At 37.7% G+C, this 1153433-nt stretch overlaps 21 protein-coding genes and 1 long non-coding RNA gene across 43 annotated transcripts; 14 read left to right on the top strand and 8 right to left on the bottom strand.

Moving 5' to 3' along the window:
- Positions 1 to 9355: 9355 nt before the first annotated feature.
- Positions 9356 to 55570, bottom strand: commd10 (COMM domain containing 10). Its single transcript, XM_053504957.1, has 7 exons — positions 55459 to 55570; positions 55030 to 55120; positions 51432 to 51542; positions 50045 to 50200; positions 46387 to 46497; positions 10394 to 10453; positions 9356 to 10304 (listed from the first exon to the last, which is right to left on the bottom strand). Exons 1-7 carry the CDS (start codon positions 55485 to 55487, stop codon positions 10266 to 10268), a joined length of 597 nt encoding a protein of 198 aa, XP_053360932.1. The 5' UTR covers positions 55488 to 55570; the 3' UTR covers positions 9356 to 10265.
- A 4281-nt stretch (positions 55571 to 59851) lies between these two features.
- Positions 59852 to 73473, bottom strand: ap3s1 (adaptor related protein complex 3 subunit sigma 1). Its single transcript, XM_053504383.1, has 6 exons — positions 73253 to 73473; positions 70174 to 70265; positions 69970 to 70081; positions 69794 to 69865; positions 69150 to 69257; positions 59852 to 60461 (listed from the first exon to the last, which is right to left on the bottom strand). The coding sequence occupies exons 1-6, from the start codon at positions 73319 to 73321 to the stop codon at positions 60333 to 60335; spliced, it is 582 nt and encodes a 193-aa protein (XP_053360358.1). The 5' UTR covers positions 73322 to 73473; the 3' UTR covers positions 59852 to 60332.
- Positions 73474 to 78356: 4883 nt separating this feature from the next.
- On the top strand, positions 78357 to 84225 carry cdo1 (cysteine dioxygenase, type I). Its single transcript, XM_053504923.1, has 5 exons — positions 78357 to 78542; positions 79402 to 79479; positions 80782 to 80939; positions 81288 to 81457; positions 83289 to 84225. The coding sequence occupies exons 1-5, from the start codon at positions 78373 to 78375 to the stop codon at positions 83316 to 83318; spliced, it is 606 nt and encodes a 201-aa protein (XP_053360898.1). The 5' UTR covers positions 78357 to 78372; the 3' UTR covers positions 83319 to 84225.
- Positions 84226 to 105611: 21386 nt separating this feature from the next.
- On the top strand, positions 105612 to 113559 carry tmed7 (transmembrane p24 trafficking protein 7). Of its 2 annotated transcripts, none has more exons than XM_053504815.1 (4): positions 105612 to 105662; positions 105961 to 106175; positions 111378 to 111623; positions 111831 to 113559. In XM_053504815.1, exons 2-4 carry the CDS (start codon positions 106002 to 106004, stop codon positions 112065 to 112067), a joined length of 657 nt encoding a protein of 218 aa, XP_053360790.1. In that variant the 5' UTR covers positions 105612 to 105662; positions 105961 to 106001; the 3' UTR covers positions 112068 to 113559. The 2 variants fall into 2 exon arrangements, with proteins under 2 accessions (XP_053360790.1, XP_053360791.1); XM_053504816.1 differs by lacking the exon at positions 105612 to 105662 and adding an exon at positions 105666 to 105851.
- Positions 113560 to 114434: 875 nt separating this feature from the next.
- On the top strand, positions 114435 to 118646 carry fem1c (fem-1 homolog c). 2 transcript variants are annotated; one of them, XM_053504778.1, is made up of 3 exons: positions 114435 to 114904; positions 115503 to 116066; positions 116263 to 118646. In XM_053504778.1, the coding sequence occupies exons 2-3, from the start codon at positions 115523 to 115525 to the stop codon at positions 117570 to 117572; spliced, it is 1854 nt and encodes a 617-aa protein (XP_053360753.1). In that variant the 5' UTR covers positions 114435 to 114904; positions 115503 to 115522; the 3' UTR covers positions 117573 to 118646. The 2 variants fall into 2 exon arrangements, with proteins under 2 accessions (XP_053360753.1, XP_053360752.1); XM_053504777.1 differs by having other exon boundaries at positions 115499 to 116066.
- A 6664-nt stretch (positions 118647 to 125310) lies between these two features.
- Positions 125311 to 138657, top strand: LOC128529888 (coiled-coil domain-containing protein 112). 2 transcript variants are annotated; one of them, XM_053503471.1, is made up of 9 exons: positions 125311 to 125509; positions 125608 to 125729; positions 127778 to 127867; positions 127995 to 128070; positions 128160 to 128550; positions 130037 to 130456; positions 130536 to 130631; positions 130720 to 130838; positions 138371 to 138657. In XM_053503471.1, exons 1-9 carry the CDS (start codon positions 125433 to 125435, stop codon positions 138525 to 138527), a joined length of 1548 nt encoding a protein of 515 aa, XP_053359446.1. In that variant the 5' UTR covers positions 125311 to 125432; the 3' UTR covers positions 138528 to 138657. The 2 variants fall into 2 exon arrangements, with proteins under 2 accessions (XP_053359446.1, XP_053359447.1); XM_053503472.1 differs by lacking the exon at positions 138371 to 138657 and adding an exon at positions 133072 to 133758.
- Positions 138658 to 140970: 2313 nt separating this feature from the next.
- Positions 140971 to 161579, top strand: pggt1b (protein geranylgeranyltransferase type I, beta subunit). The gene is made up of 9 exons (XM_053504714.1): positions 140971 to 141121; positions 143501 to 143619; positions 144486 to 144553; positions 146621 to 146772; positions 151365 to 151497; positions 155520 to 155565; positions 156271 to 156455; positions 158010 to 158118; positions 160577 to 161579. Exons 1-9 carry the CDS (start codon positions 140994 to 140996, stop codon positions 160723 to 160725), a joined length of 1089 nt encoding a protein of 362 aa, XP_053360689.1. The 5' UTR covers positions 140971 to 140993; the 3' UTR covers positions 160726 to 161579.
- A 6248-nt stretch (positions 161580 to 167827) lies between these two features.
- trim36 (tripartite motif containing 36) lies at positions 167828 to 192017 on the top strand. Of its 5 annotated transcripts, none has more exons than XM_053504652.1 (11): positions 167828 to 168140; positions 172741 to 172981; positions 176710 to 176805; positions 177611 to 177960; positions 179158 to 179304; positions 179762 to 179857; positions 180838 to 181091; positions 182299 to 182420; positions 186276 to 186575; positions 188508 to 188805; positions 189702 to 192017. In XM_053504652.1, the coding sequence occupies exons 1-11, from the start codon at positions 168078 to 168080 to the stop codon at positions 190051 to 190053; spliced, it is 2319 nt and encodes a 772-aa protein (XP_053360627.1). In that variant the 5' UTR covers positions 167828 to 168077; the 3' UTR covers positions 190054 to 192017. The 5 variants fall into 5 exon arrangements, with proteins under 5 accessions (XP_053360627.1, XP_053360623.1, XP_053360628.1 ...); XM_053504648.1 differs by lacking the exon at positions 176710 to 176805 and adding an exon at positions 173924 to 173953; XM_053504649.1 differs by lacking the exons at positions 167828 to 168140; positions 176710 to 176805 and adding exons at positions 172101 to 172279; positions 173924 to 173953.
- Positions 192018 to 195273: 3256 nt separating this feature from the next.
- Positions 195274 to 283179, top strand: ccser1 (coiled-coil serine-rich protein 1). Of its 2 annotated transcripts, XM_053504775.1 has the most exons (11): positions 195274 to 195411; positions 196411 to 197554; positions 204579 to 204763; positions 221478 to 221568; positions 222673 to 222784; positions 232089 to 232230; positions 236951 to 237028; positions 243968 to 244051; positions 245667 to 245744; positions 262962 to 262997; positions 280544 to 280665. In XM_053504775.1, the coding sequence occupies exons 2-10, from the start codon at positions 196438 to 196440 to the stop codon at positions 262962 to 262964; spliced, it is 1890 nt and encodes a 629-aa protein (XP_053360750.1). In that variant the 5' UTR covers positions 195274 to 195411; positions 196411 to 196437; the 3' UTR covers positions 262965 to 262997; positions 280544 to 280665. The 2 variants fall into 2 exon arrangements, with proteins under 2 accessions (XP_053360750.1, XP_053360749.1); XM_053504774.1 differs by lacking the exon at positions 262962 to 262997 and having other exon boundaries at positions 280544 to 283179.
- A 21200-nt stretch (positions 283180 to 304379) lies between these two features.
- On the top strand, positions 304380 to 851879 carry grid2 (glutamate receptor, ionotropic, delta 2). Of its 4 annotated transcripts, XM_053504058.1 has the most exons (17): positions 304380 to 305018; positions 357231 to 357386; positions 593718 to 594002; positions 624472 to 624677; positions 647631 to 647684; positions 654561 to 654734; positions 661849 to 662010; positions 667792 to 667911; positions 709936 to 710037; positions 729773 to 729970; positions 733962 to 734274; positions 762183 to 762321; positions 768660 to 768855; positions 792470 to 792636; positions 814315 to 814555; positions 819207 to 819434; positions 821408 to 821487. In XM_053504058.1, exons 1-16 carry the CDS (start codon positions 304931 to 304933, stop codon positions 819387 to 819389), a joined length of 2784 nt encoding a protein of 927 aa, XP_053360033.1. In that variant the 5' UTR covers positions 304380 to 304930; the 3' UTR covers positions 819390 to 819434; positions 821408 to 821487. The 4 variants fall into 4 exon arrangements, with proteins under 4 accessions (XP_053360033.1, XP_053360034.1, XP_053360031.1 ...); XM_053504059.1 differs by lacking the exons at positions 819207 to 819434; positions 821408 to 821487 and adding an exon at positions 851819 to 851879; XM_053504056.1 differs by lacking the exon at positions 819207 to 819434 and having other exon boundaries at positions 821408 to 823655.
- On the top strand, positions 831283 to 832674 carry atoh1a (atonal bHLH transcription factor 1a). Its single transcript, XM_053504060.1, has one exon. The coding sequence runs from the start codon at positions 831303 to 831305 to the stop codon at positions 832083 to 832085; it is 783 nt and encodes a 260-aa protein (XP_053360035.1). The 5' UTR covers positions 831283 to 831302; the 3' UTR covers positions 832086 to 832674.
- An 8956-nt stretch (positions 851880 to 860835) lies between the features above and the next one.
- Positions 860836 to 870561, top strand: smarcad1a (SWI/SNF-related, matrix-associated actin-dependent regulator of chromatin, subfamily a, containing DEAD/H box 1 a). Its single transcript, XM_053504229.1, has 23 exons — positions 860836 to 861228; positions 861410 to 861509; positions 863038 to 863167; positions 863918 to 863984; positions 864109 to 864185; positions 864274 to 864384; positions 864462 to 864543; positions 864802 to 865265; positions 865584 to 865774; positions 866266 to 866356; positions 866633 to 866732; positions 867048 to 867107; positions 867264 to 867339; positions 867445 to 867580; positions 867726 to 867857; positions 868253 to 868348; positions 868436 to 868553; positions 868685 to 868800; positions 869041 to 869229; positions 869328 to 869446; positions 869556 to 869738; positions 869955 to 870061; positions 870169 to 870561. Exons 1-23 carry the CDS (start codon positions 861090 to 861092, stop codon positions 870228 to 870230), a joined length of 2946 nt encoding a protein of 981 aa, XP_053360204.1. The 5' UTR covers positions 860836 to 861089; the 3' UTR covers positions 870231 to 870561.
- Positions 870562 to 873817: 3256 nt separating this feature from the next.
- LOC128530340 (perforin-1-like) lies at positions 873818 to 886215 on the bottom strand. 2 transcript variants are annotated; one of them, XM_053504231.1, is made up of 3 exons: positions 886208 to 886215; positions 883950 to 884479; positions 873818 to 875178 (listed from the first exon to the last, which is right to left on the bottom strand). In XM_053504231.1, the coding sequence occupies exons 2-3, from the start codon at positions 884471 to 884473 to the stop codon at positions 874155 to 874157; spliced, it is 1548 nt and encodes a 515-aa protein (XP_053360206.1). In that variant the 5' UTR covers positions 884474 to 884479; positions 886208 to 886215; the 3' UTR covers positions 873818 to 874154. The 2 variants fall into 2 exon arrangements, with proteins under 2 accessions (XP_053360206.1, XP_053360205.1); XM_053504230.1 differs by lacking the exons at positions 883950 to 884479; positions 886208 to 886215 and adding exons at positions 876598 to 877127; positions 878810 to 878884.
- A 23907-nt stretch (positions 886216 to 910122) lies between these two features.
- prf1.5 (perforin 1.5) lies at positions 910123 to 915642 on the bottom strand. Of its 2 annotated transcripts, none has more exons than XM_053503421.1 (3): positions 915373 to 915642; positions 914433 to 914958; positions 910123 to 911539 (listed from the first exon to the last, which is right to left on the bottom strand). In XM_053503421.1, the coding sequence occupies exons 2-3, from the start codon at positions 914954 to 914956 to the stop codon at positions 910516 to 910518; spliced, it is 1548 nt and encodes a 515-aa protein (XP_053359396.1). In that variant the 5' UTR covers positions 914957 to 914958; positions 915373 to 915642; the 3' UTR covers positions 910123 to 910515. The 2 variants fall into 2 exon arrangements, with proteins under 2 accessions (XP_053359396.1, XP_053359395.1); XM_053503420.1 differs by having other exon boundaries at positions 914433 to 914962; positions 915373 to 915641.
- Positions 915643 to 920915: 5273 nt separating this feature from the next.
- On the bottom strand, positions 920916 to 923608 carry mpeg1.1 (macrophage expressed 1, tandem duplicate 1). The gene is made up of 2 exons (XM_053503176.1): positions 923127 to 923608; positions 920916 to 922908 (listed from the first exon to the last, which is right to left on the bottom strand). The coding sequence occupies exons 1-2, from the start codon at positions 923574 to 923576 to the stop codon at positions 921211 to 921213; spliced, it is 2148 nt and encodes a 715-aa protein (XP_053359151.1). The 5' UTR covers positions 923577 to 923608; the 3' UTR covers positions 920916 to 921210.
- A 4047-nt stretch (positions 923609 to 927655) lies between these two features.
- Positions 927656 to 934282, top strand: tspan36 (tetraspanin 36). Of its 2 annotated transcripts, XM_053504540.1 has the most exons (8): positions 927656 to 927902; positions 927987 to 928062; positions 930564 to 930755; positions 930903 to 930977; positions 931422 to 931514; positions 931635 to 931781; positions 933480 to 933563; positions 933679 to 934282. In XM_053504540.1, exons 2-8 carry the CDS (start codon positions 928003 to 928005, stop codon positions 933745 to 933747), a joined length of 720 nt encoding a protein of 239 aa, XP_053360515.1. In that variant the 5' UTR covers positions 927656 to 927902; positions 927987 to 928002; the 3' UTR covers positions 933748 to 934282. The 2 variants fall into 2 exon arrangements, with proteins under 2 accessions (XP_053360515.1, XP_053360514.1); XM_053504539.1 differs by lacking the exon at positions 927656 to 927902 and having other exon boundaries at positions 927909 to 928062.
- Positions 934283 to 945864: 11582 nt separating this feature from the next.
- mapk4 (mitogen-activated protein kinase 4) lies at positions 945865 to 964437 on the top strand. 3 transcript variants are annotated; one of them, XM_053503225.1, is made up of 7 exons: positions 945865 to 946245; positions 948204 to 948270; positions 948974 to 949554; positions 952985 to 953129; positions 959331 to 959492; positions 959612 to 959798; positions 960419 to 960695. In XM_053503225.1, the coding sequence occupies exons 3-7, from the start codon at positions 949012 to 949014 to the stop codon at positions 960429 to 960431; spliced, it is 1050 nt and encodes a 349-aa protein (XP_053359200.1). In that variant the 5' UTR covers positions 945865 to 946245; positions 948204 to 948270; positions 948974 to 949011; the 3' UTR covers positions 960432 to 960695. The 3 variants fall into 3 exon arrangements, with proteins under 3 accessions (XP_053359200.1, XP_053359199.1, XP_053359198.1); XM_053503224.1 differs by lacking the exon at positions 960419 to 960695 and adding an exon at positions 962912 to 964437 and having other exon boundaries at positions 945866 to 946245; positions 948207 to 948270; XM_053503223.1 differs by lacking the exon at positions 960419 to 960695 and adding an exon at positions 962912 to 964437 and having other exon boundaries at positions 945866 to 946245.
- Positions 964438 to 964756: 319 nt separating this feature from the next.
- On the bottom strand, positions 964757 to 999357 carry slc20a2 (solute carrier family 20 member 2). Of its 3 annotated transcripts, none has more exons than XM_053503867.1 (11): positions 999188 to 999357; positions 978672 to 979241; positions 978081 to 978221; positions 977868 to 977953; positions 977463 to 977559; positions 977034 to 977153; positions 975765 to 975974; positions 974588 to 975188; positions 973491 to 973676; positions 971036 to 971120; positions 964757 to 968665 (listed from the first exon to the last, which is right to left on the bottom strand). In XM_053503867.1, the coding sequence occupies exons 2-11, from the start codon at positions 978958 to 978960 to the stop codon at positions 968501 to 968503; spliced, it is 1980 nt and encodes a 659-aa protein (XP_053359842.1). In that variant the 5' UTR covers positions 978961 to 979241; positions 999188 to 999357; the 3' UTR covers positions 964757 to 968500. The 3 variants fall into 3 exon arrangements, with proteins under 3 accessions (XP_053359842.1, XP_053359843.1, XP_053359844.1); XM_053503868.1 differs by lacking the exon at positions 999188 to 999357 and adding an exon at positions 992275 to 992567; XM_053503869.1 differs by lacking the exon at positions 971036 to 971120 and having other exon boundaries at positions 968506 to 968665.
- Positions 999358 to 1000824: 1467 nt separating this feature from the next.
- Positions 1000825 to 1001576, bottom strand: LOC128529965 (uncharacterized). The gene is made up of 3 exons (XR_008361099.1): positions 1001452 to 1001576; positions 1001156 to 1001223; positions 1000825 to 1000904 (listed from the first exon to the last, which is right to left on the bottom strand). It is a non-coding gene; the product is annotated as an uncharacterized LOC128529965 (long non-coding RNA).
- A 12439-nt stretch (positions 1001577 to 1014015) lies between these two features.
- Positions 1014016 to 1021828, top strand: hsd17b3 (hydroxysteroid (17-beta) dehydrogenase 3). Of its 4 annotated transcripts, none has more exons than XM_053504333.1 (11): positions 1014016 to 1014363; positions 1016648 to 1016694; positions 1016817 to 1016892; positions 1017114 to 1017221; positions 1017396 to 1017409; positions 1017655 to 1017699; positions 1017830 to 1017864; positions 1017963 to 1018044; positions 1019142 to 1019207; positions 1019732 to 1019881; positions 1020821 to 1021825. In XM_053504333.1, exons 1-11 carry the CDS (start codon positions 1014222 to 1014224, stop codon positions 1020914 to 1020916), a joined length of 861 nt encoding a protein of 286 aa, XP_053360308.1. In that variant the 5' UTR covers positions 1014016 to 1014221; the 3' UTR covers positions 1020917 to 1021825. The 4 variants fall into 4 exon arrangements, with proteins under 4 accessions (XP_053360308.1, XP_053360306.1, XP_053360307.1 ...); XM_053504331.1 differs by having other exon boundaries at positions 1017327 to 1017409; XM_053504332.1 differs by having other exon boundaries at positions 1017342 to 1017409; positions 1020821 to 1021824.
- Positions 1021829 to 1027467: 5639 nt separating this feature from the next.
- On the bottom strand, positions 1027468 to 1044959 carry ercc6l2 (excision repair cross-complementation group 6-like 2). The gene is made up of 18 exons (XM_053504269.1): positions 1044752 to 1044959; positions 1043114 to 1043485; positions 1042012 to 1042128; positions 1041695 to 1041888; positions 1040331 to 1040492; positions 1040023 to 1040230; positions 1039393 to 1039650; positions 1037966 to 1038085; positions 1037391 to 1037462; positions 1037056 to 1037201; positions 1036000 to 1036095; positions 1035465 to 1035564; positions 1035146 to 1035298; positions 1033898 to 1033969; positions 1032049 to 1032748; positions 1031741 to 1031895; positions 1030842 to 1031017; positions 1027468 to 1029915 (listed from the first exon to the last, which is right to left on the bottom strand). Exons 2-18 carry the CDS (start codon positions 1043384 to 1043386, stop codon positions 1029051 to 1029053), a joined length of 3867 nt encoding a protein of 1288 aa, XP_053360244.1. The 5' UTR covers positions 1043387 to 1043485; positions 1044752 to 1044959; the 3' UTR covers positions 1027468 to 1029050.
- A 39815-nt stretch (positions 1044960 to 1084774) lies between these two features.
- On the top strand, positions 1084775 to 1134060 carry ptch1 (patched 1). The gene is made up of 24 exons (XM_053504158.1): positions 1084775 to 1085285; positions 1086225 to 1086417; positions 1095780 to 1095969; positions 1096137 to 1096206; positions 1096283 to 1096374; positions 1097615 to 1097813; positions 1098113 to 1098234; positions 1098687 to 1098834; positions 1100927 to 1101058; positions 1101151 to 1101306; positions 1101404 to 1101502; positions 1105501 to 1105626; positions 1111799 to 1111917; positions 1112991 to 1113375; positions 1114009 to 1114318; positions 1116049 to 1116191; positions 1119367 to 1119544; positions 1120382 to 1120662; positions 1122973 to 1123110; positions 1124656 to 1124798; positions 1129678 to 1129777; positions 1130082 to 1130387; positions 1130516 to 1131053; positions 1131357 to 1134060. Exons 1-23 carry the CDS (start codon positions 1085118 to 1085120, stop codon positions 1131050 to 1131052), a joined length of 4335 nt encoding a protein of 1444 aa, XP_053360133.1. The 5' UTR covers positions 1084775 to 1085117; the 3' UTR covers position 1131053; positions 1131357 to 1134060.
- The last annotated feature ends 19373 nt before the right edge of the window (positions 1134061 to 1153433 follow it).

The following is a 1153433-nucleotide window of genomic DNA, read 5'->3' as shown; positions in this document are numbered from 1 at the left end:
GGTATAATTAATGTATTTTCTTTTTCCTTTCCTGACAACAAATATGACCAGATGCACAGCAGATCAAAACAACACATTGGAGGTTTCTGTTTGCTATGTCTTTTTCGTCTCCGGTGAATACCTGGCCTATATTTACTCAAGCCAAACCAGCCGGAAAACAAGTTGTAATCAGTAGCTACATAGAAAGACAGTCAGGAAGATAATCTAGGGTGCATTCCTGCCCCACCTTTCCAGTTGCCTCGGCACTCTCTGGATCCACAGCAAGCCAGATCAAAATAAAATAAGATATTTAAGATGAATGAATGAATACTTTTATCACAGAAAATAGTGCTTATGACAAATGTTTTCTTTGTAGTCACCCATGCCAAGGACGTGTCTGGTTATTCCATTTTTCTTCATTTCCCTGTCTTTCTATCTATCTAAAATAAGCAGGGCCCAGGTGGCTCCCACCCAGCAGGGTGCGGGAGATGGCCTTTGCTAAATGACAATTTTGTTGCAGAGCTGAAGGTCGGCCCTTGCGAACAAGCTGCCTGTGCCTGTCTGATTGATTTTTCTGTCTGCTTCCAAATTATTTTCACTGTTCATGGCACATCATGATAATAACTGCAGTTTAGATGAGTAATATTATCATTTTACATTTTAGAGAACAGTAATGTAATGATTTACTGTTAAGACATTTATTTCACTTAGTGTAATGCAATGAGATCCAATACCACTTAGAGTTATTCATAGTAAAGATAAATTCTTAAAAATGTCGCAATGTTTGATTTTTCGAGCTGCTGAAGTTTGAGCTGCATTCAGGACATGATAATGTGTTTCATTTCACCCCATTATGGCAAAGGTCAAAATTCCAGACACATTAGCCATTCATCAATCACATTTGGCATTCAGTGTTGAATATCTCTGGAGAGCTGAGAAGGACATATGAGGAGGAGGAGGAGGAGGAGGAAAAGAAGGGAGTTCTCATTCTCAAGGGACGGTACCAAATAACAGAACCTATTTGATTCTGTTCAGTCATGACTGTGGCAGGAATCTACACGTCTGTAGCTACACATAAAGTATACAGTGCTTATGGGCCTGTCTGCAAGTTAAAGCTGATGGATGTAGGAGTTTGGGATTTGAAAACCTCTCTGCTGGAAAAATAGTATAGTAAGTTACTTAAGAAAAGTCATTTTATAATCTGGTATTCAATACACGCTAAAAAAAAAAAAAAAAACTATTCAATCCTGCCTCCCAAATAACACACTTTTCACAGTAATTAGTACACCCAGATAATAACATGGCATATTTATCTTTATTAGCACTGTATATGGATTGTCCCAGGCAACTAAGAGAAGAACTGCTGCTTTTATTTGCCCGTTTTACTCATCCAACACAGCTTACTGTTTGACTGGTTATGGCACTATAACTTCCTGTGCAGTCTGCAACAATCAAGAAATGAGCAATAGGACTCCCAAGGCAAGTCAGTTGTCACCATGGCAACACCCAGTGCGTCTAACCACACAGAGAAGCAGGCAGTTGTTAATAGGACATGTAGGAAATCTCATTTGTGACAAAAATATGTTGAGCTCTTCAGATCTTTGAGTTGGATATATTGGAATTAATGTTCTATCTGCAGACCTGCACAGAATTTATAACATAGCGAATGTATTAATAAAAAAAAAGAAAAAAAGAACAGTGTTACTTCCTTACCTACTGCAAATAGAAATAAACTATATGCGATAAACTGAGCAGCCATAAGATTATGAATAACACTGATGAATTGTGAATAACATGAAAAACACTGTGCACCAATTATACACTAGTAAACTGGTGAAACAATCATTGGCAACGAAGGCCAATCCATCTGGTTGAACCCCACAGAAAAGTCAATGCAGGGCAAATCCACAAATACAAAGTAAGTGCTGGCCACGACAGAACGGCACCAGTACACCCAGTACACCACAGCCCACCATGCATAGGGCCCAGCAGGACAAGAGTCAAAGACCACTGACCCGGCCGAACTCCACACCTTTCCAATCCAATCAAGTCTGTTCCGCGGAGGCTTCACAATCCACACCTGCCAAAGAGTCCATTGCCAACGTTCTGGTGCCAGACACCACAGCACACCCCAGAGGCTGTACAGAGCCATGCCCGAGGAGCCCAAGCTGCCCTGGTGGTTTTAATGTTAATGAATCTAATGTTATGGCGGATCGGTTTAAATAACCACAGAAAATCCATTCAGCAAAAATGTCTTGGTTAATGAAAGAAAATGTGACTACAAGCCTAGCAAACACAAGTAAAAATAATTCCTTTACTTAACTTCTACTATTATCAGTAATTAAATACATCGTGTGAGATTTTTTTTGTGTAATTTGTATTGAGTGAGCAGATATCTGCCTCCGATTACTAGTCCTATGTCCACAGGGTATATCCTCAACTATTTTTAAATGCTGTAATATGTGTTATGCACTTTGTCTCCCCACAGGACTGTTCTACAGCATCAGTGACTCAGAGTTAGTAAGCAAGCAGACTTTTAAATGTGAATTATTCATCTCAGAAGATATCTACATTTACATTTAGGCATTACATCTTATCCAGAGTGACTTACAAAAGTGCTAGTTTCCATCATTGGATAGATCCTTACACTAGGTTACTAGCTAAGTACCCTGAGTCAAACCCTTTTGGAAGGTTTTTTTTTTTTCTGTCAGTGGGATTAGTCCAAGTACTGAAGTAACGTCTTTAAAGATTAAGTCGTCTTTAAAGATCGCCAGAGACTCAGCTGTATGGACATCTAGAGGCGGTTCATTCCACTATTTTGGTGCCAGAAAAGAAAAGAGTCTAGATGCACATCTCCCTCGATCCCTGAGAGAAGGTGGGTCCAGCCGAGCCGTGCTGGAGGATCGAAATATCTATATATCAGGCTTCAAATATTCCTCCATGTTACTCTTACCCTATTAGCTTGCACTGTTCAGGTTGGGTTAAACAACAAGCTAGTCGGGTATCTTTAACGATCTACAGAAAACCACAACAGAACCTGTGCTTGATCCAGTGTATTTATTTACTACAGATTTGTGTTCTCTGCCCTGATTTATGTTCTCTAGCCTGCTTGTTAGCTAAAAAAGCTATTTGAAACCGTACACACAGCGATGTAGGACATACTGGATCTCTGTTGATATAAAAAAAACCACTAATTACTGAAGCCTAAACATAGAAAATTTTATCATCTTTGAAAAAAATATAAAAACATTTTTATACATACATAAAATGACATACACGTAAAGCACAGTGTATAATTTAAATAGGTGAATAAGGACTGTTTCTGTAGATCTCCCCAGCCGTAAATAAAGCTGAGAGAACATGACCAGAGCTGTTCCCAAGTGCACCACCATCCATTATAGATGTGTGAGGGAGGTGAAGCAGTCCCATGGGTCGTCCCCCAGCTGTGTTCCAGCAGTGCCACCATTTGCATGCGTCCCCACCCACTTTTCATAATCATTCTGACAAAGCAAGGCAGCTTCACCCGGCTGAAGTGCACCCACATCCCATTCTCTTTCATCAGCCGTTTCTTTATCACACACACAGCGCTGAGCTGCCGTCCCCTTCAATAAGGGAAGAACCTCATTTCTAGAGAGGCGGCCATTTTCCTAATGGAGCTGCCACCATCCGTTTTGAGCCGCTCTTTAAAGTGCGACTCCAGACACATCCTCCATTACTGAGCCATTTTTTGCTCCCTTCTGATGTTTAATGATGCAGCCGGGCTGAGCTACTGACCCGACTATAATCTAACGGAAGACTCTGTGCAATGTCATTAATGCAATTTCTGCTCTTTGTGTCCATGCAATGTCAATGAAGGAGTTGTACCTGCCCAGACAGGGCCAGAGCTCCCTCGGGGATAGCTCATACTCACAAAGAGCAGGGTAAAAGAAATCCCTTCAAATTCGACTAAATAAATGAAAACACTTCAATTTAAGCATTAATAATGCATGTACAGGATGTGTGGCCTCAAGTTGCAAGTAATTAAAGGCGATATGGTTTAAAGAACATTATCTTCTATCTAAAATACTTTACTGCCCTGGTTTGCTTCTGTGTTTTTTTTTTTTTTTTTTAGCATTAAACAACTGGGTTGTTTGTAGCATTAAAACAAATTAAGTAGGATTGTGGAGTGATATTAAAAATATTTTGGCTACGTGCTGATGGTGTGTGTGTGTGTGCACGCAAGACCACATACACACCAGATTAAATAAAAAATCTTTGTTTAAAACTTGTACTAGAAGGTACTGTATTTATTTATCTTATTATATGTTTTAATAGTTGGCACTGTGACCTCACACCTTCTGGGTCAAGGGGTTGAGTCCCACCTTTGGGTCTGTGTGTGGAGTTTGCATGTTCTCCTTGTGCTCGGTGGGTTTCCTCCCACAGTCCAAACACATGCTAATTAGAGTTTCCAAATTCCCCATAGTTTGTGTGAGAAAGGGTGTGAGTGCTTGTGTCCTGCGATGGACCGGCATGCCATCCAGGGTGTAGCCACCTTGTGCCACCCGAGTCCCCTGGGATGGGCTTCATTCTCTATACCACACCCTGTACAGGATAAGAGGTATAGAGAATGAGTGAGTGAATTTATAAAACAAATTAAATACGCATTTCCTTTTTATTGTCAATACATATTGGCTATAATATCTTCTTTGGGATTTTAACTTTTTTGATATGATGACACACCAAGTATAAATATCAGAGTCAAGGATATTGATCTAGAGCTTGGATTACTGTCTGTCCCACATGTTTATAGGTTTCCTCACTGCAACCATTACCAAGATTAAGCAGTTACTAAAGATGAACGAATTTAAAAAAGTGCATCATATACGCCATCAAAACGGCAACTTAATATACATAAATTCATTTGTGAGCATAACTGGCAAATACATTGAGTGTCTCTGACGTTCCTTAATATAAAGGCATTATGGGACTAAAAGGTGCAATAGACTTTCATTATAATCAGAGCAGAAGCAAAACATGAATCAAAGAAAATGTAAAAAGTTTTTCTCAAACTACGTTTATACAAGCAGCTCTTAATTTCCCTGTACGCTGCACATCAATCACTAATATTCCCATACCCAACTATTAAAAGACCTTATAGATGTGTGTGCACCAATCGAAACTCCCAGAATAACAGCTATGAATATTGAAGCAAATGATACAAATCAAATGAAATGTACATTAGAGTTGGGAAGGAATCAAAGTTAGCCCCACTGGGGAGGTGTTCTGAAAGGAGCTGCCATGTGCGTCGGAGAGTGTGAGCAGCATGACTCTTAACCAATCTCATTATCACGCACATGCACACGCACACACACACACAATTGAAGGCACTCACAAGCCTCCTTAATCTGCTCGTCATATTCCTCCCACACCCCTCCCCCCACGGTTAACCCACACTCACAGATGCACACCCATCCACATAATTGTAATTTGCTGTCGTGGTAACAGCTGTGCTCAGACACAGTATCATCAGTTTTGAATAAACCAAATATGGAAAAAAAAAGTTAATATACACATGTAACAGTTCATGCTTCTTTTTCTATTGCAGCTGCCAAATATTCTGTGTTTGAGGAATTCTCTCTGCAAACAACGGTCATTGCGTCGCAATAGAGTCGTTGCACTGCGAAGTGAGATGAAGAGACTTGAACAAACAGCTAAGCAGATGGAGAAATGTGCATCGGCAATAGGATTTTCTCCACAGAGCCGTAGGTACCTGGATTTGGGAAACAGGATTAGCCAGTGTGTAATTATTCGGGTGGGTATGCCTGCCATCTATTGTGTCTGCGTGGGGAAGTGAGGAGGCCGCGGGTATTACAAGGACACCTGAAAATTAAATTGTTTTGTGACAACTGCCTTTAACAGGGTTCCTTGAACTGAATTTTGCAAGGAAATATGCATGATGTTTGCCAAGCCATGTCCTGAGCACTTTAAAACAAAGCCTAAGATAAAGATGGAGCAGATGACACCAAGGAAATCCCTTTTTAATCCTTTTGCTGTGGCAAAATGGCTTTAAACTGGTCCTCCAGACAGCTTGCATGCTTACAGAATGGAATAAAAATAAGAACTAAATAAAGAAATGTAATTTAATTGACAGCCTGAGGAATACAAAGTCCTATATATCTCTATACACAGTAGCTTCTCATCCTCAAGGACGTCCAACTATCACCACAGCAATACCAGATCATCTACAATATTTTCGGGTGGCAAAGTGAGGTCACAGACTTGGCAAAACAATATCGCAACACAAGCTTCATTCTAAACCACAAGAGAATTTATCACCCAGAACAGACTTGTCTTTGGGGCAACAGTTGCAAGAAGATGCCTCGAGACAAGACAGAGAGAAGAGCCAAGCAAGCTAGAAGAGAAAAGAGACAGTGTTTCGCTAAAAATAGTGGCGAACACGCATGCACTTCCAAGAAGACAGAGACACAGGCCAGACTTGTTGAAGTCTCAACAATGCTCATTCTTCCCCATTGGTTTTTACTCAATTTGATGAGTTATGGCGATAGCAGGTGCAAATGTGTTCAGCAATCCCTGAGCTGTGTGATATGAAAAGATGCACTTGGTTTTGGCGGTAAGGGACAGAACAAAGTGATGACAGAATGTGTGTGTGTGTGTGTGAGAGAGAGAGAGAGAGAGAGAGAGAGAAAGAAGGCTGATGATTCTGGCTCCACAGAAGGGTCGAGGTTGTAGTGACCCAGTTGCACCCACAACGTCAAAACAGACTTGGCACCTCTTTCCATTTTACAAACAACACAGACACACGCACACACACAAGAAATGTGTTGGATCAGGTTGGCTACAGACTATACACTAATCCTGGATTAACAGATAAATCGAATATAGCCATCCAAAATCTCAGCTATATGAAAAAAGCATGCATGGCATTGATAACATTGCTCATAGGGGGGAAAAAAGAAGGGAAAAAAAGCTATTTCTGTTCTATTATGCAAATGCTCAAAACGCACATCTGACTGGAATAAACAATGTATTTAACTGCCACATGTCGGAAATATGCTTGACTGCTTTGACTTCTGTGTGTACTAAAAAAACAAAATAACTTGAGAGGACAATAATGGTAGTGTTGAGCCCGGCATGTGGTTACATCCAAAAATAACAATTCACACCACAGTGCTGCTGAATGCTCGCACTGTGATTGGTCAGAAGTTTTAGTAATGCACCAGGTGTAACGTGTTATTGTTTGTAAAGTAAAGGCTCATTCACAGCAACTCGTATGGTAAAAACTGTCAAAATGTAAAGCTAGTAATATGAAAGCAATTCTGTGATTAAGCAACACACATTATCGCTGATCATGGTAATACTTTCTGCATGTTTTGACGCAAAAGGCTCAGGGGCACATTGTAACACTGAATAACTTTTCTGTCATGAAGGAAGTCTACAGAACAGCAGGGTTTGAATTGTCCGATTCCTAGATAAGATGACAACGGAAAAAAACAGCTCGTCTTCGAGACAGATAAGACGGGAGACTGGTAAAGGAATGACTGATTGAAATGATAGTCACTATAATAAACTGATGAACTTGTGTTTCATGGACGTTCCACTACAAATCTTCCATCTTCCAGGACTGTAACTTATTTATACACTTATTATTGGAAAAATTGCACCTTGGAAAATACAATTAACGTGAAATAACTTACTTCAGGTTAGAAAAAGCCCTCCATCGTCACCCGGTCATGAATTATTTTTCTAAAACAGCATGCTCCATCGTGTTTTACTCCTTACTTCTCAATGTCTATGCACTATTAATATTGCAAAAATTTCTTCTTCTTCTATTTATTATTATACTCTTTTCTAAGGAACTGGACCAGTGTTATTGGTGTCACTTTAGACCAGGCCTCTCCCTCATTTATCACATCTGGTACAGGGGCTTAAAAAAATCACATTGATTCCCCCCAAAAAATACCTCTGCCTTTCTCTCGCTGATGTGGGCTCTATTTTGCACCCGCTCCCACTGACTGTACATCAGAACGAAGAGACAGGTCTCCTGACTGCTTCAAAAAGAATGAAGAAGATTGGTCAAACGGCTTGGGAGTGATCAAGCACTGTTCAAGATATACAAATACCGGATTTTGTCATAGAAATAAATGCATTATTCACTTGGGCTTAAAAAAACTAAAATAAATTTTTTTAACTGCCATCCTGCTCTCAATTATTGAAACACACATAAACGGTAAGGACTAGAATCGAGCCCTTTTCAGTGTTATGCTCAGGAAATGTGGTGTGCCATTGTGCCCATAATTCACAATTTCTCCAGGATTTGTATCAATTTGTAACCATTTGTATACCTTATGTTACAGCAGCTGAGCTAACATAATCTCAACTATGTAGGCTTTTTTGTTTGTTCTTTGTTTTGAATCTGCATTTTCTGTTTTAAAATAACTCCACCTCCATACACCTTCTCCGGATGCCCACTTAGTCCTCCATAGGTTAATCATCTTTAGGTGGGGCGACTGCAGAAGCCAGTGTTTAAATGCCTCTTAGAACCAAGCCCCTTGTGTCAGCATTCGTGGTCCAGAAGGCCTTTAAAGCAACTCTCCATTACAGAACTCTGTGTTCTGTATTTTGCTGATTCGCTGCTGGAGTCATTCAGCACCAACCGCTTTCACCATCGTGAGGCACCGAGCTGCCATCTGTTCTCCGTGCTGCGGGATGCATTTCTTCCTCTGGCATTGGTTCTGATGTGTTTTTTTTTTTTTTTTATTGTATTCATTTTTTTCCTTGAGAAAATGCATAAATTGAGTACAATGGTAACTCACAATGACCACATGAATGAATGTTGCTCAAAGTGCTCAAAAGGTGGCTGGCTGGATTTCAAAGAGGGGAGGGCACTTTTTGTGAACAATCAGGAGGATGTTCCATTGAGCTGATCTTAAATAGGATGAACTCATGCTTTTTAAAGCATGCCACTATTACCAACAGAGTTTGGTTATGGGGTACTTTATTAGACAAGCCTAAGCAATGGTTTACAAATAATAATAATAATAATAATAATAATAATAATTTTGGATTCTGGTCATGGATTCCAGTTTCTGGCGGTAAACTTTACTTTATATTTTTCCCTATTTTAACTGTCTTAAAAATTCTATAATATGAATTTAACTGCAGTGAGAACCAGAGAAATTACCTAAAATATCAATACGTTTTTTTTTAAACACAGACCATAATAAAAAAACACTAGAAATTGAATTATGTTACTACAATAACTAGGCTGTTTATACAAAACACCTGCTTTTAAACAATAGAAATGATAATACAAAGTAAAGATCACTTACAATCACACTTTGGCCATCCTGAAGCTTAAATGAAACAGGAGTGAAAATTGTTTTTAAAATGACCTTGCATTGCAGGGAATCATTACATATTTACCAGGTATACACCATCGTTAGCAATTCCATTACAAATTTAACGAAAGTCTGAGTCACTGTTGCGGCACAGAAATGAATGATACAATAAATTCATATTGGGAGAATAAAGAAAAATAAATAGGAAAAATAAGGTTTTACTTTTAGGTCCAGTCATCTGTTTCATATTCAAACATCACACGCCTTAGAGACTGGCACAAAGAATTTCAGTGCACATTTGTTTGAAGAAATCTCAATTAGCACATGTTAAATGCACTGTCGCATTTTATGATGGTTAAATCTGTAAAGCCATCTGACACATACACTTGAGTACATTTAGTAACTGATCAATTAATGTTCATTTCACACTCACACTTTTAAAATAGTAAAACTTCTGGGTAGATTTAATAATGAGGTCCTTAAGACAAGACTTTCTTGGTGTGTGTTTTTTTTTTAATGATTCCATTTTCATTACTTAATTATACAATTAACATAGACAATTCACCCATTAGGGGCCGTTTTAATTTAGTGTATTTAGAATTGTACAAAAAAAATTGAATTGGGATAAAAATGTGACACAGAATCTCAATGCAAACTGAATCGGCATGCAGGTATTGTGATAATACTGTATTAGGTGGTGTCTGGTAAGTCCCATCCCTACTACAATAGGCACGATAGTTTGTGCTATAAATTAATTCTCAGTCACAATACCTGACTCACACAAAAGGCAAGAAATGACAATTTAGACATTTTAGACCATGATGCAGTTATTAAACAAAAATTAACAAACTGAGGACTCCAGTCCTTCTTGAGTCATGGACCCTGGACTCAAGGGGAAATGTGGCTAATATCAGTGCACACTTGCCCTTATGCACCATACCATCAGCATCAAGTCAGCGAATCCAGCTGGGCTTGAATCATCTCTAGCTGAAAAAGAAAAAAGTTGACAGTTTTAAGATAGGTACAATGTTTTTGGCTAGGCTGTCAACTGGAAAACTTAATGGATTTACTCTGACCTTGTTGTAGAATTCCAACAGATCCTGGTGGCTAAATTCCACATGGACCTTTTGTAGATGCTGGAAACGATTGCAGTTGAGTGACGAGCATGAGGGAAATAAAAAGAAACGACAGTGAGAAAGCCAGGCCCAGTGTGATATCTATATAAAAGCCTCTCATGAATTAGGAGCATGCATCTTTCGAGGTGAAGTCATTTTCATCAAATGGTATTTACACTGACCTAGTTTGGTCTGGAAAATGGTCTTGTAATAAAAAGAAAAACAAGCAAACTTGTTCTCAGCCAGACAAATACTAAGGATTTTTATGAGTTTATTAGCGATGGGAAAAAGGTGTAAAGACATTCTAGATACCAGAACAACAACATGTCATGAAAAAGGATGTTAACTTTCTATAATAATGTTACTCTCTCTTGTGTAATCTGGGAAGGCGAGTCATTCTGTACATTTGATGCTCTTTGAACACCATGAATAAAAGCAAACTTGTGTCAAAAAGGAAGGGTTAAACCCACTCTGGAGTTGCAGCACAAAAGAGCCAGGCTACATTTGACAGATCTGGGTTAACAATAACGCACACCCAAATCACAAAGGTGGTCCTCAGAAACTCGGATGATAAGCACTAAAACTAAAAAGCGGGCCCCATTTATCCTTATCCCATTTTGATGACAGTGTGCCAAAGTCTAAAAAGAAAAGAAAAAACACAGATGGCTTCGAGACACCATCTCAGAGGTTTACTTTTAATTTCTAAATGAAACTTTAATGAATAATGTTGATTTTTAAGCTGTTAGAGTATGACATTTCTCATGGCTGAGCAAGTGAGGAATGGCTGACACAAAAAGCCACTTCTCATGAATCATTTGGTTTTGTGAAATGCATTTTTGCTTTCTGTCAAGAAAATTCAGCATTCCCAAAAAGGAGAGGATTTAAAAAAAACATTTTGAGGTGAAACCTTGTTATTAAAAAGTTTTCTATAGTTCACAACCTGTCAGGGTGCAGACAGCTTAATAAAAGCAGCAGGGTGCAAAAAAGGAGCGTAAAATAAAATTGACCTGTAAATAAATAAAAAAACTAATTCACAGGCTTATACTGTACAGTATACAATAATGATAACAATGATGACGTTACACTAGTAATATTTACTTTACTGTAAGATTTTTCAGGAATAAAGGGGGAAAATAGGAAAGGTCTCTTATTACTAGAATCACACATATTGCCATTATATTTACAGTAGCTCAAAGAAATACAAGATTTAAATCATCAGTGTCAAACTCAATTAATGCCTGCGACCGAGCTACATTAACGTAAGCTCATGGCAGACCTAAATAAAAGTCATGATGGTTTTTTAACACAAAAGTACAAGTAGTCTCATAATGATGGTGATCAACTAGTTTTATATTAATGACAAATATTAAGACCGCTTGTTCAGCTTGTTTAGCAGTAAAGAAATTATATTTTCAAAGAACAGAAATATCCTCAGTCTCCCACTGCAGTAAAACTGGAGTCGAAAAGCAAGCAATGTAAAGCTGCACAAAATTTTTATTAAATGAGATATGGTGTGGTCTCCTACAATATATTTTTTTGATACAGCACAAATAAGCTTTGTCTAAACATGTGCCTTAGGTTTCCAGTTTAAATTGATGAAAACATTCAACATTATACACTTTTTATAATGTTAGTGTCTATGTGACTCTTTATTCAAGATTCAAGATTCAAGATTCAAATAATTTTATTAATCCCAGAGGGAAATTGCTTATGCTCGGTTACAGGTGCTCACAGTTGTTAACTAAGAAAGGTAATAAAGAATAAAGGTAATAAATTATAATAATAATAATCTTAAAAAAAAAAAAAAAAAGTTCTTAAAACAGTAAGTACCATAAGAATATGACTCAGGGCCACTTGTAAGTATTGCACAGTAATCTAGTATTGTTTATGTAATATTGTATTATTGTATGTAATCTTGTATTACATATTTTATTGGGAAGTAGTATTGCAGTAATTATATTATTAATATGGTAAGTGATAATGTCCTGTATATTTATAAACAAAAGCTGAGTTTTAAAATGTACATGAGACTTTTGATTGTGCAGAATAACAGAATAGTGTAATGAGAGTAAAAATTACCTTTATTTCTCAATATAATCCCCTGCTACACTAATGCATTTATCAGTTATTACTAGTGCTTTAAAACCAGTAAGGTAGAAACTGGCCCCAGTATAGCAGAGACAAGATTGGACTGCCTGCTTCACACCTGAAACGCTGGCCTCCCAGGAACTGATATAATGCGCCCAAACATACAGATATTTACAGACATACAGACATTGCTTGGAGCGAGGTCAAGACTATATGGGGAGTGTGCATTATTCCAGTGTTTTACAGTGGCTCATCACCGCACTCCGCTTGAAGGCTACTCCATGTCAATATTTTTTATGCCTTCATTCACAAGAAATTTCATCACAAGTCCCGGGTTTGACTTGAACACCCAATGTAATAAATTTGAAATACCTAAGCTAACACTGGTCTCACACTCTGTAGCATGTTGGCAGCTTGAGAAATAAGGAGGGAACTTTTCCTTCTGCTAGTTGTGCTGTCAGTATCACAGCTCTCTGTAGCCACATTTTAGATTCCTGCTCAATTCATTACTAAATATGAATATGAAGAACCCAATCATCATCATGAGATTCAATCAGCATGTGAGGAATGGGTAAACATTAAAGGGAACCTAATATACAAAATTAATTTTTTCATCATTTTTGGACAGAAGCATAGATTTCCATGTGTGTGTGTGTGTGTGTGTGTGTGTGTGTGTGTGTCTCTGTGTGTACAAATATCTAAGAAAAACATATTTCTTTTTTTTTTTTTTTCCATTTTGAACAAACATGCCTTTCAGATTTTTCCATTTAAGCTGATATGGGGGCAAAAGAGATAATTTTGCTCTTCCTCAGGCTCAACCCAGGAGTTGTCATTTTTATTTTGCCTATAACAGACACAACAGAGTATGCAGAAACAGTGGCTATCATTTATTAGCGTTGGAATGTTCTGATGAATATTCTATTTTTATTTCTGTGTGCTGAACATTTCACATTAGCCAATGCTAAAGCCCGAGGGAGGACCTCGTCCAACTGTCTGACTCAATTTCACATCCTGAGGCTATAAGTCTTATTCTTATTTATAGTTACTTTAAATTATGTTTGCTGAGCAAATTTGCTAAACCCATTCATAGTCTGAGGCTAATGATGCTAATGGCAGTGGTAGACGATGTACACAAATCTTGAGTAAATATAGAGATAAACTTGTTACTCCAGTAAAAGTAAAAAGGCCCAATTTAAATTTATACTTAAGTGAAAGTACAAAAGAGCTTGCCTTCAAATGTACTAAATTATTAGAAGTAAAAGTACTTTTTATTATGATTTATTATGATTCTAATGTTACACATTGTTATTTTCATGATTAGACTCTTGATTAATCTACACATTAAGAGGAGTCTAAGGTCACTGCGTACATACTGTATCTCTTAATATAAGATAATTAAATGAGTCTGACACTGATACCACTGAACATTATTATAAGCAGTCAACATGCAGGTAAGTAAGTTCCTGACTGGCTGTGAAATAACAGAATTTGAGAACAAGTAAAACTTTGATAAATATAAATTGATGTTTCATGTGTTTGGTGTGTATTGGAGGCACTGCAAAGGAAAAATGTTTAATGGTTAGGCAAAGGTTAAGATTACAACAAGTACAAACTGTGAAACATTAATCTTAGCTGGTTAAAGTAGAGCTTAACTCCACCAGCCAATTGGTTTTATATCACCAGCTGCATGCAAAACTTACCAAAGAGATTTTATTTCCCTGGATCCAAGTGTTACTATTGAATGTTTATTATGCAACAGTATGATGACGTTCAGCTGAAATTTTGAACACTACAAACTAAGATGAAACAGCTAGCTAGCTAATAAAGATGGATAAAGCTTCAAGTAAATACAAGCTCCAGCCTTTGTTGCTAGTAGTAACACTTTGCTGCTCAAAAGTTTCCAGTGACTTAGCTAACTATTTGGCAAGGCACACGACGTAATCACTGTAATGATGGATTAATTTAAAGCACATACGTACACAATGAAAGAGTTTGCTGCTGCAAGCGAACAGTAGATTACCCATTAAGGAAAATGACCACAAGCACAAAAATGGGCTTATCTCTAAGTGTTTGATCAGATTTAATGGGGAATTACAGAAGCAGGCAGAGAAATCATTTGAAAATAAATGCCTCTTTCCTTCTGTTCCACTTGTGAGGGAAAAAACCCCAACAATCTTTCAAATCAAGTCATGGGTGTTAAAGTGGTGTGATTTTCTTCAGGCATTTTTAGGTGCTCAGGATTGTAAGCTGTTGCATTGATGTTTAATAGCAACAGTCTGTGTTCACTAGGTAGATGAATCTAATAAGGGAAACCAATAGGTCAAAGTAAATCAGCCAAAATAAAGTGCCCCCCTGTAGCCTGACTGGCGTCTTTTAGCTGGAAAATTAACAAACATACTCCGTGGGACATCTGAGACCTAAGGTAACCTTGTTAAACAGACTTAAAATGTTTTGGTCCGACATAGGTTGGCTATCAGTGTTCTAACTTATGAGAATGTTGAAGTGCTTTCATATACATGATTCAAAAGGCATGGGTCAGCCAGCTTCTACTTGAGGCTAATCCGCTAGTATGCTAGCAAAGAAAAACTTTGATTTAAACATTTAACTAGATAAAACCTCTGAAGGAAAAGTAAGAACAGGCAAAAAAATTAAGAAAGAAATCTGAAAAATAAACCAAGCACTTAGATGTAGTGAGACAAAACAAATTTCTTAAACAGCTGTTTTATATTAAGGTACTGCTTATTAAATTGCAGGTGCCTCAGTGGCATAGAAAGTAGCTTTGCTGCCACACAGCTCCTGGGTCCCTGCTTTGATCCTGAGCTCAGGTTACTGTCTGTGTAGAGTTTCTTTACATTCTTTTTCTCGTCTTTAACCTTGTGCAAGTTTCCTCCAGGTTCTGTGGTTTCCTCACACCTCCCAAAAACATACTCATGGATGGATTGGATACTCTAAATTGTTCCTAACTAGGAATGTGTGCATGCCTTGTCATGGGCACTGTGTCCCATTATGGGTTGTATTTCCTCCTCACACACACTTAGTACATTTACATGTACAGTTAAGACACAAATTCAATACTCATGTAAAAGTACAAGTATTTGCCTAAAAATGTACTCCACTACAAGAAAAGATACCACTTCTAATGTTTTACTCAAGCAGACATACCAAGTACGTTCTCTTTAAGTACTTTAGGGACAAAAGTACAAGCACTCCACAAAGAAACAGATTTTCTGATTGAAGTATTTTAAACACAATTGAAGTTGATGCTGTTGATAACATGAATGTGCAAGTCTAGTAGAGATTGGTTGTTAATTAACTGAATTGAGAAGAGCATTGTTAGCCCATTTTATCACTTTGGTACTTGCTACCACTGCTGTTTTTTACAATGCAAGTAGTCTACACAATTAAACATGGACATACTGCATGCATACGTAATACAATAAGGTTAAAGGATGCACCAAATGATTATAAGCTGGTTATAAAAAAACAAAATCGTCATTGACCCGAGTTCACATCTCTTTTGCTTAATATGAGATGCTTATTCGAGAGAGTGTGAAAAGGAGGCAGAGGAATCTGCAGCTTAGCCCAACCCATAGATCAAGAGGGTGGGATTCGTACTTCAGGTAACTGGTTTGGTCCGCTCACCAATCTGTACAGTACTCTCATCCATTCATTTTTGGACACTAGGACTGGTGAGAATTAAACTAGAAATAGAACTAGAATTGGGAGGTTTTGTTCCTGTCATTCCCACATGGGGAGTAGCTTAATCACGGTATAGTGTGAGTGAAAGTGTAAATCCTTATGTTCAGATTACAAAATCAATGTACTTTTGTGTGATTGTCATCAGAAAAGTAAGAAGTCTCTATTTAAATTGGAGTGAGTAAAAGTGCAGGCTTTTCATCAAAAATGTAGGAAATACAGAAAATACTCACGTAAACTACACATACAGTAAAAGAGAAGTTAAACTTTTTACATTCCACTGCTGGTTATGTCGAGCTATTGTTATAGTTTGACTACGCATTTAACTAGATCACGGCCCTTGTCCCATTATACAAGCACAGCAAGAGAATCAATTTATTGATCAAAGTATGTCCCCTATGATAGGTTGTTAGTATTGTTTTCCTAGTATTGTGTTCCCAGTGAAATACAATAATGTCACACACCAAAACAATCGACAAACAAGTTAGTTAGCGATAAACTATGTTCGCATGTTAAGCAGTGAAAACAGACAACTTTACGGGTTTGTACATTTTTTACAGTGTTGTGAAAAAGTTTTCCACCTCCTGATGTTTAATTTTTTTAGATCATCAAACATATTTTAATATTTCACAAAGAAAACCTGAAAAAATACAAAATACAGTATTTAAACAATGATTTAATTTATTAAGGGGGAAAAAAAACTTGCCAAACCTACCTAGCCCTATGTGAAAAAGTAATTGCCCCTAAACCTAATAACTAGTTTTGCCACCCTTGTTGCACCCTGTTTGTGATACAGTGGGCAACGAGTTTTTCACATCGCCCACTCTTTTTTCCAAATTGTTTTAATTTAGCCACATTGGAGGGGTTTCAAGCATGAGCAGCCTGTTTATTGTAATATTAATCAGATTTAGATTCAGACTTTGACGAGACCACTCCAAAACCTTTACATGTATTTATATTTTTTTTTTGAGCTATTCATAGGTGGACTTGCTGGATCACTGTCCTGCTGCATTCGGACAGTCTTCTTTTAGGATTTTCTGGTAGAGCGCAGAATTCATGGTTCATCTATTATGGCAAAATGTCCAGGTCCTGAAGCTGCAAAGCAGCCACAAACCATCACACTACCACCACCATTTGACTGTTGGTATGATGTTCTTTTTATTAACTGCTGCAATGTTGTGGATAATGGCCCTCACCTTAGAAATGTCTTGGTAACCCTTTACAGACTGATACATGTCAATGAATTTATTTCTTATCTGTTTTTGTACTTCTTTAGCTCATGGTGCTTTTTTTTTTTTTTTAAAGATCTTTTAGCATGCTTCAATTGTGTTTCTGGGATAAACTCTGGATCCACTACGGCCCTGAAAGACTTTACGGAATGGATGCAACTGATGCAAATGATGACTGAATGGATTAAATGAAGTGAGTGAATTGTTGAATTGAGTGAATTGTGACTCATGACAATATGCATTAAAATGCGATTATCAGGACAAGATTTTCACACACAAATGGCTTAGTAGTTGCGCTCTTAGCAAAGGAAATAAAAAGACGACAAATTATTTAATAATGCTGATTTAATTTTAACTCAGAGGACTCGCTGTTCTTGACACCTAAAATGATTCATGTTTTATAATTAAAAGCAGTTTGTTTGCAATACAAATGTGCCAGTAAATGATTAATTTAAATGCACACAAGAATGTAATAAATATGCATACTCGTTTCCTAAAAGTGATTGAGTGATAATAGTTGCATAAATAAAGAAATAATTTTATTTGATTTCTTTTTCCTTAAGAATTCAGCAGCATCAGAGTAATGTTCTAACTTTTGTTTTATACCAAATACCATAATAAGTCTAATATTAACCAACGCAAGAAGTCGAGATTTACAGCGTTCTGTCTCAAATTTCGTGAGTCATTGTTGAGTAATAACTCTAACCCTTTTTTTTTTTTTTTTTAAGTTAGTGTTTACATTTTTCTAAATCCTCTTATGTACAGCACCAAAAGCTTGTTTTGTATACCAGTCTTCTAAATTTTCCATATCAATAAATACTTTTGAAAGTAAAAGTCTTCGATTTGAGACGCAGCCAATGACAGTAATTTCCAAAACAGCGGAACAGTTTAAAGCAAGACAAAAAAGTTCAGTGTGTTTCACATCACTGTGCATAAAATCACTAAACAATTTACAGTTCAACTTGGAGACCTAATCAAAGACATGTTTTTGCTCTGACGTGCCATCTATAGTCAGTGAAATTGTGAACAATGTGGCTCGTGCACACAAAGTTATACGTCAAAGACTCCATAAACCAGGCTCCTCTGCTTTGCGTCAGATCACAGCACACCACCATGTCATGGATTATTTTCCCATAACTCCACAACACTTCTGACTATTCTGGTAAATCAGTGAAAGGAATATTTCTTTGATCATACCCCCTTCCACATTATGTAAAATCTCACGTCTGATGTGTTGTTTTTTTTAATATAAAAAATATTAATGTACAGTTTAAAAACAGGCAATGAAAATATCTAATTATGCTCTTTATTTAATCCTAAACTGCCTACTGCCTTGTAAAAGGTGACCCAAAAGTCTGGATCAATAAGCCTTTCTCCTTATATGACATTTTTCTTTCTATTACAGACCTGACGGCTTTGAAACTAACAATAAAAGTCTGAATACGACAGGCTTCTTCACCTAGAGAAGCTAATGAAGAATCTTTTAGCACTGGGTTGTTTGCCAATGGAGCCAAACTTTCAGGACACCTTGTATTTGCAAGAATGGACTGATGTGCACACTAACTAAAATGCAGCGGAGGGAAAAAAAAATCAATAGAGAGAAGCCTCCACATTCTTTGTTATATTTTAAATGGACATATATTGACCATGTGAATCTTCAACTGAAGTGTTGACCAGAACAAAGCTCTCCTCCAAACATCCTTAATTATGGATAAGCCCCCTCCCCAATTCCTAGGTTAACTGGTTGCCATAGCCACCGAGCTCTTGGAAAGGCTTTTTCCGCTGTACCGTGCTGTCTGTCTCCACACAAAATGTCAGTCTTCCTTTGTGCACTCATAGCACTGCTCCGAGGCATACATTATAAAGTTTTGTGTTTGTGTCAGTCATTTTGAGATGGTGGGAGTTTCTCAGGGATAATGGTGAAAACTGGAACGCCATACTGGCTAAAACAACATGTAAACAACTTCTCTCAATTTTTCCATTATGTGCAGGTTTGATTTTTCTCAAATTCTGTCTAAAAATATAAGCAAAGACACGAGTAAATAACTTAATTGAAGCGCATTGCTACAAAATGATAAAAAAAAACTATAAAACATACTTCACTGGTTTAGAGACACGCCACTATCCACTTGTATTCTACATCGTACTGTGTTCTGCATCCTGTCTAGAAGGAATTCCTTTCAAATATTTGTCCATGCAGTCTGATGTTAACAATGAACAAACAGTATTGCCATGCGAGTTCAAACAATAACTTCAGTCCAAAAGATATAAACAAAAAGTTCAACAAACACTACAAGTCCTTATTGTGTGTTGTAAGCCGACGCCAGTGGTGGAGTCACGTCTAACCCAGACAGCGGTCGAAGGGAACAATATTAAATCATCTCTTTGTGTCTTGTCTCAAACCGTAAACATACTGAAGAACCTGATGCCAAAAAGATGGTGGCTGAAGCATCTACAAGACCGGATCGGATGCATAGCAGGCAGCAGGATGCTCTGAGTGACGTTATAGCAACCCTGCATGCACGCAGTGTGAAAGAACTGGGAGCATAAACAGGAATCGGGTGGGTGGTGCATCTTTCTTTCCTGTTGATTTTATACAGACACCCCCCTTCAGCATCCCCACCCCCAACTTCAATCCTATTTTGTTCACTAAAAAATCATTTATTTTCAAAAAGAAAGTGCATGCTGTTGAAAATCAAGCTCAGTTGTTGCTCACGCAGCAGGAGCATTTTTAAGTCAACAGAGCCCAGATGTGATATAAAAAAAATATCCAATAGATGATGCAGCAGCAGCAGTGACTGAGATTCCCTCTGTTTTTCACACTTCGTCCTCTGTTACTGAAGCACCCTAGAGGCAGCAAGTGTGGATTTGTGTTTCATTTTTTTCAGCACTCAAACAGAAAGAAAGTATAGAGAAAATATCAAGGAGGCACCCATATATGATGGCACACAGATTGGCATTTATGGAAAGTAAGATGGAGTCAGGCCCCAGGATGAATTACATGATCCAATTTAGGTGAAAAACGGTGCATGTCGACATGCACGGCCAGAGGCTCGGGTCGGCAAAGACAGCAAACAAAATGGCAAACTTAATTGCAAAAAGCATAGAGAAATACGAAAGACTACACAACACACAGGCATGATTCATGGCGGACCATTTTCATTTCAATAATGCATCCGCTTATGGCCCTCTCTAGGATTTGTTATCTTATAAATCAGGTCTCCTCATGTTTAGGAGCATTGACAAGTTCTCTTTTATAATTAGATTTCCTCATTTCCCTTAAAGGTTTATATCCCATATGAGTCTAATGAACACAGAATGAAAAGTGCAAGTTTATATACATGCACACAAAGCAAACGGCGTTCACTGACGTTTACACAAATAAGAAAGCAACGAGTAAACCAATCCCATGCCGTAACTTTTGATTTGTTTAATAAAGATGAGGTCACCAAGGACATTTTTCTCCATCATTACAATAAACCACATCCTCTGTTGTGGCTTCGAATGGGTGGAGCTGGGACCAGAGCAGTGCACATCCGACTCATGACCCACACAGTATGCACTACCCACACTACAAAACAGCAACTCCAGAACGTCATATTAGTCTGAGCTCGAAGCCTTTGGGGCATTAGTCTGGGCATTTTCTTTTTGTTTGGGTTCAACAAGAAAAGAAAAAAATGCCTCATTGTTCCAGTGAAAGCCTGGTTCGGCCCAAAGCTGGCCGAATTCATGCAAGCCCGGGGGGGGATTTTCACATGGTTTTCACACTGCCATTTAGTACAGTACACAGCCAGAGTGCAGCAACACTGCCGAACAAAGGCTGGGATTGTCCCCCAGCGGCCCGATGCTCAAAGACACAATGACTGAGCTGGATGTACAGAGCGCTCTTTCAGCACTCATCACATCGCTAATCGTGGGTAGGCCTCACCTTCCCTTTTTCTTAGCGTGGAAAAATGAGGAATGGTAACAGTTCTGAATAAAATAGAGAGAGGCTTCTTTTCTGGCATGAATGGTACGAAGCAAGAAAGACCTTAGGATAACATGACAATGACGAAGGGCAGAATCAATATTCTGTTTTCCTTATTTTCACAATGAGAGTTAAAGTTTCTTGTGAAAAAGTAATTTGCGATAATATTTATATACTTTAAACTGTTTAATATGAACATACCTGTATTATTTATATTGTTTGATTTCCTGAGTTGAGTTTTAAAATTATAGATCTAGGAGAATTCTGTAATATGAATCTGCACTGGACTGAACATATAGTTAAATGTTTCGCGGTTTCTTAAACTGATTGGATTTCAAAAACAGTCAAGGAGTCCTGAGATTTTGTTCTGTACATCCTGCTTTAACAGAGACCATAAACTTAAACCATATGCATTCAAGCGTAGTTTTTTTTGCATTCCTATAGCGTGGAACTTTTGCTAAATCCCTACCCAGCTCTTCTATAAGCCTGTGTGGTCAGCACTCGTTCTCAAGTGTTTGCTCATCCAGGCAATTGCTGTTCCACCACATCAAAACCAGGCCAAGCAAGAGACGCAACAGTCTCAGGCTGCTTTTCATTAGCTGTGTACTCGGCTGCAATTACCCAGCATCGTGGCATTTTAAACAGGGCCTTAAGGAGGTTCAGTGCCATGTCACGTTCAGGAGGATGGAGTAAATCTCAAACCAGAAAACTGGCCAGAGGCCTTCCCACAATTTACACACCAAAGGTTTATGAAAGACATACAGCCTGATCATATCTGCTGAGTTTAATTTGTGAACAGTCTCCAATATACCCCTAAAGCAAAGAAAGATGGGCATAAATGAGGCACAAATTAAAGCACTTGGTAATGGAGTTTTTAAATAATTTTATTAATTATCAATAGACTACTGTGCCCAGTGCAAGTTCCACATAGGGTTTTGTTTGTAGAAATATTAGCTGTGCAAAGCTGCAGTATACAGTAATAAAGCAATTAAAGTCTCTATAAAATAGCTTAAGAGCTGTGATTTGATTCTATAGGTTGATGTTTTTCATATTGAATAGAAAGTCTGAATGACATTATAATGAAGTTGCCTAACTGATTTACTGTACAGGTGATTTTGTACAGGAGTTTAAACATGTGGACAAGTGCTTATTGACCTAGTTTAAAATATATTTTTTTTAAAATCACAAATTCCACCCTCTATCTTTTTAACAAGTTAACATATGCCCTTAATGTGTCTGTTAATGCTCCAGCTGAAATGACCTTCAGATAATTAATTATTTATATCTCAAACTCCCTATTTCACTTCTGCCATAAATGCACAGTTTCCGTGATTACGTAAATAAACTACTTCAGAGCCCTACCCCACCAGAGAAAAGCTGAGCTAAGCAATAAGATAGGAAATGGTTTCCCTTATATAAGGTCACATTAGGAATAAAACTAATTGTCTTGTTTTAGCCGCTGCCACAAAAAACAAACAAACCCGGAAATGTGTTTGTTTGTACAGATACACACATGCACACACATACACATACATACACACATACATAGATATACACACACACTGTACATACAACGACATACTATACATACACACATACACACACAAAGGAGATCCATCTGAATCTCTAAAAATGTATTTAAAATAAAAATGTGCATAATACAATACTGTAGGTCTCTTAGAATAATTAATCTCAAACCATTTTCTCTCAACCAGCTAACAAGGTTCATAAATAAAATAATTGTTATTTTAGATGTCTACCACTTTATATTGCAATTGGAATTAAATATAGACCTCCAGCCTTAATTTCAGGATATTTACAAGCAAACCAGGTGAAAGGTGTAATAAAAGTAGAGCATTTTATATGTGGTGCACACTATTTATGGGATCAAAGTAACTGACCAACTGGCTGCTCAGCAGTTCCGTGGTCAGGTGTGTGCTATTCCCTCATTACTTCACTAAGCAGATAAAAGCAGTTAAAATGTCTAAAACAGATTTAATTTGAAATCTTTCGCTGTTAATTTTTAATATGAAGCAAACAAGTTGTCACCGCCAGTGAAGCAAGCCAACATTAGGCCGAAAAATCGATACAGTAGGCGTGGCCAAATCAATCACCTGTATTTATTTTTTTTTCCTTTTTAAGAGATTATACCATCAGCAATGGCCAAGCGCAATGTGTGTTCTGCAATGGCCGAAGCATAACCATGGACGAAACACAGCATCTGGCAGATCATGATGTCTATGGGTTCCTGTCCTCAAGCAGTCAGTGAACGTAAAGATCCCTTTTTATTTCCTTAAAAGGGCAACACATAAAACATTGTTCATTAAAATAAAAGCTGAATCTCCAAAACAGATTTGTATTTTTTCTTTTTAGACAAACCATCATACTGGTATCCATAGTAATGAAATTTTGACATAATTGGGATTATATTTTAACTAGAAAAATCCAAACCCTGTAATATAACTAGGCACACACCCAGGCAAACGCCTACGCTATGACAAATTCTGTTGCGTGTTTCCCTCTGTAGTTATAGAAATTAACACACACAGACTTCCACCCTACTTTGCCCATTGAGGCACTTTATTTCCTCACATATCCAAAGATATCTTGCAGTGCCCTACTTCCCCAAGTTCACTCTGTGATTGGTTCTTTCCTATAACTCATTAGCGTTTGTTTACAATCTAAGGGTGGCCTCGGAGGACAACGAACCTTGTTTGAGATGCTTCAAATTATGTAAAGTCGTTCTTCTCTCCCATCTCGTGATGCGACTTATTTCCATACCACAGCTCTCACTACGGATAATCCGCCCTCATTAAGCCGTGCACTCAGGAGGAGATTAACAAATCATTAGCATATAGGAGGGCTCAAGCCTAATTATTTGTGAGGCCAATTCACAACGAAGTACTGCTAAAATGCAGGGTCTGCTGTGGTGGAGAGGGATGGGTATTTGAGTTTTTAAGCACATAGTTGCCCTGATTTCATGTTTAATTAAGCTAAACTCTTTCAGTTGTCCTGCTTTTTAGGTCAGTATAAAAACACAGCACAGGGGTGAGAAATGAGTGAACTACCTCTGTTAGGGAAAATGCATCTGATAACCGCTCTTGGAGAACACCTTTTTGCAGTCAGTAACCTCCAACATCTTGTGACTGCTATAATCTCCAAGTCATATTGAATATGAAAAAAAGTTTTAACATTTTGAACACCAGTGCATTACTTTAATCCAATAAGTGCACCGCTTATGTGATTTACAGAAATTACAGAAAGTATGCATACTTTCAGGTCACAGACTGAATCCAGATCAGTTTATTTAAAAGTAGGTCAGCTGGATGTCTTATAGAATGCTCACAAAAACTGTAAATAATTTAGTGTTGCTTGTCGCATGGCAGAATTTAAACATGTCTGCAGTGTGCATTAAATCCAGCTGCTGACTGACTGAACACATCAGCCTGGCATGAATTATAGAGTCCAATGATCCAGTGCTGCACCAGCAATCAACCATAGAACACTTGTCAGCTTGCCAACTGCAAGCACTACTCTTTTTTTTGTAGCTAGCTTATTTATTTAATGTGTGAAGAGCCTTAGGCACAAGACGGATGTGTGACATCAAACCAGAACTTGAAGCTTGAAGTAAAGACTCAAAATATGAGTAGAGGAAGCAGGCACCCCCAAAATAAGGTGATTTTCCCCAAACAAAACTGTGACTAAATGGATTGCAAACCTTGTCTTGTAACGCTCCGAGGACGCCTGGTCTAGGTAATTACTGGGAGTAAAGGATTTCTTAAAATCCAGTATATCTTTCATTTTCCCCTACATCAGAAGGTTTTTTTAAGGGTTTGAGGGCTTGGCATCTTATCACCCGTATTCACCATTTCTCTGCTATTCAGAGTTGACAAGCCCTGTCAAATTACTGCCCAACTCATGTCAACTCCGTTGTGATGGTGTGCAAGAAGAAGTATATTTTCTCCATAAATAGCACGTCTGACAACAACACAACTCCAGAGAGTGAAATGTACTTGAAATGGCTTGAGGGAAGTCACTGAGGACAAATGACAGACTGCCACTCAATCACTTGATCTAGATATCTTTTTCCATTATAGCATAATAGGAATAATAATAATAATAATAACAACAAAGGGGCTAAAATCTAAGTTTAAAACAATGCATATATATTAAATTCTCTGACAGATAAAGCATACAGGCAATTAAGTTGTGTAGCTTTTGGACTGGATAAAAATAAGTGATAAATCAGTCAACAAGTTAATTCTGGTCAACTTGATGTTTTGGTTGATTAGCGATCGAAGAATGTCTAATTTCCTATAACAGCACTGAGCTTGTTTGTGTTTGGCAAGTCAAATTCCACTTTCTAGTTCAAAACTACTAATACACTAGTGTTCATGAACATCATCAGAGGACATGATAAATTAGCATATAAAAGCTTGTCAGATTTTTACAGATCATTTGGTGGACTACATGGACTTGCATATTTCACTAATAATGGTTATTATGGGTTTTTTATTAGCCATGTAAACACTTTCTCTCTCTTGTGAATAAATACATTCTCTCTGTCCATGTTTGCCCCACGGGAAAGTAATGTGAAGACATTATGTGATGCGTCTCCAAAAAGTAAATTTCGCTTCCATTACCAATCAGTAAACTCCATGCAAACAATTCTCTTACTTGTATTTACTTTCATCCACTGAGTCTCTAGCTGACAAAGGGGCACTGATTGAAACCCTATATCACCCATAGTAAAGCATCTTCCAATCACAGATCAGACTGGATTCTTGTAACCAATCATTTACAAAAGGCAGGATTTATCAGAAAAGATGGGACGGCTAATCTAACCTCAAAGGTGGAGAAAATACTTTCTTGTTGATTAAATTTGCGGCAGATTAAAAACTTCACAGTAATCAGAACCATTTTATCCCTGTGAAAAAATAATATTCTTATTAAATGCATTCTGCGTGTAAACGCACATCATATCAGATCAACGACAATGTAAACAGGCAAGTTAAAATCTCTCTGATCATGATCAGAATTGGCTTTCAACCGGATAAAAAAAAATTGACAATGAAAATGTAGCTAATATGAGGTTGCTAGCCAACACGCTATAAAGTAGAGCTGTGCATTTTATTTTATATTATGTTATCGATCATTTGTTAGTGGATGCAGATTTTGATCAGAATCGATTAACACTTTTTTAATTGTTTAGGTAAAATGATGGCACAGTGGCTTAGTGTTTAGCACTGTTGCCTTGTACCTTCAGGGACCGGGTTCGATTCCCGCCTCGTGTGCATGTTCTTCCTGTGCTTGGTGGGTTTCCTCTGGGTACTCTGGTTTTCTCTTAGTCCAAAGACATGCAGATTAGGCTAATTGGTGTTCCGAAATTTCCCATAACATGTGAATGAGTGTGTGCGTGCCCTGTGAAGGATTGGCACCCCATCCAGGATGTACCCCCCCTTGTGCCCCTCCTGGGATAGGCTTTAGGCCCCCGTGCCCATCCATATGGTAGAGTATCACTTCTTCTTTTGAGTTCATATGCAATTGATTCAATACCGCCACCTACTGACCCGGAGTGTGGAGAAGAAGACTACCAGGTCAAAAAACTTATTAAAAAATAAATTAATTAAATTAAATTAAATAAAAGATTATCATTTTGTATAAGACATGACATTTAACAAACAACAACAGAAGGTTACACAGTATTTCAATGCTTATAAGATCACCTTTAGTAGTTTTAAAGACTTTAAAATCTGTAAGACATACAGTATATATTCTTGAGACAAATCAAATAAAATATATTATCCAAGTTGAGAATAATCGATTATCACAATACCTTAAAATATCAATTAAATAATCAAATTATTAAAATATTTAAAATCCAAGCATTATAAATTATTAAATATGGTTAAAGAGCATTAAAATGTTGTGAAATTTGTATTGCTAAAATGTTCTCTACAAGTGTTTGGCTTTCACAAGCAAAGAAAAATCAACATTTGGTCATATTGTGTTCCAAGTCACTTACACTATATCAATTTCTTGTTTATGGAAATTTTATATAAAAGCAATATGGCACTTGCACTCATGCAACTGACACGGCTGTGATTACCTACAGCACTTAGCGTGCAGGCTTGTGCTTACAGCGAATAATAGCCGTGTCAATATGCCATATAACCATTGATCCTTAAACAGTATACAGTGGCAGAGTTATGATGACTATATTTTGGTGTTAGGAACACCGTATGATTAGTGTTTTAGAACGTTATGCAAAGAGGTGTGATTTATTACTCCAAGGTTCCTGTACAGTATATTTACTGTATACTCAAAGCACAATACAATAATGCAAACATAAAACATGCACTAATCAATTGATTTGTTGACCCACAACAATTGGAGGGACTATTATATCATTCAAAATGCAAATAAATCCCTTGTGGTGCAAATTTGCATTTACAAAACCATAGTCAAATTGGAAGGTGCTAGAAACTAGAAGAGGAAACTGCACTCCTACTGGATGTTCATGCTCAGAGTATGGATGGCTGTGACATTCTGCTTAAGGTTACAACACTGGACTAAAGCAATAATAAAAATAATAACTCTTATTTCTCTTGCAGTTTTTTAAAAACAGAATGACATTTTAAAAGAAAGACATTTACAGATGCAGTCAATAAGAAAGACACTTGAAATTTAAATAAAAGAAAAATAAGGTCAATCACACATTTGATCTAGTTTACTGGACAAAGGCTGAACTTCCTGAGCATATTAATCTTTTTTCTATTAATTCTTCAAACTTTTGATCAAGATTTGCCTTTTTATTTTCTCCCTGATTTTAGGTCGTATCCAATTCCTCCCCGTCACTAGGGGAGCTCGGCCAGCTCTCTCTAGGCCTCCGGCTGTGACAGCATCAACCGGGGATCAAACTCGCAATCTCCGGATGATAGGGCAAGCATTTACCACTGCGCCACTCGGAGGCTCCTAAGATTCGTTTTTTAATTAAATTCTGAGTTAACTCCTTCAGTTTAAATTTCTTTTATTTATATTGCATCATTGTTGTTGTACCTTTAATCTGTGAGCTGAGGTAGTGACTGGGTGAGAGGAAATCTGTGTGAATAGGAAGAACCCTCATCAAGGAATGGGGGTTTAAACTTTTGACATGCAGCCAGGAGGTTTAAACAAGAGTAAAAAGTTAGCAGCTAACACACTGATATCTAATTTAAAGTAGATCAGATGTAGCCACTTAATTCATTTAAAAGTTGTAGCAAGACATTAAGAATAAACTGAAGAATCACCAGAGACTGAGATTGATCAACATGGCCAGGCTTTTATTTTTAATTGCATAAAAAAAGTCTAAATGTTTCACGGCTCAAGTACCAGCACTGTGCTTATTTTAGCATTAAGATCCATTATGATTGGTTACAAGAATTCGGCCTTATGATTCTAGAATCGGTCTAATGATTGGATTGAGACATAGCAGTCAAGTCTTAAAGCATGAAGGCAGGACTTTAAGGCAGCTTAGTTAAGCACACCATCAGTGAGAAGTGACAGTGAATTGGGAAGCCAATGAGCTCTGAGCAGAGAGCTGCAGTTGGTGCATAATGTAAATGTGCACAGCTTGTACCAAAAACACTCAGTTCACGTGCTCTTTTTGTCTTGAAAACAATGGTATGCATAGTATTTATGTGGGATACATTAAACTAGACACCGTGACTGTTGTGGTAAACTCATGCTTACTTTAAGAGCAGAATGAAAGCATGTGTTAATGCTTAAAAGCACACACCAATGCAGCTTATTATATTTTTATATACGTAGCACAATTTCTATGTGAAAAGTGCCTATTGTCACACTATGCTCAAAGAGATCAGGTTAAAATGTAAAAAAATATTTTTATACCACAGATTATTTCAGATCAATACCTAGCCAAGCCCAGTCCCTGTTGTAACTAAAGTATAACCTGAAATTTATTGTCTCCACTAATTTTTTATTGCATTTCTGATTTCTCATATAATAATGAATGTCGCTGGAAAATGGTGATTAAGAAAAGAAGCTCATGCTCGTGTGTGTTTAATACTTAAAAGCAAAACCTAAGTGTTTGCAATTATCGCATAAAACTGGCACCTAACTGCTAATTTCTCACAAAAATAACAAAATTAAGAAATCTTAAACATTGGGAAACCAGAAAAACAAAAGACGACATAAGACATCCAATATTTAGAAAGTAGTTTCCCTCTAAAATGTGTCTATGATCGCTGCCTGTAAATGAGTAGACAAAAGGACCTCTGCACCCACAATCAGGAAAACAGCTTCAATGCAACTTTAGACATCCGGCTCAATTATTGAAGAGGGCGTAGCAGGCCATGTTGGGGGTAAAAGAAATGGCAGATTTATCTGGAGTAGTAATAAGAAGAAAAGGCAGTAAGCCACGCCACATCTACATCACTGTTCTCCACTAATACATCTCATGCTGTTGCTCTCAATGACATGACAGCTTGACAAATTTAGACAAGTTTTTCACTTTAGATCTTTCATTAGTCAAGCTTCTATCGCTGGGATCTGCATGTTCCCTAGCACACAAGTCAGTACCACCTTGTCTCAGTGCTAAAATAAACCAGACATGTAAAAAAAAATAAAACAATAATTGTCAGGCAGTTATCTAAAGTGTAAAAAAAATAAAAAAATAAGTTTTATCCAAAAGCTTTGATCAAGCATAAATGTCAAGAAAATGGAGCTCTGCTGCACCTGAAAACACAAGTCGAGGGTTCAGCTCTAGTTAACTTCGGGGTCAGTGCATATCACGCATGAAAGCTATCTGCACCTGGAGCTGGGTGTCGAATAACATGATGGGTTCACCTTATGATAGAGTTAGCAAGATTCATGGTGGGAGTGCTGGCGATGAGACGATTGCACAACATGCACTTCTCATGATAGGCTGCATGACTAAAATCCTCAAGACAGAAAGGTGTGAGGATAAGCCACAATAACTGCTATTTCTGGGTTTAGTGTTGAAAAAAGGTAAATTTACTAATGTGGAGATTTATATATATATAAATAATATTATCTCTTAAATAAATGGCATGCACAATGAAAATTTTTAGAATTAAATTATAATTATACTCAATGCACAATGGACTACTCATAATTACACAGCTTTTAGAAAATCTTTCTGTGTGAAAACAAACCTGTCATGATGTCTCCCTGCCCTAACTGAACCCATAATCGAACCTGTCTCTAGACAACCACCGTGAAAGCCCACTTAATTTTTTATTTACACCCGGACTCTATGACTACAATTCACACTTGTGGTCAAATGAGTCGCTGGTTGAACATATTTTTGAGCTGTTTATATGCATATTAGTTTGTTACAGTTTCAATAGTCTACATTGTCTACCATGGTTATGGGTACGATGGGTGCTGCTTCAAGCATTTTGCTGTTTTTAAAACTTTTTTATTCACTTTAAACATTTTAAAGCTGTCTCTAAAGGTAATGTATACACCGCTTGTTGAGAAGAGCTATAGTTGACGTATGAGCCTTGGTGAAAGTGTTGCATTTTTACTTTATACTTGGCTAAATCTCCTCTTGAAGAAGTTTGAGTGAATAAATTTAAGCAGTTTAAATGGATGCATCAAAAAAATTCTATTAGGTAATAATCTTAAAGTTTAAGACACATGAAACAACCATGTGCAAGCGTAGTCAAGACTAAAACAAGGATGTCTTACAGGAAGTTGTAATTTGCCCCATCTATTACTGCTGTATATTGAAAGCAGTAGTAATTAGTTATGGTGCATACAGCTGGGTAGAGTCTGCAATGCTTCACTACTCAATGGGCCAGACACTTTGGAGTAATAGAGTGAATATGGTGTGTAGTGAACAGGATCAGACCTAAGGCTGCTATAAATATTGATAAATTCTGGATCCTGAGCAGCGCAACAGAAAAGCCCAGAGAAAAGCCCAAAGAATCCAAACCCTGACAATGCAAAGCACACCCTTGTTCACTATATAGGCATTTTAAATCACACATCAAGTTTGGATGCAGGTGGGAAAGATTTTAATCCTCAAAGATGGATGTGAGAGGATATTTATTTATTTGTTTATTCGGATTGTAGGGTGATGTCCTGTAGAAGAGGATTTGTATTTTAAAGCTGGGTTTCTTTTATTAAATTCCTAAAATTAAATCTTTAGCGTAGTATGCATACTGCAATAAAATCTCCTGAAATTGGTGAAATTGGGTAAAGAACTGTCCAACATTTTATCAAAACCCGGAAGGGTAGTGCTGAAATGTCAACTTCATGCTTGTTGAAGTGTAAAAAAGCGCTATAAAGGGTTAAAAAAAATCAATAATACAAATCAGAGCTATGTTTATTAGCAAAAGTAAGAGCCTTGCACTAAACCAAACAAGGTTTTAATGCCAATTTTAAATGCACAGGTGTACAAACAAATACAAACATACAGCTGACTACAGTACCATACGGAACACACACACACACACACACACACACACACACACACACACACAAACACACTTAGAGTAGAGGTCAAACACTGGATATAATACACAGAACTGACATGCAACTGATGTTCTCTCGTAATTAAATTCACTTCCCATTCCATTAATGGAACCCGTTTGACAAATTTAATTTGGGTTTTACAGTGTTCTCCTGGCTTTGTGTTGAACAAATTTTCCAGCACCACCTGCACAGATTTAGTATTTGATCCTTGCTTCAATTCTGCTTCGTTCATGTGAGGAGATAAGGCTTTGTTGGCAGTCTTCGCCTTCAAGAAAGCATGGAAAATCTGATCAGGCATCGATGCCACCCTGATAGCAGAGTGATTCAGGTTTTGTTTATTTTGCCTTCCTGGGACACTGTCTCTGATCTCTCAAGCATGCAGACTTAGCCTGAGCTTGATTAACTTTGGTGATAACTCACAGGCTATGCTTGGACAAACTACAGACAAAAACACCAAACGATATGACATTGAGAGGCAAGTAAAGCGCTTATTCCTTTGTGCAAAGCTTTTCATTGGGATGGCGCAGAACCACTTACGCTTCTAACCCCATAGTGCTAAGGTAAGCACCAATACCATTACATTGCTGTGCTTATGAAGACATGAGAGAGGTGAAGGGCAAGTTGGCATAATCATGATAGAACAGACAAGCGCATAATGGCGCTCACCACTGAAAAGCAAGGAAAAAGTAAACACACCCTTCTGATGTCTTCATCACCACAGCAGGGCACTGACCACATAAAAGAAACTGGATGACAGATCTGGTAAGTTTTTGTGTCTTGAAAAGGAAATGGAATAAAAGCACATTTTTCACATCAAAATTTGTCACAGTGATGCCATAGTTTAATTCTTGGGACTGTGAATAAAGTAAAAAAAAAAATCCATTAGAGCAGGAAAATAAAAGCGTCAAAGAATGAGTCATGAAATGCGTCAAAATGGCAGCAGTGACAAATTTGACAGGTACCAGATTTATATTCTGTTAATCAGAAAACTGAAAAGAAAATGCAACATTCTTATGGTCAGTGCACATCATCATAGTTCAACAGAGCCTCCAGTATGTATAAAAGAATATACAGTAAGCCTCTGTATCATATTATGGCACTGTGCAATGCTTTATGTTTAGTCAGATTACGTAAAGTTAAATAATATTCGGGATTAACACCCTGTCCAGCGTGAACCCTACCCCATGCCCCAAGTCCAGTGGGATACGCTTCAGGTCTCCCATGACCTTGTACAGGATAAGCAGTATAGAGAGTGAATGGACTGCATGAAGTGAGTGGAAGTTTATCACAGCTCCACCACCACAAGTTCAGTATTTTATATTGCAAAGAATTAAGAAATAAAGCAGTTAAATATATTTACTGTCTCCCATTACACAATCATGCACAGGAATGCCAAAAATTGGGAGTTTTCACAATTGTTTATGATAATGATATTCATAATATTCAGAAGAAGAAGGAAGATGTAACTAACTAAATTACCAATAAAAGTTAAGATTCATTTATAAAGCATTTTTGAACTTAGAGTTGCTCCAGAGAGGGAGAAGAATTTTATAACATAAAAAATAGTCATAAACATTTTTTTGACAGTGGAACTGAAATGTTTTCAGCCTAAATGTAAAAGCGGAAACTGTGCAGCCCAAGAGATTATAGTGTTTAGGTGAAAACACATGTCTCACATATTAGACCATAAGCATCGGGGTGTGTAAATGGAAAAACGCTAAAAAGGTAAGATGAAGCAAAACCATGTAAGGCTTTATATGTCAGAAGCAAGAGTTTGTATTTGATGTTGGCGGAAACCAATAGCCAGTAAAGGCTCACAGAGCATATCGGTGATTTGAAGAGATTGTGCAGAACGCGTGAGGACTCTGGAGACTCTGTGTTGAAAACATGCCGAAGCTGCTGTATCGCTTTTAGCCAGGAGACCAAAGAAAATGGAACTGTGGTAGTTGAGACGAGTGGTGATAAAAGCACAGAACAAAATCTCGCCATCTTTTGTGTCCAGCATGTGGTGGAGGTGAGCAATATTACGAAAGATGAAGAAGACAAAGAAATAAGGGGCATTTTTAGAGAGTGTCCTAGAAAATGAGAAATAAGAGATAAAGCAAAAGAAATGCAAAAATTAAATGCCGAAGTGGATAGGTTAACTGTGAAATATGTGCTGTATAGTATGTTAACAGTTAGGGAATTTGAACAGAAACTTTCAACTCTTACTAATAGTAATAATTGGCATAATTTCTTATGGATTTGGTATAAAGCAGAAAACACCAATTCATTATGTGTACTGTGTTGGACAGGACAGTGGCTTACTGGTAAGCCAGGGTTGGGAGGGTTGATTCTTATTTCCAGTCTGTATGTGTAGCGATTGCCAGTTCTTCCTGTATTGGTAGGTTTTCTTCAAAAAGTCCAAGGACATACATTTAAGGGTACCTGGCATCCTGTAATGTATGATTGGGTGTGCAAGTATGTGTTCTTGTGCACTGAGATGTGGTAGTACCCCATCCAGGATGTGCCCCAAGTTCCATAAAATAGGCTTCAGGTTGCCTGTGGCCCTACACAAGATAATCGTCATAGACAAGGGATGGATAGACTATGAGGTTGGCCTTATCGTAAAAGTTAGATTAGTAAGCATTTGCCCGGTAGAAATGTGAATCTGGTGCTAAATCTGTTTTTCTGGCTAAACTGCATAGCTAAGCAAATACAGCAAGATAACTTTTAATACATTCAACTATTTCTGGATACATTGTACACTGCTTTATTTTAACATGCACAATATAAATACTACTATCATCTGCATCAAGTCATTAAATCAAAATCATGCTTTTGGTTCACATCAAAGTCCCCAAAAAACATTGATTCAGTCTAGACATCCAAAGTTTAGGCATCCAAAACCAAACACCAAAACATAGAGCTGATTATCCACCTCGATAATGAATGCCTTATGCACGAACATGACAAATACAACAAATGTGTGTTTCAGGTTTGCAATACAGCAGGGGATATTTATTATTTTAGAAGCAAATAAAGTGTGAGTAATCAGTAAAAAAATTTACAACTCTGTTGACAAAATCAGTTAATAATATTCTTACACTGCAACATACAGTATTATCTGATAAATGTCAGTAAAATTATATTATAGGTAGTGAACCGTTAATTACTCAAGCCTAGTTTTGTGACTGAATGCTGCAAATAAATTCTTTGGAATAAATATTTCAAACATAATTTTACAAATTATTCAACTAAATATTAGATTACCTGCTTGAGACCTGAATGTTCTTATATCAGGTCATGAGATTTTCTATCAACTACTTTTTTTTTTATAAATCCTCGTGTGGTCCCAATATGATGACTGTTACGTATAATTCTTTTGCCAAATTTCCTCCTGTTTAAAGATATTAAAAAGTTCATAATTATCAGGTGCTAATAAAGCGAAACATTGAGGATCAAATGCAATTTACACAACAGTAGAGTCAGTCTCAGGAGGTTATATTTCACTGATCAATTAAAATGATTATGTAAAATAACAATTACTTGCAGCACCAATGTGGTGGAGAATGAAATGATAACTCAGAGATTCTTCCCAAGAGCTCTTTCTTCTCTAAGAATGGAAACTGTTTGTTTAACACATGGGGCTACCACTGACATGAAGTCAGAGCTTTAGAAAAAAAAAATCACTTTCCTACTGGTAATTACAGGTTTCACAAAGACATAAATGGTTTTACAAGTTGAAAACTTGTAATTACCGTAATTCCGACATCACGTCATGAGTCCATTCATATGGAATCGTTTGGTGGTTTGTAGTTCACTCTCGGCTGATTGTACACTATTCCACGTAGCAGTAGTTGTAGTGAGGTATGTAGTATGGAAGAATTACCGCTTGATATAAAACAACTTCATGCTAAAAATAAAAATGACTGTTGCATTATGGGATTGCTCTGAAACAAACCGGGTATCTTCAATGCACTGAAAACAACAGTTACGTTCAAAGTCAGGGCTATAAATTTTGGAAAAAAGGTACTTTTTTTTGCATTTGGCCTGGTATTTGTATAATACCACAACTAATATTGAAAACAATAATAATAGTAATAATAATAATAAGCTGATTAAAGAATAACCTTTAACTCTGATGTTAAATGAGGCTCCCCATCTTTTGAGTGCCCCTGGAGTCCTAAAATTACCATTGTGTGTGACAAATACTGTATGAACAAAAAGAATATACACCGCCTAGCCATATAAATGTCACCCACTCTAATATTCAGTTGGACTGCTTTGATTACGGCCATGGTAATCCTCTCGATTAGCTTACGCAATGTCACAACAGTTTTTCCATCTAGAGTTGCATTGATTTCTCTCCAAGATCTTGCATTGATGATGGGAGAATCAGACCGCAGCATAAAGTCTTCTCCAGCACATCCCAAAAATTCTCAATGGGATTAAGGTTAAGGTGTACTCTGTGGTGGTCAATCCATGTTTGGAAATTATGTTTTATGCTCCCTGAACCACTCTTTCACAATTTGAACCTGATGAATGCAGGCATCGTCACTTTTGAAAAATGCCTGTGCCATGGATTAAGAAAATATTAATTGATTAATTGAAAAACCTGTTCATTCAGTACATTCAGGTACAGTACAGTAGTTAGCTGACCTCATTTTATGACACAACATTAATAAACCTAAACCTGACCATCACGAGCAATCCCAGATCATAACAGTGCTCCCACAGGCTTGTCCAGTAGGCACTAGACATGATGGTTGCATCATTTCATCCATCTCTCTTCTTACCCTGATGAACCCATCACCCTAGAACAGGTCAAATCTGGACCACATGACCTTTTCCCAATGTTCCACGGTCAATTCTTTGTGCTTTGTCGAAAATTGGGGTTAGTGGTTTTCTTACGGCTACATAGCTGTTTAGTCCCAAATCCCTGGAGTTCTCTTCACATTGTCTATGAGAAAATGCTCTTACTTTAACTATTAAACATAACTCTGAGTTCTACCATTAGTTTTTTTTTTTACAATTTGCTTTCACTAAGCTTTTAAGTGATCTCCCATCACGCTCATTTAGGATGTTGTTTCCAACCACATTTCTTTCTTAAAGATGATGGTTTACCACTACCCCTTCAGGTTTGAATAATGCGTTAGACAGTTCTTATACCAATTTTAGTTGTTTTCAATAATCTCCTTAGTCGTTTTCTTTTCTTGAAGATGGGTAGTATTTTGACCACAGGATGTGTCTTTATGACATGGTTGTTTAAGAAATTAAAAGCTACTTACTGAATCAGTTAGGGTTAAATAACTTGTTGCCAGCTGAATCATATTAATCACTTTAGTAGTTAACCAGTGGAAGGCTTGTAACTATTTCCTTAGTTAAATACAGTTGGTGACTTTTCTGGCCGGGAAGTGCATTTATTCTAACAAAAGAATAATGATCAGATCAAGTGTTAATATGGCAACTATATAACAACTATTTTCACCACTTCACTCATTTCTGTTGTTGAAAATCCATTTTGATCGAGCCAGAACAGATCACATTGTCCCACTAAGGTGTTTAAATTATACATGTTCATTCTGATTGGATTATAACTCCTGTGCTGGTTACTTTTCACAATTACAGTACTTAAGCAAATAAAAACTGATATCTACAGGATGTCAAAAGACTTTTCATTGATGGGGAAATTACCAAATGTTTTTTTTTTTTTGCAAAATAGCTTCTAAAAACTTTTTTTTTTTTTTTATACAGCACTGTGCAGAATTCTTGAGACAGTCCTTATTTTTTCATATTTTGAACCTAAAGAGAAAGACTTTCTTGTATTTTAATGTAGTCTTAAAGAATATTTCTCCAAGCTTCCTAAAGGACTGTTTTGGCAATTATTTTTTTAAGGTTTTGCCTCTCATTTTCAGTGCAGTCTGTGTCTGAGCAGTTTCAGAGGAATATTTGTGTTTGTTAAGCCACACATGGAGACCTTTGAATCATTCAAGCATAAAGCGTTTAATTTAAGGCATGAATCAGCGATAAACAGGTGCAGATGATGATGGATGATGATCAGGCTGGTGATTGGAACAGATGAGAGGGGAAATGAGGTTGTTACATAAACAATGAACTTTTAAATTTTGCTCAGTATTGTATATATACAGTAGCCGAATAGCCAAAGAATGCACAGAGGAGCACATAGAGGCCATGGTGTACCAGGAAAAGAAAAAGAAAAAAATAATACGAAGGAAAGCATTTGAAGTGCAATTCCCTGCATGACACCAGATGTGTCAACATAAGTGGGACAGACGACTCTGTGTGCATGTTTGCAAAGAATCAGCAACCATGTGGAGGATTTTAAACAGTTTTTTAAATTATTATTATTTCCACTATGTACAGTACATTGACATGTATGTCTATGTACATCATCAAAGAAATAACTTTAGTAAAAAAATTATTTAAAAAAAAAAAAAAATAATAATAATAATAATAATAATAATAATTTAGAAATGGCTTAAACAGAGCACATATCTAAATGCTTTTCAAAAAATCAAGAGCTAGTCCCTCACAATTTTATTGAACTAGAGAATTGTTGCAAGGAAGCGTGGAATAAAATTGAAAAAAAAAAAAAAAGAAAAACGATGGATGAAGCCGTTATGCTCTAACCCGAAAAGACTGAGTGTTATAGTACATGCAAAAGGTAATTTAGAAAAGTATTATATGAAAGATGTGAACATATATTTTGTTTTCTATAAAAAAAAATTTTTTTACATCAGTTTCGAGGTTGGTATCTCACATTAATGTGAGACATGATTGATCTTTTTTCAGATTATGTAACCGTACATTTTATCACTTTAATCTGAGAAAGGTTTTCAGCTACTCTACCCACCTCTGCTGCTCAACGATGATCACATGTGATGCTGCAACAGCAGCGCAAGGCTTAATCATTACTCTTAGTCTTCAGTAGTTTAAAACTGTAGAAATACTGTTTCCTGGATAAGTAGGTCACCTCACTCTGTAGTAGCAGGTTTTTTTATCCCAGTTTTTCCCCCATTTGCTAGTTTATATCTAGCTAGCAATCTTCCCATCACACAACAGCTGAACACACTTGGAGGAAAGTGTTAACTTCAGCACACTCAAGCCCACTAGTGTCACTGTGATTGACAGGTGAGAGAGTGTTAAAAAAAAACAAAGAAAAAAAAAAGAAAAAAAAATACGTACAGAAAGCACAACCAATTACACTCTTTTGGACATTCAGGTTTGGACCGCTGAAGCATTCTGTTCCATTAGTCAATAGTCCCAGATTTTAAAAGGCCCAGGTAAAAAAAAAACAGTTCCGTAATGATACACCCGCACATAGAAGTAGAAACATGTTAAAAAATAAATAAAGATAAAGGAATCATACAGACATCACTTCATTTTATCTGATAAACTTGGAGAACATCTAAGCTAGGTAAGGGTATGGAAGTCTCTGTCAATAAAAAGGCTGAAATATTAAGCTAACCCAGTACTCCTCCATTCCATTTCATTTCCCATGGTGCAACTTCGGACTGCAAGCTAAACAGGGAAATGACATACCGATGCTGCATTCTTAATCTATAATTTACTTTCTGCCACTAGGCAGGAGCTGAGGGCTCGATCATAGGCAAAAAGGAGCACTGCAAGAAAGCCAGTGCTCTTCGCTTATACAGTAACTCCATGACCTTCATGGTTGTCTATTTAAGGAGGCAGGTGTGTCCTTTCCAATCCATCACAGACATGCTTTTAGGCAGAGATCAGAGAGCAGGGGAGTGAGGGTGGTGGTGAAGTCACAGGAAAAGCAAGACTTATGGAACTGCTGTTATAAAAGGTTCTGAATTTGTAATAGAACAGTCAAAGTTACTATATGCTTTGTAAGATATATTTAACGTCCTAAAATTAGCTTTTTTTGGTGAAAGGGAAACAGAAGAAGCAAAGTATTTAATTTTAACAGAGTTCAGAATTTAACCCTATTCTTACAAAAAAACTGAATTTTGTTTATGCATTAATTATTGTTAATATTATATAATTTACACTAAAACAAGGTAAACAAGTATACAAGAAATTCACCAAATCTTTTTCTCAGGTAGTTTACAGTTCAAATCATTGTACTGAAGTGCAAACAGCATTAGGTTCCGATGCATAAATCATGGTCAGAGACTTGAATTCAACAGCTATAATTTCAACACTGTAGCCATTAACCCATGAGGAAACTCATACAGATGTAAAAGGCTGAATTGAAATGCGCACTTGTTATGCTTGTTATTTTGACCCTATTGTGAAGCAAAATCTATGCAGCTAAAATGAGCTAGATAAAGTTCAGCTGTGCATTAGTGCAATCAGACATGCATCTGCTGACAGATTACAGAACTTGGCCTTATGCAGGTAACAATAACAAAGTCCCATTTCTTTCAGACATTCCTGAGTGAAACGATTTAAGAAACGCGCTTAAGTCCATCTAGAATAGTGTCTTTGTATTTCACTAAATTAAGAACAGGAAGATCTGATGAGGTGCATAAGCTCCTTATTTAAACAATAACAAGAATGCTGCATCTGCTAGTCTCACTGGTGGAGGATGACTGAAAACAACAAGATACATCACACTCTCATATTTACTGCATGCCATTCATGGCACCTATTTATACCCACACTGACTCATCTAGTGATAAAAAAAAGAGTGATATAAAAACGCCTTACTCAAGCTGCATCCCAAGCAAGACAAGAAACTGGAAGAGAAAGTGCCAGTAAGAAATATGGGGGGAATGAGGGAGAGAAATTGACTGGAATAAAACTGCAACACAACCTTCGGGACAGCTGGGGCAACTTCATGACAAATGTCACGAAGGACAGTGACATTAAAAAGTAGACTGAGAGCAAAGCGCTCTACAGGTTGAAGTTTATGACTATAATAGAGTACATTCATTTATACAACTGTCAGTCAACTATACTAAAGTCAATTAAAATGGAAAATGGGTTTCCATAGAATCTAGTTCCACTTCTGTCAGCCACAGGCTCGGAACAGATTCAATGAAACTGGACGGTTGAAAAAGCATTGAATGGACCTCACATTCTGCTGTGACGTAAATTGTAGGGTCAGAATTTGGCATGAATCCTGGGATCCAACCTGATTTGTGTCAATAGTTCAGGCTGCTGGTGGTAGAGTAATGGTGTGGAGAACAGCACACACTGGGCAGCTTAATACCAAATCAAACGTAATTTTTACTGCTACAGTGTTGTTGTTGACCTTGTGCATATATATGATAATGCACCATGCAACAAATGTCTCAAACTGCTTCAATAAATGTGCTTATGAGTTCAGTGTACCTGTGTGCAGTGGCCTTCCTAGACACCAGGTCCAAATCTAGTAGAGAACCTTTGAGGGCTGGGATGTGTAGTAGACCAAGTTATTTACTGCATGAATGTATAGCAATAGTGTAATGCAAGATGGGATCTTAAGAAATGCTTTTAACACCTTGCGGCATTAATACTGTACCATGAAGAATTGATATTGTTCTGAGAGCAACGTCACTAATAAAGAGGGTTTATGCAAATATTGGGATCTCATTTTAGTTACAATATTATAGAAACTATACTATATGAACATCTCCTTAACAGTTGGTCTAATAACAGAAAAAAAGAGCAAATACATTTAAAAAATTCATAAAATAAAAGCGATGAACGCCTCTGGAACGCATTCAATGCAAGTGTTTCCTCGGCTATGCGGCTGTACTAGAGAATGTGCTGTACATACTTGCAGCACGCCAAATCCCTCCCACGATAAAAACATCCCCTCTATCCATTTTTGAAACACTATAGCTGCAGAGAGAGAGAAAGAGAGGGAGAGAGAGAGAGAGAGAGAGAGGCTCACGGGCCACTATTCATAGCAACAGAAATGTCTCTTGTGTGGTAACTTTGGTGATCGCCTAGGCTCCCTTTTAGATCCCTCTGGTATGTCGACACTACAACGGCTGAGAGTTAGAGGGCCTCGTCCTTTATACTGTACAGCTTGTGGGAAAAAAAAAGCATTCGCATAATCAGAACATCTATAGTGGCATCTCTATCAGTCAGCCAATGAGAACAGATCGGTGTCAAAAAATAGAACGTCACCCTTCCACCTGCGATCACACTAATCAAAAGTTGATAATACTATTGTTAGAAAGACTGAAAGTAGGACAGGAGCAACACACTTTAAGGTTAAAGTACACTGTATCTTGATTATATACGCTATATTGCAAAAGTTTGTCGAGATCTGACCATCACACCCAGATGTGGTTGTTGAGCATTTCAAATTTAGTCTTCCATTTGCTGCTATAATTATAAGCTTCAATATTCTGGAAAGGCTTTTCACTATTTAGAATCACTGTTGTGGAATTTGTCCATTTAGTCATAAGCGCATTAGTAAAATCAGCCACTGATGAGAAAAAAAAAAAGAGGCCTGATGTGCAGTGACCACATTCATCCAAAAGATTTTCAGGTTTCTATATGGACCTGCACAGCCATGCTGGATTTTTGGCCTTCTTAATTCCAGTAAAAGGAAACTGAAATGCTACATCACACAAAAACACAGCAGTCTGGATCCGGACTGAGTGACAGTCTACAAGAAAAAAAAAGTAGACTATGAAAACTGAACCTTCAGAGATGAATTGAAAGTTTATTCTTTCTGCGGGACGTTTAAAACCAGTTTGTCTCATATGCTTCAAAACGGATCAAATGACATCACTTTCAGCATAAAATGATTTTCAGAATGTAAAAATTTTACATTTAATATAAAAAATAGACGATTCTGTAAATAATGTTGATATCATTCTGATCATTCGCTAATTTATCTGTGTCTACAAGTCAGGTGTCCTGTATTGGTGATGTTAAAGCTTTCATTCCAGTTTCCCTGAAAGATGTCCTGCCTACCTCTAATTGAACCTCATTCTGTGAAAAACATACATTATCAAGTAAATTATTTATCAGGTCATTTAAGCATTTTGTAAAGTTAACCTGTACAATAGTGTGTTACAAAGTGTGTAAGAGCTTTTTTCTATTTTTCTTTATAATTCAACGGTGCAGGTGCATTGTAGGCAACTGATCACAAACTGAAAAATCCATAATGTCTATTTTGCCATGGCAAAAAATTACTATGCAAATTTTTTTTTCATTATCAGAGCCTGGTAACCTAGTCAAGAATGACCAAGAGTAACTGAATATTTTGTTGCTCAGCTGGTCCAAGGCTTGACTGTGATGCATTTTGTCCAAGCAAATTTCCAAATTTTCCATTTCCAACCTTAAAATATGTCAAAATATAGTACTGACAGGAAACCCAATATTGTTCTTAACTTTTTGTCTCTTTTTCAGTATTGTACTGTAATTATTATTATTATTATTATTTTTTGCAGGTCACCCCACTCACATGATGACACTGGCAGAAATCCTGTAAGCAGAAAGCTTCATGGTGACAACAATCATTATGTTTAGACAGCACATTATCACATCTAGGATAGCACTGGGAAAATACAGCACCATGATTAAAAATATTTTTACTAATTTACCAGGGAGAAAAAAAAAAACTTTCAAAACTGTATTCTATCTAGAATGAAGATGAAAACGTTTGATCAAAAAACCTGCTCACTAAAAGACACACTGCCTAATTTTTCCAAACAAGCTCAGATGCAGTTGCATGCAAATAAATAAACCAGTCAGTATCAAACCTCCCTTTCATCAATGCGATGTGCTTCAACAGTGCACTAATTTACCCATCTAACAGAGAAGCAATACAGGCAAATAAGAGCCTTCACTGATTGGGAGAATCAGCATGCAGCCAAATCCAGTTTCCCCTGTATAATGATTAGTGTGCTGACAAAACTTGCAGTGTACCCCTTTTTCATTTTATTCACCAACATTTATCAACACAGGGCTGCTTTACAATAAACCAAGCAAGCCCAAAGAAAAAAAGTGTGGTCAAAAATAAAGATGCATAAAGTCTCGCTACTTTGCTGTGCAAATAAACAAAATGATAAAACATTCTGTCTAAGAACATCCAGACACAATAAATGTTTAAGAAAGCAATACACAAAGCATCCCTACACAAACAGAGCAAGGCCCAACCAGCCACAGCTTCCTATCCTTTTTTCCTTTTCACTTCAGTAAGGTGATGGCAAGCTATTATTATGTTAAGTAGGTACCAATTAGAACTTCATGGTGCGAGTTGTCACTTGTATGATTTTCTCCCCCTTTTTTTGTTTGTGTGAAAGCTGTTGTCCTGTTCACTTGTAACATCGAGCACATGGTAAACAGGAGGAAATGTTTACGATGGATCTTTTTGTTTCTTCGCAACTTATACTCTGATGTTCAAATTACGTTCCCTTTTTTAAGGTGATAATAAATGGGCTTATCACCTTCACAAGTAGGAAATCCAACAAAGAGCTTAAAAAATAAGTATAAGCTATATTATGGAAATGCGTAATAGTTGATTTGTTAGTATACTTAGTAATGAAGTTCAACAAAGCATTATATTGTGTTAAACATGGTGGTAAAACAAGTGTCTTTAACTAGTTTAAGAGAAACCAGCCAAAACATGCTGACATGGAGGTCAAATTGTGCCCTTGTTTTAAAGCCTACAGATTCACAAGTCTATATATCAGAGGAAAGAGAAACAGGAGGATCCCTAAGAAGTTCAAAGGAATATCAAAGAGCCTGATTCTTTTAAGCAGAAGCCAGCTGTCAACTGGTCATGATAAGAGCAAATCCAGGACTTTAGAGGACAGAAAAATATGCCTAAGGGACCTGAAGAACTTTGTCCGTCTAAGGTGAAACCTTAAGCTGTTTGACTTTGCTTAACGATAAACAATCTAGAGCTGTCTACGATAATCTCCTTTACCACAAATTAATTTGATAAACTCCATTTCTGTGCACTGCTGCTTCAATTCAACGCAAAATTACCAATACATGAAATACGTGAGCATTTACAAAGTTTGGGGAGAAAAAACACAATCAATTTAAACCATGTAATAGAATTCAAAGGTGCTTGGGTAAAGGGGTAAAAGAGCATTTAAAAAACTTTACATCAAGTATTATTTAACATATCACTTGAAATGTTGTAATTGTTTCGGGGTAAAAACGTATCAGATATATCCATACAATATTAATGTTACAATATCATCATATCAACAATATATTTAAACTTTCTCATCAAAACAATGAATGCATATGGTTTAGTTCTAGACATATACACCAGTACAATCTGCTTCATTTACTGTGTCTACTTTTCCCTTCACATGAACACTAACAGATTACTAATTTCAACATTATTGCTAACAGTCATCCATCATCTGAGCAGCTGTTCCTGGAGCCCTTCTTCTCCCGAAAAGAAATCACTAAATCTCGTTAAACGCCGTTTAAAGCTCTGGAGTTTTATTCTGCCTTTATAGCTCATCTTCAATCTACCAGCTCTTTGGCACAATGCCATACACACCAAATATATTCATATTAGTGTCCTGATGTCACGCCTTTAAAGTACAAACAAATGAGATGACAATTCACAGTCTTTAGGAGATCATCATTCTCACAAGGGGAAAACAGACTTTAGTTTAGACTTGCCTAAATGCAACCCATAAAAACAATGATAATCAAACAAAACGGCTTTTTTTTTTTTTTTACTCAGACAGATATCATGTCAGAAGTGTCTTGAAGAGAAAATGTCAGCTCTACCTTTTACACATATATTATAGGTTAAACAGCACAATGCAAGCCTTTTATTTAGAATCAATTCTAACATGTAACCTAAACCCAAAAAGGGCATTTAAAGTAAAAGCAGTTGCGAGTGAATGTGACATTTCTTGCTTCCCACTCAGAGAGGAGAAAGCCTTCCTTTTGCCGTGTGCTAACAGCGCCCCCCACTGAGAAGATGAAGAAAGACCAGGCTTTGCATCCATCCTTTCGACTCCAGGATAAACGCTAACAATTCCTGACAAAGGCATCCTACGTAAATTCATTTTAAAAGAAAAAGCATTTTAAATATCCTGTTTACACTGTGCCAGAATGATAAAAAAAAAAAAACACCAACAATACATTATGTTTTCTCTCAACCACAAGGACACTGTTGGCTAAATATCATGTAGTGCCACTAATAACTACTAGAAAAGAATGGGGTTATGAACTGGAATCCAGGAATAATAAAATGCCTTCAAATCTACTTAAACTTTAGAAGGTTTGTCAAAGCTTTAGGACAAAACAGAGGTTTATGTGTTTATCCAGATGTTTTGTTACTCTGTAGGCTTGGATTACTCCCAGTTCTGGCCATTAACAAGGAGCTATTGTAAGGCAATGTGTAGCAGCCAGTCGCTGTAATGAGCCGTGTTTTTGTTTACTTTTTTTGTTTTTTGTAGGAAGACAGTGTGAACCCAAATTTGAATCCATTTCAAAGGCAGGCGTTACCCCAAGAGGCTGTGAAGACACAAAAACAAATCTCCACGCATGGATAAGCTGCATAAAGTCTTTACCTCTGACTCATCATCTCTGACTCCCAGGTCCAGTACGGCATGTGGCTGTTTTTGCTTCGCCTGTGATGACTGACCCATCTGAAGGTTGAGCTGCCAGCCTATATGCTCCAACTAGTAAAAAAAAAAAAAAAAAAAAACATCACACATCATCAATTCCTTTATCCTTTTTTTTTTTTTTTTTACAAAGCACAGAGCTGAGCAGGTTTGAGTTTGTAGCCCAGCAGTGGCTCTGAGGCAGTCATAGAATTCTAACTTACTACCTTCGAGGCAGCTATAATGAGCTCAACCACAGCCTCATGGCTAATGCATCTGGCTCTAAAATTCTGGGTTCTGCATTGATATTTTATGGAAAAGGATGCATATTTCATGCCTCTGTATTAATATTCAATCAGGAAATCAGTTATTATTATTAATCCATACCGCCTAAAAAAATGCATACTAAAGCTCAGTGAAAGCAAGGGGAAACAGAGTAAATGTCAGGACAAGGTGATGTTAACTTTCCTTTGCCTCAAATCTAGGCTTCTCTCTCTCTCTTTATTATATATATATATATATATATATATATATATATACACACAGTGGTGTGAAAAACTATTTGCCCCCTTCCTGATTTCTTCTTCTTTTAACTATCAGTCAAAGATAACACAAGTAAACACAAAATGCAGTTTTTTAATGATGGTTTTTATTATTTAGGGAGAAAAAAAATCCAAACCTACATGACCCTGTGTGAAAAAGTGATTGTACCCTTGTTAAAAAATAACTTAACTGTGGTTTATCACACCTGAGTTCACTTTCTGTAGTCACCCCCAGGCCCGATTACTGCCACACCTGTTTCAATCAAGAAATCACTTAAATAGGAGCTACCTGACACAGAGAAGTAAACCAAAAGCACTTTAAAAACTAGACATCATGCCAAGATCCAAAGAAATTCAGGAACAAATGAGAACAAAAGTAATTGAGATCTATCAGTCTGGTAAAGATTATAAAGCCATTTCTAAAGCTTTGGGACTCCAGCGAACCACAGTGAGAGCCATTATCCACAAATGGCAAAAACATGGAACAGTGGTGAACCTTCCCAGGAGTGGCCGGCCGACCAAAATTACCCCAAGAGCGCAGAGACAACTCATCCGAGAGGCCACAAAAGACCCCAGGACAACAACTAAAGAACTGCAGGCCTCACTTGCCTTAATTAAGGTCAGTGTTCAAGCCTGATTTGCATGGCAGATTTCCAACCACTTTTAAGCAAGAAGAACATTAAGGCTCGTCTCAATTTTGCTAAAAAAACATTTCAATGATTGCCAAGACTTTTGGGAAAATACCTTGTGGGCCGACGAGACAAAAGTTGAACTTTTCGGAAGGTGCGTGTCCCGTTACATCTGGCGTAAAAGTAACACAGCATTTCAGAAAAAGAACATCATACCAACAGTAAAGTATGGTGGTGGTAGTGTGATGGTCTGGGGTTGTTTTGCTGCTTCAGGACCTGGAAGGCTTGCTATGATAGATGGAACCATAAATTCTACTGTCTACCAAAAAATCCTGAAGGAGAATGTCCGGCCATCTGTTAGTCAACTCAAGCTGAAGCGAACTTGGGTGCTGCAGCAGGACAATGACCCAAAACACACCAGCAAATCCACCTCTGAATGGCTGAAGAAAAACAAAATGAAGACTTTGGAGTGGCCTAGTCAAAGTCATATTGAGATGTTGTGGCATGACCTTAAAAAGGCGGTTCATGCTAGAAAACCCTCAAATAAAGCTGAATTACAACAATTCTGCAAAGATGAGTGGGCCAAAATTCCTCCAGAGCGCTGTAAAAGACTCGTTGCAAGTTATCGCAAACGCTTGATTGCAGTTATTGCTGCTAAGAGTGGCCCAACCAGTTATTAGGTTCAAGTCTGTCAGGGACCATCTGGATGATCCAGAGGAAACATGGGAGAAAGTCCTGTGGTCAGATGAGACCAAAGTAGAACTTTTTGTCTTAACTCCGTTCGCCGTGTTTGGAGGAAGAAGAATGATGAGTATCATCCCAATAATACCATACCTACAGTGAAGCATGGTGCTGAAAGGGGTGTTTTTATGCACAGGGGACAGGACGACTGCACTGTATTAAGGAGAGGATAAATGGGGCCATGTATTGTGACATATTGGACAAAAACTTCCTTCTCTCAGTCAGAGCATTAAAGATGGGTTGTGGCTGGGTCTTCCAACATGACACACAAACAAAGCACACAGCCAGGAAAACCAAGGAGTGGCTCCGTAAGAAGCATATGGACTATTTAAAAGCAAAATAACAGGTCTCTGGGGGTCAGAAATCTGGCTGATAAGCAAATGATCAAACAAATACTTATTTGACACAGTAAATCACAAATAAATTGTTAAAAAAATAAATCATACAATGTGATTTCCGGATTTATCTTTTTTAGATTCTGACTTTCGCAGTGGAAATGCACCTATGCTGAAAATTGTAGACCCCTCCATGATTTCTAAGTACTGTAAGAGAACTTGCAAAATCAGAGGGTGATCAAATACCTATTGACCTCACTGTATAAATATTCTTTATTTTATATATATATATATATATATATACATACATACAAAAGCATTACATTTCCCATACTGCATAAACGTTACATTTGCACAGACCTCATTACATAGCCTCCTACATGTCTTTCTAGCAATGATTTCCTTTGTACATATTTTAAACTTTGCGCATTATGGTAAATGCTCTAACAACAATAAACGCAAACTGCATGAAAACCTTGTTGTGCCTTGCTTACATTCCTAAAGTTGTTCTTAACTTGAGAGAACAGAAAGTCCTAGGGAGATTGACAGGGTCAGAGGTCAGTACTCCTTGTGAAGTTAGTCAGAGGTAAGTACACCTTGTCGTGGTTGAAAAGAAATCCAGCTGTCTTAAAAAGTTTTCAAGCATGCTTAAAAATTTTAAATGTACTCACCAATTTAAAAAAACATTATAGTAATGTGTAAGTAAATGTATGTAGGTGGTTAGGGAACATTTAGGTGGTTTGTGTTTTTTCATAATAGATTACCAAGTCCAAAAAACTAAAAGTCCAAATCCCACAATTTGTTACAAATTGCAACAATTAAGAAGAAATTTTAAAGCTACTGCCTGCAAGGGCAATTGAGAAAACTGTAGGCTCTAATTCTGTGACAACTGTTTAGGAAAGATGCATATATGGACATATGGCATCGGCAAAGTTTTGGGCACGTAGTGTAGTTTTTTAATCAAGTATTCTGTTTAACCTAAATCCATTAAGCAGAAAGCCTAATACATATCCTCTGACTACCGGGAATGGTTAATTCTAATTCTGTTAATTTGTAGATTACACACATATTAAAGTATGTAACAGACCACTTTCTGATAAAAATGATGAAGCGGTATAAAACCTATTTTGGTAGAAATATTCCTGGTGTAACATTTAGTCATCATCACTTTAGATCATTTATAGTTCCTTACTCTAAGGTATTAAAATTTTGTTTACTCTTAATGTTACTGGGTGATCTTTAAACTGAACATGGAAACAAGAACAATAAATTTTATGAAAACCTTATCATGATTTCACATCTGATCGATTTCATCATGAACACAAATTTTTCATCTAAATCATCTTTCCATCATTCCATGTATATACTGTAAACTCACCTTCTTGGGGGCAAATATCGTCTGTCTAATCTTCTCCACCACATCTGGGCCAGCTATAGCCCAAGCCTGACTAAATGCCTCAGCTTTGTCTGGAGCAATATTGATGTTTTCAAGCTGCTGCTTCAGAGATGCTGGTTTAATATTGTGATGCACAGCCTGCGCACAAAGCACACAAAGGGCACTTTCACTTATTAGTTATACAAACTATAAGCACAGCTATTAGTAGCATGCTGCAGTGACTACCATTAAAATGCTCAGAATAACCTCTCCAACATTTTTATACAACATTCTTATTCATCGCAAATGACCAGTAACAGTTAATTTTAACTTTCCAGACTGATGAACAAAGCAGATGATTTATAAATGATTGAAAGAACTGTATAATTTTAGTTTCATTACATTTAAGTTTTATTTGTATAGCATTTTTTATAATGGACATTTAGGCAAAACAGCTTTACAGAAATAAAAAACAATATGTACAAATTTATAAAATACAGTACATATTTTAAGCGCTATCAGTTTGAGCAAGCCTGAGGTAATGGCGGAAGAAAAAAATCTAGAGACACCAAATAAAAAATTAAACCCATCCTCATTTGGGTGAAACCAAACAAATATAACTATAAGAATCATGTCATTAATAAATCATATGCAGAATGTGAAGGTGGTGAAGAAATCTACTAGGGTAAATGCTTTTGCATTAAGATGCAGTATTAAAAGTAGGAGTGCAACAAACAATTGATATATTTGACTAAAATATGACCAAATATTATTGTTATTACAACAAATATGTTGTTCCTGGTTTCTGAGCATGCTCTCTCTCCCCTCTTTATTATTTCCCATTAATACACAGACACTGATTAATCACATTCTCCTTAGGTGTGTATGTGCATCCCATCTCATGACCTACACAGAACTGTGCTTGACCACGTCCCTGCAATCACAGACTTAATCTCAATTTTTTTTATATTTCATTAAAACAAATATATAGAAAAATATAGTTTATGCTATTTTACTGAAATATTTTAATGCCAATATCTTGATATCAATTTTTAAATTGACAAAGAAAACATTTATTCAAGCACAAATTTCATGTATAGATCAGTACAGTGTTTATATAAACAGCTATATTTAAAATTGTATGTACTCATACCAGATTTTATACTAATTATTATACCACTATCAGAGCTTTAGGCCCAGCCCAAAATGTATATCTATATAATATTGGCTTCCATATAGTAGGATCTCTGGATATAAGCTGGATATCTGTGAGCTTCTTTATCAATCATGACACAAAATACCTTGGTGCAACATTATGAAAAACAAATCAAACCTGATCCAATAGCAATAAAAGTGTTCAAGTGATCTAGTTTTATCTTAAACCACCAACCTGTTCTAATAAGAATGAGGACGTCTCCAGCACCAGATGAAGGGCCTGTTTCTCTAAACCTAAAGCACTCTGTAATTTCTGCTCTTCTTCCTCACTGAAGGAGCGCTCGCCCTGAGACACAAAGCACACATGCAGTCATTAGACACTGAAGTTTAGCACCAATGCAAGTTTACCCATAGAAAAGGTTCAAGGAGAAATCTATTGTGGATGCAAATTACCAGGGACCACCAAATAAAATATTACAATACCTAGGTACCAATTCAGTTTGTATTGCAATTGTACAAGTAGCCCAATATTATAAATATCCAGATCAATATTACATTTTTATGAACCTATTTAAATTTTATTACAGTTCTAAACAGATTTTACAAATAATTTTCTTCCACCACAGAGAATGCTGAGCTGCCTGCCAATGTGTAAACAGTTTAAATAACAGTTGTAATAACAATAATATTTGGTCATATTTTAGTCAAATATATCAATTGTTTGTTGCACTCCTACTTTTAATACTGCATCTTAATGCAAAAGCATTTACCCTAGTAGATTTCTTCACCACCTTCACATTCTGCATATGATTTATTAATGACATGACACCTGTAGGATTATAAAGGAACAGCAACATCTTATCACCTTATATGCAAACATATATAAATTAGTCAGTGTGACAACCTGCATGTTAATGTTTAAGATTTAATGATGTAAGAGTTTTATTAGTGAATGAAATGCTGAATTTATTTTTGTTTTGTTTTGCTTTAAACTTCTTTTAACAACAATTTGGTCTGTTTTTACTTTGGTTAATGGTTTTCAATGTACACTTTCCTTTAACTACACTGCCTGGAAAAAAAAATAACATTGTACAAGGGTCAAATTATTGGGCTGCATCAAGTAAAGAAAACTAAGGAGATTTGAAATTACTGTAACTGAGTTAAGAACACAACATGTTATCAAAACCTAGAAGGATAGTGATTAACTTTAAGCTTTGAGGACAAAATCTAATTGAAAAAAATCATAAATGGAGATCCCGAAAATATTTGGTCAAGTTGTTAACAGTGACATTAAAAGCATTTACTCTTACAGGATTGTGACCAAACAGCTGTTTGGCCATAAGAAAATTATTTGTTAGTGAGACTAATCAGGGTCAGCATGCACCTATCATGCATAAAATCCACTGTACAAGCCTCTGGAGGCAGTGTTATGAGGTGGGGTGGAAGTTCCTTTTTCGCTGATGGCACAGACATGTTTCAGGATTTAAATTGTAAAAGTGTGGTTCTGTGAGCATAAGGAATAAGCCACCACATTGTGTGCTGTAATCAATGCTAAATGTGACAGAATGAAATCTTAGAGTGTGTGACTCTTTTTTGTTGGCTAGGCAGTTTACATGATAACATATAAAAATCCGAAGCTTAAACTTTAATGATAATACTTCAATTAGGGCCATTATGCTTGTCTTGTAGATCACTATCTAGCAAAACCAAATCCTTGCTGCAATTTCTGAATTTACATTAATAGTAACATGATGCATACGTCACTAGAGAATGATAAGTGCGATAAGAAGCTCTTGTTTTTTAAGGTATAGGACACAACAGTGAAATCTGCCTGTTATCCCTTACGTTTGAGATGGATAAAAAATATATATTTTCTACAGTGTGCATTCCACAGTGTGGTTGAATTCTCAACTCTAATTGGTCAGGAGGTGTGCATTCATTTTTTATAATAGTAATCCTCAGGAAGCATCTCCATTTGTAGTCATGAATGCACTAGCCCTAATATTTTACTGTTTTCACAGTAACAGCTACTACACAGACATTCATATTCTCAAGCAATAATACTATTATTCATCCTATAATTTATCTAGATTATCTTTATTTTCCTTGCTCCGGATCTGGCAGGTTCTTCAGATCCCGTGTGATACTAATGTAAAAACTGTTTTAATTTACCATTTGTGGAAATGCTTGCTCTGGCAGGTGTACAAAGTCCACAGCTGCTGTTGTTGGGCACAGACACTACACTTGGTTGAGGGAATACAACTCTAGCTCAAAATTGTGTTGCCGTTTAACAAAATAAAACAGCCAACCAAGAAGAAATCACGGGAAAATGACAGTCACACATTTGCTTCATACTTTCGGGAACAGTGTCACTGTTATTTATTTTTAATAAATAATGTATAGCATTTCAAGGTCGAATATGCATCACTTTCTGAGAAACAGAGGATTTAAAAAGGGCGTATGACCCTAGGGAAACAAGTGCTACATAAAAAGTTCCATACGTCATTGACTTGGACCTATTCATGCTAAATGCATGCCATTTTCAGGAACAGTTGTCTAGTATAATGTCTAAAACAGAAGGTCTACAAATGCAAGTTCGCATATAAATGGAAAATAAATTTGGATTGAAATGGGCCTTTGTATCTCTACATTAAAGCACATTATTTCTTAATTTTTTTTTTTTTAGGAGATTAGGTGTTCATACTCAAACCAGCCCTTCAACCTACATCTGCACAATTTTTTTTGCACTGTGCTGCTGCCACATGATTAGCTGATTAGATAACAGCACACGTGAGCAGGAGTGCACGAGATCCTATTAAAGCAGATGGTTAGTGTGATTATAAATCTGCTTACATTTTATTTATATTTTATGTACTTAATCCAATTTGTGTATGTGTGTATAAGAGAGAAAGAGAAAGAGAGAGAGAGGAAGAAAGCTACATAAAGAATGCAGTTTTATTATACATTTTTTAACATTGGTGATCAACTTATTGAATTTTAACAGTTTATGGTTACGTTTAACTATTAGTTAAAACACACTTCACATGATTCTGTTATATAAAAATAATTCAGTTCTGGGATGATAGGACCCCCACTGAGAACATAATTATTGTATAACAACTAAGTTTATTATGTTCAATTAAGCAATATCACACTTGTCATGCTGTTGCACTGAATATCAGCACAGCTGTGATGAGGTTGTAGGCAAGAGGTCATAGCGGGAGTGCCTGCAATGGCACAGCTGTGCTGATATTTAGGACAACGGCATGACCTGGAGTGTGATATTGCTTTTAAAGAGCAATTTTTTCAAATGCCATTCATTATTAACAGATTAAGAAACTGATTTAGCAACTGACAGGTAACCAGTGTAATTAGGGGTCAAAGGCGTTTTTAATTCTTACCGGCACTACGAAGACAAAAGGTGAGAAGACAGACAATCTTGTAAACGTCTTTGTAAGTTTCTCTTTATTTCTCCACTTATTCCATTTTAGAATAGCCTTAGCTAACTGATGTTGAATTCCAAATGAAATGGAAAATAAAAAGCTGGTGAGTTATGCAAAGTGTAGAAACCCTTGTTCCACAGACCAAGTTGTGACTCTTGATCAGGGTAAACGACTGTTATAACACTTGTGTCCCAATGATGTTATGCTTTATATCATCACTCATGGAATACCTCTTGCTCAATCGAATTGCCTGGTAAGGCCTAACTCTTGTATAATGACAAACATTTTAATCTAAACATATATTCATTTATCTCAGGGTGGGGATTTCCTTTATGCCAAATTCACAACCAAGCTGTGTTTAGAGGAATTGTATATGTTATGGATTCATACCTTAAGATGAAGTTTCTGAAGAATGCGAGAGAGAAGTCTGGACAGTTTGTTGACCTCTATAGTGTTGATGAATGTCACTGCCTCCTTGATGCTGTGAAGAGAAATGAAGGTAAAACAACCAAAACAATCAAAACAACTGCACTTTATTCCATTTTTGTGCATCCTTTAAACTTTGCATAGTTAAAAAGGTATATGTTTATAACCTTGTTGCACTTCGCACTGTAAATTAAGACAGCTACCTACAGTATATATTAAGCATCTATACTGCTATACAAACAGCCAGTTTACTGTTACAGCACTTATTACTGTTCGCTCTCAGGTTAAATACATCCCTGAGGCTAACTAGCACAGGATAGCTATCAGCTAACCACAGCACAATTACATAATTACAGCAATTCATATGTTTCTAATAAATTGAATTTCACCTACCTTTGTGTTTCTTTGACAATTAAAGCCATGTTATCGTTTATTAATCTATATATTAGCGATCTGTCTTACGTCTGACTAATAAGGAACCACAGGTCACATCCCAAATTTCTCTTTTCACTACATGGCGCACTACTGTGTGGCGCACTACTGTGAGAGCCGTTGTGTCGTACACTAACTAGTGCACCCTTTAAGGAATAAAAAAGCCGTTTGGTATTCGGGCTTGTAGTGGATGTAGATACTTCCGGTTTAACGGTCACATGTTGTAGTCACATGATATCACTGACAGTTACTGAAAATATAAAAGTGTGTGTATACTATATAAAGAGAGAGAGAGAGAGAGAGAACATTTTTGCCGTGTGTGTAGTGTGCGTTAGATGAGCACTTCTGATCTTGGCAATTAGATCTTGACGTATCAGATTAAAAAGAAATCAATTAATGTTCTGTCATCGTCTGTTACATTACGTTAATTTGTACTGTTGCTGATTCAGAAACCCTATTGTTTAAAAAAAAACTTGTCTTAAATGTCTTTTCCACCAATAATATAACTATAAACCACTTCAATAAGTTAATGCACATGACAGATAGACAGACAGATGAATAGATAGCATATGTTATTTATCCCAGAGGGGGAATTATAAAAACGTACAGCTTGTTGAATTATAATTTTTATTCAATTTTTTTATTATATATTTCTTTAAATATAATTTGTACATTTTTTATAATTTTTTTAGAGATACACTTTTACACCAAAATTCATCAAAATATTGAGGGCATGACCTAAGCTGGATAGTTTAGGATTACAAATACAGTACTGGGGGAAAAAATCCAGAGGCAGTGTTTAAGGATGAACAATCTACAAAATGTATCTTTTACACATTACCAGGGTTTATACAAAAATATTTAATAATGATTTAATAATTATAGAACACGTGGTTGATGGTTAAAGAGTTTGTAGTAAGAGTTAAAAGGTTAAAGCTAATCAGCTTTAATGTAGTCAATGATATTATTATTTCAAGTTGAAGTTGAGAAATAATAATTTGTAAGGTTGGGTACCTTACTTGTTTATGCTAAGTTGCCAGCTAAATGCACTTGATAATCGGAGAGTGAATCACTGATGAAAAATCGAAAAAGGAGATCGGATAAAGATTAAGTTTTGTCTTAAAACGACTTCGGCTCTTTCATTTCAGAAGTGAAAATATTACCTAATCCGAGTAAAAATATTCAGTTTAGCTTTTCTCATTAATATCTATTGGTGCAGGTGTTTGTTTACATTGAGCAAGTAGCTTATTGGTAGCTTATTTTAAAGTAGATTATTAAATCTGGTACATATCATCGCTTTTACTCAACATTTTGATTTCACTTCTGGTGCAGGTTAAACTTCAGGCAAATATCTAAGAACTGCAAAATCATCATTAAATTCTGTTCAGCAGTCGATTTAAGACATGCTCACAGTTTGACGCATATACAGTATGCTATCATAATTTGTGGTTTATAATCTCGCAAAAGATGCTCATAACATCCATGCAAATCAACATTTAGATTTAATAATAATTAGATTTAACTTCAAGCAAATACAGAAGGACTGTTCAGCAAAGGTTCATGAAATTCTGTTCAGCTAGTTTTGCGTGATGTTGTGACAAAATCTGACTGGATAGACAGACTGTACATACAGACAGGAAATTTCCTGAGACTGGTTGCTGATCCTCCAATGTATGGAATGTAAAGATATAATTGAAAGTGCGAGTTCTAAACAATGTACAAGCACAACCTTTCCTTTTATTTATGTAGAGATCAGAGCATTTTCAACTCTCTGATTTGATTTCTAGTAGCTGACAAAAGGTTGAGAAAGACTTTGAAGAAAAAAATCTTAGTTAGCAGGCCTGTTAGGAGGAGGAAGGCAAACCAAAGCCAAAATTCTGTTTTCCAAACTGTGTGGCACTTCAGCTGTTAACTAGTATGCAATAATGATGCTCAAAGCTCTACAGATTGCCCCAGACAACTTGTTAGCTTATGCAGAAGAACTGCACAAGCAGCACAAAGAGAAAAGCCTTCAAGCGGTGCTTTGACACAACTCTAGCTTGCTCTCATCAGTGTTTTGCCAAATTCCAACTCCTCAGAAGAATCTGTCTTTCCTTTCGCATTCACGTGTTATAGAAGAGGCTTGCCAATGCTGTATGTTTAAGATTTCCAGGCTTCTTTTGTAAGTTTATCCTGGGAATTCTGGTTTTGCCAGTTTATCACGCCAGTCAAAACTGGTATCAACTCAAGATATGCCTGGGTCTGTTTTCATTTGTCACTTATTTATTACAAACTCACAATGGTTTCAAAATCTTCGGTTTGTTCTTTTTCTCAAACATGCTATGAATGCATTTTGTTTTTTTTTCTTTTTCCTGTGGGCTTCATGCATTGAACCACATGAAAGTAAAATCGTCCTGCTCTTACAATTTCTTTATCCCTGTGCCAGTTTTAACCAGATGCCCAGTTAACCTTTCTTGCACAATAGTAGTGTGCTTCCTCTTTACACCTGTATTTTGGGGCTCAACCACTATAGGTGCGATAACTTTTTTTCCCACCATTTTGGGCTTTTGGGGGGTCTTAACATGATCAAAAACTCATGAAAATTGCCAGACAGGTTGGAATCTGCTGCCATAAGGATGCCTGAGAGTCGCGTGGCCCGGGGCCCGCACACAAGATTTTGTTGCAAAGCTCATACACACTTTCATGTAGGCACACGAAACTCTGGACACATTTAGAGCTCATTGAGCCGTACAACTTTCATACTGCATGTCCTGGCTCAACTCAACAGGAAGCTGGTTATTTGGGGTCATTTGCAAAAACCTACCCTTATGGATTTTGATATACGCTGAAAAACGATTCATAACTTTATGGGTGACATTATTTTGAGTGTAGGGCTGCAGCTATCAAATATTTTAGTAATAGAGTATTCTATCAAAAATAAATAAATTGATTAATCGTAATCGGTAACGGTGTACCGGAGTAAACAGAGTAATCGGATAAAATGTACTTTTGCTTAATTAAACCGCAATATAAAATATATAAGAGAAACTAAGACTAATTGGTTTTCTTTTTAGAAAAATTAACTTTTAAATATAACTTTTTTAACTTTTAAATGCATACAGCATTTTATCAAAAATAAACATTGTCATTATTCACAATAGAAGAAATATCTTAAAGTTGACTGAGATGAATTAAGTGCATTACAGTGTCATACATTCTAATTTTAAAGCCTTTACTTAGATGCAAAAACTAAAAAAAAAGGTATTTCAAATGACTAAGTATAAAAAAACTAAGTCTCACATTAAATAATTATACAAAAACACTAAGTTGTGCAACTTAACTTTCAGAACTAAAAGTTTAGACATAACATAAGCCTTTACTGACAATTTCTGTCGTTTTCTCTTGCTCGGTTTCTTCTTCTCTTGGCTCGCTGATATTTTTATCGCTCCCCTCCATTTTGCAGCCCACAACAGAACGCTTCCTTTAAATCAATACACAGCTAACTTTTTGCGTCTCCTTCTTCTTCGTCAAACAAATTATTGCGCAAATACATAAGACAAGCTTTTAAAATTAATTAAAAGAAGCTCCGAGGCAGACAATTTTGCCTAGATAATTTTTGTAATCGAATTACTTGAGTTACTCGAAGAATCGTTTCAGCCCTAATTGAGTGACATCATATTCTGTGACAAAGTAATGCGTTAGAGTACTTGGATTACTTTTTTGATGTAATGAGTAAGCGTTGTCTGCAATTTAAGTACTCAGTTATTTAGTTACTTTTTAAAAAATGTAATCCGTTATTCAGACAATTTATGTAATCCATGAGCCAGCAGTCATTCCCAATCCGTTATTGTGTGTGTGTGTGTGTGTGTGTGTGAAAGTCTTCCTACAAGCCCCGCCCTCCTCTGTTATGCCTGCTGTTACACCCCTTTCTTACCTATGCGGTTTGACTATGCAAGGACCGACGCGCGGAAAGAGGAGAAACCTAATCACAGCGCCGACACTCGAGGTGATTCATGATGAACCGTACTGACAGCCACCGTGCGAAACCACGTAGGTGACATAGGAATATTAGTAGTTAACAGACTATGGGCCAAACTTCGCTACTAGTTACTTTAAAAAGTAATGTCCCCCAACACTGCTCGTCACACACAAACTGACACATCCACACATCATACACACACCTCTTACTCTCACACACACACACACACACACTAACCCTCTCACACACAAACGCATTCAACAAATATTTAGGTATTTGTTCATTTCAAATGTTTTTGTAGTAACACCCTTTGTACAAATTTGTATCATTAAAATAACTTTTGATGTCAATTTCAAGTAGCTTTTATATGAGTGATAGCATAAAAACACCTTAACATGAGAAAAAAATATGCATTTTTTATTTTGTTGTTTGGAAAAAAAGAAAAAACACTTACATGCACTGATCAAGATAAAAGCATTGCTTGAGTAGGAAAAGATAAATTATATATAAAATACTCTGATTACATACAGTATAATACCAGTAATACAATTAATGCATATACAGTATCACTTGGATGTTTCCTTAATTGAGTACATTTTTAGGTCTAATGTACAAAGCATTATAAAGACATGATCTTCAAATACTGTAGCAGCCAAAAATTAGGAGCAAACCTTCAGAAAGGCCAATGGAATGTAATAAATAAATACTTCATTTCTATAGAGTAAAAAAACAACCAAAAAGAAAAAGGCATATCAATGGCATTCCAAGACCAAAAGCAACACGACAGGAAATCACACAGTACCTTCTTTACTTAAGATATTCACTTTGTGTTTGGTAAACATTTAGCATATACATCTGCTCGTCCTGTCCACCGCTGCTATTTAAAAGATGGTAAGTTTGGCACTTTAATGCTGATGTCTCCGATGTTGATGTTCTTGGGCATTTCTGGCAGGTTCATGTTCTTTACTGCTGAAACAGCACGTGCAGGAGCCCCTGCAATACCAGCCTGTGAACACACACGCACCGACACACACAGTAACAGTGGGGTTTGAACCATGGCATGAAAATCAAATCCACACAAGAACAGGCAACACAGACACTCAAACATCACATTTCACAGATAAATCACACGGAGTGCAAAGCACACTACAGATGGGTGCAAACTGGCATTTGTTCTCACAGCTCAATATGCACATGCATGTCTCGGGTGTAACTAACAGTAGTGCAGAATAAGCCGTAACTATGGAAACTGAACATATGATCAAAGGACTTGAGTGCGCATGAAGTAAAAGAGAGAATTTTCCAGAATTCCAGAGCAGAGATGTTTGAAAGCAAAAATAAACAACATATTTAAACTTAAAACTTCACACTCCACAAAGGATAAAATGAGTTGCTTTAAAACATATATTCAAAAAGACAGGTTGGTAGGTGGGCTAAGTTTTAAGCCAATGCATTTTCTAATGATTAGATGTAACTAAACCATAATTATGCCTCTTAATAAACATTATCTTTATAAATAAATTCATTGATGTTGAGCTGGTGTTCAGCAACATTAACATAAACTGTTAATATGTATATATAATGGTATTGACCTGGTATTCAATTAACCAATCATCAATAAAAACTATCTACCTGATAACAATAACTGACTCATTGTACCCTTCAGTTCATTAGCCTTCTCTGTGGAGATTCGCTAAATGCTTGAATGAAATACAATAATATAAATACAAATGACTTACAGCTCTGAGGGGAAAGGGGGGCAGTGTTATAAAACAGATGTTTAAAAGTTTGTGCCATAAAAATCATCTGATCATAGCGAGTCTTAGTATTAGGTAAATACAACCTCACGTGAATTATGTTACTTTTAATAGTGACATTATTATTTTTTTTTTAATAAAAACAAAAAAAAAAGACATGTGGCCAATAGTAAGTCCCTCCTTGCTGCTTACAGAGGATTTAAGAGGGTGCAGCTAATCAAGCACAATTATAGGAAGACTGAACTAATACGGTTTGTTTGGAAAAGTTGCCACCCTCTTCTGTCTAAAAACAAACATGAAAGCACAGCTGAGGTTTTGTTTCTTCTGAAACAATGTCTTATGGACATATGAGACCCAAAATGAGTTTTTTTTTTTTTTTTCCCCACCACTTTGTTTGGGGGGGTGGGTATGGGGTTTGGGGGCGACTGCATTTCAGCAGAAACATCTCATACCCACTGTTAAGCAAGCCAGTAGAGAGGCATTAATCATTAAATCAACATATCTATACCAGAGTATTCTGGAGGCGAATGTGAGACCATCTGTCCGACAGCTAAAGTCAAAATTAGGTCATGCAACAGGACAATAATCCAAAGTACACTAGAAATCTACATCAGAAAAATAAAAGACTCAAGGTTTTGGAATGGCCTAGTCAAAGTCCAGACCTCAACACAACTGGCAAGACCTTAAGAGAGCTGTGCCCAAAATCCTCAATGAACTGAAGCGATGTTGTAAATAAGAAAGGGCCAAAATTTTTCTTTTGGCTTTAAATAAATTTTCTTTAAATAAATAATGGCACAGTAAAAAAAGTTATGTTATTTGTCCAAGGTTGTGTATGACTAATAAAAAGATCTGCTACGATCAAATGATTTTTTTTTTACCACAAAAAAAAAAAAAAAAACATAGAATTGAAAGAGGGCTACTAATTTTTGAACATCATAGTGTATTTTTTCCCCCCTATTTTTAGTATATTTTTGGGTTCGATGCATTTAACACATTAATTAACCCATAAATTCTACAACCAATTCTACAATATTGCCAAACCAATCAAGGGAATGCTAAAAGGAATGCTAAAAGGAATGCTAAAAGCCTAATAATAAAAGTGTTCAAAACTTTAAATCAAGGGTTACATTTTTATTCCTCTGCATACTTCCATAGTACAGCAAAAACTGAAATGACTGCAAGCTTCTGAAGAATTCCTGGTATTGCACTGGACGGCCAGAGCATCGGTGAGGAATTTCACACTCTTTGTTAGCTATGGTTGACCTTTCCATCTGTTATATGGAGAAGTGTATTCTAAAATAATCTTTTGGTTTAGTTACTGTGCACAAAGGCTATATTTGTATCATGCTATAGAGTCAGTGTAAAACAAACCATTTTAATGTTTGTCCTAAGACTGAATTATAAACTGGTGTGAAAACCCACATAAACAGATGCACAGACAAAACTTAAACTCTTATTAAAATGCAATTACAACTTCTACACACAGACAAACAGACGAAAAAGTTCGGTAAGAACTGACTGACTACGAAAGTGTGAAATAATCATGCTGTTGGTGACTAATACACAGATGGAGAAATGATGTAATCTTGGTGAAACTAGTGATGGGCAATACTGAAACGATTCTTTTAAATTATCATACTGTGAGTTTCTGGTTCACCACTCAAGACATATTGCACAGGCTAAATCCACAGGCTAAATGAATAAACACCTACATTGACCCACATCTATAAAATAATTTTATTTATAATTATTTATTACTAAATAAATATAAGTAACTATACATTGTCAATAAGGTTCTGCATTTACAGCTGGTACACATTAATTACATTTACTAAAGTTTCACTTTGGAGTTTCCTGTGGAACGAGCTACCCTGAGCCCCCAGCCAGTATGTATGATTAATTGATGGTAAAATGGTTCACATAGACTGCATTCGAACAGCCCTAACAAAAAACATTCATTAAAGAATCTATAATGATCATAAGAGACAGAACAAAGATTCTGGGTCACAGCAAGAATTATGTAGCTGTAAAGTGTCCTGCTCAATGGAACTACAACAGGTGGCAGTATGCACCTAATAGTGGCATGCAAAAAAATTAAACACAATGCCTAAAATTATTATTTTAGAGAAAAAACGTAAATAGCGACCCTCCCGTCCGCCTCCTAATCAGTAAATTTTTAAACTGCATTCAGGCATGGCACTGATCCATGTTAAGGAACAGTACAGAGAGTTCCCATTATTTAAATCTACCGGTTATATGTGCATGAGCTCGGAGTGTAAGGGCACACTATTAGGCCAGCAATCTGACTCCTTTCCCACTAATCCCTCCAATTTTGCTGTTTTAATTATGAGTGAAATGTTCTGCCACTTAGGAGATTTTTTTCTTGTGATGGTGTTTGCTATTGCACTATTACTTACTTCACTCCAATAAGCCTAATACGGCAACACTGTGACTTGGGGAAAGAGCAAAGGCATGCATGCACATTTTTACACAAAGTCTTCTTGTGATCCATATCACAGGACAGATTTTATTTTATTTTGATTGGGCTTGTACTAGTGTATAGATGATTTTTTTTTGTACTTGCAAAGTAATTTGGTTTATTTAGTTTTCAAATTCTGCCCATCACTAGACTCGATTAACATTATACTCAAGTGCAAAAACCCTTTGCTGTTCATCAACCTTCTTATATGTGCTAGTACTATGGTCAAGATTTGGAATATTATAAACATAGTATATGATAACTGTTATATGAAAACAGATGCGTTAGAGTCAGTCAGTCATTACCAGTTATCAGTTTGCATTATGCAACGTTATGAATGTACTCAATCATGAAAGGACTTATAGTAATAATAGAAATGCAAAAAGTACTTACCAACTATAAACAAATAAATAAATACTGGATTTTGTGCCCAAAATATTTTTGCTTATGATGTATATACTATCCACTTGTGTTAAACACATAAGTGAATTTCTACATAAAAGTAAAAACAAATCTGCTGCATACTACCATGTTATCCTGAGAACAAAATTTGTTTTTTAAAATTAATTTAATTAAATGATTTTGATGTACATAGAAACGCATTTCATTAAATTTACACACAACCAAACATACCACGTTTAGATCTTTTTAGACTTTAGGTTGGTTATTGTACTTGTCTTTTGAAAGAGGATCATTAGTAAGTTAACGTTTTTACTAGACAATTTAAGCATATAAAACAAAACATCAAAGTCTTTAAAGTCTAATGTTCGCCCTCAGGATGTGCAAGATTGTGTAAATTTACTTTGTTGGGAATTCAGAGCAGTACCTGGGTCTACCTGTCCTGCCTGGGGGACTGAAAGATAAACGTCTGCAAGAAGAGAATGGAAAGAACTAGAGAAAGTCAGGAAAGAGGAATGAGGAATGGTAGTTAAAGCAGATAAGTAATCACAGTTTGTAGAGCTGAAAGAGTGAGAGTATAACCCATCTTAGACCGCAAAGTATACAACAAACTGTTTAATCCTTTATTAGGCATGTGCCGATAATACCACAATCTTAGAAATGCAGTATATTATAATTATGGATGGCATTTTAAATTACTGTGATCATCCCTGAGGATTTGAACAAGTGTTTGCGCAATCTTAAAATACAAGCTGACGTTCAATCTTATGTAAACCTGACCCACCTTCTCAAAGACTGACAAGAACTCTGAAGGAACAACCATTCAGAGTGCACATACATTTTTTTTTTTTTTTACCCGAGTACTTTTCTGTTAATCGCCTGTGTAAAGAATAGGGATATAGGGAAAACAAATTATTTCAGTTCATCATGTTATTTCAGTTAGATTGATTTTTTAAATAATTTATTAAGTTTATAATGAAGATGCCCTGTTTAATCAGCCAGTGACCAGAACTGGCTTATTTTCTGCTTAGTCAGCCATGACCAGACATGACAACGTGGTGCAACAGAAACACATTTTATGGCATTGCGTTATCAAAACTTGCAGGGGTTAAAAAGGCTCAGATCTGCATTTTTCTCCAAACTCTGCAAGCGAATTAACATTATTAGAGCTGCGCCCAGTCACATGCTTACAATTGCTCAACATGCGCTCAAGACTTTGGAGGCATTTGAGGTGGTAAAACATGAAGCGGTCACCATTCCTTATAATCCTACAGGTGGTATGCTTTAAATTTTTCACACATTGGCAGTCCATGTAAATTATTTAAAATAATTAATAAAAAATTTAGTTTGTTTAGAAGAAATAATGATGATGAAAGAGATGTGTGCTGCTTAGTAAGCATGCAACTTTTTGTTGAATTAAATTTTAAATTAAATGATAAACTCTTGTATTTGAAGTTGGTTTATACTGTTTAAATGCTTGCCTTGTTTTTGGGTAAGAAAACTTTTGATAACTTTTTAATAAGAAATGTGTTAAATTCAATTATTCATGTCAACTTAGTTGTGAACCTGTTGAATGAGGCTAAGATATAAAACTTTTAAGTCATGACAACCTTTTTTTTTTTTAAAGGTTTAAGGTAAAATTATAACAGAATCAGGAAAAAATACTCAAGGAATCACAATATAAATCAAACTGGCACCTGGATTATGTGATAATACCGTATCAAGTGATGGCTGGTGATTTTTAGCCATAGTAAACAAGAACCACAATTTATAATGAAAAGATTAACAAAGAAGAATAAGCTTCATCCTGACACAGGTTAAATTTATCATTTCCAATCTGAATTTACAAAGGCAAACAAAAATAAAAATAGAGAGCTACATGAAGCAGCAGTAAAGCCATGGAGCGGAGCAGAAAGCTTACTTGCTGTAGCACCACCTCTAGCAGCTTCCTTCCCTTCTATAGGCAATATAATGAAAACCTCATCATTAATAAAATCTCATTGTTTCCCTTGGGGATCTTTCTATTTTCGATAATAACTGCAAAAGTGTATCCTTATTTCATAACCAATCAGAAATTTATTTTATAAGATACATTCTTGGGCCATTCAGCAGTATACAGTATGGCCAATAGTTTATGGACACAATAAACATCCCCATGTGTGCTTTTTAAAAATCCCATTCCAGGATTAGTCCCTGCTTTGCTGTTTTAATAACTTTTTTGCAAAGTCTTCGGCAGTGGAGCTGTGCGGATATGCCAATTCAGCCACAAGAGCATTAGTAAGGTCAGCCATTAAACGCAGCCAGTGTTCCTGTTCTCAAAAGTGTTCAGTGGGTTTAAGGTCAAGGCTCAGGTAAATGCAATTTTTTCTCAATATTATATTGTAAAGATATAAACTGTGCTAAAATATTGGAAAACGACTGTTATATTTAAAAAATGTGCTGTCGGCACATGCCTTAAATACGTTAAATTTATTTAAATTAATGGAAATACTTTTTTTTTAACATTTAAGCGGTCTAGGGTAGGTTGTCAAAAGGGAGAACAAGCAAGAAGATTTGATGTTTATGACAAGGGTGCTGAGAATGATTCAGACAAGTATTATTATTGACTATATAATAAAAAAAAAATTTGTCTGCACCCATGCAATTATAAACTAAAACTCCAGTTAATCCATTTAATGTTAGTAATTTGTTTTTGTATGCAACACTCAAACAGTTGAACTGGATTTAAAAGGTTTACTTTTGAAGTGACAAACTCAGGACATCTTAAACATTGTTTAATCATTTTCTAGCATTTTTAACTTTCTTAGATTGTCCAAAATAAAAACTTAATAATTATCATCAAACAACAGTATTACTTGCCTCTTGCAGCATTGATATGTTCATTTCTTCTGTATAATTTATCCTTAACTAGCTAAGCATCCTGATAATTCATCTTCATAAAATGAAGGTTTTATCTGCTTTTAGTTGAGCATCTGTGCACTTTATAAATAGTGCAGTTGATGACAGAACTATACTACTAAAAGCAGCAAATAACAAAAATTGTTTTCATTAGTTCATATAGCAGGTGCCAACAAGGTTTAGTTGATCACTGCACAAATTGCTAATGGGCGATTAATTTTTTTTTTTTGGTAATGTATGGGTGGGTTTTTCTATAATGACAGGTTAATGTTGTTTGAAAACGACCATGAAAGCAGAATTGACCAATGCACCCAAAAACTGGGACTTTAGGGGAAAAAAAAAACATAGGAATGAATAATTAATTAAAGTTACTAACAATGCATTTTGCCTAATTTTCGTCTTGGACATGAAACTGAACTCTGATTTTTATTTCCAGAATTTTTTGCGCTGCTGTTTTCAACCTATGATTGAAAAACAGTACGAATATGCAGGTGTATAGGCGTTCCTATTTAAGCAACCACTCAGTATACAGCCAAGGGCAAACGTTTTGAGAACACCAATATTTTTTTTTACAAAGTCTGCTGCTTTACTGTTTTTAGATATTTTTGTCAGATGTTACTATGGTATACTGAAGTATAATTACATTAAGTTTATGCAGAGAGTCAATATTTTCCGTGCTGACCCTTCTTTTCAAGCCCTGGCATGCTGTCAATCAACTTTTGGCCCTCACTGATGACAGCCCATTCAATGATTGGAATTTGTCAGAATTTGTTGGTTTTTGTTTGTCCACTATCCTCTTGAGGACTGTCCACAAGTTCTCACTGAGATTAAGGGAGTTTCCTGGCCATGGACCCAACATTGGCTCAGGAAATAAAACATCACAATTAGTTATCACTTTTGCCTTATGTCAAGGTACTTAATCATGCTAGTATTACTAATACTAATTAAAATGCATTGTTCATCACCAAACTGTTCTGTGATGGTTGGGAGAAGTTGCTCTCGGAGGATGTTTTTGTACCATACATTTTAGTCATGGCTGTGTCCTCAGACAAAATTATTACTGAGCACACTCCCTTGGTTGAGAAGCAACACCACACTTGAATGACCTAAGGATCCTTTACTGTTGGCATGACACAGGACTGTGGCTCAGAAGTTAATTGACAGCATGCCAGGGCGAATTGCAGAGGTCTTAAAAAAGTAGGGTAAACACTGCAAATATTTACTCTTTGCATAAACTTAATATTATTGTCAATAGAAGCCTTTTAAACTTATGTAACACTTGTACTGTAATTATACTTCTGTAAACCATAACATCTGACAAAAAGACCTAAAAACACTGAAACTGCAGACTTTGTAAAAAAATTTATTTTTAATTCATAAAACTTTTAGTCACAGGTGTAAATATTGGTGTTAAATGTTGGATGTGTCAAAAAACGTATTTTGCCTGTTTTGAGGATGTTGATTTTCCCTTACTGAGATACTGAAATGTACTTATACATTCCAATAAAATTTTCCATTTTAAAATATATTATGAAAATATTGTGACAAAGTCACATCTTTGTCACTAATGAGCAACACACTGTCGCATAACTAATCCACCAAATAACCAGTTTATTTAATCTGCCAATTATACCGTGCACCAAATTAAAGTGAAAGCAAGTTACATTTATACGCAAGTTGAAATAAAACAAAGAAACAGAAAAAATATTGATTAAAATAAAGCCTGAACCATTCCAGCAACCAAAATAAATGTCTTTGACTCACCATCAAATCTTGTCATCTTTACTGATATCATCCCCATACCCTTCTAAAACTGTATCGCTCCGTGGAAACAGAACATCTTTTTGACTTGAATGTTAGTCATTTTGCAGCCGTGTTCCACCACAAGGTGAAACCTTCCCTTCCTGCTGAGGGAAGCAGAAGTCATCTTGTGGGTGTTTGTCTGAAGTCAGAATTTGGTTCCCACCATGGATACTGTGAACAGCTCTGTATCAGAGCATGGACTGCGATTCGCAGGTCGAGCTTTTAGTGTGGAGCACAGCATAGCAGGCCATAGAGCCACAGACAGGCATCACAAAAGGGCATTCTGGGACATGCAGTCCACATACAGTCCATGCCTGAACATTCTCAGAGAGAAGCTGCATAGCTGCGGAATTCTTACCTCGGACTTCTCGAGTTTGTTTTGCGAATCCACTTGTGTTATGATCTCATTCATGTTGGTTTCTAGGACCATGCCACCCATCACCATCTCGGACAGGATATTATGTACCTGGGAACATTTAAAAAAATCAAATGCTAAAAACTTGTAGCCACTAAGAGTGTAAATCTACAAAAAAAGAAAAAAGAGGAATGCACACAATTAAAACTATGCAACAACATTGTATATGAATTCTTTGTGTGCTGTTGCATTATATATCAATTTGAAAACAAGAGGTCCAAACCTCCAGCATAACAATGCCTATGGACTAAAGCAAAGTCCTCTAGGACACAGTCTGCTAAGGTTTGTGTGAAAGAACTTGCACGTCCTGCACAAAGCCTTGACTTTAACAAAATTTTTTTGTGTAAACTGGAACTCTGACTACACCCCAGACCTCTTCAGCCTGACCTCACTGATGGTCTTGTGGTAACTGCGTACAAATCCCAAAAGACATGCCCCATAAAGCCTTCTTAGGGTATTATAACAGCGAAGGGTTATTAATCTAAAATGTAATGCTCAAGCAGCACATGTAGGACTCATAGGCAGGTGTTTGGCCATAAAGTGTACATGGTCTATTTTGAGAAAAGTCTTACGTCATCGTACATTACCTTGTCGACGTGGAAAATGAGGTCAAGCTCACAGACATTCTCAAAACATTTGTCTAGGGTTTCCACAAACACCTATGTGGAGACAGAGAACACAACTGACTTTACAATTACTTCAAACCTTAATAACACTGAAATAAAATACAAAAAAACTAACATTCCTGCTGATGATAAAGTACCTGGATTAAGTCTAGAATACCGAGTTCACTCTCTGATGAGTCTACACAGAAAACAAAGTACAATGTGGCGTAGTGTCTGTAAATCAGCTTGTTGTCTGAACCACCTATCAACCTGGGTGTATAAAAACAAATCACATTATTGTATAATTATTGTATAATGTGTATAAAACTACATAGTTGTAAAATTGCATTAATCTTTCTTACATTCCACCCTCAAGAAAGTTGCAGACGTTCTCATCCCGCTTTGATACCAGGTGAAATGTTTCCCTGATGATCTGCTGCTCTGTGTCTTCACTCTGGAGCAGAAAATGCAAATAACTGAATTACACTGAAACATCGACTTAATTTTCATAATTACACAGCAGAAATGCTTGCTTGCTTTCCAGGGGTACATGAAAGCAGTTCTGCGCAAGAATTTTAATTTAAATCTTCAATTTCTTTCTTAATGCAATTTGTAAGTAAAGAACAGCAACAATTCTGTAGCATTAACGCTCAAGTTGCACAGAAACATTTTACAATGTTTTCCATCTAGGGACCTCTGCAGTCCAACCAGGTGCCGAAGAGGCAGATGTTGACCATTGTATTTATTCCTATTTTGTACGACTGTGGAAGGACCTTTGGCTTTCTATAGATATAGGACACCAAATTACGGTATGTACCCTCTACACTTAAGTCACTTTTTTTTTTTACTTTGGGTGCATGGCTTCAATGGAAAGGGTGTCCTTTAACACACCTTCTGTGCTTTTTGTTGACACATCTGGTCTTACTCCAGGGTAAATATATGAAATGATTGAATGAGGTGAGGAAGTTGCTCACGGCTGAACAGAAACTTTCCATGATTAAATATTTATCTAACCCGTAAATCAACTGTTTTTTTTTTTACTTTAGGAGCACACACCTTGCTTTCTTGCCACTATAACATAATTCAAGTTTTACAATAAACATATTTTTGCTGGACTGCGAGGATTAGATTACAGGATTAGATTACTGTGCGTAATCTAGTCAAAATGCAGACAAGCTACTGTTCACTAGGTGAAAATATAGCTGCCACATCTGAAAATTCAATAAACGCACATATATAATATATATGGATTTTATAAAAAAAGAATCCTTCTGACATCACTTCTAGTCAAGCAAATCATCACTACGAGCCAACCAGACATGATCAGAGGCAATCTAATCTGACCCTGTCTTTGGCTTAAACAACAGAAGCATGTGTAGCCTTTTATGCTTTTATTTAGCCAGATGGTGGAAGGTGTATACATGTATGTATTTGAGTATAAGCCTGCTGGGCTCATTATTATAGAGTTCAACCACTTTAACCAGACAAATTAGCCTCCTTGGAACCAAAAGGAAACAAAAGAGCGGTACAAATGCACAACATTTGATAAGAAAATGTATTTCTAGGAATGAACTTAAAACTATTAATATACTGGTGTTCGGGTCACTGACTCAGATCACTAGACATCAGCCTTTTATAGCTAGTTTTACAGCAGTGTGTCCAACATTTAATCAAAAGAGTTGTAAGAGGACTGCACATGTTACTCTTTACAGTATTTGAACCTACCTCAGCCTCAAGAGATAGCCCACTGATTTTGCCACAAGGCATCATTTATTTCTATTAGTGTAACCTTGCAATTTCTGTTGAGGTAAAATGACTGATGTAAAATGACCATAAAAGGAATTTATTGCTGAATGGAAAAGTTAACGTTTTCACTGGACATCATACTGCAACCAGTTACGTACACCTGTTTACTAGTGTACATAACTAGTTGCAGCTCATACTGCTCATACAAAATCTGTCGATCTGGAATGTGTAAAAGACCCTAGGGTGATTCCGCAATCACTTGGTGATTCCACTTGGGTAGGTCCAAACATTAACAACTACACTAAAATGCATTCTTTGTGGAGGAGTACAGCGATTAGGGTGCCATTTTAGACAAAAATCCCTGGTGTTTCACTTTGGACAACCAGCCAGGGTGCTTATATGATATTCACCTGTTTTTGAAGTAATCTACTTGTGCAGTATGAACAGGAGACAGATGTGTCTGCAGTGTAAGCCCAGCTCTATTCCTGCTCCTTACTTTGTGTGCATGAAGTTTAGGCAAATTGGCATTTCCAAATTTTCTAAAGTGTGCGAATGAGCATATGTGCGTGTGCCCTGTAATCTATTGGCACCCTGCCACATGCTCTACGTCTCCTGGGATAGGCTCCAGGCCCACTGTGACCCTGTACACAGAATAGAGCGTAATAAATGATAAGTGAGTGAGAATGAGTTTTAAAACAATGTGGGAAAAGTCTCCTATTGGGTGAGGTACACAGGGTGTACTAAATATCTCCATAAAAAGATGAAATTAATATAAGTAATTAAATGCATAAGACCAGATGTGTTAATGTGAGTTCATTATGCGTGACAAAAAAAACTATGTGCATACTTATACATTTTTTTTATGGTAATCATGGAGTGGATGTTTTTGTAAATGTATGTACACTTCTGGGAGAAGATGTAAATAAAGATGCACTTGAACAACACACACACGTTACAATAACACATGACTTTAAAATGTGCAAAATCAAAGTAGAAAAGTGTTCACTAATTTCTCCATAGTTTTTACTTTTGACTTATTATACTTCGGGTTTTTTTTTATGGAATTTATGAAGATGTTATAATGGTGCCTGAGAAGACTCACTATCACTGAATCACGAGTCAACCGCAAGGCCGAGTCACGTGGTAATCTGAGCTCGCGCGCGCGCGCTCTCTCTCTCTCTCCCTCCCTGCTGGCAGCATCACACATGATCAGATATTCAGGTTCACGTCACACACACACAGACACGTAACATGACACTCTCTAATTCTATTATCCTCAGCCAGTGTATGCATTTTCAATTACAATTCACACTTATACGATGATACCTTCTCTTAAAGGTCAGTTTGACACTGACTTTTAGGTGATATGAGCAACGGTGGAGACAATGCGAACAGTAGTGATCACATTAACGTAAATGATTTAAAAGGAGAACCGCTATGCCAGGTTTAAACGTGCCAGCGTACACACACACTAGCCAGTTAGCTCTACAGATAACGAATCCCTCTGTATCATTCTGTATATAACGTTAAATTACTGTGCATCCCAATGTAAAATAATACAGATACATATAAAGCTGAATAACAATCCAGTCTTTATTAAGATCTCTCTCACACACAGCTCACTCCTGTCCATCTGACTGGCAGCTCAACTTAGCCAGGAGTTTGCTAGCTAGCGTGAATAAAACTCATACTTACGTAATGTTCATAAAATTTCGAAAGCCTTGGTTTGCCATGGTTGTTGAATATCAGTATGGCTTTTATCATGATATTGGTTATCAGGTAGTGAATTAAACTGTCAGGTCGACGTCGTCAGGAACGGTTCCACAGCGGTGTTTTGTTACCTGAGTGAAACTCTAGCTCAGAGGGACTCCACCGGGGGGAGAGAGAGAGAGAGAGAGAGCGCGCGCGGCGGAGGAGGAGGACATGACACAAGTGAGTGAAGTTAACGACCGCATCGCACTTCGGAATATCCTTCCGCTGGTGCTCAAAAAAATAAAAGTCTCTCCAAAAATCTAACGTATGCACAGTCCTATTTCAAATCAAATGCATGTAAGTGTTTTCCCATTGATACACATGCACACTACGTGACTTATTTATATATTTTTTCATTCATATATATTTATAGATTCATCAAATTTTTCTATTTAAATTTAAAGTTGTTAATTTTAAAATGTGTGAATTTCACATGAGAGTCATTGTACCGTTTTATTCTGTATACAGGGTCTCAGGCGGTATGGAGCCTATCCCAGGAGACTTACTGTAGGGCACAAGGGAGGGTACACCCTGGACATGGTGCCAATCCATCGAAGGGCACACACACATACACACATTCACACGCTCATTAACACAAACCTGTGATTTGGGAACGCTAATTAGCCTAATCTGCATGTCTGTGGACTGTGGAGGAAACCAAAGTACCCGAAGGAAACCCACCAAGCACGGGGAGAACGTGCAAACTCCATGCACACAGACCCCGAGCCATAGCTAACCACTAAGCCACTGTGCCGCCACAATTTTTTAAATAAAAAAAATAACGATTTAACCATTATTTCGAAACGTGCTTTTTAAAGGCTGATATAATTTAAATAATTGTGATGCCAATTTGTTTCCATATTCATATTTATTCTGGTCAGGGTGACCGTGGACATACTGTAGATGTGAGGCAAGTGATTAAAAACGTTTAATCACATGTCACAGTTAACAAACACACCTAGGGACAATTTGAAATCCAGAGGAACCACTGGGGAGAACAGGGGAACAACCTGCAAACAGACAGGACACTTCAGCTGTGAATCAGAAACACTGCCTGATGATCCATCATGCTACCCAATGTTTATTCACTGCAGTTGAGCACATTCAAAACCCTGTCCAAGATGTGACAGATCTGCATACAGACTATCCTTTTGAATACAGACTGTTTAATTAAATTCTATAAAATGTTATTTATATAGGCATTTTTAACAAAGCAGCTTTACAGAATCGAGAAAAAATAAAAATTTGTTTGAGAAATGTGAGGAAATATGTACATATGTAATTATAATTATTAGTTTGTCTCTGATGAGCAAGCCGAAGACCGGTGATGGAAATAGGAAGAAACCGCGAGAGGAACCAGACTCAACAGGGAACACATCCTCTTTTGGGTGACATTAGAAGAATATAGCAAGGATTGATTTGCGCTCATGCTGTGCTCTCTGACACTGAAACTTCAGTATAATGGGAAATGTGTTCAAAATTACGGACGTTGTTGAAGCCTCATGTACAAATCAGTTTGTAGGAATTTCAGTCCTGAACTATTGAGTGACTTTAGTCATGAGCCATCAGAGAACCCTGTTTGCATCAGCCAAGTCAAAGACCATCTTCATGGTCAAGTACAGTACTTAATCTAATAAAAAGTTCTTATTTGCTTATTTAAACCAAATAAATGTGGTTTTTTTCTATTTGACAGATACAATCTATCCACAGATTTACTTTCCTTTCTACATTGTGGAAACAAGTAGAACAACAGTCCATCTGCCAACTTTTTAAACATCATAACCTGCTATAAAACTACACCGATTTTATTTATCCAAATCCAAATGTTAACATTAAACAATTATCCTTTCACAGTATGAGAATGTAAAGTATATAAGCTTTGACCACAACAAACTAAGGTGGAACAGCTAGCCAGCTAATGAAGATGGATGAAGCTTCAAGCTTTAAGAATTAGTACAACATCCATAAATGCGAGGTCCGGTCTTATCTGTGGAAATTCATGAACAGACAGGGACAATCTAAAATACAGAGGAACCACTGAGGAGAACAGGGAGACAGGAAACAATGTGCAAACAGACAGAACTCTTCAACTCAAATGTTTGTACGTTTGGGACTCATTGTACTTTGCTAACTAACTAGCCATTCACACACCATAATCAATTCATTTAAACAAATTTAAAACACATGCACAACGAAAGACATTAGATTACCTGTTAAAAGAAAAACACAACTACTAACACAAAATGGGCTAACCTATACATGTTTGATTAGATTTATGGCAAAAGTCTATATATTAAAAAAATTATATATATATATATATATATATATATATATATATATATATATATATATATATATATATATATATATATATATATATATTATTAAATTAAAAAAAATAATAATAATTATGTTCATTTACAATAATAATAATGATGATAAAACTCTTTCTAAAAATTTCAAAACTCTTTAAAAAATATTTTTTTAAATAGGGCATATAAAAATGGAAGGGTTGCTCAAGGAAGGGCATCCGGTGTAAAACCTGTGCCAAGTTATTGTGTGGATCAGATGAACGGGAACAGCGAGAGACGAAAAATTAGGAAGGAACAGATGTTGCATAATGTGGTGAAAAAGAAAGTATGATATTTTACCTTAAAATGTAGTGGAGGTAAGGCAAAATGTCTAATAAAATGCAAATAGCAAATTAAAGCACAGATAAAAAAAAAAAAAAGCTACTTAAGTACATTAATGTATTAAATTGACCTCAGTTGTCCACCACTGATTTTACTGTTATGGAATAGCATGGGTTAACAGTGAGTAAACAAGACAATCTCACCTTTGCAGAGGGGGCAAGTGATACTAAGATCAGATTGTGAAACTTCTCACCCTGCGCAATGTTTGATTTGTTTGAAATGTTTGAAATTTTCTGACGTCAGGAAATTCTTTTGAAAAGTGTTTGTTGATGGACCAAATAATCGTACAGTGAAACCTTTAAGCCTGAACACCATGGAATTTGATTTCTTTATAGAAAATAGCAGATTAGTGTTTGTCTGTTTGAAGCACAGATAGTTGGAAACTGTTTTCTATCTTTGCTTTATTGAAAAGGTGTCTATTTTTTTTCAACCTCCTGCAAATAGGAGAAGCATATAAACCTGGACTTGTTGTAGTGTTACCTTTTACCCTCTTGTGTTTGGGTTATAGGGTTTCTCAAAAGCATTTTAGAACATTATTCAGGAAACATTACATTAAAAACACACATTAAAATAGCAATTTTTTATTTAAGTGTGTAAGATATAAGTAGGTATATAGTTTATATTCAGTATTGATTATAGGCTTATTTATACAATATATCTTAAATGTGTTATTTTATAATGGTTATAGTGGAAAAGCTAATGAATAGATGATGAAAACTTTCATTCTGTTTGTACTAAACATTGACCTTCTGCTTGATGTATTTTAATTCCTCTTCTTCTCTGCACTTTTTATGTTTGTATATTTTTTCCTTTTCTTGCATCTTTACATGTAACAAAATTAAATATTGTTTTTATAAAATTGTATGATATCATGATAAAAATGTCACTTTGTTGCACTTAGTAAAAGTACTAATTGCTACAGTTGTAGACAGTGTTCAGTGGTGACAAATTTACAAAGGATATACAGTGATGCAGTCCTACTGATATTTCTGCCCTTTATAAAGAGGCGTAAATAAGAAAAATCTGTATTTTTACATTTTGTCTGAAGGCTCAGAATCATTGCTATTAACATGACCACTTTAACAGTATTCTACCAGTTTCTCTAGCCAAATGTGCAGCACATACAGTAGAAACTGCTACAGATTTTGCATTATTTTCCTAGTCATCCCTCATACTATCATAATTTTGAGATGACACCTTCTTTCATTGCCTAATGGTTCAGTTCTGATGTTCACATGACTATTGTAGGCACTTTCAGCAGTGGACAGGCATGTGTTACATCGTGTTCTGACACCTTTCTATCATAGACAGCAAAAACTTTTTTTCAGTAATTTCTTCTACTTTGTTTAATGCTTAGACACAGCCGACACAGCTGTAATGCTTCCTGTTGCATCACCTCTGGTTGCACACTTTTAACGGTTTGCAAGAAATTGGTAGAAGCTGTGGATGATTTCACGAGATAACACAGGCAAAACGTGTGCATTTGCTATTTCCTCAATGAGGCAGCAGGGGGCGCAAATTGACAGCAGACAGGAGCAGAATTGTGCTCGGTAAACTGTGCGGCTTTCAGTGTATTGACACTATGTAGCCACATGATGGCGCAAGAACGCCGTTTTGAACTTGGCTTTGACCGAATCGAAGCAGTTCACATAAAACTACACGTCATATGTACTTCAAAATGCAAAAATTTCTGTGTGTGGGCTAATTCCCAGGTTAAAGTATTCTTAAAAAGTAGCAATGGCAATGACATAACTTTACCATTTAAACGACATTTGCACTTTCTATGTGCAAATATATATATATATATATATATATATATATATAAAATGGGTTTGTTGGCAGGTAAAGACCTTATGAAATAAAATTTCTTTGTCTAACCCCTAAGGCTATATATCGATTTTTAGAACTGGACTATTGACCTGCTTCACGTTTTAATACCTTTAGATGGTTTAGTTACTCAGTGTGCAGTGTACTTAGTTTTAATTTCAGCCCTACAGTCTTCTATTACACCATGTGCCTTTTGTCTTTTATAGCTCATACTTGAACAGATGCCCAGTTCGAAAATAAAAACGTGTGGCCGGATTATACCAAACACAAACATGTGAAACATCGGATTAAATAAAGCAAAACGCGAGTTGCATTTTCCTTCCTTGTCTTACCTTTTATTTACATAACTAAAAAAAAAAGCCACAAGCCACTTACCGCTTTGACGTTATATTTGCGTTTTATTGCGTTTTTTTTTAATCGTCGGCAAAAGCTCTCCACCCTCTAAAATATAGTGGTACAGTCCATCAACTTGCACCAGCCTCTATAAAACGCTAGGGGCGCTTGCTCGGTGCATTGAGCATCTCAGACAGACGAGCAGGAGACATGGAGCACACTGAAATGGTAAAGCCTGAGACGTTGGCGGATCTGATTGCAATTCTTCACCGAATTTTCGAAAGTGACAGTGTCAATGTTGAGGAGGTGCAAAGTATTATGGAGGCGTACGAAAGTAAACCACAGGATTGGAGGAAATTTGCAAAATTTGACCAATACAGGTATTATTATTATTATTATTATTATTATCAATTTCCCGAGATATTCCTAGGATTTCTTTAAAAAAAAAAAAAAAAGCTAAGCTATCAATTTTAAGCCACGTTAAAATAGAATTGTTTCTTTTAATATAAGGAATATTGCACTTTGGAGATTTGGTCCCTTTTTTTCTTTACAGGTTTTTAGGTGTAAATCAATACTGATTTCTAACCCATTCTTTAGTTTAAATGTAGTGCATCTGCATTTATCCGAGCTGCCACGCTGGCCACGTTTGTTAAATGCTATTATACGGTGGCCCCAAGTTGCTGAGTGTTTTGAAAGGTTTTTAAAGTCGGGGTGGTGAAGGGGAGGGCAGGAGGCCACCAATCACAGACCTGTGTACACACACACACCCGACAAGTGCTACAGGACATTAAAAAGCACTGCCGCATTATCTGTACACTGATAGCACTGGAACACTAAACACATAAACACACACACACATTCACTCACACACAAACACACACACACATTCACTCACACACAAACACTCAGAGACACACGCACGCAAACACAAATCAGGTTGATCTTTAGAAACCACCCTGCCTGCAAAAACATCCAATTATAAGCAGATAAATGCAAAATATACAAAAAAACAGGTGTTATGGTAATAAAAAACTAAATAATAATTGTACTATGAGTGGTGCACATATAGTTACAATTATTTAGAATCCAGTCAGCAGGTGATTTATTAAAATAACAGACAAATGTGAATGTAAAGAATAAAAATGGGCATTTTGTGATAAAGTAATCTTTTAATGTAAATCTGTTTGAAATTTGAATTTTATGAAACTAACAGAATGATTCCATGACATGTCATTTCAGGTACACCAGGAATCTCGTCGATGAAGGCAACAGCAAATTTAACCTTATGATTCTGTGTTGGGGTGAAGGGCATGGCAGGTAATGCATTAATGATAATGTAATTCTGAAATATAAAAACAAATGAGTTGAGCTAAATGTGTACATCGGTATATCGGTTTCCAGGCTATATTTATTTTTTTGGAACTGAAGCAACTTGAACTTCAGCTTCCATAAATACTCTAAGGAATGTGTGGCATGCTGCGTAATTGTAGCTTGATTTAATGGTTTTAAGGGCAGTTATTATGTCAAACTTTCTTTTTAATAATTTTTTAGACATTCAAATGGGTCTTCAGTGTGTGAGTTATAGAGAGCAGAGAGAAACATTTCATGCTTTTTTTTTTCCCTCCCGATTTTGCATTGGCTGTGACCCTAGATGAGGGGAAACCCTCTCCCTGTTTGTTGCTTAGCTCCGCTGTTGTTTGGTGGCAAAAAGGGCTCAGCATTAGCTCATTTACATAGACACAGAAGCAGCGTGTTTCTAAAACAGAGTGGGTTTGAGGCATTTAAAAAAAAAAACACTGAGGGGTATCTGAGGGGTGTTTCAGCTGAAACATTAAGAGTCAGACTTTGTGGGAGCTCTGAGACATATTATAATTTAAAGAAATAGTAAAATATGGCGCTTATTGCATCAATAAAAAGAAAATGACAAAATAACTTATTTTTTCTAAGATTTAATAATGATAACCATTATCATATAGGTTAGAAAGTCTTAAATTGGATTTTTTTTTTTTCTTCAACTGTGCTGATGTTGCTGTGTGGCTTTTTGAAGACAAGCAAACTGATAGTGGAGTTCAACACACTTGGAATCTATGTGTTGTGATGTCTTAAATGGAAAGGACACATTGATAAGAATGAATCATGACCTCATTCTGGATTAGCAAGATTTACAGTCATTAAACCTTTTGGTTGTTGCTTTAAACAGTTTTTGTTTCATGATTGTTTTCTCAATACAGAAATTACAGATACTTCATTTAGTTCAATAACTAATGGACACTGAAATTATATATTTTCTGTTCTGGTTATGTATTAACTAAAAATGTTTTTATATTTAAAGATGCAAGAAAAAATGTACTCTTGTATTTCGATTATTTAAGGTTAATTGAGGGTAGAGTAAATCTTAATAATCTTAATGTGGTGGTGTTTGTAATAAAATATTTATTACAACACTACCCCAACAAAATTATTAATATTTACTCTTATATAATTTCCCCTTAAATAATTCTATATTTAAAGATGCAAGGGAAAATCTGCTCTTATATTAAACAATTTAAACTGAATTGTAGTTTATGTTAATAATTTTGTTGGGATAATGAGTGTTTGTGTGCTCTGTTCCACTTGCAGTAGTATCCATGACCATTCAGACTCACACTGCTTCCTGAAGCTTCTGCAAGGTCAGCTAAAAGAGACTCTGTTTGAATGGCCTGATAGTAAAGCACATGGTGACATGGTCCAGAAATCTCAGCGCATCTTGCAGGAAAACCAGTGCGCTTATATTAATGGTAAGATTGTGCTATCAAAAATGATTGAATTGTATCTTTTAACCATAATGTCTTTTCTGGAATGATCTATATAATGCTGATTACAGAAGCTTTAAGATAAACGCCTACTGAAGGAAGGTCATAGGGTGCTTTTTGCTTACAGGGCAAATAGTCATTTTCTACTAAATTCCTTTGCTGCCACACCTGCCTGTACTTGTAATTGTGCTAGAAGAGCATAGAAAGGATAAGGTGCATTTTGCAAGATTAAGGATATAAATAGTATGCCTTAAATAAAGGTTTACAGTAATGTAACATGGCTTCATTTGAATTTTTTTTTTATTAAACCACAGGAATGTTTGTGTTTTACAGATTCCATCGGTCTGCACCGGGTAGAAAACGTCAGTCACACGGAATGTGCAGTCAGTCTGCACTTGTACAGTCCACCTTTCCAGTGTTGCCAAACATTCGACCAGCGAACAGGACATAAAAATACAGTCAAAATGACGTTCTGGAGTAAATTTGGCAAGAAGACACCAATTGTAAGTTTTAATGTTTTAAAATTCTAATATTTTGAATACCCTCACCCCTATAAAAATACCCAAAGCCTAGCATGGGATAGCTAAATGGGCCAGGGGTAGCTCAGTGGTTAAGGCATTGGACTACGGTTCGGAAGATCCCAGGTTCAAACCCCACAACCACCAAGTTGCCACTGTTGGGCCCTTGAGCAAAGCCCTTAACCCTCAACTGCTCAGATGTGTAATAAGATAAAAATGTAAGTCGCTCTGGATAAGAGCGTCTGCCAAATGACTAAATGTAAATGTAAATGTAAAACCACTACAGATTCAGGTAAGCCATGAGAATAGGGTGTGTTAAAGTGAATTTATCATTGGTAAGGGTGTTCTTGCATGACAACAATTCTTCACACAATAGTAGTTTGTTAACGGAAGTCTTGGAAAGATTAAAGATTAATTAAAAGATAAAAATTATTTTCAGAATCAAAACATTCCAAAATTCACATTATTACACAGATTTATGTTTTCCTCTTGACTATCATATGCCTTAGTAGTTACAATATAAAAGAAGCAAAATACTAAGAATTGGAATGGCTGATTTCCTGTTTAACAAGGGATGAAAAAAAAAGATAGCACTTTGTACAGCATGTAGGATGGGTTCAGAATACAATCAAATGTGTCATTAAACAATAAAAGATAAAGTCTTAATGCTATCAGTGCCAGAAATTCTGGCAAAATGTACAGCTACTTACAGTAGATAAAGATAAAGCAATTCAGCCCTGTAAAACAATCTTTGGAAGTTACATTGTTTGTTTAAATGGCTCATAAAACTTGTTTATCACATCATAAAATATATCTAGTTGTTCATCTAATGGTTGTTATATTTTTGTTTTATGGCTACCTGTCTAAAGCTTAATAATTGCTCATAACAGATTTCTTAGGGGGGAAAAAGCTCAATGAACCAAGGGTCAGGAATAAAAAGTGAAAAATTGTTTCAGCTTTCATTACTTTTTTTTTTTTTTTTTTTAGATCTTATGAATGAGTTCTTGTTTACCACAGATACTCATTTTCATAAGTGGGGTTTAAACAGGGTTTTAGTTTAATGTAAGAGAGAGTGAAAGTCTCAGACAGAGGCATCTGTGAGTATTTAAAGAATGTTGAGGGAACTTCTTTTGCAATCAATCTTTGAGCAGTTTTAGCAAATTCCTCTATTCACAGCAAATAATTAAAATACAAAGTATTTTTAGTGCTAAGGTGATACAGCTTGTCCATATATCCTTTCACAACATGCTAGATTTAGCCTGGTATATTTAAAGTACCAGCATTCATAAGTGACAGTGAAATACTTGCAGACGCAGCAATTTTTTAACTATTCAGTTGATAGAATTGTGAACGTTAGGTGGTGGCCAAAAAATTGTTCTTTAGGCAAAGCAGTATTTTTTCTTCTCCTTCTTCATCTTATTATTATTATTATTATTATTATTATTATTATTATCAATAGTAGTAGTTACTAGTATTAGATATATGAACATTTACAAGTTCTCTCAGAGTTCTAGCAACACCAAATGGGGGGGGGGGGAGGATAAGGAACTTTAATGGATCTGTTTCAGCTTTGGCAAATACAGTGTACTTATCTTCTATTCAGAAGTTACATAAGCTCACCTTGACCAAACTGCTGTCTGGCCAAGCACATTGCAACATCACTCCTGTGATTAGATATAGATGAAAGGGGATGAAAACATTGCTTATGCTTAGGTTTTTTTTCTTTTTTTTTTTTTTGCCTTATTTTAAAGGTTTTAACAGAAAGATACTTTATTTTGTCAACATAATATTTATCCTTTCTTCTTTTCTTTTGCAGGAAACTACAGTCTCACAAGAAAATAATTGAGACTGGGAAGACAAATGTTTACCTTTACAAATTCAGACGTGATTAACACAGAAAAGGTGACATTATATTTTTATAATATATGAATTATGATTTAATACTTAGTAAATTTGCAAAGGACATTTTGAATAGGGACTCTGTAATTCAAAAGGTTTTGTCATGACCCAGTGTAATCTTGGCAAGTGCTGCTGAACACATACTGAGGGGCCTGAATAACAGACTGTGGCTGGCCTGCCTCAGCAGTCTGTTCTTTGTTCACTAGGTTTGAGAAAAGCCCTTCCTAACAGCATTCCCAAGCGTCTTTAACCTGTATAATCATACTTTTGTACTGTTACTGGGCCTGACTTTGGTTTGCCTAAAGATGTAATTTGTAAGTTTTCTATTGTGGTCACAAGAAAAAGGAATTACCTAAAACGGCCATTTATAAATTTTACACCTTTATGTAAAATGGAGCACTTTCTTTTATTGATGTGTTAATTTCGATGTAAACTGGCATGGTTTATAATCTAAACTTTGTAACATAACACCATTTTTTTATACATTTCATTGTCAGTAAACTTCATATGGAACATTTCATGTTAAGAGGAACAAAAGGGTAGTGATTATATTTAGTATTTTAAGCATATATGTATTATTTAATATTGAAATTAAGTCTTAAATAACAATGATTTTTAAGGCAAACATAGAGTAATAATTACGTTGCACAGTAAATAATACTTGTTCAAGTTATAAATATGGAAGTATTTATAGATTTGAATAGTTTGACCAGCATTTTCTAGTGACACTGCTTCTTCCACCGATCAAACATTAGGATGATTTGCTCTAACTATACATTTTTTTAAAAACATTGCTGTAAAATGTTTACAATCATTTTTGTCTGTCCTGTAAAATAAATTCTTTGTTCATCCTATGATGCTATTATCCTTACTTGGAGTCTATATTACTATGACTTTTTAGGTCATTTTATTTTAACAAAAACTTTCCATTTTGCATACATATAGAGTACAAAAGAGTTTAAAGAGTATACATGAAAAAGAAAAAGGACTAAAATAGCAATTCACCAGAAATATTTCAGTTTCTAGCAAAGGGGGAAATAAATTTCAGAATTCATCAACTTTCAAGAATCAAGAACTTTATGTTCGAGATCAACTAGGCTTTATTGTATCACTTATCTCTTTAGAAAGTTATAATTTTAGGAAAGCAATACAGTGGCAAGAAAAAAGTATGTGAACCTTCATAAGTAATGTGAATTTTGTTTTCTGCATTAATGTGTCATAAAATGTGATCTGTTCTTCATCTATGTCAAGAGTATTGACAAATACAATGTTCCTAAAATAATAACACAAAAAAAGTTCTTTAATGTCTTTATTGAAAACAACCACAAAAAACTCATAGTGCGAGTGGAAAAAGTATGTGAACCCTTGCATTAATGACCTGAAAAAAGCTTTGAACAATGTCTTCTTGAGCAATCATCAAGAATTGTTGATTTGCAAAAAGCTGAAAAGGGTTACAACGTGATTTCAAAGACTTTAAACACTCTTTAATCAGTTAATAAAGAAGTTAATCAGTCAACCGGCGCTTAGTCGAATGATCCAAAGAGCATAACGAAGACTCATCAATGGGGTAAAGAAACAACCCTGAGTGACAGGCAAGGATTTGAAGGCATCATTGGAACTGGCTAACTATGTTCATAAATCTACAATACTAAAAATAACATTGATGCACACTTGAGCAAAATGACACTTTACAGCGATATTGGCAAAATAATTTGCACACTGATTAAACTAAGGTTGAACTATTTGGAACACATATACTGTAGCACTACATCTGGCGTAAAAAGGGCACTGCATGTCACTACAGTATGAAGTCATCTTCCCAACCGTAAAGTATGGTGGAGAAAACATCGTTATCAGGGCCTTGCTAACTTGCAGTCACAGAGGAAAAGATAACTTTCCAAGTGTATAAAAAATGATTCACGATGATGTGAGAATGTCTGTACATCAGCTTAAACTCTGTAGAAGTTACGTGATGCAACAGGACAATAACCTAAAGCACTAGAACAAGTCCCCAACAGAAACAAAATTCACCTTTTGGAGTGGCCAAGTCAGGCCCAGTAGAGATCCTGTGAAATGACTTGAATTGAGTCATACACATGAGACATCCGAAGAGTATGACGGAGCTAAAGCAGTTCTGTCATAAAGAATGGGCTAAAATTCCTCCTTAACGATGTGCAGGTCTGATCCACAGCTACAGGAAGCGCCTGGTCGAGGTTAATGCTGGCAAGGGGGATTTCAACCAGTTATTAATTCCAAGGGAATACTATATAATATACTATACCTTGAACACTGCAGAAATCAAAACTCTTTTTCACAGACTGTATATCACAGTAATATGCTCAGTAAAATAAACTGGTTATTGTCTTCATAAGCTGTATGAACATATACTGTAAATTTAATTGTGCATGGGATTACTATGTCTCCTGTAAAGTTACTGAGTGCAATTAATAAACAGCATCCAGGTATGAATGCAGTCTATTATAATAATATGTATGTAAGTGTTTTAGACCTAAGGAGCAGCATATATAAGGTTTAAAACTCCAGGTTGTTATGGACTAAAGTCCTTCATCAACAGTGCAAGCAAAGCACTTCTAAACCTATGGGAGGTGAAACCAGCTGATATTTGAGATATCCGTGACAAAAGGTATTACACAAATGTGAATGAAATACTTCATTTTGGTGTAAAATCTTGTACAAAGGTTTCATGTACAAAAGCTCTTCTTGTCTTTGTATGTCCCTTCTGTTGTGCATTCTATTGATATAAACTAGAATCCCAATGAATTATTGTTGCACTTAAACATTTAAACAGCTGTACATTTTGAGTTTCAATTGGTTCTATGCATTAGATTTAACATTTTATTTGCTCTGTATGCTAGCTACTAAGCTAAATCTAACCTTTCCCTGACAAATACGGCTATTTGAGATGCTTGAGGGTGAGATCTGTTGCCCAGGTAACTGTCAATCACTTTGATGATCTAACCAATTTTGTGCCTTTACCTTACAGTCTAAAGGGGGGTCATGGGGCGCGGAGTACAGTTCACCTCTCCCAAATCAAGCGGACAAGGAGGGGGGCTGAATTATATCAGTGACACCTGACTTTCTTACAAATAACGCACATTTCATTTAAAATGTTATAAACATACACCAATAATTTGCACTTTTTTCATTTATTTAATTGTGTGAAATGGCTAATAAAAATACGTAATAAAAACGATTATGATGTAGATGTAAGGGTTAACCCCTAGAGGGCGCCAATGCGCTCAAAGACTGTTTGTGTTTGTAGTTTGTTTTGTTTATGTTGGAGTAGGAACTGCTTGTCCCAGGTTACACCTCGGTCAGGTGACGTAGGCATTCACCTGAACCGAGGAAAGTAATTAAGTTAATTATAAATAGCCTGACTGAACTTCAGTCAAGCCTCTAGCTTTAGTTATGCATATTATTGGTGTTAAGTGAATATGTTTTTTTGGCAAAGTATATAAGTTTACTAGAGCTCGGAGAAAGGAGCTTCTGTTTTGTATCACGGTAACTTTAATAAAAACGAGTTTTTGGAACCATCTTGCCTCTGCAATTATGCCACGTCCACACACACGCCGAAGTCATGACAGAAAGCTAGACTGTCAAAGTGGCATAGCGGAGGTCTCTTCCCTAGATATTTTTTGGGGGGAGCAATCACCATAACGCCCAAGCTGGCGGAATGGATAAACGACAGCGCGGAGCAAGGAGAGAGAGCTGTTGCAGAGCTGGGAGGGCTGCCAGCTCGTCCAACTGGCGGACGGCGTTTCAAGGTGAAGCAGCAGGGAGATACAAGGTTCCAAGCACCGACGAAGAGGCGCGGGTCGAGGAAGTACCGGAGGAAGTCTACACGTTTTTGGCGCAGCTAAACAAGAAGCGCATTCGTGACCTGCGGGAGCAGGTGGTTCAGCTTCAAAAGCTGCTCGTTCAGGTTCGGGAGAGCCACGCTGTAGCCTCGGATGTTCTCCCTCTCACCGATCTGGACGACGCGCTCCCTCTCCCGCCGCCGCCTGTGGTCGACGCGAAGGACTACGCGCCGCTACACTTAAGTGACGAGAACGCTGCTTCCGCTCTGCAGCCGCCGAGCAGCCTGGAGAGCATTGTCCTTCCTCTGCCTTCCGGCTTTGAGGACATAGCTTCAGCTCCGCAGCCTTCGAGCGCAGTGAGCGTTGCTTCAGCCCCGCTGCCTTTAAGCTCCGCCAGCGTTGCGTCAACTCAGCCGCCTCTGCCCGGTGTGGAGGACTACGTGCAGCCACTGCACGGCAACGAGGACGCATTTCCTCCACCTCCGCCGCCTCTGCCCGACGTGAAGGAATACTCGCCGCTGTGCACGGCGACAAGGACGCGTTTCCTCCACCACTGCCGCTCCTCTTCCTCATTGAGGACGACGCGCCGCTGCTGAGGGTAAGGACGATGCACTCCCTCCGCCCCTGCTCGAAAGCAAGGGTGGCGAGTCATGAAGCGACTGGGAGAGCATCGTCCTTTCTCCACCTCCAGGCTTCGCGGACGTCGCTCCAGCTCTGCCGCCACCCAGCTCAGCGGACGTCGCTTCAGCTCCGCCGCCGCCCAGCTTAGCGGACGTCGCTTAAGCTCCGCCGCCGCCGTCAGGCCTTCAGAAAATAAGCCCAGAGCCGGTTCAGCTACAGCTGGGCTGTTACGCAGGTGTTGCGGCCCTGCTCGCGGGAGGGGATCGACCGCCTCAGTGTTGGGGATGCAGACTGGGACCACTGGGGTGGGAGTCCTGGACCTCCAGTAACGCTCCAGAGGAGCATTTTTAAAGGGGGGGTACTGTAAGGGTTAACCCCTAGAAGGCGCCAATGTGCTCAAAGACTGTTTGTGTTTGTAGTTTGTTTTGCTTATGTTGGAGTAGGAACTGCATGTCCCAGGTTGCACCTCGGTCAGGTGACGTAGGCATTCACCTGAACCGAGGAAAGTAATTAAGTTAATTATAAATAGCCTGAGTGAACTTCAGTCAGGCGTCTAGCTTTAGTTATGCGTATTATTGGTGTTAAGTGAATATGTTTGTTTGACAAAGTATATAAGTTTACTAGAGCTCGGAGAAAGGAGCTTCTGTTTTGTATCACGGTTACTTTAATAAAGACGAGTTTTTTGGAACATCTTGCCTCTGCAATTATGCCACGTCCACACACACGCCAAAGTCATGACAGTGGAGGTGAATTGGTTTAGTCTTGACTTCTTGTCGGGAGTGACAGCATTGGGAGAAATCTGTTGATTGTCGAATCGTCGATTACAAAGTAAACACAGCGATGAAGAGAAAAAGTCCAAAGCTGTCAGGTGGCCGGTTTAGGAAAAAAAGAAAAGAAGATGAGGAGAAACAGGCAAAAGATAGTTATGTAACAATGTTGTCTCTGTATGATTAAGGTATTCATGTCATTATGTTAATTAGTGGGATAACGTTAACTCTTAGGTTTGTTAGCCTTCTTGCTTATGATCCTTGCTATGCTTACCATGCTAAAAATAAATAACACAATAAAAGCCTAATATACAAACCATCACAGAAATTCTAATGGTTTCTATTAAATATCATTATGAACTATTCACTTTTTCCATGAAACTATTACAAAATTCCTTTTCCAATAAGATTTATCATCCCACCCACCAATAGAATCCATTATATACCAGCAGACATTGTTATACTTACAATTAAAACCAATACAATTCCCATTATAACCATTAAATCCATTACATCTTCGATTATTTTTGGGCAGGGTTCTATTGTTTTTTCAGCAGTGTATACAACATGAGATCTAATTAAATTTAACCACAAAATTATGCTTTGCAACAAAACTTTTGCAAGTACAGTTATTTATTTCCATTGTTTATGTTAAGGTTGGCTATAGCCAATATATTTACAATATATTTCCAGTATCCTGTGAATAGCTAGTGTAATTTGAAAAAAAAAAAAACGTGTAGATTGTTTAAAAGACATATTTCATTTTCTGTAACTCATATGTTATGTGACAAAGCTGTGTAAAATGTGAAGTTTTGTCATGTTTTTATTTTATTTTATTTTTTTGGTGGCTTGGGGGTTTGGGGTGCCAGGAGGGAGTCTCGCCCGGGGAGCAATTTAGTGTAGAACCGCCACTGAGCTCAGTCGTGGTATAGTATTAGTGACAGCAAAAAAGCTTGTGTTTAGATCAAAAGACATGCAGTTTGCAGGTCAAGTGCCTTGACCCAGTCTTCTAGCCATTACAATTTCCCCCCTGTCAGAGTCACTCAAATCATTATTCTTGCCCATTTTTTCTGCTTCCAACACATCAACTTTACGAAAAAAGCTTCACTTGCTGCCTAATATATCCCACCCTCTGCGAGCAACCATTGTAAAAAGTTTTAGAAAATAAAGCTACTGTGAGAAGAGACTAATTGTAATGGCTAGACCCCTGGGGCAAAGTAACTTTAAAACGGCAGCTCCAGTAGGATGTTCCCAGGCTGCAGTGGGCAGAACATACCAAAAGTGATGCAAGGATGAAAAACCTAAGGTGAAATGGCTGGCCTGTCTAGTCCAATCCAATAGAAGATCTGCTGTAGCGCAAACTGAGGAAACGTTTAATGCTGGTTTAAATAGTAAGGTGTCAAAGCATACAGGTCATTGCTGTTTTGGTGGCAAGGGAAGGGGCCTACTTAATATTAGATGGGTGGCCATAATGTTATGGCTGTTTAGTTAATATACAGGTAAACCTTGGATTGGAAGCATAATTCGTTTCTGGAAGTGTGCTTGTAATCCAAAGCACTCATATATAAATGTGAATTTTCCCATAAGAAATGATAGAAACTGATGATTTGTTTCACAACGCAAAACAATATTCATATAAAATGATTAATACAAAATATAAAATCAAAATAAAAAAAAATTAACCTGCACTTTACCTTTAAAAAGAGTCTTAGCTGGAGTAAGACGCGAGAGGAGAGGAGAGGAGAGGAGAGGGGCTACTGTGCTACTGTGTAGGACAACTTTCACACACACAAACAATTTAATTCAATTCAATTTTATTTGTATAGCGCTTTTAACAATTGTCATTGTCGCAAAGCAGCTTTACACAATAAAAAGAATTATTTAAGTTTGTATGGAATGTGGGCTGTTGAATGGAGTGTGCATGAATCAAAATGGTCAAATGGTCCCTGACAAACACACACACACACACACACACACTAACAGAATCAATCCTCTCTGACATAGTCTACTTTTGAGGATTTCATGACGTTGCATTGCCATTAAACAGATTTATTTCCCAAACTCCCTCATACTTTTTAGCTTTTTTCTCCACGGGGTCCAATGTTGCAGTACAGTTACTAAAGAAAAGTCTTAGACACAAAATGTTAAAAATGCCTCACGCACGCACATGGTCACCATGTTATAGTAAACAGTACAACGTGCGCATTGATGTTGACTATACGAGTGATGCATGCGGACTGAGATTAAGCATGGGAGAGGATTACCTACAATCCCAAAGTGCAAGGGAGAGAAGCACCATTGGCTTAGTTGTGATCACATAATGTTTGGCAAACAAAGCGTATGTGTACTACTCATATTTTAAAACCTTGTTTATCAAGTTAAAATTAATTTTAAAAATCTTGCAAAATCCAAGGTTCCACTGTGTGTATATATTAATTTCATTATCATAGTGTATAGCATGCTTGTATGGCAAAAAAAATTGCTATATTATTAGTATTAGTATTAGTAATAGTATTAAATTATTTATACAAGATTTTCTTTTCCCGAAATGTGTACCCCTTTTTTTGTCTGACTCTGTATATATCTGTCAAAACAAAACTGCCTGGTGGTAGACCCAAATGCAGCGGATCCACAGATGAACAGTGGGCAATGACAGGATCCGCAAGCTTTAACAGAGCCATGGCCGAAAAGGTGGAAGTGAGAGTTCCAGGTCTGAGATGTCCATTATACAAAAATGAGTTCCGATCGCTGAATAAGGACATGGTCAAAAAGGTGGAAGCAAGAGCTCAAATCTATAGGATAATTTAGTGCAATGACGAATCCAAATCGCTGAGCAGAGATGTGGTCAAGAAGGAAGAAGCGGGAGTTCAAAGCCATAAGATCCTTTAGTGCAATAACAAATCCAAATAGCTAAGCAAAAATGTGGTCAAGAAGGCAGAAGCAAAACCGTAAGATTCCAAACCGTGAGATCCTTTAGTTCAGTAATGAATCCACATCTCTTAGCAGGGATGTGGTTAAGAAGGCAGAAATGAGAGCTCAAAGTTGTGAGATCCTTTAGTCCAAGAACGAATCCAAATCACCGAGCAGAGACATGGTTAACTCAAAGTGAGAGTTCAAAGCCGTGAGATCAATAACTGTGGGAATAAATCTGAAACACTAAGCAGAGGCATGGTCAAGAAGGCGGAAGCGAGAGCTTAAAGCCATGCGATGAACATGAAATCAATCCGAGAGAATGTGTGGGAATTGGGCTAAAGAGCACACAATAATCTACCAATGAAGGTGAGCGCTGTGCATGGTTAAATGTCGGTGGAAATTATTAGTGCACGACCCGCTGGTGTGCTGGGAGCCATAGTCAGCCATAACACCTTGGGAAGATGCGATGTGGCATAGCTGAGAGACATGAAAGGTGGGGTTGATCCGCCACACTTCCGGAGGGAAGTGAGAGCCAGGTGGCACATGGGATGATTATCTTGGTGATCTCGAAGGGTCCTATAAAGTGGGGTGAGAATTAATATAACAATTTCCTACCATCCCTGATAGCAAGCGTCACCCTCTGATATGATATTTGGGGGCATTGTTGCATGCCACAACATAGCTGGATACAACCTCTGAACCTGGGCCACCAGAAGTTATTTGGCATCCTGTAGGTATTTAAGGTTCTTATGGTCGATCCATAGCAGGAATGGAAGCTCTGTTACTTCTAGCCAGTGGCTCCATTCCTCCAAGGCAAACTTAATAACCAGAAGAATTTATCTTTAAGAAAGGATACCTCCAATGCCAGTGTTAAAATGATCATCCTTTACCACAAACTGACAGGATGGGTCAGCGATGGTATGTATACGGGCTGGAAAGAACTGGAGAACTTGATGAACATGAACACAATGCTCCTTCAGTTCCCAAAATCTCTAAAAACATTGTTAATGAGGTTAATGAGGGCCTGGAAAACAGTGGGCTTATTGGGCAGAAAGAATTTAGTCTTTCACTTGAATTTGGACGAGGTGGTATGCACGGTCACACACACCCGCTTTGCGACCGGCACTAGGACGCGGAAATAGTACGGTCGCAAAACAGGAAGCATAAAAGGAGACGAGATGGCGCTTTACATCACTCAGTCATTGAGTTCGCCCTTCTGATCATCCCGGTTAGTTTGTGACATGCACTGCATAGGTTTCATTTTATGAATGTACAGTATTGGCTTTACTGAAAACATGGCGACATACTCTGTCGTTTTTTAGTATTTACATTTATATTTAGGCATTTGGCAGGTGCTCTTTTCCAGAGCAACTTACAAAAGTGCTTTGTAGTTTCCATCATCAGATAGGGTTACTAGGTTACTAACTAAGTACCATCAGTCAAATACTGTTCGGGGTGGGGGGGGGGGGTATAAAATATACATGCTTCTATTAGGTAACATCATTAGAATAAATGGGATTGGTTTCCATTGCTATGCTAACAATACCCAGGTATATACTATCTTATCAAAACCAGATTAAATAACCAAGTTGTCTAGATTAACTGAGTGTGTCAAAGATATAAAAGATTGATAAATTAAGATATAAACTTAATTATTAGTCCAAAAACCAGTACACAACAGCTCTCACAATTCAGCTTGCATTTGGAAGGATGTACTATCAAAACTTAAAAAAAAGATGAAAGTGAAATTTTGAAAAAGTGAGGCCATTGTGATTAAAGAACTGAGAACTTTACCCACTGGGAAGAAGAGAAACTAGAAAAATTACTTACCAGAGCTACTCCCTAAGAACGTTTGAAGACAGCTGCAGAGGTCACCAATGCGGTAGCCCAAGATGCTTCTAGGAGGGTTTGGATGGCTACACCTAAGGTAGTTCACAGGGATCAGACGGAATTTTGCACGAAACAACATGCACACAGATGCTGAGCCGAGACACAGTCATCTAAAACAGATCAAGAGGATCTTGTGTACATTCCTGGTATTACTCTGTTAGACATATCTGTTGACTCGGTTCAATGTGAAGTTCAGGACATAGTGGAGTCAAAAATCGGTTACATTCAACATGAGGAGATCAGGAGCATGAGCCAAGATATCCCAGACGACATACCCTGGGCACACTTCCTAAAAGGTTTCAGACTGAATATGTCATGTAAATACATATATAGTGGAACCTTGGATTGCGAATAACTTGGTCTGCGAGTATTTTGCAAGATAAGCAAAATTAATTTATTTTAACTTGATAAACGAGCAAGGTCTTGAAATACGAGTAGTACACGTGCTTGGTATGCCAAGCGTCACTTGATCACAACTGTGGTTTTCAAGGGTTCTCACTCTTGCGTTGTGGGATTGTGTGTAATCATTTCTTACGCTCAGTCTCAGAGCGCGTGCCTCACTTGTATAGTCAAAATCCATGCGCACGTGTGGGTGCGTAAAGCATTTTTTTGTGTCCAAGTGTTGTGACTGGTTTTTAGTAATTGTACCAGTGTGGGCGATCAATCTGTTGAACAACAATGCAATATCACATTTTCACAAAATCCTCAAAAGGAGACAAAAGCAAGTGTCATTAGATAGGTTCCTTGAGAGGTTCCGACAATATTTATTATGGGGAAATTTGCTTTGATATATGAGTCTTTTGGATTATAAGCAGGATTATGCTCGCATCCAAGGTTTAACTGTGGTTCCTATTATCTTGAAATGTGTTGAATAAGAATGTTACATATTCTATTAAAGGTCATTCAATGAGTAGTTGTTTATTAAGGTCACTTTGTTCTCTTTTTCTTTTGTTTGTTTGCAGAGACGAAGTCAACTGAAGAAGTCAGAAATTATGGCAGTGTTTAGCAGGGGGGAATATATTGGGGCTTCAGGTAAAGGCTTTTAATTTTACAAGTATGCAGGCTGCTGACTGTGAATTAGTTCACTTGTGAACTAAGCTATAATTACACGTGAAACGGACTCTCTTGTGAAATGATTCCTATTGAAATCAACTGGAAACAGTCTTTGGGCACAGTGTGGCGAAGGTGCATGAGTTCCAACATACCGTGATGTTTTATTTTCATTAAGTCATTTAGACGGTTTTATGTTTTACCTGCATAAAAGTGTCAGTTCAGTTTTTTTTATTTGTTTAATTGTTGAAACGGGATTAGGGTGAGAGAATGAGTGAGCGAATGGGCACTTGGCCACTGCTAATTGATTCATCTATGCATCATCATTTGTTTATGTATTAATAAATATTTTGTATTTAGTTTTAATTGGAGTCTGTTACTATTCTTTTCTCTGTAAGTGTCCTGTCTGGGAAATTGAAGCAGACTGCTCCTGAGCTCATAGTTAGTTATGCAGTGACTATTTCCTTGTGAAGGTAGCATTAGTATAATCATCACGTTCCTTTCACAATCATATCCTCACATTTACACACACACATACTCACATACTCTCCCTCACTTATACTTACATACACACACGCCTACACTTACAAACCCTTACATGCACTCCTACATACACACAAACGCGTACACCCACATTCTTAGTGAGAAGGAAGTTTCATGCCCACGCTTGCACTTCTGGTACACCCCTCGTTTACACACAAACACACGCTCTCTCTCTCTCTCTCTCTCTCTATCTATCTATATCTATAAATATATCTATATATATATATATATATATATATATATATATATATATATAAATCTTTTTTTTTTCATAAGATGGGAAGATGGATGCAAATAATACAGAGTAATGTTAATTGAAACTTTTTTCGGCATTGCAAGCTGTGGCAAAGGTTTAAATTTTGACAAGACAATGCCCAAAGTATACCACCAAGAAAACACAGGAGTGACGTCAGAACAGCTCTATGACCTAAACCCAATAGAGCATCTCTAAAAAGACTTGAAAATGGCTATTGCACCAACCCTATCCAACCTGGTTGAGCTTGAATGGTTTTTCCAGGAAGAATGGAAAAAACCTCCTATATATATATATATATATATATATATATATATATATATATATATATATATATCTTCAAAGGTTTTACAAAACACTGAAATACTGCCAAATACAAAGAGGTCCTTGAAAAACCTGTCTAAAACTTTCACTACACATTACCTAATTAGTTTTTCCCAATCTTAAACTGTCTAGTTTTGGTCAGCATGTGCGAAGTGTAGCTTTAGATTCCTAATCCTGGCTGACAGGAGTGGATCCTGATGTGGCCCTGTTGTAACCAGTCTACCTCATGTTTGTGTTCTGCATACTGCATTTCTTTTTTTGTTCACCACAAGAGTCTATTTGAGTTCTTGCAGACATTTTTCCCATACCTTTTTTCATCAATACTGTTCCTCCTATAGAGTTGCTGCTTCATTCTATTGTGTGCAAACTCTAAAGTCAGATGTATTTTCTTTAAATGTAATACAGGTTATTATTGCCATCTTTTAAATCTACTTATGACTGAAACAAAACATTGAGGCAAAAAGAATAGGGTTGATTATAAAATGTCATTTGCCCAGAGTCAACTGCATCTGCTGGAAGGGTGGGGAAGTCATGAAGCGGGCAAGATTTCCTAAACAGGAACGGAGAACAGTTTTATTGTGGTCTCAGCATACATTTTCCCAATTATAGAATAGCATAATTAGGAACAGTGTGTTCAGTGGAAAAACTGTGTTGCAGATGTCGATCCTGCATTTATCATAGTGCTGAGCTGACTGTGGCCCTGATCAGTAACCTGAAGAGCACCAATTTATTTGCACTTACATTCATTCATTTGTATCTGTATTCATTCTCTGGAAGTGGGATTCATAACGTAGAATGAAATTTAGTTGAGCGTTCTGCTCTTTAGCCACTACACTGCATACTCCTGCTACGAAGATTTCAGCCTTGGCCATGATAAAACTTAAAAAAAAAAACACACACACTACAGTGATAATGGCTGAGTAACTAAGATTTAAGGGATAGTTGGAGCTTAAATTACTTTAATTATAAATGGATTAATACAATTTTCATTACTGACTCCTAATTGAACAGTGACCAACAAAAACAAGTCAATCAGGAGCTCGTGTTTGATAATATTTAAACATTACTTAGTACCACTGCATTGAATAAAATCCAAAGTTGCATAAGAAGTTGGAAAGAACAGTGCAGAACGTGCAGGTTTTCAACTAGTATAAATATTTTACTAGATAAGTCAATATTTCCAAGAACCTTGATCCAAGTGAAAGAGAACATACAGTACAGTTACATATCAAACAATGTAGTCACATTATCAGACACTAAGTACTCACCAAATGTGCAGGGAATTATAAAAGCATATTTAAGATATATGCATTAAACCATACAACATTAAAACTAATACTTGTTACTTATTAATCTATATATAACAAAGAAAACAGACCACAATTTTATAATGACCAAAGCTTTTACAGATAAGATATTACAGAAAATGTGTTTATTTGACTTGGTATTCAATCCACACCTAATGCAGCTCTATATGTATCATTCAGATATGCATCTTGATGCATATTATTTAGCCATTTCAATAAATGATTTATTATTTAGTAAGTACAGTGAAAACAATGAGAATACACACACACACACACGCACGCACACACACATACAGTATTAGAGACAAAGGTGAAAGGTATGTCTTCACCAATGACCCTAAACATATAAAAGGTTTGTGCTGCTGAAAGTGTCCTTTCTACTGTACTTTATCACTCCTTTTCTGAAAATGCTCATAAAAAAATAATTGCTATGTTTATCTACCAACCCTGAAAAGTTCTAAAAAAACAACAACATGGGCTTAACAAAATTAACAAAAAAGTAACAAAGTATGCTATTATCATTACATAACTCTAAAGTATTGGATTAATAAGTTTATTTAAGAGCACTTATTATTTACTCCTTAAAGGAAGCAATCACTTTATGATTAGTGAAGCATTAGTTACATTGCTAGTCTATCTAAAATCCATAAATGCACAATCAAAAAGTGCAATATTTGCATGTAATATTAGTTTTTTAAAGGTTTATGTAAAACAACCAGAGTCATCCAGAGTCAATAAAAAAACCTACATATCACGTTTATTTATTTATTTTTTTAATTATGGTCTTGTGAACACAAGACAATGCAGGATCTTAAAAATGGTAACACGCTTCTGTGAAAATGTGTAATTCACCTGCAGCCTGGAGGGTGAAAGTGAGACATTTGCATGTGACAGAATAGAACATAAAGTTTAGTAGAGAAAATCAGCACTATCAAGTATTAACATATTGTCCTAATTATGATTTGGCACATAATTTAAACATATAATTGTAATATATATATATATATATATATATATATATATATATATATATATATATATATACATATATATATTGTAATATGTAATTGTAATATATATATATATATATATATATATATATGTGTGTGTGTGTGTGTGTGTGATATTTTTTGAATACTGTAAAATGTTTTAAATTTTTAAGGTGGTTATCAATTAAGCAAACTATAAACAATTAATTATGCAAAACATGGCAGAGAAAATAATATTGAATACTTAATGAATTAATAAGGTACATGTACTGTAACGGCACCAACTGTTTTTAACAAAGTGTTCTTGATAAAAGAAATTCTGTGTTTGCTGTGTTTAAGGTATTTGGAGATGTGGTTATGGTATTTTGACGGTTGTAATAATTAAGTGTTTGTACAAAAGCATAACCAACTTAAAAAAGGAAGTTTCTTGCCCAAACCTAACCAGTTCTTCTGAAGGATTCTTTCTCATTTCTCAGAAAGTTTAACTTGTCACCATCACCTTTGGCTTGCTCAGTGGAACATTAGGGATTTAAACTAAAGCTCAATGTCACATCAGAGCCACCTCAGTCCTGGGGAGTAAGATCTGGCTCACCCGACTACTGAGCCGTCGCATTGTCTCCCCCTAGTGTGTCTGTGTGTAATGTTTCATGTTTGATTACTAGATTACGTGCACCTGTGTCTATCGAACTGGCGATTAAGCTGGATCAGCACCTCCGTGGGCATCGCAAACTCTATCCTGCGAAAGGAGCAGGTGGAGGGTCCGAACTGCGTCGTCAGCTCCGCCTCAGCAAACCCCCCCATCGAACCGCGCGAGGAGAGCTCGCCGGAGCCCATGGACGTGGGCACATCCCGCCTGTCGGCCCAGGAGAGGCGCTGAAGGCTGTTGTCAGGGTTATGTTTATACTGTGTGGGGGGTACACATCAGCTCCGAAACTGTACGTAACTCAAAGTAACTAAACACACTCAACCACGCACACACCATGATTTTTGTTTACAGGCAACTTTATCGTATAATAATTGTTCTGTCGCTGTTTTTCCCCTAATAGATTCTGGGTCGGCTGGAAACTTCGTCTCATCCTCTGTCCTTTCCTAGCTGCAAGCTCCAGTGTCAAAGCTTCCGCACCCGATCACACTTGAGGCTCTAGATGGCAAAACATTAGCTTACTCGATTCCTCAGCTAGATCAAGCCGTCGTGCTGGGTTTACCATGGCTCAGTTTTCACAATCGATTGGGCAGGCTCACGCATCATATTCTAGGCCCCTAGATGTGCTAAATTCTGTACACCGTCGACATTAACGGTCCAAACAACAACAATTGAAAGCCCAAGCGCCCAGGTATCTACCATAGTGCCATCTGAGTACACACCATTTAAAGATGTGTTTAGCATTAGGGCAGCAGCACGACTTCCCCCTCATCGTCTGTGGGCCTGCGCGATTGATCTCCTGCCGGGGAAAACACCACCTTGCTCGCGCATTTATCCATTGTCCGTGGCAGAAACCCGGGCTATGGAGGAATACGTGACTGAGGCTCTTAGTCAGGGGCTCATCAGCAGGTCCACGTCACCCGCGTCGGCAGGTTTCTTTTTTATCGGAAAAAAAGGCGGGGAAAAATACGTCCGTGTATTGATTATCGAGGGCTCAATGCAATCACACTAAAATACAAGCACCCACTGCCCCTGGTACCGGCCGCTATCGACCAGCTCTCCGGCGCTCCCATTTTTTCTAAACTCAACCTTCGCAGCGCTTATAACCTCATTGGTGTTCGCAAAGGTGATGAATGGAAGACTGTGTTTAGCACGACATCAGGTCATTACCAATATAACGTAATGGCTTATGGACTGGTAAATGCACCTGCGGTGTTTCAGGGGTTCATGAATGACGTGTTCTGGCATATGTTAAACCGTTTTGTTATAGTGTATTTAGATGATATTCTGATATACTCATGGTCATATGTCGAGCACGTCCGTCATGTAACCGCCGTACTTCGTCGACTACGCGAACACAGGCTCTATGTGAAAGCAGAAAAATGCGAATTCCACAAGAGTAAGATCGCATTCCTCGGCTATCACATAGGGCCACAGGGGGTCGAAATGGATGCAGCCAAGGTAACTCCGGTGCAACAATTGCCGGAACCCAAGTCAGTGAAGGCACTACAGTGCTTTCTTGGGTTTTCTAATTTCTATAGGCGCTTTATTAGGGGCTTCAGTACAATGGCAGCACCGCTCACGGGGTTGTTAAAGGGAAAACCACAATGATTACGAGCGTTTTTGCTGGAAGCAGGTACGGCTTTCCAGCGCCTGAAACAAGCTTTCACCTCCACGCCTATTCTAAAACTACCTGATCCGGAGAAGCCCTTTTTAGTCGAGGTCAATGCGTCGGAGGTGGGGTTGGGAGCAGTGCTGTTACAGCGCCACGGCCACACAGAAAAGCTCTACCCCTGCGCCTTTTTCTCGCGAAAACTGACACCTGCCGAGCGCAATTATGATATTGGGAATCGCGGACTGCTAGCAGTAAAAGCTACGTTAGAGGAGTGGAGGCATTGGTTGGAGGGAGCTAAATAACCCTTTGTGGTACTAACAGATCATAGGAATCTGGAGTACCTCCAACAAGCAAAGAGACTTAACTTTCGTCAAGCCCAATGGGCGCTGTTTTTCACGCGCTTCCACTTTATAATCACGTACCGCCCCGGTTCTAAGAACATAAAGGCCGATGCGCTATCCCGCTGTTTTCCGACGGTCAGATCCTGAATCCATATTGCCTCCGTCACTTGTCGTGGCTCCGGTGTTATGGGACATCGACTCGGAGATAACCCAGGCGATGCGATCCCAACATGTACCGCGGGGTTGTCCGCCAAGCCGAACCTACGTCCCGGAGTCACTTCGAGAGCGAGTGACGATAGAGGCACATTCCAACTTTTCTTTAGGACACCCCGGCGTACTAAGAACATACCATCTCCTGGAACCAAAGTTCTGGTGGCCAAACATGCAGGAAACCGTGAAAACAGTAGGTTAGTCTTGTGCTGTTCGTGCAACAACTAAAACCCCTCGATGTTTGCCAGTTGGGAAATTAATAACCCTGCCCACACCAAACAGGCCGTGGTCCCACATTGCAGTGGATTTTGTAACGGATCTGCCAGTGTCAAAAGGGTACACAACCGTGTTGGTCATAGTAGATCGCTTCTCTAAGGGATGCCGATTTCTCCCATTTAGCTCTCTTCCAACTGCCCTCCAGGTAGCAGAAACCCTATTTAATTCAGTGTTTCGCTACTACGGTATTCCGGAGGACATCGTTTCAGATCATGGTCCCCAATTCATCGCAAGAGTCTGGAAAGCTTTCTTCCAGAAGTTGGGGACCACTGTTAGCCTAACGTCGGGTTATCACCCCGAATTTAACGGGCAGGCAGAGCGGACTGTCCAAGATTTCGGGAGGTACCTCCGCGCATATTGTAGTAGTCGACAACATGAGTGGGCAGACTGCTTATTCTGGGTGGAATATGCACAAAACTCACTAAAACACTCCTCGACCGGCTTAACGCCGTTTCCATGTGTGCTGGGGCACCAACCACCGCTCTGTCCCCGGGATGCCACTCCCACTGATATCCCCATAGTGGATTAGTGATTTAAAAGAGCGGAAAGAGTATAGGAGAATGCGCACACCAAAATCTCCTGAGCAGTTCGCCGGTTTAAAAAATTCGCCGATAGACGGAGAAGGGAAAGTCCTCCGCTCCAGGTAGGCGATCAAGTGTGGCTCTCGACAAAGGACCTTTCCCTCAACCTCCCGTGTCGCAAGCTCTCTGCTAAATACATCGGCCCCTTTCCCATATTAGCACGCATCAACCCTGTCTCTTTTAAGTTACAGCTTCCCGCTCATATGCATATTAACCCTGTCTTTCATGTGTCTCTTCTCAGGCCAGTAGTGCGGGGGCCCTTGGACGGAGGCTTCGCAGAGCCTTCGCTCCCCGGGGCTATGGAAATAGCGGGCGCCCCTGCGATCAGTGTCAAAAAATTTCTAGACTCCCGGAGGAGAGGAGGTTCCCTGCAATACTTGGTCGATTGGGAGGGGTATGGACCGGAGGAGCGCAGCTGGGTCCCGGCCCGTGATGTGCTAAGTAGGGAGCTCATTACAGAATTCCACCAGACACGGCCGGACCGCCCAGTACCACGACCTCCGGGCCGACCCCCCCGCCGGCAAATCCAGCGGGTCGGTGGGTCCCGACTCCCTCCGGTAACGCAGAGAGCGCGCACACACCTATCCTGGGAAGCCGGTCCTGGGAGGGGGGGTAATGTCACATCAGAGCCAACTCAGTCCTGGGGAGTAAGATCTGGCTCACCCGACTACTAGGCCGTCGCTGTGTCTACCCCATGTGTGTCCCTATTTATTCCAGCCGAACCTGTAGCCCTTCATCTGTTCACTGTTGTGCATTGTCTTTTGTGTCATACGATATCTAATCATTGTGTTTTCTTTGTATGTCTGACCCAAGACTGAGGGGAGTCTGCAGGCGGAAGACCTTTTCGTTTCCAAGTTCAAGTTCAAGGCTGACCGAGAGTCAGCACTAATTCCAACACGGAGGCTGTAAATCCAGTTCGTTTGGTGTGACCTAGTTTAACCCTCTGAGAACCGCCTGCAGACCCAGCCTGGCGAAGTAACCCCAGCCCCGTTTCTTTTGTGTCGTTGTTTTCTTTTTGTTACTGGACTTTCACTACGTTGGCTCATAAAAAAATTAATTCCTTTATTGTAACCCTGCATCTGCGTTCGCCTTCTCCAGTCATGACACTTAACACTTTTTTTTTTTTTAATGCTATACAAATATAAGTGAAATGAGTTTTTATTGTCTTGGCTGATTTGTGGTTTATAGTGTCATATTCCTGCACAAACACTGAACTTTTTTATTTTATTTAATATTCTATTTGTTGCTTAGCTAACTTTTATCAGGTTTACATTTCAACATTCTACCCATTTGGTTTAAAACATAATGTCATCAGTTTTGAAACATAATATGTTTCACATTTTTAGACTATAAAGATATGGAACAAAGTATTGTAGTAAAATTGGTAAAGAAAATATGCAATACATTTAAAGATGGTGTGAATTATATTATGTTTGTGTCAGAAATTTTTGAATGTATTTATGGTTTGCTCCACATGCTGCAAAACTTATTTTACACCCTGATGTTTTTAAAACAACACTCCCAGTATTTGAATGCCAATGCCATTTCTTTTGCTATAAACTGAAGACATCTGGGTTTGAAATCAAATTATAGCTTTCATGTCCTGGAATTGACATCTACATTTATTAACATCATAGAACCTGACACCTTTTGTTCAAACTCATACATTTTTAAGTGATCAAAAATATTAAAACCTGTGACTGATGTGGTGTTTTTGTTACCTAGGTTATTGATTAAATTGATTGTTAACAGGTAATAGATCTAAGTAAAAAGCACACAAACAAAAACAATAGTTCGTGACATCACCAACAACCTACCAAAGTGATAAAAGGACCAGTGAGGAAAAATAATAATTCTGCTCATGATCCAAAACATAAAAGCTCATCAGTCAAACACAGTGGCTGTAGCGTCATGACCTGGCCTTGCATGGCTGCTTCTAGAGCATGCTCACTAATCTTTATAGGCAATGTAACTCAAATGGCACAAAGAATACAAAAAAAAAATACATCCAGTCTAACTGGAAGGAACAACCTCCCGCAGCAAAACAATGTCCTAGAACACACTAACAATGCAAAGAACTTCATCAAGGGGAAACTGGCCAAGGCAATTACCAGACTGTAACTTGAGCGTGAGCATGCAGTTCGCCTCCTGAATAGAAGACCTCCAAAACATACAACAGCTGAAAGAAGAAAAGCATTTTTTTTAATGCAGTTTGGTGATCTCAGTGGGTTGCAGGCCTAATGCCTTTGTTCATTTAATTGTGACATTGTGCATTTAATTTATGACTGTGTTCTTGTGCTTTTTCCTACCTTGACAATTGGGTGGTTCAAGTAGTTTATGTAGGTGTAAACATTGTTTATTTAAAATCAGTGTAGGCGATACCCTCACTACAATGCATATACTGTAGTTTATAGTTGTACAAAAAGGATAGTGTAACTATTCTGCCCTCTAGTGGTATTTACCATGGGTTTTCTATTATCACATCAAGTTTTATATGTACAGTACATTTATCTGACCAATAATAATAATAATTAAGCATTAAACAGAAAATGGATATTAATAAAAATATACCTATCTTGTTTTGTTAGATACAAACATACTAGGAACACTTTAACAAGAATCTGTAAGGTGTTCAAAAAAATAGTTTTTTTAACAATACCACAACGCGCTTAAAACACTGGACAACATTAAAAAGGGCTGCTGGAAAATAGAGATTACAGTTATGGCTCCACAAACTTTCCAATATGCTCTTTAAACCTCTGCAATTAAATGACAGTACATGTAATTGTAAAAAATCCCTTTTTGTTTCATGCTGACAGATGCATTAAAAGTGTAAGAACGTCACTGGCAAACGACATGAGTTTCAACTGGCTCTACCCCCGAAAAAAAGCTGAAACCATTTGGCGACTTCTGCATGATGATCATCAAAGAACAATCCACATTACTGTTGACATTGTCACTGCCAAGTTTGTCTTCAGGCGGCTGATCCAGGAGCCGAAGGAACATTGCGTCAAAGTCTGCCAAGAACTCAGTCAGCGTGCCGTGAATGATCCGTCCTTTATGTCAAGGATCATTACTGGTGACAAAACTTGGGTGTATGGGTATGACCCTGAGATGAATCAACAGTCTTCACAACCGAAAAAGGCAGGGCAGGTCCACAGCTCGAGCATGTGCATGCTCATCGTCTTTTTCGACATTTGTTGAATTGTGCATTGTGGATTCGTCCCCAGGGGCCAAACCATCAATAGTGAATTTTACCGCCAGGTTTTAAGGTGTCTGTGGGAGGATGTATGTGAACTCCCGAAATTATTTGATACCACATTGTACATGTGTGTCACATCTTTATAACATACAAACACTCACTGACTTGCTTATTGTCCATAATGCTTTACCCTGAATAAAGGGTAGCAGGGGGCCTGGACTTGTCTGAAGAGACATAGAGCACGAGGCAGGGTACTTCCTGGATTGGGTGCCAAATTTTTTGCAAAGCACACTCGCATTCACACATTAAAGGCAATTTGAGAAAACCAATTAGCCCAAACTGCATATCTTTGGACTGTGTAAGGAAACTGAAGTACCCAGAGCAAACCCACCAAGCACAGGGAGAACCTGCAAACACACAGACTAGTGAAGGGGAAACGAACCTGGAACCTGAAAGTGGAAGGCAACACTGCTAACCACTAAGCCCTCATGCAGCCACACAAACAAACAAACAATAACTAAATAAATATTTGCCTGCTCTATAGTTTTATTCATTTAGGGACCATTATTGGGAATAAAAACATTCATTTTTCAACCAATAAATACTGGCTAGTAATATTACTAATCTTTTCATTTGGACAATGTTTTTGTTGCTTGCTTGCTTGTTTGTTTGCTTGTTTTTGCTATACCGCCCCACCACTAGGCAGCGGTAAATCATTTGCGTGTTTATCATGTAAATTCCGTTTACGTGGTCATGCGCCCTAGGAATTGTCCGAATATGGGTGCTTAAAAATAGAGGTGGTGAAAAAAAAATCACCGGTCGCCCTCGCTTTGGGACGTGGCCCAGAACAGTTGGTTATTGCGTCACTACGTTCGTACGTCATTACGTTTTTACGTGCTATGTCATCGCCACCGGTGCACTTCCTTCATCCGGGTAGGAGATTTGTTGGTGAGGCAAGCTACATTGCTAAAAGAAAAATGGACAGTTTAGCATTAGTTTTAATAACTAGCGCGATGACAATGATTGTGTTCGTTTATGATATAACCTTTTGATAGACAGTATAAACCCGTGGTTCAGCAGTATGCTGGGTAACTTGCGTGTGTTTTAGCCGACGTCAGCCGAAGATTAGCTTAGCCAGTGGGTTTGTTCATTATTAAGCATTAGCTAAGAAAGACTGTAAAAAGCTCGAAATAAAACTGTTTTTACTTAAAATGTTTCTAATTGCTAATGTGGTTTGTTCATTAAGGAACGCGGTGTCTCTAAAAGCTCATCACTTTGAAGTTAGCCATGATGCTGGGTGGCCGTGGGCTCAGTGTGCGCGTGCTGGTCCAGATGTTGTGTGCACAGCTGCTCTGGGGTCGAGTGTGGAGCTCCGAGCTCACCTTCGAGCTTCCAGATAACGCCAAGCAGTGTTTCTACGAGGAGATCACCATCGGGACTAAGTGCACCTTAGAGTTCCAGGTACGACACTCTACACAAGTGCACTACGTAGTGTATGAATTACCCCTGAGTACTCGCCTACTGGTGATGCCTCGACCTCAGAATTATCACAGTCCATCTCAAACACTCTGTGTGTGTGTGTGTGTGCGCGCGCGTGTGTGTGAATAATATCAGTTAAGAGCAGATCTGTATCAGGTGCATGCAGCCTTCAAGTACGTAAAGATGGTTTTGGCTTATATTTTACCTTAAAATCTCCACATTTCATACTCGTTTTAAGGGCTGATTAATAAAAAAATGCTTAAAGTATTTTTATGAATGCTTCCTAAAGGCATACTTGGTCATGTTGACTAGGGATCGTTGTAATGTTTGAAGAAGAAACATGACTGAGTTCTAAATAAAGAGCTGCGAGCAAACAGTAACATATTCTTCAAAGACAAGACACAAAATGGCACCAAGCGCATTTAAACAAAAGCAAAGTCTAAATACAGTACCAGTTTGAATATGCCTTTTAATTCAGTGTTGTTTGTTTAGTGGTTTATTTTCTACATTCTAGAACAATACTGAGTGAGAAACTATGTAATGGGACATATGGCATTAAGTAACAACAACAACAGTCAGTTGTTGTTGTTTTTAAATATGAAGGTCAGCTGTTCTGGAATATTTCTTGCAAAAACAATATTGTCAAGTGCATTTGCACAACCAACTCAGCACCATGATGAAACTGGATTTCATAAATATTATCCCAGGAAAGCAAGAACTAAATGTAAGTTCTAAACTAAATGGAGAAGATCATTTAGAGTTACGGGCCTCAAAAATCACCAAGAGTTCCACAGACTAGAGCCATTATGAAGGCTTAGCAGAGGACAATTTGTAGACATCTCAATATCAACTGGTCCAAGGAGATTATTGCATATTTTGCCTTTAGTAATGTTTTACCATGTAGAAATAAAAATCAGACAATTAAATTAGAAGGTGTGTCCAAACTTTTGACTGGTAGCACATGACAGTTAGGTTTAAAAGATGTCAATCACATGATTTATTTATTTATTTATTTTTAAATGCACTCTGTATAAATCTAAAGCATCAGCAAAACATTTCGATTTGTGCTAGGGCTGGACGATATGGCAAATATTTATATCACAATACATTTCTTAATTTTGGTTATTTTGATACGATATAATTTCGACAATTTTAAAAAGCCTCAGGAAAAAGCTGCCGAGGACACACACAATGGATGTCTGCAAACTGAATTTGCAGAGTCTAGAATACCTCCAGGCTCCTCCTATTAAAATTATATATATATATATTTTTTTATAATATATATAATAATATATTTAAATTTAAACTACAAATTAAAACAACAAACAAACTGCTTCAGCCAGGATAAAGAAACAAAAATAATAAAATAAATAAAGTGAGCAACAACAAAAACACATTGCTCTGGTCGGAACATTGTTGAGTGTTGATGACACCCTATGACAGGCTCTAGAGGTTTCTAGAAAGAGGCAAATACTTTTCCATGGCACTGCATGTAGTCAGATTGTTCCGTGAAAGGTGAAACTGTGCCAAGTGACGTTATAGCATTTTCAAAATCATAATAACTTTACACTGATCTGATAACTAACTTTGAATAATGAACTTATTGTTCTTTTCATTTGTTTCTTTTTTTTACAAATATGATTAGGAAATAGATGCAATATTATGGTTTCCGTAATTTTTTTATATATTTGTGTACTGACTGGGCAGGCCCACCGGGAAAACTCCCGGTACTCCAGATGGCCAGTCCGCCACTGTATATATATATTTAAATGTATATCGAAATATCGAAAATGTGTTTAAAAATCATATCAGCATTATTGAAAAAAATTCTATCGCGATATATATTGATATCAAATTATTTCCCAGCATTATCCAACGTTTGCATTTTGTTTATTTAATACTTTTGAGGTCATAAAAAGCAATGTATTTGTCTTATTCCATGTACATGTGAAAATCTATAAGATAACCCGTGATTACATCTTTAAGACATAACATAAACTTTGCAGTCACTATTTTTGTATAGAGCATTGTTTGGATAATATTATTTATTATGAATAATTTTTGGACAAACAATAAGAACAGCACAGAAATGTGCAAACATTGACCAAATGACTGGATCCCTGAAAAATAGAAGACTGAGAGAGCATTAATAAGCGAAAGTGGCAGCTTCAGGCATATCTCTTCTGATTTAACCCGTTAAATTAAATCTTTCAGATAAGTGACATTTGGGAGTGTCACTATCATGATCACAGGCAAATTTGGTAAGACCTTACTGAACCATCAGTATTGTAGTTAGATTGTTGTTAAAATCACAAATATACTGGTATATAAATTTTGTCTTCATAAAATATATATTTTGTGAGAGATTAAAAAAAACATTAAATAAAATGTGGCTTATTATTATGTTTTTTTTGTTGTTGTTATTGTTTGCTTGTTTCATTTTTAAGCTTATATAAAGCCAGTAACTGTGTGTTACTGTAGAATCACCTAAATATCCACCATCCAGCCAAGAGTATACAAATGCCACTTCCAGCATGTTCCTATGTGCATACCTGATAATACAAGGGATGTTAAATTCAAACATGGACCTGTGATGAAATTTCTCATAAGCAAAATCGTAAAATTGATCTATATTTACAGAACACAGCACAGTACACTAATGACATAGGCAATGGTATTCAAGGACTAGTGAAACTGGGATAGGTCCCTTATTTGGGGATTATTTAGAGAAGATAAAGGGTTGTTTTTTTTCTCTCCAAATATACTCTTTTTCTTCTACTTTCCTGTTCTGTTAATCTGCACAATCAAAAGTCTCAGTTTGACCTGAACACTTGTACAGGTCACTCCTACAACCCTGTTTAGTATCTGCTGCACTGCTGCTCAACATACTTCATCGGTTGGGATATCGGTGTGTCGCATTTCTGTTCTGACCGCTTTTGTATTCAAGTATATACCGTTTCTAGTTGTTGTTTTTTTGTGCGTCATTTCAGGGTTTCTTTTTTGACTTGCATTAAAGAATTGGGCAACCAGCCACTGTGGAAAACTAGACCTCTACCTTTTTTTTTTTTTTTTTTTTTTTGAAGACACTTTAACTTTCTGGCTGAACTGTGTGACTCGGCACAATTAGCTAACAGATGCATATCCTGTGTGTGTGTGTGTGTGTGTGTGTGTGTGTTCCATTTTACAGCACATAACTTCACCTAATAAAATAGATGGACTTTCCCTGCATTTGTACTTGCATCCTGAGTAAGAAATGTAAGGTCAAGCATAATAGTAAGAAGGAAAAAGTATACTTGGTGATATAAGTATTGTAGGTGGTTGGTGTGAAAGTAATAAATAATTTATAATGGTTTTAATGATTAAAGAAAATCCTGTGTATATCCCTAGTAAATTAAGTAAACATTTTTTTGTGGACAGGAAGTAGTGTACATCTAATTTGATGTAAACAGGAAGTTCTTTAGTAGTCGGTTTACTTGCATCACAATAAGATATGTAAGATTAAGCATAATATTAAGAAGAAAAGAGAATAGTTTGTAGGAACTATATTGTGATACAATAACCTCAGCTAAAGCTGTGCATTGTCTTTATACTTGAAGGACATTTTTGAAAATGCATTCCAACTGCACCTTTAGAGAAATTATTTCACCCTGAGATTTTTCTGTGATGAGGATATTCTGTGCTCCTTTAACTTGACCTGTGTGTCTTAGCTTGTATTGAACCTGGCCAGAGGAGGAACCCTGCCCTATGCAGCGCTCTCACTCTGTGCCAGCCTAAAACAATGTGTCCACTGAGCCAGTGAAAGAATTCACCACCAGAAAAAGAAACTCTGTGGCATTGATGTATCATGAGATCCACCAATGACTGGAGTTCATTTTCACTAAACCTGTGTCTGATACTTACAGTAGACACCATTAAAGGTCTTCATTAACTGGTTCAGGGGGTACATCAGGGCAGCTTTGAGGTTAGTTCTACCACTGTGAAATAACCTGAAACAGTAATGTTGTGTATTTACAGTAGAAATACTGTATATTGACATAGCTGGTTCCCTTTTAGTGGCTTTTTGTCCCTGAAATGCTCTTGCTGTTGAAGGCCATCTCTTTTAGGGGGATCAGATCATCCTAATGTGTGTTACATGGAGTATTAAAAAAAACAACAACACTGAACCTTTTGTTGTTGTAGATCAGCATAATGAGAACAATCCATTTATGTGAATGTTATGTTCATTTAAGGGAAACTAAAAGTTGCTAGTGCTATTTGTCTCCTGTGGGTGGAAAAAGAATAAGTTACAGATTTTTCTCTCTGTTTTATTGTATCTTTTTTTTATATATTTTGTATTACTTTTTATTTATTTTATTAAGTAAATATTAATTAAATAATAATTATTATATATTGTTGTTAATTAATCTGGTATTAATGTGAACAACAATAATAATGATACATTTGTTTGTAAAAGACTTTTGCTGTATAACTATGCAGTGAAATAAAAGACAAAATAAGCACAAGAAAAATGAGCATAAGAACCAAACACTAATTATTAAAAAAAAAAAGTAATGCAATAGAATACACAGGATTATGTAAAAACTAAATATAGATTTAATTTTATATAGGTATTGAAAATAGATTAATATTTAAATATGAATGAAGGTAAATTAGAAAGGAAAAAATAAAAAATTATATTAAAAAGATATAAAATAGAATGATGAGATAAAATGAGATAAAAATACAATGAATATAAAACTTTAGATAAGTTAAAATGTGCTATATAATTGATAGTAGTTTATTGTAGTTTTTGTTTATGTTGATCAACACCATTAAAACAAAATGTAAACAAAATCATGGATCTCCCAAACCTAAACATTAATCATAGGTCTAAATGGCGAAACTTAAATTTCTAAGTTTCTAGAGGGAATGTCATCATTCTGCTTTGTCAACCAGTATGAATGTTGTAAAGCTAGTGCTGCAGGGCTTTTTTCTTAAGACCCGTGTGTTCACATTTCTTTCGCAATAATTCCCTGAAAAGAAATTAATAATAATGTTCAGATTCTTTTTTTTTTTTTTGGCAAACTTTGAGACATGCATTGTGGTGTTTTATCAAAAAATTTTTATGGTTCTTCAAGTAGGCCGGTGTCTGAGGTTTTGTTTTGTAAATTAAAAAAAATGCCATTTGATGATTGTTCTGTGCAGGTTGTCACTGGGGGCCATTACGATGTCGACTGTCGTCTGGAGGATCCGGACAGTACAGTTCTTTACAAAGAAATGAAGAAGCAGTATGACAGTTTCACGTTTACTGCTGCGAAAAACGGAACGTACAAGTTCTGCTTCAGCAACGAGTTTTCCACCTTCACACACAAGACGGTTTACTTTGACTTTCAAGTCGGCGATGATCCTCCCCTCTTCCCCAATGAAAACCGAGTCACTGCACTAACTCAAGTACGTATAGCGCATGCCTAATAAAAAGAAAGCGCAAGTATAAGGGTTGCAACCATGATTAAGAATAATAACATGGATAAGTGGCTGATGCTGTGTAGTCAACAGATACTTTGTGTAGCATAAACCACTGTTATCAGTTCGGTGCAATGGTTTTGCGTATACATTGCTCAATATTTTTGACACGTATTCATATTTTATCTCCGTCAGATGGAGTCTGCGTGCGTCTCTATCCATGAAGCCCTGAAATCTGTTATCGATTACCAAACCCATTTCCGGCTGAGGGAGGCGCAGGGACGCAGCAGAGCAGAAGACCTGAATGCCAGGGTGGCCTTCTGGTCCATCGGGGAGGCATTTATCCTCCTGGTGGTCAGCATCAGCCAGGTTGTTCTGCTCAGGAGCTTCTTTTCAGACAAGAAAACCACAACAACTCGTGTTGGATCCTAACATCACCAAGTCATTGTTATTTGTGGTCTCTCTCTCTCTCTCTCTCTCTCACACACACACAAACACACAATGGACTGAAGGCTGATGCCATGGTTCACTCTTCAATTTTAAAGCTACATAATTAATGTTTATTTAAAGATGTATCTGTTTGGCTTTACATCTTTTTAGGCTTTTGTATGGATTAACATTCATATCCAACAAATGATATTTTCAGTGGTAAGAAACGAACCTCTTAATTTATTGTTCGAGTGTAAGTTTAATTTTTACACTGCTTTCTTTAATTTGTGGAGGAGCTACTTAACACATGCTTAGTTCTGCAGATAATGGACTTGTGACTCTTTTGGTGCATAGGGATCAGTGGTAGGACTTCAGTATTAGATGAGTGTCATAAAACACCTTTCGGAAGACGTCAGAAGCATGTTTGGATAATTTTTATATTTAGAGCAATTTTTTCAGTTAAGTAATTTACATTTGTTCGCAAGTTGTTGTTTTTTTTTTTACCTGAAGAAATGATTTTCGTCGTCATCCGCTTGCTGGTGCTCCACTGTTACATTCTTAAAAGTAGCTTATTTTCAACAGCTGTATCTCTGTCACAAATATAGCAGGTGTTAAAATTTATAAACATCACAAAGATTAAATTATCAAGCACTGACTTAAATTATACAATTATAAGCATAATGTTGAAAGACCCCCATAATGGTCATTGACTATATTTGCTCATAGTTAAAACTTCACTGAGTATACACTCCAGATGGTTTGGGATTGAGTTTAAGTAGAACATTATACAGTTTTTAAAGTGTGTAAATACACAGTTTCTGAGTATCTACTGGCCTGCAGTTTCTTACAAACCTGGCAGCAGATGTAAGACAGTTTGTTGAGAGCACTGAATGTTGAAACTGCAGGGTAGTTGTTCACAATGACTGAACCCTGTGGCTGAAGAGCATGATTTGTGAGAAATACTTATAATTAAGCTGATAATGTAAATGGAGCCACACACGTCAACTGATTTGTCAATTGCATCCATTCATTAAGTAATCACAATAAAAGCACCAGTTGGATTAAGAAATGGTTGCTGTAGTAATGCTTTAGCTTGTTCAGGAGTAGGCACATTGGTGTACTTAATACTTGGGTGTTTTTTTTTTTGATTGAAGTAATAATTATGGGAATCTTGGCTAAAAGAAATGAAACACTGGTTATCCGGTTGGATTAAATGTGGGTTAAGTAGCAGATTTCGATTATATGGTTGTGTAAAGCTTTATGTTTAAAGCTTGTTTCTTTTTGTTAAACTGTCTTTACAGGATCCCTGTTCTTTGTTCTAACTTAGGAAAAGGTTTTCTGTTGTTCATTTCCAATGTGTTTGTTTTTCTTCAATAATCAAATTATATGTGGATTTGTTCTGAATTATCAAATTGCCCTTTTGTGTCTTATCACATCCAGAAAGAAATGGTGAGCCCTGGGGTGCACAATCAATAAATCTGATTTGAGAAACACATTACCACGTCTTATTAGTCTCCTGTGTTCTGTGTGAATAATGTCTGTACTGCTTTTTTTATGCCACCAGGGGGCAATGTGTGCTAATGTACACACTAAAACCAAACACATTAAGGGTGTATGTGTGTGTACATTATAACTTTGATAATCATTTCTTAAAGTTGATGTGTTTACAGAAGAAAGAATGGCCAAGTATACAGCAGGTTTTGTGAGGTGTTCTTGGTATACAGTGATTTTTCAAGAAATGACAACCAGTAACTGTGTAGCTGCTACTGGTCAGAATGTCCTAATATCCGTGTCCTCTTTCAGCAGGATCATGGGGCCCTGCTATACTACAAAATGTTCAAATTCTCCAGATCAGAAACAAATAATTCAAACAAGTCTTCATGACTTAAAGGATGTGCTGCTAATGTCTTGGTACCAGATACCACAGCATGCCTTCAGAGATCTTGCGGAGGACATGACACTTGACAGAGATCATTGTCAGCACAATAGGAATTACTCAATTAGATGGTTGTAACGTTTTAATCTTAGGGCTGATCTCTTTCTCTCTCTCTCACACACACACACACACACGTGTATTTAAATCTTATGTATAATATAATTATAATAATACTGTATCAACTGCATATATATCTTTAAAAATACATAATTAGATATTTTATAGCTATGTTTATTTTATTTATATTTTTTTAAATATCATGACTAATAAAAACCCAGTCGTCGTGAGGGACTTCTCAAGGACCTAATCGTCGTGACCAGAAAATTGTAATGTTTACGTTTGCTTAGACGTCGCGTCGAGTCCCGACGTTTCTGATTGGCTAGATTTAACGGCCATCATGAAAAGGGCGGGAGTAATGTGACTAATGGGAAGCTCCCGATACGCGAGAGCGGCCATTGGCATACACTTCCTTATTCGTCGTGAGGATTAGAAAGTATCGTATGAGGATAACATAGAAGACAAACAGACATTTTTGAGGAGCTCCGCGGGATTGTGTTTGTGTTTTTTTCCCCGAGGGAAGACTACTTTAGCGATTAGACGCCGCTGTTGGACGGTATCGTTTAACATTAAGTAGCTACAGCTGTGCGCGAGCTAGGCTAGGTCAGCTGTGAGCTAAGCGGGGGTGGTGAGCGAGCGAGCGGGCGCGCGCGGATTCCAGCACAACGTTTGATTTCCATTTAAATAAGTTGTCGGGATTCGGCAAAGCCGCGGTTTATGATGAGAAACCCATTAACGCGGGGGGATTTGAGCGTCTCTTGTGCTGTCATGGTTCTGCTGGTTAACTGAAGGCACACCGAGCAAGTGCATTTTGCTTCGACCGACATCGAGGAGGAACGACAACAAGGTAGAGTCGTTTCCTTTGCTAAAGCTGGATAGCTACATAGCTCATGTTGTGCTAGCTATAAAACTGGAACATTTATATTCATTTATAGTCCTGAGAAATTGAGTTATTGTTATTAGATTCTAAGCTAAAATGACTTTCTTGGCATTGCGACCAGTATTTCTGGAATCTGGCCCTCTGCAAACTGACACAACTAGCACGATAGATTAATTATACAGCCCAGCTGGTGTAGTGATAGCGAGTCAGAAGCTGTCCTCGCCTGATTTATTCATTATATAACCTTACATAGTTCTTCACGAGGTTACTAGCATGGAACATGTTAGCTATCGAGCTAAATATAACGTTAGCCAGCCAGCCAACTAGCTACTAGTGTAGCCTAAAGCTATCAGCAGTGAGCTATCAGCTAGCTGGCTCTTTTGGAGTTACACGATGAAGGTCTTGGTAATCCTTTATACACTTAATTTAAACCATAGGTGTAGTTGGAATTATCCAAGAATTTTTGAAAATCGTTTTTCTTTGTTTGCTTGTCTATAATCTAATGCTTAAGGTCCTCTGATTAGAATTACCTGATCTCAGTGTTTTCTTCTCTTCATTAAGGAAGAAGGCAAGCAACCAGATGCGATGGATTTAAAAACTGCTGTATTCAACGCAGCCCGAGATGGCAAGCTCAAGTTGCTTCAGAAGCTTTTAGAGAACAAAACCGACCATGAGGTAACAAAACTGATGTCTGAGAAAACGAATGGCGCGACGCCGTTGTTAATGGCAGCGCGCTACGGCCACCTCGATTTGGTCGAGTACCTTCTGGAGTGCTGCTGTGCCCCCGTCGAAGTCGGAGGATCCGTCAATTTTGACGGCGAGACCATCGAGGGTGCCCCGCCGCTATGGGCCGCGTCGGCTGCCGGACACTTGAAGGTGGTGCAGTCACTCTTGGGCCACGGCGCATCTGTAAACAACACCACCCTCACCAATTCGACCCCACTGAGAGCAGCTTGTTTCGATGGCCACCTCGACATCGTCAAGTACCTGGTGGAGCACAAAGCCGATTTGGAAGTGGCCAATCGGCATGGCCACACATGCCTTATGATTTCTTGTTATAAGGGCCACAAAGAAATTGCGCAGTATCTGCTGGAGAGAGGTGCTGATGTAAATAGGAAAAGTGTCAAAGGTAAAACACCACTACAATCCAAGCAATGTGAAACAATTTTGTCAGGTTTATAGAGTTATTTATTTATTTTAAAAAAATTCTATAGTCCGTAATAGCTTTTTTGAGGTTCCAGTTTGTGCTGAACACTTTATGTATAACTTTCATTAGGGTGGTTTGTAATGTCTCATTTAACCTCTAAGCTCTCTGCATTTTGCAGGTAACACCGCCTTACATGACTGTGCTGAGTCAGGAAGTCTGGAGATCATGAAAATGCTTCTGAAGTATGGTGCTACGATGGAAAAGGATGGCTATGGCATGACTCCTTTGCTCTCAGCCAGTGTGACTGGGCACACAAACATCGTAGACTTCCTCACGCAACATCCTCAAACGAACAAAATAGAACGAATTAATGCTTTAGAATTGCTGGGTGCTACTTTTGTGGATAAAAAGCGGGATCTTCTGGGAGCTTTAAAATACTGGAAGAGAGCCATGGAGATGCGATACGTTGACTGCAACAACATCCTTTTTAAAGGCGAACCTAAAGAACTTATCATGGCGTATGACTATGCAAAGGAGGCTGGGAGCATGGAAGAGCTGGACAGTTTGATCTCGGACCCGGATGAGATGAGAATGCAGGCTTTGCTTATTAGAGAACGCATTCTGGGCCCATCACATCCAGACACATCATACTACATTCGGTACAGAGGAGCTGTCTATGCCGATTCAGGGAATTTTGAACGGTGCATCAACCTGTGGAAGTATGCCCTGGACATGCAACAAAATAACTTGGACCCGCTTAGTCCTATGACTGCCAGCAGCTTGCTCTCATTCGCCGAGCTTTTTTCTTTCATGCTGCAGGACCGTGCCAAAGGCCTCCTGGGGACTTCTGTGTCTTTTGATGACCTCATGGGCATCCTTAGCAAAAGCGTCCTGGAGATTGAGCGTGCCATGAAGCAGCGACAACCCAGCCCCGACCCAGCTCAGCTGAGCAAAGCACTCGCCATCATACTGCACCTCATCTGCTTGCTGGAAAAAGTCCCGTGCACAGTCGAGCAGGACCACTTCAAGAAGGAAACCATTTACAAGTTTCTCAAGCTGCACCCATGCGGGAAAAACGGCTACAGCCCCCTCCACCTGGCCGTGGACAGAAACACAACGTGTGTTGGCCGCTACCCCGTCTGCAAGTTCCCCTCATTCCAGGTGACCTCCATTCTTTTAGAGTGCGGTGCTGATGTGAACTGTCGTGATGAAGATAATAACAGTCCTCTGCACGTCGCTGCCTCCAACAACCACCCAGACATCATGAAGCTGCTTATTGCAGGCGGCACGCACTTTGACAGCACCAACTCCTTCAGGCAGACTGCGTGTGACCTGTTGGACGAGAAGGAGATGGCCAAGAACCTGATTCAGCCTATAAATCACACCACGCTGCAGTGCTTGGCTGCTCGTACCATCATCAAGTATAATCTCACGTATAGGGGAAATATCCCAGAGAAGCTTGAGGCTTTTGTGTTACTGCACAGATAATGACTAAGGCATGATTACAGGTGGTTTTAAAAAGTGTCTCAGAGCAAGGAACTCATTTTGAGTTTCCGCTCTCCACTTGTACGGTTTGTACAGAATAAGGAGTCTATTAATTAAAGACTTTGAGAATAGATTATTTCTGTTCTGCAGGCATGCCTGATATTTTCTCCCACACAATGCTTATTTCTTGCTGTTCATAGACTATTTGTTTTTTGTTAGGATTTTTTTTTTCCCCTTGCAGTTTTGCCTGATCCCTCTGCTTTGTATTTGTCACTATGCAAAGGTGGTGGGATACGTCTTATTTAATTCCACTTTTATCTTGCTGGCATCTGCACAATACTGTTGTACTGCTACTCTTTTATGAACCCACAGTTATGCCCTCATTTCCTAATTTGTGTTAATGTTATGGGAATGGAATGCACTCGTTACTCCCTTTGAGCATACAGAAGCTTTATGCCGTGGTTGGTGTTATGTAAAAACCATAAGTGCTTTATTTCTCCTATGCACAGCGTATGATATCGCGACTGTTCCATGTTCCTGGACTGTGCCACTGTTTTCTAACTGCCTGACTACTGTCATCGTTTTTCCATTTTCCTTAACTTGACTGCAAACCTGCAGCAAAAAAAAAAAATTATAATTTTTTTTTTTTTTTAGTTTGGATCCTATTTTCATAGTCCTCTGATCCCAAGTTTTAAAGCAGGCTATAATTTAAAACAAAGTGTTGGATCTGTTTCCTTAATTTACAGAATGTACTGTGTTAAATTGATTTTGATCTTCTCAGCGCGACAGTTAACAGAATTGACTTTTTTTTTTTTTTTTTTTTATTCCTGACAATATTTGTAACATATGATACCATTCATGGATAAATTCTTACTCTAGATCAAGTTTTGCAGACAACAAGGGCTTTTCGTACTTAGGCACACACTTCACAAGCAGAAAAATCAAGTGTACAGTCCTAGCTGTCAGAAAATTTGCACTTTATTGCAGTGGAGTTTCGAAATTCCTTTTCCAATGGCTTGTCAATGTTTCCAGAGCATATTTAACAATAAACCTCGGTTGCACTTCTTTTATTCTTTATCACTTTGGTCCCCTTTTTTCTTTCTGTTTTCCTTCTGTAAACCAGCAGGTGTGAGGTTCTGGGTGACTGTTTCACTCTCAACAGGTAAATCCCATGCTCATGCCACTTCCTTGTATCAAACTTGCACAGTCATGCAGCGTTCACAAGTGATTCACGTCGGCTAAATGACGTATTACTTAAGATCGTCTCCACCTATGCACTTTAAGCACGAGATGGTTATTTAATTATCTGTCTCTATTTTATAGTGTGTAACTATTGTACAATACGGTCCATTTGGCCTACACTGCGTTGTATCATTATTGCCATGTTTACTTTTAAGTGTAAATGAATTTGAGTTGGAAAAGCTCATTTGCTCTTTCTCTGGTTTATTTTGATCTATTGACACACCCTTATGAGTCATTCATAATGTAGCCTCTTTGTTGTCCGTGTACATTTTTGTTTTTTCTTTGTTTGTCTCCTTTTTTCAGTGTTTGACATGTGACGCTCAACCTACTTCACTGTTTCTTTAAATAACCATGAATAATGCCCTATTCAAAATGTGGCCTACATTAGAGGTTTGAGACAAGTGCTTTTTCAGGTGCAGAGATGCAATACGGAATCAAGACACACTCCGGCTTCCATCTAATCATGCACTTTTACTGCCGTTATAACTTGTAAAAAGCTGTCACCTCCAGATTCCTTATGTGCTACTTGTCTTGAGCACAACTAAAACCAAAATGCACCAGCACTGTGTCTAAAGCTGAAATGCCCTTTTACAAAGCGCGGCTTTGTTTAAGCTTCTTAAAATAGCGATCCTTTTATTAATTTCAATTGAATTGTGTCTTGCATTAAATGCTTAAATGTCTCTTGCATAAGGTTGGCTGTGCAGTATGCTTCAATAGCAAAGGGAATAAGTATGTGGTTACTTGAATCTCATACAGTAAGTGAGGACGAGAGAAAGACAAGAAAACTATAGATAAGCATAAAGGAATGACAATTTAGACCCGAGGTTTAGCTGGAAAGAATGATTGACACCTTTTTAATACTTTCATTAGTATCACAATCAACTTGTGCTACTCTTGTTCTGATAAAGTCCACAAATTAAGTAAATGTGATTTACCACTGCTGTACAAGGTGGCCCAGTAGTCAGAACTGATGAAGTTACACGAAGAGATGATTTCCTTCTTTGGAGCAGTGATGGCTCTGCGCCGATTCTGATAAATAACTAACTTCAAATGACCCTTAAGTCTTGTGGGATTAGATCTATTTGATCTTCTGTTGTTCATTTCAAACCTCAGTTGGATCTGAAAAAGTATAAAATTTCACATGTCGAAATATGCCTGTGGGTCCAGACTTTTGGGCTGCCCTGTATTCTTACTGTAAATTAAAACTAATGATTTAACTCCTCTATATTAGTCATAATAGCGTGAACATGTAAGGCAAATGTACACTGGTTAAAAGTCGCAAAACATATTTAATTGTATATTGAGCATGCTAGGTTCCAGGCTTGCAGTATTGAGCTCCCAGTGCCTTTGAGATCTCTAGCTTACATGTGACGCACACAAGCAGCTGTTGGGGATGTGAACGAGAAGGTTGCTTTCTATAGTGAGGTCTCACTCTTAAGCCTGCCAAGGCCACTCATCCCCTGGGATTTATTCAGCGGTGTACATTTACTCCTGATGATATTGCCAAGCTAGATAGGGGTTAGTCAACCGAACACCAAGCTGTCATTATGAGCAAAAATATTCGGCTCTCTATTTTAGGTACATTATTCTGTGGTAAAAGTGGCAGACAGTGTTTGCTGCAAGACATTTTAGAAGCAAGAAACATGACGAGTTGCAAGGATTAAACAAGAGCAGCAACAATGTGTTTCAGCTTCAGAAAAAGTAACCTTTTGTAGGTTTGGTATATGACAAGACACTTTTTTTTTTTATTTAAGGTCTACAAAACTGGCTATCTGCAAATATTTGAAAATGCACACAAAAAAATACATCTAACCCCTAACTCAAATGGCCATATATATGGATGGTTCATAATTTGCAAAGGTGTCTGACAAACCTATCGTATATTGAAAATATTGCAAGTTACAAGTACATCTAATGTACAACTACTGCAACGAACATGTAAAGTACAAAATAAGTCATGCTAAAAAAAAAAAATTAAATCAGGGATCACCTGTAGGTTAAAAAGCAGATGTCAGTAAAGCATTTTTGTGTAAGCTATATTTGTTTTGAAAAATTCCTAATAAGCACAAGACGAGAGAAAAAATATTCCCATAATAAATTTCTATTTTTAAATACATGACTAAGTTCAAAATACTGGCTTTGAACTGTTCAAGACGATATTGCATTTTGAGAGAAGTTAATAAATTATAATAAAACATTCTCAGAACATTGGTCTCTCTTCTAAATATAAAAAGCAGCCCGATTATTGCCAATCAGTCCAGTAGTAACTAGACAGCTAAAATTGAGTTGTTTAACCCAGTACATGGAATTTGAAGTTATTGCCATACATTGTGTAAACGATGTAAGAACTACATCTGCATTTTATGTGACCATAAATAATGATGAATATCTCACAATAATGCGTGCAAAACCTTTGCGATTAGTGACTGCCTGACCTCTGAGGGCCCTGGATATCCCTGCTGTTCGGCAAATCCCATAATGTAGGAATGCATTTTGAAATAAAATACAACAGCTGAGCCGTGTTGAAGACATAACAGAAAACACTGAGAGGGAGAGTGAGCACAAGCCAGATGAGACTAGCCATTACACTGCTATTTTTAGCAGGTGTTGCAGTCAGAGCTCTTTTCTGGGGGAATACTTTGAGCAGATTCCTGCCTTGCAACATGATAATTGGAATGAATTACTATTAAAAAATGAAAGCTGGTCATTTTCTGTGGAAACGCATAACAAACTAGCGGTGTCCCGGGTCATTCTTTGGAAAAGTCTTATTTTTGTCGGTCCACACTATACTTTCCAATGTAACGGAAAATAAATGTTGACCAAAAAAAAAAAAAGATTTTTTTTTTAAACATATATACTGTTTACAGAACTTCTGATTCCTTTATTAGGACTGTCTTAATAACTGAATCTGCCAAGACTGCTTGAGACACATCCAGGCTGTTCCTGGAATGTTACTGAGCTGTGTTGCAGCACTGCAAGGTAAGATGTGCATGTGTGCTAACTGCAAGAGTAGAATTTCACTGACACAACCAAAATGCGAGTAAGCGCTCACACAAACACCATCAACATAAGTCCTGTTCCTTCTACTGGCACTGGTTCTTCCTTCATGCATCAAGCTGTTTTATATAGAAGTGTATAGGTAATCATAAATTAACTGTTGAATGTGATTTTCTTGTGTGTTGTTGACCTTATAGGATAATTTATGGTCTGTAAGTCGACAAAGATCCCCAAACAACGTGTTTACAAGTCATAAGTTAAAAACTATTAGTTGTGTCACAATCGGTGCAATCCCAGATCTAAAATCATTTACCTGGAACAGAACTGTTCTATATTAATAGTTTTCTGAGAAGCACCAGGCATGTGAATTATGCACATAGATCACTCCTGCTGTACACACACTTAATAATAGCGATGTATACTTCATGTGGACAGCAAACTATAGACAAAACTGTAGCTTATAATATTTATAATATTTAAATGTCAGTCTTATGTTTATTGCTATGGAGTTTTTAGTTCATTTGTTGTTTTTGGTTAATGTTGCTGTGAACTGCTGCCAACACTGAAATAATGTTAAACGACATCATTTCACTTCTGACCTCAACTCTAAGCCAGGTTTCACCATCCTGCCATTACAATGACCACCACTTGTTTCCTTGTTTTCAGACATACACCGATCTTTAAGCACGCTAGAAGTAATAATTCCTGGTTTAAAAAGAAATCCAGATTGTTGGTCAATCTAAGAGTATCCTAGAGATAAGTAGCTAGGAATCTAGAAATAGTCCTTTGCACTATTAACAGAATCATAATAATTTTTTAAAAAAAGGTTAAAACATCCACGTCCAGGTTCGATTCCCGCCTCGGGTCTGTGTGCAAGGAGTTTGCATGTTCTCCCCGCTCTTGGTAGGTTCATTTCAGGTTCTAAGACATGCATATTAGGCTAATTGAATGAATTCATGGTTTTGGGCCTTAAGAAAGATATCTTTAAAGATCTGTTAAGAAAAAAAAACATTTTATTCTATGCCTAAGCAGCTTGTTAGAATAGAATCTACTAATAGATTAACTTTATTTGCTAAATTTTTTTTTCAATTTTGGTGCATTCATATTACGATGTAGGTACTGAAAGTAATGCATAAATATTTTATTAATTGACACAGGTCATTCAAACGGCAGATGTTGGTAGAGTAACTCAACATAGTCTCTATCACAAGAGATGCATTTGTGCCATCATTGAACCCACCTCTAATCATCTTTGAAAATTCTAATTGCAGTTGACGGTCTTCCACTGCACTACAGAATGTTTACAGAGATGCCACCAATGAAAGACAAGCAATGTGCAAAGAAATTCAATGAAGAGGAAACTAGCATTAAAGACAAACCATACATCAAAAACATCTATACATCTTTAGAAGGCAGCACTTGTGTATTCTCACTCTTTATTTTTCCCTGTCCGTGATTATGCCGTGAGGGCATTTAATCACAAAAATAAATCAATACATCCTTAATGATGGAGAAAATTAACTGACCTCCAGGTCACAGACCACATGATGTAGAAATGGGGACACAAAGTTGTGTTAAAGAGACGAACCTGCTGATTTTTTTCTACAGTCATGTTGACTAGATCACTTGGGAGTTGGTCCTTTAAAGTAGGCCTAATTAGAAGAAGGGTTTTTTGCTTTCTACGTATGTAGTCCATCAGCCACACCACGTGTGGTGTCTAACATTCTGCACTGTGGCTACAAGGCACACACCTTACTACACTATATGGTCAAAAGAATGTGTTCACCTGAGCATTGAACATAATATTCAATTTAAACAATTCTAATATTGTTTCATCCTCTGCTGCTATAACATACATTTGGCTATATCGTTTAACACCTATAACTCATTTGGTGGTGGTCAAATTGACAAAGCCACAACAAAAATCGTACTAGAACTCAGGAGTCTACTATACTTCTAACGCCAGGTCATTAAGGTCAGTCTCTGGCCAGATCCCAGCTTTGCCACATGGCGTGATGGTCAGATTTCACCCAGAAAACAGCAGCTTGGGCAGTGATATTTATAACTGTCTAGGTGTTCGAATATGTAAATAAACAAAGAATAATTATAAACAAGTAGAAATCTATGAGTCATTATAATAAAGACACAAACAACAAACCATATAAGACTTTTTTGTTAAGTGGGTTAATAGCTACAAAAACACTTTATATTAAAAAATCCTTTAAAAATGGCACAATAAAGTGCGTAATGCAGTAATTCTTTTTATACTATTGAAACTATATACTACTGTTAGTGCACGTGTGGTTACTTTAATTGTAGCACCTGCTGTTTCCACAGCTCACACTCTTTCTGAGGACGTCAATGTGTCCTCAGGACCCGTTGCTATTTTGGTTTCAGGGATAATTATGTCTTCATATCAAGGGGATAGACTATCCTAAATATCTTCTCCCAGTAATGGCTCTTTCTATTCTCAGCTTCCTGATTTGTTTGTTACAGTAATGCAGTTGCCAAGTACTAGACAGAATTGCAATGTACTGTATTAAACAGGAACATACACACTTATGTATATGGGAAGATGAGACCTACCAAAACTCCAGGTCCAGACATGTTGCTTTCACAAGTGTGTGTATGCCTGGTATTTTTGCAGAAAACTTATTGCTTCTATTATAATATGTTATGGAAAGAATCTTCCATAAGGAAATGAATCTTATATAAGGAAGGAATCTTATATTTTACAGTACCAGTTCCAAAAAACTAAGACCTATTGCACATAGTTTTCATGTAGGTCTGTTTGCGTTTGCATCCACCAAGAAAGAAGAACATGCACGCAGACCCTGGGGCCGGTATTAAATCACACTTCAGGGTGAAGGTGCAAGGCGACAGTAAGCCACCAGGCCACCAGATAATATAATTTAAACAGTACAAAGAAGAAAATATATGATTATCTATCCTTTAAATTGCATGCAGACCAGTGTAAGTTTCACTTAGTTCACCATAGTTAAAATTGATGTTCGTGAAATTTTTATTATGATTTGATGATGATATATATTTTTAAAAACTCTTTATATGGATTTTAGGTAGTGAAGGGTCATGGTACTTGGTTTAAACAGAACACATTTTGATCAATGCCGCATTGGTCAAAGTGTTGGCACTGCATAAAGTTTGATATTCAAAATCCAAAATGGCCGCCTTGACAACAAGCATTTAAACAAACAAACACACACAGCGGCGGACTGTATTCACTATTCAAGCTTTCAAATTCGGTTGAATAAAAATAAGTCGATACGTAAGGAATATATCTCTTCGTTTTTTTGTTTTTTTTTACTTTTTCAAATGCGTTTGGTGATAAAACGCTTGATGCCCTGCAGAAATCCCGAATTGAATAACATTTTAAAATAGTGCACTACATAGGGTGCACAGACTTACACGGCATGCTCTACGTAGTGCGCCTGTATAGGGAGTGAGGAACTATTCGACATTCCGCAGTAGCATGTCACTTACCTGGAGTTTTTCATATTGTGAGAGACGTCTTTGTACACTGAGTGTGTCTTAGGCTTTTTATCCAAAAAGAATTATTCAGAAAATAAAAAAGTTGGTATAAAGAGAGTGTACTAGCGCTGTAAAATGCAGCATTTAGAAGAAAGCATGGCTGTGGCGAATACAACAGACTTCCTACGAAAAGCTGAACACCTAAGAAAGCTGTAAGTAAACAATAATGAAAAACGTGTTTTAATTCTTTTAATAAAACAATGCTCACAAAAGTATTCAGAATAACTCATTTATTACTGTATCTGTGCAGGGTGGATAAACATGAAAAAGAAAGAGGAGCAAGCAAGCATAGAAGGAGGAATGACCTGAGAGAGTGTTTCTGTGAGTTAGAAGAATTTGAGAACAAGCTGAACATGGAGCTTAAGGCTGAAAGTAAGTTGTTGGAAAGTAAGCTGTGGTTTCCTTTTTACTTAAGTCAGATTTAAAGGGCTTGGGTTTCTAAGTGGCACTTCAAGTCACTTTTATTATAGAGGCTGAGAGTTGCCATAGAGTCTAAGCTGATGACATCCATCTATTTTGAGTTTTTTGACTCTCTTCAGTCATCTATAATCTTTCTGTTTCAATATTTTATTTATTTTCTTCCCCACAAACCGAGCTACGTTGTCCAGTTCTTAATCAGATCAGACGGGGTAAATATCAGAAAAAATCTGTGAAAGTCTATGAAGTTTGGTTGTGTAGCTAGTCTCCGGTCTGGTGAGCTACCTTCAGCTAAATAATTTATAAATTATGTATAAATCAAGGTGATTTAATAAAATTCAACAGAGGATCTCTGACAGGAGACAAGCTCGGTTACAACATAACATTATCAATCCCCATTAAAACATGGACCCATTTCTAACATTTTAACTATATATTCGTCTGAGACCTGTTGTGTACATTGCAATAACTTCCTACAACCAGGAAGAAGTTTGGCAAAAGAATTATACTAAACAGTCCTCATATAAGTATGGTACAAGGATATGTATATGTGTATATACAGAAATCCACGGTGGCCAGTGTATGCATTGGTCACCAGTAGTTCCGACAAAGGCAGGCGTTTCTCACTAAAAGTAACAGTAGACAGTGTCATCATTAACTGTTATGCCATACTGTGAGCATGTCACAGGCATTCTTTACCTTCTGTAACAGTGCGTATGACAGGCAGAGAAGACTGACAGGCTGACAAAACACTGAAGCAGAGTGAGGAGCAGCAGCAAGCGAACCACATAAAAGTTTACCCGTGTATATATGTATATATACTGTTCCTACAGGGTAAACCTAGACCAATCAGACCACATGACTCTTTTTTAATATTCCACAGTCCATTCTTTATGGTCCTTTTAAAAAATTATGGATTTTTCCAGATTATACTCGCTGATAAGTTGTTTTCTTAAGGCTACACAGATGTTAATACCAATTCTTTGAGTTCTCATCACATTGTTTGTGTGGAACTACTCTAATAGACATCTTTTTTTTTTGAACAATCTTGCAATCTCTCATCACACCCATTCAGTCTGTTTTTCTGAACAGATTTCTTCCTTGACAAGGATGGTTCATCACTATTCTTCCAGGTTTTAATAATATATTATAAATATATTTAATATATTTAAAATTTTAGTAGTTTTAGCTCAGTTTCATTTCTTTAGTTGTTTTCTTTGCTTGATGCAGGCCAATAATTTTACCGTTGTTTCCTGACATGGTTGTTTAAAAAATGAGAAGTTAATTACTGCATCATGGTGAGGGTTAAATTTGCAGGATTAAAGACCTTCTTGCCAGCTGAACCATAATAATCACTGCAGTAATTATCCAATTAAAGGTTTTCACCTACTTGATCAGTTAAATCCAGATGGTAACTCTTTTTTTTCTCAGGCAATGTTTTATGCATAAGTAATGTAAACTGTTATTTTATTTGTGCAAGTTGTTAGAACAAAAAATGTCTGTCAGAAATTGACCTATTATATTATAAGTGTTGGTGACAATACATTTATTAAATACAGAGTTTGGCCTCTCCAAAGCAGCACTAGTACACACATAGAATAATACATATTGGCCTCTTTCACAGTTGCAAAACTGTAAAAATCAGTAGCATTTAGCATGTATGCACAAAAGCTCCATCATTATCTTGTTAATTTCTAGGGAAAACACTGTATTGTACTAAATATTAGCAAGGCTGTGGTTAAGAAGCAATAGTTGATTTTCAGTACAATGGATGATTGCGAAAGTGATATTGCCTTTCTACAACAGTTCTATAAACATGAAATTAATAAAGACTAACTGAAATTTCAGGAACAATAAACAACTATTTTTGTTTAGTTTTGCTTTGTCCAAGAAAGTTATTTCCAAAGTATTTTTCAACCAGAAAAGATGAAAGTCAGAGTTCTTCCGTCCTGTAACTTTTCTTCATATTTTATTAATTATTTGTTAATTTTATCTTATTATAGTTGTGAAAGTGCAGCAACAGCTACAAAAAATCCGAAATGGTGTATACATATTCCAGGGGCAGCTGATGGATGTGAAGCCATCTCCCACTTGTAAGTAACTTTATAACAAATTCTGTATTTAAAATTCAAATGACTGCAAATATAACCTTTTCTTCTCTGTGTAAATGTAGACTTAATCATGTTTGTTAAAGAAACATTTTCTCTCTTTAAATGTCAGTGATACAAAAACTTAAAGACATCATGGGTGAGATCGAAACCTCTATCAGCACTTTCAAAGAAGAGCAACAGCAAAGGTATAAACCCACTTTCTTGTGAAAAATTAAGCTTTTAACTTATGCCTGACATGCACAAAGCACATTGTTAACTCAGTTTTTCCCTGAAGTTTTGAAGAGCTCTTGCTGGAAGAAAGGACTTGCTGGCAAGAGATGTGTGCCTTTGAAAAAAAGATTGACTCTTGGATATTGGATGGAAAGAAGGACGTTAAGTTTCCTTTAGTTCGGAAATCCAAGCATAGCACGGCCACAAATAGGAGACAGGAGTTTCCTATAGAAGTGACTGCTCTGGAAACTTTCCTGCAGCACACTGGAGGAAAACTGGGCGGCTGGGACCAGTATGACCACCAGAGCTTCCTAAAGGTGTGGACCAAACACCATGGCAAACCTTCCTACAGGTCCGAGGTTAATCTATACTTACCAGGCAAGACTGAGGAGGATATAAGATTGCATGAGGAGTGGTATCTGGAAATGTGCTACCTCCAGGAAAAAAAGAAAGAGGTAAAAGTTTACTCTGGACTTTTTACTGCTGATTGCTGATCTGATAAAGTCTTTTGGGCTGTTAAAAAGGAAGTATGTAATACAACTAGAAAATCTTTAAGAAGCTTTGTTGGTTGGAATGTGGTAAGAAACTGGCACATGATTATCAAAGAGTAGAAGTGAAATAAACTGACTTTTCCTTTACAAATAACAGGGGTTAGACAATGAAACTTAAACGCCTGGTTTTAGACTACAATAATTCATTAGTATGGTGGCCCTAGGCCTCCTTTTAAAGCCAATACAGCATCAATTCGTCTCGGGAATGACAGATACAAGTACTGCACAGTGGTCAGAGAGATTTTGAGCCATTTTTCTTGCAGAATAGTGACCAGGTCACTACGTGATGCTGGTGGAGGAAAAATCTTAGAGCACAGGCACCAAACAAATCATTGATAACACAATACATCTGCATGGATTGAAAACCTTCAGCGCAGCAAGGCTTCCCCTCCTCAAGAAGACACATGTACAGACCCGTCTGAGGTTTGCCAATTAACAGAGATAGATTGGGATAAACTGCTGTGGTCAGATGAGACCAAAATTGAGATCTTTGTCATCAACTCGACATGCTGTTTTTGAAGGAAGAAAAATGCTGACTATGATACTAAGAACACCACAGTCCCTACAGTCAAGCACGGAGGTGGAAACATTTTGCTTTGGGGCTGTTTCTCTGCTAAAGGTACAGATTGACTTTGCTGCACTGAGGGGCCAATAAATGAGGCCATTTTTTGTAAAATTTTGGATGAGAATCTCCTGAAGATGGGTTGTGAATGGGTCTTCCAGAATAAAATTGACCCCAAACATACTGCCAAGGCAACTAAGGAGTGGCTCAAGAATAAGCACATTAAGGTCATGGAGTGGTCTAGCCAGTATTTAGACCTTAACCCAATAGAAAATTCACAGAGAGAGCTGTAACTTCGAGTTGCCAAGCTACAGGCAAAAACCTTAAACATTTAAAGAAAATTTGTAAAGAATAGTGGATCAAAATGCATCCCAAGATGTGAGCAAATCTGGTTAACAACTACAAGAAACATCTTCCCACTGTGCTTTCCAGCAAGGGTTTCTCTACCAAGTACTCAGTCATGTTTTACTTGGGGATCAAATACTTACTGTATTTCCCTTCTTAAAATGCAACTTAATTCATAACATTTGTATAATTAGCTTTTTCTGGATTTTTGGTTGATATTCTGTCTCGATCTTTAACCATAAACCTATGATAAAAATTATAGACCCTTCATTTCTTTGTAAGATCTGTAGGGGATCAAATACTTATTTCCTCCACTGTAACCTGTAAAGGATAATAGTTATATTATTACAACGGTCTTGGTTTGGTTAGTGTCATGAAAATTGTTTCCAGTCTAGTCCTGTGTAGCTGTTTTATATATTAATATGCTTTAAAATTATGAACACAAGGTGGTCTATTTGGCTAAAATGTACTCTATTTTATTAGGCTATTCAGAAATGGAGGTCAAAAAGGCAAAGTGAAAGGGAAGCTCGTGTGCAGCATGAACACCAGGTTGTAGAGGCTGAGAGGAATGAGCAAGAAGTTTCTCAAGCCAAAGCCGAGCGCCTCAAACAGGAAAAGGAGCGCAGGGAAACAGCACTCCGTCTGGAGGCCTGGAGGAAGCAGCGGAAGCAGCAGCAGGAGCAGGAGGAGGAGCAAAGTCGTAGGGAAGAAGTGCTGAGGAGTAAACGACTAAAGGAGGAAAGGCGGAGACAGCAAGAGGTCAAACTCACTGTGGAGGCTCATATTAGGGAAAAAAAAGAAGAGGAGGAGCTGAGAATGCTGGAGAAGGAAGAGCAGGAGCGAGTGGAGGTGGAAGAGAGGAGGAGACTGGCTGCTGAAGGCATCAAACGGTTTCAAGAGAGGGTGAGTTTAAAGAGATTAGAATTGTATTCTGATAAAGTCTCAGAAGTTATGAGTGCAGTACTGCAGTTTCTCTGTACAGGATCTACATAAACTTGAGACAAAACTGCAGGAAAAGCAAGCTAAAGAGGAGGAGGAATTGGAACGGCTGAAAAAACTGACTAAACTAAAGGAGAAGGTAACAATGTAGCAGTTCATTGGAAATCAATAGTCTATAGTATAAATTCATTTTATTAAAAATAATAATAATAATAATTTTTTGCCAGGTTGAAAGTCACATCAGCCGAGATCCTTCAAGACTCTGGAAACCAACTAAAGGATGGGGAGAACGCACCAAACATATTGAGCCAACAGGGGGTGGACCTGTCTATCACATGTTTCATAGGTATGGATTTATTTTATACATTTATCTGTTTACATAAGGCACCAATGGGGTTTTATCTCCATTTATAAAATATCATCAGATATTAGTGCTGCACGATTAATGATATCGCAATCGCGATGTCAGCCTATGCGATTACATTACAGCAAATGTTGCGATTATATTAAATAAACAAATGCGTTCGCGGACGTAACAAGACATTCATTCTAAGAGCTGTATGGCCATTTCTTATCTCAAAAATAAAAAATAACCAGTCAGACTCGTGTAGCGCGCGTGCTGGTGGTCACGTGACTTTCCGCAGCGCAGTGTGGAGACGGAAGAAAATTGATACAGAAGAGACCGACGCTGAACTTGTGCCCAGAAAAAATGCAACCTCTGTTATTTGGCGATATTTTGGTTTCAGGATATCGGACACTAAGCAGAAAGAGGTACTGCGCAAAATTGGCAAAACTAAAGTCGCTACATCAGGTGGCAACACGACAAAATTATATCAGCACCTGAAGCAACACAGAAAAGTATGATAAATGCATGGCGGTAAAAGCCAAGAGTAGTAAAAAGACCAAACAAAGCACAACCCAGTGTGAGCAAAACAAAACAACACATTATTACAGATGTTTTTGTAAGTCTCAGTAAGTGACGTAGCGACGTTGAACTTGAAATAACTGCAGTGAAATTTTTTTCAACTCCTACGGACCTTTGGTCAAGCAGGACGACGGAGACATATAATAGCCTAACCGCGCACAATGAGTTTGAACTGAAAAGCAGTTGCCTGCAAACATCGTATTTCCCTGACGATCACACCGGAGAGAACATACTGTATCCGCGGGTTTGAGAGAGGCCCTGGCTGCATGTGACCTCTGTAGGGATGGTTTGGTCGCAGTCGCAACAGACAACGGCACGAACATCGCCAAAGCGGTGGCGCCTAATCACTGGACTAGGTTACAGTGCTTCGGGCATAGACTTTATTTGGCCATCGGTAAGTTAAATTAGTTTAATCTTTTCATATTTAAAGCTACTTAACTGTATGTTAGAGAGGACAGCTATTAACAGATTTATTTAAGAATAAATGGAAATACAGTGTATGAGAGTGTATGACCCTAAAATTAATATGTTTAAAGGACACTTTTCTTTCCTTTAATCTCTTCTTCATCATTAGATTAAAAATGGTGAGTGATTTAATAAGAATACCAATAAAGTATATGTTACATCCTCCTTAAATGTCCCTGTTTTGGGACAAAATGTAAAAAAAAAAATAATAATTTAAATGGGTATTTGTTTTATTTAAGTTTTTAAGTTAATTTAATGTAATTTAATTCAATAATGTAAAGATGTTACTGTTATTTAAATTTGTACAATTTTGTTTTAATTAGAAAACATTGTTCATTTGTTCATAGTTGCTGGATTGCACTGTACACCATATCTCAGTTGAGAAATTTAAATTTCTGCATTGTTAGTAATGTGGGTGGATTTTCCTTGATAACAAGCAAGTTGAGTCATACCACTTGTTTATCGTGTCGCAATCGTAAATCGCAATTTTGACCTTAATAATCGCAATATGACATTTTTCCCAAATCGTGCAGCCCTATCAGATATGATGATTTATCTAAGGGTAATGTATTCTAAGGGTATACAGACTTTTACTCTGTGTGATTGTTTTTACATATAAGAAACTCCATTTCAAAAATTATCATTAAAATTGTTCCTACAAGTCAAACAGGTACCAGATATATTAAACCTAATAATGAAGTAAACAGCATAAAATGAGTTTGAACAGGATCTGCAGTAATATGACTCAAAGGAATGACAACATACAGGTGACAAATTAAAGAAAAAAAACACTGGGTTGTTAAGGTGCCAGCTCAAAACATTTTACTCAAAAATCATCACTGCAAAGATTCTACATGTCTTTGGAAATGTATTGGAGGTAAAAAAAAAAGATCCTTCTTAAAGATATTCCCTCCTTAAGTGTTTGATAATGAGGATGATAATGATGATGATGATGATGATGAGAAGTGAAGGCTTAAACATCACTTCAAATTCTCTTATCGGTCGGTTTGAGATATGGATATTACTGTATAATGACCACAGCAAATTACTTACAACATTTTTAGTCTCGTCAAACCAGCCCTTATAGAAAGGAGCTGGGTCATTATCAGGATAGAAATATTTTTTTTTATGATTTGGTTGTGTAATTGTTATCTCATGTTAACGCGTGCCATGTTATGTTTTATCACAGGGCAATACCTACATGGAGACAGGACCTTTAAAACTGCTTTAATGACCTTCAGGGCATCCAGAAATAAATACCATTGCTTTTTTTTAATTATTATAATTTTTTTGGATTTTTTCCCCCGATTTTCTCCCTAATTTAGTCGTGGCCAATTCCTCCGCGTCACTAGGGGGCTCCCACATTAAGGCTGCTACTACCATTCAGCCGGGAGGGCCGAAGACTATCACGTGTTTCCTCGCGTGACACCAGCCGACCGCATCTTTTCGAACTGCTTGCACACTCGGAGGAAAGCGCTAGCCTTTCGCGTGCGCGAGCTCACAGATGCCCCTGATTGGCTGTAGAGCCGTGATTAATGTGGGAGCACAAAGTACCTCTCATCCCTCCCCTCTGAGAGAGCTCTCTCTAGGGGTCCGGCTGTGAGAGGTAACAGCATCACCCGGGAATCGAACCAGCGACCTCCGGATGATAGGGCGAACCATTAAATAACCATTGCTGTTTGTGTATATAATGACTCTGATTCTGATAAAGGTGATACAGGTCCATGTTTACTGTTTGTAATGCCATTTATGTAAAAATTTTGGGTGTTTGTTTAATTATATTGTTCACTGTTATTTACACACAAAAGTAAAAAATCATTATCACTAATTATACTAAATCATACTTCCAAATAAAATAAAAAGTCTGAACTTAAAAGCAATGGTGATGGTATTTGGTATAATAATTAGGTTCTCTGTTTATTATTAAAATATTGGAAATTTGACAAATAGACAACTTTAGGTTTGGGTCCGTCTTAAAACTTATATAAACATAGGAATATTTAGTGGTCTCTTGGGTATTATGCTTTTCATGACGCATCAGTGACAAAAGTCCTCTTTTCCAAGTAAATCATGGTACTTGTGATGAAACTCCTTTATTTTCTTAAACTCTCAGGTCCTGTTAGAATTGTTCATAATAGTCACTGAATAATACACTCTATGATAAATAATAAGCAGGAAGTCATGTAACTGCCGGTAATACAAATGTAATCTGATTAAGCACGGCAGTTCAGACTGGTCATGTAAATACTCAAAACTGTTACTTCATACTGAAGATCCTTTCAACACACTATTCTAGCGTACAGCCTCAGAGTAATGACTCATAGTTGCATGATCCTATGTCACCAAGAAGAGGAAGGATTCCCTTTTGAGTGTGTTTCCTGTCAACATTTCTTCCTTATGTCATTACTGTGTTTCCTTGCCATGGTTACATCTGCTTTGCTTATTAGAGATTTCTGTAAAACTTGTAAGTGATTTTGTCAGTGGAAAATGTCATGCAAAGCTGTGGTGCAATGTGTAATATGTCTAAATACATCTAAACATAAATCTAAATGGACCTAATATATTTTGATGGCATAGTGGTAGGGGATTTAAATTTAATGTGTGTGTGTATGTGTGTGTGTGTGCGCGCATATGCGCGTGCATCTGTGTTCCCTGCAAAGGATTGGTACATAATGCAGTTACAGTGTAAAGTTAATCAGCTGACACTGCATCTCTTTGGACTATGAGAGGAAACCTGAATACCCAGAGAAAACTGGTTAAATGTGATGAATTGTGTGTTAAGTTCTTTGGGAACCTGACCACAGCAGGTGTTTGAAATTTACCCAACATTTCTCAGAGGTAGCAGAAGTACACAAATTCAATACTCAAGTGTAAGTACAAGTTCAAGTAGGCTTTATTGTCACTTCAACCATATACAGTTAGTACACAGTAAAATGAAACAACGTTCCTCCTGGACCAAGGTGCTACATGAAACATAAAGTTACGACATAAATTAACAGAAATTTAAGTTACAACATAAATTAACAGAAAGTTAGTTTAGTTAGTTACTGAACTAACTAACTAACTAAGAGGCCTAGTTAGCTGGCTTGCAGAGACAAGACAGGTTGACCTAACATAAATTACAACATAAATTAACAAAAATTTACTAGCTAAGGAAGACTATCTACAGGGTTTTTACAGACAACAGACAACATAAAGTGCACATGCACATGTGCAAACAAAAGCAACAAAGTGACAGTGCGACAACATAACGTAATAAGGTGTTGAGGTGATGAGTTGAGGTAGTGGAGAAACAGTAAACATTCCTTAACTTAACACAGCAGCAAGAATTAAGAAGTTAGTGCAAAAAATTAGTCCAGTAATGAATATTGTGCAAAAGAGCATTTACAGGTTGGTGTGTACGATAGTTTGGTGGTGTAGGTCAGTGTGTTTGCGCTTGTGTTGATTAGTCAGTCCCAATGTTTTAAGGTAATTGAGTTAAGCTGAGGGATAATGTTTGTGTGTGTGTGTGTTTATCAGTCCAGTCCCTTTTTGTTGAGGAGACTGATGGCTTGTGGAAAAAAGCTGTTGCACAGTCTGGATGTGTGCCCGAATGCTTCGGTACCTTTTTCCAGATGGCAGGAGTGTGAAGTCTGTGTGAGAGGGGTGTGTCCGATCAGCCACAATGCTGGTGGCTTTGCGGATGCAGCGTGTGGTGAAGATGTTCTCAATAGAGGGGAGAGAGACCCCGAAGATCTTCTTTGCTGTTCTGACTATCCGCTGTAGGGTCTTGCGGTCCGATATGACACAACTCCCAAACCAGACAGTGATGCAGCCGCTCAGGATGCCCTCAATAGTTCCTCTATAGAAGGTGGTCAGGATCGGTGGTGGAAGCTGGCCCTTCGTCAGTCTTCTTGGAACGAGGATACGCTGTTGGGCTTTCTTGTGTAGGGAGCTGGTGTTGAGGGACCAGCTGAGGTCCTTCTCTAGGTGGACACCCAGGAATTTGGTGCTTTCGACGATCTCCACAGAGGAGCCGTTGATGCTCAGTGGAGAATGGTCGCCTCGTGTCCTCCCAAAGTCAACAACCATCTCCTTTGTCTTGTCAACATTCAGAGACAGGTCTTTGTCTTTACACCAGTCCATTTGCCTCTGCACTTCCTCTCTGTACGCTGACTCGTCGTTCTTGCTATTGAGACCCACCACGGTCATGTCATCAGTGAACCTAATAATGTGATTCGAACAGTGTGAACAACAGGGGACTGAGCACACAGCCTTGTGGGGCCCCAGTGCTCAGTGTGGTGCTGGAGGTGCAATTCCCGATCCGTACTGACTGAAGCCTTTCGGTCAGAAAGTCCAGGATCCAGTTGCAGAGGGAGGTGTTCAGGCCCAATAGGCTCAGCTTCCCGATCAGTTGTTGGGGGATGATAGTGTTGAATGCTGAGCTGAAATCTATGTACAGCATTCTAACATGTGTGTCCTTCTTGTCCAAGTGTGTGAGGGCAAGATGGCAAGTACTTACAAGTAGATAAACCACTTTAAATTAAAACTCAAATATAAGTACTAAATACTTGCTTAAATCTACTTTAAGTGCAAAAGGACACAAACTACCTAAAGGAAGTGATTTTTAGTTATCTATCCCTGAAAAACAGCATTTTAGAATATTTTGAAGACAATGCTGTTTATAACATAAATGTGAGTCTAGTAAAAAAATTCTGCAGGGCTCTAAATTAACTTACTGATGAATAAATAAATGTACAATAAAAAGGCTGTGTTCAGATGTTTTACAGTTTCATTACACCTTGCATTAAAAGAAGTCAAATGTTTTAGGCCAATTTCTTTTAAACAACGGTTTTAACACAATTTATATTAATTATTTGACTGGCTGTTTTAGAGTTTTATGGATAAAAAAGAAAACAATTCAATGATACAAGTAGCTGCTCTGCCAAGCTTGTAGTTTTATTTCAAGGGAGCTGTGGCTTTTCAAATGCTAAAAATAAATCAGCGATTAAATTTGTTTAAAAAAATGAAGGTTTCAGCATCTAATAGTCAGTTCTGTATTAGTTGGCAATATGTCTTGGGGGGAAAATTCAACACACAAAACATAAAGGATTGTGGAAAAATTATAACTGAGAGATTATTAGTTTACATAATACAAAAAATAATAGACTTGTTGATAGCAACAAGACCTGACATTAATTAAATGAATGGCAAGCAGCATTGTTATCTTTCCTTTAATCGCTTTGCTAGTTAAAATAGCTTGTTACTACATAATTAAACCTGGTCATACTGCAAGCATACAGATGCAATAAAGTCAAAGGATGCATCAAAAACTTTATAAGCTTGTTATAAAAATAACATTGTTATTGCCATGAAACACAAACTAAACACACAAGTTCAAAACACAGCCCAAAGACCAAATGGGTGAGATGTGATGCCCAAGGAAACTGTCAATCACTTTGGTGCACTAACCAATAAATGATTGATGGAATATTTTCTGTTCCTACCCACATGGTGTAGCTTAGGTCATGTGAACATTTACCACCGTAAAAAATCTGGGTATAATTTTTGACTCCCATCTTTCCTTTCTACCTCACATTTCTTCACTTACTAAATCTGCCTTCTATCACCTCCGTAATATAGCTCGTCTATGGCCCTTCTTAGACATCAAGGATGCTGAGACACTGGTTCACGCTTTCATTACTTCTCGACTTGACTACTGTAATTCTCTTTTTTAAGGTCTACTACCAAATACAACATTAAATAAGCTCCATTACATTCAGAACCCTGCTGCTAGGGTCCTCACTTATTCAAAGAAATCCTCACACATCACTCCCATTCTACACAAACTTCATTGGCTACCTGTTCGCTCCCGCATTCAAATTCAAAATTTAAAGCACTCCATGGTCTTGCCCCCCCTTATATTTCGGATCTTATTCATACTTACTCCCCTGTTCGCACACTCCGATCAGCAGATGATGGTTTACTGTTAATTTCTCGCCATAGACTAGCATCATTTGGAGTACGAGCATTTAGTATTTCTGCCCCTACACTCTGGAATTCTATTCCCAAACACATCCGTGATCTTTCTTCACTACAGGATTTCAAAACCCACCTTAAAACATATCTTTTCTCTTCCTCTTTTCCCAATCTTTGAATATGTGTTTAGATCAATCCTACCGGTTTTCATGTTTATCTTTTTTTTGTTATCCTTAAGATGTCTTTTTCTATGTGTAAACATTTTTGTTACTGTAAAGCTGCCTTGAGTCTCCTGAAAGGCGCTATATAAAATAAACTTATTATTATTATTATTATTATTATTATTATTATGTTTAGATAAGAAAATGAATGCACTTTTGTATGTTTATAAAAGTACAGGCTTTTCATGAAAAGATTTAGAGTAAAAGTAAAAAGTATTACATGGAAAATTCTCAAGTAAAGTACAGATACATTAAAAAATATTTAAGTACAGTAACTGTACTTCATTACTCGCCTGCTCTGCCCAGCAGGTGTTTTTCATTGCAACATCCCCTAACTCCACACAGATCTCTGTTGCCCTGGACACACTGGAAGTGCTGGATGGCAGTGTTGAGAGTAAACATGTCCTGCTGTACATTTTCTTATAAAAGTCATATCTCCTCTATTGTATATGTGATGTGTGACTAAGTCTGTAACCCATGAAGAAGCCTCTGAATCCAGATTGAGGATTCTGGAGGCTATTGCACAGTCAGTCACACTACCAGTATGTACATGTGTGTGTCTATGCATGTGTGCATGTCCTTTGATGTTAGATTAAAGACCAGAATTGCTCTGCAGTTGAGAAGCATGGCCCTTGTCCTTCTGCTGTTGATCTAAAGAACATTATGAAATATTGTGCATTTGTGAGCTCACGAGTACACAATAGTGTGTGTCTGCACTCATTCTAGAAAATAACCAAATCTGGGATGTCTGTCATGCAGGTGGAGCAGCAGACAGATAACCAGTTGCGGGGTCTATTTTCTGGAATATGATCTGATAGAAATTATAAGGATTGTGGATTATTTTGTAACTGATCCTTAAAACTTAAAGCATTTAATTCTAAATCTTGTATCACATTTTTCACATTACTCTATAATGTATATACATGTTATAGGCCTAAGATATAACATATTTTCAACAATTGATTGATGAGAACTATTATAAAAGGACAAGAGCAGTGAATGAGACAAGGAAGAAACAGAAGAACCAAAAGTAAGCCACAAGAAGCTAGAATCAACAAGTGAAGGAGTTATCAGGGTTTTAAAAAACAGCAAAAGGTGTTGATGACCTTACACAGCCATGAGAAGTTTGAGAACGTATGTATTCTGCCTAATACTGTAGCGTCTCTTTTTTTATTAACTGTTAATCAATAATAACCCAAGGGGCCAGGGGTAGCTCAGTGGTTAAGGCATTGGACTACAGTTCGGAAGATTCCAGGTTCAAACCCCACAACACCAAGTTGCCACTGTTGGGCCCTTAACCCTCAACTGCTCAGATGTGTAATAAGATAAAAATGTAAGTCGCTCTGGATAAGAGCGTCTGCCAAATGCCTAAATGTTATATGTAGGGGTCTAACAGCGTCATTAGATTTTCATTAAAATTGCCCAAGAAATAACATTAACTTTTTCCAACCTCTACAACACCTATATGAAGGGGAACCATGCAAGCTCCTGGAGATGTTCAGGGGTCAGATATGTTACACTTATTTTAACCTCCTTTAGAAAGGCTACCCTATTTTAGCCCTGAGGTTCTACTTCTAGGTTCCAGGAGACTGAAAGTTTCTGTAACAGCTTTTCTTTTTTGAGCGGATAAAATGCAGCTCAGATATTTAACTATGAGCCAGCATCACTATGTTGTAGAAGGGAGATTAAATGTTATTCATAGAGATCTGTGCAGACGATCATCTGCATATTGTAGATTTTAAGTGAGAAGTCTGCCAGGGAATTTCTTACAATGGAGGAAAAGACTGTTGATGAAGTGTTGTCGCTTGCAGATCCAAATGTACTTTTTTTATGAGAATGTAAAAAAAAGATGAGCATGTGAGCAAATGTCATCTGAACTATGTAAATGCAATAGGTGTTATTGGTGTGACAGAATGATGCAAAAATGTGTCACGTACACATTTTGTGTCACATACAGTATTTGAAAACCTGTTGATCCACAGGATTAATTTCTGATTTTGAAGCAGTATCTCACATGACCTAGAAGTTGGTAAAATAAAAAGATCTAATAATTATATAAAAATATTAATATATTAATAGATATTTAAAAACATAAAATCCAATAATATCCAATAAAAAAGAGTGTGCTGTTTGCAGGACTTGTTGCAACTAATTACAGAATAGATTTTAAACCAATATATTGCATGACCTGGAAATTCTTGCACGTTATTTATATTCTTAATCTAAACTTGTTGCCAAATTTAGATAAAAAAATAAAATAAAATAAAAAGATTTGGTGCAGATATTCCCCACACTTGAGATATATCTGTTGTTTCTGTGGCAGTTACTCATGGGGTTAGGTTTCCAGCCCAATGCTTGAGTGTCATTCACACACTTCGGGCAATTTGGAAACAGTTTGTCTAACTTGCATGTCTTCGGACGGTGGGAGGATACCTGAGCACCCAGAGGAAACCCACCAAGCACGGGGAGAACATGCAAACTCCATGTACACAGACCTGAGGTGGGAATTAAACCCTGACCCCGGAGGTGCTTGCTAACCACTAAACCACAGTCCAAAGACATGCAGATTAGGATATTATGGTCATAGTTGGACTACAGAGGTTCCGAGATGAGTTGATAGATATCTATTAATTATTAAAGAAAATGCAAATTCATAAACAACCATAATCAAATTGAAAGCAACAATAAAAAAAAACTTATAATCTTACAAAATGACAACTTGAACATTGTTCTATTTTTTTCAAAAATCAATACATGTGCATGCGAGCATAAGGGATTTATAAAACAAGGTTAATTGACATGTTAAATGACGTCATTTTTGTTTAATTTTACATGCACGTGTGTTTAGGTCACAAACAGGACTTTTATTTTCGCGGAAGTTTCCCCATAATGGCACTTGACCGGAAGCCCGTCAGGTTCCCCGGCAGTAAAGATGGCGGAAGAAGACAGTTCATTTGATGATTTTGAGCAGATAGATTTTCTTAGAGACAGACATGTCCGTTTTTTTCAGAGATGCCTTCAGGTGCTACCGGAGCGATACGCCTCATATGAGACTAGCAGGTACACAAATACGTTGCTGTTTTTTTAAGTCGTTTTCCGTTTGCCTTTCCATGAGTAGCTAAGCTAGCTAGATGTGCTAGCTGTCACTCACAACCCATCGGGGTGAAATATGTTACTAACCTGTAACCCTGTGTTCTGTCACTGATAATATTCCAAATATTAGATATTTGATCCGTCATCTGCATGTAAATTAATGTACACATTTATTTCTACGTGATGCTGTTCAGATTGCATACTGTCGTTATCAATCTATCAACAGTACCAACTGACTGTGTCGAATAAAAAAATTATATATATATATATATATATATATATATATATATATATATATACTTAGGCAGGCCAATGACAAGCTGATACCGAGTGCAATCTTTTGGGAAATCTGAAAAAAAGGGTATTGGCATTGCTTAATATACTGCAATACTGCAAAAGGGAAAAGGCTTGTGTCATTTGTATACTGCGGTTAAGCAGCCGTTTACACAGTTATCAGCCGCCCGCAGATTTTAGAGGCGCGGCTTTTAGACAATCAGCGGTAACAGGAAGCGGAAACCGAGCGCTCGCGTGCACCTCTGAAAAACATAATAAAGTCATTGAAAGTCACTGACAAATATTGATATAATATATTATTTTACTATTTAAAAGTAAAAGGGACGTTATAAATTCAAGAGTTCACAGTGACTTGATCTATCCTCACAACAGAAATACATTTATTACACTTGAAATCCCCAAAATCGTAGTCCTTGGATCCTTAATATGATTTAACCAGGATATACTGATGAATTAAAAAAGGGCTTTTTAAATTGCTTAAAAATCAAAAAGTTTGCCAATTTAAGAGCTGACGCCTTGCAACTTCAGGGTCGGTGGTTCGATTCCCACCTTGGGTCTGTGTGCATGGAGTTTGCATGTTCTCCCCATTGTAGGTGAATTTCCTGTGGGGAAATCAGTTTCCTTTCACAGTCCAAAGACATGCAGATTAGGCTAACTGGTGTTCTCAAATTGCCCGCAGTGTGGGATGGGCTCCGGACCTCGTGTGACCCTGTACAGGATAGGTGGTGTAGAGAGAGTAAGTTAATGTAGTAATTCATCACAAAATCAATAGAGCCAGTAGGCGTTTTTTAATCCCCTATGAAATGAGCATGTCAGATTGGTAGAAGATTACTCCCAATTACATTAGTTTGGCCATGAACAATGATCGGAATAAAAGAAATGTATGTTGAAATTTTTGCTACAGAATGTTACTTTATTATTTCTTTAAATATATATATAAAAAAACAATAATGGTGAATTAATCAATGGTGCATTAGGTAGCATTGGTAGCTTACAGCAGCAGATTCCCGGGTTTAATTCTGAGATTGTGTTACTGAGTTTTATGTGCACATGTGGTTTTCTTTTTGTGTTCCCTGATTTTCTCCAGCTGTTTAAAAACACATACAGTACATATAATAGATTGGCTATGCAAAATTCAATTTTACCTCATGGTATATTGTTTCTGACAACACTAATCATTATGATAGGACATATTGTTGGCTTTGTCAACAATATTAGCCTACTGATCTTTTAAGCCTAAAGTCAAATATCTTGACTTTCTGGAACAAGACAAATGTATTTTTCATTTGGCATATAGAGTATCGGATTGTGAACTGATATGATTGGGTTTGATCATTGATCAGACATTTGAAATGTCAAGTTAATAAATTGGGTGCAAACAGATATATTCAAATATATATAGTTCAAATATATTGACAGATTCAGTGATTTTGACTTGCAGATGCTAAAATTTTATAGTACAAATTTCTCTTTATACTGAGCTTAAAGTAGGTTACTGGGTTTGATCGTCTGTCTAAGTTTAACTGTCCATTAAAGTGGATTAATAAGTGTCACTGGGTACTATTATATTGGTAGCTCGTGCACATTTGAAGAGCGATTACTTTAAAAGTCTACAGTTAAATTAATAAATTTTCATTGTGAGCATAGAGTAGGTTACTGTGAACTAATCTGAGGGGGGTTTCGATTTGAATGTGCCTTATGGCCTACATCAGTAGTAAGAGGTAAAATATTAGTATTTTGGTGTCAGAGGCTCCCTGTGTGGAATGATTTAATTACATTTTTAAAAGGTTTATATGTGCTTAGATTTTTGTAATAATAATAAAAATAATAATAACAATAATAATGTATCAGGCTTAATGCTTTGTATTGTATATTTTATACTTGCTAAATTTTGTGTAGGAGCTTGTCGACACTAAGTTTTAACTTCCTGTTATCACTAAATGGTTAGAAGCTGCGCCACCAAAAATCCTTGCTGCTCTAATCTGCTGCTCAAATGCAGTGTTTAAATATGTCAAACACGTGTGATGGTTTTCTTCATTCTTTTAACTCAAGGTTGACGATTGTCTTCTTTGCCCTGTCCGGACTTGATGTTCTTGATGCCTTGGATGTGGTTGACAAGCCCAGCTTGATTGAGTGGATCTACTCATTACAAGTTTTACCAACAGAAGATCGTATGTCCTGTTTCTTATTTTTCTTAATCTTCTTTAAATATTAACTTGCATTTACAAACCTGTAAAATACAGACACTACAGCTGGTAGCCTATATCATCAGCATAGTTGTAAATATTTTATAATATTGTTATATGGTATGGATAATTCTTTTTATTAGATCTTAGATGTAACTTTTTTCATTTATTAATGCTCTTGAAGCAAATAATTAAGTCAAATTAGCAAGTAATAGAGTTAGTCTGAACTTTTCACTACATTAAAGCTTTTTTTCTGATAAGTCTCACTAGCAAGTAGTTTTCTTATAGCCACACAGCTGTTGAGCCTCAATCCTGTGAGTTCTCATCACATTGTGTGTGGAAATGCTGTTATTTTCTCTATTAAACATATCTTCACCACAGTTATTAACCAACCAACTTCAGTGATTTTAGTAATCTGTTGTTGTTTTTGTGTTTTGTTTGATGAGGCCAATAGCTTAACCCTTCTAAAGACATTAACATCTTGGCCACAACCATCGGATATGTCTTCGGACATTGTTGTTTAAGTAATGAGAACCTCCTGCATCAGTTAGAGTTAAGAATTGTTGCCAGCTAAAGCATATTAATTGCTGCAGATTTTTTCTAATCAAATTATCTTAAGTGTTTGCTTATTTAAATCATAATGGCATCTTCTACTATGATGTTGTTACAGTACCTTTATTATTGTGCAGTTAATTACTTTTTTCCTATAACCATTTTCACAGACCATTAGATGGCAGTGTTGGTTTGTATGAGCTAAAGATTTTGACATTTTACATACTGATGGTTTGTTGCGTTTATTTCTTTCTCTCTCTCTCTCTCTCTCTCTCTCTCTCCTTCCCGATTATCAACAGAATCAAATCTTTGGCGCTGTGGCTTCCGGGGATCATCACACATTGGAGTTCCGTACAACAACTCAAAGGTTGTTACCTGATCCCATTCAACACCACACAAGCCCACACCTACCTTGTAGTTACACTCAATGGGCTTTTTATCAGACACACCTACTTCTCAGGTTCACATTGTAGATATAGAATTTCTGACTCTAGGCAGAATGTTAGACAAACATAATCCCTTAGCTCTAGTTTATGCCCTCCATCAGTGGAAAGGGACCACAGACTGCCGCTGAGTACATATTATTTAAGCAATGGAGCGTAGCAGTGATTCTATCATGGTAGTGGGATGTAAATTGGACATGCACTGGTAAACATGTATGAGGTAAAGCAGAGTTGCTGGTGAGTTTAAGTGTCATTACTGGCCACTTTATTTGATGTACAGGCCATGATGGGCCACTTCAGAGGTGCGTTTTTAGAAATAATAGCTCCAGGCACACTTTCTGATCCTAAATCATCCTTTTTTCATTTTACTTGTTATTGATATATAAAGTTTTAAAATCCTCTCCTAAGTGAGAGAGGTAATAAAAGAACTGCATTGGATTTTTTTTTTAACCCAGTTAAGAAGGAAATTATTCTGGGGAGGAAATATTTTTATTTAATGACTCAAAGCAAAGACAGTAATGGAGAGATGAGTAGGCATACATTCACATGTTAAGCTACAGTTCCAGTCAAACGTTTGGACACACCTTCTAAGTTAGTCATTTAAAAAATGTTGTTTTTTTTCTACATTGTAAAAAAGAAAAATCCTGATGGCATCTAAAGTATGCAATAATCTCCTTTGAACGGTTGGTATTGAGATGTGTCTGCTAATTATTCTCTGTAAGGCTTTCGTAATGGCTCTAATATGAGTTGCTGTAAATTGGTGGTTTTAGTGGCTGGTAAATTAACTTCTCTGCACCTGAAGTAAAATTTAGTCTTGCTTTCCTTCAGTTTCATCATGGTGCTTGATGGGTTTTGCAAATGCACTTGACAATATTTTTCTTGCAAGGACTATTCCAGAACGCCAGCCCATCAAGTCTTAAAATAACAATCGATTGTTGTTGTTGCTAATTTTGTTTGCATTATTACATAGTTTTAAAATTTCCAGTGTTGTTTTAGAATATAGAAAATAAATCAAATGAAAAAAAAATTTGAATAAGAAGGGGTGTCTAAACTTTTTACTGCTGCTGTGTGTAGGGATGTTTTTGTTTAACTCGGCTAATGTTACATGCCCCCAGATCACAGCATCATTGTCAGCATGTTTTATGTTGGCAGTGACCTTGTGGTTTCCAGTAAAAACTTTTTATCACTGATGCACTTATACAGCGGTACCTCAGCATAGGAACGCCCCGCCATGTGAGTTTCCACCTTAAGAACTAAACTAAAGTGTTGCAAGAAATTTCCCTTGACTTGTAAAGCATTTCTTGCATACGAGCGACTAAGCCAGTTGCGCGTGCATCCGAGAGCCATTAAAGACATCTTTGTGTCAGTGGAGGCCATGCAAACCGAGTTTACAGATTATTGTTTTGGTCCCAAGAATGTCATGAAGCACGTCAGCAAGAATGAAATTGTTTAATTTTAAAACAACCGGTGCCAAAAGGAATCCTAAATTAAGGTTAAGTGAAGTTTAATGTCTGTCTCTTTCATATTTTACTTCATTTACATGTCTTTCCTAAATATGCTTTGATTGTTTTTTATTTGCAAATAGGTAATATTTTTGGGGTAGCTCAAATGGATTATATGCATTTACATTGTTTTCTCTGGGAAATTGTGTTTTGCAACATGAAATTTCGCCTTAAGAACTCGCCTTCGAAACAGATTAAATTCATATGCCAAGGTACCACTGTATCTAAAACCAGCACCACTCACAAGCATGTACCTGGGAAATTTAGAAATGAATGTAGGTATGGCAAATAAACTGGCAGGTTTATTGATGTGAATAATGTATTAGCTTAAGAGTTCAGTATCAAAGAGTGTTAAACAGACCATCACTATATGTATAAAATACATCTGCTGTGCAATTAATGTGTATTTACAGACTAAAACTTTAAGGTGCCTGTACATTTAATATCTTTTTTATATTTTTTGCTATGAATTTGTCATTGCACATTTAGGGCCCTGGAACTCCTCATCCATATGACAGTGGCCATGTGGCCATGACCTACACTGGCCTTGCCTGTCTCATTATTCTGGGAGATGACCTGAGTCGGGTCAACAAGGAAGCCTGTCTGGCGGGTTTGAAGGCCCTACAGCTGGAGGATGGCAGGTATTTCTTCTCTCTGGTGGAGTAATCCAAAACCTCAGACACTCTGATGTGCACTTGGCATATTCTGTTTTTGATGGAAATGGATTCCTATGATTATTCAGTATATTATGTAATTATTTTAAGATTGGCGAGCTAAACATTGATTATAAGAGATTGTACAGGTGTTTAATATTAAAAATGAAGTGTTTAAAGATACAGGAGATGTATTCAGAAGAAACTCGTAAACTGTAAAAAGTATAAGTAGCTATTAGTTTTTGTGTTTATCCTAATGTTTGGGATCCATTTTTTTCCCCACAAAATTTACCATTAAGAGCTCATAAGTGTCGAATACTTAAGGGAAGTGCCAAATGCATAGGATGCAGTCAATTAGATGCAGTTAATTCAACTATGCTATAGTGGTACCTCGAACAAATTTTTATATGTTACGAATACGAATTTAATCTGTTCCGGAGGCGAGTTCTTAAGGCGAAATTTCATATTGCGAAACACATTTTTCTATAGGAAATTATATAAATGTAGATAATCTGTTTGTGCCATTACTCATTTCCAAGACTCTAATCATATTTTTGCCTATAAAAACATTTAGAAATGACATGTCAGTGAAATCTGAAATAAAGAGACGTTAAACCTCACCTAACCTGAATTTATAATTCTTCTTGGCACAGGCTGCTTTAAAAACAAAACTGAAAGTGGCTTAGTTTTCTTCCTGATGCCCTCCTTGATAACGTATCACATAATTGGGTTTTTATAAACCTGCCGATAATTTTTTTAATATGGCGTTGTATACTTTATTATCTGTTCCCGTATGATTTATTGCCCCATCAGTTGCTTTGGTTCTGTGATTTAACTCTCGCGTGACTTTCTCTCTAAATCACGAGAGGAATCTTGGAGACGCAAAGAGGTCAGCTGTCCATGTCTAAAGAAAAGTGCGAACACACCAGTGGGCTAACGTTCCAGTGTTGTTAAAACACATACGACCGTGTTTAACAATTAAGACAGTGAATCCTTCTCTCTTTGCAAATACATCCAAATAGGATTTAAAAATTTTCAAAAAATGTTTTTTTGTTTTATCATTGTGCTGTGTATTGTATAATACACATTTGGATTTGGTATATCAGATGTTGTTGTTTTTGATCGGCTACCAGAAGTTAGCGAAACCGAAAGTCTATGCCACTGGCTCGATCGTTCAAATGGCGAAACTGCTTTACATGGTAAAGCAAAACCCAGCTTAAACTTTGGTTGGTAAGTCGAAAATTCGCAAGCTGGTGCGTTTGTGTGGCAAGGGTCCACTGTACTGTATATGGCTCAAAGTTCCAGCATGACGGTCTTGATGTACACAAAGTAAGCTCCATGAAGGCATGAATTGGCAGGTTGGAGTGACCTTGTGTGACTGACTTGCATAGAGCCCTGACCTCAGCATTTTTTGTGGGGCCTTCCCTTAGCAGCTGTCAATGCTCTTGTGGCCTAACGGGCTTAACCCCCACCACCATGCTTCGACATGTAAAAAAAAGCCTTTGTAGAAAAGTGAAGACCATCACAATAGTGCTCTTTATGCACTTGTTTCCACATACTTTTGATCATACAATGTATTAACAGAAGTTATGCAGAATCATTGCAGTTCCAATGTTTTCCACTTTAATCATATGCTTAGATGGAGTTACGGAGCAGAAATGAACCTACAATATGCTCTGCCAATTGTGTTACCACTCACTTATTTACTCATCTTCTATACCGCTTTAAACTGTATTTAGGGTCCCAGGAGGTTTAGGGCACAAGGCTGGGTACACCCTGGACAGGGTGCCAATCCATTGCAGTGCACACACAGACTCACACACTCATTCATACACTACGGGCAATTTGGGAATGCGAATTAGCTTAACTTACCTCTTTGGACCGTGGGAGGTAACCAGAGTACCTGGAGGAAACCCACCAATCACGGAGAGAACATGCAAACTACATGCACACAGAGACTAGAATCGAGCCTGGCCGGGAATCAAACCCGGACCCTGGAGGTGCAAGGCGATAGTGCTAACCACAACACCACTTTAGAACATCATTGTGGAAAAACTCCAGCCGGATAGACAAATACATTGACAAACTAAACATATATTTATATGAGCACTTAGATATTTGTTTATATGTGTAAAGACTGTAAAATTTATTATGTAATAATAAATGCATTTTATGCATTTTTATTTTATTGTACCTGCTATTGTGAACAAAGATTTCAATTCAACTTGCCATTGCTGACGTTCATCCTTAATGCCTAGCCATAGGGGCGACCATCTTCAGAATTTCTTAATAAGGAACTAGGAACGTTTGCTGCCATTTAAGAGAACTTTCGCTCACTCACTCATTTATTCACTCATTCATTTTATATACCACTTATCCCTTAGCTTATCCAATAGCTAATCAATTTCAGTGCATAAGCATGCATACACTGATTCACTGGTAATGCGAGGTAGCCTAATCTCTATGTCTTCGGACCGTGAGAGGAAACTGGAGTACTTTGAAGAATCCCACCACACACAGGAAGAACATGCAAACAGACCCGAAGCCGGGACTTGAACTCTCGACCCTGGAGGTGCGAGGCCCCAGTGCTAGCCACTATTCCACTGTACCTTAAAAAAACTTTTATAGTATACTAAGTGTTATTACTGCCTCCGACCTTTTTTTTTTCTCCTCCTACTCTGTTTTCTCAGAGTTAGTGCTAAGATCTGAAACTACAGTGTTTTTTTTTAAGTCTCATTATTTATTTATTAAGTCTCTGGCTAAATGAAAAAAAATCTCTTGTTCAGAGAAATGTGTGCAGGGTGTGATTAATTTCTTTATATCCTGTGAAGCTGTATACAGTGTGCCTTTGTCACTTTTTTGGCCGGTGCTAGCTTAGTGGTTAAGCTTCTGTGCTATTGGACAGGATTGTAAAAAGAAAAAGGATGTGGTCCTATTAGGTTTATCAGATGATGGATATATAGAAAGGGAGATGGATAGATGGGGGAGAGAAAGAGAGAGATAGAATTTTGTCTTTGCATAGTACAGGTCCTCATCAACGAATTGTAGTAGACAGTAATGTACGACAAAGGTCATTTTGTTAGAAGTATTTCGCTGTGCTTCACTGATAAAGATAACAGGGTCCTGTCTACTTTATTTATTTTGTATTCATAATGTAATGTCTTAACATTGACACTTTCTGCGAATGTCCAAAACCTATTTGTTTGTATATTAAATATGTAGATATTTAAACACTGCTTGGTAGTTTTCTCAATTACCCACACTATAGTAGGGAAGTGATTCTGAAAGTAAAAAATAATTCACCTATGGCAAGGACAAGACCTCTAACCTTATTTGGTTTGGAATCGATTCTTACATTTAAAAAAGGAAGGGCGTCTCAAATACAAATAAAGCTTTGGTTATCGTTATGTTTGACAAGTTCATGAACAGAACCATTAAGAACGTCATCAACATATATCATGGGAGACATGGTGTCCATCGACAGACACGGTCAAATAGCTGTATTGTGGATTGTTTCAAACAGAAGTTCTCATGAGTTTGGTGCATATTTGAGATGCACAGATTGCATTTTTTTTTTTGTTATTGACTACTTAAACATTTGTAGTCAAGGGTAAGACTCCGCTAATTTGCAGCTGAAAAGTGTTTCAGTAAAATTTAGAATTTCTGTAGACTGTAACCCCCCCTCCCCCACCCCCTCTTTTCTTTCTTCTTCTTTTTTGTGGTTCTCCCGTGTAATTTAGCACATCCAGTGATGGGTCCTATTGTTTCTGTAGCAGTGGTTTTTATGTTGATTGGTTCCTTGCTCGACACCGAACCCTCCTTCTTTCTCATCCGGGCTTTTCAGACCAGTAACAGCAGAGTGATGTATGGTGTTGAGCACATTGAAACGAGGGGTTTCATTCTTTCTATTGCAATGGTGGTGGTGTTTTTTTTCTTTTTTTTCCCCCACCACTGCCCCTACTTTAGTCTACGTTGTTTATTTATTTTGCTGCAGTGATGGTTATTTTTCATTTTATAGGTTTAATCAAATATAAAAAGTCATTGTTAAAATATTTTTATTTACAAAAAAACCTCACAGGTGCATCTCATAAAAATATTTATTGATATGTACCTGTGTGTGTGTGTGTGTTCATTTTGAAATGTGTATATTCTAATTTAATCTTATTCTAATATTTACTCTGCAATAGTCTAATTTATTGAGGTATGTGTGTGTAGATTGTGCATCTTCAACCTGATTAACTTGATTTCAGTTTAGTAATTTAATTCACAAAGTGAAACTTGTATATAGATTCATCACACACAGACTAATATATATTTAAGGGGTTTATTTCTTTTAGTTTTGAGAACTTTTAGTTTTGATGACTTTTTTGCAATTCTGCATCTCAGAAAATTAGAATATTACTTAAGGCCAATAAAAAAGTAAAATTTTAACACCGAAATGTTGGACTACTGATGGATATAAACATGTGCAGCACTCAATATGATATGCACTATTTATAAATGACGGATTTCAGGTTAGAGCAATTGAATGAAATGTGCTATATGCAATCCATTAAAGTTTGTTTTTGTTTACTGTGCAGTTTCTATGCCGTGCCAGAGGGAAGTGAGAATGACATGAGGTTTGTGTACTGCGCTGCATGTATCTGCTATATGCTGGACGACTGGTCGGGAATGGACTGCACAAAAGCCATCAATTACATCAGGAGAAGCTTGGTGAGTCTGAGAGGCCTCCACTCTAGTGGGTTCCCTCCTCTCTTCTACACAGCTAGCAATCCTGCAGTAAAGACATTAATGGAGCAATTACTCTACAGCGATGTGAGAGAGAGGGGATTAAGGAGTAATTTTGTAAAATTTAGAAGAAGCAGCTTTCATTGTCATTATACAGTGTATTCCTCATAGTGAGTCCTAAGGCTTCTTTGCTTTTTGCCCAGCAGTCAAGTTGCACTGAGCCTTTTAGTTCCACGCATTTGCAAACAAGGCTATAGAACATGATTGGTTACAGTAATTATCTTAGCACAAAAGCTGGGCTCCATTACTGCTGCCCTTCATTTCAACCCCCTGATCTCTAGGGCGCAAGCGTGAAAGAGTTTCACTTGGCTGAGAGAAAATCAACTGCATTTCAACTGCAGATCTAAGCTTTTAGGATATGGTTGCAGAGGTTTTAGTCGCTGAGGATTTTTGTATAAAGCAAACGTTTCTCTGGTTTACAGTTTATCAATTAAAAAAGTCATCTGTGCCTGGGAGCTAAGTGAGCAATATTGGCTGAGCCCGCTGCGTGAGAGAGACCTTTTCTTTCTCCTGGCAATCCCAGTGACGCTAAGCAGTTGTGTGCATCTGTGAGCTGGGTATGCAGAAGAAGGTAGAAAGAGCTTGTGTGCTATGCTGTAGCTATGTGTGCTATGCTGTAGCACTTGTCTGGCTTAATTTTTGTTAATTTGGTAACTAAATAAAAATGGGAAGAAAAAAACAAACAATCCTAAGTATAGAAAAACTATATTTCGAAAATGGACTTGAACCAGAGTTCACTATGAAAGAAGAACAGAACGCACAAACACATCCCTTTAAAATCTAAATTGCAAGATGGACCTGTGCAATTATTTTATCGCAAAAGGCTGCAATTTATTACAGCTAAAATACACACAGTCTGATAAAGTAAAAAGTTTGTCAATAGTTTAAATATATATATATATATATATATATATATATATATATATATATTTAACTAAACAAATATAAATAAATAAAATTTGGGATCCTTTTGATGAGATCATTTGTGGCCCTTTTTCTGTTCGCCTAGATAAATGCATTTGAATGTAAAATGATGCATTTAATAGTTATAAATCTCAGTTTAAATCATTTTATGTTTCAAATTGCGCTGCCCTATGCTGGAGTCAGTATAACAAAGACTTTTTAGGGGACATGTAACTAGAGCGTGTTGTAAAATGTTGTACAGTCTCAAGGTAAGAGAATATCACGTTCAGGGGCAAACCTTTTTATTATTATTATTTCTATCATAATACACAGTCTATGACCCTTTTTGTAACCTCTAAGAAATCCGATGCTAAACGTTATAATTTTAAGTTTTCTGCCTATGATTAAATGATTCAGAGTCTAACACTTGACTATATCTGATCTGTATAAGTGAGTATATGTGCTCCTGAAGCCAGCATCCCCACAAAGATGTAATAAAAAGATGCCCTCTGTTGCAGTTCAGCTTTTGCGTTTGCGTTCAGCTGGCTAAAAATAAATGGTGTAAAGCCATGGGGATTTTCAGGGCACTGATCCTCTTAAGGAGTACAGTTTGGTGTTTGAGGACTAAACCCTCCCATGGGATAAGTAATAGAAAAGCAGTCGATCTAAATATTTGCTTTTTATCTTGTAGATTGCAAATGATTTCCAGGTTCCATGTTCTTTTCTTATGAATGAGGATGTAGAAACGATTAGTTTCTACTTCCCCTCTTGCCATTGTTCATCTTTTGGAGCTTTTCTGCTATCATGTTTCCTCTGATCCAGCGCGCAATGAAAAGAGTCGCATACATTTCATGTTTATTCTGGGATTACATAAGTGGCATGAACTGTTTATTTAAGCCAGTCAGGTATAAGGACTGTTTCATGTAGAATTAAAGGGCTGTTTAAACTCAATAGGCCACAGTAAACTAAAGCTGAATCGAATGGCTGTGTCTCAATAAACCAGTATGTGACGAATTAAGCTAAACTAGTCATTGATGACTTGCGATTAGTCCTCGGTTGATATGTCTATGTAAATGCATTTAATTTAATATATAGCACAATTAAAATAGAGTTTTTCCAAACCATATATTTATACATACACTCACATCATGACCGGCTCATTCATGGTATTTCCCTGTAGCATCAGTACAGTGTATTAAATTGTGCAGATACAGATCTGGAGCTTTCATTAATTTTTACATCAGACATTAGAATTGATGAAATGGTGTAAAACTGCTGATCTCCAGGGATGCACAACAATATCTACAGTAAACAAAGAATTATGTGGGGAAGGCAAGTGTCTAGTGAGTGGCAGAAATGTCTTTTAGACAAGATGACTATACAGTATATTGATTTTGTTTAATATGCGGCTCTGTATTTAGCAGGCTGTATAATATCGTGGCCAGTTTGTCCTAAAATACCACTTATATTCCATAAGGCATAATAACCTTAATCAATTCTATACTCTTTCTAAAAATCTAGGAGGTTAAAATGCATTCTTCTCAATGCTACTTGCAATGAAGTGGATACTGTCAGTGTGGAAATATCTAAGCATCAGGCTGCCTTTCCAATTTCGAGACATGCGTTTTATGTTGGTCCAGTACACCAAAATGTTAAGGCCTGTTTAGTGCATTTATATTTATAATTATGATTCTCTAACAAAAGTGTCTAATGTATCGACTGGTCATCAACTGGTCATTAGAAAATGGTGTTAAAGCAGGGTGGATGGAATTGGACAACCTACAGTACATCTCACTCTTTAAATTAGTACTGTACATGCCAATATCTATGGAGGGGTGTTTTTTTGTTTACACTACACCAAACGTTTTAGCTTTTTCAGTCACACTTTTATTCATCACTATGGGGAAAAAACTGTTCACTGGAAAACACACATGCACAGATCTCAAAATGATTATCTGTGTTTTAAAGAATGGCTACAAATCTTGTATCTTAAGTCATTTCTAATGTTACAAAATAATCCACAGATTACAGTACTCAGTCTTCAGTAACTAGAGCTACTATGTACAATGATACGTGCTAGAAAAGCTGTAAGCTAATGTGGGATTGTCAGTGATTCATGTGTCATGTCAACTGGACTTCTTTCTTGTTCTGACATTGTCACCCTCCAATGTGTGTCCTTTGCCCTTCCCAGCTAATGTGGGATTGTCCTTGGTTTTTCACCCTTGCCAGCCCTGGCCAGTGTCTGCTCTTGCCTCCTGAGTCATAAGTCTGTGTTACTGGACACAATAGCTAAGTCACATTTAGGTTTGGCTTCTGTAGGCTTTGTGAATATTGCATTGATCATACTGAAAAAGGTACAATTAAGACAGATTACAAAGACTGGATCAACCTCTCCTCTTATTTAAAAAATAGTGGTGCTGACAGTGTAATAAGATGGCAATGTGTATTGTCAGGACAGTGGTTGTATGCTGTGAGGTTTTAAGAAACAATAAATAAAAAATGGGTTTTTACCGGTGTATTCCTCCTTTTCGAAACATGCTTTCCACTGCCTAAAATTTTTTGGTCTGGTTTTAGGCTTTTTTGTCCCGTTTTTTAAACCCATTTTTGTGACGTTTTGTGACGCATGCTACTACTGGATAACATTAGCGAACTGAAAAACCTTAAAGAGAATATTAGCTCAGTAGCTGCAGCAAGGCACAATGTTCTACATTAAAGACTTTAGTTAGAGGATCATAATTATAAATGTGCTCGTTTCATTTAGTCTATAATGCACTTAATAACATCAACCCACCTTGTTCGATAATTATGTCTTGACTTGACTGTTAGCTGAGGCAGTGCATAGCATAGTCTGTAATGCAGAATTGGGAGCACATGTTTTTATTTGCCCGTTTTTTTCATCAAAGAAAATATAACATACTTGAGTATATATTATTTCACTAAAAAAAGACCTAAATGACCGAGTTAGTTCAGTAATCTCTATTGTCTTCTTTGTCTCCTTTTTTTTTTCAAACATTGTCTGATTTTTGTCATGTCATTCTTTCCAGTCCTATGACAACGGTATTGGTCAAGGAGCTGGCTTGGAGTCTCACGGTAAGTAAAGCTTATTGCAAATATTGTATCACCCACACAAAAGGACATAGATATATCCTCTTCAGGATGTACCTGCCACCTGTTTTTCCTTTTTTTTTTTTTTTCCTTCTTGTAACTCTTTAGTGAGAGCGAGCTGGATTCTCTTTTACTAGACCAGATCTATTCATCTTTCCTGAATAACCATAGCTCACTTGAGTTTCTACAGCCAACTTTGTATTGCTATTTTAACAAAAGATCACAAGACACTCCTGTCAGTTTCTGTGATCTTCCCAAAGCTCCACCTTCAACAGTAACTCATCGGTAGGCACTATTATTCTGTGGTACTTTCCACAGGAAGTGAAGCTACATGTACAGGACAGGACTGCTTCAGGCAATCCTGGCTCCAAGTTTGAGCCTTTATAAAAATTTGCACAATTTACTTTAATTTTAAAGAATTTGCTGCTCGTAATTTTTTATAATTAGTAGTTCCATGATTGTTCTGTCTGTTTAAATGGAATTTTCATACTGATTATACATCATCATAACTATAGGAGGTTTCTTTTTTAATGCTAACATTTTTACCTTCATATCCCCATCCTTGTACCATTTTTATCTCTGGTTATTAGGGGCTTTGCTTCAGATTGAAAGTTTGAAAGTGCTGACTAAGTGACTTACAAAGCCAGATGTTATCATCACATGGTATAATTACTGTCTTTATCTTCTTAGGTGGCTCTACATTTTGCGCCATAGCAGCGCTGTGTCTGATGGGTAAATTAGAGGACATGTTCAGCGAGCGAGAACTGAACCGAATACGCAGGTGGTGCATCCTCAGACAGCAGAATGGTTTCCATGGACGCCCCAATAAACCTGTGGATACGTGTTATTCGTTCTGGGTGGGAGCGACACTGGAGGTAATCAGGAGCCTGTGTGTCTCACATGTGTCCCAGAGTTTGTCTTAACGAATATTGAGTAATTGCAAGCATGTTAAACAAATATTGTGAAGCAGTATGAAAAGTGAGACTTATTTGTATGTTTCTATGGCAGGAATAACTTTTCTCTAACACAAGGGCATGTACTGCTACAGGCAAATATATTAAGGTGACAATCTGTTTAAGCTGTTACTGTGTATTTTTGTTTTTTTCGGTCATAATTTTATCTGTATTTTATCTATCAAAAAACATAATTACAAGAACCACAAGTAAAAGAAAAGAATATTTAATTGCTTTGCCGAATGATGAGTGATTTTTGTACACTGTATAAAAATCAGAAGAATCAAATTAGGCAAAAAGCACACCCTTAATCAGGTTCCTCTTAGTAAAATGTGTTATTTTAACAGCATGCATGTTGGGTTTGAGCACAGAAATCTTCAGTGTCTATTGTCTGTTTGATTGCTGTCAGTTAGAAGAATGTGCATTTGTTCTGAGCAGGGACCTTTTCCTGGTAATGTGTGGTGTAGCCTGTGTGGAAACAGAGCAAATGATTGTTTATAGTCCAGATGTTTCAGCAAACAACCTTATTGTTTAACTGATAAATGGATGCTTAGGGTTTTAGAGATGTATTATTATAATACACCAATCAGCCATAACATTACAGCGCAAAACATGATGCCTGGTATTGTGTAGGTTTCCGTTGTGCCACCGGTGTGACTCTGGCCCCTTGGAGCATGACTCCACAAGACCTCTTGGGGTGTGTAGTGGTGTCTGACACGGGATGTTGGCAGCAGATCCTTTAGGTGCTGTGGGTTTTGGGGTGGGGCCTCTGTGGATCAGAATTGTTTGTCTGGCACATCCCATGGGTGCTCAAGTCGATTGGGATCTTGAGAGTTTGGAGGCCAGTTTGGCAGCCTTGGGCTCTTTGCCTGCTGGCCCTTGTGCACAAGGGGCCATGGCTCCAGATTGCCTTTTTTTCTACAATTTGTGCTGTATTGCCTTTTAAGAGGGGCACTCTTTTGTTGTCTCCAGGCATGGATGAGCCTTGGGTTCCCATAATCCTGTCAGCAGTTTACTGGTATATAGTTGATAATCAGTGGTAATCTGTTAACTTTATGTGGTGTTAATGTTACAGCTGATTGTTATACCATAGGTTATTGTCTAATGTCTTACATTGTGGCCCAAAAGTCTGTATTTACTGACAAAAATATATTGAAAAGTATAAATTACAGCAAATGCTCAAGTCAAAGCCTCTTTAGAGCATGTGCGTTTATTCTGAATACAATAGCACTTTCTGTATGTAAATGCAGAGATCATTTCCTTAAGTAGTGCAGTGTTTGTCAAGGAACGAATCTGATAGACCACTGACTTCAGATGACTCCGTTAAAAAGTTGAGTGGTGTTATGTCTGGTTTTATTTGATCTTGGTTTGAAATAAAAAAGAAAATCTAAAATTTCCTTCATGGAAAAAAAATGACCATAAATACACATGGGACAACGTTTGTACTAAACAATTATTATTTTATTTTTTTTGCAGCTCTTAGATGTTTTTCAATACACTGACTTTGAGAAGAACCGAAACTACATCATGTCCACTCAAGACAGTTTGGTGGGTGGATTTGCAAAATGGCCAGACAGCCATCCAGGTAGAATTACAGTTCTGTGTGTGTGTGTGTGTGTGTGTGTGTGTGTGTGTGTGTGTGTGTGTGTGTGTTCAGCATTGTGACCTGAGACCACAGTGTAACTCAGTATATGGGGTAAGAATGTCTAATTAATGAGTACAGGTTTAGCTGATACAGATTGTGTTGAGGTTGGAAATTTCCATTTCTAACGATGCATTCCACTTTATCAAAGATCCTTTTTTAGGGGTTGAATATATACATGTCCTGTATTAGTTTAAGTCGCTCTGGATTTCTGTCATCATTAGTGATAGTAATCACTTCTGATATCAGCGTATATATGAGTGGGTGTGGGGTTTCCATAGTAAAGTTAGCTTTTACATACCTTGCAAGAAGTTTACTTCCTAACACTTTAGCTTTGGCTGTGACAAGAATTTTAACTGTCCTGAGGTCATCAACAGGAGCAGTGCTTAATGGAGAAGGTGTGCAAGTTTCTTTTAAGTTCACATTATTTTATTCAGACTCATTCAGTTTTTACACATTTTATTGTCTTGGATGTTAAACCTAAAAATAATTCACTTTTTCCACAAACAATTCCTATCTATTTCTTAAGATATATATTATTTTTTTTTAGATTTTTTCAGTTCGACTTTTCGATATGAGCTAGATAGGTAGCTAACCTACATGCCATCGAGTGAGTGTGGGTTCTTCTGGCTCTAAGCCTGAGTGTGAAGCAAAAAATAAGGAGTACTTGTTCTATTATACAGTTAGTTCAGACCGAGCCATCTAATTGGATGAGAAGCATTCCATGAATGGTGATAATGGATGGTAACAGCACTGGGACATTTAAGTATATGTGTCACTCTTGGTGTTGTACAATTATTAATTAGGCTTTAAATCACAGCATGGATGTAAGTAGATCTGTATGGGGTGTCGTTCTGAGTAGAGAACAACTACCTGGCAAAAAACACTTTTAAAACCAGTCATGGAAGCAAGATAACGCATCTAAGAAAACTCAACTTGAAAACACCTTGACTCGTTAATAATTGCTTCTAAGTCATTTCGATTCACATCTGAACCATCTCTGTTCTTTAATTTAAGGCTACAGTGCTAACTAGCTTTTAACACAAGGCTAAATCCCAATTTGCTTTCCAACCCCTGATCAAGGGTCCTACTTGGTGAAAAAGGCAATAGATTTTATACTCTGCCACATCAGATTTCAGATTGGGATTCAACCCCGGATCCTGGAAGTTAACAGTGCTGATATTCTAAAGTGGAATAAGTGGAAAGATAAAAGCGAAAAATATGAGATAAACAGGACTGCAGTACAGCACTCTTTTTCGTGTGATATTGCTATTTATTTCGCGTAAAATCAATTATAGACTCGTTGTGTCCATTTAACTGTACTTGCATCATGTAGTAAAGTTCTAAACAATTTAAACAGTCGGTATGTACGTGACCTAAATGTGGAGTGCCTTCGCCAGGTGACTCAATGTTCAGCTAAAATGAGAAACATCTCAGTTTTTGATTATTAATCTATGATTTTTTAAAAAACGTTTTCTTGTCATTATTTCTTAATGTTTGTAGCTTAATAGAATATTAATAAAATAAAATGTCTACATACTGTACAAACGCAGTGTAAGTTTAAAATTTTATTATTGTTGCTTTTTGGCTGCTCCCATTGGGGTGGCAACAAAGGATCATCCGATCCACACATTTCACATGCCTTTTCTGTTTCAACCCTGCCGTTTTGCTCTCGGCTTATGATGAGCACCAAGCGTGCCCCATCCCCCTGGGATGGCTGGGTGTGGGACTTTGACTGGGACACAGACTCAGGCCATTGACATTATTCTTTTTTGGTTCTCCCTTGGGTATAACCTGAAGGATATATACATGCTACAGTGATTATTTACATACTAATGCACATTTATAGTTCAATTTATTTCATGATCTTTCCATTCTAATTCAATTTAATGCACATGCTAAGCCGAAAAATCTTCTTTGGAGATACTCCCCCAGGAGCAACCAGACACAAAAAACAGCCTTCATACATTATTCATAATCTATTAAAGATTCAGGGTTGTGTAGAATACCAAATTCAGCTGATTTGAATGTAGACTATGTCCTTGTATGCATAAAACCTGGAAAGACATACATGAAAATTTGAGATGGTTTTATGGTGCATTGCATTGCAGAAATGATCAGTCATATGTTATGGAACATATTTATCTCTGAAGTAAAATTAGCATTAACTGGTTTATGGTGTAAGTATTTAAACATCAAACATTAAGCATATTTATGTTGCTCTGTTGATTATATTATACCCATACTCTTCACTGTAATGACGAGGGGATTCATATTTTTACTTTATCTTGGATACCCTACTGAACAAAGCCACCAAGGTTTTCTAATATGGCTGTGCATGTGTCTTGTTCAACTGACCTACATTCTCTTCACCATTCTGTCATAACCTCCTGCCTTTCAGACCCTCTACACACTTATTTTGGCGTCTGCGGCCTGTCTCTGATAGGCGAGCCCAGCGTGCTGAAGGTGCACCCCGCGCTGAACGTCAGCTACAGAGCCTTTGAGTGCATGCAGCAGCTGCACAGGACATGGAGGGAGAGCTGCACATGACGACGTGACATATGTCCAACCACAGCAGCCTCTGAATCACGCGCTAAGATGCACCTCGTCCCTCTGAGCCCAGCTGCATTAACCTTAGCAGTAGATAGAAACCAAGCCGACCATGGAACGTCTCCCATAATGGAGACAGGGAGGTGGCGATGAATAAATAATTGGGTCCAGCCTAATCAATTATTGAACCTGAAACTGTCAGTCGCTGCTTAACCCATGCAGAACGTTGTTTGGGTCCCTCGTTGATCAACAAGATGTCTTGTTTCTTACCACCAATGTTTTCTTATAATGAGCTGTTTTGTTAGACGGTTAGATTTTTGAATTGTTCATATTGATGTTTGTTTGCTTTCAATATGTTTCAGTATGAAAAACACATAAGAATTATATATGTTAAATGATCAGAATGGTAAACTGTTCTTTTTTCTTTCATATAATCTCCAAATACGAGCCACTTGTTTTCCTTTCAAAAGCAAAGTTTATTACGTTGTGATTTTAATGAACAGAGCACCCCATCTCCTCAGTTTCTGTGCCTCAGAGATAAACCTCACTTAATAACACCCTTTCTTTACCCCTACCCCATGTTGCTGCAAATTGACGTCACTTCTCAAAAAGACACCTGAATGTGTTTCAGTGAAATTGGAGAATTTATTTTTTCTATGCCTATATATAAGAATATCAATGTTAGAGATGAAAACAAGAACTTTCTATAAATATGAAATGCCAATACTGTAAATTAGAGTTTCGGTGTGAGTAATAAATAACTGTCATTCATGTCAGAGGAACTTTTATAACTGTGCCTCTAAGGCAGTTCATATGTAAATGGAAAATAAATAAAGTATTGAATTTCTGTTTTATTTTACTGCGTTCAGTCCTTGATGGGTGGTCATAAAAGTCTAATATAAAGCCCTAATTTTCATGGTCATTTAAGTTCACTTTAAAGATTTTATTCTGTAGCTTAAGGACTTGCTATGATTTGTGGGCCGAGAGTGGCTTCATGGTTAAGATGTTGGACTACAGGTTAGTAGGCCTCAATGCCAATTATTATATAAATATGAAAATATAATATATACAGTACTGTGCAAAAGTCTTCAACTCCCTTCCCCATTTTTTCATATTTTGCTTCCAAAAAGCCACACTGTGATTTATGAATCATTCAAGTATTTAAAAAAATATCTTACTTAAGGCATGAACCAATAAAAAACAGATGCTGATGATGATGATCAGGCCGGTGATAAGTATAGTTTATAGTTTATAGTATAGAGTTGTTGGAATAGATGATAGAACAAAAGAGGTGGCTGCTGGGGTGGTTATATATAGCTATGGTGGTTATATAAATTCAACTGAATATATAAACAACCTGTTTTTTAATTGTATCTTTAGGCACTTTGTCTGTTACAGTAAAACATGTGTTCCCATTTGTTTAATTTGATATGAAGTAATGAGAGGTGACTCAAGACTTTTACTACTACTACTACTGTAGCTCTATAAATTAGTATCGTGAGTTTGAGGGTTAGATGGTATATATTTAGGATTGTGCAAATAATTTTGGAGGGAAACCAGAATGCTATTGTGTAATAAAAGACTACCATCAATTCTAAGTTTCTTAAATAAGTAAATAAAACATAGTGTTTCCTTTAGAGCCACACAATTAATTGCATAAAAATCTAAATCATGACATGGACCAGTGCAACTATATACTTACAAAAGGCTGCTATTTATTACAATTAATATGTGCATAGTCTGAAATTTATATAGGGTTTTTCAATAATTTAAGCATTTGTTATTTTTTAAATAACTTTTTAGTATAACATCCTCCTAAAATAATTATTTGCAGTTTACACCACAATTGCAATATTTGTAAAAATAAATAAATACAAATCATGTGATTTTATTTTTATCAAATCGTACAGCCCTAATTTCCTCAAAGTTCCACCACATTTGAAAAGCTTGTAATGACAGGTGACGTATTCAATTCACTTCAATTTTATTTCTATAGCGCTTTTAACAATTGACAAATTATTGAAGTTTGTATGAAATTAAATATACTGTACCAGTTTGTTAATGATCTAAATCAGTTATATGGTTAACATTATGTTTAACTGTAAAATTATTAACATACTGTTACTGGTAAAGTATGTCATTTGTATACTTTATAAAGGCATAATCTAAATGTTTTATGGCTGAGAACATATAGCTGTCACTAATAGATTTACAATAATATTTTTTAAGCAAACCAATATAAAACCATTTAAATAAAAAAAATCAAAAGCATTATATGACATAGAACTAAAAAAATTTTAAACAGATACTTGGAGTTGCATGATTAGACAAATTTGAGATTAATGTTACTGTTTGTAACATTATTCTATGCTCAGTGTTTACTTCATGTTCCTGGAAGGACAGCTATGAGCTCAGAGATATCAGAGATGTGGTTTCAAAGCAGTAGACCTGCCGACTATTATTGATTTAGAGGAACTAAAATGGCTTTTACTGCAGTTGACTTGACATAATGACTTTCTTGTAAGTGAAATACATTGATCTGATGCATTAAAAAGCAACTGATGGATCAGCTATCATTAACTAGATTCAGTTACTGCATGAAAGCCTCCTATACATTTAATGTTGTCTTGGTTTCATCATTGGTTATATCAGGTTTGGGAGTTTATAACCAACATCCAACTAACTAAATATCCTGGACAAAGCAGTGTAGTGTACCTTAGGCACAAGCTCAAACAGTCTGAAAGGTACAATTAATTATTTATTACAATTAATAATTAATTTGATTACTAATTTATAATTTTTTTCACACAAACAAATGCTGAATTGGAATTGCCAAAGTAATTTAGTTCTTGTTCAATCCTTTGTCTTTCTGATGCAAAATACAATTGACCACTGTCATGTTTTTGATGTATTGCTTCTTCTAACGAGAAGCCAATGTTTACTTAGATATTTATATATTTAGCAATGTAGTTTCATTTTATTTTTTGTAAGCAAGCCTATTAATGTAAGTAAAATGCTAGTACTTAATACCCTAATGACATTGTGCATTGGTCAGCGGGTTCAGCAGTTATTCCACGGACTGGTTCAAAGAAATCAAACAGCGCATTCATTTAGTGAAATGCTCTGCACTTGAAAGCGCTCGGCAAGGGAGCGTGCCCTGTGACTTAGAAAGCAGACTTAGCAAAAAGGCATCACAATGTCCAGAGACTATGAGCTGAAAGTTTCACAAGTCTTTTGTTTTGTTCAATCAGGTGTTAAAAGTTCCCGCTGTAGGGTTTGTCAATGAACTGATAGCTTCAAATGGTTTAATTTTAAAGCACTGTCACAAGAAGGGCTTAAATCAGAGTGCCCACAATAGGCATTAATTCCAGTAATATTGCCCAAGTTAATAGGTTATAAAACCTACAGAATGTAGAAGCTCTGGGTTATTATCACTCCTCTGAAATGTGCATAAGGTCTACAACTAAATTTACCACTCTACAGTTGTCACCAAGTTTCATTCAAACTACAGGTGAGCTACATAGAGCTACAGGCATTAAAGTACTGTAGATTACATTTTGTAAGGCACACTTCAAATATCTTCTATAAAAAATGTTTCAATAATTGAACTCAGGGTGTGCTAAGATAAGCTGCCAATCCTCTGTGTCTCTGACCTGGATAAAGTTTTTATTGAAGATAAATGATTATGCCTTATTTTATTACATTTATGTTAAACAATATCCGGAAAAAAAGTCACCCCTAGATTTAATTGAGAAAATAGATAAGTGCTTTCCATTGGAAAATTGCTGAATTGATTAACTGGCAACAAGTTATTTAACCCTAATTGATACAGTGAGTAGCTTCTTTTTTTAAACAACCTTGGCAGAAGACATATCTTGTTGCCATGGCAAATATTTTGCTCTGTTTCTGAAGGGTTTAATTAAAGGGCCTGCCTCAAGAAAAAACAAAACAAAAGGAGAATGCTGAAACAACTGAAAATAAATCAAAATCATAAAAAAGCGTTATGTTTATTACTGAAAGTAAGAACATTTTTGAAATGCATAATGTAAAAAGAGCTCAAATGAATAGGACTAAACAGCTTTGTAGCCTTAAGAAAACCACTTAGCAGTGAGTCTAAATGAAAAAAAAAGGCTTTGTTATCCTACAGAGCATAACTTTGGAACAAAGGAAAAAGGTCATACGATCTGATGAGTTCAGATTTACCCTGTCCCAGAGTGTATCAAGGTAAGAAGAGAGGCAGATGAAGTGATGCATCCACCATGCATATTCCCTTCTGTACAAGCCTGTGGAGGCAGTGTTATGATCTGATGAGTTGCTTCTGTTGGTCAGGTCTAGGTTCAGCAATGTTATGTGCCCAGAATATAAGGTCAGCTGATGACTTGAACGTACTGATTGACCAATTTTTTCATCAATAGAATTTTTTATCTTAACTGATGGCACGGGCATATTGCTAGATGACAATGCCAGGGTTCTTCAGGGTCTAATTGTGAATGAGCAGTTCATGGAGCAAGAGACATCATTTTCACACATGGATTGGCCACCACAACATCACCCAACAGCTTAACCCAATTAAGACTTGTGGGATGTGCTGAAGAAGACTTCACACAGCTGTCTGACTCACCCATCAATAATACAAGGCCTTGGAGAGAAATTAATACGGATCAGGACTGAAATAAATGTTGTGACATTGCATAAGCTTATCAAAACAGTGCCATGGCCATAATGAAGGCAAAAGGCGGTCTACCAAAATATGATTGTGTGTGTGCATTTTTTGTCTGGGCAGTATATTTTAATACCTAATAATGTGTTTGTTGTGAGACTTATTAAATAGCAAGAATAAATAATATTTTTAAAAGAACTAATCACATCATTATTACGACATTATCATCCATCTTTTTAGTATAATTGTGGGATGGTGGGTCCCTGTAATTGGGGTGGTCCTGGTGATGTGCGGAGTAACTGATTCTGATCGTCAAACATGTCAACCCCTAATGTTAAATTCAGCGAGACTGTAGTTCGGTTAAGTTAGGTGAGCTAGACCTCTATAATTATTTAATACATTAGCCTTGTAGTTTATTAATTCAATTTAATTCAATTCAATTTGTATAGCGCTTTTAACAATTGTCATTGTCGCAAAGCAGCTTTAAACAATCAGAAGAATTATTTAAGTCTGTATGGAATGTTAATGTGTATGAATCAAGATGAGCAGATCGTCTCTGGTGAGCAAGCCACGTGTGACAGTGGCAAGGAAAAACTCCCCGAGATGGTAATAGGAAGAAACCTTGAGAGGAACCAGACTCAACAGGGAACCCATCCTCATTTGGGTGAAACAGAAAGCAGGAATTGATCTGCATTTATACAGTGTGTTAGATGGTAGGCAGTTCAGCTATAACAGTTGATGTTTATTGATGTAAATATGGAGTCCAGGTAGTTACCGGAGACAATTGCAATCTTGAACTATCGAGCAACCGCAGACATGTCAAGTCCTCAGAGAAACAGCTGTCAACACCAGTCGAGGCCAGAACCGTCTTTATGGTAAAGTGAAACTATCCCCAGACACCAGACGCATTCCAAAGAGACACACAAGGGATCCTTGCGACGAGATCTCCAACTAGAAGCGGGGTATTATTAGAAACTTTTTGCAAATTGTGTAAACTGGATAATTTTTGGTCTGTCATTTTCTGTAAGAATTGTTTCTACTGATAATTGTTGGAATTAAGATGAGCTTCAGTTGTGTCCAATATTTAAAATATCTTCTTTTATCTTTGATTAATGGTTGTTAAACTACCTGCTGAGGTCACTACCAGTAGCTTTATACTGCGTTCAGCCTAAGGTTGCAAACTTGTAATTTCCTCTGACTAGAAAAAGCCAAGGAGGAGAAAGAAAAGCAAATTACTACGTGTGAGACAAGTCAAAAATAGTATTAACCCTTGCTGTCACATAAAGAGAATACTGCAGCAGCACCTTAGTCCTTCATTCTGTGCAGCTTTTTCACCTTGTCGTCTGTATATTCTGCTCAAAAATGCTTACATCATCTTCAACACCATCGCTAAATAGCCATGCCCAGTCTCAGTGCACCTGATTACTCCTACTGATACTCTATTGTTACTCCATTGCTATGTGGGATTTCTTCTGATAATAATGAATAGTACTGGAAAATGCTAAATGTTGGCCATTATAGAAAAACACCAGAACACCCAGTTTACCACAACCGGTCATTTGTGGCCTATAGGGCAAAGAGCCCAAGGTTACTGATCTGGCCTCCTGACCAAACTTTCCTGGTACGGCAAGGGTAAAAACCAAGATCTATGTAGTTTTAAACACTCATTCACTCATCGTCTATACCGCTTTATCCTGTATATAGGGCCAGGAGGGGCCTGGAGCCTATCCCAGGTGTTGGGGTGGGGGACACTTTAGATGGGGTTCCAGTCCATCGCAGGGCATACACACACTCACATGCTCATTCACACACTACTGGCAATTTGAGAATTCCCAGTTAGCCCAATCAAATTTTGGGACTGTGGGAATCCGGAGTATCTGGAGGAAACCAACCAAGCACGGTGAGAACATGCAGACTACATGCACACAGACCCGAGATGGGAATCGAATGCTCAACCAGGGAGGTGTGATGCCATAGTACAGACCACTAAGGGTGGCTTTAATGTTAATGATTTTGATGATATGACTGATTGGTGTATCACGTACATGTAAAAAGATTCATACTTCAGGGTGAAGGGGTTCCTTTAATGTGTCTGGGCATAAACTGTGTTAGTTGATGGGATCGCCAACATTATGCAGGTCTGGGAATCCAGGATAATCTCAGTCTTCAGCAGTTAAAAATGTCAGCTAAATTTAAATTATAATTTAAATGATAATTTCACAATTATACTGTGTTAAAAAAAAAAGTATGTATTTTGTGGGAAGGGAAACTCCTTTGCATGCATAATTGCCTTTTATGCTAATAAGTGTAGCTGCAGCTCGGCAGCGTATGTAAAGCCACGCCCCTTAACTGACAGCGAAGGGCGGGGTTTGGTGCTTTAAAGACGATCCTAATTGTTTCTTCAAATCGCCCTCTGAAGCAGCGAGCGATAGATGTCAGGTTACAGCCTGCTGTCTGGACCCGAGCCAGTCGCACACAGGCTGATGTTCACGTGGCACAGCACATAAGATCCTGCTCTCTTTTCTTCTCGCCCCTGTCTCATGGAGTGTGTATCCGGGGAGACTGAACCGCACCCCTGAGCCGCCGGAGGGATTGGCAGAGATTCAGTTCTCAGGAGGAGGTTGTCTCATCTCCTCTCCTTTTATACATCATCCCTTTATAATAACCGTCTCTACTGATCGGAATATTCACGATGTCTGACTCAGAGGAGTTAACGGAGTTTGGGAGCATCGTGGAGCGGATTGAAAAGGGAGAGGTAAGCGTGCAATGCAACACCAGCACCACTGATGTATTGATTTATTGATTCATTTATTTTTGTGTGTGTATATCAAAGATCTGCAATTGCTTTGATCTTGGATGCATGATGGATGCTGTGTTTCAGTTAAACGCCGCCCTTTTTTCCATGAGAGCCCATGCAGAAATAAGGATTGGATCATTGGTCATAAAAATGCAGCAGGTCATGCATAGCGGGTTTCAACAGGATTTTTTTTTGCACAAATGACATGTAATCGAGTATGGCTATATTTAACGGTAGGCCACTTGGTGGCATGATGAGAAAAATCATCTAGGCAACGTTTAACCTAAAAATATGCTACCCTTATGTGATATAGGGATCATAGAGTTACTGACCCCTAGCTGTGATCATGGCCGTGCAGAGGAGCAGGCAGGTGCTCAAAGTTATTATAAAGGATGACCTACAGCAACCATTAACTTTTAATTTGATAAATGTCAAATATATATATATATATATTTTGATAGAATAAATCTATTTCATATATATTAAAATCTAAATCCTGGTGTCAGCCCGGGTAGGCAGTGGCATTATCAACGCCTTATATCATAGTGTGAGCGTGTCACAGGTGTTCCTCACCTTCTGTAACGGTAGGCAGCAGCATCATCATCGACCCTCACACGTCATACTGTGAGCCTAGCACAGGCGTTAAAACAGGACCAGCGTGAGGAGTGGCAGCTAGGTGACTGCAGATGAGCGGATCAGTTGTCGGGATCTGCACACAGGCGGAGCCGCTCGTGTAGGCCATCTCTGTCTTAACCTACAGAACTATTATTCCACTCTACGAAGTGCGAGTCACGTGGTCACCTCTACCATTAATTTGACTAAGAATTCATTTCGTGAAGTGTCAGCCAATAAGCCGATGTTTCACCTGTCAGTCTCCGCCCATGGACACGCCCATTACATATAATAAAATACCACTATTCATGCATTAAATTCAAATTCAAATTTTATTTGTCACATACACAGTCATACACAGTATGACTTATTCGTAACTTATAAATACAATGTGACAAGTCTGGTTCAGAAACTGGTCACACCGTTAATCGGAGCTCAATTGGTGTGTCTGTCAAATGTGACGTCACATGACTGGCATTGCCAATACACAAATTTATTCGATAAAAATCAAGGACTTTTAGTAAATTGTAATTTATTAAAATGTCTTCAAGGGCAGGACGGTGGCTTAGTGTAGTGGTCTTGGACATACAGGGTCCTGGTTCGATTCCCGTCTCGGGTCTGTCCGCATGTCCTCCCTGTGTGGCTTTCCTCCCACAGTCCTAAAACATGCAGATTAGGCTAATTGGCGTTCTCAGATTTGCCCGTAGTGTGTGAATGGGTGTGTCTTTGCCCTGCGATGGATTGGCACCCCGTCCAGGGTGTATGCCCTGCCTCGTGCTCTAATTCTCCTGGGATAGGCATATTATATATGCTCCAGGGCCACCGCGACCCTGTACACAGGGTAAAGGAGAGTGAAGTGTCTTCATTAATGAAGGGAAAGGTTCATTATTTTAAACCCACCATGCAAAAAAAAAAAAAAAAAAAAAAAGAAAAATGGGACACTGCGTGTTTGTGTGTGTAAACATCCTATTTATATGTAAGTACCTTTGTTTTAGCGTGGAAGAACATGGCGGCGGTAAGGCTTGGTGTGGTTAGATAATTCTTTTCTTCATTTTCGTCAATTAATTGTTCGTTTAATTGTTGTCGACAGACACATATTACTGTGAGACGAAACACAGACAGTTTTTCAATCGGTGTCCGTTTTGCGCTACAGATGTTTTTAGGCCTCGTGAAATGTTTTAGGTCTCGTCATTTTATTCTGACCGAGAGTTTGAAGGATTCTGTTCCATGGACTGCTACTACAGCATAAATAAATGAATGAATGAGCAGATTGAGTGTACAGGTTGGGTGGAGTACACTCTTAAACGGAGCAGCTCTGCCTCTAAATAAAATGTTTTATTGGCTAAAATTGTGTCTGTTTACTGTTTACTGAATAAGTGCCACTTCAAAGGTTACTAAACTGTACCCATCCTCCTCTTTATTGTGGTGTTTTATTACTATTACATTATACATTTTTCATTATGCTCATATCTATTTGTAAATTCCTGTCTACAGTTAATAACAACTTGTATATATTGACCACCCACTGTAAATTTATAATTATAGTTACTTGCAATATGTATACTATGCTTACATAATATCCTGCACATAAGTATAGTTACCAGCCATACCAGTTACCATAATATCCTTCTGTAATAGTTACCCATAACTTCTCCCTGCACATATCCCTCCTAAGTGTACTTAGACTTTATACCTTTATTCTGCACTTTCTGCTAATTGCACTTCTGGTTAGACCTAAACTGCATTTCGTTGCCTTGTACTTGTACATGTGTAATGACAATAAAGTTGAATTTAATCTAATCTAATATTTGTCCTTATCAGGCAATGTCAAAGTCAACGTTATTACATATACGGTATACATATAGAGAATTGAAATTACATTTCTCTTAACCCTTGTTACAAATAACACTGGAAAAAATTAAATAAACCTAAAAAAAAACTTAAATAACACTGGAGAACTTGGAGAACAACAGAGGTAAGATAATTGAGTTACTGTTCTGCAAAAAGGGACAGTTTATAACACAGAAGGCTGATATGGTGAAAAATGGAACAGTGCAATAAGAATAGTGCAAGTGTGCTTATTTTAGTTGAGTAAAGTGACATTTTAAAGAGCAATATAAAACAGTATAAACAAGAATGTTTATACTTTTTAATGTAGTTGCACTTCTAGTAAAACTACAGAAAACAACTGTCAGTTCAAAACATTCTGAGTGACTAATTCTGTAACTTTTTTGGTCTTGTTTAACCAATACAAAGTTAATAGTATTCCAAAAATATTAAAATTACATTAAAAATTTTATGAACAGCTTGTGGTACTATATTCTTTAAATAATTGTAATTTGATTTTGATTATGGGTTTAATACAGTTAAGGCTAGAAGGAATACAGCTTGAGCTCTATTGGGCATGCGCACATCAATCTAACCTTTTTTTTTTCTCTCTCACTGTACAACAATAAAACTTTTTGTATTACAGAAAAATGATCCAATAGGTATAACAATTCATTTCATTGTTAGTTTCCGGTGTTATGTGCTAAAATGCCCCCCCTGCCATGGATTGCCCCCCATACATAATCGCTATCAAATATTATAGTAGAACATAAATTCATAGGTTTATTATTATCAATATATATGATATTAATATTATAATAAACCCTAGTTACGTGACAGACGTCAAGACCATGAATACAAATTCTTGTATAATGTTTTGTGGCACATTTATTTTTAAGGGCTTTGTCATGAATATACAAATAAGCATTTATATATAATAAAAATAAATATTGTTTATGATGAAAAATTAGAGTAAACTATTTTTATCATAAAATAAACAATCCAAAAGTATACATGTTGTACAGTATATGAAAAAAAAATATATTTTTTCATATACAACATATTTATTTTATATTGCTTATTTTGTTTTTATTGTCTTATGTAATTTGTAATTTGTAAACCATTAACCTATGAATTTATATTCTAATACAATATTTGATAGCGGTTATGTAGGGGGGGGGGGGGGCAATCCATGGTAGGGGGGCATTTTAGCGCATAACACCCCGGTCGGAGCTATATATCGACTGGCTGATATAAGCGCGTGTGTGTGTTTCAGTGAATAAAACGAGTCTTAAATACTTTTTAACATGTTTCAGATATTTTTTTTCACGAACAGTACACGAGCCTCCGCGTGACTAATCGTCTTAATCATATACACGCCCCCTCATTTGCATGCACCACAGCTTAGGGCGTTGCTAAGGCGATTTTCGGTGGCCCCGCCCCCATGCCCGGCTTTCTGCGCTCATTCCCATAAACTAACCGCAGCGCGCGCGCGTGCTGATTCACAGCGTCGCTTTATCCGTAGCTTCGCGTCTCTTCTCACTTTTAAGTGTTCGACTTGTCCAAAGTTTCCGATCTTCAGCTCAGACAGATAACTCTACTCCTAAGCAGTTAAGCCGTTTACGATGTCTGCGGTGACCAGGCGCAGCTCTATGGGGGTAAGTGATGCAGGAGAATGATTTGAGCTGTGCCGTGTCCCTGGGCTTGTTTTCAACTGAAAAGCAAGAAAACGGAATTGAATTAACGCGGAAACATTTTGTTTGTGTTGCGTTACAACCTATGGTTAAGTCTAAAATACTGAAAGACAACATTTTAAGAATGAATACCAGCAGAAATTCAACAATGGCTTGTACCCCTTTATTTTCCCACATGGCTTTTGGTATGTAAATCAGGCGCGAGCTTGGGGGCAGGGGTCTTCAGGCTCACTTGCTGCAACTAAGCAGGAAATAAAAAAACAAGTCTGACATTTTGTTGTCTGTGCATTAAATAGTTTAAAAAGATTTGTACGCTTGCCCCAGCAGTCTCACACTCTGCTTAACATGTTTAAGATTGCATGAATAAAATTTATATGTACAAAATGTTTCTGTTAAGTCAGTTTCCTTTTCTGCATGTTTCACAGGTCCCTATAAAGAACATCGAGCGCGAGCTGATCTGTCCCATTTGCAAAGAACTGTTCACGCACCCTCTCATCCTCCCTTGCCAGCACAGCGTTTGTCACAAATGTGTCAAGGAGCTACTTATGCTAAACCAGGACGATTCGTTCAGCACGGACGGCGGATCCGAGTGCTCGAACCCTGGAAGTCCTCGATCCAGAGTTCCCTCTCCCAGCATGGAGAGGCTGGACAGGCTGGTCCGATCAGGTGCGTCCCAACTCTTAAGTCTCGATTGTCTGACACGTCTGACACCTAAATATATATATATACACACAAATATAAACAATGTTCTTTTTATGTTATGAGATTAAAAGGATGTTTAATATTTTCAGTTTGCTATGCAAAGAATTTGAGGATTATAGAAATTTCTTTTTTTCTTTCCACCCTTTGGGTGCCTAGTTTGTACATGTGAAGTCTGGGGTGGAGGAGGGAGGAAGCACAAGAAGGAAGAATTTATACTGCCTTATACAAATATTTAGCTTTCCAATTAATTACTCGTGTCAACACCTGCCTAAGCAAACCTGGATATGTTACGATAAAGATCTTCTTGTGCTGTAAGCATACAGTCTATGCTCTCGTATAAAAAAAGAAATTCGGATAATTTTGCACATACATATAGCAATTCCTTACATATGGGGTATGTGAATCATACTCTGTTATGATATGGGGGTCATAGAGTTTAAAAAGAAGGCTGGATTATTGTATTAAATGGCAAAGTTAGTCAACTATAGCCGTGTTATTTGTGGACCCCCAGCAGAGAGGAGGAATTCACCGATGTTTTCTAGTTCTACCTCTTACAAAGAGTTGTCATGGTGAGGCAGTCTGGTATGAGGAGGATTAAATCAAACTGAACAAACCTTTGTACAAGAACCTCCAGGCTTCTTTTATGTCATCCAGCATTTGCTTAAGCAAATGATTTAGCTTTATTTTTGGCGTTCAGTGATAGATATGCATCAAGCACCTGTGAATTAACAAATATGTTCCTGTCGTCATCATCTACAGTGTCAGCTTTGCATTGAAATGTGTGACATGTGATATGATTTCATGTTTGTGCGATCCTGGGCTGTAAGCCAGGTCTCATGCTACATATGTTCACATTTGTTCTGTGTTAGTCTTATTTTATTTCACTTCTCTGTTTGTTGCTTGCAGCCTCACTCAGAAGGTCATTTGGAGGGAGAGGTAGATGTGGGTTACTTAATTTAAATTGCTGTAGTGAGTACAGAGTTTGTAGAACCCCTATAAACACACACACTCCTTCTCTGTAGATACAAACAGCTCCTTGTGCGAGACGGTGTAATGGATTAACGGAAATGATATGACGTTTCATAATACTCCCCAAAAAAGTCTACTGAGCATATTCACTGGATAACGTCGTACAGCATTGAAGCCACACATTTACAAATCCTTAAAGATGGAATTAATTAACCAGTATTGGTAAAGCGGGAGAGAGAGAGAAAGAGGACAGCTGGGAGAGCTGGGGCTGTTGCTGTGGACGTGTGTTGGGCTGGAATGTGTCACTATAGTCCTTCACTGCTGTAAACCATACAGATATATTTAAATTACCATTTCACAGTAGGGACCAACTTTATATTTACCAACTTAAGGTTTACTGTGAATTTTGGTAATGACATGCGATGTCTTTTAATAGGGTGGAGTTTTTTTTTTTTTTTTACTGTTTGGCAAACATTCTACACTGCCTGACCAAAGAAATTGCACTGTAATATTAAGGTTGATCACTTTTAGCTTTGATTACCGCACACAATGTGATGGCCACTTCGTGTGTTAAAATGAGTCCTCATCCTCTCAGAACCTCTTTCATAACTCTTTTAACTCTTTCATAATTTGAATCCTGGCACATGTCTGCGTCATCAGGGAAGAAAAAAACTCCATTGATGTGATTGAACTGTTAATTCAGTACATTCAGACCATCAGCTGACATTATTGCCACACTAGAGGTTACCCCAACTCCGCCCGTCTGCAGATCCTGATGTCTGCTTGCTACCATTACCTGTAAATGGAGTGTCAACTTGCCGCTCCTCACGCCGCTCCAATGTTTCGTCAGCCTTTAATACTGCGGGTTGTACAGTATGTGCCGCCTAGTGTTACATTCAAGAAGAAATGCTTGTAACATGCCCCAGTGTAACATAAAGGTTGATGATGATGCTGCTGCCTACTGTTACATACAGAAAGGAATGCCGGTGACACACCCACAGTATGACATAAAAGCTGATGTTAATGCTTGAACATTGGAGAAATGCTTACTTTTACAAAAAATTTAAATTCTGCCTGTTTTGATGGTCCACCGCAATTACTCTAGGTTCTAATAATGCGTCAACTCAATTTTAGTCTTTTTGGCCACCTCCTTCCTTTGTAATGCATGTCTCACTAAAATGGATACTTTTTGGGCAGGCAGTGTATGAAGAAAAAAATAACAGAAATTTCAAACCCACAGCTAATTGTTTATGTCCACTTAATATTTCGGCCCTTAATGTCCGTAAAATTCATACATTTTTTGAGTGATGGACTTTATTTGATCATGCATGTTTATTGTTATCCGACAGCCACTACAGACATTTCCGGGTTATAAAAAAAATTTTGAATGAAAAAAAAAACAGTCATGGAAAAACAAAAACATGCAAATCTGAGGTACCACTGATCTGTGTCCATTTAGGACTTTTTTAAGAATTCCACTGAACAGTTATGCCCAAAGTGGAGAAATGTTTTACACACCCAATAACAGTGGTGTTGTCTGCCTGATACGGCTATTCATGTTCAGCTTCACATTGACCTCTTGTCAACGTATGTCAATGCTTGGCTGTAGAACAATTTTAATATTTATTTGAATGCTCTGCATCAAATAGTTAATGAATATTTGAATATCTGTGCACATCCCTAGCTTCAACAGAAAGTGACCATCAGATCAGATGGTGGTTTATTTAGGCCTGCTGCTACTTGTCTTAAAGCCAGTAAATGGCACTAAAATTACTAACAGTATTTTAATTTTAAACAATAACACCTTTTAAAGTGATAGTTCAGATTTTTTAAGTAATCTGGGCCAAATTCTGCAATCCTCGTTCAGTGAAAAAATGCATTCTAAAGTTCAGCTGAGACTCATATGAAGCTCATGCAGTCCCGCTAAACTAAACTGAGTTGGTATCTTTTAGAGTTTATTTAGTGTATTAAGTATAAATTTAACTCTTCTTAACCTGGAAAGAGCTGCACGGCTAGTTCCAGTTAACCATTAACTACTACAGTTTCTGAAACTTGTGGATACAATTACTTTCATTCTGGGTGACGAACTTTATGGCTGGTGTGCAGAGCAGGAAAATTTTTATAACAACCAATACTTATGCTAACTTGAAAAAATCTGAGCTATCCCTTTAAACCCAATAACTAGTCAGAATAAGTATTTTAATCAGTGCATCTGTGGTGGGGCATTCTGGTGACAAAATGAGTGAACTCAGTTTATTTTGCTATTAGTCCTAGTCTAGTCCTTGGTTCCAAGTTATACTTATTTTAATATTATGTAATTTAAGGTGATTAACTTTAAATGTCTTGATGATAAACATCAGACAGATTTTCAGACAGTAAATATGCTCAGTATTTAAAACGTGCAGGCATGATTTTGGATTGGTTTCAAAGCATTATTCTCTCCCCTTCGATGCATTTAAAAGTTATCCCACTGCTAAATTAGGGATGTTAAAGTAAGAATTATCTTCGCAATTGATCTATAAACTGACAGAGGTAGGCCTGAAGGTAGATGCATTTTAGTGCAGCACTTTTTGGTTTTAGGGTCGTACCACCACGTACGAGAGTGCGCTTGCCGTTGATTTGTGGTTTTTGTAGGGCCAAGCATCTCGATGCTCTGCCAGAATGGCCTTATGATGACTTACTGGTCTGAGCTTTTAATTTTCTTTCCCTTCCTCTGCACTGAGTGCCATTGCGGCAGCAGCAGCAGGCCCCAGCAAGCCGTGCTGCAGATGCTGCCTGCTCCTCCCCTTCCCGAGCACCACAGCGCAACCCTGGCCTAAGTACATGCTTCTTCTTCTAACAAGCCCATACCCATCGCTTATTTTCCGCATTTTGTTCAGCTCCCATCAGTCCCATCATTCCGTCATCTCAATCTCCTGCCACTTCCGTAACATTCAAGCCGTTATGAGTCCGTTACATCTCCGTACATCTCTATGCATGTTTGTTTCAGAAATGTTTTGGTCACTATTGTGCCATGCAGTGTGATGTCACTGTCTTGTGTCCATACCATGCATCTAACTGTAGTCTTTTTTTTTTTTAGCTGTTTGTTACCTGCTTGCTTCTGTCATGGTTGTAGTGGACGTATTAATTTTCTTATCTAAAAAGTTTCCTTTGTGTAAGATACTAAGTTTGTGTCTGTCTCTGTAAATGTTTATGTATGTGTTTAATGCACTGAACTGGACAAGGAACAGGAAAAGGCTTTAACCAATACCTCTGTAGTTTTCCTGGTATCATTAAAATTATGCCCAAAGAAACAGGAACTGTTAGTTATCATGCAATCATACAGTCACAGTATTTTATTGTTTTATTTATTTATTTTTTTAAGTGTACATTTGGTATCTGTGTATAATTGGTCTGTAATTCACTCACTTGGCATTTGTTTGTTTGACCTTATTTAAACTTTTTATTGTCCATTTCATTGTGTACCTTGCGGCTTTTGTTCGTGTTTGTTGCATTGTTTGTGTGCATCCTGAAACTTGAGTCATCTGACTTGAGTTTCATCTTTTTAGGTCAACAGTGTTTTCACTTTTATAATTCTATTCATTCAATTATTTAACTAACAGAGTAATGTTTGCTTGAAATCAGGATCTGTGTCATCTTCCCCCGGCTGGAGGCGCTCCTCAGTCACTCCCCGTGTCACCAGCTTCCCCTGCCCCGGTTGCCAGCGTGACATTGAACTTGGCGAGCGGGGCATCAGCATGCTCTTCCGCAACTTTACACTGGAGAACATTGTGGAGCGCTACAGGCAGGCGGCCCGTGCCGCTGTTGCTATCATGTGCAACGTGTGCAAGCCGCCTAATGTGCAGGAGGCCACCAAGAGTTGCATGGACTGCAAGGCAAGCTACTGCAATGAATGTTTTAAGCTCAACCACCCATGGGGGACGCCCCGGGCCCAGCACGAGTACGTTGGGCCTACTACTAACTTCAGACCAAAGGTATGACTGGCCAAGCTAATGTCTCCTTTACTTTATTCATTTTTTGTTTAGTTAAGTCAGACTGCCACTTTATAAAGTAACAGCTTGCCATGGCATATAATGAACCAAATCATACTGTTCATTATCAGTGTCAGTGTAATTTTTTTTCCTAATTATCCTAATCATTACTGAATAGGAGATCTTCTCCTTTACCTAAGAACAAATTTAACAATACATCACAAAAGACTCGACTAAATAAATAAGTTTTCAGCTTAGACTTGAACACTGAAACTGTGTGACTCCTGAACATTAATTGGAAGGCTATTTTTCAACTTTAGGGCAAAAGTTCTGCACCATGCCTGGTAGATCATGAAACATTAGCAGTTTACTCAGGAACCGTGAAGTGAGACCGTTTATTGGTTTGTAGGTAAATAGTAGTATCTTAATCAGTGCAAAATTTCCCCGAGAGCCAGTGCAGTGTGGATAAAATAGGGATGGTTTTCTCATATCATCTGGTTCTAGAAAGTACTCTGGCTGCTGCATTCTGGACTAACTGGAGCTTGTTTATTCATGCAGTGGAACATGCAGACAGTAGGGCACTAATGTAATCCAACATAGAGGTAACAAAAGCCCGGACTACAGTATTTATACAGTGACATTATATTTTTTATCCTAGTAATATTATCTATATTATTTACAGATGACAGACTGGAAACAATAATCACACCAACTTTTACTGCTGCATGTGAAACAGAAATATGAACTATGACGACATAGGGCTGATGTTATAGTGCTTGGGCCCTAAAAAGGGAAAGTAATACCAAAACAATCTAACGTTGAGTTAGAGGAATGCTATTTCGAGGTTCTTTTACCACTTGCCAAACACAAGCAAAATAGAATGAGAGAAGCATAAATCCTGATCAAATCTTGTATCAGCAAGGGTTTATAATCATTTTATCAAATGCACTAGGCTGTTTGGACTCTTGCCTTCAGTGCATCAACCAGCACTATTATTATACAAGATCAATTATATGGTGTAACCACCCACCTAAATTCTTTTGTAGTTGTGTGTTAATAATACATTAGAATGTTGATTTGTAGCCACCAGTGTTGGTAAAAGCAAACAAGCATATCTTGTTTGGCATAATTATTAATAGAAACTGTTAAATGGCTTATAATCTGATCTAGAAGTAAAAATTTTAATTTTTCTGACTGTAGGTGTTGATGTGTCCTGAGCATGAGATGGAGAAAGTTAACATGTACTGTGAGGTGTGTCGCCGACCTGTGTGTCACCTCTGCAAACTTGGCGGTTCTCATGCTAACCATAAAGTCACATCCATGAGCAGTGCCTACAAGGTCCTGAAGGTATGAAGACTTGGACCAAGTTTGTACCATAACCTGTATGTTTAACACTTTCTCTAGCATCTGATGGTGCACTGTATTTGTTAAAGATTTACATTTTCACTTTATTGCTACCTCCTCCTTTTTTAAAATTGTGGGGGTGTTTCATGCATGTACATCTGTCAGCATTAACCTTTTATTTATTTCTGGCCAATTAGAAATTCCTAAGCACAAAAACCTACCTTAGGCCAATTTTGGTTTTAATCTAAGTAGTGTAATGTTAGATTGAACCAAGTGGACATGGGCTATGCATTTTTAATGAAATCAATTGTTCCTAATAATGTTAAAGCCATCACAGAGCTCTATGCCTTCTGTCAGTGTGGTATTAGATGCTCTAAACGGCCTGAAAATTGCTGGGGCAGATCACTTTTCCATTACGCACGTCCATAGCCTAAGAGATTTTTTTTTGTTCCGTCTACAGGATAAGCTATCAAAAAGTATCCATTACCTAATTAGCAAAGAGGAGCAAGTGAGGACTCAGATTTCTGAGCTTGAGGTCTTGATTCACGAGACTGAGGTAAGTGGTTTGTGGAAACATTTTAGAACCTTTTGGCATAACCTTCCTGTTCTTACTGCAAGAAAGGCTCATCTCTTTCCCTGTCAAGTATAATTTATGATCATCTTTATAAAACTTAGAGAATAGTATGGAATAGTACATTATTGACCTTTGATTTGGAATGTCCTGTGTATTGTAATCTAGTATTTCTATTGAATAATTTATAATTGTGCAATATATCTTTAAATATAAAGCACAATTGAGGTGTAAAGGTAGTTTTGTAAAACAACAAAAGTCTATAGATTACTGAAACTTTACGCAATAAAGGTTCAGTTTAAGTAAATCAATCTCATAGCCTAGGATTTAATGATTTAAGATCCTGTTTTGGTTGTTAGGGACTCAAAAATGCTAAAACCTGCCTAGTGGTCACTAAGGACTGGTTCTGGACATGCTGGTGTAGTATATCGTGTCAAATGATTTGTGAGTTGTGTCAGGACTGGAGCTAAAACTGGGCTGAAAACAGTGGATTGATTCTGGGACAGATTTGACCATAACAAATATTTGTTCTATGCAAGCTAAGTAGCTGCAGAGGCTTTGCGGCTCGATCCCTGTGTAAGATCTTTGCCAGGCTTGCCATCACAGAAGCCGCAGAAAGAGCCTTGAGGTGGATTTGGATCATGAGGTCCGCAAAGTGGGCCAGTGCTGCTGGGACACAAGTTGGGGTGTGATCAACCTCGGCTGGGTCACCTGAGAAAGGATGTTGTGAGACCCGAAACACCAGATGATCCCAGGAAACATCACTGATGATGTGTCCCAGCGCATCCAGAGATGTATCTAAGTACTTCTAAGTGCATCATTAGCTGATTGAAAAGAATGGCAATTAGGTTTTATTTTTTTGGGGTTTGTTGGCAAATAATCTTAAAGTGAATATGGAGTAACTGAGCTTTCTGTACTTATTGTTAATACTTATTGTTAATACTTATTGTTTCTCATCAATGTAGGAAAACGGACAGCTTGCAGAGAGACAAGCACATGAGCACTTTGAACGTCTATTTGAGACTCTGCAGGAAAGGAAGACTGAATTGTTGCGGTCCATTGAACTGTCCAGGAACCGGCGTCTGGACAAGCTCAAGAGCCAAGTGGAGGAGTACCAGGGCATGCTGGAGAACAGTGGTTTAGTGGGTTATGCACAGGAAGTCCTCAAAGAGACTGACCAGTCCTGCTTCGTACAGACCGCTAAGCAGCTCCATGTCAGGTTGCACTACTTTCCCTGAATTTCTTTTTTTTTTTTTTTACAAAGCCTCATAGCCTAAGTGGTAGTCATCCACTTTGTATTTCAAACTACAGTGTAACCTTGGATGACGAGCATAATTCATTCTGGAAGCGGGCTCGTATTCCAAAACACTTGTAAACCAATAATAACCAATAATTTTCCCATAAGCAATAGTGGAAACTCAAATTATTTGTTCCACAGCCCCAAAAAATAAATAAATAAAGATAATTAACACAAAATACAAAGTCAAAATAAAACAAATTAACCTGCACTTTATCTTTAAAAAAAAGTCTAAATGAATCCAAACAGTTAAGTGTTTCCATTTATGCGCACAGGCGCTGTGTGTGTGTGTTTGTGTATGTGTGCGAAGCCCCTCCCGTCCCGAGAGAGAGAGTGTGTGAACCGGCCCACTCAGTGCACAACTAATGTCAAATTCCATGAGCGCAGATTCATAGCGACAGGCTAAGGGAGAAAATGGATTTTTAACCTTCTAATGAGACTTTCTTACACAGTAAACCTCTCTCCTCTCCTCTAAAGGCGAGAGAGAGAGTTTGTGACCTTGCACGGTGTCAAATTACGCGTGCACACATAACGACAGAAAGGGAGAAAATGGATTTTTAACCTTTCTAATGAGACTTTCTTTTGCTTTACACACGTGCACACGTGTGTTATAAGAAACAGTACACACGCAGTGTAAACGCGCATACAAACACAAGGGGAGACGATTACTCACAATTCCGCAGCGCAAGAAAGAGAAAAAAAAACGTTGGCTCAGTTGTGATCATGTGACAAACGGCATCCAAACAAAAAGCGCACGCGTGATACATGATAGTCGGTACTCGTAAACCAAGACTTGCTCGTTTTTTAAGTCAAAATTTATTAAAAATCTTTGCTTGTCTTGCGGGACTCGGAAACCGCGTTACTCGCAATCCGAGGTTTCACTGTACTTTGCAATCCTAATGAGGATTAAGATTTGCTGTTTATATAATGACACTGGCTGCTATGGTGTGGCAAGTGGTAACTGAAAGCTGGCCAAGTGCTTGTGAGCTTTGCAGAATTACCTCCATTGGAAAGATTTAAATCTAGAAATCTAGTCTAATCCTAATAATTTATCTATTAGGATCCATTAGAAAGCTTTTTAAAGTGGCTGGTACTAAATTGCTGCTGTATCCTACTGTTTTCTTTACAGGGTTCAGAAAGCCACTGAGTCACTAAGGACCTTTCAGCCTGCTGCCAACCCTTCGTTTGATGAGTTTGTCCTGGACACCTCAAAGGAAGAGTCCTTGCTGAAAGACCTTTCCTTTGGTGGAGGTAAGCATGAGAATAGCATTACTGGGGTGGTGGAGTGCTGGTGTGTCTGCTACCACTATCTCATTTATTTAAATAAGCCAGTTGGAGTCCTGCACATCTTAGACTAGTTGTTCACTAGATTATATTCTGGATAATCTTCCATGACTGTAGCTGTTGGTGTGTCCGGAGCATGAGAGGGAGATAGTTAACATGTACTGTGAGGTGTGTCACCGACCCATGACACCTCTGCAAACGTGGCAGCCCTTATGCAAATTATAAATATAATATATAAGGTCAAATTCACGAGCAGTGCCTATAAGGTCCAATTATATATATTCAGTCCCACAGAAAAGTCCATAAAGCACAAATCACTAAAAATGTCAATGCTGGCCATGATCGAGAGGTTCCAGAGCACCCAGTGCACAACAGCCCACCGAACGTAGGGGTTAGCAGGTAAAGAGCACCATGTCTACAAACCCGGTTTCCAGGTTTTCCAGACCCCAATCCAATAGAGCACCCTGTGCCAGACAAACCACAGGTCCAATCCATGGAGGCCCCACCTTCCACAAAGAGTTTTAAATGGTTTTAATGTTTAGGATGATTGTTGTATCTTCAGTGAATTCAGAAAATATTGAGATCCTTTTACTTGTTGTACACTTGTGTGTTAAAATTTTATGACTGTGATTGCTATATTTACCCATCAATCCGCACATAATTGACCATAATAACAAAGGAAAAACATGGTTTTAAAGAACCAGTCTTTCATAGAACCAGTCTTTCATAATCTGAGTCCTAAATATGACCATGCCATAAGGGAAGAAACAATTAATTGATGTGAAAACTGGTCATTCAGTAAATTCAGGTCGTTGGCTGACTTTATTTTATTATGGAATAGTATTTTTTTTGTAATTTAATTGATTAAGTGAAAGTTATATTCTAGATTAGTTGCATGTAAAATAAAATATTTTAAGCCTTTTTTTGCTTTAATTGATTATTATGAAAGTGTAGCATTTTAAATTAGAATATTTCCTAAGATCAATCAAAAAGGGATGTGCAATACGGACCTGGGACTTTGCCCTCAGAGTTGGTGACTGAGCAGGCCTAAAACCGGCAAGGACAAAACTCTCCCGTCAGCAGGGCAAAGAAAATCCACAGCAACTTTCAAGACAGCTGTAATGTGCACGCATGTGGCAGGCCATCAGCAACTACAGGTCAACATCTGCATATGACAGTGATGCCTTCCTTGTAGATGAGCTGAACAACTTCTATGATCGGTTTAAGGCACAGAACGAAGTGACAGCAAGAAAGACTGCCCCTTTTCCCAATGTCCAGGTACTCTCTTACCACAAGTGATGTGAGGGGAAAACACTATGCAGAGTCAGCCATGGAATGCTGCTGGACCAGACAGTATTCCTGGCAGTTTGCGCAGAGGATGTGCAGACCAGCGAACAGATTTTTTTTACAGACATCTTCAGTGTATCTTTAAGCAATGCTTTTCATTATGGAGTCCACCCCCATCCCTTTACCTAAGAAGTCTCCAGTACCTTGCCTCGATGACTATCATCCTGTTGCACTCAATTCCACCATCATGAAGTGCTTTGAAAGGCTCATCATGAGACCGCTACCCCTACCCCATCACTGAACCCCTGCGGTTCATGGATCATCCCAACCACTCAACCACTTCCCTCCATTTAGCGCCCAGAAATCTGAATGATGATGACACATTTGAATGCTATTCATAGACTAATTCAGCTTTTAATTAAATCATTCCAGCACCCGTTTGAAAAGCTAAACCTGCTCGGCCCGAACACCTCCCTTTGCAAGTGGATCCTGAATTTCCTGACTGGCAGACCTGTCTCACAACCATGCAGTGATGCACAGCTCCAACCACTTCACCAAGTTTGCCAAAGATGTGACTCTGGTGGGTATCATCAACAAGAATATCACTGTTTAGGGAGGAGGTGCAGCGGCTCATTGACTGGTGTAGAACCTGCAGCTTTCTTTAAAAGTAAAGAAAGCTAAAGTGATGGTTGTTGACTTCAGTAGAGGACAGAAGTACCATTACACACAGAAAATGAATGGTTCCCTCATGGAGATTGCCAGGAGAACTAAATTACTTATTCACCTGCAGGAGAACCTAAACTGGTTCCTAAATAGCAGCCCAAGCTAGGATTGCCAGTAGCACCTCTGCTTTCTCTAATGGCTAGGGAAAGCTCATCTCCTTCTTTCCACCCTTAACATGATTTACATAGGAAATATCATAAGTATCCTGAGCAGTTGTTTTTCTGCCTGGAAATGCACTGTCTTAGATCACAAGACCCTGTAGCACATAGTGAGGATGGCTAGAAAGATCACTGGGGTCTTTTTCCTCCACCACAGATATTTACACTACACTTTGCAAAGCCACCAGCATTGTGGACAACTCTATACACTCCTCATATACTTCCGTTACCCTGCTGCCCTTTGAAAAAGGGTACCGGTGTACTGGTCAGTGCTGTACTATCCTTAACTGTGTCTTGTTTTACACTGTTGGCATACACTTGGACTTCATTATGGTTCTTTACTTTAATTTGTTTTTAGATACTTGTAGTCCTTAGTAGTTTTGTCGTGTTTTATGTAGCACTGTTGTCCTGGAGGAATTTTGGCTTTAAAGGTCTCCAAAGTTCTTGAAGCGGCTTTGCCTTAGGATCTTCTTAAGGCTGCCACCATCGCTCTTGACTGTGCATCTTTTCTTACAACACATTTTTTACTTCCAGTGAACTTTTCTTGAAAATGCTTTAATGTAGCACTCTGCAAAGAGCCAGCCCTTTCAGTGATTATATTCTGTGGCTTACTCTTCTTGTGGTGGGTGTCGGTGATCTTGGACAACTGTCAGGTCAGCACTCTGTCTCATGATTGTGGTTGTGTACTGAACTAGATCAAACACGTTATTTAAACTGTATGAATAACAGTTTATTCAAACCCAAAATTAAATATTGAGTACTTCCAAAGATATTGCATATTGTATTTTCATTGTCGGGTGTAATCAAAAATGAAAAATCTTTTTTTTAAGATTCACTGCATATGTCTCAATTAGTGGAACGATGCATAATGGAGTATGATTTATGAATAATGGAGTTTAAAAATCTCATTTTGTTGATAATCATTTAATTGATTAGTTCTGAAATTTCCCTATCCTATCTCTGCTATTGGTCTTAATAGCTACTGATGGACAAAAAGCACTGCGTATATTGAGTGAAATTGATCAAAAGGAAAAGCAGACAAGGCAGATAGCATCTGGCCCATCCATTTCAACCTCGCATCTCTGATTAGAGTGGACTTTAATGGTGTTTTGTAGTGCTGATGGAAGCTGGAAATGTCTGGAGTGTGGCACACTTTCTTGGCCTCCAGCCCTTTAAATCTGTTTTAGTTTTCCTCCGCCATACATTCTGGGGCAGCAGATTCATGACCAGTGAGTGAGATAAGGTTTCCTTTCAGTTTTGGGGTTTAATGCAGCCACTGTTCTGATCAATAGCTTGTTACTCTGGAGAAGTGCTTTGGGCTTTGTGCCTAAAGGCTTGGCAGGCTTCTTTGGTCGTGTGACAGTCCCCTCTTCGTCCTTGCCGGGTGTACAGCTCTTCACTTTTTGGACACAGTCATGTTTAAGCTTTCTTTCAAGTTTAACAAACATTGAAATTTCTTTATTTAACATCCATTTGTAAAGATTTAGAAATTTTAGATAGGTTCCGTGATTTGAAATTTGTGCTCCTTCCAAACATGCCATCAAAACAAAGACACCAATTAGATGATTTATTTATACCTATAAGTTTAATGCAGAAACCATGTCTTCTGTAATTCAAAGGCTAATGATGAAGTATTATCCAATTTTCCTTCCAGTTCCTGATCCTCCTATGATTGACCTGTCTCAGAGTCGTGTATATAACGAGGGCCTGATTCACTGGAGGCTGCCAGAGGACTCCCTGCCCACGGACTGCCATGTCCTCGAGTATAGAAAAGTGCCTGCAAAGCATGATGAAGAGAGCCAGTGGCACCTGACTGAGCGTATGCACGGCTCCAGCACAGTGGTGTGCGATTTGGATAGTGATTGTCGCTATGCATTCAGGGTGCGAAGCTCCCGCAACACCATTTACAGCCCCTACAGCCCTGAGGTTTCCTTTCACACACCTCCTGCACCAGGTAATCTTATTGTTAATCATCTGATTCATGCATGATAGTCAGTACTAAATGAAACTTACAACCAGTTTGGTCCTAGCTTTGCTTCTGACTATATACAATACATTAGTGCTGAAAAAGCCTCATTATTATAATAGTGCTTTCCATTGGAAAAGTACAGCATGGCTTAGCAAATTAACTGCAATCCCATGTGATGTACCCATGAATAATCTAGTTATCCTTCTTCCTTGGGGATTATGCAAGTTTATACCTGATAAAAATAGTGCACACTGTCGACTAGTCAAGCGCAGTTATGTCAAATCTTGATCAATCTCTAAATAAATTGCTTCTCTACTAACATAAAGTCTATAGTAGTAGTGTAGTGATTACCAAAGATTCTTACTCTTATAAAAACATGGTGAATTTAGAATATAAGTCAGGTTTAAGAGTTAAGCTTTTTTTTTTTATTTATTTACCAACATTATTATTTAATTTAGATTTTGCCCTCCTTCCAGGTATGTGAAACATTTTGAAGGTGGGCAAAATTGCTAATAGCTTATTCATTTGTGTCCTATGTGCTGTCTTGTGCTTAATGGTTTCCTCTTTAAGAAAGACATATGGCACTGTTACATACTACGATCGGGAGATAAAACATTATAATATTTATATCCTGCTACATTTTGGCATAATACATTTGTTTGAGTTAGAGATATCAAACTATGTCTTTATAACGTTTTTGCTGATGTGATGAGGTTTTGGAAACTTTTAAAAGGAACGAAAACCAGTATTCATTTTCGGTGCCACTAAATGAAAGTATTATCAAACTTATTCATAAGATTTATGTTTAAATGCAGCATAGCTGTTTCACTCTGGCACAGTAGCTAGCCTATATACATTTCGTCATATTGCCCATCCATGTCACACAGAGAGATGTAATCTGTAAAATTGTCTTGAATATCTACAAAAACTGCTGACCCTTTTATTCAAATTTATTTTAAAAAAATGTATTGATTCTGCAACTCACTCAAATGTCAGACTCAGACTATGCATTCTGTATCATGGTGTATGAACCAGCTCCTACATAGTGATTAATGACCGAACATATGGTACGTGGCAGTTTTACTGCTGAGCCATTGCATGTGTAACCCCCTGGGATGCTTTATGTACGAGTTTAACGCACATATTTAACCAGGATTACTAAGTAGACAGATGCCTCTGTTGATCACAGCATGTTTGTAAACCTCCTGTCATAATTACCTGCAGTTCAGGTTAAATCCCACCATCATTTGTGGGCTTGGGCCAGATGTGCACGTTAAAAGCATGGCAATTTTACAGCCTTTTATTTGTCTGTCATTTGGTGATTGCCATTTAAGTGATTTTTAAAGTGCTGTCAAATTCTAACATATCAGTTATGCTGGATTAGAGATGAATGTCAGTGTCCTGGAGTTTATCAGTTCAGTTTTCGGAATTGTGCACCGACATTGTTTATGCACAGGGCTGAATAAAGGTCCATTCCAAATGAGCACGAGTGTGTTATTAATGAGGTGGATATTTTGGGTCACTGCACCTCTTTGTAATATTTGGTATCTTGTCTAATGCATTTGCTCAGTGGTTCAGGGGTGGGGCAACAGTAACAGACTTGTAATCTTATAAATTAAGTAACAAAAAAAAGGTGTATTCTAGTAGTACTGGTCTAAAATTTTTAATTTATAGTCAGTGCAGTGTTTCAGCATATTTCTGTATGCAAAAGACATGACTGTCGTAACTTTTTACAGTGCGACACAATTGGTTACTGATGGTGATGGGGTCTGACAGTGTTCTCACAGTGTCTTAAGGCAAAAGTCAGTTTTAGTTTGTTTTAGGTCAGTATTAAGATTAAGGTAATGCTGATCCTCAATCAAGTTTTACTTCCTTTTAAAAATTCCTTGTTTAAAAAGCTCTGTTGTTCTTCCTCAGTGTTCGGCTTCCTGTTCAATGAGAAATGCGGCTACAGTGCAGAGCGTCTGCGGTTGAGCAAGAGGAAAGATTCTGTGGAAAGCATGGCTGGCATGGCTTTCCTGTTGGCTGCTGATCGCGTCCAAAGTGGAAGTTATATCTGCCTTGACTACATCATCGGTGACACGGGCATCTCACATGGCCGTCACTACTGGGCATTCCGTGTGGAGCCAAGCTCTTACATGGTGAAAATGGGAGTGGCTTCAGACTCGAAGTTGAGCGAGTGGTTTCACAATCCCCGTGACACCAGCAGCCCAAGGTGAGCTCAGGAGTACATGGGAAAAGATAATCAGTGGTAATCTTTTAAATACCTGTAAATGTCATTTTTAAGGTGTACTATACTACACACAAATCTGGTCAGTTATCTGAACAATTGAATGAATAGTGATTAAAGGAAGTATACTGCTAGTTTCTTAGTGGTTCTCAACATTTTTCAAGAGGTCAACACAGTGTTTCAACACTTTTCAGCACTTCCCCCTATTTTTTTTCTTGCCATTTCCCCTTGTTGGACTCTGTTTCAACATTGAGGGGCATTCCAAGTCTGTAGTCTTAAGATGAGATCATTAGATGAGCCTGATATGATAAAGCAATATAATGCAGACAGAAAAATGTTGTATAAAGCTGTTAAGCTGGATTAATTAATCATTTAATATGAAAATACAGTGTTTGATTTGCCACAGTGTGGCACATGTTACTTTTTCATCCCAAAGCTTCAGGGTCCATGTTCTCCCTGTGTCCATACTGGTTTTCTTACAGGTTCCCTAGTTTTCTCCAACCTATTAAAAGCATGGATGTAGGGGGTTTGATAACTCTAAATTGGCCACTAATTTTGTGGATGTTATGCCCTTGATGTGTTGACATTTATTTAAAGTGTTTAACTTCATTGTACACATGTGATTCTTTAGATCTTTACCAGGATAATATAGTTTGTTAAATAAACGGCTAAATAAATGGGAATGAAATGCAGGGCAACCCTAATGATGTTGGAAAAGTTTTAGGAAAATGCTAGGTGTTTTAAAAGATAAATGAAGATTCGATAAAGATGCTATTCATTTAAATTGGTGCATATGACTGGTTTCTTTAAATAATTGGATTTAGTCAACTGGTTTACTTCAAGCTAATCTTGCTCATGCTATTCCCATAATTTCTTTCCAGGTATGACCATGACAGCGGACATGACAGTGGCAGCGAGGATGCATGCTATGAGCTCTCACAGCCCTTCACTCTGCTCACAGCAGGCATGGGCAAGCTCTTTATTCCCAAAGCATCTCACACTGCAGCTGCGGGAGACCATGGCAGCCGTGTTCTGCCTCTGCCTCAGCGAATCGGTGTCTGCCTCGACTACGATGCCAGTCGTGTCTTTTTCTACGATGCTGACTCGATGCGCTGTCTCTACGAGCGTCAGGTAGACTGTTCTGGAACCATGTATCCGGCATTCAGCCTTATGGGGGGCGGCGCCATCCATCTGGAGGAGTTTATCACAGCCAAGCGTCTCTCTTACATGTGATTGTGTCAGCTGATCTGCTGATCACTAAATATCCTATTCTGTTAGTTTATTTTGTCCCTGGCTTCACAAGTTATAATATGTAGCTATCTGTACTAACACTATTTCGGTGCACTATTTCAGTTTAAAAGCCACAAGTAACCTGAAAAACCCATGGTTCAGTGCCTTTTAGGAGACCAACTAGGCAGGTGTTTAGCTTATAATGTCAGCACCTATAAACATCAGGGTTTGATAACGGTTACAGAAATGCAACATAACACACTATAACCTTAATATAATGCAAAGTTTCACAGATATCATCTAATTGCCGCTTACATGTGAGCAATTTAATGATTGTCTGATGTTGACACTAGCAAATACCTGTGCACTAATAATAACTGGCTTTGTAAACTGTTCTGATTGTAGATGTACTGCTTGAGAAGCCTTTTTTTTATTAAGAAAAAGATGAGAATTGTTTCAGAATAATCGAGAACGATCTAATAAATAATTTGCAGTGAAATGTAATCTTTTCCAAACAGTCTGTCTTAAGACACCGTGAAAGCATTCGCTTGCAGTGGATTGTAACATGTACATGTGAGGACACCTTAAAGTCATGATTATGTAATTGAATTCAGCACTGAACAGCTTTTGCATTTTGAATGTACCTTATTTTTTTTAATACATACTAGTATTTGATTCATAGCTGTGCTGCTAGGTTTTAAACAGGGTACGAGTACTAACACTGATTCAGAAAGTGATTGGTTTTATATGCACCATCACAGCCAGTGCAAAAATGACAAGGAAACAAAAGAGACAGCCTTAGTGAGTGATTACAGATTTGCTGCAACAGAATAACTGGTTATAAAGGGACTTAACTGGTGTCGCAGTGAATTAAGTGGGATTGCTATGTGATTCCTCAGGTACTCACTCTATGGGCTTTCTAAAACCTACCTCTTAGTCCTATAATAATAATTGGCACTGGTTTTATGCTTGGATAATTTAGAGGTGGTATAGCATGTGCCTGTTCATTAAACCTCAAAGGGCTTGTTCAGCAACCCTATGAGTTACCAAATCAAAGCATCAAGGCTTTTAAATTCTTTTTTAATTTCATTGCAAACTTTTTTTTTTTAAGATCCTTTTTTAAATTTCAATGCTTTTTAGTGCTTTCCTACTCAATGGTTTACTGTTTCTTTTTTTCCTAATTGTAGCATAAAACCTTTTTATTAAAGGAATTTTTGTTTTAATGAAAGCATTATTACATATGACCGCAGGTCTCTCTCTTTTTTTTTTCACTAATATTTAATATATTTTAAGTGTTGTCCTGATTGTCAGTAAAATTCTGTTTGTTTGTGATAATTAAAATAATCATGTAAATGATGGTATTGTCACATCAGGAAATGGTGAAAACATGGTATGCTCTTCCAGTAGTTAGTTTTTACAATTTAGACACTAATTATTTCTGATCACATTTTTTTTCCACAGTGGATTCAAAGGAGAGTCTATGCACATTAGTTTCTGGCTTGTGTTTTTTGCAAATTAAAATGTTTGTCACAGTGTAATAGTAACCAACTAATAACCATTTGGTTCCTTGTACATGTTAAGCTGTTCGGGCTTTAGGTGGGGAAGATGGTTCTGTTTTCACTAATCACTTTTTGATGTAGTGGTGGAGTATTAAGATACTGTGAGCTATAGTTGCTTATTAAACAGGACATGATTTCTTTTAGTGGTCATTTATAAATCATCTTAAAGATTGCACTTTATAGCATGTTAAGTCTCATGCCTTTGTGCAGGTGTGTGTGAAATAGTGTGCAATATAATTTCCCCCCACAGGACGTACTGTACTCTTAAAATGAGCTGCGGTGTGACGTTTGCTTTTTGTGATTTTAATGCTTTAATGAAAATGAAAAGCTGTCTGTCACCTGTATCAATGTTGTTTTATTTTTAATTTACCATGTGGGGTTTGATATAAAATAAAGGTGTTAAAATTAGGATTGGTTTCGATTATTATGAGGTGGATGAGGATGCGATTGAGCGATTTCTTTTGTCAATATGCCTGCAGGTCGCAAGTATCTTGCACTTGTTTCCCGTTCACTAATGAAAAATTCTATGATAAAAAAACTTTCGTAAAAAAATAAATCGTAAGCTTCTTGTTCATTTACTCATGTGTAAACAGATTTGAATTGAAAAAAATCTGTGTTAAAAAATAATAATAAATCCACACTTTGTATAAGAGGTCATCTTTATGACCTTACTGTGTAGGCATAAACACACTACTATTGTAAGGAATCAGCGACGCCATGTGGGCTTTGAAAGAATTACACCCTGACACATAATGCTTAACACAATTGCAAAAGGGCAAGTCACAGAATAGTATCACCCACTGGTGCACTGTGATCAAAACGCCCCTCGATTCCCTGGATAAAATATTGTTGCACACACACTGCGGCCCATGTTATGATTTATATCGTAACAACTCGTTCACAGGGCAGTGTACGAGAGGCACAAAGACTAAGAGTAATTGTATCAACTGTCTTAAGACAAGGGTTTAATTGATATGATTAATCTTCCTACAAGATGTTTCTTTAACATTCATGGTATTGAGTGAATCAAGAAAATTGCCTTGTATTAATAATCTGAACCCGTGCATAATGGGTTTCCTCCAGGTACTCGGGTGATAGCTCAAAGGGTTAAGGCACTGTATCATGGCTGACCCTGCGCTCTGACCCCAGTTACACTGGGATATGCAAAGAAACAATTTCCCTCTGGGATTAATAAAGTTCTAATTACTAAAAAAATAAAAAAATAAGGGCAGTGGTGGCTCAGTTGGTTAAGGCTGTGGGTTACTGGGTTACTGATCTAAAGGTCAGGGGTTCAAGCCCCAGCAACGCCAAGCTGCCACTTGAGCCCTTGAGCAAGGCCCTTAACCCTATCTGCTTCAGAGGCGCTCTGACCCCAGTTTCCTAATTGGGATATGCAAAAATGGGGCAGTGGTAGCTTAAAGTGTTAAGGCACTGAGTTACTGATCAGAAGATCGGCGGATCGATCCCCAGCTCCACCAGATTGACACTGTTGGGCCCTTGAGCAAGGTCCTTAACCCTAACTGCTCCAGGGGCGCCGTATCATGGCTGACCCTGCGCTCTGACCCCAGTTACACTGGGATATGCGAATAAGCAATTTCCCTCAGGGATTAAAAAAGTTCTAATTATTATTAGCCTAATTGGCATTCCCAAATTGCCCGCAGTGTGTGAATAAGTGTGCAAGTGTGTCTGTGCCCTGCGATGTATGTGTGTACCCGCAGGGTGTGCAGGGTGTACCCGCCTCGTGCCCTAAGTCTCCTCAGATAAGCTCCAGGCCTCTGTGACCCTGAATTCAGGATAAAGCGGTATAGACGATGAGTAAGTGAGTAATAATCTTAATAATAGCTCAAATAGTATAAAACGCTTTCATTTATATTAAATTATTGTCTGCTTCTCAGTGTGTTGACCAAATGAGATTATTTAAACAACAATCTGACTGAATGTGCTGAGAGTATGTGCTTATTATTATTTTTTTATGGTAAGTTGAATAAGACAATAGCCATGTAAAATGTCTGATTACTGCCTGGTGCATTCCCAGTTGGGGCATGCCAGCCTTGCTCTTTACATTTTGGAATTAATGGTAGATTTAGGAATTTACTGGCAACCTAGGCTAATACACTACATCTGTGGGTTAATACATATGAATTATATATTGTATTTTTTTTACCATAAAATATATTTACAACGAAGTACTGCAATATCAAATTCAAATTTTTTTATTTGTCACATACACAGTCATACACAGTACGATATGCAGTGAAATGCTTAATCATGCACAGTAGTCTATAAAATGGCATATAACCCAGTACCTTTGCTGGTTTGGTTAATGCAGGATACAACTGGGATGAAGAGTCTTGCTCAAGAATAACCAATGGAGTCTGGTAGTGCTGGGATTTGAACAGACAGCCTTCTTATATGTGAACCACAGAGCCATCCCTTAAATGTGTTAATATTCAGTCTTTTAGTGGAGTTTATTCAGTGGTAGAAATAGTTAAATAAATGTAAGGAAGCTGTGGAGAGCTTGTACAAGGTTGTGTGTTCAAATCCCACCACCATCAAGATCTAATGGTTGATGTCCTTACCTTGCAGCTTAGCAATGTAGGCTTAAAAAAACTTCAGAGTGACATCAAAAGAATTAGTGATTCACTCATTTAATCATTCATTCATCTTTCCTTCATACAACTTATCCTGTACAGGATTACTAGAGCCTGGAGCCCAACTCAAAAGACTATGGGTATGAGTTGACGTATACCCTGGACAGGGCACCAGTGCATGGAGAAAACCCACCAAGCACAGGGAGAACATGCAAACTCCACACACAAAGACCCTAGAGATGTGAATCCACATTGCTAAGCACCACTCCTCAGCAACGCTTTGTCCTCTAATAAATACCTGTTTTTTGTGATTCTGAGTTTAGTGTTGGTGGCATAGTTCATAGTGATTTGCACAGTCGCCTTGCACCTCCAAGGTCCGTGTGGATTCCTGCTTCAGGTCTGTGCTTGGTGGGTTTTCTCCCAAAGTCCAAAGACATGCAGATTAGGTTAACTGTCGTTTCCAAATAGCACATAGTCTGTAAATGAGAATGTGTGTGTGTGTGCAATGGATTGGCACCCCATCCAGTGACCCTAAATACAGGATAAAGCGGTATAGACGATGAGTGAGTTTAGTGTCAAATGCCAAAATGTTTTGAGCCCTTGTATGGGGTGTGGCATTTCTTATATCACACTAGCTTTAATTTTCCAACTTAATTGTAAAAAAAACCTGGGAATAAAAAAAAAATTAACCTATTATTAACCCCTCTTTGACTTTCCACAAGGACCCACTCGGTTAATAAAAAACACAGATATCCCCCCCCCCCAATATTCTACCATTTGTCCTGCATTCTGACCTCACTAATGATGCTGAGAAAATCTCCCCTCCAGTCCACAGGCGCCCTTCATGCCTCAGCTATCAGCCCGCCATACCGAGGCCGAGTCATAAATCATAAGAAGCGCACTACCTAGGCTGCGATACACATCCCTCCACGGCCTTTCTTGGAGAGAGCAAGGGGGCTGTTTGGGATTCAGCCATTTTTATTTTCACTTACCTGTGCACTAACGGTCGGTGACGACAAGGTGCTCACGTCACTGAGGCAGCAACGCGGAAGCGGAGAAACAGGCTCCACGTCATTTTAGGTGCACTACTGCGACCGAGCCATGGGGTTTGGTGGAGGAAACTGACATGTAACTGACGCTCCGAGCTGTAATAGTGTTTGCGCTCGCAGTCCGACAGAACAGCGGCGGATTACGGGAACGGGTTTCTTCAGGTAGTATTTTTCTTCTGTGCCGTTGGTGACCTAGCATGGACGTGACTAGCGTGTCAGGGCTTGCTATTGTAGCGCGCGCCGCTAACACGGGCAGCTTGGCGGCTCGCTATTGACAGACACACAACCGCCAAGCTGCCATAAATTCTACACACACACACACACACACACACAGGATTCATGCGAGATGCATTAATTTCACGCTTTTGCTTTTAAAAACTTCCCAGCGTACCATTTAACAAAAAATAAATAAAATAAAAATCATCTCCGAGCTGTCAAAATCAAGCCTGGTCTCTTTGATGCCACTTAAATCTCTGACGTCATGTGATTGTTAGTCGTTTGCAGATATGAATTAATTTTCTCATTTAATTGCTGTTATCAAACCCTTTCTCCTTTGCAACCCTGACCTTAGTCATCGAGGTGCCTGATGTGATTAGCTTCAGTGCGCTAAAGCGCTGCGGGCTGTCAGGTGTGTGTCACAGAAACATAAACACTCATGAGCGCGCTCAGCATGATGCAAGCCTGGATGCTAAGCAGGTGTTCATGTGCAGGCAAAAAAAAAAAAAAGAAAAAATCCTTAGTCTTATTGTACTTATACATTTTACGTATAATTAGATTAGAAAATGTATATTTTTCCAGAATAATCTGGAATGTGGTCTTAATTCTGAAACCCAAATTCCTATAAATCCAGTGTTGGAAATACAGTAAATCCATCATTCCATTGATGGGCGTGTACTGGGTGTATGTGGGTGTTTATCGTAAACAGATTTGTGCGACTGCATGTATAAGCTTTTAGTCACGTTGACATTTCAGATTGTTTTACTTTACTGCTTAATTGTTTTACGTAACTTACTGCTTATGTGTAGTGCTAGTTTGTTTGTTCCTGTGGTTAGTATTTACTACGTTGTGCAATAATGATGCTGTTATTAAAACAGTAAGCTATTCAAATGATTTATATTTATATTTTCCGTGTATGCTCACTATGTTTTCATTTTTTTTAAGGATTGACAGATCCGTTGCTCATCCCTTATGGGTGAATCCGGGCCACGTCGCTCCACCCTGGTGTCCAGGTTGCCCATTTTCAGGCGCAGTGTGAGGAAGAGGCAGGACTCCCTGCCATCTTCCCCATCCTCTGGGGGTGTAGGAAATGGTGTGCACACGTCGTCTCCGTCGAGCACCAACTCAAGCTCCAGCAGCACGGGAAAGCGGCGCAGCCTTTTCCGAACACCGTCCATCAGCTTTCATAGCAAGAGAAACAGCGAGCTGCGTGCTGATTCCAACCAATTAGGTGCAGACAATCGGAGCCGGCTGTCCGAGCCGAGCTTCAGTGATGGTTACAACCACAAGGCACGACATTCTTTTGGATTTGGCGGACACAAGAAGAAGCTCAGCCGCTCCCAGACAGAGGACTTCGAGAAAGCCCCTACTAACCGCAGCGTTTTTATCAACTGCATTAGCTCAGGGACGAATGAAGGAGATGATTCAGGTTTCCTGGATGATGTCAGCAGCAGGAGAGCTTCCAAACCGAAAAAACTGCTGCCCAAGTCCTTTTCAGCTCACCATCGGTTTTCCAAGAACTCTAACCAAGTTGAAAAGAGTCAAGGTAAGGATGATACTCCCAAGACAGGAACTCCAGGTTCCTGGCCTGGTGAACTTGCAGAGAGCTCGCTACAGTCTCCCATCGTTTCTGAGGACCGCACGACAGCCATTACACCCTCAGACTTTGTCCATGTCACTGAGGACACAGTCTCTGAAGTGGATGCTTTGCCTGTTCCAAGTCCAGCCGAAGTTCCTGCTGAGAATATCAGTCATGGTGTTTCTACCTCACAAACATGTGCCAAACCAGATCAGGGTGCTGAAGAAAAGCCTACACTGCCAGATATGAGCCAAAATGCCAAAACACAATGTGATAGTACAATGGTACAAACCGAACCAGTAACACTTAATACAGCAGAGGAGCAGCACCAGGAACAGATCAAGGCCAGTGAAACTGAACTGAACCAAGGGCTGAGCGAGGAGAGCAGCTCCAACGCAGAGCCCAGAGAAAGAACACGCAGAACCGCTGTGATGGGCCATCAGCTAGGAAAACCAGCAGGCCTGGGCAGACTGGAGGGCAGACCAAGTTATCTGAGGAAACCTCACACAGGTAGGAGGGAATGGAAGGCGGTTTTGAGTGATAAGTTTACATTATAACAGCCAGACATCTGCAAGTATGGTAGACTGCAATCATTTACATTTAAAGCTTTTATAGAGATACTCATTGATGTGTCGGTGGGGGAAAAAAAAATTCTAATGCTAGTAAAGGAATTAGTACAACAAAGCGATCATTATATTTCAGTTTTATTGTCATTTTTCAATTGAAGCTTTTCCAGAAGTTCGTCATTGTTTCATTTAGTTCCTTGTTTGCTTTGCTTGTGAGCGAAGCCAGACAGAACACTGTTTATCAGGCTTTAAGATATGACCTTTAAACTGGTTTTGGTTTTAGTTTTAGTTGAAATATAATTTTCTTGATGTAATTTAAAATAATATCTTTAAAATCCTTTTCTCATTGTATGTAATCTGAGGCTATGCTGTGAGAAAATACTATACACCACAAACCAGCGTAATTGAAGTAGGGTTACATGAGATTAGGCGTATAGTATGGCTTTTTTTAACCTTACCTCCTGAAACCTGCTGAACACAAGTTGTGTTTGCTTTTCGCCATTTATTGTTTAGACCGCAACCCTAGCAGGACTATCACAGTTTTAAATGATCCTGGCGGCATTATTAAGGGACTGCCGTTGAGTAATCCTATTTGGCTTTAATGTATGAATTCTCTGATTCTCACAGGTTTAGTCATTAGGGAGGTATGGACTGCTAGCTGCATGGCTTCAGTAGTGAGTACGGTGTATTTCACGTTTATCATAACTCAGCAGGTTGTTCTGAATAAAAAGTGGCCATGTTGATCTTGAGCAGACTTTGTTTGTCAGTCAAAAAAAAAAAAAATCAAGTCTATTCTTTGACAGAACTAAGCAGTCGAGTATCAAATTATTATAAAAAAGTTTTTGTCAGACAAAAAAAACAAAAAACAAAGGTGCATGCTGGTTTTAAAATGAAGCCCATTTATCTTCCACAATATCGACTTAAGCAGTATTAGGTCAAGCTCCACTGTCTGACAGTTTATTGTAACCACAATATATCATGCTTTGACAAGGGAAATACACTTACACTCACACATACAAATGAATAAAAAAATGAAGTTGGTGTGCGTTAGGAAGCAGTACTTATCTCAAATATATTACATTGATTGGTGTTTGGTATGATTGGAAGCGCTTGTCTTTAAAGGCAGTAGTATAGACACAACTTACTTAAAAAAAAAAAAAACTTCTTTCATGTAAGCTCAATACAGGAAAATCTGGCCAAACAGAACTGCACAGGGGTCATTTTACTAATCTGAATGTGAATGTGCTGCCCAAAAATTCTGGTTGAGCTCCTGATAACCACCTTGTGGAATTTGGTTTCAATACCAGAATAACAATTAAGTTGTCCCTTAACCCTCAACTGCTCAGATTTAAAATAAGATAAAATGTAATTTGTCAAATGCTGAAAATACAAATGCTAAAGCATACCCTCAGGTAATATAATAACCTCATAGCCCCCCCCCAAGCAAAGGTACGGTTAATAAACAATAATGAAATTAATTATAGAACTTTTTATTAACTGATTTATGTTGATCAAATTGCACACCTATGTAGATTAACTCCTATAAACAAATGTACTCCTCAACATAGCCTCAATAACAAGTGATGCAGTTACACCATCTTTAAACCCAACTCTTAAATCCTTTTTTAAATATACAGGTGAGCACTGTTGTTCAAACTTTCATGTCAGTGGTCCCAGTTGATGATCTCCCTTCGCGTGGTTTTTCTTCACTGCTGGTTTCCCCTTCTTTAAACTTCTTTATCCATCTATGTGCATTGCTCTTGTTAATGGTTTGTTCTTCGTAAAACATTCTGTAGCCTATTGTAGATGTTGGAGAACCGGCACCCCTTCTTCGTCCAGAACTCAATGATGGAAGGACAGGAAAAAGAGTTCTATAGAGAAAGAGTTACTCCACTAACATGAAATTTGTACGATCTATGTTGGTTAATAATTATTGAAAAAAATGCCCACTTTTTCCTTACTTTCGGTGCAACACTCGTACTTATATTTATTGCGTCACTTTTATTGGACTGTTTTTGGGTAAGAGAGACAGCAGGGTGAAAAGTTGTGTTATGTTGCATGGTGCCTCAGGTTTGATTTAACAACCCTTTACTTCAAGCTCCAGTTTAACAATTCTCCCTTTGCCCTCCTGAAAAACATTATTGCTTCTTCCCACTAGGAACATCACTTTCAATGCACTGTGACTTTCTGTTTCTTTCCCTCACGGCCTACAATTTTGTAACATTATATTCTCCTGAAGCTCACACTCAAGAATTCCTGTGGCTGAGAGCTTTTATAGAAGGCAAACTTTGTTGTTCCACTGTATTAAATTTCTTTTTGTGGAGAGATAATCTACATTCTCTCAGTGTCTTTCTCTTGTTTCTTGATGCTTGTGCTGAAAAAAAGTGCGCTTTACACAATGTAGTTGTTAATTTACATTTGTAAGAGATGATTCTTGCATGTATTTTTGTTCTGATCTGGTCTTTACAGTTGTTCCAGGCATGTCAATGAGCAGTGTAATGTTTTTGGGATTTAATATGTAAACTCAATGTATTATTAAGATTTGGGTCTTTTTATTGCACAGTTTATTCATCATAATGCAGAATACAGTTTTGGGTTTCATTCCTAAGCTAAACTCTTTTTTTTTTTTTTTTTTTTTTTGTATCTGCTCAAAAGGTTTTTTTCACTTGCTCACATTGTCATTCTCATGTATGCTTAAACTAAATTTTCCTAAAACATTTTATTATGTGCCTGCTTCATGCCCACCAGGGTTGCCAGATCGCATAAAAAAAAATAACTTCTGCTCACTCTGACAGGGAAAACAAAACCAGTCCCCCCAAACAGCAAGCCCCCCCAACACCACCCCAAACACACAAAAAAAATTATGGCAGTAACAAAATTGTAGTACTGTAGCTCAATTATACATGCATGTATTGAGCAAAAAAAACTGTACCTTCGTCCTGAAACTGAAAAAGGGGAAATAGTAAAAGAAAAAAAAAATCATAATGCCTACTTAAGCACCTTCATTTTACATACAATTGAATACAAAATTGTAAAATATAATATTTCATTTGTATTTATGCATTGGACATCTAGAATGTTTTTATTTAAGATTATGGGCAAACATGTATAACTTCTGGTGTTCTGTAAGTTCTATAAGTAATAATGAGTGCAAACATTTTATTCTTTTATTAACTGCTTTGAAAAAAAAACATAATCTGATTGGAAATTTTGTGATCGGATGCTTCCTTGTTGTTTACTGTAAGCTTTTTGCCTTGGGTTTAGCGGTATAAGCACATGTGTTTGTGTTGCAGACCTGCTTAACTCATAAAGTTAGAATAATACTCAATCTGAAATCCTTTATAAAAAATGCAGAACACACTACGGAATTGTATTTAATTATATGATTAAATGTATTAAAAATTCCAGTTTTCCTAAAGAACCATACAAAAAAAAATGTTCTTGCTTGATAAAAGTTCATATTCCATCCTTACTTTCAGTCATTTTAATATAAATGTATAGTTTTATATATATAGTTATAAAATATAGAGTGGTGTCAGGTTACAAAAAAGAGGCACAAATTAAACCCCAAGAGTGAGAAAGGAACATTAAGTATTTAATTTACTTCAAGGCACGCTCAACCAGGCACATCATTAACTATTTAAATCTTCTAATGTAATTAGACTATCCAGCTCTTCTGAAGTAGTACAGTATGTAGTCTGGACATTTTAGAACACACAAGCTTGGTTGATTTTTATGCTGACATAAACCTTAATTTGTTCCTGAGTAGACCTTGTCCATATTTACATACTTTCTGCACACTACATCGTAGATATTTTGGTTAAATATTAACAGTTTAGTTTAAATGTCTGGTAAGGATTAGTTATGCAGATTTGTCTTCACTGCATAAAGTATTATTTATGAATACTTAAGGTCATTTTCTACTTTACTTCCAGGGCGAGGTGGTATATCGACCTTTTAAACTATTGATAAAACAATCTATTTTGAAGCAAGTTTTAGGATGAAACATTACCCTTTATATCAGTATTGTTAGGATTTGCATCTTTTCTCTCCACACACTCCCTCTGTGCACAGACACGCCACAAGCCTCTCTCTGCATTTGTGTGCAGCCGCCATACCCTACTGCCCCCCCACACAAACATTGTGCCAAAAAGCCATCAAAGTCCGAAGCGTCTTTTGCCTCAAACAGAAACACATTCAACTAGCCTTCAGTATGTATATATTTCTCTCTATGACAACTTTGCAGTAAAAATTGTAAAACTTTGTCAGAGCAAGTAGACCTGTTATTATTGTTGTTCCGTTAATTTTTTTATCATTGTATTTATTTATTCATTCATTCATTTATTCATTTATCCTTCATACCAGCTGTATACGGGGTCGCAGGGGGCCTGGAGCCAATCCCTGGAGACTGGGGAGGGCGCAGTCCATTGCAGAGCACACGATCACAGACACATGGGCGATTTTTGAACACCAATTAGCCTAACCTGCATGGCTTTGTTTTGTGGGAGGAAACCTGAGTACCCAGAGGAAACCCACAATGCATGAGGATAACATGCAAACCTCATGTTCAAGGGGTTCGAGACCCCAGGTGGAAAATCAAAGCCTCAACCCTGGAGCTAACCACTATGCCACTGCGCTGCCTTGTACTATTTAATTCAGTCAGTTTTGATCTATCTATTATTGTTGAGAACACATGAAGGGCCATTCTTCGATACAGACCTGCATTTTTACTTAATATTGGCTTAATATTTTATGAAACCCCTATTTGGATCGCTTGTGACTTTTGCAGCAATGTTGTCTTGTAACTGAACACTTAACACAGTGTATATGGTGTCTTGATATTCAGCCTAAAAAATACAGATATATAATTTTAGATCCACATCGCCCACCCTGTTTACCAGGAGTAGTGAGAATCCTCTGATTAACTTCTTCAACATGCATACACATATAAAAAGTCTCAGATGAGGGAGTGCATAGTAAGTAGTATTTTTAGTGGGTATGGTTATTGTTCCCTTTTCAGTTCTCACTTAACATGTCAGACCTCATTCAACCTGAGAATAGTTACGCATCGTCTCCATTTCATACTTTTTTGGAGACATTTGGAACATGGTTCCCACTTGAGTTGCATTTTCCCAACATCTTGCCAGCTTTTTTACCCATAACTCCTGCACTGTCAGAAAGTTAATCTAAAATCTTCTGTTGCTCAATGTGGCACTCGCCTCTCAGTGTCTTACTGGGTGCATTTTTTCCAAACAATTTCCTCAACGTTTTTGCCTTGCTTTTTGCCTGGCATCATGAAGGCTTTTGGATATGTACAGCTCACATGTTTAAATAGATCTCTCTGTCACATTTTGCATTCCTGAGCTTGCAAAGTTAGCTGGTGTGCATACAGAGGCTGGAGGTGGCCCGTGATCGGTGCCTTTCTTGGAACTTCAGCGCAGTCACGCAGCCTTGCAGAGTTCTGATTCATAATCTCCCTTTAAATCCAAACACATACCACAAGTTCCACATTGCGAACATTCAAAGACTAGCATGCCTGTGGCTGCTAGTTAGCATGTTTGAGCAGATGTTATGCCACCACTGGTCAAAGCACCATGCTTTCAGGTTGTTCATTCCTCCATGTGTCTGAGATTCTCATTTGTGTCAAGAATAAGTGGTTAAATATTTGTAGAATTTGTATGAAGTCTTCATTTGTAACCAGCAGAGTTCATCCAAACAGGAACAAAATCACAGCAAGGTCAGATTACTGATTTTTTTTTTATTGCTTTTATTGTTGAAGGCAATTTCTGCCAAAAAAAATAGTAACAAGAAATTTTTGTTTCACACTCTAAAACATCGAGATGACCTTGTTTTCTTTGCCATAACAAGGTTGTTCATGGAATATAAGTGTAAACAGCATCATTGTCTCTGGTGCATCCGCATTGGCCATCTTAGAGAAGCAATCTCTATGCTGAATCACAATGGATTTGAATAGGCCTTTCTAGGCACGTTCACCCAATCCAACTCATTGGTTCCTGACGAGAGCATTACAGGAAAGTCTTGACCATCTGCTACAGCAAAACAAGTTTTCTTTTTAATATGATGGATTACAGCACACTGTGTTACTGCTGGTTTCACTGGTTGAAGTGCTAAGTTCAAGGGGTACAGTACACTGCCCATGCAGATGACATTCAGATGAGGTTTTAGAAAATAGTTTCATGCATAATGTATAGAAGTAGTGTGTTTGATGCTGACATTGGAACTAATCTAACAAATATGCAGTGATCAGTGTCTCAAGACACAAAAATAGTTGGCATGATCTATTTTGACATACACCTGTTATTCAACCCTTTGAAAGTAGGCCATATGGGACAGCCCACCTTTCCCACGCACATGGAGCTGCTTGCTGCTTGATACATAGCAGGGCACATAGATCTTCAGGGCAAAGCTAGATTCTTTGAGAATCCTGACCACACCATCATCCCAAGTGTGCCATGATTTGTTACACTGGTGTGTCGGGGTTCATGCAGAACACTGTGTGTTGAACCAGCTCTGGTTCAAGGTTAGAATTTTAACTGCCGTTGCAACAAAGTGGCCTTGGGCCTATGCATATACTCCATGTGCCACTGCAGCATATCCTCATCTCAGGATGAGAACTAGCTGGAGATGTGACGCCTTTCTCATAAAAGGGGTCACGGCGTGGTAGCCCATCGGAAAGATAGTCAGCATGGATTGCTGGTTTATTCTGGCCGTGTTATTTCTCTGATGTTTGAAGGCAGCATATAGAATATCCACCAAAACAGTAAAACAGGAAAATTATGAAATGTTATAGATTTATAGATATTATATATAGAGATTATAGGTATAGATTTGTTTACTCATTTTCCTCACTAGTTGCACTTAAAAGAAGACGACATATTAATTTATATTAATATTCTTCCTGTTTTTATGGTTTCAAGCCTTACCACAGCGTGTTTCGTTCTCCGCAGTGTCCATGTGCAGTAGTATGAGCCCGCGCCGTGAGGTGATTCGTTTGGAGAGGAGGCTACGTTCAGCTTCAGAGGGAGCCGGAGGTCCAAGACTTCACCTCAACCTTAAAGAACATACCTGCATGGAGACCAGCATGTTGGTCAAACATAGAACCAACTCCTCGTCCTCCAAGCTGGGCAGTCTGGTAAGCAGGGTGATAAAGATCATATGACTCCAGGGCATGTTGCATGTTATGCTGATAGCTGAATTGGAGCTGGCTGACAACAAGTCTACATTTAAATATGGTATGGATTTAAAGGAATGAACACTTCCTATTCCAACCTCAATAAGACTGGTTTTAAGGATCCATTTCACACCTAAACGAACACACTTTGAACCATAGCTAACTAAATAAGTAATAGTGTGTAGACACACTGCAGCTCTGTAAGCAGGTGCTATATACGAATTTAGTGCATGCCAAGCGGTAAAGAAATCGAGTAACTGGATGGAGTGAGTTATATCCTGAAAACCGTAGCTTTGTCTTTTAATATGAAAGTTAGATTCGTACACCTACCCCACACAGATTTCCCTTGTGCTTATGCAAAAAACATAAAATGTAGAGTAATATATGCTCCATCAAATTTACTAGGGTCACAAGAGATTTGCTTGTCCCTTGTTGGTGGTTTAATGCGTACTCATTTATCATGCATGCTTGCTAACATTTATCTTTCTCAATATTTTCTACCTGGCCCCTCAGGCTCATTGGAGATCTGTGAAAATGCTAATCTTTCACAATTAGCTAAGGACCATCTTTCCCACAAATCCATCATTTTGTCTTGTCCTGAAGAGAGAACATGAAAACTCTAGGACTATAAGAGAACACAGTGGTATAACTGGTGTAGATGTAACTCGCCTAGTCATTTCCTACAGTATTTACTTTTCACCCAGGGTAAAAAACACCTGTGGACAAATCTGTCCACTTATACTTGGTCAGCGGTATGTTTTTGCTTCCCGAGTCACAAATGTCCTGCTTCCTTCTCCTGCTATCTTTGTGGAAGAATTCTTACTTCAGCAGCTTGGCTGAGTAAGCATAGTTGGCTGAAGTGAAAATTTAGAGTGCAGACATTTTGTCTTAATAAATCTCTGAATAGTAACTTTGCATTTGATGTATTATGCATTCGACACCGAACAAGATGATTTGTAGTTACCGGTTCAGATTTGCCTTAAGTGTCCTCGGCTACCATACATTTAAAATAAAATATTAGTTCTGAAACTTGCCTTGGCTGATATTGTAAACCCAGGGTAGAGTTTTAAGAGTTTTGTGAGTGCTTTAATTTATTAGGCTACTCTACTTTATTTGGTCACCAAAACTTTATTCTTAACTTCAATTTGTTGTAAAATCTCTATCCAAGAACTGGGGCTTAGCCAATGAACGATTTGGGTTGTCCTCTACACTACAGTAAACACATAAAGGTTTGTGAACTTTCTCCACCGACATTGCTTTAGTGCAGTGGACCTGTAGACCCAGAGTAGTTTAGTAAATCTAAAATAGCCTGAAGAAGTAACTAAAAAAGGATTTCAATGAGCCTGTGACCAAGTGTCAAATTAAGCGAAATTTTAATGATATCGAAAACAATGTTTACAAAAAAAAATAATAATAAACACAGTTCAGAACAGAACAGAAGGAGATTGCTAAAATGACTGGAAATGGGTTAAGAACTATCAAATACAGTTATTAAAATATGCAAGGATAATGCTGAACCTTCAACTTTGTGGAGGTAATGTTGTTAAAAATTCATTAAGTAATTGCTTAAAAGCTTGATAAAATCAGCTAATCCACAGTAAAACTCACAGTATGTTTACTAGTGAAAATAAGAGCATTTCCTCATGCACAATGTGATGAGAACTAAAAAGTACTTGTCCGAATCAGAAAAAAATATTTCTTTAGAGTTTTGGGAAGCATAAAACCTGGAAGGATAATGCTGAACTGTGTGGTCATAAGAAAACCATTTATTAGTAAGATTATTCAAAAGGCTTTAATTTATTAGGAGTGTAAAGATTAAACTTTGGAGCAATGAAAAAAGGTCACATGGTCTGATGTATCCAGATTTACCCTGTTCCAGAGTGATGGGTACAGCAGGGTAAGAAGGAAGTGCATATGCATAGTGGTCCACTATACCAGTCTCTGGGGGCAGTGTTTTGATCTGGGCCTCAGTTGGTCAGGTCAAGGCTCAGCAACGTTATGTGGAAGTAAAATGAAGTCAGCTGATGATCTGGATGTACAGAAAACAGCGAAACAACAGAAACAGAATGGAAAGTTCCTGCCAGCATACCAGCACCTCACAAATCCACATGTGACAAATCCTCACAAATCCACAGTATAACTTTTTATGCTTTTTGTTGTCAGGGCTGTTGGACTTTGCATGCTAATAAAGCATATTGAGCCTAATTACACAGTGGATAACATACACTACTTTTACAGTTAGATTTTTTTTAGCCAGTCTACCAGAAATGCACAAATTTGCAGATTTACTTATTTATTTATTTTTTTATTTATTTAACTGTGGTTAAATATGATTGTGTCTTTCCTGTGGGAATGGTTATTTCACAAAGCATAAAAAATAGTTCTTTAGGCTCCTGAACACTTTCAGTAGATCTTCAGTAGTAGTTCTTTAGTAGCAGCTTAGCAGCTCCAAGATTATTAGAGCCATATTCATTATAATCGTGTGTAAGAGCAGCCAGGAGGTGAAATATTATGGTCTGGCATTTTTCTGACTCTGCAGTGTGTTTATGTTGGTTATGTTAATTAGCAAGAGTGGAGTGCAATCGATACAGTCAGCACAGCAGAACGAGACAGGCTTGCTTTCCTTAGAGTTTTCGAGTTCAGTACTCGAAGCAGTGTGACATTTCTGTGCCTCTATCTAAAGGGCCATTTAAGGACGTTATTACGTACAAGCCACATTCTTTGTATTTCTATAGAAAATTAAGAAAATGTACTCAAGTAAGGATTTGTTTGAAAAGCAGAAACAAATCCACAATGTATTGTATCGCGTATGGTCTAGAAAATGGTAACTATCAGCCTGTTAAATGGTAAGACCTTAAATTTTGCACTATATACAGTACACGGATCAGACATAAGATTAAAACACCCAAAAGGTAAAGTGACTAACACTGATTATTGCATTACTATTATGCAGCAAGTATACAGTCAGTTCTCAAAGTTGGTGTTTTGAAAGCTAGAAAAATGGGCAGGTGTAAGCATCTGAGTGACTTCGTCAATTGCCTAATAGTGATAGATAGATGAGTGGGTCAGAGCATTTCCCAGATGGCAGGCCATGTGGACTGTTTCCAGTATGCAGTGGTTAGTACCTACAAAAAGTGGACCAAGAAACGGCCAGTGAACCAGTGACAGGGTCATGGATGCCAAAGGTTCGCCGAACAAACCGAGTGTGTGGAGCAAAGGCTAGCCCTGGGTCTTGCTTATCCCACAGAAGCGCTTGGCCTGGAGCTTGACAGTTGACTTGGCCTCTTCCACCATCTGAAAGCCAGATACCACAACACAACTTCAGAGGTCTTGTGTGAGGTTATGCCTTGACGAGTCAGAGCTCTTGTGGTGACGCAAGGAGAACCTACACAATGTTGGCTATTTGGCAGGAGATGTTTGTGTATGCAGATTGCTCAGGGTAATGTTATGACACAAAGTATGTCACCTCTCAGCACCCTACATTTCTACTATTAGGATTTCACAGAACAATTCATTACTGTATTCCTCTTTTGTGAAAACCCATACCTAATTAATGAGCCACAGGCTTAAGATGATTCAGTTAGTCCTGTTTTTTCTCATCCTTACTGACAAATACCCAAAAAATGAACTTGGCCAAAGTTTGTATCCTGTCCTATTGTTGTGATTTTTTTTTTTGGGCGCAAAAGAGGAAGTGCTACTTCTGATTCACTTGCTTGTGGTCGAAGCAGAGCAAACAGTACACACCTGGATAAAGCAGGAACCAGTTGTTGCTTATCTATTGTTTAATTTAGAGGCGTGTATTTATAAAAAAAAAAAAATGGGGTCAGCAAACTATAAATAATGAGATCAAGGTAATGTGGAACATGACGTAGAAAAATAATAGAATGACTGTAATATTTTTTTTTTAAATTGAGTTGAAGATGAAATTCATTAATGAAATTTAACAGCATAAAAAGGCATACATGTAGCTGAAATCAATTAAGTGTACTAATCCACCTTAAGAGTATAAAACAATAAAAGAAGACTTTTTTTAACTACTAGCTGATACTATTCTAAGAAATGAACAATCCATCATGCATTTTAATGAGGAAATTAAGTTAAATATTATAAAAAGTGAAAATCGTATCACTCCCTGGCTAGCCCTATATTAATATTTAAAAACACAGTTTTATGTTGTTTTTTCTCACTTTGTGTTCAAGGTCTCTTGCCGGCATTAGCAGTAGTAGGCGTGTCATTTTTGTGCTTCAAAAATTGTCGTATGTCCATGTTGTCAAAATTTAACTGATCAAATGACTGATACAAGAGATGTTGTAATTGGTCACAGTAGACAGTTGGGGTACCATGAAGGCTGAATAAGGAGCGCACTATGGACTTCAAAACAGTATAAAAAACAGAAATAACTACAGCAAATTTTAAATCCACTTTAATGCTAGCCAGAGGTGAGTAAATTATATTTCTGAAATTTAGGAATGTGCATAAATAATGTTTGTGTTTTTCTAGTTCCTGTCTGATTAAGAGGGATACCGTAGAGCAGTCCACTCCTCCATGCAGAACATTTTAAGCTCTTGTATAGTTTTAGGTTTATGCACATGACTTTTCTTTTCGGTTTGGACCAGGGTATTTTGAGTAGGATTCAACTCTACAGACTGTTCTCTTTGTAAACTATTGATTTTTGTGTTGCTTTTAGGGCATTTGTCTGTTGCTTTAGAAGTATGAAAGCTCTGCCTATGGCAATGTCTGATCTTTGTGTCCAGGTTTCAGGGCTGAAATATCCTGGTATGTAGCAGAATTTATGATGCATTTAGTCTTCACAAAAGATCCTGAACAGCTACAAAGCATCCGTCTCTATATTTTAAAGTAGAATATCAGTTGGTCATTTCCTTATCTCACCAAATTTGACCACACGTACAGTGTTAATTGTAGTTCTAGTGATGTTTAGTTAAGTTCTGGTGCTGCATTTTGAAAGATGTTTTAAAGAAAGCCTTCATAGTGCATTTAAACAGATCATAGTTATGGCAGTGATTTTGAAACTTGACAGGCTTACAAATCAGTTAAACTATGCAATTCAGATACTGTCATCTGTGGTCTCTTTTTTTTATTTCCCTCGTAACCATCGTCCTTGCTGTGTGAGGTTGCTGGATTTGCTCATGCTACCCCTAAATATGTCTAAATGTATTTTATAAGCATATGTAGGATATTTCTTTACCTGATTTGTCTTTTTGTGTTGAAACAACCTCCATATTTAAACCCCTCCATATTTAAAATAGTCCTTTGGTAAGGTTAGTAATTTTGGCACATATATTTGAAAGTACATACTATATTTTTTATAAATGTAGTTTAAAAATGGTGGAGAATATCGGTAACTTTTTTCACATATACAAATAGTCTATTTAGTTGTTTAAATAGAAAAAGTCTGGTGTTGTAATGTTTATTTTATATGATTCATTTTTCTCATTAAATTTGGAGGCAATGGAAACTGTGGATCTACTGTAGCACTGCTTCATTTATAATGTAGTTTTTTATTATCTAGTTTTCACCATTTATTATGTCATTGGTTTCACAGAGAAAAAGATGGCACCTTCATCCATTTTAAGTAGACGATAATGTCAGAGTCTGTATATGGATTAGCTCTGTCTAGATCTGTGACCATATGCTGTAAAAAGGAAGTCTGAAAACATTATCTATCAACATAAAGACGTACCAGTATCCTACAGATATTATTTGTGTTAAAGGTCCCATATTTTACAATTTCTTTAACAAGTTAACACATGTCTCAAAACTCCCCCAATGTGTGTATGTTAATGCTCCATCTGAAACTCATTCGTACCTTAAATACCTTAATTTCATTCTTTCTTCATTTAAGTTTTTTTTATGTAAATGAGATTCTGCTGAGCCATGCCACACCCTAGAACAGCAGAGGTGAGCAGCAAGGTGGGTGAGGGTATCTTTCCTATATGGGGTCACAATAGGGCAAAAATCTGCCCATTTGTACTTGGGCAATAAGCAAGAAATGTTTTTTACCTTCATTTTTTTGTACACAGACCAACCTGTGTATCCACTTAATATATGAGAAGAAAATAAAACAACTTAGTTTTTTCCATTAGAGTAGCATAAACTCTTCTAAATTTAGCTATAGATATTTAAAACACCTTAACTGGTATTATTTAAATATAACAATTGTCTTTTTGTAAAAGTACAAAATCATTTCATAGCTCAGTATCACTACGTAGCAATAGACTAAATCAGCATTGTGTCACAGCAACAAAGTACCTACCTCTGGGTGTGGGACACAGGCACTGCATTGATATAACATTATTTCCCAGGTGATTTAACCATAGAATGGTTTTGAATTCAGTCCAGTCTTGAATTTTAAAAATAATAGATATTGTCTTCTTTTACAAATTTACACATTGTGTTGTTGAATAGTTTTACCCACATTCATCACTTCACGATTAACAGATCTGTTTCAGTGTTTATTGTCTCTTTCTTTCTTTCTTTCTTTCTTACTTTGTTTCTTTCTTTCTTTCCTTCAAGTTATTAATACCAGCATTGATCTTGTTCTGTAGGTTTATAATTGTATTTTTGGAAAGTAAAACTTGCAAGCAAGTCTGAGCTTACAACCAGAAAAAAAAGCTTTCTTTATTTTGTGAGTGTGTCTTATTGGTTTAATTTGATTCCTAATTGATTGTTCACAGGGGTTTATTTGTTTATTTGTCATTATAGCCCCTGTAGGGAAATCTGTAACTGGAGCAGCACTTGCAAATTGGGCTCAAATACCAGTCTGTGTAATGGGAATAAGCCATCTAAGAAGATTTAACCAAATAAAAATGCATAGGTGCTTTGTGAGCAGTTGCTCCTGTTTTTGAGGTTATGCCTGATGTACATAAGGTTTCTGTGCCTATATTCTAATTTCACTACTAAAAAGGATTTGTGGGAAACACTTGCTCTGTCCAGTTGAATTTATGATGCATCCAGCACATTCAGTACTTCGCCAAAAGCTTAGGTCAGGGTTTAGATAGTTAAAGCAACGTCAATGATTTTTGGCAGCTTGTAATAAATCTTTTTTTGAAAGATAGAGACATTTGGTTTTTTTTTTTCTTGCATTTGTTCAGACTTGAGAAATTGAAAAATAATTTGAATAATGAGAGCCCTTACTAGAACAAGGCTGACTTTCCATCTACAAGGACAGAAAGGTTTTTGTTTTTTTTAGTATATCGGTCACAATGTAAAATGCTTGAACTCCACTCCGTGATGTAGGCATTGTGTGCAGAGTGAGAATGGTCTGCTGTGCCACATTGAACTGGGACTACAGGTCCTGTTTGATGGGAAGTGACCACTTAGGGCCTGTCATTAACATTAACCCCTGGTGGTCAAACATCCAGATAAGAGTAATGACAAACCCTGGGATTGAGTTTCATGTTTAGGCTGCTTTTGGTAATTGCATTTGAAACTGCAGCCAAATTACATTCTTATCTACTTTAACAATCCCCACTTCACTGATGTGTCTCCTATAGCTTGGTTCAGGAGTTCTTTACCCATTGTGTACACTGCTTCCCTGCTTTTGAATGCATATGAGGACACTGATAAAGTTGACACATAGTAAGATAGCCTAGTCCCTCGCTTGGGTGACTATAGGCATCAATCAGCTCTCTCAACTGAAAGATCCAGCTTCAGTTTTGCTTAATATCAGCCTTAATATCACCCTGCAGCTCATTCGGTGCTCCTGCTGAGCCACACTCTTGCATCACAATCTGATTATCAGACTGCTCCAATGGCAGCCTATCAGCATGTTCCACCAGGGTGGGCTTGTTCATTACTCAAGTTTGGAGAATGAGAAGCAAGTGCTGAGAATTTATTAGATTTTGCCAAATGCGTATCCTAATTATGTAGTCCTATATTATTACCGTGTGTGCTCAAGTGGTGGCTATATCTACCATAAACCAAATTAACCCGAACAGGACTCATTAACCTCATTGAAAAAGTTTAAAGAAAATGGTATTAAAAAGGAAGTTCACTCATTTGAGGGGCTAAATATCCAGGCTTTTTTTTGGCTGATGTGATAATGTACTGTAGCAAAGTCACTCACCTTTCTCTTCCTAGAGAGATCTGCAGCCAAGTCTTCTATTTGCTTTACACCACACAGCATAAAAGACGTAGGGAAATATATAATCAGCAGTATTCACATATCCAGGGGCCTTTACGTTATTGGCATTTTTGCTGCAGTTAAGGAAAGGCTCTGTAAGTGTATAGTGAAGGTTCTGTAGTCCAACCCATATGGGCATTGATCATTGTCCATCAGGACCTGGCAGAACAAAAAGCTCATCATTGTGCGCTTAAATACAAGAGAATTGGGAAAATGTTGACCCTAGTTACTCAGTTTATTGCTTGAAAGTTCTGTTACCCCAGTAATTCATCAACATGCACTCTTAAGATGGTGCAGATTTAATAACAGCAAAATTAGCAAAAAACAAAGAAGATGGTGCTGTATCTAGTGTCTTTATTCTACATTGTCAGCTCTTTACTGAAACAATATTGAGAAAGTAAATAAGCTGACTTGAAGAGGATGTTTTACAGGAAACCCATGTGGAGTCAAGGTGAATGGTACGAAACAAGGAAATGAGCAAATGTGTATGCGCTATGTTGTGAAGGAAACAATCTTCGTGTATACTCATACTCATCTGAGTATTTGTCTAAGGTTCTCGTTAGTCTCCTATCTCAAGAACTAGTAAATTGTTTAATTATTAATAATTAGTGATTTTTTTTTTTCCTCAGTCACTTATTGTTTGAACTATACTCTACCTGGCCAATAAAAAAGTCTCACAGCAATGTTTATTTCGACTCTAGCTTTCTCTAGCTTTGATTACGTCATGCAAGGTAGTGGCCAATTCATGTGTAAAAATAATTTCTCATGCTTCCAGAACTACTATTTTACAATATAAGCCCAAAAATATGCCTGTGACATCTGGGAACAAAAACGTCTATTAATTAAAACCATATAATCTGGTTGTTCAGTACATTCAGATCAAATCATCAGCTAACTTAATTTTACTGCAATATAACGATGCTAAGCCTAGACCTGATAAACTGAGTGTATTTAAAGCATATCAATAAAATTTGGAGGATCTGCAGCATTTCATTTGTTTTTCTTTTTGCACTTTAAACCATGTGTTTGTAGGTGTCCTTTATAGTATTTATTGTAGATCCTTGATATTGACAAAATTACTTAATTTCTCCAATCACAAAAATGTGGCAAACCCTATTGATAAATTAGCCTTTAGAATTGCATTCAACACCATTCTTCCTTTGTTATTTTAGTGATTGTGGTGAAGTGCGCCATCATCAGTACCAAATCTCCCATGGCTGTTTAATTGAGTAGAGAGTTATTAAACCATTTACTGTAGTGAGTTCTCATGTCTTGTGGATGTACACTTTAAAAATTCCTAGAAAAGAGCCCTCCAATCTGATTGGAAATGTTTCATCATAGAGTAAAGGCCATCAGTCAGAATAACTTTGTATTGATTTCCAATTCCGCTTTCCTGTAAGTGGATATATGAACCCAAACAATTTCAGAAAAATGCCTCCTGTAGCACAGCAGTGTCAATGGTGTTTCCTTTAATTTAACACTTTTCTGTAGGTATACAATACAATATTCATACAATATACAATTATTAAGGAGAGACCAAAACACACTATGTATTTGGCTGTATGGTTATATTATTGTGGTAATATTATTGTGCAAGCTTTTCTTGGTTGCTTTTATCACTGTTGGGTGTCTTTGTAAGAAAGTAAACAAGGGACGCAAAGTTTAAGGTACAGAAAAATAGTGAAATTAGGCAACTAAATTAGAAGCAGACATGTGAGGAGAGCCAAGGTGAGACTGTAAGTCTTCCATCAATATAAACATGACTAATGGCTCTATATGTGTGTGTGTGTATGTGTATGTATTTGTGTGTGAGAGAGAGAGAGTAGATAAAGTTGTTGGTGCATTTCAAAATGTTTCCTTCATTTTTTTTATAGCATGGACAAGGTCAAGCTAACATAGGGAAGGACATTTTTATATGACATTCCTATAAAAGCGGAATCTTCTTTGTACAGAATTCATTGCATTGTATTGTATATGGCAAACAGTGTGAGGGTTGCACTGGCTGTTTGGGGGAAAAGGAGCAAGGCATGGCCAGTGGAGAGGATGGTGATATGTTCTTGTAATGCTCCCTGAGCCAATGTGCAGGACACCAGTGTACACTTCTGTAATCGAAGTAATGTAGTTGACACTAAATAAACTGGAACTGAATTTGCTTTCTGTGTTTTTATTTTTTTTATTTTATTTTTTTTTACAGTTTGCAGGTAGGTTTGAAATTCGTAGGTTTGAAATTATTGATTCAATCAAAAAGCAGTTTAAATTGCGGCAAATGTGTCTAATATGTCCATAAACTAAACATGATTCACATATCTTAAAACTATGAGCTTTTTATTAAGCGTTTATTTTCTCCTTGGAAAATGAACAACTTTTATTGTGCTATTAATGTTTTATTCATGTCCTCATTACGAGACTCCCTAGCTGTCTGTTTTGACCGCAAAAGGCTTTCATTGCTAATCATCTCTAACTCTTTAATACTTGAACTTGCCAATTTGCTGGAATGAAGGAGACATCAATAAACACAGTCAGCTTTAAAAAAAAAATCTAGTTTAAACAAGATTAGAGAGAAAATACTTTGGGGGTTGCACATGGTAGTGCTGATGGAATAGACACTTCTGAAACCAGACATGCGTGCACTACTTTCTTTCAGTTTTAATTCCATGAAGGAAGCTAGTCTTAGGGCTTGCTTTGTTACCCTGGTAAATAAGCATTTTGTATTTTGGGCAGGTTTGCTCAAGCATAAATTTGACATTCCGCTAGTTTGATCGATTTTATTGAACTAGCCGCATGCTATACACTGGATGAAAACATCCATAGATATAGGTTTCCTATATCTATACAAAAAAGTACTCAGGAAAGTTGCCAGGGCACTGTTTAACAAACTATGGCCAAACTACTTCATGTGTTGCATGCATTCTGTACTGTATGTGTTTTCTACCCTTTCTGATAAAAAAAAACAAAAAAACAAAAACGAAGGCTCTTTTCCAGCGCATCACAAAGACTTTCAATGGGCTTAAGGTCTGAACTCTGTAGTGGCTATTTCATGTGTGAAAAAAATTACTCATGCTCAAGGTCATTTAGGATATTTAGGTCAGCAAACATTTTCCAACATTGCTGAGCCTAGACATGACCAACTGAAACGGCCCCACCACTTACCACTGCCGCCAGAGGCTTGTACAGTGGCCACCATGCATGATGGGTTCTTACCCTGATGCATCCTTCATTCTGGAATAGCGTCGATCTTTCATCTTACTTGTTGTCTTTGCTTGATGCAGCCCAACGATTTGATCCATCTGAAACACAGTAACATCTTTTCCATGACCGCAGGAGATGATTCTGGCATGGTTGTTTAAGAAATGAGAAACCTCTCACTGTGTCAGTTATTATTAAAAGATTTGTTGCTAGCTGGGACATATTAATCATAAAAGTAGTGTTCTAAATTAAGGCTTTGGATATTTGCTTATGTAAATGCATTTTGTCATGTAAGTGTTTTACATTTGGATTTCGTCTTTTACTAATAAAAGCCACTCAAGCCAGAACCTTGTGCAATCTAAAATTAGCTTTCTGTTTTTTTTTGTGGTGTGAAAATCATATCCAGTTGTGAAGATTGCTGCATTATCAGTGATGTCATAGCTGGGCCTCCGAGTGGCGCAGTGGTAAAGTGCTCGCCCTATTATCCGGAGATCACTGATTCGATTTCCGGGTGATGCTGTAACCTCTCGCAGCCGGAGGTCTAGAGAAAGCTGATTAGCTAAGCTCTCTTAGAGGGGAGTGATGAGAGGTACTTCGTGCTCCGACATTAATCATGGCTCTACAGCCAATCAAGGGCGTCTGTGAGCTTACACACATGGAAGGAGCGGATAGTGCTGTCCTCCGAGTGTGTTACGCCGCCCCCAACAAAGATGACAGGGAGGAATTGAACACGACTAAATTAGGGAGAAAATCTGGAAAAAAATCCGCTCAAAAAAGTGATGTCATAACTGTTTGTTTAAAATCCAGTGGATGGTGCTTGAAGTGTTCAACTTATCACCTCCTCGATCATTTTGGGACAAGAAAATTCCTCTCGCATTTCCTGAGAGATGCTGTAAATACTGGAATGACTAAGATTTACTGGATTTATGTACATATGAGTGTTTGTCTTGCGTATTCTATTGACTGTTTTCTGCCCAGCAGCTTTCATGGCTTTTATAGAACGTTCTTGTCATAATTATGTCTCGTAGAGTTTAATAAACAATTTCTGTAAGAAAAAGCTTTCACTGTAGTTTCAGTGACATTTTGCTCTTTCTGCATTAGATTGTCAGAGCTGCGTAAATGTCACATGTATGCGTGGGAGCTTTGATTACTACAGCTGCTCTTTGCCCCACGTATTTGTGGGAACATGTTATACCTGGATTTTGTTATTGAAACATGTTGAGGATGGAGTGACCTGTCTGGCTCTTTCACATAAGGCCAGGTATTGTGATCTTACTCTGTAGAACACCCATGGTTCATTATAAATAAGCCTTTTCACAGAGTTGTGTTTTTATTCAATAGCTTGTTACAGCCCAGCTCTAGCCTAATCCTGAAGCAGGGCATTATGCAGCATTATGCAGTTCGTTTGAGTGGATTTCATTACTAAATGTAGACCCTGTAGAATTGCAGTTCTCTAAACCCAGACAAATTCTTAAAACATTTTCTATCTTCAGTATTAGCAGCAAAATGTTGCTAAACATGTTGTGTGTAATTTTTTTTTCTGCCTGCCTTAAAACCTGGGTGGACATATTAACCGCAAGGCTTTTGTTTTTCCTCTTTGGTTGCCATTGAATACAATTGTATTATTTATTTTAATTATTTGTCGAATTCTATATTTATTTATTTATTTTTTTATTGCTTATTATAGTAGGAAAGCAAATCAAAGACTGTTCACTTGAAAAACTGTTCACTTGAAAAACTGTATTGATCAACATTGACACATTTTAATTCTGAAGGGATCAGCATTGTGACTGTTTCCCTCTTGTATTTAATAAGCACTCAATGACTGCAAAGATCTCGGGACATTGTATTTGGCAACAGCTTTATTAACTTTTGATGAAAGTGCAGCAGTTGTATTCCAGAGCAGAAATAAACATAATTTCAACAATCTTGATCTATGCAACTAGATTTATCTACATAGATTTCTTAAGTTTTGCAAGACGGATTTCCACTCAGGGTTTGTGACATTTAACTGCACCACACTGTATCAACATGAAATCTTTTCTCTAGGATGAAGAACATCTATACAAGGGGAATTCGAGTCAAACCAGGACTAGTGCAGAAAAACAAAAAAGAGTAAAAAGGAAGAGTAAAAGCCACCTTTATTTCTCTATGTAATCCCCAGCTACACTAATGCACTTACATTTTCTGAGCACCCCGAAGCCATTATCAGACTGCTTGCTTCACCACTGAAATACTGGCCTACCAGGAACTCCTTTAGTGTACTGAACATTTGGAAATGGCTTGGAGCCACTTTGGCCTGGATCGTCATTAATGGATATAGAGCCTTCTTCAAAATCTTTGCACCATTTAAATGTTTTACTGCAGCTAAGAGTCTCATCACCGCACTGTGCTTGTAGTCCTCTTTAAATATCAATTGGATGTATGCCTTTATTTTTGAGTAAAGTCCTGGTTTGACTTGAACGCTCCCCCATATATTTTTTTCCTTTGGTGATCTTCTGTCCATTTCTCTATTTTCACTTCTCTTTTTTAATTGCTGTAAATAAATGCTTAGTTTTCAAACATAGGAAGTAGCACATGAGCATTTCTCTTCCAGTCCAAATGTGTTGCATTATGTTATCATTCATTTCACTATTATGTTTCAGTGAATAACTTTATATATCTATATATATATATTTTTTTTTTTTTTTTTTGCAGTGGCCATCTCATTGTTAAATAGTCGATACATACAACAGGAATTTGGTGGTGAAAGCAAAAGCAAAAAAAAAAAAAAAAAACATGGCCAGGGCATTGGTGGCCCAACGGTTAAGGCTCTGGGTTACTAATCGTAAGGTCGGTTCAGGGTTCAAGCTCCAACACCACTGAGCTGCCACTCAGACTGCCACAAAGTCCCTTAACCCTGTCTGGTCCTGGTATGATGCATCACAGCTGACCCTGCTTCCTATCAAGCTGGGATGTGTGTAACAAAAATACATTTCAGTATGATCTAATAAGTAACTGTAACTCATAAATGCTGCAAACAACAGTGACTTTAATAAGTTGTAATTGCTCAGGCTTTCTCCATTTTATTTAAATTTGTGCATATGTACTCGTACTCCCGCACCCACCCACACACACACATTCTATATACCAAAAACTTGCACACTAAAAATATTATATATAATTGTAAATCCTGGTAACTGGTGCACTGCTGTGTCTATTTTTTGTACAATACGTGCATGCTGCTTCCGCATTTTGTTTGCATCTACAAATGTTTGTAGAACCGCGGTCCGTTCGTACTGTACCTGCGGAAAATTCGTAACTCGAATGTTTGTAAGTCGAGGACTTACTGTACAAGGTTTTTAGGAGTTGTAGCATTGACATTTACCCAGCCCGTTATATACTTAGGGTTCATATGCACTAGTCACTATACAATGCTATTAATTTTGTAGGTTTTATTGTTAAATGGATTATTGACTTTAATGTCATCTTTAAATTGTTCAAGCACTTCCCATGTTGCCCTGCTTAATAAATTGTAGATGATGCAAATTGGCTGCCTTTTCACCATGATTCTCCTCTTCAGGGTCTAATGAATCTCCGAAATGAGCAAAAGTAGCATCCATCGTAGCCAGGCCCATCTGTTTCCTCAATATGGACACCTTTATACCAAGCCAGGCATTACTGACCCGATATGAGACCTAAGCCTCCCTTTCATTTTAGAGTAAAATGCTCTTTGATTGAATGGAAAGCTCCGCACTTGCATGGCCTAGGACAGGCCAAAACCGGTCTGATCAGCAAAGCTATTTACCTTCCTGGGATACAAAACATATCCCAGATCATCAGCGTAGCACATATGGTCATTGTTTTGTTGCTGGTAAAATGCGAGGAGCCATTCACAGTTGTTTTGTTACAAAGCAGCTCGACTCAGTATGCGTCACTAATATGCGTGGCGGCCGAGATTGGCCCGCATTCAGGCATGGTTTCGCCGGATGTTTTTCCGCGCGTCTGTTTTCTCGCAGGGCTGTTTCGAAACATCAGGCAGCAGGAAAAATGTTTCGAGTGGTTTGATGGGAGCTGCAGGATCCAGCATTAACGATTAAAAGCGGTTTTCTCCTGTCTGTGGCATGAGAGGGTGGGAAAATCAATCTGTGTGAGTGAGAGATGAAGAGTGAGTCACACCAAATGTCAGATCTCTGTCACCCCTCAAATGCTTCTCAGAGATAAATGTTAACACTGAGAGTGTTCAGACGGGATGCTCGCTGCATGCAGACGTGTACCTGCGCGCGTGCTTGATTATATCTTTCGATTGAAAATAATAATACCTATGCTACTGTAAGATAACACTTACTCTTTCTGACTTCCTTCCTGCAGTACCAGCTTATCTGAACACCACTGATGTGATGTACTATTTCACCAGTGAAAAAGGGGTGGCGGCTGACTTCATGTACTTGCTTTAGAGACATCCTTTGTACTGTTGCTGTGTTCAGCTTAAAAGAGACTCCTCCTTAAATTGCTTTCCTTTTCCCAAACACAATTATCCCGTAGACCGCATTTCTCCGTTTACAACAGTTCCTGATACTGGTCACAAGATGGCAGTGTGTCTCTTTTGAAGAAGCTTTGTCACGACTTGGGTTTAATTTAAATAAACTGATCGGGCGCTACATGCCTTTAAGATGTATTACACTATTTTAAGCTCTGTTCTGATAGAAGAAGACATGGCTTGTGCTTCATGATATAACGCTATAAAAGTTTTCAGGTCATTTTGATTTACTAGTAGTAGGAGGATTTTACTGGAGACATCTTTCTACTCTTTTTACGGAGGATCATCTGTTCTAGGTTATTCGGCTTATTCGGTTATAATCATAGAACTGATGAGCACTTGATGAGTAGTGTTATGTTTTTAGAGAAGTCTAATTGCAATTAAGCATGCAAATCAGTATTGTAGGATACCTTTACTTACAATGGAAAAAAAAAATCCTGCATCCACCAATAACAATGTCCTAGTGTATCATGTTCCTTCTTTGTTAAATCTAACCAAATTGTCAGTTACTGATCAGACTCTGAGATTGAACAAAACCTTACACTCCCACGTTCCAGAAAGAAACTCTATTGGAGCAAATCTGTGTGTGATGAGCATAAATGCTAGGTTGCCTGCATCCAAACTAGCTCTCCAACCAGCTGTCGATAATCTCTAACAGCGTTGCACACCCAGTCATTATAAAATGCACAAAATTCTAAGGAACTGTCTCAACACACTGGTGGCACATGCATTATTTTTTATGACAAGTGTAATCTATTCCATGCTGTAACTTTTAAAGCAAACAATGACTGACTTCTCTGCTGATACAAAGTCTTAATTTCTCACAGGATGTTTTAAACAATCTTGGCTCTTCCGAGCTAGATGAAGATGATCTAATGCTGGACCTGGAGCTCTCAGATGACCAGAGACATCGACACGGTACGTCTTTTAGCACTTTCAACTAATAACGAAGCTCACACTAAAGTCTCTAATGAATACCCCTCATCTAAAAGTAATTATATAAGTCATTTGCACAATGCTCTAGTGGTTAGATCGCTTGCAGGTATCGTTTTTATAATAGAAGTCATGCTTCTTCTGTTTCATAAACAAGAGAATTAAGTAAGACAGCATTTTAATACTCATCAAATTTATTGCAGGAATACAATTATTTATTGCTTTAGTGCAATAGTGAGCATATATTCAGGACAAACTCTGTAGAAATGGCTCACGTCTTGTCTATTAAAGCTCAATGTTCTTAAACAGGAATAACATATTAACTTGGGTATGTTTCTTAGTACTCTGGTGTATATTATGGTTGTTGTGCTGTCTCTAATCAAATTATTACTGCGGAATTGTTTAACATCACAAAACAGTTTACTAACAGTCCAAACTTCTAATGAATTTCTAATCTTTCTAATCTTTTTCTTAGTGATTTTATGTTAAATTAAATATGTATACATTCAGTTATTCTTTACAATACAAACAATGTTTTGATTAATTTGAATTATGTGTATTTTGAACTTCCTGACTCAGTAAGCTCTATTTTAATACTAGGTTTATTACTGTATATGATGCCTGGTTGCTGACATATGGCCAGTGACAATTTGTTTATGAAGAAAACCTCAAAAAAAAAAAAGTGATAAATATATTTAAATTATGATTTTGTGATGTAATAGGAGAGAGGGAACCTCTGACTCATTTTGACACCAGGATTTTCCTGCAACACCTAAAAATAACTTCAACAGCAGCACTTTTCTATGACTATTGAAGTAACCAGCTTGAATAGTGTTCATTGAAGTGCTTTAAAACAATGTTTGGGATTAACATTTTTGTTGAAGGATCAGGAAAATAACCGATTTTTGCTGAAATAAAAAAGTTGATACAGTTCACCAAGTGCACACTATCGGACATATATTAGTGCAAAACTAACCTGTGTGACTTAACACCTATCTTGATATGACTGGTCACACATTGTAGTCGTAGTTACCAATTAGCCTGGCTGCTTTTTATATTTATTTATCTGTATATATTTTTTTTATTTAGCTTCTCAAGAAGACTCTAGCCAATCTCTTGCCTCCTGTCTGAACCTGCTGCCATCTCCTGTGGATCTGCCTACAGACCAGAACACTGCCAAGGAGTGCAGGGAGAACAACAGGTACTTTTTTTTTTTTTCCTCCACATCCTCCACTGTCTCACCCTGTGTTAATATTCTCCTCTCCTCTCATCCCCCTTTTACCCTCCGTTAATCTTTTCCTCTCGTCTCCTCCCCTCCCTTCTCGTCTCCTCCCCCCTCGTCTCCTCACAGGCATCCAGTCGCTCTCGCCTGCAAAAACTTCCAATCAGGCAAAAAAGAATTAGATGTGATCACTTCTAGAAAATGTGCAATAACAAATTAACCCCCCGTGCACATCTCGTGGAGAGCGTTTACTGAATGCAAAAGAGAAGACGGTGCATGAGGAACACATACATATTTCTTATTGTAGCGTGAAGCCAAGCTTTACCTCCAAAGGGTTTCGGCATGTTGGGATTTGAAGCGGCTTTGCCAGTAAGCTTGCCTGTAGTTCATTTAATTGTGTCTGATTGAAAGAAAGTGTAAGTGTATGCTCAAACAACGAAACGATTTAGGGTAGCCTGCTCTCCATGCTCTCTAATGTCACTGTGGAATTTGTAACCCCGGTGATCTTGATGAAGAATTTTTAGGTCTACATCCTAACGCATTGTAGCAGATTGTAATCAACTTGATTGAATAAGCCTCTTGGATCGTTAAATCCATTTCAGTTTCCTGATGCTAACAAGATAGTGTAATAAACAAGAGTGTGTTGTTATTCTTGACAGCTAATTACCATAATTTATACAGTTATTTTTTTGTTGTTATTTTTTTTCTTTCAATTATCTCACGAAAATGCTAGTAATGCGTTATTGGTTAAGCTTGTTAATAAATACACTCCCGAACACAGAGTCCTTACAGAACTGGGTCTCATTTCTGACAGCTGGCTTTTCCTCATAATGACGCCAGCCGTGTCCCATGTGAATGTGCTCGAAATTATATCTGCATGGAAATTAGCCTAGAAAATTATATATATTTCCATGACCTTTTAATTATTTGTACAATTTTTAGACACTGCCCTAATATTGTTCTGGTTATTTTAAGACAGCAGATCTTGACTTTAAATAACCAAAGGATGGGCAGATGGGCACTACATGATAGACATTAACAGTCTATTGAACCGCACCTGTTAACAGCAATGCTGTGATCAGAACCTGACCGTAATGAAGGCTTGAAAATGAATAACATGAATAAGCATGGGAAATGAGATACTCGTTTGTTTTAAGGAAGGGCTAACGTGGCAGGAGGTGTGTGTAGTCAACCCTATCACTGCTAATACATTTGTACCCGCACCCCACACACACTTGCACTCACACACCATGTCATTATCATGTCACTGTCATTGCTGTGCTGAGAAGCTGAGAATGATCTAGCACTCAGATAATATCTGGTCAGTGGCTATTTGGCGGTGGACTCCTGCTGATGGATGGAAGATATGTACATTTAAAATGATCCCCTGCAGATTTTCAATAAGTCTCAAACCTGAACACTGTGATGGCCATTGTGCGACATTGATGTTCTATCTCACCAGCACTCCAGTTTGGGGTCCCTTTCTTGCTGAAAGATCCATTTCCAAGCAAATATTAACCTCCTGGCAGAGGCATTAGGGCTAAAAGAGTCTGGTCCTCGCCTGAATTCATGATGCCATCAATATTCATAAGCACTTGAACCAACTGCCCCAAAGCATCATCGATCCACCATCATATTTTATTCCGGGTGCCAGGTGATTGTTCTTGCATTCACTTCCCGTTTTGTCACCAGAGATGAACACTAATACTTAAGCATTGCAAATTGTGATGATTTTTTTTTTTTTTTTGGTTGAACGCTCTTATTAGATCCAAAGCAACACCAGAGATTGATAGTTGGTGACCTGTGTTTAAGATAAAATACTTTTTTTATTTATAAAACATTTCATTTTTTTGTTAAGAACCCGACTTGACTTATATTTTTAATCTATTTTTGATTTACTGCGCATAAAGCCGTTAAGCTTCCTCTGGAGTGGGTGGTTTTGCCTCGTCAGCAAGACATATGAATGACCTTGGCTTTGTATCTTTAAAACAGCTTTGAATTACACGTCCACTGTACATCTTCCGAAAAGTGTTTTATGCTTATTGTTATGCAGCCTGTTGTACATTCTCAGCACATCTGGCCAGCAGCAGTGCAAGCCATTTTTCCCCTCTTGTTTATTTGCTTTATTTTATTGTATTTTTTTGCAACGTGCATTGTGATGGCTGCGACTTGGGGATATGACCAAAATATCATGTCATCTTTTTTTTATGTTGTTGACCGTATCCTTATTTTTTAAACTACCCTGAAAAATGTATAACTTAAAGACCCTAATTGGTACTTTAAAAAAATATCTCATTAAACAAAAGCATGCAGACATAATTAGAGCACTTCTGGTTGAAAACCTCCTATCGGATCTTCAGAAAGGTAGCAAGTGTTGGGTACAATGCAAACAAACATACTTGACAGCGTAGCCTGGTGTACACCGCCCTAGAAATGTAACTACACGTTGTGATGATGCAGACCTCAACAACTGTGATTGGTCCGCCTGGTAGCAGCGCATTTCCGACTTAGATTTTTTTTTTACGCTTAGATTTTTAATTTAATTGATAAAAAATTATTAAAAGTAAGTAGTACTTCTCTTTGAAGTAATTTCATAAAAAAAAATTTGTTCAACAATTATTAGTTTCAACTCCAACTAGACCCACTCAGTTTTATTCACCTTTGTTTGTAGTACGCTCTCCAAACAGACTCGGCACAGTAGTATAAAAACCCCACTGCCAACTAGCAGTTTGGCGGTGTAATTGCAGCACGACATGGACACACCAGTGCACAAGTATAAATGATACCAACACTATAGGCCACTTGTGTAGCTTCTGTAGCCTCCACATAGACTCCACACAGAAGCATAAATCAGCCTTAAGACAACAGATCACTCTCTCACTCTCTCATTCTCTACACCGCTTATCCTGTACAGAGTCACAGGAAGCCTGGAGCCTATTCCAGAAGACTTGCGAAAATAGACAGGATAAACACTGGGTGGAGTGCCAGTCCATCACAGGGCACAAGTACCCAATGGGAAACCCAAAAAGAGATCAGTGCTTGGCTTTGTTTAAAGTTTAACCATTGATATTTGCCTGGTTCCAGCTCTCCGGTCCTCTCAGGCTTAGTCTTTCAAAACATTTAAAATCTTTTTATTTTTCCAAAATTCAATACCAGTGCAGTACAACGCAAGAAGATTTTTAATTATTTAAAATAAGGTAAAAGTTTAAATGCGTACAGCCTTGTTAATCATGCAATAAAGTAGAGTTTACTGGCCAACTTTAACCATATAACAGCTTAAGTTGAATAAAAGTTTAAGCAAACATCAACATAAAGAACATTATTATAAATATTTAGAGGTTTTACAATACATGTTTGCAATATGATAATTAACTTGAATAATACGAACTATGAAATGGACCTTATTTTAAACTTGCATGACATAACAGCAAGTTGGTCTTTTGCTGTGGCTCTAGATTGGACTATAAAATTATTCATGAGATGAATGTCAGAATTTCTTTCATACCTTTTGCATGAGCAGTTTTAAAATGAAAGGGAAAATCAGCACATACAGTATGAAGGTAATGCAAAAGTGCATGCCCTTACATAAATCAGTCCTGGTATTCACAAAAATACTGCCCAGCTCTAAAGATGGACACGGTCCACAGATTGACAAGGTGTCCTTATTCTTGCTCTAGTTAATGCTCTTGTCTGTAATTCAAAAACGAATACAGCAGAAGTTGGATTATACCACTACCATCAGTGCAGAAAAGGATACTCGGCTTGTCTATGGAAGTTTTATTCCTCACTCATACTAAATAACATGATTTATTATCCTACGGCAAAATTTTTACTTTTTCCATGGATGACACATCAACAGTTGCTAAAACGGATTCTCGGCTCTAGAGCCCTCCCTTTTTCAAACACAGCTCTGAGGATTGGGGCAGAGCTAAACCGAGTGAGGAAGAGGGGGCGGGAGACAGAGGGACTGTCCTACTAAGCCTGAGTCACTTGTTGTTTCAGGACAATGCAATATGTAGAAATTCATATAATTACTGTAGTACCATAGCTGTTCAAAATTCGATCCCGTTCTGTTTTCCAGCCAACACTTTTGATTATTTATTTTTTTTCTTTTTAATGAAGACGAAAGTGTCTGGTCAGAGCCCAGGTGGTCAGGTGCTCAAATTCTTGACCATGAAAGGCTGTTCATCTTACGTGTCCTTCAGGAACAGGTTTGCTGCAGCAGGGGGGCAGACTGCATAGGTTCTTGCAAGCTGTGGTCCTCATCGACAGAAGGTTCTGCGTCTGGCCCTGTGCTACTTTCCCCATCTCCTTCTCTTTCAAGGTGATTTAGAGACGGAGGCTCCAAAACACACATACGGAGCCATGACAAACCGAGGAGTACTTTAGATTGAGAATGCCTAATCCAGCCCTCAGCCACCGCGCTTATGTCTAGGCTAAGAAATATCTCAGTCGAAATGAGTCACGCTTGTCACTTGGTTGTCACTCACAGTGTAATCATGTTAATTTTTTTTTCTAGGCACAGTCACCATATTGGCAAGCTCAGATGCCTCATGACGCCTTTACAGTTATGTTATTTTTTTTTTTTTGCCAGGTTACGTACATAATGAATGATAGAGTACTTAAATATAGCACTTCCCATATAACTCATATGTCAAGGCTGTCTTCTTCACCCAACCTCTTATTTCTCTAAATGCCAATTGACTTTTGAGCAGGTATTCAGTTAACAAAGATAGAAGTGCGCATTATACAAAAAAAGTACATTAGTGACCAGGGCCTGCCTGCAGTTATCGCCTCTATCCTCTTAATCCTCTTAAAACACACAAAGATCAAGGCAAATTAACCATTGTTCCATTTAATCACATGATGTTACGTGCACCTCGTATGAAATCCATCAGAGTCAAACCCCTGGGAATTAAATGACAGTGCACTGTCTATTTACATGTCATTAGGACAACCTAATTACCTAAAGCATGTTAATCTCAGATACTTAATACAATTGCATGTGGTTTCTATTAATACGCTTATATTAAGCTAGAAAAGAAAGAAACACCTAACCATGTTTTTTTCTTCCTTTTTTTTTTTTTTTTTTTACAGATTGTACTCTTTTCATCCTTCTGCTTAAAGTAAACCTTCGTTGTAATTAAAACATGAGCTACTGAGCACCAGATGCAGTATTCTTCTTTTTGTTTTGATTGTAATTTCAGACACATTTTCACGCATTTCGCTTATAATCGTATTACTACGTAGTTTCGTAGTAGCATGTCACATTAGGCTAATGGTCCAATGTAGGCTCTAGCTTTGCACGCTGATAACTAATTTGCTGTTTCGCTTCAGTTATGGACCTATAAGCGTTCTTAATAGTCCATCAGACCTGATAGACCTCCTCAGGGTGTTTGCAAATCCACAGCCCTGCTTCTGCGTTTTGTTGTTGTTTTGGGGTTTCTTTCCTTGGCACACATTTCATACAGCACCATCAGCTTTCGAACTGCTTCTATTTTCAGTTTCTTTATGCTTCATATGGTGGGTTTTAAATTTTTTTATTTTTTTGGGATATAGCACTGCATTTGTCAAATCTCCTCCTACTCACGTACTTATCTTCAGCCACCAAATGTGCTGTACAGCTTAACAGCTTGTTAACTAAGGTATATACATATTTGTCTTTGCTGCACTCTCGCCAGGGTACAAAACTCTGCTCAAATGCAGATCTCAGAATAAAGGTGTCTATATATTTTTTAATATATATATATTTTTTGTTGTCTTATTTTTGGAGCCTGATTGTAAACTTTTTGTGATTGCTGTTGTTTTTGCTCAATGCGTAGTATTTCTATATAGCTTATTAAGACTGCCTTTGTCTCTTAATACTGTGACCTAGATGATCAGATTGTGTTTTAGGAGCCGTTCAAGCGGAGATCCAAAATTTTCCCTACCACTCTGTAATGAATATACCAGCATGAATGGCTTCATGGTGCCCAGATGCAGCACTGCTCCTCTAGCGTGAAATTAATGTGTAATTAGAAATCAAAGGCAGTGCGTGGCATGATGCTGAATGCCCTGATGGGAATACTGCGCTAATAACCCAAACACGGAATATGAGCTATAAAGCTGTCCAGCTGGGGGAGTCAGTTGTGTGTGGCAGATGCTCGTTGAGAGCAAAGGGACACCGGCTCTCCGTGTCCTCTAACATGAGGAGTCCAGGTGAGCACACAGAGGGGGCCATCAAAGAAGCCTATAAGCAAAGAGACCGACCTGCCTTCATAAAATACCCTAACTGGATGACAACATTAGTATTCGAGTTGCACAGTGAAGCCATGAACCTAGCGAGTCCTGGGGGAAGCTGTGATGGCTGTAATGATATTGTAATGGGATATTAGAGGTGACTGGAATGTTGTCAAAGCTAATGGGCACCACTTTTAGATGTTCTACACAGGGCCATATTACAGTGAAGGAAAGATAGAGGCATTAATGTGAAGCATATTTAGGATTTATAGTGTTTGAAGGGACGGAAATCCAGCTTGTGCCAGCAGAGGCTGAAAAAGTGCTTTGGTAAGGAAAATTACATAGGCCTAGGGAAAAAAAAGCCCATTCCTGTTATCATCAGTGTTCTCAGACAAAGCTAACTCTGCTAGCCTGCCATTTTCTTAGTGGTGTGGTTATAATGCTAAGACGTCATCGCTTTTATCCTCACCATGTTTTATTTCTTTATTTCTTTAAACTGAACAAAAAGCCCAGAGATGCCATCTTCTCTCCGTAGGGAATTTCAGACTTAAAGTACATAGACGATGACCATCGGTGTTGGTGTCTTTGGAATCTAAATAATACAATTTTCACTTTCCTCTAGTCCACGATTTAATAATGACCCTGTAACAAATGTAGAGATCACACTGCTGAACTTGTTTATCTGAGGAAAGGACCTTTAACATTCTCACTGTTAAATATTTTATATCTGTACTCCCTGAAAATATGTAGAGAGTATTTTTGTTTATTTAAAAAAAAAAAAATTCTGGAAATGGTCTCACCTGCCTCAGGCACATCCTTTGAGAGGGAATCATCTGGAAGGTTTGTAAGCAGTAAGTGTATCATAATAATAAATTCTAAAGTCATATTTTGGTTAACATCCACAGTTTACCTGAGCCTAGTGATCTTTGTTGAAAAGGTCATGGGCAATGATGTACTAGTTTAATACACAAGAGATGCACACCAAGAGACATAGGTTTTAAATATGCATGAATGGGGCAAAAATGTTAGTTATTACGTCTGATGCGGCAACACATTGTCGTCTAGGACCAAATGTATTTTAAGATATTTTAGACACATCTTTTTTTTTTATTCCAATCCACACTAAATATTTTTCTGGGAAATTTTAGACCCATTTTATTACAGAAGTTAAGAATCCTTGCTATCCTTGTATCTTCATGTTTATTGTTTGAGTTTTTAAATGCCCTTTTAAAAACCTTTAATCTTGAGTTGTTTAGCAAATTCAGCATGTAGCAGGGACTTGTTGCAATTACTTGTGAATCTGGTATAAAGCCAATTGACATTTAAAAAAGACCACAAGCACAGCACAGTGATGAGAATCTTAGCCGCAGTAAAACATTTGAATGGTGCAAACATTTTGAAGAAGGCTGTACTGTATGTCTGTGAACGATGATCCTGGCCAAAGTGGCCTGGAGTGCAATGCTGTCATTTTTGTGAACATGCAGCAAGTGGAACGCCTGATCCTTGAAAATTGACCGATAGTTTTTCTAGCAATTTGTGAAAGAGATGCATCTGTCTTTGGGAACTGTACACACAATCATTCATGAACACCACTTGTACATCACAGGAACTCGACTAGGAGTTATTGGCACACTCCTTGTACAGTCCTGACCTCGCTCCAAGCCATTTCCAAATGTTCTGTATATTAAAGGAGTTCCTGGTAGGCCAGTATTTTAGATGTGAGGCAAGTAGTCCGATCATGGCTTTAGTGTGCTCAGAAAACGTTTTACTTCGATGGTATCCAAGCAGTGAAACATTTGGATAAGTGCATTAGTGTAGCTGGGGATTATAAAAAAATAACGGTGGCTTTTACTCTCATAACTGTGATAAAGAGATGCTTCTGTCTTTGGAAACTGTACACACAATCATTTACGAGCATCACTTGTACATTACAGGAACTCCGCTGGGAGTTTTTGCCACATCCGGTGTAAAATTCTGACCATGATCCAAGCCATTTTCACATGTTTGAGCTATTAATGGAGTTCTTGGGAGGCCAGCATTTTTAGACATGAATCAGGCAGGATCATGGTTCCGGCGTACTGAGCAAACTTCCTACCTTGATGGTACCTAAGCACTAGTGAAGTGCATTAGCTGGGGATTATATAGAGGAATAAAGGTAGTTTTTACTCTCATGACTATGATCTGTTATTCTGCACAAAGGTCTTAGTTTGCCTTACACAGTAGAATTGTCTCCATTCTCCAATCAGTGTCTGAAAACTTTAGTAATTGCTTTACCTAAGTATTTTTCTGTTTAATTGTAGTATTAATGGTTCTCCTCTAAAAATGTTGTTTTCCAGTTATACCTTTCCTAATCCCAACTGTTTATGCTGTGTTTCTTTTTAGTAAATGTGCCATGCATGTTCTAGAGATTAGTAACATTATTAATTTGATAAAAATCCCTATTAAGGAATACAGTCAAACCTTTGATTACGAGCATAATTTGTTCCGGAAACAGGCTCGTATTTCAAAACGCTAGTAAATCAAAGAAATAATGGAAACTCAATTTATTTGTTCCACAGCCTAAAAAAATAAATACAGAAAAATAATGAATAAAAAATATAAAGTAAAAATAAAACTAATTTACCTGCACTTTACCTTAAAAAAAAAGTAAAAATAAATCCTGACAGATAAGTGTTTCCATTCCGTGTGCGTGCGTGCGTGCATAAAGGCGAGAGGAGGATGGGAGTATGATGCGCACACAATAACGGCAGGCTGATACAGACCTTTCTAATGAGACTTGCTTTTGCTTAACACGCGTGCTGTACACACATCCATAAAAACACAAAATAAAATATGTTTTACGCGTACACATGTGGTCACAGTGTTACACATGTGCACGACATATTGTATTCCAAAGAAATTGTAATCAGTAGTTAAAGGCCACTAAAGTTCGCTTTATACCATTTTTCTTCTACATTTTGTAATCTTCATTTGCAACACTGGATTGAATAAAATTGTTTATTGACAAAATCTTGATAGCAAGATGTTAAACAGTTGTTCCATCTTTTTTCTCCCATCTCTTTAGGGAGGCAAGGCCAGTGTCTCTCTCTGTCTCCTGTGATGACGATCTGTTTTCTGGGCTGGAGACATTGCGTTTCAGGCTGATGCAGCAGGACTGCACAGCCATGAAAACACTCCTGCTGCGTCTTCGAAGGGTTTTGCAGGAGGTAAGGTGCCTTGCTGGCCGCTGAATTCTGGAGTTGCTGTTTTTATCATCGAGGGTATAAACAACTTTATGACCTCAACCTGTTAGGACATCTTCATTAAAATTTATTAGAAAAAAGCTATGATAATCTTTGCCTCAAGTGCATGGGTTACTTTAATCTGGAGCAGTAGTTTAATCTAGAGCAACTTTTACCTCAAACATAAATGCATAAACTTGCCTTAGCTTTACCTGCCCACAGCTTTCTAAACTACCTTAAAGTACGGCTTTATAAACTTGCCTGGAGCACAGCTTTGTTAACCTACCTGGACTACAGCTTCCAAAACTAACTTGAAGCCCAGCTTTATAAACATACCTGGAACACAGCTTTGTACATTTACATTGACAACATTGAATTGAGCTTATTAAGTTGACCTGGAGTGCAGCTTTCGAAACTGACCTGAAGCACAGATTTGTAAAATTCCCTGGAGCACAGCTTCATAAATTAACTTGAAGTATAGTTTTATAACCTTACTTGGAGCACAGCTTCCTAAACTAATTAACAACACAGATTTGTAGTTTGTAATTTTACAATAAGTACAGTTTTATAAACTAACCCTGAATAAAGCTGTATAAGCTCGCCTGGAGCACAGCTTCCTAAACTAACCTGAAGCACAGCTTTATAAACTTAACTGGAGCACAGCTTTGTAAGCCGATTAAAAAAACTATTATTGAAAATGATTAGTGAAAGGCCACATTTTTTTCTCTTTTGTTTTTGCTTAATGTCAGTGAAGAGATTTAAGTTTGCTATCAAAAAATTTATGAGGGATAATGAATGTGAATTTCAGCTTGGATGACAGTTGTACAGGGTGGGCCATTTATCCATATAAAAGTATCCATTTGAAGTCAGCCATTTTGGATCCAACTTTAGTTTTTTCAATAGGAAGAGGGTCATGTGACAAATCAAACTTATTGGGAATTTCAAGAAAAACAATGGTGTGCTTGGTTTTAACGTAACTTTATTCTTTCATGAGTTATTTACAAGTTTCTGACCACTTATAAAGCAGTTATTAGCAGTTTGCTAACTATAGCATGGGAGATGGGTGGTCTCATATGGTGTCTTGCATTGAAATCTGCTGCAATGACCCGGTTACTGCGTCCACCACACATCAACACACAATTTCTATCCGCTCCTCATGTGTCATTAGTATGTAAACCGCTAATAATTGCTTTATAAGTGGTCAGAAACTTGCGCACCATTGTTTTTCTTGTGAAATTCCCAATAAGTTTGATGTGTCACGTGACCCTCTTCCTATTGAAAAAACAAAAGTTGGAGCCAAAATGGCCAACTTCAAAATGGCCACCATGGTCACCACCCATCTTGAAAAGTTTTCCCCCTCACATATACTAATGTGCCACAAACAGGAAGTTAATATCACCAACCATTCCCATTTTTTAAGGTGTATCCATATAAATGGTCCACCCTGTATATTAACTTGTAGCCTATGAGCATCATCTTTTCCTGGAATACACTGGCATGTTTGGTGTAAGCATAGCTGTGTTTGACAGAATTTTCTTAAGCATGGTCGTGTCAACTTTACTGATTCTGAAGTATTTAAGCTTTATTGCTATGGTTGGAGTCAGAGCTAGCAGTAGCAGAATTGGATTTTAAATCTGTTAACGTTCCTATTTTACTGTTTGACAAAACTGTAGCCATTCTAATATTGTGATTTAAAAAAAAAGATTTTAATACAATCCCTTTGTTTGTAGTAGAGTTCCCTTTACTCTCTGTTGAATCATGTTATTTTAGATTTTATTATTGACTGTCACTATAAAGCAGTGTACCTGTGACACTCTTCAGACTGTTTCTCCACATTACCCTACACAATAACAACATTAAAACTGTTTTGTAAGTCATAAAATCTGAAATAATGATTATGGGACAAAAGAAGGTCCAGGAAAAGTGCACGCAGCAGAAAAAAAAACATGAATATTAAAGAGGAAATTGTTTGGCCTCCTCGCCGACTCTGTCCTCTCATTAACTTGCAAATGTGCCAGCTTCTATCTCCATATGTAAACTGCTCACCAACAAGAGTTGCGATGACTTGTGCTTTTCTGCTTTGTTTATGTTTATATGACCCTGTGATATTGAGCATGGCTGAAGAGATTTATTTCAAATTTTCCCATTGGTTTCTTGTTTCAACCACCAGCTCCAGATTTAATAAAGTCATATAAAGATACTTTGCTGAACAAAATCTTAACATTTATCAATTTAGATTTTACTTTTTAATGTTCACCTGAGTGTTTAATTTTTCATCACTAAAAGTAAAATTATAAAGTACAATAAATTGCGATGGATCTTCAAAAAAAAAATTGTGAAAATGCTGAGTAATACTAATAATTTTGTAATAATATAAATTTTGCACTTTACTGAGTCTCAAAGTCAAACCTCAATGCTAACAAACTATATGGAAGATTAGAACAAAGCCCCCTAGTCCATGTTACCACACGCTTGCTCTTGAAACTTTGCCTGGGACTGGGTTCTGTGCTTGATGAGACAAAATTCCCTCTTTTTTTTGGCAACAAACTCTTAAAGTGTGTTTAGCATAAAAAAGAAGAATGGTTATACAGAAAAGAACAGAATACTTTCTACTGAGATAGAGGATCTGTGGCAGAATCTTGTTAGGTTTTTATCAAGGACTCTATGAAATCCCAAAAGATTTTAAATAAAAATCTAACAGCCTCAGTCAAGGATCTACACCTGGGATAGTTCTCTTAGTAGAAGAATGAAGTAGGAAAATCCAGACCAAAATGGCTCAGTTCCAACAGAATCAAACTTTGTACATGGCCGTCAAAGTCTCCTGACCTAAACCCCATTGAAAACTTGTGAGTAAGTCCACAAGAGACGACCTAACATACTTGAGGATCTGGAGAGATTTTTTGAGAAGCACATTCCTCTGTGGGTATTTTCCAGTATCTGTATAAATAAAAGAAAAGTTTTGTCAGTACATTGGTTAGAACTCAATCTTTCAATTATATCTTTGTTTCATACATCGGAGAACCCAAAACTAGTCTTAGAAAAATATCTGGCTGTATGTCTGTTTGTCTGTCCAGCCAGATTTTGTCACAGCATCATACATGGACAAAAAAGTGCTTAGGTATTTGCCTGAAGGTAAATCTGCACCATAAACGAAACCTAATTTCCAGTAGAAGGGAGGTTTGACAGCATACTGCGCATGCATCAAACTGTGGGTGCGTCTTTACCACTAGGCAGAATCTCATTGAACTTTTTGCAGTACTTCTATATCTGCCTAAGATTTAACCTGCACCATAAATTAAATTATAAAAGCGATGTTATGAAAAATTATGTGATGCATTTAATAATCTATTTTAAATGAGATACTAATTAGCTACTTGCTTAATGCGAACAAACACCTGTACCAATAGATATTTTCATAAAAAGCTTATATATGCATATTTTTACCGCTGAAATAATAGCACTGAAGTGGTACAGTATAAGTTAACACACTGAAGTCATTTATTGTAAAGGTTTAAAATATGGTGTCTTGCTCGTTGATTTTGTCATGCAGGTCAGCTGACTTGGCTGGACTGTTTTACCAAATTATAGCACACCTCAGAGAGTATGCTTTCAGTAAAACACTCAGGGGATCATTAAGCACTCAAGTTCGATTAGGGCATTACATCTCAGTGTGCTGCAGGAAGACCATCAGTTATCATGTACAAACACTTATACTACTGGAAATGATGTAGCTGTTATATATAAAGCCCCTAAAAAATAAATTTCAAATAAACTTTAATTGCAAATACATATGGAAATTGGGAGTTGTATATGGACAGTAAGTTGGTTAGATTAATATCCAGTGATAATACAGTCTCTTACGGAAGAAATACAATGTATGTACCTTTGAGCAGTCTTTAAACTGCCATCCAAGTCTTGTCTTTGCTTGGGCCACTTAAGGACATTTAAACTTGTCCTGAAGCCACTTAAGTGTTGTCTTGGCTGTATGCTTCTGTATATACTGTCTTGCTGAACAACTTTTCCATGCTTTAATTTTGCCTGCACTAATAAGTCAAGGACCTATTTGTATTTCTCCTTCTACCAGTCATGTCTGGACTCAATGTGCCTGATACTAAGAAGCACTACCATAGCATGAACCTGCTGCCACCACCATGCTTCGGTGCAGGAGTTGTTGCTAGTCAGTTGATGGGCAGTATGTTATTTTCATTAGATGTTGTTCTTGAAGTTGTTCAATTTATGTCTCATCAATCCAAATAATCTTTTTCCTCATAATTGTCTTTTAAATACCTGTCATGTGCTTTTTACTCAGGAGTGGCTTTTATCTAGACAGTGAACCATAAAAGTCTGATTTGATTTAGGATTTCTGAGATTGTTATCTTTCCTACAGTTTCACCCATCTCTACCGAGAATTTCTGAAGCTCTGTTAGCGTGCCTCTGTTGGGTTTTTGGGCGCTTCCCCGACCAAGGCATCTTAAAGATGTTTTAAGATTAGCAAAAAACAAGAATGGAGAGATCAATTTGGAGTGGTTTAGCAAAGGATTTAACGATGTAGCTAAATGATAATGAATGTGAATGTTAATAAACTACCTTTTTTTGGAAGTGAATTAATGAGTCTATTGGAATTTGCTGTGCATTTAGGGTAAGCAATAGGTATTAAATCCTTGAATTGAAACTGATGCAATTTGTTGCTTTTATTTCCTTTTAGAGCACTGAGCCCAGCCCTGCCAGCAGCCTTCACTCTTTACCCATAAGCCCTTGCAGTGAAAAGTCACCAACTTTTAAGGTAATTGCCTTGATTATACTGTAATATACTGTACTATAGTATAGTACTATTATAAACTACTATAGTATAGTATTACTATATGTAATTTGTGTAGCTTTATTTTGAAAGGAATGTTTCTAGTAAATTTAGTTTTTTCTAAAGAGGATGAATTTCTAAACTGCAATGTTGAGAATGCATGTCTTTCCCATTTGTGTTTTCCCCTCCAAAATTCTCTTTCTTCCAATTGAACTGCTGAATATAAGGCAACTCAGACTGAAACATTTTTCTCCACCATCAATAAAAATATTTTGAACCACATTGATGAGATTATTTTATTATATTTGGTAATCCTTTGGAGCTGGGCCATGGCTGTCATAAGAGAAAGGTTTATACTTTTGCCTGTGGAGCTTTTTCAGAGGAGGGAAGCAGATTTTGTTTTTCATCAGGATTTTTTTTTTTAAATCGGAAATCCCGTCGAGCTGAGCAAAGTTGGAAATGAGGTCCCACTTTGCCCTCCTTCCTGACCTACATGGAGTGCATGCAGGAGCAGCAGTCACACCAACAGGCCATGTGATGTCGCAGCTTGTCCGTAGCCAGCAATAGGAAAGCTTAGAATAGGACGCCATGAATTCTCACACTATGTTCAGATGACAGGAGGAGGGTGGGACTTGTCCTGCCTTGTTCTAGAAAATATAAAACTTCCCCGTTTTTAAAAATAAAGCCCACAATCCCACCTGAGACGTAACCGTGTCACTTTTTGTCCTACTTTAAGCAGAAAACTTTGTGTATCGAACATTTGTTATCCCTGCCTCTTTTAAAAATGGAGCCTGAGGAAAGTGCACTTATGTGGCAAAAAAATTATATACTTGCAGGAAACTATGAGTTAGGCTTGTTGTAGTTACAGTATTACCTAATTGTTATTTATGTGGCCAGTAGTGGTCAATAAGCTCTATTGTATATAGGGCTTCCAATACATTGGATTTGGGTCCAATTTCACAACTAAGTAGGATTGTTGTTTTAGGTCTAATGAGACTATATGTCTTAGTGATCCAGTGGCAACTGTAAGCCTCTCTTAATGGCTGAACGGTTTTTAAATGTAGTGTTAAATGCTGGAAAATTTATTTTTGACGAACATATTTTCCATAATCCATATTTGAAATGCTTCGATGGAAAAATGGCTTTGTATTCACACTTTGCATATTAACATAAAAATGTTGTGTCATTCTATATTAATTAAGCAGCTGGAATGCTGATTCTGTTAATCATAGTCAGGTCTACGATGTAGTTACAAAAGAAGGCATTACTGTTATGTTAGAAATTATTTGTATGATGATTAATAAACAGGCTTTATGTTGGCAAAGTGGCTATCATGATTTCCTCACAGGTGCCCAATTTCATTGTGAGCGCAAGTCCTGATGTTATGGTTACCGTATCTGTGTGTGGGTTCACATTGCTTCCCCTTTGTCTGTAAGTTTTTTCTCTGGCTCATTTTGTTTCCTCCCACCTTCCAAAACTATCCTGAGGTCAACTGTCTAGAAAAAATTGATCATTAGGTCTGGCTCAAAAGGGTGGTTTACTCTCTTTGTGCCATCAGTCATGTAGACGCTAGCCTTTTGTGCATGCAGAAGTAGGCGGATTGTACTTTTTTCCAAGTGTGTTATGCTGCCCCATGACACAGCATGTGCATCAGTTGATATGCCACAGCTGGCTGCTGAGTAGGAATTGGTCAAAGCTTTAGGGAGAAAAGTTCTGGAGAAAACAGGTTGAAGGTGAGTGCATTGGGAAACTCCTTTACTTCAGTGGTCTTGTGAACACTATGTACCTGAAATCATGCAGGGTGTGCCACGGCTGAAGGCGTTTTTCACTGTATATGCTCATCTCAGCTTACCTAAATTTTTCAGTAAATTCTTAGATTATTTTAAGATGGACAAAAACAATCTATTTTAGTCAATGTAAAACTGGCAACCCACTGCTGTTCTGACATTACTGTCATTGTGCCTGCTGTATCAGCAGCAATGTTATTATAACTTTCATTAAAATAGAAAATTTTCATCCACATTAAAGAGCCAGCTAAAGCTTGTTTTCAAACAATCCCTAATTATGAAGCAGAAAGGAACTTGGGTCCTAGAGTATGTTTACATGGTAATGGAGGAAGCAGTAATTTTGTCATTGTGTAAAAGAAATTTCAACTACAGTATACTGTATCTTACCGGATACGGTACAGGATGCATGAAAGACAGGAACCAATGGAATAGGATAAGCAAATACAACAATCATTCATACTGTATCATTAAAACCTAAACCATTAAGTTGAAAAATTGTATAGGTTCCCCTTGTGGATTTTGGAGGCCGGATCATCAGAATGGACAGGCTAGCCTTTGGTCCCCACAAAAATAGATGAGCCTTGGTTGCACACCAGTTTACTATTACTACAGTTGATAATGATTGTTATTCAATTCACATGGCAAAGTTGCTATTGTCAGTCAAAAAAAATCATGCTAAAAGTGACAGAGAAAATCCATACAGTGAAATAGTAATTTTATTCACAATTGTTTTCTGAGTTTGCAATTAGCCTATATTTTTCTTTAATGCTCTGACTCAAGAAGACAGAATGAACGAATGCTTAAAATTACTGCTAACACCAGGAAAAACAAAGTATGCAGAGCGCAGCAGATCATTGAAATATGGTAATTAGGTCTAAATGGAAAGATTGGCTGCGTACCTCTATAAGACAGCCATACGATTTTTATCTTGGAAATGAGATTATTCCCTTACAATTTACATGTTCAGTATTCTTCAGACAAAAGGAACGATCATTAGTTTAATCTCCCATTGTGCCTATAGAAATAAATTCATTCTTTTTAATATCTTTATTTATATAAGCTCAAGTGCACAAATAACGTTAAAGCAATGGCATACTGTAGCATGTCAAAGTATTGGCAGCAGATACTTAAAGTGTCTTAAAAAGACCCAAGTAAAGTGATATTACTATACAATTCATCTTTCATTTTCAAATTTAGATGTTAGGAAAAAAATATATACAGTAGAGTGCTGAGTGTGTCTCTGTTAGCTAAAATAGGCATTATTTTACTTATTTTTGTCTTATTTTTGTCTAATAGCATAAACTTAATATTGGTCAAAATGTTCGTTATCAAGTGTACACTCATGTTATTACACCCATGACCACAACAGTGGCTGTTAGTATACCCGTACTGTGGTCACACTGTTTGGTACAATATGTTCTGTTAACCTAGTTCATCATGTTTGCAGAATTGATTACGGTATTAGCATTGTTACTAGATAATATAAGGTAATATGAAGTTACATTATTTATATCATATTGATATAATTTTTCCATTACCATAGATCAAAAGTTTCCAAAGAGCTAAACTTTTAACATATTCTTGCATTTCTGTAAAAAGTGTTCTAATTTGTTGAGTCTGACCCTTTCCTGCTTCCGAAGTGTCTAACTAGGCCAATGAAACAGAAAAAAATACTCGAGCTGAGCTCTACAGCGTGGTGCCGAAGACACTGCGCACGGTCTCGTTATGCTAAAGGCATTCGTCTGTTTGTCTACGCACTTGTGTGAGTGTAACGGTGGCCAAATTGCTCTCTGGAGGTCCACCGTGCCTCTGCAGAGATAAAATGCCTCTTGGTGAATCTGGGATCTATAATTATGGTATAATTAAATGCTCCCACAAGCCTGGATTTGGATGTGACCTTTTTATGCACAGGATGGATGTTGTTTAAAAAGAAAGTTCACTAATTTGAAATTTGGTATCAAGATGAAAGATATTTATTTAGTTTTTTTTTTTTCTCCAGAGATCCTTGTTTCAACAATGGATCGTTACCAGAAATAGTTTAGCATTTAACATTGAAGTACCTAATCCTTTTGACTGAGCTCTCACGAAGGACTCCAAACTACATAAGAGGATTAAGCCCAGTCCTTCAGTATTTGTGCTTTTACACCTTAATTAATGTACAGCATTTAAAATGCTATAACAGTAAGACATTTGAGAAAATCTGAGAATTTACTTGACATTAAACTGTGTTGAGAGGCATAGAGCTGTTGTGAGTGACATCAGACCCGATTTTAACCATTCCAGATCCATTTTGTCTGGAAATCTGTCTGCGGTTTTACAGTGCCGGACAGTTGCTGTACATGTGAATGGCGCGACATATGAGGTCATAACCCTGAGAGACAGTTTTATCAGTTTCCCTCTCACAAAAAGAAAAGAGCTTGGTGGTTATCAGCCATCCAGAGGGAAGACAAGGCTAGTCCTGGTCAAAGATGAGGCCCTGTTAATGATCACTGGTGCTTGTGTAATTATGTGCTTCTATTGGTCGTGTAATTATGTCATAATGTTCAGTAAATTCTACACAGTAAATATCCAATATGCATGAGACACTTTTCTTACATTTGCTAATTTAGAGGACGTGCAGGGGTTAAATTGACCTGGGGCTGTTGTAGTTGTTAATGTTTTCATTAGCTTTACTTAACTTCTTATTATATTCAATTAAGATTTGCTGTACTCTTGTTTTGAAATAACTGCGTGTGCAAATCTTGAATTAGGTAGATGTTTTCCATCAATTTTTTATTTTGTCACACCAGTTGTATCATAAACATTTAAAATATACAGGTAAGTTTTCAATCCTTCAGACAGAACAGATACTGTAGCAGAGTGACAGGTGAAAACAAGGTAAGGAGAAAAATAGGTAAGATAGTGATATGTTTATTAACAGAATATAAAGTACTGTATGCTGTTGCTCTGTTTCAATTGTACGAGTTTATAATTTATCATTAAATCTTATCTGAGGAAATGTAAATATCCCTGTAAATATCACTATATTGTAAATCTGGCAGTGCGCTGTTCTCTGAAAGTGTTGTAAAGAACAGCAGGAGCTCAATAAAAATCACATAAGTGGTACAAAGAGTGAGTGAGTGAATATCCAACGGATCAAAGTTTCTTAACATGCAGTGTTATCTAGTCAGTAAAATCCACGGTTGAAAATTTAGCCAATGGTTCATTATTTGGCTTGATGGTGTTTTCTGTGGCAGACAAAATGGCGAATGTTTTGTTTATGGATCACATGCTTATATGATAACACAACCAGTGATATACAGTAAGGATGAGATGAAAAACTTTGTAAGAATTTCCATAAAAGAAAACAAATGAACAGATCTTAAGTGAAATCAGCTGTGCCCAGGGGTTAAATTGGGATTGAGGTGGTCAGTGGCGTAGGAGGGGGTTGGGTGAGGATTGGAGAGTTACGAACTTGTTTGTTCAAATACAATCTGTCTGAAATTGGATAAATCTCTAGTTAGAAAAATCATGGTAAAGTATGCACTAATGTGTTTTAAGAAAAAAAAATTTCTCTTGTGCAATGTCGTGAAACACTCTCCCCAGCAGTAAATGTCACAATAACAACCATGTGCAGATAAGTGCCACACGACAGTCTCCCTATCTCCCCATTTCCTTCACCCTTGGATTGGTGGTGGATTTTTTTTAATTTATTTATTTAAACTTGGATGCCAACAATGTATAGAACAGTACTGTAGTGTGTATACACACTATATAAACAAATATTTGTTGGTGTTCCTAAAACTGTTGTCAAAAGTTGGAAGCCGACATGTATAGGATGTCTTTGGATGCTGTAGCATTGCAATTTCTTTTCCTGGAGCTAAGCTGCCAAAACATGCATATGCACTAAGCAAGGACTATGAGGACACGGTTTGCCAAGCATGGAGTTGAAGAACTCGAGGTGCCTGCACAGAGTTCTGATCTCAATTCCACTAAAACTTTTGGATGACCTCGAATGCTGACCGTGTACCAGTTCTTTTTGACTGGCATCAGTTCCTGATCTTGTTACTGAATTGGCAAATCCTCCAAAGACATACTCTTAAATCTCTAGGTAAAAACCTTCTTAGATGGATGAAGAGTATTTTAACAGCCAAGCAGAGAAATTGATTAGCGATTGATACTCATTCCTGCATTATGATCCAGTGGTTTAATAACAATTAAGTGGCAGTACTGTAGATTTTCAGTATTCCTTGTTTTTCTGTTTACAGATGAATGTACAGTAATATTAAATCATTTGAAATCATTCAAAAAAATATATATTTTGCTTTAACAAACAAATGTCAGACAACTCTGGAATATAAGCATGTTTTAAGTAAAGCAATATCATCATTATTACTTTTGTAGGTTTATTAGTATTTGTAATACAGACGTTCAGCTCTTTGTATTATTCACTTTATCCACAGGTGATGGGGTCTGCACTCCCATGTGCTCCTCTCCCTATATTTAGCCCTTGGCTGTGCTCCAAAAAAACCCAAGAAAGCAGCCCTTCAAATTTCTTTTAGGGATTTGGAGAAATAAATCTTTAAATTATCTTCTGTGGGTCCCAATATACAACCTCAGGCATATTATAGGCTTTTAAAGCAGCATAATTAGTATGATTATCCCCAACATTATGCACTTATATGTGCAAGACTTTCATGTTGCCCTACTGTATTTCCCCAGTGTGACTAATCCCTTTTCTATCTTAAATGAAACCTGGTCTGGAAAGCAACTGTGGTGTATCTAGGGCTCTTTATTTCCAGTACATTAGTTGCCAGATCCGACCTGTATATGTATACAGACGAGGAAGTTTAGACACAGATGGCATCGACATTTCTTTAGTTGGGAAATGACCTGCTTTTGGAGATTTTGGTGGTCTAGTACTGGTGCCTTTAAAGTGTATGGTTCCTTCATGTGCATACCGTATAATGGATTTTGACCAGACTTGCTGGAAATGGAGAGCAGGTTCACAGTACACAAGACTCCAGTGTAAGATTGCACTCCTATTCACTTCCTCTCCTCTCTCTTGAAAAGCTAGTTTCTACCAAAAGAGATGGCCTGAATAAAGTAGCCCTTTTTATATCAGGTTTTGTCTGTGTGTGTGTGTGTGTGTGTGTAGGATCCAGGACGAGATGAGAGCCACTCCCTGCAGCAGCAGCTGAAAGAGAGAGATGAGTTGATCCTGCTTCTGCAGACTGAGCTGGTGAGATAAGTCAAACCCTCATACACATCACCTCCATTTTCTCAGCCAAGATGCCTATAGTCTTCTCACAGGCAACCAAGATTAACATGCTACAGCTTCATGCTTGCTTTACTTAATTCCTTTTTGTTGCGGCTACATAATTAGCTGGCACCAAGGCTATAAATAATGGACGGTCGTTGATGTCTAGCTGGTGTCTCCTTCCCTTTCCTGAAAATGCAGTTCTAAGTTATGCAGATGCCGAAGAGTGTTCCAGTTTGCGCTGGAAACATTTTGTCATGGGCTCACTCACTGCGTTGTGAACCAGGCACCATATGCTCTCTAGCACTCACTATGACAAACACACTGTTGTGTGTCCTAACCGCAAGAGGATGGATGCTGGAAGGAGAAATATGACAGCTCCTGCCCAAATTTATGGTCTCGCACCGTGGAGGGAAAATGAAATGACGTGTTAGCGGAAGGAAGGGGGGCTTGAATAAAACTGTAGAGGGCAGTCAAGAGGCTATAAATGCAAGAGGACAAATGAAGAATAATACTCCAGCTATAATGTGAAAGGCCGTCATAATGGTTTTTCACCTGCTAAATTGATATTTGTCGGATTGATTTGTGAAGGTGATTGAAAAGCACTCTTAAAAGCACATCAAATTTTAAACGGCATTGTTCTGTCCCGTTGATGGGGGTAAAGTGAAGGATGGAATCAAAGTGTGGAATGTTTATCACTCTGTCATTGTAATATTGCTATTAGATTGATTGCTTACGTATGTGTTCCAAACTAGATTATTTATATGTGGCTGTGCAGGTTTTGTGTAACTTTTGTATTGCCTTTATAGGTTTTAGGTAGAACTTCACATAGTCACTAGGCTTTAGAGTACAAAGATACTTGCAGCTTATTTTCCTTTGTGTTAAGAAGATGCTAATGTTTTATTGATGTATTTTTTATTTTTTTTTTACATTTACTTTTCCGTTTCAAAAGGTCACCTTCTTGTTTCTTATGCAAACAAGTGTCTGTGGAAGAGTAGTACTACGCCTTTTCTGTTTGCACATCTCAAACAAGAACAACCCAATCTCTCCAGTCCCTCAAGACAAAACACCACTGAGTTTACTTTAAATTTTCTGGCTGAATAAGTCAGTGCTTTAATGTTTCAAATCATTATCTTCATCTAACCTTGTTACATGCCTGTGATGAGCATGTCACTCAGAGTATCATTTAGAATATTTTTAATATTTAAGAAATACATTCTTATATTATCTTTCTAGCCCATACTACAAACATATCTTGTTAAAACTGACAGCCTATAGTGGAAACTTGCCTACATCTTTCATATTTTCTGTTCTTTTTCCTTTTCTTTGTTCTGAGGTTATTGGCAATTTTGTTTTCTGAACCACATCTATTGGCTCTCTAATATTAATTAAGTATCTATCTCTAATATTAATATTAAGTATCTATCTATACATATCAAGCTGTTCTTCTGCTCTAAAATTTATAGCCATGCCTTTTAATGTTTCCAAAGTTAAAGATGTAATTTAATGTTGCATATAGAGAAGAACTGTGATGAAGCCTGACTTCTAATGTAAAACTTCAGTGTAATTTTGTATGATGTATGTGTATGTTTTATAGGAAGCTGCCCGTTCTGCACAGAAACCCCTTTGGCAAAAAGCTGACAAAACAACCCAGACAGATCCTCTAGCCCCAGAGGTGAGCACCCATTGCCCGATCATAATAGAACTCTTAATGGCTGCTTTAAAGTCTTGGCTTCATTGAACACTGTCAGTTTTTTTAATTGAATTCAGGTCAGCTTGTCCTGCTTTTTTATTTATTTATTTTTTTTATTTGGCCATGTTGGAGCGCAGCAATAAGACTATAATCCAGGCAGTGCATGTTCAGGTTCAGATAGTGCTGCCGAATCGAACACATTCTCAGCAGAAAGCCTGAAGTCGTCTAAATCATAAAACTCTGACGCAGCGTTTTTCTTTCAGTAAAGCATTTTTGCAAAGTTGTCACACAGCATTCGGTGAAGTGCAAAACTGTATAATTTACAGATATTAGGCTATCAGACAAATGTTCTAACTTCTTTTCAAGTAGCCTGTGATCAGCGTAGAGACTCAGTGTGTGTGCTCAGTGTGAAACCTCAAGTCTTTTCGCACCGTTCTCCTGGAAAACATTTTTAAAAGATTTATTGGTGTTCTCTTTAGATTGAAAATGTTCCGACAAACATCTAAATGATGTTCGTCCACTTGTAAACGTCTTTGTTCATTTCCAAATCTCTAGTTTAGAAAACGTTATACTGTAACAAGCAGTCAGTTCTACTAGTTTTCTTCTTTCCTCTCTTTGTATTCATGTCACATTTTGCATCCAGCATTATAATGCAGAGTGAAAAGGATGTGCAATATTATCATGGATTTTTTTTTGTTGCTCCCCTCATTCAGAATCGGTTTTAGACATGCTCCTATGCAGACGAATGTCAAAACCCCTCTCCCCCCAGGCACATTTTCTCTTAAATTTAGCCTCTCCTGACATTGTAGCTTTGTATTATAGATAATGTGCTTCTCTGATGCGAATGCAAATGGATTTTTTATAATTGGTTTACAATCAACACTGTTAACACCAAATAAACGGCTCATCAAGTCACCAAAGTTTTTATCCCTCGTATCTTCTATGAAGAAGCCAAAAAAGGATGATGTATTATAAGAAGCACACAGTTATGCAATGGATAAACAGCATTTTTTTTAAACCTGTGAGCTAACACCTTTTTCTACTGCGGTGTCAAGGAGGAATATGGAAGTAGTGTGGGTGGATAAAAATACGGATCGTCTACTGCCTGTTTAAGATGAACCAAAGGTGGATCAAGAAACGAACCATACAATTCACACACACAAGACCCTCGTGTAACCTGTCTGCTATCCGCACCCTCATCAGTTCTCATGCCTTGCCTGAGAGGACTTCCGCACTCCACATTATGTAGACTACGCCGCTATATAGGTTACTTCATTGAGGACACACAGACATCAGAAAGTGTGTCTACAAGTAGGTCAGCTATTTCTAAGGCTGCTTTGACTTGAGGAGGTCATCACTATTTTTCCTCTTTATCCTTAGTTCTCTATTTTTTTTTTCTGGAACACACCCGCCTCTCTTGTCATGAGCTAATTAGCTGTAGCAGGAAAGAAGCATAGGTTTCATGTCCTTACAGCACTGCAAAGAGAATGCAGTGGTCACATACTTGTATTCAGCAGCCACAGCATCTCAATGTGGTAAAGAGTGCTGGCCAGATGGCCAAGATCCAGACCAAGCCGCTCATGCCAGCTTGTCTATTTCCATCTTGTCCACAGTTTGCAGATCAATATAATCTTCCTTGTTACTTGCGCAGCATGACATCGTTGGTCCTAAGATTTCTCTTTAGACATGAACTGATCATGAATTTTCTCTTAGACTGAAATTTAGCACTAACTGTGGATAGCATTCTTGAACTTTCTGTTTTTTTTATGTCACTGAGATTTTGTTCTGTAATGGGATATCAGGACATCCTTGATTTTGCTCGCTTTTTGGATGAGAATGCAGTGGTCAGTGGTTCTCCTAAGGAGAACCAGTGAGAAATGTTAAAAAGGTCAATGTAGAGTACATACCCAGTCCTTGCAGTCTATTGATGAGGACATTGCTGAAAAGACAAGTGGTACTATTTATCTACACAGCACAACCCACCCATTCACGTTGACATGATTAGCAATGCTGCTATTCCAAGCAGCTAGCTAGCTGAAGCAGTTAATTAAGTGAAAGGTATGGGGTAAAGTAGTGAAGCATCATTGTCTTTCTGGTTGTCCTGAGGAAAACCTTTCACAGCTAATTTGAATTCAATTTTTTTGGTCACACACACAAAAACACACAGTATGACATGCAGTGAAATGCTCATTAAGACAGTCTGTTATATAAAAATAGAACTTACATAAACCAGAATATACTATTATACAGGTAGAAAAGGAAAAATATTACATAATGGATATAAAAGATAGGTGGCAGCAACAGTATGACTACTGACAAATGGACTGACCAGATGCACCCAGAAATACCCTCTGGTGGCTAAATGCACCCACACCCTTAAATACCTTAACCATAACAACTATTTTCCAACAACAGAAACAAATGTGTCTACTCTTTAAACCTGAATGAATACCAGATAGATAGGGTTTGCAAAATGGTGACTAAGGCATGATGCATTAGAACAGTATGATTAACATCATACTCTTCAAACCATTCCATGCGCCCTTAAACCCTGTGGAGTGTAGCACTGTGACCTTAAATTATCAGGGTAGAAATATTTTATTCATAAGACTTGCTCAACCGAGTTTTTCATTGCATTTGTCATTCATCTCCATTTGAATACTTGAAGGCATGGTAACAAAATGAGCCTTTCAATTCAAAGGAAAGTTAAAAAATGTAAACACATTCTGAATAATTTTGGTTTGCAAACCTACCAAGATGTTGATCTCTTTGCCTTATAACTGAGAAGGAGAATTGGAGAATTGTCCAGGGTACCATTTAATTCAGTTCTGTTTTATTCTATTTGTACAGCACTTTAAACAATGGTCAATGTCACATACTAGCTTTACAGGGGAAAGAAAAAAAAACATATATACTAACGCTACATTGTGAAGTAGTACTGAAGGCATCCAAATTATGCAATAATCTCCTTTGAACAGTTAATGTTTTGATGTATCTGCTACTCATGATCTGTAAAGACTTCATAACGGCTCTAATCCAAGATGCTGTTAATTGGTGATTATTAAGGCTGTTAAAGCCTTAATAATCCCCAGTATTGTAAATATATCACTAAACAAAAATTTGTATTCGTAAAACACTCATAAATCAAAGCAAAATTTCCCATGGGAAATAATTAAAATACAAATTATTCGTTACACAGCCCAAAAAAATAAATACCACAATAATATATATAATAATATAATAATTATAAAAATATAAAGAAAAAATAAAACAAATTAACATGCCTTTACCTTAGAAAAAAGGTAATTTGACACCGTGCAGGTTTACACTCTCGCCTTCTCGCCTCAGTGTGTGAAGCAGAGAGGGTGTGCGTCACAGACACACACTAAAGGCGAGAGAGAGAGAGTGTGAACCGGCACGGTTTTAAATTACATGCGCGCACACACCACGCATACACATAACAACAGAGAGGGAGAAAATGTTTTTGTAACCTCTAATGAGACTTTATTTTGCTTTACACGCGCATACATGTGTGTTATAAAAAACAGTACACGCGCGCTGTACACACACGCTTTCAAACACAAAATAAAGTATGTTTTCCACACACGCATGTGGTCACAGTGTTATAGTAAACAGTACACGCCTGCATGGATGTTGATTATACCAGTGAGAGACGAGCATTAAGATCCAGCAGGGGAGACGATTACCCACAATTCCGCAACGCAAGAGAGAGAAAAAAACGTTGGCTCAGTTGTGATCACGCGACACTCGACGTCAAAACACGAAGCGCATGCGTGATACATGATACTTGTTACTCGTAAACCAAGGCTTGTTTGTTTACAATATTTATTAAAAATCTTTGCTTGTCTTGCGGAACACTCACAAACCGCGTTACTCGCAATCCAAGGTTTTACTGTGTATATATATATATATATATATATATATATATATACACACACACAGGGGTTGGACAATGAAACCGAAATGCCTGGTTTTAGACCACAATAATTTATTAGTATGGTGTAGGGCCTCCTTTTGTAGCCAATAAAGCATCAATTCTTTTTGGAAATGACAGATACAAGTCCTGCACAGTGGCCAGAGGGATTTTGAGCCATTCTTCTTGCAGAATAGTGGCCTGGTCACTACGTGGTGCTGGTGGAGGAAAACGTTTCCTGACTCGCTCCTCCAAAACACCCCAAAGTGGCTCAATAATATTTAGATCTGTTTTTTTCTGAAATATTTTTGCTGCTGGCACCATTGAAACCGACAAGTGACCAAAGGTTTTGCTATAGCAGCCTGGCCATGTACATTGACCCTGTGAAGCTCCCGACGAACAGTTTTGGTGGAAACAGGAGAGTTGAGGTGCACATTTAATTCTGCAGTGAGTTGGGCAGCTGTGGTTTTATGTTTTTTGGATACAATCCGGGTTAGCACCCGGACATCCATTTGAGACTGCTTCCTCTTGCGTCCACAGTTACTCCTGTTGGATGTGGTTTGTCCTTTCTGGTGGTATGCTGACATTACCCTGGATTCTGTGGCTCTTGATACATCACAAAGACTTCCTGTCTTGGTCACAGATGCGCCAGCGAGATGCGCACCAACAATTTGTCCTCTTTTGAACTATGCTTTGTCACCCATAATGTTGTGTCACCCTTAATGTTGTGTGCATTGCAATATTTTAAGAAAAAACTGTGCTATTACTCTGCTAATTAAACCTTCACACTCTGCTCTTACTGGTGGAATGTGCAACCAATGAATCTTGGCCACCAGGCTGGTCAAATTAAGCCATAAAACCTCCAACACAAAATTGGCCAGTGTTTCAGTTTCATTGTCCAAACCCTATATATATATATATATATATATATATAAACGTATATATAACGTATATATCTAAACTATTATACAAATATATAATCGTATATAAACTATTGAACAGCCAGTATCAGCGAATCCAAGACCATCTTCATGGTCATCAAGTGAAACTGTTCTAAGTTACCCAACGCATTCCAAGCAGACAGGGCTATTCTCAGCAACAGCCAGAGGCCTCTAACCAGAGATCCAATTCCAAAGGCACTAGGATGTGTCAAACAGTTCCAGAGGGCAGAAAGGGGTTGGGATCACTGGTTAAAAAATAGTCAGTGAGAAAGGGAAATTTGTTTTTAGACAAAGGAAATGAAACACTGGTCATGCTGAGAAATATTTAGTAAACCTTAATAGAAAAACTTCACCTGCTGCTTCCAGCCTTCTCTGCTTGTGGTCAGTTCTGTGGCTTAAGCCTCGGACCACTTTTTGTAAGGAGAAAAGCTTAAGAGCCCATTTTCGTTATCAGTCCTCACACCATGACACAGATATCATTTTTATAGTTTCCTTTGGTTTTTTCTCAAAACTCGCCTCCTAGCCATAAATCTTATTTAGAGAAGTGACAGCTCATTAAATGTTTGAATATTTATCCCGTGTGAAATGCCCCCCGCCCCCTGGCCAGAATGAATTGTTCTGATTATGGCCTCGACAGTTCAATCTATACTAGCTGGAGGTGGTGGGAGGAAATCAATCGATGCTCATCGTTGTTGCTTCAAGAAACCTGTTGACAGAATAGCAGTGGACATTTTTGGCTATGCTGTGTTTGAGACCTTTTGTCCATCCTGCTGAGAAACTTTCCATCACGATTCGCTTTGACCCGCCTCACTGCCTCTTAAGTATTTTAAAGTTTTTTTGGGGGGCACTGAGGAGGTCTGTGCACTTAGAGACTGAAGCTGAGGCCTATCTGATCTTTTGAACAGCATGCACAGAGATAATGCTTGGAGCACAGAAACCTTTAATCTGGTCCAAGTCTTTATGTACAGAATTTCAAATAGAGGGATTTTTTTGTTTGTTTTTACCCTTTGAATATTTTTTATATATATTGTTTTTACCCTTTGAATATAGGATTATTTATCACTGCAGGCATCCTTTATGGGTCATTCTTAGGTGAATGAGGGATTTTGCCATCCACCTAGTAGCTTTTAAATCATAATTTTATATAATTTCATCCCTCAGAATGGGATTGGCAGAAACCAGTGCTAGTGCCACCTGTCTGATCTCTGGCATCTTTACTATCTTCCAGCTGTGCCAATCTGCATGGAACAGAGATTGTTATTGCTCTCAAGAGCAAAAAAAAAAAAAAACGGCTGTTTTGACTCCTTTGTGAATTATATTCTTTTAGTATAATTATCTTTGTGCGAAGGATCTCATAGGCTGTAGGGGTTCAAAAGCAAATTTTTTTGGATTAACAGGACAAGTAGTGAAAGAGAAGTGATGTGTTATGGACATAAAACATAAATTTGTAAGCACTGATTTAACTGTTCAGTTAAAAGTTATATGGTAGCTTTCTAATGCTTAGCATATAAAAAAAAAGAAAGGACAATGTTATATTTGAAGAAATGATTTCAGCTGAGATTTGAAAGAAGCAGTAGAAGTGTGGTCACAGCACGATTAGGGTAAGCCTTGGCGCTAAATGACCTTCCACCCACTGATGAAAGCCTGGTATATGAAACTGCAGTCTGCTGCCAGAGAACTTGAGGAAGCGAGATGGGATGTAAAAGAAAGATAGGCAAGAGCAAGACTGTGCAGGACTTTGAAAGAAATAAAGTTAGATTGTATTGAATACGGGAAGATAAGGGTAACCAGTGTTACTGATACTGCACAGGTGTGATATGAACAGATTGCCTGGTGTGTGTAGTACTCAAAACAGTTCAACATTGAGCATATTGAAGTTTGTTTAGTTTTAGATTAACAAAGAAATTTAATGTATTTGTGTATTACAAAATCAAAACATAAGCTAATGTTTTACTCTAATGGTTACTTGCGAAATGGCAGATTTTGTGAGAATATAATGTGAGGCTCAAGTATAAGCAGAGTCAAGAGGAGCACCAGGTTCACAGATGTTCAGTTTTTGCATACATCAATCATTTCAGAAGTCATCTGCTGGTGATGAAATCAATGGGAGAACATGAAGTTGAGGTATAGTATCAGTCAAAAGTTTGGACACTAGTTTGGATTTATTTTTTGCAATCTAGAACAATATCTTTCGAAAACTTAAATATCACATATGGCATTAGTTATTTAGTTAATAACAACAACAATCAGTTGTCATTTTTAGACACGAAGGGCAGCTGTTCTGGAATAGTTCTTGCAAGTATTGTCAACCATATTGTCAAGTGCATTTGCATTATGGAGGCTTAACAGACCATAAGTAGCATATGCATCTCAATATCAACTGTTTAAAGGAGGTTATTGTACATTTTGGATTATTTTAGAAATAATCAGAAAAGACCATATGACTGGAAGGTGTGTCCAAACTCTTGCCTGGAAGGTGTGTCCAAACTCTTGCCTGGAAGTGTACAATATGCGGTTGAATTTGCTTAACAATGAAAGATTGTGATTTGTCTAAGTAGCGTGATAAAAAAAGGACGGGAGTGAGAATGAATCTACCTAGAATATGGTCAACAAATTGCCATAAGACAGCCGAGGGGAGCAGATGGGGAATGTTGATGGGTATTGCTGAAGCTAAAAAAAAATAAAACTCTTGACAAGAGTTCAAAAACACAGGTTATAGTTCATGAAGTGGCTTTGAGGGGAGTGTTAATGGTCATAAATAGTGATCTGTACATGGAACTGACACAGGCTGTGATTATGAATAGTGCAAGCAACACATATTTAAATATACAGCAGGGAATATAAACTTGAGCCCAGGTTTTATATAAAGGTGTTAAAGATGACTGCCAATGGCATACATTGTTCAGAGCTTAAAAGTGAGCCATGGTGAGTGCATGGCTAGAATCAGTCTAAATTTAAGGCATAATAATTGAAACCATTAGGTCAAACCATGGGCATTAAAGTTAAAATTATATATATATATAATAAGTATTTGATCACCCTGGGATTTTGCAAGTTCTCTTACTTAGAAATCATGGAGGGGTCTACAATTTTCAGCATAGGTGCATTTCCACTGTAAGAGACAGAATCTAAAAAGAAAATTCCGGAAATCATGTTGTATGATTTTTTATTTATTTTTTTTATTCAAAAAATGTATTTGTGAATTTCTGTAATCAAATAAGTATTTGATCACTTGCTTATCAGCCACATTTCTGACCCTCAAAGACCTGGTTGTTTGCTTTTAAATAGTCTTAAATAGCTACATGATTCTAAATTAGTAGCACCTGTTTGAGGTCGTTAGCTGTCATAAAGGCACCTGTGCACCCCACAATCAGCCAAAGTCTAAGTAGATACATGGGGTATCAATGATGCTAAGAATGGTGAAGAATCAGCCCAGAACTACACGGGAGGAGCTGGTCATTGCCGTGAACAGAGCTGGGACCATCGTTTCCAAGGCTACTATCAGTAATACAGTAAGACGTCATGGTTTAAAATCTTGCATCGCACGGAAGGTTTCCCTGCTTACGTCAGCCCATGTTCAGGCCCATCTGAAGTTTTCCAGGGACCATCTGGATGATCCAGAGGAGTTATGGGAGAAAGTCCTGTGGTCAGATGATACCAAAGTTGAACTTTTTGGTCTTAACTCCATTCGCTGTGTTTGGATGAAGAAGAATGATGAGTATCATCCCAATAATACCATACCTTCAGCACCATGCTCTGGGGGTGTTTTTATGCACAGGGGACAGGACGACTGCACTGTATCAAGGAGAGGATGAACGGGGCCACGTATTGTGACATATTGGGCAAAACCCTTCTTCCCTCAGTCAGAGAATTAAAGATGGGTTGTGGCTGAGTCTTCCAACATGACAATGACCCAAAGCACATAGCCAGGAAAACCAAGGAGTGGCTCCGTAAGAAGCATATGGACTATTTAAAAGCAAAATAACAGGTCTTTAAGGGTCAGAAATCTGGCTGATAAGCAAGTGATCAAATACTTATTTGACACAGTAATTCACAAATAAATTGTTAACAAATCATACGATGTGATTTCCGGATTTTTTGTTTTAGATTCTGTCTCTCACAGTGGAAATGCACCTACTGTATGCTGAAAATTGTAGACCCCTCCATGATTTCTGAGTAAGAGAACTTGCAAAATCACAGGGTGATCAAATACTTATTGACCTCACTGTATATATATACATACACATATTGATATATATAGCTATCTTGAATGAGGTAATGGTAAGAAGTACCAGGAAGTTTAGAGTTGGCAACTTAAGTAAGTCAGCATATTTAGTGTAAAAGCTACATCAATATTTATGCTGTAAAATTTCCAAGTATTCAGAGATTTAGCTTGCACACCTACTCGAGTTGATTTTCTAGGTAACCCATTCATCCTATTCAAAATACCTGTGAGTAGTTAATGTCAATTTTGGCTGAAGCACTGGTGTCTTTTAAGTAGTAGTAAGATTACAGCACATGGCTTAAACACAAACAGTTGCTTTGAAGCCCAAAATGATTATTGATAGAAAATAAAAATGGAAGCCAATTTTTTCCTCTTCATTAGCTGTAACAGGATTTGGCATAAAAACTATTGAAAAATGTAAATGAAAAAAAAAAAAGTTTTTTTTTTTATAATTTCACTGACAATATATTGAATAGTATAATAGTTAGTATTAGAACTAGTTGTATTATATAAATATATACACATATATTTTATATGTAGCCTAAACGTTTATATAAAATTTCAGAAATTTATTATTGTTCTTTTAAAATATGCACAGACAGTTTGCTATTTTTAGTTCTGGATTTAATACTGCTCCCATGAGCTCTATACTCACCTGAGCCAATATGGCACAAGATCCAAGGTAAGAATTATGCATAACTTAAGCCCAGTTTCCACTTTCACGATGATGGATTGCTATGAAATATAGTACATAATACTTGAATAGGTTTATTAAAGGTTACTTTTACTTTTAGTCCACTGCACACTACAGACAAATATCTGTACTATATCTGTACTGTATTGTATCTTTCTGATTGAAATCAGAAGCAGATATAGTTGCAGCTATGAAAACATTGGTTTCCCATTTGGGAAAAAGATTTTTTTTTTTTTCTATAAAAAAGACTACTGTCACGTAATACATGCCCTGTAAATTTGATACATAAGTACATTTTAAGGTAATTAATTTTGTGCTTTTACTCAAGTACATACAGTATGTAAATCCATTAATTTAATTAAATAATATCTGCCTTAAGAAATATCTACTTTTACTTTGTGTACTTCGTCCACCTCTGATTGTGACTTACTGTACCAGGTGTCCTGTAATAACACTTACCATAGTGGCACCAGAACATGTGGCGACAAGGAGTTTTTATTCTTTACTTCTTAATTTTTGTTTGTTGGTAGCTTTGATAAGCTGTCCAAAAAGTCAATAAGTTAATGAGCACAGGCATTACTAATTTTAAGACAGCATTTCATATAATGTAATAGCACGTGAAGCACTTTATCAGTTATTGCCGGTCTTTCCTTAGGGATTCGTGAACTCTTTTCTGTGCCTTTATATAGGAGCCAGCATGTTTCTTATTCGCTCCACTCACTTTCCATGGTGTATTGGAGCAGTGGCAAATCATGATTATGAACCTAAAACGATCTGGGACTCCGGCTTAAGGCACAATTCTGTTTTCTCAGTAAGCTCAAATAAAAAGTCTTTTTGGGTTTGTCTAGTGGTCTAGTGGGTTTAAGCGCTTCACCTGTGTGTCCCCTGACGATGCTGATCAGATTGAACATGAGTGAGTAGGCTTTTTACCAATCCTGCTCCCAAGATGTGTCATATGTGCTTTCGTTTGCAGGGCCAAGCTTCGTGCCAGCCCCAATGCTCCTGCTCCTGCCTTGTCTCGCAGGCAGTCGTGCAAGTTCTTCCCACAGCCATGTGGTGCTTTATACAAAACATGGCATAAAACCATGGCTCAGAGAGCTGGACACTGTTACTCCCTCACTCATGCTTCTGGATTTCTGCCTGCCTTTTTTGGGACCTCTACATTTTGTCTTTTTTGCTCAGCCAATCCAATTGCTGCCTGCCAAGCGTTATCTGTATGTGTTTTTCTCTATATATATCTTCCTTCCTGCTGGTTTTTATGTACTGTATTTGTACAGTCTGCGCTTTTATATGCAGCAATGGTACTTCAATTCCATTTTTTTTTGTAAAGCGCTTTTAACAATAGTCATTGTACTTAAGAAATTACAGCTTCAAGTGTGGCCTTTAGATGACATATCTTCTGACATTAGATGGAGTTCTTGATCTGTCCTTTAGACAGAACAGTCATCTCCAGTTGAAATGCATAAACCAGCCTTTTATTTATTTTGCATTTAACCCCCCCAGAAGTGCTCCTTTAAAGATAAAGGGGAAAACTTAGAGAAGCACATATATATGCTGCCCTTGTGTGGGTGTAAGTATACTAAATGATAATCCACACAGACAGATGGATGAGAATGGCAATTCTCTGCCCAAAGCGGCTGGATTGGGAAAATGAAAGCATCATGTTTATTCAGGAGAAGGCGCTGGCTGCAGGAAGGCAGAAGGCCGAGTATGCTTTGATCCACTTTTGACTTTTTTTTTCTTTTTTTAACTGATGTACAGAAAACTCATGAACATGTACAGTAAAAGAAACTGAAATTTTCAAAAAGGGAAATGATTTATTTCTAGCTTTGAAACATTTTTTAATAAATATTATTTTTCTTTTTTATATTTTTGGCTAAGTGGGATATGCCCTGTGGGACAGTTCCCTGAAATGCATGTCATGGATAATTTAGTGCAGATTAGCTAAGATAGAAGGTGTCTCATAGAAATATGTAAGTCCCCCCCCCACCCCCCCACCCCAATTTCCTTCAAGCTTCATAATGTACTTTAGTAGAGCACTAATTTTATGCCTAATCTACTTACTTGCATGGTTGAAATTTCAGTCAGTGCATTGTTTCTTTTCTGAAAATGCAATATTACTTTTATACACATTCAGCGTATTACAATTGCTTTTCAATTTTATTTGTATTTTTGTGCCCTTCACGTTTGGCGTCCCTTGGAGTCCTGCGTACGGCTGTGAATGTTTTTAAGTGCGTCTCATGCAGTAATGAAGTGCTGATCTGCGCCACTATGATTTGGATAAGTGCATCGGAGTATGCTCAGACAGCAGGCAGGCGGTAACAGCTAATGAGGTAGAATACCTCAGGAAGGTGCGTGGGCACCCAGCAGCCGCTGATGTTCCTTAGGTCCCATAGCTTTGGCCCTCTGGCTGTATCCATCCTGTCTCATCCAGCACCCTTATCAGCTGGAGAGGATCTGTCTCCTTCTGTCTTTTTCTTAGTTTTGTCTTTGACATTCCTCCGCATTTTTTCTCAGGCAGAAGAGTGGGAAGGTGAGTCTTATGGATGAAGTTTAAGGTGGGGGCACACTTGGTGATGAGAGACCATTACATAAGTGTTGTACATTTTTAAATGCTCATGGACTCAATAGTAAAATTAGGATGCAGTATAAGTGAGTGAGAGTTAGCATGACATGGCTTTTCTATACGTTATGTTTTTAATGCGAGAGGGGTGTGCTTTTTAAGGGCAAAAGTGTGCACTGGTAGGCCTGTCATTAACACGGTCCTCCATCTGGGCTTAGTGCTAAGGCATCATCAGGTGTGACGCCAATTGTGCGTGGGAGCTTGTGTGAAAACATTAAGCAGCAGGCAGGTTGGAGAACTTGTGTGCGTGTGTGTGCGTGTGTGTGCGTGTGTGTGCGTGTGTGTGCGTGTGTGTGCGTGTGTGTGCGCGTGTGTGTGCGTGTGTGTGCGTGCGTGTGTGTGTGTGTGTGCATGTGTGTGCATGTGTGTGTGTGCGCGTGCGCGTGCGTGTGTGTGTGTGTGTTTTAATGAAGTGGCAAGTCATTTGATTAAGTAGTTCTGCAGGGATGAATGTTAAGTACATTTTTCCTAGCCCCTAATATATACTGTCATTTGAAAATGTCATCTTTTGTGTAATCTTGCGATATCTCCTGCATTGCTATGCTCACGCTGTAGCCTGACTTAACTTTAATAACTTTGTCAGGGTAATGATTGCATCCCAAAACGAGCAACAGGAATATCGAGTCACGGTACACAAGGCTGCCCGGAGGCTGTCTGTGGGGTATTAAGATATTAGTGTAAGGTGAGTGCTAGTTGGTGTGTGCCGCTGCACACTCTCTGTCTTTTTCTTTCGTCCCTCAATTCTTTCCCCTCAAGGACCAACGTGCGACAGAATGCACAGCCGACACCTCACCAGGGACAGATGGCCGTCAGAGGCAAGAACATTGTGGCAAGAATTTAATAAAGAATTATATCATCAGTGACACTAATCCTAGTGTTTATTCTTAGATGTGGCCTCAAGAATTTTTTTTTTTGTAGGTTGGTGTGCAGTTTTATATGTACAGTATTATTATACGCATTACCCTCCTTTTAATCTACATGCTGGATTTGATTTAAAACTAATCAGATTTCTAGTATTGATTGACATCTACCACTGAGTGTTTGATGTTTTTTTTCCTGTTCTACACCAAACTTACCATCCTTTGCTTCTGAAACACATGAAACCAGCCACTACACTGCTTTGAACTGCTGCCCAGGGAACATTGCAGGGCAATATAACAAACTCAGAGAAAAGCATGAGTCCAACATGTGTTAATAGAGCAATTTTTTCAGCTTGTATTAGAAAAAAAAATTAATAGAGCATCCGTTACTAAGCATTTTAAGGATTTTTAAAATTTTCGTTTAATCTGTTATTTATATCTTATTGAGGGCTGTTGTGAGACTCGTACTCTAAATGTCTGTGAAAGCAGGCTTTTACTTAAGGCAATGTTTTTTAATCAGATAGAGGAATTGGTTATTACCCTTTTTAATAAATGCTACAGATTAACCACAATAAACTTTTTTTTGTTGTTTCAAGTACTCTTGGCAATAGCATTTCCCCCCCGTTTTTTCCCCACCACTCAGCACCTCTAAATACATGTTGCAGCATGAGTCACTCTCCCACCTACTGCTTCCTTAAGCATCTGCAGGTTCATTCCCCACCCCAGAGATCTTAAACACTGTTCAGAATAACACTTTTTGTGTGGTTCATGCTGATAACATTCGTTAAGCCCATGCAGGATATATAGGAGTAATATAAATTTACCTACAGTACAGTGGGGCAAAAAGTATTTAGTCAGCCACCAATTCTGCAAGATGAGAGAGGTCTGTAATTTTCATCATAGGTATACCTCAACTATGAGAGACAAAATAAGACAAAAAAAATCCAGAAAATCACATTGTAGGATTTTTAATGAATTAATTGGTAAATTCCTCTGTAAAATAAGTATTTGGTCACCTACAAACCAGCAAGATTTCTAGCTCTCACAGACCTGTAACAACTTCTTTAAGAGGCTCCTCTGTCCTTCACTCATTACCTGTATTAATGGCATCTGATTGAACTCGTTATCAGTATAAAAAGACACCTGTCCACAACCTCAAACGGTCACACTCCAAACTCCACTATGGTCAAGACCAAAGAGCTGTCTAAAGACACCAGAAACAAAATCGTAGACCTGCACCAGGCTGGGAAGACTGAATCTGCAATAGGTAAGCAGCTTGGTGTGTAGAAGTCAGCTGTGGGAGCAATTATTAGAAAATGGAAGACCTACAAGACCACTGATACAAGACCACTAATCTCACCTCCAAAAATCCCAGAACCACACGGGGGGACCTAGTGAATGACCTGCAAAAAGCTGGGACCAAAGTAACAAAGGCTACCATCAGTAACACACTGCACCGCCAGGGACTCAAATCCTGCAGTGCCAGACGTGTCCCCTTGCTTAAGCCACTACATGTCCAGGCCTGTCTGAAGTTTGCTATAGAGCATTTGGATGATCCAGAAGAGGTTTGGGAGAATGTCATATGGTCAGGAGAAAGAATGCTGAGTTGCATCCAAAGAACACCATACCTACTGTAAAGCATGGGGGTGGAAACATCATGCTTTGGGGCTGTTTTTCTGCAAAGGGACCAGGACGACTGATCCGTGTAAAGGACAGAATGAATGGGGCCATGTATCGTGAGATTTTGAGTGAAAACCTCCTTCCATCAGCAAGGGCATTGAAGATGAAACGTGGCTGGGTCTTTCAGCATGACAATGATCCAACACACCGCCGGGGCAAAGAAGGAGGGGTTTCCTAAGAAGGTCCTGGAGTGGCCTAGCCAGTCTTCAGATCTCAACTCTATAAAAAGTCTTCGGTGGGAGTTGAAAGTCTGTGTTGCTCATCCACAGCCCCAAAACATCACTGCTCTAGAGGAGATCTGCATGGAGGAATGGGCCAAAATACCAGCAACAGTGTGTGAAAACTTTGTGAAGACTTAAAGAAAACGTTTGACCTCTGTCACTGCCAACAAAGGGTATACTGTATAACAGAGTATGCAAATAAATTCTTTAAAAATAGTACAATGTGATTTTCTGGATTTCTTTTCTTATTTTGTTTATCATAGTTGAGGTATACCTTCGATGAAAATTACATCTTTTTAAGAGGGAGAACTTGCACAATTGGTGGCTGACTAAATTGTTTTTTGCCCCACTTTATCTAGGATAGCTCTGATTTAAATCAATCTGTATTTGTACTGTCTTAGGTAGCATTTTATAGCCTCAGAGGTAGAGCTTCAAACGCCTTAGATGTTTCTTTGGTGACGTTGGACATTGGTGACATTCATCTTTGTTTTTAATCTTGTGGCATATTCCAGTTCTAGTTATTGACTGCTAATTATCTGTTAATGAACCTAGAGCACATTATGTCTGATCATCTATACCGATTTATCCAGCATACAGTGTTGTGGGAGGCCTGAAGCCTATTACTGAAGACTTGGAGCATGAGGCGGGGTACAACCTGGATAGGGTGCCAATCCATTGCAGGGTGCAAAAACACCCTGCAAATACACACACACTTATTTACACACTATGAGCAATTTGGCAACTCCAATAAGCCCAATCTGCATGTCTTTAGACTGTGGGAGGAAACCGGAATAACCGGAGGAAACCCACCAAGCACAGGAAGAACATGTAAACTCCATGTACGTACACAGAGGTGGGAATTGACCCTGGAGGTGCACTCTCCCCGTGCTGCTTTCATAATGCACATATAATGCTAATTAATGATTATATTTATTATATGAGAAAGTCGTATTAATTATATAAGAAAATTATACACCGAATCTACAATACATAAACATATACAAATTCATATTTTTTATAAACGCTATACCTCCACCTTCTACAGTTTTGTCACTACATGAAAATCATCTTGCAGTTGTAATTGTAGTAATTTAAGTGTGCAGTTTAGTATTAATAGTATTGTTGGTTGAGTTTTGATAAGATAATATACATTAGCAAACAATTGATTGTGATTTTGTAGTAAGGAAACAGGAAGTAGGTGCAGCAAATTGCAAAAAGGAAAAAGCCGTTTTGGTGCACACAAAAGCTTTTTTATTACAAAGATCAAATCAGCTTCCTCCTCTGATTTGGAAGCAAAACAGAACACTGTAGTATGTCACACAGCTTTGGTAATTAAATAATACGGTGTTCACACAACATCCAAATGTTTTTTATTTACAGAACATATTGTGCATATTAAGTGACGCATACTTGTCATGTGTTACTGCTGGAGTGACTGTAATTCTAGCAACCAAGTGTAAATCAATTTTCTTAACTAACATTCTCCAAAAATTTACTGAATGCATTTACTTCAATTGTGGTAAGCATCTGTTTTGCTCAGCTGGCATTTTTGCTTTGCTGATCACATGACTGAAATAAACAATGCAGTTTTCAGATTTTCAGGACACATTGACACATTGCTGTGTAATGTTGTCACTCTGTCATGGTTTGCCTAAACCTGGGAAGAAGCACAATTAGTGGTTTTCAAATTAAAAAGGTTTTGTTACAGACAGCGTTTTGCTGTCAGTCTGTTCATGTGTGCTTTGTAGAAGGTGATTTTCCTTTCTTCTGAACAATTCTGTAATTTTGCTCTAAACACCTACTTTTCTTGATCATCCCTTGATACACTGTTTGCATTCTAAAAGATCATTAGATTTGCATAATGTCACACTATTCCAACTCATCTCACCATATATGCCTTTGTTCTTCCTTCATGTCATCTTATATTAATATTTTTTTTATTTCTCTTTTACATGCATCATGTTCATCTGTCTGTTTGTTGTGTTCTCTTGTTCCTCCCTGATCCCTCCTTGTGGGTGCAGTAAGCAACACGAGCCTGTGATGGAGGCAGAACGCAGGTAGGAGGTATCTCTGTATGAAACAGCCTTGTCTGACTCTAATCAAAGGCAGGTTGCTTTTCTCCTCCAGTCTTCACTCTGGCTTATTAAGGGGAAACAGCAGAGCTTTTGAAATTGCATCATCGAATAATATAATTGCTAAATTGCCGCGGTGCTCCTTGTGAAATTAACGTGATTGTTGGGTTGTAATCTTATCAGTAATCTTAATCGGGGGCATGTTGATTATGTGTTGTCTCTTAATCAATGCTTACCAAATCCACAGCTATTTTCCTATGAAATTATGTTGTCTTTTTGTTAATGTTTGTTCAAGTGTGGCACTGCCTCTGGGTTGCACTGTAGACATTTAGCACTAACACAAACATAAATTAAGACATGCACTGAACAGGACAGTAAACTACAACAGCGAGTGGAAATGAAGCCGGGTTATAGCGTGGAATACATTCAGGTTATTTAAATTCCCATTCTGCGAGTGATATGGAGGAATTTGAAAAAAGCCTAACAAACACAAACACGCAGCGAAGCAGCTCAGTGGAAAGTAGAAAATGTAGATGGGATGCAAATCACACCAGTCACCCCCACTGTTAGCTCTGTGGGTGCAGAGTAGGTGTTTTAATGTGAGTAAAAATTGAAGCCCTGCTGCTTTGCCTTTTTCCGTGCCATAGCTCTGTGTTAGATTTTGGGTGGTAGTGTGAAAGTCTGTCATTTGGTAACATTCTGTATCTGCAGTAGATTGAGTTAAATAATGGTGTATTGTGTTTAGTGTATTGTGGTGTCCTGTGTATCTCTTTTCTGTATAGATGTTTTATTAGTTGGAAGGGCAAGTAAGCTAATTCATAATTATGCACCAAAACCGCAGACTGACATCTGTTTCATTAATTCAGAAAGTGGTTAGAGAGCTGGTGGGAACTTTATGGAGCAGTGCCAACATTTGGACTTTGTTGATCCATTGCATGTACTGTACTAAAGTCTGTACTTTATGATCTCTGTTCTCCCACTTACAAATCTCAAGGGCACATATAATGGAGATATGGCATTGATGTTATAAGAAAGCCTGTGCAATCATAGGAAAAATCTAGTATTTCAAATTTATGTAGCTGTGTTAGCATGGACAATATTTTTTCAGACTGATTGAAATAATTCCGATTAGAGATTCCAACTCGTTTACATGGTAGCTGATCTGATACGATTATTGTTTACAAATGCTAGAAGCACCATGAAGTGTTTAATCTGCCACTAATATAACAGACTAAGGAGAACATAGTTTTTTTCTAGGTTAGGCTTCCCATTCTTTTCGACAAATCCCGCCTTCTGTGTTACGATTGGTTCCAGGAACTCGATCTTGTATGTGATTAGTTAGATGCTTGACTAAGTGCAGTTCAAACAAATCAGTGCCCCTTCTTCCTGATCAGGAATGGAAGCAAAATTTCCTACATGGAAACTCATGTCACCTAATGTTATCTTCATATTGGCCAAACATGCACATAAAAGAATACATTTATTCCAACAAATAAATAATCAGATAAAGTCTGTACATGACTTCTATTTTATAGTGAACATATTAGGAAAGGTTTACACAACCCTTCTCATTCTGACTGGAAATTCATAATTTGGTTTTAAGCAGATCGGGTCAGGCTGCTCCGAGTGAGGTGTTTACATCATGCAGATTCCCCCCCGCCAAATTTATTTCCATTATTAGTAGAAAATTACTTTCCATGTAAACACACCTAATGAAAATGAGCCAAATGGCCCAAACTTTCTAAATATTTGACGTGCTCTTATTTGAGTTTACTGATGTGCGAGTTGACAACTGAGAACAAAACCACTCGTACAAGTTCGATTTCAGATCTTTCATTATCCAGTTTTTCAGCTGAGGCTGGCTACAGGTGGAAAAGAAGAGTGTGTCTGGTTGATGGATTAAATCTTGGGAAGAGACAGAGAGATTGATGTATTATTAAGCAGCCTCCAGGCCACTGTCTATTACCAGAGTTGTTAGTTCAAGCTTGTAACAGTCTGCGTTCAGCCAGACAGGATGTGTACTTTTGTTGTGGGATGAGACATTGTGGTTTATTCCACAAAAGGGAAAAATTACCTATATAAATATTTCAGGAGATGCAAGGAGAAATAATTGGTTTCATATAGTTTGCTTTAGAACAGCTTGAACTGCAATCAGATCTGCTGCCCTCTGTGTGCAGTCTGTGAAAATCTCTTTCTTCTTCTCATCCCATAGGAGGCTCTTTTAGCTGCTCAGCTAGCCGAAAGTACAAGCTAAAAAGACTTCAACTAATGTCATTGTAGAAGTTGAAATGAAATCACTATTTTGTCCCGATTATATTAATTAAATGATTAATTTTACCATTTGACCTAAATGTGAAAACCCTATAATTTGTACAATCTTTACGTTAAAATAATTAGTAATTAAGTTTGTATGGAGTAAATGGTCCTGTAGTAATTATAGCTAATTTGCCGCATTTCATCTGATCTGTTGGAAATCATGTGTTGCAAGCATGAATTAATTATAGAAGTAAAAAAGGATTCTTTGAAATGATTAATAACCCATTTTTCTGCATTGCTTCAAATTTGTCTGCATGCTGCTTTTTTCAGTCGTTAAAGCAATACTGTGCTTTCATAGAATCCAGAGCTTTATGAGATCAATATCTGAGCTGAAGTATACAGATGGTCTTTCACCATTATATAATGTCTCTCTTTGGGTTCTATTGGGACTGGCATCTTACTTTAATCATCTGCTTCAGGCTTTCTTGTTTTTTTTTTATTAAATATTTTTATTTTTGTCTTACAATAAAATTACTTCGACTTTTTAAAATTATTATTATTATGATTATTATATTGTTTTTTGTTTGGTGTTCTCTCTAAGTCTGGCCAGGCCACGTCAGCATTTTTGTAAGCCCCTGAAGAGCCATAATGTGATGCTATTCATTTTTGAATATTAGTTAATCTATCAAGTAACACCAGTGGAAATTTTTCATGTTTCTGTGTTTATGAATGCACACAGAAGTAGAAGCGTTTCAGAATTTCCAGTGAGGGAGCAAACACAGCTTGCATCTTTGCATGCCCTTAATGCACATATATTCTAAACAAACATCCTAGGGTATTACTCGTTTCCCACCGATGTGCCTGTGAGAAATAAAGGGCTTTGAATTATTCCCTGGGATAAGCACGAGCAAAACAAATGTCTGCAGCCAGCCTTTCAAAGAATCTGGCTACTGCTGTAAATGTCAAAAGTAAGGAACTATACCTTCTCTGTTTGAACATACAGCTACAGTAAAACATCTGTTTTGTGGCAAAATACTTTAGACAAACTGAAAACCACCAGTATATGGCCTAAGATATTTGCACACCCCCATATGTACTAGTTAAATATTTCATTCCAAATCTCCTTTACTGTTATAACGGACTTCAGACTTCTGGAAAGGCTTCTACTAGATCTGTAACGTGACGGCGAGAATTTGCTCATTTATCCACCGGTGGATTAGTGAGGTCGGGTACAGATGTCAAGAGAAGAAGCACGCCTCTGTGTGGGACGCTCAAGGTTTTTTTTACTCTAATCTAGACATAGCAGGTCTTCATGGCACTTGCAGTGTGCACAGGGTATTGTCATAGGGGCAGTGGTTAATCTGTTGGACTATTTATCGGAAGATTTTGAGTTCAAATTCAAGCACTACCAAGCTGCCAATTCTAGGCGCTTAACCCTGAACTGCTTAGTTGTGTAAATAAGATAAATGGAAGCTGGTTTGAATAAATGTGTCTGCCAAATGCTTTAAATAAGAATGTCATGCTGGAACATGCAGTAAAAGTAAAAGGAAATAAATGCAGTCATGCTGGAACATGCAGTAAAAGGAAATCTTGCAGCATGTAAAGGCTTTTTAGACAATTATGTGCTTTCAGCACTTTGAAGCAATACATATGGTGGTGAAGAATGCACATACTTTTGGCCATATAGTGTGCATATATAAATACACTCTATAATATTATATATAATTATTATATATTATTATATTATATATATAACTATTATATATAATATACTATATAATTTTATATATAAATATACTATAAAGGGTCACATTTTAGCACACCCTACATAGCAACTGTTCCAGGTGAACGATTACATTCCCTTTAGGAGAATATTATATTATCTATGTTATGTTATACTGAATACACAGTTATTATTTCAGTATTCAGTAATTAAACAATGTTCCAAGTGGCAATCAAAATTCTTGCTATTTATTACTGAATATCATGACACAGTCTATCAGTGCATTCTAAAGAGAAAAAGAGGCTTTAAAAACTTTTTAGAGTAAACTCACCTGGCCTTGTGTCTGCTAAAAGCATGTTTTTTTTAGTCACACACATTTCTTATCTTTGAACTCAACTTTTCTCCATCAACTTTTGCTGTCTTTATGTTCCTACACTGGCTGATGCATTTGAGAATTTGGAGTCAGTTACTGAATCACATTAAAGGCCAACACCATGCACATTTCTGCATTCTTTGTAGATGTTGGTCTGAAGTATGTTTAAATGCAGACTGGCAACAATTTTAACTGGCTTTCCAGTCCTGTGAGATGCGAGCCCGTGCCTGATGAGCACGTTCAGAGGTCGGGTGACGACTACATTCCAGGCTTGAATGAGCCAAAAATCTTGAGTAGTAAGTACTACAGACTGTGTTAGTATTTAATTTTCTTTTGAAAAAAAAAAGCACAAGAAACAACATTCGTTACTTTTCAGTAAGCGTTTTATCTTTTTCAAGGTCGATGAGGATTCATACAATAATGTACCCTGGATAACATGGGCAGCAAACACATACATTAGTACCAATAAGGAAACTATGGCAGTCACTACACTTTCAGCCGTTGCGTTTATATATTTGTTAAGATCTAAAGTAAGAGCAGCTCAAGCATCATTCTGCAGCGAGGGAACTCTATTCACTTCGGGTAACAATAATACCCTGCTTTCATGTGTATTAAACCTAAATGAAACCTCCTCTTTCTTCTATGTCAGTGCTGACAGAGAATCAGTGTTCAGTGGTGCTGCAAACTATCTGAGATAAGAGTGAAGGCATCTACGGAGACTGGTTTTAAAGCCCAAAGCCATGGACAAGCTGAGATCTCAAATCCATATCTCACACACTTTATGCTAGTTTGACAGTCAAACTCAATAACATACCTGGATTCCATTTTTACTTAGATGTTTTACAGCAAGATGCGACCTGCTTACACCACAGCTTACCCGAGTGATTAAACAGGATCATAAATTAGTCCATGGAGCTTTGAATTGTCAAACTAATCCCTCTATTATTCCTTCATTATTTTTGTCTACAGTATTTAGAAGCCTTTTTTTTTCTTTAAGCATGTAATAATGTGAGGATTACGAAAAATCTGCAGCTTCAAATTTGCAATCCAAGCTGGCAGGCATTTATAGGACAAACTCGTCTCCCTCCCCCCCCCAATACTGCTGTTCAGTGTGCCGGAATGTTGTGAGCCTGGTCATTTACGAGACGGCTGTGACAAAGCTACTTTCAATCAATCTGCACCAATTTAGATTTGACTAGTCTGTGTTATAGTTGATTTGTTAAGTTTGGAGAGAAGACTAGAGAAAGGCACAGACAGCTTAGACTGTTGGAGAGTTGATAGCTTGCCATCCATAGAGGCTGTTCTTTCTTTTGATTGAGACAAATGTAGTTGTCTTTCCCTGTTTAGGTTGGCTGAAGTGAAGTCCATTTTATCCAGTGCACTGAAAGGGCCCCTGTGTCAGGGATTCCTTTTACTTAGAGCTATGACTATACCTAAAACCTTGCACAATCAATTTAGATTGGATACCTTTAAGGGTGGTGTATTATTTCCTGTTTTTTTTTTTATTGTCCATGACAACAAATGCAGAAAGTAATTGGATTCTTTAAAGTTTAACTTACCAATATCACTAAGGTATTTTTGAGCATCAAATGACTCAAGAACTCATCTGACTGACATAACAGGGAAAAGAAATCTGGAACAAAGCTGATCTGCAGTACTTATGTGATGATTTACTGACTGAAATGCATTTTTTCTTTTTTTTAATAGGACATCTTAATTGAATACCACCGCAATCAGCATATTCATCAAAAGAGATTTGAGCGTTGTTCATCTTTGAGAATAGGCTGGATTTAGAAATTAATTAGTGCTCCATTATCCTCTGGACTGCAGATTGCAGCATGAGTATGATAGGGGAGTGCTGCATGAACGTGTGTGTGAGAGAGAGAAACGGGCTTGAGGAGCGGGGGGTTGTGACCCCGCCCCCCCCAGACCTCTTTTAAAGTTCAGAGTTGCTTCATTCTAAAACATCATCTACCACTGATTTAATAGTTAAGCCAGTTATTTCCCCATTAAAATCAAGAAAAAATAAATTGCATTTATATATATATATATATATATATATATATATATATAAAGCAGCATGTGGGTGTGTAATGTCATATATATTATTCATCTAGCACATCACGTACAGTAGAGAACTTTTCCAGAGAAGCTTACATGATTATTATCCTAGTGGACTGTAAATGGTATGTTGTTGTTGTTTTTTTTACTCACCTTAGCAACCTCAATCATGCATTGTTAAATAAATAAATAAAAACAATTGTATAAAATAAATGGTTGGCAAAATGTTTTTAGGGTTACTTACAAGACATTCAAGTGGACTTAAAAAAACATGACCTTTCTAGATATATTTGAGTTATGAGGCCTCTGCAGCACACTGACTGTATCATTTAAGGCATATATCCTGTATCAGTTTCATTATTCAAACAGTCTCTTCAGAATGGTATAAATATTGGCCTGCGAATAACGAACGAAAACAACTAACAAGATCTGAATTACTGAAATGGGGTTAAAAACCCTCTAGCACATTATTAAAACCTGCAAGGAAATTAACTGATCAACTGTCAACTTTGGGAAAGGAACATGATCAGGAAGAAATGATCCTGATTTAAGATCACTTAAATGCATGAAAAAATAACTAGTAGAAGTCAGAGCTATGGTCGTAATAAAGGTATTTGAAAATAGATAAAAACTTATAGGATTGGGACTGTGAGCTGCGTGTACATAAGAAAACCACTTCATTGTAAGACTTATTGGAAACAAAATACTCATAAAGCATAAAGCTTGGACTTTGGAGCAAAAGGAAAAAGGTCATGTGGTAGGTCATATGGTAGTCCAGATTGACTCTATTCCAAAGTGATGGGTGCACCAGACGCTGGAGGCAGTGTTATGATTTGAGGTTGCTTTAGTTTGTCAGGTCTAGGCTCAGCAACATTATGTGGAAATGAAATAAAGTTCTCTGATGACTTGAATGTGCTGAATGACTGGGGTATCTCGTCAATATTTTTTTTTCCCTCCACTGATGGCATGGCAATATACCTAAACTCAAGTTGTGTAAGAGTGGTCTGGGGAAGCATTTTCACACATAAATAGCCACCACACTGGGCACTGTAATCTAAGCTAAAGGCAGACAAATTAAATATTTGTGTATGCATTTTTTATTTTTTTCGACCAGCCATTGTACACATTTAATGCTGAATAAGTTGTTGGGCGGGAACAGTTATCAAATGTTCCAGGACATCATATTTTCCAAGGGTTTTAAGCTTCCTGAACGAGTTCTAACCTGAAACACTTCTTGACCTTAACACTGTTACAGGATTTGATACAGCCCTCCTATACAAATAGAGAACCCTTGAGAGTTTGAGATTTGGATTATTTTTTTCTTTAAAAAGCCATATTAAAAAATAGAGTATGCTTGTAACTTGTCTATCAGGCATTAATATAATTTGCCTTTAGGCAATCAAATTTTTTTTTCTGCTGATAAAGTAAATGTGAGTGCTAAAATTTAATCAAGTGGGCTTCAAAAGTGAATTAGGGAATTTGATAAAATATTAATAGAATATCCAGTAGAATATTCAAAAGAAAACATATTGAATCAGACAACTCATTTGCTGTGCATGATGATACTGAACACTTATCTTAAGAAATCAGCATAACAGATTCTGAAACACATTTTAAAACCTTATTAATTTCTTTATGTTAAGATGACTCAGAATGCACATAATGATGTTACATAAATATGTTTAATTAATACATTTGATGCATGTTGTGTGTGTGTGTGTGTGTGTGTGTGTGTAAGAGAGAGAGAGAGAGTATGAGAATATGTTGATTTCAGCATGTCTCAGTGCACCTGTGAAGCCTGGCCCAGAGTCTAGGCATGAAGTTGCGTATCTATCACTGTTTAGTGGCACACGGGCAGTGGCAGCCAAGGGACTTGCTCCTGTTTACCGCTGCCCTCTTCACCCACTTGTGGACAGATTCAGGACATTTTGAGTTCATTAGTCAAGCTAAAGTAGGGCAGGTGCAGTCTGAGCATCCTCCTTCCTTTTTTGGTTCAGAACTTATTGAAGTAGCAGCAGAAGCGTATGTGTGGAAATGTAAGACTTTTTTTTGGATCTCCTGTGCATGCTTGCTTTCAGTTTGAGATGAATGCCATGTCAGTAAATAGGCTTCTGCTTCTCCTTTTGCTATGAACTTTTGAATTTTTCATCTCTTGGATGCCGAGGGGACCCCTGGCCCTCTGAATCTGATATAACAGTTTACCACAGCATAAATGAAAAGGCAACAAGATGAATATGAGAAATGGCATCCACATGAATATTAATTAAATGTTTCCGTCAAGTCTGCAAACTCTGAATAGCCATGAGGCATGTAGTAGGAATAATTTGCCACAACAAAACTGATAAGCACAAATTTTCTACCGAGTTTCAAGATGGGGCAGACCACCCACAAAGGGTTCATACCATGTGCATCAGAGACAAATTCATTTCAGGCATAGCAGGAGGCACACTGGTGCCAGTACACACACCCCCACATATATGTACATACACACTGGTCAAATGCATCAGTATAACTTTTTTACAATGCAGTTGTTGAGTAATATCAACATGAAATAAAGAAATCCACGGTCACTTTAATGTGAGACAATCACTATCTACTCTCTACTCCTCTAATTCACTGTCTATTATGTTATATTACTGCTCAGTGATATTCCCTAATTCTCTCTGGACATGTGTCACAGATTAATTTAAGCAAGTACACATGCATGGTTTTAAAAAAATAGATTGTTTGACTTTTGTAGGAATGCTGGGGTTTTTTGTCAGCTAGTCACTAAGTTTGGAGTTAAATATTTTTAGCCAGGAAACTTTGAGGGAAAAGGGTTGAGGCAGGAACAATAACAAACTTTTGAGGGGCTGTTTGTTGCATTATACCTAAATAAATTAATTAATACAAAAAAATAGGCCAATGCATATTAAAAATAACAAACATTTTTACTGTGTGACATCACACATTTAATTTGGTCTATCTTTAGCAGTTGTGGGCTACAGGTATTTGTACAGACATACTGTAACAATTATTAATACATTTATTTATTCATTCATTCATTTAAGCCATCATTCATTCATGTCATCATTTTTTCCAACTTCAGTCAAGGAGAGCAATTTTGCTGATGCTCCGGCATCTTTAGCCGTCATCTGTCCATTCTCTCATAAACAACCATATTGTTATTGTCATCAAATTGTATGGCCCTTATTAGTAAAAATATAGTTAAATATTCAGTTGAAAAGTACCATTTATTTTTATATCAGACACAACGCCAGTGTTAAAATGCCATTGCTTTGGTTGCATAGTTTGCATCAAATGGTAAATTTTTCTAGAAGTTATGACTTTATCTGGCAGGTAAAATGTCTCGTATCATTCCCCACCACTGGATTATCAGCAAGTCTCTTGCTACTTTCGTTTCTTGCCTCCACTTGTCTCCTGCTTCTCTATGGGCTGTCACTATCTATAGTAGTTGTAATTAATATAGACTTGTGTGGACAGCAATTGACGTGTGTATCAGAGGCAGCCCCTGGCTGGAAATTCCCTAAGGCGAGGCAAATGTCTGCCAGACCTTTTCTTCACTCACTCTATTGCACGGAGCCACATGCCACATAACAACTATGCACAAGGGCCTTGTGAAGGACACACTGTTCCCCTCATCTTTTATTTGTATTTCTCTGTACTTTTTTTTTTTCTTGGTCAACAAGTGGAAAATGAGAATAGCTCCAGGAGCGGGTTGTGTCAGAGTGTTGGATAATTCATGCTATTCTGACGAAGATTAGTTAAGCAGATGTACTGTACCTTTATAGAAATGCTCAGGTAAGAGCCATCATACTAAAAATAACACATTTGATGTATCCTTGGACAATTTAAAGGCTATGAAAGCCTGCCATGGATTGAGAAAAGCATTATCACTACAGGTATCATACTGGCCCAAATGCCCTGATAGCAAGTGCTAAAGAAAGGAAGCCTCTCAAGAGGATGCATTGGTGTGAAAAATAAGTTGGGATAAACTAGGCACGTGCTTAAGTCCTTAAAGAAAAGGAGAAAGAGAGCAAGAGAGATGTGAGATCTGGCTGAGCTTCTAATAGTTGAACCTTTTCACTGACTTGACCATCCACAGGTGCAAAGCTAAAGACTGATGCCTATATCAAAATAGTTTCAACAAAAAGCAAGAATAAAACATTCTTACATTCATCTTTCATTTCTCCTGGTCAGTGTCATGGTGGATCTCTAGCCTTTCCTGAGAACACGGGGGGGCATGTTATTTGAAAGGAGGACAGTAACTCAAGTTCAAGAGCGCTGAGGGGGCAATGATGCCCACTGCACCACTGCATCCCTACTAACTTAATAAATGAAAGGATTTAATAAATGCAAGGCACAGTTAATGTTTTGTTTCTGTGAAAGCTTTAATAATTCAAATACTAATTGCTTCATTAAAAATTCATTGCAGACATTTCTTCTGCAAACCTTGACTTTGCAAAAAAGTTTCTTTAGATTGCAGCAGCTAGTGCCAGACCCATTTTTTTTTTCAAAAATGCATTGTGTCCATCATAGTGTTGACTCAGTAAATGAGTGCTCCAGCTGTTGACTTTAGGCCCAGTTTGGCAGGGCATCTAAAGCCTCATAGTGGGTCACGGAGAACAATACATAGGCTAGTAAGTCTTGTATCCTTGTGTTGTTTTTATACCCGACATAAATGTCTGTAGCCGCGGCCGCCGCACTTCTTACAACCCAGCTCAGTAATGACAGCATCGAGACGGCGCCTGCTCTGCTCTCCACACACTAGCAACCAAGCAAATGGAAGTGAGCCAAGCAGAGCTGCACAAACATCACAGCCTTAGGGCACTCTCTGCATGCAAATTATACAATGTGCCAGGTTGCTGATGGGACATGCATCCTTGAATGTTATCCAGCAATTTGGCTTATTTTCTTTTCCTGCAGTTTTCAATGAAGAGAATATTTGCCTGTTGGCATAAGAAAAAAACTGCAATTGTTTGTTGAGGAAGCTGTGGCACCAAGCTGCGTTTCTTCCACTGCTTTGTAATTTTTTGCTTGTGAAATCCCATATGTGGCAACGGTATGTGGTTCTTATTTATACAAATTTTTTCTTTCTTTGTCACATGATTCTTAGAACACACTTCCCTCATCATAGTGAAGCTGACAGTCCATAAAACAAGCTTCCTAAGCCTGAGAAGACATCTGCCGCAGCGTGCGCTAGAAACTCAATTTATAGTGCTTTTATCTGCATCTCTCTTCTTTTCCTTTTTGATATACATATCCGTGATTGTCTATCCAGTGCCTGTCCTGTCAGAGAGAACAAGACAAGCACTGCAAAGCACCTTATCTTCCTGCGAAGCTGATGGCTATTTGAAAGAGGCAGTAGTAGGAAGAAGGGCTTTGATGTTCACTCTTCTACACTGCATTTTCAAATCAAAGCGCCATCAGGTCTCGGTGAACAACAAGCCTGGCTGAAATCCATTTTTGTCATTCTGTCTTAATACGGTGCCTTGGATAAGACCCCCCCCCCCCCCAACCCTCCCCCCCTAACCCTCCCCCCCTGAGTACATTTCCCCCCCATGTTGTACGGCTACAACATGGAACTGACGTAGAATTAATTGGGGGTACATGTCATGGGTCTATAGCTGCTTCATACCCTAGAAGGGATGCAGGGATTATGTTGTTTGTAAAGCTATATGCAATAAATAGCATGATCCTGACAGAAGAGGCCATCTACTGTATCAAAAAGCAGTGACCATGTGACTCAAAAAAGACCAGAGGCCCTGCCTCATTACAAAGCTGGGGTTTATTAAAGTGTGGGCTTAAGTGTACAGTATATTCACATGCAGTTCTCACACTTTACTTTTATGTTCCTCTCAGTCTTTACTCTCAAATATCTCTTTGATCTCCTCCTGTGCTGTAGCACACTGTCGTAATGTGTCAGCTCATTTTCAGATGCACCACTGACTTTAGCAGAAGGTTCATGAACATTCCACTTCTGTGAACAGAAAAAAAAAACCTCTCACACCTCTGATAAATGACCCGCTCAGATACCTGGTGGGAGACATTTAGGTGCTCCAGAACGAGTGAAAATTGCATTGGTGGAAACCTGCAGTGACCCTGGCGTTGAAATTCTCGGTATGACTAATAAAGGCAACTATTTATGCAGGGCCTCAATGAAAAGGTTAGGCTGATTTGAGCTATTGCTGCATGTCCTTTCAAAATAAAACAAGAATATTTATACTGCTTTCAGGTGCTGTAATTTTAAAATATCACAACGCAAAGGTCTAATTTCAAAGGGCGTAAAAATAACTGGCTGTTACCAAGGTGGGATCAGGAAACCTGACTGTTTATCTCAACACACACACAGACACACAAATGCAGAGTGAAATTTTGATTTTGGATTAAGATAGCACAAGGAATTTAAGGGACTTTATAGGGTTTGTTTTTGGAGCACGGATGGCAATAGCTTCAGACACCAATGCTGCTGAACTACCAGTGTTTTAATGGAACAGTAAAAGAATCCCTAAATCTGCATTTAGATTGGAAAAGACAGTAAATAGTGTTTAATGACTGTGTTGCTCAGGGATAAGTGAGATATACAATAGAAAAATGAAAGAGCAGATGTTCTATAAGCTGGCCTGTTGGTGAAGTGGATAAGGTTGCCTTGTCACAGCTACAGCATCCCTGTGCGAGATGCTATGTGATGGATTGGGGTCCCATCTAGGAGGAATTTACAGCTGTACTGTATTTCCACTTCATTGCTCACTAGGTGACCAGGATCCTGAACAAAAATTGTAAAATTGAAGGAACTAGATATCAAGATGTCCGAAAATCTGACCTGATGTTGACCTTCAGCATCAGAATGAAGGCATTAGTGACCTCAGTGACTTTCACTGTGGTATGATTTAACTTTTTAAAAATCTCCTGGGATGTTTATTCATAACTTCATAACAGTGTATAGAATAAAAAAATGTGTGTCACAGTACACACGGGTCATGGTTCGGCCCATACCTCAATTTTGATGGTATGGTTCAGTATGATTTTCGTGTGGTTATAGAATAAAGCCATATTTAACTTGTAAACATATAAACTTGTAAATAGTGACGAACTAACTATAAAAAAAACCCACACCAAATACACCTAAAAGCACAGACCTTTATTTTTTTTTATGCAAACAATGGTTCTTTTGATTATGGGATTTTTTAAAATATTGTTTTTATTCAACAATATTTGCTCTAAATGGCACTGTGGCTATTTGTGCACGTCTCATTGTGTTTCTTTTTTGACAGAGTAAAAGGGGAAAGTGTCTTTAGCAACATTAAATGCATGAGTCACTTCCCCGGTTACGGAGTGACGTCAAGTCAGACTCAGCATCAGCAAATAAAAAAGTAAAACCTTTTAATTGAGTTAAGCTGTTTAAGTATGAGCTTTAGAATAATTAACATACAGGCACATTCTGTTGTTACAATTTTTATAGTCAGTTTGGTTCTTTTCTCAAATTTGAACTAAAACTTTTAAAACAATTCCCATTCAAAACAGTCCCCCCATTCTTTTGAACAAATTGCAAATACTTTGGCACATTCAGGCAAATGATTATACACAACTGTCTGCTGTTTACTATGTTATTAGTTGCCTATGTCATCTTGATTCGAATGTATTACACTACTTTTTTTTTTAATAGTCTCGCCTCCCTCCATAACACCAAACAGTTTGGTTACTGTATATGTCATCACATGAAAAATGGTTGAACTAGTTGTCATAATCTGTCAAGAATTATTTTTTTGTTGTTGTTGTTCTGTAAATGTGTCCTAAATTGATGAATGGCTTTTCATGGATCTTGACTTCACCAGAGTTTAAAGCATTAGATTAACAAATGATGAACCAATAATTTAAAATTACTGGCTGTCATGGATGCAGCATGTGTGGACGTCGCAGCAGACGTCTGCAGAGGATGGATAAGAAATTCCAAAATATCCCTTCCTTGCTGAATTGTGATGTGGAAGAGAATCTGTGGTCTGACAGACAGGAAAATCAGGAGGTTTAGAAAGACCTTAAAACATATTTAAGGTATGTTTCCAATGTGCATACGTTGTATCTTATTTTATTATTTTTTTATTACAGTACAATTTGTAAAAAAAAAATACAAAGTGAATCGTGTCTGGTCTCTTGCTATTAATTTTTCACATACAGTAATGTGTAACTTTGCACTGCTGAAATGACATACAGACAATGTGCAGCTTTGTGCAGTTTCAATCACTGTCATCAAATCTTAGACATAGGCTTGATCAAAAGATGACTAACATTGTTTCGTAAATACTGACACAAGGACTTGTCGTTATAATGGCACTGACATGTACATCAACATAAATATTTGCTTTTGAGAGATAAACTATGATGTTTGAGCATGATACAGGCTTTACAGTTACTTTTGCAGGTAGTTCATTGATTTCTGCTGTTTATACTGTTTTGAGAAATGTTTTTACAGTTTTGGAAATGGTAATGTTTATTTGGGAGACGCTTTAAAGCTACTGAGAAAAACTGTATATCTAAAACACTCAGTATTCAGTTTAATGATAATTTTTTTTTTAACATTTATAACATTTTAAAAATTGCTTTGAAACATTAAATCACAGCAAATTCACATGACTGTATTCACCCAGACCCAAAGTATGCTAATGCAAATGATATAAAATTCAAATATGCATACAGATACACCCCTAAGATGTAAAGATCGCATTAATTTGCTGCCTTGATAATCGGATCGTCTGAATCTCCTACACAAGGATTGTAAGACAGACGTCTGTGGGTGGTGTGTGTAAAATAAAAGGAGCACTAGTTTAAAGCATAGAGAATCATAAGTGGGACCTGAAATCCCGACTTTCTTCTAATACAAACTCATTGTCCCTATGGCAAAGGCAGTCCATTCGTCCTTGTGTGCAGTGGCAGGTTAAAAAGCGGCCTTTGGCCTAAGCGTATGATTGTAAGGTCTTTGAGTGCACAGCATAACCTCTGGGAGTTTTCCCTATGTTCTCCTTCTCTCTGTCAGCTCCTCTATCATCTGAAGACGTGGCGTTAGATGGCCAGCTCTGTGGCAGCCGCAGGCAGACTGTGTCTCTTCTATCCCTGCTGCCCAAGCACGCGGCGCCTCTACATCTGACATTTGGGAGACAGTGATAAAAGATGGGTGGCTTCTGTGCTCCAAACGAAAGCTAATGGCTTTATTTCCTACTGGTCTCTGTGAAAACACAGATGAGAAAGCGTCGTCATTTAAAGCCCAAGCTTGTTCAGGAGTCTCGGAAAGTAGCACGCACCACGTTAAATGTGTTCAGGTTTAAACCAGGCAGCGGGAGCTCTTGTGATGTGTTTATTGAGTGAATATCATTTCTCTGTCTAAAAAAGATTCTTCCTTCCATAGCATCTCAGAAGCAGGGGAGGCTCAGTGAATAGTCTCTGGGTTATTATACAGAATGGTCAAGAGTTCAAGCTTCAGTGTCACCATGCTCCCACTGTTGGGCTTCCTGAGCAAGGTTATTCATCTGCGAGGATGCTCTATCGCGGCTGATCCCGGAATCTAATACGTAAAGGACAGAATTTCACTCTGATATATAGCATATGTGACAAATAAAGGCTTCCTTTTTGTTCCTACGTAGTAAAAAGCTCATATATCCAATGTCCAGTTATTGATCATGTATTAAAGCCAGTTTCCTGCAGATGTTTATAATTTGGAATCACTCAGTTCATTGTTGTCAATTTACTGTTGTCCTGTAAGTGCTGGTTTTTGTGTCAAGTGCTGCATTTTATAAGCATGTATATAGGTAGTTTATAGTGTGGTGAACAACTGCGATACTTGTCTCTGCCCAGTGGGTGCCATCAGCCTAAGGGGCTTTTAGCAGACGCGTACAATTATAACCAGACCAGTTTTTATTATAGGCTAATAAAGACACAAATGGATTAGGCTGTTAAATCACAGTGATTTACTCCACTCTCTTGTATTCAACATCATGACTCTGCAGGTGTAGTGAGGTGCGCGTGTTTGTGTGTGTGTGGGTGTGCATTCAGGCTCCTGGCCTGCTTCCCAAGCTCCAAACTGTTCTGTCACTATCTTAGATGCTTTTATGTCCGAGCTTTTGAAAGACTGAATGCTTGTGGAGGCATGTACTTGAGAAGGAGCTGAAAAGCAGTGAACTGAACCTCGGTCCGCATCCACAGCACTCTGTTGATCTCTGCTTTTTTCTTTGCTGATATTTGACAAAACGTACGGGTCTGTCCTGTGCACGCACTACGTGTCTTCTTTTCTTGTTGTGCATAAAAGCTTGTACGGTTTCCACCGCGCTGTGGAATCGCGCTTCCCTTTTGATTTTTACCCTTGTCTGCTTTCAGTTCCACTTCACAACTTTTCTGATTTTCACATTAGTCAAGCAACATCACATTTAATCAATTCTCACCCTCAACCCTGGGGAACAGTCAATTTTACACTCGTTGCAGTTTCTTTCAATGTGGTTTGGCTGTAAACTCAGCTGGGATTACACGCTGAGGTGTGAGTGGTATTTAGTCAAAACATTGAAGCCTTTAGCTAATGGCTTCGTTTATAGGTGCTATGCTCATTAGCATCATAAGTAATGGGCTGTGTGTAAGTGAGGCTGTGCTTTGTGGGGGAAAAAACAAACGAACAGGTGGCTTCATGGCTTCTCTGACTTTCTTTTTTTATTGTGCTACATCCCTGGCGTTTACACTAGCTCGCTCTTTCACAAAGAGGCTCCAGTTGGTGAGAAAACAATTAAAGAGGCTCCACGAGTTTGATCAAGATGAATCGTTGTTGAATTAAGTGGTCTAATTTGCTCCCGGTCAGAGTCTCTGTTTATTCTTTAAAAAAAAAAAAAAAAAAATCCCTCTGTTTCGATGTGCCATACACTGAATTCAGACAATGAGCAAAACTGCTTTCAATTAACACCTTTAACACCTTTTTCACACCTTTTAGTAATAAAGCAATAATGTGTTGTCAGCTGCTTTGCCCTTAAATTAACATCTGCTAGCAAATTGGATCTTCACTCACGTTATACCTTTGCCTTTTTCGATGAACAGGAAATTGATTTTTCATAATCTATATTCCTGATCTCTTTTTTTTTTCAACAGGCTGTATATTCAAGTCGAGCCACAGGCAATATTAGCAGCAGCAGTCTTCCGAGGGAGCGACGGTCAGCCCGATTGTCCAGTTGGGGAGAAGAGCGCTATAGTGGAGGATTAGGTACTCGAGATCCTGCTGCAATTCAGAGGAGATCTGAACAAACACACTCGTCGTCATCTGAGGTAACTACTCCAAGAAAACTGGAACATCTAGGTCCCTCTCAGATTCCTCGTGCCGTGGTGAGCGGCAGCTCATGCAGCCTTTCATCAGACAGCGAGAGACTCACCATGCCAAGGCCACACTCGTCATTCAGCGGGCGTCTGGGCCAGCCACCACGCGGACCGCTCTCCCTGCACATGTACAGCCGCAAGAACGTCTTCCTCCAGCACTCACTCTACACGACCGAATTGCAGGCGCTCGGCCAGCAGGATGCTTAAAAACACACACACACACACATACAAAAACACGCATTTTAAATTCGACTTCTGCACTTATCATCAATCCGTCTGCCTCTGCAGCTGTTTGACCTCTGTGCGGTTTGGACAGATCCGCAATCTAGCTTCTGCGGCTAGCATAAAAACGCCATCAATTTTCTGCTGACCCTGATTGACCTGCACAGGTAGAGTTCATTACACAGCTGTGTGACAAGGCCAGTATGTCAGAGTAGTAGGTCTGATGCCAATTTCTCTGACCCTGTTGAAAGACTGGGAGATCAATCTACATTTCTTTTTTTTTTTTTTTTTTTTTATCTTTTTCTTCTTCAAATCTGTAACTATATTTTATTTATTTATTTATTTTTATCTGAGTAGTAGTAGTAGTAGTAGTGGTAGTAGTAGCAGTGATGTGTTTCTTTGTGTATCTCTAATTAAGCTTAGCATATCCACTTACCTCTGTTGATTGGCAAAGAAAAGAAAAATACTGGCGAGCGTTTATGAGAACATACCAGGCTTCGGTAGAACTGATGTGACAAACACTTATGTGTCTTATATCAAATCCAGCTGTGCTTAATGTCGAATTAGTCAGAGATCTGTGTGTATGGGATGTAAACATTCATAATTTACCCACCAGCATCTTTTTTGCACCAATGAATGTGGTCCATGCACATGTTGCCAACTCGTATCCTCTGAGGGATTTTAAGCGCTTGCTGCTAGCTGGGAATAATTTTAACACTCATTAACCTTTACTAATTGCATGCTACTTTGTAATTTTTTTTTTTACATAATGTGAACAGAACTTGAGCTTTTTGTACAACGGCTTAGAAATAGCTCTTGCAGTATTTTAATAAGAAGCAGTAAGAGCTTCTAGTGATCACCACTGCCTCGTCTATAAATAGACACCAGGTGAGTTGATTTTTTTTTTTACACTCGACTCATGTGACTCGCAGACACAACTGTTCTTGTCCTACATAATGTATGATAACTGTCGACTCTCAGTCCATCAGTCTTCATGTTTTTAATAGATAAAGCACACTAAACTTCACAAATGGTGCATATGAGCTACATTTATGAAACTTGATTTTAAAAAAATACATTAAGAAACTGATTCATGTTCTGTGACACTTGGATAAATGGGAAAAAACTGTACACGCTGTACCTGGAGTTTGGTTTTATATACATATATACATTTTTTTCCCTGTCCGATGTTGGGACAGCTTTGCACTTCGGACCAATGAACATCGAAGGGCATTCAGAGGGGAAGGAAACCCTGAAGAAACTTACTTCTATCTATCCAGCAGGTCTGCTCCCGGAGGTCTGCTGTTCCACTTACAGCAATCTGCTGGGAGCGGCAGCGTTCTCTCTCTCTCTCTCTCTCTCTCTCTCTCTCTCTCTCTCTCTCTCAGCCCTACTTGTACAGCTTTGAGAGAGAGAAAGATTTAGCATGCTCTCACCATCACCTTGCTGTGATCTCAATATCATCCCTCTGTGAAACTGGAACATGCTTCCTACGTGATTCAAGAATGACCTTGCAAGAATGGGGACTGCACTTCCCTTGAACATTTGCTTTGACTGATACTGTTATGACAGAACTTAAACTCAAAACGCATGTTTAAAGAGATAAGCAGCTTTCATGTAAGTGTTACTCAAGCATTTTCCCTCCAGCTGTTAATTGGCATAAAAACCTTTCAAGGTAAATGCCGTGATGTCACAAGCAGGAGTAATTAATTACCGAGTGCGAAGTGAGAAATGAGCAGAATAAATGGCACTTGATAAATGTTGATCATTCAAAAGACTGTATGTATGAAACACATTCTCTGAACCGACACTTTAAGTCAAGTAGATTAGGTATTTATTTTATGCCTTATTTATTTATGTGCATCGTTGTGATCTGTCACTCGAAGGTCTTTTTTTGTACATGGGTACGTTGAATAACTAGCAACCTCATAAAGGATGCTCTCAATTTATTAGGATTTATTATCACGCTGGGAAAAAATGATCTGTAAATGATGTATTTTCCAAGATGTACAGAGTTCATTTAATAACAGCATTTTGAAAAAGTGATTTTAAAACCATGATCAAGCTGAGAATTTAATAGAATATGTTCCTGTACTTTTTTCTCTCAACAGTGATTTTCACAATAATGTTATGATTTGTACATGTATTATATATATAATCTCATTAAGGATAAATAAAAACATCTCTAAACATCTTTTTTTTACGGGCACATGTTTTTGTATATCCTTGAGTGTTAATATGGCCAACATTTGTTTGGTTTGTAAAACTTTGCCTTTTTTGTTCTTTTTGTACACGTATGGTAACCTAAGAACGTCATTGCTCAATTATTCATATTTAGCAAGGATCATCACACACTGAACTCAAATAGTGCTGTCTGATATTACAAAATGTACACATGCAATTCCTTAGGGACAAAAGCAAAAAACAGCAATTGTAAAGTTATTAAATGAATTTGCTACATTAAGGTTTTTTATTTTTAAATTACTGCTACAACATAAAAAATAATAGATAAAAAACACGAAAGCAATAAAAGCAACATATGTAAATATCTTGACTATAGTGAACTTTTACAATTACCGATTATAAAATTACAATAACTTCAATATTGGAGATCATTTTTCTTTCTTTTAAAATAAATAGAACACCTTTGTGATAAATAAGAGTGGAGACTGCAAACCAGAACTTCTCGTCCAAAATCAGTGTCTGACCTCACAAATGGACTTCTAGAAGAATGGTCAAAAATTCCCATAAACACACTCCTAAACCTTGTGAAAAGCCTTCCCAGAAGAGCTGAAGCTGTTACAGCTGCAAAGGGTCCAACATCATATTAAACCCTATGGATTAAGAATTGGATGTTACTCAAATTCATCTGCATTTAAAAGGAGGGAAAGGGAAAAAAGGAAGGTAACAAATACATTTTCACAACACTATATATATATATATATATATATATATTGCAGTGAATCAGAGTGAAGTTGTTTAACTGCTCATTTCCTTTCAAACATTTTTTATGTTTATGCAAATGTATAATAATTCCTGCCTGCAATTTGCATTAAGCTAATTGGTAATCCTTTAATGCTGTTAGTCTTCAAGTGTTAGCAGATTCAGGGCAAAAGTTTAGCATTTTCAGTAACTGCTTTATCCTGGTTAGGATCATGAACCGCTGAATCTAGAGCCTATACCAGGATCACCAGGCATGAAATAAGAATCCAACCAGCACCAGAAGCCAAGCCCCTCACTGGTGTGTTTTTAAGAGGGAACTTGAAAACGTACATGGACACAAGCGGAGCTTATGAATCTCTCTAGTAACCAGAGCTCTGGTTTGAACCAGGAATCCTGGAGCTGTGGGGCAACAGTGCTTCCTGCTGTGCCATCATGCTGCCCAGGTAATTTACTGTATACATTTTAGCTATAAGATTCAGTAATCTTATAGCTAATTTAGATAATTTGCACAAGGTTGTTTAACTTATTTAAACTTAGTTTTACTTATTTTTTAAATTCAGAAACCAAATTCCTGACATTCAGGTTTACCTCACGGACAAATAACTCGGCTCTTATCTAACCAGATAAGATACCTGAGAGCGAGTACTGGAATTTTGTCAAATGAAAGGTAATGTGTGAAATGCAAGTAAAAATGTCTGCTTCTGTTGAGTAATTGGTTGGTAATGGGCCAAATAACTTTTTTTTTTTCTTTTTTACAGAATCAGTGATGGCAATAGATCAGAGCTTTTGATCTCTGAGCAGATATTTTATACAGTAGACTCCTGCCAGAAGGTGAGGATGTTGATGCCAAATATCTCACAAAGCATTCTCCGAACCCATTTTTAAATTATTTTTTTTTTTATAGAATGCTGTGTGGAATTGTAGAAACAGTACCATTTCTACAGCCCAGGTACACTCCATGGATGCTTTCCCTGCAGCTGTTTGTTAACTATTATTCTGACTCCTCTTTCTTACAAGTAAATATTATAAAAACGATATGAAAAAAATGACATTTCACCTGAGAGCTTGAAGCTGTCTAAATTGGATCCTTCTGCCAGTTTGCTTCTGCCATTTTTCCCTTGTGATAGGAAAGATGATTGTTTCCTTCTTCTTTTTTTTTTTTTTTTTTTAAATGTCTTTTGGAAACTGCTTATTGCGTTGTTGGTAATTTATTGCGTTAGGCCTTATGGCTTAGAGCGACATTCTCCTCTCTCAGTATCCATTCTCCCACCCTTCAGCAGTTTGTGTTCAGCCTCCTTGGCCCAAATTGAACTAGCCTGCTTTCATGGCTCGCAACTCTTCTCTCTTATTCATCCTATTAACGAGTTTGCAGGCTAAAAGGGGACCAGAGGCGACTTTGAGGGAGCTGCAGAGAGGAAATGACTGTGGTGGTGATCTGCAGGGAAAGAAGCCAGGTTCAGAATTTGATCTGAAAATGAAGGCATGGGGTTTTGAATGCTAGCGGGGTTTACAACTAGTGCCAAGACTGGCTGTATGGAGGAGGGTTCCTGCTGCTCAATAATTAACTGATCAGTGAATAAACACACTGTGATAGACTGGTGCCCATCCAGAGCGTACTCCCTTCCCGCACGCTGTGTTCCTGGGATAGATCCAAAACGACCAGGATAAGGCAGTGACTGAAGATGAATGAATGAATGGAAGAATAAATGAATGAACTTAAACTTACTAAATTTACTAAAACTTACTGTTACACAGCACTGGCAATCAAGACTCATTCCATATATGATAAAAAGTATTAACAGAAAGCTTCACCATACCAACTACTGTATTAAAGTAAGACCACATCAATGAGCATCTGCCATTCAAGTCCCTGTAAATGAGTTGATGTAGAAACAACAATGTACTAGAGACCTGTGCACTAATATAAACTTGCCATTTAATTATTGTAACAACTGTTGTATAAAATTTATAGATCATGACTAACTGATCAATCATAAACCTAAGAATTTAAAACGTTGTGGAAAAAACAAGATGTGTATGGTTATGTAATGGTTGTGCAATGTAATGTTCAGATACAATGCTACAGTATCCATGATCTTTATTACTCACATTCTCCTTAATTGTCCTTGTGCTTTATAACTCTTATCTCTTTTACTGGTAAAATAAACTTGATCTATGCAAAATAATGCATTAAAGCAATAAAACATTAAAAAGAGGAACACAGGATAACAAGACACAGCCAAGGCACTAAAACTGAATGACCGACATTTGGGCAAGGATCCAAAAGCATTCTCCATGCACCCAAGCTCCATAACAAAAGAATATGTATTTGTTTTCATGTTTATGCCTTTTTCCAGTTTCTTTTTTTATTCAGAAAGTGAAACTCATATATAATGCACAAGCAACAGGGATAGCCATGGTCTTAAAAAGATTGTCAAGCAAAGCTTAAAGATAAGATTCAATAGCTTGGAAGAACTTCACAAGGAGTGGAGTGAGGTTGGAGTCAGTGCATCAACAGTCACCGCACACAGACGTCTTCATGAAATGGAATATAGATCATAGAAGTAGCATTTCACCCGGATTAAGGTCATTTGGAAATCGAGGTTTCCAGAGTGTTTTATTTGGGATGTTATTTTATCTGCTGGTGTTTTTCCACCATGTTTTATCAGGTCCAAATGCAACACAGTCATCTACCATGAGATTTTTGAGTACTTCATGTTTCCATCTGCTGACCAGCTTTATGGAGATGCCAATTTTCTTTTCCAGCAGGATTGCCTTGATAATATTTCAGGCAAGTTGATTGGCCAATCAAGCACAGTAATATCATGGGGTACCTGCCCATACTGCCCAAACTACCTCTAACTGGTTTGCTGTCCCATGATATTACTGTGCTTGATTGGCCAATCAACTAGCCTGAAATATTATTAAGGCAGGTATTGTCAAGAGGAAGACCTGACCCAACAATACAGAGCTGAAGGCTGATATCAAAGCAACCTGGCTTTTTTTTTAATTGATGTTAGTAAAATGAGCTAAACCATAATTTTAAATGAAAAGCAAAAAGGCTTGAAATATTTCTCTTTACATGAAATAAATCTAGAATATATGACAGTTTTACATTGTGAATTATATATATAAAAAACTGACTTTTATGCCATTTTGGACTTTTACACTAAAGAGTGTCTATGACCCTGAAAACTGCTATATAAAGCAATAGTGCTGGCCACAGTCTCAAGTCAGTTTAATGTGATCTGTGATGTGAAAGTACTTGTTTTGCAACACAGCAGCTGATGTGAATGAACTAAATACAGAGGAGAAAAAATGTGTTGGTTTAGAGATGAAGCCATTTTTCTTTCTCCCAGTAATATGTTTCCCACTCCTATTTGCATGCTACTGTATTTTGCAGATAACACTCATTAGTTTTTATTTTTTTTGGACATCCTGTAATGTGAATTATGCGGTAAATATAGTTTGTCCAATTTGAATTTGGCCAAGACTACTTGGTCGCACCCCAAATAATGTGGCAGAGAGAGAACAAACCAAGACATGACATGAGCAAACTAAAGTAAGTGAACAGGTGAGAGAGAAAAAAGAGAGAATACATATTCAGACACAAACTACATTGTTATTAATTAAATGTACATATAAATGGATGAAAATTATGTTTTGCTTTAGTGCATAAAAATTAACTGTTGGCAAATTTCTCTTTAATAAAAGAAATAAAACACCTAGGGATGAGTTGTTTTAGGAAAATAGTTGCTTTGGTAACTGTATCTCTTCTTCATGTAGTTCATTAGATGAATTTTTCCATTTCAATTGAAGTTTACTTTCCTTTTGACTCCTCTCAGCTTTCATGAACACAAGTGCATGATGAATAATGTGCCATTTTATACAGTTCTTTTTGTAAATCATCTGCATCATGCCTCATTAAATACACACATGATTAGTCACACATTTTTCATTAGGATTGTGATAAATATGTATCCCGCTGTATCTTCTTTTAAGTTTGCAGGTTTATTCCCAATGAGCTTCGCATGCTGTTTCTTGTTAAAGTAATCAATAGGACTTCTTTTGACCCACTTCTAAACATTTTCCTCCTGTTGGGGGAAAAAGCGAGAGTATAAATCATTAATCATAAAATGTCACCTGTCTGTGCTGAACTACACACTACCCAGCGGTGTAAAGTAAAATGTACGTCTGTAGCTACCTGTTCAGCCTTCAGAGTTAGTTTAATACAAATTTCCTGCATTTTCTTATTCATAAACTTTATATAGAACTGTTCAAACTGTTTCCACAGCAGAACCACTTCCATCTTTTTTGAATCTTATATTGCAATATAGAGACATACTGTAATATAAAAATATCGATTTACCTGAAAAATCTCAAATCTGTAAATATTGTAAATATCCCAAATTCTGACGCTGAGCTCTTTGATGGACTTGTGCTTTGGATTACGTTGGAGATCAGTCTTTGACATCAAAAGATCACAGGAAAGAGAAGCCAATAAGGAGATTGTCAAATTGTAGAAAAAGCACCAAGCTGCCTGTGGATCGAGAAGGGTTATTAATGGTCTAGCATGCAACTTGGATAAAAGCCAGGGGCTGATGACTCCCTGCTGGGAGGCCCAGGTGAGGGTGTCTGATTCAAGACACCCTATAACCCTGGTTCATCATCACTGATGATGTGTCCAAGTCATGCCATCTGGTATTTGAAGGAACTACATGTCTTTGTTTATGGCCTGTTCAATACAGTAAAAAGAAAACAATAAATCATTCAATCATATATTAACCTATTTTTAAACATAGTTTCAGCCACATTACCACTAATCACATTTCTACATCAGCAGTCATTTTTCGTCAATAATTAAGATAAATAACAAATTAATATTAAAACGCTTATTCTAAGCACTCATAACACTTCACATAAACTGACTTAAATGTGTCTAATTGTTTGTGTGGTGAAGTTTTCTATTTAGAACTAAAGAATTAATGCATCAAAGTTTCTTGCTACATGTTGTAACCAATGCATATTAGCATACTGTAAAAAGTAAGGGTGATAATACAATTTTATTTTAATATATTATTAAGGTCTTAACTGAGCAAAGGTGACTTTTTGGATCCATATCAATAAAATAACATTTACTGTGTTGCACTTTATTTATGAAGTTTTATATCCAGTTCACTCATAAAATCCAACAATGCATTGCAGCAGTACACTAAATAATGTGTCTTATGGAATCACCCATAATGCACTTGACAGTCTGTAGGGCATAGGGAGTATGGCACTTGTCTGACATGGGGCAAAAATACATTTTATTGTCATATTAAAAAAAAAACAGACAGGAAATATATTAAAAAGAAGATGCTTGAAGAGCATCATGTTTGTCAAGGTCAGTAAGTCTCTTACAAATATTATATCATTTGACATTTTCATAACCTAAAATCTTTAGCTTAACTCGACATGTCAAATGATATGACCCCAAAAAAATAAATATATAAATAAACGTTTGAAAATTTGAGTTCAAAGTCAGATGCTAGGTGTCTTTGACAACACCTATGAAATATGTTTTAAAATTGAAATGACAGCCAGTGTAACCAGTGTGTATACACTTATGATATGATATGGTATCTAAGGTTTGCTTTTTCAATTTTTACTGGCAATTTGATTAGACTTGCTGGGCCCTACTACTCGTAAGTGAAAAACAAAATGCATACTGTAATGGCTTTTCTATCAAAAAATATAATGTTCATGAAAATACATTAAAAATTTTTTTCTAAATATAGAAACAGTGAGGAGAAAGCTTACTTATTCTTTAAAAAAAATAAATATGACACCCCCTGTTTTTTCCATCCAATGTTTTAGGGGAATGCATTTTTATTAAATATTTTATGGAATATTTTATGGAACAGGTTTTGAGAGCAGGTTTTATGATCAGGTTTTGATCAGCAAAGTTGTTTAGATTAATTAACAAATGAGGAAACATTTTACAACTTTACACCAAGTTTTTATTTTGGAGTAAGTTAAAGATTCTCGCTTCTCTTTTTTTCTTCTATTCATCATCTATTATCTATACCCCTTACCTTGTGTGAGATCACAGGGGGCCTGGAACCTGTCCCAGGGAACTTGGTGCCCAAGATTGGGTACACCCTAGATTGTAAACACACAAGCGCACAAACTCACACACCAAATCACATACTAAAGGCAATTTGGTAAAGCCAAACAGGGGCAACCACTTAAACACTGTGCTGCTCTTATTATTATTATTATTATTATTATTATTTTTTTTTTTTTTTATCATCATCATACTGTATTTTATTATGTAGTGCATAGATTTCTTATTTTATTTTTGTTTTTTACTTTCCCAGTCTATATATTGTATAGACTGGGAATATACAATACTGGGAAATATAGACTATATTGTATATAGGATATGTTGATTAATGTTCTTTTATATGTATATTTTTTTCTATAGATTTTTTATTTGTGCATTTTAAGAATAAAGTTTTGTCTTCTTGAATAAAAATTGCATTCCACATGCTCTCGAAGGGAAGTAACTATGAAGGACTTGTCATATTTTTTTGAATTCAAATGCTCTTACAGTATATACAGTATAATATAAAAACAGTCATTTCTTGGCTTCGTAGATGACCTCCCATATGCATAAAACTAAAAAACTTTTTATGTTGGGTCCTAAGAGTGTTCCAATATAACTATCCCAACTCACACCACTACTACACATCATTTGTAATATATACTGTATTACTTTGACAACTACTACTATAATCTTATTTATACAGTTCCTGGTGAAAAACCATTCTGATATATTATTTTGCCATCTACTCTATGCCATTTCTCTCTTACATAATAAGGGAGACAAAAAAGGTGTTTGTCATCTCTCTCTCTCTCTTTCTCTCTCTCTCTTTCTCTCTGTCTGTTTCTTCATCAGGTGTGATTAACCATACAGTAGCATCATTCTCATGAACAGTAAGATGACCAAAAAAAGTAGAAGTGATCATTCCCATATATTGCCAACAGCGTGATTGTGCATTTCTGAGGCTCATTCTGTTAATACTGTTGTACCAACTGTTGTGCAATATACAATGATTTTATAGCAACATTGATAGTGGCCCTCATACCTGGACCAAATAGTCTTTATTTATAGAAATTTTATGGGAAGATTTATTTATCAATAAATGTAAAATGCTGGTAAACCCTAGGTGTTCAAGAAATGATTCCACAGACGATGCCATCTCTCATCTCCTCCACACATCACTCACTCACCTGGACACTAGAAGGGGGAATTATGTTAAAATGCTCTTCATCGACTACAGCTCTGCATTTAATACCATAATTCATTCCACACTCACCCCCAGCTGGAGCACCTGAGCTCATCTATGTGTCAGTGGATCTCCAACTTGACCACAGGCAGTAAGGATGGGCGGACACGTCTCAGCCTCCATCACTCTCAGCACTGGAGCCCCCCAGGGTTGTGTTCTGAGCCCCCTGCTGTACTCTTTGTACACATATGACTGTGTGGCCACTATCAGCTCCACCACCATCATTAAGTTTGCTGACGACACCGTCATGGTGGGCCTGATCTGATAACAACTAGACGGCCTACCTGAAGGAGATTAGGAATCTGGAGAACTGGTGCCAGAGGAACAACCTCCTTCTAAACATCAGTAAGACAAAGGAGTTGGTAGTGGACTTCAGCACCAAGCAGGAGAGGAACTACCAGACCCCCGTCATCAACGAGAACCCAGTGGAGAGAGTGGACAGCTTCAAATACCTTGGTGTTCACATCACGCAGGACCTGTCATGGTCCTGTCGCATCAACACCGTGGTGAAAAAGGCCCGGCAGTGTCTCTACCACCTCAGACGCATGAGAGACTTCCGACTGCCCTCCAAGGTGCTCAGGAACTTTTACTTCTGCACCATAGAGAGCATCCTGACGGGAAACATCTCAACCTGGTTCGGGAACAGCACCATGCAGGACAGACAAGCTCTACAGAGGGTGGTGCAATCAGCAGAGCGCACCATCTGCACCGAGCTCCTTGACCTGCACTCAATCTACAGCAGGCGGTGCTGGACCAAGGCCAGGAAGATCGTGAAGGACCTCAGCCATCCCAACAATGCACTGTTCTCTCTGTTGAGGTCAGGAAAGCGATTTCACTCCCTGAAAGCCAACACAGAGAGACTGAGGAGGAGCAATACGGTCTCTCAATCACAATCACACCGCCACACAGTACTGACCCACACATATGGTTTTACACACACACTGGACATTCTGGACATTTGTTTACACTATTGGCAACTGCACAACTACACCTGGTGGTCATCAAATCACATCAAATCACATCAGTTCACTCTATCACAAGTCACTTTAAATAAATCACTTTAAGCATATTTGCACTGCATAAGTCACTTTTAATATGTGGATTGCACAACCATGGTCATTACTATTCTTTTATTACCATTTATTCGGCTGCTATTGCTTTACATTTTTTCATATATTCTTCTTATATTTTCTATATTGTGTATTTTTGTGTACAGTTATTTTATTTTTAACTTTTATTTGTATATTTTTATTTTATTCTTCCCTAGTTAAACTTACCCTTTATTTTAATTTTCATATTTATTTCCTATTCCTATTCCTATTCTTTTATTCTTAGGTCACGAGCAGTTGTCTAAGCATTTCACTGCATATCGTACTGTGTATGACTGTGTATGTGACAAATAAAATTTGAATTTGAATTTGAATCAAAAAAGAAAGCAAGTTGTCATGGTGCTCGCCATTATCTTGGAATGATCATATTGAGCTGGCAACTCATGCCTTACAGTATATTAGCTAAACCCTTATTGAGATTCTCATAATTTCCCTCAGATTTCTTTTTCCTTCATGTCATATGATACTCTCATATAAATCTGGCGTGGTGTGCTCGTCTTAGCTACCAATTAGAAGAAGACTTGTCCTTTAACGATTGGAGGATATTGTTAGAGAGCAACAGAAAGTGAATCCAATAGTGTTCAACAGCATTATCACGATCATATTTTAGCACAGTTTTTCTCACCCACATTTTTGGTTTAAGCATGGTTGAAATAAAAGCCAAAAAAGCCGACTCTGTGTTGATCAAACATCAACTGAATGTTTCCTTCTCTGTGAATCCTCAGAAGCTGTCCAGGGAGGTTGAGGCTTCTAGTGGCTCCAAAGCTGTAATATCCTTATACTGTATATCTGCTTCCCATTCAATAGCCCTCTGCACCAGCAACAAAAGGATGAAGTCTCCGATGGCAAATATTTTTGTTTATAATTCTTCTAATGACGGTGGGGAAGAAAGCACAAGCACCAAGGGACTTTATTATTTTCTTATACTAACACAAACATCTGATACAGTCCTGATTTGCTTTATTAGCAGGTTAATTAGTTTTGCTTGTTTTCCTTGTTTTTTTATTTTATTTTTTATTATATATATATATATATATATATATATAATTATAAAAAAAAAAAAAATTTAATTAATATATATTTATTATATTTTAATAGAACAGAGACCGAATTTAAAGGACCGCCATACTAGCAGCAGTACACACCCATGTCCAATCTGTCACATAAGACACTTTTGATTTATTACTAACATCCGGATTAAATATTGGAAATATAATCACATTTCCACAGTCTGAAGTTATCTCAGATCATTATCTCATCTCATTTTAATTGTGTCTGAGTATTTAATATATGTACCCTGCTATGCAATCGCATTAAACGCACATTCACGTCAACTTCTGCACAGAGCTTTAACGGTTATCTCCCACAGTTACCAACTATAATTGAAGCATTGTCTTTCCCTACAGAACTTGATCAGGTGACTGAATGCTTTACGTCAGCATTCCTTTATACCTGATATTAAAATCGAGTTCCGCCTTTGGGTCTGTGTGCATGGAGTTTAAATGTTTTCCACATACTTTGTGGGTTTCCTTCACGTACTCCAGTTTCCTCCCACTGTCTGAACACATGCACAGTTGGGTAATTGCCATGTACTGTAGCACAGAGACAGCGCTGAATAAAGTGGTAAATATACTACTGGCCTCTGTCTCCTTGCTTGTGTTGCTTAACCTTGGTGCAGCGTTTGACACCACTGATCATACTATTCTCTTTAATAGATTAGAAAATGTTGTAGGAGTAATGGGAACAGCCATCTAATGGCACAGATACTATTATCGGAACAGTATAACGGAACAGTTATCCGTTTATAGATCGGGTTTTTGTTTCGGGCTCACTATTTTTGCTATGTATTCTTCCTCTGGGTAACATAATTAATAAACATGGTAGTCATTTCCACATTAATGCTTTTGACACACAGTTGTATGTTTCACGAAAGCCAGATGAGAGGAACCAGTGTAATCAAGTTGTGTGAAGGACATGTTAAGTAGTAAAAGATGTTTGTGTGATTATTAATTCCAGCTACCTATTTGTCCACAAAGCAGCAGCCAGTACATAAGTGAACTGCTAGTATTTTTTGATCTACTTCAAACAAAAGGTGCATGATAATTGTTGGTGCCTAGTACTACTGTATGAAAAGCACAGAAGTACCACAGTTATGGAATATCCTTCTAATTAACGGTTGCCACATGGTTGACACAGTTTTAATGTTCACATCTAGACAAAAGTGATTTATTTAGTTAAGCCTTTTGTAAAGTTGCAGATCTGGAGGACTTATGAGCATAGGGTTTTATAGTGAACTGCTATGTTTGGATGCTGTCTCCTCCATCATTCAGGTTTGTTGGCAGGGAAGTGACTCATTCCCATAATTTCCAGGGAGCCTCATTTCCTTGCTTCCTTCTTTTTCTCCATTTTATTTTTGCTGTGGTAGCTAATTCTGCCAGTCACTGCTTGCACTATGCACAAAATATACCTTAACCTGTGATTGTTAGCATACCTAGAACCATACTGTTTTCTCTCTTTCTCTCTCTCATTCTCTCTCTCTCTTTTCTGTGCCTCTTCTCTCTTAGTCTTTCTCTTTGACTCTGTTTCAAAAGTAACACATAGCACTTTGACTTAAGAATGATCTTGTCCGCTTTTACCCTCCAACTTGGTTTGATGCATTCTGGTTGGAGTTTTCATAATATATAGACCAGTTCCATTTAATAACCAGGATGACAGCTTAAACTGCATTTACTATGCTAGTTTATGAATGCAATTGCTCAAATAGTTTGAGGACTAATATTGCTATAACAGTTCCATACCCAAGTCTCCATCAGTGAACGGTTGGTAACCTCAACAAAGTGGACTTTATATCAACTTAAACACATTTCCTGTTATAAAGTTGCATTTTCAATTGTGCAGATTGTGCAGTTACAGGTTGGATTTATTTATAGTCGTACTATCCAGTATCACCCAAATGAGGATGGATTCTTTTTTGAGTCTGGTTCCTTTCAAGGCTTCTACCCCATTTTCTTTCGTTTTTTTCTTTGCCACTGTAACCTCTGGCTTGCTCATAAGGACAATTTTTTTCATTTATACCAAAGGTTTTATTCTTGTCAATATGCTTTGCGACAATGTCAATTGTTAAAAGCAGTATACAAGTAAGATTGAATTGGATTGAATTGAAATGACCGTTACACCTAATAATGATTAGCAGTGAGGAAGACTGATTGTCAACTATTTATTTTTGATTTACACTATCTCACACTGTCTCTCACTCTCCCACATCCTCACACACTGGCCTCCTGTTTCTCAGTTTCAACGTTCCAAGACCTCGTCATTCTCAAGCAAATACTTACAAAAAGCTTCCTGTTTTGCATAAGAGTACATCCTTACTATGTCCACTCAAAGAACTTGGATTCATTTACATTTTTTTTTATAAGAGAATTACAGTAGGGACTTTTAGCCACAAAGCCGTCTGGATATTTGTTACATCTAGTACTTGTAAAACTGTTGCCTGCAGCAGGGCAGGGACAATGAGGCATTAACATAGGTAACACCTGCAAAGTTATATTACCTTGTTACAGAAATCTGTAGGCCCTTGGGCAGGTTGATGGACCTGTAATAGATGTTGGCCGATAAAGCCTGTGCCGGCCAGTATGCAGTGCCAACACTTCACTGCCCATATCAATTTGGCCAAATGCTTTCACACGCACTCAGTCCTCAGTGACAGTCAGTGTTCTTTCTTCAATCCAGCTTCTTTATTTTGACGGGGAGTCAGCTAATACAAAAAGCTCTAAAATCTTTTTATATTTAATTTATTTTCTTTTGATTTATTTATATCACCAGGCTTTGTATTATGTTGTTTATTATTTTGTTATACACCATAGCTGTAAAATGCTTTCCTCAACAGTAGGATATAACTGTCAAAACATTTTATTCACATAAACAAAATGCACAATTTTTTTTCCGGTTAATTAATGCAGGTTGTGGTATCAGCAGAAACCAGTGGTATTATTTATCAAAACATGTACAGAACAAGTTCTAATTCTGTGTGTAAGAAACTCACTACCTCACCTGCACTAGAAAAAAATTGTATTTGTCACACACATATGTATGCACAGCTGTATGCAATGGATGATACAGCCAACAAATTTCAAATTGCTCTGCTCAACCATGGCCATGCTCATTTACATAAAAATGCCCCCAAATTACCATATATGGTAAACAACTTCTCTGGTGATTTTTATGCGTGTGATCTGTCACTCTAGGTACCTTTGGAAAACCAGTAGTGAAAATTGTTCACTATGTATGTGTTTTCAAATGCCATATTTGGAAATCAATTGTATTGTGGCGACATTCATATAAATGCATATAAGATTTGTCATTATTTAGTATATGGGTGGCTGGGGGAAAAAAGATTGAACTGGTTCCAGGTAAACAACTCCAAGTAAACAGATTCCTGCTCTGCTGTATTCCATTTATATGTTTTTGCTTTAATTTCATGTTATTTGTTTAAAACTTTTTCCTATCACCACAGTCAACAGTTCCTATCAATTATACTAACATATTTGACAATACAGCCATGGCCAAAAGTTTTCAGCATTACACTAATATTAATTCAGTGTATATTAATAAATATTAAGTTAGCTGCTTCAGTGTTTTTAGATATTTTTGTCAGATGTTACTATGGTATATTGAAGTATCATTACAAGCATTTCATAAGTGTCAAAGGCTTTTATTAACAATTACATTAAGTTCATGCAAAGAGTCAATATTTGCAGTGCTGACTCTTCTTTTTCAATGCCTCTGCAATTTGCCCTGGTATGCTGTCAGTGAACTTCTGGGCCACATCCTGACTAATAGCGGCCTATTCTTGAATGATAAATGCTTGAAGTTTGTCAGAATTCACCTCTTGAGGATTGAACACAAGGTCTCAATGGGATTAAGGTCTGGGGAGTTTCCTGGCCTAAAATTGTGACTTTTTGTCCCCCGACAACTTCCCCGACTTAGTTATCACTTTTGAATCAGTCTTGTGTCATGCCAACAGTAAAGCATCCTGAGACCATTCATGTGTGGTGTTGCCTCTCATCCAAGGGTGGGCGGGGGCTCACTCACAATTTTGCCTAAGAACATAGCCATGAATAAAAAAATGGTACAAAAACATCCTCCAAGAGCATATTCTTCCAACCATCCAAGTTTGGTGACAAAAAAATTTTTTTTCTAGCATGACAGAGAACCTAACAATAAAGCAAAAATAATAATAAGTGGGTCAGGGAACAAAACATCACAACTTTGCATCCATGGCCAGGAAACAACCCAGACCATAATCCCGTTAAGATCTTGTGATCAATCCTCAAGAGATGGGTGAACAAACAAAAAGCCACAAATTCTCACAAACTCCAAGCATTGATTATGCAAGAATGGACTGCCATCAGTCAGGATGTGGCCCAGAAGGTGATTGACAACATGCCAGGACAAATTGCAGAGGTCTTGAAAAAGAAGAGTCAACACTGCAAATATTGACTCTTTGCATAAACCTAATTTAATTATCAATAAAAGGTTTGACACATTAAATAGTTGACAATTTGTAATTATACTGTAATTATACTTCAGTATACTATAGTAACATCTGACAAAAAGATCAAAAACACTAAAGCAGCAGACTTTGTAAAAATTTATATTTGTGTCATTCTCAAACTTTTGCCCACGGCTGTATACTCTTCTGCCTTGAGAGTTTTTGGCATATTCATGACCAAATAAACTCACATCCTCACACACATTATATTACATTATATTAGCGATCTCTCCAGCAGTAATGTATTAATACATCTTTGATTTGGTGCAGATTTTACCCCAAATGCCCTCCCAGATACAAACCTTCCACCCCCCCTAACTTGTGCAGCTCTAGTGGCAGAGTTTGGTGCATTGATAGAGACCTGGGCCTCCCATGTGACCGACTGGAATTTTACCACTGAACTACCCATAAACAGTCCCCTGAGCACTCTGCTTACTGTCTGTACAAAGCTTTGCATACTCTCCACATGTCCACATAGTTTGCCTTCAAGTCCATGCATTTTACACTAATTTTTCCAAAAACATGACAGTAGGTGAGTTGGATAAGCCATATTGGCCTAGGTGTGCATGATGGACTGGATCCATTAATTAATGGATTACTTGAGCACTTTTTGAGTCCTTGTTCACACTGTTTTAAAGACAGATATTTTATGTCTAGTGGTACATATTACAAAATACTCTTCACTAATATTTGTCCTTGAACATGAATTAATGATGGTAATAACCATTAACTTATTGGTTAATTGGTTCATTCAGTGGTTATTTGTGTTAGTCTGAGCAAAAGGTGGCATAATGATGTCATAAGTCACTACATAGCAAAATTTCAAGGCTTGAGTTGATACCCAGAGTGTCACATTAACACTGTACAGTCTTTATATAGATGCAGTTCTACAGTACTCAAATCTACTCTGAAAGTGTTATATCATCAATGAATAATTTAAGTTATTTTTAAAATGTTACATAAATTCTGTCTGTATTGTACTTAGTTACACCTGAGTTACACTTCTGCAAAAACACTCTCATGCATTTGAGTGATAATGACAACCACTGGACTCTGTATTAAAGCCCATGTCAATCTGACAGCATAGCACTGCAGAAACAGTGTCATGCCAGCTTGCTCCCTACCTACTTCAATTAAGATCCTGCTGCTATTCATTTCCTGCAAGTAGCTCGCTTAACCTTGTTTTCCTTCATTATCTGAGAAAACAAAATCACTCTTTCTGTGTCCCCCCCCCACCCGACCACAGTCATTCACTCTCTCTCTAGCATAACTGCATGGCTGAGAGGGTCTGTGGTCTCAAAGGCAAGAATGTCTATTTGCTTCTGTCTCCCGATCTCTCCTTTAGCAAACCTCAATGGGCATTTTTGTCCATGCAGAAGACTCTTATCTTAGCGGTGGCATCCGTCTTTCAAGCCAGATGCCCCCAGACAGTGCACTTCATTTCAGGTCTCTTCTCTTTGTGTTTTCAAGGTCAGTGAGCCAGAAAAGCAATTAGTCAAGGTCCTTTTATCACCTGAATGAAAGTGAGCTGTGAGGAAGGTGGCAGTGATACATGCTAAGCACACAAATCCTGACTCTGCCAAACACTCCTGAATTTCATGTGCACCACAGTTGTGCTCAGGATCAAGGAGGCTTAAGGAGGATAACTGTTTCATGGTATATGCTCTTACCAACCCTTTTCCTATGAAGAGACTAAGTACAGGATTGTAGAGAGAAGATGTCACGTCCTACTCTACAGATAAGGACTGATCAGTTATGTTACAAATACCAAAATATTGCAATATTCTTTTTTTCATTCAACTTTCATACTGCTTATTCTGTGAACAGAGTCAGGGTCCACACACAGATTCCTGATGTGGGATTTGAACCCTCAAGGCCCCTGGAGATGTGAGGCCACAGTGCTAACCTTCACCCTGCTACCCTTGTGATACTCTTATAAAAAAGAAATCTGAATCTGATGGTTCTTCACTTGTGTAGTCAAAAAAAAAATCTAACCTACTTTGGCCGGTTGAGTATCATTGAGTAGAGAGCTATTCTTTACCCACAGACTCCCACTCCAGCTACCCTAAAGTGGAGGGTTCAGTCAGTTCTCCTTATCTGCCAAAGCATATCTCTAGGCAATATGAGCAATGACCGTGTCACCCACATGCAAGGTGATCCCTTTCCCATATAAAAATAATATTAACAATAATAATAAGTTAGCAAATGGCATAGCAAGGCATCTGTTGCTCCTTCTGCCCAGCAGGAGGATGGCACTGTCATGGAAGGCCACCCTGTCTCAGCATTAAACTACATGACTCAATGCCCTTGGAAAAACAGTAGAAACTTCATCCCAGGACATTGTTGTTTTAATACGTAGAGAAAACAATAGTAGCAGCAGTGTTGCCTATTTAAGAGATCAGATTGAAATGTTCCAAGGCTTTAAAAATGATGTATAGAGTGTTGGCTGAAGGAAAAACATGACTCGAGGATGCACAAAAATGAGTGTGTGTGTGTGTGCATGGGTTTTCATTGTGCAGTCCAGGTTTCTCTTTTTATGTCTCTGAGGATGGAGTATGATTGATTCCTTGAGTGTCTGATTCCCAAACGTGAAACTGAAAATAACCCGCAGCTCATTTTTATGCAGAACCACCCTCAACATACTGTCCCGAACTCGCTGCACAAAAGCATACACAGTGTCTTTTTCATCTCGTGGAGATAAGTCTCAGTTTATGTCTCTGAAATGTTAAGAGGTGTCACTAAAGTACAAAGCCAAAGGAAATATTTAATCCATTTTTGTTCAAAGTCTTGAATTAACTAAATGAAGCCCTTAAGTTATATTACACATATGCTAAGTCTTGAATTAAGTAAATGATTCTGATTTTATTTTAAACAAAAGTTACAATGCAACCTTTAAAATACCCCTCTTTATTACTATTTTTACAATGCTGATTAAAAGAAACCAATTCAGTGTTGCATTAAAGTCCATTGCTCAGCAGCTCAAATAGAAGGGGGACCTCTGCTGTTTGTAGGAAAGTACTTCACATAGCCCATTTAGCTGGAAAAAAGCCCTCCTGGGCAGTATTAAAACACAGTATATAAAGCTTAAATGATGATTTAAATATATTCATTTACATAAATTATATTAATGAGATACCTGTGTTAAATGTCAATTTACCAGTTACCATAAATTCAGCTAAAAGTTCCTTCAATGAAGTACCTTTACTTATTTACCTCTAATCAGATTCATGATAATAACAGCCATGTTAAACACAGAGAGGTTTATTTGTAGAGATGAACTGCCCCCCTACCCAACATTACACTTAATAAAGAGCAGCAGTTGTGTTGAGAATATGATGCAGTTGTGTTTCAGGACTCATAAGTGGACAGCTCCCATGTCTCTTAAAGCCCTTTTCATTTTATCAGAGGCTCTGACACGCAGGTTATGATAAACACCTTCCTATTTTCTGTGGAAGCAAAAGGCTGTGGAAGCAAAAGGCTATATAAATGATCCAACAACTCTTACGCTAGGACAGCAAATTACACACAATGACCACAAATTGCCATGCTAATGCTTTGTGCGTTTGAGTAATGCACCATCGTGTGTGCTGTAAAACATGTCAGTGTCCTGTTTTCTTCCTTTACCTGAACTTGCTTCTCTGCTGCTTTTCAATCATAATGACAAATAGTCTGACCCAGGTTAAAATAAACCATTTTGTTTAGGTGTTTCTACCAGCTGCAATGTCTGATTAGTGATATACAGTATAAAAAACTGCTTTAAAGTTGCTGGATTATTTATGCCAGAGATCCCTTTGCTCCTCCACAGATCTAAAAATGCATCCTTAGATGTTGGGAGGCTATAAATATTTCTGAGGACAGCTGCAATTGCCAAAACAGGTCCTTCAAAGTCATGCTTGTTTGTCTCTCAACCCACACACCTCCATCGCTACTTAAGCAACGACATTCTGAGCCGAAGCTCCTTTCATTCTTTCTGTTTGCTGATAAATAATTCACCCAGTCCAAATCACTGTGAAGGTGGCCCTTGATTTGCAGTGCTCCATGTGTTTGTGTGCCACTGTTTGGAACGGGGAATACAAAAGGGAGAGAATATTGTTCATTTTGACTTTCAGAATAAAAGACCTGATATTTGACTGATCAAAGTTTGACACTGACACTTAACTGCTCTGAACTGCCAGTTGCTTGTCTGCAATAATGGTGTGTCCTTGTGGTGACATATTGCACACCAGCCTGCAGATTCTTTATCTCGGGGTCTTATTAGCTGCATGCAAAATAAGACTCTTTTTGAGGTCACATAAACGTGAGACCTTTCTGCATTTTAAAAGCAGATGGCAGATAAAATGGCACATAGCAATGTGTACACCATATACTGATAATATGAAGTGTTTGCATCTTTGTTTTTATACATGCATTGTAATTTGGTATTTATTCCATGCTACTGATGTCCCTCATGGTGTTTGCCCTGGCATACACTGATATGTTGCAGCACTATTTTCACTTGTGCCTTATCCAATCACAGTGGTTAATGAGCCGTCACTCCCTCTCGCTTAGCTCTGAATGGCATCACAAGGGTGGTGTGTTCTCATCTCTCACAGACCCTTGATTTACCTGACCTATATATATAATTCACATCGTCAATGTAAACTCAACAGATCTCATACAGCTTATTAGAAAGCTTTGATAACAAGTTACATGCTCAGAATAGTTTCCTCTTTTGTTTTTTACCCACATTTACCTGTCTTTGGGCTATGAAAGCGACTTTATTAGGTTTATCTGCAATCCCAAACTCTAAAACCTTAAAGGGTTCCTTGGTTTGTCTTTTTGAGGAACTCTGAAGCTTTTAATAAGCCTATCAAGTGCTTTTCTCTTTTAGAAAAGCTTGTATAAAGAACCACTTTGGAAGATGCAAACTCTTAATTTTCTAAAGGACTTTGAAGGAACTATTTTCTAAGAGTGAAAAGATTTAAAGTAGAACTATTTCACAAAGCTGGAAACATTACTAGAACCATGAAGACTCAAGTCAACTATCAACCATTATAAAGAGGCCACTTAGGTTTCACACTATAATCATTTATTCATTCATCTTCTACTGTATACTGGTTATGTGTACAGGGTCACAGGACCTGGAGTCTATCCCAGGAGACCTAGAGGAGGCACATGACAGGGTGCCTATCCATCATAGTGCACACACACACACACACACACACACACACACACACACACACACACACACACACACACACCACACCACAAAATTTCGGGAATGCCAGTTAACCTAATCTGCATGTCTTTGAACGGTGGGAGGAAACTGGTATACCCTGAGGAAACCCACCAACCACGGGGAAAGCATACACACTTTATACAAACAGTCCTGAGTCAGGACACTGTAATCATGTAGAGAAAAAATATTTTCTGTCTAGCATTCAACAAGGTTCTTCAGTTTGTCCCAATAGAAGTACCCTTGGACTATAGGAGTACCTAGTATAGGGCATTCAGACTATCCCTCATGTCTTTAAAACTTAAGACTCCTTAAAAGGCTCTTTAGGACATCTTCAAGATAAAATTAATCTGAGGACTTTAGTCTTGAAGATGTCTGTAGTGAGAGATTTTAGGCTTTAGTGGTTCCTAGAGATGTCCCAATAGGTCTTTATCCCTGATTACATCCTGCAGTTCTACCTACTGTATGTCCACTGGAAAGTGCATGTAGAGCCACAAAACAGAGTAGAAACCTAAAAGTAGAACCTTTTCAGGAATGTACGAACCTTAGCTAACTAAAGACCTTTTTATGCCCAATATCACAGGGCACAAGGACACACACTCATATATATATATATATATATATATATATATATATATATATATATATATATATATATATATATATATAATACAAGCAATTTAGAATCTTCAATCAGCCTGCATAGCATGTGTTTGGACTGTTGGAGGAAACCTGAGTACCCAGAGAAAACCCATCAGTCCCAGAAGTGTGAGGCAACAGTGCTAACCACTAAGCCGCCATCTTCCCTAAAATAGCATCAAAACTTTTCTTTTTTAATTTGTTGAACACTCTGGCCTGAAGCTTTATTAATGCCAGTGTCTGATTTTGTTATAGGCTATATAAAACAAAACAAAACAAACAAAAATTATAAATCTATGAATTCCAAAAGAAAATATTTCTATGATTTGTCTTAAATGATCATAAGCAGAAAGGGTCTTTCTTTCAGAAAACTGAGAACCCTTGGCTAAGGACCACTGAGCAGACCCTTTTTTTTTTTTTTTTTTAATAAGAGGATGAATATCTTCAAAGGTGGACAGGGGAGGAGCGATAAGAACACAGATTACTCTTCTGCATGATCATAACTCCGCCCTCTCTCTCTCTCTCTCTCCCCCGCTCTCTCTCTCTCTCTCTCTCTCTGAGGTAATCCAGTTCTGCTCAGCGCGGGATCCGTAGCGGATGCTGCGTATCTTTTCGTGTCTCCTCTCATCGCATACTAAGCAGAAGTCGCATGTGAACTCCCACTTAATTCTCCGTCGCAGGGAGAAAAAAAAAAGAATTGCAGCCTCTTCAGATTCCACAGCGCTTAATGGGAATACGGGCTCCGAGCTGAATCTGCGTCCTCCAGCCTGAAGAATCGTGCGCTTTACAGGAAGTTCTGCGCCGTTTGATGCTGAAGCCATCACAGCCGTCGCGTTTCTCCGGACTTTCTCCACTGTCTATTTGGATCGGACGCGCGCTGACCGGACGGAGTATATTTCAGCTGGGGTTTTTTTTTTCTGGGGAGAATTCCCGAGACTGGTGAAGGATATCTCGGTTTTTCTTGGCGCTCGATAGAAAGCAGCCGCATCCACGCCGGGAGGGCATCGAGGGAGTGCGGCTTTAAAGGAGGAAGCGCATCCATCCAGTTCTCCCTCCTCCTCCTCCTCCTCCTCCTCCTTCATTTGGACTGGAGCCTCAGGATTTAAAGCAGTCATCCCGCAGGAGGAGAATTGATTTGCCGCTGGAGAGATGAAAGTTTTGCCGCCTGTGATGCTTCTGCTCGCATTTTGGAGTCTGGAGTGGGAGCCTGTGCTCGCCGATTCCATTATTCACATCGGTGAGTTAAAAACCCAGCGCCTGAAGCACACTCAGTTTTCGGGATTCCTCTGATCTTTATTCCGAGGCATTTAGTCTGTGCAGGGTTAAAAGCCGCTGCTACATTATTATGCAATTAACTCGATGCAGATCGCTGCGGCTTTTCGAGCCTATTCAATACCAGTCGACTCGACTCGATCGGGCGGCCAGCGACTGGATTTTGTACCAGACGTAGTTGGACATGAACTGTAATCTTCCCAACAATGCGCCCATTATATTTGCTAGGTTGGTCGTGAACAGGTGGTTTGGTTGGACCGGAAGAGATTTTCAGTCATGACGATTCACGCATATCGGCGATTCATCGATTCCTTAGTATCCCTTAATACAGGATATGGACTATCATTTAGGGATGAGCTCAGAGCGCGTTTGCTCGCGCGTAAATATATATAACGTGTATATGTGTGTATAGGGAAAGGGGGCACAGAAGTGTGAAAGAGATGTGGAGAAGTGTGGAAGCGCGCGTGCCCGTTTGGATTAACTGTGCACGAGTAGACGCGCTCAGAATAATGATAAATCTGGAGCGGACGCCTCCAAAATCTTGCTTAGTAGACGCGCGCGCGTGTGTGTGTGTGCTGGGGCGAAAGAAATGGCGCGTTTTAGATCAATATAATCTGCAAACTTAAGGCCTAAATAGTGCGTCAATCTTCATCAGCTGATGTGAGCTGCACGCGCCCAGCTGTCTCTCCATTTGGCAGTTAGTTAGAAAATTTAAATGAAAAAAAAAAAAGAGTAGACACACACAAATAAGAGTATGCACTATAAAACTTTTTAGTTATTTTTTTTTTGTGCACCTTCAGGTCAAATAGTTTAAACAAGGAAATGCAGAGCCTTATCCACAACAAACAGGTGGCCTGCAGTGAACTCTTCTATCAGTCATTCTGGCCTTATTTTGTCTCAAGTTTTAAAACTGTCTTTTACATTCCTAAACCCACTAATTCCAGCAAAACAAACAAACAAAAAAATATATTGTTTAATACACGTTGTGCAAATGACAAAAACATATTGAAGCTCATAACGATTAATTAAAGCGGTGGTTCTCAAGCCTGGTCCTGGAGGACCCCGTGTCCTGCACGCCTCAGTGTTTCTCCTGCTCTATCACACAAACTTCGATTTAGGAAAAGGCTATCAATTAGCTGATTAGTTAAATCAAGTGTAGCTGGGAACAACATTCGATTGTGCTGGACAGGACTTCCCCAAAACAAAAGTGAGTTTCGTGACAGACGGTTTCACGGAAACAGCGTGTTTCCAAAAAAAAAAAAAAAGCCAATCATGTGGAGGTTACATTTCGCTCAAACGTGTTAATTCCCCCTATGTACCGAGACTTTAGGGTCACTCCAAAGTTCTGTGCTGTTGCAGATGTAGTGCTTGATTAATACACTGTTTGGTTCTGTGGTAGGCGATGCGGTTTTTTTCTTCTGCGTGCAGAGTGAACACAGGGAAGCCTCATTTCTTTGCTGGATTGCTGAGAAGCCGAAGCGCTTCAGATGGTATGTGCCATATCTCGGTGGCGCATTGCTTTTATGAGCTCTGCGCCCAAAGCCACGGGCACGTATTCCTGTCAGTGAAAAACCACAATGTCCCTGGCATTACCCGAGTCCCCTGGCCGGCACGGCCCCACTGTAACGCCAAGTGGGCACTTATTCCTTCCAAGTAGACTCCAGACTCATGTTTCATGATAGGACAGTTTAGAGTGACTCTTGAAGGGCAATTCACAAACGTTTGGTTTGGGAGAGAGCGAGAGAGAGAGAGTGCAGGCTTTACGGCTCAGTTCGCGCCCCCTAGTGGCCGCTTTCCTCTCTCCAATATTTATTCGGCTGTACGTGACCAGATTGATTATTTGTATGTCCGACAAGCTCTGGCACTGTGCAGCCCTTTTTTTTTAATATATTGCTCGAGAGATTATAAAGTCCTTCCAGCAGTGTTCAATAACTACATGTGCCCGGACCGTATTAAGTTGGAATCTGGTTTAACATATAGATAATGTTAAATATTGTATGATTTTCCTCAGGGGTTTGACAGAATTTACCTGTACAACTTGGCCATTTTTTTTCCCCCACCGTCTTCCAATGCAGTCTGAAATAAGAGACTTTGGACTGCTTTTTGATGGTCAATCTCAATAACGATGATCTCTGACTCTAACAGAGACCACTGTGTACAGCGAAGCACAAACATCTGGATCCATAAGTATTTTTCTTATATGACTGCTAATATTTGTCTTTTTATTTCTGACCCTAGATGAAATCAAAACTAGCTAGGATAGAATCTGGCCTAGAAACCTCTTTGGGGTTTTCTTTGGGGTCACCCCCATTACACCCCCATATTGATCATTACAGAGCAATAGTTGCATTAATGGAAAGAAAGAAAATCTCTTAATTTATTATTATTATCAGTTCTGATAAATTAAGGAATGTTAAAATTTCATGTATCTAGCACGCACGTGTCAAAGGCTGAGGCTGTCAATTTAAGCATTTGTCGTACTTAATTGTGATACTCAAATTTTCCCTGTATATCCAGACCTTTGGGCCATGCTGCAGGTTACTCAGACAGCTTACTTGCTGATTTCGACCTGTTTGCTATTCATTATTCCTTAGTTGCAAATTAAACAATGTGTTGTACTTGATATCCTGTATCTCATCACCCTCTTGCACCGTCATATGTTACATGGTTTAGTTACATGGTTTATTCCAAAGCCAAAAAGAATTGTGGCTAATAATCGTCAGCACTGCCTGGCAGGTGGGCCAGATGGGTAGTCCAATTTCAACAGTCTATTTTTGGCCATTTCTTGGCCTCTATCACAAGAACACAGTGGTAATGTGTTGTGTTAGCCTGCGGGCTACCTATCATGCCAGTATTTCATATCTAGTACTTCATATCTTAGATTCTAGACCTTGTTCAGGGGCACTTCCGCCTTCTGTCTTTCACTTCATTTCAAGACTGTTATTCTTTCAAAATTCAGATTCATTTTCCAGAATTTGTAAGTGTGACTGCTGATAAAACACAACAGTGCAGCAGTAAACAAACTGCAGAATTGCCACAGGCTTAAAAGAATCCTATCACTTGTTTTACAATATAATTGTTTACCCTGAACTAAATAATCTAGCAGGTCAAAGCTTTCCACAATCCTTTCTGACACTTTATGTGAGATAGTGGGGTGGCCAGGTCTACTAGTGTGCCACCCAAGGGAGCAACTTTGATGACAATGACTGTTGCAAATTTGAACGCTAGGGTGGCAGATTACTTTAAAAATCCCCCACTGTCAAATGAAAGCTTCAATTGTAGAAAGGTTCAATCAAAAATAAATGTTTTATGAAACTGTTCCTCCTGGTGTTAAATTTCTGAAACAGACAGGCACATCTTAGTTGATTTCAACTCTATTTTGTTTATATAAAGCTTTTAAAATGAGACATTGTCAGAAACCAACTTCTAAAAATGTATAAATCTATAACTATAAAAATCTAGATGTACAGTAAATCCCGAGCAGGGCAGAGGCAATGAGAAAGTCTATGAAGTCACATGAAGAAGAAACCATGAGAGGAGATGACAGCAAACAGAAGGATTATAAGTCATTATGGGTTTACTGTATGAACTGTATGCTATAAAATCGAAACAGTGCTAAGTATGAGCAGCAGTGGATTCATATTGTGAGAAAGCAAAGGTTAAGTAAGTGGTACAGAGGCCAAGTGAATCGTGTTATTTGATGTCAAGCTGTTTGAAAGCTAGGTTCTATCCATGTTTTTTTTTTTTTTTTTTTAACATTTTCAGTCTGAAAGAAACTTGGCTGTAACATTTTTTTTACCTTAATTTTGCCACATCCTCCAATAGTCTGGCAAACAAAAACTAGCAAAAATATGACAAGAGTAAAAGGCTCATCTCATATCACAGAATAGCCTTACAGGAGTTTGTAAAAAGATGTTTACAGACGTTTGTAAAAATGATGTTTAAATTCTTAAATAAAATGTATACAGTTATTAAGATTTAATTATTTGTCAGATTTACCCTAGCACCGTGAAAATATTATTATTGCATATCATAGTTAAAAAGCTGGAGTCAAAGTGCAGGGTTAGCTCCCCTGGAGCATATGGGGTTAAGGGCCTTGATCAAGGCTCAACAGTGGCAGCTTGGTGGTTCTGGGGCTTGAACCTCTGACCATCTAATCATTAACCCAGAGCCTTAACCGTTAGATTCACCACTCCCCCAGTTATTCATGGAATAGCTTTATGAGATCACATGGGGAAGAAACCATGACACAAACCAGACTCAAAAGGAAACCCATCCCCATCTGGATGACACACAGTATAGTAAAGTGCATTCATATAGACTGGAATTTGTGAGCTTATGCGCTTTATGAATATCTACAGCTAGGGAAATTAAGTACAAGTAATCCTGACATGATTTTGGGAGATGGATGGAAAGGAGGATTCTCTAGCAGATTCGGTATGTACTGTATATGCACAACTTTCAAAAGCATTTAATGAGGATTTCTTTAAACAGAAATACAACATAATTGCAACAGTGGTTTTATATTATCCTGCTATTAAAACATTTATATTATCCTGCTATTTAAAACATTTAGAAATTATTTTTACTGCACTCGGTTAAAATCCTGTCAGTACTGCAAATAAAATTACCATGAGAATGATTTAATTAGTAATTACAGTAACTACCTGGCAATGGTGTTTTAAAACCGTGTTTACTGTAGATACCGATCTTAAGGGAAACTGAGTCCCCTTAAAGTGAAAATAAAAAAAATCGGTCTTGCTTGTGGGTTTGGTGTGTTTTGTTTCCTGTTTGGCAGCACATAAATATCAATACATGGTAGTAGATTAAACAGCGCAATGTAAAGTGCTGATTTAGATGCAACAGATTCAAGCATTTAAATTGGGAGTATAAGGTTAGCAATCAATATTGCTGGGTTATTGCATTGTGCTTGAGTGATGCACCGGGTTTTGTAGAAGCTTTGATGTTTTTAGGGCTTATGCTGGCATTTGGTGAAGCACACTTCGCCACACATTATGGTACTTGAAAGACAAAGCTTTTCGCTGTCTCTGTCACTTCATGTGACATTTGGAGTTTTGCTATTTCCATAAAAGCTGTCTCTTGCATTATATGCTTATCTGGATGACTATAGAGTGAAGTGAGTCAGACATAGCTGTGTTTTTTTTTTTTTTTGTCTTCGGGAAAGTGCATACAGTATCCCTGTGTTAGGACTGAAACATGCAGTGATCTTGCAGTCAAGGGCATGAAAATGAAAGAGCATAGGAATAATTAAACGAGCCTTACAAGTGTCACTGTTTGATCGTGTGCCTTCCTCAGGTTATTAAAAGAACAAGCGTGCTTACGTATTGAAAAGTCCGTTCTAACAATGGTTTGACAGCCCGGGCGTTCCTCTTGGGTTTACCCTTTCTTAATTTATAATTCTTTTAAAGAAATTTTGTAGCAGGCTCACCTGAGGCCTTTTGAGTGGCACTTTACTTCAAACTAATCTCTAGGGTAACAAAGTCATGTGCAGCAAATTTGGGATGGGAACGTCTGTCAGGATGAGCCCTGTCAAATTGTTCAGGCTTTTTCCTGTATTACCTCTTCATGTTCTACCAGAATAGGGTATTGTGAAAAATAAAACCTTTTATTCGAGCCATTTAAATGGATCCTTGTAAGACTGAGAATAAGATTAACTAGAGCTATTTTCCCCCAAAGTGTGGAAAATGTGAAATCACTGCAACTGAAATATAGCTTGCTTCCTTACTTTTCTTTTCTTGATTTTTTTAAAACAGGTTTTATGATGCAGGATCATTAATAACCTAATGCTGCTTTTTAATTTACAAATACTACAGTTATGTAATTATGTATGCTCTTAACTCTTTTACTTTGCCTAATCCTTATTAAAGCTCTCCAACCATTATCAGGCTGCTTGAATGGCCCTTCTCTCTTTGTGTTAAAAAGATCAATGGACGTTTGGCACCTCACACTTGACTCTGCTTGACTCTATTTCCTTGTGTTTTATTTTTGGGTTGCTGATGCAGAGAACTTGAGTTATTTCCTACGTATCAAGTAAACATGCTCCCGGTGAACTGTAAAGCAGCGCTACACCGAACACATCAGTCAAGCCTCACTACGGGGGTTAAGGGGAGCAATGCGGTGTCGTAATTACCATACACTGAGCTGCAAAGAAAACATTTTGCTCTAGTGACGGCTGCTCTGTGATCCATAATAGCCGTACAGGAACGGTGAGACTGTATGTTAATCGTGTCAGGTGGATAGATAAGACACCCAGCCGGCAAGCCAGCACACATGTATCTCCATGGCTTGGCGCTTGGGCTCCGTCAGTGCAGAGCAAACCTTACAGAGAACATGCAAACAGAGTCAGACTTCACACTCCCTACAAACAAGCTCTTGGAACATACCATAATCCTCTGACGAAAGGAGGTCCCCTTTGAGAGGTGATGGCTCTGATCATCTCGGCCTGTGCGCATGGAGCCTTGGGCCCCATTCTTTGACTTGTCTTTCCCTCTCTCTCCCTCTCTCCCTGCCTCTTCCGTTCCTCCTACCTGTTTTCTTTCAAGCATCTCTGATCAACTCCTGTGTGCTTACTGCATGAGTGCTATGAGCTTTAGAAGTCTTGCTTAGTTCGGGGGTTTATTATTTCTTTTGCATCAGGAAGTTATTTCACACTCCTCAGAGAGCAATGCATACTATAATATGTATGATATTCTCCGGTTTGTTTTAGCTTGATAGGCATTACTTGAACAACATGGGCGTCCCTCTGCTAAACAAAAGAAGTAAGTCTGTGATCCGAACAGACACCTTGTTTTGTCTTGTACAGCTTAAACCTTCTTTAATATCTCTCCCACTCCATAAGCATGCATTTTTAAAGTTGCCTTAAGTATGGTTCCCATGTGAAAGAAGATTTATCTTTCTCATTTTCAGACAGAATAGTATACCCAGAGTTCTTCTATACCACAACGCGAGTAGAAGAATTCAGTGCTTAAGAATTCTTAAAGAAACACTTAATATTCTGAGCCAGTGATTTTGCAAACCATGGTTGCTCTAACTCTCCATGCTCATGCATCTCGTCTGGTTTCACATGATTCTGGTTGAGAAGCGCTGATTGAATCTGCACATGCATTCACTGTATAGTGTGGTTTCAGATTAACCCTTATGCAAATACCTTATTCTGTTACTTTATAGCATGAACATAAGTCGAGTGAATCTCAAACGTTAAGCTGTAAATCCTCTTTGCAAGAAGCCTGCTTCAATCATGTGGATATTGTCTCGTCCTCACTAATTCCTTTGATTCTTTCTGACCCTGTGTATTGCCCCTTGATATCATGAGAGGTCCCTTCCTGATTTGTGTCACTGTAAATCCTCATCTCATCATCCTTCTGGCCTCAGACAATTAAATACAGTAGTATAAATTAAAAACAATTTGCTGCAAATTTGTTGGAAAAAAAAAAAAACCCAGACCATGTCAGGCTGTTAGCATCGTGCTGTCTAAAGTTCAGCAAAAATGCATGCTGGGATTTAATTAGACAAAAATGTGTTGTTGATATAGAGAGAAACAGGGTTTGCGTAGATGAAAGTATGGCTCTGAGTTAATTGGGTGTAGAAGCCGTACCAAACTCTTTCTATATTTGTTTACATTATCATAGATCTCTATGCTGTGCTTACTATTGAACATTGACTCTAGTATACAGTATTAAGACACTGCTAAAAGCAATCACCAAACAGTTTCAGTAGGAAAGATGACATAAGCTTTAAGGAACCTGGTCAGACTTGCAAAGTCATACCGCATTTATTTATAACGGTGTTTTATGCTCCTCTTGCTATACGTCTAGTATGTTCAAATGCCTCCGATGCTCCATGCATTGGTCAGCCAGTCTCTGTTATTTTTTGTTCGCCTATCTCGGTGAGAATCTTGAAGGTAAAAATGTGATTTCTGCGTTTCCAGAAGCACAGGCATCATTATTGTCATTATTGCCATGGCAACACCACTTTTCATTTAAGTATTGTCTGCCAGTGTTGCATTGTAGAGCAAGCAAAGAAGCTGTTTAATGCATGTTTGTTTGAGTATTCCCGCTATTGGCAGATTTGTAAAACCCAGTCTTGATTTTTATCATGATTGTATACAGTAGATGATAATCCAGAACACATATTAACATTTTGTGGTTATAGCTGCAGTAGCATAAGTAGCGAATGTATATCATGAACCTGCAAAGGCAAACACAATACCAAGCTGAGTATATAATTATATGGTGTTTAAAAACTAAAAACTTGAAATCACTGAGGATAACATTAACATTGCTGTTCATTAGTGGTCTCGATGCAGTGTGCCTGAGCTTGAGCAATTTTGCCGAAAAGAATTGGGATACAGATTTGCAAAGCAGATACAGACATGCTCCAGTAGCTCTAATTGCAGCCAAAGGTGGCTCTTCCAAGTATTGACCCAGGTGGGTTAGTACTTATCTTAAACAAACACAATATTTCTTCTTTTTCTGTTTAATTAACCTTTGTGTCACCAAAGAAAACAATTGCACTTGCAACTAAACACAGTGTGTAAATGACGCTTTGTAAAAATTCTAATTCAATCAATTTAGGGTGTAAATGTGAAAACAAGTTCAAGGGGTTAATACTTATGTCAGGCTTTGGAATTAATAGCACTCGTAATTATTTATTGGTAGGCTTTCTTTCTTTTCAAGCCGTGAGCCTGTCTTGTGGCACGTTAACATTTTGTCATGTCACAATGATGAAGTGCAAACGGATGAACATTCAGACCTCCTTTATTAAACTCCATGCGCAATAAATAAACAATACAATATCCTGACTTGAAACAGGAACATGATGAGTGGACATGAACTACGAACACGAACAAAGCACTTACACCAGGGAACAACAAAATAAATGATGCAAGACTAATACATATTTCTGAAAAGAAAATTAAATACACAGACTGATTTGAAAAAAAAAGTGAACATGACATAAATCAATACACAATCACATGACATCATCAACAAACCCTGGATAATACTGTACACAAGTGACCACTATAGTTGCCGAGAGTTGTGGCATGCTACAGACTGTGTGAAGGCAAATCTGAGAAAAGACACATTTTATAAAATGTTAAAATTTAATTAAAAGATCAGTATGGCACCTAATATAATACAATATAATATATTTTTTTAAAAGATGGGTAAAATAGCCTAAGGACATTAAGAGCTACCACATGCATGTTAATATCGGGGATGTTACAGTAGATCGAAGGCAGTGCTGGGAAGAAAAAATTTTTTTTTTGCAAGTTAACCATTAGGTAGGCATAAACTTCAAGACCATTATTAAAATAAAGATGCCATGTTTTTTCTTACTTTAGGACAGAATTTATTCAGATAAATAAAAATCTTAATTGATTTTATCTTATGTTTACCATTGCTGAAGTGTGAACAAATTTATGTTTAGTAGAAAATATTTGTATGTTTTCTTTCCAATCTTGTGCTGAAAAGTGAAAGATAATGTTTTTGTGATCTCTGATTTAGAAAAAATAGATTATGTAAATATCTGCTTATAATTAATAGTAATTCATTTATTATTTATGAATTTAAATTAAAAACAATATTTAGTAATTTGGTGATAGACATATTTATATGTTTATCTCCTAATTACTAAATAGGTGATAAATACAGTATTTATATGGCATAAACCCCACATAATTATAAACCCACCTACATGATTGGTAAACTGCTTAGCATGCAATTTCGGCAATATCTTTTTTACATAAAGGATGGCACCAATGTTTAAGTGCACCTGGCAGTTTGTCGCAGAAAAACAAGATATACCCTAATTGCAGGAGTTCAAAAGTTTACAGAATCCCACCTTAAAAGTTAGTAAAATATTAGTTTAAACTGTAGCAAATCTGTCTTGCATAAGTTTGGTTATACGTACAGTAGCTACTATAGGCTTTAATAGTGAATACACACATCAAAATAATATAGGCATCATCTAAAGTTCTTTATAAATAAAGAGTATAATAAGTAAATAAATAAATAAATAGTAGAAATCACACCTAGAGTACTGTACTCACAGGATTAGGACTAAATAGCTGTGTGGCAATAACCAGACAGTTATGACATCAGTGCACTTTTCCCCCCTGATGGCACAGGCATATTCCAGGACTTATAGTGTAATAAGGTTTTAATAGCACAAGGAATGATTTTCACACATGAACTGGCCACCACAGAATCCTGATCCTACTAAAAGACTTTAGGATGTTCTGGAGTAGAATTTAGTTATTAGATTGATTTATTGATCTTCAATAAAATATTTTTGAAAACAACTATGGAAGAAAAATGTTATACATTAAGTTGCATAAGGTTGATAAAACAATGCCGTAGAGAATAGATGCCACAATCAAAGCCAATGCTGGTCCAACAGAAAATTGTGTGTGTGAGCTTTTTTGGGCGGATAGTATATCTTGTACCTAAAAACTTGCAAGTAGGGTACCTCTGCAACCTTCCGCTACACTTCAATTATATACATTATATTATATTTAAAAGAACACCATATGCACATGTGGAAGTGAAGGATACTATACATGCTAAGGGTACAAAAGATAAGGGTGCCACCCCAGGAGAAATGTACAGTTTACCACAGTTTTTAGTTCATTTCAAACTCTTTATTTTAACACTCTTCTACACCAAACTTTTCACAACTACACTTCACCTGATTATCTAATATGTTGGATCCATTTCGAACTGACCTAATCAAAATTCCCCTTTGGCTCTTAATGTCGCATGAAGCTCACCAGCCACAAATAGACTCGGTCCCTTCCTGAGCAGCCTTGACAATCACAGTTTGGCTGTTATGCAGTCTGACCACAGGAGTCACATAAATAAAGTTTATATTTGTATTCTATTTAAGCTTGAACTGCTGTAAATTCCCCAGTCCACTATTCATATCCTTTCCTCCATCAAACTGCATCCTGCTTGGTTTCACTGGTCTAGAGCTAAAATTCGACTTTCTGTTTATTTAACCTTCTACCTGTGTTATTATGAGTGACTGCTATGAGGCTACATGAGTCCTAATTTTGCCAGGGAGTGCCTTCTTTGTCTCTAACTTATTCTTAGAAAAACAACAATACATTGGAACTAAGCAGAAAGCATTTTATTATATTGTAACTCATATCTCATAGGAAGTAACTATGTTTAGTAGTCAGGTCAGAATATAAGATGCAATGAACCATGATTCTTTAGCATTTTCAAAAAGTCATCATTTGTAAGCTAGCTGTCTTTTAAAATCTATCAGGATAATAATCTTGATAATAATAATAGTATCCTCGTCTGTGCATTATAATTGAAAGACTAAGGAATACTAAGACTAAAGAATAAGGATAGAATAATCCACAGGAATGGGAAAAGAGGACATGAAATTTTGTTTTCATTTAAACTTTGTTTGAATTTTATCCACCACAGTGTTGAGTGAAATCTTGTTGGATTAATGGATTTTGTGTGATCAAAGAGATATATTATTCTGTCAGCATGTTGAAATTAATCAGGGCAGACATTTGCACACTTGTGCAAGCAGCGAAAAGCAGACAAATTGTAAAAGTAGAGATTTTGCTGTTAAGGAAAGTGGGGTTCGACTGTGGAGAAAAATTACAATCTAGCATAACTGTATGTGTCCATCTTACTTTTCTAGCATTGTGTTATAGAGGGTAGCAATCATAATCTAATAAATACCCTTCCTGAGTTCCCTAATAAATATGGCATTTGCTGCACCGTTTGTTTCATGCGTCTGCCTTTCTCCGAGACACTACTTATGCATGTCATCTAACACGGAAATTGGCTTTCTCGTTATCTCCTATCCTTTTTCACACAAAGCCTTGAATAAGATGAAGGTTATGTTGCAATTTGTTTGTTATAGCTGGCGCTGGATTGCGGTGTATTTATCAGTTGATTATAATTATAATGACCAGAGGCAAAGAGGGGGAAGGGAGAATTGGTGTGTCTTGGCAATTCTGTACCTCTGACTCAAATTCTTTAAACGTTATATGTTATTCAGTTATATGAAATGAACGCTGTTGCAACGTTGGTTTAACCAATTTGAGGCATTACATGGAGTGGAGGAGAGGTTAAAGGGGGGTAAAGAGACAACTGCAGCACATTGATCATTGTCACAGTTAAAGAAGTTTGGCATTTTCACAACTGTTTTTTTTTTTTTATCCATGGTTGCTACTGATCAGATCAGATTAGTGTGGCATGCATGTATCAAATGTTCTCAGGCTATGCCACCCTGGCTAAAATAAACCGGTAGAAGTATGAATGAACAATCACAATGTGCATTAATGATCATTAGTTTTGATTATTAAATTGGATGAACACTGGGAGAGTGCAGCATCCCTACCCAGAAATCCCTTTTAATTTGAACTGTCTCTGATTAATAGAAACTCTCCTTGTGCCCTGCAGCCGAATGCCTCGCCTTCGATAATTGGATTCTGGAATAAGTCCAGATACGGCTTTACATTGCTTTCTACATGACGACATGGGATTCCAGCGCTCTTCAATATTACAGTTCCACTCCAGGCGAGTGAATGAAATATTCATACCAGAAAATTACTTTAATATGGGGACCTTTTGAAGCATTTGAAGATAATTTGCAGCTTTCCCGCTTCTTTTCTAATGGTCTTTCTGTGTACTTGGCAGGTCATACTGGCATAATATATGTTAAAAGAATCACCCGGAACATGGGCCCACTGTTGCAGAAACTGCCTTACGGGCTCTGGGGGTTCTATCCTCTGTGGGAACAGACTCACAGCTGTAATTCAGTGCAAACCCCTTTCAGAACTTTCATAGAGGTTTTTTTTTAATAGTTTTAAATGCCGGAAGTGACCAAGAATTAATGAACAGGATCCTGAAAAAAGGGATAAATGCTGGCAGACCAGAAGCAGTTGTATGGCTTCCTAATCCCAAAAAAGAAGAAATGGGCACAGGGAATATCCTGACATTTTAAGATCAAAAGATTGAGTGTCTGCATGGATTATTCATATTCTTCTAGCTGAATACTATGGAAGATTAGTTCTTATCTCAGAACACTCGTTTTTGGTTGTGAAAAAAAAAATGGCAGCATTCTTCTAGTTTCCAGTCCTTGCATTAAGCTGGGTGTCAAGACACAAGATAAGTAGACTTGTGAATCACACAGACTAGTGGCCGTCACACTGATGTCCGCCCAAATCCGCCCCCCGTCCCCCGCCCCCTTCAAACACACATACTCATCAATCTTTTGTCACTTGTAGGATTTCAGTGATATCTTGTGAAAAACAAAGAATTTAAGTTAACTTAATAACTTCTAACTTAATAACTTTTATGCTAATTCTTAGATTTTTCAAATGAACAAAATGAACAACAAAACCTGGAAACTATCTAAAATGACAGTCTGTTTTAAACTATGGTATTTCGATAAAATTCATTTAAAATCATTTAAATTAAACTTTATTTGGAACATGAAAAGGGATTTACAAGCCAAATCCCATGTAAATTTATCACGGAACTCTTCAGTGTTCATTGCTCTTGAAGGTAATTGTTTTTAATGTCATTAAAAATCGATTAGCACTACACTATCCAGAGATATACCGAATGAAACATGATTCTGGTTTAATTCCTTTCAATAAAATTATGAACCTCAAACTCACAATCAATTTTCTTTTATTACCTTTCCATATCCAGCCTAATGCAGCAATGAGTTGGCTTCCTTAATACGAGGAAATTCTCCACCCTTCCATCAAAGAGCAAAGCTAATCAGCCCTGCCACGGCAGCCCATTCGGTGAGCGCAGAATAAACACAGCTTGAGCCTTTTGCCCGCGTCCTCCCCCTTCAAAATCAATTTGGAAATGTCGGAAGGCAAGCTCCGAAAGGTTTTGGCATGGGAGTGTGCCCCATGGAAACACAAAGACAGTGCTTTCTTGATAGAGAAGATAAAAATCTTAATGTGGTTATGACATCACCTATTGTGCAGGCAGTAACGGATGGACAGGGCCCCACATGCAAAGTAATTTGGCACTTTGTGAGTTTGCATATTTCCTTCAGATGAGAGAATGAGGTACTGTAAACAACGTGCAGATTAATGAGCTTTCATTAGCTGAAGCCGCATAAAAAATTGCCTGACGACTCGAACTGTGTTCACGCTAGCGGTAATCTGTTTCAGAGCAGGGGTGCTATATCTGATATAGCTCTCACTATACGTTGTGTCATCGAGCCTTCCTCTTTTATAGATCTTTCTGTATTTACCCTCACTGCTGCTATTATGACTCTGGGTATTGATTAGCCAAGATTCCAGGATAAGTCAGAATAAATTGAACCATGAGCACCTTTTCTGTGAGCCAAAATAAATATATAGAATTCACATTTTCTCATAAGAAAATCTGTGATGTGCATTGAAGTGGACAGTCCATATGCACACATCTAACAAAATAAAGGTATTTGCAATAACTACAATACCACATTGTATTGTAAGGATTCAATTTAGATATTGAGATAGCTGCTGCAAAACATTGATTTTTTTTATTTTATCCCATGCTATGCAGCTATTTCAGTATAGAGTTGGCTTTATGATTAGGGTTATTACTATGTTAAAATATCAAATGTTTTGGGCTTTAGAATGTATTCAGGATATAAATTCCCTCATTCATTACAAAGTCCTTTGGAACTTTAGCTATAAAGTAACACTTAAGCATTTCTTTTTTTTTTCAAAACGTTACCTGGTAATTCCCAAATATTATAATGAATTAGTATATTTTTTTAAAAAGGAGTGCCAATATAACGAGACATGAGAATGCTTTTTGTTGATGTAAGACACAGTTAATAAAAATCCCAAAACATTAATGTTCAAAAACATCATATTTTAAATGTAACTATAAATCTATAGCCATTCAGTATGAAGAAGTAATGCCTGTTCTGGGCTCTTGTCACTCATGACCTTAATTAGAGTGATGAGCTGCTCTCATGACCTGTAGAGGAAAGAGCTAAGACCGACATGCGAACATCATGACATTGATATACACATACTGAAGTATATTCTGTACAGTACATGCAGTACACAATCAGCATATCGTATAAAAAAAAAATAAAAAAAAGGCTAAACATTTGAACCTCTTCTGGGATGTACTACATCAGCTGTCAAAAAGCAATGCAGTCTGATTAGAACAAAAGAAAAAAAGATAGAGGAGTGTATAATGTTTGTGAGAACTAGATTCCTTCTGCTGTCAAGTATATAGAATGTTAGCAAGCCTCCTTTTCATCATATGTCAGTGGTTATCTCTAGTTTCCAGAAAATAAAGAGGATAAAACAAAATATATTTCAGATTAATGCATAACAAACCTGATGACAGATAAATGACGTTATATTATATTGTAGAAACCCTCTTGAGATAAGGCTCTTTGCTATCAGGGATTATTTGAATAGGAGTATCACATTTCTGAGAAATGTGTCATTAAATACGGTCAATTTCTGTTTCTAACGCACAGCTGAAGATATTATCCTAATAAGACATTGCTACTTTTCAGTGTTCATTATTGAACAATAAGTGGTTTATGGTATATTGAAGCATATGAGAAAGGAATTATTAAAACCTGGAAGGATAGTGATGAACTGTCAACTTTGTGGAAATGACATTGGAAAAAAAAAACATGCATGTAGATCACGTAAATGCATCTTGAGAATTCACAGCTTTGATTAATATTGAAAGTTAGAACATTGCAACGCGTACCCACAGAAGTGAGACTAAACAGCTGTGTGGCCATTCGAAAACCACTTATATGTGAGAATAATTAGGGGGAAAAAGCCTTTACTGTGCTAGCTATCTTAAAGATTGGACTTTGAAGCAATGACATGAGATCATTTGGTCTGCAAAGTCCAGATGTAAAGAGGGTAAGAAGGGAAGTTCTTGACCTAATGCACCCATCATGCACATTGCCCAATACTTCGTACAAAGCATTGTACAAGCCTCTGCAAGGATTGTAATGATCTGGGGTTACTTTAGTTGGTCAGGTCTAGGCTCAGCAATTAAATGATGTCAGCTGATGATCAGAATGTTCTGAATGACCAGCTGTTTTTTTTTCTTCCCTGATGACACGGGCATGTTCAAAATTGTGAAATTGTGAAAGAGTGGTCCTGGGAGCATGAGGAATCATTTTCACATGTGAATTGACCCACACTGTGTGCCGAAATCGAAGCTAAAGGTGGTCGAAAGAAATCTTAGAGTGTGTGACATTTTTATGCCCTGGCAGTGTATGGGCTAAATTATATGCAGGTCTTTTGTAATACAACTAAACAAAATTATTAAAGATTATACAAAAAGCGTTAATAAAATAAATGAGCCTTATAAGGATGTAATAGTCCACACCAGACTAGAAAAATCCTGTTTTTGATCGGCAGCACCGGTTGGAGATATCCAGTGCATTAACCAGGACACGACTGACATGTCTAACCCGAAGAAACCCATCATGCCAACGTGTCCGGAGACCTGGTAGTAGAGATATGGCCAGGTGAATTTCAGCATACATGCGTGCTATAGAGATTTGGCTTTTCTCAACTGCCTGCTGCTGTCTAACAGGAGGGCTACATCACACCCACAGATTTATGCTGCTGCTTTGCCAATCGAGCTCTGCTTCATTTGATTAAATATTTGGCACTGGAATGAAGGGCAGTGGATTTGCAGTATCAGTTCGGAAGTGTGTGCTTCATGTGTAACATTTGATTTATATACATAGTAAACATTTCTCTTTGATCCTGAGGACAAGACTTGGCATAGAGCCACATTCAGAGTGGAGTTATGTGTAAGTAGTGAGGATTTAATACCAGAATTGCCCAGGTTGAATCAGTATTTAAATTATTCCACCCTTAAATTACTGACTCAGATTTGAGTTGGCTGATTTTGACCTGTGCACCTTCAGAAATATTACTTATCTCGAAATTTTTTATGGTGAACTCCACTTCAATTCAGTCGGCTTATCCTTCAAAATGTGGCCTCATGAATGAGCTCTTATAGGAACAGATAGAATTGTATATAATTTGCTGGATGTTACAGTCATGGATTTTCTGATCTGTCCTGCCATGTACATTTTATCAATATTTTATATGAAATAATTCAACCATATTGTGGTATAAATCATTGTTATTGACACATTGTCAGCGAGAATAAAAACTTAAATGTGACATCACAGCTCTGACACATAAATGTTGTTCCTCAGAGGTATGCAATACATGAATACATAGATAAGTACTGTAACTCAGTCAGCAAAAACAGGACTGCAATAATATTCTAAATTAATCTATAAGTTTGAGGTTAAATATTTTATTTATATAGTAAATAAATAGTGAATAAATGAATAAAACAGTAATATTTCTTGAATCAAGTGGAATAATAACCATAAGCGTACCCCCAGTAATCTAGTCTGTTTTGATGACTTGACGTGCCCGCGACTTCGCTTTTGGGGAATTCAATTGCACACTCATAAGCATGTTTTAAAAAATGTACAACGCCATCTGTTGAATTTTGGAATGAACTAAAATTTTTACGTGTTACCGTGAAGTGTGCAGAATGAAGGTGTGAGATCGCATTTAAAAGATTTTAATTGCACACTCATAAGCATGTATTAAAAAAATGTACAGCACCATCTGTTGAATTTTAAGATGAAGTTATGATTTTTTTTCAAGGTACAGTAGATTTTTTTATTATGATATAAGGGCATTTTTTATTTAAATTATTAATTAGCATGCGATGAAACAAAGCCTATATGTTACCGCGAGCTCGGCCGAATACACCTGTGAAAACACCCGCAAAAATCCGTTTAGCAGACTTAACGTAATACTTGCACAAACAAACGGACAAACAGACAGACAAAAATTCAGAAGACCATCTTGATGTGTTGTATTACTCATCTTACGTGTCCCCCAAATTATTTTTTTGCAAATATCTTCAATATACGGGCACGCCAACTTTACAGTTTTATTATACAGTATGTACAGATGATGATGATGATGATGGTCAAACTTACCTATGGTGAACTCCCACCTTTTTAAGATATTCTTGTTTCCAACTAGGACAGAGAAGCCACCCTCTTTTATTCAAGGAGTTGATAGAAAACATGATATGGGACAGATACCGAATTGAAAAAACTAAACAAAACCATTGCTAAAAAATCTAGTAAGCCTGTTTTAACCAAACGATCAAATAAATGAGAAAAAAAGACACAGAAACCTGGGAGGTATATTTTAATGGCTATTTGGGTAATGTTTTCATTACCATTTATCTCACCTCAGTTTTTCCTTTTTTTTTTTTTTGTTTTTACCTTGGAAAAACAAGGGATCCTGAATTCTCTTCTTTGGCAAGCAGATGGTGAGCCAACCACTTTGAACTTGATGAAATACCCCTCTGAGGAGGAACATCCATTGTTTTCACTTCCCTCAGGCACTGATGCTGACCCACTGACCCAAACTCTTTTACACAGACATAAACTTCAGACTTGTCAAGAACACACAGAGAAACACTTAAAACTCACAGTATAAACCCCAACAGAGTGACAGATTCTCAGGACTGACCAAACATTTAATATATATATAAAAGCTTTTTTATTCTTTTACAATTTAAGTATAACCTGCTGTTGAACAAAACCCTACAAGTCTCACTGTGTTCACCTCTCTAACCCCTCCCTGCGGCTTACACAAAAACCACACACTGCTTTGTTTTTAGAGGCATTTGTGTATAATGGTTTCCATTAAGCAATTCAGAGTTTATGAACACAAAGAACCCCTTGATATAGTAAATACACTGCCTGGCCAAACAAATAAATGCTGCTATTTTAAAAGGGCCAATTTATCGGCCTGCATTAAGTATAGAAAACATTTAATATTGGTGAAATTTGGTTAAAAACTACCAGACATACACTGATAATCCATATCACTAGGTGAGTGTAGCTTAGTGGTTAAGGCATTGGGCTGCTACCCAGAAGGTCTCAGGTTTAAACCTCAGCATCACTTGCCATTGCTGGGCCCTTGAGCAAGGCCCTTAACCCTGGATTGCTCAGATGTAAAAAAAGATAAAAAAAATTAGATAAAAAATGTAAGTCGCTCTGGTTTAGGGGTTCTGCCAGATGTTCAAATGTAAATGTCCATAACATTTAAAACATTCATATTATAACCACCTAGGTTTGGCTTCCTTTTGGAAACCATTTGGGGTACGTGTTCTATGGGGATCCTTTGCGTGCTATGAGTTTTGGGGTTGGGTCCCCGTGGATCAAACTTGTTTGTCTTGTACATCCCATGGGTGCTCAATTAGATTGGCATCTGGAAAATTTGGAGGCCGGGTTGGTGTGCTTGGGGTCTCTGCCTGCTGGGCACGAGTGCTGTGGTTCACTGGGTGTTCTTGTGTTTTTGGTTGCGATAAACAATCAATGTTTAGTTAATAGATAAACATACAGTGTTTAGTTAATCATGTATTTATAATTGAAACTGTATATAGTAGCCTAGTTCCAAATTGTCTTTTAATGAAAAAAATACTTGGGCATGATTTATCTCTGTTTCTCTATCTGTCATTCTGGTTCTCCTCTGTGTGATTTTGTGCACGGTGTAATTTTGGATTTCCTTTTCATATGCAGTGGATGCGATGGAATCGCGGGGCCCTTGGAGAGGAAAGTGTGGGTTTAATGTTTGGGTGTAGGTGGCACTGCTTTGACTAAGCACAGTTGCATCTGTAGCCACTGGGATTTGTGAATGATTGTTGCTTCTCATCAGAGAGTAGTGAGCTCAGATGCTGTCCTTTTGTGATGCTAATGTGGATTTGTCATAAAATACATGCCATTGCAATGTCCTTCAGCACTTTTCCCTAGCCATGCTAGAAATTACTTTGGAGCATAACCTTGAGATTGCTAGAAACTTCTTAAATGCCACCATGTTGTCATTATTGAAGCCTTAGATGCATATAAATGATTACATATTCACTCCTAACAACAACCTTTGCACTGGCATACACAGTTTCCTTCAGTTGACATTTCTATTTTGTTTCTCATTTTATCTAAAACAACTGAAAACAGCACTTTTATAATATAATTGCAGATTTTATCAGCAATATGCCTGTCGTTAAAGTATGTTTTCCTTCTTTTCTTTTTGGGGGGTTCAGACATAGCAATTATAATGCAACAATCCACTAACAAAAATGGTTGATTTGATGACAGCGTGGCCTTTATTGGTTTATCTCTGTGGAAGTTAAATTTCCCAGCCATAGTCCCAAATCACCCTTACACATTTAAGGACAATTAAACCACAGTGTCAGGGGAGAATACTCAATGCATATTTTAATGCTGCGGTATGAATAATGGACTTATTTGAAAATAATTTTGGCTTTTCCTGCCACAGAATAGTCTGCATTAATTATCTATAATTATTGGATATCATATTCCATATGATTCTATATGATTTCCAGGAAAAAATTCCGAACGTCTGGCTATAGGTAATACGTATGCTAAATATTCCAGTATGAGAAAGAATATATAATTAATTTAATCAAGTTCAAACTCTCCAAAGGTTTATCATAATCCTTTATACAATCCTATAAAATTAAGTCACTTGAAATTCCCATCCCCATAGATTTCAGTTGCGTTAAATCATATGGAAACGGAATTACCATTATACAGCATGTGCAGGTTCTGCATCTCCATCTGTCTAAAGCTTAAGAGAATTAAGATGGACGTCTGAGAATATATAGCATAGAAGGCTGCGGGTTGAAACAGCTGGCCTCTGGATGACGAACGTCCTTCACACCTCCTTTTGAACATTTTGCCATTATGCTTCCCCAGTCTTTATTTACATACAAGGGATGAAATTTCCATCTATACAGAAAACGTATAAAGAAGATTCACAGCCGGGAGTAAATCTATGGAGGCAATTTCCTCATAGGATGTTCTGGTCTTATACTTCAGGTGCCAGTAACTCAAAAATTATTGACACCCTTCAAGATAATAAGTGTAATACACAATAAAGGATATACTGTATGTACATATCAACTACATTCATGCAGTGAAACATATACTGTATAGGTTAAACAAATATATGGGGTTCATTTAATGCAGGAATTCCCAAACTCTATCATGTCATGTATAGTCATGACTCTACATGTGGCTGCAAGGATTGCATGAGAAAATTTCAATGGTTTCTTGAAGATTTGTTCATTGATTTGACAAATATTAACATAGTGCTCTAAATTTTAAGATTTATATGAATATTTTGTGTGTGCATATTTTAAAATCGTACTTATCTTTTTTACTATACTTTATAACACCCAGTACTAGCATAAGAATTCCCTAAAAAGAAGACGAGGTTTCCTCGTCCATCAGAGTCTGCTAAACAAACTTGCATGACATATCAGATTGCGTACTGTATGTATAGTGTTTACTGTTCTGAAGTGATTCTAAAGTAATAATACTAACCAGTTTTTTTTAAATATTACAGTTAGTGTTTGAATTTCTGTTCTGTAGATCTGCTGTAAGGTCTGTTTCGCTTCAGAGACTTCTGGATTTATTTGGTCAGTAAATAACTTTTAATGTAAGATTAGAGTTTTGAGACAATCACAATGACAGTAAAAAGGTTAAGAAAAAAATAGTTTGTTGTCTTGTTTTAGATTGTGTGCAAGACATAATGCATTGTTCTCTTATTGGAAAGAGCCTCCATGAGTGGACATGCAAAAAGTTCCAGAAACTAATGAATAAGTGCAGCCTGTCCCTCAAATATCACATCATTATACACTGAGTAATTTGCAAATAGTACATAAATAATACAAAGTCAGGCAGTTCCACAAATAAACATCCGGCATGTGCAGATGTGCTTCTCAAATACAATAGTTGGGATTCAAATATTTATTTGTTTATTGCATAAACATTGATCCATCTTCTTAGATTTATTTGAAGACCTTGGCTTGATATTTCTGAATTATTCATTTCATTTTAGTTTTATTTTAGAATTATGCAACATGAATACCAATATTCACAAAAAAAATATACCATTTGGAATAGGCATTTTTAAAACATTGGTTTCAAAATGAAAAACAGGCATATTTTACATGTCGTGAAGAATTTCCTGAAGAGAGCAGCGCAGAGCCCTTTTTAGTGGAATATCTAACCAATGCAGACGTGCTCATAGAAGGATATTTGACCAAGCTTACATTTAGTTTTCTTAAGTTTGTTACTTTTCTCTCAATTCCATCTGAGTTTTTTAATGCGGTTTAAATCCAGAGGCTAAGTTGGTAATTGCAAAAAATTGATTTTGTGTCCTTTGGTGTTAGTGTATGTTTGTGTAATTATCCCGTTGAAAAAGCTGTAGATTAATCTTAACCCCTTGGCAAAAGCAACCAGGTATTGGGCTGAAATCCCCTTGTACTTGTAGCGCTTTACTGTACATATTTTTATGGATGATACTTGATTTACAGGTAAACAACCATCAGTCTTGTTTGTAAATCCTTTTCTGTTTTTCCCATGGTAATGGACAACAAAAGAATTTTACTTCTGCATAGCTTTTTGTGTAATTAAGCAAACAGAATTTTTCCCCCCTCACTTTGGCTACCCATTTCCACCCACCAGTAAGCTCTTTTGTATTACACAACTACCAACCCCAGCCACTGACACAAGAGTGGTCGTGTGCCATCCCTTCCACCTAGAGAGCTTGGGCAATTCTGCTACCTTGGAGCTTGTCCATGGATGGTTGGGGAATTGTCAGGAGTTTAACATGGGATCTCCCAGAGACAGTGTAAACACTTTCCTTTGTGCCACATAGGAGCTTTTTCTTTTTCGGGAAGTAATACGTTTCTCTAGTTGATTGAGTGGAAACTTATAGTGTTTGACGCTTATTTTACACAATTATTCTTGTACCAAAAGTAAACAGCATATGTTTTATTCATTTGTTTAAATATTATAAAGATACAACCGGTAGTGCAGCCACAATACAGTTCCAGGGAACATGGTTTGATTATCAGATCAGGTAACTAAGGGTAACGTAAGGGTTTTTCTGACACTTCTAGATTGTGAAATTAACCCCACCCTCCCCTGTGTTTGAGGGGTTTCACATTAGTGACCTAGGATAGTTTCTTAAAACACTTAACCCCAAAGTCTGGTTCATTTTGAACAGTGAGAATACAATCATTCCGTGCTCAAGAACTGTAGCTGAGAAAAGGTGGTCTGGAGAATGATACGACATACTCAAGCACAGATCGAAACAGATATGCAAGGCAATCATACCTGAATACGGAAGTGGACGTGACGTCATCAGTGTTATTTATCTTTTCTGGAATCTCTTTGTGCACGTCCGCCATTCTCATCCTTTATCTTATGCGAGAGCATTGTGCTTGGCATTTTTTCTGAAATATCAATAACATAGTCATAGTGTGATTGACTTTCTCATTTTCTTCTTCTCTTTGTGTCATGCCTAATGTGAAGGTGCCCTTAGTGTATTAATAATCTCCACTAGATGGTCAAATCTTTTAAAGCTATTTTTTATTCCTTACATGGCAATACGTCTTATTAGCCTGTATCTGGATGGATATTCATGCAACTTTCTCTCTCTCTTTGTTCTTCCTAGGACATGTTAATTACCTTTGCTCTTTGATGTAACAGATGTACGTGACATAAGGCATTTGCCTTGACTTAAATAATCTGTCTAATAATACTAATTTTCTGACACTCCTTGTGTGACTGACTGTGTCTTTCCTGATATCTGTGAGTTTGGATGACACACAGCAGACAAATCTAGTAATGTCTTTACTTACCTTAACGTTTAAACGTAGCAGCTAATCTAAATAGTTTTTGATAGGCTAGTATGAGTGAGTCCAGATCCACGAAGACCCTGACGAGGATAACCAGCTACTGAAGAGGAATGAATGAATACAGGCTATTTACATTTCTGGCAGATGCATGAAATATGCAGATCCTTCATCTTCGATAAATCTGGGGCTATATTAAGTAAAAGCTTGGTGAGAGCAGTTCTTGGCACACTACTGTACAGTATATCATTGGTGAACATGGGCTTATGGAGTAGGACTGGAACCAAAAAGAAGATTCAGCACTTCCTAATGTAAGGTTTAGAACTTAATTTGTTATATACATATGGATTTTAATCCTTACAGCATGCTTCACACTATGTATATGTGTTTTGCTTAAGAAACAAACATTAACGCATCAAGTTGGACAGTTTCTTTTTTTTTTTTTGCCAATTACCACAAAAAATTGCAGCGGTCTGTTTTGTTTAAAGCCCACTACAGGTCTACTGTTGCCATTAGCTGATTTCCTAATATCAGAAAAGCTTGTCACAGGAATCTTGGCTTATATTGCCTCTTCCAAAACAAATAATTTGATGCTATCTGATTTCCTCTTTCTCATCCTGCTGCAGTGACAGCAGAGGCTTTCAAAAATGAGAAAAAAAAAAGAGAAAGAAAGTCATTTAATATCATGACATCAACAGTGGGAGTTTTCTTATATCTGCTCTGCAGCAGTAGGTGGCTATTTTGGGTTTTTCTATTTTCTTAGTTTTTTTATTTTAGTTTTTAGGGCAAATGAAACTAACATTTAACTACCAGTGGTTATATTAATTGGTAAACAGAAGAAACCTGTTTACTATTGCATTGTAACTTGTGTCGTTAAAGAAGTTTCCAGAGTCTCTGACTCTCTAAGCAGTGATTCCGTTAGTGTGCGCATGTGTTGTCATTAGAGTGTCCTTGTTAAAGAGGTTTCCTGACAGTTTCCATTAATGTTTTTTAAACGTAATGTGCAGGTTATTTTGTTTTATTTTTATTCTACATTTTTTTAGTTGCTGGGTTTCCATAATTTTGATATACGAGTGCTTTGATATACAAGCATGCTTCTGGAATGAATTATGCTCGCAATCCAATGTTTAACTGTAATTTCTTATATTCTTACATTTTCTTTTTTTGATTAGTCAACTGTAAGAATATTTTAGATGCACAATAATGATATTTGCTGAAAAACATTTATTGGCCCCCTAGTTAAAATCTTTTTTTTTTTGTATTCATTTTAGTCATTTGTCTTGACTCTGTGAAAAAGTGTCACAGAATTATTAGGATTTACAGTGAGGGCTGTGTAGTGTTAGGGAAAGCTGTGATCTCATTTTCCTCATCATGTGTGAAGGTTAATGACAAGCACTCAGGGATGAATTTTCCAGTGGATGCAGCCAATAGATTTCCAAAGCAGAGTTGCTGCTCATCTCTTTATATGCACAAAACCGCCGGCTTTTTTATGTAGGACAAAGCTTTTTGTCCTACATATGGCATGCGTGATATTTTTCACACTAATGTTTGTGAATTTTTATTAGACAAAGGCTCTTTAACTTCTGTTCTGGGAGGAAGGGAAGGTTCTTAAGTTGACACTGATATTAAGACTTAAAATGGGGATGTCTAGAATCTATTTTAAACAGTGTGAGTACAGTGGTCTTTTATTTTTATTATTATTTGTTTTATTGACTGAGATTCCACTCAAATCTCGACTGAGTTCTATAATGGACCGGAATAACATGCCACATTACAGTATATGTTATTTATGTTATGTTAATACTGTAAAATGATCATGGTAGACAAGTGACTATAGAAAATTACTATGCTTTGTTCAGATATATACAATCTGGCCAGAAAAAAGTTGCCACTTTTGCTGCATTAAGCAAAGAAAACAACTCCGAAGATTCGAAATTGCTGGAACCGGGTTAAGAACCCTTATACTATCTAAACCTTAATGGATCGTTCTTAATCATCCACTTTGTAGAAGAAAGGTGGAATAAAAAAATTTCGGGGTTTCACCGAAACACTTGGTTGGACTTTGGAGCAATTAAAAAGGATCATGTGGTCTGATGAGTCTGGACTGACTCTATTCCAGAGTGTGTACAGTATGAAGGGCTGCACCCATCATGCATACTGGCTGCTGTACGTACAAGCCTCTGGGAATAGTGTTATTATCTGGGGTTGCTTTAGTTGGTCAGGTCTAGGCTTAGCAACGTTATGCCTACGTATATACCATAATGCTGGGTTACCCCATCAATGCAATTTTCTTGCATGCCACAGACATATTCCAGGACTCAAACTGTCAAAAAATGGTTCCAGGAGCATAAGGAATAATTTTTACACATGAACTGGCCACCAAATTTTGTGCACTTTTTTTTACTCATGGAGTGTACCAATTAAGTGTTATTAAACCCACCCAGAAATTCAGCAACATTCTGGTCATGTGGCTTCAGCTTTAGATAATAAGACTCTTTTCTCCTGTCCACTTTAATTTATTTACTTGATGAGTTTTAAGCATGATTTGCCTTCCCTTTGTAAAATGCTCAGTCATGTAGCACGTGTTTCAGAAGCGGATATGGTTTCCAACAGCGACAACAGCATGTTCACAGTCTGGAGAGAGGGAGTTACTTTGACTTCGGGCTTGTAAGCAATCCTATTTTGTCAACCTGTTGATGTCTTTAAGATAATTGCCATGACAATGTCCATATGTTGATTTTTTAATGCAAAATGTTTTTTTATGTCTGTCTCAGGACACCACAGCGGTAAATCTGCCACGAATGGACATGTTCAATAAGGATCAATTTTAACTATTTAAGGACGGTTGACAGCAAACTCAGGCCTAATTCGAACAGTTTATAACTTCTAAAGTATAATTAAATATTAACATTCTTTCTTTGAGTACATACTTATTTATTAAGTAGTTTTTATTCTTACCTAAGGGAAAGGATAAAAAAAAAAACATTATAGTTTTCATTATAATGGAATCTGAGATCAATTGATTCTTGTTTATCTGGAATACAAGGTCAGAGCTCTATTTCCTTAAAGTTGTTTCCAGTTTTAAATGTATATTTGGTTACATCTGGAACAAGCCCTGTTTGAAGTGTCCTGAAAAAATGCCTTTGTGATTCTCTAGTTTTCTGATGACTAATTTAGTTTCTTTGTCAATTCACAGGATGGGACATTATTAAAGCATCAAAATGCATCTACGTAGACTGTTTCAAACATACTCTGTTCCAAAAGCCTTGCTATAACATATTACCACTCTTACTATTACTATTAAGTTTTACTATTACTATCCCTGGTAGTAATTTATCTGTGACTTATGCAGCTGATTTGAGCAGACTCTAAGAAATGATGAAATTTACTGCACAGCCACTTAGTGGAGGAGAGTGGTGCTAAAATACTGACAGCACCCATGCTGGCCCATGAGAGTTAATAATTTGGCCAAAAGTGAAGATGGCACTCATAAATCACCAGCATGAAAAGTTGGCAGTTTTGGGACAGTGAGAACAGCATGGGATCAGAGGTCAAGTTGCACTAAGCGCAAAAGTGTTGTACTGGATGTAGGTGAATAATAATTTGGCCATGTGCAATAGACAGTGCAATGTACCAAACAATCGTGTCACATGTGTTTAAAAAGACTTCAGGTGGCTTTTCAAATGCGTATTTCATTTGTTTAGTGGCTATTGTGTGCTATTGACTGCTAGGCGCTACTTGGAATGCTTTTAAAATGTTTGCCCTATTGTCCAGAGATTGAAAGCTTAAATTCTTGGCTTAAAATTGATTTAAAAAGTGCTACTGACTGCTAGGCAATGTTTGTGATAGTTTTAAATCATTTGCCATATTGCCTGGAGATCAAGAGTTTAAATCCTGACTTTAAAATGGATTTGAAAAGCATATCCAAAAATAATAATGTAAATAATACCCACACCACCATGAGAGCACTGGACTCCCTTCTGCAAATGGCAGTGGCATGATCAGGATCTAAACTTCTGATGATAGAGAGTAGGTTTTTTTTTCGAAGGAATAAGCAAAAATTACATCAACAATGACATAAATTATATACAAAAAAGGTGGAGCGTTTTTTGAGGTTATTATGATTCAATAATTTTCAAAATCCCAAAGAAAGACGCTTTGCTTATTCAATCGCAGTTAATTAAAAAGTAGTTTACTAAAAAAATATTCAAGTTACAGATTTTTGCAGATACGAACAGACCGTGGATCAACAAACATTCGTAGATGCGAACAAATCGGAAGTAGCTCATGTGTAGTGTACCAGAAAAATTGGACAACTGGACTACAGTATGAATCAGTCCAGGAACACAATGATAGAAAATGGATGTCCTGTAAAGCTGTCTCGATGATAAATAATACTAATTTCAGAAACACCTCACCGAGACAGAGTTTACAGTCTAAGACAGCTTTGAGACAAACTGGCGTCCGTTTAAGTACGCAGTAAACACCATGTAGCATTGTCCTCCCTCCAACGTGGGTTGCTCTTTAAACGAGGAAATCCCCTATAATGCGGAGCCAAAACACCAAATCGGTGTGTTTGTTTTTTTATGCTTTACATTGTGTATTTGGGTCAACGGTGTATAAGACTCACTTTGTCAGACTTACAGACAAATCCGACTTACGAACATGCTCCCTGAACCAGAACCTGAACATGGTTAACCATGAGAACATTTTATTTATAATATTTCAGCCTTCTTTGGAGCAATATTTTATTTACTTATTGAATCATAATCACAGACTATCATAAATAATCGTGATTTTCAACAAATAGGTAAGACTGCAATCAGTGTATAAGACAAAGTACAAGCACATTTTTACACTCCTTTTCCATGCCTAAACACACACACACACACACACACACCTCTTACTGTATGTCCTTTTTTGGCTTCCATGGAAACCTGCACGGGAGCCTATCAACAACATAAATTTTACCACACCTGTTAAAGAGCAAAACCGCAGCATTGTAAACAATCATACCACTTTCTTGCAGCTCTGGTATATAAAGCTTTTTAAGGCTTTACTCACAGTTTAGTCTTTAGCAGCACGATGGCCAAAAGATATACTGCCTGTGTAGCTGTAGAATTATATTTGACAATGACAGTGATCAGAGGGAGAGAAGCCAGGTTGACTGTGAGGAGGGTTTAGAGGAGGAAGAGTCAGAGTTTAAGGATGACAAAGAGTATAACCCAGATAAGGAAGAGTCTGATGAGGATGAAGACCCAGCCTTCGGTTTAAAAATGGAACCAAACCCGTAACCTAACCCGATATACCATAAATTCAAGTGGACGACATCGAGTCCTATTTTCAACTTTTTCTCATAGACTCCATTGTAACCATTCCTAGTAATGACAGCAGGGCTACTTTAAAACTGTAAATATGTTTATACTGTGCATTGTATTTATAAAATTGTTACATTTTCGCTGTGTACATTAGGGCTTTTTTAAAAAAAAGAAAAATTATTAAATAATAAGTAAACAAACACAACGTGAGGGTTAAAATATAGATTTAATTTAGTAAATTCTATCAGTAATTCATGTCACTAGAAAGGTTTAAATGCCATGACTTCTAAAATACATTCCTTTTACATGTTGCAGGCACCTTCATGGAGTAAAATCGCTTTGGCCATTATGCAAGCATTATAAGTTTAAGTGCCATCACATAAGTAACACTTCTGATAAACACATTTCTGACACATTTAAACAGTAAGTGCTGCAAGAAAATATCATGGTTAAATACCAGCAGTTTAAACTATGATTATGGGTCGAACAGCAAGCTGGATCCAGCACAGAATGGAAAAGTACACTCTATTAACCAGAGCAAAAGCTGAATTTGTATTAAGACAATACACAATGTAACTGGATTTTTTATTGTAAAAGGTGTTTTGGTGTTTGGTGTTGTTATATATATATATATATATATATATATATATATATATATATATATATATATATATATATGACAGTAATGATGACATGACAAGGAAAAGATGATTCTCCTAAGGCAGGTCATAAGAAAAAATAATGCAAGAATGGATAAAGTTGAATAAAATTCGAGTTTATATTTTATTGAAGTACTGACTATTAGGAGCAATACAGTGATAAAGCAACAAATAACCACCAGACTGAGTTTCACAAGCAGTTCTTGCTACTTACTGTACTAAATACCAAGGTAAATATAAATGACATTTTATGTCATTTATGCCAGTGTTTTCGGATTTGTTTTCAGATCCACTGTGATTCTGACCAAGATAAGACAGTGAGTGAATATTTTTGAATATAAACTTTTTAGTGGTTTATTTGGTGGCTCAGGCAGTTGAGGTTCTGGGTTGCTGATTGGAGGGTCAGTGGATTGAGAACTTCAAATGTATTCTAGAAATTCACCATAATTGTTTGAAAAAATGTGGCCTACAATAAAAAGTCTACTGCATAAAAAATTTCTTGTTAAAAAGGGTGTCAATAAAAGTTGTTGTGTGCGCAAATATATGATGTACATTACGCACTGAGTCTGTGAGCAGAGGTGACAAAGAGGGAAAACATAAAAGAGAGGTTCCCAATAAATAAATAGTGTCATGTTACGGGTAGTCCCCGACTTATGAACAAGTTCCGTTCCGGGAGCATGTTTGTACAGTCCGATTTGGTTTTAAGTCCGTCAAAGTGAGTGTTATACGCCTTTGACACGAAAATACAATATAAAGCATACCAATCCACTTGACTACATCTGTCCCCTTTCCTCGCTCTTCCATAAGGACCTAAGGGAATGAATCACACATGTGAAATATAACCGTGTTGTCTCTGCACCTTTAAATCGTGAGGGGAATCCCGGATGCAATTTTTTCTCAGAGCTGTTTTCCACAGTATTGGACTGTGAACAATGTTTTGTTGAGGATTTTTCAAAATTAGGATTATTCACGATCAGGACAGCTTTACAAGCCTTTTTTTATCATTGTGCTTCTGGACTGATTCACTTAAACCGCTGAGGCCGACGCATTTCTCCCACACCCCTACACACGCACACATACAATATACTAGACTCTAGACATTTTATACATTTACACACACACACACTAAAAATATTGTATATAATTGGTAATATTGGTATCTGGTGCACAGAGTCTATTTGCACAGAACTGGAATTGAATCCGCGAAAATTTGTAACTCGGATGTTCGTAAGTCAGAGACTACCTGTATACAAAATAAATATTATTTTATGGAATTTTATGGAAGGGCAAATCATAGCCTGACATAATGTAATGCAGGTTTGAGACATTAAACAAAGACATTATTTACCTGTTACAGTGCATGCTGTATATACAGTAAATAAGTAAATACAGTATGATTAGTGAAGCTATGTGAAACTGTATTATGCAATTATTAACCCTTTTATGAAGCTCAACTCACCAATAGTGGTTTGATAATTTACTACGGTGCCTTTACGTGATCACGTTATAATTTTCTTCTTTTCACATTTGTGTGTTTTACTGCATTTTATGTACAGTTTAGTAAAGTGTGCAAACAACCTCAAAAACATATATGAAATTAAAAACATGTGCACAATATGTTGTATATGGGGGACCTAATGAGTAAATTGTGTGAATTAATGAAACAGGGAAATTGAGTAAAAACAATGCCTTGACTAACTAGAATTGATAATTTTTACTGTGTTCTGAAAGAGCCAGAAGATATTTTAATATCTTTGTTCCGACAAACATGGAAAGTATAACATCTGGCCACCCAGTAGAAGTTGGCTGATATTTTTAACACTAAAGCAGGCATATGTTTTTGAACCTGTTTATTTAATAATTTCTTTGTAACAAGATGAATGTGATACTGTACAATGTTGTACATGAAAGAAATCTCTAAGCACCAGTTTAACCTCAAGTTGTGATTTGTAACAATGTCACTATACCAAATCTGCTTAAACAAGGCAGAACATTCACATCAGTTATCATTTAGCTCTTTAGAAGTGTGCTGTTGTAGTGGTGCATGGTGGTCTTCAGCTGGGAAGATCTTGCTCATATTTATTTTTGTGCTTTCGTTAAGCGGGACGTGTGCTTTTGTAGTTTCGTACTTTTAAATCAATATGATAGGACAGAATTCAGACCCACATTGGAACTTCGTGAGGGACAAAAGACGAGAATGTTAGCATTCTATACGAGATGTTAATAATTGAAAGGCATCTGTTTGAATTAATGTGCCCCCTTCATTTTAAATCCCTATTTAAATTCCCATATCTGGGTCACAGGAGCAGTGGGATGAAATAAATTAGCTTCTTTAAATCATTAAGCTTTAACAAGTGGGATACAAAACCATATATACTCCCTCATGCTGGCAAAGCCTAGGAAGGCATCTCTTGGGCATTTGGTGTAGCAGAAGTGAGCAGGATGTTGCAAAGACACAGCTCAGTGGGGACTTTAAAATCCAGCTTGCTCTTGTCTAAGCGCTTTTTTCCCCCGGATGATAGGAATTAGTTCATTATTTATAATGTCACATTGGTACAGGGACCTCATTATGCCTTGACAGGTCATTTGAGTTGGGTTCATTGCAGTTGGCAAAAAAAGAAGAAAAAAAAAACTGCACTTGACTGGAGAATTCTCAAGTGGGTACAGCATAGCATGATATCCTTCCTGCTAGATATTAAGCTGGATATTTGTACCGACCCATGAGATTCCCCATTATTTCTCCCTTCTCAATTTTCACCACCTCTTTCCAGGACGAAGACATCCAGTCTAAATGCTCCATGAGAGTATTAAACTATGTGTTACATGTTGCACTTTGCATTTCCAATATTTATTTTAATTTTTTTAAGCAGCCACAGACACAGGGGGTAGAGGAATCCCACGATACACTGTGGCATTTTTTTTTTACAGAGAATCATATAGCTGCTTTGTTCAGCTTACAAGAGGATCCATTAGCAAGGGGGGCTGAAAGGGCGAAGCTGACATCATTTTGAAGAGAGACTTTGAATGGTATTCTGTCAGGGCAGCAAAAAAGCTGAGTGACCTTGTATTCTATTGCTCCTTCCACATTTTCACACCCTGGAGCTTAAATCCAAACCTGTTCGGGTAGATTCGGCTTTCTGAGAAAAAAAAGAAAAAAATCCTCCAGGCTGTGATGACTGATTCAGTCCACAAAAGTTCAGCATTCTACCTGAAAACTGATTGAAATGTAATCTGAGATTAATAGCAGATACAAAATTCCACCGAATACGATCATGTGTAAAAGTTAGTGCCCCCTCTTTTAATTCAATGTTGTTGTTTTTTCGTGTGTAAAAACTATAAAAATCATCTGATTGTAGTGGATCTTATTATTAGGCAAATACAACCTTAGACAAACAACAACATATACTGTATATATATATATATATATATATATATATATATATTTTTTTTTTTTTTTTACACCGTGCTATTATTTATTTAACAAAAATGAATTTAAAAAGACAAAACATGTAGTACTTACTACAGTAAGTATCCCTTACAGCTTTCACAGGATTTAAGTTGCACCAAGGTGCTGATAATCATCAACCCTTTATTAATTGATCATCAGCGATCATCTATAAAAGCACCGACTATGATATACGACAAATGATGTTTATGTTTTTACACACATGTACACAAGAAATGTACACATATCTGACAATACATATGGAGATAAAAAAAAACCCACAGGGCCTAAAAAGGAGAGTGTAATATTATTTTACCTTATACAGTACAGCAGAGTTTCATGTTATCTGCTGCAGCTAAATTCGGTATTAGGCCTCTCTGAGAAATTCTGCCTGACACTTCAATGTGGTCTGAATGCCCCCCAGGTGTTTCAGGCCCATTCAGATCTGCTGGCTTATTTTGTACTTGCAGGTTTGAAAACTGCAGGCTTTTATGTTTTGTTCTCTGCTCCTGCTGTTCACCTTTTCAAATGACCTAATTCATTCTACACTGGCAAATGAGCGATCAGTAAATAATTTGTGCTCATATTTGTTATCTTGAGATAGCATCTTGTTGCCAGGAACTCCAGATTTTTCCTTCTTTTGTCGAATTCGTCTGACATGTGTCTCATGTTTCTTTGTGCTTCCCTGTGGAAGATTTAATGAATTCAAGGTGGTGCTGATTTTTTTCCTGGAAAATACACAAAAACAAACAAAGTAACGATCAAAGTAATTGTTTTAAACCAGATGGTACCCTGAATGTATAATTGTGTTTGGGAAAACAGTTGATGCTGTTGGGAGTGTGGACAGGTGGGTTTTGTATAATAAAAGGAACATCTCAGCCATCTCACTGAAACGGTAATGAATGTGACTGGCATCATGGAAAGCTGGCGTTCCAATCTGTCCTAAATGTGTTCTTGTAGTTGAGGTCACCAAACTTAATAAACTTTTGTCTTGTCGTTATGGAACTTTACTTGTGCCCAGCGGCACTGTTGGCCAACTACAAGTCTGGGCATTTTAATACCAGTAAAGGGAACATCAAGACATTTAGGGCAGTTGTGTTTTGCTACCTTTGTGTCAACAATTCACAAGGCCCACGTATAAATGTTATGGTCAGGTGTCCACATTCTTTTTGGCCATATATAGTTTATATATGCTTAAAAAGCAGTTGAATGCAGATGTAATGCTGGTGTGTATCGACAAAGGATTAAAATCTTTCACACACGTCATATACGTGTGTAAAAGATTTTAACGTACCCCTACCAGAATAAGCGTGTGCATGTGTTCTTGACAACAATTTATAAAAGTTTGTTTAAAAAAATGTTCTTATTAGTTCTCGCTAAGTCATGTTTATATAATTTGTTAAAATGATATAAAATTTAGTTAATCATATCGCCTAGGTTGTGCTAAAAAAGATAAGATAGAACACACTTTATATTGCACAATCTCTGAGCCTTAATATTATCATAACATAGTAATGCAACTAATCTAAGTGCTAAGGGTTCCTATGAGGCCAGTGTTTTAGATGTGAAGCAGGCAGTCAGATCATGGCTCCAGTGTACTATCCATCGTGATGGTATCCAAGCACTAATGAAACGCTGGGAAAAGTGCATTAGTAGCAGGGGATTATACTGTATAAAGAAATAAAGGTAAATCTTACGCTGGGAACAGTCGTGTTATTCTGCACAATCAAAAGTCCTGGTTTGACTTAAATGCCTCTTGTAGATTATTATACACATACGGTCAGTGGAGAAAAGTCAGCACATTTTCCAGTTTATTGTAAAACAGAGCTAAGCCATCGTATTAACAAAACGAGTCGCATATACAGTACAGTAGATTCATTCATATATTGGATTCCACAGACTATAAACAGTTTTTTCGTCACCCTGTATATGGGACATTTAAAGAATAAGACACACTAAAAACATCCATGAACTAATAGAATCCCTTAACATGAAGTCTGTCTATGCTAAACTCAATATGCATTAGAAATTACACTACCTGGCAAAAAAAAGTTACCACCTGTATTTAACTAATCAAATAGGTACTGTATGATCCTTTCATTTAATAATTACTGAAGTGATTAATATGGTTCTGCTGGCAACAAGTTATTTAACCCCAACTGATGCAGGGAGGAGCTGCTCATTTCTTAAACAATCAAGTTTCAGAAGGGTCAAATGAGGACTTACCTGCATTTTATAACCTGGACAATAGCACTGCTGCAGACACACACATCATATAGATTTACCTTTATTTCTTTCACACGTCATATCTTTACCCTTTTAAACACTTTTATATTGCACATTCCACACATCCTGTGTAATTTTATATTTCTATTTTAATTATATTTTACTGTAACTTTTTTATTACAGCTTTTGAATCTGTTTGAATCTTCTTATTGCAATTGTTCTTTTACTGCAGTTGAATCCTTCTATCTTATTTTTTTTTTTTTCATTTTTAGGTCATGAACAGTTGTATAAGCATTTCATTGCATATTATACTGTGTATGGTTGTGTATGTGACAAATAAAATTTGTTAAATTTTAGCAAAAAAACATCTAAAGATATGGCTTAATTAAAACGTGAAGGTGAACCATTATTTCTGTGGGAAAAAATGTGGTTGGAAAAAAATGATTGTAAAGAAATTTTGGTGAAATCAAATCATTTAAAAATGACAAAATAATTCATGATTAATAGCGAAAGTCAGAGCATTTCCACATGCACAATGTTGACGGGACTGAGACTAAATGGCTGTGTAGCATTAAGAAAACAACTCGATGCTGAGACTATTTGGAAAGAAGGCTTCAGTTTGCTAAAGAATGAGCATAAATGAGCACAAAGAATGGACTGTAGAGCACTAGAAAAGGTCATGTTGTCCAGATTTACCCTGATCCAGAATGATGGGCACATCAGGGAAAAAAGGTAGGTGTATGATATTATGCACCCATCATGCCTAGTGCCTACCATACAAGCCTAACTCAGAATCTTCAGGATGCTATGGAGAAGACTTTATGCAGCGGTCTGACAATATAAGAACTTGGAGGGAAATTAATTAAATCTTAACCGAAATATATGTTGTGACATCGCATAAAATTGTCAAACGGATGCAATTGTGAATGCGTGGTGTAATCAAAGGACAAGGTAGTCCAACTTATTTTTGGAGTGTGTGTGACTTTTTTATGGCCTTGGAGTATTTGGAAATATAATGCATTCTAAAAAATTGAAGTTACACATAGAAAAGCCTGAGATTTCAGCATAAAGTAATTAAGATACAGTTTCTTTAAGATTTACAATAAATATATGAATAAAATTAAAACCCTGCATGCATTCATAATATAATAAATGTAGATTTAAAATATTAAATATATTTAAACATTTTTCTTATTTCTTTCTGTCTGAGTCTTTTTAGAACTTAGCGAGAAGTTCAGTATTTACCTAAAGCACATTTGTGTCCAATAATCTTGAGACTAAGATAAAGTGCTGGACCTACAGTAAGAGTCATAAAAAGAAAAGAAATCCACATCTTTTTAAATGATGTTAGTGATAAAGGTGAAATACAGAACGGAAGCAGTCATAAAACAAAGACCAATGTGATGTGCAGGATGGTAGTGCTTTTAAAGAAGCAGGCTAATGTAGGGGAATGCTGTCACATTAATCTTGTTCATGCATTAAAATAGATTAAACAATGTTTTCTCTTACGGAAAAAAGGCAATTACTATTTCGCACCTGAAAAAGAGTTTTTGCCCTCAGCTTGTTTTATATAAGTCTTGAGTTTGTTATATTGCCAAAGTTCAAAAGACTTTAATGGGATTTGATGATTTGATTAATTTGATTAATTTATGATAGTACATACACACACACATACACACATGGTATATACTGTACTTCTGGCAATATACACACTATATTTATTCACCCATTTAAATAATTTAATGAAGGTGTTCCAATCACTACCGAGGTTACAGGTGTATAAAATCAAGCACCCAGTTATGCAGACAAACGTGTAAAATAATGGGTCGCTTTCAGGAGCTCTGTAATTTCCATTATTATTATTATTATTATTATTATTATTGGAAATAACATGTGACTTCGTGTTGATGTTTATATGTTGCAGCCTTTGGAATTCAAAGACTTGTTGGGTAAATTGTTTGTCAGTAAAATAAATAAGGTAATGCTATTTCATTAATTTACTGTATATTTACCAGTTGCCTAGTAGCAGTATTTTATGGTCATTTGGCCATGGCAAGGATAATGACACTGTTGACACTTTCCTGTGTGGAAAACACATTTATGTGATCAATTTATGAGTCACAATACGATTTAGTCTAAAACAAATCACAGGTATCCATAGAAACTAAACATATGTAATAATGTTCAGAAAATCATTTGCATGAACTGTTCAGTCTAGTATATGTAATCGGGTAAACGTAATTAAATTAAAGCTGAGTTAAGTTTAGCCTTACAGTACCACTGGCACATAACCCACACATTAGTTACAAATAACTTGTTACTCCTTTCATTTCTGAGCTGTTTCGCGAAGCTTTGTGCATAAAAGTGCATTTATTTATGCTTTTTCGAACATTGTTCATCTTAATCAAATGTCCTGAGCAAAAGGCATTTTTTCCTAGCATTGTCAGTTTTCTTTCTTAGATTATGATCTGGCATGAAAGCACTCTTACAATACAATAGGAGAGAACGACACATTTCATGCTCCTTATGCACTCAATAATGAAACTATCTTTATGGTGTACTGTAGATGAGTTGTGATGAAATGCTAAATGCAAAGTTCTTATCTTCCCTGATTTCTAGTCTTTATAACACTGGCAGAGTATGCTTTTCGTTCAAACTCCCCCTCACCCCCCACAATATTAATTTTATGTAGGCAATTTTATGCTAGCCACAGTAAAATATTGGAAGGTATTTGCTTGTTTATACGGAAATAGATTCCCACAGTAGCCTAGTGTGCTTATGTAAATGCTTGACTTTTGTTATGCTAATCATACTCCACTCCATCGCCATCATTTTCAGCTGAAGCTGTTAAACCTCTCTTGCCAGAATGAATCTATCACTGTGTTGTGTGCTGCTTTTTTTTGTTGTTGTTGAGTAAATACATAAAATAAATACAAAGATGAACCTACAGTCAAATGAAACTGATTTAAGGGTAAAGCTTTTAATGCTTACAAAACAAAAAAGGAAATGTTCTTTTCCCCTTAAACTTTTCTAAATTAAATGTTTGATTTTCATTTATGGATTCTTAGACGTCCTGCATCTAATGGACCTGGTAATTAAATTCACTCTGTTTCGAAAGCAGCATAATTTTCCTTGTAAAGCCTATTCTGTGAGAATTACTGTTTATAGTTTAGAAACCAAAAGGTAAATCTGTGAAGAAGTTTGAGGACACGTGACCGTTATAACCATACATCTCAAACTCAAGCACGCAACCGCCTATGATGCCTTTTTGCTGGAGCACCGCAGTTTCTCCTCACTAGAATCAAAGGGCCAAACATATTCCGGCATGACGATGCCTTAGTGGACGAAGTGAGGGGCATGAAGACAAGGTTTACTAAGGTTGCAGTGGAAAAGCTCAAATGTCTTGCCGAGAGTCCTGACCTCAGCCCCACTATACACCTTTTTAATGAACTCGAACAACGATTGCATCACAAGGCCCTTCATACAAAATCAGTACCCAGACCCCAGTAAAGATCTTGTCTCTCATTGAGTACAAATCTTCACAGACCTTCTCCTAGAAGGGTGATAATTATTGCAATAGGAAAAGGAAGAATAACACTTGACCAGGGTCTGTCAGGGACTGTACTATAGTATGTGTGATGATAGTCAGGTATCATTATACATTATTCTGTTTGTATAGTATATAAAATACTTCACTACTACGCAGAAATTCACATTGTTTTATTATCAATTAAATAAAAGTATAAACTTTTTATGCATAATTACACACATAAATAAAAAAGATAAAAGCTGCTTAAGTTAATTTATTCTCTCAAGCAAATTCAGATTATACTAGGGCTACGTTTGAATTACTACTGTAGCTTGAAGTGACTCGATTCCCATTTTTCACCCAAATGTGACACAGATCTAATTTTCTATGGCTGCCTGAACACACAAATATTGGTTTTCAGATCGGATCTGAGTATGTGATCCGGATGACGGATATGTATCTGGTACGTGGTCATGCGACTTGAATGAGAAAGAGCAGATCAGAATTCATGCGATTCATGAGTCAGCACATCTTTGCTAAAATAACGTCCATTATTTGAAATGAATAAGACATATTTGTCACACAAATAGAACATTTTAACCCAGACGGCATAAGGAAAGATGTATAGATGTGTGAATACATGCTCATTTAGAAAACAGACATGTCCACAAAACATTGGCGTTAGATAAAAGTCACTTGCAATTTTGAATTTGAGCTGTCGCAAATCTTACCTAAACTAAATGAAAAGTTTAGTCCATAGGTCTTTTATTTATAATATTGAAAATATTTTTTTATTTGCTATCTGGAATGTGTGCGATTATGTTTGCACATAATAATAATATTAATAATAATAATAATAATAATATATTGGCCAAGGAATCTCAAATAAAACTATCTGCCCATGTGACTGACCATGATTTCACATAAGAGAAGTTCAAAAAAAGGCTTTTCATTATTGCTTGGCTACAGAAGATATCACCCAACAGAAATGAAAGCACCCATTCAAGCGAACGCATTTGCTCGCTTTTGGCAGGCGGATGGGGAGTAATTACTTATGTAGCTTGTGTATGCGTCATTATTGAAAGAGAGGAAACTGACACAAATCTGCGAAAGCGGCATCTGATAAATGCACATATATTTGCACTCTCAAAGGCATGAATCATTTGCCACAGAAAAAAACCCTCACAAGTTGCATTTCATCTTGCTGTATGACAACAACCATATTTTTACTAATTGTCAGCATTCAATCGAGCATTCTAAAGTTACAAGCATTTGTCTAAATATATTTATGCATGGCACGTCAGGTCTAGTTTTAAATAACATACAAACATTTGTCTTCCAAGTGCTGCTTACTGACAGGGACATTCGTCACATTATGTACACAGAGCTGTCAATCTTCTTAAAACAAAATACTTAATTTCATTTGTAACTATTTCACTGGCATTACAACGCTGCTGTTACAGTATGGGCAATAAGGTTAATAAAAGCAGGCTTCAGTTATTTCTTCCAGAAAAACAGCAAAACTTATTCTCAGCCCTGAACTGCCAACTTCAGCCGGCAACGCAACTGTAAACAGGATTTACATGATCATACAGGAAACCTTCCTTATACTGTATACTCTAAGTACAGTCCCAGGCAAAAGCTTGGCCACACCTTTTAATTTTAATCTAATGGTTTTCCTTTAGTGTTCAAAACTATGAAATAACATTTTCTGATTACATATAGGCTACTAGCCTGATTAGTTCATGCAAATGATTTTCTGAACATGATTATATTTGTATTAGTTTCTGTAGATACCTGTGATTTGTTTTAGACCGAAACGTATTGTGACTTGATTAAACTCATAAATTGATCACATAAATGTGTTTTCCACACAGAAAAGTGTCAACAATTCTCATTAAAAAAAGAAAAAAACAACAACAGTTAATCAATCAACCATTATTTTAAGACCTTGAAGGCCCTCCTGGAACAGTATTGTCGAGCGCATTTGCAAAACCCATCGAGCATCATGATGAAACTGTCTCTCATGAAGACCATCCCTAAAGGACCGACGTTTTTCTCTGCTGCAGAAGAGAAGTTCTTTTAGTGTTACCAGCCTTAACAATCACCAATTAACAGGACCCTGGATTAGAGCTGTTATAAAGACTTTATAGGACTATATAACAGCATAAGTAGCAGACACATCTCAATAAAAAAAGGAATAAAAATTAAGAAAGAGTATGGAATTAAAAGGTGTGTCCAAACCTTAGACTGGGACTGCAAGTGACACTTATTTGTTCATTACTATTTAAATGTACAAAGTAAACATGCTAATAAATAATCTATTATACTGTATATATATATACTGTTTTGTAGCTCATTTAAACAGCAGACAACAGCTTCCATGTCGTTACAGCTGCGTTCTCAACAAATAGCTGCTGTTTTTTTTTTGTAGAAAATCATGCAATTACATTTGTTGGGCATTTTAATGTTTTTTTTTTCTTTTGTTTGTGTTTATTTGCGTTTTCTGTTACATTTTATTTCACACTTGTGTTTTTATTCAGTTAATTTGTTCAGCATTCCGTGGCTCATGGAAAAAAAGCTATAAATAACAGCAGTTTAAAGGCTGTCTTAATACCTGAATTAGCTTTCATACTGTATGATCAAACTTACTCATTCAATGAAATATTACTTTTTAGATTGACTTTTAAATAAATAAATAAAAAAATGATGATTGCTTGTGAAATACAGTACTCTACTGATAACGTTTATTAAGACCATATATGCACTTGGGTGTGCAGTTAAATTAAGTGGCCTTTCAAAACCATCTGCCTCATAACAAAAACCAATATTGTGACCGTGGGAAGCATTGTCAGAGCTCTGCTCACTTTATTGGACCACACATTGCTTTTATTACGCCTGACTTTTCTTTTCAGTACACTGTTTGATCATTTAAAGTTGGTCTCTATATTACACAAGCACTTTTTTATCCTCTTGAAGTCGGGATCTCTGCAGCACAACGCTTACAACACGTGTATTAATGAACGCTGCTGTTAAACGCTTTTATTATTTAAGAAGAGGGGGTGGTATTCTTCTTGTTTTCATCTCTGCTTGGTACACCCCTCTCCTCACTTCCCCTCCTATTTCCATTCTCATCCTCCAGGCCACCCAAATGTGCTGCAGTGATGAATAAAACAACAGCCACGTTTGTGCTGACTCTCTTCGTTTTAAATGAACCAGCAGACAAGTGGGGCTGTACTTTTAAAAATCGCTGCTTTACACATTAAAACACACACACACACACACACACACACACACACACACACACACACACACAAATACACAAATATTGGCCAACAGCGGAAGGTCAAACTGCTCTGGGTGGCTTGGCTCAGTTAAAACTTTTTCTTGCCATCCCCAGGCCTCTTTGTGGCATAAATATTGGAGATAATACACATCAGCCCTCCTGGAGCCAGAAAGCCTGCCATGGGCCTTAATGTGGAAGCCCATGGCCTGCTAATTCCTTACAGAGCTCTATTAAGCCCTGTTCATATTGTGTAGTATCTTCCCTTAGCAGTGTAATAATAATAATAATAATAATAATAATAATAATAATAATAATTCCCATATTCATCTTATAGTAACCTCCATTACAAAGGCCAACCTGAGAATTCTCATCAATCATTGTCTAGTAAGCTAAATTCTAAACTGCGCTTACTAAATGTAGGACTACTGACTGCCAATGAACATTTAAAAACTTTTAATGCACGATGAACCTTGTTGATAGGGACGATGCTTTAGCTACCATCAGACTCTTAGTGGTTTTATTGGTTTTGTGCTGTCTAGGGTTAACAGGCGTTTGCCTTTTCTGTGATATCACAATAATGATAATAGTGCATCTACTTGTCCATTGTTCGAGTCTGTGCCTGATTGCTCAGTAATGAAAGTCATTCATGGTGTCTAAGAGGATTTCAGAGTAAAAAAGAAAACGAACCTCGGTTCTGATTTAAACAGCAGCACTCATCATTGCATGCCTCATTTACAACATGTTTCAATGAAGGATTTGGAGTGAGCAAATTATTCATATAAGTCTAGGTATATAGCTCGCTAGTCTGCACCTGCATTCGGCATTCGTGCTTAGTATGGGATTTCATTAGAGAACAATCCTGGACGTAAATGTGTCGCATAAGACATAACATAACAAAAGACAGCCATGTTATGGCTCTACTATGGCTCGAGTAGGCTCATGAGCTTTAAATAGTGCGAGATAAGCTTGCTATATCAACCACTTAAAGCAGTGTTGGCATGGACACAACCGCAGTGTGAGCTGAGAGCAGGCAGGAGCCATACTGAGTGGCGCTGATAATCCCTGTGCCCTGTGGAAGGGTGACTCTCCTTCTGCAACCCTCTGTGTCTTTATCTTCCTCTTGCCTTGGTGGCTAGAGGCATCAGCATTGTGGCTGTCTTTTAATGATGCCACAGGACTCTTGACCCTTTAAGCTGGGTTTGATTGGGTTTGATGAAATATCAGAACTAGAGATTGCTGCCCAAGAGGACTGTGATATGGAATACGAGCAGAATCTAGAGCGAGTCAGTGCACAATGAACAGAAATTAATTTAGATTGTCATAATGTAACAATGTGCAGTAGTGTGCTTGATGCCAGATGGATTGAAGAAACACATGCTGATTCTTTTGGCAAGGATTATGTCTTTGGGTATTTATATTTAAAAAAAAAAAAAGAGTCTCAGGGTGGATATTATAAAGCAGGTCTCTGCAGTGTCAATGAGACAAAGCTATGCAGCTATTTAAGCCCTTTATTATTTGTGCAAGGCTCCTACCTGAATGCCAATGGACCAGCACAGAGAGACAGGAGCCGTTGTGTTGCTTAGCTACTAAGTCAGCTCAAGGTGTTGCAGGAGAACGTAGGTTACATAATGACAATAATGCATCAATTAATTATTACACTTGTGCATCAACCGTCACATAATCATAAGATGATTAGGTTATTATGTTAATCTTTGCCAAGTAGATATGATTTATCACATAGCACAAAAAAAATGCATCTCACAGACTGTGAGAAAGATCCGCATTGGGATGCCCAGCCTCGGATTGGCTCACGCAGTCCTTTCATACCTGTCATCTTCAATTAAGCTTTTTCAAAGCTTTATATTCAGAAGTTACTCGCATAACTGTATCGAAATTGTTTGGTTCCCGTTCCTTTAACTCTGACGGACTTCAATAGTTCTGCCATTTTTAGATCTATTTATTCCATTTTTTATTCACATCTCTACACATAACCATCCTCAAGCAGTTTGGACTTCCTCTACCTCAAATTTAAATCAATTTTTCAGCCTAAATTCTTTGTTTTCATGCTGGCAGGGGGAAAGCACAGCTTCGCGTTGCTGCAAAGCAAAAACGGAGTTATTAATGGCTGACCGTGCGTGGCGGGCCAGTGGCAGCGTGATAAACTCTGCCTGGTGTTGCTGTTTTTATATCACATTATATCAGTCCATTACTACGTGCCCCAGCCCAGCGACCTTATTAATCCAGTCCTGTTTCTGTGGCATCAGCGTGAACAACACACCCTCCTAAGAGAGATGCGTCACTGTGGTTGTAAATCTGAGGACTGGAATCACCAAGAACACGCTGCCTCCATCATCAGTGCAGGCGACGGTCTGAGCTCACAGCTACTGTTACTTCAGTGACAGTTAACTGACAGTGTTAATAGTATTCTGATATTGGCAACATAATAAAAAAAGAATATTTTGACATCTGCAGAGACATTTCAGAGTTCTGTTATGTGACTCATGTAATAGGACAAAATAAAAATCAAAAAGTGAAATTTCATAATAGTGTTCACAGAGGAGTGACGGATGCTGCACATGACAGAATAGCAGCAGTCTTCACTTTTTGGTTATTATTTTTGGCCATCTCATTGGAATCTACTGTGTTTGTATTTACAAAATAAAACATGAGAAAAACACATCCCTTCCTTTTTTTTTTGTTTATGAACCCACTGTTTGGATTCGTAATCCATATTATGAAGAATATTCTCACATCAAGAAGAATATTCTTAAGGAAAAAAAAACAGGTGGCAAGACAGTCCTCATGTCAGCTCAGGGCTCGGCTCTGCACAGGAGTCAACATTTAATTTGCCCAAAAGTGACAGCACAGATATGTGTATTAAATTAAACCTTCGAGAGTGCTACAGCAATGTTTATGTGCGTTAAATATTTCACATCGGACTGCTTTCTCAACAAGGGACTGGTTTTGCAAATACCAAAGCTCAAGTCGGGGATCTAATCTGACTCTGTGACTCACCTTCAGATCCTAAAGCTTTAAGTGTTACTATTTTTATGTTATTGTTTGTTTAGCTCATTTATTTTAATTAAGGCACACTGTGAGGCTAATATTTGTAATGATATCTTGTATTGCACATGCTGAAGCAGTATAACGCTTTGGGATAGCAATTATGAGGTCATATGTAGCAAAGAATAGTGTATATCTAGCCAATTTCATGGGCTTTTTGTAGCAATTCATTCAATGTGTGTATAAATGTGTGTGAGTTTGTGGACATTTTTTTTACAACGATAGCCTCAATTTTAACCTGTCTAAAGATATAAAATGTAAAATGATGCCCATAAGATCTCTGGTCTGTCTGTTGGGTTACCAGTTAATGTGGGTAACTGTTAATGGCTAAGCGTGCCTTCTTCAGCTCTTAATTGTGCTTTAACTTTTTAATCACTGAACACTGAGGATGTCTTGGTGCATACAAACTCTTACAGAGAATATACACACAATAAATTGATTGCTACCAAAACCTTTTTGCGCTTGTTTTGTTTGATTAAGGTATGGCTTGGGAAACGCCTTAAAATGGGTGGGAAATGTCTTATGATACCCCCAATGTGAGTGCGTTAAAATATTTGAATTAATTAATTAATTAATTTATTTAAATATTATTAGCTGTCTCAATGTTCTGATTTGTGAGAAAATGAGAAAGAATATTCATGGATGCCAGAATACATGATCTAAGTTGGAAAATTACACATTTTGGTCACAGCTAAGATTTAATGAAGTACAATATATACAGTAAGCTATACGTTCAATTAATTTACAAGGAGACGCATGCTGTTTTACCTGTTGTTGCCATTAGGATTTTTTTCATGTTCTCTGATTTGCTCCTTCCTCCGGAAAAAAACAGGACACTCGGTTGATTAGATACAGTAATTTGCCCCTACGTGTGAATGAGTGTGCCTGAACATGAGCGCACTTTATTGGGTTTATTCCTGTCTTGCACTCAATGTTCCTGTTATAGTCTCTGAGTCCACCTTGACCCTAACCAGGAGAAATCGGTTTCTGAAGATGAATGAGTTACAGAAACTACTCGTTCATATTAATGTTATATTACAATGACGCCGTTGCTGACCAGTTCTGATGATCCATCTAGTAGCTTAACAATATAAGTTAACTAGCAGCACTTCTAAACTATAAAGCATTTCACGGCTATTAATGATCACGGAATTAGTGGTCTAATGTCTAATACATTCCGCTTTCTTTTCGTGAATTTGCCTGCTGGACTGATCCACATTTTTATGCCGACATGTCAAACCAGACAAACATTTTTTTTTTTAATGGCTGAGAAATGGTGCCACTTAAGAAATCATTGCAACCTAATGAAAAATGTTTACTAAGAATTTTACCAATTAATTTAGAATATGCATCTCTTTGCATAGTCAGGGCCTCATTATTAGTATGTAACATGGTGGCTTCTAAGAGAGGACATGCTTTAAAGGATGCTCTGACAGAGTGTTTGCTATACGTATACTGTAGACACAATTTTAACTCTCAGTATGGAAAATTATCCAAAGGTTATGATTTCACGGTCAGCTGATTACTACTCTTATGTAAGAAATGAAAGCAGATCTGACACCTACTGTACCGCACAGTGCTTTTATTCCAGTGAAACCGCCTGTGAGAATGTAATATCTAGTGTCTGCAAGGTTTTAAGAAACAGTAACTCTGACAATAAGATTAAAGGAGTGTGCATGAGTCAGATGTTGGATGATTTCCTATGGTAATTTCAATGTTTTCCACCAAGACCCTTTCGACGTAAATTTTTTTCCGAACATTGTAGATGCCACAGTTGACAAATGAAATAAACACATAAATTTCACATTTCACATGAATACAACTGGCTCAAAAATTTGGAGTTGAAGTTTTGTTTTGAGTTGGTGCAAGCTGTTGAACAACCTTACATCTTACCTTACTGTGAATTGTAAAATGATAAAACATGAAAAAGTAACTAAAAGTATTCAATACACACAGACTTCCTAGACCACATTTACAACCTTGAATTAAAGGTGGACGGTGAGCAGGTTACAGTTTTGGTGCAGTTGCCCTTGACATGTCGGATATGTCCAGAAAAGCTATAACGCTGATCTCTGATTTATGTGTTGACATTTGCCTTTTCCTTCACAATCCATTTGCCCAAGAGCTGCAGCCACACAAGCCTTTTTGGAGCCGGACCACAGCAGCTTGTAAATCAGCATTCACAGCTGCTCTTACACACACACACTCTCTCTCTCTCTCTCTCTCTCTCTCTCTCTCTGGATAACAGTATGATTTTGGCATTTTTCTTCTACAGAAATAGAGAAAGTTAGTCAGGGAAATACTTGGTCCACACATACAAAAACAGCTGACAATAAAATTCACATGAGTTAAGGTCTAAAAAAAGCCCAGATACAGTACTCACTCTGAGTATATTTGTATTTGCATCATAAATATCATGCATCATAAATCACTACCTAGTTTATACTTCTTAGGTTATATCCTAGTTAAATGACCAATAACATCTTAAGTTATCATCACTACTTCACTTTATTACTGGAGTTATACACACACACACACACACACACACACACACAAACACAAACACAATAATTTTTTTTAATAGGAGTAGAAAAACACAATTAACATTCAGTAAAAGAAAAGAAAGTGTCCCAGCAGGAACCCTCGTGTGTATGATGATGTCAGATAGTACCTAGGTTGCAATGTCACTGCCCAAAACACAACATCAGACCAGCTATGTTTGGGTAAATATCCATCCATGTGGTATTATTATTATTATTATTATTATTATCATTATTATTAGTTGATTTAAATTTAACTGTATTTTTTTTATAAAATAAAAAATTGAGAAAATACTGCAGCCCTCAAGAGACACACAAAGGCTAAAAAGCCTATTTAAACTTTTTAAAAAGGTTTTGGACCTTTTATGATGAAGTTTATCACGGCTCCCAAAAGCAGTCAAATCAGTGCTAGTCATAACAGCAACACGAGGCAAAGGAGAAGTATCGATTTGGAAGTGAAATAAACATTATTAAACACAGTGAATGATGTTGTTCTTAATTTAGACATGTACCCTGCACCATATAACTTTACTCAGTATCTATTGTACATTATTGTACTGTAAGTTTTTTTTTCTTTTGCCAGCTCCTTGATTTCATTTTGTGGCAAACTTCAGTTACCTTTGAGGAGCAATTTTGTGGTGATCGGTGCTTGACAAACAGCCAAAACACAGTATTGGTGCTGATTTTATTATTTATATTATGTTATTCATATAATACATACCTTGAGCCATTTTGGAGAGAAGATTTTATATGTACCCCAAAATAGCCATTATTCAGCTTTGAACAATGATAATTGAAAATGCTAATTATTCATATTTTTTATGAGTATTTAATACTAAAATTCTATATTGATATTGATACTAAAATCTGTAGAGTCTGTAACCAAGTCAAATTCATGTTGCAATATCTTAACATTTTTGCCTTTTAGAATGATACACTTTGTCTTTTTATGTGAAATTTAAATTGGCCAAGTTTCATGACAATTAAAATCATTGAAAGACTTGAATTTAAAAAGTTACAGACAATACATAAAGGGCATGAAGTTTAATTTAGCAAATGTGTTTCTTTTTACAGTATCTGATAAAAATATAAATGTGTATGCATGTTTACAAGCATTGATTGGGAGAAAAAAAAAGCATTATGTATTATAAAAAATGGTGTTATATGATCCTACCTGAAAATTAACTTTTTTCTAGTGAGACACTTTTTAGCACCATACCATGTTTTGGCTGAAAGCAATATATGTGAATTTATTAAATTCAGTAACAGGTCCTCTGGTGGACTAGCTGGTTGTTAGTGTTCAAATAAATTGTTTATAAAGCATTGGGGTGATTTTTGTGGTTTGGTTGAAACCTTATCTTAAATCTGAAATTCTTCCTTTTACGCACTCCCTACTTGGCTTCAGTTTCCTAACCTTTAACGTTTTCTATCGAGTAGCCCTTGGTAACAGCTCTTTGACTTCAAGCCCTTTGGCAGCAGGCGGTCAGATTGGTTAATCCTGTACGTCTCTGGAGACACAATTGGGAAGAGAAAAGAAGTGGGCAAAGAAGATGAGGGAGGCACTGATTTAAGAATTGAAAAGATGAGGGCAAGCACTTGATTGTAATCTACACTGTGATATATTTGGTACTGAGCCTCTTCAAACCTATTAGCTGATTAGGATCTGCATTAGTGACCGATCTTTTGGCGACTAACACTTTCTGAGGACTTACAAAATAGGGCTATTTCCTGATGCCATTGAAAGGATATCTAAGACTGGGTTTAATCTAACCCTTACTCAGGATCAAACCATCATGTTATTCTGCTGCAAAAGCACTATTAAGAACCACAGTAGGTGGTTTTCTCCCCACAGTGTTTTTCCATAAAAAAAAACTGTCTACTAACCTAACTGAGGTTAGTAGACAGGGTGAGGGCTAACACCTGCTTCCAGAGGTGCTGTAAAGGCAGTAGGCCGTAAAAATGCCTATTGTGGTCATAATCCATTGCAGTGAGTCAGACGCACAGTCAGGGCGAAGACAATGGGGAACCTAGAAAACAAGGCTAGACCGATCCATTATACAGTATAGCATACACATATTTGCTAACTATTCAGCTTCTACTTATTAAACATGAAAGGCAGTCACATTTATATACAATTAAAAGCATGCAGTGACTTTGCACACACAGCAGAGCAAGTTCCAGGAGAAAAAACGCTCTGGACTTCCTGTAATGACTGAAAGGTTTGGCCAGGGTGAACCTTGAGCAGAAACACTCCAAACCAAACTTAATTAAATGGAATTAGACACAAAATAAAAACATATTGCATAATGTTCTTAGTTTTAATGTTGGAAAAAGCCATGTGCATTCAGTCATTTTAAACCTTCACAAATGAAAGGCTACTGGAAAAGGTTTTTTTTGTTCCGTTTAGATCTCTTAATTACAGCTTAGACTTAAATTCTAATTGTTTTATTTTAGTTTCTAACCACACAGGTGACGCAAGTGCTGCTAAGGGCGAAATAGATCTTCACTGTACATTTTTGAAACCTCCATGTTGAGCTGTGTTTCTATGGCAACTCAGGGAACAGATAAAAGATGTTTGTATGATGTTTTGCGGGGGATTTAAAAAAAAGTATGTGTCTTCATGGCAGCATGGAGGGAGAATTGTCTTCTGAAAATTCTTTCAGCTTTCTCAACCTTTGAGAACATTGACTCTACTTAAGAATCACACTACTGATCACAGGCTTTCTTTTGGCAGATATCTTCAGAACATGAGTTTGTCTTGCAGAATGCTTGCTTTTGTTTCTGCGAGGCTTTGTCTGCGCATGATGAAGCTTGTGTGATAAGGGCTTTGCAGTTTCTAATCTACATAATTCAAATTAACATTTCTTATTGAAGTGGTACATGTCTCTCTCTCTCTCTCTACTGTATGTCTCTCTCATAGTTTTTATAGTGAGATCTATTTAGCGTTTTTCAAACAAGTTTCAGTACTTTGTCTAGGTAAAGCAGTAACTTCCAAAGGTGAAATGTTTTTTCAGACAGAGGGCTTTGTATATTATTGTAAAATAAACTACATTTTTATATTGTTCATTTCAAAATGGGGAAAAATAAGTTAAAAAAAGAAAGGTTTACAAGGTAATAACTGCTTATAGCTCATATAACAGCATGGACAGTATATAAAAGTGGACAGCATCATGTCTTAGTGCTTAGCACAGTCTCTTTGGACATCCAGGGTTGGACATTTGAATCTCCCAGTACTTGGCGTGTTTCTTCTGTCCATTGTAGGCCGAACGTTTTTCCAAATTGCTTGTAGTGTATCATTGGCTGCGAACCTACACAAAATAAGTGGTATAAACAATTGATGCATTAATGATAACAAGAACTAATTTATTTAGAAATTGACATTAAATGTAGCTCATGGACAAAAGTATGACATGACGAACTCTTGAAGAACCAAACCAAATGAAACTCATTGAAAAATAGTCAGTTTAAGACAAATCCAACTATTTCGGCATTGAACTAAACATAATTGTTGCATTACTATTTAAAGTCGGGGTGGAATACATCATACAACATGGTTCAAACTACATCACATTTTTAATCGCCCATCAGCAGCTGTATTATGATGGTAATGAGAAATTTATGAGAATGAGAAGCTTCTATAATGAGAAGCTAATTTTTGTGAAACAAGGTATGTGCACGTTTTATCACTGCATAGGGAGATTTTGTCAGTGTGATCTGTCAGTGCTAGTAAGCACAAAAGTTTGAGTGAGCAAAAATTACTTAGCATGCAAGCAAGAGCTTTTGTGCTAGTGAAAATATAATTTGGCTTAATTTAATAGCATAGTGGAAGTTAAATTTTATTATTTTGCACTAGGATGATAAAACTTTGAAATTAGTTTGCAGTTTACATGCCTGACGAACCATTGAGGGAGAAATCGTATAGACCACGGATCACCTGCGGTTGATTACAGTACAAATTTTAAGCAATTGCTTTGTATAAAAATTCACTTTTGCATTAATAGAGACATGATGACCATTGAGCTAAATGAAACCCCAATCTGATCCAGAATATGTTTCTTAATCATTCTGTTGTCCCCAATGCTTCCTTTATTCAATCCCCTTTCAAACTGCAGAAACAACAATCAGCATGCAAAAACTGTTTATCTGTTTTTTAAATGTGAGTTATGTTTTTTATTTGGTTAAAGTTAACTACTTAATTAGATAACACCTGACACTGGCAAAAGCTGTATAATATTTTCATTGTTTATTTTAAAACAATACCAGGCATTAGGATGCATATAGCTAAATTTGTTCCATTGCCCATTTTGCGATTTTCACAATTTTAGGGGCCATATTTGACGAATCTGCCAAAAAGGATGATGAGGTATTCCGCATGGCGGTGGCTGACCTCAACCTCAACAACGAGATCCTCGAGACTGAGAAGATCACCTTCTCCGTGGAGTTTGTGGATGGAAACAACCCCTTCCAGGCAGTACAGGAAGGTAAGTTTCAGCCCAGATGCATGTTTCATGTTACTGAGGCGTTTATTTCATTAAAAACTGTGTGTGAAAACTAAAATGTGGTCTAAATGAATAAACAGTATTTAGTTGGAAATAGAAATCAGCAGCTTGAAGGTTGTTTTTCCTTTACATGGCGGTAATGATGAAATGCAGAGCAGCGCACAAACAGCAAACTTTAGCTGTCATGATCGCCAGTGAAATCAACACTAATGAACTTTTATCACATTAAATTATTGCAAATATTTTGATATTTTAAAAATCTGTCTATGAAAACCAAAGTACATTCAGACAGTAAATGTCTTTTTTTACAATTTAATAGCTTGAGTACAAGAGATATGAATATGCTTCACTTCACTGACATGTGGTATCCTTCAGTTTGTGAACACTTCTCAGTCATTGAATTGTTTCACAGATGCTAGGGACAAGGACGAGGGAACAAAATATGAAATGCTGTCAACCTTGAGAATGAGGTGCAAGTAGATGCAAGATATGCAGTCAAAATTTGTGTTTAGCTGTGTCTAGTTTGATTTCATTTAAATGTGATTTTTTTTTTAATAACTGGCTTTTGTTTGTTTAAATAGATTTAGGGCTCCCAGCTCAATCCTAAGCCCAGTTTACTTTCTCTATTGAAGTCCTGGGCATGTGTTTCCCAGCGTCTGATTTGACCACTTTCTGGTTTTCTCAAACTATGTTAGTAAGTGGATTGGGTATGGTCAGTTGCCCCAGGTTGAATTTTATATAAGAGTGTTTACTGTATGTGCATTCTGCTAGAATAACATTGCATTCTGGCCAGCTTGAATTCCTGCATCACACCCAGTGTTCTTAGATGAAGCATGACCAGGATATCACTTCCTAAAGTTTCTGTCTGAAGTACTTTTTTAAAATTTCTTTTGTTTTCAGTTCACAATTCTGCAATCGTATCATTAGCTAATGAGGTTCAAGACGTATGTTTGTTTGTTAGCCTGTTACCAAGCTGCCAGAAGCCTCATAACAGCTAAATGTTGTAACCTCCTTATGTGGGGTCCAGTGTCAGAATCTGATGGAAACTGCGATGATAAAACTGTGAAACCACATGAAAAAAAGACCTAGCTATAAATATCATTGATCAAAAAGGACATTTGTTAGTTGGTCTAAGTAAACGTAATCCCAGTCCATGATCATAGCTGGAATACTTTGAATTAAGGAAACTATATATATATATATATATATATATATATATATATATATATATATTTATATATATATAGTGTACAATCTATAACCTGTCTTTGTGTTACTGTTTTAATGGCTGCTGAATATCTAGAATTTCCTTGTAATCAATAAAGCATCCATCCATCCATCCATCCATCCAGTCTATTTTAACCAAATTATTGGTTATTACAATTACAAAACACTTTGACAATACAATCCTAAAGATCTTATTGTTGTTATTCAGGCCAATTTCCTGTTGGGTTTCAATCACCAAAATCGTCTCTGTAATACTGACCTGTAGCAAAAGCCTTACATTACACACTGCTTAGCACAATACTTATAACCTTTTTGGTGCTTTTTTATTTTCTGTGATTGGCATGATTTTATATTTCTTTCAGTTTGCCCAATTTCCACAATTTATCTGTAAACCCGACTCTAGACTCCCATCCTGGATCGTCAGTGTCACAAGAGTGTCTACATATTAGATGCAGCAGCTTTGCAAAATGCCTAGACTGCCACATCAAGCAGACTGTTAATGTCCATAACTCTCTTCAGAATATTTGCATCCTGGTATCAGAGAGTTATGAAAGAACACTTAAAAATGTTTTGCCACAGTTAACACTGTATGTTTACTTCATACAGATCAATCCTCTATGAAAGCAGATCACATTATGTTGTCTTAAAACTTATAAAAGAAGATTAATGTTGTTGTAAGACTATGGGCTGCTTCTGTTAGGGGGTCGCTACAGCGGACCATCCGATGTGCCCAACAAGTTGGCACTGCATACAGTGGTGTGGTTTGAGCATTGGGTGGGAATTGAAGCTGCAGACTTTCAGTTGTCCATTTACTTATCATGTTCTAATGAGACCTTAAAGGAATAGTCTTTTTTTTTGTGAAATAATAAAATAATTTTGTAAAAATTTGCAAAATGTCACCCTAGACTGGATAAGTGGGAGTATAATGGGGTAAATAGGAATTCTTAGTAGTATCATTGCTAGCTAGAAGTATTATTTCTTTTCTTTTTTTTTTCAATAAAAAAAAAAATTAATTAAAGAATTAATGATTCTTGATATGTTAGCAAGTGTATGTTATATTTAAATAGCTAAACTTCTCATCTATAATTTTTCACTGAGCATGTAATTAAATTCAATCCTAGAGCTTGAGAGCTTAAATATTTAGAACTTTTAGAACAGTTTAGCTAACATTGTGTCATGAATATTAATTTATTATTTACTTAATCAGTCTCAGTTTAAAACTCATTTTAAGTTATTTTTAAACTGATGGTGCCTTAGTGTTTAGCACACTAGTCTCTTTGGACATCCAGGGTTGTTAATGATTAGGCTTATTTTGCTTGTGTAACCGCCTGTGAAGCAGTTGAAGAATGACCTATAAGTTATTCTGCAAAACTTTTTGTGTTATTTTACAAGAAAGGCCCACTTGTTTTCCTCCCATGTGCCTTTAGGGGTTTGGTACTTTTCTAACCCCCAGTGTGCAACAGTGCCACCAAAAAACAAAACAACACAAAACAAAAAAAAACTTTTCTAGGTTGCCCAGCAAGGAGTCTGTCTTTCTTAAGCCAGCAATGGGCATCATACATAATGTCATTTAATTTTATCTAGTGTAAAAATTAAAGTGTTGTAGTATTTAATTGTAAATAATTCGTAAAAATTATACCAATACTCTACAGTAGGTACAGCATTATCATCTAAACAACCATGATCCATCATCTCTAGCACTTGAAAGTATATTGAATATACAGTATACAGTGTTTGCCTAAGGAGGTTGGTTTTGTGCTGCACTAGTTAGCACTATCACACTCCTATCTAAACTACCCCACTACCCAAATTACTGGGCATCTACACTGAGGCCCACAACTTCCCGAAGTTTCTTGTATTTTCAATGTAGGCTTGTGGAAAATGTCAAACACACTGGCAATACACTAACAAAAAAAAATTTAATAAAAATAAATAAATAAATAAACCAGATCAACACAACTAGGCCTTACTGAAGCCTGGATCTCAACATTTTTCAGGCAGCGAAGGATCATCTTGAAAGAAAATGAAACAAAAGGCAGCCAGCATCCAAAAAAAAAATTGAAATGTCCTTTAAGAAACCTGGAGGACTTTATCTGAAGACTACCAAAAGAAAGGACAAAAAAAATAAATTGCCTTCAGGCTGTTCAGGCTGTGTAGAAGAATAACGATGGTCATACCAAACCTTGACTTTTAACCTTGTTATAATTATAAAACTCTCTTTGTTTCATATACCCCTGACTTACAAACATTCAAATTACGAATTTCTGCAAATACAAACATACAGCGGACCTACGAACATTCGTAGATGCAAAAAAACAAAAAAAAACAGAGAAGTAGGTTATATGGATTGTACAAAAATAGTCACTGCAGTGCACTAAATATCAATATTATATAGAATACTTTTAGTGTGTAAGTAAATGAGCAAATATAACTAAAGTCTGGTATATTGTAAGTGTGTGCATATGGGGGCACGGGAGAAAACAGTCAGCCTCATCGGTTTTAATGCATCAGTCCAGGAGCACAATGATGGAAAATGGCTGTCCTGTAAAGAGGTCCCGATGGGGAAAATCCTCAATGAGACAGTTCACAGTCCAAACCAGCCCTGAGACAAAATGCCATTCGTTCAAGCATGCAGGAAACACCATTTAGCGTTGTCTTCCCCTGACGTCTTCCCGGATTCCCTTTAAAGCTGACCCCACTGTGTCACTGGGATTCCCATCACAATTTAAAGGCGAAATGCAAGAGTATAATGCAGAACCATAACACCAAACCTGTGGTTTTTTTTCTTCAATGCTTTGAATTGTTTATTTGTTTCAAAGATATATAAGACTCACTTTGTCGCACTTACGAACAAACCCAACTTATGAACTTGCTCCTGGAATGGAACTTGTTGATAAACCAGGGACCAATTGTATTATTTTCTCAGCAAAATATACAGAAAAAAGCTCTGCCACAAGATTTATGCACAGTACAGTTACTTGCACATAGCCAGTATCCATAAACTGTGAAGGTTTACATAATTACAGACACAGTAATTTAATCTTAATTTTAAAATGATTAAGTTATCTTAGAAACTGCTTATTTCTAGCCCACTCTAGTATTGCATGATTGCCTTTTGGCAAAAGTAGAAGTGGATAAGTCTGCATATAAACACTTAAGAGAAACACGGCACGTTCTAAAACATTTTACACATTTTCCTCAAGGTCATTGATTCTCCCAAAATCCAAATATAATGAGGCTATGACCCAGTATTTTTAAAGCGCTTATAGTAGAGCAAACAGTTTTTCCCATATCGCATTTAGTTCATTGTTATTGTCTGGATCAAAGCCCACTGAGGACTATAGAAATGAGCCAACAAAGTTAGATTATATTCAATGCAACTTTGTCTTTTTGGTGGAGAAAAAAGGTGGAAGTAAAGCCCTTATATTGATTATTGGATAGTAAACACAGGTGCTGTCAAATACTATTAGCCATTTTCCTACAGCTAGACTTGATCAGGGCCATTTTTTTCCCTCTCTTTTCTCCCCCCAAAAATCATGATATAAGCGGAGTATAATCTCATTAGTATCCATAAAGGTAATCCATAAATGGCAAACAGCATTCATGACCACTAGGAGACACTATGAGCACTTACTCATGCCACATAGGCTCTCTGACACTCTAGATATCTTATCAAAGGGAGCTTTTCGGGTGTTTATTAACAAGATAGTGAGGGTTAAACTGGATAGATGGGGTTATCATTTATGTTGTCATTGCTCTAATCTACTTTAGTTCTTTACCGGGGCATATAAAAAATTGTCAAGTTCATGAGATAAAAAAATTATTCAAGCAGAACGTATCTGCCTATTAAGTGCCTTAAAGCTGTGCTCTTCTTTTCTAAACCTCTCTGGATAATTATAGCTCGTTTCATTTTCACTTTTGCAGCATTTCCCATTTTCTCACCTTCATCTTGCTTTGAAAGAAAGACTTAATTTGATTGCTTTAAATGGCTTCATGATAAGAAGATTTTCACAAGCCTTTTTTAATATAATGGAGAAATAATATACGCCTGTTTGCCATTTATTTTGTACAGCGCTGCTAAATTGAAGAGTTGTTAGTACAGACAAGCATCTATTCTTGCTAATCAGTTTGTAGGCTTGCTTACCATAAAAAAATTACATTCACTTTAGATGCCAGTAAAGCTTTTGAACAATGAGTATTCAATTCAATTCAATTCAATTTAAAAAACTTAAGTTATCCCCATGGGGCAATTTAAGGCACGCAGAGGCATCGTAGCCATTGTCCTGATGGGAGCCACTCAAATACAGGAAACAGTACAGAGGCACATGGAAACAGGAGAAGGGACCTATAAGATCCTTCCAGCAGACCTAAGTGTCTGCTGCTCACAGAGGGTGCATAGGGCTTTGATTGGTAGTCCAATTAATCTGGAACACACCTTGACTGTGTTCTGCTATTTTGAAGACTAATGAAATGAATCTAACATATAAAAGAGAAAGTAAGTACACTTTCAAGAGAGGAGTAGTAGAATGTTTGGAGGGTGGCCCTGCTGACTTCAAATAAATTTAGCTTCCTCAGAAGATACAGTACTATCGCTGTTGGCATTTCCTGAGGATCTCCAACGTGTTGGAGGCGAATCTCAGCAGCTGGTCGAAGATGGTGCCCAGATAACTGATCTTCTGTGGATGGTTGTGGTGACTGCTGCAGCCTGTTCCCGCTGCTTTTTGGAAAACGTCACCATCTCCTTGGTCTTTTCCATGATCATTTGCAAACAGGAGCTGTCGCCCCATTCCACAAACTCTTGCAGTGCTAAACCATGGTGCTGAATTGGTCCTGAAAGCAGAGACAGGAGAACCATGTTTTCTGCAAACTTGACCAGGTGACAGTATGGCTGGGAGGCCCTGCAGTCATCAGTATATATAATTTTATAATTCAAGTTTAAACTAAAATTTTATTCGTCACATACACAGTCATACACAGTATGATATGAAGTGAAATGCTTATATGACTGCTGATGACCTCAAGATTTTAAAAGAAAGTTTCAGTGTGAAGTAACAGTAAGAGAAGTAAAAACTTAGTACAATGAGACTTTGGATTACGAACATAATTTGTTTCGGAAGTGGGCTCGTATTTCAAAACACTTGTAAATCAAATAGAATTTTCCCATAAGAAATAATGTAAATTTGGATTATTCATTCCACAATCCCCAAAAAATTAAAAAAGAAAAATTATGAATACAAAATATAAAGGTGAAAATAAAACAAATCAGCCTGCACTTTACTTTTAAAAAAGGAAAAATTAATTAGACAGATAAGTGTTTCCATTTGTGTGTTTGTGTGTGTAAAGCTAAAGCTGTGGTTCTTAAAGTGTGGGGCGCGCCCCACTAGTATTATATATGTCATTTCATTTATTCCAATGTGTATGCTGATGTTTCTGTATTTTTGATCCTTCAGGCGCTGAACAAAAGGGAAGATCAATATCGTTCTACGCTTTTTGTTGGTGTGCTGCATTTTGCGATGATCCCTAAATCATTCGTTGCACCGTAGAGAATAATAGTGTTTATGCTTTTAAACATGTATAATTTAAGGCGGATGAAGCTGAAAGACAACGTTGAGAGGAAATATACGTGGGTAACCTATTTGCGGGTTTATTTACGCAGCTATTGGATTCGGAGATGCGAATATTAAACTAACTTTACCGCGGACACAAACCGGGTCAGTAGCTTACTGTATGTAGTGACCATAATAACGTCAATGGATACATTTGTTACCACAAAAGAGCAGGTGATTCAGCACTACCAGCCTAATTTACACAAAGTATGAATGCAGATCAATTTCTTCTTTCTGTTTCACCCAAATGAGGATGGGTTTCCTGTTGAGTCTGGTTCCTCTCAAGGTTTCTTCCCATTACCATCTCAGGGAGTTTTTCCTTGGCACTGTCGCCCTCGGCTTGCTCACCAGGAACTATCTGACCATTTTGATTCATACACATTCAAATTACATACAAACTTAAATAATTCTTTTGATTGTGTAAAGCTGCTTTGGGACAATGCCAATTGTTCAAAGCGCTTATACAAATAAAATTGAATTGAATTAATCAACCAAAAAGCCAGCTGAAAGGAAAACATGATGAAGCCTATGTTGCAGTTGGATTCATGGTGGGGATGGTAAGAGCAAAGGAGAAACCCATGTGTGTTTTGTTTCTTAAACCGCTGGCAGCAGACAGCATGAGACCCAACAAAATAGGAAGACACTTAGAGACAACACACCCCAGTCACGGTAATAAGCCACTCAACTTCTTTGAAAGAAAGCTCTAGATAAGTGACGAAGTAAGTCTGTTATAACAATAGCATGTGTATTTTATCTGTTTTGAACCTGGTGTTATTTGATCTTATTGGTTTAGAAATTGATATTTCAATAAATAGTAAACTTGGCCGATTTCGTTATCATTTTGTTGACACGTAAGGCTTGAAAATTCGCCCACCTCCTTAAATGGGGAATGACAGAAAACGTTTGAGAACCACTGAGCTAAAGTAAGAGGAGAGGACCCAGTCCCTCCCCTCTCCCTCTTCTCATCTTACACAGTAATCCCTCCTGCTCTCTTATTTGAATTTCTCTTTCACACACACACACACACACACACACACACACACACACACACACACACACACATTAACGGAAAGACTGTTTTATCAGAAAAATTAGCAAGGAACTCTCGCGTGAGCGCACGCTAACAGAATCACTGCTGTAAAAACAAACAAACAGATGAACCCGCACTTCACCTTTAAAAAGAATCGTGACAGAGCAGTGTTTCTGTGTAGAGCAGAGAGTGTGTATGTGTGTGTGTGAAGGCGAGAGAAGAAGGGGCTGTGTGTGTGTGTGTGTGTGTGTGTGTGTGTGTGTGTGAAGGCAAGATGAGGAGGGTGTGTGTGTGCGTGCGTGTGAGTGTGTGTGTGCGTGTGTGTGTGTGTGTGTGTGTGTATGTGTGTGTGTGTGTATAAAGGCATATGATAGGAAAGGAATATGATAACTATATTAATTAGGGAAATAAGAAACAGTATATATAGAAACAGGGAAATATAGAATCCTATAAGCAAGGATCTGCATAATGATTGTTATTTAGAGTGATCAGAGGAGAATGACCAGACTCGATTGAGTTCACAGGAAGTATAAAGCAACTCCAGTAAACACTCTTTATAACCAGGTTAAGCCGAAAAGCATATACAATGCATCTAAACACATCAGTATTTAAGGTGGATGGGCTACAACAGCAGAAAAACACATCAGGTTCCACTTCTGCCAGGAAAGAACTGGAATCTAAGCCTTTCATGGGCGGATTATTATTATTTTAATTCTTTAACTTTCCAGTTTTGGTGGCCTTGATTCAGTCATTTAGTTGTAAGGTGTTTTACTTTATTTACTTTCTCACATTTTCTTTAACTACTGAAAAACAACACAGTAAGACATCAGTCATTACTAATGAGTTGCGCTTTGTTAAAACGTATATACATATAATTAAAATGCAAACAACAATTATAAATTATTTTTAAAAACTTGGATCTGTTATTATAAACAAGACTAACATCAATTTCAAAGTTATATTTTAATTACTTTAACCAATTAAAACAATAAGAATAAACTGAAAAAACACTAACTAAACATTTGCTCATAATTTATAAAACACCATTTCTACTTACTTGATATTACATAAAGCAGAGTAAACACCAACATGTATTTTAATTCATAATTTCAAATTACTGTCACTACATACTGTAGAGTGCACTATGTTGCTATTTAAATATCATTTAACATTTACTATTAGCCAATAGCTTCTCATTTGGTAAACAACAGAAGATTTGTGAAGTTGTCTCTCATGGTCTTAGGATGCTACTGTGGTCTTTATCAAACAAAGAAAACAACTAAGGATATTGCTGAAATTACTCACACTGGCTTGTGAGCTGTCCAATACATTATTAAAACCTGGAATAATAGGGTTGAACCAACTTAATGAAAGTCATTTGTTCAAAAAGAAATACAGTGAACCCTTGCCATATGAACGGCTGGATTTTTGTGAATTGCCTTATGAACCACAATTTTTGGCTGGATTTTGCTTCACCATGTGAAAACCTTTGCTGGCTTTAAAAATCAATCTGGGAGCACAACAAATAAAAAACACGGCCCTGTCATAATATCCCAATGGTGAGTAATCTAATTTTGATGACTGTATCTGCAAAAACAGAAGGATTTACAGTCTTAATGGCGACTGTTCGTATGCGTATAAACACCAATAGAGGGTTAGCTTCAGCTCACCTTCTGGTGTCACTGAGATTCTCCTTCTGATTTGAAGCGAAAGTCTCGCGATAAGGAAAAAATGCAAACCCTTAACAACTGAAAGGGCAAATCATTATATGGGAACGGATTATAAAGAATACAACACCATATAAAAAAAGATCGTCAGATTTATAAAAACACCATGTACAGTAGATGCGCTACATGTTATCAAGGAGAGGGTATCAAGAGAAAAACGGAGCCACTTTCAGTTTTGTTTTTTAATTTAGCAGATGCCAAGAGAATTCCTAAATTAAAATTAAATGAGGTTTAATGTCTATTTAATTTATATTTTACTTCATTTGCACATCTGTTCTGAATATTTTGAATATTTTCATATGCAAAAAATGATTATACTGTTGGAAATAGGTAATATTGGTAATATATTTGAGGGACTGAAATGGATTAGCTGCATTTACATCATTTCCTATGGAAAATTTGTTTTGCAATACAAAATCTTCGCCTTAAGAATTTGGATTAAATTTGAATGCTGAGGTTCTACACTACTTAATCATGAATTAAACAATTGGTAAAGTTGCATTGTAAAAATTTGACAACAGAAATCAGAAATATGTTAGACTTTTTATGGGCTGTGTGCCAAAGCAGAATGGTGATCAATTATCATCCTCCAGGCTGAGTGAGTTAGGGTGCCCCTGATTGATTGATTGATTGATTAAGTACTTAGTACAATTGACCTATGTGTTTGTTTTAAATTTTAGATGTTATCCTTGTAACTACATGATACAGTATGGAAGAATTAGAATTTGAACTAAAATTGCAAACGCACAAAATTACACACAGAATATCTTTGTGTGCAGCAGCATTGCAGTTTTCGTTCTCTGTGCTAAAGGGGCCCAAACATGTAGCTACACGCCCTTGTTCTCAAGGCAAGGTCCATGGTGACATGGTTGGCCAAAGTTGGAGTGAAAGAATTCAAGTGGCCTGCACAAAACCCTGACCTCAAACCCCATTGAACACCTTTGGGATGAACTGGAAGACTGACCGCAGCTCAGATGTTCTCTTGTGACATCAGTGTCTGACCTCTCTAATGCTCTTCTGGCTGATCGAGCAAATCCTTACAGGTGTGCTCCAAAATCTAGTGGAAAGTCTTCACAGAGCAGTGGAGGGTAGGTGAGGCATTTGATGGTGAGGTGTGGATAAACATATTGAAGAATTATGATGCATTACATACTGTATGTCACTAACAAAATCTTTTTACTTTATATAAGCTGTATTAAATATGCTTATTGTAGGATAGCACATAATGAATGACCTTTTGCTCACTGTGATGTGTCTAGTAGATATAATAAACACTTCTGTACTTAACATAACTATAATTTTGCTCACTTGCCCAGCTGATGACCCCCATTAGACTCAAAGCTTGAAGGGTCAGCGGTTTTAAGAATATGGGTAATTGCAGGAAGGCATTTATGCTTTTAGTCACATCTTGTATGGCACTATAAATTGTGATGTAAGCTGTAAATGTTGTGGCTAGCACTGACTGTCTAATGGAGAACACTCCTCCACTGCCTGATCTAGGGTGCTTACACTCTTGAAAGGTTTGCTGTCAGCCTTCTCTATGGTTTCCGTAATTGTTGTAGGATATCTCTTTGAAAGTGCCTAATTACAGGTGTACATGTGTTATGGTTTAGCTTGAGTGCTGATGCCTGCACTTCTCATGGATCCTTGATTCTGGGCCTTGTTATACATTTCTTATTTATTTAAACATCTGTTCTGTTTCCGCTGTGATAGTAGTACTTTAAAAATATATATATAAAAAGTCACTTCATCTCTCCCCCTTTGTGTTGGTTCAGCTCGGGTTTTAAATCTCTCAATTCATTATTTTTGTTTGTTTTTGTACAATATTTAGGTGTATAACTATAACATTGTGCTTTATATATGTTATGGTTTTATCAGATTTTCGATGTCTTGATGTGTGCATCCTCATATACACTACCATTCAAAAGTTATTAAATTTTTGAATGGTAGTGTATACCATTATACACTATAAAATAACACATATGGAATTAGATAATTATGTAACAACAACAAAAACAACAGTTAGTTGTTATTATAAGACACAGAGGTCAGCCTTTCTGTAATAGTTCATGCAAGAACAGTATTGTCAAGTGCATTTCCAAAATCCGTCAAGCACCATAATGAAACTGGCTCTCATGAAGGCATCCCAGGAGGGCGAGACCAAAACCTACCTCTGCCGCAGACGAGAAGTTCATTTAGAGTTATCAGCCTGAAAAATGACCAATGAACAGCACCTCAGATTAAAGGCGTTATGAAGTCTTTACAGAGCAGAAGTAGCAGACACATCTCACCATTAACTGTTCAAAGGAGATTAATGCATTTTTGGACGCCTTCAGCATTCCTTTACAATGTAGAAAGAAATAAAAATCAGGAACCATCATGGAGTTAGAAACTGACCCCAAACTTTAGAATGGTAGTGTATAACCTTGTAATCAGCTAAATTCAGTGAAAAAAAACACTGAGTTAACATAAGTATTTTAGCCAATTTAATAAAATTATATATTAGACTCACAGCAGGTTCTTTTAATTTAGTTTTGCAGACATGCTGGCTGGAATAACTACTTTTCTAAAAGTGCCAACTGAATATAAAAAAGTGGTTATTTTTGAAAAATTGGTATTATTGGGATTATGTACAGTAAAGCACTCTGCCAGTGGGGTTTGGCAGCTAGAGCTTAAAAGCCATGGGATTTTATATTATTATTATTTTTTTAGATATTGGTCCAAAATCAATATAAAATATATCACTCATTCAAAGTGATTTAAATGACATTTTCCAAAAAATCACATTCTTGAATGGTAGAGGTTGTCAGTCCATTGCCAGATAAAGCAAGAGACCGTAAACTTTTTTTTTTTGTCCTCACACATGGCTGTGCACACTCTCTCCCCCCTTCACACACCTAAACCTACATTTACAGCTACATCTACACCTACACGCAGAGTACTTTCTAGCTCGAAAGTCTGCATGGGTTTGTGTGAGTGTGAGAGAGGGAGAAGGGTACAAGCTATTTCCGCATCAGTGCCCTGTCTGATCTCTAAACAGGCCGTGACAGCTTTTCTTTGCACTCACCCCAGTAATTATGTTGTGATTTTACATAGATGCACCTTGTTTTGTCCTTTTCAACGAGCTGCCAACAACTTCTTTGTTTGTCCATAGAAAAGGTCAATGGTAGAGAAGGATGGCTGATAGACTGACAAGATGGAGAAACTACAAGAAAACAGAGACTGGATACCTAGAAATTTATTACAAAACATTTAATTTTTTTTCTTTAATAAATGCACTATCTTTAGGGCAGAGGTCGTTCATTTCAAACCAGGACTTTTGATTGTGCAGAACACAAGTATGAGTGTAAAAAACACCTTAATTTCTTAAAATACTCCTCTGCTACATTAATGCATTTATCCCCACATTTCACTAGTGCTCGGATACCAGCATGGTAGGAAGTAGCCTCAGTATGGAGCCTGCCTGCGTTACATACAGTATGAAACACAGGCCTCCCAATGGTGTTCATGAATGATTGTGTGTAAAGTCCTTAATTTGGAGAAAGTCTATCCAGTGATTTAACAGAAGCGACTGCAGAGGGCTCTGATTCACCTCAGCCAGGATCGTCACTCATGAATCTCTTGGCTTCTTAAAACATTTGCACCATTCAAATGTTTCACTGTGGCTAAGAGTCTCATTATAGTACTGTAAAGTATTGACTTCTGTAAATGTCAATAGGTTTAATGTCTTTCTTCATGAGAAATTTCCTTGCAAGCATTCGTTTGAATGAAATGCCCTCATATTAAAGCAAATATTAAAGAACATATTTTGGCACTTTGAAACTTGGCTAAGTTTTTAGGAGAGGCACGAACATGTTAAGGTTAAAAATCTTAATACTCCCATTCCACTGAGTCGGATCTGCTACCGAATCCAGACCAATGCAAATTCGCCTCAGGAGAGTTCAGTAGAGGATGGTAAGGGCTCTTTCGGGATCTGTGTGAATTTTGTCATGTTCGTGGCCGCGTAAACACCTTGGTATTGATTCTTAAGCACCTTTATCGAGCTGTCAACGATTTTTAAGCGCCTATGTCGAGTCTATGGATGTTTATTTCCTCCTTACCTCTTCAGCAGCCAAAAATCCTTGTGTTGACAAAATGACAAAATCAACAAAGTGATATTTTAGGTAAAATCGTGATGATTAAACAACATTGAAAGTTATATTACACGTTAAAGTCCGATACACAAAAGAAATGTTTTAATCTAAAATGTCTGTAGTTTAATGATTTGGGATGAAAACTATTGAAGAAGGAAAGGTAATAATGAAAAGGTAATAATAATAATAATTATAATGATTATGATAATGATAAAAAATAATGACTACTACTACTAATAATAATAATAATATTGAATGGAGAAAGTACAGTCAAAAAAGAATCATTATTCATACAGTACAAAAGCAGAGAATATGAAAAGAAATGAAAAAAAAAAAAAAAGATCCTGGATATAATATAATTCCACAGTATATAAGTGGAATTGTGCTGCATGTATAATTGTGTGTCTTATGAATATAAAAAAAGTGGTACATGATTAAACAAATATGCAGATATGCAAATATTTTACTGTCACTGTAAATGCTGTAAATGTGAGAAAAAAAAATCAACTATATTATGCGAATATTATCTCTTAGAGGTTGTACCTTATTACCTTGATACTAGTTAATATAGGTAATAGATAATAGTTTATGGTCATAATAGCCTGTAGCGTTGTTTTAATTTAGCTTAATGTTGGTAGCGAAGGTACAGTTTTGTTATTAATTCTTAGGGATCGGTATAACATTTTAAAATTCCTTTATGGCTTGCTTCTGAAACATTATCATGTCTATAACACGCCTTTATTGCCTCGTATTGAAATGCATTGTAGTGTGTCGTTTTCATGTACTTATGAATTCATTTAAATAATTAAAGAAAAAAACACTTCAGAGCCGGTTTTATATCGTGAGATGTCAGTAGAGGTTGGTAGCAAATTTGGCTGAGTGGAATGGGGGTATACATGTCTAATAATGACAGTATCTTCAGAATGCCTCTAATATAAGCTGATAACAGTTACCTCATTGGTAATAACACCTAAATATTCTCTATTGAGAAATCGACCCCCAAACAGAATACTTGGTCAAAGATTATATCTTAGGACAGCTGACTACATTACATTTACATACAGCCATTTGTCAGACACCCGCATCAAGATCGACTTACATTTTTTATCTCTTTATACATCTGAGCAGTTGAAGGTTAAGGGCCTTGCTCAAGGGCCCAACGGTGGCAATTTGATGATGGGGGAGTTTAAACCTGCGACCTTCTGATCATTAGTCCAATGCCTTTAACCACTGAGCTAACCCTGCCCTTTTTTAATTGGGGATTTTCTAGTAGCACTGAATCCTAACAGTTTTAATGAAACTGGTGTGTATGGGATGTGATGAAAAATGCATCAAGCAATCTTTGTAAGAATAATTAAGCCACTACTGCTTCCTTTACAGTAGGTAGCCAGGAACTTATTATATATTCCTATATTCCTATTCCTAAAGATAATAATTCCTCTCCTGAAGTGATGACATTGATATTTCCAGGCAAGCTTGTTAACTAATCAGATTTATAAGTCACAGCTTGAGCTTTGAATATAAGAATATCATTTTCAGTCTGTGTGCTTTAAAATATAAAACAGCCTCTTTGATTTCAGAAAGGGTGTTATAATGTGTTATGCTGTTTTGGGTCAGTCTGCAGTGTTTGGATGGTGATCAATGGGTTTTTACAAAGCTTGTACAAATAGTCCTGGTCTGGATCAAGCTCAGAGATAATCTGAGCATAAAATGTTGAGAGAGAAAGACAGAGAGACAGAGAGAGCATTGTAAATTAGTAATTAGTTTAAAAATAAAAATGCAGAATTGATCGCATTGGTTCAGTTGTTGTCCATGGAGATTAATTTCGGTGGCTCAATATGTACATATTACTGCTGAGTAAAAAATTGGCATTCTAGTGACATGCATTCACAGTGAGAAGGGAGTATCACTGTAGGGTGTTGGAGAATTCCCACCCACAACACACATCCACAGAAAGGCATTTAGACTTTTAAAGGCCAGTCTGGTCAAAGATGCATATATGTAATAGGAACTGTGTGATCTGTGACAGCGAGATTCTGAAGCATAACTGGAACATTGAAAATTGAATGGACCCAGTCACCCAAAGAGGCAATTTCTGTTTTAATAAATAATTCAGAGGCAGACAATAACTTTTTCTATAGATTTGATTTAGATTTTTTTTTAGTCTAGTTGAATCGCTTACATTCATGAGATGAAGGTGATCAGTAACTCAACGATTTATTTCATTCGCTTTACAAATACACACACACAGTATACAGTACTGTATAAAATACACTTAGAAGCCTCATTATTTCCTCATTGTGTGCTATCTGTCACTGTATTACATGTTGAGCCACGACAGGAGGGGGATGTGGGGTTACAACTCCCCGGTGTTACTTCATATCCCCTCCCATGCCGAGGCTTAGTCTTCATCTCCTAAATGCCTCTAGATAAACTGCAGGCTTGCTGAGAAATAGCTCCAATCCAATTATCCAACTTCTAATCAATAGGGGAGGTGTCTCCAGCAGCGAGGCTGACATTTGTAATAAAACAGCGATATGACTGCATTCTGCAGCTGACAGCTGGCTAAAGCGCCGCTGCCAGTGTTTCATGGTTCCTAAGAGGAACTTGGCCTTGCAAATAGGTTCATTTGGCATGGTGTAAATGGGCAAACTGACGCTTTCAGACTTTTTCTTTCTTTCCCATGGACAATGAAGTAAAGTTGGTAAACAGCTCTTGACAGAATGTCTCTATTGGACATCAAGGAGAGGCAGCGAGCTTCCTGCTCCTACAGAGATCTATCCTCTTGAGCTGGGAATCTGAAATTGGCGTGACCATCGGAAATGATTATAACGAAACACCAGGATTCAAAACATTCAACAGAAGCCAATGGGTTCTAAATGAATAAGTGAAGATATTTTTGGAATAAACTGATCTTCGATGCAAAACGGGTGGAAACTAATAGAGATTGCTATTGGTTAAGAGCTACTGCAGTTAATGTCGCCATGTGAATAGCTGCCAGGCTTATTAAACTTGAAAAAGATGTTCAGCCCTTGTACAAACCCTCATTTATTAACAAATTATGCTGCGGAAAATTTTATTCTGACTCTAACTCTGTGGTTGGAATAAGAATATTTTTGACAGTCTTACAACTAGCAGTCAATGCAATAATGAAATTAATTCAAACAATATAGCTAAGACCCACTAGAAACCTTCTTGTATTTAAGTTTTATAGCCTCTATAGTGGATAGTATATGGCAGTTTTAGCCCTTGCCAAATAGCTTTCCTTCAATGACAGTTTTAACAGCAAAAATAATCTTACATCTGCACACACCATGAAGCTGGTTATCATGAAGGGAAGTGCACAGAACCGTTTTTTAGTATTCTTTGCTAATATTTAATAATATTTTAATTAATAATTTCTATTTTTGTTTTTTTAACTATATAACTGTACGTGCGTGTTTGTGTGTGTGTCCTCAACCTCCCATATTGCAGTTGTCCAAAGCACAGACACTGCTTTCAGCAATCTGAAAAGAGAGGTTCAGACACCCTGGGGCTAAAGTGACTGCTTCCAGAAATCTATCTCACTTCCTTCCTCTGCCTTTCTTTCTTTCTGTCTGTCTGTCTGTCTGTCTGTCTGACTGTCTTTCTTCCTTTCTTTCCCTCTCTTTTTGTCTGTGCAGCCAAAGCAGAAATAATAATTCCATCTATTCTGCAGATTTCCTCCTTAACCCCAATCATGCTCTTTTAAATTCACCCCAATGGATCCTGTCACTATAATGACACTTTTCAGGTCTGATCTTTGCAGTCTGTTGTGAAAGGCAGAATGAGGTGTTCTTGACCAGGCTGCCTTTCTCCACTGGGAACCTGATTGTACAAACAGACAGTTGGCCTCCCTCCTTCTTCTAGGCACTGAAAGAGAATACAAATCAGCATGTACTCTCCCATTATATTGATTTGCAGCCTTTTCAGGAATAGTGATAACTTAGGCGTAGATGAGTGTCTGGGTGTGCTCTTTTTATACCAACAACCTTGTGGAATGGAAGTGTTTAATTCTGATGTAATCCCAGGTAATACTGATTACAGTATACCCCTGAGGTACAGGAAGAGAATTTAAAAAGTGAGGTCTTTATTGCAGCCAGTCACCTTAAAATCTGTTTTGAAAAAACTGCCTAAGTTTAAGATCACCCTAATTACAAGTCATCACTTTCACTCTTTCTGCAGTGCTATATAATTTTTCAACACTTTTTATTTTAAAAAGATAAAATAAGATGAAGTACAAAGTATGGAGACGGTAGATTTCTACAAAGCCATCATAGTGTAATCTCATGTTTAGTGGCTTCAGGCATATAACTACAGTAAATCTCTGCAGTAAAATTACATTATTTCATGGAACAATATTTTAACGAGCTAAAACCTCTTTTCTGCAGATTCTGCAAGTGCCAATTACAATTTAAATCATGCTAGATGTAGCACATTTAATATACACAGGATTGCCAAAAGTATTTGGACAACTCACCATCTCATCCGGATTTTTGAACATTTTTGATTTATTTCCCCTTTACTGGTATAAAAGCCTTCACTTTTCCAGGAAGTCTTTCCACTAGATTTTGGAGTGTGTCTGCCAGTTGAATCACAAGAGCTTTGTATTAACACACATCTTCCAAAACTGCTTTTATAGAGGTGTGCACACCCACTGTGAAAGAACAATATTATGTTTTTACACAAAAAACTTGGAATTAAAAGAGGGGGTACTACCTTTTGCACATGACTGTATAGCTTCTCTCCTTCTCTCGCTAACTCACTCTCCTGTGCAGAATATAAGTCCGTGGATGTCAGAGGATGATCCTGGGATGATCTGGGTTTTGTGTTGAAATAGACCACTATGTACAGTACTGTAAGCGGCAGTCATTCGGCAGATGCTCTCATCCTTTACACCGTCCTTCCTCTAATCTCTCCCATTTCTCTTCAGCACCTCGGAAGCTAGCCTCTGCCACTCTATTTGGCAGGCAACACTGCCGTTCATCACTCTGCCAGGGATTTGCATGTGCGTTTGCTAGAACCTGCGATCATAATTTTACTCAGTAGCCTGAGATAATACGATGACCTTTCTGACTCCAGTGTTAATTAAGCTTTGAAGAGATAACATATCATTCCAGTTATTATCTTTATATTTATTACAAATTCATCTGGGTAAATCAAGGGATAGATTAAGAGAGCCTTTGGCCCTCTGGGAATAATTCAAGGGCACTATGGTTTGGTGATACTTAGAGAATTTTTTCATAAAAGTAAAAAGAAAATCACACACACACAAAAAAAATGAAACTTAAATGTTTAAGTTGTACTTTAGTAGACCCAGAGCATAAGGCATAAAATCAGCACTAATGAGGTTTTGATTTTAAATTTTCAGATAATTTGCTGGGTGCCATTAGCCGTTAAATCCGAAAAGGATATATGCAAGAAATAAAACACTGTGTTACGACTGTAAAACAAAAATAAGAACATGGCAGTTTGATATATAACATTAAAGGTCACTTGTGGTTACTGAAACAAGGTAAAGGCAATTTTTTTATTATGGATCTACAAACAGTATATGTTTATACTGTAGGTTCCACTACTGCCAGCCAAGAACATCAGAGGCTATTATCTGAAGTGCACCAACACAAACACATACTGTAAAAACTGGAAAAGTCCAAGTCATTGTTATTATTTGTTCAACGTTTGGTTTTGGTGAGCCTGTGCCAGCGAAGTGCAAGAGTCCAAGTTCTGTGCATGCTGAGATGCTTTTCTGCTCACCACAGTTGTAAAGAGTGATCACATGAGTTATATCCTTCTCAGTAGCTCAGACCAATCTGCCAAACCATACTGTATGTGCTGCCTTCCAAATCAGCCCATATGGCACCAGCAACCACGGTTACTTTAGAGTCACAGAGATCACATTTCCCCCATTTTAATATTTGATGTGAACGTTAAATAAAGCTTTTTTCCCCAGTGAATCTGTGTGCATTAATCACACGATTGGCCAAAATTTAAGACTGTTATAAATGTAACCAATCAATTTTACTCTCCCGAAACAGCCAAAAGGAACTCATCTGCCCACACTCCATTCACTCCAGTCCATTCAGGTGGAACTCTAAATGATGTGTTAAAAGCCTGTTGTCCAGCAATCGGCTATCTTTCTTTCCATTATAATAAACATTAACACCAAATGAACACAAACAGCTGCACTATTTTACTGAATGATTATTAGTTCTGGGTCAAGAGCTTCAAACGAAAATTTTCATGCAGGCTGCACTGTTCAAGGAAACAGTTTGAGGTAAATGAATAAACAGCGTGATTTTGCAGAGAGATATATGATAATTTGATTCACTAGAAATATTGAATTCCGCCAAGACTGAGCAATAACACCAACACTTGGGTGACTATTTCATTGCTGCATTTTAGTAAAAATAAAATGTAAGTTAAAAAAAATTAAACATTAGTAAAAAAAGATTTATGATTTGTGTTTTATCTATACATTTAATACATTGGAATGTATGCAAAACTGGTGTTTACTACAGTACATATTGCAAATAAGCCTTTCATCAGCTGTTTTACAGCTACTGCTACATCAATTACTGACGTGCAAACCACAGTTTTACTTACAGTATAGTTTGACATTATTTTAATGTCTGATTCTTTAATGCCATAGAAAATAAAAGGACGGTTGCATCTAAAACCTGTACCATCAAACTCAAATTCTGCCTAAAATATAAAAATAATTATCTACCATCTTATAATAGCCTTGGCTTTAGAATAGGATTTTCTATTTAAATTAGGGCTAACATGCAAATTATACAGTATATCTTCTTTTAAGTAATGCAATTTATCAATACAATACAACACAATACAGTATAAACAAATTAATATAAAACTTTTGAATAAAATTTTATTGGATACCAGCTGCTGTGATAAAAAAAACAGGTTTAGCCAGTTAACAGTTGAAAGATATTAGTCAGGTAGCTATAGTGTATGCTCAGAGAGTAAAGGGCTGGTGGTGCTGCTACAGTTTGCTGTAAATAAAACAACTGTTTATAATATGAGGTGTCATTCACCCCTTATTATTATTGTGGTGATTTTATTAATAATATCTGAAGTTTGGTTGACACCGTATTGTGCCTTTATTTACTAACAAATTAGTATCATCAATACTCATACTGCTGTCTGACATAAATGTGAAATCCATACTTTTGTACGGATAAGCAAAACTATTTTTTCCCTCATCATCCTATTAAAAAAAATAATTTCTGTTTGCACCTTTAATACTTAAAGATGCTTCTACAGTAAATCATTTTTTAGATGTAAGTGTCACATTGAGCTCAGCACTCATCCTGTATTTAGGCTGCTGTACTGTATACTGTATATACAGAAGTTCCAAAGATCCCCAGTATAGGTCAGGTAATTGCTGATCACTAGGGAAGTATTTCACGTGTCAAATGTGTGAGTATCTGAGGTTCGAGGGGGGCAGGTGTTTTGCTCCCCTGGAAATTTTAGCAAATTGAAGTTCTGTAGAATGCTTCTTCTGTTCTTATGCACCGCCACACACAAAAAAAAAACGTATTATCAGTGATGTCTCAATATTCATGTTGTCACCCAGTTATTGTTGACAATCAAAAATTCCTTTGGGCGAGGCCTTCTCCGTCTGTTACTGTACAACATAATTTTTTCCAGGTTTAAACAGGCCAAATTGAAAAGAGCCTGCAGTTCATATTTGGCCCTTGTGTTTGGTCTGAACCATTTCTATGAGAATTTTTATTTTAGTTTATCTGATCCTCCATTCCTGTGAATAACACAAAAAAGGCATGCAGGTATTAAATCTGTAGCTGTTTGTGTTCTGGCTCTTAAACCCGTGGCTTTCAGGTTCTGCGCTGCTTTATGACAGTGAAGACCACTTAACCTCTACTGCTGGGCTCTCAGCCCTGCGCTGGAGGGAAGGTCATGGGAAGGAGGTGTGAAGAAAAAGAGGGGTCAAAGATGAGAAAGTGAATATTTGATGAGGAGATGCCCAGATAAGAAAAGGTTGAGGGTGTGCAGATGCCCTTTTTAAATGGGCAGAAAACAGGTTGTCTTTTCCAGTTTCTAAAGGAACAATAACTGTTCAAAGACAGCATCTTGTATCTGTTAAGAGAACAGATACTGGATACTTTGCAAAACAGCATTCGGCTTAAAGACGAAAACAGAAAGGTTTCTCCTTTCAACCTGTTGTAAAGTAAAGAAAATGGGTTGGCCCTAGTAATTTAAAGCTTGGGTTAATGTATGTAATTTTGGTCTTTTCCGTAATCCCACATGGGCTATGATTCTATAGTGGTAGCTGGCGTAGAGGCTTATAAAACATTTATTAATAAGGGATGATTTCAATGGTTTTAATGTCATGCCCTCTGCTCTCCCTGGGTAATGATAACATTATTAAATGTGTTTTGAGCTTGATGTAGAACTGCTGATCTCTGAACTGTATATACGATAAGCTCAATATTAGGTTGTCTCAAATTATGCCTTTTGTGTCACACCCCTTTTTCTTTTCCACTGTCTTGCATAATGCTTTCTATCATTGCAATCCTCTTGGCAATAACCCTGTTCATTAACACTACAATAGTGGCCTCTATGCTGACACGTCCTGCTGTGACCTCATGGCAGTAACCTTATGTGGCATTGATTAAACTCTGAATGAAGCCATCATACCCTTTTCCTAGAGGGGAGTGTTATTTTAAACATCACTTACAGGCAAACTCTGCAATCTTGGCATATTACCATGCCATCATTTTGGAAGATAAATGGTGAATAATAGACCACATGTTCTGTGTATCTTTGACATAAGCTTTATTGACTATTGGTGAATATAATCTGTAGTTGATATCCTTTCCACAACACCTCCATTCTTCTCCCCTAGTTTAAAATAGCACATTTTGCCCTATTTTGGACTTTATTGAGCTAAATCCTCCAGGAGCTGTTCCTGTTCTTTACCTAAGTGTGAGAGTGTGGGTGTATGGACTAAATGTGCACTGACATTGACCTGTTATGTCCAAGTATGTGTGTGTGTGTTTTAAATTATATGACTGCAGAGGAAGCATGTTGTCTTGGAACCCATTATAAGGGTTGGGTGGGATACAAGTGTCATCCTGGATATATAATTTGCTGCAAATCATTATCATATTAAAGCACTCTCTATAAAACTTGTGATTCCGATGGCCATGACATCCTTTGGCAGGTCGAAATTTGGAGTCAGCAGGATGGTTGGAATGACACTGAAGTTGGATGCCGTCTGTGTTTTTCTGGAGAAGAACAGACCTGCCTAGTTGAATCAGTGCCTTTATGCAAAAACTGCAGGAGACCTTAGAAACATGTCACCGTTACTATGTCACTGTCACTTAAGCGCTTGCTATGTTTTCCTGCAGCCTTATCGATTTTTGTGTGAAAGTAGGCGGTGGGGGGCTGCAGCAGGGGTATAGGCAGCCTACTACAAGAAGTGAGCTTTTGTATTACAAACACAGGGTATTGCAAGCACATAGCCTGATTCTATCAACAGCCTGGGTAATTAGATGGGATTGCTTTTTTCTCCCCTTTCTCTAACCTTTAAGTGGTGCCCAGGTGCCTTCAGCACTTTATGTACTGATTATTTGCACTGTCTGCTGCATAATATACATTATCCTTGGTTGTCTCAATTTAAATGCCAAAGTTGAATCAATGAAAATGAACAAACTAGTATACACTCACTGGCCATGTCATTAGGTACAGCTTGCTGCTACAGGGTTGGACCCCCTTTTGCTTTCAGGGTCGAGGCGGGGTGCAACCCGGACAGGGTGCCAATCCATCGCAGGGGCCAACAGAGACACACACTAACATGTTCTTTTACTCACTATGGGCAATTTGAGAATGCAAGTTAGTCTTATCTGTTTGTCTTTAGACTCAAGGTTCAACATGTTGTGCATTCAGAGATTCTCTTTGGCATACCTTTTGTAATAAGCAGTAAAAAGGTTACTGTTGCCCTGCTATCAGGCCAAACCAGTCAAACAAGCCATTTTCACCCAGAGAACTTGTAAAACATGTTTTTCATATTTTGCTTATTGTCATGCATTATCCGTTTATGTATTAATTAATGTGCATTGCTGCTTTATAATAGCCATTTGTGGGTGAGGATTGGTATTAAATAAAATTTCTGCATTGTGTGTTATGTGCACACACTGTGACAGTATGTAGAGTAAGTTTTGCGTTCATGTGCACTTCTGGATTTTGAGCACTGGAGCATACTATCACTCTGAATGCGAGCTAACAACCACAATTAAAAAAAACAACATGAATGGCTGAAGCCCCAAGAAGCTTTTTACAAACTACATACTTGCACTGCATGTGTCATCAAAAATGATTTTGACATTGAGCACAAAAGTGAATAAGCCACAGCTGCGTGGAAACAAGCTCCTGTCCAATAGGCCCTCATTTACATGTCATATGCATGACATATCACAATTTCCTCTAATATACAGTACATTTTATATACAAGAAGAACGTCCTCATTTATGCAGGTGTGGACCAAGAAAAGTTCTACAGACCACAGTTATCCAAGGTCCATGGAAATAAGTCAATCAAACTGGGGAGAATTTATTTCAGTGTAGCTGAGTTTAGGCGTGTAAAAAAAAAAGTTGCAAATAAAAAGACTTTACATTAAAAGCAAATGATTGCCAAATATGCATTTTTTTTTTTTATATTATGTGTAGACATATTAACAACTAAGAGTGGAAATGGAAATGCTTGAATGATACGATTGCATGTCAAATTCAGGAAAAATTTATCTCTGAAAATCAGTCTAATATAAATTGTGTGAATAAATAAGAAATAAAAAATGTAACAATATGTTTGAGTGTTGATATAAAGACAGAATATTTAATATACATAAGTCAAGCATATAAACAAATAATTATTTCATATGAACAAAATGCTAAAAGTAGCGAATAGAACTGAGAGGAATAAAATCACACAGTGTGTTTTACAGTATTGTGAAGTGCAAATACAAGTTTATGTTTTTATTAAATCCTGTTTGGAGAAACACAAGGTCGGTACTCAGAATTGCGAGATGGTCATAAATAAGACAAGAAGACTAATGGAATAAAACGCAAGTCGTATAAATAGATAACAAAAACTCTGAATCAAAGCTGAAGCAAGACTTTGCAATGTAACACGAGTTGGGGTCATTCATGGGAGTGAAGGTGATTACAAACTGCTATTATTCTAGCGATTGTGTACAGGAAATAGGAATCACACACTGTACTGTAACAATGCCAATTTACTGAACTTCAGAGGTTTGTGGTGCAGCTTGTATGTAAATGGACCTTTTATTCAGTGAAAGTGTACTTGCTGTAATTACTAACAATATTGATTTTAATTATTTAACTGCAATTCAGCCGTTTTTTAAAGGGTGTTGAATGCCACACTCAAATTCACAAACACTGAGTAAACAAACTTAAAGATACATTTGATAAATAAGGAAGCTGTGTATGCAGATTCGACGGTATACAACTTTGATAAATAGGGATTAAAAACAAGCATTTCTAGAACACTATAAGGCCAACGGGACATTCTTCACGGAACAGCTTGGCTTTTATAGTTTTATTTCACAGTTGATAAAAATTCAAGTCTGGACTGGAGTTTAAAATATGTATTACCCAATATATTAGCCAGCATGTTGTCTATGAATAGGCTTAATGGTGATGTTACGATTCATTAGGACTGGTAAGACTCAGCTGAGGATTTTTTTTTTTTGCCATGGTGAGAAAGCCAAAGAATATTTTAGTGACTTTAGTGATGCACTGTTGCATCAGACACATACATTTGGTACCCTAAATCCGCACCTGTGTGAATGTATGACTTTTATTGCCCAGGTTTTTGTTAGCTTAGGCATTTTCCAGAAGAACAAATAAAGAAATGTAAATGTTTTGCATTATGCACTGTCCTATTTATATTGAACACAGTCAGCCATCTACAGGATATGCCTGATACTAGTCTCAAATGGATTATTGCTGGTGATGTTGATATACAGTATGACTGACCTGTCAGTGTAGGCTTACTGTACCTATAAAGTACATTTGACTATTTGGAATTGATATGATGATGTTTGAATGTAACTTAGTGAGGATTACGGTACACTGCCAGTAGAGCTTTTGTTTTCTAATAGTTACAAATGGCAAGTCTATGAAATATCTTTGAAGTGATATCACTAGTGATTATAGAACATAATAAACTAAAGAGTTCATAAACTGTAAAATGAAAATTGAGCATGAGTGAACAAAAAAGGATATTTTAATAAAATCTGGGAAGATTTTAGGATTAGGGTGGCTTAGACTGTAATTTGAATGTAACGTATGGTGCCGTGTTAATAATACAGTGATATTAATAGTAATTATTATTTTATATTAATATTATTTTATTATTGTAATATATTTAAAATATATTTTGATGAACACCAATTTGAGTTTTGTGCTACATTTTGTGAGCAACCATTTTATTATCCATTGTTGTGTTTAATAATAATAGTTCAGCCTGTTCAATCTGTTTTAGTGCTGAAACATGGGAATGTCTCAATATGTTATCTAAAAGAGAAGATTGTTTTGCCAATGTGCCCATAACTTTGTGTGTATTACTGTAATTACGCGTTGCCAATTTCTGCAGCTTCTCTCTTCGCTGACCGTTTTAGACTTGCTAATATGACACAAACCAGACAGCCACCTACCCTACAATGTAACCATGACACAAATTAAGATATAAAGCACTATCCAGCAACTCAATGTTAAGGTGCGCTGTCACTGTGAAAGCAGATTTAACATTTAATCAGAACTAGTCTTGAGCAAATTTAAATTACTTGTGCTTTTAATCCATATGTAACAAAAGCCCTGTTTACACTCCAGGTCTCGATGCCCAATTCTGATTTGTTGCCTATATCTGATTTTTTGACCGTCTGTTTACACGTTCTTTCAACTATGACCCATATCCGTTTCAAGTGTTTACGCCATAATTGCAGCCTGTGCATATGCTTCATTCACCAAATACTGATTTCTTGATGTTATTTAGCCTAAATAAGCATTAACACAAGGCGGGGGGCTTTTTCCTCTTCCATGTCACCTGCGATGGTATCATTCCACACGCGCTTCCACCGGAGAAAAACAATACGTCATTAAACCGCAAAGAAGTCGCAGGTTTAATGACGTACAGAACACAGTACCTCAGAAAAAACGATCTGTCTGTCTACACGACAATCACGTTAGCACATATCAGATTTATATCTGATTTATTTCCACGTATAAAGGAGGCCTGAAACAAATTCAAATTCAAATTTTATTTGTCACATACACAGTCATACACAGTACGATATGCAGTGAAATGCTTAGACAACTGCTCGTGACCTAAGAATAAAAGAATAGGAATAGGAATAGGAAATAAATATGAAAATTAAAAGAAAGGGTAAGTTTAACTAGGGAAGAATAAAATAAAAATATACGAATAAAAGTTAAGAATAAAATAACTGTACACAAAACTACACAATATTGAAAATATATGGAGAATATATGAAAAAAATGTAAAACAATAGCAGCCGAATAAATGGTAATAAAAGAATAGTAATGACCATGGTTGTGCAATCCACATATTAAAAACTGATCTCGAAATATTAGAATGCATGCGTTTTTTTTCTGTTTACATGGAACATATCCGATATGTGTCACATATGAGCAAAAAATCGGAATTGGGTCACAATTAACTGACAGTGTAAATGTAGCTAAAGTTAACCTTTCAATCTCATGAACAACGTTTACTTAAAACAAAACCGTAGAAAAAAACTTAATGGCTCCAACCAGCACTACTTCTTCTGCATTTCTTCCCACTGGTGTGCAGACTACTGAAACTATGCCGCCACCTCCTACTGTATACCAGCATGTAATACTGGAGCTTAAAGCATTAGCTACTGTAAAGCTGTAATTGTTGGTTCTGTTTTTATGCAGATTGAAGTGCGCTAAAAATGCACAATGCGTTATTGTTATCATTGTCTTTAGGGGTGTTAAAATTTAATTTAAGGGTTTTCGAGCACACCTAAAAGAGTCTAAAGTCATCTATAAATAAAACATTTATTATTCATTATTGTGTACAAATATAGAACGCTTGTTACTAGTCTCAGAACATGGTCATGGACATGAAGTCTTGTGTGTGTATGTGTGTGTGTGTGTGTGTGTGTGTGGCTTTCTTTGGGCAATTATTATTGATGCCAATGTGTGTGTGAATGCAGTGTCTGTAGGAGCACACAGGGCAGTAATGAGATTGCTGTCTGCCAGCTTTCATTCTTCTGCATGTCTGCATTTAGATGAGTGCAGATTCACTTCAATGAATGCCAGCGTTAGACCGACCCTTTAGCCTTGTTGACTGCATACTGCTGGGGTGTTATTCACCACACTTTCCTGCACCTTCTGCCTGTGACACACATAAATATTGCATCCAGCCACAGTGGAGAACAAAACAGTCCCGGCAGTCCAAGTAATAAAGTCCAAATCAAATAATAGAAAGTAGTTTGATGAAATGTAAGTGGGACGGTGTTATAAAAGCCACCATTTCTGATCACATTACGCAGCAATGCCACGCTCAGCTCTCCACCACATCAGGTGCTCTGACTTTCTCTCACCCTTCCTCTCTTCTGTTCTTGATGGAACGCTGTTCCTCTCTCAGAGCTGAAATACTGCTGCACAGCATCACAATGAAAGAGACTTTCTCTTTGTCAGTTCTTTCGCAACCATTAAGGTGCATTAAAGCACAAAAAGGTCCTCTGTCTTTTTGTGGGTGAAGATGACTGTCTGCTAATATAAATCCACCCAGCCACCAACAAGGAGGCTTTTTGCTTCTTTTATCTGGAACAATAGGAGCAATGCGTTTAAAACCACACACACACACACACACACACACACACACACACACACACACACACACACACACAAACACACACGTGCTGCTGAAGGCTTCAGGACATATTTACAGTATTCTTACAATCCACCCAATGGAAAAGAGCCTGTTTCAGTATAGTCACACAATATGACAGCTACAGATGCTAGACTCAAAATAGGTTTCTTTTATCTCTTGTGACTTAGTGCCCTCTAGACAGACACACTCAGGTCCTGTAATTATTTTCTTTCTTACATTTTGTTTTTCTTATGCTGTGGTCACTATCACACCGCTCTTACTGACCCCTGTGGATTTTGTAACTAACCCACAGGGTGCACAAAACATACTCCACTGGCTCAGTCTATATCTGGTGCCACATCAATGCACCCAGTGCTCATACAGTAAAATTTATTCATTCATTCATTCATCTTGAGTGAATAGTACTAGTTTTGTTTCGGTCAGGGTTGCAGTGGATCTGGAGTCTATATACTGAGGCCTTCACACACTTATTTACACCCATGGGCAATCATACCAACGTGTTTTTTGGGGATGAAATCCTAAAACTCAGAGGAAACCTATGCACATAGGGAGTGTGTGTGGCTAAATTTCCTTCGTGCATATCATGCATGATAATGAGTAGTGTCTAAGGCAATAAACAAACAAACAAACAATCTGAAATGACGGGTGCTTTTATACTTTAATATTGGCACTTGTTAGATATCAAGTGTGCTTCCTCACTCAATTAAGAGTTAAATCATTAAAGGGGCTTTGATATCATAGAATATTAAAATATCCAAAATGTGTAAATGCTGATTAGTATTAAATGAGCATATTTATATAATACCATTTATAATTTCTGTGCTCATTCTAAACAGAAAAGGAAATTAATTCTAGTTAACACGAAGTCCACTTTTTTAAACCTTTAATACAAACCTGTAACAATTTCAGTCCTAAATCGCATAAGCCATCACAGCAAAACTGTTTGTATCAAACGCAATTCAAAGCTATCCTCATGGTTTCTAAGTGAAACCATCCTCACTAGTCGCATTTCTCTTTACGCAGACCATATGGACCATCCTCAGCAGCGCTAAGTTGTCTCCATGTGATGAGAACTTCAACCAAAAGAAGGGCATCAGGTCCAAAGGGCAGAAGGGATCAGAAGTGCCATCAGTTACTGTTTAGCAGTCCTGGGATTTAATGTCATAAAATTCTAGCCATAGAAGTTTAACTGCTGAAGTTATATATATTATATATTATATATTTTATAATATTTAGATTTGGTATCACTAAACTAAAGCCATAGATTCCATTAGACGTTTTTTATTGTCGAGTACATTTACAGGTGTTTGAATGTAGGTAGTGATTTTTTTAAGCTTCATTGCCCCAGTGGAAGGTGGAAACATGACCTTAAGCTTTTACAGGAAGTACTCTAACAGCAATCAGTAACGCCCAGGGGATTCTTTCGCTTCTATTGCTGCAACAAAAAAGATATTTATGGAACCTGTTGTAGAGAATTGTGCAACTCTATTACAGGCCAAAAAATATGTGGTGCTTCAAGTAACTGATACCTTAAAAATAACAGGTTACATTACAGTTTGGGCACTGAGTACCAAATTTTCATTTGTTTTATTCGGAATTCTCAACAGTCTTGCAACTTTTTTCTTCGTGATTATGCAGTTTATCATTTTCAGTACTTTTAAAAGTCTGCACAATTTCTTTTATAGTAAAATACTTTTCCCTAAAACCTATTAGCATTCGGCTAATTATCTTACTTAAGTTGAATAGTGGTGGAAAGCCAATCAAATATTCATGTTAAAAGTGAAAATTCAAAAGACTAAAAAGAATCTTTTTAATCTTGTCTTCTACACACTGCAATTTTTAGTTGGCATGGAAGAAAGCAATTGAAGGCTGAAGGCCTTGTTTAAATACATCTCCTTCAGAAATATTGAACATTGTATTATTGATCTTGCCATTACTCGAAGATCTATTGGCTGTATCTATTTAAGCAACATAACTCAACCTAATTTCATGTTAAACAGTAGGCTAAATACTCGCTTATTCCTTGATGCAGTGAGTGTTTCCCTGTACCCTTGAGAAGATCCTGAGGGTGACAGCATGCCTTCTCGCCTCCATCTTGGCATCGTTACAGGTTTGACGGTTTACATGCTGAGGTGGCAAACAGGACCATGCTGTAACGTGAGCCCCGCTCGAGCACCGTGCCCCTGAGCGTGACCTGATTCGGCATTCCCTTTACATTCCTCACCTTACTTCAGCTTTGTTCAGCAAATGTGTGAGAATTAAACTCACCTGTCACCTGCGATTTTCTGATAACACATGTTTCCTTCTATTGCCGCCTCAGGAATTTCTGTATTATCCTTGTACCAAGGGCAATTTGCATTACGTAACTCTGCAGATAAGATGTTGCACGGGCATTCCTGCTTTTAACATATCTAACGTTTAGCGAGTCTGCACTGACAGTGTCCATTATTTACTCATTAGTTGCATAAATGTGGCAGGGACTTAATCTTCCATGATGGCCCCTTAAGGGAGTAGAACATTAAAACCCCATAGGTTGTTCCTAGTCATGCAGAAGGGATTGTCACTATTGTCCCTTGAGGCATTTCTGTTAATATATTATCTTCAAGTCACACTCTACCAGATTTAATAGATTAAAAAAAAAAAAATGCTTGGTGACTCTGTCCAGAGACAGCTAGTACTAATATTACCTAATCCTATTAAATAAGATAGGTGCTGCATTTTCTTTAAAACTAGTGAAAATCATAGTGTTGCTAGAGTGATATGTAGTGAGAGAACACTGAACTTTGGTACACTGAAGCTTTGTAATAATTATAATCCGTGGTCATACAAATTTGTGTTAATATGCTAACATTTCTTAAATTTGCAAGTTTGCGAAGCAAACAGATTGAACATTTCCTTTGTGCCATAAGGACGCAGTAGTCCGAGCACCTGGTCGGTGTTCTTGAAGAGAGACAGACGTGTCAGCAGATGGACAGAATTCAGAATAAAATTTCTGGCAGCAGTTGGTGGCTTTTAAGCAAGTACTAGTGCATCTGCCTGCCTTTTGCCCTCCACTTCTATTGAGTTCAGCACCTGAAACTGTTGCACAAAAAGGTTCCAAGAAATAATGGAGACTATTGGAAACTGTTATGTTTGGTCACTAATATGCCCGAGATTAGTACGGTAGCAGAAATGGTCAAATTAACACAGCGGCGTCATTCTGCCTTGTTATCTGATGGCCTGTAGCTAAAGGGATCCTCGCTAGTCTGTGAGAAGTGTGAAATTAGTTTGACATTAGGGTTTTCTTTCAGCCATGTAATTATTTGCGTTTCCGCCAGGGAGCATGCGTTTGTCTTCATGCTCCTTTGCCATCCAGCAGGGAGCAACTGAGGGAAAGCCTGACTCTATCTCACTCTCGGCACATCTGTGATGATTGATGACTTGTCATGTTGCTATAAAACCAAACAACACAATATTCAAGCACCTGGAGAAAAATCCAACATTCACACAGCCTCAAGCATCGGTTATGAGCAAGCTTCAATTACACTTTTATTAGGAAGCACAAACTGACACTGATGCTATCAAGTCAAGTGGTGGGGCCTGTAGATGCCTACATGTGTGTGTGTGTATATGTGGGTGCTTGGAGGAATGTCAGGTAGGAAGTCTCCTGTGAAATCCTGGAAGGTTTGTACTATTTAAAGTGTATTTTCTGCACTAAGCTTGGGATGCTTATTAATTAACTCAGACAGTGTTTCAGATTACAGTTCATGGTTTGAAGAAGATACACATAAGATTAAAGACGTATTCTTTTATTTATTTGGTTTAGCAATCTGCCGTTGTTGTTTAAGCTTTGGCGCACTTTCTTATTTTGTGTGTGAGTGTGTGTGTTTGTAAGTGTGTACTGTATAGTATGTGTAGCATGTGTTCCAATAAACACCATCATATTTGCAGTGAAATAAATCAAGGTTGGTGCATGAAATTTATGAAAAGGCATTTATATGGCCTAGGCTTTTTAAAGTATACATTACAGAAGTACTAACACTTTTAACTTTTTGTGTGCAAAGACTGTTTTAATTGCTGTTTAAGCATTTCACTATATGGAGCATCTTAGATGACGTGGTGGGTATTTTTTTATTTGTTGTGGCCAATTATTATACTCGCAACTTTCACAAGGTTTCAATGTAACAAAATACTATCAGTAACTCATTTATTTTAAAATGATTAAGATGGAAAAATCAGTTGAATTAGATCTTTGTGGCCACGGAAACTAAAGTATAGAAATTACTGATACTGTTCAGAAATTAAACTAACTAGCTGGCTAAAGTAATATATTTTATGTCAAAGTATAGAAAATGTGCTAAAATCCATTCCTGTGGAAAATTGGTAAGTAGAAATCTGGCCAAAAATGTGAAGGTGAAATAAAAAAAATAAAAAAAACTACTTTGTTTTGCTTGTAAACAGTAAGTAAACATTACTTAACATTACTTGCTTTGCTAACAAATTATTTAAAAAGTAAATATCATGTGCATAATTGCTAAAATTTGACTTTAATGCTATGGGCAAAACTATGTGGATACATGACCATCACAAGCATGTGGCAGCCTCTCAAAAAAAAATAGTGATGGCAAGTTTGAATCATTTTAGTGATTTAATTCTTTGAATCTTGTTCATCAAAATGAACGGATCTTTTTTTGAGTCATTTAGTTTTTTTAAACAGGAATAACATAAAATGTTACATTTTTAATAAACAGACCACCAACACGTCTACATACAAAAATTTGGGCTATAGTTCCAGTAATGAAAATATTACAATGCAGCTAAGGACATATTATGATAAACAGAATAAGAATACATGTCTTATATGTAGTCGTTCATTCTTTTAAATCTATTGCACTGCATAACGTCTATGGGAGTCACCTGACAAAAAAACGAACAACTCAGGCTAGAAGACTCATTGAGAAGAACAGTCAAGTCTGTTTCCTGTGTACTAAACTGCATAGCGTCTATTAGAGTCATGTGACGAGAGAACGAATGATTCAGACCAAAGACTCAAAAGCTAACTACTCATTTTTGTTTCCTGTACAAAACCTACAGAGGTTTTGCGATGCTTTGCATGTGTGCCCAGTAAAAAATGAACGAATCACCCTCCGAGACCACTTGTTCTTCTGAGTCACATTAAAGACTCATTCAAAAAGAATCACTATGACCCATCACAAGCACAAAAGCACAAAGTTGTCTAGACTTCCTTTGGATGCAGAGTATAATGTAAATTATGATGTAAAGGCATTACAGTTTACCTTTACTGAAACTAAAGGCACAAACCTGTTTCAGCATAACAATGCCCCTGGACACAATGCAAATTCTGTGTAGATATGGTCTACCAAGTTTGGTGTAAAGGAATTGAAGTGATCTGCACAGAGACCTGACCTCAACCCTACTGAACATCTTGTTGATGAATTAGAGCACTAACTGTGTGCCAGGGCTCCTCAGCCAACATTATTGCCTGACCTCACTGCTGCTCTTGTGGCTGGATGAGCAAAAATCCTCACAGCTACTGTATGATCCAAAATCTAGTGGAAAGACCTCACAGACGTACTAAGGTTGTGCTGGATCTTAGCCTGTAGTGGGATGTTTGCCAACACATATGGCTATGAGTGGTCACAGTTGGTTAGATGAGTCAAGAAGAGACAAGAGTTGTTATAAAGTCGAACTTCTTACTAAGTTTAAATATTAAAAGTTAAGAAGAGTAAGTATATATTTTATCTCATTAAGAAAAGGTGCAACAATTTAATTTCAATAATATTCAGATAATAATATCTACATATAAAGAAATAAAAAAAAAAATTCTGCTCAGTTAATATTATAGCTGACTTCAATCTTAAAATGATGCATAAAAACATCCAGGAGTCACTGGCTTTTTTATAGGGATATGCCATTAGTCTGTTTCATCTTTCAAAGTAAGTAGCCTGTTCTCACCCAGTAATTAAACAGAAGCCAGATATTAAATGTGAGATTCTAATAAGATACTAAGTTGCAACTAAAGTTGCATAATTTCTCATGATAACGTATTATTATTAAACCTTAGTTTATGGACTTGAAAGGATAATTTATGGCCTTGGTGTATTTATTTGTGGCCAGATGACTACCATGTCAACTTAGTGGGTCTTTAAAACAGTTATGCTTTGTTGTGTGATGCAGATTTAAGAAAGTAATAAGGGGTGTCATAACTTTGAATAATAATAAACAAGATCTATATAATTAACAAAGTAGTCTCCACTTGCACTAAGTACAAATATCTGTTGTTGTTTGCAGAGGTTATTACCCTTTATCCACCATCAATCGTGGGGATAGAGGACTGTAGCCTATTTGTCAGCAGATTTAGACTTACTCAGTCTTTGGTGAAAAATAGCAGATTTAAAAGGGAAGGCGGAGGACATTAGCTGTTCACTATGTATCTATAGGTATATGCATCTAGCTATTTATGTTAATCATCTTGAAAATAAGGGATTATGTCATTATTTGTAATGTTTGAGGTTAGTTTTTTAATGTATTATTTTCTGTTATTATTAAAAATGCACCAACTGTAGTTTTCTTGGCCGATACCAAAAGAAAAAAAAAAAAAAAAAGAAAAAAAAAAAAGATTCTGGCCTGCTGATATTAATTTTGGCAGATTTTGAATTTTCTCCCCTAAGAACTATAATTAAGTGCATACAAAACACTTTTGGTAACTTCAATAAAAAAAGTATAATAGACAGAGGGGCTGGAAGATAAACAACAACAAAAAACATTTTAACATGAAAAATATATGCAAAAAAACATCATGGTCACATGATAGCATAAAGTGCATATGCGATCAGCACAAAATTAGTTATATTAGAGTCTGAACAACCGATCATCAGTCAAGGCAAATTCTGGTCACAGGCTGATTGATCAGTGCTTCTCTATGGAAAGAGCTATCTAACAATTGTTATTTTTTAATCTACCATTGACCCTTATGCATGATATAGCGCTTTATTTCAAATTGCACTTACTGCAAAGTATAGTGTAATTTTGCTATTTAATCTTGATAACTTCCTCCTATATCTCTAAACAGAAAGTGTCACATTTGATGCTGTCTAAGAAATGTCTTTTTCCTTCCGGACCAAAAGTTTTTATGCAGTAATTTATATATTCAACAGCTTCTCACAAATTTCTACCTGTAACCAGAATTTTTTTAAAATTCCCTTATTCTATAGACAATAGAGGCTAGCCTAGGCCAAAAGGATAACTGCCTGGTCATAGCAGCTGGTTGATTAACTCCTGGGTAACCCATCACTGAGGCAGCTGAATGAGTTGTGTATAATGCCCACTCATTCATCCTAGTGGTATACAGAAATAATTCACTCTCTGTCAGTGCATTGATTCAGATTTCTAAATGAACTCTTTTGATCCTCCACCATCGGTGCTGCCTTAAATCACTTTTGCATTGATCCTGAACTGATTTAAAAAAGGTTTGGAATTGATTGAAACTAACAAATGTCTCATAAATCATGGATACTGGGTTTAAAAGGAGATTCACAGTCTGAATTGTCCTGTAATACTTTGAAATCAGCTCACTCAGCGACACGATGTACATCATGGGTTGTCATGTGGCCATTTGTAAGAGAAACAGATAAGATTAAAAGATGTGACTCAGACAATATGTAACCAAGACAATAACATGGAAGGTAGATGAAAGGCTGTGCTTTATTGTGTTTACCATGATGACCAATGCTATGGCAATCACATAGGACATGACTCACACATAATAACCTTATTTATGCTAGAGGATGACTAACTGGAAGCGCTGTATACACTCTGGCTACTTCATTAGGTACATCTGTTCAGCGGCTCATTAACACAAATATCTAATCATCCAATCACATGGCAGCAACTCGGGGTATTTTGGCATGTAGACATGGTCAATCTGTTAAAGTTTAAACCAAGCATCAGACCAGAGAAGGAAGGTGATTTAAGTGACTTCAAATGTTGCATGACCAGGCAGTATTTTTTTGGTGTTTTTTTTTTTACGCGAGTATTTCCTCGGCACATTTTCCTTACTGCCATTTAAGCATTATTTAAATGCCACAGCCTACCTAAGTATTGTTGCTGACCATGTCCATCTCTTTATAACCACAGGATAACGTGCCATGTCACAACGCTAAAATCATCTCAATCTGATTTCTTGACCATGAAAATACAGTATATTCACTGTACTCAAATGGCCTTTACAGTCATCATATCTCAATCCAATAGAGAACCTTTGGGATATGTTTCAAAAGAGATAAACTCTTATAGTTTTCCTTTCTGCATAGGTGATGTCAAACACATGCTATTTGGTATGAGCCTCACTTATGTCAACTTGCTGGCTTTTTAATTTTTTTAAAGATAGATGTGAAGTGCTTTCAGAAAATTTTGGACTTATAGGTCAAAATAGAGGCTTTTTACTTTGTTTCCCTAAAAAAAGATGCAATAAAAAATAAAGCTCTGTACATAAGACATGTCCTACAAATGTCCATTAAAGACAAAATGTTTTCTAGAAATTATATTCAACATTTAAGCCTAGAGTACAAGGTTTTTGTATCAGAGAGGATTGCAGTCATTGTTTTCTCTAAGCTAAGCTTGAGATTATGATGATGATAAGGATGATGATGCACTTCACAGAAAACATAAAATCTGTCACTCTTATTAGCCAAGAGGGAGCTGTGACTTGTCCATGTGGCATTTTGACTTAGACTAGTTCCTCAATAGCTTCAATGTACAAGTGAGTCCACAAGCTTTACTAATCATGAAATTATGAAACCAACAAGATATCTAATATGAGTTTAAAGTGAGTTTCACAAATGTTCATTTTCTACAACAATGTAATAAAAATTGCAAAAAGCATGTGTTAAGGCATGGACAGTGAAAGAATCAATATTGAATTTTGGCCTGTGATATACACTTGGATATTTATTCCGGACTTCTTCAGGCCTCCTGCTGTTTGTTTTGATTTTTTTTTAAAAAGAATATTTTTCTTCCAGCTATTTTCCTTCCACTTTTTAATAATGTCGGTCTGTTTCTTATATTATGGTTTGACTTATGATTTTTACCATTGATAACGGTATCCCTTAATACTTTTTTTGTTTGTTTTTCTGTCCAGCTTAGTGAAAAGGTCAGAATTTTCCTTTTTAATTACAGCAATACCTGTTTTGCATTAAATCTCAACTTGCTACACTTTTTATTAAACGTAAATGTAAACTATGTATTAATTAGATTACATAAGCCAATAGACATTTTAATGGCATATCTACAAATAACTATCATATCAACTTTTAAATTGATAAAAAAATAACTTGTACTTACTGGCATTACATAATGTAATTATTGGCAATAATTATGTAATATACATGATTTTAATGTGGAAAAATACATAAGGTACATCTTAATTTCTTTTTTCACAAAAAACCCAGGGGGTATATTTTAATGAAAAATGAGTAAGTCAAACACTTACAGATGTTTTCAAAAGTTGCCACTTGCAGTTTGAGGACACCTTTCACTTTTGTTTCATTTGTGTGCTGGAGCATAGCTGTATAATCTATAGGTTGGATATTGCATGTTAAATGTTTGCCCAGAAAAATGAACCTTGTTCTTGCTCAAGTCAGTCACAGAAAGGAAAGGATTGATGGCCTGCTATTCTTCCCTTGGTCTATATTTGATATGCACGGCATAATTTTCAGTGTGCCTCTGGCGTTCGATGCACTTGGCATATCTAAAAATTTGCTCTTGAAAGAAAAGGTCAGAGGTGATACAAGGCAGCAAGTACAATGAAGATATAATAAGCCCTCAAGAATATTGTCAGGTTAGATTTGGAGCCTCTTTTTTATTCTGTCCTTTTAGGTCAAATATGTGTTGGTATCATTTGTTTTAATTGGTAGTGGTGAGGTCATACGATTCACTAACCCTGGTTCCTGAAATGAGTATAGATTGCAGTGCATTGTGCACAAGGCACAGCATATTCTTTTTATAATATGTCTTATTTCGTTTCTCATTTTCTCTCTCTCTCAAGGTTGATAAAGCTCTATCATTGCAAATCTTGAGTTATCTCAGTAATTCTTTTTAGCACATGTGGCAGCTATGCATTTGTCTACATTCATTTGAATAGGTAATTTTAAGATCTGTAGCAGGGAATATCCTACAAAACAATCCCTCAGCTTCACTCCTCGTCTGTAAGACATTTTACGTAGTGTTTCAGTTTGCACATTAATCATTGTGTTGTTTTTTTTTTTTTTTTTTTTTTTTAAAGAAGGCTGTTACTTAGTGTCCCCATGGTTTAATTTGTCATTTTTTCCCTTTTCATTTGCATAGTTCCCCTCTATTTAATCACCAATCTACAGAGGGGCTTAATTAGTTGGAGGTAGTGGTGCATGTCTGGATTATGTCTTTTGGAGAAACAATACATTTGCTCTCATTTGAAGCAGCAAAAGCAACAAGCCTCACTGACCATTAACCACTTGCAAAATTATAGCGGGATCTGCTGTGGAGAAAACAGCAGTGAACAACACAAGTCTACCTTGATCTCCTCTGCACGGGGGTTTCTCTGTGATACTTTAATAAGCATGTCATTATGGCATAGAAATGTTGTACCTATACAATTAAATCCTACTGTCATTCAATTAAGCACAGCTTGGAATGTACATGGAATAAACTTATACTGTATACGAGGGATGGTATCTTGTGAGGTGAGTTGAATAGACATCGGTGATTACTGAAAAGATCCGATGCAGGATAATCAATGCATGAGTTGGTCAGGAAGTCATTAAGCTGCTAATTAACCAAGCATTTGTATTGAGCATTTGTACTGAGTTGTTCAATACTTCCCCACAATTCCACCGTAACTGTAGGTCGCCTCAAAACTGTATATTCTCCTTCATGACAGACACCTTAAACAAGCAGTCCTCTCCACCTGTATTACAAAGTGTTTCTTGTTGCTGTCATCTTGCTTTTTGGCTGTGACATGCATGTTTTCAGGGGAATCAACACAGCAAAATGTCCCCAGTGTTTATTTGCATGCAGCTGGACAGAAAATAAACGCTGTTAGGAGTTAATTAATCGCCTGGGAGTTTGCTGCAAAGGCTACAGAGGCGCCTCCTTACAATCATGGAAGCCCATTCAGGCTCAGCACTGTCACTCAGCCTTCTGTTTAGTTCTCAGCCTTCCTTTTGTCTTAGTGTTTCAGCTTTACAAATCTATAAAGGAGACCTGAAAGACAGAGAAGAGATGTCTCATTCATGACTTATTCTATTCATCTTGTCTGTTCTTTTTTTTTCAGCACTGAAATGAAAATAGCACTGTTAGATTCTTAAACAATCAATAATCTCAGACAAATGCTGCCATAGTTTTAAAAAGGATGATGCTTTTATAAAATATCTTATTATTAACCCCTCAAACATCCAGCTTCAAGCCAGTGAAGTGGTGTGAATTATTTAGGACCTGCAGTGAAACTAATAGGAAAAGTGTGCATTGACATGAGACAGGGATACCAGTCTAGACTCGAAATAAAAACATTTTTTAACGGTCTCTATGAGCGTTCTCCCAATAATGTTTAGACACCAGGATGCCGGCTTACGCACCATTACATGAGGCCTCATTGAGCAGTCCTAAAAATGTTTGTCTCTAGTCATTTTAATGAAGCCATTATTCCCAACACCGCTTTTCTATTTGCTTGCAGTTGTTTTCTCATGACAAGCTCAGACATTGCCGATACGCAGCGCTGATTATCTGACACTGCTATAAATTACCACCAAACAAATGCCAGCTTGGCTGTAGTTATAAAATTACATTAGCAAATAACACCCATCAGCACACAAATCCATACACACTCACACACCAATTTCGTCCCTTTCAAGCTTTCGGTTTGATTCACACATCCCCTGAGTACCCCCTCTATATCAATTAATAGTGCCTTCATCTGTAAGAGTGACAGAATGATGATGAAATTGTGCTGTTGGGTCTGTGCCGGAGCAAATGCACGTCCACATGTGCTGCTTGCGTCATGGCTGTTGTTGCCCATTATACCAGACCTTCATGCATCCCAAGAGTGTAGAATGCTCTTAGATAGATGGGGAAGATCGGCGACAGCAATCGTTTGTTTGGGTGCCTTCAAGTCCTCTTGCAAAGCTGTAGATCTCTTTATTTGATTTCTCTGTCACACTGCACAGTTCAGCAGAGGGTATAGAGCCCTCTGCATTTAGTGCTTTTATTGGATTGGACCGTGTATCCAGACATGGCTCAATCCAATAGCTTCTCATTAGGCTACTAAAGAGTGTGCTGCATTGCGCGGACCCGCGGTATGTTGCATATATCAAGATAATCACAACAGGTTATGACCAAGTATAAAGTTGATTTCCATAATTGCACTTATTTATGCAGATTAGTTTCACCTGGAATGTGATTATCATCAAATGATGAGTTTACAACCTGGCAGCATATCCATACGGATTTTTCTGCATCTATGTGTCTTGCATTTAGTAAGTCTTCTGTGACTAACAGATTTCAGCAAATGTCTCACCTCACAGCTGTGGCATTCTGTCTCCTAAATCTGGCTTCATCAAGTCCTTAATGACTGCTCCTTGTCTCTTTAAGTGAATCCTACCTGATTTCTCATTGGCTGGCCTACTAGCTTTTCTAGTACAATTTGCATTAGGGAACTGTGATTAATATTGCAGATAATATATTCATATCTTTATAAAATACTCAAATAAAATATTCATTTATTAACATATTTAATACATTTGTAAAATATGTAAATTGAACAAAAATGGTAAACTCATTAAATAGAATTACATACATTTACAAAAAATTTATTATAGTGACATATACATAATATCAATATGTTGAAGCTACAGTTCACAAAGACAATGTTCACTCATCTTCTATACTGCTTAATCCTGTATACAGGGTCATATGGGGGCTGGACCACGGAGACAGGGTACTATCGGGACAGGGTGGCAATCCATCACAGGGCACACACATACTTACACACTACGGGCTATTCGGGAACATCAATTAGCCTAATTCGCATGTCTCTGGACTGCAGCAATCTTTAGACTCACCAATCATGTGCAATTTCCATGCAAACAGAGTTGGGAATTATCCTGACCTGAAATCCCACGCAGACCCTGGAGGTGGAAGGTGACCGTGCTAATCACTAAGTCACCGTGCCACCCAAAGACAATTTAAAGATAAATGTATTTATTTTGGCGGGTAATACTTTGACCATGTCTTTGTAGTGTAAAGTCCCAAAGTCACAGAAATGCACAATCAGACTGCAGGCAAAAAAAAAAAAGGTAATAGACACAAAAGAAAAATAAACATGGCTATAAGACTCTGTGGAGTCAGTTGGCAGAACTGAACATTTTTGCCAACCCTCTGTTTGCTGGATGAATTCAGACAGTTAAACAAATAAGCTAAGAAAATGAATTTATGCATTTTTCAATTGCTGCATATGCATAATATCTTTAGCTTCTTCGGCTTCTTCAGCTTCTTCATGCGGATCTGTTGGAATACATTTGTTGAGCAGGCACTGCTTTAGTTTCATATCGCAGGATATGAGCTGTCTTACTGCTATGACTCACATTTAAAACCAATTACAGACACACATTCCTCATGAGTATGAAACAAATATCATTGATGGCAGCGGTAAGCTTGTTCAAGCATAATTATTGTATTATTAATAGTGTTCTTGTAACTTGAAGCATGGCCTTCCACTATAAAAAATTCACTTTAATGCTGACAGTTGTTTACACTGCATACTGTATATGCATGAAGAGTTGTCGCAAAATTAGTGTAGGTCTGTCTTATGCTTCCGAAAAGGTTCCAATTTGTCCTGTTCTGCACTTCATAAGACTATTAAAAGGTATGCTTTGGTACCTGGCACCAAGACGTGCAGCAGCAGATCCTTTAATTGCTGTAAAGTGGGGCCTTCATGAATTGGATGTTTGTCCAGCACATACAGATGATCAGTAGAATTGAGAATTAAAAAGATTGTCAATGTTCCTGAAACTATTCCTGAACAATTGCCATTAAATGCATACTTTTGTCATAAAGTGGTGTACATAAAGACGTAGTAAATCTCAAAGCAACAACAATGAAACATGACTGCTAGGACTAATGGTTCCCCAGCAGAACATTGCCTAGATATCCTTTAGCCTTTTTTCCATTGTGGACCGTGGTGCCCTCTCTTCCTCAGGTAAAGGACAATCACAAAGCTGGTCACCATGTATAGTCTTATCACCCTTCTTCAATAAAAAAATTTCAGTTGTTATACTTCTTTATCATGTGTATGCAACAAATAAAATTTTAATTTAATATGTACTTTATCAGTTATACACAGTTTATCTATTATAAATCAAGGTAGGTAGGTTTAATTGGTTAAAACAAATCAGCTTTTTCATTCTGTGACAAAAAATTAAAATCATCACTAGGTTTTGGGTCCACAGGGAGTCTGTTTTACTTTTTTATAGTCTTAAATGCAGGCTGTGGAAAAGCAGGGGTACTTTGTCAGAGTTGTGCAATTTGTTTCAAGTTATGGTTTGTTGGGGTTAAAAGTTATACCTCAACAAATTATTTTATTTTGTCATGTATTATTTAGTTTTATGTTAGTTTTGTATTTTATTTCATCGTGCTCCGTAAATGTGAGTGATTGAAGAGAGACCAAAACTTAAAGTACCTTTGCTGCAGAGCACATTTCAGCCTCAGAGATCACCAATTTACAGCACCTCAGATTAGAGCCGATATGAACGCTATGTTATGAACAAAGTACACTTAACAGTTCCAGGAGTTAGTTTGAAGAAATAATTGTGTAATTTTTATAAAGCTATAAAAATCAATGAAACAGTGACTCCAATAATATGTATGTTGTGATATTAATTTGGTGTATGCAAGGCCAACTCTGAATCGAATCTGAATCGAAAAGTTATTTCCTTATTCGCTGTTCTCAAGGCATCCCACAAAACACCATTTGATTACTGTTATTGGTTTTTCTTCTTCAGCTCCAGCAATGACTGAATTGACTCTTACTAAGAAAATGTAGCAGACTTTTAATATATAGTAAATGTATAATTTAGTATAAAACTAAAGAGTATAAAAACAATGGAAGAGTTTATAATCAGACCAATGCTTTGCTTTACTCCCTAGATGATATGTCTTGTGAGTGTCTTAGCTTTGTCAGAGCTCAGAGATCATCGATCAACTGCTATTTGTGCTTTGCCCTTGTGCTTGTCATATTTGAAAAGAGAAAGGGATGCATTTCCTGGAGCGTTATATCAAATCTAATCAAGGTTTTCATACATTTTTTTTTCTCATTCTACCAAATGCTATCTGCATTTCAGTCTAATCAGTCAAATGCTTTTCCATCCTTCATACCTTTTGGATTTTTTGGGGTTTTGATTTGAATGTATTACTTCCTGTTCTGCAACTTTAAGGAGGATGGGCTACAACAGCGAAGGACTACATCTTGTCAGACAATAACAGTAATTTGAAGCAGCGGGCACAGACTCGCTGCAACTGGAATGCTGAAAGTTGGGAGAAGAGCAGTTGATGACCAGGAAGCAACCATGTCAGACGTTTCTGATGTGAACATTAAGATTAGATGATTACATGAATAAGCAGGAGTGTGTGGGGAGATGTGTTACTTTTAAACTGGCATATGAGTGCATAAAGCAGTATATCAATAGAATAGGAGAATTATAGATTTAAACCTACATATTGTCTAGTAAATAATGCATTCTAAGAGCCAAAGAAGGTTATAAGTTGGTTTAAGAAGCAGCTTTGCTCTCAATTAAGGGCAAGAAGTGTTGAGTGCAGCCTGGGCTCAGTAATAAGATTTGGCTGTGCATGTGATATTTCAATCTGGGTAATGCCCCTGGAGCACAGTAAAAATATGGCGTGAATATAAGCTTGTGCTCATGATGCATTGGAGTAATGCACTGCATCTGCAAACATTATTCCTCCCTAGTTCTCTCTCTCTGCCTCTCTCTCTCTTTGTCTATCATACAGCGCGCACGCACACACACACACACACACACACACACACAAAGACAAAAACAGGCTCTCTGTTACTACTTCCGAGATATTTGTGTATAGAGAGTATTTATAGCATATTTAGCCATTTCCTCTCGTTCTTCTTACTGCTCTAGCTTTTATTTTGTTCACTCATTGTTGTTTCCTTATTTTGCTTTTTGATGTGAAAAACATGCCTATGTGAACAGGTAACCTTTTTTTTTCCCCCGCAGGTCTACTAAATATGAGATTTGTATTCCGAAAATCTCTCACATACCAAGGGCTTCCTCAGAGTACGTTATTACAGAAGTCGAATTCAAACACAACCGTCGGACTGAAAATGACATTCAGGCAAAATTATTTCAGGAATGAAACCATGAGAGTAAAGTTTTGTCTTTTAGGTAAAGAGTTTTAAGGAAGTGAATCAGAATCTACAGACAGCCTTGCGTCCTTGGACACGCACACACCCACACACGCCATTGTGGCTTTTGAATGCAAATCAAGCTGTGGAGAGACGACTGGTTCAGATCAGTGTTTTAGGGATTTGTTTCCTGTAATAAGTTACATAAAAACCATAGGTATATTTTAATCTACTACTATATTTCAGAGATTAATATGAGCTAATTAAATGAGGCTGTGTTCTGTCATTGCGGGGTCTTTTACTTCTGAACCTTACAGTATATAGATTATTACCACTTTTAAATTTTATATAATAATATAACATTTAAAGATGCTTGACAAAAGAGAATTAAGGGAAGATAGGAAGACAATCCACTATCGCAGTTATCTGGTTAATGAGATGGTCACAATTTATCATACTTTATACTCCACTGCTTCTTATGGACTTGGCTTCATGAAATCTATAAGCTAATCAATCTTAACAGGTACATTTTTATCTAAACTTGGTGGTTTACAATGTAAATAATAATGCTTGTCATTACTGCTGTCAAATTCTAATAAAACACATACTTTATTATTTACTGCTTTATTACATAAATCCAACAGAAAATACCAACCACTTAATGCTTTTATTGCTGCTCACCTTCTTAAATAACCAGCTAGTTAATCAATTATATTAACCAAAAAAAATTACAATTAGTTTGCATTTGCATTACAAACAAACATGAACAACCACTGATAAACATATTTCCATCATCTTGTCTTAAACACTGGAATAATGTATCCTAATTTAGCTGTATAGGTACAGTACAGCCTGTACCATGATCATGTTATTCTCCAGACAGGTTTGTTCGTTCTAGTTTCGAAAATCGTACAGCTACTGCCAAGCTACTAAAACATATTGCTAAGCTAAGAACAATTCCTGCTTGTACAAAATCAGTTGCAGAATGCACATGCATTTAAATTGTAAGTTGATCATTTTTTTCAAAAACATTTATATACGGTAAATCGTTTGGACATCACATTTTTACATGTAACTGTGTGGAACAATTAACCTCATCGGCACCTTGATTCAAGTTTGTGTCACGCTCTCAGCGCCTCACGCTGATCAAAGACTGCTTCCGTCTTTTGACACATCCATTCCCATGCTGTCATGCTCTTCACCACGCGGGCATGTTTTCCCACGCTGTCATGTCACTTTCCCCAACCGCCCCACCTGCACACGGTTTCTCATCTGGCGCTGATTTTCTTGAGTTTATAAGGAAGTGCAGCACGCGCCTTCTTTGTCAGATTATTGAGTGCCCTAACCCGATTTTCTCGCGTTTATTTTAATTGTTTTTTATGTCGCCAAGCTTTTCTCGTTTCTCGTTTCCTCTTCTTCACGACTCGGATTTGCGGCTTTCGACCCAACGATTGTGCTCTCTCAACAACGGCTTATTTTATGTCTCGGCATTGACACCACGCACACAGATTTCACGGCTTTGACCCACGCTCGTGCTTTCTGAACTACGGCTCAGCTCCACACTATTATATGGACACCCTGCTAACGGATTTCACGACGCCGACCCTGTACTCTCTTCTCTTCGACTACAACTTGGCTCTACGATCTTGGCACGGTTCCAATGCTGATGGATTCATGCTTCCAAACTCGCGCACCTGCTTAAACGGCCATACTTCTAAGGAGCTCAATCAAAGCTACTCACACCCTGCTTCTGCACCTGCTCCTGGATTTATTCCTTGACGTCACGGGCCAGATGCAGCGTCTCTAGGCGCCTACAGCTCCGAGCACAACCCCAGAGCCCCGCGCGTCCCCATGCCTACTAGCCCCTCCCATCTACGGAGGAGAACCAGGAACGTCGGCAGGGAGGCCGGGACCAGACTACTGCGCCTTCGCCAAGGGTCATGCTCCACACATGACAACGCCATTGAGTTTCGGACCTTAGCCACCTCAAGTGAGTGGAATGACAGAGCCCTAGCAGATGTTTTCTTGGAAGGGCTGCGGAGGCACTTAAGGATAAGCTCATCGCCCGAGGGCTTCCCTCTGACCTCCACAAACGTATGGATCTCGCGGGGAGGATTGCCTCATCGTTTTTCTTCTAGACAACCGACACGGAGGTCACGCCCCGCCAGATGATCACCTCCTCCCAGGACACCCCACTGTCCTCTCCTTCATCTCAGAGTAATCAGGAGGAGCCCATGCAGCTTGGCAGGACCCGCATTTCCGAGGAGGAGAGACGCAGCCACCACCTGGAGAGGGCCTGCTTCTACCGCGGGAGTTCAGGTCACATGCTCAAGGACTGCCTGGTTAAAGGAGGCACCCTCTAGTCATGCTGGGAGCTCTAGAAGGCGCTCCTCCTGACAGACTTCCAGAACATCGCCTCTTGCTGTCTGTAACGCTAATTATTAACGGCCAAGCTTATCCTATTCAGGCTCTTGTTGACTCCGGCTCTGACCAGAACCTGAACAGCACTGCTACGGTCAGGGCTCTCAGGATTCCTTGCACATCTCTGGGCGCTAGATGGGAGTCCCCTCCTTGCCATCACCCACAAAACACTTCCACTTACTTTAAGGTCATCGAGCAATCAATCCCGGGGAGATTTGTTTCCTTGTTATAAAAAATAACATGCTGCCTTGGTCCTTGGCCTCTCCTGGTTAGCTCTCCATTGCACCCAGCCCCTCCTGTGCCACATTATGCCTTCACTCTGCACATCACGCACTTCTTACACCAGCCAAGCCTGAAGAGACTCCGGATATCTTCAATGTCCCCACTGAGTACCACGATCTTAAGCAGGTCATCAGTAAGACCCGGGCCATGTCACTCCCACCACATCAAATGTATGACTTCTCTATTGACCTCCTCCCAGGCCAAAAGGTTGACTATACCCTTTAACCTACCAAGAGAGAGGTGTCATGAACACATACATCACAGAAGCCCTCGCCGCAGGAATCATCTGTCCATCCTCCTTCTCTGCAGGGGCAGGATTTTTCTTTGTGAAGAAAAAAAGACGGTCCCTACACCCCTGTATTGATTATAGGGGGCTCAAAGAGATCACTGTCAGGAACCGCTACCCACTTCCACTCATGGCCACCGCTTTTAAACTGCTCCAGGGAGCTGACATCTTCACAAAACTGGATCTACGAAATGCTTATCACCCTGTCCGTATCAGGGAGGGTGACGAATGGAAGATAGCCTTCAACACCCCTACGAAGCATTATGAATATTTGGTCGTCCCCTTCGATCTGACCAACGCCCCTGCCGTCTTCCAATCCCTCATTAATGATGTCCTGCGTGATGTTGTTTTGTGTTCGTCTACTTGGACGATATTTCAATTTTCTCTCAAGGCCTGGGGGAGCACCGGCATCATGTTCCTCAGGTTCTACAGAGGCTCTTAGAAAACAACCTTTACATCAAGGCAGAGAAATGCAAGTTCCACACAACCTCCACCACGTTCTTGGGTCTTTTTATTTTCCCTTCCAGGCTTGAGATGGAGCCAGCCAAGGTCCAGGCACTCTCCGAGTGTCCCACTCTAACCTCACGATGAGATCTACAGCGGTTCCTGGGCTTCGCCAATTTCTACCGTTGCTTCATCGTGGGGTACAGCTCTGCCGCTACCCCCTCATCTCCCTGACATCTCCTAGAAAACCAACCTTAAGAGGAGGTTTACCTCCGCTCCCATTCTCATTATCCCCGACCATCCAGTTCGTGGTGAAGGTCGACGCCTCCAACACCAGACTCAATGCACATCAAGCTTGATGGTCATTGTTCTTTTGATGATTTAACTTTGTCCTGTCCTATCGACCAAACTCGAAGAATACCAAGCCAGATGCCCTGTCATGCCAGTTCTCCTCTTCCCAGGATCCTACGCCATGCGAAACCATTTTGCCATCCCATTGTCTCATCGCAGCCTTGAGGTTAGACATCATGACCAAGGTTCAGCAGGCCCTGTATGGGTAAGTAATGTTCCCCCAAATTGCCTCTTTGTTCCTTTTGTCTACGTTCTTAGGTTTTTAAATGGGCCCATGGTTCCAGGTCATCTTGCCACCCGCTTTATTACACAACAGTGATTCTAGTGGCCCATGCTACGAAGGGCCGTTTCCAGATTCGTGGCAGCTTGCGACATCTGCGCCCGTCGTTTCAGGTCGGGGCCCTCAGTTCATCTCTCATTTTTGGGGGCACATTTTGCAAGCTCATCTGGGCCTATCGTCTGGGTTCCATCCTTAGTCCAACGGACAAACCGAGCAAATGAACCAAGCGCTAGAGGTTTTCCTCCGCTGTATGACTACTCTGGACTCAACCACCTGGAGCAAATTCCTCCCTTGGGTCGAATACGCCCACAACTCCCTACCCTCCACCTCGACGTGATTGTCCCCATTTTAGTGTCGCTTAGGCTACCAACCACCGCTCTTCCCTAGCCAAGAATTAGAGGCGGAAATCCCTTCAGCTTAACAATTCATCCACTGCTGTAAACAAACATGGCTACAAGCAAGACGAACACTGTTACGAGCTGTTGCCTCATACAAGAGACAGGCGGACCGCCATCGCTCCAAGACCCCCAGGTCTTACGTAGGAGACAGAGTCATGCTCGCCACCAGGGACATTCCCCTAAAAACACTTTTACGCGAGTGCTCTCTCCACGTTTTATCGGCCCATTTACAGTAACCAAGATAATCCGGCGTCCGACTTTTACTTCCCTCGTTCATGCGACGCATTCACCCCACCTTTCACATGTCCCAGCTACAATGCATAAATTGTCCTCTTAGAGCTCTAAGAGCTCCAGGTGGAGAAGGGCTGAAGCTGAGAAAGTATCCGTAGAAGTTGCAATCAACAAGATGCACATAGCGTGGCCCAAGAAGAGGAAACATAATATAGAAGCCGTAAGATCCATTAGCAAGAGCATGGAGCAAAACGTGAGGCAAATCATAGTCAGGAGGGCAAAAGCCATATTTTAATAGCTGTGAGATCCATCCATCATGGGTTGATTACTTTGGACACAGTGAAGGACCTTTAAAGCGTGGCGAGAGAGCTTCTTCAATGGGATTTCCCTTGTAGCGAGCATGACTCTCTCCCCTACACAGTACCTGGGAGACTTGGTGCGGTGACAGTCAGCCTGTCTCTTGTATGACCTGGAGGCTTGCAGCAGGGATTGTCTTGCTCGTAACCAAGTCTGTTTGCAGTGAATAAAATGTTTGGCCGAGGGAATCTCTTCCTTCTCTTTTTGAGTTGGGAACGGCCGGTAGCCCAGACAGCACTGGAATGGAGAGATCCCTGTGGAGGCGGATGGCAGGGAGTTGTGGGCGGAACTTGCTCCAGGTGGTAGCGTCAAGAGTGGCCATGCACCGGAGAGTAATTTTCATTGCCTGATTCTTTTGTTCAGTTTGGGAATGAAAACCAGAAGACAGGCTTAGGAGTAAGCTTACAAAAGGCCTTCCACAAGTATGACGTGAACTGTGGGCCTCGAACCAAGACGATGTCAGTGGGGAGACTATGCAGACAGAAAACATAAATAATCAGTTGCTCTGCTGTCTCCTTGGCAGAGGGAAGCTTAAGAAGTGGAACTAGATGAACAAACTTGAAAAAAATGTCAACAATGGTCATAATACAAGTGTTCCCGCCTGATGGCCTGTTACCAAATCCAGTGAAATATGGGACCAGGGACGGTGAGGAACGAGTAAAGGTCTGAGGAGGCCAGCTGGGGGCCGGTTGTCATGGTTACAGGGAGTGGAGATGTCACAGGCTGCCACAAAGCTAAAAACGTCCCTCTCCAATGTGGGCCACCAGAAACGCTGTTTAATGATGAAGCGGGTTCGGGCGGAGCCCGGTGACAGGACAACCTGAATCCGTGGCCCAATTTCAAGTCCTGCGTGCGTAAACAAAGGGGAACAAAGAGGCGATTCAGGGGAACATTGCTTGGGCTGGGCTCCTGGGTCAATGCCTGCTTGACTTTAGCCTCAATGTCTAGTTCCATGGCCACTATTAGACAGCGAGAGGGTAGGATGGTGTCGCATGGCATGGAATCATGGGGAGAGAAGAACTGACATGAGAGAGCGCTTGGCTGGGTGTTTTTGGAACCTGGCTGGTGGGACAGAACGAATTGAACCTCAAGAAAAACAGTGCCCACCGGGCCTGTCTGGCATTAGGCCCAGGGTTCGGTGATTGGTCCATACTAAAAACCGGAGTTCGGTCTCCTCCAGCTACTGCCTCCACTCCTCCAGAGCTAGCTTAAGAGGTAGTTATTCTCGATTGCCTACATCGTAGTTCCTCTCGGCCGGGGACAGGCAACGAGAGTAGAATGAACAAGAAAGAAGTTTGTTGTCCTGTGAGGACCTCTGGGACAGGATTCCTCCAACGCCAGAGTTGGAAGCGTCAACCTCCACTACAAACTTACAGGGTGGGTCTGTGATGATGAGTATGAAAGTTGAGGTGAACCTTCTCTTGAGGTCGGCGAAGGCCTTGTCCGTCTTTTTGTTCCAGCAAAAGCGCGTCTTGGAGGAGGTCAGAGAAGTTAGGGGAGCGGCGACAGAGCTGTAACTCTAAATGAAGTGGCAATAAAAGTTTTTCATAGAGCAGGGGTGTGGTCATCAAAGAGGAAGCGTGATATTAAAGCCGTAAGATCCGTTAGTAAGGGCGTGGGGACAAAACGTTTAGACGGGAAGCGAAAGACGAGAAAACAAAGCTTAACAAGCAACGTAAAAAAACATGAGCTAAAACGCAAGAAAACTGCGGTGAAACAACACAATTATCCAGCAAAGAGAAAGGATCCTGCGTCTTCTTATAAACTGGATGAAATCAGCGCTGGATAAGAAACCAGTATGCAGGTGGGGCGGTGTAGGGAGACATGGAAAACATTGCCGAATGGTGAGGTGCATGACAGCATTGTAACGGAAATGTCAAGGGATGAAAACGGAATTTAAGCGTGGTGTGTGAGTGAGTTCATGACAAAAATGTCAAAGGTCAAATTAAATATCAGTAAGCAAACAGTGATTTGTCATGGGGTCATGCGGAGCTCTGGCATGACATACTGCTGCTCTCTTAGGCACTGAAAGTGGAAGGCGAGAAGGGCATTCTTACAGTATGTCCAGTGAGTAGGTGTTCATGTGTGCTTTCTCTTCTCGGGAGAGTAGCTAAATTATGTCCAAAATTCTAAAAATTCTAATGTCTAAAAGATTAATTGCCAGTCACTTTTTTGAATAAAAGTCCTTAAAAGAGTATTAAATGAGTGACAAGTTGATTAAATCTAGTGACAAGGTTGCTACTGTAAGTTGGCAATGCTGCTCCCACTCAGAAGTAGGAGTCGGGGACAGAGGTGGCTAAGTGGCTAAAAAGAGAAAAAGAGATGAATTTTTTTTTCTCAGCAATGCAACTCACTACTAAGTACTGTGTACTGTGCATAGTACTGTGGCCCATGTGTTAATTACATTGTTATAACACTATAATAACTGTTAACACTAATCTGTTGATAAATGAGGGACTGGTGTGGAACTGTGAAGCAATATCACACTCAAGGTTGTGCTGTTGTGCTAAATATTAGCACAGCTGTCATATCTCAAGTACTCGGTATGCCATCTTGTGCCATGCTGAGATTCATTACAGCGCTCCATCTCGTGGGACATTTTTTAATACCAAAATTCTGTAGACATATTTCAGTCTTCTGTTTTGTGCAAGTTATATATAACCAGTCTACACACATTAAAGGTAAAATCATTTTATCTTGAGGCTCATCAAAAATGCACACTTGAAACCAGTCACAAAAATGAATTAAAAATTTTTTTGTTGGGGCGCTGAAGGGCAGTTTGCCTATGGCGCCATACACATTAAAACTGACTATGCTAAAATGAGTGGACACTATATGCCACTTCCCATGATCCTCAATTACCTACAATTAACTACTGACCCACTAATTAACAAAACATCAAAATTTCCCTAATACAAATTAACAGATACAAATTATATTATTGAAGGAGCATTAACAGAGATGTAAATGAATATGCTCTTCCACTGTGTTAGGCTGGAGAGGCTGATGATTTGTGGCACAAGGGAAGCTTGGCTGAAATGACTGCAAATTAAAAGCCTTTAGAACTTCACGGCCAAATAAAGCTAAATAAAGCTCCTAACTTGATGGTTTCAAATGCATTAATCCTAAAATTAAGACTCTAGGTTTTTTTTTTTGTGAAAAGTAATGCACAAAGCATTTAGCAATAATGAAAAAAAAAAAAAAAAACTAAAACAGGAAAAAAACGAAGAACATGAACAAACCCAACCTGCTTCTGTTACGCAATCAAGACATTTAATACCAACAATTTATTCCATCTGAAAAATGGTATCATGTTTATTGTGGTAGTATTTCAATAATTAATTTATTGTGGAGTTGTAGTGGCAATCACCACAGCTATTAATTATGAATCAGTGTTTACAAAACTTTCTGCTATTTGGCCACGTAAAAAATTGCAGTCATGCAAGATCAACTAGGAATATCATCTGATGGGTGATGTCATCATGTTTTACTTCAAATAATACATGCATTACTCACATTTCTATTAATAATACAAATATTGTTACTAAAAACATAATTTTACATAAATCATTGTAAATTGAAAGCTCACCTCATGTTGTCATTTCAATGAAATGAATACTGAAAAAGAAATATGCCCAAAATATGAGCATTTAGTTTTTATTTAATTAAAATGACAGCATGCAGTAGAGTTTACAGCATATAAGTATGTAAATTAATATTTCTAATTAAATTCCTCATTAAAATTCAAATCCTGTCATTAGTTCATACTGTGTATTAGATTTGGCTGGCAATTTATTTAATGTGAGCATTTAGATGTTTGTTGATTGATTTATGATCATGTATTAAATAAGATTCCATCTTTTTTCATTATTAAATTAGGATATTGTGCATTATGCCTTAGATTTATTATGTTGTTTACAAACACTAATAAATCTGCTTTTTTTAAATAGAAATGTATGTAATATATATCTACAGTATATACTTTATGTACTGTATAATAAATCGGTAAATTATATAGCTATAAAATACGAGCCTTAGTGATATAATTGATCTTACATTCTTGATATATTTAAACTATTTCAACATTTTATCAGCTTTAGGCCCAAAACAGAAACGTGAATAGAACCAACATCACTTTTAATGCAGTAAACTGCCATAAAACAGTCATACAAACTAATGTGTTCTATTGACATGTTAAATTAAATAGTTTTATTTGACTATTTACTTTGTCAGTGTATAATGGCCCCCATTTTAGTGCTCGGTGGGGTAATCAATTTCATTGGAGTCAAGCCCAAATAACAACCTGATACATTACAGTTATCTAAACTGATATCAATTTCATGTTGCTAGTGATATCCACAAAGCTTGGCAACACATTTAACGGTGTTTCAGCCCACTCAGACTACTTAAAATGTACCACCGCTGCAACACACAACTTTCTTTATTGAATTGAAACTAAAGAAAATATGTGAAAAGACTAAAAGTGGGGAAAGCGAAACAGGCTTGCAATAGATTCAAATCTTGTGAGATTTGTGTGTGCTGTTTGTTTGCAAATGTAGTTGCTGCAGTTTTGTCAGTGGTATTTCTCAATTGTACTGTATAAGGGCCAGTATTCCTTTTTTTTTGTGGGGGGGGGGGTTCCCCAATTTCTCCCTAATTTAGTCATGTCTAATTCCTCTCAGTCACTAGGGGGCTCCCACATTAGGACTACTACTACCACTCAGTCAGGATGGCCAAAGACTATCATGTGTTTCCTCCGAACCACGTGACGCCAGCCGACTGCATCTTTTCGAACTGCTCGCTCACACACGATAGTCGAACTGGCGAAATATTAGGAGCACAGCGCTATCTGCTCCATCCACTTGACTGTGCTTACAGACACCCCTGATTGGCTGTAGAGACATAATTAATGTGAGAGCACGAAGTACCCCCCATCCCTCCGCTCTAAGAGAGCTCGGCCAATCAGCTCTCCCTAGACCTCCGGCTGCGAGCATCACCCGGGAATCGAACTTGCGATCTCTTTGGAAAGGCAAGCTGCATCTGTGCGTGAAGCTTTACAAATACGTATAATTCTTTCTTGAGCTCATGATGTTGGCTGTGTATAGTTCTGAATCTGTGCATGTCCTGGTGTCCCATCTAGCATATTGTTTCTGGGATTTGCTCTGGATCCACTGTAACGTTGACCAATGAAATAAATTTATGAAGAATTTTCTTAGACATGTGTCTGGTTTGGTGTCTTTTAAAATTCCTGAAACTGTTTTGCCTTGTAGTCTGATAATCTTTGATGAAAGAACCCCAGTTAATTATTAATGTACAAGTCTCTTCTCCTTTAACTTATTTATCATTAACTCATACATAAGGCTGGAATCTATTTAGACATTTTGGGGAGCTTGATTTGATTTACAGAAATCTTAGAGCAGGGGTGTCAAACTGACTCCAGAAGTGCAGGCTGCTGATGCCACGCATGTTTAATTAGTCGTTCTTGGCTTTTAATAGACTATCAAGTGTAGCTTCTGCTTTGTGGAATGAAAGATGGAAGGTACTGTAAAGGACCTTGCTCAAATTCTTCAAATCCAAACAGTAGCAGTCCACCCACCTCTGCCCCTGCAAAGAATTCAAATAAAGAATATAAAATAATAATAGAATAATAGAAAGGAAAAATAGAGTATAAAAACTGAAAATTTTAAATAAAGAATACAAAAATTAAATAAGAATATATTAATAAAGAATTTTGACCATTATTTATTATTTATTTATTGTACTGTAAGTAAATAAATTTAATAATTATATGTGGAGTGCCCTATACAGTAAATAAGTATGTAACATTTTAAGTTATTAAAAACTCCTTAATGTTTTAAACAGATGTAATGGTGGCCAGCAAAACTCCATGAGACAACATAAAAAAGTAACCTTAGGAGAAATCAGACTTGATTTGTCATCTTGGTTACTCCAAATATTGCGCTTATAAACTATATTTTTGTCTATAACTGTATACTAATCAAAAATGTGTTCAAAGAAACCTTTGCACCCTTGAACAACTTATGAATATGAATTAGTTATTTATGAGTTTATTTATTGTTTTATCTTAAAGTTTATTGTATTACCTGAGATTATTACCAGTTCAATGATAGAGACTTTAGAATGTATTTTTTTACAGTTGCAATTGTAATGCTTTCTAGAGAAGACATGGCACAGCAATCCTTATGTTTTCTATCCATAGCAATCTCATGCTGATATTTAGGTTACCATGTGAGGCCACCCTTGGCCTTAGCCTCTCAGTAAGCAGCATTGACTGTAATAATAAATGTTTGTGCTGGTTGTTTCCTGCAACTTTAAAGGTTACTGTAAATACTAAATGAGAAAAAGATGCCAGGCTTTGATTCAGCACAAAGGCTCCAATTTGTGCAGCAACACCTGCGAAGGATAGATATGGGAGAAAGCACAAGGTTCCTGTTAATTTTTTTTTCTTAATTGTGTCGCTTTTTGGATTAGGAAAGGGCACACTAAATAAGTTCATTGCCTCCCATCTAAAAGAAAAAGTAATGATTGGTACAAATGATTATAATTTTTTTTTTATATATTATGGATTCCACAATGGATGGTTCTTGTTGATAAACGAAGTTCCTGAGCTCTGCTAATTCCCCGGTACAATGGCAAACATAAATGACTGCTTGTACCTGCTTAGCTCCTGAAGAGAGAAATTAAGATTTATAGCAAAGCTCCCCCTCCTGAATCAAGCTGTCTTCATGTGCTCTAATGATTGGAACAGGCCTGGTTTGCTCAGACACTCTGGAAATAAGCGTGTATGGCTCTTAGCAGAATGTAGTAGTTGCCTACACCTTTAAAGTTTAGCCAGATTTTAAAATGGGGCCGTCTGCATGCTCCTCTGGCTTTAAAATAGGATGAAACATTAGCCAGCGGAGGTTATATTATTCCACTGGGGAGAAAAAAAAAAACATAGTCTCATGTGGTTTTGTATTGCATATGACAGAAAAGTCTTGTAAAATACCTTGTTTTTTTGACTGAGAAAAAACCCCAATGCATCATCTGTTTGTAATTGTGCTTGGTGTTTGACTGATTATTTTTTCTGATGTTGAAAAGCCTAACAAACGGTTTTCTAAAATCACGCTGTAGGAACTAATGCGATGCAGCGGCTTTAGTTATGGTCATTAGTGTTAAGGTCTAACTGGGCACCCCAATCTGTAGAATTCATAATGAGGAAGACGCTTGCGTGTGATCATTTCACTGTGTCCTAACCTAATCATTTGTGACTTTTTCATATGATTTAGATTTTTAAATTCTTGTGAATCAGGAAGCCATGCTGAGCAGGGAGACTTTTAAGTACCGAATTAAAGTGACTTCCCTTAACTGAACAGAGCACTATACCTCTATAGAGAGAAAAAGCTATCTTTCTTTTATGTGGCTGTGATTTTCTCTGTTCACTGCAGAAACACTATATGAGGTTTGCGGATCTCACACTTCATCCAGCCTGTTTGTTCAATTGTACTATATGTGCATTTAGTAGAAGCTAAAATAAATAAGCTATACAAATAAGACTAGGTGACATTAGTTATAATCTCCAGTAATTAAGCTGAGTTTGAGGAACTGTCAGAGATATGTACAGGAATACAATTCAATCCATGCCATTAGAGGGAGGTTCCACTATTTACAGGTCCAGTGCGAAAAAAGGAGATACCACCAAGCTGCCAAGTTATGCATCTTTTTCAGCTAGGTAGCAAACCTACAGTAAATATTTTGGAATTCATGCAACCTATAAATCAATTCAAAATTATTATTACTAAATAGTTTTATCCTACACTACACCATGATTACCTTTATCTTATTTATTCTAACTATATATATAGTACTGTGCAAAGGTTTTAGGCAGGTGTGGGAAAGGAGGAATGTTTTCAAAAATATAAGTTTTTAATAATTTATTTTAATCAATTAATAAAATGCTAAATACATAAACAGAAGGGAAATCCAAGTCAAATATATTTATTTTTGTGATCACCCTTTGTCTGCAAAACCAGAATTGCTATCAGTTGTTTTAGGTTCACTTGCCCACAGCTTTTGAAGGAACTTGGCAGGTACTGTAGGTTATTACACACATTATGGAGAACTAACCACTGATTTGTCTGTGGATGTGGGCTGCCTCAAATTCTTCTGGCTCTTTATATAATGTTAAGTATGTTTGGGGTCATTAAATTGCTCCATGGATATAAATAAAGGTTTTTTAATTGAATTAAATTGTCCTGCTGCATAATTAATTTTGAACCAATCAGATGCCTCTCTGATGGTATTGCCCATATTTCTTAGCATTGAGGACAGCATTGATCCTGGTCAAATTTTAAATTCTATTTACAGAAATGCAGATCTAAACTTGCAAAGAACCTCTACCATGCATTACTGTTGCATGGAGACACTTATCAGTGTCGCTTTTCAGCCCTCCGAAAAACAATCTGCCACCTGCTACAGCCAGGTATTGATTATTTTGACTCATCAGTCCAGAACCAGTTGCAACTGGATTCAGTTGAGTTGATTTTCCTTGTGTTTTTACATTTACATTTATAGCATTTGGCAGACCCTTGTATTCTTGCCAAACGTATTGCTTTTGGGCTGTAATTGTTTCATAAAGACCACTTCTGGTCAGAAATCTCCAGACAGTAGATGTGTTAACCTGGACCCAAGTGGTTTCTTTGCTGATAGTTCTGCTAAACATCTTTCCATGTAGAAGGGAAGTAAACACAGTGTCTTTCATCTGCCCTGTTACTGTAAGTTTCCTTGGTCGACTGTATCTACAATCCTCAACATTGCCCATTTATTGGTGATTCTTCAAAATAGCTTGAACAGCACATCTTAAGCACGTCTTGCCTTGGCACAGTTGTTTCTGTTTCAGTTAATAACTATATTTCATTGTACTATGAAACTCCTGATCATTAACACCTGCTTGGTATAATTGGTTAATCATACACTTTCATTCTACAAAATCCCTGACTTTGTGCAAGTGTAAGAATTGATGCTGGTTTGAAGCCAAAGGATAGTCACACCCATTGATTTGATTTAGATTTTTTATCTTTGCATTCAATTTGCATTTTGTAAATTGATTAAAATAAAAAGACTCTATCACTATCATTAAAACACCAACTGAGCAAATATTTTTATATAAAAAGTTGCTGGAACATTAACTGTCAAGTACACGAAACAAACTTAACATTAAAAGCTTAACTTTGTACAAATGTACTTAAAGTACATATATGTACATATAGTACGTATATACATTCACTGGCACTTGTTTAGCATCTCTGAGTGGACAACATGTCAACCTTAAAGCAGATGGGTCATAGGAGCAGAAGACCACACCTGTTGCCATTCCTGTTTGTAGTCCTCCTGTTTGTTAAGGCTAGTGTCTATTTTACATGGGCTCACCAAAACAGAAGATTCACCGGCTAATGGTAGTGTAATAGTGTAAGGGATATTTTCTTTTTACACTCTGGGACCCTCCATACCAATTGAGCATTGTTTAAATGCCACAGCCTACATGAGTTCTTAAGAAAAAAATTCGTATTGCGAACATATTGCGAAGCATTTTCCCATAGGAAATATTTAAATGCAGATAATCCGTTCCAGCCACTCAAAAAATATTACAAATTTTACCAATTTCCAATGCTATAATCATAATTATGCATGTTAAAATCAAAACATTTAGAAAAACCATGTATATGAAGTAAAATATTAAATAAATAGGCATTAAACCTGACCCTTAATTTATGATTCCTTAAGTTATGTTTTGGTTCTTCGTTTTTACTCTCAGAAGACTTTCTCGCCAAATAATGCAATGTTGTTTATTATTATTATTATTATTATTATTATTTTATCATTATTATTATTATTATTATTATTATTATTTGCCCAATGCCCAAGGGATACTGTATGATGTTGATTGTTTGTATGTACAAAGTATATGCATGTAAGTACTAAGAAACTAAAAGTTTTTAGGTAATATGATTTTAAATAGTCAAGGCCTTATTACAAAAAAAATACTTTATTCTGTGTAAAGAACAATAAAGACATAGTCTAACATAATGCATTTTTCTCCAGAGCCAAATGCAATATCTAGCCTGTGAACATGTAATTATAAAACAACCATACCCATAAATATTGGAGTCCTGCTAATTTGGTTGAATGGTGAAGACAAAAATGTGTAATAGTGCAGGAAAATCGGGTCATTAAGGTGATTGGTGAAGCTCCTTTATCGAGTGCACAGTTAAAGCAAACTGTGTTACTGAATGACTGTAGGGCATTAGATTAATCCAAATAATGGTTGTAAAGGCAGATGGTAGATTGTGGGAGTCTTGCTGTTTTATTTAGGGAACTATTCTCACTGTTAAGGTCATCTCTTATTGTCTAGCTCTTGCTTGTGCATTCGACTAGTAATTTTCTAGTTACCAGTTTCTTTTCCTTGTAAAAAAAAAATTGGCTTGAACATTCTTAGAAGAAAGTGAGAATCCAAGCCCAAAAGATCTGTGTTAGGAATTTGTCTTTACAGTAATCTTTTTAATAAAAGATCTAATTAAGGTAATCGAATCATTTAGAGACGTCATTATGGCAGTATCAGATGACTATAGAACGGGATTGGTGAGCATCACTATAGGATTACAGCTGTTTACTCAAAGCTTATCTACTTCTGGTATGAGATCAGTGTACATATTTAACCCCATTACATGCTTCCCTGGAGGCTTGGTCAGATTTAGTGGAGGGGATTTGGGGCTAAATGGGGTTGGAACATCTTTCTCATACTGTAGGTAACGAAAGCATTAGGAGTATTCGCCTGCACCAGCATCTACAGTATGACTATATTTAAAATCAGGGTGAAATGAGGTTGTCTTAATGCATGTTCTGAGGGCGTGGACACTGTTCTCCGAGGATAAAAGGTTTATGGTCGTAGTTCTATGATTCATCTTAACAATAGCTTATCAACAGCAACTTGACAACGTGGCATTAGGCACCCTGACTCAGACCTGCACCAACAACTGCTTTAATCAACCACTTAGATTAGCATCAGTGCTTGAACCATGTAGTAATCATGATGCTCTGCAGGGTGCTACAGATGGTACCGTCTCCTATCCAATTCATGTCTGGGTGTCACTGTCTGTCCTAGTGCTGCATATTCCAAGCTTCTGCTACTTAAGATAGCAGCACTGTTTAATATTCATCCATATTTTCATAGAGTGTGAATTGAACATGTATTATTCAAAACAGGCACACTGGAGCAATACAAATGAATGATTAGTTACCAAGTCACAGTAATAAATCATAAGGGGAGATTCACTCACTTCAGAATGTCACAGTTCTCTAAACGCCTCAAACAGGTATACAAGAGGTATCAGTGTGAAAAATGTAATATGCATAATGCAAATTGTCTTCCTGAAAACCACAGTCAAACCTTTATTCTACTACGACAACAATGATGTCTACTACTACTCCAACTACTACTTCAGTGTCTTACCTTTTCCTTTAATTAGCAATGTTAAAAAAAAGAATAAAACGCATAAACGTTCATTTAAAAGAAGGTTTTTAAAGTGATGGCACTAAAAACTTTTACTGTTTTTTTTATGTTGATTTTTATATGTTCCCGAAAAATGGCCATTTTTCAGTGTTAAACTATCTAGCTTTAAACAGCTATAATTTAAAATGCAAATGAATCATATGTCTTTATGAGTATTGATACTTAAAAATGACCTGTAAAAATTGTTGCTTAAATTTAAGCATTTCAGCTTTTGGTAAAAGCTAAAAAAGCCAGAAATCTATAGTGTCCATAACCATGTCAAATTCATGTTGCATTGAAAGAGCTGAATTCAAAAATGTAATGGACACTTCAAAAAAGGGAATTGTATTCACCAAATGTGTCTCTTTACATTTAGGCATTTGGCAGACGCTCTTATCCAGAGCAACTTACAATTTATTTATTTTTTTAAATCCCATTACACATCTGAGCAGTTGAGGGTTAAGGGCCTTGCTCAAGGGCCCAACAGTGGCAACTTGGTGGTTGTGGGGTTTGAACCTGGGATCTTCCGAACCGTAGGCCACTGCCTTAACCACTGAGCTACCCCTGGCTCTCTTTTTGTCTAATAAGCATATAAATATGTATACATATTTACAAAAGCATTGATTAGGAGATAACAAGCATTAAGTATTATGGAAAATGGTGTTATATGATATTATTTGAAAATATATATATGGAAAGACTATCTGAGACTCGTTTTAGCACCGATACCACATTTCCTTTTTAGCACAGATACCACACCATCCCTATTTATTTATTTATTTATTTATTTATGTACAGTGACTGTGAGGGCCTTTGCAGCCCAAATAAATGAGGGGACGTAGAACAGCAAACTTTCACCCAAATGACAATTTTAATAAATCAAAAATTGCACATTTAACTTAAAGAGCACAATATTCATCTTTTAAATCAAATAAACTATTAAAAAGGTCAAAAGAATCAAAGTTAAATTCAAACCAATAAACTCAGAAGAACTTAACTGAATCCAACAAACCACAGCAGAAAGAACTTTAAACCAAACTAAACATGAAAACAACTACCCTCAATCCCCCCCCCCCCCCTTGACAATACAATGGGACCACATTTATAGGGATGGACCAGTCCATTTTTAAACACATAGGGGAACCACAACATCACAACAAACTAAACAACCAAACAAACAAACATAGGGCAGTTAAATAACTAATATCAACTTAACAGATATTGAAAAAGCAGAACAACTAGAAAAAGAAAGAATCAAACCCATATACATATAGATACACACACAAACATAAAATGGCAGACAGCCATTCCCACCCACAGTTAGTCTACAGGTTGGTAGGGCCGGTGGAACCATAGTTGCAGTTGATGCAGCATGCCAGACCTTAGTAGACGACGGCCACTATGAGAGCTCAGCGCAGTAGTTCCAGCCATTCACACCTCCACGGTAACTTAAACTCAAGGAAAAATAATATTAACTCAAAATAAACAGCACAACAAATTAGGATGTGTGCACTCCACCCAGATATGATGCACTTATAAATAAAGATCTAAATGAAATGAGGTTGGTGTCTTATTGTTTAATATAAATCAAATACCAAAGTAAGTAACTAAACAAATGCAGTGAATGGGAATATGCACATGTTTAAGTCGATCTGTGTGTGAATGCTTGCACATATTACCCTTCAATGTGTGGCCGATGGCGGGCCATCACAGTGACAGACATATTAGTATGTAAAAGCTACATGAGGCCAAAATAGTTTTTTGGAGTGCATGCTTATGATTATGATAATCATTCACTATGGTCTGCATTGTAGTAATTTTGCAATTGTGGCAACAAGTGATTGTGACAGTGGATTATCGGTGCATGTTTAGCACCCTGTTCTAACTCTTTATTATTATTATTATTATTATTATTATTATTATTGTTTATACAGATTAGTTATAAAGGTTATATACCAGGTTTGCAAAAGGTTTGTAGCAGAAGAGAATAAAAATACTGATGTAGTTTGTTTCCACTGCACTACATACAAAAACCAGGAAACAACAATAAAGTTACACCTTGAACCAAAGTAGGACACAGCGAAAAGCAACAACGACAGAAGCTAGACAAAGGGTGCTACACCAGACAGACCGTGTACACTAGTGCAATTGAAACATAAATGTGAATCAGGTGTGAACAATCATGAGATGTGATGAGGATCATAGTCAAGTGATAAACAGTGGCTTATGGATTTTGTAGTTCTGTGTTATATAGGTGATGAATAATATGCATTTCAGGGTAGCTAGTGGCACATTATGATGGATATGCCCCTTATGGGTCATAACAAAGGCAACACTCATTTATTCTGCAACACATTAAGGCCGTGTTAATTAAGGAATTCATTATAAACCTATGAGAAGTACTGAAATCAGGAATAGTATTGTCTACTATATATTCAGTGTGTATTCCCATTCAACACATAGTTTGGAAAAATGCTCAGGATTGACTGCAACCCTGACCAGGATGACATGCTTACTGAAGATAAATGAATAGGTAAATGAAAAGTATATTGAAAAGAGGACATCATTGTATGTCTCGATGTCGAATAGGTGCTTAGTTCAACTAAAGGAGCTGCTTCTCCTGCATTTTTCAAGTGCTTGTTAAAGAGAATGATATACACTCTCTGGTACTACTGCTACAGATTTATAACATTGGCAAAGCATTGGGAGGGTTTTATAGATCCTGTTTTAAATGCAACACTGTGAAAGATGCTATCTCAGCTTTGTTTGTGCAAGCTGCATGCTAAAAAGTTTATATTGTAAGGATTGGCCAACCAGTCTTTAACAAACTAATTTTCTCTATTATCTTGAGTATAACTAGTAGTTTACAGACGTTTGTTGAAGTTATATTTGCATATCAGAGCCACTGAGTGCAGCATGATATGCCTCACCTTGTGTAAATACAAAAAGAGCTATTTTCCAATTTAATTCAATTAAGACATGCTACAGTATGTGCTGTCTGACTGTTGGTTGATGTTCTGCAGACACTTACATAGGCATGTGTAATTCTTGTGCAGATGCCTCCATTTTCTTCAAGAGTGTTAATCACTATCTTGTTTCTCAGCAGGCATTGTTAGCCCAGGCGTTTTTTTGCCACAGTAAGTAGGAGAAAGATGTACATGTGGGTGATGCAGCTATGGTAATATGTGAGTGATATTTCATTTGTACTTCACATTGTAATTTAAGGCATCAATTACATGGTTCGTGTCTGTGTCTAAAGGGCTGTAATTAGTTGACTGGAGAAATAAAGTGAAGAGTGAACTGACCATCTTTCAGGCATATTTTTATTACCAACAATGCTGCTAAATTAAGAATAAAATATAGCGGATGCAGATGGATACACAGTGAATCATAATCTTTTCATATAAGATTGGTATCCCTTTATGGCTTTTTATGTATACACCAATAAGCCATAACATTAAAACCCAAATCATTAAACCCAAGATTGTGTAGGTTCCCCTGGTGCCGAGTGCTGTGCGTTGCTGGGAAGGGGCCTTCAAGGATCTTGCCTGGATCAACATTACAGACCAGAGCAACCTTCAACGCTTAGCCTGCTAGCCCCATGTGCAGCAGGCTGTGATGCACTGGGTGTACTATCATAGCCAACGTTCTTTTTTTTTTTTTTTTTTAAGAAATTTGTGTTACATTGGACCAGACAGGGTAGCCTTTGGTCCTTACGTCCAAAGTAATAAATGAGCCTTAGGTGCCCACAATCCTGCACCAGTTTAATGGTATATAATTGACAATCAGCACTATTCAATTCACCTGGTGGTTGTATAAGTGTTGTGGCTGATCAGTGTACAATATACCCCATTTAAAATTTGGGAGAGACTGTAAAACTTTAAGTGGGCAGGACAGTATGGCATTACAGGCTAAATTAGGATATTTCTATGAAAGCCTTAATTAGCTAGTCTTGCATCACTTCATTAACACAATATGACTATCCAGGTACTTCCAAATACCTGTAATGGACAAAAGCCAAACTGCCTTGTGTTTAAGCAGGTTGAAAACATCAAACCACACTTTCAATATATTTATATGTAAATGGTTGTGTAAACATGTGTGTTTTCAGTACCTGCCAAGTTTTAGCACGCTCATGGCTTGGTCTCCAAACCTGATATGTGGGAGCATCAATGTTGTAATGTTCTTCTTAACCGAAAATTAAAGGAAAATCATGGCTCTCAAAACAATATGCATTTTCCTCTTTGCAGTTTTCAGGCAGCAAGAGAGGCCATGGCTATCTGGCATTTGCAAAGTGCAAATATCTGATATCTGACATGTACTATATCAGGGAAATGATACAAGCTGATAAAGGGGCTAAATATGCAGTCATGGGTAAGCATATAAAGTAAGCTTACATACATACATACCTTGTGAGGTCAGCATAAAATAGCACTATGCCAATTTTAAAGCCTGAAATGGGAATTATGTATGGCACACAAATATTTCTTTTACTATTGCTGTCACCCGAAATCCCCCCCCCCCCCCCATTTTGGGGAGTAAATCACATATTGCTGTGATGTAGATATTTACGCATTCTTTACTGGGATACACATGAGGGAGAGGGAGAGAGAGAGAGTGAGGGAATAGATCGAGGGAAGTATCATAAACAAGGGTCTCTCCCGAAACCTCGAACATCTATGAACATAGGAATTACCTCTAACCTACTGAGTGTGTATGTATACATCATGTTTGTCATCATGTGTTATTTGGCTTATTCCTGGTTGCTGGACCTTTGTCAGGTTGTTGGGCTGAACATCAGGATGACAGGTTTACCAATGACTTATGTAAATAACCTTAAAATTGCATATGACTGCTAAAAGTGTCTTTTCTAGCAAGTCACTAAAAATTGTGCAACCTGTGAAGGAAGATGCCTTTATAAAGGCTAGTGTTGGTGTACTGGTTGAGTCACAGCAGCATTCTCTGAGTCATTTCGAGGCTAATGGAGTATTGCCTCTCCCCGAACATTATCTTGATATACACTCATAAGCAAGAAGACTTATCAACTGGAAGAGGGGTGGAATTCCTCACAGCCTGGCATTGTATGAGTCAGAAATACTCAACAAAGAAGAGAACAGAAATAGTTGGTTATGTAGGTAATTGTGGTTCTCTGAACAAGGGATGGTAAATGTCACATGAAGGCCTTCTTGTCTGTGTACAGATGCATGCCAAGACCTTCAGCACACTCAAAATTATTCATATTGTGGGGTTCTATTGTGGTATACATCTCTTTGCCATACAGCCACCTATTCCTGAAACCTTTAAATCGAACTCCTGCCAGATTGATACTTTGCTATGTGTCATTTGAAACATTGTTAAATACAACCCAAATTCTGGAAAAAGTTGTGACCTTTTTTATTTGAATAAAATGAAAACTAAAAAACTTAAATCACGTGAGTCAATATTTTATTTATGATAGAACATAGAAAACAAACGTTTAAACTAAGAAATTTTACAGTTGAGCTAATTTCCAATTCGATTTTTCTATACTGTGGCTCCTAAAAAAGTTGGGAAGGGAGCAGGTTTACCATGGTGTAGCATCTGTTTTTCAAAACAGTTTGAAGATGCCTGTGCATTGAGGTTCTGGTATATTTTGCCCCATTCTAGCCTGATACAGGTTTCCAGCTACTGAAGAGTCTGTGGTCTTCTTTGACGTGTTTTTCATTTAATGATGCGCCAAATGTTCTCTATAGGTAAAAGATACCTGTACTACAGACAGGCTAATTCTGGTGCTGAATTGCACTATGAAGCCATCCTGTTGTAATAGCTGCAGTATGTAGGTTTTGCATTGTCCTGCTGAAGTACACAAGGTTAAGCCTGAAATAGATGTCATCTACAACCTTTATATACCTTTCAGCATTCATGATGCCTTTCAAACCATGCAAGCTGCCCATACCCTTTGCTCTTATGCAACCCCATACCATTATAGATGCTGGCTTTTAAACTGAACACTGATAATACGTTGGAAGGTCTCCTTCCTCACAGTGTCCATGATTTCCAACAAGAATGTCAAATTTAGAACTCAGAACACTTTTCAACCTTGATCTGCAGATGGCACGGTAGATTGTGTTTACCAACAGTGGTTTCTGGAAGTATTCCTGGGCCCATTTAATAATGTCAATGACACAATCATGCAGATGAGTAATGCAGTGCACTACTCAGTGTTCTGCAGTGTTATGCTCTGTAGATGATAAGATTTGCAAAGCCTTTGCAATTTGACATTACCAAACATTGTTTTTAAACTATTCCACAATCTTTTTACATACACTTTTACAGATTGCAGAGCCTCTGCCCATCTTTACTTCTGAAAGACTCTGCCTCTCTAAGACATCCCTTTTATAGCTAATTATGTTACAGACCTGATGCTTGATGTTCTCTCAGCTAGAGCGTTTCAAAATGTCTTGCAGTGGAATGTCTCTCCCTGGAATTCAGGTTGTAGGTAACTAGCATCTGTCCCATAAGCAAGTTCTAGGCTCTGTTCAGACAGGGGACCTCCCAGTCTCTTATCTACCATTGTTGTTGACTAGCTATGAACAGTGCTAATGCTAATATTAAGCTAGTGTATATGCCATGTCAGGGTATGTGGAAAACTCTGAAAAGAGGAACTGTTGGTGGACTTGCCAGTCAGTTTTAATGTGTAAATAAAAAATAAATTACCTTGCAAAGTTTTTACACATACTTAAAATGAAAATCTAATAATTATGTGAATCACCTCACTTTCTAACGCAAGAGACTTACCTAGGGCTGTAAAACAAATATTTCCATACTGGAGATTATTTTCAAATGTGCTTGGACTTTGAGCAATGAATAAGATTTACCGAATGGATAAACCCTATTCGGATTTTTTTTAAAGATATATCTGCACAGAAATATGATATTTGAACACACTGTAATTTATTTCTTTACAGTCAGAACAGAACAAACAAGTGGAAATTGGAGGTAATTGCATGATTTGATTAACATGTCCTCTTTTTGAGATTTTACTCATTTCCCTGAACATCTGTTTATCAGAAGTGAAACAAAGGGAAGAAAAACAAGATGTCTGTGAAATATTAGCTTACTTCTGCTATCCACATGGGTCCAAGAGTTGGAAAGAAATGCTCTATCTTTACTAGGTCTTGTCAATAATTTAAACCAGTCCTGTAATAACTGATGATTCCAATCAAACAAATCAGTTTCTTTTTTTTTTTTACAGTAAGGAGTTCAGTTCATCTGTGTTCACAGGTTTACACTAGCATGCTTATCCCTCAATAACACGGTTACAGAGTAACTAAACACACACATACACACCTTCTGTTGCTTTGTCACTTTAACCAGATGTAAAAAATTGAATGAGAACCAACTTCTCATGATGAATGAAAAATTAGTATGACTCAGCACATACACATTCACCTTCAGAACTATTGGCACGAGGGCTGTAGTAAGGAAAAAACAATACACTGAAACTGAAATTCATTGTTTAACAACAGCATGAAAAACATAAACATAGCTCTCCAAAAAGTTTATTAATTAGCATTAAAAGTATAAAACAATGAAAGACAGTATGAAAGATTTTCAACATTAGCTATCATTCAAAGAACTGAACAATTCATCATACATTTCAATAAAAAACTATTTGAATATTATAAAAACTATAAATCAGATCACCTCCTGGTTAGCCTTCTAACAAAATTACAGAAATTTTATGTTGTTTTTCCTCACTATGTTCGAGGTCTTTTGCCAGCATCAGCAGGAGCAGACTTGCCAATTACGTGTTTATTTAAAATATAAAATTGTTGTGTATCCATGTTGTTGAATTTTAACTGATCAAATGGCTAACACAGGAGGCATGTGTTTGGTCAAGGTACCATAAAGTCTGATGAAGCAGCACAGAACAGAATACACTACAGTTTGATCTGGCAAAAAATATGAATAACAAAATGGGCAAAAGAACTGCATAAATTAAACATTACACATAATAACATGCCATTTACAGTAGGTGTGTATACTAGGATTTATGTGTCTCATGTGTATTGGCCATATGTACTCATGGCCATGCACACCATCAGCAAGGCTTTGAGCCTCTTGGTAGCTGGTGGTGTCAAGGCCTTTATAAAGCGTGTTGCTATTAATTCTCCTATTTTTTTTTTCTTTTTTGCAAGATCATGAGCCAAAATAAGCTTCCAATTCCAACAAAGAAATAATAAAAAATCATGGTCTTTCAATGACCACCTCGGAAGAATTGAAGTCCTTTGCTCTGAAATAAACAGGGCAGTTTACATGGTGGAACTGTGAACATGAACAGTATTAAAAGATTGTACATGGAGTCTACAGTTTTCTACAGGTGTCTTTAACCTTGTTTGACAGGATAAGATTCACAACATTTTTTTATTCTTTTACCTCACACAGCTTTCATAACAACCACTAGTGATTTACAAAGAGATGTCATTAATGCTATGTCCATCAATGTTGAAATTTCTCACCACTAAAAAGGAGAAATCCTTCACTCTAAGCGCATATAATAAAATGATCAGTCAGTCTCTACATGAGATAAAATGAACTGAATGATGGGTAACAAAAATGGATTGATAGAAAAAAATGAAAAAGAATTATTTTCTGATTTATCTTCTTACTGTATCTTAACATCAGAACAGCACACATTACAGAATATAGGCTTGGACTTACTGCCACATCCCTCATACAGTCCTGACCTTGGTTCAAGCCATTTCCACATGATTGGGCCATTAAAGGAGTTCCTGGGCGCCAGCATTTTAGATGTGAATCAGGAATTCTGATCTTGGCTTCAGAGTACTGAGAAAACTACGTTTTTTCTTGATGTTTGTTTTACTAAGCACTAGTGAAATGATATCAGATATGTGCATTATCACACTTTTGGTTTAATGTCTTTAGTTACTCCAAATGTGGAAATTCGCAATAGCTAGGAATAAGGAAATAAATTTAGGGGCATTATGAATAATGAAATTCTATGGGTTTAAAAAAGATAGTGGTTTTTAAGGTGGAACCTTCTAATTTTACTGCTGTGTGCAAAGATTTTCCTTTTTGTTCAGCTCTACAGTTTTTCAGGGCTTGTCAGTATCTCATTTACATAGACACTGAAACAGAAGGTTTGGGGGAGGAGTGAAACAGAGGGAGTTTACGGTATAAAAAATGCATTATCTGAGAGTATTTCAGCAATTTTTGTTAACCTGTTTAGGAAATAGTAAAATATGGGCCCTTAAACAGAAGTTCTGATAATCTTACAACAGTGTCAGTAGGTCAGCTCTTTAAAAAAAAAAAAAAAAAATTAGACCAAATGAAGTTAAACTTTTAGGCCGATAATGCCTACTGCTTAAATACTACTTAAAAACTGTAGGAAAATTTGGTAAGTGATCGGTGCAAACTATGATGGGTAATAGTTATTTACATCCCACATGGAATGTCCTTGCCAAATAAACAACGGAGGAAGTTGTTATGGTGCAGTAAGTGACTCATGAACACAGGACCTTTTTCTCAACTTGGATGACTAAAGACACTTGGCTTTTATTCACATAGGGACTCATGTTCCTGAGAGCCAGAAGCATACTTTTGATGCCACTGTCTGTATTTGTGTGCAGTGGTTCCCACATTTAAATGATTAACACAAGTACATTGCATACATTGATGAGCATCCAAGTATATATTTTTTCCTATTAAAAAAAATCATAGCTCAGGATAGAAATATATAGTTATAGTTCTGTCAACCCATTATAAAGAAAGTGGTCTGTTAAAATTAAGTACATTCTATTGGCTCTTCATCAGTACATTGGTGTTTGCCTTGTTGACTGGCATCGGCTTATTGGCAAATAAAATAACATTCACTGATGCCAGTAACCAGTGTTGGTTAATTGCAGTCTGATTAACAGAGAAGACATGTGGACATGTGGGAAAATGTTGGCTGCGCTGGAGTATTTCGCTGTCTTGGAGAAAGTTTGACACTATGCATTTTGTAAGACATTAGTTCCAGTGACATTTTAAGAAAAGGTACAGTACAAGAAAGACTTTAATATTTAGTTTTTCTAATTTTACAATTAATTACATTCTGTATAAAGATTTTGGGATAAAAAAATACTCTCACTGAGAAAGTAACTGGATAGGAAGGAAAAAAGCACTTTTGAAACAGATAATTTACCAAAAAAAAATTGTAAATGATTTAATTTGTGCTTATTTACAAATAGTATAATTAAGAGCTTTAAGACTTAACCTATTTTTTATAATGAAGATTATAACGAAGAATGCAAGAATTTAAAAATTTGTTCATCCCTAATGATTTTGCTCATAAAATAGTAACATAGACTGATCTACTGAACTGACATATTATCAAAGTAAGGGTGACCATTTTCTCTAAACATTTTTTCATCCATCTCAGACTGTTTATAGGTGATATCGCTAGTCAAGCGTCTATTACAGAGAACCTCATGCGTGTAGATCTTGATTTATGATCAATAAGGCGGCTTAGCATCTGTCTGAGATTTGTACATTTGCCCTAGAGACACTATATCATACTTTAATACAGGTATATTTAGAATGGAAAAGACTTAGTGATCTATACAGTATATTTTTCAAATGTACCCATAGAAAGCTTTGTGATTTGCACTTTGTTCAATATAGATTTAAAATGTACTAAACCACAATCAGGCCGGCACAGTAGTGCACAGTAGTTGTTAGTATTGTAGCCTTGCACCATCAGGTCCTGGGTTTAAATCCCACATCAGGTATGTGTGCATGAAGTTTGCAGGTTTTCTCCAGGTTCTCCAGTTTTGTCCCACAATCCAAAGACATGCAGGTTATGCTAATTGGTGGTCCCAAATTGCTTGTAGTGTTTGTGAATGTTGACCAGAGGTCCTATCATAGTCGTATAAAAATTTGAATAAATGTATTGGTTACCACTGTCCCCCACTGTCCCTTGTTGGATTACAAAGGTTCCTAGATGGATGAATAAAAAACACAATCAGAGGGAATGCTTTTTTAGTTTATAAAGATTTTGGTTGAAATAGACTGGCTGAATTATACAGTATACAGTATTTATAAATTTGATATGGGTTTTGTTAGATGTGTATGATGTGTGATGATTTGTGTATATGCATGCTCATAAATGTTTATGTTTATAGTAGTTTAAAAATTACACTACAGAAAATTTGTTTGTATACCACTTTAGTCAGTGGTTGACGGCTTTCTAAGTTACTCGTAATGAAAATAATTTTTGCTTGTTAATGGTGGAGCCAGTGGGAATTGATGTCTAGTAGATGCTAATTTACGGCATGCAAACTGGGAATAAGGGCATTGCCACGACCCACACAATTACGTTTACAGGCCTTAGGCCATTTGCACTGTTTTCTTTTAGAGAACTTTAAACATTCATGCAACATTTTGGACTAAAACAGCAACAACAGCAAACCACAGCGAGTAGCATTAATGACAAGCTATGAAGCGGAAAATAGGGAGTTGCATCAGCAAGAAGCTTTTGTTTTTTAAAGTTCAAGCTCCTTATGAGACAGCATGGTTTTAAGGGGAAATTGCATTCCCCTAATTCAAGAGATGTTTACTACAATGCATGTAGTGAACATCTCTTGAATTAGACAGCTGTCTCTCTAATAGAACTACATAGGCATGGTATTTTAAATGACTACTGAAATTATAACCTATTATTTACCTTAGTTAATCCAACATACGAGGGATGTTCAATGTCAACCTTTTTTTTTATTATTGTGTAAAATAACAGAGCAGAGTTATGAGAGTAAAAACTACCTTTGTTTCTTTATATAATCCCCTGTTACACTAACGCACTTATCCCAGTGTTTCAATTTTCAGTTAAAAGAAAAGTCTACTATCTTTAATGGAAAAAACAGCCTTAGTTGATCACCAAATGCATTCTGTTTTTGCAGGAGAATGTACAACCTTATGTTGCACACCACACCACTTGCACATTGCAGTAACTCAGCTGGGATATATTGCAACATTCCCCTTACAGTCCTGACCTCTCTCCAAGCCATTTTCACATGTTTGGGCCATTAAGGGAGTTCAGGGAAGTCAGCATTTCAGATGTGAAGCAGGCAGTCCAGTCATGGATTTGGCAAACCTCAGTGAGAAAACTTTCGACCTTCCTGGTATACAGCACTACTGAAACACTGCAATGGGTGCATTAGTATAGCAGGGGGTTATACTATATAGAGAAATAAAGGTCATTTTTACTCTCATATTGTGTTCTGCACAACTAAACATGACAAAATAAGTTTAAAACAAACTATTATTATAAGTTTCCATGTAGGAAATAATTAATGAATAAAAATAAAAAACAAAAAAATAAAAAAATAAAGAAGCGAATAAATAAACCACAAAAGGATATTGGCACACACACTGCCCCCATAAGATTTAATTTTTTTTGGGTTAAGCATGTCACATTCTCTGCAAGTGTCGTCTTTGAGCATCAAACTTATCAGTGGTGCGGCAAAAGCAATTAGTCAAACTGAGGTTCGTAAAATAATTTATACTATAAATAATAGGGATGCACCGAAATTTCGGCCGCCGAAAATTTTCGGCCGAAATAGCATTATCGGTTTCGGCCGAAACGTAAGAAAGCGCCGAAAATAAAAGTCGAAATTGTCCCCACGCCTCTCCCATCCTCCCGTCTCGTTCGCGCTGTCATTACGCATCAAACACAGCGGTGTCGGCGGTTTGGAAGCACTTCAAAGTTTCAGATGAGGAAATTATGCTTAATTAATTTGTAGTTTTTTTAATACAAACAAAAAGAAAATATTTTAAACATGTTTTTTAATGAAGCCATTTTCGGTTTCGGTATCGGTTTTCGGCCAAGTGCATCCAAAAATTTCGGTTTCGTTTTCGGCCCAGAATTTTCATTCCGGTGCATCCCTAATAAATAATATACTATAAACCTGTTTTTGACGATTGATAAAGGAAAAATCTGAATGAAAAATAAAAAAGTTTTAACATAAATTCGTTTATTTATAGTTTTTCAACTGCAGTCTTTCTTGCATAACTACATTATCGGTGATAGGATTGTACATCCCTAACATCGCTGAGTCTCGAAGCAAATAACCTGTTTGTGTCAGAGTAAGAATTTTTATATATAAGACATGAGAGCACCAAAAAGGAACTGAGAAAAACAAAGACTATGATCATACAGGCAAAAGATAAAAGCCTTCTGTAGCAAAGTCTGGGTGTGTAGACAGAGTTTGTAGAAATCTGATTGCCCAGATGATAGTCTGCTGTTCTGCCTTGGCAGTGTTGTGTAGGTGTTTTTGTGGGCAGGTTTTTATATCCTGTTTTAGAGCAAATGTTCCACAAAAGTAGAAATATCTTACAGTTCAGATCTTGTTGGTTATGTTACATTTGACTGGTGTCCAGCTTTTATTGCAGCTTCTGGAATAAAACCAGACAAACAAGCAAATGATAAAAGTAAATAGAGTCAAATGTTTCCTTCTGTTCAGGACTAAGGGTAGGGTTAGGGTAGACATGGCATTTAATTAGATGCATCAATAAGGCAGTGAGTGGATGTTACCGAGAAGGTTATAGGAACAAATGTGCATACTGTATGTGTGTAGGGGTAAATGGCTTCTTGTGATGTGTTAACAATATGCAAAGAAATGGCAGCGCAGCTCCAAAACATTCTTCGCATCCAGCAGCTGTTTCAGTCCTTGCCACTCTGATGAACACACTCATGCAGCCAAAACAATGCCATATGATGCTTGAGCTCAGCTTGGACTGACCCTGCATAAACAATTATCAACACAGACGAATGTAAACATACAGGAACACTGAAGCTCATAGGCCAATTTTATACTATACCAACATATTATGAATATACATAACCTATTTTAACACAAACTGCAGTATATACTTGGGTTAGGTTTCAGTTTCATGCAATTGAGGCCATCGCCAGCGCTTACATGTCTTACGTTTCTGACAAGCAGTCAAACAAGGATCCTCCAGCACAGATCGGAGCATTCTGGCGTAAATGGACAGACGAGGTGAGTCAGCGTTAGACGGTGACTTATCTCCGATGAAGAAATGTAAAGTGCTCTCTTACTAATGGTGAATTGTCGCTCTAGTAATAAAATTGCAATAGTTGGTAATCAACATTCTCACTGTCCGACATCCTGCAGAGAAATAAGAAATCCTCATACACTCACTCCTTATACTCTGCGTTCGAAAAGTAGGCTGATTGGCGTTAATGATTCCTGATTGGCGTTTGAACGCTAAAACACTTATCTTGAACATCCTTGATGCATTTCACCAGGAATAGGTTTCAGATTGACCCTATCACCGACCAAAACTGAAGATGAATAAAAAAAAAAATGCTAATCTCAAGGATATACAGGTACTACAGATGTTGTTACGTGGCGATAAAAATAAGTCTTATTATGCAGATGTGTGCAGTCCACACTTGTCTTTGTGGTTAATAAGCAAACATATCAATGATCAATAAAGCACTAAATATACCACAGTGTGTCAGCACATAATCACAGAAAAATATATATAGACAGTATACACAACATTATGCATTACACTTGTATGTTGCATGTGGGGGTTACTGTGGCTCAGCACTGTTGCTTCTCACTTCTGGGATTGGGAGTTCTAATCCCTGTTCTTGTCTGTGTACTGTACTTGGAGTTTGCATGTACTCCCTGTGCTTTGTGAGTTTTTTTCAGGTAGTCTAGTTTCCTCCCATAATCCAAAGTTGTGTGTTGTAAGCTGATTGCCCGTGGTGTATGAGTGGGTGGGTTGCAATTGCTTGGCAACTCATCTAAGGTGTTCTTCACTTTTGCGCCCTGAGATTCCTGAGGCAGACTCCAGGCTCCCTGTCGCCATGAATGGGATAAGCAGCACGATGAATGAATGAATAAATATGCATGTGGATTGTATTTTGATCATTAAGCCTATTATATTTAGCCTATTGCTAAATATAATATCCAGCAGAAAATATTTTTTTTCTTAAATTTTGAAATCAAGTTTGTGTTTTTGCAACCCTGCAAGTAATAAAATAGTTAAAATGAATTTTTACTTAAAATGAATGAATGAACGAATGATGAATAAATGAATGAATGAATGAATGAATGGAGTTTAAGAACAAGTAGATCAAGTATTTATCTCCTTAAAATAAGCCAGTACTGACAAGCCATACAGTAAAATTCCCTGCATTAAATTAACACCTCGCACATTTTATATAAATGACAGTGTACTGTATTTTAAATGCATTTCTTTTTTGACAGCTTATCTTTTTTTCCCACTGGTGTAGGTGACTGTAATTGGGTATTTCCACCCAGCACATACTGCTTGTCTATTCTCTATTGCCTGTCAGAAAAGACAATAAAATCAGCAGCCTTCATGATGGAAGAAACTAAACTAGACCTAAAAGTACCATCCGAGATGTCCATTGTGTTAGAGAAGATGTGGCTCAGCTCTACATTTCTCTGGGGAAAAATGATTCCACTTGTTGAACAGTTATGGTGGAAGCCACATATTTATTTCACATTGCTTTCACACAGTTTGTTTTGAAATTCTTTAAAGCTGTGGCAAAAATTAATATAAAAGTATAAATATAAATTTCTCACAGCCACATTTTTAAATAGCTGTGGTCTAGCTTGTGCGGTGTCACTTCCTCAGATAAAAGCTTATAATAAAAAGGTCCACATCTCTCTCTCTCTCTCTCTTTCTCTCTTTCTCTCTCTCTTTCTCTCTCTCTCTAGTTCTCTTGTACATTCAGCATGTTGAATGTGCCTGTTGTAATCTTTCTGACAATAATTAATACACAGAGTAATTACCCAGGTGTGTGTGCTTGAAAGAATTGAGAGAAAGCATGACAAAGAAAACACTTTTGATGGAAAACATCCTTTCAGGAATAAACATGAAAGGATGAAACAAGGCTGGGTGTACACTACACACATTTTAGCCGCATTTTATTTACAATTTTTTTTCTTTCTTTCTTTCTTTCTTTTTTTTTTTTTAGGAGTGCAATCAGAATTTAATTGTTATGCATGATGGACTTATAATTATGAATCACAATTATCATAATGAATCAGCTGGTATATATGTGGTGTATAACTGTAAAACATGACTACCTTAACCTGAGTAACATTTTTACTTAAGTTCTGTTCCTGTCTGCACTGAGGTATCATTATTAACTAAACAGTAATGTCTCATGGACATCTCAGAGTCCACTGGGAGGAAATGCTTTAATGCTTTAATCCTGCAAACATTTTAGAGTTAAACAGCTCAATTATATATTATCTTGTCTGATTACCTAAAAATACAAAAGCACAAGATGTTTAGCTTTCTACCAAAAATTTGGTTTCTGTTCTATGATTGTGCTGAGATTTTTTTTATTGGCCATATATCAGTAAATCTTGCTACACATACAGTATGATGTCCTGTCTTTGCCCAATGATCTAGTATAATCATCCTTACCAAAAAAAGGTTTTGTGTTTTAATAGAAGTAATTAAATAAAAAACTGACAGATTCTTAGTTCTCATCATCATCAGTCTTTAGTTATCTTAAGAGCAAATGCTGGGACATCTTTCCTGTTGCATTAGTTCTGCTGTGTAATGTCTTGCAGTTTCATGGCTGTTTTTGAACAACTCAGGCAAATTTATTTTCATTAATAACTGCCAGTCACACTGAGTCTCCTTGACGCTTTTGAAATATTAACAAGCAGTTTTGTGGATGCAGATCAGTACAGGCACGTGTAGACATTCGAGCCATGTCAGCACCAGATGATAGCATGAATAACAGCACTCGTATACACACATGCCACAAGTAGTTCCCTCGACTCTTCTCACTCAACCTGTCATATGAAGACAACGCAGCCTAAAAATTTGCCTGTCAATCATAAAACCAAGAATTTAAAATATTTTTTCTTCTAATTAGTATCCATTCAGATGTACACAGCTGCAGGTTTATTGGTTTCGTTCATTTGTTCATTTATTAATCAATTCATTCATTCATTTATCCATTCATCCCCAATAAATGATTGAGTGGAGGAATTTCCTAGCAACATTTGATACAAGGTAGGAGAATTCATTCCATTATACTGCACCATTCACACACATGTTCACACACATTCACACCCAGAGGAAACCCATGTGGAAATGGAAAGAACATGTGAAACTGCATACAAACAAAAAGTTAAACTTAGGATGCTGGAGCTGTTGGGCATTAATGCTACATACTGCACCACTGTGCTGTTGGTTTCATTAAATGCAGCCGGGAAGACCAACAAATGGACAAGATTGAAACGTGAGGCAGCATTTGGTCAGGTGATCAGCATACAGGCTTGAACTAGACAATACTAAATCAGCAAAGATGAAGCAAGCTATGATTAAACACTAAACAGGACACACAAATACCTACATCTTGGAATTGTCATAAACACGATGATAAAAATAAAATAAATAAAATTTAGGTTTCTTTCTCACTTTGCCTTGGCTGTCAGCCTGCAAACATCACATTCTCTTGTGCCAGCAAAAAAAAAAGTTTTGAAAACATGCCTTAAAATAGTTATAAGCCTGTTAGCTCTAGCTCACTTACTCATCATCGGTACCACTTTATCATGTATACAGGGTCACAGGCGGTCTGGAGCCTATCCGAGGGCATGAGGCGGAGTGCACCCTGGAAATAGTGCCAATTCATCACAGGGCACACACATACACAAACACTTATCCACACACTATGGGCAATTTGGGAATAGCATTCAGCCTAACATGCATGTCTTTAGACTCTCCCGGAGGAAACCCACCAAGCACGGGAATCGAACCCAGACCCCAGAGGTTAAACGCGACAGTGCTAACCCCTAAGCCACCAGCCTGCTAGATAAGTGTACTAATGTTTTTAACTGCTACAAACCTGCAAGCTGTAAACCTACAGCTATTTGGCTGGAATGTTGTTTTACCTTATGTAAATCAGATTTTAACTGCAGTTACACAATTCATTGCATGTTTAATTGCAACTCGTACTAAATAGAGGTAAAATGAAGAGTTTGCATGCTACAGTTGCATAACTGCTTGTAAAGGCTGGCAGAATAACCTTCTACGCTTGTACACAGAAAAGCGATATAAACCTAAAGCTCTTTATCTGTGTTGAGAAAATGTATAGAGCGGTAACAGGGCAGCAGAGTCTTGTATCTACCTATTCGCAGAGATTCTCCTGAGCCAGGGTGACTGCTGCAAGATCTTGGGTCTTATCTCTGCACTCCTCCTTTTCATGCAGCGTGGTATTTTATCATACAGAAGCTGTGCATGGCTTTTGGTTTAGATCAGCAAGCAACCCCTCCACCCATACACACACACACACTCCTTGTGCATCTGGCTTACTTGGCTGCAGAAAGATGAACCTAAGCCAGTGCTTGCGTTACATGGCTTCAGGTTGTGCTCCCTAAACTTACGTGGTTTCGTGCATTTCTTTGTATTTTGCTGCTATTTGATCATAGTGGGTCCTATTATTAGTTTCATTATAACTTATTATTACTATAACCTAAGACAAATAGCTATATATATATATATATATATATATATATATATATATGTGTGTGTGTGTGTGTGCCCTTGCTTATTTAACAGAAGTTAAACCAAAAGAAAAAACATGGTCAGTACTAAGTACCCCATTACTGCTTTCATAGGATTTAAGAGAGTTAGTTACAGCCAGGTGCTGCCTGTCATCAACCCAGATTAAATGATCATCCACAGGTGTATAGACCTCTATGGAAGCACGTTTTGGCAGTCTGCTGCTCTGGAGTGTTAACACAATGTCAAAAGGCAAAGGTCTTAGGGCAGCAATTGTTGCTGCACGTTAATCTGGAACGGGTTATAAAACTATTTCCAAACAATTTGGAGTTCGATGTTCTACAGTGATAAAGATTATTCACAAGTGGAATGCAGTGAAGACAGGTGCCAGTCTTCCCACAAGTGGATATCTCAGCACATTCACCCAAAGGTCAGACCATGAAAGCTCTGAGAAATATAAAAAACATAAGAGTTACAACTCAGACCCTACAGGCCTGAACATGTTAAATGTTAAATTCCTTGACAGCACTAACAGAATAAGACTGAACAAGTATGGTTTGTTTGGAAGGGTTGCCATGATGTGTCTAAAAAGAACACGGAGACATGACTGAGGTTTGCAAAACTGCATCTGAACAAAACAAAAGGCTTTTAAAACAATGTGCTACAGTATGCACAGATGAGACAAAAGTGGAGTTGTTTGGCTTTAATGTTGTCATTTTTAGGGAAAACAGCATTAGAGCAAAAACTTCTCAAATCGACTGTCAAGCACAATTTGGGTTTGTTTGCACCCACAAGACCTGGGTACCTTGAAGTCATTGAGTAGCCCAGGGTATTCTAGAGGCCATTTAAAGCCATCTGTCTGACCATTAAAGCTTGGTTAAAATCGGGTCATGCAACAGGATAATAATCTGAAGCACACCAGTAAGTTTATATCAGAATGGCAAAAATAAGGTTCCATTTGCTGTTCAAATTAAATGCTGTGACAAGACCATAAGAGATCTGTTTATCAGCGAATGCCTCAAAACCTCATTGGACTGAAACAATGTTGGAAAGAAGAATGGGTCAAAATTCCTCCACAATGAAGCCAGAGACTAATGAAGTCATACAGGAAGCAATTACTTCAATTTATTGCTGCTAAAGTTGGATCTACAGGTACATGCTATAAGTACTGTACTTAGTACAAGCTATAAGTACTTAGTATTGCCTACATGTTTTCTTTCCTTTTGACTTTATTAAATAAGTCACATGTTGCTGTTAACCCAAGGTTGTATTTGCCTAATATTAAGACCTGCTATGATCATGTGATTTCTATTACCTTTTTACACAAGAGCACATAAAATTTAAAGAGCAATACTAACTTTTAAACATGAATGTGTATGAAATAAAACAAAGTGCACTAAATACATTGAATAGTATTGCAAATTGTAGAGGTTTTTCTCTCATGGATGCATGTGGATGTAAGCCTACACTATGCTTAAATTTGGCACTCTGCATCTACAGTAAATCTGTTAATGCTGTCATTGATGCTATACTTCACTACCCATGTTTTCCTTAACAGCTTTTTGCTGCGTTGTGCAAAAACCATAAGCCGTTTTTTTCACATGGTTTCAGTCCAAAGTAGATATATAATAAAATAATGTATGCCAGTGTATACATAATATACAATTCCAGCCTAGCCTTGCATTTAACCTTAATAAACAACTCCATACATAATAAGCTGGATAATTAGTGTGACTATTTATACAAAATATGCATCTCGAAAAAGCATTATTTGTGAAGAGATCTAGCAGAAAATCGAGGCACATACAGTAGAGCATCAACAACAGCAACTGCTGCAGGAGATCATAAAAATATACGAGTTTTTGTATGTGAGATAGAGATTGTGTAAGACTAGAGAGAGACAGAGATCATGTGCCTAAATTTGTGTATCCATAGGGAATTTTATTAAGTAGGCAGCAGATAACCATGTACTGTCTGGGATGATGCTGGAGCCTTATATTTAAGAAATATTCCTGTTGACGAAGGAAAAAGAATCAAAATATTAAGTCATATTGAGCTGAAATGTCAGCTATATTAATGTCACTTTATATATGCATTTTTTTGGTTCTTGTAGTTTTTGTACCAGCACAGCTGTACAACAAGTAGCTGAGATTACTTTATGTCTACAGACAATCACATCCATGTGATATTCACCCCCTTACTCACTCAGTCATTCTCCATACTGTTTGTGTGGAATTTGCATTTAAATGTACATCTGTTGAATTTTGGAATGAATTGAAATGTTTACGTGTTACCATGAAATGCACAGAATGAAGGTGTGAGATTACATTTATTAAGTAGATTACAATTGTACACTTAGGTGGGTATTAAAATATGTACAGCACCATCTTTTAAATTTTGACATGAACTAAGGATTGATTCAAGGTTGACTTGATGATACAAGGCTATTTTCTATTGAATATTTAAATTCTCCTCCTGTGAAAAGCAAATGCGATGAAACAAAGTCTATATTTTACCTCACATTTGGCCAAATACACATGTGAAAACTCATAAAATTGATTTAGTAGCTTTTATGTGGGCGACATGGTGGTATAGTGGTTAGCACTGTCGCCTTGCACCTCCAGGGTTCGGGTTCTATTCTCAGCCAGGCTCGATTCCCGTCTCTGTGTGCATAATTCTCCCCGTGCTTGGTGGGTTTTCCTTCGGGTACTCCGGTGTCCTCCCACAGTCCAAAGACCCCCAAAAGTTTTTATGTGATGCGTGCACAAACAAACCAACAAACAGACAAAAATTTCACAAAAACATCTTAATGTGTTCTATTACTCATTTTACATCCCCCAAATTATTTATATCTTTAATGTACTGTACAGAGATGCCAACTTTACAGTTTTATTATATTTAAAAATAGATTATGGATTTCTTGAATGCTTACAATGTGTCATGTCTTATCCTATTTTAAAGTTAACTTAGTTATGAAATGACATGATCACATAATAATCATTGTACAGTGAGATTCAGGCACATCAGAGCTTTACGAAGCTATAAAACTCAACTGCCAACTATTACCCAGTAAGTCAGCCAGAAATATGTCATTAACAATCAACAAAAGTTGAAATGAAAATTGAATAAAGAATTCTTTATGATCTCTAATTAAATGAACTGCATTGTAAATTACATCTCTTTTTAAATGACTGTTTAAAATCCAACCTGATGTTTTTTTTTTTCACCTTGCAAGTTATTATGCTTGGTCAGATGTGCATGATTTCATATGCATTTGAAGGGAAAAATAAATCATGTTTGCACATAAAGGGTCACCATTGTGGTATAACTAAACAAACTTTGCGTTGTGGATGATAAACAAAAAACATAACCTATTATTTTATGTTCTCATTTCCATGTGAGTTATTTTCTGATAAACACTTTGCATCGTATGAACTCTGGTATATGGGCCAGGGGTAGCTCAGTGGTTAAGGCATTGGACTACGGTTCGGAAGATCCCAGGTTCAAACCCCACAACCACCAAGTTGCCACTGTTGGGCCCTTGAGCAAGGCCCTTAACCCTCAATTGCTCAGATGTATAATGAGATAAAAAAAAAAAAAAAAATGTAAGTCGCTCTGGATAAGAGCGTCTGCCAAATGCGTAAATGTAAATGTAAATGGTATAGACCAGACATACAGGCTCAACTAAATATGGTTTTACTCCTGGCATATTTTTTTCCTCCATATTTGCTTCCTGCATTAGAAGGATTGGTCAGCTTACCCGTCTTTAAGTGCTGGTGGTGCTGTAGGAGGAGATTCTACATGATTCACTGCAGGCTAGCATCTTTTCTTATCTCCAATTAAAATCGATTAATCAATAAATAAATAAGGATAAAACTTTGTGGTCTATATTGAGAATGTCAAATTTTTAGATAAATGTGCTTAAATACCAATTACCTTTGTCTTTAACCACAGTAAATCTGTCAGTCGTGTATTTAATGCAAAATCATTCTGTTCCGAATATAAAATAACATGCTTTACTATGGTATTGTAGTGTAGTATCACAGCATGCCAGTAAAAACTAACAGATAATTATATTGATATTGTTCTCAGTAGAACCATGTTAAATGATCCATGTGACAATGACTAATCCCTATTAAATACAGACTGGTTTAAATGTTTTTGTCCATTAAGCAGCTTTGAACTGAATAGTCAATAGTCAAGTCAAATAGAATTGCCTTGTGGAGATTTACCGCATGGGGTGCCATGCTAACTACGTGCTCTCATTAATGCTTAATGGCGCCTCAGGTGGTGTTTTGCCCTGCAGAAATGCAGAGAATGCTAAGGTACTGAATGGAGCATGGAAACATTGACTCATCGTGGAAGAATTTGCCTTTTCTTTACCAGACAGAGTCCATCTCTGTCAAAGAGTCGAACTTTTTCCTTACCTGAGACTGCTGGTAGCTTCCTGCCATTAGCCTTCTAGTTTTCACTGGCAAAATTACTGTAAAATGAATTAAATAATTCAAATATTAAATCCTTTTAAACTCTAGCTCTGCATGATAAAAGCATTTAAGTCAATTAGTTAGCTTGTTAAGGTTTTAAAGACTACTCTGGTAGCAATGACTTCTGCATAATTTATATAAGACTTTACAATTATTCTTACATTATGTATGTATATTGCCTGACCAAAACATTTACACAATTTAATACTCTGTTCAGCCTAATTTATGTGTCCATGGTGTCCAATGTGATGGCCATTGATGTGGTACAGTAACCTTGAGAGAAGTGTATCTGTACCCTGACACACCCATCACTTTGGAATAAGGTCAATCTGGACTCATCAGGCAAATGTTGGTTACATCATTCTTCCATACTGTATACTGTACTGCCTGGTCACAAAAAGTCCCAGTCTCCTAAAGGTCAAATTATATTAAAATTATAACTGGGTTAAAAACTGTCAAACACATTATTAACAAGAGCTGAGATGAAAAGGGGGAAAAGTCTCCTGGGATGGGCTCCAGGCCCCCCGCGACCCTGAATACAGGATAACGCGGTATAGGTGATGGGTGAGTGTGTGGAAAGATAGTGCTAAACCGTCTATTTCACAGAAGAAAATGTGTTTGGAAAAAATAAAGAATAACTGTTATCTAAGATGACTTAAGATCTTGTTGAAGTCACATAAAAGTAGTGAAAGTAAGGGCCTTTTCACACGCACACGTTGCAAAGATGTGTTAATGTAGCACTGTTATGTGGCAATAAACTGAAGTCAGCTGACAACCAGAATGTATTGAATGACTAGGGTATCACATCTATAGATTGTTTTTTCCCCTGATGGCATAGTCATATGGCAAAACTCAAAGCACTGAGACTTTATTAGGCTAACTAATTGACTCATATGTTTTGTTTTGTTTTCATGCGGAACTCGAGGTTTATAGCATTTTGTGATTTGCTCTTTTCTATTGTAGAAAAAGTAGCAGCAAAAAGTATTAATAATGAAATCTAGATCCAGCTATCTGCTTGTTGTTCATAATATAATGTGTGGTCAGAAAAGTTAGGGCATGTGTGCTTTGTATTCTACTGTTTCTTTTTGTGCCATCCAAAATCCTATACCCACTTTTTCACCCTTATGGAAAATAAAGTATTTGAAGAAGTAAAGGTCAATGTTCAAGAGAGAATAAATTGGAAGGAGAAAGCTTTTATGTTTTTTTTTTTTTTTTTCTCTCTCTGTGGTAAAATGCTCAATAGTAAATCATTCGAATATATGTTTCGACTTTGTGAGCAAAGGAATCAAACGCTAGGCATTTGTCCTTAGTGTGCACCGCTTTTAAGCTGTTAGATATTTGGCAAAGGCATAATCCATGGTAAACCATTATATTGTCTGTGGTTAAACAACACCTAGTTTAATTAAATGTACAGCACCATGTTAAACATACAGCATTCTCCTATCTGACCTTTTTCTTTTAAGCCATTCAATCCCTTGCCTTTTGTAATAATTTGTTTAATGCATGTACCGTAGGTTTTTGTCTAAAAGACGATGGCGGCATGCATACAAATTTTTGCACATCTTTAATTGTGCTGAACATCTTAAATTGTGCGAAATGCATCATTTGGGATATTACATACCTAAGGGAATTTAGATTAGGTGTGAAATCCCTGCATAAACAAAAGCGCAACCGATATTGAGCTCTCGTTGCTTGAAAACATATGGATATGATTTCTCAGGATTGAGATGGCTTTAAAGCACAGTCACAGCTGTAAGGTTCGAGGACGGCTGGCTAGTGATCATCCCGAGTTATCCTTGTGCACTGAAATTCTTGTGATGTCTGAATTTGGTCTATTCGAATGCCTTTCAATGCCATTTACTGTTGTGCATGTGTCTGAGAGAACATCTTGTATCCAGGCAAAAGCTTAAGGTCAAGGCAGGAGAAAAGACTTAACATAAAAATACTTTAGTTTTAGCTGTCGGATTAATTTTATGTACCTGCCTTGGACTGTAGATGGACCATTTTTTGGCAGCAGCTAAGAAGCAGTGACAAAAACCATTTCTGACTGCTTGAACATCATGGAAGAGCCTTGACCAGGTTTAGTTCTTAATGTACAGGCTGTGAAGAAGAAAGCTTTCAGCTGCCAAGATTTTACTGCTTTAATGCGTTACTCTATGTCACAAACATGGATGCTACAGGCTGTGATGTCAAATATAGAATCTTATGCAAAAGTTTGGCCACCCCTTAATAAATAACAGATTTTGGTGATTTTTTTTTTTAATAAAAAGATGTTAACACAGTCTCTTTTGATAATAGGGGAAAAAATGCAAAATATTTTCTGCAAACATTGATGCATAGTTACTTCTTATGCCATAAATTGAACAAAAGTTAAAAATGAAAACATTGTAATTGCACTGTGCAAAAGTTTGGGCACCCTACATAATCAGTACTTAGTCACACCTCCTCACAGCCTGCATATGCTTTTTATAGCCAGCTAAAAGTCTTTCAATTCTTGTACTCGGAATTTTCTCCTATTCTCCCTGCAAAAGGTTTCTAGATCGTATTATTCTTTGGTCGTCTTGATCGCACACCTCCTTTAAGATCTAACCACAAAATTTTCAATGATGTTTAAATCAGGGGACTGTGATGGCTATTCCAAAACCTTCAGCTTGGGTCTCTTAAGGTATTCCATAGAGTTGTTTGAGGTATGTTTAGGATCATTGTCCTGTTGTAAAGCCATCCTCTTTTTAGCTTCAGCTTTTTTTTTTTTAACAGATGGTGTAATGTTTGCTTCCAGAATTTGCTGGTATTTAGTGGAATCCATTCTTCCCTTCACCCTACAATGTTTCCTGTGCCACTGGCTGCAACACAACCCCAAAGCATGATAAATCCACCCCTATGCTTAAAAGTTGGCAAGGTGTCCTTTTCATAAAATGCTGTTCCTTTTTTTTTTCTCCAAACATGCCTTTGCTGATTGTAGCCAAAGAGTTCTATTTTAACTTCATCAGTCCATGTCACTTGTTTCCAAAATGCATTAGGCATCTGTAAATGTTGTGTTGCGTACTTTCAACGTTGGATTTTATGATGGGGACGCAGGTAAAGTTTTTTTTTTTTGCTGACTCTTCCATGAAGGGCTTGTGGAACGGTGCACCACCACTCCTGCAGGTTTTTTGCAGTCAAATGGGGGATTTGATTTGTCTTTCTGACCAGCATACGAACATTTCTCTGAGTGTTCGTGGTCTTTCAGATCTCATCTTGACTTCCACAGTTCCCCTGAACTGCCATCTCTTAATTAGATTTCTCACTGTGACACTGCAAGCTGACAATGTTTGCTACCTTCTTGTAGCCTTCTTCTGCATTGTGGGCATCAATAACTTTCATTTTCAGAGTCTTTTACAGCTGCTTAAAGGAGCCCATGGTTGTTGAGTGTCTGCAAATGTGTGCACAAGATTTGAAGTGTCAAAGAATTTGTAAAGCTTTGAAATTGCTATTTACTAGTTACAGCTGTTGCCATGCATCAGATCTAATGAGCTGATTAAGGTCTGAAACCTTGTAAAAAGAATTTGAGATTCTGGAACTCTAAGGGTGCCCAAACTTTTGCATAGTGCCACAATAATGTTTTTATTTTTGTTCAATTTATGGCATAAGAAGTAACTATGCATCAGTGTTTGTTAAAAATATTGTGCATTTTTTCTATTTCCAAGAGAGACTGTGTTAACATCTTTTCAATTAAAAAATCACCAAATCTGTCATTTATCAAGGGGTGCCAAAACTTCTGCATAAGACTGTATTATCAAAGTAAATTTCCCTATAGGAAAAGAAATTCTGAAGGGCCGGGGGTAGCTTAGTGGTTAAGGCATTGGACTACGGTTCAGAAGATCCCAGGTTCAAACCCCACAACCACCAAGTTGCCAATGTTGGGCCCTTGAGCAAGGCCCTTAACCCTCAACTGCTCAGATGTGTAATGAGATAAAATGTAAGTCGCTCTGGATAAGATCGTCTGCCAAATACCCAAATGTAAATGTAAATTTATGTAAAAATAACAAGTAAAAATATAACAAGGTGACCAGGCTAACCACTAATGCCATACTGTATATTGTATATAAACATGTTGAAAAAGTCTCTCCGCAATGGCTGCGTAAAGTAGATTATGGGAAAATTTTTGATTAATAAAACTTATTTTTGTCAATTATGTATTTATTTATTAAATCTCACATATAATTGCGATGTGGTATTCTTGTCTCCAGAAACCCTGCTTGAAATTTTCCACGAGCTAAAAAATGCTCCACTAGAAAAACACGTTCTTCTATAGTAGAAACATTTTTACACAAAACTACACGGCCACTGCTACTGTAGGCAAAGAACCAGTTGGAGACATACGACAGTCTGGTGGCAAAAAACAAGAGCGCCTCAATGCCTTACTTCTACTCTACGTGGCCCCTGCAGAGAGACTTTCTGAATGTACACTATGTGTACAGTATATATAAATTGTCAATTTATTACACATTAATTCATCTCTATTTACACTCCTGCAGATTGTACAGACAATATTTAAACAGTTATGCAAAGTAGTCGCAAAGTCAGCATTGTTAGAAGGGACACCAAACGGTAAGAAGGTTTATATCTGACACATCAGGCTAGAGGCCTCTGGACAGCATTATGCTTTCTGAAACTGGCTTAATGCGAACAAAACTAAGATTTCTGGAAACATTTAAGGCCTAAAACAGTTGTTTCATCAAAGCAGCTAGTGTAAGCGATCAGTGGGTCAGTGTGTGTTTGTGTGTGTGTGTGTGTATGTTTGTTTGTGTGTGAGATGCTAACTGAACGCTAATGATTTGTTCTTGGTGTGGAGGCTGCTCTCATCCTGTCCGCTCTAATGGCTTGCCCATGATTATCAACGTGAGGGGAAAGTGCTATGAGTCATGTACTATTATAACCGCCAGTGCTGAAAGGAGACTAGAGCAGGCATTTAATCAAGATTCCTGCCTTTTCACGTCTTATGTATGCGATAAGAAAGAAAGCTTCTGTCCTCTGCAGGTGAGAAATGGCATGTCGTACTAAGAAAAAAAAAAGTATCATAAATTGGACTGAGAAGATGAAGAGGGGCAGGAAATCGAGGGGGGGGGGGGGGGGATCACAGAACTGATCCTCAGTCTAATTTTGAGAGATGCATTATGCATGTTCAGTGCAATGCTCCAGTGGCTGTGGTGGCGTTTCTCATGGATGCTGTGACTAATGCATAGCTTAGTATGGAAAAACATATGATGACCTAGACAGAAATAAATGGCCTATAGAGTGTGTCTTGACATCTACAGTGTATACTATAGGTCATGTAACATTAAAAAGACCTGAACCCAAAGGCAACAGGAGATTTGGAAACTCTCTAGCTTTCAAAAGCCCTAAGCTATGTGTTTGTTTTTTATGTATATTACACTGGGAATGGGGTGCTATAATAGCAAGATCATACAGTATGTGGGTTCGTGTTTGTCTGCTTATATTTACGCTGTTAAGTTTTTATTTTTTTACCCCTCTACATTTTCACTGTGTATAAAAGCTGAAGATCTATTTGCAATCTAGTGACTCAAATGGGGGGATTTGGAATAATAGCTGAATGTAGTGGGAGAAAATCTGGCATGCGTGTATTGTTTTGTGTGGCACTTATTAAACTTTTGTACTTATTTGTTTTGGCCGATTCGGAAATCTCATTCGGTTTACTGTGGTGTTGTATGCTGTTCATATGGGCACATCTACGGCCCGTGTCCCTTTTATTATCACAACGCTCCAACCTCTTATTAGAACCCTCCCAGACTTCCTGTATGTCCTGCATGTACTGTACAGTATGCGGCACCATGCACAGGACAGCACACACGTGTTTGCGTTTAACTCCCTAGGTCCGTTCACAACGGTGACAAGGATGCCTGTGATGTTGATCCATTGACGGTTGCTAATAATGAGGTTTTATGGAATAGCAAATGGCTCCCAGAGACACAGACAAATTGCTTCCTCTCATAAAACACACTTGAAGCTTTAATAAATCTAATTTTCAGATTATACACTGACATTTATAAATGTTATTGCCAGATCATATGTTATAAATTTGACCACAAACCGATATGAATTTGGAGCTGCAGTTTACATTTCGCGGCAAACTGCAGTCGCTGACATACTGTAGTCACTTATAGGTGGCAATTAAGATTTGACTAATGCTGAATAGATGTAACATGAAGTGGCTATATTTTACAGCAACCCTAAAATGATGGAGGCATTTACCCTTACATCCCGCAGTCTTGGTGGGGATATAAAAATATATATGTAAATCTAAATGTCTTTACCGTTTTCTCTGGTGTAAAACGCTAAGCAAAACCTAAGGAGGAAATGAAGAGTGCAAATGAAAAAGCATAATTTTTCTGAGTGAGATCAGTATTGCCCGGAGAGTTTTACTTCTTTCTTGCTTAACTGTTGTTAAGTGATGCCTTTTTTTTCTATAAAACTTGAGAAAACTCAGCTGTAGATTGTTTGTGTGGATTTTTTTATGACTTGTGCTACTTAGCATGATGTCTCATGATATACAGAAAAATACACTGGTAGTCATTCCTTCCATTTTCCTGACTGCATATCTTGTGTAGGATAATGGGGCCTATGCAAGGGAGCTTAGGGAATAAGGCAGAGCACTTAACTAATTATTATTTCCATCATCTAGTAATGTGCAGAATAATAAATATGCATAGATTTTCTTTTTTTTTTTTTTTTTTAACCCTTTTGACACTACAGCCAGTCAGAGGGTCTTGTTTAAATGTCTGAATTCCTGGTTGGTCTGTACTGTATGTAATGCACAAGGATCAAGATCATAGTAACTGCTTTAAAGATTCAAAGAAAGCCTTTAAAACCTCCCTTTTTGTCCTAGGTACAGGCTGCTGCAATCGCCATCGCAAAAAATATATATATATATATATATATTTGTTGAACTATTTTAAAGTAATAGAAATAAGCTGGAAAAAAAACCTACTGTGCTCTGCCTGTTTTTTACCCTGACTAATCCCATCACCGTTGAAGGCCTGCTGCTAGTTGAACACCTCAATGCTTGACACACCTCCAATTCAGGTTGATGGGGGCGGAAATCTTCATAATAACTCGATTAAGCTTGCTCAAAAATGCAGTCCTGGTTCTGGCCTCATTGCTTTCTTGCTGTCAAAGCTATAGCTGTCAACAAGTCTGAACTTCAAAAGCTCCTGTTGTGTTTTTGGCCTCTGGCTGAGCAGGGAAGGTGGTTGAGGGTACAACAGTTCAACAGCCCATTAAGCTATAATGTCATCTTGTTTCTATATCTGTCTCAGCTGTAAGACCACATGCTTGATGCGAGGCACACATAATTCGAATCTCCCACACCAACACCCACACTTGTCTCTTGGAGAAAAAATGTATAATCAAGCCCACTCAATATCTTTTCCAGCATATTCTAGTAAGGACACGAAGCATCCAACTTGAATGTAGCGGAGAACCATAGATTCATATGAAGCTAGTATCTGAGATGTATTAATACAGTACATATATATTATACATAAAAAAAAATGCCCAAGCAGTTTTAGGTCATCCAGGCAGAACAGTCCCGTCTTGTTCATTTAGAGATCTCGTTTCTGTGTGACAAATTTCTGTAAGATCAGTAGTTCTCTATAGACTTACTAATGTTTTTTGGTCGCATCTAATTACATAAACTTATGCAGGTGCCTTAGAGCAGGAAAAACATTAAATGTATATTAAATTGAGTTCTAACTGTATGTGTTACTGATAACCACGTGTATATGCTAAACTGCAGTGTATAGTTAAAAGCAGATATGATTGTTCACTGGAGGGCCTAAATTCCTTGGCCATTTAATTATAAACCTCCCACACTTCTCTGCACTACTCAGTGTTAATTAACCTTCATTGACTGCTTGCTGAATATTAGATTCCAGCCCTATCTCCTGACATTTAAATAGCACTTATAATGTCAAGGAAAAGTGTTTGTGCTTAAGCAAAAATGGGGGGGAAAAATGTTCGGCGCACACTAATTGCTTTGTCCTCCACTCACTCTCTTGTGTGTGTAGACGGATGGTTTAAATGACAGGTTTACCCAAGCTGGTACCGCACAAGTTTGCTTTATCCTCTTTCAGCCTCCTGGTTTTGATGCTCAGAAATTGAAAGGAAAGGAAGATTTTCATGACGCGAATAATACTCAATAGATTTAGAGCACAGCTGGTGAGCGGCACTGTGTTTGTTAGCGAAACGAGTAGTGCACGTGAGTATACAGGTATGCATGTGTCTATGGCTTTTTAAAAAAGTTAAAACATATGAGCGCTGGATTTTCTAAACTCTCTTAGGAGGACGAAATTGCTTGTATGGTGAATCGCCACTCAGGTGATCCGGCCAAGAATAGGGAGCTGAGACAGACAAGCAGCGCTGCGTCGCTTCAGTGGCTTCTCAGAGCCTCTAAATGAAAGCCAAGTGCCACAGAGCAGGAGGAATATTGCTTATGTAGATGCATATGAGACAGCGGAACAGCCCACAGCCAGTCAGGGAGCTCATTTGTGGAGTCTTTTTTGTTTACTAGGCAAAGAGAGTGAAGGAGGCAGAGGATGAGGAGGAGCTGAAGAGTGGATTTAGATGGAAGGAAAGGTAGCCTTAGATAGATCAGCCCTCATGTTGTGCAACTGCCTCTCTCTGAATTGGCATCAGTTTAACTCTTCTCTCTGTGGAATTGCCTTACTCAGCACTATGGATGAGTATGGGTTGTTAGTTCAGGGCTTGTCTGGGTGGATAATTGGCTTGTGATGGCTCGTCTTCACCAGGTCACCAACTCCCTTCCAGCCACTGGGTGACTGGCTCATTGCTTATGAGGTTCAAGGATTATTAGGCCAATGAGGCATAGAATGAAACCTCAATCAGGACGTGTGTGAGGGCTGCATATGGGGCAATGCAGCATGAGGGATAAAATGCAGACTGGGGGGGAAATCTGTTCACAGAATTTAAACCTGAGCATTTTGATTCCCTTTTTAAATGTGCATGATGCAAAGCTCTTGGCCAAAGATATGTTAACATGATTATTTTCTCATTCAGGAACTGCTTTTATCAAGGTCAGGGTTCAAAATGTCCTGTATACACAGGGTTTTAGGCAAGAATACACCCCGGATACCCGTTTACACACAATCACACCTTCATGCACTCATTTACACTTTGATGGCAGTTTATATTATGTAATCTATCTATTTACATTAATGTTTGGGAAGGTCGGAAGAAACCGTAGAACCAGGAGGAAACCAATGTTAGCACAAAAGAAAACATGCACATGGCCAAAACATGGTGAAAAAAGTGAATTTTCAGATAGGTTCATATAACACCAATATTCATAATACTAAATGCTTGTCTTTTTTTTGTTGTTGTAAATATGCATACAAATTTATATTTTTTATCAGATAAACACATTTGCTAAATACAATATCCCTTTATTCTATTCAATTCAATTCAATTTTATTTATATAGCGCTTTTAACAATGGTCATTGTCTTAGCAGCTTTACAAAAATAAAAGAATTTTTTTTAAAAAAGAAAATATTTGGAAGTTTGTATGTGTGGGGCAAAATGTGTCTAGATAATAATGAGATGAATGAATGATGAATGAAATGTCTCTGATGAGCAAGCCAAGGGTGACGGCTTTATGTAGTCATAACCCTTTGAATTCAAATATTAAAATTATCCTTATTGTCATTCAAAAGAAACTTGGTTCATTTACTATAGATTTCACATGAAAAGACAAACCTGAAAAAAGTTTATTATTCTAAAATGCAAAATGTTTAAGATATTGCAATATGAATTTGACATGGATCCTTTTTGTGTGTACTGGATTACACCTTTTCTGTAATATAATTTTTTGACGCAGTGTATCTTGTCAGGTAGCATGTTGTGTTAAATCACAAAGTCATTTTGCAGACAAAACAAAAATATGTGTCAGCAATTTATAGATAGCAGTATATGGGTCCAAACTAACTTTTTCATTACTGTCCTCGAACTGTTCTGAAAAACAGGTTACAGTTTTGGAATCCTAACATTATCTTAACTGTGATCATAAGTACATAAAATACAGTATGTGCATTTACACCAGTCCATACCTAAGACTTAAGATTTTTAGGTGTACATTGAAACCTCGGATTACGAGTAATGCGGTTTATGAGTGTTCCGCAAGGAGAGCAAAGATTTTTATTAAATTTTGATTTGAAAAACTAGCATTGTCTTGGGTTACAAGGACCGAATATCATGTATCACGCATGCACTTTTTGGTTTGGCGCCGAGCGTCTCGTGATCACAACTGAGCCAACGTTTTTTCTTTCTCTTGCACTGCAGAATTGTGGGTAATAGTCTCCCCTGCTGGGTCTTAGGGCTCATCTCTTACTGGTATAATCAACATCCGTGCACGCTTGTACTGTTTACTATAACACTGTTACCACAGGTGTGTGTAAAAAAATATTTTGCGTGTGTACAGCGTGTGTACTGTTTCTTATAACATGTGTGTGCGCGTGAGTAAAGCTAAAGGAATTCTCAATACAGAGGTTAAAAATCCATTTAAAGTGCGGGTTCATTTGTTTGGTTTTTTAACTTTACAGAGGTGATTGTTAGTATGCTCTCACACGTGTGTCATAAGCGATGTTCCTTGCAAATTTTTTAGAAAAAACAGTGTAGAGGGAGAGAGAGGTTGATTTACGACAGCTGTTTACGGAAGTGTAGTCCAGTGCGGAAGATGCATTGTGGGTAATGCAGTCCGGTGTGACTGAACGCGAATACGAGATCTAAGCTAGGATATAGAGCCTGAGTTTTGTTCTTGTGTAGTTTTTTTTTGTTAGATTTAAGTGCAGGAATCACCCGAAAGTTTGTACTATAGTCTGACAACGCAGCAAATAAAAGAACAGACAGGCATCGACCAGTTTGTCCATCTCATCATTACACGAGCATGAATTAACAGGCTGTTACGCTGTTGCAAGCAACATTAAAATAAAGCGGAATAGAACAACAGTCTTTCTGTTAATGTGTGTGTGTGTTTAATTCAAAAGAGAGGAAAAAGTTTTACTGTGTAAGATGAGAAGGGGGAGACAGGATAGCTGAAAGCAAGAGTTTCCACTTACTCTAGCCTCACACACACACACACATGTACAGAGCCTGCGTGAACAAACTGGAACACTTTTCTGTCTGGATTTTTTGAAAGGTAAAGTGCAGGTTAATTTGTTTTATTTTTTTATATTTTGTATAAAATTATTTTTATGTATTTATTTTTTTGGGCTGTGTTACAATAATTTAAGTTTCCATTATTTCTTATGGGAAAATAAAATTTGGTTTACGAGTGTTTTGAAATACGAACCTGCTCCCGGAACGAATTGTACTCGTAATCCAAGGTTCCACTATACTTGTACTGCTGAGACTTGTTAAATGCAATGCAGCGGTGTTTGTCCTTTTTTAACCAGTGCTACAAACTGCCTGAAAACACTGAAACTCTGCCTGCAGACTGACTGGGAGAGAGATATGGACAGGTGCCGAGGGAACATCTGTCTCATGCTGAGTAGCAAGCTAGTGAAAGAAAGTGACCATAATGACAGCATGAACAGACATGCTTTGAGTAAACCAGTGCAAGGTTTACTTTTCACTTGCACTGAAGCAATAGTTACTTATACAGTACACACACTACACACATGCAAAAGTACCTTTTATCACAGAGATGTCCCAGGAAACATCTTTGATCGTCCCAAAAACATTTTTATAGCCTTTTTATATAACCTTAAAAAATACTTGTAAGCTTATGAATTTCCACTCCTAACAGAAGGTGCAAAAATATACTGCAATAAAATTAAATAGTCTGCCTCCATATTCCCCATAGTCTTAAAAAATCTTTCATAAACATGAGAAAGCTTTTATGCTTCATATTCATAATCCTATTGGGGGATATGCATTTATCTGTTTGAAAATGGCATATAAATGCTGTCTGTTGCATAGAAGCAAGTGTGTGTGTGTGTGTGTGGGGGGGGGGGGGGGGGGGGGGGGGGGGGACATATTCTAAAAGACATCACTAAAAACACCACTCGGAATTGTAATTGTTAATATGCAAACACACCAGTCCTAATTTTTCTGGATCTGCCAGATGAGACTCTTTTGTGGCTTTCTCCCCCTTTCCAGCCTGTTTTTTATGAATATATTTTTGTTCCATGAACCCACTGAGATTCATTAGCGCATGATAGAGGTTCTCCATCAACTCCAGTATCCAACATGTGAAAAGTCTCTTATTTCCTGTCTTTCAGAATTGCTTTCATCGGCACTGCCTGAGTCTGCATTGTCCGTCTTTAAATTATACATTTCAATTAAATTATCAATCTTACTCATATCTTCATGGCTGATGTAATATTTAATACGAGGTGGTTCACACATCTAATCTTCTAACACATCAGTGCTCAGAGCCGAACAATCTTCAGTGTATCCATTATAGATTTTTCTTTCTGTCTTGTTGATCTTATTCTCAAATAGTGGTGAGTTGTTCCTAGGATTATTGCTTTATAACATCAGCAGTCAGCAATGTTTCCCACAGGTCTGAAATATACTTGGGGTGGTAGCCAGCGGAAAGGGCCAGGATTTACTGGCAGCACAAACGTCAAATACATATGACCTTTAACACATTTTTTGGTTTATTAGATATATCTATTAATTTCACATTACAGAGATTCCAACCCACTAACCCTCTCCTCCATATGTGAAGCATTCCAACATGTGAATAGATAAAGTAAAGAAATTAAGAATTAAACACTCTTTGGTGTTCAAAGATGACACTGTTTGCCACAGCATGTAGCCCTTAAAACCTTTTAGCATTACTATTTTTTAAATAAAATATATAGGGGGTCAGGATTGTGCAATATAAAGTGACCCACTTTTTTCAGAACATGCTAGGCAATATGATGAACTGAATTTTATAAAATTTTAACCAACTTTCAAACAAACAAAAAAGGGTCACATAGGCAAAGATTATGAAAATGAGATGCATTTTAATACAGATTTATAAGATATGTTTTTGTGGTTGTTTTAGGTTGTTTTTATGACTAATAATAATAATATGTGCATTTTGTGAGGTAAACAATTTTGCGACATCATTCCAATGTTCTTATAGCATGAAAAATTTTTGGGCTCTGCATAACATCAGAAAACCCAAATGCACAGTCTGTATGGTGACTCCATTCAATAATGTTTTTTAATGAAGAGCTTGTTCACCTTGCAAAACAGTGTTTGTCTGCAGAGCATCCGCTGCATTTACTGCTTCGCCATAGCAGAATGAACAGGTACAGCGAGATAATGTTCACTAATAGTTAATCATTTACAGATTATTCTCCTGGATATTTTTTTGGCAAATATACTTGTGCAGCAAACAATACCCTTGGGCGGCCCGTCCAAGTATACTCTGTGTGGAAAACACTCGTCAGACTATGGCTTTCTTCTCATCAAGGCCAGTTTGTTGGACTTGCTCTAAAGACTATATAAGAAAATTCATATCAGTAAAGCATAGCATGAGAGACTCCATTATAATCGTTCCTTCAGCTTTTGAAACTGTTTACATTGGAAATGCACCTCAACAAATACAACTCTTTATAACTTTCTTTTTTAAAATCTATAAATTATACAATCATAAGGAAAAAGCTGAATTATTCAAATTTGAAGCGCAGCAGCTTTGCACAGTTCAGAGCCTTGATTCATCTGTTTATTTTCATTAATATTCATAGAACAAATTACAAAAGATTAAAATATTAACTGCAAAATAATACAATAACCTACACTGAAAAGAAAAAGAATAGAATTTTGTGTTGTATAAAATACATTTTAAAGCTTAAAATCTTGCCTCTGGTCCTGTGTGTAGAGTTTGCACAATCTGACCGTACTTGATGGGTTTCATCCAGGTACTTGGAATAGGGACTTATCAGGCCACATGACCTTTGTCCATTGCTCCACAGTCTATTCTTTATGCTTTATAGCAAACTAAAGCCTTTTCTCCCCTGATTAGCCTCACTAAAAGTCATTTTCTTAAGGCTTCACATCTGTTCTCTTTTCCTTGTGCGTGTGAAAATGCTTTAACTTACACTATTAAACATAATCGTGAGTTCTTTTGTTATTTTTTTTAAAGATTCTATTTCACCAAATATTTAAGTGATCTCCGAGCATGATCATTTAAAAAAAAAATTCCAGCCACATTTCTTCCTTGAATATGATGGTTAAACACTATTCTTCCAGGTTTTTATATTGCGTTTCACAGTTCTTAACCTAATTTTAGCAGTTTCTCCTTAGTTGCTTTCTTTGCTTCCTGCAGGCCAATAATGAAACAGGATGTGTCTTCTGGCATGGTTGTTTAAAAAAATGAGAAGCTAATCACTATTAATTAGTGTAAAGTAACTTCTTCCCAAAACAATATATAAATTGTTTTTTGGGCGAGCAGTGTATTTTTCTGTTTGTGTTTGCTTGAAGCAGATTTTGCAGTTAAATGTCAGGAGGCTGTAACCTACAAAGAAGAAATTAAACCATAAAGTATTAATAAAAAACACCTAAACGATTCTGTGTTTTTAAAAAAATGTTTTATAAATTTGTACAACAGAACAGTTTATTACTTAAAAATAGTATTGATTATTTAATGCTCAGATTAATGCTGCTTGGATTAAGGTGAGTAAAGCACAATGCATTTTCTTAGCATTCACACACTGTGTTTGTCTCTGAGCACGACAACAGAAATCCCATGAGTACCTCCTGAAGTACTGTAGGTCCTTATACAGATCATTGAGACTTAAGTATAATGTCAACTGCATCTCTAGTCAACTCAGGCTTAAAACCCTCAGCCTTGAAGTTTCACGTCATTAAAGAAAATGAGATGCGGAAAAAACATGGAAACATGGTCAATATGACGTCAGCTTTTCCAGAAAGCTTTGCACATATGCACTCAATAATGGTCTTGTTTATGTCGGATTCAACCTCATTAACTTTTGCAGATTCGCCCTGCAGAACGTGAATACGGTTACTGAGCAACACCATGCTAATGATTAAAGAAAAAAAAAAGTTGCTTTAACTGATGGAGCTGTTGTAGACTGTTCTGCCCATATGGTCACAGTGTGTGCAACCTGTAGACCCCGTTAACACCAAAATTAGCACCAGCGCAATAAATATTAATGGAAGGTGGCTTTCAAGTTCAAAACATATTAACAAATCAAAAATGCAAAAAGGATTCACAGGAATACACCAGCAAAACTAAATACACTGAATTATTGAGCAGCCCATGCTCACTGCAGATTGGACATGGTGTACACACTTTTTCATTTCCACTTTATTTAATTTTACTAAAAAAAACTTTTAAATAGAATCAATGTTTGCTGATATATTAATCCTGTGCACATTTATAAGCATGTGTAAAATTGGCAGGATATGGATGATGTGGATGATAAAGTGCAAGATGAATACAAACACAAAGAACATGAACTAGAGGAACGAGAATTAAGCAAACATGGAAAGACGCATGAAAATAATAAAGGCTGATTTTATTAACATGTAAAAATTGCAGCTTGATCACAGATTAATAAACCAAATAAAACAAGAGCAATTGTGCTATTTTAATTTTCATTTTGCTGGTTTATACACCCTACCTTTGTACTCCTTTTCCCTCTGAGTGGGTTTTGTGCAACCTTCATCACTGAGTATGATCCTTCCATTACCCTTCCTATCGATGTGTACATTGTGTGATATTCATTCAGTAATCTAATAAATGAGCTTGAAGTGCATTGGATTTCTGTCTAGGTATTCTTAAAACCTGTATGATGACTGCAGTGTGTGCACATACTGTACAGTAGAAAGACTACAGTAATAAAAAGCAGCTTCTCAGAATAGACCAGGAGGAATTCTTGGTTGGAAAATTATGACCCTGTGATACTTTGCCTTGCACTTTGTTATGTAGCTAATAATGGTGATGGAATGCTCTCTGCTATATACTGTATCCCACATTCCTCCCAGGACTAAAGACACACTGCATACTGAGGTTGATGCTCTTCAAAGGGCTACACAAAGTGGAAGGTGACAAGTAAATCTAAATGAGTAATTAAAAAAATAAAAATAAATAAATAATACACCATACTATTACCACCCGGGTGCTAATGCCTGTCAAGCTAAGCGCTAATGTAGCCTGATTTAGCCAGAATAATAAGCCAGTGGTGTTGCTCTGCCATTAAATTATATACAGATAGTATTTTATTCAAGAGTCTGGTGTGTTAACATCACCCAGATTAACAGCTCTATGTAAAACATTTGAATGAATGTAATCCCTTGTCCCAAAGGATTTAGCATCAGGGCTCCAAACAGGTTATAGGATTGAATTTTCCATGAGCTTTCTATAGATGCAACTGGATGCATAAAAACACCAATCGCCCCATTATTTTATTGTAGTGCTTTTTAATGTGTAAATTGTTTTATTCTTATTTAAAGAAGCCCAGTATTAGAGTTTACCAGTAAAAGTTTAACATTTTCCCTATTTATTTTACATGAATGGTTTAAAAAGCTATTAAACCTACATGCATTTGTGTGGTCCATTACATCTAATGCACTAATGATTGAACAGTCAATTGTAGTAAAATGTACATATTAATGCTGTAAAACAACATTTGATGGATCTATGAAAATATTCCCTGCTTTTTTGTCCTCTTTGTCATTTACTGTATGTGTTAGGTGAGGCTTAAACAAGTTAATTAGATTTTTTTTCTCCTGTTGTGACCGCATATAAGAATGGATTGTTGCCCACCTCCTGTTCTCTGAGGGGGTGTGGCTCAGCAGTAGCTCATTTACATATAAACTGAACCGGTGCATTTAGAGTAAATAAAGCAAGGTTAAGTTATGGGAAAAAAAACATTATCTGTGGAACATTTCAGCTGGAAGATTAACACACACTTTGGGAGAACACTGAAACCTATTTTAAAAAGAAGTAGTAAAATACGGGACCTTAAATTTAAGAATTTAAAGGGTTACATTTTCAATGTCACCCTCTTCAAGGCTGTAAAGACAGATCCAGACAGATCCAGCTTTTCCCCAGGTGACTCAAGTTCCTCCTTAAACAGAAAGAGCTCTCTGTCTTTAAAAAATGGTGAAACACTGTGTTAGAACTGCCAAAATAAAGCCCTGATTTTGCAAGACTCAATTACTTTCTCATTTTGTTGGGACCAGTTTGTTGCAGTACCTTTCTATTAACTCCAAGGGTCACTTAGACCCGAATGATGAGTGTATAGTTGATCAAAATGTATTTATCATTGGGTCAGAATTTATTGTATTCATTTTTTTATTTTCCCAATTATGAAACATTTTTCTTTGTCTATAAAAGATAATTTATAATCTGATTAAAGATGCACTATTGATCCGAAACCTTGGATAACAATCCCATAAATAAGTAAGCATGCACATAATACTAAGTGTGCTTTCACATATCACTTACTCATCTTCTGTACCACTTTATCCTGTGTTCAGGGTCGCAGGGACCTGGAGCCTATCCCAGGAGGCTTAGGGCATGAGGCAGGGTACACCCTGGACAGGGTGCCAATCCATCATAGGGCACACGCACATACACACACTCATTCACACACTACGGGTAATTTGGGAATGCCAATAAGCCTAATCTGCAGGTCTTTGGACTGACTTTCACATACGTATGAAGTATTTAAAATTGATTTATTTACAAAAGTCTCACTTAAAAAAGATTGTGTAAATAGCTGGGAAGCTAAAAATGAAGAGGTTGCACCAACCTAATATTGTACAGTCAAACCTTTGTTTGCGAACATAATTTGTTCCGGACGTTTGTTTGTATATTAAAACACTCGTATATTGTCACAACGTGAGCCTAAATCTCATATTGCTTCTCGCTCACTAGGTAGCCTTTTGGCGAGGAGTGCCAGTAATGAGTAAACTGCGCATGAGCAGCAGCCAAAGCTGCCACACTGGCGCCAGTACCACTCACCAGTCTGTGCCTGCATGCCAGCAGGGCACTGCCTACATGCCAGCACGTGCACACTGTCCCTTCTCGCTTTCCCTTCCTCCCTCCTTTTAACCCTTTCCTTCCCCAGAATACCTGATAAAATTGCCCTTTTTCCTGTAAGAGCTTGCCTCGTGTTTGTGTTTGTGGGACTGGCCGTGTGCCAAATGCGTTACAATATCAAAGCAGATTTTCCAATAAGAAATAATGGAAACTCAGATAATTTGTTCCACAACCCAAAAATATTCATATAAAAATAAAAGGAAAAAAAAAAAGCCCTGCACTTTACCTTTGAAAAGAATCCTGGCAGAGCTGTGTTTCTGTTAGTGTGTTTGTGCATGCACGCTGTGTGTGAAGCTGAAGCTAAATGAGAGGAGGAAGGGGGCTACTGTGGCCCGCTTTCCTCCCTCTCTCCCTTCTCTTGTCTTACACAGTAGCTCCTGTGTGGGTTGACTGACTCTCTCTCTCTCTCTCTCTCACACACAAATACAAAGAGTAACACTGCTCTGTCATGATTCTTTTCAAAGATAAAGTGCGGGTTAATTTGTTTCATTTTTACTTTACAGCAGTGATCCCATTAATGTGTGCGTGCACGAGTGTAGTTGAACCTCTCTAATCATGCACTAACGAAATCTCTGCTTTCCGTTACAGAGAGAGAGAGACTCTGGATCTTTAACAAGGAACCTCTCTAATGACACTTGCTTTATGCACCCGCAAACACATGTGGTCACAATGTTATAATAAACAGTACATGCTCACAGAGATGTTGACTGTACAAGTGACGCACGCGCTTTGCCTACTGAGACTGAGGCCATGTCCACACGTAGCCAGGTATTTTTAAAAACTGAGATTTTTCTTCTTTGTTTAAAAAAACATTCTATCCACAAAACCAAAGTTTTAAAAAACTCTTTGTCCACATGAAAATACAAAACTCACTGTTAGGAGCCTCCCTAATCAACAGGGGGCCAATCAAAAGCCTAGCCAAAACATTCATTACCAAAAAAAAAGCTCCTTTTTTAATTAACAAAACTGCGTTTGTGTGTGGACAAAAGGCGAAAACCGCAGAGAAAAATCGTTTTATAAAAATACCCAGCTACGTGTGGACATGGCCTAAATATGGAAAACGATTACGCATAATCTCGTAACATGCATAAAAGAAGACCCATTGGCTCAATTGTGATCATGTGATGCTTGGCAGACAAAGCACATGCGTACTACTTAATAAACGACTGAGGTCATGTTATACATGTTATACAAAAAGCTTGATCAAGACCAAATTACTCGCAACTCAAGGTTCCACCGTCTTCTTTTTTAAATTGTCACTTACCAAAATAGAAAGGTTTACAATAGAATTTTTTTTTTTCTTTTTGAATCAATCTGTAGCTCCCTATGCAATTAGCTAAGAAGCCATAATACAGTGGAACAGGATAAATGTAGCACATCCACATTTGTTCTCATTGATCATACCACGTTAGGCATGCAGGGCTTTTTGTGTTGTTAAATCTTTATTTTTAAATTAGCCAGCTCTCATGCAGTGCGTCTTTGTTTATTTAGATATTTTTTGCATGTTCATTCGAGTCGGGTATTCAGTAATGATCTAAATTTTTAAATGCTCGCATGGAAAATTAATAGGTAATTAAGTCAGCGCCATCATGATTATCTCGCACACAGTTAGCCTGTACTCCACATGCACTCCTAAAAGGGGAGGAACCACCTATAGCATGAAGAGAAGACAAGAAAAGGGCTTCCATGTGGCTGTATGAGGGAAATGTGTTGCAGTGAAGGACTTTGCCATAAATATATTAACTCTTTAATACTCCAATATGTGCTTTCCTCTGTGACATTTATTGCCTGTCCTGATGCACAGTTTCCATGGTCTCAACAACCACTATAAATAAATTAGTCCATTAATACGCTGCAGTATACCTCTGTGACATTTACTGCTTGTCTAAGCTGCTGTCCATGATGTCGACCTAACTATAATTGTCCATTTACATTTGAGTAGAGTGTGGGCAGACAAAGAATCAATGACATAATGACCAAGAGGACAAAGCTGACCTCATGTGTGGTGCACTCAACACTAGATATACAAGATATAGCACTATAGAGGTGTTCATTAAGATTTGGATCCTGTGGGAATTACACAGTGATGATTTTGCAGGAGCTAGTGTTTATTGAGCTGATGTGGGTGGAAGCAGGCGCTCAAATATGAATCTCAGAGGACAACACAAGGCCACATTGAGTATTTTCAGAGAGGAACAAGCAGGATGAGTCAGAATTACTTTGTATTGCAATTTATAACTTTTGTCGGATACCCTTATACAAAGCAACTTACAGATGTGAACATTCCATTTATATACAGAACTGTGCAAAAGTTGTCCATAAAGATATAGGAACAAATGGGTTGCAAAGTGCACTAAGAATTTAAAAATGCATTGTTAATGTAACAACAATAGCAGCAACCTTATTTTCCCATCTAATTTGTTACAAACACTTAGCAATCAGCATCACAAGTAAACAAATCACCGGCCTGATCATCTGTCATTATGTCTGCACCTGTTTCTCACTAATTCATGACTTAAGTTTGATGTTTTTATGCTTGAATGATTCATTGGTCACTGTGTGGCTTAACAAACAAAAATAATTCCTCTAAAGCTGGTCAGGTACAAGGACTGGAATGAAAATTACAGCCAAAACGATTGGCAAAGTTTGAGTCAAAAAAGTCCTTAGGGAGGTCTAGAGAACTATTCCTCAAGACTATGTTAAAAATAAAACCTGGCTTATTGGGAGCAAAATATGGAGAAAGGAGACATGGCTCTAGACTTTTGTACTGTATGTACTGTATCTAATTCACGCAGTTGAGTAGTTAAGGCTCTTGCACAAGGGCCCAGCAGTGGGATATTGGAGGTGCATAACTCACAACCAGTGTCATGGCATAGGGAAAATTTGAGAAAGCCAACTGAGACACCCCTTATTCAATAATAACTAAAAGAAGCATTTATTACAAACTCAGTTTCATTTACATTTGTATCAAAATATTCAGTTGGCTACATGTATGACCGATAAACCCTGTTTTATGAACTTGATACACAAATTCTTTACATACTTCTTATTTACTGTGTTTAGAGAATAACACTACACGACAGTTTCTGTTCGTTTGCAGCTCTGGGCCAGTATCCACAAGAATTATGACCTTTTTTTAGAATTTCCCCTTAAATTTAGCATTAAATCTTAGTGAAGATAAAAATATTTCACGAAACATCTTAGCCCTAAAAACAGCTCCTAAGGTAAAAATTGTTAAGAGTAGAGAGGAGGACTTTTAATGGGCTTAAGAGTTTCTATAGCAGAGAACAAAATGGTGGAAAGAAGAAATATTCTCCAAATACTGAACATAAAGATAAAAGAAAACAATGCTTTTCTGTCCAATTTGGTTTTCTTATTGTTTTACTTCCTTACATCTCTCTTGGATTGTTCAATTATCTTTAAGATATTTAGTCTATAACGAACAATTTAGCCTGTATAATAATAAAGTAGCCTGTAGTCATGATTATACAATTTTATTATATACAAACATTATAATATCATGTATTCTATTTTCACAAAGAGTCCATTTCAAGACCTTTGCAGAGGTCAGAGGTTATTTTTTTTTTATCAACCAATCACAGTCCTTGAATTGCTGCATCATCCCTAGCAACAGGGTCAACCACACCCCCTCACTTAGATAAAGGTTTTTGTACTTTCCTTACTCAAAGTTGCTCAAAGAAGTTTTCCAAATCACTTTGGTTTAAAATATTTTATTGCCGTTAAGTGGCAGTTTAGTTAGTTATATATTTAAGGGGAAGCCAAATTGGCCGGGCTTTCCTTCAGACATGATGGTACAGTAAAAGTGTAATACTGTGTTTCACCACACAATCACCACATATATTTATTTTATTTTTGGTTGTTCATTTGCTGTGAAATATTCAGTGTAAAACAGAGAGAAATGTTGAATAAAGTGTTATTTATTTAAACTAAAATGATCTACAGTGTGAAAAAACTGGAAAAGCCTGGCTTTTCTTCTTCTGGAAGAACACGCCAATGATCCTATAGTTGTTTCCCGACACTTCCAGGGTAAATATCTGTCAAATGCAATGCTGACACTTCCCATGGCAAATACCTTCTTGAGTAATCATGTATCACCTTCCATACAGAACTGAACCCTATACAAAACAGCTTACTTCAAGCTAATTACTTAAGTAGTGTAGAACTTTCCTTAGGTAGTATAGACTCAGAGTTGCTGTTAACACTAATTCCTTGCTAACATTTTTGGGACTCATTGTGCTACAGTATGTCTTCACTAAATTTTGCAAAAAAACAAAAAAATATATGTAAACCAGCTTCGCTTTCCACTGACACAGAGAAGTTTTAAATGGACGTATGTGCAACTTAGCTAGCGTTCGGTTCGTTCACTAGAATTCCGAAAAAGCTTTGTATGTCGAGGCAAATTTCTTGCAAAATTTCAGTTCTTAAGGTGAAAATCTGTGAGCCAGGGTGTTTTTATGCCAAGGTACCACTGTAATTATTATTATTATTATTATTAATAAATTGCACAAAACCCCCTTGGAGAAAGGCTGCAAAATTCAGGTTTAGTTGACAATCTTATCCTAAATCCTGTCTAAGACTCCTGATAAAACTATTTCTAGTCTTCTTTTGCAAAAAAAAAAAAAAATCACTGTTTTCATATATTATATTTTTAACAAATGAAGCCATGCCTGAAACATACGGTACTATACTGTATGCTCTGTAAAAAAAAAACTGGCAAATGAAAATTGCGACAAATATCACATGGTAGAGTTCCACTATTAATAAATATGAAAATGTGGGACCCTTTTTTACGTTACACCATAGCCTATTCAAAAATAATCTTGCACTATGTACCACATTGTCCACATCTTTATCAAGATTCATAAAATTAATGAAAAAAGGAATTCACTCCCAAGCAGGGCTTTACTATTGCCAGCTTTTTTCCTTACACCAAGGCCAAAGCCATGGCACCTTTTTTCTCTTTCTTTCTGAAGGTCTCAGACGAGTGTGATAAGAATATGGTATGGTTTGCATATAAGTTTAAAAAGCTTCTTTAGTTTAAAAGCTTCCCTAAACTCCTTCAGCCACTGCACTGCATTCAGCTTTCAAGTCTTTATTTCTGCAGTGTTCTGTCTGAATGTGCTATTATACTGTGGCATTAATGATGTTGAACAAGCACTCTGCACACGCTCCTGCCACAAAGACAGAAGTTTTATTTGTTTACTCTCTCATTTAATTACACATTTCAATATTTTTCTTTTTACAAAAAGCAGGCAGACCCTCTAAAAGCCTCAGTGGAGAGCAAAAATGGGCTGTCTAAATAATTACCCTTTGTGGACAGACTGTATAGGGTGCGCTAAGTTAAAGGCAATTTGTGCTGCACTTTCTATGAGTGAATGGGAGTTTTGGGTGTTGGACTTATGGCATTGAGCTTAGCAGGAACATTTTATCCAACAATCTTTCATTTGCTTGCTTGGGATCTAGGGACTACGGATAAGTGTTAGATATGTTCTCCAGTAGTGTTTCTGTCTTAGAAGCTTCTCAGTACAAGTTTATGCACCCTGTCTAGACATTTACTGCGCCATTTAACATTTATTTCAGTCTTCTAAAATATTCCTAATAATTAACTTCAGAGTCCTAGAAAAAATTTTAATATCCATTTTGTCTTACAAGGATGTTTTATGTCTCCTGAATTATAATAGAAAAAGTATGAGGGGCATTCAAGTCAAACCAGGACATTTAATTGTGCAGAATAACAAAGCACAGTTATGAGAGTAAAAATATATATTTTTAAGTATAGTCCCCAAAATTCACTTATCCCAGCATTACACTAGTGCTTGGATACCATCAAGGTAGAAAGTTTTGTCAGTACTCCAGAGCCATGATTTGACTGACTGCTTCACAGTTGTAACACTGGCCTCCCAAGTACCCTCTGAATGGCCCAAACATGTGGAAATGGCTTGGAGAGAGATGGGGACTGTACAGGGGATATGGCAATCACGCCTAGATGAGTTCCTGTAGTGTGCAAGTAGTGACACTGCCTGTCCCTGTCACCCTCTCCTGGTTTGTCTTGAATTTTCCTTACAGATTTTCAAATATGAGAAATACATTTACATTTAGGCATTTGGCAGGTGCCCTTATCCAAAGCGACTTACATTTTTATCTTACTATACATCTGAGCAGTTTTGAGTTGAGGGCCTTGCTAATAAAATAAAAAAAACAACAATGTATAAAAAAGACGAAAAGACCAGGATCTCAAACTTTCATGAAAAAGCTAACTGCTAATTTAATAAAAATGTAACTCTAAAAAATGCAGAAAGTTTTAAAAAGAAAGTCAGATTATGATTTAAGTTCAATATTGTTTACGGTGGCATGGTCGCGTAGCGGATAATGTTCCTTCTTCACAGCTCCAGGGTCTTAGGCTTACTATAATCCTGAGCCCAGTTTTATAGTCTTGAGGAATAGTCCTAAGGGAGGAATGCCTTTTTGACTCGTTTTTGGCTGTTTTTTTTCCCTTCAGTCCCTGTACCTGACCATTTTCAGAGCATTGTTTTTGTGTCTTAAGCCAGAGACCTATGAATCATTCAAGCATTTAAAACACATTCAACTCAAGGCATGAAACAGGTGTAGATGATAACAGATGATTAGGTCGGTGATTAGTACAGTATACTGTTGATGCTAAATGGTTGGAATAAACAAGAGGAGAAATGAGGTTGCTGCTGAGGTTATTACAGTACTGTACATAAACAACCAATTTTAAAACTGTATCTTTAGGCGTTTTGCAGTAAACGATTTGCTCCTGTTTGTTTAATTTAATTTACATAATTTACTTAAATATGAAGAAATTTTTGTAAATTGTAAAATGTACAGTTGCTTTAAAGGTTGGATATATTTTAGTAGTAATTAAGAAGGGCAGCTTGATGCTGTAAAAAACAACATATTTTTATTTATAGTTAAAATGTCCTAAAAGTAGAACTATAAAATGTTTTTTGATATATTGTGCCATGTATGATAAAAAAAATCAATCCATTACACCAACTACTCAAATCATCCTAAAAATTCATGACTCATCCAATTTTATAAAGAGGAGAAAAAAGTGAAGGTCAAGGTAAGGGGGGGTTATTTAGTATTTTTTTTTATGTATTTTGGTAAAATTTAATTTAGCATTTTTGTGACTTATGTTACCATAATGGAGTACGCAGGTGTTCTAAGCTTGTTAGTTTTTTCCCTTGGCATTAACTGGTAGCCAGGTAGCAGTGATTACTTCTGCTAGCTTATAGTTGCTAATGGCATTCATTTGCAGTCACCATACAGAGCAAACGTTTTTGATTATACTGTATATATCTATAATATAAAACGCTTAGAACCTCTTGGAACTTGCGTGGTTTTTAGGTGTGCCTGTGCTGCAATAATATAGACAATTGTTAATCAATGAGCATGATTTGCTAATAAACTGTGCTATTGAGGAGACTTGCTTTGAAATTAACTTTTTCCTGGGAGAGGTGGTATAGTGCTGTCTATAGTGAAGCTCTGGGAATGAGAAATGTAACACAGCCTCTTTAGGCATCACTTCTCAGAAATACTGCTTTAATGGAATAGCATAATTCAGGATGGTGGGTCCCTAACTGTCCGGCAACATGCTGGGTAGAAAGTAATAGCATGCCATGGGTGTAATGTAGTGTGTAGCTAATAAACTAAAATGTCAGTCTCTAATTAAAAAATAAAGAACAAGAGGAATAGCCTGCTACAGCTTTTCTCAAATGTAACAGTGTTATTTTACTATAAACAGTATGAAATATGGGTGGTAGTGGTACAGTATAAAAGACCAAGAAGTTTTCCTTTCCTTCGGGGGTTTAAGATGGAAAAGGCTTCCAGGCAGGAAATATGTGAAGATTTCTTGTGAATGTTAGGAGACACTTTAGCTTAGCTGATAATAGAAAAGATGTCTTTTGTGTCTGCATTGAATATATAGTGGTATAAAAGTAAACAGAAGCATCTGTAGAATTATTGGAAAAACCTTTTTTGTTCAAGTTCTTTTTAGTTTTGTTTACATTTTTCTCAAAAAATATAAAGGAACATTCAACTTAATTAACACTGGATGACTGAAATACATCCATTCTAAAGTCACATACAGTACATTAGAATGTTATATTTATTTTTAATTTTCTAGTTAATTCATCAATTAACCTCCTACTTTAATCATACAATAGAGCTAAATAGAGAATATTGCCAATAGCCTGTCATTTCACTACCAAAAGAAAAATCAAAAAATCAATGGAATGATAATTTAATTCTTTTGCAGGATTTGTATTTTCTTTCAGGAAAAAGACATCCACAATCAAATGCATTTAGTCCAAAGACAGATCTTTGGCTGTTCTTACCACGTTGCGGCTTTTTAACAGGTTTGCTCTAGAAAAAAATCCCTGTTATTTAATATCTTCCTATTCAATTATATATATTTTTTAACACATGAAATAATAATAATAAAATGGGATTGAGTGACAGATGATGAATAAGAACTTCTAAATATATAATTATAATAGCTTTTTAAAAATGTTAGCAAAATTCTGATTGTGTGCAAAGCAGAATCCCTGGACAAGGAGAAGAAAATTGTATTCGATGTGTTTGCATGTATGTTTTTCACAGCAAAAATAAAACATGTAAGAAGAGAACAAATCTCACTAAAGATTAAACTGTTACGCATTCAGCTTGTGACAGTTAAATAATGTCATGTCCTGATTATCAGTTTAAAGGAACATTAATTAGTTTTGTATATACAAAACCGAGAGGGAAAAGTACTTTTAAATAGGGAAAAAGTTTTTGAAATCCCAAATGCTTCATGTGTTTATTAGAAAAAAGAAAATCGAGTCAGTTATACACAAGGGGCAACCTCCGATTCTGAATAATGAAGCCAATGTGTCAAAAAACTGCCAAAAACATGCAGTTCCTTAAATATCCACTGGGGCTGGCTTCAAAAAACAACCCCTATAGAGCCCCATCTTAAGTACTCAACTTTACAACAGAAATAAACATGTTTGGAGCCTGGAGGGGGAAAAAAGGTTTTGGTCTTTAAAACTAGATTACCCATTTATAACTGTACAGAAGGTGATTCTTTTTTTTAATTTTTTTTTTATTTAACTCAACAGTTAAAATTATATTTAGCTCTAAATTCATACACAATTAGAGGTGTGAGCGATTTGAGTGACAGTGACTGCCAACTGTCTGCTATACAGAAGTTTTTGCTAACCTGCTAACTGGAATTATTGTAGTTCAACTTACTACAACATATATAGGAGCTCACAAGGGACTCCCAGTAGGGTATAAATAACAGGGTTCAATCAAATGAACAGAGGTGGGTAGAGTAGCTAAAAAAAAAAAAATTTGTGACATTTCCAAAAAATGTAATAAATGAAATACATTTAATAAAATAAATAATAAAAAAAAAAACTAAATATCTTCACAAAATAGCAAATTATGGAATAAGAAACACAAATTTTCTAATCTCCTTTTTTTTTTTTTTTTTACAATATAAAGCTTTTGAAATAAATACCTACTGTAGGTAACATGTGTTATGTGATTATTGTTGCTACATCAGATTGGTTAAACACAGTTTGTGGTTAATCCACCGGCTGCATTTCTCTGGCAAAAACAGAATATCTAACGTGTCGAATACAGTAAATGAGTCGAGCAGAGCCGAATGTAGCGGAGTAAGAGAAGCGTAAGTACAGTAAATGTAACAGAGTAAATGTTACTTGTTACTATCCACCTCTGCGAATGAATCCAATGAGGCATATGCAGTAAGTTAAAGTTAGCAACCATGGCATTTTAGCTAAGCTAAAGCTAAGCTTGCTAGCTAGGTTAGTCAGGCAGATTCCCAGGCACGTTTATAGGCAATGTCAGCTTCTGCCTCCAAAGCCACAATTAAGAAGTCATAAGCACTGTCAGCTACCAAATATCAGTTAAAAAAAAAACAAAAAAAAAAAACATAATTTACTCTACACAACACGACTGTAGAAGTTGACCTTTAGCATTTTTTAAAGCTGTTGTTTTATTGTAGATTTTAGAGCCACTCACTGTTTATGGCCAGTAACATTTCACTGTCCACAAGTTAGTCAATACAAACCACATTCTGGCCCATAATTATGCATTATCACAAGTTGAGAAAATTGAGTAAAAGCTGAGCGACAGGTCTCCCCTCCTTATTAGCATTTTACTCCATTTTTCTGCGTAGGCATGACACAATACATTAAAGCTCTCAGCTGCTTGAAAGTGTGGATTTATTTTTTTCTGTCCTGCCTTCTCTATTATTTTATTATTTATTCTCTAAGGAAATCATCTCAACCTTTTAGGTAGCAGGGATAAATTGCACAGAAAATACTGTAGGAAGACAAGATGACTGTTAATCAAAACACATTTGCACTATGAGACAGATAATTAGGCTACACCAGTATTTATATAAAAAAAAAACATATTTTATGAAACTTTAGCAAGTGATTTTGCTTTGCAATGTGTAATATTTCCATACATGGTTCTAAAAGATTATCATACCACAGCACAAGTAAATTCCTGAATCTGATTGCTCATTAGTTATTAATGAAATTTTTAAAACAGCAGACCTGACAATAGTGTTTCACATAATTTAAATTATAGCTTCATAATAATGCACTCATCCTGATACAATATTTGAAGTCCCGTCCATTATATTCTTCCTGGTTTAGTATTCTATAATTACCCCAGCTTTCCCCCATCATATACAGTAAGAACTTCCAACCTGGGAAGGCAAAGACTACCTTGTGCTTCCTTTAAAACATGTGAAGCAAGCCAAATGGATCTTTAAACTGCTGCTCGTGCTACATCACAGGGCAGGTTAATACTCTCTTTTTATCTTCTTCCCCATGCATGAGCTCACTGATGCCCATGATCTAGTGCTGCTGTGATTGATAGGGGAAGAGAGAGCATGCCATCTCTTTCAACCACAGACCATGGCTCCACAATGCCAGGCATGGAAGGCTGTGACATTGTTGGGATTAGAACTTGCAGTGTAAGGTTTTTCTTTTTCTTTTTTAACCTCAAAATCTTGTGAATGAATAATGTTTATAGCTCCTATAAAATATCAGAAACAATTTTACCTCACATCTTCCACAAAATTAAATGTTGGTAAAAGTAAGATGTGTTTATCTGTTATTTAAAGTTTTTTATCCAGGGTTAAGGACTAGCAAAATTTAGAAGATAAAAAAAAATTGACCAATTTATTTAACTTTAATAATGCTGATTATGGCAAATTGTTATAGTATAAAAGCAATAAAAAAAAATGTGATATGCTGTTGGGAAACAATTAACTTTGGATTAAAAAATGTCTCTCTGCATTGCACTGGAACACAGCACGTTAATTCTTTTTCTATAACAGGACTCCTCGTGTGTTTTATTCTTCACTTAGCTTTGAACACAACAGCAGAGAGATTTCCTTGTAGGGATAGTTTCAACAGCCTTGGCTTAATGGACCGATCTCCAACTACATTATAGGCCAAAATATGACTTCTTATCTGATGTGCCATCCTTACTCTTTGAGGATTATATACAGTATCAGGGTTGCAGAGTGTAACCCATGATACAGCCCAGTAATAACTGCTGTGAAGTTTAACATCCTTATTCCCATTGCCTCAAATAGATTACACAAAATGCTTCATTCTAAACCAAAAGAATCTTTTAGCTATCGGGATTTGGGATCGGGAGATAAGGCCTAGCACTAGTGACGTGCATATCTGTCCTCATGAAATATGAAGCAGTAGTCCTGCACTCTATTACACTCGTTTATCTAAGCACATCAAATTGTCAAAGATTAGGCGCTTCACTAAAGCATTTTTCAATTCTCGCCAATTAAATCAAGGTTACAGAGACTGTACAGCCGTGCATAATAGAAATCCAGCTGGCGTATGATGCAGGCTGTGTATTTGTCACTACAGCAACTGAGCATATATTTGAAGAAAAAAAAAATATATAAATATCTACCAGCAAGAAAAAGACCTATGCAACAAAGCCTTAAAAAAAAAAAAAAAAAAACACCTCTGGACTTATAGAACAACAGGAAAGTGTTTTAATTTATTAAACTGTTAAATAAAATTCTTTATACTGTTATCACCATTCTCATTTATTTTTCATAGATGGGGTTTGTTCTATGTTGTAATCCGCCTTTATCTTCATACCCAGCACATTTGATAGAGCTGTTTCTCGTCCAGGAGAATAAAGCCACTGCTGATGGTGGTATGGAGGCCTGATACTGTGTGACTAACATCACTGATGAGCTGTCTGAATAGAAAGCTTCCGTGCCTGCAGATGTGGCGTTACCATGGGGATGAGACTGTGGAGCTCAGGATAGGCTAAAGCCATGCTTATCCTTCCTTCCCTTTTAAATGACAAGGACATGCATAGATTTGATGGTAGAGAGCATGTGTTGTGGAGTATATTCTTAAAAGAGTGAGTCAACAGCTACAGTATCTTCCCCTGGCGGTTTTCAGGTGTAAAGTCTCTTTGACTCACCTTAGACCTTTCGTCACCTTAGTCTTAACTTCCTCTATTCTGTACTGTATATTTTGTTTTTTACCAATAGTCAGCAGTTTAATCGGTGCAAGGATCCCTGAGGAACAGTCTTTATTTAGTAGCTTGAGCGGTGTACTGGAAAACACACCGGAATGACTTGTTTCTGCACCTGCAAGGTTTCTCACAAGTTTAAGTACCAGGTAATGTGGATGAAGGAGATTTTGTTGAGGGATCCAGAGAGGGGCAGAGGGGTTGGAGACAGCATGATTTAGCATTTTTTATTTAAAAATTGTAATAAACAATAATAGTCATGCTTCTTGTACTGTATGACAGCAAATTGCAAGAATTGCAATTTCTTGTTAATAAAAGACTAACATGACATACCTTTTTAATAAAACCAAAAGATATGTAAATAAAATCCATTGTCATCTAACCGATAGATTTTATACAGGTGTTATACAGGTTTACTTTGTAAAATATATCGTTACAATGTATTTATTAGAAGGCTTAAAGCACATAATGACACACACAGAGTATAGTACTGTACCAGTCAAAAGTTGGACAGACCTTCTCATTCTAAGGTTTTTTCTTTCATTGTATATTGATACTAAATTAATACCAGCAACGTGTTTTATATTTTTTATTCTCCAAAGTAACAACCTTTTGCTTTGATAACAGCTTTTTTCACATCCCCGGCATTCTTTCAGTCAACCCCATGAGGTAGTCACCTGGAATGGCCTTCTGACAATGTTGAGGGAGTTCCCAGAGGTGTTGAGGGCTTGTTGACTGCTTTTTTTTTTTTTTTACTCTCTGGTCCAACTCATCCCAAAACCATCTAAACTGCATTTAGCCATGTAATGGTGAAGAATGTTGTGGTAGCCATGCTGGTTAAGTGTCTTCTCAGTTTTGATTAAGTCACAACAGCATCGCCAGCGAAGCACCCCCACACCATCACTCCTAATTCATGGTTCCGTTCACCTTCTCTAAATCTAACAAAGACATAGCGGTTAAAACCAGAAAATTTTACATTTAGACCTATCAGACCAAAGTACAGTTTTCCACTGATCAAATGTCCATTCCTTGTGTTTCTTGGTCCAACCAAGTCATTTCTGTTCTATGCTACAATTAGAGCATGAAGTCTTGACTTTTGCAGTCTCCTCTGTACTGTGGATCTTAAAATATATCTGCCAGGCAAGCCAGTTTTTGGTTTTGGGAACTGCACTTTGGGATACAGTAAAAGTTCTTGATATTTTACAGATTTGTACAGTAGTTTTTGTAGCACTAATAGGGCTATTGACTCTTCACCCACCCTTCCTCTGCACAAGACAACTGATGGCACATTACGAAGGCAAGTAATTAACAAATTAACTCTTGACATAAATTGAACTCATGAATTGAAAACCATTATGGCTACCTCATGAATCTGATGAGAGAGTGCCATGAGTGTGCCAAGGTGTAATTAAAGCTAAATATACAGTATCTACTTTGATCAAAATGTATTAAATTTAAAATGTAAAACATATTCTGGGCTGTTTAACTTTTTTTTTGTTTTCTAAATAATTCCATACATGTTCTTTAATAGTTTGGATGTCTTCAGTATATGTACAATGTTTTTGGCACACACACACACACACACACCTTCTGACCAATCAGATTTAAATGGCAGATTTTTTTGTACCAAACAATTACCAGTGAAGGAGAAGGGATTAGCCTGGTTAACATCTGTTAGGTGTCATGGCTGCATAAAATGAGTGCAGAACTAAACTACTTTTAAGCTCTAGTACATTACATGTCTGCAATAATAATGTTTCCTGTTTGACCCTAATCAATCTTTTTTTTTTTTTTTTTCATGGTTCATGCCCAAGGTTTTTGTTTTCATGATTGTTTTTAGTGGTTTGTTTGCACTCTGCATAGTAAATTGCCTGCCCTTGCTTCTGCCTTCCTTCCCAATTCATGACTTTATAGTATGTTACTGCTCCACTGCCCTGTTCTCTTCCTCTTGCTCCCTTGTCAAGAATGTCATGCACCATAAATAGACCATAATTGGCTTGCTTCTGATCATAAATCCCCTCCTATTTTTTCTCAATTCTTGCCAAGCACAAACAATATACTTTTATTATATTTGCAGATACTCTCCATGCTCTTTCAAGACACTCAGTATGCACTTTTATTTGACTTTGTGAAACCTTTCAACTTGAGTGGTTGCAACAAAAGCAAAGCCTTTTCCTTGTACTGTATTATTGGATGGATTAGTCAATGTAATAGCAGATTGTCTACACTAACTCTCTGCAATTCTAAAAATCTATGCTAAAATTTAGTCCTTTATTCAATATCAATATTCTTAATTCACTATTGAAATTGACTGGGATAAAATAAGAGTAATTGTAGCCCTTGTTATTTTCACAGAAATTTTATTGTAACTGCCTGAATAGATGCTTCAAGGTTGTTTTTGTTTCTTTAAAATTTTAAGCTGTAAGCCCACTTACACGAATTTTCAGATTGAGCCACTTGCTGACTTGCCGATTAACCGCTATTTTGCTGTATCCTCAGTTAGAAATGAAGCGTTTACTCTGACCATGGTTCTTCAGTGCGAGTCACCATTTTGGAAGATTTGAATGAAACTCATCAACTTGCATTTGCATTGCAATTGAGACTTCACTCACTCATAAATATTTAAAAACATTTTTTTATCACACAGTTCACAGAAAGATTTCCGACTGGCTATATGCAAATCACTTTAAATACATTGTCAGGAATGATTTTGCCATGTAGTGCCTCTGGTCATAAATAGGAAAAGAGAAACGGCAGGGAAGCACTGGAGGCATTTTCATTACTATTATAAATATAAGCACTGTTTTGCACGAGTGTGGCATTCACAGGGAAATCATGTAGTCGGGCGATCGATTTGGATGAATCTGAACAAAAATACAGTACTGTACATCCAAAATCATTTAAGTACGTATACTCACTTTATGTTCATAAGCTTTAGACCTGGGACTGGGAGGAATTTCAGGCGATTTTTTTTTTCCTCTAGCATTGTTTATATGAGATTAAATGAATGAATTCAGATTACACGTTTTTAAAATGAATTGCTTATATGTATCATTATGTTCAATTTCTATGAAATCACTGTTAGGGGAACACTTAGTCCCGTTTGACACGAACAATACATAAACATACAAGCGGCATTCAAATCAAACTGATATTAGGTGTTACAATGACAGATTTCATAGAGATTGAAGTTACCTGATAAGTGTAATTTTTTTGAGCAGTAAGTACAGTAAATGTTTGTGTTTTGTATGCAATTGGATTCAAAGTTATGCACATTTAATATTTACTGTCAATGTTATTACAGTATAATTTATAAGAAATGTTTTAAACAAAATATCACTGAAGTGTGACTGCATCCTAACTACGTAAATGTCAGACAAGTTTCAAATGTTGGGCTGGCTTTATTAAGATCATTTTGTGTACCTTAAAACTTGTTGCAATATTAATGCAATATTAGGCTGCATGTCATTTTAAATGGCCATAAAGAAGCTATCCTAGATGGCACAGAGCTTAGTTATTAGCAATGGCGTGTTGCACCTCCCGTCCTGGTTCTGTGTGCATAGAGTTTGCATGTTTTCCTCGTGCTTGATGGATTTCCTCTGGGTACTTTGCTTCCCTCCCACAGTTCAAAGACTCTAACTGGGATTCCCAAATTGCCCATCGTGTGTGAATAAGTGTGTGTGCCCTGCAATGGATTGGCACCCAATCCAGGGTGTACCCTGCCTTGTGCCCTAAGTCTCCTAGGATAGGCTCCAGGCCACCAGCGACCCTGTATACAGAATAAATAGGTATAGATGATGGGTGAGAGTGAGTAAGTGAGAAGCTATTCTAAAGGAGCAGATTCCATTAACCTGTTTTAATGCCATTGTGGTTGAGAATCTTATCTGAGCTTTAGAAATGTGATGTCAGTTAATGTTTAGACATTCAATACTTTAACATGGCACCTTATCTTTACATCAATGACATACGTTATGAGAAAAAAAGAGTAAACTGTCCCTTGCAGGTAAAAACATAATCTATCTACACCCCGGGCATGTTAATACCCACAGGTCTTATATGCCCCACTGATAATATCACACAGTGGGAACATGCGCTTCCTCCAAAGTCCTATGATGTTTTCCCTGTAAGAACCCCAGGCTCCGCCAGCCTGACAAGAAGCTAAATGGAATCTTATACCTGACATTACATTGCAGATGCATTTATCACAAGTCAGCAGCTTCTTGCAGAAACAATGATGTGTAGCTAGTGTTTCAGAATGTGAAAAAAATACATCCTCACATACCTTTTAGTTTTGCTTTGATATTTTTGCTTGTTTTTTTCCCTATGAAAGCCCATATATTTTTCATCAGATAATGATATTTTGAAACTGACAGAAGCATTGAGGCTTGAAAATTGTTTCATAGTGCAGAACAGACTTCTAGCCAACAACATAAGCCTAGATAGGTTTTTTTCTTGTACTGACAAGGAGTGAGTGTCATTATGAGTGGATAAAACAATTATAATTGCAAATAAGTGGCACAGTAGCACAGTGGGTAGCATTTCCACCTCATAGTGCCACAGTTTCTATTTCAATCATTTGTGGAGTTTTTATGTTCTCCTTGTGTCCTCAGGGTTTCCTCTGGGTTCTCTGCAGGGTCTTCCCACCTACCAAAAACGTGCAAGAAGGTCGATTGCGTCCGCTAAATCGCCTCTAGGTGTGAATGTGTGTGTGCGTGTGCATGGTGTCCTGTAATAGACTCACATCCAATTTAGAGTTTATTGCAGACTGGAAACAAAAACAAAAAAAAAAAAAAAACTGCTTATGATGCAAGTTATAACATCACAAAACACAGGCTGGTAATTACAATATGTTTGAAACAAGACATAGCCTTTACTCTCCCTGGTAAATAAAGAGGTATGTACATCTAGCATACTGTAAGTTTTTGAATTTTACCTAATTTATCAGCCAGTACTATCTGGTCTACCAGCTATCACATATTTCCTCTGAGACACGTGACACCACCCAACCGTATCTTTTCAAACTGGGGGCATCATACTGTAACATACCATGGAGTATAGTGCTTTCCGCTCCTTCCACCTGCATGAACTCACAGACGCCCATGATTGTCAAGCATCACGATTGTGGTGATTTCATGCTAGAATGACACTCATCCACCCTCCCTAGTTAGAGCTCAACCAATCAGCAAGTGACTACAGCATCACCTGGGATTCAGACTGGCAATTTTCTAAATTCCATATTAGAACTAACAACAGCCAGCAGGTTATATGCATTTTAAATAAATTTATTTATAAGAAATTAGGCTAAGTGCAATCCCACAAAGCGCTCGCTTGATTTGCATATTTGTTTGGAAGAAAAATTCACCATGTCCTCTTTTGTTTTATTATTCTAAAAATGAATTTTGAAATGTATCTACGAATGACGTTAGATGAGTCATGCTGCGGCATATAACTTTTGTATTACTTTTTTTTATTATAGAGGTTTTAAAGGTCTCCAAAATTTGTCTGTTAATTTTCCAGCTCAAATATAATTAAGATCATGCATTCTGGGATGCCTGAAATTCCTTCGCCTTCACTTATTTTTAAAGCACCCAATTTCAGTCTTTAAATAAATTTAAGGACTCCCTTGCAGAAGTGCATTTTTTTCTAGCCCATTAAAACACAGAGACCAAAAACAAAAATCTCCTTTTTTTTAACCCACTCAATTTTGAAACATTTTAAGATATTTCCTACCCATTGTGAGGCTTTTTGCATTTCTGGCAAAAAAAAACAAACAAAAAAAACATTGTTTTCAGTAGCAAACCATGTATTGTTTGTGGTTTTTAAAGTTTTTATTCACACTGATAACCTTGATGTTAAATAACATAAAAGATAAAACAAAACTTGAAAGCTAAAGAAAGCTAGCTTAGCCTTTATCCGCTAGGCACTACTTCAGCAAGATTTAACTTTAAAAGGAACAGCCTGAGGGCTAAAAAATTTCTACAGCTAAACTGGTTCGAATTGAAGATACATTGTAGAATAACACTGTTGTATCCACACACAAACTGTCTGATTCTAAAATCCTGTGAATTTGACATGATAATTTTATGCTACATTTTACTATTCCTCATAATCACTATCCCGAAGATTTATCCTACCTTATACTTCAGCATGAAATACACACTGCTGTTAAAAACATAAGTCCACAATGTGTCCAAATTCAACAAACAAGCTACACACACACACACACACACACACACACACACAAAAAAAACTTTAAAGGTGTGAGAATCAGTTTTGAGACCCATCCCAACAATTATGATGAAAAGTTTTGAGAGCAACAGAGTTTATACACAGCACTGCTCCTGCTTCTAAGCATGCATGCAAAATCAGTCATGTTATACCATATCGCACTACCTCATGGGGTATTATTTTAAAAATTGTTCTTTTGATTATGTATGTTATGAGATGTTAAAATCTTCAAATGTTAATGCTATCTCTACATAATAAAAAAGTAGGCTTATCAAGGCTTAGAGTTGCAGTAAATTCATAATGCCCATTCAGTGATGTTTTACTTTTAAAAGTTTGGAAACCCTTTCTATAAAATTTTAATTAGATACAACCACAAATCCCCTGACTTTTAATTTCTTTAAAGAGCTTAGTAGATCTGTTCTTAAAATTTTGATTTTACAAAATTTGCTATTCATTGGCATAAAGATGGTGGATGGAAATTGCCAGACGGATGATGCTTAGGTATGCAAGGGGTAACTGCTTCTGTCTCTGTTGTAGTATGAGCTACCTGCATTTTTAAGCGAATTTCCTGAGCACATTTTAATAACTCAGTGTCTATAAGTGAATTTCTTCCAAAGATTATTAAAGTTGTTTTACCTTTCCAGTCTAAAATTATAGTTTCAAGGCATCGTTTCCTGTAGGCCAAGGACATGTGTGAATTACAATATATATTTATGCAGCCCAGACCCCATCTATGACTAACTGCATGTAGCTTGCAAATTTATTACTAACTTATGACCAAGAAGGCATTATGCAAATGTAGGTTGCAGAGACCAACAGAAATGCACTCTTTAAGAAGGACCAGCTGCTAAATGTAGAGAAAGGAGCAAGTGGCTAGTCTTTTTCAATGCCCTCCAGGTATCTATGATTTCAGCTTGGTTGTGTTACAGTGCAATATCGCTTGCATAGGCATTAGTTACAGCAAAACAGGTTGAGGTTGGCATGGTTAAAAGCACTTCAACAATTAACATACTGCCATTATAATTTCGAGCAGAGACTCTTGCAACTACTGTAGCAGTAAAGATGTGTAATATAATCACTGTGTATAATTTCCTTTGCTTGAAAATGAACATGAACCCCATCAGTGACAGTGAAATTCACTAATTGTGCAATTAACACCATATGTATGTGTTTACTGTAGATATTCATTCTGCATTTTAATGGTGTTTATGCGAAGACCTCCTGAGGCTAGGTCTACCACATTGTGAAACGGAGTGAGGAAAGTGCTACTGAGGTCCCAAGCATGAATTAGCTTAGTTTGGTACATTGTAAAAAGCAGCACTGGCTTGTTTTAAAAGCTAAAACATTTTACTAATAGGTCTTAACTCATCTAACTTTATCTTATAACATTGTTTACTCAGTAAACAAAACATTTCTAAAAAGGTTGTAAGAGAATCAAGGAAAAAAAATGACTACATAGATAATTCTTTTACTCTTATTATAAATGAAAATCAATGTCTACTATTTATTTTAATCCCTTGTGCACATCATTTGCACATAATCCAAGTTTTAACTAGGATTTCGATTTTATTTTACGTTATTTACCACTAGGCATACATACCATACACACTAATACATGATGTTTGGCTTCTGTTGTATGTATGAAAAAAAGTAAATCTCTTTCGCCCTCTTTGTGCAGCTGTAGAATACCTGAGCCTCACAAGCTATTCAATGTGCAGATGTCACTAGCAGTTTGTGCACATAACAAATAAACTTAAAACATCCCGAAACATCCAGCGCTTTAACCCTTAGGAGTTGGAGTTGCTGTCGGCGGCAAAACTCGCATTTTTTTCTGGTAAACGTGAAAAGAATAGTAAATAGTCCTTTCCTCTCCTGAATAGTGTAGATACAGTACCATATACTGATAAAATTATTGTTCTAATTTTAAAGGTTGTACTCTTAAGTTAGACTGTTTAACTTTAATGTTGGTTATTTTGATCTAGAATGACAGAAGCAAAATCACACCTATTAATAATAATAATAATAATAATAATAATAATTAATAATAATTAATAATTAGAACTTTATTAATCCCAGAGGGAAATTGCTCAATTTTCGCATATCCCAATTAGGAAACTGGGGTCAGAGCGCAGGGTCAGCCAGTTTTACAGCGCCCCTGGAGCACATAGGGTTAAGGGCCTTGCTCAAGGGCTCAACAGTGGCAACTTGGCGATGCTGGCGTTCGAACCCCCGACCTTCTGATCAGTAACCCAGTAACCCACAGCCTTAACCGACTGAGCCACCACTGCCCATAAACATTATGGATTAGTAAACATTGAAGTATATGCTCTAGTGATTTACAGAGCTTTTGTCTTGTTGGACCCACTGTGAACGATCTAGTTTGTTTTCTGGTTACCGAATCTAGTCCAAGTCTTTTGTGCAATGTTTGCTGATCGATTGACCCAAGCCCATTTATTGACTACCTTTTTGAATTACAAATTTTTTGTCTTTTGCCCGGTTTGAAATATACTCAGTTTTTTGTCTATATTGTCCTCTTGCCTTCCAACCAGCCCTGACTATTATGCCATTGTCACTCATAGTCAGTCAGGCTTGGATAGATGCAACACCATGAATCTAATAGCCAATATAAACTCGTAGATGACAGTAGCTGGGTTTAGTAGACTCCTAGGGCCACAGAGAGATGTGTAATTTCTAACTCGGAAGTGAGTGCATGTGGAGGTTTTCATAGCAATTTTTTTAAATTAAATTCCCTTATTTAGGATCAAACAACATGGATTATTTGATTGTCTGGACTCTTTCTGTGTTATCAAGGCCACATGTTTTGGATTATAATGTCTCAGTGGATAGTGGAAAGGCTTTGAACTTAATCATGTACACAGTTGTTTGTGTTTGCTCATTTGGTGCTGATGTGTCAAATGAGACTATTGTAACTGCTGTAAATAATGTAAAAGAATATTTGCAAGAACAGAATTGTAATATTTAAAGCTTTCTACGTACTGTACAGTATGTATCGCATTACTGTATCTCTGGATGTTTTTAGTGCATAAAAATGATGTACAGTACATTATAGCGAACAGGTAGTGCATGCTTTGGCGAAAATATTCCACTGCCAGCGTTCTATAAATTTATCAGTCTCTCCTACCCATGCTAACCACACCTGTGCATACTAAAAATACATTTTGTTAAACTGCTTTAGTGCCTTGCTTAAGTGCCATACATCAATGCTACGAATCACAGCAACTTGTGGGATAATGTTAGATCAGGGTGTCGGAAAAGTGCTTTCAGTGATAAACTGATAGGGACTATATTCTGATAACGTTAAAAGCATGTCACAAAGTACTACCAGTATGTCAAGAAATGTTACCTTCGATAAAACTGTGCTATTTTTTTTCTCCGCAGTGCTATGACTATTTAAAACTATAGGTAGGAGATATTGATAAGTAGTGCAGACTGATACAGCTATACATTTTTGCTTCTAATACAGTAGGATATTCTGGCAGAGTAGAAAAAAATAATAGCATGGTGCTCTGTGACATTATATACAGCATGTATATATACAGACATAGTTCTATCTAGTTGCTATCCTTGTAAGAAGCATCAATTGACAATATTATTAATGCTGTTAATTAATACTATGCTTACACATACAGTATGTAAGTCTAACCTTAATTATTTACAATGACTGCAGAGTGACCCCCTCCCTATGGAAGAGGAAAACTGCTAAGAGAACATTATTAAAGCTTGCAATGTACAAAATAAAACTGATCAAAGTGACTATTTGAGTCATTACTCATCAAGGCCAGAAATCACTAGCAAAACACATGTCCATCATCTTATGATATGAAATGATCTGTCAGTAGATATGCAGATGTTAACAGCAATCAGCTTGCTTTATTACCATGTTAAATTTAGCTACTTTTGGTTAAATATTCTGTCCTCACACTCATGATCCCATACGAGTTGACAGGAGAGAGAATAATTGATTTTGAAGGCATTAGTCTGAGTCGGGATTGTCCTTGTTAGCTAACGGTTGTGTGGACTGGTGCTAATGAGCTGTCTAGCAATGTGGCCAGTGTGAGCATATTGCTGAGTGTAGTGGGAAAGTTTCCAGAGCTGAAGGTAAGACAACCTCTTTTTTTTTACTTTTTTTTTTAAAAGAGAGAGAGAGAGAGAGAGAGAGAGAGCACACTGCTTTTATGACTTTGCTAATCAGTGCTTCAAACTTATTTTAATTATCCTTCTCATTGAGTTAGAAAAAAAAACTGAATAATGAGCCAATGAAGTGGATAAACGAAACACTGGGGTAAACCAAAGCCTGACTTGAATCACATATTTGATCATATCTTTTTTTTTTTTTTTATACTTTCTTCTTGTATAAAAATAGAAACTGAACAGGAGCAGCAGTAATACATACTGTATCAACAACAGTGTTTATACGGCAACCAGATTCCATTGTCGCTCCAATTTGGCCACTGCATGCAACAATTTGCTTTTAATTAACCTACTGCTGTTGTGATAGTATTGACAGCAGGTCAAATAACACTTCTGCAGCATTTCCACATGTTAAGCCAGCCCTTCAGTGGAAATGTCTGAATATGTTAAACTGTACAGCTGTGCAGCATGGCATGTGTGGGCTTCCCAAGCTTTCCCTAAGTGCAGACTTTCCAGGTAAGCACAGATCCTTTCAGAGCAATCTAGTACCAGTGTAGCACAAAGGCATCTTTGCCAAGATTTTTAGCCATGCATTTATATAGCTGTAGGAAAAATGTATGTATTTTAGATTTCCTGAATCTCTAAAGCAACAATACGGATTTCTTCATGTATTTCTATAGCAACATTACGGATTTCTTTCAGGTTTAAAGTGCACCTTTGGCGCTGTCTGACAGTGATCGATACTTGACCTTACAATTCAGCATTTAACATTATGCCTCTTCAGGTAGGATTTTTTTTAGGCCTTTACATTATTCTAAGAGAGATACAGTAGAGAGAGAGGTTAAAATTCTATACTGCTTTTAAAATTTTCAGAGTCAGATTTAAAAGTAAGAGTGAACAAAGGACAAGGCAGTGGCTTTGGCGGGTGTCCTGTCATTTTGGCAGTCTTTGTCTCATGGCACACCCTTTAAGACAGTTAACAGCTTGACCGGGAATACTGAGTAAAGAACATCTGCTTCAAGTCTATTGGCCAAGACTTTTACTGCCACGCTTTTCTAAAATGGACCGCACATAAAAAATAAACCTAGCATTTCTGTTGTCCTTACAACGATCTTTCCCAGTGCTCTCCTCTTTTATTATTTGTCCACTTTAAATACTTGTTAAAAGAAGTCACTTAATTCACCTTGTGCTTTAACAGCAGCTGGGGTGTTGGTTATGTGTTCAAGTTTCTTCTTTCGAGTGAAGAGAATTTGTAATGCTCCAGGATACAGAGTAATGGATTGTTAAGTATTATTTTTGTTTTCTTATAATGAAGATACAAGCAGGTATGGAAACGAGCGTAATTTTACACTGATGTTGTCCTTTAATATAATTTTTTTTTTTCCAAACATCATGCCTAGGCTGCTAACCCAAGGTCACTGAACAAAGATAAAACTGTCTCTCAGGTAATGGCAAACAAAATCCTGTTTCAGTGAAGAGGTTTTCATTAGCACAAGAGTCTTGAGGAATAATTAAATCGCTCCAATAGAGCATATAATTCTTCCAAACCCAATAAAATTGTGTCCTTCTTCCTAGTGGCAACACTCTGGGAAATACCCATATAGGGGTGTGTTGGTCAGGGGTGAACCAATTTTGGCCATATATTTTGTGGTAAAACAAAAGAAGCATGTGATAATTAACTGGATGGTTGAGTTGTACATTTTGGAAAGAAAGAGAGTAAACCGGGAACAGAAATCCATTTAAAAAGCAATACACTACTGCAAGGATCCGTTCGTTTACCTTAAACTCATTTAAACTGTACATCCCTTCGTATCTTGACAGGTCTTCAAATGAAACTGCCATTAGCTTCCTTTTCAGTGATAAATCTTTTCTTTGGTGCTTTATCTCAAACTGCAAGCCAGCAATAAAGATCCTCTTACCTGGTTGGTATTCATTGGATTTACCATCAACATCATGTACTTCTAACACACAGGTATATTTAGCACGCAGGACAAAACTATGAACTACTGTGTTCTATGAAATTGAGGATTTGCAGTAATGCCGTTTAAAATCAATGAACATCACTATAAATTTCTATCTTGTTTACGAAGATGGATTTCCGATCATTTTCCCCCCCTTATTGTGCTGCAATTCTACATGCTTAAGCACATCCTACTTTTGAGCATGAGCACACACAAATTCGTGTGCTTTTCATTACCAGCATCAAGTTTTAAAGATTTATTTATAATCCTGCAACCTCATGCGTTGAGCTCAATGGCACATACGGCTATGATGCGCTTATTAAGCTTGATCTTTTAAGTGGATTATTGTTATTGGGACTTTGTGTAGGTGACCTTTTGCTAAGTGGGTATATGTGAATGCCTCAGTGTTCTCCAAGAGGTACAGTAGGAGGTGGATCACTCAATCACACCAGAGTTACCTTGGCTCCAATAAGGTCACAATCATATGTTCATATCATACAGTATGTAAATAGATTATCTTCTCTCATATATAGTTTATTGGCATATTTAGTCATGGGATACATTGTTTTTTTCCTTGCATGCTATGGCAACACTCCTCCAGATATATCATAGGCCTGGTATCATGCGCAAAAGCATACTTTAATGCATGCACACACTCTCTCTCTCTCTCTCTCTCTCTCTCTCTCTCTCACACACACTCACACACACACACACACACACACACTGAAGTGGAGCTCCCTTCACCTTTTTTGTAGGTGGTTGTGAGTTAGTTGTGTAACTTTTACTGTTATTTATCCATCTTTTACTATACATAGCTTGTGGTCATATAATGGGTGTTTTTTTTATGACTTCTATTCCTTATTGATCATTCACACCCCAGCGTGTATTTCTGTAGAAGAGAAAAACCAGATTAGAATAGAATTCAAACATAGAGTGACATTTGAAATGCTGCAGTTAATGCATTCAGGTGCACCACATACAGTAGAAAAAGGAGCTCTGTTCATTTCTTCTAGAAAAGAAGTGAAATATAATCCATAGAAAATATATTATATACATAGAAAATAAATAGGAAATAAGATCCCGACATGATTAAGTAAGGAAAGAAGCACATTGTTAGAGCAGGGCAGAGCTGCTCTGTAACAGCTGCAGGGTCTCTGGTTTCTGCACATGGTCTCTTCAGTGTCTGCGTGGGTTTCCTCTGCTCTGGACACCACAATAACCCTAAGCAGGATAAAGCATAAAAGTTGTTGAAAATAAATTGTGAATGACTTTTACAGTACAACTTGAATTTCGTAAAAAATAGTCATGAAACTTTGCATTTAGTACTTCTATTAATCATGTCTAAGACACTTCATGTGTATTTATTTTATTTTTTTAAGGTGTATAAAGCAGGGTTGATGCAACCGGTTTGCCCTTTTATTCTCCATTTTGGGACTTACCTGCATTAACCTGCCTCAACAAATTAATTTCATGCAGTCTTCCCTTGGATATTGACATTTATGGTAATAATCTAGAGTCTTGGAGTTTATTCCATCCCTCAAATGAAAAAATCAACCAAGTGTGTCACTTTGCTCCCTTTAGTGTTACAACAGTAGAACACTTCGTCAAATAAACACTAGAGGCATATAAGAACAAGGACAGAGTTCGACTATGCCTTATGGAATCCTCTTTAATATTTTATGTTTAGATAAATAGTTTGAGTCGTGTAATGTACAGAGATGACCTATAGGTCAAACGTTTTCTGTAAGTCTTCACAAGGTTTTCACACACTGCTGCTTGTATTTTGGCCCATTCCTCCATGCAGATCTCCTCTAGAGCAGTGATGTTTTGGAGCTGTCGCTGGGCAACACAGACTTTCAACACCCTCCAAAGATTTTCCATGGGGTCGAGATCTGGAGACTGGCTAGGCCACTCGAGGACCTTGAATTGCTTCTTACGAAGCCACTTCTTTGTTGCCCGGGCTGTGTGTTTGGGATAATTGTCATGCTGAAAGACCCAGTCACGTTTCATCTTCAATGCCCTTGCTGATGGAACAAGATTTTTACTCAAAATCTCACGATACCTGGCCCCATTCGTTCTTTCCTTTAAATGGATTAGTCGTCCTGGTCCCTATGCAAAAAAACAGCCCCAAAGCATGATGTTTCCACCCCCATGCTTTACAGTAGGTACTGTATGGTTTTCTTTAGACACCTCAACTCAGCATTCTTTCTTCTCCAAACTTTATTCTATTTTGGTTTAATTTGACCATATGACATTCTCGCAATCCTCTTCTGGATCATCCAAATGCTCTCTAGCAAACTTCAGACAGACCTGGACATGTACTGGCTTAAGCAGGAGAACACGTCTGGCACTGCAGGATTTGAGTCCCTTGTGGCGCAGTGTGTTACTGATGGTAGCCTTTGTTACTTTGGACCTAGTTCTCTGCAGGTCATTCACTAGGTCCCCCCGTGTGGTTCTGGGATTTTTGCTTACAGTTCTTATGATCTTTTTGACCCCACAGGGTGAGATCTTGTGTGGAGTCCCAGATTGAGGTACATTATCAGTGGTCTTGTATGTCTTCCATTTTCTAGTAATTGCTCCCACAGTTGATTTCTTTACACCAAGCTTCTTACCTATTGCAGATTCAGTCTTCCCAGCCTGGTGCAGGTCTACGATTTTGTTTCTGGTGTCCTTTGACAGCTCTTTGGTCTTGGCCATAGTAGAGTTTGGAGTGTGACTGTTTGAGGTTGTGGACAGGTGTCTTTTTATACTGATAACGAGTTCAATCAGATGCCATTAATACAGGTAACAAATGGAGGACAGAGGAGCCTCTTAAAGTTGTTGTTACAGGTCTGTGAGAGCCAGAAATCTCTCTTGTTTGTATGTGACCAAATACTTATTCTTTCACCATAATTTGCGAATAAATTCTTTAAAAATCCTACAGTATGATTTTCTGGATTTTTTTTTCTCCCATAGTTGAGGTATACCTATGATAAAAATTATAGACTCTCTCATCTTTTTAAGTGGGAAAGATGAGAGCCACAATTGGTGCCTGATTAAATACTTTTTTGCCCCACTGTATATTATGTGTATTTTATTGATATTTTAGCCACTTAGACTGGGCCAATGTGCCTCACATCTTGACTTTCTGTTCTTTCTGTCGTGGCTTATTTTTACGTGTATACTAATTATTTTTCTTCTTCCCTCTTTTTTCTTTTTCCTGTTCGACCATTCCTGCATCATAATTTCACTTGTCAAGGTAAGAGACATTTTAAAACTATTTCTAAAATGCTGCACATTACATCTGTGATAAAAAAAAAGACAACTTCAGAACTTCTGTCACCAAAAACTATCCATTAAAAGGATGCTTACAGACCTTTTTATGTAACTTACCGTTCCTCTACCAAAACAACATTCTCATAAATGTCAATCTATATCTAGTATAATCCTGGTATATTTTCTCAGAAACCTATGAAACAAAAACCACTGTGACCCTGAGCCCTATTTAAAATGAATGCAAGCATTGTATCTTGTTCTTTGACTTAATATAAGGTTGCACACATTTTCAAATCCTTTGTAATCCATCACTGTGAGCAAAGATGTACTACAAAGTTGCTCAGTTTGTTTGACTCCTGTGTTGTACTGTTTGAGAAAAAAAAATCATGCCCCTCAAAAAACAAAATAAAAAAGCCCAAGATCTTTTTTCCTTTTATTCTTTGGTTTAAGTCTTGAAAGAGAAAATTTTTAGTTTGCCAGGTTTCCACAAAATTCTACCCCAACTTCAACTCAAAACATTATTTTTTTCCCCAATGGTTGTGTGGGAATCAAGTTTACAGCATTCTCTGCAATACGCAATCATTATACGCAGAAAAACACCAGGTTTATTAATATGATACAAATAGAAGTATTTGTTTTGTTCATCAGTGGTTTTCTTCAGTAACTAAACCTGAACCCGGCTCTAAAATAAAACCCTATTTCTACCACATTTCTGTATAAACAAAAGAAGTGTGCTTTTATTTATCAATTCAGTGTACTACTGTATATGCCATGCTGTGAACGGGGGAAATTATTATATGTATATTGGATTCTGGAGTTAACTAAAAAAGTTTTCTCTTCTGTAGTCACTCAACTACCTGCCAGTCTTTTGAGCATGCCAGATGGTGGGTGCATTTTGGCTGCCTAAAAGTTGCTGATTTCGCTAGGTTTTAAGCTGGACAGGTATCGCTAAAGCCTGTGAAATCATCTGGGAATGAAATTTGCACTTGGACAAGTTTCTGTTGTGCTTGGCATTGCCACCACAGCATTCTTTGACAACACACATGCTTGGATATTACATCCCAGCTCTAGCTGAGTTGTGTCAAAGTCTCCTGGTACATATGATGCTTAGCAGTGCATTCCTTTTCCCTATGTCTCTCAAATTACATTTATTAAGGTTTTTTTTTTCATGATGTCAGTTTATGCTGCTTAAATAATCCTGTAATTTCTACCAATATATATAGTCCCCAAGTTTGTAAACATTCTTTTATTTGTCTTGCTTGCATTGTTGATGCATTTGTGTACAGACAGAGAGAAAGGTATATTTTTTTCTTAACATCAATCGAAAAAAATGGCTATAAAGCTTTAGTCAGCATCCTCAACAAGGCAAATTTAATAGGCTGCAACAACGCAGGCCTTTTAAGCTACCTGATCCTTCAGGATGACACATATTACAATGAAGCCCTCGTGCTCTATGAGGACTTAGGAAATAGATGAGGTAGGCTTGCGAGATAAGTAAAGGGACAACAAAAGCTCATGAGTCATCAGTTTGGGCTGGTGGTTATGCTGCATCAGGCCCAAGTGTGGCGAAAGCCCTGACAACCTTCAAATGTAGTTATTTTTATTTGTATTATTGTGACTCATGCTACAGCTGGAGTTGCATCTTGTTATGCTTGATCGACAGTTTGATTATGTATGTGAAATGACTGCTGTTTGGTGCCAAATATACACTTTAAATGTTTTTTGTTTTTTTTTAGCTAATACACATCTGTCATACGAGTCGTAACAGGTTGAATCACATAATGTGTTTTGTAATATCCAAATGCCATGCAATGTACAACTATTCAAATATAATTTCACCAAAAATTGTTTCACTGCCCTATTCTCCCAAATACTTTGCTTATACACCAATCAGCGAAGCTACTGTATTAAAACTGTTAATCTTGAAACCACCTGAGTTTTGGGCTCCTCTTGTGTCTATGATCCTGCTCTAGCCCCTAGGTACATGACTCTCAAGACCGTCTGCTCATTGGCAGCGGATGGATTGGGTGCTGTGGGGTGGGGCCTCTATGGATAGGACTGTTTTACTCTGTGCATCATATGGGTGCTTGATCAGATTGAGATCGAGGGAAATTGGCAGCCTGGGACTGTTTGACTCCTAAGGCTGTCTGTGATGCACTGGGTGTTCTAAAACCTTTGAATTGGGCCAGCATTGACTTTTTGGGCGTTTTGTGCTGCATCTGCTTTTCTGTAAGATTGGATCGGACAGGCTAGCATTTGGTACCTATGGTCCTTTGCTGATATATAGTTGGTAAACATCTCCTTGTTTAAGGACATTGATTAGGTTTATAGTTATCAGCTGCTAATAAAAATGTAAATAAAAATTACAAGGTACACAACAACTGAGTCCAGGGAAGGTTAAGTGCCAAGACTGTAAACGATACACAGCACATAAAATCAAACAGATACAGATAAGTTGAGAGCTTGAATGAAATTCCACATTAAAATCAGAATGCAGAAACAATGTGGTCTCTTCTGTACACAGAATAGTGTAAAAATAAACAAACTAACTTACTAGCTAAAAAAAACCTTGGTAAGTGTCAGTTTGGTTGGTATTGTTGAAGAGAGAGAGAGATGAGAGGAGAATGGCCAAACTGGTTTATGCTGACAGGTAGGCTAGAGAAATTCAAGCACTCTCTTACAACTGTCTTTAGCAGAAATCCACAACACATCTAACCCAGGCAGATGGAATGCAACAGAAGGAGCTCACATCAGGTTTTACTTCACTGAGCCAAGAACAGTAATCTGATGCTATAGGTTCATCAAACTGGTTGATTGGAAAAATGTCGCCCGGTCTCGAATCTTGATTTCTGCTGCAGCATGCAGTTGGTAGGGTCAGGGAGCCAACCTCCTGCCTTCTGTCAGCAAGTCATGCTGCTGCTGCTGGTATAACAGTGTATGGAACCTTTTCTTGGCACGCATCTAATCTGAATCCAGTAAAGCACCTTTGGGATGTGTTAGAACAGGAGATCCACAGCATGAATGTGCAGCTGAAAAATCAGCACCAATTATGTGGTGCAATCATGTAAACATGAGCCGGAAATGATTTGAACACCTTGTTCAATTTATGCAACAAAGATTTGACGCTGTTCCCAGAGCAAAGTGGGATTCAAACCTTGTATAAGTATAATGTTTCTGTTAATGTGGCCAGTGAGTTTATATTTTTAAGCCACCAGCAGGCACTGATAACAGTTTTTCGATCCTCGGATATGTTTTTCTTTACCACAATAATTTTCATATGGCAAGTGTCAGTTAACATGGTTAGACAGATTGACAATTCATTGCTGCATAATTATGCACTGTTTGAAAGAATCCACATAATCACTAACTGCTGTGCAGCTACTTAGTGCTCATATTCTTCCACAAGGCTAGCTGCTGAGCATCTGCTCCCTGTTGGATGAGTAGATTTCGACCGGATTTAAAAGGCAGGCTAGCATGATGTGTCCCGTGACTCCACTCTAAATGAACAATGCAGCTTCTAAATACATACAGCATTTTGTTCTCTCTCCAAAACCGACAACTTTCTGAGGCCTCTTGTCAATTAAGAGCTAGCAAGGTCATGCTGTCTTTCATTTAAATCCCACAACACAACAAGTGAATACTGTCAGTGACATTCTGCACATAATAATAGAGAAACTTGATTTGAATGCAAATCGGAACTGGGCTTTATTTCCTCAATTTCGGGAACATGATTGATATTTCTTTTTTAATTACGTTTATGCAAACGAGGCTGCTGCTGTGTGTGGGTTGTGGTCCAGCTATTGTGGGTCATATTCAAAGGTGTGTTACGTGTACTTAATTTGCTCTAATACGGAAATGGGTCATATTGGTATTTAAACTTCAGCCCTAATTTCAGAGTTACATGCTATTTAGATATTTGCATAGGAATGCTTTGGCATGGGTGAAGTTTGGCAGAAAAATAAGCAGACATGGTAATACCATATAGTTCTTTTTTTATTATTATTATTATTTATTTCTTTTTCTCCCTAATTTAGTCGTGGCTGATTCCTCCCCGTCACTTGGGGGCTCCCACATTAAGGCTACTGCTACCATTCAGCCGGGAGGGCCAAAGACTATCACGTGTTTCCTCCGAACCACGTGACGCCAGCCACCCGCATATTTTTGAACTGCTCGCTCACACACCGTTGGGGGCGGCGTAACACACTTGGACAGCGCTATCCGCACTCTCTCTAGACCCTTGACTGCAAAAGGTTACAGCAAAGGTTACAGCATCACCCATTTATACAATTAATATTGCAGTAACTTTTAAGCCTAATTTGCAGGCTTAAGTCACTAACACAGAATATTTGGACATATGTGATATATGCAAATATTTTCCATATTTCAGAGAAAGGTTTTCATATTTGTTACAGTATGTATTTAGTCATAGATTTAAAAAAAAAACACACACACACACACATTACAATATACTATTCATTCCTAAAATTAAAGCCACTAATAATAAACGACCCAGGTTTTGGAATTCCCCTTTGGACCATGGCTACATGGGACCTCTGCGCATGTGCTGTAGTGTCTGTATTCTTTGAGTGGCCTGGGGTGGTGAATGCTGTGGGTTGATGGGTGGATTGACTTGTTTGTCTGGCTAACTGGTATATAATTAATCATTAGTGTTATTCAGTTCACTTGGTGGTGCTTTTAATATTATTGCTTTGGACACACCTTCACCCTTCATGGTCTTTTCTTATTTTTATTTCTTTCTACATTGTAAAATGCAATGAAACAAAATATGCAATAATCTCCTTTAAACAATTGATATTGAGATGCGTCCGTTACGCTGCTAATGGCTCTAATCTGAGGTGATGTTAATTGGTGATTTTTGAGGCTGGCAACTCTACATGAACTTCTCCTCTGCAGCAGAGGTAAGTTTTCTTGCTTTCCTAGGATCATCTTCATGAGAGCTAGTTTCATCATGGTGCTTGGTGGGTTTTGCAAATGCACTTGACAATACTGTTCTTGCCAGAACTATTCCAGAACAGCTGACATTCGTCTTCGTGCAATATATTATATATTGGGGGTGAGATGTGTGTGGCCAGTAAAACATCTATCTGGGATTTGTAGATAAGATTAATCAGCTTATATATAAACAGCTCTCCCTACTGCCATAAAATGCTTGAGCATTCAAGTGTTAAAGGGGGGTTCAGGGGGGATATGGGGGGATTAAAATGAATTTATTATAAAAAACTGAAGTTAGGCATGCAGTGGTATTAGCTTGAGACACTAAATTTCGTGTGCACGCGTTTGCCTGTATACTGTAATACTATGTACTGTATGTATGATGGTATAGTATGTATGCATGTATGTATGTACAGTATGTATGCATAATTCTAGTGGATCTTGAGCCTATCCCATGGGACTTACTGAAGGGCACAAGTGGGGTTACATCCTGGGTGAAGTGCCAAATCATTGCAGGGAACAAGAACACATGGTCTCAAATGCACATAGTCATGCGGCATTAGTAGCACAATCCAAAAAAAAGCATGCAGAGCTTCACTTTGTGTTTACATCAAACATCAGGCTGGGGAAAAGTGACTTTAATCGTGGTCTGGTTGCTGGTGCCAGAAGGGCTGGTTTGTGTATTTTCGCAACTGCTGATCTCCTGGGAGTTTTGCAAACACTAGACTCTAGAGTTTATACAGAAGGGTGCAAAAAACTAACCAAAAAACAACAACAACAACAACAAAACATTGATCGAGCAACAGTTCTGTGGGTGAAACGGCCTTGTTGATAAGAGAGCGTAGATAAAAACGGCCACGCTGGTTCAAGCTGCCAGTAAGGATGCGGTAACTTGCATCATTTTTCACAACTGTAGCGAGCAGAACAGTTTTCCAGCATGCACAATACCTAAAACCTTAAAGTGGATGATATTTAAGACTATCATGGGCACTGGCTCACATAACATTGAAGGTTAAAATAAATAGATACCTGGCCTTTAAGTTCAACATCATGTACATGAAAAAGAAGTGAGTGTATGTGCATATCCAGTCCCATATAAATAAAATAGGATATAGTCACTAGTTAGGAAAAATGTTAATAAATAAATAAATGAAAAGAGCATTCCATCTTTGTTTAAAGCAATCAGTGATGAGTATATGATATTTCATCACATTTTCCTGCAGGCTTCAAAAATATATCCGGTTGCTTGTTGGCAATGTCAGACAAAAATCTGGCTTAACTGTGTTTTTGTAAAATTCACTTAAATTGGCTTCTTTTATTCGTTTTAATAACTAAAACTTAAGTATCTGCCAGTGGCAGAGCTATTTTAATAACGGTATATTGTGTTTTTCATTTTTTTAGGCACAATTCAATCCAATTTTAATTGTACAGCATTTTAACAATTGACATTGTCAAAGCAGCTTTACACAATTTAAAGAATTATTCAAGTTTGTATGAGATGTGAACTTGTATGAATCAAAATAAGACTGTCCTTGATGAGCAAGCCAAGGATGATGGCGACAGTGGCAAGGAAAAACTCCATGAGATTGTAGTAGGAAGAAACCTTGAGAGGAACCAGACTCAACAGGGAACCCATCCTCATCTTGGTGAATGGATAGCAGGGATTGATCTGCATCATACTGTTTAAGACTGAAAGTCCAGTAAAACAGGAGAGATGTGTTTAAGTTAAAATTGATTCCAGCATATTATTGGAGGCTCGGGTAGACTGTAGGAAACTCCAGTCTTGAAATATCGAGCGACTGAAGTCACAAGTCCTCAGAGAACAGCTGTCTGCATCAGCCGAGGACAGGACTATCTTTGTGGAAAAGTGGAAGTGAAAAAGTGGAACCCAGTCACCACACACATCCCAGGTAGACCACACGGAGCATCCATGCAACGAGATCTCCAACCAGAAGCAGGATACCTCCAGGGGGCAGAGGGGGTCCGGATCACTGGCAGCTCAGGAACGACATGTATAGCTCGACAGAGAGACAGATAGAGGGAAAGAGAGAGAGGGAGAGAAAAGAAAGAAGAGGAGAGAGCAAAAGAGAAGAAGAGATGCAATTAGGTAGGTCACAGTCACACAATGTATAAGGTGAATTTATATTCCGTGCAGAGTGCAAGCAGGGATACCGGCAGGACTAACTATGACAGCATCACTAGAAGGGAGAGCCAGAAGGAAACACAGATGAGGGCTCCCTGAGATGTAAAGCGACCAATCACCTCATTGTCAACAAACCTGAGTGATCAATGAGAGTGGGGAAAACAGCATCTAAACATACCAGTTCACCCTAATACTCTACGTCCATGAGTCCCCCAGATCTGCCAGATCTTACCTAAGGCAAATCTATTTACAAAAATGCTTGGCTAAATAAATAGGATTTTAGCCAGGACTTAAACAATAAACCTGTGTCTGAGTCCTGAACATTAATTGGAAGACTACTCCATAACTTTGGGGCTTTGTAAGAAAAAGCTCTGCTCCTGTTGTAGTTTTTATAATACGCGGTACTGATAAGCAGCGTGCATCCTTTGATCGTAGTAGGCATGATGGATCGTAAGACACTAGCAGTTCACTCAGATACTGCAGCGCGAGACCCATTAATGCTTTATATGTCAAGAGTAGTATTTTAAAATGGATGCCAAATTTCACAGGGAGTCAATGCAGGGTAAGATAGAGGTGATGTGCTCGTTCTGGTTCTAGTGAGGACTCATGCATTCTGGACTAGTTGAAGGTGATGAGGCCTAAATCCTGACTGATACAGTTTGTTTATGCCATTCCTATGTAAATATGAATCTAGTTGCTGTGCTACTATCTTTTCCAGAGTCTTAGACATAAAGGGCAGGTTTGATAACGGCCTGTAATTGGACAGCTGACAAGGGTCAAGGTCAGGTTTCTTAATTAGCGGTTTCGGGAACATACCTACTGCTGGGTAAAAAGTGAATTATTTTTAACAGGGGTTCTGTTATTGCTGATACTATCTGCTTGAGAAAATGTGTCGGTACAGGATCTAATATACAGGTTGACGGTTTTGAAGAAGAGATGAAATTAGTTCACTCTCTTCAATAGGAGTAAAGTATTTTACTGTAGGTTCTGATGTGGTGTAGTTGGTTTATCATCTGTATAACTTAAATTGTCAGATTTCAAAGCCTCAATTTTTTGCCTAATATTTATGATTTTGTTATTGAAAAAGTTTGAGGTCTTCATTACTGTATGTTGTCGTTGTGGAGATTTCTGCAGTGGTCTTGTTTCTAGTTAATTCAGCTATGGTATTAAATAAAGCTCTAGGATTATTTTTGTTATTTTCTATGACAGTGGGGAGATACAACGATCTAGCATCACTGAGAGATTTTTTTATAGTTAAGGATGCTCTCCTTCCATGCCATTTGGAATACTAGCAATTTAGTTTGATGCCATTTACGTTCTAATTTCTGAGTGCTTTGTTTTAAAGTGCGTGTGTGGTCAATATATAAAGGAGCGAGTTTCTTATCTTTAATGCTTTTTCTTTTAACTGGAGCTACATTATTTAAGGTATAACGCAATGTTGACTCTAAATATACAGTCGTCTGATTGAGTTCTGTGGAATCAGATGGCGATCCAATCAACGTTGATAACTGAAGATTATTGATAAAACTCTGTGTGGTATTTAATGTGAATTTCTGTTTAATGTGGTAGCATGGCATTGTGCATACGTTGTTATTATTATAACAAACTTTAACTAAGACGAAACAGTGATCCGAGATAGCTTCAGACTGTGAAATTGTGGTTATATTTCCTATACTTAATCCGAAGGATAATATTAAATCTAAAGTGTGACCTGCTTTATGAGTGGGTCCTACTACACACTGATTTACTCCTACTGAGTCCAGTATGGACATAAATGCTGTTCTCAGGTGGTCTTCTGCATTCTCAATATAAATATTAAAGTCTCCAGCAAATAACACCATGTCTACAAAGATGACGAGGTTTGAGAGTAAATCTGCAAATTCATAGAGAAATTCAGAGTACGACCCTGGAGGTCTGTAAATGATAATTAGTGGGCTCAACTCTGCTGACTTTATATTTGTAACTATACTATTTGTGTTACTATAGAGAACTTCAAATGAATTAAATTTAAGTCATTTTTTTTGTGTGACAGATTATCATGGTAAATAACTGCGACACCTTCTCCACTACCAGTTAGCCAAGGCTGGTGTATGTAGCTGTATCCAGGAGGATTAGCTTTATTTAGAGCTACATACTCTTTCTCTTTAATCCAGGTTTTCGTTTAACATAATATAATCAAACTCCTGGTCTTTAGAAGTTTAATTTACAATAACTGCTTTAGATGTGAGAGATCTAATATTTAACAGTCCTAGCTTCTGATCAGAGGTGCTAGCTGTGTTAGTATGTTTTGAATTTTTTGTCTCTATATTAATTGAATTACTAAAACAGACTTTCTGAGTCTTTCTACATTTTTGCTTAACTCTGGGAACAGACACAGTCTCAATATACCGTAGTGAACCCTGAGTGACAACTCTATGCTGCTAGCAAACGGTTGTTTTAGCCTGTCTGTCTGCTCCCTGGCCTGGGCTCTGGATTGTCACCGATTTAACTAGGCCTCTTCTGAGACTATGAGCTAAACTACAGGAAATGAGTGCAGCACCTTCCCGAGTGGGATGTATATATTGTAGCATTTTACTACTGGAAAGGACGTTGGAGGGACGAGTGAGCTTAATTGCTGCCCAATGCAATGGCTGGGAGTACTTTATTTTGCATACAGCATGTATAGCATAAGCAGCACATTCACACCTACATTCTATTCAGCCTAAGCATGACCGCGAGCACATTCAACAGGGCACACACACAAACGTGGCCAAAGCCCCCAGCCCAAACAACCTTCCCCAACAGGGTGAACACATTGCAAACTCCCCTGCAATGCATGATGGTCGTCAGCTGCCGCCCCACCTACGCCACAATATATCTATATATATATGTGTGTGTGTGTATAAAACATTTTATTAAATGTTATCAAGACCATTTATTAATAATAATAGGATGGAATTCTTTGATCAACTGCCTTTTTGTATGTTAACTTTTGAACAGACGTCATCTGAAGAGACCGAAGGTGTTGCCAGGTCTGGGATCTCTGAGCAACATAGCATTTGCATTTCTTTGTGTATAGATAAAAGTGCCTAGAATTGCTTTTAAGGCGACTTTTCCTACCATCTGTTGCTCATTAATGAGAGCATATATAATGAAGGATGTTTTTGTTGGTGTGTGTACAAATACACTCCCCACTTAACATCAACTACCGAGGATGGTACCACTTGTGTAGTTCATCCAAGCATTAAGATCTCGTCTTGCCAGGTGTTGGTTATCTGAGTGTGAACGTTTTGGCGGCTTGTCTCTGGCACTGATGCTGCTTGTCAGATGCATCCAGATGTGTACCAAGTACATGTGTTTTTCCCTAGCTGGGCATCACAGCAATCTGTGAGCTGAGTTACTTGGCAACAAGTTATTCAGAGGTTGAGATACCAGGATCTCCTGTGAGTTGTTAATGGAGTGAGCTTCATGACCTGAAGAAAAGGAATTAAAGCATAGCACTTTTTAACATGGCCAAGCCATCTGTGTCTTTGACCCATCTGTGTCTGACCACTCTCGGGGAAGCTGTAGTCTATGATTTGGCCTTAACCAATATGGAAAAATAACATGTGAATGAGTAGCATGAGGGGAGGCTTCTGCAGACCTGCCAGCCTTTACTCAATCTGTGTAGCAGCTTCGCATTTTAATGGCTGCTACAAGTCATTACTCATAAACACACCAAAAGAGCAGTCTTATGTTTTTCTTCAGTAGAAAACGGTCAATACTGGGTTGATTAGTAGTTATATAAGTATTTTAAGCATTACAGAATCCAGAACTGAATAGCTAAAGCACTTACTGTACGAAACGTTTACATAAAAGTCTTGGGTTTGATCCTGTTTAGGGTTCTCTGAGTTTTTTCAAAAGCAAGCTAGTAGGTGGATTGCCTTTTTTATTACTGTAGTTTTGTCCTGCAATGGACTGGCATACCATGGTGTTAGATTGTCTTCTGTTCCAGATTCACGGTGGATCTCATCCAGATAAAATGTTTACTAATGAATAAGTAAGTGACAAAAAAAGGAGCAGTACTGCGGCTGTAAATAGGCAGAAACATAGTTCCTAATCTGCCTTCGGAGACGTTTGGTCTGTGTGCATATTGAAATTGCATAGGCACTGCTAAAATGAAAAGCGATGTCCTGCTATCCTTAGCATGTTTGACTTGCTGATTCAGATCATCCTCTTGTTTTTATTGCCACACAGTCCCTGCCCTCTTGCAGTACTGAAACTGATAATGGAATGCTGATGTCAGATGGTATTAGGAACTAAAGGACTATGTTTTCCAACGAAATAATATAGCTGAGTATGAAACCATTTATTTTTTCGGCTAAAGCTCATTAAATATGTCGTGGTGATGAGGTAATGAGTTGCAGTAGTGGGAGGAGAAACAGTAAACATTCCTTGTATGTAGTAGTGAAGATAGAAAAGAGTTTTGTTCAAATAAGTAATAAATGTTGTGCAAAAGAACAGTTACAGGTTGGTAAAAAAAGGGTCCTAGAGGTCTTTAAATGTCCTAGAGTGGTTTTAATATTTTTATGTTGTTCCAGACGTCTTTTGAAACACATTTCAAGGCTTTTTACTCTGAATATCATGCTGATAATAAATTGACGTATACTCTGCCCCCCTGCCCCCTGACTCACAGCCAGTGTTTTTTGTAAGTCTCCACAAATGTTCAATGCTTATTAATATTCACAAGCTTCATAGTAGCCTTTTCTATGAGCATAAAAGCATTTTGCATATCAATACAAGCAGATGTAACCTCTTGTTACAAATTAACAAGAAATTGTTTATTATTGAATGTCAGAAAACCACAAGAAAATGTCCTGACCTATGTGTGTTCTCATTGCTGTCCAGAAAGGAATATGTTATGTAGGTAGGGATAGTTTGGAAAGCAGTTGTAGAACTGACCGAACAATTGACAAAACAAGAGTTTTGTGCCCTAGGGGATAACAATATTTATTTATTTATTTATTTATATGCTGCTTTGCAGTAGTAGTGGCACATTTCTCCAGGCTCTTTCACAGCGATCGTTCCGAGTTGATGTTATCTCTTTTTCAGGAGCTGGGTGTACTGTCCCAAATCATGGCACCAAAATAGCCTTGAAGCTGAAAAGATCTGGTACGTGGTTTGGGATGGACCATGCTGTTTGTAGTTTACGTGATTGATGGTATATGGAAAAAGAATGCAGAAAATAAGAAACTTTTTTTATATAAAAGAATATGGAAAGGTTTTGTCTGTTTTTGCTTTAACACCTTGTACTAAAATAAAAAAGGATAAAAAATCTGTTGTAAATGTTAGACTGTATAATGTTGCAAGATTGCCCATATCTGGACCTGATGTTATGGACATGTCTAGATAAGACAATCTGGTCATATACACTAAAAGCCAGAGAACATTAAAAAAAACATGTAATGTTGCTAATTGGCTTAGTAAGTAACATTAATCCCAGGAATACTATTGTTGTATTGTGTTACGCCGCCCTCACTAATTGAGATGCCGTTTTTGAAACCTAGTAGCGGTGGAGCGCAAACTCCCAACCCTCCAATTAGCAACCACCAGAGCCACCACTGTGTTTTTTTTTAAGGGTACTAACACTTAATCGTAACAACAAGCAACACTGTTATATCAGTGACCAGCAAATAGTTATCAGGTGCTGACACACACAACTGCTAGAGGGTGCCAACTAGTCTCTCATTTTATTTATTCATGAATTGCTTTATGGTATACAATAATGTAATATTTTGAAACACTTATGTTAATATAATTAGTATTATTTAAGTAAATGTTCATTTGTTTATTGTATAGAGAGGTATGTATAATTCTGTGTAATCACATTTAATGTTCTGAGTTTTTAGTCAATATTCCCAAGAATTAATTTAATTTATACCCAGGTTAAATTAAATGAAGGATAGACTTTTTTATGTCTTTTATGTGTCAGAAAGAAAGAGAATAAGAAATTAAAGGACAACAATAACAGATGAAAAGAAAAGAACAAAAGAAAAAAAAAGTCTTGCCAAATGTCTCCAGCCCACACCTGTTTAGGGACCCAAAGCCAGTGGCAGGCAAAATGCCCAGAGTGTGTGTCAGGCTCAATCAGTGTGGGCAGCCAGCTGAATTCTTCCATTTAACACTGATGTACATGGATTGGAGGAGTCCACAGGGGCCAGCCCATAACAATCCACCTGCTTGACAAATCACCTGTGACAAAAAGCAGAGAGAAAGAGAGCATAGATTTGAATACAAACTTGTGCATGGCTCTCTTTATCAGTTGCTATTGGATTGGGGCAGGAAGATGTATTTTTAGGGTGAAGTAACTGGCCCACAAGATTTTTCCTTTTTTAGATTATGTAATATTAGGCACTATAGAAATCAGTGTTCTTTGTATGAGCAGATATAGACACCTGGCAGATTTCACAACATATTATGACTTTATGTACAATACTTACAATACACATTTTGATTTTTAAACCTTTGACTAACCTATGATATAAGGGTATATCCTTATATGAGGTTACAATAATTATTGTAACCAATCTACATATTTTCTTTAATCCCTGGCCAATACAAAAATGGATAAAGGATAAAAGTCAGGAATGTTTTTTGTCTAAAATGGCTAAAAAGTTAATTTTGCATGATATATCCCCATTTTAAAACAAATTATTTACCCACAATGCCTAGTTTTATTTAACTTCTGGTTACTAATTACAATTTAATTTGTACCTTAACAAAAGCAGAAACAAAATATTTAAATTTTTAAATATAAATTACTGTCTAATGTATTCAGGTATAAGATAATTGTTTTATTAGTTACTATTTCTTTAATTTAAATGTGGTGACTCCTCAAGCTACTCAAAGAAAGTAGCTTGTGTTAGCTTGCAAGCTAGCAAGTCCCATAGTTACTGTATACCACAGAACAAAAAATCTAAAAATATTTTTTTCCTTGTCTACATCAGCTGCTTACTCTTTTTTAACTTAACATGCAGTGTCCTCCTGACATCCTGCCCCCTCAGAGTTTTCAGCAAGGAGGCTAAAACATTTCTCTGGATACTGATGCTCTTCCATAAAGTTAGTCAACACAATGTAAAAAGACATGTTGTCACTTCAGTGTTTCTTCAGATTCAAACTTTTAAACCAGATAGAAGAAGGAGGAGTTCCTCACATCTTAAATCCACTTTAAGTCCTGTTTGGTGGTTTATGGTGAAAAACATCTGCTTAAAGAAAACTGTTTAGTTTGTACCAGTTATGCAGGCAACACCCCTAACTCCTCAAACATATACTGTACAGTAGCTAGGAAAATAACTTACAGTAAAATGATCAAATGGAAATTACACAAGAATTCCCACCAATCACTGTTAACTACAGTACACTGCCTGGGCATAAAAAATATATTGTCCAGCATTAGGAAACATCTTAATTAATCCAATGGAAGTTAAAAACTCTTTTACGATTTATTTAAACCTGGCTTTATCAAAAAAATAAAGAAATAACCCAAAAGTAATGGCCATGATTGGAGATTACTTAAACATGTGGTGAAGTTACATTGAAGGAAAATTGATAGTACAATTGTAAAACTTAAGGATTAAAACTAAAGCTGTATGTTTATAAGAAAACCACTTGATAGTGCGGCTAATAATAAAAAAAAAGTCCAGAGTAACTCTATTCCAGAGCAATAGGTGTGTCAGGGTAAGAAGCCAAGCAAATGAAGCAATTTAAACATCATGCATACAGTAGTGCCCACTGTACTGTACAAGACTCTGGAGGCAGTGTTATGACATGGGGTTACTTTAGTTGGTCTGGTATTAACTTGTAGTCAGCTGATGACCTGAATGTACTGAATCACCAAGTAACCACATCTATGAACGTTTTTTTCCCCCCGATGGCACGTCTATGCTCCAGGACTGAAAGAATGGTTCTGGAAGCATGATGAATCATTGTCACACCTGAAATGGCCATGACATTGCCTGCCGAAATCAAAGCTAAATGCAGTAATTTTGTTGTGTTTTGAACAGAAAGATGTACTGTAGATGACATGCTGTTTTAGTGACAATTTTCTTCCTGCGGTTTACAAGTTTATTGCCATTATCAGTCCTTAAGAGGGCTTTGGGTCAACTCCATGAAAAGATATCACTCTGTAAAAGACACCCAAATACAACTCCAGTATGAGGACTTTGCTATGGGGCTTGAAATTAGTCCTGAAGATGTCTGGTGTGTTAACACTTTTAGGGCTTTAATAGGTCGTGATGATGTCCCAAGCAGATGTCTAGTGGATAAAGACATCTTATCTGCAACCACTGGGTTAGCGGTCATTTAGCTTTTAAGGTGCCATTTAAAGAAAAGCATATAGTGTACAATTGACTAAGAATACAATTGACTTTTATAATGCTTCATGCTCTTCATATTCGGGGAGATGAAACACAGGACTAAGAGCTGGTAGGCTCGAGCACCCTCATGCCCCCACACAGATGCACACACATGCTACTCATAAACACCAGATGCAATGATTGCCTTAATATAGACAGTTCAGTCACTAACAACATGTGTCTGTTTTTGCACCCGCATGCGTGCATATGCACCTTATCTCACATCCGCCCACCTACAATACACATAATTCAGCCACAAATGGATGTACTCAGAGGGACAGATGCAAAAACAAGACATGTCCTCACCTTTGCTATTCACTTTAATCTTACCATACAGACTTTTTGTTTTAAAGCACACTAAGGCCTTGATTTATATAAAGTAAGCTCTCAAATAAGTTCATATTTTGTGTGCACAATCTGGAAAAAATAGTGGCCATTATTGGACATTTTGTGGGTTATTTAGAAATAGGGCTGCATGATTTGATGAAAACGTTTAATTTATTTTGACATGTATTGTTATTGCAGTTTGAACTAAGATATTTATCTATTAAATGTGCCATTTCGATTCTATTGCCATTATTAAAACATACAGCATTTATCTTAGCTTATAAGAATGAAGCATTTAAAATGTTCATTTGGCTTATGAACATTTTTTGGCCTGTTTTGTAAATAATAGGAAAGGTTTTATTTAGCATTTGAACAAAGTCTCAGATTCATTTTTTGCAGAAGAGTGACAAATAATAACAACAAAGTGTTATACATAATGAGCACATAATGAGCTCCCAGAATAGCCTCAGTTAACCTTAGCACAGATTCTATAAGTCTCTGCAGCTGTACTAGGGAAATGTGCAGCATTCTTCCAAAAGAATGGATATTTTGATGTGGAAGTGGAGAGCATTGTCACACGGTGACAACCCATCACAAGGCACTGGTACACACACACACTACTCAGAGTTTGGAAACACCAGTCAGTCTACAGTACATACCTTTAGACCATGGGAGGAAACTCTAATACCTGGAGAAACCCACTAGGCACAGGTAGAAAATGCAAATTCCGTGCATGTAGACCAAAGGTTACTGTAGATGTTAAATTTTTAAAACTGGAGATGCAAGACGACACTGCTGTACTGTTGCATTGCAAAATCTCTGAAATGTTTTGCTGGTTTTAAGTCTTGTGACCTGTCCTGTGTGAGTACACATACCCTACACATGGAGAGTTTGCTTCTTCATCTTTCTGGAGAGTACTCCAATCAGGAAAGAAATTTTTCATTGTATGATAAAGGTGATAATTTTTAGAATAACTTTCTAATTCTATTCACAGTATTTGAAATGATTGCTTTCCTTTAAGAGAGCAGCCAAACACAAACCATGCCATCAAAAATCGGTGCACATAATGAATCCAGATTAATTTGGTCATCCATTTAGTTTGCCACCTGTCTAGTTTCTTTTGTTTAATACATGCTGTCCTGTTGCTGATTGGTTTGCGCATACAGTCACTGTCCCTGAAGTGACTTTTTTTTACACATTAAATTATAATACAGGTGCTAAATTACTTCATTTGTATAAATACCATTATGCATCCAACCATAGGACCAACCATATTTCATATTTATTATGGCAAAAAGTCATGCTATTTTTGCACGCAAAAATATACAACATTGTTAGTAAACAGATAATTATTTTCCCTTGATGTTACAAAGGATGCATGTGTATATTTTTACATGGAGCCTTTCAGTGAACCAGGCCTACAAATTTACTGAATGCACTTATAGCCTAACACCATCCACAGAGTGAAGAAGTTGCTATTTATACCAGCGAAATTGTCCTCCCCGGGTAGTGCCCCTGCTAGAGGGCACCTAAGTAAATAACATCCCTACTACCAATTTGCCTAGGATTTGGCTTGGCGTTCCTACACTCCCTATGGTCGGCTGACTAATTCAGGAAGGAGGTCCAACACGTGTGTTTGAGGCTGGTTCAGTGGATAGAACATCTTCCATCACAGGCAATTTGCTGTCTTGGGATATTTTTGCTTTGTCTTGTGTGACCATGGGGATGCAGTCACAGGGACAGATGCTGAGACAGAGCTCCCTGCGGATCACACAGAAGCACAGACTCACATACAGAACCATGGACAAGCTGAGACAAACAAACAGGACCATGTGCAACATGCAGTTGTCCCAGAGGTTTTAATTTAGTCTTACTGATTAAGGCACTATGACAGTTAATCAAGAGTCAATATGGCACCTTGCACTTGACCATCATAAGTCATGCATTGTTAAAAAGGTTTCCACTATACGATTACATACAAATAGTTCTATTATTTCCTAATGAATGTGAATTTGCTTAGTAATGAACAACTGAATGCAAGCACACAATGTACCCTATAACTGATGGCAAGTATCCAAATACAATTAATCACAATTCCTGCAGGTTTATAAAGGGTTCAGTAGGGGTGGAGGGCTTTTTAGGGATGTACCATACATCTATTATTCTTCTCCCTCACCTTAGTTTTTAATTGGCATTTCCTTTGCACCACATCCGATCTCTATCTCTCTGTCTGCAGGCTCCTGCTGAAGAGGGGAAGTGCTTAATGATGAATGCTAATTGATGCAATCGTTTGAGTCCTTAATCTTTACATGTGTGTTAATTTGTGATGCATCTGGGAAAAAATGCAAAATAAAAAATATCCAAAATTATAAAATTATAAAAAATTATAAAAAATATTTGTTCCCTATACACTATGGTTAAAATGAGAGCTACAGTAGGTTTCGATATTAGCACAGCAATGTTTACAGTAGTTGACTAGAAACATCCAAGCAAGTGGTGAAACATAATTCTGCCTGTGAAGTTCTGAATGTGAACGATTTATAAATATGAAGCCAAGGGAATGCAGCTGCACTATCTGGCCAACTATAGCTTTTATCCTGTTTCATTATTCATGTTGTTTATAGGTTGCTTTAATGACTCTCTTTCGGTGTTATAAACACTGCAAATCACTTTCCTCTCCTTCAGTTTCAGCACAAAGGTCTTCATGAGTGTTGCTAGCTTGACTTTTGTCAGGCCCTGTCTGTAGCCCTCAGGCAAATCTAATAAAGATGTTTAGATAGGTACATAAAAAAAGAATATTAGCATCATTTCAAGTATTGATCACCCTCAGGATATTTTACTCATATTCTTGGAAATAGACTCTGTTTTGTATGTTTAGGATATCTCTCTAGCAAGCTCGGTGAGGCGTCAAAATTTTTATTTTACTTGTATTTTAGGTGCATACAAAATCAGTTCAACCAACATCACAAGTGGAGTTGCACTTAAGGGTGGCTGGTATAAATGCAGAGATCATGCTCAAATTTATGCTCCTTTTAAAACATTAGATATAAAATGTCACTCTTTGCATATAGCATGATTTACTAACGGTTTTGACATAGCAAACACTTCGCCAACACACACTACCCTTGTTCTACTATTCTGGTCCAAATGTACGATGCTCCAGGTTCTAAAAGTGTACCAAAATGGCCAAAGAAATTATATTGTATAACTTGGATAAAATTTTATTTATGACATTTCTCTCTTCGCCACTTATAGCAATTAAGCAGACTGAAGAAGCTGTCCTTTCATGCGTGCTTGCTGCCAGAGAGTTATGCACACCAGATGTTCTGCAGTCTCTGTGAAATCTAGCATATGACTCTTTGTTTTAATACTAAAACATAAAGACTAACTTTCCCTGCAGAGCAAAAAGCTCAAACAGAGCTTTTATTTTTGTTTTGTCTAAAAATATAATGGGTGATAAAGTCAAGCTGAGAGATTTAATTGTGTAAAATAACAAAACAAATTTATGAGAGTAAAAGCTACCTTAATTTCTCTATTTTATCCCCAGATACATTAATGCACTTATCCCACTGTTCAACACTGTTGGTTGTTTCTGGCTGATTCATTTCAGAACTTTCAGCTAAGTTGATGTACAAGTGGTGTTGATAAATGACTGTGTGTACAGTTTTCATTGATACAGTAGATGCATCTCCTGGTTTGACTTGAACATTGGACTCTACATTTATGATGATTTTATCATTTCATAAAACAATAAAATCAGCCTAAAACAATCCACAAGTGTATTTATAATATTGAGAAAGTGATTGTGTTAAATTGTTAGTTGAAATTATGTGTAGTGACTGAAAATGCCTATAGGGTATATACTGTATTAGTGCTGTTAATAGATTTTTTTTGTAATCTAGTTAATCACAGTCATAGCCTGTGATTAATCACAATTAATCACATTTTTAAAATGCTAAGATTTACTGGTATTAATATATGTGCAAATCTGGAATAAGGAAATGCATAGCATACTGGTTAGAGGGAACTGATTATACAGTTTTATAATATCTTAAACAAATAAAAATCTCTCAAATTGTAAAATACTTATTTCAGTGATGACCATTTGTTATCTCCTTTTCAACTTGGCTACTGTAGCAACAAGGCAAAATGTCTTCATTCTGTCTTTTACACAATCAGAGTGAAAGACTGCAGTTGCCATTTGTCATCGATTAGATGTGCTGTTGCACCGAGGTAGTTATGGTTACTTACTGATGTCAAGTGGTCTCTAGTAAGTGCAATAAAAGTAGCTTCTGCTAACTGCCTCAATTTCACAGCCTTTTTCGGTGTCTTACATTTAATGTATTCTTGTAAAAAGGAAGGTAAGCTCGAGCACACAACTTTAGTTTTCCAAACTTCCATCTGGAAGCTTTTAAAAAAAGAAACTGTTGTTTAGCACTCCTGGTGATGTTTTCTTAGCCATCTTATTATCCGCGTTAAACATGCAGTTATCACACATAGCAGGGAAACAGCACTGCGATTATGGGAGGCCATTAGGGTCCAACTTGGTCATATGTTTCGCGTTAAAAATATTAACACGTTAGTAGCACATTAAAAATTATTTTTAAAAATCCTAGTTTAATCACATGCATAAACACGGTAGTTCACAACAAAAGATGAAACAGTGAAAAGGGCTATTTATCAAACTTGTTGCAATATGAAACCAACCTACCAACCAACCAAAAACCTTACAGAATTTAGTAACGAGGTGTGAAATTCTTATTTAATTTGTTAAAGCTTTACTACAGAATGCTTCTGAAGAGGTGAAAATGGATATTGTTTTTTTTTTTTTTTACAAATAGGCCTAAATTACGTCTAAGAAAGCTAGCTAATTAGATTTTTTAAAGAGTAGTGTAAATACTTTGTGAACCAATATGACATAGGTTTACCAAACAATTACACTATTTCTGTTATTTGTGAGTGGGTGCTAAGTTTTATGTATTAAATTAGGACTTATTAATGGATTATTATTTGTAAAATGTACCCTGTCTGTTCAAAAAAAGCAATATAATACAAGAGGGAGTGCTATTGTGCTTAATATCAGCACAACTCTGATGTTGTCAGGCACATTGTCAGCGCGATATTTCAGCCATACTGAAATTCAGCACAACATTATGACGTCGATTGCTATATTGCTTTGCATCACTCAGCTGCTTGTTCAGTCCTTTGTTATTTTAAGACTGGATTACTGCAACTCATTCCTGGCAGGTCTCCTTTTGTGCACCATTATTTCTCTGAAGCTGATCCAGAATGCAGCTGACTTGTTTTCCACCTTCCTAAATTCTAGTACACCACCCCACTTCACCACTGGCTTCCTGTAACTGGCCGCATCAAATTCAAAACACTGATGCTTGCCTACAAGGCTAAAAACAGCTTAGCACCCACTTACCTCCCAGCAGTAATCACACCCTGCACTGCACCGTGTTCCCTCTAATCCTCCAGCACTACTTGACTGGTTCCTCCATCTTTCAGGTATCGAAGGAAGACATGCATCTAGATGTTTTCTCTTCTGGCACCTAGGTGGTGGAATGAACCTCTAGATGTTCATAATCCCGAATCTTTAAGCTATGACTCAAGACCACTCACTCACTCACTCACTCATCTTCTATACTGTTTTATCCTGTATTCAGGGTCGCGGGGAGCCTAACCCAGGAGACTTAGGGCACGAGGCAGGGTACACCCTGGACAGGGTGCCAATTCATCACTCATCATACACTCATTCACACACTCATTCACACACTACGGGCAATTTGGAAACACCAATTAGCCTAACCTGCATATCATTGGACTTTGGGAGGAAACTGGAGTACCTGCAGGAAACCCACCAAGCACTGGGGAGAACATGCAAACTCTCAAACGCATGGAGAGGCGGGAATTGAGCCTGGCTGAGAATTGAACTCGAACCTTGGAGGTGCAAGGCGACAGTGCAAACCACCAAGCAATACCACTCTGTTTCTTAAATATTTGTGGTAAAAAAAAATAAAAAAAAAACTTCCCAACAGTGATCAACAGATGGTACTTACAGTTAGTAACATAGTAATCAGTGTTACTATGTATTTATGGATTATGGTTAGTATGACTATGGATTTATCCAATGACGGAAACTCCAAAGCACTTTTATAAGCCACTATGGATAAGAGCATCTGCCAAATGAACATATAGAGTAAGTTCAGAGACAATTTAAAACAACTTCCTATAGGAGCAATTACTTATGAGACAAAGTGTTGTTTAAGATAACATTATTAGATGTGTTTTTTTTTTTTTTGCTGGAGGTGCTTCTGGGACTGGTCTTGAATGTAGTTTTTGGCAAGAAGCTGTTCTTCACTCAGTACTAAGGAATGCACCTGCCTACTTTTACCCATGCTGGTGACCGACAGTTAGTATAATTAATGATTATTACAACACATGATGCAGAGTCATACATACAGTTAAACATCACAGTGCTTTTACAGCCACTATCGCCTCTCATCCAGTCACATTACTTAGTCGGGAACTAACTGCGGTATAATATGTCACCTGATCATCTTTAGCTTTGATAACAGAATTCAATGATTAAGCCAATTTATGCATAAAAATGATTCCCCCAGAACCACTATTTCACAAATCGAGTCCTTGAATAGGCCCCATGCCGTCAGGTCAGGTCTAAAACTGGGACATCCTCGTCATTCAGGTTATGAGCTAACTACATGCATCGCTTCATGTGCTTGCCTTCTTACCCTGACATCACTTTGGAACAGGGGTAAACTGGAATAATCAGACCATGTGACCTTTTAAATTGGTTCAATGTCCAGTCTTTACACTCCCTAACAAACTGAAACCTTTTTCTAATTAATCTCACTAACAAGTGTTTTTCTTGACCCAAATGATTGAAGGTTTAAAGATTAGCACACATGAAGGTTTAAACATTAGCACTTCATTGATTTTTCTTTAATCCACATGGACATTTTGATTCTTCATTGTGGCCTGTAAATCATTTTCATGCCCCTTTTAACACAAATTTTTTGAAAATCTCAAATTAATAGTGAGTTAAGGCTGGTGAGTCAATGTTCTCTGTGAACCAAGAGTCTTAAATCTCCTTCTTTAATAAGCATCAGCAAACCTCAGATCATTCTAGTGCCTAGCAAAAGACACTTAGTCTCTCATTTGCTTCATTAGCCTGATCAAAGTAGACCAAAGACTTAGAATTAGGAACAGAATGTAAATACCAGTTTAAGAAGAGTAAATATATTTTCACTACATACTGTAGGAAAGTCTCAATTCAGCAAAAAGCTGCAGTGGCTGATGGCTGTGAGATGAGATGTTCAGTGGAGCGCTTGGTAAGAAGCTTGTAAGTATGTGTGTGTGTGTGTGCGTGTGTGGTCTGAAACCCCATAAGAGCAAGATAATTGGCACTGTTATTAATCACATGCCCTGTCTGGTGAGTGGAGATCACAGATGTGAGGATAGAGAAGTGGCAGTAGTTAGTGTTTTTGTGTTGTTGTTTTTTTATTATTTCCCCTAGGTGTGAACTCTGCCTATCAGACAACAGTGTGGAGGCACTAACATACTAAACAGATGGCTGAAAGTTTACATGCCACAGATTTCATGTCTTCTGCCTAATTTGAATAGTTATTTGCATGTTTTAGGTTATCCTGGTGCACAGCATTAGTTCATATATCATACAGTAATATTATTGTAAATATTTCAGTTGTAATTAATGAATGATTATAATTTATTGTAATGATATACTGTAAGTAGCCAAGTTTTAAACTCTGACTACACATTATTCTTCTATGGGAATAGGATTCCATTGGACGTATAGCTTACTGAAATCCTCATGCATGCAGTTGTTATTAAGCATGCATTCTCTGTACCACTGATTCATGAAGAATGCTCAGATTGTCTTCATGTGAAATACAAAATGGAGATTAGTCACTGCTAGAACAAATGGCACCCATGGGGAAATGACTCTTTCAAATTGACGCGCATTAATGAAGGTCTTCAACAATAACTAACAAATGATTTCGCTGCTTTTGTCTTTGAGCACGTGCTATAATTTGTGGCATCTTCATGACATGTTCCTTCTGTCTTTCCTGTTCTATTATTCAGTCAGTACAGGCAGCCGGTTTGGAATAAGGCCGGAAAAAGGAAAACATTCATTCCGTCTGTTGTGATGACGCTCTTTTTCAAATGCCTTTCACTTCCAACTCATTAGTTTACTTGATTAATTAGTGAGTGAGGTGGCACATTAGCTGGCATCATCTCAAAGGCCTATTTGTAGTGCTGTTGTATCACAAGGGCATTTCACAGGTGCTGAGCAACAGTATCAAAAGAACATATGGCAACTCATCGATGTCCAGAAATCAAAACAACTTTTCAATGGAGATCTGGAGAAATAAAGATCCAATGAGATTAGGTTGAACCGTGACTTAGGTGGGCTGAATTGTACCTCTATACAAGATGACCTAGAAATTTCAACTTTTTTTGCTGTTAATTTTATATCAAACTCTTCCTGCTGCACGTTCCACAGTACAAAGTACATACAAAAAAGAGCTTAAAACTAAAGTAAATTTTTTTTTTTAAATAATCACCCAGATCTCTGGTAGCTCATCTTAAATATGGAGACATGCAAATTCCTGTATTACATCAGGCATGTAAAATGAAAAAGGGATTGAAAGAGAGAGGAGGAGAAAGAGAAAGCAAGACAGAGTGAGGCAGGAGAGAAAAGGCACATCACTGTGATAAAGGGAAGCAGCCCTGCTTTGAATGGTAATGATGAAAGTCATATGAAAAAGAAAAAAAAAGGTTTTATTTCACAGCAGAGATTTATGAATCATGGGACCCAGGTGGCAGGGATGGTGTTGAGTGCTTAAAAGCTCACACACACACACACACACACACACACACACACACACACCCACACACATGTATGTTTACAGTACGTATATACATGCATGTGGCGGCATGGTGGCTTAGTGGTTGGTACTATCGCCTTGTACCTTTATTGTCTGGGTTTGATTCCTGCCTCGGGGTCTGTATGCATGGAGAAAATCATGCAGATGTTTTTGAATTGGTCTTCCCAAATTGCCTGTAGTGTGTGAACGCACGTGTGAATGTTGCCTGGTAGTTCTACCATGATCGGAACTACAGAGGTTTTATACTTATACATTTGTATATATATTGATGTTTGTGTATGTTTAAGCACTTTTCTTCACACCACTGTTGCCACCTTTTTTTTAAAAAACTTAGTTTGAAAATGAAGCTCTCATAAACTTTAGATTCATTGCATGTAAAGCCTTTCTTGTTTTAATGTACAGTAGATTATTATTGATTACTGCTCATAAAAAAAATAATTTCCAGCATCTCAAAATATTAGAATGTTTGATAAGGTTAATCAAAAAAGTATTAATTAAAGAAATTATAATTATATAATAATACATTTTTTTTTTTTTTTAAGTATGTTCATTTATCAATTCAAAGATTGGTCGTGGCTCCTTTAGCATGAATTACAGCATCAGTGTGCGATGGCATGGAGGCAATGAGCCTGTGGTATTGCTGAGGTGTTATTAAAGACTGTGTTGCTTTGATAGCAGGCTTCAGCTTATCTGCATTGTTGGGTCAAATGTTTACCATTTTCCTATTAATAGTACTTCATAGAGAATACAAACAAGCACAGTACTGTCAGGGTCAATAAACCAGTTGGTGAAGGTTGTGACACATGCACAGGTGCTAACTCCTGTTGTAAAAGGAAAACTGCATCTCCATAGCAGACAAAAGCATAACATTGCACCCCAAATCCTCACAGACTAAAGAAACTTTAACTGGACCACTAGCAACTACCTACAGACTCTTGGACCTTGAATTCAAAATAAAATGCAAAAATTGCTTTTATCGTAAGCCTTTATTTTAGTTTGGAACATGAAACAACAGTACAGGGTTGTTTTTTTTTTTTTTACACAACTCTTTAACAGTTGTAGCCCATTTCCAGAATACATCTGTATGTTATATCTGTAAATATTCTAATATTTTGAGATATTGGATTTTAGATTTTCTTTAGCTGCAAACCTAAAAACTGAATTTTCAATTTACATGTAACAAATCTAAAATATGAGTCTTTTAAATTTACACACACACAGTTTGTATTTAAATTCCAGATAAGTTTATTAGAATGGGCTCATGTAATTTCCTATCCTATGTAATCAAGGTGTTGTAATGCAACATTTTGCAAATATTTAACAACAAAATCTAAGTGTCTTTATTTCAGCCACAACACAGCTGTAAACTCAAAATTATATATATATATATATATATATATATATATATATATATATATATATATATATATATTTGTTTGCATTTGTGCACTTTCAAGATGACCAGAAATCTTGCGGATTTATATGTATTAATCATAATATTTTTATTTGTTCACTAATTCATTTTTATTTAGTGTTTTTTTTTTTTTTTTTGGTGAGAGTCGATCCGGAGCTTCCTCCAAATTAATAAAAACATGAGCATTGGGGGGAGAACTACAGTACACCCTGGATAAAATGGTACCGTATTACAGAGAACTGCACACATATATTCATACCAAAGAGCATTTTGGAGTAGTTACTAGACACACAGTAGCAGGAGGTCAGGATTGAACCTTAGACTCTGTAGCTGCAAGGCTCTGACACTACCTGCTGCTTCCCCCGTGCCAACATCACCATCTTATGCTACGACCCTTTAGAGAAAGGGCTTTCAGTCTCAGTGTGACTTCCCTAAGAGTAGTAAAAGAATCAGTCCTACCATATTGTCTTTTGTACTCCCTACAATACTTTTAAATAAAATACATTCTTAACACACACGAAAACACACACAGTCCTTATTGTGAGGGCAGAGGACTTCGCGCCATGAAAAGCACTCACCAGCTGTAGGCTATTCACAGCTATGACAGTATGAGCAAAGCAACACCAAGATTAAGGTTCTTTGATTTTTTTTCGTCCATGACCCCAACTGTGAAGTCCAGTTCAAAAGAGGAAAAACCTATAGCAAGTCTGAGCTGCAGTTCACCTGTCCAGCTCCATCATGTCAAATGAAACAGATCTTCCTTTTGTCCTGTGTCTCATAAAGGCATCAAGGCTCTGTCTTGAAGCATATGTCACTATCAATTGAAAGCTTACATTAGATTTGCACATGAAGGGGAAATGCTGAAGATAATGCTGCACACTGGGCATCTGCTCCCTCACTAGCTTGCTTATCCTGAATGATGTGCAGGTTGATCTAGATAGTCTAAGCACATTGAAACGCCACAGTGCCATTCTACTGATAAAGGTAATTGTTAGTTGGCCTTAAATGCAGTAATTTTCATTGCAGGTAATTGGCTCCTTCTCCTCAGAAGCTGTGAATAAAGCCAGAAGCATTCATTAGATTAGGAATGGTACATCAATGTTCTTGACTAATGAAGTGGAATGTTATATTTGTTCCATGTCCAAATGTAACTTAATAAACTGATATGGACACTTACTGTAATGTGCAAAGAAAAGAATTTCACTGTGCTGCAATGTAAGTGAGATAAATAAAGCCGTCTTCATCTGCTTCGAAAAAGTGTTTTATGCTGCCCTAATGATTGATGCTGAATGTTTTCAATTGATTGGTGACAAGGTGCTGATTTACTGGCAGTAGCACTTCCAAAAATAATTTAAATGATAGGTTTCTGTTAGCATGACAGATATTAGATAGGTTTCTGTTAGCATGACATTCTGGTATATTTTCTGTTTCTATAGTAACACTGTACACTTACTGATGAGCTGTATAATATAAGGATAATGAAAAATAGACTAAATTAATGTCTTGCTATTTAACAAAGAATATCATTGATTTTATTAAGCTTTCTGTAAGGAGATATTTATGGAAGAAGTGTTTTTTTTTTTGCAATGGTAAAGCCTTTAGGACAGAGGACTTGCCAAGAAACAGAAAACACAATTGAATTATACTGTATTTCTACAATTCATACACTGGAGGACATGAAATGAATCTCAGAAAAAATTCTCTCTGTATGTCTGTCCAGCCAAATTTTGTCACAGCAAAACTGGCTAAACAGAATTAATTAAAAACTTTGCCAGTCCTATGATTTTTGCCTGAAGTTAAATATGCGTCATAAATGAAATCAAAATGTTAAGTAGAAGGAACATTATGGGCAGATATGTGGAAGATTGCATCACAACAACCAGTGCTTTTTTGGAAAAATACATCACTTTTTCCTTAAGGGCGCATGACTTTACACGTCACTCAAAAGAGCCAATCAATGGTGGGCAGGGATATACTGTACGCATCACTTAACAGAGTCAATATAATATATATTGTTTTTTTTCCTCATGGTGGACAGGGCTATACGCTACTCAACAGAGCCAATCAACGCAATAGTTTACTGTGCATAGACATATGGCATAGGCATAGAGTATGTGGAAGACAGAGAAATGACCGTAATGCAACTACAAAGGGGCCAAATCCTCACCCAACAGAAACAAACAGCATGGCTTACTATGGAATAGTAACATTAGACTATAAAAACAGAACCTTCAAAGATGAATGGACAGATTGATGCATATTTAAAAACAGTTTGTCTTATATGTTTCTGAAACTGTGTTCTGAATAACAAACAGGACAGTGAAGCAGCACTGTAAGATAAACCACAAGTCGTTAGAGAAAACATAGTAGTAGTCTGAGGTGAGGGCAAAACACCTGATCAGAGTCCAGTGATATCAGTTCAAATCAAAAAGTCGATTAAAAGTGATGTTATCAACAGTTATGTGGATTAAATAATCTACTTTAAAATAAGCTACTAATAAGCTACTTAATCTATATAAACAAACACCTGCTCCAATAGATATTAATTAGAAAAGCTGAACTGAATATTTTTACTGAAATTAGTCAATATTTTCAACACCGAAATAACAGTGTTGAATAGGATTAAGTGAATTTAACACACTGGAGTCGTTTTAAGACAAAAGTTTATCTTTATCCGCTTTACTTTTTCGATTTCTCATTCTATATGTGATTGACTCTCCGATCACTGAACCAGTCACTGAAACTTAGCGTAAGATACTCAAGCATTAAGATAAGGTAGTACATGATCACAAAATAGACAAATACAGTAGGCACTGGTCATTATGAAGGAATCTATTAATAGGTGCCTTTCAGGCTACTGAAAGTTATTATACAAAATATTGTACAGACAAGCAATAAATGTCCAAAACATTAACAAACAGAAATAAAACAGACAGCCTTATTATGGAAATAAACAAGATGTGCAACATTTTAATCTAGTCTGAACTCATGTGAAATAAGCTAAGGAGTCAGTGTTACTAATAGTTTTCAGAGGCTACAGTAGGAGGCTCTAGAGCGCATAGTGGTCGATCAGGCAGGGGGTGTAAAGACATAGTTGTATGAACTCTAAAATGTCTCGTGGAGCAAGGTTATGAAGGGCTTTGAAAGTGAGGAGAGGAATTTTGAAATCTACACAGAATTCAATAGAGAGCTATTGGAGCTGTTGTAGGGAAGAGGTGACATGTATACAGTTAGGACATGTTATAAAATGGGAAGCAGAATTCTGAATCAGGTAAAGGCTATAGAGGAGCTTTTGTGGTAGAAAAGATAGAAGAGAATTGCAGTAATCAATGTGGGTAGTGCTCTGCAGAGTAAGTGGTGGGTGGAGATGAGTAATACCTCAAAGACAAAAGTAATATATATAATTTGGTGACAGTGTTAACATGAGATTCAAAAGATGACCTGTCAAGTATGATCCACAATATTTTAGCCTGAGGAAGACATGGAAAGTCTGTTGAGTAACCATCAACAGTGAAAAACTTTCATACCTGTAAGCTTGTAAAGAATGTTGTCTTATTAAGAAAGTTGGAAGAAAACCAAGATTGTATTATATGTAGGCAGTTGGTGAGACTGGAGGTTGGGAGGGTATTTGAGTCTTTGAGGAAATATGAAGCTTTGCATCAACTGTCAGAATACCAAGTTCCCTAAAAATGTGAGCAAGGGGAAAAAGATAGATTAGGAACAAAAAGGGACCTAGGACAGAACCTTGAGGAATACACCACTGATGACAGGAAGACACATATTTGAGTTGAATAAACTTATTACAGTCAGAGAGGTATGAAGTGATCTAGTAGGTAGGAGAGTCATGGGCATAATGATGTGGAACAAGAGATATAAAACTCTTCGATATGTGCTGTTATTTGAAAATAATCCAGTTCATGGCGGAACTTATCATACCACTTTTTCTGTCTCTAGAACAGATTTGAAGAAGGCAGCATATGACTTGTAGTCATGGAGTGTAAAGCAAAAATTTAAAAAAGGTATTTGAAAAATATTTACATCACAGTCAGAAAGAGAAATGCAAACTTATGTATGACATGACAATCCAAGGGCTGTGTGGATGAGAGGGATTGAGGATTTAACACAGCACAAAATAAAGCAAGATGCCATAAAAAAAACTTTATAGCTCAATACACAATAATATGATCTACAAGAAGGATAAAGGAACGTCTGTAAAACCTAACAAGCTGTTGTTGATATAAAATAAATGTCTCTGTGTATCTTGATGCTTTAATCATAGAAATGCTCCATGGTAATGATCTTGCTGGCAAACATAACCTTAAGTTTCTAGAAGCTTTTCCTTCATTTTAGTTTCTGATTATTTGTTTATTTACTTACTTATCAAAACATTAATCTAAAGGACACGGTTCCACTTTCACTCACTAATTTTTAAAAACATTTGCATGGCTATTAATGCTTAAAATGAACTCATTTCGTTCCAAATAAAAAAAGTAACCAATAAATCATTTAAAATGACCATGACATTTACCAAAACATTTAGTGAAAAAGAACAAAATGCGGTGAAACCACTGTGTGGCATGAGCAACCAGCCACATCCAGCACACTCTCATGTTAATCAACATGCCCTTTGTTTTTGTCCCATGAGCTTTATATTTCATCACTAGATCTCGCCTGTGAGAGAAAAAAAAAAAAAACACCTCTTCCAATATTTTTTTTTCTCTTCTCCCATGGGGCAGATACACACCTTTCCACTAATCTTCTGTAATACTGCTTAGAGAATTAGAGATTCAGTAGATGTCTCCATTGCCTGTAATGTGCTGTGGTGCCCTTCACAACTGCTTTTTTCCTCCTGTCATCAGGCGTCCTGCCTCCCAGCAGCACTGTTACATCTGAACAAATTTGAACGAGCTGCAAGCACCTGGTTTTCTCATGTTGCCAGCTGCAAAGAAAAAAGTATCTCTGTTGGTTGCCATCACACGCACTACTTGTTTTTGGTTTTTGCAGTGCTGACGCATTACTTGCTGTCTTTGAGCCTAAATTGTCGCTGTCTTTTCCACTCTGTGTACAAGTACTGTACCTAATGAGGGTTTTTCTTCGTGCTCAGTTTCTTTTAACATATTATAAAATCTCTGTTAGCAATGAGTTGCCAAGCGTTGGGATTATCCATGCTGCTATTCCAAGCAGTCCCTTATTCAATTCTTTTCTTCTCGCCATCTGTTGTCAGTTTGTTTAAAGATGATTTCTATTCAGTGACAAAATTTTTCAGGAGGAACTTTGCCATACTGGAGTGATCATGTCGGGTAATAAATATGTGGTCCTCTCATGTATTGACTGTTATAATGTGTATGATGTTATACAGGTACCATGCAATATCCTTTTTCAAGCAGATGTTTTATATTACTTACATTTATCATAGTAACCATTGGCCTACTTGGAATACAGAGGTTCCTAGATAAATGGATGAATGGATGGATAAAGATACTCCATACATTTTTCATTTTAAAAAGTGAGCATAATGGTATGATTTGTATTAAGAAGCTACTCAGTTGCTGTCAAGTGACTCGGGTCAAAAGAGTGTACTTTAGCACAAATTTTCCTGAGCAGCAAGCATGGACTGCTCTTATGATGGCATACCTAAAGCCTCTAAACATACAGTATAACTGGTCTTGACGTTGACAAAGAGAGGAATTTGATTTATAGCACAAATCCCCAGGGATGGATAAACCTAAACCATTTCAGGATGCACTATTATCTGACACTAGGTGGTCTCATGGGATGGCAGGAAAATTGTACCGTATTCTATGAATAACCAGCCATATTTCTGAATGGAAATAGGCAAACCGTAATATTTTAAAGGTTTTTTTCTGGATAAAAATGAGTGTTGCTAAGATTTAATATTTAGTTTTTAAAAAAACAAGTCTGGCATAAGCCCTTCAGGATGAATAATGTTTTTAATCTTAAATGAATTAGATTTAATTTTGGGGATCAATGATCAAAGTTCTCACGAATACCTTGAGAAAAGGTCATTAAAAAAAAGCCTACTTGGACTCCAAGATGAACTGGTTATATTTTGGCTGTTAAAGGTTAAAGGTTAAGGTCCTCACGTCCATCTGTCTTATTCTTGTGAATGAAAAAAGGTCAAGGATAAACTGAGTGCAGTTTTCTGGTCAAAGGTCAAAGTTAATGTGACCTCAAGTTTATTTATCCAATACTTATGAAGGCGATATCCCACTAACAACATCAGGCATTTTTTTTTTTTAAATTGGCACAAATGTCCATTTGGTCACTCTGACCTTACGTCAATCACATTCTTGTGAACTCACTGTTTGGGAGGCATACTGTACCACTGCAAGGTGTAAATTCTAGAAATTTTAAGTTAAGTTTTTTGTTTTTCTGTTGGTCAAGATACTGATAGATTTAAGGCCTAATGTAATTTACGTAGTATTTATCTGTATTAGGTGTAACACGTTACAAAGTACTTGGATTACTTTTTTGATGTAACGAGAATCTAATGCGTTAGGTCCGCCTTTTAAGTACTCAGTTATTTAGTTATATTTTCAAAAATGTAATCGTTATTCAGACAATTTATGCAATCTGTGAGCCAGACAGCCATGATTCAGTTAGTGTGTGTTTGAAAGTCGTCCTACAAGTCTTGCCCCCCATAACCAGCCCCCCTCTGTTATTCCTGTTGTTAGTAGTTAACCGCTTTTGGGGCATACTTCGCTGAGTGATGATGGTGGAATAATTATAAAGGTCTTGACTAAAACATCATGCATACGAAATTACAAAGGAGTTTTCATTTTCTGCAACGAAAAAGTACTTTAACGAGTAACTTTTATCAGAAAGTAACACTAATGTAACTGATTACTTTTTAATGACAGTAATTATGTAATGTAATTAGTTACTTTAAAGAGTAATGTCCCCCAACACTGGTAAAGTAATGGTCAAAATTGCTTAAAATTACATATCATAGTCTAGATGTTGCCATTACATCATGTATACCTTTACGCATCGTACATGTAATAATCCCAACAAGCAGTGAGTAGCAGGAGCTGTGGCAAAGCAGAGAAAACAGGAGGGCAAAAGCTTCTGATATTTGCTTTAAGTATAATTTGCTGATTTTTAGCTTTTTCTTGCTAGAAACCTTCACTTGAAGATCATTAGCTAATCTATTCATGTTGTGGTGCTTGTATTCTAAGCCAGTCAAGAGGTTGTGCTAGAGAACCATTACAGCTGGTAATGACTAACCAGACTTGTTTGTGTGTTTCTTTGTAAAAAAAATAAAATAAATAAATAATAAATAGTATTTGTGTTGCTATAGTTGGTTTTATTGTTGTTTTTATGCATTAGTCCTGCTGTGTCAATTAAGGGTCTTGACCTTGTGTAATAAAATGTTTAAGTAGATGCTATTAATCCTTTGTGTGATGTGGAGTGGAATATGGAGGTAACAGATGTATGTAAAGCGGATTCTGTCACAAACACACTTGACATTGATGCTGCTTGTGCTTCTGTGCAAACTGTAATTTAGAATGGAGTTGTTTCCTCTATCCTTGTATTGTACTTCTTTTTGACCCCTTTAAATCATTAAATCAAGAACAAGAAGAATTAAGTATAAACAAAATATAAAAGAAAAAAGGAAGAGAGAGAGAGAGAGAGACATATACTTGGCTAAGTGATTTTTTTTTTCTTCTACTAAAATTGGTCCAACTGCCGGTGTGTCCCCAGCTCACAGGCCTCAGTTAACGAAATCCCCCTTGCTGTTAAGGTGTTTTGAAATTGCACCTCGATTTCAAGGCCTTACCTAAATAAAGCAGTGTTCATTGTCCTATCGTCCTCCCCACAGCTCCACAGCAGCAATTTGGCTTTATCTCTGTAATGCAGCAGCTCTGAAGAATTTCCAACTCCCTGTTGTCTCCTCATACACACCACTCTCACTGAAAAGCATCCAACACTCACGCAGGGCGGCAGGATCACACACGGAACACGTTGTGCAAAACAGCAGATTTCACATGTATTTATTTGGAGTGAGTCTGATGTTTATCCAAGGACATGTTGAGGTGGTTGCCTCAGCAGACTTCAGCTACCCAACGTCCAATAAGCAGTCCAAGAGGCAAAAAGGTGGAAATATGAACAGCTTTCAGATTCATGTATACTACGGCCTCTTCTCATGATATTGCCATGTGTTCCATCCCACAAAGGGAAAATCTTTTTTTTTTTTCTGATAATAGTCCAACAAAATGGTGGTAAGTACAACTCTGATGAATCAGTGACCCCTGTTGTGAAAGAAACAGTTTGGCTGGAATCTAGTAAACATGAAGGCCTTCTTGCAATTGATTTTTTTCTTCTTTTGGCTGGTATTGTGTTTTTCCCTGTGAGTATGAACCACATTTATTTTGTCTTCTACTTTGTGTTTTCTTGGTTTAATAATTTTGTCATGTACAGTATAGTTTAACAGCCAAGCAGAAATGCTCTGGATAGTAGATTTAACACTTATAGACAATACATGCATTAATCAGCCTTTACTTAAAAACCATAAACATTAAAACCACTAGCTGGTTGGCTCTGCTGGGCCTCTGGGTGTGTGCTGTGGTGTCTGACACCAGGATGTTGGCAGCGCATCCTTAGAGCGCTGTAGGTTGCGGGGTGGTCCGGCAGATCCCATGCGTGGTATAGATACTGTATATCAAAATAGATATAAACATAGTTAGTGCATATTGTGTTGATGTAAGAAAAAATAAGTTTATCAGGCACAATATTTTTAAGTTACATTACAATAAATATATCAAGTAGGGAAACGTCCTTTTCAAGGATAAAGATGGAATGAAACACCAGGCAACAACATCTGCAGCAGATAAGGTGCACAACTGTCCTCCCCTATGAAGCTACCTGCATGTCTGCAGGACTATGATTATTGTAAAACAGAAACATAATTGATTGCTACTAATGAATAGTTGGCAAATTACCTTGCAGGATTCTTTGAGGTTGTTCCACATTTTTGCTGGCTTGTTTGTCTATTACAGATAAGCCTGCATTATGCACAGATGCTAGAAAAGCACAAATGAGAAAACATTACAAGCCAATACAAACCCAATGTATAATATGTTTTTAGTGTAAAATGTTTGAATAAATTAATCTATTGTTTGCATTGTCTTTGTCTTTTTTATGCACTTATTTTTTTATTTATCCACCTGAATAAAACATATTACATTTAAACTATTTTTTGCCTTTCAGATTACTTGTTGGCATTTGTTTGGCATTTTCTCAATGTTACATTTTATTTCATTTTGTGGAAATGACACACATTTGCACAAGGTAAATTTGTATTCAGGAGAACATTAATAAAGATAGGTTTAAAAAATGTGTGCACCCACTGATATTTTGTCAGGATTGCTTGGGCATGTGTGTATTTTTGTGAAATATAGACTGCAATAATGAAAATGAAAACTAAATCTTTTTATGATATTCTACTTCATGTTGTACTATATGTTTATAAAACTACAGTAATCATACTTCGTGTTTTTGTAGTGAGTTTCTAGCAGCAACTTAGAACAAAAAAGGGTTGAGTTTTGTTGCACATAAAACATTTTAATTACACAGTTTTTTGAAAATCATGACGCGCTCAAAGCAATGTAAAAACTTTGGCTTACAGTACAAGAATACAACAAATGATTTTCAACAAAAATGTTTTGTTCTAGACAACCATGTGTGTCTTTGGAAGTAGTATTTTAAAATGAGTGTAACTCTCTGGTATTTATTTTGTTTAGCTATCTACTTTTTTTTCCTACCTTTTTTAGCAAACATTTATTCAGTCATTAAGCCGAGTTATATAATTGATGACTATATACATTTTGAGCTCAGGGCACAACACAACAATGCTAACCGCTAAGCCACCGTGGAACCCCACCCCTTTTGTAAACACTCTACACATCTAATTTTCACCTTGAATATGGGGAAGCCAATAAATAATTATTTGCATTTGTAAAATGATTAGTTAGACATGTAGTCAGCTCAGAACTACACAGGAGGAGCTGGTCAATGCCGTGAAGAGAGCTGGGACCATCGTTTTCAAGGCTACTATCATTAATACACTAAGACGTCATGGGTTAAAATCTTGCATCGCACGGAAGGTTCAGCCAATGTCCAGGCCCATCTGAAGTTTGCCAGGGACCATCTGGATGATCCAGAGGAGACATGGGAGAAAGTCCTGTGGTCAGATGATACCAAAGTAGAACTTTTTAGTCTTCACTCCATTTGTCGTGTTTGGAGGAAAAATAATGATGAGTATCATCCCAATAATACCATACCTACAGTGAAGCATAGGGCTGGAAGCATCATGCTCTGGGGCTGTTTTTCTGCTCAGGGGACAGGACGACTGCACTGTATTAAGGAGAGGATGAATGGGACCATGTATTGTGACATAGTGGGCAAAAACCTTCTTCCCTTAGTCAGAGCATTAAAGATGGGTCGTGGCTGGGTTCTCCAGGACAATGACACAGAGCACACAGCCAGCAAAATAACTGGTCTTTGAGGGTAAGAAATCTGACTGATAAGCATATGATCAAATACTTAATTGACACAGTAATTCACAAATAAATTGTTTTAAAAAATCATACAATGTGATTTCTGGGATTTTCTTTTTAGATTCTGTCTCTCACAGTGAAAATGCACCTATGCTAAAAATTGTAGACCCCTCCATGATTTCTAAGTAAGAGAACTTACAAAATCACAGGGTGATCAAATACTTATTGACCTCACTGTAATTTGTTTTAAACAAACCTTTGCTTTCCATTAAAGTTGTCAGAGCCATGCTAACTTATCTAGAGTCCTACTTGTTTTTGGTGTTTTGGTTTGGATTAAACTACATCATTTAGTCATACTGTAACCTAAAGAACTCCATAATAAAAAAAATTTATATTATATTTATTTATAATAAACATTTCTATTGCTTCAAAGTTGTGCCTTAGATTTCCCTGCGATCCCATTTTGATAGGACCAGTGTGCAGAATGAAACAAAGTGTGATTAACATTATGAATGGCATCAGATGCCTGTTGGACTTGCTGCCATTTTAGTGTAATAATGGTGCTTTGAGATAAAGGTTAAAAGAAGTAGTTAAAAAAGCCATAAATACTTTTTATCAGAGTGACAAATACACTAGCTGAAATTAGTTTGTAAAACTAATTTGCACTTCATATTTACTTAGTAAGTAATAGTTTTAATGTATGCTCTAAAATATCTATTATTTCCACAGACATAGTCTGTCACAGTCAAAGTAAATATTTAATGCCTGTTCTTATATATATAAAAAACAATATATATATATATATATATATATATATATATATATATATATTATAAATCAGACTAAATTGTAGCTGTACTCATTAATCCTACTTAAAATTGAAAACAATTAATTCCACAGCTGCCTGGAACAGTAAAAATAAAAAAATAGTGCAAAGAGAATTCTAAAGAAACATCATCACAACTAGGCAAACATAGCAACAGGAAATCAAGTGCCAAGTGAAAATTTCAACTGGGAATTGCTAGTATGCAAATGAGATCCAGCATCAGGCTGCTGATGCAATACACCTCAACCCAGAACACCCCCAGTGCGATTATAAATCCACACTTACAAAAAGCATGAATTACCCATTACAGGTTTTAAATAGGTCAATTGCATGGTGTCACGGAAATGCCAGGCTCCGCCCTCAGTCAACGTCCCCAATCACCCGAATTCTAATCATACACCTGAACCTCATCACCAACACAAAACAAATACACCTCACTTCCCTTCACTCAGCGTCTGGTCTCCAATACGGACAAGGACTCCATGAGCTACTATTCCCTACGATCTTCCTATGTCTCGTCTCGTCTTCTATCCTCTCGTCTCGTCTTGTCTCGTCTCGCCTGTCCACCTACCTCCCTGTTGTGTTTGACATTCCTTCAGTCTGTGATCCGCCAGCTCCAGCACCATAGCAGTTAAGACATCTGGTTTAATCTTTGTATCATTCCATTAATCTATATTGTTAATAAATCACCCAGTCGGGTTTTCTACATCTTTGTCTGTGAAGTCTGTCATTCCGTAACATATGGGAGGGTGAATATTGGTTTATTTATATTGATTTTTTTTTATTAATATATTTTTTTAAATTAGAATTCAAACCACAGGGCAGTTAGAGCTGTGTTGATAAAGTATTCAAACAAGAGTATTTTCTGGAAGCAAAATTTAATTTAAAATTTAAAATGTTTTAATTGTGACCAAAGGTTTAGACTCAAGTGACATAAATTGGACTCTGGTTTAGTCAGTTTCTTGATTTCAACAAAACAAAAATTTAATTTAGACTTGGCTCTTATCACTCAGAAAAAGGAAAAGAGTTAATGTAATTTAAAAGCAAGTAAGCCGCTGTTCAATACCTAATTGTGATATTATTGCATGCCGCAGTGTAGTATTTAATATGAATACCATTTTTACACAACCAGCTTGTCTGTTTCTTTTTGCCTTGTATATTTTACACTATGTGTACACTATGGCATTATCCCTTTATTAGCTTATGACTACATTAAGGGCTCTAGCTACCTGCTTTCATCCATGTGTCTGCAGTGAATGTATACATTTCATAAACTTGTGAAACTTCGTGAATACAAGCTAAAGTTCTTTTTCTATGCTCTTATGATTGTCTTTTTCGGGACAATCCTGTCCTGTCCCTGAGGTCTGTAGCTTAGAATGGCAATCAGACCGCAGTTCCAGTCTCTTATTTATTTATTTATTTATACAACACCCAAAATGAATTACCACTACAATGGTTTTGTGTGTCCATTAATGCACATTCAAGGTTCATATTGCTAACACAGCACTTTGGCTTGTATGGAGTCTCTTTTGCATGTTGCCATTAAAAAGAATAAAAGGTAATTTTTACTGCATAAGGGAACAGACAACACAGCTAAGACAAAAATGTGCTATGTTACCTGCTGCACCAATGGTCACAAAGATACAAAACGATAACATAAATAGAGATTATCAACCTTTCAGATCCTTGATAATAACAATGCAGTACAGTGCTCTTTAAGAATGTTTAGGAAACTCTTAGAGTAACTTATGAGGTGCTTGTGAGATAATGCTCCTGCATAAAGGGAGCTGCACAGTTTTTGGCAACAATTTTAGTAGGAATTATTTGCTTGAATTCATTTACACTATACCAATTAATGATGTGTTACTTGTTAACTCATAGACTTCCTACAAAAAATTCTTCCTACTGTAAATAAGTGGGTATATACAGTAGGAATTATGCTTCAACAATATTAATAGCAGGGAAATCTGTTTATATGAAGTCTGGCAATTTATTTTTTTTCTTCCCTTGCATTAAAAGCATTCATTGGAAAGCTCGCTACAGTGTCTAATGTAAAGCAAATAGCAACATGTGATGCATAGTGTAGTGTGATGTAACTTCTTGTCCTGATGAAACAGTAGAGCTTGGAAAAGGAAAGTTAGGCTTAAGTGGTCTTATCTTTAATAAAGTTGAGTATAAACTTTGCTTGTTTTTTTCCTTAAACTTTAATTATCTATAGAACCTCCAGTATGTTGCAGACCTACTGTATAGATGCTAATGAGGTTGCACTGGGTGTTCACATGCTGCTATGCTTTGTGGGTGTGTGTGTGGTGGGTGGGTGGCATATGGATGATTAGAGTTGGTGGGGCTTTGCCCCTAAGCCTTATGTGCTTACAGTTGCTGGGCAACCTAGCTGTGCGCTGACCCCTAAGTGACAAGGCTAAAACACATTTTAAATGTGGTGAAAGGTAGGCTGAACTTGATGAGCCTGATTGCAGTGGTGCATAACAGGCAAAAACCTGGCAAGAAACTCATCCTCAGTAGTGGAGCTCATCTACAGTACAGTAGGTAGACATGACATTAAGCAAGAAAGACCGAAACAGTCTACCTAGTCTAATATTCTTTGCTTTTTACACATAAATGTAATGATAAAGTAAATGTCATGATTACTGAGATGTACTGTAGCATAGTCTTACTTAATGTAAGCATTTATGTAAAAACCGTATATAAACCATAATAAATAACTAAAGTGTCTCTTAATTAAGGTGGATCTCAAGTATTAAGGTCACAAATTCACCAGTTTTGGGGGCATTAAATTGCTTGACGTGTCAATTCATCGCTGTTTTCACCTACATCAGGAAATTCCGCTCCTTTGCATATGCAATTACACTAACCGTGTATTTGCCCACCCCATACACATGATTCAACCTCTTTAATCTATCAAGCATAGTGAAATACAAATCTTTTTCTTTCCCTAACTTCTCTGTCCAAAACCAATTTTAAAAATTCAACTAGTGTCAACTAGAGCTATATTCAAGATCAGCATTGTCGTGTCTGAGACAAGCCCAAGACCAGGATTTGGTGAGATTAGGGCAAAACAATCAAATTGAAAGCAAAACAATGTCAAAACTATGACTGGTAACCAGCGGAATTACTGCTACTACCACTACTGTACTACTGTACAAAAAAACCACACATGACCAAGATCATAAGACTATATGAGGATAAACAAATTACTGTATTTATCAGAAAAGAGATAGAGCCCTGAAATCAGCAGTTGCTAATGTCAAACATTTTACACTTTCCAGATAATAGAAAAAGGTTGATTATAAAACGGGTGTTTTCCAACTTAATTAAATGGCTGTTGTTGGTTCAAATTCATGTACTTTTTCAATAGGTTGCTGTGCCCTATTCTTTGGGGCCCCAGTGAACTTACTGTCCAGCTTAATGTGACAAGAAAAGACAACAAAAAACATTTTTAAAAGCTTTAACTAAAGACAGAGTATATTTTGTGAGACCAAGAGGCAATACAAGTAGGAGTAGTAATACCAGTAAGTCAAGACAAGTCGACGTTAACACAGAAAACATTTCATGATTGCACTCTAAGTCAGAGGGCTTGAGTCCCCCACCCCTAATGTTAAAGGTCAAATACTATTTCTTTAGCAAGTTAATAAAAGCTCACAAAATGTATCTGTTAATGTTCTAGCTGAAATACTATCAGCCATTTTTTGTATTTCTACATTTTAATGAATATAGGGCTCAGGATTCTGAAAAAAAGAGTGACGTTTTCTTTTTTTTACCTAGGCAGTGTGGCAAATTATAATCAACTATACAAACCTAAATAGGTGCAATAATGTACAAATTGTTCACACAGGCAAAGAAATAGCATGGATACACATGATTACATATTTTTATTGGTGTTTTTGCTTGTTTCTATAACCAATAATTAAAATAATACAAGCATTTGGTTCAACGAAGTTGTGAAGTTTTTTGCGAAGTTATTCCCATATCCCAGGAGCGGAAAATGTCCGCTGTTTAAAAGTTGTGATGACATTGAGTCCACCTGAAATGTCAGAAAAACACAGTTTTAAGCACCCATCCAAACACTCTGGCAGCATTTTTTTAATATCCTTATTCAATGCTGTGTTACTTTCATGAATCTGTGCCGCTCGAGTTTTAAGGGTTAACTACTTCTGTTTCACTTCTCTTCAGTTTTTTCTATTTCAGGTTCTATGTAAATGAGAGGAGCCGTGCCTCCCCAACAACAAGCTGGGAGTTGACTTCTCATATAATATGGGGGTATCTAATTCACTTGTTTAAGCCCAGCCAATATAAAAATGGCAAAAAAGACAAAAAGCAGTTTTTCCTAGAGACTACTGCTGGGCCATATAACCTCAAATTAATATTAAAAATCGATTATGATGAGCTCATGAGAATTCACTTTTTTGGGGGGATATTGTGTCAGTTCTTTCTTTCAGTCTTCAATTCTTTACATATTCTTCAACATTTTTATATTAACAGTTGCTTTGTGGAGGCACTTGTTCCTAGACACTTGTCAGTGTCTTTCCTTTTTGAAGCCAGGCATTGTTCATATTCGGTCACAATGTTTGTGCTTCTAGTGCTGAAAGAGATCGGTGGTATTAACTTTTGGTCAATTAAATTGCTTTCCAACAGTATTTAAATTTGACTTCTTTTCGTTCAAAGTCATCTTCCCTAAAGCCAAAATCCATCCAAACGAAGAACATGGCATTTATCTTCGGTACTAGCCGAGTTGCTCAGAGATTTTCCTACACATGCGGTATTATGTTTTTACAGGGACAGTATTACAAGTATTGGCATAATTAAAAGAGTATTAAAAATTCCAATTCAAATAAATAACTGGCATAGGAGGTAACTTGGTACATTTAATTTGACACTTTTTACTTACCTTAAACGTACAGCAAATATTTTAAATTTTACTACATTTCTGCATGGTGTTGCATTACGTACTGACATTTTTTATGTAGTATTTAAAGTGAGAGAGGGAGAGAGAGAGATTTTACTATATGGAGGCCTACCGTGAGCTAATACAAGTCATGTACTTTTGATACTTACATAAATTTAAAGGTAAGCACTTCTGTACTTTTACTCAGATCCATAAGTAAATGAACTATGTCCCAATTTGCCCTAGGTAATATTTACTTTACACAAATCCTGTACTTCAGTAAGTTTTTTCCAACTCTTTACCTCGGTTAGAGGTACTGAATGTTGGTATTGATACATTTTTCTTTGTTTGTTTAGCCCTACTGAGACACATGAGAAGGTATAAAAATGACTAAATATTTTATCTAAATATCCAACTGCCCCATTCTTTTACCTCATATGTACAGTAGATGTTTATGTACAGTTAAAGATGTACAGCATGTATAAATTATTTGCAAGCAATGGGCAAAAAAAACCAAAAAAACAACCCAAGGCAAACCAAGTCAAAAGGCCAAACAAAATAAGGAAAGTATATGGAATACGCAAGTTGCATTAGGCAAGGCAAAGCTTGATGCAGAGGTAGTGATAAAAGTAGAAAGAGATCAAAACAGTGTGTGGGACAGACATAAGGATACAATGAATATTGTGATAGTGTTACATAGTTATTAATACATATTTTCCACTGAAATCTACATCCCATTTCTCTTCTTGAAACAAATGTCAAATTTCTGCGCTTCCAGTTTTTGCACTTTCTGCACACTGAAACGAATATTCCCCACAGCCTTTCGTCACAAAACATATTTACATGCATGGATGCAGGTTTTCATGCATAATTAAATAGTCAAACACCACTAATTACAAAATGCTTTTGAGATACGATCAATACAGTACCATAGTACTTATAGAGTTGAAAAATCATTTCCCATCACTATTTCTCAAGTGATACTGAGCAGGTTCTGTAAAAAAGCTACCCAGTGCTACATAAATGTTTAAAGGCACCCAGACATAATGTTTCAACAGTCTCTGATTTGCTGCTTGCTAAAAGCTTGCCAATGGCTATGCAGGTTTTCGTGAAAAGAGACATTTCTCTCAATGTTGGCCATCTGGAGGCTGAAAAATCTGAGCAAATCTGGCTATACTGTAGCACCCAGCCATAAAATATATCATTTGCACTAGTAATCCACATGGGAATTTCTGCACCAGCTATTTCAGTGACACACAGGACAAAGCCTCAAGCAGACAGGACATGAAGGAAATTGAATTCCCTTCTATTCGTCCTTTATGATTGCAGGATACGTGAATAAATGTGTTGTAAAACGAAGGCTTTTGTGGCAAATGAGACTTGCTTGTCAGATTTTTTGACTGATCTGGTTTGACATCAAGACTGCTTAACTCTGAGGAGCGTCTGCAATAGAGTCAGCATCAATAACGTCAACAGGACACATCATAGAGACAGTGACTCACCTGTGCGTAATGCAGAAACAGCAGCCTTTGAACATTTATCTTATCGGATATTTCATCATGGATATAGCCTGGTATAGCTTTGGACTTGTCAAAATGTCAGAACACTATTTGTGTGTCTCAACACATTTATACAGTGTTGCTTGATTACCTGTTGCCAAACACTGATCATGATGTAGCTTCCAAAAAAAGTGCTGCCAAGGCTCCAAGTTTCTAAGTTTAAGTCGCACATACTGTACAGTGAGTTCTGATCAAATCTTGTTGTTGTTTGCTTCCTTTAAAGGCAGCTTTTGAATTCATTATTACACACTATTGTGAATGTCCTGAATTTGTTAAATCTAAACAAAAAGTTGGTTAATAATGTGTTTCAGTGCACATGCTTTAGTGTTTACTGAAATGTGGATATGAAGTCACATCAAGTCTTCAGAACAGGTAATTGGAGCACAGCATTTATCCTCACACTGTGCTTTTCCAGTAATGTCTTGTTCGGTCAGCAGTTAAAGCATTTACTCGAATTGTTATTTAACATTACTTTAACATTTACTTTCTCAGTCTCTATACCATTCGTAAGAGTGTACCTTTGAACTTAGAAAGCACCCTGTTTTTATTGATGTCTGAGCTATAGCACGTAATTCTGAGCTGGAGCTGCCACCCCAAGGGTAATATCCAATTCACAGATAGATTACGATCTGCTCTCACTCACAATGCCTGCTTTAGCAGTGATAGAGAAAGAAAGGTTAGGAGTAGCAGCACAGACTAATAGAGCTTTCCAGGCATGGCTCGGTCTCAGATAAAACCTTAGATTGTGATTTTTCGATCCATGAGATTTTTGCCAATTTTAGTCCATCATGTATGTATCTGCAAAGCATTTCTCGCCCCACTGTGGTGGATCGATGCACATGTTTTGATTATGATAGTATATAATGGAAGTACACTTGAAAGGGAAACATTGCTGGGGGAAAAAACAGAAATGCCAGGAAATCTGTCTTAAACAATTTTCTCTGCTCTGAAAAGACACTTTGATCTCACAGCTCTCCCACGTCTTTCGCATTTTACCAAGTCTGTGTCTAAACAAAATGTAGAACTTTGTACATTTATAAGATGAGCCATACAGTGAGTCTAACATCGCCATTTCTCATTTCGAGAGGTTAAGACCATTATAGGGTACTATGATAGACCTTATGAAACCTTAAAAGGATATTTCGGTGTGTTATTTTTTTTCCCCAAATCTGTCTTAAATCAAAATTAATACGCATATATTTGAAGTGCATTGATAAGTTAATTCCCGTGCTTGGCCTAAGGGTATGAGTTAGATTTTGCACAGACTATTATCCGAGGTCAGGAAACTAGGAGTTGTGAAATGTCAGTACTACCCACTGCATTGCATTGTTTTTAAGGAGACGGCTACATATTGTCACTGAGCTATTTATATAGTTTAATGCATACCAATTTGAGGCCGCTTCCAAAACAGACTTAATTGTTAATACTGCACTTTTGGAAAAATACATAGTAGTGTTAGATCTTGTTGCTGGTTTTGTAGCCCCAATGGGTGGATCCTTTCTACCTTAAGGCTCTGATTTAATAACATGCAAAATAACCAGAGTTTGCAAATATTGTATTGATGCTTTAAATCTTCCTTGGGGAGTATAGATCTCCGAAACTCCAGGAAAAGAAAAGTGAACCTGAAACTCAAGTATAATGTCGACTAGAGGCACTGAGTACATAAGTCTACAAGTTTACATAGAAATATTGAGTAGTATAAAGAGTAGTCTACTAAGATATAATTTAGGTCAACATTATTATCAAGATATAGCAAATTTGACATTTTGTCCTCATCTGGCAGAAACGAATAGCAAATGTATGACATCCTGTTCAGGTACTAGATTATGTTGGTAGACATAGATTTAGTTAGCAAATTAGCATTTGTAGCCTGATATATGTAACATTGTGCATGCAGCAGACTGGTTGCTTTTGAATGATCAATTAAGCATTCTTTTTTGTGACAGTTTTGTCTTTATGCATTGTATTTAATGTCTTTTAGGTAGTATTTTCTAATTTAAGTTCCTTATACTTGCCTTTAAATGAATGGCAGAGATGACTGAGTTGGCCCTAGGGGATATTATATAAAAACTGTAGCACAAGGAAGGGACAGAGTGCCCTTGGTTAAAAATTAGAACACTGTTCAGCTTCCTGTAAAAAATTGAGGAAAAGTAGCCATTTTGTTGCATTAGGAGGATTACTGAAAGGGAGGGCTAAAATGTGTAAAATTACATTATGCTCTCTAATGCTTCCATCGATATGTCTGCCATAGTGTGGCTCTAGACTCGTTGGACACAAAAGAGCTGTATCTTGTAGACTATAGTAGATTAACCTGCAGAGCTAGCATTAGCCAGCAACTTGGACATTATTGATATGGAAAAATGAGTCGGTGAGAATTTTGGTAATCATTGCAATAATATTTAAAATACCTATAATAACTTCTAAATATTTTTGTTCATGGAATTGACAGAGCTCCCTGATTTTAAGCCAGTGGTTTTTAGTACTTGAGTATTTGTGCCTTATTATTTTGACATCCTTGTATTACAACTGAGCAATGGTGCTTACATTTACTTTTAAAAGCACATTTACTTTGTTACTGTGGTTAAGTACAGATTTTACAGATTTTCAGATCTGTACTTTAACTTTAAAGATAAGTTTTATTATGGGGTATTTTTCCTTTTACTTCACCACATCCTACAATGTGTATCTTTATTTTGTACTTTTACTTATACACACTACCTTTGTGCATGGTGTTACATTACATAACCACATTGGTATGTATCATTTAAAGCAGTAATCACCGCCTGCTGTCAAGTATATGTAATTGCATGATTTGCCTTCCCTACGTAAAATGCTCAGTCATGCAGCAAGTGTTTGAAATCAGAAGCAGATATGGTTTCCAACAGCGACAAAAACAGCATGTTCACATTCTGGAGAGAGAGAGAGTTACTTTGACTTCAAGCTATAGTAAGCTTATACTGTACAAACTTAATAAATTTGATACCTAAGTGAATTTGAATCTAAGTATGTTAGTATTTTTTTTTCTTAGGTTTAAATGTAATGGACGTCAAACCTAATTCCAAAAATGTTGAGACACTGTACAAATTGTGAAAAAAACAGAATGCAATGAAGTGGAAGTTTCAAATTTCAATATTTTATTCAGAATAGAATATAGATAATATATCAAATGTTAAAAGTGAGACATTTTGAAATGTCATGCAAAATATTGGCTCATTTTGGATTTCATTTCATTTCACAAAAAGTTGAGACAGGTGGCAATAAGACACCAGAAAAGTTAAATGTACATATAAGAATCAGCTGGAGGACCAATTTGCAACTTATTAGGTCAATTGGAAACATGATTGGATATAAAAAGAGCCTCTCAGACTGGCAGTGTCTCTCAGAAGTCAAGATGGGCAGAGGATCACCAATTCTCCCAATGCTGCGGCGAAAAATATTGGCGCAATATTGGAAATGAGATTCTCAGAGAAAAAACTGCAAAGAGTTTGAAGTTCTACAGTGCATAATATCATCCAAAGATTCAGAGAATCTGGAGCAATGTCTGTGCGTAAGGGTTAAGGCCGGAAGACCATACTGGATGCCCATGATCTTCGGCCCTTAGACGGCACTGCATCACATACAGGAATGCTAAAGTAATAGAAAAAAATCACAACATGGGCTCAGGAATACTTCCAGAAAACATTGTCAATGAACACAATCCACTGTGCCATTTGCCATTGCTGGCTAAAACTCTATAGGTAAAAAAAAAGGCATATTTAAACATGATCCAGAAGCGCAGGCATTTTTGTTAGGCCAAGGCTAATTTAAAATTGACTGTTGCAAAGTGGAAAACTGTTCTGTGGTCAGATGAATTAAAATGTGAAGTTCTTTTTGGGAAACTGGGACACCATGTCATCTAGACTAAAGAGGACAAGGACAATCCAAGTTGTTATCAGCGCTCAGTCCAGAAGCCTTCATCTCTGATGGTATGGGGTTGCATGATTGCGTGTGGTATGGGCAGCTTACACATCTGGAAAGGCACCATCAGTGCTGAAAGGTTCTAGAACAACATATGCTTCCATCCAGATGTCGTCTCTTTCAGGAAAGACCTTGCATTTTCCAACATGACAATGCCAGAGCACATACTTCATCAATTACAGTACAACATCATGGCTACTGTACGTAGGAGAAGGATCCGGGTACTGAAATGGCCAGCCTGCAAGCCAGATCTTTCACCCATAAAAAAACATTTGGCACATGTTTTTGAGATTTTTGAGATGTGTTGATGCTATTAAATTTAAATCAACTTATTTTTCCCGATACTTTTTCTTAGTTTAAACATTTGATACGTAATCTATGTTGTATTCTGGTTAAAATATTGAATTTTTAAACTTCTACATCATTGCATTCTGTTTTTGTTTAAAATTTGTACAGTGTCCCAAATTTTTTGGAATCGGGTTTGTACTTAAGAAATATTTTCCTGGAATATCTGGGATATTTAAGAACAGTTTTTGTGTTTTTTATCACAGCAACTGTGTATTAACAATATTGGTAACTTTTACTTTCTACCCAGTTACAATTGTGAAGAGATTCAGTACTATTTCCTTGAATATCTTTCTACTGAATGTAATTGTAATTTGTTACATTGTGCATGGGCATCCTAAATTTGGCAACTACAAGTCATTCTTTTTTTTTTTAAATGGACAGTATTGCCATCTGCACACTATTATACCTAATTTACAGTAGCCTACAAGATCAGTCACTTTCCCACGCTGACGTACCCATATATTTAGGTGTTTAACATTAGAAGCAGAAATGACTGTAGACGGTGACCAAACTGAAACCAGAGCTTTTGTAAGCCTACAAGATAAAGATTTTTCTGTTTATATTTAAATATTTCTAGATATTTTATAAACATTAAAGCATTAATAACAGAAAAGAAGGGATCCCCAAAAGATTCGTAAACCTCATCGACATGCATATTCGCATTTTACTGATTTCATGGTGTGTGTGTACAGTATGTCGGAGAGAGAGAGACATACAGTACACATCATGACTTTAAGGCTACAGTGAGTTAATACAAGCTTACTATATTTGATCCCAAGTACTTATGTCCTTTTACTCAAGTGGAAACATAAATGGAGAATTTTTATTTTTAATAGAGGAATATTTTATCTAGGTTATCTCTACTTTTACTCGTACAGGATTTGTGTACTTTGTAACTCAGAGTATCTAGATGTATTTGTACCCAATACAAACACAAGGTGCATTGGGTGACAAAGCCAAAATAACAGGTCATATATACAGTGGCACATTTTGTCATCAAAGCTGTCAATAGAAACTCTATAACCGAAGCAGCTTCCTACTGCTTTGGGGCTCAATCCTGAGCTCAGGTTATTGTCTTTCAGAGTTTCACACATTCTCCATGTGTCCAGGCCTTTTATCCGGTTTCCTCTCACCTCCCAAAGTTACGCCGGGAGGTGGGTTGGCTATGATTAATTGTCTCAAAGTGTGAATGTGTGTGTGTGTGCCAATGTTTTGCATTGCTCCCATCCATGGTGCATTCCTGGCTTGTGGCTCTGGATCCACTCTAAAAGGATGAAATTATTACTTAACATGAATGAATGAACTCAGCAAACAGAGGCTTAAAAATGATCCCATATATATATATATGAGACACATCTACTTGCATGATATTTTTTAATATATTTTGATAATGCATTGTTTTAATCCTTTCTATCTCGTACTGTTACAGAGTCATTGCAAGTAATTCCACAAAGGATTAATAAGTCATTAGGGATTGTGATAGTAACTTATTGAACTGCTATCAAATTACTTCTCTGAAGTACAAACTACTTCAAATAATTGAAGGAGTTTATAAAAAAAACATAATAATAATATACACTCGGCAGGTGTAGTGGTTAGCACTGTTGTCTTGCACCTTCAGGGTTTGATTCCCGGCCAGGCTTGATTCCCGTCTGTCTTTTCAGTCCTAAAACCTGCAGCTTAGGCTAATTGGCATTCCCAAATTTGCCCGTAGTGTGTGAATGGGTGTGTATTAAGTATGTGTGTGTGCGCTGCGATGGATTGGCACCCTGTCCAGGGTGTACCCAGCCTTTGTGCCCTAAGTCTTCTGGGATAGGCTGCAGGCCCCCCACAACATTAAATTCAAGATAAAGTGGTATAGAAGATGAGTGAGAGTTATATACACTTACCAGCCACTTTATTAGGTACAGTACACCTTGCAGTGGATTGGTGACTGTGAAGGTCATTTCAGCACAATAAACTTATTGTCATTTTTCACAAAACCAGTTTGATTTGAGACAATTTTAGATTTGTGTTTTATCCTGGGATCATAAAGAGATAGACATGGTCAGAAACAATTTCCAGGGAAGCTGTGGCATTTGTCCACGGTGTCATGTTGTTTATGCCAATTTTGACCCTTCTATTATTACAGCAGAAATTGAGACTCATCAAGCCAGGCACTGTTTTTCCAAATGTTTGGTGAGCCCGTGATTGGAACCCTGTATGGTCTTCTGCTGCTTTACCCCATCTGCTTCAAATTGCCTTTATATCAGTTTGAACTAGTTTGGCCATTTTCCTTTGACCTCTGGCATATTTTCTGTTTTTCGGATTATTCTGTGTAAACCCTAAATATGGTTGTGTGTGAAAATCCCAGGCGATCAGCAGTATCGGAAATGCTCAGACTTGCCCATGGCACCAACATGCCACGTTCAAAGTCACTTAAATCACAAGCACCATGTGATTGTCCATTTAGTTATTTGCGTTTACCAGAAATTGAAGTAGTATACCTAATGAAGTGGCCGGTGAGGGTATATTATATGAAATATATTATTATATGCAATTTTCAGAAATTCCTTGTGTTCAAAGAATGACCAAAAGTCATCCTTGGGTGTTTATTTGTGTTTGTCTTAATAAGCCCCAGTAGTTCTGTCATAACAGTGCTGAGTGGTAATTACACAGATACTACACAAGACTACACAATACTATTTAACTAAATAAAAACAACAGATCTACATTTACAGAAATGGTGAAAAACAAGAAGATTGAATTTTTTTTGCTGATGATTTCAGTTTTGTGAAATAATACATTTATTGCATTTGGCAGCCACATTTTTCTATGCATTTGAAAAGCTGAGGGTCGAGGGCTTAGCTTAGGGACACAACAATGGCAGTTTGGTGCAGGGACCTCCGATTAGTATAACATCATATTCACTAAACTATACTGCCCATAATATTCTTTATTTTACCTCATACAGAAGTGAAGTATAGTCAAAACTAAACTTATAGGGCTTTCTTTTTTCCTGTCTCTCCGCCGGTAAATGCTACCACACCAGGCAGTGGTGGCATTTGCATGAAATCGTCTTGCTTAAGTTCTCATAAAACATTCATGTAGAGAGCTACAGTTGCTTACTTCTCGTGGCGCTCTTCTTCTTCTGTCTCATTCTCTCACCTTTTATGTCCACTAAACCATGTATCCCCTTGTGTGCGAGTATACACATTTACAGTTGATCTGAGGAATCAGAATAAATCTAAATCATCAAAGATGAAGAGTTTAGCGAGTTCAGTTGCAGTGAAGTGTACTTCTGCCACACTTCAGGATCTCTTTAATGGCATCTAGTACATCAGGATCTTTGTCTCGGTCTGTACACTGATCAATTTCACTTAAGCTTGTTGAGGCAGTGGTGTTACCTTGGGTGACACTACTGCAGATTTAAAACGGAGAAAAGATTTATTATTGAAACTTTAAATATATTTACAGTGAATAGATAAAGAGCGGGGAAACAGAAGCATGTGCTCACTTTGCGTGTATTATATGGCTAAAATATGTGGACACCCGCACTTGACTTCCATACTGTAAATAAGTTTTTCCCCAAACTGTTTCTACAATGTTGAAAGTCCACAGTTGTGTGTTATTACTTTGTAAGTTTTAACAGTAAGGTTGACTGAACTGAACCTGCACAGTTGAGGACTTTATGTTCTTGGCTGACAGGAGGGGAACCCAGTGTGGTGTGTATGCTGAAATGTTCGTCTGCTCACCATGGGTGTAAAGGGTGCATACAGTATATGAGCTATTACAGTATATGCAGTATTATGTCTTGGGCCACCCCTTATTTCTTCATATTAAATTAAATTAAATTAAAGGCAATAAATAAATGAAAACCTCAACAGCAACCTCATTTCTCCCCTCGTCTGTTTCAATCACTCAGCATTCAGCATTACCAGTATACTAATCACCAACCTGCTCATCTGGTATCATCTGCACCAGTATATTCACTGGTAGATGCCTTAAGTTAGATTTTTTATTTATGCTTGAATGATTTATAGGTGAGTGTGTGGCTTAACACTCACAAAACATTTCTTTGAAACTGGTCATGTACAGAGACTGGATGGAACCTTTTACCAAAGCCATATGCTACACTCTAGTACAAGATTTTGTTTAAAATCCAAATCAATACTTCTCCTTCACATTAAGCTGTTGCTATTATCAGCACTGATGCACTTCACAGTAATATTAATGTAGATAATTCTAGCTCGGTTACTTTTTTTTTGTTTGGGTGTTTTTGTGGTTTCTATGCATGCTTTATACATGACTAATGAATGAAAAGAGTTTTGCAGGTCTCTGATTTAGACACAGTAAACATTCTAATCAGTTTTAAAGTATATTTACACACACACACACACACACACACATAAGAAATGGTCGTTGCCAAGAGGTTTTCACAGTACAAGGGCATCCAGGAAAGGTTTGAAAAAAAAAAACAATAGTGGCTGTGTAATTCTTGCATAATGTGTCATCAGTGAGGCATCTCCTTATACCACACTCTTAAAGGTATATTTCTTATGCAGATTTTTTTTCTTTGAGAGGTACTGTACTTCCTTTATCTTGCCTGACTGCCATCCTCCAGTTTATCATGTCATAGGAATTTGCTAATACTAAAATAATCAAGACTATTTACAGGCTATACTATCTGCTGTTTTGAAGCCTGTCTAAGAGCAATGTGACAGCTTGCCCATTTTTTCCCATGCTATTCCATATTAACATCAAAAATACTAGCAAGGAGATAATGAAAATTCTTTCGAAGCAGAAGACCTCCTCTTAAAATATTCCAGAGCTGACAGAAACAGGCCAAATCGGTCTGAAAAGTCTTTCCCTGGTTTGTGAATTCATTTTTGCATAGAAATATCAAGCTTTGGGAATCATAATATATTTCGATTGGTTGAACAGTATTGTAAATCTTTTGTATTGTTTTCCAATTGAAGCCTTCAGTCAAGCTTTTTGATTCGCAACCTATTTGAAATGCACATTTCCAAGCTCATTTGACTAAAGATATAAATTGAATTACAATATATAACCAGACTTCTCATCAACCTCTGCCACATCTGCCAATCTATACACATTAGTATCACACTAAGGCACATACAAAACATTCAACATGCTTTACTAAGCAAGGCTTTACCAAGACAAAAATCCATACACAATGTTAATTTAATACATATGGTTAGCTTTTATTTAGCCAGTATTAGGGAAATATATTTTCTTTGCGTAAGGATCACCTCATTTATATTTATATATATATATATATATATATATACACAATACTCACAATAAGTTAGGAATATTGTTATTTACATGAGTGCTTTTCCTATTTGCTCTGAATTTAAATGAAATAAGTAAAAGTTCCCTTTGATATTACTAATAATTTATAAGAAGAAACACCATTTTCATAAGTTTAATATTTATTACCCTAAAAATTTACACAATATCAGGGATAGCCCCAAATAACCAAAATTGACTATGTCAGTAGCAGGTGTTTCTACCATTTGCCGCAATGACAGCTTGACAGCGACGTCTCATGCTCCTCACTAGCCTCATGATGTTGTTCTAAGGCAATGCGTTCCACTCTTCCAGGCAATACATGTTCCAATAACCAAATCTGTTTTGTGCTGACTGGGATGCCTGCCCAGCCTGTTGCACTCCTCTACCAAAGCAAACCCTGGGGACCATGATGACCTTACCTTCTCCAGCAACGCTGACCCGACACTTATCAGTAAACAGGACGGTAGACCACTGCTGCATTGTCCAGGTCACATGGTCTTGTGCCCACTGCAAATGTTCACGCCGGTGTCTTGGTGTCAGTGGAGTCACCTGCAACGGTCGTCTGGCATTTAAGCCAAAGCGGTAGAGTCGGTTGCGAATGGTTTGTCTGGAAACCCTAGTACCCCTCGCATCTCGTAAACGGGCCTGCAGCTGTGTGTCAGTTACATAACCATGTCTGAGTGCATAGGTCCTTAGGTACTGGTCATCATTGCGGTCTGTCACTCGTGGGGCTCCACTCCTGTGTCTGTCATAAACTCTGCCAGTAGTTCTGTGTCTTGATGCAAGTCTGCTGATGACACTTTGAGAGACACCAAATTCACGAGAAACATCTAACTGCCTGTCACCGACCCAAAGGCGCGCCATGGCCAGGTGGTGCTGCTCGTCTGTTAAGTGACGTCGTGTGTTCAAGGCTGTTTGAATGAACTTGGAATGACTTACTGACAAAACCAGCTTTTTATACCCACAGAATGTTGAAATTGATGCTACATTGAAAAAGACTGTATAATATATATAAGGCACACAATTTACACAATGAGACCATTACATGGAAAACACAAAATGAGGTGTGTCTATCACCCCAATACAATTGCCTCCCTATCCCAAATGTCTGAAGCGAAACAAACACTGTATGTATGACGTCCACTAAGTCTCTCACAATATCTCTAACCTAGTGTATATATATATATATATATATATATATATAATTTTCTTTCTGTTTTCTAGGGTTTGCGTGTTCTCCTCATGGTTGGGTGGGTTTCCTTCCAGGACTCTTGTTCCCACCCACAGTCCAAAGACATGCAGATTAGGCTAATTGGCGTTCCCAAAAGTGCCCATAGCGTGTGTGTGTGTGTGTGTGCGTGTGTGTCAACATAAATCCCTGACTATGCATACCCCTTTATGGGTCTTACCTGTAATGAATTGCATTTAAACTGCAAGATTCAATTACTGCATAGGTCCATTTTATAATTTTAATATGATTATTTGTGTAGCTCTACTATCCTAAAAAAAAAAAAAAAAGTCTTCACAGGTTCTTCAAAGATTCACTGGATATTTTTTTTCCTTTTTTTATCTTCAACTGTTACTGATAGGGAAACTGTGATGAAAGAATCTTGAGAGAAGCATCACACACTCACATTGCACAGCATCCACTATTCACATCCACTATTCATTTTATATTGCACAGGAATGAAATTTTTTTTTATTAAACTACAAATAAAAATACAAGTAAAAAGTACAAAAACAGTTAATTCTATGTAAATTCCATTGGATAAAGAAGTGGAATTAAGTAGTCATAATTAATAACTGCCATAATTCATTCCTACCAAACCATGCTTATAACGACTAAATGTTTGTCAATTAAACAGTAAACTTCAGTACAGAGCATCGTTTTTTTTTTTTTTTTAAACTACAAAGAATATGAGAAAAAAAAGAATTTCTCATTATAATGATAGATGATGGACATGCACTCAAGCATTTTTTTATTCCAAAAATTACTAGTAGTATTTAGCTTTGATGTATTAAAGATCTGGTTAACAAATCATGTTTGTCACATACTGATTACTATACACTGAGAAAAATAATTATTTGATCCCCAGCAGATTTGTTTTTTGCCAACATACAAAATAATGAAGAGGCTATATATTTTATTGTAGGAACATTTTTAAAGAACACAGGCAAAATAGCAATTAAAAATGTAAAAAAATATATATATATATACAAATGTTAATTGATTTGCAAAAAATATTTATCACCCAGCAACCAACAATGTTACTTTCTCTTATAGACTGCTTATGTGCTCGTGGTACACAGATTAGTCCTATCAACTTAAGAAGTTGGTCCTAACAACAGCGTGTCATGTGTATAAAAGCCACTTGTCCACAGAATATCTGTCTTCCAATCAAACCTCATCACCATAAGGAAGACCATAGAGCTGTAAAATGTTGTCTGGGACAAGATTGTAAAACCGTAAAAGGCTGGAATGAGCTTTTTTTTGTCTCATGAGACCGTGAGAGCTGTCTCATTATAAGCTCGACTTTTCTGTTTCTCCTAAACTCCACTTAGGAGAAACAAAGAGACATAAAGCGAGACATACTTTTCAGAAACATTTGAGAAATCTGAAATGTACATAAACAGAACAAAAAAAATGAGCCAAATATAAGATCATAATGAGATTAAAACCAGGTATAATTAAGATGCTTGAAACACAAATGAGACATATTATAGTTTTATTGAACATATAAAAAATTCTTAATTATTCTTAATTCTACAGTGTAATAAATTAACAATTTACACAATATAACAGAAACCAGCAAAATATGGCAAATCAAGACACTAAATTATACAAAATGTCACACTGGTCAACTCAGTATTATTTATACAGAAGTTACACAAAGGCCACAGCATTAAGGACGAAACACAGACTCTAGCTAAGTATGGAGCTGAAAACAGGAACAAGACGAGAGACTCTGAAAGACTAGAGACATGACTAGAGATACGAGTCACAACCAGCGACACGAGACAGGCCTAAGGCTAAAGACATGGGAAAGGACGAGACAAGGGACTAGAGACAAGACGAGACAGGAGACAAAAGACAGGACTAAGGCTAAAGACATGGCAATACGCTAGACATGGCTATTGGCTAACCATTGCAGTCAGCTACACATTCATATAGCTAAGCATGTCTTTAGCCTAACATGCACATAGCTAAACACAACACAAGGGACTCGGGACACAGAAACACAGAGGCTAGGCTAGGGGACACCCAGAGGCTAGGCTAGGGGACACCCAGAGGCTAGGCTAGGGGACACCCAGAGGCTAGGCTAGGGAACACCCAGAGGCTCACTACTCACCTATTTTCTAACACACAACACAACATGACATGACTCAACACAACATGACATGACTCAACACAGACTCAGCTCCACACCCACTAGAACACCATAAACACATTTAGCCTGGGGAAATGTTTAGTAGTTATCAGATAACATGAACTACAAAATAACAATATAAAATAAACCAACATATAAACAAAGAAAAACAAAAAGTCCACATAACAGACAGTACATACAAACGTTTAATGCTCGACCCAGTTTCTAAGACTAATCAGCTCTTTACTGAAGATTTAACGACTTACCTCGGTTCAGGTGTGCTCCCGCATCACCTGACCGAGGTGCCTTCTGGGAAACTGAGTCTGCAAAACAAAAACTACAAAGGGCTAAACATTGCCCTCTAGTGGCGATTCCTTACAGGTAACTACTGTTAAACACTGAACACTCTATAATAAAACTACTGGTTTTCCAAAACTGATCATGCAGTAACATTATCTTACTATTTTTTATTTTTTTTAAAGGTAAAAAATAACTTAATAGTCAAACCACACCGGTTAACTAAGGACATGCCTAATAATAATAATACTGTAACCAGCTAATTTTTACCATAAAAAAAATACTTTTAACCTCACTAGTGTTAGTTACCTAGATATGTTTATCCACATGCTAAACCACCCACAGGTGGCATTTGAATTACTTTTGCAATTTAAAAACAAACATCTGTTTAAATTTCAGCTAAGTATACCACAGTTTTGTTTTTTACCACACACTCTGTGGTTTAACTTACATTTTGACTCCTTGTCAATAATAATTCATTTTAAATTCAGGCGAAAAAGTAAAACCCACCTTTACCGTCCGGTTTGCCTTCTTGGTCTTCTTAATTTTTATCTGTGGCAGGCAATGTAGGTGATGTGATACCCCACCTAAAGGTCTGGATGAATGATGGATAAAGTATTTTTTGCTGACTAGACACCGAAGCCTGGCGATGTCCTGCACATTTTTCTACACACTTGACACTTAACCATTTATAGGCGTGGAGCATGTGTGGGAGAAATTGTGGAAAATTATGTCTTTATTAGAATCTGTATATACTAAGGAAAATGGTAGACTCCCGCCAAATATGAATTCTGCTAACATTAGTCTTTTACTAAAACCAGGTAAAGACCCGGTACTGCCTAACAGCTACTGTCCAATATCCCTTATTAATGTTGACATTAAAATAATCTGCAAAGCACTCTCGAAAAGAATAGAGAAGGTAACCCCTCTCATAATCCATCCAGACCAAACTGGTTTCATAAAAGGAAGGCACTCCTCAACAAATACGCGCAGATTACTTAACCTGATAGACTATTTATGTAATAAAAACCTTCAAATTACAATATTGTCTCTAGATGCAGAAAAGGCTTTTGATAGGGTTAATTGGAATTTTTTATTTGCCACTTTACACAAATTTGGTTTTGGAAACTCCTTCATAAACTGGTTAAAAATATTAGAATCTGTATATACTGTAGGCCTTATTTGGGTGGCCATGAAAAAATGTTGAACATTAATGTATAATTTATTTATGCATAAATGTATAATTAAAAATAGGTTTGGCCTTAAATGATTAGTGTATACACAAATACAAACATTATCTTATCGCTTCACTTCTTGATTAAAAGAAAAACTGTTTATTGTATTTCAGTTTTTTACTGGTAATGACATTTGTACAGAATGTAAAGTAAGTTTGCCATTTGCCAGTTTGATTTAACTAAATTCCATAAGCTGTACACATTTGTAAACAGTTAGCTATGTTGATCAACTAGGAACACCTGGGTGTACTGTATAATAATATAACTGGTGGTTGATCTACATATCTTAATTTTAGAGATCCAACTTACTAATACTATACTTTTATTTGAAGAGTAGATGAAGTAAAAAAAGTACTAAACACTTTTTAGTCTAGATAGCACGATTTGTCGGAGAACCCTAGCCCTTAAAACCCTAAGCATTTTTAGCCATTCTTTGCCTTATGTTTTAATACTGTAACTATACTGTATATGAGTCAGGATTGTGCAATATGGAGTAAGAACATATTCTTCAATATAAAAAACTAAATTTTATTAAATTTTTACTAACTATACACACATGACTAAGCAAAAAAAAAAAAAAAAAAGAATCACATCAGAAAATATCAGAAAACCCGAATCCACAGTTTACAAGTACTGTATACTTTGTGTGAAAAACACTGCTTTGGGGACACAAAAAATATGTGAGTCGCACACAAGACAAATATGAACTATCTCTGAGATTTAAAGGTAATGAGCCACATTTAAGACACCTTTGAGAAGATGCAGAAAACACCTAAATCTCTTTCAAATCTCAAAGATGGCTCATTTCGGTCTAGGAGACAAAAAAGGGATTACCATGAGATCTCATCTTGAAGTTTCTTTGCTATGGGTTGGAATGAATATTAACAAATAAAAGAAATACAAAATAACCATTGATCGCGCTAGGTCTGGAGCTGCATGATGCTCCGAAATGCTGAATATGACCCTGATCTTGGCAGGAGGAAACATCATGCTTTGAGGATTTTTCTCTGATAAAGGAACGGGCTGACTTTGCTGTGTTGAGGGGCTAATAGATATGGCCATGTAATGTAAAAGTTTGGATAAGAACCTTCTGAAGATGGGTTATAGATGGGTATTCCAGCATTGACCCAAAACATACTGCCAAGGCAATAAAGATGGGTATTCCAGCATTGACCCAAAACATACTGCCAAGGCAATAAAGATGGGTATTCCAGCATTGACCCAAAACATACTGCCAAGGCAATAAAGGAGTGACGTAAGAAGGAGCACATTACGTTTATTAAGTGGCCTAACTAGTCTCCAGAGCTTAATCCCATAGAAAATTTGGGGAGGGAGTTAAAACTTCGAGTTGCCAAATGACAGGCAAGAAACCTTAAGGATTTAAATGAGATCTGTAGAATAGTGGACCAAAATACCTCCTGAGATGTGTGCAAACCTGTTAATCAACTGCGAGAAACCAGAAAGAGTTATCCACCAAATACTAAGGAACATTTTGCTTGGGGATCAAATACTTATTTTCCTCATTAAAATGCAAATCAATTTCTAACCTTTGTATCATGTGCTTTTTCTAGATTTTTCGTTGATAGATTGTCTTTATCCTTAACAATAAACCTATGATAAAAATGATTTTGATGATTGTGATGATGATTATTTTTACCCACTGTGCATTTACGGCACAGTGGAACTTTGTATATCTCAGCTTTGCTGGGGTCAGAGCGCAAGGTCAGCTATGATATAGAGCCCCTGGAGTAGACAGGGTTAAGGGCCTTGCTCAAGCGCCCAACAGCTTGGTTGAGCTGTGGCTTGAACCACTGACCTTCTGGTCAGTAACCCAAAGCCTTAATCCGCTGAGCCACTACTGCCTTAACAGAGCATATCTAACCTTTAACATAATTAGCTTGATTGCAAGTTACCTTATAAGTTCATTTAGCAACAGGAAAATACTGTAGCAACTATAATAGTTACACAATTTACCTGTTGTATTAATAAAATATTAATTTACATAACTGTGGTCAAAATTTGGTTTGACAATACACAAGAGCCTGTTAAATGTCTAGATAGCTAATGTCTGAATGATTTGGAACTACTACAGATAGTGTTACGGAATGAGAAAAGCCATAAAGTAAGCTTTTACATTTTTATGTAGCTTAGAGACCTGACTGATCCTGAAACAGTAGAGAAAGGAAGGGTGGTTAGCATGTAGATGCCTCTGGGATGCCTGTAATCTGTTTTTATTTAAATAAATAATGGAATAGGTTTCTAGAATATTGCATTGGAATTTATTTACATCTCTATCAAATTATAATACTGCAGCCAAGCCCTGCTTAATTTTGCATAATCTAGAAGTGCTAAAGTGGCATTTTCAAGTGCTCCTGCCCAATTTACAGTAACCCTTGTTTATGGAAGATCACATGCGCAGAGCACAGGCTATTATAGAAAACCCTTCTCCCACTAAATACGACCACTTTACCAGAACCTTAAAACTGTTATTCTTGATTTGAGTCAGATGTACAGTAGGCATTGATGATGTATGTGTGAAGAGCCATACTGAGATACAAAGAGCTTAAGGTTTTACTACAGCTATAATACTATTTCAAATTAGATGGACAATATATTAACATAAAAATCTGGTAAAATAGATGTGTGGTGGGGGGAGAAAATTGGGATTTTTTTCACAAGAAAACCAGTCTGGAGACATAAGGGCAAAAGCCAGAAGAAGTCAGTGCTGAATTCAGTAGTGCTGATGCTGTAGTGAAACTCAAACAGCAGATGATGACATGGGAAGTCTGGGGGAGAAAAGAAAAGATATCAGCTTGATTGCAGAAAGAGATTGAGAGGTTGCGCTGTGGCAATCTTTAACGGCACAATTACTCAAACAGGTTTTATCATCACAGGCCTTATCTTCAAACAAACAGCTGAGCGATCGTACTGCTGACATAAATAAGTAAAACTGTTTCCCCTACTGTGAGAAGTAGGCCTGTTGGTAAGTCACTCTGCTACAGGTTAGTCTGGCACATACAACTGCCTCATGGCCCTCTTGATAACTTGTTTTGCTGATTTGAGTCAAATCTCTGCCAGAATTTGGCTCGTATTTGGCAGTCATTTAGAAGGATTTGGTCAAATTGGACATGATATTGTAACACGAATGCTAAATAAGCAGAGAATGTGTTTTGGCAGTAGGGCTGTTTCTGCATGGGCAGGAGGGTTGCGGGAATCCATTTGACAAATTAGCTTTTTCCCTAGCTGCAAAACGTTTCCAAAAAGCTTCTTCCCTTCCCACTCGCACTATTGATCGCAACCATTTGAAGGCCATAATTACTTCTGTATTAAAATGCGCTATGATACAAGTTGAGGCCATATCTTTCAGCATTCATATCTTGCTGTGATTTATTATAAGCAATATTAGCTAGTGTCTTCTGCCTGCACTTACACACACACTATTTATATTAGTTATAGTTTAGTGTTTTTTTTTTTTTTTTGAGTGGATTCTGTCAAGTTTCCAAAAGCTTAAGTGGTGAAATGATTTAAAGGATGAACTAATGTTTTACACAAGTGCAACATATTTAGCCTGAGACAACCCATAATGACCTTGGTACCATAAGCATATTCAGATAAATAGACAGACTTGCAATTTACTTAAAAAAAAAAAAAGTGAAAGGTGTTTACTAAAGAAAATATTGAGTAAGGTTAACCATCTTTGTTAACACCATAAACAACATGTAAATAAAAAGTAAAAAAAAAAAAAAAATCTATCATGGGCAAGAATGATTAACAACCACAGACCGAAGGGTTTTTCCCTCAAAAAATAAATCTTTCAGAAAGCAAAACTGTCACTTTTAGGGCACTGCTCTAAAAACATTTTTCTAACATCTTCAAGGGACGTACTCTGTCATATGTTATACTGTATGAGTGTGCAATATCAAATTTCTTTTGACATTGTAATATCATCATACTTGGGCTAGAAATGTGGCATGAAAGTGAAAAGATCCTGCATGTCTTATAAAAGACATTGCTTTTAGAACAGCTAGCACTGCATGGCACTAAAAGTAGGACTTTTGGTGAAGGAGATGCAGACCTTCTGCATGAAGGTGATTTTCTTTGGTGATTTATGTGCAGTTATATTTGTGGTAATGACCAGATTATGGTGATTAGTTGCTGTGTTTGTTCCTCTGTACTGAATCATTGTGCAATTTAGCTCACTTTAATGACTTTAGTTCAATTATGTTTTTATATGTTTGTGTCTAGAATGGTTTAGTGCGCGAATGCAAAGATTGAATGTGTCAGTCTGTGACTCTACATAAACTGCAAGCTCACCCAACCCTTCATGTTTTAGACCTTGATCTCATATGTCGAAGAGACATATTCTTTCTAAGAGACCTTAATGGCAGGGCAGCTGCTTAAGACTCTGTTCACAGTCACTGAGAGAGAGAGAGAGACAGAGAGAGAGAGAGAAAGAGAGAGAATGTTAGAAGCATTCATCATCTGGCACTGTAGGAATCTCTTGTCTTCTGTTGCTTATACCCGCCTGTACTCATCTCCCTGTAAATCACCTCATGTTCCACAGCATCCTTCACGGCTCTTTCTGCTCAACTCACGCCCTTTCTCTCATATATCCCATTCTATTTCCCCCTCTTTCTCTCACTCTGAAATTCTCCTTTTTGTGCTCTTTTCACTCTCTGATCTCTATTATTTCTCGTTTTCCTCATGTCTCAACATTTTTAGTTACAATGAGAAGATGTTTTTTTGTTTGTTTTGTTCAAGATGAAAAAAGTGCACTGCTGCTTCCACACCTGGTTTGAATAAAGAGTGTGTGTGTGTGTGTGTGTGTGTATGTATATATATATATATATATATATATATATATATATATATATATATATATATATCGCTTTTAAAGAACTTCTTCATTTTAGTTACACATATTTACTTGCTTGGTAATGCAAAATATAATCAGCCAGTCACAGAATCTCAATGTAAACATGGTCAAAACAATCTGCTGAAGTTCAAATCGTGTATCTGAATAGGGCAAAAAGGTAATTTAAGTGACTTTGGATGTGGCATGGTTGTTCGCACCAGACAGGCTGGCCTGAGTATTTCTTAAACTATTTCCAAATTTTCATGCACAGCCATCTCTAGGGTTTGCAGTGTATGGTCTGAAAAAGAGAAAATATCCAGTGAGTTCTCTGAGCAAAAATGGCTTGTTGATGCCAGAGGTCAGAGAAGAATGGCCAGTTTGGTTCAAGCTGACCTGTATCCAATAGAGCACATTTGGAATGTGTTAAATTTGTACATTCACATCATCAAAACAACTGTGTGATGCTAACATGTTCTTATCGAATTTTCCCCATACCTCGTTGAATCTATGCCCAAATAATTAAGCTGGTGAGTGTATAATGCTGTAAAGACCTTCCATCGAGCTAATGAATAATGCTGTGCTTATTCTTAAGCCTAACCCTGACTTTAAACTTAACTTTAAAAAAGAGTTTCTCTAAAAAAAAATAAAATAAATAAATGCAGACCTGTGGTCTTCCATGGAACTACTTTGCAGGCTGGAGAGCAAATTATTTAACTTATTGTAAGACAACAACATGCATCAACGCAATTGTTACCCTTTTTAAGAATAAAGGAAAACAAGGTAAACAGTAGGTAAGAATCTCAACAGTACTTAGCTGGTTTCCTTAGCAATAGAAGAAAATTCATGGTTCAATGGCAATCATTCCTCTTTTTTTTCAATTTTTTGTAACTTTCTGAAATTAATTTTGATTCCTTTTGGTTATTCTGTTAAAAATATGAGCAAAGTAAATAGGATTAAGAAGTGATACTACTGTATGTTCAAAATGAGGAGAAAGAGTTGGATACAGGGAAGCAAAAACAGATGGAGAAAGAGAGAGAGAGGGAGAGAGAGATTTAGAGAGAAAGACGAATGTGGTCTTAGTCACCATGTAGTAGCCAACTGAGCAGATGACATAGAGCTGGAACAGCCCAGTGAAGAATGTTAGGCCCGACAACCCCCCCCCCCCCACCCCCCTCCCTCTCTCTCTCTTGCCTGCATGCACACACACACACACACACAGGCGAGGATTGACTGTCAAGTCTAAATCTCAAGGTGTTTTTATCTGCCGTGTTTTGTTCTGCTATTCATTTTAGGAATAATGTAGTTGTGTGTCTCCAGGCATTTTAGTCCAAAGGTCTACATTACCCAGCAGAACCTCACCTGATGGTGTCTCCTGAATAAGCAGCTCCCACTATCTACAGTAGATACGTAGCACACAGCATTCCAGCTGGAATGTAATGTTTGTGTAACAGCATATTATCATGCATTATTTGTGTGTGCATTGATGTCTGTCTAAATAGTGCTTACAAATCATACAAAAGAGAGTGTACTAAAGCTGCACAAATGTCCAGATTTACAAATGGGTGGTTGTTTTTTGTTTTTTTTTATCTACCAGACATAAAAAAAAAAAAAAAAAATCATTATCCTAAACACAGGCAAAGGTCAAATTTAGAAAATACCAAGCAGAAGCACATCTTAGGGAAGCAAGCACCATTGCTAATGGGTTGAAATTCTGTGACAAAGCCCACAGCAGGAGTAGGGTCCTTAATAATCCTGTAAAAGTGTGAGCCAACATGAAATAAAGAACAGTTGGGGTCCAGAGCGATATTCCTTTGTGGTGCTTAGAATAACTTGTTACCCCGCATTGGGAAATTACGAATAAAATAAAGAAAGTAGGGAAACAGTAAAAATTATGTTTGTTTAAAGCAAGCAATCGATCAATAAATCATTTAATCAATCAATAAAAGCAAACACACAAACCAAAATAGGAAAAGGTAAAAGCTAAATAAAAAGGAAAACAAGGAACACTGCTCAGAATTACATGGCCAAGGCAGACTATTGGGATTTTAATAAGGCTTAAACACATGAGATTCTTGGGAACTTTTTGTTTCATTGAATCAGTTCATCCAAGGGAAACCACCAAAGTGCCCCACATAAAACAAATTTTTTTTTCAAACATTTAAAATACCAGAAATCACAAAGTAATTCATTCCGGAAGTGGGCTCGTTTTCCAAAACACTCAAAAACCAAATAGAGTTTTCCCATGAGAAATAATGGAAACCCAAAGTATTCGTTCCACAGCCCCAAAAAATAAATATGTAAAGATAATTGACACAAAATATAAAGTGAAAATAAAACAAATTTACCTGCACTTTACCTTTAAAAAAAAGTACAAATAATACATACACGACAGTGACGTGTTTCCGCTCCCCTCTCGTCTCACACAACCTTCCTCCACTATTTTCACACACGCGTGCCCACAACAGAGCAATGTTTCTAACTCGCAATCCAAGGTTCCACTGTATATAAAATAATATTAATTACCTAGAACACACCAACCCCTGCCCACAGAAGCATGTTTGTCTTGAAAGGTGAATGTGTCTTGGAAACACTGTTTTATCAGAAAAATAAACAAGAAATCTCTCTAATGACACTCGATTAAGCGACACACTAACGGAATCACTGCTGAAAAAGTAAAAATAAAACAAATTAACCTGCACTTCACCTTTGAAAAGAATCGTGACAAAACAGTGTTTCTGTGTAGAGCATAGAGTGTAGTGTGTGTGTCTGTAAAGGCGAAATAAGGATGGGTCTGTGTGTGTGTGGCACGGTGTCCAATGATGCGCACGCACACAAGCACACAAAGAGCAGCCTTGAGCAGAGAGAGAAAATGTATCTTTAACCTTTTTAATAAGACTTGCATTTGCTTTACACACATGCATACAGACACAAAATAAAATATGTTTAACGCACACACACATGGTCACAGTGTTATAGTAAACAGTACACACATGCACAGATGTTGATTATACTAGTAAAGAACGCGCACTAAGACCCTGTAGAGGAGACGATTACCCACAATTCCGCAGCGCAGGAGAGAGAAAAAATGATCACATGACATTCGGCGTCAAAACAAGAAGCGCATCCATGATACATAATACTCGGTACTTGTAAACCAAGACTTGTTAGTTTTTCAAGTCTGTTTCCTTGTCTTGCGGAACACTCGCAAACCGCGTTACTCGCAATCCGAGGTTTCACTGTATACAGGTACTAGAGCCTATTAGTCCATCACTTTCAAAACAATCACGCATTCTGGATTATCATTCTCGTTTGTAGAAGCTCTTGATAAGTCAAACTTGGCATTTATATCTTTGTGCAATATTAGCTTTATTGGCTAATTTTGATTTTGCTAGTCAATACTCATTGAAGCATGGGCTGAAATGCAAAGGAATGGCACAAAAATGAAGCCATTGGGGGTTGTTTTGCATCTCTTTGTAGATGGGAAGCCCAGCACGCTGTGAATTTCAGTAAATGAAAAAATTCTAATAGAAAAACTAAAATAGCTCCTTTCTCCTTCATTATAATGTGTGCCTAAAAGCTTAAACTGTGTTCAAGAAATCTGGCACTGGCAAGAGCTTCAGAGATGCAGTTCATGTTACCACTCCTAACACTTAGAGCAGATAAAAACCTGTTTTTCCCACCCACATGAATGATAGCATGCTAGCTCGACTATTTTTTTTTTCTCTGAATATTTAAAAACAAAAAGATACAGTAGCTATGGTTAGATAAGAAGGAAAATCTGTCTTAAGGCTATTTTTTTAGAAGCCTCGATCAATTTTTGAAGTACTGTCCAAATTTTCTTAGTGCATTTACTTAATCATGTAATCAAACACAACAGCACGTATGCTTAAATGATGTCTTGTACAAATAGCTTTCTGTACGTAGTCACTGGGAGGCTGCCAGGCAGAAAAATTGGATCACTAGCTCTTTTAAAATTTAAATCACTGTTGAAGTATCAAGGAGATTGGGAAGTTGACACGGAGCAGAATAAAAGCATTAAACATAGCATCTGTTTAGTTCCAGGTGGGGAACGGGAAAAGAGCACAACAACTATCCCTGCAATGGGAGTTGAAAGAAGTGCACCCTAAGTGGGTAGCTGGGGATATTGAGGTGGGTAACAGAGGAACAAACACAGCAACTAATCACTATAATCTGGTCATTACCACAAATATAACTGCACATAAATCACCAAAGAAAATCACCTTCATGCAGAAGGTCTGGGTAATTGATAATATTTTATATACAGTGGAACCTTGGATTGCGAGTTGGAAGCATTGCTCTGTTGCGATTCTTTTCAAAGTTCAGGTTACTTTGTTGAAATTTTACTTTATATTATGTATTAATTATATTATATGAATATTTTTGGAAACACATGAAACGAATCATTTGAGTTTCCATTATTTCTTATAGGGACATTCACTTTGATAAACAAATGCTTCCGGAAAAAAAAAAAAACCTCGCAATCCAAGGTTTAAATGTACATATGTGCAAACGTCCTAAGAAGGTATGAAACAGAAACATTGAGATGAGTCTTTTTAAGATGAGACTTAAAAATAGAATTCATCTCCTCTTTTAGGTGACAGGAGATTTAGACGGATTAGATCCAAATGGTTGCTGTTCTACCTTTGAACATTGTAGAGTCTAAGAGTACAACGTATGTTGATGCTTTGTGTGAGCATGCTATAACTGTCAAATAAAACAGAAGTTTTTTTTTATTACAGCATTTTTTTTATGCAAAAACAAATTTAGTCAAGAATTTACAGCACTTAGCAGAAGGCTTTTATTTATAATACACTAATTTACTTAGAACTTTATATATACTTATCCTAAACATGAATTTCATTGCAATATTGGACTAGAGAGAGAGAGAGAGAGAGAGAGAGAGAGACAGAGAAAGCCTATTTCTGTGGCAGAATGTTATTTAACATACATATTTATTAGAAGAAAAAGCCAAGCACATGGTTTCATTTATTTTGGTTTTATATGTTCAACACAGGGTCAAAATTATACAAACATGCACTAATATTATCAATTTAGTGGTGGTGAAAGTCATGAAATGTCTCTTAATTTGCCAAGCCTAAGGACTCTCAACTTCTTGGTAGTGACTACATTAACTACAGCTGGTAGCTTCTCTGTCATGAACAACACATAGTATAAAGGGAAAACCAACGAGCATAGTACAGACATTAAAAAGTCAATAATGTGTCTAGGAGTCATTTCTAAGCAACTACAGATTTCAAGATTAGTTTGGACACTCTCAGTTGAAAATAAATTGGTTTAGATGGTCAGGAACCACCAAGGCACACGCCTTAAGCTGAACACATGGACAAATCTATCAAAGATTTGTGGACCATGCTTAAAAGTCAGGTGCATGCCTATACCAATTCGGTCAAGATAGGTGGTCAAATATCCAACTAGATTTCTGCCAGATGCTTGTAGATGGTGACCAAAACATCTGCTAAAAGAGAAACTTTATTAGGTGTGTTGTATGTGTATTTCTGACCCTGTACAGTATATATAATTTTTACCCACTGTTATCAGAAAACCAAAAATAAATTAACGTATGGACCAAATTTGACTGACTTGTACAGTCATTCTTCCGCAGGAAGACTTCAGGTAAAAAAATTGAAGCCCTTAAGCATTGAACAGGTTATGCGTAGGGTTACAGTCTAAAGACCATTTCTTGATAATGTATTGTTGCCACACACCTTTAAAAAAAAAGAAGCCCATGTAAACAGAATCTATGTAGTATTGCCTCTAATTAAAGATGATGTAATAGAAAACTTGTCAGCCTGTAACATTGTGACAAACCTGTAACCTAATAAGATTTCTCACTCACCGTTGAATATTTCAATAACTTTATAACCTGCATTTTTTATGATTTACACTTTCAGGTTATGCTATCCTAATTATTGATGATGGATGTAATTAAGCTCTTGTGTAAAATAAATCATGATGTTTACAATTACTGTTTCCCTAACAAAGGACATATGTTTGCCAAGAACCCTTAATTTACATACTGTACCTGTACATAAAATAATGCACAATATTTTCTATACAGTATGCTGTTCGCACTTTATTTGTAGCCATAGCATCTTCTTAAACATGATTGATTACCACAAAAAAAAAGGAAATATGGAAAATATCGGAAAACCAACATTTAACATAAATTAATCTGTAAAGTGAATTCACAACTCCTGTTACACTCTGTAGAATAATGGACAGCTTTTCCTTTCTCTTTTGGCATGAGGGAGCAGCAGACACAGGTAATTGCCTTAAACTGCATGGGAAGTCTGGCTTTCACTACAGTTTCATTAAAATGCAACAATGTCAATATTTTTTTATGAATCTTGGTCCAAATCAATATTTCAGTAAAACAAATGATCAAGCATTTCACTGCAATATTGCACTGTTTGTTCATTCAACTCAAACTCTCCTTAGAAAACAGTGCATCCTGCATAGAAAATCCTGCAAAAACAAGCCTTTGGCTGTTTTTTAATTTTGTAAACTTTTAGTTTCAATTGGATGAATTGCAACAGGTTTGTCCACGTTTTTAAGATATGCCTGGGTGAACAAGCTTAACTGGGAGTTAATGGAGTGGCGGTGGGTGTGGTTTCACACACACAAAAAAAACACATCTAAATGTTTTATTGGACAGTGCTTTCTTCATTTGTCCAACCTCTGGACATATGGCTACTGCTTAGGATGATTTGTCAACCTCTTCAAAAGGGGAACTACGTAAACCGGCGGGCAAGCACAGCACAGCACAGTGAATGAACACGACAGACATCTGAAACTTAGACATACCAGCACTGAAGGAAACATAGGAAACAATGGGCAGGCCTTTGACAGATCAATGGCCAAGATTTAAACATCAGGTTCGTCTACCTGTCCTGCTACAGGACAATTTATTGGCTGTGTTGATTTTGTGAAGTGTCTCTCTAATTTAATGGAGAACTTGGGGCATATTAAGATAAACCTATCATATGTATATTCAAGGACATACAGACAGTTGTGCTTCCCCTATTTTAATTAAATGCTAGAGATCCAAAATGGTGCAAGAGTCTCCAGGCTTGATTGTCTTTGCCCACCACTGGGTAGTCTGGATGTTAAACTTTCATTACAAGATTTTTAAATTTTTTTTTTTTTTTTTTTTTTTTTTTTTTTTTACTGGCTTAATGATTAAGTCTGAGTGCTGAAATCAGCAACCTGCATTTTTTTTTTATATATCAGAAACGGAATAAGTTAATTTAAATTTGTGAATTTTGCATATTGTAGATGAGGCATAGTCATGTGACTACACACACTGTTTTAGCTACACAACCTACTTTTTTAAATATCATTGATGTTTATTTCATTATTTTTCCACTAAAAAGATCACTGTCTCTTGTTTTCTGTTGGCCGTTCACAGCTGACACAAATTTATGGGTTATAACTTTTTATAGCATACTTTGTCCTTTCCCAACAAAGTCTCACTTGTTTTCAGGTCTGATTGCTGATTTAGAAAGAGACAAACAGTACTGTCCAAACAAATTGTTACCAAAGGTTTACCTATATACTGTTATCTTATTGTCCAGTACAGGGACAATAAAGTAAAAATCCATTAGACCCATAAAAACAAACTGGCAACACTTTACAAATTTCTCACTCTGAAAAAAGATGAATTATGCAGACATAAAAATACATTTGTAGTGGACTAATAATGGAAACATTTTACAAAGATCTACTGTTTTTTTAATCCCAAAACTACCCTTAAAGTTACAATATACAATATGAGTGAGTTTCAATATTTTTTTTTTGTCTTAGTGCAAGACATTTCTTAGAGTTCATGTCCAGGGTAATTATTCATAAAAAAAAAGCTTAAATAAAATAGTATGGAAATTACCAAATGGTGCGGTGGGGTTTTAAAGCAGATAAACAATTATTGTCTTACTGTACCTGCACTACAGATTTTAGTTTTGACTATAGAAATGTATTGTAAATACACAATAAATGCCTTACACTAATTCTGTTATTGCTCATTCTGCATTTAGCACAATTTTTAGAGCTGCTATCATCACCTTCCATCCTTTATCTATTGACCTAGTAACTTTGACTCCTTGTAATGACCTAATCTTGAAATACAGTATAAGTTGTGCTTGTTTTTATAACTAATAAATGGTAAAAGTTGTTGGTAAGGGTGTCAGACTTAAGGTGTGCCACCAAACCATATACAGTACAATGTTCATGCAATTTTATCAGTTCAAGTATAGCTAGAATAAGGCGCGTTGTGTTGTTTACACATAAAATTCAGTTTCTAAAATTGACATTGTACAGGGATTCAAATACTCTCTGGTACTGTATGAAGCAGTGTGTTATATGTGAGGAAAACTAAAGAAAGAAATGTATTCAGCTTGGAGTCAGTCATAGTTGTATACAGTATGTATGGTACAGTATGTTTGTGTAAGTTTCTGGCAGTAGTGCAAAGAGAACGTGCTACTATAAACCCACAAGCACAAGGAGAACATCCAAACTCCACACACAGACCCAAGGCGGGAATCCAACTTTAACCACGGATGTGCAAGGTGACAGGTCTATCTACTAGGCTGCCATTCTGCCACAATTTTAAGCTTTAATAAAAATAAAAAAACAGCCTTTATAACATATTACAAACTCTAATTGTTATAAGCCAAGAAGTTTTACCATCTAACTGCTACTGCTCTTTTTGTGACTTTCTTTAAAGAAAACACACTTTCTAATGATTAGATTAGATGACTATGCAATCATTATGTCTTAATAAAAGCCAGAATTTTTTGCATTATAATGTAGTGAATGCATTTGGATAGATTTGTGTTAAAACCACATATTAAAAAAGCAATATTAAAGTTACTGAGTATTTTAGGGGGTTTTAAGCTGCTTGATATTTTTCATGGTAACATTATATAGATAGATAGATAGATAGATAGATAGATGTGTGTGTGTGCATATAAAAAGTTTATTTAAAAGTATGAGCATGTTATGTTTTTTTCTTTATTTCTTTATTGTTTCCAACATTGTATACCAATACTCAAGACATTGAATTTATGACAGATCTTTGTTTCAATCTTTGTTTATCACATACACAACCATACATAGTATGATATGCAGTGAAATGCTTACACGATTGTTAGTGACCTAAAAAGAAATATATACAAAAATTTTATTTGTTACAAAAAAATAAAATACAGCATAAAGTAAAAATATGTAAATGTAAAAAGTATAAAGTCTATAAATAAACTGTAGAGAGTATATGGCATGTGCAATGTGTAAACAGGAGCAGTATGGGTGGTCATGGAGTGTAAAATAAAATGAAAAGCAGCAGTAGATTGTCCATCTTCAAAGTGCAATGCAGTCCCTTATGTATATGCAAAAAGAACCAGAAATGTGCAACACATATGTTCTGTATACTGCTGTTCTGTGCAATGTGCAAATGTTCAGTGTGCTTGTGTGGTCCAAAACATGTGGTTGAGTTCTAAGTGGATTTCTAGTTTTGAGCCTGCAAAATGTGTTGTCCTTCAAGGAGCGGAGGCCCCTTTATGACCGCAACAGAGAGAACAGTCCACTGCCGGGGTGGCTGAGTTCCTTCACGTTTGTCGTTGCCTTGGTCCAGCACCGCTTGCTTTAAATTGCGTGCAGGTCAGGAAACTTTGTAAGGATGATGCGCTCAGCTGATTGCACCACCCTCTGAAGAGTTCATCTGTCCTGCATGGTGCTGCTGTTTGCAGATGTATGTTTATTCTTTTTACATATACATTACATAAGGGACTGCAATTGCACTTTAAAGATGGACAATCTACTGCTGCTTTTCATTTTATTTTACTAGTGACTCTAGTTTTCTTCCATAGCGGTGCAGCCTTGTACAAGTAGGCGTGTTTCCCAAATGGAGATGAGATGTAGCTTTCTTTGAATGTTGTGTAGGGATGCTCAAGTGTTCTTTCACCACTGGTGGGGCAGGTGATGTGCTGATAAAAGATTGGTGCTGCGTGTTTGAAATTGCCACTGGTAAAGTCCCCGCCACAATGAGCGTAGCTTCCCAATGTTGAGTTTGGTGTTATGTTTGGTGTTCTTGCATAAAGCAGTGTCCGTGTCCACTTGTGATATACAGTCGTGGCCAAAGTTTTTGAGAATTACATAAATATTGGAAATAAGAAAAGTTGCTGCTTAAGTTTTTATAATAGCAATTTGCATATACTCCAGAATGCTATGACGAGTGATCAGATGAATTGCATAGTCCTTCTTTGCCATGAAAATTAACTTATTCCCAAAAAAAACCTTTCTACTGCATTTCATTGCTGTCATTAAAGGACCTGCTCAGATCATTTCATCATTTCACTCAGGTGAGAATGCTGACAAGCACAAGGCTGAAGATCATTATGTCAGGCTGATTGGGTTAAAATGGCAGACTTGACATGTTAAAAGGAGGGTAACGCTTAAAATCATTGTTCTTCCATTGTTAACCATGGTGACCTGCAAAGAAATGCGTGCAGCCATCATTTCGTTGCATAAAAAAGGCTTCACATGCAAGGATATTGTGGCTACTAAGATTGCACCTAAAACAACAATTTATAGGATCATCAAGAACTTCAAGGAAAGAGGTTCAATTCTTGTTAAGAAGGCTTCAGGGCGTCCAAGAAAGTCCGGCAAGTGCCAGGATCGTCTCCTAAAGAGGATTCAGCTGCAGGATCGAAGTGCCACCAGTGCAGAGCTTGCTTAGAAATGGCAGCAGGCAGGTGTGAGCGCATCTGTAAGACTTTTGGAAGATGGCCTGGTGTCAAGAAGGGCAGCAAAGAAGCCACTTCTCTTCAAAAAAGAACATCAGGGACAGATTGTTCTTCTGCAGAAAGTATGGTGAATAAACTGCTGAGGACTGGGGCAAAGTCATATTCTCCGATGAAGCCCCTTTCTGATTGTATGGGCGGCTGAAAAAAGGCTTGTCCTGAGAAAAAAAGGTGAGCGCTACCATCAGCCCTGTGTCATGCCAACAGTTAAGCATCTTGAGACCATTCATGTATGGGGTTGCTTCTCATCCAAGGGAGTGGGCTCACTCATAATTTTGCCCAAAAACACAGCCATGAATAAAAAATGGTACCAAAACACCCTCCAACAGCAACTTCTTCCAACAATCCAACAACAGTTTGGTGAAGAACAATGCATTTTCCAGCACGATGGAGCACCGTGCCATAAGGCAAAAGTGATAATTAAGTGGCTTGAGGATCAAAACGTTAACATTTTGGGTCCATGGCCTGGAAACTCCCCAGATCTTAATCTCATTGAGAACTTGTGGTCAATCTTTAAAAGGCGGGTGTACAAACAAAAAATCACTAATTCTGACAAACTCTAAGAAGTGATTAGGAAAGAATGGGTTGCTATCAGTCACGATTTGGCCCAGAAGTTGATTGAGAGCATGTCTAGTCGAATTGCAGAGGTCCTGAAAAGGAAGGGCCAACACTGCAAATACTGACTCTTTGCATAAATGTCATGTAATTGTCGATAAAAGCCTTTGAAACGTATAAAGTGCTTGTAATTATATTTTAGTACATCACAGAAACAACTAAAACAAAGATCTAAAAGCAGTTTAGCAGCAAACTTTGTGAAAACTAATATTTGTATCATTCTCAAAACATTTGGCATTTCGCTGATTCTGTACATTAGAATCAGCGCTGATTACCACCGATGTAAACTCCCAAGGAAGGTAAAAATGACAACATTTGTTAGTTTATAGTTCAAGGTTGGGGTGCAGGGCCGTTTAAGTGAAACAACTCTCACACTGTTGCACCAACTCTTGTTCACCATTAAACACATGCCACCTCCCCTTTACTTCCCCGATTACAGTATTCTGTCCATGTGGTGAACCAAGAAGAACCCAGCCAGCTGGATGATGTGTGCTCCAGTACCGCTGTGTTCAGCCATGTCTCGGTGAAGCAGAGGAGACTGTAGTCCCAAATGACTATCTGGAACTTTACCCTGGCTCTGAGGTCATCGAGCTTGCTTTCCAGTGACTGGACGTGCATTTGCCGGGAAACAGCCTCCTGCGTCACAAGCAAGCAAAAATTGTACAACTTTGTACACTGTTGCCTCATGAGGCAGTCACCTGCAATGATTTTTTCAAAAATCTTGAAGGAGTTCCCAGAGGTGTTGAGTGCTTGTTGGCTGCTTTTCCTTCGCCTTTTTGGTCAAACCCATCCCAAACCATCTCAATTGAATCTCAAAAGATTTTGGTTGTGGAGGCCGGGTCACGTGAAGCAGCACTCCATCACTTTCCGTCTTGGAAATGTAGCTCCTATATAACCTAAGTGTGTATTTGGGATCATTGTTCTGTTGCAAATCAAATGAAGTTCTCACTAAATACAAACCAGATGGAATGGCATATTGTTGCAAAGTGCTGAGGTAGAGTTTCTGGTTAAGTGTGCTCTGAATTTTAACCAATCACCAACAGTGTCAACAGCAGAGCAACCCCACATCATCACACCTCCTCCATACTTTATAGCAGAAACCGCATATTCAGGAACAGTGTCTCTATGCCTAACAAAAACATGGCGATTAGAAGCAAAAATGACAACAAATGACAGTTTCCACCAATCTAATGTTGAATCATTGTGTTTCTTGGTCCAAGCGAGTCCCTTCTGCTTACTGTACCTTCAAAGTAAATGTTTCTTTGAAGCAATTTGGCCATGAATGCATGGCTCACAATGTGACTCTCCACTAAACAGGGAATGTAAAAATATGCCACTTAGAGCTGCACAATAATTAAGAAAAAAATCACGATCTTGATTTGTCATTTCTGAATGACGGCGATTCACTTGCATGTATTTTCCTGCATTTAGATAATGTTGCATTCACTACGTTGCGTTCACTTATTTACTTGACAATAATCCCAGCTTACTATATCAGTCAAGGTCACTGGTTGCACTCAAATAGTGTAACACAAAACACTATTAAATTACCGATCAGGCCAGCAAATGATTTAGTTATACAACTCAATCACGTTCTGCTGTCACTCACATGAGGTGTAACAAGGAGGTAGAGCTAAACATGCTAACCAGTAATCAGGAGTTGGGGTAGTATGCTGTTATTTTATGCCAAAAACTGTTTTGCACCCTGATTTTATTTTTTATTTGCTTAAACATTTACGTACTCCATCAAACTCACACTTGCATTGTGCTCATACTGTATTTCCTGCACGTGCTCAATATCACAACATTTTGCTCGCTGAATTCCAGCCGATCATAAGCTTTTCTTTTTTTTTAACATTCTGACAACCTGTTTCTAATTGACTCCTTTTGATGCTTTGTATCTGTTAAATGGGTATGTGTCAAACAGTATCTTATCTATGGAATTTGACTCACATTGTTGGGAACCGAGAGCCACCACGAGTGACCACTCGACGTTCCGCGAGGATCCGCAGGGCCCGTGTGCTTCCACGAAGATGAAAAATGTTTTATTCTTTACACAGAAAAATTGAAAAGGTAATCACTACGCCAAAAAACGCAGTGAATTGCGATGAACCGTACTTACGGCCACCAAGCGAAACCGCGTGGGTGAGATGGCGTGTTACATTTTCTTTGGTTGTTGAAGTGTGTTAAGAGCAATAAACCCTTTGACAACAATAAATTCTACACTCTAAACTATGTATTCAATAACAAACGACCTAACACTGTTACATTTACCCTATGCTGATAAAATCACAATAATAATAATAATAATGATATAAACACACGTGAAGAAGTTTACAAGTTTTTTTGTTGGAAGAAAAAAACAGACAGAGAGAATCGTGTGAGAGAATTGTGATCTCAATTTCAATAGAGAAAAATTGTGATTCACATTTAATCTGGTTTTAATCTGAGGTGAATAAATTTATCCTCTGCAGCAGAGGTAGATCTTGGCCTTCCCTTCCTGGGATGGAAGCAGTTTCATGATCGTGTTAGATAGTTTTGGTGACTGCTCTTGGGGATACATTGAAAGCAATGATGAACTGTCTTTTCTCTTTACTTACCTGAGTCTTTATTGCTTAATATGGATTTACACAAAAATTGTAGTAGCACTGATAGGTCTATTGACTCTACCCATCTCTTTCTCTTTACAAAACAACTAATAGTCTTTTTAATGTGCTGTGTGTGTGTGTGCATGTGTGCAAGAGAGAGAAAGGAGAAAGCCTTTTTTTTTTTTTTTTAGTAGAACTTTCTTCTAACCATTTATCCCCAGCCTACATGCACAGTACATAATTGTACAAAATAGAGGTGCTCTGTTTACTTCCCCTGAGAAATCTGATTCTCATATGATTCACTCCATCTCTCACTCCTTTGACTAAAGTGATGGGTAACATATTTCTTCAGCTTACAGAATGTTAGCAAGCATCCCGTCTTGCAAAACCTCATCAATATGACTACACCGCCTCCTCTCCCACCCATGAGAAATGTGTAAACATTTTCCTGAATGATTGCCCGAATGCTTACACACCTGGAATGTTTATACTCGACAATGAAGGATGTAAACTACCTCAGCTTTTGTGACCTTTTCCATGAGACTTTAGTTTTCTGTAAAATACTCAAGCAGCTTTCCCTGTGACTGATCTTATTAATTCTGTGTTTCCTTAAAGAAATAAAAGTGTAAGGTGCATCATCATGTTTTCCTTTATATATTTTTTCTAACCTGAAAACAACCTTGGGTATATGCAGATAACTGAACTTGAAAAACATTGATTATATTCTAATAGTAGCATAATTTAACTCATGGACTTGTTTGTACAGTATATTCTGCTAGATCTTTAAATAAGTAAACAGGAAGTTTGACCTCATCACATGGGGCCTCAATACAGAGTAGCAGCTATCCAGTTAGTTCACATAATGTTAGCAATCAAATTCTAATGTACGAATGAGGCTGTTAAACTTACTTTAACATGCCTTACAAACATTACACCCACCATGGGAAATGGAAAAATGCAGCGGACAGAACTGCCATATATTTCACTGTAAAACCCCACATATTAAGGAAAATGATAAAATTACTTTGCACAAAGACCTGCCCACTAAAAAAAGTGATAATCATGTTCATCACCCTGTATGAGACTCATGTTTACATTCGTTAGTTGCAAACTGGACTATTCAACAAATTGTTCACACACACACACACACACACACAAAATGTGTTTAATGAATAATGTTCTTCTAGACTATCATACACAACACTATATATTAAAAGTGTCACTTCTCTGAGCAGTTGTTTTAAGCATTGTTTATATTTAATAGTTTTAGGGATTACATGTTCTCCCCTTGCTTGGTGGGTTTCCTCCGGGTACTCCGGTTTCCTCCCACAGTCCAAAGACATGTAGGTTAGGTTGATTGGTGTTCCCAAATTTCCCATTGTGTGTGAATGAGTGTGTGTATGTGTGTGTGCCCTGTGATGGATTGGCACCCTGTCCAGGGTGTACCCTGCCTTGTGCTCTAAGCCTCCTGGGATAGGCTCCAGGTCCGTGCGATCCTGAATACAGGATGAAGCGGTATAGAAGATGAGTGATTGAGTGAGTTTTAGGAATTGAATCTGGTCATCATTTGGCTCTGGTTTGTGTGGTTTTACAATGCTTAAGATAACTGCTCAGAGAATGTTATACTTCTGGGGCTTATTGATTTTCTAGGTATTGATTTCCAAGAGTTATAAGCTAAGGGCATGTTATGGGCATATGACTTAATAATGATCAAGGAAATCCCAGTGTGCACAGCCATGGGCTTTACAACAGGCATTTATCATAAAGGTAATGGTATAACAACTAAAATAATCATATTTCTGTGATTTATACAAAGATGGTTTATTCCTTCTGACTATTGGAACATTACAACATATCTTGTTCTTAATCAGCATATTGACATAGACAGAATTCATGCATTAAGAATGTCCTTGAGTGGTCTGGCTTCTACTTTCAGTCTTTATATGTTGTATATAAAGTTTCTAGATAGAACTGTCATGTACATGTTATTTAAAGAATCTCAGTCCATAACTGAGACTTTTGAATCACACTTAAATTAAATTCAGATGTAATATGTGAGGTAGGCTTATCCATTCCATCATGTTTACATATTAGCCAAAATGTGGACACTATAATTTAATTTAAGAACTCTAAATATCAAGTCAAAAGCGCACAAGGTAATATGTGAGTGTGCACTACGAATGAGTGAATACATTTAATGTGTTAAAGCAATGTACACTGTCTATATTTTTATCAACAATGTATGTTTATTTCTTTTTTCATATCATTGTCAGAGTTTCATGGAGATATGGCAAAACAAATGGAGAAAGTGAGAGTGTAGAAATGTTCACTCCTCAATAACCAATAACGTGGGACATTTATATTTACTGTATTAATTTATATAATTTACAATTACAGTCTACCCCCCACCCCCTTACTACTATTTGTGTAACCTGCTGCTGTAACACAATAAATTGCCTCACAGGATCAATAAGGTCTCTCTCTCTCTCTCTCTCTCTCTCTATCTTTCTCTCTCTCTCTCTCTATATATATATATATATATATATATATTGGAAGATTATGTTGGGCAGAAATTAGTCTTGTTTTCTCTATAACCTAGAAGATGGACCGGGGTCCGTTCTTCGTACTTCGCTAACTCAGTTAGCTGGATTTGATTGTTGTGGATTTGTCCTGATCTCGGATTGTTTCGTTCTTCGATGCGCATCTCGCATTTGTTGTCATAGCAACATGTCCGTAAGCTTGAACCTGCTTGGGAGCAGGTTTATTTCATGTAAACAGGATTTAGGCTGTGCTCCTGGCGGGTTATGATTGAAATGGCGAGGTCACATCTGATTGGTTAAAGAGCACGACTGACGCGGACTGACTCACATAGGAAAGGAAAAGTATCTTGCATTTATACCAATACATACTGTATAATGGCTATCAAATATTATATTAGAACATAAATTCATAGGTTTATTATTATCAAATATGATATTACTATTATAATAAACCTTGGGCACGAGCCAGCCGTCAAGACCATTAATACAAACTCTTGTATAATGTTTATTTTGTGACACATTTATTTTTTATGCAAATAAATATTTATATATAATAAAAATACAAAAAATTTATAATGAAAACTTGGACGAAAAACTTACAAAAAAAAAATGAGCCGCTCTTTTTCCATTTCATCAACCAATCGGAGGGCTTGTGATCAGTGTTTCTACTGTTGATGCATATCGCCTTTTAAACCAACGCACGAACGCGCAATAATCTTAGAAAACTCAATCCAGCTATACTAATCATCAACAACAGGTGAGCTCGAAGAACCAACTTAGCCAGATCGTAATTAGCACGATGATCTCATCTTAGATGTGTCAATTCATCTTGGATGTGTCAAGCGACGTATAAAGAACGGACCCCAAGTCATCTTAATAGTGATACAACCATCTGAGGTTATACTAGTATATGGTACATGTAGTGCTAGACTGCACCACAGTTGGCACCCTGGGTGAACTCCCCTTTGCCACCTCTTAATCAATCAATCAATCAATCAATCAATCAATCAATCAACCCATTTATTATTATTATAATAATTATTATTATTTAAAAACAACAACAACAATAATAATATTATTATTAATAATAATAATAATAATAATAATAATAATAATAATCATAAAAACAATAAATACTTGTAAAATATACAACTATATAGTATTGACATTATGCACAATTTATTCATTTCTTGCCAATGTTTATTATTATAATATAATAAGAGCCACATAAACCATAGAAAATGTCAAGATCATATACTGTACATGTATTTTAAGTTAGCCTGCAGCTAGATCTGGATCTGATTAATACAATCACAGGAAACCCTTATGATGTCATTGTAGTGAAGTTAACCAAATCAACAATGTGCTAGTTAAGTAGTAATGGTTTTGCTGGAAGCTCCACAATAACATGTATACTGTAAATATGTGTAAACATAGCAACATAGACTAGCAAACATAAGTGATATAGTAGTCTATTTCAGCATATGCATAATATTATGCTCATATCCCCAGAGAGAAGAAGAAAATAGCTGCATACATGATTTTTTTTTTTTGCCTATTTCTCTACCTCTCCTTCCATTTTTTTATTGGCTATCTGAATCTGCAGGGTTATTTATTTATTGTACCTGTTGTCTACACCTTTTGGGCTAGCGTTACTTTGCGTAGACTGTTGTTATTAGGAAGGGTAATGATAATCATAATCATTAACTGATTAATTGCCGTTCATAACTTAACCATTTCTAACATTTTCTAACTGATAATTTTTGCATAATATTTTTTTTTAGCTTGCATATCCTTAATCACGAGAGGGTGCACTTGACTAAAAATCATATGTTTATTGCCCTCATTTTTGAATGAAAGAAAAGGGCAGTATTTTAGATAGCCTTATTTATTTATTTCTTTTTATTCCAGTTTCTTTAAAGGGGTCATCCAGCCCTATTTTTAAATGTTATTATGATTCTTTAGGGTCCTAATGAAAAGTTTGTAATATACTTTAATTAAAAATTCTCAATGGTTGTGTAAAAAAAAAAAACACTACTTTTACCTGGTAAAAACTAGCTCTGTTCTCAGCAACCTGTTTCAGTACATGCTCCTTTAAATGCTTATGATCTCTGCTGAGTTCTGTGGGGCGCGTCTTCACAACACACGTGGGGTATAGCCACGGGAGTGTAGTCCAGTGCGGGCAATGCTTTGGACTGCATTACCCACAAAGCATTGCCCACAACGCAGTGCTTTGTGGGTAATGCAGTTCAAACTGGAAAACGCTGGAAGATAGAGCCTGAGCCTGTTTTCTAAGTAGTTTTTGGTTTGATTTAAGCACGGAACCTACGCGGAAGTTTGTAATAATAAAAATTAAAAGAATGGACATGCATCGACCCGTTTGTCTTTCTCATCACTGCATGTGCATGAATTAACGGGCTGTTACGCTGCCGCGAGCACAACAACATAAAGCGGAGTAACTTACTGAGAGAGATACGAACGCGATATGTTTACTGATGTGTTTACATGACTTCTTAATCTTCGACAGACATCGTTATAAACCATCTAACGTAACAAAGGTAAGCATAATATAGTTTTCCGACTACGTACACAGTTTGCAACTAGACAATCACCCTAATGCATTGTTTATTATAAACGGGTGATTAGGAATTATATAGAGACGGATGTACATAGAGAAGAAGCCATAACCATGTTCTATGAGAGTATAAGTTAACTTACACTCCGCATTCATCGTGATTATTAAAAAAGGCGATCTGCAAAGATTCATAGAAAAATAAAATTACACTCACCGAGCCTGGTAAAGATGAAGCAGGAGCACGAATCGTTAGTACAGATCCATTTTTTAGGAGCTGCTTCCTAGTAAAACCTGCTTTATATTGACCCGCGTTTATAAAGCAGTCTGGTGAAAAATTTCACTGTGTCCTCAGTGGCTCAGAAGTCAGTAGTGAATGACGACTGCTGTGTTCGCTATTACACCCAACAACTGTACACAACACTCGCTTAGGCGACATTTTGCTCCAGCGGCGAAAAACAATGGCCGACAGCTTCTTCTCACTCGGGGCGGGTCTTTGCTAAAACACCGGTGTCAATCAACTATAGTAGGAGCGGCCTCTTTTGGTGTGGCATCACATTGCCAGGCATTTGAGTTTGGCCTGATTTTAGAAGGGGCATGCTATTTTATTAAATGAAAAGAAAATGAAACTATATTATGAGTTTGTCCCATGTACTTCATTGGAGCGGCCTCATGCACGCTGCATGAGGCCGCTCCTACTATAGTTGATGCTATACGCTATAGACACTGATGTTTTAGCAAAGGCCCGCCCCGAGTGAGAAGAAGCTGTTGGCCATTGTTTTTCGCCGCTGGAGCAAAATGTCGCCTAAGCGAGTGTGTTGTACAGTTGTTGGGTGTAATAGCGAACACAGCAGTCATCATTCACTACCGACATCTGAGCCACTGAGGACACAGTGGCTGAATTTTGTTTTTGAAGCTAACGTCCCCGCCGATCTACCTAAATGCGTTCATGTTTGCGCTAATAATTTTTCACCTGACAGCTTTATAAACGTGGGTCAATATAAAGCAGGTTTTACTAGGAAGCTGCTCCTAAAAACTGGATCTGTACTAACGCTTCGTGTTCCTGCTTCATCTTCACCAGGCTCAGTGAGTGTGATTTATTTTACTATGAGTCTTTGCAGATCGCCATTTTTAATAATCACGATGAATGCGGAGTGTAAGTTAACTTACACTCTCATAGAACATGGTTATGGCTTCTTCTCTATGTACATCCGTCTCTATATAATCCCTAATCGCCCGTTTATAATAAACAATGCATTAGGGTGATTGTCTAGTTGCAAACTGTGTACGTAGTCGGAAAACTATATCATGCTTAGCTTTGTTACATTAGATAGTTTATAACGATGTCTGTCAAAGAGTAAGAAGTCATGTAAACACATCAGTAAACACATCGCGTTCGTATCTCTCTCAGTAAGTTTCTCCGCTTTTGTTTTTGTTGCTCATGGCAGCGTAACAGCCCGTTAATTCATGCCCGTGCAGTGATAAGAAGGACAAATCGAGTCGATGCGTGTCCATTCTTTTAATTTCTGCGTTGTTAGGCGATATTACAAACTTCTGCGTAGGTTCCGTACTTAAATCAAACCAAAAACTACTTAAGAAAACAGGCTCTATCTTCCAGCGTTTTCCAGTTTGGACTGCATTACCCACAAAGCACTGCGTTGTGGGCAATGCTTTGTGGGTAATGCAGTCCAAAGCATTGCCCGCACTGGACTACACTCCCGTGACTATACCCCACGTGTGTTGTGAAGACGCGCCCCACAGAACTCAGCAGAGATCATAAGCATTTAAAGGAGCATGTACTGAAACAGGTTGCTGAGAACAGAGCTAGTTTTTACCAGGTAAAAGTAGTGTTTTTTTTTTTTACACAACCATTGAGAATTTTTAATTAAAGTATATTACACATTTTTCATTAGGCCCCTAAAGAATCATAATAACATTTAAAAATGGGGCTGGAAACCACATCTGGATCCCCAGTTGGTGTATTTTATTATTTCCGGTTTATTCGGTTTCAAAAGACTCATTGTAAAACAGGAAGGACATGAGATCATGCTGATGTTATGTACTACCTTCCTTGTCTGGTGTTTTATTTTGGGTGGGTGTTTCTGTCCTCAAACTTTGGTTATGAGAAAAAGTTGGTGTAAGGATTTTCAATCATATTGTGCCTATAAACATTAACAGAGTTTTTATGATGAACATATTTGGATTCAGAGGGAGTTATTTTTCAAGGTAACAGAAAGTAATCATTGTGGTTAAACTCAGTGTTATCCGGAGTTGGAGATGCAGTATCATGCGGTCGATGTCGAATATAATTACCGTACTTTCCGGACTATAAGCCGCGACTTTTGTTACACAATTTCAACCCTGCGGCTTATGCAGAGATGCGGCTAATGTATGCATTTTTTCTAACAGCCGCCAGGGGCGCTCGAGCAGAAAAGGTAAGAGTGAGACATGTGTTGTCGAGGAAGACGCAAGTCACAACCGCTAATAAACACTATAGAAGAAGACATTTTACGTACGGTAACTTCGCGCGCTTTGTACATGAATAAAATTAGCATAAGCCTACCCTCATCATGGAAAATGCAAAAAGAAAAGCATATGACGCAGCTTTTAAGTTAAAAGTAATCGAGCTGGCCGATAAAGAAGGAAACAGAGCTGCAGCACGTAAGTTTCGCATAGATGAGTCGATGGTGAGACGCTGGAAACGGCAGCGGGAAGAACTGGAGCAATGTAAAAAGTCGAAAAAAAAAAGAACAGCTAAGTTATGTTATTAAAACATTGAAAACTCTTTTTGTGTACCGTCTTTCTTTGTAAATATCCCATGTTTCAATGTGGGCACATGCGGCTTATAGTCAGGTGCGGTTTATGTATGTACAAAATGGTTTTTCCTTTAAAATATGTACTAGGTGCGGCTTATAGCCAGGTGCGGGTTACTGTTTTGCATCCTTCACTTATTTCTTGAGTTGTGGAAATACACATTGTTTTTTGTTTAAATGGCCTCATTGCTATCTTAGGCCTTCCATTACTTTAGCAGATTGTGGCATCGTACACCAGGAAAGTGGATTATGAAGAGCATTTGTGGACATTTGGGTTTTGTAAGTGTGCATGTGCACCTATTTTCTTATGTATTGTGAATTTTGTCTAAAATTATTATTTTAAAATCATTGGTAGCTAAGTAGTAGGGTTTTAAATCATTGGCATTAATGGCTAAGTAGTAGGTTTCCCCCCTGCCATGTAAAAGGCTGGGTTCAGTCCCCGCCTCCCAATGCCCAAACCCCAAACACTGGATGCAGTGTAGTCCGTGATAAAAAGGGGGGCGGGTTTGGTGATGGCGCAGGGTGCTTTAGGCCAGCTCATTGTTGCTTGCAACTATATTTATTTACCTGTTATTTTTTGGTATAATATCATATTCAGTCTTAGACAAAAAATGGTTAGCATTGTGGCCCCACACCTCTAGAGTCGCGGGATTGATTCCTGTCTCTGGTCTGTGAGCGTGGAGTGTGCATGTTTTCCCTGTTCCTGGTGGGTTTTACGTGAGAGTAAAACTATGGGTGAAAGTTAATACCCTCTTTTTTAATTCCTTGTTTTTTTGTGTAAAAACATATTAAAAACTATCTGATCGTAACAGGTATTAGTATTAGGCAAATACAACCTCAGACAAATAAAAACATATAAAGTTTTTCTCCAGACCATTAGTTATTTAACAACAGTAAAGCATAAAGGAAAAAAACAGGTAGACAGTACTAAGTACCCCATTCTGCTTTCACAGGATTAAAGCCAGGTGCTGCTAATCATCAGCCCTTGATTAATTGATCACCAGCAGGTGTGCAGATCCCTATAAAGAGCAAAAGTCTTGGCAGTTTGCTGGTTGGAGCATTCAGGTGTGTGTTAACACAATGCCAGGAGGGAAAGACATAAGCAATGGTCTTAGAGAAGCAATTGTTGCTGTGCATCAATATAAAAAGAACTATAAAACCATTTCTGAACAATTAGATGAATGTTCTACATTAAGAAGGATTATTCTCTTTAAAAATAATTAGATAGCATGACTAAGGTTCACTAAATTGCATTTGAGCAATGTCAATGGACAAATGTGATCAAAGTGGATTTTTTGGGTCTTAATAACCAGTGCCATGTTTGGCAAAAACCGAACAGCATTTCAGCTGAAAAACTTCATGCCCACTATCAAGCACTGTGATGATTTGGGCTTATTTTTCAGCCACTGGACCTTCTGCACCTTGCATTCATTGAGTTGACCAAGAACTCCTCTACTGTATATATCAAAATATTCTAGGGACAAGTGTTCTGTTCAACAGCTAAAGCTTGATTGAAATTTATCCAAAACACACCAGTAAGTTTACATTAGAATGGCAGAAAAATAAAAGAATCAAGGTTTTAGAATGACTTCCCAATCCTCCACCCAGTAAAAATGCAGTGCAGTTTATGCATTAAGTTTGTTGTATAAAGTATTAATGTGGAAATTGCCATCACTATTGTATTTCTCCGATACAACAGTTTTTTTATGACTAAATTATATTTTAAAACTGCGGCAAGTGAAAATTTTTTCACGAATGACTTTGAAATGCAACTGATTTATTTTGGCCGCTGTCGTTTTGCCACGGAGGTAATAGCCATTCCGATTTGGTACCTACTGTAGCAGTAAAGCCAGCAAATGCACGCCCCTAATTCCATCGCCGAGGGACATTCAGGGGTAAAACCATTATTCTGATTGAATAGCATCTGTATTGCTGATAAAGGTGAATCTACAAGGGTATGGTTCAACCCTGACAACATTTCGGATTTAAATCCGAAATGGAATTTGGTCACACTTCAAACAAACCTGGCCTTCTATGTCAAAATATTATTTTACCACAATGCAGATTAGCGGCGGGCTTCTATGCTGGTTGAATGCAGAAAGCTTGTTTGGGACCCAACCTGTGCTCATGAGGTGAAAAGTCCTGGTTTGACTTGAACACTACTTATATTTTGAATAACTAATTCTGACAGCAGACCATGTCTAATCTCTTCTTAGAAAGTTTACTAGAGTTTGGTGTGTTTTCCTCATAGCTGAGCATCTGTAGGGTTTGAATGATGGCCACTGATGTGGACTGTTTCCACATCTGATATAGCATATGCTTACAGTACATACCAAGTTTCAGGAAGACACTGACAGATGCCATGGGACACTTTTAGAGTGTAAAATGCAGACGAGATTCCCAGTATCCGGTCGAGATACACTTAAAGCTACATCTCATAGACATGATCTCTTGCCACATTCACCATCTGTTTCAAGTGTGTAGCCTGTTCAAGCTGTCCAAGTCTCAGATTGCTGAACACACATATTTACCGGAGATATGCCAGCTTACTCTCTCTCCCAAGTTTTCAGGGTCTTCACCTATTTTTTTCTACTGGTATCATTTCTTTCTCTTGTCATGCCTTTGTTTCTTTTGTTCACCTTTATTGCTCTCCCAGGGGTACATTTTCTATGTTCTTTTGACACTGTTTTTATTTCTTATCCTTTTTTCTTAGGCAGTATTCCAACATTTAATATGTTCTATTCTGTTAGCATGAGTCAGAAATCACCTTGGAGGTTACAAGCCCTTTAGAAATAATGGATGGATGGATATCGACCTGATTGTGTTCTGATTGCTGCCATAGTAGGGGAGAGTGGCGCTGTCACCTCTTGTTTCATGCTTGAAAGGACTGTGGCACAGAGTCAGCAGTAGGCTTAACAGCTAGCCAGGCAAAAAAAAAAAAAAAGAGGGTTTAACCAAAGGCCATATTTCGTCAGTAGCTACAATACGTTTACTTGGACAATATTTCTTCAGTACTTTTTAAAATGATTCTTAGATATTCAAACTTAACTGATCATAGGAACATAAATCTAATAACATATACTCTATATGTATGCATGTTTACAGGAATTCAGTTAGAGGAGTTCAGTCGCATGTATGACTTACATTTCACACACACTGATGCATCTAACGATCAGTGCCCCTTCTTTTACAAGAAACCCAGTGAATGTAAGTCCAAAGGATTGCTCATTATTTTTCTGCATCCATTGATTCATCCTCTATACTGACTAGTCTCCCAGTCTCAGTCCAAGAGTCCATCCCCATAGAAATGCCACCACTATGTTAGATTGTAAGGATAGTCTTACTAAAATGATGCACAGTGTCTGATTTCCTTAGCACATGGCGTAAGGAATTGTGCCATCAGACCAGAGGATTTTGTTTCTCATGGCCTGAGACTCCTTCAGGTGCTTTTTTGGCAAACTCCCAGCAGGCTTTCATGTGACTTTTAGTAAGAAATGGCTTTTGTCTGGCCAATCTACCATAAAAGCCTGATTGCTGGAGTGCTCCAGTGATGGTTGTCCTTCTTTAAGGCTCTCCCATCCCCACAAAGGAACTCAGGATCTCATTTATAATGACCTTTGGGTTCTTGGTTTCCTCTCTGACCAAGGCTCTTTGTCCATGATCAATCAGTTTGTCTGAGGGGCCGGGGCTGGTTATATTCTTGGTTGTTTCAGATATCTTTCATTTCATCCATGCTACTGTGCTCTTGGGTTTTTTTAATGTTGCAATTTTTTTTCTTGTATCCTTCCTCAGATCTGTGTCTTGACACAATCCTGTCTCTCAGATCAACAGTTAATTTTCTCAACCTAATGGCTTAGTTTTCACTCTGACATACACCATCTACTGTGAGACCTTATAAAGAGAGGTGTGTGCCTGTTCCAATTATGTTCAATGAAGTCAATTAGGCTTGGACAGATGGACTCCAAGCAAGGTGTAGAAGCATTTTAAGGATGTTCGATATTAGCAGGATGCACCAGATCTAAATCGCAAGTGTCAAGGCTCTGCATACTTAGACTCCCAGTAAAAAGTTTGGACACACTACCTTTCTAACTCCATCGTCTTTTCTGATTTTTATTTCTTTTTACAATGTAAAACAACCCTAAAGGCATTCAAAAATGCAGTAATCTCCTTTTAACAGTTTATATTGAGATGTGTCTGCTACTGTACTTATGCTCTGTAAAGCCTTCATAACAGTTTTAATCTGAGGTGCTGTTCATTGGTGATTTTTGAGGCTGGTAACTCTAAATGCACTTCTCCTCTGCAGCAGAAGTAAGTTTTGGTCTTCATCATGATGCTCGATGGGTTTTCTAAGGGCATTAGATGATACTGTTCTTGCAAGGAATATTTCATCACATCTGACCTTAATTTCTAAAAATTGTTGTTGTTGGTACCTAATCACCAAAGACCATAGGTGTCATTTTATGGTTTATGTCCTATCATGAAGAAAATAAATCACTAAACAAAAACATTGAATTATAAGGTGTTTCCAAATTTACTACTATTGTATTTAAAGGGGATCAAATTCATTTGTTAATTTTTTACAATTAATTAACGAAACACTCCAAACAATTGTTTTGACTTTTTTTTAGCATTGTGTATGAATGATGAGGGGAAAAGAAAAAAAAACTTAAATCCATTTTAAGATTACTGTGAAACATAAAATGTGAAAAACCTGAAAGTGTCTGCAAGTCTTGCATCGGCTCTGTATGTGACTAAGAAGTTAAAAAAAAAAACTACAAATGGGAACGAAATAAAAGTAAAAAAAGATTTGTACTTCAACTATATTTGTAAAGAAAAAGTAGGTATGTGAAAGGATTTTTGAGCAACAGAATGTACCAGTGTATACTGTAGGTAAACCATTCTTAAAAAAGGAGGTACTGTACACCAACTTGTCACAAAAATGCATCCTTTATAAAGCAGAATATAGATTTTCAAATGTAAAAGCCTTACAGCTGTATGATTTTCTAATTTTGCTGTCTCAGACTGTATGCACATCATTAAAAAAATCATTAGTCATGGTGGTCTCAGAAGGCATAATGTGACCTGCTCACTAAAAGCCAATTTACTGCCATTGTGACCAAAAACAGCTGACTACAAAGTTCTGGCAGTGTCACAAATTAAAATACTAAAATTGCACAGCATGACCACACAGGGCGCTCATCTAAACGCCATCAATAGAAGAAAAGCATGGGATTATGCAAACCTTGCGAGAATAGTTGAAGAAAACTTTTAAAAATAATTTTAAAAATAATAACAAAAATGAACAAATACATATAAATGCACTTGACAAAACTGTTCTTGCAAAAACTATTACAAAAAGTCAGGCCTCTGTGTCTTAAAAAAACAACTGACTGTTGTTGTTGTTGTTGTTACATAATTACCTAATTCCATATGTGTTATTCAATAATTTGAAATCCCCAATATTGTTGTAGAATGTAGAAAATAAATCACTAAACAAAGAAATTTGCAGGTGACCCCAAACTTTGAAACGTGTGTGTGTGAATATACACACACGTTTCAAAGTTTGGGGTATATATATATATATATATATATATATCCCTTAATTAAAAAAAAAAAATTCTATTTATGTGACTCTGTTCTCTGAATAAGCTTAATTGATGGCATAAAGCAGAACATAATGGCTTTTGTTATTTGCTGGTCTTTTATAGAATTTGACCAAGATATAGGGATCATATCTTGTGTAATGAGTAATAATTTTTTTTTTTTAAATCTGCTTTATTATTACTTTATTCGTATGAAATCAAAAACAATCCCCTTACTTGGAGAAATTTAAGCAAGTCTTCATTAAATCAGGTTCTAGCTGCATGTATTTATTTGCTGCTTATTCATCTGTCATTCATAAGTCCTTTAGGGTTCTCACCAATAGTTTCCATATCACCGGAGAAGCTTTTTAGAACACTTACTGTACAGTAGGTCAAGTCTTAATTAATCAAAGTATCCCAGATGAATATTTTTTTAAGTTACTGTAAATAATGCAAACATTACGATATTTAAAAAAGCCAAAGCTTTCTTGAGATTTCCCTGAAATGCACTATAAGCCTTTGCATCTTAAAATGTCTTTGAAGAAGATGCTTTGTGGAAAAAGGAAAAATGTTACATTTTAATTTTTGCTACCTTTAGTGGGTATGCTGTGTGATTTTGCTTACTGAAATTACTCTCATTTGCATATGTGCAGAAATGCCTTTAAGACGTTTTAGTTAAAACTTTAGTACCAAAATGAAACAACCATACCCCCAAGTATTATTCATTAGACACAGCCAATTTATTCATGTATTCTACTTTTTACCTTTTCTGTTTAACAAATGGAACAAAATTAAAATCTCTTGGACAGGACCAGCACTGCATGCAGTGGCCGGGTAGTATACTGTAGGATGTGGCAACCCACTGATGGCAGGACTCAAACTCAGATCCAAAAGCCAATAATCTAGAACCTTAGCCATCTGATACACCACTTCCACATCTTATGTTTAATGTATTCAACTTATCCAAAATTCCATCTAAAAACTTTTTACAACGAAACTTGCCATTCTGCACACGTTGTGATGTTTCCTCATTCATCTTAGTATCCGCACTAAACCAATGTTACTATGGGTGGCCATTAGGGTCAAACTTAATCATTATGATAAAAAAAATACAGTAGTAATGCATTAAAATTTCTAGACTAATCACATGTGGTAATGTGTTAACATTGACAGTCCTAGTCTATTTATTTTATTGCAATTCAATTAACAAGACATTCAGCAAATCATTTTATTACAATGAATAAAGTGAGTCAATGCTGCTATTTAAATTATATAGAACCCCGGCTGTCTAGTTTTAAGGCAAAAGTCCACAGAGATGTGGTACAAAGGTTCTAGTTAAGTTACTCATCCTTCAGCATATTCTGAACAAGTGGGCGAGCGCACGTGGGCGAGCACACCAAGAATGATGCAGACTGGAGTGGTTGACCCCGACAGAGCACTCTTTGTTTTGCTGTTGGAAGGGGCATTTTACTGACATGAATTGTGCTAAATTATTTCATTGGACAGAAAAATCATTACAAATTGATACTAAAATCTTCTGACTGATCACTTTTATTTCATGATGAAACATTTCTTTCCTGATTGAAGTGGCCTTTTCTAGGACCCTCAGTCTCAGACCACTAGAGTAAGCTAAAAGGCTAGAATGAAAATGTGAAAATGAAAAATTATATACATATTATTTCATCATGTTGTCATTGTTACCACATAACTGAAGCCCTGTGGAAGATTTTAGGCTGCAATCTTAAATCCCTTGTTTAATGTTTAGTAACACCCAGATAGTGACTTATTACTACAATTTGTAATGAATACTAGTGGTATACAGCTTATAATGCAGAAACACAATGTCATTATCTAACTACAGTACATCAAAGGAACATATAATATTTATTAAGATCTTTAAATATTTAGTAATTTATTCTGAAGCATACTGTGCTCATTACAACATACAGGTATTATTTGTTGGACTGGTGGCAGGTACTGTATGCTGTACTGTAACCACTGCTAACTTGGATCAATTGTCAGTGAAGGAACCAACCTCAGTCACTGAGGGGTTGCACGGGTCAGTGCACTCCTAGTGCTCGTCCAAAGCCTAGATAAATTGGGAAGTGACTAAGTCAGGAAGTGAATATGGGGTAAAACCTATGCCACATAATCCAGTTTTACTTGGAGGAAAGACAAAAAACTATGAGGAGAGATATAAAAACAGCAGTGATTTTATCTGCCAAGGTGTGCATAAAAAGTTCTAAATTATGCATAAGTTGAATTAGGCATAACTGCCAGTACAGTATGTACAGAAAAAAATTCTATTTATCAAATGTGTGCACTCAATGAATGAAACTCAATAAATTCCATATATTCTGAATCCAATGGCTATTTTAAATAAAGACGGCACCAAATACCACAAGTGCAGAATTTTGTACAGATGTACAGATACTGCTACACAAGGTATCACAAAAGACAAAACAAAAATTATTTTTTTTGCATAAATTAACATGATTAAAAAAACATTTAAGATTTAATGTATTTATTCTATTACATTATAGTAATATATAGAAAACATCCAATGGTCCTTAATATGGTCTTTTTATTGCTACTGTATATTTGAAAATATAATCCATTGTATTGTGAGCAATATGAATGTGTGTAAGACACCATCATGTCATTATTCAACAAGAACAGTAGTTGTTTGGGAAATGCCCAAAATAGACATGAACCTACTGTAAACTGCAAATTACTGGGCAAATTAAAATGTTTTTTATCCTCTTAACCCCACATAAAAAAATTACCCCACAAAACTGCATGAGCAACAGATTCAAACATAATCATCAAAATCAATAATTATGTTTATTTTACACATATTTAGATAGCATTATATCTTTTTGTGAAGTCAGTAACTATTCTATTACTTTTATGCTCATATGATTGACATTTGGTGCCTGTGCTCATTTCGATGCACACTGATGTGTTATACAACTTAACCTCTTCAAGCTTGTTATTCAATTATTCATCTTAAAGCATTTTATTCATTATGTTCTTAATATGAACTGCAAAACTTACAATGGTAATGAATAAAATCTGAATCTGACCCAATATATTTAAAGTGTATGGGGTTAAAGAAACACTTTTTTTTTTAATTAATTGAAAAATCTTGATTACATTTAAATTTTATTATTAATATTTTCTACATTTAAATCCATGTTGCACACAGAGTAAATAGTCATTTACAACAAACCTTTGGTAGATGAAGAGGTCCAGTGTTTGGCTGTAGCCAACCTTGTAAATCTGGTGTACATCAACCTAATGAAATGTACAATACAACAACAAATCAATCCCTGTCGAAATAAAGTGTAGTTTTTTTTTTTTTTTTTTGACTGTACAAAAAAATGACATTTCTTTGATGTTTCGCCAACTCTAGTAATGCCTTCCGTTCATCATCATGTGAAACACTGAATTGCAACGCAGCATAGCAGTAACCACTTCCAGAGAGGATACATCAGCATCACTTCGCTAGTTAGTGTTCATATTTTGACAGGATAAAAAATGGGTACAAAACACATGCTGGTAGGCATCATCTTGCATAGTTGTGTCTTATGAAAATGCAATATATTGCAAGTTTCAAAACATAGGTAAAATGTATTAGAATTGATTTTCAGCATTTTAGATTCAATTGTCTGTGAATAAAAGTAGCAAGCATGAGCCTAGGAAACTTTTGTATCATAATCTGTGTGGTACTTTAAAAAAACAAAACAGGTCATTAACGTACTATTGCATGGTTGTGTTTCCATTGCATATGTGAATATTAACTATTAAATCTCCTAAATAAATAATAATAATAATAATGATAATAATAATAATAATAATAATAATAATATTATGTCAGATAACAATAAAAGAACATGTGAGTATATGGGATTTGGTCTATGGTATTTTTTTTGCCAATGTGACCATTTTTTCAGTCATGTTTTTATAATTGGTTTAAATGAAACAATAAAACTAATTTCATCATATTGGCAAGGTTTTGCTAAAAATAAAAGATGCTCTATAATAAATGTGCATCTTGAAGCTTGTCTTTGTTCATTAAAACATAGTAATGTTAAAAAGTCTGAAAATGCTTTTGGTTTTAAGCGTTAAGATTTTTAGAAAAGCAAATTTAATCATATTTTAAAGTTAGGTACAATCTGAATTCTGGAAATGTTAAGACCTTTTTATTTGGAATAAAATGGAAACTAAGAACATGGAGAACATAATAAACGTTTAATTTATACTTTTATCCACTAAATGAGCAAATTTTAACTTTAATGCCTGCTACAGGTCTCGAAAAAGTTGGGAAGGGGCAACAAAAGACAGAAAAAGCAAAAAATTATGAAAAGATTCAGCTGGGAAAACCATCGAGCATCAGGTCTGTAAAATGATTAGCTATAAAAGCGATGTCTAAAAGAGGCAGTCTCTCAGAAGTAAAGATTGGCAGAGGCTCTCCATTTTGTGAAAGAGTGCATAAAAAGATAAAATACTTTAAATACAGCTTTCCCCAATGTCAAATTGCCAAGACTTTGCAAATCAGTACAGTACATAACATCATCAAAAGATTCAGAGAAACTGGAGAAATCTCTGTTTGTAAGGGACAAGACCAAAGAACTTGTTGGATGCCCGTGGTCTTTGGGCCCTTGGACTATACTGCATTGCTCATCAGCATGATTGTGTCATTGACATTATTAAATGGGCCCAGAAATACTTCCAAAAAACACTGTCAGTAAACTCAGACTATGTCCACACATAGCTGGGTATTTTTAAAAACGGAGATGTTTCTTCTTCGTTTTTAAAAATAATTTTGTCCGCACGGCCTACTGTACGTTTTAAAAATATTTTTCTCCACATGAAAACGCAAAATGCCCTGTTAAGTGCAATTAAGAGCTTCCTTAATCAACAGGGGGCCAATCAGAAGCCTAGACAAAACGTTCTTTGCGGGGTCTGTGTTGTCCCAGTTTTGTACAGTATGTAGCAGCAGTGAGCTTAGTACAGTAGTACATTCATTCTATTCATTAACATAATGTGTGAGTAACAGCGCATGTACAGTATGTGCATGCATGCAAAAAGTCCAGTACGCAACGTTAACACAGTCACTAGATTACTGTGCGTTTGTCCACCATTGCACAAAAAAAAAATCCTCATAAACAAAGCTGACGTCAAATCAAGGAGACAATTTCATCATCGGCACAAGGTGATGTGACAAGAAGCCAAAATTTCCGTTTCCCCTGTCCACACAACACCACTGAAAGTGGAGGTTTAAAAAATCTTCACTTTCGACAGAGCTTTCCAAAAGCTCCGTTTTCAACGACCAAAACGTTGTTTGCGTGTGGAAAAGTGTTCTATGGTTAGACGAGTACAATTTTGAAATTCTTGTTGGAAATCACAAATGCCATGTCCTTCGCGCTGAAGAGGAGGGAAATCTTCCAGCATGTTATCAGCATTCAGTTCAAAAGCCAGCATCCCTAATGGAATGGGGTGCATAAGTGTATACGATATGTTTTGGAAGGCACTATGAATGCTGAAAGATATATAAAGGTTTTAGACAACATCTATTTCAGGGAAGCCCTTGTGTATTTCAGCAGGACTACGCAAAAGCACATACTGCAGCTACAGTATGGTACACAAAAGAGCATGGTTTTGTAATAAAAGAGTTTGGGCGCTGAATTGGCCTGCAGTCTAGATTTTTTACCTTTCGAGAACATTTGGTGCATTACTGAACGGAAAATACGTCAAAGACGACCATGAACTCTTTAGCAGCTGGGAACTTATATCAGGAAAGAATAGGACCAAATTTCAACACAAAGCAGAGACTACCATGGTGGTAATCATGCCTTTGTCCCAACTTGAGACCTGTAGCAAGAATCAAATTTTAAATGAGCCTTTTTTCTGCATAAAATCGATACATTTCTCAGTCTAAACATTTATGTTCTCTATGTTCTTTTCTGAATAAAATATTGGCTCGTGATTTAAAAGGCTCTTAGTTTTCATTTTGTTCAAATTTTAAAACTGTCCCAACTTTTCTGGAATTTGGGTATATACAGTGTATCTACAGGTATTCACTTGTGCATCATCATCATCAACAAGGGCATTGGCATTTTTTTTAATCAGTGTTAAATGCCAGTTAATAATAGTTATTAATAGGAAATGCTTTTAACTAGAAACAAAAATCAACCTTGGTTTTGACATGGTTTACTTCATTTGCTCAAAATAACACAAATGAAAGTGCATTAACTAGTTTTATGCCATCAGACTGCCTTAATGTTAAAGGATATTGGCACATAAATTGCATATTTCGTTTTCGTTATAATTATTGCAAAGTTCCCAGAAATTCAGCAATATTTCAAACTCAACATAATCACATACTGTTTTGGCAATGTGGCCTATTCTGGTATAATTCTTCTAATTTAAATTTTTTAATACATTTTCACATAACAAAACCAATAAAAAAAAATGGCACAAAGTAAATTTTTTGTATACTTCAGTTATTTATTTTTTAAAATAAAGCACTAAACTCACCGAAAGGTAATATTTCTGCTGCTAATTTTTTTTTTTATGTATGGCTCAAACTCAATTTTAATCATTTAGCACTGTTCAAAGCACTAACAAAGATTTAGAAGCACCCACAAAGGTGTTTGTTTGACCACAATATGTACGTATTCATCTGGAATTACATAAATGCATAAATATGTGCATCTCTGTGCATTTTCCCACAGTTTCCACATTGCTTTACTACCTACCCAGTGGACACACATGCAGCGCTTATCGGGCACTGTACATCTTAGTTTGCTCCAGTGCCGATGGAAAGTTTTCAGGGCCTTACAAGCTTTTCATATTTTGTTACATTTCACACTTGTTTCAAAATAGTTTTATGTCACGTAATTCTGCACACAATACTCCACAATGATAAAGTAAAAACAGATGTTTGGAATGTTTATTTATTTATTTATTTATTTATTTATTTTCAATAATGAATAAATAGTTGAATATCTCATTTCCATAAGTATTCATACCTTTTGTTTTGCCACTTGTATTTAAGATCTTAATCCTTGGTCTTTAAAATGGTGCATCTTACTCAATCAGTGGTCCTTGAAATGCTACTATGTCCACTTATGACTAATTTAATTCATTGGACATAATTAGGAAAGGTACACACCTGTGTGTATATATAAGGTCTTACATCAATCCAAGGGGCCTTATAAATAAGGTCCTGAGGTCCTTTGCGGAGAGTCTTTCCGAAGAACAACCATCTGCAGCAATTCACCAAACACGCTTATATGGTAGAGTAGCCAGACAGAAGCCATTTCTTAGTAAAAGGCACATGACATGCTGGGAGGAAAAAAAACACCAAATGGACTCTCAGACAAATAGAAACAAAAATCCCTTGATCTGATGACACAAAACTTTAACAATACAATCCCTACAGTTAAAAACCGTGGTTGCAGCATCATGTTGTGGGGATGTTTTCCTCAGACTGGGAGAGCAATGCTTAGTAAAAAGTTTCTCTAGAATGCTCAGGATCTTAGGCTGGTCTAATGGTTTTTATTTTCACAAGACCATGATCCAAAGTATACTGCCAAGAAAACACAGGAGTCCCTTTAGAACAACTTTGTGAAAGTCCTAGAGTGGCACAGCCAGAGTCCAGACCTAAACCTATAAGAGCATCTTTGGAGAAACCTGTGGCTATGGCTGTGGTTATTCAATCTGGTTTAGCTTGAATAATTCTGCTAAGAAGAATGAAGAAACTTTCTAAAAAGGTGTGCTAAACTTGTAGCATAATTTACAAACAGACTTGAGGCTGTCATTGCTGCCAAAGCTGGTTTTTACCAAGTACTGTAAGTCATAAAAACTCATGTAAATGGGCTACTTCTACTGTATGTTTGTAATATAAATTATCAAAAACATTTCACACTCCTGTTTTTCAGTGTTCAGTATTGTGTGCAGAATAATGAGAGGAATAAAGGATTTAAATCTATTCTAAGATCACTGTGAAACATTGACTATAGACTTTTTACTTTCATTCATTACTGTTTTTTCTTCGTTTTCCTTTTACTATTATTGCTTTTACTATTATCACAATTTTTATATTTAAATAAAAAAATTAAAATAATTATAAGTATATTATAATTATATAAATGTATTACTTATAGTTATATGTTACGTTTATTCATAATAATATATGTATGTATAAATACATTTATATAACCATAATAATAAATTGTGGTAGGCTGTTAAAATAGAGACTATGAATGATTTATTGACAGCTAAACACTTTCTAAAAAATAAATAAATAAAGAACCCTGTAAATTCTAGCACAAAGCTAACCAGTTCTAAAGGATAATATGATCAAATGCTCACCGTTCCTTAGCCTTATTTAGCAATGAGGTGATGCCGCTCAGCACCTTCTCTCTCAACACAGCAGGTGATTTGAAATTGAAAATACTGTTTATTTTTTAGTACCTTACTCTTCTTTTTCATCTGTATTTCTTTTCTGCTCTATTACCTCTTTTCCTTTTTTGTTTCCTAGTTCGTGTGTACCCATAAAAATACAGTAGAAACTGATCATCATAACCTCCAGTCTATAGTGGGATCACTTAGTGTTAGTGTTACGATAGTGAAACTGCCTTTAATTGTATACAGTAGTATGTATACTTTATACTTAACAAGGGTGTCAAGTCAGGCCATAACCAATGGGGTCATTACTATTGTATGTTGAACAGGAAGTTTATTTGGCACTAAACACAGCTCGAGACACAGCTTGTGTGCTGGCACAAAGGCAAAGATAAGATAAATAATATCATAGTTCAGGACAAAAAATTTAAGTAAATACCTTCTCAATGACCCATACCTTCTCAATGACTGTTTTCAAAAAGCTATGACATGTGAATTACAATATATTTTTGCATCTGTTGGCCTGCAAACGTTTTAGATGGTAAATAAACAATAAGTTGTTTTCCATTGTTTTAGTTGTGTTGTATACCAGAATAAATAGGAGGGTCAGAAGAGTGAAATTGTAATTATACAGGGTGGGTAAAGAGTAACTAGGCATTCCAAATAGGTTATATTTCTAATACTTGTACAACTTTATTGAAACAAATTGTATATATACTTTATTACATAGAAAAACGAAAGCATATATATGAATTTTTTTTTAATGTAAATTTCCTCAAACAGCCGGGGATGAAATGGTCTTTTAAAGGAAGTTGTTTGGGATATTGCTAATATAACATTATATTATATTGGGATAAAACCCTCATAAATCCAAGCCTCCAAGTCCTTCAGTGTGCAAGGCTTTGTCCTGTACACCTCCTCCTTTGCGTAGGGTCACATGAAATGAGATCTGGAATTCTTGGAGGCCATTCATGAGGTCCGGTCGTCCCAGCAAACTTCCTGGAAAATGCTGGTCTTACCACACATGCACACTTAAAGCAAAATAGGGTGGTGCATCATGGGATGGTGCTCCAATGATTAAATATTGCCTAGTTAATTTTCACCCACCCTGTGGAAGAAAATGATGAAGTTGATAAATAGGGAGTGGTCCCACAATAGTGACATATTGGATAACACCCCCCTTAAACTCAAATTCCACTTAGGGATGGTGTAAAGAAGGATGGAGCAAGTAGTCAAGCAAGTGGAAGATGGATGCCAGTGAGAGATGAAGGCAGAGGAAAGGGAGGATTTATACTGGGGGAATTTTTTTAAATGAGTCACAGGTTCAATGCATGTGCTCCACTCAGAGGAGATTGGCCCTGTGATAAATGGCTCAATTTGAATCGCTTCAATTAGAGAGAAAACTTCTGCATACTGATTTGGGTGAAGAAGCAAGAGGAGACACAAGTGTTTACATACTCACCTAAAGCTAAACTTGATGCCAAGCTCTGCCTTTTCCTAAGCTGAAGAAATATATATGAGACTGCCTCTGTCTCTTCTCTTTATCTTTCTAAAGCGCTATGTTATCCTCTTAAAAACGCTTCAGACATGGAGAAGCAGGTGGGCCTGCCGTGCATTGATTGTGTTCCTCTTGTCTGCAGCCAGCTGGAATGCTAACGTGCTCATGCGTCTTCATTACACACAGAGACAGTAAGACAGGTCCCTTCAATACACTGAGATCATCCCTCTATCAAACTGCTTACATCGTGACTTTTGGAGACTTACCCTTAAGGAAATGTTTTAATTCCGTCCTATTTCTTGACCTTGCTTTCAGTGTGCAAGGTGGGAGACAGAGTGCAGTGAACGAGAAGAAAAAAAACTATAACTGTCATTTCATTGCATACTCTGAATTCGTAAATATGACCTGTACTGCGATAAGTTAATTAAGATAAAGGCTGTGAATAAGCAGCATAGAGCAGTTATATTTCATTACCCCACTTAAATAGCATCTTATGGGATTTGGATGTATTATAGGCTACACAAGTGTTCATTAAAACATTATTCATGATTAATACTCAATTTCATACAAGTTAAACCTATAGCATCCAAACTGGCATAAACTGTATATGCCACAATCAATCATCTTTACACAAGGATTGCATTATCTTTTTAATAAATTACAGTATGTTCACTTTCCTGAGAACAGTCACCAATAGCAAGTTCACCCCTTATTCATGTGTATACACACACCCTTTTACTTACATTAATACACCGTTGTGAAACATTTCTGAAACATTGGTTCATAATATCATATATCTTAAAGCAATTATAAGCCGTCATTCCCTCCGCAGGCTCTCTTTGATCTCTTTTTATTTTAATAAGATAAAAAGTACTATTTTTCACATTACAAAGACACCAGGAATCACTGTCCCTGAAGTCCTTTTTCCTATGAGAAGACGTTCCTATATCTAAAATCCAAAAGGGCTTTACCGTGAACTTTTAAAAGTGCTGACAGTTAGAGCTTACAAATAAATGTCACCTAACACATCAATAATCACCATATTAACAACTAATTAATTCCTTGTGCATGTCATTGCTATATAATTAATAATGAGGATAGATGGACATATTGAAAAAGAAAGAATGTACAAATGAATAAAAGAATGAATGAATGAGCTCCAGATGTTTCACATAAAGTAACAGCAACAAAGCACTGCTATTCCAGAATAAAGATTATTTGCCGTTAATGATATCAGAATATTGATGATGATGATGATGATGATGAGTGCGGACTTGTGGTATTACTTATATAACTCTTAGAAGAGTGCCACTTTAAGATAAGGTTTGCAGTAAGTGGACATGCATGATTAGCACACCTGAGCTGAGTTTAAGCACACAGAAAGCTGTCCATCTTTTTGTGAATAAACAGTAGCCAGATTTCATTAGGAAACACGGCTTGTGCAGGTGTGTGAGGGAGGGCAGTAATGCCTAGACAGAATGTTCAAGCACTGTGGAGGCAGTAGAGCGTGATATTGAGCTTTCTGTCGTGTTCACCTGTCAGGAGTAAATGGGGCCTTTCTGCCGAAACACTCCACAGTCACTACAAAGGCGCTCAGCTATGACTGCCATTGCCGCTATATCAGGTGGGGCTGCCAAGACATAGGACAACACTTAATACTTCAAAGCTGCATAGGGTTGCTGTTTACTGCAAGGCTTCCCCTAAGAACTCTTGGAATTCTGGAAAGAGAACCCCACTTTATTCACTTGTTTCTTATATTTTTTCTTTTAATTTACTTACACTAATAAGGCATAATGATTACACCATATCATCAACACTGATTATCAGTTATATTCCAGTATACTGGTGACAGGGTTGAGGGCACCTAAGGCTCACCCCTGCCTGTTGTTAACAATAGGCCATCCCGCCCAGTCTGATTCCAGAGAAAAGTCAATGCAGCACAAATGGTCAAAATGTTCCCGATCCACAGAGGCTTCACTTAACTAGCAACCCACAGCATGCAAAGGAACCAATGACATCATTCTAGTGTCAGACACCAAAGCACAGCCAAGAGACCCTGCAAAACCACAGCCCAGAGGCCAGAGCCACCGTGGCACGAGGGAAACCCAAAACCTGGGTGGTTTTAGTTTTAAGAATTTTAATGTGATGGCTGAATAAACAGGCTACAATCATTTGGGTCGAGTGGTAATATTTAATATCACAATTTTCTCTTAATCTATTCAATTCAATAAAATTTTATTTTATTTGTATAGCACTTTTAAGAATTGGCATTGTCCCAAAGCAGCTTTACACAATCAAAATAATTATTTAAGTTTGTACGTAATGTGAATGTGTATGAATCAAAATGGTCAGATAGTCCCTGGTGAGCAAGCCGAGGGCATCAGTGGCAAGAAATAACTCCCTGAGATGGTAATAGGAAGAAACCATGAGAGGAACCAGATTCAACAGGAAACCCATCCTCATTTGGGTGAAACAGAAAGCAGTAAATGATCTGCATTTATACAGTGTGTTAGTTGGCAGGCAGTTCAGCATAACAGTTGATGTTGATTGATGTTAATATGGAGACCAGTTAGTTATTGAAAACTCAGGTAGACTTGTATGAAGTTCCAGTCCTGAACTATCGAACAGTCGAGTCCTCAGATCTGATCATTTACCAGTTTTTACACACAATGTGGCCCATATCACAGCTACCAACAGGGCATAGGGAAGGCTGAAACATACAGTAGCTCCTCCAAATCCCATGCATGCAAGTCCGTTCAACACACTACAAAGACACAAATGCTACCCTCCCCCTTTTGCATACATAGGCATACAGATGCCCATAATTGATTAATGATCACTGTAAAGCTTTTGTTTGCACATTGAATGCACGCTGGGATCGTGGTGTTAGCGTTCGATCCAATAGTCCACTATTATGTCATCAAAAACTGAGTGTATGTCTGTCTACTTGTGTGTGTGCAAATCTAATTAAATATATGTATGCTTATTTTGCTTGTGCATTTTAATAAATATGCTTTAAGGGAGTTATACTGTATGTTCTTAAGGTTAATGCTGGTTTTGTCAGCACATGCATACTGGCTTTTCTCTGCTAGATGCTGGTAGCCAGGTTGATAATATTACTATGCAATTTAAAATCTTCCCCTTTGTAAAGCAACAGCTGGATACTTAAAGGGTAAACATAGAATCATGCCTTGTACTAAGTTGAGCTTTAGTAAATTTGTCACAATTACAAATCAGCATACAATACAGTTTTACTTAATTATGTAATGTTCAGTTAAATAATGTCATGGTGAAATTGTGTCCTTTTGGTCATCCATTGTTTAAGCATGTGATTTAAAACTCCTGTAGCATCACCTAAGGAACATTTGTCTATTATTATATATGTTTTGACTTTTATATTTTTAGGCAGTAATCTGTGTTTTTAGGAACATTCAAATATAAAATCCATATTTTAAACTGCACAAGGCGACCCAACATCTCATATGCTTTTTTTTTTTGCATTTTTTTTACTTAGCAACTATTTTTTTCTAACATAAAAGGCTCAACAGCTACTGTCATGCTTTGCCCTGGACAATGAACTTTTCCGCCAACTGGCAAATTACATCTCACCTCAGCTCAGGTGACATGCTCCATGTTTCACCTTCCCTGAATCTGGTGACAAGCAATGAAACAAGCCAAGTGAGATGAATGTATGTGTCTGGCATTGATGTTGCAGTGTGTCCAGGAGCACAGTGGGTGGTGGGGAATTCAGTTGGGTCTTCAAGGGTGAATGCTTCTTTTTTTTATAGTGGAGCTGGATCTCAACATTTTATTCCACATTAAATTATTATTTGAATTAATAGCACACTATTTAAGGGCAATGATACACAGGGTTGGCATGGGCTACATGGCTGCACACACATCTATCAAAGTCGCTGGTGTGGATTGGAATAGTAGCGAGAGGTGAAGAGAGCATATAAAGAGCTCACGAGCAGCACCAGTGCCCTCTAATGATGGATCGCTGGGCTGCTTTTTTGCAGACTATGCACTTGAGCAATTAATTGGTTTGTGTAAAGTGCTTTGTACCATGCAGTGTGTAATATAAGCTGATACTCGTGAGTTTATGCTTTTTCCTATTGAGATCCGGTAGCAGCTTGTATAGTGCATTAATGCCATGGTTTCTGTCAGAGCATTAACAACACAGTGCCTTATGATGGTGCTGACTCTATTTGAACCATATTTAATTAGTAATTAAGCATACTGAAAAGACACATTGATTACTTAGTCCTTGGCTTCCAGTTTGCAATTATATTTTAGGTTGAGCCACATAATCACCATGTCATAAAGTGAACAAAAAGATTCTGTAAAATCTTCATTACTTGCTGCTTTAAATTTTTTGTATAACTATGCTCACTGACTATTTAACACCCATTCACATGCATCACATATACCCAAATATATATAATATAATATAATATAATATAATATAATATAATATAATATAATATAATATAATATAATATAATAAACAAACATGTCCTGTTTTCTTTTTATCTGTCTCTGCAGCCTGTGAGCTGATGAATAGAGGCATCCTTGCTCTGGTAAGCTCAATCGGATGCATGTCTGCAGGCTCACTTCAGACCCTGGCCGATGCCATGCACATCCCACATCTGTTTATCCAGAGAGCACCAGCGGGCACACCTCGCTCCAGCTGCCCTCCAACCAGCCACGGGCAACCCGATGACTACACACTCTTTGTTCGGCCTCCTGTGTACCTGAATGATGTCATCTTCCAAGTGGTGATGGAGTACACCTGGCAGAAGTTTATAATCTTTTATGACACAGATTACGGTAAGAGCATTATGCTGTTTTGGAAGAAATGTTCAGTCACAGTAAATCAAGAATTGAGGATGTGAATTAATTTTGACATTTTGACACTAACCCAAGAGACTTAGTTCATTAGCTGGGTTGATAAAAACACAAGTGTGCCATGACCCACAAGTGTAAAAAAAAACATCAGAAATTGCAGCAGCAAAACCAGAAAGTCAACAGCAGGAAAATAAATATAGCAAATCAAAAACAGAACAGGAGTATCTTTATTCAACATCACATGCATAGTGGTAATTGGACATTGCTCAAGAGTATCACAATAAAAAAGTAATTGTGCATTTTCAGTATGTTAGACTATTTCTGCTGTACAAAGCTGTCTAAAATAAGGTCAAATGAATGTAATTCATAAGCATAAATAAAAACTTCAGGAAATTTAGTTGGGCATGTTGTAAACCTTCTCCAGCTCTTCATTTTCCACTGTCTCTCCGAATGATGAGTGCCATTCTGCACTCAGATGTGATCTTCAGTAAGGACCTACTGTAGCCTGTCTTATACAGTAAAACCTTGATAACAAAAATCATTATTACTAGAAACCATACATTATTTGGATCCAAGCATTTTGATTATCTAAATATTATTTATTTATTATTATGTCTTATCTACAATTTTCCTTTACCCAGGTGTTTGTTTCTTTATCAACAAAGCAAGCAAGCAATTTGCTTTGCATTACCCTAAGGGTATCTGATTCTTTTTTTGTAAAGATTTGCAATCATTTGAATCAACTAATTTACACTATATAACCATCGCATACATATGATGCACAGAAAATCTATAAAACACGGTTTGCTAAGGATAGAACTCATTGAAGAACTTGAATGGCTTGCACAAAGACCTGACCCAACCCTACGGAACTCCTTGGGTATAAATTGGAAGTCCTTGGCCTCAGTAATGCTTTTGTATTTGAATGAGCGAATCCCCACAGCCATGTTTTAATCTTTCCAGGAGAATAGAGGTTATTATGACAGCAAAGGTGAACTAAATCTATAATTGGATGTTTAACAAGCACATAAGGGTGGACTAATTGGTCCTGTTGGTCAGTGTATGGTGTGAAATCACATATTTCCATAAGGCTTTTAAGCAACATAACAACAGCAAATATAATTTCCTTAATTTTCTTTTTTTTGGACATTGATGATTTAGAGTTCTCATTAGCCAAAAGCAGCATAATGATTAAAGATGTGGCTTATGATATCATCAAAAACTTGTTGAAATTTACGTTCTTTGGGATATGTATCCGAATCTATCTATTTTTAAGATTTACAATTAATTATTTTTTATTAATATTATTTAATAAGAAGAATTATTTCTTTAATTTTAATTATTATTTTTGGTTTATAATAATAATAATAAACATAATAATAAACATGGTAATAATAAACATGATAATAATAAACATAATAATAATAATAATAATAATAATAATAATAATAATAATAATAATGTAAGTAGTAGTAGTGAGTACTGTATCTGTATTTATTTCTCATGCATTTAGTATGGGTTTATTTGCAACCTGTTTGCATAAATTGGCATTTTATTACCCTACATTTTAAAACTTTACAATTACATTACAGAATTTTACAACTAGGTAGCTTTTAGTTAGTTATTTTACTAAAAGCTACCTAGTTGTCAAATTCAACTGAAATTATTGTTATTTATTTTAATTATTTCCAAAGACGTCTGAACAGTTGAGATTTTAGTACATAAAGCACAGCTGGTTGACAAATGGATTGAGAGACGTGCATCCATGCATGTGAAATCCTGTATATAGCTATCCTTTAAATACACACACACACGCACGCACGCGCACACACACACACACACACACACACACACACACACACACACACACACACACACACACAAAAAAAAAAACCTTTAAGATAATACAGCTATTTAATTCTATGTAGTAACTAAATTTAAGAGCTGCATTTTTCCGTCACATGTTATCACACATAATGGAGAATGAGAGGTTTTGCTTATGGTTAACCATGCAGGGTCCTGATAATCACAGATATTATTCATAACCTGTACTTGGTCACTCCGCATCGACACCATCCCTCATTGTGTTTAGAAAAAAAAATACCATGTGGTTATTTTTATTGTAGCTTATTATGTTTCCACATCAGTCTGCCCCGTGTAAGGATACGAGTGAAGGAATCAGAAAAAACAGGCAAGAAAAATGGTGTGTGTACAGTATTTGTGTTTGTGTGTGACAGAAGACTAGAAAAATGTCTGTGTATTTCTGTGGTTTAAAAAAAAAAATTGTGAGTGTGGGGCAGAGACACCATCAATGAACTCTGTAGGTGTGTGTGCATGTACTTGAGAGTGTGTGTGTCTGGTATTGAGAAAGAGAGAGAGAGAGATAGGGAAGCTGCACAGCTGCATGTGAGAGAACTCCATCTTCCTGTCAGTCCCCGTGGAGGCCATACTCGACTGCAGCAGGATAAGGCCACGATAAATAAGTGGCTGTCTCTAAAGAGAAACGAATCGGTTTTCAGCTACATCAGGAAGCCAAGTTTCTCACACACTTCTCCATAATGAAGCCTATGAGATCTCCTTCTTCTTCCTGCCTTAAGCTCACTGAAAGCTTGTCCAATGATTCGGAAGATAGATCCACTGGGCATTAGTTGAGCTCTTCTTCTAATCAGCATTTTTTCACAGACACAATTTACCCTTAAATTGCCTTGGCTTCCTTTAAAATAGCTTTTTGGACAATTGAATGTGTTGGTAAATTGATTTCTGTTTCCTCATCGTCCTTTGCTTTCAGGTTTAGTGGTGAATGCAGAAAGCTTTACAGTAAAAGGGCTGACCTGACAAGCCTTCGGCAATTTGGCAATTTATTCAGTTCTATTACAAATATTGCTTTTTAATGAGTTACCTGGAATATGCCTAGTATCTGTTTTTTTTAACTTAGTCAAGACTATATACCAGACAAAAAAATTATAAAAATAAATAAATAATGGTTACACCTCACTTTTATTTTAGCCCCCTTCACACGCCATTACAGCAGTGGTCTCCAACTTTTTTTGCACCACTGAACAGTTTTATGTAAGACAATTTTTCATCGTACACGTGTAGCAAAGCATAATAAAGTGCATAATAAACATAACATACCATGTATTTCTTATGTTCAGTCTGCTTCGTAATTTAATTTTCGTCACTGCAGACAACCCCGTCTCACAAAGAAAGGTTTGTTGAAAATGGAAGCAAAGTTTTGGGAAAACAGGTACAGATGAAATTAATGGGTGATAACTTGATGTTAATCTCTTTAGTCAAAATGGAAATAAAATACAAATTTATATTTTTTATTCTTTTCTGTGCAAAATAATACCAAATAATCCAAGACCTGGTGGTTGGGAACCACTGCATTACAGGATCCACTATAAGATGATTGTACTGTGTTTGATTTTCAATCCTTTTACAGACATGTGTTTCCCTTTATCATTAATGTACTCAGACCGTATTCTGCCTTCAGCTCTCAGAGATCTCAGAGGTCTGCTGCCTATGGCTGTCTATAGTCCGAGCTAGAACTCAAGGGTGACCATGGCTTTATAGTCAATATCGAGGGTGGAATAGTTTACTGTTCTGACTACTGTATATATTTTTTAAATCAGAGCTCAAACCATACTTCTGTGTTAGCCTTTAGATTGTGTTTGTTTTTCGGTTATCTTTTTTTAATAAAAGAATTGTATGTACAGCCTTTGTACGAGGCAGCCATGGTAATAGAGAAAGTTCATCCTGGGGATTGCCTTGTGCTTTTGTGGGAAGTGGTTAGAGTTCATCTGAAGAGCTGTATAGCATGCTTTTTTCATGCTTTATGCCTGAGTCTGCAGCCCACAAGGGAAGGCGGTTCAAAACATGAAGAGAGAAGAGAAAGATGGGGTCAGCATGAATGTTCTTTATTAAGATCTATGAACATCTATGAACAACCCCAAACCATATTTTTCTGGCAGTTTTTTCAGTATGCGTTTACTGGCCTCCTTACCATGCCATCCATAGTTTCATACCTATATTTACGTACCCAGAGAGCAAAGAATGGTATAATCAGTTATTAATTACATGTAGCCAACTGCAGGATGTGGTTGAATTAGCATGCTCACTGTCTAAATTTTAGGACTCCGTGCTGAACAAATGAATAGATAAAACAGATAAAGTAAATCAAATTTTGTCCCCCTTCATGGATATAATTAGCAATGATTCAGGCGAATGACCCAATTATCCTTGCGTCAAAGCCAGCTGCCCACTTTGCCCTAAGCCAGACCCAAGTTAAAAAAGAATGTCTTTGGAGATATTGTAGTTTTCCTGCTGTATTGATTTTGCCATTCCCAGATTTTACGCTTATCTAGTTCAGTAACCTAGATTTTCACACACAACATGCACCTGTTGTCTCACTTGTGGCAGGCCGGTTTGTTTTCAGCACTGTCATTGCCGGTATGTTTCAGATAGCATAGTCGAAGCATTAGACACAAAGAAATATTGTCTTAAAGTCAGGATTGATGCAAAGCACAGAACATTTTAGCTCACTTGAGCCTTAGCCCTAGCTCTTTGGTCAATGACAGGGTCAATGACAAGAATTAAGCAAAGAGATGTAGGCAGGGAAGTGTAGATGTTAAGAGTTTATTTAAGAGAAAAAGACAAATAGGAACAACCAAACCAGAACGGATGAACTAGAACAATAAACTTAATTGAACAGAAACAGTGCAGCAAGAAGAATACAATATATACAATAATCTTTATTAAACTGCTTGCTCACGCACCATTAGGGGCGGAGTAACACACTCGGAGGAAAGCGCTAGCCGCTCCTTCCGCGTGCACGAGCTCACAGACGCCTCTGATTGGTTGTGGAGCCGTGATTAATGTGGGAGCGCGAGTACCTCTTATCCCTCCCCCCTGAGAGAGCTCGGCCAATCAGCTCTCTCTAGACCTCCGGCTGTGAGAGGAAAACAGCATCACCTGGGGTTTGAACCAGCGATCTCCGGATGATAGGGCAAGCACTTTACAACTGCGCCAATTGGAGGCATACAGTATGTACTTGCTGAATATTCCATTATTGATTTAGTCTCATTTAACCTCCACTTTTCTTAATCAGCCTAAGGATCATTAGTGAAGTCATGCACTGATGTCACTCAAGAGAGGTGGCCTGGTACATAGTCGCTGTTCCAGTTTTCCCAAAGGTGTTCAGTGGGTTTGAGGTCAAGACTATCCTGTCCACTTGATGTTTTCTGTGCAGATAAAGAGGTACATAAAAAAAACATGGTTTTTCAAGGGTAATGCAGAAGAACTTAACCCTTTGGCCATATAGTATATTTATTTTTATTAGATCTTTTGTTTGTTTTTTGGAAATTTTGCATTTCCATAATTTAAAATTTACAGCAATTACTGGAAAAAAACTCCTTTGGGTAAGAATGATAAGGATTGCGCCCTGGCAAGGTATTAGTATTTAGGTGATTAATCATGCAAATAACACTTTATATTGCTTTGGTCTCATTTTATATATGTCTCTGTGAATTTAATATTTTAATCTGTGCAGTTATACAAAACTAACTTGGATATACATTTGTGTGACATAATAACCCAACCAGTACGTTCAAGCGTTACAAAGTGGTGCTGAGATAGGTCTTTTTTTTTTTTTTTTTTTCAACTTGAACATTCACGTTATTGCTTTGGAGTATTTCCTGCACAGTGGCGACCCACAGAAAAGCCTGGCATGTAATTTGACAATACAATACAATGCAGTGGCACATTAACTGGACTGTGCAGTTACAACAACTACTCTCAAATTTGTAAAACTACTATTTACTTATGTTACTATTTACTAATGTAAAAGTTTGGGTACAGCACAGCACGGTACACATACCATGTACAGACAGATTAACATATGGTAAGTATTAAGTAGTACAGTATAGTGTAATATAAATGATTCTACTCATTCTACTCTCAAATTTGTAGAACTACTATTTACTTATGTTACTATTTACTTATGTAAAACTTTGAGGACACACAGCACGGTACACGTACCATGTACAGACAGATTAACATATGGTAAGTATTAAGTAGTACAGTATATTGTAATATAAATGATTCCACACAGGAATAAAGCTTGTATTGATGAACCAGAAGTTCATACAGATGTACTTACTATACCATGTGTAATTCAATAAGAGACATAGTGCTTACACATTGTGAACGTTCTATCTGGATAAAATGAATAGCAGATAGAAACACAAAAACATGTTAAGAAACAGAAACAATATCCAGCACCACTTTAGTTCCCCAGGAGTGGCCATTCTTTTTGCTCCAAACAGCACAGATGTATGTGTTTCAAATTAGACCTCTGAGAGAGCTGTAGCAATATGGGCAAAAAAAATTACGTTGGGGTGATTTCTTAAAGAGTGATAAATCCAAGCTGGTGTGGCAAAAATATATGTTAGGTTTTAAATGAAGATGAAGTGTGTCCGAGCTAGGTTTTAAGCTAAGAGAAGTAGAGTTTTAGCTTGTTGTGTCCGCTGCACCTTGATACACTTACCGGTCCGGGCCCGATCGACCGGGAGAGACAAACACACACACACACGCAGGCATGATGTCTGAAGATCTCTGTTTATTCTCAGCAAAGAGAGCACATTTAAACGGTGCTACGTCCCGAACATCAAAAGAACCATCATTAACATGTCAGTCATAGAGGGACCCGGAGACAGACAGGTGAGAGGAGATACATTTGCATTCTCCTGATTAAACAAAAGGATTCTAGCAGACAGGAGCCATTTGGATGTCTCCTCGTCTGGATACAGGATATAGAAGGTGTTACCACAGAAGACATGAGGAAACACAGTGAGGGGTCTGTTCTCAGAGCACAGGAATCTTCTCATTAGATTACATTGTCTTACTACTTTATAAAACCTTACAGTGCCCCCTTAAATTCTAACAGAATTTACAACAGTTTATGGCATAGAAGAGATTTACAAAATCAAATTAAAAAATTTTCACTAATCAAAACCCTGTGCCTGTGTAAAGAATGAGAAGATATGCCCCCTTTTGTGGTGTCTTCATGACGCCTGTGGTTCTATTAAGCTACAGGAACTGATAATGAACTTCCTCTCTGTAAGTTTAATATTTACCTCTAGAGACAGAGCCCTGAAATTCAAACCTCCGTTTAAGAATTCAGCAGGCCATCTCCAGCCCTTCTGGTCTTTTATCAATAGACTCCATTCAAAACCAGTTCCCCAGACCATGAAGCCAAACATCTCTCTCCACAATTGACTAGGAGAGAGTAAAAGACTTCAAGTCTGACTAATCTACCTGTACATCAGATATAACATGTGAAGGTGCCAATCATAACTTCATACATCAGATATAACATGTCAAGGTGCCAATCATAACTTCATACAGTCTATAATGTGTGTACAATTCTGCCATGTGTGTTTTCAGACTATTACAGTAGTGTGTACTGTATGTGTATGGGGTAAGGTGAGGAAAATCAGTGTCCAAAACATCCAAGTCATCTTCCAAGCTGATCTCTTCTTCGACCCAGATACTTTACGTATAGTAGAGAGTCAGTTGGAGCCCATAAGAGAGGTTACTAGCACTTCATTATGGGCCCGTGCTTTTAAGCCTTCACTACAGAAGACACGTATCAGCATATGAATTAGTAAAATCTCAGATTAGAGTTACATATGGATGATTTAGTGATATCTCTGATGAATTGTTCCCGAATTCCTCCTTGTCTGATGTTGCTATGAGAAAGCCTTTGGTTAGATAAAACAACATTCATAAATTTCATTGGACACAGTAAAGTCAACCATCAGCTGATCCAATGGAATTTCTGTATCTAAAATAAAACAGAAGGTTGTTTAATGGCATCACACATTGTCACGATTTGTTATGCGGCCTGATTCCTTCCAGTGTACTTTTGTTCTGTTGAGGAAATTATGATTAAATCTTGCTGCTGCTGTTTTTCTGTAAAAGCAATATAGTTATGGGTAAACAAGAGTACAGTCATATACAACATGGAAGACATGAATCTTTTTCACATACAATCTGTACTAATGTTTGTCATGTTAGGTGTGTTAGTTTGAATATTAGTTGAAGTCAGTCAGTCAGTTCTTTGTCTGTGTCAGGAGTGCACATTGCTCGGTCACGAGCTCCCAAGCCGAGGCTTGTGCTGAATTTGGAGCAGCGGAGCTCAACGCTGCATAATTTGGGATCCAACTTGTGCCAATAGTTGGTTATTTCTCAATCAAGAATTAATCCATTTACTTACTTATTTTTGTTACTGCAGTTGTTACATTGTGTGCACACATGTAATAATTTCATAAGCATGCTTTGATTGTTGGTAAATTGTAGTGTATCAAAGTTAGGCGGACACCTCAAGATGATCGGGTTTAATTACGGACACGTTAAGCTCGTTTTATTGAATTATTTCAGAATATATACCTTTTAAAATTTATTTATTCATTTTTTTTTTTTTTTTTTTTACGGGTAGTGTGACGTTCGAACAAAGTGTATAAGTATATACTGTAATTTATAAGGGTATTATCAAAAATGTGCAATATCTCCGCGTTCCTGATAACACTATCAGGAATATGGATTCTATTTCAAATCTCACGTGCCTCTACACCTTTGGAGATTATTCACACACTTATCAAATACCACAATAGTAAATTAATAAGTATATATTTAAAACTGAAGAATACTGTAATTTATAGGTGTATTATCAAAAATGTGCAATATCTCCGCGTTCCTGATAACACTACCAGGAATATGGACTTTATTTCAAATCTCACGTGCCTCTACACCTTTGGAGATGATTCACACATTTATCAAATACCAATATAGTGAATTAATAAGGCATTCGGCCAATCTACCCTGTTTCTGAGAACACTCTCAGAAAAATGAACCTCAGGTGCGCCGGGCTGAGTCCACACGCCTCTACGTCAGGGAGACAATAAAACTCATGCACCTCCCACGTGTATAACTGCAACTGCACGCCGCTCCCTGTTCCAAAGAACACTCTAAGGAATATGGCTATAACCAATTAATTTATTCATTTTCTAGCCACGCGCCTCTACGCCAGGGCCAGCTTATACAACAAGTGCACGCTACAAATGCCTCACTAAATTACTAATATTGTAATGCATAAATTACGTAAACAACAGAAGTTAGCGAACGTATAACTTTTAAAACACCCCCGAAGGAGCGCGTCTCCTCTAACGGGACGCGGTTTTGATGACGTAGTTACTTTGCGACGACAGCACTGTGTATGTTTTAGCTTATTGCTAACAACACTGGTTCAGTTTTAGTTTAAAAAAACTTAGTTTTACCTATTTATTTCAAATAACCACAATCGCTACAGTTGCTGTAATTTTATAATCAATAAATCAACGCGAGTCATGTCAACACAACGCGAGACAAAAACTAATTAAAACGCATAAAGTTTCTTTTTCTTATTTATTATATATATATATATATATATTTTTTTTTTTTCCCAAAGAATATACCTCAAATATACGGCAATTTACTATTGGACTAGCCCCCTTAAATTACCGAAGGGAATTTAAATTAATTAGACTTTTCTATAAAAGGGAACGAAAACTAATAAATGCAACTTCTTTAATTTCAGGTATAGCAGGTGAACAAAAATATTTATCTATCAGTATTAATGTATTATTATTATTCCTATTATTAATGTAATTATTTGTTTTCATGTTTTTTTTTATTAATTAATTATGTTTCTTTTTCTTTTCTTTCTTTTTTTTTTTTTTTTTTAATTGACGAGCAGAATCTATTAACCCAAAAACAAAGTAAAATGTCCTGTGGCTACACTTCGTGTGATGGAGAACTTGTTTTAAAACTGTTGAAATGTACACCAAAATTTTCTAAATCTTCTTTCTGCCTGTACTTCATCTCTAACAGTTACTTCTGGATAAAGTCCTTATTCCTTCTATGCACATGTCCACAGCATCTTAATCTGGCCTCTCTAACTTTCTTTCCAACTTGCCCTACTTGCACTGTTCCTCCAATATACACATTCCAAATCCTGTCCATTCTTGTCACTCTCAAAGCAAATTGCACTATCTTTAGCTCCACCCCTACAGCCCTGTTTCCTTTCTTGTCATCAGCACCAATGTCTACAAATCATGCAACACTGCTGGTTTTACAACAATTCTATAAACCTTTCTATCCGTACTTGCTTATACTTTCTGGCACAGATAATTCCTGGTACTTTTGTCTGTGTGGACTCTCATTTTCACACAAAACTGCTTTCAATATTTGTTAAATTCCAGCACTCTAGATTTTCAGTTTGTAACATTCCAAACAAGTGACAACATTGCACAACATTAGCTAGGCCAAGTTAGTACCAGGAACAAAGCACAACAGTGTAACACTGCCACCTACTAGACACGAGTATTAATGAGCAAAGCCCTCCAGATATTACTAGCCAAACAACTATCAAAGTTACAATCCACACACGCTCTATGCATTCACAGTCCCTCGTGATGACCGTCGTGTTAAAACCTGCATTTTAAGCACTTAACTTGTATGTAGTATATGTACACATGTAGATTATAACCTTAACAGACAGATGTTGCTTCAGCACGGACATTGCATGGCGACAAAGCAATACAAGCACACTTACTGTTAGTAATAGAACACTCTAATTAAAAATACTACAATAGATCAAAATGTTGCATTTAGTGCCTAATGGATTTTTTTTTTTTTTTTTTTTTTTTTTTTAACCTGGAATAATGCCAAAGCTAACCACAAGCAAGCCAACAGTTATCATGAATATCTTAATGAAGAGCCACATGAAAAACAAATGAACATCTGAATGTAAATTTGCCCATTTCGGCATTCTGACCACGTTACAGCGCATACAGTTAAAGCACGCTGACTGCGGGTCAGCGCCCGCGTCTAGTAACCCATAGCAACCGTGGACGCGGCTTGATGACGTAGTACGTTAGCCACAAAAGCGTTGTAATGTTTCTAATTCACTAAGTGCAGAGCTGTTGTAAATGACAGTAGTTCGCACGCTTGTCATAAATACTTTCACAATAATTAATCAGTCATACCCATTTCAGTTGTTGTTGACCAGATGAATTAACAAGTTATTAAAAGCGCGACTTGAAACGCGGAACGAATTTAGTTTAAAAAATAAACAACGGTTCTATAATACACAGCGGTACTGACACAACAACGAAGCTTTTTAATTTAAAACACCGCGGACATATATATATATATATTTTTTTTTAAACATGACGTGACGAAAGTTATATAAAACTTGCTCCGGAAAACAAAACCTTTTAGACAGGACGAGTAAAATTAATTACGGTGGACAAAACTTATTTAGAAAATATAACGTATTTAAAATTTATTTTAACCAAATCTCACGAGTACAAAATCTTCCCTGACCGAGAAAAAAATCAGAAAGAGCAAAATAAACACTTACTTTTTCCTCTGAGAGGGAAGACCGGACTGAGCCCCCAAATTGTTAGGTTTTAAATGAAGATGTAGTGTGTCCGAGCTAAGTTTTAAGCTAAGAGAAGAAGAGTTTTAGCTTGTTGTGTCCGCCGCACCTTGATACACTTACCGGTCCGGGCCCGATCGACCGGGAGAGACAAACACACACACACGCAGGCATGATGTCTGAAGATCTCTGTTTATTCTCAGCAAAGAGAGCACATTTAAACGGTGCTACGTCCCGAACATCAAAAGAACCATCATTAACATGTCAGTCATAGAGGGACCCGGAGACAGACAGGTGAGAGGAGATACATTTGCATTCTCCTGATTAAACAAAAGGATTCTAGCAGACAGGAGCCATTTGGATGTCTCCTCGTCTGGATACAGGATATAGAAGGTGTTACCACAGAAGACATGAGGAAACACAGTGAGGGGTCTGTTCTCAGAGCACAGGAATCTTCTCATTAGATTACATTGTCTTACTACTTTATAAAACCTTACAATATATAAATGAATAAATCCTTAAGCATAGACCTGTTCTGACTGTCCATGACTTAACCTTAGATCCTGAACCTGCAAGAATTATAATTATTATTTTTTTGTTATTGTTTGTTAAGCTTGTTTGTTGAATTTTGGTGCAGTGCAAGGCTAATGCTGTAAACAATAGTATTGCATGCTGAAGCAACAAAAATTTTTGGGATAGTAATATATACCACATAATTGATGTGAAACTGTTTGAGCCAATTTCATGGGGTTTTAATAGCAACAGATGCATTGTGTATGGATGTAAGTGCATTGCTTTGCAATGATATGCTTACTGTAATTGTAACTGGTTTGATATGGAGGTACATATCTGATCTGTTTTGTTTAGCTTAAGATCAGCTAGCTAACTGCTAACACTTATCTAGCCTTTATTAACTCATAGTTGTGTTTTATCTTAAATAAAATCTCTTTATCACATGCACAAAAAAATTAGTTCATCAAACATGCAAAATGAGAGGAAAATGCTTTACAAAGTCCTGAAAAATAGTGCTCTAAAAAGATAGATATTTTATTCCTACCGCCTACTTTAGTTTGCTCAGGAAAATGCACTTCCATAAAGGGGTGTTTTAGTCAGTGAAACAGTGCATATAAAAAGTACATACTCTTAGATAAGTAATTCATGCCACAATGCATGATCTGAGGTGTTATTCAACTGGAAAATTAACAGACACATTTTGGAGACCCTATGTTAGCTTGTGTAAAAAGGTATGCAATATGTAAGTGTTAAAATTAAGCTAAATCGAATCAGAATCAAATCCAAATTTATTTGTAAAGCACCTTTTTAAATAAAAGGTTTACAATGTGCTTAACGTTAAAAATGTATGTTTGTCATAAATGTTTAAAAAGGTTATAAATACCTATAAATGTTATATAAAAAAATATGTAATTTAGGGAAATTTAGACACTTTATTCAGTACATTGTACAAACACTTTTGATAGCAGTTACAGCTATGAGTCTTCTTAGATAACTTTGCACATGTGGATTTCTCCCGAAGCTACTCCAGTCTTCTCTAAGCTGTGTGTGACAAGATATCTTTTTCTTCTAGAAACTGTTTGTAATTAGATGCACTTTTGTAAGTCGCTCTGGATAAGAGCGTCTGCCAAATTTTTAAATGTATATCCAAATGTTAATGGATGTACCCACCCATCTTGATTCTGCCAATCTAAACTATGAATGAAATCTAGAGCATGAGGCAGACAGCACCATGCTTCTCATTAGATATGGGATTAGAGTTTAAAGTGGTCAATGATAGTCACGCCAGACAAGTAAATTTTTTTCTTCATGTCCTCAGTGACTATTAAGTGCCTACCATATACATTTTATTAAGGTACAGTAACGTAATATAGTAATAATAGATAAAGTATTTTCAAAAGGGTAATTTTTCCAGCAGGTTCTCCCATTGCTGTGGAGGACTTCTGTAGCTCTGATAGAATAGCCATAGGGTTCTTGGGCTCAAGGAAGAGTCCTGGTAATTCCAAACTTTTGTGCATCTCGCATGAGTTGAATTTGCTACAGTTAGACTTCAGCTAATGTCAGAAGTACCTTAGCCAAATTTTGTATAATTATTCATTTTAGTTTCTGACTTTTTGATAAATTTGCTAAATTTCTATGACCCTAAACAGTGGTGAGGAGCACTATTTAAAATGGAATTGACGTAATCGTGACCACAATGAGCACTCTAGGTGCACATCACCCTGTACTTCAACAGTCCACCAATCCACTTCAAAAAACATAAAGGCGAACAATTTGAACAGTTTTTGAATGCCACTTTTTGATATTCTTGTCTTTATATCCAAGGTTGCAACAAAGTCATAACAAATGTTGTTGTTTGCACTGTCTTCACAATAAGACAAAGAGGCACAGGTCTCATCTAAGTGCAGGTTTATTTTAGAATGAATGTAAGACATAATCACAATTGTAAAAGCTAGCAAATGGACCATAAAAGTATATCCATCTCTTAGCAATTTAAAAGTGAAAATCTGATAAATTTAGATTGTTTGTACTGCTTTATTATGTATACAGGGTTGTTGGGGGAGGGGGGGGGTGTAGAGGATGGATGGATGGATGGATGGATAACTTGATTGATTGATTACCCAAAGGAAAATTGTATCGTTACAGCCGCCAGTTCACATAATATAGTAAAGTAAGCAGCAAGAATTGGTTTACAATTAAGGTGCTTTAATGAGGTAAAAAAATTGTCAAATTTAAGGTTCATTAAAGAGATAGAATAATGCTATCAAATAATATAAATATGAAAATACTGCTTCTATGTGCATGTTGATGATTAGAAAAACAGGTAGAAATGAAACTGTACATAAGTTACATCAGCAAGTAGTAATGGAGAGAATGAACCAGCAAGTATATAACCAGCAATACTAATAAAAAAGAACACAGAACAGAGTTGTTGTAAAACCCTGGACAGGGTGCCAATCCATTGCAGGGTACACACATACACATGCTACACATTCACACACTACCTGCAATTTGGGAATGGCAATTAACCTATCTGCATTTCTCTAACTAATAAAGACAACCTTCTTATAGAAAATATAAAAAGGCAGCAAGGCACTAAAGAAAACTGCCAAAGTGGGTTTGACTTGGAACAGCAGTGCAGTCAATGAAGCAGAACGCCTGCAGCGCCTTATCTTGAAACAATACATGTTCTTATATGTCTTGATTTCACTATTTCTCCCCAGTCAACCATGAAGGACATTTATAAGAATTTAATTTAATACTTTATGCAAGAACAGTAGATTGGCCATTTACGCTAAAAAATGCAGTAATAATAATTATACAAAATTAATATCCTGCTTGGACTGTTATAGGTTATCATATAGGTATGTGATGAGAAATTTAGCCTTTTACCTTCTGGGTCATGCGAAGATGGATGATATCTTGTTAGTTTAACATTACTATGAGTTTGCCCACACTGTTTTTAATTAATCCGATGTTTGCCTAACAAGCCAGCATCCACTTAATTATTGAAGCGACATGTGAAAACTTCTCCAAGCTGGGCTCACAAAACCCACCCTAATGCTGTGTAGAGTCACAGCTGGAGAGCTGTGCCAGCCGTTAATGATAATAGAGATGCTAATGCTGATTATAATTACATGTGTGTTTTCTAATAAATTAAGGCCCCCACTGTCTGTGTGTTAGTGCAGTATTTTGTGTCTGGTCTTATTAATTGCTCAACCTGCCAGAATTCTAGATATCTAGATATAAATACTAATCTGCAGTGTGAAGGTATTCCAAGTACTTGGTAGAGATAAGTAAAATCAGGAAAAAAGTTGCTCTCTGTATGAGCCCATGTAAAGAGACTGGGGTGTGATCTCAGCATGTGTCCATGCGTTTAAAGGCATCTGCTTGCGGCCCATCGGGAAAAACACAGCCACAGATTTGCTATCCTTTCAACCTGATCCAGCACACAGAGGAAGTATTGGACCCTCCTTCAACAATCTGCGAAAACTTGTGCTTTTTCCCCCTTATTTAGATGTGTTTTTCAGTGATGACACTTGGGGCAATGACCCCACTAATTAACCCAGCTGGGGAAAACTTACTATGCAGATGATCTAAAAAAAAAAATTGCAACTTTGCAAAGACTATTTTTATAAGAATAAAATAAATTTAAAAACTTGTGCAGAGCATGTGAGACTAGCAGTGATGGGCAGGCGGTAGAACGCATGTGAGAGTGGTGGGCTAGCAGCTAAGCAGGACTTGGAATCAGACGAGTCTGGGGAGAAAGAGGACACATATAAGGTCAAGTTAAATTGCTTTCTACTTACAGCAGATAAAAGCGACGGGGCCTTTTTAAAAGCAACATGAACACTGGAATCTGTTGTTAGTGTTAGTTGCACTTACAGTACCATCGTTGCAACCTATGCCTGCACTGAGTGGCCTGCCATCGCAGCACCCCAGCTGACATAAGTTTTTCCTGCTCACGTACAGGACTGGTGTTCCTCGCCCTTGAACTCCTGTAAAAGGACTCTGATAAATCAGGGTTCCCGGGGAACGCGGGACCTGGTAAGGTGAGCTTTTAAGCTGTCAAAAGCTGGTCAGCAAGTTGTTCCCTCCGATCCTCCAGCACTGCTCGCCTGGTCCCAACATCTCTCAGAGATCTAAAAAGACATTCATCCAGATTCTGTTCTGTTCTGGAACCTAGGTGGTGGAATGAACTTCTTTCTAGATGTCCGTACAGCTTGAGTCTTTGACAACCTTTAAACAACGACTCAAGACGTATCTGTTTTTTTATCAGTTTATTCCTGATGTTATTTAGATCGTCTGAGTGATTTTTGTGTGTGTGTGTGTGTGTGTGTTCCAGTCCAGTCCCTTTGTATTGAGGAGATGGATAGCTTGTGGGTAAAAACTGTTACATAGTCTGCATGTGAGTGTCCGAATGCTTCGGGATCTTTTTCCAGATTGCAGGAGGGTGAAAAGTAAGTGAGAGGAGTGTGTCCGATTGCCCACACTTGCTGGTGGCTTTGCGAATGCAGCGTGTGTTGTCTTTGGTAAAGGGGAAAGAGACCCCGATGATCTTCTCAGCTGTCGTCACTATCCGCTGTAGGGTCTTGCAGTCCGATATGGCACAATTCCCAAATCAGACAGTGATGCAGCTGCTCAGGATGCTCTCGATTGTCCCTATATAAAAGGTGGTGAGGATTGGTGGTGGAAGCTGGGCCCTCCTCAGACTTCTTAGGAAGAAAAGACGTTGTTGGGCTTTCTTGTGCAGAGAGCTGGTGTTGAGTTACCAGGTGAGGTTCTCCTCCAGGTGGACACCCAGGAATTTTGTGCTCTTGGCAATTTCCACAGAGGACCCATTGATGTTGAGCAGAGAGTGATCACTCCATGTCCTCCGGGAGTCAACCATCTCTTTTGTCTTATCGACATTCAGAGACAGGTTGTTGTCCTTACACCAGTCCGTTAGCCTCTGCACTTCCTCTCTGTATGCTGACTTATCATTCTTGCTGATGAGACACACCACGATGATATGATTGGAGCTGTGTGTCGCTACACAACCATAAGTCAGCAGTGTGAACAGCAGGGGACTGAGCACGCAGCCCTGGGAGGCCCCAGTGCTCAGTGTGGTGGTGCTGGCGGTGCAGTTCCCAAGCCGCACTGACTAAGGCCTTTCAGTCAGAAAGTCCAGGATCCAGTTACAGAGGGAGGTGTTCAGGCCCAACAGGCTCAGCTTCCTGATCAGGTGTTGGGGGATGATTGTATTGAATGCTGAACTGAAATCTATGTACAGCATTCTAACATAAGTTCAATTCAATTCAATTAAAATTTTATTTGTATAGCGCTTTTAACAATTGGCATTGTCCCAAAGCAGCTTTACACAATCAAAATAATTATTTAAGTTTGTATGGAATTTTAATGCGTATGAATCAAAATGGTCAGATAGTCCCTGGTGAGCAAGCCAAGGACGACAGTGGCAAGGAAAAACTCCCTGAGATGGTAGTAGGACCTTGAGAGGAATCAGACTCAACAGATAACCCATCCTTATTTGGGTAAAACAGAGAGCAGGAATTGATCTGCATTCATACTGTGTGTTAGTTGGCAGGCAGTTCAGCATAACAGTTGATGTTAATTGATGTTAATATAGAGTCCAGTTAGTTATTGAAAACTCAGGTAGACTTGTATTAAATTCCATTCCTGAACTATCGATCGGTCAAGTGCTCAGAGAAACAGCTGCCAACACTAGTCGAGGCCAGAACCGTCTTCTAGGTAGAGAGAACCATCCCCAGACGCGAGATGCATCCCAAAGAGACACACAGGGCACCCATGTGACGAGATCTCCAACCAGAAGCGGGGCACCAGGATTGGTCAGGAGGGCAGAGGGAGTCTGGATCACTGGCAGCTCACGAACGACATGTGTAGCTCGACAGAGAGAGGGAAGGAGAGAGAGGGGGAGAGAGGGAAGAGAAAAAGCAGGAGAGAGAGTATAATAGAAGAGATAACAGTTAGGTCTGGTCACAGTCATATGTATAATGTAAATGTATATTTACTGTAGAATACAAGCAGAGACTCCGGCAGGACTAACTATGACAGCATAACTACTGTATAAGGGAGAGCCAGAAGGAAACATAGACATGAGGGCTCCCTGAGATGTAAAGCAACCAATCACCTCACCATCAACAAAGTTAAGTGATCAATGAGAGTGGGGAGGACAGCATCTAAACATACCAGTTTACCATAATACATAATACGACCATGAGTCCCCCAGATCTGCTCCTTTACTTAAGGCAAATCTATTTATAAAAATGCTTGATTAAATAAATAGGTTTTTAGCCTGGACTTAAAGACTGAGACTGTGTCTGAATCCTGAACACTATTTGGAAGACTATACCATAATTTTGGGGCTTTGTAAAAAAAAGAAGTTTTCATAATACGTGGTTCTAATAAGCAGCCTGCATCCTTTGATCGAAGTTGGCGCGGCGGATCATACAATAAGACACTAGCAGTTCACTCAGATACTGCGGTGCGAGACCATTTAATGCTTTATATGTCAAAAGTAGTATTTTAAAATCAACGCGAAATTTCACAGGGAGCCAATGAAGTGAAGATAAGATAGATGTGATGTGCTTGTATCTTCTGGTTCTAGTTAGGACTCTCGCTGCTGCATTCTGGACTAGCTGAAGCTTATTTATGCACCTAGTTGAACAACCAGACAGTAGGGCATTACAAACGTACAATAGTAGGTGATAAAAGCATGAACTAGTTTTTCTGCATTGTTTAGCGACAATATATTTCTTATCTTGGCAGTATTTCTGAGGTGAAAGAATGCTATCCTGGTAATATTATCTACATGCTTCAAATGAAAGGCTGGAGTCTATAATCACATTGAGGTCTTTTACTGTTGCACTTAATGGAACAGAAAGGCCATCTAAAGTTACAGAGTGATCTAGAATCTTACTTCTAGCTGTATGCGGTCCTATGACTAGAACTTCTGTCTTTTCTGGATTAAGCAAAGGGAAGTTAATTAGCATCTAATTTCTTATGTCCTGCACACATTGCTCAACTTTAGTAAGCTGGTTTATCTCATCAGGTTTTGCTGAGACATATAACTGTGTGTCGTCAGCATAACAGTGAAAACTAATACCATGCTTACGGATTATGTTGCCCAGAGGAAGCATGTAAATGGAAAAATAAGCAGTGGGCCTGAAACTGAACCCTGTGGAACACCAAACTCCACTAGAGAACATGCAGAATAATCACCATTTAAGTCTACATACTGATACTGATGGGTCAAATAGGATGTAAGCCAGAAGAGGGCTGTACCTCTAATTCCTACTACATTTTCTAATCTGTGAAGAATAATACTATGATCAATGGTGTCAAAAGCTGCACTGAAGTTGAGTAATACAAGCAGGGTTACACAACCTTGATCAGAGGCCAATAGGAGGTCATTTACTATAAGTGCTGTCTCTGTGCTGTGATGAGGCCTAAATCCTGACTGATACAGTTCATGTATGCCATTTCTATGTAACTATGAGCATACAGTAGCTGCTCTGCTAATATCTTTTCCAGAATCTTAGAGATAAAGGGGAGGTTTGATATTGGCCTATAATTGGACAGCTGACAGGGGTCAAGGTCAGGTTTCTTAATAATCGGTTTAATAACTGCTAATTTAAAAGATTTTGGAACATACCCAATGCTGAGTAAAGAATTAATTATTCTCAACAGGGGTTTTGTTATTGCTGGTACTATCTGTTTAAGAAAATGTGTCGGTACAGGATCTAATATATATATATATATATATATTTAGGTTGATGAATTTGCAGAAGAGATGAGTGAAATTAGTTCATTCTCTTCAAGGGGAGTAAAGTATTCTAAGTTCCGATCTGACATGGCTAGTTTAACATCTGCATAACTTACATTGTTTGGTTTCAAAGCCTCAATTTTATGCCTAATATTTACAGTTTTATTATTAAAAAAGTTCATGAAGTCCTCACTATTACATGATGCTGTTGTGGAGATTTCTGCAGTGGTCTTATTTCTGGTTAATTTGGCTACAGCATTAAATAAGAATCTAGGATTATTTTTGTTATTTTCTATAAGAGTGGAGAGATACATTGATCTAGCTACACTAAGAGCTTTTCTATAGTTCAGGATGCTCTCCTTTCATGCTATTTGAAATACTGACAATTTAGTTTCACGCCATTTACGTTCTAATTTCCAGGCGGTCTGTTTTAACTGATTGTGTATGATCGTTACACCAGGGAGCGATTTTTTTTTATCTCGAATATTTTTTCTTTTAACTGGAGCTACCTTATCTAAGGTATAACAAGATGTCGACACTAAATATTCAGTTGCCTGATCGAGTTCTGTGGGGTCAGACGGTGATCTAATCAAAGTTGGTAAATCTGGTAGATTACTGATAAAACTCTACTGTGTGGTAGTTGATGTGAATGTACGTTTACTATGATACACACTTGAATTGAGACAAGATAGTGATCTGATATAACTTCAGACGATGGACTTGTAAATAAATTTCTTATACTTAATCTGAAGAATATTATTAAATCTAAAGTGTGACCTGCTTTATAAGTGGGTCCTACTGAAATGCTTTACGCACAGGGTCTTCTGGATTCTCAAAATGAATATTAAAATCTCCAGCAATTAACGCCTGTTTACAGAAACGACTAAGTTTTAGAGGAAATCTGTAAATTCACTTAAAAATTTAGAGTACAGCCCTGGAGGTCTGTAAATGACGATTAGTGGAATCGACTAAGCTGAGTTAATATTTGTAGCTACACTTATGTTACTATAGAGAACTTCAAATGAATTAAATTTGTGTCCGTGTTTTTGTATAATAGTCAAATTATCATTGTGAATAATTGCGACGCCTCCTCTTCTACCAGTTAACCGAGGCTGGTGTCCTGTATCCAGGAGGACTAGCTTCATTTAGAACTACATACTCGTCCTGTTTAATCCAGGTTTCTGTTAAACAGAGTATATCAAATTCCTGATCCATGATAATGTCATTAACTATAACTGCTTTAGATGCGAGAGATCTAATATTTAACAGTCCTAGCTTCAGATTAGAGGTGCCGGCTGCACATTCAGTGTGATTCGAGTTTGTGGTATCTGTGTTGATTAAATTACTAAAACAGACTTTCTGGGTCTTTCTACATTTTTGCTTAACTCAGGGAACAGACACAGTCTCAATATGATGAACCCTGAGTGACGACTCTATGCAGCTAGCAGACGGTTGGTTTAGCCTGTCTGTCTGCTCCCTGGCCTGGGCTCTGGATTGTCACCGATTAACTAGGCCTCTTCTGAGACTATGAGCTATACTACAGGAAATAAGAGCAGAACCTTCCCGAGTGGGATGGACACCGTCCCGCCGTAACAAGCCAATTTTGCCCTCAAAGGTCTTCCAATTGTCTATGAAGCCCACGTTTTTTTTTTTTTGCAACACCACCTGGACATCCAGCGGTTCAGCGACCATAACCTGCTGTAAGCTATGTCGCCATGTCTCATTGGGATGGGACCAGAGCATATTACGTCATCAGACATTGCCTTCCCTAATTCAAACACCTCTAAAAAGTTACTCTTACTAATTTCTGACTGACGAAGGCGTATATCATTAGATCCAGCACTATCTTAGAGAACCTGTGCTGTCCTAGAGCCCTAAGATTACCTGCTATGTCCGGTGCTCTGGCATACGGGATACACCTAACCACTGACGCTGGTGCCCCTAAAGGCCTAGCTAATTTCACATGTCTCAGTATAGAGTCTTCTATAACCAGAGCTCGTTCAGGTTTCTCAGCAAGTGCATCACTGAGGAGAGCAAACCTGTTGGACACGTGAAGCGCAGAAGAGGTGTGCTTTGGTGGGCTAGCCTTAGCGTTAGCTTTGGCTGAACGAGTATGCCGCCAAGTCATCACCCACTCGCCACGCTGTGAGGGATCTAATGCCGGAGTCTGGGACTGGTTATCTCTGCCTGCGGCACCCAGACTGTCCGCTACAGGAATAACGCTGCTGTCGCACTCTCTAACCCTCTTTAAAGTCTGGATGCGCTCCTCTAATGCTGATATCTTCTCCGTCAGAATGCTCGCTAACACACCTATCACAAGTAAAATTACCAATAACGACGAAGGAAGAATGTCTAAACATCCTGCACTCCAAACACTGAACGAGCTGAATATTATCCATTATATCGTACCTGAGTCGGAGTTTAGTTGGATAAGTGTCCTTTTTATCAAGGTGTGTCAGTGCCAGGTGAACTGTGGTGGAGATGGCATCGTCTGTCGAACGGTTTAAACGAGCCGCTCGAAGCACTTCTTGATAATGGGTGTAAGTGCAACAGGGTGGTAGTTATTGAGATTGGACACAGAAGACTCATTCGGCACGGGGACGATGGTGGAAGACTTGAAGCATTTGGGAATGACGGCGCTGCTCAGAGAGATTTCGGTAAGAACATCTTCCAGCTGTTCTGCACATTCTCTGAGCAGCTCGCCTCGGATGTTGTCTGGTCCAGCAGGGTTGACTCTGCGTAGAGTTTTCCTAGCATCAGTCATTGTGAGACACAGCACCTGGTCGTTCGGAGAAGGGGGGGTCCTCCTCGCAGTCACATTGTTCTGCATGTTGAACTGAGCATAGAAGCTGTTCAGCGCATCTGGAAGGGAGCCGTCACTGTCACAGGCAGGACATGTCCTGTAGTTGGTGATGGCTTGTATGCCCTGCCACATGCGCCATGTGTTACTGCTGTCTCTGAAGTGGTTGTGGATTCTCTGGGTGTGTGCGCGCTTCGCATATCTGATGGCATGAGACAGTTTGGCCCTTGCTGTTCTTAGGACCATCTTGTCCCCCGCTCTGAAGGCAGAGTCTCGGGTCCTCCGAAGTGCATGCACCTCCATAGTACTCCACGGTTTCTGGTTGGGTCGTGAGATGATGCTCTTGGAGACAGTGACGTCATCGGTGCACTTGTGGCTGTAGCTGGTCACTGATGATGTGTAATCCAAGTCGGTGAAATCACCGTAGGTCGCAGCTTCCTCAAACATGTTCTAGTCAGTGTTTTCAAAACAGTCCTGAAGAACAGAGATGGCTTCTGCTGACCAGGTTTTCACCTGCTTCAAGATGCTCTCAATTATCCCTCTCGCCTGATGAGTGGTCTGTATGCTGGAATTATCATAACAGAAATATGGTCTGAGTAGCCGAGTTGGGGGCAAGGATGTTTGTGTAAACAAGATTCACCGTGTTTTCCCCTCTTGTTACAAAGTCCACATACTGATGGAATTTAGGAAGCACTGACTTGAGGTTTGCATGGTTGAAATCTTCAGCGACAATAAACAGTCCATCGAGGTGTGTGTTACTGATCCTTGCAAACAGTTCACAGAGCGCTAATAATGAAACGGTGGTGAATTCCCATGGTAAATAAAAAAGGTCTACATCTAACAGTCACAATCTCCAGCAACGATGAGCAAAAGCTAGAAACTAGCACAGAGTTCTTACACCATTCTGTGTTGATGTAAACACACAAGCTGCCACCACGAGTCTTACCGCACAGAGCTGCATTTCTGTCGGCACGAAACGAGGCTAGCCCGTCTAATTGAATAGCGACATCTGGAACTCTGTTGCTGAGCCATGTCTTTGTGAAACCAAAGATGCAGCAGTCCCAAACTCATGTTGTGTAGTTTGTTGGAGTCGGATGTAGTCCAGTTTATTTTCTAGGGAGCAGACATTCGATAAGATGACGGTAGGCTAGGGTTTTTTTTAGCCTAGCACAGACTTTCAGCCACTTGCCACGGTTTAGCTTCCTCACGCACCGCTTACAATGTCCCCTCTTCCGGCCACCGGCATCAGGCAACGCAGAGGACTGGAGGCCTGATTCCCGAAGCAAGCCGGGTTTTCACGCAGTTTATCATGAAGTGTCTGGCGGCGGTAAATATGAACACCAGTTGCAACGATGTCCATATACTGTGTAAAATAAACGCACTACGACACAAAGTAAACAAAGTAGCACAATTTTGGCTTCAGAGCGGCTGCTGCGTGCTGCTGCGCGCTACTGGTATGCCGCCATCTTGCCATTACCGCCACTGAATACCTGGCACAGGTGGTGCAGATGATCCTCCCAGCTACTAGAGTGGATCAACCTATTGTCAGCCTACCTGGATCAACCTATCGCCGCGGCATAGGGATGATGGGTCTTAAGGACAATGTCTATTAACCGCTGAAATGTAGTTTGGGTGTCATGAAAGTCGAAGAGCAAGACCTGGTATTGCCAATGCCTGCAGATAGTAGAAAAGGGCTGCCAATACCCCTTCATTAGGTCAGGATGAACCGGGCCTTCCCAATTGTTCTAGATTGCGTTGAGCCGCCGGAAGTCATTACATGCCTGATTAACCCAACAACCGTTACGCATTAATGGCTCAATGGCCGTTAATGCGTACCACACTCTGGTCAGCCAACGCTTGTTCATATTATTTTGCCTCCCGAAACCTAGTGGCGACGGAGTTAACGGCGTCCAAGTAGCTCCTCATATGTTAAGTTGCCTAAATTAATTTAATGTCAAAAATGATCTTGAAAATGACTTATAAAATCTTGAAACTTTACACTCTGTCTTTGTAATGCATCCAAATTTTACTGTTTACTGCTGTCACACAATTCCAATATCTTGTCCACCTTCCTCCTGACCTCAATGCGATTGAACACATTTGGGATGAATTAGAGCAAAGACTATAAACCAAGCCTTCTCGTCCACCATCATTGTATGACCAAATGTGCAACTGAAAGAATCTTCAAAAATTGCCATTAACACACTCCTAAAATTCTTGCGTTCAGCCTTTCCAGAAGAGTTGAAGCTGTTATAGTGCAAATGGTGGACCAACATCATATAAAATTCTTTGGATTATAAATTGTATGTTACTCAAGTTCAAATGCATGTGAAAGCAGGCGAGGGAAGACTTTTGGCTATATAGTGTACAGTATCTCAGTTTTAACAAGGTGCTACATGAGCTACTGTTGCCTTTCTATCAAATTGAACCAGTCTGGCCATTCTACTCTGGTTTCTTGTCTTTTGCAGGCCTTTCTTTATAAACCCTAGAGATGGTTATGTGTAAAAATACCAGTAGAAAAACAGTTTCAGAAATGCTCAGACAAGCCCATCTGGCACCAAAAAGCAAGCAACATTTAAAGTCACATCACCTTCCTTCCCCATTCTAACTCTTAGTTTTAACTTCAGCAGGTCATCTTGGCCATATCTACATGCCTAAATGCATTAATTTGCTGAGGATTAAAAATTTATCTTAATGAGCAGTTGAACACATGTACCTAATAAAGTGCCCAGTGAGTGTATGGCTGTATTTCATTCCACAGTGTACTTTAAACTCTGCTCCCTATTCCTTATGGTTTGGAATTGTACGTAATATGGCTGAATATGGCTGTGCAGTCCACTTCACAGGGAAATACTTGCTGATAAAGCTAAAAAATAAGCTAATCAGCTTTAATGTAATCAGTGATATTGTTATTTTAGGTTGAAGCCCAAGTATGTCTGCCTTTCTGTACGACTAAACTCTCTGCCTAACCTATTAATACATATAAGTTTATTATACAATAAATTTATTATCGCTGTTGAGTCTGGAGAAACCAGACTCAACAGCGAACCCATCCTGATTTGTGATGACGGAGGAATTGTTGTGCAGTCATGCTGTGTGGTAGACAGCTGGAAGTTCAATATAACATTAGATGTCTTTAAGTTAATATGGAGTCTTGTTGTTTATTGGAGGCTCAGGTAGAATGTATGAAATTACAGTTCTGAACTATAGTCACAAGTTCTCAGAAAACAGCTGTCTGCATCAGCCGAGGCCAGGACTGTCTTCGTGGTAAAGTGGAACTGTCCACTGTCACCACATGCATCCCAAGCAGACCACACAGGCCTACATTCGACAAGATCTCCAACCAGGAGCGGGGCACCAGGAGTCAGACAGGTCCAATGGGCAGAGGGGGTCAGGGTTCAGGCAGCGCAGGAGTGACAAGTGTAACTTAACAGAGAGAGACAGGTAGAGAGAGCGAGAGAAGAAAAGAGAAGAGAAGAGTATATATGGTGCAGAGCCCATGCAGAAAACATTATTTGGAATGCTATTCCATAACCTTGGGGCTTTCTAAGAAAAAGATCTGCCTCCCGCTGTAATTTTCATAATACAAGGTACTGAAAAGCAGCCTGCATCATTTGATTGAAGGAGGCGTGCTAGATCATAAGACACTAGCAGTTCACTTGGGTACTGTGGTGCGAGACCATTTAATGCCTTATAGGTCAAAAGTCTTTTTTAAAACCATTAATTTTATTCATGGTGCAGATATCTAAGAACAGCAAAAGTTTCATTACATGCTGTCCAACAAGTTTTGCCTGATGCTGTGACATAATTTTGCACAAAACTGCTCATAACTACACTTCTAATCATCATGTTGATTCCAATTATGGTACAGGATTAACAGGCAAATACCTGAGTACTTTCAAAGTTTAATTAAATTCTGTCTACCCAGTTTTGTGCGATGCTGTAAAAAAAAAATTAGCTGGATAGACCTTACAAAACCTTTCTTTAATGTATAGGAATATTGCACTGTGACCAGCATATGAATCAATTACATTTTGGGAATTCAAATGGCTTAAGATAAATGCTGTCGAATGTCTAATATAACTAATATGTGTTTTTGTTTGTTTGTTTTTGTCAATAGCTTCCTTCCTGTTTGTCATACACAAATGTCACCTACATAATCATGCTCAGGAACTTAAGAGCCTTTTTGGTTTTTGGAAAAAAAAGAAAGTAAAATCCTTGCCACATATTTGTTTTATCCTTTAACAAAACAAGCACAAAACAGTTAACTAAATAATTTGAGTTTGTCTCTCTAGCTAGTTGTACTAATTAGAATTAGCTAGTATAGTTGATGGACATCGCGAATATGTGGTGACTCAAACAGGATGAGAGGTAGAGAAAATTTATGAATTAATGCGTTTTCATTCAATAGATTTCTTTTCTATTCAAAGTACAATTTAAGGTTTTTTTAAGGATGCAAATTTTTACAAGAAAAAAATGGAGGAGATATTTCTATTTTTATTTGCATTCAGAAAGGTCTTTCAGAAAGTCCTGTGTAAAATTTACAATTTTACTATACAGTCTGAGCTCTCAGGGCAGCACTCTGGTGCAACAGGCAGTACTGCTGCCTTATACTGTAGATTTACAGCTCAAGGGTCTCTGGTTCAAACCTCTGCTCTGTCTACTGTCTACTTTTTTGAGTACATGTTCTCCCTATGTCTGTGTGGGTGTCCTCCCACATGCTAAAAAATACCAGTAGATGGATTGTGCATGAGTTGTGTGTGCATGGTGCCATTCAATGGACTGTTATAAATGTATTGAATTAGGAGATATTCTTGTGCTGGAGACTGGTGTATGCACACATCTGACATCATTAAATTAGAACTGTAGAGCAAAAAAACACACTCATGTGACCAGCTAAGACTGCTATCATTAAATGAGCAATGTTAAACAGAGTTTCAGGATTCATCTTGGAACACAAATGCAAACGAGTTAGAATTAGTCATAAAAAATAGCTGTAAATTTATACAAGGAGCATTCAAGTCTAACCAGGACTTTTGATTGTGTAAAATAACAGAAAACTGTAATGGGAGTAAAACCACATTTATTTCTTCATACAACCCAAGCTACACTAATGCACTTATCTTGGCCTTTCTCTAGTGCTTGAATACCTTGAAAGTAGAAAATTTTTCAGTATCCTGGAGCCATGATTGAACTACTTGCTACACTTTAATGGCACAAACATGTGGAAATGGCCTAAAGCAAGGTCAGGACTGTCTGTGGGGTGTGGCAACAACTCCCAGATAATTTCCTGTGATGTGCAAGTGGTGTTCATGAGTGATTGTTGCGTTGGAATTGCCACATACATATCTCTTTCTCAGGGCAACAAGTTAGGACAAATGACAAGGGGAGTGACTGCAATGGCTCCGAGCCACATACATCATTCACAGATGTTTGGCCTTCTTTACAATAGCTACAAATCTTATGACTATTCCTCATTATGCTGTTATTCACAAGAAATTGTATTACAAGGAGGGCTATGAAAAATATAAATAGTTTAAGTTGGCATGGTTTTATGAAACAAGGATCCGAACAGGAGCCCAACATTGTATGATGACATATAGTTGTTAGGTTGCAACATCTTCACCCAAACACAACATTGGGACAACATTGTTATTGAACTTGTGTTATAATGACGTTAAGATAAAAATAAAAGCAACTCATTGCTGAGACTAAGGTTTTTGGATGTGAGTATAAAATAAACAATTGTCAGCACAATAAGCATTTCATGATGTTTCCATTTAACGTCATCCTATTGTCATGTAATCATTTACATACACCCTAGACATTTATGGACAATTTATGGACATTACACCTCTACACATTAATGCACATTTATACACACCCTGGACATTTCTTTCATTTTTGCAAAATTTTTGCATATTGCACATTTATGGACGTTACATTTATACATTTATGCATATTTGCACACTCCCCGGACATTTCTATTTAAATTCTATGTCAATTTTTCCTACAACAGTTTCAAAAATTTTATATATTTGTACTGGGAAATCTTCCTAATTTTGTATATTTTATACATTTTTATATTTTATATTTTGTTCTCATCTTCTATAGCTATTTTTTTCTTATTTTAACCTATAATTAATTTCTTATTGGTAATCTTGTTTTTTAAGGTCACGGGTGGTCGTATAAGCATTTCACTGCATATCGTACCTTGTATGACTGTGTATATGACAAATAAAATTTTTATTCAAATTTGAATAATTTCATCTAACTTTTAAAAACAGCCTAATATCAATGGAATAGCAATGTCCATAACATTGTCAACAACATTTTGAAAGGTATAAATTTTCCATCACACTCAAAAAATGTTGAAAAAAAGTTAGATTCAACAGATGATGATAGATGGGAATCAATGATACATGATAATGAATTCTGCCAAAACCTCACGCAACGTTAACAAAAACACATACGTGCAGTATAGTGAGGAAAAGAAATATCCTATAATTCATTGTGAATTCAGTGCATTGCATTCATACAGTACATTACATACACTAATGTTTCTAGAAATCTTACATATATTACCTCACCAGCAAATGGAACTAAAAGATCATAAACCATTTGAATTGAATTGATCTCTAAGGAACAGCAGGAAACAAAAGAAAACCATGGCTTACCTTATGCAAAACAATTTTATCATTCATTATCTATAGGCAGCTTAGGAAAATGAATATGTATTTAATCTTTCTATCAATGGAGCACAATAATGTGGAGGTCATGGGCAGTTTCCTGTTCCAGCTTTAAGTAATGCTTAGCCAAAAAAAAAAAAAAAACCAACAACTAATAATTAGAGAAACACGATGGTTTAGATTTTCTATGTTTTTTATTTTTATATTTTGCTTTTATCACTTTATATGTAGGGTGGCACAGTGGCATAATGGTACAGTACTGCATCTGCTGGTTCGAGGGTTCGATTCCTGCCTCAGGTCTACAGTATGTGCGTGGAGTTTGCATCTGGGGGACATGTAGAGTAGGTTAATTGACCTTTCCAAATTGCCAGTATAGTGTGTGTGTGTGTGTGTGTGTGTGTGTGTGTGTGTGTGTGTGTGTGTGTGTGTGTGTGTGCACCCTGCGATAAATTGGCATCCCATCCAGGTTGTACTCTGCCTTATGCATATTGTCTCGTGGATAGGCTCCAGGCCCCCTGTGACCCTGTACAGAATGAACGGTATAAAAGATGAATGAATGAATGAATAAATGAATGAATGAATTTACATGAAGTTTTTATTCAGAGTGCCACTATCTCAAAAGCACCTCTAGAGACACTCCTTTTTTGTTTCACCTTTTAATGCCCCAGTACCATAATTCTGCCTGCTATAATTGTGCGCTCAGTTTGCTTTCCTCTCTCTGTGCTGGAATTGGTTTGCTGTAGGACAGAGCTAACTGCACAGAAGGATGAGCATGCAGTCAGCCTTATCTTAACTGGAGGAGATTCATATTTTATTTACCTCAGGTTTGAGACAGTGCTCCGGTTCTGCCATTACTTTCTTGCTTTGTCTCTCTTGCCTGTGTGTCATTAACGAAATTGCTTATGTTCTCTTACATGCTACAGCTTTCAAGCCAAACTTTCTGGCAGAAAATATATGGTTGAGAAAGCACTAATGTCAGTCCCTGCTGACTGAAGACAATGGTTAAAATGAGATGTTATTTCCCCTGCCTGTGTTATCTGCAATCTCATAAATGGAGTCCTGAATGTTTGTAATACATTTATTTGTGCAGAACATCTATTTAGTTTACTGCACATATTCTATTTCAATAAAATAAGTGAAAGGTTGGCTTTGCATATAAAATGTAACTGTTTGTGCATGTCTAGATATCCGTGGGATCCAAGACTTTCTGGACAAGTCGTCCCAGCAGGGGATGGACGTTTCCCTACAGAAGGTGGAATCAAACATCAACATGATGATCACTGGAATGTTCCGCACCATGAGGATGGAAGAGTTGCACCGCTACAGGGACACGCTGCGCCGTGCCGTTCTCTTCATGAGTCCTGCAAGTGCCAAGGCCTTTATTACAGAGGTACACCACCCACACCACACCACACTACCTCACATTAGGCTCAGCAATTGGTCAAATTCAGCATCAAAATACAACATCATTGCTTGGTTGCAGGAGTACTTTAGATTAATTGAGAATCTGATGACACCCTGGGATTGTTTCTCCATAGGTTTATACCGAATTATGCAGAAATAATAATAATAATAATAAAAAAAACCTTAGTGAGGGAATGCCTTGTTGTAGAGAGAGGTCTGGGAAAAAGGATCAGACTGTTACTGAAGGATAAAAGTAATTCAAATACCGACCCTTTACAACAAAAATGAACAGAAAAGCACCTTGAGCTGATTGAAGACCTTACTGGGTTAAAATCTTGTCGGCTGAAAACAGAAATTTGAGGCTACAGTGAGTGCAGGCTTACTGAAGGCAGTTGCAGACTTGGGTGATGTTTTTCCAATCATTAACTATTTGTTGTCAGTAAATCTGTATCCAGACTAACATTAGATTTTCCCTCCATATTATCACTAAATTTCATTTCACCCATAAAAATGCATCATGTAAACAATTCAGTCTAAACATTCTAACCTACTGTGCCCTGCTTGGAATGAATGTTCAACTGAAAAGAGAGAGGTGGTGTAAATCTTTTGATAATACATTGAATATAAAAACCTTAGCCATGTAAAGACAATCTGATTGATTGTCTCTTGTGGGAATATGTGATGTTAATTTCCAAAAAGGAAATGTAGCTCCCCTTCCTAATAAGTAAATTGTCTTTGATTTGGACTTTCAGCTGTAAGGTTTCTGGCTGAGGAGGAGGCATTGATTGGCTAATAATTAACGTTTAGAAAAGCGTCTAGGTAATCATGGATGAGACCAAATACTTGTAACTATTTGAAACACTGAATGCGGGACTTATCTGAAACGACGGGACTTATCTTCTGTAATATTCCTGGTCTCAAACTATAAGCTTTAAATAGAACCACTTTTTCGAGAGAGCAAAACATTTTTATTCTGATTGAATGTGTTTACATGCACATCATGTTGGATCAGTGTCCATGTAAACAGTTAAGTTGTAATCCTTAATCAGAATCTTTTTAAGCAGATTAAAGAATTATTGTCCATGTAAAATAGCTACTGTCCAAACACTTTAGTGAAGATAATGTGGATGCAGAGCGGCACATTCTATATTCACTTGTATACTTGTTGTTCACTATGGAAGATACATATGAAAAATGTGAAAAATAGGGTTTCTAAGTCAATCTATTTCCTCCATTGCGTAACAAAGCTAAGGAGAAAATAAAAAGACTGCACACGGAAAATAGTGGTCACGGAAAATAGACAATTTTTTTATCTTCCTGTTTTTAACAAACACGATGCTTCTTATACCATTTTTGATCTCGAGGAACAGATGTTTTTCCCATTTCAAACTATAGAAAGATGTAGAAAATGCATTTTGAAGGAAGAGTTAGCTAGTTAGATTGGCATGATAGCCCAGTGGGTAGTATTGGTGCTTCCTGCAGTTCAGGGTTTGATTTTGAGTTTTAGATACTGGTTATTCAAAGTTCTCCCTGTGTGTTTGGCTTTCCTGCAGTGTTTCCTGCAGGTAGCTGAATGAAATTTCGAAACTGGTTTGTATGTGTGTCTGTGTGTGTTTGTGCCTCTGTGTGTTTGTGTGGTGGTCTGTGATCTACTAGCATACTACACTGTAAAAGAAACAAGCCATCTCAACATAAAAAGAAAGTTTAGTAACAAGTTGCACAGTTTTTTTTTTAAGTTTACTCAACTTTTAGTGAAATTTGCTAGCCAAACAAAATATTTCACATTGTTGTTTAGTTGACACAACGTGTACCCATTTCAAAATCCTATAGTGACTCGACTTGTAATTCAAATATTAAAGTCAGCTCAAGTAGTATTGGTTGTCCGCTCAAATAATTTTATTTCTCTAGGGTTGACTCAGCCCAACTTTTCATCTACTCAAAAAAAGTAAGTTGCCACCTGTGTAGGCCATTGATGTAGTTGGTTCGAGTGATTCTTTTTCTATAAAAACAAGGTGGCCTAACAATAACCTAAAAATTTACCCACACAAACGTTACTTAGTAAAAAAAACGTTATTCTTTTAAAACTAAAACAACTTAAACAAAGTTAAAACAATGATCTGCATAAAACAGAAGAATAGAGGTTCTATTTTGCCAGTCACAATAACTAAATAACCAGATACTTGACTCCTACTAATTCTTTTATATTACAAATTACCATTTATAAAAAATAGCAAATCCTTTAAAGACTTTTTTTTGTGTCAGACACACACAAAAAAAGAGTTTATGGCAACAAGAATTTGTTTTTTAACATGTGAATCTCAGGGGAGAATGTAATGATGGGAAGTTTGGATCATTTTACTGACTTGGCTCTTTGAGTCCCGTTCAGCGGACATGTTACTTCCCTAACATCTACTATTTACGCAAACATTGAATACATACTGTAAGTAACAAAAGAAAAGTATATATGGGGGGTGGGGGGGGGGGTGTCTTGTAAACCACGTGATTGCATCTCAGGAAAGGTCAATTGCTGGCTCAACTTGATTTTTTTAGTTTATTCAGTCGGCGTCTTTGAAGTTTTGAAGCACATAGTGCTATCTGTTATCTTAACAAAATTCATTGTAGAATGACTCCATTGGGAGATTTTGGAGTGCCATGTTACAGTACAGTACTTTGCAATACCACCATCAAGACACCAACTAAGGGAATATTTATTGAAAGAACATTCATCTCACCAGTTCAATTACAGAGAGTTGTAGTAGCTGTGCCAAAAACATAGAGAAGCTGTTCTGGTAGCTCGTAGTAACCCAGCACATTACTAAGACACTTTTTTGACATCCTTTGAAGCTGGTCCCTTGGCATTGGGACAAAAAACTTTTTACAAGATAAAGTTCTGGTAGTAGCTTATTTGACAGAACTTGGTGGACAATAACTTATTTAAATGAGAATAAATGAAGACAAAGATTTAGCATGTAGACTTTTTAAATAACTAAAAAAATAGTTATTATCTCTAGTGGTTTTTTGCCATTATTTTAAAGCCAAGGAACCCGCAGTTGCAAAAGCGGTTAACAGCAAAATGGTCAACTTGCCAACATTAAGACAAATTTCCAGCTACTTTAAGTGAAAAATAGGATGGACATTCTGCTTGCGTGATATTTAAAATGCTTTTCCTTAGCAGGTAAAATATAATATTTTTGAAATAAATATATTTACTTTAACATGAACAGATATGGAATTTAAGTTATAGAATGACTTCATTAAAAGAATTTGGAGTGCCATGTTACAGTACAGTACTTTGCAACACCATCATCAAGACACCAACTGAGGGCATATTTATGGGAAGAACATTCATCCCTCCAGTTCAATTATAGAGACTTGTAGTAGCTGTGCCAAAGACAGAGAAGCTGTTCTGGAAGCTCGTAGTAACCCAGCACATTATTAAGATCCTTTTTTCTCCTCACTTGCATGTAGTTAGCTAGTAATAAGAAACTAGATAAGCATGTAGTCTTTTTGTAAGGGAATGAAATAAATAAATATTGTAAAATAAATTCTTACTAACAGGCTACAGTAATTTACCTTTACACACTTCATATTACCAAGCTGCCCCACAACATAACCCACAATATAAAAGGAAAACTGAAAGATGGATAGACTGCCATTGTTTGGAGTAATGACCATGGGCACAGGGCACAATAAATGAGAAGGTTGGTTTAAAAAATTCTGCGTTTCAATCTTGCATTCTGTTAAACAAGACTGTTGTTTTGGTTAATTGCTTCAGTGTGTATTTACAGAGAGAATACTACATGACAATGTATTGTGAACCTTTCTTCAAACCTCTTATTGCTCAAAGCTTTCCAACCCTGTACTCAGAAAGGTTTACGAGGAATTCCTGTTGTTCTGTTTATAAACAATGCATTATGCACAAAAAGCTTGATGGATGGAAGAGTGACATGTGCAGCCTTGTTGTTGCCCGTTGACTGCGCACAGTGGATATAGTCAGGGCTCCATTACCACAGCAGGGGAAGCTATTAAACATCTGTTAGCTAAGTGAGCTTGCATGCATTCGTTCCTCAGTCTGCACATTCAAAGCTGTGCCATTTTGTTTTAAGGAAGAAGATTCACATAGAATCTGGTCTCTGTGCCAGGTTTTGGTTATCAAAACAAGTGAAACTGAATTTCTGGATAAAAAAGGCAAGTTGTTAAGTGTTAAGTATTACACTGTGTCAAAGGGTTGTCCATTTTGTATTATGATGCTAGAATAAGATTACTGTTTAAAGACCCATGTTGTAGGGTTTTTACTGACAGTAGCTGACTGTGCAGCTTCTGGGGCTCTCTATTTTTTTTTATTATTATTATAATTGTACCAAAATGCATTTGAATACCAATAAAATTACTATCATTTAAAAAAATAATAGTACATTTTAATAATTCTGTCATATGAGGAATCTGCCATTCCAGGACCTAGTAATGATTCTGTCTCTTTTCATAAGAGCCAGCTCTTTTGGCTCCCAAACAGCTCATAGTTTAGTACTACTTTTGGCTTTTATCTAGCATTTTTTTTAACCTGTGATTGGTATGTCTCCACCCACAGTATATCGCTTTAATTTTTTAATGTAATTATACTTAACCGTAGAAATCCCAGAAATACCATTATTTTACATTGTGTTTGGTATAAAATTGTTAATGTACAAACATCTAACACAATCACATGTGTTTAAGGAATGTTTTATTTATCCTGAACTTGGTAAACTCTAAAAATGTTTTACTTTCAACCTGATGATATGATCCTTGTCTATAATCACACCTTTTTGGTTACAGAAACACACACATCCACCAGTGCAATATTCAGTCAGTACATGAAGTGCCTGTGGCCAATCAGTATAGTATAACCACATTTGGTACACCACAGAAAAACATTAACATTCATTCTGTGGTTATACCAAAAACAAAATTAAACAGAAAAAAGTATCTTTCAGAGGAGCTGGCTCTCATCATTCATGTGAAAGAGCTGGCTCATAGAGCCGACTCGATCGCGACTGACACATCATTAGCAGCTAGCACAAGTGTAATCGTAACATTACTTCCACAGACACAGAGGTTTTGTTAGTAAAGCTGGCTGGAGTCAGTGAGTCATATTTGTAAATGCAAGTATGAAGGAAAGAACAAGATATTCCTACATGAATGGGAAGAATTGTTTTTTTTGTACGAAATGGGAAACCCTTCTTGCTATATTACAGCTTATTGGGCCTTTTGCAAACATCTTATTGCCTAAATCATCCAGCAATGTACTCTATGCAATAGTTTACAAGGATTTCATGTTGTTCTGTTTCTAAACAATGGATTATGCACAAAAAGCATATTGGATGGGAGAGTGACATGTGCAGCCTTGTGTAATGTGTAGTGTTTGTGCAAGTGTTTACATTTGTCCTAGCTAGCTGAATGACATGTGCCTTGCATGACAACAGATTTTTTATTTATTTATTTATTTTTTTTATTAAACTATTGGTTACCCTATTGGCATGATTTTAGGATATTTGGATGCATTCGTGCTGTATTCCACTCAGAGCATAAACCATAAAAAATAAAATATTTCTTTTTCTTTTTTTGCATTTTAAAACTTCAAACCTGGAGTCTCTGTTCAATTCACCCCATACTAAAATAATAATAATAATAATAATAAAAAAAAAAAACTTTTAAACAGGAGGTAAACATCTTGCAATGTGAGTCAGGGAAACAGACTGAGATTTTTTTTAGATTAGTTTTTTTTTTTTTTATAAACTTTGTGTTATACCATTAGATTAGTCAATAAGTTTTACAATAGTGTTTTTATTTTTTTGTTGGCTCTTTATGCTTCTGTACTCTTTTGTACTCCTGTACAAGTCTAGCCTGTGTAATAGGTAAGGTATTTCATCAGTATTTTCACTTTTATTTTTTAAACCTTTTGGACAGTAGTGAAATCCATTTATCCTAATGATGGTTTATACAGCCATAATTACTGAATGATTTTTATAACCATTTAATTTTGTTTTGTGGCAACATTCTCTTTTTTCCCCAGAATATTGGCAAATATAATTAAACTTTTGCCACCCAAAGTCATTATGCATCTGTCTAATGATATGCTTTGATCAAAAGCATCCCTGGCACAGACCATGAAAAATTAGATCTCTCTTTCTTCCTATAAACACAGACCTCTTTTGGGAAAAACTACAACACAACCATTCAGCAGGGAGTCTTGACACTAGTTTTACATTTACAGAATATAAAACACTTTTTTTGGGGAAATGTGTCCAACAGTGACAGCAAGACGTGCCACAGTTTTTAATTTAATAGCCTCATCAGTGTAACATGAGGATCTCCAATGCACATATGTGCAATTAAGTTATGACATACTGAGCAAGTTTCCAGAGCCAGCCATCAAGGAGGTTGAAGACACAGCTGCAGGACAGAGGACATGATGGAGGGTGTGGAGAACGCGACACTGTCAGTGAAGTAGAGCAGGTCAATCTGGGTCTAAGGCCCATTACTCTGTTTGACATATGTGTGTGTGACATTTGCCCATTCTGTCTCTGATAGACATGTGGAAGACAGAGTAAAGAAATGATGCACCAAATGGTAGATTAGAACAGCTGAGTCCTTTGTGCTATTTGCCAAACAGTATGATTTAAACCCCCATTACCCTAAGCCATGTTCCTACACTGTCCTCAAAAATTCAGTGAATGCAGTAAGATCTTAGACAACTTGGCAGCATGAACACAGTGGAAAACAGTAAGGACATACAGTAGTATTATCAAATGCCATTCTGACCTCCTTAGTCTTGTGCTATGACCAAGGCAGGTGCATGCCATTCTGTAGAAGGCTGAATTAAGTTCATATTTACACTGCAAAAATAAACACTTTGAGTGACACAAGTGAGTTTTAGATGCGGACTTGCCCTTCAAATTCTCAAGATTTTAATCTAATCAAGCATCAAGAATCTTTGGGATTCACCCTCCTAATTTACTGACCTTAAAGGAACTGCTACTGATGACTTGGTGCCAGATACCACAGCATAGTGTACCTTTAGTTTATGGTTTGATAGGTCAAAGATGGTTTGGCAGCAAAAGTGGGAACTACAATATTGGGTCTGTGTTCATAATGTTATGGCTAATCTGTGTATATACTGTACTCGGGTTCCTGTTTACATATGACAAAAGTAATGATGAAACTCAATGATGAACATCTGTTGTGCTTAGGGTTGCATTTTGTGGATATTCTACATTCTGAGATGCTTTCCTGACCACCAGGAAATATCTTAATTATATTATATATATAATTGTGGTGGTCAGGAAAGCATCTTAGATATATCTTTATATATATATATATAAAATGTAGTTATGGGAGTTACTGTAGTCTTCCTGTCGAGTCTGGCTTTTCTCCTCTTCCCCTATAGTGATGCTTCCATCTGGAGAACTGCCACTCATTGTATTGTATTTTCCACCATTCTGTGTAAACTACACAGACTGCTGTGTGAGACAATGTGTGAAACAGTATACATGGCTAAGAACTTATACAGTCACTAAAGCTGACAGAACATTATAATTAGACAATCCAAGGGTTAGTCTTACATACATTATTTTGCAGAAAGTACATAGAACTCAGGGGAGGGGTACCTTTATAGATGGTGAGTTCTGTGACTGCAATTTTTAGTGTAACATTTTTCTCTCAGCTACTTCAATAGGAGAAAAACCTTCATGTGGCCGTCTGGGTGTGAATCAGCTCCCACACCACTTGACACTGTGCCTAGTCACTTCAGCTCAAGGTTACCAGGCTGAAACATAAACCTGTCTGGTCACATATGGATGCACTACAGAGAGAGTTGTGCTCAGGCAGATATCACTGAACACTATTTAATCATGGATCGTAAGAAGCTGACAAACACAGTCAAACTTATGTTACCTGTGTTTGGGAAAATGAACAAACAGTTACAGTAGACTGAAAATAGTTAAGAACAACCACAAAATGATGTGACCTGTTTCACGCCAGGCAGCACAAATGAAGTTGTCCAGGTAAATTCGTGGCTAGATATTGACATGAATGAGTAATCGGATATTGTCAAGCAAAGATGGATTTCTAATAAAGAGCATATAAATTACATTTGCATGCTCATCATTTTACAGCCCTCCTTATGATTTGCAGTGCAGTTTGTACTTTTTATTCTAACTCAAAGTGATGGTTGTAAGCCTCATACTATCCTACTCATCTGAATGATGAGTGAAAAAACTCTTTTTTTGCTGTTTCATCAAATTTCCTTCACCCTAGTAAGAAACAGGACTTCAAAATGCATTATTTAAAACAAAAAGTAAGAGATTCCTTCACTGTAATTGTATCTCTTAATCAGAGACTTTAGTGGCACCACTGTGAGAATCATAGAGGTCTTGCTTGAGTGACCAGTTTTTTATTCATATAGGGCAGAGATGGTAGCTGCTTTTGAAAAAAAAAAAAGAAAGAAAAAAACATATTTAACATTTCTACCCATCTTGTCCTCTCTAAACAGAATCACAAAGGAAGTACACCAAAGGCAAGTGGATAAACACATTTTTTTCTTTTTAGCAGAGATATTTATTCTTTATAAATAAATAAAATAATTTTGATTCACCTTGTTAATCTCAGGTCCCCATAGCTAACATTATTTACTTTATTATTTAAAATAAACAAACCATAAACATCAAGATTAATAAACCAAATCATTAGGAAAATTAGAAAAAGTTATATGCATTTATCAACTGACATTTATTTTAAAATGTTAACAAATCACACTTTAATTATTTAATCCATCTTTTAAAAAGTCATAAAATGCCAAATCAAATTAAATTAAAATGTGTTATGTAATATTGATACCTTACTGAACTCTGGTCACTTGGTCTGCATATTAATACTTACAGTACTTTTTGAGTTCAGCGGTTAAATTTTGCCTGAAGACAACCACAAATATGTACCAGAGAAAGTGAGGTGATGTGATGTAATTTTCCCTTGCTTTTTTGCTTTTTTACTTTTATATTGGCAAAGCTTAAACAAGCCAATTAGATTTTCCCCTATTGTGACCTCATATACAGTACTACTCTCCTAGAATGCACAAAGCAATGATCCATGTGCACAACCTGACAGCCATTAAAAGAGAAAAAAATGATTTAGTTGTTTAAACTAAATGTCTCTAGGGTAATCCAAACTTAGGTACAGAATCTTCTTGCAAAATGAAGCTAGGCAAAAGCTTGAACAGAAAGACAAAATAAAATCAAAAGATCACCACACCTACATGTATAGACTATAGCAGAGTTCTAGGAGCAGGGCAACGAAGACAATCTGCCGCACACTGAACTTTCAGATAAATACAAAAATTAACAGTAAGTAGGTGTGGCCGGGAAAAAAAGAATAAGAAGGAAAGGTGTAACTGATCTGCAAGTAAAAAATGGTGAGATTATGAAATTTGTGAATGACAGAAAAACCAGATAAACAAAAATAGAGAATCATGACACCGTCCCTTGGCTCATTGCTCAGCTCTGCTGTTTTCTGATGAGGCGTGGCTCAGCTTGTTCATTTACATAACCACTGAAATGACACATTTGGTGGAGGAGTAAAGGGAGTTTGAGCTATGAAAAATGCATTATCTGAGAGGTATTTCAGCTAGAACATTTACAGTCACACTTTAGGACTAAGGATTTCCACTGTATCTTCACTCAGTTAAAATGGTATGAAAAATGGTATTCGGTGTTCTTGTGTACAGTCGACCACAGAGCACGGCTTGCCACTTGACATGATCTAAATTGTCATTAACTGACTGTGATAACTGTAAAACTCAGTTACACAGTTATCACAGTCAAATTGATAAACAAAAGACAAATTTATTGTAGGCAAACAAAATGGCAACTTCTAGTAAGGAATATAATTTTCTAATGTTTTTTTTTTGCTTGTACATAGACAATAGAAACCCTTGTCACATTACTTTGTTAAAGAAATAGTACACCATAGGACCTTTACGATGAAATGCAAAAATCCAATCAGAATTTAAAATGGTGTTATTAATCGGTAAGCATTCCAAACAGTGGTGGTGACAGTATAATCTGTGCAAACAGCAATCCAAAAAGTAAACAAGAGATCAGACTGAGGATCAAACAAAGCACAGACTTTGTTTAATAAGGTGTGTTTACCTACCAAGAAGTGAAGATATAGAAAATGCTGTATCAGAATGCTGTGGCCTTACAACCCCTGCTTGCATCTTGTCCATTATTTTAATTCAATTTAATTCAAATTTATTTTAGACATTGTCACAAAGCAGCTTTACAGACATAAACTTTTCGATACAAGTTCAAAAATGTATATTTAAAAATGTGGAGAAATCTCATGACTGTAAATAAATACCCTTAAAATTTTGTTCAATAATGTTAAAAGTGCAGTTGTATAACAGGAAATGCTTTGCAGTTAACAGAAAGTAACGTTTGTTAAGGTTGCAACTACAGTAATGTTGTTCACCAAAGGAGACTTAGTTAGAGTCTTAAAGCTATTTAAGAGTTTACAGTCACTCCCTGTCAGGAGTTAAAAACTGTTTAAAATGTTGCAGTTCAAAGCCATCGTCGTAAACATTAGGTGCAACTGAACAGTTATCACATCTTTAAGCAGACCACGTTTTGGTTCAGATTAGTCATTTATGGATCCAATAAACATTGCTTAATTAGATTATGCTAATTAAGTATCCTGTAAGATTTCGTGGATTATTTTTGGTTTATTATTTTACATTAATGATTAAATGCCCAATTACATTATAAATTCAGATAAATCAGCAGGGATAATCACATCAAAGTTTTTTTTTTTTTTCCTGTGTCATGTTCATTACCGATATTTAAGTTAGGATATAAAGTTTTATGTTGGAAAATGTTGTACTGTATACTGTTTCATCTTTTTAAAATGTTAAAATATATCTGTGTATCACTTTGATCCAAACTGAATCAGTTAATTTCTCACTTTAAATGTTTACACTCAAGAACATATGGTCCTGTACATAAAAGGCGAGTGAGTGTGTTTGTTTCTAAGGGCTGGCAGCTGTGTTAGGTTGGTACACATGAACAGCAGCAAAGCTGATTATTTGGAGCACATGAACTTAAAGGGGGATTATTTACAACTCCAGCAATGCTACCACTTTCTCAAAAGACAATCTCAAATATTTATTACTTTGCAAATTACATTCTGCCAGCCGTTTTCACACCTTAATTAAAGTACGCATACAGTGTATTTAACTTAATTCTGTAAAGGGAATCACAGTTTTATATGGATCCGTGGAGATGATACAGCAATGCAGGAGTCTCAGCAGATGTCCTGGTGGGTGGACATAAAGCTGTCTACCATCAGCACAAAGTCTTTTATCTAACCAGCATTGGATTTATAGAGTACACAGTATGTATGCATTTGTATCTCTATTTTGTATTTATATTTCAACCATCTATTCTCTGATAAACTGTGGAAAAGACTGGAGGAAAAAAATAGAGATAGAAATGCCTGCACTGTCAGCATGAGATGTGAATGCTGGTGCTCACATAATGCTAAATGTAGTTCGAATGAGAAATTTAGATGCTATGAGATGCACTTAAGAAGGGCTTTTTCCTGAAATTGGAATCATCTGTAGTTTGGAGGTGAAAAACGTGAAGTGCTCTCTGCATTTCCAATGCATTAATTTCTAGTTTACTTGTATCTCAGTCATGCGAGTCCTATCTTATTGCTTGGCGGTTCGGAAGGCTCACACATTGATTATGCCTGGGACTATGAGAAGGGTCTTAAGGGCTCTTGTGTCTTGTGTCAGGGGCTTATGGAGAGTTATTGCATGTCTCAATCAGGTGCTCACGAATAGAAGACAACTCCTGATGGGTTGGAATTGTCTTTAGAATAACTATGATAAGATTTTGTGTGCTTCATGATAGAACATTTTTGTTAGAGCGTCATGTGTTTAATGCAAGAAAAAAAAAACATATTGTTTTCTCTGCAATTAAATGCAGGGAAATTTTTGCCACCTTTTATTTCATTTTTGTTCTTAATATTGGTAACATCCTATCCTAGCTGTTATGATTTCATATTTCCTTTTTTTTCTGTGTGATGATATGTGCTAGAAACTCATGATAAATCATCCCCTATTAATCGTGTTTCGTTGTACGGATTTGGAAGGTTTACTTTGTACTTTTTACAAAACACATCTATGTCAGCAGTTTATGCCGCCCAGAAAATGTGCAAGTCACACTAAATTTACTTTTTTGGGGTTTTGTGCCATTCACTCTCCGGGTATGTGCATCTGCATCTGTGTATTTATTCGTTCATTCTCAAACTTGAACTTTCCTGCAGAGAAAGCTTGATGAATGATGACACAGCCATGGCATGTGCTGATAAGCCTGTGGGCGGATTACGCTTCTAATCTGTCAACCCACAATATTTCACATCCTACAATATAACACATACACGGAGCAAGTCACTTTAGCAGAGTCTACAGGCCCTGTACCTGACTCACCAACATTAACAATCTTGAACCTGAGTATGTAGAGAAAGTTTAGTGATTAAAGTTCTGTACTGGTGACAAGAAAGTTTTGAGTTGCCTACAGTATAAAGGTTTTCCAGGGCACTTTAGAATGGTTAGCACTCTATGTCCAATGCTATCTTTCCTGGCATGGAAAAAAAAATCATTATAATCCTGACATACCAAATCATTTGCTGTTAAGAATCCAGCTGCAACCAATTTGCAATCAGTGAGTTTCTCTCACTTAATAGTAACTGGTAATACCGGGAGCTTAAGACTATTTTGCATTTCTGCATTTGTTTTTGAAGGCATTAAAGATGGAGTCTTGTATAACATGAATGACAGGAGTATATTATATATATAAATATATATATCTGTGGGTTTCTGTATATTATTTTTTTTTATATTGCCTTGTGCCATTATACAGTAGAGGTGAGAGGTAGCATGCTGGAGATTGATTGTTCTAGCTTAATGCTGACTGCCTCCTTGATTCTCCTTTTGTTTTTAGTTTTTTTGTCTCTGGTGGTGGTTGGGCACTGCCCTTTCTCAATACAAATATAGACTGTTTTATGTAATAGAGTTTTGCTTAAGAGTACACAAAAAGGATAAAATAGCTTGAATGCTTATACTTGCCATCCCAATTTTCCCAAGAGAGTCCCGTTTCTCACTACCCTCTCCCAATTTCCTCCCACTGTCAAAATGTTCCCGCATTCCTCCCAAAATTTCTCCACTTTTGTCATCAGAACCTTTTTGGACATCCTTTCTTTGTTTTTTAAAAAAATCCTCTGTATTTTTAGGTCCCAAGATGTGAATACTAAAAAGCAGTACTTATCCTCTTACAGTACTGAACAGTGGACACTGTATTAACATTGCATAGAGAATTTTTTAGGAGATGTCATGTGTCAGTGGATTCACTGGTACAACTGTTTTGACAATTACTATATATATTTGGCTCCAAATAAAATGATTTTTGACAGTGGCAAAGAAATGCCTGCTTGTGTTTGTTGGTGCTTTTAATTTATCAGGTAGTCCTCTATTACGTTTGTGTTAAAGCAGGACAAAGTGTCCCATACCTTTTATGGGGCTTTGTGGATGCTTGTCGCTGGCCTCGTATCCTCTAGAGGACTCTTTGTCTTTTGTCCTTTCGGTGTATGGCTTTCTTTTCAAAACAAGAATATAATGTACCTCATTTAAGCTCTGAGATTGGTCCTTAAGGTCTAGTTATGTTTCATAAACGAATGGTTGATGTACACTACACACATTTTATGGGTAGAAGTTTTATACTTAAGTAAAGGAGATCTACCCATGAGATAAAACCTTATTGATAAGCAATGGTACTGTTGAGGACTTTATTTCCCCCAACCTCCTTAATCAGCCCTTCTTTAACCGATCGTAGCATCCACAGGGTTGCTTATTATAAGCGAATTTAATTATTGTATGCAAGGTTTTTCCCGTTCCTCATTAGCTAGCATTCTACACAACAAAAGGCAATAGTTCTTAAAGGGCGAATTCAGAAAACCCTGCCCAAAATCCATGTCATTAATGTTATCTCTGTGTGTGGGATATGATGACTCTCTGATGTTTTAACGAATAGCATTGAAAATGGCACTAAAGTTTTATTTTGCTTGTGCATGATCATACTCTAGTATAGTAACATTTTAGGCTAAGAATAAAAATGTCTTGTCCTTTAATTGTTATCACCTTAGTTATGGTCAAGCTCCAAATGGCCAGGGGTTCATTTAATCACTTAGAGCTATAAAAGGTCTGGAGAGTGCGGAGAAGACAGTCATTTTATGCTGTCAAAATCTAAATAAAATGAAGGACTTTATTCTCATCAGAGCAGCGGTCTACTCTAGGCAGCTTGCACAGCAGAAGGGAACTTTCAAATACGAGCAAAAGTTGATTTCATAATTCACTAGTGCATAACCTCAGTCATTAATATGAGCAACATTAGAAGCCTTAGGAACAAATGTTTCATGAGGGAACTGCACATGAGGGAAATTAGCCAACAAATCTCTAACCCGGGTTTTACCTGGATCTCTTGTATTTTGCCCTCATCATGTGTACATCTTTCATCACATCAAGCTTTTACATTTCTGGTAGTGGATGTTTATTACCAAAATTTTTTACTTTATTTTATATAAATATATATATAAAAAAGAAATGATACAAGTAAGCATTGGATTTGACCATATATGAAATTCAATTTATGATTTATTTTCATTTTGCACATTGCCTCATGTACATGTATTTTCAGTTTGTGAGGAAAATGATTTGTCCGTTAAAGTTCCAGGACTATACTGGCAGCAAGAGTGCCCACTGGGTTGCTTATTATAAGCGAATTTAATTATTGGATGCAAGGCATTACAGCTAGACAGATAACCACAGAAAAATTATGTCACCTTAATTTGCCTTCCAAAACTGATTTGCTGCATCTTTTTTTTCTTCTTCTTCTTCTTCTTTTTTTTTTTTTGCATCAGAATGGTACAGGTTAATGCTGCTTATATGTTTGATGACTGAATGACATTTATGTATTTTAGTCAGGGGTTATGCTTGTAGTAAATGAGCAGCTTTCGATTATATAATTTATTTACAAAGCACTTATGTATATTCACAAACACAAAACCATAGAAATTAAAAGTATAAAGGAAAGTAAAAATTGCAGGGTATTTGCACTGTATTGTTGATACAAATGTGGAAGCACACAAACACAAACCTATCTAGAATGTCTTTGTATGATGTAGCAAAAAGATATCCCTTTAAGGGATGAACTGGAAGTCTGACTGCGTTTCTGCCTCCTCGACCAACATCAGTGCATCTCACTGTGCAGATCTAATTATCGCTTTGTGCATATCCCTCATACTCCAGAATCTAATGGAAAGCCTTGCCTGAAAAGTGGAGGTTATTATAACAGCAAGTTGGCTGTCCACATACTTTTGGCCATGCCATGTACTATATTTTCATGGGTTTGTATTATGATTGACATGGGAAATGAAAATATTTGCCTACTTCATTATCAAAGTGGCATGAAGAGGCTTAGAAATCTCAGGAAGTTTATATACAGTATAGGGACAGGAAACATTTTACAAGCCTAAAGATTTGTTCATGCAGCAATTCTGTCAACAATGCTGGCATATAACATTTCGTGTAAAAACTGAACTAATTATAATAAGAGTACATTGCCATTGTCCAATAGCCTTGTTATACTAGGAATGTGTAGCACTTTTACCTCCCTCCCTCTCTTGAGTTTGTCACTCCCTTGGTTGATTTCTTGATTACCGTAAATGAATGAATATTATATCTTAGGCTCCTAATCTGTATTTCACCGTATTTTTATTGTGCAGTAAGTAATTACTCGCTGGTAGAGCTAAATTCTTTGCTTCACTGAATATTCGCCAACCAAAATTATTATTTGTGAAATAAAAAAAAAGAATAGCTCCACAGTATAAAAGATTTACTGTCTTTTACAGCCAATTCTATTAACTTGATAATAAACCAAGCAATCAATATTTCATACCTGCTCACATTTACTTGTTTACTCAAGCATGCTATTGTGGGCCACCCCGTCACTCACGCTGGCAAACTGAGAATCCATAAACAAAACAAATGTTGCACGGCCGTGAGGTGGCCGGGGTTTGGTACAGAGAATGTTACCTTTTCAAAGGGAATTAAACCAGCATTTTCAGAGAAACCCTAAGAGTTACCTGGTAGCCCAGTAGGCTGTCTGGGTTTTTCTCTGTGATTCCTGAGATTCTTCAGTCACGTGAGCCTGACTGATCCAGATTGTAAACAGATGCCATATTAACAGTCGAGCTTTACCTTGGCACCAACAGTCAAAATGGCTGCTGCAGATGATGATGATGATGATGATCAATTATTTACCAAATGACTACATATCTCACTTCATAAAAGATCAGGTTATTATTCACATGGAAAAATGATCTTCTCTCAGCATATCAGACCCCTACAGTGCTCCCTCTGTGCTATTTACAATCGTCAATGATGTGGAAAGTTTGCCGGAATTGCAAAACCCAGACGTTTATAACTAATTGATATATTTTCCATCCGCTTTCACTGGAGAAAATTTTCATTCATATGAGGGTTGGGAGGCATGCAAACAGAAAACAAGATCCGGTTTGGTTTTTATAATCCAGTGCATACATGGGAATTCACAATAGATGTGAATTTTATTTGTCATATTTGTCATGAGTCGTAAACAAAACAACAAAAAAAGCTTCTCCTGGGTCTAAAACACCATTAAGCAACTATGATCAATGGCAGTCGTCATAACTATGGCAGCTACATACATGTGACAATGTAATCATGCTTCTTATTATTTGTGTATTATATACAGTAAGAGCAAGTAAGTCATTTATAAAACCTCTACTGGATCAATACTAAAAAAAAAACTCTTTACCTGATATGAAGTAATCACTACAAAGGTGCCAATGGCTTCCACATCCATCTATTTTCTAAATGTGTGTTGGCTCGATTAATCACAAAAATCACTGCTAAACCGTTTTTGTTTTTTTTTACTTTTTAGCAGGAGGCCTGTAGAATGCCCTGCAATCCTCTTGCTCTCTTTTCCTCACAAAGCACATTTCAGGCGGTTTAAAATGACTAAAAACAATAGAAGGATTGCATGCGTATGCAGCGAATACTGCAAATGCAGTACATATTTATCCACCTGTTATTACTAAAAAAAAAAATTAAATGAATGAGCCAGTAAAAACAAAGCAAGGGGAAATTTACAGACACACAACAGCAAGGCATAGAAAGTGGTACGAAAATTAAGAGGAATAAGGAGGAAGAGGTGGAAAACCTTAGAAACAAATAGAGAAAAAGGAAAAAGAGAGAGAGAGAGAGAGAGAGAGAAGAGAAGCATGGAAGATTTAACACATTCGTATAAAAAAAACTATCAGGAGGTATCAGAAAACCCTAACACGGGCATTGTAAAACAGTTATTACAAGCTCTTAACAATTTAAAGGCTTGACCACAAACAGGGAGACATCATGAGCAGGATGTCTATAATGTGCTGCGGTGTGAGTTAAACAGTAGGCTAGTGTTTTGAAGGGCTAAGTAGGCAAGGTGTATTTAATACTGTTTGTGTGTGTTTGTGTGTGTGTGTAAGTTACAAAAAAATCACTCTTTTTGCTATTGATTAAACCCCAATAAGATTCAAGTATTATATTTATTATATTATATATTTTTTTATTTCATTGACTTTTATAAACCACTATATTTACCTATTGCATTACATATACAGATGTGAATGAGGTCATATACAAACTTTTACTGCAGAGTAAAAAAAAAGAAATTATTTGCTTCTGGGTTTTATTAAAATGAGTCTCATCAGCGCTTTCTGTTCAAGGCTATTGTCAACCCAGACATTTCTATGCAGGTGTGAACATGGTACATTAGTTCATTGTTAAATTGTAAAAGCCATGTAAAGTAATTTAGTAAAGTAAAGATGCTTGTTCAATCTAGTGCTACAATATATTGTATCTGTTTCTATACAACAGGGCTCTGGTATACAATATATCACACCATGTTAATAATTCCTAATGCAGCAACTTGAGGGTATTGTAAACGTTTGCCTTGAATAATAATAATTATTATTTACTTAATTGTCGCATGTACTTTTTAGAGCACAGTGCATTGATTGATGTATATATTTTGCGTATCTCAGTTAGGAACCTGTGGTCAGAGCTCAGGGTTTGTGGTCCCTTCAGGGTATGCGGATACAATTTAGATCAGGAACATGCAAACCTCTGTGTTCTTGATGGATTTACATATTGTGTGTGTGTGTGTGTGTACATGTAAGCCAGACAATGTATGTGTCTGTAGATGTCAAAAACCTTACCCCTGCACTTGCCCAAAGTGCACATGATCATCATGAGGTGACATTGTGCTAATGAACATGTGTACAGTACGGTGATGTGATGGCTGTACTTATGAAACACTCCGCACTGTGAATTAATTATACATGATAGAAGCTACATAAAAACTGAGGTCTGAACAACTGACAAATGTACGTGGCAAATGTGGCATACTAGCAGCTATGAAATATTAATTGCAGTAATGTAGATGAACAGTGCAATGTCAATGATGAAATTACAGTGGGTATGAAGCAAGCGCTATATAAAATGTATTTAAGTAAAATAAATTAAGGTCTTTCCTACATAAAAGTCCAGGTAACAACTAATGTGACTGAATGGTTACAGCAGATCACATTTAATGCAATTTGTCCCTGGCCATAAATAAAACATCAATTTAAAGTGGTTATGTTTTTTCCCCCCATGCTGGTGTTTTATACCTAAATGTCATTGACTTTGAACAGATCATCGAATTATATTTAATCCTTCTGTTTTCTTTTTTTTTTTTGAGCTGCTCTCAGGTAAATTATTTACATGCATGCATTACATACATTACCGGTTATGCTACAGTGTCAACTGATCATCTCAATTGTTTTGCAATATTGCCTACCTCTATAAAGCCACTTAAAGTGAACTCTGAAGAGCCCTCCTAGTTGTTTTATTAGTAGTTGTGTTAGTTTGTTAGTTAGTTATTTTTAATGAAGTAGTTATTTGCTGTGGTTTTTTTTTATGATCAAAGGATTCCTTTTTTCTGGTACCTGTGTATTTATTAAAAGGACCGTTTCGTGTAGTGTCACAGTGCATCATTAATTCTGATTATCTTTGCATCTTGCTCATCATAATAAGTACTCGCCGTCTTCTCCACCACTTTAAGTACCCAGACAGGTGGAAAATATGGCATAATCACAATAATCATCATCTTTTGAAAGTGCTATCTTGAAGCACATGCTTTTGCCATGTAATTTGAACATCTATAGCACTGGATTAGAATGTGAGTTCCTTGTGTCTGCTGAACTCGAGCAACAGGCTCAATTAGAATGGAAATCATTGCTGGTTTAAAAATATAATTTGGAAAGCAAAGCCACTGGTTTTAATATCTTCACTTGTAGTAGGGTTATTATAGGCACCTGCCTTTGAGATCATCTGAAAAAGAAACACATGATTTATATAGTGCAGACTGCTCCAGTAGTTACAAATTTTAAATTTGTTAATCATGCAAAGACTAGGTTTACATACATAATTTTGTATATTAAATAATACTGTATATACAGTACCAACATTGCTCAGGCTGTATCACTTATACAGTATTTAACACAAATCACTATACAGTATCCCGATCCTCTATGTGGCAAAACAGTACGTTACAAATCTCATTTGAATGTTCGGCAAGCACATTTAACAAACTTCAACTAACACATTACCATCAAAAACTGCTAAAACAGCAGTTATGGCTAAAAGCATAATTCCTATACACCTGTATAAGAAGAGTCAAAAAACTGTGATAGACAGATTAAGTGTAGCAGTGGGACTCATCCAACATCCAGCAACATGTATCAAGACTATTGCAAGTAAGTTAACAAAATGTAATATGGGACCCACGCGGGTCAAAAACTGTAGTTACAGGTAGTGACAAACATACAAGTTCAAAAGTTAGTTGCATAGTAACAAGACTAGGCCACATTGCTCCAAAAAAATTGTTATATCTGGAACTGGAGTACAAGCCTAAACATAGTTTATTCAGGTCGTGTTCCTTTCCTCCATACATATGCATTGAAGAAAGGATAAAGCAAAATTGTCAACAAAAAAATTCAGTGCAAAAAAAGGGGTGGAGATAAGAGAAGTGTGGCTGATTACATATTCTGTTCCATGTACTAAACTTCAGGCAGTTCACACAGAATTAGGAAACTTTTGGATTCTTTATTAGTGATAAATATATATATAAATATAAGCCTACTGAAGGGCCTTGGTTAAAAAGTTCAGGCAAAGTATGTATTTTAATCCTGCTTGTCTGTTGAACTTCTTTTGTCACACAGATCAGAAAACCCTAGCTATAGGACATACATGCCAATTTTAGTACAGTTGCATTATATACCTGTATATTACTGTATATACAAAGTACTCATCTTTTCTTTCATGGTTCAACCAACTAGAAATCTAATAGGATATCAGCTGCATTTATGCACTAGATGCTGATTGCTTATTTCGAACATTTATCACTTCTTTACTAGGCTCACGCAGAATGCACTTACTTTTGGTGTTCCCAGGCGCAAATTACATACTAAGATACAAATTACTATCTATAGAAGAGAAATGTAAAAATCATTACACATGCAACATAACATCTTGTACTGAACCTTTTCATATACGCACATTACATGTCACGTAGTGTGTTAGTTAAATAAAATATATGGTTAAATTATGTAAACGCTATATTTCTTGTGACACAAAATATTAGTTTAACAATGTTGTACTTGATGTGATGTCTATATATATATATATATATATATATATATATATATATATATATATATATTTCTAACAATACAGTTTGGTTTTAAGAATTGATGCCAGTGGGTTTTGGCCCCTTTAAATAGCTACCATCTGTGTTCTAATATCTTTGCGCATTCTGTTTGATGTATATGTTATAGCGTTGCTAGTCATGCACTCGTCAAACAGGATAGGAGATCTTTAAAGACATGAAAAACACTTCTCTTCATTCTATTTCTCTTTAGATGTTTTGGTTTGATTGTGTTTATTGTGGGATGCACCTATTTACTCTCAGCCAGAGAGATGTTTAGGTCCCCCTAGGTAGGTAGATACAGTATGTGCCATGTAGACAAGTACCTTTGAGGATACCTACCTGCTACATTTATTTATTACTCCATTACATTCATATAGCGCTTTCAGCTCAACTAGATGCTGATTTCACACATCTGCTTCCGGGTTTAGACACAGCGGTAGATTTGCTGGTGACAATAATGAACAATGAGTAGAATTCTCTTGGATGAAAACACGGCTTTGATCTAGCAGACAAACAAACTTACCATGAGCCACCTGTCACTCAGGGATGTAGGCACAACCCCTGTTCAATGCTGAATTAGAAACGCAGGCACTGTGTCAAATTTTGTTGGGTTTTTGTACATTCCACTTGTTGGAACCTTTGTCTCTGCTGATGTATAGTGGTGTACCTTGGGACTGTCCTTGCATTATTTGAAAGCATTTTTGAAAGAAGGCAGATCTGTTGAATTCCTTTCTAAAGAAGAGACAGACTTAGTTATTCTGTCACAACATTACAAGTGCCTGTTTATCTGTCATAGGCACATTTCCAGTATTGATGCATTACATGATCATGCCATCTACACACACGATTTAAGATGATTCCAAGAAGCTGCCATTCCTTCATGGTCATGTTGCAATTGAGTCACTTACCCAGTATTTTCAGCCTTCTTGCTTTTTAAGCAGTATTGTGAGCTGGGTCCTGTTGTCCTGCTGTTTTCAGTACATGCTCCAGTTAAGTGGAAACATCTGGATTGGCAGAGAGTGCCTTTGAACATATAGGACAAGTTGAGCCATACGCTGTGATGGCCACACACAGCAGGCGGTGAAGCATAAGCTGACCTCCAGCCACCCACACAACTGCTGTGTTATAGATTGTTATTGTATCCTTGGCAAGCATAAAATATTAATGTCAATGCATGGAGTAACAAAATAAAAGTTGCACCAATTTGGATCCATCTGTTGTTTGCTTTTTTTATTAAATGCGGAGTGGGGAGGGTCTGTATCAATGCATTACACACCATGTAATAACGACTGTTCTGAAGCCAGACTTATAATAGCTGTTTTACACATTAAAGATAACAATTTAACATACGGTTTGCATTGTGTAAATGAAAAATGGTTTTCTATACAGGTCTTTTACTAGAAACTATATCTTCATGCTGGGTATAAAGAGACTCTTCAGCTCCATTTGGCTAATCAAACATTCTCCACTTGCGTTCCAGTTGATAGGATGCTTTATGCCTCTTGTCTGAGCTGTAATTATGTTTTATTAGGTCTTTGTAAAAGATTAAAACACTATTAGCACTGCAGCAACCATCATACTCTCCAGCTGCTGTCTTTGTTTAAAAACAACATGTTTTATGACACCCGCTTTTAGTCACCTACACGATTAGAGATAATTCAGTCCTGATACAGTGGGCAGGAGAAGCACTGATGGGATTGCAACCAGGAGTAGAGGAAGAGATGGAAAGGTAGACAGAGCAGACAACATTATACATTAGGATTAGAAACAGTCATTTAAAATATATAAATGGGAATTGTAGAGGATCGCTGATAAGGATTGCCATGAAAAGCAGACGGATTGAATCTAATGGGCACTAATCTGCAAATTAATGTTCATGCCTATTTTTTTATCTCACATGTATGGAGCAGAATATGTAAACATTTAGAATTGTACTAGTCATTATTTTATCTTCTTCTATACTGTATGTACAGTGAATAAACGATCTGTGTACTTACTAGTCCTTTTTCTTGCAGGTAGTGGAAACCAACTTGGTTGCTTTTGATTGCCACTGGATCATCATAAATGAGGTAAGCTTCTTAAATCCACCAGACACTAGATACTAACCTTGTCATCTAAATAGCAGACAAAATATTCAAACTATAATAATAATAATAATAATATTATTATTATTATTATTATTATTGATCCATTAATTTTTAAACCAACTAATTTGTTTAAGTACTGTATTTACATTAAATTCCCCATGCTGAGGTTTAAAGGTTCTGTGAAATGAGGGAGGAAAGGAAAGGTGTGTCCCTGTCCCTTCACAAAACTGAAGTGCTCTCACCTTCAGCAGTTTCTTTGCAAGCTTCACTGTTGCACACTTGTTCTGCTTCTTCCACTTTTTAATAATAATAATAATAATAATAATGTTTCCTGCTACAAAACTGCATTTAGGTTGACAGCCATCTCTCTATTAACAATATGAATGGCAAGTGATGCATTACTAGGTTACTTGTGTACATGTTGTAGTACCTGCTCTTCATAAAATCACAGAGCTAAGTTTTCAATCTGCTGGCATTATTTAGCATCACTATTTGTGAACTATGTCCAGACTCATTTGCTGATTATGACAACGAAACACTCACTGTAAAAGAAGAGAAGAGCAGCATGTGCGATTAAAGCATTATTTACTAGTACAAGTTTCAGGCAATATACAGTACAGTGGAACATCGGATTGTGAGTATCTTGGTTTGCGAGTGTTCTGCAAGGCGAGCAAAAATTTGTACTACATTTTGACTTGATAAACGAGCGAGTCTTGATATACGTCAAGTATCAAGTATCACGTGGCACTCATGCGCTTCTTGTTTTGAGACCGAGCGTCACATGATCAGAACTGAAGCAAAGGTTCTTCTTGTAGGACACCTCTCTCTCTCTCTCTCTCTCTCTCTCTCTCTCTCTCACACACACACACACACACACACACACACACACACACAGATTTTTTTTTTCTGGTGCACAAGGTTGTGTTTTAGACTACCCCATGATTCTGAAAAGCCAGGTGCATTGCTTTCTGTCATATGGTCATTGAAGTGAAACTGAGTGATTTAAAAAGCAGCAGCTGCTGTGAGTGTGCCAAATGTGTTTAATAGATGTTTTGAAAATGTTTAAGCCAAGAAAACTATATATTTACCCTCTATTACTTCCATTGTAGCAACCACAGCATCAAAGGGGTACAGGTACGCATCTCTTAACGGCTGTGATACTGTAGTTTCTGTGAAATAGGACATTATGCAAAGTTGTACGAGCAACATATTATACAATTAACAAAGCCATGTGGGATACTGTAGTATAAGCACTGTGGTGAGGTTTGTAGTGAAACCTTCTGTTTTAGATTATATTAAATTAGATTAGATTAGATTCAACTTTATTGTCATTGTGCAAAGTACATGTACAAAGCCAATGAAATGCAATTAGCATCTAACCAAAAGTGCATAAGTGGCCTATTTACAATAAATAACAATGTGCTAACAAAAAAATCAGACTGTTTGTACATGTGCAGAGGCACCTGTAGCATCTGCCTTATGAAAGAAGAGTTCATAGTCCATGATTGAGTTAAGAGTTACAGTATCTTTGATTATGCTTTTTGCTCTTAGAAAGAATAAATGATGAGGTTGTTTAGGTGAGTCAGGGCAGAATGGAGCTGTTAAAGCAATAAGCAAACTGGTTTGAGTCCAGAGTGGGTGACAGAAAGGCTTTAAGGAGGGTGAGGAATCTTTCGTATTGCTTTTGCAATGACAGGGGTGAGTGCTACTAGATGAGGGCTGCAACTAACGATCATTTTGATAATCGGTTAGTTGGACGATTATGTTTTCGATTAATCGATTAATCGGATAAAACCTAACCGCTTCTTTAATGTGATATTTTGCTTATAACTAGTAAAAAAAACTAATCAGGGTATTATTTATTTATATATATATATATATATATATATATATATATATATATATAGAGTATAGAGTTTAATAATCTTTAATTTTGACATTTTAAACCTTAAATGAAATGTAGTATATAATATATACAGTATATATATATATATATATATATATATATATACACACACACACACACATACACACACAGTATAAAGTTTTAAAAATACACTGATTTATTCAGTTGTTAAGATATAAACAGCTAAAATAATGTAATTTTGTATAATAAAATGATGTATGCATAAGTAAAACCACAGTAAATTGCAAGTTAACTTTGTAGTGGACTATTAAAAAAACTGTAGAAATGCAAAAAGCTAATAGTCACAAATATACTGTTATTTGCGTTCGCTGAAAACCACAACAATCACTAAATGTAATATTCTACTGTTATTCGACAGTGTAAATTAAGCTAATCTAAAGTAGCGCCATTTAACTAATCACTATTGCTCATGAGGTGATTGCGCAATGTGATGCTCGCGAATAGCACGTGAACAGATCTAGCGCGCGATTGTCCCGAAGTTAGCAAACAGTGTAAACGAAAGCACTTAAACTATACAACTTTTACACAATGACGAGATTCAGTTTTTACTGACCCTGCTGACGTTTCGCCATCCGTAACACCAACACGTTTTCAGTTTAAGTGTTCGTGCATGACATGCCATGAAAGCTCGGTCTTACATAGCGTGCAGGTTACCGTCTTCTTAGAGGCGGTTAATGTAAATTGCTATCAAACGTTGGAGGACTCGGGGCGCGCGCTTTTTCCTGTAGACGCTTCTGTAACCTCCATTGCGCGAGCGGCTGTGTATTTGTGCATCGCGGTTTGTGCATGTGCGACTTGTGGTCGCGCGCCTCAGTGACGTGAGCAGCCCAACTAATCGATAACGGCATTCGTTGACAACAAATTTCATTATCGATAATTATCGATTTTATCGATTAGTTGTTGCAGCCCTATACTAGATGAAAAGGTTTTCCTTCCAAACCAATGCACTCTTTTTCCCTTTTGCTCCAGCTTTCACTAACACTGGTTTAGTGCATTTGGGAGCCAAGATGTACTTACGGTAATATTTGTAAATTAAAATTAAGAAGAAATATAATGATACACAACATCAGAGATGCACAAGATCCATCCACTGTGTGTGGGAAGCTGTTCGGTTTACTGCATCTGTTGGGGATGGGATTTTTAACTATAGTGTAACTTTCTGAAATACATGAAGGAATGTTATACACTGCATACCTGTACTATAATGATATGCTATGGTAAGCTACCAAATTAAAATTAACACTGGTAAAGGAGGAAGTTTACGGTGCTGTAAACTGAATCTTTTGTATATCTGTAGTTACTGTGAGCATCACAATTTCAAGTTATGTATAACTCCTGTAATCAATTCCCTGGTCATGCATGCAGCTTAAAATTCATGCATCTATTGTGAAATGTCTTCTCATTAGCCCAGTTAAAAAATACCTCTTTTTCTGGATTTATAGGATCAGTCCTGTAGAAGGATTCCTGCATTATAAAAACTCTTGTTAATTCAATTCAGTAAAAAAAATATTCCATCTTGCCCATTTATCATTGGGCCAAAAAGAATTAACATTCCACAACTATGTTTTCTTATCTGCCCTATTTTGTGGTCAGCTGGTACAAAATCTGGAACAATCCTTCACAGCCCACAGTTCTTCACAACTGGATTTTGAAAGGTCACCACACAAACGTACAGTCTTTCCAGGGTTCTTGATTCAAATCGCGAAGTATTTACTAATTGGAATAGGCTGTTTACATCTAAACCTATTCATGCAGTGAAGTAGTTCGTCAGGGCCAGGTAATAATAATGCACCTCTGCTGGCACTTTATAGGCACTTATTTCCAATGACTGATTCTCCACCTAAATGTCAGTATTTTCCCCTGCTTCCGAGATGCACTGCATGTTTTCACAATGCCGTTCAATGACATTGCCTTAGACAATGTCATAATCAGGCTTATAGGGTATCTCATCATTATAATCTAAAATGATTATGATGGCCTTGAAAAAAAAAAGTTTATGGCACATAAGTTCTAAGTAAGGAAACAGCCATAGGCCTCTTGCAGACATGTAAATGCAAATAATGTAAATATAAAATAAATGGGTGGATAGCTCTTGGAATACAAAACTCTGTGTATGGTAAAGTGCCATTTTTTTAAAATAAAAACAAAAAGGACTTTGATTGCTACTGTATAAACTCAACAATACAGAATGTACACTTTTTGTTTTCTTTTTTTTTTTTTTGGGCTGATCTTTATATCATTATGCACCATACGTACATATACGTCAATCATGGCTCGATCACAGCTAAAGAAAAACTGCAATCCAGCTCATTAATGTTAAGTAAACATTTATGTCAGCAAATGCAGTCAGTTGTTTGTGGTAGTATTAGCTTTGATGTATATCTTTGCTTTGTCTGGATATTACTTGGGCAACATTCCATAAAACAAGAAAAAAAATCAGAATGTGCATGTGGACATCTGCTGTGGTTGAGTTAACTAGCTTTCAGAGCAAGGAAAATTTATATCCAATATCCTTATCTACGTATGAATGTGCAAAGTTACATGACACAGAAACAATGTCAAATTGTGAGTTTTAAATTATTTAAGGCATGGCAACTTACATTGCTCATGCCTGGCCTGACTTGATGGCAATCTAAGGGTAGGAAAAAGTGACAAAACTGTACCTCTAAACTAGGCCACAACCCTGTAGGCTTTTATTTGTGTCATTCTGATTTAGCTGCACTAATTAAGCATCAAGAGCCGTTCGCATTTGTCAGCTGGTGATAAAACAGTAACTGGGCTATGACATTTTCAGGTTCATGTGACTATGCCTGCCCTAAAAAGTGCCATCAAATAAGTTTGTGTTATCTCCTGTATTTAGAGGAACTCATATAGCTTCTGTTTTATGTTCTTTCTTGACGGTCGTAGTTTTTTATTATTTAATTAAAAAATTAATTAAAAATTTTAAGATTTGCTTTCTGAGGACAGTGAGCATATACCCAGGTTTGTGTCCACCATGAAGTCAAGTAGACAGAAGAAGAAACACTGTTTGACCTATGCATGAAAAAGTTGGTCTTTTTCATGTGGGTGGAACCCAGCAGCTTTATGGGAAAGACTTTACATTTACATTTACATTTAGTCATTTGGCAGACGCTCTTATCCAGAGCGACTTACATTTTTATCTCATTACACATCTGAGCAGTTGAGGGTTAAGGGCCTTGCTCAAGAGTCCAACAGTGGCAACTTGGTGGTTGTGGGGTTTGAACCTGGGATCTTCCGAACCATAGTCCAATGCCTTAACCACTGAGCTACCCCTACCCCTGACTTTCAGTCTCAGGGAAATAAGTTGTCACAGGTAACAATGGAAAATTCCTACACTTGTCAGATGCTGAGGTTAGGCCACATTTGCTCCCATCTCATCAACCCTGATTTATGCATTCTGGCCTGCATGCCACCAAAAAGCGTGGCTTTGGCTTAAAATAGTTCAAACTCCACATAGGGTTGCAAAAATGGATGAGACGGTGCTCCTGTTCCCTTTTTCTCTATTTTCCTTACTTTATGACTGCACTTACCTTCTTCCCTTAGATTAGCACCAATTTGGGAAATATCTGTAATATAAATGGCTCTTATAAATAGATGGTCTACTTCAGCTCTGGCAGCAGTTATAAAGAGAGTGTGAATGAGGTGACCTTAGACTAAAGACAAAAGGAGGACAGTGGCCTTGCTGGAAGAGTAAATAGTTCACTGTTTGTGATTGAGAGAGTTGTTGTGTACCTGGGAGATTCACTGAGACCAAAGAATGGCTTGTGGGTCTTAAGAACCTTTGTGCGGAGGGATTTATCTTGAACGTAAAGTGTGTCAATGTCAGAAGTGCCATTTTACAATATAGTACTACTGAAAAGTACTAGCAGATCTTTTGATGAAAGGTTTTGCACATGGATTGGACTTTTTTTATGCAAAGCATATTGTTCTTGATCAAGAAAGGAATTGTGTCAAGTCTATTTCAGAATTCAGGAGTTTGTGTTCAGAGACATTGCTTTTTACAAGGATTGATTATTTTTTGGATCAAATTATATAGTAACTTAAAGTAAGCTGTAATCATAGTAGATAAATGCTTGTGCAGCTAATCCTTCAAACCATCAGAAAATTGTCTTGTTTATGGTAATTGAAATCACAAAAAAATCCTTATTTTACTACACACATTGTGGTTTAATAACCTCAAAAGAAATTATCAGACCATGAAAAATATAATGAAAATGGAAGACATTTTTTAGAGTTAAACTAATTTGCAGTGAATAATGTGATAGTTAGGGCTACTGCAAAATATTGGCAATATTCTAGACAACTATTATATTTGTATATACTTGCTTGCCATATTCTCATTCACATGTATCAGAGTATTAATTTTTTTCCTTATTTTTCATATTATATTACAATTGACACTATTTTCTTTTTCAGGCAGTTTTTTTTTTCTATTCCTCAGTTTTTATGCATAAAAGCAAGGTGCCTTTGTTCAAATGTGGTGATCTGAATGCCGGTGGAAAATCTATTTTGGAAGTGTCTACTCAAGAAAAAATCTGGCAATCCCAGAGGCATATCCTCAATGCAGGTGGTTTGATTTTAAGTGGGAAGCCCAGAAAATTGACTTAAGCAGCTGCATAACCTGAATATGCATCACTTTTCTTAAGTAAATACGAATGCAAGTTTTTTGACATAATTTACCTATTTTGAAAATGGCTCCATATGCTCCAAAAACTTTTAAGGTTTAGCCAAAGAAACAAATATTTTACAAACTGAATTAGTTAGCATCCTACATATTGCCTTAAATCCCAGCATATAAGTGTCAATAATTAATTGAAAAGTTTCATCAGCACTGCTTTACAGTATCCTTTCTTGATGCATATAATTATCATCCTAATTAATAGCGATTGATGTGGGATTTCTGTCTGCAGGAGATCTCAGATCTGGATGTGCAGGAGTTGGTGGTGAAATCTATAGGACGTCTGACTCTCATCCGACAGACCTTCCCTCTTCCTCAGAATGCCAGCCAGCAATGTGTGCGGAACAACCACCGTATCAACAACTCTCTCTGTAACCCCAAGGACCCCAAGGCTCAGACATTAGAGGTACTTTCTACTCTGTTGTCTTCTTTCCAACCTTGTGTATAAATTAATGCTCATATCCAGTATTAGCATATACTGTAGTGAACTTCACTGAGATTATGTTGATTTAGTTGACTGTGTGATACACAGTACAAAATTTGTTTGTATCACACAGTCAACTAAAGTTAGTTAAGAGACGTTCTCTGAATCTGTTAGTTTTGAAACTTCAAATAAATTAACATAACTCCTGAAAACAAACTCCCTAGAAATCTAGGGTGCTCGTGCAATTGATGGAACTTTCTGATTGGCAGGTGAGAAGAGATGCCTCTTCAATCATTTTCGATAGATGTCGGTATTTCACGTTATATGCTGCTTTCTCCTCTTACAAAGCCTCGGATGCCACAGAGACCAGAGATTTTTCTCTGAGGAGAAACTTTGTTGTCAACAAAAGAGGAATAAAAACCCGATTTTAAAAGGAAATGACAGACCCCACTTTTAATTAAATAATTAAATGCTGTCTTATGCTCCTGGTTAGATCCCTAAGGTATGCTTTAGTATCAGAGTTGTTACTACTACTCTCCAGTGGTTTGATTTCATAATGCATAGAATGTGTGTGTGTGAATGTGTACAAGTGTGTGTATGTGTGTGTTCATGTGTATGTTAGAGCAGTGAAGAGTGGTGCATTTAGTCTAGGCTTGTTTGGCAGGAATGAGGGAGAACAGATCAGAGATCACAAGCTCAGGCCAGAAGAAGACCAATTTCACACAGCTCTGGAGCGAATCCTCTCCTGTCCCCTTTCTCTCTCTCTCTCTCTCTCTCTCTCTCTCTCTCTCATATAACTTGTTCCCTCTGGACCAGTGATTATCTTGACCCATGAGAAGAGGCTGCAGCACTCAGGCTTCTCTCTGACCTCTCCTGCTTCCTGCTTTTTCTCCCCCTTCTCCAGCTACCACATCATGAATCTGTTAGTCCTAAAAGAATTTCTCACAACCTTTGAATCAACTCCCCGCTGTGTCTGCTCTCTCAAAACACAGTGTGATTTCCTCTCCAAAATGAAAACTTTAAAAAATTCGGAGAAACCACTGAGCAAATTCAAAAGTAATGATGGCACCACTCCATAACAGACAGGATTGCCAGTCAAAGATCTTTTCCCGGATTGCTACTCTTTTTGTCAGTCTATTTCCTGGATGGTTCCCACTGGGCTGTCAAGGCGAACAGGAGTGTCTTTTTTTCTGCTTTGACAACTCTGCCAGAGCCTTGAGGTTGTTTGGGTCATTTATTCTGCAACTCCTGTGGATTTTTAGAAAAATTTAGATAATTTTAACTAATACTAGATAATTTTTAAACTGTTACCTTTCAACTGGATTATTTCTGACTTGAAACAAAGGTAATGTTATCTGAAGAGCATTGATGGCTTTTAGAGCAGTCCATTCCCACATCATTTCCATTTTACTAAAACACATCTTTGTACTTGTTTATTCAACATAAACACCTAATTAATAAGTGGTTAAAGAAAAACTGGGGGAAAAATAGGTCAAAGAATTTAAAAGTCCCTGCCAATTTCCTTTTTCTGGAATTTCCTTTAAGATCAATAAAGTTATCTATCTCTCTCTCTCTCTCTCTCTCTCTCTCTCTCTCTATCTATCTATCTATCTACAGTATCTATCTATCTATCTATCTATCTATCTATCTATCTATCTGGTATGTACAGGTCAATATTCAACAACTCTATAAATATATTTAAATATGTTAAAATATTGTATTTTTACAACTGTCTTTACTTGGTAAGAGTAAAATAAAGATAACAGATGTATTTTATGTAATGCATATGAGAAAAACATACAGTACACCATGCTACTATTCTTCTTTAGGCCATTTTTTCCTAGGGCTGCTTGTTTACCGGAACATGATTGTAACTGAGTGTTGAGTTTAAGACATTAACTGAAGCTTTGCAAAACCATTAAAAGTAAATCCTCCTGGAAATGGAGCAGACATCTTTAAATAGCTTATTGCACAGACCATACTTTTCGGTCCACATTGTTGTGACTCACCATTCAGGTGCAAGTCACACTAAAACAAGTCATATTGTTTTTAGGTTTTGTCCATACTACAATAGCATTTTCAGGTCAATTGGTAGAAAATAGACTGTTAGCCATGCACATGCGCATCTAACACATTATTTCTTTTCATCATTTCCACTTTTCATTATTGTTAATGGTTTGGACAGAACACACAGGATATTCTTTATTCAATTATTATTTACTGCATTACTCTGCATTGCTTCTTTATTATACAAATTGATTGAAACTGTAGTTCTACCATCCTCAAATCTACTGCGGATAAAGGACTACAAGACATATACTATGAGTAATCAAACAGGTTTTAGGGTCATTTTAGTGTTGATGCTAGGAAAAAAATGGATAAGGAAAGTTCACAATATTTATTATAATATTTAAGCTATTTATTTATAGGAGCCTGGTGGCTTATTTATGATTTCACATGAGAATGTAAATATCAGTAAAATTTTCTGTACTGAAGCGTCAGATTCAGTAGCGGCCAGTCAATAACAGACGCAGGGGTGCCGCCCATTTAAAGTTAGGCAGAGAAGAATGCTACTTTAACATGTAATTATTTAACATCATAATTATTCATTTTAATAATTCAATAAAGTCATTTAGTCACAATATTCCACTGTATTTTTTATATAATTTATTTGCAATAAAAAAAAATCTAAACTGTATTACGTTCATTTGAGTTCGTGTACGCTGGACGCAGGACAAACGAGTGTCTATGCAGGTACATAAAAATTTTTTAAAGCATGTGATTTAAGGCTGAGCTCTAATTGGATTTTTTTTTTTAATCATCCTTGGGACAATTCCCAACAAATCTTATTAACGGTTAGCAGATTGTTAGTTAATGTACTAAATAGTAAGCGACGTGGAAGACATCTAAATATTAGAGAAAATTCTGTAATTTCTTTGCTAAAATACCCCGACCGGACGAAGAAAGAAAAAAAGTTAAAGAGCTTGGACCAGATTGACCTGCTCTTCTAATTAAGCAGCAGTCAAGTGATTGTTGCCGAGTCTACACTCTGTGCTTTTCCAGCACTTGTTATGGCTAATTACAGGTGATTATTAAAAGTTTTATTTAAATTTTGTTTGTTTGTAGGAGTTTAGATTGACCCTATTCCAAAGTAATGGGCAGGTCAGGTTAAGAAGGGAATAAGGGAAAGTGCAAAAAGCGATGCACCCTCCATGCATAGTGAAAGCTGTACAAGCCTCTAGAAGCAGCGGTATGATCTGGGGTTGTTTTCGTTGGTCAGTTCTCAGCTCTGCAATAATATTTGCCAGGAAAATAAAGGCAGCTGAATAACTGAATGAGCAGGTTATCACATCGTTATCACACGTTTTTCTTTCCTGATGACACCGGCAAATTGCAGGACTTTTACTTTGAAAGAGTGGATCTGGGAGCATAAGCAATCATTTTTACACGTGATTTGGCCATTGAATCCTCTAATGAAATATTAAGTTGATCAAATGGAATATTACAAGATGCAACTTTTTTTTTCTTTTGGAACTAAGCAGAGTACTTTTCCATTAGACATGATCAAATACGTTTTATCAACATAATGAAAGGATTTAACATGAGGATAAAGTGGCAACAGTTTGAACACTTCGCTGGGCTTTTTACAGCATTCAGTCACCTAGCCATTAAACACAGGCAGGGCCAAAAAAAAAAAAAAGATACCTAGTATAGAACTACCAAACACTTTCTGCCCTGAAATTTTGCAGGGGCACAAACACAATGAGCTCTTTAAATTCATGTTTATAATTAATGGACTCACTAATTTTGTCTGTGATTAGGCCAGGTCATCCAGCAGCTGGAGTCACAGATGGAATTTGAACACAGGGGTGTGACGACAAATGCTGTGTGGCAAAAAAATGCTGCTGGAGTTAAATCAAGTTAAAAAAGTATGCAAGAAAAGTACATTTACATGAGAAAAAGTCATTTGTAAGTCAGCTATGTAGGCAGGTATTTAGGACATAATTCTTCTTAATTAAACATATTTGTTTTTTGGGGACACACAAAAGATTATCATTACCCTTTGACATGGCATGACTGATGTTTTATGCAAACAGATTTGAGCCATAATGAGTAGCTTTTACATTTATACAAAATGCAACTAAATATAAATATAAAACATAAAGTGTTATATGACCTGCATGGACAATGTACAGTATACATATTGAAAGTTAATGCTACAAATATTGAAATAAAGCAACGACCTTCCTTCCCCTTAGCCATTACATATTCTCACTACTACACTGATTGTGTATGAAAATGACCTCCAAGTCGACTACATTTTCTTATGCACATTTTTCTAAAGAGGGGTTGGATGAGATTACAGCTGTTCAACTTTGGCAAGGTTTACTTAAGTCATGTCACAAAAATTACAACTCTTAAATAAAAATAGCTCATCTCTCTCCAACATTAAAAACAAGAATCCCAGTGTCACACAGACTAAGATGGAGTGTTTTGTGGTTTCCTAGCCCCTAAACCCGATCTTAAGCCCCTTTCATACACCCAGGACTCCAATGAGAAATCGCAGCAAGGATGATTTTGGCAAGGATATTGGCATACTCTTAGAGATTTCCTGGAACTCCTGGGCTCTCATGGGGCTCTCTTCAAACTCCCCAAGCATCTCTTCAATCTCGCCAATCTTGGCAAAAAGCTTCGGAATTATTGGACATGTCGATTTTTTTCATAGGCTTTTCACAAAAAAAAAAAAAGATTGATACATTTCTCTTGAAACGCTCTTCTGGCTCCTGGTGAGATTGAAGAGTATTGGCGAGTTATCCAGGGGAGAGTTGGCAAGATCAAAGAGATCGTTGGCGAGACCTCCCAACAGGAGCGGCTCAGCACATGTGGCGCTAGCGTCGTTTCTCGCACCTTACTTGTGGCTTTCTCGCCAAGCTCTGCTCATATTCACAGGCATCTCATTGAGCATTTCTGTACGTAGTACCTTTTCTTGGTCACAGCATGATCGTTTCGTCAAAATCGTGAGAAAGGCGAGGCCGATATTTCTCGTTGGACTCCCACTTGTACAGTATAAAAGCTTTAGTGAAGTACAGTATAAAGCTTTAGTGCTGTACTTATGGCATGCAGACAGCTTGGACATTTGGACACTAATATTGATCTTGTAATTGTAGAGACTCTAACTTTTAATTGTATCTTACTCAATATCTTCACGAGCAGTGGAATTAAACTAGCAGTACTGTAAAGCGGGAACATTCACTATCTATATTTAAATGCTGAAGTCAAGAGAATTTCTTGACATTTATTGGTGAACTTGGATGACACACACACTCAATATAGAGTCAAGTGTGCACAAGCTTTGTGGGAAATCAGCGATGGATAAAACGCCATGGCCACTTGACACTATTTATTATGGCCTCATTAAAACAGAGACAACACTTGGGAAAGATTAGGGCTGCACAATCAATCAAAGTGGAATTAACTCTCCTTCCACATAGCCTATTGTGTCTTTTCTTTTTGTGTGTGTGTGTGTGTGTGTGTGTGTGTGTGTGTGTGTGTGTGTGTGTGATTGGGCATATCTGACGTGGAGGATGTAGTAATGATCTAATGATCAATTCCACTTCCCCATCTTCCACCCTTCGAATTAGCTTTACATTATGCTTGCTGTCAGACTTAAAAGGAAAAGAAACACAGGAAAAGACAAAGACTCAGCTAGTTTCCTGAAAGGCGGCCAGGGATCTGAAGCTATTGTGCAAACAACATTAAGCAGATGTTGTTCTTCAAAATCTGTGCTACAGCCCGACTCCACTCACCTTGCTCCTGCTTCCTAATAATGAGTCAACAAACGAGGAAGTGTAATCTGTTACTAATCAGATTTAACCTTTTGGATCATTTCAAAAGTCTTTGTGCGTTTTGTGTATTTTAAAGCTATTGGATACCAAATGTGCACATGTTGGAATTGTTGCCAAGACAACCAGTCCAAGTCCATAAGCACAAACATGTTGAAATGTAGGTAATAAAACACAGCAGGGCTATTATAAGAAAAAAAATTGTGGCGGCACGTGCCTGGTCAACTGCCAGTTTCTGAATGGCGAGTAGAGTCAGACAAAGTAAGTAATAAAGACCTACACCTGTGCAGGATTTTTTTTTTTAAACAAGTGTTCTGTGTTTCAGTGAGCTGCAAGGATAAAAGGGAAAGGCAGGGGAGAGAGAGCACAGCACAGAGCTAAGTGTTAGTAGATGTGCAAAGTGAAAAAAAAAATTAAAGAGCACTTTGTAAATTGTCCCAAATCTGCCTTCTATCTCCTCATTTCTAGTCCACCCTGTAGAAGTGTCAGAGACAGGGTGGTGTAATGCAGTCAGAGGTGACGTTACGACCCTAAACTTGATAACAATAACAGCAAGTCTGAAGTGGTTTATTCCTTTTATACCACCGCAGTTTGTCAACAGTTCTTTTTAACTGCTTATGGTTTCAATAGGGGTAAAAAATGTTGCTTGTCCTGTTTCTGAGAAAACCTAACACCTTGAAGGCTCTGTAATACACCAAGACTTCTTCCTGAAAACTTCACTGTACAAAATGTTCTTTATTAAAAGAAATAAATTAAAAATAATTATTTAAATCTATTAAATATGAGCTTTAGGTTACAGGTAGTATTTACTATTTAGTCTTTGTGTAAGCTAAGTATTGCATACATTTTAGTTCTGTGCTATAGAAATTAATATTTTATAATTTATTGTCTTAGCCAATCAGCACTCATTAGAAGTACTTCATTTTTTACTTATCAGATCCGGCCTACAGTATATAAGGCGGCATATCTCTTGGCCATCTCAAAGTCCTTAGGGATTCTTGTACTACCAGCACTCTTTGGGCTGATAACACAGTGGTTGTACTGGATCATTATAGTTGACTGTGTACAAGGTGCACAATTACTACTGCAAACACAGAACCAAACAATTCCTTTTTTTTTTTACAGTATTTCCTGTGTGAGTCATAAATCTTGTGGGTTTTTTTTTTCTTTTTGGTAAGGTAATGATTAATTAAATGCCTTAGGCTTTCTATAACAAGTTCCTTCTCTGTTTCCCTCCTACCCCATCTGGTTAGATCACCAACCGCTACATCTATGACACAGTGTTGCTGCTGGCCAATACCTTCCACAGGAAGCTGGAGGACCGCAAGTGGCACAGCATGGCAAGCCTCTCCTGCATCCGCAAAGGGTCCAAGCCGTGGCAGGGTGGCCGCTCCATGCTGGAGACTGTCAAAAAGGTAGGACAATGCCAGAAAGTGGGAAATTTATGTGGGCGTGTAAATTCCGAACATTTGTGTGAGGTTTTGTGCATATCCCTTTTGTTTGTTCAGGCGTAAATGTGTATTCTGTCACCTGCAGAGTTTTGATGGACAGCTAGATATTTTCCAAAATGTCTTTTACTTCCTTACCAGCAGACATGCTTTCAACCTGGGGTTTTTATTCTATCATGCCTGGAAAACAGCAGGCCTGGATAGTGTGTGAGCTTCTGTTGGCTGACGCACTTTGCGCTCTGTGAAGAATGACCTTGCCCTCAGGTTGCTGTAGCGTATCTGTATGCAGACTTATCAGGACTTCTGCCACCAGAGATATTACCCTGCTGAGGCCAGTTATATAAATTGTGTCTATCCAGTACTTACAGAAGTCTGTGTGTAAATCCACGGATGTTCAATACCTATTCACTGGATATTTAAAAGACAAACTCAAATGTTATGTAGAATGTCTGACATATGATCTTATAATTAGTGATTGCCTGTCATAAGCTTTCATAAAAATTCATACAATACAGATAGATACAGTAGATGACTTAATTGTCATTCCACAGTACAGGTAATCAGCACCGAAACAGGAATTCAGCATCATATAAAGTATATCAGTACAAATATTGTCAAAGATACAGGTTAAAAGGTAAATTGTATGTGTCTGTATATATACATGTATACACACACACACATACAATTTACCTTTTATCTACTGTAAGGAGGAGTTACCAGGTAATAAAATGTTGCTGAAAAGAAAGAACACATCTATACACCTGAGCTGGATTTGATTCTAAAACCTGCAATGGACTGTAGTGTATTTAGGGTGTTTACTAAAGATATATATATACACAATGGTAGGCACAATGAATCTATATTTGACAACCAGTTAAATAGTAGTTGCCATGAAACTGTATATTGCATAGTTATAATGGAATCCTTTAATTTATAAGATATCAGCAAGTGTTAAATATGATCAATAGGTCTTGTATGTTCAAGTTAAAAATTTACTTGAATATCTGTGAGTATTCAGTTTCTACAAATGAAAATACACTGATATATTGAGATAGTATGGGATATACACAATAAATCTGCAATAGTGGTGAAAGAGTTGTTGAAAAATTACAGCCAATAAGTTGTTAGTGGTGTAACTGTGTAGTGCAGAGTTTAAGGTTATGGTGGTGGCGAAGAAGCTGGCCCTGAACCTGCAGGTCTTTTATCCATTCATGCATCTTTAGTAAACACCCTAAATACACTACAGTCCATTGCAGATATAGAATAAAATCCAGCTCAGGTGTATAGATGTGTTCTTTCTTTTCAGCAACATTTTATTACCCGGTAACTCGTCCTTACAGTAGATATAAAGATTTTAATGTTATTTTATATTCGATTGCTTCACAAGGGGCGTTCAAGTCAAACCAGGACTTAATGAAATTTCTCATGAATGATGGCGTTAAACGAATTTACATAAACAGATGACTTTATGCACAGTAGGAGATGGGTTGGAGCCCACTGCAGTCATTCACGTGAAAATCCAGCAATTGAAAAGCCTAATCCTAGAATCCTTGTTGACAACTTGCAAAAGAGATACCTCCGTCTGTTGGAACTGTACACACAATTATTCACGAATGCCATTACAGGAACTGGGAGTTACTGCCATCTTCTCTGTACAGACCTGTCCTTACTTTTCCATTTCCAGACCTGCCATTTCCTTGTCCTATACAAATACCAACAAATTCAATCCCTGAGCTGATAGTTTCTTCTTTTGGTAAATATTGTACTAAAAATTATGGTTATGCTAAAAATCAGACTAGAAAGAAAATTTTTACATAATTTTATGTTATGTCTTTTCCCCCACTGTCTGCCTCAGATGGAGTTTCTCAATTGGCTCACTACTTGTAATTGTTAGCTTACACTCAGTGGTGGGTAGTTCACTGTTTGGGAGTCTTTATCTCTCTGCACAGTAGTGCCATGGTACTGAATTGGATTTTGTGTGTTATGGATATCTTGTAAATAAAACACCAACATACAATGACTATTGCTAAATATAAAAGCTTTGTTTGCCACAAATAGACAATTTTCATGTCATTACTCACTTTGTTTTCATATCCAACTTGCACAGTTCTATCTTCAACAGACAATGTAACCACTGTATGTAGGACAATGTATCCTGCATGTATTATTATGAGTTAAAGTGGTTTGTGAACTGTAAATGGGAAGCCTTTCTAGGCCATAAAATGATGTTAAGTGTTTTTCACAAGAGCAGGAAACCCCTTAACTATTGTTACTGCAGGGCATTGTTACCCCAAACCAGAATTTCAAAGACTATCTACATTATTTCTTTCTCTAACAGACCCCTAGTTTCAAGTGCAGATGCATAGCTTAGTCTGAAGTGTATTATACATTTATATGGCCACAATTATCAGAGTCTTGACAGTCACAATGTTACTGGTATCTACTTAGTGAGGGGTCATTCATGAACGATTTGTTCTTTTTAAACGAGTCTTTAACGTGACTCAAAGCAAGTATTCTCAGAGAGTGATTTGTTCATTTTCTAATGGGCGTGCATACGCAAAGCATCGCAAAGGTTATTTAAGGAAACAGAAATGAGTAGTTACCTTTGAGTTGTTTATTCCGAATCATATGTTCTTTTGTCACATGACTCCCATAGACACCATAAAGTGCAGTACACAGAAAACAGAATTAAACGGTTCTTCTCAATGAGTCTTCTAGTCTTAGCCATTTGTTCTTTAGTCACGTGACTCCCATAGATGCTATGCAGTGCAGTAAATTTAAAAGAACGATTGACTGTAATTGATCATTTGTAGCAAAGATTCATTTTTCTGATTTTTGGCATGTTGAGTAATCAGCCATTCCAGCAAAGTGGAAGATAATCATATATATCAACCTTTAATTATTTTAAAACATTTAATTAATAAATTCATCCCTAATTGTACCTTACACACTATAAATGGAAAAATGAAAAAAAGCATACATGCCTTTGTTAACAAATCACAATAATAGGAATAATTAATTATCATTACTGTGTTATCACATCCACAGTATTTGTTTCTCATATTGTACAGCTGAAGATACTTGACAACATGTTTTGTCAGATTTATAATTTATAGTTATGGTTAACATTTATTGTTTACTCGTGTTTAAGAAAACTGTAAAGTCAACAAGACTATACAAGACTATACAAGGCAAGGCATAAATAGACAGCGCAATCAAAATCCAAACATAAGGAAACACAATCAGCAAATACACTAGTGACAGGACAAGGATTGAACCAGGACTGAAATAACAACAAAAGCCCAAAGAAAACATGAAAAGAGCATTTATCGCACCTTAAAAACAGTCATTAAAGGAAGTAATTCATAACAGGCATATTTTTCTACTTTACAGTACTTAATTTAAAAAAATGATTCTAAATAAATATAATTAATATAAAATATAAGCAAGAGCAATCATATTTGATTCAATTAAAATATTAACATGCTAATTTGTATTAGCCTATAAACAGTCACAAATAAAACAAACATTAGCAGTAGCATTATATTATGCTTTAAAGTTCATATTTGTTGTTGTTTACTTCATATTTGTCTGCCAATTAAACACCCCCCACATTTAATATCTTATGGCCTTTTTTGTGGCAGAGGGTGATTCACAAATATTAATACAGTGAGCCATTTATTTCAATCAGTGATTATACAAAATAAACCTAGCTTCAATCCAAGTTCCACAGCTAATCTACAAGTGCTGTTGTGGGTTTTATGCTCCACTGCTCATTGTAGGCCTTCTACTGTACATTCATATGATATTTTTCCACCACCTGACCGCTGCTTGTGTCTTGTTCCTAATTGTGCTTCATGATTTAGATTCATCTGCAAACTTTGTACAGATGAATAAACCCTGCCACCTTTTACTGCACTGCTTTGCATTTATGTATTGTTACCTAAAGGGGGAATTGGGTTCAACTATAGTAGTTTCTAAATAAATTAAAATATAACATCACAAACAGTCAAAATTAACTAAAGAAACATAAGTTATAACATTAAACCATACTGTAGAAAAGCTAAGGGGATCACTAAAAATACTGCACATTTATTTTAAACTTTATTGTTCAGTTCATTATAAACATTAACCAAACTTACACTGAATTTAAAAAGATCCCACTTACAAAAACTAGAAAAAGTGTAAATAAAAAAGTATTTGGCTTCTTTAAAGGAACTTAAAAATAATCTGTCTGCATCATTGTACTTTACTAATGAAACTTTGTACTTTACACTCTATTAATGATGCTTAAAATTATTATTATTATTATTATTATTATTATTATTAAATAATGTCAATTCAAGTTACCCTTTGTGAAGTGCATTTTAGTTTTCCAATACGTATATACTGATATTATTACTATTATTATATTATAATTACTAATAATTATGTTTGATTTATTTACCAATTTTTTCCAACTTTACATAACCCTTGAATAAAATAAAAAATAAAGTTGGGAGAAAATTTGAACAGATTAGGTAAAATAAAATATCAAATCAACATAAAGAAATGTATCAGAGATCAAAGAACATAAATTCACATACATTTAGTGAGAAATAAGATAAAAACCAAAGCACATATGGAACATAAGCAGCAGTGAATAACTCTTAAGGGAAACCCGATACTCTAGTTATAACACCATATGCCACACCAGTGATGAAGAATGCCAACGGTGTGCCATGGTGCAGAACTGTGGACAGCCCTGTTGTTTAAGTACTGAATATGCTAGCAGACAGATAAACTGTGCAGTGAATATAGAATAAGGATAATGTTGGCTGAATATGGTTAAAAATACCTGTATTTAAATCTAGCATGTAGTTTAGCAGAGAAAGAGCACTGCAGAAGTATAATTGGGAATTGATGCATTTTTTCTGTTGAGCACTTTTAACAACATTTAAAGAATATAGGAAGGTAATTCTGATAAACAAGGTAACATGAGGATTGAGTGATAAGTCATAAGTTGCACACTTTAAGATTTTATTCAATGAGGTGGCCAAATCACGCATTTAAATGATTCCTAATATTTCCAGAACCACTCTTTCACAAATTGAGTCCAAGAATATGCCTGCCCCATCAGCGAAAAAACAAAACAAAAACATAATTGATGTGATAACCTGGTTGTACATTCAGGTTATACATGATGTTTGTAAAGCTTTTGCACTTCCCTTCTTTCCCTGATGCGCCATCGCTGTGGAATATTGTCAATCTGAACTCTTTAGACCACATGACCTTTTCCATTAGTCCAAAGTCCATCTTTATGTCTCTTTTTTTTTGGTTTAGCCTTATTAACCACAAAGTTGTTCAGTCCCAATCCTTTGAGTTTTTCTTACAATGTGTGTTAATTATTGTTTTAGTTTCACACGAGAGGGAGTGTTGTTATACAGAATATCAGCATGGCTGTGTTGCAGCTGTAGGCACAATGGTGCATTTTTAATATAAATACATTATTTTCTTAGGAAGCATTAACAGTGTCTTACAAGACAGGCTGGTAAAGGGAAATGCATTTACACAAATTTAAAGAGAATGCTTTATTACTTACATAATGTTTTAAAATAGAACAAAAAAAATTATCATTGTTCCCTTTAATTATTGTTTAACAAACATCTATCTTTATAGTAATGCTTCCTTTTGTCTTAAGTAATATTCACCCTTATTGTAAAGTGTTACTAAAGAAGGTAATGTATAATATTGTATTTACTTTTTCAGAGTGGAGTAAGCGGTCTGACAAATTTGCTGGAATTTAATGATAATGGAACAAACCCCAACATCTTTTTTGAAATCCTGGGGACAAACTATGGAGAGGACCGTGGCCGTGGAGTCAGCAGGGTAAGAGCCTCAATCAGTTACAACTTGTTGCTTTCATATTAACTCTCTTTTTAAAAAAAGATGAGATGCTTAGTTAGTTTTAACAAGCAAATACTTTTAATTGGTGATCATCACAGCAGTATAATTAGGACCACACTGCAGGTGTGAGGTATTTATTTAGATTCTTGGGTATGGAGAAGTCGGGTGGCTGTTCGGGCAACTGTTATGCAGAGCCCATCCCCTACTGTAAGTGATTTGTAGAATAATGAATGCATTATATCTGCTGTTTTTGCTTTAATTGCTTTAGTCATATTTCAGTGTAGTTGCTTGGGTGAATGTCAGCTCTCATCTGTCTTCGTTTTCCCTGGGGATTACAGATCCATCATTCAGCACAGTTCTGCTCCCAGGGACATGCAGTTTATTGCTCATAAAAGTTGCCCCTGTGCTAGTACTTGTTTTGTTTTCTTTATTCTTTCACTGCAAGGGCTATTGAATATAATGTGTTTGATCACTCATTAAAGGAAACAATGTTATGCAGAGTACATTCCCAATCTAGTTTGATTGATGAACTAACAGCTAGTAACATGACAGAACTACACTATATAAAGTGCATGTCACTGTCAAAGTTGCCTGGAAGGCCAAACCAAGAGTGTTCATAGGCTAAATTTAGCAGCACTCATTAAGATCAGGGTGACAACATTGAAGACTGGAAGCCTTCAGCACTTTGGTGGATTAAGAGTCAAATGTCTTTGAAAAGTATGCCTTGCCATAAAAATATAACTGATTTGACCACTTCATCAGTACTTTTTTTTAGCGTTACTGATTTTCTGTTTTATTGGATAGTGTACAGTAATGAGCATTTTCTGCTTTGTCCTTTTGTGGCTATGGGTCAAAAAACTGGTGAAATTCTTACTGCCTGAAGTCCCATTACTGCATTGGTAGCTTTGTTATGATACTCCTTCTGTGTTTCTTCTGCTTAAATAAAATGGCTGATAGAGCTTGAACTCCAAGTATAATTTAATCCTGATGGCTTAGAAAAAGATAAAGGTGAATGCTGCTGTTTAAGAATCTTCAATACATTATGATTACTCTGCATTGTAATTGTAACCCTGCCATAGCAATGTTCCCAATGTTTGGCCTTTGGATTCACAGCACCTACAGGGCATAAAGAAGTTAATTGTTTATTGTGCATTATTACAGTTGAATTAAATCGTTTGTGTTACACTAGACTGTGCTTTTAATCAAATAAAATAGAGCCACATTGTATAATATAGAGCTCCACACATGAGCCTCATATTGAAAACTGAAAAACAGGCAAAGGGAATTAAAAAGGGTGGTACACGGGGTGAAGTCAAGGGTTAGAGCAATTGGCCATAGAGGAGTGCCATGTTAATGATTCGTGGCTTCTCATTGGCCGAAGAGTCTCATCCTACTTTTAAACTGAAAATCTCCTGATACACTAGAGCATTGAATGCTACTGTGCACAGATTAAATTGTCTGATCTCATTAAAGATAATTGTTCTCGAACAAAACCAGAACCATACCACACATCCAGAGAATGAAATGAATATTTTAACTACAAAGTAATTACATTAAGCAAGATTTCTTAATGAGGGAAGGTAATTGCTTTCGAAGGGATCAGATACTGTACGTGTAAAGCACTTCATTCTTCTCACCACTGCTTTAGAACTACAGTATGCAGAATACCAATTGGCAGAGATAGAACTGGAACATGAACACTGTGATGTTATTATGGGATTCTGTGCAATATTTATTGACACAAACTGGTGGACCAGTAATGTGTCACACTTGGCTTACATTATTCATTTTTTCTTTCATGGATATTTAGTAAGTATGTTATCCTAGGCAGTGTCACAGTGGGTTTGGATTGATTCCTGTAGATATCCCAAGAATACTAAAATCTTGAATCAGGTGCAAGACACCATTCACACACTGATGTACATCTAGGGCCAAAATTAATGCAACCAATTCACCACATAGTCATGCAGAGATGGAGAAAAATCTATTCAGTTATGAATCGCAATTCTTTTGTGTGATGGCTCAATCTTCTTATTGACTTCAAATCTATTTATTATTATTATCATTATTATTATTATTATTACATTTATAATAAAGATGCACTGGTTGATCGACCTGTAGAGATGACTAAAATTGGCTGGTTGCTAGTTTGATTGGCTATAACTTGTGATCAGGCTCAAATTTAACCAATTCTGTACAGACTTGTGCGATTCTGCATAAGCTTCAAAGTGGTGCAACAGAAACACATTTTTTATGGCAACACATTTTCAAAAATCTCACACATTAAAGACAGCCGATCTGGCTTCTTCTCCAAACTTCAAACAATAAGCTCAAAAACACATTAGGCGTAAATTAGTCTTGAAAATCGCATGCCCGCAGCCTCTTAACCCACACTCTTACTGTCAAGTTTAGATTTGAGATTTTGGAGGCATTTGAGGCAATAAACATCATCGTTCTGTATAATCCTGCTGGGGTACAATCTAAACAATTCACATATTTTAATCCTGTGTGGTGGAAGTAAATTATTTGCTAAGTTTGTGTGAAAGTAAAAACTATGGCAAATGACATAAGAGAGGGCGGCACGATGGTGTAGTGGTTAGCACTGTTGCCTTGCACCTCCAGGGTCCGGGTTCGATTCCCAACTGCATGGAGTTTGCATGTTCTTCCGTTCTTGGTGGGTTTCCTCTGAGTTCTCCGGTTTCCTCCTACAGTTCAAAGACATGCAGATGAGACTAATTGCCTGTAGTGTGTAAATGAGTGTGTGAGTGAGTGAGTGCATGTGTGACCCTAAGTCTCCTGGGATAGGCTCCAGGCTCCTGCCGCGGCCCTGAATACAGGATAAAGCTGTATAGACAAAAATGTGAGAGTGAGACATAGCAGAGGTTTGTGTTACAGAGTAAAAATTTGTTTTTTTGTTAAAATATGTTAAATTAAATGTTATAAACTTGCATTTAAAGTTACAGTATGAGACATAAAAGAATACAAAGGTTAATTACTCATGTTTAATTTAGTTGTGAAGCTGTTAAACAAAGCTAAGGTATAAAATCTTTCAAGTTATGACAACTTTATAAAGGGTCATGATCTTAAAATTGTAACAATTTAAAGCATAGGAATGAACCTGGGATCTTGGAGCTGTGAGGAAGCAATACTAACTGCTGGATAATTCTGCTTCCTGGTCTGCATTAATAAGAACAAAATAAGGTTGACCTATTCTGCTAATATATATATATATATATATATATATATATATATATATATATATATATATATATATATACTCATCTTCTGAGTTTTAACAGAGCACCATAAATATTGTTTCAAACCAAGAAACTACAAGTTTGCAACTGCATGAAACCCCTGCCGCACAGGAAAATTGTCTCTGATCTCTCAGTGGAAAGGATGGCATTATTTTTGCCCCTGTCAGTCAGAATGACACTTGGGTGTCGGTAATGTTTAAATAAGTTGTGTTCACTGCCCTTTAAGGCCAGAAGTCTGCCCCATAATGTTGCATGAGCAGCAGATCAAAAAATGTGGTGGCAGAGTTGCAAGTCACGTAAGAAGCAAGGCTGGGGTAACAAAAAAAAGTGGTTTGTTATAGGGCATATTTAGACATGTATAACAACGTAACTACTTAAAAGGGAAATAACATGGATTTACATTAAGTATATGGTACACAGCCCTACTGTTAATTGAGCTTACCAGTTATTATATATTACATTAGCCTTGTTGCAGCCGTAATTCATGTTATTTTATGTAATAACATGGGATAAAAGTTAGGCATATTGTGAGAGACTTAGTGGATGTCATACATACGTTGTTTGTTTCGCTTCAGACATTTTTGGGATAGGGAGGCAATTGTATTGGGGTGATAGACACACCTCATTTTGTGTTTTTCATGTAATGGTCTCATTGTGTACAGGTGTGCCTTATATTGGGGCCAATCCCAAAAGACAACCGTTTTCAATGTGGCATCAATTTCAACATTCTGTGGGTATAAAAAGCTGGTATTGTCAGTAAGTCATTCCAAGTTCATTCAAACAGCCTTGAACACACGACGTCACTTAACGGACGAGCAGAACCACCTGGCCATGGCGCGCCTTTAGGTCGGTGGCAGGCAGTCAGATGTTGCTCGTGAAATTGGTGTGTTTTAAAGTGTCATTAGCAGACTTTCATCAAGACACAGAACTACTGGCAGAGTTCATGACAGACCCAGGAGTGAAGCCCCAGGAGTGAAAGACCGGAACGATGATCAGTACCTAAGGACCTATGCACTCAGACATCATTATTTAACTGACACACAGCTGCAGGCCCGTTTACGGGATGCAAGGGGAACTAGGGTTTCCAGACAAAACATTCGCGACCGACTTTACCGCTTTGGCTTGAATGCCAGACAACTGTTGCAGGTGACTCCACTGACACCAAGGCACCGGCGTGAACATTTGCAGTGGGCACAAGACCATGTGACCTGGACAATGCAGCAGTGGTCTACCGTCCTGTTTACTGATGAGTGTCGGGTCACCTCGCACAGAAATAATGAGGTGAGCGATACGCTGAGGTCAACATGGTCCCCAGGGTTTGCTTAGGTGGAGGAGGTGCAACAGTCTGGGCAGGCATCACCAGTCAGCGCAAAACAGATTTGGTTATTGTACATGGCTCAGTCACTGCACGTTCTTACATCAGAGACATCATAGAACCCATTATCATCCCCCAATTCCACCAGCACACCACTTCGTGGCAGAATTGTCACAGCTCGACTTCAGGAAGTTGGAGTGCCTCATATGGCATGGTCATCAATGTCCCCTGACCTGAACCCCATAGAGCACGTCTGGGACCAGTTAAAGCAGAGACTGGATGATCGTACCCCACCCCCACGTGACCTGGCAGAACTGCGTGTAGCACTTGTGGAAAAGTGGAACGCAATACCTCAGAACAACATCTAGTAAGGCTAGTAAGGCGCATGAGACGTCGCTGTAAATCTGTGATTGCGGCAAATGATGGAAACACTTGCTACTGACATTGTCAATCTTGTTATTTAATAATTGTTATATCATCCCTGTTATTGGCAAAATTTTGGGGGTAATAAATTTTAAACTAATAAAAATGGTGTTTCTTCTCATACATTATTGCGAATTTCAAAGAGAACTTTTACTTATTTCATTCAAATTCAGAGCAAATAGGAAAAGCACTCATGTTAATAACAATATCCCAACTTATTGTGAGTAGTAAATATATATAAAATTCATGTTATTACATGTAATAAATGTTTAATTAATGCATTTCTAATTATTTTATTTAAATATATAAATTCTTGCATGCATTCATGCTTTTCTTTACCTGGTGTGTAATATTTGCCCTTGAAGTTAAGAAGGTGCTGGCATCTTAAAAAGATGAAACAATGAGATGTATGCTCATCAAGAAAGTTATTGCAAAACATGCATTTTATCTCAATGTTAGCGCAATGTAAATAGCTTGGAGGCTGATTCCTCTACTTAGCCATCATTCCTTTTGGTTATTACCGTCATGTATGTTTCTAGATTGTTTCTAGCTCTAGTATGTTTTTCTTCTTTTATCAACGCTTGTGTATAGGCTTGACAATGACATTAAGTTGACCTACAGTATGATTAGTTTGACACACTATTGTACAGCACATTTTTTTAAATAGCATTTTATCAGCTGGACACTTTGCTGGGTAAGTCCTGAATTGTTATGGCTTGCGTTCTAACTGAGTGAAGGTTGAGATTTTCATATTAACTATGTGAAAACTGCCTGGTGAAAAGGATGTCCCTGTGGGTGCATTTCTCTATTTCCCCCAATTTTCCATTCCATTAGTTAGATTCAGGTGTTCTTTTAGAAGAGCTGCTTTTGCCCACAGGGACAGAGTGAGAGAGAGAGACTCATTGATTTGTCCTGCTTCGGAGGCTTTCCCTCTACGCACAATTCACCTGGACAACTCCCAGTAGATTGCTGATGTGTTAAATGTCCTGGGCTTCTCATGCTTGGCTGCAGTCTCTTCTCAATTTACCAGTTTGTCAGAAAGACATTTTTCACAGGACCTGTGACAGATGTTATTAAAATATTGCTAATAGTTGGATATGATTGAATAGTCAGTTGGATATGATTGAATAGTCATTCGAGAGAACAGACAGGTTGCAACCAAATCTATTTAAATACAGTATAAAGTTTTACCCTTTTTGTTAAGTTGAGTTACATGCATGTAGCGAGGAGTTAACACAACATTGTGCACATTGGTTATACAGATCTCAGAAGTAGTAACAAACAGAAGTAGACAGTTGTACGGGCATGTGAGTACAGAGTGAAGATGAGTGAATTTGAGGAGTGCCTCCTAATTTTTTTTATTTAAATATTCACATATATAAGATGCTTAGTCTTGTGCTTTAACTCTTCCCTTACACAAATATTTGGCAAGTTGTGACCTGATACCACTGATAAAGTGCTATGTGTGAATAAATATTATAGGATGGGGTTAATAAGACTGCAGGCAAAGTGGTCCATGTCCAATTTACTGACCAAATCTAATGCTTGTTCATACCAAGTTTTGTTTACAATCCTAAATTGATACATGCACTAAGTGGCAATGTGCAATGTCTATTTACTTCTTTGCTTTAAGTCCTCAGTTTCTTAAAATTATATATAAGGCCTCCTTATAATTTAGCCATGTCCTAGAGCAGAGTTCAGCCATTGCTTTTGAGATATTTAGTACCTTCAGACATATAAACATATAATCATATATTTTATTATTTTATGTAAATATATATATATATATATATATATATATATATATATATATATATATATATATATAAGATTCTTTGGACAGTTTCATGATAAAACTATTAATATTATATTAACATAATATACTTTTTTTCTTTTCCTGAAGTGGATGACTTTGTATATTTATTTATTTATTTATTTATTGGCAAATGCTGCTTGGCTGTGTTGGTGACCTGCAGTGATAAACATCTTTAGCTCCCTTAAGGTCAAACATCTTTTAAAGGATTTCACTCCTCAAGCCATAAATTTCATTTTACCCATGGGCAGGAATTCTCTCTGGTGTTATGAATCTTCAACCCTGTGTCTAGATGGGATTCCTACTTTATTTTGAGATGCAGTACACCGAGCCTCTGTATTATTTATTTTCAGTGTTGTTCCATGGATCTGTGTGAGAGCAAGAGAGAGAGAGAAGTGGAGTTAAACAGTATGTGGCATGAGGAGACCGTGTAAACACACAGTGTACATCTGGTCCTTTTCCTTTTATGAGTACAGACTGATTATTGCCAGTTGTCTGCCGTGGTGTCTCAAATAGTTTTGTAGGTTTTGAAAAAAGGAGCAAAAAGGATTACAAACCAATAGAAAATATTTTGATTTGGAAAAACTTTTGTGTAATATGAGTGTGATTTGTTATGTCAAATTTTGTCAAAATCAGAAATTGTGTTGAACTCCGAGCATAATTAGTTCCAGTGGTTTACTATACAAAGCGCCCATACCGTATACTGTATCAAAGCGAATTTCCCAATAAGAACAAATGGAAACTATGATTATTTGTTCCACAACCCAAAAATATTAATATAAAAATAACAAATGCAAAATGTAAAAATAAAACAAATTATGCTTCATTAAAGAATTCTGACAGCGCAGTGTTTCCGTGTCTGTGTTTGTGAAGGTAAGCGGAGAGGAGGAGGGAGGGGGCTACTGTGTAGGATGACTTTCTCACACACACACACACACTAACAGAATCACTGGTTTTTGACAGAGAGAGACTCTGGAAAGTGGATCTTTAACAAGGAACCTCTCTAATGACACTTACTTTTGCTTTACACATGCGCACATGTGGTCACAATGTCATAATAAACAGTAGCACAGATGTTGAATATACAAGTAAGGGACGCACATTGACACTGAGCAAGTACACAGTGCTTGAAAGAGAAGAACCATTGGCATTGTGATTATGTGATGCTATGCAAATTAAGCGCATGCCTACTACTTGTACTGTATATTAAGAGAGAGATTATTAAGTTGAAATTTATTTTAAAAAATTTGCATGTCTTGCAAAATGCTTGCAGATCAAGTTGCTCGCAATCCAAGGTTCCATTATATATATATATATATATATATATATATATATGTATATATATATATATATATATATATATATATATATATATATATATATATAATAAAACCTTGGATTGCCTTTGGCATTCTCCAAACGTTAATAAAAAACATTTGCTAATCAATTGACAGATTGATTTGATGTAAACAAATTGTGTTCTCCTATTAAAATATTTTTTTTTGCTGCCTTGTTTTTCCAAAAACTTGTAGGTTTAAAGGTTTATGAAAAGCATGTATCGTGATCTAAAACAAGATATAATTAGAGACTTATAACTATAATTGGATAACTAGATCTAAAACTGTTGTACTGTATACTACTACAATCTTGATATTTGGTACCAGACTACTTGTAACTATGGACAATCCAATCCTGCCAGGATGGATAGGATTTCATGCATTGAGTTTTTTTTTTTTTTTTTTGTGTTACCTAATAAATAAGTAGCCTCAACATCTGGGAAATTTAAAAAGGCGCTCTTCGCTGACTTTTGCAATTTAAAAAAAAAATTTTTATGTGTATTTTCTTTTGGCCAGACAGTGCATTTACAGTATGTTTATTTTCTTTAGTCTGAATTAATTCGATTGAAACAGAAACTTAACTTGTTACAGGTTATATTTTTATAGCAGTCAGTTAGGGTTCTGGGTAACTAAAATGTGGTACTGTGTAAGCACACTTATGAATACTGTATATGATTTGTCCACCCCTAAACATAAATATTTTAATGTGTTGATATAAGCGGACAGCGTTGGTCGTCCATATGCATGCAGGAAAGTGTGTGTGTTCCAGGTGCCCCCTGTAGAATGACAGCATGTAAAGCTGAGGATTACAGCAGGTATTTCTCTTCGGCTCCCCGTGGCCGTGTTGCACAGCTCCACTTATTCTGCATCCCCATCTTCCTACAGGAAGCGGATTAACATGGCTTCCTGCTTTCAGCACTCTATCACCTCTCCACACTCTAGTGCTCTTAATATACCAGTACTTTTTTTTCTCTCTTAGACTGTGTCTCCATCACTCTTGTACTTAGGTGGTCTCTCTTTTGCTCATTTTCTGCTCTTTACCCTTTTGTACCTACTGTACCTCCGTTGAACCATGTTTTTTCATTTTGCATATCATTCAGGTCGGCTGTAAAGTAATATTACTACATGACATCTGTCATCATTTCGATCAATTTATGTGTTTTAACAGATGTGTGGATATGGACATCATCACACTGTACTGATAAAAAACATTCTGTACATAATATGTGGCTTCGGCTGAATACTGTGACTGTGACTTATACATGATCCTATATGTTTTATATCTCAAATACAGGTTGATGGCTTTGACCTTTTTAATAAGAGTTTGCTAAAGCTTTTTTAGGACAAAAATAGCTTGAAAGTTCTCTCCCTCTAGGCCAAAGGCCACCAGACGCATTGCTCCTTAGTCTAGTCCTTTTTAACCTGTGTATCTATCATATGGAACACTCACTCACTCATCTTCTATACCACATTATCCTGTATTCAGGGTCGCGGGGACTTCGAGCCTATCACAGGAGGCTTAGGGCACGAGGCTTTGGGCACAGGGTGCCAATCCATCGCAGGGCACACACACATACTGTACACACTCATTTACACACTACGGCAATTTGGCAACACCAATTAGGCTAACCTGCATAACTTTTGGACTGTGGGAGGAAACCGAAGTAGCCGAAGGAAACCCACCAAGCAGGGGAAAAACATGCAAACTGCATGCACACAGAGACGGGATCCGAGCCTGGCCAGGGAATCGAACCTGGACCCTGGAGGTGCAAGGAGACAGTGCTAACAACTATACCACCGTGCCGCCTAGTCATATGGAACAATCATAATTTAACAGAAAGAAAAACTAGTAATTCTAAAAAGCATTTTACAAGTCAAATAGCTAGTGGATAGTGAAACCACTGTAAGCAAAGATCAAATCACTAAACAAGAAAAACACATCGAGAATTCTTTATCATTAAAAAATAACTAGGGCAAGATTTTTTTACGAAGTCTACAGTAGCTAGTGTGTTCATATTTTTGTGAGCAAATGCATGACGACACCTGACCATTACCAAGACCCTCATGTGGGCCTTCCCCACATTCCCTTTACTGAAACTAAAGAGGTAAAAAAATGTTTCATACTTTGTGTTGTGGCTTTTTCTCGAGGTTGGTATAGAAGAGCTCTACCACGACCCTACTAAATACTTTTTACCATGATTGGACAGAAATCCAAACAGCCTCATTCCAAATTTTTGTGGGAAGTCTTCCTTTGGGAGTCCAGGTTGTTATAGCAGTGTGACGATATGGCTGATGCAACTCTTTTCCTTACAGGTGGATTTAATCCTCAAAGTGCAGGGTTTGCTCCATGGAAGTTCCATCTTGTTAGCTCCCATTCATTGGTGCCTACATACAGTATTTATTGTTGTTTGCCGCATGCTCAGGGTGAACTAGAAAATTCATGTATATTTATGTGCAGGCGAATTTGCTACCTGTGACTGATAAGTATGGCTTATGTTTTCAGGAATAGGTTATTTAGTACAGTAGAACACATTATGTCCTTAACTAATATTGTTTTAATTATAGTCAGGATCAATGGATATCATCATCTTTTTACTTGGCTTCTAAATGTTGGATTGAAGGATCCTTTGGCTATTGTATTTTTTGTTTCCAGCAAAATGTGGTGACTCAAACAGGATTAGTAGATGTTTTTTGTATTTGTGCCTTTAAAATGTGCAGAATCCTGTTTATTGGTGTTCAACAAGTTACATAGGGACAGGCTTCCTAGCACTACTTTATAGCTCACCTTGATGGCTGCAGATGTTAGAAGCAGCTGGCGTGCTTTGGAACTGGCCTTGCTCCCACTTCTCATTGTATTCCTTCTAGTGCAAGGCGGTTTTATTTTTCTCTTTCTGTTTTGTTGTTGAGGTTGATGTTTAGAGAGAAAGTTTTGTATTTTCTTTTGTTTTTTCTTTTACTAATTGGTTTTTAATTTACTGATTTAAATTAAGTTAGCCATGTTTTGTCCTGTAAATTCCTACATTGCCATTTATATTTTGGTTCATTTATTTGGCTTATTTTCCTTACTGTATTAGTCAATAGGATTTTGTGTCATCCTCCACTCGTTTATTGTTTCTCTTCCTGCTCATGTGTTTGCTTTGATGTTGGTGTTTGATGTGAAAAGAATTTTACCAGTTTTACAATTTTTTGGGTTAAATTTAATGTACTGTATCCTTATAATTATTTTGTATTTCTATTACTTTTTTCTCTTCAGTCCTTTGCATACAGGACCTCCCCTGTATGCAAAGGACTAAATAATTATTAAATTATTTTTAATAAAATAAAACACTAAATTATTAATTAACTTTAAAGAAAAAAATATTAAATAAATAAATAATAAAACTAAGAGGCAATTTTAATAGGCTTTGATGAAATTTCAGATAACCTTTTTTTCTTCATTTATGTGCCTCAAATAATAACTGGTTTATACTTTTTGTATCATTTCAAAAGTTACTTTTACTGCCATTTTTTATTGATTGCCAGTGGTGCTGAAATCCTGGTTGCATGCTGTGCACCTATAGAAAATATATAGCTGGCTGGCGCTTTGTTGCTTGTTATTGTGAATATAGGGTTATACCTTATCTCTCTCTTTCTCTCTCTCTATTTAACTTTTCCAGTCAGTTTCTCTTTTTCCCTACTTCTCTGTTTCCCACTGTCTTTTATTTTATCCTCTCAGTAACATTCTCTCTTTCTCTCTCTCGCTCTCTCATTCTCTCTGCCTCGGTATCTTTCTTATCCACATGATCGCTTCAAGCTTTCTGCGGTCTTTTGCAATTCTTTAACCTTGATGAAGGCGCCAAGATGAGCTAGGGTTTTTATGTCTGAGTTTTTTTAAAGGTCAGATGCAGGTGTAAAGTGAGAAGTGCTTTTATCCGACCAGCGAAAAACATGAATAAGGTGCAAACAGGTGGCTTCACGCCGCAAGAGATGTTAAATATCGCTGAGAATCATGCTCATAAAAGAAACAATGGCTTGTCTGCCACTGAGTTCTGCAGTATGAAGGAAGTTATTAATAATTTACACAGCTGTAAGCCTGCTTTTACACTCAAGTATTATCCTAGTAGCTTTTTAATGCCAGGTTCCAAAGGAAATTTCCATAAAATAAATCCAGAAAAGTCCCAATTCACCAAAATATATCTTTATACGTATATAGCTCTGGCAAACATTTTAACTTAATTATACATAATGAAAGTGTGCCTATAAATCAGGGCCCGTATTCACAAAGCTTCTTAAGCCTAAAAGTTGCTCCTAGTAATGAAATTCTAAGAAAATTTTTCCCCTTAAATGTAGGACTAAATCTTAGTGAAGATAAAAATGATTCACAAAACATCTTAGCCTTAAAAATAGCTCCTAAGCTAAAAATTGTTAAGGGTAGAGAGGAGGACTTTTAAGAAGTTTAAGAGTTTCTATAGCAGAGTACAAAATGGTGGAAAAAGGAAATATTCTTCAAACACTAAACGTAAAAGTAAACACTGCTCTTCTGTCCAATTTGGCTTTCTTGTTCTTTTACTTCTTTCCATCTCTCTTGGGTTGTTGGCTACATACCATCCAAAAGTGCAACTTAAATAAACTGTCCTGCGAAAAAATTAAATTACTAAAAGCTGAGCCATTTTCAGTAAGATAAATAAATTTAGGAACGTAAATACTGTATAGTAACTACTGTGTGAAAATTGATTGCTTCAAAGGTAGACACACTTTTAGCATTTGGCTGTTTTAAATAACTTTAAGATTTTTAGCCTATAACTTTGCATAAAGTAGCCTATAGTCGTGATTTTAAATTTTTTTTTATATATTCTATAATGAATATTTTATTATCATATATTTGTTCCTCACAAGAGCGCATTTTAAGGGGTTTACAGTTTTTTTTTATCAACCAATCACAGTGCTTGAATTGCTGCAACATCCCTAGTAACGGGGTCAACCACACCTCCTCACTAAGATAACTGGTTTCGTACTTTTCTTGCTCAGAGTTGCTCTGAGAAGTTTCCTAATTCACTTTTAGTCTAGGACTCCCAGCTAGGACTTTTTAAGCCAAGATAGGAGCTCTTTGAGAGAATTCTAAGAAGCTTTGTGAATACGGGCCCAGACGTATAAAGAATTTAACATAAATAATAATAATTGTGCATCTCTGTAGCTCTCAAAAAATCATACAGAATTCAGGAAAGTTTTTAAAAATCCACAAAAAAAAACAAAAGATGTGTGGAAGTACAGTAATGTACATTGTGATGGTGTCTCTTAGCTAGGCTGGCCAATCTTTCCTATCCTGGCAACATGGTAAATTCCCTGGTGTGGCAAATCTAATGCAGCTCTGTCACTTCTATCTAGAAAGCTTGTTTAAGGTGTTCCGGTTCTTATGGATGACTGTCATACATTTTCTTATACTATGCAGAAAACACTTTTACCAAGATAGAAAAGCAGGGGAGGATGTGACAAGAAGGCACTTGAGATTTAAAGATTGTTAATTCGCATCTAGGAGCAGCTCAATCAGTGACAAAAATGATGTTGTACCAAATAATAGTGTGGGGTGGATGATTGGTTATTTCAGTTATTGCTGTTTATGTTTTCTGTTCAGTCAGACCGAATGTTGAATTACGTTATTATAGGCAATTCAGTTCCTTTAGACAAACATGACTGACATTCGTGATGCTCTTTGAGTTAATCACAACATTTGGGTTTTCCACCTGTATGCAAGATCAGTTTGTTCTAACTCATTTTAATTCTTATAGGGTTTAAATGTAAAATTCATAGTTCTTTTGTTTTAAATTGTGCTTTTTTCCTAATCAGCTTAAATTCTTCAATGGGTAGAAGGGCATTTGAGTTCTCGAACCCAACTAAACCATACAGTGTTTGAATCACATGGTCTTTCATTTTAAATTAACAATTTGTTAATAAGTTATACAGCACAGTTATTTGAACAATATTGTTCGGGCCATAGTGGTGTGTATTGTATGACAGTACACCAATCAGCAATAATGTTAAAATCATTAACATCGTTGTGCCACCAATACTTCTAGGGGTGTGCTGTGGTGTTTGGCACCAGGGCCCATATTCACAAAGCTTCTTAGCCCTAAAAGTTGCTCCTAATGATGAAATTCTTAAAACATTCTTAGAATTCTGACATTTTCTTAGAATTTTCCCTTAAATTTAGGACTAAATTTTAGGAAAGATAAAAATAATTCACAAGACCTAAAAACAGCTTCTATGGTCAAAATTGTTAAGAGTAGAGAGGAGAACAAACTTTTAGGAGGCTTCTATAGCAGATGACAAAAGGGCGGAAAGTAGAAATATTTTTAAAATACTGAACGTAAAAATAAACACTGCTCATCTGTTCAATTTGATTTTCTTGTTGTTGTTTTTTTACTTTCTTCTATCTCTCTTGGATTGTTGGCTACAAACCACCCAAAAGTGCACTTAAATAGACTGTCCTGCAATCATGTAAATTAGTAAAATCTGAGCCATTTACCTTCCATCAATCTGAAATGGATTACAAGTAACAAAATCAGTATGGTAAATAAATGTAAGAACTTAAATATAGTAACTACTGTATGGTTATTGGTTGCTTTAAAAGTTGACACAAGTTCAAGATTTGACTGTTCTATTTAACTTTAAGAAATTTAGCCTATAACCGAAACTTTGCATAAAGTAGCCTGCATTATACAGGCTAGATACAGATTATACAATTTCTTTATACACAAACTTTATGATTTCACTGTATATTCTATTATCATAAAATTCTATTTTCACAAAGAGCCTATTTTAAGACCTTTACATATTTATCAACCAATCACAGTCCTTGAATTGCTGCAACATCCCTAGCAACGGGGTCAACCACACCTCCTCACTAAGAGAAAGGTTTTTGTACTTTCTTTACTCAGAGTTCCTCTGAAAAGGTTTCTAAATCACTTTTAGTCTAGGACTCCCAGCTAGGACTTTTTAAGCTAAGATACTGTAGGAGCTCTCTGAGAGAATTTGAAGAAGCTTTTTAAATACAGGCTCAGGGCGTTAGCAGCCGATTCTTCGCATGCTGTGGGTTGTGGGGTGGTACATAGCAACCTGTGAAGCACTGATAGCTTTCTATCATGACCAGCATTAACCTTTTTTTCAGCAATTTGTGCTACATTGTCTTTTCTGTGGGATCAGGCCTTGATTCTGTCACCAGTGTACTGGTATATAATATAATTAAAATATAGTATGTTATTCAGCTGGTGGTGTTGTTAGTGTTGTGGCTGATTGTTGTATGTTTAGCATTATAAATTTGTGGTTAGTTATGCTTTTATGATTTAACATTTGCTTAAATGTATACACAATACAGTATGTTTTTGCATGTGTTGGATATATATTGTCGGAAATTTGTGTTATAGAACAAAAACCTGAAACACCCTGATATGCCTTATTTTGATTAATTTAATAGTTCTGCATGAGAGGTGTTACACTGTTTTCTGTGTTGGGGCTAATATGGCCATTTTTTAGAAGCTGTTCACAGCCTGTTTCTAGCTTCAGCACACAATACGGCTCCCATGAAAAGACATTTAACAACCCTCATGCTGAAATATTCAGCAGCGGCACATCATTATCTACAGGAAGGCATTTGGTGTCTCTCCTCTCTTTTCTTTTTGCTATACATCCTTTATGTGGTTGGGGCTCTTCTGAGTGCATTAGGCTTCCCCAGTGCTCTTTGTGTTTGGCCTTACAAATTGGATAAAGAGAAAAGGCATGGGATGAGACCTTCAAATATTCTCCTGTGGCTTCTACTTTTTCTGTCTTTCTCCCATCACTGGCCTGATGTTTTTTTTTCTTAGCCATTTTTGGGATTTTTAAGTTTTACTAACATTCACCTTCCAATGATATAATAAGGTCCAGCCTTAATGCAGGTTTTGAGATGGAGCAAAATGACATTTTTATTATTATTTCATTACATTCTGTTTCCTTTTAAAAGTCTGTCTTTCTTGTTTTTTCACTTTTTGCCTCCCTGTAGCTGTAGGACATGTATTAGTTAAGTCAAGTGAGTTTACTTTTAGCCAATGTCTCAATGATATGAAAAACTTTTATTTTCTTTACATTTTTTTTGTTATTATTATTATTTATTTTTTTACAATTGTGTAGGTGAAGGTGGTTCTCCTTACAGTTATAGCAAAATAATTGACCACAGTGTGATGTGATGCGCCCCAACATAAAGTGAAATTAAAGACTTCTGAAGGAGGATTGTTGTTATTTGAATTTAACAGTCCAACAGTTACACAGCTCCCTTCAGTGCTTCATTGTATAAATGTATATTATCAGCCAAGGCTACCGGACTCACTCACTTACTCATTATCTATACCTCTTTATCCTGTATACAGGGTTGCAAGAAAACTGTACTCTATCCCAGGAGACTTAGGGCACGAGGTGGGGTATACACCCTGAACAGGTTGCTAATCCATTGCAGGGCACACTCCTGTACACTCAAACGCTCACCCACACACTATGGGCAATTTGGAAACGCCAGTTAGTCTAATCTAAGGCACGTAAAGAAAAACCCACCAAGCACGAGAAGAACATGCACACAAACCCCAGGCAGGAATTGAATCTGAATACTGGGTTGCCTGGAGGTGCAAGGTGACAGTGCTAACCACTAAGCCACTGTGCCACCGCAACAAGACTCGCATCTGAAAAAAAAAAAAGAATAGAAGTTGACATCTACTGTACTTCTTATAAATGAAGCAAAACAAACATTATATTTATATACTTTTCTTGGCCTATACCTTTTTCCCCATGATGGACAGCATACAACAACATGTTTGTAACTTGTAACATGTTTGTAAAAAAAATTGGGTTAATAAAATAAAAACTAGCATTACTTGGCAGTGCTTGTGCTATGACCATGGTGGATGCAACATTGTAGAAGACCATATGGCATCCATACAGTACTAATCTGGTCTTTTCATACTAAATGTGGTCTTATCATACTAATAAGTTGCTCTGGTTTTTACCAGTTATGTTACCAGTCACATTCAGATAATTTACTGTAAATACTGGATCCAATTCCTCTCACTTTCACTTTGTGATGAGAAGCAGAGCGTATGTTATAGTGTTTTATGCAAACTCTTCAAACACAGTGACAATGTATTAAGCGTGGGATATCCGCAACTCATTATCCACAAGTCATTTATGGAAATTTGACCAAACCTTTGAAGACCCCCATACATTTGCACTAGCTGTTTCATTTTGTATTTGCATTTGAATTTGCATATTCTAAAAAAATAAAACAAAATAAAAAAATTAAACATGATCAAAAGGACTCTGACTAAACTAGAATTTAAAAAAAGAAAAAATAATTGAAACCAGCTTATTTTAAACTAATATATATATATATATATATATATATATATATATATATTTTATCCAATACTGTCCAATAATCAACAACTCTCATCTCTCACCACGTCTTCCACCATCCGTTGTCATTGTCACACTTTTTCTCTACCCACAATCCTTTACTCATTTACTGGGATTTGTTCAACCCTTCACAGAAGCTTTATTATGAAACATGAGAGGTGTACTAAATATTTCATTTTTAGAAAGAGAACATTTAGTGGGCAGGTGATGCATCTTCTTTGGAAGACTCTCAAACTTTGTGAAACAGCTAAGCTGTCACCTACAGTACCTGTTAATCAGAAACACAGCAACCTCCATATCAGTTTTCTTGGTTCAGGGTTTTTCCACCATGCCTTAATGATGTTAATGTGAGTCTTCGCCCTTGCCTATTCATATTCATACAATTCTTTGAACAGAACTTTGCTCACCATCAATCTTTATTACATAACAAATACAACTAAGCCTTGCATCTGCTTTTTCTAGGTTGCCTTATACAGTACTTCCTGCTAATCATGTGACTTTCTGTCTATAAATGCCTGAGTAGTACAGTAGCTACATTATACCCCCACCTCAATCATGCATCCTGTTCTCCATGTCCTGTGCCAGAGCATAAACATGCCTCTGTTGCTGATTGACTGGAACAGTGTTGTGTGCTACAGTCGGTGCCACTTCATTTTCACATTTACAGAGCAAGGCCTGCAAATGGACAGTTAGAGAACTGCGAGGTATTTGTTATTTAGTTATAAATAACGAGTTATTTGTTATATAGTTATTTGCTGAATTTGACACAATGTACATTTGATTAATACACTAACCCAACGTGCATTTGATTAATATACTAAACCAATTTTTAATGTTTCTGCCCACAACTACATAAGCAGTATTGTTTTAATCAAATGCATTCTGTATAGTGTTGTATTAAAATGTTGAAGTTACTAAGAGAAAATTTATTATATCAAATGACTAAGAAACTGGAAAGCTTACAGATCCTTTTCCTTAAGGTTTTCTTCATCCATAAATGTTAGAGTAAAGAAGCATGTTCTTAGAAAAAGGTCAACCTTTTGTTTGCGCATGGGCAGTAAGCGTATGTTGGATGGACTCACAGGTAGGATGAATAGATAGAACACCGGCTGAAGGTTTTTTCCCCACTATGCCGTCTGACCTGATTGATCAAACGGAGTCATGTAATTATTGTTGTTGCGTCTGATTGGTGAAACAGTCATGCGGTAGATCTACCAGCTACATGTTTACAATAAATAGTTAGAAAAGTAACGTAGCCGAATGTAGCCAAATTTCAATCACAAATTTACTCAAGTAAAAGTAAAAAGTATGGTGCAGTAAAACTACTAATAGAAGTATTTTTTTCCAAAAAATGTCCATCTCATTTTTTTGTCCATCTCACTTTTCAAGAAACTGTTTAAGAAAGAATGCTCAATTTTAGTCTTTATTTTTAAAGGTCTAAATATTAAGTGCATACTTTGTTGCAATGTCTGGCAATACCCCAAACACACACTGTTAATTCTTTTTGAAAGATGATTAATCATTTAATTGTTATTACACAGTTGTTAATTTTCTCCTGCTTTGTGTCATTTGCTTTTAGTGACGTCCTTGTACTGTAGCTGACTCTATGCATAACATCTATTAAAAAGTCACATGGAATGCTAATATAAATTGACTTCCTAACACCATGGTCACGTTCATTATTTGTTTCTAAGTCTTTATCTCAAATTAAATTTAATGCAGTTTTAATTATGCAAATGTCCAATTATTTCCTTCTTTTTATATATATTTTTTTAATTTGCATTAAAATTGCCAGTCACTTTTGCATTTGCAGATGGCATATAAAATATTACACTAATAAAACACACTGTATAGAAGTTGAAAGTCAATAATTTTAAACACAAAACATATTTTTTGTAATAGGAAAAACTTCTATTTACATGGAGCAAAAAAAAGAAGAAAATCAGCTTTACTTTTTACTGCCAAGCTGAACTGTACCTCACTTCATCTACATTTTATGCCCTCAGACACGTAGACACTGTTATTAAGATGGCTGTGCAGGTTGACGGAAGTTTAAAGGCACATGGCTAAAAAGAAAGTGACTTACTGTATTGAGGCAGCAGGCTAAACTTTGATATGTTTTGCACATAACATAAATTCCTGTGTGGACACTGTGTGGACAAATATTTTACTGTACTAGTTTCACAATGCAAAGGATCAATTGCAATTAGCATATACAGTGGATACTATATATATGTATACACACAGTAAATATAAAATGTCTACACACCTCTGTTAAAATGACATGTTTTTTTTGATGTAAAGAAAAAATTACACCAAGATAAATAACTTTAGACTTTTCCCCCACCTTTAATGTGACCTATAACGTCTCGGGTTACTTTGCTGTAACCCTGTCCCCTGAAAAGGCGGGAACAAGATGCTGCGTGAAAACGCTATGGGAACATCTTGTCATGTTGCCGGTTGTGAAGCATGTGTGTACCAAAAACGCCAATTTTTTGGCTTTTATAACCTCGGTCAGGTGACGTCATCTGATAGGACGCACCTGCAGGTTATAAATAGGAGTGAACCGGAAACATTCCTCAGATTGATTTGTCTAAACGGACGTCCGGTCTTATAGGCAGTGCGGCATTGGGACGCAGCATCTCGTTTCGCCTTTTCAGGGAACAGGTTTACAGCAAAGTAACCCGAGACGTTCTCTTTCAAAGGCTACACTCGATGCTGTGTAAAAACGCTATGGGAACGAGAGTACCAACGCCGCCGCACTGCAAGTGTCTGGACTCCAAGGTTGTGTAGCGTGTGCGCACAAGGCCGAGAAGGTCTCAGAACTATGTCTGGGTAGCTGACTCGAGGACCCGTGGGCCCAAAGTAGCATGAACATCCAAACTATAAATGTAATAAATGTGTGCGGGGAGGACATTCCTCCGTGTCACACACTTGCTGCAGGGGAATACCTCTTACTAGTGCAATAGATGGGGCGATCCCCCTGGTTGAATGAGCCCTGATTCCTAGAGGCGAAATGAGCCCACGCGCCTCATAGGAGAGAGCAATAGCCCAGTGTAGTGGGGGCCATCCCCCGTTGCGGCCCCAGACCATGTAAAAGTTGCTCTGACTTACGCCACTAACTGATGCGGTGGACGTAAATCTGAAGAGCACGTACTGGACAAAGTAAGTGAAGTCTTTCCTGCTCCGAAGCTGTAAAGGCGGAGGACAGAAGGCTTCAAAACAATAGGATGCATATTGGCAAATGTGTGCGGAGAGGACCAACCCTCCGCGTCACAGACTTGCTGCAAGGGAATACCTCTTGCTAGTGCAATTGATGAGGCGATTCCCCTGGTTGAATGAACCCTGATTCCTAGAGGCGAAGTGAACCTACGCGCCTCATAGGAGAGGGCAATAGCATCTCTCACGCAGCTTGCGGCTTCAAAATATGTAAAAGCTGCTCTGACTTACGCCACTGGCTAATGCGGTGGACGTAAATCTGAAGAGCACGTACTGGACACAGTAAGTGAAGTCTCTCCTGCTCCGAAGTTGTAAAGGCGGAGGACAGAAGGCTTCAAAACAATAGGATGCATGTTGGCAAATGTGTGCGGAGAGGACCAACCCTCCGCGTCACATACTTGCTGCTAGGGAATACCTCTTGCTAGTGCAATTGATGAGGCGATTCCCCTGGTTGAATGAGCCCTAATTCCTAGAGGCGAAGAGAGCCCACGTGCCTCATAGGAGAGGGCAATAGCATCTCTCACGCAGCTTGTGGCCCCGAAACATGTAAAAGCTGCGGTGGATGTAAATCTGAAGAGCACGTACTGGACACAATGAGTGAGGTCTCTCCTGCTCCGAAGCTGTAAAGGCTGAGGACAGAAGGCTTCAAAAACAATAGGGATGTTCGATCCTCTTAGAGAGGTAACACCATTTAGAAAAACCATCTTAAGGGTCAGAAACCTGAGGCGCTGACTCTAGTGGTTCAACAAGGGGGCACAAGACAGAGGACAATTTTTTTCTGTCATTTAAGACTGCACCCCAACCCATGAGGGAAGCGTCTGTCGTTAGCATCTGCGCAACAAGACAAACTTAGAGTGGGACCCAGAGTCCGAAACCGGGGTCTGAACCACATAGGAAGGGTATGAAGCACCTGGCGCGTAGCCCTTATTGGGGATTGGCCCTAGAGTAAAATCCCCTGGTTCTTAGCCACAACTGAAATGCTTTCATGTGCAGAAGGTCCAAAGGTGTCACCGTGGATACAGCTGCCATAGGAGCTAAGATCTCTGAAAGTGATGGTCACTTTCTGGTCTAGCTTGATTTCCTTGACGGTGAATTTTTTTCTGCAGAAACTCCAGCACTGAAACAATTCGGCAGTGGACTGGGTCTACCTGCTTCGTCATGCACCAACTTTCAAATACATTCTATTTGAGGGAAGGCAGCCCTAGTACTTAGAATAGTCTTAATTACGCTGGCTGGAAGACCAGCTTGACTTAGAGTCAGAGAGTAGTAAAGGGGTCATTTGCTGATCTTGCGAGGCAAAAAGGTCCACCTCCGCTACATGAAATTTTCCCAGAATGTAAATCGCCCTGAGGGTCAGAAATCTGGCGTGCTAGCTTTATTTCCCGAAACACCAGTGGTTGCGGAGCAAGAACACCAACCTCCTGGGGGTGCCAGGGAGAACACTTCATTCTTTAAAAAGAATTCTCTCCCCATTGGGGGGCCACCCCCCACGGTCCTGGGCACATGAACTTCAGGGCTTCTTTGTGAAAACAATATGCCAGTCTGACCTCTTTTGAGGCGGATTGCGTGACTCACCCCAATCTTGCGAGGGGGTGCCCAGCTCAAAAACACTCTCCTTGTGTGTTTCACGCCTCGCAACAGTCAGACCCGGTCAAGACTGGGTGGCCGACAGTCCTGACTCTTGAGAAAGGCGGGAAAGGAATTTCCCAAAGGCTTGTTATATAACTTCGCCTCATGAACCTAGTGGTGACCGAGTTAACGACATTGCCAAGTAGGCCGGGGGGCGAGATGGGGCATCGAGGAGGAATACACGATCCTTCTCCTTAATGCCCCTGAGATTCAACCACAAGTGAGACAAGTCTGAAGAGACAAGTCTGTGGCCCGGCGTAAGTCCAATACGCCTTACCTTGCAGAGCCCCGCCAGTACTCAAGTCTCTCAGCAGGTCAGCCTAGTAGGCGTGCAAAACCGCCATGGTGTGCAATGCGCCAACCTGACCTGCTGCCTGAAAAGCTTTTCCCTCCAGGGAAGATAAAAAGTCTACACAGCTTAAAAGGAAGTAATAGCTTTTCAGGAAGGATGATGTCCCAGAAGAGAGATAGCCTGGAAGCGTCTCTTCTATCTTGGTGTCATCATATAACTCCGCGTTTCTACCTCAACTATATTTAAATAAATAAATAAGTTGATGGCAGGAAAACACGGGATGAATACAGCTTACTCCATGAAAGGGTTAACTCATATGGAGATTACTAAGAAAAGGGAAGAGAGCGTCGTTGAGGCTCCGCCCCGGCCACCCTCCGATATGGATTATGCACACGGAGGGACATCTCGTTTAAACTCTGCCATTATCGGTGAGTTAAACACTCATTTTTGCTGGTTAGACACACACGCTCACAACTAGGTGAAGACAAGAATCTGAGGAATGTTTCCGGTTCACTCCTATTTATAACCTGCAGGTGCGTCCTATCAGATGACGTCACCTGACCGAGGTTATAAAAGCCAAAAAATTGGCGTGTTTGGTACACACATGCTTCACAACCGGCAACATGACAAGATGTTCCCATAGCGTTTTCACGCAGCATCGAGTGTAGCCTTTGAAAGGGAACATGTACAACTCAATTTTTATTTTATTTTTTTTTTTTTTTTTGGGGGGGGAATATTAAAAAAAATGTGGAATAAATATAGTAAATAAAATAATGTGGTTGCATAAATATGCACACCCTTAAACTACTACTTTTGATTTTATTACAACACTCAGTCTTTTTGGGTGGGAGTTTATCCGCATAACACAACTTGGCTCTCGAATCAGTCAGAGCACAAGGGCACAGTTCTCTTTAGATCACCTCCACAGATTTTCAATCTTATTCAGGTCTGGACTTTGGATGGGCCAGCTCCAAAGCATGCCACCACAATGCTTTACTGTGTGTATAATGTTCTTTTGGTGATGTGCAGTGTTGTTGTTGCACCAAACATACCTTTTGGAATTATGGACAAAAAAAATCAGCATCACATGCTTTTGGGAGATGTGTTTTTGCAAACTTTTGCTGGGCTTGGATGTTTTTTTTTTTTTTCTTTACCCCATAGACCAGAAATATAAAGAATACAGGACATTGTTTTCACATGTACTACACTGACAGTACTTGACAAAAATGTCTGCAGCACCTTTCATAATAGGCAGGCCTGACCAGTTTTTTTCTCATCTATTTATCATTTTTGGAGGGATATCTGGTTCTTGGTAATGTCACTGCGGGCTATATTTTCCTATATTTAACTGTCTTCACTCTTTTCCAGGGCATATCTAATGGCTTGGAAATTCTTTTGTAGCCATCTCCTGACTGATACCTTGAAATTCCTCTGATGGTTTGAAAGCTCTCTGTGGACCTTGGCTTTTGCTGATATATGTAAAACCTTGAATTGCGAGTAACTTGGTCTGCAAGTGTTTTGCAAGACGAGCAAAAAATTTTAATAAATTTTAACTAAAACAAGCAAGATCTTGAAATATGAGCAGTACGTAAAGTATATGCTTTGTCTGCCAGGCATCATGTGATGATGACAACTGAGCTAATAGTCTCTCTCTCTTTTGCACTGCGGGATTGTGGGTAATCGTTTCCATGCTTAGTCACAGTGCACGTGCATATACAGTATACATACATCATACAGGTGAATCCTAATAAATTTAAATATTATCGAAAAGGTTATTTATTTTAGTAATTCAATTTAATAAAGTTTCATTTATATAGATTTATTACACACAGTCTGATATATTTCAAGAATAATTTTAAATATTACAAACCAATATAAATAAATAAATAAATAAATAAATATTTAACACAGAAATGTTAAACAGACCAAAGTTGCCCCCCCCCCTACCGGAATCACTCCTCTAAACACTGCTAGCTTTTTGAACGAGACTAAGAGACTATTTAAAGGCTCAGGAAACCTTTGCAGGTGTTTTGAGTTAATTAGCTGATTAGAGTGTGACACCTTGGTTGCCTATCTTTTTGTCATCAGTTTGCTGTTATAGTATATAGGTATATACAGTACTGTAGCTGGTAATGAGCATTAAGCACCTCCAGGGTCTGATTTGATTTCCGGCTAGGTTAGAGTCCCGTCTCTGTGTGCATGGAGTTTGCATGCTTACCACGTGCTTGGTGGGTTTCCTTCTGGTGCTCTGGTTTCCTCTCACAGTCCAAAGACACGCAAAGACATATAACAGTTATTGCATATATATATATATATATATATATATGTAGATAGGTAGATAGATAGAATATAGAAATAAAGAAGAGAAAAAAAAAAATATATATATATATATATATATATATAAATTTTTTCTTCTATATTTCTATATTTTGTGATATTTTTATTTTACTAGTTAAATTTATTTTTCTTTAGTATTTCTTTTTATTCATATTTATTCCTCACGTATAAGTTTTTATTTTTTTAAGGTCGTATGAGGTTTTATAAGCATTTTACTGCATATCATACTGTGTATGACTGTGTAAGTGACAAATAAAATTTGAATTTGAATTTTAAAATAAAACATAAAAAAAATGGTAAAAGCATTTAATACATTTAAAACCATGTTTAATATACACATGCATGCCATGCCAAATCTGATTACTAGGGTGAGAGGTACAGCATGTGGGGTTGAGTGCATGTCTAATTTATAGAGCCTTGCAAGTGGAGTTGTTTCTGGTTCTTCTTCGTTTATCAAATGACATTTTTGGAAAATGTCAAGTTAAAAAATGTATTTCTCAATATAGAAAAAAATGGTTTGTGGGTATTTAAAAGTTCAGACCCTTTATTCCACACCACTTTGTTTCATAACAAGAGCGAGAGGTGATTTATTGATATAGGCTATTGTATACTAAAGGGTGTTGGGCTCTTAGGCCATTACAACACATTACTTTTTCTGTGCTTAGCTCATCTCCGTTATGTCTTTCGAATGCAGAGTGATTTTTCCTTGAGCTGAAACTTATCCTTACTGTCACAAGCAGGGACTTTTGAAATATTCATGAACTTGTGCTCTAGGGAGACCAAGATTGAAGCGGCATGCAATATGAAGCAGCTAGCTGTTGCTATGGCAATTAAACACTCAGTCATATGACTGGGCGAACCGTAGCTATCAGCCCAAACAGCCTGCGTTTTGCTTTGTCAGCGTGTCATTACCATGGATAGAGCCACAGAGTGCTTGAGCTCTAAGGCTATGTTTACAGAGTGCCTGAGGCACCATGTTAGTGACACGAAACACACTCTCCGGCTGCAATGTGATAGCAGACTGAAACACCCCCACACAAGGCCGCGAAAGAGCGCTGCAGTTTTATAAACAAGTCATTGACTTGGCATGCTCAGGTACAATATTGATTGTAGTGCATTAACATAGACAAACAATGTAGACTCTGTGGAAACAGTTTTTTTAGAGTTAGAGTGTTGCATCCTAATGATGAAAGCAGTAGATAAAAGCAGTTCACATGAGTGTTTATACGCTGTACTAGTCAGCATTTAACTCTGTAATCCCCTCCAAAGCAGTTAAAGAACCTAGAACATAGCCCAGGTCTGTGTTAAGAGAATTACAACAAACACTACGGGTGTGCAGATATGTCTCACCCACAGCTTGATTATGGCAAAAAAAAAAAAAAAAACTAATTATTTTGGGCAATATTAAGATCACAATTATTGAAAATAATAATTAATTGACTGTGGAACACGCCATAACGCTAAAACCATCTGCCTAATATTATGTCGGTCATTCTTTTGCAGACAAAACAGCTGATATATCAAGGCATGAACTCCACAAAACCTATAAATATTTGCTGCGGTGTCCTGCACCAAAGCTTATATAAAGTGTTTACTAGTTTAAATCCCTGATCACTAACAGAGCTTATCAGGCGCATATCTTTTGCTAGAAAAAAATGTGATGAAATATGTTATTTCTTAATGTCTTTGAGAGCTGGATGGAAAGGTGGTTGCAGGATCAAGAGGCTTAAATTGATGACTGCGCCATGATGCTGCTCTTCGTCAACCTACTTGAAACCTGTTTTCAAACAGCTGAAATAAATTTACCTTTCTTGTTGACCAGACTCTCTATTTCTGCCATCTTTTCACAAGCCGGGCCAAAGATTCCATTAGATAACGTTTTTATTTTACAGTACTAGTAAAACACTTTGCTAAGCAAAATAATCGCTGTTGATTTGGTCTTTTGGCTCTTCTTCAGTGGTAATCAAACTGCCCCTTGTATGACAGGATGCTAATAGGTTTTCCCCGCAAGTAAACTATCTTACTGTGTAGAATCTTAAATAAAAACATGTCACTGAGTTTGGACTTTTAGGGTGGGGTGAGAGCACATTGTTGAAAAGCAAATGGATGTGCTGGACACAAAACAATAATGTTGCTATGGAACAAAATGATGCACAATCATTTATTTGTAAAATCCAATTAAGTGCACAGCCCTCCATGTCCTGAGGCCACTGCTGTACTCAATGTACTGTACACTTATGGCTCAGTGGCCACCTCCAACTATACCACCATTTTTAAGTTTTTTTTTGGCAGTATTGTTGTTGAGAACTGGTGGCAGGAGAACAACCTCCTCCTAAGCATCAGCAAGATCAAGGAGCTGATAGTGGACTTCAACATAAAGAAGGAGAAAGACTACTCCCAAACAGTCAAAGGGATCACAATGGGGAGACTGGATGGTTTCCAGGCCCTTGGTATTCATGCCATGCAGGACCTGTCATGGTCCTGTCCTGTTAACAATCATAAGGTAACTGCACTGCTCTCTAAAGTGCTATGACAATTTTGCACCTGCACCTTCAAGAACATTTTGGCAGGAAGCATCTCAGACCAGTTTGGGAAACAGAACCAAGCAGGAATGATGGACACTCTAAGGGTAGTGAGATCAACTGAGTGCACTAACCACACTGAACTCCCTGACCAGCAGTCTATCTGGCTAAAAAGCTAGTAATTCTGATAGAAAGGGAAGAAAAGGTATTAATACTGTATGTCACATATGTACTTATAAACATATATTGTGGTCCTAAAGCAGTGAGAGTTGAAAACATTATTCAAGGAACTCCAGTGGCAGCTTGGTGGTGCTGGAGCTTGAACCCAGCTTTTTTTTTTTTTTTTTTTTAAGAGAGAGAGAGAGAGGTCAATCTGAGCTTTAGTGCTTTGAGCCTCCACTGCCCAGGGACCAAGACCAGAGAGACCAGAAAGCAAAGGAACTCAACCATTCAAAAGTAGAGTTTATTGGAACACCCACCTCACCCACATTCCTGTTAATTTATCTGTATTAAAATATAAAATATTTAAATATAGTCCATATTGTTGGTGCCATTTTGCTTTAATATTCTTTAAATTTTCTATTTTTTCTTTCCTACTTGTATGCAAAATTCTGGTTTAAGTACATTTTATTTTTTGTCAGATAAAGCAATTCACTATTTGTTATACTGTACACTGTATAGTGCAAATATGAATTTGACACCAAACAGCAGTACAGTTTATTAGATGCATTAGAGCTCTCTGTAGCGATGTCCTTGATGTTCAGTCAGAGATGCTGGCTGTTTACATGCAAAGATTATCAAAGATGTTTATGGAATCATTCCAAATGCAGAATCAAAATGGAATCTTTATGTTGTTATTTTGGCTGCTACCGTCAATGAGTCACCACATAGCTTTAAATATTAAACTGGATTCCCTTCCTGATGCAACAGTTCTATTTTCTCCAGTCTTGGGACCGGCACTGCATCCAGTGGCCCACCAAGGCCCTCTCATGAATGTGTTATTTATATATGTCTTAAAATTGGATGCTCTGTAAAATCTATAAAATCTCCATTTATACTTGATTATTCAGTCCAAAGTTGTGTTCATGTGGAAATCAGTCAGCACATTTAGCTTTTTAATCACAATGATTGTGTTGTTGAGCTCAAAATTATTTTTGTCTACACAGGTTTATTGCACAAGGAGTGCAAGGTGTCAAAAATACATGCTCAGAATGCAAATATAGATTTTACTTGAGGAGGCAATCAAACAGAAAGGTTAACATGGCTATTATTCTTCAGTTTAATCCATTATTTAAAGGATTATTCAACCTGCTTGTCTACAATGGAATTTTGTTTGGAATGGTCACAATGGCTTGAATCCATTGCTTTTGTCGTGTATACGTGAACGTTTTTTTTTCTGATTGAGCATGCAGTGAGATTGTTAAAGGATTATTAGGCTGCATGTAAGCATCTATTGATGGAAAAAAAGCGGCCAGCTTTATTGGAATAGATATAATTTATTTGAATGAACGCTGTCTATATAGTGTTTGGTTTAAAATAAACAGAGCATTAGAATCTGTATTGGAGATGTTGTTAATTTGCTGGGATGTGACTAGTGCTGGTCGTCACTCGAGACCCTGTCCCTAGACAACCTGGTCACATTCACACATATATACACACACACACCGCCTATCAGTGGCAGTATGATTAAGGGGAGCAACTCCTTGCATGAGCTGTAGAAATGTCAAGAATACTCATGATAGGACAGCACACAAAGGGAGATAGGCTTGGGACAGAGAGAGGCTTTATAGTATGCTAATCATGCCATTCTGTTCCAACAGTCTGGACAAGCCCCCTTGTTGATGTTCCTCAGAATGAAACGAAAGCTTGGAATATTAAAAGATGTACTACCTGTTTGTTTTTCTTTGTCTTTTTTTCTTCTTTTATTGCCCTGTTTTCCTTTCTTTTTTTCTGTTTCTCTCACTTCTTTAATCACTTTACTTCTGTTCACTCCTGGGAGCTCATGGGAATGTGGTAGTTTATCTCTCCAGTTAGTGAATGACAACAACCAGCATTTGGGTTGAAATTCATCCAGCAAAACGGATTTGAATTGTAAATGACTTTTCACATCAAACTGAATCTGAAGTGCTTAGCGTGACTGTTGAATTTGTTGGGAGGTATTGCTAAAATGAGAACACTCTGCTTGACTGATCATGGTAGGGATGTCGTATAGACTATACCATCGTCTCTTTAATTCGCAGTGAATCGTTCAATCCTCTGGGTTAGTGTGCGTCCTAGATTTTTTGCGTTCGGATTTGTTCCCACATTTTCACACACGGTGTAAGACTTCACAGATCTGTGGACATGCAATGCCCCTATATCGATTATGTGGTTTGTGAAATGTATTACAAACACTTAGGCAGTATGCTTTATCCTTTTACCATCTTAATTTTTTACACTTATTTTCTGAAGGTCTCGTTTCATCACGTCAGTTATTGCGGAGGAAAATCAAATATATTGGGCTCCATATCAGGGTTTGGGAGAGGATTTTATAAATTCCAAGCCAAGTCTTCAAATCAATGATATGACTAAGAATTAATAACTTACTTAAAAAGAAGCAGACTTTTAAACATACTTAAATTAATGAGTCTCTTGGGAATGATCTGTCAAATACAAAAAGTGAAATGAAAAGTCTCTTTTAAGCAACCCTGCAAGAAATGGGATAAATTGATGCTTATTGCGTGATTAATTGATTATGATATGTTATACAGTTTCAGATATACTGGTGTTAAAACCTTTGTCCTTTTCATAATGTGCAAGTGAATTAAAATAAGAATAAGAATTAAAACTAAATACATACATACATATATACATACATACACACACATACATACATACATACATACATACATACATACAGTACATACATAAATGGTGCAACGAGTTTATCAGGGAATATACCTGCATAGTGAAAGTCAAAAACTCCCCTATGGGTTTTACAGAACAAACTTAAAGGCATATAAAAGGCAAAATCTGGCTGTCAACAAGATTTATATGAAGGGGAATGTATTCAACTTCTCTCTCTCTCTCTCTCTCTCTCTCTCTCTCTGTCTCTTTCTTTCCCTCCCCTTACACACACACACACACACACACACACACACACACACACACACACACACACACACACACACACACCATAACTGCAGGACATAGAGAGACATAATAGCAGGTGGAACTGCTTCTTTCAGACTGTATTCCATTTCTGGCCATGTTCCCTTCAGTACCATGGCATGTATTACAGAATAAATGTTAAGGCCCAGTGCTCAGAGACATTGTTAGAAATGTTCTTTTTGCCCCCATTGCATAATTTAACTTTATGTTTTATGCAAATATAAGGGGACTGCTTGATGATCCCTCTAATGACATGTAATGAAAGTTTTTTTGTGAAATGTGCTGTATGTTTGTCATTTACTGGCAATAGTTCAGTGCTTTAGATGAGTCATTTTAATACACTATTTCCACATCCGTATTAAGATCTGGTTTGTTCGTTTTACAAAAATATATGTGTGGGCTTTGTGACTATGCACGCGTGACTGTCATCATCTCCTTTACAACTTGCTTTAGTTTGTTCTCTGTCATGAAAGAAGCGCTGTATTTATGACGAGTTTTGAAAGCAGATGGGGAAAAAAGATGGTTCTTCATGCTGGCTGTGAGCAGGGAAATCATTTGCTTGATTCTCTGTGTAATTCGTAGCAGAGGAGCGACTTGTTTGATGTTGGGGGGGGGGATGTCATATTTAGGCTCTACTCTTTTATTCATGTTTTTTATGCAAGCAAATCTATCGATTTGTTTTTTTTTTACCTTATCTGACTGTGAGGGAAGTCGAGCATGGTGGCAAATCAATTGCTTGCACAGCATGCATTTGCTTCATTCCACTAGCCAGTGACTTATCCATGTGTTTAAACAGGAAGTTTTCATGCAGACATTTTTCATTCTTTTTGTTCGTTATATACGTCAATGATCTGTGCAGTTGTTTTCACATGCTGTCATTTTTAAGGTTAGGACCTTTATGTGTCTAACAGGTTTTAGACAACATTTAATTTGGACATCTGTCATAGAAACAGACTATTGCTGGTAGCAGGCATGGTATATTAAAAAGAGATTTTAAGCTACTCTTATGGGAATTATTAGACGGTGCAATCTTAAAATCATGCTCACTGTGTTAAACATCCTAAGCCAGGGTGTCTTAGGTAATAAGACACATTACACTTAGTCCAGTGTCAAGTGGATTGACCATTTATATGCATGTCTCTTTTTCATTGATTTACATTTGTCTTAGGGCTGTGTTTACACTACCATGTCAAGTGCCTTAAATTTTTTACCCTAGGATGACAGATTTTTTTAGGGCTGCCTGAACGCACAAAGCTTATTATTTTTTTTTTAAGATCAGATCTGTCACTTGTATGTAGCTCTAGATCGGATACATATCCTACAGTATATGTGATCATGTAACTAAATGAAAATAGTCGGAATTCATGCATATTCAACCAACAGTTGACATCTTCCAGAGAAAACACCCAAGTTATTTAGCATTTTATAGGGGATAGAGGGCTGCGGATATAGTCGGCTGTGTTGTGAAACATGAAACGTTAGGTTGATGCAGCGCATAGTAAGGGGTAGGGAAAGCCTGATGGAAACAGAGTTAATTACCTTAATGACCGTGAACAGCCCAAAGAACCTGGGAAACAATTTGTGGGACATTGTGTGGGAGGTTGTTTTGTGGGGATGTCTTGGGTGGACAACATTACCATCTGACCCACTCTGTACCTTGGGGCTGCCAAGCACTGTCACGGTCAGTTTGCCGTTTGAAGGTGATGATGGTAAGTAGGTGACGGGTCCTGGCCTGGGACCAAACCCTCACTTCCTCTTCCTGGGATGGAAACAGTGGTGCCTGAGAGAGGCCTGTGGAAGAGGTCAGTAGTGAGTTGTGCGCATACTTAATCCAGGGTAGTGTTCTGCTCTAAGTAGCCACATCTCGTGACGGCATGCACCTTAGTGCCTTTCTTCAGTTCCTGGGTCAGTATCAATTCAGCTGCTTCCTTGGCTGATGGGAGCCTTGGCAAGGGAACAAAATGGGCAGACTTTAAGAAACGATCTACTATGGTCAGAATGTTGCCATTAGACCGGTGACGAAATCCAGGGCGATATAAGACCAAGGTCGGTGAGGAGCTAGAAGAGGGTTTAGAAAACCAGCAAGGGGTTTGTTGATTGACGTGTCCTAATGCAAGTATCACAGGCTGCCACGAACCCCTGAACATCACTCTTCATAGATGGCCATCAGAACCGTTGCTGGGGAAGGGATAGGCTGCAGGCTCACCCCCGGTGACAGACAGGTTGAGAGCTATGTCCCAATTCCAACACTTAAGGTCAGACAAACACTGGGACAAAGAGGAGGGCGAAGGGGACGTTGCTCTGACCTGGTTCCTCATTGAGAGCCCTTTTCACCTGCGTTTCGATACCCAGGAGTGTGGCTGCCACGAGGCAATTAGGAGGCAGGATTGTCTGGGCCGGCCTTGGTTCTTGGGGGTGAAGAACTGTCAAGATAGGGTGTCAGGTTTTTTATTTCTGGAGCCAGGATGATACAAGAGCGTAAAGTGGAAGCGGGAAAAAAATAGACAACCGTTGAGTCTCTTGGCTGACCTGTGGTACTCTAGCTTCTTACTGTATAGTCAGTCCAGACTAAGAACGAAGAAGCAGTTCCCTCCAACCAGTGTCTCTACTCCTTTAGAGCTTTACCGCCAACAGCTCTCGATCTCCTGTGTCATATTCCCTCTCTGCCGTGGAGAAGTGACAGGAGAAGAAGGAGCATGGGTGTAACTTGCTATCCTTGGGTGATGTCTGAGACAAGACAGCCCTGACCCATGACTCAGAGGTGTCCACCGCCACCACGAACTGAAGGGAAGGGTCTGGATTCATTAGGATGGGTGCAGAAGTTAACTTGTGCTTCAGGTCAGTAAACGTACCCTCAGCCTAATTGCTTCAGAAAAAAGATACCTTTGTGGAGGTTAGGGGAGCTGCCACGAAACTATGATTCCTGACAAAGCGTCTGTAAAAGTTAGCGAACACCAAGAATTGTTGGAGGTCTCGTCTTGAGGTGGAAGTGGGCCAGTCTGTGACGCCAGTTAATTTCGATGGCTCAATCTGTAGGCTGGAAGGAGCAATAATAAAACCAAGAAATGACATGGAGTCTTGGTAAAATTTACATTTCTCTGTCTTGACATAAAGCTTGTTTTCAAGGAGTCTCTGCAAGACCTGTCAGACATGCACCCTGTGCTCCTCCAGGGAACAGGAAAAGACTAAAATGCCATCCAGATAGACAAATACAGAAATGTTCAGGAAGTCTTTTAGGATGTCATTGACCAGGGCTTGAAACACAACAAGAGCATTGGTCGCCCAGAAGGGAATCACTAGTTTGATTCATACACATTTACATTCCATACAAACTTAAATAATTCTTTTGATAGAGCTGCTTTGCAACAATGACATTTAGCCCCTGGTAGTCGATGCAGGGACAAAGAGACTTATCCTTCTTGACCACAAAAAAGAAATCAGCTCCCGCAGGGGAGGAGGAAGGTCAGATGATCCCTGCAGCCAGTGACTCAGTGATGTATTTGTTCATAGCCTCCCTCTCTGGAGCAGAAAGGGAGTACAAACGTCCTCTCAGGGGGGTAGTACCGGGGAGGGGGTCGATGGAGCAGTTGTTGGGACTGTGGGGTGGCAGAGAAATGGTGCATGCCTTACTGAAAACTTGCCAGAGGTCGCTGTACTCAAGTGGGAGGTTGAGCAGATCAGAGACTTCTTCCTCAGCAACAGGGGGCAGTGAATGGGCTCTAGCATTGTGAAGGCACAAAGACAGACAGTTGGAGCTCCAATCGAGAATGGCATTCTTCGCCCAATCAATGTTGGGGTTATGTCTGACCAGCCATGGAGTCCTAAGGATGACAGGAGCGTCAAAGCCCTCCATGATGAAAAAGGAGATGGTCTACACGTGGTTACCTGTGATTCTTACAGTGACTAGGGGTGTGCGATAAGTAATGGGTGGTTGGGGAACCACTGTCAAGGGCCTGGACAGACAGGGAGTTGTCTAGGGGCGGAAAAAGGATTCCCTTTTGGTCGGTCGGTCTGGTTCTTTCCAGGTGTTGAGTGTGTTCCCCACGTTCTTGACGGCCTCATCTAACTCATCCTTAATGGCACAATCATTCTATCCACAAGAGGCCGCCAGAGTGCGGAACTCAATTCCATAATCATAAGCTGATCGTGTTTCCTGACGGAGTCTTAGCATCTGCCCTGCTGCCTCTTGGTCTAAAAGTGAGCTGTCAAAGTTTCTTTTCATCTTATTAATAAAAGTCTTTTAATTAGTGCAGCAGGGATCATCGGCGGTTCAAAGCGCTGTTCCCCACTCACGTGCTCTTTCAGAGAGGAGGGTGATAACATAAGCTATCTTGGAACGTTCTGTGGGAAATGTTAGGGCTTGCAATTCAAGAGACAGTGAGCATTGGAAGAGAAAAGATCGGCAGCTGCCAGGTTCTCTGCTGTAGGGCTGAGGGGGTGGCAGACGAGGTTCCCTGATAGAAGGAGGCGGAACTTGAACCATAGATTATGGGAATCTCTCCTTGGTGTCACCAAGGAGGGAGCCCTGTCCCTCCAAGGTGGTCCTAAGTTGTCCTAGATCCTCTGGGTATAGGGGTAAGGAGATGAGTGATGCAAAGCGTGTGCAGTGTGCAAAGCGCAGAGTGAGTGCGGCTGTATGGGGAGATCAAAGCTGCAGCACGTGTGCAGTGTCCAACGTGCAGAGTGAGCGCGGCTGTGTGGGGAGATCAAAGTTGCAGCTGTGCGAGTGGGTCAGAGCAGCAGAGCGTGTGCTTAATCCTCTGCGTAGGTTGAGAAAAAGCAACCGTGTAAGAAGACCGGGGTGGGGACCAAATTTAAATGCTGGTGATTCAGAGACATGCACCTGTGATCAGAGTTGCAGGAATCCTGGGGGTTAGAGCAAAGTCGAAGTCAGAAACGGAAGCAAAAGATCAAAGCCGGGTAATCAGTTAAAAGTATAGAATACAAAGTATTCTCTGCAAGAACTAGACAGGAAAACACAGAGCTTGGACCACGTAATAATTTGGCAAAAAGTGGGTGACTTATAAAAGGGAAGTGATAATTGCCGGTGTGCCCGAGTCCGTGAATGAGGCGGCAAAAAACAGAAGCCGTGGAATGGAGTGTGAAAAAGAGTCGTGATAATCATGGCTTGGCTCGAGCCGTGGGCGTGACCTGATGTACCGTTACACAGTAAGCTTTTGACCAACATGGCCAGGCTCCTGTGGGTCTGGAACTCAGGGGCAAAAAGCTGGTTATGATAAATTCACGATCAAACCAATATATGGAGCAAAAAAAATTACTAGGAACTATTAAAATGGAAAGCTCAACAGTTAAAATCAATGTTCAGAGCACGATCCGTGCACGGAATGTGATCCCCCGCGATGATACAGTTTCCGCCCCATAAACGACCCCATGCGCTTTCTAAAAAGATGCTGACAATGCTGTATAATCCCACCAGATGGAGCATCGACTGGTTCAGTTAACTGCAGTGTCCAAGCAGCCTTTAACTATGTTTAATATATAACATAATTTACGTCAACATAGTTATAGATGATGTCATAAATAGATGATGTGGTAAAAAAGAGAAAAAAAATAGATTAATAAAACAGATTTAAATCAACCAATACACAACCCATAATGCTTATGCTATTTTTAATTAATTAATTAATTAATTAATTAAACTACTCATTGCAATATTTTTAAGACATCCTTAATAATCGCTAAAGACACGGTAACATCTGTAACTTATCTATACCGATCGTTGTAGGTACGGAATACAAACACGGGCTATGTACAGTATTTTACATTACGGTGTATTTGATCTATTTCAGTTTAATACACTGGTAGATGATATTTTGATATATTAAGTAAAGCTTAAAATGTAACTTTTGCTTGGGTTTGTTTTCGTTATATTTCTGATGTTTTTGCTGATGTTTTTTTCACTGATAGTCAAAATATGGCATAACAAATTAATTAATGATGCACAATATCTGGAATAAATATCTGTCCATATGGATCAATATTTCTTCGGCCATTTAACCATACATAACATTCCCCCATCAAAGATCTGATGGGTCATTAATCATTTATCACAACTGTGAATAGGTGCGGCAGCAGAGACAGATGAAATCCCCATAAACATTTACATTGAAAACAATACTAAAAGAACTAAACAGTTCCAAAGGGTTAGCGCCTGTTATCGCAGGACTGTATTTTTCACTGCTTACTGTATATATATACTGCTTATATTTTCGCCATAGTTTTATTTGGTTTTATGTGATTTCATGTGTTATTTGTGTGTGTGTGTGTGTGTGTGTGTGTGTATGTGTGTGCAAGAGAGAGTAAGAGAGTGCGTGCGCGAAAGAGGGCTTATATTGTGATTTGTCCAAGATTACTAAAGCCTGGCATACTACTAATAAAAAAATATTTCAGTGTAACCCATGGGTCTCAATCACAAAATCAGTTAACGCTGTAAACTGATGACACAACAAATTATATACTCTGAAAAGTTCATTCGAACATTTAAAAATATATACAAAAAACATAACTATTATTACCATAACTATTACTATTATACCTATTATTGTTATTGTCAATGTCAAGTTGCTCAATCTTTCGTTAATTTTACTTCTGACTCGAAACCAATATGGCTTATTAAAGATGCACTGTTTAATTAGACATGGCTGTTTTGTAATGTTCAGCAAAATAAACACTGTCTACGGGTCAAATATTTTGTGAATGTCTCAAAGTCATGATGTAATAGAGACAAGTCTCTTCAGATCCTTCTGCACTAATGTTATTGTGGTGTGAATTATTAACGTATTGATGTATTTCACTTGCAGACAAAATAGACTATGTGTCTGTTTAGTATTTCTTTTAAACAGCTGTGTTCATAGGTTTAATCAGCTATTTACAAGACAACGTTGAAGCACTAACAGCTAAAGTGCCATCTGTGTGTGTGTGTGTGTGTGTGTGCGTGTGTCTGCTCCTGCATTCGTCAGGTTTGTCTGAGCCGGCTTTAACACAAACACATTTGCGCGCCGACAGGACGAAATAACCCATCTTAGCACCATCTAACAGTCAGTAATAAGGGGAAGTTAGTACATTCTCCACTGAGATTTCTCACATTCCACTCCTCCTAAGTTTGTGTTTTAATGAAGTTCTTAAAAAATTAAGAAAAAAAATATTTTGGGTCACTTAAGCACAAAATAGCACAGACGCAAATAAGTAAGTGTTTAATTGTTGTTGTCGTTTTCTCAAACATGATTTTTCCGACTTGCCGTTTATAAAGCTTTAGACAGACTGAATTTAAGAATGCACCCCTAGCAACCTAAAAGACAAACACACACCGAAGAGCGAAGCGGAGATGCGCATTCACACCTCTGACCGTCTTTTGTCTTGTAAATGAGGTATCCTCATTCACCTTCCAATCCCCCAGCGCACATACTCTTTGTCTGTACTTTACACTGTTGCTATGTTTGTTAGGGCACGTGGTTATACAGAGTACTTTAATGTATGAATACTTTAGTGTAAGTGAACTTACTTCCTGGTTTGCTTTATTTTAAATATTGCTTATTACCTTATTTAGCAAAATAAACAATGTTATAATTGTGTAAATTATTAACGTATTGATGTCTTTTAATTAAGAACAAAAACAGACCCTGCGCTTGTGTTTAGGACTGCTGAACAGCTGTGTTCATAGGTTTAATCAACGATTTACAAGACAACAGTTAAAGCATTTGTGGATGGAGAGGTGCCTGTGTGCGCTCCTGCATTTCTCCGTTGGCTTTAACACAAACACATTTGCGCACAGACAAGTCTAAAGAACCCCCCCCCCTCCCCCCAAAAAAAACAAAAACAAAACAAAACAACAAAAAAAAACAGAGCAATTAGCGCCATTTCATAGCCAGTATTCTTCATTGAGGTTTCTCACCTTCCACTCCTTCTGAGTTTGTCTTTGCTCTTTTGATGGAGTTCTAAAACCCCAAAATTTATTTATACCAAGAGAAAATGATTATGGGTCACATAATCACAAACACAAACTAGCACACATACATATGATCAAGTGTTTAACTGTTGTTTTCATGTGTTTCTATGACCAGTACCAATATTAATAATAATAATAATTATTATTATTATTATAAGCCCAACTTTTTGACTAATTAAAACAACATCGTCTTCCATTTTTTGCCCATTGAAGTTGTTGGTTTAAGTAAATGTTTTATTTTTGCTTAAAGGTCATTAAAATACTGGGATAACACCAGCTGCTTATCAGTCTCTATCTGGTTCTTTTATATTAAAATATAAAATATATATATAAAACTATCAAACATGGAACATTTTAAGTCTTTGTTTCCCACAAAGTATTGTATCAAAAGTTTTTGCAATTCTATGTTCAGAATATACAGTAGACCTGACCAAACATCATTCTTAAGCTGTTGCACTGTGACCTCATCCCTACTACAGCTTCCTTAACAGCTGGTTCAGGCTCCTCCAGTAGCTCCAAAAGGCCAACCGTCACCCGTCTGACCCCATCTTCTCTGCTTAAAGAGAACAGGAGAATTTATTGAAAACAAAGATAAATAAACTTTAGCTACTTGTAATAAAAATAAAAGATATTAGTAAACCTACACCACAGAGTGTAAAAAAAAATACTGTTTGGGGGAATTCAGAAATGTAAATAGACTCCCTGTGCTAATGTTAACCAGTGAACTTTGTTAGCGTTAGCCTGTGTCTGCATTAAATTAATCAAGAATTTACTTAATCCGCTTTTTATACAAATAAATTAGGCGATATAACACTCGTATATGAGCATTAGTTCATCTCTGAAGCCAAACTATAACTTACCGAGTATTGAAGCCCCCCCCCCACACACACACACCTCCCCTCCCCACACACAAGCGCGCACACACACACACACCTCCCCCCACTCCTTAACTGAGAAACACTTCAGTGTTTTTATCCATCTTGTTAACTAAGCGATCGTGCTATCGTGCAAAGTCACGGCCAAAGTGGGAAAATATAAACCCGGTTATACGTGTTTAGCTCGCTAGCTCCTGTACATCTATCCTCAGCCTGTGTCCCTCATGAACTGCATCACATTATATTCTAGTCACAGAAATAACCTGCAGATTAACTCTTAACCAAAGAATAAATAAATGCTGAATTTATCCAGACAACACGCGGTCAGATTCTAAAGGTATTTTTATAGAGCACAAACACTCTTCATCCGGTAGTGCAGCTTTTGTAATAGGGACATTAATAGTATTTTTGACGTTTTTGGAATCTTTTTGAGGAAAAGAGGAGTGACATTGTGAGTTTGTGGCACTGACAATAAGCTGTAATGTTAACTCCAGACATGGTAAACAGATCATTAAGTTATCTAAAGTCACATCTGACCGCTGCTGTTGCTGCCAGTGATTTTTAAAATGGCCGATAAAAAAATAAACTGGGAAATAAACTGTAAACTACCCCAAACAAATTTTATAAAATAAAACACCACTTACTGTGAATAGTCCATTAAGCCGCCAAATTCATCTCTGTACTGAAGTGTAATAGTGTCAGTTTGGCTGGGGAGGAATGGGTTGTTAAAATCATGTGATTGCAACTCAGCGCAGCTAAATTGCTGGCTTGTGTTAACATGTTCTTGAGAACAAAGCACCATCTAGTGGTGGAACCAGGTAAATGCATTAATAGGGCTTGAATGGGCGTGTTTACTGTTAAATCTCGACACGCCTTTCTGGCCGAAATAAGAGGGGGGATTATACTGTACATATTTCATGTGGCTCCCTCTGAAGGTGTGAAGCTAAAGAGCAGACTCTTACTTTCAGCCCCTCCCGTCTTCCCCTTTTCATATTACACAGTATACCTGTACTTCACACAAACACACACACACATACACAGACACTAATGGAAAGACTGTTTTGTCGGAAAATTTAACGAGGAACGTTGCTAGTGACACTTGTGAGCGCATACTAACAGAACCACTGCTGTTAAGTAAAAAAAACAAACAAATAAACCTGCATTTTACCTTTGAAAAGTATCGCAACAGAGCAGTGTTCCTGTGAAGAGCAGAGTGTGTGTGTGTTTGTGAAGCAAATAGGGGGTGCTTCACACACACACACACACACACACACACACACACACACTAAAGGCGAGAGAGAGAGAGAGTGTGTAAACCGGCACAGTGTCAAAATATGTGCACGCACACACATAACGCACAAACATAACGAGAGGCTGAGGGATAAAATGGATTTTTAAACCCGCTAATGAGACTTTCTTTTGCTTTACATGCGCAGACACACGTGTGTTATAAGAAACAGTACATGCGAGCTGTACACAGCGCTTACAAATACAAAATAAAAGATGTTTTACACACACACACATGGTCACAGTGTTATGGTAAACAGTACACGTGTGCATGGATGTTGATTATACGGTACCAGTAAGAGACGCACACTAAGACTTAGCAGGAGAGAGGATTACCCATAATTCTGCAGCACAAGAGAGAGAAAAACTGTGGCCACGTGATCACGTGACGCTCAGGGTTAAAACAAGAAGTGCAATGCGTGATACATGATACTCGGTACTCGTAAACCAAGACTTGCTCGTTTTTCCAGACAAAATTTATTAAAAATCTTTGGTCGTCTTGCGGAACACTCCCAAACCACGTTACTCGCAGTCTGAGGTTTCACTCTATATGTATGGACCAGATTTTTGCAGTCAGACAATAAAGATATTCTCAAGTCACCTGGTTTGATTCTGAACTTATTCATATAAAGTGTGCTTGTTCTCCATGTGTCCATGTACCGGTACTGTAGCTTTCATTTGGATCTTTTAGTTTCTTCCCAACTCCCAAATGAATACCAAAGAAGTCTACACAGCCCTGGTAAAAAGGTTTTTGTCATGTTAAAAGGTTAAACCAAGATAGATGGTATCAGATCTTCACCCAGAGATTCAAACAGATATCAGACACATTGTTTTTTCTTTAATCCTGAGTTTAATGACAGATGTGAATCCATGCTTCATAACTGTAATAGGTAATATGTAACAATATTTTTATAATAGCTGAAGCTTGCAAGCCCAGAATTCAATGAGCCAGCTTTGATGCAGTATTCCAGTATAGTGTTGCCTAGATAATAACAATAATAAAAAAAAATCTTTGTGTTTCAAAAAAGTGCTCCATTTACTGTAAGTCTGGTATAATGACCGTATCTGCCTTCTCTGGTGTGAACATGTTTTATTTCTCTGTTCTTATTAGATATAAATAATGATTTTTCATAACTTTAAACTAATTCTTTTGTTTTTCTTTTTCTGAAGCTGGCGACCTGGGACCCTGTCCATGGACTAAATGGGACGTTGTCAGACCGGAAACTAGAGAACAACATGCGCGGGGTGGTGCTACGTGTTGTTACAGTCCTGGTAAGAGCTCATTTTAATATTTTCTCTAGGATTCTTTTTTGGTTTCAAATGTGATATAAGATTCACTACATAAAGCTCTGTTTCTATTGTCAGCAGACTTCAAAGCATGAGTTTTGGATGGGGATTAAATGTAGTTCCTCCTAAATAAATTTGTTGCGGTTGTCTCCTGTCCAATGTTGTAGTGCAGAGTCTTGTCCATCCTAGTCCATGACGCCTCTAGTAAATTTATTTAAAAGGAGGTTGGTGGGATTTGAGGACAAGTAAGCGCTGGCTATATATTGAGATTTCAGTTCCTCAATATTGCCTCCAGCACAGATTTAAGTGAGTGCCTAGAGTTTGTTAAAGATTTAGTTGTCTGAATTCTTCATATCCCTGCTTTGAAGTCAGTCTAAAAAGAAAGAGATGCTGCTTTTCGTTCATGCCTCATTCTTTCTCTACCCTTTTTATGAAAGTTTTGCTGAAATATTATAATATGCTGCAGAGTGAGAAATATGCACAAAAACAGTGTACATTTGTCCCAAAATGATGACTCCTCCCGTTCTTATTGATTTAAATAAATGAATAGGGTAACATTGAAAGAAGGTAGTTAGTGTATTAGTTAGCTTACTGAAAACTTAATTAGCTAGTCTCTAAAGTTATCAACAAATATTTTGCTGACAACTTGTAGTGTTATAATAGAATAGAATAGAATAGAATAGAATGTGCTTCATTTAAATAAATCATTATTATTTAAGGATAATCCCATGATAAATATTGCAAATCCATTTTTGTATAGAAAAAGGTAAAAGTTTAAAAGAAGAGGGGTGCACGTTGTGATTAATATTCATGTCTTAATAATATTAATAATAATGTAAATACTAGGGCTGGACAATTCTTGCTAAAATGTTAATGATGTTTCTTTTCCATGGGCACTGAGATCACGATTCTGTTACACAAGTCTCAATATCAGTGGATATAAAAAGTCTACACACCTCTGTTAAAATGGCAGATTTTTGTTAAGTAAAAGGTACACTTTTTTTCTTTCTTTAATGTGACCGATACACTGCACATCTCATATAATAAAATATAAAAAACATATTGTAGCGTTTTTCACTGCTACGAAGGAACTTGGAGAGACGAGTGAGCTTCCTTGCTGCCCAATGCAAATGGCTAGGAGTAGTTTCGAGAATGTTCTGATTCACGGTGTTCGAGGAGTGTTCGATGTCGCAACCACCCACGCGCTCTTCAACCCGCTCGCAGTACCGACAACGCTCTTTGTTGCACGGCCGGCGGGATAAAGCATCGGCGTTAGCATGCAGTTTTCCCGCTCAGTGCTGAACGGTAAAATTATAATCCTGCAACCGCTCGAGCCAGCGCACCAACTGCCCCTCGGGCTCTTTAAAACTAGGCAGCCACACCAGCGAAGCGTGATCGGTCCGCAGCAAGAAGGAGCGTACATCGCGTGCGTCCGTGTCGAGGATGAACATACAAGATGAATCAGGATATTCAAGAAACGGGCGACGTGATCAGAGCTTCCCGTAACCGAGTGAAAGCACGTGCGTGCACCCTGTCCCAGCGAAACGTCTGATTCTTTCTCGTGAGCCCGTTGCAGCAGACTGGCGATTGTGGCAAAATCCTTCACAAACCGGCGATAGTAAGAGGCTAACCCGAGGAAGGTGCATAGCTGCGACACATTTATCGGTTCAGGCCAATTCTGTACCGCAGCAATTTTGGCTGGATTAGTGGCAATCCCTCGAGCACTAATTACGTGTCCAAGAAAACCAGTCTCTCGTCGCAACAGCTGGCACTTTTTAGGATTGAGCCGCAAATTCGCCCGCCGGATAGCCAAAAATACCTCCCGTAGGTTAGCTAGCGCGACCTCAAACTCCTTGCCGTGCACCAGTAAATCGCCCAGGTAAACGACACATCGGTTGTGAGGAATATCGGCCAACATTTCTCCATCAACCGCTCAAACGTAGCTGGAGCGTTACATAGGCCGAACGGCATGCGCCGAAATTGCCATAGCCCTTGCCTGATTGAAAACGCAGTTTTAGGTCGTGCTTCCGGGGCAAGCTCTAATTGCCAGTACCCGCTACACAGATCTAACGAGCTAAACCACGCCGAGCCCGCAACGTGTTCCAGCGCATCATCTATTCGCGCCAACTGATAAGAATTTTTGCGCGTCACCTCGTTGGTCCGGACGCTGGCTTTATGACGCCCGAGTCGGCCATCTCAAGCAGCTTCTGTTCAGTGCATACAACCGCGCTCGCCTTGTTCTAATAATTCCCAGCGCAGCAGCGAAACTGTATAGCCGGTGTTCACGAGTGCCCGCAGCGAAACGCCGTCCAGTCCACAGTTCATGTAGACCTCCGCGTGATTGACTGGAAGTTGAATCCGGCAGTTGGGTAAACAAAGACGGCTGTGGGAGGCAGCTTCGCTCAGTCCTTCCGCTCATCAGCATGGAGGTCTTCCAACGTTCAGAGCGCATTGTCCTCCAGCCAGAGGGCCACCCGGACAGCTGTTTCCGCCGGGGACCAGCCCGCGAAGTTGGCGGCTAGCTCCACTTGGGCGAGGAACGAGTGGGGCTCGACGACGCCGTTGTAGACAGGCAGGCGCAGCTTTTTATATAATAAAAAACAAGCTGAAATATTTGGGGGGGGGGGGGGGGGGGGTGTAAAAAGATATCAGTCAGGTGAAGGCTGCAAAGGAATTTCCAAGGCATTATATACTCAGCAAAAAAAAGAAACGTCCTCTGACTTTCAACTGTTTTTACTTTCAGTAAACTTAATGTGTAAATATTTGTATGAACAATTTGTATGGCAATTTATTGCCCTAGCTACATCAGCAGTCCTCATGCCTCCCTGCAGCATGCCTAATGCAAGTTCACGCAGATGAGCAGTATCCTGCGTTTTTAGAACTGAGACCTTAAATGCCTACTTTCTGTAAGCTGTTAAGGTCTTAACAACCATTCCACAGGTGCATGTTAATTAATTGATTATGGTTAATTGAACATGCATGGAAACCATTGTTTAAACCCTTTACAATGAAGATCTGTAAAGTTATTTGGATTTTTACAACATTATTGTTGAAATACACAGATCTAAAAAAGGGACGTTTCTTTTTTTGCTGGGTATATATATATATATACCAGGGAGCACAGTAAAGACAGTCATCGTCATTATCAAGTGGCAAAAATATGGTGCAACAGTGACATTACTAAAAACTAGATGTCCCTCCAAAATTGGGGAAAAAATGAGAAAAAAAGGGAGGCTGCCAAGAGGCATACAGCAACATTGAAGGTGCTGTGGGTATTTCTGGCAGGTACTGTCAGTGTAGTACATGTGACAACTATCTTTTGTATTCTTCTTAAGTCTGGGCTATGGGTTAGGGTGAAGAAAAACACCCAAGTCTGGCTACGTTTTGCAAAAACACATTTGAAGTCTCCCAAAAGCATGTGGGAAAATGTGTTATGGTCTGATGAACCCAAGGTTGATAATTCCAAAAGGTATGTTTAGTGCAACGCATCACCAAAAGAATATTATAACCATAGAGAAGCATGGTGGTGGTGGCAGCATCATGCTTTGGGGCTGTTTTTCTTCAGCTTGATCAAGGTAGAGGGAATTATTAACAGTTCCAAATACAAGTCAGTGTTGACACAAAACCTTTAGGCATATGCTAGAAAGCTGAAAATGATGAGTAACTTAATTTTTTAGCATAACAATGGCCCAAAGCATACATCCAAATCAAAAGAAGAATGGCTTCACCCGAAAAAGATTAAAGTTTTAGAATGATTTACCCAAAGCCCAGAACTGAATCTGAATAAAAATCTGTTGGGTAATCTAAATACACCTGTGCACAGGATATGCCCTCGCACTCTATTTTTGCAAAGATGAACAGGTAAATATTGGCAAGCCAAGATGTGCCATGCTGATACGTAGACTCCCACTCAAAAAGAGTAAAATAAAATTTGCAATAAAAGTTGCTTTAACAAAGTATCAGTTTAAGGGTATGAATATTTTTGTACGTTCCGATTCATACAAATTTTTTTTTACTTCCCCTCCCCCGTCCCCCGAAAATATTTTAGTTTATTTTTAATTAATTTGTACAGGTTATGGGTCAGGCGGCATGGTGGTGTTGTGGTTAGCACTGTCGCCTTGCACCTCCAGGGTCCGGGTTCAAGTCCCGGCTCTGTGTGCATGGAGTTTGCATGTTTTCCCTGTGTTTGGTGGGTTTCCTCCCACAGTCCAAACACATGTAGATTAGGCTAATTGGCGTTCCCAAATTGCCCGTAGTGTATGAATGTGTGTGAGTGTGCCCTGTAATGGATGGGCACCCTGTCCAGGGTGTTTCCCTATACCAGGTCGCTGAATACAGGATAAAGCGGTATAGAGGATGATTGAGTGAGGTTATGGGTCACATTAAAGTTAGAAAAAAATTTTCTGAAATCATTTATTTTGGTCAAATTTTTTACATCACAAACACCTGACATTTTAACAAGGGGGTATAGATTTTTTATATCTAGTGTAGTGTTTTATTTCTCTAATATACATTTTTACTGTATGAACAGTCTCTACAGTTTAACACACTAACCAAATGTCACCAACTCCTATCTGATTCCTCCCTGTTGTAACTCAACCAACTCAACCTGAAAGTGGGAAGGCCAGCATATTCCACCAAGATACATGAACCAGATACTGAACATGCTTGCAGTGCAGAACATCCCTTCTCACTTTGAGAGCAGCATCAGTTGTTTAATTACCTTTTAGACTGAATGTCTGTGATATTGTCTAGGTGCTATTAGCTGATCTCCCCCTAATGAGCTGAACAGGCTGCTCAGGTTTGTTTTCTTCAAGCAGGTCAGAGATGTATTTTCCTCCAAGGTCATTAAATGATTTGTAAACAAGTAGCAGCACTTTATAATCAATTCTGTAATTAACTGAAAGTCACTGTAAGGATCTGGTGGGTTGAAGTGCGATGTGGTCCACTCTTTTTGCCCTGGTTTGCATTTTAGATAAGCTAGGACTGTTTAATCATTTACTAAATACTTTACTGATCATTGACATGGAATTTAAGATCTACGTTGGTCTTTACATGTATATGTACACATGAAACATGTATTATCTGAATATTATGGTGAACGCATCACTATGTGATCGTTTCATACTGTATAACCACAGTATGTCATAAAGGAATATGAAATATTTCAATATTTTATCAGTAAATATACAAATTAAATCATATATAATACATCACTTGAGACAAACATAAATTATTCAGTATGTCAACATGGCTATAAATTAATTCTTAGTATCACCCTTTCACCCTTTAAAGTCTATTTATTTGTTTATTTATTTATTGCACACAGGACATTGGAATAGATTTCAGTTTTCTTCATTGACAAAGTAAAAGTAACTTCAAAACATTCAGTAATATGATTAAATTCTAGCAAGCTGTAAACATACAGTAGGAGATGTATAGGCAAAGGAAGGAACATTGAACGATCAAAAACATTCTATTATACTAAACATTCTAAATAGTGTAATATAAAAAAGTGTGATAAAACAGCCACATTCTGTAAACAAATTCCAATTTTTATGACCTTGATTCAGTTTTTAATTGCTACATTGAATTGTGTGCACAGTTTCTAGTCAACAAAAGAAAGCGTATATAAAGAGGCCTGCTTCTTGGTGTTTATTTATTTATTAATTTATTCATCACTCACTGTCACTCACTCATCGTCTATACTGGATTCTATCCCAGGAGACTTCCCAGGAGGCACGAGGCGGGGTACAGCCTGGACAGTGTGCCAATCCATCACAGGGCACGTGCACACACACACACACACACACACACACACACACGCACTCACTCTTACAAACTAAGGCGAACTCCTGCTTCACACAATATGGGCAATTTGAGAATGCCAATTAGCCTAATCGCATGTCTGCATAGACCGTGGGAGGCAACTGGAGCACCTGGAGGAAACCCTACTCAACATACAAGAACATGCAAACTCAATGCACAAAGACCCCAAGGCGGGAATCGAACCTGGAGGTGCAAGGCAACAGTGCTGACCACTAAACCACCGTTATTTATTTATTTAATTTTTCTAAATGTCCAGGCTTAGAGACAAGCGCTTATTTTTAAAGGAAGTGGTCGTGTCTTGCACATCTTGAAAATCTGGCATCCTAGGAAGTGTGAGCTACGTGCCAGTGATGTGAGTCAGTAGCTACATTTACTTGGACAGTAATTCCTTAATCCTATTGAAACCATTCTGATTAGCGATTTCAACCTAACTGCTTACTGTACATTTATGCTGCTTTGAAAAGATGGGTGTTTGCATGCACAAAGCATTTATTCAGAATTAGGGCTGTCATTACTGTATTAACACGCGATCAATTGAGGAATTTTTAACACAGATTTAGCAGGTTTAGCGCAGATATGACTGAGGAAACATTCCTGAATGGCAAGTGTTTTCCATGTGTTTTTTGACCAGGTGTGCTGAACAGCAAGTTTCATTTTAATAAGCTTCTAGTGAAATTTTGGATAAAACCAAAATTGTGTGCTCAAGCTACCTTCAGTGGAAACTATTTTTACAAGAATACATAAAATTCAAGATGTGGGAGTGGTGATCCAGGCGGCTAAAGCTTTAGGTAGTTGATTTCCGGATCTAAGGATCTGGGTTTGAGCTGGGTCTGATGTTGGTGGGTTGCCGCACCTCATACTACCTAGCTATCTGCATGCAATAGCGGTCCCATTCAAGAGATTTTATCATAACATTTGTTTAATGTTAATGTTTAAGATACAGTTAAACCTTGGATTGTGAGCATAATTTATTCTGGAAGCACTTGTATAACAAAGCGAAATTGCTCATAAGCAATAATAAAAACTCAGATGATTCATTCCACAGCCCAAGAATATTCATATAAAAATAATTAATAAAAAGTGTAAAGTAAAAAATATGTTTGCATGCAATGAAGATCAGCCCTGTGGGGGACCTGTGCCCTTGCCATCTGGTTATACAGCACAACCTATGTACCTTTTCAGCCCTCTTAATACACATCAGCGTCCGGAGGCATAAGTTTACGGCTTATTACGAATCTACTCATCTTTCTGGTGTGCCTAAGCGGCTATGGCCATTGCCAGCTGTGTGCAACATACAACCTGTTTGCAGTTTGAGCATGCTAAGCCCCGGTTGCTGATGTCACTTAATTTGTGCCAGGTTTGGTGGCAATTGTAATGGCCCAGGTGCTTGGGCCGGTCATTATCTGAGTATGATGTGTAGTGTAGTGTGTGTAGGTGTCTGTAGGGTGTGTGTGTGTTTGTGTGTATGTGTGTGTGTGTGTGTGTGTGTGTGTGTGTAGGATTTGTAATGTGTGTGTGTTTGTGTTTGTAGAATTTGTAGTACAGTATATGTGTGTGTTGTGTGTGTGTATAGTGTGTGAGTGGGATGGGAGTGTGTAGGATGTGTAGTGTGTGTATTTAACAGTGCTGAAGTCAAAAACGTTTTGCAAAGGACCCAAAATATCTGACCTTGTGTTGAGTTGAGCCCATGACATCCATTAAAAATTGTTCAGCTTAATGAGATCTAGAAATTTACTGAATTTGACAGTTATACATGCAAGTGTGTATGAGCCATGCAGCAAAATCTCCTGTAAAGAGTGAAGTAGTTTTTTCAGCTGTAAAACATTTAACCTGCTGTTAAATATAACAAGGAGAAGGATTACTTTATTTTACTTAAACTTTAAGGTTAAGTTAGGATCCCCATCTTTTCTGATAAATCCCAACTTTTACATAAAGATTCAAATGAGGTAACCTATGGTTAGTTGTTTTACTATATGTCAAATGCATGCCAATCAGTCCCCCTTCCTTAGCCAATGACTGACTGGAGGAATGTAAAGATGGGAGAGAATAAAGGTGTGAGAAATATTTATCATGGAAACATGTGACCTAATGTTACCCCAAATACAAGCATAGACAAGCCTTTGAGGCCCATGATTCCCCTGTCTACTGGTATAACTGATAATTCAATCAATTAAATTTCATTTGTATAGCGCTTTTAACAGTTGGCATTGTCGCAAAGCAGCTTCACACAATCAAAAGATTTTGATTAAGCTTTACATAATCAGCGTTATTTAATTGACTGACAGTGTACCTGACACGGTGTTAGTATTGTGGCTGATCAGTGTATACAGTATACTTAAACACACGCATAGACATATACACAGAGTCCCTATGTACACACAAACAAATACACACACTAATATTTAATTGGACCGCATATTGCTTTGATTATATTGATTTTAATTATGCAATGTCACAACATTTATATCAGTCCAGAGTTGCATTAATTTCTCTGCAAGATCTTGCATTGAAAAAGGCAGAGTCAGACCACTGCGTTTTGCAGCACACCCTAGAGATTCTCTATGAACCCGATGAACCCTGGCATTGTCAACTTGGAAAGTGCTTGTGCCAGCAGAGATGAAAAAATCCATTGATGATAAAACCTGGTTACCCGTTTGTCAGTTTTTCCAGCTGTGAAGCATTTCCACAGTATATTCAGGTAGTCAGCTGACCTTATTTCCTGGGCACACCATGTTGCTGAACCTAGCTTAACTCTGGCTCATATTGTAGACACTAGGCATGATGGATGCATGACTTCATCTACCTCGCTTTTTACCCTGATACACACATCACTCTGGAACAGGGTAAATGTGGACTCAGACCGCATGACCTTTTTCCAACGCTTCACAGTCCATTCTTTATGTTCCTTGAACCTGTTCCGATTAGCTTTATTGATGCGTGGGTTTTTTAAGGCTTCACAGCTGATTAGTTCCAATCCCTTGAGTTTTGTTAGTGTTGTGAGTATTAAAATGCTCATACTTTCATTATTAAACATGGCTGTGAGTTCTAATGTTTTTTAAGATGTGTTTTCATTAAGTCTTTAAATTATCTTTCATCACGCTAATTCAGAATGTTTTATCCCCACCCAATTTTTCCTTGAAGACGATGGTTCATCACTATCCTTTTAGGTGTTAACTCGATTTTACAGTGTAACATCTCTGCCATGACCACAGGATATTTTTTCTGAGATGGTTGTTTAAGAAATAAGAAGCTACTCACTGCGTCAGTTAGGGTTAAATAACTTGTTGCTAGCTGAGGCGTATTAATTACTGCAGTAATTATTCAGTGAAAAGCTCTTAACTACTTGCTTAGTTAAATCAAGGTGCTGACTTTTTTTTGGCCGGGCAGTGTGTGAGCTAAACAGGCTGCTCAGGTTTATTTTCTTGAAGCAGGTCAGAGATGTATTTTCCTCCAAGGTTATTAAATGATTTGTAAACAAGTAGCAACACTTTATAATCAATTCTGTAATTAACTAGAAGTCATTGTAAGGATGAAGTGTGATATGGTTTATATGTATATGTATGTATAAACATAAAATCATTTTGGAAACTCCTTTAGTAACACGTTTAAAATTTAAAGAAAGAAAAACTTGTTCAGATGTTCAACTATAATGAGCCCTAAAATGAAAATATAATAATACTGTAGCTTGATGTGTGCAGTTCAAAACATGAGTTCTGCTTAAACACTCATGAATAATATCATTAAGTTATTTAAGGCTTACTGTTCTACTATTCATACATTGACCTCTTGCATTCCCATCGAGACCATTAGGCTCATGGACCATTTAAGTGCAAAATTATCCTTCCCCTTATAACACGGTATTAAAAATGCATCGAATGAGTCGCAGAGCAAGTAGAGGGGGAAAAATTTTGCCTAGTTTCCTAGTTCCATGCAATTATCTAAAAAAAAAAACCACACAAAAAAAAAACATTTGTTTAGGGAAGAAGAAAGTTTGTACCTATGGAAAATTTAGTAGTTAATAAATCAAGGGTTTACATAAAGGGAGACAAAGCATTTTCCCTCTTGGTGGCAGAGAGATTAGTCACAGAGATTATGGAGGTTCATGAGTTCACTAGATGTAACTGAGTGCCCCAATGACTATCGTGTCAGGATTTATAGTAGTGCTAACACGGAGTTTCTTCTGATAGGCACCTGAGTCGAAGGTGTCGAGCTGCTCTAGACATGGGCGAACTGGCAGGGAAACACTGCTACTGCTGTGGAGCTTGTCAGCATCCTACTACCCTAGCACTATTCTTGTCTGCATCACTGTCACTGTGGAAAAGAACAGTGTGCCAGAAAGAGAGAGAGAGAGAGATAGAGACAGAGTGAGAGATATCCTAGGGATAAGCCTGAGTTAGAGGGAAAAGAATTGCCATATGCATCCAAAGTCAGCCATATGTGAGAAAGCCATGAGAGTGAAGGGGGAAAAAGAGTTAGACATATAGTATGCTTGCACACACACACTGTCATATTTCCAAGTCAACTTAGTAGCTTATGGTGATTATTTTTATATAACATTAAATACAATTTGCATAAAACCTCACTTTCTTCGTGCTAGTGTTCTGTACAACCTTGAACAACTCAAGTTCACATGTTAGGTTTAGATGAAAGAAAGATGGTGCAACTATAAAACCAAACGACGTTCTTTGAAACAGTGCAAAGTTCCAGTGGCGGTGATAGTAACTTACGTCAGCATCCCCACAGAGGGACTCTGATAGATGGTGCCTCTTGGCTGCTGTGAGCCTTGGCATGCATGTCCACATTCCCACTAATAGCTTATTGAGCGAGGTGGGCCTGGTGTGGATTAGAAAGCACTGGCTTAATGTGCAGGCAGCGTACAGTCAATAATGCCTGCTCTGAGATAAATCTGCCTGACATTCCCAGAAACTCTCCATTCATCGATGGGGATTTATTAAAGCCAATATGAAAAAAAGGCAGCTGAGTATTACTTTTACTGGTGCAGCCACTGCCGAACACAGCAGTGGTGAATACAAGGCTTTGGGTGATAGGAGCTGTCATGTAAAATATAGTGGGTGAATGTTGGTGTTCTGTCAATCCTACTTTGAGTAAGCCTGTTTATGTTAGTGAGAAGTATTGCATATGAGAGATTTTTTTTTATATCTGAGATGTTTGAGTAATGACAAATGATTTTTAAAAAATGCTTTCATTCTAATTTCTAGTGGTCTGCTGTCTCAGGGACCAATGGTAATGTTTTATGGGAAATAAAGAGGCCTCCCTGTTATGCATTATTAGCATTGTTTTTTCACCAGTGCCTTGCTTCAACCACTGTTTATTTGTACAAGTAGCCAACTGTATTCTTGCTACTTGCTACCTGTATTTTTACAAAAAATGTTTATTATACAGTAGAAGTACCGTACCTGAAACAACATTTTAAGCCATTTGTAAATTTGTTTTATTTTAAAAAGTTAACCGAATATATATAAACCTATTGTGTTACGAAAATTGTATTTTAAGCATACAGTATATTTCAATGCATATTGAGTGTCTAAAGTATTTACACGGACAATATTTTTTAAATCTGATTGATATCTGTCCAATTAGAAATTACAGCTTGGGTGTTTACGTGGATGCTGATCTGATAAAATGTGTGTTTACATCTTCAAGGCTCTTAATCAGAATTTTAAAGCATTTAATCTGCCAGAAATATAACAGAAAAATATGATTTTTTTTTTCTACCTTTCAGGTTAGGTAAGGCTTCCCATCTTTTCAAATTATTTCTCACCTCCTGTGTTATGATTGGTTACAAGAATTCAGTTTAATTTGTGATCGGTTAGTTGCTTTATTACAATGTTTGAAATGCAGAGCCAATCAGTGCCCCTTTTTTAGCCAGGGGATGAAAGTGAACTGGTAGAAGAGATTAGTTCTCATGCAGTTTGCCAAACAGAAATGAAACCAAAACATACCTTGTGAAAACATGTCAAGTCACCTATGTGGGGCAAATATGCACAGAAGGAATATATGTATTCCAATTCAGATTAAGCGTTTTGATGCTACCCTTTTGCCAAATATGAATCTGCCAAATATTTTTAAAACAAAAATACCATAAAGACATCCACACATATGCACCACCAACACTTTTTTGTACCAGTCAGTAGAGCCAAAAGAAATAAGGCCACACACACACACACACACACACACACACACACACACACACACACACACACACACACACTATGCATTGCTATTTTTTTTGTATAGTCTTTACTGTTGAAATTGGAATGAAATGTCATTCCTCCAAGACCACGGTGCAGAACATAACAACAGAGTAGCACAGTATACTGGAATACATACACTACTAGTCAGAAGTTTGGACATACCCTTTACTTCTTTTCTGATTTTTCTTTCTTTCTACATTGTAAAACTATACAAAAGGCATCCAAAATATGCAGTAATCTGCTTTGAACAGTTGATATCGACATGTGCACCTTAAATTAACAGCTTTAATTTGAGGTGCTGTTAATTGGTGATTTTTTGTAACTCTAAATGAACTTGGTGGTTTATCATTTTGCTTGATGGGTGCATGTGACAATACTGTTCTTGCGAGAACTATTGCAGAACAGCCAATCTGTTATTGTGGTTGTTGTTACTTAATTACCTAATGCAATATGCGCTATTTCATATAGTTTTGGAGAAAAAAAAATCGAGTATTGTTCAAGAATGTAGAAAACAAATCCAAACGTGTGTCCTAACTTTTGACTGGTGTGACTTGTGGTTTTTGACTAGTACTGTACATAAGATGTAAACAGGACATGATGTACACAAGGCAGTGCACATAAACAAAACAGGACAACAGAATAATATATAAGAGTTAGTTGCAGCAATATCAACTGAGAGGTAGCAGTATGCGAAACAAAAAATTGTTTCATAATGTTAAAAGTGTCCCTTAGTAGAACTGTAGAGTGCAAATGTGCAGTTAGTGTTGTACACTGCTAGATGTTTTTGAAGTTTTAAAGAGTGTGCTGTGTATTGTCACTGATTCAGGGAATACATTATTGTAAAGAATGGTGGTGCAAGCATGGATGCTCATTTACCTTGCGCCAGATGGAAGGAGGGTAAAAAGTCAATGAGAGGTGCTGGAGGGGTCATCCATAATGCTGGTGGCCATGTGGCTAGCAGCAATGGATGTTGTAAAAGGCATCAATGGTGCATAAAAAAAGGTCTTCTCAGTGGTTTTCACAATCCACTGTCTTGTCGTTTAAAATTGTGCAGTTCCCATATCAGGCGGTTAGACATTTCTCTGCTGAATTTCTCACTGACTCAATCCAGGCAGAGGCAATCAGACATTGGGAATTCGCTACCTGCAGATATGAGAATCTACTCAGTGTTTGGGCAAACACAAGATTACAAAGCACATCCAGGGCTACAGAGAGCTGTGTGAGTTTTACAAAACAACTAGCTAACAGCCAAATATCATAGACTGCCAGGACAAAAAAAAAGAAATTTACACACTCAAATTTTTTGACCCACCTTGAGCTTAAGCCATGCAATATGGTGGTGTAAAGCTTTTATATGTTGCGGTTGACTCCAGAATGGTGAGAGATTATGCTGCCAGCCAGGGTGAGTTAAGACACCATGGAGAGTTAATCGGAGCTGGCCGTGGTGCTGAATGTATGTCATGTTTTGGGAGAGTGAGGAGCTGTCACTTTGTAAGCATTGATAGTTTGTCTGCCATGACACAGGTGGTAAATTCATGCATTCAGTACTTTCAGGTAGTCAACTGACTTCATATTATTGCCATGTAACATTGCTGAGTCTAGACCTGACCACCTGAAGCAACCCCAGATCATAACACTGCCTCCAGAGGCTTGTACAGTGGGCACCATGAATGCTCATGCACTTCCCTTTTTATCCTGACACGCTCAGTTGTTAAATAGAGTCAATATAGACTCATCGGACCACATGACCTTTTCCTGCTCCAGTCCAATCTTTATGCACCCTAGAAAACTGAAGCCTTTTTTTAGATTTTATTTTGCTAACGTGGTTTTCTTACTATGTTTTTTTTTTTCACACAGTTGTTTAATGCTCTTACTGTAACTATGAAACGTAGCTGAGATTTTTACTGATGATTTTTACTGATGCAACTTCATCAGATGTTGCCATTGTAACAGTAGTTTTCACATATTATACTTTCATAATGTTTTGGAAAATGTAACCGTAAAGCACATACTCAGACAATACATAAGGCAATACGTTATATGCATGAAATACATCATTCCAAACTGTGGAATGCTGCTGAATTTTTGACATTTCTCTCACCACTAATAAAATCCCCTTTTTTCAATCCATCCCAGACTGGTACTTAGTCAGTAAATTAGTAACCCAGCATCTGCCAAATGCCTAAATGTAAATGTAGCAACAATATCAGAGACTGGTGGTTTTCTATGAAATATTTTTTTCATACAAAATACAAAATGTTGATTTCACATTATGAAATAATGCATCTGCCAATTATTTATTGGATAATAGTAATATTAAATAAATATCTGTCTCAAAAAGATATTTGTAAATAATAGTAAATTGTTGCAGACAAATTTTAATTATGTTTCAGCAAAGTTTAATAAAGATATTATCTTTATTATGATTATTATTAGTAGTAGTAGTAGTAGTATTAGTAGTAGTAGTAGTAGTAATTTGCATAGTTCAGTATATAAGGATGAAAAATCTGAAGCCCCAAAATCATCATCTGTTGTGGTTGCTTGTCTAGTGGTACCCAGTTGCATGTTCTTGCTTCCTCATATGACTACAGTTTTAGTCATATGAGGAAGCAAGAGTTTTTTATGGCCATATGACTTGTTTGTTACACACCAGACTCATTACTTTATCTTGTACTATTCTATTATAATAATACATTCCTTTACTTCATATATTATTATAATATAAAATATTATATATAAAATAATCCTTCTTTAAGCTCTTGAGTGCAATTAATGTGTGGTTTTGACAACATTCTGGACATATTTCTCATAAACCTTTGACAGTGGATTACAGACTAGAATAGAAGTAAAATTGATTAAAACGTCAGTCTGTAAGCTGTAGTCCGTAGGCTGTCACTTCTTTAACTTCAAGCCTTTGTGATCCCTTACTCTTTCATCTATTCTTGTCTTCTGCAACACCAACCACACAAATGTCTTTAGCTGTAATGCAAATTAAGTAATCATGTGCTAAAATGGAGATTACTTCATCTCTAGGGTTAAATCTAGAACCTGGAAGATTCCCTTTCCTTACAGAAGGCATCATTAAGCAATTGCACACTGCAGAAACATAAAACCAAAGCAGAAACAAAAATCTATTTCAGATTGTTTGTGTTGAAATAAAATGCTTCTGCCCTGGCTCTGTCAGCACTTACTCCAGCGGGTTTATACATTAATTAAGTTGATTCTGCATCCTAAACTACAGCATAAAAAATAATGTTTGTAAAGGTTAATTGTTTGTGATTGAATGCAGAGGGAAAAAACACCTTTTTTTTTCTCTCCTTCACAAGTTTGATTGGCAGGAGTTTTATTGCCTACAATAAGACACAATGCTTACACTTTATTTAAGTTTAAGTTCAGTCACTTCATTAAACATAGATTATTTACAGGTTGTAGTTTGTGCAGTACTCAATTACTGATTGCAGATATCTATCGATCATGGTGCTGTAAACACAGCTGGAGAGCTGTTATACAGTAAATAGCATGTATAATGGGCATAAGGTTTTTTAAACAACACTTAGTCCCCTCCCATCAAAGTAATCTCAATTGATCAGAGTCACTTCACAAGTGGAGATATAAGGCACCGGAATGTTTAACTATATGTATTACTCCATCTAATCATATTCGTAAAAAATGTTTTTACAATCGATAATTACACCTGCATGGTCTGCAGTATTGGAAAAAGGGAAGAGCAGTTGCCTGTCAAAACCCACATTCCAAAACAGTGATTACAGCATTTTCAGGATGAAAACACATCTGATAACTGATAACACTGACTACACTTTGTCTATTTAATAATTGCTTCTGTTGTAATAATTGCTTGTTGTGTAAAACAAGGGATTGCACACCTTAGCGCACTAGCTTTACATTTAACCCTATTTGGTATTTAACCCCAAAACCCAGAAGTTAGCCGATATTCAAAAAAAAAATCTTTGTCAGCTTCTCAGGATTATCCAGTACCTCCATGGTTTATTCTTCTAACCTTTGGGCGACACTACATAGTACCCATGAGAATATAAAACTAATCTAAAACTAATTAACACCCCTGTTAATTACACTAACTGTCAGTCCCCTGCTCCACCAGTCACAGTTAGTTAGTTCCGCCAGTTGTGAGATGTGTGTTGGTGGAGCAAAATAACTGGTAAAATACACAATCGAATCATAACCTGTTGATAATATTTGATGTTTGTGGAACTGTTGTAAAAAAACAATCTTACACTCAAGGTTGTGCTGGATATCGACACAAAGTGATGTAGACACAAAGTTTTATATATTCAATATAACAGCGTTCCCCTTCCTTTCATATTGCTTAATCATACAATGCTTCATTTTGGTATTTAGTTGGAGGAAAAAGAGCGATTACTTTATTATACAAATTTGAACTGATTCATTTAATTTAGTCATGTACAAGCTTGTTTAGAGGCTTTCTTTATTTTTATACTCGCACATTATATTTTCATTTTTACCTTCTTTAAAAAATGAAGTAAGAAAAAAGTGTCGCAAAAGAATTGTCTCTGAAGTGGAAAAAAATATATAGTCAGCCTAAGCTGATACACTCTTTTAGAAAGTTTTTTTTTTTTTTTTAATTGCATGCCCTTTACAATTTCTCTAGGGCCCCCACAACAGCATGTGGCAGTTTCTGCAGACCTTTTTACAAAACACAGTCTGGTTTAGGGAGCTAAATTTGTTCCAGATCACATTGCCTTGAGAATAACCGGTGCTTGTTGATTTTACCAACCATCAGAACAAGTATAACACCTTATTTGTAGCTGGGTCAGTCAGTGCAGATGGTCACCATGAAAAAAAAACAGCTAGTCAGTGTATTTTTAATCTTTAACATTATTTATAGACCTTTTGCTCCTAAAGCATTTGGACATTTATTATATCAAAAAGATGTTGCATGTTTTCAGGCAGAAATGAAAAACCAAATTTCATGTAACTTTCCAAGCTTTTTGAAACATTATGATAATGTGATCTGCTAACAAAACAAACATACAGAAAAAATAATGAAAGAAACTACAGAAAACGTGTTTGCTTTTCTCCCTGCTATTATAACATCATGTTTTATCCATTAGCCAAACTGTCTCGCAATGATTAAATGATTACAGTCTCCAGCTAGGGAAATGACAGATTTGTTGCTCCTTTGTTGCTGTCTTTTCCATTCACACTACAAATTTTATGTCTTTCTAAGCATTATGACCACCTCCATGGTTGGAGTGATTGGATGACAATGCGCCTCTGAGATACTTCGGTCCTCGTTCACTTCTGTACTTAACGCTGCCCACTTGCAATCAAATCACCAAAGACTTATGATAAAGCTAGGTGTGAACAGAGCCTCAGAGGCAGCTTCTACTGACTTTCTGATTTTAATCCATTTTGTTTAAACCTATTTTTTAGTGTGGAAATAAACAGACCAGACAACAGTTTGCCTTTATCACTTTTTTCCAGACACAAGACACATTTTCCATGCATGGAAAAAAACCCTCTTTTATGAATTTATATATTCTCAGGCCATATGCTCATTTAATGTTGGAATTATAGTAAATTTAAATGATTGTAAGATGTAAAAGATGGAGCTGCTGTGTTCTTAACAACTTTTACAGAATAAATTACTAAAAAATGTAAATTAATCCTGTCATTTAAAAAGATGCATATTTCATTAATCCTGTCATTCTGCAACCTTCCCACAATTTTACTTTTTAAACTAAAAAATGTTTTTCATCTGCCTGTTTTCTGAGTTTTGATCATGTCTCCAGACTTTATTATGTCCAGCGGTCCACTCCACCAAAACAAAAGCAGCATGCACCTATTTGCTTTCATTACTGGTCAATGAAAGTGACAAATGCCCTTGTGACTTTGCACATAATAATGTCTGAGCTCATGGAGCTATGGTAACATGACACTAAGACTTTATTACATAATCTACCATTAGATCATGTTGCAAATGAAAAAGAAAATAATGAGCTTTGACTAAACAATGTTCAGTTTTTGTGGTGGTGGTGGTGGTGGTATTGGTGGTGCTGGCATTTGCATGCTGATTTCTCTTCTGGTGCTTTTGTCAGTATCTCATCATCTCCTGTTTCTACAACAAACCTGATTCTCAGCTGGACAGCTTGAAAAATGGTTCTGTGAACATTCTACAAAGACAGATATCTATGTGTTTTGAAGTTTTATGCTGTTTAAAGTTATGGATTCAGGTGCATGCTCTTCTCTCATGCTGGGTTCAAAACACAATCGCTGATGGTTTGGTTCAAATGCTATCTCATGAAGGTTATCTACTGTATGTAAAACATGCGCCTGTGAAGAAATTCGAAAATGCAATACATCCATTAGTAAGTATGGTGTATGATTGTCATTTGTATTAGATCAATATCAGATGTTAATGAATTATTATTTACTACTGTATGAGAACTGGGAATTTTGAAGTTGAAGCATTTTATTCTCTTTCTGTTCATTTTGCCATTTTCCTCCTACACAAACTGTAGCTTAAACTCATTATCTGCTGATGATAGTGACCTAATGTTTGTCTATTTTTCTAATGCACCACTCCAGACCCATAGTTAAAAGATATTGCCTAAAATCATAATAGACTTAACCTCAAAGCAAAGGTCTAAGCAAAAATACATTTTTGTATTCATTAGAGATGGGGAAAAATGTATTCAATTATACGACATAATTGTGTCAGTTCATGTATCGCCACACTGACTTCTTAATTTATATATATTTGCTGTTGAGGTGGAAATATATTGCGGTTCCTCTATAATCCTACAGGTGGCACACTATACTATTTCACACATTGTCAGGCAGCGCAGCATCCTACTGTATATGATAGGATTATCACTTACTCATCGTCTATACCACTTGATCCTGTATTCAGGGTCGCGGGGGGCCTGGCACCTATCCCAGGAGACTTAGGGCACGAGACAGGGTACACCCTGGACAGGGTGCCAATTCATCGCAGGGCACACACACATAACACACACTCAGATACACATTTGATAGGATCATTCTAAGAATGTTTAGAAGTTTAATAAAAAATAGAATTTGGATATTTATAAAACTGTCCTACTAACAGAAACGCAATACAAATTTAATCAGCAGGCGATTCCCAGCCTTTTTGTATTTTCATGCCTTTTTTAATTTTCTTTGGCATACCTGTTTGTATTTTAGTATAAAACATCTTACATTTGTGTCTAAAAAACAGACAAGTGCAAGAAAAGAACATAGAAAACATAATTATAAAAAACAGTTATCCGAAACAATATTAAAATGTGATTATTATGAAACAAATCTAAGGATTCCACAAGTGTTGAAGTGAACAAAGAGCAAGGTGAAACAAGCTATAAATGCACATAAAAGGGAGGTAAATGTAAGGGGAGAAATTAATAACCATAATAAGGTAAGATAAGAAAACTAGATTTAATTTGGAATCTGAAGCAGACAAACCCAGGTGTATCTACAGTAAGCCTCAGTATAAATGACCCGGGAGTGCTAGATACTTGACAAGGCAAAATAGGCTTTAAAAAATATATATATATTAATTCAGTGCTGTAAGGCCTGCATATTGTGTGTATATGGCTTCAACTGTATGTTGGTGCTGCTATGATGCTCATGAATGATCATTTTTGTTTGTTTTCCAGGAAGAGCCATTTGTCATGGTGTCTGAGAATGTGTTGGGGAAGCCGAAAAAGTATCAGGGATTCGCCATTGATGTTTTGGATGCTCTGTCTAACTACCTCGGCTTCAAGTATGAGATCTACTTGGCTCCTGATCATAAATATGGCAGCCAACAAGCTGATGGAAGCTGGAACGGGCTAATTGGAGAGCTGGTGTTCAAGGTAAGATGTCGCACAGAAAGTCAATCCAATAGGTGGAAAACATTTTGGTGCCTTGAGAAATCAAACTCTGAATCAGCGTTGTTGAATACTATACAATATATGCATTGTCTTGCGATCTCGGTGTTGAGTCTCCAGAAAAATGGCACAGATTCCTTGCAGGTGGATAAACCCAGAGCTGAAATGTTTTCAACAGGCCAGTAAACAAAAAGGTAAAAATATTTTAGCAGTCAGGGGTCATCTGAACATTTTCAGGGCCATTACCCAACACCACATGCTGCTTTCCATTCTGAGCTTTTCACAGTATCTCTTCAGCGCCACTCTCCTCTCTCCCCTGTCCCTACGGCAAGCCTGCTTCCCAACCGGACAACCAGAAAATAGCTCTGCAGCTTATCAAAATTTCCAGCAAGATAAACACAGTGGGCACATTGTTTTGCAGCAGCTTGAAATCTGTGTGATTCACTTAAACCTTAACATTTTATTGTTTCCGTCTAGTTTAAACTAGTAATTTGGTTTGCTTTTGAAGTATATAGTTTGCTCTATAGCTCTCATTGAAGAGATTTACAGTACTTTTTTTTTTAACCGTCTTCATTTCCTGCTTTTGGAGAAGTTGACAGGAGACATGTTGCTTGTTCATCAGGCTGTTTCCCGGTGGGCTCTCCAGTTTCCTCTCATCAGCTAAAAATATTCCAGTATGTTAACTGGCTAGGCTAAATTACCTGTGGGTGTGAATGAACGTATAAATGTGTGTACATGATGTCTTGCTGTGGACTGGCATCCCATTCTAACAACCACTGTTTCTGAAAACCCAGTTTCCATTTTTATGAGTTTTACTATGAACTAATAAAGCACTATGAATATTCAATAGTTATCCGATAAGAAGTTTGCTTCCTGGAGTGTGATGTGGTGTCCAGCAGCTTTTTTTTAATTTTTTTTTTTTTTATCATACATAGTGGAGCTTTGGATTATTTTGCTCTGTAGTTCTTCCATTTATTTCTACAGGCTTATCTTTAGTTACTCACAATGGTGGAGTATCTCTGACCACAAGGCTTTTGTTATGTAATAACAGGATAGTATCATTGATACATGAACTTTTTTGATATGTTTTGTATACAGTTGATTTTAAAGCAGAGCATTTTATGTGATATAAATATAACACCACCCACAGAACTGTGTTATTTATCGCAGGTCTCTCAGTAGGGAGGTATGGTATTGTTTTAACCTTAGTCTATTAAATCATTTAATGTTGACTTAGTCCTGGCTAAGCACTTAATACCTAATGACATCAGAGCATGTCTGAAAGCCACTATTTTAAAATCTTTGAGATTTGTTGCAAAAATCATACAAGTGGGACCTGAGATGTACATTTTGAAATCCTCTTACCACATTTAAGTCATGACTGAAGATGAATTAACTTATTTCTGTCATTCAGTGCCTGCAGCATAAGACCTGAAAAAAAAATCCTCCGTGATGTCAACCATGGGGTTTTTGATAAACAGTTTTAAAGTTGAACTCTGGGAGCTCTGGTCATCACCATCTTGGCAGGAGCTGACTCTGCCTAAACCCCTGTTAATTCATACAACATTGGAACTTGTCTAGCTCCTCCAGTTAACACAAGCTAGCTAGCTTAGCTTTAGGTTAGCCTAATTGCCAATGTGGCTAATGCTAATTTATATGCTAACACTACTTTGCATTTGTTTAAACTTATTTGTTCATACCCTACACATTGTTCTCTGTCAACTGCTACATTTGTTGGGGTAAATTAAGCTACTGTAGTTTAATTTGTACGGTTAGCCGCTTAGCTACAGTTTGACACCTGCAATGCAAGCACCCCAAACCCCAGCCCCCCACACCTGTCACACTGAGCCACATTCCCACTAAGTCCTCAGAAAAAAAACAACCACTGATGAATGCAGTAAGAACTTTTACAACTTGGTATGGGTGCAGTAAGATGTAGGAGGAGACCAGTAAGGATGTACTGTAGTATTATCTCCCTTGACGTGGACATGTTTAAAAAAGCCTGGTGAAGACGTGGTTTAAGCAAGACACAGAAAGAACTTACTTAGAATGTAGAAATGACTGTCAATAACATAACTAACACCTTGAGACTTGGCACAGATGAAAAAGATTGAATGGCATTCTGACTTGAACTGAGTTAACTTTGTGATGTCAGTATGTTGTTGCTATGTCAAAGAAGTTCTCACAACGACCTCTTCTGGCTTGTGCTATGACCTTACTACTGTACTGTAGGTTCACACCACATTGGAGAAGACCACATTAAGGTTATATTATGTTCTTCTATTGCTAATCAAATATCTTTTTACAATGAAGTGTAAACTTTTGCATGATTTGGCCATATTTACATGGAGGTCTAAGGGTATAGACTCACTTTTAGAGCCACTTTTAGACTCACTTGAAGAATTGCATATTTTGGCAATTCATGTTGGACTCATTTTACTTTTACGTTGAACTTAGTTTCAGAACCGGAGTTTGCCAAGTTGCCTATTTCATTATATTCCTAGTTTGGTTGGTAAATTTGGTACCTGCCAATAAATTAAACCATGCTTACACACACATGCACACACACACACTTACACACACACACACACACACACACACACAAACACACTGATATTCTAAAAAAAAAAATTATTTATGCTGGATGGGCTTTGATCCTCAAATGTATGAACAGCTTTAATATGCTGGAGAAATGACTGTTTCTAGCTGTTTAGCTCTCTCCTATCAGACCGTGAAATTAACATGTTTAGTTAGCTGTTAATTGTGTGTAGGATAAAAATCATCAGCTCACACTGTTTACCTTGAGTAAGTACCCTTTCTGTTTGTCTGTTTGTTTGTTTGTTTTCCTAACAAAAAGCAGTTTGTTAGTGATATTTTTGGCCCAATTTACAAAATCATTATAAAGCCTGGACCAGATGTGCTCGGATGTGCTTAGTGAGCTCAGGAGAATCACGTGCCGTATTCCAGTGTGATAAAAATGGTTATCATTATAAAAGATGCAGCACGAACATTTCTTTCAGTCTGGGTAAAAAATTGGATAACAATGTAGGAGACAAGACATGGAACAGGGAAATATAATCTAGTGCTAAAATAAAGTATACAATAAACGACTATTTTCATTTTAGCAACAATTCTCCATTGTGCTTGTGCATTATGTCGCAAAATTGTTTTGCCTCAGACATAATGGATTTGCACAGTCAAGTCGACTGAATTCATCAAGGCCCATAGGTTCACATAAATGAGCAAAAAGCCTATTTACAGTGTTAATTTTTAAGTGGGCAAATTTCAGCTCTAGTGCCACAAGCTGCTATTATTTAAGTCAGAGGAAGCGAATGGCACTACAACCCTGTGCATACACAGAGGTCATCCAGCTCTTCCTCTCCTCCCACGGCACCCATTCTGGCTAATAAGAGTCAGCCAGGTGAGGCTCAAAACTGGTTAGCTGATAATGAAAATGGACACTCACACAGGTGGCTAATGATTTTTGACAGTCCTCTTACTAGTTCCCGCTGTTTCTGTCGAAGAGGGTGGGAGGGAAAAAAAATAGGATGCTGATATGCATCTGAGCACTGTCAATGCAATTTCCATTCAGCAGCAGCCAATATAGCCTCTAGCTAAAATATAGGCTCCTGTAGATGTTTGTTTGCCTTCCTGTTGGATATTGAGTTATTTATTGTGATGAAAATAAGAAAGTCCCATGCCTTTGCACTTCTCTTGATGTGACATAGGGGAAATTGAAATGATTATAATCATATCTGTGAACAGTGTGTAGTTTCTACATAGGGTATAAATGTGCATTTTCTCTCTTTCTCTCTAGATACAGTATATGTTAATATTTGTAGGTATTTATAGAAAATCTGGAAGTACTGTATGTTTAATATACCAAGTTTTGCATTGTTATTGTTTTTTCAATGTTTTATACTGTATGTATTTCCATTCTGTGTGTATAAACCCAAGTGTGCTTGTGCTCCTTTAGAGAGCAGATGTGGGGATCTCAGCGCTGACCATCACGCCTGAGCGAGAGAGCGTAGTGGACTTCACCACGCGCTACATGGACTACTCTGTGGGCGTGCTGCTGAAGAAAGCTGAGCGCACGGTGGACATGTTTGCCTGCTTGGCGCCTTTCGACCTGTCGCTGTGGGCGTGCATCGCTGGCACTGTACTGCTTGTAGGCACCCTTGTGTATCTGCTTAACTGGCTCAACCCGCCACGACTGCCCATGGGCTCTGTGTCCTCTACTACTCTTTATAACTCCATGTGGTTCGTCTACGGCTCCTTCGTCCAGCAGGGTGAGTGGGCTGGCATCGGCTGCTTAGTGCATGCATATGGTTTGGTGGGTGGGTGTTTTTTTTGTTGTTGTTTGTTTATTTGTTCGTTTCTGCCCAGATCAAGTTAGTTAGCTAAGCGAAGATTGTACACTACAATCACTATATGGCAGTGGTATCAGATAAATTACTGCTGTATGCAGCTACAGTATGAACTCAAATGCAAACTATGTCCTAATACTGAAATAGTCGATAAGCAGGTAAGACGTAAAAAAACAAAAAGCAAAATGGCTACATATTAGCTAACTTTTGTCATACCTAAACTGTCTGTTAAAATAAATGATATCTTTATTTTTATTAATTCCTCATCCACATTGTTAAAGCATCTACCCTTACAAGCACGCCACAAACAGGCCATTCTACAGTAGAAGACATTTGAAAGGAACTGGAAAAGCCTTCTTCCCTCCACATGCTACAGTAGCTGAGAGCACGGTACTAATGTCTTTAGGGATCTTTAGTGATGGTTTGGCAGTCTACGATTTCAGTGTGTACTCTGCCCTATGAAAACATGTCATAACTGTCTCTTGTGTGTATGCAACAGTGGTGTTCAGTTATTAAGTGGAAAAAAGAGTAATTTAAGCAACGAGCAAACTTAGAGGACATGTTTGCTTGAGTGTAATAAAGAGGCAAAAAAAAAAACTAGAAGCTGGTGTACAGAAAATTAGCCTTACTGTTGCATCTAATTAGCTATTAAAACATTTCCGCCTATTGAGCAGCAGGAGGTTTTATTTTGCCAAATAAACACGGACAAATTTTCTGAACATGCATGATCAATTGTATGATTATATCGGCAAATGATTATAATGAGGATAATGATATATGCTAAGAGCTCTCTTATATCCATAGATATCTGTCCTCGACTTGCAATTTTCATCTTTTTCAAAATGCAGTCAGTTCGACAAATGCAGTTCATTAATGCATCTGTGAACACGAGTCAAAACAACGCTGCAGTTTGTTCAGGCTTTGAGAAAATTCTAAATGAGACTGATTACAGTCAGTGTGATACGATGCTATGGCATCAGTTAGCGCTTACACCGCTGTGAATCTATGTATACCCATATGGCCCACAAGCGTACTTATAGAGCACTTTATATGTGTCTGTAGTATTTTTTCCGTAATTCCTGATCTCTATGAGCTTTTCACTGTCCCGCGGGAAAGAGAATTGATTTTGTTTTGTACGTGTCTCAAAACAGTTCAGATGGAAAGTGTCGATGTGATGACTGAGATGTAGTGTGTGCTACTGCACTGTCACCAGTTTGCTGCAGCTGAAAGAAATTGGCGAAAATGTATTCATGACTTGCGTCTCTGTTTCTCTATCTGATTCTTTTTTCATCTTTTTTATTAATGTAGCTCTGGACAAATAAGGCTTCTCGGAAATGAGTGTGGGAAGCAAAATACGTGGCTGGAATAATGTCGAAAGTGATGACTCACTTTTCTCTGACTACCTCACACAGTTCACCCACACTGCTGTCCCTTTCTTTTTGTTCTTTATTTTTATTTCTTCTGGATCAGTACTTAAGTGTCACCAGAAATGTCATGTAATGTTTAAGTTCATGATTCTTCCTTTTTATATATATATTTTTTGGCGCTTATAGTGCATACAGCTAGTGTATACTTTTACTAGACATCTTTAATCTTGTCCAGAAAGAGCCAGTGAGGCTACAGGCTTTCATTCACATCAGGCGGGAGTCATGCCCGTTTCAACTTGTTTAATCAGTTCATCTTGGGCTCCAATCAACTATCAAGTGTACCTCCTATTTGGCTGAAATAAAAGCCTGCAGCCACACCACCCTTTGTTGGAGAAGATTGAAGACCCCTCTTTTACAGTTTAGATGAATATTCTTTTTCTTGCAATTTCTTATTTTCTTTTGGCTTGCAGCCGAAATATATTGTTTATTTACATACACAGCAAACATTCCCACATACAGTCTTCATACCATATGGGCACAAACAAACACAGTAAGATTTTGTTCCACAGTGTAGGTTTTTAATAACAATGAGAATTTCATTGTCAGAGTCTTGGATGATATCTTAGCTATACGACTAATTCAAGTGCCTGCTAAAATGTTTTCCTCATTTTTGCATAATCGAAGCTGCATTCAATAATAAGTATAGGCCTACTCAAGAAACCCTCGCAAACAACCGACAGTCTGGCCAGCTGGTCAGGAACACGAAATGTCTGTCAGCATTTTGACACTGTTCTTGTTATTTAATGCATGGCATTAAAGTTAAAGCGTTTTCAAGTTAAACATGCTTCTAGGTTTAACTGGAGTTGCTGATTTGTTAGATATTGAAGATAAGTTTTTTTCAATAAAAAAAACCTAACTTAGCCTATAAAGAAGATGAATATAGGGGTGTTCAAGTCAAATTTCTTGTGAATGAAGGCATAAAACCAGTTGACATTTAAAAAAGACTTCAAGCACAGTACGATGATGAGACTCTTAGCCGCAGTAAAACATTTGAACGGTGCAAACGTTTTAAAGAAGGCTTTATGTTGGTGAACAAGCCATTTCCCCATGTTTCAGCCATTGAAGGAGTTCCTGGAAGGCCAGTGTTCCTGACAAAAAGCAGGTAGTCTGATTATGACAGATAATATCTACCTTGATTGTGTGCAAGCACTAGTTAAACCCTGCGATAGGTGCATTAGTGTAGCAGGGGATTATATAGAGAATTTTTTTTACTCTCATAACTATGTTCTGTTTTTCTGCATGATTAAAAGTCCTGGTTTGATCTAAATGCCCCATGTAATTAAGTGGGCTAAAGTAAATAATTACACCATTTATTTTGCAACATTAGTGTTCTCATGGTCAACATTTGCACTGTATGTGTTGCCCACTTCTGTTTAAATGCAAGTATGTTTGGGAGAGCATGTATCCTATGTTAGGTAAATACTAATACTATATACTGTATACATAAAAACATTCTTTTATTTTGGTTATGTAAAATTTGACTGTAAAAGTAAATCTAAAGTAAGAAAATGTAGGTAGAAAAATTGCAAAACTGAGGGTCAAGAGTACAACGTTGAGCTTATTTTTATTATTTTGTACTGAATCATTAGCTTAGAAATTAAAAAGCTAAATAGGAACTAATGCTAAGCAGCACATCATTGGATTAGCCGTGAGTCCTTAGGCAGGCGCCTCTGACCGCAGGATTAATGAGAAACTCTTGACTATATAAATTGAACAAAAGTGTTTTAACCTTGTATTGTGTTTCAGAGTTTCTCATTTTTCTACTCATTATGTAGATATTATGAACATCACTGTCATTGTTATTTTGTTGGCTAATTAGGCCATTAGTTTAAACGCAGAACAGAGCTACCTGACACTTGATTAAAGATGTGAGGGACAACAGGCTACAAAATATGATACAAATGCAAAATAAACGAGTGATGAAAGTGTAAAAAAAGTGAAAGCAGCTTTAATGTGATCATTATATCAGCAGCAGTAGTGACAGCAAGAGTTACTTTATAATGCCTTGTAGGCAAAATCACTTGCAAATAGTCTTGTCCCAAACTATTGTTATATCCTACCTCTGTCTAAATGCTGCTTGTCCCACACACTCTCTGCTATGACAATGCAGATTCAGAAAAGTACAGCAGGCTCTTATTGTGGCTTTATTATTCATAACAGTGTATGAAGGATTTTTTTTAAGTAACCAGGACATGCAACTGCAGTTAAAGCAGTGAAGAAAGCTTTCATTGTTTAAAATATGCAAAATATTTTATGCATATACTGTAGCCTCGTCAGTTATCTTCTGACTTGAAGGTGGTGCATTGATAATGAAGAAGCTACATTACAACCTACAGCTACAACATTCTGTACAGCACAAAAAATAACCAACATGGTAGGGGCTGCACAGTTGCTCAGGAGATAGCACTGTTGCCCCTGTCCTCCTGGTCTGGGTGTTCGAATCTCAGATCACACTGTTTGTGTGTGGAGTTTGCTTGTTTCCACGATGCTTGGTGTGAGTACTTCATCAAGTACTCAAGTTGTCTGCCACAGTCAAGACATATTCCTTGTAGGCTGATTAGTGATTCTGAATTGTCTACTACAGTATGTATGCTCAGGTATATATGCCTGTGCCCTGCAAAGGTTTGATACCCCAATCCATGTTACTGAGGTACATTCCCACTACATTCTAACAAATTGGGTGAACACAGTGAGAGCTTGTACAATTTGTCAGGAATGCAGTAGAATCCGGTATTTGTCTCCCTTCGACCTGGAGCTGGACATATTCAAAAAAAAAAAAAAAGCCCTTTGAGGTAGTGGTCAAATCAAGACAGGGGAAGAACTTAATAAGGACATAGTAACAATGTCATTGACCAGTTAATGAAATAACTTAGTTCTGACTGTGTTGGTATTGGCATGTCACTGCATTGTTGCTACATTAACAAGGCTTGTGATATGACCAGGGCAGGCCCATGTCACGTTGTTGAAGACCACATTAAGTTTATATCACATTCTTCTGGACCTCGCTAAGTTTATGGCACACTTGCAGAAGGTTATTAGATTGTCTATGTACTGTAACTTTCAGAAAAATACTGAATCCAATTACTCACACCGTCAGTTTGTTATGAAAACCACTGCGTGTATCACAGTTTTTATACCAACACGGCGGATGCAATGAATTCATGCACAATGTGGTATGCACATATAGTAAGAGAGTCCTAGTTGTAACTCCTTAATCTCAATGAACATGGTGAGTGCATTAGTGATATGTTCACTAGTGCATTAGTAAACATGTTCACTAGCATTTTGACACTGTTCTCGTTATTCAATGCATGGATGGATGTTTTCAAGTCAAACATGCCCCTGGGTTCAACTGGAGTTGCAGATTTGTTAAATTTTAGGAAGATAATTTTTTTTTAAAAACAAAACTCACTGAGCCTATAAAGAAGATGAATATAGTGGTGTTCAAGTCAAATTTCTTGTGAATGAAGGCATGAAACCGATTGACATTTACGGCTTTAAGCACAGTGTGGTGATGAGACGCAATAAAGCATTTGAATGGTGCAAACATTTTAAAAAAGGATGTATGTCTGTAAACAACAATCCAGGCCAAGGTGGCTCAGAGCATACTGCACATTTTTCCTTCAAACATTCAGCAAGTGGAACTTGAATAACTTGTCGCCAACTTGTAGAAGAGATGCATCTTTCTGTGAGAACTATGCACATAATCATTCACGAACTTGGACATCACAGGAACTCAGCTGTAAGTTATCGCTACATCCCACGATGAAAATTAGAGACAACATAGGAGACATGTTGAAACAATGTGACTTTGAAGTGATATAATCTTGATAAATGCACATTTTTCCATTTTAGGACGCATTGGGAACTTCAATGCAGTCTAAGGAGTGTGACGATTGCATTATTGGTTAATGATCTTTTGTCCATGTACTGTCCCTCTTCAATTAATTGTAACTGTTTGAGGTTTTAGTAAGGAGTAAATCTGTATACTATGTCTGTGGTTAACCAAATCTGAAGTGAGTTAAATATTTAGTAGAATGAGAGAGAGTAGGAGAGAGAGATGGGAGGGTAATTAAGATTGTCAGTGGAATGTGATAAGTGCTTGAGAGCATGAAGGTCAGACTGATACATCACTTATATTCTGTTTCGTGAAACACTTTTGACTTACAAACACAGCCTGGGGTGCACACTTATACACAAGATAAGACATGCACTCCTCTGTCTGTCTATCATGTTTTGCTCCTCCATCTGCGTACATTTCAAGTACTCGTATCACATAAACCCTGATTTACCGAAATCCCAAAGAAAGAGTGCTAATTTACAAGTGCAGTTATATCAATTCCGCATTCAGTTAGTGAGTATGTTGCGGGTGAATCACAACAAAAAAAAAATATGTGAACGATGTCTCATGCAAGAAGTGGAAGGAAAGCATATTTAAATGAGGCTTTGGCACAAGCTGTTTGTTCACGATTGCCGATAAAATTGGATCTCAAAGAGACTTCCACAGAAGAGTGGAACTTGTCACACGTACACAGAATTACACGTCAAGCAGAGTGTAACGTGCAGATTAAATGCAGGGAAACGTGTCGAAAATATAACCTAATGTAGTCTAAATGAAATTCCACTGACAGCAAGTGTACCGTGGATCTAGAATATGAAACTGGATTTATTAAGATTAAGATTCAGTAGTCACATGTACAGCACAGTGGAATGTTTTTTTGCATATCCTAGTTATAGGAAAAACTGGGGTCAGAGTGCAGGAAGAAGATACAGCACCCCTGGTGCAGAAAGGGTTAAAGGGACTTGCTCAAGGGTTCAACGGAGCCACTAGAGGTGCTGGGACTGGAAGCTCCAGCCTTCCGATCACTAACCCTGTAACCCAAAACCTTAACCGTTTGATCCACCACTGCCATAATTTAGTAAAAATTTCTTATTTGGGCTCTTGAGGGTGTAAAGGACAAGACTAGAAAGAATCTTTTGGATCTGCATGTACAGTATAAGGTGTATTAATAACTTTAATATGCAATCTGATTAAAAAAAAAAAAAAAAAAGAGAGAGAAATAAAAACAGAGCCATAATAAAGACAAATCTTCATTGAAAACAAGATGATCAAATCAGTGATCCAAGAACAGGAAATGGTCAGGTGCATGCTAAAGCAGGCAATAAAATAACAAGGCTATTTATACTGTAGTTATACAAGCTAGCTAGCTGGCAAGACTTCACAAGGAGTATAGTAAATCACTGTGTGGGAAGTGCGTGTGGAAAAAGACTTCTCAGTATTCAAAGAAGAGGGACCTCTGCTGGCTCGGGGTTACTGAGGCATGATTTCAATTTTATTACCGCAAAGTTAAAGCCTCGCCTTTCATCTTATTTATCTGAACACACAATTACTTTTTCTAAACTGACTTTAAGGTTCCTTTGTTTTGCATATTTCTGTAGAGATTGCAGGTGGCAAACTCACAAAATACATTTCCACCTTCTCTATAGGCTGTCGTTAAGTTTGCAAATATTTTACACATAAATTAAGGCCTCTCCCTATTACACTTACCCCTCTTCCTGTTTCTCTGTCTCTCTCTCCTACTTGCTTTCACACACACGAAACACAAGCGCATTAAGTGCAGATCCACAGGTCTCTGAAAGTCCTTTCATCTCCACTTTTCAGCACTACTTTGCTCCATTTCTTTCTTTCATCCTGCTCTTGACTGGCTCCCTATCATTCCTTTCTTCCTCTACCACATTTGAAATATAAAAAAAGCATAACGTCCTCCTCTCCTCTGACAATGTAGATGTCTGTCCTGCTCTTTCTTCCCAGGCTTATTCTTCACACTTGATTTCATAGTAAGGCAGGACATTTCTAATAGTTATAAAGAAGCCTTTTTAGTCTGATATTTTAAAGTATAATTTAAATGAGAGAGTCCAAATATGGTTTTTCCCCCCCCCCCCCCCCCCCCCCCCTTCTTTTTTGCCCTTTCACTTTTCACTGAAGGACAATATAGAGTACTCGCAGTTAGACTTCATCTGTCCACTCTGAGCTTTAATCTGTTTTGCCACTGGTCTAATAACGCCACCTAAATCCCACCCTTGGTTTAAACAATACTAGTGTTACTATAATGATAAAATTGCAATGAAAGATTAAAAAGCACATGAGCTATCATTCTTTAGTCTTTGTGAAAGAATCCCACTGCAGTTTAGTACCTGCTTCTACAAATTCCAACTTATAACTCATGCATCATAAAGTCACTGACCTTACCAACACAGGTGCTGGATGCAGAGGACGAAAACAGTGACTGCAGACTGGAAGAAGCCCAGGGCTTTCATCTGTTAAAAAGCAGGCTTATATTTGTTTCACTGAATGGAAGATCATTTAATTGGGGGAACATCGGGAACAAAACATCATATAAAGCTGTATAATTACATGTTTTTAATTCTGCCTCCTGAAAAGAACACACCATTACCAAAGGAAAAGGTCAGTATTGCTGTCCTGGCATATGAAGTTGTCCTTGCTTCTCTAGAAAGAGATTGGAATCGTATTATCACACTAACACACAACCAAATGACTTAATCTCCTAAATACTAGTTTGTTGCTATAGTTACCTCTCACATGGACCTGTTTGCTCATTAGTGCTTTCTCGATTTAAACACCAACATCTGCAGCACTTCTTGCTGTTAACTAGGAACTTTATTTTATAGAATGTTGGTATATACAGTAGTGTAAAAAAAAACATTGAATCCATGAATCTTATTGGACTGAAGGTGCTGATTAATTTTGTATAATGGCACGGCTCTGAGAATAGTGCTGACTGCAAGACAAATCGCAGTTGTATAATTATGTGCTTGTTCTAATATAATATAATTTCTACAGTAACTGCTTACTCTCCGGGGCTTGTATATTGGACATTCACAGTTTTAAAATGAGTTGTTATTTAAATCAGAAAACATATTAGTTGTTCCTGAAGGTTTCTCTGAGGAGATGTCTATTTAACATGAACATTTATTTAACGTTCTCTTTTTCATGAGAGAGTGAGAACAAAGAGAAGGTCTGGTTATGGGATTGAATTTCTCACTGATGAAAGGAGACATACTGTATAGAGGAGTGCTGTTTTAGGAAAACAATCACTGTAACCCAGAGCCTTAAGCGTTTGATCCACCACTGCCATAATTTACGAAAAAAAATCTTATTTGAGGGTGTAAGGGACAAGACTAGGAAGAAAAACCTCTTGAGGGTGTAAGGGACAAGACTAGGAAGAATCTTTTGGATCTGCATGTATAAGGTGTATTAATAACTTTAGAATGGTGTATATATATATATATATATATATATATATATATGCATGCTAAAGCAGGCAATGAAATAACAAGGCTACTGTATTTATAGTTATACAAGCTAGCTAGCTGGCAAGACTTCACAAGGAGTATAGTAAATCGCTGTGTGGGAAGTGAATGTGGAAGAAAACTTCTCAGTATTCAATGGAGAGGGACCTCTGCTGGCTTGGGGTTACTGAGGCATGATTTCAATTTTATTACCGCAAAGGTAAAGCCTCGCGTTTCATCTTATTTATCTAAACACACAATTACTTTTTTTTAAAGTGACTTTGAGACTCCTTAATTCTGAATATTTCTGTAGAGATTGCAGGTGGCAAACTCACAAAATACATTTCCACCTTCCCTATAGTCTGTCGTTAAGTTTGCAAATATTTTACACATACTGTAAATCAAGGCCTCTCAATATTACACTTACCCCTCTTTCTATTACACTTACCCCTTTTACACTTACCCCTACTTCCTATTACACTTACTCCTATTACACTTACCCCTCTTCCTCTTATACTTACCCCTCTTCCTATTACACTTACCCCTATTACACTTACCCCTATTACACTTACCCCTATTACACTTACCCCTCTTCCTATTACACTTACCCTTATTACACTTACCCCTCTTCCTATTACACTTACCCTTATTACACTTACCCCTTTTCGTCTTTTTCTTTCTCTCTCCTTACTTATACCTAGAAAATGCTGTCATGTGTAATTCTTTTTATGTGTTTATTAGGGTTACAACTTACTATTATTGCTTATAATTCACTGGTCTATAGATATTTTTCTATTATTCAATTTGTTGGATTGCTTCATAAATACACTAAATACAATGTTGCTGTTTTCAGCATTTCTTTTAAATGCATTGCGCAATACACTCTTGATTCAAATGGCTTTATTTATTGGTTAACACTAATACTACTGATCCATGTTGATGCATTAATGACACAATGCATTAAATATAAATAAAATATGTAAAAAACAGAGTAAAAAGAAACACAGTTAATGAGTTTGGTGACATGCTATGATTTGTTCTTTGGACATTAACTTGAGACACAGTTTAGTCATTTATAACCCATTTACCTATCATATAAGCTGATGACTGTTTGTCCAAGGTAGCCTGAGAAAATGCTTTCTGATTAGCCAAGAAAGATGGAAAAACAAGACCCTTAATTAGCTATAATACTGGAATAAAATTAAATCTGCTCTTCCACTCTTTCTAACATTGGTCACAAATGACAGATTACAAGTTAAATTATTTCTCACATGACAGCACAAAGTATGGCACAAGACCAATATTGTAGAAAGTCTATTCTCTTATGTTTTTAATACATATTGAGCAGCAATAAACGGTCGATCATTTACTGTACCAGTTTCCTCTTGCATAAAAGTGAAAAAAAAAAAAAAATATATATATATATATATATATATATATATATATATATATATATATCTTTTTAAATAAACTATACATGTTAAATGTTTTCTATTAAATCAAAAAGCATAAAACCTTCTGTTCTTAGAATGTAAAAAACCTCATAACACACTAAAAAGTACCTTCACTTATTGAAACTAAAGTCTCTGTCCATATCCATAATTGTACCACAACACTTGTTTTATTTGTTTTTTCTCAATCTTACATTTTGTCATGTATAACATATTAGATCTACTGTGTTACTTTGTCTGGGAGTCGGCACTACTATCAGAGCCATGTTGTTGTAGAAACTAACCAATCAGATCTGAGAATATAAGTGATATTTAAAAGTCTTTAAAGTCTTACTGCTACTTTAACAAGTTAGTATAGGTCTCAGAGGTCCTTCAAAGCATGTCTGTTAATTCTCTGGCTGAAATCTCTCTCAGATAACACATTTTTAACTCCCTTTATTTAATTCCTAGTCCAGGCACCATTCAGGTGTCTAAGTAAATGAGCTACTGCTGAGTCACGACATACCAGAGAACAGCAGAGCTGAAAGGGAGGGTATCTTATTATATGATGTCACATTGGGAGGAAAACCTAATGACCTTGTTTAAACGCTGGCCCAATCAAAATGCTGGCCCAGGGGCAAAACCAGGGAATGTTTTTTTTTTTTTTTTGTTGTTCATGAACACTGGGGACCTATCTGAATGTCTACAAATTGATAAAAAGTCAATTTATCATAAATTCCCTTTAAATAGACAAATATGTGCTTTTTAAAAATAATCTGGTACATACAGTAGATATTGTATTACATTAATTAATAATCAACTTTTTAATATACAACTTTATTTCTGTAAAATAGTTGTTCAGACAACAATGACATTTACTTAAGGATTAGATTAATGTCACCCTTGCCAATATAATATCATAACTGGCAGTTAAATCAGTTGTGTAATCAGTTGATGATAAGAATTGGACCATCCAAAAGGCATTATCCTTACATATTGCATTTTGGTTATTATGTTTTAATGACTCACTCACATGTTCTCATATTCTCCTGGGTAGCACTTAATTAGTGGCCTGCCTACGAGCACTTAACATAGTTATGGCCCACTTAAATTCAATTAACTGCTGGTTCAGTTATGCCATTTCTGTTCATTTCATATTTGCAATGCAGGCTCACAAGAAGCTGAAAATATTTAGTTGATTTTTGTTTTCTTTAAAATAATTGTGTTCCTTCACATAACAAGGCTATAGCATGTAAGACTACTATGACAATTTGTTTTATTTGTTTTAATGTTCTTTGTGATAAAGCAACAATACAGTATTGACATCTTTATAAATCACAGGGTTAATCAGTAGGCCACTCACTGCAGAAAATAACAGCCTATTCCCAACAGTCATCACATGTAAAACAGGACATCCTTTTATGTGCAGAGCTTTGTACTGTGTGTGCAGTATTATCTAGAACTGATGATAGTCATATAATCATTGAGTCAGACAGTTTCACAACTGGCGTCATGCCACATTGATCAGTGTCTCAACAGACGTAGAATGGTCGGTAACTCTTTATATGAAGGTTATCTACACTGTGGCTTCAGAACACAATAAAACATCATTGCATAAATCACTAGCACTTTATTAGGATTGTCTGCTTTAGATGCTTTACAAACTATTTATAGACTTAATCCAGCTTATCAACGGATACTTAATATGTCAAATCATGTTTATATTTTTTAACACCATGTCATAAATTTACCATAGTCTATGTGAATTTGAAATTTTCATAGGACTAGGGATGAGCTGATGCTATAAATATCCAGAGCTAAAGTATAAACTGGGCAGTCTAGATTGAGCAAATTGTTTATCTATTATCAACTAAATATAGATTGCTTGGCACCAGACAATCCAATTAAAATAAAAAACAGATGATATTGTACAAATTTTGTCTGCCTAAGATCAACAGTGAAAAACTGCCTAGTGTTACATTCTCTTGCATAATAACCTAATGGTTCCATGGTGTTATTACACTAATGAACCATTTAAAACCACACAAGCCTGGGGTTCCCAGGAGGCACAGCAGAAAAGCATTCGCCCTACATCACAGCCAAACCCTGGTGCAAGATCTTATCAATGCATCTAGATCCCTGAAAATTGCTGAGGCTTTTTAGTGCTAGGACATTCATCATCAGTAACAATGAGGCCTGGACTATAAAGCAGGGGCAACTGTTCAACATCTGTCCCAAACAATCTCTAATAGCAGCCAATTTGTTATGCTTCCCTCTATGTTGTCTTGTCTCCTTGTCATCAAGTTGTATGTCACAAGAGATCATATAAAATGATTCCAAAGACATACTGGCAAGGAAAATCATGAGCATATTGTACACATATTGTGAGAAATCTACTGCTATTTTATCTACACAACAGCAGGATGTAAAAAAGGGGGAAAATTGGGAAAACTGCATTTTTTTAAATATCTGTGGTCCCTGCAACCTTAAGGATAAAAGGATTTATTCTACCTACTTATTTTTTTTTTTTTTTTTTTTTTTTTTTTTTTAATTTATTTATTCTGAGGCCTGGGAGTAGTCATGTCAACTGGACTTCTTTGCATTGATTTGACATCTTGTTCTACTTTGGTTTCTACTCTGTTCTACTCATCCAAGTAGCTACCTGGCTATGTTCTTGGATATGCTCTATGACATTACTTTCTTCCTTGCACATTAATGCATCATTTAGTGCTTTCTTCTGAGTGTGTTATGCTGCTCTGCGATGTAGCATAAACAGAATTTTTTAAAAAGCAGAGGATAGGGTCACATGTCGTTCATGTCTCATCACCCCACCTGCCTCTATTAATACCTCTCGAGTGTCTTTGGCAAAAGATCAAATCTCCTCTTTCTTTCTAGAAAAGTTTTTTATTTAAACTTAATCCTACTCATGCTCGTGATTGTGTGTAAATTTCTGCATAAGAAAACTAACCAATGCAAACTTTAATTGATCTGTAAATTTCTGCATAAGAAAACTAACCAATGCAAACTTTAATTGATCAAATCATATAATTACTGAACTGCTGTTAATATAAAGATCATGGGGGCAAGCACACAAATATGATATTTTAAGCAGTCATTTGTCATAAGTGAATTACAGATATTTATAATGAATAAATAAATAATGAGAATAGGTCACCACATGTTCATTATAAGACAAATTAAACTAGCTGTTTAATTAAGACAATATGCGACTGTATAAAAGTTGGATGGGCTGGTGTGTGCATGTGGTAAATGGAAGAATTTATATTACATGCAGTGCTTAGGAGGAACTGAAATTTTTGTGACCTTTTGAGTTTTTTTTTATTTTATTATTGAGGATAAAATCTGGCTCATAAGTTGATTCTGTTTGTCATGCCATTTCGTCTGTGGTAGGTTTTCGTATTACTGGCAGATTTGAAGAAGAGATAAGTGATCAGTCTGGTATGTCCCAATCTACAATGAGCCACATAAGCCTCTTTCACACAGAAATGGTTCTATAAAAGTGATAATAAGACAGCCTCAATATTGGACTTTCCCTGGTATTTGGTAAATCACACAGAACCCACAAAGCAAAGCTAGACACATATCTCACTCACCAAACTCAGCGCTCTGTTCAGAGCTCGCTGTTTCCTCAATTAACTGCCATTTCATGCCGATGAGATTTTGAACTAAGAACAAATAAAATAAACAAACAAACAAACAATGCTGCCTTAACTCCACCTTCACGCTCTAATTAATCATGTGCATTAATTATGCACAGTGTGTGTAGAAGATGTAAAATAATTATATTAACCCATTAATGTTTGTGTAAAGTGGTACCCTTTTAAACAGAATTTTAGAAAGTAGATTGGAAGTCAGTGTCGTAATAGTGTTTATCACTGTCGCTTTGCACCTCCAGGGTCGAGGGTTCGCTTCCTACCCTGGGTCTATGTGTGGATGTTGTCCCGGCGCTTTGTGGGTTTCCTCCAAGTACTTTGGTTTTTTCCCACAGTTTAAATACATTAGGCTATATGGCGTTCCCAAATACTTGCCTGTAGTATGTGTGTGAATCTTGCAATGGATTGGCACCTTGTCCAGGTTGTACCCTGCCTCATGTCCAAAGTCTCCTGGGATAGGCTGCAGGCCCCACGACCTTGTATTAGGATAAGCAGTATAGACGATGAAGACAAGGAGTAAAACTGATTTGTCTGCAGTGATCTATACTTTTGAACCAAGTAGATTTACTGAGCTTGAAGTGAAAAGCTCTATAATGTGCCGAGGAGCTGAATTAGAAGTAAACCAATGGCAATCTGGAGCACCGGAAGTTTTCCCAGTGGGCCACTGGCCAATGTGGGCCGGCCCAGTCGGTACGCAAATATATAAAAAATGATGGAAGCCATAATATTGCATCTCTTTTGGTCTATTACATCCGTGTTCCGAAACATGTACCCCACCCCCCCTGACCCCTTCACTTTTAATTTACAGAGGGAGAGATATTGATCCTTTCTCGATGCAGCAAATTTTTCTGAGCAAACTAACAATAATTTCCATGAATGAAAAGGTGAAGCTTAAAGTTACCTTAAAAGAGGTAAATGCTGTGAAATTCCTCAAATGAACAGATTATGGCTTTGGCGTAAAGGAAAGTTACAGTTCCGCAGGCTCTGACGGCTCTAACATTACGGTCAGGGACAGCGAGGCTGGATCCAGTAGCCCACCACATCCCACATCCTAATACTGTACATTGGCTCATTAAAGTCTAAATCAATATTTCTAACCACATACTAGTATAAAAATATAACACAATACAAAAACTTAAAGTATATATATCATCATATTTGTAAAACAAAGACACAAAGGAAAGAACAATAAGACAAACAACATATAAAACTATGTATAAAGACAATATTTTCAGTAGTCTCACAGAAACCCAGGAGGCTTATAAACAGTTTGACAGCAAAATGAGACATTTTGGCAGTATTGTGATTTTTTTTTATTATTATTTATTTATTTATTTCAAAAAATACAAGACAATACTGCCAAAATGTACTGTATCATTTCCAGGCTGTTGAAAAATATCCTTTGCATTGTCCCTTATTGAATCACAAGGGTGTTAAAAAGCATTCATCATTCAAAGTTATTCAGATCAGTGTAAAGTCAGTATGATTTTGAAAGTGCTGTAACTCCACCTGGCACAGTTTCATCCCAGTGGAACAATCTGACTACATGTGCAGTGCCATGAAAAAGTATTTGTCCCTTTTTGATTTTTTTCTTTGCATATTTGTCACACTTGTATGGGTGGAATTTCACCTAAACACTTGTGATGATGATGACCAACACCTCTCCCCTGATCCACCAGAGCCAAATGAAACGAATGTGAATCAAACTGAACAGGTAAGATGGAATAAAATCAGTAGCAGCATTAACTCGTGGTAGAAATTATTATGGTAGTCAATATTTATTCAAAATAACATTTCTCAGCATTATTTCAAACTAATATTGACTACCATAATAATTAAAATAAGTAACAAGTTTAATAGAGTGAGCTAATGCTGCTACTGATTTTATTTTAGCTTACCCGTTCAGTTTTATTGCCATTCTTTTTAAAATATTGTCTTCATAGATTTATATGTTGTTTGTCTTAATGTTCTTACCTTTGTTTTTTTGTTTTACTGATTTGGACCAATATATGTTCTGTGATACTTTAATTGATATGTTTAAATAGCATTGATTTCTGTACTGTTATATTTTTATACTAGTAACTGGTGTTCAAAATTTATCTCTACATTAATGAGCCAATGTATTATGATGTGTCCAGGGCCACTTTTTGGTCCCAGTCCGCCCCTGAAGTAAACTGTGCTGTTGTGATCCTGACATCCTAATGTGAAGGAACTGTCCATGAGAACCTATAGCATGAAACATTTTTGAAGTAAAATGTTTTCATCTTTTCAGGGAAAGGATAAACAGCAGTTGACTTTCATATTTTCATCTCTTTGAGTCATTGCTGTTCTATTATCAAAGGCATAAAATCATAGTTGATATCTTTTGACAGAAGTGTAAAAATTGCATTTAGGTTTATGACACCATGTTTCCCGACAGTCAAATAACGTCAGTCAACTCAAATGTCATTCTTATGACGGCTTTGTCAAGAAGCATAAATAGTCATACTGTAGCAACCAAAAAAAAATTGAGAAGATCAGTAAAAACAAATGATTTCCTCTCCTTGACACAATAACAATCAGTTTTATCAAAAAGGTGCAATCGATAATCAGCAATCTGGTCATATGTGGTGAGATTAATAGCTTCAACAATTGCTCAGTGAATAATTGTCATGTAATTGTCAGGGTGCACTATCAGCATATTTGTGTGTCTGTGTGTCAGTTCTGCCATATGCTGATTTAATTATTTAAATGCATTTCTCTTCTGAATGCTACAGAACTTCAAGTGGCATGGAAACATACTGTACACAGAAAGGCTCACAGATTTTAAATATTTAGTGTTATTTCTCATGATTTATATAAGTGGGGGGATGGTTGTAACTTGTGCACATTTATGCACGACTACGAATTACTACATGTGCTGTTTAAATTTGATCGGCCATTCTGAGGGCTTTTATTAATAAACAATAACCTGCTGAATTTGTAAATTCTACTATTAGCTGCATGTACTTAATAATAATATTGAAATGTTAATATCAACATTTCAATAGAAGTTCTATTCACCTTGTCACATTTATTAATATTGTATATACAAATGTTAAGCAAACGTTATAACACTAAAATTAATACTTCTGCTTTGGGGTGCAAGGTCTGACAACTCTAAATAACCAAGTGGAAACATCCTGTGCCAAAAGATTGCCTTTTTCTTCAATAATAACTGGAGGACTGTGCATTATACATGCTTAATTTGTTACTTATTGACTGTGCAGAGCTAGAACTACTTGCAGTAACCTTGGCCTGTTGGTTTATAGTTCATTTAATGCTGGCAATATAAACTGCCTTACTGAGGATGCTTAAATGTCATGTCACAATAAAATAATCAGACAATGAAACCTTAAAATGAGGCTATTTTTGTAATTAATTCACTTGTCATGGCATTTATTTTGTTAATAGAGTCATGACCAAGTGGGAAAAAATAAAACAAGAGAAACTGACAAGTGACAAGGCTTGGATCAAATATTAACAGACTGTTGAAAAAGCAACTTGAGCCAAGTGTGTTGTAACTGCAGTGAGCCAAAGTGATGATGAAGTCAGAACAAAGTTGTTGTTTGGCTCTTTATCAGAAAACCAAACTTACTTTGTAACAGCTTCGGAGTCCCTGCTAACCATGAGAGCTTGAAATACACAAAGAAGCAAAATGTGCTCCTACGTTCTATTTAAGGTACTACAAAAGTCCTTAGTATCTCTGCTGTACGTGCATGGTTAGGGTTAGGTATCTTTGTTGGGTACTAAGCAGTAACATGGTTGTGGTCCATCATTCTGGAGAGAGCACTAATACAGTATTGTGTGTACCCCTGTTTCACGTCATTGCTAATGGAAACAGTTGCACTGAGCCAAAGTTTATTGGCTTGATAATTGACTTACTAACACCTCATGAATCACACACAACATACTGTAAATTACTAATGCACACATTAGGCTCAGACTCTGCATTTCTTATTGTCTAGGACTGCATGCGTGAAGTTGGGGAAAAAGGTAGCAATTGTTGTGCCAGGATTTTAAATGAAATGTCACCTATATGAGCCAAGCCAATGACAAAACACCTTTTAAACTAATGTAATAACATTATGTGCTCTTATATTATACTGTTCTTGTGAGCCAATTCAGTTAATATTCAGTGCATCATCAAGCTCTTAGCGACTTGTACAGTTAATACTTAGATTAGCATCAACCAAAGACAGCGTGGTAAGCTGACTAGTTACATGATTAGTGAGATAACATATAAGCATTGCTGGCTCTAATAACATCAGTAAATGCTTCCAAACATCAACAAAAAACCTTTAGAGGTAGACATATAGTTTAATGGTTTTATCATCTGCAATAACACAGAGGGAAAAAATAGCCTAAGCATCAACAACAGATGCTGGAACAGATTGCTCTGTGCTAAGTTCTGAGTGTCTTCATATCCTTTAAGACATCATATACCAAGACTGATATTTTTTGGCTACTTTTTAAAGTTTCACAAGAAGAAACTTACAGTAGGCTGCTGAGCTAAGATTTGCAAGAAAAAGAAAGGGGAAGTTTATTATATAGAATAGGGGCGTCAGACTGGATCCAGAAAGAGCCGGTGATTATAAAGACTTTCATTCCAACCAAGAATTAGTCATTCTTGGCTTTTAATAGACTATCATGTATGGCTTTTCAAGTCAGCAGTCTTTCCCATGACTGTATAGTCTACTGAACCAGACTGAGAGACTATTTAAAGGCTCCGGGAACCGTTGCAGGTGTTTTAAGTTAATTAGCTGATTAGAGTCACAATGAGTCTCCAGTGTTTAACACTTTTTCATAATATTTACATTTTCTGAGATACTGAGTTTGGAGCTTTATTAGCTGTAAGTCATAATCATTAAAATTAAAAGAAATAAACACTTGAAATATTTCAGTCTATGTGTAATAAATATCTATAATATATAAGTTTAATCCTTCTAATTCATTGAGATGCACCTGTACAGATTTGGCCAAAACAATTATACACACATCAGGAAAAGAAAAGTAGTATGATATACAGTATATTTATATAACGGTGATAATATTATAATAGGCAGCACAGTCATGTAGTGGTTATCACTGTCGCCTTGCACCTTCAAGGGCCAGGCTCGATTCCCATCTCTGTGTGCATGGGGTTTGCATGTTCTCCCCATGTTTGGTGGGTTTCCTCCCACAGTTTAAAGACCTGCAGTTATGGCTAATTGGCATTCCCAAATTGCCCATAAAGTGTGAATGAGTGAGTGAGTGAGTGTATGTGTGTGCCCAGCTATGGATTGGCACTCTGTCCAGGGTGTACTCGCCTGGTGCCCTAAGCCTCCCAAAATAGACTCTAGGCCTCCGCAACATATATATCAATACATTTAGTATTCAAATATTTTTAGTACTAAAAGTGTGGTACTAAAGTGCAGCACAAATCAGTGAAAAAAGGCAATACTGGCCATGATCAGAACACCCAGTGCACCATGGGGCCAAGACTGGTCATGCGTCTGCCAATTTCCCTAGATTCCAATCTGATTGAGCACCCATGGGATGCACCAGAAAAACAAGATGCCATACATCAGAGCTACCCTTGTGGCACAAGGGGAACCTACACAATACTGAGCATAATGTTTTGTTATAGCTGATACATATAAAGTCATCCAACTCATTTCTATCACAAGCAATACAAAACATGTCCTCTGAGCTGGGAAAAGGAACATATTTTTTCCTCATTATTACAGTTGCTCAAAATATATTGATTGTGAAATTCAAAATGAGAAACAAACCAGCAACAAGAGTCAGAAAGGATCTGCTGAATCAGACATTTGTATTGAAAATGGTGGAGACTGCATTATGTTGCTTAGGAGATCAAAAAAAGAAAAAAGGGGATCAGTAAAGAAATTTATGGGTTTTTTTTTATGTTTTTCTGTATAACTTTAATTTGAAAGTTGATTTGTTGCCATGCTCCGGATGAAAAGATCTGCTTGCACTTTTTTGAGGGGATAAATTAATCTAATCCACTATTCTGCCTACAGTATTTTTTATGCTATCTCTATGTAAGTTAAGTTGGATCTTATACTACAGAAATTACTTTAACTTGTAAATGCTCAACAAGGCCAGGGGTAGCTCAGTGGTTAAGGCAATGGACTACGGTTCAGAAGATCCCAGGTTCAAACCCCACAACCACCAAGTTGCCACTGTTGGGCCCTTGAGCAAGGCCCTTAACCCTCAACTGCTCAGATGTGTAATGAGAAAAAAAAAAAAAATGTAAGTCGCTCTGGATAAGAGCGTCTGCCAAATGCCTAAATGTAAATGTAAATGTAAATTTAATCAACCTGTAATGAAAAGGACTGGGAGGCCATGGAGTCTTGGACAGGTACATTGGAGAAATCTGTAAATAAAATCTAGATAGTGTTAGACTGTGATATCAAAACACCAATACCTAAAATGTAAAGATTTATTTCCGAGGCCACATGATAAGGAAGAGATCTAACGTGCAGCCCAGTCTCTTGAGGTTTAATTACCAGTACTAAAACAGTAACAATTAATGTCTTAAAAATATGGTCATTATTAACATTATTATTATTATTATTTGAGTTTTCTTAATCTTCCTTTTTATTTAAAGCATTGTTTAAATGCAAGCTGAATAGGAATTCTGCATTTATTCATTAATTTACATGAATGTTATTTACATCCAAGTTGTGCACAGCTCCTGAGGTTGTATGCACCACCGAGTAAACAATGACCCAATTTGCATTTAGTTAAACCGATCAAATAAAATATTATCTTTCTCTGGTTATTGGATAAACTGTGCAAAATGGGTTAAAACCCAATCAATTGATTTAATAGTTACAATAATAAATCCATACAATTTTTTTTTAATAAACTTTCAACCACTTATGCTTGAGATATCACACTACTGCACATTTCAGACATCACAGACAGATGAGTGGATATAATGAAAATATAATGCCTCTACCACCTAGTGGCAGATGCATACAAAATGCCAGTGTTATAATAACAGCTTATTGAACTTGCTTATCCACTAGGCTACTGTCAAAGAACTGCTTGTTTCTGGCACCCAGGATAGCAATTTATACACCCCTGATTCCCACCATGGAAATATGAATACTGTTTCCTAACAACAAACCATGGATAACCTGTGATTTTACGGTTCTTATGAATAAAAGAGGCTTTAAGCAGGATGATAGGAAGGAGGGTAAGCAGGTGAAAAGAAAAAGTAATGCCTCCTTTATATGAGAATGATACTTCAGAAGAATATTATTTTTGTAGTGGTATAAGGAAGATAATTTAGTTAGTCTGTCCTCATGCGTCCCAACTTTCAACAGCCTTTCATCATCTTTCCACACAATCACATTCTCTCTGCCTGCTTTACAGCTTCCCTGCTATACCATCCCTCCAATAATGATGGCCTGGAAATAGGTCCTTTACTGTACTGTGGAAAGCATTGTTGTTTGTCCCAACAGCAAAGAATGGACAACTTGCATGCCTCAGTAATCACAAAGTGATAGCACATACTGTACATCTCCTTTTATAATGACTTTGTTTGAGTTAAGACCCTTGGGTAATCCATCATCGGGCCCCATGCATTTTGTCTGTAACCCCCCCATCAGGGTGTATGATTCAGTGATTTATATGATACAAATGGTGTGGATTAAGTGTAGTCATACTTGTTCAGTGCTTTTAACACAGTACACTCAGTTCTGCTAGGAATAAACAAAATGATAAACTTGTGTGTGCTCCAAGAATGGCATGGATTATGGAACACAGAACACCAAAGCAACAACAATCACAACCTCTTGTCACTTTTACACAGTGATCACGCTGTAAAGCTATATACTGAGATACCTAAGCTCGCCTTTGGTAGTTCACCCACACACTAAATCGTTGTAAAGCTGCCTCATTTCGTGCTTTCTAGCAGCATGTTGGCATTGCAGAATTGGAGGAGGCATGACATGTTACAAATAACCTAAAAACCCCTTTGCTTTTAGAACAATAATGGTGGGTAAACTGAGTGGTAAGCTATCCATGGGTATTGCTCATTGTCTCAAAAAGTCACACCCTCAATTCCAGATGACCACATCTACCTTTTAGACAGATCTCTTTTTGCCTCTGTGATTATTTCAACTGCTAGCTTAGCCCAAGTCCCTTAAAACACTAAACCGTCCACAGGACTGCAAAATGTTAGTGTCAGTCCTGATGGTATGCACCAACCAAACCACACTGTGTACACTGTTCTAGCTACTGCATTTCAAACACCTAACTAGCAGGCATAATTTGCAGGCCTTGGTACTTTCCTCTCATGTTGCAAAGATGAATAAGAGGCCGGTCCAATTATTGATTCATTATTGTCTGCTGTTTTCATATCAGTTCATATTAGTGTATATGTTTCATGAATCTGCTGTATATGATGTGTAAGGATTACTGTAAATGTACATACTTTTTCGTTGCATTCAAGACTATCTAGCCAGCAGTGCAAGGAAATCAACAGGGTAAATGGATGCATCTGTCTCAAGGATTGCATGGTTCAGAGCCTATCTGACTAGCAGAACTTACCGTGTGTGGCTACAGACCTGTATATCAAAAAAAGAGAGTTTGCAGCACATGGGCCATTTTCTGTTAACCATCACTAACCTTTACTGTAGATACAATTTTGACTCAGATTTATAGGATATTAATGTAATAAAAAAAAGATCTACCAACCTAACTGCCTAACCTAACCTACAATACTGTATAATTCTTTATCCATTTGACCTATAAATATGTACAAAACTGCAATGGAGTTAATCAAAAAATACATAAAATATGACATTACATGCTTGCTGATGAAGCTGTGCAGAATAAATGAAACATAAATATCTCAAACGCATTGAGTTGTGAATTTCAAAGACTTTGATTGTCATCTCTCTGGAAACTCTACATTAGCATGACTAAAAGTTGAGACAGAACTAGAGCTGGTGGCTTGGGAAACTCTTTGAGAAGTTCATATTCCAATTACAACCATAATCTCTGTAGAAAACCTTAAAAAATGGGAATGATTTGGACCACTTATGTATGTAAAATATGAACATTATCCCTCTTGAAGATGACCCACATGAATTTCTTCAAATATCCAGATGAAAAAGTATTCACTGTGGACCATGAATTTCAATCTAATTGGCTCTCTTTGTAATATTCTGCCTCTTGTCAGGATGGTAAAAACTGTGTTGAACAAAGTCTCCACTCCTCCTTAAAACATATTCTTTTTACTTCTGCACCCTCTGGATGTTTTGATAGGAGCAAGATGTCAGTGTGCATCACATCATGACAAGGGAACAGCACAAAGATAATACTTTTAGCCTGGTATGTTTCAATTGTCTAATGTGTCAAGTGCTGCTGTGCGCCATTCTATAGATCTCGTCACAGGGATGAGGTCTGTCTTTGTCAAGCCTGCATGAATATGCATATGTGTTCAGAGTGAACTGGAATTGCCTTTGGCGAGTGTTCTGAGGGAGTGTGAAGGAATGTCGCATTCATTCTAATGAGAAGAAGCTGTATCACCTCGCTTACTGTGACATGGGCTTAGTTGGTTCAGTGTTATCTGAGTCTCACAAAAAGTAGTGCATGGGACATGAGGGGATTTTTATCATTTTTATTGCGGGGGCAAAATGTTGCCATTCCTCGGGAAAACCTGCAATGTGGCAAATTCTAAACTATTTACACAACACAGCATCCTGTGTGGTAGGAACAAATTATTTGGTACTGTATGTTTGTTTAGAATTGTATAAAATCTATATGTCTATGAATAGAAATTTAATCAGCACCCAGGTATCAAAATGATATCATCTGGGATAGCGCCTGGTGATTGCCGTCCCTAGCAGAAATGCACATTCACTGATGAAAGAGGCGACAACAATCTAGCTTCCTGGACTTTGTACAAAGAAAAAAGGCTCATGCATAATGTTCCTGTCATTCTTCCTGTGTATATCAAGCCAGGCAAGCTAGGAATTTGACCTTTCTAAAACACATCACAAAGATCAGATGAGCATTTTATAAAATATACCTCAGTCAGCAGCATTCCTCAGCACAGGCCTGCCACCAGATGGTAAGGTGTTCATTCATGTCAAACATTCATAATTGTTATTGCACTTCAAATGGACATAATTGCATGAAATATGTGTTTGTTCTTGCTCAGTGTTTGAGCTTTAGTGGTAGAGAGATTTATTTCTTCGATGTACAGGCTTAGCCATGAAAATGATTAGAGCCCAAGGCTGGATTGTGTTCACAGATGATACAGACTGCAGTCACTTTTTTTGTTCCCATATATCCCATCTTCCATTACCCTGTCTCATCCCCTCCTAACACCCCCCACCCCCGCCTTCCTCATGCATGCCTGAAGCTTGCTACATTCCCATCCAGCAAACGGAAAGCTAAAGAAAAATGTTCGGAGGCACACCCGAGTGTTTATTTATTTCTATTTAGATTATTTATAAGGCTGAGAGCTCCAGGGTGGCAGCATATAAAAAAGGGGTCTTAGAGGTAAAGCTGACTAGTAAACTGTATGCAAATGAATAGAATTAGATGCCGGCTAGTCTCCTAATGGGTGAGGCTTGATGGCTTGAATAAATTTCAGTCACATGCACATTTCAGGCACTTACACAATGTATGTGCTTGAACACATACATTCATGTGTTCAGGCACACTCAACTCACACAACGAACCTTCAAGAACTGGCATCATGCCAGAAAAATAGAATGTGATGGGAAACATTGCTTCATCAAATACTGCACTTGAAAAAAAGGTGGGAGGGGATATCATACATTAAATAAACGCTGCTAATCAGGAACTACAGCACAGTAGTATCATGAAACCCGCGACATAACTGCTAAATCACACAAATGTCAATCTCCAAATAATAATATTAAATAAAAAAAATAAAAAAACTTAAGATACTTACATTTTTCCCTTACCAAAGGATAGAAAAGTATATAGGTAAAGGAAACGTGTACTGAAAGATGCTACATCCTTCTTTAATCGCTGACCACATTTTAATTTCTGCAATTTCTTCTGAACTACAGCAGTCTTTACCTCTAACTCTGGTAATTTTTTTTTCTGATCTCCCTCAGTTTGCCTATACTGATTCAGAATTATTTACTGAGGACAATTTCTTATCTTGTAAATCCAATATAAAAAATGTTTAAAAAATAAATCTATTGTGCTCTGAAGGAGTTCTTGACCTTTAGATGATGGGTAACCTCAGCTTCTCAAGATGAGCATGCATCAGCGTGCCCCATCAGCTCACCTTTAACATGGTTCTTTATAAAGTTTCTTTGTGAATTTCTGCATATCATTACTCTGAAGGGGAATATAGCTTAGCTGTACATGAAATTCCATTGGTATTTTCACTTAGATTCAGTAAGAAGATTGATTAAGACTTGTTACGTAAACTCATCAAAGCTGGAGTAATTTCTTGAGACTGTAAGTGTTTTCTGTAGCAGATTGTTGCTGAATTTTAAGCATCTTTATCTGCAGATTTAGGTTTCTCTAGGTTCTCTAACTAATCTTCAAATATGAGCAATCACAAAAGAGTTCATCTGACTAAAGAAGTCTTTGTCAGAGGCCCCTCTCCTGGTAAATGCTTGCATACTGTGAGGGGCTGAGTGAAGTATATCACGTCTGGTCTCCTACTGAATAAAAGAACCGGGAGTGAGGAACCTGCTGGAAATGCTGCCTGCTGATTTTGATGTGCATAGCGGGATGGCTTTGAATCTCAGTCATAAGTCTCCCAGATAAAAGCTACATCACTGGCTGGGTCATTTTTCTAAAGATCAACATCCTGTATTTAGAAAAAAAAAGGGCTGCAATCAGCTTTCTTTCTGGACCAGTTGTAGCAATATTCACCACTGATAAAGTCTCATATTCGCTCTTTACACATCTTTTCTGCAAATCCTCCTTTTAGATAATTCACTGCAATGCAGTGGGCATTTTAAACTTTTTCTTGGATAAGGTGTTAAAAGTAAACATGGATCTTTGATATAGTGAGCTATAACAGGTTGTTTTCCACCCCCTTTGTTCTGATATAGCTCTGACACTTTTACATATGCAATAACCCAAGTCTGACTGATGAGGCCAAGGTTTTTAATATCATCCTAAAGAGAATGTCAGTCAGCTTATGAAAAATTGCTGCAGTTTTTATGTGTGTGTGAGAAAACACTGGCAGACCTTCAGAGGGACCTCCTGACAGTTATTCAAATTAAAAGTCAGAAAACTTTAATTTAGTGCCAAAGCATCAGATAAGTAAAAAAGAAAAAAAAAACCTTTAAAGAAGAACCTTAAACCTCCTCAATCCATGGCTAAGTCATAAATAAGTGAATTTAAAAAGAGATTTACTCCAGAGTAAATTGCAGCTAATGGGCACAGAAATGTGTCTTGATTACATTCTTGCTAACATTATGATGTGTTAAGTAGACTGTTTGAGTGCATGTCAGCAGGAGATCTTTCTCTAGTAGGCAGCTAATCTGTGATGACCTCAGTAGACAGAGATGATGTAACATATCTTATTGTGCTTTAGCTAAGGGAAGTGAATGGTACACAGAAAGCTAAAATGATCTCTGTGAGTCACAAGAATAATTTGCTCAAATATTTAACCTTAGACATTGCCATAACTGAAAAATTACTGCTCTATCCTGTGTGGCTTCTGTCTCCCACAGTACAGAAGGAGGCTGTCAGATAAGATCAATAAGCTTTTCTGCATAAACATATTTGATTGTTCACATAAACTCTAGATTTCTAGATGCTAACGTTACATGTGAAGAACTGATATCAGTGTGACTATGCAATAATTGATATTGTAATTATGTTTTTAGAATAATAAAATAAATCAAATACAAACACTGCAAAGTTCAAATATTAACCACACAAAAATTACAATTAAATAATATGTTAGACAGCTTGAGTAGTATAAGAGAAATCTTATTTAAAACATGCAGAGTTGTGGTTTGAAAGCAGATTCACGACAGATTCCACAGATGGAATGTGTCATGTGTCAGTCTGGATCCTCTACTGTACCCTTTCAAATTGGATTTCAAACTGTCCATTCACTCAGACACACGGCATGGATCCATGGTCGAAACATGAGCAGGAAGACGATGGAAGAAATGGAGATGGAAATGGAGAACAACCGTCCCTGGACAGAGGACGAAGTGAAATGTCTGACAGCACTTTGAGGGGACGCATCAGTACAGGCAAAGCTAGAGGGAATGTACAGAAACAGGGCAATATGTGAGGGGAATATCTCACTGCATGCCAGAAAGGGTATTCAGAAGGACTTGGCATCATTAGCACAGCAAGCAATGCAGATAGATTGACAGCCTGTTGGATTTGGGCTGCCAGTATGAACAGAGCCAAATCTCATCTTATCACTTTCAAATAACAGTGTGGACAGTCAGTCCCAAAGATCAGATTTGTGAAACAAATCGTATTTGCCTGTAGTCTGAATAAGACTTCGGTATTCATATGTTATGTGAAACTGTGAATGTGGTGCTCTTCAAAACTCAGGAAATATAACAGGAAACTAATATTTTACAAATTACAGGGTGAATTTTTCTTACAATTAAATCAATATGTTACATTTACTGAGAAAGATACACACTATATATGCAAATGTTATGTGTCTTTTTATTCATATAAAGGCTTTATATGTGTATTTTGTGTCAGGTAATATTTTACTAAAGTGTTCTTTATTCTGTTTCTCTTGTTATTTGCCCCAATTTTGTCAAAAGCAACTATTGAAGAAAATTAAATGTCTTTGAAATATTCATATTTGATTAAAGACTGTTATTGCTTAGAACTAAGTTTGGGGGAAATGACATTGTCACATATATAGGATATATACATGCAAATCAAATGTCTTGCCTTGCTCTTTTTCAGTATATCATCAAGAAATTGACTCTCTCTCTCTCTCTCTCTCTCTCTCTCTGTAGGTGGTGAAGTGCCATACACCACTCTGGCCACAAGGTTGATGATGGGTGTTTGGTGGCTCTTTGCTTTAATCGTCATTTCTTCCTACACGGCTAATCTGGCAGCTTTCCTCACCATCTCCCGCATTGAAAATTCCATCCAGTAAGCGTCTGCAATAATGTGTCTATTAACTCAGCCCTGCACGTACCTTTGAGACCTTCGGTGCATTTTTGTATTAGGGGAAAATTATATCAGAATTGTTTTCTCTCTCAGCTCAATTTCTAGCCAATACTATTATCTGGGCTTGAGCAAACTTATATCAATTCGCCCCTTGTCTCCTAAACTGGGGAAAAGAAATCATTCTGTGTAGCAGATACAATTGCACTGAATCCAGATGGTAGACTGTACTGCCACATGATGTATTACGTTTGAGATGAATAAGACAAGTAGGATCAAGAAAATCGCACCTTGTGTAACGTTCTTTGTTCTCCTGAAGTGAGGAGAAGCCAAAATAAACTGTATCCATCACTCCCAAGAAATGACAACAACTGCACACAGTGCCACACAAACACAAATAAAGCAGGTAGGCATGGTTTACTGGTAGGCTGTGTGTTGAGACTAAGACACCCCTTTTTGTCACTTTGTGCTTTATGAAAATCAAAGTATGCTTTTGTATTATACAGTATAGTGGGTTTAAGTAGAACTGTACAACAATCAGCCCTAAGATTACAACGCAAAACATTATGAGCACTATTGTGTAGGGTCTCTTGTGCCATCTAGCAGCAAATCCACTGGTTTCTTTGGATTGCGGAGTGAGGCCTTCATGGATCAGGATTTGTTTGTCCGGTGCATCCTGTGGGTGCTCGATCAGATTGGGATGTAGGGAATTTGGAGGCTAGGTCAGCAGCCATGGGCTCTTTGCATGCTGGTCCCAATGCATGGTGGACTGTGGTGCACTGGGTGTCCTGGTGCCTGTCTCTTGTGGCCAGCATTGACTTTATTAGTGATTTGTGCTGCCATTTTTCTGTAGGATAGGATGAGACAGGCTAGCCTTTTCTTGAGTGCCTATGATTCTGTCACCTGTTTTCTAGTATATTATTAATAATCAATGTTAATATGTTGATGTTATGTGGTGTTAATGGTATGACTTATGTGTGTTGTGTTCTGAGAAAATATTTTCATTTTTGGGCAATTAGAAATTAGATTAATGATTTATGGTTGATTAAATACATCTATGCACAGGTAAGTCACATGGAGGCAGGAGAGGAGCTGGGGGACAAACACATAAGCATACACTGTGTCACATAAGTACATATAATTGTGCATACGTAACTCTAGGGATCTACTTGTTCTTTTTTCTCACGTTAGAGTCCCTAATCTAGCACAGTTATTAGACTAATCATATTCCACAATGCCTGGCAGTGAAAAGAGTAAATTGTGTTTGTACAATATTTTACACATTTCTAAATGCCTAAGTATGAGGAGGGCGAATAGGGAAATGAAAACAGCATATTTTCCTTTACTTTGTTTATTTTCACTTACATTAGATTGTCATTAATAAGGCAGTGCTTAGATCACTTGGTTCTTCTACTTCTATTCAGCTAATTAGGATTTCCATAAATTTAAATGCATTATCTGTTAATGTGTAGACAGTGATGGGGTCATTACAGTCTTAATTACAGCCTAAACTCCACACCCATGGGTCTGTTGTGTTTAAAAGTTGAGAGATGAGCCATGCCTGCCAGGATGCATTGAAATGCTTCTGAAGGGGCGGGGGAGTCTCTTAGATCTCATAATTAGATAGTTTTGTGTTGTGACTAGAGTTCGATTACCAGCTAGATAGGCTCCAAGGGCTGTATTCAGATTTGCCAATATAAGCTGTTAACTTAAATAGATTCATCAATATTTATGCCTGAAAATTGCTCTGCTTTGGCAAATGATTAAGATGTTACTTGAGGTGTATGATAAAATCTGTGGGATAGCAAATGCAGGAAAAGAAACAGATTTTTTTTCATTGCCATATAAAAGTAAAGCACCTTTTAAAAATAAATGGAAAAAAATATATAGATAAAGACTAATATAATGATTCTTAAATAAGAAGATGGTAAGCATTAAAAAGCATGGGTGTACAGTATACTGCATATCAGCCTTATACTGCTGCTTAAATAATTCTAGTTATTACGTTATATTACATTAATCACTGCAAAAATGTCTTGTATAAAAAGACTGTTTCCACCCCAATTTTTTGGCAGCACTTAAAATAACACTTGATCCAGTACATCCTATTATGGATGTGGATGTGTGTGTGTGTGTGTGTGTGTGTGTGTGTGTGTGTGTGTGTGTGTGTGTGTGTGTGTGTGTTTGTGTTTGTGTGTGTGTGTGTTTGTAGGACATACTAAACCAAGGTTATTCAGTAGTTATATAGCTGTGGGATAAAAGCTATCATATTTCTAATGTGTTATTTTTGCTATGTATTTATTATGCTCAAAAAATTAATGCCAATGTTGTTTATTCCTTGTTCTATAAAGAAAGTGTGTCTATGGCAATGCTTCTCACATGTCTGAAATATACTTGCGTTCGTAGCTAGTGGAACAGACCGGCATTACTTGGCAGCACAAAAGTAGTCTATTACTGTACATACAACAAACAATAAATACATATGATCTGATGATAGGCGACCCGTTAAAAACAGAGCATTTAAAAAATTTTTTTGCATGATAACTTTGGTTCTATATGACATATCACAAAACCTAAATGCACAGTGGGATGTCTGAAGCCCCCCAGTTGACACACACTGGCAGGACTTTCATTTAGTTTTTTGTTTTTGTTTTTTTGTTTTCAATTTGTGCTGCTTAAGTTTTATTACTCTTTCTGAGTTTAAGAAGAGCAGTTTACTGTGATAAACACAACTGTCAGTACACCCTTCCTATTCTTTTTACCATCCATGATTGATTCATTAGTAGTGGACATTACCCTGCTCTCACGGCATTGTTCTCTCAGACAGATTTTTACAAAGGGTTGGCAAATACACATGGGAGGCCGTCAATATACCTGGGCTGCCCAGCCAAGTATACACTGTGTGGGAAATCATATGCATGGATAAATTATAAGCTGGACAAGGGCTCATTTGCTACATTTACAGCTTACTTAGTTAAGTTAATTTCAAATTTTTATATTGAATTCTATTCTTAAGATTAGCAATGTCAATGTAATTACATTTAAATTGCCATATTTAAGTATTTAATATAATAATATTTTTAGCCTATAATTATTTTAATTAATTTATTTATTTATTAAGTTTTTTTGTCTTTATAAGCCAAAATATACATTTTAGACAGTGGTAATGGATTGAATACTGCTTCTTACTTTAAATGATTCATCTCAAAAAGTTGAATCCATAATGCTATGTACAGTCCACATAAGCTAAAGACAGTCCAACTTGAAAAAAATGTAATATAACTATACCCTACATTTCCAGCTTTAAGCCAGTTGGGACATCTTATTTACTCCCATTTAAGGTAATTTCAAAATAGCAGCCAAGAAATATTTATTTCAGCTTTACTTACTATATCGGATTTTCAATGGGTCAAAAGTTTAAGTGCGCACATTTTGGCCATTCCTCCTAGTGTAATTCACTCAGGTTTGTGGACATTCTTCATGAAGCCATCTATGTTCTGAAGTTCCACCCATGCCTTTTCGAGTAAACCCCCCCACGTTATGATGCTGCCACTCCATGATTCACAGCTTGGCTGGTGACAAAAGCCTCCGTCTTTTCCCCAGCAGTATAAGCCATGCTTAAATTTCTAGTTATTTTCAGGCTTTAAATAGATCTAAATTTATATAACGTTTCTTTGCAGAGGTCTGATGTGTGTCCCTATAAAGCATATTTGTTTTTCCATGTTAACAGTCTTGTTAAAGAAATTCTGTTGAGTATTTCAGAGGCTTCAAATTAGGATGTTTGTTTTTTAGTGATCGGTAGAAACCTATTTAAAATAATATATTTTACATTTAGACGGCTATTTGATTGTACTTCTGTTTCATTTGAATTTGAATTTGAGGTCTGGCTTGAGAAAGATTTTTCTTTTTTCTTTTTTGAAGTTTCTTTTTCACTTTTATTAGGAGTCTGTTTTATAAGTGTGATGGAGTTTAACGTGCCTCAGTTGTGCTGATTGCACTGTGCTGAATGACTTGCAGCAGAATGTTCCAGATTTGCCTGCTGAGTAACAAAAGCAAGACGTCTTCTCAAATCCTAAGAAAGAGAATCTCATTTACATTGTTCAGCCAAATAGCTTCTATAGCAAAGTGCCTCCATTTGGTGATTTTTGCTCATTCTAGTCTTAAGAGAGAAAGAAACAGCAGCTAAAGAATATTCCTTAGTGGCTCTTTTGAAACCAAAGTCTAATGTTCATTCTAGGGGAACATGTCCAAATGACTTTTATGTGGATTACTTCTGACGTTTCTCCAGGGAGTGGTTTGAATAAGGATGGTTTAGTTGTAAATGAGTTACAGTACATGTATATCTGTATAATATAGTATGTTTAAGACAGACATGTAAGGATTAATATCTTAATTAAAACCTTTGTACCTCAAGTGGCACAGATACATGCCTGCAACAGACTGCAAACAGTAAAATTACCACTTTACCTTTGGAAAAGAATCGCGACAGAATCGTGTTTTGATTAGACTGTGTGTGTGTGTGCGCGCATTTGAGTGTGTGTGTGTGTGTGTGTGTGTGTGGTGTGTTTGTGTTTGAAAGTCAGTTGAGATTCTTTTCAAAGATAAAGTGCAGGTAGATTTTTTTTATTTTTATGTTGCAGCATTGATTCCGTTAGTGTGTGTGCACCCAAGTGTCATTAGAGAGGTCCCTTGTTAAAGAAGTTTTCTGACAGAGCAGTGTTGAAAAAAGTCGTATATCAGATATCAGCAGTATGAAAGTTGTCATACAGAGAGCTGTTGTGTAAGACGAAAGGCAGAGCGAAGGAAGTCAGAAACGGAATTAATGGAAACACTAACGAAAACACTGCTCTGTCGGGATGTACTGGTAAAGTGCAGGTTTATTGGTTTTATTTTTATTTTATACTTTGTATTAATTAATTTACATGAATATTTTGGGTTGTGGAACGAATCGTCTGAGTTTTCATTATATCTTATGGGAGAAATCTGTTTGATATATAAATATTTTGATATGCAAGTCCGGAACGAATTATGCTCACAATTCAAGGTTTGACTATATACTGTGTGTGTATTATTATTTTTCATTGATTCTTTGAGCTGTTGTGCAGCATTTGGTCTATCATTAAATAACCAGGACATTTTAGCTTGGAAAATTAATTAATAAGCTCCAAATCAACACTGACACAACAAAAGGAAATCATTGTGTAATGATCCTCTAATTTTCATCTCAGCTTAGCTGTTAACTGAAGTAGTGCATCCACGTGCATAAACATAAGAGCATGAAGAATCTGGAAATTTGCTGTGTGAAAAATTAGTCCAACATCATCTACAAGTCTCTCAAACCTCTTTAGAGATAACAGGGTGAGGCTTGGTGCTTTGTGTGTCTCCAATGCAAAGCACTTCAGCAATTTAATGGATAATTCTGAAAGCAAAAAAATGTTAATCTTTAAACACAACATCTCTAATCACATCATCAATATTATATTTTGATCAGGTGACAGGAATTCTGTAGTTAATTGTACTGTAGAATCCCGAGTCTGAGTTGTTGTCAAAATGCTTGGGATTATACTTAAAGGTATGATAAGCATCTGCATAGCTGTCAAGTGACTTTAATTGTATTGCAGTGTTTAATGGAAATTCTCTATAAGAGTGAAAACGATAGTAGTTAATAATATCAAATATTAAACTATTGCCAAAGGGTAGAATAATTTCCTGTTAATTAAGATTTAGGTATAATTTTTAAGCAATATAATATGAACATTTTAAAATACCACTTTTAAGTTTAGTACTAAAAGTTAAGTACTAGAAGATTTTCAAAAGATGACAGCTGTCTAATGTTATAATATTTAATAAATCAAATGCTAGCTCAGCTAAGTGCAGTAGTCTGTAAAGTACCAAACTATTTTAATATGCTTCTAACTGACCTTCTCTCAAAGGTCTAATGAAAGCAATCACTTGCCCTTTAAAGATTTTATTTAAAATATTTACAAGAGCCTTAAAAATTTATGTTTGTTTAATTGTGGGCAAAAGACAAGTGATATAATTAGTTGCTAAGTATTATTTTAAACAAGAAAATATGACTATATGGTATGTGTGAAACTTTAATATTTCAATTAGCAAAGCTTTTTTTTTCCCTTAAAGGTACAGATGGCGCTTTCTCTATATTAAGTTTCAATACCTCAAATATTAATTACTGCACATAGTGTGTCTGTGGGCTCAACAGCTTTTCTGATAGCAGGTTTAACCTACTTCTTATTCATATTTAGAGTTGGCTCATGATATACAGTACCTGAGCACTCACCGTGATGTTTTTGTTCTTACAACAGGTCACTCCAGGACCTGTCGAAGCAAACGGAGCTGCCATACGGCACTGTGCTGGACTCTGCCGTGTACGACCAGCTGCGCAGTAAAGGCATGAACCCTTTTGAGCGAGATCCAATGTACTCACAGATGTGGAGGATGATCAACCAGTCAGGGGGAGCTGATAATAACGTGGAGGATTCAAAGGAGGGTATTCGCAAGGTGCGGTAGGACATAACAAAATCAGGCACATCAAAATGATATTTATACAGGATGTTATTTATACTATTAAAACAGGTATAAGGGCCACAGTAGTGAGTAATCGTGCTGATTTGTTCCCCCCAACAATGGCAGTAAACGTCCAGAATTCTGTCTGTTAATATAACATCATCAGCTCAGATACTAAATATTCTTTTTTCTGTTGAGTTGTGACTTCATCATCATAAAGCAACATTAAACTAATATATACAACATAACATTAACAGTGTTTGGGAAAACTCAACAATATTCGTTAAAAAAGTTCAAATGGCAAGGTAGTTTTTGTCAAAAAAAATATAATAATCAGATTTGTTATTTGTTCAAAACTGCATAACTGGTAACCAATACAGTCTGACCAAATACATAATTTAATTATTTTATTTGTTTTACTAAAAACAGTGTTGTTGTTGTTGTTGTTGTTTTAAGCATCAGCATTTACAGTGTAGATGTGCCCATAATATGAATGTAGTAGATTAGGCAGAATGCAAGTAGATAAAATCAGCATTTCCGTCAATAAGGAAACTCTAGTAATCATGGTCATTATGATAAGCAGAGATCAACTCACAGGAAAATGGCAACAATGAAAACAATCCATATTCAGAAGTGAAAAAACAAATATACATTAAGTCTAAATTGAAATATGAGAGGCGTCTAAGTCACCATGGGACTTTTGCATAATAACAAAACATGGTTATGAGAACAAAACTACCTTTATTCCTCTATATAATCCATGCTATAATAATGTAAATGATCCCAGCATTTCTCTATGGCTTGGATACCATCAAGGTAAAAAGTTTTCTCAGTATGCCAGAGCCATAAACGGACAGCCTGGTTTACATCCAAAATGTGGAAATGGCTTGGAGCAAGGTCAGGACTGTACGGAGGATATGGCGATATTTCCCAGCTGAATTCCTGTATTGTGCAAGTGGTGTTCATGAATGATTGTGTGTACATTTCCTACAGACAATCACAAGTTGCCAATCGATTATCAAGGATTAGGCGTCCCTTTGTTATGAAAAATTTCATCATAAATCCCAGATTGTCTTGGACGCACTAAATACAAAACCAATAACCTACAGTAAGTAAAAACTAGGGGAAGAGAACAATTCAGAAATGCACAGTAACATTGATGAGACATAAATATGAAGGTAGAAAAAAAACTAGTTTCAAAAAGACAAATATACTGTAATCGGAAACCTCCCAAAATCGTGAGAAAGGACTGGGAAAAAAATGCATATGTCAGTGTAAACACAAAGCACCTGGAGGGAAATCAAACAAAACATACAGTAAGAACCTTGCTTGGCAAGAGGAGGAATTCATGACAACCTACAATTTACACAGTTTATTTTAAACTTAAACTTTTTTAGCAAAATAAAAAAATGCCATACTTATTTATATAATGTTTTTTTAAATAAATAAAAAATAGCTTATGTGGCTTAGTGTTGTTTGTAAGATTTTAAATAAAAAAAGAGAAATGCCTGATAAATGCATAATTACATTCCATTACTGTATATTGCAGTCTAATGCTTTGTTGTTGTTTCCTTCCAAGATTTTGTATTTTTATAATTGTGCTCAACTTGCATGGTGAACATAAATGGCAATAGGGCATGACATCTTACGTATATCACCTTTATCCAATTACATGAGGATCGGATAGATTTAATTGCTCATTAAGGCTCTACTCACCGGTGTTTTGATACATTTTATATGGTAGCTCAATGTCTTTGTAGATCTATGAATGTATATGTCTCTTTTTTTCCACCACTGTTCTTCCCTCATTATCCTCAGAAGCTTTTTAGCTCTGTTTTTGACCTTGAAACTGACTGGAATAAGTGTCCTTTTATCCTTAGTGAAAGTATCCATTGTGTCTTTGATGTTATATATTGCTGGTTATGCAGTCACAGAATATCCTACATCGACTGTAGTGCTAGAATATGCATACTATATGTCTAGCTCACTCACCCCGGTTATATAAATCCTCCATCACAGGTGTGAAAATAGCCACTGAGATTGAAATAGAAATCACTGAGGCATGATGATTCAGTACAGACTTAGACTAGGCTTCTTTACCACAGATAAAATGCAAAGATAACATTGATAGTAAAACCCAGTGGTTGGTGTCCTGTTGTACATTGTGAGAATAAGCTTGGAAGACACCCTGGACACAATGCCACAATACACCATGCATATACTACTTCAGAATCTAGTGGCAGTATAGGGTAGCCCATCCCCCGACTGGTATGTTTCAGGAAGGAAACCGAAGAATCCAGAGAAAAAACATCTCATTGGGAGTTTTTATTAAAAAAAAAAAAAAAAAAAAAAAAAAAAAAAAAACCGTGACAGCTGTGGTTGTCAAAATAATTCTGTAAAAATATGATAAAAAATTTAATAACTTTAGCAAACATCCTGCACCACTATGCCATCCTGTATAATATTTATGCATTTAGTAATTGTAATCTATTTCAATTTTCCTTATTCAAGATGAGTCCATTACTTCAATAAGCTTTTGCATCCATACTGCTCCAAATGGAAACTAATGCGCTCATTTTCTGTCTTTCTTCTTTGGATTTAAACAAACACCGGTTATGAAATGAGCTTTACTTTTTCATTCATTACACAAACACTTATTTATCAGCCTGTTCTCAGTTACCTCATTAGCTTGTTGTCACACTGAGATATGAGATACTGGTGTGTGACTATGGGAGGTAGTGCCATAATGGTGTGACTACTCACAGTGGAATTTGCGTTGCATCCAGTATCACATGGATTCACAGCATTTAGGGTGGAATTCTGTGATGGAGCCAGGAATATCTTTATTGGTAAGAAGAGGCGTATACAGTATGTGAGAAAATATGGTAAAATCACCAAATAATTGATACAAATAAAGCAATGTATTTAGTGCACTCAGGCAATCATTGATCAGATCCCAGGACACTATTACTATGCCAATAGTAAAAGCAGTGTTTGTACACAGATTAATAAGGCATGATCGGTCATCAGCCAATATTGCCATATTAATAGGATTAACAAGTATAAGAGAAAAGATACAAATGGTAATGCTAGTTAATCTGATATCTCATATCTAACCAAAATTATTTTGTCATTGTCACTACACTTGATTTTATTGTTCACCTTTAGTTTTAACCACGGTGCACAGTGTGGTGGTGAATTCATGTGTGAAATTGATTTCTCATGCTCCCAGTACCACACTTTCACAATTTGAGTCCTGGAATATGACCGTGCCATCATGGGAGAAAAGAAATTCCATGGATGTACTGTAATAACCTAGTCATTTAATATATTCAGGTCATCAGCTGACTTCATTTAATGTCACATAATGGTGCTGAGTCTAGACCTGACCAACATTTCATACACAATTAAAATGCTATTTTTCTATTACAGAAACCACTCTAAAAATAACACTGCCTCCAGAGGCTTGTACAGTAGCCTCACAGCTGTTTAATCCCAGTCCTGTGATTTCTTGCCCTATTGTGCAGGGGAAGATGTGCTTACCTTCACTATTAAGCATAGCTGTAGTTCCTACTGTCAATTTTTTATCATTTAGTGATCTCCATTCATTATTTTTTCTAACCACATTTCTTTCATGAAGTTAAAGGTTCAGCCACGTTCTTGGAGGTTTTGATAATGTGTTAAAGGGTTCTTAATCCAGTTCCAGTAATTTAAAATCTCCGTAGTTGTGTTTAGTGCTTGACACCAGCCAATATAATTCGACCCTACTAAAGGGATATTTTTTGGCCAGACATACAGTATACTGTACATATACAGTAAGTTCCCTACATACGAATGTTTGCTTTCGTAGATACGAACATGTGCTCATGCATGTTCATTTATAGGAGTTAGATCACATGTCCGGCATACATTGTCACGTACGCATGCATCCCAGAATGTCCGAAAGCAAGCCTAAAAGCAGTGGCGATGAAGCTGGTACTGCTAAGAAACGCCAAGCAATAATACTGGAGACAAGAGTGAAAATAATTGAGAGAATGGAGCAAGGTGAAAAAAAAATGATCGCTCTTTTAACATAAATCGTTAACCATCAGTAAAATTCTAAAAAAACAAGGCCAAATTTGTGGAACATGTTAGTTTTATACTGTGTATTGTATACTGCATACTTGTGTTAGTATCTTAGTACCTAGACAATGTTTGTGGGACTTACGAATGAATTGAATGAGCTCTTGGAAACAAACTGGGGACTAACTGTATTACAGTACATACAGTATATGATGATAGACATTCTGCATATCAGTGGTAATAAGACATAGTAAGCTAAAATTAATAGATAAACATTGCACATGCTTTAAGTAAGTGAGAACATTAAGGGAATGTTGTAAGTACTCCATTAATTTATTAAGGAAATAATAATTATTGTGCATACGTACAACAAGTGTTAGCGGAATATTGCACATGATCGAGGAAGTAATTAAATGGGCAAAATTGCACATTAAATGAGTAGGTATTGCACACTAAAAGATTAGATATTGCACATTACCCCAATGAAACCAATAATAAATCAATCTTGTTAGATTAAGGTGATATCTGACTTAGGAGTGACGCACCTGTTGGGAAGAAGCTGTATCTGAGACTGGTTTTGAAAGTGTGGATTGTTTTCACAGCCAGATTCTTTTTTTGTTTTTAATAAGTTTTTACCTTAAAAATAGACCTCCAAAATTGTATTGGCTGTGACCTCAATATCCACATGCTCAAATGTACAGTAGTAAGCTGGCTAGTTAAAAACAGAAAACAATAATCGTCCCAGGTATAACTCTGCTGGCTATATGATTTCAGAGGTACATTGAGGTCAATAAGTGTTAGATCACCCTGTGATTTTGTAAGTTCTCTTACTTAGGAATCATGGAGGGGTCTACAATTTTCAGCATAGATGCATTTCCACTGTGAGAGACAGAATCTAAAAAGAAAAATCCGGAAATCACATTGTATTATTTTTTAACAATTTATTAGTGAATTACTGTGTCAAATGAGTATTTGATCACTTGCTTATCAACCAGATTTCTGACCTCAAATACCAGTTATTTTGCTTTTAATAGTCCATATGCTTCTTACAAAGCCACTCCTTGGTTTTCCTGGCTATGTGCTTTGGGTCATTGTCATGTTGGAAGACCCAGCCACGACCCATCTTTAATGCTCTGACTGAGGGAAGAAGGTTTTTGCCCAATATGTCACAATACATGGCCCCATTCATTCTCTCCTTAATACAGTGCAGTCGTCCTGTCCCCTGTGCATAAAAACACCACCAGAGCATGGTGCTTCCAGCCCCATGCTTCACTGTAGGTATGGGGGTGATACTCATCATTCTTCTTTCTTCAAACATGGCGAATGGAGTTAAGACCAAAAAGTTCTACTTTGGTCTCATCTGACCACAGGACTTTCTCCCATGTCTCCTCTGGATCATCCAGATGGTCCCTGGCAAACTTTAGACGGGCCTGGACATGGGCTGACTTAAGCAGAGGAACCTTCCGTGTGATGCAAGATTTTAAACCATGACTTCTTAGTGTATTACTGATAGTAGCCTTGGAAACGATAGTCCCAGCTCTCTTCACGGCATTGACCAGCTCCTACCGTGTAGTTCTGGGCTGATTCTTCACCATTCTTAGCATCATTGATACCCCATGTATCTACTTAGACTTTGGCTGATTGTGGGGTGCACAGGTGCCTTTATGACAGCTAACGACCTCAAACAGGTGCTACTAATTTAGAATCATGAGCAGAGTGTAGCTGGACTATTTAAAAGAAATCATACAATGTGATTTCCGGATTTTTCTCTTTAGATCTCACAGTGGAAATACATCTATGCTGAAAATTGTAGACCCCATTCATGATTTCTAAGTAAGAAAACTTGCAAAATCACAGGGTGATCAAATACTTATTGACCTGACTGTAGGTGCAAATACAGGCCTTTCTTTGTTCAGATAAAACTGAACAAAGTCACATTAAGATACATAAACACAGCAAATCAAGAACTAGAAACCAAAACGGGAACAAGAGCCATGAAGCAATGAACTCAGGAACTTGGACAATGGTCTCCCAGAACAAAAGACACTAACCAACAAAGGAAGGCATAACAGGTGGGCACAAAACACATTAAAAGAATAGAACGACAGAAGTAGTAGTTCAAAAATACATGCTACGGTACCCTCTGGCCACTTCGTTGACTTAACATAACCTCCTCCAATAAATACCTAACACCCTGGCCACCAAACCACCATCCAAAATAATTGTGTTTGGACATCAACAGGAAGGGACAAATAGAGGATGAGGAGGAAAAAAAGGCAGGCAGCTTTAAAGGTAATAAGCTAGGGCTTATCTCCTCTATTCTGATTGATTTAGCTGTGAATTGTTGCTAGGCATCCAAAGGAGCCCCCAGCGGCTATAGCTTTAAGTGGAAGGGTTGAATAGAGAGAAACAAAGCATGAGACAAAAGGAAGAGAGAGTATTGTTGTCGTTCAAGTGAGATAAGAGATGTTTTTTTTAATCAGAATCACTGAGTTAGTGGTTCATTGGGAGCTGATTAGCTTTGTAGAGAAATTGTCTTTATTATGTCCCATACTCTTTTTTATTGAAGTTCATCAGGTCATAATTTGCTTCCATATTTTCAATGCCTTTAGGCAAACTGTAGTCCATTAGCAAAGTGAAGCAGCTCTTGTCTAGCTCAAGTCAGCACCTCTGTGTGAGTCCAGGAATTTAGAAGCACAGTACATGATGGAAACCAGGCCACAAGAGCACAAGCCAGGATTGATTTTTTAAGATTTGTCCTTTCATGCTCTCAGACTCACAGTTTCAAGGAAATAAAGAAATGAAATTTGAGGCATCGACTCAGGTACCACACAAACGGTTTTGTTTTGCTTTGTTCCATTTCGCTGAATGTGAACAGGGTGACATATCAGATAAGACAAATGCACCCTGCGCCCTGCTCTCTCGTGCCTGGCCTCATTATTTTCCCCCAACAGCCTATACTTAGTCACACTTTTAATGAGCCACTCCAGATAAATTGTGCTGGTCTAAATAACAAATGGGGAAGCACTGCTGATGAGAGGAAGAGGCAGCAAGGAGCATGATCCCATCACGTAATGCTAAAAGTTGCAGAGCGGAAAAGATTTTTTGTGTCAGAAAACTAAACCCAAACTGTGACTAAATGATGAGTTTAATCTCATATTCAACGAGCTTCCAGGCTGCCAGCAAGATGACCAAAACCGGATCATTAAATTCCACGTCTGTGTTCTCGTGGAGGGAAAGGAATGAATTTCGTCTGTTTTTTATTCCTTCAACACTGAAGTTCAATTATGTAAATGAATTAAAGAAACACAAAGCTATAGAAGAATATGTCGAGCAGAGGGGTGCACTGTGAGTTTTGTGAGTGTGTGTGTGCTGTAAATCTGTGTGTTTTTCACAGTAAGCTTCAGCAATAGCCTCCTCATTCGCATTCTGTTTGCCCTCGCACTGCTCCACTGCGTCTTTATCTCTGTCTGCGGGAGACACGATGGCCCACTGCCAAGACCTAATGGACTTTTGGAAAACAGAGAAAATAATATATCACTGGGGCAGCGGGAAGGAGAGAGACAAAGAGACAGACAGCAAAGCCTTTAAAATGTGTCCTCTAGGTCTGCACTTATCCAAGAAAATGGCCAGATCTGATCTGAAAGAGAGAATCCACCTGGCCTCGCCCTGGCTAAATCGGCCTTCCTTTACTATTCTTTCTAGCTTTCCCACACACACACACACATGTACAAATAGTATACACATAGAAACCTACATCTGTCTCCCTAGGTTATTTAAGGTAAAGCAATTTCTTGGACCCATTTAAAATAATTTGGCAGGCAATATTTAAAGTATGCAATGTGATTGATTTACTTAATTGATTTACTTAATTAGTTTATTTAATTATTTAAATAATAAATCTGCCTGACAGATCGATGCCATACATTATGTTCTTATCATAACGTGCTCAAATCATACAGTACTTGCCTTACTGTTTTGTTTTAACTCTGCCTCATATCACACATTAAATAGAAGTATGTGTTTTGCAATACAGTTGAAATCCACTGATATAAAAAGGTCATGATATCATTACTGATAATTGTCTTGTTTGTTGTCATGACAGCTTGTGTCACCTGCTACATGTCTGGTATGTGCTTTATTTTTACTGTAGATATGGTCAGTTTCATACTTCATGACTACAGTAATAAATAGTAGTAGTAAAAAGTAAATCTGCAGCATAAAAGGGATGTCATATTTTGTCCTATTGTAAATGCTGACTAGTGACTGTTATTTTCTAATTTAATTGTCCTTTAGTTGATTTGGTCTCACCATAAAGCATGACATTACTGACATTTTTCAGAGGGGTTCTGTATAGCTTTACATTAACAGAACCTACAAAGAAAATAAAAAATAATAAAAATCTGTTTTATTTAGCTCGCTGCAGAATGTGCACTCTTTAACGTAGATAGTAGTACTGTAGGTATTATTGCACAAATGCTGCCATAGTTATGTCTCTCTGAAGGCATTATCTTTTTAATATTTAAATTAGCCTCTCATGCCTAGCCCTGGTGGTTAGCCTTGTTGCCTCTTATGTTCAGGGTTTGGGGTAAAATCTCACCTCAGTGAGAGTCTGTAAGTGTGGAGTTTGGGTGTTTGCCATTATTTGCATTGGTTTTACCAATGTTTTTAAAGAGCACTGTAAGTCTGTTACTGACGATGCCGGCCAAGGTGGCTCAGAGCCCACTGCAGTCATTTCCATGAATATTCAACAAGTGGTACAACTGATCCATAAAGATCAATTGATGAATTGTTACCAACTTGCAGGACAGACTCATCTGTCAGTGGAAACTGTACACCCTACAGTATGTTTGGGCTATTAAAGGAGTCCCTAGAAGGCCAGCATTTTGGATGTGAAGCAGGCAGTCCAATCATGTTTCTAGGGTACCTTGTTTGTATCTAAGCACTAGTGAAATGCTAGAATAAGTGTATTAGTGTAGCTAATCAAAAGTCTTGGTTTAACATGAGCGCAAATTGTATTTATATAATAGCTACAAAACTATGGACTCATGTTGTTTAAGGCCAGTATTGAATAAATGAATGTGAAAGTCTTCATTAATTAATAATTCATTAAGTCCATGAAATATTTGGGGATTTTTACATGGATAGCATGGGAGCAAAAGGATCTTTAGGCCATCTTAAAAGCTTATCTTGAGCAATAAGGTTAAACTATTAACAACCATTACCCATTTAACCTAAGAGTTATGAAAAACATTATTTAAAACGAGCTGTAAGAATAGCAGATAAAACCTTGGTCATGTTTTCTGGAGCCCTCATCATTACTAGAGGCATTTCTGTTCTTTTATTAATTCAGCAACTTATTATTAAAAATATTAAATTAAAAGTGTGATAAAGAGACTATATCCCCAGCAAAACTGATTTAATATCGGGGCTTAATTAAACTGTGCTCACAGTTAATTGTTGACGCCAAATACTAATAAAATAAATTACCAAATACTAAGCTCTGGATCAAAGGCTACTTTTATACGCTGCGGAGGTGAAAATCTTATTGTTCGATTAAACCAAACTTTTAAATAGATAAATAGTTTTTACATTGCTTGGTACTACATTTGACAACAAGAAAAAACTAATGTTGCCTGCTTATTTTTTTCTATCCTTTTTTCTTTTTTTACTTTTGGCTGAAGTTGCCAAGTCTGAATGCATCCAACTTCTACTAACGACATTAATGATATCACCAAACCAGTAGTGACATTAATTTGGAGCTGTAATTGTAGGCATGGTAATACAAGAGAATAACAGATATCTGCCAGCCAAATTTCTAAAATGAACTCCTGTCTAACACGGCTATAGTTTAATGGTATTTACTAAATGCTCTAAATTTAAATGTACATACTGAAGTGTATATACTATATACTGATACACAACGTTTTTTAAACACATTACATTTTATAGGAGTTTGATTCACCACATGTTTAAAAATCTTATCATGGTCTCGATGAACAGAGAAATGTTGACAAGTTGCTTTATTTTATTGGAACAACATAAATATTATTAGTAAAGGCCAATTAGACATCACTTTGTTGTTATCGCTTTTGACTCCAAGTGCACCGGACTTTATTAAAGCAGTTTAGAATCTTAAAGCGAGTAGTTCATAAAGAGCAACAAAGATCTCAGTTTCTTTATTTTCGTGCTATTCTGTATTATTTAATTTGGTCTATGCAATAATAGTGAATAAACTATAATAAAGCATAAGGAACATTCAACTGTGTGTTTGTGTGTGTGTGTGTGTGTGTGTGTGCTTGTCAGTGTAAGGATAAGCAAGGATTCAGGAATACATCCCTGTGAAGTGTGATTGTGTACATGTGTATCTAGGTAAGGGTGGATTTTTCTGCACATCCTAGATAGCAGGTCTGAACATCCTTGCATTCATGTGAGTTGGAAGTCAGTTTACGTTGTTTCCTAGGGGAAACATGGCTGCTTTTTCCCAGAGGGCTGATAACACCTGTGATCTGTGCTTTGCTGTCATCACAGTGACACACAGGAGAGAAGGGCGGCGATGACTTTGAACTGCAGCACAACATTCTCTCCTCAGTAGTACGAGCCATAGAACGCTGATCCACATGAAATATGCAGTAACTGGGTCATAACATTATACTTTTGCTTTTTGTTTTTGTTCTTTGTGGGGTTTTTTTTGGTTTGTTTGTTTGTTTGTTTGTTTGTTTTTGCAGTGTCAATCATTTTAACATACACTAAAAAAAAAAGTCACCACCTGGATTTAAGTAAGCAAGTAGATAAGCGCCCTACATTAAAAAATTCCTGCAGTGATTAATACGGTTCAGCTGGCAACAGTTGATTTAACCCTAACTCATAGCTTCTTATTATTTAAACAACCATGTTTTCTACATGATGATACTCTGTTTTAGAAAGGCAACCAGGCAAACAACCAATGAGATTGCTGAAACTACTAAAATTGGATTAAAAACTGTCCAACGCATTATTAATACCTGGAAGGATAGTGATGAATCATCACCTTCCAAAAAGAAATATGGTCAGAACAACATCCTGAATGATGGTGATTCTGATGGGAAATTGGTTAAACACTGAAAAAAATAGTACAATAGTAGAACTCGTGCTATGTTTAATAATAAAAGTAAGAGCATTTCCACTTGAAGAATGCAAATTGAAATCATGATACCGGGACTAAACACCTGTGTAGTCTTAAGAAAAACCACCTACTGTACAGAAAAGGCTTCAGTTTGCTAGGGAGCACAAAGAATAAACTGTAGAGGGTCGTAAAAAGGTAATGTGGTCTGATGAGTCCACATTTACCCTGTTCCAGAGTGACTTTGCACATTAGGGTAAGAAGAGTGGCGAATTAAGTAATCATCCAAACCATGATTCCTTTCTGTAAACACGACTACTTGTTATTTCATGAACTCCCAACCCACATCTCACCTGCAGTTAATATTTTTGCAAAACTCCTTTTGCTTTGAAACATATTTAAAATTGTGATGGTCCCTGGAACACGACAACATAATAGTTTGCACATATGAGCAGGCGATGTTCTCCAGTTCTCACTGGCCGTCCCAGTGGAAGGTGGGACAGACATTGTGCTGCCGCCACAAAACTCAATATTTGCCGTGTTGAATTAAAACACTGGCTGCAGATGAACACAATGTTGATCTTGCAGTCTTAGCAAATGCTGAACTCCTGCCAAAATCTTGCCAATGCAATACAGGCCACATCAGTTGTCTTGTCCGTTCTGTTTGTCATTTGTTTAAAGGCATGTAGATAGATAGTTTACAAAGGCTCTTTCAGATGTGAAGTATTAAATTGAATATTTGTGTTAGTATTTAATATTTCAATTTGTGATTCAAGCAATTTGTGATTTCTTGAAATATTGGAATATGATCTCATTCATGCGAACATGTTTTTGTACACTCTAAAGGGATGATATACAATATCACACAAGTTGCAGTGCTGTTGTACTGAATATCAGCACGGGTTACATGCAACCATAGGTACTGTATAAGGGTGCAGCCAGAGTAATGACGATATTATGCTGACGTTTACTACAACAGCGCTACCTTGAGCATGATATTACTTTTATACAACAGTTCCACAAACGCTATTTATTATTAACAGGTTATGATTTGCTTGCTTACTTAATGCCAATACGTCATTCCTCTACTGGTAAAACTAGTGTAGTGCTGGTGACTGATTTAGCAACCAACAGATAACATTAATAAGTTTAATTAACAACTGTTAGAATAACTGTAAAGCAAATGATACATAAAGTTAAATGTCACAGTGCTGTCATGCTCTATATCACCTGTCTTTTGTTAAATCAATCCATGTAATAAATTAATGAACTACACTATGTACTTATTACAGTGAACATTGGCCATGAATGGAGTTTTTTCTTGGAAAAAAAATTGCTATGCAACACTCAAAGCGGGATATTATGGTTGCATCCAATTGCATTACAGTACATCAATGGACTTAATAATACTGCTCACGCAATCCAATATTTTAAGAGAAAATAGATTAAGGTTCAAGGTCAGCATTGGGCAGTGACTCAGTAGATGAGAACTGACTCACAGCAAACTCCTACACAACTCTATCATATGCCAGATAAGTCACATCTGAGTCACATCTGAGGTCTGAATACTGGTGTGCATGATTTTGGTATAATCTCCCCGCTATGTTCTCATAACTCAACTCTGAACAGGGCCCATAGTGTGTTACAGTTTTACATAGTAATGTATCCATTATGTTCACAAATCTTTTGAAGTGAAACATTCGTGTAACTCCTCTCGGACTTGTCCTACATTGTAGTTTAAATGGATACAGTTTGACATTAAGAGGGCAAGAAAAATTGAGCCTCCAGAGATGGAGTGGGGTGAAGAGCCCTGTATGTGCTTTTCTCAGGGGGTCCAGAACATCTAGCCTGAAACAAATTGAGGAAGGAGCATAGGCTTGGCAAAATGCTGCCCATGTCAAATGAGATAACCTACAGCTCAGCTCCTGTAACGTATTTAACATTCCTTAAAAGAAGCAGGAAGGACAGTAAGTAGAAGAGCACACTGGGGTCACAGTGCTTTCCACCCTTAGTTTAAGCTCACAGCAATATGTCCATATTCTTTTTGTTTGCAGACTCCTTTGTACAGTAGCTTGAAAGAGAAACACTTCCAGATTATCTTCCTTCCCACTCACCAACTTTTAAGAAGGATTATTTATTACTCCAGTGTGTTGGCAGAAAAGATCAAAGAAATGAAGAGGCTTATATGTCGAATTATTTTCAAGGCCGAATTTGCCATTATAGTTATTTGTAGTCTTTCATTTATTAATGGCGAACACTTGAGGAAAATAGAGGGCCAGATGTGCATACTTAAAGCGGCACAGGACATAATACAGTCTGAAGCAGGCGCAAAATGCATTCACAATGCATATGAAATTAACATTCAGTTTACTATGGCTGTAACTCATTACACATACAACGCCTGAGAGTGCCTACTAAATTTACTCTACATAAGGAGCAAATTGCTGTTTAAAAGATGCTGTGAAGTGGTGGAACCGTTTTTCCACTGAGCATTTAAAAACATTGCAGAAAAGAAATATAAAAAGAATTATTACTTATAAATACTTAATACTCCTTAATATTGCAAGTCATTATTATATTATATTTTAGTTGTGGTAGTTGTAAAAAAAAAAAAATGTGTTGTTACTGTATTAAATGTGGTAAACTGCATCTTCTTTAACATTAACATTATTCAAAAATGGTACAAACCTATTTATTTATTTTTTTTTGTCAGATGTAAGTAAATTGATTTGTGTGTTTGTGTTGTATGACCATGGTTGTTAGATACTTAAAAGCAGACCAAACAGACTTAATTTCAGAAAAAGGCTAAAATGATCTTTTAGTTTACTATATAAATGAGAAGAATTAAACAAATAATAATTTTAAAAAATCGTATTTTTGTGGAAAAGACATGCATCTGGTCACGTTGGTTATACAGCCCTGATAAACCAAGCAAGGTTCTTATTTACATCTGGTCTTGGGGGATGGACAAACTGTAATCATGAACAAAACCAGTTGAAAGTAATTGCCCTGAGTCAGCCTTACCATTCATTTCTTTACCCATTTTTGCACCAATTTTCCACTGTTTTGCATAATCCGTCAAGTGGAATGCTTGGTGCTCTACTACACAGTACTTTAATACTTCGGTACTGTAGTACACAACACAGGTTTTTACATAACATGTAAATTATTTTTCACAGAATAAGGGCCTGATTATGCCAAAACAATTCACCAAGACCTGACCCAGGGGCAGATTTACAGATGAAAATTTATGGGGTTGCCACTGTCTTAAGTAAAAGAGAGAAATTTATTTTATACACTCTGACAGAACTGTTGCATACAGTTTCAAAGCTCCTGCCTCCACTAACAATTATAGAACTGTATATTCTTTTCCCATGCTGCCTGTAAGATGGCTGACAGGTTTATCAAAACACAGCAGAAGAACTCTAAGATGCCAGGGTTTTCTCTTTTAGTTTTATTAATATAAGGAACGTCTGCACATCATAATAGAAACCAATAGGGAAAAAATTAATGCCATATTATGAAAAGAGTTTTAGAAAACAATTATATTTATTTTTTCAACATTTTTTAATACCAAATTAGCTATTCATTTATGAAAGACATGCAGCAACTATAAGACCTAATGAAATAGCAGTTCCCTGTAAGTTATGATTATCAAAAACTACTAATAAAAATTTAATTCTATATTTTGCATAATCAGGACTCCAGTGTCATTTTAACACGATTTATGTTGTCTTATATTAGTAACAGTGTTTCAGTTCTAGCACAGTGACTGGTCCTAGACTGCTTATGAAACATCTGTCTTTAATTATTCCCTCTCCCATAGCAGCTTGTGTCTTTGATGAGATGTTTGCAAATATGCATATGTTTTATGATAAACTGTTAATTGCTTTTCTTTGGGTTTTCTAGAAGACATAAAACACTAATGACAGCTCAAGGCCACTTAGGGAGGAGGACTACAGGAGAGGAAGTCTTCACAGTGCTGCTTCTCTTTGTGTGTTGATTCCACAGAGGGCCTGGGATATGAACCAGCCATTTAGTTTTGTGTGTGTGTGTGTGTGTGTGTGTGTGAGAGAGAGAGAGAGAGAGTCTTCCTTAAAAAAAAAATAAAAACACACACACACATTGCTAACCATCCTCATCCATGAACACCCAATTAACATTTCTCTGTTCTCCTTTAAATAATTTACTCTTCTCATTTTTCAATATGAGTAAATAATAAAGGGAAAGCAAATCCTGTGAGATGCTCACAGGACACACGCATTCATAAACTTACCACTGGGGTGTGTTTTTGTAAGGTGGGAAGAAGCTGCTTGAGATCCTGGAGGAGAATTCCATGAACAAAGGAAGAAAAATATGCTGACCTTTGATGGGTTTATCATAGATTTTGCATATATAGGTTTTAATGCTGCTTTAATACGATAACTACAGTATAGGATATTACTGTTTTTGGTTCTAATTAATTGTACATATTCTTTAATGTATATGGCAATCAACTCGATTTAATATGGGATCGGATTAGGCTTGATATTGAAAAATCTGGCAACATTGACCCTCTGCCATTCATTATAGACGTCAACATGAGTCAGCCAATTATAGCCCTTTCCACTTTCATTCATCAGTTGTATCAGATCAGACTTCTCATAAGTATTACACTTAGGACCTTGTAACTATGAAACTACTTGGTAGGTCTGTAAGACACAGTAAGTCTCGTACATACAAACGAATTCTGTTCCGAAAATTTGTTCATTAGTAATACATGTTGTTTAGGTACAATTTACTAAAACTTTTGGCTATACACAGTATAAAACTAACATATTCCATAATCTTGTCCCTGTTCTTAAGAATTGTGCCAATGGTTGAACAATTTGAAAAAAAGAGCAATGCTTTTTTTTCACCTCGCTCCATTCTCTCAATGTTTTTTCACTTTTATCTCCATCATTATTGCCTGGCACTTCTTAGCAGTACCAGCTTCATCATCGCTTCTTTTACACTTGATTCTGAACATGTGATGAAAACGTGATGATGTACGCCGAACATATGATCTAACTTCCTTGACTGAACATGTACAAAGACTTGTTCATAACTTGAATGTTTTTATGTCGGGGACTGTATTCCTTTATAACATACAGTATGGATTCCAAACATGAGAACATTTAAGATATACTGCCGCAGATTTTGTATTTGTTTTGGGGATATAAAAGAGCTAGTTGTTTCTGGTAGCAATGTGACATGTAAATTCTCATAAGCACATAGACACCAAGGAAACACATAGGAAGCAACTGTGTTTCCTTTGGCCAGAGGAGCTCCCTTTTTTAATTAGCAGAATTTTTCGTCACTATGGCTTAACTAAACTTAAAAAAAGGCTGTCTATTTCACCCATACATATTTTAGAAGTAAAAACTTCATTCTCTCTTTCTCTGCCTGAAAAAAAGTTTTGTTTTTTTTTGGTACCAATGTTGGTGCCTCTGCATATTCTTATAATATATTTAATGTTACTGAATTTTGATAAGATCACATTCAGTCGAGGACACTAGGTAATGCTTAAATTTTAATTTATCAACCCACACAGTTATGCAATCTACTTTGGTGTTAAATACTGTATATATACTGTATACTTATAATGTATGAACATAGAGTATTGGTGGACATGGAACCTACATTTATATGGATTATATAACTAACTTTATATACCTTTATACCTTAAATGGTGTCCAATTGGTTCTATGCATCATCAATCCGTTAATCTACTACACATCCAGACCCTAGAAGCAATTCTGCTTTTGAAAAATCAGATTATATAAAGAACTAAATGAGATGGACTTTGACCTGGGGTGTTAACATCAAAGCTATAAGGCTTAAGACTTACTTAAAAAAAAAAAAAAGCCCCAGCATGAGAGCTACAGTACAGTATATATGCTGGCTGCAGCACAGGGTGGCTGAATGTTCTTCAAGGAGAAATGTCACTCTTTATTAAATAATGTGCTCATGTGTTTAGCTAATATGTTGACACTGAAGCTAATTTATATTCGCTGATGACCTTTAAGGAGTACACCAGATGAAGGGTGGTGTAAACACTAATGTCCTGGTAATAAAGCAAAGGCATACATAGGTTATAATTATACCCATCATCAGAGATGGTTAATAATGAAGTGCAATTACTTTGTACAAAACCTCTTAAACTGAGAAAATTTTGCATATGTGAGATAAAGTTATCCCTTTTATTTTACAGTAGTTAGAACTTTTAGCTTTTACTCACTGTAATTATTTTTTAAAGTTCTACTATGTTATTTATTAAAATTTGCAAGTTGGTTAATATATAATCCAGATTGTTTTACAACCCAAAAGAAGTCATTAGTAATTTAGCTTATAAAAGTTCTAAGTCCTGTACATAAAAGAATAGTAGAGTTAATTTATTTTTGGACTGGCTGTTCAGTATTTTTTGGATTGGATGTACAATATTTTTAACAAAACAAAAAAGAAAACTTTGGGAAAATGAATAAATAAGCAGTGTTATTGACAGTTATGGTCAGAAGTTTACATATACTCATCACAAACATAATATTGGGCCAATACCAATAATGGGCTTTTAAATGAATTCTTTGAAATGGTTTTTTGGGGGTGGCTGGCTGAATGAGTATCTGATATCAACACGGAGTAAAACCAAGACAGTTTTTGCCATGGACTGAAAGGCTGCCATTTAAGAAAAAAAATGTTTCTTTGACAAAATTAGCCATTTAAACAGGCCATCAAAAATACTGTAAAGATAGTTGTGAGGGGATAAAGTTGGCTTTACTTTTTTGTACAACCTCAACTATGGTTGCTAACTATATGAAACAGAAAAAAAGGATAGGGTAGGTAGGGTAAGTGGGCCTACACTTGTTATTTTTATTACCCTTTTGCCCAGGAAATTTCGCCGCAAGTCCTGGATTGACACCACACCTCGTGTATTATTTGTTTATTAGTATAAAAATATAAGCTATTTGAACTTGAAATTAGTAAAAGTTGTATATATAATGTATTTTTATTAAGATAGCTATTTATATTATTTGCTACTTAGTTGGTTTACATTAAGTTTTGTAGGAAAATAATCACAGTGTACAATATCTATCAGTTATTGCAGCTTGACTTTCCTGATTATACCAATTCTGTTCTGTGTTTTGACTTTCGTAATTTTGCTGTAATTTTGGCTCTGGTGACGTGCCACCTTGGTGCCCTAAGCAAACTCCCCTTCAGTGTCCCGAAAGAAAAACTTGCCGTAACTTAAGTTATGGTATTAAACGCTGGATATGAATTCGATGAGCAACAGGACATTACTCATTCCAAATTAGGAGTCAAGACTAAACCATTTCCCCCCTGGGAGTGTGTAGACTGGTTATATATTATTTTGGACAAATTCACACAGAAGAGACAAATGAAATATGCCTGTGAAACTGTACAGTACATTATATTATTTATTCAGTGGCATTTTGTAGTGCGAGTGATTTTACTAAGTGCATTGCTGTATAAAGTTAGATATTTCATACTTCTGAGTGAGAGATCTTTCTAGTCCCCTGGCTTGCTCCCAAACTAGAATCAGGGCAATAACGAGGTTAATTAACCCACACTGTGACGTGAAAAATGCAACATACATACAAGCGATGCAAAACCGATCGCACTATTATTTTGAACTTTTTCTTTTTTTTCCCCACATGCTCAGTGTGATGCTGCCCTGGGTTGTTAGTCTTGACCCGTGAGAAGCACATTCATTGCTCTGTGTTTTGCAAGACGACATGACAGACAGGCTGAGGGAGAGGAGAGGTTTCCTTCTGTCCACTGACAGAAGGACGGCCTATATTAGTAGTCTAACCTGTAAATTTATCTCCCATAAATTTCAATGAGGCAGAACGGTGGCTTGGGGGGTAGCACTGTTGCCTTGCACCCCCGAGGTCCAGATTTGATTCCCTTATTTGTCTGTGTGCATTAAAAGATTGTATGTTCTCCTTGTGCTTGGTGGGTTTTCTCCAGGTACCCCAGTTTCATCACAGTCCAAAGACACGCAGATTAGGCTTTGGTGTTCCCAAATTGCCTATAGTGCATGAATGAGTGTGTGAGCTTGTGTGAGCTTGTGTATGTGTCTGCCCTGCGATTGTGTGCCAGGTCTTCTGGGAAAGGCTCTAGGCTTGCTACGTATATAGAGGATAAGGCAATATAGACAATGAGTAAGGGAGGGAGATTTCACTGAACTAATCTTGCAAAATATGGAATAATAATTTCTTATATCGGTTCAGTAGGGAACAGGTCTTTTAGTTTTAAAATAGGGTTGATTCTGTATTTTGTGGGACGGTTGGCAAGTCTAGACTCAGCCCTAAATCACACATAAAAGTCTGGTCTGTGCCAGAAAACCAGCAAATTTTAAGACTGCTTGTGTAAACTACTCTTTCTAGTCATTTTTTGGACATTTAGATAGGTCTCCATTGTAAATAAAAACGCTGCTTTTTATCCTTTTTTATATACAGTAGGCCAAGCTTTTAACAAGCCAATGAGATTTTCCCCCTAATGTGACTTCAGATATAAAGACCTCCTTTCTTCAGCTTGTTGCTCAGCACGGCTGTTCTCTAGTGAAGCGTGGCTCAACGGTAGCTCATAGACACTGAAACAGCATGTTCAGGAGAAGAGTGTAACTGAGGTATGCCAACTGCATTATATGAGGAGTATTTCAGCTGGAGCATTATTAGACACACTTTAGTGGACCCCTGAGACCTACAGTATGTTAACTTAAAGAAATGCTAAAATACATGGCCTTTAACCAGCACTTGACCAAGAACAGTGGTCACATATTTAACCAAAATTTTGTTAGGTTATGTCTGCCAAAAGCAGAGAAACTTGCTAAGAAAGTATATTCCAAAAAGTATATATCATGCTGTATGTATACTTTTAAATCAACTGTGTTGTTTTCAGTTAACCTAAAATACTGTAGCGTTTTTATCGCCGGAAAGGATGGTGGAGAGACGAGTGAGCTTAATTACTGCCCAATGCAATGGCTGGGAGTACTTTATTAGACACACAGCATGGATAGCATGAGCAGTACATTCACACAGGAACCTACATCCATTTCCGCCTAGGCAAGAACTGGAGCACATTCCACACGTCACACCCCCACACACACAAACAGGGCCGAAGCCACTAACCCAAACACCCTTCCCCATCATGGTGAACACACCGACATCCCCGCAAGGCATGCTGGTCGTCAGCCGCCGCCCCGCCCACGCCACAATACATTAAAATCTGGACACCAAATGCTTGTGGTTTTCTTCAGTTAAAGAAAGAAAAAATATTTAACAATTGTATTGCCTTAGAAAAAGACCAGTTAAAAAATGTACTTATCCCATTATTGCATTATTTGATGAGATGGTAATGATAAGTGTACTGTATGTAAACTTTTGACCACAACTATAGGTCTTCAGTAGGATGAAACAACTTAAAGTTAAGTCAGTGCCTAAATGGGGGAAGTTCTTCTGGGAAGCCAATTCAGACTATTGAAATTAATTTAGCACAGTTTTTTTTTTTCTACAAAGGTTTGTTATATTTTTTCTGCATTTGATTTCTGGTTGACCCATCTTTTATTAAAACCTGTCTTTTATTTTTCATCTTTGATTAATACCCATTTGCCTATGTTAAGTGTAGTGTTTCTTTGTAAGATTCACAAAGTAAAAAAATTCAATGAAATGACTTTTAAAAGGACAATAATTTGGGTGGGTCGGTTGCCGTCACGACTGCTGCCATTTGAATTTGTATATATGTATACAGTATGTTTAAGTGCATTTCTACAGGCCTGTATGCACCATTTTTTACGCCCTTACCACATGTGCATTATTTTTTTTTAAATAGGGCTCACTGAAATTTGAATTTGAAATTTTTCCTTAAAATATTTGCAAACCAGCTATGTGCAAAGATCACAGCATAGATCCAACATTTTGCTACTCAGGAGGTTGCTACTTTCAAAAACTTTAACTTCACATAATTATGTGTTCAGGATGCTAATCAGCTGATTAATTCTACCAGGCTCACACTGAACACCAGCTAATATACTTTGTTTGGTTGATTACAGCCATGAGTAAAAATTAAAATAAGAACATGTTGGCTGTAATGCTGTGTGTGGTAATGTTTGTGCATGTGCACAATGGCTTTAGAGTAGTGATGACTTTCACTATCGTCACACGTGTGTGGGGTTGTTCTCCTGGAAATACTGATGTGATTAGGATTTGCACAACATCATTTATTCATGGGAAAATTGCTTCAAATTACCTTTGCACAATTAAAATCAAACCTCCCTGATAGCCATGACTACAAGCTGCACCACTGTAAATGCATCCTTTTCTTAATGTGCTCTGAATTAAGAACCAGCAACCACATTCTAAATCTTCCTTTTTTTTATTTTTATTTTTGCCAGACCTTTTTTCCCTAGCACTTTGTAATGGTCTGGGTATGTGCTGGTTATAAAGGACTGCATGTCCTTTCTGTGGCCCAGACACACTATAATGCAGCCGTGGCTTTTCTGCTACCTGCATATTTCCCAGTCTGGCCTCCTGAGGTCAATTGAAATGAAATCGATGGAAACTGCCTCTTGTATGCCTGGATGCACTCCATTCGGCCTCTGGTCTTCAATTTAGTGTTCTTATACAGTCACTTAGAGACCAGTGAAGGAAGCATTCCTACAATTTTTATGTTTTTGAAATACGTGGAATTAGGCTTAAAATCAGTAATCAGTGACGCCTGCGTAAATTTGGTTGCCTGTAATTGAACTTGCGCCAGAAGTCATACATTTTTGTGATAATATGCCATCATGGTAGATGAGAAGGCTAATGATCTATTGTCAGTTGATCTTTCTGTATTGTTTTTTTATGTTTCGTATTATCTTTCTTTATTTGCCACATTTAGATTACTGACAACCACAACCAACATAGTATTATTTCCAAATTGCACTATTATATTGTCACATACACAAATGCATGCTGATTTATGATTTTCTGACATAAAATATTGGGTGAATTTCATATGGAATATGTGAATGAGTACCCACAGTGGACCCCCAGCAGATCTAGTGTCAGAGATTATGTAATTATAGCAAAATCTAATATGACACATGGAAGTTACAGTGAAGACGAAAAGAGATAAGATGGCAAATGTGAATGTAGGCCTAATTTAAATTGCCAAACTGCTGATGTTGTGACTGCTGTGGTTGCAGAGGTGTTGCAGCTTCCTCTGTCATGAGAAAGTTTGAATGAAAATAAATCTGCTGGGGACTCAGCTTGAAGAAGGTTTTAAATCGTGTTTTCATATCAACAAATTGACAGAGTAGTACATAATGACCTGTAGCTACATGGTTACGCTAGTCAAACAGGCAATAAGTGAGATATTTATGCTTGGACATTTATTCATTGGCGAATTTATGCATGTTTATACTTAAAAATCCTCTAGCTCGCGCCGAGTTCCCAAAGCAGTTTGATTGCAGACGTGTGCACATTTTTAAGAGTGGTCCAAGAATATGTTTAAATGTCAGATACATGCCTAGGAAATGAAATGAGGGCTTTTTCTGCTTAAATTTTTACTTATGTGAAGCAATAATCATTAATCTTACATTAATATCAGATCATTTGAAAATCCCAGATCATGAAGCGTTTAAAGTGTCTTCACCTGAGATCCAGCTCTGCTGTAAAAGAAGCCATAGTGTCAGGGGCCATTGATTTTTGCATAAAGTCTAACCTTGAAATGTTCTCTTTGAGGAGAGAGGACTTCTTTTACATGAATGGTTAAAGGCAGTACCTTACATATTGCAAACTAATACTTGTCATTATGTCTGCCGGGATGCAATCAGTAGAGAAAGCATGGAAGGCAAAGACAATGATGAACCCAGACTGAACTTGCATGAATTTTTATTTTTTTTGTGTGTGTGTTATTTGGTTTTAACTCTGTAACCCTTATTATGCAGCTCTGCATCATATAACAAAAATAACACTAATAATAATAATAATAATAATAAAAAGAGTGTGTTGTTCAGACAAATTCAAATCTAAGTTTTAACTGAGGATTTAATGCCATCTTAGGAAAACAGTATACCACTTTACTTAACTAAAAATATATATTTTTTTGGTTTTGACTCAGTATTTATAACTAAATTATAAGCCATTGGCAATGACTTAAATGAGAAAAAAGGCACATTGTGTTCACATTGTAAAGTTGATGTTTTCCTTTTCAGTAGTGCAATTTTCCTTCTCCCTTTTTTTTTACCAATACAGTCAGCACCTGTTTTCATTATTGGAAACGAGTCTTTCACCTTCCCATTTGGTTTTATAATTTGTCTATCTTCATGCATATTAACCAGATGGCTTGTCTTTGAAAATAATTATTATTTTTCTAAATGCTTCTCATTCAATTTTGTTGTCCCACCTATCTCTCTCTTAGGTAAAGTACGGCCGCTTTGCATTTGTGTGGGATGCAGCTGTGCTGGAGTATGTGGCTATTAACGATGAGGATTGCTCCTTCTACACTGTGAGCAATAATGCACCAGACAGAGGCTACGGCATTGCCATGCAGCACGGCAGCCCTTACAGAGACATCTTTTCTCAGAGGTACCATACGACACAAGCATCCACACTGCTTCATATAGAATCTGTCACCTAAAATATTTAAATCATGGAGCAAATACTGATTTCCAGCAGCATACAGTATATGCAGTCACAAAATACCTGGGTCCTTCTCAGGAGTGAGCAAATTTTAGTAAGGAATATTATAAATATATATGAATACTTCTAATGGTTTAGGAAATGTGGATCTTAGTGGTTGTCAGTTCGCCCTATTTTATGTGGATACTAACCTATAAATTAGTAGTAGATTGGATGTCCCCAAATGTAAGTACAAACTAAACATTAAACTCCAAACTTGATTAACTTCAAGTCTGTTCTGCATCAGTTTTAATCTACCACTCTTTGTTAGTGAATAGAAAACCAGACAAATGGCCCTGCTTGAAGTTCATCACTAATGAGATAGTATTAAAAAAAAGCAGAACATTTGGCAAACAGTCTAAGCCTTGAATTGTCTAATAAGTAATTTTAACAATTTAACTTAAGTACTTATTTGGACTACAGAGCAAGATTTGTTTGTCTTAATTTTCATTATACAACAGTTAGTTCCGACAAGTAGACTGCTTGGACAAGGGGCATTCCACAAGTGGTTATATAGAGCATAAAACGACTGTGACATTTAATTATGTGCATCACAGGTGTTCTAACATCATTAATTACCCTAGCTGTCATTCGCCAGTACTGTACAGTATGTGTGAAAGTAAATCAGTACTCTCTGCAGTACTGGAAAGTACATGCATGCCAAAACCCACATCCAAAACCAGTCACAAAAGCACATCTGATAAGACCATGTCATCTTAAACACTTTGTCTTATCACTAATTGCTTTGAAGCCTTTCCAAATTGGCTCTGAATTTATGTTTTGTCCACAACTAATGCAAGTTACAAAGCTAACGAGCTTCCAACACAAGGCCGAATCCCAAATCCCTCTCTAACCTCTAATCAAGGAAAGTACTTGGTCTTTCGAACAAGGGATTGTACAACCTTTCCATCTAATGCTATTTGTGCATTGTGAGTCAACCACAGAACCCTGGAATTTAGCTGATATTTTAAAGCAGAATAAGTTGAAATAGGTATTAATAGTAATATAAAAAGTTTCTCAGGACTGTACAACACGGTTTATTCTCCTTACAATTTGGCTACTACTTTCACCCCTGTTAATTACAGTAACTGTCGCCAATCACAGAAAGAAAATTTTTTGGCAGTGCAAAATAACTTCTTAAATAAACAAATAAATAATAATCTCTTGATATTTCATGGCATTTGTATTACTGTTGTATATAAGCTATATCACACTGGAGGTCACGATGAATTTTGAATAATGAATATCAGCACAGCTACGATATCTTTGGCATATTCACTACAACAGCACTCCTTCTCATGTAATATTTCCTAATTACAGTATATGGCTGCACTGTTATATAACACCATAATGGAATAGCTTGGCCTGATCCAGCCCAATTAGATTGATTGATTAGATAGGAAAATATTAGCCATGTAATTAATTTATCTGATTATTTCTCTCTTCCTGGAAAAAATATATTCTTTTTACAAATGTGTGGAAAAAATGAAGTGAAATCACCCAATTCTTTCTACATGTTCAAGTTTCCAGGTGCACATATTTTCCTTACATTCCTGATCAGGAAGCAATCTCTCCCACAATCTTTGCTTCGGACTATCATCCACTCATAAAAGAGACAGGATTCCTGTAATGAATCATAACACAGAAGGCAGGATTTGTCAGAGAAAAGTTGGTAATTATTACCACCAACATCAGTATTCAGTAACTTACCTAGCAAGCAAGCAAATTTATTTATATCACACATTTCCCACACAAATGCAACTTCAAAGTGTTTTGCATTGTGCATTTATAAAGTTTTTGAGAGAAATGAAACTAATTAAAGGCAATTAACACAAATGATTAAAATAATTAAAGTAAAGTAAAAATACAACCAATTTAATAAAGATACATAATTATTAAAATAGAGTTTAATTAAAAGCAGTGGAAAACAAGAAATCTTCTTAACTCGGGTTTAAAAGTGACAACATTTGGGTCAATTCTGTGTTCAAAAAGACGATAATTACAGCAGGGGGCGGCATAGCTAAAGGTCAGTTTACCGTGTTAAGTGTATAAAAATGACCCCCTCTAACACTGTTTGCTGCACATGGCTAGATGCTTCTTGAAAAGCACTTTAAATCGCTAGGTGTTCATAAGAACATGAAAATTATCATATATATATATATATATATAATAGCTAAAGAAAAATAAGTTGCTGTAAACTGTTCTCTGTATCTGAAGTAATTTCGATTCCTGGCCAGACTCGATTCCCTTCTCTGTGTGCATGGAGTTTGCATGTTCTCCCCGTGCTTGGTGGGTTTTCTCTGGGTACTCCGATTTCCTCCCAAAAAATATGCAGGTTAGGCTAATTGGCATTCCCAAATTGCCCGTAGTGTGTGAATGGGTGGGTGTCTGTTTGCTCTGCGATGGATTGGCACCCTGTCCAGGGTGTACCCTGCCTCGTGCCCTAAGCCTCCTGGAATAGGCTCCAGGTTCCCACAACCCTGAATACAGGATGAACCAGTATAGATGATGAGTGAGTGAGAGTGAGAGTAAAAACAAGTTTAGGATGTTAGATTATTGTGCTAATATCAAGGCATCTGACACTAGCTACAATTTAAAATAATGTACCATTGACTGTATGTCCTCAACTAACATTAACAATAGTATGGTACGGTTAACCAGTCACTGCTCTTTAAACAAACTCCACCAAAATACCAAGAAGAGTAAAATCTCTGTTCAGATGGCTAATGTTATTCAGTTGTCAGTGCTACATAAAAATCATGAAAAACAAATTTTCTAATAATGATGATTCCCATAATATTCCATACCATACTAATACGGTGTTTGACCCCCTTTCGCCTTCAGAAGTGCCTTAATTCTACGTGGCATTGATTTAACAAGGTACTGAAAGCATTCTTTAGAAATGTTTGCCCATATTGATAGGATAGTTCCCTTTCAAAGGCTACACTCGATGCTGCGTGAAAATGCTATGGGAACATCTTTTTTATGTTGGCGGTTGTGAAGCATGTGTGTATCAAACACGCCAAATTTTTGACCTATAGTATATAACCTCGGTAGGGTGACGTCATCTGATTAGACGCACCTGCAGGTTATAAATACAGGTGAACCGAAAACATTCCTCAGATCTTTTGTCTTCAGCGCTTTGTGCGTGTGTGTGTCAACAAGCATACTAAAAATCTAACAGCAAATTTTAAAGCTTATAAAACTCACCAGACAATAATGGCGGAGTTTAGAGCTAGATGTCCCCCTCTGTGCGATAATTTCCTTTCCGAGGGCGATATGCACACTTTCTGCTTTAATTGTTTGGGTGAGAAGCACGCTCTCGAAGGACTTAATGGAGAGTGTGAGCACTGTTATCTTCTTCCCATGAAGCTGCTACACGCGTGCCTCGCGTTCTTTAGGGAGCCACGAGCCGCGCTGCACTCATAGGGATCACAGGCTGACTTGGCCAAGGCACGAGAGACGGAGTCCCTCTTTTCCCTCGCCCTCTCCCCCGATCCCGAACTTTCTCCTTCCTCTTCACGAGCGCACTCCAGTGCTTCTCGTGGGTGCGTTGAAGAGACTCCCTCTCCTGCTTCTGTGGAAATGAAAGTAGCTCCCTCAGAACGCTCCTCTAAAGAGGAGAGAGAATATGAGTAGCTGCTTGAAGTTATAAGAAGCGCGCGCAGTCGAACGACTGCATATTGATTGGCCACAGGAGCAAGCTCACCCAAAACACTCAAAATTACACGACAGATTCCTGTCAGGGGGCCAGGAGATGGAGCCACAACGTCGCTCTCTCCCATTCTTTGATGATCTTCACAACGAAATATCTCGTTCTTGGAGAAATCCTTTTTCTTCCCGTATTTTTGTTCCATCGACTTTTATTTTCGTTTTATTCGAATATCGTGGATGCAAAAACACGAGGCTACACCATGATGCCCCAGATACGAGAGATGCTTTCGGGCTATCTCTCTCTGCAGCATCATCTTCATTAAAGAAACCAACACTTCCCTCCAAGCCGTGTAGAACTTCTTTCCTTGTAGGGAAAGCTTTTCAACCAGCAGGTCAGGCTGGCTGAAAGCCTACGCGCTCAGGACTGCGGGGGTAGTCAAAGGCTACAGGATTCAGTTTGCACATCGACCTCCGCGTTTCACTGGCGTGGTCCACATTTCCGTGATACCGGAAAGTGCGCATCTGCTGACAGAAGTTGTTGTGGAATGGGGCCATGGAACATGTTCCCCTACCAGACAGTCAGTCAGGCTACTACAGTCAGTAGTTCTTGGTTCCAAGAGGAACGGGGGGCTGCGTCCAATTTTTAGATTTCGCGGGATGTCCCTCTATCTAAAATAAATAATACAGCTTCAAAATGTTGACTGTCAAAGTGATTGCTCTCAAATCCTACCAAGCGATTGATTTTTGACAATCGATTGAAGGACGCTTACTTTCATATAGAAGCTTACCAGTATTGGGTTCTTCCATTTGGTCTAGCTCTCTTACCCGCACATATGCAAAATGCGTAGATGTAGTTCTGGCTCTTATGACTCCAGAGCATCCATATTGAATTACATAGACGACTGGCTGTCTCAGTAGCTAGCACTTCGACATCAGCATGTCATCCTAGCTCATCTTTGTTTCTTAGGATTGAGACCCAACGCCACGAAAAGCGTGCTCTTTCCTGTTTAAAGGACAACATATTGGGTGTCACATGGGATTCAATCGTAAGCGGGCACAGCAGTCTCCCGCTCGTGTCGAATCCTTTCTCAACACCCTAAAGGAAATCAAGCTAGACCAGAAAGTCACCATCACTTTCAGAGATCTTAGCTCTCATGGCAGATGTATCCATGGTGACACCTTTGGGCCTTCTGCACATGAGAGCCTCTCAGTTGTGGCTAAGAACCAGGGGATTTCACTCTAGGGCTAATCCCCAATAAAGGTTGGGCACGACAGATGCTTTCCTCACGGGCTGGGGTGCGGTCTTAGATGACCGTCCAGCCCAAGGGAGCTGGAGAGGCCATCTTCCCGCGCGGCACATCAATTGCCTCGAAGTGATGGCTCTATTTCTGGCCCTTAAGCACATGTCCTAGTGCGGGTGGACAACACTATGGAAGTCTCATACATTGATCACCAGGGCGGACTGTGCTCGCGCCGCTAATAGCTAGCGCACAAGGTTCCTGTCCTTCAGGGCATATGAATGTGGGAGCAGTTGTACTGTCCAGTCAATCTCTGACACACGGGGAATGGAAACCCCACCCTGAAGTAGTCAGTCAATTTGAGAGAAATTTCATGCAGCAGAGGTGGACCTCTTTGCCTCGCAAGATCAGCAAATGTCCCCTTTCACTACTCTCTGACTCTTCCAGCTCCCCTGGGTCTGGACGCCTTGGCCCGTACGTGGCCCAGGTTACCCCTTTATGCGTGTTTCCTGATAGCTCTGCTCCCGGGAGTCTTGGCAAGGGTCCATTAACAGCGTTTGCGTCTCTTATTTGATAGCACCCTGTTGGCCGACCAAAGTGTGGTTCTTGGATCTAGTATCTCTCTTCAACGGCTCACCATGGATGATTCCAATGAGGTGGGATCTTTTGTCTTAGGCGCAGGGGACGATATATCACCCAGGCCCGAGCTTTGGAACCTTCACATTCAGTCCCTGAATAGGACCAACTAAGTCAAGCTGGTCTGCCAGCCAGCGTAATTAAGACTATTCTAGTGCTAGGGCTTCCCCCCCTAGAAGAGCTTATGCCCTTAATGGAATGTATTTGAAAGTTGGTGCATGACGAAGCGGGTAGATCCAGTCCACTGCCGAATTGTTTCAGTGCTGGAATTTCTACAGGAAAAGTTCTCCTTGGGCTTGTGCCTTAGTACTCTCAGGACGTACGTAACTGCTATTTCAGCCTGTCACGTCCTGATGGATGGGGTTACTGTGTTACACCCCCTTTTTTTTAACCACTAGAGTCAGCACCTCAGGTTTCTGAACCCTAAGATGGTTTTTCTAATGGCCTTTACCTCTCTAAGAAAATTGAAAATCTGTCAGTCTCCCCATCCTGCCTAGACTTGCCTCTGGGCTAGTCAGGGCCATTTTGCATCCTCATTGAACTATCTTCCGAAAGTTCCATTAACAACATGCACCCTATTATTTTTTGAAGCCTTCTGTCCTCTGCCTTACAGCTTTGGAGCAGGAGAGACTTCACTTACTGTCCAGTACGTGCTCTTCAGATTTATGTCCACCGCAGCAGCCAGTGGCATAAGTCAGAGCAGCTTTTACATGTTTTGGGGCCGCAACCGGGGGGTGAGAGATGCTATTGCCCTCTCCTATGAGGCGCGTGGGCTCACTTCACCTCTAGAAATCAGGGCTTATTCAACCAAGAGGATCGCTTCATCTATTGCACTAGCAAGAGGTATTCCCCTGCAGCAAGTGTGTGATGCAGAGGGTTTTCTCTCCGCACACATTTGTTAGATTTTATAGTCTGGATGTTCATGCCACTCCGGGCTCACGAGTCCTCGAGTCAGCTTCCCAGACGTAGTTCTGAGACCTCTCGGCCTTGTGAGCACACGCAACACAACTGCAGTGCGGTGACATTGGTACTCTGTGGGGGCCATTTTAGTACAGTGAACTCATTGTCATGTTCAAGAAACCAATTTAAAATGATTCGAGCTTTGTGACATGGTGCATTATCCTGCTGGAAGTAGCCATCAGAGGATGGGTACATGGTGGTCATAAAGGGATGGACATGGTCAGGATCAATGCTTAGGTAGCCCGTGGCATTTAATCGATGCCCAATTGGCACTAAGGGGCCTAAAATGTGCCAAGAAAACATTCCCCACACCATAACACCACCACCACCAGCCTGCACAGTGGTACCAAGGCATGATGGATCCATGTTCTCCTTCTGTTTATGTCAAATTCTGACTCAACCATTTGAATGTCTCAACAGAAATCGAGACTCATCAGACCAGGCAAAATTTTTGGTGAGTTTGTGCAAATTGTAGCCTCTTTTTCCTATTTGTAGTGGAGATGAGTGGTACCCGGTGGGGTCTTATGCTGTTGTAGCCCATCCACCTCAAGGTTGTGCGTGTTGTGGTTTCACAAATGCTTTGCTACATACCTCGGTTGTACCGAGTGGTTATTTACAGTCAAAGTTGCTCTTCCATCAGCTTGAATCAGTCGGCCTATTCTCCTCTGACCTCTAGCATCAACAAGGCATTTTCGCCCACAGGACTGCCGCATACTGGATGTTTTTCCCTTTTCACACCATTCTTTGTAAACCCTAGAAATGGTTGTGCGTGAAAATCCCAGTAACTGAGCAGATTGTGAAATACTCAGACTGGCCTGTCTGGCACTAACAACCATGCCACGCTCAAAATTTCTTAAATCACCTTTCTTTCCCATTCAGACATTCAGTTTGGAGTTCAGGAAATTGTCTTAACCAGGACCACACCCCTAAATGCATTGAAGCAACTGCCATGTGATTGGTTGATTAAATAATTGCAATAATGAGAAACAGGTGTTCCTAATAATCCTTTAGGTGAGTGTATATTTGCATCTTTAAGTTAGCATACAATGCGCCTGCTCTGCACACCAACCATGAAATGTGTTAACCAGAACACAAGTATAATGTGAGCAATCAGACCAAAATGCATTCCAGATTCTGATGCCTCATATGAAGCCTCTGCAGTCCCACTCAGCTAAATAGATGTGGTATCTTTTAATGTTACGGTATTTTTAGCAAAGATTTGCATTTTTCTTTTCTTGAATGTAGCCAAATGAATTAGCTAGCTGTACGGCTAGTTCTGAGGAAAAAAAATAAGTTAAATGTTTACTGCATAAAGCATGAATTAGAATGATTTTGACTTGATTTAACTCAGTAGGACTGCAGAGAATTTATATAAGTCTTAGCTGAACTGCATTTTTGCATGGAACGAGAGCTGTAGGCTCCATTTACATACAATACGTTGTACTCACGTCTGGATGACAAGTGCGTTTCATAGCCAGTGTGCAGCCCAGGAAAACTAAGAATGACCAAGACCTATTGTAGTGTATCATACTGTACCTCAATTTAATTTAAAGCAGAATTTAAAAAAAATCCAGAAACTATCTCTAGGGTAATATCTCTCTGCCTATGCACTCCCAGCATGACGGAGTGTCCACAGTCAATATGAATAGGCAAAAGGCAAATCCACTTTCCATATGCCGTCTCTAATATGTGTGATTTGTCTCTATTTGACCTTCAGCACAAACTCAAAGTCAAGGTGGCGGCTTCAATTTAACCAGATTTAGGCTTCAAACCCTGCAGTGAAATAATCTAAACTTGCACAATGGGTGTTAATACCCAATTTTAATGGTTTGTGTTCCTTTTTTAAAGGCCTTTTAATTTCTAGAACTATATGCTGTCTTCTAATTTGCATTTATGTCTATAGAGCCAGGCATTTTATTATGTTTTTTTTTTTTTTGGTCCTTTTTAAATTTTTGCTATCATGGTCGTCTCTAGTGGGGTTATTTGGACTTTCTGGACTATAATCAAGACTGTTTAGATTCTCGTTTATTTTTACTGCTCTGATATTTTTCTTTTATTCTTGTTTAATAATGGTACAAGTCCAATTCTCTCCAATTAGCTCAAAAACATCTAAGACTTATTAAGTTCAATTTGTTGATGCTTGAAGAAATGCTGGTTTCCATTAAGAGCTTTAACTTCATGCACAATTTAAAAAGAGAGGTTCAGATCTTAGGTTTCTCACAATAGGCAGGCTTATCTTCTTTTTTTTATTCTGTTGGCATGTGGTATCCTTTGTAGTCAATAATGAAGATAATAAAAATAAATATGCTGTTAATTGACAGTCATGTTTAATTTCTTGACATTACTATTAGTGTATTCGTGGCCTCATGGAAAGCTGTCAGCTCTAATTTTAATAAACTGCATTGTCTATCCTCTGGAGTTCCTGTGGCTTTGGTGAGGAAGTAAATGGCAATAGATGTTATGAGATTGTCTGCTTAAAACTTACTTTACGGTAAGCTCAGAATGCACACCTACAAAGAGTCGGTAGCTTTTTAAGGTTTATAGGAGACACTACTGAAGCTGTACCCTTTCTTTAGGTTAAAGCTTCTGTGTGGCTTTTTATATCACTGAACTCTCTGCAACCTGAACTCTACTGCGCAGTGGAGCATGTTGGGCTAAGTTGCCCACTTTAGCAAAGTTGCTTCAGAAAGGTCAGTGATCTGTTAGCTTGTGAAGAAATTCACGTAGCGTAGCAGTCATGCTGTTTTCCAGTAGCAGCTATGACAGCTCAAAAATCAGCCATACATTACCTTGCCATATTTAGAACACACAAGATTGCAATCATATTTCATTTAGAATGAGGCTGCCAGGTGTGCAAGACTTTAGACACTGTTTATGCTATCATTTGGAGGGTAGCATAAGGACCCCTGTCTTTGAAAATATCTCATTTTTAACAAATTGGATCGAGCCTCATGTGTGACCTTCTTTTGACAAGCCAGTCCCATAACTTTTCTCCAATGAAAGCTGGAAACTGTTGCCCCAACTGAGGGATATTTTCAGCAATGTAATAAGGGCTTAATGCAATATTATGATAGTTTTGGAAACTGTGATGAAAGGTTTGATATCTTTAAATGTGAACTTCTACATAGAAGGTCATAAGCCGAAAGATGACTAGGTGGTCTGGCAAATAATCAGAAGGGCCGTCTCTGTAGGGCTTTGTGTGTCTTTTCTCATCTTCCTCTGCAGTAATATATTAATAAATTGGCCTCATATTTTGCAAATTATGTACAAATCACAGTGTCTGATAATGCAATGCTTTTGTTTGCTATTTTTACTTACTTGGTGCTAATGGGATAAGGGGGGAGTGTAATGAAAAACCAAAGAAAACTTGGCTATCATACAAAAATTGTCTTTTGGCCAAGTCTGTCTAAGATTTGTCTAAACTTGTATCCAAGTTAGATAGGAAAGAAATCAAGTGTTTTGACATTTTTTCTGCCAAATAGCCTTTCGACATAATTTTGTGCTAAAACCATGCAGTTAGCCAAGATTCATTTTTAATTCCTTTTTATTTAACATTTTATTAATGTGTGCCAGAAAAAAAAAAATTCAAATGATGTTATTGACAGTCGAATATTAGCCCTTAAAATAAGTTGTTAATGTTAATCAGTGTACCATTATCTAATTTAATCATAAAAGGACAGAGCTAATTCTATAAAATAGTATATTGTGTTATTATACTGTATATTTTGCTGTCCATAATTGAAACTACACTGAATTTTGAAAAAAAAAACTATATATGTATGTACATACACACACACACATTCTAAGAGCATTTTATTAGAAACGCTACTGTATGCTAATACTTGGTAGGGCCTCCGTTTACCCAGTTCTTTATTGTATGGATTCTATCTTTTCAAAAAAAAGTTTTGTCTGGATTCCTTGACTGGGAATGCCACTGAAGAACATTTGTCCTGGTTATGAAAACAGTCTAAGATTACTTTTTTTTTTTTTTGAAATATGGTGCATTATCGTGCTTAAAGTAACCTTTAGGAGACAAGTTAATTTGTGGCCATGGTCAACAACGATACTTAAGCACGCTGTGGTTATCAAGTCGAATTGACTGAGAATAATCATCCTCAAAGTGTGACAAGGAAAAATTTCTCAAACTTTGGGACCGACTCCACCTGCCTGGACACAAGGCAAGTTGGGCCCATGTATTTATGGTGCTGCCACCAAATTCTAACCATGACATCTGCATGCTCAGCAGAAATCAAGATTTATTAGATCAGGTTACACTTTTTAAGTCTTTTATTGTCCATTGTTGGTAAGTCTGTGCCCACTGCAGGCCAGCTTTCTTTTCTTGGATGACAGAAGTGGACCTGGACTCTGTTTTTGCTGTTGTTATCTGACTGACTGTAGACTTTCTGTCAGCTCAAACCAGTCTGGCCATTCTCCATTGACCTTTCTCATCAACAAGGCATCTCTGTCTACAGAAATGACTGGATGTTTTTTTTTTTACTTGCATCATTCTGTGTAAACCCTAGAGATTGTTGTGTGTGAAAATCCCAGGATATCAGCAGTTATGAAAAAGCTCAGACCAGCCTATCTGGCACCATCAACCCTGCTACAGCCAAAATCACAGAGCTCACATTTTTTTCTCCAATCTGAGGGTTGATTTTACATTACTCAAAGCTGCTGGCCTATATCTGAATGATTTTATCTACTGATATTGATTGGCTGATATTGCATAATTTAGTATGGTAAATATTGATAATTGCATGTATAAGTAAGTGCATAGGTGTTCCTTCTAAAATGCTCAGTGACTGTAATTTGTAAGTGCAGGTGAGTCACACTGTACACAAAGAAAATATGGACATTAATAGATCACATTGTCAAAATGTAAAACCTGGCAGCATCTCTCTCTCTCTATCCCTCTCTCTCGCATGCAGTAAATTACACACAGCAAAAATTCACTGGAGTGCATATTCACACTCAAGAAAGTGTAATGTTAAATTTATTTTTAGCAAAGACATGGCATTTATGTGCATTATCTTCAAAATACTGAAAACTAATTATTTAAGATATACTGAAAAATAGTTGAGTTTTACATATAAAATGGTATAAACTTTTGTTGTTGTTTTTCTTTATTGATATTTACACACTTATGGTTGTGATTTCTAGTCTAACCCTGAATGTGACATTTTTATCAGTATATTTTTATTGTTAAATTTAGATGGTGGACCAGTATTGATTGAGGTTTTTAAGCCTGCAAAGGAGAATAGTAATATTGAAGTTGAGTGTAGCTTAAATATATTTATTTTCATGAAGATACAAGCAAGATTTGCTTCAATCTTTTTTTCAACGTTAAACAGTGCCCGTCCCAAGCCCGGATAAAAATAGGAGGGTTTCATCAGGAAGGGCATCCGGCGTAAAACCTGTGCCAAGTTGTTGTGCGGATATTCCGCTGTGGCGACCCCTTGCGGGGAGAAGCCGACAGTCACTCATTTTTTAAATAAATACCCCCAAAAGGTTTGAAGCATTAAAGAGCACTTAAACATAGTTGGGTTATGTATCAGGTGTACAAGTGTTAGAGCTAAAATTGTTGTGAAGATCCTATTGAGCATCTATTCAAAAATAGATTAAAAATAGGAGTGTAATTGTTGACTGTTCGTAGTATACAGTACATTCATTTGGTACCTTACATTAGCTTTTTACACTGCTTACTTACTAACTACTTGTGAACAACCAAGTACAAGTAACATTATGCAGTGTTTCCCAAAGTGTGGGCGATGACCCCCTAGGTGGAGCATGGTACTGCAGGTCGGCCGCGAGAGATCATCTACTGTTTGATAAAACTACAAAGTTGTACGGTGGCCGTGAAGTGCAAAACAAATTAACAAAACTGAAAACAAAATAAATTAAAAACAAAATATCAAAACCAAAAACAAAATAAATTCAAAACCAAAATTAACAAAATGGAGAGCAAAATAACTTAAAAAATTTTGAAACAAAATATCAAAATATGTTATTTTGTTTTTGTTATTTTGTTTTTGGATTTGATAATTTGGTTTTAAATTTATTTAGTTTTCTGTTTTGTTCATTTGTATTGCACTTCTCGGCCAGTCAGATACGAACCGGAAAAGGTAGGTATAGTTTGCGAATGAAATTCTTACCGCTGATAAGACGAGACATCTGTCACTCAAGATATACAGAAAGTAGGAACTTGTTTCTCTATCTTTGTTTCTTGTGTGTTCTGCTTCACTTTAAATCACGGTGGCCGTGAAGTGCAAAAAAAATAAACAAAATTGGCTTCAGGGCCACTGTAAGAACGCCATTTTTTGAAACCACAATAAGGACAGTACATGTTTGCACATTCATACACAAACGAATCTACAGCTACTACAGTACTTCCTGTATATCTTGAGTGACAGATGTCTCGTCCAATTAGCGGTAAGAATTTAATTCGCAAACTATACCTACCTTTTCCGGTTTATATCTGACGCGATGAAACAAAGCCTATATGTCACCTCAAGCTCGGCCAAATACACCACTACGGTAAACCAAATAAAAAATCCAAAAACAAAATAACAAAACCCAAAACTAATTTGTTACTTTGTTTTGGGTTTTGTTGTTTTGTTTTTGGATTTTTTATTTGGTTTACCGTAGTGGTGTATTTGGCCGAGCTTGAGGTGACATATAGGCTTTGTTTCATCGCAATTGGCCAATTGAAAGAGAAGAAATATTACTTTGAAATTTTAAATACATCATAAAAATTAACCTTGAAACTATCATTAGTTCATCTCAGAATTCAACAGATAACGCTGTACAGTTGAAATCTACTTAATGAACGTCACCTCACACCTTCATTGTGCCCATTTTACAGTAACACATAAAAATTGTAGTTTATTCTAAAATTCAAAGATGGCGTTGTACATTTTTTAAAACAGGCTTATGAGTGTTTTAAAAAATATAAGTCTTGTGTGTTGGCCAAATATGTTATTCCAGTAGAAAAGAATACTGAAGATTTTCAAATTTTAAACTGGCCACAGCCTTCTTAAGTTAAGAAATGGCTGGCATTACAGGTTAAAAAATGTTAACTATCTAGTCAATGGTAGCTCAGGTAATAATTTTTTAAAGGTTCCATATTTTACAATTTCGATTCCCATGGGTTACAGAGGGCCCACAAAGTGTTTCTGGCAATGCTCCATCAGAAATAACCCTGTTATAATGGCATACCACCTAGTATGATGGTAGGATGTTTTTTATATATATATATATGAGCTCACATTAGGGGGAAAATATGTATTTAAAACATTTCTCCATTTTTTGTTTGTACAGACTCATCTTAATGATTTTTGCATAAAAGGGCCTCTTTAAAGTTTAAAACAATATGATGAGAAAAATCAGATATAAAAAAAAGGTTAACAGAAATATGTTCAAAAATATATAGCAGCTATTTTGCATTCATGTATTAATAATTTATCATAGCATGCTTTCGATCTACTTCAGGTGTTTCACAAGATGGATACTCCTAACAAGTGCCCATCACTAATATGTGCAGGTCAGAGGCAGACTATCTGCCATCTGTACTCTCTGGCTGCACAGCTTCATCTACACAGCCTCTGGCACCACTTTTAGCAAGATTACGACTCCCATTTACACCAAAAAATAAAGAGCACTATTGGCAAAAATAGTGCCGTATTTTGCTTTCACATATATAGTCATTAGTTATACTTCTACACTGTTTTACCAGATGATAATACAGGTTTATATTATATTATAATATATACTATATTGTTACTGATAATTATGCACCAGAGAAATGTTTTTTGCCATCTATTAATTTAAACGTTTAAATATATTGATGATTAATTCAGTTACAGTTTCTTGATGCTCATTCCTAATACGGCATTTTATTAGATCTGTTCATTCTTTGTGGTACACTGCGAGAACTCAATTTATAGATTTTTTAAACTTTTTTAAGAAATCCCTTTTTGACTTCATGACCATGGACCCATGCAGCAATTTCTGTTTTCCAAATGTATAGTTTATAATATTGACCAAAATGCTAAAGTATAGTCATTAGAGCTACTTCAAGTTGCTAATCACTGATGTTTGGCACTGAACACTGGCAGTTTCATTAACAGGACAGATGTGGAGCTGCTCGTAAGCCTTTGGCAGACACTCACACGAGCAGGGTTTAACTACTCAGTGTGAAAGCCTCTGAACAAATTGTGCATGTGAACACATGACATTTCAAGGCCATTGTCATGCTGTTCCACAGAGCTAACATTGTTCCTTTCCTATCACCATGCAGCTAGCAGTGCTGTTGTTTGGCAAATACACTGTGTTAACACTACATGCTCCTTATACATGGGAGTCTTTTTGGTTATCTGGCATGTGTGTGGGTGTGTGTGTGCGTGCGCGTGTATTCGGAGGGGAGCATTACACCAAGATACAGCTGTCTTTTTGTATTAGCAGGGACAGCTCTGGCACCTCTGCAGTGCTCTAATTTGTTTTGTCAGCTGCGAAAAATATCTGCCTTCTGTGTTTTTCTCCTATTTCTTTTTTTTTCTGTTTCGCTCTCCCTCTGTTTCTCAATCATATCAAACAGTTTGTCCCCTGCAGTCAGAGTCATCTAATAACATGTGATCATTTCTGCTGCAGCTGGTTGCCATGGCAACAGCTAGGGCAGTCCATAGTCTAATCGGAGCACGAGGGCCCAGGAGGGAGGATAGCCAAGTGCGGAGACTGCATGACACATAGAGCTTAAGATGACAGACACAAATGCGTGCCCTATGCCCATAAAGAAAAGAGGAAAGAGTTTTAGTGGAGAAATTCATCCAAATGATGTGCTGAAAAAACTTAGAGTCTGCTTTCAAACTGAGAAACACAGACTATTGGATAATGAGAACACTGACATGTTTAACTCAAAGCAAAAGTTAGTGATTAACTTAACAATTAAAGGTAGATCTGCACTGTTTTACCAATTTGTGAGAGAGGGTTCAACTGTAAGGGCCATGGCACATTTAAACAATGTAAAAAAAAAAATAACGTCAGCTGAGATTAACTGAAGATTGCCTGATATTACCTTAAGTTTTCTGTCAAAAAGTTGAGCAGACTACAGCTGGCAATCTGCATGGGCTACCCCTAGAAATAGTATAACAGGAAGTGTAGGTGGATTGCATAAACAAAATAAGAAAATCCAAAGCATCATGCACACAAGCCTGTCACAAATTGCATAGAAGTAACTACCAGGGGAATGAGGAGAGGGTTCTAAAAAACCAAAACACAGATATTTCAACCTCCCCAAATATTATGTCATAATGATTCATTAAATTAATAACTGTTATGAAACACATTAAAGTGGTTGGCCTTCTCAGTTCAATGTAATTGGTCAGCAAATAAAAACATCCCCTGCCCCATCATCCCCTGTATGAGACTTGGTTGCATACAACTCATCCTCTGTGTCTTCTCAAGCATGCAGCAGTAACTGCAGGCATGAGGCAGAGCAAGCACATACACACACAATGAAAAGAGGAAGAGTAAAAGACCAACCAAGCTGGTCAACAGGAAAAAGATAAAAATCTCTTCGCAACAGGTGGTATGCCATTCACAGAGGGGAGGGATGTTTGTATGACTTCAGTGTGTCACGGCACTTTCAATTAGTGTTGTCCTAATGTAATTCTGTGGGTGCCTGAGATCTGAGTTTTTTATCTGAAATTCTGCTATAACGCAATTTATTTTTATAACATACCTGATGTTGGCACTCTAGGGTAAATTTGGAATTTAGAAAATCAGGTCTGATCATATATAAAAAAAAAAAAAAAGAGGGAAACAATAGCTATTTTTTTTATAGCAGAAACCAGAGCTGACTCTCTTATCACTGGTGGCAGACTGACAACAGCCAGCTTAAAAAACTCTGAGACTATTTTCATTTAAGATATTTCTTAGTGTTTCCCTTTTTCCCCCCCTTTACTTTCTTTCCTAAAACTTTGCATTAGCAAGAACATCTCCCAAACATTAGTCAAGCCAACATAGTATCTGTGCTTCACAAACTTACAAAAGCTTAAGACCTATTCCATCTTTAATTCTGGAAAAATGAATAAATATATTAAAGGCCCAATGCTGCAAATTGATAGCGTGTTGTTTCTCTGTTGGATCTTTAGGCGAAGACATGAGGGGAGGGAGAAAGAGACACAGTGGGTCTGTGAAGTTAATGATTTTACTAAACAGCTGGGTGCTCAAAAGAAATGGTGAAGAATCCCAGTAAAGCTATTGGAAAGCAAATTCATTTATCGACATGTGCTTAAGCCATATAGTATGGCTTACTGAGTTTTAAATACAATATATGTTAATTCTGCCTTAAACGCTGGCCTCTGAAATGTAATTATATATGACTGATCATGACTTTAATCTCCCAACTTCCTGAGGTAGTCATTTCAAAGGAATACCATGAGAAGAAAAAGATTCAATTTTTGTCACATACACATTACAGCACAGTGATTTTTTTCACACATATCCCAGTTTGTCAGTTAAAGGGCCTTGGTCTATGCAGGTTAGGAGTGCTGGATTTTGAACCCTGACCCTCTGACCAGTAACCTGTAACCCTACCCAATGGGCCACCCCTGTCCCAATCTAAAATTCTTCCAGGTTTTCCCAACCATATCAGAATGTCCAAATTTAATGCATTTGGCACATGGGTCATAATTTGCCTGAGAGCATATACTAAAATATTTCAATGTCATTATCAAACATTTATATACATATGCTAAAAATATAACATTTATTTTCTTTATATGTTGTTTTTTATAAATAGTATCTACTGTACCTATCTAGAGTGGAGACAGATCTAATTTGCCATGTCACGAATGATCCCGTGCCAAACACATGATTAACACAGGATTAGCAATTCCCATGAAGAGGCAGGTGAGCAAAAGAGAAAAATATATAAATAAATAAATAAATTTAAAAAACAAATGTATGAAAGTAATCTGAATATAGCATCCCCATGGTATCTAATGTATTTTCACTTGCTACAAATAGCTGGTGGTGAAAGAATGCACAGAGATATACAGTATCATTTGTTTAACAAGTTTATTTTCTGCTGTCCCTGTGATTCATATCATCTACACAACATTGGGGCAAATCAGCTTATCTTTTTAGCTTGTTCATTTGGTTTAACCAAACTATTTTATGTATGTTTAGAATATATTATAATTTAGTAATATATAAATTTAGTTTAATACCATACCACAAAAAAATCAATGTAATATTTTGTTGAATCGCCTTCAGCTTAGATTTCATTCACCATAGTTCATTGTTGAGCAGCCTTATGGACCGTCATAACAATAATTTTCATCCACATTTGCATTCGTTTTTCCTCTTAAATGTCTTGTATTGATGACAAGAGAGTTAAGCCCCTCCATCAAGTCTTCTCCAGTACAACCTAAAGACTTTCATTGGACTTAAAGTCAGAACTCTGTGGTGGCTAATTCATATGTGAAAATGGTCCATCAATGCTACAGAACTAACTAAGTTAAATACTACTCTCAACCTAAGTGAAATCTCACTCCTATAAGAAACGATGCCCAATGAATTGTGGCATTGTTGTTCTGGCTGTTCCATATGGCTGTGTACCCACTGGTGGGTTAACCTTATCATGCACCTCCAGAGGTACAGGGGGCACTATGCATAATGAGTTCATCACTTCATGGGCTTCCTTACCCTGACAAGCCCTAAACTCTGAAATAGGGTCAATCTGAACTCATCAGACTGCATGACCTTCTCCATTGCATCATTTTTAGTAATTTTAGCATTCCATTTGTTTTCTTTGTTTGAAGAATTTGATCCTTCTGAACACAGTGAAATTTTTTCCATGACCACAGGATACATCTTCCAACTTGAGAAAACTGAGAAACTACTCATTTAGGGTTAAAAGAAATTAATGCCCACTGAAACATATTACCCGCTGCACTAATGAATTAACTCAAAGGCCTTTTAAATGTTAGCCAATTTAAATCTAAATGGCAACTTTTTCTTTCTTTATTTTTTTTTACATGGGCAGTGTATCATGTCTTGCACTTGATAATATTTCCTTTGTCAACTTTGTGTGACAAGCAAAATTGCTATTTTTGTTTCGCATGCTGTTTAGTTTGCTTTGGTTTTACACTTAACATAATTCACTAAAGCGGTAAGTGAAAAAAGGGACAATGTTGGGCTGAAAATGTATTTCTAAATGAAATATAATGCATTTGTTTACTGCTCAGAAATATAGTAATGGACAGAGGTAAACAAACCGTTGCCAAGTATGTATAGGAATACCAGAAATCAGCCAAGCACAAAGACCACAGAGCGAGTACCCAATCATTCAGTTATATTTGCTTATATAAATCACTAGTTTAAAATGGTTTGTTTATTGCATTCAGCATTTGTTTTTCTCCTTTCATTCATCAGTCCAAATATCAAGAAATCATGGTAGTGTTACGGTTTTGTTCTATGCCTCAGTTAGCTCCTTATGGGTCAGTTTAGCAGCATGCATCTACAAAAAAAAGCTATAACCTAGTAGCTTATAGTACCTACAAAAAGCTACAACCTAGCAACATGTCTAGTTCACTTTCTCAAGATCAGGTTGCTTTTTTTCTTTAATGAAGCCATGCTTATGTTCACTTAGAACCAGACCCAGACCGGCTCATTTAGTTGCTCTTGGATTAGTAATTTTAGTCTGCACTCAAGTAAGAGTGCTATGTTATCATTTGCTTAAATAAACCGAACCAATAAGAAAAATGCACCAGATCAATTCACACATACTATGTGCTGCACAAATAAAGGCACCTTAAAGCTTGCTTTAGTTTTTATTTACTCTCGTATAACATGTATGTGAATGCACTTTAATATACTGTATAATTAGATATGAATTTTAACCAGATTATGACCTTTGGTCATCTTCATGGTTGAAATTTTCAGTTATACAGTTATATAATTGTTTTTTAGATAGCATTTAAGAATGCATATGAAGGCAGAAGTACCAAGAAAAGAAAATAATTTAAGGTATCATGAAGCTATCAGATGCATAAAAGTAGGTGGATTAACATGTTGTTTTTTAAAAATAGGAGAGATGACTTCATGTGTGTTCACAAGGAAAATTTTTTTTTTTTTAGAAGAAAAAAAAAGATCTCTTATACATTGATGCATACAAATAAAGTCTAATAATGGGTTAATAACTACCTCTATGCATAATCTTCACCTTGCTAAATAATAACAGTTAATAAGTAAAAGACCACACATCTAAAAAAAATGACAGCCTTTTCTCCTATGCTTTTGTGCTATTTATTTTTGTCCTCTAAAATATGTCATTTATGTTAGTCTGGTTCTAAAGTATCACACCGTTCGTGGTAAACATTTTAGAAAGGGAACTTAGATCACTTTGAGTGTTTAAAGTAAAAAAAAAACTATTTAAAAAAAAAGTCAAGCACTACTGATCTGACTGATAAACTAAAGCTGCCTGATTTTTTAATGAGCACTAATTAAAAACTAATGCAAATCGGTTTCAAAATACCTTTCAACTACATTGCTCATCACTGTACTGGACAGGTTGAAACAATATCTTGATGATAATATAAAAGGAATGTTTTTATTATTATTTAAAACATAATAGCTTTTTTTAACAATGTTTATTATTAAAACTCTTCTGACTGGAAACTTACTCCATCAGTTGCTAGGACTACTGCATTGATTAAAAGAATAATTTACTTTTACCTGGCTTGCTGTATATAATAAAGTTAAATGGTTGCTAAGAGACTTGCTGTTAAGTGTTATAATTATCAGTGTTGACGAGGTTGCTTTAAAATTCTAAGACCAGTATGAAATTTAGTGAGGGGTTTTCTTCAGCTTACCTGAATGTCCTGTGCAAAAGTCTTGAGCCACTTATTTCTTCATATTAAATTCAATTAAATTATGTTGAGTAAAAATGGGATACATTTTTTTTTTACTGTGAAAGACTGCAAAGTACTTAAAAATACAATTTTAAAAATTGGTTGTTTGTGTAACAACCTCATTTCCTCTTTATTCTTTTCCAACTACTCAGCATTCAGCATCACCAGTATACTAATCAACGGCCTGATCATTTGTCATTATCTGCACCTGTTTCTCACTGGTTCATGCCTTAATTTAGATGTTTTTTTTTATGCTTGAATGATTCATAGGTCACTATGTGGCTTAACCAATAAAAACATCCTTCTGAAACTCATCAGGGACCAGACTGAAAATGAAAGCCATAAAAGCCCTTCAGGAAAGTTGGTGCAAGACTTTTGCACAGGACTGTATATGTATAAATGAACATTATGCACCTCCTTGCATGTGTACATTTGGTTATGCATATGTCTGAGAGGTCTATCCTGTCCTCTCTTCTGTAGGTTTAAGGAACAGTAATGTGAACAATCCATCAGTTAGAAAGACTGTGATAAAGCTCTGCTTTCTGTATTCATGATCACAATTGTCAGTGCAGTGGCATTAGTGCAAACCACTCATCTACATTAAAACATGCTCATTATTCATGACTGGTGGACAGGGAATTAAGACTGTGTTTTGTCTGCATTTATGTGGAGATACTGCCCTCTAGTGTTGGCAAATAGAATAGAAATTTGTGCACTGCAGCAACAGATGCCACTGGGCAGAACATAAAAAAGTGGATAATGGTGTAGTGCACAGACCTCTGCTGTGCAGTTTAAATGAGACTGTAATCCTGTAGAAGATTAAATTTGGCTAACAGTTATTGAGTCAGTGACAATGGAATGCCAGATACGTTTTACTTCTTTATTGGGTAAATTGGTACTTAAAGGTTTTCTGCAGTGTTTTTCAACCTATTTACTGTAGTATCTGTAGTAAGTGAGAGGTTACTACAGATAATTAGTTTTTTTTTTAATGTTGTTATTATTTAAGCAATTGGGCTTATTGAAGCTTGTACTTTCCCTATTAGATGTTCAAATCTCACCTCCAGGCCACATGTAAAAGTTATTTTTCCCATGTATGGTTTGGTCTTATGTACATTTATGAATGACAAGAGGGAGAGAGAAAAACAATGGCTGGTGATCACATGTCTATTCCATTCTGTGTTTAGGATTTTGGAGCTGCAGCAAAACGGGGACATGGATATCCTAAAGCTCAAGTGGTGGCCCAGAGAAAGCCCATGTGACCTGTACTCTGCCATGGGCACCAAGAAAAGTGCCAGCGCCTTAGACATCCACAGTTTTGCTGGTGTGTTCTTTGTGCTTGCAGCCGGTGTGGTTCTGTCCTGCCTTATTGCCACTGTTGAGACCTGGTGGACACGGAGGAAGGGATCCAGAGTCCCCTCTAAGGAGGTGAGAATCACATGGGAACTTCATGAAAACGGTTAGGGGTAGGCACAAATGACGAGTGTAATGCTAATATCAGTTGTCAAATGTAAATTTAAAACCTATCAAAGCCACACTGTGGTGTAGTGGTTAGCACTGTCGCCTTGCACCTCCAGGGTCTGGGTTCAATTCCTGTCTCTGTGTGCATGGAGTTTGCATGTTCTCCTCGTGCTTGGTGGGCTTACTTCCGGATACCTCGGTTTCCTCCCACAGTCCAAAGACATGTAGGTTAGGTTAATTGGCGTTCCTAAATTGGCCGTATTTGCGTGAATGACTGTGTGTATGTGTGTGTGCCCTGCAATCGATTGACACCCTGTCCAAGGTGTACCCGGCCTTGGGCCCTAAGTCTCCTGGGGTAGGCTCCAGGCCCCCCATGACCCTGAATACAGGATTAAACGGTATAGATGATAAGAGAGTGAGTGAGTGAGTGAGTGAGTGAATTAGTTCAAATTCAGTTTTAGAGTCATCACAGGATCATGCATACTGGTACATTTTCTAATGTATTTTGTAAGGAGACTAGATTACACTATAGGGCCAAGCGTTTATGGACACCTGACCATCACATTCTTGCATAAACCGAACTGTTGGCAGGTTTGGTTTATGAGGTTGGAATCAAGCAATTGTCTATAATGTCTTGCTATGCTATACTGTAGCATTGCAATTTCCCTTTACTGTAACTAAGGGGCCCAAATATATTCCAGTATGATGACAGGGTCTGCCAAGGTTGAAATAAAGCCTACCTCAGGTGGCCTGCACATAGCTTTTGGGATGAGTTAAATGCTCCCAGGTCCCTTCTCCTGACATCAGTGATATCATCAACCTCACTTATGCCTGTTTGACTGAATTAGCACAAACCACCACAAACAATCCAAAATGTATCAAAAGACAGTAAAGAGGGATTAAATCTGGACTGAACGTAGGTGTGATGGTCATATGTTCACAAAGTTTTGGTCATATAGTATATTAAATACAAAGTTATTTAAATAGAGCCACTCTGATGACAAAGCTCTCAAAACAGAGGGCTGCTGGCAAACAGAATGCTATGTTCTTTGAGACAAAGACATGAATACAGATTCTTTAAAGAAAATACAATTTAATTTTAGATTTCTGCCATGATGAAGATTTCTCCTTAAAATAGATCAAACAAAATTAAGTCTACCAAAAAAAATTTGCTTAATGCACTAAAAGTCCTGATGCCTTTTTGATTTTTTATTTTTTTTTTAACTTCTTTGAAAAATGGCAAAAACCAAATACATATTTCATATATTTCAGTAACATATTTCTGCTTTTTGGAAGCACAGGTTTAGAAATTAAGATGTAATTGTACTACTCTAAATGCACTTCACCACTTTAAACAGTCACTCTAGTTTGCTTTATTGCCCAATTAGAAAATTAAATGCATGCCAATTAGTTTAAATTAAAGCAACATAAGAGTTACAAAGGGCTTTAGCTATTAAAAGCCCATATAACCTGAACAGCTTTTGGGTGAACGAATGATTTAACCCTAATTGCCTCATGTCATCTTTTCAATGTCAAATTGTACAAATTTTAGTGAGCACTATTAATCCATCCTTCTTATAAGGCTTTGCTTCTGAATCAAAAAGGTAATCTTTAGCAGTAGCTGTATATACTGCTATAGATTGCCTTTTGATTACAGATTAGAGCTTTGACCCCACATTGAGGCACTGAGCCACTTTTTCCCTTGAGTTTTTTAAACCACTTTTATCTGGCAGCGGGAGAGACAGGTCACACATCGTAACATAGCAGGGCAAAAAATTTGCTACGGCCCTGGTCAGTTCTGTAGTGGTAAAAAAACGAGTTGGGTAAACTATAAATTATGTGATTAAGGTGAGGCAGACCATAACAGACTGGTAAAAAGAAATATCAGAAAAATATCTTACCGAAAAAAAAATGTGAATTGAAGCTGAAATCTATTGTTAAACAGCATGAAAGAAATAAACACCCAAAGTCCATAAAGTTTATTAATCACAATTGAGAGGATAAAACAATAGAAGAAAATATGGAAGATTTGTGGAAGATTCAAAGAACTGAACCATCCATCATGCAATTCAATGAGGAAAATGTTACATTTAATACTACCTGGCTAGCCCCAAAATAATATAAAATAATATTCACAACACAGTTGTTTGTTGTTGTTTTTGTTTTGTTTTCATTTTTACCCTTGTTGACAAACCTTTAAAACGATATTTTCGTAAAATTTGGAGGTGTCTTTATTCTAAGCCAATGATGCCTAGTCTTCACAGACAAAGAATAATTTTAACCAAGAATTATCATGTGCATATTCTTAGAAGAAGGCCTGTGTGATATAGATGATAAATCTCTCTAGCCTTTATCACTTTGTCAGATCTAATCATGTTTACTGTGATTATATCATATTTCCAGACCTGCCAACCATATTACATTTTCCCTAGGAGCATTTGCTTGTTGTCACTCAAAACAAAACTTTCTTTACAAAAGCAGGAGCTTATCGTGTTAACAAATGAATCTCAAATGAATTGTACAGTTTTTTTTTAACTCTCTGATATTAACCGACACCACCTGCAGTTCCCAATCACGCCAAATGAATATAGAAAAGGATTGTACTGAAAATGTACTGATTTTTTTCTGTTTTCTACATACAGTGTGGGAGTTAACTTTATACCACTTTGTCACATTTTCTTTTCGTTTTTAAAGCTGTTTCTGAATAATAAAATAGTTTATATAAGTTTTTAATGGGAAATCAATTCAGGATGAATCAGTTTTACACAAGCCTTTGGAGATGCGTACATTGAGACTTATACTCAAGACATAAATTTCACTATACAGTTTAATAGAAAAATGGCCTGTATCAAACAAACATCTAAAACCATACTGGACAGCTTGTGAACAAAACTTCAGACTCGCGTAAATTTAGGATCATTCCTGATAAAAGGTTTCATTTAGCTCACTGGCTTATGTTTACAACTCAGATAAAGGCTATTTTATAAACTGGATATTTATAGAAAACAGATGTAGATTGAACAACTGTGCATATTTTAATTATTGCTCAGGCTATGCATACCTATGCTATGAGTACACATAAACACACAGTATGTGATAAATAGTTGATGATAGTGCTTGATTTCATTAATAACGTAAATGTGTAAGTAAAATGAAAAGTTGATTACTTACAAGGATTTCTAAAGTGGCTTTCAGAAGGCCGGCGTTCACACTTGAACCTCCTCCCAAATCCTGTGGTGCAATCACGCTGAAGCGGGTCTTCAGAGCACTCTTCCAGAAGGTTCCATCAGACTTGAAGCTTGGCAGAGCTTACACACACACAGACACACATCAACAAGCACACTACTCACACTCCAGTGATCAATCAGTTTAAAGTTTGGAGCCAACTGATAAATCCTAAGGTGTCCACTTAAACCACATTACCATGTTGTTACAGTTCCCACTATGGTATATATATATCGACAATCTGTCACATACTGGCCTAAACTTTAATCATTATTGTTTAATCTGTCTATATTCCATTGTCTGCATTTTTTTTTCATTTAACTACATAGTTTCCAAACGATGTGTCCTTGCATTTTAACACATTTCTAACCTGTCCTTACTGCCCTCCATGTAATATCTCTTTAACATCAAATGCATTGAAACCAAAATATTAAAATACAAGATTTGTGTTTGTGTCTCTGTCTCAACACACACTGTCACATTCTGCACAAGTCATGGTGTAAGCTTGACCCTGTTTCCACTCTCTGCTTCTCTGTGAGTTCCATCTCAGCCCTCGTACTATAGCATCAAGAATTGGTGTGAGATGACAAGTCATCAAAAGTTTTTTTTTTTTATCTAAAAATGCCATGTTTTTTAGCACATGCCAATAGTGAGAAGATAGACAGGCACTGGGGTCAGGAGAAACAGAATGCACAGTGTGTGATGAGCAAGCCATGCCACTGGCCCGGCTTGTGTTGTTTACAAGAAAAAGTGACTTTAGATGTCTCTGTTGTCATTGCTGTTGTGATTATGTGGAGTCCAGCATGTCCTCTTCAACAAGCATCTTTGAACAATGGAGAGATCCTTGTTCAATATTTTAAAAAAAAATGTAGTATTGCTAAACAAGAGTGTTGGTCAACTAAATTATATTCATGTGGAATGATGGCTAATACCGTATACATAACTGAAGCTGCTGAGCGCCACATAATCTTCTGTGTTGATCATGACTTTGACCAAAGAAACTGTCTGATTTTCTGCCAAAAACAGCACAAAAACAAGGCATAAAAGTTTTACTGTCTTCATCTGAGATGACAGCATTCCATTTATTTGTTTTTCTTTTTGTTTATTTTTTGTTTTGTTTTGTAGATAAGTACACTGTGTTGAGGGGGTTAAAGCGGGCGAGGGAGAGAAATGCAATATGCCATTTTTACCATCTCACCTTTCCAGGTATCTGGCTCCTTGGAAATAGAAAAGAACCAAAACAAAGTCTATATTCTGACTGTTTTGTTTGTTGTCTTTTTCTACTCATCTCCCAACTCTCTTGAACGACCTCTCCCTCGTCCCATTTGCCTGATGCATCCATCTGTCCATCTCACTGTCCTTCTGTTGGCCCGTGGCCTGCTGGCCTGAACAGACACGAGTTGACGGGCAGTCTGTGAGGCCAGAAGAGCCTTGTCATGAGCCTCGGAGTGACATCACGCTCACACTCAGGCCCACATCCAATCACCTGTCGCCTGCATGCTGTGCCCCGCCTCTGGACTCTAGCCTGCGCCACACGTTTGCTATTCCGTCTCGAACCGTTTTCTGCCAACACTAAGCCACCTTCTCTGTCCGCTTGCACCAAGCTTCAAGCCCCACATAGGTAGTGGAATGAGTGGAATAAACCCTCAACAATCCAAAAGTGCACAAATTGCCTTATGAATTGGCTCTGCCATCGGTAAAGCACAAATAAATACATCTTGGCTGAAGAGAGATTTACAGAGGTTCCATTATGAACTGTGATTGAACATTTTAGACAATCCATTGCATAAATAGAAACTTCAAGAATTTGATTTTTTATGGTGACTAATGTAGATTGATATTTTTGTAATTTGAGGTCTATAGATTAGAACATTGATTATAAAAGATCTTTTGAAAAGAATTAGCCTCAGGTGAAGTGGCAGACAGGCTTGAATGGCAACACTGACTCTGATACTATATAACAAGCACTGATTTGCAAGAATGCTGATTTTTCAAAAACATTTAGACTGGTACCAAATAAAAAAATTGGAAAAGCCTGATGCTGGAACGGTTATGAATGTTAAATCAATCTTTAAAAGTTTTACAGTAGATACGGTACAGCACACAGAAGAAATCTCTTAAATAAAAAATAAGGAAAATGCAGTTTAGATTCATGAGGCTCATCAATGTCTTGCTTCCAGAAAAAACATGAATAATATTTTTCTTCTAAGCAGTTATATGGCGTTCATAAAAATTGACAGGATAATCTGTTTTCCATAGGCATCACATTAGAAAACAAATTGTACAGCAAAACATTTTTATGTACAGCAAATCCTCATCTAGGTATAGACTATTGTAGCAAAGTTACCTCATCCCTTAATAAACCCAGGTATAAACAACATACACACAGACTATATACGGATCCCCACATTTCCTTATATCTGATCTAATCAGTTCTTTTACTCTATCATGTGCCCCCTTTTTTACAATCTATCTACTATATGGTCAAGTACCCATGAGCACACTACATTTTGCCCTACCCCTCTCTAAGGGAGTTTGGCTTACCATCCGGCTTCTGCTGCCACCTGGGCTGCTGTTTTGTGTGTTTGTTTTTTTGTTAGTTTGTTTTCTCGTGAAAGGCTCGATGCAAACGCAATGACATCTCATTGTGACATTAATATTAAACATTTGGAAGTTCTATTAGCTCATTAAGGGGCCAACTTGGCCCAGTCTCTGTAATCTTGAAAAAGAAAAAAAGTTCCACCATCAACTACCAATATACAACATCAGGACAGGAAGGGTTTGTGTTTGTTTGGCTGCCATGCTGCTTATCAAATTGGAAAGTTTCCACAGGTGTACATTTGTCGTTTTAGGGTGTGGCTATGGATGTAACCCTGCAAACAGGTTCATTGGCATTAATATTTAATATCCCTTTCTGTTAAAATAGCCTCAAACCGCTGTGTGAGATGTAATCATCTGGACACACGTACATTTTTAGCCATTGTAATACTATAAAAATTAGCTTGCTGATATAATAATTGGATAGCAGTTTAGTATTTTAAAACTCCATTTTTACCATTGTCCAGTTGAGAAAAGTGCTACTTATACACAATGCTTGATCCCATGGCAAAAAATATATTCATTTGCTTTTGTTACTATAGTTCATTTGTCCTTTTTGTGCCTTTCCTTCCCCATACCCATTTGTTTATATTGCTCACATTGCAACCCACTCGTTGCATAACATTTCATAACCCTTTTAATCTTTTTCCCGTTCAAATCTCTATAATCACACATACATGTGATTTATTTTGCCTTATTCATTACTCAAATCTATAACACTCATTCACATCTTCCTTGTCTGCTAACCATCATCTCTTTTTGCCCCACTGCTTTGTTTCACACTAACACATCCACCTATACTTCTACACCTCTGACCGTACACCCACTTTCCTCACTTTTATACCCCTTACTTCTTCTGTCCTCTGCTCCTGCTACTCCTATAACAACCCTCACCCCTCCTCCTTCTTTCTTTCTCTCTATCTCTCTGTCTCTCTCTCTTTTACCCCACCCCTTCCCCACTCCACCTCTTCTACCTTTCTCAACCCCTCGTCTCAGGATGACAAGGAGATCGACCTGGAGCACCTCCACCGGCGCGTGAACAGCCTGTGCACAGAGGATGAGAGCCCACACAAGCAGTTCTCCACCTCTTCAATGGATCTGACGCCACTGGACATGGACTCGCTGCCAGCAGCACGCCAGGCCCTAGAGCAGATCAGTGATTTCCGTAACACACACATCACCACCACTACCTTCATCCCCGAACAAATCCAGACACTGAGCCGCAGCCTTTCTGCCAAGGCAGCATCCGGCTTCGCTTTCGGCGCCATGCCCGACCAGCGGACTGGCGCCGGGCCCTTCAGGCAGCGCGCGCCCAATGGAGGCTTCTTCCGCAGTCCCATCAAGACCATGTCCAGCATCCCATACCAGCCCACACCAGCCCCAAGCTTCAGCTATGGCAACGATCCAGACCGGGGCACCTCCATATGAGGAGGCACACACAAAACAAGATCCAAATGTAAATACCCGTCTTCTTTTTGGTTGTTGTTGTTGTCCTTTTTTTGCTTTTGAAAAGCTTTGCTTTTTAGTGTTGCTGTTGGGGGTGCTCGTCTTGCCTGAACTCACCTTCCTGTTGAGGATGATGATAAATTTCATTATTGTCGTCGTGATTGTTGGGAGATCTCTTGTGTAAACATGACTTTGCCTTCATTTTTCACATGGAATTTTGGGGATTAGCTCTATAGGGAGAGATTTAAAAAGACTGTACGATTATAAAAATACATGGGATGTTTACATTTTTTTGTTTCCTTTTGGTTTCTGGACGAAAAGGGAAAAGAAAATACTGCACTTTGCAGACTGACCTAAAGACCTGCAATAACTTGAGGCTAATTCGAAAAATCTTGTCTGCTTCTCACTTTATGGTGGTCAGTGCCCAGTTCTGAGTTAGGCCATGTGTTGTGGTGAGCTGGGTGTTAACGCTAGAAAATAAAGTTCTTCTGCTGCTCTACACTGCACCTGAGCTCCAGGCATATAGACTGATCTGGCATCCTTATGTCTGGCTGTGCGTCTTTCCAAGACTTTTTTTTACTTATAAAGTGGACAATGTATAAGAGAAAGATGTAATGAAAATATACATAAACCACGTTAAAGCATAGAAAGACAAATGCAAGTAGAGCCTCTAATTGTGTGTGTGTGTTTTTTTTTTTTCTTACTTTGTTTGAAAAAGTACAGATTATTTCGTGTGGAACGTGTTTGATCTGAAAGCTAAAACATGGGAAAAATGATTAGTGCAAGTTATATTTCATTTCTTTTTCTTTTCATATATATATACATATTGAGATTGCTTCAGTGCCATCATCTTACTACTAGGTGTTTTAGGTTTCTGAAGTCAAGAAGAAAATATTCAAATGAATTCCTGAGTCTTAGACGAGGGACTCTTTTTAATTCTTCATGTGTCCTCAAATTGACACCAGGCCATCTGAAGGTACAGACAGCCCATTTTGGGGAATTATTTGAAATGACTTTCTATTTCCTTTCATAAAGAGTAAGGGGTAATATTTATCTAACTTTTTTAAAAGTGCTAATTGTTCAAACAAGGCCATCAAATGATGACAGATTAAAAAAAGACATTTTGAGAAGTTAAAAATAGATGAAAAAAAAACAAAAACATTCAAACAGTTTTCACTAACATTGTATTAATATGACTAATGTTAGTTGTTTAGAATGAGCTTTCAGTTTGTTATCAGACTAATTCGCAAATGTTGTGTGTAGAGAAAAGCAACAGTGTTTTGATGACAGCATTCTAGATGTACTTTTCTTAAGCTATGAATGACAATAGAAAAAAGTTTTTATTTAGTATCGAATTAAAGATTTTTATTTAGTATAAAATGAAGAGACATTAAAATGTATATTTTACATGAAGATAATTTTTGTTGAATTAAAGAAGATATAGAGTTTAACATTAAAGCCTTGCATTGCATTAGCCACCATTACACTAACTCAGTTACCCAAAATCCCTACGATAAGACAGATTTTAAGCTTTCAGTTTTAGTCACATTTTAACTTCATTTCTTTTTGAGTTATGGATTCATGAGTAAGAATGAAAGTTGTTTTCCAAAAGAAAAAAAAACATGTAAGACTTGCTAAGCCTGTAACATTTTTAATTTCTTACATAGTATGTACAGGAGTTCCTTGATCATTTCCAACCAATTATAATGTACAGTATTTAATATAGGCCTATTTTGTTGTATGTGTTGCATATTATTCTAATGGAACAAACTGAGGCCTCTGTTACAAGTGGCAAAGCTTTCTGTGTATAATTTGTCTAATAAACATGTTTTCTACAGTGGGTTTTGTTGTCTTTGCTCTATTAGAGGACTCACAGTATTGGCATTTTATTGCAGTATCCAGTTCAACCAGTAACTGATATCCTCTGTGTTTTAACCTTCTTGGTTCATGGTAGCTACTTCATAGATATTTGGTTAATGCAAAAGATGAGATTCTCGATTACAGATGCAATGGGTTTAACTACCACACTCCAGGTAGTGTGGTCGAAGGTCCGGACTGGTTTTAGATGATCACTGAGCGTGTGCGCCAGGCGTCATGCCCTCTGGCACACAGTGAATAGCACAGCAGCCCATCGTATCATGCTTGAGTGACTAAAGAAGAGCCATGGCTACTTGGTGCATGTACAACCCCCTCCAGTCTTGACCCTCACAACACTTCAAAAGGCCAAGTTCTTGGCTTGTCATTATTAATCACATGAATATATGGGCCTTGCTTTACAAATTAATATTCATATTGTTCACAGTTAAAGAATTTTTGGAAACCTCCATTTATGATTATGGTTAATGGGTTGACCATGTTTGAGTTGACGCCACCCAAACCACATCTGGCAAAGACAAAAATAAATGATTGAGTGCACAAAGGTATGTATATGTAAGTAAACATGCTTCTATATTTTGACCAAGTTATTTTTTTTTGTGTGACACTCATGGTTTATGAGTGCCACACAAAGACATATTTTCTTACTTTGCCTTATTCTTAATCAACATTCTGTATTATTAAAGGTGTCACTTTGTGACTATTTGTGCAAAAGTGTTTAGACTGTATAATATTTACAGCCACATATGAAAAATTTGTTATTGAATATAAGCAGCCATTACGAGAGGGCTTCTCTTATAATTCTTAACTGCACTCCTGTTATTGCCCTGCAATCTACTGATCCCTGTATCTCCAGATCAGGTAATACAATGTTCTGCTTATCAATTTATGACGCCTTATCTCCCAAGACTTCTACCTTGAGGATGTTTGTTAGTTTTTCTCTTGCTAGTATTCTCCTGAGACTTTCTGATTTGACGACCCCTGAATGAAATCTCATTTTTTCTGTGTATACTCTTGTCTCAGCCATGCTATAATGAATATTCCCCATTTATGTGCTGTAGGAGTAGAGTTGATGGTAGAAAACAGACATGGAGAGGAAAATCACTATCACTCAGTAGCCAACTGCTTCTGATTACTTATTTTTATCTCTCACATGGTTTGTCAGATCACATAAAAAAAAACTGCTTCACTTGGTAAACAACAGTCTCTATTGCTGATGCGTAACCATGTAGCCAATATCTTCTGTATATATAAACTGTACACATATACAGTGGAACCTCGGATTACGAGCATAATCTGTTCCAAAAGTGGGCTCGTATTCTAAAACACTCGTAAACCAAATTTAATTTTTCGATAAGAAATAATGGAAACTTAAATTATTTGTTTCACAGCCCAAAAAAATAAATACATAAAAATTATTAATACAAAATATAAAGTAAAAATAAAACAAATTAACCTGCACTTTACCTTTAAAAAAAATACAAATAAATCCCAACAGATAAGTGTTTCCGTTTGTGCGTGCAGGCGCTGTGTGTGTGGTGTGTGTGTGTGTGTGGTGTGTGCGTGTGTATGTGTGTGTGTGTGTGTGTGTGAGGCTAGAGTAAGGACTTCCCCTTCTCATCTTATACAGTAAAACTTTCTCCTTTCGTTTGAATTAAATACGCACACACAAATTAATGGAAAGACTGTTGTTAGCTTCGCCGCTTTATTTTTAATGTTGCTTGCGACAGCGTAACAGCCCGTTAATTCATGCTCGTGTAATGATGAGATGGACAAACCGGTTGATGCATGCCCGTTCTTTCAATTGCTGCATTGTCAGGTTATAATACAAACTTTTAGGTGGATCCTGCACTTAAATCCAACCAAAAAAAAACTACTGAAGAAAAAAACTCAGGCTCTACATCCTAGTTTACATCTCACATTCGCGTTCACACACATTAAACTACATTACCCACAATTTATCCCCCGCACTGGACTACACTTCCGTAAACAGCTGTCATAAATCAACCTCTCTCTCCCGCAACACTGTTTTGTCGGATAAAAATAAGCAAGGAACATCGCTAATGATACTCGTGTGAGCGCATACTAACAGAATCACTGCTGTAAAGTAAAATAAACAAACAAATGAACCTGCACTTTACCTTTGAAAAGAATTGCGACAGAGCAGTGTTTCTGTTTAGAGCAAAGTGTGTGTGCGCACGTAATTTGACACTGTTCCGGTTCTCACACACATGGATTTTTAACCTCTGTATTGAGACTTTCTTTTGCTTTACTTACGCGCATCACACGTGTGTTATAAGAAACAGTACACGTGCGCTGTACACACAGACATACAGACACAATATAAAATATGTTTTACACACACACACACGTTGTCACAGTGTTATAGTAAACAGTACACGCGTGCACGGATGTTGATTATACCAGTGAGAGACGGCACTAAGACCCTACAGGGTAGACGATTACCCACAATTCCGCAACACAAGAGAGAGAAAAACCGTTGGCTCAGTTGTGATCACGTGACGCTCAGCGTCAAAACAAGTAGAATCCGTGATACATCATAGTCGTTTTTTAAGTCAACATTTATTAAAAATCTTTGCTCGTCTTGCGGAACACTCATAAACTGTGTTACTCGTAATCCGGTTTCACTGTATGTATATACAACATATACAGAAATCTATTTCACGTATTTAAATTATCTCACGTGGAATTTAATTTTATAAGCGCATTTTTAAAAATGTACAACGCCATCTGTTAAAATATTAACAGAATGGATGATTGAATTAATGAATTAATTATTTTTTTCAAGGTCGATCTTTTTATGTTATATGGGCATTTTCCATTAAAATTTTAAAGTAGCATTCCCGTGGGCTGATTGTGATGAAACAAAGCCTATATGTAACCTCAAGCTCGGCCAAATACATATCTGTATAATAAACCCAATTAAAATTTATTCAGTAGTTCTTTTGTCATGGAGGCACAAACAGTTAAACCAACATACAAAAACTCCAAAAACTATCTTGATGTGTTTTATTACTTATATGCACTATATTGCCAAAAGTATTTGCTCGCCTGCCTTCACATTCATATGAACTTGAGTAACATCCAATTCTTAATCCATAGGGTTTAATATAATGTTGGCCCACCATTTGCAGCAATAACAGTTTCAACTCTTCTGGGAAGGTTTTCCACATGGTTTGGGGTGGATTTATGATCATTTATGAATTTTTTTTTCAGAAGCGCATTTGTGAGGTCAGATACTGATGTTGGACGAGAAGTCCTGACTCGCAGTCTCCGCTCTAATTTATCATAAAGGGTGTTCTATTGGGTGCGGTCTAGTCAAGTTCTTCCACAGCTAACTTGCTTATCCATGTCTTTATAGACCATGCTTTGTGCCTTGGTGCGCAGTCATGTTGCAACAGGAAGGAGCCATCTCCAAACTGTTCAAGTTGGAACAATGAAATTAGAAGTTCCTTTCAATGGAACTAAGGGGTCAAGCCCAACTTCTGAAAAACAACCACACATCATAATCCCCCCCTCCTCCAAACTTGGCACAATGCAGTCAGACAAGTACCGTTCTCCTGGCAAACCCAGACTCAAACTGCCAAACCCATTGGATTGCCAGACAGAGAAGCGTGATTCGTCAGTCCAAAGAACAACATTCCCACTGCTCTAGAGTCCAATGGCAGCGTGCTTTAAACCACTGCATCCGATGCTTTGCATTGCACTTGGTGATGTAAGGCGTGGAAGCAGCTGCTTGGAAATCCATTCCATTTAGCTCTCTATGCACTGTTTTTGAGCTAATCTGAAGGCCACATAAAGTTTAAAGGTCTGTAGCTATTGACTCTGCAGAAATTTAGCAACGTCTGCTGACCCTGTTCTGTGATATTATATGCCTTACCACTTTGCAGCAGAGTTACTGTCATTCCCAATCGCTTCACCTTTGTTATAATACCATAAACATTGCCTGAAATATTTATTAGTGAAAAAATTTTACAACTGGACTTATTGCACAGGTGGTATCCGATCATGGTGACAAGCTGTAATTTACTGAGCTCATTCTTTCACAAATATTTGTGGAAGCAACCATAGGTGGCCTAGAGTTTATCCATGGGCACAAGGTAGGAGTGCCAATCCATCACTGGGCACATACACACATACACCCCCTCACACGCTTATTCACTGTGGGACTATGGGAGGATACAGGAGTACCTAGACTTCATAAGAGTGTCAGAACAATAAACCAAGAATATGTGCCATAATCAGTGCTAAAAGTGGTTCAAGTAAATATAGTGTAAGGCTTTTTTTTTAGATGTAATTGTACAGCAATTACAAATAAAGATTTCACCAGGTTATTCATTATTTAACAAGTGAGTAAATTTACTACTTTAGCTAAAAGGTTTTCAGGAATTTGACATTCTTATTTAATGAAGAATCTAGCATCAGAAAGTGCAACTCTAGTTGCATATACTGTATAGTTTTAGTACACTAGTACCTACAATCATATACAGGGTCAGGCTAAAAATGTATACACACTTCAGGCCACTATGCCACATTGTATATTATAATAATATATATAAATGTGTTGCTATACCACCACGTTCCCTTCGATCCTCCAGCACTGCTCGTCTCATCCCACCATCTCTCAGGGATCGAGGGCGGCATTCATCCAGGCTCTATTCTGTTCTGGCACCTAGGTGGTGGAATGAACTTCCTCTAGATGTCCGTACATCAGAGACTTTGACTATCTTTAAACGACGACTCAAGACTCATCTGTTTCTCCAGTACTTGGACTACTTGGACTAACCTCCTCCCCCCAATCCCCTGGCTGACTCTATATTAATTGCTTGTTTAGGTGATGTGAAAGAGATGAAGATTAATGACTAATAAATCTGATGTTGAAAATGAGTTGGTAGACTACATGGCTAGTCTGGTCACTGCTTTGGTAACTATAACCTACAGTTTTTTTTATGGGGTAATTTTACAAGAAAAATATTGTTCTAGATTACTCTAGAATTAAATTTGTATACAATTGGTTTTGGGGTTTTTTTATTACAAAATTATTCAAATTCTATTACAAAATGTATTATGTAAATAACTACAACAAGCAGAATTGTATGGTGGAAAATTGAGAATACTTATAAAAAATAGAAGGGTTAATAGAAGAGTTTCATGTGACTCTAGAACACACTAGAATAGCTAGAGTCCCAGAGTCCCTAGCCTTACTACCGGAGTCCCTTTATGCCAATTCCAATTTTCACGTTTAAGCTATTCCATGACATTTGAGAAGGTCCAGTAAAACAAGCTTGATATAATAAGAATACAACAACTTTTGGGTTAGAAAAGGGAACATTATAAGAATAGTATACATGGTTATAGTCCCGTTTATATCTCTGCTAATTAATATGGAATATATTAAACATTGGAAAATACCTGCCATACTTAAAGTAATTGTTCAACAGGCACTTTGTTAAAACATAATGGCAAGCTGTGTTGCAGCACGCTCAGTGTCCACTGGAGGGCGCATGTAAACCTTAGGTGCGTTTACTTTGTCAGTAAAAGGTACCAGAGTCGAATCTACCTGCCATGTACAGGGGTTTAGATTACTAACATGTGAGCAACCGTAAAACGAAGTGCACAAAACATAAGCACATCTTGACCTTTTATAGCAGCTTTAACAGATGGGGGAAGAGAAGAGAAACATTCGAATTAATGTGTTTGAATTGAGGATTGTTATTATAAAAACAAGTCATCATAAACGACAAGTAATTTGTTATAGAGATCATAAAAACGTTTTAATGAGTAGCCTACTATGACATATTAATATATTATCATTTTAGATTAACTACCTTAGATAAAATCTATTCTCTATAAATATAAAAAAGGAGGAATGAACTTTACCCTTTTTGACTTTTCAAACTTTTGTAGTCGTTGTTGTTATTGTTGTTGTGAGTATTTTTTTTTTTATCAGCTTAGCGATATGTGGACGTTTCCTGGGCGACAGGAATAAAGAATGTAGCACGCAGACTCGCTCGCGCTGAAGCCCCAGTGTGTGTCTTCTGTCCAAAGAGTCCCCCTGGCGTGTCCAATGGAACATAGAGTCCTCTTTGTCCCCGAGACACTTTAATAATCGGCAGCAACCATATCCAACCTGTTGTTTGCTTTAGGAACTCTTCCAAGACACGCAGGCTGACTGGACGCGGCTCCGGCTCAGTGCGCTCAGGCGCCACGGCTTCATGAATACATCCAGCACAAAGGTTCAACGTCGGAAATGCGCCGTTTATTCCAGCTCAAATCCTCTTCTCATTCAACAGTACAGACACACACGGAAACATCTTTCCAGATTTGTGTCGAGAATGTGTTATCAGATATCAGATCATGGAAACCAAAAATATGGCTGGTGTTTTTTGTTGAAAAAAATAACCTAATAGTTGGGGTATTCTTTTTTTATCACAAATTCACCCTTCTGAAGTGTTATGCTTTAGCAGAAAAGGACATTTTAATAAAGTGTAAGTTAAAATTAAGAAAAGTTAGAAATCCTTTCCATTATAAATCCCCATCCTTTGTGATTTTAAATGTATAAAAAATTACATTATTCCATTATTATTATTATTATTATTATTATTATTCGATTGTAGAAAACATTATATTTAATTTAGTATTAGCAGTAATAGTAGTAGTAGTAGTAGTAGTAGTGATGCGCTTTATGTTTCATCTCTCAGACGCCTTGTATCTACCAGGGCGTTTCTTGGGTCTTTTCAAAAGAACTTGTTCCAAAGAAAATGAAACATGAGATTACAGCATTCATCGGTCATAAGGGACGTGTAGGATAGCCTCAGACAATAATAATAATAATAATAATAATAATAATAATGTGTGTTTTTTGTTGTTTAAATTCCATGAAATATATATATATATATATATATAGCCATAAGCTATGCTGCAATACTTAATCTCCTTAAGAATTTTTTAGATAAACTTCTATATATTAAAGAAATCGTTCAGGCTCGATTTGAGTATTTGGTAGTATGTGAGACAATCTCTTTTAAGAATTTTGTGCCATCAGCCCTTTCTTCCCTTTAATAGTGCATGCATGCACATGCCAGCTGCAATGTGGAACACACGCCTGTGTGTGTTTTGCACCCTGCTCGCGCTCTCCACATTCCTACACCTTTCTGCGCGCGTCCTGTGGGACGACCCATTGTGATAATAACACTCCAGTTAAACAGGCAGCGGTACTATTAAAAAAAGTTTGGACATAATAACCTGTCTCGAGTTCTCTGCGGCTTCCTCATTGGTTGCCCACACGCGCCTGCCCCGAGTGCTCTTATTGGTCAAAGCGCCACGCGACCGACTTGAGAAGGGGGGCTCCCAGTCGCGTGCCGCTTTTAAAACCGGCGCGTTGCATAGAGACACCCAGTAAAGAAATCCTCCTGTGGAAGGAGTACGCGCAACAGGTGCATGAAGGAGATCAGAGCCCCCTTTACCTAACACACGCACATATACATATCCTTACTTCAGGCAGTTTTGGAAACTTACGTCGCGCCGTGTTAGTACAAACACGCAAAAAATGGACGTAATTGGCAGCTCTTGTGAAGACGCGAGGACTGCAGTGGAGTCGGACGCAGCGCGTGGGGAACGCTTTCCGCTCACTTTGGCGCTAGTGGAAGGCGGAGACGCACGCGCCTGGCTCGCTCCTGCACACGCGGAATACCTGCCGCACAGCTCGGGCTCCTCGAGCGCGGAGGGCGTGTCTGGTTCGCACTTAAACAAGGGCGCAAGGGTGGGGGGCGCCGTGCGTGTGCGTGAGCTGTGTCGCCTCAAGGGAGCGACGCGGGCGGATGAGGGCAGGCAGCGCGCTCCGACAAGCAAGCCCGCCAACGTGGTGCAGAAGCAGAGACGCATAGCGGCGAACGCACGAGAGCGCCGGCGCATGCACGGTTTGAACCACGCCTTCGACGAGCTGCGCAGCGTCATCCCCTCCTTCGACAACGAGAAGAAGCTTTCCAAGTACGAGACACTCCAGATGGCACAGATCTACATCAACGCCCTGTCCGACCTGCTGCGCGCTCCCGGTTCAGAAGATGACGCGCACAATGGTGACGTGCTGCCGCCCGCTTTCGGAGGTGAGAGATCACCAACCTCATTTCCTGTCCAGCTCACCGGTGTGCCGTTCCCTTATGAGGAAGACGCGTTTAAGTCTGCTTCAGAGTGCAGCAAAGACTCCCCGCGGTCGAGTCGGAGCGATGGAGAGTTCTCACCACACTCGCACTTCAGCGACTCTGACGAGACCCACGCAGAGCTGCACAGCGAGGACGAGCTGTGTGAACTGAGCCGCCACCGCGCCTTTTAGTAACCGAGATGTCCGGCATTTCTTCGTGTCAATCGTATTCACCCTATACTTTTGCAATAGGTTACCATTTGAATTGGTTGTCTTGACATCGATTTTATGACTATTTAAAAAGTACGCTGTTGTTGTTGCTGTTGTTTTCAGTAACTTTTACGCCAATAGAATCTATTTGCCTTGTCGTGACACTGGCGAGATTCCCCACGCCACGTCACCTGCCGCGCGCAGCAGTGCCATGGGCCCGGATGTCATGCAAAACTGTCTTCCGAAAAAAGTGACCCAGTTTATGCATTTACAATAATTTAATAGGATATGATTTGGGTTGTTATTATTGTTTTGTTGGTTTGTTTGTTGTAACTCGAAGAATTTGAACTTCACTTGCACTTTAAATATGGGCCATAGGCTTGAGAAACACGCTTTGTAATAGGTCGAGTTTTTTTCTGTTGTTTTTATGTAGCCTAGTCATGCCAATTTGTCAATGATATTTAATATAGCCATTAGATGTTTTGTACATTTGTTAAGTTTGAATATTCGATTTGGACACGAGGTTGTTATTTGTATTCAACTTTTGCTTTGAGACGGTGTCTATTAAAGTGTCTTTTATTAATTTATTTCCGTTTGCCTTATCTTTTTTAATTTTGAAATTTAGCAAATTTGCCACATGCTTTATGTTTTATTTGATTTTGGAATAAAAAAAAATAACTACAAACGCTTGTTGTATTATTTACTTATGTTTCCGTTAATAATAGTGACGTCACTGTGAAAAAAGTTTGGATTGATCAGTAACTATTTCCTTATAAATTTCAGAAAACAGACAAGTAGTGTTTTGTCACTGAACATTTAAATAGTTTTAATATTTTTAATTGTTACAACTGCTGAATGAGTGATGTATTTAATGGATTAAATCCACAAGACTACAATACAAAAGATTTTTTGAACGTGAAATCGTTATACTATAGTTCCAACAGTGTCTTAGCTGCGATAGATAGGCATCTATTGGTATATCGCCGGCTTCTTCGAATAACTACAAGATTATCATGAAAAACACTGTGCTTTGTAGCCTGATAGCCTGCAAAGATGCATGATAAGTTGTTTTAGAATATAGGCTAATGAATAAATAAATGAAATAAATAAATAAAAAAACACCAGACGAAAAGTGAGAGGAAATCCTAAACACATTTTTGTAACATAATATGTAATTTTCTCTTACTTACTAAAATAACATGCTCGTTAGCGAGTGTTTTGCAAAGTAAATATCTGTAATTATTATAAATATTAACAACAGCATTATTATTATTATTATTATTATTGTTGTTGTTGTTGTTGTTGATGATGATGTCGCCGCTATACACTATAAACCGCTGATCGGTGTTACTACTATAAAATAATAATAATAATAATAATAATAATAATAATAATAATAGCCTAATAATAATAATAATAATAATAATAATAATAGCCTTATAATAATAATAATAATAATAATAGCATTATAATAATAATAATAATAATAGTAATAATTATAATAATAATAATAATAACAACAACAACAAAACATGTTAACACTTGTTAAAAAACATTTAATACCAAAATATGCACGTTTGCATTCGATATTTTATTTCTTTCTCTGCTTGCAAACATGTATTCAAGTTTTGTAAGATGCACGAATAAACAATAATTTTCTACCAGTGTTATAGATAACAGTGCTCAGATTAATTGCTTTGCTCGAATATCATTGAGGTCCTCGCCGTCCATATGGTTCCTACTGTATGTTACCACATAATAAATATTCACATTCAGTCCCTAACCAACTTATTTATCTCTGTAGTTATTTGGCTTTGAAGTTACCGACAGTTTCTCAGCAGTGCCTGAATACAGTCTCAGGCCCGTGTTGTAAGTTAGCGCTGCTTGTGTACTGGTGTATATTTATTGGCGCGCGCTCTGTTGGCAGGCCCGTGCGCGGGGTGTTGAATGTCTTTAGAGTAGCACGCGCTGTCAGCTGGTGAGCGCGCCACGTCCTTACACACCGCGAGCTGCCGTGTCCCTCAGGACCTGACTCCAGGGACACACACACGCTCACGCGCCCGCCAATACTCACTGGGTGACCCCCCCAAAACCAGAGGACGCACGCCAACACGCTTTCTCTCTCTCTCTCTCCCTCACACACACTCACTCACACAACATTAATATTAACACTAGTTTCCTTATTTTTATTTTTATTTTTCTCTTCCATACGATATTCCAACGTGTTTTCCCTCACGCTTTGATGCTTGCAAAAAAAAAACATTTCACTGGAAAAACTAACAAATTATTACCGACCCCGCTCTCTCAGTACCGGGCTTTTTGTTTTTTTACATTCCCGCCCCCTGCTTTGCCCAATCAGATTAGCATGTGTATAATAACAGGCAATATCATCTGCACCCTTGCGTTGATCAATTATTTACAACTTTTATTTTTATACTTTTATCTTCCCTTGAACGACCAAAGCCATCTGCATTGTTCCTGTTACATGCGACGCTTAAACGACAAATACTCTCAAATTTCAGAACCCTCCAATACTGAGGCTTTTGTTACCTGCGGCAATTTGTTAGTAAAAGCCGATCCTTATCACTGCCCAGCAGTTTTTATACTTCCTATATAATATATGTTGTGTGATCATAGAAACGTTTAAAGAATTTCAAAGTTGCAAAGTTATAGAGAAGTCATGAAGGTTCTAGTGTTTAACTGCAGAGAGAGAGTCGTTTGAACAGGAACACTTGATAAACCCCTTAATTCCATATAAACACTACAGAACCATAGTGTAATATTTGTTGCATTGCTAGAAAATTTATTTGGAAAATCTTATGCTTATTTTTTTAGTTTACATTTATTGACATTTCTTTTTATTGCTTCTTTTTCCAACCCTTTTATTTAAACAACAAGTCCTTGTTAAGCAAACAGCAAAAGGTTACTAATATCCTTAGTAATTCAAGTAATTGCCCCCAGCCCCCACTGGCCGCTCCAAACTCGAATGAATATGCCCCAGCAGCGTCGACACTGTCGCTTCATTTTAATTGTGCAGTGTTCGTGGTAACAGCTGGGAGACTGTATAAGTTGAGGTTTCACATCTCATGAAATATTGAGCATGCATGAGGATAAACACGCCCTTCCCTCACGGCGCGCGCTCGCGTGCGTGTTTGTGCGCGCTCGCGTTTGTATGTGTGAAACGAGAGAACGCAAGAGGTGGCACATTCTAACAGACTATAAAACCATCAACAGTTGTTCATTTCAGTTCTTCAGATTGTTACTTACCATTCACGTGCTTTAAACGACCTTTTATCTTGGACGAAAAAACATCACACATACAGATATCAGATATGTCAAGTTGTAATGTCCATAAAACAATGGAATTAATCGATTTTTTTCGTTGCAATCACCAAATTTCTTCTTTTTCAGAGAGCAGACGAAACTGTTACTTATCTTATCTTGTGCATATGGTTATTTGGCAACTAGCTGCTAGACAGTTACATTAGACAGTTGTCAGTTAGATTTAAAACAATTCCCACTTAATGTAATGTACTGTAGGAAATAATGCTCGAGGGACTTGTACAGCCAGTTCTAAACGAAAACAAAATTCTGCTACACTGCATGTAAATAATTGATAAGACATTGCTGGTCTGATGATAAAGTAAACCTTAAATAGCTAATAACAGAATAAACTATTTCATCTCTTGTAATTGTAACTCAATGTAAAAATGTAAATATAAAACTTATTTAAATTCATGGGGATCCATTGGGTTTACTCAACATTATTCTAGCACCAGACCTGCTATTCAAATAAACTAAGTAAAAAATTAATTTAGGATTTAATTAAACTTTAGCAGATAGATAGATAGATAGATAGATAGATAGATAGATAGATAGATAGATTTTCCACACTGTAATGTTTCTAATTGCTTCATTCCTTTATTTGTTATCAGATCCTTATCAAGAATGCATAGGTTGATATACATTTTAATAGCATTCTAATCTCATTTTTAATAGAGCAATTGTGGAGAGAGTACATGTATGTTTCTGTTCTTTACACCACTGAAAAGTAAAGTTGCTGCATTTCATAGGAGATAAGGAGCGTAGGAGTCTGAAAAAAAGGGCTTGGACTCTCTTGGGACATCAGAACAAAAGCTAAAACTAGGCCGTACTCTCCATCTGCTGCAAGTCTGTGCAACAAGCAGACAGAGAGAGTAAAAGATGGAGAGAGGGCAAGAGAGAGTGAGAGAGAGAGAGAGAGAGCGAGAGAGAGAGCGAGAGAGAGAGAGAGAGCGAGAGAGAGAGAGAGGGAGCATGGCAAGGAGAGATAAGATGCACTATAGATGGAAGTCACACCACAGGAAAAGCAAGAAGTTCATCCTCACATATCCTCTGACGCATCTAAACCGTAATCTCAAGCAACAAGTCCAGTGTATCATTCCCAGCCCAAACAGGTTTCATTGGGCATCTGTTGCTCTTCCAGCAACAAAAGGACCATTCGGGTCTCAATTTGAAGAAGCTGCATAAAACTTTAATTTTATGTGGCACGAAAGCACACTATATGCACCTGTGGATGAATTACAGAGTTTTAAAAAAGCTGGTGCCTTTTTAGGAAGATCATTATCTGAGCAAGCAGGGAAAATAATAGAAAATGTCACATGAGATGATGGCATGAATAATGCATAAGCTTTTCACAGCAGTCTGTATCCCTTGACGATGCATATCAGTGTAGAATAGTGAGCAGTGTAACAGTGTAGCATATCAGTGTAGAAGTCTTCTTATATGAGATCTGGGGCTGTGTTAAAAAAAAAAAAAGTTTTTTATCCACATAATCTTCATTAAAAATACAATTGAGGATATTTGATAATATATTTTAAATATACAAAAATATACAATAATGCAAAAAAGTTATATAGCTTTTTTCCTGCATATAGCAAGCAGCAACAGAAAGAATTGTGAAATTATTCATTAATAGTATTTTAATTTCTATTAAATTACAACTTGTTCTAAAATGACTTTGGTGTAAATATTAGCCTGCAGCGTAAGGAAAAAGGAAGTATGAACTGTTTTATGAACTGTTGTATTAGACAGTATTGTCCACTTGTCTTTCTTCACAGTGCCAAAGGAAAACTGAAAGAACACTGCAAAGCTCTCTAATCTTTGTTCCTCCCTAGGCTGACCTTTTGTGTCTGCAAAATGTTCAAAGCGAATGTACCTAGACCAACATGAGGCTTCTTGGGTAACCATCCCATTCAGGAACTCACAATGGTGAGGCCAATTATAATGTCGTTCAATGGCCTCTGAGTCTCAGTTACATTCATTGCAAGGATATGGATGTGTGTGTATATGTATAGGAAACACCTCAACTGTAGGGGTATTTACCCTTTACAGTGACTTCCTCACAGCTTGGATTACGCCCAGCAAACTGTGCCACTTCTGAGGTGTGAGGGCTGAGTGCAGGCAGTGATCGTAGCTCACTGTCAGAGCTGGCTACACAACATTTACACCTTAGAACATGAAAGTGACTCTTTTGTTTAGAAAAAGAATGCTAATATCAGAATTGATAGGCATATTAAAGCGTATGTCTCAAATAATTGGGGTTTGGAGGTTAAAATATTTATAATGTTTTGACTTCTGCTCTACTTGTTGTAATGCATGTAAATATGCTCAATTTCTAGTCATTAATTCATTAATTATACGTTCAAGGTGAATATATTGGTAGGTTGGAAATGTAGGCCCACAGAAAACATGCAAATACATAAAAGGTATTTTAATTTGCAAAATACACAGCTGTACTGTGAATAATGCTATCAGTAAAATTAGAAAATTCTTTTTAAAGTTCCATGCTCAAGATTACTGGAAATGCTACCACTTGGAAACCAAAATGATGGCTTAGGACTACAATTGTTAAAAACAATTGTGCACTCAAGTCTTCACCAATCAACAGATTACAACAAAATAGTTTTTATGTAAACCCAAAACGAATTCTTGAAATAACTTTGCTGCCCTTAAGCTCATAAATTCCTGGTTACATCAATGCACTTTCTACTATATATTAAATTGTTTATATATAATCATACTGTCTAGCATTTCCCAGCCTAGAATGGTTTGCCTTTTAAATTTGGTCATTCATTGTAAAAAAAAAAAAAAAAAAAGAAAGAAAGAAAGAAAAAGAAAAAAAAGAAAAAAAAAAGAAAAATCTGTTATATTGCTTTAACATTTTAAGTTTTCTCAGCTGTACTTTATTTACAGTATGGTTTCTTCTTCATGCAATTTCAGGGAGTTTTTCCCTGCCACTGTCACAAATAGGAGGAATTTTTAAACTTTTAACCTTTACATCCAGAACTGATATAGTTCTTTAAAGCTGCATTGAGACAATCCATTTTAAAAGAGCCATGCATCTAAATTTATTCGAATTGAACTTTGGTGTGTCTAAACACTATATGTGGGGCCCAGATGGTAGAAAGCAACAAACATTATATAACTCTTCTATTACACCTCACCTAACTGAATTGATATGTCAGATAACATTTAGAAGTATATGGATGATATGGATGCTCAATGATTCTGAGTTCTCTCTGGTCCTGCTGCTTGGAGCCTTGAACTCATTTAACTCCAACAGCAATGGAGAGAGCTGTCAGTCCCACCCACTCACCTGTGAAGGCCCCACATCTATTAAAGGACTCTTGCCCCCATTGTACAGTGACTGAGCAGATAATATTTCACCTGCTAGCCCCACTCTAGGGATGGATACTGTATATTGTTAGGATTTTTTCTACTCTCTCTCTCTCTCTCTCTCTCTCTCTCTCTCTCTCTCTCTCTCTCTCATTTTTTTCTGTTCTCCTTTCACGGCTACTGAAAGCCTCGCCAGTTCCCCTGAGACCCCCACTCTCAGGTATCCTGTAGGCGGAGTAAAGGGGAGCGGGTCAGGCTGGGAGAGACAAGGGTATCACTTTCAGGCCAATGCAAGACAAGCGATTCTCCCCCCAAACCCACCCCTCACTCGCACAATTAGGGGTACACGTCTAAGTCCACTTTCTCATCTCTGTTCCCTTGTTTTGCCTTAGACAGGTATCTCCAATAATGCAGAGCAGCAGAAGAGCAATTTTACAAATCGAAAAACCACAACAGGGGCACCACTTGGAAGCTGCAATCTGATCTGTGATCAGTTTAGAGGTTTTCCTTACAGCAGTAAAGGTTGAGATTTGCATATAGAAAGCTTGTCACCGATCGCTTCAAAATGGGACCAAAAGGAAGCTTCTGAGTCACTTCTGTTCTCCCGTGGGCAATTTTGTCTCACCAAATATTATATGTCAAAGTTGAACAACTCATAGCTGTTGAGTAACAAGCAGCATTGAGAACTATTGTGTATGTCTTTGTAAATGTGACTCATGATTAACCGAAAGACCAATGTTGAACTGAAGATAATTTTTTCTCAGAAACTCAAAGGAATTCATTCTGTGGGGAAAACAAAATCAGCCTAACGATAATAACTCAGCGATGAGAATTTGTTATCACAGTAATATTAGTCGGCTGAGGAGACCCAGAAATAGAAAGGTGAACATCGGTGCCTGGAGGTGTTCTTAAAATAAATACCCTTCTCTCTGATCTGAACACCATAACACCCACACAAAGCAACTTTCTTTCTGCATTATCTTAGCTCATGGACAGCAGGAAATATGAGTAATTAATTAACAAGACTGACTTCTGATCCATCTTATATTTAACAGTTAACCCCTTACAATACCACACTCAATTATACATTTTGTTTTTTCATTCATTCATTCATTTTTTATACCGCTTATCCTGTACAGGGAGGCAGAGGACCTGCAATCTATCCCAAGAGACTTTGGGCATAAAGTAAGGTATACCGTGAAAGGAGTCACTTTATTGCAGAGCACACACACAACAGGCAATTTGGGAACGCCAATTAACCTAATCTACATGTCTTTGGACTGTTGGAGGAAATCAGAGTACCCAAAGGAAACCCACCAAAAACTGGGAGAACACGTAAACTCCGCACACACCTGAGGCAAGACCACAGTGCTAATCACTACACCTCCAAGCCACCTTGCAGGAACTTGGTAAAGCTAAATAAAATGAGTCAAGGTATCGGGACATCTGATAGTTACATTTTAAAAGACTTGATTGAGAAAGCTGTTGGAGTGTATCGGAATTATGTGCTTATGTACCATGTCTAGCATGTTAACTTTTATATTCTAGGTTGTCGTATCATTTATCTCATCCACATCCTCAGCTTTTCAGATTAGTTCCTTTCACTGCTTTCTCTCTCTCTCTCTCGCTTTCAGTTTTTAAAGAGAAAAAGAACATTTAAAAGAGAATTTAAAACAGACCTTGCTACTTATCAAAAATCAAAAGGAAATTTGGGCTAGAAAATATAGTGAAAAAATATATAATAAAAATATCTTTTTCAGAATAAAATATAAACGTTGTCTAATCCTTTGTTTTCCCACCATTTTGATTTAGACAGATTTTTTGCCATTCCTGACCTATTCTTGTGAACAAATTGATCATTAAGTATATTATCATTTAAGTAATCTTTTTTTTGTAAATGTAATATTATCATTATACTGTTTTTATTCACTTAAATATGCTTACAAAACATTTGCAGTGAAAAAAGGTTGCTTTGTTGCTCTGTGCTCCCTCTTGTCTCCTGATGCAAAGACATTCACTTGAGGAATTCCTCTCTCTTGCTCCTTGTCCCCCACCCCAATCTAAAAGTGTGCACTTTGGGGATGAGCATGTGATGCAAACACTCTTCACTCTGCCAGAGAGACAGGAGCAAAAAAACAAAATGGCACAGCTAACAAAAGGGTCTGTATCCAGGCCGGGTCCGGCCATTGTCCCACACGGGGCCCGCCGTCGAACGTGAGACGATCAGGCTTCCCCCCTCCCACTAGGCTAGAGGAACCTAATAGGAAATCAAAGTTCTCAGGGAGAATGGGCCGAGCTCAGAGTTCCTCTCCCTTGGGTCCCGCTGAAAGAGGAGTGAAGAAAGAGCTCTTGCGGGCCCGCAGAAGGTTAATGCAGTGGATAGTCTTTCTGCTGCCTACCTCTGTGAGTCCCTAAGTCTCCTTCTGTCTGTTGGGATGGACACCCTCCCACTATGGCATGAAAAATCTAATTTATGGCTACCTGTGCTCCTAAGCAAACAAAGCATGCCAAGTGTTGCATGTGTCATTTAAGTACTGAATGAATGCTCATACTAAAATGATTCTTTCCTTAGTAAATCTCATACTACCACTCATTATATTTTGGCTGTGAGATAACTACATATGCATTGATGCAAATATGTGAATAGTTTGTGTGTGGCGTGTATATTCTTTATTGGGGGTGATAAGTCAGATGTCAAGAAGCAGGCTGAGTGGAACATGATAATGAAGCAGATAATGTGGTGGCTGTGGCTATGTTAAACATCAGTGAAGCCCTAGGACCTACAGTAGTACTAAATGTGGATCACCAGAGAGGAGCGTTTTTACAGTCTCTGGGCCCCGGGTCTGTTTTTGGGTTAGCTGCTGGAGAACAAGAGCTTTTTACAGTTCAGATTCTTAGAGGGTGTTAGATGACTGCAGTGTCACAACCAACAAAACCATTTGAAAACAAAGTGGACCCGTGAATGCGGTCCTGCAATGCGATCCTGGGTCTTTTATGTAGCTGGAGAAAATGTCCCCTCAGAAGCAAGGAGAGAGAGACACCATTTAATTCTGCAGATTTGGGCCCTTTTAAGTACATGCTTCAAAGGTGAACATTTTATCAGTGGAGGAGCTCTATTACCTCACAGACTGAGGTAGTCTCATGACTACTGCTCTTCTTCTGTCTATAGCAAATATGAAATCTGAAACATTTTACTTATCATTTGACAATTTAGAGTGTTGAGTGAATGTTCCTAAACAAATTTAATGTACATTTTATCGTTCATTCTAAATGACAAAAAAAATAAGAAAATTTATGAAAGGGAATATTTAAACTTGTACTATGGCCATATGTACAGTATATTTAGTTTAAAAGTGTGTGTGTGTGTGTGTGTGTGTGTGTGTGTGTGTGTGTGTGTGTGTGTGTGTGTGTGTGCGTGTGTGTGTGTGTGTGTGTGTTCTTAAATGTGCATGGTCACCTGCTAAAATGTAATGGAATTTTTAAATGCAATACAAAAGTTAATAAGATTCTTATGGTAGAATCCAAAAGTGATCCTGTATCCTACTCATCTCTACTGATGAGACTGACAGTGATGTGACTCCTTCCACCTTTCCTGTTGCCATTAATTCCCTGTCAGTCAGCTAGTTAATTACTGCCTCCGCCAATGTGTGAAAGCCTGTGGTGGGATCTCTGACCCATAGGTTATGGCCTCCACCTCTTTTAGCTGAGCCACTATGAGTGACACTCAGATCACCAATGACCAGCTGCCAGAAAACCCAATGTGTACATTTCTCTCTATAAATGAAGACTGATACATGATTACGTTTATATGTAAGTAAAATGGTTGCTTACAGGAAGAAGGGGAAATGTCATCAAGGTCAAGAGGTGTGTTTGTGCAGTAGCAACTACTGGCAGAGGCTGAGAAGCTGGAGCTCTGGGACTCTAGTGTAGCATCCAAACAATGGGGCTTCCTCAGTAGGGGACCTTTGACTGCCTATGACTGAGGCATGGAGCGGAAAATAACACACTGACATGTTTCATTAAGCTTGTTAAGGCTGCCTCACACCCCCCCTGTCACACAACTGACCAGCATTTTTGGGTTTATTATTTATTTATTTATTTACTTACTTACTTTTGAAATAAAAATCCATTTGCATATTCTATTTTCCAACAAACACATTCTTATTCTTACTATTTTAATTCTCATCAGTTTCCATGACAGAGACTCTTGTAAATTTTATAGGAGTCAAAAGGTACTAAAAGCTTAGGTTTCAAAGTGTTTTCTTTCTACAAGAGGATTAGTATTGATTTTTCATAAAGATCCAACATCCATTGCACATTCAAGATTACAAAAAACTATTGCAAGTCCCCTGCAGCAAAGAAATGACCAAACCACCAACTTTATATACAAAAGCACTGCAACTCAATATTTTCAATTGAAGAACAAACACATTTATTACTAGCTTGTCTCATCTACACAAGCACGGCAAGAAGCAGGGACATATCTGCAATAACATAATGCCTCCAAAGCCCGAAAAAAGGGAAAAAAAATCATGCTCCCTACAGTCCCTGGGAGAGCAGTAACGTCATTACCAATGACATACCCAACCTATATCTATGTTGAAGGCGAGAAACACTGGCCTCTAACTAAATAAGTTATAATATAAGAATGAAAATTAAAATGCCATTGCTTCAAGCCAAGATGAAAGATACAGGGTAAAAAAAAGGCTTTAGAAATAGATTGAGTTAAGGTGACTAAAATCACATCACTAAAGACTTGCCCTCTCGCAGCAAATTTGATCCCAAGCAATAACTGCAGCTTAAGAGATTTCTTGGTGGGTATTCGGTAAAATTCAAAAGCCCACTGTGACTTTGGGGACAGGACCTGATTGGATTAGCGGGTAGACCAGGAAGCTGACCACTGGGAAGGCATACTGATCAGAAAGGGAAAGAAAAGAGTTGAGTAGCAGTTCCAAAATCCTGCCTGGGGCTGAACACAATGTCTCTCAGCAGGATCTCTAGATAAAACGCTGCTAAATTTAAGAAAATTTTAACCAGTTTTCAGTACATGAGTTATTCTATAACTGTATGGTGCTAAGCAAAGCGTGAAATATTCATCATATCATAACCACTGTTGTGCCTAACATGTCTAAATATGTCTTTTCTTTCATTTTCTTCGTCATAGTCATGGATCAAATAACAACAATTATTTGCGTAAAACACATTTTACTTGGACATGAAATCCAATTAAGACACCATGGCTCCTTTTCATTGTGTAGAGCTGAACATTTTTTCGCATTATGTATTTTGTAAAAGACATAATTTGCTAAACAGGCTTTCTACTTATATTTCTTAAACTTCTTTAAGCGGCTTGTGTAGAAGGCACACAAGTATTTGTGTGCTGTAGCATTATAAATTGCCCACACTGGAAATAAGAGCCCCAAAGTCATGTTCAAAAATCAAGTAGGAAAGACTTCCTGGAAGGTAGAGGCAATGCAAAGAGGTGATTTAAATTGGGATTGAGATGTTCAACAATCTTATGTGGGTGTGATTGTCAGGTTTCCATATACTTTTGACCATGTTCTAAATCTTTTGCTTTTCATAGAGACACATGACCCAACTGCTTTTTGCTTTGGATTTTAAAAGCATTTTAAAAGAAAAAATAAATATACAATTCATATTCCTTTTTTAAAGAAAAGCTTAAGTCTCAGATTTGTATATACATTCCAACAAAATGACTGAAGATTCAAAATGACAAGAAGTAGATACTTGAACATAGATTACATTGCATAGATTATTACAGAGACTGATAATAAACAGAGATGAGTGAGGATGAAAGGTGAAGTGCAGTGGGTCTCCAGCCTAAGGGGCCTATTTGAGCTCCCTGTGAACCCTGCTGTCCCAAGTCCCCTTCTCTGATTTCTTTCTGACAAATTGTCTTATCGGTCCTGCAGCCGATTGGGTGAATAAAAACATGACCCCGGCTGGGATCATCCTGACATTCACACAGGCATCTCGAGGACAAGTGATGGGACAGATAATGCAGATCAGTGCAGCCAGTGGAGTGGTTAACAAGCGGCCATTAGATGTTTTCTTCATGCACGCTGCTGAAGGGAACGGATGGGCAGAAAGACACATGGAGGTAGGGGAGGGCTAGAGGAGAAAGGGGAAATGCAGCAAAGTAACTTTTCAGGTCTACATCATTGTTTGCCATTAAGAGCCATGGCCTTTGTCCCAGGGAGCTGGAGGAGAGGAAGGTGAGGCAGGAAAGGTTGGAGATAAGTAATTCTGATTCATGCTCCACTACTCCTGCAGGAGCCAGTGGGGACAGAGGGACAGAAGAAAACATAGAGCAAGAAAGCGAGTCAGAGACACAGTGGTGGCATTGTGACAGCAACGGCCCCCTGGTTAAGATAGGAGAGAGAGAGAGAGAGAGAGAGAGAGAGAGAGAGAGCGTGAGTGAGAGAGCAAAAGAAAAAGAGGGCAAGAATTCATTGGTGGTTAAAAGAAAAATAAGGCTCAAAAAGGTGGACATGCTTGGGAAGAATTGAAGTGCACCTAGAGGATACTAAGATTGCTGACATAGAGAGACCTGAGCACTTAGGGGTAGAAAGAGATATAGAAGGTTAAGGGAAAGGGGGTGTGCAGGGGGGATGGGTGATGATACAAAGTCCAGCTAAATATGTGAGCTTAAGTTATAGTCAAGTCATTTACATATATATTTTTGCGTGGGTCAGATAAAAACAAAGAAGATATGCAATATTTGCTGCTTTGCTCACCGAACACATAATCACACCTCTTAACAAGTATACCAACATGAATCTGTCACTCTCCATCCAGAGGCAGGATGCAGTGAAAACAATGCGTATAAACTAATGCACTACATCAATAAGTACAATTTTTTATCCATTGACAAGTCACATATTATGCATCCTTAATAACTGTGTAGTTACACTGTTATACACATACTTTACATATATTATCTTATCAGGCACAATAATGATCATATTGAGGTATATGGCACTTCATTAGGAGGTCTTTGTTATCACTGATGGACTTCAACCCAAACAACTATTGTGTGTTTACTAGGATAAATCAATCACTTTATAGGCCTGTTATTGCATGCAGATTTCTTTGGTGGTGAAAGCAACTGACTGAGAGACAAAGATCGATCACATGCACAGGGGGAACTCTGGAAGCCATGACGGGAGGCCACGCTGGGAGAGGTCATGTCAGACATCGGCCCCCACAGTGGGCTGAACCTCCTCCGCTGTGGCTGTCACCACCCTCCTGCGGTGCTCGTCCCACTCTGACCAACCCCACCAGTCCGCACCAGTGGGGTGGTGGTGAGGGGACTCATCTCTCATCACCCCCCTGTCTGTCTGACTGCAGGTCTTATCCATCCCTGATCTTGTCAGGATTGTCTGCTTCATGCTCTCTTATGGCTGATTCATGGTTTTTATAGCTCTGAATGAACAGCATTGATACTGTCATATTATTATCCAATTGCTTTGTTAAATCACACTTAATTCAGTTTTTTTATTTATTAAGAATGTCTTCATTTTATAATGGACGCTATACTAACATAGTTGTTAAATAAAAGTTTATTATAAATGATACCCAGTGCTGTCATGATAGGACTCATTTGTGTGTCACATCATTGAGAGTGAATGCATTCTTTGCCATGTAATCTACTGTGAAAAGTAATCACCAAAACTACTAAGTATGTTTAACATTGTCTTAGCATTTAACAAAAATTATTCCTATTACACTTAAGTAAAAAAAAAAGCTAAGAAAGTATGGTGAGAATACACATTTTGTGTCTCACAAATCATTATAACTTATAAACTGCATGGGTAATATAATCTTTATCAGTATAACTAATCTAACAATAATAAGAGTAATTACTCATATATTGACATCTTAGTTTTGATTCAGATCTTTCCATCTTTCATTCCTTGGGATTTCCCACAGTATATAAGCATCGGTATGACACAAAGAGGAGACCTAGTGAGGAGGTGCACATTCTCTTCCCACACTGCCTTTTACCCCTGGAGATTGTCAGATCCCCCACATCAACCATAGCAGCCCCCTCCCTCCTCCTGCTCTCCTTCATTTCTGTTTCATTGTGGTCTGATTTAATTAAAGACCCCAGAAGCACCATCCTGGGCCTCCGCCCTGACAGGGTACGACCCCTCACTGGACTGTAGGGAGTACCTTACTGTGCACACACATACAATATATTCACACATGGAAGGGACTGTCAAGTTCTCACTGTCCTGACGAGGCAAAATGGAGTCTATACACTTTTTTCACCTCGACCCTGCCATTTTATATACATAGATGAGTAATAAAAAGCTATACCAATGCTATTCACATGAATAACATGTAACAAGTAAAAGTAAAATTATGCCTATAAATAATCATCATGCTTGTTACCTTTGAACTCTTGATGCACCTTTCACCATGATTGTAACTTTATTTTGTGTAGTAGGCACCACTTATATTTAATCATAACAGTCATTTTTTTTAACCAATACCATTTATCTTTAATTGCTTAGTTGGACCAGAACATCAACAACATTCTTTCACATCATCATAAGTATCTATTTGTATTATCCATCATTATTTTTAACCCTGCCTTGACAGCTGTTAGATAATGTATGATGGATGTATAGTGAGACAATAGCAATTAATTTTTTGATGATCTTGCTGCTGGATGGGGCTGCATTGTGTTGTACAGAATGGGGGGGGGTGTGTGACATCCCAGACATGTTGCCACGGTGATAAGGTAGTGCCCGCCGCCGTCGGGTCTCGGACATGGAGCCATGGAGACTGGATAGTGACACAATTGGAGACTGCAGACTGGATAGTGACAAACTTAGGGACGGGAATAGAGAAACAGCATTAGATCTCTTTTTTTCCTAGCATCCAAAACAATTAAAATTATACTCAGCCCTTAATTGCTCGTGTCTTTGAAGCACAACAGTCAGTTCATATTTTCTGTACACATTTTTTACTGGAACGCCAACAACTAATGGTGAAGTTATGTACTCTTCTGACATACTCTGCTCTTCTGTTTACCTTGCTACTTTAGTATTCAGTTGAGCATTCTGTTGATCAGCTACACATCAGGACACAGTATCTACCTTAAGAATTGATTATGTTTTTCATTACATAATGCACAAAAATAGGAAAAACCTTTTATAATTTTTAAAACTACATGACTCTAGATTTGTTTAACTCTAGAATAGATTCCTACAAATAATTGGAAACACATGGTTAAACAGAATTAGTATTACTTGTAAATGCATATAGCAATTTTGTATAATAAATAGACTCAATATTATCCAGCATTTAGAATTCAAAGAACATTTCAGTGACAATTCTAAACTTTGAATTAATAATTTAGACAAAAGCCTGTTATGTATTTCTATAGGTATCTCTATGCTCATTTGGTTTTCTGTGGCCCAAAAGTCTGGATCCATGGGCAAAATTGTATTAAAAAACTGTAAGTTACAGCAAATTTTTAAACTGGCAGCACTTGTGTATACTCTAGATATGGAGGAAAAAAAACATTCCCTAATTTGTCAGGACTTTTGTTTGTTGTTACATGCAGAGTGGTTTTGTGCAGTAACCGCTCAGGGCAAATTCTGATAAAATATTGACTTTAAATGACCACACAGAAAAAAGTCCAGTAGTGTCAGGTCTGGTTTTATTCTATCTTATATTGTTAGTTTTAAAGCCATCTTGTATTTGAAATAATATATATACTGTATGCTTATGGATTAAGACTTGGCACTCTTGTGTTTATTTAGATAGATAGGCTTGTTCTGTAACCTTTATTCCAAAGCTAATGGGGAAATAAGATGCAGAAAAGCCCAAGAGGGAGTCATGATTTGAAGACCTGCTGTGAGAGGTCAGATGTCTGATCAACCTTAGTGTCAGAGTGTCTATTGTCTGCATGGCACTGATGTAAGTTATAGGTGTCTCCATAGAGACAAGAAAGGGGCGACTGACTGGCGACAACATAGGCCAGTTAACAGAACTAACTGTACACAGTGCTGAATATACTCTGTTGGCTCAAGTGCAGTTTGGCGCTGTTGATAATGACAATCATTACTTCAAAGATTTGTGCCGAAAAATGTTGGTTCTATTTTTGGTTCACAAAGCAAACATAAAGATGGATAAATATAACTGTTAAGTGTGAGGTTAGATATAGAACAGATAAAGAAAAGATGTACAAGATAAGCTAAACCTTTTGTGCCATTTTATGTCATGTTGACATGGTTTTGACATGGTCATGTCTAGTTTGGTCTTGCATTTCCATAAATGCTAAAAAAGTTGTTCTATACACTGAATCTTTATAGGAATGTGTTTAGTTTGATGCTTTCTGTGAATTTATTTTATGTCATCAAAATGACACTAATAGCTTTGTGTGTGTGTGTGTGTGTGTGTGTGTGTGAGTGTGAGCCGGGGTGTGTGAGGCATGGGGCTTTTTTGTTTGTTTTAAATGCCACGCTTTAGTATTTCTCCCTTAGCATTCAGCTTCACTGTTATGTTTAAGACAAGTTTTATTGAGTTTGCTTTGATGGTTTGCTTTATTAAACTTTCTTATAACTAGTGAGATCAGTTATACGTGCAGGTTAATTGACAATATTTTATGTATTTATAATTTTAAGTGGTTTTCAAGAATGACATGGGCAAGTATATGTTGTATGAGGGACATGTTGGGGGGTTGTTTTTTATTCATTTAAAATGAGTTGAGACCAGAGTGGATGATGAGTTGTGGAAGCACATCTAGAGCAGTTAAGAGTTTAAATCTTTGCTCAAGGGTCCAACATTGATAGTCACAGGCTTTATAGCTGAATTTTGCACATAGTCTCACTGTTCTCTTATCTTAAATTCATCCTTTGATCTTAAATCCAAATGTCAATAGCGTTTAGGAAAAGCAAATGAATTTCCCTTGACATTCTAGTCCAGAAGAGCTCATGAACATTTAGGCAAAGATACTCCTTTACAATCAAAGATATTAAACACCTCAGTGGGATGCCTTTAAAAACACAATAAGAAGTATTGGAGCATGGTAATTGGTATTGCAGTGACAGATTCTCAAGTAGCAACTGTACAGGTTGCACTAGGGCAAATATGATGTGATAAATCTATGTAATATATGAGTTTCATTTTTGGAATTGATTTAATAAAATAAATCAAATTTTTGATAATATTCTAATTGTATACAGTGAGAAGAATATTATATATAAGTATATATACTTTTAAAAAACATCAGGTCTAAATAGAAGAAAATGATGCTGGGTATCTATACTGATATAAACTGTTAATGTGTTAGGAATGAAAGGATGCCACATCGTTCAATGATCAACCTACAGAGGGCTGAATTTAAAGACATCCTCAAAATCATTAATAATGATATGGCCGGTTAATCCATTGGGCTGAAACTTTATTGCAGCAACTCGGGGCATATTCCTAAAGAGATGGCGGATGATGTCCTTGGGCATCTTCTCCCAGATCTGGACCAGGGCATCAATGAGCTGATAGACAGTGCAAAGCGGTGCAATCTGGTGGGAACGGATGAACTGAAACATAATGTACCAGAGGCGTTCTAGTGGATTTAAGTTGGGCAAGCATGATGGCAAGTCAGAGGTATTACTTTATTCATTCTTAGGGATCTGCCTGTTTACACTTGCCACATGAGGCTGGGCATTGCCATGTACCAGGAATGTGTCCCACCATGGATATGCCTTTCCAAACCAACCACCAAACTGGTCATGCTGAACTATGTACAGGCAGCATAATGTTCTCCACGCCTTCTCATTTCATGTCTGACACATGCTATCATCTGTGAAGAGCACAGAGCACCAGTGGTGGACATGCCAATTTTGGTGTTCTCTGCCAAATGGCAATTAAGCTCCACTGTGCCTGGCAGTGAACACATGGCCCACTAGCGGATGTCGGGCTCTCAGGTCACACTCATAAAGTCTGTTAATGATTGTTAGGTGAGAGATAGTCAGACCACTGGCTTGCTGAAGGTCAATTTGTAGGGCTCTGGCAGTACTCATCCCATTCACAAAAAAGCAGATACCTGCTCAGATTCCAGATGTGTTAAGGACGTTTTATGGCCCTGTCCATTTCTCCTAGAGTAACTGAGTGTCTCCAGGAAATTCCTCAATGCTTTTAAGACTCCTCCACTTTCTTGGGAGACATAGCAAACGTTCTTGCAATGGCATGTATTGATTTTCCATGCGTGAGGTTTTGGATTGCCTGTGTAATCTCTGTATGGTCCAGGTATCACCTCATGATACTGGTAGTGACACTGACCCTAACCAAATGCTGAGAGGTGGTGGTTGGAGGGGAGGTTATGGGGGGCACTTTGGGAACAGAAAATTGACTAAAATATAATGGTATGCTGAAGTATTAAGAGTTCCTCTTACTGGAACTAAGCCCAACTACTGAAAAAAAAACCACATTCTCCCTCAACCAAACTTTACACTTACACAATGCAGTCAGACAAGTACTGTTCTTTTGGCAACCGCAGATCGCCAGACATGGAAGCGTGATTCATCACTTCAGAAAACACGTCTCCACTGCACTAGTGTAAAGTGGCACCATGCTTTACACCACTATATCAGATGCTTTGCATTGGACTTGGAGATGTAAGACTTGGATGCAGCTGCTCAGCCATGGAAACCCATACCATGAAGCTCTATACGTGCTTGAGCAAATCTAAAGGCCAAGATTCAAGTTTTGAGATCTGTAACTATTGACTCAGCAAGTAGAAAATTTCAAGCTCTGTGCACTATGCGTCTGCATGCACTCACTATATATGTCCTTAGAAGATGTAAAAAAATGCCTTAACATGTAAAAGTTTAGTAACAAGTTGCGCAGCTTTTTTAAGTGTACTAATTGTTTTTTATTTGCTGGACAAACAAAATTTATATTTCACATTCCTGTTTAGTTTACACTATGTCAAAATCTTAAGTTGACTCAAGTTGTAATTCAAATATTTAAGTCAGCTCAAGTACAATTGTTTGTGTGCTCAATTAAATATATTTTCTTAGGGTTGACTCAATTTTAAGAGCAAATACCTGACCAAACATCGCTCCCAAAACTGCTGCTCAGTCACCCAGGCCATCAAGGACTACTAGAACTTCAACACCTTTCTCATGCTCCTTCTGTAGCTCCAAAAGGCCAGCCGTCATCCCTCTGACCCAATCCATCACAGCAGAGCTCTAGTTAAAAAGAACAAGAAAAGTCTTGTAAAGACAAAGAGGATAAATTTCACAAAATATGTGGTTATAAAAAAATATATAAAAGATATGAATAAGGCTATATTCCACCAGGGAGTGTACCACCTAATAATGGGTTTAGGCTTCATACTGTTTCATATTTTCACAGGTTTTACTTTGTCATTATCAGGAGTTACTATTTTTGGAGTAATGTTTTAAATAACTCACATGATTGCATCTTAGCTAAGGTAAATTGCTGGCTCAACGTAATTTTTTAGATGATTCAGTCTGTGTCTCCAATGTTTTTAAGAACACAATGTCACCTGTTGTCTTAACAAATTCCACTGTAAGAAGTAGGGTCAACAATGCAATATTAATTAATTTAGGTTTTTTCAGTTTTTACAGTGTATCACAATACAAGTGCTTATTGCAGATTCACCAATGTTCCCCTAAATAGCATTGGCATTGAAGCTTTGGGTGATTTCTTAGTGTACACTTTGAAATCTGTCTTGTTTTACTTTGAGCCTTCTGATCAAAAGGCATAGAACTTGAAAATACGGCACAGCTTAAAATACAGTTTTTACATTCAGCTTTAGCTCATTGAATTCTTGTTCAACCACAAGCAATTCACCTGTCATGCTCAAGCTTAAGTTCCATTATGCAATAAGATCCCAGTTGGCCATCTAATGCTAATCATCCACCTTATCAGGAAGGGCATATACAATGCCACTACACTGTCCCTCACAGTGTTTTACTACAGATGTCTTTGAGGCAATTTGAGCAAAGACCTAGGGTAAATCCTGTTCCAAATGACATGGCATACTGTTGGTTATCAAAGAGATTCTCAATGCAACTAAGACAGGTGAAGATAATGACAGTTATTTAACTGTGGTTCTGTGACCCCCTGATAACTGTCACGGCTCCTTGGAATTTGGAACTGCCTTAACTTGGCAGGGAAGTTTCTATGGAAAGATGGCTGCATGATAGCAGCCCTGATGGTTATCTGAGCTTCTCATACCCAGGGTCACATAATGTAACAAGTATTAACTAACAAATTTTAACTCAGGTTTCAAATCGACAAATATGGACTGGAGTCTAAAGTCAAACATAACTTTTTAGTCTTGTTTCCTGGGTAATAAGGAAACAAGACTAAAAAGACTATAAGGACACAATCAAAGATCACATAAAAACAAACAAGGATAATATATAAGGGGGGATGAGAATTGGTGGATCTTAAGGTTGTTTCTGAAATGACAGAAAGAGAGTTCTGTTTTTAAATGTGTATTATTTGTATAAATGATGAACAGGGTTTACTCATCAGGAGGAATAGTGGACAGGGTGTGTGCAGTTAGGAACAAAGAGGCTCTTAAAATATGACTTGCTTAGAAACCTTGCAAATAACTCTTTTTTAAACATTTCAGTTATTGTCTAAACTTCGAAGTATGCAATTATTCCATAAAAGCATGTCATTTAAATATGACCTCATTTAAAATTGTCTAAATACCTGTATACAAATACCAGGGCAGATGATTGTTAATAATTGGTTTTCAGATTTTTTTTCTCTTTTGTTTCTTACACACTAATATTTAAGAATAAGAAAAGGTTTTCTAAAAGTGATAACTGTTTAGATTTTATTTGCTTTCACTCTTGATAATAATCAGCACAAACGAGCCAATAATAATTATGAACAGAACATAGCAAATATATTACATTATTACATTTCATGGCACCTCAGTTGAGTTTGACTGAATACTTTTACTAAAGGAATAATTTGACATGAAATATAATTTTAAAATGCTGTTTGCCAGCTTCCCTAGTCAGTAGGTGTCCAAGCACCAAAGTAGATAGCAATCATACATCTCATGGACATGCAGTCCATAGCAAAGTTCCCCCTTCAAAACTTTAGAATGAAAGTGTGCCACCTAGTGGACACACTCTACTTTCCCGTCTTTCCTCTGCATACAGTACACGTTTGAAAACTAGTATATGTAAATAAAATGTAGGCATGCTTATCACCTTCAGTTTTTTTTAATGTGTATGTCACAATATTACTAACCATGATAACAATAATCATTTATAATTTTTGAAATTGTTGTCAAGCCTACAGGTGTGATATGTCCTTGAACGTTCATGACGAGTGTCTTGACGGACCAAGCAAGGTAGCTGATGATATTTCAGCATGGGAAATCAATTTAACTTCCTTCATACCATCAATTCCTAATCTCCTTCTGTCCAAACATTACAGCTAATCATAGGATAATATGCAAGATCAAGAAGAAATTCTTTAAAGGCTTGAGCAGCTTAAAATTTTAGAAAAGGCAGAAAGGCCAGAAAAGAAGTCTGAGAAGTATACCTTCACCAGAACGAAAAAGAAAGTTTCTACTGAAAATATAGATGTGTCGTGTGTGGAGAAGAGAATTATAGAGACAAAGTCTTTTTCTGCAAAAAGTTTAAAGGACTAAAACCAGCAGAGAAGAAATCAGTTGTAAAGGAACTGGGTGCATGTAAGAAGTGCTTGTGATGTCATAAGGATGGTGGCAGGTGCAACGACAGCTATCTTTGCAGAAACAAAGACTGTAAAAGGGGAGCCTCATCAGACCACCATTACCTCCTTTGTCCAAAAGGGGAACTCAAGGACATGGGCGGGGGAAGAGCCTACACCAAAGACCCTAGGAAAGGAAACAGACAAGCATGAGGAGCTTTTGGTTGAACTCTCATCGGAACTAGCAGAAAAGTTCAAGAGAGTACAAAGCTAAGGTGGTAGACTGCTCTAAGAGAGACAAAATGGCACTTTTATTTAAAAGTGGATTAAAATACCTTCCTGTTATTATGATGTTGATGGAAGTAACCGTTAATGCAGGATAAAAAATTGGCACTCTGATAGATCTGGCCTCAGACACAAATTATATTACGCACAAGACTGCTGGTAGACTTAAGTTAAGAGGAGAGAAAGGTACCTTGGTGGTTCATGGGGTTGGCAAGATGGTCATTGCTGTGAGCACAAAAAGGTACCTCCTCAGGATTAGAGTCAAAACTCACGAGGGGAATGTAATGGCTCATCAGTTGATCTGTTATGGGTTAGAGGGAAATTGCCTGAGTCCACAGAAGGGTAACTTCAAAACAACTTAAAAAATTCTTTCCAGACGTAGATCTCAAAGAATTGGAAAGGCCTAAGAAGATTGAACTCCCTATCAACCACCAAGAGGGGAGACTTGCAACACAAAGAATGAAAGTAATGGAAGATCTCATCCTATGGGACAGGCCATTGGGGAAAACCTTTGGTGGAGCACACCCAGATCTGTTTGAGGAGGTGGATATGACAGCACATAAGTCTGAGATGCATTTTGCTCGGTCCATGAGGGCAGCTGCACTCAAGTACCCTACCGCAAGACTGCAAGACACTACAGCGGATAGTGAGGACCGCTGAGAAGATCACCGGGGTCTCTCTTCCCTCTATTGAAGACGTCTACAGTACACCACACGCTGCATCCGCAAAGCCACCAGCATTGTTGCTGACTGGACACACCCCTCTCACTCACTCTTTACCCTCCTGCCATCTGGAAAAAGGTACCGAAGCATTCGGGCACTCACATCCAGACTATGTAACAGGTTTTACCCAAAAGCCATCCGTCTTCTTAACACAAAGGGACTGGACTGATAAACACACACACACACACACACACACACACACACACAAATACCTACCTACCTAAACTGCTCTTTGCAATATTTGCACAGTATTTTATTTCACTGCTATTAGCACACCATATATTTTTTTAAATCATAGCTGCTACTCGGAAATGTCAACATTTACTGTTTCTCTTCCTAATACCTCAACTCATACCTCATCACAAAAAAAAGAAAAAAGTACTGTAACGTGTTACATTGACATGTTACGTTGTTCTGTAGCTCTTTGTTTGCAAATTTGCACATGCACTTTGTAGCACTGTATGTTGTCTATTGTTCTTTTTTGTATACAGATAGATTGTTTTAGGTTAACTTAAGAATATAAATCTGTCATATCTCAGCTAGTCAGCTAATTAGTTCTCTAATTGGTTCTGGTAAAGTGTATTGTTAATTTATGTTGTGTTGTTAATTTATGTTGCTGCATGTATGTAGCACCTTGGTCCTGGAAGAACATTGTTTTGTTTTACTGTGCACTGAACTGTACAGTATATGGTTGGAATGACAATAAAAGCCTACTTGACTTGACTTGTATGAAAAAATCTCAAAAAGTCCCAAATATCCCCAAGATAATCCAAAGAGGGAAAAGTGATGTGGCTGAAACAAAAAGCTCACTGGCAAGTAACCAGGATTTTCTTAAGTGGTAGAAGTGGGACAGTATCAGGGCAGCCTGCTGAACCAAAGTGTGATGGGTGCGGTTATGGTAACTGTCAGTCTAGAGGAAAAGAAATGACTCAAGCAGAAAAGAATGAACTTGAGATCATAAGACAGGGTCTCACCTATGTTGAAAAAGATTTTTACACTGAGATACAAAGTATCCATGGATTCAGGACCCATCAACCCTTCCATACAACAGAAGTGGGGTGGAAGGTGCTTTCACCAGAATGGCCAGGTATTTATGCAGCTCAGGTCCATGATAAGGTCAAAAGAGGAGCAGCTATAAAACTCACCAAGGAAGTAATTGAGAAGAGGAAGGGACCAGTTTGGTATGTCAGCCACTTAGTGGCACCAAACCCCCACTCAACAACCACTCCGCTACGACTGGTCTGGAATAGTAGCCAAAAATTCAGTGGACTGAGCATAAATGATCTCGATATCTTCAAATGATCCTGAGGAGGATAGCTACGTGGATGACATCCTCACATCCCACAATGACCAGGAGAAACTGACCATGATAATAAATGGACTTGAAGAGTTTCTGACAGCCGGTGGATTTCCACTCAAGTCATGGGTTAGGTCAGGGCAAAAAGGGAGTGTTAGGGCATGATGTGACAGTATAGGGTCTGTGTATAAAAACTTGATTTAGTGTAAGAGACTGCAGTCAGTAACGTGTGAAACAGGGAAGTGCATCAGTTGCTGGTCATCTCAGGGACACTGAATGATAATACCGCTCTTTACAAAGGACTGATCACTTTAATTTAATTGCTTAGTGCTCATTACAAGAGAAAAGCAGTAACTTATGTTATGATTGTTTTTTAAGTGTTTGCATGCTTTCACAAAAAATTTAATCTGATGTTGTGTATTATATGTTTCCTAAACGGTTTATGGAATAGTATGTGTTGAGCTTAGTAAATTAATTTTGCTATATTTGTTTACATTTTATTAAACTAATATTTATTAGAAGTAGTTATTTAACTGTTATTTATTAGAAGTAGTGATTTAACTGTTATTTATCAGAAATAGTGATTTTTTTGTGGTTTTTCATTTAAGGTTATCAACCACTTAGTTGAATCTACTTTAAACAATTGTTGTGTAACCTGCAAAGCTGTTAGACACAAGAATTGAAAAGTGATTCCAGAGTTGATTCTTATGTCCCCTGTTGTTGGCTAATGTTTTTTTTTCCCGAGTTTGAAGCAGAAGCTGATGTGCAAATTTCCAGATAACTCGACACTCTTCTAATAAAAAACATCATAACAAAGACTCTCCAACCACATTCAAATGTCATCTTAAGACTCATTTATTCAGAAGCACCACATAATGTAAGGCTGCACTCAATTCTTCATGCGATTTTGAATGTTTTTGGTGATGACACTATCTATTGTTTAATTTAATCTTGTTTTAATATTATTTATTACTCAATGATCTTGGATGCCTATATAAAATGCATTCTTCTTCTTCTTCTTCTGCTTCTTCTATTTATTATTATTATTATTATTATTATTATTATTAAAATTATACCTGTACACTATTTTTTACATTAACTGTTTTCACTAGCTCTAGCTACAGTGTATATTAACAAAATAAAATCAAATGTGTTTGAATTGTGACTTTTATCTTTTTAAAACTTTTACAGTAAAAAAAATAAAAGTTTTTACTTGTCAAACACTGGATACAGTGTTTATGTAAGATATCAATTGAACTACAGGAACTAACTGCCCTCTAAAACTGCTAATAGACTTCTAAGTTTTCCACTCTTGTCTTCTGCTGCAGTGGGGCATTTTTTTTTCTTACACTTTGACAGTTTTTTGAAAGAATACTGGCCTCAATGGAATTAGCTCCACTCTTTTTTGTTGAGGCTCAGCAGCATCAATTACCTTTTATTCACTTAATAGGGTGTTTTTTTATTGGTGTTGGTGTTTACTGGGATGCTGAAAAGAGTATGGACGATTCCAGGGGCACCTGAGTGACAAGGGCCCCTTAAAATCCTCTGAGAATATACCCTCCGAGACCCTCTGAGAACAGCATTTACGTCTATTCTGGACGCAGTAGGAGTAATTCAGTGTGTAATAAGGCCCACTCATAAAGCAGGTCACACTCTAGATTTAATAATATCCTACAGATTACATTTCCACAGTCCCAAGTTATCTCAGATCACTATCCTGTCTGGTTTAAAGTGAATCATAGCAAAAATAAACATACATTCACATCAACTACCACATAGAGCTTTATCAGTAATATCCACATCAATAACATACAGTAGTGAGGAATTTTTTAGTAACAAAATTGTAAAAATGAGGCGAATAATCAGGCTTTGGAACCAATTTAATAAACAGTGGTAACTATCGCCACTATCAACCATCACTGTCAACCAATCACAAGTTTAATTCCCACACGATGCTACAGTCATCTGTAGCTGGGAGCCTAGAGAGAGCAGACTGGCCATGCTTTCTCTCCGGAGAGAGGGATGGCACACTTAAACACCTACATCAATGTACAGTAGCTATTAGCCTGTGGTACCATGGTAATAGCTGTCACTGATACGGGAGTGCACTAACGCGATGGGTGGGAATTGAATATGAATAAATGACAGAAAATGGGATAAATAAAATTTTATGAAAATCTTTTTTTACACAAAAATAGTACATATTTTATTCTTCTTTTCCCATATGACTAATGGTAACCCATATAGTTAGCTCTGGGAAAAGAAAATTGTTAATTTAGTAGTAAATTCACGAGAACTTAAAGATACCAACTGCAGAAGCTTCATATGAGTTGCAGCTGAACTTCGGAAAACATTTTTGCACAAGTGTTATAGAATTTCCCTCCGATTACTTACATTGTATTGACAATTTATAATGACCAAGACCTATTGTAATGTACTTATATGCAGCCTAATTAAAAAAATAATAATAATAAAACGTATTTACAATTGTAGATAGTACTGGATGTGCTTCTGTGTCTGTGTGATTTTGTGGAAATGACAAAGGATTTATATGGTTCACAGCAGTGGCGGCTGGTGAAAATTTTTCCTGGTGGGGCTGATGTGACAAAATATTTCTTTGCTTAGTCCAATATAAGAATTAAAATCAACAGTCAGACGATGATTACAATTAACAGTAATGATTTAATCTCCTCCTCAAAATCACCAGTTTCACAGATAAAGTAAATGAACAAATTTCCATTGTATAATACGCCATGCATGCTTAAGGGAGTATCAAATACAATAATCAACATCAAAGGGTATGATCAGCTGGATCACCTTTAAGCAAAGTTGCATCTCAAAGTGGTCCACACAAAGAAAAACAGTTTTAAAAATGCAATTTAACACAACAGTCTAAAACGGGTATATTAATAAGGATCTCACCGAATTTGGTGGAAACTGCTCTTCGCTCGTTAAGTTCGCCATTATTACTCTGATTGACCGCGCCTCTCTCTGATTGGCCGCGCCTCAAAAGAAAAAAAACTTAAATCTCGCGGTATTTTCTGCGGCTTGGGGCAGAATTTTCAGCGCCCCAAGACCATAAAATTCTGAGAACCTGATTGGCCGCATATTTATTAATTTACCCTAGCAACAGCTACATGACTGGCTATTTGGCTGCACTCAGGGGCGCTTTTTCTCAGCGCCCCATGACAGAAACGATACAAGTCTGTCTGTGGAAATTCACTGGTGAATGAATGTCACTAGGTGGGAAATGTTGTATATGTTATTCATATCGCATGTAGGCACATACTGGTGGGTAAACCGAATTTAAAAACTTAATTTGTAAAAAATATATTTTACATTTTTAGCCCCTCTTATCAGGGAGGGCGGTGCCCCAGCGCCCCCTATGGGCCGGCCGCCACTGGTTCACAGGTCAGGTAGGAGGGCCCTTATACACAGATTTTGCTTAGGGCTCATAGAGGTCAGAACTGTCTCTGTCCACCCATAGTTGGATTGTGCATTATATGCCACCCATATGTTGATGCCAAAATTTGCTGACTTGCTGGGTATACGGCTGGAAAGGTTAGTGTCATTTTGACAAAAGAGATGCAGCTCAATGACATGGTGTGGAAGAACTTGACTGGCCTGCACCCAATAGAACACCTTTAGGATGAATGAGTGCGGAGAATGTGAGCCAGGCATTTTTGGCCAACATCAGTGTCTGACCTCACAAATCCGCTTCTGGAAGAATGGTCAAAAATGCTCATAAACACACTCTTAAATCTTGTGGAAAGAGCTAAAGCTGTTATAGCTGCAAATGGTCCAAAATTATATTAAACCCTATAGATTAACAATTGGATATTACTCAAGTTCGGATGCATATTATTATTATAATTATTTATATATTTTTTTTTACAGACATAAGACTTAAATAAGTAAATGGACCGGAACTGACTGTTGTATAACGCTGTATAATTTGCTCCTGATCTGGAATCAGGCTCTGACTGAGGTCGTTGTTTCTATTGGCTCGTGAGACCCTATGAGGAAATGACGCAGGCCTACTAGTGGCGGGAAATAAGTATACTAATGCAGCCGGGTATTTTTTTTTTCTTTCTTGCTCGGTCTGTCTTAAACGTCTGCAGACTGTTGTGGCTTGGTTAGAATTCACTTTAGCCACTCGTGTTTTTATGACATGCTTTAGTCACTAGTGACAGACTGTGTATTTTAGTAGAAACCCTGAAGTGTTTTACTATTACCTATTCTAGTCAGGGTGGCGTTGTTTATATCCGGCTAAATCTCTTCAGAAGCCTCCCTGCTGTCGAGCTCCCGAGGACGGACATGAGTTTGTTCAACCTTGAAAGGTTTCGTTATCAGAAGGAGAAGACGACAGAACACGTCTTGCCGTCGGTCAGTTCACCCAAACAAGAGCGGTACAGACTGGTGAATGACTGCAGCTCGGAGAAGGAGAATTACCCGGGTGAGGGAGCAAAATGATGCTACTGGAGCTAGCACACAGACAACACACACACACACCTCACTCACAGTTAGCTGTGCATCTTACTGTTAGCATCTAGCAGCTACTGTTCTAATAATGATTGTTGTGATATTAAAGCAGACTTTAATGGAATATAAATCTTTATTTTTGTCTGCATCTGCAGAACGCCGAGTGAAACCGGACGGCAGACGAGGAAGAGGAAAAATCCCCCGCCATGCACTGGAGGATGTGTCGTCTGATGATGAGGCCTGTAAAAGAGCAAGGTGAGCTAATCTGCCATCATGCACTGATTTACTTGTGTTATCAATAAGAGCATGTAACAACAAACAAGCCTGTACAAATTGTACTCCTATGATGTTATTTAGAAGAAATAGTTGTTGTGGAGTAAACCTCTAACCGTATGATTAGGAACACACAACCTTAAACCCTTTGCCACTCAACTGGGCAGTAACTATCTGATGGTCATAACCGCTGTCAATCTTTTGGACCCTTGAGCAAGGTCCTTCTCCCCAAGTGCTCACGTACAACCAGGCGAGCTTGCAACCCCACCCTGTAAATAACTGCCACAGAAACACTGGATGTATATCTCCTGCCTGATGTGCCTAGTGGCACATAGACGGAATATCCATATACGCATATATCCAACTATCCAGTTGATCAATAAATGGTCCCCTTACAATTATTTTATGACATCTGTCCCAGAGATTGTGTTCTCTGATGGTGAGGCCTGTACGAGGGCAAGATGAGCTAATCTGTCATGCTACACTGATTTACATGTGTTGTCAACAAGAGGATGTAAGCTACAGTGTGATAAATCAAACGTGACGATTATTTGTTTAAAATACTAACTAATGTAAGACCTTCATTATCAGTTGCATGTGTGTTTTAGTTTGCTTGAGCATTGTGTGTGGAGATTAAAACATTTTACAAATTACAAAATTTATTACAACACAATAATTTTGGTGTGCCCAAATCAGCCCCCATGCACATTGCATATTATGCAATTTGGGTTTGATATGTTTTACAGGATCTTTTGGTGTTTGACTTATCCTGAAGTGGCTTTAGGTTTATATTGTATATAAAACAGCAGGATAAATTGATTATGATATTATATTATGTTATATTATGATTGATATTATTAATATAGGCAGTTGCTTGTCTCCTATTATTACCTAAAGAATTGCTCTATGCAGACAGCTGAATTCACCTTGTACGTAATTTGAGTTAGTCACTGTAACTTGTTTTGGATTGGATTGACATTATAAACTTGATTCGTTTTGTATTTGAACCACTAATAAAAAAACAGTCCTGTCTTTATTTCACGTTACATAATTTAGCAATGACTAGTATTAAATAATTTCACATGGCGCAGAAGTCCTTAGGTTAATATAGTATATGTTTTTACAGCGCATGTCTAAAATAAAAAAAAAGTTTTCATTTTGTTTCAAAGCAGGGCTACACTATTTGATCAAAACATACATTGTGATTATTTTAACACATTGTGATTTTAAACTGTGATGAAACTACTTAGTGTTCTAGCATTTTTTTTTTTAGGCTAACAGCAAATAATTGGACAGATGATATCAGTACGAGGATCTTTGTCAATATTTATCCATCAACTCAATATTATAAGAACTTTACATAGCTTTTCTAACTATGCCTTTGTTACCTGTAATAAATTGCAACCTTTTGAGATTAAATAACTGCACAGGACCATATTGCAGTTTTATATTTGTTCGATCAATTGTGCCACACTATTTTCAAAGTGAGTAAAATTAACTTTCCATTCAGGGTCCCTACAACGCAAGCATCGGCAAGGAAGGCCACGGTATGTGAAAAGCAGACAAATCTTGAGATGGAAGATAAACTGACCAAGCTTTTGGAAATGTTTCCTCAGAGGAGCAGAAGTGAATTGCAGGAGGTAACTGCATTTTTGTTGCTAACTCAGTTTTTTGAAGAAAGAAGTTTTGTAGAACTTTGGATTATGGTATTGCACTTGAAACCACCTAATTTAGTTATGTGACTGAAGGTTTACACAAAGACCACTTGGAGAAGGTGTGCATTATTTTTGTAAAATAGCATTCTTCGTTCTGGCTTTTGAACGAACAGTAATGAATTTCATTCTGCATCTGTTTAGGTGGGTCCACCCACACAAATGGTTGGAAAGTGTTCTAGTTAAGTAAGGATTTTTAATAATTTTTAATAATTTAGTTAAATTTAATATTGTGCAATCCGAGACCCAAGTTAGTTCTTGTTCTTATGTTAAAGCCACAATTAAAATCGTTTCTTCACCAACCTATTTCTCACAAAAGCATCATGAGTTACAAAGATTCCTTCCATGAAGTCCTAACAATAAATTATCACAATCAATTGTTTGACTCAAAACCCAACACTTTTTAAAAAGATTGTGTATTAGCTTGTGGCACTTCTGCCATTCAGGCCCTATGCTATAAAAACAATAAAAATAAATGTTTAAATAAATCGCTAATGTTACAGCCAAAACTTCTTTTTGAGCAGTGCTGTTGCATGAATAATGGGCACTTTCTGTCTAGATTTGGTAATGTTTGTAGTCATACTTTGAAAATGTATACTTTGTCGTGCACCAGAAAAAAAAATAAAAATCAGTGACCTGAATATTAATGTTTGTGAAACCTTGTGTGGGCTTAAACAGGTGATTGAGAGTACCAGCACACTGGAGGGAGCCATAGCATATTGCTTGGTGGCCTACAAAGAAAAGGGTATAGGCTTTATATATTACTTGAACCAGAATTTATATCAACCAGGTCTATACAAATCTATTTCTACAGATATAATTATAATACTGTAAAGGTGTAATTATGCCTTGTGTTACTGATATGACAGATTCATCTAAGACAAAAGGCAGAGCAGCACACAGTGATGATGCTGAGATGCAGCCAAAGAAGCGCAGGAAAACCGAGGTAAGCCTTGTTTAAATTGTTTGTCCAAAAATTAATTCTTTTTAAACAAATAATTGTAATTTGCTGATATTTTTGTACGTTTATCTAGGAGCCGGATATTGAACCAGGGTCTGAAGAGGAGACCCAAAAGCCAAGCAGAGAAAAGAGAGATATCTTGGTGCAAAAACTCAAAAAGAAGTTTCCAAAAATGGAAAAAGTGGTGGGTTAAAATTGTGCTTCAGAAGGCAGTGGAAAAGTCTTCTGCAGGAGCTGTGTGTGATGAGTGGTGTTTTACAGGTACTGAGAGACATTCTAAGAGAGCATGAGTGGGATTTTGAAAACGCCTTGGGATCATTGCTCTTGTTTTCATCAGAATCAGGTAAGATAAAAAAAAAAAACATTGCAAAATTTTGGCTTGCAAGAGTTATAGTACAAAAACTTACAAGTCTGATTCAATGCATAATGACTAATGCAGTACATATTTTGAGAATTGAGAGCTTTGTGTAGAGCAATGTCATATTTACTATGTCATATTGTTACCGCCTTAGAATGCAAGTTCTTTGGGTACAATTCTGATCTTATCATGGTTTGAGCATTTTGTGTGTGAAAAATCTTTTTTTTTTCTTTAACCCCGTAGACTCTATCCCTGAAGAGAATGAAAAGGTGATGCCAAAACCTTCAAAGAGCAGCCAAGTAAGCAGTGGTGATGGGAAGGAAAAGCCAACCTCCTCTAATCTGGCAAGATGGTTAACACCAGTATCAAGTAAATCTCCTTCAAGAGCAAAGTCCCCATCTAATAGTTCAACCTCAAGACAAGGCAAAACAAGTAGCCGTAAGCCTGAGAAATTAAAAGCTGAAAGGTTAAAACCAGAACACAAGGAAGAATCGGATAACTCAGAACCTGACAGTGAGGTTGAGGATGAGTCTGATGAATTTGACGTGGAAGGTGAGGATAATAGCTTTGATTCCAGGGTCCAGGAGCAGATATTGAACTTTTTTCAGGAGTCTTCAGTGGATGAACTAAGTTTGATATCTGGATGCTCATTGAAAAAAGCCCAGAAGATTATTTCGCTGAGACCATTTAACACATGGAAAGATGTGGTAAGGGTTTTTTAATACTGTAAGATCCACTTCTACGAGTAGCTATGAGATTGTGTTGTCTGATTTACCCCTCCCCACCCCCAAAACTTAACATTTGTTACTCAATGTTCTAAATGACCACATTTACTTTTTAGATTTTGTAGTGCTGTTTCAAGTATAGGTCCAACACTCTGCATTGTTTTCTATATGGGAGACAGGGCAAATATACTGTATTTAGAAGTTTATAAGTAAATGCTTAACTGTATGCAAGTGACTGTCAATCATTGCTTGTGTAACCTTTTTTCTAATTTTTTATCCCCCTTTCTCTTCCCCTCCCAGAATGAGCAGTTCCATAAGGATAATGGCTTGTCTATGGATTTGGTACATGGCTGTAAGAATGTGCTAAAGGAAAGGCAAGTAGTGAAGCAACTCATGAACAAGTGTGAGAGCATAGCCAAGAAAATGACCAAAGACATTACTGGGGTTATAGGCTTGGGCGGAATGAAACAGCCGACCACCCTCAACAGCAAGTGAGCTTGTGTTTACTATTTACCCCTTGTAAAAATAATTTTAAATTTTGTATTCTCTATGAATGAAGTTGTCAGAAGTTCCTAATTAATACTAAAATGTGATTTGCAGGATTTGTGCAAGAAGCATGCATAGAATTCAGAATTTAAACCTGTGCACTGTATTTATAGCTTGGATAGTGAGATGTAAATATTTGTTTGCACTTTGGTTTTCAAACCCCAAACATGAATACAGACTTAATCACTATTCGTAAAGTTCATGCATAGGGTGCGTAATTTTAACTGTTCTAATGAATTCTTAATTTCAAGCTTGACCATAATGGTAAATGCTATTTAAAAAGTAATAAATAAATAAATCGAAGAAGAAAAACGGCTACATTATGTGGTGCAGCTTAGTTTCTAACAATAATAGGTTTACTGCAGAAGCATTATTGACCAGTGCAGTATGAAGTCTTTAAGCTGTTTGAATAATTATCAGTTTCTTGTTTGTGCAGGTTGAAATTACAGCCATACCAGCTGATAGGCTTAAAGTGGCTTATTCTCTTACATCAGCACAATCTCAGTGGAATCCTGGCTGATGAAATGGTAAATTAGATTGTGTGTGCTTTATAATTTCATGCAAGAATGAACGTTATTCAAGTCTATGAAATGTTTAGTTGGCAAATTAATAAAGTGTGAACTTGTTCTGACCAATGGAATAAAGGTTGCATTCTTTTTACTTCAGTTAACTGTATTGTACAAGTCTACAAGCTTTGATTCTTTTTTTTATTTTTTTTTTTTTATTCTCTAGTATCATATGCCTCAGTTGTTTAAGGAATGATGTAATAGCCCTGTATAACGTCCCCCCCCTTTGTCCCTCAGGGTCTAGGAAAGACAATTCAGGCAATTTCCTTTTTGGCTTATCTTTATCAGAAGGGCATTAAGGGCCCTCATCTCATCACTGTACCCTCATCAACTGTCGGTAAGATTGTTGATATTTTTGCATTGTTAATATGCAAATGATTTGTGGATATTTTTACTTTGAATACTCCACCGCACTGTTATGTAATGTAACACTATGCAGAAATCTAGTGTATAAAGTACCATTTTATAATTCTAATTGTATAATGTAGAGAAGTAAAAATAACTACTAATCTCTAACATTTATGCAAATAAACCTTTTCTTATAAGTCAACAATGTTTCTTGTGTAATGGGTTGTGTTTGCGAACTGTTACGGCTTATGGCCTCATGTGATATTTCAAAAGGTTTTTATGTCTATAAACATTTTCTCTGCAGATAACTGGGTAAGAGAACTAGAGCTGTGGTGTCCCAGTCTGAAGGTCATTGTTTATTATGGTGAGTAAATAACTATAATTCTCTATTCTTATGCCTTAGGAATGTTTGTTTGCTATTAAAATTAGACACACCTTATACAGCATATTGGTATATTGTGTTTCACAATGGTGTTTAATATCAGTGGTAACATCTCACTTTTTTTTTTCTTTAATGCAGGCTCTGTAGAGGACCGCAAATACCTTCGCCATGAAATTCTCAACAACCAAGTAGAATTCAATGTTATCGTGTCTACGTAAGTTGAGACATTAAATTGTGATCATATTTTGATTAGATACCAGTTTAATTGTTCAAAGCCAAATTGTCTTTTTTTTTTTTTTTTTTTTTTGTATCTCTGCAGATATAACTTAACAATAGGCAATGAAAATGATCGCAGTCTTTTCCGCAAATTGAAGTTGCAGTATGCGGTGTTTGATGAGGGCCACATGTTGAAGAACATGAACTCGCTCCGCTACCGCCATCTCATGGCCATAAATGTTAGTGCCGTTAGATATTGCATAATGAATTGATGAGACTTGTTTAAAACGTTTTTTTTTTTTTTTTAATCTTAATAATTATTTTTTTTATATATTATATGGAGACGTATCATTCTGTCCTTTTTATTTTCTGTATTCTCTCTAGGCTGAACAGAGGTTGTTGCTCACTGGAACACCTTTACAAAACAACTTGCTTGAACTCATATCCCTGCTCAACTTTATTATGCCCTCCATGTTCTCCAGCAGCACTTCACAGATTTCCAAAATGTTCTCCACGGTAGGGCAAGTGGGAGAGGTGGGAGGTTGTGGGTTTTTCCCCAAAGTTTAAAGGTTTAGCAATCACGCAAAAAAAAAAGAGAATCAGTCATCTGTCTAGTGGGGTATGATGTTTTCTCCATGTGAATGGCATAGAGTATATAATTGTTAATGGGAGTGGGTATTTTAAATCAACTCGGCACATTGTTTGTTGCAACAATGAGGATCTGAAAACTGCTGAGTCATTTAGTTGATTTCAAAAGAGGGACAGCTAATGCAGTAAACACAAATTTGTGTTTTTTTTTTTTTTTTTGGGGGGGGGCGCTTTTATAAGGGTGTTAATCTGCTTTATTGTATGAATAATTATGTAGTTGTCATGTAAATCATGGACACTAACATAATACCATTGCCTGTTAGAAATCATCAGAAGAGGAAAGTAGTTTTCATAAAGAGAGAATCGCGCAAGCCAAGCTCATCATGAAGCCCTTTATTCTGAGACGAGTCAAGAGTGAGGTAACCGCTCAAAACTGAGTTAAGAATAATAAACTGTTGCCAATCCTTAAAGTATTTCGTCATTTAAGTAGTGATGTTGTTCTGCAGGTACTGAAACAACTACCGCCTAAGGTGGAGAAGATTGAAATGTGTCCCATGAGTGAAGCTCAGCAGCAGCTCTATGACCGTCTCTTTAGTAGACTAAAGAACACTGTTAATAAAGAGAGTATGTGTTTAAATTAAGTGTGTATGTTTTATATAAACGTTAAAACACAAAGTACTGATTTATGTGTCATAAAGTTGTATTTAATGTATTAGGTGACCGTTCCAGAGACTACAAATTCTGTGTGTTTTCAGAGCGGGAGCTCAGTAATGTGATGATGCAGCTAAGAAAGATGGCCAATCATCCTCTGTTGCACCGGCAGTACTATACAACAGAGAAGCTTGCAGCCATGAGCCGAGCCATGCTGAAGGTCAGCACCTGGTTACTGCGTTAAAATAAATAGCGCAATACTATGCTGATTGTGAAGCATATTTGATGAATTTAAGTTATCCATTTAAAACAAATATTTCATTTTCTTCATTTTTGTATCTTGCTGTCTAAATTAATCGTAGCATAATTCTCAGCTTTTTCAGGCTTAAGAAAATATAAATTCAGCTTATTTTATTTCTCACATTGCTGTTAATTTTTTTTTAATCCTGATGTTTTCCAGGAACCAACACATTTTGATGCGGACCCTGCACTGATCCAAGAAGACATGGAGGTGATGTCCGACTTTGAGCTGCATAACCTTTGCAAAGAATACAGCTCCATCTCCAGGTTTCAGCTGGAAAAAGAGCTCCTTCTAGATTCTGGAAAGTTTTCTTTGCTTACCAAGTTATTAGGCACATTCAAAGAGAAGGTAATAACGATTGAAGAAATTTCAATGCAAGTTCTCTTCCTGATTTGCAGACCATTTTAGTTGAACTGTTGAATCTAATTCTTACATGTTTTGCTCAGGGTGACAGAGTAGTGCTCTTTAGCCAGTTCACCATGATGCTGGACATTGTGGAGATTTTACTTAAACACCTTGGTCACCAGTATGTTCGACTGGACGGCTCCACACCTATGGCAGAAAGGTTAGCATGCATGTTGCTCGGCATGCTTTAATATGGTGGTTTTATTCTTTTTATTTGCAATGTCATTTTTGACTTGTGGGGGTTTTGTTTTTGTTTGTTTTTTGTTCAGAATTGGACTCATAGACAAATACAACACAGACCCTGAAATATTTGTCTTCCTTCTGTCAACTCGTGCGGGCGGCCAGGGGATCAACCTTGCCTCTGCTAATGTAGTGATTCTTCATGATATTGACTGCAATCCTTTCAACGATAAGCAAGCAGAGGACCGCTGCCATCGAATGGGGCAGAGCAGGTTTGTGAAGTATCAACATGAATATAAAATAACTAATAATGTTTTTAGACACGCATGCTTGCTTGAGGTTGATCGAGATGCACAAGAAACATTTTTTTTTTTTCACTTACGCAAACTTTAACAATTAGCTTGTAAAGGTTTTTTCATGGTTGATGCAAAAATATATCAGGAATGTTAAGATTACTTTTTATTGATGATGCAATGTTGTGTTACCAGGAGTGTGCAGGTTGTAAAACTGATTAGTAAAGATTCAATCGAGGCCTGCATGCTGCGTGTCGGGCAGGAGAAACTCAAACTTGAACAAGACATGACTACTGATGAGGGTGAGCACATGTCTTGAACAATACTCTAAACAGCCTTTTAACACTTGTTTAAGTATGTAAAAAAAAATAATAATAATAATAATATATTATATTTTTTCCCCTTTTAGGTGAAGAGGGCTCCATGTCCGAGGATGTGGCTGAACTGCTGAAAGCATCACTGGGCCTGTGATGTAAAAACAGTACAAACACTGCCTACAATTTTCTCACCAGTATCCATGATTGTGCACTTGCTAGTCATATGTAGGCAGTAACAGGTATCTGTGTCATTTGACTGAAAACTAGCCACTTTATACTTTACTGCTGGTGTTTATTTGGGTCCTGTTCTGTCATATCCTCATTTTGTCTCGGGTTGAAAGTCTAGCACTACCTTCATCTTAACCCTGGTTGAATTTACTTTTTTGATCTGTGTTGTTTTCCTAACTTTAATGTAATTTTTATTTTTTTTAAATGTGTCTTGTATTATGTTGTATATGTGCCTGTCAAATAAAGACAGTTTTTTTTTTATATCTATTTAGCTACTTTTATTATTTTTAAATTAAGAACCAAGTCTAAACATATGAAGTAGGATAACTGTAGTGCTATACTGTGTGCGTACATATAGCATTGATAGTCTCAATGTGCATTTGTACAACTGGAATTTTGCATTTGTACATAAGCCTATTTTCTGGCCTACTTGCTCAGTCAAGATGGACTGTATGGATCAATAAGGATAGGAATGGATGTACACTGTTGACCGTTTCCTCAATTTCCATTTCAAGCCATCTTTTCAGCAATTCTCCAGATTTTGCACTTTTCCAAGTGTGGTTATGTGCTTCAGTAAATACAGTACTGGGCAAAAAGCCGCCTCATTTCTTCATATTTTGCTATCAAATAGTCAGACTTTCTTGTATTTTCGAATGTAGTATTGAATAGTTTCCCATCTTCCACACAGTGGCTTATGACTAATCCAAGCATAAAAATAATTTTTAAACTTGAGTCATGAGCCAGTAAGAAACGGGTGTAGATAAACCAGCTGGTGATTAGTATACTGGTGATGCTAAATACTGTGGTTGGAACAGACGAGAGGGGAAATTAGGTTGCTGCTGAGGTTCTTAATTAAATGACTATTTTTAAATTGTATCTTTTATGACAACTTTCTTTTACAGTAAAATCTTTGTTTCCATTTTTCTTAAATTTCAGAAATGAGGGGACTCCTTTTTGGTTGGATATGACATGCAGAATTTTCATAGGAACATGTAGGAATCATAGAATTGTAGTTGAATTCTTTCTTCATGAAAAAAAAAAAACGGTGAATGAGACTGTTGGAGAAAACCATGGTTACCTCTCATATGACCAGTAATTCCCTAAGAAGTGTAATTACATTTATCAGTCCTTACCTTATCACGATGGTGTGGTGGTTGGCACTGTCGCCTTGCACCTCCAGGGTCTGGTTTTGATTCCCGGCCAGGCTCAATTCCCGTCTGTGTGCATGAAGTTTGCATGTTCTTCCTGTGCTTGGTGGGTTCTCTCCCACAGTTCAAGGATATGCAGGTTAGGTCAATTGGCATTCCCAAATTGCCCATAGTGTGTGAATAAGTGTGTGTGCCCTGCAATGGATTGCTGCCCTGTCCAGGGTCTACCCTGTCTTCTGCCCTAATCCTCCTGGGATAGGCTCCAGGCCCCCGGTGACCCTAAAGACAGGATATAGCGGTATAGAAGATGAGTGAGTACCTTTTCTTATTGTCCAGTTATTTAGCTGTTTTTCTCGTCACAGAAGTGGTGCTGATGTATTTATTTTGATCATTTACCTTGTAGGTAATGGACAAATTGTTAATGTCTAACACATTTTTATGTAGTTTGCTGGATATTTATTATTAGACGTTCTTCAACCTAGAAAAAATTGGGTAAACATATTGTAACAGTTTCACCTGGTATCCTTATATCCCTGCAACGTACAGTGAGATTCCACAACAATCTTAAGTCATGAAGGGTAGAGCAAAATTCTGAAAAAGTTTGTGGGAGGGGGTCCTGTGACACATAGAGAAGGGAAATATTAGTTCCTTTGCCATGTTCACCTATTCTACAAATAAAACTCCAATGTCCAGAATTCCCATTTTTAATACCTGCTTGTCCTTGGGCCTAGGGCTGGGCGATATGGCTGAAAACTGTATCACTATCAGTCTTTCATATCGGTCGATATCGATAATTATTGATATTTTCATGACCCATTTAAAATAAGGAGAAAAATATTACATTTAAACATTTTTATTTTAAACTTCCTCTGATCATAGTCCCCTCAGTTATTAAGACAGAAATGTCAATATCCATGGAAAACTCAAATAATTAAAATGTAAACATAAGTCCAAAGTCACAATGAACACTTAATTATCTCTTAACATTTAAGGTGCAAAATGAAAGAAAATGTAGGAAATGCTTAATAAAATATAATAAAATAGTGCAAGGTGCATTTTCTGCTTATGAAGAGGAATCTAGCAGACCAGCACGAGACAACGATATGGCAGAACCAAACATGATACTGTTACATGGATGGCTGTTAGCGTATCACTCCCTATGTTGCTAGGTTACCAGAAAGCGAGTGCCTTTGTTAATGCAACTGTCACAGGCAGCCGGAAGTGGACCAGAAGACTAGCAGTTAGCCCTTGTAGCGTGGACGGTAAATCCAAACGCGGAAATAGCACGAACAGGCAGGATAACCACGCGAGTCACTTTAAGAACTCTCTCACGCCGAGAGCAAGAGTTTACACAATTATACCCGCTGTTGCGGGAGAGAGATTGATTTTACTGCAGCTGTTTACGGGAGTGTAGTCCAGTGTGGGTAATGCAGTCCAATGTGCGTGAATGCGAAAATGTGAGATGAATATAGAGCCTGAACCTGTTTTCTTTGAGCAGTTTTTTGCTTGATTTAAGTACGGAATCCACCCGTAAGTTTGTAATATCACCTGACAACGCATAAAATAAAAGAATGGACATGCATCGACTCGTTTGTCTTTCTCATCACTGCATGGGCATGAATTAAAGGGCTGTTGCGCTGCCGCGAGAAACAACAAAATGAAGTGGAGAAGCTAACACCGCGTTCTAGCAACACACACTCAATTAGGAATTGGACCTAAAATCACATAAGATTCGGCGAAGCATCGGAAACGACATGGGCAGACTCAATGACCGAGCGATGTGAAGCGCCATCTTGTCTCTTTTTATATTTCCTGAATCGCGACCGTACTACTTCAGGGTCCTAGTGCCGGTCGCGGAGTGCTCATGACAGCAACCAAACTAGCTTCGCAACCTCAATTTTTATTCTTTGTCGGAAGAAAACAATCGAACGTTTTTTTCGAACACATTTTTTATTGATATCGATCACGTGTCTATCGCGATACATATCGTTATCGTTTTATCGCCCAGCCCTACTTGGGGCATTTTCTCCTTGGGCTTGAATGCTTGCCTTATTGGATTGCGGGAAGGTGACTGACTTTGCCATTGCAGAGTATTCCACGTTACCTAAAAAAAAAGTATTGTTCAGGTCATTGGTCCTGTCCACTGTGAAGGGCTGTCCAATGAGTTTTGAAGTCACCGAATCTGTGCAGATGGTTGTTGCAGGGCTGTACATGTTTTAAGCAAACACTAATCAAATCTTCCTCCTTTTTAGGTTTTACCATTACAGCATTTTTATTTGTCGTCAAAGTTAACCACCAAGCATTTAACTGCAATAAATACACGGTGTACCTGATTAAGATGTAAACACACTCAAAAGCTGTACATTAACTCTTTAATTCCAACTCCCATATACTGTGGTACAGAGCTACAATAACAAAAATTGTCTGTCAATAAAAGGTATAAAGTAAATAACCTTGAATTTATATTACTCAAGAAATTGCTGAAAAGTACATGTTAGGTTTTCCTGCCCTCATTATTCTATATAGAAAGTACTGACACTAATAAACATGCAAACTGATATTTTCCACATTCATATTTTACAGTGATTTGCAATTACATTTAATGTACTGATAAGTGAAAAAGCTAAGTTAAACTAGAATTTTAATAAAACAGTGAGATTTAGATCAAAACAATAATTTCTATAAATGCCTGATCGAGGCACTTATGCTTTTGGAGAGTATCGTCCACACCTATGGCCATCCAGGTGAGCATCACATTGGGCGATGTAGGTAAAATAAAAAACTCCAGATGTTAATCCACAGCTATGTGCGTAATTTCCCTGTTCAGGATAAACAACACACCTTCCTATCAGGTCATCATATCTTACATCACTGTCCCACACCTCAAAAATCAACGCATGACCAAATTCTATTGAACCAAAATCATAACCAGTGTACCATGTTGGGTTGTCATCATCCATCACTATGTTTGTCTCTCTATACATGTTATTGTACCACACTTTGACAAACCCATCTGTTTGAGTCCAATAATCTGAGCTTAGACCTGTTGCCCGCTGCACAACCACATGCAAGGTGCCATGGCCTGCTCTCAGAGGGCAGCAGTTGTGATCCAAGTTTGGTGCTGGTTTGCAATCGTGGTTCTGATTATGTTTTAAAGTTAGCATGTTCTCTTCAATGTATTCAGTTACAGCCCTCTGCAGACTGGAACTTAATTCTTGGTCAGATACCAGGTGATGAAGAGGATAAATGACATATGATATTATCTCAGGGTTATCACGCAAGCTGTTCATCCAGCTCGCATAAACATCAGCTGGGCTCTGAGGAAACAGAAGGTCTGGAAAGTAACTTTCACCTCCCAAGACTTCCAACTTTTGTGTCAAGAAGCTCTGATAGAAGCCCATGCTCATGTTATCCCTAAGAATAGTGGAGCATTTATTAGAAAATGATGTATTTGCAGGCAGAAATCCTAGAGCCATTTCTAACTCAATGTTTAGACAGTTCTTTATTTCAGAATCCAAAAATCCCTTTAAGGTTGCAAGGCAGGTTCGGAAGGCTGTGACTTGTCTCACACGTCCTCCTAAATTGACACGATGGATATAATGGGTGCCGTATGTATCAATAATCCTCTGATACCGGGATTTCGTTTTCTCGCTGTACATTTTAGGCAGCTGAAGTAAATGTCTAGTGAATTCTGCACTGAGCTCTGGATGATCCATTACCCTGAAGCTGAAAAAGAGAGAAAATATTATTAGTTGTCCTTGACTTTGCTACCTAAATACCTACATTTCCAAGACAATGTGGCCCGAAAAACTATGAAAAACATACCAACACTTCTGTTTTTAGCTAAGACTGTACAATTTAAAGAAGAAATGCTACAAAGATTTCGACTTTTCTAGCCAAGTACTAATAGCATGGTTGTCACCCATAAACTCACAAGTATAGCCAATAAGCGATCTTCTCAGAAGTAGCAGTTTTAGTGTGTGACCTAGTAAGAGCATGGAATATGACTGTCATGCAAGCTTTCAGTAGAGAAGACTCTGTATAAGAGCATCTGCCAAATGCCTAAATGTAAGACTGTTATCATAACAATAATTGCATGCAGCCAAAGTATTGCAAATAAATCTATGGTTTACTAATACCATAAAATAAAACCAGATGTAATCAGTAATGCATGTTATATTTGCACACTGCACTTAAGGACATAAAGCCTATTACTTAGGGTTTAAAATGTCCTCTCCCACTGTGGCTTGTGCTTTATGTATGCACACGGCTGGCTGATACAGTAGCTCCTCTTGCTATCTACAGAAGCCATCTTTACCTAGTAAAAATAGATTATCCAAATAGATTTGTCTATATGACAAGAAACATCTGTCTAGTTCTACAAACAGTATCAGAAGTATTAGCAACATGAGGAGTTATAATTAAAAGTAATTTATATTAAATATCCATGATAAGGAAACACTGCATGATTTGGAAACTTTTAAGTGGGTGGAGGGTTAAAGGAGCTATAATACTCTGAGCATAGGCTTCTCTACTGAAAGCTTGCATGACAGTCATATTCCATGCTCTTACTAGGTCACACACTAAAACTATTATGAGCAAACTTGCTCTACCTGTGTGCATGCGAGCATATTTTCTTAGAGTCAGCTAAGAGCATGAACATTCTTATTTTCTATAAACAGTGGGTGGCATGCTAACAGCATGAGTACTTTACAATTCCAGACTCCTGGGTTCAGTCTGGAGCTCAAGTGACTGTCCTTGCATGTTGTTCCTGTGGGTTTCTTGGGTTTACTGGTTGCCCCCACTGTCCAAAAAACATGCTGCTAGAAATATGTATGTGCATGGTGACTTATGCTGGACTGGCATTCTATTTAGGGGGAAATCTCCCCTAGTGTTATTGCAATTTTCATATACATTCTTCACTATTTCTATTTAAAAAAACTTACTTTGGATTGATGAGAAGGGCCTCTAATAGCTAGACAGTTGATAAATGTAGTGACATTCTCCCTCTAACCTTAACAATAGTTTTCATAAACCTGTACCATTAATAAACCCTTTGTGTTATAAATAACTAGTTGTGATACAATATAACATTGCTTAGCCAAGGACTCATGTAAAATAGCACTAAAAATGTCATGTGTTTACCTATAATAAGTGCAGGTGACCTCATGAAGAGCAAAGGTCACCGTGTCCATCTTGTGCTGCGATTGGGCAAACTTGGCTATATTGGAGTGACTCCCTCCCAAAACAGCCTTGCCCAAATAGTCTAAGTTAAGGTCTATCCCCCAGTCATTGTTCATTAATGATGTGGAGCTTTTGATGAGCGAATCAATGGAATGGTAAAGAGCACTTGACAGCTGTTTGCTACAGCGGCTTAAAGGACGCCAGTCCACAATAGACAAGGGAAGTTGCTGTATCTGTCCTCCCTGGAAGCGATTCCTGCACACAGTACATGTGCGGTTATCCAACCTGTGGGATTTGACATTTATTAAATAGGCACCTTTACGTTGCAGCTTGACTACATCAAATCCTTCTCCTGCAAGGTTGTATCCAGGCACAAAGGGTGCTTTTTCACATTCTGACTCTGTTCCTCTGCGGCATCCTGAGCTTTGATGACAAAGGGTCAGAAGTATGCTGACACAGACTAACATGTGGAGATGGGTCCCCATGGCTTCCTTTAAAGACAGATAATACATGGTAAACATAAGCATGCCATTCCCTGCATCTGAAAATTATACAGTTATATTGCTTATTTTGTGTTATAATTTTCTGGTGTACAGGTCTTATTGAGTCCAAATAGACAAAAGTTTTTTTGATATGCCAATTTTTTTTACAGAATTGTTGGTCTATTTTAAAGCAGAATTACCATGTGAAATACCAGGTTTTCTTAAATAATATGCTATTATTAAAAATGAAATCATGCACTCCTTCCAACAATGCAAAAATATTGCCACACGTTTAGGTCTCTCAAAAAAGCTACTTTAGAAAAACTTAACAACAACTTGGCTGCATGAGTATTACATTAAGCATGCATTTGGCTGAAATGTAATAATCTTTTTCAAAATGAAACCTTATTTAAAGGTTATTTGGTGATAAAATACCAGTATATTATGACCGAAGGTCCGGAGGGCAGAGGGGGTCTGGATCACTGGCAGCTCAGGAGCACCATGTTCTTCTAATTCTGTAAAGCTGCTTTGCAAAAATTATCATTGTTAAAAGTGTTATATAAATAAGTAGAATTTTATTAAATTTTATTGTTTTTGCCAAAATCAACAGAATTTTTCTGCTGACTGGTTTTGTATTCATATTTTTGGTTCAGCACAACTTTAGGGAGGGAGTCTAACCAATTGTGGCATGTTAAGGAGTGCCTTATTCCTGAGAATGTGGCACTCCCTCACATGCCATGACATGCCACAACCGTTTAGGTGCCTAGGTGTTTTCAAGAATGCTGCAAACATTAAAATGTTACAATTATTTAGTTTTTTTTATTTCAGAAATATAACATGGGTAATAATAGATGCATTGATGCTTCATGCAATATACTGTATTTGCATTCTCTGAATTTAAAATCATACAGTCCCCTACAAAATATTGGAATTGAAGACTGCACTTGTTGCTACGAGAGGCTTTTAAATAAAATTGAGACTTGTGATTATATTTTCCATGAATCAAGGTATCAAACCGATTGACAGAATCCTTCAAGTTCAATCTCTTTAACTCTTAGTCACATTAAAATATTTCAATTGTGCAAATGCATTTAAAAAGGCCAGAAAAACCAGTATCTAAGATTTATATTTTGACTTCAAACAAATGTCCTCAGTATAAAGCAAATGCAAAATATTTGGCCTTGCTGTTCCAGTACTTTTGGAAGAGACTGTATGTCCTTGGAGCGACTGGGTAATTGTGCAGTTATTTCTATTATAAAGTGAAGATGGTTACCCAAGCTGCTACTGAAGGCAGCTAAAAGAAGGTTGACCTAAGCAACTAAGTAACTGGTATTATTGACACTAAATAGACAAAAGTTTATATCAGATACGGTATAGTATATATAGTCCTTCTACAGAGTTCGTAATGTCTACTTTAAAGAGGAAATAACAGTTTTTTAAGTAATGTGCTTATAAAATTATTATATAAAAATTAAACAATTATTATTAAAAATGAAATAATGTCCACCTTTCACCGGTGCAAAAATATTGCCACACATTTAGGTCTATCAAACAAACTACTTCAGGAACACTTTACAAAAACCTGGCTGCACTTTTATTTTATTAAGCTTTTATTTAGTTTACATGAATTTATCTTTTTTTTTTTTGTATTAAATTTAATTTAAAAGTTTTGTGAAAAATTACCAACATACTCTGACAGTGTCACTTTGATGTGCTTCTAGGAAGGATCCAGCTGAAAAGTTCCTCTGAAAGACTTGGGTATTTGGAGCGAGTGTTTTCCTTTTGCTCTGTTTTTGTCAGAGTTGACAGAACTCATTAGCTTACTGATTTTAGGAGGGAGCCTAACCAACTGTGGCATTTTACGCAGTGCCTTATTCTTGAGAATCCTTTACATGCCATTACATGCCACAGTCATTTAGATGTTTAGGTGAGTGCCACATTCCCAAGAAGGCAGCACTTCCACATATGCCAAAATATTTTAGGTGTTTTCACATAATTTTAAGTTTTTTAAAGCATTATTTCATAAGTAAGTAAATGACTACCTGACTGTTGGGTTGTTCAACTAGGTGCATAAACAAGCTTCAGCTAGTCCAGAATGCAGCAGCGAGAGTCTTCACTAGAACCAGAAGATATGAGCACATCACACCTATCTTATCTTCACTGCATTGACTCCCTCTGAAATTTCGCATTGATTTTAAAATACTACTCTTGACATCAGGGACGTGCACAGATATTTTTTCAACAAAAAAGTATATATATATATATATATATTAACGCAACACTGACTTCCTTTTTTAAAAAATTATTTAAAAAGTTAATTTTATCTTCCTCAAACTTATGCAATTGTCCTTGCATGGTCCTGCACTGCAAGCATGATTAAAATTAATTGTTTAAATACTTTTTGTTTTTACAAGCAAAATAACTTTTTAGCTTCACACAACCAAGCATCAGAATACTGCCTTAATGTTTTAATCAAATACATTAATATTATTATTGCTATGCATGTACACATACACAATAACTGATGGTTAATGACATGGGCTTAGTTTCACATTTGAGGGAGGACTGTATCACCATCATCAAATAAAACCTTTAAAATCCACATTTAGATGGAGTTTGTTTTAAACCTACTACGCTCAAAAAATATTCTGTGGCTTAGTAAATATAAGAGAAATATTTAACTTTATTAACTAATCTCGGAAAATCTTACTTGATTGTTTGAATTAAACTTACCAAAATAATTGAGAAAAATTCAATAAAAGCCAATGTCATGTATGTATTTGTGGTTGTATGGACTACTATTTTATAAAGGTTTAGAGGAAATTAAAAGAAAAGTTAAATTATAAATATTGTTATTTTTAATGTTTAATGTTAACTTATTTCTACTCAGTTTTTTATTAATTAATGTACAGTACCAGATGCAGTTACTCAGATTTGCTAAATTTTTTAGAGTATTTCTAACCTTCATCTGTAGATTTCTTCTAAATTTACGCTATGATATATGCTTATTAGTAACTTTAGTAAGCTTATTACTAACTTATTGTAGTGTTCTTCACTGCTACGAAAGAACTTGGAGAGACGAGTGAGCTTCCTTACTGATCAATGCAAATGTCTGGGAGTATTTTATTCAGCACAGCAACACACACAACCTGGCCGAAGCCACTAACCCAAACACCTTTCCCCAACAGGGTGAACACGTAACAACCCCTCCCGCAAAGCATGATGGTTGCTAATCGAAACCCCGCCCACACCACATTATTTTATTACATGATGGCTTGGTTGAATTCTATTCGCTTTAGAACTCCTGACCTGATATTTAGATATACTATTCTTCAATAAATATATTTGTTTGACAGGGAAGCTGTGCGCAAACAGGAATATATATTATTTTTCAAAAAAAAAAGTACTTCGATCAAAGGATGCAGGCTGCTTATCAGTACCCATATTATTAAAAAAAACTACAGCAGGGGGCAGAGCTTTTTCTTTTTCAAAGCCCCAAAATTATGGAATAGCCTTCCAAATAGTGTTCGGGACTCAGACACAGTCTCAGTGTTTAAGTCTAGGCTAAAAACCTATTTATTTAATCAAGCATTTTTATAAATAGATTTGCCTTAGTTAAAGGAGCGTAAAAGATTTGCCTTAGGTATGTGTCTCTTTGGCACGCGTTTGGTGTCTGGGAATGGTTTCTCTTTACCTAGAACACGGTGTTGGTAGCTGTTTCTCTGAGGAGCTGACAGTTCGATAGTTTAGGACTGGAACTTCTTACAAGTCTACCTGAGTTTTCAATAACTACCTGGACTCCATATTAATATCAACTAACATTAACTTTTATGCTGAACTGCCTGCCACCTACCACACAGTATGACTGCAGCGGTATGACGAACGCGTGACTCTGGCAGACAAGCTGAACACTTTCTATGCTCGCTTCGAGGCTGCAGCTAAAGACGCTAGCGATGCTAATGCTAGCGGCGCTAATGGCTGCAGATAGGAAGACACTGCCAGCACCGGAAACGCGTTCATCATCACCGAGCATGACGTGAGGAGAGCCTTCAAGAGAGTGAACACCAGGAAAGCAGCAGGACCAGACGGCATCTCAGGCCGTATCCTCAGAGCCTGCGCAGACCAGCTAGCACCTGTGTTCACAGAGATATTCAACATCTCTTTATCTCAGTCGGTGATCCCCACATGCTTCAAAGAGTCCATTATTGTTCCTGTTCCGAAGAAACCTCATCCTGCTTCTCTCAATGACTATCGCCCTGTAGCCCTCACCTCAGTAGTGATGAAGTGCTTTGAACGCCTGGTCAGAGACTTCATCATTTCTTTACTACCGGACACACTCGACCCACTACAGTTTGCATAATGCCAGAACCGTTCCACAGACAATGCAGTCTCTCATCTCCTCCACACATCACTTACTCACCTGGACACTAGGAAAGGAAATTATGTTAAAATGCTCTTCATCGACTACAGCTCTGCATTTAAAACCATGATTCCCTCCACACTCACCACCAAGCTCGAGCACCTGGGACTCAGCTCATCCATTTACATTTACATTTAGGCATTTGGCAGACGCTCTTATCCAGAGCGACTTACAAAAAGTGCTTTAATGTTTACAACATTGGATACATACTTACACTGGGTTAACTAGGTTAATAACTAAGTGCCATTAGTCCAACACATCTGCGAAGGGTTTTTTTTTTTTTTTTTTTTCCCTCGGAGGGGGTTAGTCCAAGTACTGGAGAAACAGATGCGTCTTGAGTCGTCGTTTAAAGATAGTCAAAGTCTCTGATGTACGGACATCTAGAGGAAGTTCATTCCACCACCTAGGTGCCAGAACAGAAAAGAGCCTGGATGAATGCCGCCCTCGATCCCTGAGAGATGGTGGGATGAGGCGAGCAGTGCTGGAGGATCGGAGGGAACGTGGTGCAGTGCGTGGTGTAATAAGCGCAGAGAGGTAAGTGGGTGCTGGGCCATTTTTAGCTTTGTAGGCAAGCATCAGTGTTTTGAATTTGATGCGGGCAGCTACAGGAAGCCAGTGCAGGGACCGGAGGAGTGGGGTGGTGTGGGAGAACTTGGGAAGGTTAAAAACGAGTCGTGCTGCTGCATTCTGGATCAGTTGCAGAGGACGAATCGTGGACAGAGGCAGGCCTGCCAGGAGTGAGTTGCAGTAGTAAATAACAAGGGACTGAACAAGCACCTGAGTAGCCTGTGAAGAAAGAAATGGGCGAATTCTTCTGATATTTTAAAGAAGAAATCGACAAGAGCGAGTAAGGTTAGCAATGTGTGGGGAAAATGACAGATGATTGTCCACGGTTACCCCAAGATTGCGGGCAGTGGTTGAGGGAGTGATTTGGTTGTTGTCCATGGATATCACAAGGTCTTGACCTGGAGATAAGTCACAAGGGATAAACAACAGTTCGGTTTTACTGAGATTGAGCTTCAGCTGATGAGCAGCCATCCAAAATGAGATGTCTGCCAGACATGCTGAGATCCGGGTGGAAACCTGAGTGTCAGAGGGAGGAAAGGAAAGAACAAGTTGGGTGTCGTCTGCATAACAGTGGTATGAGAATCCATGCGATGATATGACCTTACCAAGAGACCGGGTATAGAGGGAGAACAGAAGAGGACCAAGTACTGAGCCCTGCGGGACACCAGTAGAGAGTCTACGTGGGGCGGATGTAGATCCCCTCCATGTTACCTCATATGACCTACAGTATCTTTTAGGTAAGAAGCAAACCATTGCCACGCTGTTCCACAAATTCCAAGGCTTGTAAGAATATGTGTCAAGGCATACAAGGCATGTATCCATGTGTCAGTGGATCTCCAATTTTCTGACTGGCAGACCACAGGCAGTAAGGATGGCGGACATGTCTTAGCCTCACTTACTCTCAGCACTGGAGCCCCCCAGGGTTGTGTTCTGAGCCCCCTGCTGTACTCTTTGTACACCCACGACTGCGTGGCCACTACCAACTCCACCACCTCAGAGAGAGCTTGAGAGACTTTAGACTGCCCTCTAAGGTGCTCAGGAATTTCTACTCCTGTACCATAGAGAGCATCCTGACGGGAAACATCACGAAACATCACAAAAAGTATTGTTGTAAGTTATAATTAAAAGTAATTATATTAAATATCCATGATAAGGAAACCCCTCATTATTTGGAAACTTTTAAGTGGGTGGAGGGTTAAAGGAGCTATAATACTCTGAGCATAGGCTTCTCTACTGAAAGCTTGCATGACAGTCATATTCCATGCTCTTACTAGGTCACACACTAAAACTATTATGAGCAAACTTGCTCTACCTGTGTGCATGCGAGCATATTTTCTTAGAGTCAGCTAAGAGCATGAACATTTTTATTCTCTATAAACAGTGGGTGGCATCCTAACAGCATGAGTACTTTACAGTTCCAGACTCCTGGGTTCAGTCTGGAGCTCAAGTGACTGTCCTTGCATGTTGTTCCTGTGGGTTTCTTGGGTTTACTGTTTTCCCCCACTGTCCAAAAAACATGCTGCTAGAAATATGTATGTGCATGGTGACTTATGTTGGACTGACATTCTATTTAGGGGGAAATCTCCCCTAGTGTTATTTCAATTTTCATATACATTCTTCACTATTTCTATTTAAAAAACTTACTTTGGATTGATAAGAAGGGCCTCTTATACCTAGACAGTTGATCAATGAAGTGACATTCTCCCTCTAACCTTAACAATAGTTTTCATAAACCTGTACCATTTGATAAACCCTTTGTGTTTTAAATAACTAGTTGTGATACAATATAACATTGCTTAGCCAAGGACTCATGTAAAATAGCACTAAAAATGTCATGTGTTTACCTATAATAAGTGCAGGTGACCTCATGAAGAGCAAAGGTCACCGTGTCCATCTTGTGCTGCGATTGGGCAAACTTGGCTATATCGGAGTGACTCACTCCCAAAACAGCCTTGCCCAAATAGTCTAAGTTAAGGTCTATCCCCCAGTCATTGTTCATTAATGATGTGGAGCTTTTGATAAGCGAATCAATGGAATGGTGAAGAGCACTTGACAGCTGTTTGCTACAGCGGCTAAAAGGACGCCAGTCCACAATAGACAAGAGAAGTTTCTGCATCTGTCCTCCCTGGAAGCGATTCTTGCACACCGTACATGTGCGGTTATCCAACCTGTGGGATTTGACATTTATTAAATAGGCACCTTTACGTTGCAGCTTGACTACATCAAATCCTTCTCCTGCAAGGTTGTATCCAGGCACAAAGGGTGCTTTTTCACATTCTGACTCTGTTCCTCTGCGGCATCCTGAGCTTTGATGACAAAGGGTCAGAAGTATGCTGACACAGACTAACATGTGGAGATGGGTCCCCATGGCTTCCTTTAAAGACAGATAATACATGGTAAACATAAGCATGCCATTCCCTGCAAATTATACAGTTATATTGCTTATTTTGTGTTATAATTTTCTGGTGTACAGGTCTTATTGAGTCCAAATAGACAAAAGTTTTTTTGATATGCCAATTTTTTTTACAGAATTGTTGGTCTATTTTAAGGCAGAATTACCATGTGAAATACCAGGTTTTCTTAAATAATATGCTATTATTAAAAATGAAATCATGCACTCCTTCCAACAATGCAAAAATATTGCCACACGTTTAGGTCTCTCAAAAAAGCTACTTTAGAAAAACTTAACAACAACTTGGCTGCATGAGTATCACATTAAGCATGCATTTGGCTGAAATGTAATCTTTTTCAAAATGAAACCTTATTTAAAGGTTATTTGGAGATAAAATACCAGTATATTATGACCGTCTCACTTTGCAGTGCTTCTTGGAAAACCCTATCTAAAATGTCCCTCCGAAAGACTGAGAGATTTGAAAGGAGTGTTGTTTCACTCTGTTTTTCACAAAGGTCCGGAGGGCAGAGGGGGTCTGGATCACTGGCAGCTCAGGAGCACCATGTTCTTCTAATTCTGTAAAGCTGCTTTGCTATTGTTAAAAGTGTTATATAAATAAGTAGAATTGTATTAAATTTTATTGTTTTTGCCAAAATTAACAGATTTTTTTGCTGACTGGTTTTGTATTCATATTTTTGGTTCAGCACAACTTTAGGGAGGGAGTCTAACCAATTGTGGCATGTTAAGGAGTGCCTTATTCCTGAGAATGTGGCACTCCCTCACATGCCATGACATGCCACAACCGTTTAGGTGCCTAGGTGTTTTCAAGAATGCTGCAAACGTTAAAATGTTACAATTATTTAGTTTTTTTATTTCAGAAATATAACATGGGTAATAATAGATGCATTGATGCTTTATGCAATATACTGTATTTCCCCTACAAAATATTGGAATTGAAGACTGCACTTGTTGCTACGAGAGGCTTTTAAATAAAATTGAGACTTGTGATTATATTTTCCATGAATCAAGGTATCAAACCGATTGACAGAATCCTTCAAGTTCAATCTCTTTAACTCTTAGTCACATTAAAATATTTCAATTGTGCAAATGCATTTAAAAAGGCCAGAAAAACCAGTATCTAAGATTTATATTTTGACTTTAAACAAATGTCCTCAGTATAAAGCAAATGCAAAATATTTGGCCTTGCTGTTCCAGTACTTTTGGAAGAGACTGTATGTCCTTGGAGCGACTGGGTAATTGTGCAGTTATTTCTATTATAAAGTGAAGATGGTTACCCAAGCTGCTACTGAAGGCAGCTAAAAGAAGGTTGACCTAAGCAACTAAGTAACTGGTATTATTGACACTAAATAGACAAAAGTTTATATCAGATACGGTATAGTATATATAGTCCTTCTACAGAGTTCGTAATGTCTACTTTAAAGAGGAAATAACAGTTTTTTAAGTAATGTGGTTATAAAATTATTATATAAAAATTAAACAATTATTATTAAAAATGAAATAATGTCCACCTTTCACAGGTGCAAAAATATTGCCACACATTTAGGTCTATAAAACAAACTACTTCAGGAACACTTTACAAAAACCTGGCTGCACTTTTATTTTATTAAGCTTTTATTTAGTTTACATGAATTTATCTTTTTTTTTGTATGAAATTTAATTTAAAAGTTTTGTGAAAAATTACCAACATACTCTGACAGTGTCACTTTTCTGACTAGTGAACCAAGATGGCGCCGGTGAGGTCGGCTGCCGTCACGACTGCTCCAACCACCTTTTCTTTGTTTTTGTTTTTTAAGTTAGTTTTTAGTGTTTTAAAATCGGCAAAATTACCACCATGGAGTACATTAGGTATGATAGAGACAATCATGTTTCTATTGGTATACAATGTACTCACAATTCGACGTTTTTAACTCCGGATCCGAGGTGGCCGAGTGAGATCCTGAGGGACAACAAAGGACGCGACGCGAAGCGGCGGCCACGAGGGAAACGAGCCGGCGTCAGGAACAGGCTGAGAGCCCGTGCACACCGCATACCTCTGCCTAGCATCCTGCTCACCAACGTCCAGTCACTGGAGAACAAGCTCGCTGACCTCAGGGCCAGGATAAAGTCTCAGAGAGACATTCGGGACTGCAATCTCCTCTGCTTTACCGAGACATGGCTGAACCCAGCGGTGCCGGACCACGCTATCCAGCCGGCCGAGTTCTTCTCGGTTTACCGCATGGACAGGACACGGGACTCGGGGAAGTCAAGGGGAGGCGGCGTGTGTTTAATGGTGAACAGCAGCTGGTGCAACAGCGCTAGCGTTGTTCCTCTCACACGCTCCTGCACACCAAACCTGGAACTACTGTCCATCATGTTTCGCCCTTTTTATCTACTTCGGGAGTTTACATCGGTCATAATCAGCGCTGCTTATATTCCACCACAAGCGGACACGGACACTGCCTTATGCGAGCTGCATGAGGCACTCACACAGCATCGGGACGCTGCCCTTATTGTGGCGGGGGACTTTAACAGTGCCAACCTCAAACGTGCAGCACACCAAACAATGCAACAAATGGAGTTGGCTCTACTATCTCTCCAAATACTCCAGAAAAAGTTTCAAAAATATTGGTCCAGAACATGTAGAGTCTTGGACAAGTCCAGAACATATGCAGCAGAGTTGCAGGAGCCTGTCTGCATCTGTCACACGTTGTGTCTATATCAGCTTTAATCTTAGAGAGTCTGACTTTTGACCAATGTAGACGATGCACAATCTTAAATTGTATTACAGCATGTCTAAGGCAAATGGATGATGAGAAAATTCCCTGTATTATTTTGTGCCAGATTTCCTCTGAAATTGGTTCATCTAAATCTGTCTCCCATTTATTCCTAAGTAAGTCTAAGGGTGTTAAATCATACATATTGAGTATTTCGTAAATCCTGCATATAGTTTGTTTTTGGACTGATTTACATTCAAATATTGAATCTTATAAAGAAAGTGGAGGGCATGATGGGAAATTATTAGAATTCAATGCCACAAAGTTCCGAAGCTGCAAGTACATATAAAAATTGGATTTGGGAATGTCGTATTTCTGCACCAACTGTTCGAAGGATGCAAAATTTCTATCAATATAGAGTTCAGACAATGAGACCAAACCCTTTCTAGCCCAAACTTTAAAGGCATCATCCATCATAGACGGAACAAACATGTAATTTTTAGCAATTGGGGCAGCCTGTGGTAACTCCTTAAGGGAAAACGATAGTCTGAATTGATTCCAGATTTTAACTGAATGTATAACAACTGGATTAGAGGTCAAACTAGAGATTGGTTGAATAAATGGTATTTTAGAACACAATAATGCTACTAGAGAAGTGGGCCTAACTAAGGGCCCCTCCAGAATTAGTGACTGATAGTGACTGATAATAATTTCGGAAACATGCATTAATTTTAAGACTATCAGTATTTTTTAAACCTTGCTCATTGTTAATTACAGGGATAGACTGATTGGCAGTTCTTTGTTTTAGCTGATGAGCAAGTGTTCGCCCAGCCTTGTCCCCATGCTCATAGGACATATGTCTTGATTTAGAAAGAAGATATTCAGCCTGCCTTGTTGACAGGAGATAAAACTCAGTCTGCAAAAGTATTCGCTTTTTTATTATGTCTGCAGAGGGTACATAACTATATAGTCTATCTAGCTCCAGTATCTCATCAGCCAGTTCTTTAAAGCGTGCAGTGTCATTTTTATTCTTCTTTGCGCAATATGAAATTATCTGGCCTCGTAAATATGCCTTAAGTGACTCCCATATAGTTGAAGAGGACATCCCTGGTGTTTGATTGATCTCAAGAAATAATGCAATCTCAGAGAAAATGAATTAAGTGAAAGCTTCCTCTGATAGAAGCAAGGAGTTTAACCTCCAGGGACGGTAGCTGGATTGTGTATTGGGGATACGCATTTTCATAATTAGGGGACCATGATCAGATATAACTATAGCTCCATAATGACATTTGATAATAAAAGGAAGAAGTCTCTTGTCTAGGAAAAAAGCATCTATACGGGAAAAGGTCTTATGAACAGAAGAAAAGAAGGAATATTCTCTGGAAATTGGGTTACGAAACCGCCAAACGTCAGCTATACCATATGATTTAAGAAAAAGTTTAATTGAACGTGCTGATTTAGTAAGGGGAGCTTTTTTGGACGAGCTACGGTCTAAAACGGGGGAGAGTACACAATTTGTGCCAGAATGACTGGGAGGGAATAAAGCTGGCCCACCACAATAACATATCGCCCCAAGGAATCAGCCTCTATACTAGTCATAGTGAATGGTGTATTTTTCTTGATGACTATGGCCACACCTCTAGCTTTTGAATGGAAATTGGAGTGATATATCTGTTCCGCCCAAATCCCTCTGAGCCGGAAATGATCCGTTGTACGTAAATGAGTCTCCTGAAGAAATGCGATGTCCGCATCAAGTTGTTTTAAGTGTGCAAATACCTTTTTACGTTTCACGGGATGGTTAAGTGACTTAACATTCCAGCTCACGAAATTAACTGAACAGCCATTGAGCCCTTTAAAAGTTTGGATAGCTGTCATCTTAAGGGGAAGTATTTATATGTATGAAATCCATAAAAGCAACTTGGGAGTGAGTGAAAATTAACATGGACATCTGACAGAATAAGTCTGGTAGAAAAAAAAAAACCCGGATAAAACCCCACCCCCCTCCCCCCCATCACCTACAAGAACATGGTGAACAAAATACCCTGCAAAAACAAATCCACACATTAAGTGTTTGTGTTGGGAGCTCTACAGAGCCAACAGCTCACGCTCCCGCCAAACCCACCATACTAAAGTTACTCAAATAGCGCATTATGATATGTCGTAAAATCTGCGGAATAAGATAGTAATAATAATGGTAATAACAATAAGAAAAACAGTTAAAGTAAGCCTATTGACACCAGCAAAGGCAATAATATTAGACGCTTCTCTTAAACTGCAACTAATCAATACAAGCTCACAATTAAAGAAGAGCTATATTATTAATTAAAAGATATAATAAAATAGTAATAACAACAATAATAATGATGATGATAATAATAATAATACCAATAAAATAAATAAACCAAACAACTAAAAAAAGTAGGGAAGGAAACCTTAACGATATATCAATAGTAAAATTAGTGATTTTTCCATCAGCAGCGAGACTATTAAGTAAATATTGTCATGTCAGAATTATCCGTGGAAAGTCTCCTGCTCATGACTAAACAGTACCCTGTACGTCCTCTGGAAGGAGCTAAAAACAACGCGAACTAAAAGGTCACTGCTCCACTGAAACGCGGTCTAGGCTGGAAAACGGTATAGACGGATAAGTTAAGTGTTTTCATAGTTTTCAAGCCTCTGTGGGGATAATGTTTTTCCTGATATACCTCATGGCTTCCTCTGCATCTGTGAATACCTTTTCTCTCCCGTCAAGTGAAACACGTAAACGGGCTGGGTATAGGATGCCATACGAGACACCCTGACGATTGCGCAGTAGATTCCGAGCCTCAGTAAACGCAGCCCTGGCCTTGGCAACACTCGCAGTATAATCCGGAAAGATGGCGACTGATTCTCCGTTAAATCTCAGCGGAGCCCGAGCGCGCGCACGGCTCAACACCTCGACACAGTCTTGGTGAGAGTGAAGTTTAGCCATGATGACACGCGGTTTTCCATCCGATCTTCTTTAAGCCTGAATTCTATGCGAGTGGTCCACAAGCACATACTTCTCCAGTTGTAGTGTTTCTTTCAGCAGCCTCGAAACAAACACACTAGAATTTGATCCCTCCGTCTCAGCTACCCCCACTATCCTGATATTGCATCTTCTCATCCTTCCCTCCATGTCCTCGCATTTCCCTCTTAGCTCAGCTACCTCTGTTTTCAAACAAGTGACCACAGATTTTAAAGTTGTCACCTCGTCTGAGCACGTTGATAGGCCGCCTTCCACCTCCTGTATCACGGTCTTTATCTCCTGTATTTCAGAGTGAAAGGCCGCCGCATTGTTTATAATTTCCCTTTTAACGGATTGTATCTCGTTCCTAAGGGCGCTGAAATCATCGGCAAGCGCATTTTTTTGTTCAGCCTTAATTACTGCCGAGATGTCTTCTTTTAATGAGCGAAGAATCTCGGATTTCAAGGCCTCAGGATCCATTTTCTCCGGACTGCCCGGAGGGGGTGGTGTTGCTCGGGACCGGGTGACGGTGGAGCACGAAGACGAGGCGACGTTGGGCCTAGTATTAGATGATGCGTCGTATTTATATTTGCGTAGTTTTTCCGCCATTGACCCGCATGTTAATTTCCCCCTTAATTTAAAGTAAAATCATATAAAATTTTATATAGTGTTTTCGTAAAATAAAGCGCTTATTTATATAAAAAAACAAGAGTTCGGCGAGAGCACGAGCCAAACACGTCCTACCCCATAGCCACGCAAGAGCGCCCCACAAAACAAATTTTTTTAAATTAATTGTAATGTGCAAAACTCTGTAGACTACCCTTCCCATATATCAACAAAAGACAAAAAAAATACGGCTGCATAACTATTGGTTGTGTACCTTAAGTTTTTGTGCTTCTGATTACCTCAGCAATATTGTGACACTGCCCTGAGACAGCCTGCACTTGGACTTCTGATTGGCTGAGCAATAGTGTGACCCTGCCCAGAAGTCTGCACTTTCCAGAATTCTCCTGAGGTGAGTGGCTTTAGTTCATATTTTTAACTGCTACATGAGGTGAGTAGCATTGGTTTGTATTTTTAGCTGCTGCCTGAGGTGTATAGAATTAGTTACTATTTTTAACTGCTGCCTGAGGTGAATTGAATTAGTTACTATTTTTAACTGCTGCCTGAGGAGAGTAGAATTAGTGTATATTTTTAACTGCTACTTGAGGTGAGTAGCATTGGTTCATATTTTGAGCTACTGCCTGAGGTGAATAAAATGAGTTACTATTTTTAGCTGCTACTTCACCGTTTCGTGTGGCTCGATCGGGACTGCTATGGAATAAATTTTGGTAGGGATTCGTTGCACGGTTTTCCCAAAATTCCCAAAAAACAAATTTTTCAAAATTTATCTGTATTTCTTCTTCCTATTATTATTATTATTATTATTAAGTGTGTACTTATTACTCTTCGACAAAAAAGTTTGGACCGTTCCACGCCCCACAGCTTTGAGATAATCCTCACGTATGTTACACCACTATGAATTTTGGTAGGGATTCGTCGCATGGTTAATTCATATTTTACAAATTTATATGGGTGTTTAAAAAAACAATTTAATTTACCAGACTTGATGAATATGCTAATTCTATGACTTATCTATGCAATTTTTTTTTCATTGATACAAGATTGGTATAATTGTGAAGTAGCCTAGTTCTTAAACCTCAAGGGAAAAATGTGTTTTATTTAAAATGTCTTCAGAGCTTACTTTTTACAGTGCTATTTGAAATGGAAATGGCAGCTGGCATCAAAAGCAAAACAGTATATATTTTAGCTCTAGATTTTTGTTTTTGGCTGTCATATTGGTCCAAAAAAAAAATAAACTAAGCAACTTCTTTTTAAAATTTACTGATTTTATTAATATATATTTATTTCTTTTTGATGTTGGTTTTCCCAAAGATTATATTGTGTTCAAGTGATGAATATGTTTTCATTTAAAAAAATTTTTTCTCCTACAGTGTCCTGGAGCTCCAAAATGGAATTTGCCTCCAAATACAAGGTTTTGACAGACAAAACAAACAAGGAGAACAGGAACTTAGAGGACTGGCATAAGGTCAGAGACAGGGGGGTTTTAGAGAAAAATAATAATTTGACGATAAGTTTTGTGTATTTTTCTTGCTATCTAAATTACTAACTTGCTTAGCTCATTATCACTGTTAATTGTAGTTTTACATTGCCATATCACTAATTGGTATTAAATAACGACTTTATATTATGCAGTCCTATTATTATGAATGGGACAAAGTGCCATGCCCAACATGGCGAATAAACCCTGCCTTCTAATTGAAAGAGATAGTTGTTGATTAATAAAGCCATCGCGTCACTGCAGCAGCTGTTAGAAGCTCCGGTTCCTATAGAAACAAGCAGCGTTCGCACATTCGCGTTCATGACTGTGCATGCACATTGGCTGCTCTAGCATTATAAAAAAAAACTTTTTGTCTCAGCTGTACGGACATCTACAGGAAGTTCATTCCACCACCTAGGTGCCAGAACAGAAAAGAACCTGGATGAATGCCGCCCTCGATCCCTGAGAGATGGTGGGTTGAGGCGAGCAGTGCTGGAGGATCGAAGGGAACGTGGTGCAGTGCGTGGTGTGATTAGAGCAGAGAGGTAAGTGGGTGTTGGGCCATTTTTAGCTTTGTAGGCAAGCATCAGCGTTTTGAATTTGATGCGGGCAGCTACAGGAAGCCAGGGCAGGGAGCGGAGGAGTGGTGTGATGTGGGAGAACTTGGGAAGGTTAAAAAGGAGACGTGCTGCTGCATTCTGGATTAGTTGCAGAGGACGAATCATGGACAGCGGCAGGCCTGCCAGGAGTGAGTTGCAGTAGTCCAGTCTTAAAATAACAAGGGACTGAACAAGCACCTGAGTAGCCTGTAAAGAAAGAAATGGGCGAATTCTTCTGATATTGTAAAGAAAAATCTACAAGAGCGAGTAAGGTTAGCAATGTGTGGGGAAAATTACAGATGATTGTCCACGGTTACCACAAGATTGCGGGCGGTGGTTGAAGGACTGATTTGGTTGTTGTCCAGAAATATCACAAGGTCTTGACATGGGGATGAGTCACAAGGGATAAACAACAGTTCAGTTTTACTGAGATTGAGCTTCAGCTGATGAGCAGCCATCCAGGATGAGATGTCTGCCAGACATGCTGAGATCCGGGTGGAAACCTGAGTCTCAAAGGGAGGAAAGGAGAGAGTAAGCTGGGTGTCATCTGCATAACAATGGTATGAAAATACATGCAATGATATGACCTTACCAAGAGACCAGGTATAGAGGGAGAACAGAAGAGGTCCAAGTACTGAGCCCTGCGGCTCACCAGTAGGGAGTTTACATGGGGCAAATGTAGTTCCCTTCCATGTTACCTCATATGACCCATCTTCTAGGTAAAAAGCAAACCATTGCCACGCTGTTCCACAAATTCCAAGGCTTGTAAGAATAGATAATAGAATCTTGTGGTTCACCGTGTCAAATGCAGCTGACAGGTCCAGGAGGATAAGGACAGATGACAAAGTATGGTTTACAGTAGGAGCACTGCAAGGAGAGCACAAGAAATACATCTGTCCAATTACCACAATCTGTTTTATTTTCAATCAATGGAGGATAAGGGAGGACGAGTAATCCTGAACCTCATTCTGTCAGCTGTTTCACTTATAAACTCTGAAATCTGTTTTGTTAAGGATATTTCAAAATTAGGATTTAGCCATAACCAAACATGCTTCCGGACTGATTGAATGAAACCAGTGAGGTGATCCAAACTTGAATGCAAGTCGGGGGCAACCTGTATTTTACTGTGTGCCGTATTATTACAACCTTAAAATGTCCAAGTTAAATCTCCTTATGTCATGAACGGTTGGTCTACTGGCTGCTGTTACTTGCCGTGGACTTAAAGGCAGGCATAGGCGCAGAGGGGATGATGGTATTAAGAGTCTTAACAATAAACATAACTAAATAAGACATAGAATAAGGAAACAAAAACAAAGAAACAAACCAAGGACTCAAACTACAAACACAAGGCTCTTTAACAAAGGTTCTTTGGCTTGACAAAAGGCTCGTTAGCAAGACAAAAACTAGACCTGGAGCTGAAACAAGACAAGACCAAAAAAGGGATTAGGCTGGGGACAGTACAGGACTAGAGACAGGATAAGACTGGGGGCAAAACAAGACTAGAAATAGGACGAGACTGGGGACAAGGTGAGACTAGGACAGGAGTGAATATGACCGAACAGGTTAGTAGTCAGCGGGGTTAGTAGCTAATATGGTTATTGTTGTTATGGTGGATGATCTAAACATGTTAGTATCTACAAGTGTTAGCATCTAAAGGGGTTAGTACCTAAATCTACTTGGGGAACGAACACACAAAAGGCTAAGCACATATGAGTCCAAGCCTGGCATGTATCATGTAAAACAAAAAACTAATTTCCAAACTGACCATGCCATTAATTAATTCACGTTTTACTGTGAAAGGATATACACTAATCAACCAAATCATTAAAACCACTGACTGGTGACGTGAATATTTGCTTTTCAATAAAAAATTATACCTCAAGAATATATTGGATGGCATGTGAATGAGCAAAATTAAGCATCTTGGTGACTTTGACAAGGGCCAATAGTTCTGGCTAGAAGACCAGAAGGTTGGTGCAACTACACAACAGAAAAAAAAAACGTTATAGGTTTTAAAAAAAGACACATCTCAAATATGATTTCATTTTGGGTTCTCTTTGTTTTGGTCTGCAATGCACCTTTCAGTCACATGGCGGAGCCAGTTAGTTATCTTTAACCGACATCATTCTACCTGCAGTTAGGGTGGGAGTACAGGAAATAAACACATTTTCACAGATTGTCTGTGAACTCTGCCTATACTGTAAATGCATTTATTTGGTTACATTGGTAAACACAGATTTTATTGTTGACTTCAAAATGTACATGTTTTTAATAACGCATTAATATGAATTGGTAATTTCTTATGTAAACCATCTCTGGTTTACTATTCAAGACTACTACTACTACTACTACTACTACTAATAATAATAATAATAATGATAATAATAAATTAATAAAATGATGTTTAGGTGAAAAACTGATCCTTAACATTAATTTATGCACATATGAACTTTTTCATGAGTCAGCAATGTCTATTCTAATGTTTTGATTGTTATTAAAATGAGACACTCCTTATACAGAATATTAGTATATTGCGTTTCACAATGGTGTTCAATATCAATGGTAAAATTATACATTTACAAGTTTTTTCTCTAGATATTTTTAAAGGATCAAGTAGAATTCAATTTTATCGTGTCTACATAAGTTGAGATTAAATTATGATCATATCTTTATTAAATACCGGTTTAATTGTCTGATGAGGGCCACATGTTGAAGAACGTCTCGGGTTACTTTGCTGTAACCCTGTTCCCTAAAAAAGCGGGAACGAGATGCTGCGTGAAAACGCTATGGGAACATTTTTTTTGTGTTGCCGTTTGTGAAGCATGTGTGTATCAAACACGCCAAATTTTGGCATATATAACCTCGGTCAGGTGACGTCATCTGATGAAGCGCACCTGCAGGTTATAAATAGGAGTGAACCAGAAACATTCCCCAACCCGGAGTAGCATAAACATCCAAACTATAAAATCTGACAAATGTGTGCGGAGAGAACCAACCTTCCGCATAACATACTTGCTGCAGGGGGACACCCCTTGCCAGCGCAATAGATGAGGCAATCTCCCTGGTCAAATGAGCCCTGATTCCTAGAGGCAAAGTGGGACCACGCGCCTCATAGGCTAGGGCAATAGCATCTCTCACCCGCCCCCTTTCCTGCTCTGGAGCTGTAAAATGAAAAATACAGCTGGGGGCAGAGCTTTTTTTTACAAAGCCCCAAAATTATGGAATAGTCTTCCAAATAGTGTTCAGGACTCAAACACAGTCACAGTGTTTAAGTCCAGGCTAAAAACCTATTTATTTAGCCAAGCATTTTTATAAGTAGATATGCCTTAGGGAACGTTCCCAACCTCTCCTTACATCTCACCACCTCACGTTCCGCCTTCCACACACCTGTGTGCCTTCCATAGCCCAATTCTTCAGCGTTTATTTCATGCCTTGACTCTTTGCTACCGACCACGCTTTGTTTTTTCTCGACCTCGCCATTGTCTCATGTTTTTGATTCCCACGCTCACGGATTTTGTTATTGACCATTGGATTTGTTTCAACGACTACGAACTCGGATCACGAACTTTTCCTCGTCTCTCTGGCACCGAACTCTGCCGGCCCCCGACCACGAGAAAGCTTAACGAAATCAGCCACCAACCTGTGCGACGTCTCCATTCACTCGCCGGCTCTCCACGCCTCCGCATCCCTGCACGAGTCACGCTGCACGCAAAGCCCTGTCGCCGGCTCTCCGCACTTCCGCATTCCTGTGCAGGACACACATAGCGCTCTCGCCGGCTCACGGCGCTTCCGCATTCTTGCGCCTCTCTCGTCCTTTCTCTGCACACGCAGCTCCCCAACACAGCGCAGCAAGCGCTCCAGCTACAAACCCGTTTTCAAAGAAAACCACTGCCAAGCCAGTTCCAAATTCCACATCCAACATAATCAATTCCTTAAAGTTGCTCCACTGCACTTGGATCCATCTCGACCTGCGCACGTAACAGTATAATCTGGCCAAAAATGGACCCAGCAGAGGCAGCTCGCCTGAGGGGGGCGCTGGAGAGCCAGGGAGCCCTCCTAGGCAGTCACCAACAAGAAATCAGGCAGATCACCTCCACGCTTCAAACTATCACGGAAACCTTAGCGTCACTGACCACTCAGCTACAGCAAACACAACCACCTCCGGTAATTATCCCACAACCCTCTCTCCCAGTACATGCCACTGGTCATGAACCACGCCTACCTGCCCCACCCACTTATGATGGCGACCCGTCTACTTGTCGCTCCTTCCTGTCGCAGTGTTCCCTCATTCTCGAACTGCAGGCCGCTTCATTTCCCACTGAACGATCCAGAGTGGCTTATATAATCACGCTCCTCTCAGGGAAAGCAAGGGAGTGGGGAACAGCATTATGGGATGCCCAGGTTCCTTGCTGTTTCACGTACAAAACATTTACTGATGAGATGAGGAGGGTTTTTGACCGTTCGTTCACAGGACACCAGGCAGCAGGACAGATACTTCAACTACGCCAGGCATCTAGCTCTGTTTCCAACTACGCCATTGATTTTCGGACACTGGCGCCCTCCTGTGGCTGGGACGAAAAAGCCCTTTTTGATTGTTTTTTTAACGGACTCTCAGACTCAATCAAGGATGAGCTTGCGGCCCGAGAGCTCCCGTCAGACCTGCAGGGTTTAATCGACTTGGCGACACGCATCGACGCCCGTAAACGATCCCGACGCGAGGAACCTTCAGTAAAGTTTACACTCCAGCGCCCACTTTTACTACCTCTGAGCCACCTCCTGAACCAATGCAGATAGGTCGCGCACATATTTCTCCAAGGGAGCGTCAGCGCCGTAGTCATGACGGGGCCTGCTTTTACTGTGGCCAGTTAAGCCATGTTGTGCGTTCCTGTCCACTAAAAGGTCGGGCCCCCCAGTAGTTCTGGGGTTACAGGGGGGCCCTGCTTCCACTCTTTCCCCAGATCAGCGTTCATGTTTTCCTGTCACCTTGACCCTGAACAGTCGCTCCCACATCACCCACGCCCTAGTAGACTCTGGAGCTGACCAAAACCTGATCTCCACCTCTGCCGCTTCTCAATTTAAGATCCCGCTCATTTCTCTGTCTCAACCATTCGTTGTTCAGGCCCTTGATGGCAGTAGACTCACTCCTATCACCCATCGCACTTCTCCCATTACCTTACAGTTTTCCGGCAATCACATTGAGTCCATCACCTTTCTCGCTGTCCAAAACGCTCACGCACCCATTGTCCTGGGTCTCCCGTAGTTAAGATTACATAACCCCCACGTAGATTGGGTGAAACGAAGCATCCTGGGCTGGAGCCCCACCTGTCTCTCGTCATGTTTGCGCTCTGCTACCACAGGGCGAATCTCCCCCACCTTCCAAGAGGAAATTCCTGACCTGACCAAAGTACCAACGGAATATCATGATCTTCGACAGGTCTTTAGCAAATCACGGGCTGTCACCCTACCACCTCATCGCCCCTACGATTGTGCTATCGACCTTCTCCCTGCCACCTCCCCTCCTAAGGGCCGACTGTATTCTCTTTCCCGCCCAGAAAGAGAGGCTATGGAACAATATATTAATGAGTCACTCGCAGCCGGCATAATTCGCCCCTCCTCCTCACCTGCAGGAGCAGGATTCTTTTTTGTAGATAAAAAGGACAAGTCCCTCAGACCCTGCATTGACTATAGGGGATTAAACGAGATCACAGTCAAGAATCGCTACCCCCTTCCACTAATGTCGTCAGCCTTTGAACTACTCCAGGATGCCCGCATGTTCACCAAGCTTGACCTGAGAAACGCCTACCATCTGGTCCGAATAAGGGAGGGCGATGAATGGAAAACCGCCTTCAATACCCCTACTGGCCATTATGAGTACCTGGTTGTCCCATTCGGCCTAACCAACGCCCCAGCAGTTTTCCAGGCACTCATCAATGACGTCCTCAGAGACTTCCTCAACGTCTTCGTGTTCGCTTACCTCGATGACATTTTAATCTTTTCACGCTCTGAGGAGGAACACAAGCTCCACGTCCGTCAAGTTCTGCAACGCCTGCTAGAAAACAAGCTGTATGTCAAGGCAGAAAAATGTGAATTTCACTGCACCTCCACTTCTTTTCTTGGTTTCGTTATCTCACCGTCCGGCATCCAAATGGACCCCACCAAGGTTAAGGCGGTAACTGACTGGCCGCTACCATCTTCCAGACGTGAACTTCAGCGCTTCTTGGGATTTGCCAATTTCTATCGTCGCTTTATTAAAAGTTACAGCATGGTGGCAACCCCACTCACAGCACTCACGTCGACCAAAACCCCATTTCAATGGAACCCCATGGCAAGCAACGCTTTCAAGGAACTCAAGCATCGATTTACCACAGCACCCATCCTCACCCTACCCGATCCCTCCCTCCAGTTTGTAGTGGAAGTGGACGCTTCTGAATCCGGTGTAGGGGCCATCCTTTCCCAAAGATCACTTAAGGACAACAAACTTCACCCTTGCTCCTTCTTCTCGCGCCAACTCACACCCCCAGAACGAAACTATGACATTGGAGATCGGGAACTCTTGGCAGTCAAACTGGCCCTCGAAGAATGGCGACACTGGCTGGAGGGAGCCGAACACCCTTTTCTTGTATGGACGGACCACAAGAACCTTGAATATCTAAAGTCGGCCAAAAGACTTAATGCTCGGCAGGCGCGGTGGTCACTTTTCTTTTCTCGTTTTCACTTCACACTATTATACCGGCCAGGTTCTAAGAACATTAAACCCGATGCCCTCTCCAGGCAATTCTCCACCTCCCAGCACACGTCCCCAGCTGAAACCATCCTTCCTACATGTCTTGTGGCTACTATGCGGCTTGAAGTAGAAAACCTGGTCCAGCGGATCCTTGATCAGGAACCAGGCCCAAGTAATGTCCCTCCCAGAATGCTCTTTGTCCCTGCGTCAGTGAGACCCCAAGTACTTGACTGGGCCCATAGCTCTAGGTTGGCTTGTCACCCTGGGGTGGCACGCACACTTTCACTCCTACAGCAACGGTTCTGGTGGTCTACTATGAAGAAAGATGTCAAGGAATTTATAGCCGCCTGTGACATCTGTTCAAGAAATAAAACAACCAACCGCCCCCCTGAGGGCCTCCTAAGACCCCTCCCCATTCCCCATCGGCCCTGGTCTCACATCTCTATCGACTTTGTCACTGGATTACCACCATCCGACAATAACACGTGCATCCTGACCATTGTAGACCGGTTCTCCAAATCAGCCCATTTCATTCCGTTACCCAAGCTTCCATCCGCCAAGGAAACAGCCGAAGTTCTGATCAACCAGGTTTTCCGTCTTCATGGACTTCCGCTGGACATTGTTTCCGACAGAGGGCCTCAATTCTCAGCTCGTTTTTGGAAGGCATTTTGTGGCCTTATTGGTGCCACCCCCAGCCTCTCATCTGGTTTTCACCCACAGACCAACGGACAAACTGAACGCATGAACCAGGAACTGGAGAAGACATTAAGGTGCATGGCCTCTCGGGACGCAGCTTCCTGGAGTCGCTTTCTACCCTGGGTGGAATACGCCCACAACTCGCTCCCTACCTCCTCCACAGGGCTGTCCCCATTCCACTGCTGCCTTGGGTATCAGCCACCATTATTCCCCTCCCAGGAAGAGGAAGCTGCAGTCCCCTCTGCTCAAGCTTTCGTCCGCCGATGCAGAAGAACTTGGCAGCGGGCCCGTGCTCAGTTGCAACGCACTGTCAGCTCCTTTCAGCGTCAGGCTAACCGCCACCGTTTACCAGCTCCCAGATATCACATCGGCCAAAGGGTCATGTTATCTACTCGTGACCTTCCCCTCAAAACCACCTCTAGGAAACTCTCACCAAGATTCATTGGTCCATTCACGATCACTCGCATCATCAACCCATGCTCTGTCCGGTTGGCCTTACCCCTGTCCATGCGCCGAATCAACCCCACATTTCATGTCTCACAGATTCGCAGACTGGTCTCCTGCCCACTGTCCCCACCCACCCAACCTCCCCCTCCCCCTCGACTCATAGACGGAGGTGAGGCCTTCACAGTCCGTAGAATCCTCAAATCTCGCCGCCGTGGACGTGGTCTCCAGTACCTTGTGGACTGGGAGGGCTACGGCCCCGAGGAGAAAAGTTGGGTACCAACCAGGCTCATTCTGGACCGCTCCCTCATCACTGACTTTCACAGACTCCACCCTGAGGCACCTGCTAGAACGCCAGGGGGCGTTCATAGGGGGGGGGGTACTGTCACGACCCGCCAAGCCACAGCTCCACCATGATTTCATAAACACTCCTGTTCCACGTTCCCAACCTCTCCTTACATCTCACCACCTCACGTTCCGCCTTCCACACACCTGTGTGCCTTCCATAGCCCAATTCTTCAGCGTTTATTTCATGCCTTGACTCTTTGCTACCGACCACGCTTTGTTTTTTCTCGACCTCGCCATTGTCTCATGTTTTTGATTCCCACGCTCACGGATTTTGTTATTGACCATTGGATTTGTTTCAACGACTACGAACTCGGATCACGAACTTTTCCTCGTCTCTCTGGCACCGAACTCTGCCGGCCCCCGACCACGAGAAAGCTTAACGAAATCAGCCACCAACCTGTGCGACGTCTCCATTCACTCGCCGGCTCTCCACGCCTCCGCATCCCTGCACGAGTCACGCTGCACGCAAAGCCCTGTCGCCGGCTCTCCGCACTTCCGCATTCCTGTGCAGGACACACATAGCGCTCTCGCCGGCTCACGGCGCTTCCGCATTCTCGCGCCTCTCTCTCCCTTTCTCTGCACACGCAGCTCCCCAACACAGCGCAGCAAGCGCTCCAGCTACAAACCCGTTTTCAAAGAAAACCACTGCCAAGCCAGTTCCAAATTCCACATCCAACATAATCAATTCCTTAAAGTTGCTCCACTGCACTTGGATCCATCTCGACCTGCGCACGTAACAGAACTGGTATGTTTAGATGCTGTCTTCCTCACTCTCATTGATCACTCAGGTTTGCTGACGGTGAGGTGATTGTTTGCTTTACATCTCAGAAAGCCCTTATGTTTGTGTTTCCTTCTGGCTCTCTCTTTTAGTTATGCTGTCATAGTTAGTCCTGCCGGAGTCTCTGCTTGCACTCCACAGTTAATATACATTCACATTATACATTGTGTGACTGTGTTCATATCTAACTGCCATTTCTTCTCTTCTTCTTCTCTTTCTCCCCCTCTTTCTCTTTCCTCTCTCCCCCTTTCTCTCCCTTTCACTCTTTCTCTCTCTCTGTCGAGCTACACATGTCGTTCCCGAGGTGCCAGTGATCCAGACTCCCTCTGCCCTCCGGACCTGTCTGACCCATCCTGGTGCCCCGCTTCTGGCTGAAGATCTCGTCACATGGATGCCCCGTGTGTCTCTCTGGGATGCGTCTGGTGTCTGGGGATGATTCTCTCTACCTAGAAGATGGTTCTGGCCTTAACTGGTGTTGGCAACTGTTTCTCTGGGGACTTGACAGTTCGATAGTTCAGGACTGGAACTTCCTACAAGTCTACCTGGGTCTTCAATAACTACCTGGACTCCATATTAACATCAGCTATTATAGCTGAACTGCCTGCCACCTAACACACTGTATAAATGCAGATCATTTACTGCTTTCTGTTTCACACAAATGATGATGGGTTTCCTTGTTGATTCTGGTTCCTCTCAAGGTTTCTTCCTAGGTATTCTTCCTTGCCACTGTCGCCCTCGGCTTGCTCACCGGGGACAAACTGACCATTTTGATTCATACAAATTTACATTTCATACAAACTTAAAAAATTCTTTTGATTGTGTAAAGCTGCTTTGCGGCAATAAAAAATTGCTGAAAAGCGCAATACAAACAAAATTGAATTGAATTGAATTTAAAAGGTGGAGGACAGAATGCTTCGAGAACAACTGGGTGCCTGGTTGAGAATGGAACTTTTGGAAGATAAATCGGGTGAGGATGCAGAATAGCTTTGACTAGCCCAGGGGCAAAGTCTAGGCAGGATGGGAAGACTGACAAAGCCTGCAGATCTCCAATTCCTTTAATCAGAACATAGCAAGCCGAAATAGTAGCTACGTATGTTCTGAGAGTACCAGGGCATAAGCCCGAGGACAACTTTTCTTGCATAAACTCCATCACTTTAGCCTTCGTGGATTGGCCCTTGAGTGAAATCCCATGGCTACTGGCCACAATTGAAACGCTTTCATGAGGCCCAAGGGTATCACCGTGGTTGCAGCTGCCATGAGGCCTAAAGATCTCTGAAAGTGATGAACAGTCACTCTCTGGTCTAGCTTGATTTCCTTTAGGGTGTTGAGAATAGATTCAACACCAGCGGGAGACAGCTGTGCCCGCATAGTGATCGAATCCCATGTGACACCCAAGTATGTTGTCCTCTGAACCGGAAAGAGAACGCTTTTTGTAGCGTTGAATCTCAATCCTAAAGAACGGAGATGAGCCAGGACCAAAACCCGATGTCAAAGTGCTAGCTCGTGAGACTGAGCCAGAATCAGCCAGCTGTCTATGTAGGTCACAATACGGATGCCCCGGAGTCGCAAGAGAGCCAGAACTGCATCAATGCATTTTGTATATGTGTGGGGTGAAAGAGCTAGACCAAATGGAAGAACCTGATACTGAATACTGAAGCTTTGCCCCCGAAAGCGAACCTCCTTCCTGTGTTGTGGCAATTTATATGTGAAAATATGTGTCCTTCAGATCTATTGTCACAAACCAATCCCTTGGTTGGATTTGCGAAACAATGATTTTGACAGTCAACATTTTAAACCTGTACTTTTTGAGATAGCGGTTCAGGCCGCGAAGATTTAAAATTAGACGCATTTCCTTGTCTCTCTTGGGAACCAAGAAATACCGACTGTGGTAGTCTGACTCTCTGTCTGGTAGGGGAACATGTTCTATGGCCCCTTTTCCAAGCAACATCTGCAATTCGAGAGTCAGCAGATGCGCCCTGTCCGGTTTCACGGAAGTGGAGACCACGCAGTTGAAACGCGGAGGGCGATGTGCGAACTGGATCCTGTAACTTTTCTTTACAGTCTTTAGTACCCAAGGAGATATACCTGGTAGTATCTTTCACGCTGTCAGTTTCTCCGAAAGGGGCACGAGTTCTAGCACTTCGGGTGGGGTTAGAATTTCGGCATCCCGAGCTATTCTTGAGCACGGCGGGGAAGAAATTCCCAGAAGGCCTGTTCATATAATCTCCCTTAAACCTGGTTGCGATGGAATTAACGGCGTCGCCAGACAGGCCAAAGGATGAGATAGGGGCATCAAAGAGGAACGCACAATCCTTATCCTTGATTCCCATAAGATTTAGCCACAGGTGCCTCTCCACGGAAGCCAGGGAAGACATAGAATGGCCGATAGCATAGGCCGTCTGCTTGGTTGCGCGAAGAGACAGGTCTGTAGCTCGGCGTAATTCTAGAAACGCCCTATCATCCACATTGCCGCCAGTGCTCAAGTCTTTTAGCAGATCAGCCTGGTACGCTTGCAAGACCGCCATAGTGACCTGCTGCCTGAAAAGCTTTACTCACCAGGGCAGATGAAAGTCTACACGGCTTGGAAAGAACTGTTGGCTTTTTCAGGGAGGATGATGTCCCAGGAGCGAGATATGCTGGGGCATCATCATATAACCCTGCGTTTCGATGGCACGAAAACACGGGATGAATAGGGCTTACTCCAAGAGCAAGTTAACTCTTTGTGGAGGTCGCTAAAGAAAGGGAGAGAGCGTTGTTAAGGCTCCGCCCCCCAGCCACCCGACAGAAATCTGTTATGTAATTTAGAGCGCCTGAAAGCTTGCCCCTGCGGCCAGTCAATATGCAGCCGCTCGACTGCGCGCGTTATTACTTTAAGTAGCTCCTCATACTCTCTGTCTTCAATAGAGGAGGGTTATGAGGTGGCTACTTCGATTTCCGCAAAAGCAAGAAAGGAGGTCTCTCCTGCGTGATCACAAGAAGCGCCGAGGCGCGCTTGCGAAGTGGATAGAGAAACTTCCCGATCCGGTGAGAGTGCGAGAGAAAGGAGGGAAGACTTCATCTCATGTGCCTCTTCCAGATCTGCACGTAAACCCCAGGAATGTGCCGCGGCTCATGGTTTCTCTTTAAAGAAAGTAAGCTGTGCGCAAAGCACCTTGATGGGGAGGAGGTCACAGTGCTTACAGTCTCCTTGAAGCCCAAGGAGAGCATGATCTTCACCCAAACACTGGAAACAAGAAGTGTGAAGATCGTTCTCCAAAAGAGGTCTATCACATGGAGGCACACATCTCGCATGGAACTCAGCCATCTTATCTGTGAGTTAAACACTTTTTTTATTTAATTTTTTTTGCTTGTACACACAGACGTGAACACGATGCGGTCCTGAAGACAAAAAGATCTGGGGAATGTTTCCGGGTTCACTACTATTTATAACCTGCATCGAGTGTAGCTTCTTGAAAGGGAACATGAACTTACTTCGCTACCGCCATCTCTTGGCCAATAATGTTAGATATATAACTGCAATAATGCAGTTAGATATTGCATAATGAATTGATGAGACTTGTGTTTAAAACTTTTTTTTGTATTCTCTAGGCTGAACAGAGATTGTTGGTCACTAGAACAACTTTACAAAAACAACTTACTCTAACTCATCCCTGCTCAACTTAATTATGCCGTCCATGTTCTCCAGCAGCACTTTACAGATTTTTAAAATGTGAAAGTTTAAAACCAAACCATGCACACACACAAACACACACACACACAAAAACAATTTGAGAATCAGTCTTCTGTCTAGTGTTACCTGTGGGGTATGACGTTTTTCTCCATGTGAATGGCATGAAAAGTATATAATTGTTAATGGAAAAAGAGTGGGGATCTGAAATCAACACAGCACATAATTTGTTGAAACAATAAGGATCTGAAAACTGCTGAGTCATTTAGGTGATTTTAAAGGAAGAGCAACTGATGCATTAAATACAAATTTGCATAAAATATTTTTGGGGGCTTTTATAAGAGTGTGTGTGTTAATCTGCTTCATTGAGTGAATAATTTACTTGTCATGTAAATCATGGACACTAACATAATACCATTGCCTGTTAGAAATCATCAAAAGAGGAAAGTAGTTTCCATAAAGAGAGAATCGCGCAAGCCAAGCTCATCATGAAGCCCTTTATTCTGAGACGAGTCAAGAGTGAGGTAACCACTCAAAACTGAGTTAAGAATAATAAACTGATGTTGCCGATCCCTAAAGTATTACGTCAGTTAAACAATGAAAAACACTGTTAATAAAGCAAGTATGGGTTTACATGAAGTGTGTATGTTTTACATAAAGCAGAAATGTTAAAACACAAAGTACTGATTTATGTGTCATAAAATTGTATTAGCATTGACTGTTCCATAGACAAAAACAACAGAGACCCTGAAATATTTTATATATATATATATATATATATATATATATATATATATATATATATATATATATAATTATTATTATTATTTTTATTTTTTTCAGGTGAAGAGGACTCCATGTCAAGGGATGTGGCTGAACTATGGAAAGTATTGCTGGGCATGTGATGTAAAAACAGTACATACACAGCCTACATTTTTACCTCCAGAAACGATGCTAGTCATATGTAGGCAGTAACAATTATCTGCGTCATTTAATGTTTGACAGGAAAACTAGCCACTTATTCTCCACTGCTGATGTTTATTTGCGCCCTGTTCTCTTTCATATCCTCATTTGTCTCAGGTTGAAAGTCGAACACTACCTAAAATTTAACCAGGTTTAAGATGACATTTGTGCTAGACCTTTTTTGACCTGTGGGGTTTTTCAATCTTTAATGTAATTTTTATTTTATATTTTTTAACTGTTGTTTTATGTTGCATAAATGCCTGTCAAATTAAGACACTTTTATTTTCTTATAGCTATTTAGCTGACTCTTTAAGAACCAAAGTCTATACATACTGTATGGGTACATATAGCATAGATAGTTTCCAGACGTAAATTGTACAACTAAAATCCAGTTTTTCTTGAACAAGCACGTTTTCTGCCCTACTGCTCAGTAAAGATGGACTGTATGAATCAGGATGGATAGAAATGGATGCATTAGTAAACTTTTTGTAGAAGTATTTGCACAAATTTAGTATAAATTAAAATCCCTTAATCTTTGAAGAAATGCTTTATCTTGCTTATGCTCTTGAATGTTAACTTGCATGTTAAAAGTTTAATAATACAAGGCTTGATTACTTTGATGATATTGCATGGACTATTGTGATTTTATATCTGTTATACTCCATCAAGTTTAAATTGTTAATTTTTCATTTACAGCATTTAGCAGACACAGTTATGCAGACCTAGTTCCCAAGATCAGGAACTAAGAAAAGACTCTGGGAAACCAAATGGTTTATATTATTGACATTATTTAAATAATATGCTAAAATGAAAGCAAAGCAACACAAACCCATAATTTATTGTATGACATGTTCAACTAGTCATTCAAGAAAAAATTTCCATGTAAGGTCACAGCCTGATTTGGACATAGCTGTTAGATAAATGCTAGGGAAAGGGTATTCATAAATGAAAGCTGTATTATAAATTGGTTAATTTGACATGTCACCTTCTTTAAATTCTGTGCAACACTGCCAGCTAAAACAATAAAACATAGTTATGTCTGATAACCTGGATCCATTGTTGACCGTTTCTTCGATTTCCATGTTAAATAATTTTTTATAGTCTAATATATTTTACATCCAAGTCATCTTTTCTGCAATCCTCCTTCAGATTTTGGACTTTGCTTGTTATGATGTTTAAATACTATTAATATTAGCATATAAAATTTTTTAAAAATTCTATAAGAGTCTAAAATTTTACTTTTACCTCTTTTTTGCCATCTACACACTGCAAGCTTTGCCTTTTTCTGGTCCCTACAAAAACTGGCAAGCAAACTGATGGAAGAAAATGATCAGTTTCTGAAACTTTAGTAAATGCAGGCCTGTACAAAGCCCTTTTTTTTTCTTTCAAAGAGCCAGACTTGTATATTTTGTAATATAATATTGAGGAATAGTTCTCCAGCTTCCACACAGTTACATATGAATCATTCAAGTATAAAATAATCTAAATAAACTTAAGGCATAAGCCAGTGAGAAACAACTGTAAATGATGACAAATGATCAGGCTGGTAATTAGTATACTAGTGATGCTAAATGCTGAGTGGTTGAAACAGACAAAAGGGGAAATGAGGTTGCTGCTGAGGTTGTTACATAAACAACTACATTATTTTATTGTATCTTTAGGCACTTTGCAGCCTGACACATTTAAATAAAAAAAAAAATGTGTTTCCATTTTTCCTTAATTTTAGAAAGCTTTTGGTACATTATTGTACAGTAGACATTTTTGGTTGGGCATGACATGGAGATTTTGAAAAAAATAATAATTTTAGAATGATAGTTTAATTCTTTCTTTATGAAAAAAAATTAAACTAAGTTGGAGAAAATAGTACCATGTTGTCCACTCATATGACCAATAATTTCCTTAGTGGTGTAATTACATTTATTGTCCCTTTCCTTACATAATGTTCAGTACAGTATGTACAATTTGCTAACCCATACCATACCCTTAGTGGAAGTAAGTTATTATTTGGACCACTGACGACCAGTTATTTTGTTGTTTACTTCTTCTCATCACAGCAGTAATACTGACATGAAAAAGACATACAGTGTTGGTAGGTGATGTGCCAGTGTATGTAATATATCTATTTTGCTGATCTACCTTGTAGAAATACTGTATTTTCATTATTTCATGTTCCTCAACCTAGAAGTGACATTTGGGTAAAAATATTGTAACACAGCTTCACCCGATATCTCTACATCCCTGCAACGTACACTGAAATACCACAACAATCACTAATTATGAGGGTAGAGCAAAATTCTGAGGAAGGGGGCCCTGTGACACATGGAGAAGGTGAATATTAGCGAGAAATATGTTGTGTCTCTCCTTCTTTTGCCTTTGAGTGAAGGGGGTATGACTCATTGTGCTAACTGTTGATCTATAAAGTGTAAACATCAATGATCATACAGTCAGCCAGTCCGTATTTTTTTGAGGACTTGAGACTAGCATTACTTATACACACCAAATGGATGATTTTATGGTAAAATGGCCAGGAATCAATCAACATAGCCGTTGAGGGTTCTACGATTGAAACACTAGTGACCAAAATTCTCATTTTTAATCCTTGGTTGCAAAATCCCTTGTATTCTGCAAGGCCTTTACTGCTTCTGATAGCAGTTTTGGCTTGTCCTAGTGGTATTTTGCCTCTGGCAAGTTAAAGTTTGCTTAATTGGATTGTGGCAGGTGAATTTTCACCTTAAAAAAGTACAGTGGAACCTCGGATTGCAAGTAACATGAGAAGCAAAGCAAAGCAAACATAACAAGTTTTTGAGTGTTCCGCAAGACGAGCAAAGATTTTAAATCAATTTTGATTGAAAAACAAGCAAGTCTTGGTTTACGAGTACAGAGTATCATGTAGCACGTATCTGCTTCTTGTTTTGATGCAGAGCGTCACATGATAACAGCTGAGCCAATGTTTTTCTCTGCCTTTTGCTGCGGAATTTTGGGTAATGGTCTCCCCTGCTTGGTCTTGGTGCGCGTCTATTACTGGTATAATCAATATTCGTGCACGTGTACTGGGGGTTGTGGAGCAAATAATTTGAGTTTCCATTATTGCTTAAGGAAGCCCACTTCTGGGCTATGCTCGTAATCCAAAGTTATACTTTATTGGCTTTCTTTCAAACAATTCTTCATCTCATTGATCATGTTCACTGTGAAGTGCTATCCAATGAATTTGGAAGTATTTGACTGAATGTGAGCAGACAGTATAGCTCTATATACTGCAGAACTCATCCACTGATAAATACAAGGGAACTAGTTTCACTGGCAGCCATAAAATGCGGTTGTATGCTTTGGATCATAATCAGGTACTTCCTCTCTCCATATTGCTCTCTTCAGATCAGTCTGGGACAAGTTTATTTTTGTCTCATTTGTTGTTGCAGAGCTGTACATGTTTTTTAGCAAACACTAATCAAATCCTTCTTTTGAAATTTACTATTGCCAAAAATGCCCAAGTCCTATTTTCTCTGGTTATTGCTTGTCGTGATTGTTGACTTTGACCACATATAAAAAAAAATTGTAATTTTTACACAGTTCATCTAATTTGGATGTAAACACACTCAAATAAAAACTATTAGTTTCTGAACTTTTTGTACTTTAATTTTCTTATACTGTAGTACAGAGCCACAATAACAAGAATTGTCAATATCTAAATATTTACAGACCTCACTGTACTGTAAATGTACTAATAAGTATAAAGTAAATTAACCTTGAATTTATTTAAATTATCTTTGGAAATTGCTTCTAAAACAGATGTTAGGTTTTCCTGTCATCATTGTTCATTTAGAAAGTACTGAGACTTATAAACATGTAAACTGATATTTTGCACATTTATATTTTATGGTCATTTGAAATTTAATGCACTGATAAATTTAAAAGCTAAGTAACATAAGAATTTTAATAAAACAGTGAAATACTGTAGTTAGATCAAAACATTAATTTTTATAAATGTCTGATTGAGGCACTCATGCTTTTGGAGAGTATCGTCCACACCTATGGCCAGCCAGATGAGCATCACAGTGGGCAATGTAGGTAAAATAAAAGACTCCTTTTTTTAATCTACAGCTATGAGAGTGAATTCCATGTTCAGGATAAACAACACATTTTCCTACCATGTCATTAAACAATACATCACTGTCCCACACCTCAAATGTTAACTCATGACCAAATTCTATTGAACCAAAGTTGTAACTAATGTTCCATTCTGGGTTGTCATCATCCATCACTATGTCTGTCTCTTCATACATGTTATTGTACCATACTTTGATATATCCATCCGTTTTAGTAAAAAAGTCTGCCTTTAGACCTGTTGCCCGCTCCACAATTACATGCAAGGTGCCATGACCTGCTCTTAGAGGGCAGCAGTTGTGATCCAAGTTTGGTGCTGGTTTGCAATCGTGGTTTTGATTCTGCTCCACAGGAAGCATGTTCTCTTCAATGTAATCAGTTACAGCCCTCCACAGACTGGCACTTAGTTCTGGGTCAGCAACCAGATGATGAAGAGGATAAATTGCATATGATATTATATCTGGGTTCTTACGCAAGCTGTTCATCCAGTTTGCATAAGCTTTGGCCGGGCTCTGAGGAAACACAAGGTCTGGAAAGTAACTTTCACCTCCCAAGACTTCCAACTTTTGTGTCAAGAAGCCCTGATAGAAGCCCATGCTCATGTTATCCCTAAGAATAGTGGAGCATTTATTAGAAAATGATGCATTTGCAGGCAGAAATCCCAGAGCCATTTTTAACTCAATGTTTAGACAGTTCTTTATTTCATACTCCAAAAATCCCTTTAAGGTTGCAAGGCAGGTTCGGAAGGCTGTGACTTGTCTCACACGTCCTCCTAAATGGACATGACGGATATAATGGGTGCCGTATGTATCAATAATCCTCTGATAGCGGGATTTTGTTTTCTCGCTGTAGGTTCTAGGCAGTTGAAGTAAATGTTTAGTGAATTCTGCACTGAGCTCTGGATGATCCATTACCCTGTAGCTGAAAAAGAGAGAAAATATTGTTTATGTTGTCCATGAGTTTGCTACTTAAGTGTACCTTTTGAATCAAGGTTTCTGCCTGGACAATGTGATAACAGCCCCTAGAGCTATAAAAAAACATATTAACACTTTTCTGTTTTAAGCTGAGAGTAAATGATTAAAAAAAGAAAAAATACATTAAAAGGACTTCTACTTTCCTAGTCGTGTACTAATAACATACTGTAGTTGTCACCACTGACTTCACATGCATAGGCAATAAGCGATTCTTTCATAAGAAACAGTTTCAGTCTGTGACCTAGTAAGGGAATGGATTATGGCTGTCATGAAAGTTGTGGAACACAAATAACGGAAATGAACATTTTCAGTAGAGAAGCCTGTTAGTCTTATTAGGGCTACATGCAGACAAATTATTTCAGGAAGATCTGTGGGCCCTGAATACCAAATAATAAAAGAGCCGATACTTAGTAATGCTAACATCATTTTATATTTGCTCATTGCACATAATGAATATTACTTGGGGTTTAAAAAGGTCCCCCACCCCTTTTTAACTGTGGATTGTACTTGCCTATATGCACACAGCTTGCTGATAGCTCCTCTTGTTATATATGTACTGCACAGAAGTCATTTTCAGCTAACCAACTTTTCAAAAATGGAAGGTTTCATTTTCTATATGACAGGAAACATCTGTCAAGTTTTACAGACACACTATCACAAATATCAGCATCAGTAGTTACCACTAACAGGAGTAATTTTGATTTAAAAATTGCCAAATTGCCCGTAGTGTGTGAATGTGTGTGAATGTGTGTGAATGTTAACCAGAGGTCCTACCACAGTCATTAAAATTGGAATAAATACAATGGTCACCATTGGCCTTCATGGTCCCTAGTTGAACTACAGATGTCTCTAGATGGATGGATGAATGAATATAATTTAAAAATAATAATATTTACTATCCATGTGATTTTATTCAACAAAGGGAAATGCTACATGGTTTAGAAATGTTTTAAGAGGGTGGGGTGCAAAGCAGCTCTCTCACTCTAGCTGGGTGTGTTTTGTGGTTCAGTCAACTTCTTAGCATGACTATTTGCCACAGACCTTTCACTGTTTTCTTTTTCACTGTTATCTTTATTCATGTTTTAAATAAGCTTATTTAAAACATGAATAAAGATACGAAAAAAACAACAACTGGAGCAATAAACATTTACTGGTCATCTAGCGGTGTAGCAGTACATACTTAGTATATTGCCAAATATATATTGTAGCTGAAAAGTAACTAAAGTAACTAAAACAAATAAATGGCATATCTTGGTTCAGAGTTGGCACTGTACAACAAAGAGTTTCTTTTTTTCAAGATTCTATTGTCTGATTTAAAAATAAGCTACGTATATTCTAACTTTAAAAGAGCTTTACTAAACCAGATGCTATTGCATATGATGCATATAGTGAATAAACAAAAATAGTTAATTTGTATATAAAGAGCTAAAAGACCCTGCTTCCACTTCCACTTGATTTTTCCATTTCCACCTAAGTGGAACTAGATGATTGGCTGTGCGTAGCAGCACATGATGATGTGGGATATGCTCTGAGGTTGAAAGCATAATGATGACTTAAAAGCACTGATGATGCACTTTTTATGACTCAGCAACCCCAGAAATAAAATGAGATGCTTTGCTTCCCAGAACATTTCAACGTTAAGGAAATTGTCAGCATTTCTCAAATATCCTGTACTGTATTAAAAATGCATATAAAAGTAGTGGTGACTATGCCTCGCAGAAAACCTGAGGAAATCTTTAAAAGAAAACTTGAAAGGAAAAGTAAGGTGGAAAATTAGGTATCATATCAGCATAACATTCACAAATGTAAAAAGCATGGACAGTGCTGTGGCATTTGGAAGTCACATACCACTGCAAGCATCTATTTCCTGTCAGCTATCAAGGGGGCACATAAATGTAAACAGAACAGGAAAGCTCTAGACATCAGCAGATAACTATCTGTCTGAGATCCTGGGCATTGCAATCATGACTTGCTATAGCTAGCTTATGTGAACAGATCAGGGAATTTAAAATTTAATCATTTGGATTACCTACAGTATGCCAAAAAGGAATTAATATGTTGGTGGACAGACAACTCAGTCTTCAATGTGATCTTCTCTTTTGGGCAGGAAACCTGACACCTGGTAGCAAACCCTTTATAAAATGTCTTATAACTCTTATCGCCCTCATTCTCTATACGTCTTATCCTGTGCAGGGTCATGGGAGGCTTAAGGCCAACTGCAGGCGATTTGGGGCACAAGGCAGGCTGCACCTTGTGCCATAGCAGGCAATTTGGAAATGTCGGTAAGCCTAATCTAAATGTCTTTAAACTGTGTCTTAGAGTCAGCTAAGAGCAGGAACATTTGTATTCTGTGTTAAAATACAAACCACCCACAAACGGGTGGCATGCTAACAGCATGGATATCATTGCTGCTTTAGTGTCCTGGGTTCAGTCCTGAGCTTGGATGACTGTCTGTCTTTGAATGTTACCCCGGTATTCATATAGGTTTCTTCTGGGCTCTCAATTTTCCTCCCACTGGCAAAAACATACTGTTAACAAGACTGGCTATGGTCAATTATCACTTGCTATGAATAAGTGAATGAATGTGTGTGCATGGTGCCTTGTGCTGGACTGGCATCCCATTCAGGGTGAAATCTCCTCCAGTTTTACTGGAATTTTCATATACAGTACACAATTTCCATAAGAAAGCTTATTAAACAGCCTTTCGGTTAAGTGACCTCCTGACTGTGACCCTTTGGATTTTGGCTGACTAAGCTCAAGATGTGATACAAGACCCATATTTTTGCTTAGCTAAGGAGTCATGTGGAAAATACCACAAAAAACATGCCATCTGTGTTTACCTATAATAAGTGCAGCTCATCTCATGAAGAGCAAAGGTTGCCTTGTCCATCATGTGCTGCGATTGGGCAAACTTGGCTATATCGGAGTGACTCCCTCCCAAAACAGCCTTGCCCACATCCTCTAGGCTAAGGTCCATGCCCCAGTTGTTGTTGATAATTGATGCAGAGCTTTTGATAAGCGAATCAATGGAATGGTGAAGAGCACTTGACAGCTGTTTGCTACAGCGGCTAAAAGGACGCCAGTCCACAATGACCAAGGGAAGTTTCTGCATCTGTCCTCCCTGGAAGCGATTCCAGCACACAGTACATGTGCGGTTATCCAACCTGTGGGATTTGACATTTATTAAATAGGCACCTTTACGTTGCAGCTTGACTACATCAAATCCTTCTCCTGCAAGGTTGTATCCAGGCACAAAGGGTGCTTTTTCACATTCTGACTCTGTTCCTCTGCGGCATCCTGAGCTTTGATGACAAAGGGTCAGAAGTATGCTGACACAGACTAACATGTGGAGATGGGTCCCCATGGCTTCCTTTAAAGACAGATAATACATGGTAAACATAAGCATGCCATTCCCTGACTCTGAAAATTATACAGTAACATTGCCTATTCTATGCTGTAATTACAGATTATTATTGAAACCAAATAGACAAAAACATGCGTCAGATGAACACATAGTCTCTTTACAGAATATGTAATGTCTACTTTCTAACATTGTTCACTTTTTCCTAAGTAATGTACTATTGTTACAAATAAAATCATGCCCATCATTCACCAGTACAAAAATATAGCAACACATTTAAAAGTCTCAAACAAACCACTTTCGCAACAACCAGACTGGAGTTTACATATTTCATAGTAAGCATGCATTTAGTCTACATGAAACACACTTTTCTTCAAAATTAAATTTCATTTAAAGGTTATTTGGTGATAAATACTTACCTAATGTGACAGTCTCACTTTGCCGTATTTTTAGACATTTGGAGGGAGTGTTTTCCGTTCACTCCGTTTTTGCTAAAGTCGACAGACTTCATCTGCTTACTGGTTTTGTCTTGATATTTTTAGTTTATCCCAGCTTTCCTGTGGGAGGGAGCATAAACGATTGTGGTATGTGAGGGAGTGCCGCATTCTCAGGAATAAGACAGGATTATGTTGAGGGAGAAAGCATCATGATATTATAACATGATTGATGTGGTGTTTTTATATGTATTTTTTTAAATGAAAGAAATATATTTTAGAAAATTTAAAAAAGAGTAAAAGATAAAAGCATTGCCACTTTGTGGAATATATTTGCATTCTCTTATTTTAAAATTACTGTCCCCTCTAAAATATTAGAACTGTAAGTTTTTTTGTTTGTTTGTTTGTTTACTGAAGAATAGTTTTCACCAGTGAAGACTGCACTTGTTGCTATGGGAGATCTTCAAGTCAAATTGGGACTTGTGAAAAAATTTCCTGTAAATAAAGATTTACTGATAAACTGATTACTTTTACAGAAGACCTCATCCCAATACAGTGATGAGACTCTCACCCATAGTAAAATATTTGAAATGTGCAAGGCCGTACAACTGTCAACCACCACTCCAGCCCAGGTTAGTTACAGTCACTCCCCATTCATTTTCAGTGAATGAAATAATTAATTTTATTAATTAATCTCTACCAAAGTGATAAAAAACGACAAACTTCAGAGAAAACAAAATCTGCTTATTATCTAAATCATTTGAGGTCAAGTATAGCGGAGGTGGTGTCATGGCTTGACATTGCATAGCTGCTTCTAGAACAGATTCACTAATAATTATTGATTATGTAACTCATAATGGTAGTTTTAGGATAAATCAAGATTACAGACTGCATGCCAATTTACAAAGAAATACATTCATAATTACACCAAAACCAGCCTGCCAGCACTATAAAGGGACTTCATATCATATCTGTTCCAAAAGGTGTATTCTTTTGCTTACCTCCAAAATCAGCCACCTAAGGTGCCATGTTTCTTAGTTGTTTAATAAATCTAAATGGGAAAAGTTAAAAAAAAGAAAGAAAGAAAGCTGCCATTCTAAACCAATATCTTATATCCATGTTTTCATTTCAAACCCAAATGTCCTCAGTGCATAGCAAAAGCTGTTCCAGTAGTTGGATTGTATATCCAAGGAGCAACTTGGTGAAGGTGTAGTTATCTTCATTTGGGGGTCAATAGCTCAGCATGCATCATTTTCATTTTGTAGAGCTTCTTCTAGACAGCCCTTTAATACAACTCAAGGGTCTATGTTTGTGAGGGTTCTCAATCTTCCCAAAAATATATTTGTAGGTTAACTGGTTATTCGGAAATGTCCTAGCTATGAATATTTGCATCAAATGGGTATGTATGGTGCTGTGTGCTGGACTGGCATCCCACCTGTGGTGCAATCCCATCTTATGCCAGTGTTCCAGGGATAGGTTCCAGATCCACAGCCATCTTGTCCAAGATAAATATTAGTGAATAAATAGGTTAATATTTTTAACAACCTGAGCAGTCCTAGAAGGCTATTGCCCAAAGTTTAAGCACATTTCACAGTATGTGTCTGCCATTTTGGTTGCTCGTCATAGATTTCAAAAGATATGTGACTTCTCTAATGTATGTTTATTCCAATTGATAAAGTTGTGGCTTCTTAAATTTAATACAATGATCAGGTCCTGAGGCATTGGACGTCTGAGGTTCCAGGTTCAAACCCTACCTCTTTGAAATTTCCACTATTGGGGCTTTGAGCAGGGCCTCTAACCATTATCTGTATAAGATCAAAATATAGGCTGGATGGGGATATCTGCCGAATGCAGTAAATGTAAAATATGATGTAGTTAGTATTGATTAAATTGCTTATTGTTATTACTGTATGTGCATTTATTTCTTGTACTCTAATCTTTATTTATTTATCCTAAATAAATAATCCACTGAGACTTGTTTAGACAATTAGACATTCTAATATTATTACACATAATGACATGTAATCAAATATGCCATAATTGTCATGTAAATAAACAATATCAAAACTGGTCTGACAAATGTATTATTTCACATTGTTTTAAAATTAAAGCGAAAATAAAGATACAATTTTATATGCCAGGAATATACAGTTTTTTAGATTCAAATCAGTGACTTTAGACCTATGATATGACAGTAATTTACAAAACAGTACTGCTGCAGTACTGTGTCCCTGTGGCTTACTGTATCATTATGCAGTATAGTCAGAGAAGAAAGAAAACATGACCATGTCTTAACTGTAAATAAGTGGTTTAGAGAATGAGTGAGTGTGTGAGTAATTACTATTAATACAAGTAGTATTATAAATAGGTATTTTTATAGTAAGATAAATAATCTTATCAATAGTTACCATGAGGGAAGGCTAGTGCTATTTGAAATTAAATGTTATATGTTGCTTCATTACAGTATATCTATAGTGAGCTTGTTTTTAGCTATAAAGAGCATGTTAAGATATAGTTAGGGAACTAACAAAAGGTTTACTTCTGTTTTACAGCTTACCTGAAACATATTACAGAGTATACCATTGGCTCATCTTTCCTACACTCACCTTTATAAAAGGTATTTATCTTTCTCTCTGGGTCCAGGGCAAAGTGACAAGTTTTTTTTTTTTTAATTAACGTAAATCTCTAACGAGTCCTCTAAAAAATAAAATAAATGGAATTAGAAATAGTTAATTATAAATCACAAGCATTTCTGCATTCAAAGGTGAGTATTGATTTATGAACAAAACTGGCATTAAAACATTCCTTGTACTTTCCAATTTCGTCATATTCCAGGAAGTCTCCAGGGGAAATTACAAACATACTGTACATTCAAAACACACCAGGTCATTGATCAATCATGGCGGAGGTAGTGCCATGGCTTGGGCTTGCGTGGCTGCTTCTGATTTCAAGCCAAATGTCCTCAGTTCATAGCAAAAGCCATACTGTAGCTGTTCTGTTCCAGTACTTTTTGAAAGGACTGTATAGTCATGGAGCAACTAGGTGAAGGTGTGGTTATCTTCATTTGGGTGTCAATAATATATAATAAGATATATAAATATACATTACAATAGCCAGAGGAGAAAGAAAACATGATCACACCTTACCAGTAAAGCTATGTGATGTAATAAGCAAAGAATATGAATTTACACTACCTCTCAAAAGATTGGGTACACATGCAAATTTCTGTGTTTTTTTATTTATCTACAACAATACTGAAACTGAAACTATGAAATAACACATATGGATTTACATAATTATGTAACAACAACAAGTCGGTTGTTATTTTAAGACACAGAGGTCAGCCTTGCTGGTATAGTTCTTGCAAGAACAGTATTGTCAAGTGCTTTTGTATAACCTATCAAGCCCCAAGCACTCTAATGAAGACAGTTAACAGCAATTAACAGCACCTTGGATTAGAGCCATTATAAAGGCTTAACAGATCATGAGTAGCAGATACATCTCACCATGAACTGTTCAAAAGAAATTACTGCATATTTTGGACGCCTTTAGAATTGCTTTACAATGCGGAAAAGAAATAAAAATCAGGAACGACCATGGAGTTATCCCAAATTTTTAAGTGGTAGTGTAAATTAATTAATATAAAAAAGTCAATATACTGTGGGCATTCCATGTAAGCAGTGCAATTAGTAAAATGCTCAACACAGATTGGCAAAGAAAATGTATGTGGTTATATTTGTAAAAATAATTATTGGTTATATGGTAGTGTAGTGGTTACCACTATGACCTTGTACTGTACCTCCAGAGTCGAAGATTTGATCCTGCCTCGGATCTGTATGAGTGGAGCCTGTTCTCTCTGTGCTTTGGTGGCTTTCCTCTGTGTGTGTCTTCTTCTCACAGTTTTAAGACTGATAGGCTAATTGGCCTTTACAAATTGCCTGTTGTATATGTTTGTGTGTAGTGGGGCTGTTATATGGAATATCCTGTAGGATTCCAATAATTCTGAACAGGATAAGCGGTGTAAAGAATGAAAGAGGATTATAATGAGGTCTCTGGTCACATGATCTCAGTGCCATGAAAGGGAGGTTGGGCCTAATTAGCATACTAAAAGTACAGGCTGCACAAAACAAATAAAAAAAAAAATTTTTTTAGAGATGTACAAGGCCAACGGTATCCCTTGTCAGGTTTATAAATATTCTTCTTATTTTTTGTGTACTTATATAGTCTGGATTAATCTTTAATACTAATAATAATCAATGCTCTGACATTCCCTTAGCTTTCTTCTATTCACCATTATTATAACGAAGCGGGTCCCACATGAGCAGAACCGCGCATAAATACTCTGCACTGTTCAGAACGGGCAGATCCGCAGGCGGTTCCCAGACAACGATACCTCCACTTCGTGCAATCATTTAGGTAGAAAGTCAAAGTAAGACAGACAAATGCGCTGGTCAGAGGCAAAGCCCTAGTCTCTGCCCATCTAAGACGGGGAGAGAGAAAGAGAGCAGCACCCATGAATCCAGTGCGCGAGCTCAGTTTAATAGTTAAAAACACAAACACTCCCTCGCTCTCTAAGAATCCTTTTTAGAGGGCCCTGAGTTTTATTTTCAGTTTCCAGAGCCTGTTCGTTCTCGCGTAGACGGCAGAGTTATGTTTTTGTGTTTCAAGTTTTTTGTTTTCCCTTTTAAATTTCACATGAATAATCCCACGCTATCTACAAACGGAAAGGTCTTCCCGTGCGTGTTATAAGCACTCTCACAGCCTCCTATCTCATTAAACCCCTATAAAACCCTGTGTTAGGGCTCTTACACATTATAACATCTTGTGGTGCTGCTTTTCATACGGCACCACCCAACAATTATAAAAGGTACTCTCTCAAAAAGACACGTTTTTTATTACTAACGTAGAGTCCTCTGATTCTTAAACCGCTAAACTGAACTAGATGTAGTTAATTATAAATCAATAGCATGTCTGCATTCAAAAGTGAGGACTGATTTATACTACGATATGGCGGTGGAATTTCCCATGTACTTTCCAACTTCCTCATTCTATAGGGTGTTCCTAAATTCCCCATAACAGGTGAGATTAACAACTAACAGTTCTATTAAAAATATTATTATATCATAAAATTGTTTATACTTAGTTTGTATTGTTTATCTATCTCAATTTTTTTAGATAGCCTAAGAATACCTTTGACAAAATAAAAACGTATTGAAATCATTCTCAAGTCAAAAAGGAACTAATTCAAATGTATCGACCCAAGTTCATCATGACAGACATGACATAACATAACATGTCTCTCATGATGAACAAAACATAACAGGCGTGTTTGGTTACATTTTTCCTTTTGGGGTGGAGACTGTTGGGACACCATGTAGATCTTTTAAATAAACATTTTAAATACAGTATTACACATCCCACTCATACAGTATGTTTTCAATGCCGTGATAGAATATCACATACATACGTCATACATCATATACATTCCCATATATTCATATGTGAAAAGACACGCTCTTAAACCATGGTCAATTTATTTATTTATTTATTTATTTATTTTAAAGTGCATTATGATTTTTTAATGGTTAATTTACACAGCCACTGTAAATCTGATTTAAATAAAAAAATAATGTAAAAAAAAATAAGATTGTAAGATCTGATTTTTTTTAAGCAATTAGAGATAAAGGTACAACAACAAAAAATATTCTGCATAGTATAGAATATCAATGACTAAAGGCAATTGAAGGTTTCAGTTATTAGATACTAGTGCATTAATGCTGTAAATCATTTTATGAATATTTATTCCACAGATAAACAGAAGCATTAGGCCACAAGAGTAGGATCATCATTCAGCCTCTCACACTGTTGCTCTGTCTGGCTTTCTACAGTAGTCTGACATAGTGCTTCACTTTCAAGCTCCTCATATCCTCTTCTAAGAGACAGAATGTTCTTCCTCTTTTTCACCACTAACACTGCTACCACCACCACAAGAGCAATCAAGGCTAGAGCACCAAATGCAATGCCGACTGTTTTTCCTTGTGACTGAGAGAAATCATCCCCAAACAATTGGGACATTTTTGCAATGTCCTCAGGCTTGGCAATCTTCCACATTTTTGTGTCTTTGATTCTCACCCAGGCCTGGTCTCCTTCTGTCATCACAGCTACAGTGTTTGTAGCTATCATACTGATAACTGGAGGTCTTGTGAACGGTGGAAGTTTTACAGTAGGTAACTCACCTCCAATGAAAATGCCTGACTTAACGCAGTACAGCACCTGACATCCATCGCTTATAGCAACAAGATGTTGGCTAAACTGTGGTGGACAACGTGCTTGATTCCCTGCAAGCAAATTGGTAGCCTGGCAGCTGAAGAAACCTCCAAAGGGCACAGAGAATCTTGTAGCTGCCTCATAGTCAGTGCTTAGACAGATCATAATGCCACTGGATAAAAAGCTTAGGGCAAAGAAATTTGGAGGACAGGATCTAGATTTCGTTAACGGATTTTGTACAAAAGGGCCAAATAGACCACCAAAGAGATATCCAGAGAATTCTGGGGTTTTTTCATTAGTGGAACACCAATAAGTGTCAACCTTTGCCCTGTGAACACGATACACATTTCCACATACATCTTTACAACATCTAAAAAACACCCAGCATGAATGACATTGCTGGTGGCACTCATAATTATTATATGGTCTTTCCTGTATTTCAGAATGCAGTAGTGTAGCAGTGTATGGCTGTTTACAGGTATATGATCCAGTGTCTGGGTTTTTCACATCAAGTTCCTTGCAGATTGTATTTCCATCTAAAGTCAGTGGATTACACTGCTGGTAAACACCACCAAAACTAAGATTTGTGCTTGGACCTTCACAGGATGCATCATCCACATTTGCTTGGAAGTTAAAATTTTTGGAGTCTGGTTTAACACACCCAGGGTAGGTATTAATTTTGTAGTAACGGTCTATGGCCTTGCGCACAGACTGAGCGAGTTTATTTACTGTTGGAAGTGGGAGATCTGGAAATGTTGATGGGTTGAGAAAAAAATGTAGTGGCAATCCACTACGGTCAATAGAAATTAAATTGTTTAAAGTGCTCTCCTGCCATTTTTGTAGAGTGATTCCAGGATAAAACAATGCCCCACCATGACTCAATGTTATGGAGTATGTAATATTACCCTGGTAGGCCTTTGTTTCAGATGTTTCTTGTGACTCCTTACTGCTAATATCAAATTTTACTTTGTTAAAAAAGTTGACACCAGCTGAGGCTGTGACAGAGGTCTGAGAGGACTGGGCATCAGAAACATAAGACGATTTTAAATAGTCCTCCTCTACCAAAGTGGCACCAGCATCCACACTTGTGATGACATGTGTACCATAATCAAGCACCATCTTTTCAGACAGATAAGCTGCCTGGCGAGTCTGATTGTTCTCAATGGCATCTGCAATTTCCTCTGCCTGCCGGGCAAAACGTGCATCCAGAGTGAAATCAGGATATGCCTTTACTGTGTACACATGGTTACGCACCTGTGGAAAGCAAAAATCAATATGGAGTTAAAATGTCTGGAACTGTAACATTTTATTAGTTTAAAGTAAATATTTCATCTTTCTCTGTAACGTTTTAATTAACATTGACAATAGTCTTAGGTGCAGTCTGCTTACGCAGCCGACAAAGGACTTTTGTCCAAAACTTTCTGTTTTACACACACAAACACACACATACAATGGACCTTAATTGACCTTACCTGTACCCGAGCTGTTACTGAATTATCCTTCACTTGGTGGGTTTTAATGCGTTTGTGCTCAACAGAGAACTTGCCATTGACCACTGTCTCAAATGAAGCATCAGAATTGATTGACCACGAAGTGGAGCTTTTCTGTTCAAGCCAAGAGGTAATGATCTCAGAGTTCATCTCAACTGCGCTCACCTTCTGTGGAATGACAAATGTCTCATCTGGAATAAGGTAGATGCCATCCTCTGTGGTCTGACATTGTGAGTAGCTTAGGTTCATCACCCGACCCATATCCAGGTTGCGCAGGTTGTCCCAGCCTCCACCAGGGAGAACCTCAAGTGCTGGTGCACTAAGGTTTTTGCGGCACTCACGAAGCCCATTGCCTGCACGAATAACTGGATGTAAATCTGCTGTACTGATAAATGCTAAGACAGCCAACAGTGAGAGGTATTCAGTTCCCATGATTATCAGGAGTAACTGCTGTGAGTCATAGCTAGTTCAGCATTATACGCTCTTGTTCTCACGTGATGGGCGGGTCTTAAGTAACCTTCTAAACAGCATTTCTTTGTTTCATTTCCTAAAAAAAGTCATAAGACCTTTTAGCACATCCTCTTCATGAGAAAGTTCTGCATATTAGTAACTAAAATTTTTGGAATGTCTGTCTAGGTGTTGTGTAACCTATCAAAGTGGGGTTACCGTAGAAAAAGACAATTTCATGAAATTGTCCTGTTTGATTTGGCAAATTGTGTATTAAACCTGAAATGAAAAAATATAATAAATTGCAATTGCTTTTGACTAACAGACTGTTTATGCTAGTGCTTGACAAGTCAATATTTAGACTAATAATCTATTCTATTCTCTACAAAGTATTTAATGCAGTTATTTGTTGCTGCATAACACTTGAGCCAGATTTGGAAAGCCTTGTTAACTACTTTGAAATTAACTCTTGAAACTACTTTGACGAGTACATTAACAGATTTTAATAGCAGCCACAGCAGTACATAAAACATAAACGCTAAGTAATGTAAACTAATGCAAATATGTAGGACCTTATTATTTTTAATTGTTTGAAAGGGGAAATGTGTCAGCTCATCATCGTCTGCGAAACAGAAGTGGTCAGTTTGCAAGTCCCATGTAATCAGTATTGGGTGTTTTTGCTACAAATAGTGAACATTATTTAATCAAGTTTGGCAAAATTCTAACAAATTATAATTCTATACTACAGTAATATTGAATACTTAAATCTGACTGGTCAGAAGGTGTTACTTAACTTGCTTTAATAACATTATTAACTTAATTTTACAGAGACATATTCTAATAACAAATAGATATATCAATAAATTGTATATTTAATAAAGAAAACATGTAATCTTCTAAATGATTAAGCTTTCTGTAATGTGACATTTATTTACCATTTATGAAAGGACGCTCTATTGCTAGCACTTTATAATAATCATAAATTCAGCTGTCCCTTTATATTGTCATCCCTAGGAAATACTAAGCATTGAGTACTTTGGGTTTTGCAGTTTTCTGGTTGCAGACCTACTTCTAAGTGTAAAGATCTCACCAGGCATTGTGTGTAACAGAGTCACTGTAGATTAATTGCTGGCCAAGAGACAAATTGATTATTATGATTCATACCCATTTTCTTACATTTCATGAAGCTTATTAGGTTTCTTAGTTAGCAAGTTAGTTTTTGTTAATTTATGTTGTTAATTTATGTTGTATGCAGCACCGTGAAGAAACGTTGTTTTGTTTCAATGTGTACTAAACTGTATATGGTATAGGAATGACAATAAAATGTCTACTTGAACTTAAACCTTTTCAGAATTTTCATAAATCTTTTAAGCAGCTTTGTGACAATGACCATTGTTAAAAGCGCTATACAAATAAAATTGAATTGAATAGTCACAAGCAGCTTTGTCTAAGTCTGTGACCTGTTAAAAAGCTACCTATCTAATGTGTCATTCATCAGTTTTTGTAGTCATGTTTACATGTAATACTTAAATTATTAAGTTGTAAGGTTGTAAAAATGACATTAAATATTACCACACACAAGACTGTAAATCATGTGGATTGTAAGAAGCCCTTTATTTTTCTCACACATACTGTAAATTACAGTAGAATGAACAGGCAGAGTACAGGCAGCTTGTTGGAGCTGAGGCTTGAGGAAAACACTTGTAGCTCATCAAAAATAAAATGCCTTAGAACCAAAATAAGAATATAATTACTGTATGTTTTTGAATAATATTATTTTTCATGCCAGATTCTAAGAGGCTGCACTAAAAATGTGCCACTAAGGTACTGTTATGAGCTTTTAGATATTATGAGGATTTAAAACATACAGTATATTTATGACGGCAAAAAGATTATCTTTAAGAAGGTAAAATTGTGGTAATATTTAGGACAGAAGTAATGAATTTTAGCTTTGACATGAAAACTGACTAATTTTCATAGGTAAAAAATAACAGGTTTTTTTTTTGTTGTTGTTGTTTATGAAATATTTAACTCCACTACATACGTTTCATCACCTTTTATTGATTACCCTTTCTAAATAAACTTTTATTTATTTAGAATAAATAAGTAATCAAATATTTCACCTGAAAGAATGTAAGCCAAAAAAACATTGTGTAAATATCAAAAAAGTAATCAAATCAGTTTCTAGCTTATTGTCTAGACATCAGATGCTATATACTTGGTTAACAGCAATGTCTGAGAAACTGTAGACAGATGAGGATCTCAGGCCCATATAAGCAAATAGCTTCAGCTGAGAATGCATGAAAGTGATAATAATCTAAGCTACAAATACAAGTCAAAAAACACTGACATTGTGAAATTGACATTTCGGCGTAATTTGTACAGGGGTAACTCAGAAGCTAGTGGTCAAGGCATTGGACTACTAATCAGAAGGTCTCAGGTTCAAAGCTCAGCACCAAGTTGCCTTTAACCTTCAACTGCTCAGATGTACATCAAGATAAAAAAGTCACCCTGGGTGATTGTGTCTGCTGATATGCTTTCAATGCAAAGTTCTGCTAGACACGTTGCTAGATTGTTTAATGCTGTGCAGTATCAAAACTTTTCATTAAACATACAGTAAGTGTAAACTGTGAGTATAGCATGTGGTAGTGTCATGGAAGCACTGGAGAAGTAAGCTAAACTACCCATCAGCCTCAGCACATCACATGTCCATGACTACACTAACCTATGTGTCATTGTGTCTTACTAAGCCTTTGTATTTAACTTCCTTTTTTAATTGTGTATTTTTTAAATGTCCTATCCCAGGTCTTAATTTAATTTTTTCTTCTTGCATCACTCTCACTCATCATCTATACCATGTTATCCTGTATTCAGGGTCGCGGGGGGAGGGGGTTGGGGCTTGGAGCCTATCCCAGGAGAAGTGTGGCACAAGCCAGGGTACACCCGGGCAGGGTGCCAATCGATCGCAGGGCACACACATACAAACTCATTCTCTACAGGCAATTTGGGAACGCCAATTAGCCTAATTTGCATGTCTGTGGACTGTGGGAGGAAACCCACCAAGCACAGGGAGAACATAAATTAACCAGGAATCAAACCTGGACCCTGGAAGTAGAAGGCAACAGTGCTAACCATTACACCACCGTGTAAGATTTAGCAATTTAGTTAGAAACTTGATGTTATTAATTTATTTCTTGTTTGAATTTTGGACTTTGACCTTGGGTGACTAGAAAGGTGTCTATATAGATGAAATGCGTTAACTTGGTAATAATGAACAAGTTTTTACATTTTCCTAACCAGACCAACAAGATCTACTGCTTTCAAACTGCTCGTATAATCTCCAAAAATGTAAATAAAATATAGGGGAAAAAACATGATTAGTTATATGGCTTATGTTATAAAACTGCAAATGTTTAATCAATAATATTTTTTACAATTTCTAATCATTATTATTATTACTAAATACAGAAATTACTAAACACATTCAATCATTTTAAAGGATTGCCACTGGAAATTTTTATTTTCTTCTCTTTAAATTTCTTTTTAAATATTTTTTTTGTGTGTGTGCACACGATTTATTTATTATTATTCTTTTTTTTATTTTTTTTTTTAAGAAGATTACCAATACAATCGTTTTACCAATGCTGGCAGTGTTTACGGTCCTAAAAATGCGGGTTTGATTCCACCTAGAGTTTGTTCAAGGAACTGCATATAGAAACATAAATTAAGAATAAAAGCTCATGTTAATTATAAATAAATAGATTTAGGTATTTATTCATTTGATTTGGAAAATGTACATACTTCTCTGAAATTATCTTATTCTGTTCGTATTTGTTCTGGTTTAATTAAGTACCCCATTCATTTAGTCCCAATTTAATTAATTTCGGTATTTATTTATTACCGTATTTATGTATTGCCGTATCTCCTCAGAAACATGCTTTTCGTTGAGCTTCAGTAATCACAAAATCGAAAGAGGGCGTGTTGCAAGATATTTTAAGCCTTTCCGGTGCTATGCTTAGATTAATGTCGCGAGTTTCCCGCTTTACGCGTTATCTTGCAACCAAAACAATTTACTTACAAACAGTGGGTACCTTATGTGTAAATGACCCTAAATTGATTTTAATCAGAATACATTTTAGACAGCAAGTAATTTAAACTGCTCATTAATTAACGTTACCCTGATGTTTATTTAGCCAGCTTTGGGAGATGTTGGTTAGCTTGGGGAGATTTGTATGACTAAGGGGTGTTTTTTGAGGAGGGTTCCTGAGCATACATGGCAACCCTGAAGGCCAAACCATCGTCGACACTGAGGTGTGTAGGCTGGAGCTGTGTTTTAAGGAAGCGCACACACGTTCTTTAGACAGGCTTAAACATCAATGTGACGTTTATTTACAGATAACCTACAGCAGAGATGGACGGCGGGATCGCAGGATCGAAGGCTTTCCTTTTGTTCCTCAGTTTAATATTTTGGGTGAGCGCAGTCTCGTTATGTAAGCAAGTGCAAAGTGTAGCTAATACCAGGCTTTTAAAATGTCTGGCGTTTTACCGGTTCATCTCAAGGGCGATTATAATCAGTATATTAAAATAGAAGACGACTATCTCGAACTGTCTTAATTAATTTTAATGATCAGGTTTAATTAAGACTTGCGCAAAATCGAAACAGATGTGTAGTCGCGTGCTACAGTATTCTAACGTTTGTTAGTTAACGTTTCAACAACAGTGTTACACTTCCTGTAAATGTTAATAATAGTATTTTCTGTTTGTTTGATTTCACTTCAGTTTGATCCTTTTTTAGCTTAATGTGTGTTAGGTTTCGTTTCTGTGTAAATTTAATGACGTCATAATTACTGTGTGTTTTGAGCTACTCGTGGTCAGCTTCTTTCAGGCTAAACTGACTCGTCTTACTCTTCTTGCACAACAGTCACGTTTTTTTTCATAAAGACTAACAAACATGTGACAGAATAGCTCTCCTAATTTAAAACTAAAAATATGTTGCTTAAAAGGATATGTTATTATAAAATGACACATACTGTATCAACTAAGGATTACATATAAAGATCCCCTCTACTTCATTTCCAAAGCTGATCTATTTAGGTCTTTAGTATTTTAACGCTGATATCTGAGGCACAAGATGAGGGTTACATTAAAGATGAGGGGAATAAATTTACTCCTAATTTTGATGATCGAGATCTAAGACTTCATGACTTCAAACTATACGTAAGGTTTGGGTGAAAAATCTGATCCATATACACTCACCTAAAAGATTATTAGAAACACCTGTTCAATTTCTCATTAATGTAATTATCTAATCAACCAATCACATGGCAGTTGCTTCAATGCATTTAGGGGTGTGGTCCTGGTCATGACAATCTCCTGAACTCCAAACTGAATGTCAGAATGGGAAAGAAAGGTGATTTAAGCAATTTTGAGCCTGGCATGGTTATTGGTGCCAGACTCAAAGTCTGAGTATTTCACAATCTGCTCAGTTACTGGGATTTTCACGCACAACCATTTCTAGGGTTTACAAAGAATGGTGTGAAAATGGCAGAGTCAGAATTTGGCATAAACAGAATGAAAACATGGATCCATCATGCCTTGTTACCACTGTGTGGGCTGGTGGTGATAGTGTAATGGTGTGGGTGATGTTTTCTTGGCACACTTTAGGCCCCTTAGTGCCAATTGGGCATCGTTTAAATGCCACAGGCTACCTGAGCATTGTTTCTGACCATGTCCATCCCTTTATGACCACCATGTACCCATCCTCTTATGGCCACTTCCAGCAGGATAATGCACCATGGCACAAAGCTCGAATCATTTCAAATTGGTTTCATGAACATAACAATGAGTTCACTGTACTAAAATGACCCCCACAGTCACCAGATCTCAACCCAATAGAGCATCTTTGGGATGTGGTGGAACGGAAGCTTCGTGCCCTGCATGTGCATCCCACAAATCTTCATCAACTGCAAGATGCTATCCTATCAATATGGGCCAACATTTCTAAAGAATGCTTTCAGCACCTTGTTAAATCAATGCCACGTAGAATTAAGGCAGTTCTGAAGGCGAAAGGGGGTCATTAAACCCCATATTAGTATGGTGTTCCTAATAATCCTTTAGGTGAGTGTATTTCAAAAATAGCAACGACTAAATTATCATCCTGGATCACATGCACTACAAGGCCAAAAATGACTGAGGATTTAAAAATTATTAGGTTGCATCAAGCAAAGAAACAACTAAGAAGTTTTGAAATTACTGGAATGGGGTTAAAAACTGTCCAATACAAAGTGACATTGTTAAAATCAACAGGAGACATCACAGCTGTGTTTATTAGTAAAAATAAAATACTCTCAGGATAACGACTAAACAGGCAAAAAGGTTTCAATTTGCTCAGGGGCATTATGATTGGACATGGAGCAAAGGGAAAATGGTCATGTGATCTTACACCTCTAAACTGACCCCATTCTAGAGTGAGGAGTGCATCAGGGTAATCAGGAAAGTGCGTGAAGCGATGCACATCATGCATACTGCCCACTTTACAAGCCTCTAGAGGCAGTGCTATGATCTGTGGTTGCTTCACTTGGTCAGGTATAGACCCAGCAATGTTATGAGGTAATGAAATAAATTCAGCTGAATACCTGAACATATTTAATGACCAGGTTATCACATCATTGAATAATTTCCTCCCTGATGGCACAGCAATATTCCAAGACTCTGTGAAAGAGTTGGTCTGGGAGCATAAGGAATGATTTAAAAAAAAATCAAATTGTGCAAAGTCATCACATTCAAAAGCTATGAAACTTAATAATACTGTGTATGACGTTTTTGACCAGGCAGTGTATTTATCCACAAATGACACTCAAACATATTTGGTCCAGGATATGTGTGTCATACAGCCATCTTACATTATGTTTTTATACTTATAGTACTACTGTTAGTCACACCTTCTCTTTTTAACGTTATGTCTTCCCACAGGCTGCAGGAGCTGTACTTACATATGTCGGCGTTTATGTTATAAGCAGCTACAAGAACTTTGACGAATTCAGGGTTGACAAATACAGCGTTATTCCTGCAGCCATCATTCTTGCTGTGGCCCTGGTTCTGTTCATCATAGGCATTATTGGCTGCTGTGCAACTCTGAGGGAGTCTAAAGTTGGCCTAGGCTTTGTGAGTATGGGAGTTTGCAGTAGCACATTGCTTACAGGACATTACTAAGTAACTTCAGTTCTTTGAGTTTCAGTATTATTATAAAATGGAGAAGGAAATAATTTCAGTGGTTCCTGTATTCATGTTCTGTCTGTTTTGTTCTTGCAGTTTCTACTCTTCATTTTGCTGTTATTTGCTGCAGAGATCACTGCCATTGTGTATGGTTTCATCTACAAAGGCAAGGTGAGTTTTCATGTTTTGATAGAATGATGCAATTTCTTTAGTAGTTTTTAGTGTAGTTTGGCATTTTGTGACCTTGGTATTATTAGGAGGTGGCATTTTGGGTTAGTTTTAGCATTGTCGCCTCATACCTCTACTGATTGGGTTTACATCTTCCTTCCAGTCTGTTTGCATGGTGTTTGCATGTTCTTTGTCATTCCCCTTGAATATTCCTGTTTTACCTCACAGTGCAAAGACTTGCAGTGAGGGTTGATTGCTCTAGTGTATGATTGCGTGTGTGTCTGTGTCTGTTTACGCTTGTGCCTTAGTTTCCTAGGATAGGCCCCAGGCCCCTTCGCAACTGTACACAGGATAAGTGTTCTAGACAATGCATGAATGGTATTATAAGGATTGTAATACTAAGTTACAATATCTCTGAATGATTTATTTCTGTGAATATACTGTCAGATAAGTGCAGATTTGGTCAAGTCAATGATTGAAGTCTTTGAGAAGTACGGCGAGCCTTCTGAAACCCGGGCGGTGGATATCTTGCAGTCTCGGGTAAACATTATAACTATTATAACTAGAATTCTAACTAGGTGAAATCCATAATTAAAAAAAAAAATGCTGTACAATTTTTTTCTTTGATTTCATGTGTCTTTCTGTCCTCTCATCTTACAGCTGGAATGCTGTGGAGTGCAGAACTACTCTGATTGGCAAAGCTGGCCATGGTTTGGTTCTCATAACAATTCTGTGCCTCATTCATGCTGCAAAGCAAACCACACGTGCAATGCAAAGTTTGACCAGCCAGAGCTACTGAACACAAAGGTAAGCAGAACTTCAAAAAGAACTTCAAACACTCGCTCGCTTATCCACTCACTCATTCTCTATACTGCTTATCCTGTGCCATGTTGGTCACGGGAAGCTCGGAGCATATCCTAGGGGCACTCGGGGCACTAGGCAGGGTACACCTTGTACGTTCTGCCAATCCATCGCAGGGCACACAAGCACGCCATATAAAGAATTTGAAAACCGGTTAGCCTTATCTGCATGTGTTTTGACTGTGTAAGAAAGCCTGAGCACCTGTAGCAACCCACCAAGCACTGGGAGAACACGCAGATACTTACTCGGGGCAGGAATCAAACCCTCAGCCCTGGATTTGTGTGGCCACAGTGCTTACCACCTCAAAAAGACACTATTATACAGGGGTTGGACAATAAAACTGAAACACCTGGTTTTAGACCACAATAATTCATTAGTATGGTGTAGGGTCTCCTTCTGTGGTCAATACAGCATAAATTCTTTTTGGGAATGACAGATACAAGTCCTGCACAGTGGCCAGAGGGATTTTGAGCCATTCTTCTTGCAGAATACTGGCCAGGTCAATACTTGATGCTGGTGGAGGTAAAAGTGTCCTGACTCGCTCCTCAAAAACACACCAAAGTAGCTCAATAATATTTAGATCTGGTGACAGGCCATGGGAGATGTTCAACTTCCCTTTCATGTTCATCAAATGTGTGTATTGGTAAATTATCATCCTGATACATGGCACTGCCTTCAGGATACAATGTTTGAACCATTGGGTGCACATAGCCCTCCAGAATTGTTCCGTAGTCCTTGATGCACCCATCTAGCACAAGTATTGGACCTAGGGATGCCATGATATTGCAGCCCAAACCATCACTGATTCACCCCCATGCTTCACTCTGGGCATGCAACAGTCTGGGTGGTATGAAGGTGGACTTATTAGAGAACAATATATGTTTCACATTGTCCACAGCCCAAGATTTTCGCTGCTGGCACAATTGAAACCAACGTTTGTCATTGGCATGAGTGACCAAAGGTTTGGTTATAGCAGCCTGGCCATGTACATTGACCCTGTGAAGCTCCTGACGAACAGTTTTGGTGAAAACAGGAGAGTTGAGGTGCACACTAAATTCTGCAGTGAGTTGGGCAGTTGTGGTTTTATGTTTTTTGGATACAATTCCGGTTAGCACCTGGACATCCATTTCAGACAGCTTCCTCTTGCGTCCACAGTTACTCCTGTTGGATGTGGTTTGTCCTTCCTGGTGGTATGCTGACATTACCCTGGATGTGGCTCTTGATACATCACAAAGACTTCCTGTCTTGTTCACAGATGCGCCAGCGAGATGCGCACCAACAACTTGTCCATTTTTGAACTCTGATATGTCACCCATAATGTTGTGTGCATTGCAATATTTTAAGCTATTTAAAACTATGCTATTACTTTGCTAATTAAACCTTCACACTCTGCTCTTACTGGTTGAATGTGCAACCAATGAAGCTTGAACACCAGACTGGTCAAATTTAGCCATAAAACCTCCAACACTAAATTAGCCAGTGTTTCAGTTTCATTGTCCAGCCCCTGTACATTCAACAAATATGATCTCAACGAGTTTTTTTTTTTTCATGTATTTTGGTGAGAAATAATATTTTAATATTATTATTTAATATTAAATAATATTTTGTGTTTTCAAGCCTGCAATTAGCTCTGTGTATTTACAGGGATGTTTACCTAACTTTGAGCAGCTGCTGCAGAGTGTGCTGAATTATGCCATGTTGGTCACCTTCGGATTTGCCATCATAAAGGTATTTTAGGCCTATTTGTACCCCTGGTTTATGTACAGTTTATGCTTACAGGTAATGGTGTCATGTGAATTGTGCAGAAGCTGTTGTATTTATATAATTATTTTATTTTTTTCAGTTTATTGGCACGATCAGCGTTTGTACAATCACCTGCCGAAGACGCAGAAATGACTACCAGCCACTGTAAAATGTTCTGTAAATCACTTTAGCTTCTTCATTACTATTAATAAGACTGACATTCCTTATAAACCACATTAACAGTATAATCACACTTCACATATTTTTAAGCAAGAATCTCACTAAAGTTTAGAGAAATATAGATAACTCATCAATAATTGCCAACCCTTTGTAAAAGGTTATGCTTTTGGTTTAATATTGTGCCTTAGACAGTGCACCTTACTATGTGTTTTTCCCTTAACTTTCCTGAAAGATGCACTAGCATGTACTTTCCTATGATTTTTAAACTCAATTCAACTTTTTTTATAAGCAGTAAATGTATCATAATTTAAATTTCAAGTAAATAAACGTTTTAGTCTAAAGGTGTTATGTAAATGTACACTTTATGTATTGTCATGTTTAGTTGCTTAGTGGGTTATAAGTTACTGAAAATAACTACACTGCAAAAGCTCTTACGCATCAGAGATCACATGTTAAATGCTAAAATCCTCATGTTTTAATACATCATTACTGAAATAAATGAAATAAAGTTTTCACTTAATTAATTGTTTGTGGCCATTTAAAAAAAACTTTAAACAGAGTTCAACTTGTGTAAAATGTGTTCATAATGATAAATTCTAGGTGAAACTAACTAAAATTTTGAACATCTGACTTCTGTCACATGAGATCAAATTAGGCTAAACTCCTTTCAGTAGATATGTTGTAAAAAAATGCAATGCAGTGCAGATAGATTTTCTTTTCCTTTTTAGACAACAGTAATTTCCAGTGCAATCAACCATTTAAACTTTGTCTTTTTGTTTTAACTGTTTGATCCACTCTGCATTTGCTAAAAAATAATCCAAGCATAATAATTGCATTTAAAAGCAAAATATTCCCATGTGGATTGTGTATTTAAAGAATTCTGGTAACCCTTACATAAATACAGTACTGTATATACATTTTTATTTATAAGTAGATTGCCCAGCAGATGGCGGAATTTGTTCAAACGTGCGCAGAAATGCATTCAGATAGGTGAAATATTAAATAATTTTTTTTATAAAAACAGCACCCTCTGAAATTATAGGACGAGTATTACTTCTTTTTTTCTTTTTTTTTTTTTTTTTGCACTGTCAATATGAGGTGGTGGATAAGAATGTCAGCTTTAATGTGTTCGTATTTACATCAGTTTTTGTTATACACTTCAGAAAAAGGCAACTTTTGTAGTAGACCACCCACTCTTTAGAAAAACAAAATCTATTTCTTTCTGAATTTCATTCTGATATTCCTTTGCTGAATTGTGGTTTGTATCTTATTTTAAGGCCTGAATATTTCTTCACTCATTCATTTCTTGAAACAGTAGAATGTGATACTGTACCTTCACCCCTGCCCTGTAAAGGTTGTTGATGATATTGGTAAGTGGTGTTTTGGGGGGTTTTTTCACAGCTTTCTCAATGTTTCTGCCACTTAATAAAATAAATAAATATATATGTTATATTTTTTATTTTATATATATAATTTTAAAAAAATTAAACAATTTATACCCCTTGAACATTTTTACATTTTGTCACATTACAACCACAAATGTAAATGGATTTTATTGGGATGTTATAGACCAACACCAAATAGCACATAATTGTGAAATGGAAGGAAAATGATGAATGATAAATTATAATTGTTTTTATAAATACATTGGGGCAAAAAGTATTTAGTCAGCCACCAATTGTGTAAGTTCCTCCACTTAAAAAGATGAGAGAGGCCTGTAATTTTCATCATAGGTATACCTCAACTATGAAAGACAAAATAAGAAAAAAAAATCCAGAAAATCACATTGTAGGATTTTGAATGAATTAATTGGTAAATTCCTCTGTAAAATAAGTATTTGGTCACCTACAAACCAGCAAGATTTCTAGCTCTCACAGACCTGTAACAACTTCTTTAAGAGGCTCCTCTGTCCTCCACTCATTACCTGTATTAATGGCATCTGATTGAACTCGTTATCAGTATAAAATACCTCAAATAGTCACACTCCAAACTCCACTATGGCCAAGACCAAAGAGCTGTCAAAGGACACCAGAAACAAAATCGTAGACCTGCACCAGGCTGGGAAGACTGAATCTGCAATAGGTAAGCAGCTTGGTGTGAAGAAATCAGCTGTGGGAGCAATTATTAGAAAATGGAAGACATACAAGACCACTGATAATCTCCCTCGATCTGGGGCTCCACGCAAGACCTCACCCAGGGGTCAAAATGATCCCAGAACCACACGTAGGGGGGCAGGGGTCATGGATGACACCTAGTGAATGACCTGCAGAGTGCTGGGACCAAAGTAACAAAGGCTACCATCAGTAACACACTGCGCCGCCAAGGACACAAATCCTGCAGTGTCAGACGTGTCCCCTTGCCTAAGCCAGTACATGTCCAGGCCTGTCTGCAATTTGCTAAAGAGTATTTGGATGATCCAGAAGAGGATTGGGAGAATGTCATATGGTCAGATTAAACCAAAATAGAACTTTTTGGTAAAAACTCAACTTCTTGTGTTTGGTGGAGAAAGAATGCTGAGTTGCATCTAAAGAACACCATACCTACTGTAAAGCATGGAGGTGGAAACATCATGCTTTGGGGCTGTTTTTCTGCAAAGGGACCAGGACGACTGATCCGTGTAAAGGACAGAATGAATGGGGCCATGTATCGTTAGATTTTGAGTGAAAACCTCCTTCCATCAACAAGGACATTAAAGATGAAACATGGCTGGGTCTTTCAGCATGATAATGATCCCAAACACACTGCCCAGGCAATGAAGGAGGGGTTTCGTAAGAAGCATTTCAAGGTCCTGGAGCGGACTAGCCAGTCTCCAGATCTCGACCCCATAGAAAATCTTTGGAGGGAGTTGAAAGTCCGTGTTGCCCAGTGACAGCCCCAAAACATCAACAGGAACGGGCTAAATACCAGCAACAGTGTGTGAAAACCTTGTGAAGACTTACAGAAAATGGTTAACCTCTGTCATTGCCAACAAAGGGTATATAAGAAAGTATTGAAATGAAATTTTGTTATTGACTAAATACACATTTTTCACCATAATTTGCACACAAAAAAAAAATTTTATCCTACAATGTGATTTTCTGTATTTTTTTTTCTTATTTTGTCTTTCATAGTTGAAGTATACTTATGACAAAAAATTACAGGCCTCTCAAGTTATTAAGTGGGAGAACTTGCACAATTGGTGGCTGACTAAATACTTTATTGCCTCACTGTAAATATCTGAAAAGTATGCTGTACATTTGTATTCAGCCCCCTAGTCGATACTTTGTAGACCCACTTTTTGCTGCAATTATAGCTGCAAGTCTTTTGGGGTATGTATCTCCAGCTTTGCACATCTAGAGATTTTTGCCCATTTTAAAAAATAATAATAATTAAGGTTCAGTCGGATTGTATGGAGAGGCTCTGCGAACAGCAAATTTTAGGTCACAGATTCTCAACTGGTCTGGACTTTGGGCCATTCTAACAGATGAATATACTGTATATATAAACCATTCTCTTGTAGCTCAGGCTGTATGTTTTTGGGCGTTGTCCTGTTGGAAGGTGGTTTATGATAGGATGTGTAATTAGCGGAGCAGGGCAGGCTTAGCAAGTGGCATTCGCTGACAGGTTGGACAGCACTGACAAAAATTGCATACCTATGCGTTGAGCCCTGGCCAGTAAAATCGGTCCTTTATATTCTCTGCGGTATTGTGCACCCCCGAAGGGTGTGGAATCTGGCAAGTGCATTACGTGATGGCATAATATGATGGTACAAAAGAATATTTTTTAATAAAGAAGTAGGAGGCTGGCCAGGGCTGCGGGTGACACTCCGGCTTCACTCTCTGTTGATACAAGTGTGTCAGCAGTGTTTGAGTCACGGGTCCTTGTGTTGTAGTAGTGCTAAGCTGCCAACCTTTTTTACCTGTTGAGACAGGAAGATATAAGGGTTAGAGGGACCATTAGCCTCACCTTCAATTTCAGCATCCCTGCCAACAGTAGGGCATGATGGGCCTTCCTCCAGCTTGAGCATCGCATCCTGCATTCCATCTGCGTGACATTAGCTTATTCAGGTCCCAGGCTGGAACCGTCGCGACCTAGAAGTAGAGACACAAGCAGCTCAGGAATTAAGGCAGCTTTGAGTTGGTATTTACCCAGGGGGTCCTCAACCACGTTGTGCACCGTGGTCACCTCCCGACACATCGGCATAAACACAGGTGTCAGATATGGATTTGCACAACGGCGCATTAGGCAGCACGATAGATGGCCATTTAAGCATTACCATGCTACTGGTGTTGGGCAGCGTCCCGTTAATTTGGTGAAAGCTCAGCCACTGTCACCTGCAAATCTTGTGAGAGCTGCTCCAGAAGCACCTGTCGTTGCATGCTTATTTCAAACATGCCCCAAGTATTTAACGGGGAGCCATTGTGGGCCCGATTCGGTTTCATGTGCCCGCAGTCTCCACCAGTGTAATAGGTCTGGCACACAGACAGAACACACGGGAAGCAGGTGTCAACTTCTTAACAACAGTTCTTAAATGAAAACTTATTTTAGGCAGCAACGTATGCAGTTCTTAATGAAACACTATGCGCAATGAAAGCACAGGCTTTATAGCCGTCTTGGTGAATCGTTCTGTGGGTCGATCCTCAGAAGGCGCAGTGTCATCAGAGGCGCACAGGTTTGTGCAAAGTGGATAAGACCAGCAGTACTGAGCAGGTGGCGTAATGTATGCAGAGACAGCAGAGTGTGTGCGTGAGCAACTTTATGCCTGACCTGTATGGTGTGGCATGATGCTGTTTGTTCACTAATGTTCTACAAACCTCAGAGGCCTTCACAAAACAACTGTATTTATAAATGAGATTAAATCTCATTTATAAATACAGTTGAAAGTAAAGGAGGCTGAATACAAATGCATGCCACACTTTTCAGCATGTTCTAGGTTTTTAAAATAGGGGTGTGATTATATACACACACATGTTTCCGTACTGAATAAGAGCATACCATGGCCTAATATGGCCCCTATCATTTTGCACCCCACATTGTGAAACCAAATATATGCTCTATACATTTGTTTTCTAGTCACAGAAAAGCTTGAAAAATCTCTCCATTACAGGTTACTCACACAGAGAGCATACTAAGCAGTTTAAAGAGGAAAAAATAGATCAGATCTTCATTTATTTATTCCTCTCTGGCAGTCCATTGTGCAGTAATCTGACCCTGCTGATGATGAAGCTTTGGGAGGGAAGCCAGCTTTCTTGCTGGCCATACCATGGACACTGCATCCATGCAGCAGCCGGTTGTCTACATCCGTCTACATCCGTCTACAACACTGTCTCGCTGAGCCCAGGAAAATTTTAACTATTACAGCAGCACTTTTTATTAAGTGCAAGTTAACGTTATCCAGAATAAGATTTTGCACCAAATCTATACATATAATAAAACTGTAAAGTTGATGTGTCTGTACACTGAAGATATTTGCAAAAAAAATATTTTGGGGACGTAAGATGAGTAATAGAACACCTTAAAATGTTTTTTTGGAATTTTAGTCTGTCTGTTTATTTGTAGACACATTCAGAAAAACTACTAAACTAATTTTAATGGGGTTTTCAGAGCTGCATTTGTCCAAGCTTGAGGTAATATACTGTATAGGTTTTTGTTTCATTACAGTCAGCCTATGGGAGGAGAAGATATGCTACTTTCAAATTTAAATGGAAAACGCCTAAATATTATTTAAAAAATCACTGTACATTTACATAATATGTGCTTATGAGTGTGCAGATGAAATCTTAATAAATCTTAATAAACGCGATCTCACATCTTCATTACACACACTTCAGGGTAACAAATAGGGATTTACTGTACATTTTTTTAAAAACGCACTTATGAGTCTTCTTGTTTGCTTCTCTGACTAATTTGATCCTTAAAGGGATGGTAATTCTGGAGAGATTGTTTTAACAGATTTAACCTCAAACAAATACACCCCTCTGCCATTAAAGTAACTGACATGCATACATTTCTGGTGACTAATAACTGGGCTAGCTGAGCAATCTATATAAATATATGTTTTGTCTGTACATAGGTCTGAACTCGCTTTTTCAATAATACCATTACAATTCATACTTTGGAGCACCCAAGACCAGTCTAAAAAAAATCCTATCTGTCTGTATGTCTGTCCTCATGTTACCTCACAGCATTAATCGTTTTTTCTAGTGTTTTTGCCTCTTGGTGGATGTGACTAATCATGTTTCCCAACAGAGCCAATCAACGCGATAATTTACAGAAGTATGCAGAAGACACAGAAACGACCATAATGCACCTACAAGCTGGCACAATTCTTAATACAGAGACAAGACAGTGCAAATAATCCTGGCTTACTCAAAAAAATGACAAACTATGGAAACTTGCACCATAAATAAAAAAAAATGTAGAAGAGAAGTAGAAGCATGAGTAGTTATGAGCAGTTTTGTGCCAGGTTTAATCTACTTTAAAATAAGCTACTAATAAGCTATTCGCTTAAACTTAATTGTAAACTGTAATGGGTTTGACACACGGATGAGTCTGTAAACACTCACGAAGGCGAGGTCTTATGAAAAAAGGGGTAATTTTATAGAGAATAATGGGAAAGGAAAGGAGGCAGGAAGGGAAAGAAAGGATGCATGTGCAGGTCGGTGGGCAGTACCCCACTGGTGTGCGGGCACAGTATGGTGAACGGTGGTGGCAGGCCGAGTGGCAGAGTGGGCCCCCGTGGCCAGCTCCCTCAGTCGGCTCCTTTCATGATCGGCCGAACCAGCTCCTCCCAGCTCTCATGGTGCAGCGGCATGCAGATATTTCTCAGACACTCGCCTGGGCGGCTTTCTCGACTGGGACCAAAAACCTTGTCCACTGTGGCCTTTTCTACTTTGGCAGCTGGGTCACGAAATTCGGCTCTATTTGAGAGTTTACATGCCACTTTTCATGCTCGCCACGTGACTCTGTAGTTTTCCGAGGTCCAAACAGACCAGCCGTTGCCTATTCCTGCTGCCTGGTCCCCTTGCACATCTACCTACCTAGTGAGCTCTGGAGTAAGTGAGGAGCAATAGGAGATTTAGGGGCATGCCACAAAACAAACACCTGCACCAGTAGATATTAATTAGAAAATCTAAACTTAATATTTTTACTGGGATTAGTTACTATTTTCACTACTGAAATAACAGCACTGCGGTGGCATAAGTTAATTTTACCATGCTTGAGTCATTAGGAGAAAACGTAATCTTTATCCAATTTACTTTCTTGATTTCTCATTTGTGAATTACTGTCTGATTACTGAACTGTATTTGGCTGGTGATGAAAGAATTATAACTTGGTGTAAACAAGGTGTAAAAATACCAAACTTTAAAAAATATATATATTTATTTGTATTGCTAAGTTAGGCAGAGTTCGGCCGTACTGAAATACAGGCAGATATGTACGTGGGCTTCAACCGGAAATAAAAATCACTAATTGAAATAATCACTAATTACTAATTACATTAAAGCTGATCAACTCATTTTAAGCTTTAACCTTTTAACTACTTCTATAAACTATTTCCTTGTCAATGACGCACACTAACACTAGTATTAACATAAAAATGTCATGAAATAAACAACATACTCTACAAGCACACAAATACATCTAGCAATGTTTCACTGGCCCCATTATCTCTTAGGGTAAAAGGAAGGCATGCATTAATACTCTTTTCTATTCTGACAGCTCGACGGTGGAGCAAACTTCCTTAAAAGGTTGAAACAGCTAAGTAGCTGGCAGTTTTCAAACCTCATATCTTAAGACTTAAGATTTTATTTAGTACTTAAATTAACAACAACAGCATAAAGCTCCCAATAGTGTTGTAGACCGATAGTACTGATGGTACTGGTCAGTAAGCTAGTGAACCAGTATAAAAATGTATTTATTAATAGAGATTTCAAAGCATTAAATTAGCTTACTAAACCAGTAAGCAATCCATTAGCCAATCGTCTAGTTAGTTTCCTATGAGATTATAATCAGTGACTGCAATAATAACTGCAATAATTCCTGCAATAATAACTGCTTGTTATGGCTTAGGCTAAATACCAGCTGTGAATCGCTATACCACTGGTAAACTATAAGCACAGACTGATCACAGTGTTCAAATTAAGCTCTTACAAATATTCATTCCCAGGTGAGTTGTGCTCCCCACATTACAGCACTGTGTAGAGGGTTTATATATTGGCTTGTAAGCTATGCATGAGGCAATAGGCCCTGAAGATAACATTAATTGCTATTCTGCCAGGAAGTCTGCCAAAACACAGCTCAAGTTGGTCAAAGTATTAATAATCTAAGAAAGTTAATTTGGATGCTTAAAAATGTTTGATTCCATACTGATTCACCCATCTCATTGTTTTCACATACAGTATAGACAGGTTCCCAAAAGCAGCACATCAGCTCCAGGGAGCGATACTTGCAATGTTCCTGCACCAATATCAAAACTACAATATATTTTGGAAAAATAGAAAGTAAGCTCTCAATTTCTGTGAGCATGTAATTTAACATTTCCTGACAACTGGTACAGGTATACCCGAATTCAAACTAATCACTCAGAATTATCTATCACAAACATTCGCAAACCAAACAAAACAATATCAACCATTTGTGTAAAACATCAAGAATTCATGTTACTGTACTCATAAAACAGAACAACCTCTGTATAAGATTGCCTTTTCATATAACCACTTTTGAAATTTTTGCTTTACAGATTTTCTCCTCTTTGGTTACTTCTTGTCTATCTCAGTAAAATTTTGCATTGATTTTAAATAATTCTGTCGACCATTAAAGCAATGAATGGTCTAGTGGCACTGTACTCCAGAGTGAACTGCAGGTATTCTATTTTTCACAACCCCTAATTCAATAAAAGGTGAAGAATATTTGTTAGTGCCTGATATAATGAAGACTACAGTGCGGCTTAGACAGGTGGTTTTCAACTTATTTCTAGAGAACCACTGCCCTGCATATTTGAGTGTTTTCACTGTTGTACCACACACAGAGCAATTAAGAAAATCTGCTACTTAGTTGATTCGTTAAGCTGAGAAAACACTAAAATGTGCAGAGCAGCGGTCCACCAGGATTGAGAACAATTGGCTTACACTACACTAAGAACTTTATCTTTTAAAGCCCGACGTTATAGAAAAGGCCTCCAATTAGTGTTCATGACTCTGACACAATATCTGTGTTTAAGTCTATAGGTTGAAGCCTTTAGTGATTCTTTTTACTTAGATAAAGGAGCAGATTTGTTTTTTGGTGAACTGCTATTTTTGGATGCTGTCTTCTCTCACTCTCACAAGTAAACTCAGAACTGTTGACAGTGAAGTGGCTGCCTGATTTATATCCCAGGGTGCCCTCATGTCTCTTTCCTTCTGGTTCTCCCTGTTAGTTATGCTGCCATATCTAGTCTTCTCAGAGTCCCTGATTGCACTCTGCACAAATGCATTGTGAATTGACCTTATCTATTGTGTGACACTGAGCATGGCTAATTATCTCTCTAATTCTCTCTCTTTTGCTATCTCTCTCTTCTGGACACATACAGATCCTGTCCCTTTCTGCCCTCTGGACTTGTCTGATCTATCTTAATGATTTCTGGTTGGGGTTCTCATGGTTCTCGTCACATGGAGACCACTAAGTGCTGCTAACAATGCCCCCCTATAGTCTGCTTAAAATTATATGTTATTTCTAAGAATTGGTAAACAGAAACCACAAAGATGTTTTTTTTAAACTACATTGATACAATCAGTTTTAATATGATGGCTTATGACTGCAGTCACTTTGATTTTAGGACTGAAATTGACACAAACAAGTCCAGTACCCAAGTCTTCATCAGTCAACTGTTGGTAACCAACTAAATAAACATAATGAATTTTTTCTTAACTAAACTGAATTTCCTGTTGCACAATTGCACTTTTGACCATTTACCAAAGAATTATTGAAGCGATTTTATTTATGTCACAAATTTATATCCACAAATGTTTATTTGCTGTTTATAAGCTGCTTTGCAACAATGCCGGTTGTTATCTGCTATACAGATAAAAGTTAATTTAATTGAATTTATCCTTCCTGACAAGACATGGAGTCCAGCATTTTAGCTTGTTATATTTAATCAATGTCAGACAACATGAGGGTTCTTTGAAGTGGATCTCTTTAACTCACAACACATTTTCATTACATGAATAACACAACTCAGCCCTGCTTTCTCCAGTCTGCCTTGTGTGTCATTATGACATCATGTACCTTCCCACAGGTCTCAGAATAATACATAATTTTTTTTAAAGGAAGTCTGGACTGGAAAGTTGGCTTTAAAGGACATGAAAGCTAAGGAGAGAGAGATCTATAGGTGGTTGTGATGCAACCTACAGTACAGAACTCCTACTAGTTGCTGAGTGGTACTGAGAGGAAACGTGTTCAGAAGAAAGAGCGTGTGGAAGTACCGGATAAAGCAGATGAGTTCAAGACAAGATAAGGATGCTTTAGATGTTTTAAGGAAGGCTTGTCTGGAAAATAGGCTTTAAAAAGCAGAATTTAAGGAAAAATTAGAACTACCGTTGGTGGTAATGAAACCAACCTACAGGGTTCCAACCACCATTAAACAACAAGAAGATGAAGAAGAAGTGGAAGGCCTCCTCTAAGTAAAGTTGTCATTGAACAATATTCTTCATATTGTAATGGATAATTGTGCTAATTGCTCTAATTGTCATTATCCCTTACTGTCTTCAGACTTAATTTCCAGAAAGTATTGTGACATTTGGAAATATTTTATGTGAAAATGGCTAAAAGGTTGGCTGTCAGGAACAGGAGAGTGATGTTAAGGGGTATAGTATTGCAACCGTAAGAATCCAAAAGCTCAGCAAAAAATATGCAAATGGCTTGCAGTCAGTGGTAAGGTGAAAGGGTCTGTCTACATGGCATCCGGCACATTGGGCAAGAGATACTCCCCACCCTGGAGACAAACCCATTTCTGTGGCATTTACTTATGGGGTCGGGTTTCCAGCTCAACTGCTAATTGTATCTGAGGACTTGCGGGTGAAAGGTCCAACAGTAGCAGCCCGTGATAAGGGTGGGTAAGTCAAAAATTATTTAACATTTTCCAGGAGTATATTGGTAGCATGGTGGCATAGTGGTGAGCATTGTCACCCTTACACTTCCAGGGTAAGCAGGGTTAGGGTTTGAATCTTTATGGAGTTTCCTGTGGGTGTTGGTTTCCTCCTACATAACAAGTAATGTAAAATTATTTGAGTTTTCAAACTGCCTCTAGCTTGTCTCTGTGTGTGTGTGTGTGTGTGTGTGTCAGAGAGAGAGAGAGAGAGAGAGAGAGAGAGAAAGAGAGAGATTGTGCCCTGCAATTGGTTGGCACCTCCTTCACACAGGATTGGTGGACAATAACTGGATGGACGTTTAGTATTTACTTCAGATCAATTAAGGAACATATAGGAAGAGCACTAATCAATTTGGGGCAGTTGAGCCTCAATCAGGCAGTTGAGGCTTTAGGTTGCTAATCGCAGGGTTGGGGGTTCGAGCCCCACCAGCACTATATTGCCACTGTTGGGACCTATGGGGACCTCTATGGCCATATAAGCACCTCAGAGTAAAGCAACACCCAACAAGGAAAATCCATGAGAACAGTGAACGGTGATAGGGCTGGTAGAGATCAGGATACCCTCACTTGATGATGACGTCCTAAAAAAAATACTTATCATCATTACAATTTAATTCATATTTTTATTTTTTATTCCATTTGTGGTAAAGCAATGCAAATTCCTGGTATACTTTTTAAGAATCACAATCCTGATTATTCAGACCTTTAACAAGTGTTGAAGTTCTATTTAGAGTAAATAATGTGTGTTCATTGTTCATAATAGTGCAGACTATTCATGGCATCTTTCCTGTGGCAGGAGAACTCATTTTCATACCAGTCTCTCAAGTACGCTTTGCTGCCAGAAGCAGATGCTGCTTTGTGAATTCACGACCAGTGCAGCAGCCAATCAGAGCGCTCACACCTCTTGCTTCTCAGCCACTATTGGTCGCTGGACTCGGCTGCTCGCGAGCCGCTTTTGGTTTCCTGTCGGCGCGAGCAGGTGTCCAAATCAGCGGGCGGAACGTGACGTCACACCGGGGGTTACCAGCAACGAGTTTGGAGAAAGAGACAAGCTGGGGGAAACTCAGTTTGGAAGAAAATGCGGGAAAAGAAACGGTCTGGAGAGGAGTTTTCCCAACACGAGGCAGCCTTATCACACAGGGGCAGATGTAATATGATGATTTGATAGGCGGAAAATTCCTGACGCAGAAGCAGAGCTGATAACGGGGAGCGCACTGACCGCGGTGTCTCAGACTACACTGGTGCTACACAAGGACTGATGAGAAATTGTGGGAAATATGAACGTGTTAAACCTGTGACTGCAATCCAATTTTTTTTTTTTTTTTTTTTTTGCACAGTGAAGCGTGAGAGCCATGAAGAAGCCTGAAGTGTAGCACGGTAAGATCGCGCATCATCGTTCCCTTTGTACTTCTCTCACTGGATGCTGGGCCGAAACACGGATCTTACAGGGTTGTTATAATCACCAACTCTCAGCGGGACATTTTCATCTCGGTTAATTAGTTAATTGTCCTGTTGACTTTGGTCACTTTTGGCTTTGCTTTTCCTCAGTCATTCATGCTGGGCGTCATAATGTAACATACTGTACTGTACGCTAGGCGTTATATCGCTACCACGCACACAAAGGAGGAGAAGAAAGACATCAGCCTGGGATCGTGTGGCAGCGAACAAAGCGACGAGTTTCTCCTGGACGGTCGTTTTTACTTCGTACCTAAAACATTAAGCTACACTTAGCTGCCTAAATGATTCCATAAGTAATTTTAACCCTTGAAAGGATTTATAGACAACGTAGCTATCCCAAGAGATGAGCAGAACCTCCTATCTACTTCTGTTTCTGCTGCATCAGGTCCATCACTGAAACAGCAGCAGTCAGCGCCACAGCAGCGTACATTATTTATCAAGTTGGAGGATTGGAATGCAGGACGTGTGTGTGTGTGTGGCCCGTACAATGCTTTACACGTAAAAAATGTTGTTAAAACGAAATTTTAAAAGCACAATCTTATTATCAGTATCTGCTTTTTTGTGCAGTCTTTATCACTTAGGAGTTCCCATGACTAATGAGCTCGTGGTTCTGTTATAAATGTACAAGTTCCAGTCTGCTTCAGTAACTTTATCTTGGTTAGTCTCAGGGGAAATTAGAGAATATCTCGAACACTGCTACCAAGACTGGAGAATATCCCTTCTGCATATAACAATAACAATAATAATAATAGTTATTATTATTATTATTATTATTATTATTATTATTCTGTCTATTATTATTATTATTATTATTATTATTATAATTAGGGTTTACTATTGCCTAATCATTTACCTGCATGGTTTGGACAGTGTGGGGACAGAAGAAACACATGAACACAGAACGAACATGTAAAAATCTGTACTATATTACAAGCTCCAGATAAAAAATAAAGAACCTGGAGATGTAATGCAGAATCACCATACACTGTGGCCCTTTGTTAAAGTTGCAGTTTGTTTTTAGACCTAATGCCTACCAATCAAATTAATGATGCCTTAAAAAATGGTGATACTGCGATGCAGTTCATCTTGTTAGTTTTCAACTTACTGCTTATGTTTCCAGGGCCTTCATATGAGCTTTGCCCATGGCTTGAAGATGGCTTCTTAGCACTGTCTACTAATACAATAGGGATGGGAATCACAGGGACCACCCCGATACGATGTTATCACAATATCTAGTTGCTGATTTGATTTGTGTTTTTATACTGCTAGTATCCCAATTTTATAAATATCTTGATTCTATGTACAGTGGGACCTCGGCATGCAAACTATTAAATAAAATTTTGCAAGAAATTTGCCTCGACATGTATTTTTCTCTGCATGTGAGCAACCCAGCGGGTCAAGCATGCATCTAGTCGAGCATAGCCAATCAAAACAAAGTTTTTTTTTTAGAATACGAATTTTCAATTTAAGAACTCCCCTTCGGAACGAATTAAATTTGTATACAGAGGTACCACTGTCTATTTTTTTATTATTATTGTTACAATTTAAAACCAAACCATTGAAAAAAAGTGACATTATGTGAAGCAGATTTTCTTTATGGTTAATTGCACTGACAGTGTAAGATACTGTCATATCTTTAGAGATTTTTCTTATTACAAAACAAAAAAACAAGATTTATTTTCAACTTTTAGAGCAGGGGTCCTCAAGAGCTGCAGCCCTAAATGGATTCTTTATTTCTCCAGATTATCAGTAGTTACAGTGAAGTCTAACTTATTTCATGACTTAAACTAGCTGTAGCAAACTTTTAAGCAAACTTCAAAAATGGGCAAAACCAATAATCTAATAACCAGTAATTTTACTTTCTCCTCCTCTTTCAGCAGTGAATGCATCCTTGACGGATAACTGCAAGCATGGAACAGAAAAAACAATGCAGAGCCCAAAATGGCAAGTAATAACTCTCTTGATCACTTTTATATTAGACATAAACCAGCTTCAGCTTAGCACCTAGTGAGCCTAATGCATGAGCAATCCAGAGCTCCTGAAAGAGTTTAACTCAATTTGAGTGAGAGGTGGAGGGCCTTTCGGAATAAGAGCTCACAGCCTGGGAGAAACTCTGTGCTGTACATTTATATTAGGCCATATCAGGCTGTGGGGTGTTGCTATGGAAACACTTGTCCTGTACCATGACAGAATTGTATTCTACCTACTGCTTTATGCTTTGATATGGATATGTGCATTGAATGCTCTCATGTTTATAGGCATCACTCCGAGTAGAAATCAGTGCAGCAGATGCTAATTAATGATGACTGTAATGATCCACAGTTTTGGCCTCATACTCTAATATCTTTATAAACACATTAAGCAGCTCCTTTTCCATCCGTCACAGTAGCATTAGAGATAATTAGAGCATCACTCAAATTTGTAAATTTTAGTTGTTCCAGGTAGTTAACAAAAAAAGTGAAAACTTTATTTAAAGCTAAGTAAACTAAGTGAACTTTACCATGTCCCTGTATAGACTTAAAAAATATATAAAAGTACTCCTAAGTTTAAATAGTGATTATGTCTGAGTAACTAACATTTAATATTTATTCAAATAGTGTTGTCCTCTATATGTGCACTGTTCTTAGTTGAGATTTTCTGTCCTCAGCCTCCCTCAGGACTCACCAAACATCTCCTCAGTGAACAATGGCCAGGTGGAGCTCTTTTGCATTCAGATATGGCTTTGACGTGGGCAGTTACTTCCATGACCTTCGACCCCTGGGAACAGGTGTGTCCGGCCTGGTGTTGTCTGCTGTCGACAGACGGAGCGGGCAACGGGTGGCAATTAAGAAGCTGGTACTGTGCGACACTGTGAGCATTAAACATGCATTGCGTGAAGTAAAAATCACATGTCGGCTTCAGCATGAGAACATTGTAAGAGTTTATGAAGCACTGGGCCCATGTGGCCAGTCCTTACCTCAAAACCTTGCCCAACTCACAGAGATCTATATTGTGCAAGAGCTTATGGAGACAGATCTGGCCCAGATATTGGAGCAAGGTCCATTATCAGTGGCCCATGCGACTTTGCTTTTCTACCAGCTTCTGCGAGCCCTCAAGTTCATCCACTCAGCCAATGTGCTGCACCGTGATCTGAAGCCAGCCAACATCTTCATCAACACCGAGCAGATGCTGCTAAAGATAGGAGACTTTGGATTGGCACGTATTGTTGACCCACACTATTCACACAAGGTAAAAGCAAATAATATTCTTTTGATTTTCCAGTGTTCTGCAAAATTCATGGGTGGTTCATAGAGTGGGTCAAAGTATATTTGTATGGTAAATTCATTGTGTGATCCAATTGGCTAATCAGCAGCTCCGTGGTGCACATGTCTTTATGTGAGTTAATTGGAAAATTAACTTTTGCATACCCTGTCAGCAAAACATAAAGACTGCAAACAAATTCTCTACAATATACTTCGGTGCCAGTGACACAGCATTTCCCATGCATTTTCCATGCTGCCTTACCTAGGATGGCACGTTATGCAAACACTGGTTTATGGTTGGTTGGTTGTCAGTCAAATAGCCTCTTCTTTTTTGTGCAGACTGAGTGATAAAAGTTGGCATCATATATTTGAATCACTTAGAGAAAATGTCTGCTAGTGTCCTACCTGAACCTATGAACTAATGTGCAGGGGTGGTGACCACAGTGGCTACTCCAGAATCAATGGTTTGTTGTTTAACATGAAAAGCACAACCTTGGAAAAAAATAAAAAGAAGTGGTTCATATTCTGGCTCCACCTCGATGCTTAACAGCCTGTCCTGGATTCCAATGTTAATGTGGAATAATGTCAAAGTTATGCCAGTCAGCTGTAATTTTACTCTGGGTGTAAGATTTAGAAATATAGTCTTTTGATAAGTAAGTCTCACAGCATCCAGTTACCTCACCACGGCGGACCATCCTATCCCCACAACAACTTGGCAAAGGTTTTACGCCGGATGCCCCTTGCTGGCGCAACCATCCCATTTTATCCAGGCTTGGTACTGGCACTGTCTCACACCAAGCAGTTACCTGATTAATTTATTATGTTTTAGATTTTTAGGTGTGATAACCAGACCTAAAGCAAGAAACTGTGTCTGCCCTCATGTTTGTGCAAGTATAACTTATTCTTACACTAGTGGACCACAGATCCCCAATGTGCACCCCTGCAATGATTCACTCTACAAGATAAAGTAGTTTAATACATATTGAATAGAAGTACGAGTTTAGCCACATGTTTTTACACTGCCCATTTATACATATACAGAACAATGTTGAAAACTATAAAAATAAAGGGTAAAATGCTTTGCATACATGTACAAAGGTGTGTCTAAACTTGACTGGTTCCCTTAGATGATCTTGATTTGAGCTACCATTATAGTATGAGTACCTAACATGTTTATGGTGGACTGATGCTTCAGGACTAAGGCTGTGAAAGATTTGTGAAGCATCTCCCACCTCCACTGTCCTGCTGTAGTGTGTAATATCTTCAGGCTGTAGAAGAACAAAATAAATGGAGACTTGTGTGAAATGAGCCAAGTGAGATTCAGTTATACAGAAGGGAGGGAAAGGTGCTAGGCTTCAATTGGAAAGGAGCACACAGCAAGCTCAACATGAAACCAGGCTTTGTTCTAAACAGCTTGAATGAACAATAAAGCTTTTTGTGAGTAATAACTGAGTCAGTCTAAAGTAGGGTGATATATCCGAACCCCTGCTGTTTTCCAATTTTAGTCTGCTGGCAACCAAGGACACGTATTACATTCTTTATTTGTGAATCAGTGTCCAGCACGCTCAGTTTCAGTTCAGTCTGTTGTTTCTGATTCGGTCGAAACGACAATCTGCTGACTTGAATGGGTGCATCTGCTGACTTGATGTGATCACAACTCTGACACTTTAATGACTAATGGTGCCTCGTTACAGTATGAGCGAGGGTCTAATGAAAAACAATTTTTTGTTTAGTTTTCTTAGTGTTTCCATTTATTTACATTCTGCCTTTGATTTTGGAAATATTTCCTGTACATGGGTATTAATTCACCTAGTAAATTTCTTTTGATGCTTAACAAGACTGTCCCTGTGTAGCGCTACAGGGGATGGATTTAGGATATGTTGCTAAAGTACCTTTAGTTTCAGTAGTGATATGTGCTACACCTCTGTAAAGTGTATGATTTTAAATATAACTTGGAAATGCCACAGAGGACTAGGTTTTCCTTTTGTTGGTTGTTGAGCTTATGTGTCTGCTGGTTAACTAGGAATAAAAATGAATAGACCAGAAATAATTTTGGCTTATTGGGCTACTGATTCGTTAGTTCCTGAGAAAGATACAGTATTTATTATCCAATATATGGTATCAATTATGCAATGAACCCTCTTTTATGGTATATTGTGGTCTATTTATGTCCTTTTGGAAAGAATTGTTGGGTTAGGGTGTTTATGTTTACGTTAAATCATAAAAATAGAAATAGATTAGTGGGTGGTATTCGTTGGTTCATTTTGTAATACTTGCTTTTTTACTTTGCAGTGGTTGCAGATGTAATTGATTTGTGAGTCGATCGAAGGCCTTTAGTTGTAAGTGGGGCACAGTTGTATTCAGTTTGTCCAGGGTATGTGAATGGCATCTCTGTTTCTCTGTTCCCATCACAACCTACCTCACTCAGAGGAATCTGCCTGGTACGATCTCGTCAATGATTCATCACCTCCTCTCAGGAGAAAGCTGGAAGGTGGAAAAGACAAGATGGTTTAAATGGGGGTCTGTTAGAGGCCATGCGGCTACATCAGCTGTTTCTCATTAAACTTTAAAGAGGCTGGGTCATTTATTCTCCTGGAAAGCACAGTGCTGCAGTGGAGGCATTCTGGCAGAAGCAGGGAAGTGTATTGTGCTTTAAGGTTATGAGAGTTCCTGTAAACAGTACAGTCTTCACCCATGACGTCGTGCTTTGCAGAGTTCTGTGCAGCCTTACTTGCCGAACAGAGTTGTTTACTTGAATCCAATAAATGTCACATAAATGAAATTTTAAAAATGACAGAAAATATCCTTGGTACTGCAATAACGTCTCTTTATGTATCCTACTGTATATCCCATAAGATCAACAGGCTTGGCTCATTTTAGTGTAGGTACTTTATTTTAACCAAGGGGATAAAAATGTGATGCAGATATTTTCTTGCATGTACTGTGAAACAGCAATTACATTTTCTTTATTAATATTATGTTAGTTTTTCTTCCTAGTTAAAATTTATGTTTTGGATCATCCGTCAAATGAATTACTTCTAGTAACTCTCAAACTATAGCAGCAGTGTTTCCTTGTTACAATCTTTCTTTATCTCAAGATAAAAAAGGAACTTGTCGTGTTACAGAATAACGAAAAGGCATTCCTCTTTCCCAGAAATAAGCCCTCGTACCTCTCAGCAAGTAATACATTATCATCTACAAATAGAACATTTTACTGTATCAGTGTTGTTTTTCATTTGTTTATTGTCATTATGTGGAATGTCTGCTATACAAGGTCACCATTGTTTTTGGAAATGCAGACTCTCTTGTGGTACAGCAGTGTGTCGACACAAGTTGCTTGAGCCCATATGTTTTCCCAGGAGGTTGCAACGTTCTCGTGTGTGTGTGTGTGTGTGTGTGTGTGTGTGTTCAAACAGGGCTACCTCTCAGAGGGGATGGTGACAAAGTGGTATCGCTCCCCTCGTCTGCTGCTCTCTCCCAACAACTACACCAAGGCCATCGACATGTGGGCCGCAGGCTGCATCCTGGCTGAGATGCTAACAGGCCGAATGCTTTTCGCAGGTCAGATTTATGAAATGTGCAATTAGATAAGCATCGTCATCAAATTTATGCTCGTTCTGTCATAGATGTAGCAGACTGCGTTGAGAATTTACCATATTCAATATGTTCTACAATGAGCCTTTTTTAGCAGTATTCTAAACACTTTTTGTACACATAACCATCTAAAAAGTATATTCTTTAGTATTATTACAGCTCATCTCTTGTTGCTCAGCAGGACATGGTAACATGGAACAAATGAAGAAATGCATAAATGCATACAAACATATGTAAACTATATGCAGTACATACACCAAGAGCTTCAGTTAATGCTCACATTAAACATCAGAATGGAAAAAGTGTGCTCTCTCTGACTTTCGCATCGTGGTCGTTACCAGACAGTTTAGATGGAGTATTTCAGAACCTGCTGATCTCCTGGGATATTCACACACAACGATCTCTAGGGTTTGAATGGTGTGAAAAACATTAAGTGGCCGACAGATCTGTGGGTGGAAATGCCTTGTTATGGAAAATGCAGATTGTTTTGAGCTGCCAGGAAAGATAGAGTAACTCGTATAAGCACTCATTACAGCCATGGTGAGCAGAAAAGCATTTCAGCATACACAAAACACTGAACCTTTCAGTAGATACAACAAAGAAGACCACACACAAGTTTCACACCTGTCAGCTAGCAACTGGAATCGGAGGCTATTTTGGGTGTAACCTGATGTGGCCTTCGACTGTTGTAGCCAATAAACTTCAAGGGTTGATGTCTCGTAATTTTGAGATCCTTTTATTCCTACCATAATTGTAAGGAGTGATTGTCATTATAGAGTTAAATGCTAATTCAAAACAGATTGGTCATTCTTCTCTGATCTCTCATCAATAAGGTGTTTCATCCCACGGACCTTGCACCTGCAGGATGTTTTTATCTCCTCCAATCTGTGTAACCTCTAGATACTTCTAGTGTGAAAACCCAGGAGATCAGGAGCTTCTGAAAGGCTTAAACCAGCCCCAACATTAAATAAAGCTTTTGCCCTGCAAATGCATATTACCACATGATTGGCTAATTAGATAAATGCATGAATGTACTGATGTTCCTAATAAAGTGGATGGTGAGTGTACACTGTAGCTTTTACCAGACAGAAAGTGTTTCCTCCTTATTCAATTTATTAAACCTAAATGAGGCTAAATATGCATGTAGCTACCTGTCTAGGAGGTATATATTTACAGCCAAACCTCCTCAAAGGAACTTAATATCCTGCAAATACTTTACAGTCGGGTCCATAAGGATTTGGACAGGCACAATATTTTTTTCATAGATTTGCCTCTGTACAATAGGTTTTAATTGAAGCAATCAAGATGTGATTGAAGTGTGGACCTCAGTGTAGATTGCATTCAACCGTTCATGAATTATAGCAATTTTTATACACAGTCCCTCCTGACTATATTTGAAGCTTTTCTCTTTTATTAATTTAATATGGAATGTTTTTTATAGAGGTATGACCACTAAACATGGCCAAAATTATGTGGACACCTGACCTGCTTACCCATATATACCCATTCCAAAGCCCATGGGCATCAACACAGAGTCACTCCTGTCTTTGTTGTTACTAATAACCTCTATTATTCTTGAAATAATAGTGAGTTCATACTGATTAGACCTTAAATGGATTTGCACTCATGGCATGCAACATTCTCAAGATGGCAAGCAATGTTTTTATGAACCTGTCTTTGGACATAGGAGTATTGTCATCTTTGTGATGGCAGCCTGTGAAAGGAACAGTGGCATGCTCCTTTCCTCCGCAGTGCTTTGGTCTTCCCCTTGGGCAAGGGAGATTAACCCTTAAGCCCCCCTTACGAGGGTAACATTCAAACTCTTCTACTATTCTATCCTTACTTGCTTGGTAGAACTTTCATCACTCCGTAGGGCCCCGGAGAATAATTGATCCCACCTATCCTAATTCTATTATAAGGAACAATTAGTTTGCCGTGAGTTGTGACCCGTGTCCGTGGAGGAAGAGATCCTGGTTTCTGAGAAATGTGGTTTACTGCGGCTTCCATTATTTCAACACAAAACTTTGGCTCCTACTTCATCTAGACGGGAGGTTGGAATGGCTCGATCCAATCAATCGGCTGGTCAAAGCATACTCCTAGAATATTCTGAGATAAATGAACATCAGTAACTTTCAGACTCATTGGGGACTTTGGCTAAGGGTCAATCAAGTTATGTAAGCAACTTGTTGCTTACCTTGCTTGAGTATATCATCACTATATCCTTGATGCATAATCTGCTGGAGTTCCACGGTGCTGTGCATCCCTATTTTTTGGGGTCCAAGGTGGGTGAGGAGTAGAGATGATGAAAAGAAAATCTTATATATGGCTACAAAACACAACTCAAAAAAATGCTTTTTGGACCTGGATATGGACAACACTTCTAGAAAGACATGTGTTTCAACGATAAGTAATGATGACTGGCCAAATGTATTATAATTGAAGCCTCTTCTCCTGATCTCCCAATAACCAAACTTTCCCCTTTTGCTATACAAAAAAGGTATTACAGGAATAGCAGGAACGATAAAAGAAGTAAAAAAATTACGAACTGAACAAATTCTTGTGGAATGTAACAAAAAGGCCAATGCTGAAAATGTATTACATGCCAACATGTTAGCTGGGATACATGTTAAGACATCACCATACCCAACGCTAAACTACAGTAAAGGGGTAATCCATACCAGAGAACTGGATGATGTCGATGAAGAAGAAATAAAAAACGAACTTAAGACCCAAGGAGTAATAAACGTAAAAAGAACAATAATCAAAAGAGAAGAACGAGTAATTAAAACAAATACATACATCATCACATTCAATAAACCAAAAATACCAGAAAGAATCCTGATTGGGTATCTTAGTGTTCCAGTAGATCTCTTTATTCCCCTTAGGTGCTTCAACTGCCAAAAATATGGTCATGGATCAAATGGATGCAAAAATAAACACATCTGTTGTAATTGTGGCGAAGGCGGCCATGACAAAGAGAGCTGTGAAAGACCAACCAAATGTTGTAATTGCTCAGCTGCATCAAAACAGTGTCCCATGTGGATCAAAGAAAAATAAATACAGAAGGTTAGATGTTTTAAGAGGATCAGTTACCCTGAAGCAAGGAAGATAGTGTCTGCTGCTCCTGTTTTCGCTTTAAACGAAACTTTTGCTTGTGTGGTCAAAAAAACTGTAAACACAATTGATTGTCAGACAGATATCACCTGGATGCATAAAGATAAACCCCAAACCATCAACCACAATAATCCCCTTCCAAGGACAAAGAAAACAGGAGTCCAGAGTGGATCTCCTACTGATGACCTTCATACTGACCAGTTCAACAACCGAGAACGGAAAAGCAAATAAAAGTAACAGAAAATTAAGTATTACACAATCAAAGAGTGATACTTCAAAAACAAGACAAATTAAAGATGCAGAAATGAAAGACAGTGAACATCCCAGCAGAAGCCCTTCCCTTAAAAGCAGATTAAGGACCACTTTCCCTGTTCCTCCTAGTAGATGATGGAAAATGTTATTATTCAGTGGAACTTTCATGGTGTTCAGGCTAATTTAGCGGAGTTGCAATGTCTAACTGCAACCATCAACCCGATTGCTGTATGCCTTCAAGAGACACTGCTACCATCAGACAATGCTTTCACTTTTAAAAATTTTATTGCTTTTAATACTTTGGGTCCCAATAACAAGCGAGCTTCTGGTGGACCAACTATTTTAATTAGAGATGATATGATTCACAGTCATATCAGACTTAACAGCAATTTACAGGTAACCGCAGTACGACTGACACTACAGAAAACCATCACAATCTGTTCTCTTTACATTCCCCCAGATTTAAATCTATCTCACATGGCACTAGACCAACTAGTTGCTTAACTCCCTTCTCCCTTTATCTTAATGAGAGATTTAAATAGCCATAACTACCTTTGGGGTAGTAATCACTGCAGTGCAAAAGGAAAGAAGATTGAAGATTTTATTGAAAACCATACCCTATGTATTTTAAATGATGGATCAAATACATATCTACACCCAGGACATGGAACATACTCCGCAATTGACTTAACAATTTGTCAGCCTGAACTCTTTTTAGATTTATTATGAAAAGTACATCAACATCTATGTGGACGTGATCATTTCCCCATTATAGTTACTATCAAAGGAAGAGAAGAAGAAGTAAAAGTACAAAGATGGCAAATTAAAAAGGCAAACTGGTATCATTTTCAATCTCTCTGCTTTGAAAAATTTGCTGAACTCTCAGAACATAGCCCAGACGCTATGCAGAAATTTACAGAAACTCTCATAGCAACTCTCACAGAAGTAAAAACATGCTAACTGTTGAGCGGAAAATCCAACAGGAGATAAATAAAATACAAACTTGGTCAATGCAGAATGGCTTCAACTTCTCACAAACAAAAACCGTCTGCATGCATTTTTGCCAACTTCAATCACTAAATAACGAACCAGAGTTGGTTATGGATGGAACCCCCATTAAAGTTGTTAAAGAGACTAAATTTCTGGGCGTCACCCTTGACAGCAAATTATCTTTTATTCCACACATTAAACTTCTTAAAAAGAAGTGTTTGAAAGCCATGAATATTTTAAAGATTTTATCCAAAACCAAATGGGGAGCAGACAGTTCATCTTTGATAAATATATATGGAACTCTTATTCGATCAAAACTGGATTATGGAAGTATAATTTATGGTTCAGCCAGGAAATCATATACTGTATACGCCTTCTGGACACTGTACACCACCAAGGCATACGACTGGCATTAGGAGCCTACAGAACATCACCAATCCAAAGTCTGTATGTCGAAGCTTATGAACCCTCCTTGGAAAACAGGCGATTAAAATTGGCACTACAATGTACAATCAAGCTGAGAACAAATAATGAAAATCCAGCATATCCAGCAGTCTTCACATTCAACAATCTATCAAAAGAAACCAAACTATATCCGCCCACGTAGTTTACAGATTAAAACGCATATAGAGAACCTGAAAGTTGACTTGAACATCCTAGAACAGACACATTTTAGCAGAGTTGCCCCATGGAACCTCAAGAAGCCTAACATCTACCTGGATCTAGGAAAAAAACAGAAGTCTAAAACCCATCCGAACGAATATTACCAACAATTTCTGGACATAAGAGAAAAATTACCACAGCATACCCCAATATACACGGATGGATCGAAATCAGGAAATAACTGGGTGTACGCATCACCGAACAAAGTTAAATTTTTACTGCAGAAGCAAATGCTCTGCTCATGCCTTTGAAATTCATTTAAACCACATCACGAAAGGATTACCTAATAATATCGGACTCAAAATCATGTCTTCAAGCATTAGAAAATATAAAAACAGATCATCCAACAATAGTGGAAATATTAACAAAGGTATCATTCTTAGAAGCCAATAATTTTCACATAGTTTTCTGTTGGATACCCGGACACTCAGGAATCCCTGGTAATGAGAAGGCGGACAGAGCTGCCAAGTAAGCATTGTCTAAAAGACCAGTCAAATGTTTTATTCCTTTCTCAGATCAACAATAAACGGCAATCAGAATGGGACCAATACTCAAATAATAAACTGTATCAAATTAACTCTGATGTTGGATAAAGATACACTTTTCCTTTGAAAAATCGCTGGGATCAAGTGACCTATACTGTACAAGATGCAGGATAGGACACACAAAAGCAACACACTCATTTTTACTGTCAAGAGAAAATCCACCACAATGTTCATCATGCAGAACCCAGTTGTCCATCAAACATATTTTATTTGACTGCAACTCTTTTACTCCTTTAAGGAACTTGTTTTATTATGTTGATACTTTAAAAAAAGTTTTTGAACAAGTAAACACAAACATGGTTTTGAAATTCTTAGAAAAAATTCATCTTAAACATCTTATCTAGTTTTTAAATAACAAAAATGCTTCTCGCCATGAATATAGCCATAGAAGCTGGCATGGCGTTAAATAAGAAAGAAAGAAGTTCAAACGAATGTAAATCTTCATGCTATAGCATAGAAAACATTTTATAAATCTGTGGCAATGTGATGATCAGGTGTCCACATACAGTGGCCATATAATGTATGTTTAGGATAATACCCTTTTGTGCTGTTCTATTTTTAAATGTAAGACAACCTTGTCTAACATCAGAATACTTTACTGCAGGGGCACATGAGCTGGAGCAGATGCAGCTAATTCTGGACACTGTGCCAGTGATCAGAGAGGAGGACCGACAGGAGCTGCTGAGGGTCATGCCCTCCTATGTCAACCACAACTGGGAGGTCAGGAGATCACTGCGAGAGCTACTGCCGGAGGTGGATGATGAAGGTGAGAAAGAAACAGGGCTAAAATGAACAAGTAAAGTTTTTTTTATCAATTCATATAATTCACACCATCTTTAGACCAATACTGTATGTGTGAGTCTGCTGTTTCATTCCTCCTTTCAGCCATAGACTTTCTGGAGCAGATTTTAACCTTTAACCCAGTGGACCGCCTGACGGCAGAAGCAGCTCTTTGTCACTCATTCCTCAGTCAATATTCCTGCCCTCAGGATGAGCCTGTGTCACTCCAGCCTTTCCGTATAGAGGACGAGCTAGAGGACAGTTTAGTGAGCAAACATGGCCACTGGGACAGGTACAGGATGCACTTCCTTGTTCTCAGAAATATGATTTTGCTTAAAAGGTTCCTGATTTAGGCTTTTACAGACCTAGGGTGGGAGAATAAATTGAGGCTTGTTTTGATGCAGTTTATAGTTTAGTGCATTAAGTGCATGACTGCATGAGTGTTTACTGAACTGAATTTCAGTAAATTTGGCAATATACTTTTTTAAAGCACAATATTCTAACGCACTTATGATTTTAATATTTGCACTGAACATGATTCCACCTTTGCGTTCCATTGTTTTCCAAAGATAAAATGGTAAAAAAGTTAATGTTTTTCAATATGTAAACTTTGACTTTGTTTTCTAATCAAATTATTTACATCTCCTAGAGCAAACAAGCACATTTTAATAAATCAGTAAATCAGAGAGCCAATTTTGTATTCAAATATTCACTGAAGATAAAATAAGATTACTAAAAGAAGGTGTGTAGTTACAGTAATTATTACACAGTAAAAATGAAGCCAAGATCATAGCATAGGGAAATTGAGAAAATATCCTTAGGGCTCTATGACATAATGGGCTGGTTAAATATAGCTGCTTATAAATTATTCTCTTAATTAAATCTCACAATATCATGCTGTCCTTTCTGCAGCCAGATGGCCTGATGTAAGGTGAAGTCCATTGACATTATTTACTGCTTAGATAATAAGCAGGTGGAGGTTAATCAGGCTGATTCTACATTGTTTGTCGAGAAAACATGTCCAAAGAGCTTACTTAGGGTTTAACTTAGAAGGACAAAGACCAAAAGTGGAACTTTTCTGGTTTGAGAGGCAACTGAGTTGTGCAGAGCATAAAATTCATCAAGCTCATGTCTAGAAGTACTAAATAAAAACCATATGATCAGTGATATTACCTGTTGCAAAACACTGCTTTTAAGTAAAATAATAATAATAATAATGTGAAACTCTTATAGGCTTTTATTATTATTATTATTATTATTATGTTTATGGATTACAGCTTATGAAAAAAATCAATAAAAAATTACAATACAGAAAATGTGTATGTTTTAAAAAAGTATGTCAATTTATGCACTCAGTACTTTGTCGTGACTCCTTCAGCATGAATTACTGCGGTCTTGACATGGCATGAGGGCGATCAGTCTGTGGCACTGCTGAGGCATTATCATCTTGAAGCCCATTTCCTGAATCTATCTGTGTGTGGTTGCTCTGGATGCACAACATATTTATTCTGTGTAAATAGAATCTTGAAGTGAAATATTTTAATAATTTCATTAGCTGTAAGCTGTAATCAACTAAATTAAAAAAAAAGGCTTTCAAAATTTCAGTTTACTTATAATTAATCTGGGTTATATGAGGTAACTTAAATTACATAAAGTATATGCAAATAATGTCAAAAAAATTCACCCCTTCAAAATTGCCCCTAAGATCACTGCAAAAATCACTCCATTTGCCACAATAAGGTTTGTAGCGTCTAAAAAAAATGCTTTTGGGCCACTCTGCCATCTTGCACTCGAGGGGTTGCCACAGCGGACCACAACAACTTTGCAGAGGTTTTTATTTTTGGTCCGGCGCACATAAAGTTTGACATCCCACAGATATAACACCTCTTCTCTCAAACACTCCAAGAAACCAAAGCACTAGGTTTGGACATAATGTTCCTTTGATAAAAGGAAAAGAAGAGCAGCATGCTGTTTAGCTGTTGGCTTTGAGGTTTAGGCTGAATACATCTAAATGCCCAGTTTAACAATTTAGGTAACATTCTAGTTACAAAGCAAAGCTTAGATAGCTGCCATTTTTTTTGCAGCTAACGGCACTGGAAGGTGACAGTAATGCAAACTTCTGTCTACTACTACTACCTCATTTATTACATGTGATTCCACTCACCATTTAATTCACAAGGCTTCATGGGCTGAACGTGGTGTGGTATTGTGGTGTATGGGACTCTATGCCTGTGTGTCAACCTCAGGCTAAGGCAGTGACTATAAGGAGTGTTGTACTGCATGTTTAGAACTGTGAATAAATCATACTCAATGTATTTAAATTAAATGGCAAGCCCTCAGTCAATCCATGTTAAAGCATTTTCCATGCCAAAGCTGTTATCTTAGGTTAGCTATTAATGAAGATGTCCAACATGTTAGATGTCCAACATCTAAATAGTTTCTTGAAATAGTAATTTTACTTATCATTGTGGTTAGTGTTTTTATTTATTTTATTTGAACTCTACAACATTTAAATTTACTTTGTGGTTATGGAATGAGAGGGACAGATGACTATTATTGACTAAAGGGTTATCAATTATGAAAGCATCTAGTCCCAGAGAAATCCACAAAATTATATTTATAGAGTTGATTTTTGACCCTTTAGAAAGTTTAAAATAAAGAAAAAAAATTACATTAAATACACTCCTTTAAAAAAAAAAAAAACCTTAATGTGTTTACTGTCATATAGAGTTCAATTATATAACACTATTATTATTATTAGTGCCAAAATTATTTTGTTTACTTCCAAGTAAACTACTTTACTTACTTTTAAATCATTTTCTTGTATCCAAAGCAGGTCTGTAGGATTAACCCAGTTTCATGTGCAATTACAATTGTGGCTTCCAATGTTTATGAAAGCAAGACAAACGATTATTTCATTCCATTCCATTCCATTTCACCATGGTCTCGCTTTGTCTAAAACCAGTGCATTGATTTCCTTTACAGTGGTGTGCTTTTACCCTTCACCTAAAGGACACACACACACATCTATCATTTATCTCATGTTATTTGTTTACAGTCAAATTACATTTAAGAAAATCGCAAGTATTTTTTATTAATATATTCATTATGTTTCAAAAGTAAAGTAATCATGTTAAATAATCATGATTAATGCCCTAATTTGGCAGCCCTAATCCAGAGGTGTAGCCGTATGTATGCATCATCTAATGAACTTTAAGGTTCCACATTTGTTTTTAAATTGTATGCCTTTAATAATCACCATCACATGTCTACCATCATCTTATGTAGACACCAGGTCTTCACACACAGTCACGAGTAACAAAATGTGTTCAAGATGTCCAAGCTCAATCCAGTCATTCAGATTTACTACTTTTAGATTAACTTATCATCTTTCCATGTGTGCAGTCTTTCATCAGATCTGTGCTGGAAGCAGCAGGAGCAGTGCGGTTACATACAGAGTGTATCGGAAATGACGGAGACCGAAGAGGATGAGGTCCAGAGAGATCCCCGTGCGAATTCCTCCTCCCTCATTGAGGAAGCCCTGGTGGACCCTGGTAAGCATTCACACAGCAGCTCGGCCGAGCGCTTTCTCGAGCACTCTCACTCATCTTTAGACAGGCTCTGCAGCCACTATATGGAGCTGGACTGCGGACACTCCTGTGACTACAAAGTGGGTTCTCCTTCATATTTGGATAAAATAGCATGGAGGGATGGAAAGCCCCAACACTATTCTGAGCCAAAGCTGATTCTGGACTTGTCTCATTGGAAGCGCAACACTCTCCCATCTCCTGAAAAAGGGGATTCTAAGCAGATTGATGCAGAAGAACCTGGTGATCTGTTCCAGGAGATTTCACGCTGGGCAGCCAGCACACAACTAGGTCTTCATTCTCCCGGATCACCTCAGGAACCTCCGACCTCACCAGGGTCTCCACCGTTACCTATTTCTCCTACTCTGCTTCCTTATTCATTCACACAAACGCAGACACCTTCTCTACTCTACACTTCCGACCTTCTTCAGCATGGCAGGAGAAGTCCAGCTTGTTACTTTTCCTCTCCTACCCATCTGTTGCCTTCTTCTCCCTCTTCACCTACTCCAGGTTTATTAACTCCTTTTCAAACAAACAGTGAAGACTCGCCAATAGCTAGCGGAGAGGAATATTCTCACTTTGATCTGGATGTGTTCATATCACAGGTAAAAAGTGAAAACAGTGTTACTTCTAAGCAGGGTAGCATTAGCAGTAACTCTAGGATCTCAGAGCACAAACCTTCAAGGACACAAAGATCAATGCCAGATGTGGTTGAATCGCAAAGTTTTCCCAAAGAACAGTGGTAGAATGAGTGGATAGTTGAGAAGACCACCCTAGAACTGAGTGACTGAATATCTAACACATTAGTGCTGTGCTTGCCCTGTTGCGTAGTTTCATTCATGTTTGACTTATAACACATAAAATATTTTGTGTCTGTTTGAATTTCTAATGGCTCCTAAAATGTGGTTATACCTCAGAGGAAAAATTGAGAAAAACTGGCTCCCTCATTGTTTTCCCTTGGACGAAGCAGACACAGAATCCGTGCAAGGGCATACTACAGACCTTCAAAGAATTTTAATGTGAAGCCTAAAAGCATCAACCTACTGTAACACCCCATAAGTAATAATAAGAAACACTGAACAAGAGTGTTAGTGCACATTTCGGAGCCTTTTATGCAGAAATTCATGATTCCAAAGGGTGCACAAACTTTTCTGGATAACAGAAATATTGCTGAATGTAGTTTTACAGTTCTTCCAACATTATTTAAATAGACTGTTTTTAAAATGACAATTCATGCACTCTGCACATGAGCTGCTTTTTATACCACTGTATTATCCACCTTTGCAATAGTAGACAGTAATGATTTGCTTGATTACTGTTTCCAAAGCTTTCACCTAATAAACCTTTTCCTTGTAATATACAAATTGTTTGTTTTACTGTTTCTTCCTCTAATTATTTCTAGGTAAGCTGTCCATAAATTGGCTTCATTAAAATGTTGAAGGCCCTGTGGGTAGAGCTGCTACCTCAGGGTGGGTTGCCAGAGTGCAAGTTATCACCCGTGTGTGAGTTTTGTTTTTTGCAAAAAAATCGTGTCTATTGTTCCCAGTTCTGGCTTTCTGATTCACCAGGACCCTGACCAGGTGAAGATGAACAAGATAAATGATCGTGTACACACACTTATAAAGACGAGGCACAGGATAAATGAAACAGGTGTGCACAGTGGTGTTATTCTTTGTCATTTTAATTCCCATAATTTAATTAGTTCAAAATGCAGACAACTCACAAAAATTCCAAAACGAAACAAACAGTAATACAGTACATATGCAGATAAGGGTAGCATTTAGGTCTATGGCCCTGTTTTAAGGGGGTACCAGACAGTGTAGAGCATGGCGGCACAGGGAAAACATGTAGCAGGCATCAGCAGGGGAGCAGGCTACAGTCGCTCTAGGTTTTCATTGTAAATGAGAAGACTATTTTTTTTTTTTTTTATTATAATAATTAGTGCAACCCCATTTAGGAGAATGCTGATATGATACCAGGCAAAACTTTGATCTATGCATTAACTGCATAATTACTTTGCACATTTTTCAATTCCCCTAATTACGATACTGTACACCAAGTTGATATTATGTTGGATCATGTTAGGTTTAGATAATGGCTAAGTAATTTTAGAGCTTTATGAAACACTCGGCCTAAATGGAGGCTGTTTACAACAGTTAAATGCTACCATCCTGTGGTCACACGTGCTACTGCAGTCCCAAAGAAACACCGGTCACATGAGGTTTCACTGCTCACACCTAATGTTTGTTTAAGCAACAAAGAGGGTGGGGGCTGAAAATTACATCTGCTGCTTTAAAGTGAAATTAGTCAAAAACTGCCATAACCAATGTCAGTACTTCTGTCATAGAACATCCCAAAAATAATCTGTAAAATTGCTGTATTTGAAGAATAAGCCACTACGCTTATAAACAAGGGATAGAATTCCAACGATAATTGATATGTGGAATCTCCAAGACTATTTTAAATGATATTTAACCCTTACCTGAATGATACTGTTATATATTGCATTAATCGAGAGCACTTTATTAGTATATACGGTATGTAGATCGATTTCTCTTCAATATAACAAATTTGTACTAGGACTCATTTTTAGCCTAGCTCGCTTGCTCTCTCTCTCTCTCTCTCTCACTCCAAAATTCAGCACTCAAGGTAAAACTCGTATGTAGAAAAATATAGTCTGAATGATATTTATATATCTAATAATTTTTTTTAAATCACACCTATCTTTACAGTTTTATTCATTTTAAACTATGTATACGTAGCAGTGTAAAAGTAACACATGATCATAACTCACACTGCAACAAACTAAAACACAAAACAACAGGAGACACCTCACACTTTTCCTGTATATCTTATACATATCTGTGTAGTAAATAGTTTTGTCATTTTTAGGCAACAGTTATTTCTACCTATGTGTGATAATGTAAACACCACAGTACTGAAGTTACTGTATTCGACAAACATTAAAGCACAATATTACAAGGCAAATGGGCACTGAAGCATAGATTTGTTCATGATGAGAGAGAAAAACAAAAACAACAAAGTATAATACACTCACAAGAAAATAAAGTTAACACTTTGCATTGGTTCATGTTTTGCCATGTTTTGTAGGCAGAGCATTAAAGTGTTGTTTTTTTCTTTTTCTTTTGAAACCAGCACCAAACGCATATGACCATCATATTTTGTAAATGAGCAACTAGTAACTTTTTTTTTTTTTTACACTGACCTTTTATGGCCTGATTTGAAACAGGTTGTGGAATAAGTTGAGTACAGTACACTACAGTCGATGAGAAACATCATATTGTGTCTCACCAGTGGCCATGTTTACCTATACTGGATTACAAAAACACTGTCTTTCTCAAACTGTATGCACAAATGCTGGTGTTTGTGTGCATGTTTGTGTGTGCGTGTATGTATGTGTGTGTGTGCGCGCACATTTAAGTATGTGCTGGTACAATGCACTGTACTGTACTATTAAAGGAGATTTTGGCTATATCTGCACATCTTGGCATTTTAGTTGGGTTCTACTTGCAGGGCATGTCCCATTCTATATAAATATTCTATACAGATACTGTGTTTGGCTTTTCAAAACATGAAAGAGACTAAAAAGATAATGGTTGAATGTTTAAGTATAACTGGGAATATATGAAATCTGTGTTCATCTTTGGTGAATTGTTTAAAAGAATGATTGAGGCACCTGCTGTATTGCTTAGATGTCTTGGTGCATAGGGCCAAAAACTTTTTCCAATAGAAATCACATCAGTGCAAGAACCTTAACAAGTCGTCATCTGGTACTGGGCAAAAGTCTTAGGCACATGCAGTGAAATGCTATAAAGCAAGAACATATTTAAAGGAAACAAAAGGGAAAAAAACATTATTAATACCAGTAAACAGCAGTTAATAAAACAAATACAGTATTTGGCATGACAACACTTTAGTCAGTGAGTACAATTAGTGCAGTTCTATAAGGAACTTATACCAAGTTTAACTGGGGCTCCTGCAGAGCCACACACAGTTCGTCTGAGAACTTTGACTGCTGCCAAAAAAAAAAAAAAACTGCCCAAGACTTTTGCACAGTACTGTACATCTATCTTTTCAAATATCTAAAGTGCCTAAATGTATTTTTTTATATATACATTATTTTGTTTTTCCTCCTATAAATGTTGTGATTATTAGCCTTTTACAAACTCCTGTACAGGAATTAAACCTTGGCTCAAATTTAGAATCCAATATTAAAATAATTGGGCTGGACTACAATCTTCTATCTAAAATCATGAAAAATAATGAACGGTGTTTTGGCATTTCAGCCACTCACTTGATTTGATGTCCATGATGCATAAATTTTTTTTCATGACCTCTCTGTCAAGCTTAATCTCCACATTGCTGTCTAGAAACTAAACAGAGCTTATCTAAAATCTTTTGCAGAAAATATTTACAGAAGATATGTTAGCACACACTGTTAAAAGCAAGATAGTGTTTTGTCGTTTACTTAATATTCTTTAAAATACTATATATTTTATGAAAAATAACCTGCATAAATAGGATAACTTTTTTTTTTTAACCCATCACCAGAGATTTATAATGCTTTACCTCCTCATTATTATATTCTAGCGTTTATTGAAATGGTAGCTATTTGAGGTATAATAGACATTTACATTTAGCTAATTTTAGGGACCCCAAGTCAAAGTTCCAAGAGATACAGCAGTTATTGCAGAGTAGACCTTCTATGGCCTCCAATGTTCAACAGTTTACATCACTGTTTTGTTTTCATTTGAATGGACATAGTATACTATATCTGTTAGAATTATACAGTGTAGATTTCAGATTAAGCCTCATATTAGCCGTTTATTGAAGGTCAATGAAGCTTTGTGCTTTTAAAATTATGCCGATCCAAGCTGTGCTATAGGACGCTGTATGAAACACTTTTTTTGTCACGTGTCAGTACAGTGTGTAGTGAATTAGGCATGCACGAACATGTCTGTGTGTTTGTTTATAAAGTTGATATGTGTTGATCTAAGCATTTGCTCAATTAGTCACACCCTTAACCTTTAGCAAATTCTGTTGGTATGTTCACATGATTTCGTATTAGAAACTTTTTATTGTGTGCGTGCTTGTTACTGCTTCATTGTTTTAGGGATGGAACATGAGACTGACAGTGTTCAATAACATTACAACAGCTAAAACGGAAAAAAAAAAAAGAAGATACATTTGTACAGATAACAAAGGACAGTTAATCAAAAGATTCTAGATGCATCCTAGGCAACTTTCTGAGCACCCTTTATATGGCCATCCACTATTAAATCTTTTTCAAATCTGTCCCATTTCATCTTACCATCACCTGGTCTTAAAAATCATTATCACCTTCCCAATCACCTTACTTTAAATTCTCCATCTCTGGTCCTCACCCTCATACGAAAGGCAGGATGCCGTACACGAACAGGGCCATGACAGCGGCGCTGAACAGGCCTGCTACAGGAACCGTGACGAACCAAGCCAGGAAAATGTTACGGAAGAGACGCCAGTCTACTGCCTTCCGCGAGCGCAGCCATCCAACAGCTACCACTGAACCCACCTAAAACACACACACACACACACACCCCTCATCAGCAGCAGCACTGAACACAAGCTTAAAACACAAGTCACAAGCTTAATGTGTTGCACTGCAGAGGAATCTAGGTTAGTATGAATGACAGAATTTAGCTTATTAAGTGGAATTACAAATCTGCTTACAATCTGTGCTACTAGAATGAATCAAAGCAGAAAACGAAAACGCTCCTTTATTGTGTGCCATATGTTAACAATTTACCAATTTTTCTATTACATAGCTCTTTCTTTCTTTCTTTTCTTTTCCGCTGACCCTTTTTTTTTTCTTTTTTATTCAGCAGAAACGACAGGGGAAATGTAATGGAGACAGTGATAGGAGGAATATCTCCATGCATGCTGCAGGTGTCGTGTTCCTGGCAGACTCCTGTGCTTCTAGTTGTGGAAGCGATCTGCCTGTTCTTATACGGTCAGTGTAACCTAAGCTGCCAGGCAGCAGGAGGGGATGAGGGAACTAAATCTGGAGTCAAGTCAAACAACAGAGAGTCAACAACAGCCAGGACTTATTTTATAGACTGCGACTTAAATGGAGTTTAATTGGAACCTATTTGAGAGAGTCCGATTGGCACCAATACATGGCGGAGACGAAGCTGTAATTTGTGATTTTCTGTTACAGTTTTATTTATATCGCGCTTTTAACAATCGTCATTGTCGCAAAGCAGAATTACAGAATCATAAAGAAATAAATCAGATCTCATCAGTCCCTGATGAGCAACCTGAGGAGGACAGTGGCAAGAAAAAACTGAGATGGCAATAGAAAGACCCTTAAGGGGAGCCAGACTCAACTGGGACCCCATCCTCATTTGGGTGATATTGGATAAGCAAATGTACAGGATTTTAAATGTACAAATGTTCAACATCATTAAATATTGTTGGCGAATCACTGTGGTCCAAGTAGAATACAACACAATTAGACATGCTGTTATAGAGAGATAATCCTCTCCAGGCTGCATCCCACCTCACTGTTCTGAAATATTTACCTATAACAGGATGTCTCTTTGTGTTTTATTCCTTACTTATATATAGGTTAATGAATCAGCAGCTGTGTATCACCACTAACGGAGTCATACTGCCATTCTGGGAGCCTTGAGTAGTCATGAACTGCGCATGCCATCCATTCATGAAAGGTCATGCCATTCTGATAAAGTTTCACAAACAGCCAAGCATCTGTCTCCATTCAGAGCTTCAAAATCGTGACGGTCGTAATAATGTGAGGGAAATGGCATCAGATAGTTGTTTGCCAAAAATACTTAAAAAAATAAAAAAGGCAAATGTGCCTTAGCCTATTCAAGAAGCCCCTGAAAACCTTTACTTAAAGAGGATGAGATGAATTTGCATGTTAGTCTTTTATACAAATGTATATATGACCAAAAAAAACACTAAAGCAAATGGAAGGGCATTAAGTGAATGTAGTTATATTCAATGCAGATACATTAGGGTAGGCTTTCAGATGGCTTTTAGTCTACAGCGCTACAAATGTTAACCTCTGGAATTTACTGCAGGATTAATCTCACAATAATGATTTCATGTGACTTCAGTAGCAAGGCTGAGTGATTAGCGCTTGGGTGATTACGCTAATGAGGGGCTGAAATCTACCAAAGCTCGTCTAGGACAGCTTCGGTACCTTGCAGTGGGTGGAGCTTATTGGAATGCCCACATTTGAAGCAACAAGCACTGTTAGAGCACTCATTACTTCAATGCAAAATCCACTGTGAATAGACAAAAGGCAGAGGGAGACAGAAACAGACAATGAGATAAATGAGAGACAGAATGGAACAGGACACTGCATGACCCAAGCATACAGACACCACGAAAATACAGCAAACTTGCCACAGAAACAGACAGGAGGGAAGACGCCAAGTTCTCTTTGACCCTGGAGGCACGAAGTCTTTGGTTCAGATGAGACCAAGGAGATCTTGTCCTCATTTCCAGAGAGTCTGAGCATGCTGCATTACTCCAGCTGGGAGGCTGCATTCAATTATGTGGAACGTGACTTGTTTCAACTAACATTTGTGTGCAATTGAGATTTCCAAGCACATGCTGCCCGGATTGGGACATTGCCGATTATATGAAGATCAAAGAACCTGACTGTTGTGTGTCTTGGGCTCATAAACTGAACTACTATATTTAATGAGAACATGTGACATTTTAATTATTCCTTAGAGAAATCACTCATTTGTCTACTTATGCTGTATATGAATCCATATAAATCCATCTTTTTTTTTTTCTAAAGGTTTACCACAATTAACCCAGCTGTGTTACAGATTTGCAGCAGCTCTGTTTCCCCTCTGAAAACATGGAGTTACTCCTTCTTTCAGCCGTCACCTGAGCCTGTGTTTACCTTGCAGTGCGTAGTACTGATAGGGAGTCCAATATTGGACGCCAGCACAACAGTGACCGCTGAAGCCAGTTCAATAGTGAATCCACTGCGGGGAGGGCAACAAAAGATCATTTTATATAATCATACCTGTATGAAGACCAGTATCACCAACGCATGCACTGTCTAGCCAGACATGCATTCAGAAAGAAAGGGTTGGTTTAGTTCATGCAAAACTAAGGACTGAAAATATCATGCAAATTATGGGAGAGACAAATGTAGACATTGCTTATTTGTATATATAAATAGTTGAATTGCCAAAAACATTGCATGTCAAGATAGGGGTTCCTTTAATATAATCTTCCTCATGCTCACACTCGCACACAAGCACAGATTACATGCCTTGTTCAAAATGTGTTTCTATTGGGTGAAGCAGCATTGCTGGCTGTTTTTCAATTCATGCAGGTCTTAAAAACGTGTTTTAGTGCTATGGTGGCACTAAGTGTGTAGCATTCTTGCCTTACAGCTTCAAGGACTCGGTTTTGATCTACCAGTTTGCATTTCCTACATACTGTAGGTTTTCTTGAGTTTCCTCCTACCTCCAAAGAACATGCTGGTTGGTGGGTCCTGGCTACACTTAATTTTCTCTAGGTTTCTACTGTCGTTCGAAACTACTAAAAGTATTAAAAAAATAAATAAATAAAAAAAAGCTATGTAACCTGTATTGTTGATTGTTTAACTGTTATGTCCTACAGCAGTAAAGCAGTAATCTTCTACTCCATACTCCTGTCCAGTAAAGGGAGATATTCCAACAGCCGTCCATTAACTCTTCTTAACATATTATAAGAAATAGTGCTACTCTGGGAAAGTGAGAATATTGGCAGAAGATGCATGGGGTTTCTGTTTTCTGTGAAATCCGTTCTATATTTTAAAAAACTCCACCAATTTTAGATCATTTAAAGTTCCCCAAGTCATTTGAATAATTCCTCCCTGAACCCAGGCTTTTGTAGGCTGGTTAACATTTTAACCAGCCTACATTAGACAAAATCATAAATCATAAATCAAAACATAAATCAATGTGAGCCAATAGACTTTAAAGTGAGCATAGGTTGTTTCCACCAGTAGAGCAGAAATGATATATTTCTGGTTAATAGAACCGTGGTATAAACAATGACATGGCTATGATTAGCTCCTACATTGTCTGTGTCTCAGTCTGTGTTTATTGGACCATACCTGTGGAACAAGAACACCTAATTAATATTATTAGCCTGTTAATATTAACTGGCTCTAACTCAGTGTTCTTGTTTCACATCTCTCTTTTTATTGTACTACAGTTCCAGTTCTAAATCTCAGCATTACCTTGGATCTTGGATGATGGTGAATAATCGATTTAGATGGTGCATTGGCACGGGATCACATTCCTTCGTGGAGAGCCTCACACCATTAACCAAAACAAGAAACATCCGCAATTGTGAAGTGCCCACAACCTTATAGCCTGAGATCACAACAATCAGTATGCACTAGTTTATAAGTCAGCACTGGAACCAACTGGATTTTAGCTTCATTAGTGTTTATTGTACATCCTCCATAGTCACCCTATAACCCACTGAAATATGCATCTAGTACGGTGATATATAGATATATATATATATATATATATATATATATATATATATTTTTTTTTTTTTTTTTTTTAATCTATATTTACTTTGTATGTAATATTGACAAGTTGTCTGTTAGCACAAATTACTTAACCACTGCACAATTTACTATAATATTGATGCCATGCCTCCCCTGCTATTAGAATTCTTTCTTTTTAAATGGTTACAGGACTGATTAGTGATGATGAAATATCCAACACACTTTTCCAGTTTGTCTTGACCTTAAATCAGTACGAAAAAACTTTTTTCTTTATAGATTTACAAATTTACTCATCAATACAGACAGTTTAAATGTACAGTAAGAAAAGTATATTTTTGTTTAGATTGGTCATAAATGGTCATCAATGTTCTGCGTTAAAGCTAAGTTTAGCAGACGTATGAGGACGAGGAGAGAGCACATAGTAATAACCGTCATCCTTATTTAAAACATTCCACCTTAAAAAGCTGAAGTTATTCCACAGCTGCATGTAACCTAATGTGTGAGCAACTAAGCTGCAGCTTTACTGTCCTAATCTACTTTAGAATTTAATGGGACAAACAGCCATGACCTACTTGGTGAGGCAAAATCTATGGGTCCTAACTCGGCATAATGACTGAAAAAATGCTGATTTTCTAAGGAGAGGTCAGGGCAGCTTGTATTTAAAAAAAAAAGTCAATATTAACCCAGAAAAGGAAAGTAGGAATGTTTTAAAACAAAGACTGTAAAACAAAGAAGAAAATCATGCATATTGAGAGTCAAATTCATGTGTCAAGACAAATTACCAGACTAAACAATGTAAACCTCATGCACCATGCAAACAAGAGGAGTGTGATCTCACCTGGAAGGTGTGATAGGCGTGAGGTCCTTGCCCATGGTCTGGATTACACGGCGTCCCCACACCCATAAGCCAGCACAGATACCAACCCCACCATACAACAGGAGCCAGACAGGAGTGGCTGCATCCTGCATGACCCCACCCTGGTCGTAGATCATCCACAGTGCAACCAGCGGGCCGATGGCATTACTGCCAGATAGAAAAAGCATTCTTGGGCTTAGACACATTATAACATCAAATATAGATATTAACTTTTTCCACTTAAGATATTTACAATTTTAGCTTTATTTTTATTTTTAATTTTTTTTTAAATCATGTTTCATCAATGTCTGGATTTCCATCTAGGGTGTACCTCCAACTCACACCTAGTGTTCCTGGGAGAGGCTACAGATACACAGCAACCCTGATCAGAAAACTTTAATGAATGCTTCTATAAGTCAAATTTATGTTCATCCTGTATTAAAAGATAAAAAAAAAAAAAAGATTCGCTGCTAAGTATATAATTTACTATTTCAGATTCATCCTGACCATTTAGTATCAGTTTACTTTTATTTACCTACACCGATTAGACACAGCAATAACACTACCAGGTAAACTTAACATCATCACAACAAATAATATTAATTATATAAAAAAGGTGATGGGAACTTATGTCTGTAGGAACCAAAGTCTACCCTATCTGATCTGATCCCACAGAAAAGCCAATGGGATCAGAAAAAAGGGTTGAAAGGGTTAGTTGATCCAGTATCCAAATTCCACAGATCTAAGTCTGATCAGCATTCACGGGATGTGCTGGACAAACAAGTCTGATCCACGGAGACCCCATCCCGCAACCTATAACACTCAAGGATTCGTCTCTAACGTCCCAGTGCCGGGCATCACAGCACACACCCAGAGGCACAAGGGGAACCTACACCAGATTGGGCTTACTGTTTTGCTTTATGTTATGTTATGGCTGATTGGTGCAGTTACTCTCAGAACTGATGACCTGCAGTAATTATAGCATATCTGCAATTAATTTAATTCTTATGTACATCTGAGTCACTTTGTTTTAGTCATATAGTAATTTTTTATGATAACCTTTATGACAAGAGGCCTACCTGACATCATTGCCACCATGTGCAAATGACCCAAAGCAGGCAGTGAGGATCTGCAGGAAGTGGAAAAGCAGAAAAACCTGGGGCTTGTCCTTCTCTTCTTTGTCCTCATCAGGGCAGTCCTCGATCACTTCCTCTGCACCTTGCAATGACTCAAGCTTTTCAGATCCCAAGTTCACGTCCACGCCCCCTTCCTCCGCCTCGATTTCGGCCTCGGCTACTGCGTTGCAGTAGCTGGAGTAACTATCATAACGGACGCGCTTCTTAGAATAGGTGACGCTTTCGCCCACCAGCTTCTCACTGTCCTCATGTGGGGCTGCAGCATTGGACTCTGTGCGCAGTAGGGGCTGTACAGACATGCCGCAGATGGCTGCTGTGTAACACGTGTAGCTGTTGTTTCGACGCAAGACCCTGTGGCTGACGTCGGGACGCTCTTCCTCCAGCCGGCCCACGTGGATCTTGTGTAGCAGGTCCTTGTAGAGACCAGAGTCCTTGTGCACGGTGTGGTATACCTGGCCATCGCTCCGGACGTGGCCATCGAAGGCAAAGCTTCCATTGGACACTGGCGACTTCAGACAGCCGTTTGTCATGGAGTGAGTGCGACCTGTTGGGATATGATGAGCAGGTTAACCATCAAGCATCACCATGATTATATGGTTTTATAATAGTAATGACAATAAAAAGAACACCACCGCCTTTAACACCTTAACTGCAAATGAGTTTAAATTGGATTATAATTAATTAACACAAGATAGAACATGTTAACTTGTGTTGCTGAAGTGTCAAACACACATGGGAGATTTGTTACACTGAATACGGAGGAGAGTGATGTCTAACACAACAAAACAATTATTCTTGGAGCTTATCCCTTTCAGTATAGTTCCAAAGACTTCCAGAATCTATGCAAAGCTGTTCTGCTGTGGAAAACTTGTCATATTTTTGAACAAACAGTATGATCCAGTTAAATGCAGTCGAACACATTTTCTGAAATAAAATAAAAATAGCTAATAAAATAAGTAAATGGCTAAAATTAATAATTGTAGATATAACCATAGCGATAATAGATAAAAATAAATGGCTTCCCAGTAACATAAAAAAAAAACTAAATAGATAAAAGATGCACATTGCTACACAAATCAATAACTTATGGGAAACAGATTTACAGTGGCTATAAACTCACCATACACCCGACCATTAGGAAGGACAGTTCCACCATTGGCCAGGCTATTAAGCTCTCCAGTCGATTCCCCAGTCAAGGGCAGTTCAGAGTCATCATTACCCTTTGCCCCAGGAAGTTCTTTAAACACCGGAGCCTCCTCTTCCTCCTCAGGGATTTTATCTAGACTCTCATCAGAGATGTGCGAAAGAACATGTTCTTTTTTCAGCTGACCTGGACATGGACAAATGTGGGGGACATGTGAGTGTTTTGTGCCAGACGGGTATAAAATAATCAATGCTTTTGCACTAATCTCAATAGTCTAAAACATGTTGTAGTATGAAATCGTTTAATATTCCATTAGGCTAGGAGAATTCCCACAAATTAAACCCATAACGTTAATTAGATAGCAAGGCTTCTTAATGCAGTGACTTGGAGCTAATCTTTCATTTATAATTGGCAATTTTTACGGTTATAAAATGAAGCAAAATGCTGGATCTAGACAACGAGAATGCACTATATACTATACGGTAGTTGTTTTTGAAAAATAACCAGTGAACACGAATATTATTCCCACTCATTTCAAAGCTCCAGGCAGAGTACAACGCTTATGTTATCAACTTATCATGTTACATTAAATTGTAAAACCCAGAAAATAGTAAAACATCCAAATAAACAGCTGGAGAGTTTATTTTCTTTGCTATCATTTGGACACCGGTTAAACAACATGAGAGTGCATTAACGGCCATCGAACAGGACACTCCACTGTGCAGCTTCCCAGTCGTGCAACAGATGGTAACCACCAGGTTCTGTTCGTTACTTAACAATTGACTTCTTATTAACCTCAGTCATGTTTTCTGGTAACTTTTACTTATTCCTATGTATCTCAAATAACCTCTTAACAGCAGATGTGAGTATTATTAAGAGATAAAGTAATATGTCCAAAAAAAAATTGTTAACCATCAAACTCTTCCCCGTGGAAAAAAATATAAGACAACAAATTCTAGTATTTTTATTGTATTTCATTTCACCTCACTTTCACTAAATTATATAATCTTTCCCTTCATCCTACGGAGCTAAAGTTTAATAAAGTTTATTTAAATAAAGTTAGATTATTAATAACACATTCATAACATTCAAACTGCTGTAGTGCGTAAACACACTTGACTTATGACTTTGCAAATTCAGTCAGTAATAAATCTGTGGATAATTAAACTAAACCAGTGTTTGGAAAGGCAGCCCAACATTGCTTATCGAGTGGTTATAAATCACTATCTTAGCATGTGAACCTACTGGCTATTTTCCTTCTCATCCAGGGACAAACAAGGATCCAGACAAGAGCAGCACACACCAGAGAGCCGGCCAGGGTGATGAGGGCAATGGCCCATACTGGGAGCATCTCCAGGCCTAACACTGCAGGGGCACAGACACACAGTTCAAAACGACAGGGGACAGAGTACACACCTGGCAGATTAACAAATTGCCTTGGGTTGAACAGATGGTCTTCCAATAAACTAGACTTTATTCTTTTTCAAGTTTATATAAAACTATCTGAAGCGCACCTGCGAACACAAACAAAGCCACTTGTGCCATTACGTAAAAGAGGCAAAATACAATTACAAGGATGAGCAATGTCAACTGCAATGTCCCCAGCATTTGGCACTGAATGTGATAAAGCACATTTATTAGATTAGCTGTCCCTTTAAGGGAGCGATGACTCACAGGGAGCTCCCGTGAACATGATGGAGAACGCGTTGATGCCGATAGTCGCGGCATAGAAGAGGGGGAGAGCACGGAGGCCATTCGGAACAGGATCATCCTACAACAAGGAACAGACTTAAAAATCAGCTTGACAGTAATGAGAGCATATTCATTTACAGGTTAATTAACTTACTATTATTTTCTAAAGTCTTTTCCTGCTCTAACTCTCTAAATGCAAAACGTCAGAATGGTGCAACATTAGGGGGAAAAAAAGGATAATCTCTCATGAGGAGACTCAAACTGTAAAGAGCCAGTGTCTGACAGGCAAAGTACCTGGCTGCCTTAACTAAAGTATATACACAAACTACTGTATGTAGAAAAGGATCTAAGGCAAAGAAATTCTAAAAACAAGTGACTTAAACTTACTTTACTGAGAATGAAAAATCTGATGACATAGAAGAGTAGACCAGACATGAGTCCCGAGAGCAGAGGTGAGATGAACCATGAGGCAACTGGAGCAGCAGACAGAAATTATTTCGTTAATTCATAACAAGCAGGCAAACATTATATCGATAAGAACAATGTAATACAATGTATATAGTGGATAACAGGTTGATTCATTCTCAGTTTAGAACGTACCGATTTTGACCAGCTGCATCCACTGTACTCCTTTGGTGCCAATAGCTACCATAGAGAAGCCGATCGTAGACCCCACTATACAATGGGTTCCAGAAATGGGCAACTTGAGGAATGAGGCAATGAGCTGCCAAACCGCAGACCCTGAGAAAAAAAAGATGATACATGAATCCATAGGCAGGGAGTCTCTCGGATACCTGCTTCCCCTCGTCTTCCTTAGATTTATACTCCATACGGCACTTATTAAAAAAATAAAGAGATTTAAACACTGAAAGAAGAAACTCGAATGGAAAACAAACAAGAAGGAATCATGCTGCGTATTCCTTAACACATTCTCTTCTAACGTTTTCATTCCTGGATCTGTTAGTCTACATTTTCTGGGAACATAAAGACCTCATTCAGGAACTTGGCATCTGAAAGGAGTATCAGTGCGCCCTCAAACAGCATGCGACAATATGTTTACTTTACCACAAACTATTGGCAGACCACAGTTTAGGGGGGGTTGGGGGGAAACACTCCGAGTTAACAATTTGCTTTACATTTAATACTGGTTCATCAGCTGTACAATTTTGTTGAAATTAAAAACTTACTTACCGACCATGGCGCTGACCTCGCCTGCCATCAGTATGGGTACGGTTTCATTGTACAACCCGACATCTATAATCCCTTTCCGAATGGTCTCACCCACTTTGGCACCAAGGAGCATGGAGCCCAGCGTTTCGAAAATAGAGGCGAGGATACAGGCTTGGCGCAACGTGACCACCCCCGAGCCCACCGCTGTGCCAAATGAGTTTGCTACATCGTTGGCTCCCACTGAAAAAGCTAGGATAAAGGCGATGATGAAGCCAATCACAACCATCCACAGATACGGCGATAAATCCATTATGGTGTCTGTTTAGAAACCTGATTAAACTAAAATCCAACAGCCCTGGAACGCTAAATTAAACAAAGTATGGTGCTTTGTTTTAAAAGGAAAAAAAGGAAAATCTCCTTCTTTTGTTTTTGACGCTCTTCTTCCCCTGGCTGCGTTCGTTCTAGGGGGAGAGGTACACTGCTAACTAAGCCGTTTAACCTCTGAAGTCTCTGAAGCTGTGAGCAATGCAGGCAGGAGAGGGCATTCCATTGTTTGGTTCTCTTCGTGTCCCGTCGACCAGAAATTCTCAGCTGTCAAAATAAAAGAGAGAAATGATTGCAGAGCACTCTCCTCTTATTCCTCAAATTCAAAATGACAAATTACATAGATAAAACATGGTAGGACAGCAAAAGGCCTAAAATCTGGAAAAACAGGTGGTTTATAGGTATTCAAATGACCATCACGTACAAGCCGAAGAGATATCTAATAGAAATCACCCTTTTAAGCAAATCTCAACTTTTCTCATTTAGAATAACACAAGCATTTAATCTGTGGACATTTGATCCTTAATGGAGATTAACCATCAACAGAGAAGGAATGTACCAGATTTGTACCGCAGGTTGGTTTCTCTGCAGGGTTTCAGAGCTGGCATTCAAACCAGCAATACGACTAGTCAAGTTCCAGCCACTGTGGAGTGTCGCTCCCAAAAACCACTTACACTAATACGGCTTCCTGCTTTGCTGTTTTCAACAGGATTAGACCAAGGTTGCGTCACATTCACTGGAACATTGGAGTCACTACATGCCAGCTGCAGTCTAGCCACATTTGTGGAAATTAGAAATTAAATTTTATGTAAAAAAAGAAAAAAACTATAAACTTGTTAATTTCTCTTTATCATTGGGCAAAGCAGTGATTATCATTTGACAATATGCAATGCTGCAATACTTTTTCAGCAGAGTGTGAACACCACGAGGTTTGTCTTAGCTGCATGTATCAAGCAGTACCTCATAGCACAAAATGAACACTTAAAAACTTTAAACCATGGTTTCACTCAGGTTGGGAAAAAAATTTGGTTTGAGGGGTCGCCAACCCAAACACCTCTGGGCAATTTGTTAGACAAAAATCTCTCTTAAATAACGAAATTATTTATCCAAGTTTAAATAATGGCAACAAGAATCTTCCTGTTTACAAAAAAAAAAAAAAACTACACAAACATGTATAAACATTTTAGCATGATGTAATCGACTTGCATTTTGTAAGCAGATGCTCAGGAATAATTGCTCTAATGGCAGCAGTTAATAAAGCTGATGTAACACTTGAATTTGTTGAATATTTAAATACTGTAAGTCTGTGCTTTAAGTAGAAGTAGAGCTGGTCTATGGAGAGGGCCACTGGCTGCAGAATAGAGCTATAAATCGGAAGTAGACTCGCGGATTCGATTCAATTGGACAGCACTAATGTTTACTGTCTGATTTGTCCCAAGCAGCTATATTTCTTACAAGTTTTATAGTATTACAAACGCCTAAAAGTATATAATATGCACTCAAATGCTCTGTAACTTGTCTTCTTGATTATTACTCTATTTTTTTCACCCAATATATTGAGCAACACTCAAGTCCAATACTGCACCAACCATTCACGGAAAAAAGTAGAAAACAGCGATGCTCTTGCAAAACAAGATAAATTACTTTTTGATTGTTGAAGCTCATTGTGGGACTTAAACAAAAAAAATTCCTATGAAACTGGCCAGGTACAGGAATTGGACTGAAAATGAGAAGAAAAAAAACCTTGCCAAAACAAGAGCCAAAAAAGTCCTTTAAGAAGTCTGGAGAACCCCAAGACATCATCAAAATACTAGAAAGTCTGGCTCTTTGGAAGCAAAATATAAAGAAATGAGTTTTGCACAGTATTGCATTTTGAAGAAATAGTCAATTATAGACAATTTAACATCTGGATATTTACTGAATCAATCAACAAAAGAAAACACTGCCCCGTGATACGGTCCCAATGGTGAGTAATCCAATTTTGATGTATCCGCAAAGAGACAGAAGGATTCACAGTCTTAATGCCGACCGGTCCTATGCGCCTAAACACCAATGGAGCGTTAGCCTCGCTCCTACCCTTTAAACATGCTCAGCTGACCTCCTGGTGTCACCGGGATTCCCCTCCTGATTTAGGGAGAAAGTCTCACAGAAGTAAAAACATGGAACAAAAACACAACTGATGGGGCAATACATCATATGGGAACAGATTAGAAAGTAACCAACTCCAAATAAAAAATAAATAGTCTGGCAGCCTTATAAAAACCCCCATTATGTGCCTGTGCTACATGTTATCAAGGAAGGCATCGAGAGGAAAACGGAGCCTCTTTGGTAATATCTTTTGGGTGGCTAGAACAGATTGTCGGCATTTACATTATTTCCTATAGGAAAATGCGTTTCGCAATACAAAATTTCACCTTAAGCATTAAAAATGTAAAACATAGTAAAAATTTCACTATACAAAAAGACCTGTAGCAAATCCTGATTTTCAGCACTTCTTAGCAAATATTAATCTTTTGTTTCCATATACAATTCATGTATATCTAATGTCAGATTGGTCTTAATACGAATTCATAATAGATAATCGATGAGCTGAAAGATCACCCGTCACCACAGGGGATCGCTCTCGGTGTTCCTGAGTGAAATGTTAATCAATGCTATGTTCAGGAAAATCCACATGGGTACAAGAACTGAATGCAGCAATAATTACTGCACTTTTTCCTACTTTAGTTAATTCCTACAGGAACTATAGTACATTCATGTAAAACAATAAGCTTTTTGTTTCAAGCCTATTAAATGTCAGCAGTGCAATAACCAGGCATTTCCATTTTGTGTGCAGAGCTACAGGCTCTCACATGTAAACATAATGTGGCTAGTTGACACCAAACATGCTTGAAAAGGATCAGATAGTCGGGTGACATTCCCACGTTCTTATCGCGGAGTCATCAAAACTGCTAATTCATAAACATACAAACCAGTGCAGGGAACAATCAAGTCACAAATAGCCTATGAGCATGCAATGTCCTGTCACACTGGCACAATGATCTTTTTATGGCACTGGGTGTTACCAGCTCTCTTAATGCATGCCCAGATTCACAGCCACAGTGCTTTATGATGCAACAGAATAAGAATCTGTAGCATTGAGTGTAATAAGATAATGTTTTACATTTATTGAATGTACATTTTCAAGTTCGCCACACTTTGTACTTCAAGTTTGAAGTGGTGGAAGTGCATTTTTTGTCAGTAACTGTTTTAAACTTGAATACCTCTGCAAATTTAAACTTGGCAAAAACATAGTATGATTGTTGATTGTATGATGACTTGTACAGATCCAAGACGCCAACAGGTGTGTCTAAAACATTCTTGGAGGGTGAAAAAATGTTTTAGAAATAGGGTTCAGGGGATTGGTTATGTTATGAATCCCGATTCTTTTCTGTGGCAATTCATGTATTGCCACACAAACTTTTACCTGAAGAAATTTTCCCTTTACAGAGATGAACTGACCGATCGGCCAGTAACTGGAAATGGCTGGTTATCAGTTTGATTGGCCGTGACCAGTGATTGGTCGATCAGCCTCAGATATTAAATATTCTGTACCGAGTGCAAAAGCTCCCGAGTGTTGCAACAGAAACGCTATTTTATGGCACTACATTATTAAGAATTGCACACGTAAAAAAAAAAAAAAAAGCTAGCAATCATTACTTTTTATTTCAATTGTGAGAGAATTAGTCTCAAAAACACCAGTAACACAGAGAGCTAATTAAATTGAAATCGAGTGCATTAGAAGCCCTGTGTGCCTGCGTGCTTGCAGCTGCTCAACCAGTGCGCTTCAGGTAAAGTTTGGAGGCTTTGGAGGCATTTGAGCCAGTGAAATGTAATTGTTTCTTTATAAACCTACAGATGGTACACTGGACTACTTACACATTTTCATCCTGTGTGATACGTGTTTGTTTTGAAATAATTAAGACTGAGGACAGAGATACATCCAGCTGCTCATTTAAATACTGTATTAAAATTGGTATTGTTTAAATGGTGCACTTGATAAAACTAATGTTATAAGGAATGGGCTACAACTATTCACCCCAAACTTTTCTTAAAGGTGTAAAATTGTAAGAAATTAGGAATAAATGTAATATTTAATCGGTGTATTTATAAAAAACTGTTTAGAATTGCACTTTTTTATCGAAACGGCACTTGGATCTCGTGATATTATCGTATCAGGAGGTGGGTGATTCCCATATCTAATACATTTACATTGCATGGTCAAAAAATACAAATTAAAAAAAAGAAAATCACACACCATTATTTCCTTGGCATGCATTTAGCATTGGATAGGGTGCATAACTGATGAGAGACTTTTTAAAAAAAATCTCAACATTTATTTTCACCCAAAGAGATGTACTGATAACAGGACATCAATAACTGTATTATTCTCTAGGACTTCCCAAAACTTTCAGCGGGGTTAAGGTCAGGACTTTGTGAAAATGATTCCTCATGCAACCAGAACCACTCTTCAACAATATGCCATCAAGATTTAAAAAAAATCTATAGATTGGATAGCCTGGTGCATTCAGGGGGTCAGCTGACTTCCTATTATTGGCACAAATGTGCTTGAGTCTAGACTAGAGCAACTGAAGCAACCCTAGATCATACTACTGCCCCAGAGGCTTGTAGAGGTTTGTTTCCATTGCACCAAAGTCCAATCTTGATGCTCTCTAGCAACTTAAAGCCTTTATTTCTGTTTAGTCTTACTAACAAATGAGTTCTTACGGCCACACAGGTGTTTAGTCCCAGTCCTGTGAATTCTCGGCACATCGTGTATGCTCTTACTTTTACCATAGCTTTGATTTTTACTGTCTTTTTTTTCCTATGCAACTTCACCAAGTGTTTAACTAATCTCCAATCACGATCATTCATGATTTTTTTTCTTTCCTGACCACATTTCTTTTGGGCAGTTGACAGTTCAGAACTATCCTTTAAGATTGTTAGTCAGTTTTAATAATGGGTCTAATTATATATATTTTTTAAATATATATATATATATATATATATATATATATATATATATATATATATATATTTTTTTTTTTTTTTTTTAACTGACAGTGTACGTTTAAATGCACATCAATACAAAAAGTCCAATATGAATGCATAGTTAATGTCACTTATGACTCATTCGTTTTAAATGATCGAAAGGTGTGGGTATCTGTCGAATGCTTAGCACTATGAAAGGAAACCACTAGTTAGGTTCCTAGAGAGAACCTTTAGTGGCTTTCCCGGAGACAGACAAATCAAAGAACACTTAAAAGGTACAGACAAAAATGTGTGTGATTGTTGGAATCTGGAAACTCTTCCCATGTACCAAATCTAAATGGAGGGTGTTTACATACAGCATAGGGAATAAAACAAGGTGACGGCTTAAAGGAACGGCTGTACCTTTCTCAAAGTCCAGATAATGAATTAAGTTTTAATTTACAAATGTTAAATAAATGTCTCTCTCTTTTTTTTTAAAATGTTTTTTCTTTTGTAATTTTATGTTTTGTTACATTTTTCTGGTAAATAACATATTACACCATGCAGATTAATGCATGTCTATAATCTACCCTGCAGCTGTTACCGCGCGGTTACTTTTTTCGACAATCTGCTTATTCGTTTCCTGGATACAATTTAAAAACCCAAAACCTATTACAGTCATAATTTAATTCAAACACCCACATTTGATTGATGGCGGACATAGTTTTTCCCCCTATTCTGAAGTGGAACCGAACAGCCAAGCTGACTGATGCTAATTATTCTAAAACTCTTGTCGAGATATCAACATGTTTTAAATTATAAGGCAAATAATTATAACCCTAGTTTTGAGATCATAATCATCATTATAAAAAAATAAGCCTAGCACGGCGTGCACTGCAATAAGCTTAGTTATTTTATGGGCCATTCAATCCTACATATACCTGCATATATGAGTCAGAAGCACTTTACACATTCACTACTTACAAAGCTAAACACACACACCTGCACGTATAGACATAAGCTGCCTCTTCAGCATGACCCTGAAAGCACTGCAATTTATCATTAATAAATGCACAGGTAATTACAGTATTGTATCCAGTACATATAGTAAAATAATAATAATAATAATAATAATAATAATAATAACTACTTGTATTATAGTCAGTAATGAAGTTTCCCCACACTGCATGGACAGATAAACCTTGCAGAGAGTAAAAACGTTGTAGCCATACTGCAACAAATCAAACATGGAGTTAAACACGCGTTTAATAAATGTGATACTCAAACTCAAAGTAACACACGCTCGCACGCACACACATCCAGTAAGCGCAAACAGTACCTGTTGCACAAAAGGAAAAAAAAGGGAAAAACATGCCCAAGAAATGGAGGAAAAAAAAAAAAACTGACTGCAGTTTACCGCACTGGCTGCAGTGAACTCTTATCGCCTCTACTCACCTTCACACTATGCAGTATTGAAAGAACATTCTTGATAGGGAGGGGGTGAAGGGATAACGAATTAGAAAATGACACACTGAGTGATGAATGGATTAAATATGACCTGGGAAGAGTGAATATGATGTGATGGAATAATGTCGTGAATGACAAAGCATTGCGGTGATCAGATAATCCTGTATAGCAGAGAGAGAGGAGGAGGAGAGGGAAAAAAAAAAAAAAAAAAAAACACGCACTTTTGATTGAAAGAATAGAAAATCGTGAGGTGGAGAATTAGATGTGGCATGTGATCCTGCAGCTCCCTCCTCATGAAATGCCTGTCACTGCAGTCTAGACTGCCTCTTCAATGAAAGCATCAGCCTCAAGAGCAAGCTGACCAATCCTGTCACACTTCATGCAACCAGCACCTCTGACTGGATAACTCTGCTATGGAAAGAAAGCGTGATGGGGGTGACCGAGCCAATGACGGAGGCGCTAGGTAAAGGGGAGGTGGGGAATGCACATTTACAAAGCAGGAAAGGCATGTTGGTACACCAAGGACATTCGGTGTTTACAGTGGTGACACCTCTACAGTCATATTATACAAGTCTCTCTTAAGACAAACCCAGCACAGAACAATAACTAATAAAAGCATTAGGAAATGCCTGATTTCTCAAGGGCATGAGAGAGACTTGTATATTTTTCTCCTCCGCTTCAAAGAAAAGATAGAAGAGCGAGCACGTGTGAGCGTTATGAAATAACTCGCACAGCATGACTGATTAATCAGATTAACACCACGGGGGCATTATTTGTGTGGAATGAAATATGCAAAATAGCAAAGCCAAAACTGGGCTGTCCCAAAATATGAAATATGAACCAATAAACAATTATGCTGCAAACAATACACGCTCCACTGACATCACACTTCTCTAAAGAGGTCAATTACATCAGATTCATTACAAATTCATTTGCTGTTACGCTAGCGAATTCCTCATCCTCTTTCAATGCTCAGAACAATTGTTCCCTTGACGAGGATGATGATATCATTAGCACGTGACCCCTCCTTCACTGCCCACCTCTTTAAACCAAAACAACTGTTGAGACATGAACTGGGATGACTTTCTCTCACCAGCCCATCACACACAGTGTGTGAAATCGACAGGCTCGGGTCACATCTTATATTCTACCTAGAACAGGCAAACCTGAGGAAACTGGTATCCGCTCAGCAGTACAGCTCAGGACGCCCGCAGCAATGGAATAACTCCACAGTAGCTGTCAAAGCAGCAGTGCTAGTGGCAGACCACCAGACACTGTCACACTGGTTCAGGGTCATATCTTTCACACTGATTTATTGGTTGTGACTCAAAGAGCACAGCTGTGTCAAGTAGCTTTGAGAACTTCTAGAATGCAGTGAAACCTCTATTCATTACGAGTTTTGCGTTAACCAGATCATATATCACAACTTCCAAAGCAACTGTATTACACCGAGATGTCACTTACAGAAGTGTTCTAAATATGGTGTGGGAAGGCTGGCCGGCTCAGCGACTCCCCCCTCACATGGTTTTGTCAGGGATTACAAAAGGCACATCTTGTGATCATCAGCTATTTTGGCTCGGACTTTTCATCCTGAAGGGGTGCCTCTTTCACCACAGAGACAGTAACGTGAGAAGACCAACAAGTAATGGTACTCCTCAAAAGCACTCCTTTTCTTTTCAAAAAGAGAAAAAAAAAAAATCCCTAAAGCTGATCAGTTGAACTTCTTGTCAATATGAAAATATAATAATTGAAGTACGACCAATGCCACTACAAAGGTTGACATATTTCACAGAGTACTAGATCATAAAGTTCATTTTCTCTTCTTTTATAATTTTATTTAAAACATGAAACTTTCAAATATTCTACATTAATTACATGTAAAGGGAAATATTTCAACCCTTTTTTCACCTTATTTTTGCTGATTACAGGTGCACTGTACAATCAATATCTATCTATCTACATAGATACATACACACATATACATATACACAGTCAGGTCAATAAGTATTTGATCAATTTTTTGCATAGGTGCATTTCCACTGCGAGAGACAGAATTAAAAAAGAAAAAAACGGAAATTACATTATATGATATTTTTTAACAGTTTAATTGTGAATAAATGTGTCAAATAAGTATTTGATCACTTGCTCAAAGACCTGTTATTTTGCTTTTAAATTGTCCATATGCTTCTTACGGAGCCACTCCTTGGTTTTCCTGGCTGTGTGACCCATCTTTAATGCTCTGACTGAGGGAAGGGGGTTTTTGCCCAATATGTTACAATACATGGCCCTGTTCATCCTCTCCTTAATACAGTGCAGTTGTCCTGTCCCCTGTGCAGAAAAACAGCCCCAGAGCATGATGCTTCCAGCCCCATGCTTCACTGTAGGTATGGTATTATTGGGATGATACTCATCATTCTTCCTCCAAACACGGCAAATGGAGTCAAGACCAAAAAGTTCTACTTTGGTATCATCTGACCACAGGACTTTCTCCCATAACTCCTCTGGATCATCCAGATGGTCCCTGGCAAACTTCAGATGGGCCTGAACATGGGCTGAGGTAAGCAGGGAAACCTTCCGTGCGATGCAAGATTTTAAACCATGACGTCTTACTGTATTACTGATAGTAGCCTTGGAAACGATGGTCCCAGCTCTCTTCACGGCATTGACCAGCTCCTACCGTGTAGTTCCGGGCTGATTCTTCACCATTCTTAGCATCATTGATACCCCAAGTACCTACTTAGACTTTGGCTGATTGTGGGGTGCACAGGTGTCTTTATGACAGCTAACGACCTCAAACAGGTGCTACTAATTTAGAATCATGTAGCTGAGACTATTTAAAAGCAAACAACCAGGTCTTTGAGGGTCAGAAATCTGGCTGATAAGCAAGTGATCAAATACTTATTTGACACAGAAATTCACAGATAAATTTTGTGAATTTAAAAAAAAAAAAAAAAAAAAGAAAAATCATACAATGTGATTTCTAGAATTTTCTTTTTAGATTCCGTCTCTCACAGTGGAAATGCACCTATGCTGATGCCTATATGCACCTATGCATATATATATATATTTATTTATTTTACACAAATTACCCCCCTTCTCTAAATTTACACACTTTATACTCAAAACTGGGAGGTAACCAAATTGTGAAGATGATGAAATGGGTGAAAGGTTTATTCTTAACTTTTTTTTTTGCTTTGGGCTTGATTAGGAATATAGGTCCAGATGTAAACTTTCTTTATGAGAAACTTAAAACAGATTGAATTCTCTAAAGTAGTCTAAAAAGGCTGGGCTTAATAGACATGTCAAAGAATAAATTGCACCACAAATGTATTTTGGCATCCAGATATGCTCCTTCATCTGTTTGGAACAGATGAAATGTTTGATAATATGCTTTATGCTTTAATATAAATTGCGTCATATATTATTTCACAAAATACACACAAATCCAGCCAAGACACTACATCAAAATAGCCTTCTCAAAACTGCACACAACAAGTGATACACACTGTCTTAAAGAACGTGTCGCTCGAGTAAGAGCACATCACGTGAGCTGAACAGCATGAAACTGCATAAACGCATTTTCCTCGGATCTCCTTTGAAAACATCCTTCGCCTTCAGGGCAAAAACAAAGGACCTTTCTACTCCCTACTGCTCTGTCCTACTTTCACACTCTGAAAGTGCACCTTGTGAAAGGTAGGAGGGGAAAAGAAAACTGAAATGAAAAAGTTACAATGATGGACTATGACTCCCAGGAATTACTCTAGCCTGGGTAGCCAATGTTAAAGCTCAACAACAACTAGGAGTATACTATAGCAGTCTTCAACTGTCTATTCAAGGGCTTTATTTATTTATTTAAATTAAGAGCTTGAACAGACAATTCATACAAGGGTGAGGTTTCCTTCAAAATATAGAGAAAGAACTCATGTCGAAAATAATTAAATAAATAAATAAATACATAAATAACTCAAGATATGTTTAAACAAATCAGTACATAGTTATATTTGTATACTACAGTTATTACAGTAATAAAATTACAGTTTATTACAGTTCCCTAATACCATAATAATAATTTGTAACAAAAATATATATTGCGATTACTGTTATAACCTGCAACAGTTAATAGATAGATATGGTAAGCTCATGCACATCAGCCAGAAAATTATACAAATACTTTTAAACAAAAAGTTTTAAAAGTATTGTTTTGAGTCTTTTGGGCAGAACTTGGAAGAAAATGAGTCAGTTAATTATGTAAGATCTTACAATAAGCCTAGTGTAGGAACACATGCTTTCATACTGTACATTCTCAGAACAAAGTAGTAATTGTCAACTTTTCCAGTAGCTACAGTAGGGTGGCACCAGCCTTTCTTCCTATTATTTTGTACAACACATATCGTTCAGCTGGAAACTTAGCTTTCCTCTTAAAGGTACATATCCTTAAACATATCCTTTCTATATATCCTATAATGACTTTCATTACCTCAGTCTTACACCACACACTTTATATTGCTATAACTCTGTTGCACATCTAAATTCGCAATTGTAACTGCATGTTTATTGTGTATCTATCCTTGGTACTAAATGTTTAAAAGCACTACATACTAAACATATAAATCATGCACCTCACAGTTTAGTACCTTTGTGTAGCACCACCTCTTAACAGCTTCACATTTCGATGTCAAATGTCAAACGACCTCTGTCTTTACAAACTGTAGTCATGTCTTAACTGGAACTTGTGAGGACACTTTGACATGGACACCTGTTAAACATGCCATACGAAACTGAGCCCAGACTGTGTGTCATGTCATTCGGCATGTCAGCATGTCTTTTTTGTCTCTGGCTTCGCTCTAAAAAGGATGAATACAAAAGCAATGCCCAGTATTATTAGAGAATTGCAGCAGTGGTGTTAAATACAATGTTTTTTTTTTTCCTGTTTCACACACACTAATAACAACAATATGTATTTTACAGTATCTAATATTGGTTGGAGAGTTATATATAATGATGCTTGAGTTGTCTAAATATTCAATACAGTACATTTAAGCGGAGATCTTGCTATCCCACTCCTACGACACCTGACCGAACCACGAGATAAGTGCACAAGTATGGAACAAAACACATAATTGAAACTTATTATGAATTCCGGTCAAACAGGCAGAGCTTGAAAAGGGTATGTCACAGGCTAAAATGGAAAGTCACAACAAGCTACAAAACCCACTAAATCATCAATCAAATCTTTTTCGCTTCACGGGGGATAGGATACTTTTTTTGCCAAGCCAAGCCAAGCCAAGCCAAATAAAGAGAAAAAAGAAGTTACAACCCACAAAATTAACTTAATATAAATTCGACAGACAGTTCTGTCTCACTGTCCAAGTTAGAGCTCAGGAATTAATCTGATTTCCACAGCATTCACCAGCGCCTCCGTAACTGTCCGAGAGAGCACTTTACTCACTTATTATAAATCATGTTCTCACATTTCTGCTTATGGGAAGACAAATCTAAACATATAAAGTGTGTATTATGAGTACATAATTGGATAAAAGATGAAAACTTTGAGGCCGACATTTCCATCAGGGCAACAACTTTCCTTCCTGAACCCAGAGCATCTAAATCGTCACTCGTTATCTTACATGAAGTGAGGTAAAGTCTATACAGGGAAGTGAGCTAGTCACTTCCTGAATTTATCATCGACCTTCACTCCAGGGGATATTGCATTTCTCTGCAGTGTTGCACTGTATTCTTAACAAAGTAGTCACACTGACATTAAAACAATGCTCCTAAATGTAAAGAAATTATCGTTGGAGGATTTGGCTAATTTTTTCCAGGCCACTGATAAAAACACTTCACTCCCACGCCGTCTAAACGCACGTCTTTCCAAAGCCACGCCAAACGAGCGCAGTGGAACATCAAATCCAGAGGACTAGTGAAGGTGAAGGGGTTTTGATACACACAAGCAAGTTACCCACCTGACTAAAATGGGCATCGTCATAAAGAAGGTCGAAAGACATACAAATTACAAAGATGAAATAAAATAAAAAATTAAATGTAAGAAATACATCTGTAAAGATTTACATATTTTTTGTTTATTAAATTGCCTAGTGAGCTAGCAGGACGTGACAGAGGCAAAAATTTATTAATTAATGAATAAATCCCTGACATGAGAGAGAAATCTTGAAGGGAACCTGATTTAAAAGGGAATCCATCCTACAGTTGAAACAAAGGCTTCTGCTTTTACACGATGCAACCAGGCAGCACACACACACACACACACACAAACACAAACACAAACACACACACAAACACACCATACAACAGTTATCCATGCCATATGCATGTGTTTGGTAAGATTAAACTTCATTTTACTTTCCATAAAATGACTAGTAGAAATAACACCAGGTAAACATTACAATATAGCCTGTAGGACATAGCATGTGTATTTCTATCACCTACACCCAAAACAAACATTCAAACAGGTTTTAAATTCTGAAAAATAAAACGAGACATTTAAAAAGACTCGTCAGTCAAAGGACATTTCTAAGGAAAGTTCCTGAGGTTCTAGAACAGGTACAGGATAGCTACCTGGTATGGTAATGTGAGCTACTGATGATTAAGCACAACTTCTTGTAGTACTTGCGTTTGCAGAAGTGCACTTTAGAAAAGGTCAACATGAGCATTTTGCATTTTTATGAGATATACGGAGTATGCATGGAATTTTTATTGCAACAGCCACATTGTCGAGGCTGCTTATCCTGGACTTCCATTCCGTCCAAACAGTAATTATTTTGGATAATACAATACAGAAAAATGTCCCATATAAAATAATTACCTTACAAGCAGCAATAGGAAGCTTGGCATCGGTTCTCAAACCCCTCAAATCTCTTCAGCTAAGAACATTTTGTTCATACTTGTCCACATTTTAGCTTGAGCAATTCTTTCCTTGGCCCTTTTTCCATCCTGTGCGTTCATTTCAACATCGTTTCTTCTATGCTTCTAATCCATGGATTGGTCCTCTACTCTGCTAAATCAGCTGCTCATTCATAGCTTTACAGCATTTACACCATGCTTGTTTAATTCATGGGCAGTTTAGCCAAAATGTTCTGATTTCTTTTTTTTTAATCCTTAACAATGATTTGCTGCCGCATAGCTCTATAGCTCCACATGGTCGCCGCTTACTGTTACTGTGCTATCTGGGTGTTATCTTCCCTAGCGGCAACATGACCCATGGGTGCTGGAAATAGTCCTGTCATAGCTTGTCCAGAGGAAAGCCCAGTCAGCTGTCCATGTACATACTCACCTCTTGACTGTAATACATACACTCTACCAGGAACACGCTCACTTGCCTGTTTAAAAGAATAAAAAATACACACTCGCATGCACACGCTGCACCTCTTGATCCCACCTATCACCCTTGCTCTAATCAAGTTCTAAGCAGAAATTTGATATTTTTAGATGGGCACTTGGCTGCCTCACCATGTTTATTGGGCTATACAGAGACATTATAAAGTGTGCTTGAGGATTTTGAGCATTGCTAGTGGTTTATAGGAAAACATTTTTTAACTATGTTTTTGCAGAACACTTTGGGCCACAGCCTCATCACATGGCACTCATATACTAAATAACAGTTTGCTTTTCATTTAGAACTTTCTTATATCGTGAACACACACACACATACTTGTTGATTCAGTATTTTTCAACAGATAAAATGCTCACCTAAGTTCACCTGTTAATAACCATACAAATGTCGTGTTGCCTTTCTGAGCAAACATTATAGCATCACTGTCATCCAGACATCTCTCTCTTCAGCATCCCCAGATGGCCTTAACTACAACAAGCGTACAGAATATAAACATGAAATATTGATGACATGACAGTATAACACACAAGCTGTTACATGCAGACCAACGGATTCGTGTAGAAGGTCTCATCATGCAAGCACTCACGCCATATGAAGATTTCCCTGCTTGCTGTTAAAGATAAGTCAATTCCCACCCAAACTAGCAAGGGGACTATAAAAGCTTGGCATATTATAAAGTGAGATTAGGCCACCACCCTGAAATGATAACATGGAAATAAACGCTGTCTAATAACAGTAAATAGTTTAAGTCAGTATTGTAGATGTTACAATTGCCATTAATAGGGCATTGGTGGCTCATTGGTAGGTTTCTCGCCTGCTATGTAAAAGGCCCGGGTTCAATTCCCAGCCAACACCCAAACCCCAGCCATTGGATGCAGTGCCGGTCTTAAGCCCAGATAAAATGGGAGCGATGCGTCAGGAAGGGCATCCAGCGTAAAGCCTGTGCCAAGCTTGTATGCGGATCGGATGGTCCGCTGAGGCGACCCCTTGCCGAGAGCAGCTGAAAAGTCAACAACAACAACCACCACCTATTTCACCTTTAATGGGTGAGGAATAAATTGCAGCAAAAAATGAGCACAATACCACGAAACCATTTCCCCAAAATCCTTCCACTTCCCTAGTGGTCTGGAAACTTTTTACCCTTCAGATGTGTGGTAGTCTCTGAAAATGAATAAATGTTTTAATAAAACCTTGCACTCTACATGTAACCTGTTCTCCATCAAACATCGATCCATGCTTAGCTTGTGTTTTATAAAGCTTTTCTAACTGAGGGTAGAGTACACCTTGGCTCAGTATATTACCCATAATCCTCCATGTTATCACTATATCCTCCAACAAGTGAACCATGCTGTAATTTTAAAAAAACTATGTGAATGAGTCATTTGGGACTTAAAACACAGGAGAAAGATTGTACTACCGGGCCAAATAGCGTGTATAACAATGCTATTGTAAGTAAACAATAAAAACAAATACACTTAAAATAATTTAAAAAAAAATGTATATGCTTTGTTTTTTAATGAATTATACAGTGGGGCAAAAAAAAGTATTTAGTCAGCCACCAGTTGTGCAAGTTCTCCCACTTAAAAAAATGAGAGAGGCCTGTAATTTTCATCATAGGTATACCACAACTATGAGAGACAAAATAAGCAAAAAAAATCAAATTGTAGGATTTTGAATGAATTAATTGGTAAATTCCACAAGAAAATAAGTATTAGGTCACCTACAAACAAGCAAGATTTCTAGCTCTCACAGACCTGTAACAACTTCTTTAAGAGGCTCCTCTGTCCTCCACTCATTACCTGTATTAATGGCATCTGTTTGAACTTATCAGTATAAAAAGACACCTGTCCACAACCTCAAACGGTCACACTCCAACTCCACTATGGCCAAGACCAAAGAGCTGTCAAAGGACACCAGAAACAAAAATGTAGACCTGCACTAGGCTGGGAAGACTGAATCTGCAATAGGTAAGCAGCTTGGTTTAAAGAAATCAACTGTGGGAGCAGTTTAGAAAATGGAAGACATACAAGACCACTGATAATCTCCCTCGATCTGGGACTCCACACAAGATCTCACCCTGGGGCTCCTCGCAAGATCTCACCCTGGGGTCAAAATAATAAAAAACTGTGAGCAAAAAAATCCCAGAACCACACGGGGGGACCTAGTGAATGTCATATGGTCAGATGAAACCAAAATAGAACTTCATGTTTGGAGTAAAAGAATGCTGAGTTGCATCTAAAGAGCACCATACCTACTGTAAAGCATGGGGGTGGAAACATCATGCTTTGGGGCTGTTTTTCTGCGAACAGACCAGGACTGATCCGTGTAAAGGACAAAATGAATGGGGCCATGTATCGTGAGATTTTGAGTGAAAACCTCCTTCCATCAGCAAGGACATTGAAGATGAAATGCGTCTGGGTCTTTCAGCATGACAGTGATCCCAAACACACAGCCCGGGCAATGAAGGAGGGGTTTCGTAAGAAGCATTTTACAGTCCTGGAGTGGCCTAGCCAGTCTCCAGATCTCAACCCCATAGAAAATCTTTGGAGGGAGTTGAAAGTCTGTGTTGCCCAGCGACAGCTCCAAAACATCATTGCTCTAGAGGAGATCTGCATGGAGGAATGGGCCAAAATACCAGCAACAGTGTGTGAAAACCTTGTGAAGACTTACAGGAAACGTTTGACTTCTGTCATTGCCAAAAAGGGGATATTCCACCATAATTTGCAAATAAATTCATTAAAAATCCTACAATGTGATTTTCTGGATTTTTTTTTATTAATTTTGTCTCTCATAGTTGAGGTATAACTATGATGAAAATTAAAGGCCTCTCACATCTTTTTTAGTGGAACAACTTGCACAATTGGTGGCTGACTAAATACTTTTTTGCCCCATTATATATATATATTATTCAAGACTGAAAGCAATTCTTGCCATCTACTGGTACTGCTACATTTTAACAATAGTGTGACTACTGTAATTTCATCGCTTTGCAGTATTTTAATTTTCTCCCATTTTCTTTTGCATGGCGCCATCAAAAAATAAATAAATAAATAAATAAAAACCTGAAATTTAGATTTAAATTCATATATTAATTTAGCACAGGTAGTTTAAGTATCATACGTTTCCCTTTGTGAAAGAAAAATACTGACAACATTGAGTGATGGATAATTCTAATTAATTTTTTTAGAGCTTTGCCATAGCATACCTTCCCATAGAAGAGGGTAATCTTGGCAACGTTTACAGTAATTTTGTCTTAAATCCATGAAGGTTATCCCTTACTTTGTGTTCTGACATTATAACATGTTTGTTAAAAAGTTCAAAACAAACTTATCGCCAGGAACACGCTTAAGTGAACTTTCTCACTAGTGTATTCTCATTAGAGGTTATGTCTAGTCCTACGAGAATTCTTCGACTGGAAAGTAATTACGCTCCATATTCTCAGGCTTTTAAGGCATTTTCTATGTTTAGAGTCATTGAATCATTTTAACCACAACATTTCCGGTTAGCAAATACATCACTTGTAAAAAATAAATATTTGCTTACATGATGCTTTAATAAAATGCACTTCCTGTGGTGTTATCATACTTAATACAGTATAAACGTGGACTACATTTTCCAAAACACTCATCATACAGCAGCGCATTATCAACCCTAGAGCAAAGAAAAAGGTCAGAAAAATGGGCAGATTGCCCTCTGTGGGAAAGCCACACTGACAGAACAGTGTTGTCAGGGATACACACAAGGCCTCGGTGAGAGCACTGGTATTCAGAACATTGCAGAAAGAGCAGGGGCTGGAGTGACTGGTCTGTGGGAGATGACTCATAATCCATATTGTGGAAAACTTTGTCTCATTCGTTTTTAGAAGTATAGCTCAGTGGTGCTCAATCCTTTATACACAGAAGAGAAAACCTAACGTTTAACTAACATCTTCCTTCTCTAATAGAATCATATATTCTAGTTAAGCTGATCCTCCATGACAGGATAAGGGTGTTTTTATTTTTTTGTATTCACCCTGGTGCTTACATCTGTGCCAAGATATACCAGAGTTGTTATCTGAGCACGGCCTTGCTATATAAACAATACCTGACTATCAAATATAGGCCTTGCTACAGGAAGGTAAGTGCTAGTATACATTTTAGTAAGGGAGGGATGTTTGTGTGTGAAGTTTAAAGAATTGAGTTTAAATAGCATGCAAATATTTATTTGTTCATTTATTTTACACCCTGTTGCTTGTCGGTGAGCGGTCAAGAGAGGAAGATATTTGTCACTCTCACATGGGTCTATACAAATTGCGCAAGTTACAAAATTAGTGACAGCGCTTTGTTGATCACACTGCTTAGGAGGTATATTGTATGTAAGAGATGGTCGTGAAGGCTTATAAAATTTACCATGTCAGAGACTTGATGTGTGGTGAATGGAAAATGTGGTACAGTTGTGATCACTCTGATGGATAGAAAATTCTTTCCCCATGTGATCACTAATCTGTTTAAAACCTGTTTGATACAAACAATTTAACACACTGGGTCTTAGTTATTACCAGAAGTGCTAATTATAAAATATCAAAACATTCATGCAAAGCCTTTTAAAATCTTTTTTAAAGAAATGTATTCCCTGTGGGTGTTGTGAATGTATGAGCTTTTACCAACTATTTAAGACCTAAATTAGCAGAAAGTGCAACACTGCACTCTGATGGAATTGTGCAACACTTATAATGAGCAAGAGAGCACTGGAAAGGAGCATTAACTTTGTACACAACAGAGTCCTTTTGGTAGGTCCTGACCACTGTAGACTGGGAACATACCACAAGAGTTGCAGTTTTGGAGTTGCTCTGACTTGTCGTCTATCCATCACAATTTGCTCCTTGTCAAAGTCACTTAGCTTTCCCATTTTTTTCCCCTGCTACAAACACATTCATTTCAGAGACAAAATGTTCACTTGCCGCCTAATATATCCCACCCACTTCCAATTGCATGTAACAGCTTGAAAATTAGAGGGTTATTTAGTGGAGTCTAGAAATGTGAATCACCGGTGATCTTTTGATACAATATCACAATACCTGGGTGCTGACTTGATTTGTATTATAATTTTGTAAGTATCACAAGAATTTTTTAATTAATGTCCTAGTGGGTTTTTTTTCCAGATTTTATTGCAATTCTAAACAAATTTAGCAAATAAGTTGCTCGATTTTAAACATATATACTGGAATTGTAACATTTATTATTTAAAAAGAAAAAAAAACATTTTGGAGAAATGTGTAAATCAGAACTAGTCTTGGAGTCAGTTAAATCTGAATGTAAACACAGTCGGTCACTAGCCTTAGGTGAATGAGGAATAATTCAATTCAATCCCTTTTAACAATTGTCATTGTCGCAATGCAGCTTTACACAATAAAAATGAAAATATAAAAGAAAAAAATAAAATTCTATTTACTATATAAACTGACATATCTGACGTGGATTTAATTGAAAGTGTACATGTTTGACACGGCTCTTTAAACGATTTATAGCTCAGTTCATCCAGAATTTTCGGAAGTCCTACAGGCAGGTTGAGGTGAGAGCACGACCGCCAAGATGAAGCAACAAAAATCACGTGACATTTTGCCGTCGCTGTACACGCTCTCTAAGCTATGTGAAGCGTGGACCCTGCGTGCTTCAACTGGCAAGTCTTACGGTTACCAAGGCTGCCAAAATAATGGAACTAAATAGAAAGGAAACTGGTTTCGAGGCAATTTGTCCTTCCGGGAAAAATAATAATAAACTGTTGTTTGTAGTGTGGGGCTGATCTAAGCTAGCGTTAACAATGAACGACAGTCGTGCGTGAGACCCTATTAACTATAAACTGGAAAGAAGCCATGTTTTATTTGAACCGCTTTAAGGACCCGGTAACGCGTACAGCTCGTGGCTGTTCGGTGTCTCGGCCAGTGATATCATTCTCCGACTACAAACATCAACAGCGTGTCCATGCGCTCCCCCAGTGCGGGCTAAAGACTCAGTCAGGACTCACTTCCCAAAGATTCCGCATGAAATCTCTCGCCTGCTCACTGAAACCCGGTTCAGTCACGTGTAATCTTAATGATCTCAATGCTGTCAAATGTAATGCAGTTTTAGCAGAAATAAATAATTATTTAAAAAAAATAAAATAATCACACGCTGTCTGTTCGAACATGTTCGTCCTCAGGCTGTTCTTCTGTTTCTCAGCCTATCCCAAAGACAAAACTCTCCCTCACACACACCACCTTTTCTAAGACTCTAATGAAAGAACCATCGTGCCATATTATACCAAGTCTTCATGACTTAAACATTTCGTGAATTTTAATCCAGTCTCGTCCAATCCAACATCGACGACCTAACAACATCCATTCCAAATCGCCGTTTACTTAACTCACCTAGCAATGAGAATGAAGTCCAAGAATAATTACTCGCCAGCTATAATGGAGGAAAACGAATCTGGCCGAGATAAGGTCAGATTTTGGTCTGTAGCAGCTGCCCGCTGAGATTCCAGCACGCTCTTCTTCCACACTGTGCTCAGTCAAGCGACCATGTTGTCCTGACTGCGGGTCTGCATCCGGGCGCTTATGGAGCGGGAGGAGAGAGGAGGTGGAGGAGGAGAGAGAGGAGGAGGAGAGAGAGGGCTGAGCTCCAGGGGGAAAACACACTGGGAACGGAAGGCGCAGCCGCCGTAACCGACTTATTATGGAAGAATGTGTCTGAAACACCCTGAGCTTTCATTAATATTCTGGCTTTGTCCTATTGTCCCTGTCCGTCCATCCATTCAAAACGCACTTGTTTGCGCTTCTTGTTATTCCTAACCTATACCATGTGCAAAGCTTTTTTATGGGATTACCATTGTTTCTAATTCACATCATCGTCTATCCTTAACACGTGCTTCAGCACAGATCATCATCATAATTATCACAGCGATAAAATATTACCCCATCAGCACGGAGACGTTTGGGAGTGTGTGTTATTGCTCTAACGTGAGGTTTACGTGCAGAGCTCGTGCACACGTGTTATCAGTGTAAACAGCAGCTTCCGCTTTAGGGTGACTTACATCAGCGGCGGATAAAGTTGGTTTAATTTTCGCATATTCGGATTTTCGGTGTTAATATTTGCGAAAATAAGAAACTACACCCATAATTGTTTCCCTCCTACACAGTCTTTTAGCTACAACCGCCTTTTAAAAGCGAATATCCGGTGACACTATACGTTTTTCAAAGCATTAAATTCGATTCCTGTGTATGGCGCAGGAAATGATTTAGGGATTATCTCAAAAGGCAGCGCTCAGACATAAACGTGTAACGTACAGTCAAAAACAGATGGTGTATATGTTATATACAGTACAGTGTATATCAGTACATTTACCTCCCTTTTGGCGTTTGAAGGATAAATAAGCACGCATATTTTATCGCACCAAGTACTCTTAAACTAAAAAGAGAGGAGCCTCATATCTTAACTTAAACTTTTTTTTTGTTTGTTTTGCTGACATTCATTTAATTCTGGATTTGTAATATTTTAACATTCAGAAGCTCCTAAAGCGTGACACCGCTTGAACCAGTATGTATTACGCCCCCTACTGTCCTTACTACACCGTTACCATTTTCAGTAACACTGATAACAATGTGCACAAGCTCTGCGTGTACTGTAACCCACACGGAAAAAACCTATATAAACATATATGTTTTAATATAGGTTTGATATAGGTTTTTAATATATGTGACATATATAAAATTGGCCGTTTTCCTATATTATATGTACATATATGTGTACATATATACATGCATATATGTACCTTTATATACATGCATACATGTACCCATGTGCATATATGCACCTATATTTTTACCTAGATATTAGTAAAATTATTCAAATTCATAGCCGCTAGACGACATAAATAAAAGCCCAAAATGTAGAAATTTTATTATTTTATTTTTTTAAGAACAATCAAATAGTAAAAGAACAAAAATATAGTACAATAAGACAAAAAACTCAACAGGAAGAAAAAATATATATATTTTGAGGACCTTCTCAGCTTTGTGAGCTTTGAATTGATAGATGTGCCTATCTGCTCTCGGGTGGCTGCCGGCCACTTCTTCAATGTAGCATCTAGAGAAGACAAAAATAATAAGACACTATAATAATAATAAATGATTATTTATCAAAACTTCAGACGACAACAATTAGTGCCACGAGGTTATTTGCTTCACTATATGTTCTACAAAATAGAGGACTACACACCTTATAGCGCAATACCCCAGAAATGTGGCTTTAAAGGAAAGGTTGGATTAAGAAGTGAGCAAGCGATGAATTAGTATATAGGTCCCAAGCAGATACAGTAACAATAATGGGTGCCCTACCTTATTCAGTCTCCAATGCCTAATAAAAGCGACCAGCTGCTCCCCATCCCCTCTGGATGGCTTTTCACCTTAAAGTAATATTTCAAAATTATTATTAAAGAGGAGAAAGGTGGAGAATGCAAGAGTTTTTTTATATACACATCACGTTTTTCTTGAGGTTCAAGAAAATACAAAAATGGCAAGTAAAAAAGCGATGGCCCGCACACAAACATAATTTATTCCACAGAACATGACTGACTTGTTTTTTTTTGTTTTGTTTTTTTAAGGACAGAAGAGATTAGGAACATGTTTTGTACCATTCAGGTTGCAGCAAAGTCTTAAAGTCGAAGGTGCCCAGCAGCAGATTCCGCACCATGGCAGTAGCAGAGGTGGCAAGGCGGGCTGCTCTCCACGCTTCTGCCTGGCAAAACACCCCAGAGCCCTTTCAGTCTGAAAAATAATTTCACATCACAATATTAATTTATTGGCAACTTTTAAAACTTTTTCATGTTTCATACTGATTAGCTTCCCAATATTTAATAGGTTTTTATGTATAAATGCAGATTAATGATAAAGATATGAAACAGTGTTATAAGCTAACCAAAACGGAGCCAAATACATATTAGCAACCATAATCTAAAGCTATCCAAAACAAGGGGAAATACATTAGAACATTTATAAACATCTGTAAACTCCATAAGGGAAATATCATGTTTGTGCTACATACAGTAAGGCAGCATGTTAGCATGATTTACCTAAACTATGTAAATGGCATTGAAAGACAATGTGTCACACAAGCTGACAAGAGCTAGCTGAAGTGAGGAAAATATTTATTAATATTAGTTTAATATTATCAGAATAAGAGTTATATAAGACTTAATAACTTACCCAGTGTGTCCTCCGTTGGATATTCTCTCTTCAAAATGCTCCCGTTCGTCGTCAGGGTCACACAGTCTTCTTCAGAGGTAAATGTAAACTCCTCCCACTTTCCAGAACATTCTGAAGAGTTTCCTTGGTTGTGTAGCGCGTGTCATCTTCCAAACGTGCAGAAAACTGAATCTGTATGTAAACTCAAGCCTGTCTTTGTGTGTGTATTTTTTATGCCGGTGTCCGGGGGCGTGGCCTAGTATGTAAATTAGCCGGACTAATTTCCGTGTGATTGGCGTGTGGGCGTTTCCTGCCTCGGGTCATTAGCAGATAATGAAGTGCGACAGAAATTCTAAAATGTGTATAACTATAGTTAAATTTCATAACATTCCAATTACATGTAATACCAATTTCACGTATTTGCACATAAGTTTTTTGCTTTTTTTTTCTAGTTAGTTCTTAGTTATTCTTAAGTCTCACATTATGAAAACACACACTCTCAAACGTCGCCATTCCAACATTCCAGCCAAACCTTATCAAAAGCTCAAGGACTAAGGATTGAGAACTCATCTGTTCAATTAGATTTTGGACCTTCTACCTTTTGAAAATGAATAAATGTATCTCCTCCACACTGTCGCTGAACATAGTGACACTGAGATAGATTCTCTGCCCCCTTGTACTGTATTCTCTGTTCTCCCATGACCTGCCCACCAAGCACAGTTCCAGTATAGTTTGCTGAAGACACTACCATCAAAGTTCTCATCACAGATGGAGATGAGACAGTCTACAGTTAAAAGGTCAGTGTGTTATTACTGTGCTGCAGTGATGAAAGCCTCTTCCTTAACATATGCAAATTTCGGGAGGTTATCATGGACTCCGGGAGATTGCATGGGATAGCACGCCTCCTTCTACATCACTGCACCTCACTGATGACCAGGGGCCTCATGTATAAACGCTGCGTACGCACAAAAACTTTGCTTATGCCAGTTTTCACGCACACGCATTTACTAACAGTGAAATTAACGTGAGAATGTGCGTTCTTCCACGCCAACTTTATGTCTGGCGTACGTGTATTTCTTGTGTGTGTTTGTTTTATTTTCGTTGGCGACTCCTAGAGGCAATTATGTTAAATTACACACTACAAAGTATCGCACCAACACGTGAAAAACATTGCTATTAATTTATAACTGATTATTAAAATGGTTATATAATAGTTATTTATAACTGATAATTAAAAAGATTTAAAAATGGGTTAATTGACACAATATTTTCCTACCAAGTATTTGATTTAGAACATATAAAAGCATTTGCAAATGTAGACAACCCTTAGTCTATGGCAATGGCAGTGTTGGCCTTATTAGAGGATATTGTCAGTGGCCGAATCCGAAGGGACGCGTTTTTAGGGATCACAGTGATTTTCTGGCCCACGATAATGACTGGCTTTTCAGCCGTTTCAGATTTCCAAGAGCTATCCTCTTGGAGCTCTGTGCTGAGTTGGGTCCAAATTTGGAAAGAGAGACAGCGAGGAGCCACGCATTACCCGTTCCCTTACAGGTGCTGACAACGCTTGGTTTCCTGGCAACTGGTCCTTTCCAAAGGTTAAGCCAGTCGTCTTTGAGCCGTGCAATGTCAACTGTATGGGATGGGATCATCATAAGGTTTCCATACCATGCAGTTGATCAGCCAAGCATTAAAGCGCAATTTGCCGTGATCGCCGGTTTTCCTTATGTAATCGGAGCGATCGACTGCACGCACACTGCTATAGAGGCGCCATCAGAAGACAAATTTGCATACGTGAATTGGAAACATTTCCAATTAATAGTTGTGCAAATAATATGTGATGCTCAAATGCGCCTAATGAATATTGTGGCAAGGTGGCCTGGGACAACCCATGATTCATTTATCCTCACAAACAGCATGGTTGGGATGAGGCTCCAGGGTGGCAGGGTGTGCGATGGGTGGCTTCTTGGTGAGTGATGTATTTAAAGATATTATTCCAGCTAAGTTTTTTTTTTAGTTATTTTGTTATTAATCCCGGAGGACAAACTTGCAAATAACAGTTTTTCTCCGGTCTACCTCCGATAGGAGCACCTCCAATTTACATTCTGTGAAGTTTCTCTTCTTGCTTGCTTTTGCCATTGCTTTTTCGTTTGGTTTTGCCAAAGTGGAGTCATTAACATATTTATACGGAGGAGGGGGCAGGGAGGGGTTTTTACGTGCGCTCAATTTCACGTTAATTTGGATGTACAAAGAGAATATGCGTGGGATTCCGCGTACGCAGTGTTTCATACATCAGATTTTTTTTACTGCGTACGCACATTTACAGCTTTGTCCGTATGCAATGTTTTAGTATGAATTAAACGCAAGTCTTTGTACATGAGGCCCCTGATCTGGTCCCTTCACACCAATACATTGTTTGAAAACTGCTCATCAATGACTGCATAGTTTCGGGAAGTTTGGTGTCCCCCAAGATACTGACCAGTTTCTGCAGATACATCATGTACAACATACCCACTGGGTAAAACTGCCTGATGTGAGCTACTTTATACACTGCCATACACAGTGTCTGAGTAAGGCTAACACAATCACAGACTGCAGCCACAGAGTGCACAGAGTATTTACCAGACTGCCATCAGGCAGACAGGTATCACAGTTTCCTAGCCAGAACTAGCAGGCTGAAGAACAGCTGCAGACAATCAGCATACTGAATAAATTGTAATCCATTTATTACTTCTGACCTTCCTCACACTGGTCACCTCACTGACAGCACAAGGACACTCGGGGACCTTCTGTTAACAAATTTCTTTCAATTATAGACATACTGCAATATTTATAACAACACTATTACCACTTTAGTTGACTTGAAAACTCAATCAGGTGAAGCTAATCACCTTCTAAATGGCATACAAAGCTTTGCATATCAAGACTTTGTAACATATGCCAACTCTTCTTTCCAGAGCTGCTTAAGTTGAGTTAAATTTGACCATTTGTGGGATGCGGTCTTCAAGGTATTCCACAGATTTTAAATGGGGTTTAAGACTAGGCTCTGACTAGGTCATGCAAGGCAAAGACATTTACCTTTTTCTGCTTCAACCCTTGTGTGGTCAGTTTTGCTGTGTGCTTTGACTTATTGTCATGATGGAAAATGAACCTTCTTCACATTGACAACTTTATGGCAGAGGGGAGCAGATTTTTCTCAAGAATTTTATGGTATTTTGCCCCATCCATTTTTCTTTTATTCTGACAAGTGCTGCAGTCCCTGATGCAGTGAAACACCCCATAAAAGGATATTACCACCTCCATGCTTTACTTTTTTCTTCCAAACTTCTCGTACAAGCCACATTTGTGGAGAATTTATGATATTGTGGTCACACGCACACAATGACCACTCTTGGTCATAAATTCCTGCAACTGCTTCAGAGTTGCTGTAGGCCTCTGGGTCCAGCATCCAGTTTGTAATGACGTCCTGATCCAGAGAAGGTCTGTGTTATACCAAATACCTTCCATTACTAAATAGTAAACTGTACTGTGTTTCTAGGCAGTGAAATTGTGATATTCACTAGTGATAGTGATTTTTTTTCTTCAGTTGCACTACCAGAGTCTAAAATTATCCAGCTTTTCATTCTGAGCTCATCAAAATGGCCACAGCTGATCACCGTTGAAAGTAAAATGGTTTTGTGTGCCATTGAGAAGGTGATTTGCTTCACCTGATTTAGTTTATAGGACATTTTTAAAAGGGATGACCCTTTTCCAAATCAGTGATTCTGGGTTGTTGTTTTTTTTTGGTCATATTGGTGTTATATCTTTCACTCGGACGTCAAAAGTTGCACTGAGTAAATACAGCTGGATAAAACTTTAATTCAGGCTGAATAGCAACAAAATGTGATTCTTTTAAAGGGGAATTATTTTTTTCTATAGCCACTGTATATATCTATAAGCTTAAAACTTATGTAAGTAGATATTTATAAGTACTATTTATAAGTAAATAGTATTTATAAGATATTTATAAGTATATAAGTAGTATTTATAAGTATATTTATAAGTAGATATTTTGTGAATATTTAATTGGCAGGAAATATTTAAGATACATCTTTACCAATAAATTAAAATAATTTTCCATAATATGTACAGTATGCTAATTAATAAATGTCTTAATGGTTTTGAAAATTGAAAAGAGCACAGTAAGATCAGTAGGGGCAGGCTACATGGCTGTACAGGTGGCACCCCTACATCTGTTATTGCTCAGAAGCTATTGGATTTTGAATACAGTAATTGCAAACAACGGGGAAAACTAAATGGTGTGGACAGCAGTAGAGAGCAGTAGATGGCGCTCTATAAGCTTTTATAGTTCCAAGGATTTTCTGTATTTTACACAATTAAAAATTTGAACAAAAAACGAAAAAGCTTAGTTTTTTTTTCTAATTGTATTATTTATTACTATTTATAAATTTTTTAAGGAAAATCTAAAATAAATAATTTATAAATGAAGATAAATTATTGAAGATAAAACTGAAAATACAAATACAAATTAATAGGGTTTAGATTACTAGGGTACAAATTAAGAGATGTAACTGGTTTTAAACTTTGCAGAAATTCATATTCTAATTTCCTCACATTGAAATCAGATTTTTAGTGTATCTTTCAAAGGTATCATTCTGGGCTAGATGGCGTTGTAGGTGGCCCCACAAAGTCTTTTGAAAAGAAATATTCAGGAAAGTACAGAGTGTAGTCGGTTTTGGAAAATTGCCTTTGTTCTTGTTCATTAAATCATAAAATGTTGTGCACTTCAGAGACTTTGTTATGCAGTCACCGAGAATGAAATTCTGAATTTGTTAATATGCAAATCTAAATCTTCACCACAACATTTTTTATTCTCATTAGAATTTACTTAATGTTTGTATACATCCATGTGTACACATGCTACAATAAATCACTGTACCTATTGTGTGATTCTCATATCAACATAAAAATAAATAAGTGGTGGCTCAAGACTTTTGCAAAGCAGTGTACTTTACAAACTGTATTAGGATGAATGTTGTACGTGGCTTAAATGTGCCAAATAAAGTTGAAATTAAGGACGCCTTAAATGCTACCCCTTTTCCATTAGGTTCACAGAACCTGCAGCCCAGCATAATTCAAAAGAAGTCAAAGTCATATTTATTTTTCAAGCACATTTAACACAACATAGTTGACCAAAGTGCTGTACAATACTAAAATAGCCGCAGACAAAGAAACAAACTTTAAAAACAGACAATATTAAGAAAATAAAATTAAATACAAAATACAAATACAAATAAAACAATATACAACAATAAAAAATCAAACCTCATTGTATAAAATAAAAAAATAAAACAGTAAAACATTTTTTTTTTTTAAAAAGGGAGAAAAATACCTAATCATTTTGTATTAAAAGTCAAAACGTATAAAAAGGTCTTAGGGTGAGATTTAAAAAAAGGAAGTTGAGGCTGGCCTACAGGGACAGCTCATTCCAAGGTTTAGGGTCTGCTACTAAAAAGATGATCACTCTGAATTTTCAACCTATATTTAGGAACTGTAAGTAAAAGCTGCTCAACAGACCGGAGAAAATGTGCTGGACTATATGGCTTAGAATATGGCTAAGGTCAGAAATATATTCAGGTGCTAAATTATGCAGAGCTTTTTAACAATTTTTTAAACTTGACCCGGAACTGCACAGTGTAAGGACCCCAAGTTAGGAGTTATGTGTTCCCATATTTGTTTCTCGTTAAAATTGTGCAGCAGCATTTTGGACCAATTGCAACTGTGCAGTCAGGGCCTGGCCAACACCAACATAGAAGACATTACAATAATCAAGCTGACAGAAGCTCAAAGGGCCAAGTCCAAAGAATGAGGCATGGGAATTTCAAAAACAAATAATTAATTAAAAAACACAAACACAACCTCCAAATTTTCAAGGATTTTATCTCCATGTCTGTGTAATTTAAAAAACACAAACAAACCCTCCAAATTTCCAGGGACTTTATCTCCATTTCTGTGTGTACAGAATGCAAAAATTCAAAGGTAAATTCAGGGCCAGGTTAGGAAATCTTGTGGCCTTGGTCACTGTAGTGAAATGATGTCCTGGTGTTTCGTATGATAATGAATCAATAGGTGTTATGTTGGTTACTGAATTATTCACAATGCATGCACATTTTTTGGAAATTTCTGGATTCTGGAGCTTGAAGTTCAAGTTTATATTTGTTTTAATTTAGTGTGTCTCTTTGTCTCTGTGTCTCCCAGCAGGATTAGCCTCTAGGAGAATTAGCCTTGTGTGTTTACTCTCATGTGTGAGTAACCTCCTTTGCATGTGTAGTTCTTAGTCTGTATAAATACTAACTAGTGCACTACTAACCTGCTTAGATCTTAGTCTATTTAGTCTTTGAGTCTGTCTAGTCTCCTCGTCTGTTTAGATCATAGTCTGTTTACTGTAGGTACTAACCTGTTTAGCCACTAACCTTTAGAGTTCTTAGTCTGTTTCATACCTAGTCTGCTGTGTACCTAGTCTGTTCGCCCCTTGGGTCTCTGGCTACTAGCCTGTTTCGCAATTAGTCTGCTTGGTGGTGAGTATGGAGGGAATTATAATGTTAAATGCTGAACTATAGTCCGCAAAGAGCATTTTAACATAATTCCCCCTCCTAGTTTCCAGGTAAGTGAGTGATGTGTGAGGGAGGTGTGAAATGGCATCATCTGTTGAATGGTTCAGGCGATAAGCAAACTATAGTGGATCTGGTGTGTTGGGTAGCGAATCTAGTGTTCGCAATAAGTGCTTGAAACAAGTGCTTTTAACAAGTGCCAGATACTTTACAAATTGTGCCACCATATCTCTGCACCTTTTATAAATTATTTGCCTAAGCTGCCAAAAAAGACTGGAAAAACAAGACTGGTAATTCAGATTAATTTTCCTCAGGCTAGTTTCCAAAGGCTAGTTGTTTGACAGATAAAGAAAATTATCTCTTGTTTCTTGCTTGTGTACGACCCATTAAATTTTCTTCCATTAAACAGTCATACCTTTTTTCCTTCCTTTCTTTATATCCCTTATTTTTACCCCTACTGAGGTCAGAATTTGACATAGACTAATTATAAAAATTTATGTCATGGCTTTTCTTTGAACTGCTTTTTTTCTGGGGTAGAGTGATTGTAAACTACACATCATTTTAAAAAAAAGAACACCACAATAATATTTGGTTGGATAACATGTTTTACCATCAGCAGTTGTTTTCGGTAGCCATCAACAAGCTTCTGGCAAAATTCTGGTTTGGCCACACTTCTAGGCACAATTGGTAGTATTGGTTGGTTGGTGTTTCAGCATTTTAATTTAAAAAGTGTTATTAATTATAATTTAATGTAATGTTTACAGTTTACACTTTGTTTTTACAAAGCTGAGTTATATGGGGCGGCCTAAGGTTTAAGGTTCTCTCTCATAAAGTGTTTACTTTGTTAATGCAGTATTTCTATATTCTCAGTTTGTATAAAAATATCAGCTGTCCCTTCAATATAGAATCAGATACAGTAGTGTACTCGTAATAAATAGATATTTTATTATTATTAAATCAAGTATCCCTAATTTAAAGTATAAAATGTATTGTCTTCAGGTTTTATTGCTCATTTGTTAGTCAGATGTATTTCTATGATTCTAGCTCTTGCTGAACTCCCTATTGTTTAGGCCTGCCTTTTGTGTCCAGATAAGTTAAATAGTATGTTATGACTAGTCCGAGTGGGAAAAAATTCCTAATACAGTGGACACATTAGATACATTTGCTTATGTGAATAATTATGTATAAGCAATTCAAAAAATATCCAAACCCACAAAAAAAGGATATTTGAAAAAATATTTTTTTTATAAATAGCAATAAACAATTTAAGAAATAAATAATAAAAAACTACATTTAATGAAATTAAGCAGAGCAGAAAATACAAACACTTAATTTATATACACATAGAAAGCCATTAAACAATAATACAGAAATACATTTAGTTTAGTGAAATTAGTTAATTAATGCATTGACAAAGTAAGTGTTGCAGATTTTCATATTTGCAAACACGGTACTTTTGCTAAATGAACACCATTTAAGCAAGTGTTTATAGCATTTTATGAAAAATCATCTTCAATAATGTTTGAGCTCTCACTCAAACTTCACAAGTGGTCAGATGTTGCTGTCATTCCAGATTTGTCTCTTGTAGTCATGGAATAGTTTTTTTTTTTTTTTTTAATTCCTAAAACCTGGTAGAAGCCAATTTATAATGTATCACAAATCCATCCTTATTAAAAAAAAGGAAAGAAAAGCTATATGTAGTAATGACTTTAAACACTTTCATTATGTATACTTAATCAAAGTGTGTTTCTAAGCTTTTACTAGTATTAATTAGCATGCATGGATGATGGAATATTTTGGTATCAGGAAAATATAAAGAAAGGTTTTAACCATTCTGATACAGTTCTGATAAAGTTGTTGCCTACATTTTTCTGTGAGTGCCAATTCTCTCTCTTCATAGTACAGTTATAGGACTTAAGTCTAGTTAACACCTTTTGCAAATCTGCTACAATTTTTCTATTGGATTTGGGTCAGGTCTTTATGAAGACTACTCCATTTCCTTGTTCTTTCCAAGCCAATTTGCCACAACTTTAGAAGTAAGTTTGGGGTCATTGTCAATCTGGAAAACCTATTTGCAACCAAGCTTTAACTTCCTGGCTGATGTCTTGAGATGCTGCTTCATATACAGTATATTTATATAATCTTTTTTTTCTGAATGCTGCCATCTGTTTTGTGACGTGCACCATTCACAACATGATGCTGCCACTCTTGTGCTTCACAGTTAGAAGGGTGTTCTTCGGCTTGCACGCCTCTCCCTTTTTCCTTTAGACAACAATTACATTTTTGTTTCATGAGACCAGAGGACATTTTTACAGAAAGAATGATCTTTGTCCCCATGTGCAGATGCAAATGTCAGATGTCAGATGTTATAACCAACTGGAATTCTAATTTAGTTAAGTACTCTGTAAGTAAAATAATTTGTAACCAATTGTTGAAAAAATTATTTGTGTGATGCAAGTAAATGCCCTGACCGACGTTTGCAAATTTATAGTTTGTTAAGGTGAAATCTGTGGAGTGGATAAAAATCAACTCAAGTGTATGTAAACTTCTGACATTAACTGTAGCTACTGTACGAACTCTTTTATTATGATAATCTTTTGTATTGTTTGCTGATTCATCGACCCTTGCCTGTTTTCATTTGAATACCCATGTTTGTCTTGACTGCCTAGTTTAGTGTTACAAATACAATTTTTTATAGAGTTGTTGAGATTGATTTTCTTAGTTTCCTGTAGTTGCGTCCACCCATCAACAATTCCTGGCACATTAATGTTGAGATGTTTCAGTTGAGAAAGTAAAGCTGACATCATGGTGTGTTGATTTTTTGGGTAATACTGTGTTTATGTATCTTGTCATGATGATGCTATGTTTTGATTTTCTGCTATGATTCTGAAAAGCCTGAGTAGGTAGGTCAAAACCAGGAAGAAAACCAGACAATGGATTTTCTTAAAATAAACTCCAAGATTACAGTCTTTACAGTCCATGGTTCTAATCTTTTTAATTAACAATGTGATTAATGATTACACTCCTCAATAAAATATCATATTGTTGAATGGTTGTAAAAATTTGGGACTTTGTTTTGTTTAAAAATTGACCAAAATAGAAAAATGTCTTGCGTGCGTGAGTGTGATGTGCTCTCTGAGTTTCCTGGCAGATCTAGCATCGAGCTAGGAGTGGGCATCAGCCTCACCTGTGGCTAGCATCCACAAGCCAATGGTCAGGTGGAACAAGCCAACTAGAAAATTTAAAGGTTTATATGCACCATCTGTGCAAATAAACATGAAGATTGGGCACTTCCTGCCATGGGCTGAATATGCACAGGGCTCGTTGTGGCACTCAGTCCAGCACGCTGCCTTCCAGTGCATCCTCCATTACCAGCTTCCCTTATTTCCATAAATAAGTGGTTCAAACAGAATTAACATAGTGGTGCATGGTGCACAAAAGCAAAAGGCTTTCTTTTAAAGTTGCTTCTGTGGAATATGGATTTTTTTTTTGTGACAGTTCATTATACATTCAGAGATGCATAAAGGTGCTAAAGCAATACAACAGTTAAAAACAAGTAGTAATAAAATATTAAAGAAACACATAACCATATAAGTGTTGATAGAATGTAAAATCATTCCATCAACATGGAATGATGTAAAATCTTGATATCTAGTACATATTAATATAAGCCCTGAAGCATTTTCCACAAGCTGCAACTTGTTTGTTGTAGTTGGAGAAAATCCTGTGAGAACTGTCAAGAAAAAAAAAAGATTCATTTCTTGTCATTTTGTAAATGGAGATAGGTTGTTACTTGTGCATTATATACTTTAAATCTCTTTAGTGGACACAAAATAAAATAAAGTGGCAATACTTTTAAAATTTGTTGCAATGGAGAAGATGGCAGGGAGAATAGGCATGATGGAGTCTACTGTAGCACGAAGCAATAAAGTATCCAATCCATCAATAAACATGCAAGGACAGGATAAAAGAAAGAAAGATAGCAATATAATGGTACAATATAAGTTAATTATGTTTATTACTATTATTATATAATTATCATCTCCACCCAATAACTTTCTAAATGTAATTTCTAAATAGAAAGGAACCTACCTGAAACAGTTCTCCTAGAAGAACATCCAAAGAACGTTTAATGGTTCTGAATTTGATCATTGTATATATTTTGTCTAGTTCTAAATTTTATTTTGTCTAAGTTGTTAAATAGAAGACTATTATATCACCAGATTGCCCATTAGCTCATTACATAATATCACAGACCTAAAAAAAAGAGATGTATAGCTTACTGAAGAAGCAATACTGTAAGTTGCCTGTGCACTGATAGAAAGGTGGAAATTACGACAAAGGCAAGGCCTCTATGGCCTATTAAGTTAATGCTAGTTAATGCACCATGAGTCTTATCAATTCATTTAAGACATCACAATGATGTTTAGTGAAAAGGTATAGTAAGTTGACAAAATATTGTCAAAAAACTGCTATGTGAATTTTTATAACCAGCCAATACCAGTGTATAATACAGGCCTGGTCCTCAGGACCTTTAGCCCGCCTATTATACCTGCACTACTTACTGCTGACTTCCTGGATCAGGTGGGTTTATTCCATTCAAGACTGGAAGATACCAATTCACTTCGCCTTCCCTTACTCCATCCTAATCTCAGATAGTATCTTTCAACCATTAACAGTTAAATAATAATTAAATATTTCTAAGCATTTATTTAAAAAAAAGTTTTATTTTACCTAAAACATCTAATTGTTGGCATCATATGAATTTTCATAGAATGCTAATAAGTCAAGTGTCCGGTCAAGATTTGTCTGGCATTCTAGTTCATTTATATTTGCTTATTATCTCATTTATTCTATAATTAGTCATTTCCCATACCACTTATTCTGTTTATGACCATGGGAGAATGTCTGGGAAACTTGAGGCACAAAGCAGGGTACTCCTTGGATAAAACACTGACCCATTAAGGGGCCAGGCACGCACCTGGCACGCACCTAACTTTTGCTTAATCCTAAACCTCACATGCTATAAACATAACGCTGAATAAACACAATAACCATGCATTCTTTAGGAATTCCAATCCAGTGTTGTGAAAAAAAGGTAAGTTGTTGGTACAAAATTATCTTACAGGGCCCTGAAAAATGTTCACATGTGCCCACATGATGAATTCCTAACAAGGACAAAAAAAAAAACAAGGTCATGCATATAAATAAAATGATTGAGAATAACAAAAATATTCTGATTACTGAACTTTACATGTCCTTTGATTACACTTGCATAGGGCAAGAAACATGATAGCATTGCTTTTTTAATCATGTTTTCTAATCTTTTTCTGTAAACAATCTTTGTATGCGAATATCACATTTCACTTTGTCCTTACACGATAACATCATGTTTAGGAGCACAGCCAGATTACCAGCACAAATTCCCAAAAGCAAATATAACTGGGAATGTGAAACCTGTTGGGCCTGATTGGGTGAATCTGCCATCAGTCAGTGGGAGGTTGAGTGAACTGGAGGATTGTGTTTGAAAGGCCAACCGAGGAGAAGAGCAGTGCAAAAGGGACCAGGCGTGCTGTCAGGATACACTCAGCTCCTGTCCTCATTCTGAAATGGCACTAATTGAGTTCATCTTTGTCTTGAGTGGTGCCTGCATTGTCCTTGCTTGGCTAGGCCGCGTGTTTACGATGCTTGCTCCGAAGGTCTTTTGGCCGATTCCTGGGAATTTCTTTACGTCAATGGGAAAATGGGCAGGTGAGAAATTTTTTATTAGTAAAATCAGTGCACGAATATTTGATATGTTTATACACTTATATATTGATGTTTTCTTGTTAGCTTAAAAAATTGATCTTCAATGTTTTGATTGCACCAGCCATATTTCTGTAGAATTCCTGAAGCCATGATAGAGAAACCGAAGAGGGTTCGATAAAATTGCTTGAGAATTTTGGGATATCTTAAGATGTGCTACTGTCTGCGTCTTACACTAATTACAGTCTAGTGCTTGAATGACTCACAATGTGATACATAAAAGAAACCAACAATTTGGTCAGGCACATTACATGCCCGGTGACTCACTGTTCTGTGTTTAGGGACTCATCACCACTCCTCCTCATACCGCCTTCTGGCTACAGTTATGTAAAACAATTTAAAATAAGTTACTGACGGACACATACAGTAATAAGTTCCAGAATTACAATTACATGATTTCCGAAAGAGAAACCCTCCATCGATGTGGAATTCCACATTGAAAATGCAAAACCTGTTGCCAAGCTTTTTCTCTCTGCCATTCTTGATGCACAAGAGGCAACATAACAAGGCAATTAGAACGCTATGTTCCAGGGTGCATTACTGCACCATTTCCTTCCCGCTTGTGTTTGACAAGTTCAATTTGGCATGTGTGAATGAATGGTCATTAACAAACTGCCTGAACATGTAGTGTGTGTGTGTTGTGTGTGTGTGTGTGTGTGTGTATGTGTGTGTGTGTGTGTGTGTGTCTGTGTGTGTGTGTTTCTATGCATTTTGTACACAATTTTGGTTTTCACCTTTTTCCCATTTGACTGAATTAAAGTACATTAATGTAAACTTTACATTAAAGTAAGAGAACCTCATTAAAAAAAAGCATTAATGATTGTCGGCTTGAACAAACAATCAGGGCGTACTTTTGGAGAACACACTAAACAGCTTCTGGCTGCAGCGCTCACTGATCTTTTATCAAGCATCTGGGCACACACTGTCTTTTCAAGTACATACTGTTAAAACAAACATGCACACACACACACACACGCACATACACATACACAGAGTTTATTCTGCTCTGCCTTTAAGTGTCAGTGTGATGAAATCCTGACCGACAAATGCTTTTTATCTTCTAAATACATAAAAAATGTAGATGCTTTGATTTGTATGCTGGCTACGTGCCAAATCATCAAGCAATGTAAACATAATCTAATAAATATAACATGAAACAAGCCGTTCATTTGTTTCTGTTGGTACCACAATGTTTTCATACAGAATATAATGGAACTTACATATCTCCTTCGTCCAAAGCAATTTGCAGTGGAATTATGGTGTAACCAGTGGCTCTTGGATTGATACCGTGTGCTAATGATTGAAATGCTGTAAGATCAAATTTGAGGTAGCTTCCACAGCTGTTTTCTCTAAAGCTGCTCATTTGCATCCTATTTTCACTTTATGTATGCATTAACAAATAAAAACACATATTTGAAAACAAATTATATGGTGGTACAGTGGCTTAAAGGTCAGCACTTTCCCTTAACACCTCCAGGGTTGGGAGTCAGAATCACTCTTCTGCCATATACTGTAGGCTGATTGCTTGTTCCAAATTGCCCTTTAGGTTATGAGATGTGTGAGTGTGTACGCCTGTGCACCCAGGATGTATGCTACATTGTACCTTGTGTTTTTCTGGGTTATACTTCAGGGGTCTGTGACCCTAACACTGGATAAGGTATACTGTAGACCATGGATGGATGAATATAAGATTTTGAATATTAATATTTTTTGTAGTTAGGTTACCACTTGACAACACAACATGAGCATGCAATGATGAAGCACCGTAAAAGGAATATTGAGTGTATACATATGTAATGTTTCTATTATTTGGTTTTATATTGTCATGTAACAAATGCGAAATGCTTACATGACCGCCTGTGACCTTAAAAATAAAAAAATTATTAATAGGAAATAAATATGAAATAAAATAAGAAATGAAATATAAAAAATGCATTTAGCTAAGAAATGAAAAATATTACTATAGAAGATAAGATAAAAATATAAGAAAACCTAGCTGTACTAATATGGAGAAAGAGATGATTTCTTGTATATAAAAAAAATATAGTAACTTCAGTATGGAGATGAAGTGGAGTTTAAAAAGAAATGTCCGGGGATATGTGCAAATATGCATGAAAGTGTCTTATTAAAAGTCTCTTATGTGCAACGAGCAAAAAAATTTAAGAGAAATATGTAAATGTGCATGACTATTTACTATTGCGGTATTAATAATATATAATTTCTGTTGCAGTCATCACTGGAGGGTCAGATGGAATAGGAAAAGCTTATGCAGAAGAGGTATCTCAACCACTCTAAATTGTCCAGTACACTTTGTTTACATGCTCTAATGCACATACTGTATTGAGTTATTACTGTTGCAAATAGTTGTCCTACTAATATCAGTTATATATTTCTCCCAGTTTGCAAGACTTGGGCTGAATGTGGTGATCATTAGCAGGAGTAAAGAGAAGCTTGACAGAGTTGCGAGAGAACTAGGTAGGGTACATGTGAAGGTTTTTCAAATGTTTAGATCAGGTCTTGCAACCATTAGTAATGCATACATCAAAGTGACATAAACTTTACAATCATAATAATGAAAATCTATAATTTGTCACAAGTCATGAGTGACTCATGAGTGATATTACATAGGATCTTCTATTTGATGATCTTTGTGACAGTATCTGGCCTCAGATTGTCTTCTCTCCTTTTCCCAACAGAGAATAAAATGGACAGAAAGGTCATGGTTATAGTGGCTGACCTTACCAAGAATGATATTGATGGGCACATAAAAAAATATATTCAAGGTTTGGAAGTTGCTGTTTTAGGTATGTTGGCTTCAAACTTTCATGCAATTTCCACTTGTACAGCTTGATATGTGAAATGCTATCATGAAATACTGGATAGTCTAATCTAATCTAATCTGCCCTGAGCTTTGTTGTGTGCAGTTAACAATGTGGGGATTTTGCCAAGTTATTTACCTTACAAATTCCTTGATACAGTTCATCTGGAAGAGGTGAAGTCAATATTTTATATATTTTTTACTAGAATGTAAATATGATTTATTTTGGTTCCATACATCTTTAGCATTTTTCATAGAATGTATTAGAAAGTATGTGGCATTTAATGTTAAGTCGGCTTTAAAAATATGCATAAAAAATTGTTTCTGGTCAATGTGCACTGGAATGTGTATGGGGGGGGGTGCAAATATGACTAAAGGTGTTTAATTTTACATTTAACTATTATTATTTTCTCTCGTAGAAAATTAATCAAATGATCAACTGTAATGTAAAAGCAATGGTCAAGGTATGATGCCTTAAATTAAGTCAGTTATTTTATAGCTTTATATATTTATAAGTAAAGGCAATTACTTTTTTTCATGTACTGCATATTTATTTTTAAAATGACATTGGAACTGGATTGTTTTTCTATACAGATGTGCCAAATTGTCCTTCCTGGAATGGTGAAAAGGTTAGAGGACTATAAGCAATAACAGGTTCTCCAGAGCTATATCTACTGTATGGTTCTGCTCTATTATTGAGAGCTTCATTGTATCTGTGTTTCCACAGAGGACAGGGCATCATCCTAAACATTTCATCTGGCATTTCTAAAACTCCCTGGCCTATGTATACTTTATATTCATCTACAAAGGTCAGTCTAAATATAGCACCTATGATAAATGTAAATGAATTGTGTTCATATGGCATTTATAACAGTTTTCAAATAGTAGTAATCTATATCTTAGGATACACACTGCTTGCCCAAAAGCACAAGTCCCACACTATTATTAGTGAAGCCCACCTTTGGTTATGTCACATTGTGGTGGACAATTCAGGTATAAAAATCATTTATCATACTCCCAGAATCGCCCTAAAATCTAAATGTAATGCTATTAAGGAAGAAAAACTCAATAGATGTGACATCCTGGTCATTCAAGTCATCAGCTGACTTCATTTTATTGCCATGTACCATTGGTGCATCGCAGTTTTAATGGGTGCATTTCCGTTTTGCATTTTGCATGTGGGAATCTCCTTACTGTTGATTTTATTATGTGTTCAGTGCCAAGTGTTTAAGTAACCTCTAAACTTGGTTGAGATTTTTTTCTTCTGACAATTCTTATCGTCATCCCAGTCATTTTAAAGTTTTTTTCTTAATGCAAAACAAAAATGTGACCCTTCTGAAATGTTTTTGGGCCAGGAAGTGTATTTCCCTATTAATAAGCCCAATTCCTTAGTGGTAAGCGCTGTCACCTTGCACCTCCAGGTCGTGGGTTTGATTCCCGGGTCGTGTCTGTGTGCATGGAGTAAATGTTGACCAAAGGTCCTACCACAGTCATACAAAATAGGAATAAATACAATGATCACCATTGGCCTTTACAGTCCCTAGTTGGACTGCAGAGGTTTCTAGATGGAAGCCCATTTTACACAGCAGTTTAGTACAATTATGGATTTATGGATTTGGATGTTTTTTATATTGGCCAGATGTTTTCATTAACTCTATTTAAGAAAACATTTTATCCCGAGCATTGTCTTGAAACCACAGAATTGTTAACATATTAATGTTGATTTGGGTCTGACTAGGCATAACAGACAACTCTGAATTAAGATAATACAATGTTGTTCTGAAGTTTCACGTTTGTAAAAATGCAAATTCCAGTTAATGCAATCAAGTGATGGTTATCTCACCACAGGAAGCTGAGTTTCCTTAAAAATCCTGGATAAATTCAATTATGGCTTCATCCTCCTTAGGTGTTTGTGGAAATATTCTCACGAGGTCTTCAAGCTGAATACAAATCCAATGGAATTCTTATTCAGGTAGATTTTAACTTTAGTGATTCTCACAGTACATTGCCTCACTAATGACTACGGTGTCAGGACAACTATAAATACTGTCGAGGACAAAAGCCATTTTGTTTTATATTCTTTTGGGCAATATGTAATATTATATAATTCTGTAAAAAAAAAAAAAAGAAGTATTTTTTTCCTATTTTCTTATTTGCATTATCGTCACACTTAAATGACTCTGATTAAACAAGTTTCAATATTACATAAAGATGATCTGAATTATCTGCATTGAAAAAATGCTGTTTTTAAATGAGGATTTCATTTTTTCCAGAACAGCTGACCTTGTCTTAAAATAACAAATGACTGTTGTTGTTGTTGTTGTTGTTGTTACTTAATCACCTAATTGCATATATGTCTTTCATAGTTTAAAAAAAATCCAGTATTGTTTTATAACTAAGAAAGTAAATCTGAAGTTATGCCCAAACTTTTGACTGGAACATGTACATTATGGTGTGTATATAGTGTGTACTGATCATGGACCTGGCTTTTTCCAGAGCGTGTGTCCTTTTGGGGTCTCAACTGCAATGATAGGCTTTCAGAAACCAAGTATAATTACATTAACCCCTGAGGAATTTGTGAGAAGCTCCCTGAGGTACCTGAAAGCTGGAGAGCAAACATATGGCAGTGTCAGACATACAGTTATGGTAATAAAAAAATAAACATTTGTCTATACGTGATCAAAAATATGCATCAGAAAGAAAGCCAAGGTTTTAAGGGCCCAGTTATGGCTTTATTAAACTCTTTACAGTCAGCACCTCTTAAATCATACCTAATCTACTCAGGGTGCAGTGGATCATAACCCTCATGGTTTAGATCAGATCACAGATTTTTTGTCAAAGATTCTATCTTTTTTTTTATCAACAAACAAGGGAGATAAATATGATTTTATTTAAGACTTACAGGAAATTTAAAGCAAGGAACATTTGCCTATGGTTGTAAATGCAAACAACATCGATGATGTCCAGTGTTTTAATAAAATCACAAAATATTCAATCATAAAATCTTAAATACTTAAGTCATATGGACATTGGCTGTTCTTTCTTTGAACAACTGTGAATGAAAATATGGCACATCTTTTAAGGAAAGAAACAAGAAGTCAATCAAATTGGCACAGTGTGACAAACAAATGTCACAAAACTGGTTAATTAGGGACTTAATGTGGATTACAGCCAATCTGAGTTTACCTTTTTCCATGTCTTGTTGGTAGAAAAAAATGTGTCTTAGGCGGTTAATTTAAAAAATAATTGAGCTAATATATAACAGAACCTTAGTATCAGTTCTAGTACTGATATTATTTATTATTGTTTAATCCAAGTGGGCCATCTTTGATTTAAAAAATTGTCAATTTGTCAGCGCAAGCGAGCAAAAATACATTTGACAAACTTTAAACTATATAATACTAAACTGTAATATAAAGCAAACAATATTTTAAAAACTCTGCAGTTTAACAGTGAAGAGTGATCTGAATGTCTTACTGATCAATAACAGTCCATTTCGAGACTCGTATCTACTAGACATGACAAGCCATGCCAACCTGGCACCATGTCTTATCTTTTTCTTGACATGTTTTCTTTTTCCTGCAGGGCTGGATCATACAGGCAATCCCTGCCTGGGCCTTGAGAAAAGAAGCATTTCACCAAAGCTTTCAAGAGTATGTAAAAAAGCAAATGGGTGGCTGAGTGCTGTCTTTGTAATCAAGCATTTTGCTTGTGCATCTTATTTCTTGATGCCACTAGTAATTGTTGTTTGTATGCCACCATCTAAAACCATTCCTTGGGAAAATAAAAGACGTCTAAGTCGTACTAAAAGCCTTATCAGCAAACTAAGATAGCAGAATGTACTGTATACGACTGTACTTCCTATGTAACAAGGCATGAGATGAGGGTCAGGGACAGTCTGCACCTACTGCTCTCAAGATAAAGGAGAAAAGCACTCAAATTATACAACAGATTATTTTTTTGTGCTTTAAAGGCAAATTGCATTTAACTGAATTACTGTTCACGTTATCAGACACATTCATCAAGTACACACACACACACACACACACACACACATCCAAAAACAGAGTAGAATGGAAACTTTTCAAATGTATGGCTCCATCTAGTGGAAACACCTCATCTTAAATACACATTTTTATATAGAAAAAATACAGTATATGCCATTATATGCATAAATAAAATATAACACCTGGTGTTGGCATTAACATTATGTCTGACTGTTGCATGTGTGTGATGCCCTGCAGTTTAGGTCATTCAGGGTCACTTCTCATTTCAGGCTCTGTGTTCAACCCTGACCGCGATAAACCAGGTACTAAAGAGGAATAATTAATTGATTATTTCAGCATCTAATTGCACATTATTGCAACCTTGTTAATTACAAATAAATCATTCTTCTTATACAGGAGGACTCATATTTGTACACAGTTGGCACCATAATTACAGAATACCTAACTGCTGCTAAGACAGTAACTCTGTGAATACAGACAAAGCTTCTTTTATTAATAATCTATCATCATGGATAAAACTATTTTCTGGCCAGCCAGACAGTGACCTTGTTATCTGAGCAAGGAAAACGCTGGACAAACAAATCTGATCCATGGAACTTACACCACCAAAAGGATCTGCTCCTGGTATCAAAAACCACAGCACACCCCCCGTGGTTTAGTGGAGCCACACTTATAAGGGCCAGAGCCACCTCAGAAACACAGCGGAATCTAAGACCTAAGTGGTTAATGTCAATGGTTTAAAACTTTTGCCTGAATTATGTACAGCTATTTACATTTATCAGAAATTTAGCATCCCCAGTTTACCTCCGGCATGTTTTGGGAGGTGGGGAGAACCCAAAAGTCACAGACAGAACGGGGTACCCTGGAGATGTGAGGTTGTAATGCTACCAGCTGGCAAACATGCTTTACATCTTCATATGCTATATGGTATTTTGGCCCATTCCTCCATGCAGATCTCCTCTAGAACAGTGATGTTTCGGGGCTGTCGCTGGGCAACTCAGACTTTCAACTCCCTCCAAAGATTTTCTATGGGTTCGAGATCTGGAGACTGGCTAGTCCACTCCTTGAAATGCTTTGTACGAAACCACTCCTTCATTGCCTGGGCGGTGTGTTGGATCATTGTCATGCTGAAAGACCCAGCCATGTTTCATTTTCAATGCCCTTGCTGATGGAAGGAGGTTTTCACTTAAAATCTCACGATACATGGCCCCATTAATTTTTTTATTTACACTCATCAGTTGTCCTGGTCCCTTTGCAGAAAAACAGCGCCAAAGCATGATGTTTCCGCCACCATGCTTCACAGTAGGTATGGTGTTCTTTGGATGCAACTCAGCATTCTTTCTCCTCCAAGCACAAAGTCCAATTTTGGTTTCATCTGACCATATGACATTCTCCCAATCCTCTTCTGGATCATCCAAATGCTCTCTAGCAATCTTCAGATGGGCCTAGACATGTACTGGCTTAAGCAAGGGGACACGTCTGGCACTGCAGAATTTGAGTCCCTGGCGGCTCAGTGTGTTACTGATGGTGCCCATCGACAGGTGGCATGGTGGCTTAGTGATTAGCACTGTTGCTTTGCATCTACAGGGTCCAGAACCACCACTTTTGTCCCAGCTCTCTGCAGGTCATTCACTAGGCCCCCCTATGTGGTTCTGTGATTTTTTTCCTCACAGTAGTCAACTGTGGCAGCAATTATTAGAAAATGGAAGACATACAAGACCACTAATAATCCCTTAATCTGGGACTCCACGGAGGAACTCACTTCCTGGGGTCAAAAACATCACAGTGACTTCTGGACACTCTGGTTTCCTCCCACGTTCCAAAGACACTGGGATTGGCGTTTTCAAATTTGCCCATAGTGTGTGATTGTAATTTTTAGTACCTTGGTTTGTGAAAGTGCACTGTTTAAGACAGACAGGGAATCAACTGATTAGATATTGTTGTACTGTATGTAGTCTAAGTATGTATGATTGTGTAAAACCCATCTATAAGGTTATGTGTTCTATGCCCTCATCCACGTCACAAACACACAAACTCGCACACATACTATGGGCAATTTGGGAACGCCAGTTAGCTTAATCTGCAGGTTTTTTGACTGTGGAAGGAAGTCCCTGGAGAAAACACACCAAGCACGGGGAGAACATGCTAAATCCATGCACACAGAACCTGTCTGGGAATCGAACCTGGACCCTGGAGATGCAAAGCGACAGTGATAATCACTAAGCCACCATGCCTACTGTTGAAAATTTGCATCTTTGAGCCACATTCAGTGATATCATCTAGTACCTGTAGAACCCATCAGAATAAAACATTCAGTGATCTTCAACAGGCATAAATCAAAAACTAATTCCAAATTAAGTACATAACATGAAAGGAGTCAAATGTTTATGCACAGCTTGCTTTGAGAACATCTGTCCTGTAGAGGACGCCAATCAGCTGCACTTCTTAAACTACTCAAAATGCTTCACAGCATTAGACTGATTGGGAAGATTTATAAAGCAGGCACTTTACCTTATAAACCTGCTCATTATACAGTGTTTCATTTATTTGAGAAGAGCAATGAAAATGTACTTCCTGTACTTGGTGTGTTTCATCTGGACACTCCGGTTTCCTCCCACAATCCAAAGTGGAATTTGCATTTCCAAATTGCCTGTAGTGTGTGTGTGTCTGTGTACTTGAGCTCTGTGATAGGTTGGCACTACATCCAGGGTGTACCCCACCTTGCGCCATAAGTTCCCTCAGATAGGCTCCAGGCCCCTGCAACCTTACACAGGATATGCTGTATAGATGACGTATGGATGGTTCGAAATGATACCAGTGTGTGAGTAGAAGGCAGATTACAAATAATAACATTTCTTATTATAATAATATATGAAAACATGTAAAAAAAAATTCATCCTCAAAACACATACAATTACATTATTATAAACATTACAATTAATGAGGTTGCTTATTATAGCCCTAAAAGGTATAAATGTTTTTTGAATTACCTTGCTTGCTTCTGTTTAATGTAATACTGTGGGCAGCAGTTTTCCACAAGTCACGGAGTTAGATCATGAAACATATGAATGCAATGCTTCACATTTTTGTCTCAAAATAAATAAATAAATAAATAAAACAAATATGGTGGTAAAAACGTGTCTTTCCTTTTGCTTAAATCAGACTGCATACAACCTCAGCAGACTTTGCTTGTGTGGCCTGACTTCAAGGCGTGCAAATCTTACACACATAAACTGCAGACAGATGGAGGGAGAACTGATTGTTTACTGATCCTTCAATTTCCCAAACAACTGTTCAAATGACACCAAACTCTGGCAACCTAACACAGAGATTATGCTGTTCTCCTACTGGTAAATATTTATCCTAATAAAAAAAAAAAAGTCATGGTTATTTTTTTTTCCCATGGAAGAAGACATCATATATACAGCCAGGAATCAAATGAGCCTTTTGCTGTTAATTTGCTCCACTATCTGTTTATCTATTGAATTAAAAGTCTCATTTATTAATCATGGAGAAAATCTAAACACAAACTGACTTGCACAAGTTGTAGCAAACACAAAGACTTCTCTTGTGTTGGACGTGCATTTCTTCATTACGGTACACAATTCATTCGTCTTTTATCTCCACATCACGCAAATGCTTTCACATGATTTCTTCACGTTTTTTCGCATTTACTGAAACTTAAATATGATCATGTGATTTTCCCATCAGGGTATGTCTACCATATTTAGTTCTATTCTCGTCTCTATGCTTCTACGTTTTAAGGATATGTTTAATGACATGCATTTACTCCTGATTTACAATCACTCCTGATTACTAGTATCATCTCAGCTCACCTGTGGCTTCATGCCTTCTTCCTATAATGTTCAGTTGCAGGAATTTACACTCATAATACATCTATTACCGTTGGCTCCTTAAGCAGCTCTCGGCTCGGATTGTATTTTGTCTTAAAAGCCTCGGCTGAATGAATAAATGTACCATCTACATAAATAGAGTTCGAGTCTAGAGGAGAGTAAGCAAGCTGTCACAGCATGAGAGTCTAGAAAAAATAAACGTGAGCTTTGCCTTCATTTGGTAATTGTAACCATGCAGCTAAGAACCGAGGATACACGAGTGTAAGCAGTGGGCGAGAGGTTTATTGTCAGGCTTGTGGTAATCATTTAAGGCTAAAATGAGCAGCTGGAAAAGTGATCTCAGCCTGGAGGCCATGGGGTTTTTGGTTGTTGGTTTTTTTTTCTTCACGGGCAGGAGGAGAGTTAACCATGATGCCCTGATCTGAATAGTTTTGTGAGGCAGAAGACTGAATGGGAAGGTTACAGACTGGCACTACATCCCTGGGCCCGAGAGCTCTCCCTAATTACGCTACACCAGTTCCCTCAAGAACCGTGCCTGTAATTTCCTAACAAAAGAAAAGTGGAGATATTTTCCAACTTGTCTTAAAGCATTACAATTGTGAAGCATCAGCACACTCCTCTCCCACACACACAAAATGAGTCATCCATACTTTCATAAAAATTCTATGCTTAAGTTTTTTTTTGTATTTTTTTGTTGTTGATTTAACTGGGAGATTATTTGCGTGACAAGCTCATGATTTTCATGTCAGTGTGCTGGAGTGCAGGATTACTCATGAGCTCCTTTTTTTCCCCCAGCAGTTGTACATTACTTAACCACCTAAACCAAGCACACCCGATTATTATTACTTTTATTAATATTATATTCCCGTATTCACTGAGGAAAATGAAGTCCACTTTCTTCGAATTTAATTTTTATTTAAAAAAGATAGTTATAATGTTCACTCTGCGATGTTATCCGTGTTTAATTAGTTTCACCAGACGTGTTTTTTTATTTAATTAGGTATAAAAACAGACAAAGCAAATGTTCTTTTAAAAAGAGAGGATCATAAAGACTGATTTACTGTAGAAGGGGATTAAGTACTTTCTGGTGTGTCTGTGTTTTGTTTTTATTTTTTTAACTTGTTAACTGTGCATTTCTGTATCAAATTAATAGAAAGTAATTCTTTCCAATGATTAAATGACTCTCACGTGTGATGAATTTGTTGCTTCAGTTCATCTGTCTCCTCAAATTCTAGTAGATTTCACTGAGCAAAAACTAACCAACTGAATCACAGTGTGGTGCAGCAGCTGCTCCATCTCTGATCAGAAAGCCTTGTAATAAGTCATGATGCCTTATCAGCACCCAGCTCCCCTACATGCAGGATGTTCAGGACAAGTGATGGTTTCAGAGGACAGAACATCTTAAATGACATGAGTGATAGACTGTTTACCTACTTTAGGTGGACAATACAAGAGGCTGCCAGCATCCACTGAGACTACAGTAACTTAAACAATCACTCATTACAACAACTGTGCTGATGGAAAAAGTATCTTAGAGTGCACAAAAAGTCAAACCTAGAGAGGGACAGGCACCAGCAGCAGGCGGCCATGCTTAGAGCTACTCCCAGAAACAGAATAAAAGGCTACAGTGGGAGAGGCTGAACAAAACTCATAAACTGAAGTTTTAAAATGGAAAAGGGCCCAATTAGAACAGTTTTAGTTTCATTGCTCATCTTGAACTGAAATGCTTATGTAAATGCTAGATGCTTACTTCCCCCAATCCATCAATCCATCCATCATTGTGATTTTTTAAATTAAATTTGCAGTTTCTAAGCAAGTCCATTTTTATCATTTAAATTTTTTTTTATTAACACCAGTCTTCATTACATGCCAATGTGTAAATAAATGGAGTGAAAGAAACTGCAGGCCTCTTTCTGGCCGTGACTGACACCGAGTTATTGATTTAGGCCAGAAAAACTAAACAACTCAGCACTACTATGGTCTCTCGGTTAAATTACAGATTTACTATTGAGAGAGTTACAGGAGAAACTCTCTCTGTATAGGCATACAGATACAAGATGAGTAGAACACATTTGGCACTCTCAGTGCCTTTAAATCTTCATTTATTATCTATAAATCTACAAGAAAAGTCACTCTGGCATTGCCCTCACCGAAAAATACATGATTAATAATGAATGTAAAGTACAAAAATCAAACAAATCATTCAGAAACAACAGAATACATTCTTTAAGTACATTCTGAAAGTGAGAAAAAAGAAAAATCTGAATCTGCTAAAGAAGTAGATTTAAAAGTCAGCAACTAATGAAAGTAAACAGCACTTACTTAACTTTGTATTTATTATTTACAACATATGGTTAAGTTCACATTTGCACTTTACTCATTTATCCAGCCACTTTTTCATATTTTGTCTAATGTATTTATGCTGGTTCCTGGCTTTTCGGACACCCTTTGGAAACAAGTAGAAACTCAAGACAATCACCCTTCTTCATGACCAAGAGAAGTTTCTTTTCATCTCTATTCTCAAGGTTTAAGGAAAATGTATAGGCCTATATATAACATTTCTTTACAAACAGCATGTCATAATTTATACTGGCACCACTATTTCCAGAAAAAAATATATTGAATACACCAATGTATTAAAATTCTCCTTAAATCCACTTATTTTCAGGAATTAAACATCATTAAATGAGTGATTCAATCTGCCATGGTTACTGTAATATTTAAGAAACCTTTTGATAAACAAGAGTCTGATGCATCTGTGTTTTGCACAATGGAGCAAGTGTTCTCCATTTTGTAAGCTGCCTCGTAAACAGGAAAACAGAGCCTCACATTCTACCACCCGAACTGTTTGATCAGGAAATTGTGTCACAGCGTGTACTAGTCTCCTGTTTATTGATATATATCAACACTTTCCCATTTCTTGTTGGGAGATGAACAAAACCCCAAATGGCCTGCCTAACATCAGGCACAGCTGTGTCACTAAACTGACAGACACATACATATACACTCACTCAGTCCCCACCCAGCATGGACAAATATAAAGAGGAAAAAAGTGCAAAAAGGATCTTAATCCCAGTCAAGTTTAACTGACTTATTTGCAGTTCTCCATTACAGTGCAGTAAGAGAATAATTCCCAGAAACACCATCATACGCATAGCACAATATCAAGTTCAGTCAGACTGGACCAGAGCCACACTGTAAGAGCCACATGGCTGTGCTCCATTTTTAATAAACTTTTTTCCCCATTGGCTGTGGTAATGTGTGTATGGTTGTTATGGAGGGAAGTCTGATTCGAACATCATTATTCATCAGTCATTGTTGATAATTATTAAGGCAGTGAAAATCTGGGGATGTCGCATGTATAGATAAATATTCATCTACAGTATCACCTTAACCACACTGTTCCTTTCACTTAACACACATCCATGCTATAATGACCATGTGGACATCTTCAAATAAGCTAAAGGACAGATGTGATTTAAAAACACTAGATAAAAAAGCAGCAACAAAAAAAAGCAGCAAAATCATTGTTAAAGTATAACAATGAACTGGGAATTGACTACTAGAACTGGGAGTTGGAGATCAGAGATTGTTACAGTAGCATTGGTTTCTACCATTTAAAGCCCATCATTGTTGTGTTTTGATCAGACTTGTACTTGAATTGCAATTTAATAATTCCAGAGGCTTCTCACAAAATATTTAAATAAGAGCAGAAATCAATTTTTTCAGACCCTACAGATGAGCTGTAGTGTTTTTTCACATGTTAACAGAAAAAAAATCAGAAAAGCAGGTCAAATATTAAAAGGGTTAAAACACTTGTTACCGTTCAGCAATAAAATTAAACAAATGTTCTTAAATAAAACAATTATATAAAAATTGGAATATTTGAAAATGTTTTGTAAACAATGAAATCATTTCAAATTTCACAAAAAAAAAGCTTCTGTTTTTTTTTTTTTATCTCTTCCACAGAAATTTCTCATTCTTCTTCCACAATTGAGAGCTTTCTGGCTGACTTTCGCTTTTGGACTTTGCACACACATTAATACTCCTGCAAAGCTTCTCTACCTGAGAGAGATCTGTCAGTTTATTGATTCTCTCTTCATTCCCCTCATTCAAAATATCCCAAAAGTCTTTACCCCTCTTCTTGGTCCTCTCAGTAGGTGAGGGAATGGGTGCTGTTGCTGGCTTTTGCCGGTCAGCATTTCTCCTTTGCTTAAAAAGGTCATCTAGAATGGAGGTGTCACCTATAAGGTCACTAATGCAAGTTGTGTTTAGGTTTTGGTCTGCTTGTTCCTCTCTTGACGGAGTTGACAATTCAGTAGTGGGAGAAGTAGGTTTCGAAATACTACACAGATTAGTATTTTTTTCAAAGTAAGAACGAATGACTGCAGAAGATTTCTCTTTGGGACTTCGTTCTGAGGCTGGCAAAGACAACCTGTTGCTTTTAGGCTCAGTCTGACCAGCATGACCATGATAAACATCTTTAGAACTTTGCGCCTTGGTTCTTCTCTTCTTTTGTGAGGTTCCCGTTTCTGCTTCCTCATGAGGTCTCTGAACCGAGTTTAAGAGGATTCTTTTTGAGGTAGACTTTAGTCTAGACTTACTGAATTGAGCAGTGATTGGTGACATACTTAGCTTTGGCTCAGTCACAGGTTTGGGAAAGGTCTTTTGGATAATGTCAGTAAGCTCAGGGCTGCTGTTGCTGTAGAACTCACAAAGCTTGCTCAGTCGCTGTGCCGAGTTGCTCTTCACAAGCTCTTCTGCAAACTCTTGCACAGACTTTGCTCTGAAGAACTTTGCCATTTCTTCCAGCTGCTGCCTGCGTTTGTGTGTTTAAATAAGATCAGTAAACAGCACAACAGTGATACTGAATGACATATTAGATAAAATCCTTTTATAATAAAATTTTATAGAATTTGTTACGGCATATATTTCACGTGGTGCTTTTTTTTTTTTTTTTTTTAAAGTTACATTTAGCATAAAGTGACATTTTAAATACACTGTTAGATGTTAGATATGTTATCAACCCTCTCTTTTAAAACCTTTTATTCCTTTTTTTATTAATTACTATTTCAAATAATTTAAAAAAAGCATTTCGAAACATGCACATTCTGTTAAAACACAAAAAAAAGCTCTCTGTATCTAAGCTACTTAGAAAAATCTGCTACCATTCTAAGATTAAATAAGACTCAATTAAGGAGAAAATCTGTATACATAAACACATTTTCCCTTATTACAGAGACGAATACTATTTGGTTTTGTGGGTGCGCCCTTGGGCTAGTGGTGAAATCTAAAGCTTTCAAAGAGGAGTTTTGCTCATAGCTCAATGTGTTTTGGCCCTGCATGGGAAAGGGGTGGGTGAGAGGGCTCTGGGGTGGTCTTAACCCCTCCCACAAGGGCTATGTGAGGGCTCAGAACGCCATAGCTGTGGCCAGAACTGGCACATAGAACCATGCTATAAGGACTTTCCTCTTACTGCTCTCGCTTCTTGTGTTTTTTCAGCCTAACCAGCGCCATTAACTGCTATAGAGATGCCTGCTTTTATAAACCATCTGGGCTGCAAAATGGGAGTGTTAGCATAGAAACACTGTTTTCTTATTGTGTAACCCATTTATAGATAACTTAGAAGCTTGGAAAGGACAAATGTCACATGCCAACACTATATACTTTTACTATGCTTTTTGTCACTGTGTGGCAATTTTATAGAGGAAATATGAACAAAGAAAAAAGGTAGCTCAGACTCACTTGCGGACAGCAGCAGGCGTCTTGCCTACACTAACGGTTGCAGTTTTAGTATGAAGGGAAGTTTGGATGGTGTGGGTGACCTGACGTTTCAAACAAGTCTTGTCCGGACTTTCTGGCGATTCAACTTCCTCTCCACCATTTGTGGGCTCAGATAACTGGGGGATTCCAGACTGTGTCTAAAAAAACACACACAAAAAAAGATCATAATAAAGAACAACCATCTGTGCCACTGAGCTAATTTGGGAATAGAAACTTTATGAAGGAATTATGTAACCATACTGACGATCACAAAAAAAAGGAACTTGCCATGAGTGCCTATATTTTCTATAACCACACTGAGACATTTTACTGTGTGTATCACTCCAGTCATCTGTTTTTGCCATGTACTATAAAATTCCACTTTGCAGCCTGAAATCATTACATCAGTAGTGCGAGCAAAATCATCAGCAGACTAGGAGTCAGTTCGAAACAATATTTTTGGGGATATAACTTTGACCTTAAAACATGAAAACTTGTTTCTTTCTATAAAGATTAGAAGGAAGACGGGCTTTACAGACCATTTAATTTTTCAGAGAGATTCAATTGCCTTGACTAAAACATGGCTAAATTTATTCAATTTCACACTTGCAATCGTGAAGCTATAGTGAATTTACCTACATCACACACCCTGTGGCTTCCTGCCCATGCCTGAATCACAGTATACCCGCACTCTTGGTTCAGCAATATTTCTTAAATATAGCTACTGTACAGTATGTTTCAATAAATAAAATGTCTAAAGCATGTGTTACTGATAAATTCACACTATGAAAATTAAACAAGCTGCAAATGTGAGTAAAATCCTACATTAACACAATAGGGAGCTGTTTAACATGATATTTCATTCTAATAACCATTAATACCCCAGATATATCACAGAGAAAGTTTGCTGGGAGTTGGGAGTGCTTGTTCAGTTCAAACACAGCCCGTAAAGCAGCATGGCTTAGGCGGTTCTCTGTCCCACTCGAGCCGACCACTTTCTGATTTGAGTGGGTGTAGCTCACTTCCTGAAGCCCACCTATGTGTATAAAACAAGAAAAGAAAATAAATGACCTGTTATTTAGCAGAATCACAACACGTTGCCCGGTATCCCAGTATTTGTGCAACAAATATAAAAAAATGACTTAAGTCAGTAGAAATTTACAAATGCTTTCTAAAAACTGTACTGTACCTAATAAAGTGTCCAGGGTGCCAGTGCAGGTACTCTCTGTGATTTGTGGCTTTCTGGAATGCATAGTTGGGCATTTTAAACCTGTGAACTGATCTGATTTTTGAGCCGAATTCCGTCGCACACTTTTCTTATGCTTTATTTTTCTCACTGGGGCTTCATCTTCCGACGAGTCAAAACTCTTAACCTCCTCAGGACATCTCTGTCTCTGTACTGCCAACATGGCCAAATCCAACCTCTGATCTTTCTTAGTACTCGCTCTAGCTCTCAGTTGTTCTGCTTCTGTAGAATTGTAGAGAATTTCTATGTCTTCTGACTCCTCCATGAAGATATGGTCAGAGGCCTTTTTTACTTCATTCCTCTCTTCCTCCGAGTCACTAGATATTAACCAATTTGTTTTACCCCTACCTGCCTTGGTTTCCTTTATGTTCACACTCTTAGTGTCTGTATCAGAAGTGCTGTCTTCACTGCTCTCTGAGCTCATTTGCTTTGCATTGGTCATATGTTTCATCAGCAGAGCAGACAGATTCATATTTGCAGCAGGGCCAGAGCTGGGTCCAGACCCCTCTACTATATTTGTGTATATTGTTCTTGATCTGGAGCCGCAGGGATTCTCATCCTCACTAGCGCTGCTAAAATCCAGAATTTCAGCATCAGAGCAACTGACTTTTGGGCCACATGCTGCTGGTCTATCTTCCTGTTTCTGTTGGGGCACATATGTAATACATATTATTACAAGTTTTTATTTTTATTTTTTTTATAACACTGCAACTTTGATGCCAAAGCACCATAAACAATCAATTCTGCAAACTACACTTAATGACTTTCTATCATTTATCAAATGATAAATATATAAGCTAGCTTACCGGGCTAATACAAACTAAAGAATTGACCAAGCATATGAATTCCATGAAGGGTATACTTTTCTGATACAGTTTATCACAGCATACAAATATTTCTTTGATCTGGTTGCATTTTTTTAAATGTGATGTGCTAGCGGAAAGGTTACTAGCTTTGTTTGTTACTACCTGTACTATAATTTGCTTGGTTTCGTTTTTCGTTAAACCATAAAGTAGGTTTCAGAACAGTTAATCTGTCACTCCAAGTGGATTACATTTAAAACATAAATCATATATTTTGTTTTTTACAAAAATTAATAGGAAGCAAGTTTTTTTGTCTCTAGTTGTTAAATCTATTTGTATGATAGAAAACTATAAATAATTCTTGATTTTTTTTAAATAGAATTGATCAATTATACACCTGCTTATTCCAGGACCCTAAAGCAACTGATTTGTAGAAATGGAGAAAAAAGAAAAAAGAAAAAAAAAAAAGCCTCAGATATAAACAATGCTGTACCAAGCGAAAAAGCTTCCATCAATACATCATTAAATTTTGTGCATGTTAAAAGTCTCCAATCTGATAAATATATAGTGACTGGAGATCCCCCATCCCTTCTGATTTGTCAACCTTAGCTCTGTATCTACCCTGTCTGAAAAATAAAGCTTTTTAATGACTTGCCCACCAACACTTTGTTTATGGTCAGTTAACATCAGGTTTTGAACCAAGATTTTCCATTTCAACTTCTAATGAGACCTACATGTGAGAATCTCTTTAAAACTGGACGGATAGATAAGTTCTGATGGGTAAATAAACTCGCTAAAGATAACACATGCTTCCGTGTGGTCTTAAACAGTGGCTGGGGAGGGGGCTAATTACAGCCATGTGTTAGCCTTCATACTCATCTTTACCGTGGGAATGAATGGATGGAAAGATATCTCGGAAAGAGGAGAGGAGAGATGGGTGGAGAATACTAGCGTTCCCGTGACGGATCCAGGATAAGGCGACTACTCACCAGCTCTTGCACCCTCTCATCCATTGCCTGTATGCTGGCTGTCATGATCCCCACCTCAACATGGCCCTCCCTCTGTGACACACAGATTTTCCAACTCCGTGAGAAAGAATTCATAGTCATAGCTCATTGAGGAAATCAACCATCCAAATTCTTCATTATACAGCTGTAAAAGTTCCAGCTACAGTTCAGTAGCAAATTATACAGACCACACTGCTTGATTAAACAAATAATTAAATCTCTAATAAAAAAAAAAAAAAAAATCTGTTTGGTTATCACTTTGCATAAAATAAAATTTAAGTCAATCTTACCACTGTAAAAAACCCAGATGCTTTCTAAAATATTAATTAAACCCTACTCATGGTATTCTTTTCTTAATAAATAAAATAAAGTTCTAAACATTATTTATAATTACACACATACAAGGGTGAGTCAAAAAGTACTGGGACTCTGGCTGTAGAATTTATTTGTATTAACTTTTAGACAAATACATTATTTTTCTACATAATCTCCTTGCTTCTCAATACACGATGTCCATCTGTCAACAAGCTTTCGTATTTCCTCATTAAAATGTTTTAGGCTAAGCTGCAAGTCACGAATGCAAAGCTGTCTTCACTTTTGCATCAGAAGTGAATCTTTGTCCTCGTAGGGCTGCTTTCAGGGGACCAAACAGTTGAAAGTCCGATGGTGCAAAATCAAGACTATGAGGAGGATGCTCATTAAAACCTCAAAACAAGTTTTTGTAAAGTGTCTAGAGTGGAAATTGTAATACAATCCTAGGTTGACAATTGAGGATGTTTCCATTCCATATTTACTCTTTTATTTGCAGATATCCAAACACTTTCGTTATACTGTGCACAAATTCTTTAATAAATAACAGCACCGGGTACACCCTCAGACCACAAAAATAAAAGATCAATCACTGCACACTGCTCTTCTTACAAGCAACACACTGCTCACTTCTCACTACTCACACCACAGTTACAAATGAACTGCTGGAACATGTTCACACCTGCAGAGCAGTGACTGAGGAGACAGTGGACTTGAATGAAAAGTGCTGATGAAGCCAACAGAAGTTTTAATATAACGGGAGTACAAATCATTTCTGACTCACCCTCATACATAATGTACTGTTTTGTAAAAGTTAAAAAGAAGTAACTTATTAACTTTCTTTGCAGGATGGCTAAACGAGCTAGTGACCAATGGGCTCAGATGCCGATCCTTGGCCATAAAGAGACGCAATGCACTAACCTCCAGGATGCGGCGTGTAAGACAAGTTCCATCAGTCTGGAGGCGGAAGAGGTTTCTGATCCCGAATAACTCTCCTGGTTGGCCATCTACTCCTTTGACTGCCTCAAAGAAGCGTCTGGCATTTTCGTTTCCAATCACTGAGGATTGCAATTGCTATACCATCCAGCAAAACAAGGAACTCAATGGACACATTATTTTTTTAATGATATTAACTAATTTGTTTGAATTTTTTATGTTGCATTATATCGGTACATGTACAAGAAGCTTTTAAGCAAATAATTTCTCAGAAAAGTGAATACATATTTCATGAGCGATATACCTGTTTATAAATCTGGCGCAGATAGATGATCTCCTCCACTGTCCCCAGAGAGATGAGCCTAAAAACTTTCACATCCTTACACTGCCCAATGCGATACGCTCTGCATAATGAATGAGAAAAATGTGAACAATTTACAACACAAATGATATAATAAGAATTGTTTACTCTCAGCTTACTTAAGCTTATGAAATCGCGGTTATTACATGATGTCTGCCATGTAATAGCCAACACTGGTCATGCAGGATTGCCAAGTGATTAAATTTATTTTGCAGAAGTAGTCTAAAAAAATGCCAGTTCTGTGGTTTGTTATGTAGCAACGACAAAGTGATGACTTGGAAGCTGTACTATAAGTGAGTCACAGCCAAAAAGAGCACATAACATCAGACCTGACCTGAATCTCAGACCTGAACAGTGCCAAAGTGTCGAACACAGAGAACTAACTTAGTTAATATTTGATTAAAAATGGAAAGGCCATGATTTCTTATAAATTTTACATTTTGGAAAGAACCCCTCTCATGTAGCTGTGCGACCTCACCTGTCTATAGCTTGAAGGTCATTTGCTGGATTCCATGTTGGATCGAACAGGACAACAACATTAGCCCCAACTAAATTTAGTCCAACACCACCAGCCCTTAAAAAAAGACATTAATTATATTCACATGAATTACACTGAGTACCATGTGGTGTCCACATAATATCACCTATTTCATGCTTAAACGTTTGCAACTTTTTCCTTCAAACATAAAACGTTTCTTAAGTAGAGCAATTAGCTACATTTACATGAACATTTACATGTTCCTGTGTTAGAGAGTTGTTCTAATGTAGTTTATAATGGAGTTCTCCTTCTCGGAAACTTACATCAGGGTTTCAAGCAACCCCGAAGAAGCAACCACAAAACAGCATCAATGATCAGCCACAATTTACACTGCGTACGATGGTTTCCGCTCCATATTTTGACACCAGATCAGTTTTCAACTTTTCACCAAAAATGCTGATGACGTGCATTGGCAAGAATTTAGGTTCTGTTTTTTGCACTTATAGGTTCATAGAAAAAAAAATCAAATTATTTATTATTTTCCCAAATTTCCAAGAAGTTTAAAATAATGGCTGATTTAGTTTCTCCCCAATAAACTTAACTAAACCATGTGATCAATTTTCAGGACTTTTCTCAGTTGAGTTAAAAACAGGAGCAGAGCTCATATTGAGAGCAATTAAAAATGGATTTAATTCTAATTTACTTCACATTTAAATATGACACATGATTTTGAGAGAAAAATTATGAATGAAAAGAAATTTTTAGGTTATGATCTTTGTGGAATGTATAGATAGACGGACAGATACTATTTGTCTGACAGACAGACAGAGAAGAATTGTATCTAATATCACAGAAGATCTGGATAGTCTATGTATCAATAAATAAACAAATGAATCATACACTATTTTTTGCCCATTTTCTTGAAGGGTACTTAAGTGGTTAATTAAAAAAAAGCATGCTTTCACTTAACCAGAATCGCAGATAGTAAATGACCATATGTAGATAATAAAATAAAATATGAAATGATCAATGTTATCATGCAGTAGCTGCACTCACATGGTGGACACAAGGCACATGTTAATGTCTCTACTGCTGTTGAATTCCTTGACAATATGGATGCGATCTTTAGCCTTGGTGCTTCCATCCAATCTGCGGTACTCCATACCTTCAGCAATGCAATAGCTCTCCAAAACATCCAGGAGCTAGGAAACATTCAAAATATCCTCCTGATTAGCAAAAAAAAATAAACTAAAGGGTTTAATTGACAGAAGTTTGACATATCTGTTTAATTATATATTAATTGTCTATATCGTTGCTTCATCAACCTTCCAAAATAAAACAGATGCAGATATCACCAAAGATCACATTAATACACATCATAAACTCTTCACCTTTGTTGAGAGTGAAAAAAGTAGAACTTTGTCATTCTTTGTGATAAAATGATTAAGCAGCCTTTGCAGCACCTGTAACACAAAAACTGACTCTAAATGAGTGTTCAACAAGAATGATAAATAACTTTCTCAATTAAGTGGTTAGAATCAGGCAATTCACACTAAACACTGGGTCTACTGTCATTCCTCATTTGCTATTTGACATGGGAGACTTTGCAGCATTTTTCCTGTAATGAAAGCACTAGAAAAGGAGCATCTGCCAATAACAGCACCAGTAAGGCTCTGGACATGGGGGAAGAAGACTCTTTGGATAGACTTTAAGAACGACTAAATACTGGCCTTGTTATTTTCCAAAGAAGTGTGTCCATAGCTAGTGAGGCAAAGCCAGGCAGGGCCAAAACTGGCCAAAGCCTGGGTTATTCATGCCCTCGGCACCAGAACAAAATCTGGAGTGCATGCAAACTCAGATTTACAGTTCTGTGGTTTAGCGGATTGGGTGGTGACAGTCATAAAAAAAAAAAAAAAAAAGCACAACTCTGGCTTATTAAATGGCACGTACAATGTTAATATCCAACCTTCATTTTTCCACTGTAGACAGGGTCTGACATGGCCTCAAATGCAGCCTGCTTGCATCTTTCTGTGAAGTCTGGAAACTTCTTGAAGACTTGCTCACAGATAGCAGTTACATATTTCTCCTGGTAAAGAGGAAGGGGACTGCATGATAATTATTTCAAAAATAATTACGTAATCAGGAGCACACTCAACATTAGTATTAAATATTATTTATCATCACTCATGTTAAGATTATCATACAGTATTATTATAAGTATGAAAAAGATGCCTTGCATGAGAAAATGAATAATTTTTCCAAGTTTCATTCGGAAATTTTCTGTCGGAAAATGCAAAGTCATACTTATACTTAAGCAAGGTTGTATTAAAAACCATGTGTTAAAGACACATATTTTCTGGGAAGTAAATCACTAATTAATTTTGATCTTATAAAACATTAGTTTTTAATCGCGTGCATTTAGAGTTGAATAATTCTGATTGTTCTGTCCAAATGTACTACCATTATTTAATTTTTGTTTTCTTTTGCACCACAAAAATGCCATTTGTGAGACTGAAATAATCAGAAAAACAAGGAGAGCTGGATGCCAACTTTGTCAACAGTAAGGCCTCCATTAGCATGACAAGTTATTTGTAAGACTTAAATATCATTAAAACATTATTTAAACAGGGAGGGAGCTATTGAAGATAAACAACTGCAGACATCTGACCTTCCATTTTTGAACCTACACCACCACTCAAAGGTTTGGGATCACTTGCAAATTTCTTCTTTTCTTTCGTTTTTGTTAAGTGATTTATTTAACATTCTACAACAATATTGGAAATTTCACACCTATGAAATAACACATATGGAATTAGGTAATTATGTAACAATACCAACAACAGTAACTTGTTATTTCAAGACACAGAGGTCAGCCTTTCTGAAATAGTTCTTGAAAGAACAGTATTGTCAAGTGCATTTGCAAAACCCATCAAGCACCATGATGAAACTGGCTTCCCAGGAAGGCAAGACCAAAACTTACCTCTAATTAATTTAGAGTTACCAGCCTAAAAAAACAAAAAAACACCAATTAACAGCACCTCGGATTAGAGCCATTATGAAGGCTTTATCATGAGTAGCAGATACATCTTACCATGAACTTTTCAAAAGAAATTACTGCATATTTTGGACGCCTTCAGGATTACATTACCAATGTAGAAAGAAATAAAAATCAAGAATGACCATGGAGTTAGAAAGTGATCCCAAACTTTTAAACTGTAGTGTATGTCAATTAGTTCTTAAATGTAGTTAGTTTATCTGCTGTTTGCAGTGATAATTCCTATGATTCCTATGATATAAAATAAAATAAAATGGCTGCCTATGTATCACTATTACCCTATATAGACATGTAAAGAAGAAGATATCAGTGCTTTTTCAGCACTCACAAACACATGCCTGTTTTTCACTGGTTCCTTCTTTACTCTGCAGCAGAGCTACGTGATTGGCGACCTTCCTCAGTATAGCCAAGTAACTGAAGTACAAGTGTCTCGCAGGGACACCGTCTGAATTGAGCTTAAAGCAGCATTTTCTTCTGGAGCGTCCACTGCTGCACGGACACTTCTCTTCGCTCTGTAACAGCAACCGGACATCATCTGTGTCCAACACAGCACGGTATACTGCCTGCTGGAAATCTGTCATGGAACAGTACACCACCTACACAAACACACAAGACATTATAACTGCTTTCGTCCAGGTATAGCATATGCAGGACCTTTTGTATGACAGCAAGTGTTTGCAGCCATTTCACACAAAAATTCATGATAGCTTATGCTTTGAAAAACAAGAATTATAAATAGAAGAGGTGTAGGTATGATAAGTGAACATGGTTTCATCCATGAAAAAAAAACAATGAAAATAGGTGCACTAGCTTTTCATACATATAAAAGCATTACACATAAGCATGTGCATAGATGCACATGAGTGCATTAGGCTTTAGTTGCTGGCTTTCCATGTCCTCAAAACAAAAAGATGTCTAAAAATAACAGAAAGGTTTAGAATGAATCTCAGCCGAACTGTCAGACTCACCCTGTCATCTTTCTTTGGTAGCTGATCTCTAATGAGTGCTTTGGTTCTCCTGAGGAACCAGCGAAACAGAATTTTAGCCAGGGCCTGGGCAGCCTTGCGGCCCTCGGCCAGCTCTCTCTTGGTTGCACTGTGTTTCTGTCCCTGTTCAATAGGTTCAGAGAACCTGTTTACAAAACTACCCAATGACCCAAGGCATCCAGGGTTAGCCCTGAAACCACATAACAATACACAAGCAATAAACATATAAACGCATTTAAAACTACTGAAGTAAATAACAATCAGAAAGAGAGGTTCTGTCCATGACTCACCAATCCATGACACACCAGAGTTCCTCCAGGTTATTCTGCAAGATTGTACCAGTTAGTCCCACACGTACTTTGCATTTCAGATCTTTCATTGCCTGAGTGATCTGAGATTTGACATTCTTTAGCTTGTGAACTTCATCCACAATGACAGCTGCCCAGTCAAGACTGTAGTGAGAAAATGCAGATAAAATACCAGCAGACATTAAATCAAACAGATTTTATTTCATTTTATTTGCAGAAGGATTATATAGGATATACTGTATATTCCATATGGAGCAAATGTCTACAATGCAGTAGAGCTTGCACACAACCAGTTATAATCTTTGTGCCAACTCTGGGAACAGATAAAGAAAATTATACAACAGTTCATTTGGACCAAGCAATCAGATTGAATGAGAGGCATTCCACGAGTGGTGACATTGGAGGGTAACAATAATGGAGGTTTAAATACATGCACTCCGCATCCCAGGTGTTTTAAAATCATTAATTAAACTACAGTACTAACTGGAGTACTGAGGACAGAGAGCCACATTCAAAACCAGTCACAGACACATTTAAAGAAGAAAATACTTCTGATAATTTTATCTCATTTTAAACAAAACTTTGTCGTCTTAATAATTGCTTCACAAGTCACTCTGAAATGCCTGCATGTTGTTTTTTTTATGCCTAAGCCAAGCTAGAAAGCTAACTTCAATTCAATTCAATTTATACAGCGCTTTAAAGAATCTAAATAAAAAAAAGGTATGAAAAGAATGAGAAAATATGTATGAATCAAAAAGATCAGATCGCCCCTGATGAGCAAGCAGAGGGCAAAGGTAACGAGGAAAATTTTCCTGAGATGGCAATAGGAAGAAACCTTGAGAGGATCCAGACTCAACATGAAACCCACCCTCATTTGGGTGATGACGGATAACAGAACTTGTTTTTCCATTTTTAAGAGAAACTTACGAGATATACAAGATTGCCCACCACCTCCATGTTTTATGCTCCACACCCTTTTGTCCACACAGTACCAGTAAGAATTTGAAACTACTTTCACCCCGTTCATTACACTAACTTTCAGTCGCCAGCTGTGGGAAGTCGCAGTTAGTTAGTCCTGCCTGTCACAAAAGGATATGTGGGGAGCTTAAAAAAACTTGTCAAATAAACAAATCTGTCGCTATTTAATGGTGTTTGTGTAACTGGCGTATAAAACAACATCACACTCGAATTGCTGTTGTGCTGGATACCATTATAGCTTTGATGCCTTCGCACAATGGCTGCGCATTCGTGCCTACAACTTCACAACATCACAGTTGAGATGATAACCAGCACAAGAACACTCATTTACATGACATTGCTTCAATATGATCACTGCTATACTGTACCTGTTAAAATCATCTAGACAGAGTCTTAGTGTTTCAAAAGTTGTCAGGACAATCTCATATCTTCCTCTGTTTACACGGCCCAATTCTTCCTCCTTTCTCACACCATGAACAACCACTGTTTTAAAATGGCCCCATGTGTCCAGCTCATCCTTCCAGTTGTAGAGCACAGAGAGGGGAGTCACGATGAGGAACATCTATTTATTTAGTTAAAACAAATAGCCTGATTTACATTAAGACAATGGCAAAAATTACTTACTAATAATCGTAATATAATGACATGTATGACAGGCTTGAAACAAGAGGCCTAATTACAGTACCTTCTTAACTTTGGACACTTTTGATGGTGCTTGTGACTGCAAAAACTCTGGCCTGTTATTTTCAACATCCTGCCATGTTCCCGTTTTCTGCAAAATTGCAGCCAACCAACTTATAACCTGTTAAACAAAAAGATATTAAAAGGTAAAATTATAAAGGCAGTGAAACCTCAGATTGTTCCGCAAGACGAGCAAAGATTTTTAATAAATTTTGACTTGAAAAAGGAGCAAGTCTTGGTTTACGAGTATCATGTATGAGCTCCTTGTTTTGACGCTGAGTGTCATGTGATCACAACTGAGCCAACGGTCTTTCTCTTTTTGTCTTCCCTGCTGGGTATTATCAACATCCGTGCACATGTGTAAAGTTTATGATAACCATGTGACCACGTGCGTGTGCATAAAACATATTTTATTTTGTGTTTGAAAGCGCGTGTGTCCAGCGCACGTGTAAAGCAAAAGAAAGTCTCATTAGGAGTTAAAAATCCATTTTCTCCCTCTCTGTCGTTAAGTGTGTGCGTTGTGTGTCCGCGCATAATTTGACACTGTACCCAATTACACATTCTCTCCCTCTCGCTCTCTCTCTCGCCTTTACTGTGTGTGCGTTATGTGTGTGTTTCTCTCTCTTGCATTGTGGAATGTGTGCGTTGTGTGTTTGCGCACGTGTAATTTGACACCGTGCTGGTTCACACACTCTCTCTTGCCTTTACTGTGTGTTTGTGTGTGAAGCACCCCCTCTCTGCTTCACATACACAAAGACATTAAAGCGCGAGAGAGTGTGTGTGTGAGAACTGGCACGGTGTCAAATCGCGCGCGCGCACACATACTGCACACACTCCGCAGCGCAAGAGAGAGAAACACACACAGCGCTTGCTTATCTGTCGGGATTTATTTTTACTTTTTTAAGTGCAGGTTAATGTGTTTTATTTTTACTTTATATTTTGTGTTAATTATTTTTATGTATTTTTTTTGGGGCTGTGGAACGAATAATTTAAATTTCCATTATTTCCTATGGGAAAATTTGGTTTACGAGTGTTTTGGAATACGAGCCCGCTTCCAGAACGAATTATGCACGTAATACAATGTTTCACTGTATGTATTAGCCTACCTGAATGGTCTTTCCCAGGCCCATGTCATCACCCAAGATGCAACCTCTGGACTTCAAATAGCTGTCATGGATAAATTTAACCCCCTCTCTCTGGTAGTCTCGTAGATATCTGTTAATGGTGTATGGCACTTCAGTAGTCCCTGACAGGACAAACGGTTCTGAGGGACCAGAAGGCTTCTGGTTTGTATGGAAGGCAGGTTTCTCATCTTCAAATGGGACCTTGAACATTCTGTGTCTTTTGGGTTCAATGATTAATCCAACATTATCTTCCATTTTCACATAAGTACAAAAGGTCACGCAGGGCTGGATTCTTATTTAAAGACATTAAAGGATATGTAGCCATCATCATAGCACCAGAGGATTTACTGCACACTGTTTTAAATGCAAGAGAAACAAATAGCTCTTAAAACATGATTTATTAGTCAGATAGATCAGCATCTACCAAAGAAAACACCTATGGAGATTTTTAAATCACTGCTACTGTGTTAAGAACTATTTGTGGTAGAAATGTGGTCAGAAAAAAAATTATCATGAATAGAGATCACTTAAACGCTTAGGAAAGATGGGGGCAGTAGTGGCTCAGAGGATTGCTGATTATAAGGCCACAGATCCACCAGGTTGCCATTGTTTCCTCTGGTGAGTCCAGACTGACCCCATTACAGAGGTGCGTGCGTGTGCGCAAAGCAAGATCCATGACGACATGGTTCGGCAAAGTGTCCAAAAACTCGAGGACATTGTGATATATTGAAATGATGACAGTGTGCTGAGCTAATGCTCTAGGGGCTGAATTAGCAAATTCCCAAAATCTTGTTAAAGAAGAACTAAAGTGCATGAATTGATGCACCCATCATGCTTAGTGTTCACTGGGGGTTGTCCTGTGTCCTGCGGTGGCTTCAGATGGTCAGGTCTAGGTTTAGCATTTTTTACTCATTCATTTATTCATTCATTCATATTCTGTACTGCTTATCCTCTACAGATGCCAGTTCATTACAGGGCACACACTCACATGCAGTCACACACACTTTAGCCCCACCAAGCATGGGTAAAACATGAAAACCCCATGCACACTGACCCAAGGCGGGACTCAAACCCTAAACTCTGTACAGTAGGTGTAAGGCAATTTAGCAATGTTACGTGGCAATAAATTAAAGTCAGCTAACAACCTGAATGTACTGAATGAACTGAACTTTTTCTTCCCTGATGGCACAAAAGTATTGTAATAGTAAAAGTATAAATTGTAAAAGAGTGGTTCTGGGAGCATGAGGGATCATTTTCAGACAAACTGGACACCACACTGTGGACTGTAATCAAAACTGAAGGCACTCAATGAAATCCTGGAGATTCTTTGGCCAGGCAGTGTAGATTCAAACATTACTAAAAAGCCTTTCTACTACAAACGAAAACATAATTAATTTGCAAAAACAGAAATGACAATATGAGAACGAGAATAATAGTAAACAGCTGGAGAATAATAACAGTTATATCTGTTGCTTGCCCTGTTTACTACCTGCACTGCATTTATCACTCTCCTCGACATCAGACTACTCGGACAGAAACAGAATTTTTTAATCAGTTATATAAATTCAACCACATATTTCAGTTTATAATTAGTAGTAAACTAAATAAAGTTTAAGGTACCTCCTGAGAGTCATATCGATGGGAAGTATGTAGCACTGCTAGCACTCAGGGCTAGCCGGCTTGCTAATATTAAATAGCATGTCGCAGCGTACTGCTGGAACACTATATAAGATGCAGGTCAATGCAAGAATAGCTGTTTCTCATATTCGCCTGCTTACACACCAGTCCGACACGGTCAGATATAATCCAGCGGACTGGTTGGCAATTAGCTTGAAAAGGGTACCGAGGCGAGGAACACACTTTTTGTTTGTGCATCTATACAACCGGAACAGCACTTTCACCAAATGTGATGCGTTAAACAAATCACTGTTTAAGAAACGCACTTTCGCTAGTTTTTCTTTTAACGAATCCAGCAACGCTAAAAAGCAATACTTGTATATTATTACAAGCGTCACAGTTTATGTTTGTGCATGGTGATGTAGTGGTTAGCACTGTCGCCTTGCACCTCCAGGGTACGGGTTCGATTCTCGACCAGGCTTGATTCTGTCTCTGTGTGCAATGAGTTTGCATATTCTTCTTAGTGTTTGGTGGGTTTGGCTCACTGTTATGCACTAAAATGCCTCCCTGAACGACAATACACTTGCAAATATGCACACAAAACTCAGTACACATTGGAGCTCACTTAGCTAAACAAACTTTCGCGCACTACATGTCATGGACTTAACTCAAAAGGAAGTCAGTTATTTTGGGTTGTTTGCCAAAACGTACCTGAAGGATTTTGATATAAATTGTAGAGGGATTTTTGTCATCAGGTCAGCTGTGACGATGCCTTAAACTTGTGTAGAAACGTGGTTTCTGTGTGTGGCCTTTCTGTGTGGCATTATATTGGGCAACGTTATATTCAGTGAGATGTTCAATGACATCACGTTCAATGACATCATAGTGTGATTAGGCCTGGGCGATAAAACGATAACGATATGTATCGCGATAGACACGTGATCGATATCAATAAAAAATGTGTTTAATAAAACGTTCGATAATTTTTATTCTTTGTCGGAAGAAAACAGAGGTTGCTAAGCTAGTTTGGTTGCGATTCAGGAAGCACAAAAGGAGACAAGATGGCGCTTCACATCGCTCAGTCTGCCCATGCCGTTTCTGACGCTTCGCCAGATCTTATGAGAGTACTCACAATTTTGGGTTCAATTCCTAATAGAGTGTGAGTTGCTAGAACGCGGAAATGTGTAAACTCTTGCTCTCGGTGTGAGAGAGTTCTTACAATAACTCTCGTGGTTATCCTGCCTGTTCGTGCTATTTCCGCGTTTCGGTTTACCGTCCACGCTACAAGAACAGACAAAGCACTCCGCGCATGCGCGGCTTCTCGATTCTGTGCGCGCTCAACTGTCTGCACGCGCATGCAACATTTCTTTTATACGACGTGTATTCGGTGATTATTTAATTACTTATTTATGTATTTTATTTAATTGAGTATTAGAAATACTTAATTGATTAGAAATACTTAATTGGAAAGTTTTTGGGAAACAAACCTAATTCAATAAAATACAGGTTTGCATTATTTTATTTTTTGGATCTGATGTAGTTGTTCCTCTACCACATCAGACGTTCATAATAAAAAAAGAAAAAAACACATGCCATAGTTTTGTCCTTTGTGGCAGTAGCCAGTTATAAATTGTAATCGGTGTATTAAGAGGCTACATCCCATTAAGCTGATCTGATGTGTGTTGGTCTGCCTGACCCCTCTTTTTTTGAAATAATTTTAAGTTACTCTGCCTTATTTGGGAAAGATAGTCTCCAGTAGCTTTAAGTTCTAATTTTCTTTCTCAAACACTTGGTGGTTCTTCAAGATCTTGACTGTAGCCTATTTCTACAGTTTTCTTTTTTCAATGTAGTTAATTTAGAGTTAGTTTCATTTCTACAAATGGTGCACACTCTGCTAGATTATGGATAAGATTCCCATTCCCCTGCCATTCTGTGATCGGCATTCGGCAGATCATGATCTTGGTGATCGCCCCAAAAATGCTGATCGGAGCATCTCTACCCGTGACAGTTGCATTAACAAAGGCACTCGCTCTCTGGTAACCTAGCAACGTAGGAAGTGATACACTAACGCCAATCATATAACAGTATCATGTTTGATTGCGCCATATTGTTGTCTCGTGCTGGTCTGCTGGATTCCTCTTCATAAGCAGAAAATGCACTTTGCACTATTTTATTACACTTTATTAAGCATTTCTTACATTTTCTTTCATTTTGCACCTTAAATGTTAACATTGTAATAATTGTTAACATTGTGACTTATGTTTACAATTTTAATTATTTGAGTTTTTCATGGTTATTAACATTTCTGTCTTAATAACTGAGAGGACTATGATCAGAGGAAAGTTAAGTTTAAAATAAAAATGTTTAAATGTAATATATTTTTCTTCTGCTCCTTATTTTAAATGGGTCATAAAAAATATCAATAATTATCGATATCGACCGATATGAAACACTGATATCGTGGTACAGTTTTCAACCATATCGCTAAATCGTGTGATGCTTTTTTCTTCCAGCATCTACGGCATATTCTACACACATACACATCACAAGTGTTAACACACAGTTGACATGACAAATATTTAGGGCCCAAGCTGACATCAGCCCTATCACATCATATTGTGTAAAATGTGCAAGTTGTGTCGTGCACCCAATTATATTTCTAGCTAAAAGACTAAAGCGATCTATAAAAATGAATAGCGAATTAATTATGTATAAAAAAATAAGTACATATATAATAATTAAAATTGTGCACGGGGAATCTGACGTATTACGCATAAGTGAGTTGCGTATGACGTAAGCAGAGGACTCACGGAAGAATGAGAGAGTTGATAAACACTAGCACATGAGAGCGAAGGATTAAAAAGGTTCATATGGTTTAAAATAATTTAAATATGGTTAAAAAAACAAGCTCATAATACTTGATGGTTGATGATAATGAATCATTTTAGAGCGATAATTGACGATCTGAGCGCCGATGATTGCTGATTGTGAAGTTTCCCTGAACCTGAAGGTGTTTAACGAATTGTTACAAATGGGATTTGGTGAGTTATTCACGTTTTATTTTTTTTTAAATATGTATTTTATGTTGCTGTACCAATTACACATTTCAAAAGGTCGTTTGTATATTTTCACAACGTTATTATGAAATATTGTAAAATGTGAATGATGTATTCTGTTTAGTTATAAATATTAATTTGCACATCCTCAATATTCTGGTAAAAGGACACTTGTTCGTTATGGAAGTTGAGATGGGTGTATAAACAGTTAAAAAGAGCAAGAAAAGTTAAAAGGAATTGCATTGAATGCTAATGACACTGTTTTGGTAAAACAGGTCAGGTTTATTGCTTGAGTTAAAAACCTATTCTCATGGATTTGAAATGGCGAGCCACCCAAAACTTGAATTCTGATCTCTGGACCTTGAAAAATACGTCCTTTCTGTTCGTTCTTTCCGTCCCATCAACCTTCTTCAGCTGGACATTCTCTTTCGCGGTACATTTGTTTGAACTGGGAGGATTTACCTGAATTTGCACTCACCACTGGACATCCCAAAGGAAATTTTGTTTTTAAAAGACAAATAAAGAAAAGAAAAACCCTAACAAGGGTTTTTTTGACTGAACATTATTGAGTGTGAGTCAAATGTAAAATTTGGATTTCTTTTGAACACTAGTTGTGATAAGAAGTTTTGGTTCACTTAAACTGCTGCATTTTATAGTTACATGCAGTTCTGCTTTGCTAATATGAATTTATTTGTTTTGTTCACAAGGGTGTAAGAAATTGTAAAAAAAAAAAAAAAAAAAAGGAAAATAGGATAAAAATCCTAAAATACATAAAAAAAAAAATAGTAAAGCATGATACCTGTCAAAACATAGCAGATCAAATCAAAGGTTTTTTTTCTAAAATTACTACGATCTTTATTTAAGGGAGGAAAAGGAAAACAAATCATATTACAAGAAACAAGAAAGACAACACAAAGAATTTTTTTTGGTTTCATCTTGGTCAATGCTGTTTATGTGACTGTTAAATTACAATACATATATTTTCAATTATCCTCGTTACATGATTGTATGATTTTTATTTACTACCATCATTAGTTCTGTTCTCCACGTTCCTAGGAACTGGTCCATTGCTCCAACTTCTAGTTGGGGCACTTGTTACATAAATCTTGGCGAGCCAGCAGCCAGGAGAACAGTGTACAGGTAGTAAGTAAGTAAGAGTTCCTGAAAAGAGAGAGAGAAAAAAACATGAATATTGTTGAAAGTGAGAAGGTTGAAGTTGCAAACTCAGTGATAATTCGTGGGTTGACAGACACTGAGCTTGACGAGGACTCAGTTGAATTTTTAAACAAACACGGACGTGTTAGCAGACATTTGAGAGTAAATGATCCACAGTCACCTTTTCATAGGGATGTTATAGTAGATTATGAAAGCTGTTCTGCCCTGGTAACTCTCGAGCCTATGTTGCCACACACTTTCAGAAGCCCACATAACATCTCGTATGTCATAACACTTTCGTCAAGTGCCTATGTACCAGCAGCAACCAAACAAGCAACCGCCTGTTATTTTGCTGAGTTGCAGAAGTTAGCAAGGATTAGTGGAAAGACTTTCGAGGAGAACAGTTACCTCAGACCACTGCATCTAGTGATGAACTTGCAACCGGGGAGAATGAGCCAAAGCTTTCCTTAGGGACTGGTAGTCCCACACATGATCCTCCTACCTCATTCAAGGAAATGAAAAATGTGGAAGGGTGTCAAAGCCCAGAGACTCTACGTTCAGTGCTGTTTGAAAAGAGAAATTCAGCTTTAGATGTGATTGATGTAAATCCACCTGAAATCCAGCGTGTGATAGTTAAACACCTAATTAAGAATGAAGGAACCTCTTACATGCATGCACCTTTCAGACTTCGAGTGTTCTCTGGGAAAATTCCACGTCCGAGCACTGAAGTTGATTATGATGCTTGGAGAGGGAGGGTTAAACTGATTTTTTAGGATCCTTCACTTTCCGATTTACACCGTTCCAGGAAAATATTGGACAGTTTGTTACCTCCAGCATCAGAATTTGTGAGACATTTGGGTGCAACAGACCTACCCAATGCATACCTGGACATTCTGGATTCTGTCTTCGATGTATTCGAGAACAGGGATGATCTTTTTGCGAGATTCTTAAACACTACAAAATGCTGGAGAAAAGCCCTCTGTGTATCTATAGTGCTTGCAAGCAGCTCTTTTAAAAGGGATAAAAACAGGTGCCTGCTGAGGCAGATAATCTTAAGTAAATGAAAAACGTAAGCAGCTGAGGGAACGACTGAGCCTGTGGGATCACCAGCAGAGCTCAGGGGTCTCAGAGCCTTTAAATTGGAAATAGCCCCTGTAGTGGGACGTACAAGGGCTACCATATGCAAAACTAGTCTTTAGGGGTCTACAGGAAGAAGGGGTAACTTAGAGGGTTCCCATTGCAGAGGTCCATTAGCTAGCCTTCCAAAAGGGTTGATAGGTGCCAAGTGTACTGCTAAAGTGTACATAGAAGGAAAGTCATGTTCATGCCTCCTGGATACAGGGTTGCAAGTGACGACAATCTCACAATCTTTTCATCAGGAAAACCTGCCTGAGCTAAGTATAATTCCCTTGGAAAACCTGTTGGAAGTGGAGGCTGCCAATGGGCAGGTAGTACTCTACTTGGGGTATGTAGAGATGAAGGTCAAGTTTCCTGAGGATTTTCTTGGAGGTGTCAGGGAAGTGTCGACTCTTGCGCTGGTTATTCCAGATACCAGTGGCACTGCTCAGCCCAAAGTGCTCATAGGTACCAATACTTTAGACTTGGCATATGGAAAGCATCTTGAGACCAATGATGTCTACAAGTCCATAACATTTGGCTATAAAGCAGTAGTAAGAACTATTGAGTATCGATGGAATCAAAGAGCAAGCAGTAATGTTTGAATGGTCAGACTCCCTACGACTGATGCTGTTGTTGTAGGGAGTCTGTTGCAGGGCAAAATCTTGTCGGTAAGAGGACAGGTGACAGATAAGTGGGTACTGATGAAACTCCCCTCTTATTCTCCTGTACCAGGAGGATTGTTAGTTGCATGCTGTCTACTTGATCTACCTAAGCATCCATCACACAAAATCCCTGTAGTACTTAAAAAAGAGACAAAGCATGATATCACCATTCCTGGAAAAAGTGTAATTGCAGATATCCATCTTAAACAGAGAGTAATATCAAACAAGGACGATCAGAAGGGAGATGCGGTTTCAAAGGTTGAAAAGAAGCCTGCAATGGAACTCTGTTTTGATTTTGGTGACTCTTTATTACCCCAAGAATAGAAAGAGAGGATTTCTCAGAAATTACGAAGTTTTTGCCTCAAATGACCTTGATGTTGGACGAACTGATAAAGTGAAGCACAGCATCAACCTACATGATGAGACTCCTTTAAAAAAAACACAGGGCTAGGCCCATACATCCTGATGATTTTGAAGCAGTCCGTCGGCATCTTCAAGAGTTGCTTAAGGCAGGAATTATTCGAGAATCTGAATCATCCTTTCCATCACTTATTGTAGTTGTCAAAAAAAAAAATGGTGATGTGAGGCTGTGTATCGACTATCATAAATTAATCACACAGACCATGAAGGATGCTTATGCATTATCAAACCTCGAGGAAACCTTCCCAGCACTCCGTGGATCCAAGTGGTTTTCAATTCTCGATCTTAAATCTGGCTACTACCAGATTGAGGTTAAGAAAAAGGTAAGGCCAAAACTTCATTTGTTTGTCCCCTGGGGTTTTGGGAGTTCAATCGTATGCCCCAGGGGATAACAAATGCACCCAGCACATTTCAACGCCTTATCGAGAGGTGTATGGGTGACATTAACCTCATTGAAGTCCTGGTATTCTTGGATGACTTGATCGTATTCTCCGCGACACTAGAAGAACATGAAACCCATCTTTTGCATGTCCTAAATCGCCTAAAAGAGTATGGGTTGAAGCTTTCAGTAGAGAAGTGTAAATTTCTTTAGACCTCTGTTAGGTATTTGGGACATATTGTATCGCAAAATGGCGTGAAAATCGACCCTCAGAAGATAGACACTATCAAAACCTGGCGAAGTCCCAAGGAATTACGTTCCTTCTTGGGGTTTTCCGGCTATTATCGTCGTTTTATTCAAGACTATGCCAAGATCGCGAAGCCGCTAAATGACTTGATTGTCGGATACCCACCTTTCCGTAAGAACTGTAGAGGAAAAAATAAGAGCACATCCTATTTAAGTCCCAAAGTTCCTTTTGGAGGAAGATGGACAGAAAGTTGTCAACAGGCTTTTGACACACTAATAGAAAAGCTCACCACAGAACCTGCATTAGGGGTTTGCTGACCCCAAACTGCCATATGAGTTGCATACCGATGCCAGTACCACTGGGCTAGGTGCTGCACTTTACCTGCAGCAGGGAGGAGAACTGTGTCCAATAGCTTTTGCCAGTCGTGGGCGTTTAAGGAGCGAGGCTCATTACCCTGCCAATAAGCTTGAGTTCTTGAGAAGTTTGCTGATTACCTATACGGGAGCAATTTTAAAGTAGTCACAGATAGCAATCCGTAGACTTATGTATTGACATCTGCAAAACTAGATGCAACAAGTTACAGATGGCTTTCTGCTCTGTCTACATTCTCTTTTACAATTCAGTACAGTCCTGGATTGGAAACACAATCTTGATGCAGATGGGCTGTCAAGGCGCCCGCATGGAATTCTTAACAATAACAGAGTATCACAGAAAGAGCAGGAGCGTATAAATAATTTTACCTTGTACCACTTACGTGAGGAAGTTGATTCCATCTTAGTCTGCATTGATATTGTCCAAGCTCTCAGTGACAGACATCTGGTATGCTCAGCTGAGGATGTTGATTATCTTCCTCTTATTGAGTCCCTTTCTGTGAGTTCAGATGCAATCCCCGAGACCTATGAATGCCTTAAAGGACTTCCAGTTGTTCCCCAACTGACAGTGCAAGAGCTAAAAGACAAACAAAGAGCTCACAAAGCCATTTAAGAAGTAATCTTACAACTGGAATCAGGAAAACCGTCCTTACCTGTACTTAGGAAAGAGCTGCCGGAACTCCCATTCCTCCTGCGAGAGTGGAAAAAGTTAGAGTTGAAGGATGGTATTCTTTACAGGAAGAGAGTGGTCTGTGATCACACGACTTACCAGCTTGTAACCCCCAAAGATCTGAGGCCTATTATCAAGGAGCAACTGCATGAAAACATGGGTCATTTGGATGTGGAAAGAACCTTTGATCTCATTCGAGCTCGGTTTTATTGGCCGAAGATGGCCACAGATGTGGAAGTAAGAATCGTGTAATCGGTGTGTATGTAGAAAGACTCCACCTGAAAGAGCAGCGCCATTAGTAAATATTCAGGTTTCTAGGCTACTTGAATTGGTATGCATGGATTTCTTATCCTTGGAACCAGATCGTACTTATACAAAGGACATCTTAGTGATAACTGATTTTTTCAAGAAATATGCTGTAGCAATCCCCACATCAAACCAGAAGGCTACGACAGTTGCAAAATGCCGTTGGGAGAATTTTATTGTACACTATGGTGTACCTGAAAGGCTTCATAGTGATCAAGGGCCTGATTTTGAGAGTAAGACCATCAAGGAGTTGCTGGGATTCGGAAAGTTCGAACTGTCTTGGAACTCATCCCAGGGGAAACCCGGTTAAGCAGTTCAACGGAACGCTGCTAAGTATGCTGGGTACTCTAATAAATACATATATTTTCAATTATCCTCGTTACATGATTGTGTGATTTTCATTTACTACCATTCTGTTCTCCACTTACCTAGAAACTTGTCCATTGCTCCAACTTATAGTTTGGGCACTTGTTACACTAGCCTGGAGATTTATAAATTTATAATAATAATTAAAAAAAATAATAATAATAAAGTAAAAATAATAAATTAATGTTTTTATGCTACAGTATATAGCTAATAGCTGTTAGTATTTATAGCTGATTGTTTTGTTTCAATAGAGTGAAAAACCTCTATGAGTGCACACATCAGGGCCCAAATTGAACACATCATCGATGCCCTTGTAACTGTACACATTGTCTATTGTACACATTTTTATATACATTGGACTCATTGATAAGGTATTCTGGTGAGTCACTGAAAAACATCAAGCCATAAATGTTTACAGAATAATGTCTTGATGACAATGTTAGTGAGGATGATTTATTAGGGCCCAAGAACTATGACATCAGCAAGATGATGTCATGGCAATCATTGTCAACGCTATTAAAATGCTGATGTCTGATAATGCTGGTGTCATAGTCTGTGAAGGCCTGTTGTTCATCTGAGGATTTTTTTTCATATGCTGGAAAAAAAAATCGTTAGAAGAACAAGAGGGCTCTTTAAACTTCAGCATGAAAATCAGCATGAAAATCAAACAGGTTGGAATGTGCTGCCATTTGGATGTCGAGCAGCTCACACGAGATTTTGCTGCATCGCTCATACATATTTGCACGTATGCATGCGAAACCCAGTGCACATTTAGTGCTCACTGAGCTGAACAACTTTTGCAGTTATTTTGGGTCATTTGAGAAATGCACCCAATGGAATTTAATATACTTTTGCTAGGGATTTATACGATTGCCACCAAACTGGTCCTATGTGATCTCAAGATATTGTGGAGGGATTTTTAATATCTCAAATGGGTCAGCCATCAGAATGCCTTTAATTTATGCCAAAAAGTGGTTAATAACTTTCTTTGGTTTATATACATTATATTGAGTCACATCACATTTAGTGATATTGATGCATGTGCCCACTGTCTTTCTGGTGCGCCCAGGGAGTGATGTTGCAGGTTGCTTGGTCTTGATCATTGTTGCTTGCAACCATATTTAATTTTTGTTTTCTGGCACCATATTTTTCTTCTTTCCTGAAAAATTGACAGATGATCTTTAAAAAATATTTATGTGCAGATACTGTACATGGTAGTAACATCGCAGTCTTTATTCTAAATCTGCATAGAATAGTTTATGCTTGGGGTCAAGTTCTCGAGTCTTGCTGGCCAAAAGTCATAAGACATCAAATGCCATACAGTTCTCGCTGTGCACAAAACAGGTGATTTAACTGATTGTGCTTACCTAACTAAAAAACTAGTGAAAAACTGATTATGTGACGATGATATTCAGCTTCTAAACCCATGGCGTTGGACATCACCAGACCTAAACCCAATATAAAAAAGTTGTGGTGAAGAAGGCAGAAGGAGTCAAAAAACCTTCCTCTGTACATTATCTTCAGGATGCAATCAAACAGGCATGGATTGAACAGGTAACACCAGTGGAGCACAGATGTTGTTGACTTGATGTCCAGCCATATCCAGCAGGTTTTTCAAGAACAAAGGACTTCATACTACATATTGATTGTTGCCTAACAATTGTATTGTATAAATAACAAATTATTTTAATCGATTGTCATCTTATTATCTTGATTTTTATTATTTAAAAGTTATAAAAACAATGATTTTCAGTTTGTCTCAATACTTTTGGCCACTACTAGATAGCCAATCATTTGTGGTCAAAAAATGTGGTTTTGTCTCCCCTTTGCTTTTACAATAATCTCCACTCTTCTGGGAAGGTTTTCTACAAGACTTTCCACTAGTGAAATGTGCCTGTGGGGATTTGCCTATTCAGCTGCGAAAGTAATAGTGAGGTTAGGCTCCGTCATGAGAGGAGACCTGGAATGCAACTGGTGTTTCCCTCAAGTTCTTCCACTTCAAACTTGTCAAATCATCTCTTGATGGATCTTGCTTTGTGCATAGGCGTGATTTAATGCTATAACAAGCTTGATTTCCTCAGCTCCAGTGAAGAGAAATTGTAGTGCTACTGCAAACACAAACCTCCTTTACAATTGTATGCATCCAACTTTGTTTGGGAAAGGCTAAGACAGGGTTGTGATGGTCAGGTCGACACAAACATTTGGTCACATGGTATCTATTGGCATGGCAAATATAGTACTTTTAAAGCAGTGGGTAAAAAAGTACAGTCAAAGCTGTCTTTTGACTTGGAAGTTAACATAAAATAACTTTAAAATATTGTTGACTGGCTTTTAGCTATAAAATACATTAAAATTTAAATCAAAATAATTTTGGCAAGTTTGTGATAACTTGCCTGTTCAAGCTTACCACTGGGTAATGATGCATAAAATATATAGAGGGTGTACAGAAGATACTGTTGTTGCATTATAAATTGTGCCTTGAAACAATAATAATAAGCAGTTCCTCCAGGTAATATGAAATAATCCAGGTAATGCACAGCCCAGTCACTGGGTTAGAAAAATAATTCAGCATATAAGTATTTTACAGTTCAGTTATGAAACTGTGTTCAGGTTTGGCGTCAATGCAAACAAGTGGGAATTCCATTTCTCATTTTTCAGGAAAAGGATTTTTTCCATAAAGTAATGTGCTGGAAACATCTAAAATATCCCAGAATCCATAAAATGTAGTTCCCATTTATTATAAATTTGTCAAATTTGCAGTTAGTATGAACATTTACTGGGGAAAAAAGAAATCTTGTTAGCTTTTTTTTTGGATTTGGGACAATGTGTAAAAATGTCCTACTATTACACTTGTCTTTTCATTTATGATTCAGAGATTAAAAGAATCCATAAAAGTGATATCTAAATGACATCTCTCTCTCTCTCTCTCTCTTTTTCTCACACATACATACACAGACACTTTTGCTGTTGAATACTAAGGGTGTTACTGGGAAACATCCAAGCAAAAATGTCAACCTTTGAAACGGAAATGCTCTCATAGCATAATGACAAAAAAAGAAGAATTTAGTTTGTAGCTGTTGAAAGCTTGGGTGGTCCACGCATTCATTGTGACTGACCTCACTATTGCCACCCATCTTGAGTCCTTCTTTTTTCTTTAGGGGCCAGCGCTGACCCTTGGCGTTCTGTGAAGGAGCAAGTGTTGTGTGTAGCCTAGCTCTCTATCTAAATGGTCTGACACGAATGTTTGGGCTGCTTTATAGGAACATCTGCAGCAGCTGCCCTATAAATTCCCAGTGTTGAGAGAGCTGGGACAGAAAGTCTCATTTTTGTATTGCAGTGTACCATGGCAGAACAGACATCTCAGGCAACCTCCAGATCGCTCCGTTTTCTTTAAGGGGCGGGGGGAAAGCTGGGTCATGGGAGGGAAAGAGGGTGTTTGTTTGTAAGTGTAGGAAAATACAAAGACAGGGATTTTCTAAAATGGCAGCTTTGCATCAGGGTCAAAGCTTGATATTACGTTGGAACCACATGCAATGCTCTCCTCGCATTCTTTATACATATACAACCTTTCTAGAGTTTATGCTAGTAAACTGTGTGTTTATGAAGCTGCTTTCAAATAAAGCAGGCCTGTTTTGTCAGTGTGGTCTGGTTCTTGCAGCTTGTTTTGTTCGTGTGGTCGTATTTCTCAGAATTTCTGTGGATTTTCTTTACATTTAACCTCTTAAAAATAGGGACTCATTTAAAATAAACAAAAATACTAATAAGTAATAATGATTAAAAAATATATACAGTATATACAAAGTAAATAATAATAATAATAATAATAATAATAAATCAATGAATAAATATAAAAATAATAATAATGATAATAAATCAATTAATAAATATAATAATAATAATAATAAACTGTACATTGAAACTAAATTATAACCAAATGAAACATGGCTAGTTTTTACAAATGTGATCAGTTTTCAAGCAGTTTCTTATTCCGCTGGTTGTTAGTTGTCATCTCAGTCTTATAGCTGTCAATAGTATAATTGTTGTTTAATGACAAATAGCCTATTTTTTTAGAGCGTATTACTTTATATGCCAATTTATTGTCTCTCAAGCTTTGTATTAAACAAAACGATAGGATGCAACATCTTGTTAGACTCCTACATTACTGGTATCTCAGTAGTCATTTGTATTTGTGCTTTTCTGTAATTCTACACGTTACAGTTCTGAAGTATTTTACTGCACTTTTTTATTCATAGCAAAGTACATGTGAGGCAGAACATAGTTCAAGCACGTAGCTGAGGAGCTGATGGTTACAGGCCAAGCAGTGGCGCTCCCTTTTTTCCTGGATGTTGATCCTTTACATTCTGGTCAGTATCAGTCCTTAAATGGCTGATCCAAGCTCACCCCAAATGTCTGTGGCTAAAAGCATTGCAGTATGCCCAAGAGGCATTTTTATGATAGGATTCCAGGCAACGGCGAATGAAGCATGAACGGCTGAAGCTTCTTCGTCCATGCTGAATGGGAGATTTGTCTTCTTCTCCGCAAGTTTAGGAAACGTTCCATATGTGTTCCACAGACTTTCTCCCATGAGTCACCCAAACATGAGGAGCCAAAACCAATTACAGCCATGCCAAAAATGACAGTTTCAGCTTCATAAGCATTGATTGCAGAAATGGAAAATGAGGATGATATTTCTTGTGTTGCTTTTTCAACTTTCTATTAGCCAACAGTGCTGATGGAATGTCTTTGCTGGAGTATTAATACAAGCTACTCTCTCACTGTCTTTGTCTGCTGCCAATACATTGATCCAGTAATAACAACCAATATGTGCAATTTGAACACAAACTTTTTTTTTAAATACTAATAATTTGCCCCAATTACTTCATTTACTTTAAGATTGCATTATGTAACACTTATTCTTATACAGAACAGGAGAGATCGATGTACAAGTAACTTTATTTTACCTCAAAATATTGGGACTGGACAGACTAATCAACACAAGTGCAGACACACTGACCTACACCACCAAATTATCGTACACACCAACCTGTAAATGCTTCACTGTTTATCTTTTGCACAATGATCATTACTGGACTAATTTTTGCACTAATTCCTCAATTCTTGCTGCTGTTTTAGGGAATGTTCATGTTTACCCACTACCGCAATAACACAATATTTTATGTTCTGTTATGTCGTGGTTGCGCACTGTCACTTTGTTGTTGCTCTTGTTTGCACATTTGCACGTGCACTTTATGTTGTCTGTAAAAATTTTATATTTAGCTAGTTAGTTTTTTTTTAATTATGTTGTAATTTATGTTAGGTCTCTCTGTCCTGTCTCTGCTAGCCAGCTAACTAGGCCTCTTGGTTAGCTAGTTTAGTGTCTATGTTAATTTATGTTGTAAATTTATGTTGCATGTAGCCCCTTGGTCCTGGAGGAACGTTGTTTCGTTTCACTGTGTACTAACTGTATATGGTTGTAATGACAATAAAGCCTACTTGAACTTGAACTTGAACTAATGAGTATCTTAAAACTGGGGAATGTCAAGGAAAATCCCATTAGTAAATTGCTATATAAAGTGTACTTACAGTATGAGTTATACTAATCTGTATATTCATATGGTCTGCATAATATTATATCTGAAATTAAAGTTTCACCCTTAGTGTTAAGTGATGCTTCTAGGATTATGAAGGATTATGATCTCTTTGTTGGCTTTGTTAGGCTGCTAGACAGGACTAAAAAGCATTTTAAGGACAAAGCCTGTTAAATCTGATTTGCCTTTTTAATTTAGTAATAAATCATGACAATAAATGTTTGCACAATTGGCCTTGTAAAATGATATTGTTCTATAAAATGATATTTGAAAATTAAAGCATTAAGAACTTTTAGTATTATGGTTTTATATATCATAAGGGCACTCACATACTGTAAACTTAACAGTACATGTAAGTACTCACATATAGCAGTCCTTTCAGCAAACTTGTCACTGAGACCAGCCTCAGCAAGGACAAGGACAAATAGAGTGCAACCATGCCTTTTAATTAAGTTGTACAGTTCTTGAACGTCTTCCCAGTGGCTTTGAATTTCATCCAGCTCCACTCTTAATTATACAGTCACAAGCATGCATTGGAAAAGCGGTCACAGAGCACATCAAAGTAAGCTTTGTCATGGAAAAGCAGAAAACTCTGAAACGTTGGGAATGAAAAATTAGAAAAATCTCGGAATTTGGACAGCATGTAATGCTGCTTTAATTAGTCTTCATTTGACAGGGCATTTGAGATAGCCATGGTGATAAATTATTTAGCTCAGTGAGCTACAACGCTGAATTCATGCCTACCCTGAATTGCTAGGGCTCTTACCTTTTGTCCTGCACTGAGATGGAAACACAGAGAGTTTAAAAGAAAGCATGTTTACTACGGAACAGCTCATTGTATAAAGACGCCATAGAAAGAGCTTTTTTATGTTGAGCTCATCAGGGATCCACTACAACGTTGTTGTCATAAAGTCTTGAAGGGCCTTCTCTTCGCCCAAATCTCAACCTGATTTGAGTAAATGAATAAACAAATGATTGAATGAACCCAGGGCAGATTGGTGGCACAGTGGGTAGCCTTTCAACTTACAACTCCAGGGTCCCCAGATTAATCTTGTGCTGTATTTGACTAAAACTTATACCTTGGACCTCCTACTAAATAAACTTTTTTTTTTTTTTTTAAATCACACATTCAGGACAGTCAAACCCATGAAGTCAAACCAACATGACTGCTCACAGCATCAACATCTTCTTACCATTATACAGGTTTTATACTTTGTCTACATTTATATACACTCATATGCTTTACCACACCCACCTAAATTCAAAAAAGGTTGTTAATTAGCGGATTAGTTAAATCCGAAACTGAGAACAAACTATAATCTACAAGGCGATAGGTCCATCAGGACCAGGATTGACAACTATATTGATATCGAAATAGAGAATTATTAGCTTGTTATATCAATACCACTTTGGGAGGTGAATATACATCCCTCTTGTTTTTAAGCTTAAACAACTTTTTTAAGCTCAAACTAATGCAATTGCAAGTTCCCGACTTCCGACTTCTGAGGTAGGTATTTGTATTTGAAGGTGGCATTTCACTTGGGTTTCCGTCAGTTTCCATGTGGCATTCTATGAGCACCTCCAATGTCCCTCACACATGCCAGTTGGTTAGAGATTGTGCTAGATTGCTTCTAAGTGTGTGTATGTGTGTGTCTTCCTCATGAGTAGTATTTTCATGATAGCTTTTCATGATAGCTGAAGTTAACGGAATGAATTAACTAACTGAACAAAACCCTTACTAATCTTGAATTTTGCCAAAATAGAATGAGATTAGGTTGTTCAAAATACAGGCTTTAGTTTCTAATGGCCCACACTCACATTTGGGCTGGAATAGATGGATTAACATGTGTGCCGTAGACAGGCAGTCGTCTCTCCCCAATCCACCATGAAATATAAGAGCTGCATGATTGAGCAGATCAACAAAGACTTGCTGAAAAGTCCCAGCTCAGCAAAAGCCCAAAACTGAGGCATGCAATGGCCATTTAAACACAGCGCCAAAGAGAGAAAAGAGCTAAACTAATATCGCTATTTTTGTCAAATGTTTGTAAAAAAACAATATGGAGATTTCAGTGGCATATTGCAGATTTGAGGATTTTTTAAATTACAGAAATCAGCAAGGCAGATATGGCCACTTGAATACTCATACATTTTTTTTCACAACTATGTAAAATATGTAAAAAATGTGTAAAAATATCGTGACTTTCAGTATCTATTTATAACTTCAGTTATTGCAGGTCCAGATAACAAAATGATAACAAATGTTCGCCCAATGGTTTCAAGCAATTATGCCGTTATTACAATGTTTTTACACCCCATTGCCACATGAGGTAGTTTTACTAAAAGGTCTTTATCTCTCTCTTTCTTTCTCTCTCTCTCTCTCCTGTCTACTGGCAAAAAGAAATACATGTCTCAGTGTCTCAAAAAAAAGCCCATTTACTTTCTCAGCTTTGACAACTAGATCTTAAAACCTGATATCTTTATCCAATTCTGCAAAACAAAAGTAACACAAAATCATGGACATGCACATTCATAAGCCATGTCCATGACCTGAGGCTGCATGCAATTTTCCAGTGGGTGGTCATGTTGAAACAAATATTGTACTCTCTAACTGGCTAGCAGAGGTTCATTGCAGTAAGTTCAAACTAATTTAGGGCACATTTAAATAGTGATACAAGACTGCTAGCTGGCCACAGCGGTGCTCTGTTTTAGCATGGTGTAATCTAAACAATCCATGGTGTGTGGTCTTCTACCTCCCAGGCTTGTTCTCTGCTCTGTTTTTGTGCTTCCAAAAAACTGAATCTCTCTATTATTTCAGCAATCAAGCCAACACAAAAATATCTACTCATCTGAATACTGGCAGTCATTATGATATCGTTTTGCCCAGTCTTGCTTCCTCTTGTTTCCACACACTGAACCAATACAGAATCAATATTATAATAATAACCATGTTTTATTTTTGTTTTTGTAAAGATTAAAATACAGAATGCTGTTATAGCAAAATAATCCAAGACCAGTTGGTGTAGTGCAGCCAATATAGACTCTGACGTTTCCAATCCTATTATTTTCTACTAATAGCATTGTTCCAAAGTGGTTTATTCCTCTTACAACAGCAATTACAATTTAATTTGAGGAAGAACAACAAGAAATACGCCATTGCATTTGGTAAAACCTGTTATCACTTACAGTGTACTACGACTCTGAAAAATCTCCATACATAGGAAAAAATAACACTTTTTTTTTTTTTTAAACCAAATGAACTTTATTTATAAAACATTTTCTAAATGATTGTCACTTCTTTGTAAACACACATGGAGTCATCTCTCCCACTCATGATTAACTTGCGTTAACACATCTGGTGTTATGCATGCCATTGCATTTAAAATGTAACCGCATCCCAATCCAGCCATGAGAAGAATTTCTTCTTGTGTCAAAGGTGTTCTTAAAACCTATATAAAAAATCTATAGGTTAAATATAGGTAAAACTATTCCTGAAAATTTCTAGAAGATATTTGTAGCATAAATAATCCCCTGACATTTAGGTTAATTAGACAACTAATTGCATATTGATATTATAAAAACATTCAGTTTGAGTTTAGTTTACTTTGTCTGTGCACTTTACAAAAATGGGCAAATTGTTGTGGTATAAGAGGAAGACGATACATTCGCTCATCTTTTATACAGCTTTATCCTGTATTCAGGGTCGCGGCGACCTGGAGCCTATCCCAGGAGGCCTGGGGCACGAGGCAGGGTACACCCTGGACAGGGTGCCAATCCATCGCACGGCACACACTGAAGACTCATTCAGCAGAAAATGTGCACATTACACAGACCAGAGCAAGATTAAAATCCCCAATTACAGTATAAGCCCCTTTATTATATATTGTCATAGTTGATTAAACTAAAAAAGTGCATTAAACATATGTACACATTGTGAATTCTGGTTAGCACTTGGATGGGAGGCCGCTTGGAAATAACAGGTGCTGTTGGGGTCCTGTGTCAGCTTTAGTGGTTAGTACTGTTGGCTTGGACCTTAAGCACTGGGTGTTTGAATCTTGGAGTTTGGCACCCCATGACCAAACACATAATAAATTGTATGGAAATTAAAAGTATATAGAATGGTTCTGATTTTCATTGGACAATTAAACATTAAATAAATAGGTTTTTAGCCTGGACTTAAACATTGAGACTGTGTCTGAGTGCCGAACACTATTTGGAAGACTATTCCATAACTTTAAGGCTTTGTAGGAAAGCTTTGCCCCCTGCTGTAGTTTTCACAATACGCAGTACTGATAAGCAGCCTGCATCCTTTGATCGAAGTAGGCGTGGCAGATTGTAAGACACTAGCAGTTCACTCAGATACTGCAGTGCGAGACCATTTAATGCTTTATATGTCAAGAGTAGTATATTAACATTAATGTGAAATTTCACAGGGAGCCAATGAAGTGTGTATAAGATAGGTGTGATGTGCTCGTATCTTCTGGTTCTAGTGAGGACTCTCGCTGCTGCATTCTGGACTAGCTAAAGCTTGTTTATGCACCTAGTTAAACAACCAGACAGTAAGGCATTACAATAGTCCAACCTAGAGGTGATAAAAGCATGAAGTAGTTTTTCTGCATCATTTAGTGGCAATATATTTCTTATCTTTGCAATATTTCTAAGGTGAAAGAATGCTATCCTGGTAATATTATCCACATGAGCTTCAAATGAAAGAATGGAATCTATAATCACACCGAGGTCTTTCACTGTTGCACTTGATGGAACAGAAAGGCCATTTAAAGTTACAGTGTACTCAGAAAGCTTACTTCTAGCTACTTGTGGTCCTATGAGTGAGTGAGAGTTCACTGTCAGATACATGCAGTTGGATGCAAGTGCAGTTTAAACATGCTTTAATGTACTAGTAAATAAAACAAAATGGGTATGAAGAGTCAAGTATAAGAGTTAATGGAAACAATGAGAAAAACAGAAACTGACAATAAAGAATTTGGAATAAAAATAGCAAGGTCAAAACTAGAAAGGCAGTGAATCAGAATACACAGGCTTGGTGCGCATCATATGACAAGGACACACGTTTAACACTTTGCAGAGTAAACACTAAATCCTTTCATGCTATAAGCTGTGAGTGTGTAATTGAGTTCATGTGTGTGATCCGTAGTCAGGTGACCTTAAACATGACAGGGTCTGGGTGTTGTAGTTCTCAGTGGCCATGTTTGAAGTCTATCATGTGTTCTGGAAAGTGTAACCTCCTGCCTAGAGTGAATGTCAGTGGTAGCTTTGACATTCATGATAAAAGAAAGAAAGGATTCTAGAGCCTTCTGCTTAATTAATTCTTTGTTAACTTTTTCAAAAATTTTGCAGACCCCAAAAATACAATAGTGTATAAATATTTTAATATTACTACAGGGTATTGATAATGAATTTGCTGAACACCTTGCTAATATTTCAGCAATCATAGTGTAAAAAGGTCTATTATCTTTGAAGTGTATATTAACTATTCGACAAGCTTATGTTTGTGTGTATAATTTTATAATAATTTAAATTTATAATAATTTATCATTTAAAAAATCTATAATGGCCCTATGTAAAACTACATGTTTTCTAATATGCAACTTATGTGCCTTTCATGGCAAAGATCTTTCAGCGGAACTGTAGTAATACTTCAGTATCTAAACCTGTAGCTTAAAAAATGGGGTTTCAGCAAATTTCTCACTGATAAGACACAGAGAAGTAGAAAAAAACTTGATTTCTACAATAGAAGTTATTTGGGCAACTAGAGAGAACAGTAAATACGACTTCACGAAATACAAATCTTATTGTGCTTACAAAATGAAAAACGACAGGCATCTGCTTAACAAATACAAATGTAAGAAGTGTTTATTTTCCCAAGATTCTTCTCGCCATTGCTGCACATGTGGGCCGCTGAAGCACATGTGGCCGTAAGTCTTCCTGAATGCTGTGTTTGACATATAGAAATAATCACTTTTATAATACAAACACTTTCTGGCACCAGCTTGCTGTCTGTGTAAAGGTTCTGGACGAAAGACAAAGGATGCCTTCTGCAGTGAGGCTTTCCAGGTTTTCCAGTCGTTCGTGAGCCGAGCAAAAGAATCTGTGTCAGATTTTGTAGCCATGATTTGGGCAGTGATGATGAAAAACAGTGGAAAATGTGAGGAGCTAAATGCAGAATCGTATGTCATTCTTACACATTACCTGAATGTTGTGAAAGTGGATTTTATGAAAGAGAAGAGAGGTGACACTTTATGATATGATGTAGATGTGAAATGTTCGCTAAATATTGGAATTGATTTTTACATTTATACTTACCCAGATCAATATACACTACTGCTCAAAAGTTTGGGATCACTTGCAAATTTCTTTGTTTTTGTTTAGTGGTTTATTTTCTACATTTCTACATAAGCACCATGATGAAACTGGCTCTAATAAAAACCTTCCCAGGAAAGCAAGACCGAAACTTACCCAGAGTTACCAGCCGCAAAAATGACCAATTAACAGCACCTTGGATTAGAATCATTATGAAGGCTTTACAGATCATGAGTAGCAGATACATCTCAACAACTGCAAAACATTGTTGCAGTTGTTGTAGAACCTCCATATCATGTTTTATGCAAACTTGTGTCTGCGAGGGTTCACATATTTTTTTCACGGTGGACTGTAAAGTATTAATCATTATGTTAAATAAAGTAATGAAAAGTAAGAATTGTTGTGGTATTAGCTTAGACATGCTATTTCTCTATCAGCAATCCATGTAGAAATCTAAAATATTTCAAAGAATTGCATCAATTCTTGCAATTGTATGGTCATTTATTAAAATAAAATAGCTTGTATCTTGATTTTGTATCTTTATTTATACTTATTTCTGGCCCTTTGCATGATCAAAGTGAGAGAGAGAGAAATGTCTAATGATAGTGCACATTATATTGGTGCTTTAATATGTAATAGTTACAGTGATTTCCAAAACAATTGGCATCCTTGCAAAGTGATAAACATTTTGTCAAAAAAAAAAAAAATTGTTGTTGTTTTTTTGGTTTAAGGTATAAATTATTACAAAATATATCTTAAAATTAGGTGGTTAAAATCATTTGACAAAAATACATTTAATCAACAGAATGTAATAAAAAAACAGTACAGTACTTAAGATCTTTTAGATAAAGTTCAGTCAATGCATATCCTTTTGTAATTGTATGGGTCTGGTAAAAAAAAATCTCTGTAAAGTACATTAAACCATCTTTGTATAATATAAATTATGTAAGACTGAATTGCATGAGCACACTAATTAGAAATTCAGTAATTATGTGACAGTAACACAATTTGATAACATTTTGGAATAAGATAATAATGTCTCCAACTGGGACACAAAATTATTAATTTAATAGTTATTGAACACCACCACATTAGAATGTACATATTTCTCCAAATAGTTAGTTAAGCCTTTATTTGTCACATATACACTATGGCACTGTGATCTTTTTCTTTGTATATCAAAGCTGAGATAGTTGGAGTCAGAGTGCAGGGTCAGCCATGATATGGCGCCTATAGAGCAGACAGGGTTAAGGGCCTTGCTCAAGGGTCCAACAGTGGCATCTTGATAGAGCTGGGGCTTGAACTGCTGGCCTTCTGATCAGTAACCCAGAGCCTGAACCTTTGTTGACTGCACAATTTATCTGCAACAAATATTCACCCTGGTAAACACTATAGCAGACAACATTTCTTTTATTATTTAATGTTTTATAATTAATATAATTAAAAATTAATTACACTAATACTGTGCAGTAGCGCTCATTTAAAACAATAAATATACTATGGGCTCTAACAGTAGCAAACTCTTACTACAGAATCTTTTGCTATAAATTAATTGTACTGTAATTGTGCATACACAAATATATGTAAGTACATATATATGGCACACTTCTCATTGTTTTAAGCTTGCCAGAAAGGTTACGGGGCATCTGGTTGAGGCAAGAGAAGTGCCCTGGTACTGAGCTCAAATAAAACATTTTGCTTACTTAATATTCAGGACTGACAATGTATTTACTGGAACCTTAGTAACTGCCGGGTCATTGATGCTTAAATTAGGCAAATATTTTATTTTTATTTTCTGGGAAATGAAATTCACTACTTGTCCATATCATGGGATGCATCATCTCCAAACCAACTGTGGTCTATAGTGATGTAGATCAGGCTAGGGAACTATTAGAGCAAGAACCCACAGGTTGTGCTGTTAGTGCTGGCATTTCATTGTATATTTTTATTTTCCAGTGTTTCTAAAGTTAGAGTTGTTTCCATATTTAATGGAAAATAAAATACCGTTAAAAAATACCATAGGTTGAAATTTGTAAAAGATACATCATTGAAGAGTAGCATGAGCATCATGCTAAACATTCTCCCTCCCAAACATAATATAAATAAAGACCAAAGTTGAGCATAATTAAGCAATAGCACATTGTTTAATCACATGGTTAAAGCAAACTTCCATCTGCTGTATTGGACAGTGTAAATACACTAACATGCCCAAGAATGGAAACAAAAGAGCAATTTGAACTCTGGCCTGCAGGGAAGGGGAGGGAACCCCTTTCTAATGTGAAGAGTTCCTAATGTGAAAAATAACTCCAAAGGCTGAATCCCGAATCGCTCTCTAACCCCTGATCACATGATGCTTTTAAGGAACTCAGCACTGTCTGTATCTTTAAACCTCCTCATCTCTTAGCCACTATTAAACACAAGAGAAGTTATCAAACAAGATATTTTGTTAAAATGTCAAGAGCAACACTCTTGCATGCCTTACTACTTTATCAGCTATGAATTTTATGAATGTTAGCTATTACTAACATTTGAATCGCGCCGAGTACACTGTATCGTTTCCGAAACTTTTTCAGGGGTCCCGGGAAACGATCCCACAGCCCTACTGTAAAAGCGCCCTTAGTTAGGAGCTATTTAGGTTATTAGGGAGTCAAAGTGTTGTTTTAAGATGCCGTAATGTTATCAGAAGTGCTTTCCTGCTGAATGTGCTTCTGTGACTGGTTCTATCTGTGGTTTGACCTACTTTTAGCCATGCTGACAACCAACAGTTAGTGTAATTAACTATTGTAGAACACCTGGGTCGCAGAGTGATACATGTAGTTAAGCATCCCAGTGGTCCTACTATCCATAATCACCACTCCGATTGCTTCGTCAGAACTATTTGTTGTATAATACAGAACAACCTGAAAGGTTTATGTTTATTCTTGAAAAAGAAACCCATTGATTTTGCCCTATTGATATATGAGGTTTTTAGCAATCAATTTTACTTACTTCATTTTTGCTTTGTTATTTAACAAGACTTTTAAAAGTCCCCTTCCAACTCATAACTGTAGTGCATAAAGAAATGGATGAATTGTGCAGATTTGCAAAAGAACACGTGTTAATAATACATTTCAGTGATTGAATATTTCCAGTTTAAGAACTAAACTAAATAGTTCTTTTTTTGTCAGCAGATCCTTCCACACTCCCCAGTGTCACGGTGATTATACAAGAACAGCATGATCGCTGAGGAAATTGGAGAGTGTAAACATTGGCAGGGCAGTGCTCATAGCTGTCAAACACATCCATATGATTGAGCACAACCTTGTGCTGCAGAGTAAACAGAAGAGGAGGCAAGGGTGCGACGCCATGACAGAAACAGTGGAGCGCTAGGAGTAACAGGGCGTGACGGAGTGTTTAACAGATTGTATAACTCAAAGAAAGCCTTCCAATGCAGCTGCTATAAATGGATAATGAGAATTGGTTCAAGTTGTCTATAGGAAAAGACATTAGACGACATTATTGCAGCATTAACAGTTAACAGTATATTTGTTGTACGGTATGTAAATGTACACATATACATACAATATTTAACAACAAGTTAACAAATAAAATAACAGCCCCCAGACTTACTGACCATGAAACAATAAAAAAAATATATAGATAATTTAAAAGATAAATAGAAAAAGTAGAATACAAAAATATGAAACTTAGTCAATGATGTTTCGTTAATGATTAATTAATGATGACTTAGTCGCCATTATTTGGCTCCACATGGTTAATTTTCATAATCTACATTTTCTATAGCCTTTATGAATGTATCTACACTGGGCACATATTCACTAGAACTGGACAGTTCTGATGAGGTTACACTCACTGTAGCCCCAGATGACTGTTCTTGGCTGACAGGAGTGGTACCCTATGTGGTTTTCTACATTGGTAGCCATTTACCACAATGATTGACCAGTCGTGTATTCTGAGCATCATTTCTGCTCACCATAGTTGGAAAGACTGGTTATTTGAGTTACCACAGCTTTCCTGAAAGTTGTAGTATGTCTGATGATTTTCCTCTGACCTGTCATCGAAAGTGTATTTCCACCTGCAGAACTGCTGCTCGCTGGATATTTTTTGTTTGTTTTTCGTGCCATTCTGTGTATATTCTAGGGATTGCTATGAGTGAAAATCCCAGGAAATCAGCCATTTCTTAAATACTCAGACCAAACAGTCTGGCACCAACAGCCACAATAAGGGCAAAGTCATCACATTTTTCTGATGTTTGATGTTGTGAATGTTAACTGATGCTCAAGAAAGCTCTTCAGGAGGTATGCACATCATTGTCAAAGTTGATAATTGAGATGCTTCATGAATGTAAATACCATAACCTCCTTTAATATTGCCTGATAGTAATAAAATTAATGAAAATCTTACAGACATTGTAGTTGGGGAAAATGTCATGTCATGAGGAATGCATCGATCTAAAGCTTAAAGTCTCTACACTTCAATCACATATTGATTGTTTTATTCATGGTATAAAGAGGCAGAATTATTAACATTGTGTCACTGTCCAAATATGTATGGGCCAAATTGTATTTAGAGATGCTTTGGGGACATTTTACTGTTCTTTCTGCTTATCCAGCAATAGTCCCACTAAAAGCAATATTACAGTAGAGTAGTAACAGCATCAATGGATATTTTCCATAAATATAATTTTGAAGCTATGGCTATGAAAAGGTATGACTTTTTTCATAAGGTTACCTGTGACTTGTCCAGTAGTCATATGCTAATAGACGAATCATAGCCATTCCAATATTTGGTATCTCAAAGCCGTTTTAATTTGTGTTTAGGAATATAAGCCAACAAGTGTTTTTAATCTGCCATTTGGCAGAAGGCAAAAGGTTATGTCTGCCACCATGATGCCATAAGTAAGCAAGTAAACTACTAGTGCAGTTTCCTTTGGAACTACAGTTATAGAGTCTTGTTGTGTGCTTGTTTTCTTGCCTTGTAGAAATAAAAAAAAAACAGGATCACCAACATGATTTTCGTCAAAACACTGCAATGTTAAATTTGCATTGTTACAGATGTTGGACTACACTTGGTAGTATCTATTTTTGTGAGATAATGTGCAATTAAAGAGACCTCCCTCATAGTTAGCTTGTCACTGGTCCAAAACATAGGGTGCTGAAATGTCACTGTTCTTTCAGCACCCAGTTGGCTAGATGGCACTTCAATTCAATTCAATTCAATTTTATTTGTATAGCGCTTTTAGCAATTTTCATTGCTAAAGCAGCTTTACACAGTCAAAAGAATTATTTAAGTTTGTATGAAATGTGAATTTGTATGAATCAAAATGGTCAGTTTGTCCCTGGTGAGCAAGCCGAGGGCGACAGTGGCAAGGAAAAACTCCCTGAGATGGTAATAGGAAGAAACCTTAAGAGGAACCAGACTCAACAGGGAACCCATCCTCATTTGGGTGAAACAGAAAGCAGTAAATGATTTGCATTTATACAGTGTGTAGGGTGGGAGGCAGTTCAGCTATAATAGCTGATGTTAATTGATGTTAATATGGAGTCCAGGTAGTTATTGACTTCTGAGCCAGTTGCTGGTGGTGGCATGGTCTCTGCCTTATATGGACAAAACTATCCATCACATTCCCATGCTGCACTTCTGCTCTTTGTCGCATCTGAAATAAGATGCCCTGAAAGATGAGAAACCTATGGGTTTCTGCCATTCTGCCAATTGTAGTGGTGAACAGAGCCAACTGTCAGCCTGTCAAATAGTTCTGCAACTTTATTACCCCACTTTATCTCCAGGGCCTCTCAAACAACGACTACCTTTTTTATTTCTACAAGATACAAGGTACTTATGGAGTATGTTCCCTCCTTATCTATAAGAGATGGTGTTCCTCCCTGTTAAAGTCTCAGGACCCCTCTCTTGTCTCAGGACATAAATAGACATGAGTCTTTCAAAGTTTGGGTTTCTCGATACATGGGAACGTATGAGTGCTATCTTCAGGATCTGGAATGCCTTTTCCACAGACTCTGCCTTTTATATAGACTTTGGGTGAAGTCATTGCACAGGTGGAGGGAACCATCAGGCTTGCACACAAAAATGATGGGGCTGGACCAGGGACTAGTGGACAATTTTAACTTACAACTATTTACCTTCTTTCTCTTCTACACCTTTTAAGCAAGCCATGTACATGATAGAACTGAGTGTCTTTTCTCTAACTGGGCTGATGCAGGTGGCAGGTAACAGACCTAACTTGTTCTATGATAATGTCCTCTGGGCTTTCTCCGAGTGTTGCTGAACAAAGGGTCCAATTCGGGCAATCCTCTCCTGTATCTCAGTTATGTCCTCAATAACTGACGGGGGGCAAGCTGCACTCTTCCCAGGGCTCTTTGATGACATCGAGATGGCACTTAAAGTGTGTAAAGCTGTTGGAGGCCTGGGGAGTTTCCCAGATGGCAAAAAAGATGTGGAGAAAGAGTTGGTCCCAGTTATGGCCTTCTTCTTTAGTCACCTTGCAGGCCATGGCTTTAAGGTTTTGGTTAATGTGTTCCATAGAGTCATTATTTTGGGATTGATACATAGAGATTTGTTTTACCTGCAGCAGCCAACAGACAAACAGGGTGCCCTGATCCATCAGGATGTCATTCGGTATCTCCACATGGAATAGAATAGAATAGAACAGAATAGAATAGCCCTTATTGTCATTGCACACACATACATACATAGCTTACATTCAGCTATTGCATGATTAACAGTGGTTAATCTTATTGTCTAGTTTGAGGCACCGGGAACTGAGTAAACTAGAGTGACTACAGTTGAGGACTTTAGGCAGGGTGGGATAGTGGACTAGGACAAGGACTGGTTGAAAATACTGACTTTAGCCAGCTGGTCTGCACAGTCCTTCAGCACCCGTCCGGAGACACCATCAGCTCCAGTAGCCCTCCTAGTGTTTAGGAACATGAAAATGGCGCCGGTGATGTTGGCTGCCGTCACGACTGCTCCGACCACCTTTTCTTTGTTTTTGTTTTTTAAGTTCGTTTTAAGCGTTATAAAACCAGTCAAATCATCACCCTTGAAGACATTAGGTATGATAAAGACAGTCTTGTTTCTATTGGTTTACAATGTACTCACAGTACTCACAGTTTATCTCTGGATCTGAGCTGGCCGAGTGAGATCCTGTGGGAGAACAATGAACGCGATGCGAAGCGGCGGCGCCGAGGGAACCGAGCTGGCGCCAGGAACAGGCTGAAAGCCCATGCACACCACACACCTCCGCCTAGCATCCTGCTCACCACCATCCAGTCACTGGAGAACAAGCTCGATGACCTCAGGGCCAGGATAAAGTTCCAGAGAGACATTCAGGACTGCAATCTCCTCTGCTTCACCGAGACATGCCTGAACCCAGCAGTGCCAAACCACGCCATCCAGCTGGCCGAGTTCTTCTCGGTTCACCGCATGGACAGGACACGGGACTCGGGGAAGTCAAGGGGAGGCGGCGTGTGCTTAATAGTGAAGAACAGCTTGTGCAACAGTGCGAGCGTTGTTTGACTTACACGCTCCTGCACACCAAACCTGGAACTACTGTCCATCATGTGTCATCCTTTTTATCTACCTCGGGAGTTCACATCGGTCATAATCAGCGCCGTTTACATTCCACTACAAGCGGACACGGACACTGCATTATGCGAGCTGCATGAGGCACTCCCACAGCACCAGACACAGCACCGGGATGCTCCGCTTATTGTGGCAGGGGACTTTAATAGTGCCAACCTCAAAAGCGCAGGGCCAAACTTTTATTAGCGCATCACCTGCCCCACCAGGGGCGAAAGGACACTCGACCACTGCTACACTACAGTCAAGCGTGAAGGCACAATCTGGTCCACTGTTTGGTAAATCCAACCATGCCGCATCTTTCTCATGACAAAATACAAACAAAGGCTGAAACAGGAAGTTCCGATTCAGAGGGAGGTGACGCGCTGGACGGACCAATTAGTGGCCGCGTTTCACTACGCACTTGATGACGCAGATTGGGACATGTTCCGAAACAGCTCCGATGACGTCAGAGTGTTTACGGAAGCGGTTGGGGGATTTATCTGGAAACTAGCAGATGATACCATAGAGAAAAAGACTATCAGAACGTTTCCCAACCAGAAGCCGTGGGTGGATAATACCATCCGCGATGCTCTGAGATCTCGCAACGCTGCCTATAACGCGTGACTTGCGTTGGGGGACATGGAACCGTAAAAGGCTGCGTCATATAACGTCCAGAAGGTGGTGAAGGAGGCTAAACAGCGCTACAGGAGGAAACAACTCCAACAAAGTGACTCTAGGAGCCTGTGGCAGGGACTAAGGACAATAATGAACTATAAAGCACCAACAACTGGTATGACGAACGCGGACGCAACTCTGGCAGACGAGCTGAACAAATTCTATGCTCGCTTCGAGGCTGCAGCTAAAGACGCTAGCAATGCTAATGCTTGTGGCGCTAACGGCTACAGACAGGGAGACACTGCCGGCACCGGAAATGCGTTCATCATCTCCGAGCATGACGTTAGGAGAGCCTCAAGAGAGTGAACACCAGGAAAGCAGGAGGACCAGACGGCATCTCAGATCGTATTCTCAGAGCCTGCGCAGACCAGCTAGCACCTGTGTTCACAGAGATATTCAACCTCTCTTTATCTCAGTCGGTGATCCCCACATGCTTGAAAAGTCCGCCATTGTTCCTGTCCCAAAGAAACCCCATCCTGCGTCTCATAATAATTATCGCCCTGTATCCCCCACCTCAGTAGTGATGAAGCGCTTTGAACGCCTGGTCAGAGACTTCATCATTTCTTCACTACTGGACCCACTGGACCCACTACAGTTTGCATACCGCCCGAACTGTTCCACAGATGATGCAATCTCACATCTCCTTCACACATCACTCACTCACCTGGACACTCGGAGGGGGAATTATGTGAAAATGCTCTTCATCGACTACAGCTCTGCATTTAATACCATAATTCCCTCCATGCTCACCACCAAGCTGGAGCACCTGGGACTCATCTATTACTCCTTTTCCACTGCTTCCCGTGCCGGTTCCGTGCCGGTTCCCAATTTTGGAACCAGTGCCGCGCTTTTCCACAGAAAAAAATTGTTGAAATTTGGTGCCCTAAAATGAGCACCGAACCAGCCCCTAAACTCTGCTGGTCTAGTTGCCAAAACCTGTGACGTCACGAGCGGTGGGCGGAGTTATTGGGGGGGGGGGGGGGGGGGGGGAATGGCGGACACCCAAAGTCCGTTAATGTGGAGAGCGGACGAAACAAAAGTGCTTTTAGCAATTTGGACATCCGCCGAGATTCAGCAGAAATTGGAAAGTGCTTTAAGAAAAAAAAGTGTATGAGGAAATAAGAGAAGCACTAATAGTCGCAGGCTTCACACGAACAACCGACCAAATAGTGAATAAGCTAGTCGTCTATGTCGATCTCTTTCAGCGGTTATAACATGTCAAATAAGTTGCATTTGAATACTGAAATATATTTTCATAGTTTGGATAATAACCAGTAAATTGACTTCGGCCATGGTCGTTTCTGTTTAGTGGGCGTGGCTTGTGACATATTATCATGCAGCTCCCACTGAGCTCCTGTCTAGTGTAAATGCGGGACCTGGCACCAGCACCAGTGTAGTGGAAATATGTGGTAAATATGAGGTATATGTGTCAGTGGATCTCCAACTTCCTAACTGGCAGACCACAGGCAGTAAGGATGGGCGGACATGTCTCAGCCTCCATCACTCTCAGCACTGGAGCCCCCCAGGGTTGTGTTCTAAGCCCCCTGCTTTACTCTTTGTACACCTATGACTGCGTGGCCACTACCAACTCCAACTCCGTCATCAAGTTTGCTGATGCCACTGTCGTGGTGGACCTGATCGTGAACAACGATGAGTCGGCCTACCTAGAGGAGATTGGAAATCTGGAGAAATGGTGCCAGAGGAACAACCTCTTCCTAAACGTCAGCAAGACAAAGGAGCTGATAGTGGACTTTTGTACCCCTGTCAACAGGAGCCCAGTGGAGAGAGCGGACAGCTTTCGATAATTCGGTGTTCACATCACGCAGGACCTATCATGTCACATCAACACCGTGGTGAAAAAGACCCGGCAGCGTCTCTACCACCTCAGACGCTTAAGAGACTTTAGACTGGCCTCCAAGGTGCTGAGGAATTTCTACTCCTGCACCATAGAGAGCATCCTAATGGGAAACATCACGACCTGGTTTGGAAACAGCACCATGCAGGACAGACGAGCTCTACAGAGGGTGGTGCGTTCAACGGAGTGCATCATCCGCACCGAGCTCCCTGATCTGCACTCGATCTACAGCAAGCGGTGCTGGACCAAGGCCAGGAAGATAGTGAAGGACTTCAGCCATCCCAACAATGGACTGTTCTCTCTGTTGCGGTCTGGGAAGCGTTTCCGCTCCCTAAATGCCAACACAGAGAGACTTATCTTTCCACAGGCGATAAGGTCTCTCAACCACAACACAACACAGGACTAATACTATCTTTTTAACATCCAACACTGACTGGGCATACATGGCCACTTTGGAAACATTCATGTACACTTGCACTACATATTTATATTTTCATCTATGGATCACTAACCAAATCACTTTAATAAGACACTTTACAAAGTCAAACACTGATATTTTGTTCTTATTTGTAAAGTATATTTTACTTTGTACAGTACATTTCACTAGTTAATCTTACTTTCTAAAGTATTTCTTTTATTTTAGTTTTTTTTTACTTGGTAAAGTAATTTTACTGGTTAATTTTATTTCTAACATATTTTTTTATTCATATTTATTTCTTATGTATAAGCTTTTATTTTTTAAGGTCACTGGCAGTCTTAGAAGCATTTCACTGCATATTGTACTGTGTATGACTGTGTATGTGACAAATAAAATTTGAATTTGATCCGCAGGCAAGGGGAAGTGTGGCTGCATCTGGTTGCTCCACCTCAAACAGGCAAAGAAGTAGTTCAGCTCCTCTACCAGGAAGGCATCACCATCAGCAGCGCCGATGTCGGTCATGTAGTTGGTGAGATGCTGGACTCCCTGCCAGACCTGCCTGCTGTTGTTGCTGTCCAGATGGTCTTTAATTCTCCTCCTGTAGCCCAACTTGGCCTCTGATGCCTCTCTTTAGGTTAGCTCTGGCTGTACTGTAGAGAGCCCTGTCACCTGATTTGAAGGCAGGAGTCCTCTTCTTCAGGAGTTGCTGGACATCCGTGTTCATCCAGGGCTTTTGTTTGGGATAACCCGGATGTGTTTCTCCACAGTGTCTATACAGTTCTCTATGTAACACATTGTAAAATTTTTAATGTAACACTGTCCGTGAACAACTCCAGATCTGAATCTTCAAAGACGTCCCAGTTACAGTAGTCCTGTCAAAACAGTCCTGTAGCTGCTGAGAGGCACCAGCAGGCCATGTTCACAGCCTTTGTAATGATGAGAGCTGTTTTCTAGAGAAGAACATACAGTATGCAGGAACTAAAAGTTAGGACATGTGGTCAGACCCAGCCGTGGTAGTGGGCTGGCCCTGTAGCTTAGCTTGATGTTTGAGTAGTGAATTTGCTCCCCTAGTAGCACATTTTACATGCTGGTGAAATTAATGCCTGTGCTGCCTTCACCTCCTCACCGCAGAGATGGTATTAAATGGACATTTGAGGCTCCTTGCTATGTCACCGGGATCTTGTGTGAGCAGAGAAACTCGGCTGTGATAGATGTTGTTCGCCCAACTGGATATAGACAGGACGAGAAAAAACAACACATACACACATTAAACAAAGCACAAAGTACATCTTTTGTTTAAAGAAGATCTAGCATGTTCTAGCTGATCATGGTATGCATACCAAGACCAGCTCAGAGGTAATATTTGTGGATGCTGGTAATTGAGTCTTCCAGTAAAGAAGGCCGTTTTAAATTAGAAGGTTGGAAGCAGACACCCTTTAGTCTGGTTCTTGACTTCAATAATGTAGACCTGGCCAATGTGTCAGCAGAAAAGATCTTCTTTCTGCTTCCGTCCAAACTTCCTCTTTTAAGCAGGTTACAGGATGGTGTAGTTCTCTGAGCTGTCCTCCCTTGGTCAGGCATGCATGGCGGATCAGTGGTCAGTGACAGAGCCAGGTTCTTCTCTGTTTGGCCCCCCAGGGCTGGCATTGTCAAGAAGAGTCTCTCCTAATGTGAATCAGGCATGCACCATACCGACTCCCTATTTAGACTTCAGCAGAAGGGACCTCTCAGACCTCCCTGACTGTCAGATCTGGTGTGTTCAACCATATACAGTTGGTACACAGTAAAACGAAACAATGTTCCTCCAGGACCAAGGTGCTACATGCAACATAGATTTACAACATAAATTAACAGAAACTAACTAGCTAACTAAGAAACCGAATTAGCTGGCTAACTGAGACAACACAGATTGACATGACAACATAAATTAACAACATAAATTAGCAAAAAAAAAAACCTAGCTAACTTAGAGACCCAACTAGCAAGCTAGCTGGGACGAGACAGATTAACAGGGAACTATCTATGGTTTTTTTTGTTTTTACAAAAGAGACAACATAAAGTACTGTACACGTGCCAATGTGCATGCGACATCATGACATTACAGTACTCTGGAGTAATGAGGTGATGAGTTGAGGTAGTGGGAGGAGAAACAGTAAACAGTAAACGTGCTGTAATCAGTGTGTTTGCGCGTGTTGATTAATCAGTCCAATGGAAACGGCTGTGCAGGTGTTTGTAAAACACCATGACAAGAGCACAGCAACATGATACAAGGTAGTTATACTGCATGAGCAATGTTTCACCCAGGCAATGATTTCAAAGCAGACTGGGGTTTTAAAATATTCCATTAAAGCGATTTTAAGAAGCACATAGAAATGGGCAATACTGAGGACCATAGATGCAATAAACAGCCAAGGAAACCTATTACAGCAGATGACACGACATGGTTACTTCCCTTTGACACTGCAAGCTGTCCAGCAGGGCTATCAGTGAAGAACTTGTGAAAACCAGTGGAACCCAGGTACATCCATCTACTGCCCTAAGTTTGCCCTAAAAAATGGTCTTAATGGAAGAACTGTGGCCCAAAAGTCATACCTCTGACATGGAAACAAGGCTAGTGTATAAGTAAAGTGCAGAAAAGAAGCAGGAGGGAGGTTGTTTGCCAAAGGGCTGAAGATGAGTACAATAATGAGTGCCATCAGGCAACAGTAAAGCAGCAACATGATACAAGGTAGTTATACTGCATGAGCAATGTTTCACCCAGGCAATGATTTCAAAGCAGACTGGGGTTTTAAAATATTCCATTAAAGCGATTTTAAGAAGCACATAGAAATGGGCAATACTGAGGACCATAGATGCAATAAACATCTAAGAATGCAGCCCCAGTCCTGCAGTTCCTTGCAAGACTGGGGCTGCATTTCTGAAAATGGAGTTGGTTATTTGGTCAGGATTAATGGTATCCTCAATTTTACCATTAAAGATATACTGGCAGATGCAAAAGCATCAGACGAGGGCATCTGATTGGATGCAAATTTATTCTGTAATGGAACAACACCAAAAATATGGCCAGTGTAATTACAAACTAATTTCAGCGTAGGAACAAGTAGTCCTAGAAGAGATGGTTTGACTTCCACAGAGCCCTGATCTCAACGTTATCGATTCTGTCTGAAAATACACAAAGAGACCGAGGGACCAGTGTTAACTGATGCCAGTGTTCTCTTTCTGCATTAATATATATAACAAGAGATGAAATCGTTTAGTCTTGAGTCTTACTTATGGGTACGTAATGTCCTGACTCTCATTGTATTAAAATAAATGGTTAAAGCAATTAGGTGCCCAGTTTAATAAAAAAGATGAAAGTAAAGGACGAACAAGTTAAAGAAAAAGGTATGCTTAGGGCTGTTAAGGCTTTTCTTTTGGCAGGGGGGCTAAATCGGAGTTTGCCATACACACTGAGATAGGGTGCCCTACACACTAAGACCACCGCTAAGGTCAATATTAGCCATGTAAACACACAATATTTCTCTTTATAGAATAAATATTTTCGTTCTGCACATATTTGCCCCACATAGGGATAACATTAGGTGATATGATCAGTTTCCAGAAACTAGCAACAGAAGGGACAGTTCATGGCACCTTGGTCTCGGTGCTGGTGGTACAAAGATGCAAAGATGTATGTCAATGACCCACAAGTATTTCACATATGTCACATTAAGGAAGTAATAAGTAAGTACCTGGATGTCCAGTAGCTGGTGGAGTATGCAGCCAGGTGATTACTAAAACTCTCATGTTCACTGAGATGAGCATCTGATTGGAAGGGCATGATCGGACAACATGATGACCTTGTGCAAAGGCAAACTCCTTGTCAATGTCTAGGGATATGCCTCTCACAAAACATGAGGGGGCAAATGTGTTAAGTGCTTGGGTTACTGTCCTTGGCTAGGTATACATAATTCAACTAAAATATACACTCACCTAAAGGATTATTAGGAACACCTGTTCAATTTCTCATTAATGCAATTATGTAATCAACCAATCACATGGCAGTTTCTTCAATGCATTTAGGGGTGTGGTCCTGGTCAAGACAATCTCCTGAACTCCAAACTGAATGTCAGAATGGGAAAGAAAGGTGATTTAAGCAATTTTGAGCATGGCATGGTTGTTGGTGCCAAACGGGCCGGTCTGTGTATTTCACAATCTGCTCAGTTACTGGGATTTTCACGCACAACCATTTCTAGGGTTTACAAAGAATGGTGTGAAAAGGGAAAAACATTCAGCATGCGGAAGTCCTGTGGGCGAAAATGCCTTGTTGATGCTAGAGGTCAGAGGAAAATGGGCCGACTGATTCAAGCTGATAGAAGAGCAACTTTGACTGAAATAACCACTCGTTACAACCGAGGTATGCAGCAAAGCATTTGTGAAGCCACAACACGCAGAACCTTGAGGCGGATGGGCTACAACAGCAGAGGACCCCACCGGGTACCACTCATCTCCACTACAAATAGGAAAAAGAGGCTACAATTTGCACGAGCTCACCAAAATTAGACAGTTGAAGACTGGAAAAATGTTGCCTGGTCTGATGAGTCTCAATTTCTGTTGAGACATTCAAAAAGTAGAGTCAGAATTTGGCGTAAACAGAATGGGAACATGGATCCATCATGACTTTTTACCACTGTGCAGGCTGGTGGTGGTGGTGTAACGGTGTGGGGGATGTTTTCTTGGCACACTTTAGACCCCTTAGTGTCAATTGGGCATCGTTTAAATGCCACAGGCTATCTGAGCATTGTTTCTGACCATGTCCATCCCTTTATGACGACCATGTACCCATTCTCTGATGGCTACTTCCAGCAGGATAATGCACCATGTCACAAAGCTCGAATCATTTCAAATTGGTTTCTTGAACATGACAATGAGTTCACTGTACTAAAATGGCCCCCACAGTCACCAGATCTTAACCCAATAGAGCATCTTTGGGATGTGGTGGAACGGGAGCTTCGTGCCCTGGATGTGCATCCCACAAATCTCCATCAACTGCAAGATGCTATCCTATCAATATGGGCCAACTGTTCTAAAGAATGCTTTCAGCACCTTGTTAAATCAATGCCACGTAGAATTAAGGCAGTTCTGAAGGCGAAAGGGGGTCAAACACTGTATTAGTATGTTGTTTCTAATAATCCATTAGGTGAGTGTATAAATCATAAAAAGTCTGCTATAGTCCCTTAATTTACTTACATTTATACTATTAACTACATATTATTATTTCAGTGTTTATCAAAATGTTATGTGTAAGCAACCATTACTATATCATCTTTTAAAGTAAATGACCACTTTTACATCACTAAATTTATCAATGCAATTTCATTACTTGCAATACTAAACCTTTTATGCTGCCTACTAAATGAAAATGGGTGACATAAGAAAAAGATCTATAATTGTGCCCCTGACATTTACCGAAAAAAAGATCTGACCAAAAAATCAGGGCTGGTTTATGAACATTTCATCACTTGATTTCATCACATTTCATTTTATCGACTGAGGTATGATATTGGTTACAACTATTGTTTCTGTTTTTCTTGTTTCAGGATTCCCTGCCGTACATGAGAAATCTGTTGAGATGATCCTAAGAGGCTAAGCTAGCCTCTAATGTCCACCCTAATGCAGACAACAAAATAGTGATGAAAATTTGAGTGATTTTTCACACACATACGCGCACACAAACACACACAAACACACACAAACACACACACACACACACACACACACACACACACACACACAATGCTGTCTCTGTCTCTATGCATGATAACTATAGTGTAATAAGAAGATATTAATGCTTGGCACAAACAAGATTCCAGACTATGTTCTGCTTTTTCTATTTTTGGTGCCTAAATACTAACATATATACTTAGAAATGAGAATGAGATTTGAATGGAATTTTTTTCTCATGAGCCATAATAATTAAATATATTGATAAATGTGGATTTATAGCGCCTGCAGTTCTCAACAGCTCACAAGAGTGTAGATTTTTCCTCCTTAGAACTCCTTTCAAGTTTGCCATCTATTACTGGCATTGCATTTTTATTTAAAGGATTTTGCTAGTTTTAGGATAATATGATTTCTGGATTATTTGTACCAATATAAATAATCATTCAATAATCCACCTCGACCTTGACTGGGATAAGGCAGTTTGATAAAGAAGAATGAATAAATGTATAATTATTTATTCATATAGACAGTTATTAGATGTTATGTTATGTACTGTCTAACTACAGGTGTATGTTTCAAACATTGTGCTGATGAAATGAAAGAATGATTTGAATTTTAAAGGGGCTATTGGATGAAGCATGGCAAAAGCAACAAGTTTATAATAATTATTAAGTTTATGATTACTAAGATACTAGGTATAAAACTACATTACACAATACTGGTCATAGCTTACTTATGTTAACATACATACAGTAATACCATACTCTTATTTTGAAAAAGCTATCTTTTTTGCCAAAGCAAAGCTTCTCCCTACAATTTAATGGCTAGACTTGGCTTCTTATACCTATACTTATATGGAGGTGTTTTTGAGGTCAGCTGCCTCAGACTTGACTCTCGGCAAGAGTGACAGGTAGCAGTCTGAGGCAAAACTGAAAAAAAAAAAAAAACACTGACGTTCCGCCTCTGGCCAAAACCATAAGCTGTGGTCAATCCCTGGAGAAATGAGCCTACCATATGAACTTAAAAAAGAACTTTGATTTCAGGAAAAATCATTTTCTTGTACATAAACATGGAGCACGAATTTTATATGTACTGTAATGATAAACATAAAGCAACATTAACATTATGATATTTTCCCTCTATTTAAGACACTTGACTGTAATCTGTTTTCATGATTTAACCAGGGTTCACAGGGAGTTTTTAGTCTACAGTTTGGTGTTAACATGTAGCACATATAATCAAACATTGAATAAAATATGCAGGCTTTTATAATACTTTAGGAAAAAAATGTCATTTAGAAATGTATGGTCTTACAATGAAAAAGGAAACAAGCAACAGGACCAACATTGCCAGAGTGTCCACAGTGACTAGAACTTAAGGTTCTAAAACTGTTTACAATCCCCTTGTGCAAAAAAATTATGTTTCAAAATCTAGCAGAGTTCCATGGCAAAAAAGTGGAGGGAATTAAACTGGTGTTAATGCTCAAGATTTTTAGAACAGCCAAATACTGTTTTGTGGTGATCAGCTTTCCACCTTTTGAATATGCCTCAGATTTGGAGAAAAATATGGTTTACCTTTAACACAAAGTGCCAAAAAAGGAGATTTGGAATAACTAGAATTGGGTTGCGAACTGTCCAACACATTATTAAGACATGTCACCTGAACCATTCATCTTCATGGAAAAAAATCATGACTGGAGATCAACTTAATGTAAAGATGTATGGTTAAAAAAGTACAGTAGAAATCAAATCCATAGTTAATAGTGAAAGTAAGAGGACTTCCACATTGACAATGTGAAAAGAACAGGATTAGGATTAAACCACTGTGTCCATGCAAAATTCACTTGTTAATAAATATAGATAGAAAAAAAACACTTAGTTAAAATTGGACTTTGGAGCAATGGAAAAAGGTCATTTGGTCTGATGAGTGAAGCTTGACCCTATTCCAGAGTGATGGGTGTGTCAGGAAGTGGAGACAGTGTTATGATCTGAAGTTGTTTTAGTTGGTCAGGTCTAGGATCAGCAATGTTATGTGGCAATAAAATTAAATCTGAACTGAATGACCAGGTCTAGTGACCGTGATGGAACAGATATATTCCAGGATTCAAGATGTGAAAAGTGTGGTTCTGGAAGCATGAGGAATAATTTTCACAAATGAATTCACCATCATGCTGTGCACCGTATTCAAAACTAAAGGCACACAATGAAATCTTGAAGAGTGAATTTTACAGGTCTCTGGAACTGGTTTGGAGGCATTAACTCCATTCATCAAAAATATATTTTCTCTGCTGGTGATTTAATGACAAGGTAGTTTAAAACTGATCCAATACCCACAGATATTCAAGTGGCTTTAAGTGCAATCAGGTGACTGTTAATGTCACAAGATATTAAATTAGATTTGTTTATATTATTATTTATATAATATATTGTTATTTCTATGTTATAAATAGGACTTTTTTGCACAATAATGTCAAACATTTACAATACTATATATTACTTTACACTTCGGTGTAAGTAGATACTGTACAACAGCGGAATCTGGGATAATGAGTTGTAAAGTTTTCATACTGTACAAATAATTCCTGTGCTACAGCGCAAATAAAAAAAGTAATCTATGCCTCACACTCAGCGTCAGCACACAGACAGGTAAACACAGAGGTAAAAGCACACACACGGAAAGAGGTATAGCACACAAAGAGAGGTAAAACCACCCACACAAACACACACACACACACAGAAGTAAAGCACAGATTTAGACAGAGAGAGAGAGAGAGAGAGAGAGAGAAGGGTAAAGTAAACCACTAGCACGGGTTGCTGTATCTTAGAGGAAGGGGCGGGGCTTAATCAGGCCCCGCCTCTTCTAACTTTTGGGACGCACACGCGCTACTCGGGCCGCCTGGGTGGTCTCTCTACTTTGGTGAGCTGTTGCTAAGCAGCTAATAATAGTCGTGTTTGCTGAGTAATTTTTGCCCTTCTGGAACCAATCAGAGCCGAGAAACCCCGGCCACCTGACAGACCTGGAGGCGGGATTTCGGGATGAAGGTTTTTTTTTTTTTCTAACCCGTACCCCTCCTCCTTCTCCGTCTCCGAATGGAGAGCGCTCTCTCTCTCTCTTTCCCCTCCTCATCTTATTGAACACACACACACACACACACACTGAGAAGCTCATAAGCACAAAACACAGAATGCATCGGCCACGGAGCCGTCGTTCCTTGCATTACAGAAAACGCTTTGGCTTCTGATTTTATTGTTTTGCTTTCTTGCTTTTCTTGAAAGAGAGAAACTGTGAATGCGAGAAACATCGGAGACCTCCGGATTCGCGAAATGTTGCAATGGAAGGCGCCGACTCTGACTCGCCGTGCCAAACAGGAGTATGAAGCGCTTTGTGGCTCTGCGAGCACCGACACAGAAACGCCGTTTACTTCGGATATTCAGCGACGCTTGCGGGCCGATCGACTAGTGCCGAGAGCGAGGACTGGACAACATGGCCTCGGCTGGTAACGTCTCCTTCGAGCAGGAAAGCGGGGAGCCCGATCGGCCGAGGGTAACGCGGAGGACTAGGCGGAACGGTCGCGCAGCCCCGCCGGACTTGGAGTACTTACAGCGGCCGAGCTACTGCGATGCAGCGTTCGCGCTTGAGCAGATATCGGAGGTGCTTTTGCGTTTTTATTCATCTATTCCGCATGGAAGTAGTCAGTGCAGGACAGACAGTTAAATGCCTAAACTTTATTGTTTGGTCGTTGTTGTTGTTTTTTCCCCCTTTTTGTCCTGCTGTTTCGTGTTCTGCGCTCTCTGAGGTTGTCTGAGATAACTGTCACATTGCCGCCTATACATTAGTCCCATCTAAGTTTCCGTTATTTTGTTGAGTACAACTTCTCTTTCCTAACACGCCTAGCTCTGGACCGATATGTTTTTCGCGATAGTATCTACACAGGGAGTAGTTTTCCTCCCGTACGGCTAAGAGAAAATCCATGTGGCTGCCCTCTTCCGTTCACAAATATTGCCCTAACTCCCCCTGCGGTGGCAGCTTCTCAGCGTCGCGCGGTGCTATGGCTACATCCCAAACCGCATATCATCAGCTATCTTCTAATGTTATAAAGTATGCCGTTGCACTACGCGCTGTTTACACGTTAGTTGCTGTAGTTTGTTATGGCTAAACCGGCGCTGCAGGAGCGGAACCCACGTGCGCCTACAACCTCGAATCACTTGACACCGTTTGGTCACGCTCACGAGCACTGCACCGCGCGATGAGTGCATCATGTTGTGACCAAACAAAATAATAGTGCATCTAATAGACGCATGCAGCGTTGCATTTGTGCAAAGATTAAAAAGTATGATGCTGTATTGATGCTCTGCTCAGGATCATGTAGATATGCAACTTGGCGAACCGTTACGCTGTAAGAAAGCTGTCCCGTTACTGTTTAAAGCACGCTTACTGTCACACACGGGCTTGTTAATAATAGCAAGTGTCTGACACATTACAGTGTTTTGGGGAAATAAGTGCACAACCAAACGGTTCAGCCAGGTTTATTGTCCCGTTAGAGAGAAACAGACTAATATTTGTTGTTGTTGGTTTTTCTTTTCGTTGTAGGGTAAAGCGACTGGAAGAAAAGCACCGCTGTGGCTGAGAGCAAAGTTTCAAAAACTTTTGTTCAGACTCGGCTGTTATATACAAAAGAACTGTGGAAAGTTTTTAGTCGTGGGCCTTTTGATATTCGGAGCTTTCGCTGTTGGTTTGAGGGCAGCTAATCTGGAGACCAACGTGGAGAACCTCTGGGTGGAAGGTAAGAAAAAACTTCCTTACTCTTATATTTCGTACTAATACTTTTTTCAACACACGCGTGCTGTTATCGGATGCTGGAGTGATTGTTTATTGTGGGATAAAATCTGGTGAATTGCAGTAAAAGCGTGAAAACGCTCGGTTTTATTCATGTCCTTCACGCGGCGTTAGTGCTGCGCGCGCGACCCGAACGAGGCGTCTCCTCGCACCGCTGTGGTATTTTACTAACACCGACTAATTTGTGTTTTTAGTCAAGAAATGTTTGACAAAGCCGCCATTTTGTAAGGGGGTGCGAGTGTGTGTGTGTGTGTGAGAGAGCGCGTGTGCCCCCCTCCCTCCAGCAGCTGAATGTGATCCGAGTGGCTGTGTGTGGTCCTGTTTTGGACGGCTTTCAACTTTCCAAAAAGATTTGTCTCAGGGTTAAAGGATGAAGAGAGAGAGAGAGAGAGAGGAGGCTGAACGCGGGACACACGGAGAAGCCTCGAGTCGCTCAGCTCACAGATTTCACATGATTTTAGGCAATTTCGACGAGTTTGCGGGGAATAAAGTCGCTGTTTGGGGCAGTTAAGTGCGGGTGGTGTGTGTGTGTGTGTGTGTGCAGTGGGGAGGGGCGGCTGGAGACTTTGATCCGCATTCCAGCAAAATGGAGGAGTTTTGATAGCAGCGTTCAGTTCACTTTTATCCAGTGACTGAATACCAGCCATGTTTTCTTCCTCTTAATTATGTGCTTATTAAATAATTATTAATGTGTGAGACTGGCTGTAAGAGCAACACAAATACAGTAATATGATAACATTGTTCTCAGGTCAGCATGAAGCTCAGATGATGTTTGACACTGAGAAACTCCATCTCATGCTCTCTCTCATGTGTGTGTGTGTGTGTGTATACAGTATATGTTTATAGGGGGAGTCCAACAAATATATATAAGTATACACACTTCTACAGGTGTCCCTATGTGCAGTATTAAAATCAAATTCAAATTTTATTTGTCACATACACAGTGATACACAGTACGATATGCAGTGAAATGCTTATTGATGCTGTTATGTGACCATCAGAGGAGAGGCATGTAATTAATAATAAAATATTTATTATAATACCTAATTGTGTAATAATAATATATAATATACAGTATCTATACACACATACACCCTGAAATGTCAGAAGAAGATACGTGTGTAAAGTTCAAGTTTTACATTAAGGTGGTGTTGCTGGACCAGAAACAATGTTTAAATTGCTGTAACAAATCTTTTCACCAATCTCACCATGAACACAATAAAACATATTTCTTAAGCAAATTCAGCTGCTGTGTGATCGACTTATTAGGTGACAGCCGATCACAAAAGCCTTCCTAAGAGATCCAGATTCGGAGAGATGACAGCTGCCAGATGCAGGAACATTAAAATCTGTTTGTTTGGATTAAGCTTTGTAGCTGAGGGATAGATTAGTTCTGCCTGTCCCAGGGATTTTGAGCTGGAACATGTCGGCCCGGTGTCCATTAGGATGCATGTTTATGTTTCATTTGGAACAGCCTTTTCCTAACGACCTCTGAACGACCCCGCTGTTGCACTTTGTCTTGTACCTTCTGCTTAAATTCGGCTCAAATGGGAATCGGCGTGATCTCATCTCAGCTTTCATCACTCGCCATTTAGAACCGTGCAGCTCCAAGGAATATAATTTGTTTGGTTTCTGTACAAATTTTACAGTTAAGACGGATGTAGGTCGTGCTTTTATGGACTTAACCAGCTCTGAAAGAAACCGTATGCACTTTCACTGCCTCAGAATGTTTGAGAGTAGCCTTTTGTGTTTCAATTTAGTTTCAGGTTCTCATGTTTAAGTGTGTATCTGCAACTCAAAGGTATGCCATTGAAAAAAAGGGAGGTATAAACTGAGTTAGCTAACTGTATAAGCTGTACAGCATGTATAATGTACGTTTTATCAGAACTGGGTCTGCATTACATTGCATTACAGTATGAAGTCACAGTTACATTTATCCAAACAGAGGAAAAAGGGTTCTGAAAGCAGCCATTAAAAATATGGCACCGTTTTCATGCAGCAGATGAAGTGTTTTTCTAAAATCCATATTGCCTGCTTACCGATTTCCTTTTCTTCACTCTGTAATTGCTTTCTCGTAGATGTTTGTTCAGGGTACGGTATGTCTCTTTGATGAGCTTGGGTGTTCTGCTCATAATGGTAAAACCACTTCTAAACCTCATTGTGAGACTTTGATTTTTTGCTGTTTGAACAGTTTAAAAATACAAACTTTGATTTTTTTTGTTTAAAGAAAATATCAAAGCCTTTTAATTAAAAACATATTTCAGAAAGAGTTGCGGTTCTGTTCCGCAGTCATTCCACTTGATAGAAAGGAACCAATCCTGCAGAAAAAATAAGATATTAAGAGTTAGACTGTGTTATTTTCCTCAAAAAAGAAAAAGGTTGGGGTCTTGGAAGTGGAGGCCACAAGGCTGAGTCCCTTAGGACCTGAGGTCATCAAGTGGAGACTCCGCTATTTAAAAGCTCATCTGATACCAGGCTGAATGAGCCTGGTGTGGAGTGAGGGCTTCCAGCGTGCTGTAAGTGAAGCGAATAGTTAGAATCATACACCATTATGTTATGCTATATTCATGCCATCGTTTAAGTCAGTTTAAAATTAAGAGCCAGGAGCGATGTATTAGATAGAACCAGTAGGGGGCAGTATGATTTTATCAGTGATTGTGTATGACTTTGGTAAATTTCTTAGGCATGCGTTGTTTCAGACTTTACTTTCAAGCTTGTATGATTGTTAGAGGGAAAAAAAAAAGCAAATGCACTTAATGTAGCTAAATCCCGCCAGCTGATAAGACGAGCCATTTAACAAGTGGCGGAAAGTGCAAACATGGCATTAAACATATGGTTATGATTGGTTCTATGTCATGGTTATGCTCAAGGGCATATAGTCTGTGATGCATACGAGTAAGAAAATTGTCTGTGAATGTAACAGATTCTCTGTTCTGTGGCGTGGAAATTGAAATAAACAAGCGGGTTAGTTGCAATGTGTTAGTAATTATGAGACTGTCTAATATACATTATTACTGGATAACTCCAGTGTATATTACAGTGTAATGTACATAGCATGTGTTGTGGTTATGGGTGTTGTTTCGTAGGTAATACAGGATTAATATGCATGCATAATTTTCTTAGCAGTGGGCATTTTCGTCAATTTTGCTGTAAACAGTCTGGAAAAGACAGATGTGTGTGGAAGACAAGAACAAATGGAGAACTTCCCATTCACAACTGGCATCCTGTCAGGCCCCCAAGTCCTGTGTTTATGTTCTGCATACCTTCACCTGATGTTATTCAAAAACCAGAGACACCAGAATGTCTCTCTCTCTGTTTCTTGCTCCCTCCTTCTCCCATTCTCTCCCTCTCCCTCTCACTTACCCATGTGACCCCCCCCCCCCCCCCCACACACACACACACACCCTGCTTTCTGCTTGCTTTCCTTCCGAAAGTTTCCCCACACTAAAGACCCCCCTCCCTCCTTTACTCTCTTCGCCTCACATCCCTCCTCCCCTCCTCTCTTGGGAGTCCAGCCCTGGGATGCCAGATGTATTACAGAGTGAAGCACAGCAATGTAAACACTGTGTCTTGCCATGGATGCCGGGTGGTCCGGCCCTCCCCCTCTCGTCCTCTCAGAGAGTGAGAGTGAGAGAAAGAGAGAGAGACAGAAGATAGTGGAAGCAGTTATAGAGATATTTGTGGTTGGGCTAGAGGGCCAGTTTTTTTTCTCTCCATTCTTAACAGGCTTAAAATTTCAAAGTGGGAAAAGAGTAAAGCCATGACACGATGCAGAATACACTGAGCAACATACCTTAAGAGTTACCAGCAGCTATTTTGGCAGCCTTTTCAAAAGATGCAGCTTTGTTATTGATTCAAATCAGACGGAATGATTTTTTTATAATGATTTTATTTATTTTTTTATTTTTTTACAATTTGTATTTTTTTGGTTTAAAAAGTGTAGTGCACAGCTTTAGGAGATCTGAAGTAACACGAAGGCATGTGCATATACAAACATTACAAACCCCACTTGCAGAAGGTCCATATGTTTCTAAGAACACAAGGTATACATTTACAGAACGATGTAGCTAAATACACTAGAGAATATTACTTAGTTCCAAGACATGTGAATGATATCTTATTTAGCTGGAACTCACTCAGTGTTTGGGTCGGTGCACACTCAGAATCCTCAGTACTAGTGTATGAACACACACGCACACATATTCTCTCCCTACTTTTTTTTTTTTGTTGCATTGCGATCTAGTTGATTTGAATAGGTTTTTTTTTCTTCAGGGTAAGCGACCTGAATGAAGCCAGCAACGTGGAAAAATCTGGCCTTTCAAGGCACTCTGAATGTACATCTCTGGATTGCAGTAAGCTGCATTTGTACGCAGCGGACTGCTAAATACACCCATTTTTTCAAGGCACAGCTCTGGACATGTGATTAGCATAATTAGGGAAGAGCAGGCCATACATATGGTAATGCAGCGTGGAGTAAATGGCAGCTGCGGTGTAAAATTTGTGTCAGGGGTCGACAGACTGCTTGGGGGCATTGTGCCACAGCTGCGGGTCAGGAACTCTCTCTCTCTCTCTCTCTCTCTCTCTCTCGCTCTGTCACCTCTCACTCTCCTACTCTTTCACTCCCACCTTCAATGACATCACATCCCTCTTTTCTCTTATCTCCAGAAAGCAGCCTTGAAGTGTTGGTGGTGTGTGGCCAGTGCGTGCACCATTTAGTATGCAAAAGTTAGCTTGCTGTCAGTTGAGATTGAATCAAAATAAATTGCTCAGCAAAACCATACAACATGCTGCTTTCTATCAAAAACTTTCTTAGAAGTAAAATTAGATTTTTTTTCCCCCTCCAGTCCTCTGACTCCCTTTTTGAATCTAGAATATTTTCATTTATTAATTGCTTTATCCGGGTTCAAGGTCATGGTGGATGCAGAGCCTGTGTTTGGAGCACAGGGTGTAATAAGGCGGAAACGCACCCTGAATACCATGCCAGTTTCTTTCAGGGCACCATGCACACACATCACTCACACACACACACTCATTCACATCCAACATCAATTTAAAGTAGATGATGTACTGTAGATACCAGCCACTTGTTGGAATGTGGGAGGAAACTAGAGAACCCAAAGCGAACTTAAATGGACACAAGGACTCTTTACTTTACTTAACCTAATCTGTTTCTGTTTAGTTTTAATTAAACTTGCATTATCTTAGTCAGTGCTGGCATAAACTATGTTGCGAGATGTTTAGATCCTGACTGTACTCCTTTAGTCTGCCTGGATTTATTCCCTTTGCAATTAAAGAGACAACCAAATGTAAAAGCAATCCGTTTACAGGTAGCGTGGCAGTGCCATGCAGAAGAAGAGAGATCGCAAAAAGCGCGCAAAGACTTCCGCATGACTGCAGGGGGGTCTCGCCGAGTTGGGTTCTAATCCAACTAATCCCGCCCGCAACACACTCATAAAAAGTGCCTTCATGTGTCACCACACACAGCACCCCTCCCTGCCTCACCAGCCCTCAGAGAGCAGCTCCAGCAACAGGATTGGCCAGAGCTGGGATGGGGTATTTGGCAGGATCAGGTGGAAAGCAATGGAGCTGTGATGTGTGTGTGTGTGTGTGTGTGTGTCGGAGGGGCGCCTTCTTGAAGTAAGGAGCCCCATGCTAGCTTTTAAAGCAGACCAATAAAAAGCCAGCTCATGGCTGAATGGTGAGAATCATAGGGCAAAGCTTGAAAACCGGGGGGCGATGGCTGGCCCCTTCCAATCCACACTCGCCCAGCAGTGAAAAGGGAGGGTCAGGGGTTAATGTTATGCAACAAAATGAATGAGCCCAGTTTAGGCTCAAACACACTGACATGCACACCCAATTCACTCACATCTCTCTCTCGCTCACTATTCGGGGAAAATGTCACACACTCGACTAAACCTGCTTAATGTGAGAAATATCCAGTTAGAATCTAGGCATAAATTGTCAATCGTAATACCTGCATTCTGCCTGTTCTCTTATGAATTTTGGTATACGCGGTACGGTAGATGTGCAGTATGCTAGTGTTTACCTTTATAACAGTGATATCACACCTCTCACAATATATATATAAAAAAACAACAACAACAACAAAAAACGTTCGCACACTCTAGGATTTCTTTGGATGTGTTTTAGCTTTGATTGAACCACTCCCAGAACCACTCTTTAACAATTCGAGCTCTGTTGGTAAGTAAAAAGCTATTGATGTGATGTTCTAGTATTGATATTGATGTTGACCAACTGAAACAACCCCAGATTATTACACTGCCTCTGGCTTGTACAGGGGACACTAGACACGATGGGTGCACCGCTTCATGCATTTCCCTGATGCACCTATCGCTTGTGAATAGGGTCAGCTTGGACTCAGCAGACCACATGAGCTTTGTCTGAAGATTGACCTTTGTCAGTTTTTATGCTCCCTAGCAAACCGAAGCCTTTTTTCTGATTAGTCCCACTTACAAGTGGCCACAAGCAGTTTAGTCCAGTCCTGTGAAATTGTCACAATGTGCATGTGGAGGTGCTCTCACTTTCACTATTAAACATAGGTGTGATTTCCACTGTTACAGGCCATAACAGGCCTTATTTTTTATGACACAACTTTATCCAAGCATTGAAGTGATCTCTTTATGATTTATTTCTTGCAGGAATTGGATGGTTCAGCACTGTCCTTCCTAATTTAAGTAATGCATTAGAATGTTCTCAACTTAAGTCCAGTAATTCAGCCACCCCCTTTTTTTTGTTTGATGCAGGCCAAAAATTGAATACATGTGAATCATTTCCATGAGAGGATACTCACTGCATCAGTTAGGCTACAGTAGCTGTCAATAATTATACGTCATTAATAATCAGCTGCTTTTTAGTGCTTGCTTTTTCTAATCCAAATGGCTTTTTTAAAAATAATTTATTTATTTATTTCCAGATAGTACACTATATAATTTTCCCCATTAAAGTGTGGAACTCATCAGTGACCGATATTATCACAATACCTACCTTACCTATACAATAACTATTGCGATTCTCTAAGCATCCTGATTTTACAGATATCCTATTTCTACAGTATATTTACTTTTTTAGATTGTTTTTTTTTTTTGTCCTGATTGTCTCCCTAATTTTGGTCGTGTCTAATTCCTTCCCGTCACTAGGGGGCTCCCACATTAAGCTACTACTACCACTCAGTCGGGAGGGTCGAAGACTAACACTTGTTTCCTCCACGCCCTGTTGGGGGCGGCGTAACACACTCTAAGGACAGCGCTATCCGCTCCTTCTGCTTGCGCGAGTTTACAGATGCCCCTGATTGGCTGTAGAGCCGTGATTAATGTGGGAGCACAAAGTACCTCTCATCCCTCCCCTCTAAAAGAGCTCGGCCAATCAGCTCTCTCTAGACCTCCTCCTATCCCAGGAGACTTAGGGCGTGAGTCAGGGTACACACTGGACAGGGTGCCAATCAATCACAGGGCACACAAATACAGACATTCACATTCTCATTCACACACTACGGGCAATTTGGGAACACCAATCAGCCTGCATACCTTTAAACTGTGGGAGGAAACCGGATTACCCGGAGGAAACCCACCAAGCACAGGAAGAACATACAAACTCCATGCACACAGAGACGGGAATCGAACCCGGAATTTTCACCCTATCTTTAGTAAATAATACCTCAAACACATTACAATCCTTATTAAGCACAAATCCTCCAGACGCGCATTTTTTATTTCATAACACAAATTGAGTGCATTATTCATCCCTGTAAATACAGACTATGGGCATTATTGTCTTTAATTTGTAAATCTTTGTTGCCATCAGATCAAGGTGATCTCTGCTGTAGGCTTTCTGAAGACTTCTAGAACATTTTCTTCGTCTCAAAAGCTGCTGGTGTTACAGAGGGCTAAATAAAGAACATGCTAAGCCATATTAGGCCGTAATCAACCTGGCTTCCATAACCATGTTGAAGCTAAGCTTGGCTTTGGTCAAGGCTGCGATTAATCATGGATATTATAAACATGCCCTAAAACAAGATCAGATGTGAGTGCGTTTTGGGCCGAGGAAGAAAGACTCCACAGTGTTGTCCTAATGTGGGTAGACATTTTTCCTTTCTCTGCTAGTCTTTCCAAACTAACTTGGTGGTCTAGCCTCAGAGAAAAGCATAGCTTTCTTATCTTTAATTCGGTTACAACGGCTGCAAAACACACAGTTGAGGCCTACTGTACAAACTGATAGTGTTAGTGTTAGAAAATCAGTCATTTAGAAAAATGTTTGTTTTTTACATGTTTCTTCATTACATGGACAACATAAATAAATGCTCGAGATTAAAAATTGTGTGTTTAGTGAACTTGTGGTTTGTGATGGCATGTGAAAAAAAAAGAAGAAGAAAAAAGATAAACATACAGCCCAAAGGCAGCTGGAAGGAATGTACATGACGCGACTATTATAGAAAATCACCGAATGTTCCTTTAAATCATAGTGAGGACAGATTGACATATCCCGTCTTTTCACACCACAATTACAGTAATTTAGCTTTCATAATATGAAAGGTATCCATGTTTTCTGCTTTTCCATATTTAACATCACTTCATATCTCAACACGGAGGTGTATTTAAAACACGAAGCCCAACTACTTGCATGTGTGAGCAGCATTGTGTGATGCCGCGTGTAAGTGTGACAGCCACTCGAAGGATTCTTGATCATGAAAAAGGAGAAGTCTGATTTTCTCTGTGGGCAGGTAAATGGAACATGAAGAATCGTCAGCTTTCAGAGGCAGACTTGGCCATCGGTCAGGGCGTCTCTTTGAAAGACGACTTGTGTAGCAGTTTCAGACTTAGGGAATCCACTTGAGGACTTTATAGCCTGAGCTCTTAAAGATACACACACACACACACACACAAATAGACATGCACGTATACAGTATGTACTTTATGCTCCAGTGGTTGCGCTCATCAATCATATGTGTCTAAGATCTGGCTATGGATGTGTTTAAGAGCTTAAAAAGCTTTAAAAGTAAATTTTCTTTAATCAGATTGTGATTATGTGATTATGTGAATTATTTTCTGACACTTTTATTTACCATCTATGTTTTTATAAATGCAGTGAGCATTTATATTGCTTATAATAGCGCAGTGGAGTTACGCACTTTCTCACTGCTGTGCATAACCTCTCCAAAATGTCTTGCAATCCATGATGGATCATGGGATGTTCCAGACGTTATTGCATAACTGCATATCCACAGTATATCTGACCCCGGTCACATTCATGCCTCATACATTTCTTTTTTCTCCTTCTTTTCCCTCCTTGTAGTGGGTGGTAGGGTAAATCAGGAGCTTAAATACACACGGCAGAAGATCGGTGAGGAGGCCATGTTTAACCCTCAGCTAATGATCCAGACTCCGAGGCAGCCCGGTGCTAACATCCTGACAGTGGAGGCGCTCAAGCAGCACCTGGACTCGGCCGTTAAAGCAAGCAGAGTGCATGTTTACATGTACAACAGGTAAAATGTGATTTCATCGTTTCAAACTAGTTCAGAATCCACCTGCATGCAATTAAAGCTTTCTATTTTCCTCATCTTCTCTTTCATGCCATCGTACTTCTATTTGGGATGTGTTGTTTTATTATGGATGATGATAGCGTGACTGGCCTTTTGTCCCTTTCTTGTAGAAATTGGGTTTTAGAAGATTTATGCTACAAATCAGGAGAACTCCTTACAGAAAACAATATCGTGTACCAGGTGAGATACTGTTTAAATGACGTGAATGACTCCTCTGATGAATCGCAGCTTAATGACGCTTTTTATTTTGTTTCAGATAATTGAGAATCTGCATCCTTGTTTGATCATCACTCCTCTAGACTGTTTCTGGGAAGGTGCTAAGCTACACTCAGGCATTGCTTATCTCCCGTAAGTGTCAGTCACTCATAACTTTGCTCGTTAAGGTTTTTTAGTCAGATCTACGAGAAAGGTCAACTCATAAAGTTCATGATCCTTACCGACCGGTAGGAGAAATGGGTCGGATGAGTGAGGGGCAACGGCTGTAGGATGGTAAACAGTAATTTGCCAGTTTTCTGCTGTTTTGTGTTTGCGCATGAGAGGACTGCGCTGCTCCGCTGGTCCTCATTGTACCTGCTCCGTGGCCTGGGCAGTCTGGGACCCCACACCCCAATTGTTACCCTCTTGCTTTTAATAGCTTTGTGCAATAGTTATACTCAGTAGACTTTCCTCCAATCCAGCAAAAGCAGAACACTCCTTTTTTTTTTCCTCTCCCTCGCTCAGCCTCTCTTTTCTCCCTTCATCATAGATGGTAAATAAGAATTTGACTGTGTTCTGGTTGGGGAAGTCTGAATAATGACCCAAGCCTGGTTAGGCACATACAAAGTGGTCCAAGGCAATGAGGGTTAGCCAGATGCGTCCTCTGTGAAAAGAGAGAGATGCAGCAAAGATGGACGGCTCGTTGAGTGCAGAACCAACGGGAGGTCCGGAGAGGCGGACAGCAGATTGGTAGGAGTAGAAGAGAACGACAGCACAAAGGAGCGAGGGAGTGAGGACTTAAGGAACTTAGGAAGGGAGGGCATATAAGGATAGCATGAGGACAGATTTACTGACAGGGGAGAGAGAGAGAGAGAGAGAGAGGCCCTGCTGAAGAAATCCAGAAAAAGCAGGTCAGACTGAGACTAAAGCTGTAAGCAAAGCAGAAATATTAGAGGTTTTTAAAGATGGTTCAAAAAGCTCTTAGTTGTGGTTATGTCGTGGGGCTTGAGCTGGACCAGCAGAATAAAGTAATTAGTGAGTATAAAGCTCAGATCATTGGATGGACTTGGTTTTAGCAGGGCTGTCATTTTAGAGGCATCCGAATCCCAGTCTGCGTTTAATGCTGCTACCATCCCCAAAGTTAGAAATCCTCCTCAGAACATTCTGTCAGTCGATTTGGCTCAGCCCAAGTCATCAGTTATCTTTTCAAATACCGCCCATGGAGCTGCTTTGCCGCTTCAAAGACAGTTATATGAGATACAGTCCATCCACTCCACAGAGGGCTTAGATCATCCCCTAAATCAGATGCACTCCAGGCAGTTAGCATGCCAAATCAGAATGCTGAGTTGAAATAGAGCTTTGGTTTAAAGCAGATTCTTCTGTCCTGCCACAGTGGTAGACCTCCTCTGCAGTGGATGAACTTTGACCCAATGGCGCTGATTGCTGATATGAAGACATTGACCAAACTTGTGGCCGGTTGGGAAGAAATACTGGCGAAGGCTGAGGTGGGTCGTGGCTACATGGACCGTCCGTGCATCAACCCTGCTGACCCTGACTGCCCGTTATCGGCTCCCAATAAGAACTCTACACGGGTAATCAAGACATGCACGTAACACAAACACCCTAAAAACCTGTACGACTATTGTGACATGCATCATTTTTTTATTTCATTATTATTTAGGAAATAAAAGCTTAAACATACATCATGCATTTGTGATTATGGCACAGCATAAAAAATGTTTTACAGACGCGAAAACTGTCAGTAACAACAGATTTCGCATGTGACAATGAGATCATTTTATTTGTAGCCTCTGTATATTACTAGGGATTTGTTAACTAAAATGTCTAAGATCATAATAGCATAATCTTGCTGTTAATTTTGTTCTCGTAGCCACTGGATATTGGCGGAGTGTTGACCGGTGGTTGTCATGGAGTCTCTAAAAAGTATATGCACTGGCAGGAGGAGCTCATCATCGGAGGGACCACAAAAAACAACAGCGGCAGTCTCCTCAGGTAAGACCAGAAAATAGCACACAGTCTAAAGAAGAAAGAACGTGGTGGTACAGCATGTCTCAGCATGAGGTTGGAGAGAACTCTGACCTCACAGCTAGACCCAAGCCATAACAAAGTGTCAGCTCTTAAAGTTAGATTGAACTGATCCTACTCATCGGCATGACGCTGCCGATTATTATTCATGGACACTTTTTCTATTTCTAATGATTTTAATATATCTGATAATCATGTTTGTTGTTTTTGATCTGATATTCTGATATTGAAAAAATAATATATAAAAAAGTAGCTACCGCTTATGTCCAATAAAAACACAGAAATTGATTAACACACCCATTAAATTTCACATGCATTAAGTGTACCAAGTAGATGTTCAGGTTCTGAATGAGAAACTTATAAGCTGTTCACTGTGGCATACGTTTTTTTTTTTTTTTTTAATCATCTGTCTTAAACAGTGCCCAGGCTCTGCAGACCATGTTCCAGCTCATGACCCCTAAACAGATGTACGAGCACTTTAAGGGCTATGATGATGTCTCACACTTGAACTGGAACGAGGAGAAAGCTGCTGCCATCCTGGAAGCTTGGCAGAGAAAGTACTCGGAGGTAAAAGTTTGCTTTTAGCTTGCAGCTCTGAACCAGAGACATGAAGAACGTCTCTGAAGAATGAGACATGGTATGGCACGTAACTGTCACGATTACCTGGACTGGGTTTCTCTGTAGCTATTTCTGGATATGTTACTAAAGGGATAGTTTAAAGGTTTTTTTCCAAGTCCCTTAAAGCAAAATGAAGGTGCCTACAATAGATCTCGGTCATTAGAAATTATCCAGCTCCAACCTGGAATGCACGCAAGTACAGTGTAACTCAGTTCAGCTGAGACTGAATCCATTTGGTATCTTTCAAAGTATGGCCAGTTCCGGTGGAAGCGAAGTGTTAAAGTAAAGTACGAAACACACCGATAACTTCTAAAGATAAAGGAACTTTGGAATGCATTTTTGCACCTTTACTTTTTTGCACATTTTGCAAGTTTAATGTTTAGATGGAGTTTCCTCTTAAATGGCAATTTGGAAAAGCGGGTTACTGGCAAGTCAGAAGGTATTGGCTTTCTCACACACACACACATAGAGAGAGATTGCATTACTTACAAGTTACAGTGGCTCCCTGTGTCATCCCTGGTGCGAACTACTAAACAATTATATAGTTAATATTAATAATAATAATAACGATAATAATAATAATAATAATATAGAACTAAAATAACAGAGCTGAATAGTCAGGAAACATCTATGGTAATGTAGAGTAATCACATACTTTTCACAATCGACCCTCCCTTTAACATACGTGATTCGCATATGATAAGTGAGTTATTCTGACATAGGACATGCTATTTGGAATGCTTTTGAAACCTTTTATGAAGCATGAACCCACCTGGAACTAATATGGAAATGGAATTTTATTGGCCTACATCAAAGCCTCTTCACGCTCTTGCCTCTCTCTCTCTCTCTCTCTCTCTCTCTTTTTCTCTCTCTCTCTCTTACACACACACACAGAGCATGTATACACGCTGTATGTGTGTGTGAGGTGAAGGAATTCCACTGCAAGTCATAAGTAAACTACACATTCCAGAGACAGCACATCTCTTGCACATAAGCCCCTTCAAGGTTAAGTCCCAGCTGTTTGGGGGGTTCAAAAGCAAACTCCATCTTTCTTTTCCCTCCGTATCTGAAGCGCCTGCGTTATATGTGAACTTGGGGAGGTGCATCTGTAAGGCCAGAAAAGGTCAACATTTAAATCCGGTGTATGCGTGATGTGGCCCCGTCTGGAACACATTAAACCACAAGGCACTCAATCTCTTTCACAGCTACCTTCCCATTGGTGGGTTTTTCAGTGACATCATCGGCACTGTGTTGTTTAGACCCTGACCTCTGATTGGTATAGCTTTACCCTGGTGTGCGTTCTCTGTGTTTGCGCACATGCTTGTGTAAACGTATCTTTCTCCCAGGATAAAAGGAAGATAATGATAGGGTAAATCGACCGAACATTTCTTTCTTCTAATTGTTAACAGTTGAAAAAAACACAAAACTGATATAATAATATGGAATGCAGTTGACGATTTGGTGTACATAATTTATTGTACAGTTCCTCAGCCATTATGCAGTGGTACCTCAGCATCCAAATTCAATCCGTTCTTAAGGCGAAATTTAGAAGATAATCCGTTTTAGCCACTTACCAATTTCCAACACTATAATTATCTTTTTGCATATAAAACGATCAAAGCATTTAAAAAAGGAAAATATACCTCACTTAAGCTTAATTTATGATTTGTCTAGGCAACGTCTGCTTTAAAAATAAACTCAAAGTTGACCCTTGGGCTCCATGGTGCTATATTTTCATAAACTTTTGCACAAAATGCAAACAAAAAGAAAAGAACACAAAGAAATATGTAAACTTTCTTGGCTTGGCTTGGCTTTCCACTGATGCAAACAAGTTTTAAATGGCGCCCAAATGTACGCACAACACAGCCAGCATCCCATAAGGCTCGGTTTGGTCACTCGTATGCCGAAAAATGCTTCATTGCCAGTGCAGATTTCTAAGTGGACAGTTTGTGAGGTGGAGCATTTACATGTTGTTTTATTTAGGTCACCATCTTAATAGTAATCTTTTTCTCTTTATTTGTGTCTTTATCCTGATCTTCAGGTGGTCCAGCAGAGTGTATCCATCAACTCGTCTCAGAAAGTACTGACATTTACCACCACTACTCTGGAGGACATCCTTAAATCCTTCTCTAGTGTCAGCGGAATCCGAATCGCCAGCGGTTATTTGCTCATGGTACCCATACACTAGCCAAGCCATCCACTTGCTGGAGTATTATGATTGAACATTAATAAATATTAATAGCTTTTCTTGCGACCTGTGTGCAGCTGGCCTATGCGTGTCTGACCATGTTGCGCTGGGACTGTGCCAAATCCCAGGGAGCAGTCGGGCTGGCCGGAGTGCTGCTGGTTACTCTGTCGGTGGCCGCTGGACTTGGTCTCTGCTCGCTCATCGGCATTTCCTTCAACGCTGCTACCACTCAGGTACGACAGAATTCCTGCATGAAGGACTGTTAAATAGTTATTGTTTTTTTGTTTGTTTGTTTGTTTTTTAATAATTTCTTGTGCGTGTATACTGTAGGTGCTGCCATTTCTTGCTCTTGGCGTGGGAGTGGACGATGTCTTTCTTCTCGCTCATGCTTTTAGTGAAACCGGCCAGAACAGGAGAATCCCATTCGAGGTGACTAAGCCTTCACTCGCTCTCTCAGCCTTTCAAATCCACTTGTTCTTAGACACTCATATCTCATAATACCAAAAAAACGAAACAAATAAGGAGCAAAAAGATCTCTTTTTGTTTACCGTAATCTGGTTAGAATTATTCACTCTATGTAATTTAACCCCAGAGATGATGTCAGGACAAGATAATGTGCTAAGCTCCTGTAGAGAGAGGGCTCACTTGTTTTCTAGGGGCCAGGCTGTATTCGAGTTGCTATGACTTTTTTGCCCTCATGCTATCCCTCATGTAACGGAATGCACATACCTGTCCCAGCCTGTGATGTAAGTTCAAACCCTTCTCCCTCGCCTTTGATGTGCACCGGCATCACACAGGGACTCCTAGGGGCCGATACAGGATGCGTGTGGCTACACAAAGTGCTTTCAGGGATGGCATTAACAAACACACACATGCACTTGCAGCGAAAAGTGAGGGTTAGATGCTAATCTATTGGCGCTCATTTTTGCATCGGTGTGTGTGTGTGTGTGTGTGTGTGTGTGTGTGGGACTGGGCGTCATTCCACCTTCCTGAAAGTCAAACCACGCTTCGTTTGAACTTTTGGAAATGAAATTATTCAGCAGCTGTGCTGTCTAGCTAGAAACATAAGCAGTTATATACAGTATGCAGATTCTGATAATGTCCTTAAGTAAAAATGGTCAAAAATTTTTTTTTTTAGATTTCTTTGTATTGAGCATTTATGAGAAGGAACAGCTTGTAGATATTATACTTCTGCTGCCTGTGTGGTGAATTGCAGCTGCAGTGAAAATATTGCAAAGCCATCCCGTTCCCCTCGAATGATCCCACATTTGATGAAACGATGCTTCCCCTCTGATTTGCCTTGTAAGGAGAAGGGGCTGGGCTGAGCAGATCTGTTCTGGCAGAGGCGGGGCTAATTTTCTATAAATTCGTTTTATAAAATACGGTATAGCGTTACAAACTACCTGTATATAGTAACATGTTTTCGAGCATGAGTGTGTTTGCAGGGCGAGAGGTAGGTGTGTGACTGTTCAGGTCGTTACTGGTGAGAGAAGAGTCAGGGCAAGTGTTTGCTTGTGTTTGTGTGCAACTGCGCAGTGCACCACGGCTCTTTTGATGAAAGTAAACACAACGCTGTGGGAGAAGAGTACAGAGTCATCCTGACTTTCTGCACACACTGTGTGGTCCAGAACATTCTCAATGCTCCACTCAAAGCCTGAACAAGTCACCCCGTGCAACCAACACATACACACACACACTCTTTCTTTTTTTTTTCCTTTATCCCGCTCAATGTCCCTGTGTATGTGTGCATATGGAGGTGGAGTTTTGGACCACTATCTTATCCCGGTCAACATTCTGAATGGCTTCGAGACGAAAAACAAGCGCTTCCTAACAAGACAATGAGCCAACTACATTTCGGTGGTCCCAAGCTGACTGTTTAAATGGCTATCTCCTGTGTTTGATGGAAATGTTTCTGTGCAAGCGAGGGACAAGGAGTGGGAGGGAAATAAATCTCTCTCTCCTTTTTTTTCTTCTTTTTTTTTTTTTTTTGCACTCCTGCCGAAGAAAAGCCACATAATAGTGGATTAGAACGGAAAAGCTTTTCATCAGGACTTCAGCTCATTAAGTTGTCATGGCAGGTTCAGTGATTGCAGGCTCCTTCGCATGGAACTAGCAGCTAAAGAGCTTAAACGAGGCAAGATAAAGTATCCCTCTGCAGCGCACACCATAAATAACACACCTTTCATGGAAGGGTTATATACAGGAGGTTGGAAAATTGACGTTGTTTTTTGAGTTTTTGGGTCAATAATGGAAAACGTCCTGTAAAGGTTTATTTGTCAGAACTTAGAAAGATCACTGCTGGAGTGTGCTTGATAATATAAGTTCTTAGCTGTGTACGTACTGTAGGTGCTTGAAACACCCAGTGATATGTATGTAGATGTTTAAAACACACTAGAACATGAATGTCACAGTACGTCTGTCAAAGCACACCCAAGTATATCCAAATGCATCACTTAAATCAGATAAAAAATATAAAATAAGTGAAAAAACGTAATGAAAATCGCAGAAATCTCTCAATGAGGCGGGAGAAATGAAAGGAGGTAAACGTTAAAAAAATGAGGACCTCGTGCGGGTGGTCTCCAAGGTGTCTGGAGAAAATTAAAATCAAAAACTTAGCGTCACACTGAAGAAGTACAAAGGGTTAGATCTGATAACTCTGCGGATCCATTCAGCTTCTATTCAATTCTGTTTGTATAGCACGGTTAACATTAGACTCTGTCACAAAGCAGCTTTACAGTAATCCGGATGTAGATTTAGCTCCTTAATGAGCAAAGTAAAAGGGGGAGAAAAAAAAGAAAAACTCCCTGAAACGACATGAGGGAGAAAACGGTGCCAAATAAGCTTATGGAGGATTGCTAAGTTATGTGCTGGCATGTTTTGTGCCTGACGAGAGGAGCTCTCGAACCTTCCCTCCCTTTTTTGGCAAACCTTTCCAGATGCTTCATGCTCATTATGTAGCTGATCAGATTAAGCAGTTACACTGAGCAGAAACATAGTCGTTACTGTCTATGAGCAGGTTTCTATGAGCTATGCGGGACCATTAGGGGCCTCAAACTATTTGTGAAAGGCTGTTTTAGAATAATTTAAGCAGAACAATTTCTTCTTTAACTTTCAAAACACTGGATATATTTGAAGTAATCACACTGACGAGTAGAAAGGCGACTTAACCTGAAATCCTGAGACAAATGACAAAAAGACCAGCTTTACCTGAAGACCAGCGGAGGCGTTAGGCCGGCCAATTAAGCACATTATGAAAATGAGTCAATGCTCATAGTTGATGAAATATCGTTTACATGACTAGCAATAAATTCTTTAACGTTTAACACAGTATAGCGCTGTGTGTGGGACTGTTTTTAGCTGTTGTTTTCAAACCGCTCTTTAGACCATAACCAGCCTGGAGGTCAGACTGAACATGGAAAAAAGGTTCATATGAACTACACTTGAACCTGTGAAAGCGTGACTGATGGAAAGCAAAATGCTCAAGCCTTCTTTTCTTCTTTCTGGAATAAATAACTAAAATGAGGCAATCCTGTTGCTAAAGAGCTCTCACGCTGCCTGGGCGATTTTTCTCTTTGCTTTCTGATTTTCCTTTCTGACCATCTGCATAAGAGCAAAAACCTCTCGAGGGATCACGGTCCTGATGCACATGACTTAGAAATCACATATTGCATAGTCTAAACTGTCAAAGATGGCAGTACATGAAAGATACAAACTGCAGCAGCTTTTTTTAAAAAACAAAGCCATACAAGAGTGTTGCAATGCAGTGTACACAAATAAACATCGACAGCAGCACATGGGTGATACTCGGTATTGCAAAACTAAAAGCCCCAAAAGCTTGTACTTGGTTAATGAAGTTAAATAACCTGTCAGCCTCTTGTTAGTGCAAGCAGTACATTTGAAATGATTTAGTTCGCATACAGTATTAAGATATGTTAATACAAGCTGTGATTTTTACTTTCGATTTTCTATTAATGCAACTTCATTTCGACTTGTGGTCATTCATCATCTAATCAACTGTGCATATCACTACTTCCTCTCACCGAGATGGTCTGGTGGATTTCTCTTTGAATGCGTTACAGCATTAGGTGGATTCCTCGCCACTGCTAATGCATCATCATCATTATTATAATCACCACCTGTATTTCTTAACTGTAATATTTTATTTGGGGGAGTTATAATGCCCCCAGGTCTTAACATTCTGGTGGAATCTGCCTTAAAAGAGTTGGAGGTATTTATTAGAGCAAAAGTGGGGCAAAATGTAGAATGGGTCAATTAGAAAGTACATATGTTTATGTTATTACTGTGTAAAGTCTTGCTTTCTTTGTGTTTTGATTATTAGAGATTTTTTTCATCCTTTACTATAAATTGTACTGTGCATTTGTGTGTTTGAGCTCAAGGTTTACTCGGTGTGTTTTTGTACACTGCAGGACCGTACAGGCGAGTGTTTGAAGAGAACTGGGGCCAGCGTGGCTTTGACCTCCATCAGTAACATCACCGCTTTCTTCATGGCTGCTCTCATCCCGATCCCAGCACTACGGGCATTCTCTCTACAGGTATGTGAATTCGCCATGTATGATTTGTGTGTAAAGGAATCCTTGGTATTTTGTAGTAGTTCTCGGGTATGTTATGGTGGTTTCCTATCACTATTAGACCTATTAGCGTTTCCTGTGGCCTGCATTTGCGCTGCCTTCCGCTCTTTCTTCATTGGCACCAGATTTCTCCAGGTGACTTTTATTGATTTCATTCATCAAATGGAGCGTGTGGCAGGTCGAGGGCTGGCACAGCCCATAACCCTCCTACTGGGCTTGATTAGTGGTACGGCCTCTGTGCGTCGACATTGTAGCCCGAGAACACGAAACTCAATCCTGGGGTGGAAGGGGGGGGGTGCTCTGTGGTCTCTGTGTGGGAGGTTGTTAGAGGCTCAGGTCTGGCAGGGTTATTGTGTGTGCATGTGATTTTAAACAGCTGGAGTTGATTTGTGTTGTGGAAGTGGGGAAGAATCTGGGCCGAGCAGGCTTTAACTGAACAGGAATAGGTAAGACAGACCACACTACATAACAGCTGGAAAATATGCGTCCCAAATCGGTGCATGATTTTACATGGGGAGCATGTATCAGGCTGACCCGCTCTTTAACTCACAGGCAGATATTTGCGCTCGGTTACACTTTCTAGTACAATTGCTTGAGTTTTGTTGTTTTCTGGTCAAAATTACCCTTACAGTTCTTTTTTTAACCAAGATGTAGAACAATACTAAAATGGATTATTCCTATTAAAGTCAAGCCACAATTGTGTAAGATTTCAGAATCTGATTAAAAAACTATTTCTGGACTAGTTTCAACAGTCAAATAAAAATGTATTGCCCCCCCCCCTCCATTTTCTGTACCCGTTAGGACAACAAGAAGCAGTAAAGCAGGTCATTGAACAGAAATACTCCCCAACATGTAAGACAATTAACATGTATAGTCAGAATGATTGACAGTTGTATAGGTGTTTTTAACAGTCCGACTTACGTTGGAATTGGGTGTCAAAGTTCTGAATGATGTCATGTTTAGATGTTCAATCTGCTGGGGTGGGGGGGGGGGGGGGGCGGCACATGCACACCTGTCTGTCATCTTTTGTTCTCAACAGTCTAACCAGCTAACTGTGATTAGTGATGACATTCAACTCTATAGTTAAGGAAGGGACCAGCCGATACAATATTATCATGATACCTAGGCCAGTTCGATTTGTGCTGCAATTCGATAATGCAGTGTTTCCTACACACATATTGACGGTTGCTTATGTATATTGGCCCACACTTTTTAAAAATCTGTCTGGAAGAATGATGTCATTCGTTACATTGTAAGAGCACATTGTGATCTTTAGCTTTATGTAATGATATCACAGTTCAGTGCAGTATCATTTGTTATAACATACTGTAGTGTATGAAGCCCAAATGGCCGTGGTTAGATCCTCCATGCAGTCTGTATCTGGTATTAGCATCTGTGGATGGATGAATCGCACACGTCTGTCAAACACCACACTGTTTTTACGCCTGCAGTGCGATCCAGCTGGCAGATATTCAGCAGCGCACAAATACACACATATACACACTGGTCTCAGGCCAAGCAGCCTCCAAGAGATTTAAAGATCTCCTCTCTTTTTCTACCCTTCACTTCACCTGCATACTGGAGAGAAACCAAGAAACAAATACGTATCTAAGAATGCACTGTTTTGTCAGAGATCCTCACATGCCAGCGTGTGTGTTCTTATTGCTTCGATGAACCCGGAGTCAAAACAATCGATTCTGCGTCCTTCCTGTATTACATTTCCCTCGCTCTACCAGAGCATAATGCGATAGCTTTCTATTTTTCTCGCCCGGCATTTTTGTGCTTATCTGTTTGCCTCTGTTAAGATGAGCAGAAGATAAAGTCAGGAATGTTTTTTTCTCCACTGTTCCCAGTCTGAAATAAAGAATTGTATAAATGTAGATTATAGAAAGTTAGGATGAACAGTAACATGGCCCAAAAGTCAAAAGTGTTTTACATCCTTTTTAAATTTTATTCAAAAATCTTTAGATTTTTTGCGTATATCTTTAGAATATTGCGTAATTTTAAATTCCCTCAATGACAGTATGCACTTGAGCTGGGATGCGCTGCACATTTATGTAAAACCTGACAATCCACATTAGATCAAATCCAGTGAAATGTGGTCTGAATACATTCTCCAATAGAAGAGATCAAACTAAAAACAAACAAACAGATGTTTTAGGTTTTCAACATGGTCAATATCACTAACTTATTTACATTTATTATGTGAACTAGAAACAGTGTAGAATCCCCATCCATCCATCCATCCACATTTTATATCACTTATCTTGTGTAGTGTCACGGGGGACTTGGAGCCCATCCTGGGAACTTGAAGCACAAGCCGGGTTACACCCTGGATGGGGTGCCATAGACCCATTTATACGCCATGGGCAGTTTCCAAACACCAGTCAGCCTACAGCACATTTTTAGACAGTAGTAAAAACCAGATTACCCAGAGGAAACCTAACATGCATGGGGAGAACACAAAAACTTTACAGACACATAGCAGAGGCAGGAGGCACTTCATGTTACCCTAGTGCGGAATACTGAATATTGAAAAAAAAGAAAAGATTTTTAACATTTTCTTTCTGTTTTTTTTTTTTTTTTTCATTTGTTTTCCAATTCAAGATCTTAAGAAATACAACTTTAATTCATGGAGTGGCTTATTTTAATGCACACGTAGGTCTGTCTTTCCATTTTGTGTCTATTAATCCCCTCTGGTTTCCTCTGAAGAACGCACAAACTCCTTTTCATTTGACACTAACCCCCCAGTTCACGCCTACCAACATCAGATCACCAGTAGACATCTGAGAAACGTAGCCGTTCACACCTGGCGTTAAATCTTTCATCGCATGATCTACCGCTGCATATAACAGAAATACCCCACAGATCATATCTCATGTACATGTACAAACAGTTTTAAGTGTTTGAGTTACCACTTCAATCCCAGAGCACTTTCAGGCTTTTTTTGCGTTATTATGTTTTAATGAGTGTACACTGGCTTCAGGGTTGTGCAATATAGAGTCTCTTATATATGTTTTGAGTGCCACTTATGCAGTGTGATTAAATAAATTGTATTTAATGTTAAACAACTAAACAAACATGACTGACCAAAAAAATAAAAGTAGGGTAAAGTAAAAGTATAGGCAAAGAAATACCGTATATATATATATATATGTTTAAGTGTTAAAGATGTTAATAAATCTATAAAAAGCCTCTGCTTTTGTGTCTGCTGTTCTATCGTTGGCTTTATCCCGATATTGTTGCTATCCATATAAGAATTAGTTGCACGTAATGTGTGATTTAAAGAGCATTTTAATCAGCTTTATTTTTTTTGCTGATATTCTATTTGCTGTTGTTGGAGTGTGACTACTGAGCTCCAAAAACAGTATTTTGTTAAAACATATAGTGACCTGTATAGTATATGTGGAAAGGTGTGTGTTGGTGAGTGGGAGAAAGAGATTGAAGTTCTTCACCACTGGATGTGTGCAAAACTACACACATGTTGGATTCAGAGTCTGCAGCTTGTGTGGCAAGCTTTGTGTTTGTGTGTGTGTGTGTGTGTGTGTGTGTGTGTGTGTCTCTGGTATTCACAGAGTCTCTTCTGTAGCTTCATTCCCTCGCAGACACATGCACTCTTTATTCTCTGTCTCCTGCTGGATCCCTTCAGCATTCATTTGTACACTCAATTTTTCATCACAGAACACACACATCACTCATGCCTAGCAGTCACACACACACCATTTCAGGTCATTAAAGACACGCAAACATAAGAAGTCATCGTTTGTGTGCAAGGGAAAAACTCAATGAGAGAGAGATGAGTAAGTTGGTGTGTGTGTGTGTGTGTGTGTGTGTGTGTGTGTGTGTGTGTGTGTGTGTGTTTGTGGGTGGGTGTGCGTGTGCATGTTGAAGTACAGGCCTCTCTCAGCACCTCCAGGCTGTACTGGGCTGCTGAACTCTCTGTGTGGTCTGGCAGCTGAACACAGAGGCAGCCTCCACCCAGGAACGAAAAACACAAAAACCCACACAAGCTGACCAGACCAGACATGCCGCTCTCTCTCTCTCTCTCTCTCTCTCTCTCTCTCTCTCTCTTAATTTCTTTCTTTCTTTATTTCAGTAGAAGTCTTTCACCAGTTCCAGCACTTTGCGTGCACAAAAACCAACTTTCCTCTTTTTCCAATGCATTCTCTCCCTTTTTCTCTCTCCAAAAATTTTTTCCAGCCATGATATAAAACATGAAATGGTAAAATGAAACTTTTTTTTTCCAACCAAAGACTGGTTAAGAGGAAATGGATTAATATGCATACACATCATTATTATACACTGCTGCACTGGTGTCTTACAGGAATAAGTCACCCTGTAAAGTAGAAATAAAGCTACAAAAGTACAAAAACCATTTAAGCAGTGGATATGACTCTCAGTAAAGCACTCACCACCTTCTGAAAGGGTTCGGGTGTAACGTCAGGAAAATTAATTCAATAAAAACACATTTCTGTTGTGTTCTAAGTAAAAAAAAAAAATCTAGTCTTGAAGTAATGATGGTTTCGAATACAGTGATTGTAGAATATTGCTGAGTCATCTACAAATAAACTAACCTTCTAACATAAACGCTGGTTTTAACATTACCACATGTGACGAAGTTTTGTTGTACGAAGAACACATTTTTATTTTAGAAAAGGTTATCAATCTGTAATTTTACTTACAAACATTACTTATTGTGATGCAAACCCAGCGGAAAGCGAAGTGCCATTAAAGGAAGGCAACAGCTTTATTATGTAAAGGTGTTAATTTAATTCAAAACAGCTCGTTTGAGATTTATATCCCGTTATTTTTTTTTTAAATATATCTACACTAGAATCCCCCATCCAACTCCTGTTAAAATAATAATTCAGTACTTTTTACTTTTAATGAGCAACTTTTTACTTTTACTTGGGTAGATTTTTATACTGGTACCTTTACTTGTATTTCAGTAAAATTTCACTGAAGTAACTTTTACTTGAGTACAAAATTCTCTTACTCTTTCCACCTCTGGGAAAAACACAAAGCATTTCACATGAAAATAAACATCTTCTACATTCCATGCTCCTCACATGCTACGTCGCTAAGTGCTTCAGATCACTTTTTGTAAAAGAGATTTGTAATAATTACAGGCTTGAAAAATCAGATGAACAAGTTTTTTAAACTAATAAACTAATATAAATTCCTTTCTAAAGCACAGACTGCTAGTGTGTGGGTCAGAATGGTCCACAGATAAAGTGGGAAACCCGATGTGCTTATATTCAGGCTAGGCAGCTAAGTCCAGCTTTTATTTTTTTCCAGTGGCTAGCCGTACTGTATAGTTAGTATTTTAGATTTAACAAATGAATACATAAATTGTAAACATCATACCACAATACTTGCATAAACAGCACAAGTTATTTAAAGTGAAGAAGTTTTATGTGGATTATTTCTGAAGGTATGGGCAGCTGTGCTGATTTAGTATTTCTCAAGTCGACTTCTCAGTTGTGATGCCATTTCATCTTACGAAAAACATGACCTTCTGCTACTTTCCTGTTATATATCCTTTAAATTTTACCTGTTTAAAATGAGAACCGGTGTTCGGACTGTTCGCTATAGATGGTGTTGTTACTGTTTTTCCAAAATCCATTTTAATGAATAAAAACCCTTTAAACGAACTGTGTAATTTCTAAATTGTGCCTAAACTGGAAATCATAGTAAATAATTGTTCGTAAATTTTATGTTTAAAATCTTGTATGCATGATTATGATTTAAGAGTATAACTAAAAAAAATAGAGAGGGGTTGTTGTCTTTTTATTCTGAATATAGATTTTTTTTCCGTATATATTAATATGTATAGAGGCTATATAAATAAAGAATTGAACTGGTTGGCACTGTGACCTTGCACCTCTAAGGATTCCTCCCAGTGTGTGTGCGTGCGTGTGTGTGCACTGCGACGGATTGGCTTTATGCCCAAAGTCTCCTGGGATTGGCTCCAGGTCCTCATCACCCTCTACTGGATAAACTGTATGCAGTTTGATTTAAACTGACGATAACTCTCGTTTCACATTGGCTGGTAGCAGATGTACGTTTTGTTGTTGTTGTTGTGGATGTGTTTTAGTTGATTTGACATGTGGTACTATGTGTGTGTATATTTCAGGCTGCTGTCGTGGTGGTGTTTAACTTCGCCATGGTGCTGCTCATCTTTCCCGCTATACTCAGCATGGACCTGTATCGCAGAGAAGACCGCCGCTTCGACATCTTCTGCTGCTTCATCAGGTACACACACACACACACCCACTCATTCACACACATGCACTCGTTTATGGGGAAAGTCACTTCCATGATATAGCTTCATAAATCTCTCAGTCCTATGAGAGAGCTGCTCTGAAATGTTGTATTGATTTCAGTTTCAGGAGCGTTATTCTTACTGTGATTATTCCAGAAACACACGCAGACACGTTAAACAGCTTCTTTTGTGAGGGGTGGTTATGTGTGAGGTGCTTGTGTGTGTCCATGTGTGGGTTTGTGGTATGAGTTACTGCATCGTGCTCTTGCAAAGTGGTGTAATTCCGTGTGTGTGTGTAGTTATCATTCTCTGGGGCCCCGACCCCCATGTAATACCTGCTCAAGGCTTTTTTCTTTCTTCATGCTGCTTCCATTTCTTGGTGTGTAGTGCCAGAGGGAGTGAAAGATAAACTCGCGATGGCTTTTCAGGTTTTTGCATGCACTCTAAACTCTGCACCGCGGTCCCAGGCTCACGCAGGAAATTGAACCCGAAGCCTCCAGGTTCACTCAAATGCTTAGTAGCCACAGCTTCTTACTGTCGGTTGCCATCGGCTCTCACACAGTTATACACAACTGCTCACAATGGCACACAATCTACATCCCAGTGTATGTGGTGGAACACACACACACACGCGGTCACGCACAAACTCGATGTGTACAGTCTCAGAGACACGTGCAGTAAGTTACATTGTTTGTGGTGTGCGATTTATTAACTTGTATGGATCGAATTTTGGTCTCAAGCACGGGATTAAAATGTTAGGGTCAGAGTCGGATTTGTTGAGCACGCCTTTAATGAAAAACAAATCTGTTTCATATTTAAATGTGGAAAAAGGTGTTTCGGTATTTGTTGTGAATCCTGACAAAGCTATCAAGTTTTTTTTAAAGAAATCACAATATAAAAACACAGACTATTCTGTATTCAACAGCACAGACACATAATCTTATACGATCTCTTTCAAATGCTACTGGTTTGACCAACTGATAAGCCAGCGAAACCCATTTAGGAGCACGGCATTCCTTGGCACCGATTGTGACTTACCTCCTTTCAACTCCCTCTCTTTCAGCCCATGCTCTAACCGTGTAATCCAGCTGGAGCCTCAGGCGCTGGGCGATGTAGGCCACTGCACGCCTCCACCCTCGTACAGCAGCCACAGCTTCTCTCAGCACACGCACATCACCATGCAGTCGACGGTGCAGCTGCGCACCGAGTACGACCCGCGCACGCAAGCCTACTACACTACAGCCGAGCCACACTCCCGCATCTCTGTGCAGCCACTCCACCCTAACCACAACAACAACAACAACAACAACAACAGCTCCACGCGAGACCTCCTGAACCAGTCCACCGAGGTGGCGACAGGCCAGTCAGAGCCATCGTGTTCCCGCTGGACCTTTGCGTCGTTCGCAGAGAAACACTATGCGCCCTTCCTCTTACAGCCCACAACGAAGGTAAAGAAGGCAAGGACAGCTAGAGTAGAAGCTAGCTTAGCAGATAAAGCTCAGAGCAGAAAACTGAGCTAAGTTTTAATGACCAGAAAATGGCCAGTTCAAATCGCTGTAATGTATGGCTCGACCTTCTAAGTTATGATTTCTGAAAAAGATTTCCCATGGTGCTTTCCCTTGGCACCAGATTTGAGGTGTGATCCTCAGCACACCAGGCCTTCTTTTCACTGCATGATTCCTCACCATTTTATAAGTTGCTTAGAATAAATAGAACAAAAACAACAAAGTATGCGAATAGAACGAGAATGTGTACTGTCTGGGATTTTGGACTTGATTGAGAACTTCTCTCTTTCGAGTCCAGAGACCCTTGGCAGTCACTAAGCCTGGACGTATTAAGTGAGAATTTCTTGCCAGGTCAGACTTAATCTACTGCAGAGACGGATAGAAGGACAGAGGTGAATGGAAACCAGCTGAAGGATTTAGCACTTGTGCAACCGCTTTGCTCTGAGTAAAACCCGTTTACCAAAACCACAGACACCTTCTGTGTCAGGGGGGCAGTCATAAAGACTGGAGCTTTGTTTCTAGCCAAATTGTGACTCATCACTGTGTGTTTGTGTCTGTGTCTGTGTGTGGTCCCAGGTGGTGGTGATCTTGCTCTTCCTGGCACTGCTGGGCGTCAGTCTGTATGGCACCACACGAGTCCGGGACGGCCTGGAGCTGACAGACATTGTGCCGCGCGAGACGGCCGAGTACGACTTCCTGGGTGCACAGTTCCACTACTTCTCCTTCTACAGCATGTATGTGGTGACACAGCGGGCAGACTACGCTCAGGTCCAACCTCTGCTCTACGAGCTTCACCAGCGCTTCGGCACGGTTGAATACGTGCTCCGTGACGAACAAGGCCACCTGCCGCTCATGTGGCTCCACTACTTCCGTGACTGGTTACAAGGTACTACACCAAGCTGATAGAGAGTTACGTTTAATCAGGGTGCTCACCCTGTCTATCAGCTATTGTATCAGTTACAGATTCGGGATGAGTCGCTGTCTAAACGGGTTGGGTGCTCATTACTGACTGACAATTCAGAGTCCAGATGCTCTCTCACTTTGCGTGTGAGTGTGTGTGTATGTTTAAATAATCCATGTATCAGTCTGCCATCATTAGCTCATCTGTTTTTCACAAATATAAATCCGTCTCCAAAGCCTCTAAGCCATAACACATTTAATGACTTACCAAGGCAGATTAACATTCCAGAGAGGAAGAATAAAAAAAAATGGTGGGAGGGGCGGGGGGGCTTTTCATTAAGGAGAAAATCAAAATTACAGTCCCAGGAGAAGAAAGCAAGGTATTGAATAAGGAAAGTGACAAAAGAACGTACATTAGAGAGCTAGAGTACGAGGGCATGTCTCTACAGCTGTCGTGATTTGTAGAAATGTTCTGTTGTAGACTCTGTGAATTCAGAGTAATCCCGGGTGAGATTTAGTCCACGTAAATCCTACTAAAAGCCTAAATTGCACTTTAACTTTTGATATCAGTGCGGACACGTACAGACTCGCTCAATACATTCCCTTATCTTTCCATGTTTTTTGCATCTTTATGTATGTGTGTGTGTATGTGTGTGTTATGGGAGTGAAGGCAGTTGGAGAGGGCATTAATACCCTTGTTGGACGAATTTTACACTAATGATACTAATGAAAAAGAGAGAGATTAAAGGCGGATAAAAAGAGGCAGCATGGTAAAGTAGGATTTAACTTGGCACACTGCAACACTTTTTCAGTAGAACTTTTTAATTATTGATTGATGAATTACTGGGGATCGCCTGATACAATATTATCACGATACCTACAGTAGGTGCCAATCCGATTGCGATAATAAATACACTTAATTATTATAATTTTTTTTTTTTGCAAATCTTTACAAACAAAATGTACAATATTATAAAATGTAAATATAAAAAATTTTTGGAGTTTATACTTCAAGGATTATAGATGAACTGATGAACGATCATATTACCAATGCAAACATAAATAAATGTAAATCATTTCTTCTGCACAGTAACAATGTTGAATCATGTACTGTGCATACAGTATGTGCGGCATAATTGTAGGGATTCTTAAATTCTTGCCTCGTTATAATGCATGGAGCAATGCTGTTACAATAGAATAATTGTATTAATTAACCATATCAATTTATTCCAGAGTTTAATAAAGCTTTTTATTTCTGAGCATTATCTCATGCACTCATCCAGATGTAGACGTTTGTGGAAAATTAACAGCTCTTGACTTTTTTTAATTGATTTTTTTTTAGTTTTAAATACTTCTATTACCGTAGGTTACTTAAGAGTTTATGAAGCCAGCTCTCCTTTAAAGCACCCACTCAGTTAGGCTTAAAGTTATTCATCAAATCAGTAATGTGATTTTTTAAAAAGCTGTATTGAACCCTTCTGTTATTAGACTCCTAAAAAAAAGTGAATTTGTTGGCTTGCTGTTCTTCTCACACAGTTATACACAACTGCACACAATTTACATGTCAGTGTGTGTAAAGCAAATGCAAGTGAAGTTCCTGATACAGTCATAAGATTGTGTACATGTGGTTTCCAACGTACCTTTACTCTGTATAATTGTGTTATTCGGTTGTCAAGTGCCTTTTTTAATTTCATGTGTGTGTGTGTGTTTGTGCAGGTCTGCAGGATGCCTTTGATAAGGACTACGAGGCCGGCAAGATCACCCAGAAGGATTACGAGAACGGCTCAGATGACGGTGTACTGGCTTACAAGCTCCTGGTGCAGACTGGATACAGAGAGAAGCCGATCAACTCCAACCTGGTGAGCGACCAAGCGATCTCTCCCACTTCAGTTCTGCCTCCCAAAACAAATTCTATTGCGAAACTCCCTGTACTCACTATACGCCCAATTAGCCAACTGGTTTCCAAACATACTAAACTGAACCCCCTCGTTCATGCACTTTTAAGGTTGAGGAAGAGGCAACATGAAAGCAGCGCACCCCACTGAGCTTCAGAGGGAAATACCTCCTATATATCTATCTTTATGGTGCAGCACATTGCTCTGCATGGAGGGAAACATCAGACCGTGACGCCACCCTGAGCAGCTTTCACATGCAGCTTGAAATTTCAGGGCTTTAAATCGTAGAATTAATGTGGATATATTTATGTGCTGGCATATCTGTAAATAGGCGATCTTGTCTGCTAACTGTTTGGATAGTGTTTAGCATATCCGCCCTCCCCTAAGTTTCCAGCGAAACCTATGATTTAAAGTTCTCCAGGCAGGAAGCACAGCTTGTGATGCATAAAGAGCATTTAGCGGTAATGTTAGGAGTTAGTGGGGTTAGTGGCTTATGGATGTATATTTTTAACTCCCCCCCTCTCTCTGTCCTTTCTCTTTTTTCCAGCTTTATTTCTTGTCTTCATTCACTTTTTGTCTTTCCATCCCTACTCTCTCTCTCTCTCTCCCTCACTCACTCACACACACACACACACACACACACACACACACACACACACACGCACTCTGATTGCTTTACCGAGCACAGGAATTTAAAGCCCTCGATGGGGCCACAACCCACCTCTGAAAAAGCAATTAGGCTTTCATTTAAACTCTTGTATCCCTTTGGCTTCGTGCAGGCCCAAACTCAAGCTAGCAAATGCTCCTGCATCATCTGACTCTTCTCAGACACACACTCACGGTCGTACGCAGAGGCATTAAATATGACAGGTTAGCATATTTGTAATGCTTCCAGTTACTGCTCACTAAGAAATAGCAGACAAGAGGGAAGTGTAAATAAGAGCGGTCCGGCGAGGCCGATATGCACGCTGTCTTGTCTGCATGTTTACTCCTCCGCGAAAGCTGGAACGCTGGAACGCTGGAACAATCCTCAGGTTTTTTTTTTTTTTTCCTCATTTTTGAGTGTGGTCGTTGTACTGAGAAGGAGAGGAGAGGGGGATGGGGGGAAAGGGGGGCTCGAAGGCAGCCTGCCCGTGTTGGTGTGCGGCCCTGTGATGTCATTTCCTGTGCCTGTGAGTGAAGAGGGGTGGCAGCAGGCCAGAAGGCCGCCGGCCTCGCACTGTGGGCTTCCCGTGACAGCTTGAAGACATACAGTTGTTGCGTATCCTGCTGCTTAATTCAATCCAGATCTTCGGAATCCAAGTTTTTTTTTCCCTTTTTCCCTCCACCTCTCTTCTCTTTTTCTCTCGGAACTGCTGCAGCGTCTTCTTTGAATGGACAGGAACCTTGTGTTGTCTTTGAGTCAGTTTGTTTTTTAAGGGTTTTTTTTAGTATAACAATTACAATTTTGGATTATGTATATATTTTTGCTTTATTTTTATATCATTCAGATTTTTACAAATATAGCTTACATATTTTTTAATCACATTTAATTTGAATTTTACTGTCTTTTTAAAATTCTTAGTTTTTTTTGTTTGTTTTTTTTTCATTCATTGGGCAGACGCCTGCTGTGGCGCCGGGCATCCTGGGTATCCATAGGGGTCAGGAGAAGCAAGTGTTAGCAACATTTGTACAGATGTTGTGTTATTTTTATAGCTCTCCTCCATTTGCTGGGTGGCATTTCCTCCTGTGTTAACAGCGAGGTTAACTGCACACAGGCGCACTCAGGGACTCTGGCCAATTTTTTTATTGTTACGCTAACTCAAGCAATTTCTCTCACTCTCCCTCTCTTTACCCCCATCCACTGTACACACACATACACACTGACTTATTCTCTCACACGCAGACACACACGGAGCCTCCACCTCCTCCTGACTCAGAGACTGTGGATTTATTGTCCTGAGAAGTGCATATGGCACAGAGCAACATACCGTAATGGTTTTACCTTCTCAGCAGGTAGCTCGCTGAGGCCTCCTGCGAGGAGTGAGTAAGGGAGTGACGGAAAGATTAGTGCTGTTCTGGTGGACTTTCTCAGCCTGTAAAAAAAAAAAAACAAGGTGTAGAAAACAAAGCACATTAGCTGACATGTTGTTCTTACATGAATAAAGATATTAAGACTCAAATATGAAGCTATTATTTGTTTTCTAATTGCATCTTTTTCCAGGCAAAGTTGTTGGTTGTTTTAATGGATATAATTTTTGTCCCACCAGAGGATTTGGGCATGTCGCTGGTTATGAATAGCTTGTGTTTGGTGTGTATCTTTAATCTGTAATCTTTTCCATGCTTATTAATGACTAGTGAGTTACCTTATGTCTTTACTCCAGTGAAACAGGAAGTCGTGGATGAATGAGTGGCGAATCAGGAAGTCATTTTATACAGTGGAGTAATTATTATACAGTGACTTCATTCATTCATCACTGATTTATCCATTCATCGTTTTGCTGCAGATTGGTTTATCTAAGGGAACCATCAAACATGCAGAATTTTAAGTAACACAGCTTCTAATTCCATGGTCGTTCCTAAAGAAGGCTGAAGGCGTCCAAAATATGCAATGATCTCCTTTGATCGGTTGATATTGAGATGTGTCTGTAACTTCTGCTCTATAAAGGCTTCATAACGACTCTAATCTGAGGTGCTGTTCATTTATTATTTTTGAGGCTGGTAACTCAAAATGAACTTGAACTTCTCCTCTGCAGCAGAGATTAGTTTTGGTTTTGTTTTTCTGGGATGACCTTCATGAGAGCCAGTTTCATCACGGTGCAAATGCACTTAACAATGCTGACCTCCGTGACTTACAATAACAATCGACTGTTTTTGTGGTTGTTGTTGTTGTTGTTGTTGTTGTTCCTTAATTCCCTAATTCCATATGTGTTATTTCATAGTTTTAGGGCCTTATTAAGCTTACCAATCCTACATGCTTTCAGGACCCTGGAGTTTTTAAGCTGGTCAGGCTGCCTGCTGAAACATTAAAAACATTTTATTTATTTTATTTATTTACTTTTGAAAATCTCACAATGCAGTGGAATTGCAATTTGGTGCAGTCTTTTTTTTTTTCTCACCGTGCCATAATGTTGAAATCATGTCTTTTTTTTGTTTTCAGCTCACCAGACACCGGCTGGTTGACGCAGATGGGATTATTAACCCCAAAGCTTTCTACATCTACCTGACTGCATGGGCCAGTAATGACCCGGTGGCGTATGCAGCTTCTCAGGCTAACATCCGCCCTCATCCTCCAGAGTGGATCCATGATCGCACCGACTCCATCAGCAGGCTCACTAGTCAGTAATTCCTCTTTTATCTATTCATTTCTTATGTACTGTATGTTCTTTTTAATTGTAAGCAGTATAAAGAGATTCTTCACTGTTCATCGTTAAAGTTCATCATGGAGTTCAAAATTATAAAAAGTGAAGGACAATGATGACAAATGGTGTGTTTTTGGATTTTCATTTCATCATGAAAGAATTGTCTTAATCTTGACTACTAATTGAAGAGTAATTGTTGTGTGTGTGCTCATATCACAATTATTGCCTATCTTATTGTATACATCGTTTGTTAAATACTAGTTTACTGGCATTTGCTTTCCTGGGGCAGATATACACAAAGTATATATTTAACTCACTCTGCATGTTTGAGCAGTTAAGGCTTCGTGTGAGGGCACATGTGTTCTGGGAAGTTGTGGCAGGATTGATTTTTGACAGCATAATTACAACAGATCGCTGTCAGGACTGACAGTCTGCTGCATGTTGAGATTTGATAGCTCGTAATTTTGCCCCTTCTCTCCTCAAGGCTAGGAGGAAATCTTTGTGTCGCTCTGAAATCGGTCTTTCTGTGCTCAACTGTATTCTCAATTTGTAATAAGACGATGAGTTGAAGAAACCAGACAGAAGGCCGAGTTGGTCTCAGTTTAGCTCAAATAACACATTTAATCAGACTTTTTACCATACATTATTTCCTTGGGTGAAAATTAATTAATTAATCTTTCTGTTGGAATAAGAATTAGCCTGTTATATTAAAAATTGAGAGAGGTGATAATTATGCTTCAAGAAAATAGCAAATACATAAAATAAGCATCTAAATGACCAAACAATAAGTTATTTTATCATTTTGTTGCCCAGTTCCTGCTGCAGAGCCCATTGAATACGCACAGTTTCCCTTCTACCTCAACGGGCTGCGCGAGACACACCAGTTTGTGGAGGCCATCGAGAGTGTTCGCACCATCTGCAACAACTACAGCCGCCTGGGTGTGCCCAGCTACCCAAACGGCTACCCATTCCTCTTCTGGGAGCAGTATGTTGGTCTGCGCCACTGGCTGCTGCTCTTCATTAGCGTGGTGCTCGCCTGCACCTTTCTCGTGTGTGCTGTCTTCCTGCTCAATCCATGGACAGCTGGCATTATTGTAAGTGCTCCATTACACTTTTACCTGACTTCATATACTGTTTTATTCCTTTAGTTCAGTGAAAAGATACATTATTTATTATATAAATCTTTATACTTGATACAGTATTAATTGAAATGGGACAATAGTTTGTCCTCGGTTGTCCTTGCATAATTAATAACATTTTCATTATATTATAATCATTGCATGTACCAAGATCTGAGGCTGCTTTATAGTGTTTTGCAGACATCCCTATCCAGAGCGAATTACATATTTATCTCATTATACATCTGAGTAGTTGAAGGTTACGGGCCCAATAGCAGCAGCTTGGTGGTAGTGGGGTTTAAACCAGGGACCTTTCGATCATCAGTCCAATAACCTAACCCCTGAGCTACATCTGACCTTATATATAGCAAACCCCATTAATATAGTAAAGCCCTGTGGGGACCAACGCCCGTCTGGTCCAATCCCACAGAAAAGCTAATGTTGCACAGATTGCTGAAAAAACTTAATACAGGATATAACAGAAAGGTATCAATTCAAGTTTGCTCATTTGGTCTCCAAATTCACCAGATCTCAATTTGATTCATGTGGTGTGCAGGATACCCAGACGTCTTGTGGTGTCATGTCCCTTGCGGCACAAGGGGAACCAACACAATACAGGGTTTTTAAGGTTTTAATGTTCTGGATGTATGTGTTGGTTGATTGATTGATTGATTGATTGATTGATTGATTGATTGATTGATTGATTGATTGATTTTGCTTCCAAAGAGCCAGACTTGTATTATGAAGGACTTATATGGCTCTCATTTTTAGTAAATCTTTGGCTTGTTTAAAGTCCAGTCCCTGTACCTGACAGGTTTCAGAGGAATGTTTTTTGTTTGTTAAGCAGTGACCTATGAATTATAAACCCATAATAGCATTTAATTTAAGGCATAAGCCAGTGAGAAACAAGTGCAGATGATGACAAATGATCAGGCTGGTGATTAGTATACTGGTGATGGCGAATGCAGGCGAGAGGAGAAATGAGGTTGCTGCTGAGGTTGTTACATAACCAGACAGTTTTTTAATAGTGTTTCTAGGCACTTTGTAGCCTGTCACAGTGAACTAGCCTATTTGTTTCCATTGCTTTAATTTAATTTGCATAGTTTAATTACATTTAACATGAAGAAATGATAGGTGGCTTAAGACTCACAGTACTGTGTGTGTGTGTGTGTGTGTGTGTGTGTGTGTGTGTGTGAGTGTGTGTGTGTGTGTGTGTGTGTGTGTGTGTGTGTGTGTGTGTTTGTGATGTAGTGTAGAGCTTCATACTGCACATACAGTACGTGGTTTGACATTCCAAAATGTCACAGTGTGAAAACACTGTGTCATGGACAAATGTCATAGGTATACAATTTGTGTTAAGTACATTACAGTTAATAAAGTAAGAGGATGCCTAGCTTGATAGAATGTGTGTTTCTGCAGCCCCAATCTTTGTGTTCATCTTATACTGTCAGTCCCAGTTTGTTTGCACTTTGGTTTTTTTTTAAACAGGCTTGCAAAGCAACCCTAACACTTTATACATGAAATAGACTCTATGCTTGCTTTGTTTTTGGTCTGTTGTCTTGCTTGTTGCATGTGATGAGTTTATGAGGAGATAAACATACGTTTCTATCCTCCTCGTCTTCCCTTTCTATTGACAGTTGTGTGTTTTATTACAGCTTGCGTTTAAGCCCCTGTGCCCTTCTAGAATAGCCACTTCATCCTCCATGCTTTACAGGACAGATGAAAGGGAAGGTTACTACACTGCTTTTACTTTAACTGTCTCGGATTTTGTCCTGGGCCACCAGCAGCCCCCTTTATCCGCCCCCACATACACCCATTGCTTCCGCCTCACTTGTTCTTCTCTCTACCCCCCAGCACTGTCTTTTCTTTCTACTGAACCCCCACCCCTCTATCCTTCTTCAAAGGCAGCAGGGCCTCCAAGTAACTTGAGACTCATCTACTGATGATGGCATTTACTTTCCTCTTTCTAAGCCCAAATTAAGCACCCTCACGGAAATTTGTATATAGCAAGCTGGGCCACTTTTTAAAGTCGAGGTGCACTCAAACATTCCAAAGCCCTCACCTCATTTTTTTGCTGCATTCATGATATTTAAAACTACTGATTAAAAACTAAACACAAAAACATGTCTTTCTCACAAAAAATAAAAATAAATCATGTGTGGAAAGATGCCTAAAATGGCTTGTTTAATATTTAGCTAAGTGTTTAATTTTTATGCATATTTATGAACTGTTGATAATGTTTTTTATGCAATGGGGTGACAGTTTTATACATTTGATCTTTACCAGGTGCTGGTGTTGTCGCTAATGACGGTCGAGCTGTTTGGCATGATGGGGCTGATTGGCATTAAGCTTAGTGCTGTACCTGTGGTCATCCTCATTGCTTCTGTGGGCATTGGTGTGGAATTTACCGTCCACGTGGCCCTGGTGAGTTGGTCCAATCTTTGTTGGTAGTTCACGCCCACATTTGTCTGTAGTGCTTTCCATTATTAACAGCGGATAAAAATGAGAAAAAAGAACAATCGCCACCAATACAATATTATCATGATAACTATGTGCCAATTCAATTAATATTGCGATTCTGTAAGTATCACGATTTTGTTGTCATAACTCAAAAGGTCCATACCTTAGCTTTACTCAAAAGCTTCACAACTGAGTTAAATATGAGTAAATGAATGTAGCTTATTCCTTATAGTATCAGGTTTCTCACTTAAAAACCAAGTGCATTATTTAAACAATACAAAATAACTTTAAATACTAGAATTTAACATTTAACTTCAAATTTCACAAAAAGCTACATTTTTACCAAGCAGCATGTATCCCTGTAATCCACAATAATTATAATGTAATTCTTAATTTATAATTATAGTTATAATTTCTCTTTATTAGTTTCCTCCTACCACACGGGATGCCAGGGTGTGAATAGTTTAGAGTGTACCACCTGTAGGATTATAAAGAAAGGCGACATCATTACTGACCAAGCTATAAAAAAAAAACAGTCCAGTCTAATCTAACCAACCAGTCTATCCAGTGATGTAAACTTCAAAGCACGTTTTGTAAGTCACTCCGGAGAAGAGTGTCTGCCAAATGCCTAAATGTAAAACAGCCAAATCCAGTCACTGGCTGATCAACTTGTGCATCTTTATTATAAATCTAATAAATCATAAAAAATGTGGCAAAAGATGAATCGGCACACAAAAGAATCATGATTCATTACTTAAACTATTTTTCTTCCCCCATATCTATATTCCACACAATTTATTAATAGAGGAAACTATTTATCTTTGTTTAAAAAAGAAAAGAAAAAAAACCTTCTTTTAAAATATTAGTATTTTCTCTCATCTTAGGAATTAACAACCTCTAAGGAATATGGTAAAAAAAATAAATATATATAAATATATATATATATATATATATATATATATATATATATATAAATTGCCATAAGCCAAGTCCTGTGACTGAGAGTGCAGACTATTTCAATCTGTTATCCATTACCACAAAATAACACAACTTTAGAATTGCGCAGCTTAGTCTTCTGAATGTCAGGTTTGAGAATCACTAGTTAAACACCACTTTTATAACAGACTATATACATCTATATATACCTATATACTATATAACACGTTTTTGTAACAAACGTCTTAAAATAATTGCAATAACGAAGCCTGTTTAGGGAGAATCTTACAAATAGCAACTTTACAATCTGTCTTTAAAACTGCAGTTGGTATTGCTTTGCTGTACTGGTGTTGTTTAGCTTAAAATATTTTACAAGTCTTGACTTCTTCAAGATCCTATTAAAAGTGTCTCCTAGGAGAAGGGACTTGTGTATGTTTAAGCTCACACTATCGCATATTATCTGTTATTTCTGTTATTATCTAATTCTGCTCATTTCAGCCAGGGTGTGATTGTGAATGGCTCTGTAAGCGCAGGTCTGGTTGTGTTCTCACGCCCCCCCGGTTCTCCCTACAGGCCTTCCTCACTGCCATAGGGGACAGAAATAAGCGTGCGGTGCTGGCCCTGGAGCACATGTTTGCCCCTGTTCTGGACGGAGCCCTCTCTACCCTGCTCGGTGTGCTCATGCTGGCAGGATCCGAATTTGACTTCATAGTCAAGTAAGGACACACAGACACACACATGAGCTGTGATTGTGACTCATGTATGAGCCAGTTTAGTTATCCAAACCCTTGTGCTGTGTTCAAGTCAAAATAACATTTTGAAAAGTTGAGGTCAGAATGGCCGATGACCCTCGACTGTAGTACCAACAGAGATAAGTTGAGCCTGTGAACAGAACACAAGGGATCGTTCGAAGGTTTATTGTAATTTGGGTTTGTGGGATGTTGATTTTGTTTTTGCTCAAACAAGCATTTCCACCATTTCTTGCACAGCAGAGCATATTTAATAATTGTCTAATTATTAGGGATGCACCGAAATGAAAATTCTGGGCCGAAAACGAAACCGAAATTTTTGGATGCACTTGGCCGAAAACCGATACCGAAACCGAAAATGGCTTTATTAAAAAACATGTTTAAAATATTTTCTTTTTGTTTGTATTAAAAAAACTACAAATTAATTAAGCAATCAAACTTTTATTGATAATAAATAACAGTAATAAGGCTGTTTAACAATAACAAAACTTGCTTCCAAGTGCTTCCAAACCGCCGACATACTCCGTGTTTGATGCGTAATGACAGCGCGAACGAGACGGGAGGATGGGAGAGGCGTGGCGACAATTTCGGCTTTTATTTTCGGCGCTTTCTTACGTTTCGGCCGAAACCGATAATGCTATTTCGGCCGAAAATTTTCGGCGGCCGAAATTTCGGTGCATCCCTACTAATTATCATAACTAATCATTTTTTTTCTAAAGTGTTACACAGTTTTTCGTGATAACTCAGACATATGATGAAAGTAAACAGCACCACACACCGTTGCAGTGCAATATACAGTCGAGATGAATGAATTGTTATATTGCAAAGACTTTTTGCTTGTGACGAAAAATACTAAGAGTAGTTTGCTTTCTTTCAGTGGCAAGCCAGCTTTTTACTAATTTGTAGCTGATGTGCAAATGTCCAAGCTCTGCATGAGTCTGCATGTTTCTGTCTTGTGTGGTTTGCCGCGCTGTTCCTTCAGTTCCCTTTCCTTATATATAGTTTGGTGACGTTGGTTATTTTGACCATTTTCATTTCATTGAAAGATTCCATATAATTACAAACACTGCTAATCATTGCTGAAATAAAAAAAAAAATAGGTATAGATTGCTTAATTACAAATAAGCACCATTTTTGGCTTTGGGAATTCTACAAACAACAGACCAGCAGCATTGGAAATGTATTATACAGTAGGTGGAATTATGCTTAAGCCAGCGTTAGATTCATTTCATGTCAAATTTAAAACTCTTAAATAGAGTAATCATAAATAAATACTTGTCATTAAGTTTCACTGATATTCACTAATGTCGATCTCTCTCACACTCACTCACACACACTCACTCTCTCTCTCTTTCTCTCATGCACACACACACACACACACACAAGCACACAACTCCATCAGCAGACCACACTGAGGCCAAAGTAACTCACAAGCTCCCATTGAAATATCAACACTGTTTTTTCACCAAACAAGCTCCTCTTTAAACACACATACACACACACACACTACTCTTGACAATAATGAAAAAAAATGTAAAACAGTTGGTTCTGTATTTTTCTAGCCTTGCAGAAATAAATGTTTCCCTGACTTTTCGGTGTCAGGGCTTCGAATGTTTTGAGTCCAAACAGTTGAGCTGTGTAGCTCGGCGAGGTACGTGCTCGGCCGTTTCCACTGGGGAGACACAGCTCTCAACTGCTCCTCGAAACTCACAGTTCAGTTGCACCTTGGCATGTGATTTGTTAAAATGGACTGAGCACTTCATCACAGAAAAGGTCTTTGTTGTTTGTCTCCGTCTCTGGCAATATCACTCATCTGTGGAAAAATCACACTCCTCAAACTTTGCGTTCAGTCGAAAGCTCCTGACTCGGTAAAATCCACCATAATTCAGCCCTTTGGAGCTTTGTGTTTGGACAAGTCAGTCATTTTGAATATTAGAGTCTCCAGTACGCCAACACAGGTGCACCGATCGGTCCTGTGATTCTAAATCACGCTTTAGGGGATGTTATTGAAGGTGCAAGCAGAGAAGAGCAAGGACCTGAGATGGGTTTTTTCAGGGGTGTTTCTTTAAGTTTAAGGCTGAATTCACAGTTAACAGAACAAAATAGTTTATTTGAATATATTTTCAACATCGTTTTTAAGTGCAACATGCTGCTGAATTTCCGTTCAGCAAAGGGTGCAGGAAGGCCACATAGAAGCACCTTTTAAGCCCAAACTAAGAAACTGGACATGCTATGGCCTTGCAGACCTCAGAGAGCAAAAGTGACCATTAGTTACCAAGTACTGTGCTGATGTCAGGAGGATTTTCTTAGAGACAAAAAAGTTGGTTATACAAAATGCAATAAATTGTTGTAGCTACATTACATTTCTTGTGTTGATTAAAACAGGCAAATTTAAGGCACATGTTGTGTATAATATTAAATATATTTATTATTTATTAAAAATAATAAATATTAAATATCTGCACACAGTTGTAGGTCTTCATCTCACTGACAGCAAGTCAACCCAACAAAAAATAAAACAACAGCTATTAACCAGTGGAGGCAAGTGGATGCGCTTCCTCCGAGACCACCAGCAGACTGCATCATATCAAACTGCAGTCGAACAGCCGTTAGCGCACTATTGAGACTGAATGGCTAAATAAAATCACTGATTTCCGCCGTTCAGTGTCCAATCAATCAGTGCATCTTGTAACATACCTCGACTTTTACCCTTTTATTTTTCTTTTGTTCCCCTTAAATGCTCAAAGGATTTTTGGGGTTTTTCAAGTCTGTCCTGAATCCAAATTAAGGTTCATGTAAGTACATTACGATATGTCTTGGTCATTATAAATTTCCCTGCTCTTCACAGAAAAATATGTCACCCGGAACGTGAGTACAATGTAAGTACTCGGGGCCAAATCATACAATCCTCATACCGTGCAAAAACGCAGCGCAGGAAAATTTATAATGATCAAGATCTATCGCAATGTACTTTATCTAGACGTCAACCTACCCTGAAGCAGTAAAGGGGAACTAAAAAAAAAAGCTTCATATGAGTCTCAGCTGAAGTTTGGAATGCATTTTTACACGGAATGAGGGTTGTGGAATTTGGCCTTGGTTACTTAACATCGTCCTCACGTTCCGGGTGACAAACTTCACAGTCCAGGGAGCAGAGCAGGACCAGGACCTATAATAATGTATTTCTAATTACCTCGATTTTAATTTAAGACGGATTTGAAGTGATTTAAACTATCCCTTTAATGCTAAATTAACTAACACTTTGCTCAATAAGTGCTTAGTTATATAAGAACATAATAGTATGCGAGTTGCATAATGTACACCAGACAACTGTAATAAATTAAATGTAAATGTTTCCATGTAGATTGTATCTTATCTAGAGAAAGTTAATTAGGCCTACTCTTTTTTTGAAGGTTTGAACATTGAACACGCCTTTTAAAAAAAATTTAGCATTAAGCAGTTTTTTTTTATTTTCACTTGATAACTTTCCTTTTGCACTGAGTAGAGGTTTACATAAATACAGTTCCTGTGAGTGATAAAGTTATCTCATATATACACACACACACACACACACACACACGCACTGTGTAGCTGCAGGGCTGGAGAAAGAGTGCTCCTTCTGTGGCTGCAGCTGGACATTGTTCAGGTGTGAAGGCCTGGTGGAGGAACAGTGTCAGTTTAGTCTAAGGTCCAGCTGTGCTGCATATCAACTGGCAGTAGATTTTACACACACACAGACACACACTCGCACACACATAGTCTTAAAGATAATATGAGAAATGTGTGATATAAAAACAAATGGCTGAAAGGCAGTGATGGCTCTGGGTTGGTGTGGCCCGTTTTTCAGTGGTTTGCTTTGTAGACTTTCTCCTTGGCATATCCGAAGGGGTCGGAGGAGAGAAAGGGGAATATCTGTCCTAAATTCCTGTCTTGAGATTTTTTTTAAAAGCTTCTTATGAGTCCCCGCATTTCTTTAATTAGGTGAGAGATGGCAGCTGTAATTTGAGCTGCTGTAGTTTGCACAGATGCATGGCTGGCCTGGAGAGAGGTAAAGCTAGCAATAATGAAGAGAGAGAAGAAGGAAGATGGCACGGGGGTGGGGGGGGGGCGGGGGGTGATTTGTCAGGGACGTTTGGGGAGGGTCTTACCTGATACTCCAGAGATTTAATTAGACCAAGGGATTGTGAAAGGCAGGAAAATTTCACAGCGGCTTAAAAAGAGAGAAGAGGAGAGGACACAGAGAGAGTGAATATGAGCTTGAGGCCAAGCAAGAGGGGCCTGTAGTTTTTCCTCCTCTCTTCCTCCTAGACTAAATTGTTTAAATTCTATACCCTTCATTTAATTTGTTTGCTTCTGCTTTCTTTCTTCCTTTTTTTTTTTCTCGTCCTTTTTTTTAAAGAGCGAGGGAGAGAGGCCCCTGTCCCTTTGTGATTCATCTCTTTCCCAAGTCCTCTACTCCACATTCCTTCCCACTTTGCTCTAGCCTATGTTTGCTTGTACTCTACTCACCCCTCAAAAAAGAAAAGAAAACTCTCCCTCTTTTCTTCTTCCCCTTTTTTCCTTGCCTTTGAATTAACCAACTAATTATGTCTCCAGCTTTTCTGTCCTGCTCTCTTAAAGACTAGCCCTCTTTGGAGACTTTGTCTGACACAAGGTAAAAGTGGTTTTTAAGCTTTATTATTATTTCCTGTTTATGAGTGTGTGCTGCGTGGTGGGAGTGCCCAAGTGTGTGTTCCTAAACAGTACAAATATGTTTTAAATGTGATGTATTGTATTACTTGTTTATTTACATGTATACAAGTTATATCCGGTTTTCCCCGTTTTTAAACTATATTGTGTTTAATCACAGGTATTTCTTTGCTGTATTGGCCATCCTGACTGTGTTGGGGGTCCTGAATGGCCTGGTGCTGCTCCCAGTCTTACTGTCCTACTTCGGCCCTTATCCCGAGGTAAACAAACTGCTCTCGTCATCCCTTTCATCCTTCAAGCGGCACCGGCTTACGGTACACCTCAGAAACAGCTATGAAGTGCCAGCATGCAGAGCTCAACTCGTGCTAATGCTTTTTACCCCCAACCAACTATTTAGCCCTTTCCTATCTGTTGGAAATGTTTTACAATGTAATTTGAGATATGCTTGCATATATGTAGAGATGATTACTGTAATGATGTATTAACCCCCCTATAACACTTGTATGATTTGTTTTAAAAAGAGAATCATTTTTAAAACTATGCCTGTTTTTCGTGTATGGTAAGGTGTCTCCGGTGGATGGACGTAGTCGCCTGCCCACTCCAACTCCGGAGCGTTTTCCACCAGTGGTGCATTTCACCATGCAGCCCAACCACACCACCACCTCAACCACTGGAACTGGCTCAGACTCGTCCGACTCAGAGTACAGCTCCAACTCCACAGCCTCGGGTATCAGCCATGAGCTCAAGCACTATGGCCCCCAGGCCAGCAGGGGGCGAGCCGCTCGGGCTGAATTTGATGACGTGCGAATTAATGCTGGGCCAAAACCAAGTGTTTATAACACAGAGCCACACATGATACCTTCTTACTCGGTAAGAGTAGTACATTTTCAATAGTTTTCAGCATATAAAGTAATGTGAGATAGTAATGCCTGTTAATCCTGTTGTATATAATTTCTCCAGTGTACCGTATTCAACATGTTTCATCCTTTTCTTTATAGGCTGGGAGGACTGACCCCAAGCAGCAGCCACATTACCGTTCCACTCACACTCAGGATGGAGGGCCCCCGCTTTCTCGCCGACACATCGGTCGCGAACCCAAGCGGGACACGGGGCCGAAACAGGCTCCTCCCCCTCAGAGGCGGCGCACGGACGCATTTGAAAGTGCCAGCCCGTATGGGTCCAGAGAACATTCAGCGGCACGCCAGCCTCACTCTCATAACACTTACTCTCATTCCATGCACCCTGGCTCAGGCCCTGCCTTCTGTCAACCCATCACTACTGTGACTGCATCAGCCTCTGTTACAGTGGCTGTGCATCCGGGCATGCCTGGCCAGAGCGCTCCCTATCCCTGCTACCCTTCCGGTGACAGCTACCGCACTTCAGAGGGAGCCTATGCTCATGACTCGCACTTCCCTGACCCACATGTACCCTTCACAGAGCAGCGCTACAGTGCAGACTCCACAACAGAGGGCCTGGAGCTGCAGGATTTAGAGTTCACTTCTCACACTGAGCGCCGCACGAGTGCCTCCAGCTAAGGTGAGCTTGCTTAGGATTTAGTACATGTGTCATGAAATTTTAAAAAAAAATCTAATCTCATGGAATTTGATCCCCCCCCCACATGTATAGTAGTGTTATGTATATATCTGGCCACCCCTTGTCGTTTCCGCCACTAGTGATACTAACATTAGGGCAGCCTTATAGGAGAAATGGTATCTTGTATCACTTCATCTGAGATGGGTCTTACCCAACAATTCACAAAGCAACGAGAGCCTTAGCATATATGATACTTGATCATACTTGTGTACTAGCATTAACTCTGGTTTGCTCTTCCTCTTGCAGTGGCTGAACATTGAAGCACAAATGGCCAAAGATGGGACGTCTGCTTTCGTAAATGGAGGAGACATGGTGCTGCAGAGCGAGTGCTTCACTCTGTTACTGTATAACTCTAATGTATGTCTACCTTAGATATGTCTATAAATATTTAAAAATGTGTACACAAGTGTAAATACAGGAGAGAGTGGTTATAATTGGACCTGGCTCGGTCTCGTGAAACCGGGCGGTGTGTGTGTGTGTGTGTGTGTGTGTGTGTATTGTAATTACTGTCACTCCCTTCATGTGTGTGTATCTGTGCTATGAGGAAGCTTCATCTTAGACACACTTTTCAGCATCCAGATGTTGTTGCTGCTTAAGATATTGTTGTACCTGTATAATTCTATGCAATGATTTTTATTTGATGTGTAGGAGTGTGTGCGTGCGTGTGTGTGTGTGTGTGTGTGTGTGTGTGTATATATATATATATATATATATATAGTATGAATTTTTATGTATGGCCAAGTGTGTATGTGCACCCTAGACAAACATTTTGATTCATTTCAGGGCCTACAAACTGCATCTTATCAGGCAGTTAATCAAAAACATTCTCATTTGGTGTTTCTGAAACACCTGTTCGAAAGTACTCACACATTTCTACAGGGATACTGTAAACTTTTTTTTTTTTTTTTTTCGTACAAAGTGTATAAGGGTTAATATATTAATTTTAATAACTGTGTAGTCTTTTTATGGACATATTATCAGACCTCATAACAAGAAGTCAGGTCCTTTAATGCATCACTGTGTAGGAACTGCAAAGAGACAAGCACCATATGTTTGTGTGGGCGTGCACGTGCATGATGGTGTGTTTCGTATGTATTGAAGTAGAATGTATGCTTTTTACAAATCTTAATTTTGCTTATCACAAACCTGTGGTAGTTGGAAGAAAGAAAAAAAAAACAATTGCTGTTTATTGGTGAAGCACGCCATGCGTGAGATAATAATTTAGAAATGAAGAAGGAGCATTTGCATGCGGCTCTGCCGTGCTCTGCGTCGGAACTTTCCTCTGTCCTTCTGGCTCGTTTTGAGTTGGTTGACTGTAAAGAAGAAAAAGAAAAAAAAAAAGGCCATTTAGTGTGAAGCCTTGCTTGCGCTCGAGCCTCAGAACTGAATTACTGTCTAAACAATAATCGAGTTGCATAGCAGCATGGGTGCAGTTTTCTACTGACAGGCAGTGGTGCTGTACACTCTGTAGCATTCTTTATTCTTCTCTTTCTTTCACAATGAAATGGCATTATTTTTGTGTTCAGTTTTATCCTCAAGCTAACGATACTTTAATACACTAATGCAGCAGCTAAACCTCACATGGTATAACCAACTGTAGCCTCCTTGACAGCACAATAATATTATCTCACATTACATGTTTTGATAAGCTATGTCGATGAGCAGCATGCAGGGTTAGACCACTAAATGGCCCAAACGTGACGAGCTTTTTCTGGGTTTTTTTTGTTTGTTTGTTTGTTAGTTGTTGTTGTTTTTTTTTTTTTTTTGAAGGTCCGTTCACCTTCTTTGGTCCCAATTTATCACGAGCAGCTCTCTCCTCTGACCTCAGCTTATCCAACTCTACAACACGATGCCATGACACTAATTGGAAGTTCCTCCCTCGACCGCCAAATGGCACATACAAGTGCTTCTAGGGTCGAGGGTCAGGGAGCCCCCAATTCATTTTGGGTCTGGTGTGTGTTATGAGTAGATCGTGCGTGTGCATGGTTTACTTTCGGCCAACCCATCCCCCCACCCCTCTCCTTTTTAAATTCCTCTCAGACACAAATACGTCAGTCTTTACTTTCTTCCTTAGATTTCCTGTTTCAGCAAAGGATTCTGGTTTTCCGTCCACTGCTTGTGTGCGCTGTGTGTTTCGTGTTCTCCTAAAATGTCACATTGGCAGAAAACAGGAGAGAATCATGGCTGGCAACTATTGTTATTTAGTTTTTATATTCTGTTATTTTGTCCTTTTTTGCAATATTTATATTTTTGTATTATAAGATATTGTGTTGAATAATGGTCGTAATGCCAGTTGTTAACAATGCAGGGATTTTTATGTCTGTCTAAAAACACTATTACAGTTTTTGTGTTCTTTCATTAATGGATTTTGATGTGTATAAAGTGCTTACTAATGTTAAATAGGACAAAGAGTATATAACATTTACAGTACAGATTCTTCACAGCTCTTAGAGGATTTTAAAAGGAAAATGATCATTGGGGTTTTTTGTTTGTTTGTTTGTTTGTTTGTTTGTTTGTTTTTAACAGACTGCCATTTTTTCCTCGGCTGGTGTGGATGTATGTCATTTTTCAGTTACAAAGATAAATGTATGCCATATAATTTATTTATATGAAAATTTATTTTTGTAGTGTACATAGTAGTTGTCAAGCTATTTGACAGAAGTATATTTTTAAAGAGTTTATATGTAATGCTACCATTGTTTTTTTTTTTTTTTTTGTGAGAACATAACAGAGACATTAAGTCATTAAGGTGCACACTTTCATCGCTAACTTGTTCTCAGCTAAAGTGCTCTTTTACAGTGTTACCATAGACCAGAGTGAGTGAACTCTGATAAAACTGTGCTCGGGTTTTGTGAAAAGCTAGCCATGAAAGTAGAAAAATGTACTAGCTCTTTAAATAATTATGTTCAAACACTGATAGAATTCTAACAAATAAAAATATTATAACTTATTTGTCTCTTTCTTTTGCTTTAATTGAACAGACATGGACTGTACAGAACATGGTGGTGTTTGCCCCTCTAGGGTCAAAGGTTCGATTCCCACCTCAAGTGTGTGGAGTTTTTTTGTGATTTATGGGTTTCCACTCTGGTTTCCTCCTACAGTCCCTAATCACACAGACAAGCTAGGATAATTCTCATTTCCAAAACTCTGTGTACTTGTGTGGCCTGTAATTGATTGGCACCCTGAGTCCCCTGAGATACAGGTTACAGGCCATCCATGACCCTGTGCAGGATACGCAGTATTGAAAATGAGTGAGTACAACTTAGAACATGAGGGATAGTAGCTACCTTGGATGTGGCCTAGCAGAGCTGCTATTGCAGTTATTATCAGTTAGCAAAAAATGTCCATTATATTTTAATTAATATTTTAAGCAGGATTACATGTATTATCTATGATAAAGAACTCATCATGACATCAAAGTTTCCAATCATTTTTTTTTAAAATCCAAAAAACAAATGTTGCAATTTTTGGACATTCAAAAGAATCGTACCGAAGTCGCAAAAACAATTGGGAAGGAACTAAAACGTGAGGTCCGGAGGCATTATCTTGCTTTGCAGTGGCTGACATCTGGCCACAGAGCCAAGCTCTCTCTCTCTAACAGCGGGCTTTTCCTTCTGCTGTATGATTCTGATTGACAGTTTTATAGACTGCAAGGAAATTGGTTGTAGTTACAATACAGCTGGTGTGCTCAAAGTAATGAAAAGGGGCACATGGTCTTGAAAAAAAACGAGTGATGGAAGCTGATTCAGGCTGACCCCCTGTAACTCGGCTGCATGGGTGGTGGCCGTTTATTATTCATGCACCGGCATGGCTGAGCATGTTTCTACCTACTATACCCTGCGATTCACTGAAATCATTTGCTCAGCCAACAGTCTTTGGCCTGGGTATTTTTTTTTAAGAGGCATTGCCCATGGTTTGGCAACCAATCAGCAATGACGGGCCAGTCATGTGATGCAAAGTAGGACATAATATGTGATGTAGAACTGATTTGGGGGACAAAATGGAGACTTTGTGTTAAATGCCTACACTACCTGGTCAGTTGCAAAAAGGTCAATTTATTGGCCTGCCTCAAGCAAGGAAAACATTAAATGACAGGAATTGGCATAAGAACTGTACGATCCTTTATCCAGACCTGGGCTGAACCCGACTGAATTTTATGGAAGAAAAAAGAATCACAAATGCCCATCACTTTAAGATTTAATGAAGCTTTTTGATAATAGTGAAAAGTCAACAGTAGAAATCGCATACATTTTAATGTTTAAAAAATATGAGCTTTTTTTAAACAATGTGATACTTATCAGAAAAAAAATGTCTAAACAGAAAAAAATTGTTAGGGAGTATAAAGATTGGACTTGAAAAGAGGTCAGGCGGACTGATGAATTCTGATTGACCCTATTCCATACTAATGGGCGTTTAAAAAGGAAAGCGCATAAATATATGCTCCCATCAGGCATAGTGGACATGGACAAGCTTCTGAAAGCAGTGTTGCTTCCACTGGTCAGGTCTACACTCTGCAATGTTATGTGGCAATGAAATAAAGTCAGCTTATGACCTGAATGTACTGAATGACCAGGTTATTACATCCAGTGTTTTTCTTTCCTACAGACATATTCCAGCAATCATAATGAGAAAAGAGTGGTTTTGGGAGGACGAGGAATCATTCTCTTACATGAACTGGCCACCACATTGCGCCCTGTAATCAAAGATAAAGGTGACTAAATTAACTCTGAGACCATGTGATTTGTTTTTGGTCATGCAGTGTAAATTAATTCAGAAAATTCAGAAAATTCAATTAATTGAACTGAGCAACAAGAGACTGATTACAATGCATAATCGACCAAACCGCACAGCCTTACTGCACATCTCTGAATGTGACCCATAAGTGGACTTGGACAGACCTATTCTGCATTTCAATCCCTGATTATTCAATTCCAACAAATTACAAATAAAGATCAGTATCTGACTTGTTAAAACTCCAGGATAAACAGGTCAAACCAACTGAACTGTCACTACTAATAGTTCATAAGAAACAAATTGTTATTAAAAAAAATATATGGCTTTATATTATTATATTATATAATATTATACATATTATGGTTTAATACTATATGGTTTACAGTTAAACTGTAGTCAAAGTCAAAAACATGAACGTTATGCCAATATAGGACTTTTAGTCATTTTCTTTTAACATACATTATACATCTAATATTCTGTTGAATGTCCCTTAGCAAATCATGTTTGGTAGCCATGACAAGCTTCTGGCAGAAGTCTGGTGGGGTTTTTGACCACTCTTTTTGAGTTTAAAGGTGTTGATTTTGGAGCAGGGGCTTCTTGCTTGGATGGCAACCAATCACTCCACTGCTGTTCCTGCACTTTCCATTTGATGGCAGGACTCTGCTTTGGTGATTCATATGTTTCTCTCCACCATCTGAATCAATTTCCTCTCAGCTGAAGATAACAGTTCGTCTCTTCTTCCAGATCTTGGCAAGATCTTCCAAAGACATGTACATTCTTAATTGAAACTGATTTTGGAATCTTTTTGAAAATGGCACCAAAAGACATTCCATGTAAATCTAACCTCCTCTTCTTTCGATCTGTACTAAGCTCCTTGGATTTTCCCACTGTACTGTGTGTTGGACATTATGATGAGTTCTGTCACATAAACACTTTTTTGTTGGACAGGGAAGCTAACAATTGTAGCCATTCATGATCACTAACAGGAATTTAACAGGCCTTGGGTTTGGCAAATGAAAAAAAAATACTGTAGGAACTAAATGAGTATATGTATATTTTTGACACTGTATCTACAGACTGTAGAAATTAGTAATTTATATAAACACCATGGGATTGATTTCTCAACACGGAATCCACAAATAAGTGCTCTCTCAAAAAGAGCATCCAGTGCAAAACCTGTGCCAGATCAAATATGTGGTTTGAATGATCTGATGTTCTGATCCATAATATAACATCTACTGTACTGTACATAGGTATATAATAAGATTTAATAATATTTTAAAATCATTTTCATTAAAATGAATTCATTTCCCCCTCTATTTATGTGAGCTGGTATAGCCTTGTCTGTACTCTGATGGGACGTCCTGCATTGCCTTCCCATGCTGCAAATCAAACCGGAGTGTGACAGTCCCATCCCTTAAAAAGACCCTAATAAAGTCCTAATGGGAAAGAAAAGAAACCAAGTATTCCTTGTATAGCAGTGAGATGTTCATGTTCAAGATCCTGGAAAGGGTCACAGGTATGCTGGTAAGTTCGTGAAATGTTTATCATAAAACATGTTAAACATACAAGATGTCAGGAATTCATGCCTACACTGGGTCACATGACGCTCATGTAAACAGTGTTGTCCAGCTGGCTTGTGTTCAGATTATCACAATAACTCACAGTCGTTCCCGAGTGAAGTAGCTTGAGTGTTGCGTTGAAGCCGTTTGATAATTCCTGTAGTAAAAGGTAATACATCTAAAACTAAAACGGAGAATCCAGTTTTTCATGACACAGCTGCAGCAGAATGAGCTCCCTCTTCCCAGCCTCCCAGCACGAAGCTGGGAACCATTAATGGAGGAATTCAGGGGCCCTGAAATCACACATCTCATCACTCAGAAAGAAAGAGAGAGAGAGAGAGAAGGAGAGCGAGAGAGAGCGAGAGAGGTGTTTATTTTTCAGCTCGGGGAGCTATACTCCAGCTGTTAGCCAACAGCAGGCCCAGATTTGAATAGGAACACCCAGAGGAGTATTACAGTCACCACCACTTTCAGCCAGGAGTGAAGTCAAATCTGATGCTGTGTGAATGTTTAAAAGCCACTCAACCACCTCGTGCCAGAAAGTGATGGTATGACATGCATCCGTATGAGATGATATACGTAATGTTTCAGGGACAAAGAGGTATTGTTAGTAGTGTATGATGTATTAGTAGTAGATGAAGTGTTCACTGGCACATTGAGTAGCAGACAAGCAATCATGTAATTTGCTGCGTTTCTGGCAGGACCTGTGTGGAACTACCAAGAGAGACTTTGAGTAGTTCAGTTTTACAGTCAGTGTTTCCTTAATGGTTGTAACTGTAATTGTTTTCCAAATGAAATAAGGCTCATGCTCTACTACCACACAGGCCTGATGGGCATTTGCATTCTTATAGGGGTGAGTCAGGAAATACCAGTGACTACAAAACTCAAATCATTTCTTCCTTCACATTGAACCAGAAGACGAATGCACTTACAAACTGCAGATTCACATGTGTATCTGTGATGTCTAGCTGTTTGTGGTGGTCTGCAAAATTTTAAATCCCTTTCTTCAAAGGCACTGTGCACATGGCAAAACATCCCAGCACGAGGTTCTAACAAAGACCCAATCTTTTGGCCCGGACAGGTACACATGCAAGACGCCCGAGCAACTCGAGAATAATTACGCTGACTGATGTTGTTTACTTTGATTTCCCTTCGCATCATTTATTTTGCTGCGACCAAACCGTTATTTACATTTCGGCTCCAGTGATTGTGGATCGCGAGCCAGGGGTAAGGTTTCTCGTAATGCTTACACAGATCTCTCTCAGCCCGCTGGAGCTGTTTTTCTCCTTCCCTTTGCCTTCTGAGCCCAACCACATACCAACTCCAACCAACCAATCCCCCCACCCCCACCCCCGCCGCCCCTTCTCCTTTTTTTTCCTGAACACTCAGCACATGTTTCCATCGGAGTGATGTACATGTGTTTATTGCAAAGATGACAAACCAGAGCTGGACTGCAGTGTTTCATTTTTTTCTTTTCGTTGAGCTTCTCTGGGGTTCATATAATTCATACGGAGCGTGGTGCCTTTCCTCATCTTTTATTTAAACTATCCTCTGTTTGTTCTTGCCAACAAACACGCAACATCCTATGGAAAATAAACGTCATCTGAAGAGAGAGAGGGAGATGTTAAACACTTTCATGTGTATTTGGAAAGCTGGAGTTAACACATTATTCTGTTCATTGGAATAAATTTACAGCATCGGATTTCACACAGGTTGGACAAGGAAAAGATATAGCCTCCTATCCAACCTCTGGTCAATCAACCAGGAGGAACACCCTAAGCACCCCTACTACACCCAACGCCACCACTATCTCATCTCACAGAGTGAAAGAGGAAGACAGATGAGGAGAGGCCCTGTGTTTGTAAACAGTTTGGAATTTGCTAATACTCAACCCATCCATAAATGTTGGGTTGATTGTTTTTCCAGCATTGTGGTATATTGATTCTGGCAAAAGAAAAGCAGTCTAATAAAGAACAGGTGATGAGAAGCCCACATTTCGCCATCTACAAAAAGTGAGAATTTTACCTTAACATCTCTGAGTTTAATTAAAATCTCTGTCCCTCTAAACAGCCCTAAAATACAAAATACAAAACAAGAACCTTAGCTATAGCCTTTTCAGTTCCCATTTTCAACTGTATAAAATTAGCTGTCATTTTGGAGAGACAGAGGCATATAGTACTATTTCTGAACAATGTTCAAATAGTGACCTTGACAATGGCATTAAGTAAATAAGTAAGCAGCAGATAAAGTTTTGAAATGTTGGTAAAAAAAAACAAGAATTTGCAATTTCCCAAGGTTGAGCAACATTCTAGGAAATGTCATACAAGAGACCCAAGAGGATAGATGGGAAACGTACAAGACTAGCCAGTGAGTTGCCTGTCCAATGACTGTAGTCAAAGTGATCAAACTGATCATTCAAAAAACACTCACTGGAAAAATGAAAACCAATCACGATCCTAAGAACCTTGATAATACAAGCTAAGTTAGTTACATGGAAAAACCACAACAGAATAAGACAAGAGCAAATCCACAAACTGTGGATCAGTGCACAAGGTTCACACACAGAAGACTAGTCAATGTAACAATAGTGAGAATCTACTGGAATGTATATGGCTAAATGTACACATGTTTGTACACATACAGATATGGCTCAGTTATTTTATACTCTACTGTATATGATAGATTGGGTATACCGACCACAAGTCCATCAGTTGTTGATACCATGAATAGTGCATATTTATTCTGTATCTACTGTACAAATACAGTAAATACAGTACATATCCTGTCACTTTTAGGCATGTAATGTACAGTATCAGACATGCATTGCACTGTATTATACTGTATATATATGTATAAATGAACTAGAACAGTGACAGGATATGTACTGTATGTACTGTATGTACTGTATTTGAACAGTAGATACAGAATAAATATGCACTATTCATGGTATCAACGACGGATGGACTTGTGGTTGATATATATATATATATATATATATATATATATATATATATATATATATATATATATATATATGTCATTTCATTAGCTGAATACATGTACTCTGCACAATGACAATAAAATTAAACCTAAACAAATCAAATTTAACCTGAAGCCATAGTGCATCAATAACAGTGAACTGGAATATCACTTAAAACTGAGACAGAGAAGTGAGAGTCTTTTTATAAATTATGTCATATTATAAATATTATAATATTAATATTTTGTTATAAAGTACAGATGATAGCCCCACACTCATTCTAGCATTAGTAGATATAGTAATCCCAATCCTAGAGCACAAAGGGGCAAAGCAGGTGTTTTTGTAAGGTTTAGCAGTATACCATATAATACAGATTTTTTATCAAGTAATGGTTTAGCTGCACCTTCAGCTGCTCCTTAAAAAGTGATTCCTTAGGCTATCATATGATAATATATATATATATATATATATATATATATATATATATATATATATATATATATAACTAATTGGCTATCCAAAAAGGTATTTAATTATTTATTAATATTTATTTATATAAATTTATTGGTTTAGATATTTAAAAAACATAAAAATATCTTGGTCCTGCAAGCTAGCAATGAAAGTAACTAAATCACATTTGCAAAGAACAGTATGCTTAAAAGCATACTTTCCCATTTGCATTTTTTCAGTTTTTGGAAATGCGGACTTGTATTACAAACAAACTCAGGCCAGCTATCTATTGATGACCTTTTTACTAATACAGTATATATAAAAAATAAAAAAAGTTTTTTTCTGTACGTTGGTCAGAACATGCTCTTTCAATTATATCTTTCTTACAATGGAGAACCCGAAACCAGTATCAAAAAAATTCTGTCTCTCTGTATAATTGTCTGGATTTCTGTATGTCTGTCCAGACAATTTTGTCACTGCAAAAAAAACCTGACTGAATAGAATTTAATGAAACTTTGCCAGTCCTTCAATATTTTTCCCTCGAGTTAAATACTGTATGCACCATGAGCAAAATGGACCTGTTGAGTAGAGGGGAAGTTATGAGCACGTATGTGCTAAATTGCATCACAGCATCCAGCATTTTTTTTTTTTTTTTAGTACCTTGATTAGTCATTGCTGAAACTTGCGTATTTGTGTATCATTAATACAGACAAAGACACATTGTTTTAGGATCTCTGTTAGGATGTGTGGAACACAGAAAGCGCATTAACAAGGCCATATGGAATTACTAAATCTTTACTGTGATCTGATGTGTTTATGAATTCTTCTCTCCACTCACCACGTTCTCTGATATGGGGCAAATTACACAGACCCTGTTGAGTGAAGAACACCAGCACCTTTTACCTGCTTAAGGACTGACTGCACTAGAGGGGGTTATATATATACACACAATATTAAGATCTTGGTAATTGTGACTACGTTTATTTCCACTTAAGAAGAAGATGGCAATGACTGGTGATGTAGAGAGATGGATATAACCTTGTTCAAGTTCTTCTTAAATGTATTTGTCATATCCAAGCCAACATTGGCATCTAAGTCCATCAATACAGCTGAGCATACAAAAAAGATAGATATACGTTATTGAACACATTTTATAAAGAAATTATAAAATGGCAGGTAGTGTTAATATTCCAATATGTATTTGTATAATACCTATGGCACCTCCTGCACAAAGCACATCCATACCTCTGTACATACCTATATCACCATACAGTTGTATATCATATAGTTATATATCATATTCTAATGCTTCCTTTTCTATGCTGGACGAAAAAAAAAACTGAATAGGGGAAGATATCACAATTCATCACTACGTTAACTGGGAAGACTTTGAAATGGTGACAACAACCTCATTTAATAATTTCCTGGGACTGTTATTAACTTGTATCTGATGTACCAGAGTGTAAAGAAGTGGGAGAACTATTGCTTTCTTCCCAACAGTGAAATCAGAGTGTAGATGAATATGATCTTAACTATGATCTTAAGTTCTTAAGCTTGAGCCAGCACCAAAATGGAGCTTTCCACAACGGATTCAATCAAGAATTACTCACTGAATTGGCCTGCAGGGATAGCAAGACATCTCTCAATAAATTCATTGACATGACAATGCCCTTGTATGTACTAATGACAAGAAAGCCTGGGATGTATATACCTTTGAAGCTGCACCAGAAATGCACCAGAGTCTAGGAAGAGTAAAACTTCTACATAATGAAAAACAGTGCGACTGCAGGGAGCAAGCAACTCTGTTAATACTGCTGGAGCCAAAACACGCTATTGCCCATTGTTCCATGAAACCTGAACCTAAGGGATATAAACAAACATCTGAGCAAACGACTTTTACCGCACATCCCAACTCATTAATCGCTCCCCTCTTAAATTTTCCCTAATGGTTCAGATCAAACACTCAAACAAACCATTCTATGTTTCATGCCAAAATGGAGACCAGGGTGGCTGGAAATTGCAGGAACTGATCTACCAATCTACCAATCCAGTTACATCCCTACAGCACCCACTAGTAATCTAAATCCTGCATGAAGCTCATACAGGGACATATTGGTTATTCACCATACTGTATGAAACCTACCTCCCTAAAGGTCGGACCCTTACATTCAGAAAATAAAAAAGTTCTTCCTAATCTCTACCACCAACAAGTTTCCCATTATATTAGGATTCCCATTGATGCAGAAGTACAACCTCCAAATGTTTTACAAGTAAAGAGTGATAACCCGTGGTCTGCAAGCTGCAAGGATCAATGTTTCAACCAAAAAAAAAAAAAGCCAGGAACCTCCAAAAAAAGTAATTATTCCCCCAAAAAACTATTTCTTGTCAAGTGGAGGGCTCAGGCACTGGCTGAAGATGCTTGGGATGCTTGTGGTGCCTGGGGATGGATCCACTAGACCATGAAGATAATCTTGGATTTATCTCAGTAGTTCAAGACTGATATTGCCACATGCATTTTTGTACCTTAGCCTCCACCAATGAAAATTAAATGCATATTAACTTAAACACCTCTTTTGATATACTGAACTTCCAGCCTCAGTATAACTGCAAAACAATTCCTGATATCTGCTGTTACCCAAATGAGGATAGTTTCCCTGTGGAGCCTGGTTCCTCTCAAGATTTCTCCCTATTGTCATCGCCTATTGTTCTTCCACTGTTCCACTGGGACGAACTTATTTTTGTAATTTATACATATTTCTTCCCACTTTTCGAACTGTCACTCAGTCTTACTCATCATGTATACCGCTTTATCCCGTATACAGGGTCGCGGGGGTACTAGAGCCTATCCCAGGAGACTTGGGGCACGAGGTGGGGAACACTCTGAATGAGATGCCAATGCATCGCAGGGCAGAGTACCCAGAGGAAGCCCACCAAGCATGGAGAGAACATGCAAACTCACTTTTGAAACTTATCTCCCTAATTTTTCGATTCTGTAAAGCTGCTTTGCTACAACGACCCCTGTTAAAAGCATTAGATGAATATATTACTTATACTCCCATGGGTGAAGCATGCACAGAACACCCTTATTCACACTAGGACGAGGATACCCCAATTCAATGTGTGCCTCAATATCAGCTATCATAAAAAACATCTTAAATTCAAGGTGCAGGCAAGGAAAAATCCATTATCTCATAGACTGGGAGGGGTATGGACCTGAGGAAGGATGCTGGGATCCTGCCCCCAGTGCATTAGATCCCTTGATGATAAGGGAATTTCATGCTTGCTATCCCAGTAAACTAGGCCCATCTTCCAGAGGAAAGCCCAGGGGGAATCTCGCTCCCCAGATGTAGCTCTTTGCAATGGGGCTCTGTCCCCGGCCAGACTCGACTCCCGTCTCTGTGTGCATGGAGATTGCATGTTTTCCCTGTGCTTGGTGGGTTTCCGGGTTTCCTCCCACAGACAAAAGACTAATTGGCGTTCCCAAATTTGACCGTAGTGTGTGTATGTGTGTGTGCCCTGCAATGGATTGGCACCCTGTCCAGGGTGTACCCCGCCTCGTGCCCTTAGTCCCCTGGCATAGGCTCCAGATCTCTGCGACCCTGAATGCAGTATAAAGCGGTATGGATGATAAGTGAGTGAGTGTTATTGGTCTTTGATTGTGTTGAGTTATTGCTTTAGAAATAATACCAGATATGGATTAACAAATGGATATGCAGTTATATTTTTTACAATTTTAACCGCGATGAAGTTATTTCAGGAGTCAACCACAGTGTATTGAAGGGGAAAAATTAAATAATAAACATGACCTCAAAGTGTAGAATCCTAGGTTATTTTTCAGCGTACAGTATGTACATCCCAATTAGGAGACCAGTGCAAGTTTTTTTAATTGGAACCAAATGCAATTAGGCAGTTCAGCCAGGTGTTCCACCAGGATAGCACATGAGAAACACAAAGAGAATACAGTAGGTAATCGCTATTGTGTAGACTATAAGTCTATAGTAGGTAATCGCTATTGTGTAGACTATTACATCTTCATAAATTATATACACATACCCATTTTCCACCACCCAGGAGTCAGTTGGAGGGTTATTATAGGAGTCGAGAGCTTCTGCTCTCTCTCTTTCTCTCTCTCTCTCTCTTGCGCTCACCACAGTGGTTTGGCTAGACGTGACCACACGTAGGCCAAGGGCAGGAAGCGGCCGCTATAATAGTCTCCTGCCGGAGGTGAATAGAAAGTAATTACCGGGAAATCAGTCTAAAACGCTGTACCTGCACTGAGCCAGCAGTGTGGGTTAAACACACCCTTACTTTCACTCAGCCATACATGTCATTTACCCAATATTAGCTTGCAAGGCTGAAGAAGGAATGCCTAGTGGTATCTGAGCATTAGCCACAGCAGATCAGGAGAGCAAACTATGTATTCCATGAGTAAAGGAAAGGGGTAAATGTGAGGCGTCAAATATTCCTATATAATCCTGTCTGAATCCTCTGCACTAATTGAAACCATATGTGGGTCAAAACTCAGTCATTTACAAAATGAATGCGTGCAGGCAGAAAGGAAGCCGATCCGACGCAATGAGGGTGTTGCCTCTCAACTGTGACACCCTGCATGGTTGAAGAAAGTGTGTCGGTTTGAATTTACCTAGTTCAAGTAAAGCTGACACATGTCAGACAGTATCACACTACTTCAAATGTACTACACTCTAAGAAGAAAGATGTAGAACGTTAAAGGCTTTTCCACACGAATGAAAGCAAAAATGCCTTAAGGGTGCTACATTTTTTACTGCTACAAAATATATTGCTATAGAGCAAGCCAGGATCATTGTGTGCAAGTCTGGAATCACAAGAATAGAGGCTGATGAGCATTACTGCTATGATTTAGAGGCTACCACTGCTGTGATTGCTCTCGTAACTTATACTGTATGCTCTCGCAGCACATTTGTTTATGTAAGGTCTGTATGTTTTCTTTAATCAGACGTGTAGACTCCTGCCTCTCTGATTAACCCATTCAGGTTGACCTCTTTCAAATTATATGGTCATAGGGTGCACTTACACACATGTTAAGACCAATTGTGTATGATGTTGCCAAACAGCTTCCTATATTCCCATGTCCAAACCTTCATAAAACCTAAATGGGTGGTCATATAATATTGTCTAACATGCTGTGTGCATGAAAAGGATTTATGCCATTGTGTTTTAAACAGCGTATCGATCATTTGATCTTATTACTGCTCAGAAATTGCAACACAAACTGACCGTTTTGCACATCTGTGCCTGATAAAATAAAACTGGGTGATCCATTTGTGTGTATGAATAGGAAGGTTATTTCGCTCTTTTGAAAATGTTCTCTCTGCACTTAACCCCTTGCTTCCCCCCTACAAGTAGTTATAACTTGGTTGGCAAAAAAAATAAAAAAAATGCCTGGAATTGCTTCAAACCCCTTTAGAAAGTGACTAGGCCTTTCCATGAAAGGAAACTTTAGTTTTTTTTTTTCCATAATTAAAACTGGTATGCCGACCAGATCCATGCATTTTAACCACAGAGGCGTACCAAACCTCTTCCACACATTTTGCAGGACTACATCAACTTGTTAATGTGGAGAGATGTAATTAAGAATAAAGAAAAGGTATGTTAGCTTACTGTATGTTGGATCTAAAATCATCATCCGAAGTGCATTAACTCAACTCTAAAGGCTGAACTCAGGGCTGTACACAGATGTGTGTTAAATGAATAGTGAAGCAGACAATCACCTTACATTCCAGTGTGCTAGCAATTAGCATCGAATAAACCTTTTGCATATTTTCGTCGAATGAAAACAAACTGTTTAGGTTCTAAAAGAATGTAAGCAACTCCGCCAGGGCCACACTTAGGCTATATCAGTTTACACAATGGCTTCAAATCCATTGTTTTGGGTCTTAGCTAGAACTCATCTATTCATTGTTCATATGGGGGGCGTGGAGCATATCCCAGGGAATTTAAAGCACAAAACAGCATACATGCTGGATGGCTTGCCAACCATATGCAGGGCACAAGTACACACACTCACACAGATAATCATATGCTACGGGTAATTTAGAGACACCAATCAACCCACACTGTATGCCTTTGGAAGGAAACCAGAGTACCTGGAAGAAACCCACTAAGTATGGGGAGGAAAAAGCCAATCCCACACATATAGAGCAGACGTAAAATTTGAACCCCCAACACTAGAGGTGCAAGACGACAGTGCTAACCACTAAACTCTCACTGACTCACTGACTCACTTATCGTCTATACCGCTTTATTTGGTATACAAGGCTGCGGAGAGCCTGTAGCCTATTCTATGGGGTGCTAATCCATCGGAGACCATTTGGGAATGGCAATTAACCTAATCTTCCTGTTTTTGGACTGTGGGAGGAAACTGGGAGCACCCGGAGGAAACAGAGGGAACATGCGCACAGAACTCCAGGTGGGATTTGAACCCAGACACTGGAGGTGCAAGGAGACATTCTTGGTGCTAACTACTAAGCCATCATGATGCCTTACGCAATGCCACCACACGTATTCTATATTCTGCAGAGGCAATGTTAACTATTTGTTTGATTTCTAATCCATTTTAAAATTCAGCCCTGAAGCTACATGCTAGTCCATATACAGTATGTCTATGTGTTTGCTTGTAGTCAATCCACTAGAAGCCAATCCAGCATGACAGCCCTGTTCCAGAGATTACTGTACTGATGGTCTCACACACATCTCAGACACACATCGTGCTGTGTTTACGCAGGCTGAGTGATGAGCAGGTCCCACAAAAACAGAAAGCAGAATTCTGCCCTAATGATTTATGACTTGTAAGCAAGACAGAACATCTGTTTTTGTATCCCCTACTGAAAGATGTCCTGGTCCCCTAATGGCATTTTTTTTTTAACTGTCTAATTGCTTTTTCTCTCTTCGAGTAGAACTTCATGTGTCTGAAGCTATTCGGGATTTGTTTTGTTTCCATTTCTGATTTGTCATCAGGACGGTACAGTAGGTCAACATAATGTAAATCTATTGTACTGTACTGTGCACAACTCTTTTTCAAACTTAAATATCCCAGGCTTTCTTTTCCTGCAAACCTTAAACACAGCCAGCAAATCAAGCCCATTTTGGCTTCTGAAACAAAGCCATTTCTGCAGATGCAGTTTGTGAAAGAGCACCGAGGGTCAAATTCACTACACGCAACATGTTTTTGTGTCTTAGACGCTTTCTCCCTGATGATTTGCTGCGGCCGCCAGTTTTCTGCTTAATTCCCCATTAAGGATATGGGAGGACAATTGAGAATTAGGAAGCCTGAGGAAGGCTGGGTTGTTCTGGCCACACCCAGTCTGTGCACTTCTGTTCTCTATGAATTAGGAGTAAGCTCAGGGCCAGCTGGCTGCTTCTAGATCATGTGGGCGGCAGATTTGAAGACAGCCAACACATTTTCATTCAGTATAAATAAATAGATCGGAGGGAGCTTCACTGGAGAAGTACTCGTGTGCTGAACATGCCACCACTCCAGCTGCATGGACTACAAACAAAGAGCTGGGCACTGGAAAGTGGAAAGGAAAAGATTCAGCTGAAAACGCAGAAAGAAGAGATAGTCCTGTCCCCGTTGCCAGGTACAGAAATGAGAGGGGCTCAGTGTTGCACTGAACTAATTTGTCAGCACTACCATCTGTGCTTCTCTAGGCCTCCCTGGCTCGTGCACAGGCTTTAGTGGTTGACATCCTACTCCAGCCGAACTGCTTGGAAGATATGAGTGTTTCTCGGGGTTTGGATGAGAGACAGTTTGCTTCTACCACCCACTTAGTGATCTCAGTAGCTGGACACGACGGCCCTCTGCCAATCCCCTTACTCCACCATACAAACCCCTACTCTTTCTTTTTCTCTTGCTCACGTTCCCTTTGCCTTGTTTTGATTTCTCCTTAAGATCACCTATTTTGAGCTTAGTTATAACACACATGGTTGTTAGCCCAGGCATTAAACCACATGTTTTTTTCTTCTTCTGTTTTTAATTCCTATTTGTATGACTAAACAGCTTCCTCTTAGGCCACATGTGTTTTTTATGGACCATCCAGAGGAATCTGACCTAAAGTGACCTAAATGAAGAAGAAGAAAAAATGAAATAAATGACAGAATGTACCCATTTGAGCTGACTTTTATGGTGATTATAGTGTAAGCATTTGTCTCTTTATAATGTTGTTGTGTTGTATTGAGTGCATCGTCAAAAGAAAGAAAAAACTGACAAAAAAAACTGTTTCTCCTTACAATGTGTGGATTTTTGATTTATTCACAAATTAGAAGGATGACATCAGGGCCGTGTTTAAATCGCGTATGAATTCATATGTTATTAAAGTAAATAAGTTCTTTATTCAGGAGTACGCAATCTTTTGTAGTAACATTTTTATTTGCTCAATTATCCATAGGAACTAGGCATCAGGCACTCACACGCACACACACACACACACACACACACACACTCACACGCACACACACACACACACACGCGCACACACACACACACACACACATACGCGCACACACACATACGCGCACACACACACACACACACACACACACACCCACACATAAACACACACACGCACACACACACCAGGCCAGAAAACCACAGGAGTTGTGTGCTCTAATCTGGAGCCATTAGCCCACTTTAAACACATTCCCAAAGTTATAGCCTGTTTCAGCAACCTTTCCAAAACACAAACTGTATCTCCCTCATCTCTCTGTTGCACTCACTGGATTTAATGCAAAAACATTAGACGAAATTATTTAAGAAAAACATGTGTCAACACATCCAGTCCAATGACTGTACAGTATATACGAGTGGACAACATGGCCCTGTTCCCTTTCATCTTACAAAAAAATAAACAAATAAACAAGTTGGAGATAGCGTCTGTGCAGGAGAAACCTTAAAGCCAAATCTTGCATAGTAGATCCTGCCAAACAGACAGGGTGTCCTTCCTTTCCCATCCCATATTGGCAAAAGATACTCCTGTGTGAGCACACACAATATTACGACCTGAAGGGAAGGTTAAGATGGAGCGCTGGCTCACTCATAGTGGCAAGTGAAGAATTATTTGCTATAGATGTATTTAAAATATCTTATGACGTTTTTTTTCTTTGACCCTCACATATACAGTTCAGCAGCAACCCCAGTTCAAAACACTGCCCCAGATGTTGTACAATTCTACAGCGCTCAGCATGATGGGTGCATCACTTTACGTGTTCCCTTTTTACCCTGACACACCCATTGCTGTGATATAGGGTTCATCTGAACTCATCACACCACATGCACATGAGCATTTCCCATTTCTCCAAGGTCCAATCTTTATGCTCTCTACTAAATGTACATGCTATGTCTTACGGGTGAGTAAAAAAAAAATTTCTGCACTCCAGTTATATTACTTCTATTGGCTGCACCGTCTTATCAGTGCTTTCAGATCAGGGCTCCCCTTTCCCCAGTGACTGTTAGGCAGGCGTGAATGTGTCAGAATGCAACTGCAGTGTGAGCAAAAATGGATGCCCACCTTGATGAAGGTCAAAGTTTCCTGGAGAGACTCATTTTTGGGGACGAGACATGGATTCCAAGTTTTAAATAGTTTTTTGCTAAAATTGTAGCAGCAGAGATCTAAATTTTTTATTTTTTATTTCCAACACTGGTGAACTTTGTTGTTGACTGTCTCTGGACACAATGACGATAAACACCTGTGAGCGTGTCACATTAAACATTCAAAGGCAGCTGATAATTCACAAAGAAAGAATTATTAGGCTTATCCTGAGTTCAGTTCTTTTCTCTTAAAGTGTTTAAAAAATAATCTTGTAAAAGTGGTTTAAATCAGATCTATGTAAATTGATCATTCTTTGAGTGTTTATATAGACATGATGCAAGAGGTTTATTGGCAGGGAAATCCCAGTCAAAGTAGTCCAGGTCACTACCAAAAGACACAAATCCAAAACAAGATCCAGGACAACCAAGATGCAAGGTACAGTAAGGTCAAAATACCAGAGATGAAATGTGATACAGTAAAAAGTGATAGACAAAGGCAAAAACATGATAACCCAAGGCAAGGCAGGCCAGGGTCATACACAGATAGTGATACATGAATCAGAACTAACAGGACTAGCCAACAAACTGTAAAAAAAAAAAAGGCATTTTTGTGCATTTACAATATTACAAGATTATAATATATTTAAAAAAACTTTTTGATACCACCTCAGCAGTGCACGTAGTAGCGTTATTATAGAAACATGTTGGGAAATATCCATCTAAACAAGTTTTGATATCATTTACAATACAGGAGATAAAGAATGGGCAAAGCTCTTGAAGCTGCTTTTGTGGCATAAAGCTACAGCTTTTCCTCTGAATGTTACAAAACCAAAACACTGACACTGAAAACTTCTTCTGTAAATGTTCCTCTTCTTACAGAACGCTGTCCTATAACAACATTAATCATTTATATGCATTTCTTTTGTTAAAAACCTTTTTAAAAATGCATTTATTATTAGCATCAAATTGTGTAACTCAACAACCATACATGTACATGTCCTTGTGAATGAGTTGTTACCATAGAAACAATACCATGTTAAAGCAAGCACATTAATATAAACATGTGATTTTAACTTTTAAATAAATCCTTGTCCCCATATTTGGTCCAAACCAAGATGTAAAAACAAGATCAAACTCACTCCCCCCCCCCCCCCCCCCACCCCCCATACACATGCCACGCACACACACACACACACACACACACACACAAGTTTGTTATATTCCTACAATCTGGAAGCATTACCAGGTTCCACAGGGACAGCTCTGCAGACCCCAGAGTTCCCAGTGCAATCCTGCAGTACAGTCCAGATCCTTTAAACAGGCATCTCATTGTGCTAGGCATTGACCCTCAACCTCACTCTGATTGCTTACTTACCATGTTGTAGACTGTATGTGCATAATTTGAGTTAAGTGAGTAGTGTGTGGTTGTTCCTCTGCTACGGCAAGGTCTAACTTTTAAGTCGAGGAGAAAAAGAAATCAGTATTTGGGTCATGCAAAGCGTTACATCTCAGTAGTTAACTGTAAATATCCACTAGTGCAATAAAAAAGGTATTTATTTTAAACACCTTTTTTTTTATTTGAGCTTTCAAAGACCACCACCACCACCTAAAGTGACCAGATCGTACACTATTTATAAAATCAAACTTATAAAGTACACGTAGTAGCTTATAAATAATTAATTATAATTCACACACTTACACCATATGGTACTAGCCAATACGATGTGTGTATTTTTTTTTTCTGGGACTGTTTGCACAGTTGCTGTTATAATAGAGGCAAAAAAGAAAGAAGACACCAATAATATGTAGAATAACAAAAAATATTTAAAAACATGTATATTTGGACATGCATATCATATATTTTATGGCTTATAGAGGGGCAGTATGATGCAACCCAAGCAATAAGAATCAGAAGGACAGATTAGGCTTTACAAAACCTTTTGAACTAAGATTAACCTCTACCAAAGTGATGGAAAGGCCAAAGTGTAGAGAAAGAAAGGATCTGCTTATGATGCAGAATACACAAGCTCATTGTTCACGCCATATTGATGTACAGTAGTGTCATGGCATGGGCTTGCATGGCTGCTTCTGGAAAAGGCTCACTAATTTTTATTGATTATGTAACCTAGAATAGAATGAATTCTGAAGTCTGCAGAATGTTTTAGTCTGCCAATTTACAGAGAAATGAATCTTATCTAACTTTAGTAAAACTTTATCAGGCAGCAAGACAATGACCCAAAGCAGCACCTCCTGAAGAGGAGACTGAAGGTAGAACCCCCAAAACAAACAACAACTAAAAGAAGCTGCGGTCTGGCCTGGAAAAGCACCATAAAAGAAGAATTTAAATGGTTGTTGATGTCAGTGGGTTACCAGCTTGTAGCAGTTATTGCAAGCACGAATAGCAATTACTTAGTTAATAACTATCCGTCCTTATGCTTTTGCTCACCTAAAAATTGGGTGGTCATACAGTACACAACGGTGCCATGTTCCAAATTGTTTAACACATCAAGATGTGAATGTTAGGCAATGAATGCTGAAAATCCAACTCTATCATATCATATTCTTTTTTTTATTATCTTAAACCCAAATCTTTCCCATGTACAACAGTCACTAAATAATGCCAATCCTTTTTCAGGACTGTGTTACACACAGAGTGTTTGTCTCTGAATACAGTATATAGCGGCATATGATTCTAATTTTATATGACCTTAATGACTTCAAAAAAAAAAAAACAGCACCATTTGGAGAGTACAAAAGTAATCTTCTTGCATGAACGGTGAAGTGAAGTAACTATTAGAAAGTAATGAAGATGTCACAGTTTTCTATAAAGGGATTTTCTCTTTGAAGCAGTGCCACCTAATGGTTATTTAAAAAAAGATGGAAACAGCACTTTATATCCACTTTTGTGCTCATTGCTAATAAAAGATACATATGAAAAAGATTTAAAATGTCACCGTTTTGTACAGAAAGTTTCCAACAGGTTCCTAAGAGTAGTCAAAGGTACTCTGTGGAGTATTGAAAGTGATTTTTGA

Source organism: Clarias gariepinus, chromosome 9 (genome assembly GCF_024256425.1).
Source record: "Clarias gariepinus isolate MV-2021 ecotype Netherlands chromosome 9, CGAR_prim_01v2, whole genome shotgun sequence".
Taxonomy (NCBI): Eukaryota; Metazoa; Chordata; class Actinopteri; order Siluriformes; family Clariidae; genus Clarias; species Clarias gariepinus.
This window is presented reverse-complemented; position numbering and strand designations above follow the sequence as displayed.

What these genes read in the sequence shown, in the direction of transcription:
- commd10 (XM_053504957.1), bottom strand. Translation starts at nt 55,487, where the DNA reads ATGGCTTTAATTGTCAAAGAAACACAAAG. An exon ending in CGATATTTGCCCCCAAGAAG is followed by an intron (nt 46,498 to 50,044) that starts GTGAGTTTACAG and finishes TTTTTTTACTAG; the next exon opens with TTGGAGCATATAGGCTGGCA. An exon ending in TGTTGGAATTCTACAACAAG is followed by an intron (nt 10,305 to 10,393) that starts GTCAGAGTAAAT and finishes TTTCTTTTTCAG; the next exon opens with CTAGAGATGATTCAAGCCCA.
- ap3s1 (XM_053504383.1), bottom strand. Translation starts at nt 73,321, where the DNA reads ATGATAAAAGCCATACTGATATTCAACAACCATGGCAAACCAAGGCTT. An exon ending in GTATTCTAGACTTAATCCAG is followed by an intron (nt 69,866 to 69,969) that starts GTACTTTATCAT and finishes GTCTCCACATAG; the next exon opens with GTGTTTGTGGAAACCCTAGA. An exon ending in TCATTTTCCACGTCGACAAG is followed by an intron (nt 69,258 to 69,793) that starts GTAATGTACGAT and finishes AAATGTTCCCAG; the next exon opens with GTACATAATATCCTGTCCGA.
- cdo1 (XM_053504923.1), top strand. Translation starts at nt 78,373, where the DNA reads ATGGAGCACACTGAAATGGTAAAGCCTGAGACGTTGGCGGATCTGATT. An exon ending in CCAGTGCGCTTATATTAATG is followed by an intron (nt 80,940 to 81,287) that starts GTAAGATTGTGC and finishes TGTGTTTTACAG; the next exon opens with ATTCCATCGGTCTGCACCGG. An exon ending in TTGGCAAGAAGACACCAATT is followed by an intron (nt 81,458 to 83,288) that starts GTAAGTTTTAAT and finishes TTTCTTTTGCAG; the next exon opens with GAAACTACAGTCTCACAAGA.
- tmed7 (XM_053504815.1), top strand. Translation starts at nt 106,002, where the DNA reads ATGATGCTGGGTGGCCGTGGGCTCAGTGTGCGCGTGCTGGTCCAGATG. An exon ending in AGTGCACCTTAGAGTTCCAG is followed by an intron (nt 106,176 to 111,377) that starts GTACGACACTCT and finishes TGTTCTGTGCAG; the next exon opens with GTTGTCACTGGGGGCCATTA. An exon ending in GAGTCACTGCACTAACTCAA is followed by an intron (nt 111,624 to 111,830) that starts GTACGTATAGCG and finishes TATCTCCGTCAG; the next exon opens with ATGGAGTCTGCGTGCGTCTC.
- fem1c (XM_053504778.1), top strand. Translation starts at nt 115,523, where the DNA reads ATGGATTTAAAAACTGCTGTATTCAACGCAGCCCGAGATGGCAAGCTC. An exon ending in AAATAGGAAAAGTGTCAAAG is followed by an intron (nt 116,067 to 116,262) that starts GTAAAACACCAC and finishes TGCATTTTGCAG; the next exon opens with GTAACACCGCCTTACATGAC.
- LOC128529888 (XM_053503471.1), top strand. Translation starts at nt 125,433, where the DNA reads ATGCAGCATTTAGAAGAAAGCATGGCTGTGGCGAATACAACAGACTTC. An exon ending in CATGGAGCTTAAGGCTGAAA is followed by an intron (nt 125,730 to 127,777) that starts GTAAGTTGTTGG and finishes ATCTTATTATAG; the next exon opens with TTGTGAAAGTGCAGCAACAG. An exon ending in TCCAGGAAAAAAAGAAAGAG is followed by an intron (nt 128,551 to 130,036) that starts GTAAAAGTTTAC and finishes CTATTTTATTAG; the next exon opens with GCTATTCAGAAATGGAGGTC.
- pggt1b (XM_053504714.1), top strand. Translation starts at nt 140,994, where the DNA reads ATGGCGGAAGAAGACAGTTCATTTGATGATTTTGAGCAGATAGATTTT. An exon ending in GCCTCATATGAGACTAGCAG is followed by an intron (nt 141,122 to 143,500) that starts GTACACAAATAC and finishes TTTTAACTCAAG; the next exon opens with GTTGACGATTGTCTTCTTTG. An exon ending in ATTACATCAGGAGAAGCTTG is followed by an intron (nt 151,498 to 155,519) that starts GTGAGTCTGAGA and finishes CATTCTTTCCAG; the next exon opens with TCCTATGACAACGGTATTGG.
- trim36 (XM_053504652.1), top strand. Translation starts at nt 168,078, where the DNA reads ATGTCTGACTCAGAGGAGTTAACGGAGTTTGGGAGCATCGTGGAGCGG. An exon ending in GCTAAGCAGCTCCATGTCAG is followed by an intron (nt 181,092 to 182,298) that starts GTTGCACTACTT and finishes TTTTCTTTACAG; the next exon opens with GGTTCAGAAAGCCACTGAGT. An exon ending in CGTGACACCAGCAGCCCAAG is followed by an intron (nt 188,806 to 189,701) that starts GTGAGCTCAGGA and finishes ATTTCTTTCCAG; the next exon opens with GTATGACCATGACAGCGGAC.
- ccser1 (XM_053504774.1), top strand. Translation starts at nt 196,438, where the DNA reads ATGGGTGAATCCGGGCCACGTCGCTCCACCCTGGTGTCCAGGTTGCCC. An exon ending in TCTGAGGAAACCTCACACAG is followed by an intron (nt 197,555 to 204,578) that starts GTAGGAGGGAAT and finishes CGTTCTCCGCAG; the next exon opens with TGTCCATGTGCAGTAGTATG. An exon ending in TTCGAAGGGTTTTGCAGGAG is followed by an intron (nt 232,231 to 236,950) that starts GTAAGGTGCCTT and finishes ATTTCCTTTTAG; the next exon opens with AGCACTGAGCCCAGCCCTGC.
- grid2 (XM_053504056.1), top strand. Translation starts at nt 304,931, where the DNA reads ATGAAAGTTTTGCCGCCTGTGATGCTTCTGCTCGCATTTTGGAGTCTG. An exon ending in TTGGAGAGCTGGTGTTCAAG is followed by an intron (nt 729,971 to 733,961) that starts GTAAGATGTCGC and finishes GTGCTCCTTTAG; the next exon opens with AGAGCAGATGTGGGGATCTC. An exon ending in AGAGACATCTTTTCTCAGAG is followed by an intron (nt 792,637 to 814,314) that starts GTACCATACGAC and finishes TTCTGTGTTTAG; the next exon opens with GATTTTGGAGCTGCAGCAAA.
- atoh1a (XM_053504060.1), top strand. Translation starts at nt 831,303, where the DNA reads ATGGACGTAATTGGCAGCTCTTGTGAAGACGCGAGGACTGCAGTGGAG.
- smarcad1a (XM_053504229.1), top strand. Translation starts at nt 861,090, where the DNA reads ATGAGTTTGTTCAACCTTGAAAGGTTTCGTTATCAGAAGGAGAAGACG. An exon ending in GGAGAAGGAGAATTACCCGG is followed by an intron (nt 861,229 to 861,409) that starts GTGAGGGAGCAA and finishes CTGCATCTGCAG; the next exon opens with AACGCCGAGTGAAACCGGAC. An exon ending in TTTCCAAAATGTTCTCCACG is followed by an intron (nt 867,858 to 868,252) that starts GTAGGGCAAGTG and finishes ATTGCCTGTTAG; the next exon opens with AAATCATCAGAAGAGGAAAG.
- LOC128530340 (XM_053504231.1), bottom strand. Translation starts at nt 884,473, where the DNA reads ATGGGGACCCATCTCCACATGTTAGTCTGTGTCAGCATACTTCTGACC. An exon ending in GTCACCTGCACTTATTATAG is followed by an intron (nt 875,179 to 883,949) that starts GTAAACACATGA and finishes TCTCTTTTTCAG; the next exon opens with CTTCAGGGTAATGGATCATC.
- prf1.5 (XM_053503421.1), bottom strand. Translation starts at nt 914,956, where the DNA reads ATGGGGACCCATCTCCACATGTTAGTCTGTGTCAGCATACTTCTGACC. An exon ending in ATGAGCTGCACTTATTATAG is followed by an intron (nt 911,540 to 914,432) that starts GTAAACACAGAT and finishes TCTCTTTTTCAG; the next exon opens with CTACAGGGTAATGGATCATC.
- mpeg1.1 (XM_053503176.1), bottom strand. Translation starts at nt 923,576, where the DNA reads ATGGGAACTGAATACCTCTCACTGTTGGCTGTCTTAGCATTTATCAGT. An exon ending in CAGTAACAGCTCGGGTACAG is followed by an intron (nt 922,909 to 923,126) that starts GTAAGGTCAATT and finishes TGCTTTCCACAG; the next exon opens with GTGCGTAACCATGTGTACAC.
- tspan36 (XM_053504540.1), top strand. Translation starts at nt 928,003, where the DNA reads ATGGACGGCGGGATCGCAGGATCGAAGGCTTTCCTTTTGTTCCTCAGT. An exon ending in TCCTCAGTTTAATATTTTGG is followed by an intron (nt 928,063 to 930,563) that starts GTGAGCGCAGTC and finishes GTCTTCCCACAG; the next exon opens with GCTGCAGGAGCTGTACTTAC. An exon ending in GTTTCATCTACAAAGGCAAG is followed by an intron (nt 930,978 to 931,421) that starts GTGAGTTTTCAT and finishes ATATACTGTCAG; the next exon opens with ATAAGTGCAGATTTGGTCAA.
- mapk4 (XM_053503224.1), top strand. Translation starts at nt 949,012, where the DNA reads ATGGCCAGGTGGAGCTCTTTTGCATTCAGATATGGCTTTGACGTGGGC. An exon ending in ACCCACACTATTCACACAAG is followed by an intron (nt 949,555 to 952,984) that starts GTAAAAGCAAAT and finishes GTGTTCAAACAG; the next exon opens with GGCTACCTCTCAGAGGGGAT. An exon ending in AAACATGGCCACTGGGACAG is followed by an intron (nt 959,799 to 962,911) that starts GTACAGGATGCA and finishes CCATGTGTGCAG; the next exon opens with TCTTTCATCAGATCTGTGCT.
- slc20a2 (XM_053503867.1), bottom strand. Translation starts at nt 978,960, where the DNA reads ATGGATTTATCGCCGTATCTGTGGATGGTTGTGATTGGCTTCATCATC. An exon ending in GATGCAGCTGGTCAAAATCG is followed by an intron (nt 977,954 to 978,080) that starts GTACGTTCTAAA and finishes CTGCTGCTCCAG; the next exon opens with TTGCCTCATGGTTCATCTCA. An exon ending in GATGAGAAGGAAAATAGCCA is followed by an intron (nt 975,975 to 977,033) that starts GTAGGTTCACAT and finishes GTCCATGTCCAG; the next exon opens with GTCAGCTGAAAAAAGAACAT.
- hsd17b3 (XM_053504331.1), top strand. Translation starts at nt 1,014,222, where the DNA reads ATGGCACTAATTGAGTTCATCTTTGTCTTGAGTGGTGCCTGCATTGTC. An exon ending in ATACAGTTCATCTGGAAGAG is followed by an intron (nt 1,017,410 to 1,017,654) that starts GTGAAGTCAATA and finishes TTTCTCTCGTAG; the next exon opens with AAAATTAATCAAATGATCAA. An exon ending in CTTTATATTCATCTACAAAG is followed by an intron (nt 1,018,045 to 1,019,141) that starts GTCAGTCTAAAT and finishes CATCCTCCTTAG; the next exon opens with GTGTTTGTGGAAATATTCTC.
- ercc6l2 (XM_053504269.1), bottom strand. Translation starts at nt 1,043,386, where the DNA reads ATGGAAGATAATGTTGGATTAATCATTGAACCCAAAAGACACAGAATG. An exon ending in GCCTGGGAAAGACCATTCAG is followed by an intron (nt 1,042,129 to 1,043,113) that starts GTAGGCTAATAC and finishes TTTGTTTAACAG; the next exon opens with GTTATAAGTTGGTTGGCTGC. An exon ending in ATGAGAGGGTGCAAGAGCTG is followed by an intron (nt 1,032,749 to 1,033,897) that starts GTGAGTAGTCGC and finishes GTGCCCCAACAG; the next exon opens with AAACAGGAAGATAGACCAGC.
- ptch1 (XM_053504158.1), top strand. Translation starts at nt 1,085,118, where the DNA reads ATGGCCTCGGCTGGTAACGTCTCCTTCGAGCAGGAAAGCGGGGAGCCC. An exon ending in TCAACGCTGCTACCACTCAG is followed by an intron (nt 1,101,307 to 1,101,403) that starts GTACGACAGAAT and finishes TGTATACTGTAG; the next exon opens with GTGCTGCCATTTCTTGCTCT. An exon ending in CATGGACAGCTGGCATTATT is followed by an intron (nt 1,120,663 to 1,122,972) that starts GTAAGTGCTCCA and finishes GATCTTTACCAG; the next exon opens with GTGCTGGTGTTGTCGCTAAT.